The following is a 1153433-nucleotide window of genomic DNA, read 5'->3' as shown; positions in this document are numbered from 1 at the left end:
GACCTTTAAGATCTCAGGTCCTCTATCTATATCATGTATTTGTCAAGGTTCTTTTTTTTTTAACGGGTACTTTCTACAAAGCAGTTAGCGGAGTACCTGGCTCACTAAGCAATAACTGCCACTCTTACTGTAGGCATCCTGCCATCCCAGTCAGGTTAGCAAGAGTTTTAAAGACCTGCAGCTGTGTTCTTTTTACCTATAGACAACATTGACATTTGGGCCCAACAGGTTATCCTTAATAAATATAAACAGTCACCAGTAATCTCACACTAATTGCAATAGATGGCAACCTTACTTAAAAACCTATGCTTGAGGCTGAAGAGATGAGTCAGAGACTTTAAAAAACAAGAACAACTTTATTTTCTTGGGGAAAAAAAAACCAAACAGGTTCAAGTCCCAACACCCAGTTTCAAGGGATCCAACACATACATGTGGGCAAAACATTCATACACATAAAATAATAAGTATGTTTAAAGCAGCATATGCTCTCCTAAGTTACTATTCAACTTAAATGTATTTATTTGGTTATTTATATGTGTCATTTGATATGTGTTTTGTGGTGCTGAGGTTTGAACACAATACTTTGCACAAGCCTGGCAAACACTCTACCCCTGAGCTACATTATCAGACTCCTTTTCTCTTTTTCTTTTCTTCTTTCTTCTTCTTCCTCTTCTTCTTCCTTTTCTATCTTCTCCTCCTGTTCTTCTTTCCCTTCTATCTCCTCCTCCCCCTCCTCCTCCTCCTCCTTTTCCTCCTCCTCCTCCTCCTCCTCCTCCTCCTCCTCCTCCTCCTCCTCTTCTTCTTCTTCTTCTTCTTCTTCTTCTTCTTCTTCTTCTTCTTCTTCTTCGTCTTCTCTGAGACAGGCTTTTACTAAAATTTCCAAGCTGCCCTTGAGCTTGCAGTCCTCCTGCTTCAGTCTCCTGAGCAACTAAAATCCCAGGCCTGCACCACAAAGCCCAGTTGCAAATGTGCCATTTGAATGGAAGGAGGAAATAAGACAGTTCAGAAGATCTTGATATTGAAGGGAAAGAATCTCAACATTTCATTGAATTATCAAAAAATTTGTATTTCTCTAAAACCAATTGAAGTGCCTTCATGGCACTAACCAATTACACTAAAACCACAGAAGACTCTTAAATACTTAGAGTTCCTAATGTATAATGAGCTGTAAAATGCTTATTAAAAAGACACAGTTGGCAAGACACTTTTTTTTTTTTTTTTTGATTGGCTCATTTCACATAAGTAATTGCATAGTCCACCAGAGAGTTTACAAAAGGCACTTCAGCCACCAGGGTCTTTCACCAAAACTCTGGCAGAGAACATAGCACAGAGCTGCCCAGACCTAACTCTGAGGGCAATGCAGCACACTCTAGGGCTGCCACTTGGTACCAGGTAGAGCAGGACTGGTCAGAGACAAATAAGGGAGGCTGAGGTGGGGGTGGGAGGGAAAGGCTCGCATAAAGTAGGTAAGAGACAGAATGAGCTCTTAGATCCCAGGAGCTGGAACACTAGAGAGAAGGGTTAGGGCCCACGCTGATAGACTAAAACCTGGTTTAGAAGTAAAATGACCAGGGACAGAGGTCAAGGTCCTAAGAATGTTTGTCACCGCTCTAGAAGCAATGGGACCTTGGAGAATGGATCCAAGAAATAAGGATAGTTTAAACATTTACTTGAATAACAGCAGAAAGCAATAATGAGTAATCTAAAGCAAACTCGCTCCTATCGGCTATACCTGGGAGGAGCACAGAACCACATTCCAGAAACATTTCGGTGTTTTGAAGAAACTGAGGTCACAAGACTTGTTTTCTTGGAGTGTTCTCACAAGCACTCAATTTTCTCCTCACTCAACACAAATTTGAGACTGAGTTCCAACAGAGGTAATACTCGCAACACACACAGAAGGAGAGAGAGAGAGAGAGAGAGAGAGAGAGAGAGAGAGAGAGAGAGAGAGAGAGAGAGAGAGAGAGCACTCCTTCAAGGCTGAGACTGACCACATGGGAGATTTCCCAGAAACAAAACTAAAAATGTGTCACAAAAGTGATCCCTCTAAGTGTTTCCATTTAAACAACTAATGGCTTTAACATACACACACACACACACAGCTCATACACCGAAGTGTTACACAATGTATACACACAATATGTTGAGAGGGAGAGACAGAAACATGAAAGTAGGCATGGCAACAGGGGAGAAGGCAATTGCTGGAGCAGATATGATGTCTGCCATGAGTGGCTGGGGCTGGGAGTTGAGCCACTCGGCACCTGTCCTGAGAATCTGCCGATGAAGTTCCCTGGTTAATGGCTTTTACCTCCAGGAAGTTCCCTGTGTCCTGCAGTTCCTAAGTTCTGAGGCTGGGGCAGAGGGAGGCCAGACGTGAGAGGATGCAGAACTTAAGAAGAAAAAGCTAATGTCTTCACTGTTGCTCCCGGTCTTTCTCAGGTCTCTGTAACATACCTCCATCCCAGAGACTGATGGCCGAAGCCACTAAGACGGAGCAGCTCATTAAAAGGTATGAGGTATAGCCTGCTATATGGGACCATTAGTAAGTCCTATTCCACTACCTGTGTCTCTGGGTGCCTGGCCCTGTCTTCCTGCCTTGCCTTCATGTGACCCCAGGAAATCCACTCTGTACGCGTTTCCTTCCCACCTCGCAGGCTGGGTTTTGTCTATATTTGGGTCTATGTCACCTTCCTCCTTGAACGTGATGATCCCCAAAATTAGATCTCACTCCTAGATGCCCTTTATCCTGGCCCGTAGCTTTCAATTTAATCATATCATTGATTACTCACGTAATCCTCCTGCCTCAGCCTCCCAGGTAGCTGGGATCATTCCTTTCCCTGTCCACATATGAAATGCTTTCTGACCCTCTTCATTCATCAACCTCATCTTAAGTGGGCAGACCAGGTTGTTGGCCTCACGTCCTGCTCCAACACCGGAAGCTATTTCCTAAATGCTTCTCCTTCTACCTCCTGTCACAAAGAATCTTCCTTCACAGCTATGCTTGCTGACTGAATTCCCCTTGCTATTTATTTCCAACACAGAAAAGGCATTCCCAAAATAAAGTTCGATCCTAATATAGCAGTAATAAAATGGGAGGGTGGGGAAGTAAATCTTATAACTGGAGAAATGCAGGACAGGGAGTGGTTAATGAATACTATTCATCTTTTTTTGCCTGCAGGGGTGTGATTAAAGACACCAGTCAAGACAAACTCGACTTCATTTCCTACGTGGATGAGCTCGCTCGGTGCATAGGCTCAAAGCCCAACATTCCACTTCTGTTCCTTAAGGACCCGAGACTAGCTTGGGAAGTTTTCTTTGGACCATGTACATCTTACCAATACCGCCTAGTGGGCCCTGGGAAATGGGGTGGAGCCAGAAATGCCATCCTGACCCAGTGGGACAGGACCATAAAACCACTAAAAACTCGAACTGTTCCCAAGTCCCCTGAGTCTGCCTCCCTGTCATGTTACTTAAAAGCTTGGGGGGCGCCTGTCCTACTTGCCTCCCTTATACTTCTGTATAAATCTTCACTTTTTCTTAAATTGGTGCAAGGTAAGTTACAAGGAAGAGTTTCCCCTTATCGTATACTATGGGACATACCCCAGAATTCATGACTTGGTCCCCACTGTAGCAATGGAGGAAGTATTTGGGGTGCCCGCATAAACAGGTTGGTTCTGCTCTCAAATACTGAATCAGTCTCCGTCCATAGGGTCAGATGTCATAAAGTAAAGCTGCCTCTTATTTTATCACCTTTTTGTGCATTTATTGGCCCTTCAACCTTTCTACAATGTAATGACATAGTACGAACCTCTCACCAGAAGCTGCCACTATGTCCCTGAACCCTCCGGCCTCCAGAGCCACGAACAAAATAAACTTCCTTTATTTTACCCATTTCTGTGTATTCTGGTGTGGTGATGAGGAATGGTCTGAGATGCCTCATATTGATTGCTGGGAATTAATGTGATTATTTGTGTCAGCTGCATCAGGTCATGGTCATTCTACCACAAGTGTCTTGGACATGCCTCCTCTCTTTCCTACATTTAGATCCAGTCATATCTTATCAAAATTCCAGGACTTTCAACTTTGCTCTCAGTCCATTCATTCTCATATTGCTTTCAAACGTGTCCTCCAACAGGCAACAGCAAGTGAACATTAACAAAGGAGGGACTGTCTCCAAGTATGAGCAGTGACCCTTCTCTTTCAGCTGGTTAATGTGTCTATGTTCTTACTGACAACTCCCCAGTACAAGGGACACTTAATTTCAAACCTTCAACACTAACTAAATCTGACCAACCACAGATAAAGGACTTTGTCTACATATGTTATTTGTGTCTCTCTGCAAGTCCTCAAGGAAGTGAGCAGAATCGAGATGTCTTTATTAGCTTATCAAACGTAGATATATAATATACTATATTTTTTTCTACGTCTAAATTTTCAAATAATAAACCAAAATGTAAGAGAAGTAGTTTCTCCTTGTTCACACAGCAAGTAGGAGAGAACCTGGGGATCTGAACCCCTAAATCCCAGGCTGTCTCGCTAGCTGCCTTGAGAGGCAGTGCCGTTGCATCCAGCCACCTTGATTTACCTGTCACTGAAGCCACAAGCTGAGTACCTTGGCACTGCCTCCTCCAGGGGGCCTTCCCTGATTAATCACCTCTCCTTACTACCTCTATGTTTTGAAAAGATCTCTAAATATTGTGGGCACCACATGCCATGACTCTAGTGCTCAAAGTACAGGTGGTACCAGGAAATGGGCATCAAAATCTAATTAATTTTAAATGATAACCAGAACCTCATAATAAACAAGAAGTTTGATCGAGATTTCAACATCAGAAATAAAACTAAAATTAAGTGTGCTTTGCCTTTTATTTAGTATCAGATTGATTTTCATTGCTGTTGTAGGACAACAGGGGGTGCCTGTGTGACTATATGACAATAACTTAGAATAATCCTCAGTCACATACTACTTTGAATATAACATAAATGATTTTTTTAACTTTTATCACATTTATTTATTATGCGTGTGCATGAATATGCCACGAGGCACATGTGGCGATCAAAGGACGACTTGTGGAAGCTAGCTCTCCTTTTCTACCATGCAGGTTTTAGGGACCGAACTCAGGTCATAAGGCTTGGAGGCAAGCTCCTGTACCTGCTGAGCCATCTCTCCATCCTAAAATTAATGATATTTTTAATAGTCAAAGTATGACTTTTTTGCCAAGTGACTCAAACTTTGACTACTTCATATTTCTGTCAATGTCTTTTGAAATGTCTGTCACTACTGGAATGCTCGCCAACTGCCTCTATGCCATTTTTAATATTCTTCCTATATCTAGTCTCATCCCCACCTCCATAGCAAGAAACCCAGGGCAGTCTCCCTTTTCTATCTGACCCCATACCCCCAAATCACCAAGATCTTCTCCCCAACTCATCCTATTATCCCAGCCTCCAACACCAGCAGGCATTCCCTAGGAACCAAAAGAACTAGGCACTACGATATACAGAACAGGGCATCAGGTAACCTAACTGACAACCTCCACTACTCCCTCCTCCCCTCCAAATCCTCTCCCAGTCTCATCCCCAACTGTGCAACAGAACACCAGATGTAGCCTTCATTTCCCACTGCCTACACCTCCTTTCCATCCCCTTCTAACTTCCCTCCCCCAACTCCATCACTTTTTCTCAACCCCCAACTCCAGCAGGTAACTTCTGCTAACTCACAGACCACACATGTCAGAAAACCAGGTAGACTGTCTACATGCCTTCTCTTCTCTCTGTTCCTCGAGATCCAATCCCCCAGCCACAGTCCAAGCTCTGCAGCAGAACACCCATGGCAGCCTTCCCTACCCCACCCCCAAAAGCTCCCATCTGCTGTGAATCTCACAGCTCTTACTCTTCTAATTTTCCTTCCCTGACTCATTGCTTTGTTGCAGACCTGAACCCCAACAGGCACCCCTGGAAACCCACGGGCCAATCTTCCCAGGGCCACAACTAGGCTGAAGATGGAGCCACACCTCTCCTAGTGATCCTGAGATCCAGTCCTCCCAGTCTTATGCCCAACTCTGTAGCAGGAGAGCTGCTGCAGTCTCACTTTTGCCTTTGACCCCATCCTCAACAGATCCAAAAGATGATCTCTCCCAAGCTTCCTTCTCCCAGCTCCTCCCAGTATCCTAGCCTCCAACACCAGAAGGCATTCCCTGTGAACACACCAGCTAGCAGGCCGTAAAAACAGGCAACATACAGCCAACACATGCTCTGAAAATCCAAAGAGGAAACAGAAACCAAGTAACAAAACATCCAGTCAACAAAAACAAATCCAAAACTCAGGACCTATACTTATTACCACCCTAAACCCTTGTGCCAAGATGCCAGCATAAAAACACATTGATAACAGCCAGGGCAACGTGTCTCCACTAGAGCCCAAATATCCTACCAGAGTAGGCTCTGAACATTCCATCATAGCTGAAACATGAGGAAAAATCCTTTTAAACTATCCTGGTAGGAGCCATGAAACATCTCTTGAGAAAACGTCTTGAGTCTTCTGTGAATGATCTCCTTACAACAAGGCCCTTGGAGCTTTTCTTCCACATGGCAACATCCAGTGGGAATGATACCCAGAATGACTTATGTCAATCCTTGAGCAATGGAGCCATGATTCCTGCTTATGATCCCTGCTTGTTTATTATTTTTTAATTTTTAAATTTTAATTTTATTAATTTATTCAGATTACAATTAAATTGTTATCCCATCACGTGTATCCTCCCTTCCTCCCGCTTTCACCCTATTCCCCTCCCCCTCTAAGACCGAGGAGGATCTCCTCCCCCACTATATGGTCATAGGCTATCAAGTGTCATCTTGGTAGCCTGCTTATTCCTTCTCTGAGTGCCATCAGGCCTCCCCACCAGGGAGAGGTGGTCACATACGGAGCACCAGAGTTCATGTCAGAGTCAGTCCCCACTCTCCACATAACTGTGGAGAATGTGCTGTCCATTGGGTAGATCAGAGTTTATTAAAGGTTAAGTAAAGACATGATTGGTCAAGACTTTTATAATAAAGATTCTTTAATAGATGGTCTTTAAATGTTGATAAAGTATTTGAGGAAGAAGAGGGGCTTGGAAAGGTCAACTACCTCTTCTGAGGACCTAAGTATGCTAATGCATTAGAGTGAGAGAAAGGTCAAAATCAAGAGAAGATAGGGCCTGAAGAGAGAGGACCTACTGAGATGAGGCCCTAAAGGTCAATAGTGAAGAGTTCATTCTCAGGTTGAGTTAACTTATATTCAGGACAAGATAGTAAGTAAAAATTTGTCATGGTCTTAAAAGAAATTTGAAAGATTCATTCCCACCTTGGACAAGGAAGAAAATAGTATTGGATATTTTTTCTTAATTTATTTCCAGAATTCCTTTAGTTTGTGTTTTCTTTATCACTTCTATTTCCTTTTCCAGGTCTTGAATAGTTTTATTCATTTCCTTCAACTGTTTGTATTTCCTCTGCTTTTTTTTTTTTTTTAAGGAATTTACTCATTTTCCCCAATTGTCTGGTTTCCTGGATTTGATTTCTTTAAGGGATTTATTAATTTCTTCTCTAAGGACCTCTATCATCTTTATATAGTTAGTGCCGGACTCTATATCTGGTGAGTTCAGTAACCTGGGTTGGAGATGTGAAGTCAGTGAAAAGGAAAGCTCTGACCACTTGTTGCAGTTTGAGCAAGTGGCCCCGAATAGCTCAAGCCATCTTTATTTATACAGAATTTTGAAGCATTACACATACACAATATCAGAATAACCTTTAATTATTATCTAAAGATCTTAGTATGTATTAGGCTTCTCTTGTTCCCTCCTAGATAGTGATTGACCTTTGTCCATACCTAAGCAATATACTATTGCAATCTAAATGATTATGTCATAACTAAATACACCTAAGTATTGCAAGCCAGGCACAACCAGTTTGGTTTGTGCACAGGTGGGGAGCAGGCAGGTAGTTTCAAAGTAAAAACAATGCCCAGGAAATCTGGGAGACTCAGAAAAGACCAAACCCAAAAATAGTAGGAATAGGGGTTGGAGAGATGGCTCAGAGGTTAAGAACATTGGCTGCTCTTCCCAAATGTCCTGAGTTCAATTTCCAGAAACCACATGGTGGCTCACAATCACATATAATGAGATCTGGTGCCCTCTTCTGGCCTGCAGGCCTATATTCAGGTAGAACACCGTATATATAATAAATAAATAAATCTTTTTAAAAAATAATAATAGTAATAGAGGAAGGAGAAGAAACCCAGATCAAAGGACTAAAAATGTTTCCAATAGAATCATGAAGAAAATTTTTCTAACATAAAGAAGGAGGGGTCTATAAAGGTACAAGAAACATACAGAACAACAGATAACATGGACCAGAAAAGAAAGTCCCTTTGCAATGTAATAATCATAATACTAAACATATGAACAGGAAAGAATAGTAAAAGCTAAAAGGAGAAAAGACCAAGTAATATATAAAAGGAGACATATCAGAATTACTCCTGACTTCTCAATGCAGATAATAAAATTCAGAAAGCCTTGGCCAGATTACTGAAGACTTTAAGGGACTACAGATGCCAACCAAGACTACTATACCCTGCAAAACTTTAAATAACCAAAAAAGGATAAAGTAAGACATTCCACAATAAATTCAAATTTAAACAATCTTTATTTAAAAATCCAGAATTATTCTGGGTTTAGAAGGAAAACTGCAGCCTAAAGAGGTTAGCTACATTTGTGAAAACACAGGAAATAAATAATCTCACAACATCAAAATCAAAAAAGGAAATCACACACACACACACACACACACACACACACACACACACACACACTGCCACCACCACTACCACCATAAACAACAACAACAACAACAAAATAACAGAAATCAACAGTCACTGGTCATTGTTATCTCTCAATATCAGCTGTTCCCCAATAAAAAGACAAAGAATAACAGAATTGATTCAAAAACAGGATCCATCCTTCTGATGCATCCAAGAAACACACCTCAACATCAAAGATACACATTATCTCAGAGAAAGGAATTGGAAAAAGATATTCCAAGCAAATGGACCTAAGAAGCAAGCTGGCATAATCATTTAATTATCTAACAAAAATAGACCAACCCAAAACTAATAAAAAGGGATAGCGAAGGATACTACATACTCATCAAAAGAAAAATCCACCAAGACAACATTTCAATTCTTAACATCTATGTCCTAAATACAAGGGCACACAACTTTGTAAAGAAACATTGCTATAGCTTAAATCATATATTGACCCTCACACAGTGATAATGGAAGACTTCAATACTCCACTCCCACAGATGTTATAAATCCAATAGACTTAACATATATTTGCCAAGCATTGCACCCAAACACAAAAGAATACACCTTCTTCTCTGAACCTCATGGAACTTTCTCCAAAATTGGCCACATACTTGGAAACAAAGCAAGTCTCAACAGATACAAGAAAATTCATAATTGACAGTATCCAAATTCACAAAATCATAAAAGAAAAGGAGGGGCTGGAGAATTGGCTCTGGCTCAGCCATTAAGAGCACTGGCTCTTCTAGAGAACCAGGGTTCAATTCCCAGCACCCACATGGCAGTTCACAATTGTCTGTAGCTCCAGTACCAAGGAATCTGACACCCACACACTAACATACATACAGGCAAATGCCAATGCACATAAAATAAAAATAAATAATCAGTTAAAAGAGAATTTTTTTTAAAAGAAACAAAGAAAGAAATGAAAAAGGGGACATATCAACAGACACTGAGGAAATCCAAAGAATCATTAGGTCTTACTTCAAAAGGCTGTACTCCACAAAATTGGAAAATCTAAACAAAATGAATGAATTTCTTGATAGACACCATTACCAAAGTCAGATCAACATCAGGTAAACAATTTAAATATACTTATAGCTCATAGTGAAATAGAAACAGTCATTAAAACTCTCTCAACCATAAAAGCCCAAGGACAAATGGTTTTAGTAAAGAATTTTATCAGACTTTCAAAAGAGAATTAATGTCAATTCTCCTAAAATTATTCCACAAAATAGAAACAGAATGAACATTTCCAAATTCAAAGAAAGAGTTACAAAACAATTTTCTTTATCAATATAGATGTAAAACTACTCAATAAATACTTGTCCAAGAATATGCCAAAAAAGATGATCCACTTTGATCAGCAGACTTCATCCCAGGGATGCAAGGATGATTCAATATACAAAAATAAATTAATATAATCCACAATATAAACTAGCTGAAAGACACACAATTATCTCATTAGATGCATCAAGCACCTTTTCAAAATCCAACACCCCTTCTTGATAAAAGTCCTGGAGAGATTAGAGGTACAAGGGACATACTAAAACATAATAAAGGCAATTTACAGCAAACCTATAGCCAACATCAAATCAAATGCAAAGAGAGTCAAAGCATTCCACTAAAATTTGGAACAAGACAAGATTGCCTGCTCTCTCCATATCTATTCAATATAGTACTTGAAGTTTTGGCTAGAACAATAAGACAACTGAAAGAGATCAAGGGGATAAAAATTGGAAAGGAAAAAAATCAAAGTATTGTGATTTGCAGAAGATATGATAGTATATATTTGTGATCCTAAAAGTTCCAAGGAACTCCTTCAGCTGATAAACACTTTCAACAAAGAGGCTGGATAGAAGATTAACTCAAAAAAAAAAATCAATAACTCTGCTATATACAAATGACAAGTGGGCTGAAAAAGAAATCAGGGATACACCTTTGACAATAGCCTCATATAATATAAAATACCCTGGAGTCACTCTAACCAAGCAAGTGAAAGACCTGAATAATAAAAACTTCAATCCTTTGAAGAAACACAGTAAAGATATCAGAAGATGGAAAGACCTCACATGCTCATGAATTGGTAGGATTAACATAATATATAGTGGGAGCTTTTTCCGACCTGCCAAAGGTATAAATAATGACATGGAGGCTCTTATAAAGTTTAAAACTTAGGCCTTTTGCTGGGGCAGACTCTGCTTGTTTCTATTTTAGCCTGACTTCTATCACTATGACATACCATATGGCTAGCACTTACTCTTCCTACTCTGCCCCATACGTCTGTTCCCTTCCATGTCCTCCTTGATTCTCCTGTGTTTGCTTGGGTCTCCCTGCATCACCTTTCTGCCCAGAACATCCGCCCTTGTACTTCCTGGCCAGCTATTGGCTGTCATCTCTTTATTACAACCAATCAGCAGCAAGGCAACACCTGATACATCTCTTAGAATGCCTCTAGGCATAGAGGGCTGTCTGACTTTCAAGTATCTGAGTACATGTGGAAGGACAAGTGTTTACAAATACAAGGTTGGTGATGGTCCATATAAATTACAATACCAAAATCCTGCTAATGCTTAGCTCTCCATCAGTACAGCCAGCAATCAACAATTGACAGAGACTCCCAACAACAGTAAAATGGCCATCCTACCAAGAGCAATCTACAGATTCGATGCAATCCCATCAAAATTCCAGTCTTGAAAAGACAATTCTCAACTTCATATGGAAAACCAAAAAACCCTAGATAGCTATACAATAAATGAGCTTCTAGAGATATCGTCATCCCTGGTCTCAAGCTACACTGCAGAGCTATAGTAATAAAAATAGCATGGATTTGGCAAAAAAAAAAAGCTAGACACATTGATTAGTGGAATTGAAGATCCAGCATAAATACACACAGATATGAACACCTGATTTTTTTTATAAAGAGCAGAAATACACACTGGAAAAGGACAATACCTTCAAGTGCTGGTTAAGTTGGATGTCTGCATGTAGAAGAGTGAAAACAGATCCATACTTATCACCCTTCACAAAACTCAAGTCCAAGTGGATCAAACTCAAGATAACATAATTCACTTACACTGAACCTGATGGAAGAGAAAATGGGGAATAGCCTTGAACACATTTGGCACAGGAGACAACTTCCTGAAAAGAACACCCACAGCACAGGCAATAAGATCAACCATTAATGAATGGAACCTCACGAAACTGATAAGCTTCTGTAAGGCAAATGACACAGTCAATCAGACAAAGCAGCAGCCTATAGAATTGAAAATGATTTTACCAACTCCACATCTGAAAGAGGAGTAAATTCCAAAATATCTAAAGAATTCAAGAAACTAGATATCAAAACCAAAATAGTCCGATTTTAAATTGGAGTACAGATCTAAACAGAGCATTCTGCATAGAGGAAACTCAAATCGCTATGAAACGGTTAAAGAAGTGTATATCCATCCTTAACCATCAGATAAATGCAAATCAAAACTACTTTGAGATTGCGTCTTACACCTGTCAGAATAGCTAATATCAACGACACAGGTGATGAGGATGTGGAATAAGGGGAACACTCCTCCATTGCTGGTGGGAATGCACACTTGTACTGCCACTATAAAAATCAGTATGGCGGTTCCTCATAAAATTGGGAATTGATCTACCTCAAGACCCAGCTATACAGACTCTTAGGCATATACCCAAAGGATGCCCTATTATACCACAGGTACACTTGCTCTACCATATTCATTGCAGCTTTATTCATAATAGCCAGAAAATGTAAACAATGGATAATACACTATTTACACCATGGAGTACTACTCAGCTATTTAAAAATATTACATCCATAGTGTATATGTACCACAGTTTCTTTATCCACTCTTCTACTGAGGGACACTTAGGCTGTTTCCATGTTCTGGCTATTATGAATAAGGCTGCTATGAACATGGTTGAGCAAATTTTCTTGTTGTGTGCTGGAGCATCTTCTGGGTATATTCCAAGGAGTGGAATAGCTGGGTCTTGAGGAAGCCCTATTCCCATTTTTCTGAGATAGCACCAGATAGATTTCCAAAGTGGCTGTACTAGTTTGCATTCCCACCAGCAATGAAGGAGTGTTCCTCTCTCCCCACATCCTCGCCAGCATGAGAGACGCATGGGAGAACAGCAAAATAAAAGGATCCAGAGGGTCCTAGAAATCTACAAGTAGAACAATATGATAGGCAGATTTGGGCCCAGGGGTCCCGCTCAAACTAAGGCACCAGCCAAGGACAATACAGGAGGTAAACTTTAAACCCCTTCCCAGATCTAGCCAATGGTCAGAATATTCTCCACAGTTGAGTGGAGAGTGTGATACGACTTTCTCATGTACTCTGGTGCCTCACATTTGACCATGTCCCCTGGAGGGGGAGACCTGGTGGCACTCAGAGGAAGGACAGCAAGTAGCCAAGAAGAGACTTGATACCCTATGAGAATATACAGGGGGAGGTAATCCCCCTCAGGAACAGTCATAGGGGAGGGGAATAATGGTAAAATGGGGGGGGGGGGAGGAATGGGCGGATACAAGGGATGGGATAAACATTGAGATGTAACAAGAATAAATTAAAAAAAAAATATTACATCATGAAATTTCCAGGCAAATGGATGGAACTAGAAAAAAAATCCTGAATGAGACAACCCATATCCAGAAAGATGTATACTCATACTTATAAGTGGATATTAGGGGCTGGAGAGATGGCTCAGAGGTTAAGAGCACTGCTTGCTCTTCCAAAGGTCCTGAGTTCAATTCCCAGCAACCACATGGTGACTCACAACCATCTATAATAAGATCTGGTGCCCTCTTCTGGTGTGTAGGCATACATACAAGCAAAACATTGTATATTAAAATAAATAAGTAAAAAAATATTTATATAAGTGGATATTAGCCTTTAAGTAAATGGTAACCAATCTAAATTCCATATATACATAGAGGTTCGGTAAAGATGAGGGGTCTAGCAGGGAATGCATGCATCTCCCTGGGAGGGGGAAATTGAATAGATTTTACCAGAAGACTGGGGACAGGAGCAGGAGGGATTACATTGGAGGGGAGATAGGGTGGAGGGAGAAAGCGCAGGGAGAGATGGCTGTAACTGAGGAGCATTTGGGGGTTAGTGTGGAAACCTAGTACAGTGGAAACTTCCTGGAATGTATGAAGGTGGTTCTAAAGAGGATTCCTAGTAAGAGGGGATACAGAGTCTCAGATAGATGTCTCCTGGAGCCAGAAAAGTCTTCCAGTGGTGGCAGTGGGTTGTATTCAGCTGAGTAGTTGCCCAAGGGAGTCCCACGGAAATTCCCAAACAACCCAGGCTATTGCTAAGACAAAGGGTTGCTCTCTACAAACTGAACAACACTCTTACAATTCAAGCTAGTATCTAAATGGAGCCTTACCCTTAGTCTCTTTGGTGCAGGAAAATACACTGCAGGCTGCCAAAAGGGAAACATGAATACCAACCCAGCCACAAAACATTTGCCTACAATCTGTCTTGCCTGCAAAATATACTAGGGCAATGTTGGCACAGAACTTGTGGGAATAGCCAACCAATGTCTGGTTTAACTTAAGGTCCACTCCGTGAGAGGGAACCCATGCCCAACACTGTTTAGGTAACCAAGAACCAGAGACTAGATAGTCCATATATCTAGAGTGTCCTAGTTAGGGTTTCTATTTCTATGAAGAGCCACCATGATTATGGCAATGCTTATAAAGGAAACCATTTAATTGGGGCTGTCTTACACTTCAGAGGTTTACTCCATTGTCATCATGGCAGGAAGCATGGCAGCACAAAGGCAGACATGGTGCTGGAGAGGTACCTGAGAGTTCTATATCTAGACTGGCAGGCAGCAGGAAAAGAGAGGGACACTGGGCCTGGCTTAGCCTTCTAAAACCCCAAGGCCCACCCCCAGTGATACACTTCCTCCAACAAGGACACATAACAAGGTCACACCTCCTAATATTGCCACTCTCTATGAGTTTATGGGATCCATTTACATCCAAACCTCCACATAGGGTAAAACCAAGCACTACTGGCCAAAAAAAGTACCAATAAAATTACTACTAATGATATTCTGCTATATGCACAGATCACTGCCTTATCCACTCATCATTGGATAGGCTTCTTCTGGCAGCAGATGTCAACAGATACAGAGACCCACAGTCAGACATTACATGAAGAGAGAGTCTAAATGGCAAGTCTACATCAAATCCCTCCCCTCAGAGCCCATGGAATCCCATGGAAGAGAAGTCGAAAGACTGTAAGAGCCATAGGGGACGGAGAACACTAGAAGAACAAGGTCCTCTGAATCAACTAAGCAAGTTGTGTATGAGTTCACAGATACTGAAGGAGCAGACACAGGGCCTACATGGGCCTACACCAGGTCCTCTGCATGTATACTATAGCTATTAGCTTAGTATTTTAATGGGACTCTTGACTGTGAGAATGAATCAATCTCTGACTCCTGTGCCTGCTGTGGGGACTCTTCTCTTTTTCTCCTCTGGGTCCAAGTTCAGTATGTGCCTTAGTTAGGGTTTTACTCTGTGAAGAGACATCATGACCACAGCAACTCTTCTAAAGGAAAATATTTTATTAGGGCTGGCTTACAGTTTCAGATGTTTAGTCCACTATCATCATGGCAGGAAGCATTTCAGCATACATAGCAGGCATGGTACTAGAGGAACCAAGAGTTCTACATGTTAATCTTCAGGCAGCAGATGGAGACTGGGTGCCACACTGAGTGTAGCTTGAGCATACTCTTATGCTCAAAACCCACCCCTCACAATGGCACACTTCCTCCAACAAGGCCATCCCTCCTACTAGTGTTACTTCCTATGGTTCAAGTATTCAAACACATGAGACTATGGGGGTCCTACCTATTCAAACCACACAATATGATAGTTATTGTTTCATCTTATTATATTTTATTTTGTCATGTTTGGTTGCTATCTCTTAGAAGCCTGTTCTTTTCTAATGAGAAACAGAAAGGGAGTCTACCCAGAAGGGAGGGGAAGTGGGTAGGAACGGGAAGAAATAAAGGGAGAGGAAACTATGATCAGGATATATTGTATGAGAAAGCAATCTCTTTTCAATTAAAAAAAAAACATAAAAAAGTATACAGCTTAGTTTTGCTAGACTCAGATTTACCAAAGGCTTAGCAGTTCTCCAGTGTCACCCTCATCAATTTATGAAATGTTTTGCAGGCTGTGCAATGGCACTTTGTCACTGATTCCTATTGTCTTTATTACCGTGCAGTCATCAGACGCAGAAGATTTATGAGATATTGAGTACCAAAATCTATGGCTGCATTAGTATGATACACAAAATAAATGGCGTAGAATTTATCTATACACTCTCCCACACACTGTAAATCATCTCTACATTGTTTCTAATGCTTAATAAATGTAAATGCTATGGGGGAAAAACTCTATCTTGACAGTTTTCCTAATTCACTGACTAAGTCTAGTATCCCATATTTTTTTTCTCATTGCACACTGACTTTGCATCAAAACCTTTCTTGTACTAACTTATAACCATCAGTTACTTAACTTTTAAAGCACCATTAAGATAAAGCCCATAACTGGTTTCCTTTCTGTTACATTATCAGAATCTGGTTCAGTGTACAAAGATGAGACTCAATAAATATGTGTTGAATTAAGCCACTGAAAATGGATGACAGGTAGGCTGGTACATGGGTGCATGGGTGGTTATCAGGTAGATAGATGAATAGTGGATGGACAAAAGGAGCTACATTTTTGCCTCTCTTCCAAAGTTCACTATTTTCTTTTACTTTTAAAGCAATGCCTCAGTATATAGTGCTGGCTAGTCTGAACTCACTATAGAGACAGGGCTGGCCTGGAATGCAAAACTCACAGAGATCATCTGCCTTTGCCTCCCAAGTGCTGGTATTAACAGATTGTACTACTAAGGCCAGCTGCACTAAGGTTTTCCTTCTCCCTTAAACTCTGAACAAAGTTGGCCAAATCAGTATTTTATAGAAATAAAACATTTTCTGATGACTGGAAACTACACTACTGGGGCAGATTTACTTGGTGGCAGTCATCAATGGATGTCCCATTGTTCACTGCTGTTTCAGCAGAGCGACAGCCTGGTATTTATGCCTTGAAAGCCAGCCTCTGAGATGAAGGTAGTTCTCCAGGATTTAAATTAGAGCTTGAACTTGCATGCCAATTTTGTTGCCTTCTACATACATCTCACATCACCACTGACACATACATAATGCCTTCTGTCCAAGTTACAAAATAACCTGATCCAGTCTCCATGGGATGGTTTGTCATGAAGCATTGCTGCCTCTTGTCTCATTACTTTCACATGCAGTGTTTGCCCTTCAACCTTTCTACAATGTAATGACAGCATTTACACTTTTCCTCTTACATCACAAAAAACGTTTTCATTTGTACCTAGAAATACTTTCTCATAGTCAGAGTTGTCTTCATTATTATCTTCACATGTGTTTTTTTCTGAGAGTATATTTTAAAATATGAAAATTGATTCAAATATGTGAGGTATTTTCTTATTACTTATTAAGAACCTAAGACATCACTTCTCCTTATATAATTGACTTTAACACAAACCAGAGAGGTGGGGAGAAGGTCAAATAAGTCAATAGGTTGTGCCTTAAGCAATATGTAAGACCCAGGGTTCCAATATTGAAACAAAAGAGAACCCTAAATAAAAATATCCAGTATGAGGGTCTATTAGGGAGATGGCTCAGTTAGCAAAGTGCTTACCTTGCAAGCACGAAGACCTAACTTTGATACCCAGAGCTCACATTTAAAAGCCCAGTAATGCTGATATTTGTAACAAAAACACTGGGGAGGTGGAGACTGGCGGAGCCACTGGCCTTTATGAGACTTTGTCTCAAAGAGAAGTAGCTCAAAACTCAGAAGCAACACTTAAGGTTGTTCTCTGACCTCCATAAACATATACGCACCCATGCATGTGCATCTGAGCACACATGCACCCACACACACACACACACACACACACACACACACACACACACCCATGCATGTGCATCTGAGCACACATGCACCCCCCACACACACACATACACACACTAAATAATAGTTTTTTAAAATGACACGAAAGTTCAGTTAGATATGCATGCCCATCATTAAGTGCAAAGTGGGGAGCAAAGCATGAGGTTTATAATTGTGCTGTCTGATGTTGCAGAATTCTTCTGGTAGATTTTTTCAATTTCACTTACCGCAGTGACAAGTGAAGTGTGGCCTGCAGGCCATATGCTGTCAACTTAAGCTTGGGATGCAGCTTAGGATCCAATTTCTGGAATCCTTTAATCCTAATAACTTAGAAATACACTTTTAAAGAAACTCAGCTCAGCTCTGGCTGACCTTTGCTGATCAAGTATTTCTGAACAGGCCTTGGAGACAGAGAGTCATTCAGGCATAGATGCAGGACGTACAGTTCGTGAGGAGAGATTATCATCCAGTCTGAGAGTAAGCCTGATCTTGGATGTTTATAAAGAATTAAAAAAGCAACTGTGAGTGTTTCCACTTGCTAGTTGAGAATGAAGACTCCCAAGAAAATCCAGAAACCCATTTACATTATTAAAATCGCTTTGTCTGCTGTCAGTGGTCACAGAATTCATATAGCTCGGCATAGACGTACAGTCTAAGTAAAACCATACACTATCAAGAATAGGAGCCAAACCAAACCTTAAAAGATCACATTCAAGGAAATTAAAATTAAGCCCGTGTAAAAAATCACTTGCTCAATATCAAAGTGCACTCAAGGCTCAGTCCTGTGGTTATTACATGGCTCCCCTACACAAGTTGTGAAAATGTATCCACTCTAGAGGAAGTCCTTCAAGTAAAGGGGAAATTAATTTTTTTTTTAAAACTCTAAACTTCAGCTACTGCATTTTTACTTTAATAAATGTGCATTTAATAATTAGAGATGAAATAAGTTCAGCTTGAAAGTATCTATTTTTCTTTTCTTGGGCCACACTTTTGCATAACACATAAGTGTTCTAACATCTCAACCTTCCAAACCGGGTTCACTGAATGTGTTCACAGCAACTCTTGAGTCTCCATTGTAATAATAATCACAGTGTGACCATCCTGAGATCATTTTACTTGACCTCCTTCAGCCACCTCAAAGAATTTTCCCTGACATGTGACGAATAGTACAAAAGAAAGATAGAATGACTCACTGGCAACAGCAGAAATCGTGATAGACAAAAGCAGAGAAGAGGAGCAACCAAGAGAGAAGACAGAAAGAAGCAAAGACTCCAACTAAAACAGCAGAGACCACTCTCAATCATTAAACCACTCTCAATAATACTTGAGAAACCCAGCAGCAAAAACAGTGCCTGAGGCCAGGTGTGCTAGTGCACATCTCTGATTGTAGCACTTGAGAGGTGGGGGCAGAAAGACAAGGAATTCAAGGCCAGCCTAGGCTACACAGTGAGGATGAGAAGAGTGTGGTTACATGAAAAGCTGTGTCAAAAAATGAAAACAATGGATCCTACCCATCAAAAGAACTATGGTCTATGTATTCATTGCACCCAAGAACAAGAACAGAATATTACAAAAGAATAACAGAAAAGGAGCTTGCAGAAAATAAAAATGAAAATGAAAGAATAGGTCAGAAATTCTACAGAAGGTGAGACCAAAGATAAAATGGTTAATCATAAGAAAACTAAGAATTGAGGCACCCATCTAGGAACATAACATGGTTTTTTGTTCGTTTGTTTTATTTTGTTTTGTTGTTTTGTTTTGTTTTGGTTGTGACGGGGATCAAATCTCGATCCTCACACACTCTGGCCATGCATTCTACATTTTTTCAAATTCCCTTGGAAACTGGACAGCTGAGCAGGGCTTTCAGGAAGAGAAACAACAATCAGAATAAAAATCAAATAAAGAAAATGTCTTCCCAAAAAAAACAAAAGCCTAGGTGGCAAGGGCTTACCAAAACCTTACACAATGAGAAAAGTCTCAAGCAAGGCTCCCTAGAGTTCTGTTGCAGACATGTTGCGCTTCCAAGTCCCATTACAAGTTATAGTGAGCTATATAGTGACTAATAGCTCCAGTATAAATGGTCCACCTCAGGGAGGTCAGCTACGAGGTGTGAATTGGGAGACGTTTGCCTAGGAAAAGTATTTGAGGCCAAAACACAAATGAAACAACCTATGAAGAGTTGTGCAGACAAAATGGCTAGTGCCTATAATCTTATACGTAGACGCCTAAGACAGGAGGATTGCTTGAATTACAAAGTGAGTGCTGGGACAGCTTTGGGTTTTGCTTGCATATACTTTTTCCTACGATCCCAGCACAAAGATTTTGCTCAGTGCTCAGGGCTGCCCAGGTATTTTTTAACGTGTGTGTGTGTGTGTGTGTGTGTGTGTGTGTGTGTGTGTGTACACACACACGCACACACAGTATTAAGTAAAGTCACAAAATCTCCGGAAGGAAAAAAACCACATGTTCTCTTACACATGTAAATCCTATCCTATAACACACACACACACACACACACACACACACACACACACACACACGACAAAACAGAAAACAAGAAAGGGTAAATAGGTGATGAGGAAAGATTGAATGCAGATAATCAATCCTTGAATTACAGAAGAGGACATAAAGCTAATTGTTTTTCTGCTTTTCATATTGACACATTAGGTATTCCAAAAGGCAGCCAGAAATGCCCCGACTCAGGAAGGACACAGGAACATTAGCAAACAGCTCCCCCTGCTGGCCTGGTTTTTAATGATGCTCCTGAAAAGTCCTGAGACAAGATTAGCGGACAAGCCAGAAGAACCTTAGATGAATTTTCAAGATAAAATAACTGCTCTGTTCATGACCATAGTTATCTCGAGTAAATGCATGCTACTAGAGACTGTTACTATCTGTTTAGTATTTGAGGGAAAGGATCACTCTGCTTTCTGAAGACCACCTGCCATGTGAAGGAGCTATATCAGCTCGGTTATGTTGGTTGTTCTAAGATGAAATCACCTGAGAAATTGACTTCAGAAGGGCAAAGCTGGCATCTTCTGCAACATAAAACAAGACACATGTTATCTGGGGAGAGGTGCTCCGCACACACTAAGGCTAGCCTGCTCCCACCTACTAGTAGTTTGTCTGAGGAAAAAAAAAAAATATTTAAATCACCATTCCTACCAACTCTAATAGAGGAGTCCATGAGTGAATGCTAAAGTCAGTCATCTTGCTTACTGTCACTCCAGCAATATACTGAACTTCAGATAGCCGGTGGGTAGCTGGATATTCAAGTGTGGAGCCCTTGAGAGAAAGTGAAGACTCATAAAGAAAGTAGGGATGGTATACATCAGTGCATGGCTACATCATGCATAAATCAATAAATCAATAACAGCAATATGTGTTACAACGTGGGCCTGTGTGTTGGCTTATGACATAAGTCATCAAAAGTGATTCTAGGAGGAACCAAAATAGCCCACTGTGACTAAACAGGTACCTGATGGAAGAACCACTGCAGAGTCTTTCCAAATCTTCCCTGGTGAGATGGGGAGGAGGTGATGGTTAAGAGTGCTTGTTACTCTTGAAGGGAACTGGAGTTCAGTTTCCAACACCTATAAATGGCTCACACCTGCCTGAAACTTCAATTCCAGGGGATCCAACACCCTCTTCTACCCTTTGCTGGCTTCTGTATGCATATGGTACACATGAACTCATACAGGCACACAAATCAACAGAAAAATAAGAAAGAGATCATCCCTGAAAGCTACTCTCCTTGGATGAATTTTTCGGAAAAGTTTGTTCCCTACAGATAAGTAGTCATGAGGATCTATACACTTTGACAGTCAGTTCTTCACACACACACACACACACACACACACACACACACACACACACACACACACACACACACATTTGGAGAACTGTGAGAGCCCAAATTCCTTCCTAAATGCTTGCCTAAAATACCTTAAGCCTAGAAGAGTCTCTTAGCTCAGGAATTCAATTTTCTCAGCTACTAAGAAGAATCAATGGAAGAAAAAGAAGAGGAGGCGGCAAGAGAAGGAAGAGGGGGAAGTGGAGGAGGAGGGGGAAGACAAGGAGGAGGAGGAAGAGAAGGAAGGACTGGAAAAGGAGGAGAAGCGACAACAACATTTGTGGAGTGTTTTCATTTTTGCATTAGTGGTAATGGGAGGGAGGGGGGAACTCTTGAATATTCTAGTTTCTGCCTGTGGAAAGCCTGAGTAAATAAGCTTACCTGCTTTTTATTTGGTATATACCAATTCAGTAGGCAGATATACACTGGGGGTGAACGTATGTAATAAGCTCTACTCCCCTTGTGCTTGTATGCAAGTAGAAAGATGGAGGTTAAACAAATTATCATAAAATAAATGACGGTAGGTGTGAGCTGGGCTTGGAATGGGGCCCTACAGTAGGGAGTGACCCAGTGACCTAGATTAGTGAAGGAGTGTGCTGAGGAATCTGAGGAGGTGAGTCTTTAGACAGAGACAAGGGAGAAACAGCTGTCCTTCAGATCCTGACTTAAGGAGTAAGGATGTTCCAAGCCAAGGACAGTAGCTGAGGAGTCGCTGGGCAAAAGATAATGTTATCACACTGTCGCAGGAACAAGATGGTGGACAGCAGAAGACTCAAGGTTAAAGTCAAATAAACAAAGACACGGTCATTGTTTCTGACTTGACCTAAAGGTAAAAGTAACATGATTTAACTCATGTTTCTAGAATTTTAAGTACTACATAGAGGTTTGGTTTGGTTTGGTTTGTTTTAATATCATACCAAGGTCTGATTGACTTAGCTATAACTCACCCACTTAACACTTTGACGAATTTTTTAATTTTACTTAGTTGTCATTCATCAAGGCGATCACCTCAGAATGATGCTGGAGAGTCCTGGGCGCCCTTGTTTTCCTACCCCCTTGCCCAGAGCAACCACTGACTTGATTTCTAACTCCATAGACAGGGCTTGGAAGTGGTTGGCCGGGTCCAGGTGTGGGAGTGTTGAAGGGTTGGAATGTTTAAGAGGCGGGGCTGGTAGCTGGTAACTGGTCATGAGGGCCCTGCCTCCTCGAATATATTAATGCTGGGTCTCAGCAGTGGATCGGGTCTGTTCGGAGTGGGTTAGTTTCCATCGCAGAAGGTGGAATAAAGAAATAAAACTTGGAGGCCGGGCGTAGTGACGCATGCCTTTAATCCCAGCACTTGGGAGGCAGAGGCAGGCGGATCGCTGTGAGTTCGAGGCCAGCCTGGTCTACAAAGTGAGTCCAGGATGGCCAAGGCTACACAGAGAGACCCTATCTCGAAAAACCAAAAAATAAATAAATAAATAAATAAATAAATAAATAAATAAAACTTGGTCCTTCCTGGTCTCCTGCTACCTACCTCACCACCTACTCTCTTTACGGCACACATTTGCAGCATTATGCTGCCATCTATCAGGGGTCCTCCATGAGTGGTGCCATGCCCTTGAACCTCCAGAGCTATGGCCAAGAAGGGCCTTTCTGTGTGAAGTGTGTGTTCTCAGGAGTCTTCTTCCAGTAAGTGAAAACAGCCTATGATACCATACTTGCCTTTTCTATGCTTTCACTAGAGTTCTATGCTAAATAGTACAGTTCTGAGTCTGGTTGGTTAGTTTTGGGTTCTATCAGGGTTGCAGGCTGCCCCAGGAATTTTCAGATGGTGCACATAAGACACAAGCTGTTTCTGCTCACCTGCTGATGAGTGCCTGGGTTGTTTGCAGACATTGACTATTATGAATATTTAGATATTTATGTGGACATATTCTTCTCTGGGGTAAATTCCTAGTACTGGGATTCCTAACACCTATCTAAGGCCCCACAACAGCCTCCTAAAGGCTGGATTATGGGTGTGCACAGCTTAGTTTATGGTCATTTTTAACACCGTCACACTCAGTTTTAAGTGAGCATATTTTTCTCATGGCTTTCAGGTGTGGTGTCCTGCTTGTGTCTCGTTTCCCACATCATCCCCGAAAATTACTAAGGTAAGATTTGTTTTAATTTAGACATTATGACATGAGTTTTTCAGCCCTTTGAAAACATTTTTTTTTTATTATTTTTAATTGCATGTATGGGGTCGGGCGGGGGAGGGTATGAGCAGGTGAGTGCAGGTACAAGCAGAGGACAGAAACATCAGATTCCCTGGAGCTGGAGTTACAAGCAGTTGTGAGCTATCCACATGGGTTGGGAATTGAAATTAGGTCTGCTCTTAACCATTGAGCCATCTCTCCAGCCCCTATGGTGTGATTTTTTTTCACACTTAGTCTCTAAGCAACTTGAAATTCATGTGACTCCTGCTGTGAAATAGGGATGAGCACTTCCTTTCTCTAAATAACTGAGTGTTAGGAGCCTTCTTTGGACACCTCATTGCTCCCCCAGTGGTCTGAAAAGCCACTGACATTTGAAACGTCGCCTTTAATACATTAAATTTCCATGAACACACACAATAGTGTGAACCAATTCTCTAAAACTGATCTAAGACGTTCTTTTTAACAGTAAGAAAAAATGCAATAAGTGATTAAATGCAGCAAGAGATTATAGTGGCTAGGTAGTAGTGATTCCTAAAATAAAATCATGATTGCAACATACATGTGTTTATGCTTTAAGCAGGGACTTCATACACCCAGCTAAGAGAGCGATCATATCAGCCCATGAAACGGTTGCTTGAAGAGGAGAGTATAGACTACCGCACGCAATGTTTTGTTGTTGTTGTTGTTGTTGAACTTTATTTTAAAACTTATTTTCAAAGACGGAACTTTATTTTCTGTCTGTTTGAATATAATTTCACTCATATATTGGTTTCCATAAATATATGTATATATGTATGTGTTTATTTGTTTCTTTTTATTTTTTTAATTATTTTATTTTTGTACATATACATTAATATTATTACACATATATACAATAGATTACCTATGGCAAGAAGAACCGTGACACAATCAGGAATTTTATAAATGTCACATTCTTAGTGTTTGGGCTATTTGTATTTGACAGCCTTAAAGAAGATATCTTTCCTATCTTGGTGCATCTAAATTTCTGAATGTAAATCAATCTCCATCACATATTGTCATTATCTACGTAGAACACCTATCTAGACCTAAAAACATCTTAACTCCTAAACAACTAAGCTTCACTGTAAAACTAAGCTACCTAATCTTCAACTCCCTCAGAGACTTGAGAAGGAGTAAACTTGATTATCTGCCGGGAGTGCAGGTTAGCAGCTTTTCAAATGAATAGATGACAGAGACAGTTTTCTACCTGAATAGTCACCCAAAATTCTCTATAACATTCGCACACAATGTTTTACTTTCAATAAATTAAATATTTATTTGGATAACTAAGTTATTATTAAAGTCAAGTTCTACAATAGCTTCATGAGCTCTTGGGGTGTGTTAATCTAAGCATGCACATTCAGAATAGATCCCTGACCACAGAGGTGAAGGCCAAGAAAAGATCCAAAGCCTCAAACAATGTTAAGCAACTTCATTGGGCAATAGATGCATGTGGCAGTGCTGAACGTGCCTACGTTTCTCCTGCTTGTCCTGCAAACTGTTTAGCAGAGAGACCTTAGCTGGAAATCATCCAGGAGCAAGCTTACTAGTGGGAAATTTTAATTCAATAACTGGTGAATAAGAAGTCTATGATCTGTGGCAATTGAGAGCTGGTCTTTAAAAGGCAAAATAAAACCAACAGAGACCGCACTTAGGTCCCACATTAACAGAACAAAAGTACAAGCAAGTGCTACAAACTGGAAACCATTATTCCACGCACCTATTTGAATGTCCTAGAGACAGGAGATTTCTGTCACATGCTCATGTATTGGGGACATGGTATATCCATCAAGCCAGAGTATTCTAATAAGTGTTACTGTCGCCTTTCTACAGACATGAAAATTGAGGCCCAAAGAATTTAAGTGACTCAAAACATGTGACTAGCATGTCATGGTTCAAATCTAAGTCAAGCTGATTCCAGAGTTTGTGGTCTTAACTGTTTGACTCTGCCAGTTCAAAGTAGCAAACCCATTGGGAGGCATGAGGGACACCTCAGATCAGCTGTCTGTAGCCGTCTGTAACAAAACGCATCCTCATCCTCAAAAGTACCAGCAGGATGTCCTCGAATAGCCCAAGCTTGAGATGCATCAGGGGAGTTACAGTTACTTCCCTAAACAACTAGTTGCACCTGCTCTGATTAACCTTCTGCTTTTCTACATGGACCAAATACGTCATTTAAAATAGCAGAGCATGCAGGAGAGAGGGCACAGTCGCTGCACAAGCATGAGGTCCTGAGTTTGGACTCCGGGCATCCAAGTAAAATAACAAGGCTGAGTGCAGCAACACATGCCTGGAATCCAGCACTGTAGATGGAGATGGAAGGAGCACTGGAGCTCTCTGTCTGCACTGGTGAGACATCTTGATTCAAAACAATAAGATGGAGAGCCACAGAGAAAGACATCTGACATCAGCCTCTGGCATTCCCATGGTTGCGCATGCATGCATGTGTGTGTGTGTGTGTGTGTGTGTGTGTGTGTGTGTGTGTGTGTGTGTGTGTGTGTGTGTGTGTGCATGTGTGTGTCCTGGAAACATACACAAACTTGCACACAAATACACAAAGACGATGATGATAAATAAAGTATCAGACTATAATTGGAATTTTGTTTCCCATCTATAAAATGCTAGTCTGAGTGATATAGACCAGTACATACATAAGTATGTAATTCTCTATGTTTAGGATTGTAGGAAGAATTAGCACAATAACACCCTCAGGGGAAAAATGTTCCAAAATAATTATCGTACCACAAACTGAGAAACACAAACAGCTGGATGGATGTCAGAATAGCATCTACATCAAAGAAAGTATTGAGGTAAGGACACTCTATCACTCCCAGCCCACACGCAGAACATCATGGCCTACGCTAAGAAACATTCTAACAACAACGCTGACAAAGTAGAATGTAACAATAGAGGGTGATCAGGAATGGGAGGTAACCAGGAACATCAGGCTCTAAGGAACTTCAGGAGGAGCCTGAAAAGCAGAAAGCCTTTGTTCAGAGCTCCTAGGGAAAATGTCCCTTCAAAAACGCTGAAAACATACATATGATACCATTATACAGTCTGAGCAGGTTATACTTAGGAACATATGTATGTATACATGTACTTTTATGCATGTACCAGTAATTAGTGAGAAAAGAGACCATGAATTAGAAAGAAAGAAATGAGGGATAGATTAGGGGGGGGGTAGGTTGGAGGGAGAACCTGGATGAAATCATCTAATGATATTATAATCAACAAAAAGAAGAAAAGAAAAATCCAACCAGCAGAAACTTCCTGGGAGCTCAAGGCAAAGAAGGAGCTATACATGATCATCCTGTCCTCCCAGGAGCTCATGGGGCTAGTTCCATCTTACTGGTTGAGCTTTTAAGACAAAGCAGAATATGTCCTTGGTCCCTTTCTTTATTCACCTCTCCCATCTAATGTAAGCTCTCCAGATGTCGGCTGTGATGGAAACAGATCTCCAACACTCACCTCCCACTTGAGCTTCCACTCTTGCCCCTTAAAATGTGCACCCCCTTCAGCTGCTTAAAACATTGCATTAGCTTCCCTTCCCACTTCCAGTAAGTCTCAGACTTCTTCTTAGGGTTAAACCCACCCAGCTTTCCCCTGCTCCTCCTCATAACAGGGTGTTTGTTACTTGTCTTATTACTGTATTTAAAAACTGGACAAAAGCAACTTAAGAAAGGAATGGTTTCTTTCGTTCCTAGTTCAAAGGCATAGTCCATCACAGTGGGAAAGCAGTGATGGAGACAAGATCTTGAGGCAGCTGGTCACATTATAACTGCAGTTAGGAAGCTGAGAGTCGTGGGTGTTTGTAGTCAGTTCACATTTTCTCTTTTATTCAGACCATGAAATGGCACCACCCATATCTTGGTCCATGTGGTGGGTTTTGTAGATTTGGCCCCCATAGACTCATGTGTTTGGATGCTTGGCCCACAGGGAGTGGCACTATTTGGAGGTGTGGCCTTGTTGGCGTAGGTGTGGCCTTGTTGGAAGAAGTGTGTCACTGTGGGTCCAGACTTTGAGGTCTCCTTTGCTCAAGCTATGCCCAGTGTGTTACACAGTCTCCTGCTGCCTTGGATCAAGATGTAGAACTCTTGGCTTCCAGCACCATGTCTGCCTGCATGCTGCCATGCTTCCAGCCATGATAATAATAGACTAAACTTCTGAAACTGTTGAAGCAAGCCCCAGTTAAACATTTTCCTTTCTAAGAGTTGCCGGGTCATGGTGTCTCTTCGCAGCAATGGAAACTATAACTAAGTCAGTGGATCTTACCATCGCCAATAATGGACTGACTACTTAGTTGTTCATGAGTGCCCCCAGCAGCCTGTCTCCTAAGTGCTTCTCAGCAGTAAGCTTGACATCCCTACTTTTCTCAAGCAGAACCTGTGCTGTTTCTTAGGATTTTTGGAGACATTCCAGCCTAAGCCAGACTCTATATAATAAGAAACACAGTCACTCTCTGCTATCTATGGGGCACTGATCACAGGACTGCCCAACCCATCTGGGCTGGCTTCTCCCAGAGCAATCAGATCATCACATACAATACCTAATGTGAGGCACATAGTATGTAAATGTTGTCAGACTATAATGTTCTGGCACAATGACAAGAAAAAAGGTACAAGAAAAAGCAAACTCAATACAAGTTCTGTTTTTACAAAGTATTTTTGGCCCATCTTCGGTTGTGGATGTCACTGGTGCAAATGGCCACATCATCTCAAGGCCTTGACACAGAGTTCTTAAATAAATCCCTTGGAATTTCCTGAGGGACAGTGATAATAGGAATGCCTTTTATTATAATATTTGAGGTCTATACAAAGTCACTGAAACTTTTGGAATTTTCTAAGTGATGGGAGCGCATGCTGTTTCTCATACCACCCTGTGGTGGTTTGAATGAAAATCAGCTCTGTGGGCTTATAGAGAGTGGCTCTGTTAGGAGGTGGGGCCTTTAGGGGTGGGGGTGACCTTGTGGGAGGAACTACATCGCTAGGGGTGGGCTTTGGGGTTTCAAAGGCTCAAGCTAGAATCTTCTTTTTTCCCCTCCCCCCCAACCCCCACCCCCCCTACCCCACCTTGCTGCCTGCAGATTGAGATGTCTCTCAGCTGGCTGTCCTGCACCGTGTCTGCCTGCATGCCACCACACTTCCTGCCGTAATAATAAGGGACTAAACCTCTGAAATGTAAGCCATCTCCAATTAACTGCTTTCCTTTGTAAGACTTGCTGTGGTCATGGTGTCTCTTCACAGCAATAGAAACCCTACAACACAAGCCTTCTGCTCCCATCTGAGTTTATGGTAACAGGACAATTTAGGAGCCCCTAAACTCAAGGATGGAGTCACTGGCTGAAAACAGCCAGTGGCTACAGAATCAGATTGTTCAACATCACCTAAGAGTCTCCAGGGCCAAAGGCAGGGCCCGAAGTTCAATTCCAGGCAGAGGTTTTATAATCTTCTGGTTGCTGGACACTTGGAGGTGCCAGGAAGGTGGTATACTGAGAAAGGGATTATCCCTGATGCCTTGCCTTACCCATCTCGCCCTCCAGCTCTTTCTTTGTCTTGAGTAGTATACGTCATAGCAGAACAGTAAATATAAATTACTTCCCTGGCCCTGTGAACCACTCTTAGCAAACTTAACAAATATAGGGAGGGCACTCATGGGGAACTCCAATTTACAGCAAGTCCCTCAAATGTGCACAGCACACTGCAGGGTTTTCAACTGGTATCTGAACTGGAGAGACGAGAGGAGCTCATAGAACTGCTTTGCTTGGTGAGGGCCACCTGAGCCTACTCAGTGTTTGCTCCAAGAAGGAAGAGAGGCACATTCTCAGGGGAGCCTACCCTGATTTGGCTGAAAGCCAGTGTGGGAACTAGATAAAACCAGCTTTCTCCAGGTGGGCAGAGCCGGTTCAAAGCCCACAGGCGCTGTCCTACCTGTTCATGCCCTCCTCTCTTGGTTCACATTCTTTTGGTCCCTAAGTTATCACCTTCTGTTAACTTGCACAGCCTACCAGCCTCTTGGCCTCAAGGAAATCAGATCATCTTTTTGGTGAAAACTCAGTCAAGGTGACTCATCACTAATGAAGCCTGGTACTGGTCCAAGATTTCCAGAACAGTTTTCCCTAGTGGTTCTGCTGCTGACCAACATTGCAATAGCAAAAGTATGGTGGTACAGTATGCTTTCCAAAATCTGAGTGCTTGAGCCTTTGATCCCAGCACTAGGGAAGCAGAGGCAGGCAGATTGCCGTGAGTTCGAGGCCAGCCTGGTCTACAGAGCCAGTCCAGGACTGCCAAGGCTACACAGAGAGACCCTGTCTCGAAAAAAAATCTGAGTGCTTGAATTTACATTTTTTTTTTTTTTTTTTTTACCCAGTGAGATCAAAAATTCAGTATTTAGTATAGGAAGCAATCAAGACAGCATCTTTGCTTTTACAAGAAATGACTTAAAAAAAAAAGCAACACTAAGATTGTGTCAAGTATGAGCTACATTTAAAGTGCTAGTGGGATGATAGAGGGAATAAGAGAATCAGAGAAGTCCTCACAAAGATGTGAGAAAGATGTGAGCACTCAAGTAAATAGCAGTTTTATAGGTGGCAAAACAGGGGAAGAAAATCCAAGTTAGAGAAAACTGAACATCGAGTCTAATACGACTTGAGTAGAGAACAATGAAGAGTTAAAATAGGTCATCCTAAAGCCAGACGCGGAGCCTACGTGGGTCTTGTTAAGTTCCTCTGGGGCTAAGGTAATATCACTCACGCATTTCTTAATCTTTGGTGGCTCTGGTACAATACTTGGCACACAGAAGCAGATGATTAAATATTTGTTACATGAAGAAACAAATGTGTGAAGTTACATTCACTCCTGCTGGGTGAGTCAGGCGGCCTAACTGCGAGGACTCCTGACAGATGGGAGAGGCTGTAAAGTCAAGTGAGAAAATCTGCATGACTTATGCACGACGCTGGGTGAGCTCATCAGATGATTCAGAAGCTGTTTTCTCAGTGTTCCTATACAGAGTCAGATGGTGATGAAGGCAAAACTTATTTCCTTCCAGCAATTTTCTTTAAAGGAAAAGAAACCATCATGAAAACAGAGTATGTTCACTTCAGAAAAATCTGGACACATCTTAAAGCTATGATAAAGACTTACATCCCTGTGATCTCACCAACTGGTGATGTCACAGTACAGCAGTAACATTCTCTTGTGTCATCGAAGATTATCTGAAAATATGACTTTGGTGGTGTGATTTTTCTACTGGTATATATACCAATGTCCCCTCATTAAGCTGGTCTTCTTTGTTCGACATACAGACGCTTCCCAAATGTTTGCTTCACTCTGTAAATGTATCTTTAAATGCATCCCTACCATATTCTACACTCAATGGTACTAAATATAGTCTTTCAAATGCCATTAAAGACATAAAAATAAGGCCAGAAAAGACACACTACACTTATGTAAAACAGCCTACAATTAGAAATTGCAAACTAAATATGTGTTGTGAAGCTAACATATATTCACAATAAATTTTCAGTCAAAAACTCCATCTGAACTTTGAGGAGCTGTAAGTCTGACGCATGTCTGACACACGCAAACAATAGCAAAGACTTTTGAGTAGCTAATTGCGGGGAAGGGAGATATATAGGTAGGAAGGACTTTTGGTACTATATATTAAGAGAAAGTAAAAAGCCACTGCAAAGAGCTAACAGACAACCAGCAGAGCGCAAACAGATCAACAGAACAAAGAGGGGCCAGGCAGCACATAGAGTCTTCACGCGCAATAGGGGTCTCTAGCCTACTCACGCGCCATAGGGGTCTGCTAGCCTACTCACGTGCTGTAGGGGTCTGCTAGCCTACTCACATGCTGTAAGGGTCTGCTAGCCTACTCAAAAGGACAGACATTTAGTAAAGGATGTCAGAGCTGGAGCACAAGACAACAGGAGTCCTACTACACCCAGTAAATTTCAAAGTTAACTGTAATCTGAGAAGAGAGTCTCTGACATCAAGGGACACATGCGAGAGCACCACTGTGTACTTGGCATTAATAAGGAGTTAGGGAGGGTAGCCGGAGAAGTACATAGTCCATGCAGAAATGCATAAGTTTAAAAATAAAGACAGAAATTGCTTTTCAAAGAAGGATATTGTAAGGCTAGCTGACCAGTAACAGCTGAGAAGAACACACGCAGCCAGGCGTGCTAGTACACTTTCGAGGGAGAAGAGGGAGGACCAAGAATTCAAGGTTTCCCTGGGCTACAAAGCAAGTTCTAGGCCAGCCTAAGTGGCATGAGAACCTGTCTCAAAAAAAAAAAACCCAACATCTCTAAAACTTTATAGTTATATAGAAAATACAGTGAATTTCTGTAAATCAATTACATTTTTAAAAAAGAAAAAAGCAACAGAAAATTAGATAAAATATTATACTGAGAAAAACAGTAGAAACAATCTGATATATCACCTATGAAAAATAATTTTAGGAACTCTAGTAATCAAAAGCACTCAAGTAAATAGCAATAAGAGAACAGGCTGTGGTGGCACATGCCTGTAATCCCAGCACATGGGGGATGAAACAGAAAGATCAGGAATTCAAAATCATCCTTGGCTACATCATATAGTCCCAGACCAGCTTGGGCCACACCAGATCCTGTCTAAAAAAAAATAACAATGAGATATCACCTCACAAACACTTAAAGCTTTCAAACTACTAAGGATTTTTAAGAATTTAGAAAAAATGGTTATTCTCATGCCACACCAGAGTGTGGTAGCGCACGCCTTTAATCCCAGTGCTTGGGAGCAGAGGCAGTTAGATCTCTGAGAGTTCAAGGCCAGCCTGATCAACATAGTGAGTTCCAGGACAGCCAGAGCTACACAGAAAAATCTTTCTTAAAGTAGATAGATGATAGATAGATAGATAGATAGATAGATAGATAGATAGATAGATAGATAGATAAAATAAAACACTATTTATCTGAAACTAAGTTTATAAAGTCATACTGAAGAGTGAGTTCCCAGAATAGTCAGACCTCTGTAACTGTGGATTCCATGTCTAGAGACTCAACAAACAAAAAAATTGCATCTGCATGAACAAACTCCTTAAACAATATAGTATAACAAGTTCTATATTATAAGTGCTCTATAGATGATTGACACATAGTGATGTCATACATAAGTAATAACTAATATCTAAATACTACGATATCTAACCCAGTGAGTTTATCATCTAAAGACACGGGCTATCTGCAGAAGAGGTCCAATTCCTACAGAATACCAAGAGATAACTGTATTTATATAACTAAATATATACAAGCAATCAGAGACATCCACAGAGAAGCTTAATAATAGACTTTATCAGAATCCGAAGAAACGGTACATCTCAGCGCATGCTGCAGTCAGGAAAACAATTCTGTCAGATGTGTGAGATGTATTCAGTGAGACACTAGGTGGTGGTCAGCATTCGTGAGCCACAGACACCCAGTATATCACTGCAAAAGTTAGTGACTCTCCTCGCTCTTCACAGTCAGCAGGAACGTGCATCGTGGGTCTCCACACGATTTCTGGTAGCAGCACAGACCGTGAACACAATCTCCTGATGCAGTAGGACCACAAACCCAGAGAAGGCCCTCATTGGCAGCACGTACCCAGACATCACCATGGCCTCAGGTAGCAGTGCAGGCCACTCATATCAACATGGCTTCAGTGGCAACATGGACCACAGACATCAACACAGTCCCTGCCTGCAGCAGACCCACAGACCCAGACAAGGCCACTGGGGCCAACGTGGACCATGGATGTCAACATGGCCTCAGGTGGCAGCACAGGTTACTCACATCCGCATGGCCCCTGGTGGCGTCATGGCCCATGATATCAACGTGGCTTCCGACTGCAGCACAGACCACAGCCATCTGCATGGCCCTAGGTGGTAACACGCCACAGACATCAACATGGCTCTTGGCAGTGCTAGGCACAGCCTGGCTGGCTCTTCCGACTCACAGCCTGGCTGGAGCCGGGGTTTGGCATACAGCAACGTAATTTTTAAAGACCGAAGCATGGCCTGTCCTTCTCAGTGTCTTATATCAAGAGGCAAATTATTATGGCTTGTCCCAGTGTGAGTGATATCGCCTGGGATATTTTTTAGATTTAGTTCACTGGTGTGTTTCTAAGCCCTGAAATACCAATGGACACACATACTTTTTAAGAGACTTTGTTAGAAAAAGAACTAAATGACTTCAATTCTGTGGTATGTAGAAAAAAGAAAATAGGAAGAAGAGAAATTTAGTAAGGAGGAGGATTTAGTAAGGGGGTAAGTAGAATATTAGGTAATAAATGATAGGTCTATACGTTTCACATTTCAGGCTCACAAATGTTCCTCAGGCTGTTTATGTCAACTGACAATATCAACACTGTGAGTTTTTCGCACTCAGGGTACTTTGGACGGCGTCCTGTCGTGCTGCCCAGGCTGGCCTTGAACAACACCCCTTTCTCAGGCCCCTGAGCGCTATTGCAAGCGTGTGCCACGCCCCTAGTTTCATGGCACAGTTGCTAGCACAGCAAGCATCTCTTTTAATGTTCCTCTTAGTGAAATGAAAACTCAGTTTAATTTAAGGCGATGCTGATTCCTCAAAGCTTTTCCAAGATTTTCAGGAGAAAAATGCTCCTGAAGTCTGTTTCCTAACATATCAACTTTCTTTAATGTAAGACTCCGTGGAAACTGTCTCTTATGTAAATATAATTATACTGGTTGCCTCAAGAAATAGATTATTTGATTAATAGTCTCATGTAGTTATAAAACAAACAATGTAAGCAGTATGGAATGTTCAATTAACAAGCCAAGAAAACAGAAAAGCATAAAAACATTGTCTTAAAAATTGTTATGAACCAAAAATACAAAAACCAATTTGCTGACAATAAATTAAAAAGAAAAGTGTGTCATTTATTGATTTAAAATCATACTCTTCAGCAATACTGAGAGTGAACATTGTGTTTAATTTTAAATTAACTGTATAACTAATGGTAGAGTTTAAAATTTTTAAAAAGGTTTTCATTTTCAATGTTTTAAAATGTTTCATTGAGGGATTTAAATTATCTTAGCTGTAAGCAGCTCTTCTCCCAGCTTCATATAATGAAAAAAATAAAACAAAAATAAAAAAATAAAGCCAGCCTGAGTAAATGTTTAAGAGTCCATTCTGTGTTTTGCTTGTGAGCCTGTAAGAGCTGATCCATCTCTCCAGCCCAATAACCTTTTTTTTTTTTTAAATGAGTTTCTAAGGTGATTACTTCCAGCTAACAAGGCCTGTCTTTCTCATATTCCCTTGGGATTTCTTTACAAGAACAGAAAGAGATGCACTCACTGGACTATAGTTGATGGGATGCTATGCTGGGTGTCTTCTTATGTGTGAACATCTACAGGAAAATACACATATACATACACTCAGAGACACTCGTTCCCTCCCACAACACTGACATACACACACATTCACATACACACACTCACATACATATATTCCCACACACACATACATAGATGCATATTCACACATACAAACACTCTCACTCATACACTCAGAAGACAGACAACATTGACATATACATACATTCACACTCACATATACCCACATACTCACACATATACACATGTTCACACATACACACACTCAGACACTCATACAACATTAACACACACACACACACGCCCATGTACATATTCACACATGCTCACATACTCACACATACACATATTCACAAATACACACACAACAATCAGATGCTACCTTCAGCTTAGGCACAAGCACCATCCGTACACTCCCAGCATGCCATTTTATACATAAACAGCCCACAGAACCCGCATAATGACATCATCAGCCTCTCACCTCCTACTCCCTTATAAGGGGTGAAACACTGAAGAGAATGAGCAAGTCAGTAAACTAATTTAAGAATATTGTGGGGGAAGTTTGAAATTGTTCAGGGATGCAAAAATATACAAACTTTTAGACCCTCAAACTGTGAAAAACTGTTTCTTATGTGAAAGTCATGGTGCTTAGCATTGATGCCATATCCTTTACTGATACTGTTAGTTCCATTTCCACATGAACACTCACATTTTCTCATTCTTTAAGAAAGAAGTGAACTTAACTTTGAAAAGTAATTGAATTTCTGGAAGATTTTTCTTTGTAAACTATATTTTCATAGATAAGAGCATAATGGAAATAAACTATTGTCTGAACATCTAAAGGAATCTTGCAAAGAATGTAACTAATCATAGTAAGTACTGTCATCTCTCAGAGTCCATGGACCCTTGGGGATATCAGAATCTGTGAATGCTCAAGTCCCTTATATAAAGCAGTGTAGCATTCACATATAACCTGCGCAGTTCTCCCATATATTCTCAATCAACACTTGATTACGTCTCCTCCTCCACACAATATAAATGTTATGCAAATGGCTGCTATGGTGTACAGTTTAAGAAATAACGGAAAGAGGAAGAGTCAGGATGTGTTCAAGACAAATGCTGTATTACTTCCAGTATTTTTGATCCCCTCTTGGTTGAACCCACAGATGCAGAACTCACAGACACAAAGGGCTGACCCTGTGTATGTAGTGAGGTCTGCTTGGCACCTTACACACTGCCATCTTAAAATATCTTTCTACACACTCACTTGTCCAATATCTGTTTCCCACGCCAGAATGAAAGATCAGAACCCTCAGGAACATTCTGGTAGGGTTCTTGTTGTTGTTGTTCTATACACTGTGTCTAGAACACAATAGGGGTTAACAAATGTTTGCTAAATAAATGAAGGGATGCCCGTCATCTCAACACTGTGGAGGCTGAAGCAGGGATATCTGCAGAGTAGCATTGCTCCAAGCCAGTTTCTGATGCAGAGAAAAGCAGTTTTTAGAGCACCACCAACTAGCCTATCATCTTCTCTTGCTGCTTCCTCTAGAACAGCATTCCTGTTTGCCATGAAGCTGCCTTCGCCAGCTCTTAGCAGCATTACGTTCTGGAGAAGTGGTTCACTAAGGAATTGCCTCAAAGGTACTCCCAAGTCAGCAGTTTGTTTATGCCATCGAAGTTGTCCCTTGGACACTTCACAGTACTCCCTGAATACACATCCAAGACCTTCACACCTAAGAAGTGAGTTTAAGTTGGCCGATAACTGGTGGAAATGTTTGCAAGTCAGTTTTATGTTGAACGCAGGAGTCAATAGCGGCTCTGGTGTAGACAGAGCTTGCAGAGTTTGCGACGGGAGCACCAGCAGAAGCACAGAAATGCTGAGCTGAGCTTGTCCTTCTCAAAAGCAAAGCCAGGCAGCATCTTCCTCTAAGATATGCTTAGCCAGGAAAGGGAATTAGATTGTTTTGACACACCCATTTCATCCTCTCACTACAAGCGCAGTGGTTCGCTGAAGCAGGAGAGGTTCTGGCACATGGTGATTAAAAAGACAATTGGTTCTTATTTATCTAACCTGTTCATAAGCATCAAGTTTTCCTCCTGCCATCAGGGATTCCCCCGCCCACAATCTTAGACTTCCGGATGTTTTTATGAGACTGACGTTATTTTCATCTGACTTCACTCAGATGCAGATGGCAGAAGTTCTTTCCAAACTTACCTTGTCACAAACACTGTGTGAATATCTATTTTTAATCTTAACTTCCAACCAACTATCAAAAGTAATCATAGCTAAGTTGGAGAGGTTACCTATAATCCCAGCACTTGGGAGGCAGAGTCAGATGGATCTCTGTGAATTTGAGGCCAGCCTGGTCTACAAAGCGAGCACAGGACAGGCAAGGCTACACAGAGAAACCCTGTCTCAAACATTCAGGAAAATAGTTACTGTAAACAACATTAAGATGTTTTAATCTTGGGTAACTCAGTATAGAACAAGTTACAGTTGTATTTAAATATTCTGTATAATAAACCTAACTGCTGTATTTCATGGTATTGATTCTACATGTATCTGCTTAACTGCACTAGAGCAATTTAGCCCTTTGTTCATTAGCAGAATACATTGCCAAATTGGTAGCAATTACTGTATTCAGTTACTGTAACTATGAGAATATGTCATCTCAGGAAAGAAGGATGTGACGCCACACCAAGACAGCATAAGTGTTTAATTACTTTACACAGTCTGAACAGAAAGATCATTATACTCCTGGTTTCCAAGAAGCTAGACTTAACGAGGAGTAAACTGGATGACTGCTGAGGTCGCAGAGTCTAGTCTTCTCATCTTCCAATGTGGAAACTGAAGATGAGAAACGTGTGTTGGCGTGACGAATAGAACTTAGTGGCAGGGAGCTTGTCTAAGACAGAAAGCTTGGGTTCTATCCCCAGCACCACAAAATAAAAACAAAGAAATCTTAGAGATGTGATTTGTTTGTGGTAGCCAGACCATGAGCTTCTTTGAATTTTCTCAACGGAATTGCACAAAACACGGAATGTACATTATTTAACAAATGCATGCCCAATTTACACTGTGGTTATACGTTAGATGTGCTTCTAGAACAAGGCACTAAGAGGTGAATGTCTGTGCCTGGTAAGTTGTATTTGCTAACGCTGTAACTTCAGTGTGGAAGAACTAGGAGGCAAGCTTTGGAGAAGCAGTTAGAGAACCACTGGGAACCCTGTGCATGGATCAGGTCCCACAAGAAGAACCATGCTCTCTCTCCCACATTCACCTCAGACTCTTGGAAGACAGCTCTCATCGGGAACTAAATTGGCCTTTTTAAAGAATGTCCTTTACATGTATGTGCATCAAATGTGTGCCTGTTGGATCCCCCTGAAACTGGGTTCTGGGTGGTAGTGAACCACAGTAGATGGTGCTGGGCCCTCTCCAAGAGCAACAAGTGCTAATCACCACGGAATGCCTCCCTGCTCTTGTACTTTCTACCCTCTGCAACTGTGACAAATAAATGTCCATTGTTTAAATTACTCAGGCTGCAGTATTTTGTCATGGCAGGCCAACTGGTTAAGGCAGAAAGTTTGTGAAAAAGTGTTCGCATCCAGAGAAAGTTGGGTCCAGACAAACCATTCAAACATCAGTCTCAGTCAGAGATAGATGGTTTATTGAACCGCACACCTCAAGACTGATCATGATCAGGGACACAGAGTGGACTTGGAAGACAAACTGGGACAGTGAGTGTTTCCCAGAGTTAGCTTATAAAGGAAAAAAAAATGCAATTAGGTCATACAGGGTGGGTGGATGATGGAACAGGATGGTCAGCTCTGAATCAAGTTATTCTTGCCAACTAGCAAGCAGTTCTAGCTCACCTTGACAGTGTGCCTGGCAGTTGGGACCAGCTGTGATTATGGTTGGGAAATTTCTAGGAGCAACAAGGCCATAGAATTTCTCACTGCACATCAACATAGTTTATGGTCAACCTGACCTGGTACAGAGAATCTTTTGCATCAGCAATGAGGTGAGATGATGTGGCTGCTGAGCCTGAAACAAAAGTGGCTATAGTTATGCCAAAAGGAGCAGGCATCAACAACAAGAACAATTTCTAAAAGGTAAAGAAAAATAAGATGTGAAGTAAGTCACAAAATTTTTTAAATATTGGGGCTGGAGAGATGGCTCAGCAGTTAAGAGCATTGTCTGCTCTTCCAGAGGTCCTGAGTTCAATTCCCAGCAACCACATGGTGGCTCACAGCCATCTATAAGGAGATCTGGTGCCCTCTCCTGGTGTGCATGTGTACATGCAAGCAGAACACGGTATATGTAATAAATAAATTAAAATTTGAAAAAAAATTTTAATATTATGGAATTTTTCTTTAATTTATGAAATAAGGGAATATAATAAATACCAAAGCACTCATAGGCCACTGGGAGCAATTATCAACATTTTGCCATCTTATTTCATGTGCTTCCTTATTTTATTTTTGTTTAATTCTTATTTGCTTAGTGGAATTCAGTTATTAGATTTATTTTATCTTTATCTAGTATGGGTGTGTGTTGGTGAGGTTCATACACATGAGTGTGAGTGTCTGGGGAAAATAGAAGAGAACACCAAATCCCCTGAGCTGGAGTCATAGGTGGAGGAAAGCCACCCAATGGGTGGTTGCTGGGAAGCAAACCTGAGTCCTCTGTAAAAGCAACAAGTGCTAAGCTATCATTTGGGCCAAGTGAGATATTTTTATAGCAAAATCAAGACATTTTACCTAGAAACATTTCTATAATTATCTCTAAGGGATAAAGATTTTTAAACAACACGCCTACATTAACTTTGTCATACTTCATAAAATTAAGGGCAAATCTTTTTTTTTTTTTTTTTTTTTTTTTTTTTTTTTTTCGAGACAGGGTTTCTCTGTGTAGGCTTGGCCATCCTAGACTCACTTTGTAGACCAGGCTGGCGTTGAACTCACAGCGATCCGCCTGCCTCTGCCTCCCAAGTGCTGGGATTAAAGGCGTGCGCCACCACGCCCGGCTTAAGGGCAAATCTTTATGCCAATGTCTAGATCTAGAGAAACATAAGTTTATGTATAATCTAATGAATCAAATTTTTAAATTATATCTTTCAATAAAGCTAAGAATTCTAAAAAACAAATAAATAAAAGATAAAAAGAAGAGAATTTTCAACCTCATTTTTTTTCTTCTGTTGTTCTGCAAATATACATCTTGGTGCTCAGACTCCAGAGACTGAAAATAGGTTGTGAATCAAAACCATTAATCATGCCCTGTTATTTTTAGTTATTTGTCTCTTCCTGATATTTTAACTCAGCATCAGCTCAATATATTTCATCATGCTTTTTTCTAAGGAAAAGTGTTTTTGATCAATCATGGAAATTTTTAATAAAAAAAAAACTTAATCTAAATCTGAAGATGAGTGAATTGTCAGAGGCCACATCCATCCCCTTGCTGGAGTGATTACTTCATCACTGAAATTTCTATGTCAACTGTGTGTCCCGGAAGCCACCTGAGGTAGTGCACGCCTCTAGTCTCAGCACTTGGGAGGTAGATGAATGAGGATTAGAAGTTCAATATCATCCTCTGTTTGAGGCCAGCCTGAGTTAAATGAGATTCTGCCTGAAAAAAAAAAATCTGTCCCAAGTCAACTATGATTCAAGCATCTTCCACGGAGCTTGTATAAAATCTTCCCAAAGAAACACAACACTTAGAAATTTAAAACTCACAAACCATAAAAGGCTGGGCCACAAATCATATTCCTCTCTTATGAAAACAAAACACTAATGAAAATTTGAGAAAACTATTTGCCTTTGGATGAACTTAGAAAGTAAAGTGTCAGTGTTTTTTTTTTTTTAATTTCCTTTTGAATATTCATGGAACCCTTCTATACTCAATAAGTGCACAATAATATTTGTTAATTAGTGAGGATAGGGAGATAGTTCAGGGGGCAAAGCATTCGCTGTGCAAATGTGAGGACCAGAGTTCAAACCCCTAGCACCTACAAAAATGTTGGTTTAGTATGATGTGTAGAGAGATTTTAATCCAGTAACATGGCTATTCTGGCTGGAGCACACACCATTAATCCCTAATCCCAAACAATGAAGGTAAAGTTAGTTGGTAGAAGGAAGCAGCCATGTTTAAAAGTGATGTCTAATTGAGAGGCAGACAAAGTGAAAAAACAGAGAAAGACATGACAGAATAGGATACGTCCAACTCTCACAAGAACAGAAAGGAAAGAGAGGTGAATTAAAAGGTGCAGCGAGGGGGCAGGGAGGCAGATTGACAGGGACAGCTGTACAGAGACAGGTTGTGGAGGGAAAACAAGGTGGACACAGGTGAAGACAATGAGCCAGAGAATGAGCAGGAGCTAGAAGGTTAGAACATGTTGCCAAAGTTAGTATGAGGCCAAGCAGAGCAATTCAGCCAGAAGCCAAAGGAGAAGCGAGTTTGAATTAATCAGCCTGGAGAGAAGTTTGAGCCAAAACAGCTGAGCTGAACCAGCTGGCAAGAGTTCAGAAAGAGCTAGAAAGGTTGCACTTACTCAGTAGTAAGTCTCAGAGGCTGAAAACATTCTAGGCGTGGATAATATTGTACAGAAGCTAGAAGCTTTCAGGACTAGCCTGAGTTAGTAGACAGAGGCAATAAGCCTCTGAGATAGCAATTAGACAGGCAAATAAAAGTTTCCTTTTCAATAATGGCCATTTTTAATCCCAGCGTCACCATTCTTTCAAGGAAACCAGTGAACTGTCTGCTGGGAAGGTGAAGTCTAAGCATTTCCTTTACAGAGAGGTACTTACTGATACGGTTTTATGTCAGTGAAGTCCTGATTTTCTAGCTGGGCAGCCTACTGGGCACATCTCTTTGAACAATTCTATTTCATCCTCTCTTGACCAGAAACTCATTAGACCTAAGTAGACTTTATACCATCATGCATGCTTCCAACTGCAAACCAGCCTACATACAAACACATTTTGTCAGCCCATGTATTTGTCTATTGGTACAATTTTACTGCCATCAACAGTAGCATAAGTAAAAATATCCCTTGACCCTCCCTTTAGATAACATTTTTACAGGAGGAATGATTGTTGCAGGATATTTGATTGTCGTACATAGAAAACCTAATTGTGCTGGGTGGTGGTGGTGGCGCACGTCTTTAATCCCGGCACTTGGGAGGCAGAGGCAGGCAGATCTCCATGAATTCAAGGCCAGCCTGGTCTACAAAGTGAGTCCAGGACAGCCAAGGCTACCCAGAGAAACCCTGTCTTGAAAAACCGAAGAAGAAGAAGAAAAAGGAGGAGGAGGAGGAGGAGGAGAAGGGAAAAACAGAAACCCTAATTGTTAGCAAAAGATAAAAGCTTAAATGGATGTCAGATGCAGTTTGGGTGTGCCTCTCATCTACAGATAAGAACTCTAAAGAACAGAAGGTTCCTACCTATTTTAAGGCAAGTTGCTTGGGCGAATTCTTGTGGTCTTTGCTCTATGACCCAAGTGTCCTTTGCTATGAAGAGACACCATGACCAAGGCAACACATAAGGGAAAATACTTAATTGGGGCTTGCTTATAGTTTTAGAGGTTTAGTCCATTGTCATCATGACAGGAAGTGTGGCATCGTGCAGGGCAAACACGGTGCTAGAGGAACCAAGAGTTCTACATCTTGATCCAAAGCAGCCAGGAGGAGGCTCTCATTCCACACTGGGTGGAGCATGAGCGTAGAACACCTCAAAGCCTGCACTCACCTCCTCCAACAAGGCCACACCTATTCCAACAAGGCCACACCTACTCCAACAAGGCCACACCTACTCCAACAAGGTCACACCTCCTAATTTGCCACTCCCTGTGGCCAAGCACTCAAACAGTTAAGTCTATGAGGGTCAAACCTATTCTAACCACCACACAGAGGCAAAGTCAGCGGGGTGGCCTCGAGCTTTCCACCGCAAAGGTGAAGTGGTTCGGCCCCTTCTGACTTCCCTTGAAGCCCCCAACACCAACACTACCAGGACTGTTACATGGTTTGGCCTTCCAAGTGTGTAAGGGAGGGGCTAGACACTTCTTTTTTTTTTTTTTTTTTTTTTTAATTAAACATTTTTTTAGACACTTCTTTTATGGCAATTGGACCTTAAGAGTTCCCTTTCAGTAAAGTATGGTGGCACATGCCTTTAATCCCAGCAGAGGCAGGTGGATCACTCTGAGTTCGAGGACAGCCTAGTCTACAAAGAGAGTTCCAGAACAGCCAGAGCTACACAGAGAAAGCCTGTCTCGGAAAAACAAACAAAAGAGCTCCTCCCCCCCCCCCATGCCTCCCCCTCCCCCTGCCTCTCTCGTCTTGGAAGAGCCCGCATGGAAGGAGCCCCGGGGGTAAGAGATAGGGATTTTCTCTCTTGGCTTGCAGGAACAACAGAGAAGCAGCTGGTAGGGCAAAGGTAAAACAGTATTCTAGGAAAGCGAGATAAGGAGCCCTCCTGGGTTTGGAGGAGCTCAAGAGAAAGGTAGATAGCTGTGTAAAAGGACACAGCTGTGTAAAAGATTTCTAAGGAACTGGCAGTTTAGTTGTAGAATCAGTCTTGTAAATATATATTTTGTATGTAGTTAAGAAAATAAAGTTACCTCTCTGAGCTAGCTGGTTTTTACTTCAGGCTACGCCACCCGTGTCTTATTGGTAAGAATATTAGATACTTCAAAAGGATAAATATTGCTTTGGTGCTCCAACTTGTGGCAAAGTACGTGAAGACAGACCCCCCTCCTATTACAAATAATATGAGCACTTATTCATGGCACTCAGTGACAAATAAGATGACCCAGTTCCCATCTCTAGGATTTTGAGCAATGTCGCCATTACCTACGTTACCTCAGAATGATTCATGACAACAACATATGGCTTTTTTTTTTAATTTGGTTTTTCAAAAAAGGGTTTCTCGCCGGGCGTGGTGGCGCACGCCTTTAATCCCAGCACTCCGGAGGCAGAGGCAGGCAGATCGCTGTGAGTTCGAGGCCAGCCTGGTCTACAAAGCGAGTCCAGGATGGCCAAGGCTACACAGAGAAACCCTGTCTCAAAAAGCCAAAAAAAAAAAAGGGGGTTTCTCTGGGTAGAAGCCCTGGCTGCCCTGGAACTCTCTCTCTCTGTAGACCAGGCTGACTTGGAACTCACAGAGATCCACCTGCCTCTGCCTCCCAAGTGCTGGGATTACAGGCATGCGCCACCACTCCTGGCTGAGATTTTTTTTTAAACAGCACTCCCATCAACCAATCAACAAACAAAAACCAGAATTCCTAACCCTTTAGCATAAATTCTGGAAGTTAGATCTGACTAACTTGACAGTTTCCCAGGTGACTTTTCTGCTGAACCCCAGGAATGTGTGCGAATCATTGCCCAGGGGGGGCTTGAGCAATTGTCTAATTTTGTAGAAATGTGTGGTGAGTGAGTACATAAATATGTCCAAACCAGAAAGTAACAACTCATAAACTTTGACCACACCAAGGCCTGGCCCGGATGGAAGCTCACTTGACTCTCTGTGTTACCTCACGTCTGCTCCCCTGAACAACATTTCTCTGCTCAGAAATGGTGATTTTTCTTTTTTGTAAAGTGCTTTGACTTATTTATTCCTTGGCTTAAAAAGGAAGGAGACTATAATCATAAACCATAGCCCCACAGAAGTGCCTACAAGATAGAAGTCAACATAATCCTAAAATTATTAACTAGGAGGCCATTGGCTGAGAATGCAACAGTGCGCTGAATCCTCACAGAAGGACTGGAGAACAAAAGCAACACGTACAGTACAAAGAGTAAATAGAAACATAAGCTTAATCACTTGCTAACACTAACCAGAGGCCTTACCCATCATCAACTGCCAACGGTCTTCTAACATCCTCCACATTAACCAATCTAATAGCTTCTGTGACTTGTCCTGTTACTTGTCCCAGCAAACGTTAGGAAGGATTTCCTGTTGTGTTGCTTTCTGTGGCTCGATGAACCCTGTGAGCAGGTGTTGCTTGGTCCATGAATCACTGAACATTCAATTAAGCTCGTTACAAACTTAATGTGCCTGTTTATTTTTTTAACAGGTAAGTAACCAAAAGTAGATATGTGACGCATCCCAATTCTCTGTGTACATCCAAATCAAACGAAATCGAACCAAAGAGATCCTGGTGTTCCCAAGCACTTTGGCAATGACTAAGACATGGAGCCAACCTGCCAACCTTGCTGCCCATCTAGGGGCAAATGGATAAGGAACACAATACACACATAATCACGAACACACATGAGATGTGATTATCCATAAAGAAGTGTGAAGCCATAAGATAGCCTTAAGGTTTTCCTATAAACTCATCGCACAAACTGGAATTGGAATTGCTTTCAAAAGACTTGAGGAGTAAAAATATGTCATGTGCAAATGTGTAAGATGCACTGAGTGTTGTAAATAAAACAGACTATTTTTGTTTTATTAAGAGGAAGGAGGAGGAGTAGTAAAGTCCTGTCATCTGCAGCAAGATGGTTGAAACTGATGACAGTATGTTAAGTCAAATAGACCAGACACAAAAAGGCAAACATCGCACATGTTCTCTCTCCCGTGTGCAAGGTAAAAAAATTGACCTGAATGTAGAATAGTAATTAGATTACTAAAAATTGGTGGTGGGTGGTCATATGGATAAGCCTGACATGGTAGTGTACTCCTGTAGTCTCAGCATACTTGGGAGGCTGAGAGGGAGACTCAGTTCCAGGTCATTCTGAGTTACACAACAAGTCCCCTTTCTTAAAAGAAGAAGAAATAATAAAAGGGGGTATGGTAATGAGTATACTACATAGAAAGATCAGGTCCTGGGGTTGCACAACACAGACTATAGTTTAAAATAACTTGCTGTATATTTTATGAAGAGCTTTGAAGAAAACTCAAAGGTGCCAAATAAAGAATGAGGTGAGTGAAATATTAATTGCCAGATTTGAGCAAGGAAGGTTCAGTTGTGTTGAAAGTCTATGTAGAGGCAAGTTAAAGTGAAAATTAGTACTCATTAACGATTTGGAACCCAGGTATGAACTGGCCACAGTACATCCACCTGGCCAGTATTTAATTAAAGCTTGCCTCAATTTGGCTTTAAATTGTGATAGTGTTGGGATTAACAACAGCTTCTAGTTTTATTAGGAAGGCAGACACTTAATAGTGAGAGCAGTAAAAACAAACAATGAAGGAAAACTGCAGGATCATGCCGGGAAGCCTGGAAACAGCAGCTTAACTTGGTCTGTTCAAGAGAACATTATCTGAACACTGATTAAAAAGTGAGAGAGATTTTATTTGAGACCTCTGATGATGACAATGGTACAAGGACCATTGGAGTGTGATGGTGGGCTGTGGGAGAGAAAGCAGGCTCCACTGAATCTAACAAGGAGCAACGGAGGTTCCAGAACAAGAGCCTCAGTGGGAAAGTTGCTGAGGAAACAAACAAACAAACAAACTTGCAAACACCAAAATGGTAAGATTCAGATATTAAGGGATTGGGACCTAGCCTGGGTTAACAGAATTCTGGCTTGTATTTATTTTGCAAAGACAAAGGAAAGCCCAAAGTCAGGCCTATTCAAGCAGAAGACTCAAGGGAAACTGAGCAAAGGTTTTTGTGAAAGGAGCCAATTGACCATGGGGAGCATTCCACAACGAGCCTCCTGGGACAAATGGCCTGTTGGACATGTCAAAGTGGACCTGGTCACCAGCTTCTTCCAGCATCCCTCATTCACTACCAGTTACTGGGCACGGCTAACACTGACGTACACCCCGAGGGCTGTGCTGCCCTTCCTCCCGACGTGCTTCCCTGTACAATCCGGACATTTTGGTTACCTGCTCCTCTTTTACTTTTTGACCTCTTGGCTGCTGCACCTGATTTCCCTCTTTTCCTTCTCCCTTACCGCCCCCCCCCCCCATCTCCTCACATGGCCCAAGGTCATGTCCACTTAGGACTCTCCCAGATGTCTCTGGCTCTGTTGATGTCTCCCTTTTATCTACAAAAACGTTCTCCTCCTGCATACCTAGGAGCATTCATGTTGTGTCCTTTTTAGTCATTGTTCTCATCCATAACCAAATCCCCAAAACAGCAAGTTTACTTTCCACCTACATGCTTTGAGGGAGTATCAGTTTACGGTCTGCAATGTATGGGTGATAACATCAATTATAGCTTTTACTAGGATTGAGACACAGTACACAAACATGATTTTTTTTTAAAAGGAGGCATTCAAATGAACTAATAAGAAATATTTAAGTATGCAGAGAAACCTTGACTCAAAAAAACATAAAAAACAAAATATTCCTACTAAAAATATTAAAGATCATGACTGAAGAAAACTTAGAAACATGAAATATCAGGATTAGAGAAAGTGGATCAGAGTAGAAGAGACAGAGGGAAAGGGTCTGTGGCCCAGGAGGAAAGATACTCCTTAAGTTGTTTGATTTGTTTTGTTTTGTTTTTGCATAATTTTGTTTTAAGGTCCAGTTGGACTGCAAAATAGGAAGCCTTGACTAAGGAAATTGTAAAGGTGGGTGGGGACAAACTAAGCTCTGAGAAAATTGTCTTCATTCAAAGGTAACTAAAGCACTGAAAGGAATTTAAGAAAGGAAGAAACTTGTTTGTATTCTAATTTTAAGACATTATACAAGCCGGGTGCAGTGGCGCACACCTGTAATCCCAGCACTCGGGGAGGCAGAGGCAGGCAGATCTCTGTGAGTTTGAGGCCAGCCTGGTCTACAAAATGAGTCCAGGACAAGCAAGGCTACACAGAGAAACTCTGTCTCCAAAAGACAAAAACAAAACAAGACATTATCCAAATGAGAAAGGAGGTGGAATATCCTGTTTCACTTCCTTAGTGTATGTGTGCAATGCACACAAATGTGTCTGTGTATGAATGTACATGTAAAGTTGGCTTGAACACCTTTAAAGGTTTACAAAAACAATAATATACTGATAGAAACATGTGTCATCCAGTGTAGTGCCAGTTTCACAGGTATACACGCATGCCAAAATCTATCAACTTGTTCACTTTAAACTTAACACTATACTGTCAAATACATCTCAATAAGCCCACAAAACATAATAAAATTACAAGGAAAAAGCTCTTTTGGATAAAGATAAAGATGTAAAGACAAATCCACAGCCACCATAGTTGCCTTGGGTGACATGCTAGGGCAACTTGGATTACGGTCATGGCAAATGGGATGGAAAAACAAAGACCTGACAATTCACTGCATGTGGAGGAGGTTCCAGATGGAGGGAGAAATGCAGTCTGGGTTATTTCCCAGATTTCTGGTGTGAACAAATTATGTAGATGGTGGTACTGCAGGCTGAGTTGCTAGGGAACAGAAAGAACTATGCACGTGGAGTTTTGGAGAACTCTAGCCTAAGAGAGAAGGAAACAGAGTTAGGCTAAGAAGCTGACCTAGCATCCAATGCCAGCTCAATATACCCCATGTGGAACTCTGGAACTAAGCCAGGCTTGCAGGATATGTGATGGGGTGAAATGGCCAGACCTCTATACCGCCACTCCAACCAACAGTGTATGTCTGTGGAGATAAACCCTGGAGAGTCAGCTCCCTTTAAATGAAGTCATCCTCTAAATGGGATCATATCCAAGAGCTAACAAAATAAAGCATTTCTTCTCGATAGAAGACCTATGCTGTCTACTGTTCCCATGGCTGGTGGCTCCTCATCCACACACAGAACACTCATTTCTTGGGTTGATAACAACTGTGTGTGCTATAAACCCACAAGCACATGCCATGGTATATGCACTAATCCCACACACAGAAGAATAGCGTAATACATTTGTTTGTTTGTTTGTTTGTTTAGTTGGTTTTGGTTTGGTTTTTTTTAGAAGGTGAAGAATGCTCTAAATAGAAGGAACATCTTGTGGGAAGACCCCTAAAGACACAATGAAGATTTTAAAATATTTTAATTAGTAGCTCTGTGGTTTGGAACATGAAAGAGAAGGCGGAAGGAAGGACAAAAGAGTAAAACTTGAAAGATACTAAAAAATCTGATCCTAAAGTCTCTGGCCAATTAGCCAGGCATGGTGACACAAACTGACCATGGTGGTACACGCCTTTAATCCCAGCACTCAGGAGGCAGAGGCAGGCAGATCTCTGTGAGTTTGAGGCCAGCCTGGTCTACAAAGTGAGTCCAGGACAGCCAGGACTACAAGATAAACCCTGTCTCAAAAAACAAAACAAACATTATATATATATATATGTGTGTGTGTGTGTGTGTGTGTGTGTGTGTGTGTGTGTGTGTATGTGTGTGTGTATGTATGTATGTATATATATGACCAACTGAATGTGTTATTGGTGTAGAATAAGGTAGAAAAGACAAATTATTTCATACTGATTTAGATTTATTTAATGACTCACTTAAAACTCTGCTTGTACTGCCTATTGCCAGGCATGACTTTACTTGCTACCTAGAACAGAATGACCTAGAAAAATAGCTGAAAAAAAGTCTTTACCCCTAGTAACATGACCACAAATCTTTGGTTTTTTTGCTTTGTTTTGTTTTTTGTTTGTTTGTTTTTGGTTTTTCGAGACAGAGTTTTCTGTAGTCCTGGCTGTCCTGGACTCACTTTGTAGACCAGGTTGGCCTCGAACTCACAGCAATCTGCCTGCCTCTGCCTCCTGAGTGCTGGGATTAAAGGTGTGTGCCACCACGCCCAGCTTTGACCACAATCTTATACCTGTCAACTCTAACATATGCAATTGAAAACCAAAAGCCCCCAAGCTAACTGCCATACCTGTTTCTGCTTGCCTGTTCACCCTATCTTGTGGTTTTGGAATATTAAATTAGACTACAATATGGATTTGAGGCCAAAACCTTTCAGGAGCTGTCCTGTCCTGGGCCCACTGGTGACATCTTCTTTCTTCCACTCTCATTGGTGTCAATGTACTTAGTCCGGAGACATTTCCAGAGACTGACTATGGGCAGGACTTACCTGGATGCTGTGTGGACTGTAACATTCATAAACTGTGCTGATATTATGTGTGAAGTCAAGTACCAACTTTATCAGTGCTTAGGTCTCTTCCAATAGGTGTTAATTGACTTTGGACTGTGTGTCAGCCACTGCGTGGGCTGCTGGGGGTAGAAGTGTCACTGTGTGAAGTGTTTATTTAGCTGGAAGGTAGAGTATGGTTTGCCTAGACACAGAAGACGTTCTGAGGAGCCTGAGCTGCTGCTCACTGGTCAGAGGGTATGAACACTGCCTGCGTCAGGATGGAGCGGAGTAAGCAGGAGGCAGTGTCCTCAAATTGTCTTTATTCCACAGAAAGTTCCTCGTTACCATTTTAAGAAACCGAGAATTAACTTCTCAGTGATTTGATTGCAGAAGGTGAAGAGTCTAAAATGCCTTTGTAGGAGGTTAGGTTTAGAGCAAGGGATTAGGGGGGCTAGGGAAGGGTCTCCCTATGAAAGGGAAATAGAATAAATAGTATGGATGGAGGGGAGGAACTGGAACAGGAGGATCAAATGGGGAGAGGTGGGGAACGAATACAGAGAGGGACAGCTAACTCTAAGGGCCACTTGAGGTGTCATACGGAAAAGCAATATATTAGAAGCCTCTTAAAATATATACATATATGAGAGAAACCCAAATGGAGTCATGGTGATTCCATGTGGGGAGACAGAGCCACATTTCTTGCCACCAGATGAAACCCAGCCAATGAGACGCATTCACCCTCAAAGCCCCTCCCCGCTGCCCAAGGTTTATAAGTCCCTGTTTCACATGAAATAAAGCAGTGAGCATCATCCACTTCATCAAAGGACTGAGACTGGCTGTTTATACTGAGCTGTAGCACTGGGGAAAGAAGGGCCTCCTCCGGCCCCCAAAACTCGACTTCAGGACAAGCTGGATGGCCTGGCCACTGAGAGTCTCTGCTGTTCACCACTGTCTTTTGCACCCCTCCATCTGCCGCAGTGCCTGTGTGAGCAAGCTGTCCTGAAGCAGCCATTCCATTTGCCAGAGTCAGGTCGGGCCCTTGTCACAGCCCCCACTGCCACCTGGTACCAGCAGCCTATTGCAGAGAAAATCCCCTCCCTGCCCCCAACCCTGACTGGACTGGACATCTTGTGAGCTCACTCACTTGGGACCCTTTTCCACTCGGGCCTTCTGGTGGAGAAGCACACAATTCTAGCCCAGGGGTTGGCAACCCGGCCTCCAGAACCATAGGTATCTGAGTTCTAGGCCAGCCTGATCTGCAAACTGAGTTCCAGTATAGCCATGGCCACACAGAGAAACCATGTCTCAAACACAACAACAACAATAATAATATAATTTAAGTTTAAAACCCCATGTTAAAAATAAAACCAAAAATACAAATTATCATATATGATATGCCATACGATGCCTAAAATCTTCCAAACTATTAGTTAAATATATCTTTTGCCCACTCACCTTTTATTTTAAGACAGTGTCTTACTATGTAGCCTTGGCTACCCTGGAACTCGCTGTTGTCCAAGGTGAACTTTAACTCACAGAGATCTACCTGCCTCTGCTTCCTGAGTGCTGAGATTCAAGGTGTGTGCCATCATATCCAGAACCTTTCTTCATTCTTTTTTATTTGTTTATTTTGTTGTTGTTTGAGACAGGGTCTGTCTGTGTAGTCCTGGATGTCCTGGCATTTGCTCTGTAGACCAGGCTGTCCTCAAACTCACAGAGACCCACCTGCCTCTGCCTTGCAAGTGCTGGGGATAAAGGCCTACACCACACCACCCAGCACCTTTCCTCATTTTAAGTTGATTACCTCTGCCATTTTGTTACAGTAACAGAAACTGGCTACCTTATTTCAACAGTAGGATCATGGCATATGAGATTCCAAAGGTAAAGGAAGAGTGTGATGCCATCAACAGAACCAGCCACCACGACACCGTGTCGTGATTAGCCTTTGTTGTCAACCTGACACAACCTAGAATCACCCAGGAAAAACAATACTGGGCATGCCTGTGAGGGTGTTTCCCTTCCTGAATGTGGACAGCACCGCCGAATGGACTCGGGGCACACAGAGGAAGGGGATGCAGCCTATCCGGATGAGACCTGGTAGGCTGTGGTCAGATAGTGGGGGATGACAGTCCCTCTGTCAGAGGTCTAGGGGAGGGGAATAAGACAGAGGAGGGAGGGAGGGTGGGAACGGAAAGATAGAAGCAAGGGGATACCAATTGGGATATAATATGAATAGATTATAGTAATTTTTTTAAAGAGTCAATCACCTGAGTGCAAGCATTCCTCACACTCTGCTTCCTGGTTGTGGACAGTGTGGTCTCCACCACTGCCATGCCTTTTCTGCCATGATAGACTGCATCACTTAACACCAAACCAAAACAAGCCCTTCCTTCCTTGAGTTTCTTCCTGTCCAGTATTTTGTCCCCACAATATGAAAACTGCCTAGTGCACCCCAAACCATAAAGCCTGTGAGGAGAGGCATTCCTGGGGTGAGGAAGACTCCGAGGCAGTGGATGTGTAAAACTGGACCTCAGCTCAAGCACCAGCTCTACCATTAGTATGAGCTTGAGGCAAATCATTTCATCTCTGAGCCTTGGTCTTATAGTCTGTCTTAGGAATTGCTGTGTCCAGTATGTGGATAGGTTTCACACAGTGTTGGCCACCAGGAGTCATTCAAAAATATGGCAGCCATAACAAACGAAAGGAATTAATAGAATGACATCCCAGACTGAAGCATGGAGCTACAGTGTGCCGTTTGCTTTCTAGGGCACTGAGGCCTACCTTCTTGGCTCTCTGTGGCCTGGCTTATCCCGGAAAAACAGACCCTCTACCAGACAAAGCCCCCTGCTCTTAGAGCATCTTTTGGGGCAGAAGGCAAAAGTCAAGAAGAGCTTTTCATAAGGCTTGAGACTAGAATTCTTGTCTCCCCCCCACACTCTAGGCACCAGAAGTGGGACAGTTGCTTTGCTTTGCCCTGGACTAAGGGGTTTCCTGGGTCCTAAGATTGTCTGTGCTAAACCTAGAATGGTTCCATGAAAACTAGGATGGCTGGTCACTTTGCCAGCATCTTCTCAGGTTGGGTAGGTGTCATAATTAAATGTAAACTAACATACAGCACTATCTTTTTAGTCACTATAGTAACTGAGATTTCCAAATTAAATGTATATACTCATATACAGGCCAGCATGATAGCTCAATAGGTAAAAGCATTGTCATGTAAGCCTAGCACCTTAGTGTGGTTCCCAGAACCTACAGTGGAAGGAAAGAACTAACTCCACTTCTGACTTTCTCATATCTGCAATGACACACGATCTTCTGGACTCTAATATTGTGGTTAATTTATCAGTATGGCCTAATAATGTTTATTATTAGGCCTATAATTATTATTATGGCAGTATTTTCTAACCTGCTAGCAGTCAATGAAACACAGACACCTTGTTATATTTTAAAATGCTTTAGTTAACCTGGGGCAGGGCAAATAGTAATCCCCAAAACTGCCTCCCATATTGGGGTAGGCATCCCAAATACTTGCTAATTATCATCATCTGGGCCAAATCTCCACCCATGCTGGCCATGTGCTTCTTCCTCCACCTAACCCATGGCTCCGGCCTTCCTCCTTCCTGCTCTTCTTCTCCAGTCTCCCCTCATTTCTTCTGGTCTCCTTCCCAAACGCCCTTGAACTTTAGCCACACCTATCCTGTTTGCCTTGCCCAGGTGTGATGGCTTTTTATTGGTCACACAGGAATAAGTTCTTAGGCAAGGTTACAATTTGGGGTGTGTGAGTCGGCTCATTTGGGCAGACCAGACCAACCTCCATCACTCTAAGCCTACCTGTATGCACACACACACACACACACACACACACACAGAGAGAGAGAGAGAGAGAGAGAGAGAGAGAGAGAGAGAGAGAGAGAGAGAGAGAGAGAGAGAGAATAATTTTTTAGAGTTTCATATAAGCAATACTAAATGTTGGAATGAACAGTTATAGTTGAGTGTGATTTGTCCAGGGTATTAGATACTTGCAAAGCTTTCAAATGCTTTTAGACGCTAATCCCATTCTCTCTTCTTTCTAAGACTGTGTGCCATACGATGTCAACAGAGGCGCTGTACTGAGCATTGAGCTAATTCCCACTTGAAGCAATTATCTCAATGAGACTCTAATCAACTCAAAGAAGTACTTCTGAAATAACCATTTAATTAACCCCAGCAGAAATAAGAATGGAGACCACAAAGAAACTAATAAACAAGAACTGATGCAGGCATGGGCTCCAGACTTGTAGCACAGGAAATACCCCCTTCCACAAGACACTGCTCAGAACGCCTGGTTACCATGGAGCCCAGAAAGATTTGAAGCTGGTAGCTTCACCACTTGCGCACTGCATGTACAATAGGTCGGACAGGAAACAAATAAAGGGTCTTTACACTCTGAAAAATGATAGAAGCAGCAGTCAGGCTTGTAATTTCAGAAATAGTTCAGTACTGTAAGCACACTTGTCAGCATTAGCTCAAATATCTATTTTCTGCAGTAAAAATATTTAAAAAGCATTTCCCCGTATCTCGAATTACCACCACTTATATATATATCCCTTTTTAGCTGTTTTCTTTTCTGCATTTGCTCCACCTGGCCCCTTCTTTGTGCCTTCCCCTTCTGATTCCAGCCTTACACCATGACTCACTTCCTGGCTCAGCCAACTCATTCAGGAATGCTTAAGGCAAAACTGTGACCCACGTCTTCTCCATCTTCTCTCTCTCTCCTCCCTCCCCTTCCTTCCCCTCCAGCCCAGAGTGACTAACAGCTCACTAACAGCACTGCTCTCTCTCTCTACACAGTGTTCAGAACTCTAAGACTTAGCTTCTCTCAGCTAAGAAGATGTTAGGAAGATTTTGAGTGGAGAGTAAATCCCAATTACTTCATAATTTATTAACACATGACACAACAAATGAATGTTTTTAGCCAAAATTGTAGTGTTTTTGCTAATTAATAATACATTGGCAAATAAAAATATTATCTTTATGTATAAACTTTTATATGTTAAATATGCATTGTAATATTTCACATAAAGTTTTTGAGTTGGCAAAAGGTGGTTCCTTTTTACATTTTATCTTCTCGTGTATATGAGTGAGTGCATGCACGAGTGTGACAGCTATATTCAGGGTCCTCTCAGTCCAGAAGATCCCTGAGAGTTCACACCAAGGGGTGTGAGCTGCCTAGAGTGGGTGCTAGAAACCTAACTTGGGTTCACTGCAACCCATGAGCCGTCTGTCCAGCCCCAAAGGTGGTTCTCTAAAGCAATGAAAGTACTGTTCCCGTCTTCATTCACAAACTTAGGCATTAACATAATGAGGTTAATTTTCATACAGTGTTTGGATATTATGGCTTTCATTATTATATCCAATTTACTATGTTTCACAGTTTTATTCATATGAGACATCTGGTTTTGATTGTTTGTTTGACACTGAGTCTTTCTATATAGGCCAAGCTGGCCTTCAACTTCTAAGCTTCCTGCCTCATTGTCCAAGTTTCCATGTGCTGGACTTCCAGCTTCATCCTTTTACGTACTTATTTGCTTTTTTTGTTTGTTTGTTTGAGTCAGTGTTTCACTATATAATCTCAGCTGGCCTGGGACTTGGTACGCTAAGGCTGGCTTTGAACTCACAGAGATCCACCTGGCTCTCCCTCCAGAGTGCTGGGACTAAAAGGACACACCATTACTCCCAGCTTCATTGATTCTTTTCATTGTAACCTACTGTCTTATAAATTTTTAGTGCCTCCAGCTTTCTGGAATCAAACAAAGATAAGGTAAACATTTAAATTAATAAATTAAATTTTATTTATTTATTTATTTTTTGAGACAAAGTCTCTCTAGTCCTGGCTGTCCTGGATATGTAGGCCAAGCTGGCCTTGAACTCAACAAAGGTCCACTTGGCTCTTCCTCCCAAGTGCTGGATTAAAGGATTGTGCCACCATGCTCAGCTAAGTAAACATTTTATTTTTTAAAAATTAGCAAATAATGCAGAACAATCACACACATACAAAAAAAATCATATTGTTTGGGAAGTCAATTTGTTTTCAATTAAAAACTAGTTTCCTGATTCCATACCAACAATCTAGTGTTACTCTAAAATTATTGTTTTAAAGTTCACACAGGAAATTGAACAATTTTTGTTCTTAATTTTCCATAGAAACATTTTTTTTGTTGTTGCTGCAAATTTACCTACATTATTGAGGTGTTGGAGGCTCTACAAACAACTGGAGACGAAATAAAATTTTTTACATGTATATACTTATCTGTATGCTGTGTTGTATATACATATATATATGTATGTATGCAAGTGTGTATGTTCACATGCTTGTGTGTTGGGATCATGTACACGTGTGTGGCATGCATGTAGAGGTGTGAAACTGACATCAGAGTTCTCCATTTCTCTCCACTTTATTTGTTGAAGCAGATTCTCTCAGTTGAACCCAGAGCACACAGATATGGCTGGTCTAGCCAGTCAGCTTCCATGCCTACCTGACAGGGTCTTGGGGAATCCAAACTCCAGTCCTGACCCTTGCATAGCAGGTGCTTTACCCACTAAATCCTTAGGCCAATGCAAAAAGTTGAAAAGTAATGTTTGCTACAATTTTTTTTTACTACATTGTGTAACAGTAACTTTTATTCTCTGGACTTAATTATTGTCTTGGAGGCTTACTGCCTTTGTCTGCTGATCTATACAATCTAATATAGGCCTAGAATGCTTTCAGCCTCTGAGGCTTACTCCTGAATAAGCTCACACATCCCAGATCTTTCTGAACTCTTTCTACCTGGTTCAACTCAGCTGTTCTGACTCAAACTCCTCTCCCAGCTGACTCAATCTGCCTTTTCTCTTGACCTCTGAATTGCTCTGCTTGGCCTCAGGCTAACTCTAGAAAGCTGTTCCAATCTTCTGGCTTCTTCTTACTCTCTGGCTTGTTCTGTGTCTAGCTTGTTTTTTCTTCAACCTCTTTCTGTAAATCTGCTTCCTCTCCCTCTCCTCCTCTGTAGCTTCCTTCCCTTTATGTTCTCGTGAGAGTTGGGCATATCCTATTCTGCCAAGTCTTTCTCTGATTTGCCACTTTTTCTGCCTCTCAATTAGATGTCACATTCAAACATAGGTGTTTCCTTCTACAAACTAACTTTACCTTTATTGTTTGGGATTAAAAGCATGTACCACCATGCCTAGGTCTAAGCTTTTCTTTACCAGAAACTTGCTCTATACCAGGCTTGACTTGAACCCAGAGATATGCTTGTGTATGTCTCCTGGGAGTAAAGGATGTCTGTATTCCAGTCAGATCTCACAGACCTAGGTCTTTGGATGTGATCTGTTGCCAGAGCAGCCATGCTCTGAATTAAAATTCCTTTACAACATTGCCCCCCCCCCTTTTTTTTTCATTATTGTGTAGGGATTCCTGCCATTTGCACTCATGGAGAGGAAATAACTTGTGGGAACTGGTTCTCCACCATGTGAGCCCTAGGGATCAAACTCAGGCCATCAAGCTGGGTGGCATGCATCTTTACCAACTGAGCCACCTCACCAGCACCAGAAAGCCATGTTTCTGCTTTGGACATTAAACTAATGCACGGAGATTTTAGTCAGATTCTTCCTCCTCCCACCACCAAAAGAAATGGGAAATAAGGAAAACAAGACTGCACACACAGAGCAAGAGTAGAAGTAAGTAGACTCGCTTTTAAAGCACAACCTGACCCGATTCCACTGTGACTTGATTTTTATTGAAAGAACACTGTTAAGAGGTAGCTATGGAAACAGAGGAAGGAACACTTCAGGGTACTTCAGGGCCAGTGGCCATCACAGTGCTGTCAAGGAGGAAAGGAGCCTAAAATCAAAAGCACAGCAGGATGTCCCAGTTATACTGGCGATCGATGCAGACAACTGCAACCACTAGAAACTCAATATATATTTCAGTTTTGGGAACAAAATCATCTCTCGTGGAAGTACATAAATCTTGGAATGACCTCAAAGGCAACTACTTGTTCTGAACCTACGTTCCCCAGGCATCTTCTGACAACACCCTTGGCTCCTAAGTATGTTTAGCTACATAAAAAATGCTCTTTCTAGCCAGGAATGGTGGCTCATACCTTTAATCCCAGCATCTGTGAGGCAGAAACAGGCAGATCTCTGGCTAGCCCTGGGTAGTAGCCCATGCCTTTAGTCCCAGTGTGGTGGATGTAAACATGTTTTTGTCTTGATCCCAAGTGTATGATGTGAAACAGACTTGTGTAAGGGAGTGTGTTTTTCCACTAAAAACAGCCTTGTGAGAGAACAGGCGATGTTTGTCTACTACAAAAGGAATCCCCTCTTGGGGTGGGTGGAGAACGGTCATTGTCAACTGATAAACATCCTAGTACAGACTCTGAGAAGAGATAAATATAAGAGGCCCAAACAAAAGGTGGGGCTTTTTGGTTCTTGGCTGTTCATCATTCAACTTCGAGACACTCCTAGAGAGAACTACTCGAGCAAACACTTCAAGGTTCCAGGTTCTGGGTGCTACTCCCGGTTCCCATCACCCTTGCTGCATTGGTGGTTTACTGTTTAACGGGTCTACTGGAATCCTGCCAACTACACCAGTGGAATAGCTCCAAGGAACTGAGTCTAAAATGGTCTACTTCTCCTGTTCCCATTAACTTCTTTTTCTCTCCTATCTTGGGTAGGTGGGTTCAAAGGGAGGTATAACATTGAAGAACCCCAAATAAAGTAGGTTTTAAAAAGTTCAAATCCAAGCTGGAGAGATGGCTCAGAGGCTAAGTGCACCGAGACTGCTCCTCCAGAGGTTCTGAGTTCAGTTCCCAGCAACTACATGGTGGCTCACAGCCATCTATAATGAGATCTGGTACCCTCTTCTGGCATGAAGGTGTACATGCAGAGCACTGTATACATAATAAATAAATAAATAAATCTTTAAAAAGAAATCAAATCCTACATCCCACCTGGGTGTGGTGGTACACGCCTTTAATCCCAGCACTTGGGAGGCAGAGGCATGTGGATCACTGTGAGTTCAAGGACAGCCTGGTCTACAAAGTGAGTCCAGGACAGCCAAGGTTACACAGAGAAACGTTGTCTCAAAAAACCCAAAAACAAAAATTAAAAACAAATCAAATCCTACATCCCAGCTGGGTGTGGTGGTACACGCCTTAAATCCCAGCACTTGGGAGGCAGAGGCATGTGGATCTCTGTGAGTTTAATATCAACCTGGTCTACATAGTGAGTTCCAGGACAGCCAGAGCTACATGGTGAGACCATGGCTCAGAGAGAGAGAGAGAGAGAGAGAGAGAGAGAGAGAGAGAGAGAGAGAGAGAGAGAGAGAGAGAGAGAGAGAGAGAGAGAGAGAGAGAGAGAGAGACAGAGAGACAGAGAGAGACAGAGACAGACAGACAGACACAGACAGACAGACAGACAGACAGGAAAGAGACGCACTAGCTTTGCAGTTATGAGCATTGATGTATACAAGTCACAGCTTGTGATGGCTATTCCGGGTTGGCAACCTGACTACTGTCTGGAATTAACTAAAACCCACAAATGCCGAGGCATACCTTGAAGTGGGCAGATCCACCTCTAATCTATATCTTTGAGCTGGGAAGACACACTTAAAGGTGGGATCTTTTAATGTGGGAAAACCCTTAAAAGGTGGGCTATGCCTTCTGCTGGAAGCCTATACAAGGACATGGAAGAAGGAAGCTTGTGTTCTTTGACTTCTTGCTCTTGCCTCACTAGCGAGTCCATCCTTTCACTGGCATTAAAGCCTACTTCTTCGGGATTCTGGCATGTACTGAGGGCCAGTAAATGAGATAAATTCCAGCCTTGTGGGCAGAAAAACTCCTGGATTCTTGGACCTTCTGTTCACAGGCAGCCATTGTTGAATTTGACGGACCACAGACTACAAGTCATTCTATGAATTCTCTTCCTATATATAGAGAGAGGTTCATTCTATAAATTCTGTTACTCTAGAGAACCCTAATACACAACTCTTAGAAACTCATGAATTGCTGGGCGTGGTGGTGCACGCCTCTAATCCCAGCACTCGGAAGGCAGAGGCAGGTGGATCACTGTGAGTTCGAGGCCAGCCTGGTCTACAAAGCAAGTCCAGGACAGCCAAGATAACATAGAAAAACCCTGTCTTGAAAAAAAGAAAGAAAGAAGAAAGGAAGGAAGGAAAGAAAGAAACCCGTGAATTAATATCGTCTGTACAATTAATATTGCCTGTACATGTCAGTCTCATAACCCAGAAAAACGTCAGCTCATTTGATTGTTGGAGGCACTCTAAGTTGCTCAAGAAAGAGATTTCAATACCAGCATACTGAATACAGAACTCTAATAGCTTGTGGAAAAATCACCAAGGTGTTTTCTTCATGAAAAGACAGGTCTGTCTCTGGCCTGTTATACAATCAGCAAATGTATCTCATTTTAAATGATCACTAAAGGGGCTGTGAGTAACAGTTCAGTTAGATTAGCACGTGCCTAACATGTGGAAGGCTCTAGATTCAAGCCTGAGCAATGCAAAACAAACAAAATCTAAAACAAATGATCACAAATGTCAATTTCGGGAGAACTGCTTGTGCCTTACTGCTGTCATTTTATTCTAGCATTCTAACATTCTAGCATGTCATCCTATGAACCCATACTAGTTACCAGTGGAGAAGTTCACTTGGACCAGGAGAGGTGACAAGAAATTTTTGCAATTATACACTAGAGATACTTTATAAAGCAGATAAATATCACACATTCATGAGTTATTTTCTTTCCTTTGGGAAAAGAAAGTCAAACCCTGAGCCTTATGCACATGAAGCAAGATACTAAATGGCCCTGAGGTACATGTCAGCCCCCCAGACGCAATATAATCATTTTCCTTCCTCACTTCAGATACTTTCTTGTTTCTATGTTGTTACATTTACCTAATAAACATCTGCACTAGTGAGTCTTAGTTTTCTGTTAGCTCGTTTATCCAAGAGGTAAACACTGACAGAAAAAATCACAGAAATTGTGCCTTATTTTACAAAATGATAAATGCCAAAGTTGGTCTCAGCAAGGCACGCCAGTCCCTTTGTTGTTAACACTTGGATTACTTTTTCACTGAGGTAACCTCAAATCTTCTCAAACTGAGTGGGCACTATAGTCCCAGGACGCAGGGAGGCAGAGGTCGGTGAATCTCTGTGGGTTCAAGGCCACCCTGGTTTACAAATCGAGTCCAGGACAGCCAAGGTACACAGAGAAACCTTGTCTCTAAAAACAAAACAAAATAAAAAATAAAACCCTACTTCTCAAACTGCCACACCATGCTCTCTCATTTAGCCCCTCTACTTCACGAAGAATATTATAAGAAAGCGCGGGTTGTAAATATACACGCTAATCCATCAGTCGTGCCAATGCATGGAGACAAACCAAATCGTAATTCTGGACGACTCAAGACTTCTGGAATCTTCCCCAGGTGAAAAGCTTTGTCTCACTGAGATCGCTCTGATTGATGGAACGCCCTCTTTCCAGTAGGAGGCAGCGTTAGCCTCCGCCGCAGTAGAGATGCCACGGAGGCATCACGTGATCCCGCAGCCTCAAACCCCGCCCCCCGGGTGGGCGGTCTTGCGGAGATTTGCTGTACGTACGCAACGTCGTGACGTAATACGTAGGGGCTGGCTAGCCGCCATCTTGCTTCTTTTTCCTCGTTCGCTCTCACCCTCTCAGGAGGTAGCGAAAGTGCTTTGGCGGTTTGTACGGTCGTCGCTCGGGCTTGCCGGACCGGGCGGCCCCGCGGACGATACTCGAGGCTCCCTCCCCTCCCCTCTCCCCCGAACCGTACCTGGCGAGTCCCTGGAAGCGCGCAGACTTGGTTCTCACCCTGGCGGGTAAGGAGAGCGAGGGCGTCCGGGCCGTGAGGAGGCCCGATGGAGGAGGGCGGGCGCGGGAGGCCTGGGGCCCGCGGCGCCTCAGCCGGGGATCCGGCGCGGGCCCGGGGCCCATGTGCGCGGCGTGTGCTGCGGCGGGGCTGGCCTGCGGCTGCCGAAGGACCCTCCAGCCGCGGCGCTGCGTTTCGCCGTTCCTCCTCGGCGTAGAGGATGGTGTCCGTGGCAGCTCCGAAGGCCCTTACTTCCCGGGGATGTTCCTGCGGTGATGCTCGCGTTTGCAACGAGCGGTGTGTGGCCCGGGCCGGTCTTGGAGGCTCTGCGGGGACCCAGGACCAACCCTACTTCCGCTAGGGACATGCTGAACAACTTCTGGGAGGATTTGGGTAGTCTTTCCTCCCGCTAGGCCGCTGCAGTCCGGCGTTTGAGGGAATGCCGCTTGGCTGCTGCCTGGTTTTTTGTCCCCCCGCCCCCGAGAGCATTAGTATCAACCAGTTAGTATCTCTGGTTGCTAGGGAAGAGACCCTATTTAAGACTGAAGAAAATAGCATGGGGGTCAGCGAGGACTCTCGTTTCGCACATAAAGAACACTGTAATCCCTTTCAAGAGATGTGTATTTGTTTGCAGTTTGTTCAAGATCTTTGGGGTGGGGGGTCCAAGTTGCCTAGTAATTCCTGGCTGTTAAAACTACCCGGATTTCCGCATTGGCTGATCTTCAGCCTATGTTCATAAATTCATACCCCGGGAGGATACTTAGAGTAGTAGGCGGGCTCTCCTCTTAGGATTGCTCTTTCGCATCGCACCAGAAGAATTGGAAGATGCTTAAGGGCTTGATAGTCAGTCCCTGCAAAGAGAAGTGAGATCGGGTGGTATTACGCGTCCAGCACGTCTAACCTCCAGCATTTTTTAAAAGTAGATTTACGCTTCCATGCTGGTCATTAACATGCTGCTTTGGCTGGTGCCATTTTTAGGTGTGTGTCACAGATGCATTGCAGCGTCTTTTCTGGCGTGCCCCAAATGCATTGATTCTCCAAAAATTAGAAATAGATTGAGTTTGCATATAGTAAAGTAGTTACTATTTGCTTTTCTGGGGTGGGTTTTTCAAAATAAGCTGGGGTTTTTTTTTGTTTTTTTGTTTTTTGCGGGGGGGGGGGCCGGGAGGTTCCTGTAGGTGTGTGATGACCATGGAATGCCGGCTGTTCTCTCATTATTTAATCTCGTAACTATACTGTTGACAAACCCTTTATGTACATTATCCTTTTTTATTCCTTCTAGTCTTTGAGGAAGGTGCACTTATACTTGTTTTACAGATGGGGACAAGATATTTGAGAGATTGAAGTAATTTGATCAAGGTCACACATTTTTAGTGGTACTGTAGCTGTACCTTATAAACCCAAAGGGGCTGCTCCGAACTATAAAAGTGCCCATTTGTTCCTAATACTTTTATAATTGTTGCTAAAGTAAGGTGCCTTATTAACTGGTAGTTCTTCTTTAGCTTGCTTTCAGTATTTGAACATTGTTGCATGTGAAGGTTAAAATGTTGCAGGGCTTAACTGTGAGTTTTATCTGTTTTGTGGCATAGGAAGACTAGGAGAAAGCTTTCAGGGGCTTGAGGGCAGCCTTGGCTGCATAATAAGACCAGATGAATTCTTAAAGGTAATTTCTTGGGGGTCTGGAGAGAGAAATTCCTTCATTTAGAAAGTAAAGATGATAATAGCAGTACCTCCCAAGTTTGCTGTAGAATTTGAGACTATATAAAAGTCTTATTACTGTGGCTAGTGCATAGTAAAGGGCAACTAAAAATGGAGAGACAACAGCAGAGTACTGGTAGAAGAAAATACTCTTTTTCAAGCAATGTACTCTGTGTTCTCAGAATAACCTGAGCCTTTGGATACTTAAGTAGTTTTATTTTTTTCCCCTCTTCTACTTCTCTTTACGTGTATATACTGAGCTTTACTTCATAAAACTTTCTCCTTCGTGTTCTATATAGTAAATCACCCTCAGAATGAAGTGCAGGATTTCTTCAATGTCTTTGAAGATAACACTGTGTTCTTGAGTCTGTGCAGTGCCCTCCCCACCGCCCTTCGCTTTGTGAGTTAGCTAGGTGATATCTTTCTATGCAGTTTTCATACAGATATCTGTAAGAGTCCAGCATTGGTAACATGGAAAACAAATACTGTGCTCTCAGTTTTGGGGGTTGGTTGGTTGGTTGGTTTGAGACAGGGGCTCTCTCATTTAGTCCTGGCTTGCCTGGAGCTGACTCTGTAAAATAGGCTGGCCTCCAACTCAAGAGACCCTCCAGGCTCTGCCTCCTTTGTGCTGAGATTAGAGGTGACTGCTACCTGCACAGAACTTCCTGCAGTGATAGCGGCCCTGAAATTTATATCTAAGTGCTGACTAAGACACTTTGCTTCTATAAAGCCAGTCTTGTCTATTGCCTTGTGAGTGGAGTGACACAGTGAATACTTTATCTCAGTCTGAATTGTTAGTTTCTTTAGTCATCGCATTTAAGTTCAGTAATACTGTTGATGTATCAATCCGAGCATCTTTGTGGATCAGAGTATTCTTTAGAGCCACTTGTCGTATTTTCCTATGGAGCTAACTATAAACTTGTCTTTGTGCCACATATTTCTCATTTTATTCTAGAGATTAACAGGCCAGGCATGTTTAGGAGCCTGTGTCTGTGCCTATTTGCTGGAAGAGCCAGTCAGAGGGCTATTACTGAGGATCAACAGGCAACTTTTGTCTCATTGGGAGACACTATTACTGTTAATGTGTTGAATTAACCCTTAGAAACATTGCTGGGTACTGAATATTAAAGGAAGGTACAACTAACACATAGAGAGAGCATTACTAGTTTTGTTGTTGTTGTTGTTTTGTTTTTGTTTTTTTAAGACAGGGTTTCTCTTGTAGTCCTGGCTGTCCTGGACTCACTTTGTAGACCAGGCTGGCCTAGAACTCAGATCTGCCTACCTCTGCCTTCCCAGTGCTGGATTAAAGGCTTGTGACCCCACAACTGGCTTAATTTTCACTTTTACTTAGCTATTCAAAGAATATTTTCATTTTGGTACATCTGCTGAATCAGAAAGGTTGTGGTTTTATTCCGTATTACCAAGATACTTACTTTTAAAAATTAATTATATTAAAAGTTACCATGAGCTGGGTATGGTGGTACATACAAGCCCTTAATCCCAGCATATTGGGGCAGTCTATATAAATAAGGTGCGTGGGGTGAGGGTTAACATTAGAACTGGAGAGAGCTCTTTGTATGATATTCATGAGGGCTTTGGTTTAGTCTCCAATACTGCCCTTCACACCACAAAAGTTCCCTTATACTTTGGATTCATATCTGTGGATGAAAATAAAGTCATGTGAGAACTAGAGGAAATGTGGTATAGGAAATCCACTCAAAAATATAGTATGGATCAAATGTATGGTTGATTACTGTCTCAAAGGAAGACATGATGGCTAGAAGCTAAAATAATTGTGGGGCAGAAGAGGTTGTTGCACAGTGGGTCAAAATGTTTGCTGTGAAAGCAAGAAAATCTGGGCTCTAATCTCCAGCACTCACATAAAACCAGGCGTTGCTAGACAGGCCAGGCCTGTAACCCCAACATTGTGGGTATTGGTAGTAAGCTTCTGATTCAGTGAGAGACTGTCTTACACACAAGGTGGAAAGAGAAGACTGCTGGCATATTCTGCTCTCTGAATATGGACACACTCGCGCACGTGCACTCACACACAGATAACAATAATTCTAATTTTTCTCCCAAGTTTCACTCCGTAGCTCAGGGCTCAAGCTCTTACCTCAGCCTTCTGAGTGCCAAAATTACAGGCCTTAGCTATCATGTTTGGCTGAGGGTTTTGGTTGTTGTTTGTTTGAGGCAGAGGCTCATTATATAGCTAAACTAGCCTTTAATTCACATCCTCCTGCCTCAGCTCTTCAAGTACTGCAGTTGCAGGTGTGTTCCAGTATTATGGTTGGTTGGTTGGTTCTTTCTCAGTGCTGGGGAGAGTCTTGCGTATGCTTGACAATTATTCTTAGCACCAAGCTATATTCAAAGCCTTGTAACTTTTAATATTTTATCCAGGACTTTCTACCTATCTCTAGGCTGACTACTTGGGGGCAAGGAGCAATCTCTTTGAATCTATACTACAGTAAACCTTAGAAGTGGATTCTTTGCTCTCCATTATAACACTAGAAAACATTTATTTTATTTTGTTTGTTTGTTTGTTTTGTTTTTCATGACGGAGTTTCTCTGTGTAGCCTTGGCTGTCCTGGACTCACTTCATAGACCAGGCTGGCCTCGAACTCACAGAGATCCGCCTGCCTCTGCCTCCCAAGTGCTGGGATTAAAGGCATGTTCCACCACCGCCCGGCATTAGAAAACATTTTTTAAATTGATTGTATATGGTTACCTAGCTGATAAGTAGTAATAAGGATCCTGAACTGAAATTATTCACAAGATTTGGCTTTGTCTTCAACCTATCTGTTAACACCTTATTACTCCACCCATGTCTCGTTGTATATCTGAGGTGCTTGAAATGTGCCACCCTTCTTTCTCCCTCAGCCTTTGGAGTGTTGGAATCGCAGGGGTGTATCCTACACTCTATTCAGTTTTTTTTTTTTTAATTTACTACCTTTTAATTAAGTGAATTTAAAATGAAGATGTACAGATTATTTGGTATTATTTTTTTAACCATCTAATATGTTTCAAAATAGACATATACTCTGAAATTCAAATCTGTGGGCCACTTTAAAGTAGCATTTCACCAGTCTGTCTTTTTACCCATTGGAACATACCTGCTATTTAAAAAAAAAAAAATTAGTACTGGATAAGATAAGCACAGTTGCAGATAATGGAGTTCAAGCATGATTAAAAGCCTAGAATGGAATGGGTTAAGCAAACAAGAAAAGACAGCATTATAGAAAAGGATGCAAACTAGTTCATAGGTACTTGAAAACCATGCTAAGATGTCTAAGAATCTACAACAAGAGAAGAGCAAGAGCGATTAAGTGATGCTACTACAGAAATCAGGCAGAGGGGAACAATAAACATAGGATTACAAAACTTAGAAAAGTATGTGGTAAACAGCCTTTTATTCAGGTGAGGTATCCTTGGTGACCCTAAAATATTTCAGGTCAAGTACTGGTGCTGGAAGGTTAAGAAGCAGGATGGTGGGAAAAAGTAATGAAACCTTGATTTTTCAAGTGTGTCAATACTTGAATTCTGAACTGTAAGTTTTAAGACTTAGATTTAGTTCTTTTCTGTTTGTATGAGCTGTTTGTATGAAGTCCAGTTTCTTGACTTTACAAAGGGAACATTAAATATGTTTTCTATATATTTTGAACTTGGTATTCTTTGGTACCACATATCATGAGTCTTGCCCTTATTTATTTATTTATTTACTTACTTACTTACTTACTTACTTATTTTTGGGATTTTGAGGCAGGGTCTCTCTGTGTAAACATGGCTGTCCTGGAACTCACTGTGTTGACCAGGCTTGCCTCAGTCTCACACAGATCTGCTTGCCTCCTGTATGCTGGATCAAATGTATGTACCATCATCCTTGGGTTTAACTATATTTAAAGCACAGTTAATGGAAAAGGAAAAATAACAGGAGATAGATGTCCTAAGATTAGGTTTAAAAAAAATCACTCTAGTCATGTGGTTCTCTGTGAGTTCTACACAGAGTGTTTCAGGTCAGCCAAAGCAATAGTGTGTGACCCTGTCTCAATTAAGTCACTAAACTTTGAGTCTGAAGAAGATAGGGTGATGTATTCCTTCTTTCTAGATGGTAGTTTGTAAGTATAGGGCTATTGTTTGTGTTGTATGGTCATTTGCGTTGCACAAAGGTACTAGGATGAAGAAAGTAACAAGAACTTAAATAAAGCCCGAATTCCACTAACAGAGTTAAGTGCTCTTTGAAAGATAGGAGCTCCTCAAACAGAACTCTAGTTATTTCCAGAAGTATATATTTGTCTATTTGCTCAGAGGCTTTGTGGAGACCAGTAGGTGCCTCTGAAAGGCTTCTTAGGGAGACAGACTGGAGAGAGAGATTAGTAGAAGAACCGAGTTTGGTTCCCAGCATCCACATGGTGGCACACACCTTTAATATCACTGCTCTGGAGGCAGAGGCAGGCACATTTCTGAGTTTGATGAAAACCAGGGCACAGAGAAACCTTGTCTCTAAAAAAATAAAATAAAATAAGGGTATTATAAATTACTAGCTATTTTTAGTATAAAAGAAAAATTGTATATTAAATACCATATCATCAAATTTTTAAAAGTCCTTACTTAATCAAGCAGTGGTGGTACACCCTTTAAGCCTGGCACTCAAGAGGCAAAGGTAAGCTGATCTCTTGAGTTTGAGGCCGACCTTGTCTACAGAGTGAGTTCTAGGACAGTCAGGGCCATGCAGAGAAACCCTGTCTCAAAAAACAAAGAAGAGAGTCCTTATTTAATCTTCATTTTGTTTCAGCCAAAGTTTTGATTTTTTAAAATACTGCTATTGTATGGTAGTCTATAATTCAAGAAGCTGCCTTTAGAATTCAGCTTAAATTTTTAAACCTAAATAGAAGAAGAAGCAGAATATGAGAAGTATTGAATTACTGTTGAGAGTTAGGGAAGTGAACCATACAAATTTTAGTGTAAAAGTGGGAAAAGAAAACTGAATGTGGTCCCTCATGCCCAGGATAGTGAGCCAGGAAGGTTGCTGTTAGTTTCAGGTCAGCCTGGAATACCCAATAAGTTACTTGTCATAAACCAAAAAATAGTAGATCATTACTGCATGGACAGAAGTGTGAAGTTTGGTTATATTGCTATCTTGGATTATTCATTAAATAAAGTTGTACTTTTTGTTGTACAGTTTTGTGGTTCTAATATTGGGATCTGTGTATTATCTGCTACAATTAAGATCAGGTTATAGGGCCAGGTGTGGTGGTGCACCCCTTTAATTCCAGCACTTGGGAGACAGAGACAGGAGTTGGAGGCCGGCCTGGTCTATAAAGAGCCCAGGATAGCCAGGGCTCTGTGTAACAGAGAAACCCTGTCTTTTTTTAAAAAACAAAAAGTCAGGTTGTAGAACAACAATATATCTTCTAACAGGCAAGAGGAGTCTTTGGACATTTTGAAGACAAGAACGGGGTCATGTAATTTTTCTGACAAATTGGAACATGGGAAGGATGAAATTAGAAAGTGTAAGGGAGGAGTACACCCTCTTCAGTGTTTGAAGACCAGCATTTCAATATTGGAAGAGTTAGTAATTTAGGGAAAGGATACTATGCTTGAAATTCCAGCCTCCACTACACCCCTTTGGTTATGTGAAAGATTGAGAGGAGGAGCCTCTGGGAAAGAATACTTGTCCCCTTAGCTTAAAACATTTTGGCCCTCCCAGAAAATAAGATTGGCTAGGAAACTATGAAATCAGTCTTGAGAGTAATTGTATATAAAGAGCAATTAAAAGTCCTGTGCCTTTTCAGTAAGACAATCATTTGAAATAAATAGTAAGCACAAGAGTTTTATTTTCCTAGAACAAGACTTCTTAGTGTTGTGTAGTGTGTGCGTGTCTGCAGATGTGGAAGCCAGCATTACATGTTTTCTTCAAAGCTCTTATTTATTGAGACCAACCATCTTTCACTGTGCGCGTCAGCTCACTGACTAGCCAGAAAATCCCAGGGATCCTCCTGTCTCCCTCTTCTCAGCATTGGAATTAACAGATGCAGACAGTTTCTCCACCCCTACCTCCAGTGCATTCTGGTTTTCATATTCTCATTCATGTTTGCAAAGTCCATTTTTACCACTAAGCCATTCTCTTAGCTGCTGATAGGACAGGGCTTCCTGGGCTTTCCACTTACAACTCCTTTTTGTCTGTGGTCCTGATTTACAAAATATACAAATCAAACATTTAATAATAATCATGAATTTAACACAATTCTTTTGGTATCTTACTGTTTAAAGATAAAAGCTTTATATACAAATGATGGCTTGTTTGTTTTTGCATGAATAATTAAGTTTTGTTTAGGTGTTTGATTTGCAGAATGTAGAAGTCTTAAGCATTTTTCAGAGGTTTATTGGCTGAGAATGACTTGCATAAATTCATAATACAAATATCAGAAGTATGTAAAGACCGTCTTGGAAATTTAAAAGAATTGCATTCTAAACTGGAATGAGCTTGAAGTCATCAACCTGAGAAGCAATTTTAAAATCAAGCAGTATAGCATAGTACAATCCAAAGGTAAATTAACTTGATACATGCTGAGTAGTAATAGGAAAATACTGTTTTCCATAATTAAGCCATGTTTCTATTCATGTACAAAACTATATATACAGTAGTATAACACTGGAATTCATAACACACAGCCTTCGCCAGTGTTAACCAAGGTATTACAGGCAGCACTGTTAAATGGCATGAGGGTCTTCACAGTCAAGTTGCCCAAACAACATGGTTGAGTACTGCCAGAAACATTTCAGATTCATTATAGGATTGCAAGTTGAGAAGCCTTTTACTATTACATTTTATGTCATGACCCACATAAGAAGCAGACTCTTTCAGCAGTGGCTTATTTTGTACAAAAATCTTGCTAGCTAAATTGTTTTTCTAATTGTAAAGTCTTTTCTCTGTCCTGGAAACATAATTCTTTTATTTCCATTTAATTTTTGGTTTTGTTTGAGATGTGGCCACTTAATCCAAGTTGGGCTTATTCTTGTCTCCATCTTCCACGTGCTGGGATTATAGGCGTGCACCACCACACCCAGCAATGTTGTTCTACAGCTATGGCTTGGCAGTTATTTATTTGTGTTACACCTTGTGGTTTTTTTGTTTGTTTTGTTTTGTTTTTTACGAAATCATCAGTTTTTATATTTTAGACGTCTTCAACATACTGTGGTATTTTTAGCTTTGCTATTATAGAAACAGATTAATTTAAAACGATTTGATGTTTTCTCCACAAAGAAATGATGGTAGATAAGAACAGCTGCTCTGCTCGGATCTCATCACTGCACATTATATGTGTATGTTACATCTATGTCACACTAGATATTGTTATACCTCAAATACATAACTGTGTTACTTAAAATGTAACATATGGCGTATCATTTTAGACATTCACGTTACTGACTGGTTATACAACTTAGAATCTGGGCGATATAATAGCTTGCTTTTTTACTTGGAAGCCACTTGTGATTGGGAGGTTGCCACAGTCAATCTTTAATGTAAATAAGATGTATAATGCTAAGGTGTTTCTATATCCCAAATTGCAAATGCCATAATAGCATAAAAAGATTTTTCCCTCACTGACTCTGATGTGAACTCTGGTGCCCCATATCTGACCAATTCCCCTTGGTGGGGAGTCCTGGTGGCACTCAGAGAAAGGATGAACAGACTACCAAGATGAGACTTGATAGGCTGTGACCATATGGTGGGGGAGGAGGTCCCCTTCTGTCACAAACCTAGGGGAGGGGAATAGGGTGAAAGAGAGAGGGAGGAATGGGAGGATGCAAGTGAAGGGATAACAATTGAGATGTAATCTGAATAAATTAAATAAAATAATTTTTAAAAGATTTTTCCCTGTTCCATCATTACTTTTCATAGCTCTTTTTTTCTAAGAAGCTGGTTGGTTGTTTTCATGGAAGTTACATGCCACTCACCTCTCCCCACCCCCCCACCCTCATCTCCCCTCCTTACACACAACACACACACACAATGAAGAAAGTCATGAGAAAAGGGGAAGGTGCCCAGCATATAGGCATGGGAAGAAATCATTTGTCTTGTTTCCTAGAAACACCCTTGTAGAAACACAATAGCAAGTTCTGTGCTTTAGCAAACTCATTTCGCAGCTCTTTTTTAATTACTGTTGCTCTTTGAGATAGGTTTATGATTTCATTTGTTGTGTCTGCTTTCCAGCTCTATCCAAGTTTTTTAACATAGAAACATAGAAAAGGACATGGTCCCGCAGATTATCTAGGCCATACTGGTGATCTCTTAGTACCCAGTAGAGTCATATAACTCTCTTCTACTCAAAGCAAGCCCCAGGTCCTTACTTAATAGAATGACTGGTATGTGCCTGTCCAGACACTTGGGAAGTAAAAACAGAAGAAGCAGGTCAGAAACATCACCTACATAGTGTGAAGTTGAGACCGACTTAAACTACATTAGACCCAGCCTCAAATAGATGAGCGTAATGCTCACATATAACCAGTGCACTTGCTCCCATATCCTGTAAGTCATGTCTAGATTACTTATACCTAAACCATGTAAATGTTACATAAATAATTGTACTGTATTGGTACTGTTTGTGGACTTTCTTAAAAAGTGCTTATACTTTTTTTTGAAATACTGGTTTGTGGGTTCTGTACTTCATACTGATCCCATTCTTAAAAGTGACTTTCCACTTCTAACATTCTTATTTTTATTTGTATTTAAAGAGTATTGTTAAGCCTGTTAATTAGAGTAATGTTTCAAAAACGGAAGATAGAGGAATCAACTTTTTAGAAGGCTTATATTTCATGAATACTTGAAAGTAGGATGGCTTGGGCTGGCGAATGTTTGCTCATTTTAAATTGGACAATCTAGATTTAATGCATCAATCCTCCCCTGCCCCCAATATAACTAGGTAACTTAAACAACAAACTTTATTTTTCAAAGTTATGGAAACTGGAAGTCTAAGTAAGGTTGCTAGCATGGTTTGTCTTAGTGTGAAGGCTTTCTTCCCTCCTTACCCACGAGTCCTCTTCTCTTCATTGTACTCGCAAGACAGAACAAGCTCTGTTGTCTCTATAAAAGTGTTGATTTAGTCTTGACTTTTATGTCATCATCTAAACCTAATTACCTCTCAATTTCATTTCTAAATACCATCACCTCTGGGTTAGGGCTTCATAATTTTCAGGTTATACAAATTCTTATGATCTGTGGTGCTTTTATGGTATTATACTTGAAAATAACATTCTAATGGAGCCGTCACTTACTGCTTGTGTTGATTTATCTTTGGCATTTTATATTGTGCATTATGAGGAAGAAAATAGCTATTTAGAATCTCTTTAACTTTAAATAACATATTACTTAAAATGTTTTTATCGTCTCCTTAGTGAAAATTGTTATAATAAAGTTATATTGGGTACTTCTTTGAGATGCTCCTGAATATTGTTTTGTAGCTGTATGTTTTAGTTTGTTTTTATTTTTGGTTTTGGGTTTTTGTTTTTTGTTTTTTGGTTTTTTTTTTGTTTGGTTTGGTTTGGTTTGGTTTGGTTTGGTTTGGGGTTGTTTGTTTGGTTTGGTAATAAGTTTCTTCAATTGTAAGTTGTAATGGTTTGACTTTAAGTTATTCTGAGACCCAGTCCAGTAATTTTACATTGTTTCGCATACCAAAACCGTAGTTTTTGAAAGATGGCTCCCAAAATACATTGCTCAGTTAGAATGTAGGTCTATAATATTATACATGTGAAAAATGAAGAATAAATACCAGAGCTTACTAGCAGTATTTTAAAGACTAGAGATGAGAGAAAATACTCTCAGAAAAATTGAGGGAGAGGAACTTACTTTGTGGAGATCTTTTAAAAATCCTTAAGGAGGAATAAAGTCTTCTAGAAAGTTTAAAAATAGTAGAGAATGCCCATATTTCTTCATCTAGGTGCCCTGCCTGTGACTATTTTACCTTATTTACTTTGTCCTCTGAACAAAACCAGCCTGTTAGCAAGTTTGATTTTTCTTACATGCTCAGTATTGTTATTGACAGAAGTTGTGGTGACTGTTGCTGAAGTCACCATCCCCCTCTGCTCTCCTCTGCCTTACTCCTTTTTGCTTTCATCTGTTATCCCTGTTGTAGCCTGCCTCTCTCAGGTGTAGTGTTTGGTGAGAGCCAGAGGTTTTGCTTTCAAAATGAAACTGTGAACACTGTTCTCACTTGAAGTAAGGGTAGAAAGACAAAAGAAACTCTCTGTCCATTTCCTTTTTAGACCTTTGCAGCCTTTCAAATTTCTAAGCTCTATCTCTGCTCAGTGGATGAGGACAGTATATTTCCTGGTCATGGTTTTTTTGTGATATATGGTAGGCATGGAGTAAATATTTGTAAGAATGAGTAGGGCCTAAGCATTTGAGCTTGAAGCTCTGTCTAGAAGCTTACATGATCTTTTAGTATATCAGCAATTTAAAAACTATCAAAGATTGTAATTTGAAGGAAATTTGGGGGCTTAGCTTTCCTGGTAATATTTGAGGCAATGAACTCTAGATGAGATGACCAAGGGGGAAGGAAGAAATGGGGAGAAAAGGAAAGTGACGCTAAAAGCTAAATCACATAAACTAAACGAATGGCTTATACTGAAGCTGATTGGCATTTGTATTTTTTGTGTGATACTTGGCTTTTATTAGTAGCTAATGTGTATTGGGATTTGGTTGTTTGTTGTAATTCGATAAAACAACTCATTGTGGCCAGTTCTGGGGTTATGCACCTCTGGTTCCAGCACTCAGGAGGCTAAGGTAGGAAGAACTCTTAGGGGAATTCAAGGCTACATTGTCATATCTCAAAAAGTAACAACAAAAGGCTCAGGTATTTTTTTTGGAAAAAGTTTTTAATCCGTATAGTAGATGATCCTCCTCCTGGTGTGGACCACCACAATCAGTTTAGGTAGGTACAAATCCCAGGGCTTCTTGCATCCTAGGTAAACTTTGCTATCTAAGCTATGCCCCCTGCTCTGCCCAGATTGCAGATTGGTTGTTGTTTTCCTTTGTTTCTAGATTTATTTGTTTTGTGTGTATTTGAGTATTTTGTCTGCACACAATGTGTGCAGTCCTCATGGAAACCAGAATAGGGACTGGATCCCCTAGAACTACAGTACAGACTGTTATGAGTGCTGGGGATCACACCGGGATCCTCTTGAGGAACAGCCTATGTGATTTCAACAGCTGAGCCAAGCCATCTTTCCAGCCCCAACAGGTCATTTTTGGTGTTGTCACAAACATCTGTGGAGCATTGATCTGTCTTTTGCAGGGGATCTAAATTATTACAGAGTAGAATAGTAAATATTTAGAAACTGTCATTGCCAAAAATATACTTTGTAGTTTATTTAATTGAGCAAATTGGAGATTATTGAAATATAGGGGTTATTTTTCTACATATACTAAATACTAAAGACTATTTAATAATGTTTGCAGTATTAAACTCTAGAATTTGATAATTGGTAAGCTGAAAGGATTTTAGACATCATCGCTAATCTTTCACTGATTAAAAAAGCTTACATTTAGATTGTTTTCTCCATATCAACATTCTAGCTGAACATTCATGAAAAAACATCATTATTGGCACTGGTTAGTAGCTTCCTTTCATCTTGAAAGGCTGACACTTGTATTACGATAAGATGCTTCCCAATATTTAGATGTTCTGGAAACAAGCTACTTTAAAAACACTGGTTTTCCCATTTTAGTGTTTGTGTTTATTTTTGGCCAAAATCTGTTTAAAAATACATATATTTGTACAAAATCTGGTGAGTGCATATAGTATCATTTCATTGGGAAATGCCATTTTATTGGTATTTCTCAGTTATAGAACCTCTAATTTTAGAGGAAATAATTATTTTTAATGGTAAAAGCAGGGAGGCAATTATATAATAGACTTGGTTTTTACAGATTGAGTTCTTCGGATGTTTAAGGCTCTTAGTATGAATGACAATAAAATGCATTGTTAATGTTGTATTTAAAACTTTATGTGCATTGGTGCTTTGCCTGCATGTATGTCTGTTCAAGAGCCTTGGATTCCCTGAAGCTCAAGTTAGAGACAGTTGTGACGTGCAGTGAGTACACTGAGCCATCTCTCCAGACCAGAGGCTTTTTAACTATTTTTTTTTTTAATTTCATGCATGAATACTATGTTTATATAATTTACCCTCCCTTCAACTCTTCTTACTTACTCCCAATCCCTCACAAATTCATAGCCTCTTTTCTTTAATTATGTTACATATATAATTTATAAATAACAACCTGATGAATGAATCCGTTTAGTGCTGCTCTTGTGTGTGTTTAGGACTGACCCCTTGGAATTGGATAACTACCAGACTGGTGTTGTCCCTAGAGAATACTGATTTCTCCCTCTCTCAGCAGCTGCTAATAGCCTGTAGCTCTTCATTTGTGGGTGTTCCTTCATGTTGGCATGTCAACTGGTGATGTTGTCATTGTTTCAGATAGGTGACCATATTGTTGCAATTTCATTTGTGCAACTTTCCTGTCGTATAGCAAAGACAGTCTTGCAGGTGAGACCCTGGCTATTACTATCATTCTATCCCCCTGAAGAGGTGCTTCACAATTAGAAATGATACAGATAAAGAACATAATAGTTGAGTCCCCATAATTGCACTCAACTCAAAGGCTGAAAACAAGTGGTTGAGCTCATGTTTTTGAAGGGTTTGAGGAATTACTAATTATATAAATTGTGCTGGTTTGTTACGATATTAATGACAGATTCATCCATGTATTCATATAGTGGTTTGTTTAACTAGTTTTCTTCCAGTGGCTGTTGGCATGTAGAGTAAATACAAAGGTAGCACTTCTTGTCCACCTTGCAAGTTCTACAAAATCTGATTTCTGTCTGCTTTAACTTCATCTCCTCCTTTTCTCCTTTAGGCACCAATTTTACAGTTGACTGGGCTAATGTTCAATGGTTTGCAACTGCAGCTGTGCTGTAGACACATGTAAGAGAAGTTTTTCAAGGAATACCTTTTTACTCAGCCTGGCCCTAGCAATTTTGCATAAACTAGTAGTGGGAGTGTATGTGTGTGAGAGAGAGAAAGAGAGGGAGGGAGGGGGGAGAGGAGAGAGAGAGAAAGAGATTGGATGTATCCTACTCCATACCTGGAGCTAAGTTAGAAACCAGTGGTCCCCAGCTATCCTTTTGCCTTTCCCCCACCACCTCTAGCTGTTAGTGTTACATGCATACATGACTATGGCTGGTATTTACTGGGGCTTGGCAGGTCCTCGTGTTTGGATGGAACCTACTGAACCATTTTCTCAGCCCCTGATTTCTCTAATAATTTGTGCTGCCTGAGTGAGAGTACTGATTGATCCATTTTTCTTTAGCTCCTGTAAACCTCAGAGAATCCTTCAGAATTTGTTGCCCTTTTACCCAATTGAGTTTTTGCACTCACATTCTTGTTTTACTTGCAGATTGTTGGTTTCATGTTTCATAAAGTATGGCCTGTATGGCTCCATAGACAAAGTAGCTGATGGTCAAAGACTTGTGAGTCTTGTGTTTTATTCTGGAAAACCATTTAGGCAGGTAACATACAAATATCTACACATAACACTCCCTATATCATTCAGTACATCTTCGTCAGAAACTTACTTGCCTTTCATCACAGGCACATACAACTCTGCTGTGCACTTGTACTAAAATTAAAATTAACTTACATCTCTAACACTAGTTTCGAAGGATAACACAAGAACTTCTGTGTTGTATGCATTTATTTTTGGATACTAAAACCTTAATTAAACTAGTGTCTTTTTAAGATTTATTTATTATGTATACAATGTTCTGTCTGCATGTGTGCTGCCCACTTTTCAAAGTATGTCTTTATTATACATTTAATAAAAACTAAACATAGATATGTGTTGAAGGCTAATAGCTGTTCGTGATGTTTTAGGTATTAAGGTATATTATAAAAAGACAGGTGGTGCCTTTGCCTTTGTGGAACTTTAAAAAAGTTTGTCCCTTTGGGTGTGTTCTGGTGTGTGCCGTGGTGTAGGTAATGAAGTCAGAGGGCAAATTTTGGGACAGTTTCTTAGTTTCTGGTTTTATACATGCTAGGTATCTTAGGGCCCTGGGGCATTTGCCTTTTTTCTTTTTCTTCATCTTTGACCTCTTTGCCCTTGGATCTAAATCAAAGACGCCTTTAGTGAACAGCTAGCTAATCAGAAGTGATTTTTGCCTTCCTCATGTTGTTCTCTAATTTTTGTAGCATTGTTGACATCTTAAATGACACTATTGTCAATGTAAATCATAACATTAGAATGTGGGGCACTAAGTTTTTGATGATAGAAAGACTATTGTGCAAGTCATTATGTTACTAGAGTGCTGTTCTAAGCTGGTGAGAGATGAAACTATCTGGGCCAGGCCAGAAATGGGGATGGGGAGCTAGAAAGGTTTTCAACAACTCTTTTCTTTTGTTTTTCTAAGCCAAGGTTGGTACTTTTAACTTTTCCTGGTGAACTCTTCTTCTCTTTCTTTCTTTCTTTTTTTAAAGATTTGTTTATCATACATACATGTACACCAGAAGAGGGCATCAGATCTCATTATATATGGTTGTGAGCCACCATGTGGTTGCTAGGAATTGAACTCAGGACCTTAACCTCTGAGCCATCTCTCCAGCCCGAGAACTCTTATTTCTTAAGACTTACCTTAAATTTTGTGTATTGTTTTATTGCTAATTTTATCTTTTCTTTTGTCAAGACAAGGTTTCGCTGAGTAATCCTAGATCAGCCTGGCCTCAAAACTCATATCTACATGCCTCTGCCTCCTGCTTTCATGCACATACACCGGATTACTCATGTACACGTGTATGTACGTGTGTACACACACACACACACACACACACACACACAGTGTTGACTCATTAGGCTTCCCTAATGTTTTGTAGTTTTCCATTAACAGATCTTAAACTTCCCTAAGTATTTTCTTATTATTGTCTTAAATCATACCTATTTATTCTGATCATTGTTGCTGTATTGAAGTACAATTAGTTTTGTTTATTCAGACCTTGTATAATTATGCTATGCTTAGTTTTCCCCTAGCTTTTACCAGGTTTTCTACATATATGGCCCCACAATCAACAGATAAGACAATTTTACTTCATTCTTTTTAATTTGATTTCCCTTTGTTTCTTTAACCTTTACTGGCAAGAACTTTAGTACACTAGTGAACTTTCAAGAGATAGGTGTAAGCAATTCAGTTGTTTTTTGTTTTGTCTTTTCTGTTTTATTTATTGAGCTTTTATCAGAAACGAATGTTGGCTTTTTCTGCATCAGGGGAGATACATAATATTTCTACTATACTTCATTAATGTGGTAAGTTACAGTGCTTGAGCGTTGACTGTTTAGTAGAGTAAACCTTGCAGTTTGTTTGCAAGCTGAAAATCAAATCCAAGACCAAAGCAAGTGCTTTACTTCTGGACTGTATCCCCACCCTGTGGTGTTTTGTTTGTTGGTTTGTTCATTGTGGTACTACACTTCTTACCTAGAGCCTCACACAAACTAGACAAGTGCTTTGCCACCTAGAAGCATTTCCAGCTCCTGGAGTGAGGCTTTGAATATTGTATTTTAGCTTTGTTAAGTCTTTTGGATCTGAATATTCATTAGATTAATAATGGTTTTGACCACTATTTTTTAGTTTTCTCTTTGGGAAATTCTGCCTTTGCACACAAATGACTAATTGAAATTGTTTAAAGACTCAGTTGATAAGTGTATCTTTTTGGTTTTGAGAAAAGATCTGGCATGTGGCATAGACTAATCTGGATTGGCTTAATCCTACTTTAGCTTTCCAATGCTGAGATACAGGTTTAGGCTGTCATATCTAATTACTTTCAGTGTTTGGTATTTTTATATTCATGTTTCTGTGCTATTTGTCTTGGTCATTACTTTGTTTCTTAGAAAATTTTTAGGTAGCCGTGTGTCTTATGGTTTCTGTTGCTGTGAAGAGACACCCTGTCCATAGCAACTCCTATTGAGTAAAACATGGAAACATGCAGGCAAACATGGTACTGGAAAAGCTGAAAGTTACGTACGCATTTTGATTCACGAGCAACAGAGGAGACTGTGTGCTACACCGGGCCTAGCTTGAGCATAGGAGACCTCAAAGCCCGCCCCCATAGTGATACTTTCTTCGAGGCCGTACCTCCTAATAGTGCCACTCCCTATGGGCTAGGCATCAAAACACCATGAATCTGTGATTTGTCATAATATCTAAAAAGAAAATTAAATCTTGATGGCACCTTTTTTGAGCTGCTTGGGTTCTGTTCATGGCCGGCTTCTGGAGTACTTCTGGAAGTACTCTTAACCTCTGAGCCATCTTTTCAGCCCTAAGCCTCAGCACTTTTATGCATGAGCCAACTAATCTCAGAGGTGGACTCTGTAGGCAAGTAATATCTTTATTGTAAACATTTGGATGACAAGAGTTGAAGTTGCTAGTGTGTGTATGTACACACTGTCAACATTCAAATTCCAACTAAAGGAAGCCTTTAGTTTTAGTTCAGTGTGAATATTGCTATGGAGTAATGAACATAGGAACATGATTATGTATCTACGAGGGGATAATTTCATTCCCTTGAAAAATACACAGAAGGGGAATTTTAAGTTTTGAGAAGTCCTATGTTATCCATAATGGTGATAGTAAATTTTATTTATGCCAATACTATCCAAGGGTGACCTTTTCTGTATCCTTTGCCAAATTTATCTTTGTGAGATGTCTATTAGGCCCTATATTTCTAGGCTCTCTCTGTATCTGTATTGCCATTTCAGGGGACAGGGGAGGGTTGAGACAGGGTTTGGCTGTCCTGTAATTCCTTCTTTAGACCAAGCTGGACTTGAACTCAGAGATTTAACTGATTCTGCCTCCCAGATTAAAAGAATGGGCCATCACCAACTCTGCTTTACAATATAATTTTTGGGGAAGGGAAAGAGTGATCTTCAACTTTGTTCCCCCTCTCCCACAATAGTTTTCAGTCAAGCATAATGGTGCTTTCCTATAGTCCCACCCACTTTAATGCCCAAGAATTCAAAATTAGCAATTGGGCAATTTCATAAGACCTACTAAACCTCAGATGTCTTGGGGGTGTCCTGTGTGGGATCTTTCATGGTTTTATAGAAATTTAGTTGGTCTGTATGTATTTTTAATACATGAACACGATATGTCTTTCTGTTATTTGTATCTTTAATTTTTCTTCATCAACGGTTTTAGTGAGGTTTATATATTTTTCTTCCTTATTCTCAACTTTTTTAATGCTATGGCAGTTCCCCCATCTTTTTGGAGATAGGGTCTCCCTATACAGTTCTTGCTGTCGTGGTACAGGCTGGTTACCTCACAGAGATCCTCTTTCTCCTGGGTGCTGGGATTAAGGTGTGTACTTATTTACTTTAAGAGGGATGTGACATGTGCATACCACAACCCACATGTGGAGATGTTTGGATGTCTGTTCTCTCCTCCTTGGGTGAGGGCTGCCTAGGAATTAACCTCAAGTTATCAGATTTGGCAGCAAGTTAAAGTTGATTAGATGTTGTACGTTAAATCAGTTTTGCTCCCAAGAATAAGTTAAATTTGATTTCTGAGACCAAGTTTCACTGTATATCCCAGGCTGGCTTAGGACTCCTGAGCCTCCTTTTTCTACTCTTAGCTGCAGCGATTATAAGCATGCTACAGCCATGCCTGACTTTCTGAACTGAACATTTTATTTAACACATTTGCTCACTGGTTTTATTGCTTGGTGAATTCTGTTCATAGATTTAATATTTGGGTTTCTTATGTTGAGTTCTGGTTAACATATTTAAGTATTTGTTTCTTCACAATTTAATTTTTCAACTTTTTTCTTTGCTTTCTCTGCCCCACCTCCCCAAGTGCTAGGAGTGCAGGCCTGTGCCACCATGCCCAGCTGTCAAGTTATTTTCTTTCTTTCTTTCTTTCTTTCTTTCTTTCTTTTTTTTAAGTTATTTTCTTATGCTGGAAAAGTATTGATAAATACCCTCTTTAAGTATTCCTATATTCAGGCTGGGAAGATGGCTTAGCCATTAAAGGCTATGTTCATAACCAAAAATATTCCTATAGTCCATGTAAAGTTGAAAATGTGCTCAAAACAACAATATAATCAGGCAGTGGGTGCATTCTTAAGTAGAACATGGTTTTGGATGATCAGTTAGTATTGGAAACAGTAGAGTTTTTATGAACTTCCTCACAGAAATGAGAAATGGATCAAAGACAAACTATACACAGGAGGAAGTACAAGCTTTAATTTGGATGAGAAGGAAGGCTACTTACACATTACAATCACTTGAGAAACATTAAAACTGCACATTGCTGCTCAGCTTCCACTCCTGTGTTAGTACAATTTTGGTGCCCAAGTAACAGTAATGTATAGCAAAAGAGTTGAGAATCTGTACAAATGTGCCTATTCATAATAATGAAAGTTGGTATATTTGTTCCTCTTTGTCACTGTACATATTTTTTCCTATATTATAAAATTGATGAAAATTTGCCAGTGGATTAGATTGTATAAGTATATACATATCTCCATACCCCCAACTCAAGCACCTTTTGAAACAGGGTATCACTATGTGTGGCCCTGGCTGTCCTGGAATTTCATGTAGATCAGGCTAGGTCAGAACCTACCTGTGTCTTCCTTATAATGCTAGGATTAGAAGTTTGGGCCCCCATGCTTGGCCATATATACTTTCCTTTTAAAATCTTCACTGATATAATTAATTGAATGTATGTGGGGTGGGGTAGATAGATAGCAAAAAACACAAATTGTTTTTATGTATTTCTTTTGATTATAGGTAAGTTTTTCCTAAACTCTCAAAGGACAAATAGGTACTTGGTGTATATCTGGAGGACTGGTGTTATATGTAGTTCCAATGATAGAACATTTGCCTAGCATATTGGGTAAGGTCCTGTGTCATATCTTCATAATTGTAAAACAAGTAAACAAGACCCCTTGTGTGGCACGTGGCTTATACGTCATGAGTTTTTAAAATGTATGCGGAAAGTACTACCTTTAGTTTAGCTATCATGCTTTTACTCTATGGTATTTAAGCTATTGATGGTTTCTGTTGTGGAATTAACCAACCCCTGCTCTGCTTTTACCCTAACTAGCTCCTATAGAAAACACCATCTTTAAGTTGAAGGGACATGTATGAGAAATAATTTGCCTTTTTCTCCTTTTCCCACCCAACATATTTTAAAAGTATAATTTATTTTTAGTTCATGTTTTCCCTGCATTTATGTCTGTGAGGGTGTTGGATCCCCTGGAACTAGTGTTACAGCTAGTTTTAAGCTGCCATGTGGGTGCTGGGAATGGAACTTGGGTCTTGTACCAGTCAGTGCTCTTAACCACTGAACCATCTCTGCAGCCCTCTTTTTCTCCTTTTATTAATAAGTTAGATTTAAGTTAGGGCTTCTGTTGGGGTTTTTCTATTGGCAGGATTGTAATTTTCCAATGATGTGGTAGTCTGATATGCTGGTTCAGTATATCTGAAGTATTCATTTGAGGATAGATTATAGCTCTCATTTCCGGATATTCCATTTAACAAAACAGTTGTAAATAATGTATTAGTCAAGTGCATGATAGTTTATTTTGCTTAAATAATGTATTATTTGGCTTACATTAAAGAGGTCTGTGAAAATATCATTGGCACTTGTATTGACGGTAACTACTTCCCTACCTCTAAAAATCCTGAGATTTGAATTTATTAAGCTTTTTAGTCAGCTGTTACTTAAATTTTTTCTTTTTTTCTTTCTTTCTTATGTGCACTACAAAGGCTACTTTTAAGGGGTGTGGCAGGAGGTTTTGGACTCGATGAGTTTCCACCGAAATGTCGGAGAAGTCAGGCCAGAGCACAAAAGCAAAGGATGGGAAAAAGTATGCAACACTCAGTTTGTTTAATACTTACAAAGGAAAGTCCTTGGAAACGCAGAAGACTACAGGTGAGTAAATCCAGTAGAATTTATGGCGTTCATGGATTTGTTCATGTAGATGATACTCTATACTGCTTCTGATTGGAAACTAGGGCGAGCCCATTCATACTAGCTTTTGTATGTGTTCACATACTTTTGAGGAAATATGAAGTATTTTACCATTAAATTTTCACTTTCATAGAACATTGAAGATTTGTTTTTATGTTTTAATGTGGGTAGGTATGTGTGTGTCTTTGTGTGGATATATGGACATGAGTGCAGATACCTTCAGAGGTTAGAGCTACAGTATATCCCCCTGGAGCGGAGGTTACAGACAGATATGAGCTGCCAAACATGGGTGTTTGAAACTGAATAGCCAGTGTTCTTAACTTCTGAGCCATCTCACAGCTCATCACAGAATCTATTATATAGACTATTATAGTCTCTCTTTTGTCTATAGGAGAGAAACATATTGAAAGACAGCCATTCTCTCCCCTCGTTCCAGTCTGTTTAGCTACGGTGGGGGTGGAGGAGGAAGTTCTGTCTTTTTAACTTGGGTCCCTTGAGACAATATATACAGGGAAAAGTGGGGCATTTACAGTATCATGAACATAATTTATTCTGTAACATTCTTTTGTTTGTGGGTTTTGTTTGTTTAGGGTCAAGAGACATTGAGAAAAGGTCTTGTTGTTGTGTAACCCTAACTAGCTTAGAACCTAACTATGTAGATCAGGCCAGCCTCCAACTTACAGCGGTTTTCCCACTTCTACCTGCCAAGTTGTGTAGGTAAAGATGTATACTACCACTTTGATCTTTCTTCTCCTAAGATTCAGGGATCTTCTCTTCCTCCTCCTCCATCTCCTCCTCTTCTTCTTCCTCCTCCTTTTCTTTCCTTTTCTTAGATTGCTGAAAACATTTTAAGTTTACCATTATCACCCTCATACAGACCCCCAAGGCCCATAATAGTGAGGGTGGAATTTTGTTTGTTTGTTGAGACAGGTCTTGCTTGGTTCCCAGGATGGCTTATCTGTTGAGTGGCTTGTTTAATTTAACCTTGAATTTACATTGCAGGTTTAAAAACTAAGTTTACAGAGCTCTACTTTGAGATTAGGGACAATTCAGAGACTCCGTTGAATGAAGTGGTTAATACAGTAGATGTTCTAAGAAAATTGATGTTACTGACCTTTTAGTTGCAGCTCGACATGGGTTACAAAGTCTTGGAAAAGTTGGTATTTCACGGCGGATGCCTCCACCTGCTAACCTCCCAAGCCTCAAAGCGGAGAACAAAGGCAATGACCCTAATGTGAACATTGTGCCTAAAGATGGCACGGGATGGGCATCAAAACAAGAGCAGCATGAGGAAGAAAAGTGAGTCAAAGTCCATTAAAAGAATAGAGTACTTCTTTCTTTGTAGGAAACTTCAGTGTCAGTGACTTCTGTGTGCTGAGAGGTCAGTCTGTTGCATATAAAAACTATGTATGACAGTTAAGATTAGAGAGATCCTTCATCAGATGGAAAACAAGTCAGCTTGCTCTTTCATACTCATCTGATGCCTGCTATCTCTCTAAGAATGATAAAATCTTTGACGTCTCCTAACACTGTTACATGAAAAACAAACTTTAAAATATCCAAAGAGCAAATCTAGAAGCCCACTAACATCTACTGCAGACTTTTGTCTGAGGGTGGAGCCAGCATTCTGCTTTAGAGTTAAAAAGATAGAGATAGGTGTTATATATGTTTTATGTAAAGTGTGTGTTTATACTTTGAAAGTAAATATATAATAATGATGTGTGTGTGTGTATACATACATACATACATACATACACACAGTCTAGGCTCTCCGAGTCTAGTGGCGTTGCTGACATAGTAGCTAATCAACAATAGCCTGTGCCACACTTCCTCCTCTCCCACCCTCCTCAAATCAGGCGTTCTCTTTCTAATGGGATTAGGAATTGATTCAGAAAGAAATAATCTAAAGAAAAGAAAAATAAGAAATGAGTCTGTTGTCTAAATTCCAAGATTCTTAAGAATTCTGTCTCCAGCATTGAAACTGCTTTGTGTAATGTGAGTGCTCTGCATTATTTAAAAGTGAAAAGTAAGAATTAGTACTATTAGCCTTATTCATCATTCATTAGTAAATATTTTGTTTTCCATTTTTCAAGGTTTGTGCCAAAATTTTTAGCTAAGCTAAATAGTAATTTCTAAACCTTGAATAAGTTACTGGGTAGTTGATAGATTTATATTGTTTTGTTTGCCCGGATATTATCAAATTTCCATATTTCTGCTTAATTTATGTAGTATTATTTGACCACCTTTGTAAAAGCTTTAGTTCATTGTAGAATTATTTTATAGTAACAACTGAGCTAGGGCTGGGTGTACCAAAAATAATACTGGCACTCTTTAGTTTCTTGAACAACCTTTTCTTTCAGTATTATCATATTACAAGGATTGCAAGAAATTGCGGACTGTTTTTATTCATGATAATGGATTAGACAAATTTGCTTGTTTGAATTGTAATGCAGTGGTGAGTCTTTCAACTGATACTGGAGATTGCCTAGCCTTTGCCCCTAATTATCCCAGCGCAAACAGTATCTCTACATATACATATTTATTTTTTTGAAATACATTGGTAGCTATTTTCACTATCAAGTATATTTTTGACAAAATGGAAAATAAGCAGCTGTCATCTCTTTGGGTTATTCAAAGATAGAGATGAATGGGAGAAAACAGCCCTAAGTTTAAAGGTAACAATGCAGGGGCAAACCATGTATGAGCGATACAGCTATAATCTATAAGTATTAGTAAACTTGTAGCCAAACAGCATACTTAAACACATGCATTTAAAATCCTTTAACATGTAATATCTGAAATAATGGGTTAATATTTTTTTAAAGAGCACCAGAAGTGTCACCAGCACAGCCCAAACCTGGGGTTGCAGCTCCCCCAGAAGTAGCACCTGCTCCCAAATCATGGGCCAGTAACAAGCAAGGTGGGCAAGGCGACGGTAAGTGGACATTAGCTGGGGGATCTGGTAAGGTTGATGGTTATTGAACAGCCATGCAGGAAATCAAGGCAGAAAGCACTGCCAAAGGATATTTCACATCCTTAAACTTTAGTAGGCTAGTTAAATTTCATCAAACGTCATATTCGATCTAAAAAGAGTGTAAATTATCCTCTACCTTTAAAAACTCTTGTGTGTATTAAGATACAGCTCAAAAGACATGGCTTATGCCCTTAACATTTTGAATAATACAGAATACATTGGTTATAGACACTGTATTCTTTTCCGTAAATGTCCCACATCTTTCTTCACAGACCCTGTCAGGAATGCTGGGTGGTGGGATTAGAGAATTGTTCATAAAGCACAGTAGCTATACTTGTTGTGAAAATGAACACATATGCAAATGAATAGTGAGATGCCCTGGTTATGTAGTGGTAAGTCAAAGTAGTAAAAAAGAAAAACGTCTTAGTCTTGCCTAGGACTTAGTAGTATTTAGTCAGAAAATATGTCTCAATAATCCAGTTTTAACTAGTCGTTGAAAGCTTTTAGCAGAGACTTTGGGCTTGGGTAGGAGTTACAATAAAAGAGAAACAAAGTAGTGCCTCACATGCCAGTCATCTTCACTGAGTCCTCTGCAGTGCATCTGGTAGGGTCCTCTCAGATTTTTGTCTCCTTGTGGCTGTTCATTAACTGTTGAAAGGCTACGTTGCAGCTTAATAGTTTTATTGATGTAAACAATAATTAATAGTTCATCAGAAAGAAACAAGAGCTCTATCCTGGGAGGGTTGCTTGAGTTATCTTCAATATAAGTTACTTTAATGTGTTTTTAAAATTTTTTTAGGAATCCAAGTGAATAGTCAATTTCAACAGGAATTTCCCAGTCTGCAGGCAGCTGGAGATCAGGAAAAAAAAGAAAAGGAAGCAAATGATGAAAACTATGGACCCGGACCCAGTTTACGCCCACCAAGTGAGAGTGGTTTCTACATGTTTTATATTGCAATGCCACCTCGTGTGCTCTTGTACACAGGACTCGACTACTTAATGGAGACTAGTGCTGTATTCTCATAAAACATGGAATTTTTGTCCCAATAATACCACTGTAACTTTAGAGCTTGTTGAAAATGTATTATATTTAACTTACTAAATGAAAATCTGTAAGATGTCCAAGTATCTTCTGTGTAAATAATATTCAATTCTTTTGCCTCAGACTTTGCCCTGTTGATTCCCTTCACAGGCATACATTTGCCACAGCTTCATAACATCTGGGATTACAGGCATGTGCTACTCTGCCTAGTCATATATTTGATCTTTTTATAATAACAAGTTTGTTAGCACATTTTCCCCATTGTGGAAGATCTATCCATTTATTTACTTTTGTTTGCATTTCATGATTCCTTGTTTTCTGAACTTAAAGTGAAGAAGTAAATTATTTTGAATAGTAAAGAATACTTTATATGTATTATAAAGCAGATACTAAAAATAGAAATGTAGCCAGACACAGTGGCGCACGCCTTTAATCCTAGCACTCGGCAGGCATAGACAGGTGGATCGCTGTGAGTTTGAGGCCAGCCTGGTCTACAAAGTGAGTCCAGGACAGCCAGGGCTACACAGAGAAACCCTGTCTCAGAAAAATAAAATAAAATAAAAATGGAAATATAAAATGTTTAGTACATGTGTAAATGTTTTAACTTCATAATGTCATCACAGGACATATGAACAGATAGCATATCTATGAGATTCCTCTGACAAAAATTGTGTAGGTCTGTATTTTTAATGTTATATTGTTTTTCAGATTTTAGCCTATTCCTTGTCAAGCCTAAATACATCATACACTTTTATTGCTTAACCTTCATAATGTAATCAGTTAACCATATTCTGGTTCTACTATTTCTGCAATTGGTTAAATTTTGCCCCAGAAGTTATGTATTGCCAGAAGTATGTATGGCAGTTTGAGTCAACAAACTGAACCTAACAACAGCCTCCCAACCTCCCACTGGTTCTGAAGGATGAGAATCCAAAAGAGGCCTAGTTAGAAGTTGTGACTAAGGGATTCTCTCACAGCCCTTTTGCTGCTACTGCTCATAACATTCCTTCCCCAAAGTAAGTGGAGAGAGACTAATGTAAAAGATTAGACTTTTTTTTCTAGAATGGGGGATATTTGTCTGCCTCTTTTAATAGTCTGTTCAAGGTTCCCTTAAAACCACAGAGTGCTTTTACTTGGTTAAATATTTAAAGAAGATAATGTTGCAGAAGCTGCTTACCTGGGCCCATGTAACTAGTAATAGTTGACTAAAAGTAAGTGGATGTGAACAACTCTTCTGAGTTGTAGAATTCCACCTCACCTTCTTTCCCTCCAGAACTCTCAGATACCTTGAAACATGACTCTCTGACAATAGACCAAGTGAGACTAGTGATTTTTGAACCACTACAAAAAAATACTGATAAAGCTTCATAGAGGTTCTAATAATCCTCCTTTGATGAGTTGTCAAAGGAGGTATAATAACAGCCTGAAGTATAAAAAATAACCTTTCTGCTTCAGAAGCCATGACTAACTGCATTAAGAGACTTAGCAGACCCACACATTGGTTTTCCCCCACCCCTTTGCTGTACTTACTTGATGACATTTTCTTGAAATGTGCTTAAGTTGGTAAAAGTCATTTTTTTTTTCTGTTGTTGTTAGTGTCATTCTTATGCTACTAATATTTTTTTACTCCTGTTTGTTCTCGATACCAGATGTTGCTTGCTGGAGAGATGGTGGTAAGTCTGCTGGCTCACTTTCTTCTGATCAGGATGAAAAGCAACTTGGCCAGGATGAAAGCACAGCTATAACATCAGAACAAAATGATATTCTCAAAGTGGTGGAAAAGAGAATAGCTTGTGGTCCTCCACAAGCTAAACTGAACGGACAGCAGCCTGCCCTTGCTTCTCAGTATAGAGCTATGATGCCTGCATATGTGAGTATTGCTAAAATGCAAGCAATCAAAAGAATTTTCTACTCTGGGATTCAAGAAAAAAATTGGAATAGGGATAGTATAGGCCTTTTTGGTTTTATTAGTAGCTAACTAAAAATTAATTGTGAGTAAAGTAAATAAATCTCATGCCTCAGTAGAACTGGTAGCTTTATCATTAACACAGACCACATTATGCTCAACATTAGAGTTAATAAAGAAGCATATAATCCAAACATGGTGGCCCTTTAATTCTCTGCGTTTAGAGGCAAAAGCAGGCAGAGCGTTGTGGGTTTGAAGCCAGCCAGGTCTACATAGTGAGACCCTGTCTCAAAAACAAACAAAGGAAGCACAAATATTAATTGTCAAATCACTTTCATTTATTGTGGAAATGTAATTTTAGTATAATAGTTCTTTGTATTAACATGTATTTTAGATTATGATTGACAGCTTTTTCGTGATAAGAGGTTCAGGGATTTATTAAATTGCCTAAAGGATATTTTATGTCCAAGAAAAATGAAAAGTTAAGAAATGTTTAAAATTTTATTAAGTTTTTAAATCTATAGAGTGGTTTTTGGTTTTTTGTTTGTGTTGTGTTTTGTCTTGTTTTTTAAGACAGGTTTCTATGTACTTCAAGCAAGCTTCAAAATTCCTATATGGTAGCACACACCTATAATCCCAGCACTCACAGAGGCAGAGATAGAGGCTAGTCTAATCTACAAAGCAAGTCCAGGATAGCCAAGGCTACACAGAGAAACCCTAAACCAAAAAGAAAAATTTCCATCTTAGGCCATTGAGTGCTTACCTAAATTAAAATACAAAAAAACCAACAGTAAATTCCCATTCTCCAGGATTTTAGGGTACTAAATCAATTCTATATACAATATTTCATTTGTGGAAAGTTTTGATGTATTTTAAAAGGAGAAGACATGGTAAAATGTATAGTTAAAAAAAAAAAAAAAGAAAGAAAGAAAAAAAAAACTTGTTCTTAAATCATTGAGGCAATAATCAATTCCTTGGGATCAGTTCCTATGGATCATGTTGCCTGTGGATACCTCTATCTACTGTAGTCTCTTTTTCTTTGTTTTTGTTTGTTTCAAGTTATGTGTGCTTTGTTCCTTCTTCCTGCCATGTTTTAACACTCTAGAAAAGCAGAGGTAATATTGTTAAATACTTTCTAAAGGCAGAAGGTTACAGTTCATTGTGCATGAGGCCTTGGCCATGACTCCCAGTGCTGAAGGATAGCATCCTAAGAAATTCAAGAGTATGATTTTATAAAAGAAAACTTTATAAACTGGTCAGTTTGCCCTCCTACTTTTTAAAGTGTGCTTCTCGATTTTTGAGCTTTCAGGTGTGGATGTTGGAACATCGAAGCAAGAGGAAGAGAAGGGGCTTTAGTACTAGCTGCCTGTATGGTTCTGTTTGAAAAGTTGTTTTACTAATTATCAAAAGCAAACATAATGCCACAAGTATTGAGAAGTTAGGGATTGTTTCTGCAGTTACTATGACAAGCTCTGAATTTTAAGCCATAAGCCACATAAATGTAATCATGTCTAAGTAGTCAAAAGGAGGAGCTAATGTAAATAAAGACCACTTGCCTGTTTTTATTCCTTTTAGTATGGGTGCCTTAGCCAACCCCCCCCCCCCACTCCCCAGAATTTTCTTCAAAAGTTCATAATTGATAATACATACATCATAGCTATTATTTAATATGACCTTTGTCAGTCCTGCTTGGTAGGAACTTCCGTTTAAAACAGCATAGCCATTACAAATAGCATCATTTTTCTTTCTTTTAGATTTATTTATTATGTATACAGTACTCTGCCTTCATGGACACTTGCACACCAGAAGAGGGCATTAGATCACACTATAAATGTTTGTGAGCCACCATGTGGTGGCTGGCACTAGAATTCAGGACCTCTAGAAGAACAGCCAGTTTCTTTAACCTCTGAGCCATCTCTCCAGCCCCTAGAGTTATCTAAAAAGATTTTTGGTTTTGTTGTGAGATTTTTTCAGTAGAAGCTAATCTAGTTCAGGAAATACATAAAGTATTTAAAATATACAGTTTACATTATTTTTAGGCTTAGGTGTCTGTAAATGAATAAATAGTTCTTGACTGTTCCCTTCCAGATCAGAGAATGAATAATCCTTTAGTTATCAGTGTTTCCATTACTTGCTCCCACCCACTTTTTAAGCTTACCCTTTGAAAGCTGCGATCCCACAGAAATCATTTTGACTTTTTTTCAGTCCTTAATTTGTCGTCTTTATAGTAACTTGACTGAGAGCCCGTTTTCTGTGTCATGTGTGCCATCTTTCAGGATGCTTGCTCCCTTACCAACATCTTCCCCTTTCTGTAATCTGAAGTGAGTTCTTCTTTTCCACTGAGGTTACCCAATTGTCTCACTCAATAATTCCTACTTGGAAAAGGCTTTCTAGGGTTCATGTATTACGAATTTGTACTTTTTACATTTTTGTGTCATTACATAACTAAAATGTTTACTAATGTGACAAAGAGGTCTTGTTATGTGTCCTCATTAATTAATACTTTTGTATTAGGAATTTCTGGAGGTTGTGAGGGCACTTGTCTTTAAGGCAGGCAGATCTCTGAGTTCACAGACAGCTGTTTTATAGTAAGCAGTGCTACATAGTTACAAACCTTAAAATCAAAAACAAAAGTCTTTCTGGAAGCACTGCTGTGTAAATGGTTTGTTAGTGAGGATGAGTGGTGGTCTATATTAGTAGACAAAGTTAAGTCATTATTTGTTTCAATAATTCATACTTTGTTGCATTTTAAGAGATACTCAAACAATCTGTGTATCATAAGTTACTAAATTTTTCTTTTGTTCATCCAGATGTTTCAGCAGTACCCAAGGATGGCATACCCTCCTCTACATGGTCCCATGAGGTTCCCACCTTCTTTATCTGAAACAAACAAGTAAGACTTAAGCAAAATATAGCTGTTAAATAGTTATCTAACTCTTCTAAGAGAAAACTAAGATAGAAGCCTGTTGGTGGTGGCACATACCTATAATATGCACTCGGGAGGCAGAGACCTCTGCATTTGAGGCCAGCCTGGCCTACAAAGCAAGTCCGAGACAGCTAGGGCTACACAGAGAGACCCCGTCTCAGAAAACTAAAATAGTTCAGTATTTTAAAATCTAATTGTGATGAAATTCTGACAGCAGAAAATCATGATCCTAAAACCAGTAATAATTATTTTTTGCCATGTTAGTCACTCCATTCTCTATACTTAATATGGGAATTTTAGCATCCTCCTAAATAAAGTTGCTAATTACGCTTTTTGGGTTTTTTTCCTGCCTTTTCAAGACAGGGTTTCTCTGTTTAGCCTTGTCTGTCCTGTACATGCTTTGTAGACCAGGCTGACCTGGAACTCACAGCAGTCCACCTCTTTCTGTCTCTGTGAGTGCTAGGATTACAGGTATGTGCCAGTACTGCCCTGCTAATTAATGTATTTTTAAATAAAAGAACATTTTGAACTATTTAAGCTACTGCTTATAGTTTAATGATTATAATCATGTCATGGCCAGTATATACCTTGCTATAGAAAACACTACTAAATTCCAGTGTTTTAATACTCTTAACACAGTATAATTAAAACCTGTGCATTTTTTCCTCTGTGCCCTTCTGTTCATTAGAGGCCTTCGAGGAAGAGGTCCTCCTCCTTCTTGGGCTTCTGAGCCTGAACGCCCTTCCATCCTTAGTGCATCAGAACTGAAGGAGCTCGATAAATTTGATAACCTAGATGCTGAAGCTGATGAAGGTTGGGCAGGTAAGAAGCAAAGTTCATTAAACACTTTAAACAGGTAGGTGTTTAAGTTGGCACAGTTGGTGTTTTATGGGGTCCGTCTAAGTTTTTCTTCTTTAACAGGTGCTCAGATGGAAGTAGATTATACAGAACAGCTGAATTTCAGTGATGACGATGAGCAGGGAAGTAGTAGTCCTAAAGAGAACAGCAGGTAATTTGTGGCATTTTTGCTATTGACAGTATGATTTTGTTGGTAGAACATGAGCTATTTGTGCAAAGATTCTTCATAGATGGTTAGGTTTTTTGTAAATAGGATTTCTTTATTTTCCTTATACTACTTCATTGCTTCTGGTTCTTGTTTTATTTATTTATATTTATTTTTATTTACTAAACTTAGCAAGCAGCATTACACCTTTGGAAAATAGGGCCTTTTACCTCTTTGCTTTATTACTCTTAGAAGGAAAATAAGGAATATATGGGTTAATGTGTAATAAGTTGGGCTTTTACATGTAATTTTCTCCAACATGGCATTGTAGTATGCTATAGTTTCATAATTGATCGCCTGTGAGATAACCTGTGATGTGTTGAGGTTTTTTAAGTATACTAACTGAGCCAGAATAAGTTATAATATAGTCAATATTTTTGATCTCACTTAATTTATATTCAGTTGATATTTTGAGAGCACTAAAAATAAAAAAATTGGTATAGTATTTGTTGTTGTTGTTTGTTTGTTAGGATTTTTTTAGTGTTGAGTTTTTTGTTTTGTTTTTCAAGACAGGGTTTCTATTGTAGCCCTGGCAGTACTGGAATCACTCCATAGACCAGGCTGGCCTTGAACTCATAGAGATCTGCCTGCCTCTGCCTCCCGAGTACAGGGATTAAACATGTGTGCCACCACGCCTGGCCAGGAAACATTTTTATACAGAGAAAATTAATTTGCTTTTGTAATTCTTTGTTCCTTTGATTTCTTCATTTTGGTTCTTCAGTGAGGATCAAAGTTCAAAAACACCTGAAAACACAGAAAACCAAAAAGAAGTAGATGAAGCTTCCAATACTAAATCATCTTCTCAAATACCTGCTCAGCCCACAGTAGCAAAAAGTGCTTATGGGAAGGGACCTCCGTTTAATCAGGTTCGTGGGGCTCTTAAATCCTTGTCATTGGCTGGCAATACTTTGGAAATTGGAGGAACTTGAGAAAGGATTGTGTGGTTTGCAGGCAAGTGTGGAATGCTAGTGGTAGTTTTATGTTTTCTTTGAAGCATGGGCTGCCCTCAAACTTAAGATCCTCTTGGCTCTCCTCTCCTGGCTGCTCAAGTGTCACACATGTGTCACGGTGCTTGACTGGGGCTGCTAGCTTGTTTTTAAGTAAGCCTGAATCTTTGCTGTTTTTATTGTGTTAAATGAAAGTACTGGTGGTAGCTAAAATTATTAAGCCAAACTGAAACTCCACTTTTTGTCCTGTTGATCTGGTCAGGTCAAAGTAGAGGTATATTTTCTCAAAATAAACGAGGGGCTTTACTGTTTACTGAATGTTTTATAAATCTTGGTGTGTGTGTGTGTGTGTGTGTGTGTGTGTGTGTGTGTGTGTGTGAGTGTGTGTGAGAGAGAGAGAGAGGGGTGGGGGAGAGAGAGAGAATACTGTCTTTGTAGAGAAATCTTACATAAAGAAAATGGAGACTTAAAACACCTTAGTTATTCTGGAAAAGATTGTGAAAGGAGAGAAATATGTGGGGATCAGGTATATTTTGACATTTTGACCTCATTTATTATGAACTAGGATGGTGTTAGCAGTAGCTGCATTACAAACTGAAAGAGAGGCCGTAAGGTCATTGTAATTCTTAATTAGGAATCGTTGTGAAAGTGGCATATAATTGAACTTGTACAAAATAAATGGGAGAACATACCTGTTAGCTAAAAGGAGTAGGCAAGCAGGCAGTCTTTGAAAGAAAAAGGAAATTGTTACTGCTTGTTGTAGGTTTCTTGTTGCTATACTGAAATGGCAAAGTGGATCTGTAAAAAGTAACTTTACTAAACTTTACTAAAATCTCTTGTTCTTCATTATAGGAACGTGGGCCATCTTCACACTTGCCACCACCTCCCAAGCTACTTGCACAACAGGTAGATTTTAGATGAGTGTTGGTGCATAGTGTGCTATATTTGGGTTTTGTTTTGTTTTGTTTTTTAAGTATTCTTTTGATGGAATGGTGCTATATGTTTATCACTTTCATAAAACAATTATATATCACTGTGTAGCTTGTATGTTTTCCATCTAGTTCATTATTATCTAATAAGCACAGTGCGTGTTTCACTAAAGAATGAGAAGCACCCAGCTGATAGCTGCCACTTACATGCTGTCCTTGCTTCTAAGGACAGCCCTTTACTTGATGAGATGGTTCAGTGGGTACTGCCAAGCTTGACAACCTAAGTTCACGCTGGAGATTTCATATAATGGAATAGTAAGAGAGCTGACTCCCACAAGTTGTTATTTGATCTCTACATGTGCACATATGCACAAGCAAATAGATGTAAAACAAATTATTTCAAAAGACGAATTCTCTTCATCTGTTACCTTACTCTTTAGCACCCCCCACCTCCAGATCGACAAGTACCTGGAAGACAAGGCCCCTTTCCTCCAAAGCCTCCAGGACCTGATAATGATGAAATATGGAAGCAAAGACGAAAACAACAGTCTGAAATATCTGCAGCAGTGGAGCGCGCTCGTAAACGCCGTGAGGAGGAAGAGCGAAGAATGGAGGAGCAAAGGAAGGCAGCGTGTGCAGAGAAACTGAAACAGCTGGATGAGAAGCTTGGAATCATAGAAAAACAGCCATCTCCAGAGGAACTTAGAGAAAGGGAGAGAGAGAAGGAGCGGGAGCGGGAGAAAGAACTTGAAAAAGAAAAAGAACAGGAACGTGAGAGGGAGCGGGAGCTTGAGAAAGAGCAAGAAAAACAGAGAGAAATGGAGAAGGCAAAGCAGCAAGAGAGAGAGTTAGAGCAACAGAGAGAAAAGGAACAAGAACTACAGAGGTTGAGAGAACAGGAAAAAGAGGGTGAGTTGAAGGAAAAGGAGAAAGAAGAAAACGTCGAACCCCAAGAGCCCATTCTAGAGCCGGTGACAGAGAAACAGGAAAGTGAAAACAACTGTAAGAGAGGTACGATACCTGACCCACACTTTATATATAATTTATTCTACTTTATTTTGTTTTGATGGAGATTGAAAACAGGTCCTTCCTATACTTGTGATGTGACATTCTCAAGAATACATGAAACTGGGTTTTTTGTTTTGTTTTTGGTTTGTTGTTTGTTTTGGTTTGGTTTTTTAGGGGTAAAAACATTTATGTCTGAGGTTTAGTAGGAATACTTTTCCCCTTATGAATAAATATGTTTTAGCATAGCTAGTGATCACTCTGAGGTTTTCATACATTTTTGGATGCACTGGATTTTGTTTAAATAGGGTCTGGCTATGTAGACCTTGCTGGCCTCAAGCTTAGAAGTCTGACTACCTCTATCTCCTGAGTGCTGGGGCTAAAGGCATGTGCTGCCACACTTGACTCTGCCTTTTTTTTTTTTTTAATATACATAGATAACTTGGTTTTCATATAGGTCATAACATGTAACTACTGAATAGCATATTAACATTTATTGAAATAAAGTAAGAACTAAATATTTTATTGTTAAATACATTTTTGTGTAAATGAAAATATGTAACCCCTTAGAGTCCAGCTTTATGAGAATTTGTTTTGATAATCTAATGATCTGTTATCAGTGGCTTCTGATTCTAGGCTACAAAATGAAGATTTGGATGTTAGGAAGGTGCTTTTTCCTCCTTATAGTATATTGTACCTCATTTTATCACAGTATAAAAAAAAGTGATAGGAACATCTTTCACTATTTTTTTGAGCAGAAGAGGAACCAGTTTTCACTAGACAGGACAGCAATCGCAGTGAAAAGGAGACCACGCAAGTGGTACAGGAAGCAGAACCTGAATCAGGGTCTCAGCCCCGACCTGCTGTGTTATCTGGCTATTTCAAACAGTTTCAGAAATCATTGCCACCACGATTTCAGCGACAGCAGGTAATACTACACAATCAGAAATACTTCATACGCGTGATAATAAATGCTTATCATTCAGTATCCTGATAATTTAATAAAATATAGAACCTAAACCTAGAATATGTAAAGCATAGAAACTGCCTTCTCTTTCTTTTCAGTATATGTGTTGAAAATTGGTTTACGTTGACTTTCTTTGTCATGTCTTTTTTATCTTAAGCTTTAATCATAGACACACCTTCCACGTCTAGAAAATGACAAGTTGCTTATGTCAAAGTACCGTGGCTTGTTTAGTCTTTTGCCAACTCTGCTAATTCTTTTTATCTTTAAATATCCCAAAATGTGATTGTTTACAATGATTGATTACACTGATTGGTAGAATAGAAACCTCAACAAGTTTGATTTTGATTTTCCAGGAGCAGATGAAACAGCAACAATGGCAGCAGCAACAGCAGCAGCAGCAGCAGCAAGGTGTACTTCCACAGACTGTTCCTTCACAGCCAGCAAGTGGTTCAGTCCCTCCTCCGACACACAGACCTCTTTACCAGCCAATGCAGCCCCACCCTCAACATTTGGCCTCTATGGGTTTTGATCCAAGGTGGCTCATGATGCAGTCCTATATGGATCCTCGGATGATGTCTGGAAGGCCTGCTATGGATATTCCACCCATTCATCCTGGTATGTTGGTAGTGACTGTGTTTTGGCTTACTTGTAGTTTTTAAAGGTTTCTCTTGTCCTGTCACTTTTTTTCCCCCCTTTTCCCTTTTTTCTTTTTGGTCATAATTCCTTCAATAGCAGAAATCTAGTAAGAAATGAAATAAGACCTCTAGGTCTTTATCTTGGAGTTAGACCTCTTACTGTAGACATTTGTGCCAGTACTAGTTCTCTTTCTGTCTTAGAGATTTAAATTTTTGAGATGGAAATTATTCTTGCAAGATCTGTTATTAGTATTCTTACTCTGTCTAGTATTTTCAACATTTGAATTTTATATCTGTATATGTATTCTTTCCTTTTGATTTTCTCTATCATTTGTCATTCTAACACTTGGATTTCTTCATAGGTTAGCCAGAAAGTAAATAATTTAGCCCTTTGTGGAATCATTTAGAATTAAGCTAGAAAATCTATTGTCAAAATGATACTGTGGAAGATTTAGGAGTAATTAGAAGACAATTCACAATTATAGCTAATTCAGAGCATAGTGGCATGCCCCATAAATCCCAGGACCCAAAAGGCTCTGGCCATAGAATTCAGGGCCATCTTAATGGGTTGGTTGGCTTTTATGTTTGTTTTTAAACCTTACTATTTGAATACTGAGTTACATACTTTAATAGGATATTGAACAGCTAAAGTGAAACTTGCTATAAGAAATAATTTCCTCCCAAAACTTAGCCTAGTTTGATTCTGATCTCTTATTTTTCTGTTAGCTGTTTTTAATAATGCATTTTTTTTCTTTTAAGATAAAGTACACCCAGATTATACTCCCCTCCCCTTGGTTTTGTTCTTAATAAACAATTTAAATAGCAATCACTTGGTATTTATCATAGTTTTGTTTCTTCCACTTTACATAATTCTCTTGTATGTGTGAACTTTTCTTACAGGAATGATTCCTCCTAAGCCATTAATCAGAAGAGACCAGATGGAAGGGTCACCAAATAGTTCTGAGTCATTTGAGCATATAGCTCGATCTGCAAGAGATCATGGAATTTCACTTTCTGAACCGAGGATGATGTGGGGGTCAGATCCCTATCATGCTGAGCCTCAGCAAGCAGCTACTCCCAAGGCAGCTGAAGAACCTGGGGGTACAAGGTAATAAGTTACCTAAATCATTAAAACATTAGTAGAATACTGCATCCCTAAAGATCATTCTGGTGGCCAATAGTATTGCTTATGGGTAAAGGTACTTGCCATTAAGCCTGATGACTAGAGTTTGATGCTTAGAGCCTGTCTGGTAGAAGGAGAGAACCAACTCCTAAAGTTGCCTCTGTTCTCCACAGCTGGTCCACAGCACAAGCTCTCCCCACCTTCTATGTGTGCGCTCGCGCACACACACACACTAACATTTTCTTTTTAAGGATCATTCTGATTTAAAGCCGAGCCATGGATCTGATATGCTTCGATTTATCTTTGTGTATATTCTCTCTTTCTTGCATGTTTTTAAAAATCAAATGAGGGCAAATTACTTGTAAACTAGTTATAAACTAGTTCTTTGCACTGAATTAGATGCTTTAACTTAGTAGATGTTTTAAAACAGCAGCTCTTTATAGTACATTATATATAAAAACAAGTATTTATTTTAGTTTGCTAACTAATTGGTGCATTAGAAGTTCATTCATATCAATGTGATCCAAACATTTTGGGGTCTTTCTTTCTTTCTTTCTTTCTTTCTTCCTTTCTTTCTTTGAGACAAGGTTTCTCTGTGTAGCCCTGGCTGTCCTGGACTCACTTTGTAGATAAGTATATAAGTTAGTATCACTAGCTACAATAACAGTATTTTATCACAGAGCTATACAGCCTCGCGGTGTGTAACTGAAACCATACCCCATTATTTAGAACAGCATCTCCATATTTCACACTACCTTGAGCCTTCAAGTGATCCTCCTTCTGTATTCTACTTGAATGAATGTGATTACATGCACCATTTAAATGGAACCATACAGTTGGTACTTTTACTTCTAGCTCAGACTTTTATGTGTTACAGTGTTTAACAGTTATTTTTCCTTATTAGTCCTTTAGTAACATTGAGTTTCATATTTTCTTCATTCACCCAGTTATATAGACATGCCATGTTGTTGTTGTTGGGTTTATTTTTTGGTTTTTTGTTTGTTTGTTTGTTTGTTTTTGTTTTGTTTTTTGTTTTTTGCTGAGTTTTTTCATTCAGAAATAACATTGGTCTCAATAGTTAGGGTTCATTATTTTCTATCTTATGCTTTATAATTTAAACTTGGGGAATTTTGAGAGTAATGCTGCAGTGGTGGGGTATATGTGCAACATAGGAAAGATTGTTTTATTAGTTCTCATCATTGGTCGAATTCTCATCATCACAGGCCTGAAACTACATTGGATCGAGAACAGATTGCAGCTTCTTATTCTGTAGAGCATAGTCAGCTGGAGACTCATTCAAAAACAGATGTTGCTAGAGACTCAGCTGAAACGGAAGGACAAAAGTTTTTAAGCAGATCTGTGGAAGATGTGAGACCTCACCATGCGGATACAAATAGCCAGTCTGCTTGTTTTGATGTAACTGATCAAAAGAGCGTACATACTCCTACAGAAGAGCGGATCCCAGCACTAGAAAGTCAACCTGCCCGAAAAAGAAGTGTTTCTCATGGGTCTAACCATGCTCAAAAGGCAGAGGAGCAAAGAAATGAGCCTTCTGTCAGCATTCCTAAGGTTACTAGCAGATGTGTTGATTCTAAAGAAACTGTAGAAAAGCCAGAGGAGAAGCCAAGAAAAGATGGCTTTCTGCGATCTTCTGAAGGACCAAAGCCAGAGAAAGTCTTTAAATCTAAATCAGAGACTCGGTGGGGTCCAAGACCAAGCTCAAACAGAAGAGAAGAAGGTAATGATAGGCCTGTGAGAAGGTCAGGGCCCATTAAAAAGCCTGTACTTAGAGATATGAAAGAGGAGCGGGAGCAGAGAAAGGAGAAAGAAGGTGAAAAGGTTGAGAAGGTCACTGAAAAGGTTGTTAAAGCAGAAAGAACAGAAAAGAAAGACGTTCCTCTACCACCTCCAGCACCCGTCCAGCCACAGTCATTGATTCCACCAGCCATACAGCCAGCACCAGAGAACCTACCGTCAACAGATGCTTCAACTGTGGTTCTGAAGCCTGCCCAAGACACTGAGAGGCCTTTGGAACCTGTGAGTAGTGTCCAGGTAGAGCCTGCAGTTAAAACTGTAAATCAACAAAGTGTTGCAGCACCAACAGTCAAAGAAGAGAAGCAGCCTGAGAAAGTCATCAGCAAAGATGTTGGGGTAGAAAGACCTCGCCCAGATTCTAGACCAGCAGTTAAAAAAGAGTCACCTTTACCCACTAGGACCTATTGGAAAGAAGCTCGAGATAGGGATTGGTTTCCAGACCAAGGATACAGAGGCAGAGGCAGAGGCGAGTACTACTCCAGAGGCCGAAGCTATAGAGGCTCTTATGGGGGTCGTGGCAGAGGTGGTAGAGGACACACTCGTGATTATCCTCAGTATAGAGACAATAAGCCAAGAACAGAACATGTGCCTTCAGGACCTCTTAGACAACGAGAAGAAAGCGAAACACGAAGTGAGAGCTCTGATTTTGAGGTTGTTCCCAAAAGAAGGCGACAGAGGGGTTCTGAGACTGACACTGACAGTGAAGTCCATGAAAGTGCAAGTGACAAGGATAGTTTAAGCAAAAGCAAACTTCCCAAAAGAGAGGAACGGTCTGAAAACAAAAAACCTATCAAGACCCAATCTTCTTTTAAGCCTGAAAATCATGTTCGAATAGATAATAGGCCATTAGAAAAACCTTACATAAGAGATGAGGATAAATCTAAACCAGGTTTCCTTCCTAAAGGGGAGCCTACAAGGCGAGGCAGAGGAGGAACATTCAGACGAGGTGGAAGGGATCCAGGAGGCCGACCATCACGTCCTGCCACTTTAAGAAGACCTACTTATAGGGACAATCAGTGGAATCCAAGGCAGGCAGAACCTCCTAAACCTGAAGATGGAGAGCCACCAAGAAGACATGAGCAGTTTATGCCTCTACCAGCAGATAAACGACCTCCAAAATTTGAGCGAAAATTTGACCCAACTAGAGAGAGGCCCCGAAGGCAACGTCCTACCCGCCCACCAAGGCAGGATAAGCCGCCTCGATTCAGACGGCTGAGAGAGAGAGAGGCTGCTTCAAAGACAAATGAGGTGTTGGTACCCACAAATGGCACAGTTAATAATAATCTGGTTCAAGAACCAGTGAATCCACCTGGAGACATTTCTGGAAATAAGACTCCAGATTTGTCTAACCAGAACTCTTCAGATCAAGCAAATGAAGAATGGGAAACAGCCTCTGAAAGTAGTGATTTTAATGAGAGACGTGAGAGGGATGAGAAAAAAAATGCTGATGTTAGCTCCCAAGCAGTAGTAAAGTCTGGAGAAAATGTTCTGCCTCCAAAAAGGGAAATAGCAAAGAGAAGTTTTTCTAGTCAGAGACCTGGAGTTGATCGCCAGAATCGCCGTGGCAACAGTGGCCCACCCAAATCAGGGAGGAATTTCTCAGGTCCTAGGAATGAAAGAAGAAATGGCCCACCATCAAAAAATGGAAAGAGAGGGTGAGTTCTGTGCTTTAGATATAAAATGTGTTCCTTTAAAGAAGGTACACAGGTGCCAATCTAGGTAAAAGACATGGTACTCCCCAGATTCTTTGTTCTCAAAGTGAGTTCGAGGCTTGCCTGGTCTACAAAGTAAGTCCAGGACAGCCAAGGCCATACAGAGAAACTCTGTCTCGAGAAAAATTAAAAATTAAACAAAATGGTGGACAAATGGACACAGTTATCTCCTGGGGTAATGAGAATTCTAGAACTGTTGGGTAGAACGTTAAAGAGCTGTGTTGGGAACATTAAGTTTAGTGAGGCTGTACTTTCAGAGCAAAAAAATTGTCATACCCAAGAATGGGTTCATCAACACCTGTAGAAGTTGGTGTGTGTGGTCTACATTTTATTTTGATTTTAAAATTGTCAACAAAGAGCCATCCATCCAGGCCAGCAGCTCTTGAGAGCCACAGCGTTGTGCTGTAGGTGTGAATTTACAAACTGCCAGGAAGAGTGTTTTTTTGTTGGAGTATGTAATAATCATCTTAAATTATTTTGTTTAGGCCATTTGACGACCAATCCTCAGGCACAGCTGGCGTTGACCCTGTGAATGGTAACTCTGCACACCACCAAGAAGGCACACCTAATGGTGCGGGACAAAAGAATTCCAAGGATACTACTGGGAAAAAGAGAGAAGACACCAAACCAGGTCCTAAAAAACCAAAAGAGAAAGTAGATGCTCTGTCACAGTTTGATCTCAACAATTATGCAAGTATGTTCCAGATTGTTGTACTTCACTTCTTGGTAAATTTAAGCAGATATTAACACTATTGAAAACATAAGGAAGGAGAACATGGTGCATTTATGTTAGACATCGAGGCTGACTGTGAAATACTAATTTGATTTAAACTACAACATCAGCAGTTAGTAAGGAACATGGAGTATAATTTTGGTTGATGGTACTCCAGGAAGGCGTTCACTGTTCTTTATGGGGAGGATTTAAAATGTATCAAACCAGTAAAGCTGCAAAACATGCTTAAGAAAGCACAGGAAAACATTAAGTGAAGATCTTGAGTTAGAACTGAAGCTATTCTGAACATTTGTTTTTAAAAAGAAACAGTCAACTCAGTAATACAGAAGAGAATAACACAGTGGGAGACAGTGTTAAGAAAGCTGCCAAATGAACAAGTACCAAATATGGATAACAAGCAATAAAAAATATTGAGCAAAGAGATAAATGCAAATTATCTCAAGCTAGTTGATTTTACTTGTAATAGTATATGATTTGTCATCCATTCAGATGAAACCAAAGTTAATAAAACAGGTTTCTTAATGAGGTAGTAATAATGGAAGGTTAAGATAGGTAGTTATTCCAGTATGAGATGTGGGTGTCTTCTTCTAATTCTGTGGAGTTTTGGTGTGTTTGTTTTTGCTAACCCTTTATTTGTTTGAACTTGGGTCTCAGACATTATTTCTAGGCCAGTGCTTCTCAAAGTGTGGTCCTCCACTATTTGCCTCACTAGGAATTTTGATAGAAATACAGATTTTTATTGACCAAACATATTGAATATAAATGTAAGGACTATTATTCTATACTAGTATCTAATTCATATGGGATAAAAATGAGAAAGAAATAACTGATCTTAATTTCTTGTTTAGGGATTTTTAGCTGGATTATTTAGCACAGTGATTCTTAATAGGAGTAGCTTTTCCACTCTGGGACATTTGGTGGTCAAGGTTAGCTGTCAGAACTGCGGTAAGACACTGCTGCATCTGGTGGACAAAGGAACAGTTGCTGCTGAGTACTCTACACTCAACAGCCAATATGAAGCTGTGAGAATGGCGCCTTCTTCTCTCAAAATACCTTGTGTGTTCTTAACCCTTTTTGTGATGATGTGAGGTGGACAAATGATGAGATAAAGTGGGTATGCTGTAAGGTTACTTACACAAGAGGTATTTCAGCAAAAGCGCTATGATACCTCGTTGATGTAGTAAACACTTCCAGGTAGCTCATGGACAGCTGTCACCAATAAGCTGTACAAAAGGGTGACTTGTGCTTCAGGAAGGATGACATACATTTTCACCAGAGTATTCAGAATGAGATGGAATTTAAAATTACGTATGGGTTTTTACATTTTCCCCTTACTATTTTTTGCTCACAAGTAGCTGGAATAACTCAGGCTCTGTTAAGTGACAAGCTGAAGTAAATTTAGAATTATGATATTAGCCAAGTGTGGTGGCACATATTTGGAATGCAAACAGCTTTAGAGTTCCATAGTAATTTCTAAGTCAGCCTGGCCCACAAAATGAGACTTTGTCTCAAAACAACAATAAACAGTAGAATTGTGGTGAGTCCATTTCATCAATCTGAAATACTATAACACCCACAAAAGCCATTTTTAATATTTGTTTTTCATTTCTCTTTGATCTGTACATAAAATTTTAATACATAAAAAGAAATGTAGCTGGGTATGGTGGTGCATGCCTGTAATCCCAGGACTTGAGGAGGCAGAGGCTGGTGATCTCTGAGTTCAAGGATAGCCAAGGCTACACAAATAAACTCTTGTCTCCAAAAGGGGGGGGCGGAATGTGAAGGTCCTCTGTAAATTTCTTGACATTTTATATCTGTAGCCAAAAGTCCCATCTTTTCTAACTTTGAAGCATTCTATAACATACTCAGATGTCCTATACTGTCTAGGGTATAACTTTAGCCAAAATAATCATTAGTTGAAAATACATGGTATTATCCATGTCCAAATAAACTCATTTTTTAGCAGACAATAATTCCCACTTTAGGACAGGGAAATATATATGAAGTATAGTACTGCTGTTTAGAGCATTACACAGTTCTGAGGCTGAGAAGACATTTGGGATATTTTTTATTTGTTTTTGTTTTTAAATGACTGAGGGGGGCAAGGAGTGAGAGAGAGCTAGTGAGCACGCCTGTATGTGCTACACATTATACACTAGTGAGCATGCCTGTGTATGTTATACATTATAGACTAGTGAGCACACCTGTATGAGTTATACACTAGTGAGCATGCCTGCCTGTGAATGTTTTACATTATAAGGAAAAATGTTCTACTGGGAATGGTGCCACATAGGCATAATCGCAGCACTTGATAGGAGGAGCTAGAGTTCAAGGCCAGCCGCAGTTATCCAAGTTTGAGATTAGTGGGAGCTACACGAGACCCTGTTTCAAAAACAAAAAGGGTCTCTCATTCAGAGCATTCAGTTTTGAGGTTTTTGTTTTTATCTTATTTATGAGACTTTTTCATAAAGATGAAATAACATTGAAATTTGCTAATCCATTTTGGGCTATCTTACAGGATAGGAAATAAATTATACTCTAAAATTATAAGAAATCTTTTCACACCTGCAGGTGTTGTTATCATTGATGATCATCCTGAAGTAACTGTTATTGAAGACCCCCAGTCAAATTTAAATGATGATGGTTTTACTGAAGTGGTATCTAAAAAACAACAAAAGCGGTTACAGGATGAGGAGCGCCGAAAGAAGGAAGAGCAAGTCGTACAGGTAAAAGCTCATCAGTTTGTTGCTTGTTTGTATATTGATGTTCAGAGCACGTTAGCAAATGACCAGGGTTGATGTCTACTCCTAAAGTTGTTTGTGTTTACCTTAAATTTGTGTGATTACCTTTACACATGGGAACTCTACCCAGAATTTAGGTCATTTCAAAATTAGGTAGTCAGCATAGCTTGCTATTTTTCTTAAAACAGATCATCATTTCTCTAATTCAACGATATATCTTATGTACTACTAATTTGTTCCATGGTAAAAATTCAGTTTGTTTTAAATTATATTGAAAATTGAGTGAACACAAGTGCCCTGACCTAGAAGATATTTTTGTCTTTTTTGTGCAGAGGGGTCAAATTTACTTCAAACTTTGTTGTTTATTTCAGATTTTGGAGGGGGAGTAAGCATATATATAAAATATTATTTGTCCTTTTTCTCCATATCATCTTGACTTCTTATAGTTTGTTATTCCACTAATACCCTGAGAGTGTCCATTTAGAAAATTGAAATAACTAAGTTAGCAGTGGGAAGTTCTATAAAAAGTAGGAAGTAGAAATTATATATGTGCACTGTTTCTTTAAGTATATTATTGACAAAATAGATGATGTCTTTTTTTTTTTTTTAAGGTGTGGAGCAAAAAAAATATAAATGAAAAAGGAAGGAGTCAGACTTCTAAGCTTCCTCCAAGGTTTGCCAAAAAACAAGCTACTGGGACTCAGCAAGCCCAAGCTCCAGCCTCAGCACCAGCTCCAGTCTCTTCCTCAGCCCCAGTCTTAGCATCCCCACCAGCTCCAGTTCCTGCCTCCACCCCAGCTCCAGTTCCCATTCTGGCATCAGCCACAGCTCTAGTTCCAGCCTCAACCCCAGCTCCAGTTCTAACTTCAAGCCCAGCTCCAGTTGCAACCTCAGCCTCAGCTCCTGTTCCAGTGTCCACTGCATCTGCAGTCATGGCCTCCTCATCCTCATCCCAAGCCTCCATACCAGCTCCAACTCCTTTGCTTGCCTCTGCCTCAACCACAGCCTCGGTCCCCATTCTCACTTCAGCTTCAATTCCTATCCTTGCTTCAGCTCTAGCACCAGTGTCAGTTTCTTCTCCAACCCCAGTAGTCTCAGCTCCAGCTTTGCCAACTATTTCAGCACCAGCTACCCCAGCCACAGCCCCAACAACCTCAATTCCTCTTGCCCCAGCCTCCACTGCAACCACTGCCCCAACCCCAGCCACACCAGGGCAGACTCAGACACAGATGCCCAAACCAGTCCAGAGTCCACTTCCACCTTCAGCACCATCATCAAAACAGCCACCACCTTCCATTAGATTACCTTCAGCTCAAACATCTAATGGCACAGATTATGTAGCCACTGGGAAACCCATCCAGACTCCACAGTCACATGGTTCTCTAACAGCTGAATTATGGGATAACAAAGTGGCTGCTCCAGCTGTGCTGAATGACATTTCTAAAAAATGTAAGTACTTTTTTTCTCCTATACCTCCCAGTCATCTATTTTTTTTAGTAGGAAGCAGTTTAACAGCATACTTTTTTTCATATTGAGGTTTCGTGTCACCCTAGGTAGCATGGCTATTATTAAGAAAACCAGCAAATGCCAGTTAAGGGGGGGAAAGCGCCCTTACACACAGTTGGCTAATTAGCTCAACCAATATAAAAATCAGTGTGCAGGTTCTTTAAAAAAAATTAAAAATAAAATTATCATTGAATCCAGCTATTCCATTCTTGGGTGTGTATCTGAAGGGATTTAAGTCAGCAGAGAAACTTGGACATTGTGATGTTCATCTTAACAGTATTCACAATAGCCAAGATACATAATTAGACCAAATATCCATTTACATATAAATCAATAAAGATCTAGTATAGCACAAAGGAATGTTACTCAGCCATAAAGAAGAGTAAGTTATGTCATTTACAGATAACTGAATAGAAGTAAGTATAAATCAACGTGTTAAACTGTACGTCACATGAACAAATGTGTCTATGTTTTTCTTCATCTGAGTTCTAGATCATGTATGTAGGTAGCCTGCACATACAGGTAAAAATAAAGGAGAAAGAAGATCTGGGGTCAGACAGGAGAGGGTATTAGAATAAAGAGAAAAGGATACATGTTTTTCTCAGGTGGAACCTAAATTTTGTATAAGGAAAGGGAAAAGAACCATTTAAGATGAACTAGAAGGGCAGCATGGTGTAGTAAGTGTAGAACATTTGTTTTACAAATACAAAGTGATCATATGAGTGTATAAAAAAGCTTGAATAGAGCTTATTTATGTTTGCCAGGCAGTGGTGGCACACATCTTTAATCCCAGCACTCAGGAGGCAGAGGCAGGTGGGTCTACAGATCAAGTTCCAGGACAGCCCGGGCTATACAGAGAAACCCTGCTTTGAAAAAACAAAGATGAATGAATGAATTAATCTGTGATGTGGGAAATTGTTCTGTATTGCCACCCTTGTTATAAAGGGTTGAATAGACTTTAGCATCTCAATTTTAATGGTCATTTCTCCTGGCTATTTTTTTAGTAGGTCCTATTAGTCCACCACAGCCACCTTCAGTCAGTGCATGGAATAAGCCCTTAACATCGTTTGGCTCACCAACTTCATCAGAGGTAAGAATAGACTTACTGGCATAGATGGAGTTAGTGACATGGTTTTCTAAATAAATTCTCAACCTTCATTGTATCTCATTATTACCTAAAGGGCCATTAAAACAAATTAAACTCATGCTCGGAGTTCCTGCTCTATTAGGTCTGGCTTGGGTTTTGCTACTTTTCTATCAGGTACCCGGGTGATACTAAGACTGCTAGTCCTCCATATTTACAGGCTGCTAAAGGGTAAACATTTGTTTTGATCCCAGTATCAGAACATAATACAGTCACTATTTTCCAGGCTTGCCTCATATTTCTATCTAACGGGATAATTATAGACAACTTACAGATTACTGTTCTGTCACTTCTCAACCATGTGCGATATTGGTCAATGGTTGTCTAGGTCAGTGTTTACTCATTAAGTAAATGAACATTTTGATGTGCCAGCCATTTTCCCTTCTGGGTTTACAAAACTGGCACAGAAAATAGAGCTAAAAGGCCTCATGGGACTTCTATTATAGTGTAAGGAGAAATCAGTTTAATGGAGAGAATAAGGAAAGGATTTTCCCAAACTAATGGAGATAGTCTAAAGTGGCCAATATATTCTAAAGGCTGAGAGATCCTACTTATGTGACATTTGAATAAAAATTTGGGGAAAATCAAGAATGTATGCTATTCAGATACCTGAAAAAAAAAAGTCAATTCTAGTTCAGTGAGTAGCGGTTATGAAAGCTGAGACAAAAACAACTCTAGTATATTCAGAGTAGTTCAGAGAAGTCCATCCAGCTGGAGAGCTGAGACCTAGAAAGACAACAGAGTTGGAGAGGTTTTAAGGGCTTTGGAAGACACAGAGACCCATGGGAGGGTATGATACAAAGGAGTGGCAGGGATGACTGTATAGATTGTTCTGTTACAAACTCTTGTGGGTGAGGAGCCAAGGGAGTTAGGATGACAGGATATATAGCCAAGTGATAAACCAGAGAAATGTCATTAAAGGTCAGACAGTGCACTCACATGGTAAATGTGGAATGTCAGGAGGAGAGCTATTAACCCTAGACTATTGGTGTGAATGGAAAGAAAAAATTTTCATCAGTTTAAAATAAGCAGCTACAAGCCAGATGGCAGAGGCTGGTGGGTCTCTGTGAATTTGAGGCCAGCCTGGTCTACAAAGCGAGTCCAGGACAGCCGAGGCTACACAGAGAAACCCTGTCTCAATAAAACAAACAACAACAACAACCAAAGAAGTAAAATGAGCAGCTACGAATGGATTATGATTAGGGGTTAGGGTAAGAAGCTCATATAGCTACATTTAAAATGTAGCCATGCCTGGGTTCATGGCTTAAAGAATGCTGAGTGCTCTGCAAAGTACCCAAGCTTGGCTCCAGCACCCACATAAAGTGGGTCAAGTTGCCGGGAACTCCAGTTCCAGGAAATCTGATTGATGTGCCTGGCATCCATGAGCACTGGTACTCAGGTGTATATACTTAACCTGCACATGAATAAACACACACAATTCAAGTGGAAATGTCAGTTGGCTTTGAGAGTGTGTTAATCAGAAGAGGATCTGATTTGAATATTGTATTTGCTAAGTTATCAACATATCAGCAAAGTAATGGAATTGGATGAAATTACCAAGGTAAAATAAATTGAATAAAGGAAAGAAGAAAACTCAAAGCTAAGAGAACTGTGGGAGGTACAGAGGCCAGCTGATTAGGGAAGCATCTAAGAAGCCAAAAGAAAGTTGAGTTTAAGGAAAAAGGGGTGGATCTTTGTGTCCAGTGCTGCTGATAGAGCAAGTGGTCCTTGTGCAGAATTAACAGCTGAAATTAATGCTGTAGGAGCCACCGGTGGCACTGACATGAATACCTGTTAGTATAAACTAAGGGGGGAAATGTGAGTAGAGAGACTTCAGAGTACAGTCATTCACAACATAGAATTTTAGTCAGAGTGTCATTTGAGGGTCAAAAATGTCATGGTGTGCACATAACGCATCATCTGGTGGCATCATAATTAGTTTTAGTGTACTATGATACTTGCCGAACAAAAGTTGCTTGGTGATGTATTTCTCAGAATGTGTCTTGTTGTACAATGCAATCAGAGTTGCACTGTAGATGAGGATGTGCAGAAAAATGGGAAAGTATTAAAGATATATTGGTTTACATTTGGATGTTTTCTCTTTATAGAAGTGTTCCTATTTCCCTATCTTTCTAGTATTCTCACAAACCATGTCTGGGGAGGGCCTCACTTTGGTATTAAGTTCTCGGGGAGAGTTCTTTTTAATGGCTCAAGACTCACTGCTTTCTGTGTGACAGCCTTCATATAACATCTATTGTTGGTGTTGGCATTTTGTATGATTCATAATAGAGTGCATTTCTTGCAAAGTCAGTTATTCCTGCTGACATGAAGGGGACAGCACAGAAAATTTGTTTCATGGCTGCAGAAATTCTCTTGTAGGCATTCTACAACCATATGTTTTGGTAGTATCTTATTTATCTCCCAGACTTTGCTCATTATCTTCATGTTCTTTGTGATTTCTAGCTAGAAAGTGCTTTTTGGGAGAATGCCGTTGTGTTAACTTCACGACGACGACTACTACTGCTTTCTTCCTCCTCCCCCCCCCCCCCCCCCCCGCCACCCCCACCCCCCCAGACAGGGTTTCTGTGTAACAGTCCTGGCTGTCCTGGACTCACTTTGTAAAGCAGGCTGGCCTCTAACTTACAACACTGCCTCTGACTACTGGGATTAAAGGCATGTGCCACCACCACTCAGCAGCATGACATTTTTTAATTAGCAAAATTTACATTTCAGATAATGGGCAGATTCTATGGTCTTTCCATTTTCTTTTATGTGAGTGTATGCATGTAGAGATGAGTGGTTATCCTAAAGTATCATTCATTGGGAGTCTCAAAAAAAATCGGAACTGCCATTATAAAAGTTATAGCACAAAAGGCCAGTGAGCTCCTCAACAGTGATAGGAGACAGCATGCAGAAGGCTAGATGTGTGGAGCAGTTACAGTGACTTAGTTTTTTCATAGCAAAGCAAAAGGAAAAATAAAGCGAAAAACAAAATTCAAATGTTGCTTTGGTCTAACAAATAAGTTGCTACTTCATATTTTTTTTGGCATTACTTTCTGTTGGTATTTATTCCTTTCCAGTATGTTTTGCTCAGGAATTTTTCTGTCTAGTATTCTAAAATGGCTATTTATTTTAGTTCTGTCTTAGCTTTTCTTAATGTTACCTATCCAACTTGTTGTTTCTTTCATTTTATCTAATATAGTCAAAATGAGATTGCCTAGCACAGGGACTGTGTTCAGAAAATTAGCTTTTTAAATTAGTGGTGTGATTCCATGGATGTGTATACCACCTTACCAATTACATAGCACTTAGTTGGGTTTTTAAGTTACTTTGAAGACAGACTTCCAAGGAAGAAGTTGGTGATACTTGTTTTTTCTTCTCCATTTATAACTTTGAACATTTACCAGTTAGTTTTAAATTTGTTTTAATGATGAAATAACTGGAAGCTTTCTTTGGGTTTTGTCATGATCACAGAACTGGGACTATGAACACTTAAGCCAAAATCTTATTCTAACCGCAGTAAATATGTAGAATTTTGCTAAGCCGGGCTTCTGTTGTGCTTTTTGTTTGTGGCACTGCATACATCTTTCAGTCAAGTCTGAACATGTTCACTGTGATATACCAAGTGTTAAAACATTATTTTATTAGGGAGCAAGAAATGGCCAAGAGAGTGGTGTTGAAATTGGAATTGACACAATTCAGTTTGGTGCTCCAGCTTCCAATGGGAATGAAAGTGAGGTGGTTCCTGTGCTTTCAGAGAAACCAAACGACAAAGGTCCTGAACCTAAAGAGCAACGTCAGAAACAGCCACGGGCAGGGCCCATTAAAGCCCAGAAGGTGAGGACTATTCATTAGGTAGATGTGATTCTGAAATAGACAAATAAAAATTGTTTTTAATTGAATTTAATTTTATTATATATTTTATCATAAACATGACTTTAGCTTCCAGATTTGAGTCTGGTAGAAAACAAAGAGCATAAACCTGGTCCTATTGGAAAGGAACGATCATTGAAAAATAGAAAAGTGAAAGATGCCCAACAGGTTGAGCCAGAAGGACAAGAGAAACCAAGCCCAGCTGTGGTCAGAAGCACAGATCCTGGAACAGCAAAAGAAACCAAAGCAGTCTCGGAAATGTCTGCTGAAATAGGAGCAATGATCTCAGTATCCTCTACAGAATATGGCACTGATGCAAAGGTATGCAGCATACACTGGTGATCAGTTCACTTGATGCACAAACTAGGTCCAAAATGAATGACAAGAATATCAGTAATGTACTTTTTATGCTGAGCTTTTGATTATAATGGTTGTTGTACAGCAGTGTGCTTCTGTGCCCCAACAACAACAACACACACACACTGTGGCCCTGGCTGTCCTGGAACTTATTCTGTAGACAGAAGTTGCCCTCAAATTCAAAAAGATCTACTTGCCTCTGCCTCCTGGGTGCCAGGATTATAGACATTTGCACCCACCACCTGCCATACAGTAGGTTATATGGTGTAAATGTCACATAGAAAACTATAAAAATCAGAATTCTTTCCCTTGAGTTTATAAGCTTTTTAAAGATGTCTCTGTCTGGTATAGCTCTTTTTAGCCTTCTATCATAATTCTAAACTTAAAATGGGACACACTTGGAGCAAATCACTGTTTTTGAGGTTGAACACTAAAAGTATTGACTTGCTTTTCGTTGCCACATTGAATGAAAGATATGTATCTTTTAAAATGCAGCCAGTTCCTTATATTTGTGAGTTCAGGATCTAGAAATTCAAATCTGGATCAAAAATATTCTCCCTTAACAATTGAGGTTCTTTTGGTTTGGGTTTTTGTCTGTCTTCATTAAACTCTAGCCTCCAGTGGCAGGACAGTCCATTGTGTTACATGCTGCTGCTGTTGTAAAGAAGACATGTAGGTTGCATAAAGATACTGTAAGATTTTGCAGGCCCAGTACGTAACTCGATGCAACTGGAAAGGCAAATTATATTAAGTGACTGAAAATAGATACTTGTTTTCATTTGAGGTCATAACTCACAAAAATACTTAGTCCAATTGATAGCTCCCTACTTTGTGATGTGAAAATACACAGTAAATATATGTAAAAGTCTAGCAGCGGTTGCAATGTTGTCCCTTGAAGATGGGTCCATACTGTATTAGCCTACTGTTCATTGGTGTGTTTTATGATCTCTCTTTGTTACTATTTGACTGTGAAAAAGTGACCTATTCAGCTTTAAAGGACTTTTTCTTTTTTTTCCCCCTGTTACTCCTTCACAGGAGTCTGTAACAGACTATACTACACCTTCCTCTTCTCTGCCTAGCACTGTGGCTACTAATAATGCAAAGATGGAGGATACTTTGGTTAATAATGTAAGTAACCATTCAGAGATTTGGCAGGTTTGGGTAGGAATCTGACTCATCTTATACATTGCCTTGTCTTACACACCCTGTGTTCAGTACTTGGCAACTTAACAAAAGTTGATAGTAGGTTTGTGTTTATGAGCACAGTAATGAATATACCTACTAAAATCAAAGTTTAGGTCTCTCCCAAACCCCCTTTCTAAGTTATTAGCTAAGACGATTTATTTTATGAACACTCATCCTTTTAACCTAATTTGGTAAAAAGTTTTGGGTTTACTCTAACATACTGTAGTTAATTCTATTTAGTTAATTTTGTTCACAAATATGACTTTTTATGATTCAATGATTTATGATTTAATGCCAGTAGAAAAAGAAGAAACTGTTCCCAAAGAATCTAGCATCCCTTTTGTGCAAATTGAGCTAAAAATATGAACATAAGTATTCCAAAATTTCTTAAATTCTCTAATGTTAAGTGATGTTAAGTCATGTGGCAAATCAAGCCCTAGTTCTTCAGAGAAACCAAATTATATGTAGCTGGATGTTTTAAGTCATTTTGCCTAGTTCACTACAAATGAAAAACTAGTTTAAAAATATTGAGTAACTTGCTGTGGTCACATGCACAGTATAATTTTGACATTTAAAAGTTTGTTGTATGGTCCTTGCTTTTGAGAATAAATGGGGAGAAGTTTGATCATCTGATCTCCTTTATCAGTATAAACTTCTGTAATCAAAACCTATCATATTCAAATGTTGATTGTTCTTTCCAAAAAATACTTCGGAAAAATAGTTAGATTTTTTTTTTAAGGACTTTATCATTTTCAGTATAAAAATCTTGATTTTTGTCCTCTATTTTTCCCTCATGCTGTCTATTCGTCCCTCTAGCATCAAGTATGTGGAATTTTAGAAAGGTGAGCTACATTAGGGGTCAGTTAATCAAAATTATAGTCAAATCAAAAGACTTACACTAGGGAGCTGGAGAGATGGCTCAGAGGTTAAGAGCACTGGCTGTTCTTCCAAAGGTCTTGAGTTCAATTCCCGGTACCCACATGGTGTCTCATGACCATCAATAATGTGATCTGATGCCCTCTTCTGTCATGCAGGCATTCGTGCAGGCAGAATATAAATAATAAATAAATCTTTAACTTAAAAAAGAAAAAGACTTACCCTACATAGCTGAGGAAAAGGACTAGAGAGGAGTCCGTTGTAATTGTTATTGAGAGCTGATAAGCTATTCCAGTGCTTAAAAGTTATACAACTGCTTCATGTACCAAATCCTAGAATCCATCACTCCACCCGTCTTTATGAGAGAAACTTCCTGTATAATAGGAAATTTACAAGAAAGGGCCTTTGTTAAGCTTAAATGCTGAGTCTACTGCTAGATTATCAGTAACATTACAAAAGGTTTATGCTTTAATTGTGCTTTTTCCTCATTTTAAAACAAATTTATAAAATGTCACTTTTTCAAGAAAGTGTACAATGCTCTCAGCCAATGTTTAATCTGGAATATAACTAAAGAAATGTGAATTTTATAATCATTCTCTAAACCTGTAACATTTTGTCATGGGGGGGAAAAAAAAAATATATATATATATATATATATATAAAACAGATGAACACTTAAGGCCAGTTAGAATGTGGCTTAGTACACGTGACAGATACTGAGGAAGAAAAGATCTGGTCTTGTGTATAGGTGAATGTTCTATATTTGTTTATTAGCTATATATCTAAGGCGTCTATGAAAGCAAGAACTTAATTTAGGTTAGGCATTATTATAAATTCAGTTTAAATGACTTTAATGTTTATTCCTCGGGCCAAGTGTAGTAGTGATTCTGTACTAAATATAAAGTCTCCCATGGGAAAAACTTTAAGGCCTTTCTATGTTTTCTCATTAGTCTATTTTAAATGCAGAACTATTGTCTCTTAAATTACCCGTCTTAGGTTCATTTCTGTTGAAACTTTATAGAGACTTCTTTTTTAAACTGTATGTTTATGTTTATATGTACAAACTTTAGTGAGTTTATGTGCACAGCTTGTATCCAAGAGCCCCCAGAGCCCAGGAAAACATGGAGCTGTATTGTTGAACCACCAGGTACTGAATCTGGGTCCTCTGTAAAAGCAATAAACACTCTGAACCATTGAGGCATCTCTCTAGCCCCAGAATAAATAGGATTTAAGTGAAATATCTTAACTATTGGAGTACTTAGTATTACCCATATTAAAATTAGTGTGTATCTTGAATGTCCCACAGAGTTAAGTACAGGTGACATTTTTTATTAATATAGTTTAGCTAGCTCTAAAATTTACTTAAAAATCTTTGTTAACTAGTATATGTTTTGATAGACCTCCATTATATATAGTCCATTGTATCTCAAAGTGATTTTCTTAAAATATGAAAGCATCCAGCCATTTTTTTCCCTAAATACCTGAGTATCAAAACTAAACATAAGGCAGTATACATATTAAAATCACAAGTTCTAGGCACTGTGAGGTAAAACAAAATATGAATAGTGCATACTACCTTAAAATTTCTAATTATTTATTGTGGTCATCTCTTTACATTAAAGTTTGGTGTGGTGAGGTACTTTGGTCCATGGGTTATTCTTGTTCTTGAGCCTAGTTATAAGATGCTGCTTATACTGTGGGGAAAAGATTTTTTATATCTGCACTGCCAAGTTAAATATTCAGGATAGAAATCTGTAGGCCCTCCGTATATGCTGAGAGTTGTAGTTCTTAGAACTTTAGTTTATAGAATATGGCTCTTGGATCACCTGGGTATTTTGTTTAAGATACAGGAGTTCATTTCAAGTACAAAGAGCACTACATTGAATAGTATGTAATTTATATTTGAGGCAGTTTCTTTTTTCCTGATAATTTGTGCTTACCCGAGTAGATCGTGTTTCTCTTTAGAACATAATTTTCAGCCTCTGTAAGCATTGTAACTTAAGTGATCAGATATGCCTTTTTGTACTGATGGGCCTTTTTGTAGCATGCTTAGATTGTGATATGTTGCCTGCCTTTTCAGGTGCCCCTGCCCAGCACCCTTCCCCTCCCTAAGAGGGAGACTATACAACAGAGCTCCAGCCTAACTTCAGTTCCTCCCACTACTTTCAGCCTCACTTTCAAGGTATGTACAACCTCCATCTCTGAGGCTCCTTAGTTAGTGCAGTGCAAGGAATGTAAGTTCATGATAAGAGTCTTTTGGTTTGGGGTTTTTTGTTGTTGCTTTTTGAGTGATGTCAAATTATACCTCAATCATGTTAGCTTTTAACAGTTTGACAATGACAAAGTCTATTGTCCTTGTGCATTTTGCCATAAAAATAGAATTAGTTTGTGATTTGTAGTCAAATACATAGTGCTAATTATAGTAAGAATGCTCTTTTAAGTCATGTGTAAATTGAATGGATGTGGGAAAGTTTTATGAAAGGCTATTAACACAAGTATACTTTATGAGCAAAACTGAGAAATTTTGGTTTGAAGTACTAAACGTTGAACTTGGGACCTCACATTTGAGGCAAGCACTTTGTCACCACATTCCAGCCCTTTGTTTATTTTCAAACACAACAGCACCAAGTAGCTCATGCTGGCTTTTAACTTTATGGTCTTTTCTGCTTCTTATATAGCAAGGGTTACAAGCTGACCTGTACCACTAGCTGGCATTTGCCTTGTTTTTCTAGCCTCTTATTTTCCTGCTTTTTGGGCATTGTTAATTCTTCTTTATAAGAAAATTACTTAATGTTATTTTAGGTCTCTGATTCATCTTGGATTTAGTTAGTGGTTAAGAGAAAAAAACGGTGGATTGTATATGTATATATATGTATACATCTTTAATATATATTATATTTAATATGTCTTCATTAATTTATTGTTGCCCTTTTGTTCATAATTCTGGCAAGCATGATACTTAATATCTAAAGGCAGGATTTTTTATGCTGTGCAGTAGAGGAAGACGTTGTCAATGTGGCCAATGTTCATTTCTAGACTCTTTCTACCCGACCTCACGATTACCTCTTTGTAAGAGTGTTAATAAATATGTGAGGCTGTGACTTAGAAGACATCTGTTGTGCCCAATCCTTACTGTTTAGTACCAATTTTTGTTTAGCCTTGCAGCTAATTTTCCGTACAGAGAATTACTATATCAGTCTGGGCTCGTTAACTTATTTTATAATTCAGATGATTTTTATGATTCTATTGATCTGTTTTACATAAGGAAATAACTTGCATACTTATTTTTGAGCGAGTTACTAATTCTTTAGAATATCTGTTGGGCTTTGCTTTTTTAACTCATTTTTTTTAACATTCCAAGGATTATTATATGCAGAGTTAAAATTAAATAAGCTTAACCTGTCATTTCTTTACTTTTGCTTTTTTAAAAGCCTTTCTTGCGAAAATGCTTAGTTGTAAAAATGTTCTATATGGATATTATTGGCAGTGTGTAAGATAATTAGCATCCTTTAATTTCCAAAGACAAACTGTTTCTTTTCTGGTTAAAAAGTGAAATTAAACCAAATATATATGGACTATATACCATATGATGTTACCTACAGCTGAAAAGACATAGTATTCTTTCAAATAACTACAACCCCAAAAGTCAGGTAACTGTTACAATAGTTAGCATACTAACTTCCCCACACACTGTTTTGTTCTGATTTACAATTATTTTCAACAGATTTTAATGAAGTCGGTATTTCCTAGGTATGTAGATTATTTGTTTTCCTTGCAGAATTTAATTAATAAAAATAGTTCAGACTTTCTCATCACGTTATATATGGAGAATCTAGAACATAAAATAGGGCTGGATGCACATCAGCAAAACCCAGTCTTCTGTCAGAAGCTAGGCACAAACCTCTGCTGTTCTTAAGGGTTGGAGGTGATACCATAAGCCTCTGGCTGTGGGTTCCATCATCCTGAACAACTAATGAAAAACTCAGCTAAAACACTGGTTTGGTGCTCAAATAGAGTAGAGGATAATGCAAGAGTCTGTGCAAGGACCACCCTGGAATTTAAGAAGAAGGATCTCAGAATTTGGAGTAGTTCAGGAAGCAGAAGCAGGTGCTCTCTTAGGTCTACAGAGTGAGTTCTAAGACAGCCAGGGCTAAACAGAGAAACCCTGTCTTGAACCTTCATGTGCTTCGCCACACCAAATTTAAAAGAATTTTGAAATTGGCATTTTAAAGGCTAACAAACTTATTAGTGTCATTAAAGATGCTACTTAGGAATAGTCTCTTACAAATCGTCTTAGAGATTATCTTGGGTTCCCTTTTAGCCCAGTATTCCTCGGGTAATAATGGAACCTTTTAGCCTCCATATGTTAGAATCTTCTGCTCTTCAACTCAAGTCACTGGATACACAAAATTATTCAACATTTGACCAATAGCTGGTCTAACATGAAGTGTGCTGTAAGAGAAAGTTAGATGCTGCATTGAAATTTTAATATTAAGCTGGGCATGGTGGCACATGCCTTTAATCCCAGCACTCAGGAGGCAGAGGCAGGTGGATCTCTGTGAGTTTCAGGCCAGCCTGGTCTACAAAGTGAGTCCAGGACAGCTAAGGCTACACAGAGAGACCCTGTCTCTAAAAACAAAACAAAAAAAAAAGAAAGAAAGAAATTTTAATATTAAAAAGGGAAATATCTTAACAAATGGATATAGTGACACTTGTGTAAATCTAAGGGCTTCAGAGATGAAGGCAGGAGTTGAAAGTCACCCTCCAGTACATAGTGAGTTTAAGGCCAGTCTGTTCTACAGCAAAACAGTGAAAACAAACTTAGTATTGTTTGTATCGATTGTTATTTCAGTTATGGAAACCAACTTAATATTACCTTTCTGTTTTTAGCTTTCAAAATGTAGCTGGTAGAAAATAAATTGCATAATGGTTATCATTGTTACCTGAAAGTTAGTAAATAATGCTGCTCCATTTTGAAGATCTAATTCTGCTTTTTAAAGAATGAGAGAGTATATAGGTAAACCAGAGTCATGGATATAAATGGCAATAGACAATATACAAGGCTACAAGTTGTCCTGTTACAATCCCATCTGCATTTGAGAAGTATTAGTTTAAAAAGAAAGGGAGGGGGGTACTTTGTAAGGCTTTCTTACAATAGATAGACACCTATCCCCACAGAGGAATCATACTTCTTTTCATTCCACTAATGAGAGGCAGGGCCATTTGTTTCTTGATAAGTGCTTTATCTATGGTTCAATGTGTATTTCCCAAAACTATCAATAAGTTCTGTTTAAAAAAAAAAAAAAAGCATAAAGCCAAGCGTGGTGCTGCACACTTGGGAGACAGAGGCAGGGAGATGGCTGTGAGTCCAGGACAGCCAGGGCTACACAGAGAAACCCTGGTTTTTAAAAAAAAAAAAAAAAAAAATCATGATAACCCTTGGGTGAAGGAGCCTGAAAACTCTCAGTCTGACATATTTGGAATCTACATACTGGAGTATAGAGCATGTGATCAGTTGGTTTTTTGTTTTGTTAGCTTTAACCGAAGTTTACTTTATTGCAGATGGAGTCTGCACGCAAAGCATGGGAAAATTCTCCAAACCTAAGGGAAAAGGGGTCCCCAGTAACTTCTACAGCGCCTCCAATTGTTAGTGGAGTCAGCAGTAGTGCCAGTGGACCAAGCACTGCTAGTTACAACTCATTTTCCAGTGCATCAATGCCTCAGATCCCTGTTGCGTCAGTCACTCCTACAGCATCTCTATCAGGTAGAAGTTTGTCCTGGCTGTCCTTTATACTTAGCGTACCTAGATAAGCGCTGTGCCACTGAGCTACACCCCAACTGAACGGCCTCCTTGTTATCTAAGCAGAAGACAACTCTACAGAAACTCCTTCCCTTCTCTTACCCATCCCTTTATTTGTGTCTCAGAATTTTAATGTGACTATTTTATTGGCTACTTATTAGAAAAGATTTTGCCAAATCCTCATGGAGAAAAATTGTCTTCCAGATTTTTCTGTGAAGTTCACTTTTTTGTTGTCAAGTTTACTATATCCAAGTAATTAAAAACCCCAGTCGGAAATATAAATTCCCACAGCTTTTAAGTAATTTTTTTCAGTATGTATCTAATTTAAAGGTATTACGGAAAAAAGTATACTTCTCATGATAAGCTAGGTGGTTAGTGTTTCTACTTTTGAGTGCTGTGTGGGAAAAACTTGTCACTGACTAGAGTTAGAAGACACTGTTTTTTTTCTTACAGTTTGGCACAACTGCCAATAAAGATTTTGTAGGTCTTAAAGAATGGAAAATATTTCCAGATGCTTGGGGCTGGAGAGATTGGCTCAGTGTTTAAGAGTTTAGCCTACTCTTCCAGAGGTCCTGAGTTCAATTCCCAGCAACCACATGGTGGCTCACAACCATCTGTAATGTAATCTGATGCCCTCTTCTGCAGATAAAGCACTCACTTACAATAAATAAATAAATTTTCAAAATATCCAAATGCTTGACTATGCAACCCTTTTATTTTTTTATTTTTTATTTATTTATATTTTATTATTATTATTATATATACACACACCCTGTACAGAATTTGTTGGCTTTGGCTGGTTTTTATTTGGTGATTACAACATTGATTTTTCATATTTTGCCATATTGTGCCAATTCTGAGAACGCACTCCATTCTACCACTGGTAAATGCACTGTTCTGTAGCTGTTTTTCTATTATCTGTAATAAATGTATTTAGACAAAACCAATGTGATCTTAGTACTTGAGAGACTGAAGCAGGAAGATTGGAAATTTGAGACCAACCTAGACAACTTTGAAGGCATTGTAATGTCCTGCCACAGAATGCCCTAATTATATATTTTTCTTTCTCTAAAGTTGTCCAGTCATTCCCCGTGCCCGTTTGTTAAGGCATCTTATTAGACTAGTTTCGACTCATAGTCTTCAGTGAGAATTGGTGTAAAGCAAACAAAACAAAGGCATGATTTATTTTTCATTTTCCTCCTCCCCTTTCAAGACAAGGTCTCTTGAATTCGTGACTGGACCGGAACTCTGTAGATTATAAGATTTTGCTTCTACTTCCTGAGTAAGGAGATTACAGTAACACTGTGCCGGGGTTATAGGCATGTGCCACCATACCTGGTTTATTAAGTGCCAAGGATATGGTACATACTAGGTACATCTCTGTGGGCTCAACTACATTGCCAGCCCCTAAGACACTCTATCCTCTCAAATATTTTTGATCTGTAGTTGCTTGAATGCTAAAATAGATAGGACCCACAGGATCCATAGAATCAGTAGACATATGTTATAAAGAGTGAACATGCTATGTTTTTCTCCCTTCTTCAAATACAGGAGCCGGTACTTACACTACCTCTTCTTTGAGTACAAAATCTACAACCACATCGGACCCTCCTAATATTTGTAAAGTAAAACCCCAACAATTACAGACAAGCAGCCTGCCTTCTGCAAGTCACTTTTCACAGTTAAGCTGTATGCCTTCCCTTATTGCCCAGCAACAGCAAAGTCCACAAGTTTATGTGTCTCAGTCTGCAGCAGGTAATAATTTTAGGGTTGGTTATAGGGATTTAGAAAGTGAAGATTCATGTGGGGTTTTTCTTCTCGTGGTACTTTTAAAAGCTTGGATTTTTTTAAAAAATGTGCTTAGTTAATATATCCTTCTCTGGATTTGAATTATTTTCATGGAGAAAAAGAATTCTGGGACTTTTAGAAGGAAAGTATTTATGCACAGGCACATGAGTTCGCATCTCTCCTTTTGTCTTGTACATTTATGACAAATTGGTGTCTTACAATTTATAAAATAATTTATGCATGTCCTACATTTTCACTAAAGTCAAATTTTGTTGCTTGAAAGATAATAAATAATGGTGTTCTTGATAGAGAGAACATAAGAATAGCAAATAAGAATAATGTTGTGATGGTGACTACTACAGTTGTCATTTGAAATGCTTAAATTCTGAAATCTAGGGAGCGAAGTTGTTTCTTGCCATTCATAAAAAGATTGTCACTACTAGCATATGTTAATACCTAAAGATACTATATTACTAGTAATACATAAAGCACATGGATCTTACAAAATGTGTGTCTTAATCTATACTGACTCTTTTAACGATAGGAATCTTGATTCTTTATATTTTTTTGAATCTTGATTTTTATATCTGCATCAAATTGCATGTTTGAAGCATGTAAAGATATATTTAAAATCTATACCAAATGTTTTCAGTAACTAAATGCTAATTGTTTTGGAATGTTACTCTATTATAGCCCATAGTTTAAAATTGGAGTGGATTTGCTGGTTCAGTCATTAGGTTCAATTTTTGTTTGAAATATTATGAGTACATAGCCAATTGAGAACATATGAGAGCAACTATTTTATATGACCCAGCAGCACCAAATTTAATGTCTTATTTACATGTACTTTTCTGCTAGAAATTTTATGTCTGTTTACATTTACACTTTTTCTGTGACTATTTTCAGAGGGCTCACATTTGAAATCTGTCAGAAAATCTTTTTTTTTTTTTTAACTGTTGTAATTTGGTTTAATATTGGAAAATTCTGAAATATAGATTATTTTTTTGTTTTTCCTGATGCTCTATAGCTCAAATTCCAGCCTTCTATATGGATACAAGTCATTTATTCAATACCCAACATGCGCGATTGGCTCCACCATCCCTGGCTCAGCAGCAGGGTTTCCAGCCTGGCCTCTCTCAGGTAAACTTCTGGATCCTGTATTTGTCTCTAATAATGTATCTTGGATTTTAGTAATAAATTCACTTCTGTTAAAATCCACTTTGAATTACCTTGGATAGGCTACTAGCAAAATTTGGAAATTTTCAATTCTCCAAATTACCAGAGCTTAATACACCAAGTGTGCAGTAAATCATAGATTAAAAAGAAAATTGATTTTAAAGGGCTGATATATACTATAAATCTTTTATTTTTATGTCTGGAGTTTTGTTTTTTTCCCAGTCTTGTGATTTTGTGTATATAAAGTTTGCACCTATTTAATAAATATAATGTATGTGCTTTTTAAATTGTATTGCAGCCAGCCTCAGTTCAGCAGATTCCAATTCCTATATATGCCCCACTGCAAGGACAGCATCAAGCCCAGCTGAGTTTGGGGGCTGGCCCTGCTGTTTCCCAGGCTCAGGAATTATTCAGTTCCTCTATTCAACCATATAGGTAAATTGTCTTAAATGTTGTCTATATTAATTTTAATAATTAAATTGCAGATTATGTAGCATCTAGTGCCAATTCCTTTTCTCCAAGCTCTAGGGTACCATGTTATAAACTAAATAATAATTAAGCATGTTTATTATATTTTTCAAGCCTATCTATGGTGATTTCAGCTGGGTCTTGTTTTCTTTTGTTCTTGTACTTAGTTCAGATAGAATTTTCATAACCTGTGGGCAGTCTTTATCTAGGCATTGTGACTGACACTTAAAGAGTCCCAGCTCTCAGGAGGCAGAGGCAAAAGGATCACTGCAAGTTCAAGGCCAGCCTGAGGTGTAGAGTGAGATCCTACTCAAAGCAATAAAACAAAGAGTTTTTAATTTCTTCCATATTGGTCTTAAGGCCATATGTATGTTTGTAATGTCACCAAAGAAAAAACTAGATTTGGTTCTCAGCTTTGTAGTGAACATGAGAAGTGTGAATCATTATTATATAAAAGGAAAAATGTAAACTGTTAGTTGCTAATAGCAGACTTTTATTTAGAACTTTTGCATGTGGAGCTCTGTTAAATACAGGACTTAATCTTGAAGCAAGTGACCCTACACATTGTCTCCCTACCTCATTACTGATTAGAGTACTTGGTTATTTGGGACACAAGATTTTCAGATTCTAAATAAAATTAATGTATAACATGACCTTGTCCTGCTTAATACTTCTGTAGATCACAGCCAGCCTTTATGCAGAGCAATCTGTCCCAGCCTTCTATGGTCCTTTCTGGTACAGCTATCCACAACTTCCCAGCTGTCCAGCACCAGGAACTTGCTAAGGCACAATCAGGTCTTGCCTTTCAGCAGACTTCAAACACTCAGCCTATCCCTATACTGTACGAACATCAGCTGGGGCAGGCATCAGGACTAGGAAGTTCTCAGCTGATAGATACACATCTTCTTCAGGTAAGGCCATGCTTACTTCTGTTCTTGGTTTGGTTTGGTTTTGCTTTTTAATCTAGATTGTTTTAAGCACATAATTACAATTTTTTAAAAATCCATAAAAGGTAAATATTAAAATGTATACAGGACTGGGCAGTGGTGGTGGGCACCTTTAATCCCAGGACTTCGGTGACAGATGCAGTTCAATATCTGAGTTCAAGTCCAGTCTGGTCTACAGAGTTCCAGGATAGCCAAGACTATGCAGAGAAACCCTGTCTCAAAAATCAAAAAATAACCAATAAAAAAAAGATAATCAAAAACGAGTAAAAGAAAGAAAGAAAATCTTCCTTTTGTTTTTCTTCTTTTGAGACAGGGTTTCTCTATGTAGAACAGGCTAACCCTCAAAGGTCTACCTGCCTCTGTCCCCCATGTGCTGTCATTAAAGGTATCTGCCACCACGCCCAGCTAAGATCTTCCCTTTTTAAACAGTAATGTTGATACAGATTCCATGGGATTTCCTTCTTAGTTTTTCTTTTAAATTTTTCTAGGCAAGAGCAAATCTTACCCAGGCCTCAAATCTTTATTCTGGACAAGTACAGCAGCCTGGTCAGACAAATTTTTATAACACTGCCCAATCACCAAGTGCTCTCCAGCAGGTAAACTATGGCATGGTAAATTTCCTCAATTTTCTATATTATTATTTGTATTGTTTTGTTATTCTTTGGAAATCATATAGAACCAGATAGGGGAAGTGGTTTTCAAACTTCACCAAAATGTTCTGGCAATTCCATTAGGTCCATTGTAAGTAGACGGCGCTTCATTGAATCCTGTAACAGCCAGCTCCTCACTAGACCTACACCTCTAATTCATTCTAGATTTTTCTCGCCCCCCCCCCCTTTTTTTTTTAAGCCAGTGTATATAAGAAAGGAATTCATGATTATGGAAGTTTGAGAGCCATTTCGTCAAAAAATATAATTGGTGATATACCTATTAGTGTCCGATGAGAAAGAAGATGCTGAACAGTTAGTATAATATAGCAGAGTGGCAATAAGGACAGCACCTTAAGTGTATGGTTACAGTTAGACTTTTTAATAGAAAATGGGTGTTCTCTTCTGACATGTTTATACCTGGTAGAAGGCTAGAGGAGAAAAACCAGAATCCTTTGGTTTGCCATTGTAAGGAATGATAGTTATAATGTCATCTTATTGACAAGTAAGAGTTGTTTGTATGAAAGCTAAAGCTTCCTTTTCTTATGAATACTGATTTTACCCAAACCTGTAAATAATGTGGGAATGTTTGAGGAGAGAACTTACACTATTTTAGTTGTGTGTGTTCTGGTTATTTGATTTGTGCTCTGAGTATCTTCAAAAGTAGTCATCATAAGCCAAGCGTGGTGGGACCCGCCTTGAATCCCAGCACTCAGGAGGCAGAGGCAGGCGGATCGCTGTGAATTCGAGGCCAGCCTGGTCTACAAAGCAAGTCCAGGACAGCCAAGACTACACAGAGAGACCCTATCTTGAAAAAACAAACAAAACAAAACAAGGAAATTAGTCATCATTTCAGTTAACATAGTTTCTTCACTACAGTTAATATATACGGACTGTAAATCCCAATGTCCATATGATAATGAAATCACCAAACACCACATTTCTCAAGGCCCGACCCTGTTTTTAAGCAATGTATGGTTATATGTTGATGTCCCATCACTAATAACAAAAATTGATATAGTTAGCACTGAGTGTGGTGATTAATACATTAATCTCAGCACTTGGAAAGCAGAGGCAAGCAAATCTCTGTGAGTTCAAGATCAGCCAGGACTACATAGTTGAGCCTGTCTTAAAGGGGGGAAGATTGAAGAGTGCTAATTACTTACGTAAAGATTTGATGTGGTATATATTTGATGAAAATATTTTGCTTATATTTTTAATTTAAAAATTCTTTGGCACTTGGGAGGCAGAAGCAGGTGGATCTCTGTAGTTGGAGGCCAGCCCGGACTACAGAGTGAGTTCCAGCACAGCCAGAACTGTTACACAGAGAAACTCTGTCTCGAAAAAACCATAAAAGAAAAAGAAATTCTTTTAAGAGCTGTATGTATGTCTGTGTGTTTACTCACACTAATTTTAAGCACATGGTTAGAGTTTCCGTTTGCTGCTTTCTCCAGGTTACAGTACCTTTGCCAGCATCCCAGCTTTCCCTGACTAATTTTGGATCTACAGGACAACCTCTTATTGCTTTGCCTCAGACGCTTCAGCCCCAGTTACAGCACACAAACCCACAAGCACAGGCTCAGAGCCTGAGTCGTCCTGCTCAAGTCAGCCAGCCTTTCAGAGGATTAATCCCTGCTGGAACACAGCACAGCATGATGGCAACCACAGGAAAAGTAAGTTAGTGTACATAAGACTTCCCAGCCCGTGCCTGTCAGAGAAAGTAGATGTGTTTTATGTTTGTGTCGTCTTAGAAAATAAAATACAGCCGGCATAGTGGTACACACCTCTAATCCCAGCACTCTGGGAGTCAGAGGCAGGTGGATCTTTGTGAGTTTGAGGACAGCTTGGTCTACACAGCAAAATCCAGAACAGCCAAGGCCACCAAGAGAAACCCTATCTCAAAAATAAGATGATTACGACAAAATACACATACATCATGGTAGGCACGTGCGTGTGTGTACACACAATAAATAAAATGTAACATTAAAAGGGCTGTAAGATGGCTCAGTGAGTAAAGTTACTCTCTGCCAAGGCCTAAGACTTTAGTTCAATCACAGGGGTGCACATGGTAGGAAAGAGAGAACTGGTAGCCCAAACACTGACCTCCATATTCAGGATGAGGAAGTGTGCACATGCCAAGTAAGGCATAATATAAGTCAACATCAATATTTACAGCCTCATAGAAAACCTCAAGTGAATGTATGCTTGTGGTTTTTTTCTTACATTGCTATTTGCTGCTTTTTTTTTTACACTTCCTATTTCTTGTCTATTAACAAAGAATTTAGCTTTTTTATACAAACATTAGAATTATATAATCTTAGATTTGTCTAATTGTAAGGTGGCTTGGTCCCTTAGCTGTAGGATTTCTATAGTAAGCTCTCCTAACTATTTGATAGTTTAATCATCACTATTTTATAGTTAAATACATCACTTAGCTTACAGAATTAAAGGAATGTTAACTTTATTGTGCTTTTTTTCCCCAGATGTCTGAAATGGAATTAAAAGCCTTTGGGAGTGGCATTGATATCAAACCAGGGACACCTCCAATTGGTGGTCGAAGCACCACGCCAACATCTAGTCCATTCAGGTAAAGTAGAGTTTTTGGTTGTTTTTGTTTTTGTTTTGTTTTGTTTGTTTTTGGTTTCTCTGTAGACACAGGCTGGCCTTGAACTCACAGAGATCGGCCTGCCTCTGCCTCCAAAGTGCTGGGATTAAAGTCATACACCACTATGTCCAGCTAGGGTAGACATTTAAATTTTCTCAGGAAATTGTACAATAATTTGAAATTTTGAAAACTCAGTTGTTAAACAACTAATGTGTTAGCAGCCCTATGCTAAGCAGAAGTTATTGAGACATTTATCTTGTAATCTTATCTAAGATGTTAACCCTGTGTGTTAAGAACATCCTGTCAATACTAGTACAGCAGCTCTATCACCTTTGCCTCTCTTAAAGTGTCACTATATTCAGCGACTAAATGTAATGAAAATACAAAAGAAATGTCCTTGAAAATGTAACAGCATTGTTTACTTGGCACTACTCTACTAACCAGTGACTTCTTTTCCAAGGGCTACTTCGACAAGTCCAAACAGCCAGTCTAGCAAAATGAACAGCATTGTTTATCAGAAACAGTTCCAGTCAGCCCCTGCCACAGTGAGAATGACACAACCGTTTCCTGCACAGTTTGCACCCCAGGTAGGCAGACACAAGGGAGAACGAGGATAGTGCTTATAAATGGTGGCTAATCTAACTAAAGTTGTGGCTTCATAATCATAACATAGGTGACCAGTTATGGTGTACACCTTTGAATGGCAACTTGTCTGGCTTTAACAGTAAATATATGATACTCAAATGTAAATAGAGACAGTGGTTGTTTAGTCTTAAAGCAGACATTAGAAATAGGATTCCCCACACAGCTCTTGACAGTTTGAGTCCCATTTCTTTTGTCTTTTTTTAAGAAGTTTGATTTTCAGTGAAGGGTCCCAGTGCTTAAGTTTTCCAGGCCCACAGTTGGGTTTTGTTTTTATGGTATTGTGCAGTTAAAGTAAGATTTTTTTTAAGGATATTTAAAATCAATGTGTAGGTGTATTTGCTTCTTCTCCCCTGCTGATCATATTGAAGACTAGAACTGGTTCCTAAGGACACATTTGTTGAGTCACTGTAACCTTCCCTTCAGATTATGCGTAGTGTAGAAGTGTACTTTTTTGCAATTGTCCTTTTCTGTGTCCCCATTAAAAGTTTGCAGCTAAAGTGCCATAGCATGCTTTGCCTAATTTTTCTGTTAAACTTTATAAGCATGGCCCATTTATTCTTTGTCCTTATTAATGGAATGGCAGAATCCAAAAACTTTTACTGGCAGAGTGGGCACAGATTTACTCTGGGATAAGCCAACCTGATCTAGTTGGCCTTTTTTTTTTTTTTTTTTTTTTTTTAACAGTTCAATGTTGTATGTTTTGTTTTTTCACTCAGATTCTCTCTCAGCCTAACCTGGTCCCTCCATTGGTAAGAGCCCCACATACTAACACCTTCCCAGCGCCTGTACAGAGGCCACCAATGGCACTGGCCAGTCAGATGCCTCCTCCGCTGACCACAGGCCTCATGAGCCATGCTCGTTTGCCACATGTAGCCAGGGGTCCTTGTGGATCACTATCTGGAGTCAGAGGTAATCAGGCCCAGGCTGCGTTGAAGGCTGAACAAGATATGAAGGTTAGTACAGTGTAAACGGCCAACAGAGAAGAGTCTGTCTCTAAACCGTGTCTAAAATGCCTCTGGACCCATAACCATGTATCCAGGCATTCGTTGTCTTTATCAGACTTAACCAAGCTAACTACTTTTATTCGTCCCCTACCCCATTTTTTTTCTCCCTTCCATCTTTCCCTTTCCTCCTTTTTATGACCTCCTCCCTTTTTTGCCACTGTAGTCAGAAAGCAAATTAATATTTTAAACTATATTCGAATCAATTGCTTATGAAATAGGTATTTGAGGGAGATCTGAGTTTGGATGCAGTATTTTTAAATATTAAGAAAGAAGTAATATGAATTAGTTATTACAGACTATCCATTTTATTTCCTCCCCCCTTTTTTTTCCCCTTCCTACCCTCCCCCCACCCACCCACCTTAATTACATAATCATGTTTATGTGAACTCTGGAATGGGTAAGACATGTTAGCTACCTTGTTTTTTCTTTTTCAGAAGTCATTTGAGTAATTTTCATCTCAAACTGTTTCCACATCTTTTTTTTTTTTTTTTTTTTTTTTTCTCTTCTTTTTCTTTTTCTTTTTTGCCTGCCACCTAAGGTGGCCATGTTCTAGAAATGCAATTAAAGATGAAGAACTCAGAAAAGCACTTTGGGATCCTTCATGATGAAAGGCACAAATAAGCATAGGTTTGCTGAGGACATTAGGAGTCTGTGTGGGGACAGTTCTCAGCATAGATCTTAACAACTGCCTGTATGGCCAGTTACAATTTGTTTCTGTAATTACTTTAGGGTTGGCATTAAGAATCTTAGTATTTTACTTGTTTTATCACTACATAGATTACACAAGAACAGAGAAAAGCTTACTGCTTAGGAGCAGGGAAATGTGCACAAAAAATTCTTTACTCTGAATTAGAAACATATTTGCAATAATACTATTAAGAATTCAGTCAACTGACTTAAGTTTCTTGGTTGATATCCTTTGTGTTTCTAATGCTGAGTAATCAGATTTAAAGACCTCCCTATAGGAGCACTCTCATGACACATTACTTAATTTTGTTAGTCTGTGTGCCTAGGGTTTCCATCTGTTTGTTACTACTAAAAGTACTAGCACCAAAAGCTTTGCAGATTGGGTAGCCTTCTGCTCCTGGCTACTTGCCACTTGATTTTTAAACATTCTCTTGTGGCATTAGAACATAATACTATTAGTGGGGTGGTAGTGTTCAAATTTTTGAAAATTGTTTTTTGATTTTTAGAAGTTCTTGTTGCTTTCTTTTGTTGTATGCAAGAGCGCTAGAAAGATAAGTTTTGGTTGTAAATAGTACTATAATTTACAGATTAACGTAAGTATTCTTTGGGGCACATCATTAGTAAAACTAAGATTATTTACCAGCTCAGAATGTGGTAGGAGCTATCAGAACTTAGTGATGGAGTGAAGTTGTAGTTACTAATTTCTGATGCTCTTCCCCTGCAGAAGAGAGCTGTGGGAAGAGGACTCAGCCACAAGACATTTGGTCCTAGGTGTTGGTAATGCCACAATATAAGTGCTTCCTTTTCATTTTATTGTAGACCACATATTGATAACTAGAAGTTTTAAGTGTTACATTACATGTATGTTTTCAGAATTGCAAACAGCCTCCCTAAATAAAGTTTGATATTAGTGAGCTGTTCCCCAAAAAGATACGAACCACAGCAATGTCTTAATTTATTGTTTATAAGATGATAGAGTCTAGAAAGATGGTGGGAGGTGGTCTTATTTCAGGTGTTTGGTTTTTTTTTGTTTTCTTTTGTTTTAACAAAATCACAGAATGTTTTCAAAGATAGAATGAAGCCTATCAATGGGGCCAAACCAACTTAGGGAAAATTGATTTTTGTGATTGGTGTAAAAATTTGAACTGAAATTGATTTGACAGGCTTTGGTAATGTTAGGTAATATTGCAGTATTTTTCAGTTCATCTTTTCTTATTTTTTAAGGCAAAGCAGAGAGCAGAGGTTCTTCAGTCCACGCAACGGTTCTTCTCTGAACAGCAACAGAGCAAACAGATAGGAGGCAAAGCCCAGAAAGTGGACAGTGATTCAAGTAAACCTCCTGAAACACTGACTGACCCTCCTAGTGCCTGTCAGGAAAAAGTAGAAGAAAAGCCGCCTCCTGCACCCACCATAACCACCAAACCTGTTAGAACTGGACCAATCAAACCTCAGGCGATCAAAACCGAAGAAACAAAATCTTAAAGGCTGTGATTTATTGCAGGGCATTGGGGGTGGGTGAGCAGGGAGAGTGAAGTCAAATAATGCCAGCAGCCACAGGGGTAAAGCGATCTGTGACATTATCCTGTGAGATGCACAAGGGACATAGAGCATTTTATACTGACAGCTGCTACCCCAGTTAAAATGAGGCTTTACAGGCTCCTGCCTACTGTGTAACATTTGCATCTTCAGTCAGTTCATATGCAAGAGTGTGCGCACAGCCTGTAAGTGCATACTGTTTAGATCAAGGAGCTTTATGATTAAATGAAACACCAGGAGTAGGAGGAGAAGGATACCACAGAGTAGCTCAGCTGGGCACTGAGTAGTCCCAGTGTTACACCATTTGTGGTTCTTCTGCTCCCTTGTGTTCTTTGGATGTGTCTGTGGCATTTCTAGGCTTGAAAGTAAAATGATGCTAACTGGTGCTGGATAGAGGAGCCTTATTTTTTATTATGGCAGCTTGCTATTTTTGTAACATGGTGATTTGGTTGAACACAATAAAGTACAGTAGTAACTGATCTCCCCTTCTTCCTGGATGAGTGAGCAGATGATTAAATATTGATGTCAGCATCCTTGAGAATATTCAACTGAGCAACATTTGGCTTCTGCTTCTATTTAAAATGATGCTTTGTTTTGATTGTGGTCCAAAGCTTTGAAGCACTACTTGGCATCTCTTTAGAGGTCTCATTGTTTAAACATAACAGATTTGATAAAGTGTTGGTAGGGCGAGGTCTTGCTTGTCTCCACTAGGTCATCTTCATATGAATCCAGTGGTTATAGGGTTTTGTTTTAGAGACACTTGATTTTTTAATAACGGTTTTTAGCTGACATTCATGGAGAGAATGCATCCTTAGAGCTGTGCCACTATTGAAAGAAAATCCTATGTAAGAGTGTGTTTCTTTAACAGAGCTGTGTCACACCATCCTCTGGGCCCTCTGCTGGAAAAGTAGAATCAAGTCTCAAATAATGCCTTTTAAATTGTATCCTCTAGTATTATAGATATAGGGCAGTACTGTATCATACCTCTGTGAATGTAAAATAGCTTGTACCTGCTTTATGATACGTAGTAGTGACCGTGCTTTATCAGAGCTGTTTTTAATGATGTTGCTCAGAATGTTTTCTTTCCAGATGATGATTGAGAAGCTAATTTAAAAAAAAAAAAAAAATGGTGCCAGGTACCACAAGAGGAACAGAACTGTGCTGTTTTCTGGGATTTTGTTTTTACTTTTTTTTTTTTTTTTTTTTTTTTTAATGGAGTGTGCTGGATGTCTCTACAATTTTGTTTAAATGACTGCAGAAACCTGGAAAAGCTGTTGCTGCTATTGATGCGTAACATACTGCTATTATTGGTCTTTTTATATAAATATAAATATATATATATACATATATATATAATTTGAATTTTTGGAAACTTTAGCTGTGCTGTCAACTTTGGAAAAAAGTATCCCAGTTTACTGTGTTGAGTTGGCATTGTACAGAAATTAACAGCCATATTGGTCTAGAAATGTTGAACTTAATTTTTTTTTCCATTTGTACAGGGGTAACGCACTGTATTAAATATGTAAGGTCTTATCTATGTGGGTTTGATTACAAAAACTAATAAAGTATTCTCTAAATAATGAACCTTGGAGCTTCTAATCTGTTCCAAAATATGAAGCAATGCTTGTTAATGTACCAAAGACAACAATCAAGAGTACATTTACACTATAGGAAAAAATTGTCATCCAAAGACAATTGAAATTGCCTTGAGTTTAAGAATTTTAAAGCTGGAAAAATGGCTCAGTGCTTAATTAAGCACACTGGCTGTTCTATCAGATGGTCCGGGTTCAATTCCCAACACCCACATGGCAGCTCACAACTGTCTGTAACTCTAGTTCCAATGGCTCTGACATGTCACACCAAAGAATCTTAAACCCTTTTCAGTCAGTCAGTGTTCTGGAGGTAGTAATTATGGCTCCTGTTCTCAGGATAATCAAACTTTGATTGCAAGATGGGAGCAAGAGAATGATAAGGAATTAAAGGTCAGTCTCGGCTAAGTAGCAAGTTTGAGGTCCTAGGCTCTGTGAGACCCTATCTCAGGGAGAAAGAACAAGCTAGGGAGATGAGCAGATCTCTTTGTTTCAGGACAGCCAGGGCCACAAAAAGAATGGTAGGGAGCAGCAAACTAGAATTAGATAGGAAACCTAAGACTGATTTAAACTGCCAAACAAAACATTTTACCATTTTTGGATGTAAATAGAAGGACCAAAAGTAGATCTGAATATTTGTATGGTTGGTTTTTTGTTTTTGTTTTTCATTCATTTTTGTTAGCATGTTCATAGTCATTACCATTATTTACTGAGTTGGCAAAGCTCAGATTTGAGTTGTTTGTTCCTGTATATAGGTCACAAGGCTTCTAGACAGGGCTTTACAGAGCCAGTGACTGACTCAATATTTGTGCCTTTGGATATTGTTGTTTTGAACACTCCAAGGACATTGGCTAAGCTTTCAGGTCTGTGGATTTCTAAGATCAGAAGAAGTATGGTGAGGGTTAGAAACCCTGTCAAAGAGCTAAGTATCACATATTTGCCTTCTTGCTAAGTCACTTCTGTCACTGCTACTTTGTATATTCCAAGCTTAAGTTTAAATTCCTACCTTTTAGGTCATGAAAGATTAAGAAGTCTCTTGTTTGCATTGTCCCTGTGTGCTAGTACATACTGCTTTGCTGTGATAAAGCACCACTGATAACTTTTTGTCTAGGTCTGCAGTGGAAAATGGTGACAAGCCTGTCCAGTGGAAGTAAAGTATCTGTGTAAGTCAGCGGTTCTCAACCTATTGGTCGTGACTCTTGGATGTTTGAAAGACCTTTTCACAGGGGTCACTGACCTAATACCATTAGAAAACACATATTTGCATTATGATTAATAGCAACAAAATTACAGCAATAAAGTATCAACAAAAACAGTTCTGATTAAGCAGAATTGGCGGTTAAGCATAGTTGTTGGACCATGATTGGTTCTTAAGAATGCCCTTTAAAATGATTGGTTACTAGTTATTATATCCCTGAGGGGGCAAGAGCTAAGCTTGGGACATCATGTGCTGTCAGGTATTCGGACAGATATAGGGTGTGGCTTTTCTCAAAAGTATAGAACATCCCTGAAGCCATCTCAAAAAGTACCGAGTTGCCAGGGTTGAAAAACAACTTTTCTGTATCTTCAACTGAAAACACACAAAAATATGGCTAGAATGAGAGTGTGTGGAGAACACAGTTTACTTTTTTTTTTTTTTTTTTTTTTTTTTTTTTTTTTTTTTTTTTTTTTTTTTGTGGTAACGTAGTTGAGTATGTGTGGGTAGTATGTCTAAAGGCATCAGAATTAATGCACTAAATATGTACAATTTTATATCAATGACAACAATACAACATGGTTTTAACTACTTTTTCTTGCTATCTGTGTAAAATCCAAACCCACTGCTTTAAGAGTTCATTTTGTATACTTCACATTCAGATTTATTGTTCAATTCTGGACCATGTTCTATTTTCACTTTTGTCTTCTCAAATAAGTCATATCTGGTGCATTAGCTTTTATGTGACCATATCCATGAACTGTGGGTCGGTAAAGTTACACTTAAGTCTTAAAAAAAAAAAAAAAACCACAGTTCTGATTACGGGTCACCACAACATGAGGAACTAACTGTATTATACTTATCTCTGTCTTATGGCCCCAAAATAACCCCAGAACAGTCACAGCCCCTTGAGCTGCTCCTGTAAACAGCATGGTCCGTATTTTTCACTTAGTTAATTCTGATTATAACGAAAGTGATAGAATGGGGTAGGTAGGTGTAATTTGAAAAGTTCTTCTCGTCATGTAAACCTTAGAAGTAACCCAAAAACTGGGTCAGAGGCAAGATGTAAAAGGCTGAGTGGGAATAAAGCCTCTGAGTTGAGAGTACCAGAATGGAATGTGTTTTTTAATAGTTCAATCACCAGATTTTTGGATTTTTTTTCTTGTGCAGCCATTACATTATATTTCATAGTTTATTGGCCTTGAGTTTCACATTATGTAACCAGTTAGTCCAAAACTTAGTAGTTCAAAATAACAAGTCTCATTAAAGTTCCTACAAGTTAAGAATGTGTTGCTTTGGTGTGGTGCCTTTGACTCGAGGCCCTAAAGATGAGATGTGTTAAGTTTCAGATGTGAAGAACTAGCACTCCTGTCTCTGGGCCTCTGGATCCAAGCCAAGTGTGTGTGCTCTGGCAGAATAATACTGGGTGCAGACCAGGTAAAGGAATAAGGAAAATAAACAGTGGGCAACAGGGAGGTGGGAGAGTCTCCTTCAGTAGGCCTTTTTAGCAAAGGAGAAAAAGGGTGACTAAACAGCTACCCCCAGTGCTGGTGCTCTGCCTGCTCAAATGTCACTGAGTTCTGGCCACCTGTCTGCTGCCATCTTAGAAGTTGTACCCTTGAAGTGTTGGAGCATGAGTCAGGACCTTTAATTGAGATCTCATAACCTGAATCACACAACAGCTCACACTTTACAGCTGTTATGGTGCCTGACTTAATAATTTGCCAAGTGGACCGTGTTGAAACATACCCTCAAAAGGACTGTGGGTTGATCCCAGGTTTCACAGTAACTGCTGAGGAAAATGCTCTGAAGAGGCTCCTTTGCCATTCTTCTCGCCTCCATCCCTTTTCATGGCAGCTGCCTTGCATTCTCACTTAGGATGAAACCCTCGTCCAGCTTTAAAAGGAGCCTAGTTAAGACTAATACACTGACTTTACCTATTTGGTGTTTATTTTCTAATTCTCATGGTTATTCTCTTGAGAGCTATCCTTTCTCAGCTGTAATGAGTGCGATTTCTTCCTCGTCTGTGTCTAGCTTTCCACCAAATGTCTTCTGCAATGTTGTTTTATGTGTGAAGGACTGCTTTAGTTTGTCCTCCTCTGATAATCCAGAGCCTGGCATTAGCCACCAACTTCCTGGAGTACAGAGAACTCTAAAGTTGCAACAGATCACTTTAGGCACACCCCTCTAACAGGGTAAATAATGCTTAGTGGGTTTTGAAAGTACAGAGAAAAGTGTGTCCATCCCGATCTCAGTGTTGTAATTGCTTTCCCCCTTTCCTTTCCCAAGCCCTCAGCTGGAAAGTTAGCTACTATTTGCACCCTACAAACTAGAATAGCTACAGAAGTTGGGAACGCCTGTCCAGATTATATGCTGCAAAACTATGTATAACCAGCAGAGACCGCTAGTACATAAAGAAGGGAAGCTGCTAAGACAAAGCCTGTTGAGCTTGTTGGTTACTACTTAACCAGCGTGAATCACAAGCTCAGTTACCTTCTTCCCTAACCCAGCACACCTTGGATCCAGAAAGAATTCATCTCAAAGTTTCACCTTTTATTTTCTGTCCCTTGTGTTTAAGATTTATTTTTATTTCATGTGTATGAGTATTTGCCTGATTGTATGTTTGTGCACATTGTGTCTGCCTGGTGCCCAAAGAGATCCCTTGGAATTGGAGTTCCAGATGGTTTTGTGCTGCTTTGTGGGTGATGGTCTCCCCTGGCAAGAGCAGCAATGTTCTTAGCCACTGAAACCCACCCCCACCTCTTTTGGAGGGGGGCAGGGTTTCTCTGTGTAGCCTTGGAACTCTGTAGACCAGGCCAGCCTCAAGCCTCGGACTCAGAGATCCTCCTGCCTTTGCTGGGATTAAAGGTGTGAGTCACCACACCTGGTGTGAAACATCTCTTAAGCACATTGTTATTATCATCATTACAATTTAAATGCTTTTATGTTTTATTTTTATTTATCTTCACACATTTATCTACTACTCACTATTAAGCAAACTTTTTTGGCCTTGTGTTTTCAACCTCTTTTGGTTTTTTATGAGACAGGATTTCTCTGTGTAGCCTTGGCCGTCCTGGACTCGCTTTGTAGACCAGGCTGGCCTCAAACTCACATCGATCTGCCTGCCTCTGCCCTCCGAGTGCTGGGATTAAAGGTGTGCACCACCACAACCGGCTTCAACCTCTTATATTCTGCTTTTTGTACTATTTTGGCCTTATACTACTGCATGCTTTTAAAACTGATGTTTTTGTTTTATGTTCCCCTTCTTGTGTTTATGTAATTGAGGTTACGGATTTCTCTCATTATTGGGAAATTTTTCTTTAACTCTTTTTTTAATCTCTTGAGTTTCTTACTCTTCAGAGATTTCTCCACTGTTTCTCTCTCTCTTTCTCTCTCCTATTTACTTTTTTTTTTTTTTTTTTTTGAGACAGGATTTCTCTCTGTAGCCTTGGCTGTCCTGGACTCACTTTGTAGACCAAGCTGGCTTTGAATTCACAGCGATCCACCTGCCTCTGCCTCCCAACCTATTTACTTTTTATTCATAATCATAAACTTAACTCTGCAATCCAGCTAAACTTGGAGGGGAATGAGGACAATAGGGGACCCAAAGAGCTTCAGTGAGAGCAGAGATTACAGGGTACTGGGAGCATATGGGGTGGGGGAGCTCTCCTGAGCTACAAAAGGAATGGTCTGCTGGTTAAGATGTCTGCAAGTCAAAAGAATTAGAGCTGTCCACAGTCAGAAATGGTGATCTTGCTGGTTTTGTCATTGCCTGATCCAAAGCGCTCCATGGCTTCCACGATGCTCATACCTTCTTTCACCTTCCCAAAGCCCACATGCTGCCATCCAGCCACTCAGTCTTAGCAGTGCAGATAAACAACTGGGAACCATTTGTGTTTGGTCCAGCATTTGCCATGGGCAAGATGCCAGGACCTGTGTGCTTCAGGATGAAGTTCTCATCCTCAAATTTCTCCCCATAGATGGACCTGCCGCCAGTGATATTACGGTGTATGAAATCACCACCCTGGCACATGAATCCTGGAATAATTTTGTGAAAAGAGGAACCCTTATATTCCAGATCCTTTCTCTCCAGTGCTCAGAACATGGAAGTTTCCTGCTGTCTTTGGAACATTGTCTGCAAATAGCTCAAAGGAGATGTGGCCCAAGGACTCGTCATCAGCCGCGGTGTTGAAGAACATGATGGGGTTGACCATGGCTGCAGCAAGCGGCGAAAGGAGCAGCGGCATCTTCAAAACCTCCACTGTTTTCTTTCTTTCACTTATTTGCTTCATCTCCCCTCTCCCTGCTGCCTTCCTTTACGTCATCCATTTACTGTTTCCACTTCATGTACAGTTTGATGTCATTGCTTTTAAAGCCATTTGACTTCCCTGCTACTGGAGACTTAACCCCCAAGAGTAGGCTACTCCATAATAAAAATGCCCAAATAAGAGCTGAGGGAATAACCTAACTAACAGATGTGTGAGCCACAACAGAAACAAAAGAAATGTGAAGGTCAGTGCAACCCAGCTCCCACAAAAAGACCATTATCCCTCACTATTAAATGAAAGATGCTGAGATAAGTGAGGATTTCAAATATTTGTCAATAAAAATGAATAGTAACTCAAAGCAGATACAAACAAACAGATAAATGAAGTAAGAGAAGTCGTCCTAAGACCTGGAGAGGAAAAACATAAACACAGAAAGTCAGGAAGATGTATGATAAAAATTAGCAATATGGATGAAAAACATCAGCAACAGGACAGAAAACCCCTGTAATGACATGTGAGATTTTTGTTTTAAAATATAGAAATGTTGGCATTGGAAAACAACAAATTAAAAACAAACAACAAACATAGCAGAGAGCATCACCAGCTAAGTCAATCAAGTAGAAGACATCAGGATGGAGGAAATACTAAATTCAAATTTCGATAAAGAAAAAAAACATAGCAAGAACTCTGAAATATGATCAAGAGACCAAACCTAAGAATTGAGTAGAAGAAGGAGTGGAGATTTTTTTTTTTTAATTAAAGGCATAGAAGATCTATTCAATGAAGTTATAGGAGACCCTTTCCCCAAATCAAGAGAAAAATTGGACATCCAAACACTAGAAGCATTTAGAATCCCCAGGAGGATATGACTAGAGAAGAACCTGTCCATAACATATTATAGTCAGAATACCAAAAAACACAAAGCAAAAGACAGTATTAAAAGATGCGATGAAAAATGCTAACAAATACAACTCTAAGAGCCAGGAAAGCCTAACAGCTTCTTTATTTATTATTATTTTTTTTTTGGTTTTTCGAGACAGGGTCTCTCTGTGTAGCCTTGGCTGTCCTGGACTCACTTTGTAGACCAGGCTGGCCTCGAACTCACAGCGATCCGCCTGCCTCTGCCTCCCGAGTGCTGGGATTAAAGGCGTGCGCCACCACCGCCCGGCTCTAACAGCTTCTTTATATCCTCTCTCCCTCTCTCTCTCTCCTTCTCCTCCCACCTCTCTCTTCCCCTCTTCCTGTCTCTCTCTCTCTCTCTTCTCTCTCTCTCTCTCTCTCTCTCTCTCTCTCTCTCTCTCTCTCTCTCTCTCTATCTCTCTCTCTCTCTCTCTCTCTCTCTCTATCTCTCTCTCTCTCTCTCCCCTCTGTCTCCCCCTCCCTGCTCCCTGCTCTCTCTGCAGTGAGTGGAGTGGTGTGCCACCACAGTCACCTGTGTATGTGGAGGCCAGAGGTCAGCATCAGGTATCTTCCTTAGTTCTTCACTTTATTTCTTTAGTTTGAGACTATGCAGCCCTGGCTGGCATTGTATTTACAGAAATTCGCCTGCTTCTACCTCCCCGGTGTTGGATTGCAGAAGTGGGCCACCGTGCCTTGCTTTCGCCTTAGTTTTTGAAGATAGGATCTCTCTCAACATGGCTGGTACTGATTGTGCTTGACTAACCAGGGCCTGAGGAAAACCTTGGACCTGCCTACCTCTGGGATCTGACTGTCTCTCCACCCCCTTCCCCATCTCCCAATACTCTCCTTTCAGACATGTGACATGCACTCCTGTGGCCAGCTTTTTTTGATGCTTGCACAACAAGCATTTTACCCACTAAACAAACCGTTGCCTCAGCTCCTAGGTGAGTCTCTTAAAACAGTTTTTGTTGATTGACTTGGTAGTAAGGAAAAGTGGGGTCAAAAGGTTTGATATGAGAGTTCGCATGTTTGCATGGTGATGAGAAAGATCCAAAAGGAAGAGAAACACACACACACACACACACACACACACACACACACACACACACACACACACACGCACACACGCACACACACACACTTCTTACCCCAGAAAGGAAACCCACAACAGACCAAAGTAACAATTGCACCACTGTCCAACTTGTTTTTCATTACTTGACAATGAGGGTTTTTGTTTTGTTTTTTGTTTTTTATTACTAATGGGTACTTACAGGGATAATGCAACAGTGGCAAACAGAACAAAGAGCAAAATCATCTGCCCCATCAAAAAGCCCATTCCAACACAGGTGACTCATAAAAGCTGCGTCCCTGGAACTCGCTACACAGCCTGCAAGTAGCTCAACAGTCTGAATGTCTCTTGTCTCTGCACTTTGGTGGGTCAGAATCTCTAGAGGGATGGATAAGAGAACAAACAATGCAACATAGAGCTAGAGGCCAAAAGGACCAGTGGGGGGGGGGGGGCAGGGGAGTTTCTCCAGCTTGCTTCTGTTTTGCTCAGCAAATGGGAGGAGGTCAGCAGAAAGCCAATCAAACAATGTTACACAAAGGGAACACAGGTATCTCAAGAGCATTATGGTGAGTGACCTTGGGATTGAGAACCATAGCTCTATACAGTAGAAAGAGTTGGGCTCTCAGGATCTGAAGCCACAGCTCCCCCCAACGGCTTGGCCCCAGGCCATTATCTGCATATTCCTGGTTTTAGACAAGGAATTACACAGTTCCTCTTCCATATGGCCTGAGGATAGGCTTGGACCTGCCTAGCTCTCAAAGCTCTCAACACTCCTGCATGGGGGCAAGGATTCCTGCACTTGTCTGAGATAAATATGCCATATCCTACAGGCTACACTATAGGACAGTGTTTCTCAAGCTGTGGGTCGAGGCCCCCTTGGGGGTCACATATTACATATCCTGATAGGTACTTACGTTATGATTCATATCAGCAAAATTACAGTTAGGAAACAGCAATGAAATACTTTTATGGTTGGGAGTCAGCACAGCATGAGGAACTGTATAAATGGGTCACAACATTGGGAAGGCTGAGGACCGCTGAAATGTAGGAGGGAATTCTTTTTCCAAGACCATTCCTGTTTCTGGACAGTTTTTCTTGTCAAGTCATGTTGGATGTGGGTCCATATCCTGAGGGTCCCTATCTCCAAAGCCACTAAACAGAACCAGAAACACAAAAAGCAAGGCATTTTAAGCTACCAGAGGCCAGAGATATAGATCAGCTGGCAAGTGTTTGCCACCTAATATGCACAAGCCCTGTGTCCAATCCCCAGACCTGCGTTTACTGAGCGTGGCTCCTCACAGCTGCCATCCTAGCAACTGGGAGATGGAGGCAAGAAGACCAGGAGTTCTTAGTCACCCCCAGCTATAAATTGAGTTTGAGGTCAGCCTAACAAATGTGAGGCCAACCCAGCCAAGAATACATGAGACCCTGTCAAAGAAAAAGAGAAGAAAAAATAAAAGAGAAAATGCAGAAAGACCGTAAAACAAGTACAATTTCTCTACCTCTTCTGAAATCTGCATACAGTGATTGCTTCTGACTCCTTCAAGCGAATGTAAAGGGGGGCAGGGGGAAATCCATGGTTTGAAAAGCCTTCACATTTTAGACACTTAGGTACTTTGGAAATCCTGTGGTCAAAAGAGACAGGTGGGAGCACAATTCTAGTTCAGATTTGGATTCCAGGGAATGGGAACTTAGCTCAGTGGCAGAGCACTAGCCTTGCAGAGCACAGGTCTAAGCCTCAGCTAAAAAAAAAAAAAAACAAGGGGCTGGAGATGTGGCTCAGAGGTTAAGAGCACTGGGTGCTCTTCCAAAGGTCCTGAGTTCAATTCCCAGCAACCACATGGTGGCTCACAACCACCTATGGTGAGTTCTGGTGTCCTATGCTGGTGTGCAGCTGCCCGTGCAGGCAAACGACTGTATACGCGATAAATAAACTTTAAAACCAAACAAAAGATGAAATTTCAAGATTCTGGTTCAACTTAAGAAGTTGTTAAGGTCCCAGGGGTCCTCTTTGATAAGCCCTGAGATACAGAGGGAAGAAACAGAGCTCCTGTTTTCAAAATGTATGAAGATGAGTTTGGGGGAACCAGGCTTATCCATGACAATATAGGAGTGGAAATACCTGTATCTACCTGTACATAAATTCATATATTCATTTCTGGGTTAAACTTACATATTCAAGCATTCGGTTAAACAGTTTTAAATGGCAGAATTGATAAAGGAGGGAGTTTTACAAATCTTTTCTCAGGCTTTACATCTACGCTCGGAGAAAGATAATAGTCTCTGCCGGTTACTTGCTCAAGATCACTCAGCTCAGAAGAGGAATTCAACTGCTTACAGTTCAGAGCCCAAAGCACCTACCACCCCAACAGAAGCGCTTTGTCTGAAGCAGGGTCTATGTAGCCTTGGCTGGCCCAGAGGCCCAGAGTTGCCTGTGTAAACCAGGCTGGCCTCGATCTCACAGAGATCCAACAGAAGTCATTTCAGGAAGGGGCAGGGGTTATGCTAATTCTGGGAAGACAGCGGCTCATGACCCAGCTTTTTAACGTGTACTCTGGAGCTGCAGGTCAAGCTGTCTGCAACGCCAGTTCACCATAGTCTAAGCTAGTGGCTTCCCCGATGCTCCAGCAACAGAGTCCTTCTCTGTGCAGAAGCCCCAACTTCTCTCTGCCCACAACTGAAGCCATTCTGCAAGGCCACATTGGCACAGAACATTCGTGTCAGCTGCTAGATGCAGCAGGTGCAAATTAACCTCATCAACTCAACTTCCCGAGAGAGACTCGCTCCAGGAGGATAAAAGAGATGAAGATGTTGGTCACGTGTTGGCCTTTCCTTCTCTGAGGAGGTAGACTGGCTGTTCTGCGGGTACCGGATGAAATGACGGCATTCCTTAGCGAAACCATGAGCTGAAGTGTATGGAAGCGGACATACATCAGCAGATCTAGGATTCAGAGGTGAGTCCATTGTTTGTCCCCACAGGAACAAACCTGTTCAGCCAGAAGCCCAGGCTGTTGAGCTCAGGCCATTGAAGTTCATGTTGTAACAATAGCAGTGTCACGACGGGAGTGGGGCACCGTGTACAGACGCCTAGGGCTTAAGGAAAGGCATAGAGTGACAACTGGGCCCGCAGGTTGTTTGTATCATTTCCGACATCAGACAGACGCAGGTCGGGGTGCCTCCTGCAGAAGTGTCCTAACTTCTCTCTTGCTCAGTTGCCCCGTTTGTTGTGTGGAGATCATAATACAAGAGAAACGGTGGCTATCAAATAAGCTCGTGGAAAAAGCTGCCATGTGGTGGTTGGCCCTGCCCCATGGGTAGGCTGCCAATCCTTCTGTTACCAGTGCCAACTCTCTAGCATTGTGGCTCTGTGCACGTTGGTGTAAATAACCTAACTCTGTGCCCCAGTTCTGTGTTAGTTCTTTCCCATCCCCTAGAAGGCATGGGCTCTGGGAAGAAAGAACCTGCATCAAAGAACCCTGTGAGGAAAATGCTCCCCTGGAGTGGCACCAGTAATTGAGAAGCCGCATGAGACAGGGCCGCTGAGCAACCTGAGGGAAGTCAATTATCTTCTTCAGCCTCCATTTCCTCTCTATAACCAAGGCCAGTTATGGCTGCTCTGTTTCTTCAGGGTTTGGAATAAGCACATGTGTTTTGTTTAAATGACCAATGAGACCCAGTCCCTTCCCTCATCCACTCCCAGGTGTGAGGGAAAGTCTACCTCTTGACTAGGCTGGGGGGGGGGTGGGGTTGGGGTGCAACTGAAGCTCTGCTGTGGTGAGGAAAGCCCGCTTCAAAGCGCACCAAGTTGGACCCAGCTGAGCACCGTGACACCTGGATCCCATTTTCTGCTTCCCAGGTGTAGCATATCTAAAAATCCTCCATGGCGCCGAGAGAGACTATGGTCCAGAGAAGCACTATGGACAAGATTGACCTCCCCAACATCGACCTGGTCTCTGAGGTGAACAAGCGTAGGATTGCCATGGCCACAAGGTACCTAACGGTTCCCTCTACCTTCCTGGGGAGTTAGGAGAGAGAGCGACAGCTGAGCCTCAGCTGCTTTGGCAGAGGTTGTGAGAAGCAGGGACCAGTGTGAATTTTATCCACTGCTCTACTCTTAGCTGCACCCGAGAGGTGGGGCCAATGCTTTGCTGCCCACAGTGCAGGACAGAACTTTCTCAGAAGTTCCTTCAAGAAGGAATGGTAGGTACTCTGTGTATTAGGCCCTCCTGCATGTAGGTTGTGGCATGAACTTCAGATCTGTGGATTCGGGAATCATGTTGATTATTTATTTTCAATTTTACTGTTTTGCATGCATGTCTGTCTGTCTGTCCATCTGTCTGTCCCACATAGGAGTTCTGGGGAGTGAACTAAGGCTGTCAGGCTTCTGTGGTCTCTTTCCCACTGAGGCACCTTGACTTTAATCATATGATAGAAGGGTATCATCACTAAAAGTCCTCGTCTGCCCAGGCACATTCTTTTGGTAGTAGGTTGGCACAAAAACTGCAGAAATCGCAGTTGAATTTGAATTTTAAATACATACATATATATATATCTATTATTTACAATATAATATAAATATATTTAGTTTAAATATGGTCTACTAGTTCATTTGGTATTTTCTTTGCTTTGGTTTGGTTTTTTGAGACAGTGTTTCTCTTGTAGCCCTGGCTGTCCTGGACTCGCTTTGTAGACCAGGCTGGCTTCGAACTCACAGAGATCCAACTGCCTCTGCCTTCTGAGAGCTGGGATTAAAGGTGTGCGCCACCAAGCCCAGTTTTGTTTTGTTTTGTTTTGATGCAGATTTTTACTATGTGGCTCTGGCTGCCCTGGAACTCACTATTAATCCAAACTTGCCTCAGACTCACAGAGAGCCACCTGCCTCTGCTTCTTGAGTGCTGGGATTAAAGATGTGTGCTACCACACCCAGCTCACTTGCATTTACATTTACTACATTTGACATGCTTGTGATATCAGCTATGGAGAATGGTGGGACTCCAGTGACACTGCTACCTGGCCTAGACACAGTATGCCCTACTGTGTTGGGGCTGTTCAGGTTCCTTTATGCAAAAGGCAGAAAGTTTCCTTTATCGTTATCAAAGGATAACATGTAAGTTTGTTTCCTGGACTTACAAGTTATATGACCCTTAAAAATATTCTTCCAAGAGACCTCAGGTTAAAATCGTTCTGATAGAGCAAAACAAAAACAAACAGAAAACAGCAAAGCTGACCTTTGTCAACACTTCCAGTGTTAGCTCTTTGACAGTTATGAACTTGGACATCTATTCTTGCTAAATCTTACAGCATAACTTGGCCAAAGGAACAGACCTTACTGAGTAGGAATATGGCCTTCCATACAGTACTGTTCTCAGTACACCCATGAGCTTAGAGTTTATTGAAAAGTAAAGCATTTGTGAATTGATAGGTCTGTGTGTTTTCTGAGTACACCCATGTGGATATTGGAGACCATTGCTGATTGATGCACAGGCAACTGACACCCATGGTTTAGACTACAAGGAAGCTATTGCTTCTAGAAGGTTGTAGGTATTGTGCCCCATGTCCACCTAAAAGGAAAAGTGCATATAAATAAACTCCAGGGCCTCCCTCTCACTACCAAACAGCTCTACCCACATTGTTTCACATCCTTTCAGCAGAGTGAGGGAGTTACTTTTGTTGGGATCACATGCCCCAGGCGAAGTGCCTTCAATTCAGCTTCTTCAGCAGAAAGCTTTAAGATCTTGCTGTGGAGTGTGGTTTAGAATCTACATGTAGCATGTGATTAATCCATGGCTCATAGCTAACTTCTATTTCTAGGGTGTAGCTAGTGTTCCGGGGTACAGCAAAAGTCAAACCTGTACTAGATTACCATGGCAGTCCATTCCCTTGCAGGCAGGGTTAGCCCAGACCCGAGCAAGATGGAATAGTACACCTAGGCAGAGGAGGAAAACACCTAGCAGGTTGGAAGGGGGCGGGGAAGGCAGGTAGAAGGGAAATGAATGTGAGATGAGCCTGAGGGAGGGGGCTGGCCCTGAGAATAGCTGGGTACAAATGAAGCTGAGTGGAGACTCACCAAGAGTAGACTCAGAGGGGCAGAGAAAGGCAAGCAAAGCAATACTTTGCTTTTTATCCTCAGAGACCTCTCTGGGGATGAGGAGAGTGAACCATACCATTAGTTCCCCGGGGACCAATGGGGGCTGGTGAGTTCATTCCAAGGAGGGCAGACTCCTAGTCAATATCTCATTTTTGCAGGTGGGTAGCTCTGAAGGTATGAACAGAGGATGTCCCTCCCCCCTTTTTTAAAAACAACCACTGCATTTTAGTGTGTGTATGTGTGTCATGATACTCATGTGGCAGTCAGAGGACAACTTTCAGGTGTTAGTTCTATACTGCCGTCATGTGGGTCCTAAGTATAGAACTCAGAGAATCAGACTTAGTGACAAGCACCGTAACCCGCTGCACCATCTTACCAGGCCTGATCCTGCCTTTATTTGAATAACATTTAATATATTTTTCCTCCTAGAGATGAAACAATCACCAAGAAGCGTGGCAAAGGTAGGGAAATGCCCCCCGGTGTGGATATGGAACAGGAGCCTCCCAGCAAAGTCAGCCTCACGGTCCCTCCAGCCCCACCTCCTTCTCCAGCTGATGCTACCGACATAAAGCAAGTACAAATTAAACTGTTTTAAGATGGGCTTGTACATGGATGCCGACCCATGAGCTCACTTTGGGGCTCCTGTGCTCACTTTTGAGGACTATGCTAGAAATCTCTGACTTCCCTTTTCATGCCCTAGAGTCACTGTTGGCTGATGTTGCTCTGTCCTCCTTAGTCGGCTCTTCTCACGCTGATGGAATATCCGACAGAACTGACTTAAGGGAGGACTTGAGGGTTTATTTGGGCTTATGCTTTGAGGTGCTATAGCCACACAACAGCAGGTGGCTCCACAGTGCAGAAGTGCGGGACAGCGGCTCAGTTTTCTCTCAGCGGACTAGAAGGAAAACTAGACAGGGCAGAAAGCAGGATCAGGCTAAACCTCAGGGCCTGTTGTCCCCCACCCCCCCCCCCATGATGCTTCCTCCAGCTGAGTCCTATCTCCAGAAGACCCCACAGCCTCCCCAATAATGCCACCACCTGAGGGCCAAGTGTTGAGACACATGAGCCTGTGGGGGGACAGTTTGGATGCAAACTGATAGTGCACTTCAAGGTAACTTGAGTGTTCAAGCCGAGTCTCTGAGATGTGTGAGGTTGGTTTTGTTCTTTCCTTTGGGCTGTGCTGTATAGACCATTGCTGGTTGCCGGCTGTATTTGAGTTGTTTTTTAATTGCTGGGTCTTGTTTATAACACAATCTAAACCAGTTGAAAATCCAGGCCTTGGGCTGGAGAGATGGTTCAGTGGTTAAGAGCACTGGCTGCTCTTCCAGAGGTCCTGAGTTCAATTCCCAGCAACCACATGATGGCTCACAACCATCTATAATGTGATCTGATGCCCTCTTCTGGCGTGATGGTGTACATGCAGATAGAGCATTCATATATATAAAATAAATAAATAAATATCCAGGCCTCTATGACAGTAGCTTTAAAAGTCTGAAGTCCGGGCCTGGAGAGATGGCTCAGTGGTTAAGAGCACTTGCTGCTCTTCCAGAGGACCTGAGTCTGGTTCCTAGAGGCTCACAACTGACTGTAACTCCAGCTGCAGAGGCCTGGATGTCTCTCTGGATTCCATGAGCACCCACATAATTAATATATATATATATATATAAAATTATAAAAACAAATCTTTAAAAATCAGTGTTCCAGAGACTCCTGAGATGGTTGAGGTTATCAAACAGTATGCCCAGGCACATCCATAGTCATCCAGACTTTTCATACTAAGCTAGTTACATTCCTAGCCTTTGTGATGATGCTAAGACTGTTGAGTTTCACTTTTACTGTCAGTCTTTTCAAAGTTTACTTCTAGGAGATTGAAGTGATTTTTTTTCAAAAATCTGTAACAGATCACTCTACCCTTAAAGGCAGCTGACATTACAGAATACTTTGGTGGGTAACTGCACATCTCTTAGATGCTCTGCCCAGGCCCTCAGGAGACCCAATAGGGCCTCTCATGCCTTAGGAGCTTCTCTGAATGGTTTGAAGGCACCAGGCATGTGATCGTTCCAACTCACATTGAAGAATGCACTTATCTGCCATCCTTTATTTCACCTCTGCCCTCACAAAGCTTGTTTTGCAAAAATGCTCCTAACCACAATCAGAGGGCTTGTGTTCTTGTCTGTGAACTTTGGCCCTAGCATAGGCAAAGAGGGAGCATACATACGCTGTAACCTGTTGTTGCCATTTCATCTTTGGTCAAGTGAGGACACAGTCCCTCTGTGGCGCGTAGGATAGCCACCGGTTATACAGGTGATTGTTTAAGTTTAAAGTTATTCAAATAACATGAACATGTTTGTCTGCAGTTGCACAGGCCACATTGCAAGTGTTCAGTAGCTACCTGTGGCTAGTGGCTACCCTATGTTGATACCAAAGATAGAGAATGTGACTGCTATAGACATTTCTAGAATACACAGCAGAGGTTAAGTGAACGCTCCGGGGTCACAGAGCCAGCGAAGAGTAGAGTCAAGGATGGGGGAGGCCTGGAAAGACTCACTCTTGTGTTAGTTTCATTTCTAACTTGGTTTCTAAGCCATTTCAGAGTATTCTTTTGTCCAATAAATATTGCTGACAACACGCTATGCAATTCAAGCAATGTTCTAGTGTTATATTAGTGTAGGGTGATCAGTCTCTATCCCAGTGGAGTTTGCATTCCAGCAGGGAAAGACTGACAATTTAAAAACATAAATTTCATCATATACTGTAGCTGGATTTGGTACTTTGTGGGTTCTTCTTTTCCCATCCTTTATCCACCTGCCTAGTTTTACCTCTTATTACTAGATAGGTGAGAAAGAAGGATAGAGGGGGAGAGAGATAGACATCTCTGATTCTGATTTCTTTCTTCTTGTTTCTTCTTGGCTGGTAACCAGTCTTTGCTACTTTGTGGGTTCTTTTCCCACCCTTTATCTCCCAAACTCCCTGTTTTACCCACTATCACTAGATAGGAGAGGAGAGAGAGAGAGGAGAGAGAGAGAGGAGAGAGAGAGAGAGGAGAGAGAGAGAGAGAGAGAGGAGAGAGAGAGAGATCCCTGAATCTAATTTCTTTCATCTTATTTCTTCTTTGAGCATCACTACTAACAAGATGCAGCCAACCCCCCTAAGGACCAACAACCACCTATCAGGCCTCTGAAAAGTTCCCAGAAGCCCTAACATCACACAGTCACAAAAACTATCTGCAGTTGGCCAAACCATGCCTCTGCTAGTACAGGAGGCAAATCACAGTCAGCTGCTGTGAAATAGCCCAGTATCCCCACACCTGGGATTAAAACAAAAATATATTCTTACAATATTTCTGTGGGTTTTTGTTAATGAAACCAAAATTTCAGAATTCTTACCACAATATTCCAGGAGTATTAAAATAGAAAAGAAAAATTTAAATAATAAATAATATAGGAATAAATAGGACTATATATGTACCTTAGGAAGCAATGGACTAGTTGCAATTTTAAGTTGAGCTGTATGGGCATGCCTCTTTAGAAAGGTGACATTTGAGTGAAGATTTAAACCCAGTGATGGAGTTAAGGGTGTGGATGTTGAAGGTAGAGCCACTGTGAAATCCAAGAGACAAAAGCATCCATGGCATATTTGAAGGACTACAAGGAAGTTAGTTGGAATTGGCTGAACTTGAGTGAATTACAAGACCTTGGTAGAAGATAAAATCACAGGGAGGAGGTGAGTCCCTAAGGGACTGTGGACTCTGAACAAGATGTAAATTAAGAAGAATTTCCAGAAACAGAGGGTCATCTGGCTTGTATTTTATGGAATGGTTCTAGCAATTTTATGGAGAACTAACTGTATGGAGTCAAAACAGAATCAGCTCTGTCCTAGTCGTGTAGGGACAAGGCAGTCATTTGAACAAGTAGTAGTTGGGGTAGAGAGAAGTGTGGTCAGATCCTGGACCTGTTTGTCTGAAGAAAGTGGCAACAAGATGCTGCTGTTATTGGATAGAGCCTTTAATATATATATGCACAATATGTACATATGTGTATGTGTGTGTGTGTATATATATATATATGATAGACCCAAGATGTGGGGCCTTGGGTCAGTGTAAAAGCTCCCACCGACAAAATCAAACCTGATGGCCTGAATTCAGTCCCTGTGTGTTCGCATGATGGAAGGGGAGAACTGGTTCTTATATGTTGTCCTCTGACCTCCACATGAATGCCACGGCATGCGCATTTACCCATGCAAGTAGGTAAACGTAATAAAACATATTAGAGAAAGAATTTCAGCAACGGGAAGGCTGGAACTCCCCAGCAAGCAGTGCAGATTGCTCTTGTGAGGAAGCTCCCTCCGTCCTTCATTTCATTTCTTGTCTAAAGCTAGAGGATCGCTGATTGATGGAGGGTGGGAGGAGCCTGGTCAGGGTAGGAGGGGCCTGGCTCGGGTGGCAGGCTGGGGTGGGAGGGGCCTGGCCAGGGTAGGAGGAGCTTGATCGGGGTGGGTGGAGACTGGCCAGGGTGGGAGGGGCCTAGCCAGGGTAGGGTGGGGCTGACTGGATCACCTCCCCTGCCTGTGTGCTGTGCTTTCTCTCATCACTCAAAGACACTTCTCATCTCCTACTCATTCGCACACCTGGCAGCTGGTAGGATGAAAGAGTCCGTGTGTATTCTGACTTCTGGGATTTTGGGTTTGAGAGAGAGAGTGGTTAAATCCCAGTTAAATTGTATTTCTCCATCTGAGTGCTATGTTGAAGTCTTTTGTTGTTGTTAGTTGGTTGGGGTTTTTGTTTGTTTGTTTGTTTTTGTTTTTGTTTGGTTTTTCGAGACAGGGTCTCTCTGTGTAGCCTTGGCCATCCTGGACTCACTTTGTAGACCAGGCTGGCCTCGAACTCACCGCGATCCGCCTGCCTCTGCCTCCCGAGTGCTGGGATTAAAGGCATGCGCCACCACGCCCGGCTTGGTTGGGGTTTTTGTTTGTTTTTGCTTTTGCTTTTCGAGACAGGATTTCTCTGTGTAGTCTTGGCTGTCCTAGAACTCCCTCTGTAGCCTAGGCTGGACTGGAACTCGGATCTGCCTCCCACACGCTGGGATTAAAGGCATAATGCCACTACTGCCTTACTGCAGTCTTTGACTTAATACAAACTGAAAAATCCTCAATTTGAAATGTTCCAAAATCCAAAAGTTTGAGGGCATTTACATGATGGCAAAAGTGGGAAATTCTTCACTTAATGAGGTCACACTAAAAGTATGTGAAATTACCTTCCAACTAAGTGCATGCGGTGCACAAAACACCTTATGTGAGTAGCTGAAATCAGAGGAACGGTGCTCATGAGGCCCTTGGGATAAATAGCCCATTCCCAGCAGGAACAGCAGTAAAAGAGCAAAGGGAACCTGTGTCCCCACACTTCAGGCCCGCTCCTGAAATGCCTGTAAGCCGGGGAGATGTACATTTTCCTCTCCTTTTGTTTTTCTTTCTTTCTTTTTTGGTTTTTCCAGACAAGATTTCTCTGTGTAGCCTTGGCTGTCCTAGACTAACTTTGTAGAACAGGCTGGCTTCAAATTCACATAGATCCACCTGCCTCTGCCTCCCAGGTGCTGGGGCTAAAGGCATGCACCACCACCGCCCAGCCTTTTCTGTCTTTCAAACAACGCACCTGAGAGATCCGGACACCAGACTGTGAAGGCTGCCAGTAGTGGAACCAGCAGCGAAGACCTGAGTGTTAATAACAAATGCTAGATATACGCCTGGATTCTCTTGCGTGGTGAAAGCAGGCCCAGTACAGACTCACCCCGGGGGAGAGCAGGGGCAGAGGGTGGGGAGTGTGGGCGTGGAAAGTTTCGATTGACTGACACCCCCCCCCCCCCCCGGTGGGATAAAGTTCAAGGTGAATTGGCAAGATAAAATATGCTACCACTATACACCATGGAAAAGGATGTTAACGTCGGTTACTGAAAAGCAAACTGAATTCTGGGGCGAAAGCTCAGTCTGTAAAGTGTTTGCTGAGTTTGAACGCCAGAAGCCACGTGGAAATGTAAAAACTGCTTAGAGTGATGTGAAGTGGTGATTCCAGCACTGGGTGAGAAGACGGGAGGAGTTTTGGGGCTCAATGTACTTGGCAAGTGGGGGGAGAGAGAGAGAGAGAGAGAGAGAGAGAGAGAGAGAGAGAGAAAGACAGAGACAGCCAGACATAATATAGTGGCTAAAGAATGTCGTCCCAGGTTGTCCTCTCATTTTCACACACAGCAGGGACACACACACACACACTCATAGGAACACATGAGGTGCACACACACAAGAAGTAATGCTATAGGTACTGGAGGGAGAGTTGTTCCCTGGGTGGACAGCTTTAGTTTCAGTAAGATGAAAAGAGTTCTGCATATGGCGGTGATGGTTGGCACAAAACTACTTAATGACAGTCAAGATGTGACCCATAAGCCAGCTTAGCCAGTAAAAACTCTTGCTACCAAGCCTGACTGCATAAGTTCGATTCCTAAGCCTCCCAACATGGATGGAGGAAACTGACTCTTTAAATTGTCCTCTGAGAACACACACTATACAGCACGTGTAGCAATTTTTAAGCAGTTAAGATGGTAAGATTATGTTCATTTTATCACAATTTTTAAAATCAGAAGAGTTCTGTAAAGTTTGCTCACCTGAGAGTTGTGGCTTACGAATATGATAGCTGGGCCAGGTGTGATGGCGCACACCCTTAATCCCGGCACCCTGGAGGCAGAAGCAGGCAGAAGGTGGCAGATCTCTGACTTGGAGGCCAGCCTGGTCTAAAGAGTGAGTTGCAGGACAGCCAGGGATATGTAGAAAGACCCGGTCTCCAAACAAACAAAAAAATGTGGTATCTATAACAACAGATAAATCCTGAAGTGAATCTAGAAAAAAGGGTAGGCTGAGGGAAAGATGCCAAGATTGTTCAGGAAGAGGCAAGAACGCAATTAGATAGGGTTAGAAAGGTGTGTGTTCTACTCCTGACCTATTGCTGTCCTGGGTGAGACAGGAAAAAACAGGCACAAGTCTCTCAGACAGAGTCAGACACCCCTACATCCACGAACACATACCTTAACACCTTGCCATCACGCCAATCTACCTAAGGGCATTGACACCTGGAATCCGTGCTTGCAAGCAAAGATTTCCACAGATCTCAAGGGCAGGAACGTTGTGAAAGATAATTTTATTTCGCAGGGCAAAGGGCTCAGTACTACCAAACTACATGCTACCCGAAGCATTAGAAGCCCACCGTAGTAAGTGTGCCTTCCACAGGAGCAGTTCTAGCCTCAGGACTGGCCCCCCTATAGAGCTGCGGCCGCTTCTGGCTTCTGGCAGCCAAACAGCCTGCAAGAGCAATGGTTACATGAAGAAACAACTATGCTTATAGCTTTTGCTTCAGATTGCTGCAAGGCATAATTTTTTTTTAAAAGGTGAACACCCCTTTAAAAGCTGACAGAAGAGAACATTCATAGTATATGCAACTGTCCAAGCCCTGGGATTGCAACAGTCAGAGGTAACTGTGCACATTGACCTGGACGAATGAGACCTTGAGAAACAGAGAAAAGCTCCACGCATCTGGCTGGCTCTCCCTGCAGCTGTTTCACCCAGAAGCCCCGAAATTCGTTGGCTCCGCCGTTAGGGATAGGGGCTCTTCACATCTCAGAGAGCTTGATATCATAGGTGACCATGTTGAAGTTGTCCCAGGCAAAGAGCTTCCTCTCCCGGGGGTTGTAGTCAACCATGCTGCTGTACTTGTAGCGGTTCTTGAATGGGATGGCCAGGGTCTTGCTGACCCCGGTGCCAGTGTCATAGGCGAAGTTGACAGTTGCGCGGGCTGAAGAGTAGCTGCTGACGGTGTACAGGGTGCCACAGATAACAAAGGCGTTGGCCACGGACTGCTTACGGATGTTGGTCTCCCAGGTACGCTCAAGTCCCAGGCTCTCTGGGTTCAGTTTGGAGAGGACTATGGCTCCTTTGGCCTCTTCCGTGCTGTAGATGACCCAGAGGCCGCTTTCATCCACAGCTAAGTCAATGTCTGTGTAGCCGCCCCAAGCATACGGAAACTGTCCGTGGTAGCCGGCTCCGGGAATTTCCTTCTCCGCCTTTACCGTCTCAGTGTTCAGCTCATACCTGAGCACGGTTCTGGACTCAGCCTCCTGGAAATAGAGGCTCCCCGCATACACGACAGCGCCCGTGCTTTCCAGCGCCCTGGGGAGCACATAAACCTTTGAAGGGTAGCCCTGCTCGAACTGGCTTATCTGACTGTACTCAAACACCTGGCGGATGCCTGTGCCGACCGTGTCAATCCTCCATGTGGTCTCCTGGGTGTAGGGGTGGGTGGGTTGGGGGTCTCTCATCCATACTCCGTACTTGCCAGTGATTGTTTCAGCAGTCCTCAGAGTGACTGGCTCTCCTACCCAGACGAGTGCTCCACATCCTGATGAGTTAAAAGAACGAAAAGGAAAAAAAAAAAAAAAAGCCATGTAATCTACAAGTCTTCCAAGGACAGACAACAGGATGGTGGGAGCAAAGCAGAGAAGGTGGGGACAGAGCCCTGCCACCCACTGTTCATGCATGTGACCAATGAGGCGCTTAGCTCTGGGAGCCATCACTTTCTCATTCGTTTTTGTTTTGTTTTACGTGCAATGGTGCTTTGTCTTCGTGTGTGTCTGTATGAGGGTGTTGGATCCTCTGGAACTGGAGTTACAGACAGTTGTGAGATGCTATGTGGGTGCTGGGAATTGAACCTGCATCCTCTGGAAAAGCAGCCTGTGCTCTTAACCACTGAATGAACCATCTCTCTATCCCTCTAGCTTTCTCATTTATAAAAGGGGATAATGGTTTTGGTAATGAAGTTGTTGTAGGTGTAGGGCTGTTTAAACGTGCTGCCCAAGTGCTCGGTCTAGAGAAATGCCCAGCAAATATGATGTGATAAGTCTGTGAGGAAGAAGCTACAGAGAGCTCTGATTCTGTCCAGTTCTCTCCCTGAGCCTGGCAGGGACTCCTGGGTGTTTATTGCATTGCTCTTCATGACTTTCAAATTGGGCTTATTTTACTTAAAAAGAGAAATCAGTTCATTGTAGGCATAAGCTATATGACAAAGTTTCTCAAGCTTTACTTGAGGGGCCACACATTTGATGCATCTATTTAAATATCATGAGAAAACACAGTCTAATTTTTTTAATGTAATGAATAGCTAGCTGAGAATTTCAGTTTAGTGGACTTAAGGTAAATTTCTATCCTTTTGTGGGTACCTTCAGTTTCCTCACAAAAAGCAATCATTGATGCTTATTCTTCGGGGAATCAGACTTTCAATGCCCAACACACCCTTCAGTGTTAGCAGAGATTGTTAATAACACAGTATTTTCTGGAAACAACAGCTGTATTTCATTAGATACATTTTTGAGGGACAAATGCACTTTTTCTTGTTGGGCAAAGGCCAGAAAAGTACCTTTAGTGACAAACATGTTGAGGTGATACATGGCAAAGATCTGGCCCTCCGGGAGGGGGGTGGGTAGGATATAGAGGTTATGGGGGAAAGGCTGACTTCCTGTTCACTTGTTCAGAAAGGCAGCAGAGGGTTTCTGCTCCCCACTCCCCAGCTTTGCTTCTCAGAAAGTCATCTGCCTTCCTTCCATACTGAACACAGAGCGAGACACACACAGGCCAGGCGGGCTCAAAGGGAAGAATTCTAACTTCATACCGTTGTCTACCTCTTTGCTCCCGGGCTGGCCAGATGGATTCTCTTTCAAGATTTGGGAAGCAGGAACCTCCGTTAACTCCGACTTCAGTTCCTGGAAGGCCATCGTGTCCAGATTCCACTGAGAGACTGCATGCAAAGAAAGAAATACATAGCATTTGGAGAAGAAATGGCACAGGAATGGACATGTCATTTGACATGTCTGCTAGTACTTGGTATTTGAGATTTGCTTTGGTGCCAGCTAAGGGAAGATGGCTTGCTTCACTAGGGTTCATTCTTTCTCTTTACTTTTGTGTTTATTGAAAAATTTGCACAATTAAAAAGCTTACAAATAATATTTTTTCATAGCTTTCTGTTTAACATAGAGTTGACTATTCTGCACAAACCAAAGTATGATAAGAGTTTTATGTGATTCATATAAATTCCACTAGGGAAATTGATTGTTAATGAAGGATGGCTTTAAAGATTGAGTGACAGTTGCTAGCATTCTCTTACATGTTCGAATTTTTTTCTTTTAAGATTTATTTACTTATTTTATGTATATAAGTGCTCTGTCTTCATATACATTTGCAGACCAGAAGCATCAGAACCACCATGTGGGTGCTGGGAATTGAACTCAGGACCTCTGGAAGAGCAGGCAGTGCTCTTAACCCCTGAGCCATCTCTCCAGTTCTCAAGATGTTTGAATTTCAACAACTAAATATTTACTGCTACTTAAGGGTTTTTCCTTGTCATATGTGAATGTCTTGTAAGAACAGATCAACCTTTGGTTTTTAACTATATTTTTATTCTCACTGGACATAATTATGTATACTGATGAGGCAAGGTGACATTTCCGTATATGCATACATTGATTAGTGACCATTTCAAAATAATTACACATTCATTACCTTAGACATTTATTATTTCTTTGTTTGGGGAACATTCACAATCTTTTGTAGCTATTTTTAAATTTGCAGGCAGTTGTCAGTTACACATTAGGCATGTTCAAGGTTCCTTTAGGAGTTCCTAAAAAACGGGAGAGGCCAATACTCCAGGGTTACTGTGGGCCACCTTGCCCTGGCATCGCATTCCTTCCTGTTTGCACTTGACAAAAACTATTTCAATTTGACAGTAGGTTGGTTTTTCTGTTTTGTGACTTATTGAGAGCAAGGTATATATTAAGAGAAGAACCGTACATTCCTGCTGCTCAGCAGGAAAAAAATAAGATATATTCTTTAGCTTCAGAGGCAAAAAAGAAAGTGGGGGCAAAATAGAAAGCTAGGCATTTTCATGGATGACTTTCCTGAAAATAACCAAAATATTGACACAGACACCAAAAAGTGCACATGTGTATGTGTGTGTGTGTGTGTGTGTGTGTGTGTGAGAGAGAGAGAGAGAGTGTGTGTGAGAGAGTGTGTGTGTGTGTGTGTGTGTGTGTATAGAAAGAGATGATCATCAGCTATTGATAGCCTTTTCCATAGTTAAAAAATAAAAATAAAATGCTCATGGTGGTAAAGTGTCAGAGATTGAAGTCAAGCTTCAGCACTGCTGCCTAACCCAGTGAGATAGAATTACTGTCGCCACTAAGTGCTGTGTCCAGGCACTTTGCCCTGCGTTTACCTCCTAACAGTAACTACTATTGTCCTCATCAGCAAATGAGGAAAGCAAGGGTCAGAAGGGGCAAATAATCTACCAAAGTTTACAACTAGTAAGTGTGGGGGTTGGGAGTTGAACCACTGTCTTCTGGAGTCATGGTATTTGTGACCCTTCTACTCTGGGGTTAGGAGCTCTGTCAGTGACAGACATCTTGGCGCTCTCTCACAGTGGCATGCTCCCATCTCCAACTGCTCGGTTGAAATCAGCAGTGTTGAACTATCCCAGCAGAGGGCGCTAGAGCAATATCATGTGGTGAAGAAGGTCTGCAGTTCTCCTTCCTTGGCTCCTTGTCATGTATACTTGCAAGTCCTGAGGTCCCTAACTCTATGTGGTTCCAATGAAACTTTAGCCTGGAGGCACATATTCCATATTTGCTCTGTCCCCATCATGCATATTTTCTCCGTGGTTACGTACAGAGCAAATGATTATCCCTTTGGAAGGGAAACTAGAATAGATAGTTATGGATGGGTGAGGGTAAGGTGTGCAGGGAGGGTCAAACTGGGAAGGGAAGGGAAGAGGGGGTCAAAGGAGGAAATACAGTGAGGAACAGCTAAAATGTAAGGCAACTGAAGAATTGTATGGAAACAACACATTAGAGGCTTCTTAACTTATATTCATTTATGAACATGATCTAAATAAAATCACAAAATAGTGAGGGGGACAGAGCCCCAATCAGACATCTCTCATCACCAAATGAAGCCTCGTTACTGGGAATGGGTTACATCTAACAGAGTTGTTGGCCACAGGGGTCCCATGGGAACCTGCAAACAACTCCGGCTGTTGCAAAGGCTGTCGGTTGCTCTTCACAAACTGATGACAAGGTCCTGTTGCTGCAAATAATACCTATACAACTCGATGAACATGGAGAAGTGCCTGGTGCCTACCCAGTGCCCTCACCACTACTGGCTAGTGTTCTTGGTTCCAGAAGGTACTCTACATTCTACCAAAGGAGGATGCTAAACACTAACCCAGCTACAAACACCTTGATTCACAATGGTGTCCTGCCTGCAAGTGATGCTAGGGCAACGGAGGCACAAGCTTGTGGGAGTAACCAACCAATGTATGGTAGGACTTGAGGGCCACCCCATGACTCTTACCTCACTCTGCTTGAGTGGCCAGGAACCTGAGGCTCCATAGCCCAGGGTCCTAGGGGAAAGCCAAGCACTGTTGTCCTCTAAAAGGGATATAGCAATAAAGAGACTCCTAATGACATTCTGCATCACGGGAGAAGATTCCTCCTTCAGCCTTTGGGAACAAATGCAGAGACCCACAGCTAGTCAATATGCAGAGTGTGAGAGGCCTTGGAACACTCAGCCCTAAAGGGAACGGTTCCATAAATCCTTCCCCCCAGGACTCACAAAGCAGAAAAACTGGAGGGGATGGAGGACACCAAGGAAACAAGGGCGTTGAAATCAATAAGACCGACTCACATACAAACTCATGGAGACTGAGGCAGCCCAGGGCCTGCCCAGGCCTGCACTAGATGGGATTCTAGAGCTGAGAAGTGGCCGAATGCCTTATCCCTAATGCAAAAGCTCTATCTCCAGTATAACCATTTGCAAATAAAATATTAATTTTCTCCAAGGGAGTCTCATTGGGGAAACAAACCACTCTTCAGGGTAGGCCACATGCCCAGCGGTAGAGAGACAGACAACAGAAAGTGAATTCAAGTGGCGTCTTCACAGGTCCCTTTGCCTCAAAGTGCTGATCAGGCCTCCCCCCCCCCGCCACACACAGGTTTTGCATATGGCTTCCAATTATGCATTTTTATGGCATTCTGAATGCATGTTACTGTATCTATGTTTATCTCTTGTACCCTTTCTTGGGCTCTTTTCCTTTTGTTTATATGTTTTGTCCTATTCTGATTTGATTTTGTTTTGTCTTTTATTTTATTATTGTCTCTTAGATGCCTGTTTGTTCTCTAGTGAGAGCCAGAAAGGGGGTGGGTTTGGATGAGCGGGGAGGAGGGGAGGGACTAGGAGGAGTAAAGGGAGGAAAAATTGTAATCAGAATATATTTCATGAAAAAACATCTACTTTTAATAAAAGAAAAAAATAATAACTCTCTCTGTTAAACTTCCCTGGCTTACTGTGTGGCCTCTGCATTCTCAGTGGGGTCAGAGAGTGGCTGGAGGCTTCTTCAGGAGAGCCACTGAGTTCATGTAGCATGACCCCGCCCCTGGTTCTGCCAGGGAGGCAGATGCACTGGAGAATGGGGTTGTGCTCCCATGCTGGCGCTGCCACAACCCACACCATGCTTCCAAACCATGGACCTCAGCTCAGCTCTGGCTCTCTTCCTGTCTTCCCTTGCTCTTTACAGGGAACCACACCTCGTGCACTTTCCTGTGGTAAACAAGCCGTGATGACCCAGAACATCAAGGACGGCCTTCCAGAGACCACTGGGCTCATTTCCACCTGGCAGGTGCAGTGACTCCATTAGGAACCGCCTGGTGGCTTTGTAGTCATCTCAGCCAGGAGCTTCTGGCAGCATCCAGACTCCCAGAGGAGAGCCGCTTGGCGTGTCTTTGGAAGCAGAGATGTTTTGTGGAATGGGGTCTGAGCTGAGCCAGAAGTTGTAGTTTCCTTCAGTTCTGCCGTATTCCAGCTACAGGGCTTTGGGCGAGTGAATCAACCTCTCTGAGCGCCAGTACTCAGCACTATATAAATATATTTGGGTTGTTCTTGCGGATTATATAGGGGCCATAAGTAAAATAATCCCGGAGAAAGAAGTGTCTAAACTTTGATTTCTCTCTAGTGTTTAAAATCACTAACATTCCAGTGTCCTGGGCACTGTCTTTAGACCCAGTGTGTGCTCCAGAGACTCTCTCTTAAGTATGGGCCAAGGTTCTTAGTGACTGCATGACACTTGCAATCAATGGTGGAGCTCCACCGGAGGAAAACCTTCAATTACAATCCATGGCCCGGAAGGCCACTCTGTCAGAGATGGCCCAGGCTGCTTCCTCCTCTTAGCTTTGCTCAGCATAATAACTCAATATCCTGCTGAACCTTCTGGTGCTCAACCCCTTCCTGCCCACCTTCCCACAGAAGTTGCTATGGCAATCTGACTCTTAGTACCACGCGCCAGGACCACATACTGCACTCCCAGCCCAAGCTTCTCTGGCTGTGTAGGAGATTTGTGAGGATCGGCCTGGCATCCTATTTCTCATAGACAAGGGACTATCAGATCTAGGGGTAAGTGTTCCCTGGGGCTGAGCTTCTAATTCCCACATGGCAGACAGTTTGTTGCGTGCCCCCCCCCCCCCTTTCTAGTCTCATTCCTTGAATTACTCCTCTCTCTGTCCTCTTTCTTTTCCTGGCCTCAGGGCCCATGAAAACCACTTTCTCACAGGCCCTCACTCCAGTGTCAGGCCAGCTTCTCAGTCTCAGAGGAAATTGCTCTTGTTTTATCTTTAGGGTAAATAGTATTTTTCCCTCTTTGGGGCTTGTGTTGGTATAAGTAAGTGTGCATATCGAAATATATACGCACACACTTATGAGTAATTTCTCTGATTCTGAGGAGATTTTCTTTTCTATGTAATAACAATTAGATGCTAAGGTGGTGGCGATAGTTTGAACTGGGTGTGGGGTAGGAAGAAGCCTGCCTTCGCAGCCTTTTACCTACTGAGACTCACAGCCCAGCTCTTCGTGGGTCAAGTACCTGCCATTTCTGCCCACATTCCAGCCCCTCAGAAGACTCCTGATGCCACATTCCTGCAGATCTTACCTTTCAGATAAAAATCTCTTTTAGAAAATATTTATTACATCACGCTATCTTGCAGATTTTCAACCCTGAAAAGCTGGCAGGACGCTGAGCTCACCCCGCCCCGCCCCGCCCCCGCCCCACCTCGCCCCTGCCCCACCCCCTGCCCTGTTTACTTGGTCCAGTAGTTCCTCACACTTGGCCATGTTTATTGTGGCCTCTCCTCCTCTCACTCTCTCAGAGAGGAAACTGTATAGATCCTGACAGCTCCACTCTTAGTGCTTGAGCGCATGCTTGGGGTAGTCGCTCCTGTAACTAACTATACTCTTACCTCAGATATGGAATGTTAATATAAGGACTTCTAGTAATCGCTGTTTACCCAACCACCACAGCCCCGTCCCGTGTAACTGTCGGCTAACGACGTCGGAGCTGATTAAGCATGTCCACATATTTGCCGACCGGGTTTCTTAGACTTCTTTATCGCAAATGAACCTTTCCCCTCATTTTCATTGACTCCTGACGTTAACACTTTTGAGGAATCTAGACAATTGTTCCACATCTGAATTTGTTTCTTCATTAAACAAGTGCCTTGGAATAAAACCCTCAAAATGTGACATAAATGTTGTTTTGTGGCTATCTCGTAATCTACCCAAAGACCTCCCTTCAAGTAGGAGCCAGGATGAACAGAAAAGCCCCTCTGCACAAAAGGATCTGATAAAGAAATTGTTTCTTTTTTATTTACCGAGGTAGGAGATTTAAAAAAAAAAAAAAAAGACACCACCAGGTGTAGTGGAGCATACCTTTAATCCCAGCACTTGGGAGGCAGAGGCAGAGGAAGACAGATCTCAGTCTGAGGCTAGCCTGGTCTAAAGTGCGAGTTTCAGAATAGCCAGGGTAACACAGAGAAACCCTCTCTCAACAAAAATTTAATAATAAGAGCAGCAACAACAAGAAGAAGAACACACCAGTTTTTACTGTAGAAATTACTTGGCATCTCGTAAGTAGAGACCATTTTAGTTGGACTAACAACCTGAGAAAAGACTGAAAAAAGACTGAATTATCCAAAGGGGACATCAGGCCATTTTCTACAGATTACTCACCACATGGAGCGCTCACCTGGCCCTGTGGTTCTCGTTTGGCTGGGGGCTATGGTAACTTTGTCATGAATGGCCACAAGAACTCAGCTCCACTGACCGAAATAAGGAGCCAACTTGCCTGAAACATGCAAAAGTGTTTGCTTTGCTCTCCTTTTAATGTAACTATTACATGCCAGGTCTGCAGTTTCTGAGAGAAAAGATAAAGCAGAAACAGAAGCCTAGGAGCCCTGTGACAGGTCACCAGCAAACGTGCCACCTCCTGGCTTGGGCAGCCCCTCTACTTTGTGTTCTTACCTTCCCTGGAGCCTGGCAGCATGCCCTGCGAGGAGTGCTGGATGGAGGGACACTGGCCTCTCCTCAGCATTGCGACCTCCTGGCTGCTGCCTTCCAACCTCCTGGCCAGATCTTCATTCTCTTGTTCCAGTTGCCTCTTCCCTTCCTCTAGAGCTGACTTGTCTCGCAGGAGGTTGTTGTAGGCCACCTCCAGCTCCCTGGTTTGAGTTTCCAGTTGGTCCCGTTCCCTCTTCAGGGCACCTAACTGGCTCTGCAGCCCCTCCTGGGCCTTCTGGGTCCCAGCAGCCTGGCCCAAGGTCAGTTGGTGGAGGAGACTCTCCAGGGAGCTGAGCCGAGCTTTGGTGGACTGTAGGTCTGCGTGCTGGCTGCTGCTGTCTCTCTGAAGGTCTTGGATGGCTGCCATGGCTAGATCCTCCCGGGGGCAGCTGGATTCATTGGGGCTAGCCACAGTGAAGGTGTACTGGCATCGGCCACTCCGATCGTTGGCCTTTCGGAACTGTGCTGTCCTGGCCTCCATTCCCCACACCAGCCAAGCCAAAACCAGCAGCTGGAGAGCTGGCATCTTGGGACCACAACTGTAGCAACTTGTACAGAGAAACATGGATGTAGAGACTGGGTGAGCTTTCTCCTGGGAATCTCTGCTGCAAGGTGTCTGGATGGATAGCCCTGCTGGCTTAAGCCTGAGGTCCAGAGAGGTTTATATGTCCTGGGAAACCAGCCCTGTGTGGAGGGAGGGAGAGGTGACCACGTGACGCTGGGTTGGGCCAGCCATGGGGGGAGGAGGGGCATTGGGGGGGGCTTACGCTCACCCTGTCATCAAGATTCTTAGAAAACAAAGTTCCAGGGGCTATTTTGATTTTTTTTTGAGTCTTGCTGCATGTGCCCCACATCCCAACAATACCCCCTAAGTTTCTAGCCTGTTTGCGTGTACATGTGCACACGTGTGCCCACTCTGTCTATCAGGAGTAGCTGAGTGTGTGATCATTTGAAGAGAGATGTAAGTCTAGTTTGTGTTTCAGTGCCCCACCCCCACTCTGGACCAGCCACTGTGTAAGGAACTAGGGGAACAGACATGTCCTGTAGCAGAGGCAGAGATAAAGAACAGCCTGAAGAAGAGGCTAGCGCCCACAGGCTCCAGGCTCTGATGGAGAGCCGAGAGTGGCATTCTTCCCCAACCCAAGGTTTAGGATAAATATGTGAACATCCTTAGAAAAACTCCCTAACTATACCCTCTTGTATCAGCCAATGCTGTGGACCAGGCTTTATGATGAGTGTGCCCCCAGAAGCCTACTGGTGAAACCTATGCACCCACCTCTGAAAGATGTTTCCAAATGTATAAAATGTAAATAATCAAAGAAACACATTATTAAGTTATAGATATGAAAATATCTAAATACCTGGAGTATATGCTGCATGAGATATTCAACATAAGGTTTAATTTTAAAGAACTTTTGCCTGTACATAATATTTCATGCAACCCATATCCATGTATTGCTAGTATAGCTTTAGGTTTATGAATTTATCCATGGTGAAATAAAATAACTGAGTGAGAGAAGATGTAATGTATTTACCAATTCAAATAACCCATGGGCTTTAACCTAAATAATATCTGCTTTTAAAAATAAAAATTAAAAAAAAGCCAGCTACTTTGAAGGCTGATGTAGTATTGTTTACATCTCAAAAAAAAAAAAAAAAAAAAAAAAAAAAAAAGTCCAGAGCCAGCTAGGCAATAGAGTAAGACTACCTTTCCTAGAAAAACAAACAGTAACCAGCACACACACATACACACACACACACAACTTCCTCCAAAAGAAACCCAAAGGGGGGAAAAATCAAATGAAAAAAACTTAGCAGGACTGCCAAGTACCAGGTGCCAAGTTCTGCAGGAGTTCACACAAGTCAGTGCATGAGTGGAAGCCTCAGGAGACAGTTTAAAAGTGGCTACTTACTGGAATATGTGTATACGGGGGGTCTGGGAGTGCAGGTGTGCTTGTGCTATGCTATAGGTGTGAAGGTCAGCAGACAACTTTTGGGGCCAGTTCTCTCCTTCCATCATGGGATCCGGGGACTGAACTTGGCTCGTCAAGCTTGCAACTTTGGCCCGCTGAACCATCTCACTGGCCCCCTCATCGGGTTCTTAAAGCAACATTTCCATTTGAGCCATTTTAGGCTCTTAGATACTAATAGTGTCTTCAATATTTGTGTAATAAATATTTCTAGTGTCCCCTAACAGATTTTCCTGAAGACTGAACAAGCACATCCTACTCTAAATATGTTTTTCTTGTGTGGGTGTGGTGGGGTATGTGTGTGCATGTGCTCATCTGAGTGGGTGCACATACATGTGCGTAAGTGTGCGTGTAGAGGCCAGGGCTTGGCATCGGGTTTTGTCTTTTATTACTTTGCACTTTATTTTTTGAGGCAGATTCTCTCACCGAGCCTGGGGCTCACCAATTTGGTTAGATTGCCAGGCAGCTGGCACTGGTATCTTTCTGTCTTTATTTCCCCACCACTGGAGCGGCTGGTATACTCCTGGCTTTTAACCTTGCTGCTGGCCACCACACTCAGGTTGTCATTCTTGCATAGCAAGCCTTTTGCCAACGGGGTCATGTCCCCTGCCTCTGCAACTGCTATTGTTATTGGGATTTTCTGAAGTAACCCTGAGCCTGAGACATCGATGAATGGTTCTTTGTTTACTGCTGAGCTCTTCTAACCTCCTAAGTCAGAATCACTGAAAATGACTCTTGAAAACAAACAAATAGTCAGCAGGAACAAGGTTCAAATCTGTGTGCCATTCCACATAGGGATTAAGATGATTCTTGTCCTGCCAGCTGCATAGTAGAAAAGAATTCTCAGGGGTTGGAGAGATGGCTCAGAAGTTAAAAGCACTGGCTGCTCTTCCAAAGGTCCTAAGTTCAGTTCCCAGCAACCACAGGGTGGCTCCCAATCATCTATACTGAGATCTGGTGCCCTCTTCTGGTAAGCAGGCATACATGCAGGCAGAGCACTGTATACATATTAAATAAATAAATCTTTAAAAAATTTAAAAAAGAAAGAAAAGAAAAGAATTCTGGGAAAGTGAAATGTAGGTAGAAGGAATTACTTTGCTTCTAAAGGAAGAATATACTACTAAGGTAGGGCTCCTGACTTTAGTCAACTTTCCTTCCACAGCACAGCCTGGGATCCACCATTCATATGTCCCTGGGGCCTTGGCAGTCAGTTCACATTGCCCTTAGTTGACTCTCTGTCCCTTTCATTCACCATCTATCCCTCTGTACCTCCCATAAGCTGCAGGCTCCTTCACAGCATCTCAGTCCTTGTCCAGCTGTGTGGCTCCTGGTCAGGGGTGACATAGCCAATGGCCCCTGGCATTTCTCCTCCTTCCAGATCCATTTGTGAATGCCAGGCACAGACCACCAGTCACTCTATGCTTTCTTTAACTCCTGGCAGACTATAGGCTTCCGAGGAAGAGCTGGAGGGGTTTCGTGGCTGTTGTTGGATGTGCGTTTTCACTCGCTCTGGCTCCCTGTCGTCATCTCTCCCCGACCTAGGACAGTAAGTAAAGATTGATGGAGCTTCTTCCATGTTCTTCATCGCTTAGTAGTTTGAGCTCAGGCTCCTGCCAGCTCTCAGCTTCTCCTTCACACAGAACACTGGCGACCACAGTCTCTTTGAGGTCAGCAAGCTGAAGCCAGGAAAGGGGAGGGTCTTCCTCGGGGTCACACAGCCCATGAATGGCAGAGACAGAAGGAAAACAGGGTCTCCTGATTCCTAAGCTTAAACTTCTTGCAGCAGCCAAGTCTGAGATACCACCCACTGCTCACCCAGAGGTCATGAGACCCAGCAGTCACTTCTTCCATGAACCACTACTGTCGGAAATGAGCTCACTTCCTCTAGCCCCAGTAAATCAAGGCCTCCAGTGCAGGAAAACTCGCAGCACCCTTGAGCTTTTAGCCTTTCATGAGATGGAGCCATTCTCCTGCAAGCACAGAAAAAAGGCTCACTGGGAGAAACAGGAGTCACCCCATTCCACCAACAGCAATGAACATCTGGTAAGATTTAGCCTACCCCTTTTACCTTCCTGTCACTCCTGCCAGGCCAGAGGCCCCACTCCCTGCAGTTCCCACCTTCTGGATTTCTGGACACAGAGACTCTTTTCCCACTTAGGAAACACTGTCTACTCCAAATTTTCAGTTAGACTATATTCCATCTCCATTTCCTTTCTGGAGCTGGGAGCCAGGAGCTGGGAGCCAGGAGCCGGGAGCCAGGAGCCAGGGAGTCTCCAGCTCATAGGTGCCAGGAAGATGCTCATGGGGTGTGTCAGGCTGGCTGCAGCCCAGTTGTTATTGAAAAACTAGGAGGGTGCATGAAAATGTTCGAAGAGGTGGAGGCAGCCGGGGAGGGGGGAGCTCTAGGGAGGTGACAATATTCGGGGGTGTCTTGCACAACCACTCAAGGTTTGCACTTGCTTCTTTTCTTTCAGCAGTGGGTTTAAATCTGATGGCTACTGACTTTCTTCTGTGTGTCTCTTACAAGATACGATACCCACCCCACCTCCCAAATGATGCTCTGACACTGATGATTTTCTTTCTTTTCCTGTTGCTGATACAAACATCCGCGGGGGGTCGGGGTGGGGGAGGCAACTTAGGGGGTAAGTGTCTCATTTAGCTCACAGTTTAAAGGGTACAGCTCTTCATGCTGGGAGGAGTCAAGACACCAGACATTTAAAGCAACTGATCCCACTAAACCCACAATAGAGAAGCAAAGAGCAACCGAGCATGGTACTGAATGCTTTTAAGCCCGGCAGTCGGGAGGCAGAGGCAGATGGGTCTCTGTGAATTCCCAGACAGTGTGATGTACATGACGAGCTCCAGCCCAGCCTGGTCTACCTATTGAGACCCTGTCCCAAAAATCAAAACAACAAAAACAAAAGAGATAATAATAATAATAACAGCAAAAAATTATACAAAGCAAAAGAAGACGCGTAGAACAATGAATGCTTGCTTGTGCTAGGCTCACTTTATATACAGCCCAGGGTCTCAACCTGGGGAATGGTACCACCAATGGTAGGGCCTTTTCTTTCAGCTAGTCAAGATAATGCTCAGTAGGCATGCCCAGAGGCTAAGCCATAGGCAATCCCTCATAGGTGTGCCTGGAAGCTTGGCTCTTAGGTGGTCTTAGATCCTGTACAGTTGCTAACACTAATTACTGTGACTGATTTCTCAATAAACTTTCGATAGCTGCATGGATGGATGGACGGATGGATGGATGGATGGATAGATGGATGAGTTTTACAGAAGGTGTGGTGGCCTATGTCTGTAATCCTAACTAGAAGCTGAGTCAAAAGTATTGTAAATTGAATGCCAGCCTGAGCTACATAAAGGGACCTTGTCTCAAAAACCAAGGTGACAGGAGATGAAACAAGAGGAGGGTTAAAAGGAGGCAGGCAAGCAGAAATAGGAAAGAACCCTAAGGGATGAGAGCAGGGTGACAAGTAGTGGCATTTTATAGGCTGCTGAGGACACTCTGGATGACCCTTGTGTTGCTTGCAGAACTCCTGAAGCTGGGGAGGAATCTGGGAGGGCTTCATGGGGTGAGCTCCTCCTGCGAACACACATGTAGTCTCAGATGGAATGATTCTTTTTTGTCTGCTTTTATTCATGAGCAGACAAGGAGCAGAAGGAGGTTTACCACAGAAACATGGTGAACATGATGGTAATTTAATAGCGAGAAAATTAGGACCAGGAAGTAACTGAGGAGAGCATGCAGTTTGGAACTGGAATTCCTCTATTCTATCTGGCAAAGCTCCCTGTGATTATAAGAGTTCTCATCTGTTTCCCGGATGGATTAGTCTATCATTCAAAAAAAAGTTGGGTTGAGATAAAGTCTTTCTATGAAGTCCAGGCTAGCTAGCATCATATGTTCCTCCTGCCTCAGTCTCCCGGGTGCTAGTATTACAGAAGGTGAAATATCCTTCTATTATTAAGCACTGGTTATGTTTGAAGGCCAAGGAGCATGTGTGAAATGCAGATCTCACCTACAAGGAACTTTCAAGCTGTAACATTGCATAAGGCTGTTTGCCTAAAGTAAACGGCAGAGAAATCTAGAAGAGGAAGATTGCCTTGGGACAAGACAGGCTTTGAAGGGAATGTTCCAATTTTGGTGATGGACTCTGTTAAGGTAGTGCCAAGGGACTCCTCTTGGAAACTTGACTGCAGGTCTGCCCTGTTCTCTACATTTAGGTTGTATCAAGCAATTCAGGGTCATTTCCAGGGTGAGCATGCACAGTATATTTATTGCTGCCTCTCTGCCACTCACTGTTACCCTTTGATACTCTTGAGTTTACAGCAGGAAGAAAGGGAGAGATTTAAACAAGAGAGTTCTATACAATCTCATTGGTCAAGTGTTTGTTCGGTGGCTGTCTAGTGATGCTTGGGGAGTCAGACCTGGTCCTGGGTATTGGACATCCTCCTCCTATCCAGAAAGAACAAGGCTTGCAGAAATGGAACTCTGCATCTGTAGGCACATTACACAACCCAGAAGCTTGACCCTGGCCCAAGAGACAGGACACTACAGGGCCAAATGAGTATAGCAACTACCTTCTCAGCAGAGCCCTGAGAGCTCAAAATGTCACCCTGCTATCTCATTAAAGTCAGACCATACATATGCCATCCCAGTAGCGCTGGCAATTTAAGGTCAGCAGTTTCCAGCCTTTGGTCCATGAGCATCTGAGAGAAAAGCTTGTTTATATGGTATGCTAAATTGATATTTACTACAGATATGGGTGGGATATCCACAAGGCATATGGAGATTAAAAAAAAAAAAAACCACAGCCCGTGTCTGCTTCTCCCCTGGGGTATCCAGGCTCATTGCAGGCTGGACTGAAGGGAGTGAAGCTTAGTCAGGGTAGGTGGGTGGGTTTAATGCAGAATGTCCATCCGAGGTGAGTGCTTGAGAAACAGCCTTCTCAGGTGACAGCTTCTGTGAGACAGCTCCTTTAATTAGGGGAACAAAAGCCATTAAACCCTTGGGGTAGAGGATTTTGGGGTGAGTGTACGTCATTGTCTGGGGCCAAGGTGCTGGCAATGCCTTATTTGCATGGAGAGGAATTCCAGGTGCTTGGTGGACATGACCTTTTAAGAAGAGAGGAAATTTAACCTGTAATCTGGCTGCCAGGCTAAGTGGCCACCTCAAGGGTGGCAGGAGTGGGGGTTGTAAAGCTATCTGCACTGGGACATCCCTCAGGGAGGAAGCAGTATTACTCCTGCTGGTCTCAGGACATGTCTTGACCTCACACTTGCACCAGGCCAGCTCCCCAGGTCACATGGCTCCCAGCGCCACAGAAAGGGGTCATTCAGAGGACTGAAAAATAGCTTAAAGTTCAGAAAGAGAATAGGGTCATTTAGTTAGGTTCTGAGTGGTCAGTCTGGAGGGGTACAGTGAGATGGCCATGCTTAAATGATTTCTGGGAGCTGGGACGCAGTGCCTTTGTGTGCAAGATTTGATTGTTCAAGATTTTAAGACTCTTAAGGAAAACTTAACTTGCAGACAGATGCCTTTGCCTTAGGGGTCCCTGCAGAGAGGCTCTGTTGATTTGACTTGACATAATTTCTAGTTGTCTTTTAATTCTCTGGACTTATTCTGGGTGTTTTTTTTTTTTTTTCATTGTTGTTGTTGTTATACCTTTCTTTTAAACATCCAGATGTCATTTAAGCACCTATTTGTGTCTCTTGACAAGAGTAGCAGGTGCCACGGACCCATGTGACCACCTGTCCCCCTTGGTAACTAGCGCACCCAGCCACCGTATTGCCTGCCTTTGGATCTGCTGGTGTTTTTGTCTCTGCTGTCCTACTTTTTCTCATCTTGCCTCCTCATAATGATACCATGTGGCTTATTTTATTTTATTTTTTGAAAAAAGTGTGTTTGTTTTTATTTTATGTGTATGTATAAATGTTTACATATATGTATGTACACCATGTACGTGTCTTTGCACATGTGGAAGCCAGGAGAAAGAACTGTATCTATTGGAAGTGGAATTACAGGAGAGTGTGAGCCACCATGTGGGTGCCGGGAATCGAACCTGGGCCTTGTATAGGAGTAACTAAAGATCGTAAGTGGCAAGCCCTGCTCAGCCCTCTCTGCAGCTCCATTTTTGGGGGTGTGTTATTTGTCTAATTCATTTTTGTTTGTTGTTTGGTTGATTGGTAGGCTGCGTTGTTTTGTTTAAGACAAAGTTTTACTATATAGCCCTTGCTGGCCTAGAACTCTCTGTGTAGACCAACCTGACCCCCAAATTTACAGAGATGTGCCTGCCTCTGCCTCCTGAGTGCTGGAGTTAAAGTTATGCACCACCACACCTGGATTGCCATGTGGTTTTTTTAAACAATGATGCAGGGACTAGAGAGAGGGCTCAGCAGTTAAGGGCACAGACTGTGCTTCCAGAGGACTCGGATATAATTCCCAACATCCAAATGTCGGTGTCTTCCAGAGGACCCGGGTATAATTCCCAGCATCCAAGTGTCAGTGTCTTCATTCCCATCTGATGCCCTTTTCTGGCCTCTACAGGTGCTGCAGGCATGTGGCACACATAGACACATGATGTAGACAAAATACCCATGCACATAAACAAATGAGATGAAAAGAATCCACTTGATCAGATTGGGTATTTTGTCCTTTTTTTATTTTTCCTTCAAACGTACATGGAAGACCTTTCTTTAAAAATGGGTAATTAAACCAGGTGTGGTGGTGCATGCCCGTAATCCCAGCACTCAAAGCAGGAGGATCTCTGTGAGTTCGAGGCCAGCCTGGTCTACAAACCAAGCCCAGGACAGCCAAGGCTACACACACACACACAAGACCCACCTCAAATAATAAAAAACAAACAAACAAAACAAACAACAACAATAACAAATTAAAAAAAAAAAAAAACCAAAGGGCAAAAAAAAAAAAAAAAAAAAAAAAAAGAATGGATACTTAATTCTTAACTTGGAAACATCTTTTCTCTAGTGTGTTTTTCTCAGAGACTGTTGGCCTTCACTATTTATTTATTTATTTAAATTAAAAATAAGGAAAAGCCTTTTCTTTGTTGTTTGCTCTCTGGCATTTTCCCTTGGAGAAGTCCCTGCTGTGTTTCCGTGTCTCAGAGACTTCTCAGTGGACAGAACACACAGGAGTTCATGCTTGCTGAAGGACATTGTCTATCAGGAACAAACTCTGGCCGTTAAATTAGGTGCTGGCCCAACTGAACACTTTGCTAGTACTGACACGCCATCCTGGCTCCTTCTCACCCCACCAGGCATACACTTGGATGATGGCTGAGGAGCCTACCAGGAGACATTCTGGAAATTGTCCTTTAGGCACCCAAGCTACTGTCCTGGGATAGACACTCAACCTATCAACACAGCCAGTTGTGCTGTGTTGAGGAGCCTGCGGGCTAGAAATAAAACAAAGAATAGACAGAGAAGCAAAGATCCCCTTAGGACAGTGGTTTTCAACCTTCCCAATGTTGTGACCCTTTAATACAGTTCCTCATGTGGTGGTGACCCCCAGCCAAAGACATTATCTTGTTGCTATTTCATAGCTGTAATTCTGCTACTGTTATGAATCATAATGCAAATATCTGATATGCAGGATATCATATATGCGACCCCCAAAGGGATTGTGAGCCCCCAGGTTGAACACTGCCTTAAAGAGGGAGAGATGTGGATTGTCAAAAGGCTATCACTAGCTCTAGTTTGGTGCTCTAGACCAGTCTCTTCCTCACCTTGACCAGGCATTTCTTACCCAGAAGTGGGGGGGGGGGGGAGGGGTTGTTGGGCATTTAGCCAATGCTTACACTTGTGTGTGACTGGCTGGTATTTCTAAGGTTCTTGTTAATGGCTGTGAGATGAAGGAGACTGAGAAAACAACTGGTTGATGATTCGTGCTCCCTTCTCAGCCACACAACAGATTCAAACAAACAAAATTGTACTCTGGTCAGATAGCAGCCACAGGTAGAGGAGATTTGATGGTTTTTTTCTGGAACAGCACTTCCTTTTACACTTTTTTTGTGATGAAATACTTTTTTGTTGTTGTTGTTTTGTTTTTCGAGACAGGGTCTCTCTGTGTAGTCTTGGCTGTCCTGAACTCGCTTTGTAGACTAGGCTGGCCTTGAACTCACAGCAATCCACCTGCCTCTGCCTCCCAAGTGCTGGGATTAAAGGTGTGCGCCACCATGCCCAGCTTTGTGATGAAATACTTTTCATGGTTTGCATTGAAGAAGAAGGAAAAAAAAACAAAAAACAAAAAACACCTTTCGCTCCTGGGAAAGACTGTCTACATGAGAGTAAGGAAGGGAAAGAAACAAGTCACGAATAGCCACTGTGATCAAGTAGGCTACGCATGCCTCTGCCGCCTGTGTTTTCTTAGTCAATGGATCGGATCGCTACAGCTCTTCACAATGACAGCTACTTAGTAGGAGCTGAGAAATGCTCGATCTTTATCACGCTTCACCATGCATTGGAAGTCTATACATCACCGATCAAACACAATCCTCTTTCTGTCTCTGGTATGGAATCGGAACCTCTCTTGACTGAGTCATGCTGTCTAAACGCAGGCACTCAGTGGGAGGGACGGAAGAGTTCGGGAAAGCCCACGCACGCCATAGGAGCTACATATGGGAAACCGTGTACAGCTGCAGAGTAAAGTGAATGAGTGAAAACACCCAACTAAAGCCTTTTGGCTTTTGAGGAAGTTCATGGGTAGATAAAAATATGGCTTTATCTATTTCAGTAGTCTCTTATACTTAAACATATACTTTTACATATGAATTGTATTAACCCACTTTAGTTTTGAAACTTGGAGCAGATGAGAACTCCCAGAGCAAGACGCAGGAAAATAAATGATTTAGTTCATGAAGTGGTCAGAATGGACTGTTCAGTCTCCTCACAGATTTCCTGTTCCCACTAAACTGCCACTAAGCTGCCACTTACCCCTTCTTTTACCTCACCAACATGATATATAAAAATTTAGAACTTTAGCACTGTTCAATAGTAAGTTTATACTGATTTTTTTTTTTCTGGGAGGATATTGGCATGAATATTATTTTCCAAATGTTATTTATAAAAACCTCATATTATAAATATCTAGCATATTGCCCTTTGCTACTTTGAGACAGGGTTGCTGTATAGGCCAGGATCAATTATAACTCTTGCCATCTTTGAGCTCCAAGAGTGCAAGAAATATGGGTGTGTGCTTTTGCTAGACTAAAATAGTCCTTTTCGCCCCTTGAAGATAAGGTCTCACAAAGTTTCCTCTGGCCTTGAACTCACTACGTAGTTGAGAGTGGCACTGCATGTCATCTACTTAAGCCCTGGGGTTATAAGTATATACCACCCTACCTGCTGACACACACCTTAAAAAGTTGCTTTCGCTAATATTGAAAGATTAATAGTAATCTAAGTATTATAATCAATCTGAAATTATTTGAGGTGAATATTCAATCATTTATTTTAATCTCTTTCTGAGGAATATTCTCCACTATCATAAGCTTCTATTTGGTTCTTCTAATTTTTCCTTTTATTTCTCTCTATTCAGGGCCAGCATCTGAATTACAACATAGACCCAGATGTCTCCACACCCTCTCCTCACTCCTTGTCACTAAAAACACAGTTTGACTGGCCGTGTCTCAGTTTCTCAAGGTCTAATATGGCTCAGAGTGAAGGTCAGATGTTACCCTTGGAACTCTGCAGCAGGGTCAGGACACTTCCCTACCTCACTTGCTTCTGGCGAGCAGGGTGAGAACAAGTCTAGAACCCACTTTCCTTACACTGTGGGGTGCACAGCAAGAGTTCACAATGGCTTCCTAGTTGGAGGCTGTAGCTCAGTGACTGAGAAAGTCTAGCATGTACGAGACCCTTGGTTTTCTGATAAAACTATTTATTTGTGTCCAGGTAAACAATTACTTACTGGCTGCACACACACACACACACACACACACACACACACACACACACACACACTGTTTATCATCTACACTATCAAGCAACCTGTGGCTTTCTCCATGTTACTAATAACATAATTCAGTTTCTGAGTTTCAAAGACATGTTGGTACATACGAGAGCTGGAATGGGAACCAAGGACCCGGCTTGGGCTGAGTGACTCTTTAGAAGGCCTTCCACAGTCCTCAGTTCGGTGTGACATGTATGGTAAAGGAATGATATCATTGCTCTGATATGTTCGTCGGTTCATTTCCTCTCTTAGTTATTTAACTCTGCAGAGTATATAAAACCTCCTCCCTGCAGCTAAGTAACACGGTACATTTTGGTCAGCATGGCTCAAAGCGTTTTCAATCAAGAAAGCATTATAACGTATTTTGTTTTTGAACAGAAATTGTGACCTTGCACAACTCAAGTCAGGGTTGAGAGACCTCCAGGGAGGCAGTTGCACACACTCAAACTCTGGCTTTAAGCAAGAACAGCTTGTCCTTCATTCTGGGAGGTTACATCTGATTCTCAGTGGGGGAGACTGTCTTAAGAGAAAAACTATCTTCTTTGTGCCTTTTTGGCCTGTGCAAAATCGGAAACCATCAGCTGTGGAAAATCTGATGTCTTTGTGTCCACTGGCTCTGAGGCATCCTTCTGGGAATTACACGCACTGTGGGTTATCTGTGGATAAAATCCTGGGCCAGCCAGCTCCTAGTAAGCTCTGATCTCCTGGCCACTCTACTGCTGCATCTAGCCTGTGCCAGAGAATTCAGAGGACTCTACTAGTAGCAACAGCAAGACCAAATTTAAAAGGTGAATCTGGTAAAAACAAAACCAGACTCCAACAACACAATGCAGCTCAAGTTAAGCGATTTTGTTATTGTGGTTGTTCCAGGATTAATTAATTAATTAATTAATTAGTGTTTGTCGTTTAAACTTTTTATGCTCTTTTTGTGATCATGGCAGTTGGCTCTGCATTTCTTCTGGAATCTTGCCACACTCTTGTTGAGGCAACACTGGTATTCCTGGGTCTTTGTTTGTTTCTCCGATCATCTTTCCTTCTGATCTGTATTGGTGGGTATCCCATGCTCTTTGCAAATGCATACATTTTCCACAATATCTTAAAATTCCTTGGAGAATTCACCTTTGGCCACGAGCTTCTGAGATAGCCCTTAAAGATCTCAAGTAACCCTGTTCCCAATACCCACACCCTCTTTGAGTCACCTCTCACATCGCACCAGGGCTGGTCTGTGTGGCAGGTAACACTGGCACGAGTGGTGTCATGCCACTCTGTGACGGGAATATTAGAGGCTGAGGCCAGGCTTTTCTCCTCCTGTTGTGGCATTCACCTGAGAAGCTGTGTGGTAAGCCATCCAATGAGCTGGGACCTGGATCCTGCAGTCCAGATGCCATGACTATAACCTCATGAGAGGCCCCAAGCCAGAGCCACCTAACCAAAGCCATTCTAGCATCTATAGAAACTAGTCAATAAATGCTTGTTTTAACCAGCTAAGTTTTGAATATTTAAAAAAATTTAACAGTAGACAAAAACATGCTGTCAATTGCTCTGTCATTAACTGCAGCCTCTATGTTTAATTTCCAGGTTGGAATGCCTCGGTTGCCCTGTAACCCTGGCTTTATAACTGTCAGAATCGTGCTGCCAAAATCAAAACCATTCTTTTCTTTTTTCTTTTTTCCTTCTTCTTCTTCTTCTTCTTCTTCTTCTTCTTCTTCTTCTTCTTCTTCTTCTTCTTCTTCTTCTTCTTCTCTATACTAATTGCCCTCTAGCTGTCAAGCTACCATTAACTTAGCCATCAATGTAATCAGAGACCTGAGAAGGATAAATTGTAACCTAAGCATTTTATGTACCAATCAAAATGACAGAGAAAACTAGCTCTATCCTTGTACCTAGTCAGTTGTCTCAGTTGTCTTCTGTGGTAATATGGTACCATGGGAGAGACAGTCTGCCATCAGGCACAAAGGCACAGAAGACAAGAGGCAGTTTCTGTGGTAGGAGAACATGGAAGAGATTGGCCTCACCTTATATTCAGCAATGTGAGACAATAACTCTCCAGATGTCCAACTTGTTGTCCACAGTACAGGTGGACATTGGAACAGTTTTTCCCAGTGGTTAGAACACCACAATCCAGGGCTGAAGTCATCTGCCATGCCAAATCTTCTCAGAGACCTTGGGAATTACTGCTAGGATGTAGGACTCTCTGTCATAATTAGTTTAAATATATTTAATGCCATATTCAGCAAATTTCTGACAAGCTTGAGGTCAGGGCATATCTGTGATCAATCCTTGTCTGTCTTTAGCTATCTGCTCTAAACTACATTTTACAAACATAATCTATAATCTGCAGATAAGTGCTAGAAGACCACAGCTGTCTAATTTTAGTATATCTGAATTGCTTGTTTTTAGCTAGATGGTGGCTGATTATTTTAGAAAACACCTGTGATTAACTGAACTAGTATCTAACAAGACCATAAGCTTTAATTATCCTAAACAGTTTGTGATAGTACCTTTTAAAAGGACTGGATCTGCACATAACATTTTAAAGAATTATATTGGCACAATACCTTAAAAGAGTTGATACAACACATAAAGGGGCTGGACCTGCAGATTCAAAGACTAAGAATCTCCTTGACACACGGCAACAATGGGATATCTGACAGCAGTCCCAGTGAGGATCCAGGAACAATAGTGTAGACCTCAAACCAGACCCATGACTCGTAGCAATGAACATTTGAAAGTAAACATATGTGGACAAAAGGCTGTACTGTGTGATACACTACAGCTTCTGTGACAAGATTTTTTGTTTGTCTAATTGTTGTATTTTACTGGGAGGAAGAAAGGGATTTTGGTGCATGATGTGTAAAGCATAGACATTCAATAAAAGTAAAAAAAAGAAAAGAGTTGATACATGGTATGCTGTAATCAAAATATAACATTAATTTTGTATCAATATACAAAGATAGGAATAACCAAAAATCATCTATACCACCTAGGGAATGAGGCATCATTCTCGTGGAGTTGTTTCATCAACTATCAGGCAACCAATTCACTGATATAGCTGACCATAAACTGCATCAATTATTAGTACAATTTTAAATGTATTTCTGAACTAATATCAAAGCAAAACTTTTTTTTTTTTTTTTTTTTTTGAGACAGGGTTTCTCTGTGTAGCCTTGGCTGGCCTGGACTCCCTTTGTAGACCAGGCTGGCCTCGAACTCACAGCGATCCGCCTGCCTCTGCCTCCCGAGTGCTGGGATTAAAGGCGTGCGCCACCACGCCCAGCAAAACTTTTAATCATAGATGCAGTTCATTGATGCACTGGCAATCTTGCTGACTCTGCCACATTTCATCATTAAGACTGAACAGCAAAAGCTAGCTTAATGGACAGAGGATGCCTTCGGTGCTAAGCAAGGCAACTGGATGCAGTTGGCAGCCTTCAGTAGAGAGGCTTGAGTCTCCCACAACCAAAATGGCTGCTAGTCATATGACTTCCCTTAGCCAAGATGGTGGCGAAGCTATAGCAAGATGGCTTGCAGCCATGTGATTACCCTTAGCCAAGATGGCAGAGAGGCTATGGTCCTACCCTTTTTATCACTGAATTAACATGGTGGCCAGCCACATGGTGTTAGAGGCTGTGGTGGGCAATTTTAAAACATAGCCATATTTAGAAAATAAAGCCAAACATATTCATAAGGCAGCGATTTCTACCTTTTTGGGAATGAAGGTAGAACATAATAACCATACATTTAGAAGACAAAACCCAAATATCAGCAGTGTAAATAATTTAATATCTCTAAAATTAATATTTCTTAATTTAAAAGTATCTTTTAGAATTACCCATTTCCAAGGTCTGCAAAATAGCAGTCTATTAATCTGAATCAGCCTTTATAACAAGCAGAGAGCTCATTAGGACCAAGAGGCTCTAAAATTGTTACCTTATACCATGTGGCTATCTCAAGATGGTGGAATCACATGACAAGCTACAGATCATATGGTCCACATGGTTGCTATTTAAAAAACATCTGTGTTACAAACACATATACATACATATACGTTCTAAACAAGATTGAACTTAAAATTTAAACATCATATCCAATAAGCAAATTATAAACCCTTAGATAAGAGTTCACAGTATAATCTTAAGCTATATAGCCTAGAGGTGAAGCTTTTTTATAAGTCTAGTTTTAAATATAGGACAAGAATTACCTTAATTTAAAAGTACCTTTAGAGACCTGTTGGCTTAGGCCACTTGCTGCTTAATGGCTCCAACTCTAAATTACAAGTTTAAGTTAGCCTTTTTGTTACACATGTTAAAGATTTTTAACCATCTCCAATGACCAGTAATTTATAACCAAGGTGTACAGAACACACTACACTTATACATTTAAATAAAACAAGTTAAATCAAACATATAGTGGCCACATACATTAATACATTAAAGATAGACAGACAAAACCTTCTTTACTTTCTTTAGCTCCAATTTCAAGGGAAAAGTACCTTGTCACCTACTGAACACAATTGATGCAGGCAGGAGCTGAGGCTTTTCCAACAGTGTCCTGGATCAGGTGACCAGTGTACCAGGCTAGGGGGCAGGCGGGAGGTAGCTAGGCTTGCAGGCAGACTGCAAGTTGGAAAAAACTTTCACCAAGGCCAAACAGCAGCCGCTCAAAAGCCCTGCACTTCCTGTGTCCTCCTGGTGCTTGTTCAGCAGAAGTGGCGGGACATTTTAAAAAAGACAAAGAGGGAGTCGGCAGATCTTGGCAACCCTGCTTCACCCTGCTCCAAATGCTGCACGCACAGGTGTCTCGTACCAGCAAGGATCCAATAGTCCCCATGTTGGTGGTAGGGGTTATTTTATTTTCTGATTGTCTCCCATTCCCAATAGCTCTATTTAATCATCTCCAAACCTGCTCCTCCTTTCAAAGTACCCTACCTATACTATTTTGTTACTGATCAGCTGGCTGGGGCCCTTCTTCGGTACCTGGATAGAAACCGTGCCAGGCAATGAGTGAGAGGCGCTTCAGTGCTGGTCCTCGTCCTCAGCAGCATCAGTACCCATCGTGTTAGACAGTAACAAATGGTAGCAGCAGACAGATGGCATGGAAACAGTAGCAGGCTGCCGTTCCTGGGTCTGAGAGCCTTTGTCTTGGGGTGAGCAGTGGTCTTAGGAAATTGGAACTTTCCACCTCTTGATAGCAGCTGGCATTATAGCTCCATGGTCTTTGGCATCCTGGCTGGTAAGGTGGTGGCAGCTGCAGTGATCTCTGCCTGTCCTGGTGCCTATTCCCACTGTATCTCCATTGCTTGGTTCTGCTGCTGGGTTTGCAGCTGTAGCTTTGCCACTGTCAAGGTCGCTGGCGGTTCCCGTAGATGGACCTCCTATGTGGCTGTCAAACCATATCCACTCTCCTCTCCACTGCTTCTGTGGTGCAGCTGCTGGCCACTTGTCTCTAGCTCCGGGGCTTCTTCCTTCATATGCCAGCTCATCCCACTCTGATAAAAGTGCCCAAGAAAAGATTACTCGTTAGAAGCCTTTTCGGTGACCTAATATTACAATATGGGCCTGGGAGCAACTTGGGACAAGGATAAAAGATGTCCTGAACACACCCTTGATCCTAGACAAGCCCATTCTCCTTCTGATACTTTTCTAGTTCCTGATGTTCCCTACTGCAGTCACTAAATACTCTTTGGATTTCAACTTGGACTGTTTTGGGGTCAGCAGAGACATTCCTTCTGTGTTCTTGAGATAGTGACAAATGGGTCTCAAATTCTTCTCAGGTCTTTTCTGTGCTATCTTATGCGTCATTTAAATTGCAAGCCACTGTGATCCTTATATTTTGTGACAGTTATTTCTTTGCTCTTCTGTACGTTGCCTAAGGTATGATACTGTGCTTTGTGATTTATGGACAGTATCTGTTTTGGCCTCACTGTGGTCCTGCAAAGCAGATGTTTTTATTCCCAGTGTATTGGTGATGAAGCAGAGACTCAGCAATAACAAGAAATTTGCCTGAAGTTACATACCAAGGAAACTGCAGCTGCAAGAGTGGAGGCAAATACGCCTCTGGCTCTCGAGTTCACGCACTTTCTCCTGTGCCATGTACTTGCCTTGTTCGTAATACTTGGCTTGGGATGTGGTCATGTGGTCATGAATGCCTCCTTGAGCATTATCCTACACTACATATATGAGGCCAAAGGCAAACTGAAGGATATGAGTGAAGAAAATGAAAATGAAGGGCTGTAAATAAAAGTAATCACCATAGAACTACTACATTAAAAAACAAAAATGGTGTAAGAAATAATTTATTTTGAAGCCAAATACAAGTGACAGACCCAACAATACAGACTCAAGTTACCCCAACTCCCATGGTCCCTATTACATTAAAAATTATTATTTACGTGTATGTATGTTTTTGTGTGAGCATAATCCATGTGTGTCTGGGTGTCCATAGAGGCCAAAAGAGGGCATAAGATTTCTTAAAGCTGGAGTGATAGGCAGCTGTGAGCCACGTGATGAGGGTGCTGGGACATGAACTCGGGGCCTGTAGAAGAGCAGCATGTATTCCTAACCACTGAGCTGCTTCTCTACCCCCAGACTATTAGAGTTTTTTTTAAGATGGAAAAAAAGTTAATGTGTTTATATGCTAGGAGAGAAGGGCCAGCAGGGCAGGTTCCAGCAATAATAGCTGGTATTTATTAGGCATAGCCATGTGCCAGGAGCCATGCTAGGCGCTCTACCAGGATTAGCACCCTAAGCTTCCATCACACACTCAGAAAGTAAGCACTATTGTTCTCATAACACTTTACAGATGAGAGAAGTCAGGCTTTGCCCAAGGTTACACAATGAGTGATGATTTACAACAGGGGTCGGAAACACTGTGGTCCCAAGTGCAAAGGCATAGACTCCTCTCTTAGGCGGAAGCCAAGCCTGTTTATGAGCATCCAGTAATTATCAGTAAATAAATAAATGTAGGCATATATATCTCCCCAGGTCAAAACTAGTGAAAACGAGATGGAATGGCTATTGACTTGTCCAAATTCTTTTTTTTTTAACTAACTATAAAAATTAGTTTTTAAAACATTCATAGCCGGGCGTGGTGGCGCATGCCTTTAATCCCAGCACTCGGGAGGCAGAGGCAGGCGGATCGCTGTGAGTTCGAGGCCAGCCTGGTCCACAAAGTGAGTCCAGGATGGCCATGGCTACACAGAGAAACCCTGTCTCAAAAAACCAAAAAAAAAAAAAAAAAAAAAAAAAAAACATTCATATACGTTTATCATATTATTTTCCCTCCCCTGAGTCCTCCAAGAGCCTACCCACTTCCTGTTCTGTCCCAAAACAAACAAACAAACAAACCCCAAAGCAAATGGACTAAAGACACCAAACCATAGCAAGAAGAAGAAGAAGAACGCAGTAAGTGTGGAGTCCTTTGTGTTGGCCACCTACTCCTGGGCCTGCACCTCAGTGTGGTTGATGTTCGCATTGGAGAGCACTGATTTTCACTTTCCTGGCAGGTAGCAATTCCAAATAGCTTCCTGCTTAGGCGCAGGGCTTTGAGCCTTCTCTGTGCTGGGAATCACAGTCTCTGTGTCTTCGTACTAGTGTCTAAAAGACACTGTTTCCTCGGAGTCATGCTTTTACAGTCTTTATGCCTCTCTTCCACATTTTTCTCCAAGCCCTAGGGGAGGGGCTTAGCAAAGACACGCCTTTCAGATCAGAACTGAGTGCTGCAGTCTTGTACTGTCTAGCCAGTTGTGAGTCTCTGTGTTAATTCCCATCTGTTGTAAGAAGCAGCTTCTCTGATGAGGGTTAGTGATGCTCTGACCCATGTTGTTCCAGACTCATCACCTTTTATCTCTGAACGAAGATATGCTGCAAACCATAAAAAGAAAACATAATGGGCATCTTAGAAGAAATACCTGAAATCCTAAGGAAAATACAACACTACTAAAAAATCGACCGGCACCTGAGGAAAATATTGAAAAAGATAATTGATGGTATATTACAAAGACAACATCACAGGAAAATTAAGAGACAGAAAATGTGACAGCACAGAGGGTACTCATAAGTGGGTTAAGAGCTCCCCTAAGATGTGGCCTTTAGGTGGATTTTCTTTGTCACAGGTGGGGTTTATTTCAGGTCAGAAAGGTCTTTTACCCACTTTTCAAGACCAAAAAGAAAATCATGCGGAGAAAAGTCTCTGGAGGTATTTGGGTCAGAGAAATTATTTACATAAGATGCAGAAATCTCCAACCAGGCAGGGAATATTTTTTTCCTGACTTAATCTTTCTTATACTGAGAAATAACGAAGACATTTAGATTTTAGCACACTTTCGTAGTCCCAGTGCTTGGGGGGAGCAAGCCTACTCTGAAGGGTGAGTTCCAAACCTATCTCACAAAACAAGGCAGATGGCACTTGAGGTTGCCCTATGCCTCCACATGTATGTAGATACATGTGCACATGCATTCCACCACCACATGAATAAACACACAGATAGACACAGAAGGGCATATCAGATGCAATCCGTGAAAGATTTTTTTTTTAAGGTTTATTTATTTATTATGTACAGTGTTCTGTCTGCATGTAACACTTGCAGGCCAGAAGAGGGCACCAGATCACATTAAAGATGGTTGTGAGCCACCATGTGGTTGCTGGGAATTGAACTCAGGACCTCCAGAAGAGTAGTCAGTGTTTTGTTTTGTTTTTTTGTTTTGGTTTGTTTGTTTGGTTTTTTAAAAAAGATTTATTTAATATATATCCAGTGTTTTGCCTGCATGTACACCTGCATACCAGATGAGAGCACCAGATCTCATTATAGATAGTTGTGAGCCTCCAGGTGGTTGCTGGGAATTGAATTCAGGACCTCTGGAAGAGCAGTCAGTGCTCTCAACCTCTGAGCCATCTCTGCAGCCTGCAATCAGTGTTCTTAACCTCTGAGCCATCTCTCCAGCCCCTGTGAAAGGTTTTTTATTTAGAGAGATAGACTAGCTAGCATGGTGATTATGTGCAGAGCATATCTGCTATGAGGGCACAGAACAGTCGCAACCACTAGGACACTTGATTACCAGCCTCTAACTGGAAACAGTTTTAAGAGCCTTCATGATGGATAGACAAATTGAGAGTCGAATGGTGGAGCTTAATTCTTGGACCTAAGGAAGGACATTTAGCCTCACCTGAGTGATACAGTTAGGTCTTACTCTAAACAGTTATTTATAGTAAGCAAAGTGTTTGTGGGAAATTATGTCAGTATCAAAACTTTTTACTGTTAAATCACATCTGGAGTATATTTACAGGTGGATCTGCTGGAAGATACAAGGACCTAATATTTACTTTGCATTACCAACTACAACCATAAGCTATATGCAAAAGGTTATCAATCTCTTTAGAACTACTTGTGCATCTAATTAGTACAGTATAGAGACCACCACACCGCAAATTCCTTTCAGCACTAATGTAGACTATGGAAGATGGACAGAGAATGAGGGGCGGACTCGAGAGCTAGAGACTAGAGCCCTTAGTTAGCAAGACATAACTTGCTCACAAAAACATACCTGGGCTGTGGGGTATCATCAAGCAACGATGGCCTTCAATCCAACCTCTTTACAAAACAAAGAAGGAAGAAATCTGTCCAATTCTAAAAAAATAGATGGGTTAGCATTTTAGCTGCATGCCTCTGGAAAAGCTATTTTCTCTCTTCATAAGCTCCCTCTCAAGGAGGACAGGGCATGCTGTTGAGAATGCAAAGTCTGCTGGCCACATTCATGGGATAAACAAGATGGTGGCTTTAGAATGAGCTGCCTTGAAAGCTGATGTAGATTGTAAAAGGGTGAAGGACGAGGAAGAACCATTCTTTTTTTTCTGACTCATCAATATTTTTTATTTATTTTATACTATATCCTGATTATTAACCTCTCACTCATCTCAGGGGGTTGGGTGGGGGAATGGAGGGGCTCTTCTCCTACCATCTAACCAGGTTAGCCTGCATCCCCTTATTCCGTGTGCCCGCAAGGCCGCCCCACCAAGGGGAAGTGATCAATTCCCAGGCACCAGAGTTCATATCAGAGACAGTCCTTGCCACCTGCCCTCCCCTCCCCCTCCACGTGGAGAGTGAGCTGTGCACTGTGTAATAAAATAGACTTTCAACCAAGACCCATTCTTAAAACAAACCGTCTTCAACCATAAGACACTAAGCTTGAAGAGGCCTGAGTTTGTTCTTGGCGCTAATAGTCTCCAGGCAACTTTAGGAACATAGAGTACTAAGCCAAGGCCCAGTTGGCAGTGGACCAGAAGAAAGTCACGTGTGAAAGCCTTTGAGGAGTGGGATCAGGGCTGTCTGCAGGGACCGGAGCAGAAGAGCCATCTGCTATGAGGGAGGGCAGCAGAGTGCAAACAGCGGCGAAGCATCAAGTGTTTAGGAAAGTAAAGGAAAAATTGCCATTGCTTGAAGAAAACATAGAGGATAAGGAAAACAATCAACGGACACACATATGTGGACTATGAGGCTAAATATTAGACACAAAAGAAAATGTTTAGTTTTGTTGTTGGCATCTGCTGTTTGTTTGAAATAGAGAAACACAAACTTTTCTTTCAAGCTCCCCCTTGCAATGTGGAAGAAACCCTTCAAGTGGAGGAAGCAACGTGAAGCTTTTGCTTAAGGGAGCATAACCTGGTTCCACTTAGAGACAGTCAGTAACACTGGAGGGTAAAGGTTAAAAAAAATCCAGTTCCCTTGTAAATGAAGACATGGCTCACTGAGTCAATAACATCTTTTTTTTTTTTCATTAAGAAAATAGAATATTTATGATGCTAAACCATCTACTTTTTGTTCTTTGTGTTTCGGAGATTAAAAGGCACCTTGGCTATGTTTCTCTCAATGCTTTGAAACATGGTCTTGGTGAGTTTGTTCAATTTGTTGTAAACCTCAATGGGAACTGAAGTTTTTCTTAGTGGTGTGTGGCTTTCCATCCTACAAAACATCAGTTTTAGCATAAGGTTTATCAACCTGAGTCTATCTGATGGCTCTGAGCAGATCATCCTTTGCAAAGGGTCATTCATTCATGGTAGGCTCTTAGGGGCTTTACCCTCTAGGCACCAACAGCAACCCTGCCACTAGCAGCTATAGGACCAAAAATGTCTCCAAACACCGACAAACGTCCTATGTGTGATTTACCTTGATAATGTTGAGGTAAACTATGTAAAATTCACTATCTGAACCAGGATAGAGTGGGGCATGCCTGTGATTGCCTGTGATCCTCGCTCTCTGGAGGTGAAGAAAGGAGGGCATTTGAGGTCAGGTTGAACTACATAGCAATACCCTGTCAAAAAATAAAATAAAATAAAAATATTTACCTTCTGAGCCGGGCATGGTGGCGCACGCCTTTAATCCCAGCACTCGGGAGGCAGAGGCAGGCAGATCGCTGTGAGTTCGAGGCCAGCCTGGTCTACAAAGTGAGTCCAGGATGGTCAAGGCTACACAGAGAAACCCTGTCTCAAAACACCAAAAAAAAAAAATTTCTGATTACAAAAGAAATTGGTGGGCTTGTTCAATAAATGTCCTCATTAGATTGTTTCTGGCAAAGTAAGAGTTATTAGGGAATGCCATTCCTTCAGTACTTAAAATACTACGGTGACGATGGTGATGGACAAGGGGGAGCAGGAAGAAAGGGGAGAAGATGGAGAGAACAGAGAGACTTTCTATGCCAGGCTCTTGCTCAGCACTGGCTCAGAGCTTATGAACGTGTGTGTGTGTGTGTGTGTGTGTGTGTGTGTGTGTGTGTGTGTGTGTGTGTGTGTGTGTGTAGGAGCAAGGAGGAGCCACGGGGATAAAAGGATCTGACCGGGTTTTCATCAAAATTCACCTTTTCTTGTTCCAATTATTTCCAGGCCTTCATTGTTTTGTTCACAGGGCACCTTCTGGTACCAATTAATACCATCTTGGCTTTGTGAGAAGTGTACAGCCATCAGACAAATAGATTTACTTCTAGGGAAGAGATAGAAAAGAAAGGTAGTGTATCCCTCACAGGCTTCTCAGAGTGCATCTAAAGTCAATGAAATCCACATCCATATATATTCAATAAATAATTGGTTACTGCACCCAATACATAGCAAATGGGCAGATGCCAATTAACTTCTTTGCAGCGAATACTACAAAGGATAAGAGGAAGTTAGAGCCCCCCACATTAGAGGGAAAGATGAGACCCAGAAAAGAGGACTTCTCCACGCCACAGGGGTAAGGGGCGGCTCACGAGACTCAGGACTCAGGAGGAAAACAAATGTCACATACCTGGAAAAGCAGAAACTTGGAAGATTCTGGAAGGCCCAAAAGCTTTATTAAAAAAAAAAAAAAAAAAAAAAAAAAAAAAAAAAAAAAAGCCTCCAGCAACTGCTGAGAGAGGAGACTGCCGAGATGAACTACACTGAGGAGATCTTTCTGACAAGTCACGCCAGAAGCAGCTCCTTGGGTTGTCACCGGGGTTGGGGTGGGCATTTTGGTGATGCTTTAAGTCAGCTGTGCTCCTGAAAGCAACTCCTCAGACAACTCCTGTTCACAACCGCATAAAAGCCCATGGGCTCACCAAGCTGGACTGCAGTGCCATCAATGCTTTTGTTGGTTATAAGTTCCTTATCTGGGATGAGTGAACCAGACTCATGCCCGCCAGTGCCTCACAGCCATGCCAGTTTACGTTCTTGAACTCCTGACTTTTTGTGGGTAGCTGTTTGCTGCTCCGAGTCCCACAATGCCACACTGAGTCCCACGGTGCCACACCCTGGGGCCAGTGCCTAGCAATCATCCCACCTCCCTTCTGTGCCACTTTGTAAAGAGTGTGAGTTCCTTGTGTGGAGCTAGTGCTCTGCTGCTTCTGAGTTCCATGGACAAATCTGTTTCACTGAGCCTGCGGGCCACACTGCAGCACGGGCAGTACTAAGAGGGTAAGTGTGCCCATCCCAGAGTAAATGGCTAGTAAACCTGGGAAGTCATTTAAGAGGAGTAGGATGGAAACGTGGTCCGTTCTCTTCAGTTTGACGTTAATGACAATCATCAGCAGTCCTCGGTCTTGACCCACAGAGCAAGTTGAGAGGAAAAGTGAGATAGATGGCAGGCTTGAGAGAGAAGGGCATGCCTGGCAGAGATGTCTAGAAAGTAGTTGTGACTGACCACATGGCTGAATAAAAAGTACAAAAACAGCCCCAGTGCGCTTGCCTTTGTGAAGTTAAGATAACTAATGCATCAGGGTGAAGCAAACACTCACTTACTGAGCTGAGGCTGTGAACTGACTCAGAGGAGAAGGTTGCCGAGAGCCAATTTCACCAACTAACTAATAAGCCAGGAAGAGGTTAACTTAACTGTTCTGTTTTATTATTTTGCCCAGTGAAAGTGTTTTATATACAGTTACTTTTTTTAGCATGCAACTATTGTTTCATTGTAACATTTTTCCAACGGATTATGTTATTGTTTCTCTTCCTCCTCTCTTCTTCCGATCCATTTTCCTGGTACATGGCTCCCTTTGTCCTCGCCCTCCTCTGCTCCACATCTCTCTCCCTTCTGTGGCCTCCTACCTAGTTTCTTAGCCTGTGTTCATTCTCACACCCCACGATCTATATACACACAAACACTCAAAATTATCCTCTACATTCGAGAAGGCATCTCTTTTTTTTTTTTTCCCCTGAGTTTGCCTCACCTCACCATAGTGAGACTTTCTAGATCCATTCATTTTCCTGGTAATTCCATAATTTAATTTTTATTTACAGTTGAGAATAATTCAAGTATCTGTGTGCTGTTTTTATTACCCATTCTTTTATTGACGAGCATATAGCTTGGCTCTATTGCCTTGTAATTGTGAATAATTCAGCGATAAACACGGATGTACAGGTATCTCTGTGGTAGGATATACCACTCTCTGGGTATATTTCAGGAGTGTGGTATAATTGAGCCATACGGTAGTTTTAAGTTTTGTGAAGGCGTCATGCTTATTTGCATAATTCATTCATTTACACTCCTATCAGCAGTGAATAAGGGTCTTTCCCACATCCTCCCCAGGATTAGACATTCGGACACAGAGAGATGGAATCCAAAAGTGACTTATCTTGGCATTTCCTGGTGGCAAAGGATGCTGAACATTCAAATAATAACCAAACTCATAGGCCATTTGTAGTCCTCATTTTGAGAACCATCCTTTCATTTTGTTAGCCCACTTATTGATTGGCCATTGGGGTTGTTTTCTTTTTGTTGTTGTTATTTAGCTTTTTTTGGGGGGGGGTCTTTATATATCAAGATGTCAACTCCTTCTATCTGAGGTATAGTTGGCAAAGATTCTTCTCCCACTCTGTCAATTGCCTGTTTGCTCTGCTGTGCAGAAAATTTTAACTTCATGCAATCCCACCTGTTGGTTCTGAGAACACGCCCTATGCTATGAGTCCCATAACTTGAATTGTATTCAGTTTCAGAGTTTTTTTGGGGTGGGTGGGTGAGATGGGGGTTAGACAGTCTTACACTGTAGCCTGGAGTTTACTGTATAGTGACCAGGCTGGCCTCAAACTGATAGAAATCCACCTACCTCTGCCTCCCAAGTGCTGGAATAAAAGGTGTGTGCCACCATACTTGATGACTTTCTCTTCTTCCTCTTCCTCTTTTTCCCAAAGACTTTTAAAAAAATTATTGTTATTATGTGTGTCTATGTGTCGGTAGGAGCATATGAGTGCATGTGCCTATAGAGACCAGAGCCCTGAAGCTGGAGTCACAGGCAGTTATGAGCTGCTTGTCGTATGTGCAAGTCCTCTATAAGACCGGTATGTGCTCTTAATTACTGAGCTATCTCTCTAGCCCCATTTCAGGCTTTACATTGAGGTCTTTGCTGCACTTTGAACAATTTCTTGTAAATCTAATGTCATTTTTCTTCAGGTAGATGAATATAATTTCTACCATCATTTATTACTGCTTTTGATGTTTTTGAGACATGGTCTCATTATACAACCCAGGATGGCCTCAAGCTTGAAACAACATTCCTATCTCAACCTCTCAAGTGCTGGGTGCTAGAAATGCTGTAGCCAGCTTTGCTAACAGGAATACAAGAACAAGGTTAAAAGTGCCTTGACTTGATCATTTGAACTCACGGTCCTTCTCAGTCAGGGCTAAGGATATAGCTTGGTGATACAATGTTTGTGTAGCATGTACAAGGTCTACAGGTACTGGGTTCAAGCCTTAGCACCACAAAAACAAAAGGACAGAATGTAAATAAATAAATAAGTGAACTAATGACATGTCTCCATCAGGAGGAGATAGTGACCCGTATATTCCTCATCTCCACCGACTACAGAACTTGAGATTTACACGGAGAGCTGAGTGGTGCAGCTTGAGGCATCTGATGATTGCCTCCACTTTAGGTTTCCGCTTCACCTGTCATGCATCGCACATATAAGTGCTGAGATCATGGTTCAATCTCTTGAACTTCGATTCCCAAGGAACTGTAGGTCCTGGTGCTTGGCATAGGAGGGGGGGACAAAGCTCTAGACTGGCCAGCAGCAGCTGGGAAGGCAGTTGCTTTGTTTGAGACTTCTGCAGAGTTTTTTCCTTCTTTTCTTGTAAAAAATTTATTTATTCACTTTACATTCTGGTCATAGTGCTCTCCCTCCTCTTCCCTCAGTCCTACACTCCCTCTCCCTTATTCCCCAAAAAAGGGGAGGCCCCCTCCCCACACCAGCTCATCACGTCACATCAGGATTGAGTTCATCCTTTTCCCCTGTGGCCTGGTAAGGCAGTCCCATCAGGGAAGTGATCAAAAAGCAGGCAACTAAGTCTATGCCAGAGAAAGTCCCCGCTCCCCTTAAGAGTGGACCCACACAAAGGCTACATCTATGTAGAGGACCTAAGTCCACTCCATGCATGGTCCTTGGTTGGTGCTTCATGTGAAAACCAGGCCCTACTGGGCTGCCACCTGCCTGTCTTGCTGTTGCATGTCCTGTTTTTTAGCAGCTTCCGTGTCTGTGCTTAGGTTGGTTAGCTAGTCATGATGACTGCTATGAGAATGCACCCCTCCCTTCCTTGGGACTTTTCCTCATGTGCGCTATCACCTCTTGAGGGATTTCACCTGCGAGTGGCATTCCTGCTTTGCTACCTATGAAAAGGTTCTTTGGACGCTGAATAAAGGCTGCTGCTCTCTTAGCACGAAGGACCCACTGTTTTATTGTAGGTTAAATCCACAGTCCCTCGCCGTTGACTTGGTACTGCGGTGGCACAGGGCCCTCTGGGCCCTAGCGAGTTGGCTCTGCTGGACATTGGTTGGACATTCTATCATTCTCTGCTCTCTGTTCTATCTTTATCCCTGCACATCTTGTAGACAAGTTATGGATTGAAGTTTTGTGGGTGGGTTGGTGTTCTCCTCCCTCCACTAAAAGTCCTGTCTTGTTAATGGGTGTCCTCAGTCTCCATGCCCCCTACTACTAGGAGTCTCAGCTAGAGTCCCCCTCATATCCTCCCAGAGGTCTATTCAGACTCAGGTCTCCAGCATGTCACAGAGTTGCCCCCACCCATAGTTTCTCTTTTCTCTGTAGACCTTCTGTCCTCCTGACCTTGCCCTCCCCAGGCCTGATCTCCACCCTGCTTTCTCTCTGTGCTCCCTCTCCTACCTTGTTCCCTCTCTTCTACCACTACTTCTATTCTATTTCCCCTTCTGAGGGAAGATTCAAGCCTCCTCCCTTGGGTTCCCCTTGTTACTTATCTTCTTTGGGTCTGTGAGTTGTAGTATGTTTATCCTGTACTAAATGGCCAAAACCCACTTGTTAATACATACCGTGTGTGTCTTTCTGGGTCTGGGTTACCTCACTCAGGATGATCTTTTCTAGTTCTATCCATTTGCCTGCAAATTTCATGATATCCTTATTTTTAATGGCCAAGTAGTATTCCATTGTGTAAATGTACCAGTTTCTTTATCCATTCTTTGGTTGATGGGCATCTAGGTTGTTTGCAGATTCTGACTATTACAAATAAAGCTGCTATGAACATAGTTTAGCAAATGTCCTTGTTGTATGGTGGAACATCTTTCGGGTATATGCCCAGGTGTGGTATAGTTGAGCTGTTTGCAGTTTTCTGAGAAAGCGCCAGATTGAATTCCAAAGTGGTTGTACAAGTTTGCACTCCCACCTGCAATGGAGGAGTATTCCCCTTTCTCCACACTCTTGGCAGCATGTGCTGTCACTTGAGTTTCTGACCTTAGCTATTCTCTGCAGGGCTTTTTCATAAGCAAGAGGCAGGTGGGAAGTGGGGCTTTGTTATTCAACAAAGGGGCAGGGGTTCAGCCACTTGTGCAGACCTTGGGGATTCTGAGAATTTGAGGAGTCAAGATTCTCAGGGGCTTCTACTCAGATGCCCCTAGGTGCTATCCTTGTGGTTTCTCTGCCTGTTCCCTCATTAAAGTGTAAATTGGGTGACATGAGAGCTAACAAGAGAGATGACAACAGCTGAGGCAAGCAAGAAAGACTGAATGCCTAAATTTTACTCTAAGTACAAGAATCCACTAAGATGTTTCCAGCAAAACGCAATGACTTTAACTCTAAATTTTTATCTTCCTTTACCTATAGGATGCCGATTATCAAGTAATTTTTGCAAGGAAAAAGACAGACTGTTTCATGTTTTGAACCTTCCTTTTTGTACTCATGATTTGTATATGAAATTCCTTAGTCATAGTTATTCTTGAAACTCTATAGGTAATAGCCTAGCGATTTAGTGTTAGAGACAGGTTTCAAGTTTAGTATCTGTATTCTTGTCGGTACCCTCGGTGCTGAAAGAAGTTTCTTTTTGATGCTGAGACCCATTCTCACACATGGCCAGCAAGTGCTCTACCACTGAGCTACAAGCATTCGACAAAATCTTTTTCTCTTGGATGAATTTCTCAAAATTGAAGCTTTATTCAAAAGAAAAAATGATGCTTTCTTCTACTAGTTTTAGAACACTATGTAAGACACAAATTTTAAGATTCAAGTACTCACCCTTTCTGTTTAGTTTTGATGTTTCTGTGGTAGCTTCTAGAATCTCTAATACATCACTGACTTTCTCAGGCAATCCTATCTTCAGCTGCTTCTGTGAAGGGCTTGATGTGGAAGGATGGCAGGCTTTGTCCCAGGTGAAAGCAATCTTGATGGGCTTTGCCCCTTGGAAACACCACAGATACCCTACTGAGATGGACTTCGTGATAGACTGGGAAAAGCCACCCTGAGTCTGGAATTCAGGAAACAGACCCGGGACTCCAGCTGGGCTATTGTGTTTCTAATTGAAGGTGGGTGGGAGAAGGGAACAGGAAGAGAGACCAGGGATTGTTCTAGAGAGACACAGGGGAGGAAGAGGAGAAGGCTGCAGGTTTGGACCATTAGGGTGCAGATTGCTTCTATGGGGAGAGGATCAGCATGCAGGGCCGGAGACACCTAGGGATCCATCCCATGGAACTGATACCCAGAAGATTTATTGTTTCCCCTTAACCTTTCCCCCCTCCGGTATAGGATAGCTGGGTTGTATAATAAAGTCTACTTGTTAAGAAACAGAGCCAACTGCTTGACATGCATGTTGCAGATTTCTAAGAAATGACTGTTAGTACATACTCTGTGTGGTACGCATGTACTTGTTATGTGTGGTGTGTATGCACATTGGATGTTTTTCTCTATTGCTCTCTTCTTTATTGCCTTCACACAGGGTTTATTTTGGGTAGGCTGGCTGACCAGTGAGCTGTGAATACTGGGTTGTTACATACTCACTTTTCTTGGCTTTTTACATGGATAATGAGGATTTGAACTGAGATCTTCAGGCTTGCAGACTAGATGCCCTTCTCACTAAGACACCCTTCCAGCACACTCTAGCTAGTTATTTTAATTTGTTTCTCTTGTAGCTGACCCAAGTTGCCTCATCGTATTTAATTATATTCTTACATCCCTGTCTGAGTTATGGAGGCCACATCTTTCATCTTTTTGCTGACATACTCTAAAAGTCAATTTAGCTCCTGTGGTACATCATTTTCAGGATTATGGCCTTCCTTTGTATCTTCAGGATAACGAATCCATTCAATTTTCAATTACTGCTGTTATAGCAAGGGATTCGGGAGATTATTAGTGAACAAGAGACAAAACTCCTTCTTTATGAAGGTTACATTCGGAATGAGGGGAGAGAGGGAGCAAGCATAAATAATTAGCTTCTATAAAATGTTAGAAGAGTTGCAAGAATAGAGACATGCTGAGCATCAATGACATACTAAAGGCAGACTTCAGTGGGATTACAGATATGTGCCACCACAATTAGAATTTCATTTTGGGCATGTGCAATCAAAAATTGCATAATAAAAGATGCCAAATTGAATATTCCACGAGTCCATTTTCAAGAGGCAGAGACATGAAGTTGGGATATGTCAGAACAAAGATGTTTCATGACATTAAGTAAGATTCCTAAGGGAATGTATGCAGAGAGGACCAAGAGTGGGATCCAAGAGTACTATTGCACTGTTAAGAGTCGGGGAGATGAGTACCAACCAGTAAAGTGAGAAGGACCTTCAGAAGTGGGGTCACCAGCTGTAACTTACGCTGACATGCAAATATAAATGCAGAATAGGGACTTCTGGATGTGTCAACACAAGGTTATCGGTGAGTTTCATGAGAGTAAGATCAGGTGGGGTCTGTATGAAAAACATGACGAAAGTACTTTACAAGAAGGAACAAAAAGCTCATCACACAGAAAGATATGGGTAGGTGATAGGACAAGTGGGTTAAAATGATGGGGATATTACATATTTGTGTGTATTAGTGTGTCAGTGTGCAGAGCAAGACTTCGGATGTCTCCCTCTGGCTCTCTACCTTAGTGCTTTGAGACAGCGTCTCTCAATAAATTGGAAGATGACCCTCTTGTGTAGAGTGGCTGTCTACTGAGGGGGCTCTTGGAATCCTCATGCCTCTGTTCATGCAGGGGTTATAGATACATGCAGCCATACCTGATTTTTATTTTGTGGGTCCCGGGGATTTGAACTCAGGTCCTCACGCTTGCAGAACAAGCACTCTGAGCCAAAGAACAATCTCCCTGGACCCAGCTTTTAAGTGGAGCAAACAGCAAACTTTTATGTAACAAGGATCAGTTTAGCACATTCTGCTTCCCAAGTTCAGTGTTGCTCATGGGCGTCATGTGCTTCTCCTTCTAGATCTGACGCACTCACACAACCACATGAGAGCACTAAATTCCTTCAAGTTCCCACAGCAGGGAAGTAGAGTGAATGCTCCACAGCAGCACTTAGTCTGAAGGGCACATCTAAGTGTGACTGTTGGATTTACGGAAGATCTGGCCTTCTGGACTGTTCTCTCATAAGGTGAAATATAGATTATATTAAACAGTGTCATTCTTAGAATGTACTTAAGGTGTTTCCTATCTCCATTCCTGAATAGCACTTTATAACCCCCTTTGGAGTGGTAAAGAGATGACATTTAGGGTATGGAGAGAGGCTCAAAACAATAAAAACTATTCAGGCTGCTTGGAAAGACAGCACAGCACAACTGAGGGACAGGTGCCAGAAGTTCTCACTGGAACTTGTGTATGTTATGTATACATACACATATATATACAAATATGTATACACATATACATATATACATAAGTGCTGGCCCTCCTCTCCCTCTTTGCAAGATGAGGATGATATGCATATATACACACATATATACATGTATGTGTATATGTATGCGTATGTATGTATGTATGTATGTATGCATGCATGCACGTATGTATGTATGTAGATATGGTCTTGTAGCCCTGGCATGCTTCATGATATGCAATTATCTCTGGTCTTGAACTACTTCCTGATCATGTCACCACTTCCTGAGCACTGGAATTATGAGCATATTGCACCATGCCCAGCTCTGATTGTGACTGAATGATTAAAATTAATCAGCCTTTGAGCTCCTTCCTCTCTTTGAAATGGACAAGTGAGGATAAGCAAGAGTACCCTGATCACTTCCTGCTGCTGAGACGGTGTTGTACAATGAGAAATTCTTCCTTAGACAGGTTTTATGTTTCTCCATGTACTTTACTGGAAAACAGGGACCTATAAAACTGGTGTTTTGCTTTTGAAGTTAGGTTAATAGGTAACATATGTGACAAGCCAAAGTGCTTACTTTTATTTTTCTGCAAAATGGTTTATTTTGCTGCTTACTATAGAGAGGCTACTAGGATACAATCCCATATGAGCACAAAGGACTGAACTTTGTAGCACTGTAAAACATAAACTTATAAGGAACTGAGAAGCCAGGGAAAGGGGTGTGGCATCTACATTTGCTCATCTCCCCTAATACCTCTTAAGTGTTAAAGGCACTTGCAGAAATGGTTAAATTAGGGTTTGTGGGATGTAAAATAATTATATAAATTAATGACACCTAAGACATAAAAACAATGAGTTTCCTTGTAAATTTATCTCTAACATTTTACTAAATCCTTAGACATATGCAACTTACAGCTTTAAAATGTTGTTTTATTTCATAATCTTTTCAAGTGAAAAGAACCTAATGCAACACTGTAAAAGCAGATATTTTTTGGTACTCAGTTATAATAGGAACATTTTTATCTCGAGGTTTACCTAGGTCACTCTTGTCACCTCTCAGCACACACTGAACCAGCTCGCATGTATACAGGACCAGCGTGCTGTGACTTCTGGAGTACAGTCATGCACACCTTCGTCCAGCATCTACCCGGGACTTGTAGACCTGTGGTGGGTGCCGCCGTGCTGAGAGCCACAACAGGGTGTGGTCCTTGCTTTATACGCTTAAGCTTGCACTTATCCCAACTGGATTAGCAATATTTTTCTGTCCATCCCTACTCAATTGTTCTAAGTAACTTTGTAAAATAAAACAAGAGCCAGAATAAAAGTATGTTCCCACCACTTAACTCTACTTGACATATGAAAATAAATATCCAAGTAAGACTAACATCAGGCTTAAAAAGAAGGCCGATCTGCACATGGTGGCGCCTGCGCGTCTCAGCTACTCCTGAGGCTTAATTGGAAAGACCACTTGAGCCCAGGAATTCTTTCTTTGATCAAAAAGAAAAAGGCTGTAGGGTGTGGTGGCGCATACTTTTAACCCCAGCACTGGAAGGCAGAGGCCAGGAACTCTACATGAGGTTCAGGCCAGTCTGGGGTTACATAGTGAGACCCTGTCTCAAAAACAAAACAAAACAAAACAACGAAGACCCCCAAAATAAGCTCAGACTCTGTCAGTCTGAGGAAGGGCGGCATTTGTATGGACTAAGATGGCCCCTTTCTGCTCCTTCTGAGCCATTGTCTTTACACTATTTTTTGGCAACTGCCTTCCCACCCAAAAATGGGTTTAGATTGACTCACATTCTTATTACCTCTCACAGAAAAGTAAAACTGACTCCAATAATATTCCTATGTGAAAACACAAAATTTGATTAATAGTACAGTCCCAATTTAGGAAACACTGACTCAGTACAGCTAAGAACATCTGACATTTGTTTTCAACATTGAAAAAACTTCTTGCATACTTTTTAACCATAACATATATACAAGATGTAAATACAAGTCTGTCTGGGCTACAGTGCTGACACAGAACAGGTGTAAGTTGCAAGGAGAGATGTCACACTCTTCACGTCTGATCCTCACCCTGTGCATGTGTACACATTTACAGGGTAGCCACACGCTGGACAGAACAGAAAGGTGTCGATTTCTGCAATCAAAATGCTAACATTACTTTCTAACCCAGAACCCAGGAAAGAACTGTCATGATAGTCTACAGGCACACTGCCACAGGCACCTCTGTACCTGATGTGTGTTACATCTCCATTTTAAACAATGTTCCGTCATCAATACTGGACCTTCCTTTAATCTGTAAGTTTCCCAGTTTATAAACGTTTGGGACAATTTCCAGTGAGTTTTGTGAGAACCAAGGAATCAAAAGACCACAGGTACCACGGGGTTATGATGGAGGAGGGGCCCCCTCATCACAAGCTGCTGAGGGAAGAGGCTCCTGTTAACACACAGACAACAAGGGAGCTTGAGGCATGGAGCAGTGACCTGATTTCACTGGGCATCAACTAACGTTAGCAAAGCTACTTGAATTTTTCTGTTGATCTTCATTGCTGTTAAATAATGATAGTTTTGATGATGGTAAAACTTCATTTTTTCAAGTGCAGGATGATCTGAGCTGAATGAGAAAAAGAACGATTAAGGAGGGAACGAAGGCAGGCCTGGCATCAATCTGAACAACTATTTCTTTTCTGGTTTGTTTGCTTGTTAGGTTTTTTTCCCAGACAGGTTCTTACTATATAGCCCGGGCTGGTCCAAACACACCATGAAGCCCAAGATGGCTTCAAAATCAAGGCAACTTTTCTACTTCAGTGTTCACAGAGCAGGGGTTGCTGAGGAGAGCCAGGTGAATGCCCATATTTCCAGCATTTCACACTAATGTTATTTTAAGGTCTCAGGATTATGTAAGATCAAAAAAGAAAAAATGATAAACTGTGTGTGAAGTCATCACTGCTGCAAAATTCTCAAAAAAAAATCTGTCACATGCCAACAGGATTTCCTTGGTAGCAATAAATTTAAATACAAACAACTGCACATACCCATAGTTACATAACCTATTTTTTTATAGTTAATGTTTTAAAAATAATTTTATAATTCTATTTTTAATAATTGTTTCTTTTAAAGTGGCATATTTATCACTGCCCGGCTAGCTCAGTCGGTAAAGCATGAGACTCTTAAAGTGGCATACTTTATTATAAAGAAGTATTGAAAATACGGAGTCTTTTTAAGAAAAAAAAAAAAAAAAAAACTTAACCTACTAGACATTGAATGAGACTAAGAGTTCCGTACCAACTAAGGGAGTGCTGCTGACTTGTAGGCCCAGTCACAGTTCAAACACAAGACACGCATACACTGGCCAGCTGCTGGGACTGAGAACACTCCTTGACCATCTGTTTTAAAGGCTTTATCATCTAGTCAGACACTCTGCACATGAACTGATGAACACAGTCAAGAGGCCAGAGCCAGCTTTCCATAATATTCAAGAAGCTGTAAACCCCAGCAGTTATATTTAGACCTTGCAACTGTCTGGGTTATCACTTAATCTTGCTTCCATCTCACAAATTTCTTTCCAGTTTAAGCATTTTGGTCTGTTAGTATTAACTGCTGTAGAAGTAAACAAAGGGAAATCCAATCTGTTTCATATATTTTGAATCGAAATGATCACAGATGTAATATCTATTATACAGAACCACTGTTATCCCACCTCCACTTAAATATTGACCATCCTGTGAGCTCTATCTCTAACTTAAGATGTGCATGTGAAAAGTTCCTGCAGCCTCTGATTTTGCCTTTTTCTCTTTCACATCAGGATGCAGTTTCACTTTGACTTGTTTAAACAGTATTAAGGGGCTGGTACAATGAGCACATCTTGTAAGAGCAGGCCGGGGTCAGCATCTGTTGCTGAGTGATCATATACAGATCACCTAAGCTCCTGACAGTTGGCTACTCTCTGCCACTGGCTGTTTGAACACGTGACTGTGCAGCATCTCTCTCCCCAAGAGTGTCAGAGAACACAAATGTATGACATTTGAAGCACAAGACTGTGCTAACTTCAGCACTTCTGGCACAGGGCTGGTTAAAATTAAGGAGGGAAAACTACTAACAAAGATTAAGTCAAGGAAAAAAATTACCTGCAGATTTCACTTACATCAGAATTAGTCCCTTTTTATTGTAGGTTAACTGACAGCCAACTGGACCAAGACTGGGAGCTACGTGTTGCTCATTTTCAAACACTCCAATGATATTCTCCAATAATTTTATTATCTCCAGTTTTATGGTACCATGATATGCTTTTTACACTGTTTAAATTTCCCATTTTCAAAATGAAAATACCAAAAAAAATTACCACATATTCCCTTATACAGTCAGAATAGATTTACTGGAATGTTTTCAGGTATAGTTGAAGGCAGAACCGTTTACATTGCTTAGCATTTGTTAATCCATAAATGTGGAAATTGCCCGCAAAGCAACTGCACTATGAAAAGAATGATATTCTTGCAAATACTGGTGGGGTGGTTCTGTATCTTTTTCAGCATAAGAGTTAGAACTCTCCACAGGCTTCCTGACCACCAGCCTGATCCTCACTTTGATGCAATAAATGTTTTTTTTTTGTTTTGTTTTGTTTTTTCGAGACAGGGTTTCTCTGTGTAGCCTTGGCCATCCTGGACTCACTTTGTAGACCAGGCTGGCCTCGAACTCACAGCGATCCGCCTGCCTCTGCCTCCCGAGTGCTGGGATTAAAGGCGTGCGCCACCACGCCCGGCTCTCAATAAATGTTTTTAATGCCACTAAAACACAAGTATGGGATACTGTCATCAGTGTTGAACTATATATATTAATAACAAACTGGCAAGTATCTAGTTTCAAATTAGATCCTTGGAATAAAGCAAAATAGAATTATTTTTTCTTTACATACAGTTATTCAAAACACATTTGTTAGTTGGGAAGATGATTAGATATTCTCAACGCTCCAATTTGAAGTGGTACTTGCCTTTTAGTTTCTTGAAAAAGAAAGTTTGAAAATTATATACATAGGTTTCGTTTAAATTATGCAGCAATCTTTAAACATTATCGTCCCAGATCTTGTTTAATGAGGATCTCTGTCATCAAATCAAGTACGGTATTTCACAACTATAAGAACTGTAAGAGAAAAAAGTAAAACAAAACAAAAAACAAGACCAAAAAAAAAAAAAAAAAAAAAAAAAAAAGAAAAGAAAAAAAAAAGAATGCATCAAAATCAGAACCATATCACAGCTAGGTTAGAAGCACAATTCTTAAGCGTAGGTTTCGGCCACTTTTAAGAAGGAGAGCAGAAGGCCAACCTCTGATCTGAAATAACAACTATGAAATAAGAAATGCAAAAACATCATAAAACAACCTGAGTATCTAACACTGGCCTCTTGAGCAAATAAGCCATGGCAAAACAGTAGCCCATAGCTTCTAAAACACTATTTCCATATGTAATGATGTGGAAAATGATGCATAAACTATGTATTAGAAAACATCTGACATTGTCTCAGCTTTGGAAAATCATGCTTACATATCAACAGGAAAAGACAAAACACACAGTAGTTGTAGTGATAGCAGTTATCACTGTGCTGAGAATATAGTTGAATTTTATAGTCCCTTTTATTCACATCTGTATTTTGAATGGTGTCCACCATTTATGATAGGTTCTTGTTATTTGAGATAATTACATTCTACAAATTTATCATGAAAACTGAGCTGGTGAATACTGAACCACTACTCCTAGGGAAAAATACAGGGTAAAATTCTCATGAGCCTCTGGCTACTACACTTTAGTCAATAAATTAATACATAATCTTGTTTATATGTGTTTCTATTAAAAGACATCTTGTTTAATAGGTATCATTAATTTAAAAAATTACTGTGACAGCAAGGCCAGCAGCACTGTAGCTCATCCCTGAACACAGCACCGGTCCACATATTTTCTGTTAAGGTATATCACAGCCTGCTGACACTCAGTCATGGGGACAGCACTGCTAGACTATCCTTGAGGTCCACTTCAAACCACGAAGTCAACAAAAATATGGACCACACAGTCTATGAAAAGACACTGGGTATGCAATGAAAACTGAAATAAAAAGGCAGTCCTCCATTTGACCTGAGGTGGAAACCTGTCCATCAAAGGAGTCAAAATTCTTGCTCTGAATGCATCTGCACATGACCATGGAAGTAACACGAGCATTAACATGGGGTTACAAATACACTTCAGCCAATAAACAAATACACAAAACCCAGGTAATGACACTGGATTGTATTTCTTTGTAACATTTCCTTTTAAGTTCAAAAAACAGTCTTATAATTTTCACTTTGTTGAGACCCTTTCTAATTCTTCATAAAATCTCTGTACATAAGAGACCTTGAAGAAAGGTACTTACAAAACTATATTTTGGTCTTAAGTGTAACAGATACCAGATTTAGCCTTTGAAAAGGAGCTGGCCCTGTGCTGTGTCTAGGGTGTGCCTGAGCAGCCGGAGAGGGAGTGTCCTTTGCGAGTCTAAAAGGATACAGATACAGACTCCTCACAGAAATGTACTCACGCACACACACACAGAAGTTCGTACATTTGAAAAGCATTTTTCAGAGAGTGAGAGACTCTAGGTAAAGGATGCCTCCTTATCAAGCCATATGTCATTATTCAGTGCTGACATTACATACACTAGGCCAACTGAAATGAAAATGGTCTTAAAATAAAACCCAGCCAGAGGCCAGCCTGAGCTACACAGTGGCATATAGGGCAGCCTGGGCTACATAGTGAGACTATGTCTTGGGGGAAAAAAAAAATCAAGACCAAATCAAACCCCAAGCCTTACAAAACACAATACCCAAGAAACAATGATGCAATGAATACTTACTGATAATCATTAGCAAAAGGATGGCTGCAGCCAAAGCCATGATGGCTTTTATCTACAACACACAGAGAGACAAATGAGAGTTGACTTGTTAATAAAGACAAGACCATCTGTTCTGCTGTTTACTATACTGTACCATCTCATCATTAAACAGGCACACTCCCTGAGGGGTTCCCAACTTACTGATCCTCACATGAGATGGCTGTTTTGTATTCTTGTAAGCAGCCCCACTCAAGCCTTCTTGGGGCTAGGCCTACTTCTCATGTGAGATACAAACTGAACTTTCAGCAACTCTGCTAAGGACTGGATGAAAACACAGGCGGCCAGTCCTGTGTTGTTTATGTAAATGGTCCTGTCTTATCTGGGAGCTATGTTTCTTATAAACGTGCCCTCACCCCATGGATGCCTGAAATCATGGATCACACCAAATCCTCTATGTGCAGTTTTCCCTGTAAAGGCAACCTATGATAATAAATTGACAAATTACATGAAAGAGACTAATAACAAATAACAAAATGAAACAGGTGTATAGTAAGGCAAAATAAACTTGGTTTTTCTCTTCCAAGAGCCAAGACAAACTGGAGGTTTCCCCAACTGCGGCTCACTGTGGAAAGCCAACAATATGAAACACAAAACCAGAAACAGGGGTCTGTTATCTATACGGCAGCAGGCTTCCCGGGGACCATTACATATATGGCAGCAGGCTTCCTGGGGACCGTTACATATATGACAGCAGGCTTCCCGGGGAACATTACATATATGGCAGCAGGCTTTCCGGGGACCGTTACATATATGACAGCAGGCTTCACGGGGACCGTTACATATATGACAGCAGGCTTCACAGGGACCGTTACATATATGGCAGCAGGCTTCACGGGGACCATTACAAATATGACAACAGGCTTCACGGGGACCGTTACATATATGGCAGTAGGCTTCACGGGGACCGTTACATATGTGGCAGCAGGCTTCACGGGGACCGTTACATATATGACAGCAGGTTTCAGAGCAGTTTTCTCCATATACATGAGAACACTGTTAGCTGTTTTCGCACAGTGATTTTACTCCTCCACAGTGTTTCAGTCTCCACTTTACGGACTATACTTTAGATCCTCTATGAATTATTACACTGACGTAACTCACGAGTGTGTGGTGTCAGCTTGAAGTGAGGGAGGGAAGCCTCAAGATCACTCCTTGGTCAACTGCTCGACATTTTAAGCTCACATTATCTTTCTACATAAATTGCCACAGTCACCATTCCATCATTTTTAATGCATGCATTTTATAAACTAATTTTATTTCCTTGATGAATCAAAAGCTTGCTTTCATCAAACATTTTCATTTAATTAAAAATGGCTGACTCAGGGGCTAGAGAGATGGCTCAGTGGTTAAGAGCACTGTCTGCTCTTCCAGAGGTCCTGAGTTCAATTCCCAGCAACCACATTGTGGCTCACAACCATCTATAGTGAAATCTAATGCCCTCTTCTTGTGTGCAGGTCTATATGCAAGCACAATACTGTATACATAATAAATAGATAAATCTTAGGGAAAACAATGGCTGACGCAGCCAGGCATGTTCATGCCTTTAATCCCAACACTTGGGAGGCAAAGGCAGGTGGATCTCTGTGAGTGCAAGGCTAGCCTGGTTTACATAGTGAATTCAGGCCATCCAGTCTTCTTTAAAAAAAATACTCAAAAAAAAAATTAATATTGCTACTGCATCAGTGCATAAGAGTATGCTACACAGTGAGAGTGTAAAGTCCAGTGAGCGCCTCCAAGCTTCAGAGTGGCTGCTCTAACTGTATAGAAGGTCAGCGAGGTGAGCTGGCTAATTTCAGTGTGTGATGCTTTTTAATTCCAAGACTTTCATAATAAGGTTCACTTCAATTTTTTAAAAATTTCTTTAATATTATAAAGAAATGATTCATTCTAATGACAATCATAAATAGAAACAGGAATTAATTAAATATTTTAAAAATAGAATAACTGCTAATACTTCATGACAGTATAGCTATGATACCAACATGTGACCCAAGGGATAGATAAAAGGCTTTGCAATATGGATATAAAAGTTTATGTCTATAATTATGATAACTTAAGAATGTAAAAATAGTTTTGAACCTGGGTTTACATAATACTGAAAAGTACTCCAATTCTTTATTTAACCTGAAAATATTTTTTAAATCATATGGAATTTAAGAGTAACTTTATAGCTGGGCGTAGTAGCATATGCCTATAATCCCAGCACTCAGGGAGTCAGAGGCAGGCGGATCTCTGTGAGTTCAAGGCCAGCCTGTTCTACAAAATGAGTCCAGACTAGCCAGGGCTACACAGAGAAACCCTGTCTCAACAAAACAAAACAAAACAAAATCCAAAGAACAGAAGAGTGCAACCCACTGTGCATATGATGGATTGTCAGCAGAACTGCTCAGAAGGACAGCACGTGCTTGTCACAGCGCGTCCAGGTGTGGGCCACTGGGCATGTGGGCGCTGCCATGGTGATGAAGCTCCCTTTCAGGCACTGCTTGGCTTCTTTAGTCATCAGTCCCTGACTGAGGAACTCTTCCAATAAGCACGGCAGTTACCGTTTGTCCTCACAGAGCTCAGAGACTAGCTGCCTCTCGTCACTCTTTTCCCTGCCTTGCCCCACATTTACTTACTTTGCATCCACGCCACCACATTTGCCTTCGAAGCTGTTTGGATCTGTTGCTGAAAGCGGTTGCATTATCCGATAAGCTCTCTATATCACACAGAGGGTGGAGAGAAGGATTAAATGACATAGCAGGAATCTTTTATCTAGTCAACAAAGGTAAAAAACCATCAATTTATACTTCTTAAAATCTGTTCCCATGAATTCTGTTAGTCTACATTGGAGAAAGAAAAGAAAGCAAAACAAAGTGGAAGGTCAGTTTGTTCAACCAATCCCACCCCGACTCCCATGCCTGCTCTAGATTTTGAGAACTATCCTAGGGCCTCAATCCTTATATGCAAACTTCTGGTAAGAAAACAGAGTTCAAAAATAAGAATAGTCAAGCAATGCAAATGGACACGGAGTCTGATGGCCTGAAGTTGGTACACAAGGACGCATGTGATAGAAAGAGAGGGCCAAGTCCCTAGCCTCCATATGTTCATCACGTATGTGTGTGTGTGCTCCAGCACATGCACGTGCACACAAATCAATATAATGGAAGTGTTAAGATAGGAGGGGCTGGGCTGCTGCTCATGGGCAGATCCTGATAGTACAAACCAGATTCCAGCACCAGAAACAGAACAAGTACTTTGGCACATCTCTAGCAAAAATTTGCACACAGAGAAAATTAAATTTTAGAAAACGGGGATAAGGGATTTTGAGTGAGAAAAATAAGCAATAAGGCAAGATTTTGGTCAGGCAAGTCTATCACGAATGCATCTGGCATGTAGCCACTCACCATCCAAACAGCATAAATGGCTAATACGTGCCAAAAACCATTAGAGGCTCAAAGACTAACAACTGCCTGTAAACAAAAGTGGCAACATTTCCAGAGAAAGCATAAATCATTATTCAAACAATATGTGAGGGCCAACTATGTCCTAGGACTCATCACAGACATAGAGACTGACATCTGTCAGTAAAGAAAGACTACCTAATTACCAGAGAAGACCTACAATAAAAATATTAGGGAAATTTGAAAGGACCACTAAACAGATTAGAGTTTAACATCTTGACATCATAAGAAACATAATGCACAGCAATATAACAGGACAAGAGAAAAAAGGGATTTAGCCTTTCGGCAATGAAGCTTTAAATTCTCCAGTCTTAACTGAGTAAGAAGTAAACAATACAGGAAGACCATTTGTGTTAATGGGCAGAAACTAACCCATAAAAATCAGTCTTAACTTCCTAAGCCAGGATTCCTAAACATGGACGAGACAAACGGAAGGCACACATTAGCTACACACACTCACAAGACCAAGAAATACGGGAAGGGGCCGTACCTGATTTGTCCTGTAGCTCATCCAGTCTCTCTCCTCTTTCAATTACCTTTGTAATATTTTCTTGCATTACATCAATAACTTCATCCACCTGATTCTGAACACTAGTTTGAAAAGAGATAAAATTTATTCTTCTTTTAGGAATACCCACACTTTTAGAACTTTTACTAGATGTGGCAAATTCTTAGAACTATGGCTTACCATTAAACTGTAAAATAAACATTGGGCTACTATTTCTGGGTCTGAGTACCCAAGTAATTAAGTCGCATTTAACTGAAAGCTTATTTTCTGTCTTGATTCTGTCTTTGATGTATCTCATAGGCAAACTAAACATTGATAGAATGCTCAGTGTGACTGTAAAGCTCTATTTCCTTTTCGATAGACTGTTGAAACAGCAGGTAAACCTGACAGCCACAACCCACCTTCCTTTGCAATGCATTCCAACCAGAAGATTGCCAAGGCATTTGGTCAGGTTTACTGGAGGCTGCTAGTGGAAAACACTTCAGGGTTTCCACAATGGAAACATACAGCGCACCTTTTGAGACACTGGATACCCGGTGGATGTAATTCTTCATTGCTCATTAGCTTTCTCTTAAACATAAGCAACATAACATAACCCAGAACACTCAGGACTATTTGGAAATGCCCACAAATAGGCAAAAATTAAAAAAAAAAAAAACAAAAAACAAAAAACCAACGTGACGGGGACCTCTTGTAATCCAACTCAGACTAAAATAACCTGAGAGATAGTCAAATGGTCCCCAACTGCCTACTGTCACTTAGGAACTACCTCCCATGAAAAGACCTCCCATGAAAAGACAGAAATGCTTGACTGAATGCCTAGCACTTCTCTGATGCTCTAATCACAGGCAAGAACCTATAGGCAAGAACCTATCTTAAATTACTTTATATATCTCAACAAGGAAATATCTAAAAAGATAAAGGAAGTGAACTTTTGGTCCTTATAACTCAAAAAATGTTTAAAACACAATGATTAGCAACTGTATACACACAAAACACACATATATTTAAGTAAATAAGAATGTGCACTTGTGTGTGTGTGTGTGTGTGTGTGTGAGAGAGAGAGAGAGAGAGAGAGAGAGAGAGAGAGAGAGAGAGAGAGAGAAAGAGAGAGAGAGAGAGATCATCATCTGCGCTTTAAAAAAAATCCTAATACACATCTTTTCTCTGTCCTCTGTCTTTCACTATTCCCTACAAATTACTCCAGAGTTAGAAAAAGAAGGGTCACATGCAATTGTGAAAAAGACATCTATCCTTTATTTGAGCTAATCAAAGTGGGTGCTTTCAAAACAAGGTGACGATTTAGAGGCAGTACCGTCACATTTTAGAAGCAAGAACTGTGCCTGGTGACCTCATTTTCTGTTAGACCTCTGTTAGAGACATGCATACGCATGAATTATCCACAGCCTGCAGGATTCATCACAGTTTCCCAGTGCGCTCCCTCCACACATTATTTTACCGAAGGCTTTAAGACTGACTAACTCAACCAAGCAGGGATATACACAAACAGATCTGACACGGCTGCTGAATCTCCAAGAGATGTCTTACTGCAAATCCCAATCATCTAAGAAAAGGGCTAAAGATGGCTATCCTACTAAAGTGCATGGCATAAAAATTTATGCAATTATTCATGTGTACAACTAACATAGTAACTCTAGAGCTAAAAAACAACCCACTCATATTTTTTTTTCACTTAGGGTCTGAGTATAAAGTGAGAGCACCTGCAGATTTACCTATAGCCAGCTTATGCAGAGTATTTTAAAATCTTTGTGCTGAATAAGTGAGCCATTTGAGCATGGCTTCTGTAGAGATGACCTAGTGACTAGAGAGCTATAAAGCAATGCCAGTAAAGCCCTGTAGCCTTTAAAAAGGAAACCAAGTCTATGCTCACAACAAACGCTGGTAAGAATGCAGGGGAAGGTGAACCCTTATATACTGCTGGTGGGAATGTAATTAATCTAGTCAACACAGAAATCAATGTGGAAATCCCTGAAAGAAATTAAAAACAATCACAGGAATGCTGGTGTCCACCTGTAACCTAGTACTTGAAGGGTAGAGCCAGGAGGATCAGGAGTTCAGGGCTGTCCTCAGCTTTATGGTGGGTCTGAGCAAGCCTTGACGTGTCCAAGTAGTCATTTGTATCTTACACAAATGCTGACTGGCAGCACAGAAATGCTACCCACAATCAGATAGATTAGAGTTGTTATGGATGTCAATATGTCATACTACACATGGTTTTAAAATTAAACCAAAAGGCTGAAGAAATAATTATGTGTCCAAATTGCTGTAAGCAAAAGACTCCATGGGTAAAGGCAGATTAGAGCAAAAGCTACCCGATGAAATAGGTTTTGTTCTGACATCTCCATCACAGTGTACTTGGAGCATATCTATGCCCGCACTAACTGTTCTCACCCGCTCTCTGTGCCTCTTCTCTTTCCACACCCTCCTACATTTGTGTCCTTTTCCCCTCCCTCACCAGACTCTACACATGAGGGAAGACATGCGGCACTTGTCTTTAGGGGGCTAGATGATTTCACTAAACACAATAATCTCCAGTTCCTCCCATTTTCCTGTAAAGAATGTAATTTGTTCTTCTTGACAGCTGAATAAAAATTCATTTGCAGCCAGGCATGGTAGTGCACGCCTTTAAGCATAGCACCTAGGAGGAAGAGGCAGGAGGATCTCTGTGGGTGAGGCCAGCCTGGTCTAGAGTAGTTCCAGGACAGCCAGAGTTACATGGAGAAACCACAAGCCAGCTGAGGTGAGATCTTAATGTAGTCTTCATTTGCATTTCCCTGACAGTTGAAGATAGCATATATCCCTTTCATGGATTTCCTGGCTATTTGCTTCTTCACAAGTGTTCTTTATTTACTAGATTTTCTGCTCTTTTGTTATTCTGCTCTTTATTTAATGCGGATACTCATCCACCACTGGGCGAGTAGCTGACATATTTTCTCCCATTGTGTAAGCTTTCTCTTCACCCTGCTCTTTACAGCCTTTTAGTTTAACACAATGCTATTAGTCTGGTCTTGCTCTGCACACGCTTCCTCTGGTTTTCTCTAGTAGTTCTGAAGTTTTGGGTCTTACACCAAGGTCTTTAGACCCATGTTTTGAATTGACTTTTGGGCATAGTGGGAGAAAGGGATCTAGTTTCAGTCTCCCCAGGTGGGTATCAGCCGCCCCCCCAACCCTGGCCCCCAAGCATCACTTACTAAGGAGGCAGCCATTTCTCTAATGCATGTTTTGATACCTTTATTAGGAATGGAATGGCTGTGACTGTGTAGGGTTATTTTCTGAGACTTCTATTCCAATTGTGGTTGTTTCATGTCAGTACTATGGTGTTCCTATTGCTATGGCTCTGTAGTACAATTTGCAATCATGAATTCTGATGTCTTATACACTAGTTAACTAAAGATGTGAAAGACCTCTATGTTGAAAACTCCAAAGCACAGAAGAGTTGGGAAGAACACCAAATAAAAAGACTTCCCACGTTCACAGATTATTTGCCTAAGCAGCCCTATTACAAAAAGCTATCTATAGATCGAGTACAAATCCCATCAAAATCCCAATGCCATTCTTCATAAAAATAGAAAAAATTAAATTCATATGGAAATAAAGAAGCTAAACATCCAAAGCAAATTTGAGGGGTAAAGAATGAATGGGGGGGGGGGTGGCTGGGAAGTGCAGCTGAAGAGATGGCTCTACAGTTAAGAGCATCTGTCACTTTTTGCAGAGGACCCAGGTTTGGTTCCCAGCACCAACATGGTGGCTCACAACCATCCTACCTTCAGCTCTGTTCTAAGCTCTGCAGGCACTATGCATGCATGCAGGGTATACACATTCATGCCGGCAAAACACTCACACACATAAAATTAATATATATTTAAGGTAAAAATAATAAAAGTCAATATTTAAAACTGTTAAAGAAGTGAGTTGGGCAGAGCACAGGAGACAGTGGACTCATCTAGAGAACATGTTAGAGGAAGGGCTATCTCACGAGCTCAGGGAATCTGACGTGGCTGAAAGAGCTGGGGACAGCAAAGCGAAGACGATTTAGGTTTATAGGCTACACAGCTAAGTGGCACAAAACCCAGCTTTGCTTATAAAAATAATAGCCAGATCTGTCCACAGGTGCTGCAGTCTGACAGCTGTGGTCCACACAAAACCCTGAGCATCATGTAAACAAATGAGTATCTAGAAACTCACTGCTTAATTTTATCATTTCTAGGTCCAAATCGTGGTCCAGATGGTCCCCGTCTGAAAATAAAACAGACAGCGTACATTAGTAATGACAGTATCGCACAACTATGAAAACAAGAAACACATCTATGTGTGCAATCAAGCCGGTGAATGCTACACAAGCACGCATCTACTTCACGATATCTACCATGGCCATGATCTAATTCTTCCAGTGTTAAAACTTCTGAGAAGGGACAGATTACGTAATTGTAATCTTTTTGTTTTGTTTGTTTTTTACTTTTGTTTTTCCAGATAGGGTTTCCTCTGTGTAGCCTTGGCTGTCCTAGAACTCGCTCTGTGAAACAGGGTGGCCTCGAACTCATGTAGATCCCTTGCCTCTGCCTCGCAAATGCTAGAACTAAAGGTGTGCACCACTGCCACACGGCACACAATGTTGATCTTCAGAGAGACTTTTTCCTCTACACATTAAACTCTGAAATGTCATCGCAACTAAACTGTAAGTGATTCTGATACCTTTGTGGTCAATTCTAAAACCAAAAAATGAAATTCACCTTACATTTATTTAAATCATTAAGAAATCTGAAGTACATCTTTTGAATGCCTTTCTTACAGATGCCCACAGTGAGAGGAAAATGCAAGAGCACAAGGAAGTATTTAGCAGTTTTTTAAAAAAAAGATTTATTTATTATTTATATAGTATTCTGTTTACACATGTGCCTGCAGGCCAGAAGCGGGCACCGGATCTCAGTATAGATGGTTGTGAGCCACCATGTAGTTGCTGGGAATTGAACTCAGGACCTTTGGAAGAACACTCAGTACTCTTAACCTCTGAGCCATCTCTCCAGGCCCGTATTTAACAGTCTTAAGTTATTACTATTATCTCTTGTTATAGTCAAGTGTCTAACACATTGATCCATTCACTTCAGTGTTCTAGGAATGAGAACTTCAGGATACTCTGATGAATATTTTTGTGAAAATATGGAATAAGGTATAAACCACAAAACTAAAAAAAAAAAAAAGTCCTACTTAATTTTTAGACATGCAACTCTCTAAAGGAAGTGAAAATATGCATTTCTAAGAAGTTAAGTTTACAGGGAAAAAAATCAAACTATTCATTAAAAGAATATCATTTATAAATATGAAAACGTCACTTTGCCTTAACTTCTGTAAGCTTTTCCCTTCTGTCTGCAGAACTCCTGCTAAGCACTGGAGTTCTGGACCAGCATCCTACCGCAGATGACAGGTCAAGGCACAATATGTCACTCTCTGAGCCAGATGATGTAAATACATCAAGAGAAAAGCATGAAGAAGCGGTCATTAACTAAGGACGTGGCAGCGAGGTAGTTACCTAAAAATCATTACACTAAAGCCGACCCAAAACCTGGGCAAGGTGTTGCATGCCTTTAATCACAGCACTTTGGAGGCAGAGGTAGGCAAATGGAGGCCAGCCTGGGCTACACAGTGAGTTCCAGGACAGCTGGGGCTACACAGAGAAACCCTGTCTCAAAAAAACAAAAAACAAAAAACAAATAAAACCCCCAAAAAACAAACAAAAACAACAAGTCAAACAAAACATTTTAACTATGCATTAACTACAGAAAATTATTTCTCTACTTCATCTCACATTGCCATGCATTTCTTGGGTTAGATTCCTAGCCTTCAACACTCTCCATGGGGTTCATTCTCATTTTTCATTTTTAGATTTTGTTGTTTTGTGTGTGTGTGTGTGTGTGTGTGTGTGTGTGTGTGTGTGTGTGTGTTTTCATTTTTAGATTTTGAACAGTTAGGGTCAAGCAGCTGAAACTACAGACATAGTTACCACACTCAGGTACAATATATTTTCACATTTTTTTTTAAAATTAACAACAAACAGAGAAAGAAACAACAAGAAAAATAAAAACAAACAGGAGACTTCAGAGGAACAGGGGTTGGAAGCAGAAGGGACCATGTCCACCTCAGTGTCTGTGAGATGCAAATCTTGGTGCCAGAGGGCACAATTATGGTCTGTGACAAGCAGCTCCTGAGTAGGAAGGGGTAAACTGAGCTCTCTTCTATCACTGCCATGACAGACACTGGCCCTGGATTGGGTCCTAAGATAGGCTGAGAAGGGCTTTCCTCCTGTTGGCCTTAGGAGGTGCTTGGATGCTCCCTTGGCAGCCTTCTCTGTATAGACTATTCAAGATGAGCGTCCAGGCCCCGGCCACACACTCCTGGAGTGGGCAGGAAGAGCCTGCTGAGTAATGAGGCCTTAGCTACTCTGGAACTTAGTTCAGTGGTAGTATGAAAACCTTTATTGGGGTCATACTGAGACACCAAGGACAAAGCACAGGCTTGGTTGGCCCTTCAGCTGTGAACTTCTAGGGCCCTGAGAAAAACACTGTATCTGGGGACCTTACTAGTCACCCTGGATGGGCTTACTAGAAGATTTGAACCAGGAGATAGAGGCTCCAAGTGCTGGATGTATGGGATGTTCATCACAACTTACGGAATATACGGTCTGGAGCCATGGCTGGTGCCTCTTCACTACAGGTTTCAAGTAAGACTTAGTGAAGAGGGCTGGAGAGATGGCTCAGAGGTTAAGAGCACTGCCTGCTCTTCCAAAGGTCCTGAGTTCAATTCCCAGCAACCACATGGTGGCTCACAGCCATCTATAATGAGATCTGGTGCCTTCTTCTGGTGTGCAGGTGTACATGCAGGCAGAACAATGTATACATAATAAATAAATAAATCTTAAAAAAAAAAAAAAAAAAAAAAAAAGACTTGGTGAAGAACCATCCAAGGACCAGGATGAAGCATCCTTTAAAGTATCAATGAACAAGCGGGTGAATTCCAAATTAACCTCTTTTAGTAGGTCCTCAGATGGCAAATGTACCTTGTGCAGTATGTATCTCTACACTGGCTTGGCCAGAAGCCACCTGCAGCAAAGTTGTCCTTCCTGACATTATAGGCACATACCTAGACTTGCATGAGCAGTTGTTCTGATAGAACTACAGCAAGGTGCCAAGGTAACTCAGTAGGGAAGAATAAGTTTTTCATTAAATGGTTATGTGATCAGATGGTATACACCACAAAAAATTTCTTCATCCTTTTTTCAGCAATGTATAAAATTTAAGTGAAAATATCTAAAGGGTCTAAATTCAAAAGCCTAAACTAAAAGTTCCTATAAGAAAACATAAATTAAATCTACTATAGTGACATTATTTCTTCAATATACTATTTATGATTATAAGAAATAATGAGCAGCCGGGCGATAGTGGTGCACACCTTTAGTTCCAGCACTTGGGAGACTGAAGCAGGTGGATCTCTATGAGTTGGAGTGAGTCCAGGATAGCCAGGGTCACACAGAGAAACCGTCTCATAAAAGCAAAAAAGCAAAAAAAGAAAAAAAGAAATGAAAGAAAAGAAAAAAATAATGAGGAAATTAAAAGAGAGAGAGGGAGGAGAGGGAGAAGGAAAGGGAAAGAAAGAGGGAGAAAAACAGACAGAAATAGGCAAACAGATACATGGTTAGCACATATCTATAATCCCAGAGTTTGGAGAACAGAGGCGAGGTGACAGTTGAGTTTGAGGCCAGCCTGGCCTACAGAGTGAGACCCTGTTAGAAGGAGAGAAGGGAGGGAAGATATGTAAAAAAAAAATTGATTTTGGGCTGGAGAGATGGCTCAGAGGTTAAGAACACTGACTGCTCTTCCAGAGGTCCTGAGTTCAATTCCCAGCAACCACATGGTGGCTCACAACCATTTATAATTTGATTTGGTGCCCTCTTCTGCCCTGCAGATGTACATGCAGATAGAGTGCTATATACATAATAATAAACAAATAAATCTTTAAAAAAAAATTGATTTCAATTAAATCAAAGCTTTAGTTGTGGTGTGACCGCTTTGGAAGGTAGATGTGAACGTGCACCAGCCTTCACATGCAGGGATTTGCCCAAGAGAAACTAAGGCATCTGTTCTCATAAACACTTGCACACAAACATTCACAGCAGTTCTACATGTTTTAGTAAAAAACTAGAAACCACTAAAACATCTATACACAAGTGAATGGGTGAATGTGTATTGTATTCACACAGCGAAATGCCATTCAGAAAAATGGCCTACACATCCATAGATAGATCTTAAAATAAGCAGGTTAAGCAAATGAAGGGCAGTTTAAAAAAAAAAAAAAAAGGTGTGTGTAAGGGGTAGTATATGGCTTCGTTTATATGAAACTCTAGGAAACAGAAATTGTAATGACGGAAAGCAATATAGCCTGAGAGCACAACAGCTTATCAGGCTGCAAGGAAAACTCTAGGGTAGCAGTTGTGCTCTTTCTCTATTCTGATGATACTGTAGAGATTTATTTTAGCACATGTCAAAACTCATTTGGATACTAGCTATATGCACTTTCTTGTATGTTAAATACAACCAAAAAATAACTTACAGGAAAAAGTCCTCTTCTTCATCTGAATCATCTTCCAAAAGATTTCTCTGTCAAGAAATGAAAAAGACTTGAGTTTTTAGATACAGAGGAATTACAAAATGTCATAGAAGAACAAAGAAACAAGTCTCCATTGCTGACACTTTTAAAAACAAGCTTCTAGAAAGAGAAGTGTAAGTTACAGCTAGAAGAAATGGGACAGTGTTCACTTACCCTCCAGAGAAAATGCTTTCAGTCCAGAACCTGCCTCCACTGAACTGTGGAGTCCGAGGACTGCCCAAGGAGGAGAAGAACAGAGGAACCTTTGCCTCTGTTCTCAGAACACACACACACACACACACACACACACACACACACACACACACACACACAAATAAATAAATAAATAAATAAAGTCATTGGGAATAATAAATTAATAAAAATGTACCATAAAAGAAATCTCTATGAGAACTTAAAATTCTCCTGCTAAAGCTCAGAGGCCGAATGTGCAAGTGGAAGGCAAGAAGGTAAAAGTGTATTAATATGCTCACCTTGGTGAGGAGTGAAGGCAGGAAGGGGGTGAAAAAAGTAAAGCAAGGGGGACAAAACAGTAAACTAGTGAAAGTGGGTAACTTTTGGTGTGTTGAAAACAGAGATTTAAATATCACTGTTAAAACACTTAGTTAATATTTTAAAAACAGAGGGAAGACGAAGAGAGGGACTAATTTCACCAAACTGCCTAGGGGTCCCAGGGAAAGGTAAATAATAAATAAATGAGGGAAAGTAAGTAATGAATAAATAAGGGAAAATAACCAATCTGGAAAAAGTGTAAGGGGAAACAAAAGAAGTGAATATATATATGATAGTTGTATATCTATGTAAAATAATGACCTCCAAATTTTCCAGATAATGTCTCTTTACTACAACAAAATTGTATGGTTCCTTAATTCACGCTAAGTTTGACTTTCAACAATTCGTTCTGTGTGAATATTTTTATCACTTTTTTCAGGCTTCATCTTACTTGAAATTCAATTTAGTATTAAAAGCTATCTAGTAAAACCACCTTATTAAATGTTACTAAATGTGCACTGAAATGTTCAATTAAGCAAATGTTTAAGACAGATACTCTGACTGTTTTGAAATTTGTTATGAATTGTAAAGCAAAAGTCATTTCATAGTATTTCAGAGACGTAGTCTCAAATGTTCTTGGTCCAGTGTATCAGTAGAATTTACAATACAAATAAAGTTCGCTTAAATTAAAAAAAGAAAAAAGAAAAAAAGAAAAAAAGAAAAAGGTGATCCTGAGAAAAATGCCATGCAGACATTTCAAATAGTGATGGGACAGAAAGTGACAGGGTGACTACATGAGATTTACATTGTCAGGAAAAATCATTCTGAAGAGATGAAATTTAAACTGAAGTTCAAATGATAATGAAGAGTAAGCCAAAAATTGGGAACAGGGTGTTCACGCCCACAGGAGAATGGCTGGCACAGAAAAAGTCCAGTGGTATTTCTTATCATAGGAAGTCAGTGACCCTACTACAACCAAGATCCCATATGACTAGAGAGCCACAAAGTCTAGCCAATGATTTTCCCAAGAAATTCACCTAAAATAAATTTCAAATAAAGAATAAGGTGGGGTGTGGAGAAAAAGATATACTGGTAAGTTCAAACATAAAGAATATTAGTAATCTAAAAACAAACTTTAAAGCACTGTAATAAATAACCAAGTAAGACTTTTTGTAAGGCAATTATAAAATGCACCATCTACCAAGCAGACTTAACAATCAAAAATACTTAAAAATGGTCAGTGTTCATATTCTGATGATATAATTTGAAATTTATACAACAAAGGTCGTATCAAATTAAAAGCCAAGTGAGTATATCCTGGTAAGTAGAGATTTAAAGTCCATCCCAGCTATCCATGATTCACTGAACAGATCAATATTCACTGAACAGGCATGAGTGTTAGGGATCCATATAAAGACCATATAATGGTACCATTCTCACCCAGCAGGAAGAGTGTAAGTGTGACGAGGATGTGCTTACACACCACTGCTGGGAATTTAAAGCTGTACACCCACTCTGGAAAACAAGTCTGAGACCTCTCCAAAGGCTAAGCAAAGCTGCTATAATACCTAGTAATTCTGCTTCTAAATACATGCCCAAAACAGTGAAAACAGAGCTGGACAGATGGCTCAGGCATTAAAGGGTAGGCTCACAACCAGAATGTAGGAATGAAAACATGTTTTTAAAAATGTGTACGTTAGTATTCACTCAACAGTATTCAGAATAGCGAACCTATGGGGGTAGGGTGGGGACAGGCATCCCAAATGTCTATCAACTAATGAACAAATAACTAAATGTGGTACACCACACCCACATGATGGAATATTATTCAGCAATAAAAAGGGACACAAAGGGTCTAAGTTAGAACACAGAGGTTAAGAACTCTTCCACAAGAGCCAGGATCAATTCCCCATACCTACATGGTGGCTCATAATCATCTGTAACTTCTGTTTCAGAGGAGCTAAAGCCCTCTTCTGGCCTTCTGGCCAAAAGTTCACAAGTTTTGAAGACACTGAGGCAAAGAAGCCAATTACAATGAGATAGACATGATTTCATTTACATAAAATGTTCAGAATAAGTCAAACTCTAGAGTCTTAGTTGCCTGTGGCTAAAGGAATGAAGGGAATGTGGATGACTGGGAGAGAGGACAGGGCTTCTGTCAGGTGTACTGATACGTCCTAAAACTGTGTAGTGGTTGCCTAACTTGGTGAAAATAACCAAAATCCACTGAACTGTATATAGCTAATTTAAATGGCCATAAAACCTGAAAATATTTCTGTGATTTCTCCCCATGTTTTCTCTTCTTCTTCTTCTTCTTCTTCTTCTTTTTTTTTTAAAAACATGGTATAATATTTATTGTAGAAGCATGGGGGAGAGAAGAAAGGGGGCACCCCAGCACCCCAGAAGGGGAGAGAGAGAGAGAGAGAGAGAGAGTGCTCCCCATCTTTCTACCTAGGTACTGATCATAAAAGCATTCCCTGACCTACCCTGTTACCCTGTTTGATGATAGGTCTTAAGACCCCCATTCCACATTTCTGTCCCATATCCAGCAAAAAGAAGCACAGAAGCCAAGAAGCGGGGACCGTTTCTCTTCCTTCTCCTTTCTCTACACTATTAGACCACGCCCTTTTGTCCAATCATATTCCTATGTAATTGGCTATGCTTCATTAAACCTCAGCATGAAAACAGGCCAATTCATCCTGCTTTTAGGGTTTTCAATCTGAAGGTTCGCATGTCACATAAAACAAAACTATGATCAAATAAATATGTTCTATTTCTCCTCTGTTAACCTTTCTCTTATTGTGGGGCATCAGGTGTGACCCTGCAGGGTGAACAGGAAAGGACTGCCCCCTTTTCTGCTCCGCACATTTCAGATGTCCTCCTACATTTACAGGGAATGAAACTTACATTATGATTCTCTTCTTGTTGTTCACTTTGTTTCTGCATATTTACTGACAGTGTAAGTTGGTATCTCAAATGTTTTCTATTTATTTATTTATTTATTTACTTATTTATTCACTTTACATCCTGACCCAAGCCTCTCTCCCTCCTCCCTTCCCAGTCCCGCCCTCATACCCTCTCCCCCAAATCCTTCTCCCTTCCAGTCTCAGAGAACGGGAGGCCCCCCATGGGTACCAACCCTGGCACATCAAATCATAGCAGGACTGAGTGCATCCTCTCCCATCAAAGCCAGATAAGGCAGCCCAGCCAGGGGAAAGGGATCCCAAGGCAGGCAGCCAACACTCCCCTCCACCCCCAGTCCCACTACAATTGTTAGGAGACCCACATGATGACCAAGCTGCACATCTGTAAAGCTTAAGGTTCTAAACTTACCCTTTCACTTTTCACAGACCCAGTGACATCATCATCATTAAGGTGGCGCTTGAACTTGGGAGGCATACTTTCCACTCACAAATACTCTTCAATTTCCCAAAAGAATAAGTATTCACCGCCTTAAAGAAGAAAGCAAATTTCATCATCTGGGAAACTTTGAGGGATAAGCTAAAGTGCCTAGCACTGTACAAGGACTGAGTCTCCTTACTTTTAACTTTAAATACTTACTCTTGCTCTATTCCACTGACTACAGTCTATATGCTATGCCTTAGTTTGCAAGAAGAAGTTAAAATCACAATAAAAATGAATGATATTCCCCTAAGAAACATGTAGAGAAAATAGGTAAATCTGGAACTTTGTAACATGAAAAAACTGTCAAAGAGGAAGAAAATGGAAATAATCCCTAAATATTGCAAAAGTTTTATGATTTAACTTGAGAGGGAGGAAACAGTGGCATACTTTTAGTTGCTGAACTTTTAGTTAGTTGCTTAAGCAATGATTCAGTTCCTCATCTATAAAGCAGGGATTCCCAGGATTCTGCATGAAGTTAGGTGGTCACAGGAGATAACATATATGAAAACATTCATAAACTATATACACATATATACATATATGTATGTATACTTATATGCATATCTGCTCATTCACAAGGTACAAATATGCACAAATGTTTTTTTGTTTTTGTTTTTTAGAGACAGGGTCTCTCTGTGTTAGCCTTGGCTGTCCTGGACTAGCTTTGTAGACCAGGCTGGCCTTGAACTCACAGCGATCCACCTGTCTCTTCCTCCTGAGTGCTGGGATTAAAGGCGTGCGCCACCACGCTTGGCACACACAAATGATTTTACAAATGTGTATAGACACACACACACACACACACACACACGTTCTCTTTCTGCCTTGCTTTTTTTTCCTGATATGTGGATCCTAAAAGCCCCATACCCACGAGTGATAAATGTGAGGGTTTTTATGCTAATGTGACTGACAGGTGTCTGGTGGTCTATACGCAGCTTCAGAATGGAGGCTGTCACTGGAAAAAACACTCCACTCACCCAACCTCTGGAGAAGGTAGAGGGCTAAAGGTTGAAGTGATCCCCAATAGCTGCTGTTGAGTCTACTAGTCCCACAAAGAAAGTCTCCACAAAAATCCAAGAGGTCAGGATCCCGCAGCGCTTTGTGGCATAAACACATAACTTTCATAGAGGGTGGACACCTGGAGGGGCCAGGGGAACTCTGGGCTCTTCCTATCCGTTGCATGTATCCCATTTGATAATTCATCTGCACCCTTCACAACAGCGTTTATAATAAACTGGAAAACTTAAATAAAGCATCTCCCTCAATTCTGTGAGCCACTCTAGCTAATTAACTGAAACCACCAAAGGCACTATGGTCATCTCAACTTATAGCCAAGCGGGTATAATAACTTGAGGCTTGGCACCTGAAGTTGGGGGACAGTTGTGACTATTTCCTAGTAGACAGTGGTAGACACAAACTAAGAACACTTTCAGCTGGTGTCTCCTGCAGATGCTCCTGTAAAATTTCTTGCTTTCTGAGGGAAAACGCCCTCCTTACATTCTAGGTTCACAGACATTTTCTGAGAGAAAATGGGCTTTTTCATATATGAAAACAAAGGTCAAACAAAGCTGGTTTTCTTTGCTGGGCAACCACCTCACAGCCTTTAATATGCTAACATACATTGTGTTTCCAGGAAATATTTGAGTATGCAACGTAACCAAAGATTTCTAGAGAAGTAGCTGTTACATAAATATGAATTTTCAGTATTTTGGAGCAGATGATAGCCTACGAAAAATCGTAAAAATCTAAGATATTTAGTATGCACTGGACACATACGTGCATCTTCAGTAACACCGATGCATTCTTAGCATTTAGTGTCATACATGCATTTTCTTTTTTATTCTTGACATTCCTTTCAAGTAAGCATTAAGAAAAATTGATAAAATAAATAATTAACAAGCCACTCAAACAGATCAGTAAGTGGTTATGCATTATCAGTTTTAATATTTATACATTCAGTTGTCTTCCTGTTACACAACTCTGTTCTAGGAACACATTCTTTCTTATAACAACCTACCATTTTCTCTCTCTCTATTAAAAAAAAAATCCTTGAAGTTTTTTGTTTTTTTTTTTTTTTTTGAGAGAAACCGGAATCAAACCAGCAGCGTCACCACTTGTGGCATAAACTACTAGCCATCCATGTCTGAGTGACAGCTCTAGGGTTTCTTCTGTCCACATTATTTATCTAGAATCATCTGGCCCATTTGATTCCCTACGTCCTCATTTCAGAATTAATTTCACACAGAAATGTTTCGGAATGCACTGCAAAAAAATTGACAAAGCAAGAACTGAAGAAAACAAGCTTTTAATTGTATCTGGACTTTATATATTTTAAACCTCGACAGCCCTCGCCCTCCCCCCCCATCCCCCAGAACAGGTACTCCAACTGACCTTAGCCAACAGAGGGTCACATAAACTTACATAACATCTTTACAAGACCTAACACTAAAACTTAATGAGGAATAAACCTCTTATTCAAGTTCTAAAATCCAAGTTAGCAGTTTGAGGAAGGAAGCAAGCTCGTGCCAAACAAACAAAGCCATCAGCAAACCAGCAGACAGATAAATGAGCTACCTTTGATACACTACCCGCAACTAATGATATTCGTAGGGAAAAAAAAAAGTACCGGAAATAAACTGTGCTCAGAAATTAGGGTTGACTGCTTTCTGCCTACAGTTCCTCTACCAAAAATACTCTTGTTAAAGTGTCTACTAGTAAGAGCCACGGTGATGTCTTTCCATGTAGAGGACCAAACACTACTCGGCTCACTCAAGTGTCAACAACGCAAGACTCTTACGTGTACTTCATCACTCGCTTAAATCTTCCGTTGTGCGTTCTCTGTTTTGTGACTTTACACGTAATAAACTTCTAACCTGTTGTTTAATCTATGTTGGCTTTTTTACTTTACAAAAACAATCTCGGTGTATTTCCCTTCACTAAAAGCTCCGATCTGGCTGGGATTTCCTTTTCTCAGCCTCCATTCCCTTTCCGGTTCTTCTTCCTCATTTCTCATCTGCAGTCTTGGCTGGTGACAGTTTCACGCCAAATCGTGACCGGGAATCGTACACGCAAAACCTGTTACGTGTAAGGATTCGCCCCGACCCTTGGTCATTCTCAACACAGTGGAGTTTGCGCGCTTTCTCCGAAGCCCGGTGGAAGGACCTCAGACAGTCTCCCGGCAGGTTCCCCGGCTCTCTTCCCCGACGCCTCACCAGGCCCCGCACCCCGACATCTGCTCGGTTCCCTGGCCCCCTCGGAACAGCTCTTCAGCCCTAGAGGGCAACTCGAGCCCAAAGCTCCTCGGCCGCCCAGCCGCACCCCAGTCCTCGCGCCCCTTCCTCACGGCACCCCGGGCCCCAGCCTTCCCCACTCGCGACCCGGTCCTCGCGCAGGCCGGCTCCCGAGCCCCAGCGGACGTTGGGGGCGGCGGGCAGGGGCGTCGCCGGGCTTCCTTCCTCCCCACGCGCGCCGGGGCGGGATACCTGAGGCTCCGAAGGAGCTTCCCGCAGCGGTCCCGTCCGGCAGCGCTGGGCGGGCGGGGGAGGGAGCGGGAAGCTGAGGGAGGAGGGTAGGAGGGGGCAGACCCAGGGCGCAGACCTGCCACCGCTCCGCTCTGCGGCAGCGCCCCCGCTCATCGAGGGACTCGGCGCTCCGCCGCCTGGCTCTGGGCGGAGGGGGCGGGCTCAGGCCGCGGAGATCGAGCCGCTCGGCACTCCGAGGCCTGACAAGGGCGCCTAGGGGCGGGCCCAGGAAACGGAGGGGGACTGGATCAGGCCGTGGAAGAGACTGAGCTGGTCGAGCGCTGGGGCTGGCTGTTCTCTAACCCTGGAGAATCCCCAGTGGACGTGACGTTCAGATCCGATGAATGAACACGTGGGTCGTACATGGCATGAGTAGGGAACACGTAGAAGTGTGAAGGGGTGACTGACTGGGTTGCCCGTCGGTCAGAGGTGTTTCTTTGCGGGCAGTCTGAGGAAGCTGAGTACAAGGGCAAATGTTTGATGAAAGATCTATTTGATGCCTTTAACATCATTGGTTAGGCTTGAACGTTGGTAACGGTTTCTTATTTCATTTCCTTTGGTTGTAGTTTAAAATGGCAGGACCCACACAGGGATTCAGGTGGGAAATTAACCTTGCACTGCCATTCTGCCAGTATATTCATCTCTTCCCGGTTCTCTGTTCTCTGCTTGGCATATTTATTTAAACTTGCAAATCTAGTGTCTCCAGACTTACTCCAAAAACATAGAGCTTTGTGTTTATTTTACCTTTTTATTCATTTGCCTAGATATCTTTCAAACTTAATGGTTGTGAGTCCTTTGTTGATAGTGTTTTAACTGTGGGGATAATGTTGCCTGGTATTTTATAGACACATCAAAATAAGAAAGAATGTTCAAGTTCGAGGCCAGCCTGGTCTACAAAGTGAGTCCAGGATGGCCAAGGCTACACAGAGAAACCCTGTCTCGAAAAACCAAAAAAAAAAAAAAAAAAAAAAAAAGAAAGAATGTTCAGGAACAAGAGAACGAACAGGAGAAGGAAAATTCCCGGGAAAACCCCTCTATCAGCTGCTCTAGTGTAGGGGTGACGTTGGACTCAACCCTTTAGAGTCCACCCCTGCACAACGTGGTTGCCTTGGACTGAAATGGAAGCGTCTTTGTCTCTGGCAGGGCTTGATGGTGAGATTATCACAGAGTTCTTAGTATTTCTCTCTTCACTTGATGTTTTTTTAAAGATTTATTATTGTATGTGTGTGAGTGTTTTGGCTGTATGCATGCATGTTACCAAGTATGTGCCTGGTGCTCTTGAAGGTCAGATGAGGGCGTCAGATCCCCAGGGACTGTAGTTACAGAGTGGCGTAAGCTGCCGTGTGGGTACTGGGTATTGAACCCGGGTCCTCTGCAAGAACAATAATTGCATTTACTCACTGAGCCATCTCTCCAGCCTCTTCAGTTGATCTTTTTATCTGTATATTTGCCTACTATGTGGGACTTTCTTGCTTTCTTTTCTTAGCCAGTTAATGCCCTTGTCTATTGACAGTGTAAGGAAATATGACCACAGAGCTACAATAGACACATCAGTCTTCAGCTTTAATGGCTAATCTACTAGTTTTCTTTGTTTCTAGTCGCAATACTTTAATTTGTTTAATTATTTTGATGGCTTTGGGGCCAGGAATGTATGCCCCCACTCTTTTTGTTAGTTTGTTTTGTTTTGTTTTTCAAGACAAGGTTTCTCAGTGTAACAGCCCTAGCTGTCCTGAAACTCGATTTTGTAGACCAGGCTGGCCTCGAACTCACAGAGATTCACCTGCCTTTGCCCCCAGCACCACCTCACTTCTTTAATTATTTGAAAAAGTCCCTTTGATTAGCACTAACATTTGTGAAAACATAGGAAATGTGATTTTTATGGTGAATGTCAGTCACTGTCTTAGTGTTCTATTGCTGTGAGGAGACACCATGACCACAGCAACTGTTATAAAGGAAACCTGTAATGTACTGTTCCTTTTTAAAAAAAACAAAAAAAACTCTTCTTTATTTGGGGTGTTTAGGCCTCCGCCTCCCTTCCAACATTAGGTAGGAGAGAGAAAGTTAGTAGGAAGAGAGGCCCCCTTTACTTCTCCTGGCTGTTTAGGTTCAAAGGGTCTTTGGGGCTATACCAATCTCTGTCAACAGCAGACACTGCCAATAATCTTCTCCAAACAGCTGCACACCCAAAGTGTTCCTCGCCATCTATCTCTCATGTTGGCTCTGTTTCTTAACAATTAAACTTTATTATACAACCCAACTAGCTTACACAAGAGGGAAAAAAGGTTAAAAGGAAAAAAGAGTGAACCTTCCAGTATCCGTTCCACAGGACAGGTTCCCTAGGTGTCTCTGGTCTGCACGCTGGTCTGGCCTGTTCGCTGATCCTTTTCCAATCCACATGCCCTCAAGCCCGGTCTGACCCTGCTGCTCCTCTCTGTCTCCTCCACTTGCCTGTCTGTGCCGTGCCAGGGGTGGTCTTCCTTTCCCATTGAGGGTCAATTAGAAACACAATAGTCCTGGTGGAGTCCCCAGGTCCGCTTCCTGAATTCCAGGCCCAGGATGGCTCCACCCAGTCTATCTCAAGGTTAATCTCTGGGAGTATCCATGGTGTGTCCAAGGGCAAAGCCTGCCAAGATTGCTTTCACCTGTGATGAAGCTTATAATCCTTCCCACACTCTCATGTCCTCAAACTGTTACATGTCACATGCCAACACTCTTACTATGCTCTTATTTATATTCTCAGAGCCCTAGACCATACCCCGCTCTGTGCCACAGGAGGAAGGCCTTACCGGATGGCAAAAGCCATGCCCCATATGAGACAATTAATAGCTATGGACAAACTAAAGCTCAATCTGAAAATCCCATGCTTGGGATAAAAACAAAAACATATTTATATAACACAACTGAATTTACAAAGAAACCAAAACTTCCATTACAGAAATCATGGAATTGGAGCTGGCTTACATATTCAGAGGTTTAGTGCATTATCAGCATGGTGGGAGACATGGCATGCAGGCAGACATGGGACTGGAGAGAACCTACATCTGGATCTGCAGGCAGCGGGCTGAGAGAGACACTGGGCCTGGCTTGAGCATTTGAAACCCTAGAGCCCACGCCCAGTGACACACTTCCTCACACAAAGCCACACTTACTCCAACAAGAGCACACCTTCTAATCCTTATCAAGTAGCGCCACTCCCTGATGGCCAAGCAGTCAAACCTATGAGCTGATGGGGTCATTCTTATTCAAACCACCACTGCCACAAATACCACTAAGCATGGGAGATTTATAACAAACACTTAGAAACTACCTTTTGTTTTAAAGATGTATTTATTTATTATGTATGCAGTGCTCTGCCTGTATGTACACCTGAAGGCTAGAAGAGGGCACCAGATCTCATGATAGATGGTTGTGAGCCACCATGAGGTTTCTGGGAATTGAACTCAGGACCTCTGGAAGAACAGACAGTTCTCTTAACCACTGAGCCATCTCTCCAGCCCCCAGAAACTGCTTTTATTTATAAACATTGGTCATTGGTTCCTTGCTTGGGCCCACAGGTAAATAAAAGTAGTGTGAAAGCCTGGCGTTGCTGCCTTCCTTTTGTGTCTGTCTCCTTTACTTCGGCTCTGCACACACATGTTAGTTACTCATGTAGTGTCTTTTACCTAGGCCAGTGGTTCTCAGTCTGTGAGTCTGAACCCCTTTGGGGGTGGTTCAAACAACCCTTTCACAGGGATGACCTAACACCATTGGAAAACACAGCTATTTATCTTATGATTCATAACAGTAGCAAAATTAGAGTTATGAAGTAGCAATGCAATAATTTTATGGTTGGGGGTCACCACAGCATGAGGAGCAGTATTAAAGGGTTGCAGCATTAGGAAGGTGGAGAACCACCGAGCTAGACTATCTCATCCTCTTCAAGTTTGAAGACACAAGGTCAAGTCATTGTCCTGAACCTTGTCACCTCTCATTTCTAGTTCAGAACAGGCTGTTGAAAAATGGTAAGTACCCACGCTGGTGAAGTTGTGCCTGGGATAGAAGCAATCGTCTGAGAATCAAGCAGTAACTTCTTTGGACCACCACATTTCAGAGTCAGAACTGAGAAGGATCAACTGAGACACCCTTTGACCAGGTGTCTCAGGGTCTCTATTGCTGTGACAAAACACCATGACCAAAATCAAGCTGGGGAGGAAAAAGTTTATTTGGCTTACACTTCCACAGCACTGTTCATCATTGAAGAAAGCCAGGACAGGACCTCAGACGGCAGGACCCTGGATGCAGGAGCTGATGCAGAAGCCATGGAGGGGTGCTGCTTACTGGCTTGCTCCCCATGACTTGCTCAGCCTGCTTTTTTTGTTTTGTTTTTTGAGACAGGGTTTCTCTATGTAGCCTCGGCTGTCCTGGACTCGAACTCACAGCTATCTGCCTGCCTCTGCCTTCCGAGTGCTGGGATTAAAGACGTGCCACCACGCCCAGCTCAGCCTGCTTTCTTATAGAACCTAGGACCAGCAGCCCAGGAATGGCACTGCCCACAATGGGCTGGGCCCTCCCCCATCAATCACAAATTAAGAAAATGACCTACAGCCTGATCTTACGGACCTTTTAATTGAGGTTCCTTCTCTTCTGGTAACTCTAGCTTGTGTCAAGTTGAGAAGACTAGCCAGCACATAAAGGTAAATCAAGTAAATGCTTTAAATCATACATCTCTTGCCCCAATTCGTCCTTAAAGTTTGTAACAGTACCTTGAAGACAAACTTGGGTTTGTTAAACTATATTGCCTTTTATCAAAACATTGATTAAATGTCCTCTCTGCTTTTTACCTGTCTAACTAGCATATTGGCATAGGAGGCCACTCCTGCCTTGTAGGGACTAGTGCACCTTTGGCCTTTGTGCAAAATCTCCGGTTAAAGCATCAATTGAGGGTCCATAACTCCAACCACTTTGAATTATTTCCTCCTCCATTTATTTTTCAGGAGCGCCAGTTATTCCAACTTTTAGTGCTTTAGAGGCCTTTTTTCAACATGAGACCTTCATTCATACTTCAGTGAGCTGGTTTGAGTAGTCAGGCGAATGGTTCATCTTAATTTTTATTTTATGTGTATGAGGGTCTTGCTTGCCTGCGTGTCTGTGCACCACATTTGAGCCGGACACACAAGGTGGGGGTGCTCTCCGGACATTGGATTTCCTGGAACTGGAGTAACAACATGGTTGTGAGCTACCATGTGTGTGCTGGGAATTGACTCAGCTTTTCTGCAAGATCAGCCAGTGCTCTTAGCTGCTGAGCCTTTCTGCAGCCCCAGGGTCTGCTTCTTAAGTAGATGTTCCATTGTTTATTTTAGGTTTAGCCGGCATCATGTTGTGTTCCAAGAATTCCCATCCCATTCCTGGACCACATTCTAGTTTGTGTGTGTAAATCAGGTTGTTTCATGGCTGGCTTAGGATTCCTCTTTTTAAATCTGCTAAGACAATTGCTATTTGATTTATTTATCTTCTAGGTTTCAATATTTTATCACTATTGGTTCCTTTGAGGTGAAAATGGAATGTAAATCACACATCTATGAGAATGTGAATAAATACACACCGTCACTCAAACTAGAAATGAAAAATAATAAAGTGCTGATTTTTACCAGTAGGCACATATTAGTAGGAGACATTACCCCAGAAAATATGCTGCCTACTCTTCCTTCATGGGAGAATAGTCTTAACACAGCAAACAACAGTGTGATTTTAAAAATAGAGTAAAGCAGATCCCTGACAAGCAAGCTAATGGTATCTGCTGGCAGAACAGCCCATCAGTATGGAATCTTTTAGCAGCATATCCCTGGGCTGAGAATATTTATGATAAGTACATCAGAAATCCATACAGTTAAGGGATCTAAATCACTGGGAAATTACAATTAGCATAATAGCATCTAACAGCTGTTTCATAGCTGAGGTAACTCATTCTGTGTTAGTGGAGTGACTATTTTACTTAGAAAGCAAATATGGCGCTCCAGCCGTGCAATCAGTTAGCATGCGGTGCTTATACAGAAAGCAGATATATTTTCTTGGACAAAAATAAAATAAGGTAAAAATAGACCCACGTTAGGAGTTACCTAAGGAGCTAAGTAATTTAAACCTATTGCTGCTTTGTACCATTTGACCAAATGAGTTACGTGGAGCTTGGCTTTAAAACACAGATTGACTATGACTTTAAAAAAAAAAAAAACTATATGTAATATACTGGGGACTCCCTGATGACTTCCTCAGAAACTTTAAATGTGACATATAAGCAGGGTTCATAGAGATACTCTGTTTCCCCTCTAATTTTTCTTATTTATAGTATATTGTTGGGGGATGGTTTTGTGCACTGTCTATTCAACTGCTGACTTCTGTAGCCAGAGATCTGGTTGCAGTCCAGACGCTGGCATTGCTGGTGTTGCAGGAACAACCAGGGTGAGAATAAGATGACAAGTAACAGGGCATTGGGCTGAGAAGTAGTCTAGACCAGCATGGATGGGTTAGAATAGCTCAATATCTGTCCAACTATAGTGTTTGAAGCTTATAATATCATCATTTGGGAGAAGGGCAGGTATTAGAAAGCCTATACTTTTACATTTACAGACTATTACATTAGTTATAAAAATCTTATCTTAGGGGAATGCCCGTCCCCAAGATGAGAATATCAGAGAAACCATCTAGTCGTGTAGGCATAAGGTTACTGTGTAATTCAAATGCTGGTTTCTATATCCCCATATCTGGCTGCAATCCTTGTTCTGAGAATCCCCTGTCTTAGTGCTCCCCACTTGTCTCCTTATATACTAATAAAGTAGCTTACAGCCAATCGCTGGGCAGGGGAGAGAATAAGGTTGGACTTCCTGCCAGCCAGGAGAGGAGGAGTAAGAAGAGGAAGTGTGGGACTAAGCCACATCAGAGGGTCTAGAGACAGGTGGAGAGAGAGCTCAGCAGGGAAAGTCATAAAGTGCAAGTCTCTCTGGGATGTACACTGGGAGGAAGCCAGATTATTTTAGAGGTTAAGAATAGAGTTAATACTGCTCAGGATTGTGCTGTCAAGCTTGTTAAAATAATATAATAGAGTCTCAATTATTTGTGTGATATCCGGGTTAAGAGAACAACTGAGGAGCCGGGCGTGGTGGTGCACGCCTTTAATCCCAGCACTTGGGAGGCAGAGGCAGGCGGATTGTTGTGAGTTCAAGGCCAGCCTGGTCTACAAAGGGAGTCCAGGATGGCCAAGGCTACACAGAGAAACCCTGTCTTGGAGGAAAAAAAAAAAAAGAGAGAGAGAGAGCAACTGAGAAACAAATACAATTTTGTAAAAATAACCATAACATTGTGTTATAAATTTAATTTACTGTTAAAAATGGGCACCATTTGTCTAATGCTTATCTTTAAGTACTATCCTCATAATGAACACCTGATATTTCTGTAGAACAACCTAGTGATAGTAGCATTCCATGTCAATTTAGAGAGCGTGATTCTGAGATAAGATTGTGTAGTTTTTCCAGGGTTAGAGAGTATACATTAATAAATATTGCAGAGCTATAAGTGTAAATTAAAACAAGTATTTCATCCGAATGGTTTACATGCTTCACCTAAAATAGAAATTAGGCATTTACAGTTTTGTTTTTGTTTTTGAGACAGAGTTTCTCTGTGTAGCCTTGGCTGTCCTGGAACTCACCTTATAGACTAGGCTGGTCTTACACTCACAGAGATCCACCTGTCTCTGATTCCCAAGTACTGAGATTAAAAGTATATGCCACCACTGCCCAGCCCATTTTATTTTTTTTGAAAGGAGGGATAAAATACTTAATTGTGGAACTACATTGGTAAATTGAATCCATTGCTGTAGTGAATAGATATACATTACATTAAGAATTTTCCAGATTCTTATTATTGATAGAGTTTATGTTATATGGAGTATCTTTCAATTCTTAAAATGTTATCTTTTAAGACTATGATTTTTTTTTCTACCATATGTCAGAGAAATAAAGATAAAGATGCTTTTCAAGCCAAGCCTAGTGTCTCATGCCTGTAATCCTAGCACTCTTTAGACTAGGCCAGGAGGATTGGTTTGAGTTTGAAGCCAGCTTGGGCTACATGGTGAGTTCTAGGCCAGCCAGGACTAGAGTGAAACCTTGTTAAAAACAAAACCAAACCAATAGACCCAACTAAGCAACTAACCAGCCAAAAACTGGCCAACTGAAAGATGAACTATTTGGAGATGAGGTGCATTAGTGACAATAAAAAGGGCTGGCTCCATAATTTGAGATTCCTCTTAGGAAACAAACTTCCTTGTATCCCAGCCACCTCATGGCAAGAAAAGAGTTTCCGCTTTAGAGAAGGATCACACTGGACTAGAGAGAATGTTGGCTTCGTTGCTTTGAGGCTACTGGATCTGAAATTTAAGATGAATATGTTGGGTGGAGCATTTCAACAAATTTTATTTATTGAATTCTATTTTAAAATCCATTCCTTTGGTTGTGGAAAATATTTTATTATGGGCCGAGGACAGAGATCATCCTGTAAAATGCAACACTTGAGATGCTCATGGTTGAGAGTGCCGAGTGCTACAATTTTGGAGAAAAATAAGTTGTTTTTCAAGGTATTTTTTTTTTTCCGGCACAGGAACTGGTTTACAATAAAATTATGGAGAAAACGTTGTCCCTGTGTACCCTCATAATATTCCTCAATATCTAGGCTGCACATGGGATCCAAAAGGAAGACTGAACCCTTTCATGTCAGGGTCCCACACACCACACATAGATCACTGACCTTGGGGACATCCCCTCCCCCCTCCTTCCTAACTTTCCTAAAGCCACTGCTCCAGGCCTAAAGGCAAAGTGATTCACCTCTTTCCTGTGTGCTTTACTTCCTCGGCTCAAGTGAATGGGAAGGCTTTAGCAATCCATACATAATTACACACATAATGTTACAGAAGAAATGACCGAACAAAGAGAATCCTGGGATGTGAGTGCAATACCTAGGCCTGAACTCAATCAGGCCTAAATTTACTTATTTTTTTCATTTATTTTCAAGCAATTGGAGTTTATTATCAATTATGTGCATATGGTTGCTGGTGTGTGGCCATCTCCTGGGGTGAAAATAATCAATCCTTAATAAGACTGATGTGTTGTTCTTCCAGTCAGAAGGCTCGGTTGTACTAGTGTAAAAAGGAATTGAGCAGCTCGGAATCTCTTTCCCGTGAATCCAAACGGTTGTATAAGAAGAACTCTTGGCAGACTACAAGAGCTATTCAAACCGAGCACAGTACTATGATGACTTCAATCTGAGGAATCCAGTATGAGTTTGCAAATTGCTTCTCAGGTCAACAATATCCTCAAGAAGGTGTTGACACCCAGCTAGGAACATGGCATGACATGACTCTAGGTTGTTATGCTCGCCTTCCATTATTGCAGGACGCAGGAAACTATTCATTTCTTAAGTGTAGAAAACAAGGCCATCTGCTAAGATCACCAGCATGAAATAATTTCCATTATTTCACATGCCACTCCCTGCACGCCATGGAGAATTCTCTTTATCCAGTCTTATGTTCCACTCAAGAAGCATTTTCAGACCCTGGACCAGTGGCCCCCACACCCCGCAATGGTTGTAACTAAATGTGAGAGGCCATCAGCTGAGATGGACATTTGGGAAGTCCAGCTTTTGCCTCTCTGGCTCTGGGTTTCAGTAGCATGGGAATCTTTCCGTTCCTTTCAAGTAGCAGTTCTGCGGATGCTTTTCCTTTCCTCCTGGTGCCTTCTACAGACTAGTCCCTCAGTTATTGAGAGGCCAATGTGGGTACCATGTCGAGTCCCTCAGTCTTTTATTTCCTTCCAGAAAGTCATCAAACTCTTTAGTCCTTCCAAAGAACATTTCTCAGAGCGTTTCTTCCCTACTATCATGGCACTTGTTCTCCGTTAGCCTCTTGTGGCTTAGTCTAAGGCACTGAAGTAAAAGGCTCCTAAAACTTGCTTTTTAACTCACCTTCCAGTTTGACCTGCTGCTGTTTTCCTCCCACTGTGACCCCTTGTCCCACGCACAGGAATGTCTCCCTCTCACGTTTATGCTCTGTACTGTTGTTTCACAACAACAACGAACGAGCAGACAATTTGGTGCAATGAACAATGCAAATGGATTATCTTTCAGTTGCAAAGATAAAAACCTGACACACATTTCTCTGGAGCACAAAAACATGTCAGTGGGGCTGTATCCCTCCTGTCTTCCCTGCAGGAGAAGAGATCAGCTTAGCTTCCCTTCCCAGTCTCTATAGGCCACCCTCTTTCCTTGGCTTGTGGACTCCATCTTTCATCTTTTTTTTTTTTGGTTTTTCGAGACAGGGTTTCTCTGTGTAGCCTTGGCCATCCTGGACTCACTTTGTAGACCAGGCTGGCCTCGAACTCACAGTGATCCGCCTGCCTCTGCCTCCCGAGTGCTGGGACCATCTTCCATCTTTAAAGGCAGACGCAGCAGGCCAATTCCTGTCATTCTACCAGCACTCTGGTTCTTACTCTTCTATAAAGGAACCCAGTCCTTACTCTGGACTCACGTGGGTAATCTAGGCTAATCTCCTGATTTTAATATCAGCAGGTTAGCAACCTGAACTGGGTCTACAGCCTTATCTCCTCTGTGCCAAGTAACCGACCCACAGATTGGGGTGACATTAGGATGTAGACATCTTTAGGTGAATGTTATTCTGCCTGCCACATGCTCTCTTCCATCCTTTACCCGCTCTCACCCCCTCCACATTGTCAGAAGGATAATTTACGTATCTCTTCTTATTTCTCAGGTAATTGCCACAGCAACCAAGTAGTTTTGAATATTGTTAGCAAAACTTATGTGTATTATTTTAACTAAGAATAACATGCAAATTATAAACCCAGATGTCTATTTTTGTGGTTAAGCCCTACCGTGTTGAATGGGTTTATCTAAACTCAGTCTTTTTTTAAACTTTATTTTAGATTTATTTCTTTCATGTATCTTAGTGTTTTACCTGCATTGTGTGTGGACTACATCTGTGCTTGGAGACTATGAGGTCAGAACAGGGCATCAGATCCCCCGGAGTTCTGGATGGTTTTGAACCACCATGTGGATTGCTGGGTACTGACCCTGGGTCCTCTGCGAAAGAAGCAGGTGCTCTTAACCACTGCGCTATTACCCAGTCTTTCAGTCTTCATCTTAAGTAATAGTGGTAGTCAGTCTGGGAAATCCAAATGTAACAAAGCAGCCAACTCCCCTGAATGGACAACTACCACCAACCCTGCTGCTCAGGGCTCTAGTATTTATATACCCTTTGCTAAGTTCCCAGAATTCCAAATGTCACACAACCACAGAAACTATTTGCACCTGGCAAAACCATGCTTCTGCTAGAGCACAAAGCAAATGATGGTCAGCTGCTATGGACGATCTGAAGCAGCCCTACATCCCTACAGCTAGGATTAAAATGAAATGATGTTCTTATAATATTTCTTTGTGTTTTTTTGAAAAAAAAAAAAGTTTTAAGAAACCAGAACCCCAAAATTCTCAAAAATGTCACTACATGTGCAAATGATAGATGGTGCACAATTTAGATTTAATGACTGGGCTTTTAGAAAGAGAAACATGAGCCGGGTGTGGTGGTACATGTCTTTAATTTCAGCACTCAGGAGGCAGAGGCAGGCGGATCGCTGTGAGTTCGAGGCCAGCCTGGTCTACAAAGTGAGTCCAGGATGGCCAAGGCTACACAGAGAAACCCTGTCTCAAAAAACCAAAAAAAAGAAAGAAAGAAAGAAAGAAAGAGAAACATAAGAAAAGGACAGAATATACCTAAGTGTGGCTGTGGCCTTTTCTTTTTCTTTTTTCTTTTTTTGGCTGTGGCCTTTTCAAGAGTACTACTTTAGGTGTCTTTACAGTGGCTGCATAATGTGACTTTATGGCTGAGTTCCATTGCTCAAAGGATGTAATTTACAAGGATTAACAATTAAGCAAAGCTTAAGAATTATGTACAGAAACATGAGCTAATTTGTTTATTTTACTCAATTTAAGAAATTTTTTAATAAATGAAATTGTTAAAACAGCTTTATAAGGTATGTTGCTTGTGTTTAGAGATGAGAAAGGAATGCTAATATAGTTAAACCGAAGGTTTTAAGCAACCTGGCCCTGTGTAAGCATAGTTTGTTGCTTTTCACATCCTTGTTTGACATTGAAGAAAATAAAAACCTTCCTTGTTTGATATATCTTTAGGAAAACTAGCATAATGTCTGTAAGTAATTCTGGCTTTATCAGTTGTATTGAAGTTTTTGTTGTTGTTTTGTGTTTGGCTTTTAGCTATTGGGAAACAGGACTGCAACCCAAGGGGAGGGCTCCTTTTCCTTCTCGTGTCCCCTTACTTTGTCCTGCCTGTCTCACCATGTCCATTTTTACTCATTACCCAATTAGATTTTAAAGCAGTGGTTTTCAAATTTTGGTCTTAGTTGTGAGTGATGGTGCACGCCTATAGTCCTAGCACAAACAGAGGCAGGTGGATCTCTGTGAGTTTGAGGCTAGCTTGGTCTACAAAGTGAGTGTAGGACAGGAGAAACCCTGCACCCAAACAGAATGAAGGAGGAGAGAAGGAGAGAGAGAGAGAGAGAGAGAGAGAGAGAGAGAGAGAGAGAGAGAGAGACGGAATGTGGTCTTGGAGCAATACCATCATAAGGGGCTTGTCTGGAAGGATCTGACAGCTAAAAGGTACTGGAGTGCACTGTGTGAAGGTGTCTCTGTAAATTCAATTGGTTTCTGGACAAAGAGCTATGGCCCATCACTGATCTCATATTTTGCAAATGTTTGTCCCTTCCTCACCTACCTAAGGGGAATCTAGAATTGTACCTGATTGGCTTTAATAAAGAGCTGGTGGCCTATATTTTGCAGGAAGTGGAGGGCAAAACTTCTGGGCAGAGAGAGAGACTCTGGGAGAAGAAACTCAAGGCAAGAGATTCACTTTTGGATGCAGAGATGAGCAGATGGATGTGAACATGTACAGAGAGGTAGAGCTGGCCACGAGGTGAGACACAGTGGCAGGATTAGCCAGGATGGGGTTAGAGTAAGCCTAAGCTTTAAAATATATTCATAAGCCTCTGTGTCATTATTATATTACTGGCAGGTCCAGTAGTCCTGCTATAAAGCATCACCTGGCAACTTGTTAGAAACACAGACCTCTGGGTCTCACCACTGAACTAAAGAATCAAAACTTTGCTGGGGGCTGGGGGCTGGGAGCGGGGGGTGGGGGGTTGGGGGTGGGGCAACTCACCAATCTACTGTTTTAAGATGTCCTATAGGAAGGCTTCATCCCCTCCTGACTAGTGTTCATCATCCTGGAAGTACTCGACATGCTACTAGAGGAGAAAGGGAACCATCAACCCAGTACAAAGCCTCAGTCTACAACAGCGACCTGTGTGCAAGCTATGCTAGTGGGAGTAGCCAGCCGCTCTGATTAGAATTAAGGCCCACTCAACGAGATGAAACCCATACCTAACCCTGCTGGTGGCAAAGCACCTTAGACTGGCTAGGTCATGGACCTGAGAGAAAATCAAATACTATTGTTCTGGTAAAGGAACATAGCAATAAAACGACTCTTACAGACATTCGGCTATAATCGCGTCTGCCTGCATGCCGCCATGTTTTTTGCCATGACAATAATGGGCTAAACCTCTAAACGATAAGCCAGCCCCAATTACATGTTTTCCGGTATAAGAGTTGCTGTGGTCATGGGGTCTCTTTACAGCAATAAAATCCTAAGACAGACACTGAGTCCTAAATGGGATGACTTCATCAAACCCTTTCCCTCAGCGCCCAGGACACAGGGAACTATGCAGAAGAGAAGGCAGAGAGAGTTTAAGGCCAAAGGGGATGGATGACTCCAAGGAAACAGTATCTTCCAGACACAATAAAACTGATGCATGTATGAATGAACTCACAGAGACTGTGGCAGTATGCACAGAGCCTGCACAGGCCCAAGCCACGTGGAGGCCCAGCCCTGAGAAGGGGAAGTGGGCACTGGTACCTATACCTAACCAAGAAGTTACTTGCAACTTATACCAGCTTGCAAAAGAAAAAATAATTTTCTCAGTTGGGTTTTCATATGTTATATTAACCACACTTAAGGTTAGGTCCGAAGCCCAGAAATAGATGGCCAACACAAAATTACCTCAAGGGTATTTTTGTAGGCTTTTTGTCTCATATTGCTTTGTTTGGGTATTTTTGCCTTACTAGTCTTTTGCCTGTATATTATGCTTTTTAATCTTGTGTTTTGATGTGGTGTGTGTGTGTGTGTGTGTGTGTGTGTGTGTGTGTGTGTTAGTTGTGTGTGTGTTTTTTTAAAACTTATTTAAAAATTTTGCATATTTTATTTAGAGCAAAAGGTCATGGAATTTAGGAGAATATATTGTATTAAAACTGTTTCAATGATAAGTCCAATAGATGATTTTGAAATGTTTGAAGATTACTTTAAATTAAAAAGTATTTCTAACTGTTCAGTGACTGTACAAGCACTGTGTGTGTAGGCTGTGAAGAAGAATGTCTGGAGAGAAGCTGTGTTCTCAAAGGCTCACTAATTGCAACTTCAGTGATGTTCGGAGGTTGAAATGCTGCAAGTCCCGAGCCACATTATCTTAGGCCATCTTTAGCCCCTTTAACAGCTGGTTAGTGTCCTCCTCTGTACTGACTCAACATCCTTTGTGATCATTAGCTAAGACTTTTGGAAAGTATGAACGGACCTCTAGTTTTTCCTGCTTGGTTCTAACGACCTCACAGTACACTCACCAATGCATCTGCAAGTGTGAGTGTGTTATTAACTACTTTCTGTGTTGGATCTATAAAAAGGTCATGCAATTGCCTCCTCATGGGAACCTGGTGTTTGAGGAACCTAACTCTGTGTTCCTGGTGACTCATTTGGCTCCAAAATAAAGCATCTCTCTTGTTCCTTTATCACAAGAGCCGTTTCTTTTATCGTCTTTTCAGCCTTTCACCAGGAACTTCCTTGGGATATTTTCATAAAGCGAGCATTTAAAAGGATGGAATGTTCATTAGACACATAAAATATGCCTTTACAGCTGACATCAGAATGATGATTTAAGGAAGCTGATGTTGAAATGAGCATCTTCAGCTATTGTATTTTGAGGGGCGAGGGAAGGGGAAAAGGAGGCACCTCGGAATTATCGGTTGCTAAGTCTTTCCTCTTGAAATTTGACATTGTTACAGGATTGATCGCGGAGCTCTGTATTTTGGAGCAGAAAAAGTAGTCAAGTCATTACCCTCTGAAATAAACAAGACTGGTGTCAAAGTCCTGGGAGAGGAGATGAGGAAGGGAAGAGCGTTGGACTGTGCAGATTTGAGACGACAGAAAGGGTCACATCCTCTTAAACAACAGATATTTGTTTCTGAGCCTCCTACTCCTGCACACACTAGACGCCATTCCTCATTGATCAAGCGAGCTCCCAAAGCTGGCGCGCCCCCAGCCGGCGGCAAAGCACAGTCTCACTGAGGCTGCGCACATTGCCGCATGGGCTCCCGGCGGTCGGCCTCTTCTGCCTGGAGTCTGGCAGGAAATCCCGCCCACCCCGGCTGGCTTGGGTAAAAAAACGCTAGGCGCCTACAGTCAAGCCCGATGGTCCCGAGTCCGAGCCAATGAAGTGCCAGAAATGAGGCTCAGTGACCAATGATCTGCTGGTCTGGTTTGGGCGCCTGACCAATCACAAGACCTCTTACCCGGAAATGGTTGATGGGATCTGAGATTGGCCGCCAGAGTTTTGGGGCTACTGCACGTGGGGTGCAGACTGAGGGTGCAAAGAAAGGGCGGCGCGTGGTTAGCTCAGCGGTGCGCTCGGGCGTACAGTGCACAGGGGGCGTTTGGCTGGATTTTGAGTACGGAAGGACTCTATGCTGTCGGTAGTGGATAAGATTCCCGCTGCTGCATCCCGGTGCTTACCGGGGTGATCTGTCATCAGAAGTCTCGAAGACGCAGCACACCGTGGGGACATGAATCTCTTACCTAAAAGCTCCAAGGAGTTTGGCTCTGTTGACTACTGGGAGAAGTTCTTCCAGCAGCGAGGAAAGAAAGCTTTCGAATGGTATGGGACCTATCTGGAGCTGTGCGACGTGCTGCACAAATACGTCAAGCCCAGGGAGAAGGTAAGGCGTGCGGCAGGCGTGGGGCCCCTGCTCGGATCCACAATTTTAGGATTCTGTCTAGCATTTTGGCTAAATGACAACTTCAAAATACCCCTTTAAATATTTCACTTAAAAGCTCACCCTTGGCCTAACGTTTTTTGGAAGTAGTCTGAAAGGGTGTTCTGTCACTGTGCACAAGTGTGGAATAGGCAGCACTGTGGGGGCTTTATTGATGTATCTGTTTACTAAGTCACTACTGAGTGCTTATCAAGTTTCAGGCATTGTGCCTGGCCCTCAAGCTACAGGAACAGGAAGGCGTAAACTGCACACACCTTTGAAAGTGAAAAGTTCCAAGTTAAACAGTAGGTGTGGAGGAGATGGGTGTGGTGTTGGCGGTAGGGAGGAAGGCTTAACATGCAGGTTTTTTTTTTTTTTTTTTTTTTTTTTTTTTTTTTTTTATTCTCAGCAAATTCAGGTGGGCAGTTGTGCACTTATTTTTACAGGTGAATATTGGGGGTTACACACGTAGTAGTAGGTGGCCGAGTGGAGATTTAAAAGCTGGTCTGTCTGGCCCCAGAGCGTATTCACGTTTCACCAAACTCTGCTTTTCCCTCTGGGGATGGTGACATCAGAATTTTTGGAAGCGGAATGGGAGATTGTACCACAAAGAGAGAACAATTTGGATCTTAAGTGTGGCTTCAGAAAAAAGAGCTAAATATCGTGAGTGAACTCAGTGACAGGGGCAGATTTTGAGTCCCCACAAACTGTAGTTTATTGCCTGCGGCAACAGGAAGCGCAAGTGGATGGCTGTGGTTACGTAAGGCTACACTTCTTTCAGTAAAGATGAGGTTGCAACTGGTGTTTTGGATTTTGCAACCTCCAACAAACTTCAAGAAGATTTGCTTATTTATTTTATTATGCATATGTGTGTTTGCCTGTGTGCACTTACGTACATCGTGTACAGGAGCCTGCAGAGGCCAGAAAGAGGCTGTCAGATTCCTTGGAAGTGTGGTTGTCGGCAATTGTGAGCAGTGCCTTGTGGGTGCTGAGAACCGAACTATTCTCTGCAAGAATAGTAGTTGCTCTTACCTACTGAACCATCTCTCCAGCCACACATGATTTTTTTTTTCCCCCCTCCAGGTGCTTGTGATTGGCTGTGGCAACTCAGAGCTAAGTGAACAACTGTATGATGTGGGCTATCAGGATATAGTGAATATTGACATCAGCGAGGTCGTCATCAAGCAAATGAAAGAACGCAACGCCAGCCGACGGCCCCACATGAGTTTCCTGAAGATGGACATGACGCAGATGGAGTTTCCTGATGCCACATTCCAGGTGGTGTTGGACAAGGGCACGCTGGATGCTGTCCTGACAGATGAGGAGGAGAAGACCCTGCAGCAGGTGGACAGGATGCTGGCCGAGGTTGGCCGCGTCCTGCAGGTGGGCGGTCGCTACCTCTGCATCTCCCTGGCTCAGGCTCACATCCTGAAGAAAGCAGTGGGTCACTTCTCTCGGGAGGGGTGGATGGTGAGGGTACACCAAGTGGCCACCAGCCAGGACCAGGCGTTTGAAGCAGAGCCTCGGTTCCCCCTGCCTGTCTTTGCCTTCGTCATGACTAAGTTCAGGCCAGTCCCTGGCTCTGCCCTTCAGATCTTTGAGCTGTGCACTCAAGAGCAGGGCAAGCCTGTGCGGCTGGAGAGTGCCGATCGGCTGGCCGAGGCCGTGCGGGAGCGGCAGCACTATGCTTGGCTGTGCAGCCAGCTGCGCCTTTGCAAGGCTGGGCTGGGGAGTGTGTCCCTGGACTTGTGCAGTGGGGACACTGGGGAGCCACGCTACACCCTCCACGTGGTGGATAACCCCACCGTGAAACCATCGCGGGACCGTCATTTTGCCATTTTCATCAGTGAGTTGGGATCGCTCCATCTCTTTCCCCAGAAGAGCTGGCTTTGCAGGGGCTGGGCTTGGGTTCTGGTCATGGCTTTTTTTTTTTTTTTTTTAATCTTAAGAAGGTTAGATTAGCCAATGTCTGATGAAAAGCGTGCAATAGCTCTTCAGCATCCTTCTTAGACTTGAGTTTTATAGTCTGTTATAAAGGCTTGATGAAGGGTGAGAGTAGAAGGCAGTAGGCTTGAGATAGTAGGTGTAAGTTTAGACCCATTCCATATGGTATGGAATGAGTGCGCATCAGTGGAGGCAAGGCTGGGTTGGTCGGTGCCAGCTGAGATATCTTGGCCGAGTTCCATCTAGCATGTCTGCTGCTGGACTTTTCCAGAAGGAAGCCACTCTGCAGACTTGAAGGAGGCAGTCCAAGGGAGCACCTAAGGACTGAGCTCCGCAACGCAGGTTTTGGATTCCACTCCCAGCTTAGGCACTCCTGATGATATGACACTAACAAAGTTACTTTTTCCCCGTGTGCCTTATTTTCCTCAAATAATTTCCCTTGTAAATAAAGTGGGACTGTAACTCTCTTGAACAGCTTAGAAATGATACTGGCCATGTGATAAGTGCCGTATGAGTGTCAGCTGTTACTGTGTAAAGATGTGAAGGTACCAGAAAGGTGGAGGGATGAAGAGTTGGAGGAGTGAAGAAAATGTGAACATTGTAACTGAATGCAAGGCGTGGCTGTGTTGGAAATCTGGTTTCTTGAGAACCGAGCTGGGTGTCTATGTATTTACCAACCCTTACCATCCCCTTGAGGGAAAGAGCAGTGAACGGACAGGTGCCTGGCGATGGGCCAGACTGTCTGGGTCTGCGTCTCAGCTTTGCTTTCAGTAGCAGGATGCGTTGAGAGATTTCAGTTCTGTGCTTCTCTTTCCTCATTTGTGAAAATGGAAATAATGCCGTGTTCACCTCGGGCCAGTGTGCAGATTCCATCATTTGTATTTTTAATCAGCTTGGAGTGAGGCCTACATGGGAAAAACAGTGCTATTATTTCTGAGATCTGTTTGTTTATTTGTTTTGTCTTGTTTGTCTCTCTCCCCTTCAGACATTTCACCCCGAGTTCTGCTTCCTGTTTGACGGGCTGCTCCGCTTTTCAGTGGGTCACAGGAAGCTGCTCTGGAGCCATGTCTAGCTCTGCTGTGTATGAACATATTGATTGTGGGGCTCGAACATTTCACCCCAGCACTCCCTGTGACTTACTTTGTCTTTTCCAGTACCTCAGGGCCGCGAGACTGAGTGGCTGTTTGGCATGGAGGAGGGCCGGAAGCAGCTGGCAGCCAGTGCCGGCTTCAGGAGGTTGGTCACAGTGGCTCTTCATCGAGGCCAGCGGTATGACGGGATGGAAAGCATTCAAACAGAGCTGTCGGCCAGAGTTATGGAGCTGGCCCCAGCTGGCATGCCTCCCCAACAGCAGGTATCAAAACTTTGACAGCAGCTTTCACTGGTTTCTGGAGTCCCACGGGCAGCCCGGAAGGCAAGAGCCTTAAAAAGGCTAGGATGGGGGGGGGGGTGGGGGTGGGGCGGACACAAGAGAACAAAGTATAATGACACAGATGCGTAAAGAGGCCATGATAAAACCCATTGCTTTGTATGCTAATTTAGAAAACTAATTAAGGGGCTGGAGAGATGGCTCTATGTTGAAGAGCACTGGCTGCTCTTCCAGAGGACCTGGGTTCAATTCCCAGCACCCACATGGCAGCTCACAACTGTCTAACTCTAGTTCCAGGGGATCTGACACCCTCACACAGACATGCATGCAAACAGTATACCAGTGCACATAAAATAACAATAAATATAATTATTACAAAAATTAAAGGAGAAAGTTAGGACTAGAAACTGACCATAGGCTGGAGAGTCGCTGTCAGGTGAGAGTTAACTGTCCCCGGGCGGAGAGGAAGGCAAGTCACTCTAGGAGTCCAGGATGTAGACCAGGAGTGGATGAGAACTCCTGCCTGTTGTATACAAGGCGTGTTCTCTCCCGTGCGCGCGCACACACCCATACATACACATATGCATGCATACACGCTTGCACACGCACATATATACACACACACAAAACAAAAAAGTGAAACTACTGCAGCATCTGGATGTGTTTTATTCTTTTCTTTTTGTTTTTCAAGACAGGATTTCTCTGTGTAGCCCTAGCTGTCCTGGACTTGCTTTGTAGACCAGGCTGGCCTCGAACTCAGAGATCTGCCTGCCACTGCCTCCCGAGTGCTGGGATTAAAAGTATGCGCTACCAGGCCCGGCTTGTGTTTTTTCTTTTTCACATTTTTCAAAAAAGGTTTATTTATGTGTTTTATGTATATGGGTCTTTCCTCTGTCTGCATACCGGAAGAGAACATCAGATCCCATGGGAATACAGTTGCAGGTGGTGGTGAGCTGCCGTGTGGGTGCTGGGAACTGAGCCCAGGACCTCTAGAAGAGCAGCCAGTGCTCTTAACCACCGAGCCGTCTTTCCAGTCCCCCACTTCTCACATTTGAAGTGGACTTCCCTGGTTGTTTCCTGTCTCAGAAGTATCCTGTGAGGCTATGAAAGAGAGACTGCTCAATTCAGATTGTTAGCATTGTAGAAAGGAAACTGAAAGTTACACCAAGAAAGGCTACTACCGGTTGACACCTGTCTTGTGCCGTCTGCCATCACGAGTCTGTTGTGAGAACCAGGACTAAGGACAAAGGTTCCCAAGGGTTGGTGTGATAGTGACAGATCTAAAGTAGTCAAATCCTGGGCCTTGGGTTCCTAGCCTGACCTGTGTTGATGATGACTCGTATTTTTCTGGCACACTCTGGGCTCGTTATCAATTAGAGATATTTATTTCCCGAAGGCCCAGAGTCTCCAGAGAGCTTCTCTCATCACTTAAGTCTGCAAGGCCAGGAGTTACGGGCGGTTAGAAACCATGCTGATAAGAAACTCAAATGTTGGGAAACAATAACATACCAAATCCAAACCCAGTGTACAATAAGAACATTTAAAGGTCATCGGATAGACCAACGAAATAGCAACACGGCGAACAATGCAAAAAATAAAATAAATAAAAATAAAACCCACCACCACCAGCAACAAAAGAAACAAGCCACGGTGGGCGGGAGGGAGCAAGTTTAGGGGGAAATGCACTCCTTTCCTAAGATAAGGAGAAATGCGTGAAGATGAGACTGAGTAGGAGCCCTTTCCTGCTGCGCTCGTTAGTGCCCCGGGCTGTGGGGAGTCTGTGTGCTTACCAGTGAGAGTCTTAGATTTGTCTCAGGCAGCACCAAATGCAGCTCTCTAGTGGCTAGGGGGCACGGGGAGGGGGTGTCTCTGTGCTCATTTGAGTTTCTAAAGTGCGCTCTTGAGCTCCATCCAAAGGCCCAGAAGAGCACTGGGCCCAAGAGCAAGTCTTGGGGGGCTGCTGCTGTCCTTGGCACGGACAAGTCCTCACGATCACACCAAAGCAGGTGTATAGCGGCACCTATTTGTCCATCGAGCTGATGTTTTTTCTCAAATCTCTGTCCTCTTCAGGTGCCCTTCCTGTCTGTGGGCGGGGACATCGGGGTCCGGACTGTTCAACACCAAGACCACAGTGCCCTAAGCGGTGACTATGTAATCGAGGATGTGCAAGGGGAGGACAGGCGGTACTTCCGGCGCCTCATCTTCCTCAGCAACAGGAATGTGGTGCAGTCGGAAGCCAGGCTGCTGAAGGATGTGTCCCACAGAGGTGAGGGGTCGCGGATGGGGTCGTGGGACTCTGCTGGGTATGGATAGACTCTCCATTGAGGGCTCAGCCAAGGTGAGGACAGACCGGGATCTCTGTGCCTGGCGGCACGGGGCTCTTCGGGCTCTCCTTTCCCAGCATCTGGGCAGGGTGCTGTGGAGATAGGCAGGTATACTTGTCTGCACGTCTTGAGCGAAGCCTAGCTCTGAGCGGTAGGAGAAAGGGTGCCTCAGCCGAAAGGGAGTGTGGTGTATACGTATTGTTTTTAAATTACCTGTATTATCAGTATGCCCGGCTAGCGATCAATCAAGACACAGGCGCTGGTTATGTTTTAAAATGCCTTAGTTAACCTGGGGCAGGGCAGACATTAACCCTCTAAACTACTTCGCATAGTGGGGCAGGCATGGGATCCCTGTCTCAGTCCCGTGCCATCTCTTTCCAATAATTCCCATCCATAATCCCAAGAACTTGCTAATGTTCTTCATCTGGGCCGGATTCTCCATCCACACCGGGCATGTGCTTCTCCATCTAACCCACGGCGGCCTTCCTCTTCTCCTGGGGTCTTTCTCCTTCCTCCTCGTGGCGGCCTTTTTTCTTCTTCCCAGAATTCCTCTCTCTAAGCCCCACCTGTTACCTTTGCCCTGCCCAGGTGGGATGGTTTTTTATTAATCAGAAGGTGGGTTACAGAGACAGCAAGTAGTAATTAGCATCAAAATGCATCATTCCATCCCCCAACATATGAGCTTCCATGTATACATCCCTTTGTGCCCTTGTGAGAGCAGCCAGAGACGTGAAGGTGGCACACAGCCCTGCCTCCTCTGTGTTGCCCTTCGGCGGGATTTCGACTTGTGTGCCTGAGCCGCCATCTCGTCCAGCACTGGTCAGTGGGACTGTGTGCTTAGTTTCTGAGTTTCCATTCCAGGGTGGTGCCCCTAACTATAGATACTGCAGAGCACATGCAGTACAGTTGGTGTGCCTGATGTCTCTTAAAAATTGATTTTTACTTATTTATGTATTTTGTTTTTTAAGATAGTCTCATTCTTTAGGCTGTTTTTGAACTTTCAACAGTCCTCCTGCCTCTGTCTCCTGAGCTGGGATTACAGGCATATGCCACCACACTGGCTTTAATAATTTTAATTATTAATATATATTTTAATTAATGTGGTCACAACTGTTCAGTGTTTACAGTGTTGGCCAGTGAGATCCAAGCCTCCCTTAGGTTCATTTATTTTCCTTTTCTAAGATTTATTTTTACATAAAAAAATATTGTGTATGTGGCACATATGCATTCATGCAATACAGGTGCGTGTAGAGGCCTGAAGAAAGCATTAGATTCTCTAGAGCTCGAATTACCAGCATGTATGAGCTGTCTGGCATGGGTGCTGGGACCTGAACTCTGTCCCTCTATAAGAGCAGCTGGTGTTCTTAACCACTAAGGGTCACTCTTAAGTATGTCTAAAGTGATACTGATGGGGAAACCACTAGTTTGTTTTATTTAGCTGTATAAGTTGTATACACCCCCTGGCTGTATAAGTTTGTATTATTGTGACCAATTTAAAATCATTATATTTAGAGTGAAAGCTAAGGCTGGTCTTGGTGGTGCATTGTGTTGGTCCTAATACTCAGAAGGCAGGGGATCATTGCAGGCCAGTTTGGACTACAAAGCAATTTTCAGGCCAGACAGGACCACAGAACTCTGAAATTGGGTGTCCCGATTGCTTGACCATGCTGTCCTCACAGCAAGTCTGGAAGAAGTCAGATTCCTGAGGTCACAGTTCACCCTTATCCAGTGCTCTCTGAATAGATTGGTCCTTGGAGGGTTCTCATGCTTGTGAGGCCCCCATTTCTCATTTGCTAATTTTGCTGTAGGTTACCCTAATCATGCTGGTGGCACATGCCTTTAATCCCAGTACTCGGGAGGCTGAGTCAGGCAGATCGCTGTGAGTTTGAGGCCAGCCTGGTCCACAAAGTGAGTCCAGGACAGCCAAGGCTACACAGAGAAACCCTGTCTCGAAAAAACAAAACAAAACAAAACAAAAAAAATCTCACTCTATACCTCAGTCCAATTGTTGAAGAGAAAATTTTGTCCTTTTCAGTTTGTGTTTCAGTTTTTCCACATTGTCAAGTTCCCCCCTCCTCTCTCTCTTCCTTCCTTCCCTCCTTCCTTCCTCCCTTCCTTCCCTCCCCACCTCCCTTCTTCCCTTCTTTGCTTCCTTTTTTTGTTTTTTGTTTTTGAGATAGGGTGTCTGTGTAGCCCTGGCTGTCCTGGAGCTTGCTCTATAGGCCAGGCTGGCCTTGAACTCAGAGATCCACCTGCTTTTGCCTCCTAACTGCTGGGAGTAAAGGCATGTGCCACCACTGCCTGGTATTGCCAGGTTTCTTGCCTTGGTAAACTTTTCTTCCCGTGGGAGTAGTAGTCTCTATCATGGAAGTGTAGATGACTAAAGAGGAGCAATTACTCAGAAGAGATTAACATCTCTGAGAAGCACCCCATAGCTACACATCAGTCTAATGCTTCTGTGAAATGCAGGTTCCTGTGACAATTTAGAGCCATCCATTTAGCGTAGTGTTGAGGGAGTAAAGAAGGTAGAGGGTCTTGCATAGGCCTTCTACCCTCTGTGATTCCTTATCAGTGGGACAGTGTACTGTGGGAAGATGATAGATGTGAGGGACAAGTGGCCCTAGGTTTACATCTTACTGGCACCACCTATTAACCATGTGTACTTTACTGAATACCTAAGATGCTCAGTTTTTTCATGAGCAAAGAGTTGGAAACACGAGAGGCACTAAAGGTAAAAAGTGTCGTTATAGTAATTGGTGCTGAGGAGGTGGTAGTGACTTTACATTTCTGTAAAAGAACAGTGAGTCCACTTCCCTCCTGTCTGCTCTTACACTCTCAGAGGGGAGCTCCTTAAGGCCCTGTAGTTAATATGTCCAGGGTTTCAATGTGCCTTTGCTGTGTACTGTTTCTGGCCCCTTGGTATACAGTGGTGTATGGTGAATGTTAAAACACCTGTGCTTTGGAGAGGAGGGTCAGATTTGTAAAATTTGCCAATTTCTCCGATATAAATATGCCCTCAGTGGCCAGTTTCAGGCTATCTTGATGATGTCACCCAACCTGCTTAATTCATAGTTGGCTCTCTCAATCTGCTTAAAGCTCTTGCTGCACAGTGCTGCTAGCATCCCTTGACTTTCAAGAACTAGCATAAGAAGCATAGGACTTCAGTAGTGTGACTCTCTCATGTAGCCCAGAAGAAACAGAAGAAGGACAAGAAGAAGCACCGACCTGCCGATGCTTCGGAGGACCTCCCGCCTGGCCCAGGGCAGCCCATTGATAAGAGTTACCTCTGCTGTGAACACCATAAAGCCATGGTTGCTGGCCTTGCCTTGCTGAGAAACCCAGAGCTGCTCCTAGGTAAGAGATGCCCCTGCCCTTCACGGTCAGAGCCCGTGGGCCTGCAGAAGGGGGACTGTGGGCCTGTGGGCCTGCAGAAGGGGGATTGTGAGCCTGTGGGCCTACAGAAGGGGGCTTGTGAGCCTGTGGGCCTGCAGAAGGGGGCCCGTGGGCCTGTGGGCCTGCAGAAGGGGGCTTGTGAGCCTGTGGGCCTGCAGAAGGGGGCCTGTGGGCCTACAGAAGGGGGCCTATGGGCTTGCAGAAGGGGGCCTGTGGGCCTGCAGAAGGGGGCCTGTGGGCTTGCAGAAGGGGGCCTGTAGGCCTGCAGAAGGGGGCCTGTGGGCCTACAGAAGGGGGCCCGTGGGCCTGTGGGCCTACAGAAGGGGGCTTGTGAGCCTGTGGACCTGCAGAAGGGGGCCTGTGGGCCTGTGGGCCTACAGAAGGGGGCTTGTGAGCCTGTGGGCCTGCAGAAGGGGGCCTGTGGGCTTGCAGAAGGGGGCCTGTGGGCCTGCAGAAGGGGGCCTGTGGGCTTGCAGAAGGGGGCCTGTTAGCCTGTGGGCCTGCAGAAGAGGGCCTGTGGGCCTGCTGAAGGGGACCTGTGGGCTTGCAGAAGGGGGCCTGTGGGCTTGCAGAAGGGGGCCCGTGGCCGCGCAGCTTAAGCAGTTACTGCAGACTGACAGATACCCATAGGCTGCTATCCTCCCTCATCTCAACTATGTTCTCCATTGATAAGCTCATAGGTAACTTGCCGCGAACAGACTGCCATCGTGAAATAGCTGCCTGGGGTATAAGTTTTGTTTTTCTTCTTTTTATTTTGGTTTAAGATTAATATATAAAATATATTCAGTAAGGTATATGAAGCACACAGATTTTCAGTTACACATAAAATTTTAACTTATAAATTTTCACATGAATATAATGTTAACTGGACAGTGCATTCATCCCACTGCCGTGCATCTGAGTAATGGATGGCACTTAAGCACAAAATATAATTAATTAATTAATTAATTAATTTATTGAGATAGTATTTCTCTGTGTAGCCTTGGCTGTCCTGGAACTCACTCTGTTCCAGGCTGGCCTCAAACTTACAGAGATTTGCCTGCCTCTGCCTCCTGAGTGCTGAGATAAAGGTGTGAGCCACTACTGCCCAGTTCAAAATACAATTCTTCATTGTAGTTAAAATGACAACTTTGTCATTGATAAGAGGCTTGAGGTGTTCACTCACAAGTGTCTTCATGTGAGGTCTTTAATGCTGCTATATTTAATTGCAAGGTCTGGCTTTCTTTAGTGGTTTGTTTCTTTTATTGCTCTTGAGGTTATGGTTCTCCATGCTTAGGGCTTTGTTTCTGGTGCTTTAAAGAGCTTGAGTGGATTGTGCCCACTTTGTTGGGGTGTCTGAAAAGGTGGTTACGGCCCTTTGAGTTAAGAGCTGGGTGCGGGACGTTGCATTCATACTGTTTGGTGTCTATGACTGATTTCATGCTTCTATTTTCTTGGTGAGAGCATATCCAATAAGTCTTAAGAAAATCTTGGTAGTGTATCAGCCAACTACATTAACCTTTGTAAGGGACTGTAGAGTAGCATACGCTTCATTGTCTGGACCTACTCAAAATGAAGCCAAGGCCAAACGATCAAATGTCTGGAGAGTTCTCAATTTGTAGGATGAGACAGGGCCTAGGCCCTTAAAGTGTTTATCACTGGGCAGAACAACGATTTTCAATCCATTTTTTGTTCTCCCTGTATAGAATTTTGCAGAAAGCAGATCAGAAACTGAAATCCTCATCTTCTCTTACAGAGACTCCGCTGGCCTTACTGGTGGTGGGCCTGGGCGGGGGCAGCCTCCCCCTCTTCATTCACGATCAGTTCCCAAAGTCCCGCATCGACGCCGTGGAGATCGACCCCTCCATGTTGGATGTGGCCACCCAGTGGTTTGGCTTCTCACAGAGTGACCGGATGAAGGTTCACATTGCAGATGGCCTGGACTACATTGCCAGCCTGGCAGGAGGAGAAGGTACCGTGTGTGTGTGTGTGTGTGTGTGTGTGTGTGTGTGTGTGTGTGTGTGTGTGTGTGTGTGTGTGTGAGCTTTTGGAGGAGTGTTCATTGCAGAACATTAGTCTGAGGTTGGCAGGCCTGCAGGGGTCGCTAGGGTTCATCTCTATGAAGGGCTGGATGGCTGGCTCTTAGTTTTAGTATACTTTTAGAATTAACTGAGGAGCTGGCAAAAAACAAAAACAAACAAACAAACAAACAAAAAACGCACCACAGGCGTCCCATCTTCTCTCATATCTTCTTGTCACCACCTGGGGTTTTGACATGGCTGGGAGTGCAGCCCACATTCTCCAAGTATGTAGAAACTTCCCAAGGTGATGTTCACTTCTTCCGGTGTTAACCACCACATGCATAGCATGTGTCATTCATGCTAGAAGGAGCCTGTTAATATCTGCCTTTGGAAGGCACTTTTCAATTCAGAGGAATGCTCATCTGTCCTGGAGGAGAGTTTGAACTTTGATGAGAAGGACTGGTATAAACACTCACGTCTTCAACAGGCAGAGTACGCATGTCGTCTTTCAGACGTAGGTGCTCACAGCAGATTGCAGAGCGGGGGTGTGTTTGGGGATGAAAATGATGTCGTCCTATCCTGCAAAAACAAGGACTCACTATCTTCCCTTTCCCAGCACGACCTCACTATGACGTGATAATGTTTGATGTAGACAGTAAGGATCCAACGCTGGGAATGAGTTGTCCTCCCCCAGCGTTTGTGGACCAACTTTTCCTGCAGAAGGTCAAAAGCATCCTGTCTCATGAAGGTAAGAAACACTAGAGACTGCAAAGGAAAAAGGGAAGGGGCCTTACGAACCAAATCATTTGGGCTGGAGAGTTAGCTCAGAGGTGAAAAACATTTGCTGCCATCGCAGAGGACTTGAGTTAGGTTCCTGGCACCCACATCTAATTCCAGCTCTATTTCCAGCTGCAGGAATCCAAGGCCTTCTTCCTGAAGAGGGTGCCTGCACTAACAACATGCCCATTCCCCACATACACACATATACACATAATTAAACAATAAAATATGGGGGCTGGAGAGATGGCTCAACAGTTAAGAACACTGCCTGTTCTTCCAGAGGACTTGGGTTCAATTCCCAGCATCCACATGGCAGCTCACAACTCTTCCAGGGGGTCTGACCCCCTCACACAAACATACATGCAAACACCATGTCACATATAATAAAAAATTAAAGATAATAAAATAAAAAATGAAATTATTCTTTAATAAAAAGTGCATGTAAATGTGTAGTTTGGTTACTTTTCCCAAACTGATTATCTACCAGCACCAAACATAGGCCATTTCCAGCATCCTGAAAGTCCACCTCTTACCTAAAGGATAAGCATTAAACTGTCACCATAGCTTAGTATATGTTCTTGATATAGACGGAATCATATGCACTGTATTCTTAAACGTGTCTGCTTCCTTTCTCTCAACCTTTTGTTTGTGAGATTCATCCATAGTGTTGTTTTATAGTGTCCATTTTTACTGCTGTTGACATCGTGACTATGGTACATTCATTTGTCCAGCGTTACTGTTTGGGGTGAAATAAGTAGTATTACCAGACCAGTCTTGTCTGTGCTCCAGGTAATGGGTTTGCAGATGTCTTAGATAGCTGCCCAGGGCTGAAACTGCTCAGCGTTTGTGAAGATGACCAGCTTTTGTAGATCGTGCCAATGTGGCTGTAATAGTTCCCACAGAAGGAGCTTGGTGACTCCAGCTTCTACTCACATGGTCCCCAGATGCCCCGAACTTGGCATTGTGTTACTTAATATTCATAGGAGCCTGTTGAGGTGAGGAACCTCAGGTCAAGTGACATGCCAAGGTGGCAGAGTCGGAGCACCAGCTGCTTGTCACTTAAAACCTGTGTCGTCAAGCCCCTGGGTATTTCGCATTTTTAAAGGCCTCTGGTATATGGGGCTGATTAGAACCTTGATTGCCAGAAATCAGGATAACCATGGCCTTCTCACTGGATAGTAAATACTCATGTGATGTGTGTATCAAGAATATAATGCTTGTAATCCCAGCACTTGGGAGGCAGAGGCAAGAGGATCTCTGTGAGTTCGAGGCTAGCCTGGCCTACGAAGTGAGTCCAGGACAGCCAAGGCTACACAGAGAAACCCTGTGTCAAAACAAAGAGTATAAAACATCCTTGTGGAACTGATAAATTTAACTTTTATGGAAGGTATTAATTACTTTTTTATGAATAGATTTTGTAGGCATGGGGAATATTAAAATATAGGAATACTATGGGAAAACATCAAAAAATAAGGCTGAAGTTTTCTTACACTGCACATATTTCACAGTCTTTGTGCCTTTTTTTTTTTTTTTTTTTTTTTTTTTTTGTGCTGTGTGTTCTCTGCAAGATCTCTACTTGTTTTCTTCCTTCCCCAGTCTCCCTGTCACAGGAGTTTGTGTTCTCCCTGACGCACGTCTCAGCATCTGTGGCCACTCTACCCTTTCCTTCCTTCTCCACAGGCATCTTTATCCTTAACCTCGTGTGCCGTGACTTGGGGCTGAAGGACTCAGTGCTGGCTGGGCTCAGGGAAGCCTTCCCACTCCTGTACATGCGGAGAATCGAGGGCGAAGTGAACGAGATCCTGTTTTGTCAGCTGCATCCAGAACAGAAGCTAGCTACAGCAGAGCTTCTGGAAATGGCCCAGGCTTTGGAGAGGACCCTGAGGAAGCCTGGTCGGGCTTGGGATGACACCTATGTCCTGTCAGATATGCTGAAGACCGTGAAGATTGTGTGATCCCTGGGGCCGGCGGTTCTCTGCTTCCTATCCGACTGACTTGAACCCGTGGGCTGCAGGAGGCTGGAGCATCACAGTGCTTTAGGCCTCATGTTTCTCTTGGTTGCATACTCAGCCACTGCTTCCCTCCTTTTGGGATGGGGGACAGCACCTGGGCTGATTGTTTTAATTTAAAAAAAAAAATGTCTGGTTATGGGCCGGGCGTGGTGGTGCATACCTTTTATCCTGGCACTCAGGGAGGCAGAGGCAGTTGGATCACTGTGAGTTCAAGACCAGCCTGGTCCACAAAGTGAGTCCAGGACAGCCAGGGCTACACAGAGAAACCCTGTCTTAAACAAGTATGGAAGAACAGTAGGTTTGGTCACCTCTGCTTCTGGAGGCTGAGGGAAGCCCAAGGACAGAAGTTACGTTTGGGCATTGAAGTCAGCGAAGAACTCATCCCGCCATAGCTTTGCCTCCATCACGCCCTGCGTCAGCACAGGTCCAAGGGCAGTGGGTCTGCCCATTGGTAGCCTGGAACCTCCAGACTAAGCCAAATAAACTTTTTTTCCTTGCAAGTTGGTTTATCTCAAGTACTTTTATAGTAACTGAAAGCTGAGGCAGTTTTCAGCTTCACTTCCTATGTGACGGAAATTTGTACCATTGAAGACCAATATGTTCGCCAGTTTTTGGCCTTTTGCTCAGTCCCTAATCACACTCCTTGGACACTCATAGCTTTTGCAGAGAGGTTTTATGTACATAAAGTCACTTCCTGTGTCCCATGTTCCCCACTAAGGAATGATTTTGCTTTTGCATTAATGTCAGGCAAATGAGTCTGTATGTGGATTAAAAAAGAAAAACCTGATTCTCTTACAATCGCATACATACACACATATGATGTACTTTGATTATATTTCCCCACACCATTATTCCCGCCTCCCCTGCCCTCCCAGCAAACCCCCTTTTTTCTAACAAAAATTCTTTTTCTCTCCTTGGTAGACCACTGCATTTAATTAGTACTCTTTGCATGACATAGGTGGAGGTCGTTTCCTTTAGCAACACCAACTTGGTAGAGTATTATTTCCGCCCCCTACCCCCACAAACACTAACTATATCCCTTCTTGGGAGGGTGTGTGGCCTTATGAGCCCTTTCTTCTTGAAGAATTGTACCTAACTTTGGGTGTAGCAGGCGCTGGGAGAGGACTGTTATGAATTTTAGGCCATTAACAGATTGTGAAGTGATTTAGGTAAAAAACCAATGCTAGGGGGAACACATAGGCAAAATAGAAGAAACACCCCATGCAGTGGGGTTGGTTGTCAGGTATCCCCAATGTGGCTATGTCTTCAGTGAGCCAGAAATTCAAAGTGTGTGTGTGTGTGTGTGTGTGTGTGTGTGTGTGAAGGTGTTGGCCAATCAAAACACATTTAACCCATGTGTCAGTTTCATCTTCCACATAAGAGAGAGCCTATGGAAGTGCATGGGAAGCCCACAGAAGGATGAGAAGCCCACGTGATGATGCCATGGTCCCTGCCAAACTAGTTCGGCAGGCATGTAAAATGGTTAAAGTTGACTATTGCCTTGTACTCCTCACCTACACCAGTTCTTCAGTGTGCCAGCCGGTCACACAGCTTACTAACTGGCTGACTCCCCTAGGCTGTCTTGGATGGGTACAGCAGCACTTCTTACCCTTACTACCCACTACCAAAGATGCCTCTGCAGTCTGAATGTGGAAAGCCCACTGTGCTGGGGAATTAATGCACAGGTGGGCTTGATGATGATCAGCTGGTTTTAAACCATAGTGGTTATTTTGCATCATTGAAGTGGGCCCAGTGTCGTCATGAGGGTATTTAAATGGTAGAGGCAAAAGTGTTAGAAGTGAGGAAGACTCCATTGGTCATTGCTGGTGTGGGAGATGAGAGGCGGCCACCAGCCAAGGAACACAGATGGCCTGTAGAAGCTACGGAGTGTAAGAAAACTAGTCAGGTGTTCGTAAGGCGGAGGCTCTCTGCCCTTCTGTCTCCAGCTGACAGCTCAGTTTTAGCCAGTGAGATCCATTTTTTGGATCTCTGACTTTGCAGGACTGAAAGGTAAGGCTTGCATAGATCTAAGCTTGAAGGAGCGTGCCACAGGCAGCCCTAGGAACCAAATCTGGGCAGCTTTAAAGGTCACGGAGGTTGAAGACTACACTGGTTGCACACACTCTCTGAGAACCAGGAACAAGCTGTCATCAGTGGTCAGCAGCAGCTGTACTGGCTGCTTTTATGTGTCAGTTTAACACAAGCTAAGAGTCATTAGAGAGGAAGCAGCCTCAGCTGAGGAGCCGCCTCCATGAAACCCAGCTGTAAGGCATTTTCTCAATTAGCCATCAAAGGGGGCGGGCCCAGCCCAGTGTGGGTGGTGCCATCCCTGGGCTGGTGGTCCTGGGTTCTATAAGAAAACAGGCAGAGCAAGCCAGTCAACAGCACCCCTCCATGGCCTCTGCATCAGTTCCTGCCTCCAGGTTCCTGCCCTGTTTGAGTTGCTGTCCTGACTTCCTCTGGTGATGAACAGCAATGTGGAAGTGTATGTTGACTAAGCCCTTTCCTCCCGAGCTTGCTTTTCGGTTGCGGTGGTGTTTCCTTGTAGTAACAGAAACGCTAACCAAGACAGCAGCTTAGTTAGTTCGAGAGACAAGTTCAGGCCTCGCTTGGTAACTGGTGAATGTTCTCATCTCCTGCGCAGTGGGGCAACTGATAACTTACTTGGATGGCTCTTGGGACCATGTGGTCATGAGGTGGTATAGATGATGCCTAGATCATTTCCTAGAAGCTAGTCTCAAGAAAAGCTGCCGCCTTAAGGTGATGGAAGGTTGAACTCACGGGTCCTCGTCTTCTCCTCCTAGGCCCATCTCCAGTCTTAGCTGGTTCCCGTACTTCCCAGTAGATGGCGCTAGAGATCACACTTAAGTTATGTCTACACCATTCCTGGTGGAAAGTTAATTGCAGTTAGTTTCCTTTGAACAGTATTTCTGATCTTTTAGTCAGGGGACACTCTCCTGCTTTGTCTATTTTTCTCTCAATTCCTTGAATGCCCCGCCCACTCTCCTCTGGCTTCTCTTTCTTCCTTACCCTGTACTCAGTCAGACAAAACCCGGAAGCTGGTATCTCTTTGCTCCACAGCTTTGCTTTTAGGAGGAGGAGCAATGGGGGAATGCCAGTAAGAAAAGAAGAAACCTGGACTCCAGGTGAGAGAAGCATGGGAGAATGGGGAAGTAGAAGGATCCAGAGGATCCTAGAAACTTACAATAAGACCATCAAGGCTGGCGGATCTGAACCAAGGGGGGGGGGGTCCTGCTCAAACTATTGTACCAACCAAGGACAATGTATGCAGCAAACTTAGAACCTCTATTCAGATCTAGCCAATGGATAGCACATTCTCCACAGTTGTGTGGAGAGCAGGGACTGACTTTCACATGAACTCTGGTGCCCCCTATTTGACCACTTCCCCATGGTGGGGAGGCCTAGTGGCACTCACAGGAAGGGTAAGCATGCTACCAGGATGAGACCTGATCATGTGGTGGGGGATGAGGTCCCCTTCTGTCACAGACCTAGGGGAGGGGAATAGGGTGAAAGGGGGAGGGAGGGGAGAATGGGAAGATATACAAGTGAGGGGGTAACAATTGAGATGTAATCTGAAGAAATTAAGTAAATTTTTTAAAAAAGGAAGAAAAGAAGAAGCCTAAAGCCAGAGCAATGTAAGAAACAAAAACAGTAGATGAGGGTTTAAGCTGACATATCTTCACAATTCCTGCCAAGATGGAGGTAATTTCTTATGTATAAGTAGAAATATTATGCATATTTATGGGATACATTATGGTAATTTGATAGTATGTAATAGGTGGTAAAAAAAAAAAATCAGATCTACCAGAGGATCTTAGAAACCTACAAGAAGAACATCGTAACGGGTGGATCAGGGCCCAGAGGTGTCTGCTCAAACTATCGCACTAACCAAGGACAACACAAGTAGTAAACACGAACCCCTACTCTGATCTACCCAATGGATAGGACATTCTCCACAGTTACGTGGAGAGCAGGGACTAACTCTGACATGAACTCTGGTGCTCCATATTTGATGACCTCCCCTTGGTGGGGAGCTCTGGTGGCACTCAAAGAAAGAATAGGCAGGCTCCCAAGATGAGACTTGATAGCCTGTGACTGGTTCACCCTTTGTAAAAGGCAGCTGTGGAAGATGTCAGCATCTTCTCTATTCATTTCTTAGATGGGAAAACTGGAACGTGTTAAAGAAATTTCTTCACATATTAGGAGCAAACTAGTTGTATTCATTTTGACGTTCTGATCTTAGCTCTGGTGATTGTCCCGCTGCTCCTCCCCCCTACCCCCCAAAGGCTCCTATGGCCAGGGGTGTTTGTTTTAGCTCTTGCCTTTTACCCAGCAACAGGGAATATGGCACAAGAGCTGAAGAAATACCAGTTTTGCTATTAGTGGAACCTTACTTTGAATCCTGGGCTGACCACTGACATGCTTTGTAACACTGGGCCAACCCCTCAACCTCTCTGGCCCCGAGTTTCTTTCTCTATAAAGTAGAATAAAATCATCTGCCTTCCAGGGAGATTCTGAGCAATTACAGATATAAGTGCCTGGCAGGCCAGGTACATCAGGGGTAGCTATTTATTGTTAGTCATCTAGTGTTCTCTCTCTCTCTCTCTCTCTCTCTCTCTCTCTCTCTCTCTCTCTCTCCTTCTCCCTCCCTCCCTCCCTCCCTCCCTCCCTCCCTCCCTCTCCCGTTCCTTCTCCTTCCCTGTTCCTCTCCCTCCTCCCCGCCCCCGCAGCTCAGTGTAGTCCTCTGAACTCATAACAGCTTCTGTTAGTTCAGACATCCTCAGTCTACCTTCTCTCTAAGTTGCTTCAGTTTTTTTATAGTGTTTATTGACAATGAATTTATATTGTTTTATAGTCATACTATCAATCACTGCTTACCACTGGGAGCCTTGGGGGACATTAGATCTCATGGTGTTTTGTGGATTCTACGTATGCAAGGGACACTTGGAATGAGGTAGCGCTATGGCATCAATGTGTTTCCCAAAGTTCATGTATTGCAGACCTCATATCCAAAGGGGACGTTAATCATATTAGGACATCGGGTCTTTCGGGCAATGGGGGAGGGTTAGATGAAATGACAGTGAAGCACGCCACCCTAACCATTTACTAGTGAGTATCCCGAAGCTTCAAGAAATTAAATCATCCCCAAGTCAGATCTTATCCCGTCTGATGGAGCACAGAGCTCTCAACCACGTGTCTCTACTCTCCGGAGCCCTGTGAGCTTGCCTCTTCATTTTGTTTGTTTCCTTCCATTTGCCTTGGAGTGGAAGCTATTTGTGTATGTGAGCATCCCAAAGAGTGTAATGAGAGTAGTCAGGTTAGGAGCTTGTTAGCTGGGAAAGGAGAGAGAGGTTGGAAAGCCACATCCCAGAGAGTCATTTGAGCACACACAATCACACAGCATTTTCTTTCCCCAAAGGCCGTGATAAGAACACAGGTTGGCAGGCTATAGAGGGAAAGTGGCGACTTTTTGGATTTGGGGTTAGTGACTGCTCTGTAGGGCCCCATTTTTTTTTTTTCAGTAATATGTGTCAAAGTCCCAAGCACATCTGCCAACATTCCCAATAAATATTACTTTTAGAGCTCTTGCCAGGCCCTTTAACCATCTTGACTGTCCCTGGGACGTGTTTACTATTTCAGTTTTCATACTGCTTACGACCTGATATGTCAGCCCAGTTGAATGGGATGAGCTGGCAAAGAAAAGACTTTTTTTTCCTGCCTTAAAAAAAAAATTCACTTTATATCCCAATCATAGCACTCTTCCTCCTCTCTTCCTGGTCCTACTCTCCCTCTCTCCTCCCCCTATTCCCTCTTCCCGACTCCTCAAAAAAGGGGACCTACCAACCCACCCTGAGCACATCAAGTCACATCAGGACTGAGCACAGCCTCTTCCACTGAGGCCTTGCAAGGCAGCCCCACCAGGGGGAGTCATCAAAATGCAGGCAAGAGAGTCCATGCCAGAGACGGCCCCTGCCCCCCCTTACTAGGGCACCACATGAGGACTGCTCATCAGGTACATATGTGTAGAGGGCCTAGGTCCGGTCCATGGATGGTCCTTGATTGGTGCTTCAATCTCTTTATGCCCCCCTCCCCTCAGCCCAGGTTAATTGACTCTTGTCCCCTCCAGGTCCTTTAATCCCCCTACCCCCCAGCACTTTTTCACAAGGCTCCCTACACGCTGCCTAATGTTGAGCTGAGTCTCAGCATTTGTTTCCATCCACTGCTGGGTGGAGCCTCTCAGAAGACAACTCTGCTCGGCTCCTGTCTGTGAGCATAGCAGAGTATCTTTAATAGTGTCAGGGGTTAGCTCTCTCCCATGGGGTGGGTCTCAGGTTGGGCCAGGCATTGGTTGGACTTTCCCTCAATCTCGGCTCTATCTTTATCCCTGTGTATCTTGTAGGGTGGGTACATTTTGGGTTGAAGTTTTTGTGCATGGGCTGGTGTTCCTCTCCCTCCTGTAGAAGTCCTGTCTGGCTAGAAGGTGGCCTCTTCAGTGTCCATGACCCCTGCTACTGGGAGTCTTACCTAAAGTCACTCCCATATCCTCCCAGGAGCCTACCTTGTAGTAGGTCTCCAGGTGGTCTCAGAAATGTCCTTGTTCTTGGTTTCTCTTCCCTCTCCAAGCCCCCTGGCCTGTTGCTCTCCCCACTTCTGATCTCCACCTTCATATCCCTCCACACTCTCTCTCCTACCTTCTTCCCTTTCTTCATCTATGTCTGCTGTCTATTTCCCCTTCTGAGTGAGATTCAAGCATCCTCCCTTGGGCTCTCCATGGTACTTAGCTTCTTGGGGGGGGGTGTCTATGAATTATAGTACGGTTATCCTGTAATATATGACAAAGACTTCCTAATGATTGGAAGACTCATTTAATCTCAATTTAAAAAAAAAAGAAAAAATTTTTTGCATTTTTTTCTTGGGTCATGTCTTTGTGGTAGTGATGCTGGGTACGGATATGTACAAGTTATATCTCCTAATTCTAAAATGCTATTATAGATGGGTAAAGGTAATATATAGTCTATTTATAGTCACACTGGAAACTTCTGCAACTAAGTCCTCTTCATAGAGAATAGGTTTCAAGGTAGAGCTCTGAGCTTCTCCCTCCTGGGGTTGCTTAAGGGAACATGGGCACCCTGCCAGCGGCTACACCACTAAAGAAAATATATCTCCCTTTTCCAGAAACCATTAGCTGATTATAAGTACTCATCTAAGGGAAGATTTTATTTGCACAGGTAGGGGATATAGACAATATGACTTGAAAACACTGTTTTGGGAATTCTGAGATTGGGTTAGTTTACATAATAGACACAATCGTGTGGTAGTTCTGGGGGGGGAGACAGAACTCATGTGGCAGATGTTCCTCCTTATCATCCTGAAATCTACCCTATTTTGCTTATGAGTTTGTTTGTTTTTTAACAATGTAAAATACACAGCTTGGAAATACAGATATCTCTGTGGTATCGTTCTGGTGAACTGTGATGTCCTATTCCAAGTGAACTTCTGAGAAAGTCTGTTCAATGGATTGAGTCAGCTCTTAAGAGTTCTTTCAGCTTCCATCCTCCCTCCCTCCCTCCCTCCCTCCCTCCCTTTCATCCTTCCTTCCTTCCTTCCTTCCTCCCTTCTTTGGTTTTTCCAGACAGGCTTTCTCTACATAGCCCTGGCTGTCCTGGACTCCCTTTGTAGACCAGGCTGGCCTCGAACTCACAGAGATTCACCTGCCTCTGCCTCTCAAGTCCTGGGATTACAGACATGAGCCACTGTGCCCAGTGTCATTCTTATTTTCTGTTAGCAACATAGTTATGATTCCTGGAGGTAGGCTAGACATTCTGTGACAAAATAGCCTGCTAAAGGTGCCAGTCCAGAGAAAGAGGGAGAGCCTGTGTTCTTGGTGCCACTGTGGAGTCTCTTAGTCTGTATTCCATATAGAGGACATTTTGTTATTAAAAATATAAACTGCTCTTCAGTTAAATCACAATACTTGGACTTCCATCACTTCGCAGTCACAGAATTTGATGAAAAGCTCGAGGGAGGGGGGGCCTCTGCTGAAATTCTTTTCCCACTGCTTATTTCTGTGAGGCATTAGGCAGCTTTTACAGATCTCACTGAGTTTGCATGAGCACTTCTGTAACTGTTATTAATGCTTCTTTGTCTTTAGTCTGTTTTGTGTTGAACTCTCTGGGTATGTAGTGGCATGCCTACAGCTTCTCCAGACTAATGTCACATGATGGGAACTGCATTTCTGGTGTCTCAGGGACAGTCATCTCCTACTGGGCATTGCTCTGTTGGGGATTCTGTACAGTGGCTCCATTCTTGTGGCAGGTTTCTGTCTGGGTCTTCAGATCACATCCTCTGAACTCCAGATGTAGGAGGTAGTATGCTTCCAAAGCCCCTATGTCTTGCAGAATTATTTGTCACATAGTCATAGGCAAGGCTTAATGTGTGACCCTGTAGAGCTATGACATGTGTCTGTACACATGAGACATATCTAGGACAGCCAGGGTCATTTGTGTCGAGGACTGGGGAGCAGATGCTTGAGGCAGCCCAGGAGAATGAGCGCTGAGGTCCTGAGAGAACGTGTCTGTTCTTAAAATGGGGTCTAGACATAATGGTGCAGACAGTCCTCACTGCCTCTAAAGTTTCAGATATGTCTTCAGTTTAGGGATAGTTCTTTTTCCCCCTCCCTCCCTCCCCCCACCCCAAGACAGGGTTTTTCTGTCTTGGACTCGATTTGTAGACCAGGCTATCCTTGAACTCACTGAGGTCTGCCTGCCTCTGCTTCCCGAGTGCTGGCAGAGACAATTCTTTACCAAAGGATCACTTGGCCACATTCTTGCTCTATTCCTAAACATATTTCTTTACTTTCAACTAGACAGGCTGAAAATTTTCATATAGTTTTTGCATTATTGCAGGGTTTCTCCGTTTTAGCTCTGGCTGTCCTGGAACTCGCTCTGTAGACCAGGCTGGCCTTGAACTCACAGAGATCTGCCTGCCTCTGCCTCCCGAGTGCTGGGATGAAAGGTTTGTGCTATCACTGCTCAGCTGAATTATTTCATTTATAAGTATGTATTGTCTTTAAATAATTTCTTTTCTCTAACATCGTACTGAACAGTTACACTCTGATCAGGATGCATAAGCCACTCCCCAAATGCCTTCTCTTCTTCTAAGTCCTCCAGCATTACAATCAACACTCCATGTATGGAAGTGTAGGCACTTACTAGGCAGTTTCTCAAGTTCTTCTGGCCTTCACCCATTGCCTAGTTCCAAAGCTACTTCTTCATTTTCAGTTACTCATTATAGCAATAATCTCATGATTAGTGGCAATCCCCTCAGTCTGTTTTGTGGTCCTGTGGCAGAATCTGATGCACTGCATCATTTATAAATGATATAAATTGGCTCGGCTCACAGTTCTGGAGACTGGGAAGTCTAGGAGCACAATACTGACCTCAAAAGGCCTCCATGAAAAAAAAAAAAAAAAAAAAAAAAAAAAGGCCTCCATGCAATGTGACCCTGAACTGGAAGGCAGAAGGTTGAGAGGGCGGGGACAGGAAGGAAGGGAGAAGGAAAAGGAGGAGGAGGAGGAGGAGGAGGAGGAGGAGGAGGAGGAGGAGCCCATTCAGTGTGATCACACACTCATTCACTCCTCCATCCCTGCTCTTGAGACATCATAGACCATTCAATACCCCACTTCTCCGTAGTGTTGCTTTGTGGAGTAAGTTCCAATACACAGGCTCAGGGATTACATATAAGCTCTATTATTTATAATTGATAATAATGTATATTTTGGGGGTGATTAAGTGAAGAAATAATAATGAAATAGTCTAGCATAGTGTACGGTGTATGGATAAGCTGAAAGAGATACTTTCAAAATATTTATTTGCTTATGTATGTGGGTACTTTGTCTACAGGTACATCTGCACACCAGAAGAGGGCATCAGACAGTTATGAGCTGCCATGTGGGTGCTGGGAATTCATCTCAGGACCTTTGGAAGAGCAGTGAGTACTTAACCTCTAATCCATCTCTCCAGCCCCCAAATAGACACTTTCTTAAGTTTTGAAGTTGGTCATCTTCCTGAATGAAGCCTTTGAGATGTTTTCAGTTCGATGCACTCTCCATGCTTGTGCTAAACACTGATGCGTACTTAGGATAAGGCCCCAATGTGCAAATAGACAATATTATAAATTATCTTTATACTTACATTTTCACGTGATATAATTTATGAATAAAAATTCAGTAAGCCATCATACTGCATAATTTTTATCTTAGTACTCAGAAGGCAGTGGCAGGTGGATCACTGGTGAGTTTAAGTCTGGCCTGGTCTATATAGTGAGTTTCAGGTCAGGCAGGGCTATATAATGAGACCCTGTGTAAAAAAATAAATTTCAACATGGTTGCATAGTAATAAGGACTTGAAGACAGCTTCAACCATTACCTGTATCATCACCCTCACTTAAGATGCTTGTAAGGAAAGCAACCTTGGGGTCCTGAAAATGTGAAAGCTGTAGAAATGACCCTTACATATCAGACCCTTACGTATTGACCCTTAGGATCAATAGTTAAAGGGCACTCCTTGTGGTAGTAATTTCATCTAGGAGTCCAGGTTCTTAACACTGGACCTTTACTTGACTCCTTATAGTAGCATGACAGTGGGCAGCGCATGATTTGTAATAAAGGTTGTTAAGCTTCAAGTCCATCTACATCTGTTTAAGTCTAGACCTGCTGAAGGCAAAGTTGGGAAGCTGGCAAAATTTGCCTTCATCTCTGAGTCACCTAATTCTGCTTTTCCTGCAGATTCCCTGTGCCCTCATAATGATTTGCTTCTTACATGACCTTTCTTTTTTTCTTCCTTCTTTCCTTTCTTCCTTCCTCCTTTCTTCCTCTCTCTCTTTTCCTGAGAAATGTATATTTATCTACCTATTTATTTATCTTTACATGTCAAAAAGTTATATTTTGGTGTGTTTCCTTTTTAATTCTATATTTTATATAATATATTATATATTTTTTAATTGATTATAATTAACATAGGTACATTTTCCCATTCCTTTCTTCCTCCAGAGCCTCCCATAAACCTCTCCATCCTCTCTTTAAAATTTAGTGCCTCTTTTCTCATGAACTGTTTTTACATGTGTGTGCATGTATGTTTCTAAATACCTAAATACCACCTGCTTGGTCTGTATGATGTTAGTCAGGCACTTGGTCTTTTCGCTAGGGAAGACTGTTTCTCCAGCTCCCAGGTGCCTGCAGTTCTTTGTGTGAGGTGGAGGCCTCGTGGGCTCCCCTGTTCCTACGAGCTTGTCTGTCAGTGCTGTCCTTCTTCAGCTCATACTTAGGCAGCCATGTCAGTGAGGCTTTGTGGGTGTAGCTGCTGACTTGGTTTCTCTGGCTCTTAAAGTCGTTTTGCCTCTTTTGAAATGCTCCTCAAGCCTTGGGTGCAGGAGTCGTGCTTTAGATCAGCTGAGATTGACTCTATGTTTACATTGGTTGTAGTTTTCTATAATGGTCTCCACCAGAACCTTTCCTGATTTCTATTGAGATTAGGCCATATACTCATAATACAAACAATTCTCTTAAAATTTATGTATGTATGGAACCATACCAGTGGTAATGCTGGCATTTAGGAAGACGGGCTGGAACAATGAATGAAAAAAAACTTAGGATTTGGAGTCATTCACGTAATAAATACCTGAAGCCCAAGTTGAAGTCTTATCACATCATTGACACCGTTCTAAGGACTGTGGGTCTGAAATTAGAAAAAATGGCTTTTACATTGAAATAATGAGAAACACACAGAAACCATTAAATACTTCCTGGGCTCTTTATCAAGAAAAAAGAAACTGATTTATGAGAGTTCTAGAGGCTGTGATGGTCAGTGTTGAGAGTCTGCCATTGGTCTTTTTGATGTGGTAGTCTGCAGTCCTGAAGTTGTGACACAGGGCATGACATCGAGACAGAATAGGTATGTTGGAGAGAGCTTATTTTATGATAAGGCCATTCTCTTGATAACTCTTTAGTCTTTGAATAGATTAACCCAGGCACAAGGCCTCTACCAATCACCTCCCACTGACATGACTTTGGGAACAAAAGTGTCTAGCACATGAATTTCAGGGAGCAAACACTTAAACCATATCAGATGTAAGCAATTCACAGGAGAAAGGGGTCTGTCTCTGCTTGGGGGAGACAAAAAGGGGTTTCCAGAAAACACAGTACATGATTTGGAGGACAAGCAGCTAACTAAGAGGGGTGAGTATTCTGGACAAATTAACTTGGCAAAGACCCAGGCCATGAAAGATCTGGGAGGGATCTAGAATTTTTGATTTTTGTTTTGTTTTGTAGCATTGTTTGTGGTGGGAGATTAGGAAATGTGGTGGGACCCAGATGTGCAAACATGTCAAAATAAATACTCACGAACTGAGAGCCATAAAGAATTTGGGGGCAGAAAGACACCCAAGATTTATATATTAGACCATTTCATCTGAGAACAGATTAGAGGTAACATCAGACGGGAGGGAGGGAGAGAGAGAGGGAGAAAGCCACAGGAAGGGCTGGTGATGGAGGTGAAGAGAAGAGGATGGGTTTGAAAAATAAGGACTTTGAAGCAGAAAGTGAGTTGGTGATTGACTGGACATAAGCGGAGAGAGACTCAGGCTTTCAGCTATAGTCATCAGGTGGATGGTAGGACTGCTTCTCTGAAGTAGATAACTAAGTAGCCATCTGACCTTTCCATGGCTCATTTATTCATTTCCAAGATGGAAGGCGTAATGTATCCAAGAGGTAATAATAGGAATCCAAGAAAAGTCTTCTTTTAAAATATTAGAATGCATAATTTACTTTCCCCAGGGAACACAATGACAAGGGCGTCACAAATCTCCAGAAGACACAGAGCCTGGGACTTACACTCTGAGGAGGACAAGCATTCTACTTGCCTAAGGGCTGAGGATGGAGTGTGAGCAGCGAGAGGCTGCAGTATGATTTTGAATGAATTTCCTTTTATATGGTTAATTTTCTACCAGGACTGTATTAGTTAAAAACATGAACTTAAAAAGGATACATTTCCGGCAGATTTTAATGGTATAACCTTAGGCATAAGTTCAGTGCTTCCCACCCAATGTCTGGACATTCTTTTATCTCCATTCCTGTGGGTAACCCATACCCCTTTTCTGGAATTTTCTTCCCAACTATCTCCCTTGACTAATTCCCACTTGAAGTACTATTTCCTTCCTTTTATAGTCCCATCTTTCCATAGTAACCCCCATTCACAACATTATCCTCTTTTGTCTCTTCACGGGATGTTACAGCTGCTGCTTGGAGTTTTCTCCTATTGAGCTATAAATGTTGACTTACTTGTCTTTGGACTCCTTAGACTTTCATCCCTTTGCACAGTTATAGCTCATACATGTTCAAGAAATGTTTGCTAAATGAATGAGTCCTGCCATCAGGAGTGGTGACTTTATGATCCAGGTTTTTGGAAATAGTTTCTCTTTCAAACTTTTGTACCCTTAATCTCTGGTCAGGCTATTGTGCTATCCTCTTCTCTTTGCCTGTTTCTCGTAAGTATATCTACAACTGTTCACCTGCTTGAGTCTTAGTTATAGCTGTATTGTAAGAAGCGGAAGTCCCTCAGTTTTGATGCTGACATAAATAGTTTATATGGTCCCAGGCTCCAAAGCAAACCCATTGCCTTAAAAGAAGCTGATTAGCTTTTCCTCTAGTTAGAATGGGAGCTCTCTGGAAGAAGAGCACTTCCTACTCGATACCCCTGGCATCCTGCACAGCTGTCACATGTGCTCAGTTAATAAGTGCTAAGCTTAAGTGCCTAAACTAATAGGGCATATTTTGCTTTGTATTGAGGGTTTCTGTATAGAGTTGTAGATATTTGAAATTTAAGTGATTCAATGTATGTAAAAGTAGGATAATAGTTAAGTGTATTCCTTTTCACCATTAACTATATGACTGTAGCTAAACTCATGTCTGAACTGGCACTTATGGGTAAACTATACACATATGTGCTGTCTGCCAGAGTTATTAAGACAATTCAATGGGCAATCAAAGGCCTCAGTATATGATGGACACCTGATATATGCTCGGTGTTTTCTCACTGAACATGTTGTGCACAATGTATTATGTTATGACTGTTACACTCAAAAGCTTGTAAGGCCAGGCCAGTGGGAAGGGTGTTAAATCTGCAAAAGCTTAAGGAGGCTCAACCAAGAGAGGAAGGAACTAGGGACGAGACTGGGTGAAAAGCCAGCTGAGGGTACTTGCCTCTCAAATTGAGTTTCTTGTTAGAGTTAAAAGTGAAAAATGGAGAAGCAAAGCCTTGGAGGCCTGGGTACCAAGCATCACAAAATGATTAAAGCAAAGTGCCTGGCTGGCTGGTAGCCTCTGCTCCTTATCTCAGAAGTGCAGCCCTTGTGAACCTCTATCTGACTCATTTTCAGAAACATCCTTTTTTTTTTTTTTTTTTTTTAAATTTTGTACTTGGGAAGAAAAGGAGAGAGATAATAAAGGAGGCTAGGAGGATTTGAAGGACAGGATTTTGGGGCGGGACTACCCATAGGCTTTTACTCCTAGTTTTTTTTTTTTTTTAACTATTCAATTGCCAGGAACTCAGATGAGGCAAAGAATTGATTTAGTTTTTATTCAGATCAGTGCTTTGTTGACAACAGAGTCTGTCTGACTCACAGGGGGTCAAGTGACTTCAGCCTCTCTGATGAGTCATTGCATTGCATTGTCTCATTTCCACTAATGTCCCAGCAGCGGGAGCAGACTTGTTTACTGAGAGAAAGCTCCAGCTGTCTGCAGGTACAGACGTCTGAATTCACTAGCAGAGTGGAACAGCCTTGGTTCCAGGAGCTTTTGCTCTAATGGCCGCCCCTTCATAGGAGCTGTGGGGGTGGGAGTGAAGATGCTCTCTCTTCTAGTTTGGACTAGCAAGTGTTTTAGAGTTGGAGCCCAAAAGATGGAGCCAGAGTTAGAAGGCAGCATCAAGACTAACACATAACCCTCAGGATCCCAGCAAGACACTTCATGTGTCTATTATTGGCAATTGAAGAGTGCATAGGAGAGACTATTCACAAAGATAAGGGTAGAGTTCTGAGGAATCAACAAGGAGTTGTCTAGGGTCTCAGAGATACAGACAGAAACAGGGAGAGAGAGAGAGAGAGAGAGAGAGAGAGAGAGAGAGAGAGAGAGAGAGAGAGAAAGGGAGAGAGAGAGAGAGAGAGAGAGAGAGAGAGAGAGAGAGAGAGAGAGAGAGGGAGAGAGAAAGCATGCAAAAGAATACGAGGGCTGTTGATAGTGTCTATGCAGGTCAGACTTTTGGGGAGGAGAACAGAGTGGAAAATCTAGTACAAGTTACTAGGTAGGCAGGTCAGTTGCTACTGTGGTTCTCAATTTTTCCAATAGTAAAGTGGGAAGAACCCTCTATCAACTTCAGTGTTAAGAGCACCTCACCTGGGCGGCGCAGGAGAGCTGGCTGTAATGGCATGAGTAGGGGAGATATGGCCCCACCCCTCTCCTCCACAGGGTGGGAGAGCTGGCTCCACCACTGCAGCACCCTGGAGAGCAGCCCCAACCCTCGCCTGAGCTTGCTGGACAGCTTGGGCGCTGGAAAGCTAGCTCCTAGGGCATGATGGGGGAGAGCTGGCTCCGCCCTTTGTCGGGGCAGTCCTGGAGAGCTGGCCAGGATGGCTTGGTAGGCCCACCAACTCAGCTACCACGCCGGCCCAGAGGCAGGGTTTTGGGTTGGCCCATTCGCAACATCTACCCCATCTATGAGCTACTGGAGCACGCAAAGGAGTCCATCCTGCAGAACCAAAGCTGCAGGATCTCTGCGACACAGGGCAACAACAGAATGTCTGAGAGGAGTCCTGGTCAGGATCCAGGGTTGATGGTGTAGCAGAAACCAAAGGCCTGGAGCCAGACCAATGACCCATTGCAATGAACATTTGCAAGTGAAGCTGTTTGGACAAAAGGGTGTATTGTGTGACACACTGTGACACACCACAGCTTCCACAGCAAGATTAAAAAAATTTTTTTTTCTGTTTTCTGTTCTGGAGGTTGAAAGGGCAGAGAGCAGATATGGAAAGATGAGGAGATGAATGGGATGGGGGTGCATGATGTGAAATTCACAAAGAATCAATAAAAAGTTTAAAAAGAAAGTGGGATGAAATGAAGAAATTGAAGAGCTCAGAAAGGTTTTTGTTTGTTTGTTTGGTTTTGGTTTTTCGAGACAGGGTTTCTCTGTGTAGCCTTAGCTGTCCTGAACTTGCTTTGTTGACCAGGCTGGCCTCGAACTTACATAGATCTACTTGCCTCTGCCTCCCAAGTGCTGGGATTAAAGTCATGTGCCACAGCACCCAGCTTCAGAAGGGTTTGCAAATGTTAGTTGTAATGATGTGGAGGGGATATGCCCGGCTGTATGTAAATCTCTTATATGTAGGATATCTGATATGTGACCCTATAAGGGTCATGACCCACAGGGTGAGAACTGCTGGTCTAGATGGAGAAAGGGAAAATGAAAGTGATATTATCCAGTTCCTGTGGGTGACTATTAGTGCAAATGATCGTCTCTGGGACTCTGAAACACCGCATTGCATGTTGACATCTGTGGCTTGAGCTCACTGAGTCCAGCCCAGAAGTCAGAGCCCTGTAGACACCATGCAGACTTCACATTGTCTGAGGTGCATGCTGACAAGCGAGGAGCTCGTGGAACTGACTGAGGTCAGCTGGGCACAAACAGCCTGCACCTGGAGACCAAACCTGTTCAGCTACAGGTCATTCTTGAGGAACCAAACCAGTCGCCCTTTGCTGTTGGGTAGCGGGACTGAGGTGGCAGATTGTCATCTGTAGCTTTTGTTCTCTCTCTTTGAGTCATGCGAAGCCAGCTACTACTTCCAAATAGAGCACAACAAACGCCCCCAGGTGATGGTGTGGATCTGCAAGTAGATGGCATTTTTTTTTCCAGAGGCAATATTTATGAAAACTGTGCTATTAATGGAACAGTTAAAACTTTTTTTTGTCCTGAAGTTTTATTTTAAAGCCTGCCCTAGAAAAACAGATGTGACAAGCAGAACCCCCACCCTCCCTGTTCTTTAGGACTGAGCATTCAAAAGTCTCATCTTTTCAACCTTGACTTTGTTTCTGAGGGTCCTTTAACCTTTGACCTACAGCCCCAATTTGTCTTCTGTATTATGATGGCCTTCTGCGCTCCATTTCCTTCACATAAGCATGGGAGAGGGTAATGGATTCTTCAGAAGGAGATACAAGAAGCTAATTATATTGAGGTGTGCGGGTCTTCTCAGATGAGACAAGCATTTCCACCTGTCTGGCTTGTACTGGATTCCTCCTTCAGCAAAGCCATCACCGCTTTCCGACTCTCAAGGCAAATGGATGGTTGTGTGTGTCCTGTTGGAAAGAAAGAAAATTGAACATCCCTAGAGTAGTCTGCCATCATAGGTTCTAAAGGCACAAAAACAGATATATAATAAAACAGAATTGCGGAAAACGATATGAAAATAGAAACCATACTGTTCAGCACCTTTCTAAAGACCTGCTTAGTTTACAGAATTTTTAGTTGGATTCAGAGAATAAACACAGTGTTGGGGTGCTGAAGTGAGGTCTCGAATGAGACCCTGATTAGACTTCCCAACAGTCACATTTTCCTCACTTCCACATTTCTTTCCTAATAATTAGCCTTTCCTCTAATAATTGGGGGACATTCTGAAATGCTTTTTAGAATGCATTTCAATCAGTCAGTCATTCTTAATGTTCCCTGAGTTAGTCACCAGTCACTTAGGGCTTAGCTGGAGTCATGAGGTAGGCTGGGCTGCTATATGTTCGTGGGTGGAATCTGTCAGACTCACCACTGTCCCTGGAAGTAATGTGCTGCTAAAATTAGTGTTGTCATAGGGGAAGCAGACAGTGAAGAGGGTTAATAGCTTCCAGGTGAAAGTTATGAAAGGTCTTTGCACCTGCTCTCTCTGCTGTCCTCTGTCTCCTCCTTGCATCGTATGAGGCCAAACAGTTTGCCAGAGAATAAATAAGGCCGACAAATAATCGCCAAATGGATCTTTCGGTGCTTCAGTGGTGCTCTCTTGTGAATGAGTTATAAGATCTTTCCAGATGTGAGGCGTCATCACTTCTTCCCTTCCTCTGTAGTTTCCTGCCTTCATGTTTCCTAAGTGGATCTTTCCACTCCTTTGTGAGTTCACTGGTGCAGTCTGCAATCCTGCTGATTTGGAGTCATTGCTAGTCCTGAGCACTCTGAAATAGATTCCTTCCTACTCTGTTTTGAGCGGCTGTAACAGAGTAATGCAGCCTGTGTGATTTATAGATAATCAAAATCTGTTCCTTACTGTTCTGAAGGCTGGGGCATACAGTGTCAAGGCTCCCCTAACTTGCCCAGGGGCCTTCTTGCTGTGTCATCTTGGTGAGATGACAACAGACAGCCGACTATGAGTTTGTAACAAACATATTTTTTAATAATGAGCCCACTCCCAAGATAACAGCATAATCCATTCGTGAAGACTCTGCTCTCATGACTTAATTGCTTCTTAAGACTTGCACTTCTCAGCATCATTAGCATTGGAGATTAAGTGTCAAAGCATGACCTTTGTAAGAAACATTCAAACTGTACCAGATGCTGTCAAAAGACTGGAGCCGGGCGTGGTGGCGCACACCTTTAATCCCAGCACGCGGGAGGCAGAGGCAGGCGGATCGCTGTGAGTTCGAGGCCAGCCTGGTCTACAAAGTGAGTCCAGGATGGCCAAGGCTACACAGAGAGACCCTGTCTCAAAAAACCAAAAAAAAAAAAAAAAAAAAAAAAAAAAAGACTGGGGTGCTGTGGTGGTGAATATTGTCAGCCTGACAGGATCTGTCTCAGAGGTTCTCAACCTTCCTGATGCTGTGACTCTCTAATACAGCCCCTCATGTGGGGACCCCCTCAGCCATAAAATTATTTTGTTGCAACTTCATAACTGTAATTTTGCTACCTTATGAGTCATAACACAAATATCTGTGTTTTCCCATTGCCCCAGGCAACCCCTTCAGAAGGGTTGTTTGACCTTTCAAAGGGGTCATGACCCACAGGTTGAGAACTACTGATCTAGACTTAACTGGGGACAAACTTCTGGGCATGTCTATGAGGTGTTATCTACAGGTTAATTGAGGTGGAAGACCAACCCAAAATGTAGATGACATTGCTCCGTTGGCTGGACTCTTGGATTACATAAGAAGGAGTGAGTACCCCACGCTCAGCTTGCTCTGCTCCTGGCTCTGGGTGTGACGTGAATGGCTGCCCCTTGCTGCTGCTGTCATCCATCCCTTCCTATCATGATGGATGCATCCTCATACTGTGACCCCCAGATAAATCCTCTCTTTCTTAATTAGCTCTGCTCTGGTGCTTTGCTGTTGAAAACAAAAAGGTAATTAATACAGAGATACTAAAAATATGTAGCGTGCAGGGCGGTGGTGGTACCCGCCTTTAATCCCAGGACTGAGGAGGCAAAGGCAAGCAGATCTCTATGAGTTTGAGGCTAGCCTGGTCTACATAGTGAGTTCCAGTGAGGCCAAGGTTACACAGAGAAATTCTGTCTCAAAAACAAACCAAAACCATGTGGTGAGGGGGGCTGAATAGTTGGCCCATGTGTGAAAAATACTTACTGCTTTTTTTTGACCCAAGTTCAGTTGCTAGCCTCCCTGGGGCAACTCACAGCCACCTGTCTGTAACTCCAGTTGTAAGTGGTGACCTCTTCCAGTCTCTGTGAGCTCCTATCTACAGGTGGTACAATAAACTCATGCAGGAACTCTCTCTCTCTCTCTCTCTCTCTCTCTCTCTCTCTCTCTCTCTCTCTCTCTAATAATACTAATACTAAATAGACTTTTGATAAAAGGATTTGTAGTGGGATCTCATTCCTCTTTATTTGGATATTATCTATTCAGCAGATTTGTTATTTTCTTTCTAACAGGATTCTCTGTTTTGTTGTATGTTTTCCATAGCTCTGGCAATCTTACTTCCCGGACCACACTTCCCAGTGCTCCCCACTGGTGGATACGGCCAGGTTCTCCAGTTCTAGTAAGGGAACGTTTACGAGACGATAGGTTGCTTTTAGGACAATCCTGTATCAACTTTCTCCGTGTGCCCCTGAGTGTTTTTTTCCTCTTTTGGTTAGTTAGAATAAAGAAAACTTCCACCTGAGAGGAGGGAACATCTGCTGAGAAAATACCTCCATAAGCTGGGCTGTAGGCAAGCCTGTGTGGTACCTTCCTTACTAATGCTTGATGTAAGAGCACCCAGACCACTGTGGGTGGTGCTAACTCAGAGGCAGGTGGGTCTGGAAAGAACGAGTAAGCAAACTGAGCAGCATAGAAGGAGCAAGCCAGTAAGCAGCATTCTTGCATGGCCTCTGGCCTCTGCATCATCTCCTATCATCTCCTACCTCCAGATCCCTGTCTCCTATCATCTCCTACCTCCAGATCCCTGTCTCCTATCATCTCCTACCATCTCCTACCTCCAGATCCCTGTCTCCTATCATCTCCTACCTCCAGATCCCTGTCTCCTATCATCTCCTACTTCTAGATCCCTGTCTCCTATCATCTCCTACCTCCAGATCCCTGTCTACGTTTCTACCCTGATTTTCCTAAGTGATGGAGTGTGACCTGAGAATTCAAGCTGAAACACGCCCTTTCCTCACCAAGTTGATGTTTTGTCACAGCGATGGAAACCTTAAGGCAGTCACTCACTTTCCCTGGACTATTATGTGAGTGAAGAATACATTTCACTTCTTAGAAAGTGCTGTGCATTTTATGGTCTATATATCTGCTACATAAGTGGTTTGCTTGACTGATATAGATATGCAGTCGGTTAAACTATTTCATTGATAACTAAATCACTGGGGGTAAACATCTAATTTACTAAGAAAGGGATTATTTATAATTTCTAAAAGCCACATTATAGGAATGTCTGAACATATAAACGAGTGACTCTAAGACCTAGTGTCTTAAAAATCATCTTACTATCTCTCGGGTTTGTGAGTTTAGTGATCAGGACAATAACTACAACACAGATGGGTTCTGTGGCTATGCAATGTGCGTGATGTTTAGTTTCACTTGTCGGCTTGATACAATTGCGGTCATCTGGGGAGTTTCCATGAAGACTTGTCAAGATGAGGTTGGTATATGGAAATACTGGTGAGGGGTTTTTGTAGCTGGCTTAACTGGAGTGGGAAGACCTGCTCACTGGTAGGCAGCATTGTTTTCTAGGAAGGGCGACCTGGATTGTATAAGTGGAGAGGGCTAGTTGAGCACTAGCATGCATACAGTAATTATTAATTAATTATTAAATATTAACCGCTCTCTGCTCTTGACTGTGGATGTGATGTGACCAGTTGCTTCAGGTTTGTCGCGTCTCGCTCGGCCAGCAAGAAAGATGCGACCACCAGTTCTTCTCCAAGCAGTTTATTCAAGCTCTTCATGCAAGCAACTCCCCCGAACCACACCCGTCACGCACTAATAAGGCATACTATCATCCAATCCATTCACGCCACATCTCGCAACCTCATAGGTCCACGAAGGCGGAACTACCGCAGGCAGTAGGCTATATCCAAATAAGGACTTGTTTGTATTCTACAGAGGCGGCTCTGGCGGCGTGCCAGGCGCCATCTTAGGGTGCGGTCCTCGGGGGCTCTCCACAAGGTTCTTGTCCTTTTGAGTTCCCTGCAGAGATGAACTGTGATCTGAGCCATTAAATAAGTCTTTTCTTCCTAAAATTGCTTTGGTCAGAGCGTTTTTAATTATAGCAACAGGAGAGAAAACTGAGACAATACGGATGCCCCATCTTTATGACCTGTGCCATGGAAGGAATTCGGGGAGCTAGGGTTGGCTATGAAGAAGCGTGCGGCCCTGCTGGACCAGGCATAAAATAATATAGACTGTGTTGGTGGTAAAGTGGTAGGCATAGCTGCCAGTCGAGGTAATGCACATGGGATTTGTTGAAGAACAAATTTGATTTTCAGATTTGGTCACTGGTGAGACCTTTTCCATGTGAGACATACAATAGTGTTAGGCAAGACTGAAATCCTATGGTTGATGTGAACAGAGTTCACAATACTTGAGGCAAAATATGAATTGCAATTGATAGGTTCCATTCTTTGGCCTTGAAAAAGGTTATTGAAGTAATGTTTATTATGTTATCAGTGAGATTTTATTTATACTACTGAAGATAAAGTGTCTACTAAAAACCCCCAAAACCAAACCAAACCAAAAAACACAGAACAAAACAAAACACCCCCACAAAAAAACGATGATCATGTGTGTATTTTGACCTCAGCAACTGGGAGAATGATTTCCATTATTGGTGACAGGAAAGAAAAGTGAAGGATGCTGTGCTGGGGAAGATAGCATGTTTCTATGCTTCTGTGCAGTGGAATGACCCAACATGGAGGAAGAACTGATAGGGAGAAGGACCTAGTTGCATATATGGAGGTGTTAGCCCTATGAGATGGGGTGGTCCACTCGCAGAAACATTAGACCAAAAAGGATGTGGTACAGCAGCTGGTTAGTCAGCATCTGAGATGACAGGAAGTAACACAATTTGTCTCCTGGTTGTTTCTATTTTTTTTTTTTTTTTTTATCATTTGAAAAGAAGAATAAAGAAAGACCCAGGAGGCTCGAGGAGAGGGAAAATAGGAAATTATCACCCAGGAGGATAAGAGGGCACGGACTATAGGATTACAGTAGTTCTAGCCAACTGAGCCTCAGAGTTCTTCATTTAAAGCAATTAATTCCTGCCAGCCCACGTGACTATGAATCTGGGCTGAAAAGAGGAAGAAACAAGAAGGTGAGGGTACGTGCCAGAGAATGTTCATACTGACAGACCGTGGCGTTAAATAGATGAGCTCAGTGAGGGCAGGAAGGATGAAGGACAAAGAGCAAGTGATAGAACTAATGGTGCAGGTCCTAGTGGCCGAAGGATTCGGTGCAGAGGGAAGCTATAGGGAGTCAACAGGCAAGAGTAGATTTAGAGCTGAATATGAGGTGTATGAGGCGACAAATGGCTGTACATCTTGGAAGGGACAAGGATCAGAGGTCGGCTCTGAGAGGACTAGCTGAGGTGGTGGGGGGTGGGGTGGGGTTGATATGAAGTCATTGGAGGGGAGGAAACCAAGGACTAATGACAGCTCAGTACATCATCAATAACTGAACTCACCAAGAGTTAAGGGGTCTTTTCTTAGAGAGTAGCTGTGACTCATGAGCTAAAAAACCCTGGGAACACTAGGAGCGTGACCACCGGGTTGGCAGATGTCTGCAAGGAGAAGAGGCAGGGATGATGATGAACAGGTTCAAGGCTGGGATGTTTTAGGGAAAAGGAGTGAGACTGGGTTAGGAGCAGGATGCCTGGTCCTAGCAGTTCTGGTCTATAGTTTAGGAGGCAGGAGAGAGAGGTAATAGGTACTGCTTGAGGCCCCTCCTGTGTGCCCTTCCTTCTTCTTTTCTTTTCTATTCTGGGCCTCACTGCTTCCTTCATCTCCCCATCCCTCCCCCACCTCCTTCCCTCCCTCCTTCCCTTACTTTGACAAGGTTTTGCTATGTATCCCCGACTGACCTTGGACTCACAGTAATCCTCCTGTCTAAGCCTCCCAAGTACTGGGATCCCAGGCACTTCTTATGCTTTCAGCGACTGTTTTCTTGTGGCAAGTGTGTGTCAGTCCACTTTAAAATCGAGCCAGGTTCTAATCCAATGGAAGAGAGCGATATGCAGGGTTGTGGAGGGAAGCCTGTCCTCGGGCAATCCAGGCTGCTGCTCTGAAATAGACATTTTTGATTTTCTCCCTGCTCAGATCAAAACATTGTACACCTTTGTGAGTAAGAAATATATATCTTAGACCGGGCGTGGTGGCTCACGCCTTTTATCCCAGCACTCAGGAGGCAGAGGCAGGCGGATTGCTCTGAGTTCAGGGCCAGCTTGGTCTACAAAGCAAGTCCAGGACAGCCAAGGCTACACAGAGAGACCCTGTCTCGAAAAAACAAACAAACAGATTAAAAAAAGAAATATTAATCTTTGAAAAGCTCATCTCTGTTGGATGGAAGACATGGCAATGGGGAAATTTCTCATCTTACTGCAGATCCCAGCTCCTGTAGTGAGGGAAATTATATCAGTGGGTAGAGGATCAAGCCAGCCCTCCAGCTCATGAACAGGCACAGGTCTTAAAAAGGCAAAGAGAAAAATTAAGAAAACACATTTTTTACAATCTATTTTTAAATTTAAAATAACTTTTAAATTTAAGTATAGTTTGATCACATTTCCCCACCCCCAAGTCTTTCCAGATACCCCTTCCTCAACCAACTCTAAACAACAAACACCCCCCAAAGCAAGAATACAAGATAAAACCATCCCTAAAAAGAAAAAAAAAAATCACCAAACTATAACCAAATAAAGGCACACAAAACACTGTGAAGTCCATTTTCTATTGACCAACTCCTCCTGAGCATGAGGCCTGTGCTGTAGTGGTTGACATACCCTGTCACTCTGATGGAGAAAACTGGGTTTCCTCTCTCAGCAGGTGTAAGTGACAGTTCAATTGTTAACCTTTCCCTGGTGGCTAGGCTTTCACTCATTCATTTATTCATTCATGTAAAAAAAAAATAACAAAATAAAATATAATAAGATAAAACAAAAACCATCACTTTGGAGTTGGACAAGACAAATCAATAGAAGAAAAAAACCCTAAGAGAAGACACAAGAATCCGAGGTCCACCCACCTGTTCAGCCATTCAGGAATCTTATAAAAACACTAAATAGGAAACTATAGTATATGTACAGAGGACCTGGTGCAGCCCTGGGTAGGCCCTGTGTATGCAGCTTCAGTCTCTGTGAGTTCATATGAACTTTGCTCATGTTGACTTCGAGGGTGTTGTTTTCTTGGTGTCTTCCACACACTCTGGCTCTTACACTCCTCTGCCTCCTCTTCTGCAGGTTTCCCTGAACTCTGAGGGGGAGGGATTTGATGGAAGAGACATCTCATTTATGTCTGAGTGTCTCAAGGTCCCTCCTTCTCTGCATAATGCCTGGCTGTGGGTCTCTATATTGGTTTCCTTGTGCTGCAGGAGGAACCTTCTTCGTTGATAGCTGAATAAGGCCCTGGCCTATGAGTCTAGCAGAATATTATTAGGAGTCATTTTATTACTACATCCATATCCACTTCCTTTCTATCTCTCATAAGAAAAGAGGAGGGATCCAAGATGGCAGCGAGCAGTGTGGACCGTGTTTGGAGGCTCCAGTGAAAAATTCAGGGAATTGCACAGATTTCTGAGCCAGGAACACCGAGGTCCCCACACCACGGCAGCAGGAGTGCTCCACGGTTCGGAGGGACCAGGGTGCAGAGGACCTGTGTGCCCCTGCACACGGGAGGAGCATGGATTTTCTCGGAGCGGAGTGGCAGCGGCAGAGGCAGCAGCACCAGCAGCACCAGCGGCAGTGGCTGAGGTTTGCAGCTCATAGCCTTCCGGTGGAGGCGATCGGTGTGGTGGCTGGTGGAAGTTGCTGTGGGAGAGGGGACTCTGGGCAGGATTTGGGTCGCAGGGTACCTTGGGACCCAGACTGGACTCGGCGGACCCTGTGTGTGTTTTTGGGCCCAGAATCCCTAGCTGAGCTTGGCAGATGGTTCAGGCCCTGAGAATCTAGCTGAGTTCGGCCCGTGGTTCAGGCCCAGTGTTCCTGGCTGGACGTGGCAGGGGACACAGAAGGCTGTGGATACCTTGGCCTGACCCAACGCTCATTCAGAGACCCAGAACGATTGCAGGACCCACAGCACAGGGGAGCTGAAGATCACTGGCTGTGAGAGTCCAAAGCAACAGGGCTAACCTCCTAACATCCACACCAGTGAAGCATTAGAGCTCCCAGCCTAGGGAAATCTTGAGAAAACAAGTGAATCTATCATCAGACTCCCTCCATCCAACTCTGGGAGCTACCCAACAAAAACAAAGACGGCAAGATGTCTAAAGGACAGCGAAAAAGCATACGCAAAAAACCCCAAAACAACATGGCTTCTCCAGTTTCCAGCTATCCCAAAGAAAACAACCCAGAGAACTCAAATTCAATGGAAATAGAAGAAAATGACCTCATATCCTTAGTAATGAGGATGGTAATGGAGGAAACAAATAAAATTCGTAATCAAATGCAGGAAGATGCAGACAAACAGGTGAGAGACATAAAAGAAGCACATAGAGTGGAACTGGAAAAATTGCAGGAAAATGCAAACAACCAGATGAAAGAAAGAAATAAAACGGTTCAAGCTCTAAAGACCTATAAAGAGGCAATGGAAGAAACTTAGGAATATACAAACAATCAGGTGAAAGAAATCAAAAAGTCAGTTCAAGATCTGAAAAAGAAAATGGATTCAATGATAAACACACAGACAGAAGAAAAACGAGAATGTGAGACCTCAGAGAAGAAGGCGAGCAACACAGAGGTGAGCTTTTCTAACAGAATCCAAGAGATGGAAGAACGAATCTCAGGTCTAGAAGATACAATCACAGATCTTGAAGCAACCATTAAAGAAAATGCCAAATCTGGAAAACTCCTGACACAAAACATCCAAGAGATTAAGGACACCATGGAAAGAAGAAATTTGAGGATAATAGGCATTGAAGAAAAAGAAGATATCAAACTCCAAGGCCCAGAAGCTATTCTTAACAAAATCAAGGAAGAAAATTTCCCCAATCTAAAGAAAGAGATGCCTATAAACATACAAGAGGCCTAAAGAACACCAAATAGAATTGACCAGAAAAAAAAAATGCCCGTCACATAATAATCAAAACACAAAACATACAGAACAAAGAAAAAATATTAAAAGCTGCAAGGGAAAAGGGCCAAATAACATTTAATGGCAAACCTATCAGAATTACACCCAACTTCTCAGCAGAGACCATAAAAGCCAGAAGGGCCTGGACAGAGATCCTGCAAACCCTAAGAGACCACAGATGCCAGGCCAGACTACTTTACCCAGCAAAACTATCAATAACCATTGATGGAGAAAACAAAATATTCCATGACAAAAACAAGTTTAAACAGTACCTATCCACAAATCCAGCTTTACAGAAGGTACTAGAAGGAAAACTCCATCCCAAAGGGTCAAGCTACAATCAAAACTACTCAGGAAATAGATAACTATACCATGGCAAAAACACAACTACACAAATTCTCAACTGGAAATAACATCAAAATTTAGACTCTTTACAGTCACGGTCATTAATATCTCTCAACATCAGTGGTCTCAATTCTCCAATAAAAAGACACAGACTTACTGAATGGGTGCATAAACGAGATCCAACATTCTTCTGCATTCAAGAAACACATCTCACCCATAATGATAGGCATTACCTCAGGGTAAAAGGTTGGAAAAAAATATTCCAAGCAAATGGTCACAAGAAGCAAGCAGGCGTAGCCATTTTAGTATCGAACAAAATAGACTTTCAACCAAAATTAAAAGGGATGAGGAAGGACACTTCATACTCATCAAAGGTAAAGTCAACCAAGATGACATCACAATTCTGAACATCTATGCTCCCAATACAAGGGCACCCACATTTGTAAAAGATCTGCTAAAAAAGCTTAAACCACACATCGATCCCCACACAATAATAGTGGGAGACTTCAACACCCCACTCTCACTGAAGGATAAGTCATTGAAACAGAAACTAAGCAGAGAAATAACATCATTAACCAATGCCATGAGTCAAATGGATCTAACAAATATCTATAGAACCTTTCACCCAAACAAGAAAGAATATATCTTCTTCTCTGCACCCCATGGAACCTTCTCCAAAATTGATCACATCGTAGGTCACAAAGCAAGCCTCAATAGATACAAGAGGATTGAAATAATACCTTGTATCCTATCAGATCACCATGCTCTTAGGCTGCAATTCAAAAACAACAGAAATAACAAAAAGCCTACACGTACATGGAAACTAAACAACTCTCTGCTAAATGACACCTGGGTCAGGGAAGAAATAAAGAAAGAAATCAAGGAGTTTCTGAAATTCAATGAAAATGAAGGAACAACGTGCCCAAATTTGTGGGATACATTGAAAGCAGTGCTAAGAGGAAAATTCATAGCACTAAGTGCCTTTAAAAAGAAATTGGAAACATCGCACATAAGCATCTTAACGACACAACTGGAAGCCCTAGAAAAAAAAGAAGCAGAAACACCCAAGAGGAGTAGACGCCTGGAAATAATCAAACTCAGGGCTGAAATTAACAAATTAGAAACTAAGAAAACAGTCCAAAGAATCAACAAAACCAAGAGCTGGTTCTTTGAGAAAATCAACAAGATAGACAGACCATTAGCCAAACTAACTAAAAGGCAGAGAGACAGTATTGAAACCAACAAAATCAGAAATGAAAAGGGAGACATAACAACAGACACTGAAGAAATACAAAGAATCATAAGATCCTACTTTGAAGGCATATATGCCACAAAATTTGAAAATCTAAGGGAAATGGACGATTTTCTTGATCAATTTCACTTGCCAAAGTTGAGTGAAGAACAGATAAACAAGCTAAATAGTCCCATTTCTCCTACAGAAATAGAAGCAATCATTGATAGTCTCCCAACCAAAAAAAGCCCAGGACCAGATGGTTTCAGTGCAGAATTCTACCAGACCTTCAAGGGCAAGCTAATACCGATACTATTCAAGCTACTCCAAAAGATGGAAATGGATGGAAAATTACCAAATTCATTCTATGAGGCCATAGTCTCATTGATACCTAAACCTCACAAAGACTCAACAAAGAAAGAGAATTTCAGACCAATTTCTCTTATGAACATAGATGCAAAAATACTAAATAAAATACTTGCAAAACGAATACAGGAACACATCAAAGATATCATTCATCATGACCAAGCAGGCTTCATTCCAGGCATGCAGGGATGGTTTAATATACAGAAATCCATCAATGTAATCCACCATATAAACAAACTGAAAATAAAAAACCACATGATCATCTCCTTGGATGCAGAGAAAGCATTTGATAAAATTCAACACCCATTCATGTTTAAAGTTTTAGAGAGATCGGGGATAGAAGGCACTTTCCTCAACATAATAAAGGCTATATACAGCAAGCCAATAGCCAAAATCAAAGTAAATGGTGAGATACTCAAGGAAATTTCTCTAAAATCAGGAACAAGGCAAGGCTGCCCACTCTCTCCATATCTCTTCAATATAGTACTCGAAGTTCTAGCCAGAGCAATAAGACGATAAGACAACAAAAGGAGATCAAGGGTATCCAAATGGGAAAGGAGGAAGTCAAATTATCCCTCTTTGCAGATGATATGATAGTGTACATAAGTGACCCTCAAAATTCCACCAGAGAACTCCTACAGCTGATAAACACCTTCAACAAATTGGCTGGATACAAAATTAACTCAAAAAAGTCTGTAGCCTTCCTATACACAAATGACAAGCTTGCAGAGGAAGAAATTAGGAAAACCACACCCTTCACATTAGCCACAAGCAATATAAAATATCTAGGAGTTACCCTAACTAAGCAAGTGAAGGACTTGTATGAAAAAAATTTCAAAACTCTGAAGAAAGAGATTGAAGAGGACCTGAGAAGATGGCATGATCTTCCTTGCTCATGGATCGGGAGAATTAACATAGTAAAAATGGCCATCCTACCAAAAGCAATCTACAGATTCAATGCAATCCCTATCAAAATACCTACACAATTTTTTAAAGACATTGAAAGTTCAATTCTGAACTTCATATGGAAAAACAAAAAACCCAGAATAGCTAAAACAATCTTGTACAATAAAAGGTGCTCCGGAGGAATCTCCATACCTGATCTCAAACTGTAGTATAAAGCAATAGTAATTAAAACAGCATGGTACTGGCACAGCCACAGGTTGATTGATCAGTGGAATTGAATCGAAGACCCAGATATGAATCCACACACATATGGTCACTTGATTTTTGACAAAGAAGCCAAATCCATTCAAAGGAAAAAGGGTAGCATCTTCAACAAATGGTGCTGGTCTAACTGGAGGTCTATGTGTAAAAAAATGCAACTGGACCCATATTTGTCACCTTGCACAAAACTCAAATCCAAGTGGATTAAAGACCTCAACATAAAACCAGAGACACTAAGTCACTTAGAGGAAAAAGTGGGGAAGAGCCTGGAACATATTGGCACAGGAGACAACTTCTGAACAGAACACCAACGGCCCAGGCCTTAATGTCAACCATTAATAAATGGGACCTCATGAGGCTGAGAAGCTTCTGTAAGGCAGGAGACACTGTCAAGAGAACAAAGCGACAGCCTACAGACTGGGAAAAGATCTTCACCAACCCTACATCTGACAAAGGTCTAATATCCAAAATATATAAAGAACTCAAGAAATTAAACACCACCAAACCAAATAACCCAATTGAGAAATGGGGCTTGGAACTAAACAGAGAATTCTCAACAGAGGAATATCAAATGGCTGAGAAACACTTAAAGAAATGCTCAACGTCCTTAGTCATCAGGGAAATGCAAATCAAAACAACTCTGAGATTCCATCTTACACCCATCAAAATGGCTCAGATCAAAAATTCAAGTTACACCACATGCTGGCGAGAATGTGGGGAGAGAGGAACACTCCTTCATTGCTGGTGGGAATGCAAACTAGTACAGCCACTTTGGAAATCTATCTGGTGCTATCTCAGAAAAATGGGAATAGGGCTTCCTCACGACCCAGCTATTCCACTCCTTGGAATATACCCAGAAGATGCTCCAGCACACAACAAGAAAATTTGCTCAACCATGTTTATAGCCAGAACATGGAAACAGCCTAAGTGTCCATCAGTAGAAGAATGGATAAAGAAACTGTCGTACATATACACTATGGAATATTATTCAGCTATTAAAAACAAGGAATTCCCGAAATTTGTGGATAAATGGATTGAGCTAGAAATGATCATAATGAGTGAGTTAACCCAGAAGCAGAAAGACTCAAATGGTATATACTCATTTATATCTGCATATTAGCCCAAGAGGCATGTCCCACGAAAGCCTTCACTTACCAGGAAACTGGGACAGAGGGGAGGACATCCTATTGGGACTCTAAATGAGAGAAGCATAGGAGATTAGCAAAGTAGAAGGATCCAGAGGGTCCTAGAAACCTACAAGTAGAACATTATGATAGGCAGATTTGGGCCCAGGGGTCCCGCTCAAACTAAGGCACCAGTCAAGGACAATACAGGCGGTAAACTTTAAGCCCCTACCCAGATCTAGCCAATGGTCAGAACATTTTCCACAGTTGAGTGGAGAGTGGGATATGACTTTCTCACCTAATCTGGTGCCTCACATTTGACCATGTCCCCTGGAGGGGGAGACCTGGTGGCACTCAGAGGAAGGACAGCAGGTTGCCAAGAAGAGACTTGATACCCTATGAGCATATACAGGGGGAGGTAATCCCCCTCAGGAACAGTCATAGGGGAGGGGAATAGTGGGAAAATGGGAGGAGGGAAGAAGGGGAGGATACAAAGGATGGGATAGACATTGAGATGTAACAAGAATAAATGAATTAAAAAATTTAAAAAAAACTGGAAAAAAAAAAAAGAAAAAGAAAAAGAAAAGAACAGGCTTCTAAGACAAACAACCAAACATGACAAAATAAAATATAAGATAAAACAAAAGCTATCATATTGCAGTTGGACATGGCAACCCAACAGGAGGAAAAGGGTCCCAGTGGCAGGCACAGGAGTCACAAGTCTCATAGTCAGGAATATCATAAAAGTACTAAGGTAATAGCTATTATATATATATATATATATATATATATATATATATATATATATATATATATACACATACATACATACATACATACATACATAGGACCTGGTGCAGACCCATGTCAGCCCAGTGCTTGCTGCCTCAGTCTCTGTGGGCTCATATGTGCCTTGCTTAGTTAATTCATAGGGCCTTGTTCTTCTGGTGTCTTCCATGCCTCTGACTCTCACAATCTTTCTGCTTCCTCTTCCATGGGATTCCCTGGGCTTTAAGGGGAAAGCTTTGAGAGAGACCTCCAATTTTGATTCTCTTAGGATAATGTCTGGCTGTGAGTCTCTGCATCTGCTTCCATCTGCTGCTGAGGGAAGCTTCTCGGATGATGAGTGCATAACGTGCTGATCTATGAGCATAGCAGAATGTCATTAGGAAACATTTCTTGATTTTTTTTTAGACCATTAGTGTTTGGTTTTACCTTAGAACTCAGGGCTATCTAGTCTTTCGCTCTTGGTTCCAAAGCAGTGTTAAGTATGGATTCTGTCTTGTTCAGTGTGAGCCTTAAGTCAAATAAGATGTTGATTGGTTACTTCTACAAGTTCTGTGCCACCATTGCCCTAGCATATTTTACAGGCAGGACAGATGGTAGGTCAAAGGTTTTGTGGCTGGGTGAGTGTCCACATTTCTCTTTTGTAGAGTACCTTCCTGCACCAAAGAGACTGGAATGTAGTGTAAGATGAAGCACCCTTTGGGTATATTCCCAAGAGTGGATGTTGAGATAGATTGATCTCCAACGTTCTGAGGAACTGTCATAATGATTTCTATAATGGCCATAAACATTTTCCCTCTCGCCAGCAATGGAGCAGTGTTCTCCTTGCTCCACATCCTCACCAGCATGTGCTGTCACTTGCATTGTTGATCTTGGTCATTCTGACAGGTGTAAAATGGAGTCTCAAAGAAGTTTTGATTTGGATTTCCCTCAGGTTTCAGGATGTTGAACATTTCTTTAACTGCCTCTTAGCCACTGGGATCTCTCTATTGAGAAATCTCTGTTTCGCTCTGTACCCTTTTTTAATTAAATTATTTATTTTTTGATGTCTAGATTAAAAAATATATTTTGCATATTAGGCATCTATTGGATGTGGAGTTGGTAAAAATCACTAAGCTACTGTTTAGTCTGAATGATGGTGTCCTCTGCCTTACAGAAGCTTTTCAGTTTCATCAGATTCCATTTGTTAGTTATTCAACTTGGTGCCTGCCCTATTGGTGTTCTGTTTAGAAAGTCATCTCCTGTGCCAGTGTGTTTAAGGCTATTCCCCAGTTTCTTTTCTATCAGGTTCAGTGTCTAGTTTTATGTTGAGGTCTTTGATCCACTTGGAGTTGAGTTTTGTGCACGATGATAAATATGGACTTGTTCACGTTCATCTATATGCAGACATTCAGATAGACCAGCACCATTTGTTGAAGATGGTGTCTTTTTTTTTTTCCCAGCGTGTATTTCTGGTTTCTTTATAAAAAATCAGATGTCCATGTTTTTGGACTTATGCTTGGGTCTTTAATTAGATTCCATTGATTAACATGTCTTTTTATGCCAATATCATGAAGTTTTCAAAAATACTATAGCTCTGTAATATAACTCAAAATCAGGGATTGTGATACCTCTAGCAAGTTTTTAAAAAGTTGTTCAAGATTGTTTTAGCTATCCTGTTTTTGTTCATGTTTTTTGCTTATTTGTTTGTTTGTGGTTTTCCATGTGAAGTTGAGAATTGGTCTGTAAAAAATTGTGTTGGAATTTTGATGGGGATTACGTCGATGTAGATTGCTCTTGGTAGGATGGCCATTTTTACTATGTTCATCCTACTGATCCACAGGCATGGGAGATCATTCCACTTTCTGGTATCTTCTTCCATTTAATTTTTCGAAGACTTGAAGTTTTTATCATATGAGTCTTTCACTTGCTTGGTTAAAGCTGTCACCCGCACTCCCCAAAATTTATAATATTTGAGAATATTGTGAAAGGTGTTTCTCTGATTTCTTTCTCGGTCCATTTGTCATTTGTATATAGGTGGGCTACTGATATTTTGGAGTTAATCTTGTATCCAGCCACTCATTTGAACATGTTTTTCAGTTTCAGGAGTTTCCTGGTGGAATTTTTAGGCTCTCTTAGATATACTGTCATATCATCTGCACTTAATAATACTTTGATTTCTTCCTTTCCAATTTGTATCCCCTTGATCTCTTTCAGTTGTCTTAATGATATAGCTAAGATGTTAAGTACTATATTGGATAAACATGGAGAGAATGGACAATGTTTAGAATTTTAGAAGAATTGCTTTGATTTTTTCCTCTATTTAATTTGATGTTAACTATAGGCTTGTTGTAAATTTGCATTTATTATGTTTAGTTATATCCCTTGTATTCCTGATCTCCCCAGGACTTAAAAAGATGGTTTATCTATTTTATGTGAATTGGTGTCTTGCCCATGTATATGTCTGTCTGTGTGAAGGTGTTGGATCCTCTGGAACTGGAGTTGCAGACAGGTATTATTGCTGTATCGGTGCTGGGAATTGAACCCATGTCCTCTGGAAGAGCATCCAATTCTCTTAATCATGGAGCCATCTTTCCAGCCCCTCTCCAGGACTTTTATCAGGAAGGGTGTTGGATTTTATCAAAGGTATTTTCTACAGCTAATGAGATGATCATGTGATTTTTCTTTTAGTTTATTTTTATGGTAGGTTACATTGATTGATTTTCATTTAGTGAACCAGCTCTACATCCCAAAGATCAAGCATATTTGATTACAGTGGATAACCTTTTGCTGTGTTCTTGGATTCATTTTGCAAGTGTTTTATTAAGTGTTTTTTCATTTATGTTCATAAGAGAAATTGGCCTATAATTCCCTTTCTTTGTTGAGTCTTTCTGTGGTTTGGGTATCAGGGTAACTGTGGCCACATAAAATGAGCTAGGCAGTGTTTCTTTTGGTTCTATTTTGCGGAATAATTTGAGGAGTACTGGCATCAACTCTTCGTTGAAAGTCTGGTAAAATTTTGTGCTAAAACCATCTGGCTCTGGGTTTATTTTGGTTGAAGAGAGCTTTAGTGACTGCTTCTATTTCACTAGTACTTATAGGTCTTGTTGTTAAGTTGCTAGTATGAGATCTCATCATGTTTTTTTTTTTTTTTTTTTCAATGTAGGGACTCAGTGCCAGGAACTTTCCTCTTAGCCCCACTCTCATTGTGTTCCATACATTTGGGTATATTATGTATTCATTTTCACTGAATTCTAGAAAATCTTTATTTTCTTTATTTCTGTCTTGACCAATTTTTCTTCATTCAGTAGAGAGTTGTTCAGTTTCCGTGAGTTTGTAACCATCCTGTTGTTTCATTCTGTTGTTGATATACATCTTTAATCCATGCTGGTCTCATAGGATGCAGGGAGTTATGTTAATTTCTTTTTTTATCTGTTGAGACTTGCCTTGTTGCCAAATATGTGGCCAATTTTGGAGAAAGTTTTATGAGGTGCAGAGAAGAAGGTACATTTCTTTGTGTTTGGGTGAAATATTTTATAAATACCTTCTAGGTCCATTTGGTTTATAATGTCTGCTAGTGCCAATATTTCTTTAGTTTTCGTCTGGATGACTTGCCCATTGGTGAGTGGGAGATTGAAATCTCCCGCTGTCAGAGTGCAAGGGTCAATATGTGGTTTAAACTATAGGGATGTTTGTTTTGACAAACTTGGGGTGCCCTTACATTTGGGGTATAGATGTTAAGAATTAAAATGCCATCTTGGTGGGTTTATCCTCTGATGAGTGTGCAGTGTCCTTCCCTATATCTTCTAATTAGTTTTGGTTTAAAACTATTTTGCTAGATTTTAAAATGGCTACACCAGATTGCTTCTTAGGTCAATTTGTTTGAAATATCTTTTTTCAATTTTTTACTCTATCTATCTGTGATGTTAAGGTGTTTTTGTAGATGCAACAGAAGGATAGATCCTATTTTTTAAACCATTCTGTTATTCTGTATCTTTTTATTGGAAAAGTGTGAGGGTTGATACTGAGACATATCAGCGGTGTTGATTCCTGTCATTTTCTTGTTAGTGTTGGTCTTGGTGATAGTGGTAGTTTTGGTGGAGGGCTGTGTGTGTGTGTGTGTGTGTGTGTGTGTGTGTGTGTGTGTGTGTGTGTGTGTGTTTCCCTTCTTTTGGTTTTGCTGGTCTGATATTTATTCCATGTGCTTTCATGGGGGTAGCTAACCTCCTTAGGTTGTAGTTCTCCTTCTAGTACATTCTATAGGGCTGAAATTACAGATAGATACTGCTTAAATTTGACTTTATCATGGAATACCTTAATTTCTCCATCTATGGTGGTTGAAAGTTTTGTTGGGTATAGTAGTCTGGTCTGGCATCTGTGGTCTTTTATAGTCTGCAGCACATCTGTTCAGGCCCTTCTAGGTTTTAGAGACTCCTCTTAGAAGTCACATTTAATTATAATAGGTTCGCCTTTATATGTTACTTGGTCTGTTTCTTTGTTCTGTATGTTTGGTGTTTTGATTATGATGATGGTGGTGGTGCTGATTGTGATGATGCTGCTGATTTTTATTTTTTTGCCAGCCGATCTTGCATTTTATTGTCATTGCCACCTCAGGCCTTGACTGCACAGCTGCTCCCTCCACTGCTGCTTCAGCAGCCTCTCTTCAGTGCTTGGTGAGCCAGAGGCACACGGTTCTGGTCTTCTTGGGTCATAGGCCCAGAGGCTTGTACTTCTTGCCCTTGTAGAATTTCCTGAGGTTTTCTTTTTGAGTCTTTTTAATGACAGTGAGGACATAGGTGATGGACACGTGGATGATTCATATTTTGGAGAGCTTGCACAGGGCCCTGCCTGTCACCTTGGCAACACAAAGCTGGGACAGCTCCACCTTCAAGTTGTCCAGTTGTTTCAGCAGTTTGTTCTTCTTGAGCCTTAGTCTTGCCCATGGCTGTGTTGCTTGTGTTTTGATTATTACGTGGCATGGAGGCTTTCTTTTCTGGTCCAGTCTATTTGGTGTTCTGTATACTTCTTGTGTCTTTACTGGATCAGCATTGCCTTCTTTAGGCTAGGAAAACTTTCTTCTATGAATTTGCTGAAGACATTTTCTGGGCTTCTGAGCTCGGTTTCTTTCCTTTCCCCTATTTCTATTATTCTTTTTTAAATCAATTAATTAATTTATTCACTTTCCATCCTGATCATAGCCCCTTCCCACCCTCACTCCCTCTTTCCTTATCCCCTATTCCTCAAAAAGGGGAGTACCCTCTCCCAGCTCATCAAGCTGCATCAGGACAGAGCATGTCCTCTTCCCCTGTGGTCTGGTGAGGCAAGGGGGAGTGATCAAAAGGCAGGCAACTGAGTCCATGTCAGAGACAATTCCCACTCTCCTTACTGCGACCCACAGAAGCCTGAGCTGCCCATCTCCTACATCTGTGTAGGGGGCCTTGGTCCAGTCTATGCATGGTCTTTGGTTGGTGCTTCAGTCTCCCTAAGCTCCTATGGGCCCTAGTTAGTTGGTTCTGTTGGTCTTCTTGTGGAACTCCTGTCACCTCCAGGTCCTTCTATCCATCCCCCTACTTTTCCACAAGACTCTCTATACTTTGCCTGATGTTTGCCTGCGAGTCTCTGCATCTGTTTGGATCTACTGCAGGGTGTAGCCTCTCAGAGGACAGCTATGCTAGGTTCCTGTCTTTGAGCATAACAGAGTAAAATTAATAGTGTGAGGGGTTGGGTTTCTCCCACAGGGTGGGTCTCAGGTTGGGCCTCAATCTCTGCTCTATCTTTATCCTCCCACATCTTGTAGGCAATGTAAATTTTGGGTTGGAGTTTTTGTGGGTGGTTTGGTGTTCCCCTCCCTCCACTAGGAGTCCTGTATAGTTAGAGGGTATCCTCTTCAGTGTCTATGACCCATGCTATGAGGAGTCTCAGCTAGAGTCACCCCCATATCCTCCCAGAAACTAACCCCATTCTAAGCCTCCAGCTGGTCACAGAGATGCCTCTGCCCATGGCTTCTCTTTTATCTGTAGGCTCTCTGTCCCTCTGTCCCTGGTCTTCCCAGGTTTGCTCTCCACCCTCATTTCTTTCTGCTCCTCCTCTTCTATCTTGTCCCCTCTCTACAATGACTTCTGCTGTCTATTCTATTTCCTTTTTTTGAGTTATTCTTACCATTAGTCTTCTTACAGAGTCCCAGATCTCCTGGATGTTTTGTGTCAAGAGTTTTTTTGTTTTGTTTTGTTTAAATTTTCTTTGACTTCCTTTGAAAGATGTATTTTCAATGCTTGTGATTCTTCTTCCAGCCTCTGCGTTTTGTTGGTGAAGTTGCTGTAGTTCCTGTTCAAATTCCTACACTTTTCATTTTGCAGAATTCCATCAGTTTGTGTTTTCTTTTCTTCTATTTCCATTTTTAGGTCTTGAACCATTTATTCACTTCAACTATTTGTGGGGTTTTTTTTTGCTTTCCTTAAGAGATTTATTATTTTCCTCCAATTGTTTGTGTTTTCCTGTATTTCCTTGAGTGATTTATTCATTTCCTATTTAAGGACCTCTCCATCTCCATATAGTTGGTTTTAAGGTTATGAGCTGTTTTTGTTTTTTTGGTTTGTTTATTTGTTTTTTTTTTTTTTTTAAGCTATGTTAGAATGTCCAGGGCCCACTGTGGTAGGATAGTTGGTTTTAGTAGAGACACATTACCCTGGCTGTTACTGATTTTGTTTTTATGCTGGTGTCTTGGCATCTGGAATTGGAATGATTATATATCTAGGTGCTGGTTTCTGGATTTGTCTTTGTTGCTTGGGAGTTTTCTTACTTGGTTTCTGTTTCCTTTTTGCAGTTTTGGAGAGTGTGAAGCTTTTGTGTTGCCTGGTAGGAAATTTTCTTTGGACTTGATAGTTATGGCCACTGGAGGTTTCTAGTAAAGTATGTTTCTTGTTACTGGAAGCTGACATTAGGAATGGAGATAGTCTAGAGGTTTGAAGGGGTTCATAGGAGGGAGAAGAGGGGTTTTGTTTTTTTGTTTTTTGTTTGTTTGTTTGTTTGTTTTTGCTTTGTTTTGTTTTAAACCAGGATCTGGTTATTTTGCCTCCTTGGATTGGGGAGAGACACTGTCTTAAGAGAGGTCACCCCAGAGGGTCTGGTAAAGCTCTGGGCATGAGACTGGGGGTTTAGATCTAGTGGACCAGAAGGAGAAAATCTACAGAAAGCTACCTGGTTTCTTGGCAGGAGTGGTCTGTGGGTTAGTGGGGAGTGCCTGCTGGAGTTGGGGGCTGGGACAAAGCATTGAGTAGGGAAAAGGAGTCTACAAGGGGAAGACCTGTGGGATTCACTGGAGATGGGAGTAGGGCACAGGGAAGACTGCCTTGGGGTGCTGAGCTGAGGAAGAGACTGGAGGGTTGGAGAGAGAGAGAGAGAGAGAGAGAGAGACAGACAGACAGACAGAGACAGACACACGGATGGAGGTAGGGAAGGGAGGGAGGGAGGGATGGAGGGAGGGAGAGATGTCTGGTTTTCTGGTGGGCGTGGCCTGTGATTTAACAAGTGTGCCTGTTAGAGTTGGGGGCTGGGGTACAGCTACAGTGTGGTGGCAGTTAGGGGGCAAGGTCTGTGGCATCCACAGGAGACACAGGGCCTGGGGGAATGGGAGGCTGCTACAATAGGGGAGAGACTGAGGGATTGGGTTGGGAGAAACAGAGACTCACTTAACGTTTTAATTGGCTCTCTGTGTCATAAAGTAAAAATTTCATAAACATGATTTTAAATGAGATTTTTATATCTTATCACACACACACACACACACACACACACACACACACACAGTATTTATATGGAGGCCAATTCAATTGTAAATTGTGAAGATATGATTCAACAAGTGCGATTTAAAGCATTGAATAGCTTTCCTTTCAATGTGATTCTAAGTGATTCCAGATGAACACGTGTAGACAGACCTGCTTAGTAGAAGGAAGCACGGACAGTGTGCTAAATCATACACCTGACAGATGGTTCTCCCAGACCTTGCTTTCTCAGTGCTTTAAGTTCGCTCGCCACTGTTCTCTGCCCAGCAGAGTGTCAGTTTGACCATGTTTTGAGGAGACTACTGGTGAGTGTTCATCTGTCAGATCTCAAACAAAGAGAAGCCATTGGAGCAAGAGTCTGGAGGGGTTCTTCCACGGTTGTTTTGATGCCTGACAGTAGATGAGGCACATAAGCCATAAGGTAGGGAGTACTTACCTTCTAAGCCGACAGAAAGAAACAATACTGTCCGCGTCACACAGAATCTCTGCGCTGTCATTAAAATTGCTCATCGTGTTTGGCAAGACTGAAAGGCTTCTGCAAATGAGGTTGATTTTCAGAAAGGTCTAACATCCACACAAGGGAAAAACTTATGGAGAAAAGTGTGATGAGGCCGCATAGACTCTAAGTAGTATTCAGAGCAGTAGTATTATTACCCAGCTACTGAGTGGAAAGATAGCATGGCAAATGCTTACCATTTTGGTTCATCTCTGCTTCATAAAAATCATTGAATCACTGTGGGAAATAAACACGATGTGACTTTGTAATAATGTGATGGATTTTTAAGAACATGAATTCCTAAACTCATATATTCAAACATGGGATTTTTCTTGAGCATTTAAATATTTTTTTTCTAGGCCTATTTTCATTACTGAAAAAAATTTCTCATAGGGCATGCTTTCATCCTGCAGCATATTTAAAATATATGTCTGTGCATATACACAAATATTTATTATTTATAGATCTAATTTTGGAAATAGCCAGGCTTTGTAGAACTAAGTCCCAAAAACAAGGAAGGTGACCAAAATGGAGAAAATTCTGTTTCCTTCTGTTTATCTAAGGTGAAGTTTGACTATATCTCATGGAGGGTGACTTTCTTCCGGGAGTAGGGGTGGTGGGATACCATACATCAGTTTTAAGAGTTCCTCTTGGTTTATGTGGCATTCTTTCATTAATATCTCTTTTTTAAATAGTTTATTCTGATTACATCCCAATTGTTATCCCCTTCTTGTATCTCCCTCTTTCACCCTATTACCCTCCCCTAGGCCTGTGACAGAAGGGGACCTCCTCCCCGACCATATGATTACAGTCTATCGGTCTCATCCAGATAGCCTGCATCCCCTTCCTCTGAGTGCCACCAAGCCTCCCCACCAAGGGGAAGTGGTCAAATAGAGGGCACCAGAGTTCATGTCAGAGTCAGTACCTGCTCTTTACACAGCTGTGGAGAATGTGCTGTCCATTGGCTAGATCTGAGTAGGGAGTCTAGGATTACTGCATGCATTGTCCTCGGTTGGTACAGCAGTTTGTGCAGCCCCCTCCCCTCCTGGAGTCCATATCTGCCAGCCTTGATGGTCTTCTTGTAGGGTTCCTGGACTCTCTGGGCCCTTCTATTTTCCCATTCTTCCACATTTCCCTCACCTGGAATCCTAGTAGCAAGTCCCAGCATCTGTTCCAATCCCCTGCTGAGTGAAGACTCTCAGAGGACATCCATGTTGGGCTAGTATCCAATTATAAGTGAGTATATACCATGTGTATCTTTCTGGGTCTGAGTTAACTCACTCAGGATAATTATTTCTAGAGCCATCCATTTGCCTGCAAATTTCAAGATTTCCTTGTTTTTAAACAGCCAAGTAGTATTCCATAGTGTAAATTTACCACAGTTTCTTTATCCATTCTTCGACTGAGGGACATCTGGCTATTACAAATAAGGCTGCTATGAACATAGTTGAGCTTATGTCCTTGTTGTGTGGTGGAGCATCTTTTGGGTATATGCCCAGGAGTGGAATAGCTTGGTAAGGTTATCTCTTAGAATGACCATGAAATAAAATGCTCACTTTTGTATCAGTGTTCTGAAGGACTTAGTGAAACTCTTATCTTCTTACACACAGAGGCTGAAAAAGGCTTTGAACTTTTAGGAACTACCAGGAAAGTGGTGGTAACATAAATGTGAGAGCCAGGGAGAGCCACCTAGCATCTATCACTGGTGTTGTCACCAGACTCAGGTGACTGTATGATATGGTCAATAAACTGGACACTGATCATGCTCCACTCTTTAGCTTTCATATATATGGGAAAGGCAGAAGCCGTCTTTCTGTCAGTGTCCCCTCTGCTTTTCCCTTTCATACTTCTGGTTCCTGTTTGTTTCACCTGGATTAATTTATGGTTAGGAATCTACACCTTTGAAGGACCTTAGTTATTTCTGTGGGAATTCAGGTCCTCTTGGTGCTGTGTTACTGCAGAAGAATCTGGAAAAGGGAGGTAATGAGGGAAGGAAGTCGGCAAGAGTAGTTCTCAGTGGCTTCTTGAACTAATTGAACAGGACTGATTAGAGGTGTCCTATGGTTGATATAGTTTCTTTCTAATGCACTGTTAGCATCGTCTTGTACATTAGTGCTCAAAAGACTCTGGACAAGGGTTAGTGCACTCAGCTTTAGTCTTCATGTAGCATGTAGTGGGGTGCAGGAGGAGCCCAACAAAGACCATGTCTTTTCAGAAGCTATCCATGACCATCTGCAGATGAAATTTTTGCTCCCTGATTTCCATCCCATGTTCCTTTAAATAAACCCCACAGTAAGCTTGAGCTGTATAACAAAAATGCCATTGTGCTGTCACTTAAAAAGACATCCATTATCCAGTGTTCTCTGCGCTAGGAAGTTTAAAGTCAGGCTGTCTGCTGATCTGTCTTGGTGCAGACCATCTTTCTGCCTGGAAGATGGCTGCCTTCTTGCTGTGTCTTCATGTGGCAGATGAGGCTGGGCCTCTGGTATGTCTTTTATTACAGGAACCCTAGTTCTTTCAAACCAGAGTTTCTACCATCATGACTTCATTTAACCTAATCATTTCCTTGTATCGAATACTTCCACATTGGAAGGTTACAATGGCTACCTAATATTGACTGTCAACTTGTCAGGGTCTAGAATCATCATGGAAACAAACCTTTGGGTGTGTCTTTAAAAGATTATGTAGATTAGGTTAATTAAGGTGAGACTATTACACATGTAGGGGTTTCTGAGATTTCCTAGTGCATAGAAAGGAAAAATCTAGCTGTTTTCCAGCATTTTTTTCCTCTCTTCTTTCTCACTAGGGGATGCAGTGTGGCCAGCCTCCTCCCACTCCTGCCATAGATATCCCTGCTACCAGCTCCTGGAGAGCAATTGCCTGGAGAAATGTTTCCTCAGGGTCAGCACACAGAAGTTGCTGCAACAGTGGTCCATAGGAGCCAGGCTCCATCCCCAAACCGGGAGCAAAATGTGCGTCCGTGTGGTATTAGTTTTGCAGGAATGAAAATCACAAGACTGGGACAGTCATGAATCTTATGCCATGCTTCCAGAGAGCCACCGAGACTAGGCAACGTGAGGCAGGGTCCTTTCACTGTTGTTCTGGAGGGCCAGTAGTGCAAAGGTGATGCCTAAAGTACAGTGCGGATCCTGTAATGCTGGGGATGAAACACAGGTTTCTATGTAATCTCTAGCCTTTAAAGCCATTGAACAGTCATCAGATGGAGCATGTGCAAGACAAGCAAACATCGCACACAAAATCCTGAGAGGTGTCAATATTCAGAATGCACAGAAAAGAGGACCGCTGTAAGGAGGTGAGGAGGCATGGCTGTTTGTTTTTGTATCTCCATCACTGGGCACAGAGCTCTCTCAGTATGCGAAGTCTAACAGATCAAGTGCAGACCGCATGGTTATTGCTAGACTCCACAGCCAACCTCTTTGTTCCATCCAGGAGCTAAAAGGACAGCTAGCTAAGGCAAGGAGTCCCCAAAGCCAGAATGAGTGTGGTGGATTAAAGGGACACGGAACAAAAGGTTCAAAGAACTACATGTTAGCTTACAGGAGGTTGAGGGAGAAAGGCTAGTAAAGGTGAGTACTTCAATAAGGCCAGATAACTCAGCTCTCCAATGGAGGAAGAATTGACTCCAAAAGGCTAGCTTATCTCTGCCTCCCACAGCAATCTGGTGTTCTGGGGTAGCGTGTGAAACGTGAGATTTCCTTTTGGGAAGTGTATTCTGGTGCAGTACGGTGGTGGTGGTGGTGGTGGTGGTGGTGGTGGTGGTGGTGGTGGTGGTGGTGGTGGTGGTGGTGGTGGTGGTTGGTAGTGGTGGTGATGGTTGGTTGTGGTGGCAGTGCATGGTGAAGCTGATGACAATGCAGTTGTTAGCTGTTGTGAGTGCTTTCTTCTGGGCTTTGTTAGGGTGGCTCCTTGAAAAGGAACAGCAATGCCAGTTGGGAGTGCTTTTAGGGCATTCCTTGACCAAGTACAGTAACTCTGCCCTTTAGCCTGGGTGGTGGCATCTGGCCACAGCTGGGAGGCAGTGCTTGCACGCCTGGCCAGGGCTTTAGGGTTGGAAACTCTAGGGAGGAGCCGGAGAGGGGCGTGGCATGGGCGGGACAGTCTGAGAACCAGGCCACGCCTCTCTCGCCTTCTCGCCTGCGCAAGCGCGCTGTGGGCCGTTAGCTGTCAGAAGCCTAGCAGCGGGTGGCAGGGATCCGACGTCGGTGCCGGGACTCACTCAGCTGTCTGAGCCCCGCGCAGCGACAACCCGGATAAGCACCGCGAGGCCCCGGCTGCCTGCCAGGTCACAGAGTCGAGCGGGGACCTCTGAGGCCGCTCAGGCAAGATGGGGAACCGAGAGATGGAAGAGCTGATCCCGCTGGTGAACCGTCTGCAAGATGCCTTCTCGGCGCTGGGACAGAGCTGTCTGCTGGAGCTGCCGCAGATCGCCGTGGTGGGCGGCCAGAGCGCTGGCAAGAGCTCTGTGCTCGAGAACTTCGTGGGCAGGTGAGCGCACCAGGAGAGCGGTGGGGGCGCGTCCGTGGGGGCGCCCCTGCTTCAGGCCGTTGGAACGTGGAACGGTGTGGGGAGTCCTGGGGTGGACTAGAGGCTGCAGCGAATGAGGGCAGAGCAGTAGTGTCCCTGGAACGGGCGGGGTCGTCCGTGCTCTGGGCATCCTTATTCCCCGCATTCTCCACCCCGTGGTGACCCCCTGTCTGCCTTTCATCCTGCCATACAAAGCCATTTCCTCCCCACCCTCGTGGGGGAGTCGGGGTCCGCCCCGGGATCCACTTCCCTCGTTAGCTCTGTGCGCGCCAGCCCCTGGCAGCCTGGATGCGCAGCTCGGTGCTTTCCAGTCCCCTGCTCTTTCTTGGTCTCAACATCACCCCCTCCTTTTCCTGTCACCCTCCCGGAGGCTCTCAGTTTGGTTGTGGGGATGTACACCCTCCTCCGTTTTTCCCCTTCGCCCTGGCTCTCAAATCTTCTCAGATGTCTACTGTTTGAGACAGTCATCTCCTGCCCGGAGTGGGGAGGCGGGGTGTGTGAATCCAGAAATGCCTGTGGTGAAGGCTTGTCCAGAGATGCTTGCCTACCATTCGCCCTGGTAGCCAAAGAATAAACGGTGGTGTATTTGAGTGTGCACACGTTTACTGCTCATGCATGACTGAAAACCGGAGACCTCCAGGGGTGACCACGGACTTGCGATGTTCAGGTGCCCTGTCATGTCTGCACCATCTCAGAATTGACCAGAATCTTTCTCGCACTCTCACTACGGCCCCTCCCCCTGCATCCTCTTGCGTTCCGTTCCTTAAGCTCTTATTTATCCTGCTGGTCTTCAAGCTAACATACAGAATCCAAATCGTAGTTGTGGCCTCATGTTTTCCAATTAAAAAACAAAGAATTATTATCTTTTTTTAAGTCGGAAATCTACGTTTCTTCCGGTGAGCAATTCAGGAAGGATTAAGTTACCTTAATGGCCTTGCCGGAGGAGTGCATCATGAAGGCTGAAATCTGTTTCCCAGTAGTAAACTAGGTAGAATGTACAGCAGTAAAGACGGTGGGCTAGAGGGACGGGGGGAGGGGGGCAATCCGAGATTTCACTTTATTCTTTCATTTGCCTGGCGAGCCACTTGTGATGAGAGGGTTCCTGCTGCGGTTCTCCAGCCCTTTTTTCTTTTTGTTATTGCTTGGCAATGTGTAAACTGTAACGCTGACTATTCCCACGGTTTTGGGTGTGAGCACCATGAAGTGCGTTTTCTTTTTTTCTCGGATGATGCTCTATCTCTCAGGAGATACTCTTCATTTCTCTTGTTTCAATATGAACTAGAAAGATAAAAACGTAGAATTGCTGGTAATTGGCAGCTGTCCTTGGGTAGTTAGTTCCCTTAATCATGTTCCCTTGATTTTATAATTCATTTTGCTCACTAAAAAAGCAATAGGAAAATATTTTGCCTACGTCATCTCAGACTTCTGGTCTAAAGCAAGGAGTTACTTAATGGTAGTTATTCTTAAAAATCCTTAAAGATTAAAATTCTATTCCGAATATAACAGCCATGTTTTTATGCCTTTCCTATTATTTACTTAGATGAGCATGTATGATTAGTATATTTTGGTTTTGAACTTATTGCAAATTCTATGCACATGCCTCAGCTCTGCCCTCCAGGTTTGCAAATCCGAATAGTCTTCTTAATTCTTTTGTAACAAGAATAAAAATGGTGACACAGCAGAGTAATAGATTTAATTCTGAACATTTTTTCCAAAATAAAATTAAAAATAGGGGCCATAAAATCAGAGCACATATCAGAATGCATTAGTAATTTGTTGAACTTTATGAAGGTTTACCACGAATTACTTTAAAGATGATAAAGAAAATAATGAACATAAAAGAATATGCTTATTTACTAAGGACAGAAAGCCTTTATTAGCTGAAGAGTAGACCTGCCTAGCACAACTTAAATATTAAGGAGAAAACTTAATTAGAAGGTCATTTGACTTTAATACAGATTTCGGTCATTGAATTATTGAGAAATCTAATTTCTAATTATAACTCAACCTTAGGGGGTAAAAACCCTCTCCATTTCCAGGTTGGAGAGAAAAAAAAAAAAAAAAGATTTCATGTTTCACTGTAACCTTTTAACTTTTACTAACCGGGAATTTCATAACCAATATAAAGTTGTTTAGCGGGAGGGGGCGGGCCGGGTGGAAAAAAAAAAAAATAAAGTTGTTTAAAATAAAGTATTTTTCTCTACTCATAGCTGCCTTCATTTTAATGCTTGACTAATTGTGTAGTGGCCGAGTACAGTCAAGCACCAGGGTCTTCACTTGTGTAAATTGTTTGCTTCTGAGTTAAGCTCGTTCTCTTCAGGATACTGCTGCATTTATTCATTGACTTATTTACACTTAACAATCCACCTTCAGTAGCTAACCACATCTTTCCCACAAAAACAGTTTGCTTCTACTGATTTTTTTTATACCATCGAATGCATTTGAGCATGAATGTGTTTATTTAACTATCTGTAAAACCAATTTTGAGGTGACAAGTTTGAATTTGTTATGAATAAAATGCGTCATGAATGAACTACTTGTTGGTGGTTTTCTTGCTGAAGTGACAAATTTGCATATTAATGTGCTATAGTGTGAGTGGCTAGATTGTTTTGATTGTTCAGGATGAGCCTATATGCTGGCAGTGAGGAGCTGCTTACGGCCTAATACACAGCAAGTGAAACCCATGTTTTGAATGCAGACAGGTTCACCACCAGGCCCCACTCTGCCCATTGGCCTGGTGTGTAAATGGGAGAATTGAGTTTATTCAATTTATTCAGCTGCTTTCTTATTTATGTATTTGTATACACATTCTCGCCCTCCTTCCCAGCTGAACTCGGGGTCTTGTGCATGCCAGCCAAGCGCTCCACAAGTCAACTGTGTTTCCAACTCATTTCCCTTTCTATTTCTTTTTCAAAGACTTGACTCACCCTGTATCTTAGTTGGGCATTAAACTTTTGACTGTGCCCCGTCAGCCACTGTTGTAGTTGGGATTACAGGCCTGAGTCACCTGCACAAAGAGAAAAGATGTTGAGGCTTGGCTCTCACTACGTATGCTTAGAGAGCAGTAATGATAAAAATAATGGCTAATATTTACTGAGTGATTGCTACATGTTGGATACTATCTTGGGTCCTTTTATATGGATAACCTAATTTAATCCTCATAAAATTCCGAGGAGGTAGACATGCCCATTCATTTCATTTTACCTAACAGTAAATTAAAATGTAATGAGCGTGAACAAGTCGCTTGTGGCTAATTTGAGTTAATGTAAAAACTTCAGTTCAACCTGGGGTGTTTGAGTTCCTCAATGCGGTCTCTAAAACCTATGTGCCTTACTGTACTGCCCGTACATGGAGGCTTGTCAGTTCTCCCGGTTAATACTTGCAGCCTCTTCCTTACTGGTCTTGTAACTCTGGACACATGAACAAGAAACTGGTATATGGATAATTCTATTTCTATGACATCATGTACATAGCCTCTCTTAAAATCATTAATTAAAAGATACGTTTTTATTTACAAAAGTAGACATTCCTGAAGGTAGCAGTGAAGATATAAGTGGGCTGCTTCTTTAAGTGTATGTTTGGAGTACATCTAACTTATTTATTGAGGTGCTAAGTAAAAACTGTACCATCTCCTAATGTGCAAATGTTTTTAATGATACACTTGTTAGCAACATTGCTTGTTCAGTGCTAATTATATAGGCAGAAGATTTCATGTTATTTCATTCCAGTCTGAATGATAAACAGACCGCCAACTCTGAACATGTAGAAAAGATTTTGTGGTTAATGGAAACCAGATAAAAGTTTTTTTTTTTTTTTTTTTTTTTTTTTTAAATACTGACTGTACTGTTGGGAGTTTATTTAAATATGAAAATATCTCAATAATATTTATTTCTTTACAAGGTATATAAAGATGTTGGCTCTCTAGTTTGATGGAAACCATGAGTTGTTTGGTAATGCATGTGATCAGATAATTAAATCTGAAATGTACAGAGCTCAAGCATTAACCTACTGTTACCTCCTTTGATTTCATGAACATGTTTTAAAATGGTTAAGAGTCCTCTAATTGCAAACAAGATGGAAAGTTATTAAGCCAGAGTAGGTTTGTCTTGAGAGGTAGAGTTTTGTTAAAATATCAAAGCACGGAAGTTATTGGATTTTAAAAAAAGAAATGGCTTCTAAGATTATAGTTATTAGGTTAATGGGTGCTGACAATTAAAATGTGGTAACTCTTGAAAATTATGCTTAGAACTCTCCAAGGAACTATTCAGTAAAATATGAAAAATGGGAACTGTTCCTTATCTAACAAGTTGGTGGAACCCAAAATTACAAAGGCATTTGTGCTGAATCAGCATTATGTAATGCCTTCAAGGTTACCACAGGTTCACAGTTAGTAGGATGTATTCACCACAACCAATGTCCTTTATTTAAGCACCAGTAATGTATGAGAAGAAATATAGCCAAGTGAACTGGTTTCGACAATATCTTTGTTTTGGATTTATTTATGATTAGCCAATATAAAAACATGAAGTTGAAAGTCAGACCCCACTTTCCACTCAATTGTGGAGAATGTCCTGTCCACGCGAACTCTAGTGCCCCATATTTGACTACGTCCCCTGGATGGGGAGGCCTGGTGGCACTCAGAGGAAGGATAATAGACTACCAAGAAGAGACTTGATACCCTATGAGCATATACAGGGAGAGGAAGTCCCCCTCAGTCAGTCATAGGGGAGGGGAGTAAGGGGAAAATGGGAGGGAGGGAGGAATGGGAGGATACAAGGGACGGGATAACAATTGAGATATAATGTGAATAAATTAATAAAATATATTAAAAAGAAAACAAAAGAACATGAAGTTGGGGGACTGAGAAGATGGTTCAGTGATTAAGATTGCTTGCTGTGCAAGCATCTGGACCTGAGTTTGAATCCTCAGCCCTCACAGAAAGTTAGGTATGGCCTCGGGCGACCGTAACCTCAGAAACAAGTAGACTCTAGGAACTAGGACTAGAGTAAATTAGCCAGCCAGGCTACTCAGAACAGCAAGCTTCAGGTTCAGGGAGAGATGCCATCTCAAAAAATAAGATGGTGAGCAATGGAAGTCACCTGAGTCTCTGCCTTCCTCTGGCATGCACCCACATGCATATATGTGCATAGAACCCCCTCCACTTAGACATAATACAAATAATAATAAACAAAAGAATAAAGTTGATGCAGGGATGACGTCTCATGCCTATAAGGCTACTAAGGATGCAGGAGGTTGAGATGTGAGTTCCAGGGCATCCTGGGCTGTAGTGTGAAAACTCTTAACACTCGTCCCGCCAACCACCAACCACCACTATCATATCACAACTAAAAATGTTGGGCAGGCAGTTTTCCATAATTTCAGAGGAATGAAATGTGCCTAAATACTGTGTCCATTCCTAAAAAGTAGGGTACTGGGTTCTCTATCAATGAAATACAATATTAGATTTATGTATTAGTATGCTCTCTGATGCTAGAACAAAATTGTGGAGACTGGCTAATTTTTATAAAGATATGAGGTTTATTTACCTGAAAGTTTTAGAGGCTGGAGGCCCATTGTATCGTTTTGGTGAAGGCTTCATGGAAGAGAGCTTCACGGTGGACGTGTGTGCAAGAGAGGGACGGGTCTCATGGCAAGATGGGAAGTCTGAGAAAGAAAGAGAAGAGGGAATGGTTTTCTCTTATATTAACCATCTTGAGCGTTTACTGAAGTCCCACAGAACTGCGTCAATCACTTCAGTGATCAAAGACCCCAATGATCTCAACCATCTTTCCCAAGGCCTACTTCTTCAATGTTCTCCTACCCAGCTGGCCGTGGTGGCACATGCTTTTTTTAACCCCAGCACTGCAGAGGCAGGAAGATCTCTGTGAGTTTGAGGCCAGCCTGGCTTACAAAGCAAGTCCCGGACAGCCAAGGCCACAGAGAAACCCTGTCTCGATAAAAACAAAACAAAACAAAACAAAACACAGTAACAACAAAAGTTCTCCTACCTCTTACCGCTGCCATTGGAAGCCAAGCTTCTGAGACAAACCCCAGTCAAACCAGAGCAGCGTGATGCTTTTCTTAGACCTTACCTTTTGCTACTCTTAAACAGAGTTAACTTATGAGGTTTTAATTATTGTAATGGTCTTAACTTTTAAGAGGACCAAAGAGAGCCAGGAAAAGGGGACTTTCCCTTCCCCTATCACAACCAAATTAGAGTTGAAAGATAATGTACTGCATAGAATAATGTAATTTAATATTCTCTATAGACAGAGTTTTCCCATTTCCCCATCTAAGTCTATTTTGCAATTTCTCATGCTATCAACATTGATGTTAAAAATCCCAAAGGATTATGCCATTGTAAATACTTGTTTCATTAATAGAGAGAAGAGCAGACCAGTATTTACTTAGGTCTTCCTGGGTATGTAGGCCTGGACCCTGCTGTACAGCCCCCATATCTCTCAGTTCTTATGGTGTTCACATCCAAATGCCAATGGGGATAGAAGGCAGAGGCAGAGCGGAAAGTTATCTGTGTAGATCACGTGGCTACTGAGCAGCCAAACCTTGACATAACCTTGGACATTGGAATTCTTGAGAAATGCAGATATAACGTCAATTAACATCTGTTTATTGAACTCTAAGTATAGTGGGCATATATAACACACAGAAGTTGATGCATGTATGTGTGTATGCATGTATGTGTATATATGGAGAGAACCACTAAGCTGGTAAGGTGCCTCAGTGGGGAAAGGCATTTGTTCTGTCAGCTTGATGACCCGGCTATCTGTGGAACTCACATTAATTCGCTCTCTGACTTCCACATGTGTGCACGGCCCATGCACTCCCCAGCCCCACTAGTAATAAATAAAATAAGAGAACTGGCAGGATAAAGTATGAGATCGTAACTTTTACTTGAATATATATCATGAAAGCTGTTGAATACACTGTCAGTTAAATGGGATAAACACTTATAGCTTCCTTCTTTGTAAAATAAAACAGCCCTCCCCAAGCTGCAGGGTTTGAAAGCAATCTAGGATTTAAGCGGAAAGTAGGCAATATACGGGTTACCAGTGTCATCTTAGCTCAGGGCTACATGTACTGAAGTACCAATGTCAAGGCAGGGAGCTGGGGATCTGTGTCTCAGGGTCTGGCTTGGCAACAAGCCATTGAATTTAGACTGCCTTTTTAATCACAACGAGATACTGTACATTGGAGAGGGCCTGAGAGGAGAAAAACAGAAAACACTGCAGAGATTAAACCTATGACTGAGGGGTGAGGGGAGGTGCTCTTGCCTACACTGTGCTAGGAGATAATGCATGCTCTCACACACATACTCCCATGTACACACACTCACACACTCTCACAAACACACACACACCCATGCACACACACTTCTCCAAGGCACTAATTATGAAGAGAAACTCCATCTTATTATTTCAGTTTTAAAGTTTTAAAAATAAATTGGACACAAAAATGCCAGAGAAAAATTTCCAAAGGCAAACCTAAAAACATTGTCTTGTCCAGAAAGTATGAGAGGAAAAGGAGAAACTGCCTTTAAATAATGTGTATTAGCTGGGCATGGTGGCCTTTAATCCCAGCACTGTAAAGCCAGAGCCAGATGGATCTTTGTAAATTTGAGGCCAGCCTAGTCTACATATGGCCTTCCAGATTAGCCAGAACTACATAGCGAGAGCCTGCCTTACGTAAGTAAGTGTGTATGTGAGTACGTACGGGAGTGAGTATGTGAGTGAAGGAGTGAGTGTAGTTTTCAGAAACCATTTTCAACAAGCGAGAGTGTTTATTAATAGTACATTAGTGACAGTTTGCACACTTGTGCCTTTGTATAGCTTATCTTTTCTTCTTTTACCAGAAACAAGGTCTTTGGCATCATATAAGATCCATGTAAGAAACTTCCCTCTGGTTTAATTTTCACTCATTTCTTGTAGTTACACTAGGATACAGAGAATCCAAGAGATCTGTCCAAGGTCAGGAGAAGTCAGAGGGCTGGCTTTGGAACTTGATGTTCTGAACTGGTAGCTTTGTCTTCATTTTCATTGCCTTCTCTCCCTCCTTCTGCTGTCTTTGAGTGCCTCCCTCTGGCTCCCACCCTGCCTCCCCCTCTTCCCATTCCTCAGCAGTGTGGGACCAGCCCTTCTCCTCGATGCTCCCGAGCTACTCTTCCAGATAGCACAGCAGCACCGACAGTACAGTGCTTTTCCTTCACACAGGATGATAGGTAGAGACAGGGGGCACAGCTCCTCTCAGTTTTAGACCAGATAATTTTCTGATGTGGTAAACTCCTGAATAAAGTGCGAGATTTAGATGTTCAAATGGCACACTGGGTGTTAGCATCAAGGTGGTCAGCTAGAAAGATGAGCCTCTCATAATTATTGGCAGGACTTTTCTTAAATCAAGGCATGTTTCTGAAAAACCGTGTGTAAATAAACAACAGGACTGAGAAGGTCTCTACTTAAACAGATGAGTTTTAGGCAAAAAAAAAAAAAAAAAAAAAAAAAAAGCATTTCTGTAGCAAATATGCACCCTTCAGTTTTCCTGACTCATAGCCTTGCTTTTATTCTGTGTGCAGTCTTCAGGCGAACTGAATGGCATTAAGTTCTATCAATATCACTATATAAGTTATCTCAATCATGAGTTTTTAACAAGCATCGGCATTGTTTTAAATCTTATATGTTGCAGGGAGATCTCTACTTCCAGGTCCTGAAAGGGTGCCTCAGTGATTCCTGTGGCAGTATGCTCTGTCCCCGCTTCAAGGAAACGATGGACCGATGAGTTGCATATTTAGGCATACCAGAAGTAGTGCTTCTGAAGCACCCCTTTGTCTGTTGTCTCAGTGGATCGGAACACAAAGATACATTTAAATAAGTGATTTGATGGGTGACCGTCTTAGCGTTGCCATTGCTGTGACGAAACACCACAATGAAGGCAGCTTGGGTAGGAAAGGGTTTATTTGGCCTACATAGTCCATCACTGAAGGAAGTTAGGACAGGAACTCAAACAGGGCAGGAACCTGGAGGCAGGAGCTGATGCAGAGGCCATGGAGGGGGTGCTGCTCACTGGTTTCTCCTCATGGTTTGCTCAGCCTGTTTTCTTATAGAACCCAGGACCACCAGCCCAGGGACGGCACCACCCACAATGGGCAGGACCCTTCCCCATCAATCACTAGTTAAAAAATTCTTTACAGGCCTGCCAATAGCCGAATTGTATGGAGGCATTTAAAAGATTTATTTATTTATTTATTTATTTATTTATTTATTTATTTTTCCATTCATTCATTCAGTCATTCATTCTAGATTCTAATCATAGCTCCTTCTCTTCTCTCCTCCCACTCCCCAACTACTTCCCTCTTCCCCTATCCTCACTACCCTCTCTATCAGAAAAAGGGAGCCCTCCCCCACGAACCCACCTCAGCATGTCAAGTCACACCAGGACTGAATGCATCATCCTCTGGAGGCATTTTTCTTAAATGATGGTCTCTCCTCTCAGATGACTTTAGCTTGTGTTTAAGTTGACATAAATCTGCCCAACCCAGTGGCCAATCTTGTTTATGGTTTGTGGTTTTCTCAGAGAGCCCTGGAGAGCAACTTTTGAAAAGGTGTCATCACATTATGGTGCTAGAGCCAGGGCTTGGCTGACTGGAGCCTGCGTCTCATCTCTAACACTTACCAGTATAGGAGGCCTTACCAGTAAGTTAGCCTCCTTGGGATTTAGCTTACACATTAATAATTTTAGACGTGTGTGTGTGTGTGTGTGTGTGTGTGTGTGTGTGTGTGTGTGTGAATTCTAAGATGGTGCCTTGTATCTGGCCCAAAGGATACATTCAATAAATTAGAATGAATAGCTTAAATCTTTTATTTAGACTAGCGAAGCCAAGCATGGTAGTTCACTCCTGTAATCTCATTGCCTGGGAAGCTAAGGCAGGAGGTTTGCCATGAGTTTCACATGCCTGGCTAAGATGGTGAGTTACATCCAGGCCAGTGTGAGATACAGTGTGAGATCCAATAAACAAACAAAACTAAATAAAAAACAAAAGCAGAACCAAGCCAACAACAAGAACAGCAAAAAACAACCCATCCCAAGAAAATGTAGGAATGACCATGTGTAGTTGCAGTCTGGTGTGTGTGTGTGTGTGTGTGTGTGTGTGTGTGTGTGTGTGTGTGTGTGTGTTTGAATGTTATAAAATTACAGTTGCGTCAAAATGCACTTTTAGATTAGATTAAATTAGTGCATATTTGGAACTTCCTGAGAGAAACAGTTTTTCACAATTCAGCACTATCACAGTGTAAGTATTTTCTTTCAATAGATACATATACATAAATTAGATTTAGATTACTTTTCCCTTCCAGCAGTTTCAAAGCACATTTTGTTTATTAATTCATTAATCTTTACAAGTTCCCTGAGAGGGTAGTAAAGCATATTTTGTTAATTTAATTTATAAATGAAAGCCATTAAATTGGAAAAAAAATTAAGTGACACACAAGGAGTCCCATGGTGAATCCTAGAGACATGAATGTAATGGAATTAGAAGCAAAAATAATAGAATGAATTTTGCAGACATTCTTAGCTACCCTAGAGAATATATTTTTATTACTTTAAAAACTATTTATTTTGTGTGCACACAAGTGTGCGTGAGTGTGGTGGTTGTATGTGTGCATGTATGTGTGTGTGTGTTGGTGCTCACACCACAGAGGTCAGAGGACAACTCATGCAGTTGCTTCCCTCCTTCTACTGTGTGGTTTCCAGAGATGGAGTTCAGGTTGTGAGGGTTGGCAGCAGGCTCCTTTGCCCACTGAGCCATCTTGCTGGCTAGGGAATAGGGTTTAAAGGTATTGGTTTCTGTTATATGAAGCATACCATTTTTTAGAGTGTATTTTCTTATTTGGAAATGTTAGGTCTCTCTCTTACACACACACACACACACACACACACACACACACACACACACACACCATCTTTCTAGACCTGCCTGAAGTCTAACTGCTGTGAGAATAAGGAACACTGCTAAGTGTGCTTGTGGATTTGGTTGGTACTGCGGGAGGCCCTTCCTGTGTATGTGTTGGAGGAATGCCCCAGGTAAGCTGAGATAGTGTGATGGCGTCTTCCATAGCTGGCTTGTCTGCCTAGCTCCCACTGATGTCAAGTGTCCTTGTGCATATGTCTTTGCAGAGTTCGTCCTATGTGATAGGGTTCCTGTCTATTTTCCCAGTTATATGCAGTTTCCTGTTGTTGTTGTTGTTTTTATTATTAATGAGATGCTGGAATACAGTGAGTGCATTAGCTATACGGTCCTTTACAAGACACTGATCTAAGCTGACATTTATTCTCTTTATTTAAAAAAAATTGTTGTGAATGGGTGAAGGAAACATGGGATTGCATCAGTGCTTTTCCAAGTATGGGCTGAATAGTGGTTGGTTTTCCTGTCCCTGTGATAAAATATCCTGACAAAGGCAACTTAAGGCAGAGAAACGATTCCCTTTGGACCACAGCATGAGGGCATAGTCCAACATGGTGGGGCAGTCACAGCAACAGGAGCTTTGGGAACCACTGCTCAGCTAGCCCTTTCCTTTTTATGCAGTCCAGGGCACAAGCTCCTGGAGTGGTGTTTTCTACTTGTAGGGTAGGTCTTCCCACCACAGCTAAAGCCATCAAGATGATCCCTCATAGATATTTCTGGAGGTTTGTCTCCAAGGTAACTTCATATACTGTTGACAATAAACTTTAACCACAAAGGTTACAACCTGTTAGTGGGCCATGGTGTCCAAGCAGTTGGTTGGGATAGCCTAGGCTACTTCTTAGGTAGCAGTGACAGGTATTTGTAAATACGTGCCAGGCAGCTTTAATCTTTTCTCTGGTTTTTCTTTAAGCTGTTGAATGTGTTTGTACTATTATAAACCCAGTGCTCTTCTAGTCCTCTGTTGATTCTGAATTTAAATGATTGCATTTATCTTTTCCTTACAGTAGGCTCAATTCCCATTATACTGTCCTGTGAGGATGAATTAAAACGGAGGTCATTTTAGCATAATTTTTTGAATTACTGTCATTTAATTGAAAGAGTAGAATGTGTATGTAATAAAATTGAGCCACTCTCAAAGTATATGCATTAAAATTGCCCTTTGTCCACAGAGGCTTCTAAGATATTTCATTTACCTTCATGCCTACCAGATTCCTTCTGGGCTTGTGTTTTCTTTATATGTTCACATGTGTATGTGGGTGCACATGTGGGAAGATCAAAGTTCAGTATCCAATGTCTTTCTTAATTGCTTTCCATCTTAATTTTTGAGCGAGGGTCTCTCCCAGAGCCCAGAGCTCACACATTTGACTAGACAGCCAATGAACTCTAGGGATCGTCCGCTCTTCACCTCCCTAGTGCTGTGTTTACAGACATCTAAACTCAGGTGCGTATGCTTGTCTGGTGGGTACTCTTCTGGCTGAGCTGCTTCCCCAGCCCAGAGTTTATATTCTCATTATGTGAAATTTAATTTTGAGGGCAGAGAGAGTCTAATAAACTGCTTTGTGCATAGCTGACAGAAGCAACCGAGAGCTCTGTTTGAATACTGCTAGCAGATGGGTTTGCTTGGTGGCCTTGTCTCTTCTTTAAGAATCATGTTTTGATAGACCACTGTATGTCAGAATAGTGGGGGCTCTCTGGGTGAAGTTGCCGCTTCAGAAATTTGGTACCAAATAGACTCTGATCTGCAGGCACGGCACCATTATCAGCAGGGCAAACAAATGGGATGCTAATCTGTATTATGGACTTGGTGGGATTTAGAGTCACAAGAGCCGAGCTCCTAGGTGTGCCTGGGTGATTGTTTTCAGAGATGCTTAGCTGAGGAGCTGGTGCCAAACATCTCTAGAAGTCAGAGTTGGAACAAATGGTTTGAAATTACAGGAAGATTTAAACTTCACATAAGGGTGACTGTTTGCTTTAGCAGGTAAAGAGTTCTAGGCAGCGCTGCACCCACAGGAGCCAGGGGATGATTGCACAGTCACTGGCCGCTAGGTGACTGACAGCTGGAGGTGGACTGGGCGAAAACACTTCGAAGATTCTTTTCAGCAGGGTGTGATTAAGCTTAGTGGGTCTCAGAGAGGACCCTGGGTTTAAAAGATGCATGCTTTATTTTTATAGGCTTTGCCTAGGTATCCGACAGACACATAGAGTTGCTAAGACCTCCCTGGGTCTATCCTTTTAGGTACTTAAAATAAAAAAGTTGGTAGCTCTTAGTGTGTTGGAGACAAAACAGAATTGCTTATAGTATGGTTTATTGAAGGAAACAGCTGTAGATAAGGCTCTCAGGAGTGAACTGTATTACTTGAAAACAAGAATTGACCTCGGGCTTGGTGGCAGGTTATTTACTCACTGAGCCATCTTGCTGCCCTCAGGGTCTCTCAAGTATCTCACTCATAGAGAAGTAAGCTGGGAAATGCATGTAAAGTGCATTCATGTGTGTTCATGCTTGTTACTCTAACCTGAGCAAACAAGGTTAAAAGAGGAAAATTTTTGTTCTGGCTCAGGGTGTCAAGAATTCAGGCCATAATTAGCTGGCTCCATTGAAGTGGGCCTTTTGGTAAGGTAAGGCAGAATAAACAAGGCAGTGAGGGTATGTGATGTATGAGGCTTCTGACCTCATAGCAGCTAGGAAAAGGGAAATGGGGGACAATGGAGACAAGAAATAGCCTTCAGAGGCATGCCCACCCCCCGCAGAGAGATGCTTCCTTAATCAGGTCCCATCTTCCATACTTTCATCACCTCCCAATAGTCTATTCAATGATGAATCGACCAATGGGTTAATTCATTGGTTAGATCAAGGCCCTATGATCCAATCAGTTCCCCAAGTCCCCACCTCTGAACATCACATCAAGACCTAATTCTTTTGGTGGATACTTCATATCTAAACCATAAAGCACACAGCATTCAGGGCCATTATTGATGAGTACAGGGTGTAGGAGGACTTTGGTGCCTATAGACTTCAGTGTCATAGATAATAAACAAGAACTCATCTCCATGTAGAATCCAAGAAAGAGTTCATGAAAAGGGCTGTGATTTAAGATACATATTAAAGTGTATGCATCTGATAACTCAAGATGGGGCCAGAGGCACAGGGCGAGAATTTTTTTTTTTTTTTTTTTTTTTTTAATGGAACAGAGACCTTCCCATCAGCCTTAGACGGGGGAATGATGGGCGCTACCTGGAAGGGTGAATTGAGTCCTATGTTGGGTTGCTAAGATGAGAAACTGGTACTTAGCCCAAGAAATGATGAGACCTATCAATATTTATGAGCGATGCTGTGGAGCCAGGTTTTAGGGAGATTAAGATGATGACACACTTAATGGCATACACGGATGTAGGAGGTATCAGGGACACTGAAGAAAAATGACTAATGTAACAGTGATGGAGGTGTAAGCTTGTAATTTTTTCCCCAATAAAAACAGAAAAGAGGTCATTTCAGAGATAATCTGTTATTACCAAGGTTCAATGAAGAAAAACCAGAGACAGGAGTCCACATAATTTTAAACTTTGTCTAGGCCCCTGGAGAGATGTTAGTATAACTTATACAGATAAGTATATGTGCAGAAGGAAGGAAGGCACCCTCCCGCCACTTCCAACTGTTCGAATCTTTCACTATAGCTGGGCCTGATGGAGTAGGCTGATTCATAATCCTAGCAAGGCCATCCTGAGTTACATAGCAAGTCAAGGCTTTTCCTTTCTCAAAATAAAAAATAAGTTAAGAATATGACTGGGTATATAGCTCAGTATAGAATGCTTGCCTAGCATGCATGAGGTTGACCCCAGAAGTACAAGATAAATAAATAAATATTTTGCTCTATTACATGTCCAGGGGCAGCCATGAAGCACCCCATATGACCGCCCTGGCTATACTGGTTGTGACCTCCAGCAGCTCCCACTCCCTCTTTGTTAAGCAGTTGACTATCTCCATCTATTGATTCACCATCAGTACTGGGCCACAGAAGTGGACTGAAGACCTTCCATTAGCATTCTGCATTGTGTCTTGTGTTTGGGGCAATATTGTTTATGGACTGTTATAGACTTGGTGTTTGGACCGCCCCCCCCCGCCCCACCCCACCCCAGAGCTTATATGGAAGTCAGATCCTGCAATGTGACCCTGTTAGAGACTGGCCCAAAAGGAAGTGATTAAGAGGTCAGACACATGGGGTCTTGTGCTACAAGGATTAGTGACCTAAAGAAAGTCGTTCTCAACCTTCCTAATGCTGTGGACCTTTAATACAGTTCCTCATCTTGCAGTGGCCCACAAACATAAAATTATTTTCACTGCTACTTCATACCTATAATTTTGTTACCATTATGAATCATAATGTATCTAATATCTAATATTCAGATGGTCTTAGGGAATCCCTGTGAAAGAGTTGCTGACCCTACCCCCACCCCAACACACAAAGAGGTCATGACCCACAGGTTGAGAACCACTGCCTTAAAAGACAAGGCGTCAGGGATTCCCTTTGCTTCTGTGAGCCCAAGAAGACAAGGTCACATGAGCTCCAGAAGGAAGCAGACATCTACAATCTGGGAAGAGTGATTCAACCTTGTTTTTAGATTTCTGGCCTCCACAATAGTCAGGAAATAAATTAGTGTTGTTTAAGCCACAGTGCCTGTGGCATTTCGCTACGGAAGCCTGAGCAGACTAATGCAGCTGCTTAGTTCTTATTGAGTTTTCGCTAGTTAAATTGGTGATGTGACTTAGATGAATTGGCACTGAGTGAGGATCTTGGCTTTAAGGAAGAGCTTTAGTTTTTTACCTAGGGAAAAAAAATTGGCTCGTGAACTCTTGCCTTTGGCAAACTAAAGGCCGTAGTTATGCTCTCTATAGAGTCGTCCCTTCTCTCAGGAACCACATAGATTTGAATGATTAGGGGAAAGTGTTACTTAAAAGATGGCCCATCCCAGGACCCCCTCCTTGAGGGAAAGCACATGAAAATGTGTGTAATATTTTCCCCAAGGAACTTATCAGTTAAAGGTTCCTGGGCTCCCCTCACAGAGCCTGGTGCACTGGCTCTGGAACCAAGCCAGGACAAGCTGTATTTTTCCAAAGCTCTCTTTGGAAGTGCTTCTGATAAACAGCCAGATCTGAGAGCTGCCAATCACCATTTCCACAGCTCTATTAATTCTGCTGTGGATGGGCAATGCACTGTGTCTTTTCTCCCCCATTATTACACTGAAACTGCCCTTGTTAGGGTCACTGATTTCCCTATATGCTATCCTGATCTCCAAATATACTTGTGCTTAATTGTGAGTTCCTGTAATCACTGACTGAGTTAAAGTGATCGTCACTGACCTTCAGACCTACAGTTACAGACTCATATTGGCTTCTCTATCTGTAATCCTCCGCACAGCCATAACGTGATTGAAATGTGCCATAGTTTAAATCTTGAGTGCCCTGGGGAGGCCTGCATATTAAAGTCTTGGTGGCATTAAAGCCTGCGCACTATTGGGAGGTAGAACTTTTTACAAGGTGAGGCCTTACAGAAGAAAGCTGAGCCACATGTGGCAAACCTTTGATGGGGTATGTACTAGTTATTTTACTATTGCTGGACTAAGGCAGCATGAACAAGGCAACTTATAAAAGAAACACTTAACTGGGCTCAGGGTTCCAGAAGGCTAGGGTGCATGATGGGAGAGTGGAGGCATGGCAGCAGGAACAGTTGAGAGTGCACAGCTTGCATTGCAAGCAGGACACAGAATGCATGGGAAGAGGGTGGAGGCTTTTGAGGTCCTAAAGCTCAATCCTGTGACACAACAAGGCTATATCTCCTAATCCTTCCCAAATAGTTCCACCAACTGAGGACCAAGTATTCAAACATATGAGCCTATGGGGGGGGTGGCATCTTAGTTTGAGTTATTTTTGCTTTGTTGAAAAATCATGACCAACAACTTGGGGAGGAAAGAGTTTGTTTTGCTTACATATGCCGAGTTATATTCTATTGAGGGAAGCCAGGGTTGAACTCAACAAGGCAGGAACCTAGATGCAGGAGCTGATGCAGAACCCCCCCCCCCCCCAGCATACTCTGCCTGCTTTCTTAGAGAACCTAGGACCACCAGCCCAGGGTGGTACTACCCCCAATTCAGCTGGGCTCTCCCCCATCAATCACTAAATAAAGAAATGCCCCCTAGGCTTGTCTGTTTACAGCCTGATCTTAAGGAGGCATTTTCTCAACTGAGGTTCTCTCCTCTCAGATGACTATAGCATGGGCCAAGTTGACATACAAACTAGCCAATGCAAGGAGACAATCATATTCAAATTACCACAGGGTATATTAGGATCCTCTTTCGTTTGTTTCCTGATCATCATGAGATGAATAGTTTTTCCCCCCCTTTTGCTAGGATATTATGTTGCCTCAATACAGGTCCCTAAGCTATGGGGACAGGTGACCATGGACAGAAACTCTGTGAGTGTGGACCAAGACAAACCTTACCTCCACAGCATTGCTTTGTAGCAGGTGTTTTGTTCACAGTGGTGAAAAGCTACGTGACCCAGTAAGAAAGTCAAATAAAGTGACTATTGTATTAAGATACCAAGTTTCTTGGTGTATCATAGAAGGCCTTGAATGGTCCAGCCTTTCAAGATTATCTGCTGTTATTCTTGATTAGTTACCCCCTACACACACACACACACACACACACACACACACACACACACATTTCCTTGCTCTCATTCATGTGCATCTCTTTGTAGGCATAATATTATGGCTCATGGCCAATTTCTCATATTTAACTCAAATCTCTTTTTCTCTAGGAGGCCTCAGTTGCCTCCCACACACTGTTTCCTAGGTTATTTGTCTCTCTCCTGGGCATCCAGAATTCTCTCTGTGTTTCTTTAATTTATACTTACTATATTGCATGCAATTATCTTTGTTGCTTTACTACTCAATTGCAAACTCCTTAAGGGCAGAATCTCTTGTATTCGTTACTCTTCACTTCCAGTGCCTGGCAACTTCTAATAAATACTGAGTGAATTAACCATCAAATGGAATGGCGAGGTTGCAGGCTATATCACAGTTGACTTCTTGGCAACACACGATGTGGTCGTTTGAGCGTACCCCGTCTTAAGCATCAGAAAGGCACGAATAAGAAAGCAGGGACACAACCTTTTTCATCAGCGTTCTTTCAGTCTAACAGAGACCTAGAGTTGTCAGGGAAATGGGCATCTAAGAATTGGCCCAGCTGCTGTGACAGCAACCACTGGGATACAGGGCAAACATGAAAGAAAGGAATGTAGAGGTTTGCCAGGAAAGCTACCATCAGGTGACACTTTATCTGGGGACAAGGACTCAGCCATGAAAAGATTGAGGAGTAAGTATTGTTTCCATCAGAAGGAACACTGTGTGACAAGCATCTGTAGTGTCTCAGAATCGAGTGGTGGTGAAACGTCAGGGAAAGGTGATGGAAGGAAGTTAAGTAGGTTTTTTTTGGAGCCCAGAATAGGTTTAGGGTCTATCCAGAGCACTGTGATAAGCACAGAAGGGAGGATTTTAATCAGGGCAATGACATAATCTGACTTACATTTCAGAAAGAGCACTCTAGGTCAGTGCTATTGAAGAGAGTAGCGGGTGTGTACCCCAAAGGTGCCACTGTAGCTAATATGCCAGAGAAACTGGGATTGCAATTGTATGTAGTTTTAGTTACTTCATGCCTATAAGTTAAAAGCAGTGGCTTTAGTTATTGCAAAACACGAGTAGGATTTGGCACCTGAAGCTTCTTTTCCAACTGTAAGCTTTCTAAATGTTCAATATTGATCAAGGGTTTCTGATGAAATGCAAGCATGCTGTCTGAGAGGTGCATTTACAATACATGCCAAATTATGAAAAGTCAGGTGATTGATATATATATATATATGCACTTATATATGCATATACACACATATGCTGGGGATATGGTGGACAGTTGAGATGGTTTCATGTAACCTCACATTGAGGCTGGCCTTGACTTTCTGATTGTCCCACTTCCATAATTCTGAAATTGTAGGGATGTGGTACTATTTCTGGATAAAATGTCTTCTTAAGATTTTCATATGATTTACATACTAAAATAAATACATTTTGGAGTAGCAAGTTAAATAAATGTGTTTCCAAGTTTGATTTTTATTTGTTTCTCCTTCCTTTTCATAAGTTAGCTATTAGAATGTTAAAATATTTAAGGTTTCTTACAGGAGTCCTGTTAATGTCCCCTTAGACCAGCAGTGCAGTAGATGCTGTGAGGACCCTGGGCTGCAGCAGAGGGATAACTGTGAGTCCTTGCAGTTGTCTGGGTGTCTGATAATTGTATCTTCCATCACGGGGCCATGGTGGAAATGGAGAGAATAGAAAGACTCTACACAAGTGTTGGAGATAGAGGCACCATGGCTGACTTCCATACTAGATATAAGAGAGTTACATGCTGAATGTGGTGGTGTATGCTTTTAATCCAGGCACCGAGGACACGGAGGCATGTGGGCCTCTGTGAGTTATAGCTCACACGTGTCAAGTTCTAGGTCAGGTGTGATACATAGTGAGACCCTGTGTCAACAGCCCATTATCTCTCTAACAAAACCCCCAACCACAAAAACCAAACCAAACCAATCCAAAGAAGAAAAACTCTCAGGTTTTTAGGTTGTGATTAGGAGATTGTTGCCATTTCTTAAGTCAGAAGAATAAGGGGTATCCATTCAGAGTGTGGATTTGGTCATGTCAGAACCCGAACCACACGTGGGTGGTTGTAGAGGAAAATCTGGGACCCAGAACAGAATTTAACTGAAGGTATTAATTAGTAGTTGTAAGTATGTCATGACTTGTTACAGCGTTAATAGTCTACACCCTAAACACTAAGCCACCACTGATAGAAATTACAGAACAAATTGAATGGAAAAACATCATAACTTTGTAATTAGGGAGACATAAATATTGCCCCAAGAGCACCCCCAAATCAACCTTCAGATGCAAGGTAATACTATAAAAGATGCTAATTTCTTCAGAAATTGACAAGCTGCTCGGGCAATTCATATGGTGTTGCCAGGGTTCAAAATAGCCCAAACAATGTTGAAAACACAAAACCAAAACAGGTTGGTGGACTCACACAAGTTAAAAAAAAAAAAAAACTACTACAAAATAGTGTGCTCGCGGCATGAGGATAGACAACCAAAAGAATGGAATAGGAATAGGCCTGGGAGTCTAGCAACGAGTAGTGACAGGTATGGGCAATTTAGTTTTGCCACAAATGTAAAGACAATTCAATGGGGAAAAGAGTAGACAATCCAGCAAACAGAGCTAGAAAACAGCTTATTAACATGGAAAAGAGTGAATTTGCATCTCTGTCTTACACAACATATAGATGTTAACTCAACACAGATAAAAGAAAATAGCTAAAACTGTGAAACGTTTAGAAGAAAGCACAGGTCTGAGTCACGGATGACACCAGTGTTTGCAGCAGTTTCTTAACTATGACACCCCAAGCACAAATGACAAGTGAAAACAGAAGTTAAATTAGACATCATCAATATTAAAGAAAGATGTCTGAGAAGGCGAACAAAACAGAAGCACAACCAAACAGAAAGGCTCTGCCAAGAACATGAGAAGACAAGCGAGACAATGGGGGTAAGCCAGAAAACATGTATGGTGAGGGGCTGTATCCTGGATGTACACGGACCTTATAACACAACCAGTGAAAAGGTAAATAGCACAACTTTAAAATGGCAAAAATATTGGAAAACACAAACTCCCCAAATAATATGAAAATTAGAAAAATCCTTAAGAAAATTCTTATCAAGCCCACAATGAAATAATATTTTCTATGTACTAGGCTGGCCATAATAAAGAGGATGGACAATGACACATGTTGGTAAAGGTCTATGGAAGTTGAAATTTACAAATTGCTGTTTGGAGCATAAAATTTTGTGGAGGGCCCTGTATTTGTATTTGCTTGCTTGTGGGAATGATCCAGAAGGAGAAGGCATGAGTGATGCAGGAGGGGAAGGTGGCAGAAAGAACAGGATGCTGTCCAAGTGTGATGGGCTGGGATCTAGGGGTTCTGTGGAGGAGATGCCTCATGCACAGTACCTGAAAGGCATAGGCTGTTGATAACGAGAGGTATGTGGAGTGTGTGTATGTGTGTGTGTGTGTGTGTGTGTGTGTGTGTGTGTGTGTGTGTGTGTGTGTGTGTTTTCAGGGAAGTTCCAGTTTGAGCAGGTGACAGGAAAGGAGAAAAAGGTAAAGTTCAAAGCATGCAATGATGTCCAAGGAAATGGGAATGTGAGCTCCAGAGAAAACTGTTTAAAATATATGTGAAATTGTTCCCTATATAAGTAAAAAAGAAAAAAGTCACTAGTCTTTCTCAAATACAGGCTGTGTTATATAGACTTCTGTAGAGGAAGAGACATAATAGAATCTATGGGTGTGTGTGTTTGTGTGTATATACATGTGTATACATGTGACATACACACATAGTCAAAAGCTCCTTGGAAAGCCACTGATCTTCACTCCATGTTGGGCAGCCAGGGAAGCTAGCGTTTGATGTTGACAAAGTATGGCAGCCACAGCGACAGGCATACTTGCTTGGGAGGAAGCAAAGGCAGGCAGGCACCACCGCTGTCCTCTTGGACCTCTTCCTATCAGGACTGCCTGGTGGGAGATGCCATCCATTTTGCAGGCAGGACATCTCACTTCTGGAAATGTCACATGCTCAGAGATGTGTTCCCAACTGAGTCCAAATGTCCTCAAGTTGTCAGTCAAGACCAACATCACACAGGTTTTATCAAGCTGCTCCACAGTCCCCGTTCCACACCCTCTCAGCGTGACTTCCTGTTTCCTTGATGATCTGCCATCTGCCTCTCTGTCCACACCCCATGCCTGCCACTGTCCCACTGAGCCTAGTGTTCATCCCCCTTGGACTAGAGTTCAGAGAACGTGTCCACCTTTGACTGGCTAACTCTACTTACATTTCAAGCAACAGCTATGGGCTCTCCCGGGAAGCCTTCAGGAAGTCCATAGGTGGGACTGATCATAGTCCACAAGGCAGCAGGTTCTTAGAGATCTGTCAAAGAGATGCACCGCATGAAGGCCAACTCATGTAGAAATAGGCTAGTGTATATGGAAGAAGCCCACGACTCAGGCTCTTGCACTGTTGTGGCTTTCAGAGTCTGCAGAACAGAGATAATGGACACTCTCTTAATTGCCTTTTCAGGTCTAAAAAGTAAGTGTACAGTATCTGAAGTCCTTAATAAATAATACGTTAAAAATAATGCTTACATGAAAATTTGTATATCCCTCACCGCAAGGACATCAGTTCTACTGAAAACGTTGTATACAGATGTCCGTATAACATTTAAGACAAATAATACAAAACTGTAACCCAAGGCCTTCCATCTTCGATTTCCTGCTTTGGATCTGTGGATGACAAGCGGAGAGTGCAGTTAGTATGGAAGGAAAAGATCGAGATCCGCTTATGCCTTCTTCACCCAGGTCTCCATTTTCCTGGGCACTGGGGACCAGTGCCTGTGATGAGGAACAGAGCCTAGTGACTGGTTAAGACAAGCCAGCAGAGCTTAGCACGAGGCCGGCCAAGCTGGCCACAAGCTCCCAGTTGTCTATTGAACAGATAGGGCTTGTGGAAGCATCGTGTGTTTAGTGGGAGCCTCAGGGTTAAGCTTGAAGCAGGAGAAGCACAAAGAGACCATAGTCTGTGCACCTAAGAGACACCGCTGTTTGGAAAGGGGCGTGCCATCTGTCATCGAGCTCGCGTTGTGCTGTGTATTCATTAGCTTCTCTCCTTTAAAACTGCAGCAATCAAATGCTTGCCAGAAATGTTTTCTCATTGTTTTCTGTAGTTAGATTAGAGATACTTTAATTTCCAGCTTTGGTTGCCAAAAGTTTCAAATTTTTTGATTAGATTTCTTTGTTGGTTGTAGAGCTGGGCATTCCTAATTTAGAATGAGAATCTTTTTTTTTTTTTTCTCCCCACAAGGCTAAATTGTTCTGTGATGGACTAAATCATTTAAAATTTTTCTCTTTAAAAATCTAGGGGGTCTAATTAACTGGGAGAAACAGTCTTGTACTCTGTGTGTGGTGTGTGTGTGTGATATGTATGTGTGTTGTGTGTGTGTGTGGTGTGGTCTGTGTATGTGGTATGTGCTTTGTGTGTGGTGTGTGTGTGTGGTATGTATGTATGGTATGTGTGTGTGGTGTGTGTGTGTGGTGTGTATGTGTGTGTATGCGTGGTGTGGTGTACATGTGTATGTGGTATGGTGTGATGTGTGTGTATGTGGTGTGTGTGTGTGTGTGTGTGTGTGTGGTATGGTGTGTGTGTGTGTGTGGTATGGTGTGTGTGTGGTGTGTGGTGTGGTATGGTGTGGTGTGTGTGTGCTGTGTGGTATAGTATGGTGTGTGTGTGTCTGGTCTCTGTGTGTGTGTGTGTGTGTGGTGTGTGGTGTGTGTGTGGTATGTGTGTAATGTGGTGTGAGTGTGTGTGTGGTGTGAGTTTGTGTGTGGTGTGTGTGGTATGTGTGTGGTGTGGTGTGTGTGTGTGTGGTGTGTGTGTGGTGTGTGTGTGTGGTATGTGTGTGGTATGGTGTGAGTGTGTGTGTTGTGTATGTGGTGTGTGTGATGGTGTGTGTGTGTGTGTGTGTGTGTGTGTGTGTTGGGGACTGAGCCTCGTTCCTCACAGTTGCTAAATATGCTCTCTGTGAAAGAGCTTCTTAGCCACTATCTTAAAATTAAAATTTATGGCCAGTTTTTTTATGCAAAGGATCTGAGATGGCTTCTCACAAAGCAGTTTCACTGATGTGTTTTCAACAAGCACTTACGGGCACATAAAGCAAAGTGATAAAGAAAACTAGAAGTGGAGTAGGGCCAAGATGAACAAGTAACTAAAGTGAGACCAGGAGAAGGAAAATAGAAAACTTCCCAGACACAGAGGCCATCATAATAATGGCGGTGAACAGAAGTAAATATTCTGGTAGTCACAGTGGAAAGTAGTTACCTTATTCTCTTACCAGCCTCCTCCACAGGCCAGTAGCGAAGAGCAAGGGCTTCTGTCCTCTGTGTCCTTACCACTTACCAGGTGATGCGAGTGTGAGTGTGGCTGTCTGATCTTCCTGTGTTGTAGTAGCTAAGCATTGAGATTTCAATGTAAATATTCACAGTTTTACTAATAGAACCACCATATGTAGTTTCCTATTTCCTGTGTGTGTGGCTGCACTTCACTCTTGTATTTTGCTCATCTTCTCTGCCCCTTCAACTTCTAAACACTGTGGGTGCCGCTTGAGTGGGCATTTGTTCTGTGTGGCTGCCTTCCCATGTGTGTTGTTGTAGATCCATCCAGCCACTTGCTTAATAGGTTAGTTCTCCTGTGTCACCCACTGCCTAACCACCCTGAACGCTCCTACCGTAGGTCCCATCGGGCACCGCTTTGGCTTTGAGTATTTCTTTTCCCTGATCACGTACTCCGGTGCCTCACATTTGACCATGTCCCCTGGAGGGGGAGACCTGGTGGCACTCAGAGGAAGGACAGCAGGTTACCAAGAAGAGACTTGATACCCTATGAGCATATATGGGGGGGTGGTAATTCCCCTCAGGAACAGTCATAGGGGAGGGGAATAATGGGAAAATGGAGGGGGGGAGGGAAGAATGGGAGGATACAAGGGATGGGATAAACATTGAGATGTAACAAGAATAAATTAATAAAAAAAAAAAGAAGTCCTAATGCCGTCATCGGAGCGTGACATTTAGAGCTTGCTATGTCTGGCCGCCAGCCACTTTCAAGGGAATCCACTCCTCCTTCTCACACAGTAGTGACAAGGGTCCTCAAAACATTCCTGGGGTTTTCCTTCTTTGCGTGTGTCATTCCTCACAGGATTTGGTTACTACCTAGAATACTTTCTGCTCCTCCCATTCCTCCAATGGTCGTTCATTCCACCCAACTTTTATTCAGTGTTCACTATGTGCCTAAGAAGGTAGCCATAGGTGATCCAAGAAGGACGGGTTGGGAGTTTGGAGCCATGATCAGATGGGCCCATTAGCGCAGTGAGGAGAACCAACCAGCAACCAACTAACCAACCAACCAAAACCCCCAAAACAAACAAAAAAACGAAAACAAACCTGTCCAAAGAGTTCATAATGTATTTGGAGAAACTGGTTAGTTGAAATTTAAATATCGCGTTCTCATCCATTTTACCAGCTTAAAATTACTTTTTTTCATTTTATTTTTAAAAGGCCTTACATATATATTCCAGCCAGGACTATGGATGTCCTCGGTACAAACTGCACGGTTTAGATAAGTGCTGGAGACTTACTGCTGAGAAGTAGGGGAGCCTTTAGGATGTGGGAGCCTTTAGGAAGGAAGCCAGGCCCCTGGGGACATGTCCTGGAAGCAGGTATTACAAGTTCACCCTTTCCTGTCTTTCTTTTTCCTCTCCTGGATGCCATAAGACAGAACCTAAAGCAATAGTCCCATCAGACCATGACTCAACACTGCCCCCCCCCCCGCCACCAGCCCTGCCTTCTTCTAAGTTATTCATGTGTTTTCTAGCAGTAGTGGCAGGCTAGCATGTTATTTTTTAACACATGCCATCCTTTTTCAGCCACCTCTCCAGTCCTCAGACTTTTTATTTTTTAAGATTTATTTATTATTATGTACACAGTATTCTGCCTGCATGTAGGCCAGAAGAGGGTATCAGGTCACATTACAGATGGTTGTGAACCACCACGTGGTTGCTGGGAATTGAACTCAGGACCTTTGGAAGAGCAGGTGGGTGCTCTTAACCACTGAGCCATCTCTCCAGCCCCAGTCCTCAGACTTTTAAGTGCTAATGTGGAGCTGTACAGGGAGGACAAGCTGTAGCTCACCCAACATTCCACAGAGCAGGTACAGAAGGACTTGGAGTGGTTGTCTGGGCATGGGAAATCTATCTCGTGGTTAGGCCACCCCAAGGAGCAGAGGGACTGATGGGGAAGCTGTGTCCATGTGGAGGGAGATTGATATAAAGGTTTAATATAGTTGTGGTTAGTCCATTGTAGAAACGGCTACTGGTTATCAACGCTCCTTTTTTCAGCCTCACCATAATCAGCACTTTCCCCCCCATTAAAATCTTGTAAGTCCACATGGCTGTTCAGGCTTCAGAGCTTGGCTATTTGGAATCTAGTAGGTCACATTCATGGCTCATCCAGTTCATAAGATTTCTACTAGTAGATGGGGAGTTGCAAGGAACATGGGGTTCATTTCCTGTACTTAATTCTGCACTAAGGTTAGATGCATCGAGACTAACATTCACTTAGGTTTTTCTGTCCTTTTGCTTTGTATGTTTCTGCATGTGTGCATGTGTGCATGTATGGGCATATGTGTGGGTATGGAGGCCTTGGGACTCTTTCATCACACTGTCCATTTTTCTTTCTTTCTTTCTTTCTTTCTTTCTTTTTTTTTTTTTTGAGACAGGGTTTCTCACTGGCTGGAATTTGCCAAGATGACTGAACGTGCCATTAAGCCCGAGAGATCTGCCTGTCTCTGTCTCCCCAGTGCAGGGGTTACAAGTGCTGGCCACTGTACCTGGCTAAACTTCTATGGGTTCTGGGGATTGAACTCAGCTCCTAAATTCTTACAAGGCAAGCACTTTACCAATGGATCAATCTCCCATCCTTAGTAGGTCTGTTTTCATCCAAATATAATTTCACTGTGGAATAATGAAAGTAACATATTTAGTGGCTGCTTCTGATGTGATCAGTAGGCCCAGGACCTGCATACTTGGGTACCAGAGTACTAGCCACCTGTGGGTTTGACTTCTGCACGTAGCTCTCTTATCACACGTCACACATTTCATTAACATATATGCATTTGTCATAAATTGCCATATTTTACCTCTCAAAGACACCACAATTTTAGGATGCATATACTTATATGCAGTTGAAAAAGAGAATCACTGTCAGCTAAACTAAGGCAATTTCCCCTTAACATTTGATAGTTTGGTTTTATATCTATTGAAAAAAGCACTCTGATTTTATAGATTATATAGCTGTAAGATAAAAATGAAGTAAATTTTATTTCCAGAATTTCCTCACATTGAGTAACTTGCACATCACGCTCCAGCTCGTATATAATATCTGTTTGCCCCCCACTTTTGCCAGGCTGTAAGGAGTCTCAGTGACAAAGCACATCCAGTCAGAGGACTTTGAGCAAGAGGAGGGTTGTTTCTTAAGTGATGAGATTTCTTCGATTGACAATCTGAATTCTCCCCTGCATCCTGGGTCCCTTCCTCCCAGGAAGGGTGTCCTGGCAGCTTCTGCCATGCCAGGCACTGTTCTTCTGTGTGCCTCGCTCTCTCCAATGGCATAAACCGAACCTCCCTGCTAGCACTTGGAATCAGGCCAAGTGATTTTTCCTGTTTTCATCCTGAATGCTGCAATGTGCACATTGCGTGAACCAGTGGAAGTTTTTAGGCAAGAAATAGCTTCATGCCAGATCTATTTGAAATGCTGGACCCACCTATATTCAGGGGCATTTCCTCGGCCACGCGTGACTGAGTCAGAGATGGCGCAGTGCAGGCCAGTCTTCCAGTGCAAAGGACAGCTAACTCTCTTCTAAGTCAGTGTTTCTTGGCAGCTCAGGCTTGCTGGATCCAGCAAGGGGTAGCTTCTTTGTACTGATATCTGATTTTCTGTCTTGCGTATGAGAAGGAGTGAAAGATGCCTTTATACAATTTTGTGAGCTACCATTTTGGAGCTGAATCCTCACAAGTGTGCTTTGTGGGAGATATAAGTTTTGAATGTCACATAGTTTGGCATTTTGGGGAAAAGCTCTCTGGGAATCTCCTAAAGCATGCGTGGACCATTTATTTCCTCTCTGAAGGGAGGTGTGTGAACAGCCCTGGCATATAGTAGCCTAAGTGACATTCCCTCAGGCCCTGGCACCCGCTGCCTCCTAGCTCGGTTGTGTGGAGCGTTAGCAGAGATCAGATGTCCTAAGATCTCCACGGTGTGGCTGCATTGGTTCAGAGGCATGTCTTTGTGATGGAAGCGGGAAGTGAAGGCTGTCACTGCAATCTGTTCACCAGTGCTGGTGCCACTCTGGACCGCCTCCTCTCTAGTTTATAAATCATTTAAATCACGTGCCCCCACCCCCTTGGTATTCATACCCATGAAGAACTTAAATTCTTCACAGGAACATTTCTGAGTATTCATTTTCTCTTTTTCCTATTCACCAATATGTTTTCTTATTTTCCATTCACAAATATACTCAAGCCATGACTGATGATTATCAGTTTCCATTGAGCTATGATTCTGGGTCATTGTTGCTAAAATAGTTCACTATTCTGTTTTACTAATGTTTCCAAATTAAAAGCATGCTTATAGGCAATGGGCATTTCCTGCTTCCTTTAGACAGAAATCGACTGTTACCAATTACTCTCAGTTTAACCTCCCTTGAGCTAAGGGTGGGGACTAAGCTCTGGGTAGACAGGTTAATTTTTAAAAAATTATTATTATTTAGTTAATGTATTCAGATTACAACTCAACTCAACTGTTTTCCCCTCACTTGTATCCTCCTGTCCCTCCCTCCCTCCCTCTTTTACCCTATTCCCCTCCCCTAAGTCTGTGACGTAGGGGACATCCTCCCTCACCATATGGTTACAGCCTATCAAGTCTCATCTTGGTAGCCTGCTTATCCTTTCTCAACTCAGGTTAATTTTTAAATATAGAAAGCTCAAGCATACCCGGTAGCTTTAGTTACGGTTTATCACTTTAGATACTTGCTTTGTCCACTAAATATTTAGGCTGTAAGAGCAGTAGTTTCTTTTTTATTTATTTATTTTTTGAATCAAATAGATTTATTTGAGTAATAATAATGACAGAAGAAAATATTCTTCATATTTTAACAGTGATACATTTGTTTAAAAATACAGAATTATAGAGGACCTAAAAAACTCATCCAGTTATTTCTTTTTTTCCCCTTTTTTATTATTAATTTATTCAAATTACATCTCAGTTGTTAGCCCATCCCTTGTATCCTCCCATTCCTCCCTCCCTCCCGCTTCCCCCCTATTCCCCTCCCCTATGAACTAGAAATTTCATAATGAGTGAGTTCACCCAGAAGCAAAAAGAGTTAAATGGTATATACTCACTTATATCGAGACACTAGTCCAAGGGGTACGTTCCCACGAAAAACTTTACCTACCAGGAAAGTGGGTCAGAGGGGAGGACATCCTATTGGGACTTTAGGTGTGAGAAGCCTGGGAGAATGAGGAAATAGAAGGATCCAGAGGGTCCTGGAAAACTACAGGCGGGTCTGGGCCCTGGGGTCCTCCTCAAACTATGGCACCAGCCAAGGAAAATATAGGCAGTAAACTTCGAACCCCTACCTAGACTAGCTCATGGACAGGACATTCTCCACTGTTAAGTGGAGAAGGAGATCTGACTTTCACACAAACTCTGGTGCCCCATATTTGACCATGTCCCTTGGATGGGGACGCCTGGTGGCACTCAGAGGAAGGATAATAGGTCACCAAGAAGAGACTCGATACCCTATAAGCATATACAGGGGGAGGAGGTCCCCCTCAGTCACAGAGCAGTAGTTTCTTGCACTACAGTTCTGTAGTTTTGTCAGGAACTGCTGGAAGTGCAGACCTAGTGCTGGCAGCGCGGGCACCCCTGGAGAGCAAGCTACAGAACTAGCTGTCATTGTGTCTGATGGCTTCCTTTAGGGGTTATTTAAATAGCAGTTCTGCTTTCACATTTGTCCCCCTGAAAATATTATTAAATAATGATATCTGCTTGGTGTAGTTTGATCTTTACATACCCAACTAACTTAAAATAATTGTTTCCTCAGAGCACATTAGTCGGGGGGCTGAAGAGATGGCTCAGTGGTTAAGAGCACCAGCTGCTCTAGCAGAGGATGTGGGCTCAGTTCTCAGTGCCCACACGGTGGTTCACAACCATCTGTAACTCCAACTTTAGGGGATCTGGTGCTCCTTATGGCCTTAAAAGCATATCCCTATGCAGCATAGATTGTATGTCAAAACAGGAATAGGATGTTCCCTATACTCAAACTTATACTCTTTGTGGAAAGATAAAGTATGAAATAATAAGCGAACCACAAAGCCGTGGAAATAAGACACTAAGCTGAACATAACCAGGCACCCAAGGATCTTCATGGGATGGAGGCAGTTGGAAAGGAAAGCACCCACTGTGGAAGGCCTTCTTAAAACAAGGGCTCTGAGGTAGCCCTGGGAGTAATGGGAATTGAAAGTGTGTGTGTGTGTGTGTGTGTGTGTGTGTGTGTGTGTGTGTGGTCTGGGAAAGAAATGTTTCAAATAAATACTAGAAGACATGAGAGAAAAGTGTGAGCTTTTTAGGTGAATACATGTTAAGCAGGTGAGATTTTATAGTGCAAAAAAATATGCTAAGTCAGAAAACTTCAGAGGACATTGTCAAAAGTATGGCAGGACAGAGAGGGCAAGGGGAAGAAGGAGAGGGACAAGGGAGGGGAGAAGAAGAAGGTGAGGGGAGGAGGGAGAGGGACGAGGGAGGGGAAAGGGAGGCTGGGTGGGGTGGGGCGGGATGGGATGGAGGAACCACTATACACAGAAGCAAAAGACACTGTACAAATAAGTACTTGTTGCTTGGCCTTCCAGAGCCTCAAGAATAGGCATGCTATTTTGGCAAGTCAAATTCCCATAGGGGCATTTATGTCATGAACCAGATTTTCCAACATGTTAAGCGGTTTTTCATAGTGTTCCAGACAAAACAAAGTACAGTTTCCCCCTCAATTTATATGACTGCTGCATTTTAAGGAAAATTCAGTATATTGCTGAAATCCTTGGTATTTGTTTATAAAACAGAATTTGGCTGCAACTCATGTCATCTGCCCTATGTGATGAGTATTCTGCAAAATGTTGGAAAGCCCATGAGAGACGAAATAAGTGTTCAGTGCACAGGGCTGCAGTGTGGTTAGCATTCCTGGCCCTTCAACAGCACCATGGATTTCTGTCCCCACAGAAAGTCTCCCTATAACCATTGCCCTGCAGGTATCTCAGACACTGTATAAATTATATATTCCAACTCCCACCTCCATTTTGTTAAAACTTAGTGGTGCTTTACTTATTTCTCTCTGTCACAAAGAACATTTAAAGCATTTTATCTAGGAAGATAGATTCTATGCTGTTAAAAGTTAGCAAATTCATCATTTCTTTATTTTATCCAACAATTGCTAAAGCCCTACCATCTGCCAGGCAATGTACAGGTCTCAGCTTTGGCCTCTGAGTTCAGGGGCCCACTGATAACTTATCTGCAAAGGTATGTGATACGGCATGCAGGGAAAATTTGAGGGGCATGACAAAGCATTGCAGGGGGACAAGGAAAGGCCAGCAAGAAAGACAGAACACAGCACATCTGAGTTAGAGGCTGAAGAAGAATTTAATTTAACAGGAGCTCAGGAATGTACTATGTTATGATGGAAAGTTGGTTTTCAAGACCCAAATCACAGAACTTAACTTTGCTTTAGGCCCCAAAGCTAAATAAATAAATAAATACAGCTAGAACTGTGGCCACTCTGCTCTTCCATAATAAAGATAACCTTTTATTTAGGTGTTTTCAAAGCGTCACATGTAAAGCATATTTTGGCAAGTTGACTGTTTTAAATGAGGTGAAATTGGGTAACCTTGAATTTTACTTTAATCTTATTGCCATTTTTATTCTTTAATTAAAATAAGATTTATCTTATTTTATGTGCATGAGTATGTCGCCTGTGTGTGTGTGTGTGTATGTGTGTGTGTGTGTGTGTGTGTGTATGCATGTGTGTGTGTGTACCATGTGCATATCTGGTACCAAAGAGGGCAAAAAAGGTATCAGATCCCCTGAAAGTGGAGTTACAGATAATTGCCAACTGTCATATATGGGGGTGATGAGAACTGAACCTGGGTCCCCTGGAAGGTCAGCACGTGCCCCTAACTGCTAAGCTTTGCTCCAAGCCCTTTCTTATTCTTAGCAAAGGTGCAGCTTTCCCAGCAAAGTAGTTAAAGGATGATGCTAAAAAATAAAGAAGTGACATGTTTAATCTGTGAACTAAATAATCAAGTTATAGAAAAATAAAAAACAGGATAATGAGGTCTGAAAGCATGGTTGCTGTGACTCCTGTTTGCCACAGAGCCAAAATGCCTCTGCCTTTGATTTCTGCCAAGCCCCAGCCCAGCTCTGCTGCCGCCCCAGTGCCGTGTTCTCACTAACCCAATTTCTTGACCTTTATCTACTGCCCTGAAGAATTTGGACTCACAATCTGTGAATCGCCTCATTCACATCTGTGAAGTTCGCGTTGTGGTTGCGTTTTAGGTGGGGTGTGTGATTATGAACAGGCTGCAAGGGAGAGCGGCTGTTCTTTTGAGACTATCTGCAAGTACCAACCACTGCTGTCTTAATTACTCACTGGGTGGCCACAGCACACCATACTGCCTTTGGTTGACCAGCATGGCTCTGACAAAATCTGGAAGATATGAATGTGGCATGGGGAACTATGAAGAAGAATGAACACTGAAAATAAGACATCCAACAAGCTTCCAAAGCAAGGATCAGTGACAGTTCGTGAAACTTTAATGAAATTCTTTTCAATACAAATTGGAAAATAAAGTGAGTTTTCCCCCTTTAAATCATATTTCTTAGGGACAGGAACCTTATTTCCCACTTTGTCTTTCTCTATGGTAATTAATGAAGGGCTCTCCACAAATTGAATAATCCAGAAACATTAATTTAAAATTCTTTTTTTTTTTTTTTTTTATGTTGGAGGGAAAAACTCAATCTGTTGAGACACTGACCTCATATCTTAGGTAGATCTGGGAATTTATTCATGAAAAGATTGTCTGTAACTAATTCACTTTCTTCAAATGCCTAACACAGTTTTGGTAGGAGGGTCTGCTGAGCTGCTGATTTCTAAAGAGTCGGAGAGCACACATCTGTTGTGACATAGATGGAGGCAAGTCCTACAGGCCCACTGCTTTTCTACACAGCCGTGAACCCAGATTTTTCCATTCATTATTAAAGAGCAACATGACCATGGCTTTTTGTGTACCCACTCCCTCCCTCCCTCCCTCCCTATGCCCCCCCCCCTCTGTATGTGTAGAGGCCAAAGTATAACTTTGCTTGTCATTTCTCAGGAGCTACCCACCTTGCTTTTGGAGACAGGGTCTCTCATTAGCCTATAGCTCTTCAGGTAGTCTAGGCTGGCTGTCGGGTGGCTCCTGCTGTCTTTGCTTCCCCAGCACTGGGATTATGAGCACATGACACCATGCACAGTGTGTTCTGTAGGTTCTAGGGTATCTAACGTGGGTCTTCATGATTGAAAGGTAAGCGCTTTGCCAGCTGAGCCACCACACGAGTCTCCTTTTCTTTTTCTCTCTCACAGTTTCATGCATCTGTAAATATTTGTTATTAGTTTGACCAGGAAATAGGCGCATCAGATTTGTCCTCAGAAATACCTCGGTATTGTTGGGACCTTGGTCAAGCAGCTCTTATAACCTTGATGAATGCATTTCTCACATTTATAGTCAAGTTTTCTTTGTCTATATTTTGATAGGAAACATAAATACATGGAGAACTAGAACTATTCAGAGGAAATTATGCATCTGGTTGTGTCTCTGACGTCATGGACAATTATTACACCATTCTAGCCTTTGTAGCATGCTTATAAAATTTTAACGCCAAGTCCCCAGTTTTCTGCTAAGTGTGTGTAGTTCTGGAGTAAAGTGAATGGCTTTTGTGTCACTGGCTTTAATTTTCTAGACCATCTTCATAATTCAACTTGTGAGTCCTGGTTCAAACAGACATAGCTTTGGCTTACCTACTGGCTCGAATGATCTGTCTGTCCATACTTAGTCCATCTAGTGCATAGGTAAAGTCTACCAAATGAGAGATGTTGTGTTAGTTACTTAAAGACATGGGGGCTGGAGGCCAAAGATTCTTCCCCTGCTTCAGTTTCCATCATATGTTTGCATGGAAAATGCTTTCAGGGTTGAGTATCTGTGTTCCAAGATCTAGAACTCTTTCTGTTACTGTTTAGAGAACTAAGAATTGGCTACACAGTGTACTTCCACTGGGACCATTTTAGATTGCTCTGAGCGTTAGAAGGTGCAGAAGTGTTCAGTCAGTTGAACATTCCCAGGTAATTGTTTTAACAATGCCTCACTCAAAGTTCATTTGCTAATAATGGGATAAGCTGTAGCTATTCAAGAAAAAAAAATAGAATAAAATAAAAGCATGCCTCACAAGGAATTAGGTGCTTACTAATTATTACTTTTAATATAACTATTTAAAAAGAGGATCAGCTTCTAGTCTGGGCTTCCAGATGTAGATGTCAGAGAGACACTGTAGAGTTGGGAGAACTGATGCTTCCTTTGTCACCTTTAAGAGGCAGGGGACTTGGGAAATCTGAACAACAGCTGTTTAGCTTAAACATGGCTCCTCTTGAGCCATGACTAGGAGCTAGGAAGCAACAGTGGTCTTCTGGAATGTTCTATGTTAGCTGTGATTGAGGGATCACACTGCTATGTACTCTCCTGGCAGCTGTGTCGGCATCGCTGATGCTGGAGTGCCTCTTTTCTCTGCCTTAATTTAACTCTCACTCCAAAGCTCTTGGAAATGCCTCTATTGGTGAAGCCTAAGTTGCTGTTTACCATCATGGTAGTGCATCTATGTTGAGGCCTAAATAGCATCAAGAATGCTGGTCACAAGGGAGTCTGGGAAAAAGCACATTTTAGTTGTCTAAGCTCTGTAGTATAAGAAGGCAAACTGAGAGATTAAAACAGAATCTGAGCCACTTTGTTTCTGTGTCATTCCCCTTGCCAGCCAGAAAATACATTTAAAATTTGACTAAATAAAGGGAACAATTTTCAGATATAAAATTTATTTGTTTTACATACTAGGTGTTGAACCCAGGGCCTTATAAATTCCAGAGAGCTGCTTTACCATTGGGGTGTTTTTTTTCCAGCCCTCCAAGTAGGGTCTTAAGGTAGGTTTTGGTTTGGTTTACATTATCTAAGTTTCCAGAAGAGCATCTACCAACCAGTAATTGCACAGTCAGATGTGGCTACTGGAACAGCTCAGGTATTTTTATGCATCCGTGGTCCGAGTCTCATACATCTTCTCTTTAAACTTGGCTATCTTTGAAATTAAGCTTTTCCCACTGGTCATATGCAAGAGAATTTAATTGGTTTTTTTTTTGGAACAGAGAACAGTAAGTAGAGTAAATGAAGCATGAGCAATTATAGTTGAGTGGCTAATGAATTCAGAGAGCCTATGAAGTTCACTTAGAATAATCCTGAGTGTTCTATGGAGTAAAATTTCCCCTTTATGGTGCACATAGTTGAGACAAGTAGGCTGATACAAGGTGAGGAAGGCAGAATAGACCACAAGAAAGCTAGAATGTGAGGTGCACATGCCTTCCTGTTAAACGTCCTGATTAAAAAATAATTAATTAATTAATTTATTCACTTTACATCTCAATTGTAGCCCCCTCCCTCCCCTTCTCTTGGTCCTACTTTCCCTCCCTCTTCCCCTCCCCTTCCCCTGTCCCTCAGAGAAGGGAAGGTGCCCCGCCAACCAACCCATCAAGTAACCAGCTCCTCAAGTTGCATCAGGACTGACTGTATCCTCATCTTCTTCCCCTATGGCCTGGTGAAGCAGCCCCACCACAGAGAAGTGACCAAAAAGCAGACCTCAGAGCCCATGTCAGAGACAGCCCCTGCTCCCCTTACTAGGGGACCCGCATGAAGTCTGAGCTGCTACATCTGAGTAGGGGCCCTAGGTCCAGTCCATGCATGGTTCTTGGTTGGTGCTTCAGTCTCCACAAAACCCTCTGGGCCCTGGTTAGTTGGCTCTGTTGGTCTTCTTGTGGAGCTCCTGTCATCTCTCCACTTCTCCAGAAGACTCCCTATGCTTTTTTTTAAAAGGTCATGCAGTGAATGTCTTCTGTATAGGTGAAAAAGTCATTCATCCCATTACCTTGGAGGATAACCTAGAATTTGTTTTGCCAAAAATAATTTTTTTTTCCTGTAGGGTGTTCTGTGGACTAGCTTTAACATTCTCACAATGCTTATTGCAATTGTGTGTGTATGTGTGTATGTATGTGTGTGTACCTGTGTGTGTATGTATGTGTATGTACCTGTGTCTATGTGTGTGTGTATGTGTGTGTACCTGTGTGTGTGTACCTGTGTGTGTATGTATGTGTGTGTACCTGTGTGTGTGTGTGTGTGTGTACTTGTGTGTGCATGTATGTGTGTGTACCTCTGTCTGTGTGTGTGTGTTCCTGTGTACTTCATTAGAACTTAGCTGTATACTGGGCCTTTGTCATGCTCATTGCCTTAGAACCTAGACCAGGGCTTGGCACATAAGAGAGTATTCAATATTTGAATAAATGGACAAATAAGCAGATGGTGAATATGGTGATGGGGTGGGACTCAGGATAGCAGCACTGTAATTCAGCAGGAAGCTAACTGCCTTCTGATTAAGTCCTGTGTGCTCCTTGACAGAAGTCTTGCTGGTGCTTCTCAGCAAGGTTGAGACCTGACACCTATGTGATTTCCTATAATCTGTTGAATAGACCAACTTACCATGATTCTGGTCATCTCATCCTTCTTATTTTTATTTTAAAATGGAGAGGGAGAATTAGATACGCTTAAGCCTCTTTTAGTTTGGTTCAAAGCACATTGGTTAGGTTAGTTTTGCTTAATATTTATTACTTATAAATTATGTGTATGTGTGTCTGCATATGAGTATGTGCACATGAGTGCAGATACTTACAGAATCCAGAAGAGGGAGTCAGATTCCCTGGAGTTACAGTTAGCAGTCATGAGCTCTCCTCCGCTCCCCTCCCCACATCACATGGGTACTGGGAATTGAACTCTGGACCTCTGCAAGAACAGTACCACTCTCAATTTTTTTTATAGTTATTTATTTTTATTTCAAGTGTATGAATGTCTCATCTGCATGTGTGTATGTGTGACACACTCATGCCTGGTGCCCATGGAAGACAGAAAAGGACATCAGATCCTCTGAAACAGGAGGTACGGATTGTTGTGAACAGCTCAGTGGGTGCTGGACACTCACTGGTCCTCTGAAAAAGCAGGAAGTGCTATTAGCTGCTGAGCTGTCTCTTTAGCTCCACGAGTGGTTTTTAAATACTCTAGCAGGGGTTTCTGTGGTTTGTTCTGTTGAGCAAGATAAGTATTTCTTTATGCATTTGTAAACTAGTTATGGACAGAACTTTCACTTTCCTTTATTTAGGAAAATTGATATCAACAATATGTACTTAATGTACGTGAGTGAGGCAGTATTTTATTTTCCTTTATAAACATAATTGATTAAATAGAATCATATGAGCCCATTGTATATTGTGTAGGGTTTCCTGTATACACAATTACAGAGAAAAGGATGATTTATTGTGCCATGTGTTATGGTCCCATTCCAGCTGCATCGTAGCTGGTTAAGGATGGCTGCCTAAAGGCTAGAGGAAAGCTGTCAGTGGGTGCCGAGTCCAGATGTGCTGCCTACTGTGGGAAGCTCGCTGTGTGGAACAAAAGAGCACTGGAAACTCTGTTCTGGAAAACAACCCATCAATATCTGTGTATTTATTAATAGAGCTGTGTATGTTAGAAGAAAACAGAAACAAGCTAAATGTCAAACATTTGGAACATCTCAAAATAGGCTGATCTACAGCCTGTAAACCTGATGGTGAAGAGGTGTGTTTACTGCCAAGGAACAGCATTATACAGTGAAGTTAGCAACACAAGCTACAAAACCGTATGCAGAGTGTGGCAATATTTTTATAAAAATATGTGGGTAAACATGTCTGGAAAGGTCTAATATAAAATATTCATGTTGACAATTGATTGGCAGTGGAGCTACAGTTTACATTTTTTGTTTAGTTATATTAATTTTTTTAAAACCAACAAGGTCATAGTACTTTTATCATAAAAGAATGATTACTGTGCATTTTCTCTGTTAGTTTTTCAGCAGAGATACCTATTAAAAATCTATCCAAAACACACAGCAAGTCATGAATAGGAAAGCCAAAACAATAAAACAAACAAGCAAACAAATAAAACCCAAACACTACTCTGTGCCTTTTTAGTTTTCTCTTGAATTTCAATAGATTTTATGACAGGCTTGTAACACTTTGTGTAGCTTATTGTAAAATAGTTTTAGTTGTGAATAAAATTAATTTTGTTGGTACATACCTCAAATCTTAGGACATAGGATACTTATTTTAGTAAGGGCCTTTGTAATACTGTCCCTTGACTTGTCTCTTCTGTGTCATAATAAAATTTTGTCTATGTTCTATTGATCTGCCTACTTGTCATTTTAATCAATTATATGTGGGGAAAAAAAGGCTTACTCCACTGATTTCTTGCTTGAACTTCAAGTAACTACTTAAAGGAAGATGAAATTTATGATGGGACTCTTTTGATATCATTAAAGTCCTTTATTATGATCATGATTTTGAATATACATTACCTACAATGTAGACTAGCCTTGAGATGCTCTCTGTCCCTTCAGTAGCTGGATCTGCAAAGAAATGAACAGTGACTGATGCTACTTGGAAGAGGGTCATTCTGTTTAGTTCTGTCTTTTCCTGTTCGACCTCGGCAGAGGGCCTGGAGGGTATGGCTGTCAGTCGTAATTGGAAAAGGGTTAGGACTGAAGTTCTCTGACTCCAGGCAGAAGGCCAGGCCAAGCCAAGTGGCATCATACAGCCAGAGTCAGATAGCTGGAGAGGCAGGATACAATCCTCAGTGATGAACTATTCTGCCCATGTGTGGACAGGCCCACGCAGAAGAGACTACAAATACCAGCACTCAAGACCAGACCCCAGTGTGCTGCAAGCACCTTTGACCCTCAGGGGCTGCTGAGGGGGAGCGATCCCAGTCCCTGCCTAGAAACCTAGCACCAAAACAGGCTCCCTCAAGTTGGGTTAATCAACAACACAAACATGTTCTAGACCATTTCAGATCCAAATTTTCAAAAGGGACCATTTATAATAGCTAGTGAAGACTTCTTTCTAAAATGGATTCTTACCAGATTAGAACTACCTTGGATTTTTATTTTGAGATAGTTTCAAGCTGCCAGAAGTTTGTAAGAGCAGCATTGAAACAAACCCTGGTTTGCTACATTTTGCTTTGCCATCCCATCCCTGTCTCTCTTGAGCCCTGAGCATTTGAGAATCAGTGATCAGCATCACGTCCTTTGCTAGCAAGCATGCCAGCATGCGTTTCCTAAGACAGCCAGGTTGTCCTGGATAACCACAGAGATGTGAAAGCCATGCTTAAAACTTTCCTTTTATCTCAATAATGTTTTGTAGATAATACTTCCTCTTGCCTAAGAGAGTCACAGCCACACATTATGTTTCACTGCCATATTTTTTTAGCATTTTAATTTAGAGTAATTTTTTAGCCTTTTCTTTTATGATGTTGATATATATTTAAATGCTTTAATTAGTCCTTTGAGAATGAGTGTTGATCATAGTCATTTCCCTCCCAGATCCACTGTCCCTTCCCTTCCCACTCAACTTGTGTTACGCAGTTGAGACTATTCTGTGTATAATTATTAATCCAGTTTCTGACTCATGGAATTTTCCTTGAAAGCATAATTTTTTTTGTAACCATCCATCTTTAAAGCAGTTAAATGATTGTAAAATAAACATTCTTATCTTTGAACATTTATTTTCTATAAAAAATATAACATTGTAAGAATGAATATTTTTACTCAATAAATTACCATTTGGTACTTCTTCTTTACCTTAAAATTACATAAGCACATGCTTTAAATGTGTAAAGGCTATGGTAGACCAGATGATAAACCAGAATTAAAGATGTGTGTGTGCGTGCGTGCGTGCGTGCGTGCGTGCGTGCGTGTGTGTGTGTGTGTGTGTGTGTGTGTGTGTACCTGTGCAAGTATGGCATGTGTGTATGAAGTGAAGGTTATTCTCAGTTTGAGTTTTGGGGCTTCCCTCTGGGTACAGATTACTGTACTCTAATGACACTGCTGTCCTGGTCAGTGTGCTTGTCACACCATCTGTAGTGACAGTGTAGCATCGTTTTCTCAGCTTGACAGCCATGGGATCACAGGGTGCTGAGCACACTTGAGCTAGGCAGTTCTGCAGCTTGGCCATGTCTTCAAGGTCTTGCCTGGTTCCCATGCTGATAAACGCTTGGACTCTGGGATTAAGTGAGGGCTTCTGATTGAAGGAATAGCTCACAGTTTCCCAGTGGGAAATAGATTTCTATTTGGTCCCTCTGTTTTCTTTGGAGACCCATAGCAAGGATGGGAGCAGGAAAGGTTGGTTACGCTTGTTTCCTCTTGGAGTGGTTCTTCGTCCCAACACACAGTATCATCCCCTCTGTGGTGTTGTCTATCCTTCCATGCCTTCTGTCTTTTGGGCTGTTACTAGTTCGCTCACACTAAATACCTAGTATTAATTACATACTCCGTGGCTTCCCTGAAGGCATTATGTTTTCTATGTGTTAGAACTGTTTGCCATGCAACAAACTTACCCCAGATGCAGTGGCTATTAACTTGGCTCAGGTTTCTGTGCGCTCAGCAGTTCAGGCTCAGTAGAGCTCAGCTGAGTCCTGCTGAGAGTCACTCAGAGGCACAGCTGCTGGGTCAGCTGGGTGCCTGACTGATGGCTGGGACAGCTCAGTTATGTTTTCCCTGCCCTCTGGTTTAGCTTACACTTGACATATGATGTCAACAGTGTCCCCAAGACCACCAATAGGGCAAATGCTCTAAGGTTCAATAACTTTTCAGGTTTCTGTACCTGTAAAATGGGACGTATTTACTTCTGTCCCATTGTCCAGAGAGAAATTGTGTGGCCAAGCCCAGAGTCAGTGTGTGAAGGCTATAGCAACAGGGTGTGCACACAGGGAGAAGCGAGCAAATAGGGTCACTCCGACTATATAATTAATGTCAGGATCCTACTTTGCCCATCTCTCTGATCTTCTCGTGATCACCGATGCTGTGAAAATGTTGACCGTGTTATCTGGCTTTCTTTAGCTCCTCCCACCCTAAGCTTGAACCATCTCTGGAGCACAGAGAAGGCACCAAAGGAACATGTGCTGAGCTAAAAGTTGCTTCACTCTTACCTGCTGGTGAGAAAAGTCTATAGCAAGGCCATGGATATAACCCTCGGTTCAAACTGCCAGGAGATAATTTAGAATCCTGTAACTGTTTCTGTTTCCTAGGCAGGGCCATACCTATGCTGACTCTTATGCTCTATCTTAATTTTCTTCCACATGATGCCCCTACTTACCGTAGCCTGTTTTTATTTTGAGACAGGCAGGGAGAGAGCACACAGTTGTGTTTGGCCTCAGCCCCTATCTTTGCAGTCAAGACCTCTGATGAGGTCATTGTGAAATGCCACACGACAAGGAAAAGTCCACTTTTGGACTTTTGTCATTGTATTTAGAGTACCTTCCTCTGTCTTTTTTAGCTTTTGTCTCCTCATGTGGCTAGGTACTGGGGCTGGGGTGGGGAGGGGGTCAAGCTTGTGCCAGGATAGGTGCCCAGCGGGAGTCCAGACTCCTCACAAATGGTGTTCTAGGTAACCTGGATCTCACATTGTTTCTAAGTAGCCCCAAGCTGCTTTCAGGGCAGGAGTGGTCCACTGCCTTTCTCCTGAAGGTGTGCACTGCTGCTGTGAGCCTTCCAGGCCTAGAGTGTAAGGAGTGCCTGATGCACACTAGGGGCTGCAAAGAAAGAGGTGGAGCATGGGCTTCGGTGTAGAGTCCTCTAACCTTGCCCTGGATGTCACAGGAAGTTCTGGGATTAGGATGACAAGTTGACAGGTCTTTTTGTTTTGTTTTGTTTTTGTTTTTCAAGACAGGCTTTCTCTGTGTAGCCTTGGCTGTCCTGGACTCCATTTGTAGACCAGGCTGGCCTCGAACTCACAGCGATCCACTTGCCTCGGCCTCCTGAACACTGAGAATAAAGGTGTGCGCCACCATGCCTGGCATGTTGACAGGTCTTATATGAGAGGGAGGCCTGAGCTGCAAAGGCTGAGGGGAGCCCCACAAAGATCCCACAAGCTATGGAGAGTGCTGGCGCTTCTCCAGAGAACACTTTGTTTCAACTTGTACTTCAGATATTTTGCTAAGATGAGCATGGTGTCTGTCTGGAATATAATGAGCCAAAAAGTGCTGCATGTGCATTTATCTCACTGAGCCTCAAGGTGAGCAAGTGGAATTGGGTGCCATGTTATATGATTATAAAGGGAAATATTGGCTGTTATCGCATGGGAAGAAAAAGTGAGCTCAAGGCCTTTTAAGGAATTATAAAGTTGTTAAGATTTCCATAAATAGATTCCAATGTCAGTACCAGGTCCACATGAACTTAATCCATAAGTCAGGTGAAAACTGAAAGAGCATATACTGCGGCTAGCAGACTTTTTACACATTGTTTTCTTTTCCTTCTGCCACTCCGTGTAAAGAATCTGTCTGGAACCATTTTCCTGGCACACGACCTTTGTTATTTACATTGCTCTTTTAGGAATTTTAGAGCGATGGGGCAACTGTAATAGAATTAGAACCATAGCTTATGATTGGTTGGCTATGGTTTGAATTTGATATAAGATGAAACAGAACTACAAGTTTTATTTTTTATAGCCCAAGTGTTAAGCCAAGGAGTCATTGTAATGAATACATGTTTAGTGATTCGGGTTCCAAGGCTTTGATTAACGAGCGCCCTGTGCATTACTCCAGATGCATGCAGATCTCGGGAAGGGATTTTTTTCCCCCATACAGAATTGTCTTTATTTTTCTTCTTCATCTTGGGAGTTTAATGTTTGAAGGAGCCACTGTACATCTCTTTGCAGAATGCTATTTCTCTTTGCCTATTATAGAACTGTATTTTAATGTGATGTGTGATTGGGGACTAACATTATCCTTAAGTACAAGGACAGAAGAAGGTCAGTTTGTCAGGCAGTTTAGTTGTAAAAGATATCATTGCTCTGTGAAGGGAAAATCCAGTTACCTGCTAGATGTGGGTGGGGAGCCTTCTGAAGGGCTTGAAGCAGTCCCACATTAGAGATTCAGGCCACTAGAAATGCTGCTCCTATCCATAACATCATGGGTTATAGAGGTAGCAAAACTTCAGAAGCCATGAATCCAGTATTTTATCTAAAAAGGGTGAGGTGAACGGTTTCATGTCCAAGGTCACACAGTATTCATTGGCTGGGACCAGAACACAAGACCGTATTTCTGAACTAAGTGAGCATTCTTTCTTCTTCTTCTTCTTCTTCTTCTTCTTCTTCTTCTTCTTCTTCTTCTTCTTCTTCTTCTTCTTCTTCTCCTTCTTCTTCTCCTTCTCCTCCTTCTCCTTCTTTTTCTTTTTCTTCTTCTTCTTCTTCTTCTTCTTCTTCTTCTTCTTCTTCTTCTTCTTCTTCATATTTCTTCTAAATACATAAGGTATCTGTGCTCTTTATGCTGATTATATATTCTGAGAACAATATTTTTTATTGTTTAATGGATGTGATTATTTTTATAGCTTTGATGGATGTGTAAGCTATAAAGCCCATTCATAGCTTTTTTTCACAAGTTCTTTGGCTTGCTACAGTATCCAAGTAGGAAACCATCCCTTTCTTTATAGATTCCTTTCCATGATTTGAGTTAGTTGTATAAACTGAGTGCGGGAGATGGCTTAGTTGGCCATAAGACCTGCTGATATAAGTCTGATTCATGGGAGACATGTAAAGGTGGATGGATAGAGGTGATTTTAGTTTTTCTCTGATCTCCACATATTTGCTGTTCCATATACTTCCATCTCCATAACAATAATAAATCAAACACAAAATTAAAAATTCCAAGAGAAAAACAACTAGCCCCTTTAAACTATACTTACAAATATTATTTGTAAAACAAAATATTATCAAAGATGAGAAATCTTTCATTTATTTTTGTTTTATTTTCTTTGTTAAATAGGTGACCTTTGACATAGTTGGAGACAGTCTCCGTTGTTTTAACATTTCTGTAGTAATTAGCAAACACACTGGGAAGCCTATAATACTATTAATGTACATTTGTATCTTCCAGTTTTGGAAAATATTTGGGATTTATTTGATTCTTTGTTAATTTATTTTAATCTTAATTATTTTTCATGTTATCACTTGACATAGAGTTCTTTTCCCTATTGGTTTTTTCTCAACAGAGATGGGTAGGCCTTAGGGACATAGACAGGATGGTCCTCATAGATTTAAAATAAATTGATTTTTTTTTTAAATTAGGAAAGCCTAGGATTCAGTGACTGTTTCTTTATATTTTAATACTCCTATAGCCAGGATATTTTCCTCCTACTTATGAGATTACATTTCTCATCTTTGATATTTTTCTTAGTCTGTTACCTATAGTTGGATAGCACTTTATTATTAATACTAAATATCTAGGAAAAGCTAAGTAATAGAAAAATTTGTTTTACTTTATCACTAAAACATTTTGCTTGTGAAGTTTTGTGAAAAATAAGAATGGCAACATTATATTTACAATAAAGTTTGGTAGCCAGATTGCAGGATCATACAATGGAAAAGAAGAGAAAATAGGCAAGAAGTGAAATATCATCCTCCCAGAGAAGAAGCTCTGCAGCTATTTGAGACACTTAAAAGGGGGTTCCAATATACACAGATACAGGAAATGATGGTGGTTGGGTCATCTTGCATCCTGACATTAGCTGGAAGTCTGATTCTGATAAAGGACGGAGGCAGTCTTCTGAAAAATGGGAGAAGAGCTCCTCTACCCTTTTACTTGACCTTCTGACCTGGAGTGATTCATTTAGCTCTTTTCAGCAATAGGGATAATAACGCTGGTCTTCGCAAACTTGTCAGATAACACAATGATCAACTGTGGTAGCTCAGGAATGCTGGATGGATGGGAGTTTGCCCAAAGCCAGGACTTCAAAAGTAGAGAGAATCACAATTCTATCTTTCAGGGACTAACAAGAATTGGCCACATTAGACTTTGTCTTAATAAAGAAAATCAGTGTGAGCATGGCCATAGCACAGTGAACCTGGAGGTCAGAGGACAACTTGCAAGAGTTGGTTCTCTCCATCATTTGGGTCGCACGGACCAAACTCAAGTAATCAGGCTCGGTGGCAAGTACCACTGCTGCTGAGTCATCACACTGGCCCGTGGGTGTAGTTCTTCTTAAAAACAAAAACAAAAACGATCACTTGAAAGAAGGTTAGGGGAAGAAGTAGCTATTTTAATAGGCCATGAGTAGCAAGAATGGTCTATAATAAAAAAAAAAGTAAACGTAATCAAAGTCCATTAGAAAAAGTATGAGAATGTCACAAGAAATCACATTGTTTGGTCCAACTAATATACAAACAAATATAATAAAAAATAAAGAAATCCTAGGAAACCTGTCTGATAATTTACTTATGAGTGATCTAAGTAGAAGAGAAAGTTATATGGACAAGAAAGTTTATTTTAAAAAAATAATGCACTTATTTAAATAATTTTCTGAGTAGAAAGTGTGTCTGAAATTACAAAATACTGAGGAGGGAGCATCTAAGGGAAAAATGTGAGAGTAACATTCACATAAAATTTTGTGACCTTCTAGTAGGAAAATTGGCTCTAATTTATGCACTTAATAGGACACGCTTTAAAATTTGAAGAACACATTAATGGAAGACGAATTTAAACACTTCAGCACTATGGTGACAGCAGTCTGCAACAGAGAATTAGTGAAGTTGGTGAGACGATTAAGATAAACAGTCATGAAAAAGTTAAAACAAGGGGGAAGAGAAAAAGAGCTCTTTGTTTCTTTTCTGAAGCTTTGGACTAATTGTCTTCATTGAAGACAGAAGAAGGTAAAGCCACTGGCTAGGGAAGATGGAAAGGTCTTTTAACAATGATTCTGTATTGGAAACATATTAGTAGAGACCGGCTGTATACTCGACATGGCTGATCAAAGAGGCTGAAAGATAGGCTGTTGTCTATTTAATGTAGCTGACATGCTTTGTGGATGTGTGTGTATGGATGTGCTGTGTCATAGTTAGGGAACCTCCATTGAGAAGCACAGTAGAGCTGGCCCTGATGGCATGAGTAAGGATGAGCCAGCCCTAAGGGCATGATAGCAAGGGAGCTGGCTCTGCCCCTTGCTGGCTGTGGCATTAGATTGGGCAGCTGGGGCAGGGCAGGAGAACTTGCCCCGGAGAGCCAGTGAGCTGACCAGCTCAGCTACCCCTAAGGCCCAGATCCAGGGCTTTGAGTTGGCTCACTCCAACATCTACCCCATGTATGAACTGCAGGAGTGCATGATGAGGCTGGTCCTTCAGATCCAAAATTACAGGGTCTCCATGACACAGGGCAACAACAGGATATCTGAGAGGAGTCCCAGGGAGGTTCCAGTGTTGACAGAGTACTAGAAGCCAGAGGCCTTGAACCCAGCCAAGCACTATTGCAATGAACATCTGCAAGCAACAAAGTATGGATGAAAGGGTATACTGAGGGACACACTGTGACACAACTACAGGCTCCATAACGAGATTTTTTTGGGGGGGGGTTGCAAGGGTGGAGGGCAGGTACAAGGGGTGAGGGAGATGAGTGGGATTGGGGTGCATGATGTGAAACTCAGAAAGAACAAATGAAAGTTTTTTAAATGTTTAAAAAAGAAGGAAGGAAGGAAGAAACCTTAGCAAGGCAGTAAGCAGCATTCTGGTTCCTGCCTTGAACTTCTGCTTTGAGTTCCTGTCTTGGCTTTACTGTGTGATGAACAGTAACCAACGAGCGAAAATAAACCCTTTCCTCCCCTACTTGGTTCCGATCATGGTGTTTATTGCAACAGCAGGAAGCAAGCTAGGACGTTCATTTTGGGTTGCTCTGGCTCTGACTTTGAAGCCAGGCCTTCAGGTTTGTGATGACACCCAGAGGGCTGAGAGTTGGGGTATAAGAGGCTGGGAAAGAGAGTTTGCATGTCCCAGCCTCTAGAGCAATTCTCTTTCTTTACCATAGGATCTGTGAGTCCAGTGATGACCTTGGCATCTGCCACTCAGAGGTCCAGGGGACAGGGGTGGGGTATGGGGAGTGGAGGGATGCGCTGATGTAAGTTGCAGTTGCCTTAGAGCCTGCCTGGGAGTTGCTTTATACTTAAAATCCCAGCTTGTTCATTGTACTTGAGAAGAGGGCTAAGAATAACTTTCATAGTGAATCTGTTTTCTGGTCTTATTTTAAGACCTGGCTTTCTCAGTTCTTGCGAGACACACTTATTCTGTAAACCTATGTAGAAGTAGCATTTCTGGCCAAGCAGGGGGTAACCCCCCCACCAAAACCCAACAACCCCAAAATGAGTAGTCCATTTTCCTAGAAAACAACCAGACGCTTTCCTAGAGCTGAAATGTGATCAAATTTATGTAAACCGAGTTGGTAACATTCCAGGTAAAGCCAACTTCAAATGTGAATTTAACAGAATGTATTCATGAGTAGGTAGATGATACCTACTCCCGACTCTGTGAATGAAAGAGTAACTCATAGAAGTATTGGATGTCAGTGTAGTTAGCTTGAAAGCAACTTACACTGGGGAAAGATATCCTCATGTTGATCCTGTGAGTACAGCTCCTATGGGTGTGTTTGAGAATTGTGAAAGTGACATAGCCCACAGTGGTAGAGTAATAATAAGGTTCAGTTCTGTACGTGTGGCCTTGACTATTAGAGATCAGTATTAGCAGCAACGCTGTAAACAATTGGACACCAGGACAGCAGGGAAGATAGCACTGGGCGTACTGCCCTTGACTATCGAGACATCTGCTCTTTTTTTAGGACCTCACAGCAGAGGTCCTGGTTCTCTGGTTCTTACAGTCTTTTCCACCCTATTTTCAGCGATGTTCCCAGTGCTTTCGGTACAGGAGTTGTGTTAGGTGTAACAGTAGTGGGCATGCCAGTGTGGAAGGAGAAATCTCCTCACAGGGCCCCACCCCTTGACAAAAGAGCTACAGGCAGCTAAGGAATGCTGAGAGCAGGCGAATTAGATTTCCCCAGGGATGAGAACCTTAATTGGTTATCCAGTACCAAGCGGTCAGCCCTGAAATCCACATATATACAAGCAACACTAAATGTATTCTTCAGGCTGTATTTATGTATTTATGCAAATAGGTATGTATATATGTAACAATAACAGTAGAAGAAAAAGAGGCCAGAAATTTGAGAGTAAGTAGGAGGGCAAAAAGAGATGTGGGAAGGAGAAAAGAGAAGGGGGCCACAGGTGATGTTATTATATTTTAGTTAAAAACTTTAAGAAGTCTGTCATAAGAGTAATTGGTTTCTGAAAACTTTCCCATATAGTCATGATGTAATTATAGACATTTTTTTGGAGACATGGTCTTCTTGTGTTGCTTAGGCTGCGCGCGCACTCACAATCCTCCTGCCCCAGCTCCCAAGTGCTGGGATTGCCGACACACTGACATCACACCTGGTTACAACTGCCTTTTATGTGTTTTTCAACCGAGCTGTCCTTGGGCGGGTGCAGCCTACTGAGACCAGGGGGAGCATCAGAGCGAGAAGGCCACAGTGACCCACACCTTGGGCCTGAGCCTCCCTCCTAAGGAGGTGCCTTCAGAGGGAAACTTGGCAGCTATTGCGGTATCTTAATCCTTATCTTTTCCCAAGTCATCTTTTAAATAAATACTTTTAAAGATTTATACAAAAAGGGCAAAGTCAGCAAGTAGGGTCCTGTTCCGCACACCCAGCTTACCGATTCTTAGCCTTCTCCCTGGCGTGGGAATGGACCACTCAAGATGCATTTTCATGAGTTGAGGTGCATATTTATTCAGGTTTCCATGGACTTTAGCCTCCTGCCTTTCTCAATTCCAGTATCTTATACAGGAGACCACATTACGCGTTGTCCTTGTGCCCACTTAAGCCTCTCTAAGTTGCGACAATTTCTCAGACATACCTTGTTTTGGAAGATCTCTCAGCAGTTGTGGGGACCCTTGTTTAGACATCTTGGGGACTGTCCCTTAACAGATATTTTTTCAATCTTGTGCGTGTGCTTGGGCGGGTGGAGGGCGTGGGGTAATATTTGGTGGAGGAGAAAGATCGCAGAAGGAAATGGTGACTTCCATTACATCATGTCCAAGGTACACACTGTTGACATGGCCTACCACTGAGGGATGCTGGTCACCACTGCCCGGCTGAGGAAGAACTGGTTGAGTCTCTCCCTCTCTACGTTGGGTGCCATGGAGGAAGCCACTCACTATGTCCAACCCAATCTTAAGAAGGTGGGAGCAATGTATACTCCACATGCTCGGGAGTGATTTTATCTGCACGGGAGGTCTACCTCTTCTCTGTATTTATTTATCCAGTGATTTGTCTCAACATGGACTCACTGATATTCACTGCGTGCTTAGATCATAGTTTGGTGCTCTTTAATTTGGTGTTCGATGTGGTCTGTTGGGAGCCTTTGCAGCTTACCTCTGGACACATTCCCACCTGTTTGTGTGCACAAGTGTATATGTCTTGAGCAATCTCTAACTTTCTGTCATGTTCCTGTGGCATCGTTTATATTGGCATCTTGTTACGAAGCCCCAATTCATTTATGGAAATAGTATTCAAAACCAGGACCCGGGTGCTAGGCACACTCAGCAGCAGCTGCTTCTGGGTCCTCTCGCCTGACTGCAAGAAAGTGTGTGTGTGTGTGTGTGTGTGTGTGTGTGTCTTTGTGTGTGTGTCTGTGTATGCACATGTACATACCTGAGAGAGAGAGAGAGAGAGAGAGAGAGAGAGAGAGAGAGAGAGAGAGAGAGAGAGCCTGTGTCTGTGTTAAGCTAACCATCACTTGATACTGTTGCCTCCAGCTCTAATCTACTAACACATCAGTAATTCTAGCCACCTCCTCTTCCTTACCTGAAACTCCCCATTCTGGCAGCGGCAAGCTTGGCTTCTATAAGCCACTATTTTATTTATTTCTTTAACTTATTTATTATTATATAGACATATAAAGCTCAGGACTGTGAGCCTGTACCTTCAGAGGTAAGGGCTTTCTCAACTGGAGCACAGTAGCTTCATCCCAGGACTTGCAGGTTTTATCCTTCCCACTCACCAGCATTCCATTGACCAGCGTTCTCTTACCCTCAGGTGCCTTCAGTGGGGTTGCTTCATGCATTTATAATACATTTAGATTGTTTTAGATCCTGAGATCCTCTGATATCCTTAAGGACTTTATAAAATTTCTATAAAGTATACTCTTGTACTCTAAAGCTTTATAGATTTTGATAATGAACATTGTCATGTATTTGTGATTGCAGAATAGTGCCTCCACCATGGGATACTTTTGACCTAGTAATTCCACATAGCATAATTTGAGGGCTAAATCAGTGTTTTATTTACATATATGAGTGGTTCTCAACCTGCGGGTTGCAATTCCCCTGGGGTGGTTGCATATCGGATATTTACATCACGATTTGCAACGGTAGCAACACTGCAGTTTTGAAATAGCAATGAAATATTTTGATGGCCGCGGGGGTCACCACAACATGCGGAACTGTGTTATTAAAGGGTCACAACATTAAGAAGGTTGATACACACTGTAATATAGGAACAAATAGTTAAAACTTTTACACTCATAAACATCTCATAATCTTAATTATATAGTTACATTTTATATGTAACTGCTCTGACAGAAATTCTTGCAATATTTTTCTGATAAAACACTTACTTTAAAAGTCCCCTTCCTTGACCCTCTCCAGGTTATTTACATTTTCAGAGTAGAGTACACGTTAATTCCAATGTACCTGAGCCGTGCCATACTCTCAGCATCGTGAGCTGTGAGTTAGAAGCTTGTAGGTGACAGAGTGTAACTTCATTTTCTAATGCGTTTTTTTTTTTTTTACTTGTGTTCTAGTTAATCCCTTTTTCTAGTTCTGCTTTGAACCTTTGAATGCCTGAAATATTTCAAGTCATTTTAAAGTGAACTCCTAGCCAGCCACTTCTCCTACATGAAATAGGGTTGTTTCTTCATTCAACAAATATAAATATGTATTAGGATCTAGAACCTGGAATTTTCCATCTTGGGCCTTGATCCCAGTGCAAGCCAGTTTTTAGATGCCTAAAATGCTCTCAGAACTCGAGGCTTCTATTTTGCTGGGTTTTATGGGCTACTTTACATACCTTTTTTGAATCCAGTTTTACATGAAGTCTTTTGTCTTAACTGGCCTTAGCTGTTAGAGGCTAGATCTTTCTTTAACAAGCAGAACAAATGTCAGGGGGTTTAACAGTGGTGGATAATCATGTCTCTCCCTTGACAGTCTTTTGGTTTCAGGTGACAACAATGCTGTGGAGATTAGTGTATGTTGCGCCTTAGAGCATGGGTGTTTGCTCCGCTGGGTAGTTTCCTATCAACTTAACACAAGCTAGAGTGGCTTGTGGGATAGCCTGTGGTACATTAAAACAAATTATTTATTTTTAAAAACTAATTCACTTTACATCCCTCCCTCATCTCTTTCCTGTCTCAACCTTTCTCCCTTTGCCCCACATTCCCCTACTCTAGTCCTCAGAAAGGCGGAGCCCTCCTTCCTTACCAATTGACCCCAGCCTATCAAGTCTTATCAGGGCTTCCTGCATCCTTTCCCTCTGTGGGCTGGCAAGGCTGTCCTGCCAGGGGGAAATGATCGAAGAGTCCATGGCAGAGATAGCCCTCTTTTCCTTTACTAGGGGACCCACATGGAGCCTGACTATCAGCTACATCTGAGCAGGGGCCCTAGGTCCTCTCCATGCATGGCCCTTGATTTTGATTGACAGTTGACGTGGGAGGGCCAAGTTTACTGTTGTGCTGCCACCATCTGGGCTGGTGGACCTGAATGCTATATGAAAGCAAGCTGAACAAGCAATGAAGAGCAACATTCTTCCACAGCCTCTGCATCAGCTCCTGTCTCCAGGTGCCTGCCCTGTGTGAGTTCCTGCCTTGATTTCCCTCAGTGATGGACTGCGATGTAGAACTCTAAGCTGTAATTAAACCCTCTCTTCTCCAGGTTGCTTTTGGCGATGGTGTTTTATTATATCACAGCAATAGGAACCCCGACAGAGACACCTGCTAAATGAATTTTAAAAGCCAATCTTTCCAAATCGTTCCGATCGCTCATGAGAAGACATAACACTCAGCTCACGCCAGTGACACCGAGCTTTCTGTAGTCCTTTAGCGGTGAGCTCTACCCCTCTCGTTTCTTGCCCTGGTCTGTCTCCAGCCATTACTGGGTGTCCAATATTGACTTTGTTCACACTGGCTGGTGAAACCGACTACAGTAGTCACAAAATTGCAATCAAATGTTCAAATTGTCACCATTATATTGTTGTCGTTGTTCACTAAATGCTATCGTTACAGGACTAATTGAGCCCGGGGGTTCATTTTTTCTTTGGATAAATACTTTCATTTGTATGGAATCTTGTTTATTGAAGTTATCATTTGTTGTCCATAACATTTCCTGAATTTAGATAGAGAAGGGCTCACCCCTCCAGCATCTGTACCGGCCAGATCATGGATCTATGGCATATGGGAAATAGCTGGAAATTATGTTGCTTCTGCTAAGAACTTCATTTAACAGTAGCAGTCTGGCTTTTCCACATATTATAGATGAAGAGAACAAAAATGTGATCTTCACCCTGATTGAGCAGTATTAAAACCTTTCTCTTGGTTATCTGCCTTTGTCTTAGAAAGCTGCTTGATACAAAACATTTAAATAATTCTTATTCTTGGTTTTATTTTTTTAAAAACCTGGTTTATGGAGCCTTAAATTCAGTCTCTGAAGGTGTCATGTTGCTGATCTACTGTTCTAGCCCTCTTACAGGTCTCTCATGTGCATCATGTAAAAATTATCCTGAGCCCTCAGGATATAAACAAAAATAAAAGATAGCTATGAAAACCTACATACTTAGGATCTTGTTCGGGGACTCCCGCTTTCCTTAAAAACGATTAATCTTAAAAATACGTGGTTTTAAAAGAACATTTAGAAAAAGATGTATAAAATACAGGGAAAAACAAGTCAGCTTTGATCCAATCAGCTGAAACTTAACCACCTTTAGCATTTTGGTGTTTTATTGTAAATAGACTATAGACTGTAATAGCATATGGTCTAAAGGTGTGTGTATATATGCTCACGTGTGTCTGTATATGGATGTGTGTATATTTATAGCCCCTATCCATCTATTGGTCTACCTATCTATTATGATATCACATTATACATTTGGATTTGTTAACTTCCCCATTTGCCTCTTATTTAATGATTATTTAATCTTGGGTGCATGATAGGACTCTCTTTTTGGATATCTATTTGACTTCCAATAACAATTATATCTCAATGCTTATTGGGCAGGAGGCTATGTTTTTGTCTCTGAGGGAGAAAGGGACATGAGTGGTATTTGAAGCTAATGGGAGCTGGCAGAGCACGGTTACCCTTGGAGCACTGGACTCACTCCCTGCAAGGGTCTGAGCCTTCCCAGGGGATGCATCAGTAGCTAGCTGTGTAGAAGCAGGCTTGTTTCTCACTCAGCTGAAAGCAGCAGCCCTCCCTCAGTAGAGTCAGCAGGAACACAGCAGGCAGGCTTCCTCTCTGTTTTGTCCTTCCTGGTGCAGGGGCGTTTCCTCCTCGGTGCTGCCATGTGATGGCTCATGAGCAGTACCACACAGGGATCTGTAAGGCCTTTTGAAAGCTCTATTGTGGGCTGCTGCCCTGTTCAAATGCAGGGGAGGTTTATGCTGTGCACTGCTTTTTCCTTTCTTCCAAATGTGAATGTGCCTTCCTAAAGAGTCCTAGGTGAGCAAAGCACCGGTTCCGGTGAAATGAAAGAGGAATGCTCCCTTTCTTCGTGTACTCCTAGTAGAACACCAGTAGGAAAGTCAGCACTTGCCTTTCCATGGCTAATTTGAAACCAGGAGAGAGAAGATGCAATGGAGAAGAGGCATGGAATGAGGGACGCTTTCCTATTCGAGTGAAATGATAAGCTGTGTGTTGGGGGCAGGGAGCACCACAGTGTGGACAGTGGATGCTACTGAGGTGTGGCTGCTCTTTCATTAAAAGAAAACAACAGAAACCATCAATTGCAGACTGTGATACAGCAGGACATTTACTATGCTTTGGAAAATGAACTAGAATGAAGTTCATGTGGCTCCTGTTCCCTGGGAGTTGATGGTCTGCTTGGGAAAACAAACAAACAAACAAACAAGCAAACAAACATAATAAAGGTTTCTAGCTCTCTTGAAAGAAGTGTGAGCTGGGGGAAGGACTTGGTAGTGGCTGTATGTGCAAAGGCAGGGACACGAGGAGATGACAGAGGCAGGAGCTGTGAGGGGTTCGGTGTACAGCAAAAGGAGGGGATGCAAATGGGAGAGAACTGGCAACAAATAGGTTACGAGGCTTCAGTAAGGGTTGTGAAGGAGACGAAGGCAGATTCCCAGACTGCTGATGTACTGAGTGGTCAGGGGCACCTTTCACAATCACGGCAGGCAAAGAAGGAGCGACAGACTCAGAGAGGAAGGAATGTGTTGAGATGTGGTGAGTGTGGGGTCTTGGGAGCTGGACAGTTTTTGTCGACTTGACACACATAATTATCAAAAAAGAGGAAAACATAATTGAGTGAGTGCCTCCATCAGCTCGGCCTGTAGGCAGGTCTGTGAGGGCATTTTTCTTTGATTAGTGATTGATATTGTAGGGCCCAGCCCATGGGGCCATCCCTAGGCACATTCTGGGTTGCATTAAAAAAAGTAAGTTGAGCAAGCTTCCGGAAATCAGCCAGGAAGCAGTGCTCCTCTAGGGTCTCTGCTTCCGTTCCTGCCTCCAGGTTCCTGTCTCAAGTTCCTGCACTGATTTCTTTCAAGGATGGACTGTAAACCATAAGCTGGAATAAATCGTCACTCCACCCAAGTTGCTTTTGGTTAGTGTGTTCCATCACAGCATCAGAAAGCAAACTAGAACATGGTAATATAGTATCTAGAAGTATGGGGGATTGGTTGGGGCTGCAGATTCATGAATAGTGTGACTACAATCAGGGAGTCAATGAGGGAGAAGATGTAGATGGTTGAAAAAAGTTCTAGAAGAAAGGAAGAGACAATTCATGGCACCAAGGAGGAGGAAAAAGACTAGAGGAAAAGGGGGGCCACCAAGGGACGGGAGAAGAAAGAGAGGCTGGTGACTTCACATATTATTTAAGGAAGTGAGATAAACTCTCGTCTTTAGCTGCCTCCTCCCTCTCCTCCTCCTCCTCCTTCTCTTCTTCTTCTTCTTCTTCTTCTTCTTCTTCTTCTTCTTCTTCTTCTTCTTCTTCTTCTTCTTCTACTTCTTCGGAGTCATTAGTGATTTTGGTGATGGTATCTTGGCTTGGTGACGGTATGCAGGGTTTAGAGTGTTTGGGAATCAGGAATGGGGTAGAGGCCAAGGAGGCACAATTTAGAATACTTCTTTAAGGAGCTCCACTGTGGGGGAGGGCTGAGGAGTGGCAGCAGGTGCAGCTGTGCCCGCAACGAGGGTGGAGAGGTGGTGATACATTTATTTAGTTGCTTATTCTCTGAAGTTGGAAAGGTGGAACTTTTTTTTTTTTCCAAAATAAAAACCACTGAAGAGAAAAGGTTGGAAAGGGGAAGGGGGTCGAAGTGTGGAAATGACTGGCTGAAGGGAGCTCCCGGAGAGGAGGTGATAGGCTCTGGGATTCTGAGTACAGAGGAGTAACTCTACCAAGGCCTCTCAAAGGCCTCTGAGAGTGGCGCTACCTCTAAATATAGCAGTTGTAGATTGTGCTCAGATGGGGCTGCATCTCCATGAGCAGCGCTACAGCATGAGCCAAGGGCTTGGTTCTGGGCCCTGGCTTTTTTTTTTTTTTCCCCAAGTAAAAGTGTAAGGTCCCTCCCACCCCAGCTTTCTTTTCTCTAGTTTAGTAAGTGATCTATATAAATACCTTTTCCTAACAGGAGGATTACCCTCAAGGTAATAGAGGGGGGAGCCCTGACACATGCCCTTAAGGCAGAGAGGCCGTGCTATTTGCTGAGTGGAGATGCCTGGGGAAGAAGCTGCAAACGGGAGGTGCGTCTTCTGAAGGCTCCAGCCAGACTCTGTACCCAGGAGCTGTGCTGGAGAATGAATGCTTTGGCTCTTTCCAATCCATCCCCACTTTTCACAGTGGAGTACTAAGAACCATTATCCCTAACGCCTTTACATCCCAGGGAACTAATACTGGTAAGATATGCGTATCGTAAGTGCTCTGAAATGTCTAGAGCTCACAGGAAGTTGAGACCATTGCAGTCATATTTTACCTCACTAGAATGGAGAAAGCCAAACTTCCTGTAATTTCAACACTTAGAACATTATGCTTTATGTCACAGAAATTGTTTTTTTACATATGCAGTATTTCTACATAGCGGGGAGAAGACAGCTCTGAAAGGCAGAAAGGGCATAAAATAGGCACAGAGCAAGTGAGACAGCATGGCGGAGTCCTGGGGATTGATTGCTGTCAAGAGAGCAATCCTGGCTATTTGCCAGAGTCCAATCATCTCTACAGAATTTTTAGAGGCCATAGCCATTACCACACAGGAGCTGATGACCAGGGCTGAGGAAGGAAAGCATGATGCCTCAGAGAAGTCATTCCCCAGATGAAGACAGCATAAGAAAGGGCAGACAGATTGTGAAATGCCTCCGAAGAGAATAACAATGGTAGTATTCCTGTAATAATATGTGCAGTATCATCAGGAGCCCTTATAACAGCCACAGAAGACATCCCGATGCTTTAACGCCATTCTGTAATTGATGTTTCAAGTGAAGATTCTATCAAGGGCTACTTAAATACTTGGCACACTATGATTAAATACTGACAACAAGGAAATGCTCTTTCCCAAAGGGTCTCCCATTGATTTCTTTGCGGGGTGCCTGGGTCTTGGTTCTTATTATCTAAATTACTGGCAAGTAGAGAATTATGGTGAGTAACAGGTATTGTAAAGCCGTTTACAGATGAAGAGGAGGCCAAGACCGTCTAGCCACCCCCTGAAGTTTCCATCTCCATAGTTCATCTTTTGTCAGTCTCGTCCTATGGGGCGATGGGAAACCTTATATACAGTAGTCAGCATTTTAATAATGAGGCAACCCTCTTCCAGACTGTGTCCTCACACTGAAAAACAAAACTGTCTTAGCTCTGGAATAGCAGCTACACCTCGTGTCTCATTCTAAAGCACAACGTCATTTCCTTCCAGTGTCTGCAATTTAAAAGGCAACCTGTAGCAGAAACTGTTTAAAACCAGATGTGAGAGGCCCGCTGATCTTCCTTCACTACTGAAAAGGAATAGGTGTTTTAGCTGTTTCTTTGGTAATTTTGCCAACGAACAGAAATACACTTCCGTGAGAGGAAAGCAAAAATGCTCAAGTAGTGGAAGCAACCGTGCTGACACGCAGAAAGGACTAGCCTTGAAACCTTCCAAGACCCCCAATTCCTGCCGTGAGAAAAAATGCTCTTGTCCTTTTAAGCCAGAGTCTGAACTCCAGACAGTGGCTTCAAATCAAAGCGGTAGCCAGGAGTGTTGTTGCTGCTGTAGAAATGTGCTCACAAGTGATAATCTTTGTTGAAAGGAAGAGAGTATTTTTTTTTAATTGATCAAAGACTTTTTAGTTATTTTTATTCCCAGTTTGGATAGTGAATGCTTGAGTGAGAGCATGCAGTGTTTGCCTTGCTGTGTCTGGCTTATTTCACCTAACATGATGCTCTCTTGTTTTGGCATGGCCTGTTGTTGTTGTTGTTGTTTTTTCTCTTTGTGTAGCTGAAGCTGGAGCTCTCTGAAGAGTTGTGCCTGGGGGGTTCTGAAGTGGTAATGGCTATGTGGGTGTTGAGGGGAGCTGCTTGCCTGGGGAGATCCCCATAGTCAACAGAGAAGATGAGCAGAGGACATCATCAGTGGAACTGAATCACCTCTAACCAGGTCCTAGGACACAGACAACAAGCATCCGAGTTGGAGTGCCACAGACAAGACTGGCTTCTCTTTACTTGTTGTAACACCCTTCAGGTTCTAATACAGCCACAGGGGTCATAGAGTGTAATTCTAGACTTCCTAGATGGCAGAATCTTGATCTTCAGGATTAATTGAATTGACACTGACAAACAAAATGATGTGCTGTTTCTTACATCATAAGGTCTAATGGGGGCAGTTTATAGTCTCATATCCACAATTCTTACACACACATATGTACATAGTGATGCCTCCTCAGTCTTTAGACATTCATTCCAGAATGTTCTCAGCTTTACCTGACAACCTGGAAAAATGTTTACTTATCATTCAAAATTCATGGCTTTCCTTTGTGCAAGCAGTGATTAGAGAGTCTAAAAATAATCCTCACTTCTTAATTGGCCAACTGCAGAAAAGCCTGCCCTGCCTGAAGTCAGGCTTGCAGTGTGGACGGAATTCAATCACTTACATTAAAGGGAAGGAATTTGAGGGCCTGAGGGCTCCATTAGCAATCATCATGGACCAGAAGAACTCGGCGCACAGGAGGCATGACTTGAGAGAGCTGAGGTTATTTGTGGTGTGGGAAAAAAAACCAGTCAATTTATTTATTATTTCCTGAACATGATCTTTGATTTAGGGAAAGGCTTTTAACAATTAAGAGGAAGACTTTTTATCTAACGCAATATCAGAAACTTGTCCCTCTCTCCCAAGTGGGCAAAGGAGTATATTTAACTAAAGGGGGATGAAAACCCTACTTTTATTGTAGGGCAAAAAGCCTAGATAGGTAGGACTGTGAAGTTGGAGATAAGTAGATGGTAAAGGGATGGGAATGGGCAGGCTTAAAATTGTAGTCTCATGACTGAAAATATAGCAGACTGTTGGGAAGGCAGAGTTTTTAGTTTTAAGGAGAAACCCATGTCTGTTGTAGGTGGAATGGGATCTGAAGATGTGAGCAACTGACGCACATGACTATGTTCTTAAAAACACATTTAAATTTCTTCCCTATTAAATAACTCATCACACAGGCCCACAGCCTCCTGTACTTGAGACCTGTTCTTTGTGTCCTGTTACAGATTAGTATTGTGACTGGGATGGAGAAGTTAGGTCACCACAGCAAAAATTCTCACTAGTAATTTACTTTAATTTGAAGAGTCTAACACAACCCTTAATTTATTATTTTTTTAAAGTTGAAATGCATTAAAATTTTTTACATTTTGCAAACACCTAGATTGTTCTGGCAATCATGCTACTTTTTCCAAAAGATTTTAAATGTTCATGAAATGTTTATTTGTTGTAGTTCTGTGGGCCTTGTGTACTTTGAATATACCTCTAATAAATAATGGCAGTAACAGAGGGAAGGGCGTACATTTATTGAAGTCCCACTATGTGCTTTGTACATGCTGGTTGGTTTAAAGGTTCACAAAACTGCAGAGTAAGTGAGAGACTTCTTTGCCGGATACACCTGGACTGTGAAATTTCAAGGTCAACACAGTAAGGATGATGGTGTCAGTGAGCAGTACATTCAAGTCTGTTGTCTCAAGAGTGGTTGTCCTTGTCATGCTGCATGACTTCTGCTTGGTGGCACATGCCTTTAATCCTGGCACTTGGGAGGCAGAGGCAGGCAGATCTTTGTGGGTTCAAGGCCAGCCTGGGCTATAAGGTGAGTCCAGGATAGCCAGGGCTGTTACAGAGAAACCCTATCTCAAAAAAAGGCCTTGAACTCACAGAGATCTGGCTGCCTCCGCCTCCAGGAGTGCTGGGATTACAGGCATGAGCCACTGTGCCCAGCTTCAAAAGGTCCTCCCTGTGTCCCCTTCTCTATACCATGCCCTTCCCACTCCCACTTCATTATGCTTTCCCTGTCCCCGTTATTCCATTTTTGTTTCCATTGTGACCCCCCTCCCTTGTGTATGGATACAAAATGGAAGCCAAAGTTCTACAAAATACACAGCCTGTGGATGTGTGACATGCTTATATGTTTCCAGTTACATTGTTTCTCTCCTTTGCATTATAAAAATATGTTGGCCGTGGTCTCTAAAGTCATAATTTCTTTACAGCCTACAAACCCAAACTTAAATGACATGGATGACTCTTCTTCAAATTCTATGAACTCAGAGGATAAGATACGAATCTTACGTGTTAACTTCTAGTGCACAAGTCATGGCGGGTGGTGACTGGGAGCTCATTTAAGCTTTCTGAGGTTCTGGCACCTGACTGGTGATGAGAATTTCACATTTGCATTCACCACAACAAAGGTGGTTAAATTGCACAGGTAGCTAATTAATTTAACAGGCTTACATTTTGTTGATCTTATTTATTAATATTAGAAATCTTGAATGAGAATATTTCATCCCACCTGCTGAGTCAGAAGGTTTCTTTTCATATTTTCTACCAAATTCCAGGAGTTTTGATTTTCAGTTAATTGGTGTTTATTTTCCTCCAGAGATACTAAATTTTAACAGCGGAGGAAAATGCTCAGGGGTGAAAAAAAGATTTTGTGCATCATGATTTTGAAGTAATACAATATTGATTTCTGAGCACAGAAAATACCAAGTCAGTAGTAGGAAGTCACAGCATTGTTTAGAGAGTGCAGCTGGACCCTGAGCATCTTGACTGATGGCCAGAGGCTGAAAGAGCGTTAGAATTAACAGGGACGTTAGAAGATAATCCTCCAGTTCTTACATTTACAGATGCAGAAATTTGGTCTCTTACAGATTAAAGGGTGTGGTGAGCTCACAGCTGGAGCCCCAGCTGACTTCTTGGCCAGGGCCTTTTCCACACCACCTCCTCCTTCTCTGTGGTGATATTTCCTGTCCAGATCCATGCTGTTGTGTACTTGTGTGTGTGTGTGGCTTATACAGTTACAGACCTCTTCTCATAATGCACACATTGAATTACACATTTTTACCATTACGGGTTTTATTTTACTTGAAATTATAATTGGAACAATTAGAGATGGGTCAGTGGAAAGGCAATGAAAGAAGGCCATTAAGGGCTAATAAATGCCTCTCCTCATGGGAATGGAAGCTTTCCTTTTCTAAGAATTTGAGCTCTTTGCAGTGGTGCTTTCAAGTGGCTAGAAACAACACTTGCCGCACACGTGTGGGATACTCTGGATGCCAGAGGTTTCACTTCATTCTGTGTTTGAATCAAGCGCACTGTGATTGGAATGCATGCTGAGTCTTTTGCTGGTTTTCAAAATCATTCCATGTTTTGGATTAATCGTTTATTGAGGAAAGAAGTAGAAAAATCTGGTGAGTTCTTCGGAAATGAAGTCTTTAGGTAGCTAGGGACTCTCAAGAATGCAGGTAAAAAGGTTAAAGGTCAAGGTATTATTTTGATGGATTTTCCTTTCACACGTCCCATAAATTTACAGTGTAACTAACTGGATACAACTTATCATTAACCGAAATGCCTATGGCTATCAAGAGACTATCACCATTTGTTGATGTGGAGAGATAATTATTTTAGGAATATGCCCAAACAATTAATTATTAAATAAATATCAAGATAACTTACCATGCTTCTGAAAAAAAAAGCAGTGATGACTGTGATGATAAGAGTTAACTTTTCCTGACCTCTTGCTGTGTGCTAGATGCTACTGTGCGTACTTCCCTCTCCTCTACCACCTCAAACATACTGAGTGCTGCGAAAACCAAATATTATTTCTGTAACTTATTTAGTAAAAATTACGTTAGCCAGAACTCATTTATTGGCAAACATTACCTCAGAGACATGGTGCCACTCAGTTTGTGTTTATCTTTCTTAGTGGGTATCCATGCTTTGCTACAGCAATACTGACATGTTTGACACCAGGTGTTGTTTCAGATATATTTAGTACAATCCCCCCCCTCCTCCTGCTCCTTCTCTGTGTGTGCATATACATATGTTTGTTTGTGAAGGTGGGTGATTGAGGTTGGTATAAAAAAATCTTAATCATTCTTTTACCTAATTCACTGAGGCAGGTTCTCTCAATTAAAACTGTAGCTCACCAATTTGGCTAGTCTCTCCATCCAGCTTGCTCCAGAAATTTTTCTGTCTCTGTCTCCCAAGGCTGGAATTATAAGTGAGCAGCTGCCATGTCCACCTGGAATCTGCATGGGTTCTAGGGGCCTGCATTTCAGTCCTTACACTTATTTATTAAGTAGTCATAAATAATTCATTGATCTGTGTTTATTTTGGTATGTTCTATCAGCTACTATTTATACACTTCAGGATTTGATAGCATTAATATTAGCTTCCACAAACCTTCATTTCGAACACAGTTTTGTAGGCATAAGGTTAATGTGTAGTTAAATTCTGATTTCCTGTCTAAATGGTGTGTAAACTCTGTTCCCCAATTGTTCCCCTGATATGTCAATAAAGCAGCTTATAGCCAATCAGTGTGTAGGGGAGAGAATAGGGCTGGACTTCCTGCTAGCCACAGGAGGAGGAGTTAGGAGAAGAAGTAGGGGATTCAGGCAGGAGATTCAGCCACAGGTAGAGGTCCAAGAAAGATCAGGAGGAAGGAGCTGGAGCCAAGGAAAACTACAAAATGGAAGTATTGCTGGGATGTTTACTGGGAGTAAGACAAAATAGCATAGAGGGTTAAGAACAGACTTAAACTGCTCCAAGATTGTGCTAGAAAGCCTTGTATTATAAGAGTCTCAATTATTTGTATGATATCCAGGTTAAGAAATAAGCTCAGAGAAACAAACACTGTTACATAAAAATAACTCCAACAAATGGTGCCCAACATGGGGCCTGACCTTGTAGGATTGAGGTTAATGGGAACAGGAGAAGTAGACCTTTTAGACTCAGTTCATTGGAGCGATCATAGTGAGGATTTCAGCAAACCAGCAATTCAGCAAAGGTGGCTATAACTGCAGCCACCAGAATCCAGAACCTTGAAGCATTCTCTGGAGCATTTCTCTAGGAGTGTCCCAAAGTGGAGCGATAACTGCCAAACGACAGGAACTGATACCAAGACCAAAAAAGCCAAGCCTCTTGTTTTGGCGCACATATATCTCCTTTCAGAGTCTGTGCTAGGATGTTTATCAGTTGTCAAAAACAATGTCCCCACAAGAGGCAGCTACTCTTCTAGTGGACAAACACCATGTATCCTTTCACATGTTTGTTTCCAGCAGACAAACACCGCACACCCCCACATAAGTCTGTTTCACATCCCACACTTGGGATCAAAACAAAAACATACTTACTTCTACCACATAGTTTCATGAGTGGCTTACAGTGATAAATCACAAAATGCTTATAATTACCTCTCTTACACACACATATATAACATCTATTAGTTATAGAATGACCTGTCTCCTCTTTTACTCTTTTCTTCCTTATAATATCAGCAACTGATAAAAGATTATGAGTGAAAAACAAATATATGAAATAAATAGTTTTAGGGAAGATAAATAATAGAGCATATAAGTGATTTATTATTGTCAGTTTCATTAGGTTGAGAGATACCTGGGAGATGGTTAATGTGCACTTTTGGGAGTGGCTGAGAGTGTTCATACTGTAATTAACCACCAGGGAATGAAGACCCGCCCTGTATGTGTTTGGCATCAATAGGCTTGTGGTTCAGAAGAAATAAAGAGGGAGGAGGAAACCCAGTTTCATGACATTCATCTCTGCTATAAGGAGCAGCTGCTCCATTACAGCCTTTCCACCATGGTGCTCTGCTTCACCTGAGGCCCAAAGGAGTGGATCCATTCAGCCCTGGAACAAAACTTCTGAAACCATGAACCAAAATAAACCTTTTCTCTCTCAGAGTGCCTTCTCCCATGGTTTGGAAAAGCCTGACTCATACAATATACAAGAGAAAGCTATCTTTAATTATATTTACTTATCAACATATCCCATAATGTTTATCTCTCTAGTGAATTCACCAGTTTTACTTTCTAAAGTATGAAGTTGATGGTTTGCAGGTGCTTTGTCAAATGTAGACAGTCCTGTCCTAAGAAAGCTTGTCTAGGGAGGGATGTGATGGGGGAGAATCTTGGAATCCTGAGAACAAAGGGGAAAGACATCTGGCTATACTGACATATATGGAGATATTTCTTCTGGGAGAGAGAATATGGTGAAGAAGGGGGCGTGATGGAAGGGCTTCTGTGGTAAGCATCAGCAGGGAGGTGTCAAAGCAGCCTGAAGTCACTTGAGAGACTGATGTTCTAATACCACTTCAGGAAATGTTGGATGGAGCTTCCAGAGGGGAAGGGCTGGGTCTGGGGACTCACCAGCTAATTAGAAAGTCATTTACATTGTTTGTAAATAAGCAGGGTGTGTGTTCTGTCCTGTGGTGCTCTGTTCTGGATTTCAGTGGTGAAACTGACCTGCACTATCTTAGCTTTTAATTGTATATGTCATTTTTATTTTAATGTCCTAGAAAAGCAAGGACCAAAACTGCACAGTATTGACCAGGGAAGTTAATTCCCTTCTTCTTTCTTCTGTGCATCTCCTTTCCAGTTTTGTGACAAGGAACCTATGACAGACCTTCAGGACCAAGGACAGATATTGGGCCAGGAAGCCTTTACAGGGAAAGAAAAGACAGTAGTGGGCTGTCTGCACCAGCCAATCCCTAGTCACCATGTGACTGCCCGTGTGTCCTGATGTCTTGTCACTGGCTGGCTTGATCTGCTCCAGAAGGGCCTTTGTTAGCCTTTGCAGTGTGGGAATGCAAAGGTTGGTGACTCACTGTGGCATCATGGGAAGTGGGCAACGGGTGCTGTTTGTTTTCCTATTGCGTAGACTGGGTAAGGTTTTCACTTCATGCTGTCCATGTCTTCAGTCTTGGAAAGGAAGCTCATCAGATTTGAGGCAAAAGCCATTGGACTTTGTCTTCTCCATGTTTATCTCTTTGGGAACTCTGCCGGAAAACATGGCTGAAAGGACTGAATGCTGAATATTCTGAGTTCTCTTATTTGCTGGCTTGTAAACTATTATTGATAAGCCTGGTATTTCTCCTGAGGAGGTAAAGTTGGTTTTTGGAGGAATCTTCTATTTAAGTTTACAAATACACCAAATCTGCTGATACACTTAAATTTATGATATCAAATTTACAGAGGGAGATTTTGATCAAGGAAAAATAAAAAAATAAAGAGGTGGCAATGAAAAGCAAACAGTAGCCTAAAGGATAGCATTTCTCGTTCCCTCTCCTTCCCAGGAAGTGTCAGGTTGGCTTCATTGACTTGCAATGCTGTCACCATCCCAGGCTCTCTGTGACGTGCTTTCTCTGAGGTCTTGGGTGCGTGGCTTCCATCTATTATCATCTTGCCTCACCATGTGGAGATTATTGCTGCAGCTCTGCAGTCTCAGATAACTTACGGGAAGAAGAAAGAAGCAAATAGTATGCTTGGGTGAAATCAGACCGTGTTCCAGGAGCCATCTGATGCCACTCAGCAATCTCCAAAGACATCTTACTGTGTAGAAGATAGTGAGGGGCACCACGTTTGCAAGGAAGCCTGGGGAATCGTGGCTAATTTATTTATCAAAGTTAGGCATGTTGCCATCCCCAGTGAAGTCTGGCTTGTGTTGATAGGAAAGGAAAAGTGGACACTGGGTAGGCAACCAGCAACCTTCTTAGGAGTCTCTCTTTGCTATTCCCTTTCATGTTTGCTAAACAGAGTAAAATATGATGTGAGATTTTTTTTTGTGGGGGGAGGGAGTGATGCTATTTCTATTTTGCACCAAGACTCATTAATCTTGTGCTAAAATGTTGTAAATAACTTATTTTTTGTAGCTGACTGAATTCTGGTGGGCAAAGCATAGCATTTGTAGACTGATGACATTCTTCCTTCATCGCCCTCAGAGATGGAGACTTTACACTCTAAATGCTTTAGTGGGAACTATCGATTCACGGCTAATTTGGCTGATGAAAATGTGTTGCTTAGAAATTTTGAGTTTTGTGGATAAATATTAATGTTTTGGGGTAGAATAAAAGCATGCTTTCTGTAACTGTACTCTCAGGGTTCCCAAGCGAAGTGATGTTAGGAATGGACGCTTTACAGAGTAACTGCCATCAGCAACGTGATCTTTTACAAATAGATAAATGCTAACCTCCTTAACGTGGCCAATAATGTATGCGGGGGATGGAAACTGCAGTGGAAATTTCCAAAGACTCTGAGGTCTTGATGTTATTACTTCCTACGACTGGAGTGGCTGGCAAGGCTCTGGGGTTCAGGTATGCAAACACAACAGCACCTTATGTTCAGTGGTGGAATGAGACTTAGGACCCTTCCCCCCAGCTTCTTGGGGTAGGGCAGCAGTGTTTAGTACCCGTTAGCAGGTATTTGCTTCCATCTCCATCTCTCCTCTGCTTTCTTCTGTCCTGATCCCTTACCCTCCTCACCTTCTTGTGAGGTGTTTTGAGATGTTACCATCACAGGAATTGTTCCAGAGAACAGAAAATTATACTTGAAGAAATAATTTTAAGAGTTTTGTTTTTAATTTAAGGACTAATTTTTAAAAGTATGATGTTTCTTGGATTAAATTTTTTTTTCTTCAAATCAATTCCATGTCTTTATACAGGAGTAATATGGGTCAACGTTGTGTTCTGTACTTTGTACTTTGGCAAATACCTCCTGATTTTATTTTATTTTATTTTTTTACCTCCTGATTTTAAATATGCATATTAGAGAACAAATCACTTCAACAAATTTTTGATCAACTGCAAGATCTTTTGCTGTTCTTTTATCCATGTTATGCCACTTAGCTGTTTTCCAATTGAAGAAGTAAATTCAACTGCTTCTCCTGTGTGTTAAGACTCTAGCAAGCAACCAGGAGTCTTCCTGAAAGGAGAGATAGAAATCTAATGAAACACTTGGACATTGACTTTTCCCCTGAAAGAATATATATATATGTAGTCAAAGACAAATCTACGAACAAACCAGTGTTTGCTGAGAACTTAACCAGAGGCTGGGACTCGGGTGGGGGTGGGCCCTAAGAACGGATGACATGGAGCTAGGCTCTGTAGTTCTAGTAGGAGCTGGCTAAAGAAGCTGCTAGGGTGGGAGTCCCAAGCAGAGTCATGAATATATATGCCAAAGCATCAAGGCCAAGGGAACAAGTGCACAGAAGATTCTGTTAGAAGGCAGGATTTTTTTTTTCTTCTGCCGATGTGTATGGATGTGGATGAAGTGGGTAATAACCTAGGATGAAGAAGGAAAACATGTTGGGGGTAATGAGTTGAATTGCAGTGATAGTGGTCCAGGACATCTAAGTAAAGAAATGTGAGGGGTTAGTGTCAGGGCCTCGCTGCACACTGCACATCCCAAGCTGACCTTGAACCCATGATTATCCACCTTTGGTCTCCTAAGTGCTAGTTACAGATGTGAGTATTGTGTCTCATGTAGGATAATTTTTTAAAATATAGAGTAATATAATACTCATGTAATATAGTATAGTATTGAACAAGAGCATTAGAGGAAGAGAGACAGGGAGACAGAGACAGAGGTACAGAGAGAGACACACAGAGAGAAACAGAGACAGAGAGAGAGAGAGAGAGATGGAGACACACACACAAAGCGAGAGAGGTGCTGATGCTAGTACATGGTAACACCATCTATAACGAAACCTTTCTCTTCCTGAATACTGTGAGAGTCATCATATAACCTTCCACAATCCGATATTCCACATTAAGACAGTCATCAAATTTTGACATTTATTTTCTCTTTCTTCCTATCATTACTGTCTTGGACCTAACTCTCATTATCATCTTGAATGACCGAAAACAGCCAGTGTCTGTTTCCCTCATCTTACCTGTCTCCCTTTTTCAACACTCGAGGTTTTTTTTTTTTTTGTAATGTATATATGATAACTTACAGTCCCTCTACCCCCATCTCTGTTACTTGCATAGTACCAGGCACACACAACCATAAGGAAGGCTTCTGAGGTCCACTTCCTTTTCTGTCACCTTCTGACCTTTAGTTCATACATTTACTCAATGTTCTATTCTCCAGTGGTTTCCCAGGCCTTTGAATTAAACTGTGGAATGCCTCTTATCTCACATTTCCTCTATGAAGTTGTTCCACACAAACAGAACAGGTACTACTTGCTCTGTGTTGATTCTGCACTCTGTGTGGAACTTATCTATGGAGTCTGCTGTGCTTAGTCTAGTAATTTGTTATGTATTTCTTCTTCAAGACTAAGTTTACATATTGTGGAATCGGCTACAGGAGCTATTTTCTATGAGAGTATGAGTTACACCTCCATATTTATTTATAAAAAGTTGCTGATCATCTATTTATTGAACAGACCATCTGGTTAATGGCTGCTTACCTCTCTGTTGAAGGAAGCCATCTCTGTGCTTATTTGCTGCAAAAAAAGGACAGCTTGTGTAAGTTCACTGCAGATAGCAGCTTGCTCTTTGATGGAGCTTCCAAAGTCCAACCATTTCCTACCAGGGGGGGGGAATATATATATATATATATATATATATATATATATATATATATATATATATGTATGTATGTATATATATATTACTTGGCAACTAAGTTTCTGAAAAGGCCAGTAAGAAATGCTACAAATTCCATTCTTTGTATATGATGATGGAAATTAATTTTTACTTTTTTCTTAGTAATCATGCAAGTAGGAAAAGCATGGACATATTGTATGAAAAACGTATGCTAAGACTAGATAGACAGGTACCTGATGTGTGTGTGTGTGTGTGTTTTAAAGGCATCTGTGGCCTCTCTCTCTCTCTCTCTCTCTCTCTCTCTCTCTCTCTCTCTCTCTCCTCTCCTCTCTCTCCCTCTCTCTCTCTCTCTCTCTCTCTCTCTCTCTCTCTCTCCCTCTCTCTCTCTCTCTCTGTATTAGACTATAATAAAATACATATATTAAGTTAAAAGTACAACTAAAGGTACAGCCATTAGTTCCTGTGCTTTAATATAGCAAACTAATTTCAGCATAAGACATGCTGATAAGAGACAAAAAGCCAACTGTCTATTGCACATAGAAATGAAAATCAAGTGGATGATTGCACTCAGTGGCTAATGAATTATTCAAGATTGTTTGTGTCAGTGCCTGGCTTGGTGTGGATGGAGGCAGGGATAACAGACTGAGCAGTCCAAACCACTGCAGCTGGTCTGGACCAAGTGGGCAGTTCAAATGGGGTCTGTGGCCCCTTAGCTCATATTCAATTCATAAAGTGCTAACATTTTGTAAATAGGGATTTAGGGCATTTTTGCAAGAGAAGACTATGCCATCAGGGGGAACACATTATGACTACAATGTAGCAATAATTATGGCAACATGGAAGTGCATTTTTATGGTACTTGGGTTTTTAATGGGCTGCCATATGCTGCATTTTATTAGAGCCATATGATCTGGTTTTTAGTTAGAATTACTGAAACACGTTTAAAGAGAATTTTGCATGTGCAATGGTGGGGCTGGTATTGAAATCAGTGTTCTTGGTGTCTTTTGAGGTTCTTTGCCCTCAGCTCATGCGGCAGGAAGGTTCTGGGCATATGGTTCTAACTTTTCTAGGTCATCAGAATGAGATGTACCTACAGGGTGCCAGACTGACTACCTACTTCTCTATTAGAGAAAGATTTCTCCCTAGCGGTTTGTTTTATATTAGAGACTCCTGTGTAACAGGAGAGAATTTCAGATAGCCAAATTCCATTACGCAATGCCTTCATGGTTGGTGAGAGTACATGCTAGAAGCCGACTCTAAGTAAGAAAGAGGCTGGATATCTGAATCCACTTATTCCTCACGATGCGACATTAGGCTTGATTGATTAAAAACAAAGCAGAGAGAAGCATTAGTGTATCAGTGGGTTTACTTTCAGCCAGAGACCTAAAGGCGGTTGGTTGTTGAAAGCATTATATGTGGTTTATGTTATTCATCCCCAATGGAGTGGCTGCTAAGTCTATATTGTGTAAATGTGGAGTCACAAACACAGCCTGAAAGCGTGAGGGCATAGGTCAGCAAGTCTCTCTTCATCCGCCTTCCTTTCCTCTCCCTTTTCCTCTATCCCTTTTTTATTGAAGCGCATTTCCCTTTTTTAAACGGCCACATTCTGCCACCTAAGTCCCTACATTTCTCTTTGGCATCTGTGAAGCTTAAAACTTCATTCATGAAAACACAGATTTTTCTTTTTTCTTTTTTTCCAGCTCCCTACTCCGGAGTTTTGTTTTCCTTTCATTCATTTTGACTTTCAAATGAACTCCTTCCCTTCTGGTTGCAGGCACAGAACATAGATGCTCTGTTCTGTGTTTTCGTTTCTTTGTTTGAGACAGAGTCTCACTGTGCAGCTTAGCTGGTCTGGAACTCAGGATTCTCTTGCCTCACCTTTCTGAGTGTTGGGGTTACAGATGCACCTTGCCACACTCAGCCAGTGCTTTTTTTTAATGAATAAAAAAAAATACTGTTTTAAAAGTTGAAACACAAACAACTTTTCTTTTTTATCTTTATGTATATTTAATATATTTTATTAATTTATTCATATTACATCTCAGTTGTTATCCCATCCCTTGTATCCTCCCATTCAAACAACTTTTCTTACTCTTCCCTGTTTCATCAGCATGGAGTAACTTCTCCATGGTTCTCAACCTTGGCCTAAGGAGTAAGCCATTTGCCCAGTTTAGAGATAGTTCTTTATGACGAACTCTTCCAGAATGTATTTTAGTACTTGCAAAATAACAGTTATAGAGGAAATTTTGCTTAACTTTGTCTTTGTGACTCCCCGCTGAGAATATCAGTGTCTCTGGTGGTTTGTGCTTCGAAACATTTCCTCTGACCTTTGTTTATTTCCTAAGTCATTGTGCATTGAAATTTCATTGTGTTGAAGCTCTTTTGGAAGCCTCCGTGTTTCCCGGATACCAGTGTGACTGTGGAGTTGTTGGGCAAACCCTGCTCAATGTTAGGATCTCCTGAGAGGTAGCCTCCCCGCCTCCCCAACCCCACTACTGCCCTGAGTATTACAAGTGTGTATCATTGATGCTGGGTCCTGGGTGTCTGGAGTTCTGTCTTTAGATGGTCCTGAAACTTCCATTTTTGAAGAACACTGTCACTGAGTCATTGAGTCAAAGGTTTATCTTGAATAGAATTCTGTGACATTCTTTCCACAGTTGTGAGGCCTTGTAAATGTGCTTAAAAACTATGAGATAAGCAGGGCGTGAGTCCAGAGGATCGCAAGTTCAAGGCCTGTGAGGGGCACAGGGTGATTCAGGTTCGGTTTGAGCGACTTAGTGAGATTCTCTCTCAAAATAAAAAGTGAAGAGAAGGGAGCAGATATGCACAGCTCAGAGGGCATGTGCTTGCACCATACACCCTATATGGCGAGTTCAGGTCCCAATACATAACAACAACAAACCAAAGCACAGCACAGACAGCAAGCTGTGAGACAGGTGTTGGTGAGTTCTCTGACACTGCAGACTTGATAATGGCGTGGATGAGGTTGCCCATGCAATTTAATGCAGTACTTTCTTTGCAGCAGGTTTATTGGCATAGTGTATGCTATTTTAACATGTCATTTTCAATATAATCTTTCTCAAACATCTCCCACTTGACAGGAACAATAAGAAACACTGAAGTTGCAATATTTTTTCTAGTGTTAATTTCTATGATGTAATATTTTCTTCCATTTGAGACCACATTTTGTGAGTCGTTTTATTGGAGAAAAATTTCAGGATATTTAGAAAATACACTGTAATTCACCCTTTTCATTTTGGCCAGCATTTCATGGTGCAGTAATAATGTGGAAGCCAAAGGCAGTACTGATTTTGCAGTTATCAGAAGTTCTAGGGTTGATTTCATTATTAGACCATTTTAAAAAATTAATGCAGGTTCTCTGAAAGTGAAAATGAAGGGGCCACACACAGAAATGTAATCAAGCCTCCACGAATCCTGCCTAGGTAAATGAGCGGTGTGTTTTAGTGAGGATTATTAGTGAATGCATTGGTGGATCAGCTGCTGACACAACTGCTTTCTTGCTCTTCGAACTTTGCAAATACCTCTTTCATAGATGAGTCTAGGTGTCTTGAGACAGAGAACACATTGAAATATTGGAGACCTGAAGGATTACCATGGAGTCCTGTTTAAAATTCAGCAATGCCTTCATCTATTGTTTCTTGTTTGTTTTCAGGGATTTTCTTCCTCGAGGCTCCGGCATCGTAACCAGGCGACCTCTTGTACTCCAGCTTGTTACCTCCAAAGCAGGTAATTAGTGAGGGTGTTTACTGTGTGGATGTGCACACCCCATGGCAACTGTCATGTTCATTCCTGGCCACTAGGTATGCCAACAAAACCGCTTCTGCCGCCACTGTTCTCCTATCTCTCGGTCTTTTGATTCCTTTGATTACATTGAAGAGGAAGTCTTACACGCATATAGATTTTTAACACTAGTTTCTTATGCCAAGACATTTTTTTGCTTATTGTAATCCACCTGTATAATAAGCTCCCAGTACCAAACAATCATGGCTGCTCCTTTGCAAGTATGTATATCGTATGTGTGACTATTTAATCCAAAACTTTAACTATTTAGAGAACTAGAAAGATAACTCTAGTGGTTAAGAGCACATCCTCCTCTGTCAGAGGACCTGAGCTTAGTTCCCAGCATCCACATCAGGTGGCTCCAGTCACCTGCACCTTCAGGTCCAGGGCATCTAGTCTCCTCTTCTGGCTTTCATGGACAGTGTAGCTCATACTCACACATATGTGCATATAATTAAAATTTAAATATTATGTAAGAGTCTAACTGCAGTTTCTATTCATAGGCAACCAACTGCTGGGCATCATTTGTCCAAACAACTGTTCTTTGTGCCTCATGTGTTCTTAGAATCTTTGCCAAAGTGCTATTGTTTGTATTTGGATTCTCAGTTCTAGTCAATTGATTCCTATTTCTACCCTTGTACCAATACCATGTTGTCTTAAATACCTTTGCTCTGTGGTATTATCTTTTTTAATTTAGAAAGTGGTACTTTTATTTTATTCTTTTGTTTAAAGACCATTTTAGCTACCCTGAGTTCCAAATTCTGCATGAATGTAGAATCATATTATTTTATCCAAGAAATGTGAGATTATATTTTTAACTTTTGAAAATCAATTAATGTAATGTATTGTGTGAGCAGACTTAAAAGCAACAAAACCTACAGGATCATCTCAGTAGACTCAGAAAAGCATTACACATTCTCCTGGAAAACCTTCAGTAAACTAGGAGCAGAGGGGTGCTTCCTCAGTCTAATAAATGGAATGTATGAACCTCCACCCCGCACGCCGGTTTTATGTCATAACTGAGGCCAATTATTTAAATACAGCTTTCTCTTGATTGATTGACTCACTCAATAAATACCTTTTTTGAAATATACAACATAAAATAGAAATAGAAAGTACAGATCAATAATATCACAGAAATTTGATTATATTTATTTTAAAGATTTATCTTCATTATATTTTTAATTTAATATTTTTATAATTTCACACATGAGTGCTATATTTAAGTAATTTCTATCCAATGATCATAATGAGTGAGTTCACCCAGAAGCAGAAAGAGTCAAATGGTATATACTCACTTATATCTAGACACTAGCCCAAGGGGCATGTCCCATGAAAGTCTTCACTTACCAGGAAAAGGGGTCAGAGGGGAGGACATCCTATTGGGACTTTAGGTGAGAGAAGCATGGGAGAATGGGGAAATAGAAGGATCCAGAGGGTCCTAGAAACCTACAAGAAGAACATTATGATGGGTGGATCTGGGCCCAGGGGTCCTGCTCAAACTATAACACCAGCCAAGGACAATACATGCAGTAAACTTCGAACCCCTACCCAGATCTAGCCAATGGACAGGACATTCTCTACCGTTGAGGGGAGAGTGGGGACTGACTTTCACATGAACTCTAGTGCCAATTTTTGACTACGTCCCCTCGATGGGGAGGCCTGGTGGCACTCAAAGGAAGGATAGCAGCCTACCCAGAAGAGACTTGATACGCTATGAGCATATACGGGGGAGGAGGTCCCTCTCAGTCACAGACATAGGGGAGGGGAGTAGGGGGGAAGTGGGAGGGAGGGAGGAATGGGAGGATACAAGGGATGGGCTAACAATTGAGATGTAATATGAATAAATTAATAAAATATTAAAAATAAATAATTTCTATCCTTTCTTCTCTCCCTTTCAAGTTCTGTCATGTACCTCCTCAGATTCATGACTCCTTTTCTTTATTTCATCCTAACCAAAACAGATAAACCAAGAGGAGACCTCTAACAAATAGGGAGATTGGAAGAATAATACAAAGCCTTCCAAGTAAAAATGCCCATGTGAGATGGATTCACAACCAAATTCTCCCTTCTCTTCCTCTTCCTCCTCCTCTTCCTCCTCCTCCTCCTCCTCCTCCAACGAATACTTCTTAAAGATCTCTGCGCCGCCAGGCAAACTTCACTCTCACTGTAGAGCTTACCATCTAATGGAAAGAAACAAAAATAAATAAATATAAGTTCACAGAATGTTAGATAACAGCAAGAAATGGAATCAACCAGCACTCAGGAGGTAGAGGCAGGGGGACGGCTACAAGTTTGAGGCCAGCTTAGTCTATATAGTGAGTTCTAGTCTAGCCATGGCAACACATCGAGATCCTAACTCAAGACACAGAAAAAGAAACAAAACAAGTCAAAAAGGAGGAGGAAGAGTAGCAGGAGGAGGAGGAGGAAGAGGGGGAGGAGGAGGAGGAGGAGGAGGAGGAGAGGAAAAAAAGAAAGCAAAGGAAAAAGAGAGTGGCATTTAAGTCATGCAGACAGTCCTGTGGGAAGAGGAAGTCAAGTGGTTGCAAGGTGGGTGTTGCTTATGTGCTTGAAGTTTAACACAGGGGCCAGGAGGTGTGGAGGGAGGAGGGGTGGGGGGTGGAGGTGTGGAGGTGTGGAGGGAGGAGGGGTGGAGGGTGGAGGTGTGGAGGTGTGGAGGGAGGAGGGGTGGAGAGGTGGAGGTGTGGAGGTGTGGAGGGAGGAGGGGTGTAGGGTGGAGGTGTGGAGGTGTGGAGGGAGGAGGGGTGTAGGGTGGAGGTGTGGAGGTGTGGAGGGAGGAGGGGTGGAGGGTGGAGGTGTGGAGGTGTGGAGGGAGGAGGGGTGGAGGGTGGAGGTGTGGAGGTGTGGAGGGAGGAGGCGTGGAGAGGTGGAGGGTGGAGGTATGGAGGTGTAGGAGTGAGAAGGGCAGGAGAAAATGGAGCGAAGACTTAGTATTGCTGCAGTAGTTGAAGAGAAGAAAGCTGATGGGAGTGACAACATCAGAGGCCAGGAGTCTTCAGTGAGATCATGACAGGAGGATTAGAACTTTAAGTAGAGAGCACTGCTAGTATGACTGAGATATGGAGGGTGGGCTAAGATAGAACTTCTCTACCTGTGTGCAGGAAGGAAGAGAGAGCATGGGGGGGGGAGGCGGAGACAGGGAGAGAGAGCATGGGGAGAGGTCAAGCAAGGACTGAGTCTGGGGACTCTTTCTGTGAAGTTCTTGTGATGCCTTTGTTGTCCTCAGGAAGAGGCTGGACATTTGTTGGTAATAAAAATCTTCTCTTCCTATTTCTCTTAGTTATGACTTACGTTCTTCTCAACTATACACCACTCCTACTTGTAACAAAAACACCTCTTTTGTTTAAGTATGTATGTATTATTCACTGCTTGTCCTGCCAGGGAATATTTTATCTCTGATTTTAAAAGCTATTTTAAGCAGAATGAGTAGATATATGATTCGTTGTGTTCTATTTAATCATCATCGAGACAACCATTTAACAACGCATGGGACCATTCTGCCGTATTTCACCATCTTTCCATTCCTACCCCACATCGGCTTATGACTCTTTCGCTTGTTGAATGAATTCCACAGATTTATCTACATTTCCCCCCTATTCATCTAGTGTTGTCAAGTCACCAAAAATGAACAGTAGTCTGATCAGCATAAAATGAATCCTTTGTCTCTTTTGACTTTCTCCTTTGCGTTTTGCAGTTTTTAGAGCTCCAGCAATAGATTTTAGGGTTTCCAGGTAAAGGAAGATGCTGACCTTGCCTTTCATAGCCTTGGACTCAAGGTGCTGAGACGGCAGGCATGGGTGGAAAAGCCCTGCAAGGTCAATGCTCGGATTGTAATGGCCCTTCCAGCCAATGACATGGAATGAACATATTGGGAGCACCCTGAACTAGCTGCACTTGTCATCCTGATGCAGCAGTATAAAAGCTATCACTGTGGAAACGCTTAGTAGAATTGGGATGCCCAGGACCAGTGCTATGTAGAAAACTATTAGTGACTAGCTCTTCTTTTTCCAAACCTTTTCCTGTTCTGAACATTTGGGTATTTTTCACTTAATCCTTGCCAGGGTTTTCTGAGGTAGAACTTTGATTCCTACTTTGGGAAAAGATACTCAGCAAAGCTCAACAGTTTCTCCACAGCCCAGTGCAGGCTGGCATGCAGATCGTCAGTAGCCATAGCATACTATAGCTGCAGCGTCTAGCAAATGCCGCCACGAAAATCCTTACTTACAATTAGCGTGTTCATGGAACATCATATACAATGCAAACCCAAAAGCACAGGGACTTTAATGCCTTCTTTTATGTTCTAGGACATACTGTATATTTAATAGGGTGTTTTATGTGAAAAGCATAGTTGGTAAATATGAAATCTTTTAGCTCATCTAGTTTCTTTCCTTTTTTTAAAATTTATTTTATTTTATTTATTGCATATGAGTGCTTTACAGAAGGCGGCACCAGATCTCATTATAGATGGTTGTGAGCCACCATGTGGTTGCTGGGAATTGAACTCAGGACCTCTTGAAGAGCAGGTGGCGCTCTTAACCACTGAGCCATCTCTATACATTTAGTAATATTTAACTTGCTAACTCCACCTCCCACTGTACTAGTTGCTAAACCAAACAATTAAGCAGAGCTGACCTTCACTGTACCTTCATTTGTTCCAGGACACTTAGTACTTAGCATGGAAGAGCATCCAAAGAAACCATATACTATGCGAAGAAAGCGAGAGAGCAGACAATCTGTCCTTTACTAATAAAGGTGAAAACCTGAAGCGTCAGGCCACTGCAAACCACTGTAGGAGTATTTCTGAAGATGTGATACGGGAGGCTGAGAGCCTGGCAAGGTATTGGTCAGTGTCAGATGAGGTCTTCCCTGTCAGGGGCCACTGTTCAGAACCCTGCAAAATTGGATAGAAATAGGCTAATGCTACAAGCCAGGGCTTTTTCCAGACGAGGGAGCCAGCCTGGGAGCATTTATCAGGGCCATACTGCTTTACTCCATCTCCGTATCTGATCTTACTGTTTGTTTGCCGGCACATTCACATGCCAAACCCTAAGAGCAAATGCTCTGGATGAGCAACCGCGAGCATGGAACATATTCCAGTGTCTTTGCTTTTAGAGTGAGTTATTCAGAATTTAATATTCTCTGCTCCAACCGAAAGCAGAAAGTAGCTTTTTAAAGACATTGGAATCCAAATCATTCTGTGTTACAGGCCTCTGTAACAGTCTTACAAAAGTAAATTCTGCAGACCATAGAGATAAATGGCTGCTTGAGGACCTCTCTATGGAAAATTGCTTTATTTCAATATTAGTATAAAAAATTTAAAAGATAGCAGTTACAAAGGCGAGTTGAAGGTGACTGTTCACAAGATAGAAATACCCTTTCCTCTGGGAGAGGGTTCGTGGCTGGTTTCAGCCTTTGTGCACTTTAAACACAAATCTATTAAAAGTTAACCCGCTGTCTTCGAATCGCAGGTGCTGGGCAATATAAAATGTGTCTGTGACAGCTGCTTTGAATGTCACTGTCCCACAGACTAGAATCACCTGACTAAGATGCTGTACCTGAGGAATTGTCTTGATTGCCTTAATGTATGGAGCCCAGCCCGCTGAGGGTGGTGCCATGCCTTAGGCATATGGGCCAGGGCTGTGTGAAAAACTAGCTCAACCAGGTGGTGCTGCTGCACGCCTTTAATCGCAACACATCGGAGGCAGAGGTAGGCAGATTTCCTTGAGGTCCGAGGTCAGCCTGGTCTACAGAGTGAGTTCCAGGACAGCCGGGGCTGCCAGCGACACTGTCTTAGAGTTTCTATTGCTGTGAAGAGACACCAGGACCGCAGCAACTCTTATAAAGGCAAACATTCGACTGGGGCTGGCTTACCGTGTCAGAGGTTTAGTCCAGGAAGCATGGCAGCATGCAGGCAGACATAGTGCTGGGGAAGGCGCTGAGAGTTCTACATCTTGATCCACAGGCAGCAGAAAAAGACTGTGTAACACACCAGGCATAGCTTAACCATTTGAGACCTCACAGTCTGCTTCCACAGTGACACACTTCCTCCAACAAGGCCACATCCCCTAATAGTGTCACTTCCTACGGGCCAAGCATTCATACATATGAGTCTATGGGGCCACTCCTGTTCACACCACCACACACAAACCCTGCCTCAGAAACAACAACAAAACCCCCAAAACAACAATGACAACAACAACAACAACAACAACAACCCACAAAAGAGAAGCTAGCTAAGAAGCTAGAGGGAACAAGCCAGTTAAGATGCATTTATGTGCTAAGCCTTTGTTAACTGCAGCTCTGACCTCTGCGGTCCTGACCTGCTTTGAGTTTCTGTGGTGGCTTCCCTCAATGACAGATATAAACAAGCCAAACTAGCCCTTTCTTCTCCCAAGTTAGCTTTGGTCAGTGTTTTATCACAGCAACAGAAAACAAACTGGGACAGCATCCATGTCCGAATAAGTTATATTGGAGAATGAGTGCCAGCCAGTGTTTTGTATTCCTGGTTGGAGGTGCTGTTACACAGTCATTTTAATAAGGTCAGATAGCTGGCAAGGGGACTGGAAACCTGTGGTAGAGGCACCAGCCAACACAAGGTGATGTGGTGACAGTGCAGGCAGGGGCTCTGGGGGTGGCAGGCAAGCACAAGAAGGTGAGCTGCAGGAGTACCCCTTCAGGCCAGAGAGCACGGAGTCAGGGCACCACTGAGTAAGGTGCATTTGTGAGCGTTGCCAAGGGAATCTTTACATCTAGGGTCAAGGCTCAGCCTTCCGTAGCTGCCTTGACCACGTTGTTAGACTAGCCTGACCTCCGGCCCTATGTATGTGCAGTGACCAGGAGTTTTCCTTCTAGTTTCATAAATTAGATATGAATAGTAGAAATACTGAGATGATAACACCAGAAACATTTTAAAACTTTGTATCCCACTTTATGACCAGCTATCTGAGTTTGAGCAAAGCTGGAACTTAAGAACAAGACAGCCTGCTTCTACAAAGGATGGAATGTTTGTTTTCTTGGTAACAAATTAACCTCATGGTAAAAAAAATATACTCGTTTCTGAGAACGTTCTTTCTTAACTGCGGCTCTGACCTGCCTGGGCTTCGTGCTGGCTCTGTTGCTCTTCATATGAAGTGCAGGTTATAGATGCATAGTTTAAATTCCCTTGACTATTTATTTTAAAATTCAGTGCACACAGATGCCCTGGCAAGCATCCTCAAGGTATTTCGAGTTCTGATTCACTAGGTCTGGGTAGTGCTCAGGAGCTGTATTTCAAACAGGCACCTTTGGGCGCTTAGAAGCACATTCCAAGACTCCTGGCAGCTTTGCCCAATGTCTCTTCTTTAAATGTCTTTCCTTTCCCTTTTAATAAGATCCTTTTTTGGGACATGACATATCATTCTCTTTAAAAATGTCTCCATGTTTGGTCCTTGAATCCACATAGTAATTTGTGCCCATGTAGTGGGGTGGCAGGCACTTGTTCTGTCCTGAGTTGGACTCTCCTGCTCCTGAGATGTACATTTTAGCCACTGGCACGCTGGCCCAGCATTTCAAGAGCCTAAGGGCTTCATAGTCTATCAGAGGCTGAGATCTTAAAAGCCTCAAGTTGAGTTGCCACGGAGCTGACTGACTTTGTAGGGATAAATGCAACAACGAAAGCCAAATCGTGGAGTCTGTAGCTGATTCACAGCCACAGAGCTCAACTCTGTGCCTTGTTTTTAAAAGTCCAGAATCTGCTATGGTCCCTGAGTGTCTCATGGATATCAAGTATAAAACTTTATTTCTGGGAAATTTAAGTAGGAAAAATAAGCCAGAAAATATCTGGTGGAAGAATTAACGATTGAGTTTTCAAGAAGAGATCGAGGCCTACTGGCACAGAAGGAATCCAAGGTGTTCATCTTTTGGAAAGTGCTTTGGGGTGTTTTCTTTCAATATTGGATACAGTGAAAATAAATAAATTCCCAAAGGTTTCTGCTGGGAAAACATACTCGTTAAGCAGACAGAAATGTGCACTCTGTAGTCATGCTTGTCAGAGTAGTCTCATATTTATAACCTGTTTCACTGCAATATTTTCCAAAGATTTTCAGAAAAGCAAATGAGCCATTGTAAATAAACAAAACCAGATCTCATTTCTTGATACCCAATGCGTTTCTTTTTAGGCGGCGGGGATTAAGCAAAGGGTGTTTTTCCCTAAAGAAACTGAAGGAATTAACACACTTTGGTAGCATAGCTGCTTGTGATTGTGAGGTGGAAGGTGCCTTGACTTGGTGATAATTCATTTCTCCCTCTGTTTCCACCCCGTTCTCTTGTAGGAGAAAGTATTGAAGGTTACAGCTGTCTTAAATTTCCACCCAAAGGATCTATTTTCACAAACACCTCTTTGGTTTATATATTGTTTACTCCAGAATTCTGTCAGTGTAACCTGCCTTGCGGGGAGGATGGATAAGCAACCTAACTTTAGGAATTTCCTTTTCTTCTTATCCTCTTTCTTTTCTACTCCCACTGAAAAACTGGGTTGTCTTGGAACAACCAATACCACAGAGGGCTAAAAGTTGCACTGTCAAGGGGTTGGTGTCTATGTAAGTGTGAGAGGAGGAGCATGGTGTTCACACCTATAGAGAGCAAGCGCAGAGACTTGTTTCATATCATGGCTATATCTACGCTTGCCATCACGTCCCTCCCCACTGCTCTTTTCGTTATTTTTGTTATGTATCAGATCACAGAGATCACAGCCCGTGGTGCCCTGGGTTTGCAGTTGCTGGGTGTGTTGGGAAGCAAGGAATGTGTTTTCTTGGCCTTTTATTCTTCCAGGTGTTGGCCTTGCCACAGCCTGCATCCTGTTTCCTAAGAAGCACCGATGGGGGAACCCGCAGGCAGCATGAGTAATTTCACCTGTTGCTGAGTGGTATATTCGCTCCTGATTTTAGACCATAGCTTAGTTATACTGCAGGTTTACAAAGTGTTTATTTTTTAATATGAGCTAAATTCGCTTTAAAGTAATCATGTTAGTCTAACATTAGCAGTCCTCTGCATACCTGGTAGAAATTTTTGCTCATCACTTTCTCAGTTTGTTTTGTAAAAAAAAAAAAAAAAGAAAGAAAAAAAAATTGAGACGAGGTTCCATGTAGTCCAGGTTGGCCTTGAACTTACTATGTAGCCAAGTATGACTTTGAACTTCTAACCTTTCTGTCTCCATCTTCCAGTGATTGGACTGTGGGGGTGGACCACCAAACCTGGTTTATGTTAGTGCTAAGGTTCAAACTCAGGTTTTCCTACATGTTAGGCAAGCCCTCTACCAACTGACCTATATCCCCAGCCCTGTCTGATATTTTTTCTATTTATGTCTTTGCATCCATCCATCCATCCATGCATCCATCCATCCATGCATCCATCCATCCATCCATCCATCCATGCATCCATCCATCCATCCATCCATCCATCCATGCATCCATCCATCCATCCATGCATCCATCCATCCATCCATCCATGCATCCATCCATCCATGCATCCATCCATCCATCCATCCATCCATCCATCCATGCATCCATCCATCCATGCATCTTGTGCATCCATTATTTCCATCCATGCATCCATCCATCCATCCATCCATCCATGCATCCATGCATCCATCCATGCATCTTGTGCATCCATTATTTCCATCCATGCATCCACCCATGTATCTACCCACACATCCATCCTCCATATGTTCATGAAACAGTTTTGAATAGCTATGGTGTACCTAGCACACAACAGAGGAATTTCTAGCTTGTGTCCTCCACATCTTTTTCAGTTGGTCCCTATGAATATCATCTTAGCTGATATTCAAAGGGGGGGGGGTTTCTTTTAAAGCTCTACATAAGTCACACACTAGGTGGAATTGTGTCTTTCTTTTAGCTTCCTGTTATGTAGGAACTTGGAGCTCTGTAGCACTTCATAAGTATTTTTAAAATGGACTTAGGAAGAGAGTCTGTTTCATAATGTGTGTCAAAAGCAATTATAGACGCAAGCCTGGATCGTGGCAAGTGTGTGGAAGGGGTCTTTAATGCATGCTGACTCCAGTTTTAATTTAATCTATTTCCTGTGATATTTTTATTATTTATAAAAATGTTTTTCTTGTTAGGATTATAGTATATTTAACTCTTCATAATAACATGTATCTTATACATTAGCTTTTTATTATTATTCTACTATTTGAATGCTTTAATTTTGCTCTGTATATATCTACTGATATCCATATGAGACTATCATATGTTAGTGCAGACGTCTAACTAAGGGCAAATATAGTTAAATAGAACACAGGCTTGTTTTGATTTACAAGGGTATAATCTTCGGTTGGAAAGTTACTCAGTAATTTAGAGCACTTGCTACTCTTGTGGAAGACCCTGGCTTGGGACTCAACATCCACTCAGTGGCTGGGAACTGTGTGTACCCCCAGTTCCAGGGGATTCGTTGTCCTTTTCTAACCATCACAGGCACCAGGGCTGTTGTACACACACACACACACACACACACACACACACACACACACACACACACACACACACAGGTATAATACTTATATACAGAGAATTTTAAAAGTAAAAAAACCAAGGGTATAATCTTGAAAATTGCCTCAATTTTTTATTTTGATTTTAAATTATGTATGTATATGTATATCCCCGTGTGGGTATGTGTATTTGTGTGGCTCCCTGCAGAGTTCAGAGCTGTTGGGTGTGCCTGGAGCTGGAGTTGAAGGTACTTGTGAGCCAGCTGATGTGGGTTCTGGGATCTGAATTCAGGACCTCTATAAGAACAGTATACCTCCAAACCCCTCATCTCACCAGCCCCTCCCCTAAATTGCTTATTGTAGCCTAAATTGGTGTTTGCTCAATCATATTTTTAAATTGCTTTGTATCTATACCAAAGCAATTAAAGCTGGGCATTCATAGAGGCAAATGGATTAACACGCTTGGCAATTGTTTATGGATCTCCTTTACTCATGTGGAAACTATGTCCTGGGTGGTTGCAGATATGTGCATGAGGCAGAGTCCCTATACCCACTACTGTAATGTTCAAAAGGGGAGGATATGTTTGAATTAAGGATGGGTAAGAATTCACAAATGGATACTGAGTGAGTTTAGCAGTGGTGGTTTCATCTTTGGGACACTAAGGTCAACCCCTTCAGTGGTCAACACACCCTTCCATGCTTCCTGGATAATACAACAACAGAAGGTAAAAATTGTAAGGGTAATATAAAGAAGCTATCTGACCAAGGAAGGCAGGTGTATGGAAACAGCAAAGTGAACGAGAATAAGAGAGGTGACTGTGATGTGGCCTGGGGCATAGTCCCTCAGAGAAAGCCAGCCTTGGAGTGCGGCTGCTCTTGGCACATTGTAAACTGCTGTGTCTGTGCCTCAGCCTACTACGGTGTCCGCTCCCCGGTAGCAGAGACCGAGAGCACAACACCAATATCTTTGTTCTCAGAAGCTGCACTTGGTGCAGCCTTTGTTTTGCTATCAAACTAATTAGGAAGGAAAATGATTCTGTTGAATGAATCCCTCGCTAAGCCACACACATTTCCTATTTCCATGCCAGTGTTGTGTGTTTTTCTAATTATCTCCAGGAATAGTGACTTGTAAATATGCATATAATAATGCTGAGTTTCTGTGGCTGAAGAAAAGCCTGAATATGTAAACACACACACATTTTTTGTAGTTTGTGTTTTGTTCTTCTTTACATCAGAAGGGGATGAGCTATTTACACATTTGTTATATGATAGTATTATTATTAATATGCTTGACTAGGTATTATTAATATATTTGACTTGAGGCAGGATAAGAAGGTTTACCTGACACATGCAGAGGGAATCTGTCAAAGGTGCCATGGCTGCTTATTAAGATGTTTGATTCCCTCTGGACAGGATGCTTTGAAATGCAGTTCCAACATCTGAAGTCTAGAAAGACACAGACTATGTATGCATTTAAAGTAGAGTAAAGCGAAGCAGCTGCTTCTGAAGTCATCACCTGAAGGCAGGGGCACAGAGTTACCCTGCATCTGTGCTCAGGTGTGTTTGTTCAAGTGCAATATACAGCAGACCTTTGGGCAACGAAATGAGCAAAAGGCAAAGCATATACAGTTATGAAACCAGTACAAAGTGATGGTGTCAATCTAAGGAGAAATATTAGCATTAGATGTTAACTGAAAGTTTCATTCATTTACGCATTCATTTATTCTGCAAGTGTTATCAGTGGCCTGCATGATGGTACCTAGTCATCAAAGTAAGGGACTCTGTCTTGACTCTGGGAGATAGACTGACATAAAGAGGACTAAGTCATTCATGTGGTATGTTATAGGGTGTTAAATGCTATGGAATACTAAAGGGTGCGATTAAGAGGCTGAGCTGTGCTTTAATGTTTTTTATTTAATGTCACAAAATCTTTGAGGAACTGAGAGGATGATTCCAGTGGCTCTCTTGAAGAATAAAATTCACAAAGAAGTAAGAGCCATTGCAGATTGCCAAGATAGGCAATCTTGGGAAACACTGAGGAAGTGCAGAGAGACCAGTGTGGCCTACAGTATAGAAAAAATTCTGTCTCCTATATAATAGTAGATAATTAAAGTGTTTGAGTGATTGATATTTTTTTGGCTAACAGGATGAAATATTTCCCCCATAAATATATTATTGATTTTTTTTAAAAGAAAAGAATCCAGTAAGTGTCAAGAAAATTTTGTTTAAAGCAGGTGCTGTGAGAACTTCCAATAAGGCCTCATATTGTAGGTTTTGTAGCCCGTGACCTTTACTACAACCTCAGAACTCTGCTGTAGCCTGAACACATCTGTGGACTGTGTGCAAACTGAAGGGTATGAATGTGCACCAGGGAACCTGACAGACTGTGAAATCTGGATTTCTTTCCGTTTTCACATGCTGAGAAATGTGGTCAAAGTATGTTCAGTCATTATATTGTAGTTTACTTTAAGTGTACAGAAAATGTCATGTGTTGGTGTGTATCATGAGGGTTTGACCTGTATGTAGTATGGTGGTTAAATCAGGATAAACATAATCCATTGCACCAATCACCTGCCATCTGTCCATGGTGAAAACACTCAATGTTCCCTCTTTTACCTTTTCAAGATAGTCTGTGCTTGCACACTATAGAGTCATGCACACTGGTACTCTATCACACTGTATTTTAGCCCCTACTGATGCGTGTTTCCCTGCCCACTTCTCTCTTCTCCCCAGCCCCAGTAACAACCATTCCACTTTCAAGTTCTAAGCTGCCATTGCTTTAATTTCTACATGAGCGACGTCTCATTGCACCTGTCTGTGGTAGCGATAGTTGACCCACCAGATGTGCCCATCCTACCACTGGATCGCAAGAAAACCAAGGAAGCAAGATAACATGACATTTCCCAAATGATATAATCAGCCTCTAGTCTCAGCTCCTAAAGAGAGCAGTGTTGATGATGTTGCCCATTGAACAACTGGAAGGGTGGTTATGATGAGGTTCATCATATATGCAGTTTAGCTTCAGATAAAATGTATATTATGTAAGGACCTCTGCATGTGTACGTGTGTGCATGTACATGCTTGTGCTTGTGCTCTTGTGCATGTGTGTACATAAATGGCTGATAATTCCTTCCTCTGTGATTTCTGTGTTTTCTACTGATTAGATTTTATTCTGTTCATAGGTCGTAGTTTTCCTTATTTGCTTGCCTGGTAATTGTGCATGGGCATTGTGATCTTATATTGCTCTGGAGTTTGGTTCAATAATTTGGGACTTTGCAGTTCAATTTTTGAAGCTTTCAAAACTCACTAAAGCAGCCTTTCACCTGGGGAAAATTTAATTGGTTGACCTTGTGGAAATACCAGCAGCAGAGGTGTTTCCCTTTGGTTCACTGGGCCACGGGCTACCTGGAGCCCGCTCTGACCCCCAGGTGTCCTTCCTCCTACTCGCTTTCTGGAGGATCTTCCTGTGGCATCAATGGTATTCTCACACACTAGATGAGGGGTGTTCAGAGACGTTGCTAAGTGTCTGACCCTGGAACTTTCTTTTGGAGCAGCTCCTTTCTCTTCAGCACTTAGCTTCACAAAATGTCAGATGTCCTGGCTTCTTTGAACTCAGAATTCCATTTCTCCCTCTTCAAAGGATCACTGAGATCCATTAGGCTCTCTCTCCCTTTGCCAGAAGATTGACTGGCATTCTCTTTAGAATATGCCAGAACAGCTGAAGCTGCTATCTTGCTCGCCCTTCCCAGGAATTACTCTCTTGCTTGTCCTGTTGTCTGTTGTTTGAATATAATTCTTTCTTAAATCTGTTTTTTGTTGTTTAGGATGGGAGGAGAAATCTGATTTCTGATATTCAGTCATAGCTGGAAGTAGAGGCAAGCCTGGGTCAACCCTCAACCCCATTTGCTAATGGTTCCACATTGAAGATCACCTGTCTACACTGCTCAGCTCATGGCAGTGTTATCAGGATCATTTGAGGCATTGCTCTGTGGCTGTGGTGGTACAAATAACCATACAGTTATCTTCAGTGAAGTTTTTAGTTGTTTCTGTCTTCCTTTTGCTTTTTTTCTTCCCCGTATCTCTGTTCTCATAGACAGTACTGAAAAAAAAATCATAGAATACCAAATGTCTGAGGTATTTTATTCAATGTAAACACATCAGAATGCTAATACAAAAGAAAATAACACAAACATAAAACTCAAACAAAACTCTGTGTCTCAATCTCTGTCTGTCTGTCCGTCTGTCCGTCTCTGTCTCTGTCTCTCTGTCTCTGTCTCTGTCTGTCTCTGTCTCTCTGTCTCTCTGTCTCTGTCTCTCTCTGTCTCTCTCTCTCTCTCTCTCTCTCTCTCTCTCTCTGTGTGTGTGTGTGTGTGTGTGTGTGTGTGTGTGTGTGTGAGATAGAATCTCTCTCTGGACTTTAAGCTCACTATTTGGCTTTAGACTGGCTGGCCAGTGAGCCCTTCAGATCCTCTTGCCTCTGCCTCATGTGCTTGCTGGGTTACAGTGTGCACTGCCATGAGTAGCCTGTAAAGTAGGTGCAGGGTGTTCAAGCTGAGTTCTCAGGGCTGCACAGCAAACATTTATCCACTGAACTACCTCCCTCTCTCACACAAAACAACCCTGATGATGTCTCTGAGCTGCCCATAGGCTGTGGGGCCAAGACACTTCTAGATGACAAACAGATGAGACAGGAGGAACTTCAAGCTGAGAATGGACTTGGGATTGTAGTTGCCAAGCTTAGACAATGTCAAAGTCTACCTTTGCTAGCTCCCAGGGATGGTTTTCTCCAAGTGATGATGTTTGTCGGATGGACAGTCAGTCTTGAGAACACATCAGAATTGTTGACTATTGCTTGCTTTACCAGAGTTTGGCTGTTAAAAAGGCCATCCAAATATTGGCCTTCTAACAATAGTAGCATACACAGTAGAAAAAAGCAAATTATTTTACTGGTGCTTCTTTGTATTCATGCTGCCAGTTTTCCTGAGATCTCTGCCTTGCTCTCTACTTTCCTAATTGAAGTGCAAGTTGGATTCTAGAGGAGGCTGCAATGAACACCACAAGAGCACTTGTTTAAAAGTATAAGCACGTCACATAAATATGTGGTTTAGACCCATAATTTTGGGTTAAAAATTAAATGATGTTAAGTGCCTTTAAATAACCAAGGAAGCAGTTATGTGGTAGTTGAGGAAGCAAGTGAAGGTCCCCGTAGACCTCAGAACCACCATCTGCGGGCCGGGAGCTGTGTTGGTGTAATGCTGATTGATCAGTTCCTCTCCCTGTGCTTTTGGGAGGATGATAACTTCATTCCAAGCATGTGAGAAGTGCATGTGAAGTGTGCTCCATGTTAGGAAGTCTGTCAGATGGTTATCACAAGTCTACTGTACTTGGCAGCAGTGGTGGGGTGACATGCAATGACAGCTGTAAGAAGTAGAAAAAGAAGCTAGGTGTGGTGGCTTCTGCATGCAATCCCAGTCCTGGGGAGCCTGAGGTGGGAGGGGTGCTGTGAGTTAGAGCCGAATAGTGAGACTGTCTCAACACACACACACACACACACACACACACGAAAGACAGGAACAGGGAGAGAGAGAGAGAGAGAGAGAGAGAGAGAGAGAGAGAGAGAGAGAGAGAGAGAGAGAGAGAGCTGTTACTCAGATGGCAGTTTGGCCCTAGAGTTTGTGGTTCCTAAGAACAGGGATTACACATGAATAAAAGCTTTATTTTTTTAATATTTTTAAGTACATTTTAATTTTTGATATTAAAATACAATTGCTTCATTTCTTCCTTTTTCTCACCAACCCATCATAGACACACACGCATACACACACAGACACATATGGAATGTATATATATATATATATATAATACATATGTATATATGTATATTCCCAAATTTATAAATGCAACCTGCTTTCATCCATAAACTGTTACTCGCATTATATGATTTCAGCTCTGACCACTTGGTATTGGGTAACCAGTCTTTCCTGAGGAAGACTATTTCTCCCACTCTCTGCGTTACTTTTGGAAGTTGTGTTTGAGTTTTAAAGAGGATTTTCTTTCTGTGTCTCTGTGCCTTGTGTTTGTCTTTCACGCTATCTGTGTACGTCTCCCTCTGTGTGTGTGTGTGTGCTGAGTGTGTCTCTACGTGTGTTTCAGTGTGTGAATATTTATTCTTCTCTCTGTGTGCCTCAATACGTATGTGGCTGTGTGTGGTTTTGTGTGTCACTCTGTGTGGCCCTGAGCTTGTATGCATATATGTATGTATATTTGTATGTGTCTCTGTTTAAGCATGCATGTGCAATGTCTGCTATGCTGTTGGCTAATTTCCTCTGGCAGGTTTTGTGTCTCATCAAGGTTTCTAAATTGATATGAATTAGGTGTTTTACACATAATTTCTTCATAACTTAAAAATTTTAACGTCTCTTCATGACAGGCTGAGAAAAATTCAGTATTGCACAGCAAGTATTTATACTTTTTACCTAACTTCAGTCTCTGAAGCTTACCAGTAACAATTTTGGGAACATGAATAACAATAGGTTCCCTTAGTGTTTATAAAAAATGTTCATCTCTATAAAATAAGACCATGGATTAATTGAACAAAGTAAATTTGTTGTTCCGCTCCAGCTGGTCGTCTCTGCTGCCTCTTTTACCCAGCGCTCGCCTCTCTCTCGGGTGCCTGGTTTTATATCTTCTACCTTGAAAGCCTTTCCAAGGGCGTCTGCTGAGTTTATCCACACTCAGAAGCAGGTGACTGAGATGGCTTAAGATGAGATGCATTTCAGCAGACAGAAGTGAGAGGCACCCTTCCCCGGCACGGGGAGCGATGTCTTCCGCTGGAGATTCTCCTTGAGAAAGGGGAAGTATTTCATGTTTGTTTGTTTGAGTGATTGTTATTGTTTTTTAACTTGCCAAGTCCATTGTAAAATGTTCTCTAAATCATGCTACCCAGGCCACCCCAGCGCTGGCGGGGCTCCACGGCTGGCACCTCGAGAGGAGGCCATCTGGGCTCGGGCAGAGTGGCGGGAGGATAGGGGGCGCGGCGGAAAGCACCCGGAATGCCAAGAACAGAGACTGAGTTGGCCTGTTGGACAGCTGATGAGACAAACACACATTTTACGGAAGTAAGACAACACATTTGAAAACACTTTGAAAAGATTTAGTCCGTGATACAAATACAGAAGATTCTTTGCCAGGTTGTGTAAGATCTGACAGTGTAAGCCATTCCACTAAATTTTTAATCAAGGAACTAATTTATAATGGATAAGAAAAGTAGAAGTTTACACAGTGGTGTTGGAGGAGTGAGGTGGGGTAAGAATGCCAAAATGTAACCATCACACACACACACACACACACACACACACACACACACACACACACACCAACCACACCCCCCAACCACACACACACACACACACACACACACCAACCACACCCCCCCAACCACACACACACACACACACACACACACACACACACCACCCACACACACATCCCAACCACACATACCCCAACCACACACATACACCACACCATACACACACACACCACACACACACTACACACATACACCATACCATACACACCCCAACCACACACACACCACACCACACACACACCCCAACCACACACACCCCAACCACACACACACACACACACACACACACACACACCAACCACACACACACACCATACCACACATACCATACCACACCACACACACACACACACCCCACAACAAACATACACACACCACACACATTCACACACACACACACACACACACACACACACACACACACACACACACACACACACATTCTGAGTATAGAAGGGTGAGATGATGGATCAGTGGACAATGCTAAGGTTAAAATGCCCACACTGGATAGATCAGCTCCCAGACCAACAAGCTTCTGACAGGTCTGATCATGTCAGAGACGAAAGGGAAGGCAGTTCTTCCCTGATAAGACTGTAATTGAAAGAAGCATTGCCAAGGAAAACAGCTCCGGCCTGTGGCTAGGGCCCTGTTGGTGTTGCTCCTCAAACAGGCGTTTCCTGCAGGAGCCAGATTCCTCCACGGTAGTCCTGTAGTCCGACAAAAGCCCTGAAGAACTTTGTGCTTGAAACAGAATCCAGGTAGAGGAAGTACTAAGGTCAAAATTTGTAAGCTACAACTGAAGTACAAAACCGATTCTGCTTCCTAGTATTCAGGCTTTCAAGAGTTCTGAGAAAAGCGCCATTATGTGACTTACTTAATTATGTAATTTATTTAGGTATATTGATCAGGAAGCAAAAATGGAACTGCCATAATGACAAAAAGCATATCACTGGTTGGGAGTAGGATAGAGGGACATTTTGAAGAAAGAGGGTGTTGCCAGGGAGTATGGGGAAGTTGTGGGGGTGACGAGCATGGTTTTTATCTTGATTATGGTGGTGGGTACACAGGTGTGTACTTGTTGTGCACTTTAGTATGTGCATTTTGTTTCTATATCCCAGTAAAGCCATTAAAATGTTATGTGTCCTTCTACCGAAATGCTGTGAATTTGTATCTCAGTCAGATGCTGCTGTGTTTTCCGTATTTATTTTTTCCCAGAAGTGGAGTAGAAGAAGGAGGATGAGATGAGCCACTGCTCGTGTTGTGATTCTTAAGTGCTGGGTCTCCCAGAGACATTGGGCAGTCTCTGTCTGTGTCTGTCACTCTCTCTGTTTCTCTCCCTTTGTTTCTGTCTGCTGTCTGTCTTTCTGTCTGTCTCTTCTCACACAAACGTTCCTAAGGTTACATTTCTTTCTGACATTGTAAACCTGCCAGCTTTCTATGTGTTGGCTGCTTAGTGGAAGCTGGTGTGGAACTCTGAGTTCTAATAGTGCTGATGATTGACACCACAGCCTTCATTTAAAGTAAGAGATGGTGTTGATAGAACTCATGGTTTTTTGTTTTTTAATCTCAGGGCAGAAAAGTATTGGTGATTTCCCATCCCTAGAACTTTGCATGAATGTGACTTGGCACCTATTTGGTTATCAAGTAGCAGAATTATTGAAATAAAAGTCAGACCCTGTGGTATTTTACTGTGATGCTTTGCATTGTAAAGACCACATTTATCATGTACTTGCCTTTCTGCTCCCGTCTATGCTTGCGTTTGGCAAATGCATCCCCCTTCTCTTCAGGATTTATTTGTAAAGAACTATGCTTCTGCATACGCGTGTGTCTGAAGAGGCAGGATTTTTATTTTCTGCTTAGGCAGCAAATGAGCCCAGATAGATTGGTTTTGCTGGTTTACTGTGTGACCTTGGCCAGTGCATAGCACAGTTGGTGCTTACTTATTTCTTCTGCAAGTGTGGCTGGTGGTGTATTGTGTAATGAACGATAAAGCTGACATTTTTGAACCACTAAATTCTCAAAGGATGCTCTAACCCAGTAGTTCTCAACCTTCCTAATGCCGAGACCCCTTAATACAGCTCCTCATGTTGTGGGGACCCCTCAGCCATAAAATTATTTTGTTGCTACTTTCATAATGTCATTTTGATGTTGTTATGAACTGTAGTCTCTGATGTGCAGGATATCTGATGTGTGACCCTAATGGAAGGGTCACTGGACCCCCAAGGGGTCACGACCCACAGGTTGAGAACTGCTGCTACCTGATTCCTGATCAGATTGTGCATACAGCCAGCTAACTCCTTATTTCTAGTTAGTTTATTTTTCCTTTGAGAAAGGATGTCATGGGCCCCAGGCTGGCCTTGTCCTCTCTGTAAAACTGACAATGACTCTGAACTTCTCCATCCTTTTGTTTCTATTTCCCCAAGTGCTGGGATTAGAAGTGTGTGCCGCCATGCCTAGTTTGCGAGGTGCTAGCAGTTCAACCCAAGGCCTCACATATTCTGGGCCAGTGCTCTCCCAAGCCAGCCAAAACCTTCTCTCACGCTTTCTCCCAGGGCGTTTCTTGTCAAGGCAGCTGCAGTGAGGTTGGGTCTCTCCTGTGCATCTGCTGGGGCAGCTTCCCGGCCCGTGTGCTGCCTGGTGCTTCTGTCCTTGGTGCAGGCTTCTCGGAGGCTCTTACACCGTTCCACAGCTTGGTGTTTAGGGGTTGGCCTGATTATTTTTATTGCAGTGGATTTCTTGAGTTTAAGGGCCATTCCTGTTTGTATTTGCATTTCAAGCACCAGAGTACGGCTCCTGGCAAGCGGTGGACACACCCTGGTGTGCACGTGTCCTCAATAAATGAGTGGTCCTTTCCCATCCCCACTGAGGCTCAAACATGAGATCTATTCAGAGCTTCCCAGATTATGTTTTAATGAACACAAATAGAGTGAAAAGTTGTATCCCACAAAGTTTAATGACATGAAAACTTTGCATGAAACTTAACAAACTGTGGCTGTTGTTAGTACCAGTGTTTCTCCATGTGACTCTATGGATAACTTTCATAACTGCCTCAGCTGCTTTGGGAATCTATGAGTGGATTAAGAAACACGTTTGTATTTTAAAGGAATGATTCTTTTCTTAGGGTGCTGGTAATTTGTATTTGTATTTCTTTTTATTAATAGTACTGATTTTTTTTTGCCAACATCTGAATAAAACTCTCCCTGTCTTACATTGTTTCATTATCTCAACTCGGAGAGGTAGTTATTATATCATGACTTTGGTAAGAAATGGATGATAATTCTAGACATTTACGTAATAGTCTATTCTGGGGTGAGAAGGACTTCAAAGCTTTAAGATACTTAAATTCTATCTACTTAAAAATTCTCATGTGATGAGAGTATAAAGGGAGGACAGATAATGGGCACCACAATAGAGCTATATTAGAATATAAGTTCTAGTGTCTTACATCATCTCATGGTGAATGCAGTTCACAACAACTTACTGTATGTTTCATAAAAAAATAGAAAAGAATTTTAGGGTTCCTTATATAACTAATTAATTAATGCTTAAGAAAATAAAATGCTAAAGACCCTTACTCATTTTATACACATATTAAGCAATCATATTATATCCCATACATATGTGTAATTATTATATCAATTAAACTGTTAACAGAAAATGGTTTTGAGAAATGAGTGAAGTGGCTTAATGAATAAAGTGTGATTTATCTTGTGCACCTGGCCCTTTAAGGGATCCCCAGTTGCTCATCAACTGGCCCTTTAAGAACCCCTTGACATTAAGAACTTCACTGTCGGTTGCCTCTTGGATTTCTGAAAACAAGAGAGGGCACTTTTAAAAGTCAGCAAGGCTGGTAAAGGGAGACTGAGTCGATTGAGAAGAGAAGGCAGTCGGGGCAGAGGATACTGTTAGGAGACAGGGAAGCCAGGAGAAGCTGAGCCGAGCAGACAGGCTAGAGCAGTTGCCATGGTTTGGAGTTTCTAGCGTTGGGAAACTCAGAGAAGATACAATTTAAGCCGACTGTCAGGGGACTGAGGTAGGAACAGTTGGGAGAAATGTTTGAAGGAGCTGGGCTGGAACCTGGGAGAAACGGTGGGGAAAGAAATTCACATGCCTTTAATCACATGCAGAGGCTGGCAGATCTCTATGAGTTCAAGGCCAGCCTGGTCTACAAAGTGAGTTTTAGGACATCCAGGGCTATTACACAGAGAAACCCTGTCTCAGAGAAAAACAAATCAATAACAACAAAGAAATTAGATTCATATCTCCTCTCTCTCTCTCTCTCTCTCACACACACACACACACACACACACACACACACACACACACACACACTGTATTAGCTTTCTGTTGATGTGAGAAAATACCATGGCCAAAAGCAACTTACAGAAGAGTTTCAGACTGTGTCCATGATGGTAAGAAGGCATGACAGTAGACAGGCAGAGAAGGAGGCTGGCCAATCACATTTTATCAGCACAGAACAGGAAGCTGGAACAGGAAGTGGGTGAGATGATGAGCCCCCCAAGCCCCTCCTCAGTGTTTACAGCAAAGCTGACTCTCCTCAAGTTTCCATACTCTCCTTCTCACAGTGCCACCAGCTGTGTACAAGTGCTCAAACACAGAACCTACAGGGGACATGTTTAGTTTTAGTTGACCCTCCCTCACCCACAGTTTCCCAATTTTCCTTCTCCCATCCAGCCACTTTAAAGCATCTCTTTCCCCTAGTCTACTCCATTTTCACTTTCACATCACATGTGTTTGCTGTGTCACTTCCTTCAGAGCCCCTCCGCTCACCTTTCATGGATCCTTTCTTGCTACGTGGACAGTACCGACATCTTGTTCCTACTTAAACACAGCCTTTAAAAATCCAAGTGCAAAATCTGCTGTATCTCACTTAGGAGGGGTGTGTGTGTGTGTGTGTGTGTGTGTGTGTGTGTGTGTGTGTGTGTGTGTTCAGTCAGTTCTCTTTTGCTGAGATTTTTGTAATTTCATTTTTCTATAGGACTGAATAGAATTCCTTGGTGTAAATGTACCACTTCCTTTATTCATCAGCTGGTGGATAGCTAGGCTGATTTCACTTTCTAGCTATTGTGAAGAGGGTAAGAATGAGTGTGGAGTAAGTACCGAGTAACCCCCAAGACTGAATTTCAAGCATTATCCAGCTGACCCCAAAACAGCCAAGCTGGGTTAATGGCAGAGACCCCAATGTCCACACAACACAGATGAATCTGAACCTTGTATTAAAATGAAAAATGCAAGCACCACAAAAAACCAAGTCCCCACGCCTCTTGCAAAGATCACCAATCCAATAGTGATGGTTTCCAATGAGAACAATTTAAATTAAATTCCAGACAAAGACTTCAAAAGGAGAAGTGGAGAGTGTGATATGACTTTCTCACATACTCTGGTACCTCACATTTGACCATGTCCCCTGGAGGGGGAGACCTGGTGGCATTCAGAGGAAGGACAGCAGGTAGCCAAGAAGAGACTTGATACCCTATGAGAATATACAGGGGGAGGTAATCCCCCTCAGGAACAGTCATAGGGGAGGGGAATAATGGGAAAATGGGAGGGAGGGAAGAATGGGAGGATACAAGGGATCGGATAACCATTGAGATGTAACAAGAATAAATTAATAAAATAAAATAAAATTAAAAAAAAGGAGAATTATAAATATGTTCAAAGACTTCAGTGAAGACACAGATAAACTCTCATTTTGTTTTTGTTTTTGTTTTAATTTATGGTAGGAGCGCATGAGATGTAGACTTCCTTCCCTCTCCTAACCACACCCCACTGTGGTCATGACAATTTTCAATATTGTTGATCAAAACTTGGCTATATTAACAGGATTTAATTTCCATTTTGACAGCAAGGAACAATACACTAGGCATTCAGAAATCAAAGAAGGGCCACTTGTCAATGAAACAATCAAAATGTGTCATTCAGTGTTGCAGGCTAGTGTGTACTCTCTGCCCACTATGGCCCAGAGGACTGCTGAAGGAAGTTTGAGGTCTGGACAGGAGCCTGCCATGAGTGCAGTCTTAGAGTCCATGAGTTTTGGGGTAGTGACATTTTATTATTGAATATTAATAAGCTCATAATCAACCATAGTTGACAAATAGTTGTTTTCACTTTTGAACTTGGCCTGATTCCTCTACCAGTGTTAGTTATTGAAGAGTAGGATTTTTACATTTATACCCATAGTGAATGCCTTTTGTTAGGTTTTCTGCAGATCCCAGTCCACTGACATGGCTTTAGTTTCTGATTCTCTGTCCAACTTGGTTACAACACTTCTCCTATGATCATAACAGTCTTACCATTTTTATCCCAATTGTGGGGGTGAAATAGCAAACACTAGTAGAATAGGGCTATGGATTTTCTGGAGTAGCAGAGAGGTCTTGTTCATTCTCACACAGTCTCAGTCTTCAATTTCTGGGTAACCTAGTATAGGCTGTGATGTTGAAATGAAGATGAAATAATATTATGATGGTGCGGAGTTAGCCTTAGTGCTCTTAGTTGACTCTACTGCTTGAGGCTGATGGACAGTGCCCTCGGAGGCAGTGACATCTTATCTCGATCACATTCTGTTTCAGGTAGGATACTTCCTCATTTCTGCAAGGCGCCTGGTTGTTCATACTGAATCCAGAAAATTATGCCATACACTGGAAAATGATGCCCGAAGATAGATGAGTTTTTCATGAAAACATTTTTTCATGTGGTGGCTTTTCAAGTAGGAGAAGGAGAATTGAGAAACTAGGCCAGTACTTTGTTATGCAATTTTTCCAGAGAAAGCTAAAAATACATTACTAGTGGAGAATTAATGAGTTATAGTGACTTGATACTAAGCAGTTGCGTATAAATTAGGGATATTTAACTTCCTAATAAAATGTCACCACAGTGTGAAAGTGGAGATATCGCATTATAATAGCTTAGGTTGCTTAGCCCATTTAAAAACACTTGGCACAGTGTAGTAACATAAAGATTTGAAACACATAGACTGGTACTGCTGTGTGACACACCCTTCCGCCTTGTAGCTCTGGATGGACAGGCCCTTCCTCCTCCTCCTCCTCCTCCTCCTCCTCCTCTTCTTCTTCTTCTTCTTGTTTTTTTCTTCTTCTCCTCTTCCTCCTTCTCCTTGTTGTTCTTGTTGTCCTCCTCCTCCTCCTTTTCCTTCTCTTCTTTCTCCTCCTCTTCTTCCTCCTCCTCCTCCTTTTCTTTGTTTTGAGTTAACTGTTGGAAATGTGTTATTTTTTAGAGAGTTAGGCACCATCCATGTACTCGCCACACAAATACATTGGATAATGAACTGGTAAATGACATTAAAGCTATGAAAAGCTGTGTTTTTACAATATCTGATTACTATGCATTTACAAACAAGATAAAAATAGGATCTTTACTTTTATAGACATAGAGAATAATTACCCAATAAATATCAATCATATTCTTTGTTTCAAGATCTATGCAGATAGAGGGAGTCAGAGATAAATATGAAATAATTTTGGCTTTATAGGAACCCATGGACTGGAAAGGAAACCAGAGACAAAAATAGTACAGTCTAGTCAATACAATCATAAACTTATTGTCTAAACTCACACACTCATACTTGTTTCTTTTCCCACAGCCATACCATAGTCACTTCTAATATGAGACTATTCTGGGAGGGATGCAAGATGCACAGATGAGTGGCATGGGCAGAGTTAATATTGAGAAGCCTAAACTGAGTCTTAATGAGCAGAAGTTTGCCATATCAAGATTCAGATATGCATGTGTGTGTGTATGTATGCAATGGTATATGTGTATTTGTAAACAAAAAGGGGTTTGTGGGGTGAGATATCCCTGGAAATAAGTACAGGTAAAAACCGGGAGGGAAGACACCCAGTGAGATTTCTGAAGTATTCCCTATGTCTTGCTGAACATGAGATGGGAGGCATAATGAAAAGTCCACCAACAAAGGGGACTTAAATCAAAGCAGTTGGAGGAAAGGGATAGTCCAGGCATCTCTCCATGCTGATGGTTTGCTGTGATGGTGATGGGAGAATAGGTTGAACAGAGTAGCTCAGGATGTTACTATGAAGTAAGATGCCCAGATGAGAGGTGACAAGTGCTTTTCTGGCTTGGTGTTTGTGGGAGGGATTTAGAAGGGAGGCAAGAAAGCGTAAAGAAGTAAAGTAAGATAAATATATCTAGTTATGTAGTTTGTTAGGTTTGCTTTGTGTACTATATAGTGTATCCTAATATTTCAATATATCTATTTATTAAAAATTGTTTTTCTAGTTAATTATCACAGTATAATATTATAACAGTGCCTAAACTAGTGAACTGTAGCCATACACATTAACGTGGTTCAATCTTGGAAACATAATGCTCAGTGTTGACTTAGAGTAGGTTCCGGGTGAATTTCTTCATTTTTATAAAGCTCCAAAAAAGCAAAATAGGATTATCAATGGCTTAGAGATACCTATGTGTATCAGCCTATGTATACAGTCAGCCAATACAGAAAGGCAAATCATAAAACAAAGGAAAATAAATAACTTTCATGAGGAGAAGGTTAAGAGAAGAGATAGAAATGGGGATGAAATGCTTGGATATCTCTGGTTCTTATGATGGGTTCCTGCAGTTGATTTCACTATCATCTATAGTGCACATCAAGACATTCTACTGTATCATTAAATGCACTAAAATGATAAGCAAATAGAAATAGAAACAAGGGTAAGTTGTTACCAGGCTTCTAGCTGGGTCAGTTTTTTGATGGAAAATGATGGATGGGGTACTTGCAGTGCACCTGAATAAATGAATAAAAGTCTAGACTCACTTTTCAGATTTTTAAGTCATAAGTTCAACCTCTTCAATGGATAAAAATCTCCAAAGAGCGATTCAAATCCATCATTGCAGGAGGGAGATCTTGAGGCAGACATGCACTGACGTGTGAGAAGAAAGAACAGCCTGTGCAGACAAGGAAAACCTAGAGTGGCCTGTAGGAATCTGAGAGGCAGAGTATGGTGAGGGAGGGGTGATTATCAGTGCCAGTCAGATGCAGCCAGGCCACTTAGTAAGGCAAAGCGCAGCTCACCTTAGTCAACTCTGTTCCTAAGCAGTGGATCCAGAGGAATGAAGAGGGAAGGGGCCAGTGGATGCCGATCACTTAGTGCTGATGCTGTGGGTGTTGACAGGAAGTTAGAGCACTGCATGAAATAACATCTTCATCAAATCATTGCTTCCTGCAAATGGGGCAGGAGAGGCAGAGAGTGGGGCGATGAATTCTTAAGATAAGGTGAAGCAAGGGTTACAGGAATCACCCACAGCCAAGAGGATGGCCTTCAGAGAAAGCATGGCCTTGCCAACATCTTAATTTTGGACTACCAGACAATAACGTTGTAAACAGTAAAATAAAAAAAAAAATCCTATTGTCTTAACCCACTCAGGAAGCACAAGTAATCATTAGTTATAAATAATAGCTAGTATGCGATTAGGTAAAGGGACTGTGTTTTTCAGAGGATGATAAGGTAGTGTATTTTTCAGGAGAGTGAAAGACTGAAGAGATGGAGAAAAAGTAAGATAATGGAGATATTGAGAAGGGGACGAAGATCCAACAGTATGCACTGAGGTCTGAATACAGAAAGGTTGAGTGAAACATGAGGTACATGTGTAGGTGAAAGAAAGATCAGTAAGTAACAAAATAGCACCCTAGATGCTTGTCAAAAGGATCTTCACGAAGCACTTTCTACTGAGGACAAATATGAAGAGAAACTTGAGTTAGAAGTGGTGGAGACTTGGAGTGTCCTCTAAGAACCAGGAAAATGACCAGAGACCACAAATGGTTGACAGCACCAGGGCTCGCCCAAGCTTGAAAACTATTACTTATATAAAAATGGGCTCCACTATTGTATCTCCAGAGAGCATTCAGCATTATGGGTTAATATCAGAAAAAGTGAATTCTGGAGCTGAGCTAAGGGTGTGCAACGAAGGCATTGTGGTACAGAGAGAAGAGAAGAGGTGCGTTGTACTATCAGGGCTGCTCTCCAAATGGCCTGTTACAAACAAACAAACAAACAAACAAACAAACAATAAACATATGACTAGCAGTAGGTTGCCCAGATCTAATCCTTCTGCTTCCCTGTCCATTGCCTTGAGAAGTTAGAACAGCAAGAGTAAGCTACAAAGTAAAACAAAGACGTGGCTGATAATAGTGTAGCAATGTAAGTTCACCAGTTACCGCAAGGCGGCCACTATGTTGCTGCCTATGTTGGGCATGAATTATATAGGAAATCATTATACTTGCTCTTCAGTTTTTCTGTGAATCTAAAAATGATCAAAATGACAAGTCATACATGTGGAGTGTGCTAATACTTTAAGTATGTAAATCACATATATAGTATATTATTGTAGTAGCTAAACTTTTCCAAAATATAGGATGTTTTCTACAAGGGTTTATACCAAGTAATTCTGAGATGCATTTTGCACTTTTGAACATGTTTTAAGTATGAGCAGTGAGGAAAATAAGCAAGACTCATGAAGGAAGGAGGGTCCCTACTGCTCCTGCTCCCTCAGGGATTTCTCATTCCTAGGAAGCTCGTAGATGTGAGTAACCTCTGCTTTTTCTCATTAATGGAAAATATTTTTCCATAGTGCTTTTCTTTAATAAGGTAAAGTTGATATATATGAAAATATTTTAGTACAGATAGAACCATCATCATTGAGGGAGGGAAAATGCTTGGGAAAAGGGCAGTACATATAAAAAATAGGTTGTGTTTTTTTTTTCAGGCTCCTAAGAGAGAGAAATGAACTCATAACACTTTTTGACACCAAATGTGTGTATTTTCTGTGCCAAGACATTTTTCAGCTCTCTGTAGACACCGACTGGGTGGTCTATAATTTAACTCTATTTTGACATGACCTGCCATTACAATAGACTATAGGGTTAAGGCCTCCAACTTATAAGACTGACTCCAGTTCTGATCCAGTCTCAATTACTGGGTCCCAGATGATATGATTTGGCTACACATCGGATATTTGCCCTGCCTCTTCTTGAGGTTTAATGGTTTTTCCTTAAGAGTTTATATAATTGAGAGAAAGGTGTTGCCTAAGTTTACTGGTGATTATGAAACCTACAAATGACCGGGTTGGCCGATGGGAGAGGAGGCACACAGGCCAATGCTCAGGAGTCACTGTCCTTGTAGAACTTGCATGCAACACCCTCCCTGCATATGAGTGAGTTCTCCAATTAGGGAGTCTATCACTGCTTTGGTTAGGGTTATAATGGAATTTCTGTTTCATTGGTACTATTGATTGATCGTTTGCCCCTGGTGATCAGTCTTCAGATCCATCTTGAAATTTCTAAGAGTCTATTAGTAACGTTTCCTCTCCAGCACAACTTATGTATATTAAGATGGGATTGTTGGGAATAACACCACATGGCCCTCTCATTCCCAAGGTTCATAAAACACCAAGGACTTCAGAATCTCTGCCAGGAATTGTGGGCAGATGCATATTTCTTAATTTGTTTCATCAACGAACCAGTCTACACAGATTTTACCCATGCTGTCTCCATGGCCTCCCAGGTGGACTCCCTGAATGAGAGTTAAGTGTCTTTAGGATGATGTCTTTTCCTATGAGACCATTTGCCTTAATGCTGTATGTGTGCAGGCTGGACCAGAGGGTCTAGGAACCCTGCAAGAAAACCATCAAGGCTGGTGGATCTGGACCCGGGCAGGGGGGCTTGCACAAACTGCTGTACCAACCAAGGACAATGCATACAGTATTGTCCCCTATTCAGATCTAGCCAATGGACAGCTCATTCTCCACAGCTGTGTGGAGAGCAGGGACCGCCTCTGACATGAACTATATTGCCCCCTATTTGACCACTTCTCCTTGGTGAGGAGGCCTGGTGGCACTCAGATGAAGGGGAAGCAGGCTATCCAGATGAGACCTGATAGGCTGTGATCATATGGTGGAGGAGGAGGTCCTCTTCTGTCACAGGCCCAGGGGAGAGGAATGGGTGAAAGAGAGAGGAAGGGGGGAATGGGAAGATACAAGTGAGGGGATAACAATTGGAATGTAATCTGAATAAATTATTTAAAGAAAAACAATATTACACCAAGACACAATGGAAATGAAAAAATTTTGAATGTTACACATGTGCTAAACATGTGATAGTTTCTCAATTGTCAGTTCAAAAAAATTTTTTTTCCTGGAGTTGAAGTTTCTAAGAAACAGGATTTTGTGGTCATAGAAACACAGAACTTTTTTTCCTTCTGTCACTAAAATTGTTGGTCACAAGGATTTTTATAGTGTGAGGGGAAGGAAGCCTGTTGTTATGTTAATTTATTTTCTGAACTATGGTGTGGAAAATAGGATTACATTTATTGTTATGACTCTTTTCATTATAACAAACAAATGATCACAAATGATTTGTGGGAGTGTCAGAAATGCCTGAGGCTTTCTTTATTTCTAGAAAAGTCATGGCTCCTTTTATCCTTAACAATTAGTTTTATTATACAGTAGCTAGCTTTTTTTAAAAAGTGATTTTATTTATTTGTATTTCATGTGCATTGGTATTTTACTTGCATGTAGGTCTGTGTGAGAGCATCAGATCTCCTGAAACTGGAGTCACAGATGGTTGTGAGCCACCATGTGGATCCTTGGAGCTGAACCCAGGTTCTGTGGAAGAGCAGCCAGTGCTCTTAACTGCTGAGCTACCTCGCCAGCCTGTGTAGCTAGCTTTTACGTGTGTCCTTGGCACTCATGTAAGCTCTCTGTCTGTGTTGACTCATCCAGTTCTCACAACAGTTTTAAGGAAGATTGTTATTATTAATTATTATTATTCTCACAATAGATAGAGGAAATTGAGGAGTAGAAAATTTGTGACTTACCCAGGATAATAACATCCATATGTGAAATAACTTGTGTCTATGAATAAAAGCTTGACATATAACAAATTCTGAATCATTTTAAATTTACTGTAAAGGTCAAGAGTTAGTAATTATGGAAGTCAATATGACTTTCTCAAGGTCACAGGTTTAGGTAGAGACATGAAAATAAGAATGTACTTAAAATAGTATATTTTTTTTTTGCATCCTACTCATAATTTTACTTTTATATGAACTTCCTTGAAGAACAGCACAACCCATATCTCAGAGTATGTTTTAAGCAATCCAATAATAAACTCATAATTATTAAAGTGAGGGAAGACCACATGTAGTAAGCATTTTATGCTGTAATGGCTAGTGTTCGTTGTTAGCTTGATAGCATCTAGAGTTGGCTGTGTGATGAGTCCCTGGACATGCGCTTAGGGGATTATCATGACTCATTTGCAGTGGGAAAACCTGCCTGTGGTGGGTTATAGCATTCTCTGGCTCTGATTCTGGGCTGTATAAATGGAGACCGGGAACTGAGTAGCAAGCATGCATTCATTCCTTTCTGTTTCTGACTATGATGCGACTTTGATGTGACCAGCTGTTTTGAGTTCATACTACCTTGATTTTCCCATCATGATTGACTGTGCCTTGAACTGTGAGTTAAGATAACCCCTTCCCTCCTAAGTTGGTTTTGTCAGAATAATTTGTCACACTAACTAGAAAAGAAACTAAGATAGAAACTAGTGCTGTGCTGCGGGGCCATTGCTGCAATGATAAAATAAGCCATGCAGTTCTTTTTTTTTTTTTTTTTTTTTTTTACTTTTTAAAAATATATTTTATTAATTTATTCATATTACATCTCAATTGTTATCCCACCCCTTGTATCCTCCCATTCCTCCCTCCCTTCCATTTTCCCCTAACTCCCCTCCCCTATGACGGTGACTGAGGGGGACCCCCTCCTAGAAATATTTTGTGGCTGAAATGTGGAAGAGTTTGGTATTCTGAGTGAGAAATGTCCCAGTATATTAGAAGCAGAGGTTAGCTTCTCACCGTTACCTTGTGATGAGAGAACACAGATGGTGGAAGTTTAGCTCATGTTTGAGAAGGGAACACGGATACTAATCTGAAACTGGGAGAGGGGCCATTCATGTTATAGCCAAGACAAGAATATGCTTTAGTTTCTTTATATCTTGAGAACATGAGTGAAGCCTAATTTATGGATAATGGATGAACTTGTTTGGCAGAGGAAGTTTCAGGACAGGAGGACAGTCACTTAGTGTTGAGAAAGCACCTGTAATTGTTAAAGAAGGCAGCAGCACTGAGCATAAATCTCTTGTGCTTCACCAGGACACTAGGAAATGTGCCCCGAAGCTAAGATCTCACCCACTGGAGGCTCCGTGCTCATCTTCATGTAATGGAAGAAAGCCTATGCGAAGGGCTCCCTGCTTCTTGAAAGCAACTGCTTAGGAAAGCAGTTCCCCAGTTTTCAAACAGAGAAGCTGATTACAGCTGTTGCCTAAGGGAGGGGAGGCCTCCATCTTGATAGTAGTGTCTATATGATACTAGTTTAAAAGGCATGGAAGCTGCACAAAAGGCTAAGGAGCTGATGCTGGGCAGTGTATGGCAAAAAGACTCTGAGAGATCACGCCATGAAGCAATGAAAGAGAAACTTAAGTTTCGGTCGAGATTCTGAGATATTGGAGATGGCAGAACCATGGGACACCCACCAAGGAGAGCTTTGGGCATGGAGTTGAACTAGCCTAGGAGAGATGGCTGTAAGGGTGGGCTGTACGGGGGGTGGTGGGTGGGGTATCCACCTTGGGAGCTGGACTTTTAAAGTGTTGGTTGTAAAGTTGGTCTTAATCCATCTTAGATGATGGTGATGATCCTGTGGGGACAAAGGGTAAGGTTATTGTTTCAAAGTGATAAGTTTGGGTGCCAACTTGACAAAGAATAAAGACAGAATCTAAAAGTTCTCTGGCATACCTTTGGGGGGATTATCTCGATTGCTTTCGATTAGCTTGGAAGACTTCTCACTGTGGGTGCTTGTATCCCCCAAGTTGGGGACCTGGACTATATAGGTGAAGAAAGGAACTGGGCAGCAACCATGCATTCATCCCTCTGTTTCTGACTGTGAATGCAGTGTGATCGGTACCTTTAACCTCCTGATGCCTTCACTTCGTCACCATGAAGGACTGTGCCCTGAACTATGAACAAAAGTAAACCTTTTGTCCTTTAAGTTGCCTTTGTCACAGGAAAAGAAACAAAAGCAATGATAGTGCTTTTGGAAAACACTGACTGTTAGCTTTTTGAGATGTCATTATTATGCTCATCTTCTATAGGAGGAAACTGGGACACGGAAGTTATAGCTCAGCCAGGGTAGGAATACTGCAGGACGTTTGTGGGAAGTAACATGAAGCAATGTATGGAAAGTTACTCCATGGCTTATATAACACACATGTTTTAAAAATCTGTGTATAGGGCTCTTCTTTAAAGAGGCCTGAGGGGATCTCTGAAATGGTCTCTCTTGACCTAGATAACCTTACCAAATCATGCATACAAGAGTTTAAATTTTCATGTCCGCTTTAAGGACACTCTTGAGACATCACGGGTGTGTATGCATGTTCAAAAAGCCTCAGAAAGGAAGCAGTGTGTGCCGTCCTGGTGATAAAGTAGTAGGTGGGTGATCCTAAGCTGAACTGTGGGGCCGAGTGCAGGGTGGAAGGCCCCCAAAGAGTGCTAAAGTTTTGCTAACCATGCTTACAAATGTGGAGAGTGACGCTGATCCTAAGGGCTTGCACATAGAGCCGTTAGTGGACATCTACAAGTGAACTGAGTACTCAGTGTACACTGCTGGAGCCCAGCACTGACAGCGGGGGTAACCCATGCCTGAGCTCGTCTGCCACGCTGTTGTGGCCCTTGCCGAAAAGAAATTGGTTCTTCCTGGAGCAGAAGGAGAGGCTGCACAGCAGAAAAAGATAACCCCACAGGAAACAGGAGAAGCAAAAAGAAAGCACAGCCTCAAACAATGCAGATACAAATTTAAAAATTAGTAGAGAGCTAGGGGTGGTAGCTCACGTCTGTGACCCCAGTGCTCAGAAGCCTGAGGCAGGAGGATTGCCATGAGTTTAAAACCAGCCAGGGCTACATAGTGAGTTGCAAGCTAGCTGAGCTATAATGTGATATCATATCTTGAAAGAAAGAAGGAAAGAAAGAAAGAAAGAAAGAAAGAAAGAAAGAAAGAAAGAAAAAAACATGTGCATAAAATCGCAAAATTATTCATCATCATCATTATTATTGTTTTGAATGTGATCAGTGGAGCAATTTTGGTAAGTTGTGTAATCATTCTCTAAATTATCTTTGGGATGAACATGAGTGTCTGCATGAAGTGCTTTGTATCTTATGTAATGACTGCATTTAAATTCAGAAGTATTCACAGTGGGGCCATGAAGGGCAACGCTGCATGTATGTGCATATGACTACCATTCCTTCTAAATTTTTATCATTGTTTATTAATGGCTCTCAATTAGCTCTTCAGTTTGTTCTTGTAAGACACCGACAAGGAAGAATCAGGCAGCTTTTGTCAAAATTTTGTTTCTCCCTGTAGTAAGCTTTTTCATCGCAGCATCTAGCAATCAAATGAAGAGCCCATCAAACTCCAGCTTTTTCTTTTATGTTGATCGTTTAGAAACAATGGCCTCTAATTTCTTTACATTCTTGTACAAAGTGGGAGATACTGGTTTGTGTGAATTGTCTCATAACATTTATTGACGAACAGGGATACCGCCCATCTCTTACATATCTCCAAACTGCTTTGTGGCTTCACTGATGCATCCCACACATACAGTTTTTATTTGATACTGTTGTTTGCCCCCAGTTCACTTGCTATTTGTCTCTGGTGATCTTATTAATAATTGACTTATAATATTGAATGTGCACTGCTCTCTTCTTGGCTCTCTATCTTTTTAAGTTGAGGTGATTTCTTTCTGTGCAGCTCAGACGGGTATTGAACTCCCTATCCCTTTGCTCAGCATCCTGAGTGCTGGGTTACAGGCATGAGGTACCACACCCAACTTCTTATTTTGGCTTTTCCTGTTTGGTATACCCCCCTGCATCTAGTGCAGACTTTTCCCTTCCCATAAATCCTGTTTAGACCATTTCAGCTTCAAATGGCCTCTCCACTTTGAAGACTCACATAAACACCACACACTACACAATTCAACTGGCAGTTACAGCAGCACTTTTCTTTTTCTCAAGCTATATTTAAATCTATTCTTTAATCACTACAGATATTTTCCTTATCCAACCTGGGTGAGTGTCACAGAGTGGTTTGTGCTCCTATTGTAGTTTCTTCATAGTTATGGATTTTCATATGGCCAGAAATCTCAGTTAAAAGGAACATTATATTACAATATGGAAAACAGTGTGAGTTGTGCAAATGTACGGACTGTGATTGATACATGATTGAAGGCCTCCCTGCTCACCGAGAAAATGCGAAGTCATGCCTTAAAAAGCAGAGCAGGCTTTGGAAGATGGGAAATATTCTGTGGATATTAAATTTCTTACTAGAGAGCACCACGATGCGTTCATGGGAGTCTCTAGTTAGTTTATAGCCAATTGCTCGGGCAAGGGGAGGAAAAAGCACTTGAAAAGACCAGAGAAGCATCCGCTCCTAAGAGGGAGCTTTCAAAAGATGTTTTGCTTCCGAGTGTTGTTTCACAACCAATGAGAAAACAAAATTCAGAGCACCAAGAAAAAACCCTGAAAGACTATTCAAGATGGCAGAGTCTTTGAAAAGCAGCAAACAGCTCGGTTTCTGTTTGGAAGCACCCGCTCATTTGCTCTTTTAGTTATCCCTGCATGTAGAAGAATCATTGACATGAAATGTGTCCAGTTCCCTGGACACATACAATAGTGCTGACTACCTGTCTGTGGACGGTGTAAACATGTTGTCTGACTATTCTTGAACAAGCTACTTAGCCTCCAATAATTTAATTTTCTTATCTACCTAAAATGAGAGCAGTAGCTGTAACAGGATTTTGAGGCTTTTTTTTAACCTATATAATTACATAAATAATATATTCACAAAGCTCTAAAAGACTAAGAACAGAAGAGCATTTCCCTTAGTGGAGTGGTCGAAGGGTTTTAATGAAGATGACGTGTGAGTGAACCTTCGCTGCGCTAGGGTTGGTGGGCACAGATTATATATAAACGTAGCAATGATTATGTTCTTGCAGAAAGCTATTAGAATATGGCATTTTCTGTGAAATTATTTGTAAAATTTTGAGTGAATGCAAATTTGTATGTCTTTTTTTTTTTTTTTTTTTTTTTGTGGTGAAAGGCATCATGGTCTTGATCCTAATGACCCAGTCACCTGAGACCGTAAAAATGTGACACGGTACAGATGCTAGGACATGTGCCTCCTTCACACCCGTAAATGCTCTCCTTTGAGGGACGAGGGGTGGCTGGAAAGAAGCAACAGCAGAGACAAGAGCTGTGAAGAGATGAAAATTAGAAGCTAAGGGTGGAGGAGCATGAAGGAGTGAAGAAAATCAGGAGATGCCTGGAGCATCACTTGTCCTTGGGAGCCAGAATGTTTGCCTTTAAATCTTGGACCACTCTCTTAAACCTGTGCCCCGAACTCCTGAAAATTCCCTGACATCAACGTGTTTGCTATCTAGACTCTTACTTGTATGTTTTAAGCTTCCTTTTTATCTTTCTATCTATCTATCTATCTTTCTATCTATCTATCTATCTATCTATCTATCTATCTATCTATCTATCTATCTATTGTCTCTGTGTCTCTCTCTCTGTTTTTTGAAACAAGGTTTCTCTGTGTAGCCTTGGCTGTCCTGGAACTCTCTCTGTAGATCAGGCTGGCCTTGAACTCACAGAGATCCACCTGCCTCTGCCTTCCAGATGCTGGGATTTTAAAGGTGTGTGCCACCACTGCCTAGCCCTTAAGCATCCTTTTTAATGAGGGGCTTCTTAAGCGTCTTAACTTGTTTATTTTTTGACGTAGTATAAATTTGCTGAGGTCATGTCAGTAGTCACCAGGGAAACTTTGGTGACTGAAGTGCACAAGGATGTTCTCTCGTGCTCACAGCAGCCTAGGAAAGAGACATCAGTTTTCCCAGTGAGAAACTGAGGCCTGCAGAAGTGAAAATGACTTCACAAGTTACACGATGAAGAAGCAGCACTACAATCCTGAGGTTGACTCCAGACCCTTAGCCGCTGTAGAGCACAGTACGCTTTACTGACTCGGTGGAGAAGGGCAAACCTACTTTTGTTTAGGAATGGCTTATGTTGAGAGAAAGACAACGCCAATATTAAACAGTAGTCATTAAGTAATAGAGTCTATCTCCAATTGATTTTTTATATGATGACATATTTGGATGAAAGAAGAGTTACTACGTTGTTATCAAGCTTCTGTTTTCATTATTACCCACAAGATACACATTAAAAATTTTTATTTTAATTATAAATATATGTGTGGGCATGTGGGCCTTTGTACAGCTGCGTGCAGAGGCTGGAGGGGCCATCTCTGACCCGGCGCTGGGAACCAAACGTGAGGTCACCTGCAAGCACAGTACGTGTTTTTTAACTACTGAGCTATCATTTTAGCCCAAGACACGGCGCTTAAGCGCTCCCTAAGTTAAGTGCCCTTAATTTTCAGGTAAGATAATGTCTTTCTTCATTTTTCTGCTCTTTATCTTTTCTCAACTCCTATAATTTTTTTGGGGGGGGTTGCAAATGTTATTGATGGCTTCCTATGCCAGAACCTCCTTTAAAGAAGGTGAATGAACTTCTAGATTTTTTTTTTTTCCCTAAATTCTCACAAAGAAAACTGGTGCCTGGTATAGCTAAGGATTAACATCCATGCAAACTGATTTGGAAAACAGTAACACTAAATGTAGATTCTGATTATAATAAAACTAACAAAAACAAAGCAAGAACAATAAAAGCCCCTATGACCATGTAAGGGAGACTTTAAAATGTTATAAATTTAAGCTGGGTTGTGGTGGTGCATGCGTTTAATCCCAGCACTTGGGAGCCAGAGGCAGGTGAATTGCTGTGAGTTTGAGGCCTGCCTGCCTGATCTAAAAAGAGAGTTCCAGGACAGCCAAGGTCACACAGAGAAACCCCGTCTTGAAAAACAAACAAAAAATTATAAATTTATTTATTTCAGTTTATATATTTCATATACGAATTGATAGGTCCCGTTGAGCTTTCATTATTCTTGGCTAATACTTAGTTATTCCTTCTAATTTTTTTTGAAGCAGGGTTTCTCTATGTAGTCTTGGCTATCCTAGACTCATTTTGTAGACCAAGCTGGCCTCAAATTCACAACAATCCGCCTGCCTCTGTCTCCCGAGTGCTGAGATTAAAAGTATGCGCCACCACACCTGGCCTATTCCTTCTATTTAACAAAACCTTTTTATTTTTAAACAAAACTTTTCAAGAAGTGGTTCAGTAACATATATGGTCTGAGTCATAGATAATTTTGCCAGTTATGAAACAAAGACATTTGTCAAAAATAAAGATTTTTGCATTTTAATTTTAGTTAATCAATTTGAAATATGCTAAAGAATTTACAAGGTAAAATATTTTTATTGTTTTGTAGTTTTTTCCTACAAAAATATGTACTCTCATCATCAAGGTATTTTACTTTGGGTAGCTCGATAATATATGGGGCATAATTGAGAAAATATATTTCTTATAAAAATCCAACCGTATAAAGGGATAGCTCTAGTGAAGCAGAGTTTAGGAGAAGTATAAGGACCTCACGTATCCTTGGGTAGCCTCAAATTGTCTGTGTGGCTATAGATGCTGTTGACATTCTGATGCTCCTGCTTGTGCCTCCCAGTGCTGCCATTGCAGACGTGCGTCACTGCACCACTTATGTGGTGGTCACAGCTAAGCTCAGAGCCTCGTGCACGCTGTGCAAGCACACACTACATCCTAAGCTATTCCCAAGACTAGGATATTTTTTTAATAATTTAATATATCATCTAGAGTAGGAATTTCTCAAAAAACTTCTTTATTTATGCCTTTATCTAACCCCCCCCCGTCTCCCTCTGTTTGTTTGTGTGTGTGTGTGTGTGTGTGTGTGTGTGTGTGTGTGTGTGTGTGTGTGTGTGTGTATCTTAGGCCAGAGCAGGAAACCTATTATGGGTAAACATTTAAAACTTATTTTATAAAACCTGAGAGGCTGATTCTAAAACTCATTTGGAAATGCAAAAACTCAAAATAAGCTTTGCAGAACAACAGTAAAGTTGAGTTGAAGACTCAGCACTTGATTTCAAGACTAATAAAGCTACAATAGCCAGTAGCATGGCGTTTGAAGAGTGACACATAGCTAAGTGAACAGAGTTAAAATGACCCATAGAGATTGACTAACTGCTTTGCAACAAAGGCAATTTGGTGGAGATATGGTAATATTTTCAATATGTGATGCTGGATAAAGACATTTATAAGGCAAAAAGTTTGACTTCTGCCTGTACCTTACAAAATTTACAAGAATCAACTTGGCTGTGTTTCCAGCTCACAATAACTTCCAGAGATTTATCCTGGATATATTGGAGGGTATTATTAAGTATACTGAAGATCTTTAGTTGTTTAGATGGAATGCTGCCAACTCATGTATAAAATAGAAAAGTGTGTGTGTATGTGTGTGCATGCATGCAACAGTTAAGGAATTAAAATGTATCCAGCAACTTGCAGGCATGGTGGTGCATTTCTTTAATTGTACTATTAACAGAGCCAAGATAGGTGAATCTCATTTCCAGCCAGGGCTACATAGTAAGACTATGTCAGTATCATATATCTGTATTCCAGCAGTGTGCATGCTACCTCTTTGGAAATGGTTTTAATTACATAATTATGAACTGTTCTGCTATGATTGCCACTTGAGCTCATCTATTAATTTTTGCATCTAAAATTTTTGTGGGGAGGTAATACTTTCACTTTCCACAAATTATAATTTGTGCTGTATTTTTTGTCTAAATATCTGATTACTTATTTTCGCGACGGTCTTGTTTCACTTTTAATCACTCTACAGATCTTTACCTGGCAGGCTGCTTCCTACGTTGTTAAGAAGCAGCATCGAATCATTTGCTGCTTTTGAATTTGCAGATTCCAGTCACTCGTGGATGCGGCTGGAAGAGCTCAGCTCCTCAGAGCCTTCCTCTTGATGTTTTAGGTTTTGAAATTTAGCTGATGACCCGGAAAAAGAAAAAAGATCCACAGGGAGACAGAAGCATAGATAGGGCACAGTCTGTGCTCTCAACCTCACGAGTTGGGGGGAATCAGCCTTCCTTTGTGCTCTTCTGGTCTTATTTTAGACTCAGGACACACGCCTTGTGTTAGCTTTCTCAGCATAGAGTAAAATATAGTTAAAATGGGACTAGGGCTTAACAAACCAAAGCCCCATGGCTGGAGGAATGGCCCAGTAGGTAAGGGGGCTGATTAGTCTCGCAAGGTGCTGGACTTTGGTTCCCAGCACTCATATGATGGCTGGAAACCTGTAACTCCAGTTCCAAGGGATCCAGCATTCTCTTCTGGCTTCTGTGGCCACTACACTTACGTGGGGCACTTGCCCACATGCAAGTAAATGACTCACGCACAGAAAATAAAAGCAAGTAGCCTTAAAGCAGTGCCACCTTCAAGAAGCCATGGCTGTAACCCTGGCAGCAAGGGAAGAGACATAAGAAAATAAAAACCATAGAGTTAGGTAAAGTGTTTTATTGTGAAAGTCACTGAAATGACACTAAGTGGTTGGAGTCCACCTAGATCAGGGCTTATTATTACCATAGACTATACAGCGCGTGCCCAGTCTGCATCAATTCAGTAGCAATGTGAACAGATCTCGCCTCAGCATCTTTCAGTGCTATTGATCAGTCTTTTCTTGCAGTTTCCTCTATTTTTAGGCTCCCACGGTGACAAACAATTCTTGTTTCCCTGTTCGGACTCTCTGTTAGCTTTGTGAACACATTATCTTCTATCTGACCTTGAGGGTTGCACCTGCCCAGGGATCTTTCTGGAGTCATTTCATATTCCTCCTTGGACAGCCCTCTCCAATTCATGGCTTCAGTACACCGGGAGCCCTCACAATCACGGCTCCTGGACTAAAAAGCTAACCATTATTTATTTCTAACTGATTACTTACAAGTCTACCTGGATATTTCAAAACTAACTCAGTCCATCCTCAATATACCAGAAGCCACATTTGGGATTGTCTTTCCACCTACAAACATCTCAAGCCTACATTTGTTGATCCATCCACTGATTTATTCCGTCTGCCCATCAGTTCAACAAATGTATACCAGTTGCCCAGTGGATGCCTTTCACTGGTTAGCTGCTGGGAGAAGGGAAGGGATGTGACAGATAATGTTTCTAGTTCTCTTGGAGCTTATATTGTAGTGGTTGGAGACACTCCATAAATAAATGCAAACAGACAAATCAAACTGAACCACTTCACACAATGACCATGTGTACCAAGCAAGTAACTTAAATAAAGCACGGGAGTGTGACTTCACTTTTCCTGACCAGGAAAGCCTGTCTGAAGGATTCAAATGTTGGATAAGAAACAAAGGACAGTAAACAAGGAACCACAGGTGTGTAAGTGTAGAGGAAGAGCTTTCCTGTTTTTTTGTTTGTTTGTTTTGGTTTTTCGAGACAAGGTTTCTCTGTGTAGCCTTGGCTGTCCTAGACTCTGTAGACCAGGCTGGCCCCGAACTCACAGCAATCCGCCTGCCTCTGCCTCCCGAGTGCTGGGATTAAAGGTGTGCGCCACCGCGCCCCGGCTGGAAGAGCTTTCCTGAAGAGGAACAACGTTGAGAGGGCCTTGCTTGGTTGAGACTGACCCTGCCATGAAAGCTCAGCTCTCCTTACTCCCACCCTGCACCATTGTATCAAATCCTTCTAACGGCAACTATGATTCTCACCCAGTAATGACTCCCTGAGATCGTTTGCATCTTTAGATACTCCCCCCCCCACCGCCCATGCTAAGCTTTCCTTTGTTTACCTTAACAAGACAATTGATTTCTGCTTAGTGTCTGGATCCCACACATCTAACTAACCAACCCATCCTCATAGACCTTTGCCTTTATGCCTGATTTGCATTTTAAAACTGGTATTCCTCGTATATGCAAAGGAGATTCCTTTAAAGAAGGAGGAGTTCTGCAGATGTTCATTAGCTATGTTAGGCATTAGGGAAGGACAGACGCATACAGTGTAGCCTCTGCCTTGGAGGAAATAGGTTTACAGTTGTACAAAGGTATGCTTTATAACCAGAAAAGCAAGCTAATTGTGTTGCGTTTCTTGCTTATGTGAGGCACATGTTCAGCTTTCACTGGAGCCCTTTGCTCGTAAAATGGCATTATCAAAATATTTCAAAAGCTAAGGCTACAGAAAAAAAAAAAAAAAAAAAAAAAAAAAAAAAAAAAAAAAAAAAACCGCTAAAGACCACAATCCTCAGAATAAAGATTGATGAGTGCTTGTATACTGGCTCTCCATAATTGCTGCTTTTCTAGTTAACCTTGAGTAATTGAAACATATACATGATGTCCCCATGGAAGGGGTATATTGGAAACATTTAAATTCTTATGGTCATGCTGTGCTTTTCTCAGACGATTGGAACGATGCCCAGGCACAAACCGCCTCATCTCCCACACAATTTGTCAGTTGTTTAACCTAGCATAATTTGTTTTTCACGACCAGTCAAAATGACAGTGCTAATTGTTGTACAGGGAACCAAAATGAAAAGAGCCATAGCTCTGTTTTTAAGAATATTTCCCCCAATGTCAGTATTATCTGCTATAAAGGATACAGGCTATCCTAACATTAAGAAAATAGGAAAGATATTTAACACTAGGAGTTCTGCTTTGTGAAACTGAAGACACATCGAGGATTTCCATAAGACGGGTTACACTGCCCCACATTAGAATTTCGTGGTACGTTCCTGGGGTTTTGGGCCTCTGCACACACAGCCTTCATCTTTTATCTTGGCTTATGGTGAAGATATTGAATACACTGTCTGTTCAGATCGATTCTGGGCTGAGGCCTGGTATGGCTTCAGAAAGAGATCACTTCATGTAAAAGCATTTGGAGTGAAAAGGACACTGGGACGTAGCAAAAGAGCCTGTCACTGAACACTGCTTTTCTATGGGAAAGAATACATCTCAAAAATCATAAAATGAGATTGTGCCTTGTAGACTTTCTAGCAAAATAGTTTACCACTGTGTACAAAAGTCATAGAAGGCACACACTTGCTTGCCAGGTCCTTAAAATGTCTCACTGTTCAGTGGCTTAAAACATGTTCGGTAATTTAGCTTAGAATCAGCGTTAGAATTTCCTTCCTGCCCACACTGATACAAACCCGCTTTCCCTGAGTGGGGCATTAACTTTTTAATAACTTTGTCATCACTTTGGTAGCTTTGTGATGGCTTTGTCTCTGAGCTTTTCATGTATTTGTATTTTGAACAGTAGGGAAGTAAACGTGATCTTTTATGTTCTGCATTTGCTTACAAAGATTTACTTGGAAATCAAGACACCTTTCGCCGCCCGATTCCTAGCCCGGCCAGCTTCCCCTTCCTAGCACCGGTGGTCAAGTGTACCAAAGCGTTCACGCTGCCTCTGCTCTCCATGTGCATATATATGATCTGCCTGTTAGGTACGGACATCCCTTAACAGCACTGGGTAGCTGGATTTGCTGTTGGGTGGACTTGGATGCTCAGCAGTCTAACCCTATGACTATGAACTGTAGTCATGGGAACTGTGTTTTCCCTGTAAGAAAGTTGGGTGCATGTCTGTCAATTCTCACCATGTGGTTAGGTGCAAAGGGGTGCAGACCTGTAAGTCTCAGATTGAGTACAGGATGGATTATACACAGCTTCTCTCTGAAAACCAATATTCCAAACTGTAAAGCATCAGCGCACTCCACCACCACCCATGCCCCCCGTCCTGTAGATTTGGCTCCATAGGAAAATCCCTGTCACATTGTTTTTTCCTACAGTGCTAGGCAGATCTTGGCCGTTCTCTCTCTCTCTCTCTCTCTCTCTCTCTCTCTCTCTCTCTCTCTCTCTCTCTCTCTCTTTCCCTCTCTTCCTCTCTCTCTCTTCCTGTCTTTCTCTCTCTCCCTCTAATTTATATTGTGATTAGAAATATTATTATTGTACCAATAATAGCCATACTTTATTTTGAAAATTTATATTCATTAAAAATTTAAATTTAAGGTTTATTTAATGTGTATGTGTGTTTTGTCTGTATTTGCATACACGAAGCAGCAATGCCTGCAGAGGCCAGAAGAGGGTGCTGGAAATCTAGAGAACAAGACAAGCCCACCAGCATGTGTAAAGCAGGAAAGAAACAGAGCAGGTTGGGATGAGTGTGACAGGAGTGTGTAACACCCACCTGTGAGGGTGGGAACTTGTCTTCCTTGCCTGAAGTCAATGACTTTAAAAAACATTTCTAGAGTCACCAAGATGGCTCAGTGCTTCCAAGGCTGATGACCCGGAGTTTGCTCCTGGAACTTACATGGCAGAAGGAGAGAACCTACCCCCCAAATTATCCTCTGATACTCCCCCCCCACATGCACACACACATGCACACTCATACACATGCATGCACGTGCACACACACACACACACACACACACACACACACACTCACTAGGAAATTAATGTTTTGTTTTGTTTTGTTTCGTGGGCTCATAGTTAAGAAAACTTAGTGTTCTTGTGGAGAACTGGGGTTCAATTCTCAGCACACACATGTTGACACATCTGTAACTACAGTGTGTGAGCATGTGTGGTGCTGCCAGGGCCCTCTCCTTCCTTTACAACAAATCATAAAAGCTCTGCTGATCATCGGCCTTTAGTTCCTGGCTTCTCAGTTTCCTATGACCCTAACCAAGCCATCCCCTCTCCCACACCTCCACTGTGACAGCTCTTATAACTTCCTGAAGGGCTTCACTTTTTTATTGGACCTCAGCTCACCTCTCCTAAGTTTTCTCTCACCACTCCATCTTGGTTCCTGATTACCACACTGGGGCCCAATGCCCTGAGTGCCTTAGTCCTAACTCTCTCAGTGCTGCCTGAATGTAATGAATATATATATATATATGTATATATCTCTCCACCTCAGACTTCTCCCTGCATGACAGACTCCAGAAATGCAGCCCCAGGCACTTTTGTGCTAATTGGGGGGAAAAAAGCCACCCTCTTTGGCTTCAAGCACTTGACTGCCATCTTCTGGGAATTCTGCAGTCAACACATAGGATTAAACTGAGTGAACAGCAGATGTCCCTTGCTGTGGCCGGTGTGTGGCTAGGTGTGTCCCCACCCAGATTCCTGATTTCTACCCCCTTCCCCATCCTGTCCCAAGCCCGCCCTTTCAGCCTCTTCTATTTCAGAATTCTGGTTGCTGAAGTTGGCTCCTCTAAGTCTGCTGTTGGTACCTCTATCCCGCAGCAGCCCAGCTTAAACCCATCAGCAAATCCTATTTATTTTTCCTTCAAAGTCAATTAGAATTCAACCATTCCTCAACACCCCCACTGTGGTGCCTCTGCTCTAAACCCCTCAACTATGACTTGGATTATTCTAGTGACAGCTTCGTCTCACTGACTCCCCATTGTCTGTCCTTAACACAGCAGCCAGTGTCACTCATTTCAATCACATGGTGTCTTTATCGTAACCCCGCCCTCTGTAGCCTACCATATCACTCAGTGTAAAAACAAAGTCCCTAAAATGACTTTCCATCATCTCCAGGCACATTGGCCATCTTACTCCTCCTCAGCAAGCCCAGAGTGCTTTGGCTTCAGTGACTGTCCTCGAGCTCTTACACACAGAGATAGCTTGCCCCCTCCTAATCTTCAGTCTTTGCTCAAATGCCACTTTATCATATCAAAGAAGTCTTATTGAAACAAAGTTATCACTCCAAATTCTCCCACAATATCTAGCAACCCTATCTTTTTTGTTTTGTTTTGTTGTTGTTTTTGAGACAGGGTTTCCTCTGTGTAGCCCTGGCTGTCCTAGAGTCGCTTTGTAGACCAGGATGGCCTCGAACTCACCCAGATCTGCCTGCCTCTGTCTCCCAAGTGCTGGTATTAAAGGCGTGCGCCACCACACCTGACTGTACCCCCTGTCTTTTATTGTCTGTCTGCCACTGTTAGCATTGAGCAGGTACACATCGCTACTAAGTAACTCCATTAGCTGGTAACCTCATAAGCTTTGAAGTTTCTTTCCCTCTGTTAAACCCCCCTTTGTGCAAGTAGATTTCAATAAAGGGTCAATAAATAACTAAGTAAATAAAGACATCCCAGAATCCATGTGTGGGACACAAAGGCTTCCAATGATCCTGCATACATAGACGCTCTGAGTTCCAAGGTAAAGTTGTTTTCAGGAGTCCGGAAGCTAAATTAAATCTAATTTCCTGTTTTTTGATCACTTCTCCCTGGTGGGGCTGCTTGGTCAGAGCACAGGGGAAGAGGATGTGCTCTAATTGGGGGTGGGGGGTTGGTGGTGGTGGGTCTCCCCTTTTCTCAGGAGTAGGGGAGGGATGAGGGGGAAGAGGAAGGGAGGTAGGACTGGGAGAAGAAGAGGGAGGGGCCTGAGATCTGGATGTAAAGTGCATAAGTAAGTAAATTAATTAAAAAAAAATCTCATTGGTTTTACAACCTTCTGGAAGGGCATCAGTTAGGTTCCCTCAGAAAAAGCAAGTAGGTGCCATCTAGTGGCACTAAAGGAAGCCTGTCCCCCCTTTGTGTCACTCAAATTTTTGTCATTAAATTTGTATTAATTTAAATGACAATTGGAAACAGTTACATAATGTATTGCACACATATTCACTCCTCTTGGCTCTCTTTTGTCCCTGTCATGCTCCTAAAGACACCATTCTTCTCAGCTAACCCCTTGCGCTTTCCTGTCGGATTTCTGTATGTGGGTCTTGTGCCTCCGCTGCCACAGCTGCTGTGTTTCATGATCCCACCAAGCGCGTCATCTCCAGAAGGCAGTGTTTCTAGGAGGCCCCAGCCCTCCAGGTCTTGTGGACTTTCCTACCCCCGCTTCCATGGTGTGCCCTAGGTCTCCAAGGTTGTGATATGGGTTTCCCACTTAGGGAACAGTACTCAACAGTCCTTTAGTCTCTGCATTTTTGACTAGTTATTCTACTCAAGTTTATTAACAGATGAAGATGTGGCCACAATGGAGAGCTCTGAGCTTTCTAATAGTAATAATTAGGATAGCTGCAAGTCCTCAAGAGTGCGTTTCCACAGACTATATTGAACTGGCAAATAAAGAGTTCTATTTTGTTTTAAATTGCTTTCTTTCCAACTCTTCACTGTGTTTGGGGGTGGGGTTCAAATTTAGGGCATTGCTTATGCTAATATTCATACATAATATTTATTTATTGATTGATTGGTTGATTGATTGATTGATTGATTGATTTTGAGATATGATTTCCTTTTTTCCTGTTCATTGGCCTTATTCTTACCTTTGAGACCTCACATTCCTGCAAGTTAAATGGATAATGAAATGAAGCCCCCATCTTCTGACGAATTATATTCTGATAGTAATGGCAGGTTGTAGAGTAAAACTGTAGGAAGAAACAAAGTGATCACTCCAGGACAGACCCTGAGGCCTGATGGACCATGGTGGTGTGTCCACCAACATCGAGAGGACACTCAGCATTTTTCAGAGAGAGAGTGGGATTGCTTATCGTGCAGAGAACCCAAGAAGAAGGGACACATTCTGTGGGTACACACTGATAGGAAAGACAGCACGTGTGCTACTCTGTGACTGTCACTCTAGCGTTTGGAAAGCTAGGTCATTTCAGAGCAGAACTCCTTAGTCCCCCTTCAGGAGGCTTTGTCCTTTCTATGTCCCCTGCCGGGGAGGAGCTGGGAAATGCTTGTCTGCTGGTGGGAGACTAGAGCAGTAGTCAGATAAGCAAGGGCAAATGATGAGAGTCTCAGGAAGAAGGTGACCTCTGAGTGTGCACACTCAGATTAGTTCCTTGATCTCTTCACTTGCCGGAGTGTGCTGCGCAGCACTGGGAGGCAATGGTAAAACCAATGGAATGAGATAAGGAAGCTGATGCCATGTCGGCATAAAGAATTATTTTCCAATTAAAACTGAATTTTAAGCCCTCAAATAATAGGTCAAATCTTTAGTTTGCCCTCGGTGATTGGGCGCAGGCAGAGACTTCTGCCAGGTATTTGTTGACATAATTAAGATTTTGATTTTGATTTCTTCCTTCTTCCTATATGGCAAGAAATGCTTCCCATACTTTCAGTGCTCTGTTGCTGCTCTGCTTCTTGTTTTTCTTACTTCCTGTCTTTTCCTACTCCCTGTCCCTGTCCACTTTTCTATCTCTGCGTGTCCTAGCATTTAAAGTGCAGACTTGTACCCTCCTCCACGAAGCCCATGTTAGCTTTATGGTACTCTCTGTGGCTCTTCAAGTCAGTGCTAAGGTGCTCGATGAGGAGGGGCCACATCCTAAAATGTCCCCATTGGCTTTAGCCAGTTTTGTCGGGTGGATTCTCAATGTCTGTGACAAGGAATGTACAAAGGCTGCCAGTCCTTGCCTCAACTGTCCTTTGAGCCCGAGATGCTCAGCCTTATTGTATGTTTGATGGAACAGTTCTTCAGCTTGGAGAAATGAAAACATCTGCCAGCATTTGTTTACTATTATGACTATTGTAAAGGGTTTTTTTTTTCATAGATATTTCTAGAAATGGGTATCAAAATTGGTAGTATAGCAGTTGGGAGATGTTGGTACGCTTCTCTAATTCCAGTCCTTAGGAGGCCGCTACAGGAATTTAAGACCAGCCTGGACTACATAGCAAATTTCAGGCTAGCCTCGATTACATAGCCAGACATTGCTTAAAAAAAAAAAAAAAAAAACCAAGTGTAATAAAAGAAAAATAATGCCAACCAACCAACCAACAAACAAACCCCTCCATTTTTTGTTATTTATATAGTTATTTTAGTATTCTTTCTTCTGCTATATAGTAATTTTTATTGAGTGAAGGCAAATATGTTTGATGTAATACTTTTTTTCTTGAGAAAACTTCTACAAGTTGATATGGCATTTTGAATAATATGTTGCTAAATCTAAACCACTGCATTTAAAAAGAATCAATCAAATACTGTTTCTAAGTCACCTAGCTTCTGAAGATGTATTTGTATAGCATTGCATTCCATCCTGTTGGAGTGGCAGTGTTGAAGGAGATGCCAACAGTACAGTGTGAGTAGGTAGGTGTTGTGTGCACTCAGGATCTAAGGTCTTTAATAGCAGGGTACCATTTTTTTTTAATCATTTAAGCAGCCACACGTATTTCTGATTTGTTGTGAAAATTAGCAATTGTGCCATTTTTAGAACGTCATCGCCCTGCGTACCTACAGAGCTGCTTTGATAGCTGAGGGACAGCATGAGTGGTTTAATCTGTACTTAAATATGAGATTGTTTCCTTGAAGTAATCGTGACACAAATTCATGCATAACCCTGTTTTTTCGTTTTAGAATATGCTGAATTTCTACATTGCAAAGGAAAAAAATTCACAGATTTTGATGATGTTCGACATGAAATCGAGGCAGAAACAGACCGAGTGACAGGGATGAATAAAGGGATCTCGTCTATACCCATCAACCTACGAGTGTACTCTCCGCACGGTAAGTGTGACATTCGAATCTGCACGATTCTCCTTAGACAGTTTCACTGGACAAATTCACGTGCATCGTGGGGCAGCAAACAGTTCGGGGTCTCTGGGATGTTGGGGTCCTGATGCCTCCATTACAGCTCAAAGAGTTCAGACTGGAGAGACTGATAACATTGTAATTGACTTGGGAATTGGGAAAAATCCTTTATTTTTATTAACATTTTCAGAAATGAGAAATTACAAGGTGGCCACATGAAAACTTCCTTTTTTATTATTATTATTATCTTCAGACTGTGCCAAAAATTTTTAGAGGTATTTATTTGATCTTTCCTTGTTGTTCTTCCTGTAGTATCTTTATAGTTTTATTTATTTTATTCCTGAGAAACAAGTGTGATTAAAAAAAAAGATTTATTTATTTATGTATAGTATGCTCTGCCTGCATGTACACCTGCACACCAAAAGAGGGCACCAGATCTCATTATACGTGGTTGTGAGCCACCATGTGGTTGCTGGGAATTGAGCTCAGGACCTTTGGAAGAGCAGCCAGTACTCTTAACCTCTGAGTCATCTCTCTAGTCCCTAAAGTGTGATTTTTTCCCCCTAGACGGTCAGTATGAGTTCCCATAAGGACTTAGTACTCACGTCAAGGGGACAGTAGTCAGGTTGGACTGGAGTCACCTTATCACTGCCTGCTTATCATAGCCCGTTCCCTCCACTCAAAGCACCACAAATGGCTCACAGCTTCCCCACAGGCTAAGTGGCTAACCTCCTGCAAATAACATATGATGCTTTCAAAGGGTAGGGGGACTGCTACTCAGAGAATTTTTATACCACTTGAAGGCGATGCACAAGACTGGCAGACAGCATATGCATTTAATGTTCGGTCTTTCAATTATAGCCGCCTAGCTATGACAGCTAGGGTATGAGAGCTCTCTCAGCGAACTGGTAGGCATATAAATCAATGCCTTTCAGATTATGTTAAGATGATCATTTGGCTCAGCACAGTCATGTAAAAATAGAGAAAACTGGCGAGCTCATTTTGTATGCAATGCTTTTCCTTCTCCCCACTTGCAGTGTAGTCATTCACGTACACAACATGTAAAGATGAGCTAAGTGGCAGATGGCGCAGCTACCTGCGGTGTCCCTTAGGCCAGCTCCTGGGTGTCTCTTAGACAGAAGGTATCTGTAAGACTCTCCCATTCTTTCACACACAGTGTTAAATCTAACGCTCATCGACTTGCCTGGAATAACGAAAGTGCCCGTGGGAGACCAGCCACCAGATATTGAGTATCAGATCAGAGATATGATTATGCAGTTCATCACCAGGGAGAACTGTCTGATCCTGGCCGTCACCCCAGCCAACACAGATCTCGCAAACTCGGATGCGCTGAAGCTAGCCAAAGAAGTTGATCCTCAAGGTGAGTGTGTGACCGTTGTGATGGGGAGGAATCTTTGGAAGAATGCAGTGTGCGTACAGGTAGCCCAAATTCTCCTGACTTGATTTCAGAAAATTTAACAAGGTTAATGTTGCTAAATGTTTTCAGATGCTGGAAGAAGAATAAATAGGAAATAGAGTCAAACACTACATAATTAAAAATAACATTAAATGAAATCCAGGAACATAGACAGTTTCAAACCTCATAAAATAAACTTCCACAACAGAGAGACTCTGTTTACTGAGCTATTGAAGGAGCTTCCCAAGTGTCTCCATGACAACACTTTCTGTTGTCTTTTATTCACAGTTTCTTGAAAGTAGAAAATGTAAACAACAACAACAATAACAAAACACATAACAGATTATTTAGTTTGTATTTATTTGATATACAGTTTAAAGCCAGGGACCTTTTTCTTGCTATTTGTATGTCAGAATCCAGAAAAGTCTCTTTCTTAGGCTGATGTTTTAATTGTTCCTTTCTCCGAGTTGAGAAATTTCAATCTTCAATCTTTGTTTTTAATTCTTACTGTTTCTTATTTTCTCCTTTGAACTATTCCTCTTCTAATGTACACTTCTCAATCTTTTTTTTTCTAGACATTTGTATGATTTAGTCACCTAGATTTCCTCCTCTAATTAATTTTCCATTTGGGTAGGATTTTTGAAGTTCCAAGAGCATTTTCTTATTTTATGCATGTTATTTTTATGTTTTACAAATCGCAGACTGCTCTTGGTTTCATGAGTGCAATGATAAAGGATTTTAATTAGAACCTTTGCAGATTCTTCCTTTATAATGCACTTAATCTCTGAGTGTGTCGTTTCCTGGTTGCCTTGGTCTCTGTCTTGGATGTTAGAGGCCTTCGTCAAATATGCGGTGACTTTCTGCTGCTTGTTCCTTGATGAGAGTGGAACACTGAAAAGCTGATGCATGTGCAAGATTGGAATCCATGACCCAGTGGGCTTTCCATACAGCAATTGGGCTGTAGCCTGGCCATTTTTGTTAGTAGGATTTCTGAGCTGCTAGAATCGATAATTTCTCTAGGGTCTAGGGTAGACCATACACCCAATGTGTTTGAAGCCAAGAGGGAGAATGCACCATTAAGATGAAAGGAAAATAGTTTTCATCACTGGGCATCATATATAGATTTTACTAATGTCTCTGACTTCATATGACATCACCTAATGTCTGAGTCTGAAGACCATGTGACTCAGCTTCTTCTGAAAGCCACTGGATCCTCCCCTGAGGTTGAGGAAGCAGCTGTGCATTATGGGAGGTACAGGAAGGGTCTAGAGCCCTAACAGTGACCTGCACAAACCATCTCTCTGATCTTCAGCTTTGTCTATGTCCCTGCAGCTCCAATTCTGGAGCTTTTCTCAAGTTCTGAAATAACAGTTGGTTTGTTTCTGTTTGGCTTTCTCCAGCATCCTTGAGATGAGGGCTTAGAAGAGTGCAGATGAAGGCTATCAATGCCCAGATAAGGCCCCAAATCAGGACTCTTTCTCCAGCACCACTGCCTCAGGAGAGTCAGCCTGTAGATACTGACTGCAGCTACTGTTACTTGTTTGGTTGGCACTTTTCCTGAATGAGCGTTTTCTGCTGTAGGCAGCCACTCCAGCCTTGCTCAGTTCCCTTCACAGATGCCTAATAACTCTACAGCAATTTCCTTATATCAGAGTCAACAGCTCTCCCAGACTCACTGTATGTATATGGCACCAAGGCTCCAAGTCTACTGCCCCTCCTTTTCCTTAACTTTCTGTTAACACAGAGTCCAGAAGGTGAAAATTTAGAGGTTTCCCAGGTCTGTTCTAATTATGCTTATGTACAGATATCGTAAAGGCCCTTGTGAACTCCTCATCCCAAACTTTTCTTTTTTTTTTTTTCTTTTTTTTTGTTTCGATACTTCTTTGTCCCACTTGTTCTCACTGCCTGAAGCAGCTACAGTGTTAAAGGACTGCCACTGATTGTTTTTGACAAATAGTCTCTGGGGTAGAGGCCTTCCATACGAAGTAGGATCTGAGTCAGGTTAAATAAGGAAAAGCTATGGGGGTGGCAATTTTTAGGGAATTATTCTACAGGATAAATAATAGCAATCATTTTGAAATTGTATTTTGGTACTCCCCAGCCCTGTATGCCTTGTTTGGGCTCACCAAGAAGCCAGTTTTCACTCTGGTGACAGAGGTTTTGGATTTCAAGATGAATACAGTGCAGGGGGCCTGAGATGGCACCAGAGCAGGCTGATATACCACCCAGCATGCCATTTTTTTAACGGAGATTCATCTGTTTTTCTGGGATAAATGCCCTTCAGATCATTTCGAGCCTGTTTTTAATTAAGCAGCTTTGAAAAAGTGTATTTTGGCATTTTTGGCAATGTTCTTTCTTAGTGCTTCAGGGAAGATGGCCTTTTCAGAGGTATTTACTCTAGTATTCCCACAGACATCCTTCATTCTGCACATTTGCAATAGCCAGAAGTTTTCCATGTGAATGCCTCTGAGTTACGCGGTGAGGACAGTCTAGTTGTGACATCTGTTCCCCTGTTGGCCCTCAGGGTTGATTTGCCTTGTCTCTCCTCACCATGCCATATATATCTTTTCTAAAAACTTGCCCTTGGCTAACTGAAAAATTTGACCTATTTAGACCACAAGGGGCTATTTTTTATTCAAGGGTATCCGAACTAGAATTATATGCACCAAGACACAAAATTATACAGTTTTTTCCCCAAGAGGTGGTTTATTTTAGACAGTTTTGCTTTATACACAGAAAAGTCATTTTCATCAAAATATGACTGAAGGTTATTAAACTACATAGTTGATTAAAAGTGTTTGTTGAAAAGTTAATTATAAATTATGTGAATTATCATGTTTAAAACAGATACATCTGGAAAAGAGACATAATATGTAGTATGCATATTTCAGGGGTTAAGGGTCTTGAGACAATCTTGGGTTTAGGGGGGTCCCCTATGGCAGTGACTTGTATCATTATAGACAGACAAAGAAAAGGATATTTGAGACACAGAGAGGCAGGGAAGAAAGTCATATTAAAGAGAGAGGGTAGAGTTATGTTACCACAGGCAAAAAACAAAAAACAACAACAACAACAACAAAAGATGACTGAATTCACAAGGACTTGGAAGAGACAAGGAAAGATCCTTCCCTAGAGACTGGAAGGAATGAGGCATGGCTGGTACCTTGGCTTTTGACTCACATTTTCTAGAATTTCAGGACAACAAATTCCTGTTGTTTTAACCTTCCAGTTTGTTACAACAGGCCTAAGGGATGGATTAGGGTAATATCTGGAGGCTTGAGCTTTCAGATGTGATCATTTAGGGCATGAACACATATAGAAAAAAGAGGCGGGCCAGAGAAGAACCTGGAAGACCTCCAGTAACAGAAGAGAAATGAAGTCACGGAGAAGTGGCAGAGAACCAAGTAGATACTGGATGCTAGAAAGTAAGACAACGATCTTTAAGAAGGATAATGATATTGGTTTTGCCAAATTCTATCGTAAGGTTAAGAAGAGTGATATGGTAGGTAGACCAACCAGTTATACAGCTCAAAAATGGTGAGGAAGCCCAATGACACAGTCAGAAATAGAACATGGGTGCCGGTGGCTCTAGGATAATGACATTATTCTATGATGTAACGAAGTGGCCTACATTCTTCCAAAAGACATAAAAGGGAGGGCACCATATGTCTTTGCTTCTCTTCTTCAGCCAAGTCATCACAATCTATGTTCAACCTTGGGTCAAAACTGCCCATAAGTGCTGCAAAGCTGCTTCCCTGTGTGAGTAGCCTTCTTAGCTCAGCATTCATTCCCACTGATAGGTTTAGAGGATGCAGTGGCAAACAGAAAGAAAGCAACATTGAAATAGCCTTGTGTCATCACTACCTCTAGTCTTGGTATATATGCCAGAATTCTATGTTCTCTACTAATGAAAATGGGCCTGGAAAGCTGGCCATTGAGTTTGGAACATAAGAGTCCTTGGTGGCATTAGCAAGAAGTGTGTGGTAAGAAAACATCCTTAGGGTTTAAGAAGTGTTGAACATGTGGAAATAGACAAGAACTAGAGTTAGAATTTTTAAGTTTTACTGTAAACAGAAGGAAGAGTGCAGCGGCCGTGGTAGTGAGGGATTAAGAGGACATTCTGAAATATAGGAGATGTCACAACATCCTTGTGTGTTGAGATGGGAATAATTGATGAGAGAGGCAGTTGATAAGTTAAATGCAGAGAAGATAAAGACAAGATAAACAGACTAGGCAAATTCTTGACTTAGGGAAGTGGGGATGAGATACACTGTACCCATCCAAGTCCTGGTTACAGGAGAAGATTGTATTGTTTCCATTTTAACAGTATGAAAGGTGAGATATAGATGCAGATGATAGAGGCTCAGAGGTTGATTAGTGGGGAGATACCTTTAAAAGTCACATTAAGATTATTTATGGTGGCTTAAGGGACTCCTCTCCTAATAGGTTTTAACAGTTGTATAATAGTGACACTGTGTTTACCCTTCTGTTCAGCATGTGTTTCTGTTACCAGTGGGCACCTGTGTTTTATAGGTTCACCTATACCTTAAGTGGGGCAATTCAATTCATTATCAAGCGACACTCCCATTTTGTGGTGGTATTGATTTATTACTTGGACACAAGCCCATTACCTAAGATGACTGTCACTGCCTTTTTTTTTTTTTTTTAATCTTTGGGGCACAGCAGAATTTTAGCACTACCCATCAAGCTTGTCATCTGCAATAGAGGGCTGCTCAAAGGCCTTACCAGAAGGCAGATGTGCTTGGAGACTCCTATCATGGTGATTTAGTTCACAGCCAAATGAATTTCATTTCTGATTCTAGCATGGCTACATGCCTTCTCGGAGTATAAAATCAGCCCATGAAAAATGTTAGCCCTCTGGCTGGAAAAGTGGAATTCATTTTTCTCTTGAGATAATTTGTGAATTGAACAAGAATTAACATTACTTAGCTACTTATCAGGAGGCTAGTTTTCGTTGGTTTATGGAGGCATGTTGTTGTATGTCTTCATCCTTCTCTTCTTTCCCCTCCCCCCTTTCTCTTCCTCCCTCTCTCCTCTCCCCTCCTGTCTTCCACTTTAATCTAGCAAAGCTGAAGTCCATGCCTGCTGTAAGCTGATGTAGCCCTCGGCACTGTTTAGCAAGCATCCCTCTGTTGTCTCATCAGAGAGAACCCTGGATGCTAAGCTGAGAAGAAACTTCCCATACCTGGCAATGCAGTCAACCCTCATGATAAAATGAATATATTTATAAGTAAGATATATAGGAATGCTCCAAGCAGAAAACCTGTTTTTCTGGCACTGTATTTGTTTCTGCATCCATTCTTTCCTCAAAATTAGATTCCCATCTTTACCTTGAGATCTTGCTTTGATTACATGCTCAAGTTATAGACTTGTAGACAATAGACATGCCAAATTTGATAGAGGAAAGACCATGAGGCCTCAACCCTACACAAAGAACTACAGGTTACTAAGGAATGCTGAGGGGGGGGGAAATTATCTTCCTCTGAGAGAAGCACACTGGTTTTCCAGTACTGAATGGTCAGCCCTGAAAACATACATACAAATAACATCATATAGCCTGAGCAGGTTTTAAGAAACACACGCACGCACGCACGCACGCACGCACGCACGCACGCACACATGCACGCACCACCATGAGTTTGAAAGAGAGCAAGGAAGGGCATACATGAGGCTTTTGAAAGAGGAAAAGGAGAGGAGAAATGAAGTTATTATATTGTAATTTAAAATAAAAGTAAAAAGAAATTTAATATAAATAAAAATATAGTAATATGAATATAAATAAATATCACTGATGTTAAATTAATAGATCTGAGTATATGCATTGCTGTTTAAAGAGAAATAGTGTATGTAATATATTTTACCTGTAAGAATTCAGTTTTGAGCTTATTTATAAAAGGAATGAAAACTATAAAGTGCTAAGAATATTGGCTAAAATCAAAAGATATGTGCTTTTTGAAAAATTGTTTAATTCCTTCTGTCCAGTTATTCATCTTTTTACATTGAGCATTTACCAGGCTTGAACAAGGAAAAAAAAATTAGGCGTCTTCCCTATAGACATCAAGGGCCTCAAACACATAAGATTTAAAATTTCCATGTGAAGTTTCATAGGAGGCAGCTGGATTATATCATTGTTAGACACCAAAGTCTGAGTCATGAGACGTTTAATGCATGCTAATACTTTACATTGTAGACACTTTATTTCACGTGTTTTACTCCATGTAATTGGGGCTTATGCCTATACAATTCAGATAAGTTTAAATCTGATGCTCTCAGTCAGCACATTTGCAAAGCGGTAAGTCATCTCCCTCAAGAACAACCTTGCCTAAGAGCAGTGAAGAACTTTGATCTCAGTCTCTGAAAAAAGCATCTTATAGACCAGCAAGATGGCTCTCTGGGTGTCCCTCTGACCCAAGATAAAACTCTCAAAAGCTGTCGCTGACCTTCCATTTGCATACTCTGACACACGCACACACACTCACATGCACAAGAATGCTAAAATGAAAATAAAGGCTAAGAGACAGAGAAGTGCTCTGTATATCATTTAGAACTGAGTGTATGGCGGCTGGTCTTCAGTGTCAACTTGGCACACTCGAGCAGAGGGCGTCTCACCTGTGGAACGGCCTCCCTCAGATTGCTCTGCCGGCATGTCCGTGGTGGCAAACTCCTGACTGCCAAGTAATATAGGAGGACCCAGCCCACTGTAGGGAGTACCATATCTCGGCAGGTGGACCTGAGCTAAGACAGCAGCTCTCCTTGAGCCTGAGTTGGGTCCAATAAGTAGTGTTCCTCTCTGGTTTCTGGTCTGTAACGTTTAAGCTGACCGACATACTTTCCTCCCTAAATTACCCTTGCTCAGGGCTTTACCACAGGAACAGAAAGCAAGCAGAGACATACCATAATAAAGTTTTCCCCAGAAACAAATTTTAAATAATGATGCATATTTTGTGCATTGTCTTTTTGGTTGGGGAAATAAGATGGCCCAGGTCATAAAACATGAATATGTTTGGAGTTTGAGAGAGAGAGGAGGGGGGGAGAGAAAGATATATTTGGATTATTTAAAAAATAAGAACAAAGAAGCAAAATTTGACAGTGTAAATATGCTGTTTTAAGATGGAACTTGTCAGTGTAGAAGCCCAGAAAGGTGTGGGCCACTAGTACCAATATATTCGTTCCTTTGCCACTGGGGGTCACTGTAAAGACGCGGTGGGAAGAAGTTTCAGTGCTTGCTGAGCTGCTCTGTGGAGTCAGCATCTAAAAACTTAACACCGAAAAGGAAATGCTGTTCGCAGGAAAGGCTGAAAGAGAAAGAAGAAAGAATGCTTAAAAAATATGTCCTCCTATTTCTGCTGATTTAACTGCCAGTTAGTAACGTGAATATTTTCTCAGAACTTCTCTTTACAGCAATGTAAGTTATAGCAAACGGAGAACACTTAATTAAGGTGACCTTACTGTTGTTACAGAGTAATTGTGCCATCAGGGCTTTCTCTTTTCAAAATTCAAATTCAAAATTAGGCTGAAACCGGGCCTGGTTTCACGGGCAGGTAAGACCAACTAGTTAGAGGTTCAGGCAAAAAGATCACAAAGTCAAGACCTGCCTCGGTGACAAAACCAACTGAAGTCCATCCAGCTGAGGCAGCGCAGGAAGGCCCCTTCTAAAAATGACAAAGAAAAGAAAAACTCAAGGGAAGGAGAAAAGGGAACTGGGGGCATTGCTAAGTGAGAGAGTGCATGAGAGAGCTTGCCTGAGGCCATATGGACAACAGCACTGCAAACATGCACACGCACGTGCGCGCGCGCGCGCGCGCGCACACACACACACACACACACACACACACATTCACATAACTCACACACACTCACACATATACACACTCACATAACTCTCTCACACACACTAACACACATACACACTCACATAACTCTCTCACACACACTAACACACACACACACTCACAACTCTCACACACACTAACACAACTCACACACACAGAGGGAGGAAGGAGGGTGGAGTCTGACACAGAGAGAGCGAATAGCTGCCTAAGCAGTTACATCTTACTCTAAGACTCTGATAAGAGCTCCTGGTTTTCACATTCCTATTAGTACAGAAACATTTAAAAAATGTTTCCCTGAAAACATTCTGCAAGCCATTCCCTAAATATACAACCAAAGTAGATCCATGTAATTGTTTCTTAGCAGTAAAAATAAAACATGACCCAAAACCAACCAACCAAACAAAACCCCACAACTCTTCTAAGTGTCTATAACTTCTGCATTTTCCTTGTCTGATTTTCCAGAACTCTTTCCTTCCCTCCCTCCCTCCCTTCCTCACTTTCTCTCTCATCTTGCCCACTCTTTTTTCCTTTTTTTAAATCTTCCAAACATTTCTTGAGTGATTGCTATATACTGTGGACAGTAAAAGAGTAAAACTTTTATTTTATTTTTATTTTTGCCAAAGCAGATGAGTAAAGTAAGAGAGTATGTGTGCAGCTAGACCCCACCCCCCAACCTTATCCTTACTGTACATATCTGGAAGGTCTGTATGCTTAGAATTAGGGTTGAGGGTGAGTCCAGAGGATGGAGAGAGGGAGGGAGGTAGTGTAGACGTCTGAGGAGAACTGTGTTGAACAGCACCGTGGAAGGCTGACTCCATCTGCACCATGCTTCCACTATTCTCTGAGACACTCAGGAGCAGGGGGGTTGAGGGAAACATCTTGATTGCTTTGGGGTCAGGGTTTTGCCAGCTTGGTTAGGAGGGTGAGAATGTGGCAAAGAGAATAGAGGATATCTTAAAAGTAGTTTGAGAGGTGGACTGTAAGTCTTTGGAAGAAAGGAAGGAACTAAAGCAGCAGCAGCAGCAGCAGAAGAAGAAGAAGAAGAAGAAGAAGAAGAAGAAGAAGAAGAAGAAGAAGGAGAAGAAGAAGAAGAAGAAGAAGAAGAAGAAGAAGAAGAAGAAGAAGAAGAAGAAGAAGAAGGAAGAAGAAGACCCATAAGCTTTAGAGAAGGAAATATTTTAGGACTGGGCTTCTGGACAAGAGTGGAGAATGACAGTGTATTTTTATAAAGAGCAGAGGGACTACAGACTAGGAACTATGGGTAGATACTAGAATGCTAGCACTTTTGATTTATAGCGGGGACAGGTAATTCCAGATTACACCCGTGTAGGATGTGACTGTGGAAGAGGGAACTGCCCAAAGGGCATGCAGGCTCAAGGAATAAAACAGTCAGAGACCTGCATACAGCATCAGCTTCATACATAGCAGCCCTTCCTGGAGCTAGTGGTAGAACTAAGGGTGATAAGGAATCCCAGGATGCTAAGCCATCCTGGTAGTGTGTGTGTGTGTGTGTGTGTGTGTGTGTGTGTGTGTGTGTGTGTGTGTGTGTTGCTGTTGACCATGGAGGCATTTGGTAGGATGGCAGCAAGGAGAAGTAACAGGTGTCACGACCAGATGTTGATCAGCACCAAGCTGTGTTTTTCTGTGTATCAGAAGATTTTGGTTTGGAGAATCATTAAGAAAAATTTCTGTATCAGCTCTTTCCTCAGCCCAGGGCTTTGTGTCACCCAAGTGACTATGCTGTCTCCTCTAAAACACAAAAGAAAGAACTGGGGTTGAGTGAAGACAAGAAGGAGGTGAGAGTTGTTATTTAGACCAGAACATGGTATGTTGGGGCCATTTGGTGACTGTTAAGATGGGTCATGAAGGACAGTGAAAGCTATTAGCAGCTAGGCGAGACCAGGACGCAGCAGCACGCTGCAATGAAAGCACCATCTGTTCTGCTAAAAAGCAAACACATTCATTGGAAACTTTGCCTTATTAAGAATTTACATTAATGAAACTGTAACAATGCAAGAATTACATATTAAAGCTGAGCTAGTGGTTAATAGCACAAACCGAGGAGCCATGCTGCCGGAGTGTGAGTTTTGGCTTCCCCACTTATTAGCTATGTGAACTTGGGCATTGAAAAATATTCTCTTTTTGTCATAGCTGAAGTAGGCATGGGGGCTGTTGCCCTTCTTGAGAGAAACATATCTTTCAGGATCTGCCTACTTCTCATACAAACTTGGCACATCAAGTTTTTTTTTTTAAGGTGGCCTCTTTGTTTCTTGACTATCTGCTTCTAGTTATGTCTACACAGAAGCAACAGTGCCCAGAGATTTCTCTAGATTTAGCTCCTAAGTCTGTTTTATTTCTATGTTTGATACAAATGTAATACCTCTACTACCCCAGTTCTTGCTCTTTCTCTTCCTTCCTTCCCTCCCTCCCTCCCTCCCCTCCCCCCGCCAAGGTCACTGGGATTAATTGAGGCTACTATAGACCAGAGGCCCACACAGGGAGGTATACATTGTAAGTATGAAGTCAGATGTGTTTTGGCAAAGTTGAGACCACGGTCTGCCCACCACAGGTGATCTAGGGTGCATTTCCATCACCCACAAGGGTTCCTTTGTGTGAACTCCCAAGTCAGTCTCGACCAGCACATCCCACTTGAAACTACTTTCTGTCCTTGTAAATTCGATTTGTCTGTCTCTCATTTCCCTGGACTGGGGTAGTGCAGCAGCACTCATCACTCTCGCCTCCCTCTTGAGATGGCTTCACTGCTGCCGGCTTCCCCACTCATGTTTGTGAGTTGCCGACTTATATTTCCCTGTGTATGTACCCCGTTTTGACGATGTGCCTACCTTTGAATATAGGTTTAGGCTGTTTCTAGTTTTGAAGGATCACAAATAACTCTATCATGATTGTCAATGTGCATCGTCTCTTTGTTCACACATCTTCCTTCACTTGAGAAAACAGCCAAGGAAGGGATTTCTGTATCAACACACAGTAGCATCTGAAGAGCCCTACTCAACCGACACCCAGTTAGAGGTTGCACAAGCTTTATCACCAGTACATTCCATGTGCTGACTGACATTTGGCCTTTCTAGTTTCAGTTGCTGTCATTTGAATGCCCTGTGCTGGTACTGCCTTGCCTTTTCTGGTGTGCAACACTGAGAGTCATTGTTTACCGTCTGTATGTACTGTTTTATGAAGTGTCTATTCGAGCCTTTTGCGGTGCTGGGGATTAAAACAAACATTTTCTAAGCAAGTTCTCTCTTTCTGAGCTACACTTCTAATCCCTTTGCCTGTTTTTAAATTAAAGTGTGTCTTCCTAGATTTAAGTTATGAGGTTTTCACAATACGTTTTATTGGAAATGTTTCATTGTATACTTTGAATGTGTTCCCTCACTCTGTAGCTTATTGTTTTAGTCTTGAACTTTAGATCTAGAAGAAGAGATTTCAACTTTGATGTTTGGATGCCAATTCTACAATTCTCCTTATGGAGCGCATACTTCTTGCATCCTCTCTACAGTTACAGAAATTCTTCTTTGCTTTTCCTTGAGAAGTTTTATAGGTTTAGCTTAAATTTATGTCTGTGATCCTGTGTGTGTGTGTGTGTGTGTGTGTGTGTGTGTGTGTGTAGAATGAAAAGTCAAAGTCTCAGTTTTGGGATCATTTGTATTAAACAGATTATTTCTTCTCCATTGAATTACACAGATATCTTTGTCCAAAGCTAACTATACATGCATGCATATGCACATTCGTGTATTATATGTTTGATATTTTATTGATAAGTTATTACATCTATATTTACCCTTCCAGCCTTGCTACTTTATTACAGTTGTCTGTGTGGCTATCCCTGTGCCTGTATTATACTGTTGTGATTATTAGAACTTTGTAGCAAGGATTGAAACAGATTTTATAAATATCTATGTAAACATATGTATTATCTCCTATAATACATATGCTATAGTTTCATCTAAATTTTTAATCAGTTTTTCAATTTCTGAAAAAAGCTTACTGGATTTTTGTTTGAAATAACATTACATCTACAATTCCTACCACCTTATATGTTATCATCTATCTACATGAAGCTATTAAAATTTAAATTAGTTTAAGGTAAATAAAAATTTAAAATTAGTTCCTCTATCATATTGGTGTACTTTTGGTACTCAGTTTCATATGGCTAATAGCTTTTGTCTGAGAAAGTTTCACACACAAAGATAATTTTTTTATTATAAGTTTTATTGGATAGCATTGAAACAACATTGTATGGGTTTTTTATTTCTTTAAGTCTTTTCATCAAATATAACTTTCAGTTTATATTTTCCATATAAAATTCATTAGATGTATCCCTAGTATTTTAATTTTTGATTGCTAGTATAAACACAGTATATAAGTTATTTTTGTATCCTTGTAATCTGTGATCTCAATAAACTTACTTGTTTACTCATTGATTTTGTTGGGTCTTTGAGATATTCTACATATAGAATAAATCATGTTGGGTACAAAGTTTTTCTTTCACCTAAAACAAATGAACAAACAAACAAACTCTTTTTTCTTCACAACTGTAAACAATTTGATTTGTCCTTCTTGCTTTGGTTGAGCACTCCAGTAAAAGTTGAGTTAAAGAGTAAACATAAATAATGTTACCAATCTTTTCAAACAATGAGCCTTTGATTTAATTGACTATTTCTATTACTTATATATACCCTATTCAATTTACTTCCACTTTTATTAATCATACTTCTTACTTTGGATTTAATTTGTTATCCTCTAATTTCTTCAGATAGATCCTTAAATTGTTGGTTTTAAACCTTCCTTAGCTAGCATTACCATTTGAAAACAGCTAAGTTTTGGTGTCACTATATACCAAACACTTTGATATGGTGAGCTTTATTTTATTCAGTTTAGAATGCAGATGCTCCTTCACGTATGATAGAACTAGGTTTTGATAAATAAAAAATACAATAAGATTCTAAAATGCCATGAATATACTTAATGTACAAAACAGCATAGCTTAGCATCAAAATATACTTCTGAGAACCCATTGTTTTCTTCTGGGCAGGCTAGGAGTTGTAGCTTCTGTCATTGCTTAGTATCATAAAGCCATGTATTCTAGAACAGATAGCTAGTACAGGAAAGGATCAAAGAGCAAAATTCAGAATGTGGGCTCTACTGAATGAGTCTTCCTTTGCACCTTCATAGAATCCAAAGATCCTTAGGTTGGTAGGATGATTAATTGGGTAAAGACACTTGCTTCCCAGCCTGACAACCCTGGGATCTCTAAGACCCACATGGAAAAATTACTTCTAAAGGTTTTTCTGTGACCTCAAAATGCGTACACATGAGTAAAAACAAATACATCATATTTTAAAAAACATGCTGAGTTGAACCATAGTAAGCTGAGGATTCTGTCTGTATTCTGACATTTCCTTGTGACTTCTTTTATAGCCTCTGGTTATTCCAAGACCTATCCCCCAATTTCCAAATGTTATGGAACTGTATAGAAAGCTTTCTGATATGAGTTTACGTATGGTGTATTTTTTAAAAAGACTTAGTTTGAAAAATTTTGTGTTTATATGTGTGTCTGTGTAAGAATATGTGCACATGAGTGTGGTGCATATGGAGGCCAGAAGAGGGCGCTGGATCTCCTAGAGCTGGAGTTGCAGACAGTTCTGAACTTCCTGTTATGAGTGTTGGAACCCACACTTGAGTCATCTGCATGAGCAGCAAGTACTTTTAAGCACCGAGCTGTCTCCTTTTACCTTATTGGGTTCTGAATTTTATTGTGTTCTTTAAAAGTGTACCAGATTTTATCTTAAAAAGTAGCTACATTACCTGAAGGTCAGTTTGAATTTGTTTGTTTGTTTTAATGCAGTTTTTCATGTTTTCATAGAGTTGGTCTGCAGTGGTGTTTCCTGTAGTTTGACCCATCTGGTGTCTCTAGTACCTCATCTTCCCCAGTTTCTCTCTGTGTTTTCTGGCAGGATCTTAATGACTCCCATTCCTATGAAAGCTCTAGGAGTTATTTGGCCTAGCATATCCTAGACATTTTCTTTCTTCTGCCAGCCAAATGGAGTTCTTACTTAACACATACCTCTGTTTACAGAGACTTGAAGAGCCCCCATGAAAATTTCTGGAGCTCTTTCTTTTCTTGGCTTCTCCTTATCTGGTGTGCTATTCTGCAAAGTCCAACATCCCAGTGTCCTTAGATGCTAGCTTGTGTCTCCTGAATTAAGCATGACTAATGATGTCTCTTTGGATGGCATCCTCCTACTCATCGTCTGAAAAGTGCCGCGAAGCAGAAAGTGGCTGTGAAGCTGATTCTGTTTTTCTTCTCTCACTATCACAGTTCTTTGAGACATGTTGTTCAATGTCTGAAACAGTTTTCATATCAATGCTTGTCTAGTTTCCTAGAGTTTATAAAAGAGAAGCGTGTCTAAGGCTGGGGAGATATAGCTCAGTGAATAAAGTACTGGCCATGCAAGCAAGCATGAGGACCAGAGCTGAGGTCCCTGCTACCCACGGACATGCTGGTGGGTGTGACAGCATGCCCATGATCCCAACACATGGGCACAACAGACGAGGAGACACTTGGAGAAGACTGACTAGCTAATCAACTAATTCTGGGTTCAAGAGAGAGAGCTACAGCCTCAATATATGAGGTGGAGGAGAGTAAAGGAGGAAGATACAGGACATCAGCCTATGATCTCTACATGAATGTGAATACATGTGCATGTGCATGCCCCTGACATATGCACACACAGACATGACCACACACACACACACACACACACACACACACACACACACACACACACACACACACACACACATACACACAGTACACTCACCAAAGAAGGATATGTCTGAATTCCATGATTATTATTATGGCCTAACGCAGAAATGATTGATGATTTTCTTAAATGAAAATTCTTAATTGACTTTTGTTTTCTTCTACTGTTTGAGTCACAAAAACACTTGGGCTTTTAAAAGATTAGCTGACTTAAATTGTACGTTTTTGAACCTCTTATTTCTATTTACAAAATGATACATTTCTTGTACAACTAATATGTTTTTGAAACATTTTAAAATGGCAAGGAGCAATCACAAGAAATGAGCACTCTGGATCTTCCTGCCAGGAAGCTCCGCAAGTCATTGTATGCACCCAGCCTCCAGTTGTTGTAGAACACAGATCAGCTCTCTCACTAACCTGCAGTAATTGTTTCTCTGCCACTTAACCTTTCTAAGTCAGATGTTCACTGTGGCAGCTCTCCTCTTCAAAGATCAGTTGTCTGTGGCTTGGTTTGGTTCCACTTCTTAACGAGACGAAAAGAACTACACTGCTTACAGTTAACAGCACACACGCATGGAAGAAATGGCAGCATCATTTTAATAATGCGCTGTGTACTGAGAGTAAGCCTAGGTAGCATGGGAGAGTGCTGCCACGAAACTGCTCTAGAACTTGTATTTCAATTTCTACTTTTGTAAAATGGAATTGTTTTTTTTTTTCCTTTCACCTGTCTTGCCAAAGATTTTTGGCAGACTCTTTCACTGTGATCTTCCATTCGACAGATGTACGAGCTGTTGCTGCTGCTTTGACCTGTTTATACCAGTTGTGAAGATGGAACTGAGCAGTTTACTAGACTCCTGTTATTCAGCTTAGATTTCAAAGTCGCTATCTTCCCCTTTTTGTGATGATGACCTGGAGTACCTATAAAGCTTCTTCTTCAGAAAAGGGGTCTTTTGAGAATTAGCTAGGCATGTTGCTAATGACTACTCCTGTGCAGCAGGGAGCTGTGGCATGTGGCTGCGCAACTGACAGACTCTGTTTCCTACCAGTGAAGAAATGCTCAGCCCAGAGCTGAGAAGGAGCGAGAGGTCTCTTCCTAAGTCAGTGCACTGAACTTCTGCTCTGCATAAGCATCAGATTTTTGAAGTATCTGTGTCTTCTCAAGGCCAAGCCTAGGAGTCACTGGTTCTCAGCATTGTGGCTGTTCTTTATTGGAGAAAAGCACAGCAGAAGCACACACACAAAATAAAATGTAAAAATTATAACCACTCCAAACTTTTGTCTTATCAAGAGGGTTAAAGAGTGTTTTAACCTGTAACCTGCCCTTCCCTCACCACCAGAGACCTCTTCAATCTGGAAATCACTCCCATCTCCAGAATTCTGACTTGTAGGCAACACCTAGTTCTACAGAAAAGTGGCACTAGATGCTATGACTAAAGTGTCAAAGAACACAGCTAATTACTTCTAGAACCTGAGAGCTGGGGTGCAGAAAAATTAATGTGATTATAAATGGAATGAAGTTGTTGGATTTAGTACCACCAAACTCCAGCCCCATGTGTAGAGGCTGTGACCTCTTAAGCAAGTGTATTTTTCTTCTCACTTTTCCTAACCTGTATAATTGAGAAAGTAATAGCACCTATCCCATATGGTTTTCGTTTTGACTTCTTAATGAGACTGGCACAGGATCAGGGATCAACAATGTGTTCTGTTTTATGCAGGTCTTTAAATTCCCAGGGGCGTGACTCGAAAGCCTTTGAAATCTCTTCTGACAATGGCTTTTTGAGATCCATCAATGCAGGTCTTGGCACTGCCAGCAGGAGTTCATTCATTGATTATTTTAAGCTGCCTATTTGTGGAGCCAAATGTGAAGAGAAAGAAAACAGGCCTAGTCTCCATTTCTGGTACACCGGATTTGGCTGCCTTTTCAGAAATACAGGAGTAGGAACGAGATGCTTTGCGACCAGCTTTTAAAAACTAAAATTATACCTATACATTTCTTAAAGTCACACATACACACACACACTTGAGATATTTATAGTATATTACATTTAACATTATATATTATATTAAATGTTGCATTTTTATTAATTTATCTCTATAGCTATCTATATCTATATATCTTAAAGTCAGTTGGTGATGCTAAAAGACACTGTCTACCCTTTTGATAAAAGTCTTTTATCCTATCCTCCCTGATTCCTACTTCCCTGTTTCCTGAGGTACCCACTCAGCCTTTGTAGCTGTTGCATTCGGCATTTGACTCCCTGTCTCTGTATAATAGGTTTATATAGCTACTTCTTCGTATTTAAATCCTTTGAATTTTTATTTGACTTGGTCGTGTGGAGGAAGAAAACTTATAAGTCCTCACATCACTTTCCCATACCTACACGCTCTTAAACTCCGGTGAAGAGGGAAGAGGAGGGACAAATAACACTAAGGCTGTTTGATAAAGCCATAGTGAATTATTTTATATTTACTTACAATTACATATACAATATATATGTATAAACATATGCTTAATTGACATATGGCACTTGGAGGAACAATGCTTCTCCCTCAAACTAGATCTATCCAACAAAACCTCAGCAACAGGCAGGGAAACACTTCGAGCCCCACCTCCCCAAACCAATATAAGCTATTGTGTCAGCCTTCGTGCCTTCCAGAAAAAGGGGGTGTAACCCTACTGCTTAAGACACTACATAGCTGCTAGTTCTCATTTCTTTAGATTACCCCCTTGTTTTGTAGGGTACGTACCTTACTAGGTATAAGAAAAATAAAAGGAGTTTAAATATTCTGGGATTTTTCTACTGTCACATTTATTGATAAATTAGAATTCTACATTCTTTTGCCTTCTGAGTTTTGAAACAGTTTTTCTGTAGCCTTTGAGTTTCCCAGTTTGTGTCTGGGAAGGCTGAGTTGGCCGTGACTCCCAGCTAGGAAGGGAAGGCTGAGTTGGCCGTGACTCCCAGCCAGAAAGGGAAGGCTGAGATGGCCGTGACTCCCAGCTAGGAAGGGAAGGCTGAGATGGCCGTGACTCCCAACTGTTCCCATGCAGCTTCCTATTAAAACTCCTTCTGGCAAAACTTTGAGAACATTCTGTTTCGAGTGGTTTGAAATCTTACACTGACGCGACAGGTTGCTTATGTTTTCACTTGTGCTTGGCACTGTCTGAGTTCACTCACCTTATACAATCACAACTTTCACTTTGGGACGTTTTCTTGAATCGGCTGTTCTCAATGCCTGACTGTTTCGGCATGGGCTTTCCTCTCCAGGGCACCAATTGTTCGAGCATTGTATCTTCACAGCCATTTATTTATTTATTTATTTATTTTTAATGGTATTTTTCTGATATGATTCATCAACTTCGTCTTCTGAACATTCTAACGTTTCTATCTCTGCTTTCTCTGAGCGCTTCTATGGTGTTCAATTCTTCATGAATTCAAAGACGTCTTTCACTGCCAAGATACGAATAAAAATAATGAAACTTTCTGTCTTTTTCCTTCTTTGCTTTGTGTATATAACTCACACAGTTACAATGTTATAAAACAACATTTCTGTTCATGGTAGGATGCATACATGTGACAGTGGTCTCATGCCGTCATTATGGAACATAACTCTTGAGACCACTCTGGAACAACTTAGTTGACTGTACCTCTTGCTTACGAGGAGGAGGCCCCGCTGAGACACTACCCTGTGCCACTTACTTTACATAAGCACACTCTATGATGACTGCATTGCATACTGATTAATTCTACAAACAGAACATTTCTCAAACCATGTCTCTGTGTTTAAGTGAAACATGGCTGTATTTCGAAGTATTTTTGTGACATAGCTGCTCTTCTCTCTTGGATTGAAAATCATCTCATGGATAAATAGGTTTGTGACCTTCCTCCCCCCGCCCCCCCTTTTACACAGATAATGAGCAGACTTGTGTGACAGCAGACCAGAAACAGAGGGAGCTAGAGAGAAAGGGCCTGGAATACGAGCCTTCCATTTAGTGTTGAGACATGCATGCCCCTAGAATTGTTTTTTGCTTTGTTTTGTTTTCAAACTTTTTTTGTTGTTGTTGTTGCAACTGTGTAGTGAGGATTGTGTTTGTTCACGACGCAGGTCTGAGGACCATTGGTGTCATCACCAAGCTGGATCTCATGGATGAAGGCACGGATGCCCGGGATGTGCTGGAGAACAAGCTGCTGCCTCTGCGCAGGGGTAATGTGCTATGGGTTCCACGGGCCTGCCTTTCATAGTACGGCAGAGAAATGACTGGAAAGCCACGGGGAGGCTGGGCTTCACTTCTTCCTCTGTTACAAGGGAGTGATTTATTGTTAGCCGTACGTTATGTGGATTGGCACAATGCTCCCACGTGCTGTATTAAAGAACATTTCAGGAAGAGAACTATGCCTTTAAAATAACAGGAATAAGAAAACAGGGGAAGGAAGGAACTTGAAGGAAGATTATAAATATTCATCATAGCCTATATAAATATACACCGTTCTCTTTTAAGTCTGATATTTACTTGCCTGCTCTATGACACAACGGTTGGGGCATAGTTTCTTAAAATGTGTAGACCTTTAAAAAGGGGAGGGATATTACTCTGTTGATGTCAACGATTTATCAATAGCCAGCCAAATCAGTGGCATTTATTGAATAGTGAGGTCTTGGATGGAATGTTGCAGAGAGACTCAGGATTTAGGCCTTAAAACTAATTTTGCCTGTTAGAGAGCCTTGACGTTTCTCTAGAACAAATGGCAGGAAGTGTGCCCAATGCCACGGGCTTGTGCTTTGTTTCAGGCTACGTGGGGGTGGTCAACAGGAGCCAGAAGGACATAGACGGGAAGAAGGACATCAAGGCGGCCATGCTGGCGGAGAGGAAGTTTTTCCTTTCTCATCCGGCTTATAGACATATCGCTGACCGTATGGGGACCCCACACCTCCAGAAGGTCCTGAACCAGGTAAAATTATTCTTTTAAGTAGTAAGTACAATTAAAAAGTGTGGAGACCACTAGAATTAACATTTTGTATTATGAAATTTATTTTGTCCAGAAAAAGATTCACTTTACTTTTGACAATAATTTTGAAAATGAATTATTTAGACCTACATACTTACCATTCTCATGGAATTGAATCCACTTCAGTATTGTTGACAGTACTCAAAGCAAACACACACACTGATTTAGGAACAGTGAACAGGAGACACATGTGTGAGCATTCACTCACTCACAATATGTACTATCTTAAGTTAACCGTACCTCACTCTGGCAAGGTAGTCTTCTGGGATCTGTTTCAAATGTCAAACTGTGATGGTTAGGTTAGATTTTTTCCCATTAACTTTCTAATGGTTTTATTAAATATTTATTGGGTTTTCTTAATTTAAAATATTGAAGCAATAAATCCTGATGAAGTAGTCATTGATTTGCACTAATCTGAAAAACATGTTTTCCAGATAGCACAGTCACTTAAAATGAATAGAATAGGAATTGCTATTCAGCCTACCCTCTTCCATGCATACATGCACCATTCCCATAAGTCCTCAGTACACTATGTACATATCATCTTCCACATGGGAGTCAAGCATCTTGGCAAGCAGGGTGGTCACCCAATACAGGCTTCCTTCCTGAGTTTCCATGGCAGTGACTTACGCGGTTAGTAGCTTCTGTCACAAATATCCTAACAATTTCTTTATGAACTCTTATGAGCTCTTCTGTATGAACATAATCTGTCAATGAGTAGTCAGATAGTCACAAATATCCTGATGTTGGCTCCTTGAAGGAATCAGTGGAGGTTGTCATGGTAACAGTAGCTGATTCTATAGCTGAACCACTTGGGTTAAACAACTGAAGAAGTTTTAGAAAATAAAGATCAGTAATGTGCTTTTAACTGGCATAACAGACTACCATAAAATTTATGCTTTTTGATTAAGGACAAATGAGCATTTAGATGCCACAAGGCAGCATTTGGCTCTATCACTTAAGACACCAATACATTTTAAACACCTACACAAGTTGGTCATGCATGAACCACCAATTTAGCCAGTGATAGTAACTTTTTAGGTTGTTGTTCCCATGTCTGTATTGCCCTAAGTAAAGTATAAACAGATTAAAAAATATCCTAGGGGAAATTCATTACTATGATTGCAAGAAATAAAGTATAGTAGAAAAGCAGAAGGGCATGATCACTCATCTAAGCTGCAGGTGCTCCAAGTTGGTCCATGCCTGGATTCTTGTTGAATGACGTTTGACTGGATTCCAATGTTTCTAGTCCATTTTAACTTCAGGTTCCTTCTATAAACAGCCGTCTATGTTAAGCCCAGTGCTAAGTGCTGCAGGCAGCCCCACAGGTAACAGCAGGTGTATTTTAGCAGGGTATGGTAGGCTCAAGGGCAGTGGAGAAGAGCTGACACTCCTTTCCCTCCATCCATCAGTGCAGTCCATTGCAAATGTGCATGAGTTCTGTGGGTGTGATGATGAGGGCAACAGTGGAGGCTGAAGTTTACCTTGGGCATTGCTCTTCACGCTCATACGCATGTCTGGTTTTTGCTGTGTTTTATGTAGCAACTTACCAACCATATTCGAGACACCCTGCCCAACTTCCGGAACAAACTACAGGGACAGCTGCTCTCCATAGAACATGAAGTAGAAGCCTACAAAAACTTCAAACCGGAAGACCCCACGAGGAAGACCAAAGCTCTGCTGCAGTGGGTCACCTCCCTCTTCCTTTGCTCATTTGAAACCACATGTTCTGCCTACATGTTTGTCACACTGTTTTCTAGAAGCAGCGAGCGACATAGACACGGTGCTGTGCACTATACAGTGACCCTTGAATCATTGTGTTTTCTCAAGGAACACATGCTAATTTTACTGTTGTCATAAACTTAAGCAGCTGTTTGTCTCCATGGAATCAGTCAGGGAGTGAAACCAGCAGTGACGCCTCAGTAGGGCTTTTCTCTCTCAGGAGTGAGTGGGTAGAGATGAGCACGTCTTACTTATAGTTTATAGTGGAACTTTTGGATGTCAATGTCGTTTTCTTATCTCCACTTCCACTTTTCATGAGATTTGTCTCTGTGTATTTCAGTAGGATGAGAATGAAAGTTTTAATTAGAACCTATCACATTTAAACTGCCTTCTCCCTGCTGGTAATGGTTTTAATGGGGCTGTTTAACCTTCAAGCATAAAGCCTCAGGCAGGGCTTTTACTCCTTCATGACCTTTTCATCTTCCTGTATCTCCTTTATCCCTGTGGTATGTTAAGATAGGAAAGCAGAGTTGATAGGGAAATCTAACTCCTTTCATCTCTCCTTTGACCCCTCTTGACCACAGTTGTCTCCTCATTCTTGTGAGTTGACATGTGCTAGGTCTGTCTCAACTGGAAGACTGTTGCCTAGTATCCCTACATGCCTGAACTGCCCATCAGTGGTGATGACTGATGTCTCTCATAGTAATATTTATTTATTTATATTTGTGTGTATTGATATGTGTGTGTGTGTGTGTGTGTGTGTGTGTGTGTGTGTGTATGCATGTGGGAAGGCATGGATGTGTGTGAGGGTGTATAGGTTAGAGGTTAACATTGAATGTCTTCTTTAATTGTTCTCTGCCTTATTTTTTTGAGACAGGAGATCTCACGTCCCTGGAGCTCATCAATTTAGCTCAACTAGCTAGCTCACAAGCCCAAGGGCTCATCCCCCCCACCTCCAGTGGTTGGATTTTAGGTGCATGCTACTGTGCCTGACTTTTTATGTGGGTACTAGGGGTCTGACCTCAGGTCCTCCTCCTTGGGTACCAAACCTTTGACCAACTAAACCATTTCTCTATCTTATTTTGTGGCACCTTTATTTCTCATACTTCAAAGCAAAATTTAACTCCTTTATTTTTCATTTAGCCAGTCTTTTGTATGTAAGGGTCCCCTCTTCCTGCATCTTCACTGTGTGTTTTGTGTGTACGGGTTCCTGCAAGCTTCATGGCTGGCAGCGAGGAGAGACAAGAAATGAGACTCACCTTGACTTATTTAACCAGTGTCGGGCCAAACTTTGGGAGTCTGACACCAGGTGGTTTATTTTAGCCACATTTAAGCACAACACAATTCTGAGAAGGAAAAAGTTTCCTGATGACAATGAATGGAGTCCCATGTGAACAGCAATGTTTAAGATTTCAAAGCACTCATGGCTTCTTCCATAAAGATGGGTCCAATGGACTCAGGAACTGTGCTGATGATAAAGGTCTAGGAAGAATGACTGAAGTAAACATGCCAGCGGGAGTCAGGATAAGCCTGGCCCTAAGATAGCGTAGAAGTTACTTAGGCTGCAAAACTGTTGTAAAGTACAAGGGAAATTTCTCACATGGATGGGTTTTATGTACTAAGAAGCAATGCTCAAGACTTAGTATGGGAGAATCTGGGATAAACAAATAGAATATTTGGGTGAAGCCTGGCCCTACAGATAGCAAAAGATTACCAGATCGTAAATGAAATTCTTTCCCAGCATTCCATGTGGGATGGCAATCTCCTTCCTTTGAAGAGATAAGCATGTTTAACTTTTCTGGTTTTTTCCAGTCCTTCTCTGTGAGTACGAGGACCTTGGATTTTTCACACATCACAATAGTTTCTTCCTTATATTTGTCTTATTTCTTCCCTCTTTAGTTAGATTTGGCTTTCTATTCCAGGGCTTTTCTTTCCCATTGTGGTCCAGGTTTAGCCTGGTGATAACTACCTTCTGAGGTGAGTGCCCACACGGACAGTGATGCCATTAGTGCTTCTCTGCTGTGCCCATTCAGTGGAGGTGATGTACTTAATCTTGTAACCTGGACTACTTTACCAACCCGATGACTTGTGTAGTGTCCTCCTACAACTTAAACTTCACCGTCCATTCCTATGGGAATAGATGTGGCATTATGCTACTGTCTCAGCTCTTTGGAAAGAGGGGGAGACACAATCATCCTTCAAATGTGAGAGGGTGCATTGAAATGTCTTATATGGTTCTTGCTTTGGTCAGAAGTCACAGCAGTATTGGGCTCATTTTGGTATTTTCTGCCCTAGTGATGGTCACATAAGTATTCTGTATTTTGTTGTTATTTGTTGTTCTTTTTCCTGTTGTTTTGTTTTGTCAAGATAGGCTTTTTCTGTGTAGCCTTGGCTATCCTGGAGTCACTCTGTAGACTAGGCCGGCCTTGAACTCACAGAGATCTGCCAGCCTCTGTCTCTCTGAATGCTGTTTCTTTTTTTCTTTTCTTTTCTTTCTTTCTTTCTTTCTTCTTCTTCTTCTTCTTCTTCTTCTTCTTCTTCTTCTTCTTTTTTTTTTGCTTTGTTTTGTTTTTAATGAAAGGATTTCTAAATGTTTAAATTGTCTCAGTGGCATCTTAATTGCATCATGTTATATTTCACTTAAAAATAATACCATGACAAAGAAAAATGTTTAAAAAATCTTTCTTTCTCATATATATATATATATATATATATATATATATATATATATATATATATGTATATATATATATATATTTGAGACAGGGTTTCTCTGTGCAGCTTTGGCTGTCCTAGACTCTCTTTGTGGATCAGACTGGCCTTAAACTCACAGAGAGATCTGCCTGCCTCATCCTCCCAGAGTGCTGGGATCACATGTGTGCGCCACCACACCTGGGTAGAACTTTTTTGAAGAGTAGAGTGATTTCTTAGATTTTTTTCTTCTTGACTTTGGATAAACTCTTATAAAAATTCTTTAAGTTATATGGAAGAGAATATATTATATTTATGTTGAGGCCATACATCATCTCAACATCTGTCTGAGTCTAGGATGCAAAGACTGGTCCTTGCCTCTGTGACTTCATGGCCTTGACCGCAGAACATATCACCATTCAGTTGTTGACTAGGCTGTCGATTCATCTTCTTTTCATGCTCCTGTCTTCCCTGGCATGTTCCTTCACCCCTCTTTCTGCCATCTTTCCATGCACTCTACTCTGACCCTGGCTCTGCATTACCTACTGTGCAGTCAGCAATGAGCACTCAGGAGGAGGATCGTGAAGACAAGCCTATAAATGATGAGTCATGTTAGAATCTAGCTCTTTGTCATAAGTAGAGAATGCTGCAGCCCAGAGAAGGAGGCAGGAACATACGAGGAGAAGTGTTAACTCTCAGGGGAAGTGATTCCCCAGGCCCCGAGGGAAAGACGAGGGCAGTGTGTTAGGGTTAAGGAGGAGGGTAAGAGATGAGAGTGAACTTGTAGATAGCTTATTCCAAGTGGAGGGGATGGAAAGAATTGACAGAGATGAAGTTTTTAAAAGCTTCTAGTGTCTCAGCACATTTCCCACAACCTTCTAGATGTTTAACAAAAGACATCAAAACATTAGAATATACTTGAGCGTGGCTAAATAACTTGTAATTATTTTAACCCATTTTCTATCCTATAGGTTTTTGACAATAAAATTATACACATTTCAGAAGGTCTGAAAATATTTTGCTATTAGATTTTGAATTTGAAAATAGTAGTTCTAGTGTGACAGGCATGGCTGGAATCTCTAAACCCAGTTATCATCACAAATAAACATACTTTTTTCCCCTTTTCTTTTATTTCAACCAGTTAGTTTAAGATAATTAGTTGACTCATAGGACAAATATTTATTAAGCGTCTCTTATATGTTGCTCATACAGAGAGAAACCGAGTGCATGCCTTTGCCTTCAGGGGGCAACTGACAGGGAAAGAGGCAGTGGTGATATGGTCTTCTAAGTACCTAGCTAGAAATAGATGGGAGAAGCAGAGGACCCCTTCATCTGAGCAGTGGTAGATGACGGTGGTAGTTGAGGGCCACTGATCATGCGGGTTTCTTGGAGGAATTAATATTTGAGCTGAGTCTTGAGAACAGAAGCAAATCAGTCAGGCAGGGGATGGAGTCAATTGTGTTGAGAATACTCAAGAAAAGTAGGAAAGCACAGGGGCGCAGTACCTTTGGGGACTGGACAGTAGATTCTTTTTGTTTGCTTTGGAAGGTGCATGTTGATGAACAAGAGACGGGCCTCAAGAACAGCCAGGGCCATATTGCGAAGAGTCCTAGATAGTGGGGTAAGCCAAACTGTGGGCGCCTTGTAAAAAGCAAGCCAGAAGTACTAGCAGAAGGGTCTGTGGAGGCAGGTTTGTGTGGTTGTGGCAGTATAAGATCTGACCTGGACATAATCCTAGAATCAGGAAAAAAAATCTATAGGTTCTTTAGTAATCCAAGAAGGGATTCCTGAGGGCTGAGCCAAGGCAGGAGAATCAGCAGGCTCGGGACTGAGAGAAGGTAAGGGGTTTAAGTTTTAGGTTTTTTGATACAAGACAGCTAAGAGAAAATACATGGCCAGCACATAGTTGCAGTGTGGGCCAGGCACTCCTATGAATCATGGCATCTGAAGATGTGGAAACCTGTGTCTTGAGGTGCCATATTAGGAGGGAGGGAGAAAATGAGTCTTAGCAGTGGTGTGTGTGTGTGTGTGTGTGTGTGTGTGTGTGTGTGTGTGTGCTTGTGTCTGTGTATGTGCGTGTGTCTGTGTGTGTGCATGTGTATGTGTGATGTGTGTGTCTGTGTGTGTTTGTGTGTGTGTGTGTGTGTGTGTGTGTGTGTGTGTGTGTGTGTGTTTGCTGTTTCAGTGGCAGGAGCTGGGAGTGGGCAGGCATCATGTCACAGGAGTGGAGGCTCCCTTGAATATTCTACATAAGATTTATCACATAATTTTCATTTTTAGTTTAACCGTTCCTTAAGTACAATTTCTTGTTCTAACCACAATGGACAGAACACATTTAAAGTGAAAAATATTTGAGATATTTACTCCAGTTAAAATGCCTAAAATAAATCTCAGTAACACATGTTTCTGTAATTGCCTACTCGATGAGCAGTGCTAACTTGACCAGCAGGTGTCACTAAGAACACCAGGAAAGGAGTCTCAGCTACATACACTCTTAGTGAAATCAGGCAAGGACCAGAGAGCTGCCTATTTTTAACTAACTTTAACCCAGGTTTATTTCTCTTTCTCAATTCTAGGATGGTCCAACAGTTCGCTGTGGACTTTGAGAAGCGAATCGAAGGGTCGGGGGATCAAGTAGACACCTTAGAGCTCTCTGGCGGTGCTAAGATCAATCGCATTTTCCACGAGCGCTTTCCTTTTGAGATAGTGAAGGTTCGTAACCAAAGCTCTTCCCTTTTCCCACATCATTTCCGTATTCTCTTTTACAGCTCTCTTGATGTAATGTTCTATATCGCAGGACCAATAGAGTTCTTGGAATAAAATCCTTTGTCCTTGAAATACCCTTTTTTGATTTCAGTGAGTTCATAGAGATCACTTCAAGAAACAATACTTGAGTTTGCCACAGCATTTATCAGTTGTCTAACTTAAAATATTTCCGAGACTCTTTTGTGGGGGTAAGTTCCACTGATCAAGATAGAGAGTGGTTGAATTTGCCTAGTGGGGAAGTACAGACAATGAAAAAATAGACAACATAAGAAATGTTCAAGTGTTATTACGGCGTCTTGAGGCGAAGTTCCCTTTTCTTGGGATATTTAGACAGGTTCTCTCTGAATGAAGAGTGTATTAGCCAGCACAGCATAAAGATGCCAGTGTTATGAACACTCCTGAGGAGAGGCTCACTCAGGGAACAAGCTGTGTCCTCGTGCGAAGCAACATAATGGGAGTGAGTATGACAGGCCAAGCGCATGCGTGGAGGTAGCGGAGACGAAGATGAAAGAATTCAGAGAGGAAGGAAGGAAGTGCCCAGTTCACCCGGGCCTAACCTGGGTGCAGTGAGGTGCTCGTGGTTCACAATGGAAAGCGACAGGAAGATTTTACACAGGGGTATGTTACCTAGTTGTGTCTATGATCCCCAAAGACTACTATGCCTGCTGATCACCAAGGGGCAAGCCATAAGGAAGAGGAGGGACCGACCAGAGGTGGATGGACCATGTTTTCTGCCTGAAGCTTCTGTAATCTCAGGGGTCCCTTAAAGACCAAGAAAGCAACATTGCAAACACATGATTGGGCAACTGGTCTTGGAAGGGATCTTGTGCAAGGGAGGAGCTCTGAAATGTAAATTAGTTTTAGCTTCTCCGTCAAAATGATGAAAGGAGAAAGGATGGAGAACGGATGGAGAGAAATGCGTAGCTGTGGGATTTTAGAGGTAAGGTTGACAGGCGATTCAAGAGACAGAAACCAGAAGGTTCCAAATCACGCCCCAAGTCCTGGCTTCTGCCACTGAGTGAATGATGGTGCCCATCATATGAGGGAACTAAGGAAAGGTGTCAGTGTGCAGGAGGGAAATGAGGGTTGTTTGTGTTTGCTAGGATTGATTGCTCAGTAATGCAGCCGAGTCACTTAGGGACTGTGCCACTTGCCTTGCATTTGAGGAGGTGGGTGTTTATGTATTGGTGTGGGAAGAGGGTGGGTAAATAGATAGTTTTATTAAAATGTGCTAAGTAAAGTGACAAACTTCAGCACAGGGTGCTATGGAAACCCCACCCACAGACATGAATCCCAGCCCAAGTAGGTAAGTGAGCCAGACTTCTGAGCTGAGTTTGGAACGATGGGTAGCCAGTTAAGCTGTAAGAGGTGAGAAAGGGGTGGGAACATTCACTTTACAAAGGAAGGAATGCTAAGTGAAGCCATAACATGGGATGGGGACTCGAGGGAGGTTATTGCTCTGAGATGCAGAGTGTAAGGGAGGAAATGGTCCAGAGTGACACTGAAATGGCGGCATCCCTGCTAAAGCAGAATCTGGGCCTCTCTGGATGTGCCTGCTGGGACTAAGCTCTATGACACTTTGATCCCACTTGCACGTGGATTTGTAGTGCCCAGGACTTCCAGGAAATAGTTATGCAGCAATGCATCCTGTGTTGGCGTGGTAAGATATTATTAATTTCCTTTTATAAAGAGGTTTTACGATCAGGTGGTTAAAATGGCCAGAAAGAAAAGACAGCTGTGTTGTGGCCTCCCATCAGAAGATACTCTCATTTATGCATTCTCCCGTGGCCTCCATTTTACTACGTTCAGCAAAAAGAATTCTATGTTTCAAATGAGTGACTGGGTTTATGTCCAGGAGGTATCCTTTATGCTCAGCTCTCCTCATATAACAGAGTTAAAAAAAAAAAATCTCTGCTCCACTGGAAGTTCCAGAAATCCCTAGTGTTCCATGTAGCCTTGAACTCCATATAAACAGATGTTTTGACCATCTGGGTTTAGCTTACAAAAGACATGAGTATTCATTTATTATTAACAGTCAAGTTATCCTGATTCTATACTATTCAATAATATTATCCAAAGGAATTAAGTGTCCTAACTGTGGCTTGTTTTCGCATCTGCAGATGGAGTTCAATGAGAAGGAACTGAGAAGAGAAATAAGCTATGCAATCAAAAACATACATGGCATCAGGCAAGTGATGCACATTTTCCCTGTCTTCGAGCTACCAAAAGAAAAGCAAACGTTTCCAAATGGCTAGTAAAGTAGTTTTTCATCATCATCTGGAAAAAGGAGAGAGAAGACAGAAAAAGAAAACCTTGGCTTTTGACTTGGTGCTAATTTTCTATATTACTAGAGAGATTTTTTTAAATATAAAAAGCATTTTGTACCCATGGCCTGTCTCTTCACAATAAAGCCAGCATTCTACTCACCCCTGAGTGGGGAGCAAGGCTCTGTTCTATAAGCAGGCAGGAAGGCTCAGCATGTGCACACACAATTGTTTTCCATGGAGAAATAACAAAATAATTTGGAATTGTGGAGAAAAGTTGGGAAAGACTAAGAAGGGTGATTATTTTTCAATATAACCATTTGTATGTAAGGAATAATTTCAATCATAGAGTGTTGTGTGCCTGAGTGTGTGTGTGTGTGTGTGTGTGTGTGTGTAAAAGCATGCAGATACATGGGTACGTGCATAGGAGGACTTGTGCAGTGGACCTGAGGGAGTGCAAGAGGATAATTCAGGCTGTTGAGGATGGAGAGGTGGTGGCAGCCAAGCCATTGGCAAGGTGCTGCCAATCTTCATGGAGCAGGCTTTCCAGGCTGGCTATTGTGGGTAGGGTGGTTAGGAGAGTGGAGTGACGTGAGCACAGAACGTGGCCTGGAGTGAGCTAGAAACTGAACTTCCCCTTGGTGAGTGTAGGGCTATTTTGTTATTTTGTATTTTAGTATTGTATAACACACTCTCACAGACTGAATTGCTTATCAACAATGACATTTGTCTCTCGCGGTTCTGGAGTCTGAAAGCACATGACCAATGTTCCCCAGCATGGCCTGGCCTGGCCTGGTGAGGCCTGTCTTCCAGTTTGTCTGCTACCCAAGTCTCACAGTGCCTGTATGTGGCGGAAGGAGCAGCAGCAGGCTCTCCGATCTCCTAGGAGATACTAATCTCGTTCATGAGAGATTCGCCCTTACAATCTGATTTCTTCTCAAAGGCTCTGTGTCCTAATGCTGTGACATCAAGTCTACAGGGTTTCAACCTGTCTTAGGGAAACACATGCATCCATTCCATAGCAATACAGTCGAGGAGTATGACCTAAATTATTTTACAACCCATTTCTTGAGCTCATGCAGAGTAAGCTGAATGTGATTTGACAAGCACATGTTAATGAGCGATGTCCTGAATATAATCTGTCCCCACTTAGGTGGCTGGTTCATGGTTCACACATTGCCTTCAGTGAAGGAGGGTCCTCCTGCTGGCAGCCAGTTGAGGCTCAGCTTCTGCCACCAGGGCCAGGATGAGATTATGTTGGGAATCTCTATCCATTCCCCACACTGGGATTATAGGCGCACACTACCACACCTAGCATTATTATGACATTAACTTTGAGTTAATTCCAGCTGAAAAAATACGCTTGCTATTTTGGTTATTTTTATAAATTCACCACCTAGGCCTTGTACACCATCTAGGTGAGTTGATGGCTCCTTTACAGTCACACTCTTTCCTTCAGCACTCAGGGATGTTGAGTTGAGAACCAGCCAGGTCTCTGTAGTACAGTCTGGCTGGAAAGAGTAGGTTCTGAGGCCCCATTGCTTCGCTGTGTTAAGAGAGGTCTGCTTTTGAAATCCGTTAGGGATGATAAACGGATTCCCAGAGATGGCCCGATCCACAGCGCACATTCTCATGTAAAACAGCACACCTCTTCAACATAACATACATGCAGCCTCGCTGTGCTTTGAATCATCTCATAATTTCTCACAATACCTAATGCTATATGAAAATAGTTGTTACGTGGCATTTTTGGAGAAATCATGTCAAGAATAATGTCTATAGTGTCTGTACAGATACATATTTTTTCCCAGAAAAATTTCAGGCAGTGGGTGAATCTACAAGATTATTATGGAGGCCTACTTATGTTCCTTTTTGTTGTTTTGAAATAGTGAGTTGAGACAAATTACAGTCCACATTACTTTGTAAGTTATGAAAACATGCTGGGCTGTTTTGTGTGCATTTGCAAGCATTGAGTCCAGTAATTGACATAGTGTGAGCAAGTGCTGCTTAATGCTTGGGCATTGCTGTTAGATGGAAACTTGAATTTTAGGGCTATTAAAGATAGTATAATAAAGGGGTCACAAATAGAACTGGCTGCCATGTACACTTTGTGTGTGTACTGATGTATGCCTGTTTCTGTGTATATGTGTGTGTGCATCAGTGTGTGAGCGAGGTGTAGGCGTACTGGTGTACATGCAAGCGTGTGCACTTGCCTGTGGAGGCCAAAGGTCATTCAGCTGCCATTCTTCAGGAGCCGTCCACCTCATGTTGGAAACAGGATCTCTCATCAGCCTTAACCTTTCCAAGCAGGCTATGGAGGCTGAGCAGCAATCAATTCCCCAGAGCTCCATTTGTATCTGCCTTCCCTCCTCTGGGACCACAGGCTTGTACCACAGTCCTGTCTTCTTGTGTGTGGGTGCTAGGGCTCAAACTCAGGTCCCCATGCTGGCAAGGCAAGCACTTTAATGGCTGATGTGTCACTGCAGCTACTGGTACACATCTAAAACTTGGTCTACTACAGGCTCAATTCAAGGAGCGTGTCCATTTAAACAGCGGCTACTATACTCAGCCGCTGATATCTAATCTGCTGCTGTCTTTCTTACATTCAGGACAGGGTTGTTTACTCCGGACATGGCATTTGAAGCAATAGTCAAAAAGCAGATAGTAAAGCTGAAAGGGCCATCCCTGAAGAGCGTGGACCTGGTCATGCAGGAGCTGATCAACACCGTGAAGAAGTGTACCAAGAAAGTAAGCTTGCCCTACTTAATTTCTCAGTTAGCGTCTCGTTGACTCGCTCACCTTCATATCCCGTTGTATATTTCTTTTTCCCAACTCCACTTTGCGAAAGACATCTTGTGTCTGTACAAAGACAAAGACTCTGGCAAGTTATAGTGGGAACTGCCTTTGCAGTGAGCAGAGCGTTGTCTTGTCTCACGTCCTGTTTAGCCCTGCAATAGCTTTGTTTATCTCGGAAGGAGTATACTTTTGTCCTCCAATTTTTTTTTCTTGTCGTTGCCTGAAATAGATAAGCATCACCTTAGAATAATTAGATGACTACCCTAAACAAATTCCTTTGGTCTGTGGTTGAAGGTAATTGTTAGAGAAGAGCATTGTTGACTTTGTGTCAATAATAACATTCTTGTAAATTATTAGTGATTCCACTTTTAACCTGGCATTCAGAAACCAAACAATGTAACGTATCGGATAAGAGCCTAGTGTCTGAGGCCCAGTGACCCAGATTCAGATGTCTCTATGTATGCACCTTCTGATGCAAAGGCAAAGATGTCCCAAATGTGCCATGCCCCTGTGTGTTTGTAGCTGTTTTTGCATAGTTGCAGTGCCATTGTGTTAGATGTCCAGAGACTTCAGGCATCCTTCTGTTTGGTCGCCAGTGTCATGGTGTTATCACTGGCACAAACTCATGTCACATATTAGAGTCCATTGTGGTATACTGGTGAGCATAGCTGCCTTCTGATGCCATACACAGAAAGTATGGTACCTGCGATCGTACAGTGAGGACTAAACAGAATGATGCCAGAAGTCTTATGGACACCTAATACACCGATTAATCACAGTGAGGCATCGACAAATGGTGGCTCATCTATAAGTGGCCATTTCCACAACAGCCTGTACTCTGTAAATGAATATATATTGAACCTATGGTGGAAAGTCATTGAGGAAAGACTTTACAGTTTGGGTGGCATCTCATTGAGGAATATGGGGGAAATGTGCTAAATTGCTAAGACCATTAAAAGAATATTTTTAGAGGAAAGCTGGAAAGATGGCCCAGCAGTGAAGAACATTCACTGCTCTTGCGGAAGACTGGAGTTCAATTCCTAGTACCCACATGTAATAGCTCATGACTGCCTGTAATTGTGGCTCCAGAGATCTGAAGTGTTTTTCTAGCTTCAACAGACACCCACATACATGCATGTATGTGCACACACATATATACATTTTAAAAACTTAAAGTTATTTATTGTTTCTCCTTCCTTCCTTCCTTCCTTCCTTCCTTCCTTCCTTCCTTCCTTCCTTCCTGTCTTTCCGTCTTTCTGTCTTTCTTTTGCAACAGGGTCCCTCTGTATAGTCTGGGCTAGCCTGGACCTGGCTGTGTAGAACTTTCAGAGATCAGGCTGCCTTTGCCTACATGAGTTCCAGGATTAAAGGTGTGCCCCACCAGAAAAAATTTAAAGAAATCTTTTGTACTGTCCTAAAGGACAGGAGTTCCAGGGACCACATCTGTGTGCCAAAGCTGTGTATTCCTTCATGTACAAACAAAGAGCAGTGGAATTGACAGGATGTAAACTGATCGAATGTCAAAGAGGGAAGGGAGAGACGCAGAGGAGAAAAAAGAAAAAAAAGAAAAAAAAAGGGTTGTTAGCTGTGAACATTGCCCTACTGGTGAGGTGTGGGGAGGACACTAGTGAAACAGGGCACGCGGTTGCCTGGGTGCTTATAAAACTGTAGAGAGTTTCTGTGCTCAGATTATTTAATAAGTGTGTTGAGGTTCTTCCTTCCCTCCCTCTCTCTCTCCCTCCCTCCCGTTAAAGAAAGCAAAACTGGAAATCACAATGAAGGATGTGGTTTATGTAAGACAGAAGAGCCATAACTCTAATCAGTGGCCCATATGCAGAGAGCAGGCCTTGGCCTGACATCAAAAGATTGGCACATGTGTGTTCATTTATGTTTTCAGTTACATAAAGTGTTTATGGTATGTATGAATCGTTTTATTTATTTATTTATTTTATCATTTCCCATTTTATCCGACTTACTGGAAAAACAACAGTCAGCCTGGGGTGAGACAGCGTGTTCTCAGACATTTTCTGCCTTCCATTCTTGCTCCCTGACTTTGAACCTCTCTTTCCATTTATGCTTTCTGGAACAATTGCCTGTGTATTTTTACTGTCTTAGAACATTCTATATTTTGCTTTAAATAAAATGAAGTAAAACAAAGGAAGTCCAGATTTCTCCCCAACGTTGTTGTTCTCCCTGGATATTTCTTTACAGATGGAAGTTTATTGGTACAAACCTAAAGAAATATTTAAGGGCCTGGGATCAGGCACAGTGCTTACTTACTTCTGCCATGGGCCCCAAACATAATTCTACCACTCTCCTGAAAAAGTCTTCCATTAAGGCCCAAGTTGGACCAATACATTCCCCCAACCCTTACTGCTGTCACCACTAGTCCCTGTCTCCTGCCATGATGCATCAGGATTCTTAGAAGCTGGCTTACTTTTTCCCCCTTCATTCCCAGTTCACCTTCTGGGTCCATTGTCTATGTGGAGCTCATGTCTAACAGCCAATAGTTACTGTTCTTTGGTGTTGCCGTTTCCCAAGACTCTCCATTCAGTCTCCACTGCCATCACATTCCCCTGACTTCTTGTGGTCCTTGGCATCACTGACAGATGTCTTAGGAGATGCTGTCCCTAAGTGTATGGCAAGCAGAACACACGCTACCTGTGGAACTTTCCTTAGATTTTAAAAAAAGACCGCTAAAGAATTAATGGAAGAGTCAGAGGATGTTTGAAAGTTACTGTCCTCTTTGCCTCTGAGACCTAGGTTCAAAATATGGAGTAAGAACTTTAAATCAGAGAGCCCACTGTGGTGGAGACATATATTTGAGCAAAACACTTTTGATTTGCTGATCAATTAGTTAGTTTCTGCACAATTTAACTTTTCTACCAGTTGAAACTCAAAGGATGGTGAAAGTGGCCATTTTCCTTTTCCCTAAGTTACTGAGAAGCCTGGGAACCATGCCCCCTCCCCTTTTTGAATGTGTGTCAAAGCGTACTGAGTCTTGTACCTTAGCGTAATCATGAGTGCTACTAAGGAATATTCCAGTGGGCTTGGATTAGTGACTGTTCTCCAAACGGGGATGATAAACTTAACATGCCCTACTTCATAATTTTATAGGGGCCGCTAACTGGCTTCTTGTCTTTCAGTCCCCAAGCCGTTCCTGTACTCGGAGCATCCTCCTGATTCACCTTTGTCTGTGATGAGACACTGGCCCTGAACATGACCACATCCATACCTCCTCACCCACTTTCTACGAAAATTAACTCTTAGGAGTGAGCTTTCTGTTTTCACATGATGCATCCTCTGTCACATTAACAAGGCCGGCACAAACCTTTAACTCAGGAAGACCCAAACTCAAGCCTATCTGTTGTCCCCTCTCCTTCCCCAGTTAATTGTCCAACCTTCATCTAGCCTGCACCCCACCACTTTGTGGAGATACTCATGGGCAAGGTCAACTGGGGCCTGACTGTCCTAACTAAAGGGCACTCTTATTCCTGAATCCACTCTCGTTTTAATTCGGCCATCTGTCTCTGTCTCTGTCTCTGTCTGTCTCTGTCTCTGTCTCTGTCTCTCTTCTAGGCCCCCTTCCATGTCTTCGTCCCTTGTTTTCAATGGCTGTCCACCTTTGCCCTCCTGTAAACCCTGGGATTCTACTGAGCTCATGGGCTTTCTTGTCTTCTTGTGGTTTTACTTGACCGATCACGTCTCCTACCATTCAAGTACTACCATTTAAGCCTTAAAACATTGACAATTCCCAAATTTTTACCTCCAGAAATTTTCTGTACCAGTAGCTTGATGAGAAAAGGTTTCATTGATTTAGCTCATGGTTTTAGAGGGAATCCAAGGGTTTTGTTTTGTTTTGTTTTTTGTTTCTGTTTTTGTTTTTTATGGCTGAGGAAGTGCATGGTACTAGGAATGTGAGGCAACTGTTGGTATTACATCAACCAGGAGCCAGAGACTAGAACCCACGGCATCTGACTCGGAGAGATCTATGTGTAACCACTCAGTCTCTCTCATCAGGCCCCACTGCTTCAAATTTGTGGTACACACTAAGGGCCAAGGCTTCCAAACACAGTCTATGGAAGACATTACAGATTCAAACCAACACACCGTCTCCCCGGTACCACACCTACGGTATGTCCCTGCTTAGTTCTGAGGATTCCCGTAGTGGCTTCCTGATCCTTTGACCTCTAACATCCATACCTTCAAATTCTATGCGGTTAACAAAGTAGCCTTTCTAAAAAATTCAGACATATATCTTGTCCGTTTTATTAAAATGAATGCCCTGTCAAGCCTTGAGCGTAAAGTTTAAATCACTTAGGTTTGCATTCCACGGTCTAATTTCTCAGGACTTGTTGGGCTCTGTCTGTTGTCACAACACTTGTTATGGCCACGGTTCACTCCCCTCTAAGGTTAATCTTGCCTTTGGCGTTTATTCACATGACTCTCTTGGTCTGGAATGTCTCACTTTCTTCTCCCCCCAGTACATAGAGGCAGCGCACTCCCCCCCTTTCCTAACTGCAGCGCACTGCCCCCTTTCCTAACTGCAGCGCACTGCCCCCCTTTCCTAACTGCAGCGCACTACCCCCCCTTTCCTAACTGCTCTCCTGGAGAGCCCCTGTGAGTCCTTTCCTGGCCCCTTTCCTTACTGCTGTCTCCGCGTTTCGGTTCCTAACCTGTGTCTGTTTCTCTCATCATGCCCAGGACAGGGTGCAGGAATGTGTATGTGTTCATTTGTTCATGTGCATCCCTCTCTTGCTGATTGTAAGTTTATTTATAACAAAGAGCCGTGCTATTTATCTTTCAAACCCCAGAGTCATTTGCAATAGCTAACCCCCTAGGAGAGGTACTGTAGAAATACTTATTAAAAATGTACATGTTCTTAAGTTTCCTTCTTGCTAAAGAAATATGTACCTTATTTTGAAAGAGCATTTTAGTCATTTCTTTGAAAATGATGACATCTGGACAAGTTTTCGTTTAAACATCTGTCGTTCCTTATGCTTTATTTTGATGCTCAAGGCTTTTGGTCATAAATCTACCATAAACCTCTTATTTTAAAACTAGACTAATTAAAATTAAAATATTTTTCAGATAAAAATCCTAATTAATGATACATATGCTAACACTTCATTATTTGACCCCTTTGAACACAAGGCATTGAGAAAATGACTATATAGTTTATTGTTCAGTACAGGACATTCTTGAGAATTAAACGGAGTGCTGTTAATACTTTCACCACAATTATGAGAGGAAAATAAGGCCACTCCAGGCAATATAAAATATATAGTTATTCTAGCTATATTATAGTTCCACATACCTGTTCACACATATACTTAAAGCATTGTTTTCATTTATACCTCCTCACATTGATTGCTTTATGTGTAAAATCTTTTACCATTTTTTTCCTCATGCTACATAAACATGCATTAGTTTAAAACATATGGGGTTCACGTATGTTCAAACAGCACAGCACAAAGCAAGATTTTTAACTCCAGGGAATGCGTTTCGCCTCAGACATTTTCTCACTGTTGTCTCTGGGGCACAGCATAGCGAGGCGGGAACATTAGGGCTTTATGAGCTATTTGGCCTCTCTCCAGAGACACCTCAACTTTGGAACTTTTCTGGTGGGCATCCGTTCTCATCTGCCTGCCTTTACCGCCTCTCCTCTGTCACATCGTCTCAAGGTCCCGAGGTTCTTTGCGGGAAGCACAGAGAGGAACAACTTGGTTTTTTTTTTTTTTTTGACCACAGCTTAGCAACTGTGTCATTTATTGACCTCTTGGGAAACCATGTTCTTGGATCGCTATGATACCAATTAATTTACCCCCCCAATGCTCCCCCCCCCCCCACGCGCGCTGCTTAGAAAAAAATATTGCGAGGAAAAAAAGATACCTTGGTTTAGTTTGCCATTAGAAACCCAGGGACGAACTTTGTATTAAAAAGTGCCGTTTGAAGAAATGCCCAGTACCGTGGCATTTTAGGTAAGCAAACATCTGGTCCCTGAGTCCATATAAACTAAGGAGGAGAATTCAAAGTCCTGGCTGGGCTTTCAGTACCCTACGTGACACACACCCCCACACACTTTTGTCTCTAATTCGTCTTCTTCCTTCCCTGCTCTCCATTCCAGCTGCAGTGCTCCTCTTTCTTTAGCAGGCTGAGGAGATGGAAGCTTTGCATTTCTTTCTGTGCCTTGAGATAGCTGCAAAGATCACACCTTAGCTTCCTTCAGGTCTGCGTTCAAAGGCCTTATGAACATCGTCTTCCTTGAGTTCTCTATCTGCAGTTTCCCAGTCTCTCCACGCCTGAACAATTCAGGAGACTCCTCCAGTCTTTGTCCTATTCTGCTCCTTTTTTCTTTCAGCACACATGACTGTGTGAATTGTATTTCATATTTCCCTTGTTGTTGGACAATGAAGGGACTCTGAGATATAAGCTCTGACAGTTCTATTTGAAACCCTAACTGTCCCTTTCCCCCAGTAGTAATTCTGAATGCATAAACAGAAGGATAAAGAAATTGCACCTTATTGATGTACCAGGTGACAGTCAACATAGCTAAAAGCAGGGTGAAAGGATAGTCATGAAACAACAAACAGGGTCAGTGTGTCCATGCTGATGCACAGGGTCAGGAGTCATGCTGATGCACAGGGTCAGTGTGCCCATGCTGATGCACAGGGTCAGGGGTCCATGCTGATACACAGGGTCAGTATGTCCATGCTGATGCACAGGGTCAGTGTGTCCATGCTGATGCACAGGGTCAGGAGTCATGCTGATGCACACGGTCAGTGTGTCCATGCTGATGCACAGGGTCAGTGTGTCCACGCTGATGCACAGGGTCAGTATGTCCATGCTGATGCACAGGGCCAGCATGTTCATGCTAATGCACAGGGTCAGTGTGTCCATGCTGATGCACAGGGTCAGGAGTCATGCTGATGCACAGGGTCAGCGTGTCCATGCTGATGCACAGGGTCAGCGTGTCCATGCTGATGCACAGGGTCAGCGTGTCCATGCTGATGCACAGGGTCAGGAGTCATGCTGATGCACAGGGTCAGCGTGTCCATGCTGATGCACAGGGTCAGTGTGTCCATGCTGATGCACAGGGTCAGGAGTCATGCTGATGCACTATTCCTTATGTGAAAATACTTGGGTTTCAATTTCTCTAACCTGGGATGGTTATCGTCTGTAGCCTTTATGGGGTTCTATAGGAAATTCAGGCTTAGTGTTTAGCTCTTCCTCCTACCTTCTGTTTTTCCTCTTTTTCCAACGTAACCGCTCATTAATGTGTCTACCAAAGATAAACCTGGGGTGACAGAGGAGACAGAAACCCGACTAAGACCTTCAGGGACTGTTTTGACACAGTGTCAACCCACCCTGACCTGTTTGGAGGCCTCCTGCATTCCTTAAGAGACCAAGCGTGCCTTTCCTGACAGCCTCTCAGCTTTATTCCATCCGAGGGTGGACTTTGAAATGTTCATTCTTTAGCGTTTGGTAACAACATGAAAGTTCTCTTTCTTTCTCTGTTTAAAAGTGTTTCCATCATACACCTCATCATTTCTCCCTCTCGCTGCAGAAAGAGTTTGAGGTTTAGAGATTTGGAATTCGCCCACTTGGAGGAGGGTAGCCGACACATTTCTTGCTCTGGAGTCACTTTATCCTAGTCGCTCTAGCCAGGAGCTGGCTCCTTTCTCCCACCCTTACTAGCTTTGTAGATTTCCCAAATGCCAATCGTAAAACAGAAAATACTTCTGTGCCACCAAGAGGAACGTCACTGTTTCCCGGCAGCTCTGTGCTAAAACAGCTCCTCACTTCCAATCCTTTGTGACCATGGGTGAATGTAGTTCTCCTTCCTTCATAACGCTCTGCTCAGAGACCCCTATTTTCTCATCTCTTGAGTAAATCCAGCAGGATGCCACACAAAATAAAGGATTGCAAGGGGCCTTTGAGGGTGGCATGCTTAATTCACAGAAACTGAAATAAAATATAAATGTTTTCATGAGCAGTGCAATCATAATTGCTGGGTCAGTTTATAATGAGTGGCCAATATCTGAAGACTTATAGCCTTTAGATGAAAGGGGAAAAAAGCTCCCAACTGTTGTCAGTGAGACTCACAAAGTCAGGTCTGACAGATGCAGGAAACTGTCCTGCTTCTGGCCTGCTTGCTCCGTGAGCCCCGTTACAGGTCCATGAAAGGTGACTGCCCAATAGTCTGACCCTTGCTTGAGGCATCCGACTAGTTACTGTAGAGGCCATAGAAACCTCGGCTGGCTCATGCCTATCCCAGGAGAAACTGAATAGCCCGCCTCTTATGATCCAATCAATTAATGGTTAGTAAATTTTATAAGCATGTAATTTTTGTTTTATTGGACGGAAATACCTTTTAAGTGTTTCTTTTACCTCCCGAGAAAAATGTGGTTTGTACTGAATTTTTTATAACGAGGCGCCCCAACATACACAACCCTAAATAACACTTAAAATGTTGGTCATAATTAAGATGTGCTTTTGTCATTTTTTTATTATAATGCTACTGTCTCTCAGAGCATATATCATTAATAGTTTCTCAAAAATCAAACATTTAAGGTTTGGACTCTGAAAAAGAAAAAGATATGTTGTAGTATTTCTTCATTGGATCTTTGTTATTTAAGAATAGTCAAGTGATTTAAACAAGAAAGAATTTGGAAGTGATTTGCTGTTTAATGGATGTGTGGTGTGACTGGCAGTGCCAGTCTCCTTATGAGGGCGCTAAAATCAAAGAGCATTCCTACGGGAGGCTTAGCTATTGGTTTCTTTGTGTTTCCCCCTCTTGCCTGTGAGAGTTTTTCTTTTGTGTGACTGTGTATTTATGTAGCTAACCAGCCACTCCAGACTGTAGGACTCAACATCACATGCTTAGGTCCAGTGGACAGAAGTTGTCTAGTGAGTGACTAGTGTGCTATGTATCAAAAAATATAAAGCTCCTATAACTAGTAGCAAAGCCTTTCTTCCCTGATCCCTTATGAATAATTTATAGAATACACGTAATTAATGGGGAATTAAGGTCTAAATATGGTGCTTTCTAGATCAACTTGATTTAGGCAGACACGATTAGAATTCTTTGCAGTGTAGGCTTTTAATTGAACAGCAGAGCAAAAGACCCCGAGAGTCACAGTGATTTAAATGACTGAGGAAAATTGTAATTGCACCTTAAATAAGACATATGGAAGTGAGGCAGATGCAGAGCTGCCAGTCAAGACAGAGTATGCTTGAGAGCAGGAAGCAGGGCTGCACAAACACCCAGCAGTTCCCACAGAAAGCCGATGAGGCAGAATGTACGGAGCCTAATCAGAAACTACTTGGAGCATCAAAAGGACTTTGATGCCCCTTTCCCTGTGTGCATCATAAGAACTGAGCACCACATGCGTAAACCCACAGCGAAAACCAACATTCTAAAACTTATGCCCCCAGAATCCTTTGCGGATCAGGCACATAGCAAACATATTCATTTCACAGATGCCTTTCAGTGATGCTCAGGGCTTGCATTGCCTGGTATTGTCTCTATTGTTCCCCACCCCCCAGCTGTCCCCCACCATATAGACACATGAGGGCATGACTTTTATTGTCTTTTTGTTTGGTTCCCTTAGAATTTAGTGTATTTGCTTTTGTTTCAGTTGTTGGTACAAAACTACAGGCTGCTTTCATGATAAAACTGAGCCTAATGGGTAGCAAGCTTAGAAAGATGAGTGTGTGAGTGCACATGTGTGTGTGTTGTTCCCCCTAAAATTGATGGCCGCTTTGTTTTTGATGATAAGTTTCATGAAAGATATTCTGCAGTATTCCCAAAGTGACTGAGAGTGATCCGGCTGATAGACTCTCTCGTGGTGTGTTTCTGAAGTGGGAAATTTATTTGTACCTTGCCAGGAACTCATGAAATAAGCTTTCAAGTGAATGTAAAACTCAACATCCAGATAAGAATGAGTTAATACCCCTCTCTCTGCTCATGTATATATGGTATGCATGTGTGGAGAGGCCAGACAGCAGCCTCAGATATTGCCCACCATATTTGTTGAGACAGGACCTCTGAGTGGCCTGGGGTTCATCATATGGTCCCCAGCCTGTGAGCCTCAGAGATCCTCCTTTCTCAACCTCCCTAGGAATGAGATTGTGGCCATGTGCAGCCATACATGGATTTCATTTCTTAAACATGGTTCTGGGTGGCCAGACGTGGTCTCTGTTCTTAATGCAGCAAGTACTTTTCCTTATGAGGTTATGGACGCAGTTGACGTTCTATAATTTTTGATGGCAGCATACAAATACTCTACTATCGGAACTTCTGCAGAGGAGTAAATGTACGTGGAGTTAAAGCACTTCCTACTGTTACTATTGTATTGTGCTTGTTCGGCTTTCTCTCTTCACAGACAATAGAGTTGCAACATTAAGCAACTAGGTGCTCTTGGCTCTAAGAAGGGCTGCATCTGGGAAACTAACGTGCAACATACTAACTGTAAAGTCAGTGTGCCTACCAACCCAGGTCACCTCAAACCTCATCTCGCAGGGAGGCTTTCTCCTAACTCCTTTCAAGCTTGAGGAAATGCTATTCAAGAACTCAGGGGTTTGTAAGCTTCTTGTAGTCGTATAAGTGAGGGCACGAAGTGGTGTTTTGGCATCAGGACATTATTTAGTTGCTCAGTTTTTCTTCCCTTAGTCTCACACTCTGAGTCTCACGTCATTGAGCACAAGTGAGAATGTGATTTGAGGAGCTGCAGCAGTGAGCTAGCAGCTAAGGATGTCTGCTATGTGATCAGGAGGGCTACAGTTTGGAGCCCAATACCTGGGTAGCAGGCTGGGTATCTCTGCAGATGTGTGAAAACCCAATTCTGAGTGCAGAAACTTCCTGTGGCTTGCTGGCATCCAGCCTTGCCAAGGGTAAGTGCTATGTACAGGGAGAGAGTCTGCTCCAATGAAATAGGCAAAGTCATGGAGAAACCCACAGACACTTTATTGTAGCCTCTGTGCATACACATGTGTGAGCATACCCATCCATGCATAAGTACATACAGTTACATAGGCAAGCAAATGTACATATAAATAAATTCAAATAAACATACTGATTAAAGACATAATTTGTAATAGCCACTTGTAAATGGGTCTACCTTGATTCATAAATATCATTAGATATTTAGTTACTAAGTTCCCTTTTGTCTCATTTTGCCATTCCAATTAATGATGTAATAAAAACATCTTTATGATTTTACCTTAGAATACTGGGAAATTGTAGCCCAGGCTGGCCTCGAACTTGTGATCCTCCTGCCTCCGCCCCCTTCAGAAAATCCTACCAGCATGTGCCATCACAACTAGATGGGAAGTTATGTTGAAATTTTGTGTGTGTCTGTGTGTGTGTGTGTGTGTGTGTGTGTGTGTGCATGAGGGGGGGGGAGGGAGAGAGACAGAGTCAGACGAGACAGACAGAGACAGAGTCAGACAAGACAGACAGAGGAAAACAGAGACAGAAAGAAGTCTGTGTGTGTGTGTGTTTGAGGTTCTTGATAAACACTTCCAAATTTTTCCCCAGAAAATTTGCTTTCGTTGACATAGCCTCTCAGTTAAACTTTTCTGGTCTTAGTCTAACTTCAGCTCTTGTGTTATAAAAGCAATAGCAGCAGCTTGACATCATAGTGCCTACTATTTTCCTCTGCATCATCACTAATTCTGTTTAATGTTTACCTTCTCCTTATGGACTACTACACACTTACTAATTGAATCTTGTACTTTGCCTGTTTGTATTGTGCTATTTTGTTATTAATATGTGCCAGTTTTCTTATAACTGAGATTAATCATTTATTTTCGGGATAGCCATTGGCATGCCCATTCCTTTCTACCCCCACTGTTGCTATCTCTGTCAAAACCCTTATTATTTTCTTTATGATTTTTTTCAGTGTCCATAAAGTCCTGACAAGCTTCTATGCATTTGCCTGGTGGTTTAGTTAGGGTTTCTACTGCTGTGAAAAAAAAACCAGGACCAAAGCAAATTGGAGAGGAAAGAGTTTATTTCAGCTTACACATTTACATCACAGGCCATCACTGAAGGAAGTCAAGGCAGGAAGTCAGGGCAGGAACGTGGAGGCAGGAATCGAAACAAAGCCATGGAGGAGTGATGTTGCCTGGCTTGCTTCCCATGCTTGTTTCAGCCTGCTTTCCTATAGAACTTAAAAGTCCCTGCCCAGGGGTGGTGACACTGCCCACAATGAACCGGGCCCTCTCACATCAATTACTAACTAAGAAAATGTACCATCGTCTTTGACAAGAAACTCCCCAGGGCACCGGGTTTCTGCTTTATTTCTAGATAACTGTTGTGCTGGATTTGAATCATCTCCTCCCAGATGACAAGGGCCGCTGGGGTTTTTCTCCTGCCAAAGGTCACATCTCTTTTGCTCTCAGAAAGAGATGCCTCTGTCATTGCATCACATACCTCTGTTTCTGTTTCTGTGGCACAGTCTTTGTGTGGTATTAATGCCTAGACATGTTTTCTCATCAGCTGGCCAACTTCCCCAGACTTTGTGAGGAGACAGAAAGGATTGTTGCTAACCACATCCGTGAGCGAGAAGGGAAGACCAAGGATCAGGTGAGTAGGGGCCAGCCTGATGGTAGGCCTTCTGCGGGGGGGGTGGAAGGGTGTTACTGAAGAGTCTGGCCCTCACCAGTAGTTGGCCTTAGTCCTCAGTGACAAAACAGCGAGGCATGTAACAACCTCATATTTAGTTTTACGTTTTATGAACTATGTATGTGTTACTACTGTACTAACATCTTATGCACGTTAGAATATAAGCAAAAATCCAGAAGCCTGAAGTCAGTAAAACAAGTCCAGAATCAAGTATGGTGCTGAGGCCTGCAATCTCAGCACTTGAGAGGCAGAGGCAGAGGGAGTGCTGCAGGTTCTGAGGCCAACCTGAGCTGCAGCGTAAATCCCTGTCTCAGAGGACAAATCAACAGCCAAGGGCAACTCACCTCCAAATAGTAAGCTCTTTATTTCTCCCCAACCTTGCGTGACCATCATGCCTACCTCTCCAGTATACACACTCCGCTCGTTGATAACCACTGATCCAGAAACACTCCGCACTTTTTTTCTCTTCCATGTATTTCTCGTATATTCATGGGTTTGCATATGTGCTCTAGCAGGTTAAAAAAAAAACTTCTAAATGTTTTACTTACAAGTTTTTGTGAACTTACCCTTGAAATGTACATGGAAGAAAGTTGAGCAAGAGTGAATCTTTTAGACATTCATAACTCTCTTGCAAATCCACATGGGTTGTAAGGAATGGCCTTGAAAGCATCTTGGACCCCTTGCTCTCTCACTTGGGAGGATTATTTTTAAGGGAGGATACTTATTTGAAAAAAGAGTAACAGATTCTTATGTCAAAGTGGCCTTTTCTTAGTTACTTATCAACACGATAGTGGAAAACACTAAGGCTTTCACATGCTCTTCCACGACACAGCTGCAAGCATCGCGTGTGTGTGTGGGGGGGGGAGCGGCACACTGGACATAGGCCATGTTTTCTCTCCCAAATAATAGCGTGATCTTGTGAAAATCTCCTTGTAGGACTATTTGTTGTTGTTGTTGTTTTTGAAACCAGAGCATTTATTTTATGACTGATTGAACTCCTCAAGATGAGCTGGATGCTGCAGCAACTGCCATCTTGGGTTTAGGCATCATTCTTTCACGGAATCCATATCTGAATCTCCGGTAGACAATTTTTAGGCACTTCATCCACCCAGTCCCAGTTGTGTCCGTCTCTTAGCCTTGGCACTCCAGTTATACTTTCTCTTGTGCTTGGCAGGGTAGCCGCATTTGCCACAGGTCGACTTCTGAAGGTGGTAGGCCTTAGAGCCACCGTGGTGGCACAACGTGTGCGTCTTATTGTGACCCTTTCCAAAGGATGACATCGTCATCTTGCTTCTGCCGCTGAGGCCCAGACTATTGTTTCCGCCCCCCCCTGCCCCCCGAGTCAGGGGGATGCAGTTCTGTATGGTCTCTGAGCATCTCCATAAGTTACTATTCCAAGAGTTTTGTGATTGTCAGATGAGTTGGAATGAGGGAAGGGAAAAAGAGGAGAGGAAAAATAAGGAGAAAGTAGAAACCTCTGGAAGAGAGACACACACAACTTGCATAGGATGAGAGCACAGACAGGAGGGTGGAAGCAGAAAGTGCAGAAGCTTGGCAGGCCGTGGCATCCGTGAGAGACCCCAGTGAAGACTGCTTCTCTGCTTGAGCTCGGGACTCATTGTTACTAGGTTTTATCAGTGTGCTCTGAAAATTAATTGCTTGCTCTTTATAATTTCCGCTTGTTTTCCATCTTTTACAATCTTGGATAACAGCCCAAAGTAGAGAAAAGAGGCATTGTAACTTAGCCAGCATTAACTCACAAGCCAGTGGAATAAAGCCAGGGACCAGACATATAGTCCCAGGCGGGAGATTCCCTCTCCCCATCGGATGTCTCAGCTGCTGCTGGACCAAGAGGACTTAGTTCTGTAAAGTGCAGTGCACATGCCTGTATTTGTAGCACTTAGGAAGTAGAGGCAGGAGGATTAGGAATTCAAGTTTGTTCTCTTTTATTTAGCCAGTTCAAGGCCAGGCTGGGGTACATGAGACCCTGTCCCAGTTTCCTTTATATTGCTGTGATAAAGTAACCCTGTTGCAAGGCAGCTTAGGAGAGAAAGGATTTCTTTTCTCTTACAGTCCCAGGTGACAGTCTATCACCGCTGAACACTCAAGGTGGCAGGAACCCGAAGCAGCTCTTTATATCACGCCCACAGTCAGGAACAGAGAGAAACGACTGTGTAGCTCTTCCTTGCTCATTCACACTATTCTGATGAAGGCCTGACTATGAAATAAAGGTCCACACTCAGACTGTGTCTTTCCACCTCACATAACAAAGGGGAAAATCCCTCACAGCCATGGTTCAAGGCCAAACTGGATATGCAATCCCTTACTGAGACTCTTTTCAGGTGACAACTGGGCTGTGAGAAGTTGACAGTGAAAACCACCCATTGCAGACCTGGTCTCAAGAACAATTCACTGTGAATGTCTTACATAAATAACATATTTTAGGCTATACCATTCAAATGATAGTGTATAGACTTAATTCAGAAGGATCCTAAGGAAAAATAGTATTGTGTTTTAACCATCTTTGTGACCCTACATAAGTCAGGTGTTGACATTTTCATGTTGGATTTTCATTCTTTTTTCTTGTTTTGATGTGGAACAGCCAGATCCCAGTGCCCAAGAACCAATCCCAAGGCTCATGACACTAAAGAGTTAGCAGGCAGATAGGTGACTACACAGACTTGAATTTACACTAGACTTGCTGACTGAGGCATGGTTCTGGCTTGCGGCCACATGGTGTGGAGCCCAGGATTTGCATCAGATGTCATAAGCTTCTAACGTGACCAAGACAAAATACATTACTTCTGGCTGGAATATACCTACCTTACGTCACGCTAATACTGAAAAGTCAGGTGCAGTCTTGACATCAGGGTCTGATCCTAACATTGCTAGGGGCCTGACAGTGTTGTCTAGTCACAACATGCTAAGAAGCTGTGTGAGGGTGTATGGCGTGTGCTCTAGGGCAACTTGGAGGCAATCTTAGTGGTTATGACTCAAAAGGCTATGGCTGAGTCAAGGTGAATGCCTGCATCAGCGCTGTGAAGTATGCCAGGCTGTGGCGCTCTCATTGTTGTTAAAGTAGTGAACTCGGAGCTTAGACAACCTGGACGCCAAGTCCAAGCTCAAACTCTTACTTTCACTGTAACTGTCTTATAAGTTACATGCATCCCTTTAAACTATTTAGTGTGTGTGTGTGTGTGTGTGTGTGTGTGTGTGTGTGTTGGTCAGAAGACAAGCTCTGAGAATCAGGTCTTTCCATCACATGCTTGATGGCAAGTGTCTTTTTACCTGCTGGGTTATTTCAGTGTCCCAGTTTACATTCTATATGTATACATTTCCATCAATTTCCTCATCCTTGGCATGAACAACGGTAGTTAACTCACGGATAATTTGTAAAGATGAAGCGAAGGATGCCACGCACAGCCCTCCTTCACATTAGCTGCCTTTGCGTCACTGTGAACACAATACCTGACAGGAACAGCTCAAGGGAGGGAGGTTTTATTTTGTCCTCCTCCCTCCTACAGTCCCAATGACAAACCAAGCTGCCATTCCACTAAAGGTCACTCTGGGGATCCAGTGAGTTTGTTAGGCTTACTTACAGAATAAGGCAGGAGACCGGATGACCTTAAAGCCGCCACTAGAGAAAGTCTGTACCCAGCGTGGTTGGTGACACCTCCACGGTTGAATAGATGGAGTCTCCTCCCGTAACCCTCCTGTAGAGATGTCCTCTCGCTCAGTGGTTCTCAAGTGTGGGTCACGACCCCTTTGGGGTTGAAGGACCCTTTCGCAGGGGTCACCTACGACCGTCAGAAAACATACACATTCACATCACGATTCATAAAAGTAGCAGAATTACAGTTACAAAGTAGCAACAAAAATAATTTTATGGTGGGGTGGGGGGCTCCCCTCAAAGTGTATTAAAGGTTCGCAGCCTTAGGAATGTTGAGAAACACTACTCAAGCCCTTCTCAGAGACCGCAAGGCCGTTGTGCGGTTAGGGCAGAATTGCAGACAACTGGTTGGGAGGGTGGGCAGGATATTCAGGTAGAGGTCCTACGACCCTCCCCACCACCTTCCTAAGAGGGAAAGGCAATAGTCATCCGGCCCAGCTGTGCTGATCATTGGTGAGCAGGCACCACCTCCATGCCCTAAATGCAGCAGTTTGGCCTGGAGGACAGCCCCATACAAGACAGGATTATGTAGTTATGGCCTTCAAAGAATCACCCCCAGCGACACACTTCTTTCAGCTAGGATCCACCTCCAAAATTTCAGCAGTCTTCCACAATAGCGTCATTATCTGGGCAAAGAGCAGTCAAAGCTTAGGCCCATGGGAGACATTTCAAGTTCAAACGACAGCATTTTATGGACAAGGCCAAGGTATACTCGCTGGTGTAGTCAGCTCTTTGGCTGTGACTGCAGTGACCTCTGATTGCCTAGGTGGCTGAAGCTGGGGACACTGTTATATGTGACCCTTTGTTAGTGGGATGCTCCAGAGGTGCTTGTTTCTCAAGGGGAAGTCATCTAAGTGACTTTGAAGAGTTCTAGCTGGGGTCTCTGATGGGGGGAGGGGTGGGATCCGCCCAATCCCTGAAATATTCTTGGGGCACTCCTGTCATCTTGTGCAAAGAGCTTGGTTTTTCTTTCATGGCTCCCAGTTCTTTAACAGCTACAGCTCTTTACCTGCCAATGCAAATGAGCTCAGTTTCCTTCCCAAGCAGCACTTTTTCCACACATTTTGCTTTTTGCTCCCGATTCCTTCCTCAAATCTTATGAAAAGCAGCTAGCCATAAACCATCCCACATGCCTATTGCTATCCTGAAGTTCCCTTGCCAAATAATCACTCTATTAATTTTTGAATTCGGCCTTAGAATTTTCAGGACATGGGCCAAACAGACAAATTATTTCCCAGAATTCTATAATTGTGTGACACGAAGCACTCTAAGGTTTCCCTATCCCAAGTTTCCATATTTCCAAATTCCTCCCACAAACCAGTTCCAAAGGCCCAGGAACTGCATGGTCAGTCAAGTCACAGCAATGTCACATCTCCAATACCTTTCTGTATGAGTTACTTTTGCATTGTTGTGATGACAGTATCTGACAGAAACACCTAAGGAGGGAATCCTTAGGTTGGCTCATGGTTTCAAAGATCTCAGTCCATCATGGGGGACAATCTGGGGAAACATCACAGTCCCTGGTGCTGGGAGCATGAGACAGAATCTGTTCACATGCTGACAAACCAGGAAGCAAGGAATGAAACCAGAACCAGGGCTTGTTATAACTTTCAAGGGCCCCTCTCCTAGTGACTTTTGTCAGCTTGACTCTGCAGCAAAGGTTTCAGAACTTCCACCAACAGCACCATGGGATGAGGACAAAGCATTAGAAGCATACACTGTGAGAAACATTACAGATTAAAACCATAGAATTAACTTGAGCTAATATTAATTTGTTGGGACATGGTAGAGACAGGAAAGAATGGCCTTTACTGATGGCAAGGTAAACCTTCCAACTATGTCTCTTATGTTCTGATTGATCCATCCTGTAAGTGGGAAGTTAGAGATGGGATGGATGTCTTGCTCTTCCTTCCTTCCTTCCTTCCTTTCTTTCTTTACTTATGCGTGTGTGAGTGCACATGCACTTGTGTGAATAAGTATATATGCATGTGTGTGTCTAAGTATGTGAACTCCTGCACATGCACAGAGACCGGAGGGAAGAATTAGATATTCTATGTGTCACTCTCCACTTGTTCCTTAGAGGCAGGGTCTCTCTCTAAATATGAGACTAGTGCAGCAGTTCTCAACCTGTGCATTGTGACCCTTTTTCTGGGGGGAGTTCACATATCAGATATCCTGCGTATCAGATACTTACACTATGATTCAAAACAGTACAAAAATTTGCTGTTATTAAGTAGCAACAAAAACAATTTTATGGTTGTGGGGGGTTGTCACCACAAAATAAGGAACCTGTATTAAAGGGTCGCAGTGTTAGGAGGAGAGCCTCTGGGCTAGTGCTTTCTTGGCCAGGCTAGCAGGCAACAAGCCCCCAGTCCTCCCCATGTCTGTTTCCCGTGAAGCTGAGGTCACAGGAATATGTTGGATTCCCAGCTTCTTATTGATACTGAGATCCAAATACCAATGTTCATGGTTATGCAGCAAGTGCTGTTAGCCATGAGCTTTCTGTCAGGCACTGCTTCTGGAAGCTTGTGGTCTCTCCTGGTTTGTAGCGTAGGAGAAGCCATGTTTTTTATGTCATTTTAGACAGATGCCCCATCTAAGTGCTGGACTGTGAGCTGTTGTGAGCCTCGGACTTTGAATACATCTCATCAGAGAGTGACCCATTTTCTCAAGTCACCACGGCTCTAAAATACTTTGAGATGTTCCTACCATTTACTTATGTAACGTTTTTAAAATAAAAAGTTTAAATTAGAACATTTCAAAATACAATAAAATTTTCTAAATTTTATTTTAAAATAAAAACTTAAAATACACCCTTGTTCAGGAAACACCGAGGGCAGAAAAGGACTCCTCAAAATTAAACATGAAAACAAATCTCTAAGTTTTGTTCTTAAAGGGTTTTAGAAGTCCACAGGCCCTAGCTTTTCTTCTAGACGTTTTCATATGCCTAATTGTGTATCAAACTGATTGTCTTTATGAGTTACTGGTGCTATAGGACTAAATTTCTTTTTCTTCAATGAAATGTTCACTAACTGGGTAAAACCACAGGCAGAAACTCTGAGAAAGTGAAAAAATGGGGGGGGGTGTCCTGTTTTCCTCACCTTCCACCATGTGGCCGTTTTCCCAGGGTGAACCCAAACTCCTAATTTCCAGGAATATGACTAAGAACAGCGTAGCTTTTATTTTTCCACTGTTTTCCTACACTGCATCCAAGTTAACGAGTGTCTGGGTCCAGGGTGTTCACGATAGCTGTGGGTTATGCTGGCAGTTGTGTGGCTATTTTGCTCTTTATGCCAGAACAATTTATTTGTACTTAAGCATTAGACTTTATAGATATGGAATCTTGGCAAATGAGTCTGGGAATATAATATTTAGGAGAATCTGACTAGAATTGTAGGAGAATAGAGGTAACACTATAGGTAAATTAATAATTATCATTTCTCAATATTTTTCAAGAGATAAAAGGGAGAATCTGACTAGAATTGTAGGAGAATAGAGGTAACACTATAGGTAAATTAATAATTATCATTTCTCAATATTTTTCAAGAGATAAAATTAATTTGTATCGAACATGGAACTTTTTCATGAAAATATGGTGTTGCTGATCTAAGTGTACCTGCGCCCTGGCTTAAGGCTTTTTTGGTAGCAGAGTAGACTCGGAGTGACCTTTTTAATCTGTCTTAGGCAAGATTTGGTCAGATGATCAGTTGAGATTAGCCACAGAAGCAAAGCCACAGAGCCCACAGTACCAATTAGATGGGAAGAAATTGCTCATGTTAAAACAGATCATTCTTTTAGCTTCATAGATAATTGACAAAATTAAAACCACAAACGTGTGCTCTGCATCTATTTTATAGTCTTGCCTGGTTCTGGGGATAAGATGAGGAACTGGACAAATACTGTCCTTGCTTCTGATGAAGTTGGATACATTGAGGGCATACGGCTGTCACTGGACTTCCTTCTGTTGAGAAAATCATCAAACAAAATATGATGCAAATAACACATTACATTTGTGGCAAACACACAATCAAAAATGTGTTCTGGTGTGATACCTGTGTCTATACTTGAATTATGGTACAGGGCTGAGGCCTGGTCCTCGGTAAGGGAAGGGGTGGTGAGAATTCGGGAAGTTATTACCCAGGAGACCTGCATCCTCGAGTATCGCAAAGCGTCATGTCTGTTAACTGTTATGTCAACACTGGTGCTCTTTAACCTTCCCTTCAGTAAAGGAGCTCAGGGTAAAAGCCCTCACCGAGGCTCCCGGAAGCAGCCCAGCTGGCAGAGTGCCTCACATGCCCAAAACTCTGGGCTTGATCCCAGCGCCAAGGATAGAGGCCGAAGGGTCAGGAGTTCAGGATCATCCTGGCACACACAGTCAGTTTAAGGTTAGCCTGGGCTACGTGAGACATTTCTCCTCCTTGTCTTTCTCTTCTTCCTCTTCCTTTTCTTGCAAAAGAAAAAGAAAGCCTCAAAAAATCAAAATGTGGAGTTGGCATGGGTATTTCAAAATTTGTTTTTACTTGTTGCCAAGTTTCAACTTCCTCAAAAAGATATTGCAGAGCTGAAGGAAGAAAAGGAAACATAGAAAAATTCCCATTTGAAAATTCTCCAGACTAATGCCTCTCTCTGACCATTTCTGTTTGCTTCACTCCCTTCTTGCTTTACTCAGGCGCCATGGCTCCCCACTGGACATTTCCCCACAAAGAAGCTTTCCATATCTCTGACCTGTAGTTTGTAAGCATTTGTCAGTGAAAACATGTTTGTGTTGCTTGGCACATCCATTCCTTCATAGATCCCGCCAACAACCATGTTGTTCAACACAGTGGTCCAGGATCTGGGCAATCTTAAGGCACGTAACAGGGAGCTCTGTGCAGAATATGACAAGTCTCTGTGTCAGGTACTAGTTCCTGCTCTACAGGAAATGTGGCAGGGTACAATGAGGAAGTGTAATGACAAGTGATTCAGGCAGAAATGCCAGGGAAGCGTCCATTGTTGAGGCGATGTTTTAATTGAGCTTTGGCTGATGTTTTAGTCAGATAATGAACTTCCCTCATCTGAAGCAGGTTCTGTATCGCTTCGTGTATTTCCCCTTCTAAGTTGATAGATGAAGTGTCTCTATTGCCTAGAGGGAGCTTAAAACGAGAAGGATGGAAAAAGCGAGGAAGAGGCAAGGGGTAATATTGCTTGCCTTTCTCAGAACATGGCCTCTGCTTTAACGGAACAGAATAGCTCCAGGTTTTGTGCTATGACAGCAAGCAGTGCCTGCCGATGAGCCACAATGTGTTCTTGTCATGTGACACTCTGACTTACCCACCACATAGGTTTTTAACTTACATACTTAAGAGTGCAAAGGACTCCAGAAGAGAAAACTGCTTGCCATTCTTGTTAAACGATCACTTTGAAAACCAAATACTGATAAATAACACAGGGAGGTATAGAGTCTAACCTTTGAGAATTTTGAGGATGGGTTGTCATGACAGTGATTCTGTCTGTCTTCCAGGTCCTGCTATTGATCGACATTCAAGTCTCTTACATCAACACCAACCACGAAGATTTCATCGGCTTTGCAAAGTACGTGAGATAACTAACTGCTGTATGCATTCCTTCTGCTGTTTTGTTTTTATACATACATTATTAATTTCTACCACAGCACTACCACCTTTTGACAGAACAGTCTGTGTCAGGCAAATTCTGAGTCCATCTACCTTAGTGCTCCACGGTTATGGAGTAGAGAAATTTACTATTCTCTTGAGGAAGGATGGTAGTTGGGTTTCTGATACAGCACATGCAGTCATGTGTCTTCAATCTCATTATTTTTGGAAGATGATCTTCAGTTTGTTCTTGAACTACCATAGATAAGCAACAATTGCACATTAAAATTTTGGGGTAATATTCTTTCTTCAGCTAATTGGAAATATCAAATACAATTCGAGGTAGGTGGATTGCTGTGAGTTGAACTCTAGCCAGCGTTAGCTACAGTGAGAGCCTATCTCAAAAAGCAATAAAGAAAGTCATATGAATAAAGTCCAAACAGTCAACCCGTAGGGTCCAAAATAGTAAGCTGTTTGGACCTTCTTCCACCAGAATGAGGGGGCTGTAAGAAATCCTTTTAAAAGTCATGTGATCTGTTGGGATGACCATACTCCTTTTTAGAAAATGTATATGATTTCTATACACTTGTTTATATATAAAACTATTCTTCACAGGCCATGCATACAAATAGTTATTTATTATGTTACATTTTAAGGTTCTGAATTCACATTTTTTTTTTTTGCTTGTCAATGGTACCGATATATTTGAAGAATCGTCGTTGTATTCCATTCTACTTGATTCTTGCATCGTGACAATCAAATTGTTACAATCTAAAGAGTATGAAATAAAGCCTATTTTATATTAGATATAAAGTAAAAGAGCTTATGTACTTTTACTTGGACTGCATGTTCAAGAACAGGGACAAAAGAAAATAAGACATGCCAAAATACCAATTTATTTTATTACTCCCAGACTTGGAATAAACATATGCAGGCCATGTGATCTACACTAAATAGTGGCCCAAGAGATTGATAGGCTTGTTTTAGGCAGGAGAATTTCAATTACCCAAAGGAAAAAAATCTCATTCTAACTTAGGCTGTAGCCCTCACAGTTAAAGTAATGGTGTTTGTCAGTCTATTTTTCATCCAGTGGCTCTTAGTGTTGAGAAATGCGTTCACGTTTCCTGGCCACTCCCATCAGTGCGGCATGGGTGAACTCAGAGCCCCATGATAAACCTTGCCCCGTTGTCCTTTGACCACTTGTACCTCAGGACAGGCCTGTGCCACGTGAGCCTTTCCTGTAGACTTGGCCTCTCCCTTTGGGCTCATGGCCCTTCCCCATTTTCTGCAAAATCACTTACCCTTCAGCATGTATCTCTCACTCCTTGGTCTAGAAGGAGATCTGAGAATTTCTTACAGTTCTCCGTACAGTCCGTGAATTCCAGGCAGCTCTATTCTAGTTCCTTTAAGAGGAGAAATAAAGACAAAGAAATGATGCTATGCCACCCAGAGGGTTCTCTAATAAGTGACAGGTATGTAAGACCTTAAAATAACAAGCGATTCATTTGTCTCACTGGCTTCTCGGAGGAATTTAAAAGATGGGCATTTCTTTACCTCATTATAAATAACAGGATTGCTGCCTTCAACGTTGGTTTTTGTGATGGGCAAACACTGGGTGGGATCTTGTAAGCACATGGTAGCTATGTGCGTAAGCTAGGTGTAGTGTGTCGAAAGTGAAAAGGATGCTTCAGTGCTACCTCAAGGCACACGTCAAGCCAAGAGACAGAGCGGAAGCCCAATGCCTTTGGGAAGGATTCAAGTCTTAAAGATATCACAGGATCATTGTTACAATTTGAATTTTACTGAACACCCTGCTTTTTTCCTTCCTGATATAGGGTCTCATGTAGCCCATGCCTCAAACTCTTTATGTAGCCAAGGCTGGCCTTGAACTCTTGATCTTCCTTTTGCTTTTTTTCTTTTGATAGGGTAGAGTTTATCTTTTATCATCATCATCATCATCATCATCATCATTTTGGTTTTTCGAGGCACGGTTTCTCTGTGTAGCCATGGCTGTCCTGAGTTCTGGGATTATATGGATGTGCCACCGTGCCCAGCTGAGTTTATTTCTTTTTCCAGTAAATTTCAAGGTTGGTTTTGTTTTGTTTTTTTGTTTTGTTTTTGTTTTTTGCCCTAGAGGCAGCAGGGCTATATTATTATATTGATTTTTTTTTTTAGGTTTTTCAAAGAAAATGTGCAAATCCGGGGACTGTTTGCTAGTTAGTTGGGCTTTATCTTGATGAGGGAAGAGAAGAAGTGCTGTTAAAACTTTCCTAGAGGACTCAAAACATTGCATTGTTCCCCCCCCGGCCCCCCCCCCACCCCCAGAACAGAATTTTCTTTTAAAGAACTAGTCTTGGAGCCAGCAGCTGGGTTGTTTTGGTCTTGTTTACCAATTTAACAAACAGAACAAGAAATAATCCCTGTATTATGTCCCACTGAGACTTGTTAGAAGATAAATTAATGAAATGAGAAACTAGATGGAAACGTGTTAGAAAACTATGGTGTAGTCTGTTATGGTAAGTCTCTCTCTCTCTCTCTCTCTCTCTCTCTCTCTCTCTCTCTCTCTCTCTCTCTCTCTCTCTCCCTCCCTCCCTCCCCTCTTTCCCTCTGTCTCCCCCTCTCTTTTTATTCCTTTCTATCTCCCTCTCCCTACTTCTCTGCCCTGTTTTCATCTCCATTTCCATACTTAAAAACAAAAGAACTTGATCACATGCCTTACAATTCTTTTTTTTTAAGTGTATATGCGTAGTATGTAGTACATGTGTGTGTGTGTGTATATATGTGATACATAGCGTGTGAGGTCATGTGCCCATGCACACATATGCAAGGCCAGAGGATGAAGCTGGCTGGCTTCTATGGCCCTGTGCCTTACTCCTTTTAAGGCGTGGACTCTGAACTGGAAGCTCACCCTTTCTGCTAGGCTGGCTGGCCAGTGCGTCCATGGAGCCATGCACTGTCAGCTCCCAGTGCTAGGGCTAATGGCAACCACATCCATGAGTGGAGTCCTGAGTGGGGGCTGAGGATTTGAACTGAAATCCCCATGCTTGCATGGCAAACACTCTTACCCACTAAACTATCTCCCCAGCCCCACTTTTCACTTTGCATTAAAATCTATAATAACTTATGTATGACTGCCTCTAGAACATTTTTAGTTGCTAATTTCGTTATTCCAAAGACAATACTTGATTTTTCTTTAATATGTATCAACTACATGCTAATGGCTCTCAGCATGCCATTTCAATATATGGCCTCTGCTTATTCTGTCCCTCGTTTTTCTACTAATCTCTTCAAAGATAATATTTGGCACTAAGAAGTGAAGGTAAATGTTCTTTCCATTTGCATGCTGAGTACATCTCAGTGTGATGTGGGGTAATTATGGAGATGAAGAAATGTTCATTTCAAAATTACTTTGAAGGACTGTGGTATTTTCTGTGCTTTTAAAAATTAAAAAAATATGGTTGTTGCTATAAATTTCAAAGTTGGCAGGAATGCCGTTTTCATCCAGGAAGAAAAATCAAGCCATATTTGAAGATGATTATGTAAGTATTTCTCAGTTCCAGAGACAGAAAATGAAGTCTAAGATTGAGGAAAATAGGCTCTTGGATCCGAAGAGTCTTAGTGAGTTGTCACGAGAGTGTGTCAGCTCTCAGGTTTGTGGGATGCTGACACACATAGACACATGTAATGTTTGCGATATAGCTGACTTTTGTTCTAAAAGTTTTTTTTTAAGGAAAAATAAATGCTAAATCTAGCATCCTTTAGTTTTAGAGTAGTGCTCAGGACACCTTAGGGTTCTTTCTGACAGAATCTATTCTCCACTGAGGGGCTTTCTTCTCTACTTCACAGTTGTTTGTTAACTGTGGGCCACAAAAGACGTGCCATGTGCAACAGGCCTCAGTAAGTTCTGCTGAAGGCTGGCCTTGGAATTTCCTGACTTCTAAAACTTGATATTTCAACTATAATAATATAATTTCTGAATCTAAAGTTCAGCATTTCAGATTAAAATATCAACTTTCTTCATGACTTAAGAGATTTAATTTGTCCTTCTTCCTCATTGGAAAAAAAAATCTTCTAAATTATATTTTCTTAGGTAATCTACCTTGTCTTTGCTATTTGAGAAAGTAAGAACTGGGCCAGTTGTTCGTTCGTTCCCTGCCTTCTCAGCAGTCACGTTGTTTGAACATAAGGGCAAATGCCTGAGCTGAACGTCTTGGGAAGTGAAAGTTCAAATTCTTGTGCCCTTCTTGCATTTGTTCTTGGACACAAACTGCCTCATGAGTCCCTGAGATTTATGCAGTCAGTGGTTTCGGAGAAAGAAGGCTCCAGTCATGGGCCATTAAAGACACATCTGCCACTGTAAGCGGCAGACCCCAAGGTCAGTTTAGTTTCCCGTCTGCTGAGGAGATCTGAACACCTGTTTTCTCACACTTGAAACGATACAGTGAGCTTATTTCAGATCTTGTTATGTGAGCACCATGTAAAGGCTGGGGGCTGCGGCACTCACTGGGTCTCTTTCCTGATCCCGTGGAATGCCTCTGGTGCCGTTTATCAAAGGCAGTGAGTTTAAACCTTCCACTGACTTCCAGACCAGCAGGGCAGGACCTTTCCCTCCTCGCTCTTCTTTTATGTTTCCTTATAACAAAAATAATTTCTAGTGTAATAATGTTCCTTGCTCCTGCTCTTCACTCTCTTGTGCAGCCAAAACTTGGCTATAATGGTATAATAGTTTTTTGGTTTTGGGTTTTTGTTGTCATTGTTCTTTTTGGTTTTGGTTTTGTACTCATAGGCAAGTTTAGGAATAAAATGTTTGAATGCCTGGTCACTGGATGAGGGTAGTTGTCAGGTAGAACTCTTAAGTTTGAGCAACTCGGAAAGACATTAAAAGTATCATTTGTCCACTTTGGTATAAAGAATGCTAAGAATGGAAGAAACCATCTTCCCCAGGGAAGAACACCCCAAGTGCTCATCCAATACCGAATGGTCAGTCCTGAAAACAGACATACAAACAATAGTGTACACACTGCACAGCTTGCGTGTATGTGTTTAGGATGTATAAGCATACATGTACATATATGCATGTGGCAACAAAGAATTAAAAAAGAGGTCATGCATTTGCCAGAGAGAAAGGAGGGGCATATGGAGGGCTTGGAGGGAGGACAGGGAGGAGGGAATGATGTAATTGTATTATAATCCCCCCAACAGAATACATTATTTTTAAAAATTCAAAAAAGTATCACCGTAATCTGAATAAATTAATAAAAAACAAACAAAAAAAACCATCACTCATTCACATGAGGTATGAAGTCTAACGCTCCAAGCATCATTTTCAAGATAATTGGGTTTTTATTATTAAACTTGCTTTTTTAATGTAATTCTTATATTGAGAATTTTATGTGAGTACTGTGCATCACTTCCATCCTCCTTTTCCCTCTCAGATTCATGACCTCTTTAAGACACACACCCACCCACACATACACACACACTCACACACACACACTCACACACATGCACACACATGCACAGAGACAGAGACAGAGAGAGACAGAGACAGAGAGACTCCTATTAAGTACATGTAGGGTTATCATATACACATGCATCTAGACTTGGGGTTGTGGCATCTATTAGGGTGATTATTCCTGGAAAAATAGTTTTCCTTCTTTCAGCAACCATCGAGGGTTGGGGCCTTATGAGCTTGCACCCATTCAGGCTGTTAGCTTGTCAACTGCTGCTGCCATCATACAGGTCTTTTCAGGCAATCATGCTGTTGAGATTTTATGGGTACAGCTTTCCTGTCATGTCTAGAAAACATTAGCAGTAGGTGCCCTGTTTCTTTGGTTCTTATACACACACACATGCACATACATACACACATACCACACACATGCACACACACATGCATGCACATACACATGCATACATATGCACATACATGCACACACATATACCACAGACATACACACATGCACACACACATATACACACATGCACACACATGCACACACATACACATGCACACACATGCACATACATGCACACACACATGCATGCACATACACATGTATACATATGCACATACATGCACACACATATACCACAGACATACACACATGCACACACACATATACACACATGCACACACATGCACACACATGCACATACATGCACACACACATACCACAGACATACACACATGCACACACACACACATATATATACATATACACACATGCACACACATACACACATGCTCACCCACAAACACACACATACACAGACACCTACACAGACACACACACAGACACACACACACACACACAAACACACACACACACACACACACACACACACACACACACTCCTTGATGCTGTGTTTTGCAATTTCTCCTGAGTTTTCTATGTAGGAGATATGTTGTTGTAGATGGATCAGCTGGGACTGGGCACCCCACATCAACCCTGTTATTTTTTAAGAACTTGCTCTTCACTCCTGAAGTGAATCTTCGGGGTAAGTGACCCTCCTTTCACATTCCCTCCTCTTCTCACACAATCCTGTAAGGTTTTCACACATTATATTTATCCAGAAACTCACTGAAGGTCCTTTAGAAGCTCTCCATTCCTTTGTGATTTAATCTGATTGGATGGAGCCAGACCCATGTATGGTAAGTCACACTCCTGGGCCTCCGAGGAGTGCACTCGTCTTTTGGGGGTAAAACGAGAGAACACCCTGATAGAGCTTCTTCACCCCACAGCAGTGTGTCCAACAAGTTTAGAAATGACAGACACACTTACAGTGTGCTGATCCATATGGCACCGACCAGCTACACATGGCTATTGAGCAGCTGCAGTGTGCTGGGTAATGGGAAAAAAAAATAAAGTTTTAATTTAATTGCCCCACCTGCCCACAAGCAACTGTATTGGTACTCTTCATCAGTGGCTGCTCCTTCGCTGATGGTGTGGTGGTGTCCTATAGTGGCGGCCACTGGAGGGAAAGGGAAGTGGGGTCTTTCAGTTACCCCTGAGTGAGCCCAAGGCCTGCCTCCCCTCCCTCCCCCCGACCGCAGAGAAAGGCCCCCTCGCTTCTGCTGCACCTATCAGTCTGTGTGTTGCTGAAGTTTCTTTTATTTCTATGTCTCCTTTTTCATAAGAAATGGATCGGGACTAGAGGTTTGCCCTGACTTTGCCCCTGAGCCCCCACTTCTTGGAATTCTCCATGTTCTTGCCAGACCTGAGCCTCTTCGTGTTGACTTAGGGTCTATATATACCTCCTTTTCTTCTTTCTCTTTATTCTCTTCACTTTTTAACCCCCTACAGTCCGGTCTCTGCCGCAACAGCACTCCCTTATGACTGCTTCTGTGCAGGAGAAATAGTTTAAGAGCGGAAAATCCCATGTCTGTCCTTTGACACCACTGAGTACTACTCCTTACGGAAGGGGGGTGGCCCTTTGCGTCAGGGACCCACCCCTCTTCCACGCATACTCTTCTTTTTTTTCCTTTTTACTACTCCAGGCTTTCTTTTCCAGCCTCTTTTCAGGGGCTCTTCATCCTTTGCCGTATTCCTTCTCTGCACTGCTTCCTCTGTTATTCATTGCATCGTGTCTGACCAAACTCAGTGCAGTGTCCCTTTGAACACATTTCCATATCATAAGCTCCACTGCTTCCCCTGCTCCCACTCTCTGCGGATGCTCTCTCGGTTGCTGGAGCGGGACGTCTGACGTCATTCTCTGCTTCCTACTCTCTATCCACCTCTCTCTCCTCTCCATCCTTGTCAGCTCTATTTGGCTTTATTTCTATGTTGTGTTTCTGAGTTTGACTGCTTCCTTCTGTCATCACTACTTTACCAAAGTTTTGTTTCGCTGTTTTGTTTTTTTTAATTGGATCAATACAATAGTCTCCCTGCCTCCTGCCCTGGTCTTTTTCATTCTTTTTGGGATTCTCCACTGCTTTCAGGATAAAGTCTGAATTAGTGAGCACGGCTTCCCTAGCCTTCTAACCCTGCCTTCTGCTTAGAACGTCAGCTCCTTACGCTGCCATCAGCCACCTCTAGCCTATTCCCCAACTTTATATTCCACCAGGTTTGAGCATTTTGTAGTCCCCAAATAAACATTACTATTTCTTTACTACATGCCTATTCTAAGTTTCTTCAGAGTATTTACATTCCTTTTGCAGCTAAACATTGCTAGTTTGATTATACATAAGCACGGCATTAAGAATAAAATCCCAAAAAACATTTCTTAAGAAGCTGGCGAAATGGCTCGGTAGGTATAGGTGCTGCTGCCAAGCCTGGCAACCCGAGTTCAGTCCCCAGGGCCAGACGATGACTGGAGAGAAATCACTCCTGCACATTTTCCTCTGACCACCACACCCGCATAGTGGCATGCAACCCCTCTCCCAAATAAATAAGTTAAAAACATATTTCTTAAGAAACTGCCTCAAGCTTTGTGTTTGATGCTATTGATGGCAACATGGAGGAGAAGTACCTACATATGGTACACCATCAGCTACCTAAGAGCAGGCATTGTTAGACACACAGTAATGACCTGCCTGTAACACTAGCCTGTTTACACAGTATGGGCGCACACTGAAGGCTTTGGGCTCACGGCAAGGAGAGATACCTGGAGGTTCCTCAGAAGTCAGAATCCACAGATGGAACTTGACTTGATTTTGGATGCTGAGGAGGACGCCAACATGTGAGGGAGCTGGTGTGAGTTGGCTGTCTCCTCTCTTCTGGCTTCGCAGTCAATACTGCCCATTTTGGGGAAGTAATTTTTATAAGAACAGTTCTTCAGTCATACTATTTTCTGGCTTAGAAACACTGAATGCTATCTGCTGTTCTTTGATGGCCAAATTCTCCAAACCAGTCCTAAAGTATACGTATTTGTCTAGAAGGATTTTAAGGTCTTTTACAAACTGAGTCCATAATAAAACCATTGAAGTTGTGCCTGCAGCCTCCCTGAATCCTTGCCTTTTCACACCTGGCTTTGCCACACTCTATTCTTGTGGGATACAGTGGATGTGTTCTTGTGTTAACATTTATATTTTAAGTTTCCTATACAAATCTCAGGACAGCAGACTGAATTAGTACCCCTTGTCTCTGAGTGTTGCAAGCAATTGCCATGTCTGGAACTTGGTTGATGAATGCTCACACACCTCCTTGACACACTCTTCTGATATTTCTGTCTTTTCTTTGTACACAGAGGGAGCACAAGGAAGAAGCGATAGCATGTTTCTGTTTGGTTGGTCGGATGGCTTCTAATAGACTCTTACTTTTTATAAAAATTTCAATGTCTTTTTATTTACTTTACACATCATTACATCTCAAGCATAAGTGTAATAAACTCAGCATAGTTTTATGCTGTAGTATTTGGCAAAACCTTGCACAGTGACATGTATGTAATAGAGAAATTACAGTATTAACAAGAAACATTCACATATATACTAAGAGCAGAGGTAATTTATACCAAATCTGAAAACAGGACTTTCTCTCTCTCTAATATATTCTCTTGTTTTAACAAAGCTTGTCTTTTATTTGTTATATGTGTATAAATGCAATATGTACCTAATATATATTACACACACACACACACACATATATATCACTCATTTGAACTAATACTTTTGGCTAAAAGTATTATTTATTTCTACCTCTTTTTAAGGTTGCTGCACTAAAATATTTGATTTATGTCAAACTACTAAAACATTGTATATTATTATATTTTATGATATATCTAATTTAACCAAATAAGTATCCATATCCAAAAATATATCCCTATCCAAGAACTCAAAATTATCTTAAGTGCTTCACATCTTTCTTTCTTTCTTTCTTTCTTTCTTTCTTTCTTTTTTTTTTTTTTGGTTTTTGGTTTTTAGTTTTTGAAGACAGGGTTTTTCTGTGTAACAGTCCATATGTTTTACTATGAAAACATTCTTAAATAATTCACCAATTTAGTTATCAAGAGTTATGATAATGGGTATAGTCTAATTAAATAGCTTACATTTTTATTACTTATGGAACAACTGTGTGAACCTATGTACATAATTTCCACTCATGTATTGGAACTAGCAGGAGCAGTTGCTCAAAAAAAAAAAAAGTTATTCATTGGGCACAAAGTAACGGTAAATAGTGTTTATATTACCCTAGTATTATAGATTGGCTCATAAATAATCTACTTTTCCTATGTAACTGGGTAAATTGTAGATAGTAAACAAAAATTATTCTCTATAGAAACTCTGTTAGTGGAAATGCCTTTTAACCGAGATTGCTAATAAGCTCTGTAGGAATGTTGTATCTCAAGGAAGCGTGGATCTAGAAGGAGCCTAAGAAGGCTATGTGTATATCAGTGAAAGCACCATTGCCTACCTCATAGGAGGTCTTAGGTTCAGTCACTAACACTGCAGAAAACCTCAAACAGAAGCCAAAACTAACCACCCAGACAGAGAAAATCCTGGGGCCAAGAAACAACTCATTCAGTCCACCTCTGTTCTCTGTCTGAGCCTCCCACACCCACCCTAAGAATTCACACCTTCACATTTCACCACTGAGAAGCTGTGGTCCCATGGGGCCAAGCGCTGCATGAAGTCAACTGAGAAGCTGTGGTCCCATGGGGCCAAGTGCTGCGTGAGGTCAGATTCTTCCCTACAGTCTGCTTCTCTTCTTCCTTGTGTTCTTTTAAGGGAATCTATATGTAACGTAAAGCCTACAGGAATTTATAAAAAATGCTCACTCTGGCTCCGTTGTAGTTTCTGAGTGATCATACTAATTAGAGCACATACTGGAAGCTGGCCACCACCCAAGGCACAGGCACACTGCAGCAGACATGAGCCCAGGAGGCCTCTGGGAAGGTGGCTTTGGAAAGACAATGTAGGAGAGAGATTCTAAGCTCAATGAGAGAAGTATTTGAGACACCCAGTATGCCAGGGTAGGTGGGCAGCCAGAGGGCAGTGTGGACATGTGGGCCACAGACAAAACCATGCTGGCTTTTACACCCTTGCTTACAAAACACAGAACTGTATCCCTCAAAGGAATGGCTGAGAGGAAGTAAAGGGAATTGGGCATTTAGCTAAAAATTATATAACTAAGCCAAAAGCAGGAAAGAAATTAAAATTAGTAAATTACTAATGAAAACAAAAACAAAACAAAAAACCATACACACAAAATATCTCCAGCGACCAGTGTTACCTTTCACTGCCCACCCTGCCCAGCCTCAGCTGAGTGCAGTGTATGGTTTTTGTGAGTTTGAGTGAAGACAAGCAGCTTAAATATATCAGGGGAGATTGCTAAAAGCTGCTGTTTTGAGCAACTGTTCTAACTGTGGTTTTTAAATTTTATTTTCAATTCATATATTCACTTTACATTCCAATCATAGCCCTCCTCCTCCTGTCCTCCTGGTCCCTCCCTCCCACTATCTTCCCCATGCCCCCTCCACCCTACCCTTGTCTCAGAAAAAGGGAGCCCCCACTCACCAACCCACCCCAGCACATCAAGTCGTATCAGGACTGAGCTCATCCTCCTCATCCACTGAGGCCAGGCAAGGCAGCCTGGTTAGGGCGAATTGATCCAAAGCCCGTAGGTTACCTGTGTGTAGGGGCCTAGGTCCAGCCCGAGCATGCTCTTTGGTTGGTGCTTCTGCCCCGGAGGGGACACGAATGCTGTAAGAAGACCAAGAGAGTCAACTAAGTGGGGTTTTGGTTTCCATCTTGCCACTGAGCCATACCATCGAGATGCTTTAAGTAGACAGCTTATCATTTTAATCCACCTCTTCTCTACGTTAGATCACCCCATTGTTCTCTGAACACAGCTTATAAACCTTAGATGACCTGACAGATGGTAGAGAATTGCTAGTTTTGCCAGAATTGCCCAAGAGGAGTTGGGTCTTCTTATGATAGATCTGTGGAGCCCTGAGCCAGAGCATCCATTCTTCCGAGAGCCGGAATATCAGCACACTTAAGAGTGTAGGCTCTGGGGGTTAAGCTGGTAGGGGTGACAACCGACCTTAACCCTCCCTTCTGTGCAAAGCCGGGGAACGATGACAACACCACCATGGAACTTTCCATTCAATACCTCTGCGGCCATGCTTGTGCCAGGCCCTGCGTAGGCCCCGTGGATGGAGCGGCAAGCAAAATAGACACAACGGCTTGTGTCTTCCAGTTTGATGTGGAGGGGCATGTGTGTGTGTGCACAAACAAACACAAGACCAGCTACAGCAGACTGGAAGGTGAAATGTCACCACGAGGAACAGAGGGCGGGTATGGGGGGTTCCCTGTAAGAAAGCACGAACCCACTTTTAAACAGCGGCCAATTTAGGACTCACTGGAAAGATAAATTTGGGCGAACCTTTGAAGGGACAGTAAGAGCCTTGCAGAGTACAGGAGAAATAGCTTTAGAGCAGCAAATCAGCGTGGAGCCTCTTGTGTAGGGCTATGCTGGGTGGCTCTGGCAGAAGTCACGGCGACTGGACATCACCAATGAGTGAGTTGAAGAAGATCTGCATCAAAGTGGCAGAGAGCGGGCATCACTTGAGTAGGGCCTTGAAACCTATGGCAAGGACTCTGGCTTTGGCCTTTGAATAGAGCAGCACTGGTGGAAAAGGTGGGTGCTGAGCAGAAATAGAATACATGTCCCAGGGTTGTGTAAATTAAGATCACTAGTGCATAGAAAATAGTGTATACTCCATAAGCATTAATTTGATGCTCATTCCCATTATTCTGCATGCTGTGGGAAGCCCCTACCCCATACCAACCCGTTTGTATTAATGTAGTTTTGCAGTTGCTTTTTTTTTTTTTTTTAACACATGGAGTAATTATAATTTTTGTTTCTGGTTGCTAATTGCTATGAGAAATCCCATTGGGTTGTTTTGTCTTCCAGAATCAGATGGACCTGGCTTCTTGTTATGACTTCTGCCTTGAGGGTTTTTTTTTTTTTTTTTTTAAGTGTGTAATGTATTGTAGTGTCTGTTACTTGTGCAGAAAAAAACGTCTGAGTTTCTTCAGTGCCACTCTCCTTTGCTTTTCTCAGTGCTCAGCAGAGGAGCAGTCAGGTTCACAAGAAAAGCACACTTGGAAATCAGGTAGGAACCATGTAAGCAACCCAATGCATGCATGCCCCAAAGCATTGGAACTAAACTGCTTGACTGACAATTTTTTAAATGCAAATTAATCATACGTAGCTTTTGCTTAAGATGCAGCCTTTTCTTTTCTTTTTTGCTTTTCGAGTTTTTGGAACGAATTTTGCATTTCGTTTCGGCTGTTTCGGCAGTTAACCCCACCGCCTCACCTTATGTAACTCCTGCTCCTTGCTATGAATCTTGCGTTAGACTCTTTGTGTCCTCTTTCGCTTGCTTCTCTTACCACTAACTTAACATTGAATCCGTGGCAGTCCAAGGTTACAAATGCGGTAAGTTGCATGGGCTTCCGGGTGCTGCTGGCTAGTTCACACGTTCGCACAGCTTGGTAACAGTGAAGGGGCAGCTCAGAAAAGAAGGCAGTGTTGGATTTAATCTCTGCCATGCCAAATTTCTACCAGTTACTGGCAATGTTACTTGCTAAGGTGGTCTGATCACTAGAGTTCTTGAGTTTGGGGGCTGACCAGCTGTCTCTGACTAATAGCGCTCTGCAGCGATTGTCTTAACTCCGGCAGTTGGCTGTTTCTTCTATGTCTTATGTGATAATGAATATTTGCATTGTTATTTCTTTTCAAGTCAAAACAATGATGAATCTTAAGCTTTTTTTAAACGCAGAGGTACAATTATTGAACAAATTGAAACCTCCGCTCTAGACGATTTTTTTTCCCATTGTTTTGAAAGGAGAAGATGTAATAACAGACTTTCTTTTAAAACCTTATTTTTTTTTTCTCCTGAACTAAAGCGTATAATTCTTTGCTATTTCAGGGAACCAATCTTCCGCCTTCAAGGCAAATTGTACGAGCTAAGTTCTGTAAGCTTTACTGTTGCTTTTTTTTTTATTTAGCTTCCCAAGGGCACAGTTTGTCTTTAACTGATTAACTCAACTAGCGCTTGCTACTAATGTTTTTTCCTAAACTTAGGTTGTCTTGTTCATAACACCCCATCACTGAAATAAAATTCCTCTTCGGAGGGCCATCCTTCACTGCTAATGACTTGCTGTGGTTGAAAGGTATGAGCTAGTAAACCCCACGATGCCATGATAATAAACCCTTCACCTGGTGGGTGCTTCTGTGAGTTCTCTAATCTTAATGGGCCTTAAAATCATTAAAATCATTAACTATCTCCCCCTCTATCCTTTTCTGCTTTGTCGTTCTGAGATATAAGCCTTTCTCTTTCTCATATAATAATTTCAATAAATGTACACGATGCTCCTAAAAGGTGGGTGAACATTGCTTATATGACTTTGATGTATTTATTTGTAAGCTTGTCCAATTCCAATCACTTATCTTTTTTTTTTTAAAGAATAAAAACCCCCAAGCAAAATTACAATTAAAAAAAAATATGGCGGCAGAGTTGACTCTTTTAATATGAGATAGCCTCTCTACTTTTTACAGAAGCATAAAAGCAGGATCAAATGACTGAAGAATGTTTTAGAGAGAAACACTGTGTGTTCTCCTTTGCACGGTGAGAGAAATAGGGTTGTCCTTTCAACTGCACAGGTTGAGAGTGAGATGGGTACGTGGGCCAGTTATTTGCCCCTAATATTTAGGGAAACACAACCTTTGGATCTGTGTGTTCCTGAGTTCAACTTTAATCACGCCCCTTGGCAGCCATGGAACTTTATCCAAATGATGCCAAGTCTGTGCAAATGTGCGATGGGAGGAATAGCATACGTCTCTGTAGAATCGTATAGGGAGGCTTGCAGGAGCGGAGGGACAAGGGGATTCTCATGAGCTAAAGGCAGCCTAAGCTACAAAGTGAGATATAGTTCAGCGGGGCTACAGAGTGACTAAAAATGGAATCTTTACAGGGTGATTGTGAGACTCAGAAACGATGTGTGTGAAGGCGCTTCCATATCCAAGCACAGGGTGCACAATGTCCTAGCAAGTGTGCAATCTTTGCTCCCAGAAGGCACGTGCTACTTGGAACTGTTAGATGAAAATATATATAAAGTATGAGAAATTATAGAGGTTAGAAGTGAGGATAAGGAAGTATTTGGAAAAGCAGAAGCTACGACAAATTATTCCAGTGCCCACAATGCCCAGGCTGTGGCAATAGTGCAATGGCATGGACACCATCTTTAAATTAGATTTGAGAGGAAGCTTAGAATTGCTGCAGTTAGAGAATCTAACTGTGTTTCTGAGGCTTCATTTTTGCCAACGTCAAACCCCACACTTTATGGAGCTTTATGTAACCCAAGATAACAGAATTGGGCACATGTTGGAAAATGGTACTCGAAACTCTTAGAGTCACTCAAGTCTTGAAAGTCAGAATTATTTTAGCTTTAGAAGAACAATACATTTGCTGCCTCATGCAGGACTCAACGATCTCCTGCTGCTGTGCAGCATAGCCTATTTATGTAGTGAAACAGGTTAATGGGCACAGCAGGTAGATCTTCTTTAGATCAGATTTTGCTGCCAATTAAAAGAGTATTCTCAACTCGCAACCATTAGCCTATGACTCTCAATAATTTATTTTCCAGAATCAAATCCTGTCACTTACAACCCAAGACAATACACTTAAAAGGATCTTCTGTGGTTTTTCTGCTCAGCAGAGATACACTATTCATAACTTAAACTTGTTTTGTTTTGTTGTTTTCATTTTTACAAATCTGGGTATTTTGTATTTATTTGGATATGTATAGTTTGCCTATGGAAAGGTGCAGAACCATGGAGCTTAGTTCTCAGCCTTCCAACTGCTGCTACGTGTATGATAAAGCCAAAAAGTCCCCATGTGGGGTACATCCCCGTGTGGGATCAGGGGATACATCCACTGTGCTGTCCTCTCGGGCTTCTGAGGTGTGAGGCAAACTTGGTAGCTATTACACAACAGAAACATGTCAGGACCCTACCCGGCTCATTTTAACTGCCTTGGAGTTTTAGCAGTCCCAAGAATAGATGCCAATGTGTAACTCATTAGATTATAATAACGCAATTTACACAAAGTTGGGTTGTTTACAATTTAAGTGAAAGCTTCAGCTGTCTCTATACTCACCAAACACTTATTTAAAACCTAAACGCGCCACAACCTGTGGCAATGCGTAGAGCAGCAAGGTGCACTCCTGCTCCAATGCGGGATGTTGCCGAGTAAGCAGCATGTGTCCTGTACTAATTCCAGATACTTCTGCTCGCGCAAGTCTTCCCGAAGTATCACTTCTGGACTTGTCCTGTGTGTCTGATTACCCTCCCTGCTCAGCCCCTTACACCGTCTCATTTTTTTGTTCAAGTTTTCTTTATGATGTTCTGTCTACTGTTATGAGGATCAGCCTTCCATCACAGCTATTTCTCTTTGCTGAGAGCAGACGCTGAGTTTTTAAGCACAACCACATGAACCTTTTACTGCTGCTTTTAACATCCTGCTGCTTACAGAAGGCTTTGGAGGGGAGGCAAGATGGAAAGAGGAGGCTAGTTAGATGTTCTGGATAAGAAATTATGGATAATAAAAAAAATAAAAATAAATAAAAAAGAAATTATGGATATTTCTGAGTTAGTAGAAATGTTGACAAATTCAAGAATTTGATTAAATAGGAAGGATTTCCAAAGCTCTGGGAAGGCTAGGAAGAGGGCTCAAAGTTCCATTGCTCATAGACTTTTGATTTGGGCACAGCACAGGAACACAGACTCAAAGCATGGCAGATCTGTTGAGGGTGAGTCTAGATTCACAACCTGGGAAGCCAGCGTGAGCACGTCCAGTGGGAAATTGGATGGATATGCCTTGAGTTCAGAAGAGACAGAGATCTTCTTCAAAGCTGCGGGAGAGCCATTGATGGGTTTCTAGTAGGGAAGGGATACTAACTGATTTTTGTATCAGGGAAGTCTACAGAATGATTTGCAAGAGAACAAGTACAGATCCAGGGCTTATGGTGCCTTTAAGTAACGTGTTAAAATGCAAATATTGGTATCAGGAGTCATATAGAAGATGGAAAAGATTCAAGCCATTTTTAGGCGTGATTATGAATAGTTATTGGAGGGGTGAGAGGACCACCCAGGCTTACAGTGAAGGAGATTGACTGGTGAAGGAATAGAGGAAGAGGAACATGTGAGAGTGGGTGGAAAAGAAGGTGGAAGTTGTCTGTGCCTATTGAAGACGTGGGGTTTTGGAGTCATGTAGAATGAAGAGATATGTTTTACACGTGTCAGTATATAAGGTCGTTATCAAAGACACAGGAGAGATGAGATTAACTCCTAAGGGAGATAACGTAGGAAGAAATATATGGTCCGAAGGAAGATAGCGAAAGGACTAGAACACATGAGAAATTGAAAAGAAGACCAAGAGGTGGTAAGGGAGGTTGGACAAGCTGGAAAGGAGCAGAATGGAAGACAAAAGAAGAGAACCCTCCAGGGAAGAAGAGTCAATGGTAGTGGACAGTCCCCTAAACAGGGCATCTCAGGAAGCTTAGGTGTCAGGTGGTCAGGCAGTGCATGATCTCACTTGAGGCCTAGCGATAGCCACAGCCCTATTGGTCTTACAGACTGCTTCTCTAGTCTCTAGTTGAAAGCTGACATAAAGCTGAAGATACAGAAAACTGAATTGTTAGATGAGATTCATTTTCCAGAGACAGCATGGAAGGTCAAAAGAAAATTCACATTGCGGGGAGAGAGAGAGAGAGAGAGAGAGAGAGAGAGAGAGAGAGAGAGAGAGAGAGAGAAAGAGAGAAGAGGGGGGAGGAGAGTTGTGTGTGGTAACACACTGCTTGACGGGAGGGGTTTGGATTATGTCTAAAGCAGGAGACATTAACCAAGTAGCAAACAACCTCCAGCTGAATCTTAGCAGCTCCTTCAATGAAAACCTAATTCAGTGTGCCATGACCGCCCTAAGAAGTCAGGAAGATGGCTATCCCACTCTTACAATGGAGACTTTTGTCATCTTGACAAGGTGCTTGAGAAACAACTTACAGAAGTGAGTATTCCTTTGAATCCTGGTTTCAGCCCATGTGCTGTGGGCTCCATTCTTTTTCACTGTCCTGGGCTGGAACTTTGTGGAGGAGAAGGCATTGTGAAGCTGAGCTGCTCACCTCGTGGCAGCCAGGAAGCTGAGACCAAGGAAGGCTCAGACAGAAGATGCACCTTTCCAAGGGCATCAAGGGCACACAGTGACCTATTTACGTCATCAAATTATGAATCCATTGCTGTGCATTAATCTAACAACTAAGTCAGAACTCTCATGTCCCAGTGGTTTTCCCCAAATCCACCACCTGGCAACCAGGCCTAGATCCTAGAAATATCCAAGGGACATTTCATATTGAAGTAATAACATGGCCAGATGTGAGAACACCCTCATATCTCCCCCCAAAACGGGAAAGAAATAGAAGTCTGAGTGAAAGAAGTTTTAATGACATGTCACTTCACATCCTGTTGACCAGGGCATTGTCATTCAGGTTCACCAAATGATAAGGGAAACAGGAAGGTATATCTGAGTTTGTGTTGAAGAAAAACAACAAAAAGTGACGACAAAATTGAAATCAATTAGTGAGAACACTGGGTGTTTCACTAAAATCAGAGAAAATGTGCCCTAGGATTCAGGGGAAGCAGCAATCAGGTGTGAGATCGAAAGTAGTGAATGGATGATGTCTTTGAGTGCAAATTGGAAGTCTGAGGTTGTTATCTGAATAAAGGCAGTGGAGGGGGAGCACTGAGGCTGCTAGGGGAGGGAGTACTGAGACTGCTAGGGGGAGCACTGAGACTGCTAGGAAAGGGAGCACTCACAATGCTAGGGAGGGGGAGCACTGAGACTAGGGAGGGGAGTACTGGGACTGCTAGGAAAGGGAGAATTGACAATGCTAGGGAGGGGGAGCACTGAGACTGCTAGGGAGGGGGAGTACTGGGACTGCTAGGGAGGGAGGCACTGGGACTGCTAGGGAGGGGGAGCACTAGGACTGCTAGAGAGGGGGAGCACTGGGACTGCTAGAGAGGGGGAGTACTGGGACTGCTAGAGAGGAGGAGCACTGGGACTGCTAGGGAGGGGGAGCACTGGGACTGCTAGAGAGGGGGAGCACTGGGACTGCTAGAGAGGGGGAGCACTGGGACTACTAGAGAGGGGGAGCACTGGGACTGCTAGGGAGGGGGAGCACTGAGACTGCTAGAGAGGGGGAGCATTGGGACTGTTAGGGAGGGAGGCACTGGGACTGCTAGGGAGGGGCATGGAGTCATTCTTATCTTAAGATGTTGGCAGAGGGCACCTAAAGAGAGATGGAGGTGGGATTTTCTAGACTTTAATATATTAAGGAAGAGAGGAATGCTCGACATTTAAATGACTAATAAGTCACACATTGGCCTCCACGGCGTAGGACAGAAAAGCCCCGGATATGTCCATTGGCCCCACACCAACAACTGAATATGAAGACATCCTACCATGGCAGGAGACGAGCAGGTGCTGGTGTGGGCCGCACGTGGTGCCTCAGAGGCTGCAGCTATTGGTTAAGCATTTCACAGCAGTGTGCTCCCGACGGCTCCAACTTCAGATAGGACTGAGAAACCTGTTGGCTTTCTCAAACCTGTAATGTTAATATTCAGGTAAATGGTTTCTCAGTCTTTGGTGCTGTTGTCTCCAAGCACCATAGATTTTTTTCTTTCCAAACAGGAATCTTTTTCTTTTTACTTTTTTTTTCTTTTTGAAAATTTAACTAGCATTTTTTGGTAGAATCTTCTTTATGTCTCAAAAAATAAAAACCATTCCCATTAGTTTTGGGACCAAAGGTCCCTGCTTCTCCTGCTGCTGTGGTGCAAGCTTGAGGGAAGTATAGCCAGGGTTAATTTAGTTATTTTAGAATTAGGTTACAATATTGCCAGCTCCCTATCTGAAGATGAGGTCCTCCTTGTAGCCACCTCCGCATTTTAACCCCCTTTAACCTGACCCATAGCTCGTTTCCTGGTACCAATATTTACACCAGTTTGGATTCTTTAAGCTATAAATATCAGAAAACTCAACTTAAAAGACTGGAAAACGATTTTATTAATGTATGTAACTGAGATACGGGGCAATAGAATTGTGGATTGTTTAATTCCTGGCCCGCACTGGCTCCTATACTTTCGGCTCCGTTCTTTGCTATTTCGATCTTCTCTAGAGCCCTAAATATGGCTGCTATCATTACTCAGGGAACGCCCTACCTAGCTTGAATCCAGCAGGAATAAAGGACTCTGATTGAACTCCTGGGTCAATGTGCTCATGTACAGCCAACCACTGTGGCTAGACAACAGGTCACAGGTACTGGCCTAGGTCTGGACACGTGAGGACAGGGCTGGTCCCTCACCTGACCACAGGGCCTGGAAGTGGGCATGGGCCCTCTCTGCTGAAGCTCAGAGCTGCTGTCAAAAGAAGAGAGCTTAGCCACCCCAGGAGGTGCATCAGACAATGGTAGGGTTTGCTGAGTGTTTGTCATCTGGACATTTCTGTCTAGAGCAGGAGACGCTTGCACGGGCTACCTTCTTAGAGCCTTAATTCCTCCTTCTTAAGACTCCGTGGCTAGCTGACTGACTAATGATTTTTCCCACCCATTGTCATAATGCTACTTCCTACTTTCCATTGCCTTTAAAATAATTTACTATTGAGTAGCAACATATTCTGATCACTCTTCAGGTATGAAAATGGTAAGCCAGTGTGTAAGCAGGAGCACGCTGTTTAAAGCCGCTGTTCTTAAGGATCTAATCTGAGATGAATAACAGCAGTAGCTGCTTTCTAGGTTTTTGTAAATATTAAATGAAATGATAGCAGGAAGATATAGGTATATAAATATCTCACTATATATATGTATATATATATATTTCAGTGTGTGTGTGTGTGTGTGTGTGTGTGTGTGTGTGAGAGAGAGAGAGAGAGAAGAGAGAGAGAGAGAGAGAGAGAGAGAGAGAGAGAGAGAGAGAGAGAGAGAGAGGAGAAAGAATGAGGACATTAGGAAGGAGCTAACTCATTGTATGCAATCACAGTAAGATGGGCAACCGTCAGCTCTATCATTTCCCCTCCATCTGTCTGCTTCCCTTATCCACCAGGGCACGGAAGCGTTGCCCATGTGCCTTGGCCAAGTTGTTATCAGAACACACGGTTCTTGTGTTGAATGCTTTTTTATCAATTCGAACGCGTCCTCACTGCCGTCAGAGACACTAAAGTCCTGCTTCAGTGTCTGCTCCCTCTATGCAGAAATTAAAGGACAAAGGCCAGACACCTTAGGAGCCTCCAGTGCCCAGCCCCTAGTAGCCTTAGCTCCAGTGACTCTTTGGATTGCCCAGGCTGATGCCCTACTAGGTTAAATGCTATCTCTTCTACAGCTTCTGTGTTAGCCAAACCCAAATGAAAATGTTGCCTTTGAATTTAACTTCCCCTCGCAGTGGCGTTTGGCTATATGATCCTCTTAGTAAAACAGTCTCTTCCAGTTGCTCTGGCATATGGAGTAGCACCCTTCCAGCCATCCCCATCCCCCCAACACACACACACACACACACACACACACACACACACACACACACACACACACACACACACTCATCCTCTCTACCCAGAATGCTGCCTATCCTTGAGGCTCAGGCGACCAGGGTCATCTTGTCCAGACTCTCATCTCCCCCCTTCCCCCCCCCCGCCCCCTGGACACCAACAGCTTCAGCCACACCCACAAACCAACGACTCCTAAGTGTGTAGAGCTTCACTAGGCTACTTTCAGCCCTTCTGCTTTGCACATTGCTACTGTGACATGTCCAGACAGAACTCTTGACTCGTCTCCCTCCCTAAACATTCACCCCTCTCACTCTGTTCATGTGCCTCCAAGTCTGCTCAGTGTCATAGACTGAGACCCTGGGAGTCATCCCTAACACCTCACTGTGTCTCATTTTGTCCATCTAATTTATCATCGCCGTACTATTTTTTCTTCCTAGGCATTCCTCTGATCCGTCCGCATCCCCATATGTCCCCTTCCAATGTGCCTGTCAGCGTTATCACCATCTGTTATGCAGGACACCGCAGCACTCACCTCTTCCATCCCCCCCCACCCCACCTCCAGCTTCCCCCAACCCCCCACCCTCCCCCCTGCCCCACTTGCTCCTTTCCTCTCTAATCCCTTGGCCAAACTGGAGCTGAAAAGGGAGCTTTTACATGAAGTTAATTTTATGCGAGCACTTTGCTTTAAAAGCACCTCAAGCCTGGCTAGGCTTCTCTGCAGGCTCAACATGTACACAGCTCCTTCTTGCTTAGTGGCCATATCGGCTGCCACTCCAACCCCCATATGGTCCCAACCCCCTTCAGATTTTAACTCATGTTCTAAACCCCTCAAGTATGCCTTTTCTAATCCTCCACATGGTCACCATACTTTTAAAGTGCCAGCAACAGTTGTGACTTTAATCTGCATGAGTCTTAGCCCAGGGTCTGTCTGTTCTCTCATGTCTCTGAAAGCCCCACTCAGGCCAAGAACTGGGCCTGTTTTTCTGTTTCAGTGCTGTTAATCCAGCCTATTCTTGAGCTTTCCATGACCATCCCACCACAGGTAAGGTGCTAACTAGTTAACTATGAAACAATTTCCCATCTGCTAAGCTAATTTCTCTTTTTTTCTGGGCTATGTTTAGTAAAATGTCCACACTTGATTCAGGCCTTGCCAATTGAGTATCCTGTCTCCTCTGTGTAGATGTAGTTTTATCCTCAAACATAGAGAAGTAGATGCCGGGCTTGGTTCTCGTTCTGTTTTGTATCTTGTAGAATCTCTTCCACATGGAGGGCCCAGCAACTTCAAAGGGAGATCCACACATGGAAAAGATACATAGGAAAAAAAATGCCAAAGAAAGTAGAGCCGTGATTTTCATCACGGTTAGTGGTCCAGATCTCACTGAGGTTTAGGTGAATAAACTACAAGAAGAAACAGCTTCAAACCAGCAGACACAATGCCAGAAAGAGCTCTTCATTATAGCAAGAAAGGAAGCAATCCCCCCAACAGTAACTTTATAAAGCTCCATAATGCAAAAGCTGATTGAGCCACAGTGGTGTGAAAACCTGTTCTGACCGGGAAAATCTGCAGGCCTTTGTTTCTGATGCCTCTGCAGGGCAGAGTGGGAGGGATGGATGGAGGCACCATAGCAACTGCCCTAGGAGAACTGCATATTCCAGGAAATAAAAGTGGGAAGGGTTGCTTCCCTTACCTGGAGACATTATCCTGTGAAATGGATAAGTGAGTTTCTATTTGACAGTGAGTTTTATGTGTCTGTTTACAATGGAAGTTTATACCAGTGCAGTGAAGTAGGGTTTGACAGTGAGGCCACAAGTGTTATCATCCTGGCAGCTGGCGATGTTGGAATAAAAGGGAGAGTTGACATGAGTGTTCACGATTGTCTCTTTATTGCCAGCCAGCTTTGGCTGCATTGCATTAATATGTTGTCAGCTGTATCTAACGTAGTCAAGCCGCCTTCATGGTGGGATTTCCCCAACCACTACCCCAGGGAGCTGTTTCTTTTTATGTTGTGTGCTTGGGTTAATTCCCACTGTTGGGTTATTTTTCAATCCTGCATCAGTTTTTTTTTTCAACATACTTTGTTCATTGGATATTAAAAAGGACTTTAAGATGGGGCCTGTACTAAGCAAGCAATAACAGATGCCAGCTTAGATTTTTATTATTATTCGTATTATTGGAAAGTAGAAAGGAGGTATTGGGAAATGGAGGAATAAAGAGATACAATTTTATCTCTCATCACCAACTCACAAATGCCATACAATACAATTACTTCTTTCTATTCTTATACTATCAAACACAGTGGGAATAATCGCATACGTACAGCATGTATTTTAAGTAGGAGCTGCTCTAAATCCTCATCGTATCCGAGTCTGACAACAGCTTTATTACTCCAGGTTATGTACAAAGCAGACACAGGCCAAGGAAGCCCAGTATCACCCAGGTAGCACTGATTGGAAATAGATGTTTTCCTCAACAGTTCTGCTCAGTTTTGTTGTGGCGGTGGTGGTTAAAATCCATACTGTAGTCAACATTCTCATCTGTGCCGTAGGCTGAGGAACGGGCTCTGAAGCTGAACTAGCAGGGATAGTTTATTTCAGTGACGTGTTAAAAATGTTCTTTTCCAAATAGAGCAGAATGGCACATGGGATACAGACCCTGCAAGGGAGGCCTGCTGGTTGATAGCTGGTTAGTGGCCAGTTAGTAGCTGGTTAGTAGCATGGCTTTGGACCTCAGGAAGGAATCAGAACTCCATCTTTCCCTCTGCCACATAAGGAACATATTACCTTCCTTATAAGATCATTATGTGGATTAAAAGAAGCATGAGAGTGTGTATTGGTGGAGCTGTTTGCACAGTTTCTGGCACGGAGTAAGTGCTGGCTGCTGTCACTGTCCTGGGGTTCCTAGAAATGGGGTCAAAGTTATACTCTGACTTCCTAGAAAGTTAAAGCCGTGAAGGGACACCCAAACACACAAACGTTGCGTAGGCAAGTCCACAGAGTGGTGACAGATGCTCCAGTCTTGAGCACAATGACATTTCCTCAAATACTTGATGTTCTATCTTGATGCATGCTTTGCCTCAAGCTCTTCTTTTCCCTGCCTCTTTGCCTCAGTTGTAAGGTTGGTCCACCAGACATTAACACCTCTTTTTCATAGTCAGTCAGTCACTGTTAGGACTTTCCTGGGCCCAGAGGGCCCTTAGTGTGGTTCTTGCTTCAAAGCACTCTGCACAGTGTCTGGTTCCTCTATAGCTATCTGGGAGACACTGCTCACCTGACTCGTGAGATATATCCTTGGGCACTTTTCCCTATTGAACATGTCTCTCATAATGGTATTTTCTACAGAGAACATGGCAAAGGTAAGCAAGAGAGAGGTGTGGGCCACATCTCCCTGTTCATCTTTCTGGATTTGCCAGTGTGAGCAGTCGCTTTACTCTTCTTGGGAGAGCATGTGAGGAAACAGTAAGTCCTTCTACCCACTAACCCTTGGTGTTACTCACACTGCTCCTAATGTCTGTTTCACTGACTTTAACCTTTAAGCTAGAGAGTTGCCAGTGGCTTGGGTCTTCTTTGAGAGACAAGGCTAACATTTCCGTCGTCCTGAAACCACTCCCCCAAAGCTAAGCATGGCTCCCTTGGGCATCCTCTTAAGACTACTAGTACACAAAAGACTGGGACCATTGAAAACAGCACACTGGTAAAACTCACTCTGAGGCCCTTTTGTGCCCAAGGTTGGATGTTTATTCCCTTGTCTATATATTGTTTCAAATTCTACCCAAGCACTTTCTTTTCATGACCTGTCAGAGATTCTGCGATAACCCAGTGGCATCACTAGTGTATGAGACGATGTTTCACATCAGTAATAAAACATCAGGCAGATAGACATGCCTCGACGTGACTATAAACTCCGTACTATGCAGTTCTTCAGGATTAAGAACAAAAGATTATATCACAGAAGGAGTTTGCAAAACCCAAGTATATGGAGAACAACGAAGTAAAGACCTCGGTCAACTCCTGTTCAACGAGCAGCCTTACCCGAGGGGGTTCTCCTGTTCAGGTGGCCGCTCTTCGGCAGCTGTGCACTGACTGTGTCTCTGCAACGAACATGTCTTTCCTCAGCATTTGAAATTGAAATGCTCCTCATTAAGTTATTCAGCTTCCATCACTATAATGAAATACCTGAGGCAGGAAGTTATCACAAGAAAAAAGGTTACTTGGCCCATAATTCTGGTGGTTCTACTCCAAAACCAAGTATCCTTACAGCTTTGGGCTTCTGGTGTGATTGCAGCACATCATAGTGGAACAAATTACTCTTAAGAGCGCTAATTTAATACCTTCTACCCAGGCCTAGCCTCAACAGGTGGGGATAGACCCTAAAAGAGTATTCTGTGTGTCCATGACTCTCAGATACCATTCAACATCAATATGGCGAATCCATGTTTGCACGCTGCACCTGTATGCCTGTACACGGGAAAACACTTTTCCTTTGCCTCAGGCACACCTGCTGAAAACTTTCTTTCTTTCTTTCTTTCTTTCTTTCTTTCTTTCTTTCTTTCTTTCTTTCTTTCTTTCTTTCCTTCTCCGAGACAAGGTTTCTCTGTGTACCCTTGGCTGTCCTGGACTCACCTTGTAGACCAGGCTGGACTCACAGAGATCCCCCTGCTTCTGCCTCCCCAGTGCTGGGATTACAGGCGTGTGCCACCACACTTGCCTTTGCTGAAAACATCTTTGCTGGGCAGACTCTGAACAAGCTGTCTTTTCTAAGGGAGTCTGTCCTTGTAACAGTAGTTTCTCCAAAACCATCAGGGTGACTGGCTTGACCTATAGCTTGCCCAGATCTTGGAAGTCCCCAGCATCTGGCCAGGTAAACCCTGCAGAATATGACTTGTCCTTACAATGAGGTCCTCATCTGTGGAGAAAGGCTGTGTGGGAGCTTTTATAATCCACTCAGGGCAAAGTATCAAATAGCCGGAGCTCTGCAACCATTTTCCAAGCTGCAGCAGTAAAAGACAGCTGCATAGCTGGAAAAAGAAAAAGAAGCAGCATGCATGGTCTTCCATACGCAAGGCCAAGGTCAAAACTCCTTGTTCACAAATAAAATTCAAGGCCTTGACCGCACTGGAACTTTTCCACGTGTGTTTTTTTTTTTTTTTTCTCCTCAATATTTTCTTTTATCATCTAGTGTGTTGGCCAGATGTTGGGCTCTGAACTTAGGCCCTTAACATGCAGGGGTTGCCAACCCTGGCAATGCCTGCCTCTTGTTGCATAGAGGACTCCCAGTAGAACTCTAAGAGTAGGCTGCCATGAGGGGCAGGGGCAAGGCTGGTCCAGTCTCTTAACTGCTAGTCCCATGGTTGCATCCAAACTTTCTGCATTTGCCAAAAACAGCGTGGGTGATACTTGTAGTAGTAAATTTAAAAAATAAAGTTTGTCTCCAGCCAAACAAATGAGAACATGCCCTTTCTGCTCCCAAGGTCCCTCGTAGTCTCCTGTGGGTCTGCTTGCTCTTGTTTACTTGGTTACTTGTGACAGGATTTGATGCTCAGACACTGAGAGGCTTAAGGGGCTATTGTGCTGAACACTGACTGCTTCTTTTTTGCAATCTCAAACGTGAACACAAAATGAATACCTTACATTTTATCTTTTTCTACAAAAGGATGCTATAGCTAATTCTACTTACTTTGCATTCCGTTCAAATTCTATTTATTTTTCTTCCTTTATCTTTAGTTCTTTTGTTTTCTTTCTTATTAATTTTATTTTTTTGTACTCAGGCCCCTTGTGTTCCAACTTGTTTATTGTTTGAAGCAGGATCAACCTGGAATTTGTGGCTATCTTCTGCCTTGGCCTCCTGAGTGCTGGAATAATAGAGACTAAATCACCATGCCTGGCTGTTCTAACCACTTCAACAGAATCTTTTCCTGTGTCGCCCCTTACTTTACCTTGATTCCTGGCTTCTCCCTTAATTTCTTACTGAAAAACAACAGAAGAAACAATTTTCTAAATTCTTAACTGAATCTGATTATCATGTGCTCGAGGACAATGTGTGTCCTTCTCTCTGTCAAGGACAAACCTTCTTGAGCCTCTGTGAAGTGCTCTCAGTGTTCAGTGCTGAGGGCAGTGCCATGAATTCCCCAAGGAGTGACAGGGACATGTGTACCCACAAGCAGATGTAATCCTCCTGTGTTTCTTCCAAATCAGAAAGCCCACTGGGATGCAAATGGCTGTCATGTCATAAGGATAATATTAAATCCATCTTATTTATTTTTGTTCCATGCCTTTGCAATGTGTGTGTGTGTGTGTGTGTGTGTGTGTGTGTGTGTGTGTGTGTTTGTGTGTGTGTGTGCGCGCGGGAGGGGGGCTAGGTATCAAACCCAGAGTGCCTTACACATGTGGGGCAAATGCTCTACCACTCACATTTTCACTGTTCTTAGTAACTCATGGTTTTCAAGTAGCTCAGTTGACTATATCCACCAGACTAAATAGTGTTTAGTAAACACGGTTTCAGTCATAACATTAAATGTGTCTGGAAAGAGTGGCGCATGCTTGAGTGATGAGTCCACTAGTTCCAGTAACAGCAGGCGATGTATTGCTTCACATCATCTCACGGTTCTAAGCTCTGTTCTTGCCTTCTTCTATATCAGTGGTTAAACTACCGCTGCCACCTGGTAATAGAGTTCCTCATGTTCCCAACCATTAAAGTATTTCCATTGCTACTTCATTTTTTAAAAATTATTTTAGTAGCATTTATAAAATTCATAGAATTAATAACATTGACATATTTCCATTGTTTCTTTATAACTGTAATTTTGCTACTGTCATGAATTGTAATGTAAATGTGTGTATGTATAGATATGTATGTATGTATGTATAGATATGTATGTATGTATAGATATGTATGTATGATATATATATATATATAAATATATCACATATTGGGTGGGACACAGGGGTTTGCCAAAGGGGTCACAACCCACAGGCTGAGAACCATTGATTGTTCTCTTGTCCCGTTGTTTATCTTCTCATTTTCCAGGGCTCTGTTGCTTCCCCCAGGTCCAGTCCCATCCCCATCCCCAGCCCCACCCCGATTTCTCTGCCAGGTCTGTTTTGTGTGGTTGGTCCACTTGGATCTCTTGCCTCATCCTCTGTGTTAGGTACCCACAGCGCCTCTGGGACACAGGAGCGTAACAGTGCTGACTGTGTCCCTGCAGATGTGTTTCTTCATGTTCAGCGGTCACTCTGCTCTTCCTGAGCTACTTCCTGCATGCTCAGTCTCATTCTGTGACAGAGGGCTCCAGTGCTGCACCACCTCCCGAGACCTTCCTCTCGGCTTCCTGTCCTCACTGCTCTGCTGTCCACCTAGACCCCCTTTTCATGGAGGAAAAGTTCAAATATAATCTTCCTGGACTTTGAGGAGTTTCCTGTCGGAAGGACCTACAAGAGCCCTTACTACCCAGCCCTTACTCTCCTTCTCCCATCTTTCCCAGGCTCACAAAGTAAGGTATCCCCATTCAAAGCCAGCCCCTCCCCCAGCTTGTCTTCTTCCCCACCCCTGTCCCCATCTTCCTCACTCTTTACATCTTTCTAGTATCACCAATCCCTTACTCTCTGCTAATTATTTTTTCTTAAATAGTTGCCTACATGGAAAGCGCCCACACCCCATCATACCCCCTCTCCACTCAGCCCCCCACATTCCCCTGAAACTCTGCCCTAAGCTGGTTTGACCTCTTCAGCTGTTTTGTCCATCTTTATTCTTCATCCCTTTCATCTCAGGGAGCTCCCACTCTTCCTCCCACCAGCACACTGAAATTGGGATAAACAAAACCCAAATGCTGAACTTGATCAGTTGGAGATTCTGTTTCCCTTGACTCGTATGACCTTTTAACCTCTATTTCTGATTTTGTTCTCAGCTTTTTATGGACACCTTTTAGATGCTGGTGTTTCCACGGAATTCTACTCCAAGCCACGGCTGTTAACTATGCTGATGAATATGTCATATTGAGGAATTGTGAGCCTATAGGGTCAGCCTTAACTCCTCCCCTTTTCTCTAGAGGGTCACCTCTATATGTGTCTTCTACAAGTGCCTCAGATTCAACATGGTCTTGAATGCACTCACCAACACTCCCATTTTTTAAAATTTGGTCCCCTTTCTCTGTTCTTTCTGAATTTTACACAGGCTGGCTCTGGAAGATGGGGTTAAACATTTCAGAGCCATTCTAGAACATTCTAATAAAATCCCCATATTTGCTAGTAGCCACATTAAACTGTTTAACAAAACACATGGGTTAATTAGAAATGGATTTTATTTAACCTAATTTATGCAGTGTCATTTCTTTATAAGTATTTAAATGTTAACCAGATACTTTCAATCCTTTGTAAAGTTTTGAAATTTAGAGTGTGTTTTGCTATCACACATCTCATTGGAATTGCAGTCTTGTCTGTGGCTAGTGGTTACTGGCTGCTCACTGACATCACTGCAAGTCTCCAGTCATTAGCTGTAAGCCTACAAGTCCTGCTCATTTTAATTCGTTACATTTCTCCAGCAGATTAACTCCTTTTAACTTTTTCACATCCTGATGTTAATTTGCACACTAGTTATTTCTCATTTGGGTGATTGCAATGGCTTACAAAACTTGTTTTCATTAGGCCTGGGTGGGACAGGTCTATAATCCAAGCTGTCTAGGACTGAGGCAGAAAGCTCACAGTCTCAAGGCCTACTTGAGCTATTGAGTAAGTTCAAGGATAGCTTGGACAGTTTAGTGAGATTTGTTTAAAAAGAAAGTGAGAACAAGGCGAAGACCATGGGTGGTTAGTGTAATGCTTGCCTCACATATAAAAGCCCCTATAAAAGGAACAAATAAACAAGTACATCAAACGTGCTTTCTCTGTTCAAGGGAGCAAGCTAGATCCATTGGAGTGTTGCAGAGAGTGGAGCATCTACTTATATGTATCTAAAGAGTGAGAAAACCCCTCAGAGCTGTTAACATTTGCTACACATTGAAGCCAGAATCTTTGAGCTGGGTATTTAAGAGGTCAGCAATAAAGCTATAGGTGTTAAGAAGTTGATACATATCTCATACAACATTTTTGAAACAGCTAAAAATGTATTTTCATCACCGCAACATAGTTTCAAGTTTATCTCTATACACTTTTGATATAATTCATATAATCTGTGAATATAATAGTCATATACATATAATTTTTAAAATGTCACTTCTATTTATTCATGTACATGAGCAGAGACCAGAGGACAAACTTAATTGTAGGAGTTGATTCTTGCTCTATACCAGTCAGATCTGGAAATAAGTGCCTTTACTCACTAAGCCATCTGGCCAGTCCAAGAATTTAAAAACAAGCATACTTACATCAGAGATATATGCCCGGAACTAATCTATGGTATTTCCAGAAAAAGTGAGATACGAACATATAACATGCCACTTCAATTTCAGCCCACCTCCTTTTCCTGCCTCCACTATTTCTTTCTAAAAAAATTTCAGAGAGAGAGAGAGAGAGAGAGAGAGAGAGAGAGAGACATACAGACAAACAGACAGAGAGAGACAGAGACAGAGACAGAGAGACAGAGAGAATGAGAATGCATATGAGAGATGAGAGCCCTGACATAAATGTTTTTTGTCTTTTATGGAAAACAACTCAACAAACTAGGTGCCCAATTTCTGAATCACCTTCCAGCTCCAATTTAGGTACCTTCTTCTCAGGGCAAGTCTCTCATATCCACCTAAGTACCCTTTTTGTTGGTAAACACCTCTTCCTATATGATTTTATCAAAACGACATCTTTCTTGCTGAATTATAAGACGCCCCGCCCCCCCCCCCCGCAGACAAAATGGAACAACTGTGTTAGTTTTGTTTTAAACGTTAAAAAGTTCTTTTCTTAAAAAAGCATTTTACAAAAAACAAAACAAAACAAAAAAACAAAAAACATTTATGGAATGAGATTCATGGGCCCGCTTGTTGGAGCTGGCCTGTTCTACCAAGAGGTGAAGAGTAGGGCGATTTGTTATTGTAAACCTAGAAAAGGTCTTCTGCACCCCAAGATTCTGAGCAAAGTGAAATACTTAGAGTGCTTTCCACTGATGAATTTTAAACCCTTATGGTGTCAAAAAGTAATATGTCCTGCTGAAACCTCACCACAGTAATTTCCTCTAAGGAAGAAGGAGTCTCAATTTTATGTGTTCGATGGGTGTCTCAATGGTTTTCCAACTGAAGTAGGAGTCAGGGTCCCCTCCATGATTTAGTAAAATGCAGATCCCGGATGCTCGTGTGAATGTACATGGTCAGAGAATAAATACATAGTCTAGGACTCTGTGGGGTTTTTTGTTTGTTTGTTTTTTGTTTCTATTTCAGAAAGCAGTAGGATAACTCCCATGTGTCTAGTAGGGTTGTACTTTGAGGTACACTGTCTTCTTCCTGTGGTGGCGCATAAGAAGAAGGGGCTGAAAAACCACCTCAGTCTGGGGCTAGGAGAGGTGCTCTCTGGGGATGTTTAAGGTCAGGCGGGCCTTGAGGAAGGAGAATGCACGGTGGGAATGCTGAAGCAAGGGATCACACATGGCCTGGGCCGCAAATGTGGAGAGAATTATGAAAAAATAAAAAACAGCAGTGAGAATCTTGGTGTATTTTATAATTTTCCTATGACATTTTTATACTTCAAAATAAAATTTAATAGAAATATGAACGCTTATAATTAGAGTATTTTAATCTACCTTCAGGAAGTACCTTCATTCAACAAGTAATTGAAAAAATATTTTAGGCTGTCTAGGACAGTGAATGTTTTTTAAATAGGACACATTTTTAACTTTAGGGTAATGTAAAATTCCATATAGAATTGCATTTCTGGTTTAGAGACAATAAAACCACGGAGCATAGAGGATATGGGAAACCATTCTGTGTGTGGAATAAGTTAACTTTGTAACCACTGTGAGGAAAAATGCATTTTTTTTATTTGAACGCAACTTTTAAGTTCTGTCAAATTTGTCACCCAGTTGTTAATGTTTTAGAATTTGAGAACTATTGGATGATTTTTCTAAGATGCTTCATATTTTACTGGATGGCAAATAACAACCAGAAGGAGGTGGATAAATCAAGACCGTTTGAAGGCCCAGACGGTTCAGTTTAGTTCATTATTTCATCTTTTTTCCTCTATCAGCTGTATTCGGGGTCACTAACAGTGATTCGATTAGTTGGCTTGAATTTCTTTCTTTTCTTTTTCTTTTTTAAAATAATATTATTTATTTATTTATTTATTTTGCCATTTGCTGACCAATGTCTGCTGCTGGTTTTAATGAGCTTCAAGTGAGGCAGACAAATGGACCAGTAGCCTAGAAGGAGAAATAAAGCAGTTGGCATGGAGAGTCTATTGAATCAATCCACAAAATATGTTTTAATTGTAGCTACACTGCCATAATTAGGCTGGTTCAAGTGTGTCAGGCTGCCTCATTTCATTATTGTCTATTTCAGTCAACTCTGCTTCTGCCATCCATATGAACCCAAGATTTTTTGTTTCATCATCCACAGACGGATAAGACCTCCCTCTAGCCATCTCAGTCTGTGGGAGATAGACTTTCTTAAACAGCTCCGTGGAAGCTGGATGTGTGTGGGGCAGGCAGTGCTGTTCTTACCGTAGTTTATACCTTGCTTTTGCTTTGCTTGAGATGCCTGCTTTCCAGTTCCTTACACTGAATGCCTCTGCTGATGTCTGCTTTCTTGCAGGTGATTCGTAAGGGCTGGCTGACCGTCAGCAACATTGGCATCATGAAAGGAGGCTCGAAGGGCTACTGGTTTGTCCTCACTGCAGAAAGCTTGTCCTGGTATAAGGATGATGAGGTAAGCTGTGGAGAGTGACAGTTCCCTGAAGTGTTCCTAAACTTAAGTCCACTGGTGCTGTTGTGATGCACGGTGCCAGACACCAGTTCTTCTTTTTGCCATGAGATCTGTCTGCAAATACTGTTTTTAAAAGCCCTGATTTTCTTTTCTTTCTTTTCTTATTCTCCTCCTCTTCTCCCTTCTTCTTTTTATAGATCTCTAGTTTTACAATGTTCCCATTGAATTTCATTTCTTGCTTATTTCTTAAGTATAGCCCTATTTTGCTGACCTAAAGAAATGAATTTATGGGTCAGGAGTTGGAAACTTCCTTCCTCCTGTTAATGTCAAGTCACTGGTACCATTTAATGAAAGCAACTTTTATTAAATAATGTTTTGAAAGGACATAAGGTAATAGAAGGGAAGCGATTAGTGCGCCGCTATGAGTAAGGCAATGTGGAACTGTTGCTATGGCACCCACCTCAAATGAAAGGCTAGAGGAATGGTGGGATTGCTGATCTTCCTGTTAGTACCAGGTCATTATTCATATTTTCTTTTTTGCAAATTTGATGTCTCTGTAAAAGCATAAATGATGATAATTGTAGTGTTCTGGCTTGTGTTAAGTGCTAATAATGCCATCCCACAACTTACTACTTATTTAAATCTATATCTACAAAGGCACAAAAAAAGTCACATCAGTCTTATAGAGCCATTAAGGTGCTATAAAACCTTACAGCTAGATTTGGGAGGGCACGGATAGACATTGAGCTATGTTTTGGAAATTTTAATAGCCCCGTTCTAGCCAGTGAAGTCACTGGCATTTGTAATACAGCACACAAACATTATGTAAGAGCGGTCTTGGCTAGCAGAACCATGGACAGGTGAGATCATCTCAGTCTTATTAACTATGAAAGACGTGTGTCAAAGTTGAAAGTCCCTCCTACTTTATCTTCACTGCTTTTGAAAGCAATAAAAGATCCCTTTGTTATTTTCTTGGAAGAAAAGGTTCAGAGCTCAGGGTTCTTTCCCTTGTGCCATGTCTTCTGTGTAACACCATGTTGGAAGTACTGGATGAGGGGTTGGTTCCCATGAAAGAGTCTGTGACATGGAAACCCAAATTCTATGGAAATGCTAGAGCAAACTTGCCATTCAAGGTATTATTTTCAAATTTTTCATGTCACCAACTTCAGTGAAAGGTGGTCATGTTGGTGGTCTGAATCAGAAAAACCCCCACAGGCTCATGTATTTGAGTGTTTAGTCACCAGGGAGTGGCACTGTTTGAAAGGATTAGAAGAATTGGGAGGTGTGGTCTTCCTGGAATAAACGTTGGAGGGAATGTGTCACTGGGGGTGGGCTTTGCAGTTTCAGAAGCCCATACCAGGCTCAGGCTTAGACTCAGGCTCTCTCTCAGCCTTCAAGTCAGAATGTAGCTCTCAGCTGCTGCTCCAGTGCCTGCCTGTATTCTGCCACACTTCCCACCATGATGATAATGGGCTTCGAAACTGCAAGCCAGTCCCAATGAAATGTTTTCCTTCATAAGAGTTGCCTTGGTCATGGTGTCTTCTTACAGCAATAGAACACTGACTAAGACAGCCACTTTGAGGATCAGAGTATTATTTAGCAGTGCTTTCCTGTGGCTGAGGCATTCCTGTCATTTTGTGGGAAAGCTCTGGTTTTAGAGGTCATGGTGTAAGCTCCAAAACAGTTCCCTATATAGAAAAGAGAGTAAATAATTATTTTCTTTGTTCCTTATTTGCACTGTAGACACATTTACCCCTAAATGTTTAGATGTTCCTTTACATACAATTACATACATCATCAGTCTTGGGACCTTTCCCAGTAACACAAGGGAAGGCAGACAGTTTTGCTTAGATGCCATAATAATGGCAGTCAGTGTTTGCTGCATGTGCATTAAATGGCCCATATCAGAACTCTGGGAAAGGTACTGTTATTATTGTGATTTGGAGATGGGAACACTAAAACCAGTAAGCATCATCACGATAACCAGTGCAGGCCACCATTTTGGAAAGTCATTTCAAAAGGGTTTGGTTTATTTTATAAAAGCCATTGCAATGTCTATCAGGATAACCAGCCTCCAAAGGTCAGATGGGGAGTTGGTAGCAAGGCAGAAATTAGATTCCAGGCTTCTGGGCTCTGAGAGTCCCAGATGTATTCAGGGCTGTCCAATTCCATCTTGCCTCAAAAAGGATTCACCAGGATAATTTTTCAGATGACTCAGACTTGACCTGTTTCTGGGGAATGGCCACCATGGGTACCTGAGAGATCCAGGGAGCCATTGCTCTTGCAGTGTAGCCATGGGGTTGGCTCTCTGTCCTGCTGTGTCACTCACGGAAGGGTAGTGAGGGATCTGATGTTCTGGATAGAAAAAAACAAATCTTGAGGGCTCAAGGAATTACATTACTGGGTTTGTCCTCTTTCTTTAAAGACTCAAGACAACCACAGAAACAGCTGCTCTCCCAAGAATGCTTGATTTCCACAAATAGAAAATAAATATGTATACCAATATTGCCTGTGTCCAGTGAACATTTTACTAAAGGTGTATGTAGAGGGACATTGGAGGCAGGGGAGAATGTGAATGACCTTTGGCCACTTTTCTCCTTTAAGAGCATGCCAAAAAAAATAAATAAAATAAATTAAAAAAATAAAAAAAAAAAAAAAAAGGAAAGGACAGCCAAGCTTAGTACTGTATGTAACCAACACCAAGTACATAAATAGGGTAATGTCAAGTACCCAATGCTCAGGAAAGAATGAAACAGGGCACAGATGGAGAACATGACAGGGGACAAGCCTTTAGAATGGGTAATTAGAAAAAAAAAAGTCATATTGGTGTATGAGCTGTGGAAATGAATTAGCAATCCAGCAGAGGGTATGATCAATGCAAAAGTCTCAGAGCTGGAAACTACCAGGAAAGTTGTGACCAGAATATAAGTATAGTTAGGGACAAAGATGCCAGCAGGTAGGAGTCACCACCCAATTATTTGGATTTTACTCCAAGGATACCTGGAAACCTCTAAAGCTCCCCAACATGGTGTGACATGATGCGATTTGTGGGGATGTGCATTGTGTTCGGAGTGTTCTTAAAGGGTAGGGGTGGCAAAAATAGAAGGGAGGCCAGCTAGGGAACCATAGCAGGCCAAGGCCAGAGAGGGTGGTGACTTACCCTGGGTAGTGGCTTCAGGTGAGGAACACTCTGATTCAGATGCATGCAACCCACTTTCATCACTGGCTACTGCTACCCGTTCATTCACAACTCTACCCAGAAACATGATGGGAACATTTCACATTAGGGATGCTTGACCCAAGGATGGTGGCCCTCTCCAAGGAATTAGAGTTAGTGAGGCAGTACCCTCTCCAGCATCCTTTATTCTCAGACCACTACTCCTTAGCCGGCCACCACTGTCCTCTTCTACCCTGCCCACTGGCTTCTCAGGCCAGAGCTGCCTGCCTCTGAAGACCATTTCTGAGTGTGCAGTCGAGGCAAAAGAGAAGGGATAACACTGTTTCTTGCTCATTAGGAGAGAGTAAACAAGCTCTATTGGGAGCTGGAGTAGGAAAGCGAGTAAGAAAACCGGGTCCATGCAGGAAGTACGATGTATGTGTGGCTGAGCAACACACCATGGGTGTCTTGAATCTGCATGACACTCACTGTGAGCATCACTGCTGCAAAGGATGCTTAGGTTCCAAAGGGACGTGCTGCCATGCTTCAACTACAGGTTGACTAACGGTGATTCTATTGACAACCTGTAAAAAGAATTCCCCAAATCTAGATGTCACTCAAAGAAAGAATAAGCAGGATACCAAGATGAGACTTGATAGCCTATGACCATATAGTGGGCGAGGAGGCCCCCCTCAGTCTTAGACGTAGGGCAGGGGAATAGGGTAAAAGCGAGAGGGAGGGAGGAATGGGAGGATACAAGTGATGGGATAACAATTGGGTTGTAATCTGAATAAATTAATAAAATTAAAATTAAAAAAGCTATAGTTCTACCTCAACATATGGAGCTAATTTGTTGGTGAAAGAAATGCTTAGGCTGTCCCTTTATGTCAGTTAACACTAGCAAACTGTGGAAGCCCGATTCAGAAATAATACTAATACTAATACTACTAATGATAATTTTGCTTAATGATTCATTAATTTGTTTAATGATAATTTACATTTAAATTCTCATAAAAGGGTCTCTGTACTATGCATTTTTGCCATCACTTTATTTTCTTTTGCAATTAGTCAGGTATGGGTTGTCATTATCACCTAAATGGATGCTTAATAAATACATTATGCCCTGTGAGTATATATGGTTTAGTTTATCTTTTCACAGGTTTTAATAAAGATAAATGACTTAATAAATATGTCCATGATGAAGGAACAAGTTCAAGGCTGTTTCTTAGGATAACACTAAGGGAACACAAGGCTGTGTAGACCTGACGCTATGAAGGGGCGTGGGCTGGGGTGTAGGTTTGCTGTGGCTGCTTGTACTGGGTCAAGTCGCTCCACTTTTCTGGACCTCAGTCTTTTCACTGAGCAGTAGGGACCATTGCTAAACCAATCACCTCGGAGATTTCACAGAGGGCCTTCATAAATCATGTGTCAGCTAAGGTCCTTGCTACTACACTGATGTGTTTATTCAAGCTATTGAAAGTGTCACCACAGTCGCCCTGAGTATGCAGTATCATTCTTTGACTGACATGTCTCCTGATTCCCAATTTGTTTTGGTTATTTCATGTTATGACCTCAGGTGTATGGGATCTGGATTTTCTTAATGAGGAATGGCAAGGCTCAGGTAACAAAAGGGAACTCACCTCTCATTGTGCAGTGAGATTTTCCACCCTGTCTCTCTTTGTAGTAGATACGTTACCCATGTCTTAATTAAGAATTAGGAAGGATGTTATCAAACTGATTCCTTTCCAAGCTGGCATGGCAAGTCCATGATATCTGATGTGACAAGTATGACCATTGAAGCATTGGTTTCAGCAGTTTTCCAGTTTCTCCCTATTCAGAAAAGATAGATACACCTTGCTCTTAAGTTTCACTGGATCTATGAATCAACATGCCGCCCCAAATCTATTGATAGTTTTTGAACCTGTACTCTTAATAGTTCAATACAGCAATGGTGCACACATGGCACTGATACATGACTTTAACAGAAAGGTTTCTGCCTGTGTTCCAGGCAACGTAATGTCACATTATCTTCATGAGGTCATTCTAATTCAGTGTGTTACAGTTGACAGAGTTTACCACATAACAATATCTTATTCTTTAACATACTTCAAGATTGGAGCTTTGTGCAGTGTGAAAGGTCATAGTTCATCTTTCAGAGTTCAACAGTTTCTAGGTCATTCCTAGGGGATTTCCTCAGGTCTTGTACTTCTAGATCATGTAGCAGAACCCCAGACCTGGAATGTCCTATGCAAAGGTCATGAACATATTTTTATTGGTTGCACTGGTCTGTTCCATATCCCTCTGCCAGTATGTGCAGGCCAAGACCCATAGGAGAAGGGGCACCTGCTGATTAGGGGGAAGTCAGAGCTCAGACACATGGACAGGTGATCTGAAATGCCTGGCACATGGCTCTTTGACTTTTATCAAAATCATAACCTAAGGTTGGTTATGCCACTTATCTTTGATGAGTACTCACAGGAGAAATACAGCAATCTCAACAATGTCATGTAGACTCTTCTATGCCCCTCTCTATAGCAGTTTTACAGTGAGTATACCCTTTTGGCCTGCCTTGAGCAGCTTTAGCAGCCTTGGATCCATCCCCAGAACAGTACACTGGCTTTTATTTTTCTCTTTATCTTGTTATTTTTTTCCCTTTAATGTTGGCAATCTGGAATAAGCCATTTGAAATTCTTCTTTATATATGTTACATCTATATTACACATATAGTATACTCTATATTTTATATATATACATATATATGTGTGTGTGTATATATCTCAACACCAATCCAGGCCAAATGGCCAAAATGTCTGACAAATGGCTAAATGGCTTTCAGAAAAGAACACACTCCTCCCAAGTTAGTAGCTGTAACTAGCTCTTCTGATTGTCCTCACACCTGCTGAAATGTCAGGCCTGCTCCCCTCCCCTAGATTTTCAATGTCCTGTCTCAGCGCAGATTTAGATTTCCTTTAGTCATGTAAGGTTAGTACATTTCTATTAGAAATGTCATGCCTCACAGTTCTACTTTCTGTTACCACTCCAGTCTTTATGCTGGGCCACAGATGTAGAGTAAGTATTGGCAGGCAGTTCCACTGTATCTGAATGAGCAATTCCTTCTCCTTGGTTAGGTTAACTCTGTGAAATATATACGTATTTATATATTTACATATGTATTATATATGTACATGTTATACATGAAGTATATTTGTTATATATACGTATGTATTTGTGTGTGTATGGAGAGAGAGAGAGAGAGAGAGATAGAGAGAGAGAGAGCGAGAGAGAGAGAGAGCGAGAGAGAGAGAGCGCGCGCGCAAGAGAGAGAGCGCGCGCTTATCTTCTGGAGAATTGATTGGAACTGGGGGTTACAAAGTTATTACCATGACAAATGAGAGTTCACGACATCTAGGCTGGCCTGAGGTGATGCAAATTGTTAGACATGATCTAAGAGACGTTTCAGAAGATGAAAAGTGACAGGACAAGTTGACACATGACAACTGTAAGCCCTGTGCACCCAGGGGCTGTTGTTTTGCTCACTTTCTGATGCCAGTAGTTCCAATAATGATCAAACAGATTAGATATTGATTAATGAACCTCTGAGATAGTGAGCAAATGGCTGGCTAAGCTATAGGGAAATGTCGGCATGTGGTAGTATTATCAAGGGGCAAAGGTGAATTGTTGAACTACAGAACTCTGTTCACTTTTGTCATTGGATAGTGAGTTTTAGTCTTCTGACTATACATGGCTTCCTGGTCTTGAGGTCATTTGAGCAAAAACTGAATTTCTCATTATTAGTTTTCACATATAAATTCTTGGGGAATTTAGTCAAGATAAAAGAATAAAGCAAAAGCTCTCTATAACAACTTAGTCTGATAACTTTATGCTAATACTCTCATGGCAAACTTTCTTTACAGTATTTCTGAGGTATATATTTCAAGAGAAGGGATACTTGGATTCAGGGAAAAAGGCTTTCACTTTTCTTAATACCAGCAAGAAGGGAGTAAATAGATGTACATCTGAATGTGTGCGTTTTCACACAGTTAAACTAGCCAAAGAAAAGCAGCTGTTCATCGAGATACAGTGGAGCTGCCTGCCAACGCTTGCTCTATGTCTGTGGCCCAGCATAAAGGCTGAAGTAGCAATACAAAGCAGGACTGCAGGACACGGCGTTTCCAGAGGAAATGTACTAACCTTGCATGACTGCAGGAAATCCAAATCTGCATTGAAACGGGACATTCTTTGGACTCTTAAGAAATTACAGGCCTCATTTTTGTGGGCTGAAATGTTTGGATACCTTGATAAGGAGATGGTATAATTCCCTTATAGGGATGTTTACTTAGCGTTGCTTTTCTTGTGGAGCTCGAACAGATGACAAATACAACTTTGAAAATAGGAAGGGAAGTGACAACTGTAGGCCTGGTTGTTCAAAATTAGGAGAGCAGAGCCATAGGGATCTCCAGCCCTTGGCCTCTGCATGTCATTTCTAGAGTGTGCAGAGCTGCGCTACACAATGTGGTGGAGGAGTCAGCCTCGGCCCACTGAATGCTCAGCACACTCCTCATCAAAACCTTTCACCTAGCTCAAACTTGGCTATTTTATTTTTAAAAGTCTAAATAAATATCAAACACCAAATTGCAAAACTTAAAAGTTTTCATCTCCATAGTTGCTTTTTTTTTACACATATAGAAAATAACTTAATATGAGATTCATTATTTCCACATTCTGGCATTTTCCAAAGATTTTTGATTTAGGAAATAAAATAAGTGTTATTCAATAAAATATAATGGCCAGTGCTATTTCAAATTTATTAAAAATATCTTTTAACTACAAACCCACTACTACTGTTTGTTGTCTCATTCTAGAAAGTCCACATTCTTCATATTACCTGTTTTCCAGAAGAATAAAAACTCATTTGACTTATTTTTATGAATTCAAAGTGTATATAAAGCAGTGAAGACTTTTGAAGCAGATTCAGAAATGTTTTTAAAGGTAATTTTTATGACTTATGGAAAAACAATTTGAAACATAACGCCGAAGTGCCTCACTTTAGGATCTCTCTACTGGCCCCCCAGTTTACTCAGGTTCTCCCTGGGACCCCGTGTCACCCAGAACAAGGGAGCAGGGTATATGCCTGTCCCGGAAGGGTACAAAAGAATAAGTCTTCACAGAACTCTTGCAGTGTCTGCTGCAGTTTCCGCAAAGCATTCAAAGCCGGGTGGGAATATGCAAATGGCCTCATGGCCTGTTTATACTTCCTGTTTATACTTCACATTTTGTGAAGACTCATCCAGCATTCTATTGGGTGGTCATGGGAGTTTCCTCTAAGGCAAAAACCCTGTAATTCTTCATGAGTCTCATAGAAGAGAAACAGAATCTTTTTTTTTTTTTTTTTTAATACAAGATATATTTCTGTGAGTCTGGATTGTTTACATGCAAGATATTTAGCTTTATTCCTATTTTCATGTCACAATTTTGCCTGTGACTCAGGCCTATTTTTCTCTCTTAAAGAAAGTATGCTGTCAGACTTAGTACAAACACCATAAAAATCAGAAAATGTGGAGACTAAAAGCTCTTAGCTTTCAGATTAAATTTCACGTTTTAAAGATGGAATGCCTGAGTGAAAAAGTTTGCTTGAGATGTTTAATCATTCTGACCATTACAAAATAGGTTGAGCAGCCTCAGGTTACTATTTTAAAGCTTGATTAGAAGATAAGTAAAAGTTAAATTTGAAATACTGAAAGGTAAAATACCTTAATAAACCAGGTCAAAAAAGAACAATATTCTGAGTTTACCTATCTCTGCATTTGGTCCTTATTTGTTTTTAATGCTCATATACAAAGCCAGCCCTGATCACCAATTCATATCAGTATACAAAGTTGGATATTTCCTCAAAACTTAGGGCAAAACACATTATGCAGGCCTATCTTTGCCCTTTTGAAAATAACGACTTGCTTGAAAATCTTGGGTGTGAAAGTTTACATGAACGGAAATGTGGATATCAAGTAAATATATCAGTTCTATATGTTTTATCCCTGTGGCTATATCGTAAACTCTTAGTTAAGGAGCAAGATGGTGGCTAATCTGTGCATGTCATGGCACCTGGAAATGTCCATGGTTCAGTGTCCTTGTTTATCAAAAGAAGAAAAGTTATTTGAATATTCGTGAAAAACCTATTGTAAATATTTTATAATATGTTTTATCCATACCAGAGTGGCAGTTCCTTAGCTTGAAATGCTTGATCCTCCAGAATATATTGTTACTCTTTTTTATATTCTCTCTCTCTCTCTCTCTCTCTCTCTCTCTCTCCCTCCCTTTCTCTCTCCCTCCCTCTCTCTCTCCCTCTCTCTTTCTCCCTCTCTCCCCCTCCCTCTCTCTCTCTCTCCCTCTCTCTCTTCTCTCTCTCCCTCTCTCTCTCTCCCCCTCCCTCTCTCTCTCCCTCTCTCTCTTTCTCTCCCCCTCTCTCCCCCTTTACTTCTCCTCCCATTGCCCCATTTAAAAGTTACAGTAGATAGAACAGTCATTTATAGATGAGAACTGGCAGAGATAATTTATTCTTTGACAAACATCAAACTGAAGTTAAATGGTTATGTTGAACTGATTTTCTCATATCAATATTGGGAGGCAGCAGAGATGTGTACAGTCAAGGCCAAGGGTAAGATACAGGAAAAGAGGACTATGTAAAACACAGGAGCATTTTCAGAAATGGGTTTTATTATGTTTCATAGGCACCACTCACTTTATTTTGGGTGGGTCTTAATAATGCGAATCAAAATAAAAAGATTACATACGAGTTTTTAATAAGGCAACAGTTTAAAACCCCAGGCCCCCAGACCCCTCACTGTGGTTGTAGCTCTTGGTGTAGATTCTATGGTGTGAGGGCTGCTCTCTTTCAATGGCTGGTTGTCATTCAGGCTGGGTTGTCATGTGACTGCCTGTCTGTGCCTGCTGTACAGGTGAGCGGATGTTCTGCACAGCAAGTGTAGACAGGCAGACACATGACAACTCTGTCCAGCCAGGCCCTTGGGTCCTTCAGGTTTCCTTTGCTCATGGACAGAGGCAATCAGCCTGTTTTCCAGATTTGGTGATTTTGGGGGGAATAAGGGGAAAGGAGAAAAACACACAATAGAATTAAACATTAAAACATTATGGAACTAAAAAGAAGTTAGACTTAGACTTTATTCAGAAAATACACGCATACATTTCATCCAAATGTGATAACAGGGATGATTGTCAAAAACAGAAAACTCACATGTTTTTAAGAAAAAAATATAACATAATTAAGAATTTTAAAAATCCAATTCCTAATGTTACTGGCCCTCATGCGATCAGGGTTCAGAGTAGTTGAACCAGATGCTTTTCTTCTTCACAAAATCTCTGCACCTCTTACTAGTGAAGTCAAAGACAAAGTCTGTGTTTATGCATGTTTCTCATAGTAGTTAAGTACCTAGCCTTGCCCATGAAAGAGAATATTGTCAATCACATGGTTACAGCAGCCATTTTCAAACCACCAATGAGCCTCGTGTGTCTGGCAACAGACTTTGGAGATAAATACATATCTCATATCTCCAAGCAATAAGAATTTATTTTAAATTTTATTTTCCTTTTATAGTATCCATATGAAAACCAAACAGTTTATGAGCTTATATTCCTCTTGATTAACTAGCAGGGCGATGCCATAAAACAAAGGCAAAATCTAGAATGTTGTGTTCTTGACATTGTTAATCCAATATTACTAGAGATAGAACTTAAACACAGAAAAGGAAAGTTCGTTTCATACCCAAAATGAAAAGCCTAATCAATGGCGTTAAGCATTCAAATGTATATGAGGCCTGCTGAGTCAAGAGGGCTGGCTACTTTAATAGACCTTGTCAGCTTGCATATGTAGAGATATTTAACAACTTCTCTGTCATCTTAAACACAAAACAGCCAAAGAGTTGAAAGTCTAAAAAAGTGGAATTTTCTTAAAAAACAACAAAACAAAACAATCAACCAAAACACATTATTATCTAAGGATTGTACATTATAGATTAACTTTAAAGGAAACAAGTACTTTATTATTTACCTTTAGTTGGACATTCTAAAAGGAAAAGAAAGCAAATAGAAGTTTCATGGACAGTAAAATACTTTTTTGAGAGTGAGATAAGGAAGAGTTTACTGCAGACCTGAAGTTCTGTTCAGTGTCTAGAGATGGTGTCGTTTTAACAGACTTAACTGTTGATGAGGGCAATTGTCTCCGGACTTATTTAATTCAAGGAAATAATGTGTGTTTCTTTCCAACACTTCAGTCCAGCACAAGAGCTTGGCTGCTAGTCAAGTAATTACAAAGTCAAGTATGCAAAAATAGAATACCTTGAAATACTATTTGGTTCGTTGTTTCATTCAGCACAGCAGAAAATCATTATAGAGTGATTCACAAACAAAGAATATACTGGCAGCAATTAAACGTTACTATAATTCTGCATTGCTTTCCCCTCTCCCATAAATAATTAGATCCAGTTTACTCTGCTCGGCTAATGGAATAATACATGCAACCTTGAAAAGTAAAAAGAAATGTGAGTCCATGTGTGTTATCCTTTAATATGAAGCAGTTTTATTTATGCCATACTATCTAGAATGTTTGAACTTGAAATGTCATGATAGTTTCTAAGCAGAAAAAATAAACCAAAATAAGGGGGGGGTGGTGGTGATGAAATGAGTATTTTATTCATGAGGGGACAATTTATTTTTTGATAGATTAAAAACTGGTTATAGTAAATATGTGACATGGACATAATTTATAACTATGTTGAACCTACTCCAGGCTTGTTAAAAAACAAAACAAACTCAAAGACAGAAAGCTTGCCCCCACCCTGTGTCCCAAGCCATACTTACTTGGTTGCTACTTAAAGTCTTAGTCTAAAATATGAAAACAACATTATGTAATTGTCACAGCAGGTGATGCTTAATTTGTTATGATGCCGTGTCTGAAGACTGATATGTAAGAAAAAAAATTATGTTTTCAATCTCTAACAGTAAAACTGACACATAGCAACTGTCGTAAACTGTCTATCATGATAAATCAGAAGATCCAAGATAAAGATTTGTTTTCCTTAACTTACAACTGGTAAAAAAAAAAAAAAAAAAACCTCAATAAAAGTCATTTTAAAGAGGTTAAATATTTACATCCACATAATCTGCAGGACACTGAAGTAAAAAGTAAATTTGGAATATGAAAGCTTCCGTGGTCAAAGTCTGGCCTCCCAGCTTTTCTAAGCTGGGATCTCTATGTGATGGTCTCACAGTTACTATTTGGACATCATAGTGATGGGTGGGCTATTGTCCTGAGATAGGAGAAAAGGTTGATTTTAAAGAGCGGGTCCCTTACAGAGTCACTGGGAACTTCAGCTTCCTTTAGTGACAATGGACATTTGTGAATGAGTGACTTTTTAAAACAACTTGTAGTTTCTTTTTATTTCCCTTATCAGCTTAGGACTCCAACCAAGAGAAAAAGCATTATTTTCTTAGTGTTTTCCATAAACTTTCTCTTTCCCATAGAGTAAAATACTTGGGTGGTCCATAGGCAAAAGGTGGGGAAGATGGTATATTTTGGTCTTAAAAACATAAGCATATTCTCCAAGCCAAAGGCTGGATGGCAGGCAGGAAGGCGGGTAAGCCTACTAACTAACTGTAGGAGAGCTATCAGTAGGATACTGTGTCCCAGTACAAACAAACTTCCTTTGATTTCGAGATCTATGCTTTTGTTTTGTCTTGAGAATTTAAGCAGACTGTGAACTGATGGCGTTGAAGCTGTACCTCAGAATTTCCTTTCTCTTGAATGATTGAAAAGTTCTCAGCACCTAGCCTTATCCGTCATTCACCAGGGATGGGATTTATACTAAAGTGAAGTTCCGACAGACCTTGCAAACAGTTTCCATTTTATGAACATGTACAATGTTTCTACTCATCATAGTTAGACTTACCATAAGGTCCAGTGGAAGGTGTTTGCTCTTGGCTACTCTCTTCTGTACTATATTTATGTATCTCCTTTGGAAGTAATATTGGAATAAAATTAGATATTGTTCTAATTACTTTGGAAACAGATATAGCTATTTTCAGGATGATGTGTCTGTAAGTGGTGACTGCAACTGCATACAGACTTATTATCATCCTGTCTTCATTCAGCACAGGGTTATCAGAGGAATTATTTAAAACAATTAACTCATTTAAAATTAAATGCTGCTCCCTTCATTTATTTAACATTTTCCTTGAAAATAGCTTGTTAGGATTTCACCAAGTACAGGCAGGGACTCCTGGGCTTACAAAGAAATTCTTATTGTTACTGTTGAACTTACGACAGAATCACCCCTGGGCCCTTTGTACCTTCAGACTAAAAATTGTCCCCTGGGAGAAAGAAGGTAAGTGACCTGTAGAAAAGAGCTCTTCTCTTTGAACCAACAAAGGGACATTTAAAATGAAGAGAAAAATTTAAATTAAACATACATTAAATGAAAGCAAGCCATACAATTCAATTGTTTCTAGAGTAAAATATTCCTGCAAAATTAAAGACATCTTAAGTGTGCCACAGTCTGTTCTCTTTCGTGAAGTATGTTTCCTGGAACACATAAACTTCCATAAACTGACTAATATTGTTTTCAGAAGTGAGAGATGATTAGAACTCTCAACTCCTCTGTTAAACATAATTAAGATAGGACCCTTCCATTCTAATAGGAAAGTGAAAGGACGCCTTTCCCAGTTTACCTAAGTGACAAACAGCTAAACGTCCCCCCCCACCCCACCCCCGGCTATTTGTCTTAATTAATTACCATAATACATCAGAAACATTTTATGTCCCCTACACTGTTTTTGGGATGATCTGAAACATAGTTTAAAAAAAAAATTAAAGGAAACTCAGAGGTGCAGCTATGATAAAATGTTTCACTAAAGCGAATTTGCTTTCCTCTTTGTGTTATTACAGCCGGCCTACCTTAGACAAAGAGTCAGACTTTAAAGGACAAAAGAGACTGTACTCAGCTTTCACAAATAGCTCAGAAAGCAGGAGATATTTTCATTCCACAGAATGTGGAAATTATTATTTTTTTTTAGGGGTAAAAATAAATGAAAGGTGGCACTTTATGGGTACGGTAGCAACGTTTCCCCCAGAACTTTCTTTAAGGCAGCCACCACTACAGCTCAACACAAATCACCCCGCTCCCTCAGCAACCCCAACTCTCCCGTTATTTTCTCTTTCAGGATTTCATTCAGCTTGAGGAAGTTTTCTTGCTTCTCATGTCCCCACCTCCCCCACTCTCCTTCACCTCCAGGACAGCTGGAAACTGGCCAAAGAAAACTTTTGCCTTCGTTTACAAATTCCTGTTTTATCAGTGCCTTTCTAGACAGCGGGCCTTATCATTTCAAAGGCCCTGGACAAGGGAGAGCCTTGTAAAATACAGGCCAGAGGGCTCAGCTGACCAGCAAGTCTCAACCATTCTTGGATTTTAAAAGAACGATTTCAATGCATCTAGGTAGCCATCTACAGACTGAGGGCTATTCCCCTGGCCTGCTGAGTTGCTGACTCAGTAGGCTGTGGTTGGCACTTTGGCGCTCATCTCTGGCTAAGTCCATCTGCTTTTGTCTGGTAGCAAAACACTTCACTGCCTCTTCTTTTATTGTTAGATACTATTATTTCTGGTGTTTCCTTTATATGGATACATACTTAGAAAAGCTCCCTGTTCGTACAAGTGTTTTGAAAATTACAGGTCCCCCCGCGCCCCCTCCCCGCCCTCTTTCAGGCAAAAGGCATTCATTCCTGGAGTGTGAGAGGTGCACGCACAGCGCTCATTCATAACCAAGTTTAAGTCACTGAATTAACAAGTTTCAACCATTCAAGACTTAGTCTCCTAAAGTTATTGTTACTTGTCTGGAGTGAGGCTTTTTTTTTTTTTTTTTTTTTTTCCATCTTTCATTTAGAAGTGGAAGACCTTTAAACTTAAAAAAGCACTTGATTGATCAATGTTTAGACTTTTCAAAAACATACAGAAAGTCACTATTTACCATACATCTTGCTCTTTTGAAAGTTAAATTCATGGGTGTCTATCACACATGCAGCCCAGTGTGTCCCGCATGGTCACACAGATGATGGGGTCCCTATGAAGTTCCCCAAACACAGACGAGGTGAGCAGTCCCGGAGGCCTTACCAGCTGGTCTTCCCTGGAGCAGTCCTTTCTCCCGGGCTGAGTCCCTGAGGGCTTCCAGGTCTCTAGTTTGCAAAACCTGTGAAGAGAAACACTGGATATGAGATTCAGCAAAGGAGCACCCAGCTGTCCTCTCCTTGGAAACAGCACATTTTGTCCCCAGCCGTCCATAGCGTTGCTGGTCCTTGCCCAGTCTAACCAATGTGCAGACTACTGTACAACGGCATTGTCCTGAACAGGTAGTCTGAACACTGGGGCGACGGAGCAGGATCTCCAGAAGCTTCCATCTGTGTGTGGAAAATCCTGTCCCGGGGCTTGGGAGAGCCTGTCTTCCTGCGCCAGGGCTTATTCGGCTTCCCCCCTGAATTCTGTCTGCTGCATTGACTGAGACACACTCAAGGGCTGTGATTTCCAGTCTTGACGTGGCACATTTGCAGCAGACTAGGGAACTGGCAATGAATTTAGGACCAGGAAAAGGGGGAGGGCTGGGCTGGAGAGTCCATATATGGGATGATGTCACCCTGGGGAGGTTTGGGTATGCGCTGTGCCGCTGGAGAGACCGCTAGAATCGCCTGCTCTCAGACATGGGTCTGTGCATAAAATGGTACCAGATGTTTTCGTGTAATGTTAAGCAGTCATTTCATCTTCAGGCCAGATTTTTTTCCTCAACTGGGCAGGAAGTGGGCCCCAGTATGGAAAAGCTGTAAAAAAAAAAAAAAAAAAAAAAAAAAAAAAAAAGTCAAGATGTACAGTTCTGCTGTGACCAACTGAAAGTGAGTTAAGAGAAGTGAAAATTTGCTGTCCGATCCAGGCTGGAGAAGAAATTTGAAGATAGGAGATAAAACAGTAAACAGAAAGTTGAACGCAGTTGAGCAGGCAAATTTGGACGCTTTTTCTTTCTTTCTTTCTTTCTTTCTTTTTTAACTTTTCCTGTGATATTTTGCTTTCCTGTATTTCACTGCTTAGTAAGCTCAGATAAGTTGGAGCCCCCCCCTTTCTTTTCCTCCTCCTCCTCCTCCTCCTCCTCCTCCTCCTCCACTATTGCTGGACCTGTCAGCAGCTTGCAGGCTGCTCTAGACTTGAGCAGTAATTACAGCGACTTCCTGAAAGCGAAGCCCCCATGAAAAGTCTGGAGAAATGCTTTTTGTCATGGCCTCTCCATGAGTAATTAGTTCCACATGTGGCCTTCCTGGTCCCCCTCAGCTATTTTGGCTGGCTCCCCACATGCCGTTCTATAGCTTTACCTAAGGAAATGTTAATGTTTAGATTTCAGGCACCCACAATGCTGTGCCAGATCTAACTCTGAAAACTCTCCTCTGGTAGAGCCATGCTGTTAGGTACAGTATTGTTCGATCCCTCTGGTTGCTCCCGATTCTGTTAGAATACTTCTGTTTTGTTTACACGGCATTCTGATGACAAGTTTTATCTCTGGTTAAGTAAATCTGTTGAAACTGGCCAAGCAAAGCTTGACCAGGCTACCAGATAGTAGCCCACTGGCATCTAGTCCTCTGCCCCAGTCACTAACTGTTTCCAATTATGTATGCTGCTGGACATTGTGACTACGAAGGCCTCTAACTTTCTCTCCATAGAATTCTGATTAATATTATATATTTGTCTCAAATAAGAGATTTGCCAATTGGCCTTACAGAGATCACAATGTAGAACATTTTCTAAATTTCATTTAACTAACAGGATGGTGACATGTAGTATTGTTGTAAGACTTAGAGCCCAAACAACTCATTTGTTCCAGCCTGTGTGATATTTTTTTAGAAGTAGAAAGCCACATTGGCTGTTTCAGAATGCTTCCAGTGAGAACTGCCTTAATGCATTTATTTTTTTCATAACTTTTTTTAATTGACATATCACTAAGGATTCAAGAGTGCCTATAAGCCCTCATTACCTTGTGAAAAAGATTAAGAGTGTATTATCAAAAAATATTAATAAAAATGTTCACTAAAGAAGAGTGTATTATCTAGAAGTTTATGACAGAGCATAGAGGTTTACACCGAGTTAAACACACCAGCTTTATACAGGATTAAGTAATCAATGCAAACCAGTAGAATCACTTCTTATCAGTGTCCTCTTCCATCAAGTCTTCTTTAGGGCCTATTTGAGTGTGTTTAGGGGAGCCCAGCATGACTCAGCTGTCCTTTCCCTCACCACTGCTGCATCTTTACTGGAAATGATGGAAGTGTGAGTAAGCATGATCTGGTGGTTTGATTGCAGGAGGATGCTCTAGCCTTCTCAACATGTCCATCATGGCAAGTCCTTCAGGAGGCATGGGCTGGTGAGAAGTGGTCCACTAGGAACCCAGGATTCTGGTTCAGGCCTGTTTCTGCTACGCGTAGTAGAGGCCTTTCTTCCGTACATTTCAGCTTCTGTCAATGGAGCAGGGCTTGAGGAATGTTTGGTGAAGGCAAATGAAAAGTGATTCTGATCAGAACGCTCCGTGCTCTCATCTCAGTTCACACAGCTAGACTCTCTCCATGGTTCCATCTTCACTCAGTAAAGACTTTGACATATCTCCATGGAGCTTAAATGTATGCTTGTACTTGAGGCCTTTCAAAGCATCATAAGTGATTTTTTTTTTTCAGAAATCCTTGCCAACGTGCTCTCCATCTCCTTGAGTTTCCAGTTGACCAGTTGTTTTTGAGTTATTTTTGCTGCAGGGAGCCCGGGGGGGCATTTTCTCTCGCCTGTTTGTGTGCTCGTCCATCAGGAAGGACCAGGCATAGGAAGACAAGAAGCTTGGAGGGCTGCCTCCTTTTACCCTCACATATGTTAGCAATGTCAGTGACTTCATTCAGTGAGAAAAGCCTCCATGCTATTGTAGGAAGTCTTTCGTCCCACTTTGGGATTGGCTTGAGGACTTTCCAGTGCCTGTAAAATTACCAGTTGGATACGCAAGATGTTTAGGGCCCTAGATGACAAAGCAAGTCATTTATACTGGCCTTCTGCAGGATGTTTCCGCCCTAGTTATTTAACTTACTTATTTCAAAGGCTATTTGTAGGAGTGATTGGCCACCTCACTAAGTCAATTTGAATGACTATGAAATTCACGCAACTTTAAAATATTACAGAAACATCCCTCCTTGAGGAGGTCAGCCTCCTCAAGATTGGGTAATTTCAATAACTTGAAATTCTTAGATGGAAAGTAGGTGTCCCTTGTGCCCTTGTACTTGGAACAGAGCAGAGTGACTAGTGTTCACACTTTTTCTGTGACCCTCAATGAGTACCTCAACTATGCATGATTTATCTTGAAATTATTTAATTAGAGAATTTGTGTGCAAGCTATCTAAGGAGGCTGCCCCTATATCCTCACGCACGTGAGGCAAATGTCCCACCACTTTGCTACAGCTCCAACCAATGGCAGTTCACTCTAACAGAGCCATATACGTCGTCCTCTGTTCACAGCGCCTCACCTTGTCTGCCTTAGCAAGTTAGTGCTGTGATCCCTTCCCTCCCTTCTCAGGGATTGCCTCACAGAGTCTGGACAGCTTACAAAAATCCTTGCACGTACCGTGTGTTCGCTCTTCGGAGTGTAGATAGTATCATTATACGGATTAAATCAAGACTCAGATAAATAGATTATTTTGTGATCAAAATAAACGCCAGAGGAGAACTCAGATTTTTTTCCCCACTTCACACAAAAGGCATACCTCCTCACATTTTAATAACTTTTATATTCCATGCTATCAAAGTCCCAGCTGTCTGCTGCTCTGTCATAGAACTTTTGCTTTTTCACATACTTCTCTCCATCCAGATAGAATAAGCTGGGTGAAGGTACGAACATCATTTTTATGTTTGCCTTGACTAACCCCATGCCAGGTTCTTCAGCAAAGTGTTGATACAGTGAGCAAAAGCTGTGGCTTGTGAACATGGCTTCTGATCAAACCTTTGCCATCACAAGAGCTGGAGAGCGGGTGCCCAGAGAGCATCGCGCAGTTTGAGTATTCATGCATGTGTCCTGCAGCTATGTGGCACATGGCCCTGTTCTCTTTGGAATAGGTATGAAAATGGGAGCGACCATATTTCCTTAGTTATTTATGGCCTTTTAATCTTCCAGGAGCATCCCGTGCAGCCATTGGCCACACAATCTCGTCTTAAAAGCAGGATCTAAGCAGGCCGGGGTGTTTCCTTCCCAGTTTGTAGCCAAGATAAAAATCTAGTTGGCCTCAGTTCACTGGGAATTAGGGAAGATAGCCCCACTTGGCCAGGCTTTATGTTGTGCAAGTTAGCACTTTGCAGGGAAGAAGTTAGAGGTCGGCAGTCATCTAACCTCTAGCATTTCCCATTTTGTTAGGGTGCAAAGGAAATTTGTTATAGCAAAGTTCTTTACTCTTCTTCCTTCGTCTGAGTCCCAAACAAACGAGTGCTCTTTATTCACTGTCCCCAAGGCCTTCGCAGGCCGAGAAGCTGGCCAGTCCCTAAGAAAGTACAGACTGTTCCAGAGAGTTAAGGTTTTCCACGAATGACTGAAAACTAAGTGAAATCAGAACAACCATACATCATAAAGTTAATGCAGCCGAATCTACAGTCTCTGGGCCGCTTATAAAAGGCTAAGGCTGCGAGTTGACTTTAAAGCGTACGTTCATGAATGCCTGTTTTGTTTAGCCCGTTTCTCGAGTTTCCATCGCTGAGTCTGTTTATTTAGAAATCAACTCCTAACCAAAAGCAGTATATATTTTATGAACATTCTTTCCTCAAATCAATTGAGAGAGATAATGTTACATCTTTGAGCCCCTACTAACCACTGGCGTGCACAGCAGCCATTTCTATATCCCAGTAACACAGTACATCCGGCAGGCAAACCTGGAAGGACTGGCTGCCTGGAAACCAGTCATACAGTGGTAGATACGTGATTGAGAATGCCAGTAAAATTGAAGCTCTGTCCTGAGAATCTGTTGTTGGCTTTCTCAGGCTGATTTTAAATGAGAATGCACTAGGAATGCAATTTGGTGCCTGCTCCAAACCAAGAGAACTAAGGAGTAGCATGTGAATGCTATGTGCTATGAGGTCTCCTTGAATCCCGTGCTAAAATCAGGCTTCTAAATGAACACTGGCTTATTTGGACAAGAAGTGTGCTGTCCTTGGGTCATGCATAGTTTGAAAATATCGATCTCTGATATTTTGAGTATCAATATTTTGTTTGCTTAGTGTCACTCAGTAATGAGCATGCGTGATAGCCTAAAGGAAAGAGGTTCTTTTAATGTGTGTGCATGAGTGTGTGTGTATGTATGTGTGTATGTATGTGTGTATGTGTGTGTACACGTGTGTGTGCGCGTGTATGTGTGTGCACGTGTGTGTGCACATGTGTGTGCACGTGTGTGTGTGTTGTGCACCTAAGTGTGTGGCTGTGCTCACCCCTGCATATGCATGCAGAAGCCAAGGCAGGGCTGTGGGTATCTCTCCACATCACTGTCTTGAGACAGAGTGTCTTACTGAACTGAAGGCTCTGCCTTTCAGATAGCCTGGCTGGCAAGTAATTCTCAGGGTCTGCCTTCCTATCTCTGCCTCCCAATTGTGGGGTCCCATACATGGACAGCCATGCCTAGTGTTTTTCAGGGTATTGAAGATTCGAACTCAAGTCTTCATGCTTGTGGAATAAGTGCTTTTACCCCCTGAACCATCTCCCCAGTGGAGGAAAAATCTATATGTGTATCTCATAGACACACAGAAGAACCCTGTCCCCAGGGATAAAGTCATCTTCTCCTGATGAGAATGCACAATAAACATATTGGCTCCAAGGAACAAAATATGTGACTCCTGCTGTACCCAGGATCCCTGAAAGTGTAGGCACTCCTTTTAGCAGTGTCCCACCGTTAAGTAATGCAAAGTTATACAAGGACATTCATCATTTGTATAATACATGATGTGCACACACACACGCGCACACACATGCACACACACATATACACATGTGTACACACGCATGCACATACATACATTCATGCGCACATACACGTGCACACATACATACATACACACACACGCACACACACACGCGCACACACATGCACACACATATACACATGTGTACACACGCATGCACATACATACATTCATGCGCACATACACGCGCACACATACATACACACACACACACACGCACACACACACACATACACACATACATACACACACACTCACACACAGACATTAAAAGAGCCACTTTCCTTTAGGCTATCACGCATGCTCATTACTGAGTGACACTAAGCAAACAAAATATTGATACCCAAAATATCAGAGATTGGTATTTTCAAACTATGCATGACCAAAGGATAGCACACTTCTTGTCCAAATAAGCCAGTGTTCATTTAGAAGCCTGATTTTAGCACGGAATTCAAGACTTATGATCTGCCATATGCAAAATGGAAAACATAACCTGTATGCATTTCTAAAAGGATTTGCACCAACATAAATATATTTAGCTGTGTACACTATAGATGCTTTGCCTAGCTTCTTAATTCTATCCAATCTCCAGAGAGATTTCCATGTACTCATTAGGCCATATTAAAATATTTTATATGTACACCATATTAACTTGCATAATGCACCCCTAAAAATCACTTGGTATATAGACTGCATCATGTTGACAGATAATTTCTGTCTTCTAAGTGTGTAGGTGTGTATCTTTATAAGCAATAAAATTATTTGTATATTAATCTACCAAAAATGGCTTCAGAATGCTGTATGAAGTCAGATCATGTTACTTTGTTGATGCTTAGCCCATCAGCCGGAAAGTAACCAGAAAGGAAGGAAAACACTCCACATTCATATTTAGAGGCTACTTTGTTTCTTTAGTGCCTTGGTTTGTGAATTTATTTTATGCTTGGCTCTCTCTAGTGTTTCCCACACACAGTGAATCTTCATCCAATATCCTTGAAAGGCAGGGTTTTCTGTGGCCGCAGATAAGGGATGGAGGCTCCAGGAAGCAGTAGGAAGGGAGGGTGCAGAGCAGGGCTGTGTGGGCTCAAGTCCCAGCTATGCTGTTGATCATATCGCCTTGGCAAGTTAGTGAATGGTTTTGAGCTCTGGCTTCCTCCAATGTGCAGTTTTACTGTTGTTGTTGTTGTTGTTATTGTTGTTGTTTCTTTGAGGAGAAATCATATTAATGTGCATAAAACTGAGACCAGGGCCTTACCCAGACTCAGGCCTCATGCGGGCAGTCTGCTGCTGTGAGAGAGCGTCAGGGACTGACTTCATCCTGTCACTCACCCTAGACAACTCTGAAGGTCTAGAGCAACAACAACGAGTGTAGCTCCAAAAGGGTTTGTCCCAGTGATTATAATCTCAAAGTGAATATATCATCACTAGCAAAACAAGCCAGAAAGTGCTTCATTCTGAAAGATAACAGTTATCTTAAAAATGCTTCATGGAAATTTGCCATATAAAATGATATCTTGGAGAATCCTTTAAAAAAAGTAACAGCCTTCCTTCTGAGTTTATATGCTCTTAAGATGTGTGTGTGTGTGTGTGTGTTTGTGTGCACATATACTGTGTATATGTAGTACATATATATAATATTTGTACAATCTGCTTACTTATTGCAGATGGCTATTAATCACATATATTTATAAGATATGCATGTATTTGTGTGACTTAGTATGTATACATATGGTAAATATGTGTACATATTTCTGTAGTTACATATGTGTATTTGCAAATCTGGGCATAGGAACATGTCTGTAGGAGAACAATCAGTATCAAAGTAAAGTCTTTTCTTCTTCAGGAGCTTCTAAAATGATGCCTTTCAGGTTTTGATATTATAAGGCTTTAAGGGCAAAGTACATACACAGTCCTTAGATCCAGTTTGCAGGATGTACACACCTTAGCCACCTGCTTCTGTCTGTGCTGCTGAGAGCTTTACTGATGGGCAACAAAGGGAACACTTAGATAAGAAGGCGCCTTCTAAGTTTATAAATGTAGCAGTTTTTAATTTCTGAGACAAGGTCTCAAAGCTGGCCTCAAACTCTGATCTTCTGCTTCCTAAAGAGCTGGAGTCTTTGTTGCCTACAAATGCAACAAAGTAAGCAGATGAGTTTCTGCACAATGGACTTACCCCTAAACACTGCCTGTGTATGCTTGCACTACCTTTTTTTTTTTTTTTTTTCTCTTGTTTGATGAGAACTCACTTTGGTCCTTTGCCCTCTAATATCGTCTACTTCATTCTTTTTTATTCTGATCTTAATTGGAAGAGCTAACATTGGATTTCATTGGATGAATGGATTAGGAGTGCTTTGGAATAACTTTTTTTTCTTGGAGTGCCAGTGTGTGTGTATGTGCATGCGTGTGTAAGTGTGCATGCTTGAGTGTGTGTGTGCATCCTGTGGGAGAGGCTGCTTGGGATTCACCTTGCCTGCTCAACACTTTCAGAACCTTCTGGAGTTATTACTGAGGAACTTGTGATTGTTATGAGTTTGTTTTCACGTTTTCTATGAAGAGAAAGAACAGTGGGTGTAAGTGGTGTGAGGTGCTTTTGGACTAGGGAAACATTTTGAGGATGGTGGACTTTCTTTTCTCATGTTGATAGGCTTCAAACTTTTAGTACAGTATTTCAATTGGTTACTTTTTTAAAAGTTGGATCTGTTTTTTAAAAAATCTTCAGCAAAGAATAAGAAAGCTAGTAGGAGCTTATTTTCCAGTGATTCTTGCCCTCTGTTTTATAAATCAACCTTAATTCTGTTCCATGTGAGCCTTTGCATCATAAATAGCTGGTAGGGGCCATCCCACAGCAAACCAAGTCCAACTATTTTATTATCGCATTGCTTTTGCTTACGTTGCACGTTGTAGCTGCAGCTGAATGGAGAAGACCGCCTCACATGTTGCATTCCTTTGCTCTATCGTTTTCAGAGCATATGTTGTCTGTATGTAAACACAAGAGTTACAGGGTACATTAATTGGCCATTTAAAACTGCCATTCTCACAGTGCTTGTGTCCTGGCCTCTTCATAGTAAGAATGCCAGCGTGTCATTGAGATGTCTCAAGGGTGTGAATGCTGACAGAAATGGAGGAGGAAGGCAACTGTTATAGCCGTGTGAGGGTTTCACACTACATGCTCCCTTTGCTTAGCAGCGTACCATGTGATTGTGAAACCCAAGCTTTAAATGGTCATTCTCAGGGAAAACTCAGAGGCCAGATCTGTCAGTGTCTAGAGCCGAGATGATTTACTGTTGCGCATCCTTAGCTGCTTGGATTGAATTGAAAAGCTCATTGGCATTGAACAGCTTCTGCTTCCCTGAGGTCAGGTGAAGCTCCTCCTTTCCCGAATTTGACTGAGCGATCTGCAGGGAACAGAACTCAGAGCGGGTTGAGTGAGGATGAAATGAGCTCTGAGGCTTTAAAAAACATCCTGCAACAGCTCTTAGGGTAGCTACGCAAGGAACAATCATGGTGGTTCCTCACTGCCAAGAGGCTTCTCAGTAACTTTTGTAGATGAAGAAAATTTTGTGAAAGGGCAGCGATTGTATCAATTTCCCATATTGTGTGCTTAGATGCTTTTCTGTCATTACTGTAAGCAGATACCTGGTAAAGTCAACGTGAATGATGGCTGGTTTGGTTTGGATGCACTGAACTTTGACAGAAGGCACGTTGGATGCACTGAACTTTGACAGAAGGCACGTGACCCACAGCTATTGCAGCAGGAACATGAGGTAGCTGTTCACTTTCTGACAGCCAACCAGAAAACAGGGGCCTAGCTAGAAAAGCAGGGCTGGGCTGTCGCCTGCAGCCCTTCCCACAAGCAGCCTTCATCAACCAACCAGGTCCTAGACAGCGAAGGTACTAAAACAACGCCTGCAGCTGGGACCCAGAGCTCAAACAAAGGACCCTGTGAGAGACATTAGACAGTCAAACTCTAGCTATGGCCAATGGTATGATCAGAAGGCATTCAGTAAAATAAGTCGCTGCCCTGTTCCTTTCTTTCCCTTGCCACTACTTTATCTTTCCTTTTGATCTTTCTATGCTTAGTTTGATTCTTTCCGTAGTTTCCCCCTCTTCTCCCCAGCCTCTACTCATGTCCTTTCTTCTTTAAACCATGAAATGAAAATGTTACAAAAATACTTGTTACACTGTCTAAGATTTTGTGTTCTGTGTTAAGTTTTTAGTGAGATAAATGTAACTCTTCCTATGCATTGTTTAGAAAAAAATAACCCCCAAATGATATTAAACTGCTTTTACTCCCTTGTGGTCCTTACAGTAATGCAAGCAATTCTTCTACGAGCCTCTCTTTCTCCCTCTTTCCCTCTCCTGCTTTTCTCCTCCTGTGGTGTATGTGTAACACACACACATACACACACACACACACACACACACACACACACAGAAGGAGCGGGGGCAGGGGGCACAGGGAAACGAGCATACACTAAGTGTCTACAGAGGAGAAAATGGTAGAGTATATAGTTATTATACCCTTTCTTTGCTTGTTTTCCCAAGACAGGGTTTCTCTGTGTAGCCTTGGCTGTCTTGGACTCTCTTTGTAGACCAGGCTGGCCTTGAACTCCCAGAGCTCCGACTGACTCTGCCTTCCCAAGCACTAGGATTACAGCACCACTGGTCCCAGCTATGTCCTTTTAAGTCAGCCTTGTCATAGCTCCAAAGAACCTTGCAAATATTTCCAGGTACCTCACTTAAATCTTTCATGTATTTGTTGTTTGTACTACTTGGAATCCTCTTCAACTGTTTGTTTGTTTGTTTGTTTATTTGTTTATTTTAACATGTTTGGGCTTTTACATCTAATCTTTCTAATTTTAATTTATGATCCTTGATGGTAGGGTGGCTGCAATTTCTATGTGTGTTCCACAATGGTTTCCAAATGGAATCTATGCATAAATACCAATTATTATTTAATGTGAGATTTTTCTGCATAAAAAAGTAAACGAGAGGGGCGAATTCTTAAGAATTAAGTCATTAAAAATCACCTTTTAGATTGCACAATGGTATCTTTTCTCCTCTTTACAAAGGACTCCACAGCTCCAGAGTAGGGTCTTAAGCGGTACAGGCAGTTTGTACTGCAGTTGGGAGCTCGCTGAGAATGTGCCACAGAAAGCTCCAGATGCCATCGTGCTAACAAATCACTCAGGGAAGAATTTTTTAGATGAATGTCTGCCGGGAAACCGACGCCAGGAGAAATGTGGAAACCACACAAAGTTCACTGTGAAGAGAAATCTGGTTCCCATTTCGGCATGGCGTTTTGTGCTCGCAGGAGGAAGATAAACAATCTGCTTAAAGCCAAAGCGAATGGCCAGGGGATTAAAAGTTAAAATCCTATATCGTAAATGTATTTTGGAGTTTGGGAAACTTAATCCATCACATAGGATGCTCCGAGAAGGGGGAAAGCACGCTGAGTCTCCTCGGCTTAGATATCTCCGTGGACCGATGAGTCATCTCGTTTCCTGTTGATGCACAGCCATGCCGCTTAGCGTTGGCTTCTGCTGACATTGAAACTGAAGACAAAGGTCTGCGCAGGCTGTGGTAGGCAGACATTAATTTGAGAAGAAGGAAGCAAGAAAATATGTTTTGTTTAGTTTTTGTTGCTGATGATGATGGTTTTGGTTACTTTTAGACCATCCCTTCTAGGGATAGGGGAAAAATAAATCTAATGTTTTAATATAGCTATTTAAAACTCTGTATGTGAAAATGTCATATGGGTGAAGTAGGTTGGAGGGAAATGGTGGCACTGTTTTGATTTTCAGGAAAATATTCTGAAAGGTTTTTTTTTTTTTCTTTTTTAAGTTCACCATTTAATGACTCTTTTGCAGTTTAAATATATTCTGAGGTTGACACTTAAAGTAGAATAAGTCCAATTAAGATAAATGTATTGTGAGCAAAAAAAAAAAAAAAAAAAATTTAGCATTTTGAAGCATGAAGACCATTCACTCAATTGGTGATTTAAAAAAAGCAAACAAACAGCATTGGGTCACCCAGGCCCATGCTGAGAACTGATGGACACATGTTTCTGGATTCAGGAGGCCTTGTGCTTCAAGAAAGCCAGTGAGATGGATCAGATTATAAAATTAAGTTGATTACGTAGACTTAAGCTTTCCTTCCATAAATTGATTTTCTGTCCCACTTTATGGTAGAGAAAAGAGGCTGTGTTAATTAAGGTTTATTTTATGTACTCTTATTGAACATATTTTCACTTTTAATCTGAAAGCTCTGAACTGGCTACACTTAATAATACACCATTTGTTCCAAGCCTAGACTCACAGTGCAGGGCCCTAACATCCTTGGGAGGTGCATTTTTTTTTCTTAGGACATATAAAAACGCACCTCTTATCACCCTTTGTTTTATTTATTCGTTCACCTTACAAACATCAAACACACCAGGAACACCCTGTGATGGACATGCAAAGGTAAACACAGAGACTTTGTCTGCAGAGACTTTAGTGAGGATGGCTTTTAGGCAGACGGTTCGCAGGAGGAGAGATCATTAACGATGTTAACTAGCCTTTTGCATAAATAGGAGTGCACACAAGTGTTCACGTTTCTCCAGTTTCCTGTTGTTGTATTAATTGTGTGTGTGTGGCCTTTGTCACGAGGCAGCAGGCTGAAGGGGTCAAGGACAAAGACTGTACTTTAAGCCAGGCAGGTCCGGCTGCACCCTCAGCTTCACTGTGTTACCCTGAGAGTGTTATTTGCCGTGTCTGACTTTCCATCTTAAGAGCTTTCACTGCGTAGACTGGCTGTGGGGGCTGTACAGATTACTCTATAACGGCTTTTGGTATGGTCCTGTTGCACATTAAGCTTTTACAAGTGTTAGCTTCAGGAATGGTTTTCAAGATACTTGATGACCAGAATAGCAGGGGACCAACCAATACACACTGCTATTGGTTCTGAAAACCTTCTTTGACCCCCAGTGCATACGGTGTCGCCATCTGCCTAGTATACCTCCCTTGCAGTCACTCTTGCCACAGACAACTGTGAACCCATCTTATGGTGTGCACGACTTCAGCCAGTCTGCCTCCTGGAGCATGGGCTTTTAGACCCTTAAATTTCTCTTTATCTGAATGGCTTTAGTAGACTGAGTTTAATGCCCTAGGTAGTTAAGGGTGTTTTTATTGGCTAATAATGCCAAGGAGGACACTAGAGGCAAGCTTTGGGTTTTCTGTTTATCTTCCCCAATGTTGGTTAATAACTGTTACATTGTAGTCTGTATTTCTTCTTCTCTTTTTCCGTTGCCCTCTCCTCCCTCCCTTCCCCTCCCCCTTCCCTTTTTTGTCTCCCCTTCCCTTTCTCTCCTCCTCCTTCTCTTTACCACTACCTCTCCCTCTGTTTCTCTACTCATCCTCCTATTCTTTCTTCTGACAAGAGGATGATACAATCTAAAGCTAATTGCCTCCAATTATTTTTTAAAGGTTGTATACTATTAATGCAATTTTTTATGGTAATTAACTAGTAATCTGTGGTGAGGGTAGGGGGAGCTGAAAGACACAAAGGATGCAAAAGATGTCGTGTCTTGTCGTCGGAAGCCTTGGTCCTCGGTAGGGACCCTGGTAAGCCATCTAACCGTGCTCCACTCATTCATTCGGTGTCTCCAATTATAAAATCATAATCATAGCATTTCTCTCAGTAAGATCAGGGTTTGATGGGCACTCTGCAGTGGTTTCAGGTTCCTGTGTCTTGGAACAAATAGTTAAACATTTGACACACAGGAACACAAGCAGGGGTATTAGTATATTAGGAAGGGAGGAAGTGGCTGAACAGAGAGAGAGTTGAGAAACTCTGATGGTAATGCTATACAGGAGGCGGGGCTTTTATGTCAAACAGCATGGGGCTTTGGGGCTCATTTGCACAGCACAGCCTTTACTGTGCATGCTCCGTTACATATAGTTCTGCATACAGCTTCATGGGTCATTAGCTTCTTTAATTTCTACCCAAGGGTGTATGTTTGGGCAATTTCAGTATTATAATGAGCCATAGGTCCCCTTTGGTCACTTTAGAGTCTTTGTACCTGCATCAGTGGTTAGCTTTAGCCAGCCTTGGCTAGGGGCTGCCAGCCTTCCTTCTTGCCAAATGTCTTATGAACAGTCCTATCAGCCATCTAGTCCATGTAGGATCAAGCTTTCTTTACACATAAGGAACATTTTTTTTCTTCTTTCCTTCTTAAACTTTTTATTGGTTCTTTGTGAATTTTACATCATGCACCCCAATCCCACTTATCTGCTCCTCCCCTCATACCCATCCTCCACTGTTGCAACTCCTCGCTCCCCCCACCCCCAGAGGAAAAAAATCTCTTTGTAGAAGCTGTAGTTGTGTCACAGTGTGTTGCACAGTATACATACATACATACATACATATCCTTTTGTCCACACTTCTTTGCTTACATTGTTCATTGTAATGACTCGTTGGTCTGGTGAGAGACCTCTGGCTTCTCTGCTACTGTAGTAGAAGCTGGAACCTCAATGGGACTCCTCTCAGATATCCTGTTGTTGCCCTGTGTCATGGAGACCCTGTAGTTTTGGATCTGTAGGACTGGTCCCTTCCTCCTTGGGGTAGATGTTGGGGCGAGCCAATTCAAATCCTTAGATCTGAGAGATATCTGAGCTGATCAGCCCACCAGGTCTTCTGCTCGCACGTCCTCAAGGCTAGCTCTACCCTGCTGCACAGGGTTTTTTTAATTACCAGTATTACTAGTATTACTGGCTAGCTATCAATCAAGACACAGACACTTGTTATATTTTAAAATAGCCTTAGTTAACTTGGGGCAGGGCAGACATTAATCCTTTAAACTATTTTCCACAGTGGGGCAGGCACCTTCTCTCAAACTACCTCCCACCCATAATCCCAAATACTTGCTAATGTTCTTCATCTGGGATGGATTCTCGATCCATGCTGGCCATGTGCTTCATCAAACCCACAGCAGCCTTCCTCTCTTCCCTTCAGCTCTCTCTCCTTCCTTCTTCCCCTACCTATCTCCTTTGCTCTGCCTAGGTGAGATTGTTTTTTATTAATCAAAAGGTGGGTCACAGAGACAGCAAGTTAGTAATTAGCATCAAAATACATCACACCATCCCCCAACAGTCCGCTCTCTCAGGTGTTGGCAGCTGGTAAAGGACACAGCCAGTACGCCCACGCTCATGACTTCAGGACCAGCTCTCATGCCTCTCATTGGTGACAAGCAACAAGGGAAGGGAGGAGCGCATCTCTCCTTCATCCAGGCTACTGTACAGCAGACAGGAGGCAGGGCCAGCTCAACCTGCTATAGATGGCAAGGGGCAAGGGCAGGGGGCCATCTCTTTGTCGCCCATGCTGCCCCATAGCAGACAATTGTGGAGCCAGCTCTCCCACATTCACACCCATAAGGACTATACTTATAGTGATAAATAACATAAACACATACTGTAAAAAATAATTTATGTATCCTATCTATATAGTATATACAAATATATAATGTAATATATGTATATATAAATATATGATATATATTTATATAAAATGCTATAAGTAAATAAAAATAAGCTTATACATATACAATAAAGCTAAGGAGCAAAGGAGTTAAGCTACCTACATGATCACACATATTGTTCAAAAACTTATCTTGCAACTTGGGACTCATCCACACCATTTCACCTCCAACCTTGTATTCAGATTATTCAAATTCACACTATTCAAAACAGGGATTGATGGGGGAAGAAGACGTCTATGGAAAGGACGGACACACCCTGTCAACCCAGTTAGATTTGTTACTTTTGAAGATCCCCATTGGCTCACACTATTTTCACCGTACACTCTTTTGAAGACGAGCTTTCACTTGAAATCAGTTTGCCACACAAAATAATGGGTTTTTTTTTCTTCTACAGTAATTTCATCTCACACAGACTTGTTATCTAAGATTTACCTAGCAAATATAATTTGATCTACATAAAATAGCCTGATCTACATATAACTGAACTCATATTTCTTGTGTATTGATCCAACTTAAAAAATTAACATATGTGAGTCCGGAGAAATGACTCTCAAGTTCAAATCCCTAGCACTCTTGTTTAAAAAGCTGGGCATGACTGTGTGTGCCTAAAACATCAGCATTGGAAGGTAGAGAGGGAGGTGGGTCCCAAGGGCCAGCCAGCTTAGACTAAGTTGGTGAGCTTCGAGGTCAGTGAGAGACCCTGTTGCAAGGCATCAGGCAGAGAGGGATAGAAGACACCTGCTATGCCATTCTGACTTGCACATGCATGGACATACTCCACTCCACACACACTTACAAGTGCATATGGCTGTCATAAGATCCTTTTTAAGAAATAGATGACATGATCATTGTGATAGGAGTAGAATTTTAGGAAATATTCAGTTCTGTTGCTGGTGTCTATTATTTTATAGCATGAATTTGACAGTGCACATGATCCCTCTATTGCTGAGTTTTCTGTGTATCTCCAGGAAATAGATGCAGTATCCCAGCTGATTGTCATAAAAGCACCATGTGAAGCTATTAATCAAATTTGTGCTGCAAAGTATAAGTTACTTTAAAAATCCTATGGCCTACTAATAGGCAAACACTATGACTTACTTGGGGACTGGCTTGTCTGTTCTTTTCTGCACTGAATTTGATGACCAACTTCAGAATCAGTTTTCTAGCCTTCATCTGACTACATGATGCAGTAACAGCAACCTCCTATAAGGTCCAAACATACTGTGCCTCTTACCTTTCGAATAATGGCTAAGAAATGGAATATAGTTCAGGATCAGAAGGAAGGCACCAGGCAAAAGAAAGCAAAGAAAGACCCCAGTGGTGTCACTCTCAGCTTAGCTGACTCAGCATTGTGCCGACCTGGGATGTGGCTAAGTGGCAGGACACTAACCTGGCATGATCTGGGCTGACTTTCCTCCCAGCACCCAAAGTGAAACAAAGCAAGGAGCAAATGGACAAGAACAAACTGCATTGTGGACTTTTGAAAGTTCATTACAACATGTCTAAAGTCCATGACCCATAACAATGCTCAGGCTGTTACTATATCTCTAATGATGAAGTATTGACCGTATTACCTTGGAGGTAACCAGCAGCTGTCTAATTGAATATAAAGGCCACTTAATTGGAGGGATTCATGCCTGGTACTGTAAACCTAGCCAACTATTTGTGGCTGGAGAGATCATAGACCTCAGAGGAGAGCCTTCTACTGCTATTTTCTTAATCAAATATAGTTTCTAACTATGTTCTAAATACTCATCTTTCTATATGTATGTATGTGTGTGTGTAATATATATATATATATATATATATATATATTCATGTGTGAAATTCTCAAAAATTAAATTATTATATACTTTGGATACCAAATAAATAGATTGAACGTTTCTGAATAGGGTGAAGATACAATACAATAAAATTAAGGGGAATGGTTCTTCCCTGCTAGGCATTGGCTATATTTAGTTAATGAGCTATGATTCTATTTCTGCATTTATAATTTCAGAGAGATATGAAATTGGAAAAGGGTATCGCAAATTATCAATAACATAGCTCCAAATCTGGAGTCAGGGGTTGTGTGGCAGAAGGAGTGCCAATGCAGGTTGAGAAAGAAGGTGTTGTTTTGACAGGAGAGGAAAGTTAATAATGCCAGAACCGCCATTACCAGCGTGAGATTTCAGCATAAGGAGAGTGTTCAGCATAGTCTGTCTTCCAAAGGGGAGCAAACAAAGAGAACCAGTGTAAGTTGCTATCATTAAAAGACCAAGCAAAAGGAAGAACTCAGGACCGATCACCGCTATACTCCAGGAGGTCCCCTCTCTCCAGTTCTAGATTTGTACTGATTATCCTTGGGGGAAAAATGAGATTTGCCCTCTGGGTGATATGTTACTTTATTTTCTAAATGCATGATTTGCTAAGCCATAGTTTACCTAAAACATGTTTTCAGGATAATTGCAAAATTCATCTGTCATTTTGTTAAATCTCATGGCTTTCTGTACTTCAAAACATTTTCACAAAGTATGAGTTGGGCATGGGTCCTTCATTAGCAAATGTTTTCATAGTAGTGGGAAACATGGCAGTCTGTGCTATTGTAGTCATTGGAAAACAATGCTTAAAGTTCCGCCTAACCTCTGTTTGTGATTACTTATGTGGAGTTTACCATAATGAAAATACTCCGAACCTTGTTTAATGTAATGGCATAGCTGTTATTTTGATTATCAGTTTTGAGATTTCCCTTAAAGAATTCATGACTTCCAAGGTCAAAAACCATTCCCCATAATTTTGGGTTAAATCATACTTGTGAGGGCCGCCTTCCAAAGATTTGGCAATAAATCTTGACCTCTTGATTAATGTTAGGTAGCTTCATGTAAAACGTTGTCATGGTGATGCTTGCTCAGAAACAAACACTCAAGGCAGATTCTAGAGAAAGAGGGCAGGATGGCTTCCTCATGTATGTCTGCAGCTTTAAAAATAGTAATTAAAGGTGACAAAGATGGGTTTTCCTAGTATATCTTTTTGTGTTTCCTTGAATTTTGAAGTGCGAATACACTGTTTATTTTAAAATATTTCAGATTGATATTAAAATATTTTAATTGTCCATTTTATTTTAGAAACAAAATTACCTTATAAGTGAGTGCCTTTTTAAGGAACTGGAATAAAAATCAGGTTTCCCAGAATTATTTTCCTCAATAACTTCCACACTAATGACTTATACACAAGTCATTATGTGAACGTTGGTCCAAGATTCCACACAAGGTGACTTCAATGATATATACAGGAATATTGTCAAGTATTTTAAAAATATTTAAGCAATACAGGGGCCTATATTCATTTCAAGATACTTGTATACCTAGTATTTGGTAGAATTCTACTTATTTATAAAAGTAGGCATGTTTGAGCCATCCCTCATTTTATTGAGTTTTATCTGTATTGGAAAAAATATATTAACTTATGACATATAATCTGATGTCTGGATATACCTGTGGAGCAATCGCCTCATTAAAGCTAAGGCATCCAACACCTCACGTGGCTGTTTTTCTCTGTGTACCCTGAGAGTGCTTGTTCCAGTTCTCTCTCAGCTGCCCTGAGGTGACTATAGTTCTCCATCTAAAGGTAGCCAGTCCCATAGGTCAGTCCTAAATACACACATGTATGTGCAACACTAAAGGGACTTAGCAGGCTTATACATTTATAAATCTATATCTGTTGGTATGTATAACAATAATAAAAAAACAAGAGGCCATGAATTTGAGAGGGGATGAGAAGGAAACTTGGGAGGGGTTAGAGAGAGGACAAATAGAGGAAATGATGCAGTTCTATTGCTCATTAAATTCTCAATTCATGTATACATATATATTAAAATAAAAGGAAACCATGTAGCCATTAAAATATAAATTCAAAGAAGGAACCTTTGTTTCCCCCGTAGCACACATATGTACACACATGTATGTTTGAAACCCTGTAAAGACAAATGAATGAAGGAAAAAGGAATACTTACTCCCCACTTCCTCAGCCAATTTCAAGTATACGATACAGTTTTCATCATAATCACCGTGCTTCACTCTGCTCTGCAGAATTTATTTTGCCTTAGAGAGTTTATGCTCTTTGACCAACATCTGTCCATTTTCCCCGTCTCTCTCCCCCCACCCCCCATCGAGGCAGCTCCTTATCTCTATTTCTGTGTGTTCGGCCTTTTGGGTACCATATATAAGATCATACACCATTTGTCGCTCTGCCTCTGGCCCGTTTTACTAAGTGTGATGCACTCTGAGTTCTTCTGTGTGGTCTTATATGACAAGATCATCTGCATTTCTATGGTTTTGTGACATTCCATTAGATGCCACTTCTCACACTTTTGTTGCCTATTCATCTGTAACAGACGTTTGCGTTGTTTCCCTATCTAGGCTACTGTGATTACAGCAAACACAGGCTCGAGTCCTAAGATGATTCTGAGCTTTTCCCAAAAAGCAAATAGGAGTTCATTTTCTGGACTGCTAACACACTGAGAACTTCACAAATGCTAAATATATGTGGTTGAAGATTCCAAGGTCGGTAAAAGTCCAAACACGGCTCTTCTCATAGCAGTCTGTCAAGATGAAAAGCATAAAGAGGTGAGGGGAGGTGAGGGGAAATCAGAAAGAAAAGAGGTGATTCAGCTCATCCTTTCTCAAGAACACGCACACCCTCTGCTTCTAACCTTCTGCTAAGCAACATCACTCAGCTTTTAAAAAAATTAAATCTAGCTTTCCATTTAATATGAAAATAGAGGTTATTACAGAAAGTACAAATAGAGGTAAGGAATTATTAAGTATTGAATCTTTATAATGCCCACCCATGTTTTGCTGTTACACGTTGATATTGTTACTAATGTGTTATTCTTTACCGTAAAAGTATTGCAAACATTTCTATTGTAAATCTTTTTTTTTAAACATATATATTTATTTTATTACACATGCATAGAACAAACTACATACAGCAGGGAGAACCATGTGACAATCTTGAGTTATATAAATGTTGCAGTCATAGTGATTTGGCTATTTGTATTTGGCAAACTTGAAGTAAGCATCTTTTCTATCTTCTTGGGTCTAAATTTCTGAATGAAATTCAATATCTATCATATCTCATCTCTATTAACTTAAATCATTTATCTTGATCTAAAAAGAGCTTATCCCCGAACCAACTAAACTTGGTTGTGAAACTAAACTATCTGGTCTTCAACCCCCTGCTCAGAGACTTGAGAAGGAATAAAGCTTTAATGCCTGAGTGAACCGGTAGTGCAGGTTAGCAGCTTCCGAAAAGAAAAAATGACTGAGGCAGTTTACTGCCTGAACAGTCACCACATCACTCAGCTTTAACCAATAGCCCCAGAGTTCTTCCTACCATCCTAGAAGGCTAGACAGAGAGAGGCAGCACTGCCACTGCTGTGGAGGAGGATAACAAAGGGTTGCTGAGGCACTCCCTGAGCGAAGAAGGGCGCCTTGAGGTTCTGGTGCTGTTGTTTGGTGTTAACTGCCACAAGCGTGGAAATGCCTGTTTCCCCAAGACCGCTCTCATTGCTCCTCTGCTGGTTTCTGATTTAGGAATCACGTTAAAGAAAAGGAAAATAGTCAAATGTGAGGCTCCAGAGCACCTGAGAAAGTCATATCCCACTCTCCACTCAAGTGTGGAGACTGTTCTGACCATTGGCTAGATCTGGGTAGGGGTTTAAAGTTTACCGCCTGTATTGTCCTTGGCTGGTGCCTTAGTTTGAGCGGGACCCTTGGGCCCAAATCTGCCTATCATAATGTTCTACTTGTAGGTTTCTAGGACCCTCTGGATCCTTCTACTTTGCCATTCTCCCATGCTTCTCTCATCTAGAGTCCCAATAGGATGTCCTCCCCACTGTCCCAATTTCCTGGTAAGTGAAGGCTTTCGTGGGACATGCCCCTTGGGCTAATAAGAGGAAGCACTCAGAGGAAGGACAGCAGGTTACCCAGAAGAGACTTGATACCCTATGAGCATATACACGGGGAGGTAATCCCCCTCAGTCACAGTCATAGGGGAGGGGAATAAAGGAAAAAGGGGAGGGAGGGAAGAATGGGAGGATACAAGGGATGGGATAACCATTGAGATGTAACAAGAATAAATTAATAATAAAAAATTTAAAAAAAGAAATGTTTATCTTTAAAACCTGTAACCTGTTATATTTTAGAATTTATCTGTTTTTGTGATTAATTGTGCTCTTTTGACTATGAGGTAATTTCCTTTTCTCAGAAGTATAAGTTCAGTCACCAACAATAAATGGTGTTGAAAACTGGAAACTTGACTTCAGTTGAAGTCAAAATGTCTAATTTCATCCACCTTTTCTCTTGAAAAAAAAAAAAAAAGAAGAAAAGAAAAGGAAAATAACACCTCACTATGTTCTCAGGATCTGGCCCCACACCTTCATACAGAGAAGCAGGGCTGGCTGGATAAAAAATTCTGAGGCCCCCGTGGCCTTTCCCAGGCTGGTGTATAACCTGGGCCCTTGTGATTTGGCACATTTCAGCTACATGTTAGAAAGAATCAAGAAAAGAGTATGTTTGGTCTTGGGGGTCATGAACCTTGGCATAAAGGTGTAACCCCGAGGAAGACCACAGTCATCCTGGTCAAGTGGTCTTCCCCTGTTAATCCCTGAAGTAGAGGTGATTCGACCTACCAAGCCACGACCTACCAAGCCATTGCGACTCTTCTACAGGGGCTAGGGGTGAGAGGTAAAGACAGACTCACTGTGTGAGGAAAGTTGGGCATGACTTAGAAGGGCTCTCTCTCCTAAGGGCAGCAGCTTGGTGACCCTGGGACTTTCAGAAGTAGACGTGCCACTGCAATCTTGTTTGCAAGCCCAAATCTATCATGCTTATCTGAATGGCATACACATTGCTGCCCTGAGGCTGTGTTCCTGGCACAAAGGCAACTCTCATTTTGGCCAAGTTTGCAAGATCTTCTGAAGATCTAGTTCCAATAATTATTCACTTTAAAGCCTATCTATAGAAGCATCTGAGTGAATTTGGGTAAAGTGCATATATGTTATGGACCCAGCTGGTCCTTAAGCTGATTACCCTTTCAAAAATACAGCTTTACTGAGTCGTGGGTGAACAGAAACTCTGTGCATGGTTTTCCCAGTGTCTCTGCAAAGCTCACGTCAGTTTTTGTTTATTTGTCTTTCAAAGTGGGGATAGGGCTAAGGAGATGGCTCAGTGCATAAGAGCACTTGCTCTGTAAGCACAAGGGCCTGAATTCAAGTCTTGAGCACTTATACTAAAAAGCCAGACAAGGCTGAGCTCACAGCTCAGCATTCGGACAGAGAGTGGGATTCTGCCCTGGGCAACTAGCCTAGCTCAAACCACAAGCTTCTGTCTCAGTGAGAGACCCTGTCTCAAGGTATAAGACATCCAGCATTCTACTCTAGCTTCCACATGCACAAACATGGGTGTACACATGCACGCACACACACACACACACACATTTGTACGTCTACCACACACTGCACAAACTCACAAAGGGGGAAGAAACTAATGATAGTCTTACATATTTAACACACACACGCACACACACACACACACACACACACAAAACCTTTCCATTATCATATTACTCTGAAACTTTTACTGACTTGCTATAATTTACAAAATGTAGCTTGAGTTTATTAGCTTTCAGTTTAAAAATCTCAAAAGTAGAGACTCGTGCTCTTTCTAGTGTTGCAGGTCACCATTGCCTGCTCTAAATGTCCTGCCTGACTGTCTCCTCTCCAGCCTACAAAGGAATTTCCAACCTTAGGTCAAGTAGCAGCCCTTCTTCTGTACTCTTGAAGCAAATATTGTACAGAGCCTTCAGTGTGCATAATATTTCGGTGCACATAATATTCCTAAAGCCAATACTGCATATATGCCTTCAGTATTTATTGGAACCCCTTATTATTTTCTTGGTGTTTAAGGAATGTCATTATGCCATTTTCACGTGTATGTCATTGTGCTATGCTCTTCCTTACTGACCTCCGTTGGTCTCCTTCCTCCCCCAAATTAACCCACTTTCTTTTGTGATACACTTGTAGAAATTCTCACATCAGAGAAAGTTTATGATATTCTTTCCCCCAACTTCCTCCTCTTGTTCTCTCTTCCCTGTCCCTTCTAGGCCTTTCAATCCTTTACTGTAGGTATGTGATATACATGAATAAGTCTAGATTCTGATTATGAGATAAATATGATATTTTTCTGAATCTGCCTTATTTCACTTAATATAACAATATCAAATTCAATCTACTATCTTGAAAATAACATTTAATTCATTTTATGGATAAATATAACTCTGTGTGTCTGCATGTCATGTTGCCTCTATCCTTTCATCTGTTGATTTTGTGTTTTTAATTTTTCTTCCTCCTAAAATGTTTGAGCTACTCAAAGTTAAGAATGTATATATTGTTTGAATTTTTCACATTGCTTAAAGTACATTTTGGCTCTACAAAGTCTTATCAATTATCCTTTTTACACCAGATACTGGCTGAGAGCCTGGAATACGAAGAACAGGCAAGGGTTGTTTTAATAAAAGACTTATTCTTATTTATGTATGTGTATGCATATCTGTGGGAGTATATGTCATGTATGTGTCACAGTGGGCAGGTGACCACAGAGATAAGAAGGAGGTGTTGGAACACCCAGAGCTGCATGAGTGACAGGTGTTGTTGCTAAATGTGGGTGCTAAGAACCGGACTCAGGTCCTCTGGAAGAGCAGTAATTGATTCTGATCAGCCATCTCTCCAGTACCATGCAAAGATGGCTTAAGGGGGGTTCTTTGTTTCCCTCCAGGCAGTGTAGACTCTTCCACTGCATCCTGTCCCTTCTGCTCTTAGAGGTGACATACACTGTTCGATAATATGTCTGTCTCCTCCAGACTACAATATCTGATACTTGTTCTTTTCTCCTCATATTTCCAGGATTTAGAATAGAGCATACAGGAATGCAAAATGTATGTGAATGGAATGAGTCAAATGCTTAAAAAAAAAAACAAAAACAAAAAAAACCACTAGACTGCAGTTAAAAGCTGCAGTTAATTGGCGTGATCCTCATGGCCGAGGCCCTCAACCAAACAGCTTATTAGCTTTTAAGCACAATGCTTGCAAGGCACACTCTGGTGATTTCTTATTATCTCTTCTGACTTAATCAGTGTATTTTCAAATCATAAAGTGTCTCATAACACACAATTCATATATACTTTACTCTGATTGCGTGCACACATGGTGATCACTTGTGTAATCTCTACAAGGGTTTCAGATTCCAGGAACAAATATCTCTTATCTCCAGCAGTGAAAATGGAGGTACAGGTAGGGTAGAGCAGAGGGTATGTTAGTACAGTAAGTATGTTAAAATAGAGTCCCTTGAAGGCAGCTGATCCGGTTTTGACTCCCAAGTATACAAGCACAGGCAAGACACCCAGAAAATCCTTGCATGCCTAACAAATATGGAGTTGACGTAAGAAATTATGATTTCTTTTTATACCCAGCATCTCTCCCCCTTTAGCCACTGTATTATCTTACAGTTTTATCAGAGATGATAGAAAATGGACATTTCTGGTTTGGGTTTTCTGCTGCTGTTCTTGTCTCCCCCACCCCAAAGTTGTGAAATGGTGAAAGGGGAGCTCAAGGCTGAAGGGACAACAAAGACCTACATCACCCAGAAGTTAGTTCTCAGGCCTACAAAGATGGGAAGGTGGGAAAGGGCTTTTAAGCATAACAAGGAAAAATGCATGAAATTGTTTTTTATTCCGTAACTGGGATCTTCACCCACTTACAGAAGAACAAACAGGTACACAACTTTGCCTTCAAAACATTGATCAAAACCAGTGTATTGAAAGCTGAGATCCAGCTGCAATCACTTAGATTATTTTGCTCTGATGTATCACACCAAGAACCTGAAGTAGAGAGGTTCATATCTTTAAACTCTGCCTCCATAGCTCATCATACTGCTGAACCACTTTTTTTTTTTTTTTTTTTCAGTGTAATTTCCTGCCAAGTGGAGATTAATCCCTGATGCTTTGAGGGTTTAGGTTTAGATAAAAGGCTACCAAGGGAAGGCATGGATGTTCCTTTTCCGGCAGTAATTACACTCTTTATGTTTCATAGTGATTATGCCATTTCCCTGAACAGGAGTACAGCTTTGCTTCCTTTTAGAATAAAACAAGTATCCTCCGATGGCTGTAAATGCCCAGATCATAGTTCATCCTGCAGTCACTCACAGTGGCGGCTCCACTGGCCTGTGCGTCATCGGTTGTTCAACGCAACCTCCCTGCGTTCATTTTCCAGTCTTTGCTTGCAATGTCAACTGCACTGCAGTGAAAGAAAATAAAGGAGACACTCATCCATCTCTTCCTTATGCCCCATCTTTTCTTCCTGTGTATGTTAGCAGTGAGGTGAAGATAAAAGGGGACCTTGGAGATGGTTAGGAAAGGCTCAGTGGTCATGGCAGGGCGGAGGCTTTAAATAGGGCTGACTATGCAATCGTTCAATTATCAAGACAATTGCCTGATTGAGAACAGCCCTCTGGAAGCTCTCCAAGTTTGTGTCTGGATTACCACAGGGTTCTGGAATGATTAGGGATGTTCATAAGCAGCCACATGCCCTGGCCTGGCTCCACCAAGCCATCGAAGTGAATAGGATCCCTGGCAGATGCCACCTAGTTAAAAGTACCCTTCTTTGCCTTCTCGGAAGGTCTCTCTTTGGGAAGCCCTATGCCAGGTCTTAAGTTGACTATGTGTCCCTGGTTAACTCCAGGTGAGACAAAACCCTCACATAGGCATCTTGCTTTTAGGAATGGCACTGATGCGTAGTTGTAGACATTTTAAATTTAGGTTGAGGTTTTTGGAGTTTACATGACAACTAGCAAAAATCAAAGGTAAAGAAATTCACAAGCAACTTCAGGTAATTGTCCTAAGAGATGAAGCTCTCCCACTTTTTTTTTTTTTTTTTTTTTTTAGCTGAACATCCTTCTTTTGTGTCCAGTCTTTTGAAGGTGAAAATGTTGATAAGTGACTGATAAAGAGCCAAGGATGGTAGAAACAGTAGTCCTTAGATACATATATTAGCAGCCTTCTTTAAGACAATTATTCATGCATCGGGGCTAACTCCGTTTATTGTCACTATATACGCTCTTGTTATGGAAACACCCTTTCCGGATTCTGCATTGTGCCCAGGAGGAAATTTAACACTGAGTTGCATTTCTTTCACTACTGCTTTGTTTATTTGTTGTTCAAGAGATTGAGTCCAGGGCTATATAACATGGCTAAGCACACTGTTTACCACAGGGCTCCACCTCTTTTTAAAAAGATTTATTATGACTACAGTGTTCTGCCTGCGTGCACACCTGCATGCAAGAAGGGGGCACCAGATCTCATTATAGATGGTTAGTTGTGAGCACTACGTGGCTGCTGGGAATGGAACTCAGGACCTCTGGGAGAGCAGTCAGTACTCTTAACCGCTGAGCCATCCAAGAAAAAGGTCTTTTACATTTCTCCCTCAAACTGAGTGAGCTAAGCTCAGGTGCTTCCACAGTCAAGCTTTTCTTTATTTGCTCCCCAAGTCTAATCTTACCAGCTATTTCCCTTGCCTGCTATATTTACAGAAAAAACATTAATGTTTTATTTTCAATAAATTCCTAACCTTTTCTTCCTCTCACCTTGGCTTTAAGTCTTAGGAAAAGTAACATTTTACCTATGGCTATGTAGCATTCAATGTAATTCTACATTACTTTATATTTTCTTTTGAAGAAGCTTTACTTTCTTTGAAATAGCAAAGCTCATAACCAAATGATAGATGCTTCAGTGTGTGAAGAAATCCTTTGTAGGTCTGCTGGAATGTAACTGTATTTTTTTTTCTAAGTATGCTTAGGAAGGAGGGGTGAAAGAAAAAAATCAGTACACTCTAAGACATTGGTGTCTATGTGGCAATATGTGACAGTCTTCCTTAGAGTCATTTAACCAGTACTTATTGTTTGGTCGTTTTGAATAGAGTTTGACAGTTCCAAAAAATCCTATGAATAGAAGCTCCCCTCCCTCCTTATTCCCTTTCTTCTTCTTCTTCTTCTTCTTCTTCTTCTTCTTCTTCTTCTTCTTCTTCTTCTTCTTCTTCTTCTTCTTCTTCTTCTTTTCCTCCTCCTCCTTTCTTCCCCCTCCCTCTTTTACCTCCTTTCTTCATTCATTCCTTACTTGCTTTCTCCCTTGAGATCTAACTCTGGGTCTTCTGTATACTATTGCAAGCGCTCCATAGCTTAGTTACATCCTTGCTCTAATTGTATTTTTTGGGGTCTTCATAGTTTCCTTTGAAGATAACGGCTGAGAAGAATGGTGAGGAATTATGTTCCAGATACAAGAAATCTGTGTGATGCAAGTCTATGGTCACATAATACTCTGCTGTGCTCAGGGATCTGCACTTATGTTAAAAATGTGGTGAAGCAATAGTGCATGCAGTGTATTAGAAGCGTGACTGTTTGAAAGAATAAGCAGGCTGCTGTGATAAGAGCTGTGTGTAATGTGTCTGGCAAGGTGGGGTGCTTGCTAAAGAGTTGAAACTCAATCTTCAGATAAATGGTTCATACCTGAGCCTAGCAAGGAAGAATAAACACACTGTGTTGGGCACCTGCAGTCCTTCCTCTTTTTGTTACATCAGCAAATATTGATTCCCGTGCTTAGTCTTCGTCTAAGCAACAGAGGCAGGCACAACTCCCTGAAAAATTCAGATAAGAAGGAAGATACAGTGTGACGTGACACCAACTACCAGAGGACAGTGGGCTTAGGGGTCATTAGTAGCATGCCTTTCCATATGAGCAAGACAGCTCAGTTGGGTGAAAAGCGTCCCTTCTCACCTGGGAGCGACCCCTTGCTGAAAAGCTACGGAGAGAAGAGTGCACAGATATTTTCTGCTTCTAAAACTTGGCACTTTTAACCAATAAGGCTCTTATAATAATTGCATTTATCATTTCGCCTGTGCATATAAAAAGGTGGGGATCTACCACAGCAGGTGGCGAAGAACGTGTTCCTACACATCGTTCTTGCAGTGGCATAAAGGATGTATTGGAAGAGGAATGATGGACACAGGGCAATGTTATAGAAGTGACTACTATCTGTGGGGAGCAGAGTTGACGCTAGCATGAAGGTGGCAAGTGAGAAAGTGGAGCAGATGAAGGAGAGCACTGTGGTGTAAGGAGCTTGTGATGTAAGTACCGCCATCAACACTTTCAATTAAGCTAAGGGAAAGTCTAATTCTATGGCTTTGGGGTAAATTTAAAAGTGGAAAAAGAGGTGGAGATGTAGCTCAGCTGGTATGGTGCTTGCCTAGTGCATGCAAGGCCTTGGGTTGGGTCCCCAGACACGATGATGTGTGCTTGTAATTCTAGCAAGTGGGGAGTGAAGGAAGGCTGATCAAAATTTAAGGTGAGCTTCAGCTAGTGGGGCCAGAAAGAAAGGGGTGTGAGAGAATAAACTTACAGTTACGTTTACATGGGGTTAAACATCTTAAAGATTGGTATGAGCAGTTTACATACCGCTCAGCATTCATGGTTTTCCTTTCCAAGGTGTAGTAGCTAGCAGTTAATTTTACTAGGCTTACAAATTTGTATTTACGTAGTGAATGTGAAGACATGACCAATACCACAGCAGCACAATACTCTCTAGATGGTGACTGACTGAGAGGAAATCGTCATCTTCAGTGCTGTGCTCGAAGTCACAATGAAGCAAATTTTGAGACCATTATAGTATTTCCACGAAGGGAAAAAAACTACCCAACTCTTCCAATTTTACTGATTTACAAATATTTTTAAATGGCACATTTTCACACAATGTGGGCACTGGGACATGAAGACGAATACACTTTTGAACGCTGAAGGCCGTTTCTTAAAAGTATTGCAGTTGCTCTTCCAATGAAGTTTTCTTCTTTTTTTTCCTTAGCTTCAGTCCATCAAGCCAGGAAGGAAACGTAAGTTCAGGGAGTGTGAGGTGAACTTTAAACACAGGGCTTATGTCTCCTACACAACTGGGCGTCCATTGTGAATGTCCCTGCTTTGAAACAAATATGCCCAAAAGTGACCACAGAAGATATCAGACCCAAACCCACTTTTTCCTTGGCAACATCTAAGACTTGGAAGCCAGCTCTTGAGCTTTGCTGTTTGATTTAGGAAAGACTGACAAGTTATCCTGTGGTACTCTGTCTTCTTGGCCAACGCTTGTGCACAAATGCCCTAGTGTTATACTGAGGGTTGGAGTCGATCTTAATGTTTCCTTTCTTACTCTTTCACATAGCATGTTCGTTTGCCTTACATCAGAGAAAGCAGTGTTTAGAGAGAAAGGCTGGCACACTAGCCTGAGGATGGTACTGACAACAATAATTTTTCTTTTGTGTTTTTATAAATTAGTGAAAATTTTATCTTCTAGCACAAAAGTAACTTTTAAGAGTTCACTGTAAAGCAAACATATTTCTTTTCTGAAGGAGATATTACAAATTGATTCCAATAATTTAAGTGGCTTTATATCTTCCAAGACCAAATAACAGAATTGCCCTTAAGTTGCAGACATAGTGACTTTAATGTTTTTATCATATTCAATATGAACTCTGTGTAGTTCATGAAAGCACATAACTGTCTAATAAGACACATACCAGAGATTTCTACTCCTAACAATAGTCTGTTTCTTTGCTCCAGTCTCAGCTTTAGTCAGGTGCTTTTCACATCATTATTGTTCACACACAGGAGACCAACTGAAAGGTGTGATGGGGTCAGCAGGGATGTTTTCCTATGTCTGGGAAAACAGCAGAAGTCACACAGTCAGACTGCCAGTCGGCAACGAACCTGTAAGCCTCGTCAGGATGAACCTCTGCTGTGTGCAGTGCGCTTTACCTCTTTCCTTTATAAGGGTGATTACAAATAAACTGACAGAACAGGAAAGCAGAGGTCAGAGCCCTAAGCCTTGCTGACTATGACTCGTTAACAAAGCTGGCCTCTTGCAGCCGTAGGTCAGGCCACAGGAGCCAGAGAGTGTGAGACACGGTTGTCTCTTCCTGACGGTGGAGTGCATCAGACAGGAGGATCATGGCACTTGGCTAATTCCAGTGACATCAGAAAGGCCCTATTGGTTGAAGTTGTGTACCAAACAATAAAAGACGAATGAAAGACAAGAGGAAAGATGATCCTCTGAAATCTATTAGAGTGGAAAAAGAAGCTGGGAGCTGAGGTCCAGTTTTCTCCTACCTTTTGTTGTGAAAACTCCCAAACATTCAAGCATTGAAAGAAGCATGCAGAAAACACCAACATATCTTGAACCACACTCGCAATGTGAACACCTGCTCCATCACATGAGATATAGTCTGCTAATGAGGAAGGCTTAACAGGTCTAACAAGAAGCGCTCACAAGGTTGGGAAAAGACTGAAGACAGGTTGTAATAGACAGCCCACATCCTTGTAGCATCTCCTTCCGTGTTTTACCATGTAGTTTGCTAAGTGGTGCCCTCCAACTGTCACAAAGATGCCTTGTCCCTGTGAATAGAACATGTTCTTGTATGGCTGACATGACTGTACATGTTTTGTGACTCACTTGTGACTGTGGGGTCCTTTATGAGAGAAGCAGTCAGTTTAGAAAGTGTAAGGACTGAAGCAGAAGTCAGGAAGGAGAAATAAAAATGCCTCATTGCTAGATTTTTGTGATAGAGGAAGGGGCCACAAGGGGAGCTTCTAGATGCCAGAAAAGGGAGGAGATAGATTCTGTCTCAGAACATCTAAAAGGAATCTAACACCACTGATCCATTTTAAGCTTACAATCTCTAGAATTTGAGAGTTAGAAATGCGTATTGCTTTCAGCCAGAGAGTACACAGTAAGTTGTTAAAGCAGGCATGAGAAACTAATGCAGGGATGCACTTGAAAAGACAGCCTGGGGATAGATGGTTCAGACTGGAATGCTGGACTAATTATGTTCTCAGTGGGGAACCCTTCAAAGTGTTTGATCTTGGAAATGACTGACTCACAATTGAAAGATTTGTCCACCTGTATATATTAGAGGAGGCTGAGCTTGTGGAGAATAAAAGAGGTACAATAATATTAATAATAGTAGTATTTGCTCTAACAATGACAGTTGCCATAAGGATAGAAACAGAAAGAGGAGACAACGGATAAGTCTACAAAGGAAACAGAGCAGGGTGATGGGGTGCGTTTCAGTGGTTAAAGTCTTGCCCACAGTGTGTGGGTTTGATTCTAACCACTGCCAAAAAAAAAAAAAAAAAAACAAAAAAAAAAAAACAACAAACAAAAAAACAAAAAAAAAGCCCAGCCAGCCAAACAAACAAACAAACAAAACCCCAAAACCCAAAAAAAAACAAAAGAAAACACAGAAACAAATGAACAAAAGCCACACATGAAACAAAACAAAATACCCACCCCCCAAATATTTCTACCCCCACAGAACTTGAACTTGATGACTGAATGGACTCAAAAGAAATTCAAGAAGTTAAAATCTCGAATAGGACATATTTTAAGTTTGAGAGAAAATAATGTATGATTCTGATAATGAAGTATTTATTGAAGGAACAAATTTTTAATTTTTCTTATTCTTTCTGACATTGAGATGAATAAGTGCAAATATTACAAAATATTAGAAGATTATAATAAAGGCCCCATTGGGCCTTACTTTAAAAAATAAAACTGAGATGTGTGATGGTGGGAGAAGGGCATATACCGTTAGAATTCTGTAATTGCGCATCTGAAAGCCCTATAAACTTTGGTTCTGAATGCTCTTACAGCTCCCCTGCAGGAAAAGCTGATGCCTTTCAGAGACAATGCCTCTGAGAGCAAAGGGTACACCAATTCTCCGCGTTGCCCTTTATTAAATACCATAATTCTCTTCTTCAGGTCTGTTTCTTAGTCTTGTTTGTGTTTCTTAATGTACTCAGTAAGATAGTCAGATAAGAATAAAATCAACCCAATTTCCAGTCCAAAATACTGCTTTAAAAAAAATACAGAAATCTAAATCTTGAGATAGCATAAAGCTTGAGATAGTATCCACAGATTAGCATTGTCACTGGGATTCACTTATTCAGCTATGAGCGTTCACTGATTATTTTATTATGTGTGAGGGTCTGTGTGGGATCCTGAGAAGTGACTGGTGAGTATGTGTCCATGTGTGTACATCTCCTGCTGAGGTGAAGATGGGGGGAGGGGGAGAAAAGACTAAGAGGTTGATCATTGCGTTGAGATCTTTAAAGAGAGTGGTAGAAGGTAGTAATGATGAAGCAGTTAGGGAAACAAAGTAGTGAGACTGAGCATGCCCTGACGGTGAAGAAGGGAAAGGAGAAGGAGGCGGAGGAGAAAGAGACACATGGAGAGACAGCGAGTGAGAATATACCCTTGCTATTACAATGTCAAATAAATTGATAGGCATATTAATGAACAAAAGTAAGAGTAGCTTATTGGGTTTTTCCACTAGTTGCTCACCAGTGGTCTTTGGGATTTCCTTGTCAGTGAGACAGGAATGACAGAAGTGGGACCGTAGATGGTTGAGCAACCCATCACAGATAAGGTAGAGTTAGGAGAATAAAAGTCATTATCCCATCTCTGGGGACTTGGTTACAGCACTTTCTGCCTCAGTTCATAAAACAGAATAAAGACAGTGATTTTCTTCTATCTGGAAACATAGGGACTATACTGAGTTTCTCAGAAACGTAATTTATAAAGCCAGGGCACAAATAATAGCTGTCAATTTGGGCTGCAGCAGAGCAGCTAGGTAACTAACTTGTCGAACTTACTCTCTAATCTCTTATTAGTAGAAGTCATTCCGTGGTCTTGTGCTGCACTGTCGCTCGGGACCTTTGGGTCTTGAGTGATGAGTTAGAATCTGTAACAGAGCCTTTCTGACAAACCCTGGTGCATCATCTTCACCAAGTTTTCTGCTCTTGTACACTGAACTCGCAATATGAGTCTTTCACAGTGTTGTTCGCAAACCAAAAGCAAATAATTGAGATGAACAGGAAAGTTAAAGGATCATGTCAGTGTTAATAGGACCCTCATTAACATGGCTGGGAGAATTGCTTTATTAAAATGGCATTTCAGCTGCTGGATTTAAAGTGCTGCCAAGTTCTGGAGGCATCTTCTGTGCTGGCGGAGTTCAGCCTGTGTAACTCATGGGAGTAGTCCAAGAAATGTATGTGAAGAGGTAATCGTTAACAAAATATGAGTGTTTGGGTGACGCACTGTTTGATCCTCCATGCGGAACACTTGACACCTTATTTACTACTGCTCGGTGTGCTTTCCCAGGTTAGTTTGGGGACTGTGCATTGAGTAAGTTTTTAGGTATGAACAGTAACTATGGGGTAACCACTATAGAAGAAAAAATGTCCTCATATTTTACCTCTTAATCTTCACACTGACTTGGTCAGAGCAGGAGTAATGACCTTCTTATGCACAATGAAACTAGGGCTCTGAGTGGTCAGTAAACTTTTTGGCTACAGGCCTATGTAGCAAGGACTCCTGTCTGAGTAGATACTCCATCAGTGGATAATCAGCTCAGGCAGGAAAACAGTAAACCAGTCAGATAGACCATAATTATATCTGGGACTGTGTTGCAATAGTCATGTCATGTGTCGGGGTCAAGGGAGTGTTGTTTCCTAGTCTCTCTGCTTCCATTTCTGGCCACCCTTGCCTGCCTGACTTTTGGCATGAACACATAGACTTTGCACTAGGAATCAGTCTAGACTAAGTGAATTTCTTAAGGCAATTCCAGTTAGTCTCGAGATTAGTAATTTAGGTGAGGAACAAGTTTTCCCTTTGTGCGTTGGCTTTTCACTATGAGTGAACCATAAGGTGGCTGCAGTGTAGCATGGGGCGCAGAATTGATTTGTGTTTCATGGCTACCCTGTTACTTCTACATTGTTTATATCACTTAGGGCATTGTCTCATGTAGTTCATAGGGCTGACATTATTTACCTCATTTTGCAGAAAATAAAGCCGAGGTCAAAGGATAGTGTGTGTGTGTGTGTGTGTGTGTGTGTGTGTGTGTGTGTGTGTGTGTGTGTGTGTGTGTTATCAGCAACCTTCAAATGTGTGTATGTATTTGAGAAAAGATTCTCAAGGGTTGAACTGTCTAAGGACAGTGGGTTATCCAATGAGGTAACATAATATTTCTTATAGTTTGGTGCTAGAGTAGGCTTTGACCCAGGTAAGAATTCCCATCACATAGCACACGTCAAGACACATAGGAGGGTATGAGAAGCTTCTTTCTTCCTTGTTCTGCAGAGTCAGCATATCAGCTATTTGACTCATAATTATTTCCCAGAGGAATGAACAACACTTTTCCAGTAGTTGCATGGTTTCGTGTTTATACAGAGGGGTAGAGGAGAAGCCTCATTTCCTTCCCATGGTGGGGTTCTCAGTCCTTGAACCTTCGTCTAGCATGCTCAGCTATTTGTGCACATGAACACATAGAGTCTTCTTTCAGACATACCACAGCACACAGCAGGCGCAATTCTCAGCCATGATGTAATACAAAACAGCATCAACTGAGAATGGCCTGCCTGCCTACCCTCACTTATGCCACAGTCCTTCCATAGTCAGGTGGTATCTAGGGGCTATCTACCAAGCACAAGGCAGCTTTCTGGGCTCCAGGGCAAACAGCTTAAACCCAAACTGGCTTCAAAGGCTAGACCGAAGGGTCTCCACACCTAGACAAGCAGGTATCATGTTCCCTCTTTATAGAGCAGTATTTTTAAGTGTAGGGGACTTCTCAAAATACAACCTCAAACAAGGTTCCTTTCCCGCCACCTCTAAGCTTGCTTTGTTTCCTTTAGCAAAAGTGATTCTAATTGTTGGCTCGTTTCCAGGAGCGCATTGTCTTACACTTCTCAGAGTGATCGCATGAAGACAATAAACACAATGGCCAGCCCTGCAGTCTCTATTGCAGCTCTTGATAAATCCTTTCTCATGCTTGAAACACACACACACACACACACACACACACACACACACACACACACACACACACGTGCTCTCTCTCTCTCTCACACACACACACATACACACATGCGCGCGCTCTCTCTCTCTCACACACACAGGCACACACACACACACTTCACTAGCAGGGTGTATGTAAAGACAGTACTGCTTTATTAGGTCCACTGTCAGTGCCACAATATTAACCAGGAGTGAACTGCAAGTCTGTGCTTTCTTTCCTTTTTTTTTTTTAAGTGAATTTATTTCTCCACAGAGGAGTTTTGTAGCTGTCTTGCTGTAGAAGTGGTGCCCAGCTCCAGGCCTGCAGACTGCTGACACACAATTAATCTCACAAATTTATGAATGCCAAAGCAAGCAGCAAAATGAAAACAACTGGGGGAATGTTTAAGGGAAATAATTGGACTGTATCCAGATGTGCATGTGTAAAACATCACCCCTTAACTCCTCCTCCATATCCTGTCTGAGGACAGGATTTTTCCCCCCCCTCAAAAATAAACTGGGGTTATTTGAAAGAAGTTGTGGTCTCTGACTGAAACCAAATAAGCAAAGCCAGGCCAGTCATGAGTGTGTGTGTGTTCCCGGCGCCTTTGTTTCTTAATTAACTCAGGGTACTGATGAATCAGGCTGCCTTGTGGCTGTACTTGGTAGCTGCTGTTCCAAGTTGAGGCACCACATTTCATGATAGCAGACAGAAGTGCTTCTTTCTTTTTTTTTTTTTTTGGTAGTCATGGATTACTACCTTTTACCACTAGAAATGAGCAACATTAACCTATATAGAGCGGAAACAGTCTTTAAGGCAAGCAGTACAGTCTAGTCAGAGGTAAAGAGAAATGTAAGGGTGTTTTCAGATGTTTTGAATGTAGTTCCCAGCTGGTCAAGGGAGGGAGAAGCAGGAAGAGAAGAAATTTCTCTTTAAGAAGCTTAGTTTAGCAGCTAAAGCATAAAAAAATATGATGGTGGCCTTGTGTGGATGGAATTAACTTTAGATGTCTGTCACTGGTTGTGAGAAACTATAGGTCACGGGTCTTCATAAAGACATTCTTTTTTCCTTGATGTACATAAGAACAAAAATAAATGTAAATTAAATAACAATGGACCTGCAAAAAAAAAGTGTTCCCAAGTAGAGGATATGACAACGCCAGGGCCTCTGCATGTCCTCTTCCCTAAAGGTCTCCTGAGAATTAAAATTCTAAGCCTCCTTAGCCCAGAGTCCTAAGCTTAGATTTGTGATGTGTTAATCATGCCCCTGACCCCTGTTTCATGTATCCCAGTCTGGCTTTGAACTCACCACGCAGCCCAGGGTCACCTTGAACGTCTGATCCTAGCATATGCTACGCTGTCTGGCTGATGCATTGCTAAGGTCCAGTCCCAGAGCTTTATGCCCACCAGGCAAGTACCCAACAACTGGCCCACATTGCCAACCCAGGGAAACAAGTAGAGTACTGGGAATGTCCATCATCTCACCGTGTTTAAGGAAGGTTTATGAGTCCTGGTTGCCAACGGTCCTACCATTGGTGGCTGATTCCTATCATTAAAGCATCCATCTTGCAACAGTCTCCCAACTGCATTTTGAGAATAAGACTTGAATTTCTAGTATCACTCTAACTGAGCAGGTATTAACTTAGAGCTTCACTTTAGTATCATAATCTATTTTCTTAGTTCCTTAACCAAGAACTAAGAAAAGGAGGATGTTTCACAAAAGACAGGGAAAGCCAGTGTCCTGTGGCAAGTATTCAGAGACGTAAAGGAATGCTCAGAGAAGGATGAAATGATTATATGTATAGACATGTGTTCATAGTATACACACACACACACACACACACACACATATATATGCAATGAATATAAATATATGCACAGATATGTATAAACAATGATGGATAACACTATCTCTGTATTGTGTCTTATTCGCCTCTTCATTGTCTCCATATGCTCCCTAGAGAGAGATATTTCAGTTAGAGGTGGGAGCAGGTAGAAACAAACCCTGATGTGTTGTAAGATCTACCTATAAGGGCTTATAGCAGGTCCATAGCCATTTGTTTATATTTCAAACACAAATAACTCTGGAAAATTTAAATGTATCGTTAGTTACCCACCATATGGACATTTGATTTTTGATGTTGAAAACCCTCCACATTATCCAGCTTAAGAATCATTGGCATAAATTAAATTTTAGTCTCATAAATAAAGATTTGGTAAGTAAATACTTAAATTACTTGTATGGTAGCTTATGAAATATACAGTGATTCTGGGTGTCGGGACCGAAATGCAGTGAAACACTATGGAGCTTTCCAGTAAAAGATGTCTCTGGTCTGTTGTATAATGAGACATTGGTTGCTTAAAATTATATATTATTTGGTAAATACATGCAGATGCTTTCTTGTTAGAGAGTTTGCAATGTTACATATTAGCATCAGTAATAATCAAACAGCAGCCACAGTAATGAAAGCAATTGGGCCGATAGCTCAGTTGTACCGCGTGGTTTGACTAACTTCCTTGTGGTGCCTCACCCTGTAAAATATGGTTGGTATTGCTCTCTCCTTCACCTGAAAGGCACAAAACTATGACATTCACTGCTATATCCAGCAATCATTGTTGACACACTCTCTCTTTCCACTCTCTGACACCAACTTTCGCTCTAGCTCTCTGTACCCGAGAACCCACCTTCATCTATAGAACAACCAGGTACTTGGGGGGAATCTCTTGTCTGCTCCTCATTGTGCACTTTTCAATAGTTTCTCAAGTCTTTGTGGTTCTTTCTTAAAATACGTATCTCATGCCCACCTCCCTTTTCTTTTGTTTCCTCGGTCACAAGCCTGTGACCGAGCAGCAGCAAGGGCTTTTCACTGTCCCTCTCCTCACCCCTCACCCTTCTGGCCTTCTCAGAAGCAGCTCCCAGGGAAATCTCAAAAGGATAAGACAGACCTTGTTACTCTCTTGCTTAAAGTCTGCCAGGAGCTGCAGCTACACGGGGGGGGGGGGGGGGGGGGGGGGGGTTGGTGAAGTCTTTAATTTGACTCCCACGGCCTAGCCTTTTCCCCACTGTTTCATCTGGGCCAGCTCTTTCCCACCGAGGGCCTACACACCCTCAGCTCTAAGATATAACACAATTGGAACATTTTTTTTTCCTGAGATGTTTTTCAGAATTCCCCTTCTAGTCAGAAGCCAGACCTCTCCCACTGTACTCCCTAACGGCACCTTCTGATTTCCCCCTTGGAACACCAGTTCCAGTATGGAATCACTTACGTATCTGGGCATCTGTTCCTTACTATAAGCCCCAGGAGGCCAGGAGCTTTGCTCTCATTGTTCACTATTGACTCCAGAGAGAGAGAGACGTACTGCCTGGAATGCAGAAGGTTCAAAAAATGGCACTATGCCAAGTGCTGGGAATGCAAAGCTAATTTTACCCCGGTCCCTGGTCTGTGTGAACTCACAGTCATTTAATGAGAAAAAAAAAAAAAACCATGAACAAGAAGTGCTTGGAATCATTCCATAGCTCAGAGAGGTTTTTCAGAGAATGACTTGTAAAGATCAAGGAGAATAATTTATATTTCAAGAAGTCACACATAGGAAAGCAGGATCAGGACTGAAGAATCTCTCAGCTGGAAGGAGTGTTCACACGTCAGGACTTCGTTACTACTGGCGTAGGCCGGGACATTATTAGATATTTAGAGCTGGGCCAGCCATTAGAACAGAAAGGCTGCTAGTTAGTTTTAAGACCTTCTTGCCACCAGCAGCCCGCGCGATGTGGGTATGTGTGTGTGTGCATCCCTGTAAAATTCTACATAGATGGGTGATTTCCTGTTACAGAGAAAAGTATGCCCTTAGAGGAGGATGTCCTCCCTTCCAGCATCCTTCCAGAGAACAAGGAGAGTGCCAGGTTTAAGGAGAGACGCTCAAATCTACTATGGGTGCAGACATAAACAGAGCTGACATTCAGAATTGAAAGGGGTGGTGCTTCCAGCGTTAAGCAGGCAATAGTGAAGCAGGCAGCACACATTGTTCCATGATGACTTCTGGAACCTTCCTTTCGAGGACATTAAGAACAATTAAGACCTCCAACAATTCCAAGAGTCATGGGACTTACACATGTAGTCTGAATTTAGCATCTCACCACCAGATTTATTAAACAGATAAAGACAATCACTACTTGGTGAAAAGGGTTACTATATTTCCAACTAGTCTGATTTCATAGCTTTTCTAAGAGGTATCCAGCAGATAAAAGAGATCCCATCCATAAAGAGATTAGTAGAATTTCTACATCTGGAAAGGCGGAAATTTAAAAAACAAGGAACTAGGGTTCATTTAGAACGTTGGTTCTCAACCCATGAGTCACAATCCCTTTGGATGTCAAATGACTGTTTCCGAGGACAATCGGAAAATACAGAAATTCACGTTATGACTCATAACAGTAGCAAAGTTACAGTTACGAAGTAGCATTGAAAATAATTTTATGGTTGGGGTGTCACCACAACATGAGGGACTGTATTAAAGTGTCACAGCGTTAAGAAGGTTGAGAACCACTGGTTCAGTAGTTGAAGCATTTTCATTTCCCCCTTTTGAAATAATTGCCCTCAACACCAGTATTAAATAGCAAAATGGGGAGAGCAAAGCCAGACCCTGAGATGAGTCTGGACCACCTTTTAAAATGAATTTCACTGGTTCTGGTGGACATTCCTCTTTTGATGTTGTCAATTTTAAAAGATAGATTGTTTTGGAAGCTGTAAGCTAGGCGTGAGAGAGGATGAAGGAGAAGCCAACCTAGCATTTATGGAGTACAGCATCTAGGCTTTGGGCTTAATGTGCATCTTCCACAATCCCTATTTACATATCTAGAATCCCAGTTCCTTTCTCTGTAAATTTCCCTAGTTACTTCACGGGTAAAAGTGCCATGGCGCTGAGATGCGGTCTCCCCGCTAACCTGCACGGACCCATCCTCCTTCCTCTGCACACTCAAGTCCCTCCAGTAAATTCATCCATGAGTTGCTTTCCTCCCAGCAGCAGAGTGCAGAACAGCCCGAGAGGGCTGTCTATCTGCAATAGAAACAGAAGTGCAAAGAGAGCAACACAGGGGCCAGGGGAGAGAGGAGCCTGGGAGCTTTGCCAGTCTAAGCACAGGGCAGATCTCAGCATGAAGTGTCCTAGGTCCTAGAGCAGAAAGTTCTGCTTTCCTCCTTCTGGGGCATTGGAACCAAAGCTAACACGGAAGTGCAAGCAACTGCTCACGTGACCTTATGTGTGTAGGTGACAAGATTGAAGACCCTTGTCCTGGTGCATGAATGCCTGGAATGCAGGCTACCAATATGCACTTGGGCTCTTGGCTTTAAATTTCTTGCTCATACTTGTTCCGACTGCACGCTCTCATTGGGACCTTGAATCAGAGGGAACAGAAACGGGGAGCATATGAGACGAAAAAAAAAAAAAAAAAAAAAAAAAGAAACTCAGGTTTGAAACAACTACTTTGCATTCAGGTTGGACTGTGGATTTAAAACATCCAGCCCTCCCTTGGAGCCACTGTGGGTGGGGTGAGTTTGTGACCAGGTTTCACCTAATTCATTCTATATGCTTGGCAAAGGGAAGGCTGAAATGAGAGGCAAATTCCAGAGGTCTCTAAGGGAAGCGAGGCCACACTGTATGGAGAATTATATAGCAAGCTGGCTTGGACAAAGGTTTGCTTTGTTTTGTTCTAATGTGTTGATGTACTCAAGAATCATTCTTCTGGCGTTCTGTAATTGTTGAGCTATTTTAGGACGTCCTACTATAGATACATTGCAAGCACTGCAATATAGCTAGGAAAGAAAGACTGCTAAATAATCTAATCAAGTTAACTAAGTCGATTTATAGCTTGTTTTCAAACTGGAAATAAAATAATGTAGAAGTTTATTGATTAGTTCCACTATGATAATAAGCTTTCAGAAATGTCTTAGACATATTTTCACCCTTTTAATTTTTTTTTTTTTGTCCTTGTCTGAGGAGTTTGGCCCATCCTTAACTAAAAAATTGTGCTTTAATTCCAAGCAGTTTTATTGTAAAGAGTTATTAAATTTTACATCATTTTATAATTGGTTTTGCTGCTTAATACAATTTAATTTAAAAACATGAGACGCAAGAAACTAAATATCATTAATCGTTAGTGACAATAAAAATAGGAATGGACAGGAGTGTCTCTTAAAGTTCACTTTTCTGGGAAGACATTATAGAAGGTCTTTTAGGTGCTCAGGGTCCAAAGGGAGCACGGGCTGCAGACTTTTGAAGTTGTTTTGCTTACAACCAGCATTACCTCAAAGTGCAGAGTGCACAAGAGTTCATTTAAATGTCGGTTATGAATTCCAAGAAATGTGGAGATATAAACCAGAAAGGCAGCATGACCTAGAGAGCTGGGCAAGGGGTTGGGAATGTGGACTCTGGGGTTGACCCTGTGTCAGATTTTTCTTTTTTAGCTTTGTCGTGATGAAATACAGTGTCTACTTGCCTAAGCACAGTAAGGCAATAAGACCAACTGTAGGTAGAATGGAGCATATTTCCTCCAATTGGGGAGGGAAATAGTAAAAAGTAAAACGTGACCCATGCCCGCCCCCAAGATGACATATAGTGTTAGTACAGGGTCGTGCTTTTTGTGAGCGGCCTGAGACAGGCATCCGCCTCTTCAGAGCTAAAAGTTGCTCTTTCTTGTTCCTCCAAGGGACTTCTTGCCTTCTACCCATGGCCAGCCCAGCAAAAGTAAAGAGAATCAATTGTCTAACCAAGTTTTGGGGAAACCCTTTGCCCACCCTAAAGTGTATTCTGTTGGCTGGCACCCGTGGTTGGTAAGGTTGAGAGTTTCAGACTTTCTTTCTCAGAAAACGATGTGCATTTGCAAAGTGACTTCCTAAGGTCTTTAACCCAGGACTGTCCGTGGATCGTGGTCATGAGCCGTGGTCTTACAGGATATATGTCTCTAAGTTCTGAAAGCAGGGACATCTAGCTTGTCTCTCTATGAGAAGCCACACCCCTCGACCAGGCGACCTTGTGGAGAGGAAACATCTGTGCAACCCAATACATCGTCCTCCTGTCCGGTCCTGTCTTTCTCTGCCCCTGCTCTTGGGAGGGCATTGGGAGAGCTCACTCACAGAACCTCGCAACTTCATGCCAGTGTGCTTCCTAAGGTCACTTCAGAGGTTTGAGCAGGTTTACTTTTCTTCCTGACTTGGCTGCAGGAAACCCCTATGCATCTTTAGAACTCACTGCATCCTCCTCTCATCACCATGGTTACTGTAGCCTAAGGCTTAGGCCATTAACCTTGCTGAAGGTTAGATACTGAGACACAGTAGATCTCCACTAACTCTTTTATTGACTCCTCCTCACCTTAAGCAACAGCAATTAAATGGAGGCTCAGAAGGCAAAGGGGACTTCTGGCAATCACTGCTAGTAATTAATATGAGTAATAACAGTGGTAACATCTTGTGTTTTTATGGCAATTGCTAGGTACTGGGCAGTGCCTAACCATTTCACATAAACTAAATTACCATTATAATCTGAGGCATAAACTAACAGCTTTACGGATTAGAACGCCAATACCTTCAAAGTGCTAAGGAGCTTGTTTAAAACCTGTCAGCTAGTAGATGATGTGGTGGGGGTACAGGAGATGAAATATGTCTGGTACCAGCATCCGTCCTATTTTTGGCTCACCGAGTTCCACTGATCATCAGATATAAAAGTCAAGTCTTCAAAGTCTGTCTGTTTTCCCTTATGCTTCCAGAATCTCCTGCAAAAAAATAATTTGCAAACATTTGCTCAGCTACGGACTATTCAGTTAACTTCAGAGGTTAATTTGGATTGCATAGAAAACTGGTTCACCCTTCAAAATGTTAGGAGATTCTTACACTCGTTGAGTCTTCACTTCCCTCCCTGTTCTCCTTAAGAGTTGACCATTCTTTTAAAAGTCTCTGCTCTTCTAGTTCTAACTCTGCCATAGATTTGCTGTTTTTTTTTTTAATGGTAGATAAATGCATGCAAGTACAGTCGACAGTCAGCATGCATAACCCAATGTGAAGCCCCACAGCTTCCATTCCAAGTGTCTACACTAACTGTATAGCTTATTGAGTCGTATACTTTGGGCACAGTTAATTTCAGCGTGTGTGTGTGTGTGTGTGTGTGTGTGTGTGTGTGTGTGTGTGTGTGTATCTGTAATGAATTTTTTAAACAATAAAGTTGAAAATAAATAAAATTTAATTATTTTATTTATTATGGCTCAGTGCTGCACAAAATCGAGGACCAGCGTATGGATCCTCAGGCACAGAAAACTTCCTTCTTGTAACCATAGTGTTCTAGAAGTAAACACTGGATCCCTTAAGCAAGATAGATAGCAACACTTGCCAAACTGGGGGGTGCTGGGTTCAGCAGGAGACCGCACCTCAGTAACTAAAGTAGAGGGGGACTAAGAAAGGCACCCAGTGTCAACCTCCAGTTTTCATATGCACACATGTGCACGAGTGCACACACACACACACACACACAGACACAGGCACACACAGTCACACGCACCTGCACACACATGCAAAAATGAGTATATACACATCACATATCCATGCCTCACACACACAAATCAATTTTGAATAAATCAGTGCTAAAATATATCTTTATATAAGCTTATTAGACTTCTTAGATAATTAATTTTAATCTATAGAAAACTCGAGCAGATCCTGAAGAAGCTGTTTATGCACTTCTCTTAGTTTTCCTTTGTAACAGTGCACATTAGCATAGTAAACACTGAACCTATATCAACACATTGCCATCCACAGCTATGTTATTAGCCACCATTCTTATAATTAGCTAAAGTCCAGGGTTTATATTGTGGGTCACCTTTGGTGCTGTGTATTCTATGGATCTTGACAAATGCATAGGGCCATACAGCTACCATCCAGTATGTATGACACGGAAGAGTTTCACTGGTCTCAAATGCTCCTATCCTTCCTTGAATTTCTTTCCCTATCTACACCCTTGAGAAGTACTGATGTTTTCATCCTTTATTGTTTTGCCTTTCCAGAATGTCATATAATTGGAATGATATGGTATGGAGCCAGACTGCCTTCTTTCACTTAAAAATATTGCATCTAAAGTTCCACCACGTCTTCTTGTGGCTTTGCAGCCCCTTTCTTTTTCATTGATGAATAACAACATTCCACTCTCTAAGTGAACCACAGTTTATTTATACATTTTCTTGTACAAGGGCATCTGGATTGCTTTCTGTATTCGGGCAATTATGAAAAAAAGTTGCTATAAACATTTGTATGCATGTTTTTGTATGAACATAAGGTTTGAACTCATTGGAAGAGTGTGCTGACTAGATTTTATGGTAAAACATCATTTCATTTTGAAAGATACTATCAAAGTCTCTTGAGAAGTGGCTGTGCCATCTTGTATCCCCATCAGAAATGACTGTGTGTTCTTCTTGTTGCCCCTGTCTTTGCCTCCTCAGTGTTATCAGTTTTTCAGTTCCTAGTTGTTCTCACTGGTGCATCCTGGTATGACATGTCAGTGGTGTCTTGCTCAAATTTATAGTTCCCCTAGTGATGAATGACGTTGAGAGCCATTTATTAGGCCCCATGCCATTTCTTGTGCTTTCTTGTGTAAGGTATGTGCTCACCTCTTCATTCAGGTTTTTGTCTTTTTAATATATGTTAATTGTATAAAATATGTTCCATTAATATATTTTGTACATGCATATAATGTATTCTGATCATATTCACCCCCATCCTGCTATCATCTCTAGTTATCCTCAGTATCATTGGTCCCTTTCTTATTCCCAACTAGTCCCCACTTCTACTTTCATATATTTTTAATATTTTTGAAAACCCAAAGAGTCTCATTACAGTTGCTTATTTCTATAAGAAATAGATGACATATTGTTTACAAGAGTGGGTACCCTTGAAGAAGATGTCTTCCTTCTACCCATTAACATTAGCTGCAACTAAATTCTCAGGGAGTGGTGATATCTTGGGAAACTGTCCATGACAGAATGTTGAGAGGCCCAATTTTGTGCAGATCTTGCACAGGTAATCACAGCCACTTTGAGGTCAAGAGTGCACTGGTTGTGTCATGCTTCTCTGAAGTCTGTGTGCCCTGGCACTTCCCACCTTCTTTCATCTCCTACGTTCTTTTTACCCCTTTTACCGTGATGATCCCCAAGCCTTGGAGAAGATGAAATAGGTGTCCCAATTTTTGTAAATTGGGATTCAGTTGTTTGACTTTTGTATCGTTATAATAAATAAATATTCATATTTGAATACCTGTCCTTTATTAGATTTGCATTTTCCAAACATATTCACCTATCTAGGTCTTGACTTTTCATTGTCTTAACAATGATGGTGATTGTTGATCCTGATTTTCAACTTTGCAAAATCTAGAATCTCCTAGGAGACAAGCTTCTGTGTACACCCATGAGGGACTGCCCTGGTTAAGTTAGTCTCAGGTCATGCCTGTGAGGGGTTTTCTTGATTTGGTTCACTGAGTGGCAGGACCTTCCCACTGTGGGCAGCATCATTCCCTAACCAGGGATCCTGGACTGTATCAAAGTGGGGAAATCAAGCTGAGCATGAGCACTGCTTTCCTCCTGCCTATTGACATAATGTGTGACCAGCTGCCTCAAGCTCTTGTCGCCTTGACTTCCCACCGAGATTAATTATACCTTAGACTGTGATCCAAACGCACTCTCCTGTCTTTAAGTTGTCTTGCCATGGAATTCTAGTACAGACGGTTATTATCAAATTCAAGTTCTCCTAGATTTTTTTCCTAGGTTATTTTCTAAAAATTATTTATAAATATTTTGTCTTGCATCAGTGATCCATTTTGAGCTTTTTGTTTTTGGTTTTGGTTTTTTAATACGAAAATTTTAGGTTGAGGGCTGGAGAGTTAACAGCATTTGCTGTTCTTGCAGAGGACCTAGGTTTGGTTTTTTGTTTTAAAACTCCAGTTTTAAAGAACCTGACTATCTACAGGAACCAGACATGCACACGGGACATAGAATAGATGCAGGCAAAATACCCATGCACAGAAAATAAAAATAAATTTTTTTAAGGAATAAAAGTGTCAGTCAAGGGTACATACATCTCTCCCCTCTTGCACTCTGTGTATTTCAACACTATTTATAAAAAAGACTATCAGTTCCCCCATTGGATTTTATTTGCCAATGATTATTTGGCAACTTCTGTGGTCCATTTCAGAGGCTATTGTTTTGTTCCTTTTTCTTTTTCTTTTTCTTCTTCTTCTTCTTCTTCTTCTTCTTCTTCTTCTTCTCTTCTTCTTCTTCTTCTTCTTCTTCTTCGTCTTCTTCTTCTTCGAGAGGGGTCTGTTCTTTCATCAGTACCAAACCATCTTATTTTCTACGGCTTTCTAGAAAGCGTTTTTTCCTTATTTTTTATTAAATATTTTTACATATATTTATGTTATTACCCATATATACAATAAACTACCTACAGCAAGAAGAACCATGACAAAATCATGAATTATATAAATGTTATATTCTTAGTATTTTGGCTATTTGTATTTGGCAGCTTGGAAGAAAACCTCTTTCCTATCTTGGTGCGTCTAAAATTCTGAATGTAAATCTACATCTATCATATCTCATCATTATCAACTTAAAACATCTATCTAGACCTAAAAACATCTTACCCCCTAAACAGCTAAGCTTAACTGTAAAACTAAACTATCTGGTCTTCCCTTCTTCTTCAGTATTTGTGTTGACTGTTCTGGTTGGTTTTGCCTTTCTATACTTCCCAGCAGTTTGCCAATATCTACAGGACAATTTTCGGTGTTTTTGGAGTGATTGCCTTGATTCTGCAAACCAAGTTAGGGTGCATTACAGTCGAAGCTTTCTTTCTATGAACAGAAAAAAATCTTGATTTATTTTTCTGTTATTTCTTCTATCAGCTTACTTTCCTCATACACATCTTGTGCAAAACTTGTAAAATATATTCTGATTTTCTTTGATACTAATGTAAATGGCATGTTATTTTAGCATCACCTTTACATTATTCATTATTGATATAAGAAGACTTTAGTTTATTTACATTCTATCTTAAAATTTGCTTTAATGGCGTACTAGTTTCGGGAGTTCTCACTATGTTGCTCAGGATAGCTTCAAACTGACAATCCTCTTCAGGTATCCTTCCAAGTATGTGGGGACCATAGCTGTCCAGAAAACCTTTTACACTTTACGAGGAATTAAGTAATTCCTTCCAACTGGTTAAGTGCTGTACTCCATTTCTATTGTTTAAGATAGGCTGACAGACAATGAAGCAGAAAGTCTAACGTTACAGAAGAGTTAGTTTTTATCCAAAATGCAGTAATTGTAGAATTATAAACTTGCAAGTCGCCTCTTTCTCAATGTCTGGAAATTATCTGTTGCATAAAACAGAACACACCTGAGTAGACACATAGACACGATAACCTTATAACCCAAGCTCTACCGGGGTGAACTGATCATTAAAAATTACAAAACAGGAAGTTAGACTTATAATTTAAGTTTCTGCTTAGTCTTTGGCTATGATTAAATATTATGTTTAGGATGAAGAATGAGCTGGAGGGTCTTTTTAAATCTCTGTTCTGTTAACTGTGATTGTGCAACTGAGGTACCTTGTGTTCCGTGAGGCTGAGCCACACGCTGCTCCCTCCAGACCCTGTGTTTAGATTACTTGTGAGCCCTCACGTGCTGCATCCGCTGAGGCCCAGTGTTGCATTTCATTGATGTGTTCAGATGAAGCATAAACATTGTGCTGACAAGTTTGGGTCAAGGAATGGTTTTTGGTCACCAAAGCAGGTTTTTAAGAAACTGCTGTTAGTGGCAGCAGCAAGTTTTTTCTGTGACATCTGATCCCAGACATTTCGCATATGTTCAATGCTTTGTGAATCTATTTTTGAAGTCTTGTGGATTACAGTAAACAGCCTGATTTCTTTGTGACAATGGTTCTCCTTATTTCTCATAGAATTGATCGTGTTCTTTATCTGGATTTCTTTGCTATAGTCTATAAAATTTGCTTCCGTATAACTCTATTTTAAAGTAGGTAACAAGAGACCACTGCTACGTGTCTTTACAAGAGTTAGTTGTGTTCTGAGTGGATTACTCCTCAGATAAAACCTGAGTAACTTTTAGTTGTAACGCTATAAGGCTCAATGCGTAATTCTAATCAGTTTGATTGCTGGATTGTTTATTTATGTCTTGTGTGATATCTGCAAGATCAACTTGGCTCTTGAATTCCATAGCTATAAAGTGAGTAAACTATATGCTACCATATTTTTTTTCTTTTTGAGACAGGGTTTCTCTGTGTAGCTGTGGCCATCCTGGACTTGCTTTGTAGACCAGACTGGACTCGAACTCACAGTGACCCATCTGCCTCTGCCTCCCCACATGCAGAGATTACAGGGGTGCGCCATTGTGCCCAGCTTGTCTGTTATATTTTTAATGGACATCTGTCTGCATCAAGTAAGATGTCTTGCAAGGAGTTCTTTGTTATCATTAAATACATTTGTAATAATAATAAGTAAATTTGACGTGAGGCAATTTCAAATAAGCAGAGTTGTGGTTTGTCCCTCAAGTGCTGAAGGCCCCTGATTTTAACATCCCTCCACTCTTACAACAAGAACCTTTGTATCTTTCATACTTTGCCTTCTACCATCAGGGAAATGACCACACTAGTCTCATACGGTCGGCTCATGAAATATTTGAACTTTTATTGTTGTAAAAAGACTTTAGCGGTATATAACAGCTCCCAGCTCAAGGTACATTTTGACAAAGATCATATGTGTTACATTTTTTTTTCAGTGTAATTGAGTTCTGTTGAAGAAACTTTCCAATATAATGGCTTTTGTGAACTTATTCTCAACTTTAAAAATGATATGTAAGAATTTGTTGGGGTTTTTTATTTGTTATTGTTGTTGTTGTTTTTGTGGCACTGTTTCTTCTAGAGCTTCCAAAAGGATGCACCTCACAGTCTCAACAGTAGACAGACAGGACTGATACAGACTTTCAAGAATGGCTATGGAGATTAATCTAACTTTCCCCCCACAGTTTTTCACTTGTTCTCATGTATATTTTATTTTCAGTTCATGGCCTTAACAGCTAGAAAATAGACTTGCAGGTAACACGGTGCACACCTGCAGTTTCATGGTACAAAAGTTAATTTTTTATTATATAGAAAGTTTAAAAGGTATCTGTGAAAAATTAATATCTATTCATGCTTTGGTTAGAATGTGCTTTGGTAGAAGCTTAACTCCCTCTCCCCCTTTACCACAAATATGTGCCATTGGAGACTTCAATCACAAGGACAGGCTGGTGCCACTGCTGTCTTGACACATGCCTGGGTGTTATCTACCCACTCTGCACCATACATTGAAATGTTTCCGCAGTGAAAATACAGCTAATGAATACATTAGCATGGTTATAGAGTTGTCTTTATATGTGCCTCTCATGTGGGTCCCAGAAAGGATCTTGCTGACTTCCAAAGGAATGTAGCCTACTTTGACATTGTTGACCTGAACTATCTTCCTTACGCCTATTTTCCAGGTATTTTGTTCTGCCTCCTCTTGTTTTCCAGCTTAACTCATTCATTGTCCTGTGTCCCAGATCAGAGCCTAGCACAGACTTAGAAGCATTGGTGCATCTGTGCACACACGATTGCTTGTTTCTGTAGATGTATTTAGAGCTGATGAGGACACTGGTTCACACAACAAAGAGAATTATTGAGCTGGTACCCTAGTAGAAAAGAAGTGCCCAATGGAAGAAATCACAACATAGAGAATTGAGAAGAAGATCTGATAGAGACTATAACATGCCGCACCCCCAAACAGGTATAACGGAGCCTTAGCCCTCAGCACCTTAGAGTATAACTGTAGAGTTTCAAGAGGTGACTGATGGAAACAGGGCTGTGGGGAGACATAAGCTATTGACTTCTGCTGTTGTGAGAGAGAAAATCTAGACACACAGAGGAAAGAGCACTGAGGACTCAATGAGAAGGTGACTGCCTTCGGGCCGAGGAAGGAGGCTTCTAAGGAGACCAAAACTGGCAACATCTTGGTGTTAGATGTTCAGTTTTCAGAGTTGTGGGAAGATAAATCTCTGCCATTGAGGCCACCTAGTCTGGGTGCTGACATAAGTCACATGAAGTACATAGGTTGGCACAGCAAATGCTGGTGACTTCTCTACTGGTCACCAGTGCTGGCCATTCCCATTTACCCTGAGCAAGTCAGTGAATCTCAAGAACGGCCTTGCAGAGCTGGCTCAATGATGGGGAACACCTGTTGCACAGCCAGGACAACTGGAGTGTGCATCCCAGTGCCAACATAACTAGCTGGCATCCTGCAAATGCCCGTGACTCCAGCTCCCACACACCCACATCTACACATGTATACACATGTGCACATATGCACATGTGTGCACTGCACACACACACACGGAACAGACTAGTTGTCCTATGACTGGTTTAAAAGAAGTTATGGTGACTTTTGTTATTTGTGTTGAAGAAGAACAGAGAGCTCCATGTCTCAGTTCACACCAGTCAACAAATGCAGCTCTGGGAAACTCGTATCATCTTATCTCTGTCTGCTGTCTATCGCTAGAGCAGAATTCTGGACCCCAATGACTTCCCCAGCGACTTACGAAGATCAGAGTTGTCGTTTAGTGCATCCAAAAGCATGGTGCCAGAACCTGTGGCTTCTAGTGAGGGGTTCCCACTGCTTCTAGCATGGCAAGGCACACTTTCAATTTATAACCTGCTCCCCAGTAACTAGCCCAGTCCTGAGAGAAAGGCATTAATTCCTAATCATCTCATAGGCAGCCCAGCTTCCACCATCACTGCCATGTCAATCAAATTGCAACATGAGTTTCCTATGACAAGCCATATGTGAACCATAGTGTACCTCATGTGACCAGCAAGCCACCCAACATTATAGGACACTTCAAACAGTTTGATGACTTTGTAATCTTAATATATCCCAGGCATTCTTCTGCCTCCTATTATACCATAATTATATCTAGATTTAAATTGCAAAAGAAATGTATAGAGGCTGGGGAGATAGCATAGTGGGTAAGTTCCCAGCTGTGAAAGTGCAAGGGCCAAAACTGCGAACGCCAGTACCTAAGCCCATGCCAGCTGGGCAGTCATGGCTGTCTGCCTGTAATCCCAGCATTTAAGAAGCAGAGACAGAGGAGCAAACTTGCTAGTGAGGCTAGCTGAATTGGAGAGCACCAGGTTCATGCCTGTCCTGATAATATGGTGAGAGACTCACAGAGATACCAGTGTCAATCTTGGGCCTTCACACACTTACACATACCCTTGCCCACACACATGCAAACACACACATACTGACTCCACACAGATACATGTGCAAAAATAGATTTATATTGTTCATTTACAAAAGGCTAGTAAGGTACAACCATCAAAAATGTCCCAGCTATATAGTCATTATTTGTTTGGACTTTGCCATTTTAATAATAATAATAATAATAATAATAATAATAATAATAATAATAATATAATTATATGGTAATAATACTATAGGTAACACTACAATACAGTACTAATTTTCATCTGCATGGGACACATTCTAAGACTCTCAGTGGAAGCCTGAAATCATACAGGGCTTCAAAGCATCCATGTACATAGTGATAGGTAATTACAGAAGGGCCAGTGAGCACAAGCACTGTGGTACCTCAGCAGTTATTTGATGACCAAGATGACTCATAACAGAGTCACTAACAAGTAGTGTATACAGTATGGACACTCTGTACAAATGCTGACTGGCATTTTGGGAAGACAGGGCGAAGAACGTCAGTACATGATCTCATTGAGCTGTTTAAAATGGCATGCAGTCTGAAACTTTTAGACTGATTGTTTCTGGAATTTTCCATTTAATATTTTTGGACTGTAGATTATGACAAATAACTGAAGCCATGAAAACTGATACCTCAGATGGGCTAGGCCTGCTTTAGTGTACTCTCTATGCCAGACTCAGTTACTTGTACTATTTTTGCTGATGCTAACCGAGACTCTTCTTGATGCACACTATCTCTTTGGGTTCTCCTTGTAAATACATGAGTTCAGCATGGCGACCATCACTCCCATGTTTGCCAATGAGGAGACTGAGGCTTAGGAAAATTTGGTGACTTTTCTTAGCCAGAACAATCCAGTCCTTTAGATTCCTAAGTTAATGGGGCTGTTTTCAAACTACACTTCCTATAAATGACATCAAATAGTGTGTAAGTATGTGGGGGGGGGAGGGAGGGGGGAGAGGGAGAGGGCGAGAGGGAGGGGGGAGAGGGGGAGAGGGGGAAGGAGACAGAGAGGAGAAGCATGCTTTTCTTTCTCTTCAGGTCCTACACAAAGAAATGTCAGAATCAGTAAAATTAGGAGAGTGAGTGGCATTTTTGTCCCCAGTGGGCCACTAACTTTCAGTGGTTCAGGAAGTCTTGGGAGTGATGAATGGAGTCTGGAAAACACAGCCCTTCTGCTTCCAGGTGCCTTGTGAATTGGGAAACAGGAGGAAGCTGAGCTGCAACTTAAGATGCCCAAAGAGCAAAAAGGCTAATAAAAGATTAAGAAAATATAAAGTAATATATGAACTAATCAGAAACATTATGAAGGGATTCAAGACATAATATGAAACAAAAATATTTGGGGAAAAACTGTTGTCTTTCTTTCTTTTTTTTTAATGTGCAGTGATTTAAAAAGGCAAGATGTATCTGAAAAGAAAGTTTTGCCTTTGTGAAAGAAGAAAACAAGAATTCTATGATTTTACCACATATTAGCTTATCCTTTAGGATACAAGGCCCATCAATTTCTGTGCAAAGATTTCAGTTCTCACCACAGACACACCCATAGGGAGAGGAGGGATTAAAGCTAAATAGGACAAAGAGGAGAATGGTTTGGGAGCACTTTTACACCCAGTGATCTGAGCCATCCCCCTTCCTCAAAGCCCAACTGTGGGCAAATTGAAGGTTGCTATTATAAGAAAACAGAAATGAGCAGCCAGAGCCATGTATTTTATTGTTTCTGAACACTGAAAAATGCTATCATAATTCCTTCAGGGACTTCAAAACTCTACCCCTTAAAGGAAGAGAGAGAGAGAGAGAGAGAGAGAGAGAGAGAGAGAGAGAGAGAGAGAGAGAGAGAGAGAGAGAGAGAGAGAGAGAGAGAGAGAGAGACCTATGTGAGAAACCAGTATCTTAACTGATTAGGGTTTCAGGACAGGGAGGGGACAGGGAGACAAAGAGGGACTTTTTAGGCACCATCGCCCCATAGTTACTAGTGTTTTCCATAACCAGGGCAACTCAGCTGTCTAAGAAACAAAATCCAGCTGAAACTGAGCCTTCAAAAGTTTTCCTTCTCTGATGTTTTTAAGGCCCCAAGCAGGATCTCTGTCACCCTCTCATCCCTCCTGGATGTCTGGGAAAAGTCTGATCATCTGGGAGGCGGCCCAAAATATGTGCATGGCCTTCGCCACAGGCCTGGACTCCTTAATGTGTTTTGCAGAAGTGTCCACCATGGTGAAATTGATGACTGTCTGAGAGATTTTTTCCCCTTCTTTTTCAAACTAGAGGGGGCGGGTGGGAGAGAAGCAGCTAGCTGATGTTCTTTTGTTTTATGACATCCTTAACTACTTCATGTGGTCTAAGTGACTGGAGGAGGTTGCCACTCTGATTTTGATATACAGTGTCTAGTTTAAGTCATCATTTTTAAAAGATATGGGTCATATGCGTGTAAAAGGGAAAACTGATTCTTCCATCTTTGGTGATTTTGTGTACAAATTTGATACTGATTACTAAACACTGGGATCTGTGCCATCTTGCTGCTGACAAAACCAACAAGTCAGAGACTAAATGCGCTACAGTGGCTTTTATCAGAGGATGGAAAGGGGGCTGAAGGCTTACTGCTTTTAAGATCAAATGCTCTTCTTTACTGGATCTACTCATCTTGTGGTGTGACAGGAGCGAGCCTACAGCTAATGGGCAGTGACTTACCCAGTGCACACAGATGTAACCGAGCCAGATTTCCCCGGTGAGCTAGAGGGTAGAGAGGGTAGCGCACTGAAGACGGATCAGTCAACCAGCAGAGTAAGGGTTTGGGTTACGCGATTTCCGAATTCTCCCTTCCCTAGCAGTTTCCACATCCTTGCTGGAAGTTGGCGCACTACTTGGTACCTAATATCAGTCCCATCTAGCTGGACAAGCCCATCCGGGCCAGCCACGGCTGCTGGAAGACTTCCTTCTGCACTGAGGCGGATGGGCTGGTTGTCGGGAGGCCTAAAGTTCTTCAACAAAACTGATGCATGTCTCCTGCTGTTGTGTGGTTGGTCACTGCACACACTTCATGTGATTGAAAATGAAGACTTTTTCGTCTTCACTCTGCCAAAGGGTGAAGCTGTTCATCGTCTTAGAACTGGGCTTCTCTCAGAAACGACAAGGCCATTTGTGAGCGCTCCATTTCCCAAGCAGGCCATAGCTTACGTGTGTGGGTAGTGAATGCCATGCGAGTTGTCATGGGAAAAGGTAAAGGCTGCTGTTTAAGGAGATCGAGCCTTTTGATTTGTGTCATCCAAAGGGTCTAGAAAGGAGGCAAAGGTGTATTTATGCTCCGGTTCTAGAAGTTGTTCCTTTAACACTGCAAACTAATTTTTTCCCATTAGTGCAGATGTTCATAAAATTCTAATTCATGCTCAACATGAGATCCCAGAACAGAAATGAGAAAGAAAGCATGCAGTCTTGTAGTCAGAACGGTGGGACGAGACCCCACCCTTAACCTCTTTCATGAGTGCCCGGCACCTGCACGCACATGCACGCTGCCATCTGAAAGTGAGACTTGCCAGTGTTGGAACAAGCCTTAGCAATTCTGTTGTCAGTCATCTTTCTCCTACATAGGGAAACCAAAGGCCAGAAAGGGGAGTTAAGTTTCCCAGGGCCAAAGAGCTATGTGGAGGAAGAGAATCCGAATCACCGAAATAGGCTTTGCAGCTGGCAAAGTCCAATGTTGTGTCTTCTCTCCCTACATACTGTCCTCTCTACTTCTGTTTCCTCCCCCCAAACACAGGAAAGCCACAACCAGAGCAAGGCAAGGCTTTGCTTTTAGAGGGAGGCTTCGCACACAAACTTCCTACCTTTTAAGCCAGTGGAGCTAGAAAGCACAGGCCAGCCTTTGCCAAACGCCCACTTTGGAAGCCACCATTCTGCAGAAACATCAACAATTAATCAAAGGTCCATGTCAGAAAGGAAGTCAGGTGTGGAGGCACTGCCATGTCACTGCAGCAGTCTGAGTGAGACTAGCCTGGATTACACAGTGAGTCCAAGAGCTCAAGGGGAGCACTGCTGGTGTTGCCCTAGTCTTCATCAGAACACTTGATACATGTGGACACTCAGCTTGTGCAAGTTTGGGGGGTGGGGACAACTGTTCCTAGATGCTTTGAAAAGAACATCTAAAATACAGAACAATTCAAAGTTGTTGTTAAGGAGAGCATGGTGGCGCCAAAGAAATTAAACACATTTAGACATCGCACACACATTTAATTAAAATCATTAAATAAGCACACTGTTCCATCACTGTTTGACATAAGCAGAGTTTTCATTGTAAACTGATTTATACCTCTTCCTTTAAGTAAGAAGTTTGTTTTGGATGCCTGGTTCTTCCTTGACACCATGTAACTGATAAAGAATCAAAGCAAAGGCGATTACATGCTTACTGCATTGCATCATGGGAATGATTCTAAGTTAGAGATAATGCAAAGATATTTCCCCCAAATTTCATTTGACTTCTGATTTCTATAGAAATACTAAATTTGAGAATTTCATGGTAACCTGATACAATCCCTATAAAGAAAAAATTAAGTGTAGAAGTAAGTTAAATTGAGAAGTATGTTTTCTCGGCTATTTCACTACTGCTATAATTCAAGGAGCCTCCTTCTGTGTCTCTCATATGGATGGATATATATATATATATATATGACAAAAGGAATACACGGCTGAGTAACTGACTCTTACCAAAGAAGATTTGCCTTTGTTGAGATGAGTTGGGAAACTGCTGCCAACTTCTGAAACAATACGTTTAGGAACTTCAGATAGAGCCACAGATACAAATATCAAGCAGTGCATCTACAGTTGAAGAGAACTGGTACATGTAACAGCAGCTAATGCATGTGGACTCTCTTAATGATAAGTTATTGCCCAGGCAATCAGGCATGTCCTCTATCTATTGTTGTGAATAGAACGTTTGAATCATTTGCTCTTTAGGATATGGGGAAATAGTGGTATTCTGTAGAATATTGTGCCTGGCACCTGATCTGTGAAGCATCAATTTAAATTCTTAGTTATGAGTAGTATATGCATCTGGCTCGGAGTTCTTACGCACAGATAAACGAAGGAGGGGTGCTCACTGGGAAACATATGGTTTCCGGATATGCATGAACCCAGAGGATGGCACGAGCTTAGGGGTGTGTTCACCTGCCTGTCTCCAGTAAATATGTGTGTTTCTGATTAAGAAACAATCCAAAAGTTGAAAATCAGGATAGTAATTCTACCAAAACAAAGTTTGGAAGATTAAAGAATGAGTTAAGTAAAAACAAATGGAGCAGAGTAATAGCAGAAACAGTATTTTAAGATGAGTAAGACTGGAAATTCAACCTTTAAATTGTCCGTGTCCACCAGGTGGGCTCAAGACATGGCCATCTTCTCTTACTGCAACTAAAAGTTAGTCTCCAATGGCCAGGCATGGTGGCACACGCCGGTAATCCCAGGACTTTGGGAGGCAGAGGCAGACGGATCTCTGTGAGTTTGAGGCCAGCCTGGTCTACAAAGTGAGTCCAGGAGAACCAAGGCTACACAGAGAAACCCTGTCTCAAACAACAACAACAACAACGAGTCTCCAAACTGCTTGTGAGATGACTGTCCCTTGCCTGGAGAAGCCCACAGCTAACCTCTAATCACTGACGTACCGGCTGAGTATGCCTCTGAACCCATGTCTCCAGCCCATCATATAAGCCAAGTGATAATTTACATTTAACACGTCCTTTTTGAAGAAAGGGGCCAGGACCGGCTAGGCGTGGTGGGAGCACAAAGCTGAAGGCTTACTCTTCAAATGCCCATCTAATCAGAGCCATAAAAATATGTGAGGAAGAACTAGATGAAGAATTTCTGACACCATCCCCAAATAATTTTCCTATTTTGTCGGGGAAGCAACGTCTAGAGTGAAGTCTCTATTCAAAGGGGCGATCCCCACAGGGTCTTCATGTATACTTTCCACAACCTATCCTTAAAATGTTTAGAGACACATGGGTAAAACTGAAGCACTTTGACTTTTTCCTGCTGGGTAGTGAGCACAGGCCACCATAACGAATAGGCAGTCCCGTGAAACCCCACCTCCCATACAAAGAGAGCAAAGCCAGAGCCCTGGCTCCCTCGTTTAGTATGGGTGCTAATGCCATAACTAGACAAGGCACTTCCATTTATCAGGGTTACTTCTGAACCCCAAAACCACTTGTTAATATCCAGCTTCAAAAGGCCACAGTTTCTCCAGCACACTCATGGGAAACCAGAGAAAAACAAATTCTTTCTGAGGTTTGTTCCTATGAATGGAATTTACCCCTTGTGAAAATATAACATACGTATTCTTTTATAATCATCAAAGCTTTTCTTGGGTAGCTTTAAAGACGAATAAGGCAGCATGGCAAATCAGACACACTTATGTATATTTATCTGTACATATGTGTGTGTATACATATGTTCATATGTATATATGTGTAACTTTTAATATGAAGTTTCAACCACCCAAAATATTTGTTGAATATGTCTGTGACCTTTGTTTATGGTATAATTCAAGGTCAAGATAAAGCAAAGTTTCCCCTTAGATGTTTATAATTATTTATATAGATATTTTGATGTTTACCATAGCAGTGAATACTGCAAACTACATTAAACCTTGATTATTAACAACCCATAATTTCTGATTCCAAGCTTCATAAGAACCTTCTTTTATTGAAGTGATTTATCTATGATTATTTATTACAGTAGAAATGGAATGTTTCTTAGAATAATAATGATCTAACTCTAAATACATTCCATAGCACTAACCCCTGTATAACGACACCTGGAAAGCTCTGGTTACCCCAGTCTCCTGAGGCCCCACGCCCTAACATCACCATTGTCCCCTGCTATGTGGAGAGGTACAGACTTGTTTCTGAGCTTGGGAACTTCTGCTGATCCATCCTTAGGGATGGGCATTGTCCTCAAAAGGAGCACAGAGAGCTGCCCGCAGAAAGGCAGACCCAGCGTAGTCCAGGGAGCCATGGGCATGGCTGGGGAGGCCACAAACTCACATTCAGCTCTTTGCCCTCTACTATGCTTTAAAGTCCCTCGTAGCCCATTTTTTTTTTTAATACAAGCGAATGAAGATCTAACCAGGCAAAACTTCAGATAGCTGGGGGAAAGATGAATTGAGAAGTCGATTCAGGGCATCGTGCCATTGTACTTTACTTTCTTCTGCTCAGAGCCTCCTATAAAATTACTTGTTCTACTCTCACTTTTTAAAAAATCTTTCTTTCTTATGGCCACAATTATTTCTGAAAATATAACTATATTTTAATAAACTATGGTGTTCTTTTCTCTCTTGCAATTTTTTTACTCCTAATTTATCAACTGAACCTTATCGTCTATTTCCTCTTGGGGAAAAGACCGCAACAGACAAAACTCTGTAGCCATGTGTAGGATGTAGGATGAATCACTGCGAGCTTATCTTAAAATGGAATGGATGGTTTGCCTTGGTGTTTTGTATCATGTTTTACATGAGAACAGCCCTTGATCATCTCAAGCTAGTTTTGTAGTAAATAGCATTTTGTAATTTTTTGACACTTTCAGATAATGAGGTACAGGCTGTTCCCAGAGTGTTCTTATTCCTACTGAAATTGTGGACTATTGTGTCCAGTAACTGAAATGTCTTCTGCATGTTTGAGAGATCTGGAAATAGGCTGTTTCTAAATCTTCTCTGTGAACATGATCTCAGTAGCATTCCATTACAGGGAGGGACTTCGGTGGGCCACTATGTAGAAGAAAAGTGAAAAGACAATGCAACAGCATTGTGCTCCACACCTGTAAGCCTAGCCCTGAGGTTGCCAAGGCAGGAAGATCATGAGTTCAAGGTCAGCCTGGGCTGCATAATGAAACTCTGGTTGTGATGGTTTGTGCCTTTAATCACAGAACTCAGGAGACAAAGGCAGGTGGATCTCTGAATTCTGGGCCAGTCTGATCTACATAGTGAGTTCCAGGCCTGCCAGGGCTCCATAGTAAGACCCTGTCTCAGATAGACAGACAAAAACAGGCACATGGGCTACTTGCAAACTTCACCAAACTCTTATGAAAAACAATGAGTAGAAAATAGCTGTGGAGCCTGGTTAGAATGAAATAGCGGGACTGAGAGAAACTAAATCATTGTGCAATTAAAATATAGATTATGTGAAATGAAGAATGTTTTTAATGGGAAAGGGAGCACATGTTGTTATTTTTGGCAACATTAAAAGTACCAGAGTGAGGATATGGGGGCGGAGCCGCTGAGTCACTTACAGTTCCTTCTCCACAATTTGGTCAAGTAAAGTGTCACATGTGGATATGTAATAAGCTGAAGAAGACAACCTTTGGCACTTATCCATGTGTGTAGCATAGAGCACACAAATATCATCATTGTAAATTCTAAGAACACTTTGAAGTCACAAGCATACGTATTTCCAAGATTTCAGAAAAAGATTTGTGGGGTCTTGTAACTCTTAGTGACTGGGAGAGGGGTTGCTGTAGGAGGCATTGCGAGCGAGCGAAAGCCTCCTCTTTAGGAGGAGGGCTCATTGGTTGCATCCGAAGTAATTAGGTCAGAAAAAAATACCATAGAGTTGTAAACCAGAGGACCAGCAAACTTGCAAAGAATATTCTCTTAAGTAGAGAGTGTGAGAATAAAGGAACAGCCTCTTATATTCACTTCAGAATCCATTGCACTGTTAGCACACGCATGCATGACTTCAGTTTCAAAACCCAACTAACCAATTTGCCTTGAATTTTTATAATATGCTAGGCACTGTGTCTGGCAATATAATAGAACCCTCAAGAGTTCTAATATGGAAAATCAACTTGCATGTGAAGATGTCATGTGCACAAGCTGTAAGCGCCTGTCTAGAATTATGAGCAGAAAAGAAAGCAAGCAGCTAGTTCCCGGCTAAGAGAAAGTAGGCACTCATGTGTGCATGGAGATGATGGGCCTGGCAAAGCAGAGCAAAGGGGCGGTGAGAATGGTTAGGCTTCTTTGTGATACTAGGCTTGTTAGCCCCCTGAAGATCCAAATCCAGCTGAGGCAAGAGGAAGGCAGAAAGGGAAGAAAGACACAGAGCAAGAGTTTTACTGTGCAGTCAGGGAAAGCAGCCTTTAAAACAAGAAGGTGCTCAGACGTTTGCCCTTTGTGCATGAAATAAAGAAGCATTTTACATAGGAAAATGTATATTTCATTTTTACTCTCAATGTGGAAGACCGTGAGAAAATATACACGAGCGAGCAAGCAGTGTCTTACAGATGTTCAGTACAGAATTAACTTTTTTTGGTTGTTGTTATTAGATTGCAAGTGAAATATATGGAGTGAGTGAAGCATGACTCATCGGACCAGGGTCCCAGAGTCTCAAGCTAGCTAACTTCACAGGTGGTCTTCAAGGGGGCCCTAATCCAGATTGAATCTTTTAAGGGCATGAACAAATATGGTGAGGTCATTGTTTGCTTTATACTCATCTTAGCAGCCGTAGCAGCTGCACTGTCTCTTCAAACACCTAGATTATAGGTTTAACCCCAGGGTTGAGCTGTTGCGGGCGGCTTAGTAGATGGAAGGAGCTGTCTTGAAATGCCATGCTTTGATAGGTCAGGAACCACAGCATGGGAGCTCGTGCTAAATGATTCCAACAGGAAGTGGCCAGACACATTGTTAATAAATACAGCATAGGAGAAATCAATAGGAAGATAACAGCCAGACACATTGTTAATAAATACAGCATAGGAGAAATCAATAGGAAGATAACACAGAGAATGAGGTGGGGGCAATCCTCTGAGGAGGACTCAACAGTCAGTGCCTTGAGTCGGTGTCAGATTAAGAGTGCACAGGGGACAGGGCAGTGAAACTTGTGACAGGTGGCATGGCGAGTTACTTGACAGATGAGTTGATATTTCTTGAAAACTTTGTCCCCATCTCACTTTACAGAAGCGTGTGGGAACGGAACAGAACAGTAGTGCTTCTCGGGGGAGAGCAAATGTTAGAGGAAGCAAGGATTATATTACCAAATGAGATGGTGGGAGAGAGCAATGGGGCTGGATGGGATGGCCAGATGTACTGTGGGTCCAAAGTGTAAGGGGACATCGTGGTAAAGCTGCAAACATGAAGTTATCACAACACAGTCATTGGGATCTCATCACCAGAGGACAGCAGCAATGAGTGTTTCATTCGTGTGTTAATAACATTGTCCCTGGGAAGAGAAGAAAATCAAACATTTTGTTAAAATGCTTGGTATAACTCGTGTGTGTGTGTGTGTGTGTGTGTGTGTGTGTGTGTGTGTGTGCGCGCGCGCGCGCGCGCGCGTGCACGCACTACAGCATGAATATGTGGAGATCAGAAGACATCTTGTAGGAGTTGGTTTTCTCCTCCCACTAAGTCGGTCCTGGGAATTGAACTCAGGTCATTGGATTTGGCAGAAGGCACTTTTCCCAGGCGAGCCACCTCACTGACTCTAAACTTTTTCTTTTTGGATTCTCTTCCATTTCAGAGCTGGTAGGAAGTCGAAAATATTATTATAACATATTGGAAAGGACTAAGGTTCAGAGAGGTGTAGGGCATTTGAAAGTTTACTGAATGATATCATACGCTCACTCGACCTGCCCTCTGCCCCCTTCACTTCCCTGCTTTCTCCTCCTTCCTTCATTTTTATTCTTGCAGGCACACATGGGAGGCATGGGTACTTAGTAACAGTGTCCAGAGGAAAGGTTTTTACTGTGGCGGGGACCGCTTGTCCTACTATTATACGAATGTTTATTTGGTAAGGAGACAAGAATGCAAGAGCAGTATTCAATTAGATTCCTGAACTACATAGTAAAAAAAAAAAAAAAAAAAAAAAAAAAACCCTTAACCAAAAGAACCAGAGTCTAGAACTCGAAGAGCTGATCTCTGGTTCTGAGGAGTTCCACAGTAGCGCCAACATTTCAGGCTTCTCAGGCTGTCCGTCTCCTTAACTGCTTTGACATATTGCTAATGAAGTCCTGGGTAGGCAGGTGTCCCAGTGAAAGCAGATGACCTGCAGGACGCCACTCAGAACACAGTCACTTGGATAAGGAACGCCTGCATATCTACATACTTATTCTAATGCCGATGAAACTCCTGTCATTTGCTATAGCTAGAAAACGCTTTCAGATCTCTGCATTGCTCACCTCTTTGCCTTTCTTAAGACTTCCCCCAGTCACTGGCCATTTCATGAGGGTTCCCTTTACTATTTAAAATCGTGTGCATTCCTGAGCACACACCAAGTCAGCGAACACATACGAGCATATGTGTGGCTTTGTAGCCCCCAGTTCATGATTTGTGTTTCTCTCTAACACTGAAATTTTCTGAGGCTTTAAAATCTTTCATATTTATTATTTATGCCTCCACTGGAAAGCAAGGATTTGTGTAGGCTTTTTTTTTCAACACATAAAATAGGCGCCATCGCATAGAAGGGCCTCTTTAGCACTGTTCGCTTCTGGATCATCAAGTACCCAAGGAGCTAAACAATGGTGAATATATTACTGAACCGGAAATCCAGACAGAGAAGCAGCGGCTCCAGCATCAGTGATCTTCAAGCATCCCGAGCACTTCAGTTCTTGTTTCATCTGGAAACTTACACAGGGGCCGCACAGAAAGTAGTGATTCACAGACTTAGTCTAGATGAACTGGGTAAAAGGAGGAAGAACAAGCTTGCTTTTTTTGACCCCTGTCTTTATAGCAAAGTACAATGGGGTTCCCAAAGAGAACCCTGCACGATTTCTCAAATTTGCTTAATTACTGGTTAACAACATAAACTCCCTGGGCTTGGTTCCTGGAAAGGAAAGAGATACAGCAAAGCATTGGTGAAAGGACAGAGATGTGTATCAGAGAGGGTGGCCATAAATAATACAGGTAGCGAGGAGCACTGTGGGCAACTGAGCAGAGAAACAGGTTAGTAGGAGGACATGGGCTATACAGGCTGAGGTCATCCTAGTGGTGGTCAGTCGATTACACTTGTCTCCCACATAAGACACAGCAATTGGATCTTGGTTTGGGCTGAGAATCAGATATGTTTAAAAAGAGAAAAACTAAGCCCTACTTAGGGGTTTGTTTTGTTGAACTGTATTATTGGCAATGGCGCCAAAGTACCAACATTCAACCGCTTGAACTAAATAGAACATTAGCAGAGTTCTAAACACTCAAACATGTGATGAAAAGAGAATTCTGCTGGCCAAAATCTCAAAAGAGGCATCACTTGTTCGCTGAGAGCTGGTCCACAAACACGGTCAGTAGAGCTGGGTTTGTATTTCCCACTCTTTCACTTTAAGCAACAGTTCTGCTTTCTGTATAATTATCGGCAAGACATAACCAAGTGACCTCACTGTTGTAGGCCTGTGCTAGCTCCCCTTTTGTTGGGAAAAATTCCCATAGAGCTTATCATTTTTACCCATTGATGTCACAGCCCTTTTCATCCATTGAAATTGATCTCCCCTTTCAAAATATCACACAGTCAAAGTGTTTGAAACACAGAGTGCCTTTCGAGTGGTTGCTGTATCACTTAAAAAAAAAAACAAAAACAAAAACCATTGGTTCTTACTGAATGCATGCATGACTTACCTGCATCTGTTCCCACCTAGCTCAGTGACATCATCACATCACCCATCACTCAATTCCTACCAGTTTTACCTGCTACATGGCTTTCGATTGCATATAACTTCATAGGCTTTCCGATTGCCTTAGTCTGAGCTACCCCAGGCTCCTTCCCAGACTTGTTTCAGTAGCTTCCTCCCTGTTGCTTTCTTTACCTCTGGCCATTCTCTTAAGTTCTTGGAAGCCAGTTCCAGTTGGTGTTTCCATCAACCGCACCCATGACATTCCCACTGCCATAAGCAACCTTCATCACTTTTTACCTAGGCCACTAGGGAATCCTCAATCCCTGCTGCCTGCTCACCTTTGAGTCCATGCTATCTTCTATCTACACAATATTTTTAATACCACCTTAATCCCCCATAAAACATATGCATTCCATTTAAATTTTTTAGTTTAGTGTTCTTATCATCAGGTATATCCTCTACCCTAAACCACAGCTACCAAAGTTCACCCCAAACTTTCAAGGCATATTCCCTAGACCGCATTTTCTTGCATTGTGCCTTGCAAATGGTAATTCATCAATGTACTTAATGATAGTACATATTATTTGAATATGTTTTATAAACTTCGAACCTCAGAGGAGAGCTTAATCACCAAATTCATTTGGGTATTCTTGAGTTCTATACTAATCAAAAGGAAACCACCCCCCCCCATATGAAAGCATAGCTGTAACTCTGTTTTATTTCAAAGTAAGCCAGGTCCTCTTACCACCAGAGAGGAAGAAAGGGGATTAAGCTAAAATTGATGTTTTGATGAGGACAAGGCAGATGTTCAATTAACTGGAGGGAAACAACAACAATAACAAAAGACCTTGCCACATGTTAGCAGCAGATTCTCCGTGATTGATGTGCAGCCACTTGGAAATTCTCTGCAGGGCAGACTGCATTTCCATTGCCTCCTCACATATATTTTGAAGCCTAGATGAGTTTCAGAACAAACGGAAAGTAACGAGGATCCCCCTGCATCAGGTCAGTGTGCAGCTCTCAGACGTTCCCCCCACTGTCCCGGGGTGTTCGTATGCATTAGAGCCCTCCATTCGCTTCCAGTCTCCCATGGAATTCCATTACATGAAACAACTAAGACTAGGGTTGCTCTGGAGAATCAGGGTGGGGCCCTGCCAGGGTTCAGCCCCTCTCACCCGGCTCAGCAGTTCCTGTGTTAACCTTTGAAGCACACCCAGAGGAACCCTGGTAACTGGAAGCACCTAGAGTGCTTCCCATTTCTAACAGGGACACCCCCCCCCCATTTAGGTAAAGGCACAAGACATACTCAGATCATGAAAACAGCCCCTTCGGTATAGCCAAGAGCAGACCTTCACCTTGGGCCTGATTTTTTTGTTCTCTCCTGTTACTTTCTGCTCTTCTCATTGGTGCCGTGTGCCTCTGTCTAGTCACCTCAACACACGTGCAAAGTGTTTCAAGTGTTTTGGTAAAATAGCTAATCTTTTCATCTACTAATGGCTATATTTTCTGCCACAAGCCTCTAGCCCAGTGGTCCTCATCCTTCCTAATGCTGAGACTCTTTAATACAGTTCCTCATGTTGTACTGACCCCCAGCCATAAAATTACTTCATTGCTACTTTACAACTGTAATTTTTCTACTCTTGTGAATCGTGATGTTTTAAACACCTGATATGCAGGGTATCTGAGATGAAAGCCCCAAGGGATCATGACCCACAGGTTGAGAATCACTGCTCTAGCCTAGCCTATCTATGAATGCTATACTTTCCCACAAAAATGCACTAACACAAGAGAGATGAGCTTTTGTGCAATTGTAATAATTGTATTTTATCCTAGTGTCTTATCTGTGATTTCTAGGGCTGTGATAAAATATCATCACCAAAGTAACCTGGGGAGGAAAGAGGCTATTTGACTTAGATTTGCATATTGCTGTTCATCACTGAAGGAAGTCAGGACAGGAACTCAAATAGAGCAGGAACCTGAAAGCAGGAGCTGATACAGAGGCCCTGGAGGGGTGCTGCTTATTGGCTTGCTCCTTGCTAGCATGTTTTCTTATAGAACTCAGGACCACTAGCCCACAGATGGCCCTACCCACAATGGGATGTCCCCACCTCCATCCATCACTAAGTAAATACCCTACAGGCTTGCCTATAGCTTGACCTTATGGAAGTATTTTCTTAATTGAGGTACCCTCCCCTCAGATGGCTTCCGCCTGTGTAAAGTTGACTTAAAACTAGACAACACACCCAGCCATCAGGGAAACTTATAATAATAAAAAGGAAGAGGTAAGACTGTTATTTTGAGGCCAGGCTAGACAGATTGAAAACAAGAAGACATCATTTCATGATTACAGGAACCAGATTGCTCACTTGTTAGAACATTGGGAGATTTGCCAAATTCACATTTCCCCAGAATGAAAAGATACTTTATAAGAAGATTTTCTAATAAAAGTCTAGAGTACAAAGTTTTAAAACCCATCAGCTCCTCACCATTCAGAGAAAACTAGTATTAATCTGTAGTGTTCCCTACATTTGGTCTGTCAGTTCCTTCACAAGGCGAAGTTGCTATTTCCTGGTTGGCTAGAGTTGGTGAGGACGCTGCCACAATGTTCTTAATCAGGCTTATGTTCTGGGAACTTTGGGCACACAGTGCTCTGCCCTCTGTGGAAACAACCAGGAGCCATTATTTTGTGGAGACAAAGTTCTTGATTGGGACACAATCATAAAAATCTGTTCTCTGCACAGCACAGAAATCACGGATGCAAGAAGACACCTGTGAGATTTCATTAGCTCACTTTCCTCTCTGCCTCCGGTGGCAGACATCCAGAGTGCTGCTGTTCAACCCAGTCACTTTGAGAATTCTACTAAAACTCTGGCATCTTCCCTCCTCCCACAACACATCAGCACTTGCAAAAGTTTGTATGCTGTTTCAGGGGAGCGATTACTTTGCATGGAATCTTGTGCACTAGTGACTCTGGGAAACCTTTTGCACTTGCTGTTCCAGAGAGCAGGAAGAAGAAGGGAAAAAAATTCAGTATATTTGTGTTTATTTTAGAATAATTAAGACTATTCAAATGAATGCTGTTTCTTCCATGCAGTTGCTTTTTAACGGGAGCTCGAGGGCTAGAGATTGGGGGCGGGGCGGGATGTGTGTGTGGAGTCTCCTTACCATGTCCACTGTGTTCTTCTATGTCCTCATTCTCTGTGTCACCCAGTTGAATCCACTCCAGGCAGGCTGATAGTGCTCAGCCTTCTACACCCTAGCCTGTGCAGTGGCTACTGTTTAATCTGCATCTTACCCCGTTTCATAGATGTTACAGGGCCATTCTCCATCTTGGCTTCCATTGCATCATGTGTTCCCCCCACCTCCTCACTCTGCTGCCTCTGTCCACCTTTTCTAGTCCTTCCCTCTTCTCTCATTCCTGTAAAGGTTGGAGTGATCTAGGCCTTCTTCTCTTCTACCTCACACACTCTCTTTTTTTAAAATTTGTTATAATTTATTCAGATTACATCCTGATTGTTATCCCCTCGCTTGTATTTTCCCATTCCCACCCCACCCCCTTCCACCCTATTCCCCTCCCCTCTCTTAATTCATTCCTCCCTCTGGCATTTAGACCATCTATAGGCACCATTGGTAGAAAGGCTGCTGCATTTATGTCCTCTACTCTGAACTCTACTCTTGGCTTCATCTTCTAACTAACTTTCTGAAACAGAAAGCTGCCCACATGCCCACACTCTTCTTCACCTCAGTAATGGAACCTACCATTAAATTGAAAGCATAGACGTCTACTCTTGCAGGTCTTTGTTTTCCTAGCCCTCTACGCTCATTCAAGTCAGCCCATTTTCTTCCTCACGTTCACTCAAGTCAACCCATTTTCTTCCTCATTGTCCTACAACGTCTACTGTCAAGTCTTTCTTTTGAGCTTTCTAATAATGCTTTTGAAAAGATAGCATGTGGTTCACTTATCTCCGTGACAGAACTCCTAACAGAAACAGTTCAGAGAGGGCAGATTTAGTCTACCATTCTGCCTCAAGTTCAAGGGATATAGTCACTCAGGGCAGGCACATTATGGCAGCAAGAGCAGTTCCTGGCCGTGGCAGTGGGGACATGAGGTGGCTTGTCTGCATTGTCAGCAATCAGAAAGTAGAGTTTGGACCAAGTGGGAAGCAAGCCCTGGTTTACTATCCAGGGCCTGCATACACAGGTCTACTCCCACCAGCAAGGCCTCACCTCTTAAAGGTTCTGTAACCTTCCAAACAGCACCACCATCTGAGGACCAAGTTTTCAAGCACATGAGCCTAAGAGGACAGGTGTTACATGAGCCATAAAAGGTAGCCTTCAGCACACATAAAATAAATATGAGTGCAGCTGTCTGTATAAGAATACCCGTATAAATTATAGTTTCTCATCAGGATTTATACTTGCGGCTTCCTCTAATTCCAACATAACATCTAGGTCACATTGAGAAAAAGATGGCCCCAAAATATTTATAAATTTTTAAATGAAAAAGATGGATAGGTGTTTTATTCAGAAGGAATTTGATATTATTCAGTAGAGTGTGTTCCATACAGTCCTGGGTGCTGTGAATATTGTGAAAAAGTATGCTACTTGGCAAACCCACTGCTGAGTAGGTAAGATGAGTGCTTAAGTAAATATGACAGCAAAGAAAGGGCAGGAGCGTGTGGGCACACAACGGGCTGTGGTGGGCTGGAATAAGGAAGCGAGTGTGCCATGACTCGGTGGCATAGGACAGACATGGGAGTTCTTTTCCTTCTTTTTTCTCATATACCACCCCCCCCACCCCCGCCACCACCTCAAATTCTACTGGTTCTAGTCCAGGGACTTTCTAGCTTTTAAGCAAGAGACAGATAGAGGAAGGGAGGGGAGGGAGAGGAAAGGGGGGATAAGCAGGCTAAAGGTCAGCATTTGTATTCACATTAACGGTGTCCCCTCTCAGGGCTGGCCTGGGCCTTGTCCTCTCTACTAATATGTCTGTTCTGAAGTCTAGTATAAAGATGGCTTTTACCGTCTTCCCTCTCCTTCTAGTCTCCCTGCCCACTAGTTTCTCAAAGAGTTTTTCTCTCCATTCCTCGTCTTCTTCTTCCTCTGTTTCTTTCATTTTCTTCTTTTACTTAGGGCTCAACTTTGTTGTGTCTCAAACCTGTTGCCCCCCCATTCTTCCAAGAATCTATTTTTTTTTTCTTCCAGCAATTCAGCATTTCCCCAGCCTTCTTAAAGGAAGCAGAAAACTGGTGACAAAAATTAAACACAGGTCCAATTACAGGTCAGTAAGAATTAGACACATGTCCTTGAGACGGTTTCAAGAGCTCCTGCTGAAAAGATGGAAATGCCCTCCCGACCCTTGCTTCTTTGTTCTCAGAAAGGAATGTCTTCTCGCTTTTTAGATATTGGTATTGGGTTATTATCCCTGCTTTACATACAGTAAAACCAAAGCAAGAGCAGCCTTTCCAGGATGCCTGTCTGCTCAGACACAAAAATGAAAATTCGGTTTGGTGAGGACTCTACACTTTCCTCCTGGTCTCCCTCTGAGCTAGACACCAAAGCAATCTCTGAGCCCCCCATCCCAGCCACTTTAAGTCAAGGCCATTGGCTTGTACTGATTTTGAATGCACTGTGACAATGAGCATACCTTTCGAAACTTTTAAAATAATTTAAAATATATTTTCCTTAAACATTGTTTCCTAAATGTGAATGACAGACAGATCCCTTTAAAGCAGTGTTCTTAACCTTCCTAATGCTGTGACCCTTTAATACAGTTTCTCATGTTGTGCTATCTCCCAACCATAAAATTATTTTTATTGTTACTTCATAACTACATTTTCTACTGTTATGAATCGTAATGTAAATGTCTGTGTTTTCTCATGGTCTTAGGTGACCCCTGTGAAGGAGTTGTTTGACCCCACCCTCCATGACCCACAGGTTGAGGACCATTGCTTTAAAGGAAAGCAATCCCTAATTCTGATTGCAGAATGTTAGTTTTGTTGACTACATCACAAAAGTATGCACAAATAAAAGACAAACTTATTTTACACATCTGTGAGCATGTAAATACTTTATACTTATTGCTCTATATAAAAACAAAATCAAAATTAGAGGTCAAATTCAAGCAAAGTGGTACTGTTTGGAAACCTCAGCTGATCAGTTATTATAATCATAAAAGAGAAGGTGTTCTTTTAGGGAACTGAACTAGCTAACAAGAAGGAAGGTAGTTTGTATGTGTGGCCTATGTTGCTTCTAGCTTGGCATTCCCAGCTACTCTGGTCTGGCAACCCCACCATTCTCCTGCTACTACTGGAGCGAAGCCTCAATCCACCAGGGAGCTGCAATGCCATTGGAGGATACTATACAACCAATGTACTGATGCTTATCTCGATCCTTTCCTTGTCTACATAAATGAATCACTAATAGTTGGCCCAGTGCGAACAGATAGAATGAATTGATTGGCAGCACTGAGTCATGAAATAGTGCCCCTGACAATTCAGGAAGTATGTTATACAAACTTTATACACCAAAATAAAATTTACTTTAAACTGTCACAAGAGCTCATAGGTTGTGGGAATTGAGTGACCATAGTTAGGGAAACACTGACTTCAATGTGTTTCTTTACTTAAGGCTTGGAAGCACATCAGAATTTTGTAAGTTTAGCCTTGGACTAGTCTGCTACGTATGGCAGTGACTGGCTTAGGGGTGACTCAAGCCACAGGCCCCACCTCTTTACTTCATTATTAAAATCCTTGAACTACTCAATGCATTTATAGATAGAAGGATTTAAGAGCTCAAATTCAGGGTATATATAGTATCAGGAAATGTTAGTTGTTGGCAGTTGATTCTCTAGGAGATATTAATATACGCAGATACACTTATGCATGAAACAAAGCTTGGAGACATGAGGCCCAGGGAGTGTCCTACAGCAGCATGCACTAAAATGCCTACAAGCATTGGGGATCCATGAAAAGAAGAGCACGGTCCCCACTCATGCTACACCAGATCCAGAGTAAGCAAAGTGTGAGAGGAAACCTGTGGGGATGCAGAGGGAAAGCTCAGAGCAAGGCGACAACAAGGGGTGCCTAGACAGTCCGGTTTTGAGGGCAGCAGAAATGTAACACCAACTATGGGTCTGGATAAGGGAATCAAAACTTCCTGCACCAACAGTTTCCCAGACCATTTCGAGATTCTTGCACACAGCCTTTTACATGTGCGAACGTATCTGTCAGAAAAGGCAGATGATTCCCCAATTGCTGATATATTGTGTTTTATGCCTTTAAGAGCTTGTCCTTGCCCCTAAGTCCCTTCCTTGGTCTCTCCTAGGAGTGAGAAGGAATGATGGGTATGTCCTGACTTACACTCTCACTTCCTTAGTGTGGCTGCAAGCCAGTCCATAGTTCTGGCTCGATATTTTTCCTGGTCAACATGTATTTACAGCTGAGCTTGCAGCGGACTTTCTCTCTCCCCCTTCCTAGTTCAGTGGCCTACAAGCGTGAAAGTACACCGTCATAAATAAGTTGAAGAATACTATATTTCTAAGTGCCAAGATGGTGGAAAGAAGAGGTATTTTTCTCTAAGGAAAGGGAAATTAACATGTCAGGAGCCCCGAAAGGTGCAGCCTGCCCCCAGGGTCTTATTGACTTTGTGCCTTTCATGAGACATGAGTTACACATAGTTCAGTGATGGGTGATCTAAGTGATGTGTTGGGGATTCACACAGCTGGTGTCAGAACGCCTATTTGAACCCCTTCTGTGCTAACTACAAGCCATGGGCCATTTGTTCCTCACCCTATGCCTCATGAGGGTCCCTGTTCTGTGTATTTGTGCCTCAGAAGTGGAGGATGGACTAATCCACCTGAGCTGCGTGGGGAGCGAAGGACACCTGCTCCTCCCCAGGAATGTAGCTTTGCCCTTGTCCTGCGTGTACTCCTGCGTTTCCTGAGTTTTCATTTGGAGCATGACCGTGTGTGTGTGTGTGTGTGTGTGTGTGTGTGTGTGTGTGTGTGTGTGTGTGTGTTTTGTTCTCCTCACCCAAAAAGTAGTAGGTAGGCTAACAGTCATCATGAGGGTTGACAAAGGAGAAACATCCTTGTTCTTGTCCCCTTGTTCAAAGCCTGTTCCTTGTGGAGACATGCTTGACCCAGTATTGGCACACAGCCAGCAGGCTGTCTTAGAACAGTCCTGCCAAATCCCCTAACATCCAGGGCTGTGTCTCAGAAGGCACTTACAGGGGCCCCCTTCCCCTGCTCATGAGGCTGCACTCCCCAGGAGAAGGGCTCTCAACTACCTTGCCAAGGACAAAGGATGTGTGCTCACTCAGTTCTGCTTTTCCCTCTCAGACGAGATATCTCCTGAAATTATGTTACTATCTCCAGACCAAAAAGCAGACAGCTAAACACAAAACAGTTCAATCGCCACCACAATGCACTTAACAAGACTTGGCTAATTCGGTTGACCCCCTCCTCCCCAGCCGTCACTTTTCTCCTTAGTGGCCCCTCCTTTAGTGTTTCTATGCTGAGATGTGGGAGAGGGGAAATGAAGCTTTGATTTTTTTGTTTGCAGCTTGGTGACAAATGATGGAGGGAAATTTCAAACCATTCATCTGCTGAGTTCTGGGACTCGTCAGAAGATTTTATTTGTACTATGCCTTCCTGACCCACATTTTCTCAGAGAAGTAAAAGAAAAAAAAACTGTGCTGGATTTATAAACAGAGCACTTCTATTAAGCTGCACTTTTGCAAATGTATGGTACACTCAGCCAAAATAACACTTTCATTTAATACAAGTACCCAACGGACTGTGCGCGAAGAATGCTGTGTGATTAATATGCACTTGAGCTGCTACAGCCTAAGTGTAATTTCCAGATTTGTGGCCTCTTGTGCATTCACATCTGATTTAACATACAGCCATAATAGTTAACATTGGAGAATATTTGTCTTTGCATTTTAATGCCAGGAATCTGACTCATATCATGTACTTTTTCTAGTAAGCCCATCACTGTTCCAAACTTAAAAGTTTCTCTCTTTATCCCAGCACTCGGGAGGCAGAGGCAGGCGGATCGCTGTGAGTTCGAGGCCAGCCTGGTCTACAAAGTGAGTCCAGGATGGCCAAGGCTACACAGAGAAACCCTGTCTCGAAAAATGAAAAAAAAAAAAAAGTTTCTCTCTTTAAAAAGATCTAAATTGCTTTGCCTTAGAACACTGAAAGAAATGAAGAAAATATAACCATCAAACATATGAAATTATGCTAATTTAAAGGGCTTGGAGCATATGGTACCATAATGAATAAAAAAAAAAAAATTCCTTCCCAGTAACTCAAAACAAAACAAAACAAAACACTAAGCGTGGTACTTAGCTTGGCTTTAGAAAACTTAACTTACAAGGTCCGCTGCTGCCATACGGTAGCCTGGCACTTACGGCTGCACAAGGCATTCTCTCCCTTTCTTATTGATATTTGTTGTCTTTGGTTTTCTTGCATAGCTACTCAAGTGGTATCCCTTTCACTCAGAACTTCAATGGCAAATCCCAAATTAATAAGCACGCAAAGGTTCTGAGTAGAAATTCAAGACCATATGAGCCTATGAGACACATATGTGCTGGCATGTGCTTCACGTGGGTTGTTGTTACCTGCTGAGGGTTACTGATTAGTATTGTTGTTCTGCTTTACTGTCTGGTTTTAGTAAAGCACAAAATAGAAATTAACTGCTAGATACTGCTAGTGTGTTTTCAGAATGCTTACTAGCTAACTAGATCCTTCTCGGGTAAAAGGGAAAATTTATAGAGGTTAGGTCAAATTTCCAGGAAAGGATTCCCACAGGGAAATCCAGAACTCAGGCTCCATCAGTCTGAAGTCGCGTGTCTGAAATGCCAGGCAGACTTCTTGAAGGAAGTAGACTCCTAGGCAGATACCGAGCCAGGAGCAAGGCATCTTCTCCAGTTAGTGTTGGAGGTGCCAGGAGCCATGGCTTTTGTTGTTGTTATGGTTGTTCCCACCAATGGAGACATGACACATGCAGCTCTAGCCCAGTTCCCACCAATGGAGACATGACACATGCAGCTCTAGCCCAGAGCCCACGTACAGTATAGGTATGGTCCAATGGCCCCAAAGCTGACAGCCCAGACACAGTGGCATTTCCTTGGCCTATTAGGAGACCCCACTCATTTTCCATGGGTAGTGTTTCTTCAGCATTGGAAAATAAATCCAAAGAAGTCCATTGAGCAACCTTCTGGTTGACAGATGTTCCTCACCAGTCAAAGTGTAGTTCTGATTAAAACAAGAAATTAAAATCCATATAAAAAGTTGAGCAGTTTACATTATTGCACGTCACACTTGCATATCTCTATGATTGAAACTTCTTTAATAGCAATAAACAGCAGATTCCGGGTTTCGCCAGCATGTGCAACCAGCACTTTGGCATCTTCAATATTTTTATAGCCTTTTTCTCTCTCTGGCACTTTGAGTGTTTTATAAGTCAGCCATCGTCTGTGAGTACTTAATCTGGGCTAAGCACTGAGCCAGCCCTGAGGGCACTGCTCATCCATTCAAAAGGCAAGTGTTTGCTAGATAATCACTGCATTGCCAACACCAGTAAGGGAACGGTTTCTTGTCTCAAAGAGTGAGTGGTGCCGCAGCAAAGCCGGAGAAACAAGGAGAAAGGTACAGATGTTGATGAAAACAATGACACCAATAAGACTTTGTTCCTCCCCATGGGAGTTTGTGTTATAGTTAAAGGAACATGTACACAACTGGAGACTTAGAAAATAAGACAGAAGTACAAAGCAATGTAGCAGAGACCACGAGTGCTAGTGCTGCGAAGAGGTCAGGCTTAGCTGCAAGGGATCCCAGAAGCAGTCCAGGAAGGCCTGAGTGCAGACCTGCGAGCACCCTGGCTTAGACTTCAACAGCACTTTGTGTCTTTGTGTGGTTTTAGCAAGTGCATCAAAGTGCTCAATCAGGTAGGCAGGGCAGAGCACAGGTAGTTTGAATTTGATGGTCCCGTGAATTGTCTCTGGTTTCTGATGGAGAAAAAGGCGGGTGGGGATGAATTTGCAAAGTCAAAGGTCTTCTAGCCAGCTAACCAGAGCTCCTTTGAATGGAAGATCTGAAGGGAAGAGGCAAAGAAAGTTCCTAGCAGCTAAAGGACAGGAGAAGAGTTCTGCCCCTACAAACTGAAAAATTAGACTGGCAGGTCAGCCAAACTGAGAAGGAAGTGTGTAGAAATGCAGGTGACGCTCACACTCTAGATGCATTCATGGGAGTACCAGAAAGTCAACATCAGAGGGATTAGATGGATAAAAAGGATGACTGTTCTCATGACATCAGCCCACTGTGGTCGGGGGGGGGGGGTTGCTGTTTTTTAAGTCAATTAATATATTGGACATTGGCGACAAAATCTTTTTCTTGATTGGATTCTGGTCACTATAAAAGTAGGTCTTCAAGGGAAATGAGGAAAGGACACCTATAATATTTTTAGAAAAACTGTAGATCAAGTCTGAACTCAGTGGTAGAATGCTTTGTAAGACTTTCAAGTCAAATTGAAGCCAAGTAGCAAATGGGGAAATTCATCCGTACTAGAAAAAATAGTGTTAAGGATGCCCAACCCTTTGACTTTGCAAAAGGATGTTGTTGTTTACAGAGGTGTTGGGCTACATTTCTGGGTAGCCTGGGATGCATCCAGCCCATGAGCTGCAGGACAAACATCCTTATATGCAGACTCCAGAAGATACAAATGGGAATATTATGCGTAGAAAGCAAAAGCATTTCATTTGAAGACATTATTGACTACCCTGTAAAGACCAGTCTTGGAGCTGGTACACTGGACAAGGTGAAGAGCTTCGATTCATCGTGAAAAGCATACAGCGGGTGTTGTGGGAAGGAACCTGATGAGCATGCATGCTTACCCATTACTCTGGGTCAGCCAGTCAAAGCCAGAAGACTTGGGATAACACACAGTATCATCACCTCTTTCTTGGCCCTGGTTCTTACCCTGATACCCAGGATCATGCCACTCACAAACATTCTGGCTACATTATAACAAAGGAAAAAAATAAAACGTTAGAAAAGAATATTGGTCAACATTATTATCTCTTGAGCAGCAAGCGAAGTGGAATAGTTGACTGTGCTGTGGTATCTCATAGAGCTTCTAGAATTCCAGGGAGAATTTAGCCTTGAGATAAGGAATCTTTTCAATTTGTATAACTCTGGGAGCTTCTGCCCTCTCTTTGGACCAAGTGCTTAGTGGGACAACCACCTAGTTTTTGGATGGCACAGTACTACCAGCTCTTCAGTCTGCACACACTGCTAGTGTTTGGTAGGGCCCTGTTGTAGGGACGTCCCACTTACCACCCAATGAAAGGTGCAATGCTTAGAGAGAACAGATTCATATTAGTCTCTCAATAAGAGAAGACATTTAGCAAATTGGCCATCTATAGTGCGGCAAAGGTAATGATGGAGGCAAATACACATGCACAATTGCTGTGTGAGTCTGAGAAAAGGATGAGCATACTAGAAAATGTGGTACCAGTAAAGCACCGCTTTCGCTGCAGCATGGAATATTCACCATAAGTCTTGTTTAGGCCACCATGTTGATGAGATTTCAGGGTGCAACATCTCCCCATGTCTAGAAGACTCTCTGTCCTGATCCTTCGGTTCTCATAGTCTTTATGGTCCCACTTTTTGGATGTTCCCTGAGCCTAGGATGTAGGGATGCTATTGTAGATGAATCAACTAGACCTGGGGACCCCGAAAACACATATTTTCTGCATTTTAATCCACTGTGGATCTCTGTAGTAGCCTCCATTTTCTGTAAAAAGAGAAGTGTCTTTGACAAGAGTAAGAACTACACTTATCTAGGAATATAAAGATAAGCATTTTGAATGACTGATTTATGAAAATTGAAGTTGTACATTTGCATCTAGGGCCTATGAGGGAACTGGCATTCCTTGTGTGTTTCTGTTTTTGCACTGTTATCAAGAGTAGTTGGATTGTTGTGTTCGGAAGTCATGAGACTTGTGTGAATTAAATTAAATATACTGATCTAATTGGTAAAGCTTCACGTAATAATAAGTTACATATGCCTAGAACACTGTAAAACTCCATAAAATCAATCCTTGAAGCACCAAAAATAAGTGTTTATATCACATCTAGTTAAATGCATTTTAACATAATGGTGTAAGTAGACCAACCATGTTGAAATTTTATTTGTGTTGTATCACCAAGAATCAAGTGTTTGTTAAGCAACACATGAAAGCTGCTGGGCATAAACACCGCATGGTCCTTGTCCTCAAAGGGCTTCAATCTATTAAAAGAGACAATATGAACACCAAAAAATTGATATTCTAGATAATCCATGAAAATGTGGAAAATGTGAGAGCTAAAGAAAGAAGTATGTAAGATTCTGTAATCGGAATTGGCTTTGTGGGGGCAGTGGCTTTTGACAAGCTTTTCGGTGCCTCGAGTGCCTGTTTCCTTTTAGAAGAGAAGGCATCACTGGCAAATCAGAGCAATGCAAAGATGAACAGAGAAGTAAACACAGCCTGCTGAGCTAAACTTTATATAGATTTAGTAGTCAAAAGTCATGCCAACCCATGCTTAGTCTTGATTACTAACCTTGTGGGATTGAGAAACATCCAGATGATTGGGAAGGTATGTTGCTGGGTGTGTCTCTGAGGGTATTTTCAGAGAGGGTTTACTAAGGTGAAGCGGGGAGACCCACCCTGGATATAATCTGGAAATCAAAATGAAATAAAGGGATAAGAAAGGAAGTCCAGTAGCACAGGTCTCTGCCCATGCTTTCTGGCTGCCACACTGTCAACTGTCGTGCTGTGAACCGTTGTGCTATGAACTGCTCCCTACCACGGTGGATTGACACCCCTGAAGCCATGAACCCACATAAGACTTCTCTTTATTTTTAGTCATGTGTTTTGTCCAAGCAAGAAGAAGCTAAAACCACATCTTACACCATTTTTAATTTGATTCTTAAGTATATGTGACTGTCAAATATTAACACTTGCCTCTGCTAACCAATATTTTTAAATGAATCTCCATGGTATGTGTAATCTATGCTATGGAACTGGTGTTCAGTGCTTGCTAGTTGCTGGGTAGGAGTGAGAAAGAACTCACAGTCCCCTATCTCCTGGAAGAGGTGTGTTGCCTTGAGTAAGGGAATCAAACTAAGGTCACTCAAATAGTTCCCAACATATGAAACTTGGTTCATATAAATTGCTAAGTGAATGCACACTTCCTACCACTTTGCATACATAGGAACTATTCCTCAATGCTCATACCCATTGTATGCCTTTCCAGCAACCAACTAAATAGTGCTTTGCTAGCCAGAGGCCACAACTGGGCACTTGACAAATCCACTGACTCTTATTTCAAGTTCAGGGACCGCATAGTATGTCCATCCCATAACCTCCCCCTCTCTTCACTGTGACTTCTCTGTTAGGACTCAACACTTACTTGCATCTCAGGCCATTCTCTCTCCTATGCCTCCAGCTTTTGCCCACTTACTGGGATAGAGCACTAGGTCTCCTACACTACTTTTCTCATTGAACAAACCATCTCTCTCATTCTGGATGCCTCATACAAATAATGTTAGTGACCCTCCTGTGTTGAGAACAGAAAAAAAAAAAAGTACTGTTTAAATATGTTAAAAAAAATAATGTCACCAAAGTAATGTCAGTCCCAGAAGCTTTTAAAAGCATGCAAAAAATTACTTAAGAATTGACATTAAGGGCTGGAGAGATGGCTCTGTGGTTGGGAGCACTGACTGTTCTTCTGGAGGACCCCAGTTCAATTCCAAGCACCCACATGGCAGCTCACAACTGTCTGTAACTACAAAATCTAACACCCACAGGCATACAATGCACATAAAATAAATATAAATAAATTATTTAAGAAGAAAAAGAATTGACATTAAGATAAATCTCTAAAATTTTATATATGCGCCCACCTCCAAAAGTTTGCCCAATAATGGCATTTAAATCATCAAATTTTAAGTCTCTTTTACAGTAAATATTCTTTACTTCATTTTTCTTTGCAAAGGAAATGCACTTGAATAATTTAATAGACTGGATAGCCTGAGTTCTAAATGAACCTTCACACTAATTTTTGAGTGCATTTTGAGATCATCTCCTATAAGATACCCTAGCTTGAAATGAATGAAATAAATAACACCTTTTGTATTCACTAAAACGGGAGAGATGAGGCGGTGACAGAGGCAGCTATAAGAGCCACAGAGTAGGTTATTGGTGTGAACTGTAAGCATCCTGGCTGTGGTAGAAAGGAGTTGAAAGGATAATTTAGGCCGTGTAGTCTTGGTGGATTTGGTCATGATAGAATCCATTGTTTGTGGTCACTGGCACAGGGTCTTGCCATGTCATCCTGGTTAGCCTCAAACTCACAGTATAGAGCTGGTTGTTCTCAAATTCTCATTGACCCTCCAGCCTCTACTTCTCAAATGATGAGATAACAGATATGCACCCCCACACAGCTAAAAATGGAGATTTCTTAAAGAAAGTGAAAAAGTGACAAGTTAGGACGGGGCCAAGTTGCAGGTGTTTGAAAACGTCACACTGGGTTAGTGGGTCTTCCCCTGAAACTAATGAAAAGCTACTGAAAACTTTAAAAAACTAAGTCCTTACCCTGGTGACTTAAAGAAGCTAAAAGGCAAAGGGACAGAGCACGCATGAGATGCCTGAGACCTGGGACAGCAGGGAAATGGTCAAATGGAAAGAGTAAGAGATGTTTCTAGTTGTGTGGTGAGGGAGGTGAGGGAAGAAACCACACCAGTGAGGTGCTGAGCCTAAGAGAGACTATGCTGCAAGGCAGAAGCGGCAAAGTCAGAAAGGAAGACTGCCTGCGTGGACCGGAGTAAGGAGCTTGGTCAAGGCACAAGGCTCAGTGCTGCTATAAGAAATTTCATGTGAGGTACATGTCTAACAGTCCCCTTCAAAAGAAAAGAAAAGAAGCAGGAGAAATTACATTTAATAATGCCCCAACATAGTTATAAATAATATAAAAATATTGATGAGATTATACAGTTAAAAGTACTGATGAGATTGTTGATTAAAACTATTACTGGTTGGCTGGAGACATGGTTCACCAGGAAGATCAGCCCACAGTGCTCTTCCAGTGGGCCCAGGTTTGGTTCCCAGCGCCAGCAGGGTGGCTCACAACCCTTTATGACTATAGTTCCAAGGGATCTGATGTCCTCATCTGGTCTCCTTGGCATGCATGTGATGCACAGACATACATGAAGCCAGAGCACCCGTGTGTGTGTGTGTGTGTGTGTGTGTGTGTGTGTGTGTATTTTTTTTAATAAGCAAGCATATAAATAATTATTCATCTTATTACTTTATACCAAGTCTTTGGAATCAGGCGTCTGCCTCTTATCTACACCTATCCCAGTTTAAGTAGCTATATTTCAATTAGTTCAGAGCGACCTGTAGCTGGTGGCTATCATGTTGGACTGTGGATTATCAGAACTGACATGTTACTTAGCAACTTTCTTAATTAAGATGGTGCTAAGTCTCATTCCGTTTTAGAAGTCACAGCTCTATATATTTCTCCCTCCCCTAGCCTTTTGTTTAAGCTTTGAGGTTCAAGATTTTTGTTATTGTTGTTTTTGAACCAGAACCCCCAAACCACCAAGATTTCCAGACATACCCATGACATATTGTTTCATTGCTTGGTGCCACTGCTCTGTTTAGTTCTGTCTTTCTTACAATTTAATTACCCAAGCCAGTCAGAAGAAACTGTCTTCTTTGTCGGTCTTAAACCTTGTGATCATGAAATAATTTAGTGCCACGGCCTCAAAACCCTTAGGTAAATATACTATTTAATTCTCCTTCCTTGGGAGTGAAGACTGTCCTCCCACCGCCCCACTCTCTGCCTGCACCCGAATGCTTTCCTCCAGAGTTTAGTAGCTGATGTGACCTTGCAGGGTTGTCAGTCTTCACTATATGCTGAAGAGTGTGTACAAAGGGGGGCCTGCTTCTATAAAACACAAGCCAAGGACATTGTGTTCCATCTTTACAATGAAATGCAGATTTCCTATTAAAAAGGCCAATCCATCATTTCAAAAGGTTGAATAGGATGGTGCATTAAAAAAAAAAAAAAAAACCCAGCTGCTTAAATTTAGGGCATTGAAAACCATCCAATTAAAAAAAAAAAAAAAAAAAAAAAGTGTTCTCTGGATCGCAAGCATTTTCATTTGATTATGTATTGGAGAAGGTTTTATTCAATCTAGTCTGGCCCTCTTAGAGTTCTGCCCTAAAATAGTTTGACAAATGTTTTAAGTAAGTTGGACTCTGCTCTGATACCTCATTTACTTGAGTTATATAGTTTGCTATTTAGCATATCCGTGCATTTATGAATAAATTATTAATTTTATACAGGAAATATTAGAACAGAGTCCATGCATGTTTTTCCTAGGCCTTCTCCACTCCCGCTGAGTTCCTTTTATCTTTTTTCAAACCTTTGAAGGCTTTGTTTGCCAGAGCGGCCATTTTGTTTGCCAACCAGCTTCCTTCAACTTTTACAGCCCGCTTTTTTCAATCTCTTATTTTTGTAGTTAAGTTTGGAGTCATTTCTTTTTCCGGAGGATGGTGGTGTAGGCTAATACATCGCACTCAGTTTTTGGTTTTGGGTTTTTTGTTTGTTTGTTTTGTTGTTGGTTTTGGGGGGGGGGGGTTGTTTGTTTGTTTGTTCGCAGAAAATGGCAAGACCAATGATGTCCCCGGCAACCCAGCACTCCATACTCTCTCTGCTCCTGAGCAATGAGCTCTCTGGGCAGCCTGTATGCTGTAGGAGAATCCAAGCTCCTGGCAAACATGAGTGTGTGGGGCACGGTTCCCGTAGGCAAGATGTGCGTTGGTAGAGCTCTGAGCATGCTCAGTATGCTGGGGAGGCGTTCTTCCTCACATTGAGGGCTACTACTTAGCAAGCACCACGCTAACGTAACCGCCAATAGGTTTTCTAGGCTTCCTAAACTGAGTATTTTCCTCCTGCCTGTTTCATGAGTCGAAATGCACTTAGACATTGTGCCTGAGCCAGGCCTTAAAAGTGTTTCTGGTAACTCTTCGGCATTTGCTGTGTTTTACCAACGTGGTTCGATCACGTTTACAAACGTCACCTTTCCGATATCCACATTCTTTATAAAGAATTGTCTGATTTAAAAGAGAGCTCGTGTTAATGAATATCAATCTAATCCTAGTGGAGTTTTCATCCTCAGTGAGTTGATAACTTCTACGAGTTGTGTAGAACAATCCTTCTGTGGGCCTACACTTTATCTGAGACCCAGATGAGGGAACGGTTTTCTGTACTCTATCTCAGTTATGGGCTATTTCATACCAGGGTCCCGAGCTTCCACACTCCCCTGCCAGTGCTGGCTATCAAAACTGCTTAGGCTGCAAATAAAACGCGAAATGAAATCCATCTGGCATTTCTCATTGAATTAGGACTAGAACATTTTTGCTAAATATTAACAGATGGCTAAATTCTTAATATCAAACTAACATTTCAAAACATCTAAGGGGACCCACATGAGGGGGCGAGGATGGAGGAGCACGTGTTTTCTCCATCTCAGTCTCTCCCCCCACCCCCGCACACCCCGCCCCTCCCCCCACAAGGCTTTCAACCCATGTGCTGAGAATCACGGGTCTCCCCTGTCTCAGATAACTTGTATTCCTTGGGAGCTGGTGGGAAAGCAGTGTCTGGTGGTGTCAAGGAAATGTAATCAAATGTTATCAGGTGGTAGCCAGTTCAGGTGGTGTGTTGCCATTGGTGTGATGTTTTATTAAAGCCTAACACCGCCCCCCACCCCACTTATGTGTAACAGGAGAAAGAAAAGAAATACATGCTTCCACTGGACAACCTGAAGGTGCGGGATGTGGAGAAGGGCTTCATGTCCAGCAAGCACGTCTTCGCGCTCTTTAACACGGAACAAAGGTAAGACAGCAACGCGGCTTTTATGTTCAGATCCTTTCCCTCCACGTAAAAAAAAAAAAAAAAAAAATGTTTTTTTCCAAGTCAGGATCCCAGGTACCTCAGGCAAGCCTGGAGTTCATTCTGTAGCCAAGGCTGGCCTTGAACTTCTAATCCTCCAAGCCTCTACCTCCCATGTGTTAAAATTACAGGCAACTGTCATTGAATCAGCTTTCCTTGTATTGTGCTGTTTTGAATTTTAACATCCACCATGGGTTATGGTTTCAAAAGATTAAAACACAGAGTCAGAAAGATCTTCAAATCCTGGTTTATTTCCTGGGTTTCCAGCAGGCACTGAAATCCTGCCAAATCATTCCTCCATATCAGGGTTTATTATTTACAAACTTACAACTTCCCACCTTTTTTTTTCCCCCTTGCTGAGGGGCAGGGAATTAAAACAATCGCATAGAAGGATAAAAAGATGGCGGGCTTTGGGTGACCATCTTGTGAGTTAGAAAGCATAGTTTCTAAGTCCCTTTGGCTTTCTTAGATTGCAAAATAGAGACCTGGACCCAGAGGTGGAAGCTGAGTCAGGCCTTTGGTCTACTTTTCCTATTACTCATGGCATTTTTCTAATTTCATCTTTTATTGCTGCTAGAGACCATCAAGGTTTGACTTAGTGCCGGCCATCAACCATCACCAGGTGCTGTGGTCGTTCGCTAAAACTAAGCAGTGGAATTGAATGGATGGAAATGTGCTATGGTGGGACGAAAATACTAAAGGGGGTGTTTTTATTTTTCTTCAATTGGAAATGTTACAGGAAAAACCTAATTTGTGTCAATTTATGAGAAGTGAGTCACCAGGTGGCAGAGTCTAATTTTAACCCGTGTTTCCAGGCTACATTTTATCTTTATTTAGCAATGAATGAAGTTACTTGATTAGGTTCGGTGATGAGGCTGGGGTCAATCACACAGTTAATGAAAACAGCAAAAAGAGACGTCTTCCTACATTCCCAGTCAGTTGCTCAGAATGACTCAGAATACAAAAATACTTGGAAAAACCACAAGAACAAACCATCTAAAGAATCAAGGGGAAAGAAAATTAAATACCACTCTCCAACAAAATATTGAAATGGGATTTCTATCCCCTGTGGGTGACTTGTTGTTCGTAATGTAGCTTCTGTGAAAGAAAACAAAATAAACAAAAACAAACAATCAAACACCACTGAAAATGATAACAAAGACTTGTTAGAGCTGCGATGGTCTCCTGGAGCTGAGCTCAGTGCTGTTCCGGACTCTTGGCTCCTGGAGAATCAGAAGAGCCTAAGGCTGTGCTCTGTGAGAATTCTGTCAAACTGGAAGTCCAACAGTGGTAACGCTCCATCCTCCCAGAAAGTTCAGTTATTAAAGAGCTTGGAACAGGAAGAAATACAACTGTAGCTATTAGAAAGTAGTAGTAAAAATAGTCTAGGTTTTAGAAGACCTAGGTCTTCTGGAATTCTTGAATTCTGAAGATACCAAACGCTGCCACTCCCCCAGAGACGTCTGCCTGGACACATACACCCCAAGTGGTATAGTTGCCGCTGTCTTTTCCTTTGAAATCTTGAGTCCTTTGAATGGTTTCTGTGATATCTAAGTTGGCCAGGAAAGTGTTGATCATAGGTGGATGTTCTTATCCTGTTTCCAACTTGAAAGAGAATTCTTTGAAAGGATCCACGTGTAAGTAGTTTTAGAAAAGTACTTGATATCACATGATGTCTGTTCTCTGTGTTCCTTGGTACAAAAGATTCTTTGTACACTTTCAAATCAAGGCAAGCTGATCAATTTTATCAATATCTTCACCTAGAAAACTACCTGATTCTTCTCACCCCCCCCCACCACCCCCATAATCTGCTTGTGTAGTGGAACACACAATTAGCTTTTCTAAGGAACCATCCTTGAATGCCTATGGTCATGGTGGAACGAATGTACTATGCATTCTTGGTTTACACTTGCTAGGGTTTTTGTTTTGTTTTGTTTTGTGTTCTTTGTTGTTGTTTTTAAGCTTTTGCAATTATGTTCACAAGGAAGACTGAGCAACAAATACCTTTTGTGTACCACCCATGGCAGGTTTGAATATCAAGGTTCTTAGCTTCCTAAGATCACATGACATTAAACTCTAATTGTTCTTTAGAGCTTTTTGATTGAAACTGGGATTAATCCTTCATTGGCTATTTGAAGGAAATCACTGCTAAAATCATCTAGCCTGGAAGGTATTTGAAAAGAATGTTTTCATTAAGTTTTAAAGAATTTCATATGAGTGTACAGGGTATTTTTTTGATCACTCCTCCTCACTACCTCCCCCAGCATCTCCCAGATCCATCTCCTACCTCCTTACCTACTACCAGTGTTGGGTACTTTTTTAAATGTATGCAACCTACCAAGTTAATTTGAGCTGCCCCCTATACAAGTGGGGGTGGGGCCACCCACTGGGGCATGGTCAACCTATCAGGGGCCATACTTCTAAAAACACCTGGCTGTTCTTTCCCCCAGGAGTCATCAACTGTCAATTGCTCCTCATCTAGACATGGAGGCTAATGAACCACCACCACCACAAGGGATGTTTGGCAGGTGGATGGCTAACTCTGACTTAGCCTATTTAATTATTATACATTGTAGAAATATTCTATATTTTATTTGGGTCAGTTTAGATAAATCATTTTTTCTAGGAAATTCTCCAATCCATTTATTTTAGGATAAATTAGCTCTAAGTATATTATTGTTCTCTTTTTTTTAACATCTCTTATGTAGCCTAAATTTGGCATCTTTTATCTCTAATATTAAACCACAGCTCTTTTCACTCTGTGATCACACTTGTCAGAGTTCTGAGTTATTTTCAAATAAACAGCTTTTGATTTTCTTATTCTTTATTGTATATATATATATATGCATATATATATATTTCTACTTCAATAATTTCCTTTTCATTTTCCTGCCATATATCTTCTCTTGTTCACTTTGCCAATTCTCATTTGGATATGCAGTTATTCAGCAAGTGCCCTTATTGTCTTGTGCTTCTTGGCACAATATTGGTTATGATATTTTCATCAGTCTTTCGTTGCTGAGTCTTCTCTATATTTTTCTCTTCCCTTTATGTTATTCAAAAATGTGTTTTACATTTTATAATGCATAGAATTGTGTTGTTTTTGTTGTTGTTTATTTCTAACTTGATTGTATTGTGGTCAGAAAATGTGGTCTGGCACATTCTGAATTTTCATAAGTCCTTCATGCATGTTTGCGAGCATGTCTTCACCAGTTAGAAGTGCAGGGTTCTGGATCATGCTTGTTGATTGCATTATCTGAGCTCTGTTGTTGCTATCTTATTTTCATCTTGACTAATTCAAACACTCAACAAGTGTATTAGGCAACTACCATATTATGTTTCTCTGAGCTTTAAAATATGACTGTGAACAAAACACACAAAAAGGCTTGACTGTGGATTAATTCCAGAGGGAGGATTGACAAGGGAGACAGTTAAAAAGTTATAAACAACTATACTCTACCCTCTTTGTTGTGTGTTTGAATGTTTTACCAAGTATTTCAATTGTTGCTTTATATGTTTTGAGGATAATCTATGCTTTTATATTCATTAAAACTTAGAATTCCTAGGGTGGGAGAGATGGCCCAGTGACTAGGAGTATGTAACGCTTTTGCAGAGGGCCTATGTTTGGTTTCCAACATTCACATCAGGTAGGTCACAGCTGTCTGTAACTCCAGCTCTAGGCAATCTGACACCCTGTTCTAGCCTTTATGGGCACTGTACTCGTGTGTACAAAATCACACATGGAGATACACATAGCCACGTGCACATAATTAAAATAAAAACAAATCTTAACAAACTTAGAATGCCTAGTGATGTTAAGGAGCAGTTTTGTAATAGTCTCTTTATTTCTCATAATGATTTTTTTCTTAAAATTTGCTTTGTCTTTTTGTGTGTCTTTTGCTTCCTTTTGGTATCAATCTTTGTTGCTTTTCAGTCTTTCTCTTTTAGTAGCATATATCTAGATTTCTTTATTTTAAATCTAATGTAAAATCTTTAGGAGAGTTTACTGACTTTAGCCCATTTGTATTTTGTAATCATCACTGAATTATTTTAATTTAGTTTGAGAGTCATTTGTAGTCTTCATTGTGCCTTTCTATATAGTGTGCCCCACCCCCCCTCTTCCTGACCTCTTGGTTTACTCTTCTCAAGTTTGGTAGTTATAAACTGTGTTTATTCTGCTTTATACTCCCAATACTCTGACATTCCTACTTATCTTAAGGTGGTAAGTTAATCTTCCTAGCCTCTTTCTAAAATAACCTGAGCCATTTTGATTATAATAACCGACTTCTGATTTCCACATTGTTGTTGCCAGGATTTGAATTCCACCTTAATTTTTCTCTATTTCAGTCAATAGAATATACCACATATGTAAATGTGGTGAGTATTTAGATACACTGACATAATTACCAAATTACTTACTCACCTTCTTGCATTAAATGCATGTTTTGTTTTGATTTCTGTGTTCTTCACACGGAAGTATATACTGGAGAAATCCTCTCAGTAGTTACTACTTGGTTAGAATCCTCAGGTTAATGTTTATACTTCTTAAAATATTTTAATTTTTATTAGACCTTCCACTGGATAGAAAACTACAAACTGACCATTGTAGTACAGAATAGAAATAAATGGAGCAGTACGCATCCATCAGGTTGAAGGTGCTAATCCTCTAGTGTCTGCTTCAGTGCTGCTCCAGAGAGGTCAGCTGCTCTGGAGAGGTCAGCTGCTCTGGAGAGGTCAGCTGCTCCAGAGAGGTCAGCTGTCAGGCCATTTGCTGTTCCATTTTAAAGCCAATCTATGCTTTCTTACCAGTTCATTTAAAGACCTCTTTTTTCCCTTGGTATTTTGAAATTTAATTATAATATTTTTATATGGGTCTATGTTGTTTTGTGTTTCCTTCTTGGGATTCATTGTGCTTTGTATTCTGAGAGCTCAAGGCTTTTAAAAAATGTGAGATTTAAAATTTGTGTTCTTTTCTTCTAATCTTGTTTCTCTTTAATAAATCCCATCTAGATAGACAGATGCTAGAGAACTTTTGTCTTTTCCCCATGTTTGGAACCCACTCGTCATATGCTGAATATTTCTTTGTGTCTCGCTATTGATTCCAGTTTAATTGGCTCAGTTTGGCTCAGGACAGAGTAACTTGCCAGTTATTTTTCTTTATTATTGGACTTTTTTTTTTTCCAATTCATCCTTTGCCCTAAGGTTGTGACCTTTGGAGGGTTCTGGTTCTCACATAAGTTTCAAGATACTGTTTTGCATATTTTTGAGGGCATGGACAACTAAGATTTTGCATTTCTGAAATGGATGTCATACAGTGGCAAAATGGAAACACATGCTTTCCTTTTGGTGGGGTAGTTCTAGGGAGATGGTTGGTGTTTTGTTTTTACTTTGGAAAGAGCTTAGATTTTATATGCTTTTAAACTTTAGATGTCTTATAAGAAAGAGGTTTTTAATTTTTCATTCAGTCACCTTACTTGAAATGATGAGTTTTTCATTACCATAAGATCACAGAAACACAAAGCTGTGTCTTGACTTCTGTAGTAACATAAAAGGCCGATGTGGGCTGCAGGCTACACACCAACCAGTAGGAAAGAGGACTGTCCCCTCATTCTCTCATTTCTATTCTGCTATCCTTTGCAGCGTGTCTAGTAAGCAGCCCCTTGCTGTCAGGCATGCATCTCAGTACTGGTACCTAAGTGAAATAGAGGAGGTGACTGTGTTTTGATGACATTTGCAACTGTCAGTGAGTGTCCTATAGATCCATTTCCCATTGGTCAATAAGTAAATAGATAAAATTGGAAGGAAGGTAGCCTATTAAGAGACTATGTACATAAAACAAATGGGCTGCAGTGTGTCTGGTTACATTTAACCAGAGTAAATGATAGTGTGTACTCCACTTTAGTGCTGGAGCACAGGATGGACCCACACTCAAAACAGTTAGTATCATAGTTGTGACCCACACCATGAATGGTTGCAGAGGAAACAGAAAAGACTGTCCCAAAGAGGAAGTAGTACAGGTCAACGCAACTGATGGGAAATGCTGACTAATCTAATCTGTTACCCACCTTTTCTGGACAGGAAGAAGCTAAATTCAAAGGAAAGGGAAGCACACATGACAAAAGATAAACACCACTCTTTTGTTTCCATCTGGTTTATGGACTGGAGCCTACCTTGTGAGCTCATGGGCTTTACTGCTCTGAGTAAAGAAGAAGCCGTGTGTTTGTTGACGTCATCTTCATAGATAACTCCTGTCAGCTGCTCTCTAGTCATCACTGATGCTGTGATGCCGAACTTGTTCTCTTCCAAAGCAAGCCCTTACAGCAATGGCAGTGTTCTCTGTCTTTGTCTTTAGATAGATAACTTGGCTACTTTATAGAGAGGCCTCCTAAGCGCCTCTCTTGTTTTCTATTTTTCATTTCTGTCTTCCATGACAGCAGACCCACAGAAGGCTCAAAATTAGGAGCCGCTGTGGGATGATCAAAGCTGGTAACAGAGCAAGTGTGCAAGAGAACCACGACTTGCTGGAGTTTCCTGGGGCTTTAGGAATAATCTTCTTTGTCCTCTTCTTTCCCTCATATGTTAAAGATCTAACATCCATCTTAAGAGACGGACGGCTTTCGCTTATCACAGAGCCAGAACCATACCCCAGCTCTAAGACCTCCTAGCTGCTTCTGACACTGTGGTTTAACTGTTGACCACAGGGAGTGGACTGGAATCCCATCGAGGCCTTTAACTGGGCTTGTCTGTGAAGGAAAACAGTGGAAAGTGTTTTATCCTCTCGTGCAGGCTCTGCAGTTTGCTCTCGGGTCTTACACATTTCCATGGAATGCTTTTAGTCTCAGGTTTAAAGCCTTCCATGCCACTGGCCCTACCTTCCTGCTACACAGTTCTTAAAAAAACCACTTTAGCTCTTGTTGTTTGTTTTGCAGCATGATCGCTAGGAGCTCATTAGCTTGCTATTTCAGTTTTCCACTATAAACTTTAAAACAGTTTCTCTGTGGTCCCACATCATCAGGTGTGTAGGAATTGATACATTTAACATCCCCTTTTAAAAAGCCTTCAGTGTCCTAGTGAATTAATATGATCTTTATAAGTCTGGTGAGCAGATTTTAGAGCCATTCTAAACAGGGCTCCAGTGCTGAAAGTTTTATAAATAGAAGGATTTGTTACTGGTCACAGTGACATCAATGTTTGAGGAGAGAAAAATTCACACCCCAGGTTTATTCTACCTAAGCTGCAGGTAAGAATATGCAGTTCCCAGCCATCCTCTGGCTCTTTCAAAACTGGAGACACAAATACCTGGCCTCTAGATCCACCCGATGCCTCATAGTATTTGTTCTCACATTTGTTGCTTCACCATACATTATAAGTTAAATCTAAGTAAGAGGGTTCCTAAGCTTCATTGTGGCGTGGTCTGCACCATGGACTGGAATGTCGCCCCCCCCCCCCCACCACCACCCAGGCTTTGTTCCATTTGATTTTGCTAGAAATGCCATTCTTCCTCCCCGGGGAAGTGTGCTGCATAATGGCCTCACTGTGCTGGTCTTTGCCCTCCCCAGACAAGCCTTCAGTTGGAAGGTCATGCTAAGGCCCATTTGGTCCCAGGTATGTCAGCTTTGGTAGCCAGCTGAGAGCTGTTTCTGTCTAAGGGGATGGCAGGGCAGTCACACTGTATTTTCTGAACACTTCTTGGGGTTGTCAAGTTTTGTTTTCTTTTAAAATAAGGCATTCTTTCTTTGACACTGCTTTGTAGCTGGAGTTCAGGATACGGCTTATTAATAACACCAACTATTTCCATTCAGTCCCCCCCCTTTTCCTATAGAAAGTGATTTTTAAAGAATGTCTCATTGCTCCACTTTGTCCCCAGCTTATTGCTAACACTCAATAAATGTCAAAGAACGCTGTCCTGTAGTCACTGCATGCTCTTTAGGTGTTCTGAAAAGAATAGGCCTTTATTCTCATTGTTGAATGGTTTATTTTTTTTCCACTTGTTAGTAAAAAATGAAGTAGGGGTCAGGTTTACCCCATTATATATCTTTATGGCTGTGTTTCTATATTAAGGCATGTTTGATGCTTAAGTTGCTTATGAAAATGCTAAATTAAGCAAATATGCTGGGCAGAGATGGCACACGATGCCTGCCCTATAAGTTTGTGCTTTACATGGACGTGGTTGAATGTCGTGTGTCCGTTAAAAAGGAAGCAGAGACTCCTCCCTAGGTCAGAAGGGCAAATGCTCATAGTTTACGGCATTGTGGAAGGTCAGCACATGTTCCTCTAGATCAGTGAAATATCACATGGGATCCCAGTGCAGTCACACTTGCGTCAGGAGCATAAACAAGACACCTGGTGGAGTATTTTTTTTAATATCCCACTGTCCTTGAAACCATACTTATGGCATTGCTTTCAGCTCTGCAAGGTGTTCTTCACTGCTTGTATTCTGACTCAAGATAAGTTTTCCAAGTCAGATGAAGATTCAATCTGTAGCCAGCCCAGAAACCCACACTGAGAAACGAAATGATGTATTACCATACTCCTCTTCCTATGGAAAGTGAGTAGGCGTGTCATCCTTCCAATAGGGCTGTTTGTAATCCTCTCTAATGTGAGTATCTGGTGGAGGAAACAGCAAATTAGTTTGAGAGTAGAGACTCTTAATAACTCTCAATCTTACAAAGAAGGTATGGATTATAAAGGCCTGTATAGATCATTGTATTTTTTCTGTAACTTCATGGTTTTTCCCAGGCTTGGCATGTGTGTGTGTGTGTGTGTGTGTGTGTGTGTGTGTGTGTGTGTGTGTGTGAGTCTGTGTGTGTGTGTGTGTGTGTGTGTGTGTGTGTGTGTGTGAGACAATTTGACCTGTGATGGTCCCTCCAGGAGAGAACTCGAGTACAGTGGCAGCAGTCAGGTGTCAGTGGTATCCCTATAACAAATGAAAAGAATAGTTTAAAAGCTGGAGAGCCAAAGTAGACATTTTAGCATGTGGCACTTCTTCCTGATTTTAAGACAAATGACATGATAAAGTCATGAAAACATTGTTGTAGATCTTGTAACTGCCTTCACTGCTAGGCTGCTTTCTGTGAAGAGGTTGATTATCTGGTTTACTGATTTGGTCCTAGAGCTTAGAACACTCCCTGGCCATTTGAGAGTTCAATAACAGGAGGAATAAATGGAAGGGTGCTTCCCAGTCCTCTCCTGTTATATGGAGAATTAAAAAACATTGCCCCTTGCTGATAAAGAATAATTCTGTAGGGTCAGCTTGAGAAGCTGGAACCTCAGACCCTAGTACCCTGAAAATAAGAATGTTGCTTTGCACTCTGATAGTTTGATGACAAAGTGAAATAGTTCCTTTAAAAGGAAGGATTTAGGCATTTTTGGTTACATACCATATAAATGATGTTCAAAGCAGAACAAGATTCTAAGATGGTGCCTTTTAAAGAAAAAAATCCTCACAGTACAGAAGTTGTGTTCTAAATTGTCTCAATCCTGTTCCTATCATTTTACTTCCATTATTCAAAACCACTTTGTAAATATTAACATCTAGACAATCTAATATAAAAATTCCCCCATTTAAGTCTAACCAGGTAACAAACCTAAGGTTTTCTCTTCCAACCCATAGCACCTAGCATTTTGTACATGCCCAGCAAGTGCTCTACCATTGAGCAACATGTCCAGTCCTGAAGTTTCCTTTCGCTTTTAGAAGATTTAGAAGTTTTATAGGAGACCCAAAAGGCAGAGTTTTCAGTCTGTCATCCTGATGTTCCCTTCTGTTCTCTGCTGTGATAGTCATGTGCATATGAGTCAGAGGTCTTCACAGCCTGTTGGGTTTGTGAAAGGCAACGTTGATTTCTCTGTCTCTATCTAGAAAAACACAAGCTATCTTTTCTCTTGTTGGGGAACTATATGCTTGGTGAATTAGTAAAAGACCATTTTATACCTTCAAGCTGTTCAGCCCCATGCTCAGCGCACCTGAGGTCATGTGTACCTGTGTGTCCTGATAGTTTCCTAGTGTTTTTTTGTTTTGTTTTGTTTTGGGTTGTTTTTGTTTTTGTTTTTGCTACTGTGCAAAGTCCTTTTGTGTATGTCTGGTTGTGAAATTGTGTCATTAGGAAATCCTAGGTGCAGCAGATGTAGGGGGAAGATGTTTTCAAAGGGGAACTGTGGGAGAGATGAGAGAACCAAAATTAACTGCCCACTTAATTCACCAACTATGCTAAGACAAAAATCAAATATAATCTAATGGCACACTCGTGAGCCAAGCCGATGACAATTGATTTCACAGCTAAGATTAATTCTCCTGAAAAGCTCCATAATTACTTGAGTATGAAATGCCTGTGGCTTGAAGCAATCAATTTAAATTCTTCTTTTATTGGTTTTCAGATTAAAGTATGAAATAAAATAGGGATATGATCTTCTACTTAGGTAACTGTTTCTTCCTTTACTGGAGGAAAATAGCTTTCCAAAAAGTCATTACAATGCTTTGGAAGGGCTCTTTGTGCCGGAAAACACCTGTGTGGAATCAGTACCTATTTTTCCAGGGAGCTAAGCGTAAGTATTGCTTTCCTCCACAGCCATTCTTTCGTGTTTCAAACAAAAGAGCTAATAGAATCAACTTAGAATTAGTCCACGTCTTCCAAGGACTTAGAATAAAGTTGTGTCTTAAGCTGCTGGAGTGTCAGTGGGGATCTGGGTCAAAGTGTCTGAGAGGGTTTCCATGCAAGGGGTGTGGCAATGAATGAGCCAGCATGGCTGTGCAAAGCAGAAACAAAAGGAAATTAAGTCCTTCATTGCAAATTTACTTTTCTTCGATAGCTTCAGAACACACTGCCCTCTCTTTACCTATTTCTGGGAATGATTTACTGATGAGCAACTCCTCCCCCTCCCCCAAATCTTCAGCCCACCGCTGTGGCTTGGGCCTGGAGTGTGCATAAAGCAGCACCAGCTGTTTATTAATGATAAGGGAACAATCACTACTTGCATACAGGCTACAGAACAGTATATGAGTGGTTTTAAAACTCAGCCTTGACATGATATGGATCGATCGATCTTTAGAAATGTGACCATTTATAAATAACACTAGAGTCTAGTATTTGTTAAAGATTTAGCAGCTTCTTCTTCTCCTCTTCCTCCTCCTCCTCTTCGTCTTCCTTCTCCTTCTTCTAAAAAACTCATGAATTATTGTAAAGGAAAAGGAAAGGGGGCGAGGTTTGACCTGCCTTGTCTTGAGCTTTTGCTTTGAATAATGAGTCAACATTCTAGTTATCAGTGAGAAGAGTAGATTTAAAAGAGCCTGTGTGCAGGAGCTTCCATCCAGGCAGTGTGGGTTCTGTTGCAGCATGGCGTCCCCAGGCTGAAGCCATCAGAGAGGTGGCTGAGCACTCAGGTGTTTGAGTCAGTGCTCTGGGCAAAATGAATGGTAGGATTCAAAAAGTTCCCTAGCTGGATCTAGCCTGAAGGAATTTTCTGAACACTCCAAGTCCTTCGGCACTCTCGAAGGCCTCCCAACCAAGGGCATATTTTAGTGGCATTGGAATAATCAGGTCTTTAGAGAGGACCTTCAGAATACTGTCAAACAATCTGCCTGTCAAGGAGAATAAAATGGTGTCAAACAGTAGAATGAGCACAAAAAGTCCAAGGAAGGTTATTCTTCAAGACTGCTGCTATTTAAATCCAGTGGCAGGTGAATAGTGGGGGTCCATGGCCCTCTCTGGCAGACATAGTATTTCTTCTCATCATCAGAGTGACTATATACTGCTCTGGCATTGCTAAGGCAGACACTTGCCCAAGACTCTCAGTGTGAAGAGAGTAAGCGGGTTTTAATTCAGAGTTAGACTTCCATACACATGGATGTGTGAGGATCACACGAGCGACCCCCCAGTCAAGCACTCATCATAAGCCCTAGTTTAAAAACAGCAATTTGCAAGCCAGGATTTTTTCTATGACTTAACATTTCATATGTAATCTATTTTATTTTCTGCCAGCTACTTTATGGTAGAGTCAACATGTTCATAAAGAGTGTTCTTAGAGACTATATCTTCTGAGAAAAAGTAAAGCGCTATAGAAATCCCAACCATACCTTCCTTAAAGGATAGTATTCTGCATGTGTAGCTAATTAAAATTAACAGGGGGCCTCAGCAAAGGGAACTGCCATGCACACACTTGGATAGAAAATGTTAGTCACACTTTGCAGTTAACTCTAAGCAGATGCATACTTTTATAAAGAAAATATTTACAAAGTCCAGCTGTAGTGAGTGTTTTCCCCTTTCTTTTCTTTTTCAGATTTTGAAAGTGCCTGTGTTTATTCCTTAGATTCTGGGGAAAGTACCCGGAACACACAGGAGATGTTCTCCCAAAAATTTAACACTAAAAGGTCATTTTAATTATTCAGATTTCACCACATTTACTTTCAGTGTCTATGTTAAATCTATACCTCATTAAAATCATTTGCAGGCCAATGTATGACCAATGTGGGGTTTATACAATTAGATAATAAGTTGGAGTCCTTTGACTATCATAAAATGGTTTTGCTTTAGAGAATATTACGTGCTTGCAATGTGTGTGTCTAAGTCTGTGTGTATGTGTGTGTTTGTGTGTGGGGGGGTTGCTGTGTGTGTATGTATGTATGTATGCATGTATGTGGTATCTGTGTGTGTGTATGTGTATGTTTGTGGTGTCTGTAGGTGTAGATGTGGGTCTAGGTGTGTGTATGTATGTGGTGTGTGTGGGTGTAGATGTGGGGTGTATGTGTGTGCATGTATGTATGTATGTATGTATATAGTATGTGTGGGTGTGGAGGTGGGTGTGTGTATGTGTATATATATATATACATATATATATATATATATATATATGTGGAGTGTGGGTGTAGAGGTGGGGTGTGTGTGGCGTGTGCGCGTGCATATGTGCACCTGTTTTAACCAGTAAATTAATTTAGATCTCTCGGTGTTTTTGATGCTTATAGAAAGAATAAAACCAAGCTCTGTATCAACAATGCCTTAGTTTTGGGTCTGGGGACCCTTTCTCGCACAAAATTTCAGACCAACTCCAAAGAGCTTTTTATGTATTTGTGACCCTACCACCTTCACATTGTCACTTGAAATTGACTGTTGCACACAGTAGGACCATTGCACTGCAGACTTGGCAGATGTTATGAACCCCAGGAAGTCGAGTGACAAAGATCTGTCAGCATGCCATCAGTTACAGACATCATTAGGAAATAAAAATGAGAAAAGTTAAAAATACTTATCAATTCACTTAAAAGTAGCCATTTCATGTTAACACAGCTAGTATGTTTTTAGTGGAAAAATACTTTTAAAATTAGTGAGAAAAGTGGCATTGTTTTTACAATCCTGGAACCCTCTTTAATGTGCTGCTTAATACAACACAGCTGGATTCTTGTATCTGATTCTGCTTTCAATCTGTTACAATATGTTGTTTTGGTTGAAGTATATGGAGAAAATCTGGCCTGATATAAATCTATAGTTGGAAAGTGAAAGAGCATTTTAATAACTTTTCCAGATAATTGTGGGTTTCCCACTTCCATGCTGCACCAAAAACCCAACAAGTGGTGCTTTCTCAAGTTAGCGGCACAGTAGAGTTTGACATTACATCAGTGAACCCCACGCCTTGCTATCTGCACCCATCACATCTGTCGGTCTGCTGTGCGGTCTAAGCTGATGCTCCACTTGGGAGTGATGCTCTGATTTCATATGCAGCTGTCACTTGGAAAACACTGGCTCTCCAGTTTATACATGCCTTCTGAGCGTTTATGCATCTTGTTATACTATATTTAAGAATCATATTCATTGTTATCACTGCCAATCTCATTGGAAATAGGGGAGCTGTCAAGCTGTGGTGACAGCTATCAGGTTTCCAACATTTTAATGCCAACCCTTATCACTGGCCACAGATGGTGTTTGGCATTTTCCTTTAAATGACAGGCTCAGTTTGTTTATTTTTAAAAGAATGACTGCCTTCCCAAATTCAAATTTTGAAAATCATGGATGGGCTGTTAGTATTTCAGGCAAAAAATGGAATCTCATAAATGAAGCAGCTAGCCCAGCCTAGTCCCACAAGTGCCTTACTGGAGACAGACAACCAGAGTGCAGGAGTGCTTTTACACATAGCCCATTTTGTGAAACTTAGTATCAAATTTAATCTATAGGACAGATTAACATATTAGCCTAGACATGAATTCGTATCATAACTAAACTGAATTGTTATCCAGACTATGTTAATATTCAAATTTAATCTATTGATTTGATAAGAGGTAAAGTATTCATCAGAATATCCTTAAGTAAAACCGGGACAGCTCTGCGCCATGCCTTGATTCATGCTGCAGCAGCCGCTGCTTTTCAGCATCAATACAAATGCTACTATATTTGTTGTACAATAAGCCATCTTTTTTAAAAAAATCTACACTTTGAATATAGGATTTGTGGGTTTTGTTTTTGTTTTTGTTTTTGTTTTTGTTTTTAACTTTTTTTTTTTTTTTTTTTTTTTAAGGCAGAGTTTCTCTGTGTAGCCCTGGTTGTCCTAGACTTGCTTTGTAATCAAGGCCCAGGTGCTGGGATTAAAGGTGTGTACCACCATACCTGGCTGGATTTGAGGGTTTTGATAAGCTATCTCACAAATGAATATCTTGATTAGTGCCGACACACCAATTTATTCATTTTCAGAAGAAAGTACAATTCTGCAAGTACTGTTTTAACTTATGTTTCATGGTGGCAACCTAGTCTCTAGTTAGACAAATCAAGCCATGCTATGAGAAAATGATGGGGAGCTCTCCATACTGACTTTATTTTTTTTACTCCAGATAGCACTTAGCTCCCTGACAAAGCTTCCTCATGATGCTGGTTCCAGTGGGCACTTGCTGGCCACTGCACTACCCTGGCCGATCCTTTAAGTTGCTCTCCAAGCTTTTTCGTTTCTACTTTGCCAAGCCACGTTTGTCATTCAACCAACATGGCTATGCCTACAATATTTGATTGCATTATAAAAATAACCCTTAATGATTGATTTCAAAATGATTCTGCAATTTAACTGGCATTATCATAAGATTCAGTTGCATGAGACAGGGTAAATTAAAGGCGAGAAACTCACCAGATCATCTGTCCAGGTACCAATAATCTTGGCTTTGCTTTAGGTTGTTAGGTGAGTCCTATTTCTTTTGTATTACGTTTTTTTTCCTCTCTCTCTCGGAAGCAGAGAAACTTTAGATAAGTTGGTCTCCTTTTCAGTGTTGTTAGGGGAAGCTATGGTCACTAAGGGTAGAGAAAATTAGGCTTCACACTATTTTCCTGCTTTTAAACCAGTGAGCCATCTTTAAAGAAAGAAAGGAAGGAAGAAAAAAAGAAAGAAAGAAGCTCACAATTATTTTTTGAAAATGTAGAGGAGGGGTTTTAAGCTGAGGTGATGCAAAACCAGACAAGAACATACACTTGGTGTGTTCCCGACATGCACAGGGGCACTTGTAGAATCTCACACGACTTCTGAGATTGTAATGAAGCATAAAAGTCATGGAGAGGACAGAAAAAGGACCTATTAAAAGCAGCAGAAGTAGAGAGAACAGAGGGGTCGGTCTCTAACAACGTACATGCATATCATCAAAAATTCTAGACCATATGAGAGTATATAAGTTCACCTTCCACTGTTGGTCAAGGGATACTATCATCGCATGCCATGTAGCTTTTGGGAAACACCCTTGTGTATTAAACAAGATGAAAATCAAAAAGCAAGCTAAGGTGATGAAAATTCTCTTGACCTTGAAAACCCTGGAAAAGGCTTTGGAAAGTCCTGGAAGAGTCAAAGCACCATTAATCTGTGTTACTGTGAAATGTCACTTGGGCAATGCATGACATAATGATTTAGAGATGTCACATCAATTTAAGCATTATTTTCATGTCTTTAAGGGATATGAAACCTATTGCATAAGTTAGTCTGGTTTTATTTCTCTTAGTTTTGAAAATTTAAGACTGCATTGGTTACCAAATTGGACTTCAATATGTCCCCTACATGCTGTCTTAAAGCAGATGGTGAAGACAAGAACACATTTGGAAAATCAAACTTGTTTCAGGCAAGGTAATAGAGGAGTATATCTTAGCAACCAAAAGCTGCCATTCAACCTTAACCCCCCAACTCATTCCCAAACAAGTGAACCAAACAGTGATAGACCTTACAGACTTCTTGTGTTCTCTCTCACTTGCCATTTTTCTTTGAGTTGTGATACAGATGAAGGTGGGTGCCATGGAGAAAAAAAAAGCACTGTCAAATAATACTCAAGCTTCAAAAAGAGAAAGATGCTGGTGTGTTGAGAAGTATATGGGGAAACGAAGATGTGACTAATGATTTGCTGCTTATCACCAAAAACATTGGATTCTCTGGGCTTTAATTCTGTCAGAGGGAAAGGGCCTGAGTCCCAAAGAGAGAACTCCTTGATAGCAATGGGCAAGACGTCATGTCTGCCTTCCCCTCCCTTCCTTATCCCTGTTTCCTCCCTCCTTTCCTCCCCCCTTCTCTTCCTTTCTCTCTTCTTTCCTCCTTTCCTCCCTTTTTCTCCTCTACTCTGATAGGTCTGATGAGTGACGAAAGATAGAAAATATTGAGCTCTTGTTGGATGTATTTATACATTCCATATATCCATGGGCTATGTGGTTAGTATCTTTCATTATAAATCAAAATCATTTAGAATTTATGATAGTTATCCTAAAACCCTGAATTTTCAAATTTCATGTGGTAAAAGATAGTTTTCTTATAATCTCCAGTTACTGACATCCTACTGTACACATGGCCAGTATGTATTTTGCAGTGCATATAATTCATCAACACCCAAATTGGTCTAAACACTACTAATGTGACCAGTCCATTGACTATGGCATGAACATCATGGAGGTGTCAAATTGCTATAAAAAGTTTCTAAGGACTTATTCTCAGTTTCTGTACTCCTGCCATTATAGACAGATGGGCAAGCAGTTCTGGGACATGACAGATTGCTCTAATGCTGGCCATCACAAATACAAGGCTGAATTTCTAAGTCACACTGCCCAGTCAAGGCTAGTTATGCTAACCCACTATGCCCTGCTATTTCGGTGGCTGTTTGCTGGATGAACAAGTGAGCTAGAGCTAGTTACAGTAGTGTGGGTTCTCCATAGGTAGACTGACTCAATGTACACCGTGTCTTCCTATAACAGATGGAACTATATCACATTATTGGAGAGATTTAGCAAGTACAATTAAATCATACTTAATTATGCTCCTAGTTTAACCACAGTTCTCATCTGCATGAGCGTAGAACCATGGCATGAATTTTCATAGTTTGTCACTAAAATTATTTTATCAATAGTTATTTCAACTGAATTTCGTCTTTTTGTGATCCATAGAAGATATTTGCATTTTACTGCTGTGACAATATCAGAACCCTTCATTGAATGAGAACAAAACAGTTAAGAAGGTGTAGTTACTGTTTTTCAGCACTCCCATTCGAGGCCCATTTTGCCCTGCTGACGTCTGTCATCTCTTATCATGAAGCAATTGGCGTTCTCCCTCCAGAAGTTTCCAACTCAAGGAAATGGAGAGAGCACAGTCAAGGCAAAAGAGCAGAGAGAGAAAAGAGAGTTGAGTCCATCGTGGCAAAGGAAGAAAGGCTGGGAAACTCAGTTCATAGCAATTGGGCCATATGTGTGGGAGGCTATTCGTGTCTCCCAACAGATCAGGAACCCGAGTGAGGGAGAAACCCACAGCGGTATACAACCTCCAAAGGCCTCCTAAAAACCCATTTTTGTCAACTCGTCCTCACTTCTTAAATTTCAAAAACAAGTGTCACCCTCAGGGAACCAAACATTCAAAACATGAGCTTCTGGAGGTATTGCAAATTAAAAACATCTCTTTTTTATTATTAATTGGCTTGGAAGTTATCATGGAGAAAATAAAACGGTTGGAGGTCAAAATTATCTAACCTCCGAGAGTCTGACAAACTTATCTCTTATATTTTAAGATATGCAGTCAAGGATGCAACATTCAGTATATGCTATTTATCTTCTGCATATATGGCTTGAAGTGCACCAGGAAGAGCAGGGCCTGCCTCTCAATGATGTACTTCCACAAGTGAGACTTCTTAGGATCCCAATTTCTTGGAACCCCAGTGCTCAGACCCAGTCTTAGCATCTGTGTAAATAGTCAGAACTTTGCAGTGCAGACTCCCTTTGGTAGTGAAAACACAGTGTTGAAGATTTCATGGGACTTCAGTAGTAATTAGGAAAACTGCAGAGTAATTGCAAAGAAAAGAGGAAAACATGAGGTGCCCTGTGAGTTTTGTGGAAAGTGATCAAAACCCTCTTTATAGACATTTGCATTCTGGTGAAGAGTGGTGTGTGAAAAAGACTGGAATCTCTGTAGGCCAGCCTTGACAGAATCTCAGTGACGTGCTGCTGTGGTCAGATAGATGTCACCAAGAATAGGAGACCTCGATTTCTACTCGAAAACACTGTTTCCCAACTTAGGGCATTGAAGATTAAAGATTTATCAGTCAATTGCAGTCATCATCATTATCATCACCGGAGATATATCCTACATAAGATCATCAAAGATAACTGATAAAATAAGAGAGTTGCCATTTTGTGTTTCTTAGCAGGAAGATTCGAATATCTCACTCTGAAAAGATGAGGCATTTTCAACATGCTAATGTCCTGAATCATTGGATGGTGGTTTACCTCCTCGAGATTCTGAAGTACTAGGAGAAAACTTGCCTTGGATAGAAATAGAGGCTGTAGTGAAGTTCCGTTGATTGTGGGCTTGGGTTACACCAGGCTTGGAGGTGGCACAGGTAACACCCATCGAGTTTGTATGAAATAATGATTGCACAAGTTAGCCTGTTACTAAAGGAAAACATCCCTGAGCTCAGAGGTTAATTCCAAGGAAAACCCTTTGGCCTTCCCTGATGCTGCCGTCAGGGACTACAACTAGAGTGGTGCCTAGGCTGATGTAAAGTCACACAATTTTGTAATTTGTTCAAAGAACCAAAGAATTAAAATGACAAGGAGGCCATGAGGAATACTATACAGCCCATTTTCCTCGGGCACGTAATATCCCTTTCTCCAAAGTCAATATTCCCAGGGCCACCCCCAAAAAAATTACAGACGCCAAGTATTGGTCACAGATTACGGTTTACAGCAGACCCTAGAGGTCTGAGTTGCCTTCAGGGTGGTGCTCACCACTCGCTTGCCCACAGGCCACAGGGGTATCTGTGACTCACCAGCCCTTTTCCTCATGAACACTACTCCGGCCTCCTGTCTCCAGTGACAGTCAGAAGTTACAGCTTGTGACTTGTTACATAAGCATGCAGTCTGAGCCTGCGTCCCCTCTGCACACTGACCTCCTGCCTTTCAGGTTCTGCAGTGTTTCTATAATAAAGCCAGCACATGCTGACTAGTGGGGAACCCAGCAGACCACAGTGATTGCTTTAATTTGGAGGTTAAAATGTTCTTTCCCTGGTAGTCTCTGTTGTCACTGTGCCTTTCTCAGGAAATGAGATCAGTCTGCCCATGCTTAACCCATGGAGTTAGGCCAACTTTTCCTCCCCGTCCCCCCACACCTCTGTTGCTAAATTTCACTTTGCTTATTTTTACTAGCAATCTATTTTTATAAACATTATCCTGCCATATTATAGGTCAACCCTCCCCTTAGTGATGAAATCAATGTATGTTATGGAAGAATAGGGGCTTCATCACCTTTGGAAGGTACAGTTTCTTTGTGAGAAAGCTTGGGACTCACATGGTGTTGAAAGCCGATGGGGGATATTTTAATGTCCTTTTGATATATAATGTTTACAGGAAAAGCATATACATTTGAAATATACAAACTTTAAAACTATTTAACTGACTAGGTAGTAGAATATTCTACCCGAGGCATAGTGTTTTTATGTGTGGACATGTGTAGAGTATACAAGTTTGTTCATGCGTTTGCTCTTGAACAATTCCTACATCAGCACAAGTTGACTAGCAAACACATGTGCTCGGCGCATTTTCATTGCTACTTTTATTCTTGGCTCTAAGTCCAATCCTGTACACCCTGGTGAGCAGTGTTGTCATAGAAACATTAAGAGAATGTTCTTCCTATATTGGTGTGCTGATGGTGTATTAGTATCTCTTATGATAGATAAGATGTCTTGGGGTTCTAGTTTCTGTCTCCTAGGTATCAAACATGTATCCCATTTCCTTCTTACTTAGCCCAGGTTAACTCTGAACCGTGGATTCCCCACCCTGGCTGTCCTTTTGAGTGTTTGCTTAGTAGTCAGCTTTGTCTTTTCATCCCATCTACCCCCTCATCCTATTCCTCTCCAGCTGAGTCCTTGCTCTCTTCCCTGCACTCCACAACCACAGTGTTTTTCATGTAAGAATCACAGAGATGACTCCTAAATCCCCTCCATGTCTCTGCACCAAGCTCCAGACAAAGGCCGGCACACTCTCATGTGCTGCATGCCTCCCTATGTCTGCTTCTCCGAGTTCAGTTCTAATGACTCCATATGTTGCTCCCTTCTCCAGGGACACTTTCCCGCTTTGCTTCTTGGATATGCTGAGCTCGGCTCTGTCTGGGGACTTTTGTAATTGTCAGGAATGTTCGTTCTTAAAACTTTCATGGGCTGTACCCCTGTCCCTTCAATTCATGTCTCTTTTCAAGTGTCACTGCTTCATGTTTTAAGTATCCCAACATGTCTCTTTTACTCTGTAGTGCTCATAGCATGGAGTACTTATTGATGCTTTTATGCAGTTTTTGTTTGTTCGCTGTTATATCTTTAGTGCCTAATGCAGTGCTTAAAACATAGCAGCTACTAAAGACTAAGCAAGCAGATGAGAAAACAAACTTTGATATCTTGGAGTAGTTTCTTGATGGGTTTTCCCCCTTAAACTTGTTTCCACCAACATTTTTTATAGAGAGGTCCATGTCATGTGAAGATATTTTTAAAAACTGGTATCAAATACTTATGTAGCACTTCACACTTTACATGGCTGTGTGTGTATGTGTGTGTGTGTGTGTGTGTGTGTGTGTGTGTGCACATGTGTGTTAAATGCTTTAAGAAGTCATCCCAAAAGATATCCTGGTTAATAATACGTAACAGGAAAATATTCATGAAATCATAGAAGGAAAGTGATTGAAACACAAAATCATGAATATTAACAGTATCTGTGTTTTATGTATACACAATGAGAAGGGAGAAAGGAAAGGGACAAACAGACAGAGAGACAGAGCTAAAATGAGCAGTTCCAACCAAGCATCACCAATGCAGTATCCTGAAGAGGAGGGAAGGTGAGGGTAAGAGAGGCATCCCACAACCGGGGATTGGAATAGAGGAGGCCATGGCTAGAGAAAAAGGTGAAATTGGAAGATACCAAGTTTGGTTTTTATGGAAAGAAACTATTTAAAACTTAAAATTATGAGAAATGAATGTAGTAATTGTGTGTTTGTATGGGACAGGGAGGGTAACAACTGGAAGAGTAAGGCTGCAACATCAACATCACAGTATGGGAACATTTAAAGCTAAGGGATGGAGAGCCTCTCTAGATTCTTAGAAGGGGGCTGGGAGTTCTATGGAGAACATATTTTTAATTAAATGCGGTGTGAATGGGAAGGAAGGTGAGACACTCAACGAGAAGCTGGGAATTTGATGAAATGCCCTCAGAGATGGAAATGTGATGCATTCCAGAACTATCCATGTGAAATCGTTTGCTTTCCAAATGGCTCACAAAGCAACTATCACAATGCCAATCTCAGGAAGAGAATCACCAGGAAAGGCCTTTCCCAACAGACATCACATGACATGAGAGTCAGCATCCCCGTCTCCTCGATAGGCAAATGCTCGCCGCATGTTGAATCGGGTTGGAAGGCTGCACACTCCTCCTAGGCCAGCTCTTGTTGACCCTTCATATCACTTAGCACTATAGATTATTTTTGTAGAGAATAGTTATAAGTAATTATCAGGTTTCAGAGCTTTTGCATCAAAGGTCATTTTAGGATTTTCTTAATGACTCATACTGGTTGAAAAACAGACTCTGTCACTGGAAATTCTGTTTCTCATGTAAGCTTCCGTGTGTGACAGCATTGTACACTTCTCTCTCATGTCATCTTGAAACATAACAATACTTTTTGATAATCTATGTCCTTTCATTCAAAGTTACAGAACATTATAATGTCAAATGGAAAGAAACCAAGAGATGTTACACTTCACCCCTTGGCCAGACCAACATGTAAAAAACATCAACAAGAGGACTATCTAGCCTGTTTGCTTCCGAGACACTTTGTCCCAGCATTTTAGTGAAGCCTGGGGAAGAACAGAGAGAATGTAACGTTTGTGCTTGCTGTGTCCATTTCTCTTCTGGGATGCTCATTCTGCTCAGCTGTTTACTCTTTGGTTAAGCCCTTAGAAACCACGCCTTGTGAGTTACAGTTCCTCTAGGGACATGTGCCCTTCAACAATCCCTTCACCGGACAGCATGCTAAATGCTTTGCAGACGTCATTTCAAGTCCTTGTAACAATTCTTATGCATAGTGCGTCACTACTTAATAGTGACTTTCTAAGAATGTGGGAATTCTTGCCCATACTCACAGGCTAACTGACACACATTTACCACGAATGGAGAGGGTTTTGTTTTAACCCTTCCATCTGACGCCAATATGTAATGTTTCTTCCATTACATCATGCTGATTCTGAAACCTAAAGCTCACAAGACTTAAAAGAACAAAATCACCAGACATAACCAGGTACTTGCTTAACTGGCCGGTGTAAACTTTGATAGTGGATAAAAATATTCCAGACAGGATCCGACCATTTGTCCACTCCTCCTCCTCCTCGCTTCAAAAAGTCCTCTGACATCATCAGGAAACATCTACTTTTAGACCACTGATGCTAACAGAGAATTCTAAGGCTGGCTACACAGTCCATATTCTCCTGTCTCAGCTCCTCAGGGCTGAGGTGGTAGATGTCCACCCCCACACCCTCTTCTCTAGGTTGTCTCTCTTCTGTGGTAAAGGAAGCCCACCTACCACCTCAACGCCTGGCCTATTGTGTGGAGGGAATGAACACAGCCTTCCAGCTGGGGCCTTTGCCCAGCAGACAGAACTGTGCTCATCTCCAGATTTCATCTGTGACTGACAGGATTTTCGTGACCTCGAAGTTCCAGAGAGAAGCATAGTTTCCTCTGCAGAGTCTTCCTTCTCAGGCTCCAGCCACCACACATCTTTGCTAGCCACTGATTATTTCCTACTTGATTACCAGACACTCAGTGGTGTCATGATCACCATCACATGGCCTTGGCCACCCCGCTTCCCTCCTGCACTGCCCATCAAGGTCACCAGCTAAAATACAAGAGGCTCCGTTATGGGCTTCATGGTGGATGGGGCTTTGCCTGCTTCATTCACAGCATCTGTCCTCCCCATTAAGTAGCGGTCTCAGAGCAGCATTTTCAATCATGCATACAGTGCACTTAGACCATCTGTACCTCCCCTTCAACTCACTTCTCCCCCTCCCCACTGTTGTGTGCTCTCTCTCTCTCTCTCTCTCTCTCTCTCTCTCTCTCTCTCTCTCTCACCCTCTCCTCCGCTCTCTCACACTCTTCTCTCTCTCTCTCTCTCTCTCTCTCTCTCTCTCCCCCCACACACACACTTCTACTTCTGTGACTTTTTAAAATATAGCTACAGCATAATAGAAAATGCACAGTGTTTGTCTGGCTTACCATATCAATATAGAATTTCATCCACCTTTCACAAAATGGCATAGTTTTGTTCCCTTTGGCTGACTAGTCCTCTGTTGTGTATTGCACGTGTCTTTGTGCATTCACATGTTGATGGGTAACTAGGTTGATTCTATTAACCCAGCTGATGTCAACGGTGCCACAGGGAGTTTGAAAGTGCAGGCAGCTCTACTGTGCGCTGCTTAGATTCCTTCAGGTACATACCCAACAGTGCTCAGCACGACCATATCATGTTTCTAGGTTTAAAGTTTTTTTTTTTTTTTTTTTTTTTTGAGGCATCTTTATGCTGACTTCTGCAATGCCTCAGCTAGTTTACATTGACACCAACAGAATATAAAGATCCCCCTGATTGGGGAAAACTCTTGTACTTTAGACTTACATTTCTTTTATTGCTAATGATATTGAACATTTTTTCATATATTTATCAGTAGTACTTCTTTTGATGACTTACTTAATTCATATTGATTGAGTTTGGTTTTGGTGTTCTTTTTTTTTTTTTTTTTTAGTTATTTATATATTCACAAGCCGCTTGCTTCTCAGATATATGGCTGGCAAAGATTTTTCTTCATTTTATAGGTTGTGTCTTCACAGGGTAATTTTTTCCAATGCGGCGGTAACATTTTCTTTCTTTTCTTCCTTTCTTTTTTAAATTTTTAGATGTTATTTTCTTTTTTTTAATTATTTTATTAATTTATTCTTGTTACATCTCAATGTTTATCCCATCCCTTGTATCCTCCCATTCTTCCCTCCCTCCCATTTTTCCCTTATTCCCCTCCCCTATGACTGTTCCTGAGGGGGATTACCTCCCCCTGTATATGCTCATAGGGTATCAAGTCTCTTCTTGGCAACCTGCTGTCCTTCCTCTGAGTGCCACCAGACCTGGTGGTAACATTTTCATTGCAAACAATCCTGTTTGTTGGTTCTCAGTGATATGCCCAGCTGTGTTGGAATCCTATTAAAAATACGCTGCTGCTTCCTCTATCTTGAGGAGTTTTCCACTGGCACTTTTAAGATTTTAAGACCTTTGAACCATTTTGGTTTGGCTTCTGAATGGAGTAAGAGATGATCTATTTGTGTTCTACAAGGGGATGTCCACGTTGTCCTGCTGTTTTAGCCTTAGGTGCACCTTCCATGGCCTTTTAGAATCATCTACCCCAAGGCACTCTGTTTCTTTCACTCCTGCACGCCATCTTGTATTTGGAGCCCTGGATTTAGTGCTGTGCTTAGATGGACTTGGCCTGTATAGATGTCAAGGCAGGGATTATTTGCTTAATTTGAGCTGATTCTCTATGCTGCTTCCTAAAGCCTTTTTAGTCTCTCCTTGGGTATCCTCATTCCTCCAGAAATCAGAGTTAGAGTGGATTTTCTTGAGATTTGGGAGTATCCTTTTCTAAACTTGGCAGGGACAAGGTAAGTGTCATTAGGAAAGTGCTATGTTGTCCCTTTCGTCGGCTCATTTTTTACAAGAGATTTTCTTTGTGTTTTTCTTGTGGTTAAACATGTGTTGTTGCTTGTTTTGCAATAATCTTGGTTCTATGTTGCATATAATTTTCTTTTATATATATTTTTTTTTCACTTAAAATTAACTCCAGTAAAATGTAAAAGAATGAGAAGTGAAATACTCTTGCAGCTGCTGATTTTTCCTGGAAGACAAAGACATCTCAATTTTAAAGTTAGTCTTAAGACATGAAATCATTGTTGTTTGAAACAGCTGCCTGGTCGAAGACTCTTTTGTAGTGTACATATTTAAAAAACAATTTTCAAAAAACCACTAGGGGCTTACTAAAGAAGTCCTTTATCTGGGTTATGAGTCTTTTGAGTAATTGTTGAAATGATGAAGTTTACTGGAATAAAACAGATGTCTGGTTTCTGTCTCATTTTAGGAGGAAGAGGGATATGTCATTGGAGTTTACATGTTACCTTGACAGTAAAGTCTAAATAACTTGTTAGTTTCAGCATTCCATTCACTATGGTGATTCTAACTAGAGCTGTCATGTAAGATTAATGAGAACAAGGGTCTTGTCTCTCTTCATCAACAGGTATCCCTCAGGACCCAACATGATAATTCCTGGTCCACAGCTTCTCAACAAATGTTTATTAAATTAACCAAGAGATAGGTAACATAGCATCCATTATATGGAACATGTAAAGTAATCCGATACACAGTTCATCCATTCTTCTGTTATTTTTCACAAAGACACTTGGCATAGACGATCCTTTTAATAGAAACATCCAGGATGAAGAAATGAGTTGCTACTGCAATTAGTCCACAATGAATGTTCCACCCATAACTCTATATAAATCAGCTTTAGTCTTTCTCACGTTTACCAACTTGAGGGGTAAAAATGGCCTAAGTAGAAAGTAGTTCCACATCAAGAGATGTGTGTGCAAGGCATTAAAGGAACACAAAAGAGAGGGTAATTTTTGCAGTTCATGCTATCTGAGCACAACTCAGATGAAGGGATGTTTGAGTGGTTGCTCTGAGGATTGGTACAAGCTTGCCAAATGGTGAGGTCAGGGCAAGGAGTAAATAGTGCATGCAAAGGTCTAAAAGAATAAAGGGACTTGCCATGGAGCTCTCACGGCAGATCGTCATCGTCACCACCACCACCACCACCACCACCACCACCACCACCTTCTGTCTGTTTACATATCACTCATTCATGCAAAACACAAGTCACCATGGAAATGCTTCGTTTGTTTGTTTTTAATTAAGACTATGGTTTCTTTCTCTGTTTCTTTTTTAAGACCCAGTTCCACTCCAATTATATTGAAAACTGGTACAAAAAGGGACTTCTCCCCACCAAAAAAATTACTAAATAGCTAGGCTTCCAGGAGACCTAGTCTTATTCAACCATTTTCAGCAGACATACACCATGTGTGACAAGACTTTGAGCCCTACACAGGTTTGCACTTTCAGTGTGTTAAGTTCACTGCATCCAGATCTCATTGATGGTTAGTTGTGAGGTACCACATGACTCAATGGGGCCATGGGTCTAATATTCTGTGTCTGGACACATGTTAGACAGCATAGTTATAGATAAAGCTATGTAAACCCTCCCCCTTTGATGCCCCCAGTATGTCTTTTAATAGCCATTACAGTAATGGCATACGCATCTATTTTTTCCAGGTAATAAGAACTTTCAGGCAATCTCCCAAATGAGCTCAGACAGCTGACTTTGACATGAGCTTGACAGTACTAACCGGTTCGAGAATCATCCTTCTGAAGGCCAGTTTTATGGTGGAGCCATTGAATAAAACCACTTATCTCATGACACTGCCAGCCCTGCTCATTCTTTATGATGTTTCTGTGCCTTTCTCTCTCCACAGTTATGTCTTACACAGATATTCCCTTCAAGATACAGGCTCCAAGAATTCTCCTCTAACTCTTTCTGGATGTTTGGGAGTAAAGAATTAACCCAAACTGTGCATATCATCTTGGGGTTGGCTTTGCTTTACTTTGTATTATTGGTTTCTTGATCTATAGGACAATAAGAAATGGCTGGAAGATATAATGCTTCTCCTTTATCTGTGGTTCTTCATGCTTCTCATTCTTTAGAAGTTTCTAATGAGTCATATTTTCTATTTGCATAATAGACACTGTTATTATTTAGTTACTAATGCAAATGAAAGGTGACGTGAGGAGCCATTCTCACACATAACAAATGTGCAAGGGAAGGAACCAGGCTGGCACAGCCTGCGCCGCCCTTTTTTCCTAACATGTGATACAACATGGCTGGCATGAGCCCACGGCCACTCTGTATTTATTCCTCGGATTCTAAAAATGCTCAGCTTAAGCTGGCCATTACCGCAACCTTTTATGACCTAATAAATGAGGCAGACTGAGAATAATTGTGGCTCTTTCTCTGCTTTCTTCACCAGTTGCCTTTATTCCCTTCTAATGTCTCTCGTTGCTCTGGGCTAAATGAAGTTCAGATTGCAACAACTTTTTTTAAATGATATTGCAATATTGGCTAATTTGCCTGCTATTGGTTATGCCCGAACAGACACATGACCTGTGGCTGTTTGGCTTGTCCTCCTCTGGGGAAATAACTTAACAAAGCTAATAAGCTGTATTAAAATAAAATAAACAAATTCACATGGCACCCGGCATCACAGCCACATGCAGTGCGGTTGTTGTTTATTAGCCCAGGACACCAGTCCCACATCTCCAACTGCCTACTGGGCATTTTCACTAAGAAAGCCTTGCACTGCTTCCCCTTTAACCCCTCTGAAACTACAACCGTCAATAATTTCCCCCATTAAAGCCCCAACTCACATGTGGAGCTTTGGGGATGGACCGTTTCATCACATCCTCGACTTCCCTCTCTACTAAACATTGTTGCTGGTGCCAGTTTTAGAGGCAGTACATGGGGAAGCAAACAGACACGGCGTGAGACACATGGCTGGGCTTCCGAGGCCAGACTTTGGTGTTCACTCTTGAGCTCTCAGTATTCCCAAGCCCAGCTGAGCAACCGCAAGCTCTGCCAGAGGACAGAACTCACCACCGGGACATCTGGGAGTGGGAGAGAATGCCTGTGTCCTGCAGGCACAGCTTGCTCAATTTCTCCTTCGTAAGTCACCAATCAAACCAGCCAGCCTCCCTCCTCTTGCGAAGAGGAAACAATGAAGACTGAGGAAACAGGGCCAGAAGATGAAGTTCCCACTCATTTAGCCACTCCCAACTTTTCTATTTTTATTTTGGTACCTTCTTTGGACATCAGATTAGCATTTGGGTTTGAGGAAGAATACTTGGATATTAGGCATTTTCTATCGTGAAAATTTTTAACAGTTAAACTATGAAGCCTACCTACATTTGGACCCATGCTCCCTTTCTTCGGCAATGCCTATGATTAATGCTGGCATGGGCAGACATCACGGCAATGGCAGGCAGGCCAGGTCAGGGCCAGCAGTGACTCAGCTGACACTGCAGGTCCACTTACAGTAAATGCGATTGGTGAGGGTTTCCTATTTAAAAAGCCCTTTCCCACAAATTTGATTTTTTTTTTAATTTTTATTTGAGATGTTTTATTATTTATTTATCTATCTTTTTTTTGCTTTTATTTTTCACTAATTTCAAGAAAAAAGATGTAGCACTGGTTATACATCAAATCAACTTGTACTGAAGAAACTCAAAGACAAAGGGTCGTGATGCTTTTAAACAATGAATGGCATGCAGACAGCCTTGTTGTAGACCTGTGGAAGCCATCTTGATGGGTGACATTGAGAGATAAGGAAAATATGTGTAACGAGGAAAGAGGCTACACTAGCTCAGGCTTCTGTTAGCACTGCAGTCTGCCACTTAGGTGTGGAAGTTATATTTACTGAGCAATAATGTTGGACTTCAGTCCCACCAACAAAGCAAACATGTTGCCCATTTCCAGGAACTGTATAATATAATGAGAGACATTAACAGCACTAAGGATTTACTTATTACTTAATTGCAACTGTTGATTACAGCTTATACAAGCATTCCTAATAGTGACCTCTCCATTTTAAGTGTCTAGGGAAGAGTTAAAATTAACGTTAGAAGAATATGTGGAAACAGACTGCCACCCTGGGCACAAATGACCCTATTAGCCACACAAAGGTTGTTTACTGTCTTCATCCTAATACCATAAGAAGCCAATGAAGAGGAACAATGTGGCAGGCTGAGGTGCAAAATACAATAGGGATGGAGCGAGTGCAGTGGGGGTGCAGAATCTGAGGTTTTCCTTGGGGTTCAGATGAGGTGTGATGTCACACTGGACTAAAAAGATGGAGTTGGGGAGCTATTACAGGTCATAAGGGGATACAGAAACAGAAGCCTTAGGGTGAGCTAGGGGACAGACATATGAAGAATGACACCTATGTATCTGGTACCACTGTCTAGGACCATTTACGAGAGCAAGAACCTTGGAGGGAGGAGAGACGAAAGGAAATCAAGATTTCGTAATAGGATAGATCGAGAAGACAGCTCTATCTTAGAGGAGGCTGGTGCTTCTGAGTAGTCAGACATGTGGTATCAGAGGTTCCTTCATGGAATTCATAGAACATTCTCTTAGGAGAAATGATACTTGATAGCACTTGGGGCAGCAAAGGCAGGCTGATCTCTGTGAGTTCGAAGTCAGCTTGGTCTACATAAAAAGTTATAGGCTAGCTGGGACTACATAGTGAGATTCTCTCTCACAAATAAGATTGGGTCCTCATTTAAGGTGTCCTCAGGAAGATGTCCTCAGGAAGTTGTATAGAAGCTTCTTGAGTCTCAGCCAGCAGGAAAGACAAAAGCAAGTCTAGAAGGAGGGGCTTCTTCATTCCCAAGTCCCCCATTCTCCCCTGTCCTTCTGTCCTGCCGTGTGTCTGAGAATTAGTGCATAAAAGAAGCTTTCCTAACACACACATAGACACACACACACACACACACACACACACACACACACACACACATATGAGGTGAAAAGACATAAAACTGGATAAGAACTATTTTGAATACTTCTTTCCAATTTATACTCTAGGTTTAATCTCACGATTTTATTATTTTGATTTATGTGAAGTTCTTAGGCACTGTGTCCATAATTGACATGATTGATGCTTATAAACTTGCTATCATAAAAGTAGACTTGGCATCTTGGAATCCTCTGTTGAATCATACGTCCCGTTTCTAATTTTGTTTATTTCCTCATCTTTTACATCACAGTGTTGTTTCATTGTCTGATTCATCTGAGAACAAGCTCCTAAGTTTGCCCAGGACATATTTGCTTTTCATAATTAGTTCCTGATTTAAAAATAAACCAACTCTATATTCTTCTTGTATAGTTTTGTAACCTTCCAACGTGTCAGCATCAGTGCTCCCAGTGTAGTCTTTGTTCTTGTTTTCCTGTTTTTTAAAAAGGCATACTCGACTATGAATTTTGCTCCTGGTTGGAGTTCGGTTGCATGTACTGAGTTTCAATCCAGAATATAATATTCTTTTGTTTGTTTAGTAAACAGTGTGCAATTACTATTTTTAGTTGGCATGTGCCACAGGTGTTTTGTTTGGGAGTTACACCTTATTTGAAGTGAATTGGAGCTTCTTTTTTCTTTAACTTTTTACTATGATTTCTCATTTTATTGTACTGTTGTTTTGTTATTATTGATATGTGAAATGGGAGTATTCTCTGAAAAGATAAAAAAATAATTATTAATCCTAGCTTATTAAATGTACATTATCACCAGGCATAGTGGTGCACATCTGGAATCCCAGCACTCAGGGAGGCAGATCTCTGTGAGTTCAAGGCCTGCCTGGTCTACATAGCAGGTCCAAAACAGCCAAGGCTACACAGAGAAACCCTCTCTTGAGAAAACAAAAAACAAACAAAAACACATTATTGATAACAGAGGTTAATTCTTAACTGATAGTAATTAAAACCTTTGTATCATTGATATAGATGATGCTACAAAGAACATTGACAGTGAGAAAACTCAGATTTGTTGGGGGTGGTCAGTGGGTGGCCCCGCTGAGAGACAGCAGTGTATTACAGGGATGGACAGTGAGGCAGAACATCATGTCCAGAAAAAGGAATAGCACCTGTAGAATCCCAGTGAAGAAACAGGCTTGGTGTGTCCAAGAAACCGAAAAAGAAAAGGACAGTGTTGATGGGGCAAAATGAGCAAGGAACAGAGGGGAAAAGAATGAGGTAGGAGATGGACAGTGTAGCAAGGAGTCAGGGGTTTCTTTTCCACTCACAGTATGAGGACTCTCAGATAGTCACTGTGGCTTTTGTGTGGACAGAATAGACCAGGGAAAATGTAAAGAAAAGTAAAGAGCTGTCATCATCACCCACAGGAGAGAAGAGCAGGCTGGCATCTATGTTCATAGTGGGGAACTGGAGTTGTGAACATGGCAGTATTGTTTACGGCCTCATAGCCTTGCTCACAGTGGAAGAAAGAGTGGCTAGAGAGAAGCTGGCCTGCGACAGAGTTCTGGATGCCTCCAAATTTATCCATCAAAACAGCTAGTGAAAACATCAAGAGAGATTACAAAGGTATTGTCAGGGAGGAAGAAGGTCCCGAAAATGTGAATCACAAGAGTTTTGAGAAAATTGTCCTTGAAGAGGGAGGCTGTGACCAGATACAGAGATAAAAGGTAGACAGATAAGATAGATGATAGATAGATAGATAGATAGATAGATAGATAGATAGATAGATAGGATAGATGAGATAGACATAGATAGAGATGGATAGATGTTAGATAGACAGATAAGATAGATAGACAGACAGACAGACAAGGATAGGTAAATCCGTGACATGGATGTGTCTATACTGTATTGCAGAGGAGCAGGGTCATTTTACTCATGGTAGCATGGTGGGGGTGAGGGCCAAAACAAGGGAAGAAATGAAGGGAGAGAATGAATGGAGGAAGGTGTTTGCTGTAGATTTGCTATGAATGGGGCAGTTCCAGGAGTGGAGATGAGAGAGAATATGCTGTAAGCTGGTTGGCTGTCTGTAAGGCACGTGAGCATGTTATACTAGTGATCACGGAGTACAAAAGAAGAAAACGTTCAGGGGTGATAAAGTGAACGATTATAGAAAGAGCATCAATAGAAGGCATTAGGCGGTAGAAGAGAAGAGACACAGAGCACAAGCTGATGGTTTGGCCATTTCATCATTAGTGCTCTGTCAAGAGGCAGAATTTGTAGCTTCATATGAAAGTGATCTGATGGATTTGTTGGTCAGAAAGATGATCGATTTTGTCTATGGCTTATATATTCCTCATAAGGCAAAAAGTGAAATAATCAGCTAAGTACAAAAAGCAAGAGGTACACTGAGGATTCCAGTCAAGAAAAGCTATGAATTGATAATCATCTGGGACATGGAAAATTATTTAGTACAGAATTACAGTAAGATTTCTGGGAAGGCTGGTACCAGGTTGATCATTGAAAATATAAACTTAAAGTGAGGACAAACAATAAAATTGTGATTTTTTTTGCTTGTATATTTAGTACCATGGATACAGCAGTTGAATAAAAATATTATTTGTTTGGCATTTTATTAGAAATAATGGTGAAAGGGAAGATGGGGAAGGGAATTGAAGTCTACAAAGGGCAATACATTGGGTGCGTGCAAAAGCCAGGTAATAAAGGAAGGGTGACTACTGGGCAGCTTCTAGAATCTGTGACCTGTGGAAACCCAGCATGAGTTGTCCAGATTTGATTTTATTTTAAAAAGTGATTGTTTTCGAGACAGAGTAAGGCAAGAACTTACTCTGTAGACCAGCCTGGCCTCAAACTCAGAGATCCACCTGCCTCTGCCTCCTGAGTGCTGGAAATAAAGAAGTGCGCCACCACTTCTCAGAATGAGTTGTCCAGATTTTCAGAAGTAAAACAAAACAGAGTTTATCACTGGGAATTTCATTGCTATATAAATGGACTGTTGTGTAAATATATACCCAAATGGGAGGCTCTGGGTTCAGTGAGAGACAATGTTCCAACAAAGGAGGGAAATAGAGAATTACAGAGGAAGACACCTGATGTGAACCTCTGGTCTCTACAGACAACATGAGTGAGTACACACATACACACACACACACACACACAGAGAGAGAGAGAGAGAGAGAGAGAGAGAGAGAGAGAGAGAGAGAGAGAGAGAGAGAGAGAGAGAGAGAGAGCAAAGATGAATGGTGCAGACTAGATGGTTAACTGATGTTCATGTCTCTTGCTATATTCTACTCTATTATATATTATGTTTACTAAGCCTATATTAAGAAAAGTGTACTGTCAAGGGAAATGATAAAAAGAAAATCCACCAAATTCTTCTACTGCTTATGTAGGAGAATTCATTGAGAAGTGTATGACAGATGCTTGCATCTCACTTTCAGAGAACCATTATTAAAATGAAGCAAATATAATGAACCAAGAATGCTGCACTGTCTAGAAAGTACATAGGAGAAATGTTTGAAGATACTGACTAAAGGGTTGGCTTGGAGATTAAAAGACACACATGAACACACACATGCACATACACACACATGCACACATTTTCCTGGCATACGAAGTTTGCAAGACATGTTTCTGAAGCCATGAATTTTTTTAGTCATGGTCTCACTTTGTAGCCCCGGCTGACCTCAAAGTCATGATTCTCCTGCCTCTGGTCTCTCATGTGCTGATATCATATATCTTATGCTGCCATGCCCATCTTAAGTCAGTATTTTTAATAATAAACCTGTCTTAAATTCACCAAGCCCTCAGTTTAAGAAATTATGTAATGTATGGCTTATGAACACTTACTTAAGACCAAAAAATAAAATATGGTTCAATTTTGCTAGAAACCAAGAATTGACTGTTAGCTAAACATCACACTGATCTTTCATAATCATATGTCATGGAAGGAATACAATAGTTGGCCTTGAATCATCTCTGTGCAGAATGTTCAGCCTGGGACCAGTGTGACAATGTGTGTTAAATGTTGGATTTATCTGTAGACCTTGGGTCCCAGGAAATTCTACTCCTAAAAACATTCACTTTATCCAACTCAAAAATCATAAAAAGGAATTTGTTACGAGATTATTTTGAAACATCGTTCTTAATTGTTTAACAGCTGGTGTAAGATGGCTGAAGAGACATTTAAAAAGGGAGGGGAGCTGGGCAGGGAGGGGAGCCTGTAATCCCAGCACTCTGGGCAGCCAAGGCTATACAGAGAAACTGTGTCTCAAAACACACACACACACACACACACACACACACACACACACACACACACACACACGAAAAAAGAAAAAAAGAAAGAAAGAAAGGCACTAAACTTATATTTCTAACAGCCAGAAGCATTCTTTTGACATGTAAGAACATTTTTTTACACATAATCCAAACATGAGCTCATCCTGCGGTCTTGTTCACTTCAGCAAAGCACTTGAACTGCCTTTTACCCAAGGGGTGAGCCTTCCCCCCATCCTTCTCCGCACCCCAACAACTCTCAGTTCTTCAACCTGTAAGACACACAATTTGGTTTCAGAGTGGAATCATTCAGAAGCTCATATCTGCATGATTGCAGCTGAAATAGACTAAACAAAAAATGCAGTCAGTACAAATTGCTGTGGGTTATCTATGGAGCTACAGTGTGTGGTGAGAACCTGGAAGCTTCCTGGGCAGAATTTATGAGCCTTCCAGTAAATCAGCCCAGCTCAGTGTTTCAGGGCTGTGTCCAACTCGCCTTGGCTGTCTAGACACAGCCTAAGATGAGGCTTCAGAAATAGGTAGAGACAGCGCTGCCAAAGCCACCAGAAGCCTTTGACCTTCTTCTAATGTTTCAACCAGATAATTATTTTCCCTCTCAAGAATTTGGCTGTCCTTTAAGGGGGAAAAAATAAGATTTTCCATGTGAAGAACCTCTGAAAGAAAATACTCTGGAGAAAAAGGTCAGTGCGATGGACCCGAAGCTGGATTCCTCGGAGCTGCTCGGAGAAGGTGACTCTGCTTCTCCATCCTTCCAGCTGGCCAAGGGCTCTCAAGGGGCATCCAGCTTTGCCCACCCCCATACCTTTACATCTCAAAGGAGCCCCAATTGTGTAGTGGAAGTAGTTCCAAATGGAAGCCCAAGTAGTAGTTAAAATTAGAAACACCATAGAGGTTTAATTAGATCATTTAAGAGTCATTTTTTTAAATTATTATTCTCTTTAAATAAACTATCACCCTTTCTGTTCCAGAGCCTTTCTTATTTTCCAACAATGGGCTTTTATCCTTGGGCATGGACAGTATATTTCCTTTAACTCCATCTCAACTTATTCAAAATTATCCACTCTACTTCTTGTGGCTTATCTCTTCAATTTTTCTTTTCTGTGTATTCTATAAAAGTCAAAATCTGGTCAAAAATAAAAACCATGATTTAAAACATAAGTACTGTCCAAGTCTGCTCCACTGTGTTTTCACCCACTGAGGTAGCACTTTGCTCACGCAGCTGTGGTATAGAGGCCATATGCCAAGGACTGTGCCAGGCTCTGGGTCTACTGTTTGTCTGGCCTGTGATTCGGGGAAATTCCTCCAGCTCTCTCTGAATCTGTTTCCTCATCTTTGCAAACAGCTCTTTGGCCCAGTTTTCAGGGTTGCTTTAGAGATGCAGAGGGATGGCATCTCTCATAAGATAGTTTAAAACAAAGCAAAGCAAAAACTGGGGTTTTTCTTCCATTCTCCCCATCCAGTGTGGTATACCTCAATAGTCAAAAACACCGGGCATGTCAGTCAGCTGCTTGTAAAACTCACAGACTGCACTGAATTAGAATGTGCATCAACGGACCATGCATGTTGCCAAGGATAACCCAAAGAAGGCCTCGCTTCGCCCCGACGTCGCCTAGGAAACAGCAGGTGCTGCACACACCAGAATCTAGCCAGCCAGCTGTGCTGTAAAGCCAACCCAGAAACGAGTCCCAGGAAAAAATGTTCAAACCGGGAAAATCCTAACAATAAATATTTACTCAAGATAAACACAAAGTTCCTCCTAAATAACTGCTTAAATTGGGGGTAAAAAAAACACCAAAGAGGAAAAGTAAAGTCGAATTCTTAAGAGACACTACAGCAGTGCTTAAATAATCTAGGTGGACACATTTAGGCAAATCAACCAATGCTCTGGGGTAAAGTGACAGCTTTGAAATAGCTTGATAAATCGGGAGTTATTTTATTTCATAGTTTTATTTTATGTGTATGGGTGTTTGGCCTGCATGTGTGTCTATGTGCCACTTCCATCTCTGGCGCCTACAGAAATCAGAAGAGGGCACTAGATCTCCTGGAACAGGAGTTACAGTTATAGGCCACCATGTGGGTGCTGGAAATCAAACCCAGGTCCTCTGGAAGAGCAGCCAGTGCTACTAACAGCTGCGCCATCCCTCCAGCCCCCAAGGGGCTATTGCTTTATTACTGAGCATCACATACGCAAAAGTGAACTCGAGTGATGTGCAAACTGAAATATGATCAATTTCGCCTAGAACTGGGAACTGCTGAAAAACGTCCAAGCCAAAAAGACAGTTTATTTCTCAACATCAACAAAGGAAATAATAAAATTAAGATTTTTTTTTTTTTAGGCAATGTGTGTCTCAGCATGACAAAACAGAGAGCAAACACAGCCATGGCAAGAAATAAACATCACAGAGACTTTCCTAATCAGAGGGGATAGTTTTCAGCTTGGGATGAAAGATGAAATCCAACTATACTATTGGAATTTTTCAACAAATAGGTGTTTTGAAAAAGAAAATAGATAAAAGTAAAAAAAAAAAAAAACAAGAAAAAAGAGATGGCAATGTTAGATAAATGAAAATAAAAGCAAGAAGTCATTGAAATACTATATAATAAAATTTTGGATGCTACGTTATACTTTCAATAATGACATCAAGACCAAGAGCATTGTTTAGGCTAACAAAAGGGTTTTAGTTTTTTAAAAAATTAAGGATCTGATGGAGAGTCACTTTCAAATTCACAGAATATTTTTAAAATGGTATTACTGTCTATTGAATGCCTACACATACTAACTTGCCACAGCTTTGGGTACCATATAATCACATTATCTCTACAGATTTTAAAGACTTTACTCCTAATGTAAATTATTTTCCCTTTTCAGTTTCTATATTATTGTTAATATTCTGAAAACTAGTTGAGTTTTGTGTATCCTGAAGTTAATACTGGCCTTTTAAACAAAGTGATTCATTTAATCATAGTGCACTAGTTTTAAAATTATTTTTATTTTATGTATGTATGTATGTATGTATGCATGTATGTATGTATGTATGTATATATGTACATACATACATCCAGGACAGGACAGGATTAGTGGAAATGAGGGCTGTTAAGCCCAAATGCAAACAACTCAAACAGAGTAAGCAGAAAAGAAAAAGAGTGTCCACTGCATCTGAAAACATGAGAGTAATATCCCTACGTGTCCACCAAATGATCCTAACTTTTGATTCTGTAACTGTAGAACTCTTCCTTCAAAAACACGATAGCAGCAACTGTCAGTCATGGGCAGCGTACCATTCATGATGGCAAAAGAAAAAAAAAAAAGAAAGAAAGAAAGAAAAAAGGATGATCTCATTACACTAGAAGGTTAAGCAAACCATTATACATTCAAACTGATGAATGTTATGTCGTCATAATATATGGCATAATAAAGATTGTATGCCATATAAACAACCATGTGTGACAGTAACTGAAAAGAGGGACATAAAATTAATAGAGGCTGTGCTGCCCAGTTTTATCTCAATGACAACAGCTCGGGTCATTTGAGAGGAGGGAACCCAACTGGGAAAGTGCCTCCAATGAGCTTGGACAGTGGGCAAGCCTGTAGGGAATTTTCTTAATTAGCAATTGATGGGGGAGAGCCCAGGCCATTGTGGGTGGGGCTGTCCCTAAACTGATCAGCCTGGGTTCTATTAGAAAGGAGGCTGAGCAAGCCCTAGGGGTCAAACCAGTAGGCAGTGCTCCAAGGCCTTGTCATCAGCTCCTGCCTGCTTCCTGCCCTGCTTGAGTTCTGGACCCAACTGTTTTCAATGATGAACTGTTACCTGGAGTGTAAGCCCTTCCTCCTCAAGTTGCTCTTGGTCCAGGTGTTTCATCAGAGTGATGGAAACCCTATAGCATAAATTGGGAGCAGGATTGTGTGGTGTTGGTGTAGCGGACCTGACCATGTTTGGGGGGCTGTGGCAGGGCAGGGGCGTGGGATTTCTGGAAGGTCTTTGGAACTTTGGTCTAGAAAAGCCACTGACTTTGCAAAGCCTGTGAGCCGTTCAAACCTGGCCTGGAAGATGAGAGGATGGTGCTGAAAGCAAGGCAAAAGACGGAGGCAAAGTCTCTACTGGGGCCATTGGTAGTTAGAGTTAAGAATCTGTGGTTCTGCTCAGCTGGGGCTGAACAATCAGCTGTGAGTAACAAGAGACCAGTGAGCTGTTTGCTTTACTGGGACAACTGATGCTGGCTAACCGGAGCTGAGAAACCAGTCATGGTTAAAGAGAGACCAGCATGGCCAAGGCGAAATCTTCTGGAAGACTTCCCTAGGGTCAGCACATAGTTGCTGTGTTCAGGTGGTGGCCAAGGTTGTGCGCTGTGCTGACAGCTGAACTCGATAGTGTAAGAGTCTCCCGGTGGTACGCGGCTGAAAGCCTGAGTGGGTCTTGGAAAGCAGCTGAGGCTTGGCCCTGGGCGAGGCCAAGGCAAGCATGGGTGGTGCAGCCTCAGTAGCTGTTGAAGGCCTGGACTGGAGGGGCCATTCCGAGAGCTGAGGCTTGGCTCTGTGAAGAGAGCCCGGGAGTGACTACTGGTAAAATGCAGCAGGCAACCCCAGCATTCTGGGGACCCCAGCACCATGGAACTAAGACAGAAAGGGGTAAGAGGGAATTACAGCTGTGTCAAAATGTTCAGCGTGGAGAATTGTGGGAAAACAAGATGATCTATAAGTAGTGGGACCTGGACAATTCTCCTAATTTTTGTTCTGTTGTCTAGTTCCCAAATTTCTAATATTGGTATTTAATACATATTGTGTATGTTCTTTTTTATCCAGAAGAAAATATAAAACTCTAGCATTGCCCGGGTTATAAGTTGACACCAACAGGCACCTCAGCTGTCACCACTGGTGACCATGCTTGTTTTTCACATGCTGAGGAACATCTGTCCTCTGAATTCAGCCCACTCACAGGGGTGTTTGTGTGTTTGTTTGTTTTATCTTTTTTTTTTTTTTTTAGATTTATAGGATCATTACTGCACTTTCCCAAGTTTTCTAAGCTATTTAGTCAACTAGATTTGTAAAAGAGCTTAAGAAAACTGACCTAATTACTAATTACTGGTCAGTGGTAAGGACTCTCTGCACATACACACACACACACACACACACACACACACACACACACACACACACACACACACCTTTCCTTTGTGGTTTTGGGCAGCTGGGAATTGAACATGCGGTCTCTTGCATGCTGGGTAAGCGTCCTGCCACTGAACCCCTTCCTCTGCACTCTGGACCAAGAGAAAGATTTCAAACTGCGATGTTCTCTTTCTACAGGCCCTTTAGTTTAAAATCTCAGCACTTAATAACTTTGAGATCTTCACTGCATGAGTTATTAGAAAAGAGTCTTGTGAGAAGTGCACATCAGCGCTGACTAGTTATTTTAAATATAGTGAGTCCTCTGTGCTCGCGTCTAGTGGTTTTCCGAGAGCTTCCCTCCAGACTGTCATCCGTGTCTGCAACGATGTGAGATCATTTTGAATTTGGTCTTGGCTAAATGCATGTTTTTTTTTTAAACTCTAGGAATGTATACAAAGACTATCGCTTCCTGGAGTTGGCCTGTGATTCCCAGGAGGATGTGGACAGCTGGAAGGCATCTCTGCTAAGAGCTGGCGTCTATCCAGATAAGTCTTTAGTAAGTCTGATATATTTCTCATCTAAAAGAAATGACTACACACCATGCTAAAGAAAGCATCAGTTTCTGTATGTTAGTGAAGCAAGTTTTTTTTTTTTTTTTTTTTACTTAATTTGGTCCCTTTTATTGATGCTTCATTGTTCTTTTTACATTGGTATTTTTTATGTCTTTTTTCTCAATCAGATTTCTTCAAAAGCTAATCACTACACTTGTTAAAGGCAATATCTCATTCTGCTTCAACATGTGTGTTCTTAGACCAAGAGAAATATTTAATTTTTTTAAAACTTGGTATCCTCTATACATTATCCCACAGCTGACATAGTACTAGTAGGCCACTGGTCATCATAAACATTCTGTATTTCTATTTACATTTTAAAGTGTCCTTAGTTTTGTAAAAAGCTTGCTTTCCTATGTCCCGTAACTGGTATCCCTAGTTATGTCTGCCTCATGCTCTGGCTAGTGTCACCATGAGTGTGAAGAACAGGAAAAATACATAGCTCTTCCCACTTATCTTTATTAATATACTTCAAGTGTCTGGGAGACACCTTCCTCCTTCAAGTTAATAAACAGACCTTGTCTCTGTGCTCTTTCCAAAATGTAATATTGCACAGGCATCTCTGAAATTAAACTTCAGAAGTCCTGCCATTGTCTTTGCTCCCACCAACCAACATAGTGTGCCAGCCTTTCTGTCTGTCTGTCTGTCTGTCTCTCTCTCTGTCTCTCTCTCTCCCTCCTTTCCCCCTCTCTCCCCAGTTCCCTCCCGTCTCTCCCCAGTTCCCCCTCCCTCTCTCCCCACTTCCCCCTCCCTCTCTCTCCAGTTCCTCCTCCCTCTCTCCCCACTTCCCCCTCCCTCTCTCTCCAGTTTCCCCTCCCTTTCTCCCCAGTTCCCCCTCCCTCTTTCCCCAATTTCCCCTCCCTTTCTCCCCAATTTTCCCCCTCTCCCTCTCCTTTTCTCTCCATTCTTCCCCACCCACATGCTGCTCTCTAAATCCTGCCATGATCCATGTCTCTTCTCAGAACTAACCTGCTAAGATTGATCCCTGAGGGCTGGCTTAATGCAGCGTGACCCTCGTAGTTCCTACCTGGTTCTCCGTTTCTAGAGCTGACTGTGCACAGTGAGATCCCTTCTAGGCTCGGGGTAGGATACAAGTCTTTTCAAGACAAGGTCTGACATATGGCTGCAATGAGGTACAATTGGGACCCTTAAGATGTGAGACGCTTTGTATTCATGGGTGTCACACTGGAACTTAATGAAGTTCCTGGAGTAGAATCAAGACTTACACAAAAACGTGTTCCCCACCTATTTTAGCTCAAACATAGGCCTCCTCTCGATTCTGTGTCTCTGTAGTTAGTACCTAAAACAATGAATCTTCCAAACAAGTTCTGTGCCCTCTAAGCAGATGTTCAGTCTGAGGCTCGCTTCCCGGCCAGGTACACAGGTGGGTCTATGTCATTTTCTATTGCTGTCCAGCTTTTTTCATGCATGCACATACAGACTCCCACAGGCAAAGCCTTCCCTCAAGGCTTTTATAATGGTACTCTCTTCAAAACCGTGGGTGACACCTGTCTAGATTGCAAATGTACTGAAGTGCATGTTACTTAATTCTTCTAATCTGATGCACAAAAGTGCATGACCTTCAGCATCTGAAGCATCAGGAAGATAGATAGGTCATTGAGCAGATGCCATGATCGTGCAGCATTATTTAAGTAGATGATAAGTTCTGTTTGGAAAGTAAGTGAGCTGCCGTGCACCTGCAGCTCCAGCTATTTGTGAGGCTGATGCCATAAAACAGCAAGTCCACATTCTGCCCTGGGCTACTGGGCAAGTTCGTGGACTATCCAGGCAACTTAGTGAGAGCCTGTCTCAAAAACTGTGAGAATTGAAGAAAGGGCTAGAGACTACCACATTAGAAGAAAGGCCAGTAAGAGGGAGAAGCCTTATATGGGAAAAGGTAACCAGGAAAGGCCACTTCTGAGAGTGACTAGGCTCCTTGGGGAAGAGGGAGGAGGAAGTGCTGTGGAAAGGATCCTCGGCAGAGGCAGGACAAATGCAAAGCCAACCACAGTGCCACAGAGGAGCAGCAAGATGGGTGCACGTGCCTGGGACACTCTGAGGGAGCACACAGCGGCTGGCTTACAGGAATGTGCTCAGGGACCAGACGATATAGCCATGGGAGGGTATCAAAGCAGAGAGTGACAATATGTCATGTCCATCCGTGTAAGAGCCCAAGATGGCGGGGTATGAAAAGAAGGAAAACATACAATTCAAACACAGGCATTAATGTCACACCACCTTTGCCTAAATTCTAGACACTCACAAACTGTGTTTGGGAGGATACTTGGCCTATTTAGCTTCCCCAAGGTTCATTTCTAACATGAAGACGGTGGTGAGTCCCCTACAGAATGGTCAGTAAAATGCAGTGATTGAAAACATGAAACAAGACATGTATATGTGAGCATTCTTATTTTCATGTATAAAAAATAACTATGATCGTTATCATTTTCATTATAAACTACTTTCTTTAGCACGTTAACAAAGGTTAACATATTGTGTAAGGGCCTGGGAAGGCCGTCTGGTAAAGCACTTGTTTTGCAAGCACAAGGACATGAATTAGAATCCCCGGAATCCACATCCAAGCCAAGCTCGGTGTTTCGGTGTTTTGCTCCTATAATTTCAGTGTCAGGAAGGTGGAGATGGCAGGATCCCAGGGCTTTTTGGCTAGCCAATTTAGCCAAACTGGCAAATTTCCCATTCAGTGGAAGCCTTGCCTCCCAAAATAAGCCTGAAAGCAATCAGACACTTGACATCAACCTCTGACCTACATAAACATACAGGAACATACACATGAATGTATACACGTACACACATGTGTACAGACACACAGTAAGTAGTATAGCTTCATGAGATTGTAACTTTTCTTTTGTTTTCTATTTTTCAGTGGTTTATCCAGTATATGTATATATGTTTCTGTGTTTGTGTGTATATTTTCCTTACATATAAGTATGTTTTAAATCATGACTTTATAAATTATACCTTTTTAAGGGAAATAATTAGATAGTTAAATCATGTAATACATATTTGTGAGGGAAAACAGTCATGAAAAAAATTATTTATGCCCCCCCTCCATGACCTGTTTTTATAAATCTATCTTTTCATGGGCTCATCCATACTTTACCACAGGAAAGCAATCCAAGAAATACCTTGTGTGTTTTATCCTAATACTCCATTTCAGAGTTGTGCTATAGTTTATTTTGAGATTAATAGATCTTTACAGCAGATCAAAAAACAAAATAAGAAGGTAAAGTTGACCACTTTTCTCAGTTTTTTTTTTTTTTTTTTTTTTTTTTAAAGAATGGTGATGGTGTTTTGTATGCCCTGTGTAATCCCTACTCAAACAGTTGCCTGGCATTCCATGTCTAACAGCAGCTAACTGTTGAGAGCCATCAAGGCAGGTATTTCATGAACACTCTCAGCTCTATCTAGAAGTAATAGTTTAAGGTACTTCTTACTATCATAGAAAGATTTAATGAAATCAGATTAACCTAAAGACTGATAGCATTAAGCAATTTTTTTTAGGACTTCTGAACCGTGTGATTTTGTTTTCCTGTTAACAAATCACTGAAACACTAACAAATCAGTCAATAGCTTCCCTAGTAAAGAAACAATTCTACTTTCTATGCTGACATCTCTATTTGACTGGGAAACGGGGGTAATTTTTATCTCTTGGGGGTTATGTGGCTGGCTAAGAATGTACATTTGTGAACATATGTGTGTACATGGTGTGCATGTATGTGTGTACATGGTCTGTGTATAGGTCACAGGATACCATGGGAAAGCTGGACCTCAGCTGCCTCCCTTCTTTTGTTCAACACAGAATCATTCATTAATCTGAAAATGTACCAATTAGACCAGGCTAGCTGGCTGTCAGCCTCCAGGTCTGTCTCTGCCTTTCATCTTGTCTTGCTAGGTTACAGACATGTGTGCCTCCATGCCTGATTGATTTGGGGGGGGGATGGGTTAAGGGATTTGAACTCAGGTCCTCATGATTGTGACTGAGTCACCCATCTTCCCAGCCTGGAAAAATTTTTTTTCCTACTTCCATCATTTTTTAAAAACTCTGAAAGTTTGATATCATTTAGATAAGCACCTATCACTGAATTTGAATGAAATGATGTCTGGAGCCAGTTTAGTCTATTAAGATTTTACAAGTACATTTCAAATAAGCCACTGTATTTTCTATTGTCTCCATGTGACAGATTATTTTCTGTCACTCACATCTCAATGTTCTATGACCCTGTTCCTTGACTCCTAAATCATTTCTCTGGGGGTATTCTTTTTTAGAACATGTCCTCTTTGTATTTTTTCCCTTTTGTGACCATCTTTCTTCTTTGGAGCTTATCTAGGCTGGCTGGCTCAGTCAGACCTAGCGGCTCTCCTGTCTCCACCTCTCCATCACTGGACTTAAAGGCTCTACTGCCATGCTGAGCTTTTATGTGGGTTGTCATGCAAATGTGGCACACACACTGCCAACAAAACACTCTCCTCTGCCCTCATTTCTTATAGCTCCTCTTCCCTTGGCTATTAAATTGAAGTTATAACCACTATGAGACAGCACGCTGCTGAGGACACAGGGCTTCACATGGTCTTGAAATAAAGATGTTTTTATTGGAATTTCAAGTTAAACTGTTCAGAATAAGACCCATGTTGTGCATGTGCACAGTGGTTAAGAGCTGTTAAAACTCTCAGAAGACCCTTTTACATAAAGACCAAGTGCATAAACTTTCCTTGAAAATTTGAGTGAAAATAAATGTGAATTTGATCTGAGGAGCATGATATGAGAAACATGACTTTTGGACACAGTATCATTGACTTTCAATACTCCATTAAGCAATTCTAAATTCAAATTCTTTGTCCCATGAAGTGGGCAGTGGAATGGAGTGGACATGAAAGCGAATCCATTCTTTGTTTAAGTCCTGACACTGCTGTGTATTAGTCTTATGACTTAGGCACCCTCACCAACTCCAGTCAATTCTATTTCTCTAACCTCAAAATAACATCTTCCTGAGAGAGCAGCTCTGCTTTGTCACCTCTAGCCCCCTGCCTTCACCTGGTGGCCATGCTCAGGGCTGCATGCCCTTTATTCTTCTCCGGCATTCTGAATGTGTATACAAAGCTGCAAGTCTCAATTTTATGGTTAAATTTTCTTTGGAAACAATTAGTGGGATTTCACTATGTCAGAGAGAAATTTCTTGTCTGTTGACTAGGGAGCCTGCTTGTGTAGAGGGAGCCATAAGAGTGCCCAGGGGACAGGCCGACTTCCAAGACTGAAAATGGAGGACATGACTTAGCTCAGGGGCTGCAAAGTAAAAGTCTCATGCCTGCTCTTAGAAGCTGGGCCTCCAGCCATGGAAAAAGGCAATGTGAGATCCAGGCATGCCATGGAAATGATTTGGTGCCAAGTCAGTTAAGAAACCTCAGAGGGTTTTTAAGAGTTTTCTGTTCCCTGCAAAACAACACACACACACACACACACACACACACACACACACACACACACACACATTCTACACAGAGGGTTTTCTATTGCATATCCTCTTCATGTAGTGTGAACCAGTGTGAACTGCTTCTTCAGAAGCTTAACATAATGGTAGAAAGGAAAACGATGCTGACATCAGCTTTTCCTCTGAACGCAGGATGCTGCTGCAGCTATAGCCAATGTTTTTTGAACCCCTTGTGGGAAGAAACCATCTTCCACTGAAGTCCTATTGGTACCTCAGAAACGCTATCCTTAGAAGACTCTACAGAGACTTGTCCTCTGTGTCAAAAGTAGTTAAAAGAACGGGTCCCTTTGTCTTCCCAAATGGGAAGAAGAGGAACCAGCATGGACGTTCACAAACATTTACTAGTGTGACTGAATGACAAGAAGAAATAGAAGAGGAAAGGACATGGCTGCTCCCTGCTATGGTGAAGGAGAAAGTCTATTGTAAACACAAAGGAGACATAGAGGCAGGGACATCTGGGAGAGTCCAGAGTGGACATGCCCAGACTCAGCTGGACCATGTGACCAGAGGAAAAAGCAGCTGCCAACCAAGAGGAGCAGCCTGGACCAAGAGACAGGCCAGGGGAGTAAAGAAAGAAGACCCGGTCAGCAAAATGGTTGGATTATATGGGGAAGGGTAGCTGGGGGAAGGGCATCCCAGCCCATGCTTTGGAGAAGTTTAGGGTAGGGGGTGTGGTGTGCCAGCCAGAAGGCCCTGTAACAGGTAGAAACTGAGGGATGCAGGGAGAACCATGCAGCTAAGTCCATTTTTATATATTAAGTAGACACCTCAGTTAGCCATTTGTCACAGGTTTGACAGCTAACAGTGATGGCCACTCATACATTGTCATTCAACCATCTGTGTAGGAGTGGGAGGGCCTGGCAGCCCGCTACACCCCACTCCAGCAGTGCGTCACCCAGAACTTCGAGCAGCTGTGTGTCCAGTTCCCACAATCCTAGTTATCCTTCCATGGAAAAACACTTTCAGGGATTTCTACATAAGGTATTGTCAACTAGAGTAGCGGAGAGCACCCTAAAACATCATCTACTCTTCAGGACCACTATGGCTCTCACCAAATAGATGATTGGGAACTGACTGAATGAAACAGCAACCGGCCAGGCCACACCAAGTCCTCCACTTCCATTGTTTATTTTATCTAGGGATCAGGGCATCCTACGCAGTGACATCATTGTTGTAGCTTCGTGCTGAGCCATCTGCCCCTGAGTGAGAAGCTAGTCATTCCCCAGTGTGCAGAAATACTCGGTTGAGCTCCTGAAACTGATTTGCTAGATCAAAAGCTGCTCTGCCTTGGAATGCAATAAACTCCATCTGTCTGAGGTACTTTCAGCAATGTTGCTCTTCTTAGGAGAACCAGGGTCATATTATTCTCTAAAATAGTCTTCTACTCATAGTAAAATTCCCAGTGGGATCTTCACTGCCTTATTGAACAGTTGGCATCATCTTTAGGAAGGGTTCCTTTGGGTTTTTTGTTTTGTTTATGTTTTTTCCCTCTTCATTCATTCTTGTGTCTTTATTTATATCTTATAAGTTGGTGTGCTAACAGCTGCACTGTGGCAGCCCACAGTGCTTAAGAAACTCTCTACATGATTTTATCAGTGCCTTTATATTTTCCTTGTTAAATACGATGGCTGCAGTGATCCCTGGAAGAGATGGTTTCCTTACGGTTACCAGCTGGCATCAAACTCAAGAAAACCATCTCTGGGGACCGTTGGCTTCCAACTCTCCCAGAATATTTCTTTGTATGTGTTTCCCCCTTCACATCCTCAACCTCTCTGTAAATGCCAGCTGCCTAGGCTGGCCCTCTTCTGTCCTCAGCCTCGCCCTCCGATGCACACACTTCTCTCACAGCTCTCTGCAACCCTCTCATCTCAGCAAGCCAGTTCTTCTGGGCCCCCTTGAGGAGAGTTCAGATCTGTCCCGGGCTCACATCCCATCACGTCTCCCCCACAGGATCTGACCTTGCAAGGACTCCGGGCTGCTCTGGGAGTAATGAATCAGCGTTTTATTTTCTTAGGCCATATGTGAGTTACATCGCTTGATGTAAATCATACCCTCACGGCTTCAGTGTGCAACAGGAGAGTCACTGGGTGCCACTCGCCACTGGCCGCTCTGTCTCCACACACAATGTTTCTTTTAGACATGTCTACATTTTTTTGTGACCGACCATTCCAGATCCATGTTACTGGATGTGGGGCAGTGTTTGTGTTGGCCGAGGCCCCACTATACAGTCTTGACTTCCCATGCCAACCCAAGACAAGAACTCATAACTTACCAAAGAAAAGAATGGCACAGATGGAGGCTGTAACTCGGTCTGCTTCCCCTGTTGCGCCAAACCACCCACTCCTTTCCTCGGCACTTGCTTCCTTTTTTTCCTTTTTTTTTTTTTTTTTTTTTTAACATTTTAATTCCACCTTCTTTGAAACCAAGGGTGCAGTGCTTGTTTAAAAAACGTACTGGCTGATGAAATTTTCCACTGCTTAGCATGTTGGAGGAGGGGCTGTCAGGAAAGGCAAACCAGCACACTCACTTCTCTGCCTTTTATGCTAGTGGTTCACTTATTACTGATTCAAACCAATTCTTTCTGGCTTGGTTCCCATACCCCAAGAATCCTGAGTAGAAAGGAAGAGGGAATCTCTGCTGTTGTAAACACATGATTTCGCTTACCCTGTGTGGAGTCTTTAACTTATGCGTGGACTCTGGATATACACAATGGGATGGCAGCTGAGGGTTCACTTATTCACTTGGATTCTGATCTAGCGAGAAAAGCCTTATCGTTTTAAAATAAAATTGTGTTTAACATCTCTCTCTCTCTCTTTTCCTTCCTTGTGGCTGCATGCACAGGGGAGCAACAAAGTAAGTGCTCTGCCCTACTGTAGCTCTTTTCTCCTGTGCCCCCAGCCTCTCCTCCTGCATGCCTATTGACAAGAGTGAATCTGTGCATGTTGGGATGTCCACCCTCTGCTGTTGTACTTAATGGGGCATGCGAATGACGGGGCAGTATGTGTGGATGGCCACAGTGGCTGCTCTGTTTTTGACCTTTTGGATGGGAAATACCAGTGTGTTTTCAGAGCTGGTTGTGGGTCATGTCCAAGGGGTTGTTCACAAGAAAGAGACCAGATCTAAGAGCGAAGGTGAAAAGGAGTGATTGGCAAAGATTTATCACTAATAGTTATGCTAGCCGGATGAAACTCACTGCAGCTCAAGTTTTGACCCCAAAGTCAAAGCTTGCATGTTAATACAGTTATAAAAACTCCAGACTGGAGTCTTAAATGGCAGTACGGCAGGCTTTGTTGGCAAAACTGAACTAGATTTGCGCACTGGCTTTGAAGGTGCCTTAAAATGGAGGAGGAGGGCGGGGTCAACATGTGACTTGGCTCCTACATCCTTGATGAATTCCAGCTGCATGGAAGCAGGAGAGTGTGGAGAGTCTAAGAGGAGACCAAACTGTGCATGGTAGGCCTATGAAAACGGGCAACACACGTGAATGGTGCACGTTGTTTTAGTGTTCTTACTACAACGGATAAATGAGAAATTAGTGCTTTATAGGGTTGCTAGTTTGGTTACATTTTGATGTAACTTTTCCAAAAGCTTTAGTGCAACTTCCCCCTTATTTAGATATAGAAGAGCAACATAGTTGGGGGAGGTGGCCCTAAGTTAGGCAAGGCGGATTTTTTTTTTATTGTTGTTTCGTTTTGTTTTGTTTTTCATTATTCCTTCATATATTGGTTCTTTATCCTACCAGGTGGCCCGCTTAAAGTAGTCTTGAGTGAGCACAATAAGAATTGAAGGAATCTGTTATATAAGAGTTGGCCTGCATGTCTAAAGCAGCTGGAATTCATCAAAATTGCTATTCATAAGCCATATGTATAGAATGTAAAACAAATGTGGGAAATATTTTGCAGTTTAATTTGATGGAATGTGTTATTATGGAGTAAATTGACATAGATGGCTGGTACTAAAAAATGTGTCACTTCATAAATTTACACACTGATATAACTGCTCATGACCCAGGCAATAATATTTAATAAAGTTAAAATATTGCCAGAAATGCACAAAGTCAGCATATGTGAAGAAGGAAAGAGGTGAACTCACATTATTTAAAGTACACTTTTTTAAAAAATAGCAGGTAACTTTTTAAAAAAGATTAAGGACTTCTTCCACAAAGTGAAAGATGGTATTTCTAAGTAATACTGTGACTCTTAGGGACAGATATTTGAACAAAATGTGAAACCTATATCTTAATTCTTATGGCATTTCAGTTCTTGAATTCTAAGTATTTTATCCTTATCATTTGCATCACGGTAAATCTCTGTCTGGAATTTCATGCGCTGTCCGTGTTGCCTGAAAACAAAACAAAAGTAGCAAGTAACCTGAACTCTTGAGAGTCATCCACGCACTAGGTTAGTTGTGGGTGCATTAATAGGGAGCCAGCTGCAGATATCTGGAAAGGTGCTAACTCTGCCCACCAGAGGAGCATCCATGACTTGTCTCTTTGTGAGCAGTACAGGGATGGCTCAGATGTTTATAACACACACACACATACACACACACACACACACACACACACACAAGTACACATGTACTTGCACGTGTGCACACACACACAAATCCCATGGCAAGATCACCCATTTGTTATGACTAGCTTCAAGAAGCTCTTCTGGATCATAAATGCTACCATGGATACAGTTTGCTGGTTTTTCAACTCATTAAATGAAAAGAGTGATAATTTTCTTTTTTTAAATTTTGGAGCTGGAGTAGCATAGCTCAGCCATGACAGTGCTTGCCATGCAGGCACAAAGACCTGAGCCCAGTCACCAACACACATGCAGAAAGCTGGGTAGGGTGGTATGTACTGTAATTCATCACTAGGGATATGTAGAAAGGCAGGTCCCTGGGGCTTTTTGGCCCAGAGCCTAGCTTATTTGTTGAGAGTAAGCCAATGAGAGACTCTATCTCAAAAACTAAAATGGATGGCACCTCAGGAATTATATCCAAAGTTGCCTTTTGGCTTCCACATATGTACATATATATGTGCATATACTCTCCACACACATACACATCCCTACATATATGCACACATGTAGTCCTACACACACACACACATACACACACATACATGCACGCACGCACACACACACCCCTCAGAAATTGTAACCTGTTGCTCATTAAACCTAGAAAAAGGCTGAAGGCCCTGTAGGACCTCAGAGCCTTCACAGTCAACCATCTACAGCATGAGCAACTGGTGCAGTACTTTGGGGAATCTGGTAGAAGGTAACACTGGTTGAAGGCTCTCAAAAATACAACTGCTCACTGTTCTGATTTGTAGCTGAAGAACGGACATTTTGGAGGTATGGGCATTTGCTATGCCACGCCTTATATTTTTAATTGTTTATGTTATGCATAAGTGATAGTTTGTGAAAAGTACAATGCTGATACTTTTTAAATGCAATCATATTCCTGACCGTAGAGTCTGGCATGAAAGAGTCTCCTCAAGTCACAAGGAGCACATCTGTATGTTATTTTCCCGTAGCTTAGAATTTCAGTGTAAATGGAAAACACTGCAATGCAAGCTGTGCTGTCTCCAGAGTATAGGTCTGGATCCTTCAAAAGGAGACGAGGAGATTCTTTCCCCGCTCTCATGCTGGAATGATTGTTCTGAGTCGTCCCTAAGGCAACATACCTGCTGTATATGAGAGCCAGCTGTAGAGTATGGCTCATTTCAGACTTCAGAAGGCTAACTGCTCCCTGAGCACATGACATTTTAGTACTCAGGATGTTAACCAGATCATAAGAAAGTAAACCCTGTTTAATTAACATTTCTTTAGATGAGCCCAGTGGACTCGTCTCCCTGCACACAGTAAGCGTAGCACATACCCACGCGTGCCCACATACAATCCAGGCTGTCTGGAGAAACCCCGATGCTCATTTTCTCAGTGACAGGTTTACTTCATCGTCTTTACATTATGCTTGGAGTTTGGGAGCACACCCACCATACTCCATACAGAAAGTACCAGTTCCCACCAGAGAAACGCACATGGACTTCCATATGGAGACACAGCAGAACAAAACAGCAATATTTAGATTCTTCCTTGAGTAACCATTGCCACTTCTCCCGAAAAAGGTAATTTTCCCTTTGTAATAAAATCACAGTTGTCCTGGGACAATCTTCTTTTGTGAGCATTACTTATTTTTCCTTTGGAAGGTGCTATCTTTTGGAGCAGTGATATTCTAAGTGCTCATGGTCGAGCCCCTCTCCCCCTCAGACAAGGTGCTTTCGACCACAGATGTCCATTTCCTCATTAGGAAGGCCAGAATCCAGGACATGAGTCAGATTGGGGAATGTGAGAGTGGGAAAATGTTTACAGGAGCTTGCTTGGGGTTTGTTCTGCTTGTTTGTGGAGTACAAATGTCAGTCAGAAATACCGCCTGCAAACCTGGGGTCTTCAGGTGAAATTAACGTCCATGCTGAGTCCTGGAGAGAAGGCATACACCTCCCGACATAGTTTAATGTCTTCTCTAAAAGGGTGTTTCTGCAGATTTAGCGGACTTTACATTTTATTTCTTTATCAAAGTTTGGTTAAGTATCTTTGTTAAATTTGGCAAATTCCAGGTAGAATAAACCCTTTAAATGCAAGAAATAAAACATAGCAAAGGGGGTCTGGATTTTTTTTTTTAATGCTATTGGTACAAAAACTCAAATGGAAATGTAGAGACTTCTAGGTCCCAATATTAATGCTTCTACAAGTTTTACCCTATAGGAAAAAAATGTGTCTTTTATTACTCATTGAAAGAAAAATGTATTAACTGTACTTTCTCTAACTTCAGTCTTTTTAAACTAAAAGAGTCTCATCCTTCCCCGGGAGAAGTATAGAACTGACTATATTTCATTTGAAAAAAAAAAAGAAATTGAATAATATATTCAAAGTCAGGATTATAAATGCGTAGTGTCTGTGCTGAGCTCTAGCACAGTGAACTGCGGTAACTTCATACAGACCTAAGGGCCTTGGTGTACAAGAAAAGAGAGTCACATCCACGCACCTGCTTGGCACAATTTAAAAATACCCTGTGCCGTGATTCTTGAATTCTGTCAGCAAGGGCTCGACGGCTCCTGTCAGTGGAGAAGGTGGTCATCCCTTAGATTACTTACTTGGTGAACCTCTAGTTTATTTTTTCTTTTCATTTATTTATTTGTTTGTTTTTGAGACAGGGTTTCTCTGTGTAGCTTTGGCTGTCCTGGACTCGCTTTGTAGACCAGGCTGGCCTTGAACTCACAGAGATCCGCCTGCCTCTGCCTCCCGAGTGCTGGGATTAAAAGCATGCGCCACCCCCGCCCCAGCTCTGTACCTCTGAAAACTTATCATTTTCCATGATAGGATTTGCCAAGAGAATGGCACCAAGATTTATATACTGATGAACACAGATGTCAAATCCATGCTGGTTCGCTTCACCTTCATACGCTAGGCCTTTAACTCCTCAGCAGTGTCTAATGACAGTGTGTTACAGTATTGGTTGATTGAAGGAGCCAAGAGGATGACTTAAAGAACACTCTAAGCAGTTTAGGGAGCAGCTTACTCTAGTAGGATTTTTTTTAAAGTAATGTATATGATTTCCCTAGTTTTCTTAGAGGAGCTTGATAATATATTTCCTTGGGATTTCCAGAGGGCCTGCATCTGGTTGACTAACTTTATGCAGAAGCCAATAAGGACAGCATTAAAGTTAAAAGGAAGGAATGAAAACACAGCAGCCTCTATATGTTACTCCAGTTCCATGTGACTATGAACACACATCATCTCTCAAATCCCTGTGACACCACAAAACCTTTGCTTCTCCTTTGGCAAAATGACATGAAAAGAAAATTATTGGTGCCTAGATTTTGAGCCCACTGACTTTAATCACAACCAGTTGGAGGGTACGACATCCAGTTGGGGGTAGAACATTGTGAGAAATGACTTAGATTTTTCTATTATGTTCCTGCATGTATTTATCATGCCAAATAGACTCTAGAGTTATGTGAGAAGGTAGTGGGTGATGGGATGGCTCTTCTGAAGGATCACTGGCATATTTTTATTTTCTCTGATGTGTTCAAGATGAAGTGACTTCTTCCTGTTGAGTGAGACATCAGAGTTGCTTTTGATATAGTTTTCTCTCCTTGGAATGATTTATGGTAGTTTTAAAAAAGGATGCTTTAACCCTCCTCAAAACATAAAAACCTCCCATTTTTTTCCTTGTAGACACAGGGACTTAACCCAGGCCCTAGACATGTTAAGCAAGCACTAGGCCATTGAGATACACCTCCACCCAAAATGCAGGTCTTTACGCCTATTTCAAAAACATGCTATCATTGGCTATGATTTTGGATGTACCATTGTGAAGAGATTTCTTTTAGAACTAGGAAGTAGGCATGTATGCCTCTGGCTGATTTCCTTTAGTGAGGTTATCAAATTATGCAGTAATCACACAGCACCACTATAGTAGTCAGAATTTAAAACCTTTCCCACTGCCTTTGCTCATCCTCTGGACAAAGAAAAGGGATGGTTGCAATTAGTACAATAAATAATTTTGATCCAAAAGATGTATAGCTCAGTCCCCCATTATCTTAAAAGTTCAGTTTCCTATGGCAACGACAATCTGAAAATATTAAGTGGAAGATTCTAGAAATAAATTCCATGTAGCATGCTAAAACAGAGTAGCATCATACTGTCCTGCCCAGTACATAGGTCACCCCTTTATCCAATGTATCCATACTATATATGCTGGCTTCCCATTGGTTACTAAGTAGCCATCACAGTTTATCAGATTATCTGTCATGATATTGTAAAGTGTGTTCAGATGATAATACCCACAACCAGGCATGCCAAAGAAATGTTATAAAATGCTTCATTTAAATGGAAAGGTTGGTCTGGGGAGACAGCTCAATTGGCAAGGGGCTTGACACACAAGCATGAGGACCTGAATTTGTTCCCCAAAATCCAAAGAGACAATCCAGGCATAGGGGTGCGTGTGTTGGTAATCCAAGTGTTATTAGGAAGGAGGACAAGAGGTTCCCTGAAGCTTGTTGACTAGCCAGCCTGGCGCAGATGGTGACTGCCAAGCCAGTGAAAGATCCCATCTCAGAAGGAGGCCAGCATTTCTGTGGCAACAGCTGATGTCATCCTCTGGCCTCCACACATGGATGTGTGAGTGTGCCCACATGCACAAGTGGCACAGTAAGACTCTTTCCATGAAAGACCATCTTCACGTACCTTTTAATATGGTATTTTCTTATAATTAGTCTATTTCCTCATTGGTTTGTTAGTCTCTCGTTGCATACACTTGATAACATGTTTCCTGGGTCTGTATGCATTGGAGAAAACATATACATAGGGTTTTGTACTATCCAAACTCAGTGAATTCACTGAAATTCCTGAAAAAATATCCCCTTTGGATAAGGGCGAGGAACTGTTCTAAGATGTATAGATACCGTGTATCAAATTAAACCATAGAACACTAGACATTGAAGGTGGGTGTTGTTTTGTTTGTTTGGTTTGGTGTTTTTGGTTGGTTTGGGTTGGATTTGCTTGTTTGTCTGGTTGGTTGGTTTTTGGTTTTTTGGTTGGTTGGTTGGTTGGTTGGTTGGTTGGTTGGTTGGTTGGTTTTTTGAGACAAGATTTCTCTGTGTAGCTCTGCCTGTCCTAGAACTTACTCTGTAGACCAGAACTGGCCTTGAACTCACAGTGATCTGCCTGCCTCTGCCTCCTGAGTGCTGGGATCAAAGGCATTTGCCACCACCTGGCTCACAGTGTTCTTCAAAACTATTACAGGTTCGTTTCCTAACCACTGCAATAAAGCATACATCACAATAAAGGAGTTACACAAACCTTTTGGCTTTCCAGAACATACCAAATTTATATTTACACTAGATTCTAGTCCATTACATATGTAATAGCATCCTATGTATACTGGGGCTGGAGAGACGAATCCATGGTTAAAAGCACTTGATGTTTTGTAGAGAACCAAGATCAGTTCCCAGCACCCCATTAGAAGCTCACAATTACCTAAGCTCCAGGTCCAGTGGGTCTGTCACCCTCTGCTGACCTCCACAAGCACACACAGGTACCCACATATCCACAAAAAATAAGCCCTTTGTAAATTAACCTGAAATTTTCAACCTTAAAAATAATTTTAAAAAGCAGTTTTTGCTAAAATAAATAAATAAATAAATAAATAAATAATAGGAAGTATCAGAGCTCCTGAAATAATAAAGCAAAGACACGATCAATACAGGGTTATATGAAATTTTTAAGATGCCTGATATCTATTTAAAAAATACAGTGAAACACAAAAAGATGAGGTCAAACTCTCTAGCAGATTTTAAATGTAAAATATTTACTTACATAAGAAAACGTACTCCAAAATGGATCCAAAAAGAAATAAGTACTTACCTTAATATTATTTGAAATATAACAGGGATGAAAACAGTAGACAGGAGTATCATAGGATGTAACTAATGCACTAGGAAGAGAAAAATCTAGTTTAATTAGATGTATCACTTTTAGTAAAGGAGAACAACTAAAAACCTCAGAGAAGGGAGGTGAAGGGATGGCTCAGGGGTGAAGAGCACTGCCTTTCCTCCCAGAGGACCCAGGTTCAAGTCCCAACACCCACACGGCAGCTCACCACTGTCTGTAACTCCACTGGACAGGGACATGAGATTCTCTTTTGACCTCTGCAGCTACCAGGCACACATATGGCACACAGACACACATGGAACTAAAACATTCACACACACACACACAAATATAAGTCTTAAAAGAGAAAGAAACAGCTTTGGGAAAGGAAATAAGTTAATATAAAGCAAAAAATAATAAGAAGAAAAATATAATTAAAGGCAAAAACAAGAAGTTAGAAAACTATTTGTAGCATAGGTGAGAGCTAAATATCCTGAAGGAATTATTTTCTATTCAATATATTTTAAAATAAAGAGGATAATTTTAATAACAAAATTCTACTAAGTAGGAAAAAGGAAATTTAGTCAAATCAACAGAATGTTCACTTAGGACCAGTAATAAAATGACCACTATATATAGGGTTTAAACAACCTTTTTCAACCAAGAATCCTGTGTTTAAATGGGCCTTCAGATTTGAAGATACTGGAAGGAATGGGGTGCTGGCTGGCTTTATATCAGCTTGATATAAGCTAGAGTCATTGCAGAGGAGGGAGCCTCAATTGAGAAAATGCCTCCATAAAATCTGGCTGTAGACAGGGTCTGTGTGATGTTTCCTCAATTAGTGATTGATGTAGGAGGGCCCCGCCCACTGTGGGTGGGGTCACTATGGCCTGCTGGCCCTGGGTTCCATAAGAAAGTCAGGAGGCAGCATCAGCTCCTGGCCCCAGGTCCTTGCCCTGTTTGAGTTCCTTCCCAGATTTTCTTCAGGGGTAAACTACAATGGGAAGTGTAAGACAAATAAACCCTTTCCTCTCCAGCTTGTTTTTGACTATGATGTTTCATCACAGCACTGATAACTCCAAGACAAATGGCCTTGACGGCAAGTGAGGAAGCAGGATCCCGCTGTCGTCCCTATAGCCAACTGCACAGTCTGCCTGGAAGCCAGTCTCATGGTGCATGTTAATGCTGGGGCTAGGTTTTAGGCCTTGGAGCCCACCTATTTACTCCCCTCCTAAAGAATTGTTTTCATGAAATTTTCAATATTTATCCCAAAGAACTTGTTTGAAAATCTTTTGAAGCATTGTTCACAATTACCAGTGTTTAAAAAGAAAATCAGTGACCCTCAAAGACAATTGGTTACATAAAATGCTGGGAAGTAAATTAAAATGTATGTGTGTGTGTGAAAGTGGAAACTTTCCCAAGAAATAAGAGAACAAAACATGTGCTTTTCCCGAAGAACATAATTCTGTTTTTGCTTTGAACTCTTTAGATGTCTTGAATGTGTTTGCATATAGAAAATTGGGAAGCTATTCCATTAGAGTTAATATTCTCAGAACATTCTCCCTTTTTTTTTTTTTTTTTTTTTTTGTTTTGTTTTGTTTTTGTTGTTGTTGTTTTGTTTGTTTGGCTGGTTTGGTTTTGTTTTTTCCAGACAGGGTTTCTCTCTGTATCTCTGACTGTCCTCAATGTTTGCTCTCAGGCCACTTTCTCACTTTCCTATGATAACTGTCATTTTGTACAACTTTTAAAGAAAAAGTTTTTAAACGCACAAACAAATGTAAAGAGTAGTATTTAAATGGAGCCTGGTAAGAGGAAACGAAAATATTTTTAAAAACTGAATACCCGGGAAGCAAACGATACAGCCTAAGAGTTAGAGTTCTTCAGGAAACAGATTGTCGGGAGGGAGCCAAAGATGGCTGGAAGTGAAAGAGAAATGGAGAGACAAGTAGACGTGTAGCTCAACATTCGCATGCCATCCTGCTGATTACAAATATTTTGCAATGATCATGCAGGCTTCAACCCTTAATCCTCCCTCTGCAAATACGTTATTCTCCTCACTGAAAGCCTGTGGAAGACCCCTCTGTGAGTCTGAAAGCTTGGAGCTCCTCCTTGGCTCTGGATCTCAATAGTGTCACTGTTTCAAATCCTCAGGTTTCAGGGTTCAAAGCCTCTTCCCTCCCCACCCTGGTCCACTCACTCATCCTTAAATCCCAGCTGTGTATCTACCAGCACTGTTGTTCACTATGGCTGTGTCGTCCGTGCACTACCAGTTACACATATCATCTGAGGACTGTCAGGGAGCCGTTTCATGGCTGAATTTCTTTAGGTGAGTTCCTGTAGGCTTGGTGAAAGAACTGTACTATGTTCAGGCTGCAGTCCACACTGCCATCATCCTACAGTGACTCCTGTTTCATACGAGAGTGGATCTGCTTTTTCTTTTCTTTTTTTTTTTTTAATGTGCATGTGCATGGTGTGTGTGGTGTGTGCATGTTTGCAGCTGTGCATACCAGTGGAGGCCAGAGGTCAATGTTGGATGTCTTCCTCAATCTCTCTCCACCTTACTTTTGAGACAGGGTCTTCCAATGAACCTGAAGCTCACAGGTAGGGTAGGCTGGCTGGCCAGCAAGCTACTGGCTTCCACTCATTTCCACGCTCCCTCCCCTAGTTGCTGGGATACACAGACGGTAATGGTTTTAGATGGGTGCTGAGGATCCGAACTCAAGTTTTTTCTTGCTTGCAAAGCAAGCAATTTACTAATGAGCTGCTTCTCCACCCTGTGACCCACCCTTTGTTTGGTTAGCTTGTCTTGGAAACTATGACAATAACCATACAAAATTTCCCACTCAGGCTTACATACTTGAATGAGCATTTAAGGGTCAAGGTCTACGAATGTTATAAGGAACCGCCTTTACCAGCACGTTTTATGAACATGTGTCTTCTATTAAAAGAGAGGAAAAAAGCAATTTTTGTAAATTTGGGTAACTTTTATGTGCTTCCACTAAAAGCTTACTTCGAAATTGGTATTCCATGAAAAGAGAAAAAAACATTAAACTTTTTCTGTATGTGAGTATTAGAGAGTGCTATGAAAACAGACACAATAGCAGCAGCTAACATCTGAATCTTTATCAAGAAAACTAGAAAACCTTCCAACCTTCACACCATCAGTCTTCACATACCAGGTGGCTCAGCAGCCCAACTCATGGGTCACCAGACAGACAGACAACTTTCTTTAGTAAGACATGGAATATATCATTTGCCAATCATTTATTTGAATCTCTTTAATATAGCCTGGACAATTGAGACAGGGCCCCAAAGTAAATCCATCCACAACAACTTGCTCAGCCCAACCAGAGGTCAGCATTTTCAGCACAGAAGTAAAGCCTTTATGTTTTAATTTCCTTCAACTGTGACAGAATTCCTGAAGTCAGCTATAGCAGCCAAGCCTTATGAAGGCCATTAATACTTTTACATTTCTAACCCATGCAAAGTACCAAGAGGATTATGATTATGATGGGCCACAGAAGGGAAACAAGTATAAAATTCATACCATTATAGATTTATAGGCTACGAGTGGTCAGCATGGATGTATAAAACAGTAGCGTGCTCCAAGGATTGGCCATTAATAAAGACAGTGTATTACAACTGCCTAACAAGTAGAAAGGCCTCCCACACAGCAAAAAGGCAGTGTTTAAATTTTTAGGACCAGTCAGGGAGTGTTGAGTATTAGATCAAAACAGGATTTTCTATGCTAGCAGTTCGTGTTGTTCTACCAATGGCTAATGTTTATGGGCTGGCTTCTTATTGTGTGTCTTAACTGTCCTTCATACTCTATGAAGACATGTCTTACTGCCTCTAGTTACATTAACTTATTGTATACCTCGAACTTGGTAATATAATCAGAATACTTGTGAAACAATCCAATTAATTAATATAAATAATGGAAAAAATGAGTTGGGAACTATGAAGCTGGGTGTAGCCCAGGTATGATGGTTTTGGGTGGTAGCATGAAGGAGAGGGTCAGAAAGGAGAAATAGGGATGCTGAGGAAGGACAAAAGACGACGGTGACCTATGTAACATAATTGACTCACTTAAGATTACTGTAGCCTGTTATCTGACATACATGAAAAGTTTTGTATTTCCAGAATATTAACAATACATCATTAATCATGGCTAGGCATGATACAGTGTCTATTACTAGATTTTTGTTTGTTTTCAGCATATGGAACTTAGGTCTCATTGCACTTTCTTCTTAGTTCAGTCAGTACATTCTATAACATGGAAATAAACAAAAAATTCTGTGTGTGTGTGTGTGTGTGTGTGTGTGTGTGTGTGTGTGTTTCTAAAACAGGGATATAATATTATTCTGCAGAGGGAAGCCTTCAGAGTCACTTTATTTCTTCACCTTCCCCCTCTGTACGCTGGGCTCTGGGATGGTTGGTCCTCCCCTTTGCCAAAGCCATCTTTTTAGCATGGTTTTAGTACTATGCTTTAGCACAGTGGTTCTTCACTTCCATGCTTTGGACAGTTATTCTCTCTTCTGTTCCTGACTTTTTGTACATAAAAAGATATATATTCTGTAGAGGAAAAAACACATACATATATGCATGTCCTTTTTAAACCTCACTTTCTCATTAAAACCTTTTTCTCCCCAAAGTATCTTTAACATAAATCAATTCTCAATGCTACCATAAGGAAGTGGTTGTCTGCTAAGTATATCTGGTGGTGTTACTCAAGTGGACCAAGACCAGAGACCCTGCTGGCCATCCTCTAAGCACAGGAGGATGGTTCCACATAGCAAAGAATTATTCTTCCTAAAATTCCAATAGTCTGCTAAAGAGAATGCCTAGTGTAATGTAAATATTATTCTCTCTTTTTAGAAATGAAGACCACGAGGCTCAATGTAGTTAGTAAACCAGTCAAAGGTCACATATCAAATAAGTAAAAGTGTCAAGACTTAATCTAAAGTAAGGTTTGCATCCTCCACTCTGTGAGTGCATGCGTGTGTACCTGTGCACATGTGTGTCTCTGTGTGTGTCTGTTCAAATTCAATCTAATTTATTAACACATTCAAATTTTAAAATGAAGATGTTTGTATATCACTCCTCATCTACACACGATTATTTCTTTGAAGTATACATGTAGAAGTTTAAAGTATCAAGTGAATAGTAATTATAGGTCTTTCATAATTATATATTGTATACTTAATTTATGTAGAATACTTTCTGAACTATAATACTAATTGCAAGGGTTTAATCTATGTCAGCAAATCCATTTTCTTAAAGCTGTACTTTACGTCTGTAATAGTCTTACCTATCAGTAGGCTATATTGACTTGTTTTCTTAAATCTTCTTTAATATCTTCAGTTTAATCGTTTGTCTTTCTCCAAAATGAAAAGTCTCTGATGTTCAGTTTGCCTCCTTCAACTGCAAACATACTGTGGTGGTTTGAATGAAAATGGCCTCTGTAGGCCCACAAGGAGTGACACTATTAGGAGGTGTGGTCTTGTTGGAGGAGGTGTGGTCTTGTTCAAGGGGGTGTGGCCTTGTTGGAGGAGGTATGGTTTTGTTCAAGGGGGTGTGGCCTTGTTGGAGGAGGTGTGGTCTTGGAGGAGGTGTGGCCTGTTAGAGGAAATGTGGCCCTAGGAGTGGGGTTTGGAGTTTCAAATGCTCAAACCTGGCCCAGTGTCACCCTCACTCTGCCTGGTGCCTTTGGATCAGGATGTAAAACTCTCCAGCACCATGTTGGCCTGGATGCCACCATGTTCCCTGCCAAGACAATAAAGGACTAAACCTCTGAACTGTAAGCCAACCCAATCAAATGTTTTCCTTTATAACCATCACCATGGTGGTGGTTTCTCCTCACAGCAGTAGGATACTAACTAAGACACCTACCAGCTCTTCCCACATTCAGTAAATAAATCTAGATGACATCTCCTGACTCAGAGACTAAACTGAGCAAAGCTTGTGAAATGTGTAAAACGTGCCAGGAACAAAGTAAATCCTCAGGTAGTACTGGCTATTTCAATATCTTTGTACCCACTTTTCTCTCTCTCTCTCTCTCTCTCTCTCTCTCTCTCTCTCTCTCTCTCTCTCTCTCTCTCTCTCTCTCTCCCTCTCTCTCCCTCTCTCTCCCTCTCTCTCCCTCTCCCCCCTGCCCCTCCTTCCCCTCCCTCCCTCCCTCCCCCCCTCTTTCTCTGCCTCATACATGATTTTGGACCATAAGGTTACTCTGACTTCCAGTGTCATTCCCATTCTCTAAATCTCTCCCATTTCCAAATGCTCTGTATACGCAGGGCCCATGATGGGCATCAGCTGAGCTTCCTAGCTTGGCTCTCCAATCCAGGATGGCTCATGCTCTGGCTTCTGTACCTCAGTCCTCCCTTGTCACAGTGTTCCCAAATACCCAGTTGACCCACCCCCAGTCCTGATGAGAAGAAGTCAAATCCCTAGAGACTACATACAGCTAAATGCAATAGCACACATATCTGTGTGACCCCAATATACCCTACCAGAAGATAGGAGGCAGAGAAAGGAGAATATTGGCCTGTGGGCCACAGATAAAACCAGACAATATGGTGTGAAAGGTGAGGACCAACACCTAAGGAAGTCTTCTGACCTATATAGATACATCGTGGCACATACATGTCCATACTCACATGTGAACCCACGCATACATACAAATACACACCAAACAAGTGTTTCATAATTTTCTTACTACTTATATTGTCTATTTTTTTGTCAAGTTGGCACAAACTAGAGTCACCTGAAAAGAGGGATACTCAACTAATGAATTGCTTTCATCAGACTAAACTATGGGAATCTCTGTGGACCTCCTATTATTATCATTCATAATTAATATAGGAATGCACAGTCCATTATGGGCAGATCAGACAGGTGGTCCTGGGTTGTATAGAGAAGCAAGCTGAGCAAGCCTTGGAGAACAAGCCAGTAAGCAACTTTCCCCCATGATTCTTGCCTCTGTTTCTGTTGAGTCCCTACACTGACTTCTCTCAACAATGAACTGTGCTGCGGACCTGTGGGCTACAAGTTGGTTTTGGTCATGGTGTTTAGCACAGCAGCAGGAAGCAAACTCTGACACTGCTAGCCTAAGTACTATCAGCAGCCAAAGTTAGGTTACAATGGCCGTTAAGAGTTACCTTCTGCCCCATAGAGGAAGGTTGCAAAGTCATCCAGATCTAAACCTTTTTCTGTTTTGTTTTACTGCTCCCAGTAAGTGATGTGATGGTAAGAACTGTGCCAAGTCCAACTAACCAGAAATCCAGTGTTTTGAGTTTTGTCCCTCCCGAGTCCCTGCCAGCTGTGAGCAACAGCAGATCTTCATGCCAGTAGCTCAGTGGCCTGTGAATGGGCTCTGTTCACAGCTGGGACAGTGACAGTGGAGAGCCCTTCAGTTTCCTCATTAAAAACGACAGTTGGCAGTCCCCGGGCTGCAAGGATGGCCTAGTGAGGTCTGATAAATTTTCTCATGGCCCAGGATCAGAGCATCCTTGGGCCACCGGGGCTGCCCCTGGAGCTTTTATCAGCTCACCCTTTCCGTATATTTGTTTTTTCAGAGAAGCCATTACCATAACTCTTTGTACTTTTGTGTGAAGCCAGACTCTGAAAACCTACGTGGAGTGTTTCAGATGAGCGTCAGTGTATAACCGACACTTCATTATGGTTTTAGGTGTAGAACGAACCGCATCCGCTCTTGATAATCTATGCGGACAAATAGTCTTGGTCTTCTTTCTTCTAACACACTTAGGAATTTTATCATTTCTCTATGGAATAACACTAACTGTTTAAGAAGGTACCTTCCATTTTTTGTCATTGGTGATTTTCTAGTTTCTTTCATGTCAAGGATGGCCATACTGTTTATTGTCTTTTGTTTTTACTAAGTAGAAAACAAATTTGGACTCCTGTTGAGAGAGAGTTGAGGAGAAGCTCTGTTTGTGAAATCGTTGGAGTTGGATGGTATATTAAGTCACTCCTTTTTATGTTCCTCTGTCACCTTTGGAACTGTGTCAGAGTCTATGTTTCTCTGGGCTTCCCTTTGACTTCTGAAGGTCATCTTTGTGCTTGCTACCCTTGAGGGAAGGCGACTCAGCAGAATGCTCCTCTTTAACATTTTTTTTTTTTATCCAATCTGCCTTGTCTATTTCTACTTATTTCTCTTTGCCAGCCTATGAAGGCATTTATGTCAGTCAATATTGCTTTAGCTAACACCATCATCCAAAGATCAGTCACCTGCATAGGACTCAATGTTATTATGATGCCCTACAAGACCATCTACTCTATCAGAGTGGCACCTTGTGACTTGGACTGTGCCATTCTGTGATTAGAGACCAAGACATTCAGGCATTCAGCGAACACTTGGTGCTCAGCCATATTGTAGGAGCCAAACTGCCTCCTGGTTAGTCCTAGGCAGCCTCCCAATCTCTGATAGATGAATAGGAATATCTGGCAGCTAATCTTTTGTCAGGCATCATTTCTGCTTGCCCTGTTTGATACCACGTATTGCTTGTCTAACCTCATCAGCTCAGTTAGACCAGCTTTTATTAAGTGCCTACTGTAAGAATATAGTGATTACTAAGTTGGACATTTTTGTTCTTTAGGAGCTGTCAACAAACTTAGAAAAGAAAGTGTTAAAAGATGTGTTTGGATCCCTATAGTTCATGAAGGAAAAATGCCTGGGGCTCAGGGGTTAGGGCAGGTGTCCCAGTGGATGAAACCTGGCTATCGGAACAGGTATGGGCGGGCACATATTACCAAGTCAACAAAGATAGTGCAGTTCATTCAGTGCCACTAAGAAGCCAGGAGAGATCAGAGCAGTTTGTGTTGTTGTTATTGTTGTTGTTGTTGGGGCTTTTGTTTGTTTTAGATTGTTTATTTAGCAACTGCATAAGGAAGGAACTTAATAGGAGCTAGGATACTTGTGTTAGTTCAAGAGACATGGTAAAACCCTGAACCAAGGGGCATTTGAAGGACAGATGATGCAAATGAAAAGAATGCGCCCCCTCTCTGTCTGCTGAGTTAAATGCTTCCGAGGAACTAAGTGTATCCCAGAAGCAGATGCAGAGTCACACATCTGTACAGTGATTCCCAGACCCTCTTTCCAGTTTCACTTCCTACAACTTCAGTTACCTGTGTCAACTATGGCCCAAAAATTTACAAGGGAAAAAAAATCTAAAAATAGAAAATAACTTCTATGAATAAGTTTATTATACTATATTGTTATAATTTTTATCATTAGTTACTATTCACCTTTTACTGTATCTAAGTTATAAATTCATCTGTCACGCATGTGTATGTATTGGGGAAAGATCACATAGCTGGGATTTGGTCCTACCGTGGTTTCAGATATCCACAGAAGGTCTTGGAACATCACCTTTAAGGGTGTATTTCCTTTGCATGTTGCCACCTTCTCCTCAGGTGGGAGGAGAAATACTTTGTCGCCTTTGTTGTTTGTTCCTGTCTCCCTGCCTGGTCCCCTGCCCGAGTCCCGCTGAGCAGTTCTGCTGAATTCACCTTGGCTGTTTGTGCTGATAGTAGCCACTGACAAACATGGCTTGTTGTACTGATAGCTTCATGTCACTATAATGAAATGCCTGAGGCAATTAACTTATAAAGAGAAAAGGCTTGCTACTTACCTCACAGTTTATACGTTCAAAACCAAGATTTAAGCTAAGGTTTGGCCTCTGATTGAGTCAGCAGAAAATAATGGTGGGAACACATGACAGAGAGAATATTTATGGAATGAGGGAAGGGGGGCAGGGGGGGATGGAGGGAGAGAAGGCTGAGGGGTGGAGAAGGGAACCTACTTCCAAAGCCTTAAGGACCTCCCACTAGACCTCATCTCTTAAAGGCCCACAGAACTTCTGGCCCAGGCCTTTGCACATGGAGTTGTTTTTTGTTTGTTTGTTTGTTTGTTTGTTTGTGGGGTAGCATTCATCCAAACAACAGCAAGAAACCACTGTGACTCTACAATCAAATGACACAGGGTGAGAAGTAAATTATATCACCAAATTTTCACTGATTCTGGGATGATTTCCTCTCCAGTAAATGGGCGCATGGACCATTTCTGTAACTTAAAATGTACATGTGGAGGCAGAAGATGGCTCAGAAGGTAAAAGCGCTTGCTGCCAAGGCTGTGGATCTGAGTTTGATTCTAGCCCCCACATATAGAAAGGAGAGAACTGACTCCTGAAAGTAGTCCAGTGATCACATGTGCACCCCGGCATGCACAGGCACATGTGCATGCGTGTACATGTGCACGCACACAATTTGAAGTAAGGATAAGCATGTTACAGAATCGGGATATATCTTATTTTTATCTCTCACTGCTTAGTAATCTAGAGAGCAGTATTTCTGATAGAAGTCAGATCCTTTACTTCCTGTTAAATTTCTTTTTATTATTATTATTATTATTCCTATCTTAATTTTTTGGGAGGAGAGTACATCTAAAAATGGGTAATTCTTAAAGAAGCCTATAAATACATTTTACCCATTGAGAGAAAAAACTCCAGCCCTCCATGGCAATAAAGTAATAAACTTAGTTTAAAGTGGTCAGGTTTATCACAGATCAACCCAACCCACAGCAAGGGAGTGTAGCCTGTCATCTGGGCAGCCTTTGAAGCCGCATACAGATGCAGACTTTCACCTCTGGGACTCACCATAATTTTAATTAACATAAAGTAATCTAAAGGCATGCTGGTTACATGCCCGGTGCCTGAACAAAGCATTCTAGGCAGGGGCTGGGAAACAGGGAAGCCAGCCTATTCCTTTTCCCTGAAAACAAGGCTTTCTTCAATCAAAGCAGATTTTTTTATTATGCTCAGCCTTTTTTTTTTTTTTTTTTTTTCATTGCACGATGTTCTTAGAGACCAAAACAACAGAATTCCAAAAGCTTTTGTTAATTAAAAAGAGCAGAACTGAAACTGTTATAGATTATGTCAGTTCAGCCCCACATTTAAAAAGCACAGGGCTCCAGATCGCCTTTAAAGTCCATGATTTACACCATATTCCAGTAAACCGATGGCAGGCAGAGACTTTTCATTCACTCCTCTTGTGTGTCGTGTGGAACACGCTGAAAGCTGTTGCTTCTCCCAGGGACAGAGCAGGCAGAATTCACTCCAGCCGGCATTGCTTTTAATATGTAGCTTTGACTTTCAGAGAAGTGGGGTACAATGTGACTCATAAAAGCCCCTGACTGAGCAAACCCTCGGCACTCTTAACAGGAAGCAGCCTTCTCCCCAAATTCCTTCCAACTTTTTTCTTTCACATGCAAGTCTGAGACACAAAATATTCTGCAAAAAATTGTAAGGAATCCACAGTAGTTTTTACTGTTCGGGGATTTTCCCGGGAAAATAGTTGTGTATACACACACACACCACAGACACACACACCACAGAGTTTGATTATGTGGTCTCATCAGCTGAGAGAAACAGACAACACCATCTCCATTTTATTGTCCATGCTATTTACTGAGTTTCCTTAAAGAAAGCTTAAGAATTCTTTCCCTGTGAGTCACTCACCGTGTGTGTGTGTGTGTGTGTGTGTGTGTGTGTGTGTGTGTGTGTGTGTGTGTGTGTGTGCTAGTCAGTTTGGAATGCAGTCATCTCATCTTCCCTTTTCTTCAAACCTCTTTGCCTTCATTTATATCAGTTCTCATGTCTGAAGCTAAATTGAGGAGCTTGGGTGGAGCCAATTTCTTTCCATTAAATATTCAAGTTTACGCAAAATGAACAGTCTGGCCGGGTAAGAGTCAAAGAACTCCATCGTCTGAATGTGACTTACATAATTGCATTTTCATTGCCCTGGCAAAATGTATCTCCTTGGTTTAATTTTTGTTGGAATTAATGGTAGGGAAATTGTGTGCTTTTTAGCCAAGAATCAGTGGTGGTTGCAAGGCTTAGGCTAAGATCCTTTTTACCACTAGCCGTAGCAGAGAAGATGTTCCCCATTCTCATCTCAATGAAGAGGGGTTACAAAACTGGGCCTTGGGAGTAGCCTGGCTCAGGAATTTAAACCCTAACACCTCGACAGATGTCTCAATATGCATATTAATTACGCTCTTTCCTCCGTGAAAAGGGCTCTCCAATTGCAATCATCCATTCTGAGGTAGCACTGTTGTTTTAGAGGGCAATTCTGAACCCACTTTCCCAGTGGCTAGAAGAAGCCTGCTGCTGCCAACTGAGTGGTCTAGAGCCCTCACTAATTACCAGCTTCCACGGCTTTTGATTCCGAGCCCAACTGATGGCGCCAGAGGCTGAACCACAGGCAGATCTGTAGGCCCTGCATTTGCCAAATGGAATCTATGCAATTTGTTTCCTTTTCTCTGTGTTTTATGATGAGACTCAGCTCAGACTGAATAGACTGGAATTGCTTCAAAATACTAATGGCTGAAGATTTTAGTATTGAGAAAATTTACCATGAGAGGTCTATACCCTCCCCCCGCACCCCCCCCCCAGTCTGTGTGTCTGTGTATGTGTGCGTGCGCCAGAAAGCAATGTTGATATATTCCTCAGTCACTCTCCACCTTATCAGACAAGGTCTCTCACTAAACCTAAAGCTCTTAAAGTTCGCCTGGCAATCTGGCCAGTGAGCTTTGGGGACCATCCTTTCTCTACTCCCTGTCCTAGGATTCCAGGCACATACCAATCTGTCCACCACTTTCACATGATTGCCAGAGGTGAAATTTAGTTTATCATGCTGCGCAGGACTGTCCTAACTGAGCCACAGTCCTTGCTCCCAAATTTGCTAAACTTTTAAGTACAGTTGTGTTATTTGATTCCATTAATTGCACAGACATTTAGTTAGCACCTACTGTTTACTCAGTACTGTGTTTTATTCCAGAAATAATACATGCAATTATCTCCCATTGTACTATAAAAGGCCAATAAAAATATCATGTAGGGCCACCTTGTATAATAATTATGTCTTAGAAATAGGCACTTAGAAGTGACTAATTGTGCTTTCCATACAAACAAACTTGAGGTCTAGAAAATGCTTTGTAAAGGATTTTAAGATGATTTTTGAAGAGTATAAAAAAATTCAAGAACAAGGCCCATGAGAAGGGAGTGGGCACAAACCACAGATAAGACTCTTCTTTCAACAGGAAGGCAGACCAGATGCCCTTGATAGGTTGTCACATATAATGAAAACGTTGAATGTAATAGCCACCATCATGGTAGCTGAAAAGAATCCCAAGGACTAGGTATAAAGTTTAGAATACTCCCAGGGCTACAGAGATTGCTAGTGCTCTCCTTGAAAACAAGTTACACCATTGCCTAAGAATGTCTCAGAAACAAACACAAGGACCCAGCAAGAGAATTGTCTCGTGCTGACCATGGCATGGAATGAAAGGGGATGAAAGCCCACTCCTGAATTTAAGGTCTGATTCATGCAGCACATGAATTAAGAAACTCATATACAAACTGGGCATGGTAGCACATGCTTGTACTCTCAGCACTTGGGAGGTAGAGGTAGGAGGATCAGGAGTTCAAGGCCAGCCCCAGCTATTTAGCAAGTTGGATGTCAGCTTGGTCCATTAAAAATAAAATGTCAATTCTCAGGCTTGTGGCACCCCCAGAAGGACCAGCAGAGGCTATATAAATCCTCAAGCATCACCTAGACTCTTTCGCTCCTAGTTTCCTAAAGAAAATACCTCAAAAGGAACAAAATGATAAGAAAAGCTAGAGAAGAGCCACGGCTGAGAGTGTGAGAAGCAATGCTCTGTGAAGTCAGCCCTCTAAAGGTAGTAGAGGTATAAATCATAGAAATCAAATTAAAATATTTAATATAGAGAAATAAAGAAGCTTAACAGCAAAAGCATTGAAAATCAAACAGATTTGAAAAACTGTAACTCGTAGAAAAGAAGATCCATCACAGAAGTGAAAAATCCCATCAAGAGAGCCAGTGAGGTCTGCTAAACACAGCTGCATAAACAATTAGTATAGTGGAGCCAGTGAGACGGCTCAGCGGGAAAGTGCTCAGCACAAAAGCTGAGAGTCCTGAGTTTGATTCCTGGAGCACACATAAAAGTAGAAGAAACTGATGCCATAAAGTTGTCCTCTGACTCCCACATGTGTGTTATGGCGCACATGTGTGGACACACACACATGTGTACACACACATATACACACATGTGGGGTCAGGGAATAATAATGTGTTTAAATCATTTGAAAAATTGGTAAAAGGGAAATCTATGGTTAAGTGAATTAACGGACATAGAAAACACCAACCAGGATACCTTGAGATGACGGAGCAGCCTGAGGGCTAATCAGAGTTTAGGAGATGCGGCAGAATGTGGAAAATAGTGTTCAAGGAAGAGCATAGGAAGGCATAGTTTTCCTAGAGGCTTGTCATAGCAGTGAAAATCTAGCAACAGCAACTAACCTGCCCTTATGGAATGAATAGATTATATGCATTTGCATTCTAGAGTTTTGTACAGTATTCTAAATGAGTGAGCTCCAGTAATCCAGTAGTACTTTGAATCATCAAATGACTCTAGTACATCCAATAATATATGTGAATTATCAAGATAAGCAAGCATAAAAATAAAACATATCTTTATTATGAATGTAAAAATTATTTCAGACTACATACAAATTCAATAAAACTTCACAAAATAAAGGAATGATGATTATTCCTACTAATAGTTATATCAGGTGGGAGAGGTGGGAAATTAGTTCCTGGATGGACCATGTGACTACATCAGGTTACTTTCAAAGGTCCTAGCTTTCATTTTGAGTAACAAACTCAAATGCACTGATATTATGAAATTAACTAATTAAAATAGTAATAAATAAAAATGGCCCATTCATCTTCCAGTGATGATAATGTACTATGAACTAAAAATTTTTGACTAATTTTGTATTCTATAAGTAGAATGAGAAAGGGGGGGGAGGGAGATAGTGACAGTTTCTCTAAGTTCTACAATTGATGTAAGCATTAAACTCAGCAAATTGCAGATAGGATCATTGTGATCTTCAGCATCAGCATCCGCATCAGCATTATCTTATCAGCATCCCAGGCACGGCATAGTGGAAGCACAGAATACCAAAGAAAAGGAATACTAAAAGAACCCAGGAAAATAGGTCACTTTAAAAAGCATTAGTCACTGTTGTTGATCTTTTGAACTCAGTGGAATTACTTAGAGCATAAATAGAGCCAGTACCCAGATCCATGTATTGTCTTATTCCTATGCCTACATTCTTAATTCAATCAAAAATTTATCATTTGTCCAGGGGCAGCCATTTGTGCACAAAATTAATGCAAATCTGAAAAATTGCCAAATCTGAAGAGCTAGGAGGAAAGTTAACTGCAGCCTGCTTAACATGTGAAAAATCTACCAAAACAAAATTAGGTGCAGAAGACACAAGGCACCTCACATTTTGTTAATTTCTCAAAATAGGCCAAGCATAGTACTAACACTTTAAAAGCCACCTTCTCCAGCCAACATTTATTGCTTGGAATTCTTATTTACATTTCATGGTTGCAAAGACCAATGCTGGGGGAGATGACATAATTTACCTAGACGTATAGAGCAAATAAGCGGTAAGTTCAAATTCTAGTGAAATGCAGCCAGGACCACCATACCTCCTATATTCCCAGCAGCATTCTGAACAGATGAATAATGTAAGTGTTCTACCTGAGTTGTCTGCACACACAAGACGTTCTGGGTGAGCCTGCTACTGCCATTCTTGATGGCAAGGGATCCAAGGAATAGGCAGGAAGATCCAGGCTGGACCTCTTTCCTGGAGGGTGGGACATCTTACGAGTTCATACTACTCCCTTCTCTACATACATTTAAAGCATACATCATAGACTTAAAAGACAAATTACTATCTCCATGAAAGTCCTGGAAAGGCTTAACTGAGAAAGTAACCGATAAAGTTCTTAGTTCAGTCTCTGTCACTGAGACGTCCTCAGCGAGTGACTGATTCTGCCCATCTTAGACCTTTGACAAGATAGAGAATTGTTTCAGTCAGGGGATTCATTGACCTTTCCTACTTTGCCTAAGAAAAAGTGAGCCATCTTGATTTGGTTCATTGCTGTGATAAGATGTAGTTCTGGGTCTGCTAATCATTCATCTTTTTTTTTTAAAGATTTATTTTATTATTATGTATACAGTGTTGTCTGCTTGTGCACCTGTAGGCCAGAAGAGGGCACCAGATCTCATTATAGATGGTTGTGAGCCAGCATGTGGTTGGTGGGAATTGAACTCAGGACCTTTGGAAGAGCAGGCAGTGCTCTGAACCACTGAGCCATCTCTCCAGCCCCACATTCATCTTAACTCCCCTTAATTACACTCTGGTCTAACTTTTATATCTAGGTGCTATGAATATAGCAATAAGTTACTAACCAGCCATGTTATAAAATGAAATTTTAAAAAAATTGTCACTCATCCCCTGAATTGAGCTCACTACAGTGTCCTCCAAGCCTCCACTCAGCCTCTTTGTAGCCACATATCAGATGTTTACATTATGATTCCTAAGTAGTAAAATGGCAGTTATGAAGTAGAAAGGAAATGCTTTTATGGTTGGCGTCACCACAACGTGAAAGGCTGTATTAAAGGGGCTCAGCATTAGGAAGGCTGAGAGCCCCTGCAAGCCACATGTTATTTGGATCCATTTGACCAGGGTATCTTGGCCTTCAGGATGTATTATTTTGAGCTAAGGGATTATATGAACTTTTATGTAAATTCCAGTGAGACAACGACTATGGAAAGGATTGCTGCAGTGCTGGGCTCAGCAACACAGACGGTGCAGACCATCCTTATGTAGCCAGCATGTCAATTCATCCTGAAGTCAAAAGGAGTGAGGCAGGAAAAGAAATATGAGGCTCAGTCAGCACGTGTGCACTGTGCAGTGTGAGCCCACATGACGCATGTGAAGTGCAAATCTGGTACAGATCCCTCAACATAAAGATAACTGTAATTTAATTCCAAATTGTATTTACTTACTATACCTAGTAAGCAGGTAGTTTATAACATACTGTAATTTACTTTTCAATTAATTAGTCTTATTTTTTAAAAACATAACAAAAAGCTAGTAAACAAAGGCTATATAGGAACTCTCCCTCCTTCTGTCCTTCAGGTCTTCACGGCACAGTAAGAGCATTAGAGCCTCTCAAAGTCTTTCCTCCTCCTCCATTTAATCTCATTTGTGCATGTGTTTCTTGGAAGGAGCGTCTCTGATAATGATTAAATGTGCCAATGAGTCTGAAGAGCTCAACTTCTCTTTGTGAATCAGCACTTTATGCCTCTTGATTGTTTCTACTACCGCATTTGGCCTTTTAGGAGACTGCGTACCTATTATGTCATCCTTAGCAGAAGAAAAGAAGACACTCACTTTGGAGGAAAACAATTCTTCCAGGAGCCTAGCTTTGCAGTAAAATCTCCAGATACGTTTTCACAATACCAGTGATGACCAAAAAGAAAAGAAAAGGGTCATATAAAAGCAAGGTTTGCTCTCTTTTACACTAGACACAACTCACAAGCTCTTTTTAGACTAGCAGGAACTCTTACACATGCATAGACAGGGAGAGCAGCAGCCCTTAGCAGCATAGCATAACTACTGAACAGCCTCGCATGCAGAGATAAGAAACATTTTTCTATCATTCCCGACTGAAAAAAACCTCAGAAATGTGGACAGACTGACTAGAATTATTCAAAGTGAAGCCTGTCTGAAATTAGTCTCCCAGAGACAATGGTGCCATTCACCTCTCTCGCTTCTTACAGCTAAGAGTCATTTGCATCTACTGACACCCTTTGAATTAGTACTTCCCCAAGAAAGCACTGGACCCCTTGTAGAGTATTTAAAACATTCCATTGTTTCTGATCAGACCTGTGTTGCCAGCCATCCCCCTGACTCAGACTTTAGCACATGGGTAAAGAAAAGCCACTGTCGGAAAAATATCAAAGGTCCAACACTGTATTCCTGTGACAGTTTCTGGAATTCACATTTCACTTTATGCTCTAAGTATCATCACTCAGGAAGTCTGTCTGACCCTTACCTGACCCCTGAGGGGTGTAAGTCAAGCACAATTTCTTGTGTCTCAGCGAAAATGCAAACTAGGAGTGAGTGATCTCTGAAGCCTGTGCTTCAGAGTAATTGGTGACTTTCTCCAAATATCTGTTAAGATGTAATACAGTGGATACTAGGATTTCTCTTAAAGTAAAATTGTTTTGCATTTACAAAGCAGCCTCACGGTTTGTCGCCCAGGACTCCCTCACCAGCCTGTGAGGCGGGTCTTCATCTGTCAGCATCTTTAGCATAAACCTTCAGCTCCAAGCATTCTCCAGGCTGAAACCCGAGCTGTCCAGTCTCAGCTCCGGAGTCTTTGTGTGCTTTCAGGAAAATAAGGCCTGCTTCCTTCCAGTGAAAGATGGGGCAGGAATGTGATCATAACATTTCAAGAGTTCTGTTCTATCTGTGAGTAAAGGAAAAATCAGCCTCAACCCAACTGAAAGGGACAGAAACTACCCAAACAAGTCGAGTGTGGTGACGTTTTCTCCAGGCCACATTCCTGAGGCAGGTTGTCTCCGTCTGAACTGTAGAAACACGTGCCTAGTGGGGTGGTGTATGAAACTTAGCCCACGTGTGATACAAGAGGTCAGGATGTGTCCACCTTTTGGCAACTGAGGATGAAGTGACGAGTCGCAATCCTTCAGCATCCCAGAGTGTCCTACAAGGCACAGGAGACTAACACCAGCAGCAGCAGCTTGGCAGGAGGAATCATGTCCACTAGTGGATTGTGGTTTTGCACAGCTTTGGCATACAGCACCCCGGTGTCTAAAATTACATCTTGGAGCACGTGTGTGTGTGTGTGTGTGTGTGTGTGTGTGTGTGTGTGTGTGTATGAATGTGTGAGTGAGTGTGTGAGTGAGTGTGTGTGTGTGTGTGTGTATGAATGTGTGAGTGAGTGTGTGAGTGAGTGTGTGAGTGATACAGGACTTCACTCTGCTGGTTGATCCCACAAAGTCCACAGAACAATAGGGATGCACTTTGGAACCTGAAGCTGTCACTACTAGTCTCACTGTGAGTGTTAAAAATTCGCAGAGCATCCCAGTTTATTCTTGGTGCAAGAACTTGCCTGTGAAGCTAGAGAGACTGGATCTTGACATCGCCACGCCATTCAAGACGGAAAGATCATGTCTGCAAATGAAGAAATCCGGAGATAGCCTTGCGTTAGCTACAGAGGCTTCCCAGCTTACGGTTATATATTACCACTTGACTGCAGTGCAAGTGCAGTAATGTACTCAGTAGAAGCCATCCTTGGAATTCTGAATTACGGAGCTTCTCCCAGGCTAGAAACGTGCACTGGGCTACATCCCCCATGAGGCTGGGCAATGGCAGCAGGCAAGCTCCCCATCAGCCAAGCAAGAGGAAACTGTGATGTGCAGTAGGTTGGGCACATTTCAGGAGGTTCGTCTCTGTAATTCGAACTCATGGTGAGCCTATTGGGATGTAACCCAATCAGCAGCTGAGTAAAAGCTATATTTGTAACACGGACACTTTTTTCCTTCTCATAGTAATACTAATTAGAGATGGAGAGAGGGAACCCATGGGCAGGACCACAGCATCCAGTCAGTCCTCTCTGTGCCAGCTGCTTGCATAGAACTTTGCTGAACTAAAGACTGTCTAGGTCTCTGCAGCATAAGCTCTAGTGGTGAGAAACATACGCGCAGTTAAAGGCACACCAAGACAGAGATGCTAGACACCTTGTCTCGCGCACTCAACTGTAGCTCACGTTCATACTCTAAACAATAAGGGTGTGTGTTCTGGTGGCCATAGAGGGGATTCATCTGGGTGGCTCAACCGCAGTTACAGTAGTAAGGAAAACAGAGTTGCCTTCGTCCTTTGGAAGACACTGGCCAGAAGCAAACCTTGTCCTGGGCCTCTGGCTCCTAGTGAGCATGCTTGTGCATCAGGCCTGAGGCCTCGTGTGTTTGTCGGCTCCCTGGGCCTGGAGCGACTCCAGTCCTTTAGGAGACTCATCTAAGTCTAAATGAAGTGTCAATCAAATAGTCTTGATCAAACCTAAGAAATATAAGAAAAACAAAGCAGGGAGGAGGGGAAGGCAAAGCAGGGATCTGACCACTTGACTTCCCTAAAAACTGTTCAGTGTCTTCCTAGGCAGTGCAGCAGAGGAGACCTTTAAGATGAGTCTCTTTATTTCTGGAATAAGCCCTCATCTCAGTCCATTCCTGCTCACCTTCCCCTACTGTCCAGAGTCCCGATTCTCCATCTACCCAGCAGCCACCTCCACCTCCCCAACCCATACATGCACCAGGTTCAGTCCCACCCTGTCCCTTGGCACATGTCGTTCTTCCTGCCTGAAAGAAAATCAAAGTTATTCTGTGCTTAGAGCCCTTTCCTGCTCACCTCTAACCACCGTCAAGTGTGCATGCTCTTTGCACATATTGTAATGAGTGGGCTAGAGCACTGCTGATTCATAATAGAATTTTGTTTTCCTTTTTCACATGAACCTGAAAAGGTCAGGGCAACAGTGGCCATCTTTAGTGTCACCATCTCATAGTGAAGTTAAGGCTCATAGACTGACGATGATAGGGCAAGCATTATGAGCGTTTGGGAGGGAGGCTGAGATTTTTCTTCATAAATGTATTCATTGCTTAATCTTATGTTGAAGAATAAAGTCAGAATATGTGCAAAGAAGTCCTTTGCAAAAAAATGTATTGTATACTCACTGATGTCATCTCAGGCTTCCATGGAATTTCTCTTCCTGTAGACATAAGTACCCCAATTTTCCTGATTGTATTTTTTGGTGGGGGGAGTTGAGACAGAGTTTCTCTGTGTAGCCATGGCTGTCCAAAAACTCACTCTGTAGACCAGGATGACCTTAGACTCACAAAGATCTGCCTGACTCTGCCTCCCGAGTGCTGAGATTAAAGGCGTGCACCACTGCCTGGCCCTGATTGTATTCTTGATCACTGAACTTAAGTCCTAGAGATCTACAGTTCAACTTACATGCTTTCCAAAAAATTATGCTAGTTTTTACTCTTAGTTTCTTAGCAAACAATAAGTTGGTCTTTCATTAATAAAATTATGTGAAAACTGTATCCCCCACACAAAGTGTAGATTCATATTCATATAAAAAGTATGCACCTATTATTGGCCACAAAGATAATTAAAGGTCTTCAGTATATGGGACCCAAATTAAATTTGGCCAAGAAATGGTGGTTAGGGTGTAATCACTCTCTGTTTCAACTTCCGATTTTCCTTATTCATGGGTTGTAATGTGTTTGTAAGAATCAATGGCTGTTTTGAAGTAGCTCATTACATCAATAGCACATCGTGGTGTACTGTTTTAGCTATGCTATAGTGTTCCATGCATAGATTAAGGTGTGTGCATATTTGTGTTACCAGGATATTTTTATTTAGGACATCTGAGGAATAAACATCGGTTGAGGTCTTCACATCGTCATTATTCTAAACTATAGGGCATTCACAAAGCCGTGGACTCCGGTGTTCGGCAAGTGGTTTGTTTGGTCAGTTGAAGACTCGCTTTTGTGACTTGAGAATAGATAGAAATGTGTAGACAGCGGTCCCCAAGCTGTGGGTTGTGGCCTCTTTGGGAGCAGCCCAGTCCTTTCACAGGGGTCACCTCAGACCCCTGGGAAACACGGCTATTTACATTACGGTTCGTAACAGCAGCAAACCTGCAGTTGTGAAGTAGCAACAAAAATAATTTTATGGCCGGGGGGTCACCACAACACGAGGGGCGATATTATAAGGTCTCAGCGTTAGGAAGATTGAGAGCCACTGTGCTGAGGACAGTGTGAGAAGTGTTCTTTAAAATCTCTTTTTGTGCTCTTGGGAAGATGAGAAACCTCGGTGAGGAAAGTATGGAATATTTAGAAAGCAGAAGGCTAGTTCAACACTGACGCCGTGGCAGATGGTGGCTCATTTTCTACCTCTATACCCAAGAGCTTTGGGATCCTGCAGTTACACAGTGAGAGCAGGAAAGGCACCAAACAGAAGGAGCTGACAATAGTGAGCCGGGGCCTTCACAGAGTTACACACTCTATGGAAGTGATGGATCAACAAACATCTGCTTGCCAATAAGAGAATGAGGAAAAGTTATTTTCCCCAGACTAAATTTGAATGAAAAGAAGACATCCCCAAGAATTCATCCTTTATAGTTTTCCCATCACGTGAGTCAGGTTTCAGATTTGTACCACTTACACAGTCAGAACCCAAGCTGAGAAAGTGCCTTAAAGCAAAATCACATTAGAGGTGGTCTGGAACTTGGAGAGGCATAAATACTCCCTGACAAGCACATCCTCAAGTCAGACCTAAGAGGCATAACTCCACCGTCACCTGTCTGAACATAAACGTACACGCTGACACTGAAATAGACGTCACTAGTGAGTCAAGAGGACAGAAAATCCTAGAGAAGCTTTGGACTCAGCTTGAATGTCTAAAGACATAACTTGACAATCACAGATGGAAGGCTCACTGTATTTTAAAGGCATATCTTATAACAATCTAATGGACCTTGTAGAAATAGAAAGGCATCATTAAAGGAAAACTATGAGTAAATGGAAATCTGAAGAGAATCTAAATGAATGGGTTATGAAGAATGGTGTACTGATAGATGTCCAATACCTGCCTTTGAGAAGAACAATTGAATGGGCTTTACAGCATCAGCAGTCCCATTATGGGTGATTTAAAGTTACCAAGGCAATGTCACTTAACACAGTTCTTCTGGGGTGGAGTAATCAAAATCTCCAGAGAGGGGGGAATGAGTGAATGGTAGATAGACAGATAGACAGACAAACAGACAGATAGACGATACTTTAGTGCAATATACTTGAGCAAAGTATTCAAATGCAACATAAAATATAAATAGACAAAGATACAGGAAATACATATGAGACATAAAAGATAGGAAAGGAATCCAGACAGATTATATTTGTGAATTGTAAAACACTAGGGATACATAGATAAAAACAGCCTGCCCCTCTTATCCCCACCCACCCCTGTCAACTCTCTACTTCCTCCCTGGAAGTCCTCCTCCCACCTTCATGTCCCTTTGCTTTGCCTTGCGGCCCACTGAGTTGAGCCACAGCTCCCCATGTGACCATGGAACTGCAACTGTTCGGTGGAGCATGGTGGACTCAACAGCCCCCTCCCCCATCATCCATGAGTAGCCAGGAATTTCCCGTGATGCCACCATGAGCACTCTCCCAATCCATGGCTGACTACTAACCGCCCCTATCATTTGTAGGCCCAGTACTGTGCCTGCTGTAGGTTCATGATTGCACTGGCTGTCTTAGGCACAGAAGCTGGCCTTTCATAACCCTTCTTCTCGTCACTGAACTCTAAGTCTTCCCCCCTCATACTTTCTCTTTGCTCCCTGAACCTCAGAAGAGGTCAAAGGCACTTCCTGTTTTGGTGTTTGAGCATCTGGGTCTAGCTGTGTAGACCAGACTGGCACTCTGGCTGCAATCGCACTGCCTCTACCTCCTGGTTCTTTGAAATACAGGTGTTTGCCACCATGGCCAGACTGGCACTGAAGCTTATGGTTGTAAAAATGTTTACCTAAAAACGCTGGGTCCTTATTCTTCCCTGTGCATATGCGTACGCTAGTATCTTTTTGTTTTCCACGGGGAGGACTGTGTACTCACTGTGACTCACAGGAAAAGATAAGGTTATTTTATCTTAGTGTCCAATAAAAGAAACCAGCAGTCCTTTGAGACATTCCAGGAGTGAAGCCGGGGAGTACAAGATGGGCCTGGACTATCTCCCAGTACTAGAAAATAAGGAAGTGCTCAAACATTTGTAGGAGAACACGTGAAAAGGATACAGAAAACCAACATGAAGGAGGTTCCCAGTGGCTGGATGTGGGGTGCTTCATTAACAAGGGCTCCGTCAGTAGGGACTGTGAACCAGCAGCTGTGCGCATAAGCACCCGCATGAATAAGGAGCTGAAAATTAAACGGTAGAAGCGAAAGCTCCTGTTCACCAAAGATAACCCAGCTCATAAACTTAGAGAAGACATTTAAGAATCGGCGTTTGCAAAGTCTCACAGCTATAACAGTGCCTGTTAAAGCAGGAGGTAAAAGTCAAATAAGAAATGGGATGTTAAGAAAAAAAATTTTAAAGAAATGGGATGGATATTCACACGCTGAAAAAATGATCCATAAGATACTTATAAGTTTCAAAGAGGGACAAAATTGAAACTTTATAGGGGAGAAACCTCAGAAGGCATCATCTTAACCAAATCATCAAAGTTCCTGGTAGTGGTAGGACAGACAGACACCGCATGTCTCCTGACACAGCACTCAGAAGAAACCATCATCCATGTGAATTTGTTCTCAACAACAAAAAACAAGTATATAATTTGAAATTAGCGCTAACTAAAGTCCAAACAGGGGGCACTGTACAAACCAAATATCAGTCCTTTCCAAGTGTGAATGGAGTGAAAAGACATTACGGAATAGCCACAAATAAAACAGGTACAGCTAATGTGTGGATGTGCATCCCAAATCGAATCCTGAGTTCAGGACAGGAAGGACATCAGTGTCCTGAGCTTGACCTGGGTTGGGAGTTTCTGCGAGACATTCATGTTTGAAAACATGGCACAGAAACTCTGTGTTGATTCTGGAGACAGTAAGCCTGAAATATCCCCAACATATATGTATGTTTGTTTGTTTGCTTGCTTGCTTGTTTGCAAATCAAGGTTATCATATTTTGCGGTAGCCTCTCCATCATCCCTCTCAGAAAGGCCAGTTGTTGAATCGCTGCCTCTCCCAGGTCTGTCCAGAGACCTCAGCGCATGGCTTCAGTACACAGCCAAGGCTGCAGAGGAAGGAAACAGTTGGAGTCTGAAACACAAGGTTCCTACTGTGTCGAACCAGTGCAGCAGAGGCTATTAAAAGGCCATCTTTTTCTGCCTTTCACTCCCTTCCTCCCTCAGCTTTCTGCCCACATCCCCCGACTGCTTTTAATGCTATTGGGAGGGTACATAGGGTGAAAGAAAGAAAAAATAATAATAAATTGCTGTGTTCCTTGGCACATGAAACTGTTTCCTTTTCAGGGATTCAGAAATAAAAATGAGGGGCTTTAAATCTTGTTAACGTGTGTGTGTGTGTGTGTGTGTGTGTGTGTGTGTGTGTGTGTGTGTGTGTTGGTGTGTTGCATCTCCTCAGTCTCTCATGAAACATCAGATAACTAAAGTATTTTGACATGTGGCATAGGTCTTTTTTCCCACATATCTTTCTGCCAGACCAGAGACATTCTTCAGGAGCTCTGTGCTTAAAGCTGAGTGAACAGCACCAACAGCAGAGCCCCTGAGAGAGGGCAGATACCTTGTACCTCTTTTTCTTCTGTTGCCTTTTCCCACCCCTTAGCTCACCAGCACATCTGAACTTGCTCATCGAATCAAGTCAAATCAGGAGGTTTTGCTAAGTACCACATTCAGAGAGTTCTTGCAGAGGTGATGCATTTCTGCATTTGAACCAATCACAGAGCAAGAGGGACCCTCCAAAGTGAAAATGGGATGTTGCTTTGAGCCAGACTCGTTTGCCAGTGGCTCACAGCCATGCTAGTCTATGCTCTTGAACTCCTGCCTTTTCTTGGGAAGCTGTTTGCGGCTCCGAGTCCCACATTGCCACACTGAGTCCCGCGGTGCCACACCCTGGGGCCAGTGCCTAGCAATCATCCCACCTCCCTTCTGAGCCACTTTATAACGAGTGTGAGTTCCTTGTGTGGAGCTAGTGCTCTGCTGCTTCTGAGTTCCATGGACAAATCTGTTTCACTGAGCCTGCGGGCCACACTGCAGCACGGACAGTACTAAGAGGATAAGTGTGCCCATCCCAGAGTAAATGGCTAGTAAACCTGGGAAGAGGTAAAAATGTAAACTGCCGCTTTAGAGGGACGATATTAATTTTAAAATGTCTATTACTATAAGAGAAATCATTATTCCTGAATGAAATGTTTTAGGGGCCAGTAAGAGGGGGAAAAGAGCCGAGGCTTTTGTTTGGTTTTGTTTGTTCACAGCTGGGTGAAGGAGAAAACGCTTTTTGTAGCAAACTCTGAACAGATGAGCTTGGCTGCCAGGACGTGCTCGGGTTGTCCAAGCTATCTCACAGGACGTGAGACTGGGTTTGGCCGTGTGATACAGCTCCATGTTTTTATTCTAGCCAAGTGTCTGCGTGATTCTCAGTGAGTTTCCTCCCCGACCAGAAAACAACAGCAGCGACAACCAGCAAGATCACACCTGGCCAGGCAGCCTCGGATGCTGGCTGGAAGCCTGTTGCCATCCAGCCTGGCTTTGAGCAGGCAGGCTCTCACTTGGATTTGTGGTTTCTTGCAAGCAGCTTCAGGCTGCCTTTACAAGATAACACAAGCCTTAGGAGTGAGACGCGAATGAAACCATCTGCAGCTCTTTCTTTGAAATAAAAAATAACAACACCCACACTTTACTGCGTCCTCCATCCCAACCCAATCCCAACACATACCACAGGGACGGTAAAAGAGACCCTATATAGAGCAGTGGGGGTTGAATTCAGAGTTCATGATTCACTGCCTACTGTGTTCACCCCAGTTTATTTTCTACAAGAGCCTGGCCTCCTGTCACTCCCATTAATCACAGGGCCCAAGCAGAGTCCAGCAGGGTGCCCCTCTTGTGGCTCAGACAGGGTCTGGGACATCACAAGATTCACATTAAAAGTGAGATGGGCGTCTTGACTCCTCATTCATTCCCACAATGCACTTCATCAGCATCAGGCTATACAGTCCTTCTGTGAGTGACTGGCGCTGCTGGGTGTTGATGTTGGTTTTGGCTCACAGCCTCCTGGAGCAGCCAGCCGTTGTGTAAGCAAGTCTGTCTGAGTAGCTCTGGGGCTAACTGCCTTCTTAGAAGTCCTCTTGCCACTCATAATTTAGCCAGCAAGCCATTACTATTATTAGCTTTGCCTCAGTCTACACTTTCTGTTCAGTAAGGTACCCAAGTGTGGACAACTGCTGCCCAATCAATTGTTAAATGCCTTTCCTCACCCCACCCCCACCCCTCCTTTTCTATTACTTGGGTTGACATTCGAAACCACTGCAGAACTTTAAAGTGGGATTTGGGATGAAGGGTTAGCATGTAAACTCTTTCTCACTCTCCTTCAGGAACTTCTGGTGTAGGCGCCATCTTACTTTGTGTGCACCATACAGTCTATTCAGAAAAATTAAAAGAAAAAAAAATTAACAGCCTTAAGTAGCTCTTGGCAGTCAGTCAAAGCCAGCATTGCAGGGAAGATATTTAAGTCTTTTAAGTGAGGCTATTTGTATGAGCTGCAACTGTGTGTTGCTCATGACTGGGGAGGGAACGTTTTCGCAGGCTTTCATGGAAATATTTCTAGACAGTGTGTGTGGCTCTCCTCCTGAGCTCATGTGTTTGCTTCCACTTCAGAGCAGAGCGCCTTAATGAGCAGTTTTATAGCCTAGCCTGCGTCCTGCACAAGCTACAGGGCCTGCCACACATAACCTTTGCCCTATTTGCCAATAAAGCGCAAGACTTTCCTATAGGCAGCTATATACTGTGACTGGGGGTGGGGAGGGTTAGGGGTTAGGGGGTGGGGGGCAGGGGGGCAGTGGGGGGATAACTGATACTTCAGTCCACCATTCCGCCATAAAAAAATCAATGTGTTAAAAATGTCTCTACTTTATAGTTTTAAAAATATGACACATATTAACATTACGATAGTCAGCCCCCTTCTTTTGTAAGGTGTTTATCTTATGTTTCATCCTTTAACCTAGACCAAAATGACGGAATGCTTCTGAGCAAATAACTCATTTGGCCTCATTTCTAGTCCAGGGAGCCATGTTCAAAGGCCAGGTAAACCAAAAGTTATTTCAGAAATAGAAACCTAACAAAAAATAAAAGACATCATTTTCTGTTCTCAGTTGTACTAATAATTATTATCATTGGAAAGTCCTCTCTTTTTAAAACACAGGATCCTAGGTATTCTCCTAGGAGATACATGTAATTGTAAAGAAAAAAAATCCAACTCTTATTTTTCCTGTGGGTTCTGCTTTTGCTATTTTGTCTTTTTTTTTTTTTTTTTTTTTTTTCCTATCTGCTAAACATTTAAACTCTCCCTTTCATTTGAGCAGTAGAGCCCCAAACAGGAAGCAGGACCCCTGGCGGGGTCTGGGCAGGAGAACAACAGAACCATTGTCCCAGAAACACTGCTCACTCTTGGCGGCACATTCCAGCCGCCTGCCTTTTAAACTACGCTATGGATTTAAGGTAGTCTGCAGTTCCTCGGGACACCTGGCTCTTTTTCTGCCCTACTTACTTCAGCCAGTCTGTCCTCATCTCTTGATCCTGTTTACTTTTTCTCCTTAAGGACAAGGAGGGTACTTTTTCAAGCAGAGTGAAGTAAGTTCAGGGCAAATGAAAGGAAATGTACTTCATGCAGCAGGTTATAAACTTACGGAGCTCATTAGTTTCAGAAGGTGGTACTGGCAGGAAGCGTAAAGGAATTCAAAAACATTTTAGCCAGATTTATGAAAAAGAGTCATAAATGGCTACTAAGAAAACCAGGGCTGTGACCAGCTTTTACAACTGAAATCCCACAGCTGCCTCAAGCCCTCCCATGGTCATCTCTGGAGATCTGTTGGGATATGGCTGAACTTGGATGTGGCCCACAGTGGGGTTTCCTAAGCGCCCTTGTGTCTTCTTGGCACTTACCCTCAGTCCCACCGGGTCTTAGAGAGATGCCCCTCCCTTTCTTTTTAGACGAAAGCTTGGTGACTTTTCCTTTCTGTTCAGTTGTCTGCCCACTACAGTGCCAAGTTTGACTGTCTGGGAATGGTGACTCCTGCTCAGTGGAAACTAGCTGAGCTCACATTTGGATCTTAAACCATAGATACTAAGTTTTATGTTAACTCAGACCCTTCTTTTTCCTGAGGATTTTTTTTGTATGGCCCAAGATCATAAATAGCAATTTTTTTATTCCACCCTATACAGTCTTCAGCAGAACCTCCATTCACTTAAGCCCTCTGCTCTCCCCAGGCTGGCTCCTTACTTCAGAGGTTCTCACACTGGAGCACTTTTAACACTACAGATGCTCCAGGCTTCATCCAGACCAGTTATCACAACCTCTGTGGGTGGGGCTTAAGTACCCTGCTTTCTTCAAAATCACTTGGCTGAGTCTCCCAATAGCCAAGTTGAGGTCCTGGTCTGACAGGTGTTAGGATTTTGCTCTGTTCCCCTCCCCTTTTATCTTCCAGGAAACCTAGTGCCTTTGTTGTAGCGTGTGAAATGTTTAACACATATTGATTTTCAATAAACTGCTTTGTACCAAGACAAACTTTACAAGTACAACAGATAATTCTATTTACACGGTTTCTATGAAATCACTGAGGGTCTTTTTTTTTTTTTTTTTTTTTTTTTTTTTTGTCTACAACATTAGTGGCTCATCTTAATTACAGAAGATGGAGGGATAACCAAAGAAAACAGCAAGCCAGATCCCAGTGGACTGAGGAAGTACTATGAAATCAATAAAACAAATCATTCTTTCACTTTTAAAAAAGTATGGTATTTGTGCACTATCACAGAGCACATTATAAATAACTCAGACATACATACAGTGTGTAGTGGTTTGCATTTCTTTAATGATTAGTGTGGTTGGGGATGGGTAGACAGTACATAGATAGATAGGTACTTTGCCATTTCATATGACTTATTTGAGAGGTATTTATTTAGAACTATGTAAAAGTAGTATTTAGTGATTTATATTCAAAGAAATAAAGATATTTTTAGTTAAGTATATCATGTATGATGGCCATATTTACCCCCATACGCTCCCTTTTCTCTGCCTTACTCCTCCTATTAGTGCCCCTTTCCCCTCAGTCTTCCTTTTACTTTCGTGTTTGTGTATAATTTATGTAATTTATATATTATATAAAATCTAGGACCTACAAATTTAGAGAAAATGGGATATATTTGCCTTTCTGAGTCTGACATATTTTGCTTACTATAAACTCCAGTTGTGCATATCTAACTTTATTTTTCTTTACAGCTAAATAAAAACTCCATTGTGCATAGATAGCACCTTCTTTTAACTTTTATTTTGTTAATTTATTTTAGTTAATTTTTTATACATTCTTAATCAAAATATGATGGCATCACTTCTTCCTTTCTCCCTTCTTGTGCTTTATCCTTGCAACTCCTCCCAAGTTCCCCACCTCAAATTGATAGCCTCTTTTTCTTTGATTCACACACACACACACACACACACACACACACACACACACACACACACACAAATACAGCTTTCTGCATTCATGTTTGTTGTTTGTGTGTATATGGCTTCAGGGCTGACTATTTTGTATTGGATGAGCCAATCAGGCGCATCCCTGGAAGAGGGCTGTTTCCCCTTCTCAGTAGTCAGTAGTTTTCTGCAGTTCTCTCTGAGTCAGATTTGTGAGAGTTCCCACGTCCATATTCAGACTTCCTGGTATCTTTGCACCCCTTCTTCCACACTGCTCCCTGCACTACAGCTGCAGGTGCAGTGCTATACATGTACCCATTGGGGCTGGGCTCCCCACAATCCATTGATCTTTGCAGTTTATACAGTTGTGGGTTTTAAAAATAATCTCCATTTGCTTTAGAGTGATGCTTTCTTGGATAAGGGGTGGTAACTCTACTTATTTGTGGGTGTAAGGATAAGACTTATAATGTAGATAAGGGAGTGGGCAGGTCTAGTGAAGCAGTGGAAGTAATTTCTCTTCTCAGACCCATGGCCTCACTCATCCCAGGCTGGAGGCTAGGCTTCTACTACCAGGCATGATTTCTCTGTAGAGCAGGCCATCAGTCCACAGAGCTGTTGTTCACCACCAACAAGTGAGCACTATGATTGTCCCCTCATGGATATCTCGTCATGCAGGTCATGTGGTTCACAGGTGTCACTGCTAGCTAGGACTATTTATTGCTTCCCTCCCTCTATTACTTGAATAATTCTTGCTGGTCCTGTGGAACCTAGACCCCTGGAAGGAAGCTTTTAGGTTAGAACCAGCTTGAATAATCCAAGTCCTGTGTCCTAAGTGGGTGATGTCTTCATCAATATGGGCTTCCCTTCAACCCCTCTGTGAAGACATCCAAGGGCAACAACAGCCCGTATTGTTTTGAGAGTCGTTTGGATCACTCTGACCAACTACTCTCCAAAGGAGACTGACTGCTCATGACTATACCTAGGGGTTTTGTTAGTATATGTTTCTTGTAGGAAGCATGGTCAGGTCAAGTACGTTCTGTATTCATTCATCTAGTGATTCAAGGACTTGCCTATTGTGAATAATGCTGCAACAAACATGGATGTGCCATGTTCAATCTACAGTCCTTTTGGTATGGACCTAGGGTGGTAGCCTGACATATTAGTTTAGTTTTCATTTTTTGAAGAAACTTCACAGCACCAGTTTACATCCACCAACACTGCAAGGGAACCCCTCCCCCCACATACTCACCAACATATGCTGTTGTTTGGTTTTTAAATGACAGGCATTCTGAGTGGGTGACATGGAATTTCAGTGTAGTTTTAAGTGTATGCATTTCCTTGATGACTGCAGATGTCTGACCCTTTTGTGTTCCCTGGCCACTTGTGCTTCATCTTTTGAGAACTGTCCATGTCATCGGTCCTTTTAGTGGTTGCATTCTTCAGGGGTTTTAGTATCTAGTTGCATCCTTTGGGTAGTCTTGCTATTAATACCCTGTCAGTTATATGGCTAGCAATGAGTTTTTGTCCCATTCAATAGGCTGACTCTTCATCGCTTGATTGCCTCCTTTTCTGTGTAGAAGCTACATGCAATCCCATGGGCAAATCATTGATTTAACTTGCCAAGCCACTGGAGGCCGTTTCCGGAAAGTCCTTGTGTATGCCTATATCTCGAATTGTTTTTCTCTACCAGTTTCAGATTTTCAAGTCTCACATTAAAATACTCTATCCATTTTAATTGATTTTTAATATAGGTAAGAGACAGGGGTCTGTTTTCATTTTTCTACAAGTGAAATTTCAGTTTTCCCAGTACCATTTATAGAAGAGGCTGCCTTTTCTCAAAGGTGTTTCTCATCTTTGTCAAAAACTGGCTGGCTATAGTTATGTGGGTTTAATTCTGGGTCCTCCTATTCCATTCCATTCCATTCAACTGATGTAGATGTCTTGTTTTTGTGATTTGTTGCTTTATCACTATGACTTTGTAGCATAACTTGATGTCAGATAAGGGGACACCTTCAGCATTGTTCCTTTTACAAAGGATTATTTTGGATCCAGGGTTATGAACTTTACACTTCCTTTTTCTATTTCTCTGAAGAATGTTATGGAATTCTGGTGGAGACCACATTGAGACTGTAGGTTGCCTTGGTACTGTCATCATTTTCACAATACTAATTCTGCCAATCCATAAGTCCCAGAAGCCTCTCCACCTAAGTGTCTTATTCAAACGCTTTATTTGGTGTTTTAAACTTTTCAGCACAGAGGTCATTCGCTTGCTTAGATTTATTCCTCCGTGACTTTTAAGTTACTGTGAATGGGATTGTTTTCCTGACTTAATTCTCAATGAGTTCGCTGTTGGTGTAGAGAAAGGACTCATTTTTGCATGCCGATGCTTTTCTGAAAGCCTTTATCAGTTTTAAGAGATTTCTGGCACAGTCTTTAGGACTTATATATAAGTCAGTTACCACTTCTTACTGTTTTTTAACTCCTTTTATATTTACATACTCTATAGTTCTATCTCTTGGGTGTGCCAATGTTTGGTGCATAGTTTTAGACCTGTAATACCCTCTTGACTACACCTTCCATCGATATGAAGTGGCTTGATGTGCTCCGACTAATTTTGGTCTGAATTCTACTTCATCACATATCAATATAGCTAGAACCTATAGCTCTAGAGCTCATGCTCTTGGAGTTATAGGGTATAGAGAAGTCCTTCCCTCAGTCCTAAGAAAAAAGAGAAAAAGGAACTACAGTTTGTAGTTTTTGCTATAGTATCTGCTGTCCAGGAGCTATAGGTCATAGATAAGAGAAATTGCATGCATGCACACACACACACACACCCACACACACACACACACCATTTTCTAGGGATAAACATGGATGATAGAGATCTTTTGACCTCTCACAGCTCTACTCCCAAACTAGCAAGGAGCCCTCAACCCTGTGCCATTCCCGTGGTGTAAAGTAGATGGTGCTGGGCTAGGGTTGCTCATGGCCACATTGTGGAGGTATAACGCATGCATAGAAACTTCCCACCACAAGACGGATCCAAGGGAAGCGAGGGCTTTTATTGGCCAGCAGCTGCAGTGACAAAGCTGTGCACTAGGGAAGTGGTCTTCAAGTCTTTCCAGATGAGTACAGGTGGTATTGGAGATTTCAACTGCTAGTAGCCATATCCCTGGATTGGCAGGGTGTGGTTAGGACCATCCCCAGTTCTCTATGGGTAGGTGCAGATCCTTTGGGATTTTCACCTTTGTGGCTTTGTAAACTGTGCTTTCACATATGGCATGCACCTCATTCATCTCAAATGATAAAAATGACTCATGCCTCTTGAATATGTAGGCATTATATTAAATGCCTTCAACGTGTTATTTGGTTATATCTCACCAGTTCTGTTTCATAAAATGTGTATGATGTTAATGTAACTCTTTCCCACAGGCACAGAAATTAATGCCTAGAGAAGTGAAGTAAATATTAGTGTTCACTTCATTGACATCACAAAACTAATTAGGGACAAAGCTATGGCAGGGTGTGTGATTTTGTTTGTCATACTCCATTCTAATTTTCACTCAAACGAAAGTGATTTGGACATCCCAGGCCATCCATTCCCAGTCGATACTGGTGGACTTTCCTAACGTTGGACTTTAAGCACATATCTGTAGCACTCCTAATGTTTTTCCATTTTATAAGTATTCTCAGACATAAGTGCTTGAGACCAGGATGAAGTAGATGGATGCTACATCTCTTTTGGATTCATGTAGTGTGCTCTCAAATAGGCCAGGCCAGCCTTGAACTCACATGTAGCCAAGATGATCTTGAATGTCTTATCCTGGTATTTCTGCCTCCTTAGTGCTAGGATTACAGGGATTCCACCCCCCCCCCCCACACACACACATTTGGTTTACATGTACCTTGTACATAATAGACAAAGACTATTATGTACGAGGTTCCCACTCAGCTACTTAGCCCAGCTTTTGCACCTTTAACATTGCCCAGTTACTGTTTGAAACATCTTCTATGATGTTCTCAGAGCCTCAGAGGAGGCAGGTGAAATATGGATGTTTCATTTAGGACTGTGGTATTCTCATTCTTTTCTGTATGTTAGGAAAAAATGACTCCACACCGTTGTGTATTTTTAAAAATATTTTTTATTGAAAAATAAAATTATTCATATTACATCTCAATTGCTATCCCATCCCATGCATCCTCCCATTCCTCCCTCCCTCCCGCTTTCACCCTATTCCCCTTCCCTATGACTACTACTGATGGGGACCTCCTCCCCTTGAATAAGATGCTAGGGTATCAAATTTCTTCTTGGTAGTCTGCTATCCTTCCTCCGAGTGCCATCGGGCCTCCCCATCAAGGGGACATGGCCAAATAAGGGGCACCAGAGTTCGTGTGGAAGTCAGTCCCCAGTCTCCACTTAACTGTGGAGAATATTCTGTCCCTTGGCTAGGTCTGGGTAGGGGTTTGATGATGACTATGCATATTGTCCTTGGTTGGTGCCTTAGATCGAGCAGAACCCCTGGGCCCAGATCTGCCCATCATAGTGTTCTTCTTGTAGGTTTCTAGGACCCTCTGAATCCATCTATTTCCCTATCTCCTATATTTCTCTCACCTTAGGATGTCCTCACCACTATCCCATTTTCCTGTAAGTGAAGACATTGTGTATTTTTAATGCATTGCTTTTTAGAAAGTTTTTACTTATAGATTTTTGCATGCAAACACTTTGTAATTTATTCACATTGAACTTTGAAAGATTATCTACCTTTTAAGGAAAGCAGTAATACCAATTGCATAGTTGCAGTGCTAATTTACTACACAGCTCATTTGTTATGAACTCTCATGCTGCTCTCATGCTCCTCAGATATTATTGTCCTATTCTGACATCCTTAAGTTTACAATTAATTCGTGTGTGTGTGTGTGTGTGTGTGTGTGTGTGTGTGCGTGTGTGTTTGGTTGGTTCATTGGTTTTGTTTTTTGAGACAGGGTTTCTCTGTGTAGCCTCAGCTGTCCTGTACTCTCTTTGTAGACCAGACTGGCCTTGAATTCACAGAGATCCAACCTGCTTCTGCCTCCCAAGTGCTGGGCTTAAAGGCATGTACCACCACGCCCAGCTAAATCATATATATGTCTTAAAGGGCAAAACAATTATCAGTACAAGATTTTCTTTTATAATTTATAATTTTTAAAATCTTCATTTGCCCACATTTCAAACTTTGGAACAAGACTGGCTTTCTGCTGCACAAAATTATAGCCCCTGATATCCATTTCTTAGTGAGGCTTAAAAATGTCTGTTAGCTGGACATCATGGCACACTTGGGAGAAGGAGGCAGGATGATCAGGAATTCAAGTTCAACCTGGGCACCCTGGGTTATATAATATAATCTTGTCTCAAAAAGCAAGTGTGTGTGTGTGTAAGAATATAATACATCATAATTTAAATTTTTCCTACAATTATGCATTTTAGATAAATATATTGAGGATAAATTTGTAAGGCATGGATTATACTTTGTCTCAGTTATTTATTGTTTATATGAAAAGCTGTTAAGTTATAGCAAACAAAAGTAATTTCATAAAGTGAGATTGTCCCAAAATAAATATTTACAACTTAAAATACTTAACATGAGGGTCTGTGGAGATTTCTCACTAGTTAAAAGCTCTTGCTGTTCTTCCAGGAGACTGTACTTTGGTCACCTGTCCATACCTCAGGTGCCTCACAACCACTTAAACTCCAGCTTTCAGCAGTTCTGGCACATACACACATAAACTCAAATAATAAAAAAAGTACTTGACATGAATTTCTCCTATTCATGAGCCTATTTGTTACATAAGGTAATAGAGACTTTGAGCTAGATCAGTAATTCTCAGCCTGCAGGTCATGACCCTTTTGCAGGTCAATAATGGCCTTTTCACAGGGTTTAACATATGAGATATCTTGCGTAACATATATTTACATTGCAGTTTATAATGGTAGAAAAGTACAGTTATGAAGTAGCAGAAAAAAATAACTATGGCCGGGGGCCACCACAACATGAGGAACTGTATTAAGGGGTCACAATGTTAGAAGGTTGAGAACTACTGAGCTACATTAAAGGGTACATAGGATTATATCTTAGAGAACTTCATGATTGGTTGTATAAAATTTTTAGATTGTCCCAAGATCCCTCATTTCCATGTTTTACTTATAAATGCAATTTTATTTATTGATTTTAAATGGGAATGCCATTATGAGTCAAAAGCCTCTACCTTATCCCTCCCAGCTCCAATTAGTGACCTCAGCTATCACTTAATCTACTTGCTAGATATATAGATATCTGCTGGCTACACAAAGGCAAATATCTTCTGGAAGCTTTGGTCTTTAGAGAGTTCTCAGTTTTAAACATCTCATTATCATTATTTGTTGGTGTTTTCAGTTAAGTGTTTAAAATTCCAAAGGTTTTTAATTAGCAGTTAAATTTAATCACATAGTTTTACAATGTTTATTATGATGTTACTTAGAAATGTGTTAAACATTGCATGGAGAATGAAAACTAATATTCAGGTAAAGTAACTGAAAAGTCCAAGGTCCAAGAAGAATGGAAATGAAACTAGCGGAACAGAGAGAGCTTGGCCCAGTCTGTCAGTGTCAGTGCACTTGGTAAACTGAGTCACATCAGGCTGGGTTTTTCCTCCTCTGTTACGGAATGTTTCTCAGCCCATGTCCCTCCTGATGCTAGATGCTTTGACTGCAACCATATTTCAATCTGTGGACACCTTCAGTCTCAGTCATCATGCTTGGTTAACCAAATGCCGTGCCAAATGCCGATCTACACGGTTCTTTATCATATCCAGGGACAAGGGCTCCACATGAAGAGTGCAATGGGTGACACCCAGCAATTTCAGGCTCAGTGTCTCAGGACTCTTCTAAACCAAAAACCCAATTCCTCAGGAAAAGGCCACAATGTTCATTAAGTTCCTACACGTTCCCAGTGGGAAAATGGCGCCACACCCCTGACGTCATGATGTTTGAAACCTCACTCAAGTTCTGAGAGCATTTTCAGTGTTCACGTCCATAACAATACCCTGTGCCCTGTCCTCTGTTCCCTGAGCCCCTTCAGCACACTCTTGGACTCAAAGCTCACAAGTGGGCCTCTGCTTTTACACTTTATATCTTTCGCAACTCCATGCCACACAGTAAATATTCATTGATACTCACATTACCAGACTGACACCTAGACCACCCTACTAGGCTTTCTGGACTGTGGTCCATAGGCTGTCTTGCACAAGTGTGGTTGCATACCTTTAGAGCCTTAACAACTTAAAGACAAATGATTGGAAGTAGGAACTTTTCAGTGAAAACATTTCCAATAATGTGAGACTGGAAAAATTTGGAGATGCATTACCATGGTAGCAGTGTTTTCATAATTATGACTGGGTTTGCTAAGGCAAAGTGCAATCACATATACATATACATATATATATACATATACATATACATGTAAACATATATGTCATTGTTTAAAGTAGTAGTGAACTGTATAACCATATTAAGTGTTTTAATGAGTGCAACTGTTGGTTATATTTCTAAAATGTGTATAGATCTATAGGATATTATCCTGTTTTCTCCACTGCTAAGGAAAGATGCAGCAAACCCCTGGTCTTGGTATTTTTATATACATATTGCTGCTTCAACACTTAATATCCATCATCTTGTTTTTGAAGGGTTCATGTCAAAATGATTTTTGGATGATTCCAGTGGCCCTCAAGCCTATAACATAATTTAGAAACCAATAAATAAATAAATAAATAAGATTTTTCTAAGGAAAATAAAAAGACATAAAAAAGAAATAGGTGCTCCAGTCAAACTCAGAGTTCTATAATGGAGCATTCAAGATTTAATGAAAGTTATCTCCCATTTAATATTTTACTCCCTCACCTGTTTAAAGTAGTATACCTAAAATTTTTATATTAAAAATTGAGGAACCACCAAGGTGGCTTAAATGATAAAAAGTGCTTACTGCCGAGGCTGACAATCCAAGTCTGATTCCTGGGATCCACATGGTAGAAGAGGCCGGGCTCCAAAAAGATATCCACAAACTGTTCCTAAGATACATAAATATGTAATCATTTCTTTAGTTAAAATTTGTAAAAAGAAAAAAGTCTGTTTCTTAAGTACTGTGTGACTAATTTATGAGAAAGGTATTGAAACTTTATAAACTTTATATTTATAAGGTTGTTTTTATTGCTCTAATTTGATTTCTTAAATGCTATGCAGGAAAAAAAAATGCAGCAAGATGGCCTGGCTGTTGTGTTTTTCAGGAAAAAAAAATAAGTTTCTACAGTATTATTCACATTTTGCAAACAGCATCAATGAACCTGCACATAAAAGGTTAAATGTTTGCAGGCCACTCTTTTTTTTTTTTTTTTTTTTTGCCCCAAAGATCAGAGACAAATTACTATTTTTATTTTACATTCCCTTGATGAGGATAATGATAAACAGCTGTCACTTCAGTGCTCTGACTGCAAAGAATCCAATTGCAATCCTATAATTTAAACAAAGGAAAAAAAAAAAAAAAAGTACTCAAACAGCACACAACCAGAAAGAGCGAAAGGCTTTGAGCTGAGGTTAGGGGTAGAAGGAGCATTTGCTTGCTGCAAGAAATCCATTAAAAACTTCCTCCTAAGACACTTACTTTCCCCTTCACCAGACTCACCGGAGAGGCCAGTTACTGACAAACAAGTCAAACTTGGATTTTGGATTCCATGATCTCCCTATTGTGTCCATTCCATTCTTAATGTAGTCACGATTTGTGTGACACCACAAGTCTACCAGATTTCCAAAAGCTTAAGTAGAATTTCAAATTGTCTTGTTGGCTATTTTGGAATGCCTTTTAATCGTCATGTTCAGAATTTGACCTTTTTAAAAATTCATCTATTATCTGTCATGCAAATTAACGGATTTCATAACAATGTCATGTCCAAGTACATCATGCACTTTGGCCATGTTTAGTCTCCTGACTCCTCTCTTAGCCTCATCCTTCTCTTCCTCAATAATCCCCTTTCTATTTGTGTGTGTGTGTGTGTGTGTGTGTGTGCACGCGTGTGTGCATGCGTGTATGTATGTGTAAAGCCTATGTTTCTCATGAAAGAAAGCCTGTGATGTTTGTCTGTTGGGGTCTGGTTTATTTCACTTCATAGGGTGCACCCATCCCATCCATTTTCCGGCAAAGAGCATAATTTGATCCTTTAAGGTAGAATAAGTCTATCACATTTTCTTCATTGTGCTTACTTATTGAGAGACATTGAGGCAGGTTCCATAGTTTGCCCACAGTGAGAGGTGTACAGAAACATGGGTGAGTATCTCTGTGTTACACTGACTCACGTTCTTTGGGGTCTATCCCCAGGAGTGGCTTAGCTGGGTAATATGGCTGGTTGGCTGATCGTTTTAGGAATATCCACCCTGATTTCCACAGTCGCTGAGTTCAGTTTTGTTCCCGGCAGCAGTGTGCAAAGTGTCCTCTGACCGTCCTCACCAACATCTATTGTTGTATTTTTTGTTTGTTTGTTTGTTTGTTTATGGTGAAAAAGTGTGTATTTAGAATTAGCCAGCTGGACTCAGTTTAGATGATCCCAATCCTGTTGGCAACATCCAGAGCATCATAAACAGGAGCCAGTTGAACACATGCCTTCTCTCCATCAGGCCTTATCAGGGTGTTGACTTTGGCCCCATCAATGTCACAGAGTTTCTTCACAGCCTGTTTGACCTGGTGCTTGTTAGCCTTGACATCCACAGTGAACACGAGTGTGTTGTTGTCCTCTGTCTTCTTCACGGCTGACTCGGTGCTCAGGGGGAATTTGATGATGGCCTAGTGGTCAAGCTTGTTCCTCCTGGGGGCGCTCTTTCGAGGGTATTTGGGCTTCCTCTGGAGCCGCAGGGTCTTGGCCACCAGAAGGTGGGTGACATGTGGATCTTCTTCTTCCTGTGGCTGTGGACACCTTTCAGGACTGCCTTCTTAGTTTTCAAGGCCTTTGCTTTGGCTTTGGCTTTGGGAGGGGCGGGAGCTTCCTTCTTCACTTTCGGCGCCATCTTGGCCTTGTTTTGTTTGTTTTACAGAACAGCCATTCTGACAGGGTAATATGTTATCTCAGTGTAGTTTTGGCTTTGGCTTATCTTTACTCAGGGGCTAAGGATGTTGATTTCCTTTTTTCATGTGTGTATTGGCTATTTGTACTTTGTTGTTTTAGAAGTATCTTGTTCATTTTAGTATTTGATTTTTCGTTCTTTATAGATTCTAGATATTAACCCCCTTCAGATGTATAGCTGGCAAAGATGGTCTTCTATTTAGGCCATTGCTTCCCTTGTTTCCTTTTGTGTGAGGATGCATTTTTATTCCAGGCAACCCCTCTTGCCAATCTCTTGGTTTTATTCCGTGATGCCTGGGGTCTTTTTCACACGTCCCTAGCCTGTGCTCTATCCTGGGGTATTTCTTCTACTAAACCACTGTTGGTTGTTCACTCTGATACTTTGATTATTGCTTCAAAAAGCACAAAAGCATTTTGATCAGCAAATGTAAAGCAAGGCTAACTGTTAAATGTAGTGTGGAATGAGGAGGTTTCCTGTTTCTGTATGAAATCAAATAACAAGGCCTTTTTTTCCCCTTGAGGCTCAATGTGTCCTGTTGATTCAGCTTTCCTCTTTTAGTTCAATCGTTTAAGATCTTGAGAATATCATTATTTTGATGACATTTTCCTAGAAATTCTTTTTAAGCTTTTTATTATTTCATATATAAAACTGAATTGATGTAATTTAGTTTTTTCACTGTTTTATACTTCCTGCTTTTGAAATCATGCTGGTCTCACATTAGTTGAATGGATTTTGGATTTCGCCACTCAGAGACCTATCACGCTCCTCTATCGGGGTCCAGTAACCCTGATTCCCACCTCTTAGCACGGAGGTGTAGCCCTCCTATACAAAGTGTTTATCATGGTATCAGAAGCACATGAATGCTGAGATTAGGCTCTGGGAGATGGAGCAGGTTGATAGTGAAATACCATCACACTCCACTGCTAAATACAATAGCAAAATCCACAAATATTTTAGGCCAGAGAAACAAACTGGATTGTACTGTCATCATTGTGGCATTGTGGAGGTTTATGTTACTTTACATAGAAAAAAAATTTTTTTTTCCTCTACAAAATTCTAGGTTTTGTACATTAAGGAAGTTTCATTGACTTAAGTAAGCCCATCTGTAGAATGAACAACCTCCCCTTTCCCTCTTCCTCCTCTGATAACATTGAGATCTGTGCTAAGAACAGAGAAATACAGTCCTGGAATCTAGTGGGGGGAGAGCATAGAATTAGGATGAATGGTAATAATGCAAGCAAGTGCAAGACCGAGTTCAGAGGAAGTCGTGAAGGGCTTGGGCAGCAGGAGCAGTCTGGAGGAGGTGACAGTGGAACATATTTGAAATACAAAGGGGGCCTACACAAGCAAGGAAGAGTGGGAGCAGGAGAGGAAAGAGTTAAATGGTATATACTCACTTATATCGAGACACTAGTCCAAGGGGTACGTCTCCATGAAAAACTTTACCTACCAGGAAAGTGGGTCAGAGGGGAGGACATCCTATTGAGACTTTAGGTGTGAGAAGCCTGGGAGAATGAGGAAATAGAAGGATCCAGAGGGTCCTGGAAAACTACAGGCGAGTCTGGGCCCTGGGGTCCTCCTCAAACTATGGCACCAGCCAAGGCAAATATAGGCAGTAAACTTCGAACCCCTACCCAGACTAGCTGATGGACAGGACATTCTCCACCATTAAGTGGAAAAGGAGATCTGACTTTCACACCAACTCTGGTGCCCCATATTTGACCATGTCCCCTGGATGGGGACACCTGGTGGCACTCAGAGGAAGGATAATAGGTCATCAAGAAGAGCCTCGATACCCTATGAGCATATACAGGGGGAGGAGGTCCCCTCAGTCACAGACATAGGGGAGGGGAATAGGGGGGAAGCAGGAGGGAGGGAGGAATGGGAGGATACAGGGCTGGGCTAACAACTGAGATGTAATTTGAATAAATTAATAATAAAAAAGGAAAAAAAAGAAATTCAGATATGTAACAAAACCTCATTTGCATTTGTTGTGCTTTAGGAAACCTCAGCTCTCAGGAGCTGGCACTCATTACATCTGCTTTTCTCTCATATTCTGTTCATTGCTTATGCAAATTATAAGATTAAACCATTTTGCAGAGTTGTGAAAATAAATAAATAAATAAAATTGTCCCCAAGCTTCTAAAAAAAAAAAAAAAAAAAAAAGGAAAGAGGGCTTATGCAGATAGCAGAGGAGGGGTGTGCAGTTGTAGCAGTAGCTGTTGATGTTTGTTTGCATTTTAAATAAGGTTTTAACTAGAAATGTTTTAGACTATTTTCATCTGAAGTGTTTGTCACAAGCTTCTTAAGAAAGAAACCAGACCAATACGCCAGATTTAATTCTTTCAGTGACCCAAGACCACTGAAAGAAAGAAAAGAAAAAGAGAGGCAAAGAAAAGAAAGAAAGAACAGTAGCCTCACAGCACCCTGAGTGTCCTAGCCTTCTGCCTTGCTGTTGCACCCAGCTGCCCCAGATATCCCCCTTAATCTGTTAGCACACAGCAAAGCATGAGGCCACCGCATTCTCACAGCAAAAATGGACCGCTGATTTTTAGAGTGAGCATATGATATTTTAATATTTTTAGGGAGACACTCTGAAATAGAAATGCTTATACATTTTTCATATTATTGATGATTTTTGTAGCTTAAAAATGTGGCTTTCATGCACGTGCATCGGTTCAAAGAAAAGACTCGCCATTTATAGATCCAGTCACTTAGCACAGGGCTTTGCCTGGAGTTGATTGAAAACCTGGCAGATCAAAGTACATACATTTCCAAAGGAAAGCACTCCATGCCAATGTTAGAAGCAATAAATTATCCTCCCCCCTTTACATTCATAATTAAATCTTTCCAAATATGAGAAAGTAGCCAGGCCACTAACAATATCTGTATGATGTTTTGAGGTTTAGATGGTTCGACCTGACTTGAAATAGAGACCATTTGTTCTAAATTGATTTCAATGCCAAGCCAATAGGTCAGCTCCTAATGATGAAGATACCATTCCAGCCCAGCCTCTGGGTGGATAAGCCAAAATTAATTAACTCAAGTCGTATAGTATAGAAAACAGATGCTTCTCTCATGTTGCACAAATAAATTCTTTGTGTATGAAAGGGTTCTGCTTTATTCAAAGAATAACACATTGGAAGTTAAAATGGCCAGTTTCCCACAATGGAGCCAGCCCTTAACAGTGGTGACAGAAACATGACTTTACACAGCCTATTCTAGCAAGTGCATGAAAGAATGAAGTATCTTCCAGATCTCGAATTTGGATTCCTGGCCAGTCCTAGGGGACTTAGTTTTGATTCTGGGCTGATCCAATCCCAAGCAGACCCAGCAGTGCCAGAACTACATCAAGGTTATTGTAATCTATAGGATCCCTAGAGAGCCCTCCCAGAGGGAGGCTCACATCTGCATCATCTGTTTGGACTCAGGCCTCTGGCCAGCTTACAAATGGCTTAAGATTAGGCTGTTCTCTCGAGGTATGCTATTAGGTGCACTGTTTATTGGTTACTCGTCTCAGCATTCAATCAGAGTCAGAGTGCTCGCATTTGCTAAAACATGGTAAGTTCAAAGTAGAATGACAGGCACAAGGGTCTGACTGATGGTGTTCTGGGCAGACACTGTGCATTTGATGTTTTTTATTCTGAGAGAATATGAGATAATACACATTTTTTTTTTTGTTCCTTTTCTGTCAGGCTGAAAATGATGAAAATGGCCAAACAGAAAACTTTTCCATGGACCCACAGTTGGAGAGGCAAGTGGAAACCATACGCAACCTAGTAGACTCCTACATGTCAATAATCAACAAGTGCATCCGAGACCTAATTCCAAAAACAATAATGCACCTTATGATCAATAACGTAAGTGACTATAAAGTCTCTCCTTTTAAGCATGAACCCTCCCATGTCTGGAAATTGCTCACCTTCTCTTGCGTGTCTCTGTGATATTTTCTGAATGACTGAAGCAGTTACCGCCCAAGTCCATAGCTCCGCCTTTATAAGCAGGCGCCCAATGGGATAGAACAGAAAGGAAACCTCCAGCTACAGCATCAAGTCGCCTCTAATCCGCTCTCTTCTAGGAGGGAGAAAAGAACACCATGTTCATGGACTTGCAAAGTTAGTGATGAAATCAGATGCCTTCCCTCCTAGCCCTTGAAATTAAAGGCAAAAGACAATGCTTTTCCTACACAGCATATGTCAATATGGCCATTCGTCATCTATAAAAGATGCAATGCTCTTTTCACCTAGGAAAAGACTTCTTACCTTATTCCCTGACTTTGCAGTCAGCCATTTTGGTTTTGGGGGTTGCTGTTTTGTTGATTTGGTTTTTTGTTTGTTTGTTTTTTGGGTTTGTTGTTTTGAGACAGGATTTCACTGTGTAGCTCAGACTTATCTGAAACTGACCCTTGCTGACTTAGTCACCTATGTTCTGGGATTCCGGGGCTGAGTCACACTGTGCCCATCTCAGCTTGACTTCCTAAGGTAAAGCTGCTTGCTATAAGTACCACTTTTTCAGAGTCGTACCACTCTAGCCATTCACGTATTTGTTTTTGTTTGGATCTTTCCTTTTTGGTTGGTGGCAGTCTGGATATGGTACTTTAACTGGTGCAATATGGTTTGGTTTTTTTGTTTTTTTTTTTTGTTTTTTTAAGTACACATGACAGAAACAGTTACTAGAGAAACTGGCTTCTGTGACTCTTGATAAATGGGAACCAAGCACTTTACTTAGATATATCTTCTCGGGACATCTTTTGTTTTAAACATGTTATGAGCATGGCTTAAGAGAAGTCAAAAAAATCAGATTGTGAAACTGTGAAAAGAGTCCTAAACTAGAACTCAAGAGAAAGCTGGCTTCTACGTCTGGTTCTTGTGCTTCTAACCTAATGTGACCAATCAGCTACTGTGGGTTTGTGTCTCTCATAGGCAAACTCCTAGCAGTTAGTAAGTACATCTGACTTAAGGATTTGTTCTAGAAGAATAGGGTGTGCCAAGCTGCTGTAGCAAATGTAAGTTATCAATATGGCTGCCTATTTAAAGACTACTATCCATTCTGTGTTCCAAGTCTTATTTCTAAAGTTCTTCATGACAACCTGCTTGTCTATAACTGCTGCAGTTGAATATGCCTTGATTTTAAGAAACCCTAAGCACTCATGTGACCAAACTTACATTTGACTATGTATGTGTATCCAAGTAAGATAAACACAATGCTTTGAAGTCTACACAGCAGGTAAGCAATGAGATGGAAAAGTAGAAACTATAAATATCACCATGGTTGGTCAGTGGTCAGCTGTCTGACCCGAAGTAAGGCCTTTCGCCCCTCTGTGCTGAAATCAGCCATTTTTGGAACTGTAGCAGGAAACGTGAAAGGACCTCACGGAGCTGTCAGACACAGTGTGACAGATGTGGCTGCAAGCCATTTAGACAAATCTGAAGTGCCCAGCAAATCGTCTGTGTGTCTTGAAAATTACCCTCTTAACTTTGCGTAAATGGATTCAGGTTGTTTTGCTGTGGTATAGCAGGCACTTGCTTATTTAAACATTCTCCTGATTGGAGATCATTTATCTTTCCACTGTTTTACCGAGAGTCATTAGTCCTGCCTTCAGCTCAAGCTCTGCTTTGCTCTGCGTTATATTAAATCATCGGCACAGGAAATCAGACTTCCTGTCTGTGGCTCTGAGAAGTAGCTTGACACAAATTAGTTAAAAGAAAGAAAAAAAAAATCCTACTGCAAATCTATTCTACTTTCACCTCAAAAATTAAATGAAAACAGACAACACACACACATACACATAATTGCAATTCCCCTCACTGCTAAATTTACTTGCTTTAATGAAATGCCCACCTACAGAATATTATTCTTGGAGGAAAAGCTCTGCCAGTTATCTTGAGAGAGACCTCACACAAAAGTCATGGGAAAGGAGACTTCCATTAAGACCTGATCTCTAAAGTCAGATGGTAAATCAGAGCCTACAGGGATGTGGAGAGAGCTGACCATCAGGCCGCACTACACTCTGATGAAGTGATGGCGGTCTCTGCTAGAAATATACCTTTTGCATCTACCAGAAATGAGTTTCAGATACCTACAATGATGACTGTTCTTAAGTATTATTATCTTGCCTCTAGTTACCTATATATAAAAAAGTACATGACTTGAGTGTTATTATTTTGCATCTATTTACTTTTATATAAAACACTTCACCTCTATATTATGTATTTTTTCAAATATTTTAAAACGATGTACTCACATTCTCATGGCATCTCAATGCCTGAGCCTTTCTGTTCATCCCAGATGTATCCTGTTAAATACAAGAAACAGACCTAATAAACCAATGGCCTATACCATACAGGGAAGCTGGGTCTTTTTAAATTCAACTTCAATTGATAAAATGAAAGAGTTAGTAACCGAATCACAAGTAGCAAAAGAAGTTGGAATTCCACCTATTGTTTAAACTGATGTTCCATTCGAATGAATAAATGCTGAAGATGGATTCTCTGTCTTCCTGGCCTATGGCCTTTCACCCTTGAAGTGGGAATGGCTGCCCAGCCTCCTGAAAAGGAATATGTTTCAACCAGCTTTTCATAAAGCTTGGGCTTCAGCGGGCAGTTTCCTTTGAAAGTTTACATTAAGTGTTCTGCCACTCAGCTCTCCATATGGAATTGTTTAAGAAGTTTAAAGCCAGGCAATAAATGCCTGGCCTCAGACATACTGTAAGCCTTTGTCTATTGAAACACAGCAGCTGTCTCGTCACTTAAACATACCAGCTAAGGGCAGCACAAAGGGACAGCGTGTTTATGACAGGCGGCCACAGGTTAAAGTCCGAGAAGTAAAGTTCGGTGTGGGACTTTAAGACTCTAGCACACATGGCAAGCCCGTGATGATGGTATCTCCCCCATCACCAAACGAAGGAATCCAGCTTTATTCTAAAATATGTTCTGTGGATAGTTTTTTGTTTGTTTGTTTGTTTTACACCCAAACAAAGCTTTGTAACTTGCCCAAGATTACAGAACTGGGGGTTTCAGAGTCAAAACTGTACCTAGGGTCATACTGTCAGTATGATGCTATCTCGGATTCAGCAGCAGATAAGGGCTCTGGGTTGGGAGTGAGAAGAACTCTTAAGTCAGCTCTTGTAACACACATGGCTTCTTCCCCCATCCAGGATAGCCACAGGGTTATCTCCCCAGAGAGTTCATATGGCTCAAAGATTTAATTAGTGTTCCTTTGAACATGAGAAACAATGTTACAATGTCTCACATTCAAACACACTCACAAAATATAAGACAAAAAGCAAACGTTCTTATAAACCCTTAAGACAAAAACAGCACCGAAGACATAAAACCCAGAGGAATTTTGCACTTGGAATCGTGCTGCAGGGTCCACAATGACACTCCTGGTCATCTGCTCTTTGGTGGAAGACAGGTAGCATGTGCCATAGTTTCAAGACATCCTGCAACCTTAAAGAGTTTGATTTTCAATGTTTCAGTGGAAAATATGTCCTTATAGGCAGACCGTTATTCTAGTATTTAAACTATGATCCGTTTGTATTGGCCAAATACAGCATCTAAGCCCTCAAAAAATTCACAAGATGATCCCTCATCTGTACCCCCCAACCAAGGAACACCCCAACTTTTTCTTATATTTTGCCCATCACTGAACTTTGGGTGTTACAGCATGTATTTTTTTCTGACCGTCTTTGTTCAGCATTTTGAGTCCATGGAGGTTGCATTTTACAGAAGTAAAAGACAGAACTAAATCGACTGGGGAGGAAAATGTCATCATGGTGGGAGGAGGGGGCACATAGGAGGAAAATGGCCTGACTATTCCATCCCCAGAGAACAACATGAAATTCCTCAGTATACACACCAACAAGCCGCATCACCCTGTTTTACACAGTGACTACCCATCAGAGACAGAGACTTCAGAGAAACAGTCTCCCAGGCAACCAAACGGTCTCTTGTTGAAGGTGTTAAAATGCTTCAGTCATAACAAAGAAGACTTAAGAGCCAAACATATTACAGGGGACTAGCAAAGGGTTAAAAGTTAGGAGGAGGAAAACATGTGGAACATTTTTAATGACCTCACATTCCTTTACACTGAGCAGTGGGACATGGTGTGGTAATGCCTGTTTATTTAGCCTGCAGAGTTTGAACTGGAATGGGATTTTGTGTGTGAAAAATTTTGTGAGCCACACAAAGATGTATAGGTTATAAGGTGTTATAATTAAAAGCATAAATATTGCTCCAAATCTCCCGTTTAAGTATAATTGGTCTGTTCTGTTCACCAAAGAGAGATCCACTGGTGTGTGTGTGTGTGTGTGTTGCAGAATCTTTGATTTAAATATTTGTGCCACTAACACCCAAATGGCTCAGAAAGCCCCTAAACTGTCTGGAAACTCCCCCAAATGCCCCAATCCCTATCAACTGGGGTTGCTGTTCCAAACTCCAGTTATAGCATTGAAAGGCTAGGCTAGGCTAGCCAGAAGACAGCCTAAACCTTTCCTTACATCCAAAATAAAATGTTAACCCATGCTGGGTCCTTAAGTGTGTATCCTGACAGCTACACTGTTGCAATAGCTCTCTGTGGTTCCCTGCCTCTGCCTACCTAATGCCCATTTAGTCCATTTATAGGGAAAACAAGAGCAACGTGTCTTTCCTCCTCCTATCAACCCTCATGTTCTTTCACAAGTCTGCCAAACGAAGGCATTATGGAAAGCAGGGAAGCTTCAGCGTGTACTATCAGGGCTCCTTATTTCATCCCATAGTTGAACCATTGGTTCTTAATTCAGATCTACTTTAGACCTATTCTTGGATCCACTTTTAAAATTGTATTTAGTCGCTCCTAAGTGATACTCCAGCAAGATGGAAAGCTTGAAAAGAGTTCAGCCCAGTGATGATTGATGCCAGAGAAACAGTCTGGTTTCGAGTTTTAAGTTGCACCTCGTAGCCAAGTGCACACACACACACACACACACACCCAGCAATGGACAGTCTGTACAAATGTCTCTGCCTCTGTGGGTACCTGTGTGTGTGCTTAGAAGTGACTTAATCTCCAAAGACCATGAAATAGGCCTAAGGCCAAGTTTTCTACCTTTCCTGTAAATCTGACTTTCCTTTTTTCCATTTGATTTTCAATTCTCGCAAATATCAATACCAGAGACACCTTTGATTTATCTTTTCTTTTCTTTCTTGCCTTTCTCATGCAGACACCATGAGATGATTTTTCCTTTGCAATGTTCTTCATATGTACCTATCTTTTCCATTCTATTGTGGCATTAATAAACCCCCATTAGCCCATGAATAATAATAAGCAATAGCCTCCTACTAGGTCTATGTCTACTACCAAGTTTGCAAAACTTTTTGCCAGTTAAAACCAGATTAATTTTCCTAATGACCTGTTTCACTCACTCACTAAAAGCCTTTCATGGCGTCATACTGCCAAATGGATAAAGTTTAAACACCTTTCATTAGCACCGGAGATCTCATATTTTGCCCTAGACTTTCTTACCGACCAGATTTACTATCCATGCCTATCATACAGTCCTCCGGATACGCTGTGTCACATATCATCTCCCGTGTTTGAATCACTCTTGGTCCACACAATGTGTGCAGGGAACTCTGTTGATTTCACCACAGTAAGGCTGATCCAACTGATGTTCTTAGAAGTAGAATTATTTACATATTTGAAACCTATACAACAAAAAATGAAAATGGTTCTCTTTGCTGTCTCCCCTCTCAAGAAATAAGACTCACCAATTCTCCAGGCTGGACTGGTCTCTGCTCACTTTGGGCAAGTAGTGAGGTCAACCATTTATCTGTCTTCCTAGTTTGGTCTGCGGTTTGTGGGTGTTTACCCACAGTGCTGCAGAACTCTCGCCAGAGAACACCTTACAGGGAATCCAAATCCTTGCCCTTTCTCCGCTATGTGGGACTCCATGGGACCCCAGGATCAAACTCAGGCTCTGACACTTGGCAGCAACTGTCTTCATCTACCATCTTGAAGGCTTATCAGCATGGATTCTGGGTCAAGTCCGTCTCTGCAAATGCCCAGTCTGCCCTGGAAATCATGGATGCCAGGCTAGAGTGACACCACAGAGCTGCATATAACCCAGCCCACTATGAGCCTAACCTTGGATCAGGACTAGAAGTTATATTTACAGTGGCTCATGCCAACATCTGGGGATTGTACCCCACCTAAACCAGATGCCTTCCTTCTCATAGTGTGAGCATGCCCAAGAGCTACACAAAAAGAACACAGGAAGACATCTCAGCCCCTTTGGCCCATTGACTTCACCTACAGGTGCTAACCTACCTGCAGCCCTTCCTTTTGCCCTCTTCCAGTGTTCTCAATTAAAAAAAAAATCATTAAAAAACGAAACTGTGTCTTAGAATCTTCTCATTTGAGTAACAATCTTAACTACAATCCAGGACTCTTAAGCAAACGCCTGTCATCATTCTGAGTTTTAAACAAATACTCTTGTTTTGGCATTTTATCAAGATATAAGTAATCCAGATAAGCTTTCTCAAGTAACAGAGGGACTGGACACTTCAAATCGGTTTATTTTTCTTGCTTTAAATTAATTATCATACCTGTTGGCTGCACTAAACCACCATTGTGAAGCTGGCAGCATAGCTCAATGGTGAAGTATATACTTCTACAAAAGGCCCCGAATTACCAGGATGCTGATAAGAGGACAAAAAGAAAGAAGATGAAGAAATGTAAATTGTCTTTTCTAAGCATTTAATGTCATGATATGTTTGCAGGAAACTGAATCAGCATTGGTCTGAAGACTTTAGGTTGAATTTACAGGTGTATGGCCTTGAAAAAGTCACTGAAACTCCTTAAATTTGTTTCTGCCTCTGTGAAGTTTTAGTTTTATTTCATTACTATGTGCTGATTTAAATCACATAGCTTTTAAAGGAATTTAAGATATATATTTCATTGATTTGTATTAATACTCAATGATATCTAGATATGTTATCATAGATTAACTGTTATTTTCTCCTGGCTGATGTTTAGGTCTGATGAAGCACAGGGACTTTCACTCCGTGTCATGCAGCCTCTATTCCCATCCTGCTGCAAAATACTGCTCTCCTAAGACTCAATCTTTTTTACTTTGCTTGAAATCAACTTGCATAGTTTTATAAAGATATAGTTGTAATCAACATCTAATGTCCACTTATACTTACTAATTCTGCATTTACCATACCTTTACAACTTTGAATCAATAATGTTTGATTATTTTGGTTAAAAAAAAAAAAAAAGAAAGAAAGAAAAGAAAAGAAAAAGAAGGTCTAGCTAAAGGGTTAGGAATGCTGAAGAATAGAAAACTTGTTGAACTGAAAAGTGTTCTTTACATCATTTTCTGTCAAAAATTACCTTGTAGGGCCTTCCTGTTGTGTAAGCCAAGTAGACTCTAACAGCTCATGAGACCTTCCCGAAGCTGGTGGGCCCTATTCTGGTGGTATCCGGGTATCACCTTGCTTCAGTTGTCTTTACCATAACTCTTCTGAAAGCCAGAAGACAGGGGGAAAGCTGTTCTCCACAACGAAACAGTCATGTGGCATTTCCCCTTTCCCGGGGAGGACATTTGTGGTCTATGGCCGTGAGTCTGTTTGATTCCTTGTCATGTCATTTTTCTTCCAGGTTAAAGACTTCATCAACTCTGAGCTCCTAGCACAACTATATTCTTCGGAGGACCAAAACACTCTGATGGAAGAGTCTGCTGAGCAGGCTCAGCGCCGGGATGAGATGCTCCGAATGTACCAAGCCCTGAAAGAAGCCCTTGTGATCATTGGTGACATCAACACGGCCACTGTGTCCACCCCAGCCCCTCCTCCAGTAGATGACTCCTGGCTCCAGTATTCCCGCAGGTTAGGGAGGAAGTCCCACAGTGCCTGAGCGAGTCCACTCTCCGTTTCTAAAGATGCTTTCCCAAGTGCATATAGACCCAGAGAGATAGAGGAGAAAGGTCAGGAGGGTTCAAATGCATCCTTAGAATGAAACTTGATAGTCATTAAAGAATAAAATAGGGCTGAAAGTCCCCAAATGAAAAGGTAAGCTTAAATGGAGAGCGTAGGCTATCATACATTCATACATACATACATACATACATACATACATAGATGGGAAAATATTAACATACTTGCATGTTTAAGAAGAAACATCAGCAATTGTTATTGTCTCCAGAGAGTGGAGTGGAGGAAAGAAACCGATGTCTCTGCATTTATACTCTCATGCCCATGGGTACCTTATAACACATATCTTACTTATGTAGCCAAAAATAAGTTAATTTTAAAAAGCAATCAGGAAATTACAAAACTATTTTTTTTTTAAGAGTGAACAAATTAAAACTTTGTCTTTTTTCTCAGGTCACCTCCTCCAAGCCCCACCACCCAAAGAAGGCCGACTCTAAATGCTCCCCTCACCAGACCCACATCTGGCCGTGGACCAGCTCCTGCCATTCCCTCTCCAGGCCCCCACTCGGGCGCCCCCCCAGTCCCATTCCGCCCTGGCCCGTTGCCTCCTTTTCCCAACAGCAGTGACTCCTTCGGGACCCCTCCGCAAGTTCCGTCCAGGCCCACAAGGGCACCCCCCAGTGTTCCAAGGTAAGCAAGCTGTGCCGCACACGTTCCAAAAGTCCTCCCTGGTTCTCTTCTCAGAGTATAGGAGACAACACTTATTTGGGGAAAAAAAAAATCAAATCAAAAGAAAACAAAAAACAAGGCCGGGCGGTGGTGGCGCACGCCTTTAATCCCAGCACTTAGGAGGCTGAGGAAGGTGGATCGCTGTGAGTTCGAGGCCAGCCTGGTCTATAAAGCAAGTCCAGGACCACTAAGGCTACACAGAGAAACTCTGTCTCAAAAAAAAGAAAAACAAACAAAAACAAACACAAAAACAAAAAACCAAGAACAATTTCATGAACATCTCACTATACAAGTTTGCAGTTTTCACACTGGCAATGAGAGCAGTGAGCACATGACAAGCTAAGCCCATTAGAACACCCTGTGTGATCACTGGATCTGCTCCTTTACCAACTGGCACAGATTTTAATGTCTCATTTGGGAGACCAAAGCAGAATGGACCCAGTGAATGGCGTTTTACTAGCCTGGTGGTAGTCTGATCCAGGCTGCGGCTGGGTTGTGGCAAGCTGTGTGTAGGTCACAAGGGGTGCATGAGCTAAAGTCTTGCCTTCTCCATTACCCAAAGAATCTAGAAAAGCATTGAGTCAAGGAACTTTATCTATCTGCCCTCTGCACTACCACCCCAAGATTACTAACCTTAATGTAAACTAAGTAACATTTAGCCAATTAATCTACAATTGTTTTTAAATCTACAGAGATTCTAACATAGATGTAAGGATTATATATCAGATAGACTGCTGCTCAGTTGAATAATTTTGACAATTATAAGCAGATTTTCTGGTCTAATTGTCAAGCAATATAAACTAATCAGTGATGGAACTTGAAACATAGTGAGGTAAAGCTACATTCCTACCTTCATCCACATAGTCAATATACAGTTATTTTTGACATTTTAAAAAGGATATAAGATATTATGGAGTTTTAACCCACAGAATCAGAAAATGTTTAGACAAAGAAAATTATCCCATATGTAAAGGTAAATTTTTTAATTCAGAGAACGAGAATGTTCCTTTGCCCCCATCAAGCAGAAGCTGACTGCATCTGTCATGCATAGTGCTGTCCATCTTCCCATGATGCACCTCTGTGACTCTGGTGCTTATATGCTGATATTCAAAGTGTTAGGGGCAATGGACAGAGAAAGGGAAACTCCACACTGGTAGTCAAAGGGTGTGAAAGAATAGTCATAAGACCTGGGTGACTCATTCACCTCCAAGATCTAAATTCTTTGTCTGGGAAACAAAGGAACTCACTGGCAATGTTGTCATCCAGATGTTGAGATGATGCTGTCACCATTTTAGTCCTACTCAGAGAGAAATGCTCAGTCCAGTGTCTCTTTCTTCCCCAAGTCAATAGACTTTTGATTTATCTGACACTGAGTGAAACGTCCAGTGATAATGTTTATTTTGCTTTCAGTATAAGTTAAGTGTTGTCCTCAAAGCTTTGCACACACATTTTTATTTAAGGTTCACGGATCCAATAAAATAGGCCACTAAATATTTACATTTTACAGATAGACAATGAGGTTAACAGCTTGCCCAAAGCCAGCCCTCTCAGCCCTCCAGGCTCTAATCCCTAAGCAGCCTGACTCCAGACCAGCTTCAACCACCACAGAAGGGGCTGACAGTAGGAACCCTCAGTGGCTCAGCTGCCTGTGCACTGGAAGGTGACTAACAGCATCCCTAGCCTCCAGTCCCTAGCTGTCAGTCCTACCCTCCCCCAAGTTGTGACCATTGAAAATACAGACATGGCAGCTGCCCCTTAGGGAAGTAAAGCCTTACTCTGCTTGTCCACCACTGCCCAGCAGTATTCACAAGAACTTCCTTTCCACATTAAAAAATAAAATAAAATAAACGTGCATTTCAACATTAACGTTGCTACAGGCAAGATCAAGTTTATTGTTTTAGAAGCCCTCTAATTGACTGGGAAAGTGCCTGCTGCTGTGCCAGGATGGTATGGAGGCTGTGAGGGGGGAAAAAGTGGGGAATGTGAGAGTGGGAAGTCAAAGCCCCAAGGGAGCCTTGAACTCCGTTGTTGTTTTGCTCTGAGAAGAAGCCAGAGGGACCTGTGGCTGTCCTGCACTCAGGAATGAGTGTGCAATTGCCTTGCCTGCTTGCTTCACTGCTTTTCTTCTCGGTTTCCAATAAGCTAGCTTGCCAGTGCTCTTCAGAAAAATCAGCTTTTTCGGATGCTAAGCTGATTTGTTAAGCAGGGTGGAGTTAGCTTTGGTATTTTTGAGCTTGCACGCAGACAGAAGGGTGGGTGTCAGTAAGTAAGGCGTGCTGAATTGCCAGGCCAAGGACTGCAAAGCGGGAAGGGGGAGCCCCCAGACTTAAGGAATAGGAGTCAGGAGAATTTGTAGGACAACAGTTGAGCTATTCAACATTTCTAGAATGCTCTCGAGTTAAAACCAGACTTAACTTGATCTGGCTTTGTGTACTACCCCAAATTTAAAACAGAAACAAAGAGTTTGAATTGAAAGAGGGAAAGCTGGCTGTTTTCTGCTGAGCCCTCTACATGGAGGGCCAGTGGAGCCCTGGCTGGAAGGGAAGGGAATCCCCGTGCCGGGAGGGAGTCACCTGAGCAGAGCTGGAGGCCCGTCAGGGTCCTGACGCCTATTAGAGCCTTGCTTTAGATGGAAGATTCTGAATATACAACGTCTGTTTTTAATAAAAGCCAGAGCAGGAATCCTAACCAAATGCAAGCCAGAAATGAGGTTTAAGATTTCAAAGAGAAAGAGAGAGAGAGAGAGAGAGAGAGAGAGAGAGAGAGAGAGAGAGAGAGAGGGAGGGAGGGAGGGAGGGAGAAAGTTCCACGTATTTATATAGTCTTTTCCTTCCATGATTTGCTTCCCTTTTCTCTATTAAAAACTAAAACAAAACAAAACCCGTATCCATCATCTCCAGGAAAATAACATTTGGCTTTTCAAGGAGAAAATGTGATCCCCTCCCTCCACCCCCCCCAACACCTCACCCAAAGTTCTTTGCTTTGTTAAGGGACCTTCCTCCTTTTTCAACCTGAAACCAGAAACTCACTTGAAAACAGCACAAAAGGTATTCGCCTTCCCTGCTGGGCTTTAATTATTACAAAGGCAATAGCTGAGCTTCTAGAGGCAAAAGCCATCCTAGCGCATGCCTAAGCAGCTTTCCTCCCAATATTTTGAGTGAATTGGAAACCGGTGACTGTGACTTTTAGTCTCACCCTGTTCCAAGGTCATCAAAGCCCTTGGCGCGGCAAAGGAACCTCAGTCGTCCTGTCACTCTTACCAGAATCTTTACTGTTTCTTTCCATTTCAAATTTAAAGGGAGAGGCGGGGCAAGGTGGTGGAGTCACTTTTGGCTCAGCTTTGCTCAGCTGCTCAGGTTGTTCTGGTTTCTCTGTTTGGAGCCTTTTGGTGAGAAAGCAGGAAACCCTGAAAACTGTAGGCTGGGTTTTAATTAATTCCACCCGAACTGGCGAGCATCCCAGAGGGACCACTAGCACGGATAGTTCTGTCATTAGTAAGGTGAGTGTACACAAATCTGTGATCTCTGGACCATTTTTCCACGGCTTGACTATCTGGACTGTCCCTTGTCTCCTGCCTCCATTCAAGTTCTCTGACGGGACAGAACCCTGTCTGAAAACCCACAGTGGCCAAGGCTTTGTTTACAAGGATGGCCTCAAGCAGGCGGCAGCAGCACTTTAGAGTGCTGGCTCTCTTCCTTGCAGATCCCAAATCTTCATCAGACACCAACGTAAGAGTTAGCAGAGCTATTTTCAGTTACCACTTCTTAAAATTAGATAATTGGAAATTGCAGCCTTTGACATTAACAGAACAAATTAGCTGAATCAGAGTGTTTTTTCCTGGCAGTAGCTCACTCTGGCCTAATTTCACTTATTTGTCTTCTCCCCTCCGCTCCCCTCCGCTCCCCTCCCCTTGGATGAAGCTCTTTTGCAATGGTCACAAGGGAAAAGGGTTGGGGCAAGGGTCTACAGCCAAGGGAGGACAGACTTCATTCACCTCAGCAGTCACTCTTCCACAAGGGAAAAGGGTTGGGGCAAGGGTCTACAGCCGAGGGAGGACAGACTTCATTCACCTCAGCAGTCACTCTTCCACTTTAAAAAGGTTGAACTCAAAAAGAATCTCCTTTGACCCACCCTCATTCACCATCTCTGATGGTTTCTTAAAAAAAAAAATGGTGGAGCCTGGTTCATTCCATTTGGCTTTTTACTTCAGGTCACCTAGATGATGGAGATCAGGGAATGGACCCTTGAGAGATGTTCCTATGGGCCCCAAAAGGAAGACGAAGCCCCCTGCCCGATGTGTGGGCAGCCTGGAGACTTGCCCAGAGTTCCTCACCTGTGTCTTCTTTCTAAGGTTTCCTTGACTTAGCAGAGCATACAGAGAAGCCGCATTTCAGCAGCCTTGTGCCTAAGCCACCTAATAAGAAAGCCGTACAAACCCCTTTCCGAAGTGATCAGTGCCCTCGTAGTATTACAAAAGTCAGGGCCAATTGGTTTCTTCTCATATTTTGGTTTTAAATCTTTGAGTTCATGGCCTGCATTGCCTAATCTTAATCCCAACCCTTTCATGGTTTTATTTGTTGTAAGTTACAGTTGATACCCTTTGGTTTTTTGTTTGTCTTTGTTAGCCAGTCCCCTACATTTCCAGCCAGGATAAACCCCAAACCCATCATTCTTATGTCTTTGCATCCCTCACATCAAGGTTTGGTGCCGTGAAGGATGAAGCTGCCGAGCCCTGAAGTCGTGGGGCTCGCATGGAAATTAAGCCACCTGTGTGACTAGCCTGGGTGTCATTCCCCTGTGGTCACATACGGAAACCTCCTTACTTAGCCACCTCTTCTCGACAGCCCTATAAGACTGTGATGTTTTTAGCAGCCAAGTGTCATTTGGACAAAGGATGAACTCACTTTGTGATCTGTGAATGTCAGCTGTGAGCGCTCTGTTTTCCCCACTAGCCTTCCTTCTTAAAGAAAAAAATAAAAATTATAATCAGCTATTGTGAACTGTCAGGGAACTGTTTTTATTTTTAGCAACTAGATTTAAAAGTTTTTTCAGAAAAACCACATTATCAATCAAAAATACAATTGCTAAGAACAGAACAACTCTGAGTTGTTCTTATAATTTCTTATATTCAAGGCATCTCAGGAGGCAAGCATATAATTTTTTTTAATGGTGCTGAAACCTCCAGATGTAATCCATTATTTGCTGCAGGTTCGACATGAGTTGTCATAATGAACTTTAATGAAACTAAAATTTCAGCCACTGCTCACTAAAGATAATGCCCACTTCGATTGAAGGCCCTCTGCTAAGTACACCCTCTGCTAAGAACGCCCACTCTGTTAACATGATGGTCCCTACACCATGTGCTGCTTCAGTTCTTTCCACGATGTCCTGTGCCACTGAAATGAAGCCACGGCCAAAGGGTTTCACTCTTCAGGTCCTGTTCTCAATATGGTTTAAGTGAAAGTCAAGCCCTTTTGGTGGTTTCCTCCTTGAGTCTAGCAAAAAGCAAAGCCTATTTTACACAGGCATTTCCGTTCTGCCACCCTCCAGATGACTGCCAGTCTGTTTAGAGGAATCCCACATACACACCACACTACGGGTCCCCAGGGTCAGAAGGTGAACTGTGTGGCAGTGGCTAGGTAGACTTTAGTTTGCCTTTCTGTTTTCCCTGTGTCTGTTTTATATATATCCTATGTCATAGAAGAGGAAAAGTGAAAAGGAAACTCAGAAAAACAACCCCAGTGCAAGGCACAAACAACATAAATGCAGACAGGAGGCAGCTCGTCCTATCGTGACCTTCAGTTAGCCCAGCAGTGGTGACAGGCATTCAGTGAAGGGGACACAACTGCCTCCGTGTCTCATGTCGGTCACTGTTCCCTTTGGAGCTCTCAGTTGCTCAGCTCAGTAGCTGCTGCAGGACAAGCCCTTTTGCACTTCAGGGCACTCAGTTTTGCCTGCCCCTGGGTTTCACCTGATTGATAGAGGAAGACAGGAGTCTGGCCAAGGAGGCATGGCCGGGGAAAAGGCACAGTTGATGATTATTATTTTTCCTGCAGCCAGTCAGCAGCAAACTGTCACCAGCTGGAATCTGCTTAACGTTCCTATATACAAGTTGAAGTCAGCTCAGAGAAAAAGGGAAAATTACCCTACTCGGTGTAAGCAGGGGCATGCAGACTTATGGTTGCACATAAGCTAGCTAGGACTTAAGTTCTATCACCAAGTTCTTTTTCATTCCCCTCACTATAAGAAAAGAATGATTTTCAAGAAACCTTCGCATCCAGACACTCTGGGTTATATGGGATGTTTTTCAAAGGGTTCGGAGACCTGTGGTATACGAATCATGCCTTTCCTGTGTCTGTTATCCACGCAGAGAACTCTGCAGACAAGTTGCTGGAGGCTTCTCTCTTTCCTCTCCTCCAACTCATCAGTAAAAGTGAGATTCAGGCAAACCATACAGGACACCCAGGAAATTTAAAATGAAAATGGAAGGGCAGCTCTGTGAATGTGCCTCAGACACCTACTCCAGTAGTGTTAAGAAGGGGTGTGAGGAGTTGGGTGAGGGCTTAACGGCTGTCCCTGCTTGTTCATACATCTACTGCGGCTTAAAACACAGAGTTTGAGAGTGCCCGGCATTGAGATTCCTTAGTTCACCCACACCAACATACTGTAAGCATTGTCTGAGGGAACCTCTGTGTCTAAACATATATTTACACCCTTTAGTTGTCAAACAGACTCCATCTGGCTCACGAATGTCATTGCCAAAAAACATTTTACACTTTGGGGCAGGCTAGAATTGTCAAGTGCCCGAGAGGGGTTTCTGGGCAGGCTCTGGGTCTGAGAGACACTACATGTTTATAGATGCCACATTACTTGAGCATTTCCTTGTTTAGATCACATGGCAACTCCAGCCCAAAATAGAATTCCAACATAAGGCAATGCCTTGAGCCACAAGGTACTCAGGAACCCTCTCCATGCCATGGTTCCTTCTTTGCATCTGGCTGTCCTTCAGGCATCAGAGCCACATGATAGGCAAAACCACAAATACTGAATGCTCCAATTTCTTATTTTTAACCATTTCCATAAGCACTGAGAAATATTCATTCTTGTTTTTCAGTCAAAATAACCAGTTCACATGAGTCACATGAACTCATTCCATCTACAGGCCCTGGGAGGTGGGGGGCGGGGGACACAGGGGGGAGGGCTGGGGAGGTAGAGGGAGTTGGGGGGCTGGCAGGGTGGTTTAATCAAAATGGCAATTAGCCACAGTCCCCATGTCCCAGCATCGGTGGCGGTGCAGAGCCTCTGATTTCAGTTACTCGGAGGGAGGAAATTGCCCACACTGGGAATGATCTAAACACCAGAAGGAGAGACAAGGCATCCTTGTTCTCCTCTGTGCTCCCATGGGGACCCCATAAATGCACAGGTCAACATGAGATTCACCAAGAAACATCATCCTTCCTGTTTCTTTGGTGGAAAGGCTGATAGAGAAATTAAGAGAAGAAAATAAAGACTAAACCGTCATCGAAACTCTACCACAAGCATATCCAAAGATTTGGCCGGAGGAGGGGGGAGCAATATCTTAAAACTAAGAGAAGCAAAAATAAAGGCAGACATGATGGCATATGCCTACAGCTTTATAACTAGGGAAGCTTAGGCAGAGGGATCGTGAGTTTAAAGCCAGCCTGGGCTACATGGTGAGTTCAGGCCATCATGTGGTACACAGTCAGATGCTACCTCATCTCCTCCACTCTCCCTCCCAAAAAGGTGGGCAGTGTGAGAAGGCCTCAGGTGACTTTCAGTATAATCTGGGACATGATCTTATTCTGCAATCAAATACACCGTTTGCCTCTATCGTGTGAACACTAACATTTGATATTCTCAAATAGCATCGTCTAAGTGTGCCCTCACCTGCGTACTTCAGGATAATGCTCGTTTGCAAGTACTTATCTTGACTGCTGTTTACCTCATCTAGCATGAGGCCTCTCATGACAGAGAGAGGGGGGGCAGCCCCGTTTGCAGCTATTTTGTTTAGTTTTTGAGGCAAAGTCCCTCATAGTCTACTCTGTCCTTGAACTTACTATACAGCCACCTCTGTCCTTGAATTTCTAACCTCCCTGTCTTCACCTCCCAAGTGTTCAGGTTATAGGCGTGTGGTATGTTGGTATGTTGCCCATTGAGAAAGACATTTAAGACCTTTCGTCATCATTTGGGCTGTTTTCTTGACAATGGATACTTATATAAGATGCATTCTCGACCGTGGTTTTGTTTTGTTTTGTTTTTAAGTTCATAGTGTGATCTCAAAGCTAATTTTAAGGCTAATTTTAAGACTAAATGAAATGTTTCTGTCAAGTAAACCTTCCTTTAAGTATCATGACCTGTGGCCTACACCAGAAGACATGCCCACCCCCACTACAATTGCATTCACAAGAAAAAGCTGTAAAAAACAAAAGCAAACATCCACTGTTTAAAAAAAAAAAACCTCTCTATAGTGTTGAAAACTATTTTAACAACTAAAATAATAAACTCTCATGTGAAACATGTTCTATAATATCTTAATTATTGGCTTTTGGGGTGAAAAATTAAGGAAACATTAGCAAATATGTTAACTAGACAAACCATGGCAGGACTCTCCCTCCACAAATCTAGGACTGACAGCAAAATAAAATCCATGCTCTACAAACAATGGCATGAGAGCCAACTTAAAAGTTTAGAACTACCAATAAAGAGGAGCACTCAGAAAACAATCCATGTAACTCATGAGATGTCAATTGACCTAGTGAAATGCTCTATGGAATCGATAATGCGTAGACACTGATGGAATTGCTTGTCTGTGGATGTAGAGTGGTTCGTGTTCTACACTGTGATGTAATCAAGTTGCCTTAAAACTTCCAGTACTCTAAATGACTATATCAGCATCTTAACAGTAAATACTTAAAAGCCAGTAGCTCTTAAAACATGACTATTTTTTAACAAGCCCATTGATGATGCTTCCTGATATTTTTCTTAAAGTTATGGTATTAATAGCTTTCTGACTCAAGACCTTTTCTCCATGGGTCTATTTGGCACATACTATTAATTCATAGTCTTCGAGGTGAGGGGACAACACACGGGAGCACCCATGCCAGTGCCACTTACTAATCCTACTGTGTTGTTCCCAAGTCCCCATTCCCTGCAGAGCAGGAGATTTCAGTAAAATGGAGAGCCACGACGAACCTTGGCAGTTTACAAATGCTTCATGGTTTCCGTAGCCTGTTGGCAGTTTTCATTTGAAATGCTTTTTTTGGGGGGGAGGGAGGGGAACATGGAATTTGCATATTTTACTTTTTCCTTCTGCAGAATCTGTACCATTGGCTAAAATTAAAGTGCATCTTCACATGTAATGTGTGAGAGTAGGGAAGGTAGCCATGTGGACTCCCGTTCAGAAGGCAACGTTGAACTAGAAAAGTAAGGCTGAGGGCCAACCAACCCTCTTCCCTGCAAACCCCTCAGAGTCTCACTCAGTTTACCCATCCCCAGCCTGATTTCCTTTGTATTTCTGGCCCTACACACCATTAAATACAACAGTCTTCCGCTCGTTACTTATGGCGGACACCTGCCTTCTAGCTGAGTTTGGCAGGCCAGCAGGATGCGGTAATAATCAGAAGAGGATGTTCTGGTCTTCTGGCCGCATCCACGTACAGCTTTACTCAAAACAGCTCTCTGCGGGTGAGAACAGAGCAGCTTTGAGATCCCTCTGTCTAACATTCTGTAGGAGCCTGGAAGAACAAAACTGTAAACCTTTTTTTTTTTTTTAATCCTTCTTGAATAATAGAAATATAAAGGATGTCTACCTTGGCCCATCCTTTCAAAACTGTTGACACGCAGATGTGCGTGGAAACAAGAGCCTCGCATTTATAAACATTTTGGCTCCATTTCCTCCAAGTCCAGCCGTCATCTTAAGCATGTCTCCCTGGGCTGTGCTGCACTGTTTCCCTAAGAGCATATTTTGTGAAGGATTTCTCCAGGCGATGGCAGTCTTTGTAAGACAAACGCCTGAAGGACATATGGTTTCCATACATTTTCTGTCTAGACTGACTTTATTTAGTGACTCTTGGTCTGAATTGGCCTAGTTAAAGTTTCTGCATGAGCTTGTGTAAAAATTTTAGATGTGGGCACACCGTCAGGGCATAAAACAAAAAACTTTGACTTCAAATGGGCAAGAGAATAGAAGAGGCCTTTGGATACTTTCTTTTAGGTTAAATTATTCCGATCATGAGAACGCCCACTCACCCATTCCTCCCAGAAACACTGCCCAGAGTAGACGCTACCACTCCTCACTCTGTGTGTGTGTGTGTGTGTGTGTGTGTGTGTGTGTGTGTGTGTGTGTGTAAGCTCTAATTCTTTCTTTACATGGCCCAGGGGACCTATGATTTCTTGCCCTTTTAGCACCAAATTTTACAAACACAGCATTTTTCTGACTTGGAGGAAAGAAAAAACAAAACAAAACAAAACAAAAACCACCCAACAAGCCACCAAGTAAGATACTTAACCATTTGGCATTTCGGTAGCTCCTTCGCCCAACAATGGAAATTCTGTTTTAAAATGTGGTTTCTGAGCCAGTGTTCAAGGCTGCTCTAGAAACAATAAGATCTTTTCAGAGGGAAAGAATAACTTGTAGGCTTGCCCAAAAGTCAGCTTTGCTCCCTCTTTTGTGAGAGTCCCAGCCCTGTTTAACTGCTTTACAGCAACGGGCTCACAGAGAGGAGAAACTTTGGGACACTCTGCACGCCCCCACACCCAAGCGCTGTCACTTGGCCTCTGAGCATTTCACTGGTCTTCCTCACATATTTGTTCACTGACATGGCATCTTGCAAGGCACAATGCCTCTCTGTTTTTCTGTTAGCTTTTTTTTTTTTTTTTTTTCTCTCTTTTGTTTTTAAATTTTGAACTAAGGCATATTAGAGCGCCCCCTGCTGGACTCTTTTTGAGAACACTAAGGAGTAACCCACAAGAACATTGCAATTCTTTTGTCTCCACTCTTGTCACTTAAAAAGGGCAAGAAAAGTACTGTGTGGTAAGATTAAAACTGGCCTTTTGACTCATCAGGTATCACCAGGCAGGAGGAAAATGGTGACGTAGTCTTATCTTTTCTAAATTTTCAGATTCTGTGGCTTTATTTTGTAACGGTAAAGCAATTAAAAAAAAAAAAAAAAAAAGGCCTGATTACTCTAACTACTCTATTCCTCAGAGACACCCAAGGTCATGCTCATCTTTCCTAAAGCAGGAATGAGTTTTACTGTTTCTATGGAGGAGAAGATTGCTGCCTTTCCCCTCCCTGTGTGGGCTTTTTCTTTTCCGTGACTTCACATGTCAAGGGGCTACATGCCCCGGAAGTGGAAATTTCGGCTTGTGATAGGTGCATCCTAGTACCGCCTAAAGAGCCCCACTTCTGTCATTCAGATGACAAAGTCAACCCCTTCTGGAGCCTGAGGTGGGAGCGACGAGTGAGAGCCAGGAAGAGAAAGGGAAGAGAAGGAGAATCAGAGGAAAGGTTTTTATTCCTCTAATTGATGGGTTCTGTGGCAGGAAGTCCCAGGGCCACGCCTCTTTCTAAAAAAAGGGGGGAAGGGTAGGGAGAGGCTAATAAAGGAAGAAGGGAGAAAGAGGAGGAGGAAGAGAGTGAGGGAATTCACCGGAAGGAATGCCGCCTGACTTATACGCTGTGAATCTCTGGAAAACCAGGCCCTCCCCCTGGTTTTCTCAGGTTCCATCTTCTTTAGCCCCTTCCTCTCCTTGGCTTACCTGCTGTTTGTGATATAGTGCGAGGGCCAACATGGACAAAATACTATCACAACTAGTCTCGTAAACATCATAGTTTCTTACAACTAAGCTCTCTCTAAGCTAAGTTATTTCATCACTGTATCAGGACATGGGGCAAAACAAGTCACTTGATACTTGTGACAAAGGGTGGGTGATGCTTGTTTTTTTTTTTTTTTTTTTTAACAGCAGCACTTTCCCTGGCTCTTTTTCTTTATAGACACCCATTTCTATTCGTGGAAGGCCAGGCCCTCGGCTTGCCCTATGCTCCAGAAGTCCTTTCGCACGCATGCCCTCCAGCTCTAGGCTAGGACTCCAAGGGTCCCTGCCACTCGGCTAACACAGCTCTACACGAGCACCTAACTGCTGTTGTCACTGCCAACCGGTCTCTATACTAACAAGAAAGCCTTCGAGAAAGTGACAACACTTATTTCCGTATCTCTGTTAACATCATGCCTTGTATACACAGAGGGAAACAAACAAACAAAATTACAAAATGAGTTGACCTGCAACACTTAATCCAAACTTACTTTGGAGACTGGCCCCCCCCCAAGCAGTGTATTTTACAAACCAATATAAATACACATTTTTTTCCTTGTCTACTGAAAGAGCCTGAGTCAATGCTGTTGTGAAACTCTTTTTCCCACATCTTCAACTGGAGCAGAGTTAGTGTGAGTGAATCATCTCTCTCATCCCTACAAAAGCTGAGGAGTTTTTTTTGTAGACATATTGGCATCCTACCTATGAGGGAAACCTTAATCAGATCTATAGAGCAATCTAAATAAACTTTAGCAGAGTACATTTTATTTCTACTTATCCCAGAGACTCATTAGATTGTGGACAATTTTCTCCTCATGTTCTCATTTCAAGTCCCACAAATTGATTCATATTTTCCTAGTTGATATATATGTGCATATTTATAAAATCAAGGGTTTATTCTGATATGGGAACTACATGTTACCTCTTATATGTAGTGAGTCATACTAGTTTTAGACCCTTCAAATAGACTCAAAGTTTCATATGCTTCCATACGTCTACAAAATATTGGACGACAACGAGCTTGATGGCATTCCTTAAGCCACAAAAAGCAAAAAATATACCAGAGTGCAAGTGCCCTTATCATTGTTTATAAGAAAAATCATAAAACATCTTCCGTTTGGAGAAAATCCTGAGATTTGCAATATTTTTCTAAGCTGAGCCCAACACCATCTAAATATGTAATATCTACTTGAAAAATCCCCAAATAAGAATCAAAATACAAATGCTATGTCAACACCTAAACACTGGTACATCCTGTCACTGCTCTCCTAGGATAAACATTCAAAAGAGGAAGGGAAAAGTCTAGCTTGTAGCTGCCTTTCCATTTTCCTCAAAGGTAGAATTGGGATGCATATACTCATGATCTCCAAATTGTCACACTGCTTTCATCAAATACCTTGAATACTATAATAAGACATGTAATACGAGAGCTTGCTCCATGGCAAGTTCAGAGGTTATTCAGATAGGGGCTTCAGGGAAGGCTCAGTTAGTAAAATGCTTACCAGCACAAGTATGAGAACCAGGTTATGGAGACCCAGCACCCATTGGGAAAGAGGAGACAGAGGATCCCTGGGGCTTACTGACCAGCCAGTCTAACTAAATCGAGGAGTTCCTTGTCTCAAAACTAAGGTGAATTATGAACATCGATGCAAAAATACTAAATAAAATACTTGCAAAACGAATACAAGAACACATCAAAGATATCATTCATCATGACCAAGTAGGCTTCATTCCAGGCATGCAGGGATGGTTTAATATATGGAAATCCATCAATGTAATCCACCATATAAACAAACTGAAAATAAAAAACCACATGATCATCTCTTTAGATGCAGAGAAAGCATTTGATAAAATCCAACACCCATTCATGTTTAAAGTTTTAGAGAGATCGGGGATAGAAGGCACTTTGCTCAACATAATAAAGGCTATATACAGCAAGCCAATAGCCAAAATCAAAGTAAATGGTGAGATACTCAAGGAAATTCCTCTAAAATCGGGAACAAGGCAAGGCTGCCCACTCTCTCCATATCTCTTCAATATAGTACTCGAAGTTCTAGCCAGAGCAATAAGACAACAAAAGGAGATCAAGGGTATCCAAATGGGAAAGGAGGAAGTCAAATTATCCCTATTTGCAGATGATATGATAGTGTACATAAGTGACCCTCAAAATTCCACCAGAGAACTCCCACAGCTGATAAACACCTTCAGCAAATTGGCTGGATACAAAATTAACTCAAAAAAGTCTGTAGCCTTCCTATAAACAAATGACAAGCTTGCAGAGGAAGAAATTAGGAAAGCCACACCCTTCACATTAGCCACAAGCAATATAAAATATTTAGGAGTTACTCTATCTAAGCAAGTGAAGGACTTGTTTGAAAAAATTTCAAAACTCTGAAGAAGGAGATTGAAGATGACATGAGAAGATGGAATGATCTTCCTTGCTCAAGGATCGGGAGAATTAACATAGTAAAAATGGCCATCCTACCAAAAGCAATCTACAGATTCAATGTAATCCCTATCAAAATACCTACACAATTTTTAAAAGACATTGAAAGTTCAATTCTGAACTTCATATGGAAAAACAAAAAACCCAGAATAGCTAAAACAATCTTGTACAATAAAAGGTGCTCCGGAGGAATCTCCATACCTGATCTCAAACTATACTATAAAGCAAGTTATTAAAACAGCATGGTCCTGGCACAGCAACAGGCTGGTTGATCAGTGGAATCGAATCGAAGACCCAGACATGAATCCACACACATATGGTCACTTGATTTTTGACAAAGAAGCCAAATCCATTCACTGGAAAAAGGATAGCATCTTCAACAAATGGTGCTTGTCTAACTGGATGTCTATGTTTAAAAAAATGCAACTGGACCCATATTTGTCACCTTGCATAAAAATCAAATCCAAGTGGATTAAAGACCTCAACATAAAACCAGAGACACTAAGTCACTTAGAAGAAAAAGTGGGGAAGAGCCTGGAACATATTGGCACAGGAGACAACTTCCTGAACAGAACACCAACAGCCCAGGCCTTAATGTCAACAATTAAATGGGACCTCATGAGGCTGAGAAGCTTCTGTAAGGCAGGAGACACTGTCAAGAGAACAAAGCGACAGCCTACAGACTGGGAAAAGATCTTCCCCAACCCTACATCTGACAAAGGTCTAATATCCAAAATATATAAAGAACTCAAGAAATTAAACACCACCAAACTAAATAACCCAATGGAGAAATGGGGCTTGGAACTAAACAGAGAATTCTCAACAGAGGAATATCAAATGGCTGAGAAACACTTAAAGAAATGCTCAACCTCCTTAGTCATCAGGGAAATGCAAATCAAAACAACTCTGAGATTCCATCTTACACCCATCAGAATGGCTAAGATCAAAAATTCAAGCGACACCACATGCTGGCGAGGATGTGGGGAGAGAGGAACACTCCTTCATTGCTGGTGGGAATGCAAACTAGTACAGCCACTTTGGAAATCTATCTGGTGCTATCTCAGAAAAATGGGAATAGGGCTTCCTCAAGACCCAGTTATTCCACTCCTTGGAATATACCCAGAAGATGCTCCAGCACACAAGAAAATTTGCTCAACCATGTTCATAGCAGCCTTATTCATAATAGCCAGAACATGGAAACAGCCTAAGTGTCCATTAGTAGAAGAATGGATAAAGAAACTGTGGTACATATACACTATGGAATACTACTCAGCTATTAAAAACAAGGAATTCCCAAAATTTGTGGATAAATGGATTGAGCTAGAAATGATCATAATGAGTGAGTTAACCCAGAAGCAGAAAGACTCAAATGGTATATACTCACTTATATCTGCATATTAGCCCAAGGGGCATGTCACACGAAAGCCTTCTCTTACCAGGAAACTGGGACAGAGGGGAGGACATTCTATTGGGACTCTAGATGAGAGAAGCATGGGAGAATATCAAAGTAGAAGGATCCAGAGGATCCTAGAAACCTACAAGTAGAACATTATGATAGGCAGATTTGGGCCCAGGGGTCCCGCTCAAACTAAGGCACCAGCCAACGACAATACAGGCAGTAAACTTTAAACCCCTACCCAGATCTAGCCAATGGTCAGAACATTCTCCACAGTTGAGTGGACAGTGGGATGTGACTTTCTCACGTACTCTGGTGCCTCACATTTGACCATGTCCCCTGGAGGGGGAGACCTGGTGGCACTCAGAGGAAGGACAGCAGGTTACCAAGAAGAGACTTGATACCCTATGAGCATATACAGGGGGAGGTAATCCCCCTCAGGAACAGTCATAGGGGAGGGGAATAAGGGGAAAATGGGAGGGAGGGAAGAATGGGAGGATACAAGGAATGGGATAACCATTGAGATGTAACAAGAATAAATTAAAAAAAAAAACTAAGGAGAAGAGTGATTGAGGAAGACTCCAACATCAACCGCTGGCTTGCTTACACACACACACACACACACACACACACACACACACACACCCTGATGAACAATGCAATGCAGTCTGTCCTAGTGGAGTCTCCCCAAACCCATTAAGACTGGCCTCACATTTATAAACACTCAAGGCCAGATAACAGAGAGATGAACAGATGAAATTAGACTTCTATTCTTTAAAAAAAGACAATAAAATGAGAGAAGGAAACAAATGGTGGCTTCTCAACCTTATCAGTGAAGCCAGCTTCTGCCCAAAATGCCACCCACCCTGCCTGAGCATCGGACGTTCTTACAAACACTGGCATTGTCCAAAATCCTATAAACGGAGCATCCCTGCAGCCACAACTTCAAGTCTTACATCTTTCCCTTTGATTTGAAAGCAGAAACATGGCTCTTCTATCATAACCATAAACCGCCCACACACAACACAGTGTTTCAATAAATGTTAAATGATACAAGATGCTCCATTTCAATGTAATGGATTACTTAATGAAGCCCATCGCTTAACAAAGCAACTGAGGAAAATCTGGTACAAAACAAATAAGTTTGCCTCAAATAAACTGTCTTATGAGGTGACTGTCTTTGGCAGTGGGACTGGTTAGGAACTGGACCAATGAAATACATTTGGACAGTAAACTTTAAATGCCTTCTCAGTGTTGAAGTCGGCAAGCATCTTAGCGTGGCTTTTTTTTTAATCATTCTGGACAATGTGTATTTGTCTTGAGTTTCTGTCTAGCAGTATTTTACAATATGGTTTACTCTTCTTATTGTTTTAGAAATAATATAATGTTCACTTCTTCCAAAAGAGTAAGTGGGGTCAAGGCTCTTCGGGATTTTTTAATTGCATATATTTCACATATATGGATTCCTTTCACCTGAAACTGGGCATGTTCCAAAGATGTCTTAATCATTTTGAAAGAACAAAATGGTATCTTCTCCTTCCACTCTTTTTCTCCTGTCATTAATTCACCACATAGCTATGCAATAGTGTTTTCCGAATATAGCCCTCGAGACAGCCTTAGTGAGCTCACAAGTGAACAGGTTTAACTAATTTATTCATTTGGGGAAAAAAAAAACCAAAGTACTGTGATTCAAAGATCATGCTAAATTCTGGGATATGGTAAATGGAGTGCCAGGCCTGACAGCCGGTACAGATGTGCATCTTCACAGTCCTCTCTCTGCCACTGCCCACCTCTGGTCATCATTCACCCCACCACCCTGCTCTAAGGTTGAAGAGACTAAGCAGAGTCTGCTCTTCTATCAGAGGATCCAGTTCCCACAGTTGAAATTTTCCCTCTGGCACTCCTTTAATTTCTAGCCCCTTTTGGTCAGCATAGGTCTGCGGCTCCCTGCCATTTGGAAGCTTTGTTGTGCAGTGTATGAAATCACCTTTGCTCTTGCTGTAACCACATTGCCGCATCTTCAAGCTCAGCTGAGTGTGTGCCCCAGTAATGAATTATAGAATTCCACCCCTTATTCCACATTTAAAATGCAGTGCTATAGTAAAGACCACTTGCATGTTTGTCTTAGGTCACTTACCCTGCCATTCAAGAGTAGATTCCAAGCTTCTTAAAGTCACATGGCACAGTGCATTCCACATAGTAATGCACAAATATATGATAGGCCTGCTACAGCCTCTGGCTGAGTTACAAATGAGAAAAATAAAGACTAAAAGCATTTGGGGTGGGGGGCCTGCATAATCTAGCAGTTATAGCTATACTTGATGTATTCTTTTCAGCTCTTGCTCCGGGACCTTTTCTATATTAACATATAATCCCAGACTTATTATGCCTATGGCACCATGGGACCTACTCACCGTGACTTCTCTTGGACTCCAATCTCAATGCATGTCTTGCTTAGGCACTTTCCAGTCACGCACTCGACTGCCCATCATGCAGCAACTATCCATTCGCTGCTCCCGCGTCTCAGTGTGCGAAGTGCTGAGTATACACACTAAGGCAACACTGTGCCTCCTCTACTCTCCAGGACATTAAATCTATTGGGGGTTCAGGCAGTAAAGTGATGGGAAGTGGCAGTTAAGACGAGAACAAAAGGATCAGGAGAGCCCTGTTGCATTCCTTTATCCCTGTGTTACAAGCCTTTGTCTAACCTATCAGGTTTGCAGAAAACAATTTTCAATCGACCTCACTCTTCTCTGTCCCGAGCCTCACTCAGTTCACAGCCTGACATCCACTCAGGCCCTAACTCAGTGGCATTCCCCTCCAAGTTCAAAGCCTGGCTATCAGCTCCCATCTCATGACTGCTTAACTACTAACACTACGTTTCCATCGGTTATGCATTTGTCAAACTCCTTGGGGATGGGATGGGATTGTTTAGTGCTATTCCATGAACAATAAAATAAATCATGGGAAGAATCTCCAAGCCTCGATTCTATGTACACACGCATGCACACACACACACACACACACACACACACACACGAAAATGCTGGGGTGGAGGGAGGGATGGAGAGAGAGCAGAGTGAATGAGAGTACATATTGCTGTTCTATAGGACCCAGGTTCTGTTCCCAACATCCACATCAGGTGGCTCATAACTGACATAACTTCAGCTCTAAGAAACTCAACATCATCTTCTGGCCCTGCAGGTACCTACATTCATGTGCATACACAGACACAGACACATACACACACACTTTAAAATAATTAAATCTAAAAGACAGTTGAAAAAACTCTGGGCCACAGTAATGATTAACTAATAAACACCCTTTGATATGATAAAAACCAATGGAGATCATAGTATCCTCAGGTGTTTCATACTTCCAGGATTATTTCTCAATTTAATAGCTGTCAGGCACTAACTGGATAGTAAGCAGTGGGTCAAGGCACTGCAGGAATGCTGAGATGATTTAAAGAGCCCATTTCTAGTCAGTAAAGATGAGGGTGTGAGCCTAAAGTCTTCCAGTGTGATGGCTGACCACATTGGCCTTGAAGCAATTCTACCCGAAAGGTCAGAGAAGATTCAGTTCACTGAGGAGTGTCTAGAAAGATGAACAAAAAGTCACTGAGAACAGAATTACGTATAACATGATGCTAAGCACTGCATGACACAAATGTGACCTTTGACCTCTCCATCAAACGAGAACCCCTGGTGCAGGTTCAAGACTTGAGATGTAAGCTAAAGGAATATGGAGGTCATCTCAAACATGAAAGAATATATTCACAAAAGGTAAATTGTCTTTGCATAGTCTAGGAAGAAAATTCCTTTTTCCTAGTGGAGAACTGCCAAACAGTCCAGTGATTAGAGAAGACAAATCTGCACATTAATTATGCTTGTTCCTCTGCCAATAAGTATCTCTACGCATCCTTTTTAAAATCCAATCACCGTTGAATAGTAAAACTAGGATAGGGTGCTGCACTAGAAGGCACGCTCATGTCTTAGCCACATATGGGTATCGGAGGCAAGAGGGACTCTGCATGGCTTCATGTTAAAGTGGTCAGCAGTCTCACGATTAGGTCACTAATGGCGCTTCTGCTTTTATTTTACCTTCGCTTTGAATTTTATCTTATAGCTTGTGGTTTGTGTTTGTGTTACTTGACTTGAGAAACAAACCTAGGCCTTCACAGTGACAGTACCAGCTCTAACCGCCAGGAAACAGGTGTGGTATTGAGACACTTCATCATTGTTTTCTTCAATTTTTTTCATTGTTGTTGTTGTTGTTGTTTGAGACAGGGTTTTTCTGTGTAGCCTTGGCTGTCCTGGAACTCACTCTGTAGACCAGGCTGGCCTCCAGCTCACAGAGATCCACCTGCCTCTGCCTCCCAAGTGCTGGGATTAAAGGCGTGTGCCATCGCGGCCCAGCCTCTTCATCTTTTTCAATGGTTTTCTTCATGCCAGAAATGGGTATCTGATCTGATCAACTTAGTATTTCAAGGTCAAAAGGATGAATAAAACTCTATATAGTGTCTTTTGGGGAAAAAATATCTGGAAAGATTGGTCAAAGATATTTCCACTTAGGCCATATGTTGAATTAGAGAGTCATAAAAACCATTCTGGAGGTGGCTGTACACACAGAGAAAACTCATGAACATATTTTATGCCACAAACGTATTTCAAGGAATAAATAATATGACTCGATAATGTCATGCTATTCTCAAGTATACTAACATTTAATCACATGGATGGCTTTCAGAAACACCATGACCAATCAGATAGTGGCTGATCCTACTACACACCTTGATAAGTCCTGTAAGACCACACACAGGAGCTATCACTCCTGCAGACTATGTGGGATCCCACACCCAGCCTGTTCATAACTCTAAAGGCCTGGATTTCTGATTTTTGATGGTCTGCATTAGAAGCAAAATGCAGACTAATTGGGGAAAGTCACTGCTAAAGGCAATGAGAAGTGCCTAACACAGAGATGAAGAAAGATTTAAAACCAATATTGAGACTTCACACACCTCATTAGTTCCTGGAGTAGGCATACTTTAGCACAGTTCACTCTCTACAGCCATTTGTGCTCAGCTGTCACAGATCTGTGCACTGTTTCAAGTGGCTTTCAAATTATTCCGTATTTGTATTCATATTGGGAGAAATCTCTTTGGTTTTGATAGCTATCTGCATAATGAAAAATATACAATTCCCTCTTTGAAAATTAGGATACCTGGATGACTCAAAGATTGCCATCTTAAAATCACTGCAGATTATGACCACTCCTAGGGGCCTGAATTGCATGGGCATGCGCATGAAGGCTCATTGTCAGCGTTCTGAAAAACATTTCTGCTATTATATCTGTTTCTTTACCTGTCTTTTTCTCTTTTTCTAGCCGGAGGCCACCCCCATCACCAACTCGTCCCACCATAATCCGTCCACTAGAATCCTCTCTGTTAGACTAAATGAAGTGTCTGGCTTGGCAATTAATCACTAATGACTTATGCAAAAGCAACATACTCGGTAACCTTTGCAGTCAACCATGAGTAGTCGCATGTATGGACATCCATAGGCAAGTAGCCAGTTTTACTAATGTATTCATCACTCATCTTCATTGCTCATGGTACGTCAGACCTTTGGGGTTTGACTGAAAAACTGCTAACCCGTAGAGAGGTTTACTATGTTGTATTGACCAAGGTCGTTGTGGATAGCAGTCCTATACTTTGGTACCATTTATCTATCCAACATATGTTTGAAGTTGCTCTGTAAGCGTTTTCTACACTGTCTACAGAGAAGCTTAGAGCAATTCTTAACAGATATAAAAGAGTGAGCTTAGAGCCACACAAATTTTCCCACACGTTGTTTAGAATGACAGAAATTCTATTGTCTGATATTAATGCCGCCACCTGCGCCATAAATGCTTACTAAGACTTCTTTTCCTACTTATGTCATAGGACTGTTAGGAAGCAAGATCTTAAACTTAGGATTGCTTAAGATGGAAGCTTTTCAGGGGCATGAGGCAGTTTGCAGAGGAAAGTCTACAGGGTTTGCTCCTGGTGCCAGTGTGTTTGTTTCATGCTAGCTAAAAGCACAATCAACAGTGAAGCAAAGCTTGAGTTTTTTGGTCATCAGTTGATAAATTTGGCTACTTTCAGAGTTCAAGGAAGAAGCAAAAATATCAGCATTCTAAAAGTATCTGGGATAATATATTATTTTCTCATATATCTACCTACTTGTAGGAAGGCTGACATTGAAAATGTTTAATTTTCCAATTGACTGGGGGGACATGGATAACTAACTCCATTTAGCTATTATCATCATCACATCATCATCATTATTATTAGCTAGAGCAAAATTACATGTATGCTAAGACATGATTCCTATGCTTTACATATAAATTATTATGCAAGCATACCTTTAAAGTTACTTTAATGTCTCTACCCATTCCAGACTCTCTTAAATCTTGCAGATTAATATGACACAATTGCATTGAAAACATGGTCCCTAGTATGAAAAGAAATTCATTTGAGATGCCACAGTTTAGGAGCACTGCTCATATGTTTACTGATGCCTTGCTTCTGAAAATGCCTTTGCAATACTGAGCTGCAAAACAAGTTTGCAAACTCTAGCATTTCTAACATTTACCAGAGCAGCCTAGCCTAGAGGTTACTAGTTCAACCTTGAAGTTCAGTTTTGGACTACCCACAAGCAGATGATTAACCTATAGGAAGTAGCTAGAAGCCAAATGGAATTCTGTCTGCTAACTGCTCCCAGACTACAGGGCGAGCATTCACTGAATTGTGGTGTCCAGTGACATTATTCCATATTCACAGAAGTAAATCAGGTTTTACTGACTGCAGTGTCTCCCTTTGAAGGCAGCAAACATGATTTGTATGTGAACTTCACTTTAATTTCCTGTGCAGTTTCTAACCAAAGCAAGAAGCTATAAAGTATGACATAAAAAAACTTTTAACCATTATTTTTGCTTAAAAAAAAAAAGGAAATTTCCAAATTCAATGACACTATATTGAACTTATTCTAATGGGTTATATCCCACTTATAATTGGCTAAATTTAGAGAATCTGAGACATACAAAGGGGGTAATTTCAACCTTTAAGTGACATAGAATATTACCGCTCTAATTTCTCAAACATTTATCCATAGAAAAAAATGTGAATGGAACTCATATACAAGATGTACATTGTCTTTGAAAACAGTGTCCCAAATAAATGGAAAAACCTTTCAGCAAACCTTCATAACTGAACAGCTGATGGGCAGTGAGGTCTTCTCACAACACTCCCTCCATTTAGGCTTCCCTTCGCTTCTTCCTTTGAGCTCTCTAAAATGGGCAGCTAAGGAATTACATACTTCAAGGTCTGGCTCCATTCATACTGTGGTTTTGCATCTTGCTGTATTTCAAATTTTTTCCTTCTGTTAGAGGAAAATATTGCAGAAAACCACTGGTGTGTTCTCAGATCAGCACAAACCAGTGTCAAGGAAAATTGGGGATTTGTCTCTCCACGTTTCTTCCCACTGATCTTAGACAGTAGTAGATGACAGTATTTGTCACCTTTGGCTTTTGCTTCTTGAGCCACAGATGCCCTGTCCCAAATGTCTCCCTTCGTCTGGACAGTTTTGTCCTCTCTGCCACTGTGTTGTATCTGGTGGCACCCAAAACCCCCTATCCCACTCCCACCTCAGAATTTCAACAACGGCATTCCAGAATATTTTCAGTTTGCTGCAGTTCAAAGGGTTTGCATCCTGCTAACAGAAGACACCAACCTGAGTGAAGTCTGAATCTCTGGAGTGTGCAGAGTTTGTGGGGTGGCATGCACGCCAGGCCTTGAACGGGGAATGTAAGCTTGAAGGGCCTTCTGTTTCCTGTTCCATATCCGATCTCTGAGTCAACTTCCTGATTGATGATTCCAGTGCTGTCAGCACAATAGATGTAGCTCTACCTTTCTATCATCATCATCATCATCATCATCATCATCATCATCAATAGTGCTTTTAGGACTTGAAAAAATAACTGTCCATGTTTGATAGGTAAAGCCAGTTTTACTGTCACATGCTAAATTTTGCATGCATATTGTTGGCTAGCCAGAATAAGCATTTACTCAGTTGTGGATGGGATGTAAAATGGTGTTGATTTAGAACAGATACATCTCCAAAAACCATCTACTAAGGATACCTTCTTGAATATTGCTTTTAGGCGTGTTTTATTAGAAGAGTAGTGGGGTCTCCTTATTGGCAGTTTCTCTGTCTGTGCAGATACATGCTCATTCTATTCAAAGCATAACAAAACAGTTCGTGTGATATCAGTACTCTAAATTTAGAATTAAGATGTAGCCACATATAGTCATTTGTGATTTTTTTAAGACTGTAGCCATACTCTAAAATATGAAATGGGACCTGGTACCAGTATGTGACAAGTGCCAGTGTTTTCTGTGCACTCATTTTCTCTGCATGTCTCTAGGAATATATGTATGTACATAGAAAATACGTATTTTGTGTCCTTTTGAGTAAATAGATTCAAAAGCAATGGCTAAAATGCCATTAAGCATGAATGTACCTATATGTGCATTATATGTGTGTGTATGAGTAGAAATGTCAGTGTAACCTGTGCTCAGTGCGTAAGGCTTTGAGTATATTTTTAACTGTGGGAATGCATATGTTGGGAAGGCCCGCCATGACATGATTACAGTAGTTTTTTTCTCATAGCATACACGAGAAACACGAGGTTTCCTAACTCGCACTGTATATAATCTGAGGAGCACAAATCTTGTAATGATTGACGAGGTAGAGTAATGTCTATAGTCATTTGTATTGAAACCCACAGCACTGCTACCTAAGATGGAGTTACCCTTTGGTGATACTTTGAAAAGCAGAGAACAGTGTTGGAAGCTTTTCTCCAAGGCCTCTGGTTAGAATTGTGTTATTTGGGGATTGCTGAGCTGACTCTTAAAAAAAAACAAAAACAAAAACAACTAAGTTGATCTATAGAGTCATTCGTTCTCTACAGTAAAGGCTAAAAGAAGACAGAGAGTCAGCAACATAATGAAAGTGATGGGTCTTTCTGAGCGAAACTGTTCAAACATGTGGGGGAGGGGATAGGCTAGTTAATTCTTTGCAGGTTTATTGTCTATTCTTTCAGGTAAACCTTTTGCATTTGGCAAACTGTATTCATTACTTTACATTGGTGGGGATCTCTGTAGGATGAGTAATAAAGCCTAAACAGATCCCCAAGCTGTCTTAATTCTGTGAAAGATGACTGTGTGTAAGACCCAAGCCATGAGTTTTATGTCGTTTCGCCCCGCACTGCCAGCTGTGAACTCAGAGCTCCCGTGAATGAAGGCAGTTTTAGAGAAACAATTGATAGTTCACCGGATCAGTTAGTCTTTTCTAAGGAACTCAATTTGTCTTCTAGGTAAAAAGAGGCTATCTGTCTAGTTGATATGTTTAAAATTATGTGGTGCTCTGTATGTGAGACTTTAACAATATTCTAAAGTATATATAGCGTGTGCATTGCTGGTGGTGTGTATATACATACGTGTAATAATATCTCTATGTGTGAGAGCAAGAGACAGGAACCTCAGAGAACCTCCTATTGGAAACCTGTTAGTGCTGGTATACCGGTGAGACTTCTCATTCCACTGGTCAAGGGCTTCACACGTGGCTCAGCTCAAGGCATTAATTTCTGTATAACCTGAACCTTTAACTTCCTTAAACTTCATTCATAATATACTGTTTTCAAATTGTACAAAAAAAGCTCTCCACTGTCTTATATACTGACTGCTGCCAATCTGTGAAAATCATTTCTCACAACCCAGAAGAAACCCTACCACTGTAGCCTTGTGTGTGTGATCTCAAATGCACTGCTCTTGTTCGGTCGGCTTCTGTATGTTCCTCTCCTCTCCCTGTTCTGAGTCAAATTTCACTTTGCTTTTGTATGAATGATGAGAACATAGAAGTTAAATCCTGTTTTCTCTGTTAACTCTTTAATTAACATGAGCCAGAATACTTTCCACTGTCTTTTTGCCACTTCTGGGATTTCTTAATGCTGGATTAATATGGATTCTGTGAATGGGATTTTTGAAGCAAATTCCTAAAGCCTGTATCATCCTTGAAGGTCATGTACCTATTGTGAAAATGTGAAACTGTATTTCTGAACCCAAAATAAATTATTACATTTGAAGGAACCCCCCCAATTCCTCATTCTTGTATACATTTGAGTCTATGCAGTTTAGTAACACCTGGGAGTAAATTTCTATTGTTCCTTTGCTTAAATTGGCCCAGCAATACTAAAACGGAGTGTGATAGCATTCTGTACTTTTGTCCTTAAGTTGTGGGAAAGGAGATTTTTTTTTTTTTTGGATAGAGTGAATTAGGTAAATCAAAGGAAGGGAACTGAGAGACAATATTTCCTCTAATTTGAAATAATAAGAGTGTAGGATTCGAACCTCAGACATCTGGGTGGTATGATCTTTGCCAAAAATGTGACAGTTTGGTCCTGGGAAGGAAGTATTTGTGGGAAAACCTGGGAAAGTAAGAGGAAGGACAGAGTTACCGCATACATGGTTAGGTCAACAGAAGACAAACACTGTGCAGCTGGGTTATAGATGTCATCTGCGCATCAGGCAGAGTGGAGGAAACGCAGCAGTCTGTCCAATAATAGGAAAACGGCAGTTCTCGGTAGATACAACCAACCTTCTTCCAATCTTGTGCCCAGATAATAAACACCTCCTAGAAACACACATGGCTCTAGACTACATTGTCTGAATGCACACAGTAAGATGATAAGAAGGGAGCGATATTATCTTAATTCTCCATGCATGACCGGGATCTATAATTATAGGAAGGAAAGCTGGACAGATTGCTGAGATAATATGCCTTTCTAGCGCTATTTCCTTCTCCATGCATTTCCCACAAGCGGAGCACCCATCCTTCAAAGGGAGCTTTCTCCTAGGAGATGTGGCTAAGCAGCATGCCCGTCACTTGTGCTTTGTTTTAATCACATGATTCTAATGCACAGTAATACTATCCAGGATAATATCTAATGAAAATTACAAAAATCCCAAAGGACAATCATGTCACTCGTTGGCCACTTTCCACTTGTGCTTTTAAAATAGTTCAGCCCCTTGATTTGTTCTCAAGATCCCCATCTTTCCAGCTGCAGCCTTTCAGTCACACTTTGAAGAACTCATCTGGTATCTGGCTTCACAGACTCAACCTGCCTTCACCAGCAGGCATTCCTCTACCAACGCTTGGTGCTGTCACATTTGGGGTTATTTGTTGGTGCTCTTTCACACTAGAGTGACATAATAACTACAATATATGCAAGAGATACTGATTAAAATTACCACTTTAATTCACAGCCTTCCAAAATGCACTGCCTGAGATTGTAATGAGTGGGTGCGTGGGCACACGTGCGTGTGCGCGCACACACACACACATACATACACACAGAGTCATTTTATCAGTATGCTTTGGGAAGTCATGCCTATAATTTAAATGTCTTTTACGGAAAGGAAATAAATCAAATTATGTTGTGAATCTTTAAGAGAGGGATGGTGTCCACAAGCTTCTCAGACTTTTTTGATCACAAGAGGTTCATTCGTGCAATGTCGCATAGAACTGGGGGCTCTAAGGCACCTAACTTTAGAAAACATTGCTTTGGGGACATTAGGCAAGAGAAAAAGCAATTTGTATATGATAATTATTTTAGAGTAAACTGTCATCAACAAAAAGTTGTGTTACAAGTTCAAGTGTAAGAGCAAGATGAACTCCTAGCTCGGGACAGACGTGGATGTACTGGTGGCCCCACGACAACAGTATCTGAGCTCCCTGGCAGAAGATCCCATAAGATCAGGTGCACAGAAGCAGACAGGCAGTGAGGCTTACCAAACCTGTGTGGGACTCATCCTCGCCTACCTGAGCTTTCCTCCCCTTTCAAAAAAAAAAAAAAAAAAAGATCCAGGTCCACTTAAAATTAAGTCTCACCAGAGAAGATGAGGGCACCCCCCCACCACCCATTCCTGCTGTTTTTCTTTCCTCCTTTGCTGTATTTCAGCCTCACTCCTCCGCTGTGGGATGTTAAGTTGCCCAAACAATGGGCAAAGCAATCCAGCAGAGGTTGTTTGAAGAAATTTCACAGAAAAGAGAAAACATAGAAGGAAAATCTTGTGGGAGTTCATTCCGTGGCAGGTTCCCCCATCAGACTAAATTACAGCAATGGGACAAGGGCTGAGAGGATGCATGTGATTCATTATTAATAATCAAGTCTTAATGATTTTTCATCTCTTGCTTGGGAAAAAAACTTATCTGTGAAGTTATTTTTCTGACCACTTGAGAAAAAAGAACCTGGGTGTGTAATCTTGACTATATTAAGTGTAGGTGCCTCTGAATATCAGTTTGTTGAACTTTGAGGTTTGTTAACTCGGTTCTCCAGTACCTCTGCACTTTTTACATGTAGAAAGGCCACATACGTTCATCACTTGCCTTCAAGCACTCTATAAGCAATATAAAATTCTGAGCAGGGAACAGCAAAAACCCAGACTGTCAAGAGCCATGGTAACTAACAGGTCCACTGAATGCTGTTATTGTCAGTGCTGCTTTACTGGCCACCAATGAGAATGTTAGATACAGGGTAAGTGAAGGAGAAAGGAGCTGTGCTGAGGGAGCGTCACCACGGTGTTTGCAGCAAACTTCCTGGCTGTCAGTGAAATAAATTTTAGGACATAATGTGTCTGAATCCTGTTTCTGGACTGGAACACCAAACGAGCTCCCATGGGAAGGTGTTTTGGCCTGTGCTGGTAGAACGTCCCTTCAGCACTGTGGACTTGCTGTTCGTTTTAATGGCTCACCCCACACCCCACCCCCAACCAGGCTGAGGTAATTAACGTGTTCTAAAGCCTCTTCAGTACTTGAAAATAGTTTCTGTTTGCGAAGCAGGTGATAAATCTCATTCAGCCTGACAGAAATGTAATTACACTTTCTTCATGAAAACGCCAGGGAGGGATTACCATTACCTGCCTCTCACAAAGCCCGAGACTCGCAGACCTCCCACAGTTGAAAGGTTAGGGACTAGGAACAAGGTTTTCATCATTTAAATAGATGGGAAGGCCTCCTTAGTGTGGCCAGAGTAAATTGGACTGGAGGGAAAAAAATTTGCTCCAGAACTTAGGAAAAACAAGGGTCCGGTTTTGTTTTTCTGTTTTTGTTTTGTTTTGTTTTGTTTTTTTCTCAGCCACTGCTCAGGAAAAACCAAATCAGTTTGGTCCCATTAACATCTCACCAAAGATTTAAAAAAGAAAAAAAAAATTGTTTGGGGTTTTTCTTTTTATAGACCCAACTGTAACCTTAACAAGACCGACGTGGGAGTGAGTATGTTGCTGGACATCCGGGCGGGTGGCTCCTAGTGAGGTCTCACTCAGGGAGGAGGGCTTGAGAGAGTCTCTTAGAGAGTCCACACTGAGACTCTCACAGTGACTCGGTTAGAAACGGATCAACAAACGCGCAGACTTCTGCTGGAATCCCAGGGCAGTCTTTCTTTGGCCTGCTGTCTGTCTGCTGCAAAACTGTTCCCAGCAGAGTGGAGGTTACCGCATCTTCTGGAGACCGGAGGCAGCTCAAATTCCAGTGGCTGAAGCCAAGCCGCCGCTGCACAATTCTTACCCTGCCTCCACAATCCGTGGCCTGAGACAAACAAGCCAGGCTAGGGATCTGGACAAACCAGATCCAGAAAACCAAGTCTCTGTACCCTGGACCCACTTCCCAATAAATCAGGATTTTCACTGCTCCTTGCTCTAAGAGAGAGGGAATTCCTACAAATCCCGGGGCAACCAGGCAGCAGCCCTGGCATGCTAGTTTTCCTAGACTGGATTCCAGGCTGCCTTACCACACAGCTGTTCACCTCAAACAGATTCTTAGTTACAAATCCATGGCTGCAGATTAATCCCCGAGGTTTTCTGTGTTGGGGAGGTGTTGCTCATTTGATCTTGATACTTTCTAATTTCCTCACTTTGAAAAGTATTTGACTAGTCGATATGATAACATAGTAACTAAGGTAGTAAACTGAAATTTTCCTCAACAGAATTCTATAGCTATTCCTTTCCATACTGGGGAGCAGGCACATCATTCAAGTCTTTAGAAGTCACTGAGGGTGGGGGTGTCATAAAATTAGGGTTAGAAATAAAATATGCAAGTCCAAAAGGTATCTGTAATACTGATCCTAATTCACCTAAATTTCATTGCAAGGATTTATGCTTCCATGGTGCAAAATGGTAACATTTTTGAACGGTCAAACTGTCTCAGCATGCCTAGTGACTGCTACCTTTGCCATGTGTGGCAGACTTTCATCTCTCCTGCATGTTTGCCTGGCCTTTTTCTGTTTGTTTGTTTTGGCTCCCCACCCCCCACCCCCTTGATTTGAATTAGACTTTTGTGGGATATTTTTTGCATGCTATCATTTGAATTTATTTTATAATTTAAACATTGTCTTCCTCCTCTACATCTGTGTTTTTCTTTTTTGTTTTGGTTTGTTTTGTTTTCACTAGGAGACCCCCTCCTGCAGTTCCAGGCCGACCATCCTAACCCCTTCATTCAGTCATTCGTCACCTTCTGTTTCCAACAACATGTCTACCCATCGTATTTAAAAGCCTTCTTGTTTGCACTATATGTCATATGTACATAAAAACTTTTATTTTTGATCTGTGTCTAATTAAAAAATAAAGTTTATTCTATATAAAAATTAATGTGTTCCATTTTTTTCCTATAGAAAAAAAATGACCCAAATTAAAATAATTCACTTACGTTAATGCCAGGTAAGATGAAAATTCATTTATCTAGCCTTTTAAAAAAAGTGAATATTTTGAGACATGGCTTCATGTAGCCAAGCCTGGCCTTGAACTCCTAATCCTGTCTCAATCCACCCAAGTGCTGAAGTTAGCAGCATGTACCACCACACACGGCTCCTGAAAATGTTTAGTGTGATATATTAAAAACTGAATGGGAAAGATTTACATTATTAGACCACTGTGATTTCAGATGCTCTTTTGCAGAGAATAGGAGTGTACTGAATTTAACAATAAGCTAATAAAATTTCAACAGAATACAAAAAGGAAAGGAAAGGAAGGAACATCTAGGAGTCTAAAAGGAACACAGAAGTCTCAACCCCTTCAACCTGCCTCCAGAAATCTTACCAATAATTATTATTGCTCCAAAATATGTTCCTATTATTAGCATCCTAAAACTATTATAGAAGATAAAAATAGAATATTATGGAAGACTGTGGGTATGAAACATATAAACTCACAAATTCCACTTGGCAAGTTTAGGGGTAGAGAGATAGATAAATCATATCACTTAAAATAAATGCTCAATAAAGAATAGAACTGCCACCTCAGGCAGCTTCTTCAGGATGTCGGTGACATGCCAATGAAAGAAGATAATTAGAAGCTTGGGAGAGAGAAAACTTTTTAATGCATTAAATAAAATACCAATATTGAAATTTTAGGCCATTGGATTTTTTTTTAAACAATCCTCAAATTTTATAGAAATAGAATGCTTGCTTTTAAAGTAGTATACTACATTCTGCCAATTGTATGGCAGCTTTGCCAATGGTTTTTAAATTTAATTTGTGACTTTTCTGTTTTGGACATGTATACGGGCTGAGTTTGAATTGAAAAGCAGCTAGCCCTTCTCGGATGAGAGCCCTTGTGAAAACGCCTCATTTCACCATTTAAAACAGAACACCACTCATCAAGAGAACAAATCATTTCTCTGGAACTAGCCTCCCTTTTACATTTCACCTGGGGCAGTCCTGGCAAAGGAGGGCTTGAGGATGATCTGGGCGGAGCACCTCATTACTCTAAAAGAAGACCCCCTCATTAAAACCATTTTCTTTAGACCACGGAAACCACTTACATCATTTTTAAGAATCAAATTCTCCAGCCAAAAAACGCAAGCCAGCTTCTCGGGTTTCGAGTTGCCCGTCTTGGGTTACCACCCTTTGTGCTGTAGTCCAGTAATGATCAAGGAGGGTTACTGGTGACAAACGTTCAAAGACTCTGAACTAAGGCATTCAGCTGGCTCTCCTGCAACCCAGGGCGACTGAGCTGATGTGACACTATACACACTGCTATGCCTTTTGCCTTTCCCTTTCCTCAGTCATCACTTGATAGTGGTGTGTGTGTGTGTGTGTGTGTGTGTGTGTGTGTGTGTGTGTGTGTGTGTATGTATATGTGCTCACGTTTGTGCAAGTATGCATCCACTTATGAACTCACAGAGGCCAGGGGATATCCAGCTCTATCAATATCCACCTTATTCCTTTCAGTCAGGGCTTGTCACTGAACTTGGAGCTAGGCTGGTGGCCAGCAAGGCCCAAGGAGCCACCTGTCTCTGCCCTACACAACACTGGGATCACATGCAAACTCTGGCCTCACTTGGCTTTTCACATGAGTGTTGAGGTAAGACCTCATGTGTTCCTGCAGCAAAATTGTTAGATGTTGAGCTATCTTCCCAGACCCCTGAACTTTAAAATATTATTAGACAGATCCTTATACCAGCAGACACACTAGTCCATGTCTATTTTACACCCTTTGCTAAGCAAAGTGAGGCTGTTGGTGTGAGTTTTGTCCTCCAATTGACTGTTTTCAAGTGGTTGGTATTGTTTTTTCACTTTGTCTAAAATTTAAATACATACTTAATTTTACCTAATACTTACACAGTTTTGACGTTTACAATCTGAATTGACATGGTGAACAAGAAAAAAAGTGAAATTCCAGCTATCCCAGAATGGGCTGGCCTTAGTCTCCTAAACCGGAGTGAGCTGTCTTTCATTGAGTCTGTGGTGGGAGGCGAAAGGCCTGGAATAAAAGTAAATACTGTGAGGCTGCACTGATATGTGTTTACTGTACAGTGTTTCCTTTCACAATATACTCTTCCTCAACCATCCACTAACTCTCTGTCCTCAGCTCTACCCGCACCCTCCATGTGTGACAGACTAGGGAAGGTACTACAGTCTTCAAGATCGACCATAACTCCGGAAGGTCAAGAGGAGTTAGTTACTTTTTAAAAAGCCATAATATTCCTTGCATAATCATCCCTTTATGCATCAGATGTCTCTAAGAGTCAAATAGTGCCTTAGTCAGCAGGAGAATCAGAGAAGTAACAGAATAAAAGCAGCTTACAAAATAAGCAAATAAGCAGTTATCACATATTGTTATGATAAGAGAAAAGACTTGGTCATCTTCCTAGGGAAAACCATCAGGATTCATATGCTGATGCAGCTGGCTGAGACCTTTACAGCATAAATCTATTTTCTCCAACCATGACCTAACGTTCCAGAAGGGAGCAATTGTGACTTCTGACAAAGAGTCAATGGAATGCATTTCGGCCAATCAAAACCCAAACTTTCCATTCCTAATAGAATACATGCTGCAAGATTCTAAGTCATTAAAGTGTTGGAGAAACTATGAAGGGGTCTCCCACCTGCTTTGGTGCCTAACCAAGAGGTACTGCAACAGCCTCCTTGTGATAGCACAGAGAGAGGCCAGTGTTCTCTAACGCCCAGTTCAAAAAACTGAGAACACCTAAGAGATGGAAAAAAGAGAGCTAAAGGTAGGAAAAATTAAAATTTCTAACAGCAATAGTGCTCTTGGAGTTTCACCACTAAATACATGTATGTCAACCTTAGGGACCATACGTGTGAATGAGGGAAGGATTTTAGTGCAAGCTCAGCTGAATCCATTGCTTTGGGCTTGGGTTGAGGCAAAATAGCATTAAACTGTGGTAAGGCTTGCTAACGTGCATATACTGTTAATAGTGTGTAGGCGCCTCCTACAATATTCTTTCTCAACTAACTCAATGTTTTGTTCCAACCTTCACCTTCCAATGTGGAGGCCAGGAGACAAACAGAAGAACAGGTAGCAGCATACATCTCTCCATGGCGTGGTCCACTACTCCCTCCCCCCTACTCCTCATCACCCTCTAATAGGGCCATCAGATTACGAGTCTCTCAAGGAATTGATCTATTGATTAGCTCAAGATCCAATTACTTCAAATCTCAGCTGACATCCAAGCACTGGATCCCCACAGGAGCCTGTGGGGACACTTCCTGTTCAGCCAATAACAAAGACAACAAGGAAAGCTCTGCTAGTCATGGAAAAGCAAGAACATTTTAATGACTGTGATAGACCCTAAGGCTTACCAACATGGATCTTACAACTCAACAAATTTCAGAAAATGGATATTGAATTCTTTAGTCTAGTTTCCTGAGAGTCTCAGGTAAACTTGCCCAGCTATAAATCCAATTTTTAAATGAAGGACACAGAAAGTTAAGATTGCTAAAACAAAAACAGAGGCCAGGAGGGCTGCTGCGCAAACATGACCAAACTTCCCATCCTCACAAGCCACAAAAAAGGGGGGAGGGGAGCCTGTAAGCCCAGCAGGAAGACAGCAGAAACAGGAATATTTCTGGAGCTTGCTAGCCAGTCTATCTAGCCAATTTATGAGCTCCAGATCAGAGAGAGAGACCTGTTTTAAAAGAAGGTGAGAGTATCAGGGCAGTGATGACACATGAACGCAGGCCAACCTGGTCTAGAGAGCAAGTTCCAGGACAACTAGGCCTACAGAGAAACCCTGTCTTGAAAAACCAAAAGAAAAAAGGGGCGGGGGGGGGGGATTGGAAGTTAGGAGGACACCTGACATAGAGCTTTGGCCTTTACATGCACATAACAGTGCTCATGCGTGTGCGCTCTCTCTCTCTCTCTCTCTCTCTCTCTCTCTCTCTCTCTCTCTCTCTCTCTCTCTCTCTCTCTCTCTCCTCTCTCTCTCTCACACACACACACACACACAATGACTGAAAACAAAACCAATTCTGTGCTCTTCATATTTTAACTGGAGTCTCTATCTAAGGAAATCACATTGAACTTAGACCACTGCACCAGGAAATGCTCCACCGCCCACTCCCCACCAGTTGCCTCCACATCATAGAAGACACCTGATTTTTCTCATTGCTGTTGTTGCTTAATAATGCAAGCCATTATTACATTTCAATATTGTCAACACCTTGAGATCAAACAAATGCTAGGGTAATCAGCAGGTGGCTGGCTACTGGTGAGTGAAGACTACTGCTGCCGCTTCTATGTTGTTTGTAATCAAATTTCACGGTCCTTTATATCAGGTCCAACTTTTTAGCCTCTGTTCGCAACTTCAATGAGAACTCATGACTTGTTAATCATGAACAAACGCAACGAAGTCATCATCCTGCCCTTGAGGGTGAAAGACAGCCACCAAGAAGACACCGAGGAGGGTCTGCCTGTGCACATTTTTTAAAGTACGGTTTTGAGATGCTATGCACTACTGAACGCTAGTCTTTGGCACTGTGTGTGCTTCTTCAGAGTGAAAACTGTAGAAAGCAACAGACAGCAAATCTGAGCCAAGAGACAGTTTCTTCTGTCTGCCTTTTTTCTCTTTTAAACACACACACAAAAAAAGTATTCTCAGCTATGTACACAAAGGCTGCCTAGGGCCGTAAGGATCTGTTTATTTGGTAATTTTAAAAGAGTGGGAGGCCCACAGAGTTCTCACTTAGCAGAGCCCAAATGTGACTTGGGCCCAGCATGAGGCCACAGGCCATCCCAGGGTGGTGAGCAGCTAGCCAGCAAGCTTGGGAAAGCAGAGGCAGCTTTTAAGTGGCCCCAGGAGACGATGTCTTTTTTTTTTTTTTTTTCAACACAAGGGAAATCAGTACCAGTGTGGGCAAAGAAAACCTCAGGGCAGAAAACCTCAGGCCGCTCCCAGATGCCCTGTGAGGCAAGGTGCCCACTGCTTTCCTAAGGCCCCTCCTTTCTTACCTTTCCACTGTGGGACGAGAGGGCAGAAGCAGCCTGGGGAGCTGCGCCCACGGCAGGCAGTTGGGAAACTGCTGCTTCATAGCTCCCGCTTTTGGCAGTCGGCCGTTTCACGCGCAAAGGCACCTGGGAGGAAGGTAGAGCTCTTATTCCTTTGCTAACTGCTGCTGTTTCCCAAAGTAAACCAACATCGATGGCACCTGGAGGTTGAGGGATGAAAAAGCAACCAAAAGTATTGGCCTTGGCTTTCAGCTAAGCTCTGTTCCCTTGCCAGAACCAAGATTTCTAGAATCTTCAAAACCCACTGCCTGCTGTTGACTTCTTCGCAGTTCTTAGGAAGTCTTTGTGATTATTCCCAAACAGCTCTAGTTAAACACACATGTCATGGGGCTGGAGAGACGGCGCAGAGGTTAAGAGCGCCGCCTGCTCTTCCAAAGGTCCTGAGTTCAATTCCCAGCAACCACAGGGTGGCTCACAACCATCTATAATGAGAATTGGTGCCCTCTTCTGGCCTGCAGGTGTACATGCAGGCAGAGCACTATGTAATATAAAATAAATAAATCGTAAAAAACAAAAACAAAAAACTGCAGGTCACCTAGAAAATGAGGCCGTTATGGAGAACCACCATAGCCTCTCCCTAATCTGAGACCACACTATCCACCTTGAACTTACTATATGTGTGTCGTTTGCCTTTATTCCAGCCTATTTCAGCCACCTCCGAGCCCCTAGACACCTAGGACCCCCTGCATGCAACCTTTCTCTACTTCTGTACAGTCCTTGTCCCATGAATCTCAAACTTTTGAGATCCTTTTGTGCGGTGCCCAAATGCCCAACTCACTGCCCAGGCACTAAAACTCACAAGATTTACATGCAGCCTGCTCTCCAGGACGTGTCCTCCACAAGCTTGCTTTACATGGCTTTTCTCCAAGCATGACATCCCCACATCGCCCCCAAGTGGCAGCATGCCTCCCGCACCCTTCACACACTGGACCAGCAGCTGGACCAGTAGCAGGGCAGGCTTGCTTTCTGGTTCTGCTTCCCAGCCATCTTCCTTCCTCTCCCTAGCTTGGAAGCTCAGCCTAACAGGTTTGAGCACATCCCAATTCACACTTTTAACTGTCGATTTCCAACCTTTTCTCCCTTCTTTCACACTGATTTCGGCGTGTCGGCTCCGTGGCTATTCTCTTCACTGCCGTTTCTGTTTTCCTTCTGGGGCCGTTGCATATAACCGAGTAGGCGATCCACCCCATCCTGCCTTACTTTATTGGGCTCCATTTTTCCACTGCTTTTGACCTCCAGCCTACCTCAGCTACAAACCCTCTAACTTTAACCTTGTCTACTCACGGGTTTACCTTTCTCCATTCTAGCCATTTCTAGTGTAGCTTCTTGGACCTTAATCTGCTGACCACCCTGCAGCCTCACCTCGGTCCTTCATCCTACCCTCATGTTGCTTGTCCATCCTGAATTCCACAACAACCTTTACAGTCATGCCAGTGCATACATACATACTTTTCCTCTTGGTCTTTTCCTCATTTGACGAATCTACCACTCTGGGTAAAACCAACTCATTACTTACCCTGGTTTGCACCACGCAACTAAGCATGACTTGGAAAATTTAAACAGGTGCAAAAAAGTGGAAACTCGCTTTGTTTCAAATTCATCACCGCCATGCTCACAGGAACTGTCTTACTTACTGTTCCATTGCTGTGACTCAGGCAGCCTATAAAACGAAGTATCTGACTGGGAGCTCACTTACGCTTGCAGAGGGTTGGTCCACGGTTATCATGGAGAGAAGCACGTGGTGGGCCAGCATGGAAGGCTCTCAGTATCTGAGGGATCCACAGACAGGAGGCGAGAAGCAGGAGAGAAAGGGAACAGTGACTGGGCACAAACTGAGCTTTTAGAGAGCTCACCCTCAGGGACACACCCCTACAACAAGGCCACACCTCCCAATCCTTCCCAAACAGTCCACCAATTGGGGCCAAGCATTCAGATATATGAGCCTATGCGGGTCACTTTCATTCAAGCCACTGAGGCAGCACTTAGAACCAGAATAAACCAGTACTATCTGCTCTCCCAGTACCCTCAGCTGCCCCAGTGTACGACCCTCCTCTTCACGCTTTCCCCACTTAACCATCACTCTCATCTGACTCCTCTCTCTGTTCTCTTTAGAAAACCAAAGCGGTAAAGAATTTCCAAAGAACTTTCTCCCTTCCTCTTCCACATCCTAACCTCTGTGTCTGTGCAACCTACCCAATTCTGTAACTCCTCCCACTCGAGTAGCCCCGCCCCTGGCCCTTCCCCTCTCCCCCCTCCCCTGCCCCCGTGCCATGCACAGCATTGTTTTGTTTTCTGAACTTTTCCTTTTCTGGCCTAGTGCTTGGCTGGCCTTTGAAGCAAAACATCTAACGCTTTGTTGCTACACTTTCTCTATTTTCAAGCCCACTCTAAATAGGTTGTTAATCCGTCCCGAACAACAAAGGCGTACTCTTTTCGAGGTTCCGACTTCCTCGCAAGTGGGTCCGATGGGATGCTCTCTCTGCCCTTACAGTCTGCCTGATCATAGCTGGTCACCCTTTCCTGCCGCAGTCACTTTCTGCTCTTGATTTCTAGGACGCACAGACCCTCCTAATTTTCCTCTTGCCCTCCTGGTTTTTCACCATCATTTATCTTTTCACAGCACGAATTGCCTTGCATTTGCATCCATTGTCCATCTATCTCCTCCAGAACTGGACTGTTATTTACAGATATAACCCAGGCACATATAACAGTGCTTGCCATATAGTTAAGGACACAAAAAGTATTCGTTGACTGAATAAAATTCTAAGGCAAACGTCATAAAATACTAATGGTATATAAAGTGCAGAGCTAGCCTTGGTAGGCATTAAATATCCTATTGGATGCTGGGATAAGAGAATACAGAATACAGGGGACGATGAGTGATGTGAAGCAGTCAGAGCAACCGCCTGCTACAGCCTTTAGCCCTTGAAGCAACTTAGCCATGAAGAAAGGCAGAGCTTCGGACAATTTCCTGCTCGCACTCTGATGCCTGCTCTCCTAGACTGTGAAATGGAAACAATCTTCTTACAGGACTGTTAGGATACTAAAAATAATGTATACACAAAGGGCATAGCATAGTGGCTGGGACACACAACACAACACACTAAGATGTGTGCTCTAGATGTAGATATTGTTATTAATCAAGCTCCTCCCCCCACCCCCGTTTACTATTTGTTTCCTGAGTTTATGGAGACCTCTGACCTTACTTCTTGATTCACAAGTCAGTAAGAATTTCAAACCCACAAATGCTACCTTAACCTCCACAGGAGGGCAATGTGCCTTAAGCCTGTTTCCCGAGTTTGAAATACTCATAACTGTGTGACTGATGCCCTCTGCTGGCTTGTTTCTGTCTCTTGTCTCTGGGCCTTTATTTGGCTCGGGAGAAGTAGATGACAGCTTTGTGTGAGCGTGCATGCATCCTCCTGTAAACCCAGAGCTGCCCAAAAATCTTTCTGAGAAGTTCACAGTACTCACACAGCACAGCAGACACAAACATGCTTTCCACAGGGAGCCCTCATGTTGCTGCACACATACCTTGTGTCTTCTAGCTCCCTGCTCGGCACAAGTCTGCTGCAGCACAGCACAAAATTAGTAGTCTTTCACCACCCCTGCAGCTCTGCCCCAGCTTGATCCACCTCACCTCCAAAGCCTGACACATGTGTTACTTGGTTTTCCATAGCTGGGAAAACAAACAAACAAACAAAAAACAACCTGTGATGGGCAAGCTTTAAGAGGAAGGAATTCTCTTTACTCAGCCCATGGCTAGTGGGCTCTTCTGCATGTGGCAAAACAGTATACATTGGCAGGGAGCCCATGGAGAGGCAAAGCTACTCTTCTTGAGTCATAGAAAAGCAGAGATCAGGCCCAGCATGCCCTCAGAGGCATACTCTTAAAGACATCACTTCCTTCCACACCTTTAGTTCCAGAAGGTTCTAGCACCTCCCAGTAGGATCATGCATTCAGCACATGACCCTTTGATGAACAGATAAGATCCAAACTATACCAGCTCCCTTTGAGCAACATATGCAGGGCTGCTTCCTCTTCCTCTTCCTCTTCCTCTTCCTCCTCCTCCTTCCTTGCCTTCCTCCTCTTCCTCCTCCTCCTTCCTTGCCTTCCTCCTCCTCTCCTTGCCTTCCTCCTCCTCTCCTTGCTACCAGTTGTACCACCCTTCTCCAGCCTTCCCTTTAACTGAGAATAACTGACAAAAAGCAGAACTCAAAAGAGGGGGCAAAAACGGTAGCAGGACAGATGGCTTTTTATGTAAACAAGAATTTCACAGGCTGAGATGTAATTGCGATGCCATGGAACTCGCTCACCTGACGTTCGCCCTTGACTACAGTGTTTACTTTAGAAGTCTGACTTATTAATATGCTGCCCACACCCTTCCAGTGTGGTTTGAAGTTGAAACTGGCTAAAGGACTGAATTTAAGTGATGAGTAATGGTCCCAGAAACTACCATACTAGGTTAAATGAAGCATTTTCTAGGCATGACTTGCCATCAGTCCAGAGCCAGGGGAGTGTGCCCAGGTGAGGTCCTATCAGCCTAGTAGCAACAGATAAGGGCTCAGGACTTCTAAAACCAAACATGGCTTTTTGTCTCTTTCTCCCTAAACCTTTATAGAGTCCATTTATATTGCTGACCTGTGGGATTTTCCTGGAGGAAATGCAGAAATTTAGTAAAATCATATGTTCATTTGTCCCAAACTTCATGCAACTTCAGGACTTTATTGTAAGTCATAATCTAGTGAACACAATTGCCCTCTGACATTGTTTTTTTTAGGGCTTGAGAAGTGCTTGGTTATTTCTCCACTAGTGAAGTATATAGCCCTGCCCTTAGGAATGTTAAAGCCATGGCCACATTGGCTTTCATCTTCCTCCCGGTTGAGTAGTGTCCAGTCTGTTTTTTTGGAAGGCTGCCTTCTATCCCTTTTACTTGTGTCATTTGAGTTATTCAATCTGTCATTCCATTATCTTTTTCATTTAAAAATTTTATTTGCTATTATGTATACAATGCTGTGCCTGCATGTACACCCACAGACCAGATCACATTATAAACAGCTGTGAGCCATGCTGTAGTTGCTGGGTATTGAACTCGGGACCTCCAGAAGAGCAGTCAGGGCTCTTAACCTCAGAACTATCTCTCCAGCCCCTCTGTTACCTATTTTTTGATTCTGCCATCACCTAGTTGTGAGGTGACTAAACTGTAAAGAAAAACCAACTCCAAATACAACAGCACCCTGCTCCGTTGTCTCAGCTCTCTTCTAAACTGGTCCAGTGCACTCGGTGCAGGGCGTGGAGCTCACGCCCTTAGCCTATATGCAACATCTCACACACCTGCTCCACGCCCTGTGCTCACTAGTTAGTTCATGGCAGAGTTAACAGCCACACAGGCTGCTCACGCTAGAATATCTGCAACTATCCCATGTTTCTACCTCCTCTGCTCTTTCTCTCTCCATCAGTGGTTCTCAGCCTCCCTCACACTGCGACCCTTTAATTCAGTTTATGCTGTGCCGATCCCCAACCATAAAATTATTCCAACACTCCTTTGTAATTGTGATTTTGCTACTGTTATAAACCATAATGTAGATATCTAATATGCAGACTATTTTCTATGTGACCCCCATGAAAGATTCCTTAGACAACCCCCAAAAGGCCATGGCCCACAGGTTGAGAACTGCTGCCCTACATGAAATTAGCAAATTCCCTAAAAATCAGTCAAGTTTCTTATTCCCATGCCCACTATCATGCTGCCCATCCAGACCCTCACTTTTCAGCAGTATGGCCAAAAGCACTCTCCATGCTCAGCCTCAGAACTACTGCCAAGTCTTAAGACTTCATTAGCATGTGAGGCTTCACAATACTAACACACAGTGTCCTAGCTTATCTCTTTTAAAAGTTGCTGCATATGCCACCGAGTGCAGGTGGCTGAATGCGACCTCAGTGCCCTTCACTATAATCCACGTATCCTGTGCTTCCTCCCCGCCCCCCAGGAAGCATCAGGCCCTTTTGGAAGATACAATGCTATATGCACACTGGATTCTGCTTGCCACACCCTTCTCCCTACAGCTCCACGACCGTGCAAACACAGTCTCTGCTGCACCTTCCCTCTGAAGTTCAAGTGTATCCCACAACTACCATCCCCCTTCACCTCCACATTGCTCTTCTAGAACCACAAATGTGAGTAAGATTGAGCACTGGGTGACTCCGGGTAAAGGTGATAGAAAAGAGCTGGAGGTGACAGCGGTCACATCCACTCACCGCACCATTCATAAGAGTGGCTCAACCTTTGGAGCATTCTGCTCACTGGCATGAGTTTCCTAAAGTTGACAACTGGAAATCCACTCAGATAAGTCAATGTAATTAAAACATGAAAAAATAAAACCAAAACTCATGTTTTTTTTTCACAACACTTTGTTACATCCAACTGTCATGCATTGATGTGGACGGTAGAATAATTTGTAGCCTTTTTGAGACACAAAGTGTACAATCTATCACAAGCAGTGCAGGGATGCTCTGGGCTCCATAGGGCAGTTTCTTTGTCCTTTTTTCCCCATCACCAAGTATCCTTGGATTTGGGAAAGCAGTATAAGTGATCTTGGGAGGCAATAACCCACTTTTTTTTTTTTTTTTTTTTTTATCTCACACACACACACAAAAAGAATGAGATAATAGCTAGACATTAGTTTAAAAAATCCCATTCAAGACGTTTATGAAAGCATTACTTCACAGGATACTACCCCTTTAATATTTCTAATTTGAAATTACTTACAACAATCAGAGGACAGTACCACTTTCACAGGTGGGACCAGTTACTGTGTGCCATTTACCCTCTTCAAATTTCCCTGCATTCCACTTATTATGACTCATCCAGTGTCCCTTATCCAACATGTTTAGGACCAAAAAGACTTTGGATTTTACCTTGAGATTTTGACATTTTTACATAAAGGGATAGTTTGAGAGTGGATCCCATCTAAATCCAAAATTCACTTACTTCACACAGTGTGAAGAAAATTTTGTATTTCTTAAATAATTTTGTACATGAAAATTTCACAGTGATGGATGTGGAATTTTCACAGGGCATAACATTGGTGCTCAAAACCTTTTCAGATTTTAGAGCATTTTGGATATCAGAATTTTGTATTCGAGCCAGGCGTGGTGGCACATGCCTTTAATCCCAGCACTCTCGAGGCAGAGGCAGATGGATTCTGGGACAGCCAAGGCTACACAGAAAAACTCTGTCTCAAAAAAAGAAAAAAAACTGAAGAAGAAAAAAGAAAGAAAAAAATTTTGTAGTTGAGATGCTGCACTAATATCATGCTTCCTATTAGCCATTCTTCAAGATACTCCACACACAGCCTGTCCAGTTGTCACAATCCTTAAATATTAAAGATGAAAACCGAGCATTGGTTGATTCAAGACTTCGTCCCGTCTTTAGTCAAGCTGGATTGCTCATCACCAGCAAGAGCCCAAGTTAGAGCTCAACCATGACTCAAGCTCCCACTGGTTTTCTTTCCTCCTCCAGATCTCTGTAACTAAATCACTTTCCCATCTTCGTGCTGTGGCTAGTAGATGCGGCATCATGTACGTAGTCACATTTGGCCTGCAAATGTTCCTGTAACCTGGATTAGACTTGAGGCAGTTTACAAAGCACATTTCATATTACAAAGCAGATTCAAAGCAACATAATATTTATTTTCTTTGAAATTCCATGAGTATGAATCCCAAACTGAGTAGAAGCAATCAATTTTGGTGCAGTTTGCTCCATAGTTTTCCATACTTGCCAACATTACTTACCTGGCTCCCAAAGGCTTTCACCAGCTATCCCCCCAACTCCAAGAGTGAATTAAATGTCACCTTTTCTTTCCTAATTGATATGAACTCTCCCTCCAGCCTATTTCAATGTCCCTAACATTTTGTTTCTATGACATGTAACTCTCCTTTGTTGGCTAAATGTATGACCCACTGAGAACTGAGTAACCAGTTCTGTAGTACTGGACAACAAACTAGATGCCGCCATCCTGGATTCTCAAATTTGGGCTCTAGATACAGAAGGGTGTCTCTTAGGATGGACAGGAAAGACTAGACACCTGACCTCATACACACCTACTACTCTTCATATAACTTTTGTCTAATGCGCTCATAAAAATGAGACAGTGCCAGTGTGATGGCTCATCTGGTAAGGCACTTGCCAAGGCCTGAGCTCGATGTGTGGGATATGCGTGTTAGAAATAGAATCCTGCCCTGCCTCTTCTCTTTCTCTCTCTCTCTCTCTCTCTCTCTCTCTCTCTCTCACACACACACACACACACACACACACACACACAAATAAGGGCATATATATATAGTTTTTAAATATGAGACAATTCAAAAGGTGTTACTTTTTTAATAAGGAGAACCCACATCACTTGTTACAGGGAATAAAAAGGGCAGTGATTCATGACAGCACCAGAAAGCTTTTTCAGTCACAAAAAAAAAAAAAAAACTGAAGACCCGACAGCCCTTGGTTAAATGCTCTGCTCTACCACACAGATCAGCCTGCTGCTTCAAGAGTGGAACTCTGCCTTTAATGTTATACCGGTTAGGCTCTAAGTCTTTCAGCTTGTCTTAATAATGAGATGAAGGTTCCCTAGCTTATCTGAGGAACCTAGACAAGTCTTCCTTAATCTCAGCTTCATCCCAAGGCCCATGAATATTTTCCTTAAAAAGCTGCAGGCGAATGAGGTAGTAAGGGCAGAGACATGATATGGAAATCAGAAGGAGGGCAAAGAGTATGGCCCCCACACCACTAATGGACAGAAGACCTCCAAAAGCTGAAAATGCAAAAAGGAGAGTGACTCCTACATAGCTTCGTGGGGTATATGCCTTCAGTTTCTTCTGTAGCATGGGCCACAGTGCAAAAATCTGGATGGCAAATGTCACCATAATGAAGGCATGCAGTGACCGGGGGAGACGCGAGGCCAGGCAAACAGAAGCAAAGATGGCCATGTTCAAGGACAGTGTGCTAGATACAATAGCAGCGTTGGCACCGTAATCAAAGAAGATGAGATGGCCTAACAGCATAAAAACTGACATGGCGTAGATGGTGTCAGTACTGACAGACTCTGTCAGGGTCTTCAGCACTGGTGAAAAGCCATAAGTAAAAGTAATGAAGACCAGAGTGCTCTTCAGGTCAGCCCACCGGGTCCGCCCACTCTTCTTCCGCCCCTCACCTCCATCAATGAGATCAAATAAAACATATCCGATCAATGAAGATGCCAGTCCAGTCCCAAAAAGCCACTGGGGAGCCAGAAGACCCTCATCCATGTACCACCAGATCACCACAAAAACACAGACACTGCACAGTTGCTGTACCACCACGCTGGACTCAAACACCACTGCCCAGTATTGGTATTTGCGGGCATAGATGTTTTTCCGCAGCTCTTCCAGGAACCGTTGGTCAACATAATTATCAGGGAAGGGCTGCCGCTCATATAAAACCTTCTGCCACTTGACTTTGGTGGCGTCGGTTGCACGTTGAGCACACATTATCTCATCCCTTCCGCAAATCCAGGCCAGTTCAATCTCCCTCAGAGAAGTCCGTGCAGTTCTTGATCTTGATAAATTAAGAAGACCTCTCTGGAAATTCCATGCTGATACCCTACAGACCTTTCCTTGTTTACAAAGGCTGCAATCCAGGCTAGGCCTGCACTAGATGAATTAGTCTGTGAGGCAGGACAACACAGCAAAATCTGTAGGAAAAAAAAGAGAGACTTGTAAATATATGAAAGCTGGGAAAGGCCATGGTAGGCCTCAGTGGCAACCAAGACAACTCAGTTTACTAAGAACCTAAAGAAAATGTGCATGGCATAATGAGCCATTAAAACCACACTTCACATTTTAAACTGTAATATTAACAACTGACATCTGTATGGCATCACTGACTCGGAATGCTAAATGTCTTATGCACCTTCTTTAACTGTCACAAGCTTATAAATTAACACCAGTCCCACTTTACCTAGTAAAACACCTGAATTTCAAAGTGGTTGACTTATTTAGGTCCCACAGTAACAGAGCAGAGCCAGAACTCCAAAAAATTATAGTGTCGAAGTCTATGCTTCTCTTCATCTTCCTCTAAACCAGACTTAAGTTGGGTGTTCACACACCCAAACATATGCACTATCTTTACATGATTAAATTTGCAACTTATGCAAATTTCTAGGGATATAATTCATAGCTGTTACCAGGTTTCCAAAGGCACTTGAGTTATTGGTTTTATGACAACAGTAACCTGCAGAACACAGAAGGGTCTGTCTGATCTCTAGTTTCAGGCAAAACCAAGAACTCAAATCGTCTTAGTTAATTAACTGAGCTTCATCCTTTAAAGTGTTTATTCTAATGAACTGAAACAGCAAAACTCTAGCGCAGGTTGAAGATAACCATTCCATTTTCCGAAAGGGAAAACAGAGTCAGAAACACAAAGATCATTCAGCAAATTTGAGAAAGAACTTCCTGCAGGACCTTCTTAACTCCACGGCTGACTTTAAAAGCCAGACACCCTGGAATCTGCTCTCACGCACTGGGAAAGGTCTGATTCACCCAACAAGGTCGCGGACCGGCTAGGCCTTCCACTCACCCAGCCTGCCCTCCCAGCCCTCCCAGCCCTCCCAGCCCGCTGCCGCCCCTCTCCTACCCTTGGCTCAGCGGGAACCGCTCAACGTGAAGGACTACGGAACCCACCTGCACCGCGCTCTTACGGAGTGCACGAACGAGAAGAGCAGCCGCCCACCTACTTCTACATCCGGGACGCGGGGTTGGAGGGTACTACTGCGGAGGAGCACTTCCGGGTCTGCACAGCCCCGCCGCCTAAGCGTCCCGCGCCGAAACTCCACACCGCGTGGTCGCTGCTGCCCTCTACTGGCTGCTCCTCTCCAGGAGATCTGCTCCAAGTGGACCGCTCTGAGCCTGGGAAGCAAATCTTTCAGTCTTTTACAGGGCATGGAAGGCTGGAGAAGGACTCTGGGGCTATGGAAGAGTGGTAACAGCTGTGGTTCTTGGGCTTGTGTTGTCAGGCCCTCAGCTAAGGGACTTTCCGTGCGTTCGAGCCCCCCCACCCCACCCCCCAGGTGCAGAGTACTGGTGCTTATGGTGCTGCAGCGAACAAGACACACAGAAAGAAAAACAACCAACCAACCAAACCAGATCTCATAGAGCTTTCTGTGTATTGGCCTCCACAAAGCAGATGTAACCATAAGTTTCTATTTGTCCAAAGCCAGGCATCTAGTTAGTGATTGCAACTAGATTAATATATATATATACATATATATACATATATATATATATACATACATATATATAATCTCCAAACTCAATTCTTTCCCACACTTTGCCACCTAAAAGGGATGAGGATAGAGGGCCTTTTGGGCAAGAGATTAATGATTTTCGACTGAGCTCATGGAAGTATTACAGGATTTATACGTAGATGGAAATACAAAGAACTGAAAATATACGGAATGTAGTGGACGCAAAAGTCAGAAAGCATGAAGCCATTTATTCGTCACTTAGTGGACTCCACACTTCTTCATTTGTGAAACAGAGAAGACACGTTTTTGTTCCTGGCATTTTTATGGGATGGTTGAAGGACTCAAGTGTACAAATGTTTTGTAATATATTGATTGCTATGTGGTTGCTATTAGCTTACTTTGGCTACCATACTACCAGCACTAGTCAAGTGTTATAACTCTATTTTAAATACTGTGAGCTGGCATGTGTGTGCTGTGAACCAAATGTACATTTTTCTCTAAGAGGAAGACTGCTTTTAACCACTGAGGCATCTCTCCAGCCCTCTGATCCCCCTTTAAGACTTATTTTTCATAAGTGTGATGGAGTCTGTAACATGATCTCTTTCCTTTTCTCTTCAGGCTTTTGTCCCAAAATTTGAAAAGGTTCCTTGGATTAGTGAGACCAGCCTGGTAAACAAGCCACTGGTACTCAGCATTCCTGGAAGGTAATTTCCCAGCGTCTGAGGACAAAGCATTCAAGAAAGAACTCAGTGGTTGCGTTCTTAAGAGGGAGGGGGGAATGCGATCTGTTGAGAAACCAAGTCAAGTGCACAAAAGTCAGCAGTGCTCTGGATTTCTCAGGCAAAGGCTATGCTGTGCGAGGCCTTCCTAGAAGACACGAGGCCCACACAACCTTCCTTTCTGCCTACACCAGTCAACCATAGACACTGCAACTCAGAGCACTTCCATATCTTATCTCCCCTGCTTTAATCTCTAGTCTTCAGATTTTTGCTGTCAGAAGTCTAGCACCATAGCAGCCCATCCTCACAGAGCAGCAGCTGCTGTGTTTCACATGGGGCCTCTAGTTTCATCAGTGCCCAGCCCCTTTCTCACACAACCAAGAGAGAACACATTTCTGTTTTTGACGACTGAGAATTTGTATGGAGAAGCATTTCAGCTTCTATTTTAAATAATTAGGCTCTTCATTTAGCCCCCACTTAGTGATTAAGCTGTCCCCGGAAGTGATGATAAGTCTCCACTGGGTGGAAAAGGTAGGTTATGAGATGATGGATGGGAATAAGGAATCAAGGGGTAAGCAAGGAAGGCACAGAGGAAGCTCTGTAAGCTTGTCATAGACTGCAAATGGTGGCTAAAAAGAGCACCCTCTCTAAGAGTTTTTTTTCTTTCTTTCTTATTGATAATTGTCATGATTTTTAAGTCTGTGAGCCAATGGCTACATGAGGGGCACGCATATTTTGATCCCATGTTTGCTTTCTCTGCACTTTAAAACAATTCTCCAAAAGCTCATAGATGGGCTTGTGTACTTTCAAAGAAAACACTTGAGTCCCCTTTGTACAGTTGTGTGTGTGTGTGTGTGTGTGTTTATCTGCCATGAGCAATCAGAGATTCAATAAATCAAAGGTTTGTTTAGGAAGTAACAAAGTAATATACTCATTAAGAGTTGGTACTATCTCAAGAATCATCATGAGTAATGATAACTTAGCATCTTTTTAATTGAACTCAGGTCATAAGCTCACATGCTGGTGACAGATGGATGCCACACTGATAAGGCTGGTCAGATGGAGGTGGTAGTGAATGGGAGAACTGGCCAAAGGTGACAGTCCCCTCTACCTGAGTCAGTGTTGCTTCAGGTGTGTGAGTCTGGGGGCCAAATATGCTGAGTTTTCTAATTAGAAATCTAGATATTTTCAATTGTGAATACTTGATATCTAACAAGCTAATTCCCCCATCTCATAGTACTCGATGCACATTAGATTTGCCCTGAACCCCGGGACAAAGCATCCCAGTGCATGTTCACCTTGACTTCAACTCCCCTGTTCTCTATACAAGCCTTTGGTGAAAGGTAGGGAGTAGAGAGCAGAGCAGGGCTTGAGAGAGGCAGGCTCAATGCTCACCTGGACAGTCATGGTACCTGTTCTTTCAAGACTGGAGTACCAGAGAGACTAGTCTCTTCAGCATCTGGAAAGGGCCCCATCCCCACCCCAGGTCTGGAAAGGTCATGCCCACTCCCCTCTACTGGCTAAATGTAAGATAGTGAGCTAGTGATGAGACAAAAGGTAAAGCTCTTCCCAATCTTATGCCACTAAGACTGAGGCAACAATCTCAGTCTCTGCTTGGACACATGAACCTACTCACTTCACAAAACTTCTGAGATGACCTGCCCTCAGCACTCAGTAAACAGGACAAAAATCCGCCATATTGGGAAAGGAAGGAGGCTAACTGATGTGTTGCTGTTTATAAGGACAAAACTCATTTGTCCAGAGTCCTAGGTTTAAAACTCTTTGTTTGGCAGTAACTTTCCTGAGCCATTAGAGTATAGTTGAGTGCACTCAAAGGATGCCATGCCTTGGGCAAGGAGAGCTAATAGAAGGGTCTAGAAAAAGAATGTTTAATGGAATATGTCTCAGAATATCTCAGCTTCATACAAGCTCTGGAAACACAGCTATGAGAATAGAGGTGAGACCACTCACGCACAAGCACTCAGGACACAAGAGGTCCTGTTATTGAGAAATTATTGTATGCTAAGCATGGCTAAGCTGGCCTTCTTGCCTTTCCTGGTCAGATAATAAATCCAAGACAGCTCATTCCCATAACGGAGAAGCTCGTGAAGGAGTTCACATCAGACCCCCTCCCCAGCTTCCTAGGGCCCAGGGAAGTAGCCAGAGAAACGGGACAATAAATAGTTCAGGAACAGCACACTCCTTTCACATGAACAATGGACAATGCAATCCCTTCCCACGGCAGAGGTGAGGTGTTCTTGGCAGAAGATCAGCATTCCAGATGTTCATCCCTTAGACAGCAGGGACATGCCCAGTGTCTCGCCACCCCGTACCAATGCCTCAGCCCCTAATACTTTAACTAGATGAACTTGAGTGGTTGAGTAGGTAACCCTGGGGAGACAAGTGCTGTTGCCTGTCACATCTTCATGTCACCTGATAAGTGGGAAGAATGTTCCAGTGAAAGATTTTCTGTGGGAGGAAAGAGGTAAGTTGTTTGAGTGTGCAGGGGCATAAAGTCCAGGAAACTTAGCCAGGCATGACAGCATGGGTTCTTGGTAAGTGTTAAATCGTCCATGCAAGATGCTTTGAAGAAGAAACCCAAGGAGCATTTCATTCTGTAAACTGCTGCTTTCAGAAGTCTTTCCCCCCTGATTTTTTTCTAACACATCCAGGACTGCCATTGGTTAGTTGAGAGAGAGGGGGGAGGGAGAGAAGCCAAAGCGACATTAGCCTGAGCTGTGCAGAATTGGAACAGGCAGCAGTGCAAGTGCCCCAGGCCTCCTCTCTGAAGCAGCTGGGGCCTGGACCTCCAGACCAAGGACTGTGACTCTCACTTCCTTCTGCTTTGATTGCCTAGGTATCACTACTCTGCCACTGTTCTGACCTCATACAAGAAGGATATAGATTTGCCAAGTTTGCTTCAAGTTCCAGATGTCATATTGAAGGTACTCAGAAAGTTTTCATTGAATCCAGCTGTTAATTCTCTTGCCTCAAGAGAATAGAAGGTTTTGTGGACATCATATATTTTCCTTTATCCCTACTCTAGAATATGAATGTATTTCATATCTCCTTAACATGAGTCTGTGCCTGGCCCATCATCAGTATTCGATGAATATTTATTTGTTCAATTAAATGAATTTTTATCACCACAAATAAAACCAGGTTTTATTTGTTCTCCCCTTGACTCAAGTATTTTAGTGCTCCAGTATACTATAACTAAAAATAAATAATGTTAGAAATACCAAAAGGGGGAAACAGAAATTAATTCTGGAGGAGTCCTTCAAAGACAGCTTCTCAGGTTATTTCTAGATAGTTCCTAGTTTCCAGAGCCACTAGTCCAGCATTTTCCTCACCCCTATAAATTACTTATGTCTTCTAAAAACAAATCTCTACACCCATGGAACTTTCCATTTAAAATTGCCACCCTCCAGCTCACAGAAATCCAATACAGCTGGTTGCCAGTGACCCAGGGTGGGGGGCACGTTGTATGACAGAGAGGCATCTAAGCTAAGGTGTTTGAGGTTTCAGCACTCATGGAGGGAGGGAGAGGGGGAGGGACAGAAAGACACACCTGCTGACATTAGTGATTCCTTCACTTGTGAAACTGCATGCATTCCCTGGGCGGTTGCAAGGCAGTGCCCGAAGGGGAGTTTCACAGCACTTGGCCCAGTGCCCAACATGTAGTGAGCTCACAGTTGCTATAAGCAATAGTTATTAGGAACCTTCATGCCCGTCCATGAATGCCAACTGAGCCCTTTTTATTTATCTAACACTGTACAGAAATGGGTAACAATTGCAGCCCACACAAATAGAGCAGGGGCAAGCTGGATGGAACAAGACCAGCAGTAGCTGAAGAAATGTCGGAGATTGGTGCAAAGTACTCGAGAAAATGGGAGGGAAGGTCATTACGGGTGGGAGAGAAAAGATGGAGAAAGTGGCACCTGCATGGCTTGAAGGTAATACCTATAATCCAGAGCCATTTAGAGAAACAGCAGAAAAGACTTGGGCAGGCTATCAGTAAAGACATGAAACCAGAGAGTGCGCACAAGGGGTCAGAGCTTGTGTGGAAGTGGACCAAACATGTGAGCCCATAAAGCTAAGAACGGTGAGCAGACATACCAGTTTTGGCTCGGGAGTGTCAGGGTCAAAGCTGTGCTAAGAGTCACCACATTAGTCTCCCTCACACCCTCAACAAGCAAAAATGTGTTGGAGGCTACTTGCACTTGGTGACAATGAGAGGGAAAGCTGGCCACTGAGACAAGAAGCAAACAAACGGCTGGAACTAGACAAAAAGCTTTCAATCACCAAATATGTAAACTATTTAGACAAGCTCTCATCTGCTACCAAATGCCTGCCCCCAAAGGTGCGCTCTGGGTCTCAGTGCACTGTGACAGCTTAGACACTAAGACGCTAAAGCACTCTATTGGCTGCTGGGAGCCTATTGGAAGCCCTCCTCTTGCCATGCCTCACATTTTGTGACAACAGTAGTGGTGCTTGGCCACTAGATAACAATTAGGAGCAACAGCTTCTAGCTGCCTGACCAATAGAAGGCAGACCAATAGTAGGTCTGAAGGGCCAGTCTCTGGGTAGACTTAAGAGAAATCCCAAATGCAGCCTCCTAGCAAGAACAAGAAACCCATTGACTTGACCCTCATTTTTGTCTTACTAGTGACTGGTCCTCCTCTGGTGTGTGAGAGAAAGAATCACCCTTAATAGGTTGGAAGGGCCCCCTGGGGAATCTGGGATCTTTGTTAGACAGCATGCTATGCCTCAAGTCAGATCCTTAACAGTCACAACAGACCTTTGGAATACGCTGTACGCTAGGAATCCTTGCCACATGTATGCTGTGAGGTAAGCAGTCTCAGCAGCTGCTTCTTTCCAGAAAGAAATTGTGTCACGCCCCAAGGGAGTGGAATGTTTTGTGGACACTCTATCTCTTTCTTTATCCCTAAGCCAGGATCTGCCAAGAACTGGTAGCCATCCTCTGGCCAACCAGAGGCCCTGGACACTGCATAGGTACAAAGGTCCTGACACCTGCCTCCCTCCCTCGTCACCATCAATACTCAAAGGGCACAATGTGAACTCTCACATTCCACAGTAGCATTCCTCACTTGCCTGGAGGGGCCTCACAGCAGCTGCAGGTGACAAGTGTGCCCAGAGCAGACAGAGAGGAAAGAAGACAGCAAGAGTAGGACGCAGGGAGAGACAAGGGTCTGGAACAATACCCGCCAACGGGGAGGGGGCCACCAAGGCCCAGAGATGATAAGGGAAACTACTTTATGAAGGCAAGAAATGACACCTAAACATCCCTCAAATGTTTACTGAGCAGAGAGTTTTCACTAGCCACAGTCTCACCTTACGTTTCACCTCATGAATGTTCCTGGAACACTACATATTTCACAACAAGGGGAAAGAAGTGCATGGGTGACCTGGGAACAGCACCTGGGGGCTCTAAACCTTTTTGGCAAGCTGTGGGGCTGAGCATGAACTAGCGAGGACTGCCAGGCTATGCCTTGATTGCTGCTCTGTCAACTTCTGTCCCCACTGGCTCTCCAATCTCTTTGATCTGACCTTGCTCTTCCCATCTAATGAAGTCAGAGTTAACATGACAGCATTATTTTATTTTGCTTTTAGTAGACCTGTGACAAAAAGCTTTGGCTAAAGACATTGTTCAATATCAGAGGTTCAGCTTGGAAACAGTAAAAGATGAATCTCATTTTCTTACCACCAAGAACTCTTTAGCTAATTATTTCTCATTGCTTCTAAGCTTTAGAAGTCAATACCACCAAGGAAACTACCTCATATGGTCCTAAGTCCTTTTTCTGTCTATATTTATCAAATATATACAACTATAAAAACAACTTTAGAATAATGAATATGATCATTGTAAAGTGACCGTAGCAACAAAACTTAAGTTTAATAAGTCTGGATGGAAGGTGCCCATTTTTTGTGTATGATTAATATTTTTCCTAGTGACTAACAGGGGTATTTTTGAAATGATATTCACACTTATTCTTTGGTAGAAATCATTGATTTTTTTTTCAGTTAGAGGGGGAAAGCTCTATCTATTATTTTAGGGTTTTTCTGGAATAATGAACATAGTCCTCTGACCACCCTTTCAGTCCTTAAAGGTGTAGGGGTATGTATCTCCTCAAGAAGATTCTTTAAGGTTCCACTTTCCCCCTATGGGGGTGGGGTGGGGGTTGGGTGGGAATCATCTGTCTTTGGCCCTTTTATAAAAACAAAACAAGACAAAAAATTTCCATCCCACTGAAACTAAGCAGGTGTGTTACCAGACACGTCCCTTAGCCTGTCAGGGCTACTGTTTCCTCACTGGGTTAGTGGAGAAAGGAAACCAGGAAGGTCCGTGTCTGCTAAGTCAAGAGCAGATCAAGGGAAAGAAACAGACATGGAGAAGGGCAAAGGGCACATAGACAAATTCTCAGTTACGTCCAAATCAAGCTTTTGCTGTCTATTTTAAAAACCACCCTCTGGTACTTAGATTATCAGTTTTGTTATATAAGCAGGTGTGTAGGTGTGTGTGTGTGTGTGTGTGTGTGTGTGTGTGTGTGTGTGTGTGTTTGTGTGTGTGTTTAATGATGGGAAGAATGAAATAAACTTCAAGTTCTATAAAGCATTTAAAAAGCCAAAATCTTGGGCTAGAGTGAGCTCCTAGGAACCTCAGAAAATGCTGTCCTAAAATAAGATCTTCCAGTTATAAAACATGAACAGGAGTCTTTAACATCTGAAGCCTGTTTGACATCTGGTTATGCCTCTGCTAGGCTTTCAACAGGTTGCTCTCACCTTCCTGTTACTACTTCTCTGTGCTATCTTGAGGACAGCTGTTTAGGAAATTAGAGACATATTAACGTTTCAGTGTCTCTCACTGGAGAGATGATATCACCAGGAGGTTGGCTATGTTTTCTCGCTGCTGCTGCTGCTGCTGCTGCTGCTGCTGCTGCTGCTGCTGCTGCTGCTACACTCACCTTTGGGAAGGAGAAAAAGGTAGGAATGGGACAGGCAGCAAAGACCTTGGTCCCATGGCTGGGAAAGAAAGCAGGACCAGAGGAAAGGAGCCCCATTGAGCACAGAATGCCAAATGATTTACATCGCCTTTAGATTTGCCTTTTGCAGTGCGTTCTGTAACTCTGAGCCTACTTACCCTCCACATAAAGAGGGATGGAACAGCTCTCCTGGTAAGCAAGACCGATTGATTGTGAGCCTGAACTGAAGTTTAGTATTAACCAAGGTGGGAAGACCTGCTGACTATGGGTGGCACTGTTTCATGGGCAGGGTACCCTGAACTGAGCACCAGCATGCAAGCTTTCCCTGAATTTCCTTGCGACTGTGATGCTACCTACCTACTTCCTCATTTCCTGCCATCTTGACTTCCCCTCCATACTCCTGACATACCTTGGGAACTGTGAGCCAGAGGAAGCACTTTAGTTGCTTGGTCGGTGAATTTTATCACACCGAGAAGGAAAGAAAAACTGCGTCTACAGGATAATGGGTTAACATGGACAGATTAAGAGCCTAGAGAATATTTTTAGTCTCTTGATGCCGAGGAGTGGCGGCTGCCATTGCGACCGTGCTGCTTATGTGATACAATTGCCAGCGCTGTCAGTTTCAGGACCTCAGGGATTTCACTAATGTATGTGCCCCTTCGCTTGTGATAAACTCTGATTCCAATCCAATGTGGGGTTTAGTAATACTCTATAAGGATCCCAGAAGTCTTTAAATGTGGAAGGAACTGATTGCGGAAAATAATCTACAGATGCCTCTGCTACAAATGAGCCTGCCCAAGAGTTTTCTCACAGTTGCTATTGTCCATCCAAGTCTTCTTTCCCTCTCAAACCAACGATCAATGCCTCTTCTAGGAATGCTTTCTTTATTCCTGCACTGAGAAGACTCCTCCACCCCACCCCACCACATAGGCATATTTTTGGGGGGTTACTTTATTTGGCTACTTGTATCTACCATCCTTCTCCATTCCAATCCCTTCCAACCGCACAACACTAGGTAGGTGAGAAAGAAGGTTAGAGGGAAAGGGGGCATAGACCTCTTCAGAGTATTTCCTGCTGATCAGGGACATTGGGTTCCTAGTGGCCAGTCCAATCTTTTTCACCAGAATATCCAACAATCCAGCAACAGCAAACACAGTTGCAAGAACCAGCAGCAGCAGGGGAGGAGGGGAACAGCAGCTGCCATAGGCCCTCTCGGGGTTCTCCCATTTATACCCTCCCCAGAGTCTCCAGAATTAAACTACCTGCAGCTGATAAATATCAATGCCCCTCCTAGAGCACAAGACACATTATAGCTACTTGCTATGGACAAACTGAAGCAGCTCCATAGTCCACACCTGGGATTAAAACAAAAACATATTTCCATGACATAACTTGGTTTTAAAAGAAACTAAAATTCTTACCACACTACCCACCCACCCACCCAACCACTCCCATGCCTTCTAACAGCACAGAGGTAGTATTATGCTTTGGGTGGCAGGCTTTTGAGTGGTCTCCAGACCTCAAAAAAAGGGAAATAAATGGAGGAGCCTGAGCTACAGGATAGGCTACCCCCAAGTGCCTGGGAAGACATGGCAGAGAGTCGGTTCAGCTCAAAGCCAAGGAACATGCTGAAAACTTAATCTCCTGTCGCTTTTCCTGCCCCAGCCTTCCTCTGACCAGACAAGCTGAATATCCTGACTACCAGAGGTAGTTATTCTCCCAGGTTATTTGTTTTCTCTGGGTCTGGGATGCCCTCCCCTCTTTTTGCTTAGCAAACTGAAGTGACTATCTACACATCTCTTGACATTCCACCTTTCTCGGACCCTTTCCTCATTCATTACTCCCAATGAACTCAGCAATGCCCACCAGCTTCACTGGGACCCCCAGCAGTTATATCTGTCAGAGCGCCTTCCACACTGTTAGAGTCTGAATCTGAAATGACCCCACGGAAGTTTGTGTTTCGAACATGTCATCTGTACCCTATGAACTGTATTCAAAGGCTGTGGAGCCTTTAGGAGGTCAGACCCAGCTGGAAGTAAGAGCTTCTGGGACTGGACTTTTGAGTGTTATGCCTGCCGCTGGATCTGCATGAGCCTTCTGGTTCACCGTCATGGGAACATGTGCGGCCATCAGCTCTTGCTGCCATGGACCAAATGACTCTCCTCTGCCTCCCCGACCATGAGGGACTGAAATTCCTTGTATTATAGGCCAGAATAAACCTTCCCTTTCTCATTTCTCTCGGGTATTTTGTCACAGCATAGAGAAAGGGTATCAATACAAACACAGTCATGCTCTCAAGATTCTGAGTGCTGGACAGTGAGCAGCTTGACACAAGCAGCTGTGTCTTGTATACCTCGGTGTACATAATGAATAGGCAAGTGGATGAGTTCATGTTATAGTCATATTTTCCTTGAGAGTTTTGTCTTATTTATATTCCTGTATGGTAGCACCCCGTACACACTGGCCACACAATAAATATGGTCGTTAAATTATTGAAGCTGCTCATTTGCATTCATGCTAACACACAATCCTAATACTGAGCTCATTCTTCTAGTTTTCTATAAATATAAAACATTTTAACTACTTGTCAGAGGAATCCAACTTCTGTTAGTAGTATTCAGTCTCCAAACTCTGAATACCATGTATGTCCCAGAGGATGAAACTACTTGCAGATCAGTGTGGCAAAAGTCACCTTCAGTGCACACTAATCATGCTGGATAGACGGGTTCATGCCCTCCTGTCTCCCACACCTCCCAGGGCGACAGGGATGAGTCAGGGCATACGTGGGTCAACTGGAAGGAGAAAGCTAAACTGATAATCATTATGTCTGTCACTGCTGCACTCTTCTTGCCTGTGTTCTATACTTCCTGTGGGTGTATCAGATTACTGATGTCAGTGTTCATGAAAAGGTGCTAGATAGAATCTCCAAGTGTAGTTTTAGATTTACGTTCTCATCTGACTCCTAAGGAAACCTCTACCAGAGACGTATGTGAGAGCCTCCTGTTCCAGGTGTAAATGCTCTGAGTCTCCCTCCGCCTTTTCAGAGATGAAGTCAGAGAGAAAGCAGTCTTTACAGTGGACAGAAGGGTGCCCCCTACTCCTCCTCCTAGCTGTTGCTATGCTCTGGTTGGCACAGCCCTTCTTCCCCAAAGAAGGGAGCTCAAAACACATACCAGCTCACGTTCAGTTATGGCTTAACGCACAGTGCACAGAAGGGCCAGGTATTGATGGACCACGGATGCTAGGAAGCTAATGTTGAGCCGAGCTAAGTAATTGATGGAAAGGATGCTACCTGGAAGGGCCTGCTGAAAGATAGAGGAAAGTCTTGTTGAGCAAAAGTTCTCACGCCATTTGGTGGGACCCATTTGAAAAATAGGGGAAATAGGCTAAAAGCCAGAGATCCTGCTGGATTTCAGTCCTTAGTCTCGATGCTAGCTATCTTTCTATTTCTTTCACTGTATACAGCAGCTCTGAGGCCACCACCTTGTCTTTGGTCAACCCTTCCTCCTTAAGCCCTTTCAGAACCTACAAACTGCAGCAAGTCCAGAATCAGCAACTACTCTGGAGAGCCTAAAATCAGAGTATCCATTTCATTTTTATGGAAAGAAAAATTTCCCTCTCTTGCCCATTTTTAGCCTTTTCATATGCCAGTATATCTTACCCTCTCCTCACCCGTCTCTGCCCCCTTTCCCATAGGCCAGAACGAGCAAACATGAAAGCCTGTCGCCTGGAAACAAGCACCTGTGCTCCATGTGTCAAGAGTGTCCGACAGTGAAAGTGAAAACGGTAGGCGAAGGGGCAACAGGCGAGAGTGTGTGCATTCCCAGGTACAGAACATCTCTTCCACTGCCGGAGCTCAAAACAAAGAAATAGTGATGAGGCTCTTTACAGGAAAGGCTCTGCCAGAGCCTGCAAATGAGGCTGTGAGTTCTGAGCGAAGCATCCACTGGTAAGGTATAAGGAGCTTCCTCCATTTCAAGGAGCCAAAAGTGAACCAGGGTAGGTGGATCAGAGGTGAGGAGATGGGATGAGCCACTCTGGGGCTGGTTGTTAGGTACGCACTTACAGAGATTCTAGGAGCTAGGGAGCTTCTTCTCTCGCCATGACATCTCCAACACACACACACACACACACACACACACACACACACACACACACACACACACACCAAGTCTTCTTTACCATTACAATTATGAATTATGAAACAAGTTTCTTGTTTTGGAGTTTGTTGTTAATTCAATCTGAACCTTGGAAGAAAGCTGGGGAGAGGTTCTATGGTAGTTTCAGCCAGCCAGAAGTGTCCTTTGGCCTGGATAATCATAATTTATAATGGAAAGTATTAGTAAGGAGGAATGTTATGGGAAAAGAAAACTCTCCAGAGATCTGGAAGGGAAAAGGACACAGTGCTGCCACATGTCAGAGTCACTGCAGAAAAGAGGTCTGTTTTAGGGGAGATCCTGGGTCAGAATTAGGACATGGGTTAATTTCAGGATTAGGATTAGGGTAGCATGGCTATTAGTGTTAGAGTAAGGGCAGCGCTTGGGTTTAGAGTGATTTGGCTACTGTTAAATGCAGGTGATGATGAAGGACCAGTGTCAATCTGATACCATTGACTTTTTCAGTTTTCAGGTGCCTCTGGAGGAACTGAACTGATATCAATTTGCAATTTTACCGTGTCATAATTTTAAATCCTAAGTCACTTGGAGAGTAGGTCAAGTGAATACCTGTATCCATCCTGCATCCATTTTTGATTATTTATTTATTTTATTTTTTTGTTTTTTGTAATTGCCATATCATTGTCCTATGTGGGACACTGAGCACCTTAGGTGGGAGGGTGCTGAGTGAACGCAAGCTCTCCTGAAGGAAGCCAGCCTGGAGGGGCGGGATCAAATCTAAGAAGCTCCTGAGTGTGAGATTTCCTAACTCAAGAAGCCAAGACTCTGTGCTGAGTCTAGCCTGGGTGAAAGGCACACATTTTCAAAACTGCTTCAAGTTGGCGTCATTAGCGCACCGATTTAATTTTGAAAATGTCTTAAAATGGGCAATTTAGGAGCTAGAAATACAAGCATAGCAGTGGAGAGATGTAGTCCATCTCCTTGAGAAGATGACAGTTTATCAGGAAAGCCAGACATCACTAAGCGAGGACGTACACAAGGTTTTCTGAGTGCTCTGAGAGGGGCTGTAGACTGTGAGGCAAAGGAGCAGCAGGTGCCAGGCATGGGTGGAAGACAGTGACAGCTGCCCTGCGAGTGGGAGTGGGGAGACCCCAAGGGATATGTGAGCAGCATCAGACAAGGGTTTGCTAAGGTCCATTATTTAGATTAGAATATAGTTACAACCAACATACTGAATCAGGCTTTCTTTCTCAGGCACAGCCAAAAAGCGTCATGATCCCACGCCTTCAGACACCATCCTCCCAGAATTCTGTGCATCACAGGTAAGCCAAAGATGTAACTGTGATCTGACTTAAATTCTGGTTCTACCTGCTTGGGACACAGGATTGGGACTGAAAGGACAGTAAGCAGGGCACCCCAGGGATGAACTTCAGAGTTGCCTTTACCTTCTGTTGAAGCCAAGGAGTCAGACTAAGTTGAAGGATCTCACTTCTTTACATAAATGATTATTTAAGTTACTATTAGCACATCCCTCCTTTCCACCAATGTAAGAACAGGAAATTTCTTCATCACCCTCTGACAGATAACAAATCTTGTGTAGATGACATATCTTTAATTCACAAAATATGAGCAATGACACATGATTTGTCCTCAATTCCAGACATCCTCTGTCCCCTTCCATCAACTTAAATTACTCATTTGATTGTTGCTTGCTACAGTGCAACAGAATACAGTACAATAGAATACAACAAAAATAAAATCTACTCAAATTCTGACTAGTTTGGTCTTTAAACTATTTTCCTATGTTTAACTATCAATAGTGAAGAATTTACTTCTTACTTTATTTTTTTTAAACTCTAAGAAGAACATGGAAGGCGTCAGTGCTGTGAGGGTGTATGCACAAACATAACGCTCCCATTATGAAAACCTTGATTAAACAACAACAACTACTCCAGGCCCAAATACAATGTTATAGGTGTATGAAACTTGTTGTTTTGTACACAAGCTAAAACAACAACAAACATGGATTCCCTCTGGCCAGGGCATCGGAGTTCTGAATGCCTTGTGATAAACAGTGGACTGTGAACATAGAGTCATCTTCACAGTTAGTTCTATAGGATACTAAGGCAACATTTAATTCTCTCCCTTATATAAAGAGAAAGGTGGGAGAAACTAACAGGTCTTTCTGCCATCGTATGTGGCCCAGAAGCAAATGTTCTGATTGTTTGTATGACATGGCAGCCTTTTGTTCCAGACGGCAACACAAGTCAGGTGCCCTGAAACGTGTGCCAATGCTGGCTCAGGCACAGAACACAAAGGTCACAGAGGAAACATCCATCTATCTGGGTGGTTCATGTTCCAACACCAGTAACAATTACTCATACCTTTTATCATGATAAAAGTAATTCTAGTAAACACTCTGCAAACTTTTTAAGTAACAAACTCTTTGAATCAAGGGTTTCTGAGCAAAAGTGAATTCTTCTGTGAAAGAGACTTTGAAAGCTATTGCCCTGGCTTATTTAGAATGCCTTGTACTCTGAGTAAAGCACTTAATCTAAAAGTCATTAATTGGCTTTATTTTAAGCAAATAATTCTTATTCCTTTAAACTGTGGCCAAGAATTGAATGATCTTAAAATACTCAAGAGCCTTTGTTCTTTTGCTTTCATTTTCAACATAATGAAAGAAAGCCTAGCACTTGTTTGATACTTACTTAGAGTGACTGTAAAATATGGACTTGGCTCTGTTTGTTGCATAGAAAATCTTCTGCACACATTTTAACTCTCACCACACATATGGCCAATGACATTGTCCCCACTGAAAGAATTCACTTTTCCTTTTAAAAGGTATTTTCTCTTCATATTTGTGTATGTGTGTATGTTATACACTTGAAAGGTAAGGGGGTATGCACCTGCCAAAGCCAGAAGGCGTCAGATGCCCAGAGTCTGAAGTTACAGCCAGATGTACTCTTCCCAGCCTGAGAACAGGAAACTGAACTTGGGTCCTTGGGAAGAGCCAAGCCTTCTTTACCACCAAGCCTTCCTTACAGCCCTCCATCTTCTAAATGATTTCAACTATAGCTACTGCAAAAGCTAATGGTTTATGAATGTAAGGAGTGAAGGAGAGAGGCAGAGAGAAACGATGAAGGCACACACACTTATAGAACAGACAGGCCTTAAACAATCCATTCCTGAAAAATACTGCTTGTGGTTTGCACAGCATGAACAATAGATGTTATTTCCTCTTTTCTCCATCTCAGTGAGCCCTCCAGTGACAAGTGAATGAAACTTGTCTAGACCAGCCATGTATTTTGGTAACAAAGCAACCTCAGATCTTTGTGGATGTGGATACGTTAAAATGTGTGGATAGCCTTTCAATACTTCTCAACCTTCCTAATGCTGTGACCCTTAAATACAGTTACTCATGTTGTCATAACCCCAGCCATAAAATTATTTGATTGCTACTTCATAACTGTAATTTTGCTACTGTTAATTATCATAATGAAAATATCTAATACGTCAGCTATGCCATCCCAAAGGGGCCTGACCCACAGGCTAAGAAATGCTGCTGGCCAGTCCATCAAATGTTACCAATTTGTAAATCTTAAGGAATTAAGCAGTTTAAACCAATCTAAAAACATGTTGGGATCGAGCGCATTTGGAGTGAGGGTCACCTCCACAGCCTTGGCCACCAGGAGAAATGGAGAAGCTACAAAGTCTCTAACCAAAATATTTTCTCAGTTTTGCTTTTCAAGGTCAAATGACTGACTTGGAAGATTTATTACTTTTTATGGATATTAGAGAAATATTTTCTTTTCTTTCTTTTTTTTTTTTTTTTTTTTTGTTTTTCGAGACAGGGTTTCTCTGTGTAGCCTTAGCCATCCTGGACTCACTTTGTAGACCAGGCTGGCCTCGAACTCACAGTGATCCGCCTGCCTCTGCCTCCCGAGTGCTGGGATTAAAGGCGTGCGCCACCACGCCCAGCTCGAGAAATATTTTCTTAATCTTACTAGTTTTAGACTCTATATGTTCTTATAGTAGAATAAAATATTTTTAAATAAATTGTTTATCAAAATCTATGAAGATACTTCTAAGGAAAAGCACCTGAGAATTAGTGGTGTTTGGGCAGTTAATTCTATCACCCTGCTACAAAGGAGCCCGAGGGCAGGTAAGCAAATGCTTACCCCTGCTCTCTGAATAAAGACACATTCCTTTTCACTAGACTCTAGCCAACTCACTACTGTATTTTCTTGATTCTTCCATCAGAGAGATGAACCTTCAGCATCTGGATGTCCAGCAGGTTAATCATTCCCGCAATGACATTCCAACAGGTTGGTTGTCTTTTAGAGTAAGTACTTCTGGTGTGATATGTACTCTGCTTGGAGCGAGAGAATGGAAAACTTAGTTTCTATGCTAGCTTCTAAATTTCCTAAGCAAATCTCATTCTTTGTCCCTTTTTTCTTTTGGGTATTGTTTTTTTGATGTGTTGTGATTGTTACAGAGCCTCCTCCTCCTTCCGTCCTCCACCACCCCACCTCCTCCTTTTAACTGCAGCTCACTCTGTCTCCTACAGTCCCACATATTTTCATGTCATATTTTTTCCAAGGCCTCTTTGGGTAACATACTTCTGACCAATAAGAAACCTGCTAAAGAACTTTCCATAGAAATGGAACACAAGCTGGGTGTGGTAGCTCAAGCCTGCAACCCCAGCATTGTGAGTTCGAGGCCAGCCTGGTCTACAAAATGAGTCCAGGACAGCCAAGGCTACCCAAAGGAACCTTGTCTTGAAAACAAAACAAACAAAAAGAAGGAAGGAAGGAAGGAAGCAAAAGAAATGATACACAGACTAGGAAACGTCTTTTCTCAGCAGTCCTGGTGACACAAATTGAAGTGGACAGACATGTGCATCACAACACTCCTGAAATGCTCTCACTATAAAGCTGCACGTCTTTTTCCCACGGGATCCCTAGAATACCCACCTTCCTCCAGAGGCTGCCCAATGCTATTCTAAGTTTGATTACTATTTTTATTAAAGACAGTAGTATATCTCAGGCTGCAGCATTAATTTATGTCTTACCCTTTAGAGATGAGCAGCATTGGAATGGCAAGTACACAATTGGGACATGCCTTAGGGAGATGTAGTTTAAAGGTTTAGGTCAGCACAAGCTATCACTTTAGTGATTTTCCCTTTACTAAATGGATCTCAAATTAGCTGAAGCCGCCCAAAGCTTTTGCTTCGTTAGATTTCTATACTAAAATAAATCAAGCTCTGTTTATAGAAATTAGAAGTTGATAGTTTATCCTAGGAAGCTAATAAAGATTCATATCTGGAAGTAAACTGAGAAGTCACCTAGAAAGAAAAGTTGAGTACAGAAGAGATGTCTTGGGAAGATGCCAAGGGCAGGACCAGAGACCCCAAACAATGGAAGGCTTGGGAAGCCAACTCCATTGCAGTGAAGGAGGAAGGCCTGCCCAGTTCTCATTAATTTCTTCTCACATATCCCAAGCTATTGACCTAATTTATGATTTCATTTAGACAAAGGGGAGCAGTGGAGATATAAGCTTAAGAGCACCCACCCAACAAAAGTTCCAGCACCAAATCTTTCTCCCCAGACCAAGAGAACACTGGGAGATAAGCACACACAATTGATCCTGTATCTGTGCTAATGACATACTTAGTTTGAGTTTTTCTTGGACACACACACACACACACACCTCCTTCCCTGAGCAAGATTATTTTGCAACACCAATTTGCAAACCCTGAGAATGCTTCAATTAGTAACATGAAGGCTAGCTGAGGGTATATGGGCTCCGTATCATACTCTCTTGAAGACTTAGTTCTTGCCTGTAGAGACTAATCTAAGACAACAATCTTAGAGATGGAGCTGTAAGCAAAGTGAGTACAAAATTGGTTAGGGGCGGAAGGATGGTGGATCTCCATGTGATGCTAGCTGGGACCTCTCTGAGCTAGGCTTTGTTGCTGTGTGTATCCTCCAAAGGCATGGAAAAAGCGAGGACCAAGAATGCCTATGCCCAGATTCTGGTCTTTCTCTGGGTTTGGTGTCCATATTCTCACTTTAAAAGCTGGAGCACCATTTTGTTTCCCAGGATCTAAGCAACCTTTATGCTTGACCAAGCCACAGCCACTGTCAGTCCCAGCCTGATGGTTTATACGACTTAGACATACTAATACTTTGGTACTTGCCCCTTGCTCCTAAGCTGCCACCCACATGCAAACATGCTATGAATGCAGTGTCCCAGTAAAGAGTACTGCCCAGGGTTTTCCAGCTCATTTTGTAGGTCAAGACAATCCAGCCAAACCATATTATTAGGGATCCAAAAAGGTAACCAGAAGTTATCTTTGTCTCAATTCCATGAGATCAGTAGGCTCTTATTCTTGAGGAACCCTGGTGTTATGTTACCCACCTAACAGGTGTTTAGCACCTGGCAGAGGAGTGGGACATGGCACAAAGCATACTAAGCTAGAACTAAGGAGAACTAAATCCTGGTCCTCAGCCTGTTTGTGTTTGTCAAACCTAAATGTTGTTGCCTCTAAATTGCAATGATAAAACTGTACTGTGCTCTATACTTTCAGGCCTGTACTTGATCTCACTAGTATTTGGCTTGACCAAGCAACCTTGTTCCAGAAAATTCAGGGCATCAATCCCTTAGTCTGTCAGTTGTTTCCCATGGGAAGGGGCTGCGGCATGCATGATTTATTTCCCTTAAGCAATATGTATTATGGAAAAGATAAACGTAATCATTTTGAAAAAAATCAAATCATCTGAGGAAATGCCAGGATGGTAAGGATTTACGAATTATTCACCACCTGAAGGACACTTCAGATACTAAACCCCTTCCCTGCTGTGACCTTTTTGTAAGATCACAGCTGTTTGGTTTTTTTTTTTCAAAGAACAGAACAATGCACAAATGTGTCCTGGGATAGTCTCCTGAGAACTGAGCCTTATTTTTTTCCCTTGAACTAATATTACAACTCCAGATATATTATATCTTCGATTTAATTTTAATTTAAATTTAATTGGCAATACTCCTAAAACTTGGGTGTTATTTCTAAGTTTCACTTGGCATCTTCAATCAGATTTATAAAAGTCTAAATGTTGTTGGCATAAGATGGTTCTATTAAAAGAAATTCTTGTGAATTCTGAGTATTTGCTAAGGCTAGAGAAATCTTTAGTGGCTCTCAGTTATTTTTTGTTTCTGTAAGGACAGCATATAAACCCTTATTTTTTGCTGTTCTTGCACTGTCTTCCAGAGAGCATTTGCTACAGACTGCCCATTATGGGTCCCAGGACTGCTGTCTTCCACAGGCTGCTGTCAGGGGCCTACAAAACTCCTCAGGAGAAGCAACACCTCCCTTTTCCCAGAAAGAAAGGAATGAGCAAGATAATGAAGCCATGAGTGGTCACAGCTCATTACTCCTCAACTCAGGGAAAAGGCTACCTCTCCACGCCAGTTCCTGACGCTGGTACCTTCCGAGAATCTCATAAAGATGAGCTACTTTTTCCTTCCTATGTGCTGCTATTCTAGCTCTTGGACACTTTCTCCTAAAGACAAGATGGTTTGATTTTCATAAATATAAAGATTTATTGATTAATAGAACATGATAAATGTGCCTCATGTTGTCTTATTGAAGATTTTAGTGCATGTTATAATAAATGGCAATCCTCTTCTTATAAGTCAGTCATTTAGCTCAGTCCTTCAGGCAAGAGGACCAGGAACAGGACCTAGAGCTCTGTATGACTTTATCTTGGTAAAAATAAAGGAGAAAATGGAGGGAGCTTCCTTTTATTCTGTCAGCTCATTACATAGATAACAGGAGACACTATGATTTAATAACTGACAGATGACAAATGATTACTAGTTGCAATCTCAGGCCACAGGAACTGTGCCCCACCTTGCCTTCTTGTGTCACCTCTTTTACTGCCTTGCACAATGATCAAGGGGTTCAGCTAATCTTTGCTTAATCACATCCATGTCATACTTGTATTTTATAGTGATTTTATTTTTATATGAAAACACATGCTTCCAGATTTGTGCTGAGCTGTATGTACATATTACAAAGGATAACTCCAAGTCTGCAAATATTATATCGATGGTCATATATGTTCCAAGCCATGTTTTGAGAGTCTCCATTTTTTAAAAATATTTATTTATTGTTAGTGAGGGCTTTACCTGCAGAAGAGGGCATCAGATCACATTATAGATGGTTGTGAGCCACCATGTGGTTGCTGGAAATTGAACTCAGGACCTCTGGAAGAGCAGGAGGCACTCTTAATGCCTGCACATCTCTCCAGCCTGAGGCTTCATATTTTTAAAAAGCCCTCTGTTTCTTAGGAATCAATCGCCTAGTAAAACCCCAAACCATCACTAAGTGGGTTCTAGACTCAACCTCTGTGCCAACTGTTTTTTGAAGAATGGAGTTAAGAAGTCTCAAATAAATGAGCCAGTGTTGAAACTGACTCAACAAAACCAAAGAAAAACAAAACAAACAAAACCTGCTTTGTTGTCTTTTATTTCTGATAGGCTATAACTCTTGTTTTCACTGCAATCGGAGTACCAGAACTTCAAAAAGAGTGCCCATGGAATATAATATTATTACGTACAATTGAAGAAGCACAGAAAAGCTTCCTTTTGTTGTTGTGTGGTGTCCACGCCACCGAGGTACCGAGTCGAGGGCGAGGGACTGCAGATTTAACTCATACACACACACACACACACACACACACACACACACACACACACACACACACACACACACACACTAACACAGCGGGTCCTTCGTGCTAAGAGAGCAGCAGCCGCAGCAGCAGCTGTGGCTGCTGTTTATTCTTCTCCTTCCAGAGTTCCAAAGAGCCTTCTTATAGGCAGCAAAACAGGAATCCTCCTTCCAGGTGACATCCCTCAAGAAGTGATTGCACACAGGAGGAAAAGTCTCGAGGAAGGGAGGGGCGCATTCTCAGAGCAGTAAACATGACTAGCTAAGCAAGATAAACACAGACATGGAAGCTGCTAGAAACAGGACATGAAACAGTAAGACAGGCAGGCAGCCCAGTCGGGCCTGGTTCCTACATTGTTGTACGCTTACGCACACGTCAGTGATAGGACTTCCAGTATCTACACTCATGAATTAGGGAAGTACTTCCCTCATGCAGAACTGTTTGGAGCTTTGGAGGCAATCTGGATATGATGTAGCTTAGGAGATAAAATGCTTCTGAAATCTCATTAAAATGGCCTCATCTAGAATACTGCAAAACCACATCACTAAGAATAGGATCTTGATATTTGCCAATACGTTGACAGTGGGTGTTATGGCTTGGATCTTAAATGTTTCTCATAATGATTACGTACTGAAGGCTTGACCACCAGCTACGACACTACCAGGGGCAGCATAATCTTTAAGAAATGGAGTCACACAGGAAGAAGTTATGTCATTTGGGGGTATGCCTTGAGTGGGACAATGGGACTCTGCCATGTTTCTCTTCCTCTCCTTATCCCTTTCTTTCTCCCTCTCTTTCTCCTTCTCCTTAGTCTTTTCTTGCTCTTCCTCCTTCTCCCTATGTTTCTTATGCTATTTGATCATGGAAACATTTTATGCTCTTCAATAATTAAGTACCCTAAATAATTTCAAAATGGGAGTTATATTTATTGATACTTATTATATTAACAATTAAATAATTTGTAAAACACCTTTTAAAATGACTTTTAAAACTTTCATTTGGTGTTAGAATAGTTAAATTATCACCTTTCATTTACTCTTGGGAAATTTTCTACCATATTTGAGCAAGAAGAATAAGTGTGCATGCGCACGTGCGTGTGTGCACACACACATACACACACATTTGTTATGCAAATAATTATGAATTCGATAGCTCAAAAGAACTTCAAAGGCCAAGGGGTTCCAAGTCCACACTTTTAAGACTTCAAGTCTGCATTATATATACCCTTGTATCTATAGACTTCCAGGAAAAGGGATGTCATGGTGATATCAACTCATGCCCAGAGTAACATGATTTCTTGGTAGATGATTTAGACAGAAGGCAATCCTAGCTTGTCAATGTTGATATACTAACTTTTAGCATCAGCTTCCCTTTACTACTTATGAACTTTGTAATTTTTTTCAAATAGTGTCACAGTGAGAACAGAAGTTTAGTTCCTAGTTAACTGATTTGCATTTTGGTTAGTATGAAGTTTCCCAGACTCTAAGGCTCAACCTGACCTCTTATGGCCCCTGCACACTAGTGATGACTTCAGTAGCATTGCTAAATAGCTAACCAAGAATTTTCCTTGTTACTTTGTTCCTGTAATCAAATCCTGGAGAGGTATGGCACCGAGGGCCGAATGTCCCAAATTGGGATGTCCACCTCTAACACAGCTCCATGCATGACTAACCCATTGCTACCATTTTAATTCAAACTTGCTGCAAAGATATCTGCATATATCACACATGGCGTTTCTGTACCATTAGTATATTTATTTACAATAAATCATCTATACCATACTTCGTATTGTGGGAGGCAAATGGTTGACAGTATCCCTATTGGCTCAGTTTTTTGAGTAGAACCCTTGGAAGCAATAGTCTGAACTTATTATTTTATGTCCTGACTGTTCTTGGGTGTCATGCAAAATTCTATCATGAAGAGGCCAAGCAATGTCCTCATGCATAATGTTATTCCTAAATCAAGGGTGTGTGCAGTTCAGATTAATTTTGAAAAATGGATAATCTTGGGTAGATGTTTTTATTTCAGTGCAGAAGCCTAATTTTACTTTTAAAAATGCATTTGAATTGAAACCTACAGATGTTGGTCATACACATTCCTCCTCTCTAACCTTCTCTCACTCCAACTGGGAATTTAAAAACCAGTCAATCTGCATAATTCCTTTACATTAGGAGTGGAAAGAAATGCTGTATTTGGCAAAATCCATGCTATAGAATTCTATTTACTTATTTATCTATTCCTTTATTCATTCATTCTTTTTAAATCCTAATCACAGCTCCCTCCTCACCCGCTCCCAGTTCTGCCACATCCTGCACACCCCTCCCCTGCATTCTCCCCTCTCCTTCTCTTCAGAGAAGGGGGAAGTCGCCCGTGGGTACTAACTTACCTTGACACATCAAGTCACTGCAGAACTAGGTCCATCCTCTCCCACTGAGGCCAGTCAAGGCAGTCTGCCTAAGGGAACAGGATCCAAAGGGAAGCCTCCAAAAGTCAGATAGCCACCCCCATCCAGTTGTTGGAGGATCTACATGAAGACCAAGCTGTGCATCTGCTACCTATGTGCAGGGGCCCTAGGACCAGTCCATGCCTGCTCTTTGGTTGGTGGTTCAGTCTCTGTGGGCCCCCATGGGCCCAGGTTAGTTAACTCTGTAGGTCATCTTGTGGAGCGCCTGACACCTCTGGCTCCCTCAATCCTTTCCCCAACCTCTTCACTATGTTGGTTTTTAAAAATATAATGTAAGATCATGGTCACACCTGGTCCCAATTTTAATTAATTGGGCTGTCTGACAGGCTTCCACTGCCTTGTTCCCTTGTCAGGCCACTTGTATTTTTCCCTTGTTCATGACTATCAGGTGGGAGGGAGAGAAGGACAGGAGTTGTTGGGGAGACTGAGACTGTCAGCAACTTGCTGGCTCCCGTCCAGTGGTCTTCTACACAGGCACAGCTCATGCTCACTATTTTATGCAGCCGTTAGTCCAGGTAGCCTCAAGTGCCCTGTTTAGGTTTCCCTCGGGTACGTTGTTCAGGTGTAGGAGTGTTAGGGCGAGGAGATTGGCATTGCCCAACAAAGAGAGAACCATGGGTTTACTGTCTATAACTAACCCTAAGGACAAAACTACTAAGAATCAAGATTTAGGGGTTGGGAAGCCAGTAAAGTGCTTGACTTGACAAGATTGGCGTGGAAGCCCCAGAACCCACATAACAAATCTGGGTGTGGCAACACGAATCTTTCTTCCTAGTTTGGGGAAGGTGAAGACTGGCAAATTCCTGGGGATTGTTTGACCAGTCGGTCTAGCCTAGCCTAATCAGTGAGTTCCAGACCAATGAGAGACGCTGTCCTACAGAACAAGGTGGATAGCACCTGCGCATGCACCCACATGTATACAGAGAAGCAGGTGATGGTGGGGACGGGACGGGGAAGGGGACAGGGGGAATAATCAACATTTAATTAAAAAGTTGGGCTGTCGGGCATGGGCGAGGTTTGGGCCAGTTGTGCCGTTGCGAGACTGCAGCTGTAGTCACTTCTGCCGGTTCAGGTATAATCTCTTGCAAAATGTCATAAACAAACCCAAGTCTTGGTCTCTTCTCGCCCAAGATCTGCATCCAGATCTCATTCATTTTCAAAGTCTTGGTCCCGAAGCTGATCTGTCTCTCTTTCAAAGAAGCACAGGCTTACTTCTAGGTCTTGTTCCAGATCATACTCTCCAGCTTATAACAGAGAAAGGAGAGGCTACAGGAGACCCTGTTATTTCCATGGGTGGAACCCAGGCGTTTATCCATAGGGCCAGTATAACCGAGGTGGCTATGCAAACTACCGTTCCAATTGGCAGAACTACCCCGCAAGCATACAGCCCTCGTCGGGACCATCCTCGATCCCATTCCCCAAAGAGAAGGTCCCTTCGCCACGGTCCAGGAGCCATTCTAGGAACTCTGATAAGTCATCTTATGACAGGTCAAGACGTTCCTCATCCTCCCGTTCACCCTCCAAGCACAGCAGAGTTGAGTGATCTAAGTGCAAGTCTACACAAAGTGAAAGTCCTCTTCTAAGGAGAGCCCGCCATCTCAGGCAGCTGGTGATAACCAGGGGGATGAGGCAAAGGAGCAGACGTTCTCTGGAGGCACCTCCCAAGATATAAAGGGATCTGAGAGCTCAGAGCCATGGCCAGATGCCACCAAGGGCACTGGTTCTGCATCAGGGGCCTCAGTTTCTGATCTGAGTCCCCAGGAGAGAAGCCCAGCTCTTCAAAAGCCCACTCCAGTCTGTGGTGGGTAAGCGAAGGGTACTATGCCCTACCCCTATGCCAAAAGCTAGTCTCCCACTTCTAGTGCATCCCAGATGGGCTTGTATATGTCAGGTCGTGCTGGGTATCAGTCTGGAATGCACCAAAGTCAGTTCGACCATAGCTCTGTGTCTTTGACTCCATCCAAAAAGAGCCCTGTGGGTAAGAGTCCAACAGCCAATGGCTCTGCGTATGGTTCGTCTCAGAAGGAGAGTGCTGCCTCGTGGGGAAGAGCGTACACCAAAAGGTATCCGGAAGAGCAGGAGACAGAGAACGGGAAAGATAAGGAGCAGAAACAAACAGATACTGATAAAGAGAAGCTGAAAGAGAAAAGGGAGCTTCTCTGATGCTGACGTAAAGATGAAATCTGATCCATCTCTCCCAAGATGGACTCTGAGAAGCCCTTCAGAGGGAGGCAACCAGTCACCCAAAAGACCCAGTGGCTCGGGAACGAAAGCTTTGTCAGGATCTAGTCTATAGCAACAAATAGAAATGGGAATTTCGTTCCATTTTCCAGCACATACAGTCAGCATCGTCTCAGTGCAGCCCCTCAGAATTGTTTGCCCAGCACACAGTGACGATTGCTCATCGTGTTAAAAAGCATCACTTTGGCTCCTCTGAAATGACATTATTGCATATATGCTTTACTAAATACCTATAGTGAGGAAACGAACAAAAAGCAGCTAAAAATAAGAAAAGCCCAGAGATACACAGGAGGACAGACAATTCTCCCAGTATATTCAGAAAACATGGTTTAATTCCTGAGGAAGAAAAGTCCCCTGAACGCTGGCTACAAGGCTGAGGGAAAATACAAAGATGATTCTGTTGATCTCCTTGATACTGAATGCTGTAATGTTGTTTTAAAAAACCATAAACAGAGAGATTTTAAAATTTTTAATTTTATTAATTTATTCAGATTACAACTCAATTGTTATGTCATCACTTGTATCCTCCCATTCCTCCCTCCCGCTCTCACCTTACAGGGGAGAGAGATCTTAAGCGAGGTAAATCAAGAGAGTCTGTGAAACCGCGAGACTCTAAAGCCACTCAAGAGAAAGATAACTGAGAAAACAGGGAAAACACACAAAGGATCAAGGAAGCAGAAGTAACGCAGAGCAAGAGACCGCCTAGGTCCTCCTCTTCCTCTTCCCAGTGGGCTCACTCCTGCAAAGCAGAGGAGAACTCCGAGGAAGCAGAGGAGAGGGAAGAAAGCACCACAGGCTTCGACAAATTCAGACTGGGGACCAAAGACTTCGTGGGCCCAAATGAAAGAGGCGCCAGGGCTCTGGGAACCTTTCAATTTCGAACAAGTGGGAGAGGTTGGGGCAGAGGAAACAATTCTGGTAATAGTAACAACAGCAACAAGAATTTTCAAAAGCGAACCCAGGAAGAGGAAGGGGACCCAGAGTACGCACCCAAAAGCAAGAAGTATTACTTGCGTGATGACCGGGAAGGTGAGGGCAGTGACAAGTGGATGAGCCGAGGCCATGGCCGAGGAGACTTCCCCCAGAGTCCAGGCAGGTTCATGTTCCGGAAGTCCAGTACCAGGCCCAAGTGGGCCAACGACAAGTTCTAGGGAGAAGGAGATATTGAAGATGATGAGAGTAGGACAGAGGACAGTTTACAGGCCACAGCTGAGTAGGGGCCGCTCTTGATGAGCCCTTGCCCAGGATAGAAAGGCACTGGGAGAGGCTGGTGGAGCTAAACAAGGAGCCTCAAGAAGATTCTGAAAACCCCACCCCAAACCCCACCCCACAACCCGCCAACCACACAGGACCCAAGCCAGCGATCCCCGGTGCTGTCCCACTGGACACAGAACCTAGGATCAGGCCCATGTCTTGAGCAGACTACAACACAATGGGCTCCACTGTTTCTCATTTGTTGGTGTGTGAGGTAGGGTGGGGGAAGTGTAAGGAGAATAATGCTGATGCTTGGATTTATTTATTTATTTATTTATTTATTTATTTATTTATCTCTCCGCCATTAGAAACGAAGTTTTCTTAATTTCATTTCATTTGGAGCTAAGAGGATGAACTTAGTTTTCAGTCTCTTTCTGTCCCCATTTTTAAAAGGCCCTTATATATTTTTTTCTTCTTTTTCCTTCCTTTCAAAGGAATATGTAGTAATATTAGCAGAAAGATTTAATCTGGGCAACTTCGATTCTTTAGAGAAAACAAAGCATGTGAATAAACATTGAAGTGTTCACCTCGGTTTGGGACCAAACTGCTTGGATCGTTGTAGAAACCGGCTTTGTATGTTAGGGGGAGTTCAAGGCCTTTCTGGCCACCTTGTGTTCCCCGTTCTACACAGCCATGCTCCCAGCCTCCCATGCACCTGCTCTTGTCTGCTTTCTCCTGGGCTGGGCGTCCCATTCTCCATCAGCAGCTCCAGTGTCCCGCACTTTGTAGTCCTGCTTGTCGTCAGCAAAGTGGGTGTGAAGCAAAGGGTAGTTTCTGGTCTGTTTTCTAAGAAACTTCTGAATTCTATTATCTTTACAAATATATGATGAGAAGATAAAATTTTTAATAATTTTATTAATCTTTTTATAAAACGAGAAGGGGCTCCTATGAACGATTAAGGATGGTGGTTATGGCTGGGTGGTTTGTGGGGTTGTGTGGTTTTGGTTTGCTTTTTTCCCTTTTTTCTCTTTTTAACCTTAAGTTTTGCGTTGAAACATTTTCAGATGTTTGGGGGATGGGGATATCCTCATAAAAGGGTCCTTGTGCTTGCTTTCTGGGGGAGGCGGTCCCCCCAGCAGAGGAACCACCGGGACTGTTGCATATGTTCCCCCACGTCCCCCAGCCTTTGCTCTTGGGTCGTTGTGCTTACTTCCCCTTACTTTGCTAATTTCTATGGTTAATTTGGTTTTAGTTGAATGATTTGTGTTTAGAGGAGAAAAGAAAAACACCCTTAAATTTTTGTTTCAACTCCTTCTGCAAATAAAAATAGTAAACGAAGTGACAGATATTAAAAAAAAAAAAAATAGTGGTGCTTGGCTACCAAACAGGAGGCCACGGGCTAACCTGGAGTACGGGGAGGAGGGAAGGCAGTGAAAAAAGATAAATTAACCCCTAGAGAAAGCTAGGATGATCAGTCATGTCTTCAACCAACTTAATTTGGCATTTCATTAAACAGTTCTTTCATATACAGGCCATTGTAGCTGCTCGATTTTTAAAATATATGTTCTATTAAAAAAAAAAAAAAAACTAACAAGGATAACAACATCTCACACTGTAGCACATCCTGCAGGATCCACCCAGTACATCTGAGATATGTTTCAAATAAATGCAAGTCCATTCCTAGGTTTACTAACTAGTCTGTAAAACCACAAACTAACAGTCGTAAATTTGGGCCTTTGAAGGTAGATTTGGTTAAGTATTGGGATTCTACCTTTGAAGAAGTTATTATTTCATTTGGAGACACACACACACACACACACACACACACACACACACACACACACACACGCACCAAGTACATGGACCATGAGTTACAAAAAGGAACATCCCATAATTTCAGCAATAATGCTCTCCATATCAGCAGCCATCCTGCTGTCTGGAGAGGAACAAAGAAGCCATTATTTAGCCTTATCGGCAAGGCTGATTGGAGGGGAACAGCTATGTTCACTCATGCAGTGTATTATGGTTTGCTCTTAGTGAAGTCTTTGGCAAGACATTTATTTAGTCACCTGGTCAGCAAAGTGCGGAGAAGCCAAGCGAGGTGAGGTCAGGCATCTGCTATTTAGGGGAATTTTACTGGGATCATCAGCTAATGAGGGCCCAGCCAGTGGAGATTCCAAGCTGGAAAAAGAGTTAGAGAACCTTAGTCCCTAGATTTGAGGAAAATGCATAAGGAGTACAAAATGTATAAAATCAAGAAAGAGATCGTGGTAATACTGGTTAGCTCCAAAAAGTCAAACAGAGTGGCTGGAGGGACGAAAATGGCCGAGAACATCTTGCGGACTGCACCCTTCCTTTCTCTTTGGATTGTGAACTCCTTCAGTGCTTTGCTGACTCAGAAACAGAACGGGATGAAACAAAAGACCGTTATGAAGGCGCCAAGGAGTGGATCGAGCTTTGCAATCGGAAACCCAATAAACTATCTGCATAATTGTCTTACTGACACTCAGGCAGACGAAAACCTCGGGCTCTATCGAGTTCAGGCAAGTGTCCAGTTCAAAGAGTACATTTTATTTCTGGCCCTCAGGAAGTTTTGCTACTGAAAGTCAAGTTCTGGCACCCAATAATAAATATTTTGTGTTTAGCCAGCATTTTATAATTGCTGTTTTTCTCTCTGTATCAACTGTAATCTTTCTTGTTCTCTTTCAATTAAACAGGAGTATTTCACAAGATGTTGTTCATTCACCTTTCCCCAGGGCACTTTATAAAAATGCCTCATTCCACTGACAAAGACGGGCCAGATTTTGTTTGCTTTTTTTTTTCAATCGTTGTTGTTACATTTTTATGGCTAGTGATATTACTCCAAACATGCCATCTGGACTCAGCCCACTGTACCACTCAGAATGAAATCTAAAACCCAGGCTATGGCTGTGGGCACAAAACATCCTCACTGTAGATTTCTTACTCCCTGAAACATGGACTGAAATTGCATTTTTTTCCCCTCACAATGGTCAAATCCTTAATTCATTCTCTGATATAGCCTTGCCACCAAATAAAGACAACCTGTCATTCTAATGCTGTTCTTACAGTTGTCCTCTGCAGCTGTGTGCGTGCGTGCGTGCGTGCGTGCGTGCGTGCGTGTGTGTGTGTGTGTGTGTGTGTGTGTGTGTGTGCATGTGTAGACAGAGTCTCATTGAGCCACATTGGCTAGCCTGGAACTCACAGAGATCCGCTTGCCTTTCCTCCCAAGTGCAGGGATTAAAGGTGGGCACCATCATACCTAGTGTGCTGCAATTTTTGAAGTTCATATGCATGAACTTGTATTCTTCTTTATAACAAAACACTTGAGCTAGATTCCAGACGGTCTGAATCTGGACTTTGTCCTTCACTAGTCCACATTGATCACCTGATCCTCTTTCTCTCTGTGATGCATTTGTGGAAAAAGAATAGAACCAGAAAAACAAAACACAAAACAAACAAACAAACAAACAAACAAAAACATGACTCACTTCACAGCACTCCTGTTAGATCAGGGATCCCAAAGGCCTTGTGCCTAACCTGCATTTAATTATAGAAAAAATTTTATACACACAGAGAAGCATAAATAACACATAAGTTCCAGGATGTCCTCCCACTAGAACCTGCACTTGTCCACACTTTGACACATCTACTCCAACTGCAGTGCTTACTACTATTTATTTATTTATTTATTTATTTATTTATTTTCAAGACAGGGTTTCTCTGTGTAGCCTTGGCTGTCCTGGATTCCCTCTGTAGACCAGACTGACCTTGAACTCATAGAAATCCACCTGCCTCTGCCTCCCAGAGTGCTGGGATTACAGGCGTGAGCCACCACTGGGCCTGGTTCTTACTACTATTGGCACTGACATTTTACACTAAGTGGTACAACTAAAAGCTCCAAAAAAAATTCCTTTAATGCACAACAACCTTGTCTTCATAATTACAAACCAGTCTATATGCTATCTCTCTTTGATCCACATTTAAATTTCTCAATGTGACAATTACAGCCAGTGTTACTAAATCCCTTTTCTTGGGGGAAGATAGATGAAAGAGTTTGTCTCAACCACAAACCTAGGTATGAGTCCACAGAAGTCACTCTGAAGAGCCAATGGGTTTATTAAATAGGCTTTCTTCCAGAGCAGTGGGGGAGGGGTTATGGCCAGGACTGTGGGTCCTTAAGGCAGACACACTGGAAGATCTGCACCAAGTCTTGTTGACTTGCATAGAAGGAGCCCACTCTTCTGGCCTTTCCAGCCTTTTCCTCTAGACCCATGTGTACTTAGGGAACAGTTATAGACAACTGTTTGGGAGGCACGGCTAGATACGACTCTCTCTGCCCCTCCACCTCTGAGGGAACATCAATTGTATCAAGCCAGGCTGGGGTGATTGTTTGCAGACATGTCCAGCTGAACTCCTGAGGATGCTATCTGGCTGACATGGAAGATAGACCTATGTAACAGCTATCTTCTTTAAAGTCAAATTAAAGTTGACACATTGTATATTTGCCTCATTTAACCATCAACTGTTGCCCTAACTTTTCATTCCATGACACTGTCTTGCAGAGGAGATCAAGACAATTGTTCTGTAAAATGCTTATGACTAAGACAGAGATACAGGCCAGTCAGTACAAGTGCCTGCTCTTCTAGCCTGACAGCTTGAGTTTGATCCTTGGAACCAATAGTGGAAAGAGAACTGACTCCCCAAAGTTGTCTTCTAATTTACACACACACCCTATGACATGTCCCTACCTGTGCATGCACGCACGCACATACATACACATACACACACACAAATAAATATTGCTACAGACTTCCTTAAATGGTACCCCTTGTTCGTGTGACTATAAAGTTATATGTAACTACCAATTAGAGCTTCCACTGAGCATGAAATAGCATTCTTATCATGGGTTAACATAGTCATAAGGATAATACCACAGTTGTGGCACTTCATAATTGTGTATCTGGTCAAATTACCTTGATTGGATTTTTGCTTCTTGTAATCTATAAAGAGGGTAAAAATATCTGCTTCAATAGTAAGGCTCAATAGGACTGAGCATTCAAGAACTGAACACTCAACAAATCACTAAAGAATTCTACTAGAAGCCTCTGACCATTAGAGCAAACATATTTTCATATACCATTTGAAAATATGACCCTTTAAATTAACATCAAGTCCATACAGTGTGCTGGTTTGTTTTGTTTTCTTTTGTTTTAAAGTGATTGCAGCCTGGGAAATGGCTAAACAGTACAGTGCCTGCCATGCAAGCATGAAGACCTGAGTTCGGTTCCCTAGCACTGACACACACACATAAAAGACGGCCTAGCAGTAAATGTCTGTAGCACTGGTGCTGGCTAGGGGGTTCGGGGAGAGAGGTGGATCCCTGGGACTCACAGACCAGCCAGACTTTCAATTGGTGAGGCCTAGGTTTAGTGAGAAATTCTGTGTTGAAAGCTAAGAATTATCAAGGGAGATGCTCACTGCTACCCTCTGGCCTCTGTGGAGACACACACACACACACACACACACACACACACACACACACACACACACACACACACACACAGATTAGATGGACATTTATTGAAAACCTTACAAGGTATCCACAGCTGTTAGTGAATTCACATTTCATCCCGATTTCACTCTACAGAATAGTATCATTATCCTTATATAGTATGAATAAGCAAACTGAATCTTAATACTTTCCCAGGCTCACACACCCTTACAATATGAACTTAGGTGTTTTGAATACTTAGCAGGAACTCCTAGTTCTGAATAATACCAATTTTGTGGATACAGCATAATAGCTAAGATGTCCTAATAACCAATCAGCTCATCCCTGTTGGAGTTAAATCCAAAGGAGTAATCCACTCTTTTGAATCCTCTTCCTTCTATGAGACAAAACCAGCACACACCAAAGCAAGCCAAGCCTCATCCTGTTGGTTTTCCCCCCAGGGTGGGACATACCACCTGCTTGCTATGGGCAGAAGCCTCCCTGTTCTCTCAGCCTGTTAGTTAGGTTTATTGGCATAGCTCATGTCCTTGGGATGGAAAGTCAGGGAGTGGAGAGAGGACGCCAGCGATTGGCATGATGACTGCCATTAGGATCTTGAGAGGGGAAGTAGAGGCTAAGATGACCAATACAACAGCAGTTAGCTATCATGTCTTTTACCAGTCAGGTGAGCTGTAGAACCCAAGCAACGTGGAGGAATGTACATGTGACAAGGGGCACGTGGACGCATGGGCGGCAGGAGTTCATACTATTGGACATCTATTTACCTACAGTAAAGCCCAGTGTCTGGTCAGGTTTCAAAAGGATGGATTCTGCTCTGGGATGGGAGTCTGCTAAAGGGAAAATAGAAAGCACAGGGTTCTTAGTGGGACCATATCATGGTCTATAAGAAGGGGTACACAGTTATCTTATTTAATGTAAAAATACTTACATACATATTTAAAATAATATTCTTGTGTTCATCATATAAAATGAAGTGAGTAAATCTAAACAAATAAGTTTTAGCTTGTAGGATGAACAGAAAATTAGTTTGAGCTTTAAAAACTATTAGTTATTTTTACACATTAGTGTTTTTTTTCAAGTGGCTTGTGAAATTTCTAAAATAAAAGAAGTCTTTCGGTTGTAATATTCAAAAACCCTTGGTAAGAATAAAGAAAAGACATTCTGGGCCAGACCTAGTTGTCACAATGAGTTAGCCTTGGGTTTCTCTCCACCTGAGTTAATTCAGCAATAACTGAAAACCCAGTAAACAAAAGGCACTGTACTGTTGACATTGCACAAGAATGAATGCATACATTTTCTACGCTTGAGAAGCACGGGGTCTAATTGCACAGTAACAGTGAGTTAACAGGGAGTCATAATAAGTTTCAGAAGTGTTGTAATCAAGGCAGTACAGGGTACTAGAGAGCGCTGTCTATCTAACCCATGTACAAGGAGAGGAAAAGCAGAGCAGATTCTTGGAAATCCATAAACAAATTTTAAGGAGTACTTGCATTAGATCTGGTTCAAAGGAGCAGGCTACTCAGGGCTGCTGAGCCACACTGGCTACAGGCTGGGGCTCTGTGCTCATACAAGCTAAGGTCCAGTCTAGATGGTTTACTCTTGGACCAATAACCTGCAACTCTTCAGTTAGTGCCTTCACTCATAGCATCAGGTGGCAAGATCGTACCTAGCCCATCTAGGTCACCCATCGCACCTTGGAGTACTGTGAGGACCAAAGGGAATGACGTTCATTAACTTTCCATTGCTGTGACTAACAACCTGGGCTCCAACATAATGAAGAAAAGCAGTAACTGAAAACCCACTAAACAGAGGGTGTCATGTCCCTAATGACCTGAGTTCCTCAAAGTAGTCTCTGTGTGCTAAAGGTTCTGCCATATTCCAGCAGCCTAGAGAAAAGACTTCACTTAACACATAGGTCTTTGGGTCAAAGTTCCAGAGCTAAACTATATAGCCCCTTAGTACATAACTCTAAATTAATGTAAGTTATTCACTTTAAATAGTATTTGCCCTGATGGATCTGAAGTTGTATTTGGAGAGAACTTGGTTATGATGTTCCCTATGGTTAGAAATTCCCTTCCTGGGTTGGCACAAGGCTCTTTTGTTTTGTTTTTGTTGAGACAGGGTTTCCCTGTGTAGCCTTGGCTGTCCTGGACTCTGTTTGTAGACCAGGCTGGCCTTGAACTTACAGAGATCCACCTGCCTCTGCCTCTCCAAGTGCTGGGATTACAGGTATGCACCACCACACCCAGCTGGCACAAGGCTTTAAATCTCTCTATCTGTAGGCTACTAGAAAACAAGGTGATATTTTTTAAATCTGTCTGGTAACATTTCTTCTTCTTTTTTTAATTGAAAAAAACCTTTCATGCAATGAGATTTCCCTCTCACATCCTCGTCACTTCCCTGTCCACTCAGCTTTATGCTTTGTCTTAAAAAGAAGAAGAAGAAGAAGAAGAAGAAGAAGAAGAAGAAGAAGAAGAAGAAGAAGAAGAAGAAGAAGAAGAAGGAAGAAGAAGAAGAAGAAGAAGAAGACGAAGAAAGAAGACAGAACAGAAGCGAAAGAAGAAAAGAAGAAGAAGAAGAAAAAGAGAAGAAGAAGAGAGAAGAAGAAAGACAAGAAGAAAGAAGAAGAAAGAGACGCAGAAAAAGAAGAAGAAAAGGAAAGAGAGAAAGAAGAAGAAGAAAGAGAAGAAGAAAGAAGAAGAAGAAAGAAGAAGAAGAAGAAGAAGAAGAAGGAAGAAGAAGAAGAAGAAGAAGAAGAAGAAGAAGAAGAAGAAGAAGAAGAAGAAGAAAAAGAAGAAGAAAAGAATACACACACACATATACACAAACCCACAAAACTTAAACAAGATCAATAATGTAAATGATCCACAAAAAACAAAATGAGACAAGAAGTATACAAAAATACCATTGAATTTTTGTTTCGGCCATCTACTCCTGGGCATAGAGCCTATCCTGAGATGTGGTTGGTTTACTCAATGAGACTTAGTTGGAGAAAACTGTTGTTGTTGTTTTCCTTTGCCATGGGGTATCAGTTGTAGTTAGCTTCTTGGTTAGGAGTGGAACCCCATGTCCCCTTCTCAATGCTGAGCCCTCATCTTGCTTGAACCTGTGTTCATTTTTTAAAATATAGTCTTAAATATATATATCCTAGGCTAGCCTGGAATTTACTATATAGTTCAGTCTAGCCTCAAACTCATGATAATCCTTCCTCAGTTTCCTCAGTTTCCAAAAGGCTTGGATTATGAGCATGAACCACTATGTCTAGCTATAAGTTTGTTTTGATTGTGTGTGTGTGTGTGTGTGTGTGTGTGTGTGTGTGTTTGAAAGAAGTTATTCCAGCCAGATTGAACCTTTATACAGTAATGACTACAATCACGTTCTGTCCATCAGAAGCTGTGCTCTAACTGAGCCACTGTAGGTTCACAGATAGCCAGAATGAAATAAGTGCTATGATAAAGGCAGTACAGGACAATAAGAGAACTTTCTAGTCTGTGCTCTCACTCATTCATTGACTCATCCAACCAGCATTTGAGTTCCTCGGTTATGCCAGATACTATGTTTCATGGTAGCCCCGCAAAGATGATTTTTATGTAATGTTCTTCCTTCACAGATGACAGCCTAATGTGAGCCATATGATGCATGACAGCATTACACCATCTCAGTGTATAAATACTTTGAAAACCCTCCCAGATACAATTAGCACTGACTGTGTAACTAGCAAGGTTTTATTAAGGTAACCTTCTAGCTAGGCCTTAGGAAAAAAATTCCTAAGTCATCACCAGTGGAGTAGGAAAATTCCAGAAAGAAGGCTGTTTACCAAAGACCCAAAGTTTTCATTAAGAACAATATTCTCAGGGCAAGAGGCACAGAGAGTGGTGAATGGTTCAGTTTAGTTCTGTAAAGACCGTTTGATGATTTAAGGATCTTGTTCATAGGGCTTTTCAAGTGTGTCTCCAGCACTAACCTGAAGCCTCTCTGTTCCCTGCATGTAGGCGTCTCTCCCATGCCTTCATCACACCCATAGAGAGATCACAGGCACTGAGAAGGAATGAAGCAAAGCCTGACCTTTCAGCTCCTTCTAGGTTCCCTCCCCCTCGCTGCTGCTCCCTTCCCCTGACTCATCAGCTCCCTCCTTCCTGACCCATGCTGACTTAGCTCCCACCTCTAGTATGTCCGGAGCATCAGACTATTCCCCAGTCAGACGACCAGTCAGCCAATAATAATGGCCATGTGTGTCAGTCAAATCAGATTCTCATTAATTTCTAAGATGATTTTCTTCCATGTTTTTCTTTTCAGTGACTTTCCCCACCTTGCTGTGGCATTCGCTTTCCACATATCCGTCTTGCTTTTTATACTTAAAAGGCCATGCTTTCCAATTAATTACCATGTATTGCTCAATCTAGCATGCTATCGATTAAAATATGCAATATTATTTATGTGCTAAGGAAGAAAAATGTCCAAGATGAGAAATTTAACAAGAGAAACTAAATAAAGCTTTAAAAAATCAGAAGTTGTTATCTGTAATATATAGATACATATGTACATAATACACGAGAGACACTAGAGAATAGAAAAGAACATGTTATATGTCTCCATCTTGGCACTAGGAAAGAGAAGGAAAAAAATCTTATTTAATAATTTAAATTACAAGCTGTCAGCCAGGCATGGTGGAATATGCCTGTAATCTCAGCACTCCGGGAGGCAGAGGCAGGCTTGAACTCTGTGAGTTCAAGCAAGTCCAGGACAGCCAAGGCTACACAGAGAAACCCTGTCTCGAAAAAAAAATTTTTTTTTTTAAATTATAAGCTGTCACTCACGGGCTAAGGATGGTACTCATTGGTGGAGTGCCTACCTAGCAGGTTCAAGGTCTGACTACTGGTCTAACAAAACCAAGACAAAAATTTTAAAATTAAAAACAAAACAAAACAGCTGGGCATTCATATGGGTAGTAAATTTACAGTTTGTCCAAGGCAAACATCTCCAGCTTAATTTGAAATGGTCTCAGAATGACAGGGAGAGGCAAAAGCAAGTCCTCACAGCAAAGCTTTACATTACCCAATCCATAAACTCCTTCCACTAGGCACAGACAAAGCCTTTCACGTCTAATACGGCCATAGACACCAGCCATCCGTGAGACTCTTTTGTGGAGAGGTTTGGACTATAATCTCTCTTTTGTGTGTTTAAATTATGAGAACAGTGCGTTGTCTATTGTGACTATTCCAAAGCTCTAGATCAAAGAGCAGAGTCTTCCACATCAACAAATCAATCACAACACCAGGGTGCTGACTGAGTGTTCTGGGATCCATCTCTAACTCCCTGACACTTCAGAACTTTGTCTGGCAGCTTAGACTTCCTGGACAGTAGTGTTCACTAAGTGCCATCCTGGCACCTACGGACACGGTCATAAACTGCTGGAGAGATGAGCCTTGGGTACAGGCAGAACCTCCTGAAAGTTCCTAGGCTAATCCTGGGCTTTGAAAGTGGAAATTACAAATGCTGGCCAGGTACAGTCGTGCACATCTTTAATCTCAGGATGCAAAAGGTAGGAGGATCTCTGTGAGTTTGAAGCCAGCCTGTCTCATCTTTGTAGGGCTTCAAGGCAGCCAGAGCGACAGTGAGACCTTGTCTCAAAAAACTAAAAAATTAAACTGAAAAATTAAATGCTGCAGAAGACTTTAAGAGAGAACACAACAGGAATGTAAAATAAGACCGAGATGGGAAGTGTAAAATTCTAAATTCTTCTATGGAGGAATCCCAAGGACTATCCAATGAAGTTCCTGGGGACTATCTAGAAGGACTCTAGGTGCGTTCACTAGATGCTAGCATGGCTTATCCCCTTGCATAACTCAGGTACCAGTTACCATCCCCTCAGAGAAGCTACTTGTCAAGTTTGCTTATAGTAGCCCACCCACCTTGGATGTTTCATTCCTTATTCTACACCTTAGTCTTTATCACTAAGGATGCCCAAAGCCATCAGTTAATTGTCAACTTGCTTCTCTCTTTCACCTTGATAGAAGACAGGGACCTTGCGCAGTTCTACGAACCTAGTCAAAATAGTACCTGACCCAGAAATATTTGTTGGATGAATAACTGAAGAATGAACCAACAAATAACATAAGAATAATAACATTAATTATTTTAATTTCAGGAAAACTAAATGTCATGATGTGAAGTTTAGAGCATGCCTTCATGAGTAATTATTTTTCTCTGAGGAGTAGGTGAAAATGGTCTAGTGTCATAGCTCTTAGATTTCTTCCTGCCATACACACAGCTCTTTGTAAATATTTGTTGTGTGTCCCTTTATAAGATTCCACTCTGGGGAAACTGATGTGCTACCGCTAGGATACTATGTGATTATTAATCAAAAAATAAAGAGATAGGGTGAGAAACAGAAAGAGATTAAAGATATATTTAAAGTGAGAAGTGGGGAGTGTGCTATTACCCCATGATGGAGAAGCTGACTATGGGCACACTCCAAGTCTGGGGCCACTTGTGGTACCCAACCTCAAACACAAGAAGACAGCGGCTATGACATGAAAATGTACCAACCACCAATTGACCACCTTTGACCTTCCAAAGCCCTGAGGGGTGAAGCAGTGGGCAGGGAGGCGCACAGTTTGGGGGTGTAAATGGGTATGGCTACAGTGTTCATCATGGCCTGCCGCTGCCTTGGAAATTGGTGAGGCAAAAATGACTAAAACTTCGTCCCGTAAAACAAAGGCGTCACCACTGCTGCCCTATGCAAAAATGCTATAAACGGTATCTTCAGATGGTCTGACTGATGCTCGCTTCAGAGCCAGCGAGACTGGCATCTCCCTTTGAGAAGGCTGTGCCCTCGTTTTCTTTGTAAAAGGTACATCCTGTCTTTCCAGTTCAGGGTGACCTGTCACTTGGAGGGGTTAGTGATGACTGTGGGGCAGGTGACAGTCAAGAAACTGGTTTGTCAACTCTTGGGAGTGTGGAAAGGAGGTCAGTATGACACTATCGGAGATGAGCAGAATGAAGGGCGAACAAGAGGAGTGTGTACGGAGAGAGAATAAGAGGAAGAAAGGAAATAGGGGTGGAAGGAGAATGTGGTCAATGGAGTGCGTGTGCAATTAACCGCAAGTCTCACTTCCTGGTAGCTCCCCATGTTCTTCTCCACCTAGGAATGGGAAAGATAGGTTCTGAAATCCAGAAAGAACAAAACCCTTTGGCCTGTGACACTGGTCACAGCTTATTCCATCCCCTCTGGAAAGTCCACTCACTTTCTTCTCTCCTTTAGTCACTATTTATAAAAAACGCCTGATTGGAAAGGCATCGCAGACTGAATGAGCGACTTACATCCTCGCTTTATCTCCACAGTAGCTCATCCACAGGCATTGTGTCTGCTCTTAATGTAATCTATCCCCAAGAGAAACTGCTAGGCTTGTAGAGCGCATGGCACTGGATTATGAGCAAGTAACAAATAGACTTCTCAAAGATTCTCTAAAAATCTGACATTTCTTTTGGAAATATTTCTATTCCTGGTCCTTTAAGTAAAATGATTCTTCTGAGGTTGTTAGAAGCAAAAATGCTTCCCGTTTCCCTTTAAGAAAATTACCACAGTTCAATAATTCCCAAATAGACCTGTAACAATATGGGCCAGAGAGAGCCTTGTCATTTGTTAGTCAAACGGGGAGTAGAAGGAAGTGATAAACTGGTGGGTGACACTTTGCCTCAGCCAGGTGGCCCAGGTTGAGAACCACCATCTCTTTCCCCAGAATGAAAGTAGCTGCCTAACTTGCACTGGAGGGTTTCAAGGGAAATGGTGTTTTTAGATTACTTGCAAGTTGGACTGGCAAATGGTTTAGCAGAGAAAGGTGCTTGCCTCCAAGCCTGGTGACCTGAGTTTAGTCTTTGGGATCCACATGGTGGAAGGAAAGAACTGACTCCTGAAAACAGTCATGTAATCTCCACATGTGTGTCCACTAACAGCCCCAGCCCCGACCCAACTCACACATTATTCATGGGCACAGGTGCCTGCACACACAGGCACACACACACACACACACACACACACACACACACACACACACACAAATATAATTTTTAAAATGACCTGCAAGTTGACAAGCATGGGAAAGTGGGAATGCTCTGAGAGATGAAAGCATTACACACTTGCATTGTACCAATGCCAGTGTCTCTGAGAGTCTCCATTTGGCTGGAAGTGAGTGCCTAAGATTTCATCTGTTTCTGTCTCTAACTAGCAGGCACCTGGCACATAGCAGGTGTTCGGCAAATTATCATTGAGTGGTTGAACAAAAATACTTTAAAGTTGAGAGTATATCCAGGTGCTAAGGATATCTCTGTGCCTCCTAATGGCAGGGAACTTGCCTTTCAAGAACAAAAGAAATTCTTTTCTACTTTGTAATGGGCTCTCATTTAACCTTGATTAGATTTTTCTGTGTTGTGCTCCATATGAACTAGAAATTTACCTCAAAGCAAACTAGCTCCAAGTGAGATAAAATTGTTTCCCCATCCCATTGCTCTCTAAAGGAAGTAGGGTTTATTCTAAGGTCTGGGGACTGAGTCTACCGAAGGATACTAGCAGATTCCAGCAAAGGACAGTATTGAAACAAAGGAAAGCACCTTGCAGAATTAGCCTCCTCAGGGGACCACACAACTGTCTCTAAAGGTCGGAAACAGAAATCGAGCTCATATGGAATTTCCTATACCCTCCAGACCTTATAGAGTGGCAACCTGGTGGAGGAGGGGATTGCAAAGCCATAGCTCTGGTTTAGGGAGGAGAACTTCTAAACAGACTAGCTTAAAACGGAAAGACTGTGAGGAAGAGGTAAGTGCTGGGAGCTAGCATTTTTTACTAAGAAAGAACAAAGAAAGGTAATGTAGGGATATTTATAACCTAGTCTTTTTTTTTTTTTTTTTTTTTTTTTTTTTTTTTTTCCTTTTTTGGAGACAGGGTTTCTTTGTATAGCCTTGGCTGTCCTGGATTCACTTTGTATACCAGGCTGACCTTTTACTCACTCAGCTCCGCTGCCTCTGCCTCCCTGAGTGCTTGGATTATAGGTGTGTGCCCCCACAGCCAGCAGCATGTCTTATATTAGGAAAAATGTTTAAAACATTGCTTGAGCTGGGCGTGGTGATGCACGCCTCTAATCCCAGCACTCAGGAGGCAGAGGCAGGCGGATCGCTATGAGTTTGAGGCCAGCCTGGTCTACAAAGTGAGTCCAGGACAGCCAGGGTTACACAGAAAAACCCTGTCTCAAAAAACCAAAAAATAAAAAATAAAATTGCTTGATATATAAGAAGAGTTCAACAAATACCAATTTAAGTTACTATTGCTAGTATTTTGAAATGTCCTCTCAAGTTCTAACAAGGCTGATATTTGCTTAAAATATTTCAGTAGTTCCTTGTTTACTTGGCAGCCCCCAAGAAATTCAAATTCTTAATCCCAGCCCCCAGGGGGATTGCAGACTAGCCTCTGCTCACCCCTGCCACTAAAAAAAAAAAAAAAACTCCCACAGGGCTCCGGCTTCATGTAGCTCTCTTTCAGGTACCTTCCCTCACATCACTGTACACACCCTCTTCCTTCTGCGGGAACTATCCTTTCCCCCACTTACCTGGCTAAGAACTACTGGTCCATGGATTAGCTCAGATACCATCTCTCCCCCAAGGTCTCCTAACAAGACCAGCTTGGCTTAGGGGCCCCTCCCACTCTGCCAGCATGCTATCCTTCTCCTTCTCCTTCTCCTTCTCCTTTTCCTTCTCCTTCTCCCCCTCCACTATGTCTTTAGTAAGTATCAAGAGAGGTGCTGCAAGAGAGGTGTGTCCTTGGACTTCCAGAGAGTTTTAAGATGAAAGTTTAAAAGTGATGAGGGCAGGGGCTGGACAGATGGCTTAGTGGATAAAGCCCCTGCCTGGAAACCTGGAAATCATGAAGGCAAGAGTTCAGAGCTCCACATAAAAGCTGTGTAGGCAGCCCACCATTCAGGAGAAGGGATCTAGGGGAATCCCCAAAGCAAGCTGGCTAGCTCAGCTAGCTCGTTGGTGAGCTCAACGGAGATAAATGTGTCAACAAATAAAGTAGAGAGCGATTGACAAAGATGCTCGATGTTAATCTCGGGCCTCCACACCTATGGGCACACAGGTATCATAAACTCTCTGACTTACACACATGTGTGTAGTGGAAAGTTTTGGTGCCTTTAAAAACTCAGCTATGTTATGTAAACATGTTTTTGTTTTAATCACAGGTGTGGGATATGGGGCTGATTCTGATTGTCCACAGCAGCAGACTATTTGCCTTGTGTGGGCTCTGAGAGGGGCTCTTTGCCAGCTGTAGATAGTTTAATTCTGAGGACTCTGGAAAGGGAATAAATACCAGAGCCCAGAGAGAAAAGGGGGCTTCAAGGAAATGGATGGAGGAGGAAGGCTGCTCACTGTTTGCTGTTTCTGGACTGCTAGATATCCTCATGACTGAGACTGGTATTTTTCCAAAGAACATGATAACCCTAACAGCTAGAACTAAGTCTAAAGAGGTCTGTGTCTCCTGCCCCTTCTAACCTTTCTCTTCTACCCAGGGTCAGGGAGTTGGAAAGGAAGTAGAGTTATTATGGAACCCAATTAAAGTAGATTAAAAAATAAAGATGCTTACATATGTACCTGCACTGATATGTACCCACGTAGCATGTCTTACACACACACACACACACACACAACAATAAGTTTTAAAACTGAAGGATCTTAAAAATGAAGTATCCTATAAGGATCAATAAAAGTAAGGAACTGAGGCCCAAATAAAAAGAATCTGGGCTTGATCTTACCTAGACCCTCTTGGAGCCCCAGTGGGAGGGCCTAGGACTCACTTCCTCTCTACTGCTTTGCTGCTGTGAGTAAAAGAACATCAGTGACCTGGGTTTTCAGGCTGTTACCTGATCCCACTGAATGTCCTGTGAGCACCCACAAGGCTGTGGCTGATTCTCAACAGGAAATTCTGAGTAGTCAAGATTTCCTGTCCTAAGCAGCTTAGGATTCTCAGTGGTAAGTGATCCCCAGCACCCCACCCCCACCCCCCACATCAATCGAGACAATGTCTATCTGTCAGACAAGCAGTCCTGGATTGTTATACCCATTGTGTTTCCCATTCCAAGTATCCCACAGAGCCCCAGGTAATCCTTTAAGTACTCCATGGGTGGAAATACCAATATGCAACATACTGATTAGTTCAAGGTCAGTCTGCACCTCAGGGGCAGAAGTAGGAACCCAAGAGCTCCAACTTACAGGTGTTCTGTGGCCACACAATACTAGCAAGCCCCTGCTGCTGGAGCTGCCGCTGCTCTTCTTCTCCTTCTCCTTCTCCTTCTCCTTCTCCTTCTTCTTCTTCTTCTTTGGCCAGCTAAAGACAGAAATCACATATCCGAATAAGATTTTACAATGAACAAGTCACGAGTGGCCTTCTTTTCTGTGAACCTGTTCCTACAAGCTGTCAATCACTTAGCACAACTAGATGACCAAAGTCACCCAAGGGAATCCCCTGTTTCTTTCTTTGGCATTTGAAAGCCCCTTCAAAAATCCAGAATTAATATTAGGAGAAAAAGAGGAAGAAAAAATTCTAAAGAGGTATTAGGAGGGCATTTCAGCCACTAAACTGCTTGGATCATATGCACAAGGACCTGAGTCTGGATCATTATAGCCACATAAAAAGCCAGGAGGCATATCCCTGCAGGCCTAGAGCTGGGGGGTGTAGAGACAAGCAGATAGAACCATTGGAAATTGCTGGTCAGGCATCCTAACCAACACATTCAATGAGAGACCTTGCTTTTTAAAATAGATAGAGAAAGATATAAAAAGATACATTGGTTGTGATATATAATGGCACGGCAGCAGGGTACCATGATGGGCCTAATGTAAGGCGCACCCCTGAGAAATTACCCCATGCAACAGATCTGGTATGAGGAAGTGTACTGGGGGAAGGGAGAGGAGGGCCTAGAGAAGGAGTAGAAGCAATGAGTGAAGCATGGGGGGTGTGGAGGGGGTGCCTAAAACAGAGAGAGAGCTGGGGTGGCACACACCTGGCATACCTGATGGAGGCAGGTAATGATGTAAGCTGCTGCTATGTTCCTAGGGTGGGCTAGCAGAATGGCCTGTATGCTAACAACATTGATAGCACCCTCTGGCCTGTACATACATATGAGAAAACATACACATGTAGGCAGGCATAAGGTTCTTGTGTAATTTAAATGCTTATTTCTGTACCTCCCCCCAGCCCATATCTGGTTGCAATCCTTGTTCTAAGAATCTCCTGTCTCAATGTTGTGTAAACATTGCTCCCCAATTGTCCCCTGATATGCCAATAAAGGGGCTTACAGCCAGTCACTGAACAGGGGAGAGAATAGGGCTGGACTTCCTGCCAGCCAGGGGAGGAGTTAGAAGATTCAGCCAGGGGATTCAGCTATGGGAGAGGTCCAGCAGACATTAGGAGAGAGAGGAGGAGAGCTGAAATAGGAAAAGCTACAAAGTACAAGTGTCTCTGGAATGTAAGCTGGGAGGAAGCTAAATTAGCTTAGAGGGTTAAAAATAGAGTAAGAACTCCTCAGTTCTTGTGCTGTGAAACTTGTTTAAATAATATAATACAGTCACAAATATTGGTGTGATAGCTGGGTTAAAAGAGAAACTGAGAAACAGTTTTATAAAAATAACGTTAACACACACACACACACACACACACACACACACACACACACACACACACACACACTCACTCACAGACTGGTGCCCATACACATGAAAACAAAGAGGATTATATTTCCTGAACACTTATTTGTGTCACACCAAGAACAAATTCTTTTTTTTTGGCTGGGGTGGGGGCAATAAACATAATATCCTTATTTCCACTCTCCCAGTTTGAATCACCTATTATTTTAAAAACAAAAACACATGTCCATTTATCATGGTGCTAAAGGAACCAGGTTCCTACTCTGGGATGCTTAGAAGGAACATATTCTATGTGCTCTTGTGAAACACTTTTCCGTATAGCATGATTCCTTTATGCCAATACATCCTGGGTACACCAAGAGCCTGACAGCCTCAGGTGCTGGCTTGTAGGACTACAAGACTATGCTGGGGTCCGCCTCAAGCATGTATACTTCCTTCCCTGCATGGATGACAGTACTGCCATCTCTGAAAGGTAGGAGTTTGGCTGAGGGAGGGGTTAGGGTGAGGAGATAGTAGTGAGGCCAGCACCTACTCTACTACACCAGCGGGAATGGTGTAAAAAGCAGGTCTCAGCGTAGTCTTCCGCCTGTACATTAGTTCTGTACTGCTCACTCTGCTTTTTATTTAATCTATTTATTTATCTATTAGCTTTCTATAATGCTACTTTTGTCATTGATATTATTATTGGAATCAGTAGAAGTGGAGTTTTCGTGGCACAATTTCATCTCAAGAAACTTGGGTAATGCCTACAATTCTACCCCCAGCCTATCTGTATTTCCCATGATCCCACAGTCAAGGTCCCTTAATAAAGCATTAATGTATAACAAGATACTGAAGAAAATGTTGTTAAACCTGCCTTCTATCAAATAGAACTATGTAATTAGTTTCCCTTGTTTCCTGAGATATCCTAGAAGTTTGCCTTAGTTAAGAAAATCCCTCATAACTGTTTTCTTTCCCTGTTTGAGACTACAGGATATTTCTATGTAGTCTCAGCTCATCTGGAATTCGTGATCCTCCTGCCTCTGTCTTCTCAGTGCTAGTGTTCCAGGCATGCCTCAACAGTGTCTGGTGCTAGTGCCTTTTTAAAGTTCTGCTTACTATATGTTCTGTTATTATTGCTCATATGTATAGAAAATACGAATATTTTCTATTTGTATTTGATAGTTATCAACTGCTTGACCTTTAAAAATGAATAATGGCCATAGAAGTTGTGATGTTAATGAAATGGCTTTACTGGTTATTTTCCCTCTAAGGAGCTAATCCAGAGATTGGTAAGAAGGCCTCTTGCACCTCTTATAATTGAAGACCTGCCTGGAATCCTTGAACACCCTACATTTCTCATTTTCCTCCATGTATGCTAGGGAAATAGCCAAACTCCTAAAATAGTATGGGTGCCACCCATACTTTTCACATCTAGATGTCCTTTAAGACAGACTCATGTGTCAAGATCAAAAGGTTTAATCTTACCTTCAAGGTCAAAAAATGACTGAAATTTTCAAGATGCCAGGAGCAACATCGCACTTATGCGGTCATATATCACCCTCCACATCAGAAGAAAAGGCCATGCCTTGGGCTCTCTGAAAATGGACTTTGGAAGCATTCAAGAAATCTAGAGAAGGCAAGTCAGAGCCAGAAATAAAGATCTAGTTTGCACGGGAGTGTGTCAGACATAGTCTCACTCTAGTGTTTACCATAACTAAGCCGACTGGTCCAGTGTTTCCTGTCTTTTTTCTTTGTTCTCGCTTGGCCTAGGAGTCAGTTCCTCCACATGCAGAGGCCCATGAGCAGTCAGCAGAATAACCCAGGCAGGTTGGGCATGTATAAACTACCAATCAGATTTAGCCATGGCTTGTCAGTGAGATGCTATGCTTGACACTGGGAAATCAGAAAAGAGAATGAAGTTTGTTGCTTCTTGCTTCTTACTAGGGGCTAAATAGACCACCAGGAAACAATGGGAGAGAGTGGGGTTTAGGAAACCATTCTTAGGGCATCTAATCCATCCCAGCTGGGGATGGGGTTCGGCTAGGGAAACTAGAAACTCTGTATAACAGACCAAGGGCTTGGAGGGCACTTACTGATAAAAAGCAAAGGCACAATGTGGGGACCTACAGGAGGTTCAGCCCCATAGTAAAAGGGCTAAGGGGAAGAAAGATGAGTTGGAACTGAATAATGATTCCTGGATCTGAATATTTAACTTTTAGAATGAAAGCTCTGGAGGTTGAATCATCAGCTTTTCACCCAACTTACTGGTGGTGACTAAATATCAATTAGTTTAGGGGAAATTTACAGTTAGCCCTCTGCCCTGGTCTATGCAAAGAAAGCTTCAAATATGTCAAGGTCAGAAAAAGTCCCAGCAGAGGCTTTATCCCTGTTCTCCAGCTCTGATGGAAATACAAAGGCCACGGGCAAGTGTCAATCACGCAGGAATGTGCTGGGGCAGCTCAAGGGCTGGGCATTCTCCCAGCTCCCTTCTCTTTTGGTCTGGTGAATTTACACACTGAGATGTCAGGTCTCATACCCAACTCCCAGCTTAACCAAGCGTAAGCATACCATGGCTTTCACGTCTCTTCCTCCCAGTACACTCTCCCTGCCCCACCCATGATGCCCCGAGGTCCTTAGAATTAGGCAGCTCTTTAGAGACAGGAAGTCTGCAAGGGAGCTCCTTCTATGGGGTGAGGGTGGAGGGCCTGGTGGATTTCTTTCTCCTATAAGCTCTAAGACGCAAAAGATAGTTGAGCATTTTAAGCAATTCCTTGCTTAATTCTGGTCACAAAGAAAGTAAATGACATTCTTAGATGCTCACGGATACATTTAGTACAGCTGATATTATCTAACCCACACATTAATCTTATGATTGTTCCTCTCTCTGAATTTCCTCACTAGAAATTGGAAATAGCACTGAACAGTCATGTAAGGGTCAACCAATAAATAAGGAATACATGGGTACTGTGACTTGCCCATATTAACCTCTGAGAAAAGATTACTATTTTTTTCCCCCAAAACTGTTGGTCACACAAAGGTTAAGAAATTTTGCCATCAAAATAAAACAAAAGCAACAACAACAACAACAAAATGAGCAGGTGGTGGTGGCACACGCCTTTAATGCCAGCATTCTGGAGGCAGAGGCAGGCAGTTCTCTGAGTTCAAGGCCAGCCTGGTCTACAGAGGGAGGCTACACAGAAACCTTGTCTCACAAAACTAGAAAAACAAGGAAGGAACGAAGGAAGGAAGGAGGGAGGGAGGGAGGGAGGAAGGAAGGAAGGAAAGAAAAAAAAAACTTGGCCAGAGTCACACAGCAGGTAAAATGAAGCTAAGATTGAACTGGGGTATTTGGATCTCAGAATCCACTTTCCTAGATGCAGCTTTCCCGTCCCGCCCTCCCCAACTCTAAAGAGGAACAAGGACGCGATGAGTTTAGGCTGCTTACAGAATCTCCCTGGCTTGTGAATCTCTCTGGCTCCTGTAACCACCAGTTCTCCAAATGTGTTCCCTAGTCACATCCCAGGAGCCGGTTAGAAAGGCCTGTTCCTGGACCCTACCCAGAGCGACCAGACATGGAACACAGGTTCTGCCGAGTTTAAGTCCACGGTGGCAAAACAAGCGCCAGGTGAGGCTGAGGAACACTAATTGCCTGGTCCAGGCTTGCGGCTCTCTATTCCCTCGTCCCTACTGTTCGCAAGGCTCCACAGGTGAATGTGGCACGGAGGGTTTTTTCCACTGCTTTATTACTGGATCTAACCCATGCTACCGTTGCTTTTGGTAAATATATCAAAAGAGCTGACTACAGTGCTGGCTTCTACTCCCCCAAGTCTTGCTTTGGGAAGCCCCATTGGCTATTGGCTCTTAGGAACCCTCAGTTTTTATTAGACTTTTTTTTTTTTTTTTTGTCTGGCCTGGTAAAAAAGGAACTATTTATTTGGATCCTCTCCTGAGTAAAGAGCTTTATCCTCAGACTTTGGTCCAGGTTACAAGAGCCCTTTGTATCCATACCAGTTTTATTAGACTAGCAAACAGGGGAATATATGGATTTTTCCTTCACATATTTAGTTCTAAAAATGGCTTAGTGCTGAGAGATGAGGAGGTGTGGCATTGTCCAGCAATACTTGTGCCCCATGGCTGGTATTTCCACAATTCAGGAGGCAACCAGAGTTATCATGGGTCATGGATCCTTTGCATACCCTGAGATCAAGGTCATATGAATAGTCTGCCCCTTTGGAAAGGGCCATGCAAAGCTCTTGTTCTGTGGAATGGGCATGAAAGACATTGCTTGCTCTCCATAGACCCGGACCTGCCTAAGCAAGGAGATCTGATGTCACCAAGGAACAATTTGCTCTTAGGCAATTTGCCTCTAATCAGTAGTGCTCCCACTTGTCAGGGGAGGTGAGCTGGCAGCTTTCTGGGAACTTTGACATTTGCCTTCAAGTCTCCCAGGGAGAAATGTAATGGCTCTGATACACCTTCTTCCAGGGGAAACCAGAATCCTCCCACCCTTTGTAAACTGACCAGAAGGAAAGACTTGGTGGGGAGCCCCTGGTTGCATGCCAGGAAAGGGTGGGGGCAGGTTATACCTGCCTACCCAGCTTCCACTGATGAAATGTCAGCCAGAAAATGAAATATCCCTCCCTGAAGCCACAGTGTCACATTGGTGCCCATTTCCTCTTGAGAAGGAAGGCAGGCAGAGCTTGAGTCAACTCCCTGGGACCAGTGAGGTTCTGCAATGACTGAATGCAACCTTTTTAAAATATATTATTTTCTTTTTAGAAATGTATACATTTATATAATGCATGTTGATCATATCTTTTCATCTATCCACTGCCACCAAATGCTTCTATGCCTTTATCCCACCTCCCTCCTGTAGTCTCTCTCTCTCTCTCTCTCTCTCTCTCTGTATATATATATTTCTGACTTTCTTTTTCTTTTTTTGTTATTAATAGCTGAGTCTATTAGTTCTGGCCTGAGGACTTAGATCTCTGTCTGGGTTGGCATAACAGTGCTGGGAGACTGGACTTTGCCACCTGCCTCTGCATGTTCCCTTGCAAAGAGCTTCATGTGTCATTGTCACCTGATGGATGGGAAAGCAGTAGGTGCCAAACTCCACCTAAAAGACAGATGTGGCAGTGTTTGGCTGAGTCACTGGAGTGAAGTGTCTGGTCATGAGTCAAGGATCACCTTGTGTTGCTGACCAGTGTCTTCCAGCCACTCTTTCTTTTCCCAGGACATATATGGATGTTAACCAGCCCCACCAGTTGTGGACGTCAACCAGCCCCAACCCTTGAGAGCATTTGATCCTTTGGAAAAACTTATTCTCAGTGCCTCCATTTCCTTAAATCCATTGTCAATGGCATGCAAATAATCTATGTAAATTAAGCCAGTTAGCACAGGCAAATGGATAGAGCCTGTGTGAGGTAGGTATGCAGCAGGACTGAGGGCAGTAAGCATCTTACAGTCCTCTGGAATGTTGAGGTTGCAGACTTGAGGAGGAAGAAACATCATGGAAAAGGAAGATGCTGAAGCTATCCTTGATCACTTTTCCTTTTTTAGTCTTAAAGAGATTGTGTCACTTTTGTAAATATCTTTATGAGATCTCAGAATTGTTTTCTAACATGGTGGCTAACTTACCTATCCAGTGGGTGAGTTTCAGTGGCCTTGCCTGTGCCACCACCTAACTCACTCCTTACAGATACACTTCTAAGGGACAGATCCGTTTGGTTGTCTTTTAAAATTAGCTTCTTTGGCCTTTGAACTATACTTTCAGTGTATTTCAGGCTCATGGTGGGAGTTAGGGGTAGGGGTAATCAGCATGCAGAAAACCTAGTTGCCAAATGCCAAATCTATGTTCTCCATCTGTGACTTCAGAAAACCAAAGTTTCAGTATGTTGTGTCCATCACTTCAAAAATTGACCCACATTTCCAGGTACCTAGGTTTTGTCCTAAGGAAATTTCCTAGTTGCTGTAAGGAATACTCATAAAGATGGGACCCCAAAAGGCCCTACCAGCATCTTGGTGCTCTGTGGTACAGGAACATTTGTGTGTGACCTTAATATGAAGTAGACTCAAAGAATCCTTTCTTAGCACTTCCAGTAAATGACTAGAGGTTTCCTCTAAATGTGATGTAGAGATACACAACACTTACCAGAAGAATGTTTCTATATAGCTTAAATATGAAAGACGCAAGCATAGGGAATAGTTGAGAAATCTAGGGCACCACTTGGTTTGGGCTATGCATACATGTGTCGTCTTCTTTTAATGTACGGAGAAGCCCAAGACCCCTTTCTACATGTACTGTGTGCATACGCCTTACCTCAAACGATGTAGTTACCTGTTAGCAACCTAAAACCCCTACCTGTATCTGCTGCGTGCTCACCTTACTCTGAACAATATAGTAAGTTCCTCTTCCCCTTAATAACCATCAAACTTAGTCTATTCAATCATACTGCATTCATGTCAATGTAGGGCTGTAGGCCTGAACTATGGTTTCGTAGTTGGCCGGTTAGTTGGTTAGGTTTTTGAGATTTGTTTATTTTTACTTATGTGTATGGGTGTTTTGCCTGCATGTATGTCTGTGCACATTCCAACATGTGTGTTGGAATCAAACTCAGTCTTCTGGAAGAGCAGTTAGTGCTCTTAACCACCATGACCTGATTGTGAAATTATGCACAACAAGGCAAACTATGTCCCCATAGTAAAATTTTTAGAAGAAATCTCCATTTACCTTATTATCCCTATGCATAATTTGGCATTCATGTGATCAAAATTAGATGCATTATGAAAAGGAACATGCCCAGTAAAAAAAAATTATATAACAATCTGCTGAACAAATTAGTGAGCTGCCCACACTTTGTCTTACCCTTTGCAACCAAGTTGCTCCTTCTCTTGAATCGCATAAAAGGAAACCCCAAAGTCTAATTGCAGTAACTTCACTCATATGGCCTGCTGATAATCTATCTAATCTGTACTATAACTTCATTCTGAACGAAATTTCCCTGCTACTTTGCAATCCACACATGCTCTTATTTAATTCTTGAATAAGATGCCAAGCATCTATAAACACTCAGCACAGACCCTGAGTACCACTAAGCAAAACAGCCCTTCTTACAAAAGACTAAGAAGACCATCACGCTGTCTGGTAACACTAAAACCATACTAGCTGCCTAAAGGGTAGGAAATGAGCAAGGAGCTAGGGGAAGAGACTGCAGAAGTGACAGAGCATGTCCCTAAATCATGAAAGCAGACCAAAGACAAATTCTGCACAGAATTGGGTGAGCACAAGTGAAGTCTTTGGAGCAAATTATTGGAGAATCCATCTGTGTAATATGGAAAAGGTCTCCTGGAAATCTGGGGACATTTAGGGGGGAGTTGATGGCTGCTAACTGAAAAGTAAACTTTAGGAGTGACAACACACAGAACAGAGGCCTTCAACATACTAATGCTAAGTCATTTCATTTCCCATAAATCTTAGGTGAGATTTAGTTAGATTGGACTAAAACGGGTCCTTATAGTTTTCCTGACTTGCTGTGAAACAGGGTGTTGTCTGACCTCAAGGGGAAAAAAAAGAAAAAAGGAAGGAGGTATTTTAGATCATCTTTCCACTCCATAGGAGTTGTACCCTTGTCTCAAAGATGAGTTCCCTTTCTGAAGTCTGAGGTCCACAAAGCCACTCTATTACAAGAGCATCAATGCATGGCATGAGCCTCCTTTCAATTCTGACTCTTGAACTGAGGCAACAAGAAAGAATAAGCCATTCTCTATCAAAATCAACTTGGGTTCTTTTCCGGCTTGACAGGTTCAAAATGACCTGAGGCAAAGCCTATCATTGGCCAACCTTACTGAGAGTGAATACACCGTAGCCAGAGAATCCTGCATTTAGAGAACTGGAGAGGGAGGAACAGTCTTTTCACCACAGCCAGGGCACTGAGTGACTGAGGTGTTCTTTATTTGTAAGGCTGCTGTGTGAAGACCTTAAGTGACTCCTACAGCTCATGTATTGAAGGCTTGGTCCTCAACACAGCAGTGTTCAGAGGCAGTGCCTTTGGGAGATAAGTAGACCATGGCCTCAATAATGGTTTGATTCATTTATAGATTCTTAACTTAGGAAGAAATTAGGAGGTGGTGGAGACTCAAGGAGGAGTGGGCCATTTAGAGGAAGTAGACCACTGAAGGATCCATTGCATCCTTGGCTCCTTCCTCCAAGTTGTTACTTCCTGGGAAGTGGGGATGAGAACTTGCCCCTGCTACGTGCTTCATGCATAGCATCCTAACTCACTTTAGCCCCCGAGCTTCTGGGCCAAGTAGCCACATGCTGCAAAGCCTGAAATCATAAGCCAAGCCAAATCTCTGCCATGTTAGAGCAAGTGTGTCGTCACAGAAACAGAAAGATGGCGGCCACCGACATCGTCCGTCACACTAGCAAAACCGATGGATTTGGCAAGTAATTGGCCACTGTGAGAGCTCCTTGAGTACGGATTTGAGTTCCTGCTGAGTAAAGCATTGAATAAACAGAATGTGGTCATCAGCCTGATTGACCGTCCTTCTTCCAGTTCCTCTGGAGTGACGAAGAGAGCTAGGCTTGAAGCAGATTGGACTGTGAACTATCTACCCACAAAAGGCAAAGTGGCTCCTCTGACTAAGAAGCAGCCACAGCTGTAGCTCTCTCCAGTTATGGTTAGCTAGGCACACCTACAGTGATGTTGGGTCTTGTTATCAGTAGCTTGGGATGCTTGCTTTCTTCTCTACTTGAGTGCCCATCACAGAATGTTCCAGCAGTGATCCAGTGGGTGGGTCTACCCTTAGACATTAAACAAAAAGAACACAAGGAATACATTCGATCCCAGCTTATTTCGTTAACTTCACAGACTGTTAAAAATAAAGTTTTTGTTTCATTAATGATAGCATTTGGGTTAAAGAATGGCTTGAGGCTCTTAATGTGCCAAAATTTGCCTCTCGGGCTTCAGGAATTTTAAAAAGTGGGAAAGGGGAAGGAAAATGGATTCACTAATAGAGAATCACTGATTGTAAGTCTCTGGGTGTGGGAGTGTTAAGATTTGAACTCTTACATTAGTCAGTTTTTTTTTTTTTAATTGCTGTAACAGATGCCTGAAATAATCATTGTGTAAAGCTATTTCAGTAGTTCTCTAGTTGAGTGCTCCCCATCGCTCTTGGGCCTCTGGTGAAGCAGAACAGCACGGGCTAGAACAGACATCAGAGCAAAACCATTCACCACGTTACCAGGAAGCAAAACTGAGAGCGGAAAGGGCAGGGATTCTTCATGCTGTCCAGGGACACATCCCTCAGAAACCTAAAAGCCTCGAAGTAGGCCCCACTTTTCAAGGTCTCGTAACTGCACCTCCCGGGAACCAGGCCTTTGGCACACAGGTCTCTGTGGGGTATTCAAGACTCAAGCTACAACACTCGATGAAGACTCACCGGTGTCAGCAGCTCTTCTCATGGGTCACCCTTTAGCTATTTTCTAGGACACTCCCCATTATCTCATCCCTAAGGGACACTGACTAGAATAACAGCATCCTAAAGCGTCTCATGGGACAGGAGAGCTAGAGGCTGAAGAATGACAGCCAGAGAGGACTTGGTTCCTACAGCCTAAGAGGGCTCTTGGGGAAACCCAGAACAAGGCCAATTAGGAATATGGTATGCACATCTTTTTTTTTTTTTTAGCCACTTGCTCTAACCTTAAAAGAAAATGTAGCCTGTGAGAAGAGCACTATTGTGCTGTGACGGACGGCCTTGAACGTGAACCACTTAGACTTCTGCAGAGATATCAACCCAGCTGCTATTCTCGGGATCCCCGAGCATGTGTATGCTGAGGCCATGGTTCCTGCAGGTGGCTCCCAGCTGGTCCCAGGGTATGCTTTTTGTTTGTCTCAGGAACCAGGCCCCTTGTTGATTCAGAGGCAGTTTTAAAGTATCTTATGGAACAGAACCAGGTTAGTCACACCTTTTCACCAAGTGGGATTTTTATGGTCGCTTGCTGGAGACAGGAGGAAGTGCTTCTTCTTTCTGTGTGCAAGTAAACTGGCTTTTCTGGAGAGGAGTGGACTTGAGACCTCTGTTCAGCAAAGTTGCACAAGTTTGGCTTGAGGGCAGCCCATCTGTTAGATAGGGGCTTTACGTACGAGAACTGTGGTGGTCCATGTCAAAGATGGTTCCTTCTCTTTCCTTCCCCTGCCCTTTCTCGGTTGTTAAGCCTGCAATCATAGTTTGCGTGCTCTTTCCACCTTCTCCTCTATTCCATCCTTCTTTGTCGCTCACTGGCTCCAATAAATCTCCTACACACTAACCCTGAGATCAACTTCGAAGGGACTCAAATTAGCATATTCAACGACAACTATATACGGTTATCATCAACAGTAATCTACTAATGGTATTTTTCTATACAGGATACTGCACCAAGGATGAGGAGTAGAGAAAGAATACTAAGAAACACAGATCATGGTTTCCACCACCAGAAAGCCTTTCACTGGGTAAGTAACATGATGCACAATAGAAAGTCCAGGGCATGCTTCTAACAGGGCTGTGTAGTCACTCACTCACATGAGTGCTTGTACCTCAGCAAGACTGGTTTTTTTTTTTCAAACTCTAAGTCAAGACACATTATTTGACTGTGAAATAACAGTAGTGAGTCACGTGCAGCATAATTTAAAATGAAAGAGAAGATGCTAGGAGACATCAGGTACCATGTGTAATTTACAGTGTGAAACTTTTACATGTACATATTTTTAACCATTTACACAATTATATGTACACAATGAATTATATTATAAAATGTGATTGTTATATCACACTATCAAAAGGTTAAGAGTTGAATTAAGGGTTAGCCCATGTGCTTCTTAAAAGCACAGACAGCAATCTTTCCTAGGGCTGTAGCCCAGCAGTGTCTGAATAGATGTAGGTTTCCAACAGTTATTTGTTGATGATGTTTTCTGAATAAGGAAAGAGAAAGTCTCCTCTCTCTCTTTAAGAATAGGGTTCCATTTAGAAAAGTAGAGGCAGAGAAAGAGGAAGAGCATGCCAGGTTTATGACATAACCACAGAATCAAAGGTCAGGCTACTCTGGTCTCCTTCCAGTGAACTGATGGTTCCATGAAGCTGGTGGATCTCCAGATTAACTAATCTGTTAGTACAGAAAGAAATTAGGGAAGAGGACGTTGGCCAGAAAATAATGTCAAAATAACCCAGCAAGCTTCTCCCAGTATGATTTTTTCTGTGATAATTTATCAAGTAATAAAGTCAAACCCACATATTTTCACAGGAGGGCAGTTGTTTCATTTTCTTTAAAGGTTTCAACATACATTTCTTTTTTTAAGATTAAAAAAATTTTTCATGTGTATGAGTATTTTGCCTTCATGTATGTAGTTTCACCACATTCATGCAGTGTCTTTGGAACGCAGAAGAGAGTGTTGGATCCCATTAAACTGGAGTTATGGAGTGTTGTGAGCCATCATACATGTGCTGGGCACTGAATGTTGGCCCTGTTCAAGAGCAGCTAGTACTCTTAACTGCTGAGCCATGTCTCCTGGCCCTCAATTCATATTTTTGTTATACGCTTTTCATCTTAGACATTCCGTGAAACAGGAACAGAGAGGCCGCAGTATCTTCACCCAATAGAAGGCAGAGAAGTTTCTTAATTCCATACCCATGAAGTGAGCCAAGTTGGGCTCTATTTAGGCTTCCTCTTCTAGAGTCTATTATTCTTATAAATATGTGCAAAGAGTCCCAATTCTTATTCAGTGTAACTATAGGTGTTTATCTCTTTTAAAAACACTTTTAAAATGTGTTTAATTTATTTAATTATTCTATGTGGGAGTGGTTCAAGTTCCACTGTTCATGTGCAGTGGTCTGAAGACAACTGTGGGAGCCACTTCTTTTCTTCCGACATGTGGCGTATTTCATATCACCAACATTGGTGGCAGATGCCTTAACACATTGAACTATCTTGTTGACCTCCAATTGCTGGCAGGCAATTAATTGTGATAGATTCAAATCATGTCATTATCTCACCCCTTGGGACGATGGACTGGGTGTATGTTCTTTTTTAGTGTCTCGAGTGTTTTCCGTGATGCCTAAAATTAAATCGTAGCGTTTAAGAACTAAGATAAACAATACCTAAATAGTAAAATTGATTTCTATTCAAATACAGAGTCATTCAATTGTCCTACTGGAGTCTTTTGACTTTGAAGTGTACTAATCTAAGGTACTATCAAATCTGATGAAGGTAGATGGGCAAGATGGCTCAGGGATTAAAGGCGCTTGCTCTGCAAAATAGACAAGTTGTGTTTAATTCTTGGAACCCAGGAAAATATGGAAAGGGAGGATCAGCTTCACAAAGTGGTCCTCCAACCTCCACACGTGCACACATACACTGTTCATTTGTTTGAATCTGGTGAAGGTAACTGAAGGCTCCTGCCTTTAGTTCACAGTCTGTTTTGGCAGACTGGACCTCCTGCCACCATACTTAGTCTAAGAGCAGAGTCAAGGTTCAATCCTGGTTTTTCCTGACATGCCAGAACAGTGTTGAAGGGCAGACCAATTGCGGGCCTCTGGCGGAGCAGCTAAGCTGGTCATAAGCCACCCCTCTGCCCTGGGCAAAGCTGATTAATATTCCTCTAGTTGACTGGATGAAGACCTCTTTTGTGTCCAGCTCATTCACATTAGGTCAACAAAATGTTTGATGTCATGAGTGGCTGTGGTATTCCTAACCACCCCTGAGCAAAACTGTGTGTTTAATATCATGGACACATGTCCTCATAATATATCACAAAGACTCTGGACCTGGGTGTCTCATTGTTAACAGAAAAACCATGTTCAATCAGTACCTACAAACTTCGAGTTCATGGAGCTACAGAACACAGCAGTAAGTTCAGTTCTTCTCTGTCAAGCTATAGCTGGGTTAAGACTATACAAAAGAGGCACTGGCCATAGACTATAACCTATAGCAGTGACTACTAATGGCTGATTGCTTTCCTCCTTCTGCTCCTCCTGAACACAAGAGTCTCTTTCTGCCTCGTGGCCTCCTCTCTGGAGGGTGCTCTTACAAGAACATAGCCTGTGATGGTGAAGAGAAAGACGAAACACACACACAAAAAGAGGACTGCCCTCCATCCTCAGACACCATATGTAATGTTGTGATGTCAGTTCACTCAGCTTACCCCAGAGAATGACAGGGCCGACGAACTGTTATCATATTCCAGGTAGGATTCTGAGAACATCCGTTCTTATATCAGTCTCGTAAAGGAGGACAATTATTCCCCCTGTATACACATGGAGGACAAAGGTTAGGAAGGTTTTATATATGCTGATAATTAATAAAGTCAGATTCAAGAATTAGAATTCAGATCCGACTCTAAGTCCGTGGTTCTTGCCGATTTGTCATAGAACTCTCCTTTCTTCCAAGTACTCTGTGTGCAGCTCAAAGGCAAGGGTAACACCTTTTAATTCTCTATTTCCAGAGTCTACACAGTGCCTGGAATGTATTGGCTGCTAGTAGGTACTCAACATTGTGTTTGGGGATTAAAAAGTAAATAAGAAGAGCCAGAGAGATAGCTCAGGCTTAAAGGCAACTGCTACTCTTGTAGATGCTCTGAGTTCCATCCCCAGCATCCACATGATATCCCATAACCATGTAAAACTCCAGTTCCAGGGGCTCTGTCAATCCTCTTCGCATCTCCTTCATGAGGCATCAGGCACACATGTGGTGCACATACGTACATACCTGCGAGCAAACCACTCATGCACATAAAATAAATACATCTAAAAAACAACACAATTATTTTTCAGAGGTAATGGTAATGAATCTCCATGCACATTTATTGGCTTTGGTGTCTACTTGGGAGGGTTCATTAAACCTGAGATGGGAAGATAGTCCAAAGATCCCAGCAAGAGAATAGTCTGTAACTTGACTGTGGCTGTAGCATGCGTGGATAGATTGGGCTAAATTATTACGCTGTTCAAAGAACAGCCGTTTCCAAAGCAGGTCAAGCATCCACTGGAACAAATAGACTTAGACAAATTGTTTTCACTCCCACTAAGGTCTTAACAGGAGCTTAGTATTCCACCGCGGTCTGTTTAGACAAATAGGTTGACCTGTTTATAAAGTAAACAAATGATACCAGTGTGAGCTGAACTTGCTTGCCAAGCAGGGATTGCTTAGAAAGCAGGTCTGGACTCCAGACAAGCTGGAAACAGTTTCTCTGTTGAGGTAGGAAGAAAGAACAGGCTGCTTTTGATGGCAAAGATAAGGCCAGGGAGAAGTTATTAACCCATCCCTGGGCCATAGGCTCAGAAAGGCAAATCCACGATTCTAGAAGCAGCCAGTCTTGTGTTAATTTACATGAAATTTGTATTGTATGGCTGAGGCCCGAGACTCATTTTCAATGCCAACTTCTATAATCATCTATAGACCCTAACCCAACTCATGAAAATGTCACCCTCCCACCCTACAGAGCAGGAAGGAATGTGACAACTAGAGTTGCCACACTCTTTTAGGGCAGAAAGCACATGCTAATCTCACAGTGCTCCAACTGCCACAGAGCCTGCCTTCTTTCCGTTTTCTCCCAGTGGGCACCTCCCTGGGTTATGTGCAGCTCGGCTTTACATGTTTTCTTATCAGAGCTGGGGCCTACAATGTACTTGTAGTCATCACCATCGTTGTTGCTGTAGATTTACCCTTCTTGGTATTCTAACTCAATACTGCCAAGTCTGATATTGCATCGCTCAGCTTTTCTGCATTAAATTGCAATAGCCTTATACGTGGGTTTCAGGATCATGGGCAATGGTAAAACTTGTCTTGAAGTTACAGAAGAGCTGACTGGTAGATCTGTGGAAAGCAGGTGTCTGTAGACCGCTGATTTCACTCCCTTCTTTACTCAGCATTTTACTAACTCTGCAGGATGTACGAGTTTGGGGGAAGTAAGAACAGATACATAAGGCAGGTCTATATGTCCAGTGGGATGAGGGTAATAGTCTGAGAAGATTGTTGTTTTGAGATGGGGATTCTAAATCAGAACACGGCTAGCCACAGAGGTTGCCTACTTGTGGGATCAAATTGCTGTTGTGGGGTTTGGATACAAACACTTTTACATTAACAAGCCAACTCCACTTTAAATTTTAGGATAATTATACAGCAATTACTGAGATGTAGGTAAGCATATCTATTTACTAGGAAGATTGCTTGCTGAGCGGCAGAGCTGGTGTCCTGGTGGTTCACTTCTGAGCTGAAGGTAGATACTGTAAGAGAGTTCCTTTACATTCGTTGTTAGGCATGGCCCTAACAAGAGCCCTAAAAACCACAGCAGTGGCGACTCCAAATATCCGTAATGAAATATGGGCCAAGAACCATGATTGCTAATATTTTCTTCAGCCACTGTCAAACATCTTGCAGAATTATCTTGAGCTTATAAGCTTTAGGTTTCTTTATTGATGAAATGAATTGTCTCTAACTCACTTGCCTCACAGAGTGGTACAAAGTCTAGCTTCCTAACCTGCAGGGTGGCTGCTCCTGGGGGCCACTAACAATCTGACAATGGCCTCTGTCACCTCCCTCTGGATCCCTTTCCCCCCAAGCTGGGCTGTCTTGCCAGGCCTCAGTGGGGGAAGAAAAGATGTGCTTAGTCCTGCTGTGACTTGGGGTGCCAGGGTGGGTTTGTATCCTTTAGGGGCCTCCCCTTCTCCAAGAAGGAGAGTGGGAAATGAGACAAGGGGGAAGTGAGGGCAGGACTGGTAGGAGAGGAAGGAGGGGCTGGGATTTCAGCTATAAAGTGGTTAAATAAATAAAGATTAAAAAAAGAAGAATCTGGCAATAGGAAAAGGTCTCTAAAGTTGAGAAAACCAGAAGTCAAAGATGTAGCGAGTCTAAAGTGCCTTTGATGGCACTCCCCTCTGTCGCTTGGTTCTGAGCACACACATGAGCATTGTACACTGTGCATGCTGTCCTGCCACACAATAGCTAGAACATGACAATATTTTCTGTAATTCCTCTGTACACAAGTATCAGAACTTTTGGACTGTATTGTGTAAAACAGTTTTTAAAATTTTTGTTGAAAAGTTTAATTATGAATAATTAAATTAAAATTAGATTGAAATTAAGATATAATTTCCAAGAATTTCTGAAGTATCCCCAAAAGCATTTTTGCCAGTTTATACCATGCATTTATGTAAAACAGCATTTTAGGTGTTGATGATTCTAAAAATCAAAATATCCATCAACTATGAAAAATGCTGTTGAAAATGCTGTTCTCTAGTGTCAAATATCTAGTCAAGATATATATTCACGTAAAAATAAACAAGTACATCTATGTTATTGTTGAACAAATTTGCTTTCATTTTTAATAAACTGTACATGAGATATATACCAAACAATTACTTTAAAATAAATTTGTCTGTGATCTAGTTTCATAAAGTCTTTGATTTGTATACTTATTTTATATACTTGGTATTGTATTAAAAAATCATTGGTTTAAACGGGTTAGAAAGCTGAGGAGATGGGCTGGAGAGATGGCTCAGCGGTTAAGAAGCACTGACTGCTCTTCCAGAGGTCCTGAGTTCAGTTTCCAGCAACCACATGGTGCCCCACAACCATATATAGTGTGACCTAATGTGCACTGTATAAATAAATAAATAAATAAAAGAAAGCTGAGGAAATAATTTAGTTGACAAAATGTTTGCTTTGCCAGAACAAGGACATGACTCAATTGCTAGAATCTATCAAAGAAAAAGCCAGATATAGTGGCACCTGCTTTTAATCTCAGCACCCAGGATTTGGGACGTCTTGGAGTGCTTAGTAAGATCCTTTGGGGGTTGGTCTAGAGTGCTTGGGGAGCTCCAAAGCAGTCTCAAAAAAAAAAAAAAAAAAGTGGATGGTGCTTGAGGAATGACACACAGCTGTTCTCAATGCACGTGCACACACTCATGTGGCACACATGTGTATATATACACATGCACAGACTAAAGGGTCACAAACGAGTAAAGTTTAAGAAGCCCTGGTATCGAGTATCAAATGAGATCACGAGAATTCAAGATGGTCACTCTTTTCCTCTTAGCCCAACATTGCGAGTCTGCAACCAGGAGCCCATTCCACAGAGCACATGAGCAGAGAGCATGAGGTGACGAGAAGGTGGCTGCTTTGCTCCGGAGAACTGCTGTGAAGAAAGCGGAAGACGAGGTCGACTCGGGTTTCATCAGCTCAGAGTCCCTCTGAATCTAAGAGGCTGTCTCACTTTTGTTACAATAGAAGCAGGTTTGGCTCAGAATGCCCAAAGCCCTTTCCCCCGCTTCTGCCTAGAACATCCATTGTCTACGTCATGAAAGACACTGGACTTCAAAGATGAAAAGGCATCTTTTTGTAAGGTGTTTCAGAAATGAACAGACAGACCATGAAATACGAGAGAGCTTTATTGGTTACTTGTATCAGGACGGAGATAATTCAAGAACATTAGAAGTCGTGTGTGACCCAAAGCTGAACTGTTACCATCCTAACACCCTGCAAGAGGTAGCAGGTGGCATTTCCCACAGGTGGAAGAAACAGACCACCTAGTGTGGTAGAGAGCCTTGCCTGCTTTGGAAACACCTGAGATTTTTATTCCCAAACTTTTTCAGATGTGAGGCCTCGGTTGTTGTGACTTCAAGTTTTAGGGTGTGGATAATCGAGGTGATGGCGAGATATAAATAAACATAAGATTGGAGTGAGAACTAGAAAAAAATAAAAACAGATGAACGGGAAATCGCAGGATAGTTTATAATCAAAGAGGCATCATGGTCAGCATATAAGCTAAGGAATAAACTGCGAACTCACTTTGCTGCAAAAACTATCCACCTCTAGTACAGAAAAACCCTGTGGTGCTCTTTTTTTCAGTGAGGAACCAATTGTCTCTGATCATCACATGGTACAGGCTCTTGCCACCCGATGGCCTGAGTCCAACCCCTGGAATCCACACAGAGGGAGAACCAGTTGCTAGAATATGAAGGGACCTTAACAAAAGCTTATAAAAAGCTAACATTGGATGCGTGTCATGTTTCAGCCAATGTATTATCAAATGGCAATCTTCTCTTATAGTGCCTACTTATAATTTTGCCAAAGATTGAGTCTAATACTATTGAATGTTAGATGGATAAAGATTTACCTTTGTCCTTGTGAAAACTCCACGTGTCCTTGAGCAATGAAGGGAAACCAAAGGAAGAGCAAATGCTGAGCTACGAGGCCATCGATGAAGATGGCACTTGAACAGCTGAGAAGAATTGGGTTTGGGGATAAAAATTGGTGCTCTGGGAAAAGTGGGGTAAGAAGAGACCTAGTGTAGCACACAAACGACAAAGGCAGTCAAAGAGTGAAAATAGAGTTATAGTAACAAAGATGGTTGAAGGTACATATTGAGATTAGTTGTGTAATAGCTCACTAAAAACTGACACGTATATTATTTTATGAGGACCCTACTAAGTATGTGCAATAATATCAATTTATATATTTTATGGGGATCCTATTAAGTATGTACAATAATAACAATTTATATTTAATAAGAAGTCTAGTTTGTAATAGCAATTTTTATTTTACAAATTTGCGAATTTCAATCTACACTAGCCAGTAATTTGCAAAAGTTAATTTTACCACATTGCATAGCTAAAATTGATAAGGTTCATATTCAGAGATGGATCTGTTCAACGTCTCACTAGATTGCTTATTCTTTTGAAAGAGGCTTAACTGGGTAACAGGAAAGACACAATTTTATCTTTGTTTCATAAGGAGAATGTTGTTAGAGAGAGTTCCTTTTCTATTAAGATGGCGAAGATAAGAGGATACATGAGAGCAGATGAGAAAGAAGTGGTGGCGACAGAGGCTGGAGATACAAACCAGCTCTGGTTTGATGGAGGCGTGCGATTGGTGAGATGAAATTACCCAAGGAACCGAAAGGGCTTTGACTGCTGCCATGGTAAGTTAATGTGTAATGCAAGAGGAGGAAGAAAGTGGCCGCCGGACTTGGCGGTTAGGACCTGACGTTGTTTGAAAAGGAAGTCCATTGTTAGCACACACTCCGTTGTTCTCACCAGTTACTTACTTGCTGTGTCAGGTGGAGTCAGCAGCATGCACTTGTTGTTTCTAATTACTCTACAGAAACTGATTTAACAACAAGAAACTAGCTGGGCATGGTGGGGCACGCCTGTAATCCCAGCACTCGGGATGCAGAGACAGGAAGATCTTTGTGAATTCAAGGCCAGCCTGGTCTATAAACCAAGTTCAGGACTGCCAAGGCTACACAGAGAAACCCTGTTTCAAAAAACTAAAAATAAAAAGCAAATGAATGAACAACCCCAAACCTATCTGCCTCTGTTATAGAAAAAAAGTATACCATGCTTTTTATTTTTTTAAAAAAATCAGGAGCTTAATCATCTCTGAATAGTCATATAAATTGATTGGAACTCTTCGTTTACAGGTCAGCACATGAACTTGAGCTAGCTGAGGTGAAAGGAGACACACAGCAGATCCCCAGGATGGGAGTGGCTAGTTTTGGGAGAACTGGTAGTCCAAACACTAAACATCTACTACATAAGTGTAGTTACTTGTTTTGCAGATGGGAAAAGCGAAGCACAAAGATGTTAGAAAATTAGTTCATGGGGCTGATGAGATGGTGCCATGGGGTAAAGGGACTTGTCACCAAACCTGAGGACCTTAGTCCAATTTCTGGAACCCACAAGGTAGAAGGAGAGAACCAACTCTCATAAAGTGTCCTTTAGCCTTCAGACACACACTATTGCATGGGCTCACACACAGATACAGACGCAGACCTGTGCAATAAATACATGCAAAGACTTTTTTTTAAGAAAATTACCTCAAAGAATCTTTGAGTCAGAACTGATCATAGACTTGGATTCTTTTTTTCAACTTAGGGGCTAAGTTGTTCTAGGTACTATATTAACAGTGGGATTCAGTTGTAATTGCTACTGGTTTCCAGTTTGGCTTCTTTGTAAACAGAGGTGTCTGATTACCAGCTCATTGCTGATTATACCCTCCAGAAAGCCTCCAGGCAGTTCTGGGTATATGTTTAAGAGGCAGCTTCCCTCTTCTCACATAACGCAATGGGGGAAGCTCATAGCAAACTCACCTTGGGCCAGCAGGACTCTGCTTGCCACAGACCTGCCTCATCTGAATTACTCATGGTAATCTCAGCGAGAACCCCACCTTCAGTGTCATAATGAGAGAGCAGAGGAGGAGGAAATCGCTGACACAAACCTCTGGAACTATCATTTCCTCTTCCACACTTGATTAAACAAAGGGCCTGTTTCCTCTGTAGCCCCAAGGCAGAGTATAGACATCTAGACACTCCACAAATAAAGACACCTTGCTTTCGCTCTGCATCTCTCAGCTTTAAATACTGCAAAGGCATTGATTGCTGAGAGTGTGGTGGCCGACATCTGGAAACCCAGTGCTTAGGAGGCTGAGGCAGGGGGACCACTGTTGCGTTCCAGTCCATCCTGGAGTACAGAGTGAGACTGTGTCCCAAAAGTAACAAACTACAACCAGATAAAGAGTATTCACGTAGTTGACGTAACTTAAGCACAGTTTTCTCTTTGTTAATGGAATTGAACAAGTCATTACTGGATGCTTAGATGTGAAACAGAATTAAGGATTTCATCGCAGATGGCGGTCTCAGCAATGTGTATAGATGGAAGGAAAGAAATATACAGAATAGTGTATGCTTAATTTATTCCTTGCAGATCTTAGCCTAAGATACTGAAAAGATTTTTGGCTGAGAAAAACTCCTAAGTGGGAACTTGCTATTGGGCTTCTGAGTAATGGGCCCAGCACAGCAGGCGTTCTTCTCAGCGAGGAAAGCCGATTTTATGATAACACTGGCCCTGTGTTCATTTTTCAAGTGGTCCTGCTCTCTTCCTTCCTCCCCATGGATTCAGAAGAAGCCTTTGTCCACTGGCCCACTCTGTGCTGCGCTGTTAACTAGGTAGCGCTGTCACCTCATTCTTCGACCCCAGGGTAGTCGCCTCACTAGTGTTGCTTTACAGACCTAGAGAATCGAAGTACGGTCCCTAAGGTCATGCAAGAGGTGAGTAGCCAGCCTGGGTTCTGGAAATTCTAGTCTGTCACTTTAAAATATTGTTATTATTATTGCGTGTGTGTGTGTGTGTGTGTGTGTGTGTGTGTGTGTGTGTGCATGTCACCTGTTCAAAGGTTAAAGAAAAACCTGTGAAGGTCAGTTCTTTCCTTCCACTGTGGGTCTGGTTACAAAACTCCAGCTGTCAGGCTTTTTCAGCAAGTACTTTTCCTGGCTAAGTCATCTCCCCAGGCCATAGGCGATCTTTCTTTTCTGATAGCATGGTCTGTGGTCCTGTCACTAACCCTGCTCTCTCCATTTGTCAGCCAAAGAGTTGTGCCAGCATATAGTAATTAATGACAGTAGAGTGGAGATAATCGTATTCATTCATTATTTTGATTTTATGAACAGAAAAATTATATACTGTGCCTAGATGTAACAGAGAATAAGGAATCCGTAACTGAAGTTTCTATGAGACAAGACAAAGACCCATCTGTTCCCTCTGGTGTGTGTGTGTGTGTGTGTGTGTGTGTGTGTGTGTGTGTGTGTGTGTGTGTGTGTGTTTAGTAGCGTAAGCAAGCTCACCGCCTTGCAGAAAAGCAAGAACAGTAAAACACAGCAGTTTGAATGGCAGGATGTGCAGGGGCAGGTTAGCGCTCTACCCTTGGAACTTTATTTGCTCACTAACAGCTTCATGAGCCGCATGTCTGAAAGCAGATTTATCTTGGAAGAAGCACTCATGCAAGTGACGTCAGAGGGTCATGTAGCCATGTGGGACCTAAAGATAAGCGTTCCTCTGCAAAGCTGGCTGAAACCAAGAGCCATTTGCTAACTTCATGTGCAAAACCCTTTTGGCAAACACAAAAGCTCTTTGAAAGGGACATAAGGTAGAAATAATGAGGATTTTAACCCAAAATTAAAATAAATGAATTGTAGAAGAGGACAAATCAATGATTCCTGAACACATTACTTTAATCATAAAGCTAATTCCACTTTGATATATTCCCTTCCTAGGGACAGCAGTGTCTGGAGTCCATCACTCAAGTCTCTTCTGATAAGCAACAGTAAGGGTTGGGCAGCCTGGCCTTCCACTTTAAGAGAGTGGTACTCAGTAGCATGATTGTTTTATGCAGCCCAAAAAAAGTTTGAATATTCAAACAAGTACACGTAGAACACAGCAAGTGGCAACTGTGCTACTGAAGAAACCCTTCTCTCCAGCCTCTGTCCAGTCAGTGCTGGTGCAAAAGGAAGAAGGCAGCATCTGCTTCCTGACTGTGTTTTCAGTTTCTCAAGCAACGGTAACAGGAAAGCCTGAGACCAGGCTGTATTTCCTAGGATGTGTTGCTTGGCTTTTAGCTGCTCCTTATTCCTGTCCCAATTCAGCTTTTATTGCATTCAGGAATTTTTTAACAGTTTTTTTCATACAATATATTCCAATTATAGTTTTTCTTCCCCCAACGTCTCCCAAGGCACAAAAACTGTCCATTGACGGCTGTCTGCCAAATCAACGCCGACAGAAAAAGATAGGGAGCTCTCCCACTGTTCATTAAGCTTCTTTCTGCTACTCTTCGAAGACCATTCATGTGCATTCATGTAAAGAGAGAGAAATGGCTCCCGGGTTCCTGTTCAACACAATGCTCTAGGCTTGCCACATTCTTTTCCCAGCCCCACCATCTCTTGTCTTTATCTTCTGTTCATATTTTCTCCTTTCTCCTCTCTCTCTCTCTCTCTCTCTCTCTCTCTCTCCTTTCATCTCAACAGATTTCTGATGTTGTAAGATTCTTAAGAAATAACATCTAAGCATTCTGATGATCCTCAGAGGAGGATTCCTTTGGGTTTTTCAATGGTTAATTTCTTCAAAGCAAGTGATCATCTATCAGGCAAACTGGCTCTTCTCTACCATGGTGGGCATCCATCAGACGTCAGGAGGTAGCATTCAGTATATTTTGTAAGATTAAAGTTGGTTCCTTGCTAGAGTATAGGAGTGTCATCCCAGGACAAGGAGGAGAACAGAGTTAGGGTGGGGTTGGGGGTGGTATTGGGGGAATTAGAGGGATGAGGAGGGTGGGAGTGGGGGGTAGGGGGTGAGGGTGTAGGGGGCAGGCAGGGCAGTGACATGGAGAAAGGGTAACAGGGTTTTAAGGACCTTTGTAAAATAATCCCAAATGATTTTTTTCATCCATACCCTCTACAACCCTCTGGCATATGGGTGACCTTTTCTCGGAACCATAGCTCAAGGTAAGTTGATTTTTCCTTCTCTCCCTTTAGTAAACAGGGCTTTGTCCCCATGTCTCAGCTTGTGTGTCCTTCTGAATTCATTATGCACACATATGCTGTCTGTGCCAGGAAAATTCACCTAGCCATTAAAACTATGAATAAAAAATAGAAAGGGGGTAGATTTTGAGGGAAGTAGAAAGAGGGGAAACTATAATCAGGATATAATATATGAGAAAAAAATCTGTTTTTAATAAAAGGGGTGGGGGACTCACCTATATGCCTATCTTTTTCTTACCCTTCTGTGGGCTCAGCTTGCTCCATTCCTTCCTTTCTCTGCTGGACTTGTAGCACACACAGTTAGGCAAGAGTTAACCCCAACAGTGAAATCAGAGATGATGACGAAGATAAAATTCTCCAGGCTTAGAAGAAAGAGGTGTCTTGGTCAAGAAGCAGAAAGTAGGTGGTGAGGATGGCAGAGAAGGTGACCAACACAGGGAGAATAGCTATGGAAAGAAAAGGCCACCTTCTGGGAATGACTCCTTATTTCAGGAAAGTCCATTTTTACTGGTTCTTTCACACAGTGACTAGCACATGTTCTATTTGGCTCTTGTCTTGCAGCTATTAACTGAGCTTAGAAACTCTCCAAGACCTCAAATTTTAGCTCAGCATTTTTGAAATATTGTGTTTTAGAAGAGATAGAGAGACAGAGACAGAGAGAAAGACAGGGACAGAGAGGGAGTAAGAGAGGGAGGGGGAAGAGACAGAGACAGACAGACAGACAGACAGAGACAGAGGAAAAGACACAGAGGAAAGAGAGAGACTATACTTCAAGTCCCAAAGTGGCAACAGTGTTAGCCACCTTTGAGTTGCTGTAACAAGATACCAGAGACAACATAAAAGGTTTCTTTGGCTCAGAGCTCCAGATGCTTCCATCCATGGTGAGCAGGCCCTGTTGCTTATGGGTCTATGGTAAGAAGAATGTCATGGTGGGGAATTGATGGCATAGCCAGGTGCTCTCCTTCAGACAACTGCAAAGAAAAAGTAAAGCAACAGGAAGGCCCAAGATCCTCTGCACTCCTTCCCAAGAGGCGCTAGCTCCTAAAATCCTCCCTCATTTTCAACAGCATTAGTCCTTGGAGGACCTAATATACAAACCACAGTGTCCACTAACTGGCATTGAACCTCATAAATGATCCTGTTTTATCTCTGTTTACATACTTCTGGCCAAAACGATAATCAAAATACCTTCTTTTCTTTTCTTTTTTACTTCATGTCTTTTCCTGGAAGTATTTTCTAATCTCCAATGGGAGAAAGCCCCATTTTTTTCTGTGGATTGCAACAAAGAGAGCCTTCAAATGCCAACCGAACCCCAAATATACTTATTTCTTATTTAACCTTTGTTTTCTCGTCATGTACACATATGTTCTCACAACAGACTATTAATACAACTTATAAATCAAATGGGAGTCTAAAACCAGATTTGAATATTCAATTTTTCTTCTCTAATAGATATTTTTATGATTTAAAAATATAGGCTTTTAATACTTTCCCAGACAAAACCTTAAGATATTTATACATTTATATTTTTATATATTTATAGCCAGACACACATCAAATTTATGACAACTGATAATTTGTGGGTTTTTAGATGATAGGACTTTGAAATAAACCGAAGAAGTATTGGAAGTTAAGTCTTCCTTGCTTCCTTCAGTTCATTTCTCCCTTCTTCCTTTTCCCTTTCTTTCTCCATTTCATGTCTTTCAACAAATATCATCTGAAAATCATAATGTGTACATGCATGTATATTTGATTGTGTAGTGTCTGGTGGTCCACAGATCTTCATTCCCAGAGCTGTTTCGTGGGACATGGAAAGGCACCTAAGTTCAGTGATACCATGTATGGAATAAACAACTTTCCTACTAAAGAGAAGCCCCAGCTATATCTTCGAAATAGGTCAGCTTAACGCCCAGCGCCTATTGTTTATTTTATTAACATTTTGAACAGTATCAGAAAGCTCTGCCAGGAGTCTCTGCCTCGTTGAAGTTTACATTCCTAGGTTGTATATTACAAACACAGACAGAAAGCTTTTGCATACAAAAAGATGGAAACACAAGCCAGCATCAGCAGAGGGAGCTTGGAGAAAGAGCAGAGGGAGAAGAGATGTGAGACTGTAGGGAGAGTGGCTCAGTGGGAAGAGCTTCCTGATACCTCCCATTGACCTCTGCTAAGTGAGAAACAGGAGTGATGCTACTTGCATCTTGGTAGACTAAACGATATCCAAGCAACAACATGAGGAAAGAACTGTGTCGGTGTCATTACCCTTAGCTTCTTGCTTGCGTGATTTACACTTTGACTTATTTAAACTCAACATCATACAGTTTAAATTTATTATGCACCCGTGAGAAACACATGTGAACAACAAAGTAAGAATCTGGCATAGAACTGTACTTTTTTTTTTAAAGATTTATTTATTTATTAAGTATACAGTGGAAGAGCAGTCAGTGCTCTTAACCTCTGAGCCATTTCTCCAGCCCCAGGACTGTACTTGATGGGAGGAAGTGACCCAGTAGAATAGCTAGATGGTGTAAATACTATAACACAGTAACATCTGATATATAATTATATGGAATGTATATTATATTAGATATTATCATGTTTACATCAGATGGTGTAATTCCTACAGTGACCTACACTATGTTCTACTTTTCCACACCAGACTAGAAATACAAATTGTCCATCACATGATGACAGAGCTTAAACACTAGCTAGAATTAGAATATGAATATTTTTTTTACCAAGTTTCTTATAGGCACACCTTGAATGCAGCACAACAGAAATAGTTTTACTCTTGTAAAAATAATGCATCAAGGAGCTGGGGAGAAAGGTCCTAGACCAGTTTCTAAACATATTCAACAAAAAGGCCACCGTCAGGCAAGGCTCTTGGAGTTCTTTCTGGAGACCCTTGTGCTGTGGTTCTAATGGAATGGTGAGAAACTGCGCTGATGATGGATCTGATCTTGAGAGAAAATTGGAGAAGTTCAAATTCAGAGAAACGCCTCCTGGTCACGGGGAGGTGAGAGAACAAAGAGAAGCGTGTGGAAAGAGGAAAGACAACAGGGTGCATGCTGCACCCTTCACAGTCCACTCTATGTGGTCAACATTGCAGAGAAGGGCAATTTAAACAAATTTAAATAGAGTCGGGCCTTTACTCCCAGCACTCAGGGAGGTAGAGGCAGGCGGATCTCTGTGAGTTCGAGGCCGACCTGGTCTACAAATTGAGTTCAGGACAGCCAAGGCTACACAGAGAAGCTCAGTCTCGAAAAACAAAACAAAAAATTTTAAAATATCCTGCCCATTTAGGAAAATATTTCCAGCAGCTGTGTTTGATTTAAAAGCAGCCACAGTGAGTTACAGTTACGCAAATACATACATCATATTTAATTTCTCAGCGTATAAATAGACCCAGAAAGCAGTGAAATTCAACACACACACAAAGTTTAAAATTAACCAACCAACATGATCTAGAAGATAAATTAGGGCTAAAAATTAAATACTGACTAGAGGGGCTAGAGAGAGATGGCTGAGGGCATTTGCTGCTTTTCCAGAGGACCCTTAGTTCCGGCATCCATATGGCTGGAGGCAGACACAACCACCTCTAACTCCAGTCCTAGGGGGCTCTGATACCCTCTTCTGGCTTCTGTGAAACCCATACACACACAGACACATATACATATATGTAATGAAAAGAAGTCTTTAAATTCTGACTGAAAAGGAAACTATTGTGAAAGGGGAAAATGGGGTGCTAAGGAAGCAGAGGTAGGGGTGGATCCGCATAAGTGACATGAAAGTAGAAGGGAAGAGGAGAAGGGGAAAGGGAATAGGAAGGGGTGAGGGGATGGAGGAGAAGCATCAAAAGCAAATTTTGCTTGAAAGTGTCACAATGAAATCTAGTAGTGTGTGGTAATTACAAATATTTAATTAAAAGATAATTTAGTGCCATCAAGTCTCATTCTTATTCCTATACTTCAGTTATAAACATTTAATTTGTCTCTCGGTTTTCTTTTTTCCTGTTTTTTTTTATTTATTTGTTTGTTTGTTTGTTTGTTTGTTTTTGACACTAAGTCTCACACTGTTACTTACACGGGTATAGACCTCACTATGTAGCGAAGGCTGGCCTCGATGGCCTTGACCTTCCTGCCTCCATCTCCTGAGGACTTTTTAGAATGCAATTTACTTTCCAATATTATCTTGGAAGATGAAACTAAGTACCGGCAATCATAATAAAAGCCAAATGGTTCTGAAGAGTCCGGTTTTAATGTTCCATCTTACAAATAATATAACGAGAATTATATTGATTAGCTGTGCTTTTTTCACTTTTAGTTTTAAGTGTATACAACACTCTAACTCTATATAGCATGTGCTTAAGACACAGAAACATGCCACTTCCTAAATTGCTATCATTGGCATGCTCCTTATAGGCTTGGTTGAATGCCTCTTTGTGCCAGGGATAATGCAAAGTGCTGTGGGGCATATAGAAATGACTATACAATCCCTGCCTTTCTAGTTGAGGACACACTGACCACAGTGTAAGAATGTGACGATTCATGGTATGGGCGCTCCCAAAGTAGAGGGATTATAAAGGAGGCCTTTGTCAGAGAGGAAGACCTTCTGGAGAAAGTGGCCTTTGAGCTGGCTTACAAATACATCCTATAAAAACGCCGTATTATCAACAGCCACTGCTCTACCCTGGGAGCATTGCTGTTACTCTTCATCCATTATACGGTGATGAGAGATAATTAATGTTTAATGCTTTCCTATGGAACGGACCTCCCCAATGAATTCAATTAAGTTGTTTGAGTCATTTATGTGTAAGTGATGGTTGTACAGTGGAGGGAAATTGCCAAGTAACTCAATACCAGTTGATCTTGAATATTCATTCACAAGTCACCTCAATGATTCACAGATGGGCATACTTTAACACCAGACATCTTTCCATGAAAGAAAGATGAGATGAAATGACTTGATCCATAGAATGATGTTCACAACTCAGGCCTCAAACTTTGATAATGACTAAATTATCACAGAGTGAATTCCCTGCAATCACTAGCTAAATGCTTAACCGTGAGGAAGACTATTATAGTCATACAGATAACAGGCAAGAAAGGAAACTGAAGGCAGGCAGCCAGCTTACATTTTTAAAGTTCTGAAAGTGCACACAGCAGTGAGAATTCTAACACTGTTATGTCCTAAACTACAAAAGAATCCCTAGGGAAATGTTCTTCATGTGCTTCACGTCTCCTCTTCTATCCGAATATATATGATATATATATGATGTATATATAGATCAATCTCATCAGATTCTGAGGTCTACTGACTGAATAAAAAAACTTGCAAAACCTATACACCATAGCAGATAGTATAATTTGTCCCATGTGTTCAGTATGAAGGTATACAGAGATGGAGGAAAAAAGTCATTAAACTATGAACTTATTTTGCCATAAATAGCAAATATCCGATGGCTGCAACATTACACATTTTCTAAATTCAGTTCCATGTATACACGAGAATCAACTCTTTGCAGCAAGATTATGAGAAATAAGTTCCCTCCCCTCCCCCACTTCTCCCTCTTCAACTGCTTCCATCTCTTGCAGCCAATAATTCTCTGATATTTACTCCATGTCTTAAACAGCATGCCTATTATTCCTTATTTTTATGTTTTAAATCGTAGGCACTACTGGTTCTCTTCTGCGGAGGCCAGGGATTTGCTTTTTCCTTCATGAACTAATAAATCCCATGCAATCACACTCTTCTCCATGCCCGACTTTCTTAATGAAATTGCATCACACTTTGGATGGATTTCAGTGTTTATTTTGTGAGGAGTGGGTTACTGCTTTTCACAGACAAGCCCTTCATGCATAGCTCTTTTTCAGATAATATCTGTTTTCTAGATAGCTGCTTCAGTGATCTGAATGTTTTGTTCTCCACCCATGTTTATATATTGAAAATCTTAGTCTTCAAGATCATAATGTCTGTAGATGGCTCATTAGAGGGTGATCAGGTCTGTTTCCTTATGGCAAAATTCTCTTTCATGACTTCTGTGTATGGGAAGATGTGAGCAAAGATCTCTTTGCCCAAGAAAAGAAACTAATGACATATCTAAGTAAGAATAGCACCACAGTCCAACGTGGTTAACTGATGGGTTTTATTGGGATTACTCACAGAGGGGTATGGGTGAGGGGTTACTCACACAGGGGCATGGGTAAGGAGTTACTTAAAGGAGCAGAAATGACTTAATGATAACTGTGTCATCAAAAGCCCACCCCAACATGGGTGATAGCTTATGAAACCCGGAAACTTGGTGAGAAGTGCACAATTTGCAGGCAGTTGGAGGGTGTCCTTTCCAGGCAGTTCTACTGGCCTGAGACAAGCAGCTTAGCTTGTCTGGAAGCCTTCTAGGCAACTGGGCTTGACTGAGAGTTTCTCTCAGTAGTCCATCCTTACTGCTTGTGTTTGCCTGGGAAGTACCTAAGGACCACCAAAAATGTTCACTGGGTATCATTTTGAGTAAATGTAGCATATTTTCTATGACTTCCCCAACCAGTGAGCTGGCTGAAAAAAAAAATCAGATTTCCAAGTCATTGTTGCCTCCTCCTCCTCCATCTTACTCCCCTCCTCCTCTCCTTCTTTCTTCTCCCTTGCCTCGTCCCCTCACAACCTCCGATCATACTTTCTCAGATAAGACTTCCAGATTCCAACATAGACAATGAGTCTGTGGGAGGTGGGAGGCCTCCATGAACATCATGAACAGTTAGTAGAGGTCAGAGGATAACTTTTCTCCTTATACCTGGAGGTCAAACTCAGGTCTTCAGGCTTTCACAGCAAGTATCTTTACATGTTCAGTCATCTCCCAACCACTATAGAGTCACTTAGCCGAGGCGATCTACTAGTTGAAGGTCCCCTTACATTGTTATTAGTACCAAACATGTACACCACATACACACATATATATATACATACACACATACACACACACACACACACACACACACACACACACACACACACATGTGCACACACTTTCAGTCTCCCACATGATGAATTTAGTTCTGCTAGTTCCTGAACTGGCTTTGTGACGATTTCATGCCACCTATCGGATCAAATTCTGTCATCTGCTTTCTGGTGCCTGCAGTGTTGAAGTTGACTATATTCCTTGTTGTGCAAGCCAGAGGATATCTGAGAGTAAAAGTTGGCACTGCTTTAATTATGTCATCATTTAATTATGTCATTTGACAGACCAGCAGACGGGCACTTTGGGAAATCCTCACTCCCTAGCTGCCCTCCTTCTTCAAGGTTTTATTCTTATGGTCCCTTCCCCTGATCTTCTAGCCTTGATACTTCATGAACTCGAAAGCAAAACCCAGCCCCTGGAGTTTTGCGGGGCTTGTGAGAAGAGGTAATTACACAGGTTAAATAGATGCATTCTTTTCCAACTGTAATTACCTTTAACTTACTTTGATTCCTTTGTAACTGCCACACTTTAAATTTTTAAATGTCCTTCTCTAATCCAATAGAAGACGGCATCTTTACGACCTGAGGTGTTTTGCACAAGGTACAGTTCACCACAACTACTTTTCCTCCCATACATAAAGGGTCAAATAAGTACCAGTGGAACTAAAATTAAAAGCTAGTGATACAAATTCTTAAAATTGCTTTGTATTAGTTCTAGGGCATACTGTTCTCTGTTTCTAAGACACAGTTTCTTTATCGCTTTGAAAATCCTCCTCTCCCCTCCGTGTGTGTGTTTGTGTGCGTGCGTGTGTGTGTGTGTGTGTGGGTGTGTGTGTGTGTAGGCCAAAGAACAACTTGGGTGAGCTTTATTATATGCCACACACTGGCCTGAAGACAGGTAGGCTAGTCTGGTAGCGAGTGGCCTCCAGTAACGCACCTGGCTCTGGTTTCCCATAGCTGGATGACCAGTCATGCCTTACAGCTAGTTTCTTTTTTAAAAACCATGGGTTCTGGGGATCAAAGTCATCCCCACACTTGAAGGCAAGCACTCACTGACTTCCCCATGTCTCCAGCTTTATGCCACTTCTTAGGGACTACCTCAAATATATTTCTACTTTTTCTCTCAAATAGAAAATGGCTTCATTTTCCCCTTAATTTTGTGCCACTATTAATATCTTTTGGCCTTTATTCAACATGTCTTATGCATCTCATTTCTCCTAAAGATACTTGCACATTATTTTGAGTGCAATCTATATTTAGACCCATTTTACACTGCAACCCAGTTTCATGAATATATATAACAGAACATACACACACACACACACACACACACACACGGCATAGGAGTGCCAAGAAAATCATCTCTATTATTATATTTTCTAAATGATTATTTTTTTACTTTTTTATTGTTTTGGGTTTTGAGAAAGAGTCTCGTTCTGTAACCTCAGCTGGTCCAGACTTCATTATGTATTTTAGGTGGCCCCAGACTCTTAAGTGATCCTCCTGTCTTATCTTTTACATTCTAAAAAGCGCTGCTAGGCTTTCTCAAAAATTGATCTCTTGAGCCTGTTGCTTAATCTTAAAGCTTCTTAATTTGAGGCATTTAAGCATCATTTACTAGTCTAAAAACTTGGATAAAACACAATTTCAGTTTTACTTTTACTAATTTCTTACTACAATTTACAAGTTTATTTTACATATTTATTATATGAATGTAGGTGACAAGCTGTGGTAATTCTAGCAGGATATATAACTTCGTCACCAATAGAAATAGTAGAGATGTTCACACCGCATTAAGTATGTTGTAGATATCCTGGAATACACTGCTGTTAGACGCTGTTATCAATGCATTAGTCCAGAAGCATAACTAGCACATTGTGGATTCATATTGATGAATGCATTCCATAATTGGCATCTCTACTAAGTATACGCTGAATGTTTTTTATAAACTTTCTGAGCTTCAATGTCACTAGACTGTCCAGAAGTATGTTAAGACACCCTCTCTTTAAAAGTCAACGTGTCCCAGTACCTTCTACATAAGAAAGGATCAATAAATTTATCTTAAAAAACTTAATTTTCCATGTTATGCAAGAGTAACTGGAACTTAGAATAATCAAACTCAGAACAATTTGTGTCTAGCCTGACACAAATCAAATAATGTCCAGCTAACACCTCCTGTGGTCATTAGGAGTGAAAGGGCAAGCTGGCTGGCAGGCCTTCTAGGACTTAGTAACATCTTACTATTTCTCAGACTTTCAGTAACAGAGAAGATTATATTAATATAGTGTGATTAGATCAATGAAAGAGTTAAGCAAAAAATTACTTCTGTGCCTTTGTTAAAAAGTTATTGTATTATAAAATTCATGAGCTCATAAAAGACTTATGCACTGTTTGTGAAGACAGAACACAAACAAATGAACATTAAAAATGGTCTTACTAGGGCCAAGTATTTCAGGACAGTTTGCTTCGGTGAGAAAATTGAGTCATGAAAGGAAAAATAAATGGCAGATAATCTGGATCCATCAGATATGCTGAGCTTTAGAAGGCCAGGCCAAGAAAGCAAGCCTTTATCAGAGAAGCACTGAAGCCAACAGGAGACTCTTTTGAACCAAAGCAAGGGCAGATGGACGCAGTATTTTAGGAAGCAATGACCTGACAGTGCTGTACAGGAAGGACACAACAAGTTATTATCGCTGGTCACTTTCTTCCACTAACTCCTAATCTTATCCTTCAAAGTTGCTAGATATTTCCCCAAAACCAAACTAAGCTAAACAAAGAAAACAATGATTTGCAGAAGGACCTTGCACTCATGAGTAGTTTCACGTCATTACTGAAAAAGCAGGTTCCTGATAAAGCTCTGTCTCTCTCTTTCTCTCTCCCTCCCTCCTTCCCTTTTCCCTCTCTTCCTCTCTCTCCTCCCTCCCTCTCCCTCCTTCCTTCTCTGTCCTTCCTTCCCTCTCTCCCCTTCCTCTCTCTCATTGTCTCTTCCTCTCTCCCTCCTTCCCTCTTGTCTCTGTCTATCTCTCTGTTTTGCTCTGTCTCTGTCTGTCTCTCTCTTCCCATCCTCTCCACCCCATTACCTCCCCTATCCCTCTTCCTGCCTCTATCTTTTCCTTTCTCCCTCCTTCTGCAGGGATAAAATTGATGCCATGTTCTATATATAATGTATATTCTACATTTAATGCTGTGGTCTGAGAGTTTGTCCTCCAGGTGACCCCACCCCTCCCTCTTTGGGAATGATCGTGCACTGCCATAAACTGGGCTTGCCATCACTCTCCAGAAACTCCGCCGGAACAATTAAATACAATTAACACCCAATGATCCTCTGAGATAAAACAACTTCCCTGGAGATTCAGCCTCCTGGACCCAACCTGCCTGAAGGTCCACATTCCCGAGACTCACAACTCTCCCTTGAGATGCAGCCTCCACCCAACCTGCCTGAAGGTCGACATTCCTGAGACTCATGGCCCCCCTTTATGGTTTTTTCCTTACTTCCCTGTGACCCCAACCCCTAATTACAGTTTTTCCTTATAAGTCCATTACCCTTAAAGCTCCGGTATCATTCTCCTATCCTGTTGCGTCAGGAAGGCTAGTGATCTGAAGCTCTGAGCCCATAATACAGGACCCTGTGTATATTGCATCTGTATTGAGTCCAGATGGTCTTTTTGAGGGGTCTCGTGATCTGGGTAATTTTGGCATAACACTCCCTCCCTGTCAGGCTATCACACAGCAAGAAAGCACTCCTTGAATCCTCCCTAGAGTCATCAATTGAACTTGGAATTCTCAGCCTCCAGATGTGTAAAAAAACAAATATCCTCAATTTATATATATATAAAAAATGTTAAGTCTAAGCCAGGTGTGGTGGCACATGCCTTTAATCCCAGCACTGAGGGAGGCAAAGGCAGGCAGATCTCAAACAAACAAACAAACAAACATGAAGTCTAAAGTACTCTGTTAGAGTAGAACAAAATTAATGCAGATAAGCTAGGTCTTCTGACTTTTGCCTCCGTATAATGATTCGCATTCCTTTAGAAGTTGGGCACTGGTGCTTCTTCTCCATCACTCCACTTCCTCTGGCTGCTTCCACCATGAGTTTACTAAACCTAGACATCTGAAAAACACTCCTATGTTAAGCTTGTGATAGAAGTCTAAGTTTGACATTACAGAACAAAAGTATATATTTGGGTAAGGATTTGCTAGTCAGTTCAGGCTGGTTGCGTACACATAATCCTCCTGCCATCAGTTTCTTGGATTTTAGAATTTAAACACATGCACCATAATTGCAAGATCATTTTTTTAATTTAGAGGTGTTTTTATTATTTGAAATATAAACAGGACTCTACAAGACAGCATTTCCCCACCCAATGAAAAACTAAATGAATTTCCAACTAGCTCGAAATAGAATTCCTTGTCTTATCCCCTTCTGAAGTTTACCTTTCCTCCTCAAATAAACAGATTATACATGACACTCAGGTAGAATGGCAAAGTAATTTATTTAGTTTTAATTTAAAAAAGAGAGAAACTTTTAAAAAAAAGTACACAAAGAAGAAATTTAGTTGGAGATAAATTCAGTTATAGTTATTCATATACTTTCTCAACATTTTGTTAACAATAAAATAAGCAGATAAAATTTCAAGTAAATCAAAATACATCAAAGCTTGCTAATCAAAAAACACCTCCTTAGACAACCAGTTCTCTTCTAGAGCTCTCAGTTATTATTTAGATGAGATAAAGGACAAAGGAGAAGGCCAGAAGGCGTTGGCTCCCTTTCTGAGACCTGCCTGTTCTTTCTTACCAGCAGTAAAGACTTTCTGATCTTTATCAGGTTAGACTGAGAGCTCTGCATAGTTTCTGTGTAGTTAACCTTTCCGGAATGGCTGAGCTATTGTTCCTCGTGCGTGATGACTCTTTGTAGCTTGCAGAATAACCCAGGGGCCATGTAACCATGTGTAAGTGTGTGGTTAGGGAGTTGAGACTTTTTTGAATTGAGAGATTTTTGCTACAGTAGATTCTCTTTCAAAAACAAAACAGCCAATAATCCAATGAAAAGATACATGAAAACCTAATAGGTATTTCTCAAAAGAAGATAGACAATAATTATATGAAAAAAATTACCATCACTATTTCTTAGGGAAATGCAGATTAAGAAAATAATATTATATAATCTTACTCCAGTTAGAATGACTACTATAAAAAGACAAAAAAAAAAAAATTTAGTTAGGGTACAGAGAAAAATAGAAACTGTTATATGCTTTTCTTGGAAATCTAAGTTAATATAGTCCCATGCTGTCTTAGTAAAGAAATTGAGACAGATCGTGGAACCACTGAAAGCTGAAATGTTTTTTATTGTGATATTGGTCTTAATATGGATCTTGAGGATAGACAAGAGAAGTTACAGTTGAATAGTGATGTGGTTTGCGTGCCAAGCTGACCAGGAGTCATTTGTCCTGGGTAGTTGTTTGGTCAGCTTGACGTAAGCTAGAGTTATCTGGGAAGAGGAGAAAACACTCCCATCAGAGAGCATGCAGGCCTGTCTGTGGGGCATGTTCTTAACTAATCGATTGATGTGGGAGTTCTCGGCTCACTGCGGGGGTCCAACCCTGGGCAGGCAGCCCTGGGTGGGAGAAGAAAGCATGCTAGTGGACTGGAGGGTTGTCCCAGTGGGTAAGAACATTTGCTATTCTTGCAAAGAACTTGGGTTCAATTCCCAACACTCAGATAGCACAGCTCATCACCTTCGTCGGCACCAGTTGGTACACATCTATGCAGGGGAAACATACATACCAAATGATAAAAAATAAATACACCTAGGAGAGAAGTTGGACTGAGAAAGCTCTAGGGAGAAAGCCAGTAAGCAATGTCCTTCCCGAAGATCTGCTTCAGTTTGTGCCTTTAGGTTCCTGTGTTGATGCTCCTGCCCTCATTTCCTTCAGTGCTGCATTGACTGTAAGCCAAGTGACTAACCCTTTCCTCACCAAACTGCCGTTGCTTGTGGTGTTTCATCATAGCAATAGAAACTCTAATTCTAACCAAGGCATATGGAAAACTGTATGAAACTTTCTCAAAAACAAAACAACATACACACAAAAGAAGTACCAAACAATTTAGCAATCCCACTGCCTGGGCAACGGTCAAGAGGAATTGAAATCAGTGGGTCAGAAAGATGAAAGCATGTTTATTCTTATTGTATCAGTATTCATAACAGCCAAAATGTGGATTCAGCCTAGGCATCCATTGTTAAATAAAGAAAATATAGTATATTTACACAATGGAATATCATTTAACCACAAAACGAATGAGATGAAGTTGGAGAATGTTATGCAAATAAATCAGGCATAGAAATACAAACACTGTTCTCACTTATATACCCTCACTTATATATGAAAGTTAAGACAATATCATATATGAAAGTTAAAAAATACAAACACTGTTCTCACTTATATATGAAAGTTAACACAATCTCATATATGAAAGTTAAAAAATATAAACACTGTTCTCACTTATATACTTTCATTTACATATGAAAATTAAGACTATCTCACTTATATATGAAAGCTAAGAAATACACTGTTCTCACTTATAGATGAAAGTTAACACAATTTCAAAGAAGAGAACAGAATAGTGCTTACAGATCCCAGAAGTCGAGGATGGGGGCAGTGGGGGTACAGATGCATGGGAGGAACTAAACAAAAAAAGAAATAAAAAAAGGAAGGACATGACTGTTCCTAGGTATGGTGGAGAACAAGGTTTATTGTAGGTAAAAGAGAGAACATAGCCAGAGGAATGGACACCCGGAATAGTCCAGAGTAAACATGGCTGCGCGAGGAGAGCAGGGAGGAAAGAAGAGCCGGGAGACCAGGAGATCAGGAGGCCAGGAGGGTGACCAAAATGACTGGATTATATAGGGAAGGGCAAACCAGCCCTGGGCTGGAGAAGTTTAGGGTTTGTCAACTAGAAGGACCCTGGAACAAACAGTAGGGACCAAGGAATACTGAGAGGACCTGGCAGCCAGGTCTTCTTCGATATGTTAAATAGGCACCTCTGTTAGCCATTTATCCTAGGTTTGAGACCTGACAGGAACTACCTCTAATTATGGCACAATAGAACAAAGTATAGCAGACAATTCATTGCCTTTATTTTTTTTTAATTGATTTCATGTGTATGAGTGTTTTGCCTGTGTGCATCATGTATGTACCCAGATGTGCCCAGCGTTTGCAGAGGTCAGATGAGGGTGCTGGGACCCTTGGAACTGGAGTTAAAGATGGTAGGTGCTGGGAACTGAACCCTGGTCCTCTGGATGAGCAGTAAGCACTCTTAACTGCCAAACCATTTCTCCAGCATGACTTTTTTGAATACCTGATTTTTTTCAAAAAGAAAAGGTTTTTAATATACTCAACAGAAAGAAATGGTTTACCTCTTAGGTAATAGTAACATTAGTTACCCTATCTGATGGTTATATTTGTATTGAAATATGAGTGTATCCCATAAATATGCATAATTTCTGTGTCAAATACAAATAAAATTTTTTTGTTTTGTTTTTTGTTTTTGTTTTTTTGAGACAGGGCCTCTCTGTGTAGCCTTGGCTGGCCTGGACTTGCTTTTCAGACCAGGCTGGCCTGGAACTCACAGCGATACTCCTGCCTCTGCCTGCCGAGTGCTGGGATTAAAGGCGTGCGCCACCACGCCCAGCCAAATAAAATTTTAAAATATGGGCTGACTTGCTGTTTGGGGACGAGAGGGACAGAAGCGAGGACAGTAAAACTGATATTTTCCAAGGCTTGAAATGCTCATGCATAGCAAGGAAGCTTGTTGGCAGCAATCTCTGAGGATAAGCCGAGGCACACCAGTTCCCTATCCTGACTAGTATAGTTCCTTGATTAAGAAAACAAGAAGCAAGTGATTGGTGGCACATGTCTGGGATCCCATACTCAGGCAGTTAAGAGAGAGAGGAAGTGGAGTTCAAGGCCAGTCTGTGCTACATCGTAAAACAATGTCTCAAACTAAAATATAAAAAGCACTTGCATACTAATCACTTGCTTCTGTTCTTCATGTAAATAAACGTTGCTCTGCAGTGGGGAATAGACAATAGGTTTTTATTGTCATATAACAAAACAAAACAAAACAAAACCCGGCATAAGATGATTTGAATGGTTAACTATGAAATTGACAGATAAAAGTTTGAGGAAAACCTTTCTGAGGACATTAGCATTTTTCGTAGAGTTTCTAACATTTGATTGTATTCTTTTCAAAATGTACTCAGTAAGTTATTTTGTTCCCCAGGAATGTAACAACTCGTCTCAAAATCTGGTATTTAGTAGACACTTTCCTTGCTTTTTCCTATGGCGGCACGAATAAATATCACCACTTTCTTCCCTCCCCTCACCCCCCAGCCCCAAAATACAAAATGTCATATCCTAGGCACATATAGCTGGCGGTAACCTGTGTTCCCTTCCTCCACTTTCAACAACGTTCTTGAGATAGTTTCCAGTCTCCCGATAGGAAAAGGCAATAAAAACAAAACAATTGAGCTGCACTTTTATATTTTGTATCCAATAAAAAAATTTCCACCAGTAACGACTAGTTTAAGTGTCAGAGTCTGTAAGAAATGTGCCACTAGAGACCAGCCGAATGAAGGACTATGCTACCAGGCCAAATGTCTCCTCCTGTCTCTTTCAACAGGGGCCTTCCAGGATCAGAATGCTACTTGAAAAGATGTCTGGCAGTAGCCACAAAGCATTTTGAAGTTGCCCGCCAACACACCCTAAATTAGGATCCTGGGCCTCAGCTTTGTACAGATCTGGGGTCTCCATACTGTGGACATCAGAAACTGAGACTTTTGCAGGGTCCACAGCAAAAGTGTGTAGGAAGTCACTTTCCCTGCTTTCCGGGAAGCGCAGCACGCGGAGTGCCTGCAGCGTCCTGCCTCGCAGCAGCGAACAAGAAGCCCAAAATTAAGAGAACAAAATTGAACTCCAAAGCTCTACCTCAGGAACCTGGCGAGCAGGTAGAATTCTCACTTAAGTGAAAGAAAAGCTAGCTGCAGCCAGTCACGTGAGAGAAAACCTTGACACGCCTCTTTCTATCTTCCAATCAGCGTCCACCTCAATAAAGCCCGACCCACTGCCTCGGGTAAACCGACTTTTAAATTAGATTAGTGTGCCCTTCTTCCGACCCTCCCCAGTCATTCTAGGCCATTACGTGACTGTGCTGGAAAAAAACTGGACTTACCAATGAAAAATCTAGCTAGTCTGGAGGTGAGAAGTGAAAGTATAAGATTCTAGAATCAAACCTGCGGGTTCTAAGGAGAAAGGCGGGTTCGGGCGAGAGGACTACAACCCCCAGGTGGCCGTGCGCGGCGACGGCGCGCGCCGCCAGAGAGGGGCGGGCCATTCAAAGGCGGAAGGCTGAGGGTCACAGGACTTCCTGTTCGGCGCCAGAAAGTGGGCGGGACCTGCGTAGGCAGGGCGGCGGTTGTGAAGCTTTGTCAGCGAAGGGGGCGTGGCCGGCGCTGAGAGTAGGTAGAGTGCGAGCCGAGAGGGACGTGGGTGACGCGTCTCCTTCCAGCTCAGCGGAGAGTGAGGCGTCCCGGCCCGGTCGGCGATTGGCTATTGAGAGGCGAGTACGCGGCGGCCGTTGGTCGCTGGCAGCACGGAGCGAGGGCCCGGGCGGGAGGGGCGGAGATGGGGAGGCAGTGGCGGCGAAGGCCGGAGGAGGCGGGCGCGGGCGAGCGGGCGGACACAGCGGCGGCGGCGGTGGCAGTCCCCGGAGCGTCCCTGTGAAGCGTCCCTGGTCCCGCTGCCTTGGGTCTCTCGCGGAGGCAGGCCGGGAAGCGAGCCGCTACGGAGCTGCTCCCCCAGCGCCACAGCCCTTGAGCCTCTCGGTCCCATCCTCGCACTCCTGCTCCGGCTCCTCCATCTTGGCCTCGGCAGTGGCTGCTCCGGGGAGGATGTGCCGCCTCCTGGCAGGGGGAAGAAGGAGGAGAAGATGAAGTACCACCGGCGGGCCTTGGCCCTGGTCTCCTGCCTCTCTCTCTGCTCTCTAGTCTGGTGAGTAGGGGCGGCCTCGGCAGACTCTCCGGAGGGGATGGGAAGGGAGTAGCGGGGGGCGGGGGGGAGCAGGTCGGGTCACACCCCCAAGTCATCTTGGCTTTTAGGGTGGGCGGGTGCTCCTGCCTGCGAGCAAGGGACCCCAGCCCAGCTCTTCTTCTTCTTCTTTTTCTTGAGATTTTCGAGTTGTGTTTTGGAATTTGCAGCGTTCAACAGGGAGAGAAGGGAATATTGGAGATCGCTGTGTGCCTTCGTGCACAGGTGCTCCATCACCGCAGCCGGGGCAGTTCGGGTAGTGTTGAGAAAGCTGATGAGTGAGTTACTGGGTTTTACTGTCGGTCGTTTGCTTTCATGATGAGGTAAGGGCATGGGCGAGTCAGGTGTGATGTGTTCCGGGCCTATGATTTTAAAAACGTGAGTCGTCAGGAGGGTAAGAGTAATGTATAAACAGTTGTTCTTCTGGTCGGTTCTTCCACAGTCTTGACCAAGAGTACTTTTTGGGGCTGCTGTTCTTGAAACACGGCGGCGGGCGTTGGGGACTGCCTTATGAATTCCTTTTTTTTTTTGCTTTTCGGTTAGCTTGGTGGAGTTATCGCAGATGTAATGTCTACGTAGTTTTGGGACATTGCCTTTGGTACTGGAAGAGTAAACTATTTTGCGACTTGTTCCCGTTCTTTGTCTTTGAAACTTTATGGAGTTCAAGTTAATTTTAAGTGCATCTCTGGTTTGTGAGGAGCAGAAGCAGCTTGTGAGCCAAAGGATTGCCAAAGGTGTACTTGGAAAGGCAATTCTTTCTGAAGGAATTCTCTCCGGGAATTCCTTCAGAGTTATGACATTAGGTGACTGAAATGGTGGCTTTTCTGTCAAAGTGATTTTTGTTTCTTATATTTAAATCTCGACAAACTTCCTTCCTTAGCTTTATCTTCAAAGCACCAACAGTAGTTGTGTTTTTATGGGAATCCAGAGGCTTGAAACTGTAGAATTGTTGCTCACAAAGGATAATATATTAATAAGGTGGAAAGAAAACACTTGTCTGAGAAAATATGACTGGAAGGACTATTTGGAGAAGAAAATGTTTGGTCTTCTGTTTGGCTGAAACAGGTGTCTGAAACCAGTGCAGATTTAGACAGCAATTTCTTAGAGTTGGTGAGCTTCCATTACTGGCCACCTTTTCTCCTCTCATTCAGAAATAATCTCCAAATTTTGTTAACCACTCCTGTTTTGTAGATTGAGTGTTCTATGTTTATATTATAATCAATTTCTATGTTTTTTACCCCCTTACCCTACTAATATTACTGCATTTTAGTTTGATCTTATATTGTCATAGTTTGATATGGTGTGATAATGTCTTTCTTGTCTAGAGTGCTGTAGATTTGCCCTAACAGAAAAACAAAATGCACCCTATCATCTCATTCATTCTGGTTGTTATTGTTTCTCTTTTCGCACTGTAAAGGTGCTAAAATGTATTCTAGATGTAGTTGTAGCATAGCTACAGAACAGCAGTGGGAGCTAATCTTTATTGTCCGCTGTGTTGAGCATGCAGCGTGTGTACGTTTTTTAGCATCTTTGTCAGCATGGCCCTCTTAGCTAGGTATTATTCACTTGATTCTGTATTTTACAGATGAGTGAGTAGAGAGGCTGAGGTTAAGCAGCTACTGCATTCTAACCTACACAACTGGTAATAGATGTTCTTCACTATAGTGGTCTTTGACTGTAGGATGAATAGGCCTGTGTTATTAGACAGATACGGTCTCATCTTTTACTAGATATGTCTACTTGGACATGTTGTATAACTCCTTTGAACTTTAGTCCTTTAGAGCCTCAGTATGATAAAAATTGATCCATTCCTATCAGTTATTAGAAGAAAACAAGATAACACATAGGCTCCTCTTTGTAAAACAGCAGAGCATACTATCTATGTCTTTCATTATAAAAGCATTCAAAGGGGTTTTCTTATGCTTACTGTGCAGTGAACATTGTGCCTCTTGAAAACTTGAGCAGCCTGACTTGTTTTTAGTACTGAAACTATCGTGCCTGAGAAGCTCCCTTGTTAGTTCCTACTGCTGCTGTAACAAATTACCAGAAATCTAGTGGCTTACACATAGTTATTTTATAGTTCTGGGGAGTGTGTGCAGGAGTCCAAAATCCGTCTTACTCGGGCAAAGTAGTTAGGGTGACATGGCTGCCTCATGCTGGAGGCCCTGAGGGGGACTAATTTCTTTGACTTTTTCAGCTGCTAGGTAATATATGGACTCTGTCTTTTGTCTTACATCACTTCAACTTCTCTTTGGCCCTCAACATCTGCTTATAACTCAATCTCCTGCTCCTCTCTTTCTTCTATACGGACTTATTATATTGGGTTTACCCTTGATCAATTTCCATGCCTCAAAACTAATTTGCTGAAGTCTTCAAAGTCTTTTACAATATGAACTCTCTCAGTCAGTGGCAGAAGAAAGTTGGTTATCACACTGAAGTGGAAGATATGACCCATGCCTCTGAATGTAGCGATTCTGATGTGTGCCCTAATTAGTACAACTTTGTGCATGTGCCTTTAAAATGTGTCTTAATTATTCCTGAGTTATATACATGTACCAATATGACATCAGTATATTAGTACATATAACTACAAGTTAGATAAGAAAGATAGAATAGTTTGTTAATATTACCATATGTTTTCATAAAGTAGTAATTTTCAGTGAGAACTGTATGACTGACTAGATTATTTTATAGCAAATGTAAATGGAGAATGGTTTTTTTCTGGTTAGTCTTCTTAGCCTTGCTGTTTTCTTATTGGCTTATGCTTGTAAAATTATCTTTGTTGGCTGTTTTTTTTTTTTTTTTTTTTTTTTGAAAAAAATATAAGGGTTTGTTAAAATAATCCATCCGTCTTTCTAGCAGGACACATATGTAAAGCATAGTGAGTCATGGTATGCTGGAGGTGAAACCCATTGCTTGGGAACCTCTCTACCTCTTTACTCTTCCTTTGGATTTCTGGCTGTAGTTCCTGCAATTTTTGATGTGTCTTCAGCTAACCCTCAAGATCAATAAATCCTTTACATTAATCTTAGTTAAGGCTTATTCTTTTTAAAGTAGTAACTTCTTTCTGTGCTTCAGATGATGATCTTAGAGGAACTTATATGTAGACTAATGAGAAGAGCTTAACATTTAAACAACTGATATATTTGACATACGATAAAGATACTTACAAAGGACGTTAGGAACAGCAAATGAGTTTGTATTTTAGAGTATCTTTCCTGTCCTATCTTCAACCCTATGTCTTTGGGTCAGTTATTTCTGTGAATATCAGTTCTCGTCTATTAATGGTTTCTAGGGGAGATGTTCAAGGTGGGAGACTTGTGTTATAAGCAGAAGGGACATTTTTGTGGGTTATCTATCTAGAGCGTTTAGTAGGGATGGAGAAGAGTTAAAAGGATAGAGCTTTGACAAGAATTGATTATTGCACAGGTGAACTCTTATTTTAACAAGGTCAGGATGAGGAAGTGAAGTAGGTTAAATAAGAACAAAAGAGGCAGGCCATATTATATTTTAAATTACTATCAAAGATAGAATGGATTGGCTGACAGGCTCTAGAGGTGGTGGTAGCTCATAAATGGAGATACAGTAGGAGAGCATAGGGCGCTGTGTAAATCAAGATGATGACCTTTTTTTGACCTTAGACATAAGTCAATCTAGTTTTTACGGGTAGAGGAGATATTTTTCCCCTTCGGGTTGTGATTCTATTTCTGTATTCTTTGTTTTTTTTCTCTGATTATGTTTCCCATTTATTTCGCTAGTATATGAGCAGAAAAACAAAAAACATAAACTATATAAAAACTTTCCTTTTTTATTGTAGAAAAATTGAAAATTCCTATTCTGTTTCTTACCTGGAAATGGTTTTTGACTCATTTTCTGCTTCCTGTAGAGACTTTAAAAATGTCTTTGAGTCTATTTTCTGAATAGAGTGATATTCAAAATAAATAATGAAATAATCATACCTCTCCATACCTTTTGATGTTGCTAGAACTTAACAAAATTCAGGTTTGCTGAGATGTATATTCAAAGGATAACATTTGGTGCTTGGAAAGAGTATAGGGTCATTATAAACAGTGCCAGATCCCTTCATACAAGTTGGGTGAACTAGGTCACTTTAATGTGCAAAGAGCTCTGTAAAAAGGGTGGTGGTGCATCTTTATGCAAATCTGTAGCATCTGTGTCCAAACACAAAAAGGCAGACGATTCTTTATATTCTTCTTTGAATTATTTTTAAGAACTGGAGATATGGCTCATGTTGCCCTTTTAAGGTTATTAAACATTTGAAGATGTTTTAGAATATAAATAAAAATAGACTTGGCAGACAATAAAAAAAGAAAAGAATCAAAGATATTAACACTGTCTTTGAGTACTTTCATTTCATAATTTTGTTGTTTGTGACTAGTAAATTATTCTTCCCTTTTCAATATCAGCAGAGAAATCAATCAAATATGTGTACTTAACATTTTTGTACTTCTAATAAAAAGAAACTTAAACTATTTAATTGCTTTTTGTCTCTCAAGTCGTCTTCTGCTGTGAACATTATATATGCTATATACAGCTTATATATATATATACAATATATATGGAAATAAATAGAACACTCTATTTGAAACAATGATTTACATACGTCAGATTTTTTCTTTAGTGCTAGCTATATAACACACAGAACAGAAAACACAATTTTTACCTGCATTACCTGTTTTGTTTTTCAAGACCATATTATGGACTGCTTTCACAAAGTATAGTTTCACGTGTCACAAGGGAATGGGAAATTGCTTTTGAGTATTTGCAGTATAAAAGCTATAATCCCTTGGGATATACTTGTTTCATAAATGGAGTGCTTTTTAATTTTTTAAAGATTTATTTGCTTTTGAAGGACTTGTCTTCCTTCCTTTTTTGTGTGTGAGTATAGAACCTAGGGCTTCCCAAATGCTAGACAAGTACTCTACCATGAACTACACCCTAGATTCAGAACTTTATTTTTTTATAGTGAATTACTAGTTAAAATGATTTTTGTATTTTATATAAAAGTTAAAGTGACACCTAGCTTTGCTATAGTGTTGGCATGGTTCTTGGTGCTAAGCGCATTATATATTAGGCGCTGTTAAATACATTTTGATTCATTCACTCTGTATACTTTGGTAGCTTATTGAGTGAACTAGGAAAGGCTTTGTATTAGGATTTGTAATAATCCACACATTTTTTTTTTGTAAATTTACTTAAAATATTACTTTGTTACCCACTATGCTTTGGTACCCAAGAGGAACAAAATAAGTGTCAGACCTGCACCTGGTGTGTAAAGTTGCTTGTCATAATACAGATAGATATCTATATTAGAGTAGTGGAAAGGGCCTGATACTCTTTTTATGATCATTATAACTCTTGTGGAAAAAAAAATGCAGCCCTTTTAGTATAGGCATCTTCACTGAACGATGAAGAAGGAAGATACATAGACACTAAGGAATCTGGCCAAGTTTTCTCACAGAGTTGGATCCAGAACTTAGGTAGTTTTGAGTTTGTGTTTTCTTAACCAGTGTTTTGCTTGTGTTCCAGTTGATGTCTTTGGACTAGATTTCTTATGTGAAAATGGTGGCGCCTGGATAAGCCAAGAAAGGGTTTAACAGCAAGAGTTAAAACCTGATGCTCTTAAAGTCCTAGCATTCTGACCTTGAAGAGACTGTATTTCTGGATAATTTTGGTTTTGTATTCAATTCAGTGTTACTGGACTAGATGAAAACTATTTTTCTTCAGCCAACATTCTAGAAATACTAGAATCCTAATGAAATCATTCAGAATGTTGAGTTTCATAGTAATTCTTAAATGGAGAAGATAGGGCTAGAATTGCTAGGAAGGCTTGAATGTATGTGCCCAGTCATAAACTCTCCTGTGGGAACAGGTGCTTCATGAGCTGAAATAAAATACACTGTTGCTGCTAATATGAATGATGGCTATGTCTGTATGTATGTGTTTCATTTAATTGTCAAGAGGAAAGAATATGAGCAAATTAATAATGGATGGATAGAAGTGGTAATAAGCAGTTAAGCGTAAGAAAAAGTAGCAGATATATTTGTGAGATTATGGTGAATTTTGTATGTGAAGCCAAAGAGCTAGATGATAAATATCGAGCAGGGAAGTTGTTCTGAGAAGGCTGTGTTGACATCATTGTGCTAGCTGTGTTTCAGAGAAGAGAGACTTAAAGCTTACACGGACAAATACTTTGAAACAGAGTAATTGAGTTTGCCACGAGAATGTGGTCCTAGAAATGAAGAAGAAAGTAAGTGCATTAAGTACAAATTTTATGGAAGTAAATGATTTGGTTTTATAATAGTTGTGAAGTTTGCCACTAGTACAACTGTAGTGCAAAAGAGACAGCATTGAGCTAGGATTCAAAAGAACTGTTTCAGTTTGTCTCTGACCTGCTTTTCAACACTCCTATTACTCATCTCACCTTCAACAGCTCTACCAAGGTTCCTATGCTATGTGGTGCATTATTTGTAGGATTCTGCCAAACAAGAAAAGGTAGCTACTTTATTGGAACATACTGTAGATGAGAACATAAATCCATGTATATTGAATTATGAATTTGTATAACAGGTTCAAAGAGAGAAAAATTGTATTCTTGTGTTAGTGGTGTACAAAAAGAAATGGAAGTGTTAATAAAAAATTGAAAAAGGAATGATTTTTTTAGTTGGAGGGGAGTATGGAGTATCTAAGCCCAGAATTGTATAGGACTTAAAAATGCAGGCCTGAGACACAAAAGATTGAATTGTCTTCACAGAGGAAATAGTTTTTGAAGGAAAATATTTGACTTTTGAAACAGAGCACTGAGTTTCTGTAGATAATAGGAATCAAGAAAGAGGACAAAGAAAGCAAGCTTTGAAGGCCTGGTATGCTGCAGCATTCCTGTAATCCCAGCACTTGGCAGAAGGAGGGAGGATCAGGAATTCAAGGTTGGCCTCTGCTACATGGAGGACACTCATAGTTACAGGAGACAGTAAAAGGATAGAAATAAGGAAACTGGAAACAAAGATGGAAAGAGGTATTTAAGATCACTTTGTCAACAGTGTAAAGAGTCTGATAAGGTTGAAGTGTTTGAAAACTAAGTTTTTAAGAGGGAAGTGTTGATAAACTGTTGTAGTTGAAATAGATGTTTGGAGGTGGCAGGCAGAAATTCTTGCATGGCTGCAGCCTGGAGGAAAAGGAATACAATAAGAAAGTTAATGGCTACAGTAGCTTTATTATACTTTTTGTTTTAATTTTTAAAAAGATTTATTTTTAATTTTTTATATGTGTACATACCTCTGTGCATGTGAATGGAGGTTTGTATGGAAACCAGAAAAGACCATGAATCTCCTGGATTTAGAGACTGTGTGTTGTTACCTACCCAATTTGAGTGCTGGGAACTGAACTCTGGTACTCTTCAAGAGTGGTGCGTACTATTAACCACTCATCCATCTCTCCAGCCCCATGCTTTTGGTTTTTGTCAGCCCCTTACTGAAATACTTTTAGATGATTCTGTTTTCCTAAAGATAAAAATTTGAAGGCTTAGTCCCTAAACCTACTGTTGAAGGTTATCACAAGTCCATGGGCCTGATAGAGGTGAAACTTCAAACATAACTGATCAGTCTTTGAAAATCTGAAGTCTACTGGGAAAAAGTGCTTAAAAGAAAAAACTAAGCAAATTTAGTACTTAAAAAAAGTATTTCTGGGAAAACTGGAGAAAAGGAAACAGACTATTCAAGATGAATCAGCTTTAAATACCGTTAGCCATAGCAATAGAACTATCAGTCTAAACCAAACTGTGACGTGACTGTATTAGCAGCATGTAACGGAATCTTATCGTAATAGAATAGTTGGTAGTTAACACACTAAAGAATTCTTCTGATACCAATAATATGTATTATTAATGTATATCCTAATATGTATTCTTAATATATTTTTATATATAAAGTTTATATATGTAAAATTATACATGTATATACATATATATACTTATATATGTACACATACACACACATTTCTTTTTTTTGTTTTTTTGTTTGTTTTTTTGAGACAGGGTTTCTCTGTGTAGCCTTGGCTGTCCTGGACTCCCTTTGTAAACCAGGCTGGCCTCGAACTCACAGTGATCCACCTGCCTCTGCCTCCCAAGTGCTGGGATTAAAGGCGTGTGCCACCACGCCTGGCCTCACACACACATATCTTAACCTTACAGTTGGAGCTCATAAAAGCTGCTTTGCTTCTGCTTGGTCTCTTGGTAGATAAGAGCACAGTGTCCCTTCTCTCTTCAGTATAGCTGAGAAAACTCTGTTCTACTGATTGCTGATAATCAAACCTCACGGTGTAGTTGTTCAGACCATTACTAGTAACATAGGACTAGATTTTCTTAGCCAAAATACTCCACATATCAAATTCTATTCAATGGCTGATCATTAAAAATTAGCCTATAATTTCAGTGATCCATCATGAAGAAGCACTGAGCAATGTAGGCAGTGATTTGTGTCTTAATCTACCATTGGTAATTTTGTCAATAAAATCTGCCCTTACAGCTGCTGGAAGTAATCATACACTAATCATACTTAAAATGGCATCTTTTAAGAAATTGTGTAAGATGTATTTATCCTAGAAAATTCAAATCATAGTGCTTTTGCTATAGTAATTTTCAGTTCAAAATACAAATATAGTTACCAAATAAAATTAGTGCCAGGCTAACAGTACATGTACATGCAAAGACATACATATACACAAGGGGGTGGCGGGGAGGAGAGAGAGAAAGAAAGAAATCCCAAAAAACATAAACCAGAAACTGTAATATATATGCAGAAGAATGGTTAGGAAAAATAAAAATAAAAATAATGCCCAGACAAAGCTTCATGAGGCAAGGAGCCATTGAGGTCATTTTGTGTTGACTATCTACTGCTGAACATGGAGTCTGCCTTTACAAGTGGTTAGTATAGCCAATGAGACTCCATTGGAAAAAACTAATTTTCCCTTATGAATGATTATCAATTAGAGCTAGCTTCTGGGTTAGGGATGAGGGCTTATGTTCTCTTCCCCTCTCAGTACTGGAACCCATATTGGTATAAACCTGTGCAGGCCCAGGACATGCTGCCACAGTCTCTTGAGTTCAAATGTGCTTCAGTCTTGTTGGTGTTTAGAAGGCCTTGTTTCCTTGGTGTCCATCCCCTCCGGCTCCTAGAATTCTTCTACCTCCTCTTCCAGAGGATCTTCTGATCTCTGGAGGGAGGGATTTGATGGAGACATCCCATTTAGGACTGAGTATCCCAAGATCTCCCACTCTCTGCACATTGTTTTGTTGTGGGAATCTTTTGTTTTTAATCCTCATAGCTTTTGATACTGTTGACCATAGACTAGTGATGCTGATGTGTTTCAGAACTAGATGGATTACTTTTATGTTTTTTTTTTTTTTTTTTTTTTTTTTAATATTCGGACTTTTAAACTGGGTTGGGGTGTGTGCCTTTAATCCCAGCACTCAGGAGGCAGAGGCAGGCAGTTCTCCATGAGTTTGAGGCTAACGTAGTCTACAAAGTGAGTTCCAGGACAGCCAGGGAGAAACTGTCTCCAACAAACAAATAACAACAACAACAACTAAAAACAAAGACTTTTAGGATTATATAGCTTATATCCCCATTGTGTGTGTGTGTGTGTGTGTGTGTTCATTTGCATAGTCTTTATAGCTTTGTAAGTTTATCCAGATGTCTTTTAGTGGCTATGGTAATGATCCTAGGTATGCCTTACAAGTGAAATAGATTACAATTTTGACAGTCTACTTTCTAAGACTATCTTAATTTAGAATGAAAGTAGTGAGACTACTAGGCTACAAGTTTCTGGAAATTCCTGTTTTGTTATGAGGAGCTACTTAAGTAATTTTGACATTATGATAGCTCAGAGATACTTGTGTATTTATTTTTGTTGCTTGTTGTTTTGAGCCAAACAATCATAAGGTGTTCTATTTTTCTGTTGTTATTTTGTAGAGAACTCTTTTGTTTAGAAGAGTTGCATTCTATTTCGTAGTACTATCAATCTGTAGTATTTGTGCTTGTACAGTTTCTGCTACTTCTGGCTATCAGTATCCTTCATGTAAGAATAGTTTATAGGCGCTACTTTCTTGCTTTGGAATAGTTTAGGCAGGTTTTAGAATTATCTTTAAATATTTGTAAATGTCTTTGGCATCTGGACACTTTCTCAGGAGGCTAACTCTGGCAACTTTCTGTACCTTCTGTGATAATTATCACAGACTGCTTCTATTGTACCCTCCAGAAATTTACATATTATTCGGCATTGATATACTAGAATGATTAGCTTTTTTCCCTCCTAAGATATTGATACTCTAGAATTGTGTTCTTGAGCATATTAGGATAAGAATTATTTTTTATTGTCTCAGGCTGTAGCTCATAAAAATACATTTACTTAATAATTTTCCTTCTTTGTTGTTTGTTGTTGCTGGTGGTGGCGTCTACAGGCTTCCCAGTTGGCATGTATGCTGTAAAGAGAGCTCTGCAGCTTCAACGTCATATTATTCTCAAGATGATAATTGTGCATTAGGAAGTGAAGATATACAGTTCCAGAAAAAGGTACCTTAAATAGAATTGACAGTCTGCTTTCTAAGACTGTTTAAATTTAGAATGAAAGTAACTTGAGAAATACTAGGCTGCAAATTTGGTAGAGATTTTTGTTTTATGTTATATTATGAGGAGCTACTGAGGAAATTTTGACATTAAGATAGCTTAGAGATAATTGTATATTTTTGTTGCTTGTTTTTTAAATTTTGGTAACATACTGTGTTATATAGTAGGGAGCAAGAATGATGTATATTCAATAAGAATTGTTCTTTTATTGCTGCAAAGAATTTTACTATTATAAGTTAAAAGCTACGAGCAATAAGTGTTGTTTGAAGAATTTGCAGTTGGAGGCTTGGTAATTCCCAAGATATAATTAGGTACAGTGAATAGACATAAAAAACCCAGTAGTTTTGAAATAATTTAAAATTTTACTGCTTCAAATGATAAAGGTCAACAATCACTTGTATTTATCTTTTGCCTCCATCTTTCTGTATTTTGAATTACAGAAGTAACTTTGGCTGACTATAAAATAATCATCTTTTTATATACTATTTCTATCCCCAAAGAAACCATAGCTTACTGCTTCTTTTGAGTGTTCGGATGCTTTCCTGTGGGTATAGATACACCCTTAAATAGGAACACAAACTAATATTTTTATTTCCATTAAAATAATAACATAAAAATATTACATAAAATGATTTCCTTCTTTCTCCAAGGATCCATATACATGACCTTTCCATGTTGGTCATTTCTTCAGATGGCTGCATTTTCACTTTAAAAAAAAATACGTGTGTATACACACACACACACACACACACACACACACACACACACACAGGATGTATATTTTTCTTCATAGACTTTAGTGCTGTTCTTCAGCTGTGTGTGCATGTATACTTACATATACACATGTTAAACATATGTACTGTGACTTATTTTTATTCACATATTTGGAGGTTTTGAGATATATTTGGACTGGAATATTTAATTTTTGAGTTGTATAGAATTTATTTCCTGGGTGGAAGATATAAACTTCTGAAAATTTGTCTAAATGTTTCTTTAAAAACAAAACTTAAAATTTTATGCTTTTACTCAGAGTCAATAGAACTTGTTTCTAATTCGTCCTTGATGAGATATTTAAATGTCAAGCGTTAAACAAGGTGAATTAAGCAAACATTAAGTGGGAGAAAAATTCTTTCAGCAAAAACAATATTTTGTGTGTACTAGATAAGCTCAGGTTGAAAAAAGACAAATATGAACTTTGCTTTTTATGAAATGCATATTGTAGGAAGCACATTTAAAGGTACAGATATAGAAAATTATAATAAATGTGTCAAAAGAGATAAAACAAACACCATATGTTCTATGTAAAAATGGAAGTTTTACTTTGTATCTGTTATTTATGCTTCATGTAGGATGCATTTATTAAGCAATCAAATGAGGTTCTTAAACTCACTTATTCCATATTTAAATTGGTAGAAAGGAGAAAGCTAGAAGGAGAAAGAAAATAAACATGTAAATAAAGTTGAGAGTTAAACGCACTAAGACTTGTTTATAGCAAAGAAGGAGATAGTCTTGATGACTGCATTTATTTATTTATTTAAAATATTTTTTACCATTTGTTTCTTTGTCACAATATAGAGTGAAAGAGAGGACTCTCGTAATGCTGAGCTATCAGAAAAATTGAATTCGTATTTACCTATCCCTCCAGAAGAAAATAAATTAGAAGATGACTATACTGTCGATGTACAAGTAAGCTATATACTGCTTTTGCTTTTAATAACATACCTTTATGGTCTTTTTGCACAGGATTGGATGCCTTTGTTTAGTCCACATGTTATATTTTTTTCACTGTAACATGCCATATAATGGAATGTAAAATTATTCACCTGTTAATAGTAGTGCTGATTTTGAGAAAATGTAAAATTATAGATTGAATAATAAATATGACTTTTCTTGAAAGTAAAATTGTAGTGTAAGTATATATTTCAGCCTAAGTTCTATTTTTTTTTGCTCATATTTTCTGATTTTTAGTTTCCATATAGTTTTCCCCATTAACTTTATTTTACAACAGAAGTAGTTGTATGTAGAACTCAGAGCATTTTTTATAGCAATTTTAATTTTATATAGGAAATGAATTTAAAAGAATAGGTTAAAATGTTTTGCCCTTTTTCTTCATTCTGAGAATTGTTTTTATGCACCAAAATTTGTGGAAGATATTAAAAACCTGAATAACTATTTTATAAACCTAGTGTAATGCTGATACACCTGGAAACCACTTAGTGGTTGAAAGAACTAGGGATATTTGATTTGGACACAGAAAGATTAAGAAAAACAAAACATCTTATAGATAAAAAAAAATGTTCATTTCAGAATAAAGGAATTTCGTTTTATTAGATTTTGAAAAATATTTGCCAAAGATTTATGTATAGACTAAAAAAACAAAACAAAACAAACAACAACACAAAGAATGCTATCTATTGCCCTTCCAATTACACAAGTATCTTGAAACTAGAACAGTGGTTCTCAGCCGTGGATTTGATCCCCACAGGGGTGGCACAGCATTAGGAAGGTTGAGAACTATTGGTCTAGAAGCTTTTCTCTCTTGTGCAAGCTCTTACTCCTGTGTTGTTTAGCATAGTGGTCATTAGGTCCTTTGGTTATTGAGCATTTGAAATGTGGCTGATTGATAAGGAGATTTACTGTTACGTGCAAAATACATATTGAATTTTAAGGAGTTAGTTGAAGAGAATGTAAAGTATCACTTTTTAAATTTTTGAATATATGCTTATATATACAGTATTTGATAATGTCCTTTCCTAAGGACTATCTACCTTAAAAAAAACGAGCCATTGTTATTTGTGAACATTTCACTGATACTAATTCTCCAAGTGATCATACTTTTTCTTCCAAACTACTCACCTATTTTTCAAGGCCTACCTTACCTAGTCTGTAATAGTTCATAGTTTTTCTTAACCTTGGCGTGAATTCTTCTCGCTTGTTATTCTTTGTTAAACTTTTAAATGCACTGTGTGCTAGACACTGAATATATTTAAATCAAGAGAACTTTCTCCTTAATACGTTTATAATGGAAAACAAGAAGGAGACAATAGCAATTGAGGTATTGCTATTGTGATGAGACTGACTAGTGAAGATTGGAAACAGACAGGAAATGTGCTGGCTCATCCTATTACAGCTGGGTTAGTGGGTGAAGTTTTCAGATACCAGTAGGTGTTCAGTTGATTTTTTGTTTGGGAGGGGCTAATGACCTCGAGCACTCAGGACTGAAAGAAAAGCAAACTATTTATTGTGTTGTAATACCTTTACACATCTTATGTTATTTATTGATAAACATTTTTCCCATAAACTTTTAAGAGTAAAAGAACTGTATTGTACCATTTTTATATATTTATATAGGATTCTGCAGTTGATATTACCATTCATTAATTAAGAAGCAATGGAATTACTTTTAGGAACTGATACAAACAGGAAGTAAGAAAGAACAGGCAAGCTGTATTTGCTAATGTGTGAAAAATGTGCAGGTTCTATATTAGAATATGAAATAAATTTCTTGGGGTAGTAATGTTGGAAGGATTTTTTTTTTTTGTCTGTAAAAGTTTTTTGTTTGTTTTTTAAGTAATTTTCTTTTTTTTTAATGCTGGAGAGTTAAACCCATGACTCCAAGTCTCATATATATTAAGCACATTATCATTGGATTAAATATGCTTTAATTATGAATATTACATAGCCATTTTTCAGCTTTCAATGAACTTTTGCCCATCAAAAGAAGTGATTTATAAATCTTAACATTTAATATAACCCTTAACAGCAGAATACGGAAACAGCAACGTTAAGTCTGCCTGTGGTTGAAGCACGCCCCACAGCTGGTTTACATGAAGATTCTTCCAGTGTAGTTGGGGGCAGTGAGAACATCGAAAATAGATCAAGTTCATCTACCTCAGAGACAACTCCAGTCTCAAAGCTTGAGTAAGTCATTATGAAGGGGGTTGGATGGGGGTAGGAGCAAAACAATACATTAGAAATATTCCTTAATAAGACACCTTAATATATTTAACTTTGATATTCAGGCTAGATAGCAGCTATAATTTATAGTATCTATGTATGTTGAATGTAATCAGATAGTGAGCTTATTTACCTGAGTAGATGAATAAAATCAATTATGGACTAGTCCTGAATCTCTACTTAGTGTAGGTTCAGCTTAGGAGAAATTGTGTATTTTTAAAAGATCTGTGTAGTTATTCAAAAAATCAAACATCAATTTATTTCCATTATTCCTAGCATTCCAGTAATAATGTTATTGTGTGAGTAGCTACCTTTTTGTAACTTAGTAACATTTGGAAAATGTAAGCTTAAGTTATCCTTAGCTTAGCAAATCAGTTCTGTGCTTCAGAGTTCCTTCAGTTGTAATGAAGAGAGCAGAGCCAAACACCCTCTCAGTACTACATGAGGTATTTATTTTAGCATAAGAATTAATAACAATTGCTAATTGCGGGGTATGGTGTGCACACCTTTAATCCCAGGACTCAGGAGGCAGAGGCAGGAGGATCTCTGTGAGATCAAGGCCAGCCTGGTCTACAAAGGGAGTCTAGGACAGCCAGGGCTACACAGAGAAACCTGCCTTGAAAAACCAAAAAAAAAAAAAAAAAAAAAAAAGAATAATAGTAAGCACATAAAAGAATATTTGACTCAGAGTAAGGATAAATGTTAGTTTATCAGCACTTTAAAATATCTTTTTACTGCAGTGCAGTCAGGCCTTATATATCCTCATTCCTCAGGAGTGTAAGCACTAGGCTGATGGAGCTGTGCACAAAGATGCTATCATTAGAGAATGTTGCTCACTTAAGTAAAAGGGAACAGAAAGCATGTCGAGAAAGGTCTAGAGGAATATTTAAAAAACTATTAAGATAAAATACTATTTTAATATCTGAACAATATGTTCTTCCATTTTATTAAGAATTATTGATAAGTGAATTATAAGTAAGACAGGGAAAATATTGAAACGTTGGCACATTTTAAAAAGTAAAGTTGTAAAAGTGCAGTAAAGCTTCAGTGAAATGGCTTGAAATAATTGGTAGATTTTGCTCTATGCAACAGCAGCCTTATTTCAGTGTCAGCAGAAATCAAATGTTAAAGAAGATACACTTAGGAAAAAATAATTTATTATTGTTGTTGTTCGTTTTCGAAGCAGGGTTTCTCTGTGTAGCCTTGGCTGTCCTGGATTCACTTTGTAGACCAGGCTGGCCTGGAACTCACAGAGATCTACCTGCCTCTGCCTCCCTGAGTGCTGGGATTACGGATATGTACCACCATGCCTGGCTAAGATCTTATTTTTATCAGACCAAATACTTGCTTGTTTTAAAATTCAGTAGGGTTTTAGGTGGAGAGACACTCAAAAGATCAGTCAACAGTTGATTGTACATGATTTAAAATAAATAGCCCAGGCTGGCCTTGACCTCTCAGTCTTCCTTGTGGCTTCCTAGGTACTAGGGTTACAAGCATGTGCTATGTGACCTATTTAAAAATAATTATTGAAAACATTCTATAGCTCTGCAAGTTTTCTTTTCTTGGGCTTAGGTTATGTTTCAGCCTCACTATTAGCATTTTTAAACTTATATTAAGTCAGAGCGGGCATGGTGGCACATGCCTGTACTCCCAGCACTGGAGGCAGAGGCAGGTGGATCACTGTGAGTTTGAGCACAGCCTGGTCTACACAGCAAGTCCAGGACAGCCAAGGCTACACAGAGAAACCCTGTCTCGAAAAAGAACAACAACAAAAACCAAAAAACTCAGTCAATTAATTAACTCAACTATCATTTTTTTCTTTTCCTCTTTTAGTGAAATAGAAAAATCTGGTACTTTATCTGTAGTCAAACCAGGTGAAATGGAGCATCCTGAAGCTGACTGTGATGCTGGTGAAGCTCCTGATGCAGATGCTCCAGTGCAACAAGCTGCTTTTGTCAGTCCACCTGAGAGGTTGGTGTGAGCAGCTGTTGTCAGTGTGGTTCTTCTGTTGTCAGTTTGTCTGTTTATCATGGCAGTGTCTTTCTGTGCACACCACCCAGCCTAGCCTGGAACTTTATGTGTAACCCAGGCTGGCTTCAAACACAGCATCATCCTGCCTCAGCCTTCTTAATGCTGGGATTATAGGCCTGCACTACATCTGATTAGAGAGACAGTTCAATAATAACTATAGCGTAATTTTTAAAAGGTGTTTAGTGCAAAGTTCATTCTCCTCTTATGACTGAAATTTTACCTCTTTGTACTTTAGGTTTTCTTTGTATGTGCTAATCATAACATGTATTTTTTGTGTTAAACTTGTATAAAATGCTATCTTGTTAAAATGTTTAATATATCTTTTGCTTTTAAATAGCCTTGTTGGTCAGCATATAGAGAATGTGTCATCTTCACATGGCAAAGAAAAAGTAACAAAATCAGAATTTGAATCAAAAGTTTCATTGAGTAAACCAGATGGTGATGATCCAAAGTCTGCATTGAATGTTTCAGATACTTTACAAAATAAGGTTAGTGTGTAACTTTGGCTGTCTCACACTCTGTTACGTAATAATGTATGTTAATAAAGTGGAATCTTGAAAAAAATTGCTAAACATTTGTTATAAAATTAAGAATATTATGCATAAAACCGATAGGAGCTATGTTTCTATATATAGCAAGTAATTATTTTATGATGATCTGTCTTGTATACACATATAAAGGTGTTCTGGTACGGATTCTCTTGGGTTTTATATATAATTACATAACTTTATGCCCACCATCAGCTATTTGGAGTAAAATAAGTAAAGCCCTTGTTTAAGCAGTGTTTTAGAGCTATGTAGATGCCACAGCATTAAATTAATAATAATCACTTAATTCAATAAGAATAAATATATGCTGATCAATTAGAATATTTTAAGGGCACATTTTTGTTTTTGTTACTTATATATAAGGTACAACGAGATGCTAAACTACTCTCTTGAACCATTATTCTTACAACAAAGATGGACTTTATCACAATGAAACACTTGTTACTCTTTCTGAAGTCTACTTTAACTGCATAGAAGAGCCCAGTAAAAAAGTTCCTGAGGAACTGCTGCCCAGCAATTTAGGTCCCTCTGATCATAGGAAATAACTAAATGAAAGATGCTTTTCTTTTCTTTTTCTTTCTTTCTTTTTTTTGTTTGTGTTTGTTTGTTTGTTTGTTTGTTTGTTTTTTGAGACAGGGCTTCTCTGTGTAGCTTTGACTGTGCTGGACTCACTTTGTAGACCAGGCTGGCCTCAAACTCATAGGAATCCTCCTGCCTCTGCCTCCCAAGTGCTGGGATTAAAGGTGTGCACCACCACCGCCTGGCTGAAAGATGCTTTTCATCAATGTGAAAGTAAAATAAATTGAATAAAAGAGTAATTTAAAGTATGAAGCACATTTTTTAAAATAACTTTTAGTTTGGGATATTCTGTTCTTTTTAGTGAATTTTCACTTAAACTTCCTAACCTACATTTCAGAGCTTTATGCTATTCATAGGACTAAGCTGTGCCTGTCTTGTACTTCCTGTAAACACAGGAGGTCAGGGTTCTATAGTCTGGTATCTTAAAAGAACTCATTTTAATTTTCTCAGTAGAATCAGATCAAGCATTGTTAAGTTCAGTTGTCAAATATCACACCCATAAGTAAAAGTAGGCAAACATTAAAACATGCCTCCTTTGGAGCTCTTTAAGTATCAAATATGAATTAAAGCTTGGCAGCCAGCTGTAGCACTCTTTTTTAAAAGCTCAACTTTATTTAGGATGCTTAGGCCTCAACTTCCCTTCCAGCCTCCCATCCCTACATAGGAAAGAGAAGGTTAGTGGGGAGAGGGGGCCCCTTTACTTCTCCCAACTGTTTAGGGGGTGAAGGGTCTTTGGAGCTATACCAGTCTCTGTCAGCAAGCAGTCAGCAGTCTCCTCCAAGCTGCTGTGCCCCAAAGTGTTTGTTTCAAACTGCCACACAACCCTTCTCTGGTCTTTTCAAAATGCTACAGGCTACATACCAACACCATCTTCTAGGCCACACACACTCTGGGTTTCATTTATATCCTCAGAACCCTGGACCATGCCTCTCTCTGTGTTGGTAAGGAGGCCTTACCTGCTGGCAAAAGCCATACCCTGCCCAGGACAGGTATCAGCAGTAAACAAACTAAAGCTGTTTATGCAACACAACTGAGTTTACAAAGAAACCAAAACTTCCATTGCTGCCAACTCTGTCTTACAGTGCCCAAGGCCTTAGACTGTGAAATTTTAATTAAATGTGTAATTATCTCTTCAAAAAATTAATATCCCAGAAAGGTTGTCAGAGATAACACAAGTATCCAATTCAGAATAATTCTGCTGAGTTAAGTCCATGTAAGCCACTTTGTTTTCCAATACAAGTAGATCTGTGCAGCATCCATTATTTAAAAGATTTATGGGACATTGACATGATGATACACATAGTAAATTACAAAGTAATTCCATTTGTAGAAAGTGCATTAGAAATTGATCTTATATTTTTGCTTAGATCTCTTAGTTGGCGAGAAAAACTGGAACTCAGAGTCTGTACATGTCCTTTTTTTTTTTTTTAGAAGAGGATGGGTCTTTACTATCTCAGCCAAGTGAATTTTTATAATTACTATTTAGCAGTTAGTGCTCTAAACAGACTTTATTAATAAACATATTAAGTTTTTATAACATATAAATGGTTAAACTGTGAGTTGGTAAGTAAAATATTCTGATTAAAAAAAAAAATCATGTGCTCTTTCTCAGTTACAGCTCCTCTTCAGACAGTGCTATCATGCATGTGGTGATCTTAAAACTTTTTCATTTTAGGACTTTGAAACAGTCTGTAATGACACTTATGTCTTAAAAAATATATTTATTTATATAGTATTCTGCCTGCATGCAAACCAGCAGGCCAGAAGAGGGCACCAGATATAGATGGTTATGAGCTACCAGGTGGTTGTTAGGGACTGAACTCAGGACCCTTGGAAGAGCAGCCAATGCTCTTAATGTCTGAACTCTCTCTCTAATCCCTATTCATTCCTTTATTTAGCCTTTTACTCAGTGTTGAGGTTGAGGTTTGTCTTTGTTACTGCTGGCTATAGTTACTCTGTTACAATTATTCATTTGAGGAATATTCAAGTTTCTGATTTCCTTATAGTAGAAGTAGTGCCCCTCTATGCTATTAAACACATTTTAAAAAGCCACATACATGCATTTTTACTGACATTGCACATAGGTGTAGAATTAGTGGGTATGTACATTTTGTTAATATTGTATTTTAGCAAGATATTCTGTCTTGCAATCTGATAGAGTTCCCCATGCTGCATTAGATATGTCACACTTTGCCCAGACTGTCACACTACAACCTCCATCAGACTGGTATTTATTTTTGTCTCTGATTTTAACTTTTCATGACTATTTTTATGATTGCATTTCTTTTTGTTGAATTTATTGCTTCTATTCCTTCTGCTGCTTATTGATTATTGATTATTTCAATTATTCTTTACATTCATTCATTTGTTGGTTGAATATATTGTAAATACTCTTGAGGCTTGTTTCATGCAGTTTATTGTCTTAATCGTATTTTTAACTTTTGTATTGCCTGTGCACCAAAGTTTTAAAAATACATCCCATACATCCAATTTTTGTTAAATCCTTTTGCTAGTAAGAGATATAACACAATTTCTGTATTTTTTTAAAGCATAAAATCTTGGGGTTTTAAAAATAACATTTTAAAAATCTACTTAAGTTTTGTGCATATACTTGTTACTGATTTTGTAAAAATAATATACTACATTTAAAACTACTCCTTTGATAAGTGAGTATGTACATTTTAGATTTATTTTAAGGTATTTATATTGCAAGTACGCTGTGTGTGTGTGCACGTGCGCACGTCCCTTTTTAAAATGACTAATAACTTAGATTAGGATATAGCATTCTGCCTGCTTTATTTTTAAAATAAATTGTATTTATATTATTAATATATGAAGGAATATATTTTATAGTGCTTGAAGTTTCTTTTATGTGATCTCGAATTTTTAAGTAAATCAATATTTTATCTTAAATAGTATTCATTATAAAATTATGCTTTTATTTAGTGTTACAGAAATACTTGTGCTTGCCTTCATTTTTTTTTTTTTAAGATTGAAGTCTTTTTTTTTTTTAATCTCTTTCAGAACTCAGATTATATAAAACCAGGAGAAACTGACCCTACATCTGTCACAGGTCCCAAAGATCCAGAAGATATACCAACATTTGATGAATGGAAGAAGAAAGTTATGGAAGTAGAAAAAGAAAAAAGTAAGGAACATTGAGATTTTATTAATTAAAAGAACCTTTTAGTTATTTGAGGAGGTAGTTTAAATGTGATTTTTCTCTTTTTGAATGATAAAATATAATTTCTAAAAACTTCGTTAGGGAAATTTACCACATTGCTGCTGATTTCCTTCCATATACTGGTAGTGTATAATTTTAATCTTAATTAAAACCCGTTCTTAGATTAGCTAATGATAGTAAAATAAGAGCATAATGATATCACTACCAATTTATGGGGAAAAAGCTTAGACATGGGAAGTTTAGTCAGAAAGCTTTAAACCTTTTGTGTAATAATTCTGAGTTAAGAATTCTTGATGTCGGGGTTAGAAGTAGAAAGAATAAAACATAAAAGCAATAAGGCTGCATTCTCATGGAAAACTTCCTATGTTCTGTTATTAGGCATGCCTCAGGTAATGTGGATATTTTAAAGCACTTTGAATTTCTAGTTTGTTAGTTTTAAGATAGCTCAAAGCCAACCAAGATTACATAGAGAGATTGTAACCCTGAGTACAGGCTGGCTTCAGTCCTCTTTGCACGGCATTTCGAATGCTGGGATTGCAAGCATGTGCTGCTATGCCTGGCTTGATGTCTCATGTATGTGACAGCTCTAATTGTAGGAGTTAAGACCTGTTCCTTCTTGGAAAGTAACCTTTTACTTTTGAGATCATTGTGTTGCTGGGTGTGGGGTAGGTGGGTATTGTCAATCATAATCATCATATGTATGTTTATAATAAGGTTTGTCTACAGGTCAGTCCTTGCATCCATCTTCTAATGGAGGTCCACATGCCACCAAAAAGGTCCAGAAAAACAGAAATAATTATGCCTCAGTAGAATGTGGTGCCAAAATTTTGGCAGCTAATCCAGAAGCCAAGGTACTTAAAGTATATAAGTTGTTTTAAAAGAAAATAAACTAGTGACTTTATTAAAAGTAGACATTGATATGATGGTAACTATTTTAATGTGAGTTATTTTTTAACTTTACTAATTAATACAACATTAGGCTCTTAAATATTTTATAGTGTCAATTTTCAGTTGTTAACATTACCTCTTTAAAAATCATTTAATAACCTTATGCAGCTTTAAAAATGACGAGAGGCATTGTATATTTTAAGAGGACAAATTAATGTAAGGCTAATTTAATGCTATAGTCTTAACTGCTAAATTTTAACCATTTAGTTTATTCCCCCCCCCCACAAGTATTCCATCTTAGGTTTATTTTAATAGTCTAAAAATAGAAGAACCCCATGAAATTTTAGAATTGAAATATTATTAAACTGCTTTTTGAAATTTTCTTTCCTCTTGAAATAGAGCACATCTGCTATTCTTATAGAAAATATGGACCTTTATATGTTGAATCCTTGCAGCACTAAAATTTGGTAAGTAATATAAAATTTTATGAAGTTCATTGGGGTAAGATTGATATGGTTGTGTAATGTAGTAAGCATTTATGATTGATTAGTATTGATATTTCTCCCAAATTGAGAACAAGATGCTTTTCCTTTTAAGGAGGTAACAAAAATGCTATTAGTGACAGGGCTGGTCAAAAGTAATTTGGAGGTGTTTTCTACAAAGAGATAAATACAAAGGAAAATTTGTAGAAGAGGCAGTTTCTACGCTGAATCTTGAAGGACACAGGAAGTGACAGATGATGGAGGTACTGTGCTTTAAAAGGCCCATATTCTTTTCTTGGAGACTATGTAGAAGCAATTTAGTTGTGACAAAAAGTTAAAATTAGAATAGTGAGCTATATGATGAGGCCAGAGCATTAGTTTAGCTACAGTCAGACCATCTGGTGCTGTGGATACTCAACTTGACAATGTACATGCATCTCTCTCTCTCTCTCTCACTTGCATTGTTTGCTTTTGTGGATGGAAGCCTGATGTGTCTTCTTTGAACGCTCTCCACTTTGCATGGTCTCTCAGTTGAACCCAGAGTTTGCTGGTTCTACTAGTCTAGTTAGCTGGCTTGCCCAGGAATTTCCTGGGGTTACTGGCAGCTGTCACTCACACTCAGCTTTTACCTGCTGGGTAAAAGCTTGCCTAGCAAACATTTTCCACGTGCGCTCTCTCCAGTTTGACAGTTTTTAAGCTTTGCTTTAGAGACAGGTAGGCTAGCATTTATTTTAAATAAAGAAGTGGCATTAATTATCTCATGAGCAATTTAGGAAAGCTTGTCTTCAAAGAATGGCCTGGAAAAAAATGCAGTTGAAGCAAAGAAATGAGAAGGAACACTATTGTCATAGCCTTAGTCAGAAATCATGACCTTGAGCTAAGTAATTGGTAGTTTGGGTACAGAAGAGAGGAATATATCTGAAAGACATTTAAACAGGTAAAATTGACAGAATTTACAGCACTTAGTAATTAGGAATGTAGAAGAGAAAGACATCTAAGAAATACTCTGTTATTTGGCTTTACTGCTTTATAATTTTTTGATTAATGAATGCCATAGACATTGGAACAGATTTATGGGGGGAATTAATAGACTTTCATTACAATATTTCATTGTTCAAAAGTTCATGCTTAACAGCAGTTGAGGGGGCTGTGGAGCTGGCTCAGAGGTTAGGCGTGCTTACTGTTCTTCAGAAGACCCCGGTTTGGTTTTCAGCACCTGCACAACAGCCCACAACCATCCATAACTACAGTTCCATGGGCTCCAACACTCTATTAGGTCTCTGTGGGAAGCAGGCAAACTGTAATGCACATACGTGTGGGCACATACATGTTTGTGTTACAAGCACTTTACTAAGCTGTCTCCCCAACCCTTCATAGTGTTTTTTGATGAAACGTTTACCTTGATTTTGGTACCTCTGGGATTATTTCTTACATTGTGTGTTGGAAGAATTCATTCCCCACTTTCTGGTTTATCTGTTGATAATTTTTTATTCAGTAATTCACTCTGTTCCTTATCTCAAAAACCTTTATTACAAAGTTCCCGTACATAAAAACCTTTATTACAAAGTCCCCGTACATAAAAACCTTTATTACAAAGTTCCCGTACTTGCACTTTTGTTACAGTGTTTTTTGTGGTTGGTCAATTTATCATGATTAGCATTAAGGCCATAGTTTGGCCTTGTAGATCTTCATATTTAGTAGGGCAAATTTTCTAGTAGGACTTTTGTCTCTGGTTGATTACTATTATTTTTAGCCTTTTCTTGTTGAGTTCCTGATTTCCATATGGAGATTTTGAGATTGTATTGGATCTTTAAATGACAGATACTGAATTTTCTTACCAGTAAATAAGGTTTATCCTTATTGTTTTAACATATTTAACCTTTTTCCATAAAAGTCTTTTCTGAAATATATTCCTCAGTTTTTTGTTACTATTGTAATCATCTCTTTTAAACTGTTTTAAACTGGTGATTTGACGTTGAAAATTGTTGAATAGAAAATGTCAACAAATATTTTCAATTCTTCTATATTTAAAAGACAGTACCACTAACTTTGCACCTCTATTTTTCAAATGTCTTAATGGTGTTTTGCCTACTTGTATGTCTGTTTACCATATGTGTGCCAGGTGTTCTAAGGCCAGAAGAGGCATTAGATCCTCTGGAACTGGAGTTAACGTAAAAGTTACAATTGGCACTTGTGGATATAACCCACTATCTAAAACAAAGTCTGTGATAGGGAGCCGTATTTGAGCTACAGCTTAGGAGGTTCTGTTATTGAAAGAAGAAAAAAGTGTGAAGTAGTTAATTACTATCTATTAAATGATTCTATAGAGACAGGATCCTTTGCAGTGTGGTTATGAGAACAGATGCAGTGTCTCATGAGGTATCTGAGCCAGAGTAAGTGTTTGATAAATGTTACTTGGCTCTTTGTGACCTCTCTCTGAAGCGAGGTTGTTTTTGCCATCTCCCAAAACTTGGTTCTATTTTCCTCCAAAATTAAACACTTAATTTTAATACCTTTGATTTCATTTGAAGCTGGTAGTATCACTCAGCACATGTTATCAAGCACGATGACCTGAGTTCAGTCTCAGGGGCCAACATGGTAAAAGGAGAGACCAACTCTTCTGCAAGTTGCCCTCTAACTACCACACGCATACACCATGACATTTGTTGATACCATGAATGAATGAATGAATGAATGAATATAAATAAAAAATTAAATTACATTTGATGAAAATGGATTAAAACAATGCTGGCCTTGAGTTTCTTTTCCCACAAATTGATGCTGTATGCAGTTTTTGTGTCTGGAAACATATTCAGATTTTTTTTTAATGTGACATCTTAACCATATCAGTAGGCCTCTCACATCCTTTTTTTTGGGGGGGGGTCTTTAAGTGATAGAAATTGAACATTGACTTTGATCTAATGGACATTTGGTTTGGTTTGGTTTTGGTTTTTTGAGACAGGGTTTCTCTGTGTAGCCTTGGCTCTCCTGGACTTACTTTGTAGACCAGGCTGGCCTTGAACTCACAGTGATCCACCTGCCTCTGCCTCCCGAGTGCTGAGATTAAAGATGTGTGCCACCACTGCCTGGCCTAATGGACATTAGTTGCTTCATTGTCTGGAAAGATATCTTAAAAATCCTTTTGGCTGAATATATAAATTGGCATTCTTGCTTCTTCTTAGTAACCTTTACAAAATGCTAATCGCAGGTGTGGACATTGGGGTAGTGTTGCCTTTAGATAATTTTTAGGAGTATATCTTCATGCTAATTATATAACAATTCTTGTCAGTTTAAATAAAACCATTTCATTAAGAAAGGTATTTTTAAGACTATCATGCATGTATCAATGTTCCTCTCATCTTACTAGATTTTATGCTTGTCCTGATCAAGGCATTTTCACCCATGGATATGTTAAGTTACAAATGACTTGTTGATGTGTAGTTTATACAGATGTTTAATATGGGTAGTTTTGATTGGTTTATATAAATAAATAATTGTCTTTTTTTTTTTTTGAAGGTTTGTTATTGAACTTTGTGAGCCAATTCAAGTGAAACAGTTTGATATTGCAAATTATGAATTATTTTCTTCTACTCCCAAAGACTTTCTGGTTTCTATCAGTGACAGGTAAATTCTTAAGCTTTCTATAGAGTCCATGATAGAATTTCAAAGTAAAAATTAAGCTCATATGCCAATCTGTTGTCTTCCTTCATTTTAGTTTTTATTTTAATATCAGTTTGTAATAACGTTTGAATTATGGGCTCTTATTAATCACTTACCTAAGCATCACAACTATGTTATGTTACTCCCTCATAAATTGAAGACACACATAGGGAACTAGCTTGCTTAAGTCCCATGATTTGTTATTTGGGAGAAACAAAATTCTAATCTAGAGCTATGTGACTTCACAGTCTTTTTAATCATTATACTTATTGCTTTCAGACTGTTCTTTAAAACTTACTCAAAGTGTGGATATATAAGTGCTTCATTTTATATCACAATGTGTATTTTTGGTGAAGAGTTAAAACTTTTTAACTTGGATGATTATGGAAGAAGTGAAAAATCTAAGTAATTAGAAAGAACTAAATTCTGTTCCTAGCAACTAAAAATTTATCATTTTTAGCATTTTAGGCCTTTCCTGTATAATTTTTTATTCCACTAACATGAATATCCTTTTATTTCTTATATCTTGAGAATATTTTTGTCACTTAAGCATAGCAGTTTTAATTAGAATTTAATTTTCTCCCACAATGGAGGTGTTTATTTGCTGCCTGTGACTTGCCCTAGAGGATGCTGTAACTTCACTGTGCTGCTCTAATTAATGTCAGAGTTCCAGCGTTCCTCTACCTCACAGTCACCATTGTATCTGTACAGCTTTTGAAACCAGTTCTTGAGAATTCCATCTACTATTGTGAAACTTACCTTTTTTAAAGCTTACTCCCCCATATTGCATGTGTTAGATGGTTATATCTGTGAAAATTAAAGTATGCATTTATTTTAAAGAAGAGAGAACTCATTAATTTGGGCTCTTTAAATGTTATAAATAATAACATGCTTAGAATTTGAGTATTAGATTTCCTTTTAAAGGAATTAGCTATGGAAGATGTCTGTTTAAATACAGTAATGTTTTTTCTAACCTGCTTTCTACTGGTACTATATTCATTCATCTCCTCAGCATATTCACCGTCACTGCTTGTGTGTAGTCTCTTCCTTCTTTCTCCCAGTATCTCATGGTTACTTTTATTCCCCAAACCCTCAGAGGTGCCTTGCTCCTGCTTTTGTCTTTCCTCTTCTTCTGTTTGTTAATGTGATTTTCCAAGTACTCTTTCCCAGTGAAGTAGTACTCAAGGGCCTGATTTATTTAAATGAGAAGAAAAACTGTACATGATAAAATTACTTTTATATTTTTTAGGTATCCCACAAGTAAATGGATTAAGCTGGGTACTTTCCATGGTAGAGATGAGCGGAATGTCCAGAGTTTCCCTCTGGATGAACAGATGTATGCAAAATATGTGAAGGTAATGTTTGTACATAGAATACTATGTTCTGTACTGAAAATATTCTATTCACCCAGCTTATTTAGAAATTAGGGCAACTAAGAGGAATCATAGCATAGCACTAATTAATTAAATACTTCTTACTAGGCTATTTTATAGACATCTGTTATTCTGGCTTTTTCTTTTTTTCTTTTCTTTCTCTTTTTCTTTTTTCTTTTTTCTTTTTTTGTCTTTTTCTTTTTTTTTTTTTTTTTTTGTATTCTTGCTGATCTAGTCTAAACCATTTATTTATGGCATTAATAAAATCCCAAGTTGCAAGTCTTATTTTTGAGTTTTTTTTTGTTTTTTGTTTTTCTTTTGAGACAGAGTCTCATGTAGCCCACCCTGGTCTAACTCACTAAGTACCGCTGCCTCTGGGCATGAAGTAGTGTCACAAAGCACCATGCTCAGCATGCTTTAGAGTCTGTAAAGTCTCACTCACCTGGCATTGTGTTCTATTTTGCAACTTAAAATATTGCTGCCATTGGAATCTTTTAAGTAGGTCTGATTTGTTTTTATTTGTTAAAATATTATTCCTTGATGATTGATTCAATTTTGGTATCCGTTTATTTACAGCTCACCAATTGGACTATGGCCAATTAGCAGTTTCAGATAAAACTTTAGATATTCCCATTGTTTACTTTGGCAACTGTCAGTCTTGAGTTTAATTTAATCTATGGAAGTCTCTGTGCTTCTTTCCTGACCCCTTTTTTTCTTAATAGAAAATAATGGATATTTCTTAAAGTAACATGCTGTTAATAATAAGACCTTTTGGAATCGCAGAATTTCTAATTTTTGTTCTATCTTTAAATTTTAAGGACTTATAGCTACTTGATTATGTCTTCTGGGATTTTACTCTCTCTTTTTAAAGCATGAATTAAATTGATTTCTACAAATGGGTAAACTTGCAGTATTCTTAATTTCAATATGAAAGTTCTAGATTCTACTTTGAAAATGTAGTTGATATTTTCAGCATAAAAATTGCCATGTAAAACTCCCTTCCTGTTTCTTTTATGGAGAGAAACTATAGAATGTTTTTTAATTTCTTTGGAAAAAAAAACCCTCTTTAATATACACAAGTCTAAAAGCCATTTGCTTGTGATTATTATAGTGATGAATACTATATATGCACACAAATTCTTACCTGGATTAAACATAAATATGCAAATTACTTTTTAAAACTTCGATTTGTAAATGGAGCATCTTTTAGTTGTGTTAGTGATAAATGAAATAATAGTATACCAGAACTTATATGTTCCCAGAAACATGTTAAATACAATATTTTACACCACCAGAAACACTTTATAATAAAGTAATTTGTTTATTAATGTATACATTTATCTATAGATATATGTGCTTTACATGGCTGTAATATTTAACATAAGACATGGTTTCTAGAAACCACTGGTTTTAAAATCCTTTATCAGATGGAAAACAATAGCAACGAATGTAAATTTTATTTAACTGTATTAGCTTAAAGCTAATCTATTACATGTATTTAGGTTGTACTTTTCGATTGTTATGGTAAAAATGGAAGTTGTGGCTTTTGTTTCTGCCAAGAATTAAGAGTACTACAATGTTACCTCTCCAGTGTGTGGCTTCTATACTTCATCCATGTGGGTTGCAGATACTTGTTACTTATGGCATGTGATCTAGACTTTGCAACTGATTCCTTTTTCTTTTCCTTTCTCTTGCTTCAGATGTTCATCAAGTACATAAAGGTTAGCAACCTTCTCTTTTGCAATATTGAATAACAGAGCATGGCATATTAATGCATTACAAAGAAAAGCAATCCCAAAGCTTTACAAGTATTGATTTGGGGAGAAATGGATGTATTTTTAGAAACACTCTCGTGAGAAGATTGAGTATATTACCTTACAGATGCCCTGCTGCCTTTCCAGTTCATGCACTTCTGTTTTTCAGGTCGAGTTAGTATCACATTTTGGGTCAGAACACTTTTGTCCTTTAAGCCTAATAAGGTAATACAAAACAAAATATTTGCTGTGTTTTTACAAGTGATACAGAAAAGCTTAATGTTTTTAAAGTGAAGAGATAATTTTTGCTTATGTGAAGTTAATGGCATTAAGCCTCCATTTGACTGTGTTAATAAAAACATATCAAGATAGTCTGAAAAATAAACTTTATTTTTTTAATGTTTCTGTTTGCTTTGTACTTTATTGTGTTGGTAATACATAGAAGCATAGATTGATGCAAAAATTCAGTCATTATATTCTAAATGCTTTAAGTTACTTTTATATTTTAATGGAAGTAGTGGATGAAGAAATGTAAAAAAATACTTATTTTGAAGTGCGAAAGCTAATTAGTGGCCTATACAACAATCCCAGTATTGATGTTTGTAACATTTTTGTTCCTGTGTTATGAAGAGATGAGCCTTAGTAACTTCTATTTTAATGAAAACCTGTAATGAAATTGTCACTAGGGTTTTTGGCACTAGCATGGTGGAAGAATATGAAGAAATTGCTGACTCCCAGTATCAGTCAGAACGTCAGGAACTATTTGATGAGGACTATGGTGAGTGATTTTAAGCAGGTGACTCTTAGGATATTTTTTCCTCCTCCTCCTCCTCCTCCTCCTCCTCCTCCTCCTCCTCCTCCTCCTCCTCCTCCTCCTCCTCCCTCTTCCGCTTCCTCTTCTTCCTGTATCAACAATTGTGGTCACTTTAGTTTAATTCATTGTTTTTAGTTCTAGAAGCCAAATTTTTCTTAAATGTATCTTCTAATGTGAATATTTTGTAACGTACATTGTTTCCAAAGTCCATCTGTGAGTTCTTTGTAACTGGACTTCTCTTTTGTAACACCAGTGCTATAAATTATGAGTGTATCCCAATTCTGGGCCTGAGAATCTGTTAAACTGAAACGGAAATAAGTATTGATTCCTTTGATTTGCATTGAGTCTTGGAGCAAGCACACAAAGACCTGAGAGTTTCAGAAGCTCCTTTGAGTCAGAAGGGGGAAAGTCTTGTCCCTGGCTGCGTTGATCAAAATGGTGTAAACCATAACTTTAAAAATTTAAAGTATCTTTCATCATTTTCCTACAAAAAAATACAATGACATTTGCTAAATGCTAGAGAAATATATTGTGTTTAATATTTTTAGTTATCACTAATACATTTTCCTTGATTTATACTTTTTAAAGGCTTCTGAACCTCTTTATGTGAACATGTTTTATGTTTATAATTAATATTTACAATGTTTTATATGTCAGTTGATGACAAAATAGAGGAATTTTTAAATGCTGTTATTGGAATTAGTTTTTATCAAAAATATTTTTATCTTCTCTTAAAACAGATTATCCCCTGGATTATAATACTGTGGAGGATAAATCTTCAAAAAATCTTCTTGGTTCCGCTACAAGTGAGTATTTGGGGGTTCCTTATTTATACCATTGAACTCTCAACGTCTCTTGCTTTCCTGACAGGCTGTTTGTTGTAGTGTATTTTAGGATGCTTATGCTCCAAATATTGTCCTTTGTTAGCTTTGAAAGATACTTATGTGGAAATGAAATACAATAGGTGAAATAGATGAAAATGTAGGCATTGGATGCAATCAAATTGGAAGGGTGTGATCTCTTTACAGTGAAGACAAGCCTGTGTATTTCTTGGGAAAAAATTAAGGAAGCTGCACATGAGTAAATTGGTTGTGAATGAAGGCTTGGTAATCTGTGCATGTCCTTAGTTTTCTATTTAGCTGTAAATTATCAAAGCTGTTTCCAGCATGCACCAATAATAGTAATAATACACTGCTGTCAACGAAAAAGTGCCTAACATACCTACTTGGTGGTATAGTTTGTTCTTCCCAACTAGTGTGGACCTAGGGGCAGGCTAGCTAAAGAAACTTATAGACAACTTCTACCCAACTGGAACATTATTTTTGCTGTTAATACAAAACTTAACTAAGCATTTTCTTTGTATTTAGAGATTAATAGCTGAATAGCTAGAGGTCATACTAGTGTGTGTATCACCATGTCTACTGCCTATCGCATGTATATGGAGTTGAGTCACTCCCTTTCTTTTTATCTTCCTTTTTTCTTTTCTGTCTCTCTTCTCCATGAAGGACTGTAGTTTTTAGCAGCTCCTAGGGATGAGAGTAAGAGTATTAAAAATACATGCAAGAGGAAAACCCATTTAAGTAGTGTTTGTTTCATAATAGTTCATTATACTTTGTGAATATTCATTGATTTTGTTTTCTTTCATATGTTAGGAAAGTGCTGTAGCACTCAGTACAAACCTAGCCACTCTTGCTAGTTTTTGGCTTTTTAGATTTGAGCAACTACTCTCAATTAGGATCTGTTGTTTATTTGCTGATATAAAAATAGTATTGTGGTATAACATTATTTTAAGGATCAAAAACAAGATGATATGGTATATATGTGAATTTTACTATAATTTTCTTAAGTGTATATTTATTATATGTTCTATAATAGTCATTATTCTTAATGATGTTTAGCTAGTTCTAAGGAAGCACCTTTTTCTTTTCTTTTTATACATGGAGTTAGAATCAGATTAGAAAGGAAAGGGCAAAAAGGGCAGTATTAGTTTTTTGTCATAATTTTAGATAAAGGAAATCCCTTTTAATACTCCTGGTTTTATTTTTTTCTTCCTACGATATTAGTTCATTGATACCATTAAGAAGATAATTATATATAAATGTAAGACATTTCCTTACTTGTAATCTTTACTTTAAATATATGTATATATTTGCATATAAACTCCTATTTTGGCCCAACTTTTTCTGTCTTTCTTCTTGAGAAATGTGTTTCTTGCTAACATTTTTTTTTGTTTTTCTTTTTTCTTTCTGGGTCTTGAATGGGCAATCCCTTTACCTTTGAGTGTTCTGAGTATTGAAATAATTTGCATAGTGAAATGAAAGAAGAGGGAGATGTTACTTGTTCTATAGTATGGAAAACAGCCTTTTGAAATGCATATGCCTCTTAAAGTTTCAAAACAAGAGGTGGTAAGAAGAAAGCTTTACTTTGTTGTTACGAAGCTTACTAGTCTGACCTATTTGGTCTTCCCTGAAGAATTAGAGTTGCTTTTTGAACCTGGCTGAATTACATTGGCTAAGATAGGATAACTAATAATGGAAGGAGTGCACACGTGGGTAGACTTGGTCTGAAGAGTCCATGTCTGGCCGTAGAATGTTCAGGTGTGAACGAGCTTGAGACTGGACTTGTTTGGAACCCATCATTTTGGTTCTGGAAAGGAGACATAGGGCTTAACACACGCCAGGCAAACGCGCTATTGCTCGCTAAGTTTTCTTCCCATTCTTTAGAGTTTTGAAAATCTACTGAAATTTGTAGACAAATGGATTGATCTAGAAATTATCATAATGAGTGAGTTCACCCAGAAGCAAAAAGAGACAAACGGTATATACTCACTTATATCAAAACACTAGTCCAAGGGATATGTACCATGAAAATCTTTACTTACCAAGAAAGTGGGTCAGAGGAGAGGACATCCTATTGAGACTTTAGGCAAGAGTAGCATGGAAGAATGGGGAAATAGTAGGACCCACAGGGTCCTGGAAACCTACAAGAAGAACTTTATGACAGGCAGATCTGGGTCCTGGGGTCCTCCTCAAACTAAGGCACCAGCCAAGGAGAATATAGGCATTAAACTTCGAACCCCTACGAAGACCGAGCCGACGATCATGATATTCTCCACCGTTGAGTGGAGAGTGAGATCTGACTCTCACACGAACTCTGGTGCCCCTTTTCTGACCACGTCCCCTGGATGGGGAGGCCTGGCGGCACTCAGAGGAAGGATAGCAAGTTACCAAGAAGAGACTCGATATTCTAAGAGCATATATAGGGGGAGGAGGTCTCCCTCAATCACAGACATAGGGGAGGGGAGAAGGGGGGAGTGGAAGGGGGGGAAGAATGGGAGGAAACGGGAAGGGCTAACAATCGAGATGTAATATGAATAAATTAATTAAAAGAAAAAAGAAAATCTATGCAGGCCAGGTTGTTTAAGACTTGTTATCCTCCTGCCTCTATCTACTTCCTAAGTGTTGGGATTAAAGCTGTACCAACACATAAACTTTCCCCTTTTAAAAATTGTGTACATAAAAAAAAAAAAAAAAAGATGTTTGCCGGGCGTGGTGGCGCACGCCTTTAATCCCAGCACTCGGGAGGCAGAGGCAGGCGGATCGCTGTGAGTTCGAGGCCAGCCTGGTCTACAAAGTGAGTCCAGGATGGTCAAGACTACACAGAGAAACCCTGTCTTGAAACACCAAAAAAAAAAAAAAAAAAAAAAAAAAAAAATTGTGTACATAGTCTCTACAAAACAGAATTTTGAAACTTTAATCTTAATAGAAACTCCTTTTCCCTTTTTCTATTGGGAACATGTTTAGTATCCCTGAATTGAGGTTCTTGGAGCCAGAAATATTTTGGCTTTCACGGTATTTAGATAAGCATAATGAGATATCTTGAGGATGGGATATAAGTTTAAACATGAAATTCCTTGTTTCATAATTTGTGCACATAGCTTCAAGGTAATTTTGTGTGATATTTCTAGTGTGCTTATATTTTGACTTACGATCAATCATATGAGATCATATTTAAAATTTTCTAATTGTGGCACTGTTAGTGCTCAAAAGTATATTTTGGAGCATTTTGGCTTTCAGGCGTTAGAGTTTTGGAATAGGGATGCTTAACATATAATTAGTATCCACAGGATGTCTATATCGCCAGAATACATTCCCACTCCATACCTAGACGTGTTGTTACTGTGTAATTTAACTATTACAAGAGGAGGCATGGCTGTCTTCTGACTCATGCTTACAGTCTTGCACTGTGACACTTAAATCTTTTACACCAATACAGATTCTCCCTGAGGCTCCTTCTGCTTCACTTGTGCTTTGTCTTGTGAGTTTACCAGCTTAGATACATGTTTAAGATGAAATGGAGTTTTAAAATCAACATATACTTAGAAAACTAATATATATGTAATATGCAGCTATAAAGAGAATGTAGAAATGATTATTCAGAGGTAGCTGAGTACATATAGAAGGTGTAGTATTTTGCTTGCTTTATCTTGGTATATTGAAATAGAGTCAAAAACTCCTTCATCTCTGCATCCTGCATTTGTCTGTAGCCAAAGTGCTGACTCAGCAGTAATTTAGAGCCGTTTGGTCCCTAAGAATATTTCATTCTTCAGTGAATAATGTGGGATGAAAACCTTGCCCAACTCAAGAGGAATGGTGGACTGTTTAATCCAGTGTGGGATTGTGACTGACATTGTTGCTACTTCAGCCATCTGAAGGGATGTTAGTGGCTTATGGGGATAAACTGCCCCACATTTGCTGTGAGTGTACAATAGTCAGAATAGACTGTTCCCAAAGTTGCTTTGTCTCAAAAGTCCAAAAGGGAAAAAAATGTAATATTCTGTGAACAAAGGGAAGTTGTTTCTTTTAGTTAGATGAGCTAAGGAAATAGAAATCTTTGAAATTTTGCTTTTGTTACCAAGAAGTCCCCTAAAATGATGACAAATAAAATTTTAAGATGTAGAATCTGTGTCTTCTTATTGTAGAGTAATAAAATTAAGTTCAAAATAGCACAAGAGACAATTCTTTATACAGATTGATATAGGTTTTTGTTAATTGAATTCTTTAATGATGACCTAAATTGGAACTGAGATACAAGTTTACTTTGCATACCAGAGAACATTAACCAAAGATTCAAAATTTGCTTTTTGTAAAGCAGGCGGCTTTGATTGAACTGTATGTGGCAGTGTGCGTAGAGGATCCTGTCCAAAGGGGTGGCATTATTGGCATTCAGAGTAGCTTTGTGAAGAAGCAGCAGTGTCCATTCCTGACTTGTAGGTTTGTGAAGTGACACCATTATTGTTTGTGTCATTACCTCAGCTGAAGCATCTTCTCAGTCTCAGTAGGAATCCAGGGCTGTACTTCTTGGGTCACCAGTTTGTCACATCTAAGGGCACAACATTTGAAAGTGGCAGCTTTTGTATTATTCTGATGACTATAAACAAAGTACCCTTTTGTTTCATTTTCAGATAAATTCACAGTTATGTACATATCAAAATTACTGTTCTCGGGGTTTAAAACAATCAGAAGTCTTTTCCCCACCCTACACACATATTCACAGAATTGGGTCTCTGTGGGTGGGCTGAGCTGTCTCTCAGCCTTCTTGATGTGCCTTCCCTTAGACCTTTTCTTTTCACATCTTTGGTTTTTATTGAAAGTGTAACATTAACTCTATGAATCACTTTTATGAAGCGACTAAGACAGAAATAACTTGGGAAGCTTCCAGTACAGCCTCTGTCCACTCTTACTACTTTAATATTGAAAAACAGATGTCAAATAACAGTTCAAGCTAGACTGGGGAAATTCCTGTGTAATTATATTACATTACTACAGGACTCCCATCACCAGTTCGTTGTGGGTTTCTGCCATTCTGTAGTTCTCATGTATTCATATATGTATTTATATAGAAATAGATTTTGTACCACCTTTATTTGTTAATTAAATAGCTTTACTGAAGGCAAAATAATATTAATAGTAATCAGAACAACCAATGTAGCAAATTGTTTTATCTATTAATCTTAGTTTTGACTTTTAAAAAACTTGTCTTATCCACACAAAGATATTTGGAACAGTATATAACTGATAAGATACTGTTTTGCCCGATTAGTTTTAGAAGTCATCAAAGAAATTTAATTATGTACATTATCAGTTTATGTGGCCAACACATATTATATGATAATAGTATAAAATTAATAAGAATTTTCTGCTTTTCTTTGGATAATAATCTTCCCATTTAATTTTTATCTATGATAATCACTCATTTAGAACTTTTTTGTCTATATAAATTAAATTTTTGTTTTAAATTATAGAATCTTTTTAAAGAAAATTTTGAAATATGAATTTTGGAGATCTCATTTCCTCCATGTTCCAGTGCATGATATAAGTTGAACCATAATTGAATTTTGTAATGTGTTAAAGACAATATTTAGTAAAAGATAGGAGGAAATTTTATTTAAAGAAAAAACTGCATTCAGAATTCCTTCTGAACATTAAAATTTCAACTTACTCTGGCTAATATCTATGTCTTATAGTAGATGTTGATAGGAAATAAAAGGTAACTAGTCAAAAAGAAAAAGACTAAATGACCTTTATGGACTCTTTTTGGCTATCTTGAAATTTTAATAAGACTGTTTAGGTATATTGGTGTTGTTTTCTGATTGAATTTTGTTTTAGATGCCATTCTAAATATGGTGAATATTGCTGCTAATATTCTGGGAGCAAAAACTGAAGACTTGGCAGAAGGTACCTAATCATTTTATGGGTCTTTATAATAGTACTTCATGGATCCTTTAAGTTAGAAAAAGAAAGTAATCACAAAATAGTATTTTCATTTAGAAATGGAGAGACCATTGAAAGGAACTTAGCAATCTTGTACTAACCATTGTTTATTGAATTTCATGAGGCTTTTTGTTGTTGGTGTTGTTTGCTTGTTTCAATGAAAGAACTTCATCTACATAAAATTAATGAATTGATCCCTGCCCCTCCAAACCCCTCTCCCACCCTGGTAGCATTGATTTAACCCATGATACCATATCTGCCATACAAGTGCTTTTCGAATAAGCATTACACATAGCCTTTAAATTTTTCTGTTTTGAGTCAAGATCTCCTGAAATGGCCAGGCTGGCCTTGAGCTTCACAGTCCCTCTACCTTAGTCTTGTTAGTATCTGGGTGGTATCAGGATCTCCTGCCTGCCCAACTTAATTGATATTTGATTGTACCTAGCTATAACACTAACGATTCGCTGCCTCTTCTCTCTACTGCGAACTTGAAGTTGTGGGGGTACTGATATTAGCCTTCTTTCTGTGTAGCAGCTATATCAATATAGTAAGCCTTTCTTTAAAGAGACTGGCAAATAATGTCATTAGCAGAGTAACAGGATGCCTTTTTATTTTTTGAAAACCACTAAGCCAAGTGAAAGCTTCAAAATTACCCATTTTACTTCCTCGCTTCCTTGTTTTTTTAATAACTTTCTAGTCTAGAAGCATATTAGTCATGTAAGATTATGCAAACTTTATGATATCAAATAAAGTTTGATAGTAGTGATCATCTTCAGTCTTGTCTAAGAAAATTAGATTTATAAGAAAAAACTCCTCAGTAGCTAATATATTTGACCTTTTTATTTTCCCCTGAGAGGTTTAAGCTCTTTATTTGTTACAGTAAGGTATTTTATGGTATAACGTTTAAACAATGAACTCAATGTGGGCATCTTTCTTAAAACAGGAAATAAAAGTATATCTGAGAATGCCACTTCCACAACTGCACCTAAAATGCCTGAATCAACTCGTGTTTCAACTCCTGTTCCATCACCTGAGTAAGTTATACTGTGACATTAGAGTTCTATTAAAACAGAGCTGAGTGTATCAATTAAAAAAAAATAGAGCTTGTCATTTATACATTTTATACAGTCATCTCTAAGAGAACCCAAACCATCGGGCAGATATTCTCATAGCCACCTAGAACACTTTTCAATTGCTTCAATTTTCTTTTTTTTTTTTTAATATATAGGTGCATTAAAAATACACTGCATTCCAGACCATACATTTGTTTTGGTATTATGTATTACTTTCACACAATGAATCTTAAAGATTTCCTTACTGAAGGTGTTACTCTAGGTTTGAGGATAGATTTCAAAGGCTTCTTACTAAGTTCAAGTTTGAAAGCATTGCATATGTACATATGATGTCCCTAGAAAGCCACAAAGGGTACCCAAAATACCTAGAACAGTTATTCTTGAAGTGTGTTTATCTATAGCCAGCTAATTTGCTCCATTTCTCAAACTGATTTGTATAGTTTTGGGTTTTTGTTTTTTGTTTTGTTTTGCTTTGTTTTTTTAGTGGCACCCTTTTGGCAGTGGTATATGTACCAGTAACATAACATAAAATATCTTACTTTGTTTTTTTTTTTTTTTAGGTGTATAACTTTGGGTATTATTATAAATATAGATAAGATAACATAAAATATCTTCATTTGGGGGAGTTTCTTACCAAAGACATTTACATTATAGGTACCTGTTATCTATAATAGACAATAACCTCAATGGTTTGGCTAATGAGTTATAGTTATTGTATAAAATCTTAAAATCTTTTTCTCTCTGAAACTCTAGTAGCGAGGATATTTGACTGAACTATTTTATAATAGTAGGAAATGAGAACTGCAGTAAGTATGCTTTGAACTGTAACTCCCAAATAGCATACTAATTAAAAGGGGATTTTTGTGCTTTAAAAAGTAGAGTGAGATATTCATATTTTGAAAGTGAATGAAGATATTTATTAGGTAGTTGGAATGAGAAATAGAGCATATATGTTACTGATTCTTTAAAGGATCTAAAATATGTATTAGTGATAAAGACATTCTTAGTGCTTCTAATTGTCTGGAGGTGTAACTGCTTTTCTTGATTTTATAACTGGGCTGCTTCAGTTAACATGTCTTTTAAACAAACTAAGCTAGCTAATTTTATTTATATACATATAGATGCAAACATACTCTGAAAGGGACTTCTTTGAGACAGAATCTCCTTATGTGATTCAGCCTAGCACTTTTCCTAAGTGTGTTTTAACTGTATCAGACTAGGGTATGTACAACAATATGTATCTTAGTACTTGCTAAGTTGAGTTTTATTTTCTCCTTCCTCCCTTCAGACATTGCTCATTTTGTAACTAATAGATGATGTGCCACCTGAATATGTAAGAAGCCTACCCAGGTTCTAAATGGATCTTTATGGCTATAGATGTTCATGTTAAGGGAACCATGACTTAATTGTTTTATCTTAATTGGTTATAATTTTGCCCCCAGCAAAAATTCAAATCTGTTTCTTAGATGTTCTTTGCTTTGTCATTGTGACAAAAGTCTCTACTTGGAGGAAATTTTGCATATAAAGATAATTCAGTTTTGATATTCATAGTACCTGAGTTTTTCAGATTTTTCATTTGTCCTTTTAAGGTTGTACTCAGAAATTGTCTTTATCTCAGACAGAACTGTGGGCATTGTAATTTATAACCTGGTTTCTACTACTCTACCCCTGTCTAGGCCCAACCACACAGAGCTACCTTAGAGCCAATAGTGAGACAGAATTAATGACACTGTTGGTTTATGATGAGCCATGACTTTTTATTAAGTGGTCAGGTCTTTTAGTAAGAAAATTAGCTCAGATGATGTTAACATTGCATTTCCTTAAAAGCAGAAAGTCTTCTGTGCAAGGATTCCTCACAACATCTGCAGGAGCATCCTTGAGAACCTTAGCGCCGTCTGCAGATGACATTAGGAATCCTGGGTTCTGATTGTAGCTCCTGGGTTTCTTCATTTCTAATCTGTAAAGAGTGGTGATGAGGTTTGTCAAGAGATAGGGAATGCTATGGAAAGGAAGTCACGCTGTACATGCAGGGAGAGACGCAGTTACCTATTAAGAGGCAAAAGATGAAAAGGAAGTGAATTTGATGTGAAATAGGGTTCTGAGCCCCCTGGTTGGTTACTTTGTAAGTGGACTTTGTGTTGCCATTTCTACTTAAGTACATTTTTTTAATATAATGGAAAAATGTTTTATGGGGAAAACTGATCAGACATTTGAGTGTACAGCTTTGTACTTAGCATTTCTTTTGTAACCCCAGTCTTCCTTTATGTTGTGCTTAATACATTTTCCCAAAGATTATTTTAACATTAGATTTCTAATTTAAGTGGTATGTAATCATATATATGTGTTTCTAGATATGTAATCAAGGAAGTCATTGCACATGATACAGAACCATCAACCACAGATTCTCCAAAAGAAAGTCCAATTGTACAGCTGGTTCAGGAGGATGAAGAGGAAGCGAGTCCATCTACAGTGACCCTTTTGGGCAGTGGTGAACAGGAGGATGAGTCGTCATCCTGGTTTGAGTCTGAGACACAAATACTTTGTAGTGAACTGACCTCAATCTGTTGTATTTCTACTTTTTCGGAGTACATGTATAAGTGGTGCTCAGTCAGGATTGCTCTCTATCGGCAACGCAGCAGAGTTGCTGTGAGTAAAGGAAAGGATCGTGTGTCTCCTCAGCCTTCATTACCACTTCCTGTAGAATCAGTGGTGGTTTCAGTACTGCAGCCTCCCAGTGGAGATGTGGATAACCAGAACCTGGAAAGAGAAGCTGAAACTGTTGTTCTTGATGACTTAGGCAGTGTGCACCAAGGTGACCTGATGAATCACACAGTGGATGCCATGGAACTTGAACCAAGCCATCCTCAAACTCTTTCTCAGTCTTTTCTCCTAGATGTTACTCCAGAAATCAGTTCACTGCCTAAGGTAGAAGGATCTGAGTCTGCTAACCATGAGGGAGGGCATAAACCATCACAAGTGATGTCCCAAGAGAGTTCCGTTGAGTTTGATGATGGAACAGCAAAAAAGCCTGAGAGCTTTAGTTCTGAAGAGAAGGCATCTGTTATTTATGAAACAAGTAAAGTTAATGAAGTCATGGATAGTACTGTGAAAGAAGACATGTCCTCCATAGAACTTGTCACAAAGCCCTCTGAAGTAGTAGTACCACCACCCGCAAACCCAGCCACTGTGCTAGAGAGTGAAGATGGGGAAACCAAAATGAGTATAGCTGATGTACCAAAGCATATAGTGACTCCAGTTATGGATCCTTCATTGCCTGAAGTGAAAGAAGATGAACAGTCTCCAGAAGATGCCCTTTTAAGAGGGTTACAGAGGACAGCTACAGATTTCTATGCTGAATTACAAAATTCTACAGATTTAGGATATGGTAATGGAAATCTTGTGCATGGATCAAATCAGAAGGAATCAGTATTTATGAGACTTAATAATCGTATTAAAGCCTTAGAAGTTAACATGTCTCTCAGTGGTCGCTATCTCGAGGAGCTTAGTCAAAGGTAAGCTGACACATTAGCAGAACACACTTTACACAATTTAGTAGCTGAGTATGATCGACAAGGACATTGTGACAGGAAAAAGAGAGAAAGCCACTTAGATGGTTTCCAAAGCTTTCTAGAATTTTGTTAATTGTTTTTTCTAAGTACTTAGTGTTGTCCCATCATTATTGTGCTAACAAATTTTCTGTGTCTCATTTTCCCCTTTATAATTTTTCTGTAGTTTCTGTGTTGCTGAGATTAGTCCCATGAGCTTATGTGATCTTCCTACCAGCTTGTTCACGGGGACTGTAGGCATATGCTAGCATGTCCAGCTTCATTTTCCTTCTATTGCTCGACTCTTAAAATTTTACTGATTCCCAGAGAGATCATGGGAAAATTACCTTAAGGCTTATACTGCATCTTGGGCGGGTATTTAATAGCTTAGGTAAAGAGAAGAGTAAATCAGACTTGATGATTATGCAGCATTTTTAATCAACATACCTTTTATACAGATCATAGAATCTCAGTTCTCTGTCATAATTTATACCCTTTCATTCGAGTGTCAGTACACTTAGGCAGCGATCAGCTTGTTTTTATACCTGTATTCTGTTTCGTACTCCATAGATGGTCTATGTCCGTCCTAGACCTTCTTTCCCCTACATTGCCATCCCAAATGTCTAGTGTTCTTTGTTTGGGTTTGGTTTTGCTTTTTGTTTTGTTTTGTTTTGTTTTTTTGAGACAGGGTTTCTCTGTGTAGTCCTGGCAATCTTGAACTCGCTTTGTAGACCTAGAGTTCTTGAAGGTACCACTTTTTTTTATCCTTCTTAAGTTGAAGTGCTACTAATGAGATGTCAGTAAGATACCAGAAAGGGAGCTTGCTTCTGGCCTTTCCCTACTGTACTTCATCCCAAAGGAATCACATTATTTTTTTTTCTTTTTTCTTCCATTTATTTATTTATTTATTTATTTATTTACATTAAAATTTTTATAACAATGAAAGGAATAGGCTTGATGCTCAAGATCTATTGGTTATAGCTTTTGTGTGTATTGCTGTATTGTATAGTCCTGAATAGGTCATTTTAAGAAAACCTGAGCCGGGCGTGGTGGCGCACGCCTTTAATCCCAGCACTCAGGAGGCAGAGGCAGGCGGATCGCTGTGAGTTCAAAGCCAGCCTGGTCTACAAAGTGAGTCTGGGATGGCCAAGGCTACACAGAGAAACCCTGTCTCGAAAAACCAAAAAAAAAAAAGAAAACCTGATTGTCCAATCTCAAAATCAGAATTATTTTTCCAGTACTTAATGAGAGAGTGGATTTAAAGAAATTCTTATTCTGTAGGTACCGAAAACAAATGGAAGAAATGCAAAAGGCTTTCAATAAAACAATAGTAAAGCTTCAGAATACTTCAAGGATAGCAGAAGAGCAGGTTGGTTTCTTCTTTATTGTATATATACTTTTCAAAATATAGCGTGATGTTCATACATCTTTGTGGAGTGTATTGTAATTAATGTATGTACAGTGTATAATGGATAATCAGGGTAATAAGTTGCTTCAACCATTGGCAGTACCGCTACTTAAATATATCATAAATTACAATAACCAGTAGTTTTTACTGTGCTAAAGAAGAAACAGAAGAAACTCTTCCACTCTACCATGGTGTCCTTAATCGAACTTCTCTTCATCATCTCACTCATATTCTTCTACATAGATTGACTTAATAGGTTCCACAAATGAGTGAGAACATATGGCACATGTATGAAGGGTATTCATTCACATTGATCCTTCACATTGCTGCAAGCAATGATATCTTATTCTTTTTTTTTTTTTTAAGGTTTATTTATTTATTTATTATGTATACAGTGCTCTGCCTGCATGTACACCTGCAGGCCAGAAAAGGGCATCAGATCACAGTACAGATGGTTGTGAGCCACCATGTGGTTGCTGGGAATTGAACTCAGGACCTTTGGAAGAGCAGGTAGCGCTCTTAACCACTGAGCCATCTCTCCAGCCCATCTTATTCTTTTTTTATGCCTGAATAGTATCCCATTTTATAAATATATCAATGTATTTTTGTTTTTTGTCCATTTATTCATTGAAAGGCATCTGAATTGATGACATAATTTATCTATTATGAATAATTCTGCCATAAGTACTGGAAATTGTTTTATTTCCTTTGGCTCCATACCCAGCAGTGAAATTGCTGGGTGATAGGGAAAGCCTGTTTTAGCTTTTAGAGTAATTTCATACTGTTCTCCACATTGACTTTTCCATTGACTATAGTAGGATGTAAGTACCAAAAGTAATGCTTATTCACATTTTCTTCTAATAGCTAATGATTGAGCTTGGATATGATGTCATGCTTGGGAAATTATTTAGCTTTTGGTGTCATTATCTCATCTAGACAAAAATTTTTGAACATTGAATATTACATTTTGTAGATAGTTTCTGCAAGTTGATAAAACTGTAAAATGTTTTGTAGCTTTCTCTGCTTTTTGATCCTTCTATCTTTATTTATTTACCTCTTGGCCAGGTATAGATAATGATAACAGTGTGACTAGTGATAAGTTCATGCCTTTGTCTTAAGAAAAAAAAAATCAGTATTACACTTTTAAATGTGATGTGTGTGCTGTTACAATCAAGAAATACTATATTGAGCTTTAATCTGATATCTTCTTTATTTTCTCTCTGCTTTATATATAGTATCTGTATTATATCTCAGAGACCAGTATAAGTACTTTTCATGTTCTTGTAATCTTAACAAATGTATTGATTAGAAATGTTAGCGAGGTTAAGCTTGCCTTTAGGTGTTTTTAACTATCTTGGGCTAATCAATGTTGTATGTGTATTGGGTTTCAAAAGAAGTGACTTAATAAATCATTAACTTGGTATTTTTCAAAGGTAAATGTTCATGATTTAAAAAAAAAGTAAACTATCTCAAGAAGAACTAAAGGGTTACACCCCTCTTCCCTCACACACAGTTGAGGCTTAAAACCTTTTTAAATCTAAACTTGAAAGTTTTAGATCTCCAATAATAAATGGTTATGTGGTTTCTATTAGGTCTTTAAGTTGGGGTCTTCAATTTCTTGGACTTCTTTCTGCCTTTTCTCCTTTCTTCCTTCTCTAGATGTATTAATTAGTTCAAAAATTTCCTACCATTTGCCTAATAGCCAATGTGCATGAGAATAATAATTGATATAAAGATACATTGATTATAAAAGTTTCTGAAATAAATACAGAGAGGTGGCTTTGAGAGCCTTCATCTCGTTGCAGCGTCAGTTAGATGACTGGCTGTAGCTGTGGCATCCTGTCTTTCATTGTATTTTGCTGTGAAAGGAAAGGTTACTTTTTGTTTACATTAAAATACTTTGTATTCAGAAACTAACTTCAGAAATGTTTCAGTTTGTTTTTCTACTGGCTGTTTTGCTGCTTTGCTTTAAAAACACTTAGTTTAAAAACACTTGGAGAGATGTCTCAGAGGTTAAGAGTACTGACTGTTCTTTCATAGGTCATGAGTTCAATTCCCAGCAGCCACATGGTGGCTCACAACTATCTATAATGTAATCTGGTGCCCTCCTCTGGCCTGCAGATGTACATGCAGGCAGAGCTCTGTATACATAATAATGAATAAATAATCTTTAAAAAACAAACAAGCAAACAAACACTTGGTCAGAGTAGCAGGTGTACTACTAATTTGGAGAACAGCTCATAAGCTTCTATTATATGGTGGTCTGCATCCTGGTAGTAACACAATAGTTCCTTTTGACGGGGAGAGGAGTGAACACAATCCCAGATTCTTTTTTTTTTTTTTTAACTTTTCATTAAAGTTTGCATTTATCCATTAAGATCTTTGCAAAAATACATCTGAAAGAACTTAGTGGTTTTTTCCAAATTACACGTTTAACTTAAATTTGTAATGTAATTAATATGCAGATAAAATATAAAGAAAAATGATCTTTTGTTATAGGATCAGCGGCAAACTGAAGCCATCCAGTTGCTACAAGCACAACTGATCAACATGACACATCTTGTTTCAAACTTATCAGCAACTGTAGCAGAATTAAAACGGGAGGTAATTGTTCACCTGCCTCTGTAAAACTCACTGCACTTAGGAAGTGAGCTTGTAAACATAAACATGGTAGTTCAAAGCCTGAACCAAACAAGACTGTCACTTATGTAGAACGTTTTCAGAACCCCAAAATACATTATTTTGTTGTTGGGAAGTATGTTGTGATGGTTTTTTAATAAAGCGTGACTTTTATGATTTGCTCTTACCTGTAAGACAGGTATTACGTTAATTCTGTCGGGTTTTAGAAAAAGCAATTTAGTTTGATTTTTATTCTGAGCATTGCAGATCATTGGAAATCAGTAAGTAAAGAAGTTATCTGGATCATCTCAGTACTGCTTAACATGTTGAGAAGTTCCGTATTTGCTGCCCTGCTGAGAATTATCTGTTTTCAGGACAAGAACAGAAACACAAAGGGAATTTTATAGGAGATGGTTGCAGTAACTTGGGTGACGTTAACTTGAACTAGGATTTTAGAAGTAGAAAATAATAGGAACTTAATTGAATTAAGTGTATATTTAAAAAGTAGAATATTAAGCCTTAGTGAAATATCAGGTATGTGAGGATAAGCAATTAAGGCTGACTCTGGGGGCTTTGATGACTGAGTAGTGGTTTAGTTGGGTATAGTTGGAAAGCTACATGTCAGCACACTTATGCCTGAGAAAGAGAGTGTAGATGGAAGGACAAATTAGATGTTAACAGAATATTAAGTGGTGAGCATAAGTCTAAGGCATAAATATGCTTACTGTACTGTTTTTATACCTCTTTCATAGGTTTGATTTTTTTTTTTTTCAAGAATTGGATGGAGAGAATACAGAAAATGAACAAATCTGTCTATAGTTTTTTTTTGTTTGTTTGTTTTTCAGGCAGATGCTCTATTTGGTTTTGGAGCACATTGACTGTTTGAAATTACTTGTTCTTTGCATTCTAGGTTACACTGTATATTTTTAAAATAGTTTATTGTTATGGTTATTGTTTATCTTTTCAGGTTTCAGATCGACAGAGTTACCTTGTCATGTGTTTGGTTTTATGTGTTGTCTTGGGACTGATGCTCTGTATGCAACGTTGTCGAAATACTTCTCACTTTGATGGAGATTACATGTCAAAACTTCCTAAAAGCAATCAGTATCCAAGCCCTAAAAGGTAAGTTTTCTTCTTTTTTTTTTTAATACTGCTTTGTTTTTCTTAAAGAAATACTGAGCAGATAAAGGGACTTGAGTAATTTTCCTCTTGAAACCAAAATATTAAAAACATCCTGGTAGCAAGATGGTAACTATCAATGGAGATGGCCCTGTTGAGCAGTGAGAGACGCTAATAATAAGTGCCGCAAGCCTTTGCATGGTTCTAGTTGAGAAAGATGTTCAAATGCGGCATGCAGAGGTGGAAAAGAAGCACCATTGTAAGATCAGGATCTTTAGAGAAGATCTGTTTTGCTCACATTAGCAGTCACTGGTGTGCTAGTTTAGGCTTGTCCCGTGTGCTCTGCAGTTCTCAGTGTCCTCATTTAAATAGGCTACCCAGTGGCTTAGATGCCTGTGTTCATTATATGCAATGCTGTTTTCTCAATGCATTAGGTGTTTCTCTTCCTATGATGACATGAATTTGAAAAGAAGAACATCATTCCCCCTCATCAGATCCAAATCTCTGCAGTTTACAGGCAAAGAAGGTAGATTTCTGTGGCTATGCTATATGTATGCATATATATTTAATGTGGAACTGGCTTCTGGCATAAGCATAATGTACATGCTGTGTTTGTGACTATATGCAACCAAAAAAAAATGAATTGAAGTTATCTTTGTGTTTGTGCTAGTCAAAGCCACTTTATCATTTTCGTACTTTAAACTTCTTTGTTCCTTTGAAAGCCCAAAGGGTGGGGAGGGGGACTTAGTTTTAATTAGCAATGAGTAGTTTTATTTGCACATGCTCCTGTTTAGAAGTATTTCTTTTTAGAAAGGGATGTTTGAGAAAGTTCAGCAGCTATGGAAAAACCTGAATGCTCAATGTGCTCCCATAGCATCCTGTGCTTTTCTGCCTCCTCTTCTTGTGCAGGTAGGACCCTTTTTGTCTCTAGTTTAGGACTTTTGAGGCACTTTATAGCCCCAGAATTTATAATTTGTTTCCATTCAAGACATGCTAATATTTGGGTAAACAGATGCATACTGAGTCATTATTTTCCTATTTTAGTTCCTTTGTAATTAGTACTTATTAAGAAACTTTGAAATTTATTCTCATAGCAATAGTAAAATAACCAGCTATATATTTCATTTAAGGGTGCTTTCTAAATAACTAGATGTTCTGCTTTTCTTTAGGATTTTAGCAATTAGCAGAATGTTTCCGTTACTATGTCCTTCAAATGATCATTCCTGAGTTTCACTAGTATAAGCTTTCCAGACTTAATTCACTCCATGTGCCTTTACTAAGCTTAGAAAATTTTTACAAACTCAATATGCCTGTATAATCACATCAGAATTAAAAAAGTGGAGGGCAGTCTAGCACCTCAGAAACTACTTTGTATGTTTCCTTCTCCCTGTGTAGCCAGTATTTTAACATCTAATTGTGAGTCACCGTGCCATTCACTCTGATTTTAGTATAGTATCCCACTGTTCAGATTGTGCACATTAACATTTACCTTTGAACTATTTTCATTTTGATGCTATTACATGTCTTTTAAGTCAACATGTACATATATCTGCCAACAGAAATGGAAGTGGGAGTGCATAGATGTCAGCTTTAGTAAATACCAACATATGGTCTTCTAGAGTGTTCTGTGAATGACCTCCAGTCAACTTTGGATGGCTTCCTCCCAGCATTTTTAGTTGTTCCATATCCTAGTAAATATTTAATAATTTCAATCTTGTACCTAACAACTCCTAAATATTATTGTATCTTGTTTCCTTTGAATTTAGCTACTTTCAATACCTGCATATCCATGGAATTGTGCCATCTTTGTCTTTCTGTGCATGGTTTACTTTATTTAACATATCTTCAGGGTTCGTCCATGTTAAAGTGTTAAATAAGATTTCCTTTTTAAAGCTGAGTAATAGTCCATTTTGTGAATGTACCACACTTTCTTTCTTTCTCCGTTTTTCTTTTTTGCTTTATTTCATTTGTGTATGCATACATGAACAGCTGCATGTGGAGGACAGGGGACAACTTTGGGAATCAGTTCTCTCCTGCCATGGACTTGTGTAATCCTAGGAATCAAATTCAGGTTGTCAGCCCTGGAGGCAGGTGCCTTTCCCCAGTGAGCCATCTCATCAGCTCTCTGTCTTTTGATGAGGGTTTAAGTAGGAGCCCCTGTGCTGTTTTAAGTAATGCTTCTGTGAGCATGGGTATATAACTGCAAATGAGATAGCTAGGCCATGTGGCAGGATTGTTATTCTTTTGGAGTAACTGCTATATTTTCCATAGTTTCTGTACTGCTTTACAACAACAGCAACAGTGTTCCATTGTGCATGCATGTTAGTTTTTCCTTTTTCTTCTAATAATAGGTATTCTAATATCTGTGGGATATCTTATTGTGACTTTTATTTGTATTTCTGTATTTTTATATATGTGTGTATATATGTATACATGTGTGTATACATACACTTAAATGCACATATATGTATATATAAACATATACGTACATATATATACACACACACACTTAAACAGATCTACAAATATTTTCTCCCTTTCTACACATAGCTTTTTCACTATCAATTTTGCTTTTGTTGTCTGTACTTTCAGTGTCCTATCTAGGAAGTTTTTGTGAAGCCCAGAATCCTAAAACTTTTTTTTTCCTTTAGTTTTATAGGTTTAGATCTTTACTACATTTGGTGTTAATTTTTGTATATGACAAGGGTGTGTTTTTTTCTGCACAATTTGTTGATTAGATTGTCCATTTCTTATTGAAACTAGTTTAAGTACCCTTGTTTAAAAAAAATCACTTGACTATACACATACATACTGTGATGTGCTATTGTTAAATCTGTATGCATTTATGATCATTATGTCTTCTTGAAGTATTGACCCCTTAGTCATTATATAATTCTTTTTTCTAGGTCAAAAATCTGCTCCGTCTCCAATGAATATAATTGTTCTTTCTTTTGTATTTAAATGATTTTTTTTTAGGTGATTTATGGTTGTATCTCATTACCTTATTGACTGGTAGTCTCCTTTAATTAGTTTATTTGACTACTAATTTTTAAAAATGATTTTGACGGAGTTAGAATATTACCATATTATTGTTTTTCCTTTGCTAAATTTGTTTTTTGTTTCTGTTTTGTCCTCCATATTATTTATTTCTACTCTTTTTGGTTATAAATATTTTACTTGATTCTTTTCCTTAGCATATCCAGCATAATTTTTTATAGAATTACTGTAATGATTACTTGTTTACAGTCTACGTTTACAACCAACCCACCTCCACTTTCAAATAAAGCCATAACTTAGCTACAAAATACTACTAAATTCTGTCTCCTATCACTTGCATTATTGCTATCATTTATTCTTTTATGCATATACATACATAGCTTATACACACATACAAAACATATTGGTATTAACTTAAAGATTGTTAACTAGTTAAGGCTAAGAAAACAAATGTGTTCTCTTTTCTTATTTCTTCTTTCTAAACTATTAATATTTTTTACAAGGCAGGTCTCTGGACAACAGTTTCCTCAATATTGCTTATTTCTCCTCTTTTAAAGAATGTAAAAACAAGATAAGAATTACATCTCATTTTTTCCTCCTCTAAAACAGAGTTTTAAGAAATCTACATTTTACTGTTTCAGATGTTACTTTTGGTTTTTGTTTTGTTGTTTTTGTTTTTCTTCTCATTCTGTTGAGATACGCCCTAGTTATGGATCATAGGCTTCCTTTTGAATTAGTAAAGTTACATGGGTGTAGATTTTTCTTTGTAAGAGTAGTTTAGAGTCTTTAGCTTAAGTTGTAGGAATGAAGTTTTCTGATAATGTTAAATTACAATTCCAAAAATCTACTCATCTTTCCTTAAATGTTAGGGTGTATTAACACATACTTAGCCTTTCATCTTAACTTTCACAGAGTGAGCATTTGGTGTTGTGGTAGTCTAGTGTGCTCTCCCTTATTGTCTCAAGTTGAGGGTTTTTATATGGCTAAAGTGGATATTTATTTCCCTAATATAATGCATAGATTAGAAGTCATTGGTCTTTATTGGTTACTCCTGGAAGGTCTAAATACTTACTAGTCTAAAGAAACATTTTTGCCTCTTTCTGAACCAATATGATCTTATTAAAGCCCTTGTTTATCCTGTTTAATTTACAATGCTTTCCTTGTTTATTATGTTCATTTTTATCTTGTTTTACCTCAGTTCTATTTTTATGACTTAATTCTGACTCAGGGTATTACATTTTATAATATGCCTGCATATTTACTGAGGTTTTTTTGTGTGACTTCAATCTTTTTTCTTAAGACTTTTTTTTTATTATTATATCACTTAACCTCTGAATTACATTTTTTTTTAAATTTTTTTTTTTTAATTCTTTTTAGACAGGATCTCTCTATGTAGCTCTGGCTGTCCTGGAACTCACTGTGTAGATCAGTCTGGTCTCTGACTCACAGAGACCTACCTGCCTCTGCTGGGATTAGAGGTGTGTGCTACCACACTGGCCCCATGAGCTACTGTTCTCATTCTTCTTTAATCCTGTGTTAGATTTGCTGGGCTCTTCAGAGCCCTAGATAGATATCTTTTGAGTAATGGAAAATTGTCAGCTGTGATTTTTTCCCCTAGACACATACCTATTCCTCAATCTCTTAAGTATAAAATGTCATAAATGTATTAATCCATCTCTCTGTATGCTTTTAACCTTGTAAAATTTTCTCTTTTTTAAAATTTTCTTTTAAAATTATGTATGTGTGGCTGTGTGAATGTAATACGTTTTCTTTATAATATATTTTTTGGTGGTTGGGTTTTTCTAAACCACACAGTCTACAGCTATATCTAATCTGTTCTTAAATTCATCCATTGAGTTTTAAATTTTATCTACAACATTTTCTGTTTTTAGGAGATCTTTATATTTTGTTTAAAAGTCTTGTCTTATGTCTTGAGATATTTTACAGCTTTTTAATTTTTAAACATACTCAAGTATAGTATCCTTATTGCCCATGTTTGAGATGAGGCACATTCACAGTGATACGGCCATTAGACAATCTAGTCTGTGTTTGATCATGCTAACATCATAAGTGTGTGTAAATCTGTTTATTTGCCTGTGTTTGTGGACCCTTGTTCAGGGTGTGCTGTGTCTTTGTGTGCTTTCCTGCTTTGAAAATTATCTGTAGGGATACTTTAAGAGTTACATTGTAGAGTCCTTGGCAGCTGCTCCGTGGTTTTCGTTTTGCTTTTTTCTTTTTCCTACCACATTTATCTACAGTGTGGACTAACACAGCAGCATTCCTAGAAGAAGGCATTATGGTATCTTTAGAAAGCAACTGGAGACTAGTGGCTTGATAGAAATGCCAACTCAGAGGAAATGTTTGGATACTTGGAAGTGTTTAATGACCTTTTCAAGAGCTTTTTGGGAATAATAATACAAGTTGTCATTGATTGGGTCATGTTATTAATAAGTTTTTGATAAACTTTATGATAAATTAGTCTGTCAGACTATGAACTGTTTTAACAAGTTGCATAGGGCTGAACTTTCATAGCTCTGCTTAGAGGTTTGTGCCTATCTTTGGAGGGAAAGGAGGGAGAGTCTGAATATGTTTTGAGTCTTTTAAAACTTAGATGAATCTGTAGATCTAATTATCATGCCAAAATGTTTTTTCATATGTGATCACATGTACTACATGTTCAAACTGTTTCTATATTTTAGAGTTAATAGTTTTAATCAAAACTATAAAATGTTAGAAAATGCATTCCTAAATCTCTCTCCTTTTTCTTCTAACTAGCATCTATACTTAACAGGCATCATTAATGAACCTTCCTGACTCTATCTTCTAGGGATTGCCTGTAGCCTTGGTATTGGCTTGCTCAGTAATGCTATTTTTCTGATCTGATGGGGAATGAGTCTGGTCCCATGAAAAGACCCTTATTAATTGATATTAATTGATAACTTCATTCAAAGTTTAAAATGGAAATACACTTACTTGAATTTTGGTTGGCTTCAGGGTTGATGACCAACCTTCCGATAACTTTGACCAAATTCAAATTCATAGCCCACCTTGCCCATTCTGGCTTACTAATTTTCAATGTAGAAATAATGGTTAGCCTGATAACTATCATCTGTTTCATTAATGAAGTAATCACTAATGTTGTTTTGCATGTTTAGTCATAGCATAATCCACTTTTCATTTTACACCCCTTTTCCTTATTATAGTAGACCCGAATGATTTGTACATCGTAGAACCCCTCAAGTTCTCTCCAGAAAAAAAGGTAATGCTCTTTCTTTTCAAGTTTGTTGTAAGCTATCTGGTAATAAATGAAAAACAAATATTGAAATGTTAATGTGTATTCCTTGTCATTTTGTTTATTTTAATTTTTTGTTTTGGGTGGGTTTTGTTGGTTTTACATTTGTTTAATGTGTGAGGGGGAGTCACCCTGTGAATTCTTGGCACTAAGTGCCTTTACCTGCTAAGCCGTCTTGCTGGCCCTACTGTTTGTTTTTGAGACACACTGTAGCTCAAGCTAGCCCTGGCTGCCTCCATCTCTGAAGAGCTGGGATAATAGATGTGAGCCATCATACCCAACCATAATGCTAATTTTTTTCTTTGTTTGTTTGTTTGAGATAAAGTCTTGCGTATGCCAGGAAGGTCTCAAACTTGTTATATACCTGAGAATGACTTTGATCTTCTGTTTGCACCTTCTGAGTATAGGTGCTTAGGATTGAAGGCATTCATTGCCACATCCAGTTTGATGCAGTACTCAGGATCAAACCTGGGGCCTCATGCCTGCTGTACAAGCACTTTACTAACTGAATTGTAGTCCCAGTTCCCATATGTTCATTTTCATTGGTGATCATGGTTCAAATAAATGTTTAGAAGGGTCATCAAACTGTGGCCTATTTTGTATAAAATAGAAAAGTATTTTCTCATGCTTAAAGGATTACAAAGTAAAAACCAAGAATACATTAGAGGGACACTTATGAAACCCAAAAAGCCTAAAATCTTACTATCCAACCCTTTAAAGAAAAATATGTGCTGATTCTTAGATGATAGTCATTATTTACTGAGCTTCTAATGCCTGCCAGACACAGTGCAAGCACTGTTTATGTAATCCTCTCCACCACCTATCAGTTATTATCCCCATCTTAAAAACGAGAACACACACAGAGGCTGTGCTGTACTTAGATGTCCCCTTAGATAGTAGGGAATACTTTGTATCTTCTTAGTATTTCCCGCCTTGGCTATAAAGTCTGATTTTTCTCTTTTATGTCTCAAATTCTGTAATATATATTTTTGATTAGCAATTAGAATTTCAGATTAGTGCTAAGTACGTTAGGATTTAATTCTATTTTGTAACTTAGGCAGGGATCCAAATCTCTAAAGTTTGATTTTTCTCATGTAGGAGCCAAGGACAAACCTTTGAAGGTTGCTATATAAAATACACATGAAAGTAACCAGTATAACATCAGATACATATGAGTATCCCGATGTTAGCTATCACTACCTGACTGTATGCTGAAGTGGCTATCAACAGTTGAAACTTTGAGCGGAGTCTCATTTACAAAATGGGATGTCAGTGACACTCTATTCACAGCAGAACCGTGCGTGCGTGCATGCGAGAGAGAGGAGAGAGGAGAAACACTGACTGTTCTACTTCTCGTTGGCACTGCCACTTTTCTCTTACATCTTATCTAACTTATCTAATAAGTTAATTTCTGTGCTTCCTTTTATTTCTGTTGTAGAAGAAGCGTTGCAAGTATAAAACTGAAAAAATTGAAACGATCAAGCCTGCAGATCCATTGCAACCTATAGCCAATGGAGACATAAGAGGAAGAAAGCCCTTTACGAACCAGAGAGATTTTTCTAATATGGGAGAAGTCTATCACTCTTCTTACAAGGGCCCTCCATCCGAAGGAAGCTCAGAAACTTCGTCACAGTCAGAAGAGTCCTATTTTTGTGGCATTTCGGCTTGTACAAGTCTGTGCAATGGACAGACCCAAAAGACAAAAACTGAGAAGAGGGCTTTAAAACGAAGGCGGTCTAAAGTCCAAGACCAAGGGAAGTTAATAAAAGCTCTTATACAGACTAAGTCGGGGTCATTGCCGAGCCTGCATGACATAATCAAAGGAAACAAGGAGATCACCGTGGGAGCGTTTGGCGTTACAGCAGTCTCGGGACATATCTAATAGGAACTGAACATTTATACTGAAGACTTTTTTGTTGTTCTTTGAAGAACAGCCTATGGTATTTGAAGGGTTTGGGGAGGGATAAAATATTGGGGAAAGTATTCAGAAATTATGTTTTTTGGGTTCTTTTGTGTTTCTTGTTTATGTTTTTTGTTTTGTTTTGTTTTTGTTTTTTTGTTTTTAAAAAGTAGACGGGATTGTGTCAATCTTGGCTGATGAACTACAGTTTTACAAGGCTGATCACTTCCTATAAGTATGATTATAGACATTTTATAAAGATTTTTTTTCACAGATAATTACTGGGACAAAAGTAATTTGCAAGCCTAGTTCTGTGGGTGGATAGGAGTGAAAGCCTAAACCTCTTCCTTCAGCTTGGTTCCCATTTCTTGCACCTTCCCATATTTATGTGCCTTTTGTCTATTTATAATGCCACTGGGAAAGGAGAGAGCTTTTCTTGTCATTTGATTTGTTTTGTGACTTTATTAGGTTTTGAAGCTACGAACACTACAAGGCTCTAAGGTGGTCTGTGCCTGAAGCTCAGCAATTTGGGTCAGTTGCATAAAGATCCTACAGACTTGCCAACTTAGAATTGCTCAGCAGTCTCACTGGAAATAAACACTTGGTGAAATTTTCTAAAGTCCTTTTAGATAAAAGGTGATGATTTCACCCTTGTTCTCATTTAATTTAGTTGGATTGGGTTATTTTTTCCTGAGTTATTAACTCAGTGAAATGGTAAGATATTTTCTTGGAAATGACAGGTATTTGAAAACAAATTTATTATAAATTCACCTTTAAACACACTTAACTATTTGTGATGATTTCTTTACACTGAATTCTGAATGTTCACAGTAAACACTAATCTTCCAAATTTTCACTTCACCAAGACAGAGTTTCCCATGGTCCAGTCACTGCCTTTGTACATAGTCACAGATCAGCCAGTGAGTGTGTCAGGACATGTTCAGTCTAATTGGTTAAGTCTGGCAGGATTATGATTCCTTGATGTTTGCTTTTGTTGGCCACAATGTGCAGATGTATATGTATGTGTGTCAGTGTCTGTCTTCATTTGTCCTTTTATCCCCTAAGGAATTGTCAGTGTCTTGAGTAAATTGATTTCCTGATGTGTGATTGTACAGAGATGAGTGAAAGTGAAATGTGTTTCTTTTTGAGAGAGAATTGGCATTTTATGTTGTAAAATTTAAGTTATAACTTATTGAGCACTTTTGTTAATAATTGTTTTTAAACTTGTCTAATACCTTTCTTGGTATTGTTTGTAATGTGATTTATTTAAAGCCTTTTTTGTTTAAGTTGCTGCTTTAGATTAACAGTATATTTTAGGAGACGATTTTCCCCCTTCCAGTCTGCACAATTAGCCATTCAGAGCAATAGGGCCTGATGGTGTAGCAGGCCCTTGAGAAGTCCAGATGAGAATAGAGCTAGCGTGGGTGGTCACACTGTGTGTTGTGAAAAGAGGGTCTTAAATATGTAACTACAGAGCTGTAGTACCATTAGAAACTGTGAATTTCCAAATAAATCTGAACACTTGTCTTTATTAATTACTGGCTCTTCTGTCCTTTAAAAGATTGCACAAATTTAATATAAACCTCTGATCATAGATTTAAGGTTTTTTTTGCCATCTTTCAGGCTAAATATGTCAGCATTGCTCAAAATTCAGGCAACCATAATAGACACGTTCACCTAAGCACTATGTTCTCTAATAAACACTAAAAAGACAGCTCTAGTATTTAGTACAATGATTATCTACCTAGAGAATTAAAGTTTTAGTCTGAGTTTTATTTCTCCTCCAGATTATAATTACACATAAGAGGAGAAAAAACAAACAAGAACCCAAACCTTTAATGAGTGAGAATTCCTGCCAGCAGCAGATTTGTGTCTGTTAGAACGCAGCAAAGTCCAAGGGCTGTAAAGTCCTAAAAATTTTAATTACTGCTCCATTTTTGGAGGATTTGTAGCATATTCAGATTTTAGATTTTGGAAATAAGGATGCCTGCCCAGTAAATATAATTAACAGAATCCAAAATTTCTCAAACATTTCTCTCAAGTATTTCAGGTAAGACTTATTTAAACCTATATGTAAATCTAAAAGATTTTCAACATTCCTTGGTAGTCAATCTCATTTTACTTGAAGTGTTAAGTAGGGTATTAAACAGAATTAAATACATAAATAAAACTCAAGCAGAGTGAGTTCTTTGGATTCTTTATGTATCAGGGGCGTTAATATATGTATATGATTTGAGGAACTCAGTTTTACAAAGCTCGTACACAGATGCAGACAGACACACACACACACACACACACACACACACACACACACACACACCTTTCACTGTCCAGCATATTTTCTTCCCCAGCAGCATCTATTTTCGGTTCTGACTCTCAAGTTACTGTGCTTACCTTGTACCTTATGTTGATATATTCAGTTTTAGATTGTATCCAATTTGAACAGACATAAAGCAGATGTAAATCTGTGAACCAATTCATAGTAAATTAAATAATATAACAGAAATACTGCTTTTTAAACTCTGTTTCATAAAAACAGTTATTAAAACCCTGACTTACTTTTATTCAACTGGTAATTTGAGAAATTCAAAGCCATGGAAAGGTTGAATCCTCATGCACCATTATCCCTATTTAACAGTTTTTATATTTAGTTTTCTTTACATATGTTTATATCTGTGCATATATGTACATACATACATGTATATTATGGGTACATAGGAGTATGTGTATACATAAGACATTTGGTAGATGAACATTCTGGTACAATATGACCCTTTACCTTAAATAAATTCATGTATTTTCCTAGAATAAGGTAATTAAACTTATCGATGAATCTCAGTATATATAAAGGAGACTTCTTAGAAAGTCTTACAGGCTGTGTTCCAGCTAATCCTAACAATGGCTGCCTATGAACAGAATCTAAGGTCCAAGAATCCAGTAGTTACTCAGTCCATAAATATGGATGTCTCAGCTGGTTTTCAGTATATGCTAGAATCCTGAAGAAGTAGACTCTAATGCTTAGGAGACAAAAGCAAGCAGGAAGAGAGCAAAAGCTTCCTTCTTCCATGTTCTTAGGTTTCCAGGAGAAGGCGTGGCCCAAATTAAAAGTGGACCTTCCCACCTCAAACAATCTGGCTTAAGGTTGTGTCTTCTCACCTCAAAAATCTGGATTAGAAGTGTATTTACCACTTCAAATTAACCAAAAAACAAACAGAAAACCCTCCACTTTTGGTTTTAGTTAATTCCAGATGTAGTCAAGTTGACAACTAAGAATAGCTATTACAAGTTCACCTTTTGTCAGCTTGACACATAATTATACCTCCTTATGTCATGATTAATTTCCAAATGAAAACAATAACCAGATAGTAATTACACTTAAGCATGGTAGAATTATCCCACATACAGTTGCAGATGCATTATATATTTAACCGAGTCATAACATTAAGTAACATGATAGAACTATCGTAAAACTGCAGATGCATTATAAATTTAGAATGGATGGCAATGTCTTTTAAGGATTATTCTTTTAGTATCTCAAACCATTAACATTCATAATTAAGATTCATGTTACATCACACGGGAAGGAAAACTCAAATATACCAACAAATTCTTAACAAAATACTCCAGAGACACTCATGTCAATTATAACCCTTGTTTCTGCAGCTGGTCATATGGCCATAGCTGGCTTTTGTAACTACCTTCCTCTACTACTTGGGCTGATGCAACTTAGACAACATTTCTCTAGCTTTCGTGGTATCCATGAATGTACTTCCAAAGTAGATACAGCTGGACACAGCCTAGTGTGACCAGTGTGTTGTGGCTCTATTACACCACACTGGGTTCTTTGCAGAGAAAATCCCTTCTAGGTTTCTGTTTCATTTTGATCATTCTGTTAGGAGGAATAGGATCTATTAGGTTTTGGGTTTTAAGATTTACTGTGTGTATGTGTGTGTGTGTGTGTGTGTGTGTGTGTGTGTGTGTATGAGTGTGTGTATGAGTGTCACATGTGTATGTGTGTGTGAATAAGTTTATTGAATGTCACATTGTAAGAAAGTGTATTTAGAGGCCAGAAGAGGCATTGGATGCTCTGGTGTTGGAGTCCAAGCAATTGTGATCCATGCAGTGTGTGAGCTGCGAAACACAACCTGGGTTATCTGGAACAGCTGCAAGTGCTCTTAACTGCTGAGCCACCTCTCCTGCCCATGTCTGACCCAGAATACATTCTCCTGTGCTCACTGTCTTAATGACTCATGTATAACTATAAAAATGTTTGTGATATTCTGTATATCCAAATGAATATATTTATATTAAGAATTACTTTATCAAATTCCTAAGACTTCCCTTTGAACTTTTGTCTTAATTAAAATATAAAAATCAGTATGTAGAGAAATGTTTTTTTCAAAATGTTCATCTTTTTGAAGCTCTTAATTCTCTTCTTAGGATTCTTATAATTTGCTATTATGAATATGGTGCTTCTAATATACTTTCCAATAATTTTTGACAATATGAGAAAAGACAGGTTTTATTTAAGCATTTGATTACTGGATTCCATCTGATTTTTTTTTGTTGTTGTTGTTTTTTCTCTCCATTGATTGTTCCCAGGTAGTCTATCCGCAGTACATTTATCTCATTTCATATCGTTTATACCTTTATTCTTTTGCTTTTATTTAGAATTTACTGGGACTTCCCACCTCACGCAGTAAGGATGCTAGCAGGCATCATTTCCCTTTGCATGAATTGGAATTTTTACAATGGTTTATAATTAATAGTAATGATTTGTTTGAGACAGATATTCTCAGTTTGGTGCAGTGGCTCCTGGTAGAATTGTGCTACTTGGTAAGCTGATGATGGAGAATTGCTGTGAGTTTGAGGTGAGTCTGGGCTACAGAGAAAGACCCCATAAAAGGCAAAACAATAAAAATCTTCACATTAACTATTTTGCTTAAAGTTGTGTGTGTGTGTGTGTGTGTGTGTGTGTGTGTGTGTTTTGTTTTGTTTTGTTTTGTTTTTTAGTTTGGAGTACATGGTAGCTTTTATTAAAATATTTTGAACAACAAACTAGTTAGCACTTCTCCTGTGATCTCTCTCTTGTGAAATGAATTATTTACTGATAGGTTATTCAGTACTAAATCATCCGTCATATTATTTAGAGGAATCAACTTGGGTTTTGGATCTGTTATTGTGTATGGGTTCTGTATTACCTGGCTAGAGTAAGCTATTATTTTTCATAACGAATCAGATCTGAAACCCCAGCAAATGAACACAAGAAATCTATTTGTCACTTATGTAAACTCTGATAGAGCCTGGTGGCCTTTCTCTGTTGTCTTAAGACTATCTGGAACACACAGACTCAAAACCTCTAGCAAAAAGGGAAGAGCGGGCCTGGAGACAGCACATGAACACCTCAAATGTGGAATAAAATGCTATTTTCAGTGATGAAATCAGTGACATTGCCCCAAACTAAGCAGACTTGAGAGATCTTCCTGTTTTTCTCTGCCCCAATATGTGTTATCATAATTTTTAATAGTACGGAGGAAAGGCAGAAAACAATTTACCTTACTGAATTCTGTTCAGTTACTGAATTCTATTGGGAGGGAGTATGGTAATCTTCCATAACTGACTGACTATGCTACAGGCTCTGAAATTCTTCTCATCCTTTGTCTTCCTATTTCTATAGAAAGCTGCAATGCTTGATGCCCATGTCACAGGTTGCTGAGTGCTGCTCTGGGCATTATTATCCCAGACATAATTTGCATCCACATCTTCTCAGTGCTTTCTTCCTCTGTGGGTTATTAGACCCTCCTCTCATTCATTCAGAACTGGTTCTTGTAACTGTTTACATTGTGTTTGGCAGCTCTCTCTCTCTCTCTCTCTCTCTCTCTCTCTCTCTCTCTCTCTCTCTCTCTCTCTCTCTCTCTCTCCTGTCCCCCACCCCAACTCCATTCCCCAGTTTTTTGAGACAGGGTTTCTCTGTGTAGCTGTGCCTGTCCGGACTCACTTTATAGACCAGGCTGGATTTGAACTCACATTGATCCACCTGCCTCTGCCTTCCAGAGTGCTGAGATTAAAGGTGTGTACCCCCACGCCCAGCTATAATCTGTTTCTCTTAGGATTGTGGCTTAGTTTGGCTCTCAGGCCTTTAGCCACTATCCCTGCCTAGTGCTTTCCCTCAAACTAGCCATGTCTTTATTTTACTACCTATGTTAACTGATTACTTCAAACCAATGGAATTCCATTATTCAAGAATTGCTGCAGGCTTCCTTGTAGGGGCTGTATTTTCTAGAGTGCTGTATCTTATGTACTTCATGTCCACTTATGTCCTGGGACATGCTCTTTCTAATGGATGTAGAAATCTACTTGGAAGTCTCAAAAAACAGCCTATATGACAAGCCTAGTCGGCGTCCTGTCTAGTATTACATCTGAGCCCTGGGGCATATAATGCATGAGTTACAAGGTACATTTTGATCTTTATCCTTCCTTTATATAATCTTATCTCATGGCAATAAGACCCCATCTCTCCTCTCCTCCTCTCTCCATATATATTTATACACACACACGTGTGTGTGTGTGTATGAATATATGTGGATATATTGTTTGTGTATCCTTGGATTCTGACAGTTTATTCTTAGTTATATATACATGCATGCACATGTGTATGTACATATACATATATATGATGGTTTATATATAATATGCATATTGTGATAGTTAATCTCAAGTCCTTTTTCTACTTGATGAGATCTGAAATCCTGGGAGACAGAGGCTCTGTAGGGGATTGTCTTAGGTTATGTGAGGTGGGAAGACAGGCTTACCAGCAAGGACCCTGAATCGGATAAAGGGGGAAGCAGGCTGAGTGCAGACACCCACTGTTCTTCTTCCTCCCTATAGATGCAGTGTAAGCAGCTGCTTTAAGCTCCTGTTGGCTCTGACTTCCCAACTATGGTGGACTGTGCCTTGAGCTGGGAGCCAAAATCAAATGCTTATGCATCTTATTTTTATTGTTGATGTGACCAAAGAGGCAACTTGGGGGAAGAAGAATTTATTTTGGCACACAGTTTCCCAGAGCCACACGTGGCAGAGGCTTGTTTATATGGCAGCTGAGTACCAGGCAGCATGGAATGGGGCCAGAATCCAGCAGAGTAGATCCCTCAAAGATCCAACCTGTGGCCCATTTCTGTCAGCCAGAATCCATGTCACAAAGCTCCTGTACCTTCTCCACACAGTGCCATCACCTGGAGGCCGGGTTCTTCAACTCATCAACCTGTGGGAGACGTTTTAGACACAAACCACAGCTACATATTTGTATGTGTATATGCATATATATATATAGTTTATATATGTATGTATATTATGGAATTTCCCCAAAGTATCTGTAAAGCTATGAATATAAAAACTACACACATATGTTTGTATATCTGTATATATAGCATATATAACAATTATATATATATATAAAGTATGTGCATATATATAGTGTATATAGTGTATGTGTGTGTATATATACCCCCCCCACACACATAGTTTTTATATTTGTAGTTTTATAGATATTTGGGGGAAATGCTGCACTTGGGATGCCAGTCAGAAACCATGTATCTTCATAACTCTGAAAGGATCCAGCCCTAACTTTCATAAAAGGATGCTTTGAAGTTTTTCTAGGAGAAACAGTGAGCTGACCTCCTCTAAGGAACCTGGAAGAAGAAAGTATGGTCCTGTAGAAAAGGTCTCAGCTGCTGTTTCTTGTGACGTTATTAACTTAAGTAGTATGGTTAACACGAAGATCTAAAACTGCAACCACTAGCCTCTCAGTAGGACTAGCTCTGCCTATATTTCTGTATTAGTGGATCATTTTACACACTTCGAGATAAATTACAGACATACATTTCTACTGGTAATTGGGCTAGAAAATGTTCCTTGAATTTGTAACCTGACTTTAGCACAGCTTCATAGGTCATGGGGCTTGCTCTTCACAGAGTTTAACAGCAGCCCAGTATTAGCAATTGGCTCAGAAAGAAAGCTTGAGAGATCCTTTATTGTCTGGGCCACATCAAAACATTTCCTCTAGGTCAGCTCAATCACAAAATGCAATGACGCAGCTCTCTATGGAGCTCTGCAAGGGATCCAGAGCTTCAGGTCATGCTGATAGATAGATTCCACAGAAGAGGAGAGCCCTGGGTTTGACTGTCCCCCAGCCTTGGTCTGGGCCTCCTCCTATGTTCCATGAGCCCTTCCAGAGAAGTCCTCATAGGCACACACATGATCTGTGACTTTCAAGAAAAACAATTTAACAGTTTCCAGGGGGGGAAAAAAAAACTAAGTGCACATTTAGGAAAACAATGTTTTAACCTTAGTCTCTTCCAACATACCTGTGTTGTATTTAGTCACACTGTTAACAATGAGTTTGCTGATATATTGGTATGCTTTTCCTGATTAGAGCAGTAGAGTTGACACTCCAGGATAATATGAAGATTGGTATAATTTGGCCAAATCCCTGAACTGATGAATCCTAGTTAGCATCTCTGTTTGCAACATCTACATTTGCATTTGAGAGGTTTCCTGAAAACCAATGAAGATGTTTTAGGGCTGCAGAACAGTTTTTAAGAGTCCGGTGTATATGAAGGAATGCCTTGAGTGGATGTAACAGTTGTCAATAAAGCGCAGTTTAGCCAATCAGCTGGGCAGAAGGACAGGAAGTGGAATGCGGGGCTTCCTGGACAGAAGAAGCCAGGAGTAGACAGTTGAGAGTGAACAGCTGACAGGGGAGTTGGAGAGAAGTTGCCCAAGGAGGATCAGATTGGCGAATGTTTGGGATATAGTAGTTATGAGGATTAGAGTAGTTTATTTTAGTTTACTAGTACATTAGTAGCAGTTTAGATTCTGCCCAGCGTAGTGCTTGCAGCTTTGAATTACATTTCAGTATCATTGTGCCAGTTATTGGCTTCTTAGGCCGTACAGATACAATAACACCAACAAAATGGCGCCCAATGAATTTAGTGTATCCATACCCTTGAAAAATCATACTTTGTTATAGTTTGGCAGGGGGTATAGCTCCCAAAGAGATAGCCCAAATAATAAAATAGAGACTCCTATGGTCCCTCTCCAAGTCACTATTTTAGAAGGCTCCTGAATCCTTTTCGGCTTTGTTTTGGCTTTTGTTGTTCAGAGAGAACGGCAGAAAGTTGAGAGGTGCAAGGCTAATTTACCAACAAGGAGAAAGGAAGAAGGAACAACTCTTCTGTAGAGTTGATAACAGCTGGAATTCAGAACTCATTAGCTGCGAGGTGTTTGTCAGCTCTTTCTGAAAAGGGTCCTCCTATGTAAGTTAGCAATAACTAAATTCCAAAGAATGGTGGACAGGGCTTCACTTACTGAAGCCTATATTGGCACAACTGACCCAACACTTAGAATTTTTTTGTTAACTCTTGACTTTTATTTGACATTTCTGTAGATTTTGACTGGAATTGAGATGAAATATTTGTGCAGGGCGGTTGGTGGCACACACCCTTAATCTTAACATAATGGAGAAAAAGATAGGTGGATCTCTGTGAGTTCTAGACCAGCATGGTCTCCACAGGTTGTGATCCCCTGCTGCTAAGTTATTTGCAGAGACAGCCTAGGATTTAAACTGACAAATTTTTCCTTAAATTTACTATGTAAGCTCATTTTTCTTAATAGATTATATGTCCTTACTGATATAAAGGATGGATACACAATCTTAGGTTTATGTAAGGAACAATGTTACTGTTCTAAAAAGGCCAGCCAATCTCCTTAACAGTGGAGCTTCCATTCAGAGAACTGGTGTCAAAGGGTAATTGGCCTAAGAGATATAGTCTGTTGGTCTATGTAAGGACCAAGACTGGATGGGGAGATAGAGATGCACACTGCATACCTCCCACATCAAAAAGCCTTTGTATGCTGAGTTGAGGTGTCACTGCTCTGGCAGTCAGCTTATCCCTCTTAATGTGAGCTACGTTTAAGGGGGACAGGTGGCAGTCGCACCAAATGCAAAAAGACACAGAGGACTTACAGGTGACAAAGTACATGTCAGCCTAGTTAGGTCCCCAAAACTCAAAAGCTACAATTCATATATGCTTAAAAGGTGGAAACGTCCATCCTCAAGGAGAGGAGGAATGAGACAAAACCACCCGCAACAAATGTAAAAACCTAGGTACAAAATGCCTTGTGTATGCATAAACTCTAAAATGGGAATTTATATAAAGTTTAAAAGGTGAATGCGTCCATCCCCTATGGAGAGAAAGGATGAGACAAAACACCTGCAACAAGAGTGAGAACCCAGGTATAAGATGCCTTAGGGTATGCATAAGTTTATTTAAAGTTTAATGCCTTTTCTTTTGCTCAGGGCAACTGGCTTGTCTCTAAAATGAGAAACATTTTCTTGGCAAACAGATAGCAGCCTGGCCTATCCATCAGGTGCCACAGAGCCTAGAGAAGGACATTTAGAACTATACAGTCTTGTTTTGATTTCAATTAAATAATGGTTGGTTGTTCTTTGGTAATGATAATATTATACTTCCTCTTTGAAAAAGGTCAAAAGGGAACAAACTTGGATTAAAGGGAGACTGCTAACTTAAGTCAGTCTATATGTATACATGAATTCAAACTACAAAACCAGCCTTGACTGTTCTGTGCATCCTGCACACCTCATGCATTGATAGTTGTAGGACTGTATAATACTTGTGAGAAAATATATATTTTCAGAACAAAAGAACCGGACGCTGATGCTAGATCAGACCCAACAGGGTTTATCTTCCAGCATGCTGAGATGCTGGCATCCTGCGTTCCTCATGTTCCAGCCACGAGTGCTTCGATGTGTCTGTAGCCATGTTGGCAGGAGATGTTTTGTCTGATGATTGATGTGGGAGGTCCCAGAACACTTGGTGACACCATCCCTAGCAGATACTTCTTGACTACATAAGAAAGCTAGCTTATCGTGAGTGAGTGAGAAAGCCAGAGAAGGAGTCTAAAGTTGTGGCTAAAGAAGTCATGATGCTTTAAGACAATAGGAAAAATACCTTGAAGGTACCTTAGGAGTTGGCCAGACTTCACAGCCTAAAAGGTACTATAAGTTCACTTAAAATACTATACTTTGGGGCTGGAGAGATGGCACAGAGATTAAGATCACTGTCTGTTCTTCCAGACATCTTGAGTTCAATTCCCAGAAACCACATGGTAGCTCATACCCACCTATAATAAAATCTAGTGCCCTTTTCTGGCGTACAGGCATACATGCAGGCTATACATTGTATACATAATAAATAAATCTTTTTTTTTTTTAACCATGCTTTGAGAACAAGGGACTACTAGTGTGAGCTGCTCACAGGGCCACCTAGGGAAGCATTTCCTTGTGTTTAACCATCCAGACACTCCCAGGTCACTGTAACTACTGTCCAAGGGAATCTAGGGTACTGCTTGAGCTGGCAGCTGACTGGTATAACCTATGCTGGATTTGAAGGCATCAAAATGCCTGAGTTATGGGATCATGGAGACTTCCACCTAAATGTTAAAGAAAAGCCTGGGAGCCACAACAAACTGGTAGCAGTTAAGGATCCCTACAAGGCATGCCCTGAGAAAGCCAAAGATGCCGTGGAGTCCCTAGGATGTTGGAAATGCAAGGGACATCTTCTTGGAGATGCACTGTCTCTGAGGAAAGCTGTAGGCACTGAGGAAAGGCCTACTGTGAGAGGCCACATGGGCTGCAGAGGGCAATGCCACAGCAGAGAGGCTGCCTGAGCCCTTCAGAGCTCACAGTGTATCAACATGTGCCCAGTGCTAGACATGGGCCTGTAGATTCAAAGTTTCCCACTGAGTTCTGATCTCGCTTTGGCCTGACTTTTCCCTCCTGTCCTCCTCTTCTCCCCCTTAGGGATGGAAATCTGTTTTGTGCCATTGTACCTCAGGAATACAAACTGTTCTTTTTGATCATATAAGGACTCATACCTAACAGTCTTCTTGGAGTTTCAGAAACTTCTAAAAAATACATTTACTTATTTATTTTGGATATTGGAACTTTAAAAAATATTTATCTTTCTAAAATTAAAATATAATCATATCATTTCCCCCTTCCCTTTCCTCCAAACCCTTCTTTAAACCTTACACCCCTCACTCCCTTTCTAATTTATAGCATCTTTTCCTTTGTTGTTACATATATGTATAAATATATAGATACAAACTGTTGAGTCCATTTAATGTTGCTTGTATGTATATGATTTAAGGGCTGACCAATTGGAATTGGATAGTCAGGTAAGGGGAGGGGGCTCATCCCTGAACACGCCTAATTCTCCTTCCCATAGCTGTTCTCCAACTAAGGACGAGGCCCTGTGAGATTTCCTCCATGATGACAACAGCCATATTGTTGAGGTATCATGGGTATCTAAGAGAGATGATCTCACAGCAGACTTCCTGGTCAGCTGGCTTTTATACTCCTTCTTCCTCCTCTTCTGGGATGTTCCCTGAGCTTGGGCCCCTGGGAACAGCTTTTCTGTGCATTTAACAAGTTGTGGTTTTCTGTAATGGTCTCTGTCTTTGTGTATGAAGAGAAGAGTTTAGAATGTGGTTAAAAAGTATGCTGGCATAGTAAAGTGGTAGTTTAAGGATTCCTCTAGAAGTATATTTCAAGCAGTAGGGTAATGGCTCTCATGCTGGTTCAGTGTGTGAAATACCTAGAAAACTTTGTCAGCAGGAAAGATGATAATCTAGGTCACAGTTTCTGACTCCTGCCATCTGCCATACAGTCCCATGTGCTTCAGTGTTTTCCTTTTAGAAGGCTGTGAAAATAAAATGAAAAAATTGAGATAAAAATAATATTAAAAGAGCTTTTCAAAATGGAACCAGAGGGCATAACAGAGGGCAGGCCTTATTCATGTCTCCAACTGCTTCCTGGAATGTGAACTTTGGTTGCCTTCGACTTTTGACCATAGACATCTGGAATAACCAATTACAGTTTTCCCAGAAGCTCAAGATTTCATATCAAGGGGTCATTGAACACTTGTTTTATGACATTTCCATGTTTGTACAGTGTTGGTTTTAAACTTTCTGTCAGGTACTTGCCGCTGTTGTTAACATTTCATTACGAGTTTTCTCTAGGTTGCTTTCTTGGGAACAGTGAACAAATTGAAAGACACTCTGAACTGTATCCTCCTGTGAGATGAGCCAGGTAAAGCAGACTTTGATGGTCCTGTGGCCAGATCCTTCTGGCATGGCCCACAGCCTGGGAAAGCAGACAGACAGTAAGAGTAAGGCTCTAATTCCTAGTCAGAGGCAAGGGACCCAGATCATATCTCTGGTCCTCTGAGTAGATGGGACATCCTGAAGGTCATTATGGATGACTAAGCCCAGCTCCAAGAGATCCCCAAATCTTCTGTAACCACTGTCCCACTTTCTGAAATGAACCTATACAAACCATCGCCCGCTTCTGTAATCGTCAACCCAAACAGGCCTGGACAGGACAGGACAGGACAAAGTCCCTTGGCAAAGTTGTTTGTCCTAATAATTTTAAAGATAGAATAAATTAGCTTGCCTAAAGTATAGATCGGAACAGTGGTCCCTTTGGCCATTCGCCTATTCCCATCCCATGACAATAGGCTCTGCTGGCTCATACGTTACCTTCTATTTTCTATATCATTGCTTTGTGTATCTCAGCTAAATTCTGCTGATGGGGATCACAAGGACTGGGGAGCCGAGGGGAGTCCAAATTTTGATCTTGATGACGCTAAGACTTACAACAAAGTTCTTTTTACTTTGATAGTTTCTGAGTTTACATTGATCAACAATGACTTTTTAGCTAAGACTACCAAGAAAAAGTGCCATAAACTGGGCGGCTTAGAAAAAATATTCCATACAGTTCTAGCAGCTGAGAGTCTAGGATAAGGGTTTATAAGAGTCATCTTACTGTGTCTCTCCACGGCAGAAATCTAGATAACGGGTGGGTCCCTTCGGAGGAGGGTCTGATCCCATTTATGAGGGTGCAACTCTCATAATCTAAGGGAGGGTTTTAATTAGGAATTTTGAGGAAAACAGAGATGTTTAATTCATTGTAAGTAACATAATATGTATTTTACATATATACTGGTTCAGTTCAACCTTATCAAACTAATGCTTTATCAATGCTTTCACTTGCACAATTACATAAATATTTACACTTGAGGGGGGGAGTATTCTAAACCCTGCTACTAGAGCTTCTAAGATAAAAGATGGGGTTTTAGAAGCCCACCAAGTTAGAGTCTGCAGCTTTCCCCCAATCTGTCAATTAAAGTGACAACTAATAGTTAAAAGCAAAGAGACTTACTGAATGTGGCCATATTGGAAGAGCAATAAATAAAGGGGTCTAATGACCCCCAAGTCTTTGAGGGATGCTGAGTGATGATTAAAGAGTGGGAGGGACATACAAATAAGCAGTTCTGGTCAGGGTGTGGTCCTGCCCACTGTAGACCCAGATTTGTCCTGCAAAGTTGTCCATAAGCTATTAAGCTATCAATCTGTTGATGAGTGACCACGCAGCCTCATCTTCGTGACAGTTGTCCTCATGAAGGAGAGTTATCTTTCCTGGGAGAGTCTGCACCTTTTGGAATCCAAGGTGATGCAAGAGGAAAGGTTAAGGTTAGTAATTTATCTCTGTGCTGTCACCCAAAGTATAGGTGCAAAACGAAGGCAGAGATCCCAGGCTTTCATTCAGTTCTTAGTTACCTTGTGGGCTCGAGTGAAAAGCCAGTGCTTTTTTTTTTTAAGTTTCTGTTTTAGTACCCGCTGGAAGCTCAAGTATCAAATGAATTCAATGTATGTTTTGCTGCCAAATGAGTGATGAAAAAAAAGTTCGCTGATCTTTATGGGAGAGAAGTTATAAGTCACGTGCAAGCGTGTACGTGTGTGCAAGCGTGTATGTGTGTTTAATATACAACAGACCTCTACAACGCAACAAATAAAACATTATATAGAGACCGTTCATACACTGCCTATTAAAAATCATTCTGGTATTGATCTCCATTTTCACAATGTCTAGAATTAGTCTGAGCATGCTGAGTATGATGTTTTTTAAAAAAATTATCTTTGATCTCTTCTTGGTTTCTGGCACATAATTCCTCAAGTCCTTAGACCCTCAAGAGTGATAACAATACCTTTTGTATGCAAAAAAGATACTGGATGCAGGAGACTGATGGAGTCCAGCTCCGGATGAGGGGCGGGCCCTGAAGAAGGGTGCGTGTAAGAGCGATGAGGGAAGGAAGAATCAGACACGGGACACCACTCAATTCTTTTGATGAGAGACGGGACAGAGAGGAAGCCTTAGTGGCTTTACCTACTCTGACATCTTGTGTCTCTTGTAAGCTTTATTTACACACAAAATCATTTCCTTAAAACTTTAATCATTGATTACACAGCTTGAGATCTTTTTGGGTACATAAGTAATAGGAACAAGACGAACAAAGCAAGCAAACAGCAGATTTCCTGAGAACTAAAAATTAGCTTTAGGATAAAATCAGCTTTCTTTTAACTTAAAACTTTCTTCCTAATGATTGGTGTCTCAAAGCCTTGTGGTTACAAAAAGAATTAAACAAAGCGACTCTATTTGATTTTGTTTTAAGTTGGCATAGAGTTAATAGATCAAAGATCAATGCCTCCACCTGGTACCCTAAACTTGTCTTCCTGGCCCTTAGTTAATCCTTTCTTTTCCTATTTCATATTTAAAATAAACCTATCATTTAAAAATATTAGGTAGCCTTTTTACGTTGATGCAGCTTGTCCTTTTGTCTTTGCATAACATCAGGAAAGTCCTGGCCTGTCAACGTTTACTCAGAAGGGCAGGCAGTTCACTGAGACACCATGCCTGTCTCTGCGACTTTGTCTTGAACTTCTGTATCAATACAATTTCTATCTTTACTGCAGTTTTGTAAAGAACAGAAGACTGTTAAGACTTGAGGACTGTCTCCAATGTCTTCCTTTCACCTCATCATGAACTTTTATGTCAATGCACTTTCTATCTTTATTATAATCCTGTGAAGGAACATTAGAATTTTAAAACTGTTTCCTTTTGCTTCTAGGTAGACACCAAGGTCTATTGATAATGGCATGGTCAGGATCTCTTTTCTTTCTAAACTAGTTCCTTGTTTCTGGAGCTGAACATAAAGACCTAGTGATTTTAATTATAATTTGTCAGCTTTCAGAGTTTCCCTAAATTTTTCTTCTTTATTAATTCTTCTAAAATCCACTAAATCATTTACCAAACTCAGTTATTAATAATCTAACAATGAATCTGAATAAGTTTTATAAAAGTCTTAATTTTCTGCATAGCTGTATTTTCCCAGGGAGTCACCAATGACTTTATTAGTTTTTATTAGTATCAGCTTTTACTAATTTTCAATTCTAGCCTTTGGAGAGATGCCTCTAACAGGAATTTCTGCAGTAAAAGATCAATCCAGGGCATCCAGGCACTGGAACTTTGTCAAGCAGTGCCCTCAGAATTCTTGGCCTCACCAGGAGACTTCTAGACAGCTTCAGGATGGGAACAGGTAATGGAAAGGCCAACGTGTGTTAGAACATTTACATTTCACCCCTGACCTTTTCCTCTACCTGATCTTAAGGAAAAAGTAGGACTCACAGACTGAGTTAATCACCATTCAGTAGTGATATAATCAGCCAGTCATTCTAATTAGTTAAGCCTCTGTAAAATTCCAAAGTGCTATGACTCATAAGAGTCTCTAGACTGATAGAAGCATCCAGGTACCAGAAAGGTTGTGGTCCCCACCTCCTCCACAGCAGAGGCCTTTCATTAGGGATTCTTCAAAGTATATTGAACCTGTATCCTTTATAACATTATGACATAAATTAGTAAATATGAGTAATTATCCCTAAATATCTGAACAGATTTGATGCGAAGGTCCTCCACATCCTTAACACTTATATAAAATAGCATATTATTTGCATTTAGCAGATAAATTATCCTGCATACTTCAGTCACCTTCTACATCACTTGTAATATTAGTGCAATGTAAATGCTGTGTGAATTATATTGTATTATTTGGGGATAATGTGAAGGAAAAATGTTTTGTTTTCAAATATTTTTGAGATGTGGATAGTCAAATGGTAAATTGTAAATTGTTATTTCTAAATCCTGGTTCCTGTACACATCTGTCTCTACAACTGTCTATACATTCATCCACTTACATACCTACCTACTTACTAATTATCTACCTATCAACTCTGTGTTAAAGTATTTGTCAATACCTATTTTATTTTAACTCTAGGCACATAGGCTGCTCACACATGCACTTATCCTTAACTCATTCTAGCTAGTGAGTCATGAGGAAAAGGGATACCTGAGCATTCATAGAAGCAGCATTCAGAAGCAAACGACTTATACTTCTACCCTTTCTTCTCTCTGCAGTGACTAGCAATGCAAATGGTGACTCTCAGCTGTTCAGGGTCCCTTAATGAAGACTCTGCTGCCTACATACTTAGACTTTATGGAAACAAATATACAATTATTGTGGTAAGCCAATAAGGTTTTATAATTGTTTCTCATTTAACCTAATTTATGCTTATTTACATACACACTGTCTTACTTTTCCTCCCCCCCCCTCACCCCCACAAAATTTAAAGAAGTTACAGAACAATGGGATAAAAAAGTGAATCATTGCCAGAGAGGGTTGTGTACACCTGTTATCCCAGCCCTGGGGAGGTGGAGGCCATAGCATCATGAGTTTGATACCAGGTTGGGTTACAGTAGTTAGATCCAGGCTGGCCTGGGCTATGTAGTGAGACCCAGTCTCAAAAGACAACAATCCAAATGAATAAAGATAATGTAAAATGGCGTTTGGCTTGCTGAGTCACTGGGGGAAAGCACACCTATCATGTGAGTGATAACCAAGATAACCAATACATATAAAACAAGCTAAGACACAACCTTTTGTAATTTGGTTTTTCAGCATGTACCCCTGATGCTTTCTCTCTACTCGGGTAGCTTCTTTCTTCATACTTGGACAGGCAAAGCCTTCCTCAGCTCACCTACTTACGGTTACAGCCTGGTTCCCTCCACTCCATGCTCACTTCCACCATTATGTTCTTTTCCCCATCGCATGTATAACCGTAGACCAGACTCTACCTGTGATTTCCTTTTATGTCTGTTCCCTAACGCTAGACTGGAAGCTTCATGGAAGATGGCCTTCTTTATTTACTGCTCCATCTCTAGTATAAAGAGCGCTGCACGCTGTGCCAATTGGTTTCATACACAGCTGTAAAGAAAGTATAAGTTAATACGTTATGCTTTGGTAGGGGCATCTTAGTAAAGAATACCAATGCGTAAGGAGCCACTTGCCTGGAGCCGGAGCTTGAGATATGGACTTATATGTACTATGAAGAACACTTTCCTAAAGCCTAATCTTCCTGAATCTTCTGTCTTTATCTTCCATTTCTGAATCCTGGACTTAGATATACTCCCCACTAGATAAGCTTCAACAGCCATAATAATAAGAATCAATAGTAATTACGGAACAATTATGATTTATTGACACTACTTGGTCTAGCTCCAAGGCTAAATATATTTCCATTTGTGATCTGCTATGAATTTCAATAATTCCTGTGGTCAGTGCTATTATTGACTGATTCTTATTTGTATGAAAGATGTACACTGAGGCAAACAGCTAACGAGCGAAATATGAATATAGGTACATGGCCGTGTGACAAGGCAGCAATTCAAAGCAATTTTATTATTTGTCGTGAGGGGATAACAATCAGGATGTAATGTGAATAAATTATAATAAATAAAAAAATCAATTAGAAAAAAAGAAGACTGGGGGGCGGGAAAGAGTTCTCATATATGCATTTGTATTGTAATTATATGGAAGAAGTTCTCTCCCGGAAGCTAATAATTGGCCCCAGTGTAAACACAGCCTTCACACACGTGTCATCGGATGGAATGGGAGAACACTTAGGGATGGCCAGGGCATCTCATTCTCCTTCATGTGGTCTCTCCAGTGTTAGATCGGGCCTCCTCGCCGCATGGAGGCCACAGCACAGCCAGACTCTCCTGTAGTGACTGGATTCTTATGGGCTGCTCTTATCCCTTCCCTTGCAGTCTGTTAGTTGCACAGGAACCCTTCAGATTCTGTAAATACTTACTGGAGGCATAGCTCATCGGGAGATAATCTCGAAGTCTCATAATTACAAGGGAATTTTGTTTTTTGTTTTTATTTTTAATTCTTTAATTCTTTAATTAATTAATTAATTAATTTTTTGAGACAGGGTTTCTCTGTGTAGCCTTGGCTGTCCTGGACTCGCTTTGTAGACCAGGCTGGCCTTGAACTGACAGTGATCCGCCTGCCTCTGCCTTCCAAGTTCTGGTATTAAAGTCATGTACCACCACGTCCAGGCCTGAAGCTGCAAGCTTTCTTTGTCCATCAGGAATGAGAAAGTGATGTGTATCTAAGGAGGACGTGAAATAGGACAATCCAGACAAAGACAGACTACGGTGACCTGGAAAGCACAGGCTGTAATAAAGAGAATATATATATTTCACACAAACATGCTAAGCATGTGGCTACTACAGCTAAACACAGGGACTTAGTTATGTGCACATATACTCATCAACTTAGACAAACAGGATGCATTTTTACCACTGTAGGCATGTATAAAAAAATGTCTCCCAGCACAATTGTGTCTTTGCTCGGTGTCTGTCTGTGCACTGTGGTTTGGTCTGACTCTGACTGCCTGTGTTTCCACTGGTTAAGCCTCCCAAACAATGTGAGATGCCTGGGAGACCAGCTGAGTTTTCTAGAAGACTGGAGGCTTCGGCTTCGTGGGCCTTCTGTGTTGCCCGCTCCATGGAACAAGATGAAGCCAAATTTCTGTTGTTCCGTACGCACATGTTCCACTGTGTACTGGAACGCTTAGCCTTTGAACTAGACCACAAAGTCCTGTGGGCAGATCTGCCGCTGATCTCTCTCACCTCTGGAAACCTTGACTTTCAAGCAGCTTTAATTCTCTCTAAAGGAACACAGCCAGCGTTTAAGGACAGAGTTCAAGGACAGTCAGTGGACTCCTCCAGTGGCAAGCTGCCAGGGAGGTCTGTGGCCTCAAAGGGCAGCTCAGAAAGAATGATAGATATTGAAATACTCCCAGTAACTTTAGCAGCTGGGATTCAAACCACTTATCAGACTTACAACTTCTCCTATTTTCTTTTTCTTCCTATAACCTTTTTAATGTATTGGGTCAAAAATATTTTTGTTGTTTAAACAAATAGAGATTATGATTTTCTTATTTTTGAAGCAGGTTTTCTCTATGTGATCCTAGCTATCCTGAAACTTGCTATGTGGACTAGGCTGGCCCAAATTCACAGAGAACCTGCCTCTGCTTTCCATGTGCTGGGGTGAAACACATGTGCCACGCATGGGGTGTGAGCTTACGATTTTCTAATAGCACCGTCTCACATGTGAGCTTCTCCAGGGGATGTTTCCTTAGTTCTCGACTGTGTTCATTCCTCCAGGAGTCAGTTTAAATATCCTCTTTTCTCTCTAACCTAATACTAGCTTGGTGGTTTCTTAGAGTGTCTGCCGGGCGGTGGTGGTACACGCCTTTAATCCCAGTACTTGGGAGGCAGAGGTAGGTGGATCGCTGTGAGTTCCAGGCCAGCCTGGTCTACAGTGTGAGTCCAGGACAGCCAAGGCTACACAGAGAAACCCTGTCTCGAAAAAACAAAAAGTAAACAAACAAACAAAAAAACCAACCCCAAAAAAAAAAAAAAACCCAAATTAGTCATAATTATAACTAGTGGCACATGGGTACTTCTCAGCTTTAATGTTGTGGAGGACAGGACCAGAATCCAAGGATTTGGCCCTCCGCCTCCTGCAGTGGCTAATGTAAAGCATATCTTAGAATTACTCAGTGATGATGACAGAACTACAAGACTCAGCCCGCTGGCTACTATTTTGTCTCCTCAGGGACTGATGTCCTGTTTGTCACATGTCAAGGGAGAGTCAGGCAGCTCTTCTAGTCACATTTCACACATGAGGCAGTTTCCTGGAACACATGGTATGACACAGACTTCAGAACTGTGTGATTTCTTGACTGCCCATGATCTTTATAACTCTTCTTCCAGTCAAGGAGCTTCAGATAAGACTTCAATAATGGTTTTCTGCATAAATTCCTTAGGGATAGGATGTTTTGCATTCTCTTATATTTCCACAGTGTCCCATGGTGCTCAGGAGTAGTTAGTGAGATGGCGGAGTAAGCAACCTGGCTTTGCAGAGGTTTGCCTGTCTATAATTTGTCACCACTCACCGTCAACTGTGATTGGAGAGGTGGCTCTAAATGGTTAGCACAGCTCACCCAGGAAATAGGACGCAGCAGTAAAGTATCTACTCATAATAAGTCACGAAGTTCCAGTGCCATGCCTCTGTTGAAGGGCCGGAGTCTTCCCTGCTTGTGGGTGGGTCCTCCCTGGAGTGAGGCAGTCACAAGGCAAGAAGGGCTTTCAGATTAGGCTTTTCCTCACAAGTGAAGGAATCTCAGGTTTCAGTGATACAGAAAATATATGTGGTGATGGGCTACAATTTTCAGTCATCTTGAAATGCCTCTTAAACGGTGTATTCTAGGGACCCAGATAACTTGTAGGAGGCAAGCAAGCAGTTTCATAATCTCACATTAAAACTCAGTGGAATATTAGGTGGATGTAGGATGAGGTGTCAGTGGAGATGAGCCCTCTCCTCCTGAGGAGCTGTGCTTTGCTACTGGGGTCTCCTGTTTAGAACTAAGCGTCCCCATTGGGTGGGGCCAACCATCAGAGATCCTGTCAGCTGCCCCAGAAAATTGTCACCCCCTCCCTTTCACTGAAATCTGTTCAAGCATCCCCAGTGTCTTTGTTGTGGGTGTGTATTGAGTCTCTTGTGCAGAAATCACAAGAACTCAACTCAAATTGGCGTATGCTGAAAAAAAAAAAAGATAGAAATTTTTATGACTGCCACAATGTATAAAACTGAGGGATAGACTTCTGAAATGGGTCTTTCTCTGTCCATCTCTCTACCGTCTTCAGACTCTCTTACATAGATGATTAGAAACACAAACTCTGGTGCCCCATATTTGACCACGTCCCCTGGATGGGGAGGCCTGGTGGCACTCAGAGGAAGGTACCAGGAAGAGACTTGATACTCTATGAGCATATACAGGGGGAGGAGGTCCCCGTCAGTCACAGTCATAGGGGAGGGGAGTAAGGGGAAAATGGGAGGGAGGGAGGAATGGGAGTATGCAAGAGAAGGGATAACAACTGAGATGTAATATGAATAAATTAATAAAATATATTAAAAAAAAAAGAAAGCAGTGCAAGTCTTTGCATCTACATTATCAACAAGCCCAGGAGCAAAAGATCTTGTTTCATAGGCTGTTCTCACTCTAGGTACCAAAATAGGCTCATAATGGGCCATCTTAGGGTGTTTGACATTGCTGCAACACAATGGAGCCTGTGCTCCTGACTGGAGTAGGATGGAGTCCATCTTGGATCATTAGCAACTAGAGCACAGGGACAGACAGGGAAGGCAAGTGTTCCTTTAAGGTAATTGGACTGTTGTTACCAAAAATGGCTGCGTGTGTGGAAAAATAACTTTAATTCTCCTGGTTCAATTGTCTGGGAGGCTTACTTAACCTAGGCCTATTCCTGGAAGCTTCTAGCCTCCATAGACTCTACCCTAGGCCTAGAGTGTTTTCAGCCTCTGAGAAGTACTGCTTACTTGTTCTTTCTGAGCTCTGGGCTGCCTGATTCAACTCAGTGGTTCTGGTTCAAACTCTTCTCCCAACTGATTTACTTAATCTGGTTTTTCTCTGGGCCCTGAATTGCTGTGCTTCTCAAATTAACTCAGCAGCCTGCTCTCATCTTCTGGCTTCTTCTCATTTCTTGGCTCACTCCATCTTCACCTGAGTTCTTTCTCTCTTTCTCTGCAACCCATCTCTCTATTACTGTCCTGGTAAAACTGCCTCCTCTCACTGTAAAATCACCTCTTAAGTACCTTCCCTTTCCACTCTCTTCTCTTGAGAGTTGGACATACTCTATTCTGTCAAGTCTTCTCTGATTCGTCACTTTTTCTGCCACTCATTTGAGATTACTTTCAAACACGGGTGCTTCTTTGTACAAGTTAACTTCACCTTTGTTTGAGATTAAAGGAAGTATCACCACACCTGGGTCTAAGCTTTTCTTTACCTGATGAGAGCTCTATACCAGGCTGGCCTTGAACTCACATCTGTTTGCCTCTGTCTCTTCAATTAAAGACATGTTTGTATTCCAGGCAGATCACACAGACCTGGAAGATCTTTGGACATGATCTCTTGCTACAACAGCTATGTTCTGAATTAACATTCTTCTACAGCTTCCCCCTTTCCGTTTAAGCTAAAAATGGTACACAGTTTAAATTTTACAATAGAAACAATTATCAATCCCAACCATCTTAACAGTCCGAATGTCCTTATGAAGATCCACTCGGTCTTGGTCCTCCATAACTGCAGCCTTGATCATCAGTCCTTAAGCAACAGTCCATTTCAGCATCAAGGTTTCCAGTCTGCCAATCTGATGGACTATCTGTCCCTCTTCAGGTAGTTTGTCACGCTGTCTCCATGCAGGGGCGTCTGCTTTCTGCATTGGCTGTGGGTACATGACAAATTTATATTACAGTGAACATGTTCATCCCCTCTTCATCCAATCTTCAAAAGCTAGGTTCCTAAAGTTGCATTTTACCTTTCCTCTGCCATATAGAAACAGGTTTAATAAAAGGTGGTCACATTTCTTTTTTTTTTTTTTCCATTTTATTCATATTACATCTCGATTGTTAGCCCTTCCCCTGTTTCCTCCCATTCTTCCCTCCCTCCCACTTTCCCCCTTCTCCTCTCCCCTATGTCTGTGATTGAGGGAGACATCCTCCCCCTATATATGCTCTTAGAATATCGAGTCTCTTCTTGGTAACTTGCTATCCTTCCTCTGAGTGCCACCAGGCCTCCCCATCCAGGGGACGTGGTCAGAAAAGGGGCACCAGAGTTTGTGTGAGAGTCAGATCTCGCTCTCCACTCAACGGTGGAGAATATCATGATCATCGGCTCGGTCTTGGTAGGGGTTCGAAGTTTAATGCCTATATTCTCCTTGGCTGGTGCCTTAGTTTGAGGAGGACCCCAGGACCCAGATCTGCCTGTCATAAAGTTCTTCTTGTAGGTTTCCAGGACCCTGTGGGTCCTACTATTTCCCCATTCTTCCATGCTACTCTCGCCTAAAGTCTCAATAGGATGTCCTCTTCTCTGACCCACTTTCTTGGTAAGTAAAGTTTTTCATGGTATGTATCCCTTGGACTAGTGTTTTGATATAAGTGAGTATATACTGTTTGTCTCTTTTTGCTTCTGGGTAAACTCACTCATTTGTCCACAAATTTCGGGAATTCCTTGTTTTTAATAGCTGAGTAGTATTCCATCGTGTAAATGTACCACAGTTTCTTAGTCCATTCTTCTACTGAGGGACACTTAGGCTGTTTCCATGTTCTGGCTATTATGTATAAAGCAGCTATGAACATGGTTGAGCATATGTCCCTGTTGTGTGATAGGGCATTTTCTGGGTATATTCCAAGGAGTGGGATAGCTGGGTCTTGAGGAAGCCCTATTCCCATTTTTCTGAGAAAGTGCCAGATAGCTTTCCAAAGTGGTTGTACTAGTTTGCATTCCCACCAGCAATGAAGGAGTGTTCCTCTCTCTCCACATCCTCGCCAACACGTGGTGTCATTTGAGTTTTTGACCTTAGCCATTTTGATAGGTGTAAGATGGAATCTCAGTGTCGTTTGATTTGCATTTCTCTGATGACTAACGAGGACGAGCATTTCTTTAAGTGTTTCTCAGCCATTTGATATTCCTCTGCTGAGAATTCTCTGTTAAGTTCCAAGCCCCATTTCGCAATTGGGTTGTTTGGTTTTGTGATGTTTAATTTCTTGAGTTTTTTATATATTTTGGATATTAAACCTTTGTCAGATGAAGGGTTGGTGAAGATCTTTTCCCAGTCTATAGGCTGTCGCTTAGTTCTACTGACAGTGTCTCCTGCCTTACAGAAGCTTCTCAGCCTCATGAGGTCCCATTTATTAATTGTTGACATTAAGGCCTGGGCTGTTGGTGTACTGTTCAGGAAGTTATTTCCTGTGCCTATGTGTCCCAGGCTCTTCCCCACTTTTTCCTCTGACTGAATTAATGTCTCTGGTCTTAAGTTGAGCTCTTTAATCCACTTGGACTTGAGTTTTGTGCATGGTGACAAATAAGTGGAGCACCAATAGGGAAAGGCATTTAATTATTTTTTTTTTCAGCCCAGAGAATTAAAAAGTGTAATCTCTGCTTTGTTAACTAAGGAAAACAATGTAACTTTCTAAAGCGACTTATCAGAACAAAATTACATTCTATATTTTCTGAACGAAAACGAAATTGCAGGTGGTCTAGAACCTGTCTCCATCCAGGCAAGATTCTTGAATTTCTGTGGGTAGTGTGTGGTCTTGACCAGTGTTGGGTGAGTAAAGGTTGAATTCTTCTCTGGGGCTTGCCACCTGGATTTGTGTGAATAATTCATCACCCCCAACCCCACCCCAACATTCAGTTTTCTCATCTTTAGTATTGTTTTGAACTCACCATTTTCTTTCTAGTGTAATCCATTTCTTTTCTAAATAGTTTTATTTTTTGTTGTTGGTCCTCCAAAGCCATGTTAATCTGGGTTGCAAGCCTTCTTGCTTCCCCTATAGTCATAGACAGGAGGCTTAGGTGCTACATGGATGAAGTCAAAATATAAAAGGAAAACTCATCTGGTTGACTCAGAGAGGTAAGTATGAGTCTATGAGTGACAAACAACCCTTGCTTAGGAGCAAGAGGTATCTCTAGAACACACTGAGCCAGTGAGACCATACTTGGTACTGTAAACCATCAGTGTCTGATGACCTTGTGATATGGCACTGCTGTGCGGGTCTGAATAAGAATGGCCCTTATAGGCCCATAGATGTGAATGCTTGGTCACTAGGGAGTGGCACTATATGCATGGATTAGGAAATTTAGCTTTGTTGGAGGAAGTGTACCACTGGGGGTGGGCTTTGAGTTTTCAAAAGCTCATGCAAAGCCCAGAGTCTCTCTCATTCTCTTTCTCTCCCTCTCTCCTCTCTCTGCCTGCTGCCCCAGTTCTGCTTCTCCCCTTGGAGTATCCAAGCACATTGTGTACCCTGCTAGACTGGCAGGAGCGAAGCTTGGCTGGGGCCAGTGGGTGCAAGCAGGATATTAGTTGGTGTGAGTGCTAGAGAAACAACCTTCTCAGGAGGCAGTTTATTGGGGGAGTGGGAGGGGGAGAACGAGGTCTATGTAAACTTTGGAGAGTGGGTAGGGGTTTTCAGGGTGACTGTACATCATTGGTTGGGGCCAAGATGCTGGGAATGCTTCATTAGCATGAAGAGGAATTCCAGATGCTTTCTGGACACATCCTTATAAGGAGAGAGGAATTTAACCTGAAACCTGGCCACCAGGGTGTCAGAGGTGGGAGTTGTAAGGCATGTAGGCCCAGGGCAGGGAGGGAACAGTCCTACTGCTACTGGTCCCAAAACAAGATTTTCGGGCTTCAGACACATCTCAACCTCACTTTTTTCTTTTCTTTACTTTTTCTTTTTCTTTCTTTCTTTCTTTCTTTCTTTCTTTCTTTCATTCATTTTAGGTTTGTTAAGACAGGGTTTCTCAGAGCCGGGCGTGGTGGCGCATGCCTTTAATGCCAGCACTCAGGAGGCAGAGGCAGGCAGATCACTATGAGTTCGAGGCCAGCCTGGTCTACAAAGCAAGTCCAGGATGGCCAAGGCTACACAGAGAAACCCTGTCTCAAAAACCAAAAAAAAAAAAAAAAAAAAAAAGACAGGGTTTCTCTGGATGTCCTAGACTTGCTTTGTAGACCAGGCTGGCCTTGAACTTACAGTGATCCACCTGCCTCTGCCTCCTGAGTGCTAAGGTTAAAGTTGTGTGCCACCACTTGATACAGGCCAGCTCCCCTAGGTAGCACAGCTCCTCCAGGCCCACATCTGCCTCCAGATCAGGAGGTAGCTAGCTCACAGCTACTTCTCCGGCACCATGTCTGCCATGCATGTTGCCATGACACTAATGATCTCAGCCTCTGAAACTGTACATGAGTCCTCAGTTAAACGCTCTTCTTAAAAGAGTTGCCTTGGTCATGATGATTCTTCACAACAATAGAACAGTAACCAAGACAACCGCTCACCAAAAAAAACGATCCAATATCCATTGAATTCTGGAATTAGGAAAGGAAGAAGTGAAGGAGAGACCTATACACAGAGACCCTAAAGCCCAATATATTTAATATTTTCCTATTTGCACTGAGACATTTTACTGTTGAGGACAATAAGCCACTAGCTATAGTGCTAGGTATAGTTTGGAAAGGTGGTTTCATTTCAGATTTTCACCTGGACAACGAGAAAGTTATAGTAGCTGCTCTTCCTGTTGAGAGCTAGAAGCAGGCACTGCACTTGGCACAGTGATACATTACATTCTCACAGCTAATAAGTGAGTGAATAAATGGATGGATGAACACATGACCCAATTTTGTGAAGCGGAAATGAATATACTGCAGAAGAGATTTTTTTCACAGAGAGGTCATGTCACCTTGCACCCCAAAGCCTTCTGTCAAAGGAAATGTCTGCTGCCACCTCTTTGACCACTTCCTCAATAACCCACCAAGCTGCTGGCTGACCCTGCTTCACTCTGTGGAGGTGGAATCCAAAGAGAATCATTTGAAAGCATTCTGGGGAAATGAAACTGGTTCCTTACATATTTTTATTCTCTGCTTCCTGCTCTTCTCCAGCCCTTCTGTATGAGTGGTGTTAGTTAGGAGTTTTGTTTTGTTTTTTTTTTTTATTATACTTTATTCACATTCCATCCCGATTGTTATCCCCTCACTCTTATCTTCCTGTTCTCACCTCTGTCCCTCTTCTGCCCTATTCCCCTCCCCTAGACTTCTGACAAGGGGATGGCCTCCTCCCCAACAGTTTGACCTCAGCCTATCACGTCTCATCAGGATAGCCTGCATCCCCTTCCTCTGTGTACCCACAGGGCCAACCCTGCCAAGTGGCAACAGAATGGCTAAGATCAAAAACTCAAGTAACAGCACATACTGCTGAGGATGGAGAGAAAGGGGGACACTACTCCATTGCTGGTGGGAGTGCAAACTTGTACAACCACTTTGGAAATCAATATGACATTATGTCAAAAAATTGGGAATAGCACTACCTCAAGACCCAGCTATACACTCCTGGGCATTTACCTAAAAGATGCTCCACCATACAACAAGGACATTTGTTCGACTCTATTCAAAGAAGCCTTATTCTTAATCGCCAGAATCTGCAAACAACCTAGATGTCCCTCAACCAAAGAATGGATAAAGAAACTGTGGTACATTTACACAATGGAAAACTATTCCGCTATTAAAAAACAAAGAAATCTTGAAATTTGCAGGCAAATGGATGGAACTAGAAAAGATCATCCTGAGTGAGTTAACCCAGACCCAGAAAGACATGCATGGTATATACTCACTGGATATTAGCCCAATATAGATGTTCTCTGAGAGACTCCACCCAGTGGTGGTGGGGTGGCGGGGAAGGGATCGGGACAGATAGTGGAACTCACAGCTGGACTCTGAGCAAAGTGCTGAAAGTTGTATGGAAGATTTGGGGGATGGAAGGACCTGGAGGGGTCAGGAGCTCCATAGGGAGACCATCAAGGCTGGTGGATCTGGACCCAGGGGGGCCTGCACAAACCGATGCACCAACCAAGGACACTGCAAGCAAAAACCTAGACACTCCTGCCACCCTGTTCAGATGTAGCCAATGGACAACTCATTCTCCACGGTGAGCGTTGAGAGGGGGTTGTAGGGCCGGGGTCAGGAGGAGAATGGGGATTACCTCATGGTTAGGAGTTATAGAAGCAGGGCAGGCCACATGCTGTGTATAAGGAAACAGATGAGAAAAAGAGAAAGAAAGAGGGAGGGGTTGGCAAGGAGGGAGGACAGAGGAAAGGAAGAGGAGAATAAGAACAGAGAGGGGAGAAGAGGAAGAGAAGAGTGAGCAATGTTGCAGAAATAGAGACTGTGCAGCACTATGAAGGAGCTAATGCAGAGGAAAAGGAAACCTCAGCATGCCCTTCCCCCACCCCTCCTCCCACCCTCCCCCCACCTCACCCTTGTCTGCTCGATCCCCTTGGGGAAAATATGTCAAAGGAGTGACGGGTCCAGGGCTGAGGTCTCCTCATCTTATGGTTAAATACCCTTGGTATGTGAGAAATGTGAGGGCAAGAACGGAAATGCATCATTGGATTAGTGGCTTTTCAGTAGTTATTTATCTTTGATGAAGCACCTGACTCATCCCGCTGGCAGGCATCTTGGGAATAAGTTCTGGTGGCTCAGTGTATGTTATAAAAAGGTTCCATCCAGAAAAGACGGACCAGATGTAGACAGTACGGTGCCAGCATTCCCTTCTGTAGTGACAGTGCAGGTGGGTTTCTGATGCTGGCTAGAAAAGTCCAGCTAGCTGACCTCCATATGACCGCAGAAGACAGCAGGGAGGTACCTTGAGGCAGTGACAAGGCATCTCTTAGGGTGTTGCATCAGCCAACTCAGGCAGTTGGTGGTAGAGACTCGACTCAGGTAGGAAACTCTGGGGCAGACAACCAATGTTCGGAAGACTGAAAAGGAAACAACCAGGTGAACAAGGCTCCAGAGATATAGGGAAATGGGATTCTGCTCCTGGATGGCAGGGCTATGGACACTGGAGCCGTCCAGCTTGTTCTGCCTTCTGGTTTTTTTGTCAGTTTGATCAAACCATGGTCATATGAGAAGAGGGGACCTCAGCTGAGACAATGCATCTGTCAGATCGGGCCTGTAGAGCATTTTCTTGATTAGTGAGTGATGTAGCAGCGCCCAGCCGACTGTGGATGGAGCCATCCCTGGGGAAGTGGTCATAGGTCGCATCTGAGCAGTCTGAGCAGGCCATGGAACAAGCCAGCAGACAGTACTTCTCCAAGGCCTCCACTTCATCCATAGTTCCAGGTTCCTGCCCTGCCCTCCTCCGTCCCTGGCTTCACTCGACGATGGACTCCAACTGGTAAGATGTAATGATCCCTTTCTTCCCCACATCGCTTTTCACCATAGTGTTTATCAAGGCAATAGCAAGCAAATTGAGACAATAGGAATTGAATGATTTAAAGTTTTTTACCTTCTTCTGTGTGTATGTAGATGGGGGGTGGGGAAGTGGCACGGCGCATGTACCATGATGCACAGGGGGAGGCCACGGGCCAGCTTGAGGGGGTTGGTTCTCTCCTTCCACCGTGTGGGTCCCAGGGATTGAATTTAGACTCTCGGGCTTCACATCAAGGACCTCTGCCCATTTGTCCACCTCACCAGTCTGGTTGAGTCCAGACACTGCCATCTGATAGTCGCCTACATAACTCTGTAAAAGTTACTGCACATTCTGGAACCTGCCCAGCAGGGCGTTTGCAGTATGTGCCACATTGGTTTGACCTAAGAAAATTAAAGTGACAGCCCATGGGAAGGGTGGGACTCCACATTTAGCATATAAAAACCTTGTAACCTGCTGGGCGTGGTGACGCTAATCAGCCAGGCGTGGTAGCGCATGCTGTTGGTTCAGGGAGGCAGAGGCAGGTGGTGTGAGCTGGAGGCCAGCCTGGTCTACAAAGTGAGTCCAAGCCAGTCAAGGCTACATCAAGAAATCCTGTCCTAAAAAAATAAAACCAAAATGAAACCAAACCAAACCAAACAAAAAAACCCAAAGCTCCCTGCTCCACCCCCTCCCCACCTGGGGGAAAAAAAAAAACAGAAAAAAACCCTTAAAATCATGGCAAGAGGCATCAGTGGATATTTGGTAAGCACGTGAGTATGAAGTTGGCCCAGGATGGACAACAAAGGTAAATCTTCCTGCCTATGAGTTAGATTGGTTCCCAAGCAAGGGATGGCCTGTGTCTACAGTAGCACCAAATCATCCAACTGTCTGTTGTCCTGAGAATCAGTACAGATGTCTCAGTGTGTGATAACAAGGGCTCAGATGGGGAGGGTGGACTTGATATGTATGGTTACTTACAAGGTTGACCTTTGTAGTGACAATGTAGGTGGGTTTCCAATGCTGGTACTAAAGTACAGCAAGCTGGCCTCCACAGCATCCAGAGGAGATAACATGGAGGAGGTTCCTGGAGACAGTGGTAGAATGTGTGGTAAGTTCTGAGAAAAGAGAGAGCTAGGGCGTGCAGCCGGAAGGTCACCACGGCTGGGGTGGGGGTGGGGTATGTCATCATGTTGTTTTATTGTTTGAGGGCTTGTGCTTCTGGATGGTTAACTTAGGGTTGATTAAGGTATAACACACAGGAAGGGATTTGGGGGTGTTCCTATGCGGCTTAGATGTGTCAAATGTAGCTTACTTTCCTTAGACTTTGGCTCCTGTTAGGGTGGGATGGGTATTAAATCTCTTTAGGACTGACATGCGTTAGCAGCATCTTGCAGACTCCAGTTTCACCATTGTGACTTTGCTCTGTGGACTATAGCCATGCCCTGTAAGCATGTGTCTGGGGAAGCCGATGGGGATGCCATTTGTCTCTCACTGTTTTCTCTTCTCCAATTACCTTTCATCTCCAGTTTTCAACTCTCTTTCCTCGATGACCCATTTTTCCCTTCTTGTACCTCTTTTCTTTCCATCCACCCCATCTCCTACTCATTTTTTGTTCAGCCTCTCCCTCAACTTGGAACCATAGTCTTCAGAGATAGGAGGCATCTCAGAGACCTTTTGTTCAGTTCTGTGCCCTGAACCTTGGCAAACCATAATTCACTTGGTACTTGGCATGGGACAGGGACTGCTCTGGGCAGCTCATTCTTGGTGGGTCATTCCTTGGTGATTATGACAGTGTGGACCCAGTGACAGAAGCTATGTTTCCTCCAGCCCTCACATCTGGTGAAGCTGCCTCTGCAGATTGTCTATAGCTCTACTCATAGTGGTACAGGCCAACAGTGAGTGGCAAATTGTTTAATCTGGGCCAAAGGCTAGGATGCTTGAGTTTAGAAAATAAGAAATATTTCCAGTTACTCGGGCCAGGGAGGCTGTGGGACCTTTGAAGTGGAATACAGTGGAGTAGGTGGTTTGTTGAGGATGAAGCTTTCATAACCCAAGCGGATTGTGTCTATTCTGTGTCTTTCTGGCTGCAACTGTAATGTGACTAACTGCTGCCGTGCCACCTCTGCCAGGATGGACTGTATCTAACTGTAAGCCAAAACCAAGCAACCAACACAAAACAGGGCCCTTCTTCCCTTAAGTTGCTTCCGGTTGAATATTTGGTAACAGTAAGAAGAGCAAGCAATACTGGGGGAACCTTGCCTTTGAAAGGCTCCCCCAGAGGGTGTGAGAATCAGCAGGGAAGAGAAGACACAAGTGTGGAGATGAAGTTAACGGGTGCAATGATGTCTGCTAGAAAGACCTGGATTCATCTCCAAGTTGTTCAACTATTTCATGAGTTCTTGAACTTCCCTAAATTGTTTGCAAAGTGGGGGTAATAGTACTTACCTGAGAAGCCTCCTTGAGAGTCAAATAAAATTGGGTGAGTATTATTACTAGAACTATGCCTGGCATGTGGTCGGCAATAAGCGCATCATTCTTTCTGCTCTACCTCTCAATCTGTTCCAAAAGTTTTAGTTCATATTTGATCATGGAAACTACAAATGTTCAGGAGAAGTTGAGAGGGTGAGGATAATAGGATCATGAGCCACTCTGAGCTGCTTAAGCCCCTGGGGCTATCCTACCCTACCCTTGCTCCCTCCATGGTGTCTTGAGTACACTAGATGCTGGACACACATGTGGGTAGACTTGGACAGAGACCAGCTGTTGTGATTTCAGTTACAGACATCTCTGATTTGGTGGAAATGCACCAGGAAGCAGGCCACGTTTTCTCCTGGATTCTTTACTCTCTGCCTGTGGGATTTTGTAATCTTGGAGGAAACCCTCTTGTGTCTCTGATTCTCAGTGTCCGTCTTTGTGAAATAAGGGTCAAGGCAAGAAGAAGGGCCTCAGCAGGCAGAACCTGCTTGCTGCAGTACTCTGACCTCTGAGCTGGGAAGGAATACATTTCTATTGCTCAGGTCACCAAATCTCTGTTATGTCTAACACAGCAAGAGTGGGGCTGATTTTCAAATTAGGCTCCTGGGAGGGATCTTATTTATAAAATACCCAACTACTACAAGAGGCTCTAATTTCCCTATTCTGTGGCAAACAGCACGTAAATCTGTGAGACAGATCGAGTAAATGTGTGCTTAAAAAGTGACTTCTCATGAGAGTCCCCTACGTTTCAGAAGCTCTGGAAGCTGCATGCCCTACCCAATATCTTCAAAATACTCAGAGGAAACAGTGGGTGACAAAAGCAACGACCTTGACATTTAAGTCAGCCTTTGGTGAGTCTGCTTTCCCACAAACCCACCGTGACACGTGGGTTTTTGTAATGAAGAAGTTCAAACATCAAAAAGAGTCCAACGAATAGGTCCCTCAAGATAGGCAAGTGGGGTGGCACAGGGATGCCATCCCAGCACTTGGGAGGTGGGCAATGAGGATCAGGAGTTCAAGGTTATTGTTGGCTACATACATAGTGAGTTTGAGGCCAGCCTGGGGCATAGGAGGCACTGTCTCAAATGGAGATGCCCACAAGACCCACATATTTCCAGTCTTAATAGATATTTGTGACGTGTGTCTCACACTCTGGCTCACTTCCTTACCACTCTATAGGTCCATGCTCTTTACCCTTAGGCACTTGGGAACATTGCTTATGAACTACTCTTAAATGTTCTCACGAAGGTTCTCACGTTAGACCCTCTCTAGGCTATACTTTTGCCTCAGCTGTCAACGTGTGGTGTGACTGCAGCCTAGACACCTGGAGGTAAAGAAGTTCAAATAAGTATAGAGTTCATACTTTATCCTAAGATCAACAGGAAGCCACTGACAGGCTACTTGAAAAAGTGCAGAGACAAGGTCACGTTCAACTTTACAAAAGTCTGAACATAAAAGAATCATATTACCCATCTTAGTGGAAGGAAGGGAGATGCAGTGTATTCTTGCTCCCACAGTAAGGCCACCAGCTGACACCTATCGTGTTTCATGCCCTTGGCACATGGAGCACATAGCATTCCTGGCTTAGGTGGCAGAAGAATCTCACTTCTTACCAAGAGGTCTTGTTCCTGACCCGGGACTCTCTTGACTTCACCCATCAGCCAGGATCTACTTAGGAATTCGGTGATGGCGACTTAAGTAGACACAAAGCACAGCATACAATTGGTTGATACTCAGGACTGTCCCCATCCCTCTACCACTCTCCCTCCAAGATGGCAGAGCCTAGAGATGACAATTATCCTTCCCATTCTCTGGTACAGGTAGGATCCTAAGTGAAGCTCCCTGGGAAGTGACAACTGAGTGAGGCTGAGAAGCACCAGCTCTTGACAATAGTTCCTAGAAGGTGACCATGGCAGAGGCCACCGGGTGTTTTCCTATAGTCTTGGGGGCCCCCTAACCATCACCAATCTTGATGCTGTTAGAAACTAGATTTTTTGTTGTAACAAGAGCTCTATCCTTGAAAGATTTTTAAAATTGGCCTTCATAACTCAAGAGAGAGAGAGAGAGAGAGAGAGAGAGAGAGAGAGAGAGAGAGAATCAGCCTTTCATTCTATTAAGTCTTACATTGCTCCTCATACTTAGAGTAACATCCGTTTTCTTGACCAGCCATGACTGAGATCCATGGGCTGTGGAAGCAACTAGTTCTGAGATCACAACGATACTGTTGCGTGTGGTATCAAGGGCTGAAGAACAATTTCTACCCATTGCTACTGTCATGCAGCCTGTTGACAGCCCCCTTCAGTCTGTGTAATAAGAAACAAGTTACACTTGATAGCTTTCCCCCTCCCATCAGAAAAAGCTATATGAAAGCCTTTCTTTCGAAGACTAAGCCTATCAAATGTAAAGTATAGGCAGGTTCTAGACATTTATCTACTAAGTTGCAGTAGGCAGTATTCTTTGTCTAGTAAAATTTCCTGAGCCACTTGGACCACGAATAGTGGGAATAAAGAGGGGCCACAGACCATACAGTAACAGAAAAGAATATATGTCATTGAGAAATGATACACTTGGCATGAATGAATCTTGTTTCCATCATCAGGATTATCTTGCTTCTCTGGATCACCCATGAAGAAAATATGCTAATTTCTGTAGGACTCCTGCACATATTTTCAACAATGGTAGTGATTCTCAGGATAGCACTTCCCTTAGGTTATTCCAATGACAGTTACTAGTCTGCAGGATAGTTTTCAAATATGGCTGTTTTTCTGCTGACATGTGGAAGATTACATATATACAAATAGTTATTATATTTTATTTATCACTAATAATGTAAATTAACAAAATAGTTGTTAGTTTAAAAAAAAAAGGAACAGAGAGGAAGGGGATGTTGTCTAACTGTCAAAACATTCAAGACATCTACAAAGTTGCTGAGCATGGTGATGAACATCTGTAATTCCAGAATTTAAGAACAGGAGGTAGAGGGATTTCTACACGTAGAAGGCCAGCCTGGGTGCATAGTGAGTTGGAAATTGGCTTGGATCTATAGAGACACTCTGTTGCTATAAAGAAAAAAAAAACCCCACATCTATAATGCCATGATATGAGGATTGAATAATTTTCTTCCCAGGATGGATGGACAGATTAAACAAAAGTAAGAGCTGTAAGATGGCTCAGTCATCAGTGGAAACTGTGGTAACTGCGCTGCTGTGATTCAGTAGATGAGAAGATGGATTGAGTTGAGGAAATTGACTCACACACCGTACAAGGTTTGCATGTTTAAAACTTTTATTTCATATTTTTACATACGCGTATGCATGTGTGTCTCATGTGTGGGCATGTGCTTGTGAGTGTACCAGTACTTGAACCCATGGAGGTCAGAAGAGGGCACTGGATTCTGTGGAGCTGCAGGTAGTTGTGAACTGCCTGACACGGCTGGGACTGAACTGGGGTCCTCTGCAGGAACAGGACCTGCTCTTAACAGCTGAGCCACACTGTCTGGTTCCTGGTTTGAATTTTCGATGTCTCCTTAGAGCTCATATGCTGCAGGCTTGGTCTCCAATGCAAGGCTGCCTCTAGGGGGTCAGGTAATTGCATCATTAGGGTTCTGATCTCGTGAACTGACTAATCCACATGTGATTACTAGGTTTGTGAGAAGGAGCTTTGCTATAAAAAGCCAGCCCTGTGCTGACTGGCCCCGATGAGATGATCAGGTTTGCTCTGCAATAAGCTCCCTGCTGTGATGTTCACTCAGGTCACCAGCCGTGCAGTGAATCCTGTGACTTCATGAGCCAAATCATTCTTTCTGTCTTGTAAGTAGGTTTCTCTCAGTTCTTTTGTCACATACACATGGACAAAAATATAAAGAGAGGCTCCTGACTCATAAGCAAAAGTGAGGTCAGGATGTATTAAAGCCCAACATGAAATCTGCATTGATATGGGAAATGTTTGCAATGTCTGAAAACAGCCTTGGGTTCACATCTCAAATATGCATAGAGTCTAAGAGGATTCTGCAAGTCAGCATGGAGGAGATAAACAGCGTTTTGTTTGTTAGGTTGTTTGGTTTTTTGTTTTTTGCCTTTTTTCGAGACAGCATTTCTCTGTGTAAGCCTTGGCTGTCCTGGAACTTACTCTCTAGACCAGACTGGCCTGGAACTCAGAGAGATCAGCCTGCCTTTGCCTCGCGATTGCAATTACTGGAATTAAAGGTGTGCACTGCTACCCTCACCACTGCCACCACTAGCACCACCAAGCAGCACCCGGCAATAAACAACTTTTAAGTGACAAGCAGAAAATACACAAAATAGGAAACTGATTGCCCAACAAATACATGACTGGCATTCAAACTTACAAGAACCCAGAGAGAAAGCAATTAGACAGTGAGATTATCTTCATAGGCATAATCCCTGGCAAATATTAGAAAGGTGAATACTACAAAGCAGCGATAAAAGCAGAGGCAAGAATGGTCCTTCTGTAACTGCTGATGATGTGGAGGGACTGAGCTGCTAAAAGAGTTTCCTGGAAGTCCTTAGAGAAGCTGAACTAGTGGGCTTGTATTTATAAGTAAACAAAGTCAAACTTGTGGTGTACTGTGTGGTCTTTGCTCACAGTTGAGAGCTTCCTGTCTGATCTACCTGTCTGCTTGGGAGATGCCTTGGCCCATGAAGATAAACAGCATCACTCTCTACAACTGCTGAGTCACCGCTAGAGTCTCCTGTAGTCTCCTGAGGCAACTGCTGATTCCCTGGAATCCTAGAAATAGAAGGTGGAGAGAACTCAGCTTGAGGTTGCAGGATATGGGGGGCCACCATCCTGTTGGCTCGTGTGTTAGTTTCCCTTTCTGTAGCTACAGAGCTAAGTTCTACTTTGATGATTTCTCTTCATTAGTAAGGTTTGGGTATCAATGCGATGGGTCCCTGTGACTGCTCATGGGGGTATTTATTCTTTCTTAATCTTTCCAGTAACAGTGTCATTACTACCAAACTCCAACTCAGTTTCCAGAAGTTTCTCCCTTGTGTCTCTTTCAGCGAGGACTCTCTCCCTGTAATTGGTGGGCAGAAAGGGTTGGATATTCTGATTTCTCTTTCAAAAAGTGAATCAAAAGAAAGGCAAAAGAGAGATGTGCAAAAAACCCAAAAAACCAAACCAAACCAAAACAAAACAAAAAACAAAAAACAAACAAACAAAACAAAACAAAACAAAAACCAGAATGACACTTACTGAGGAATTCTGGGAGTCTGAGGTAGAAAAGCAATGAGAGATGACTCTGATATAGGTATAGTCGTCATAGTAAATTGGGGGAAGATAAGAAATGTTTCTTGGGGGAACAACAGGCCCGGATGACCAGGGCAAGGGAAAAGGGAAGCGTGAGATTGCTAGCAGAGTGACCTCAGGAGGAGAAGATTGAGTTAGCAGCTGGGGTGGGACAGGGTGACAGCAGCAGGAAATAACACTTTAGGTGTTGGTTTGGCATAGCGAGAGGGCATAGCAAGTAGGATGATCATTCGAGAAATCCCAAAGCATGAAACTAAAAGGAAGAACATTTAAAGAGTAGAGTTTGCCAAAAAAGGAGGACTATGGGAACCTATTGGGATGTATATGGTCTATATGGGAAGATGATGGGAACCGAGGCTGGATTCTTAGTGGTTATTAGACCAAATGTTGTGTGTCTGACAAGAAGAGCGACGTCAACCCAGGCAGAGTGCCCAGTTTTAGAAAGGTGTAAAATATAGAGTTAAATTTGCTGTAAATGTTGGGTAAAGTTTTAGTATGTTCTGTGTGATGGTTAAGGCACACTTGCTATAAAAACTTTTATTTATTTATTTATTTTTATTGCTTATCCCAAACTCTTCTGATTTGGGCACTTCAGGTTTCATTTGGTGATTGTAACAGGGATTGCAAAGATAAGTGATTCCAGAGTAGGAAGGCAGCTTCCTAGGGAGACATGAGATAGAAGGCCCAGTGAGGGCAGGGCAGCTAGGAATACTTGTGACACATTTCCTGGTGTTCAGAGATGACCAGGGGAATGTCTAATCTTCTGTTATCAAAGGGAATAGATGCATGTATTTTTAGTGCATGTGATCTCAATTTTGAAAGTGGGCAATTAGTGAAAGAAAAACCATTGTTGACAGGAAAGCAAACCTGTGGCCCCAGGAGACACATGGGCCCATGGTGGTTTGCAACCTCTGATCTAATCTGTAGAATGGGTGGGGCAGATTTTACCCTCTCAATTATGAAACGATGGTGATTTGCAAGGCTGTGGTAGGTAGCAGTCAGGAGAGGGAAGCAACGGGGGTCACATTCCCCAAGCAAAAGCTCAGACTTGGAGCTGCTTTCCTAGCCAAACCCTATGGTCTTTTCCCAGTGCCTCCCACAACAGGCCTTACAGGACACACCCCACAGGACACTTCTTGCAGCTGCGATAGCTAGTGTCCTCATGATGTATCCTGTGCTGACTTAGTGGGACCTCAGGCAGGCAAGCCTAGTCGGCTAGCCTTCTCTGGTAGCACAGAAACGCCAATTGGAACTTCGAAGACTTTCGTCAGAAATTTGTGGGCGGAAACTTCCTGAGGGTTGCTGTGAGCTTTTTGAGACCTTCTCAGCTTCGGATGCAACGTGAGTGGGTGTTTCACAAAGAAGCAAAGAGAGAGGACACAGGAGAGAGGTGTTTCCCTTGACTGTGGAAACTTTATAAAGAAAACTCACTTACCTTCTCTGGAGCAGTCAACATCAAGAGTCCTCCTGTTCGCGACACTTCAGTCTCCACACGATTGAGAGAAAGGAGAACCCTTCCCTGGGGTTGGGTGTCATGCAGCAGCCCGTGAACTACCCATGTCCACAAGTCTACTGGGTGGACAACAGTGCCGCCTCTTGGGCTTCTCCAGAGTCAGTTTTCCCCTGTCCATCATCTGCGCCTGGAAGGCCGAACCAAAGGAGACCACCACCACCTCTGCCACCACTACCACCTCCATCACAACCACCACCACCGCCACCACCACCCTTGTTGCCACCACTGCCCCCGCTAAAGAAGAAGGACTACAACACAGATCTATGGCTACCGGTGATATTCTTAATGGTTCTGGTGGCTCTGGTTGGATTGGGTTTAGGAATGTACCAGCTCTTCCATCTGCAGAAGGAGCTGGCAGAACTCCACGAGGTAAGCCTGGCATATGGATTACTAGCTCCCACCCCCACCCAGTCCCTGGGCGCAACACGACTCTGTTGCCCGGGAGTAGGGGATGCTGTGGTCCATGCAGGTCACTGTGTTGCTTGCAATGATTTGGTTTTGGTTTGTTGTTATTTTGCTTTGTTTTTAATGGCAAAAGATTTTTTTTAATCCCCCCCCCCCATTATAGGAGAGTGTTGTTATAGTCTCTATCTTATAGTTGGAGAAACAGACTCATTTCCCTCAAAGGCAGTGGTTCTTGATCTGTGGATCACGATCCTTTTTATAGGGGTTACATATCAGATAGCCTATATATGAGTTATTTACATTATGATTAATAGCAGTAGCAAAATTACAGATATGAAGTAGCAACAAAATAATTGTATTGATTGGAGGTCACCACCTGAAGGACTGTACTAAAGGATCACAGCTTTAGGAAGGTTGAGAACCACTGCTCAAAGGGAATATTTTCCATCTAGAGAATTCCAGGCAAATAATTATTTCCCCTCTCAGTTGTCAAGAATGTTTTCTGAGCTTCTTGCTGTTTCATATTTAGTGATTCAAGGAAGAAAATAAATTTTGAATCCTGTTCCGAAATGTAAGCTAAAGCTCTTTGAAAATACTTAGAAATGTTAGTACTACTCCAAAATATAATTCTGAGGGCAAAATCCAAGTCAGACCCAGGTCTGATGTACTTGAGTCCTCTTTGCACAGACTGATGTGACTTTTGCCTCCTTGGCTTAAATAACTCACCATTTATTTTATGACTCTTTCTCTTTCATTAGTTCACCAACAAAAGCTTTGAAGTATCACACTCTGAAAAGCAAACAGGTAAGTACCTTTCTGTGTGTCTTTTGAGTTCCCCCAAAGTGGTCCTCAACACTGAACAAAGTTAGGAGGATGCCTGGGATTCCGTTCCAGTCTTGGGCTTGTGATTCCTAGGCAAGGAATCCTGGGGAACTTTGACTCTTGGTTCAGTCTGGTTCTATGAATGATGTGAAACTATCTGATGTAGTTTATTGCTCAACAGCAGTGCATCTGAATGAACACTTCACATAACTCCAGTGAACTGGGGCCCGACTTTGGAAAAAGATACACATACAGTCCTTTTTCTTTGACTCCTCCCTTTGGCATCTTGGCCCCGTCTTATATTGTGGTGGCTGTGAGTCCCTAGGGACAAAAGGGGAGCATAGGCAGACACAAATATTTCTGAGGATGTCCTCTATTCTTAGACTAAAAGTGACTACTCAAGAATTGAGCTTTAGTTTTTAAATCTTTTGCAAGATACAGTAACAATTTTAAGAAGTAAACCCATTGCTTACATCTAATGTTTTTCTTCTGAACTCATGAGAAGGTTGGGGAGGACTTGAGCCATTGTTCACAGGACTGTACAAGTTCCCACAGAGGGCTCACGATGCCTTTGATGTTGTTGATGATAAAGCACCTCCCCCTGCCCCCACCACACACATATTAAATCCAGGATAAGAGGAGGATGACCATGTTGAACATAAAATTTTGGGGCATGTTTTAGAAGACTGCACAGAGATTTCAGGGTATGCTTTGTCTTGGAAGCAGGTTCAGGAAGTTTTAGATTTGCTTTGAATTTAAAAGAAACTTATAGAGAAAGTGGTCCAGCCACTCCATTTTTTTTTTTTTTCAGAAGAGATACAAAATGCTAGACCAGTTAGGTTCAATGCCCAAACCTCCTAGTATGAAACAGGCTAGGAGAACAGTCCCTCAATGCCTTGTTACCTATGAGGCTTTGCAATGCATAGAGAAACTCCCACCTCTTAATAATGGCCCTGAAGTAAGAAGTCAGTACAAAGCAGGTTGCCTTTGCAAAGGTAATAGAGCACCTTTATCCTAGTAACTTGAAGGAAGCAGAAAGGCAGCAGAGAACAGTAGATGTCCACAAAAAGGAGAGCTGGCTGTATACCCACAAAGGGACCAGTCAGCTCCTGCCTAGGGATACAAGCTCTTCCAGGAGTTACCATGGTGAGCTATAGTCTTCAGCTCTGCGTTCAAGTCTCTAAGTACCAGGAAGCCCAGGTTACACAGGCACTGTGCAAAAAACTTGTTAGAAACATGAAACCTCTTGGGATTTCTAAAGGGAAATAATTTTGAAAATCAGTGGAGTGTGGCTTGAGAAACAGATGTTAATCACTCTTCTTTACCCTTTCCATGGAGTCATGCTCGTGCATAGGAATCAAGTGAACAGATGAGTCAGACCTGCCTACCCAGTGGCTATCTTCTTTACATCAATGCAGATGGCCAGAAATTAATAAACTGTCACAACAAAGTCAACACTGTAACTTTACTATTAAGAGGAGCTGATTTAAAGAAAGGGGTATTTATTTTTTCTGTCACATTCACAAAAATAAAAAACAAAGATTATCAAATATGTGAGGGGGGAAGTCAATATTGGACACAAGTTTCATGCAGCATGCATGGAAATTTCTATAAGCAACTTGAAGTACACTGGCAAAGTTCATACCAAGGGCTTGAACTGTTAGTCTACCCTGCAATCTTATCATGAAAAGAATATGTTAGGAAAATAGTTGGATATATATATATATGTACATACACACACACACACACACACACATATATATATATATATACATATATATACACATGTCCTAGGTGCTAGAGAGGACATGATTATTTAAGTAATGTTCTCAGTAAACTGGGATATATATATATATATATATATATATATATATATACACACACACACACACACACACACATATATATATATATATACATATATAAAATCACTTTTATAAAACACCAACAATTTGGAAGAAACCTAACCCTCAGAATAGGAGATGAGTTGAATACACTGTGATGCACATTAGTAGGAGAACATCATGAACAGCATCTAAAACCACCTATTAGGACTTTTAATGCCATGAACACTGTACATGTTATGTTGTTAGGTAGACAGATAAGTTATCAAAGTTAGTTTAATACTCATTATGAAGTACATGTGCATGTTTTTAACTTCTAAGAAAAGAACAAACCAATATAGTAAGTGATGTGGGGCGGGGGGCAGGGAGATAATGTAGATATTATAGATTTTTTTCCTTCCATTTACAATACTTTTCAGACATGTATTTATCTTATTGTGTGTTTACATACACACATACGTGTGTATGTGCCACATCTTGTGTGTCGAGGTCAGAGAACAACTTGTGAGAATTGGTTTTCTCCTTCTCCCTGTGGGCTCCAGGGACCAAACTCAGGTCTCAGGCTCAGCAGCAAGCACCTTTTTTCACTCAACCATTTATGTACCCAGCCCCATATCTTTTTATCCTGCTACCATCTCCATGGTTAGCTAATTGGATTCTTTATTTATATACAAGGTGTTTAGGGAATCTCCCGTGACTGAGGCTGAGTCCTGGTGACTGAGAATGAGAGAGATAATGATGGATGCCTTTTCTCATGGCGCTTATAGCACAGTGGAGAAGATGAACAAAACCGAGCCAGCAGTACAGTTTCAAACTGCACTAAGAATGGTACAAAGCAGAGTGGTCTGGGAAAGTCATTTAGAAGGTGGTTTCTGCCGATGCACAAGGGACAGATCAGAAGCCTCTTGAAGGGAGCAGGAAGACTCCCATTGCACATGCAAAGAGCCCGAGGCAGGAAAAGTCTTTCCTTGTGTATCTAGAACCTATCCAGCAGATATGCATAGGAGCATATTTTTATGAGAATAACATTATACTAGACTGGATGGGAAATATAAAGATATGCAGCGTGTAGTTCTCTGCTCCACTTCCTGTTAGTGTGTGGCAGAATGCCAGGTCAGCTGCTTGAGCTGTTTGTAGTATACAAGAGGTTCAGTCTTGTTCCCTCACACTTCCTTCAAGGTGGGTTGTGCTAGGTGCTAGAGAGGACATGATTGGTTGAGTAATATTCTCAGTAAACTGGGGTATTTTCATCACCAATGTATGCTATATAGTCCAGTCCCAAGCCTGAGGTGGGCAATTCCCTTCCTATAGGTATTTTTTGAACGTATTAGTTAGTTAGATTTTTACCTTAACTGAAATATGTGAAGTTAGAGAAATCGTGTTAAGTTTTTAGAATATTGTCAATTTTGATTGCTTTAATCTAATTTTCTGATGCTATGCTAAACTAGAATAAATGCTCTTGTGACTTTACCATATAATAAAACGTCATTAGGAAAGACTCAGTGGGCAGGCTCTCAAAACCCAGCAGTGTTAAAACTAGTTTAGATCATAAACTATTTATTCCAGGGAGGTGCTATTTTCCTGCACAAGAAAGAAGTAAGGACGTTTTTTCACAGTTGCCCCAGCAAGGAGGAGCCAGAACTATCCAGAAAGGCAAAGATAGAGGGGTATTTTGGGTTCCAAAAGTCGAAGGGTCATATTTGACAAAAGGCGTGGAAGGGTTATCCAAAAGAAGAGCAGTGTAAGAGGCTCATTAGAGAATTGATGGGAATTTAACACTGAGATTTTATCTGGAGGCTGTTCCAGATAGAATGAGCAAAGGTCCAGGGGCTAGAGAAGAGGGGTCATCATCAGGTCATGGGACCCATGCTGTGTGCAAGTGTTTAATGTGATGGAGTAGGGGAGGGACGCTGATGCCCTGTTTAGAGGAAATAAGGCTAAGGCCACAGGATGGAGTAGAGTTGGGGACAACCCCCTGATCTGCGAGGAGCTCTTAATACAGTCAGTTTGGGAATAGACTGTAGAATGGTGGCCAGGAGATGAATCAGTTGACTTTTCTAGACTCTTATCAGTCAGCAGAATCATGGTGTACAGATCCCTAGATTAATAGTCAGCCTGGGGTGTATATTTCACCCATCATTATCATCAGTCAGCTTCAAGTGTCTTTTGCCAATTGTAATTAGGATACTAATCTCAACCTAAAGGAGCCAAGGCACATTCTAAGTGGAGTAACTGAAATGACGGCTTTGTGCAGCAATATTTGTATCCCTGGTGCTTTATTGTCACATAATGTATGTAAACATCCACTATCTTGTCTTTTTCAACTGTTTTTGAAATACAGACTCCTATGGGTCCCTCAGTTTAGATTTCTCTTGGTGAGTGTGTACTAGAATATTTCTTCTTACGTGCTACGGATCTTGTATTTAGGTGATGGGATTTGGAGTCTCATCGAGATAGCAGTTGTTATCTATCATAATAATTTTCACATGTCTTTTATGCCTCTATTATGCAGGCCACCCAAGTCCACCCTCTGAAAAAAAAGAGCCGAGATGTGTGGCCCACTTAACAGGTTTGTGTCTGGAAGGACTGGGTGGGGACAGAAAACCTTTGGGAGACTATGGAGCAACTGCTCAATTCCCATTGCAGTTCTTAGAGAGGATTACTGACAACTGGATTTACCACGCAAGACCAGTCCTATCTCTTGGCTCTCATGACCCTAATCTGACAAAACTAATGCTATGGAGTTTTATATGATTTGATCTTGCCCATGGAAAGCACACTCTTTTCAAACATTTCAAAGTCCAAAAGGGGATTTGTGACATAGTTCCAAGAGGAGCACCAAAGGGTAAATAATGTGCTATTTTGAGTAAGAAGAGACAGTCCTGGCCTTTGTAGGCTTTCAGCCTATGATTATAACATGAAGAAGTAGTTTAGCACAATATATTAGGGGCACCTCCGTTAGAAAAGATAAACATAAGAAATGTAGGTAACTATCAGAAGAAAAGGTATGCCATGGTTCCTGTAATTGCTTGGAAACTGTAGAAAAGTTCATCTGGGCCCACAGACACTTATTGAGTTCCTGCTGTGTGTAGGTACATAATGCCATGTGAATAAAAGGGATGGGAAATAGCCCAAATAAAAGGGATGGGAAATAGCCCAAATAAAAGGCCAATGAACTCAAACTAAATGAGGAAGTGGACCACATAATCATGAGACTTTGAGTTGTAGATCTCCAGAAATCCTTTTCTTTATGGAGGAATCCCCAGGCCCAGCAGTGTTGCTACTAGTTTAAATCATAAAGTGATTATTCCAGAGAGCTGAAATTATCCTACTAATCATCCCCAAGATCCACCAGAGTCCCAATCACATGGATGACTAAAATGAGGTGGGCGGCTGACTTGTCCCACCTTTTAACTCCTCAGCCACTTTGGCATCACCTCTCATTCTGGATAGAACTTTTGTTAAGGAAGCCCCCACCCCCCACCCCAACAGTTTTGCCTTGGAAGCTTCGCTTGTCAGATGTGTGAGCCTTTTGGACTGACTGCTCCCCTCTGGTTTATTATAGGCAACCCCAACTCCAAGTCCGTCTCTCTGGAATGGGATGACACATATGGAATGGCTCTGATCTCTGGAGTGAAGTATAAGAAAGGAGGCCTTCTGATCAAGGATGCTGGGTTGTACTTTGTGTATTCCAAAGTATACTTCCGGGGCCAGTCTTGCAACAACCAGCCCCTAAACCACAAGGTCTACACGAGGAACTCTAAGCATCCTAGAGATCTGGTGCTAATGGAGGAGAAGAAGTTGAACTACTGCATGACTGGCCAGATGTGGGCCCACAGTAGCTACCTGGGGGCAGTATTCAATCTTACCAGCGCTGACCATTTATATGTCAACATATCTCAACTCTCTATGATTAATTTTGAGGAATCTAAGACTTTCTTTGGCTTATATAAGCTTTAAAAGGAAAAGCACTTTAGAATGATCTATTGTTCCTTATCATGGGCACTGGGAACATTGTCTGGAATGAGAATCTTCTCAAGACCAATTGAGATTAGTTGAGACTATATGAGCCACAAAGACCCTGTGGTCACAAGGTCCAAGCAGTCAGTTATCCTTAATTTCCCAGAGGTCCGTGGAGTGGTCCTTAATGCCTTCATCATGAGCCATATGGGAGGAGGACTGAGACTGAGGAACACAAAGCTTTGGGCTGCCGTGCGGCCATGCAGAGGCACAGAGAAGGAACTGTCTGATGTTAAATGGCCAAGAGCATTTTAGCCATTGAAGAGGACACTTTTAAACTCACCTTTCAGGGTGGGTCTACTTGCTACCTCATAGGAGAGCAGCTTTTAGTTGTGATATGAGTATACAAGGATGCAAACAGAGGCTAGGTTTGACTGATAAGCTAGAGACTGAAAGAGGCCAGTGTCCCATTGGCAGCATCTTTACTTTTAACTGATGTTTTCTGAGCCGACTTTTGATGCCAACAGAGAAATAAGAAGGATGTTTGAAGCACAAATTATTCTCTACACAGCACGTGTCCCCCCAGGGCAATGGTGTCTCGGGGTGTTTGTACATATGAGAGGGCAGACAGACAGATTCTCAAGAGTCCTATAAATACAATGTGTGCATTGTGAAGTGCATATTAGAAACATACATGTTGCAGTTGATGGTAGATATTTGAATGTTTCTTGGCAATAAACTCTAATTGTCCTCAAAAGCTTTTATGATCAGCCACTGATGCTGTTTTCCTTTAATACTAGTATTTATGTTTTTGTGCATCTAAATGAAGAAAAGACAAATAATAATTATATTAAAAAATATAGAAGCTCATTAAGGATGTAGATTTTTGGAAGTCAGTGAGATATGCTTGTTGTTTATTTTCTCCATGTTTCTTCATTCATAATGACTTTGGAGCATTCTGAGAGGAATTTGCAAAGGTGAGTAGAGCTCTGTAACAAATTCTCCCATCTCTGTTGGCTTGTCTTGTCTTGTCTTCTCTTCTCTTCCCTCTACTTGCTTTCAGAACCTCACATTATTCCAAGTCCTCTTTACCAACAGTATGGCCAGTGTTAACCTGACCCAACTTTCCATGTATTTGATGGCAGCTCATCTTTTTCTGGGCAGAGCCATGCAGAGTGGAAAAGAACACATGCATCATAGTAAAAGGGCTGGAGTTGAGGCTTTGTTCTTGTCCTTAGCTCACTTTGCGGTCTTTGGTAGTTCACTTGATCTTTCATGTTTAGAAAAGAGTTGATACATGTGTAATATTAGTGCAGCCCCTTTAATGTGTGTTTTCAGCAGAACTTTGTAGAGATTACCCAATCAGTGTTTGAAGCCATAAATAGGAAGAAAAGTTAAAAAGAAAACTAAAACATACCCCAGTCCATAATACTAGATACAAGAAAGATATCATTAGGTACCTGACATTTCCAGGAAGTAAACAGGGGAGGAAGGGAAAGTATCAAGACAACAGAGCCCAAGCTGTCATTCAAAAGAGCTAATCAATGTCTCCTAATGGATCGAAGGACAAAACCAAAGCCTCAGGTTGGAAATTATCAACTGTTCTTCCTCAGATGCTTCTGTCTATCATCTGCTTTGGCGGTTTGGTCCCTTCATGGAGGATGTCTGAGAGATATTTGGTCTTTGTGTTGTAGACTGGTCTTTCCCGCCATTGGGATGAGATCCTAACTGTTTTCCTTTTATTTTGGCCTCAGCCATCAAAGATGCCTATTCCAAGGGTTGCAGAAAATTTCCTGGATATTTTTATTTTCTTGGTCAGTGGGCATTTCTAGATAATCCAAGCAAAGAGGCAGTGAGTATGGGGCAGAGGCATCTTGGGATTGGTGGGTGTTATAATCTAGCAGCAAGCTACTTTCCTAGCCACCTCTCTAAGGTGCCTTTGGGGTGATTTCCATAGCTCACCATGCTTTAAGTATCTGATGCTTTGCCTTCTGGTGAAGAGCAAATATAGCCTCAGTCATGGTGAAGAGATGCTAACAATACCTTTTGAAACCTTGAGTTGTCTTTCTTTAATTTAAAACATAAGCAATATTGAAACCAAAACATCTTTGAATATGTTCATTGAAAAATTGGATCACCCATTGTTTCTTAGCAAAAGATAACAAAGCACCAACTCAAACCCAGACCTACACTGAAGTCACTAGAAGTTCAGTGCTTCGAGGTTTTCTTTTCTAACATCTAACAGCACGCAACACCCATTCTTTTCTTAGCCCCTCAGAGTGGTGGCTTTGTGTTCTCTGAAGTAGGTTTTGACTTACCACAGCTTCACAGGAAAGAGCTCTCTGTGGCCATCATCAGAAGAGTGTCTCATCAGAGACATTTTCAGAAGAGGGAAATGGAGGGGCAAGTCTAGCCCCTCACAACCAAATCTGATAATTTCATGCATATTTATAATGTATGCTGGTTACTTTCTCCCTATACTTGCTTATTTTAGTCCAATCTCTCTTGTCCCCTGCCAGGCCCTTTCTAAGACATGTGACTTTTGTTTTGTGATTCATTGAGTTTAACCCCAGCCATCTATGTGAACAATTGGGTTTGATCTACTTGAGCCTGATGGGATCACCAGTGAGCACACAACTGAAGGCAATTACTACCTCTCTCCATGAGTCTATCAGTAACAAAGAGCTCAGCAGTGAAGGGCAGGGACCTATGAGGCACTCCTCTATCTGTGTTCAACATTTGTTGACAGGCCTATTCTTATGCAGCTGCAATGCAAAACATCTGCAGCTACTGTGAGTCTGTGACTGCGATGGTTATGTCTTACTACATGATAGCATTTTGCAGATTTTCTCCCTATCTTCTGGCACTTACTTTCTTTCTAGTTTCTCTTTCATAATGTTCTCTGAGCCTTAAGGGTATGGTATAAATGTGTCTTCTTTAGGGCTGAGCATCCACCTGTCACTTGTTCTCATCACTCTGTGTACATGAGTCTCTACAATCACCACCATTCATTTAAAAAAAAAAAAAAAGGCTTCTCTGCTTACGGAGAAGAGCAACATTTGTCTATGGGTATGATACAAATACTTAACAAGACAGTTGCTGCTATGAAAATTTAGGTAAATTGTAATATCCATGTTCCCCTGCTAGGGTCTATAATTTACTCCCATCAAGGGTTGGTTTTGTTGTTTGAGTTTTTTTTTTTTTTTTTGGACCAGGCTTATAGTACCAGGCATGGCTTCCCTCCTATGGAGCAAGTCTCAAATTCTATTGAAGTGTTGTTTGTTCTACCTATAACAGAAGTGCCACTACAACACAGGTAGGCACATCTTGCCTGGATGTTAGCAAGTATCTTTTCTTAATTTATCTATCATATAAAAGAAAATTTCCTAGAGGATACAATAATAGAGTCTTCTATGGAGTTTATTTTAACAGCAAAGTGGAACACAAGCAATAAAAATAATATAAAAAATGTAGAAATACATACCTGTCATTCCTGTATTTAGGAGACTAAGGTAGGATTGCAAGTTTGAGGTCAGTCTGGGCTACGTGAACTCTTTTTCTCCAGAGGAAAGCAAATAAATATTTAATGTTATGTGGTAGTAAGTGTCATGAAGAAAATTAGGTAAGGTGGCAGAGAGTGATGGGAAAATGGATATTGAACAGAGGGAAAACAAGACAAACACATGTTTAAGGCAGAACACTCTAAGCAGAGAAGTTGCAAGTTCAGAACCGTAAGATGGAAAGTTGTTAGGTTTTACTCTAGTGTAATACAGATTCATACGTTGGAAACTTGATCTTTGAAGCGATAGTTTGGGCATGTAAGATCTACTAAGAGGTGACTAGGTCAGGAAAGTACAGCCCTCATGAATAGATTGATTGTATTTATTTTTTTTGGAGGACTAGGCTAATAATCTGCCCTCTCTGGTGTTTTGCTTTTGTCTTTTTTAAACACATGCTCTTGTCCTCTTGCTTTATGCCAAGTAGTGGAACAGCATAGAGACAATCAGCAAATGCTATCACTATGCCCTGCTCATAGTTATGGCTATCTTATGCCCAGAGACCTCCCAACCCTTCGAATCACATTTTTCCCCTTATAAACCTTTCAATCTGTGGGATTGTATTGTAGCAATAGAGATCAGAGCTAGAGAGAGTCACTCTATAGAGATCATAGGCTCTCAGAGTTGTCTTTAGTTTTTTTCTCTAGCTTCTTTCCAGGAGCTATGTCCTCTCTGCGTCCATCTGGAGCACACAACCACCACTCTGCTGTCAATAGCAACCCAGTTGCCTTGAGGTAAGAAAGGAAGAAGCTGAAGTCGGGGTGAGAAGGGCTGGGATGAATTCAGCCACTGCTACTTGGCTCACTGCGTGTGTGACTTTAAGTAAGTCCCATGAACAATCACGAACTTCCCTTTCTTAGTTCTCTACAGAAATGCTGTGGATTCCATGAAAAGAAAACACATCATGACTTGGAGTGACTGATGGAGGGAAGTCAGTGGAGCTGTTGTATTTCTCAATAGCTTTCCTGACAGTCAGGAGTAGATACATTCTTGGGCAGGTGAGACGGTTTGGCAGGCAAAGACATTTGCCTTGTAAATCTAGTGACCTGGGGTTACTCCCCAGAAAGTGTGTAAGATAGGAAGAGAAAACTGACTCTATAAAGTTGTCTCCTGACCCCTGCACATGTGCTGTGACATATATACCTGTATACACATCACATATACACACATATCATGTATTTATACATACATGAAGAGAAAATTAAGATTTCTTGTTCTTTAATATTTTCATAAGATCCATATAGAAAAATCTTATCCACTGTAAACTTACCTGTTATAAGAAAACAGATAGAAAAATATCTTCAGAGGTGTGAAGGCAAAAAAGACTATGTTAACCATAGTCTTTAAAATCATTTTATAGTTCTTGCCTTTATTTTTAAGTATATCATCATACATATAAGAACAACTGTCTTGTGACAGATTCTTTATCCATAGTTGAGATATTGCCTATATTCTGTGCTTCTTATATACAAAGTCTAGTATGAATAGCCATATTTTAATTAGCATACAAAATAATGGGACTCATAAGATAGCCATACACCCTTCACATGTTCCTTTCCTTTCCTGCTGGTCTCCTTTTCTTCCTCCATTTTCTTGTCCTAAATATATCCATATACTTAAATCTATGTTATCAATCTGAAATAAAACAATGAAGTTGTCTATTTGACTTTCTGAGTCTGGTTTATTTTGCTTAACATGATAAACTACAGTTGTATTGACTTTCCTGTAGCTATCCTTAGCCATCCTAATGTCTGTGTCTTTTCATTCTTAAATACAATGATAAAGGATGACATTTAAAATTTACTTTTGGAAACATGACATTTAAGCTTGGTGCTGTCTTTGATGGTAGCTGCCCTCGTCGTTAAACCTGGGATTACTTCAGGAGACGAGAGCTGCCAAGGGAATCCCCCTCCTCCAGTACAGCTTGTCGTAGAGGGACTAGAACCTCTGCATTCTCATGCTGCAGCCCCACTTTCTGTGGGTGAACCACTTCAAAGACTATGTGAAGTTTTGGTAAGAGACAACCTCGATGCTATCAACGCTTAAAGTGTTGACATATGCAAGGCATGCAAGAAAGAACTATCACAAATGAGACAACAGCCACTTGCTGGAATTTCCAAGGCTTCTATAGGCATGGATAGATCTTTTAGGTTCAATTCTTCCCGAGCTTATACTCCACTCTGCTCCAATCCAGCCTTGTTCCACTTTCAATCTGTAGAAGAAAACGATTATCATTTTTTGAAAGGGAAATTTCTAAAAGTTGTCCATCATTGAAAGAGAAGGTTCCTGGAAGTTTCATGGAGCTATGAGGAGACTATATCTGCCCTCATAAGTTAATAAGAGTCTAGTTCTTCACCAAAGAAATTAAAGTCTAGATAGAAGAGACCGTAGATCGATTGAGAAGAGACAACACCCATTAGATGGTGAGAAAAAGACACAGAGGTGTTAAACAGAACTCTTAAGTGTGAGCTCTGATGGAGGAACTATCTCAACCTCAGCATCCTCTTTGCATCATTTAGGTGGCTGTATTCTGGTTTCTAAGAAATTCAGAGAGCTTCCACAGAGGTCCGGGAAGGGTGATGATGAGAAGAAAGCAGCAAGAATTGGTTCTGCTAAGGCTTCCTTTACAGTTGTGTTCTTGGGGTCCTGATGTTGCTGACGAGGCTGGCTGGCCAGCCAGCTTTTCCAACCTGCCCAATGAATTCGAAGCTTGCTTCTGTTTCTAGCAGGGAACATAGCCAGGAGTCGAGGTGAGCACATAGTGGGTCCACATCTGATTAGGAATGCTTTTTCTGCCTTGCAATCAGATTTGTATTTATGGTTCACTGGTCGGGTAAATACATCAACTTTTATTAAACTTAACCCTAAATAGGGTTCCAAAATGAGTGAAAAAAAAAAAAAAAAGCCTAAACAAGAAAATAAGCACATAAGCTTGGGTATTATTAGGCAATAATAAATTCTATTTTGAGAAAATAGAAGATAAACTAAAAAGAGACTAGATAATGACAAAGGGTTCTCTGAGGAATAAAGAGTAAAAAGCCTGTAAATCAATACAGCCAATGCATTATATGAGCATATGGAAATGCCTCCATGAAATCCCTTTATGTATTCAATATATGCTAGTGATGATAATAGAGCATCATTTAAGATGAAAGTGTAGCTAAGGGGCAAAATGCCTGCGGGAGCCCCTGGATTTTGTCCCTACCACTATCACAATAACAAAATTATAAGATACAATAAATAAAATAAAATAGCAATACAGTCACTAGGTAGGGAGAATTCAAGAGAGCATAAACAGCCTTTTGTGGGCCTGCTTTGGGGACTTTGGATCAAACAATTCATTATGGTGTAGGACTGTCCAACACATAGCAGTATGCTTTGGGGAGCCTGCCTAAGCTCTACCCTGTCATCGTGATGTCAGACATCTACCCTGACTTCCAGACTCCCCACTGGAGGTGGCTTTCTCCTTGCTTCTCACTGAAAACCACTAGGTGGTGGACCTGAAACAGGAGTGTGTTTCTAGGATAAATGGAATGAAGAATTATATGCCTGGACTCCTGGGGATGACAAGAGATGGATGCTGGGGGAGCCAGCGGAGTTACACTTGGGCAGGGCCCTGGAAGCTGGGGGAGGAGCTTCTCCTTTATTGATTGGACTAAGGGAGACTGCAGGAAAGAGCCATTGAAGCGGAATCGAAGAGAAATGGAAAATGTTGGTACATATTTTGATAGCAGGGCTTTCATGTCTGATGATTGGGTGCTGGAAAGAGATGAATCAAGGATTACACCTACCTTTTCTCTGTTTCCTTTATAGCACTTACCATAATTATTTCCTAGACTTAGTTTTCTATTTGTATGTTTCTCCAACTAGATCCACAACTATTTTTACTCTGGTGCTAAGATTAAGTGCCTCAATAAAAATAAGAATATCTCCTCTTCACACTAATAATATTCCTTCATCTTAATGACTGTACGTAGTCCACCACTCCATTCTTCATTTCCCTGAAGAGACATAGGCTGCTCTCAATTTTTTGTTCTTTCAAAAAATGTTGCAGTGATTGTGTTTATGTGTCAATATTTCTGCTAGTCTTTCCCTAGGAAAGAAAGAGTTAAAGGGGCTAAGTATTTACTATCTACTACAGCATCTGATGTGTTTGTCAGATTATTATTTAAAATGCTGCTATCAGTTCACACTGTTACGCCTACCATCTGAGAGTGGTTTTTTCACTCTTCTATTTTATCATTAGTAAAAACAAAAGAAAAAAATTGTAACTGCCAGGCAGAATTGGTCCCTTATTTTCATTTAAAAGGTATCTGGTTTGCCAGTTTTTTATCCAATATAATTTGATCTTTTAAATATCAGGCCACTGTGTTTTCTTCAGTGGTGCATGACAACCCTTTGCATGTTTATATAGCATATAACGTCTATGACATGTGTTACAGCTGTTTTTCCCCAATGTGTCATCGATCTATTCATTTTTTTTTCCATGTAGAAATGTTTAAATTTTAAAAACACATCTCTCTCTCTTTTTTTTTTTTTTTTTGTCTTCTATAGTTTCTTGCCACTCACTCTTAGACTTACCTCATTTTATAATTATAAATTTTTCCAATATAATTTTTTTTTGCCGTGTTTTAGCTCCATAATACCTTTAGGATCTGCGTTGGTGTGGTGGTGGTGGGTGGGTGGGGGGAAGGTACTGGCTTTTCAGGTCACAGAGCTGAACACAGCAGCACCATCGTTGCTTTTTGCTGCTGCTTTGACACAATACTGTTGTGTTAGTCTCAGCTTCCCCTTATCCTGAGTGTGGTCCTTCTGTGCTCTTGGCCTCCTTATGACTGCAACACTGAAGCTAATACCGGTGTCTTTATGATGTTTTTCTTCAAAGTGTCTCTGGTAGTTTTTGTTTATGTACTCTGTAGACTTTATAATCCGCTTGTCAAATGTTTCTTCCTCACCTCCATTTCCCTAAATGTGGGCCCTTGTCTGCAGGGTAAGGCTGTTCAGTAAGGGGAAACACTTGCCTCCAAAACATCCTTCCTCACCAGAGAGTTTTGCATCTGAAAAGGCAAGGAAATGAGCAAACCTTGACTTGCATGAATATAATGATAAAATTGCCATCACCCACTACTCTCTCCATCCCCCCACCCACCATCCCTCCCTTCTCAAAATGAAGGACTTCCAGGGACCAGATGTAGCCTTTTATGCTACTGGTCACCTTGCCTTTTGATGGACTGTAAAACCTCTACTGTGACGAGGAGACATGTCTTCTGACATCAGTGGTGGAAACGTGGTGTTTTTAGGGGAAATTATTCACTTATATTTGCCCTATCTTTTAGAAAACATGAACGTTATTTCCCATCAATTCACACTGAAAATCACTCGAAGTATGTCCTGGAGGGTGGGGCGCAGGTGTTTGTGACTGACATTTCACCTGTGAAGGTTGAGCAACATTTCACGGTGCCTGCTAATGAGGACTTTGAAGATGTTCAATTGTGGGAAGGTGTGAGATTGGAATTCTAGATTAGTCAGCTTGCTAAATTACTTATTTCCTTGTAAAGATCTTAGAGCTTTAGGTTAATTTTATTTAAGTATCTTTTACTTTAAATTTGCTTCAGTTTGTTTTCTTCTCATGGATTCACAGTTGTGAAAGCAGACGGTAAAGACCACAACATAAAACGCTACATTATCTGTTGGTTTTTCTTCACACTTTAAAAAAAAACTAAGGATCAGAATTTTACACGCCTGTCTTAAATATGAAACCAATGGCAGGATGCATGTCTTGCTCTGGGTTGAATTTGCAGTTCAAAAGCTCTCTGCTAATGTAAAAAAGTCAAACTTAACTCAGAACCCATGGTGCTTGAATCTTTAAATTAGCTGATAGATTTCTCTTTAGGAAGGCAAAGCCCCCACAACCCCCAGGACTGAATTTAACCTGGTTTATATTAGCAAATAACTAATGCAGGTTAAACTGACAGATGGTGTGATCCAAGGGGCCTTCTAGGAGTTTTAGGATCTGGAAGTGAGAAAGAGCACACGTCTCTCACGTCCTCAGCTTTATTTTCATGAATGTACAACTGACATTGTGTGCCTCTTGATGGCGTTTTCCTAAAATCACTCCAATGCTTTCCTTTCTGCTTTTCTACTTGGATAAAATAAGTGTTAACCTAAGAAATACATTCATTTTGAAAACTATGAATAGCTACCAATATTCTCTGAGCAACTCTGGTGTGGTGAGTTTGGGGCCAGGTGTAAGGATGTAGGAACCAAGTAAACAAATCCTTCGCTCCATGAGTTCACAGGCTAACAGGTTGGTGATATCAAACACATTAGAAATTCCATGGGACAGAAGCTACGGATGGAGATAAACACAAAATACTATAGGAACACCAACAAGGGGCCCTTGAGTCAGCCTTGGCAAGCAAGATGGAAGGCCTCTCAAGGGCAGCCAGTCAAGCTGAGTGCTAGCCTGGTGTGTGTACCATGGCAGAAGCAGAAGGCCTTTCCTCAAGGTGGAAGGCAAGAGGCGGCTCCTAAAGGTTGTTCTCTGACCTCCAAAACTCTGTGCCATCCACCCTATCTCTCTCTCACACATATCTTGATAAAAGACACAAGCAGCTGGACCATAGACTATTTGTGGAAGAGCTGCAAGCAGTGTAGGGATAGGGCACCTCATAAAGGGTTTTGCACAGGCCTCAGGGGTACATAACACTTACTTAAAACACATTCCTTTCCCACTTTCTACTCACTGGCAAATCTCTTTGCTCTGGCACTATGAGCTAGGATGGTTTCTGCCTTAGGGAAGACTTATTCCAGAAACATTCTCAAAAGTGTGATTCCACTAGACTCTAAACACCCAGGAGGAAACCATTTCTTTTCAGGTCTGTTCCCTGAACTTCCACCAACTGGTCCTAGTATGACACTCAAAGCACATTTATCTCCTGGCTGAAGAAAAGACTCATATTCTTAGTGGCCGTGTGTCAACATCTTATTTTGAATGATAAGAACTAGTGCTTTTTGGTCTATCTGGATTCTAAGTCTCAAAGTGCTCCAATTACCAAGCTAAGCACAAGCATGATTAATCCAGAAGGGTGAAGGTTCAGATTTTCTTCTCTAAGATGAGAAAACGTCCAGCTCTGTAGAAGAAAGACAATAAAGTTCCAGGAATGTCAGTATCCCTAAGGCTGAGAATCTCTGAGAGAGTGGTTCCAGCCATTGATGATCTTTGCTTGACTCAAATACTCTGCAAACTTTGTTGTTGATTCTATGATTCTATGATTGTTACTTAGGGTCCCACTTTTATCATTACCTAATCATACTTGATTACCATAGGACTCTTATTCTGAGGTGATATAATGGCTAGCAGTAGGCTGAGGTGGAAGGAAGAAAAGTCAGGAAACAACAACTTTCTTCGCATCTCAGGTAGCTGAGAATTTAGGAGTGAGGTTTGGTAAGATTTGGCACCAAGTGGTTGCTAAGGGTAGGCTCTGGTCTGAATTACCTTAACCACACAGGTGATTGTGTCAATCATTAAATGAAAAAAAAAATGAAGAGAAAGAGATGTGGCGATACAGGAATTCAAGACGAATCTGTCACCCAGCGAGTATTTTCTTCCATGGTTATTCTTTGCCTGAGCCTCTGATGTGCTTGGATGACTGGGTTTGCCTACTGGAAAGTAGCTGGAAATTTGCTTGAGCTTTCATAAGAGGCACTGCACATTTCTGCTTTGGGAACTTCTACCATAAGAACAATATATCCTGGCTAGGTGCTGGTGCACCATATCTTTAATCTCGGTGTTTGGGAGGCAGAGGCCAACCTGGTCTAAAGAGCGAGTTCCAGGACAGCCAGAGCTACACAAAGAAACTCTGCCTCAAAAGAAAAAAAAAGTATACTTCTCCACTCTGGCCTCAATAGCTTGTTCACACATAGATACCTGAGCTTCACCTACTAGAGGAGAGCTACCCAAGAAAGCCCAGCCCAGGCTTAGGCTGGTACCTGATCTGCCCTCAACTGCAGGTTCATGAGAATTGGTGCTTTCCACAACTGACTTTGGGGGAGTTTGTTAAATGTTAATAGGATGGCAACTTTTAAAACTGAAATCATACAGTAGGGAATTGTATATTCAGGTCTCAAAATTGGGTAATGATGATGAAGTGAAAATGAGTAGAATTAAGTAGGAGTGAAGGTAGAGCCACAGGGGACACTGACATACCAACCATGTTTCTGTTGGGCACGCCTGGGTAGGCGGCAGTGGTGTAAGTCAGGATGTACACTACTACTAGATTTCGCTGTCTATGCTACTGAATTATTTAAGACTCATGGACTGTGGATTATCTAGGCCCAATAAAAGACAAACATATTGTTCTGATTCAGAGTAAGGTTTACTATTCTTATTTTGAAGGAAAGTAGCCCCCACTTCTGTTGACTTTCCAGCCGAGCTTTTGGGTGAGTTCTATCTCTAAACAAAAGCTCCCTAGACGCATAGGTCCCTCATTGTTAGAAACCATTTTATATCTCTCCTGGAGATGAACTCGTCCATTTTTATCTATCAATATTTAGCCAAATGAATGTATTATCATTTTATCCCACAAAGATTGTTATGTAGCAAAGACTTTGTTGACAAAATTATGTCCACAGTTGCCTTCTTTCCTTCCTCCCTTCCTTCCTTTCTTCCTTCCTTCCTTCCTTTCTGCAAGCCTTTGTGATTTCCTGCCTTTTTGCCTTTTTGTTTTTTTCCCCATCTTTCTCCGTACCATAATCAAATACGTTTACTTTCTCTTTTAATTGCCACAGTCCTTGTTAGGTGCTATAATCATAGTCATACCATGGATCACAAACATACTTTATCTTGATGTGGCCTAGAGCCTCTGCTCCCTGTCTAGATGGGGACAGACATACGGATTTAAATAAAAAATAAAGATGCTCTTCCTTCTAGCCAACCCTTTATAGAGACTTTCTTTTCTCTAGAGGAACAGACCAAAATGACTTGTTAAACGCATGAAGGGAAGACAGATTAAAATCAGTGTTGTTTTTTACACTGAGACTGTGCCTTGGGTGAAACCTTTAACAAAATGGGCAAGTCCTAGTAGATAGCTAATCATGAGAAAAATGATACTTTTAATTTTAGAGATACCAAATCTCAGTTTGGGAATTGATGTAATTAGTCTGTCTTTGAGCACTCTGGGGTTGAAGTCAAAGTATTTTCATGTGGTGTTCACTTGACAGGACTGATATGCAAGAAAGATGTCAGGGCCAATAGTACATGGCTGTGGTTTCCCTGGATATTTGAAACTTCCCAAGAAGACGGGAGACAATGGAGTGGAAAAAGCAGGGATTGGAGCTTAGATTATACCAGGTCTGTCAAGGCGATGAATTAAAGCCAATGAAAGAGAAAGATCAGCTTATGCAGTTGGGGAGTTGCGACAATACAGCCACTTTCATGCAGAGAACAGACAGAATTCTGGGGAGGAAAGTGTGGTTATGAGTGTCTGGGGGGTAAAGAGAGATCAGGAGTCTGAGCAGTGAGTAGAAGTCATGTTACAAGGTGACAAAAACCACGGGACCATATGAGAGAGTTTCAGTAAGATGATGTAGATGGAGCACTTATGATTAGGAAGTGTTTCTATGGTAGGGAATGGGAGATGAGGACAGACAACATTTCCCAAAAAAAGTCAGGAAGTGAAGAGAACAAAGAAGTCTAGAATGCAGTCACTGCAGTGGGAAGAGAGTTTGGAGTTCCTCATTGCTCTGCATCTGAATTTCATAGTATTTGTGGTATAATAAGCTTTTGTTTTAAAAGCATAATTTGTTATAATTCCTGTTCCAACCCTTTAAAATGTTTACTTTTGGTTACAATTTTCGTAGTACACTTTTGTATTCATTTTTTTTTTTTCTTCTGGAAAGTTGCTGTCTGGGTTAGCCTAGGACACAGGATCAGCTGACATACAATGGAAGAAGTGAAGCTGAGCCCTGCAGGCTTTTGCAGAAGCAAGCACAGGAAAGGTGCAGATGATGTCAGGGGTGGGTGTGGCTGCCTCATAGATTGAGAGACATCACTGACTCACAGTGTGTGGCAGCTCTTCCTGTGTGCTAGTTTCCTCTAAGTAAGATCAAAAGAACTACAAAGAGCTATGGGAACCCAAACTAAACGAAATCACCCCAAAACACTGGCGCTGTATAAAAATCTTCCATGGTTTCTATGGTAATAAGCTTGGGCTAAGGTAAAACAAACAAACAAGCTAAAAAGCTATCAAGTAAGCAAACCCCTCAGGACACTTGGTTAGTAAAATCCTTCCTTCCTTCCTTCTTTCCTTCATTTCTTTTTCTTTCTTCCCTTCCTTCATTTTTCTGAGAATTGTCACTAAAAGAAATAATATCTTGAAGAAACATCAGAAGTAAGCCTCAGGGTCACCCACTGTGGAGTGGACATGGAATTAGGTGCACAGTGTTTGCAGTAAGAAAAGAAATGGTGAGCGAATATTGGTTCTGCCACTCAAGATAACATCCCTGAGTGCATACCATGAATGAGCTGGTCTTTTGACAGTGCTTAGGTTGCAGAGCTGGAAAGGGTATATCTAGCTACAAAAAAAAAAAAAAAAAAAAAAAAAAAAAAAAAAAAAAGCAAACAAGGGGAGAAAGGTACACAGCTAGCAGGGAGTGCATAGGGTGGAGGCTGTCTGTGCAGAGGTTGGTAGCGGTGCTTTGTGACAGCTTCTAGCAAAGCTGAGTGAGGAAGCTCTTAGGCGCAGATTGCAGGGTAGGAGGACATGGGGACTTGTTCTCCTCCATCAATATGCCTCAAGTCAGATTATTCAAATGACAGTTTTGATGGTGGATTCATCGTTACTTAACTCAGGGACTTTCCCCAGACTTTTCCCCACTAGGAGCCCCAACAAACATGTCTGCTCAAGCCACTACCTTGTCTTACCTTGTCTAAAAGAATTCAGTGGCTTGCCCTTGATTACGAATGTGTAAAATATTCACCAATTTATTGGCTATGAAGACTTGTATGTTCCTTGCTCACCTTGAGATTTTATTCACCCACTTAACCCCATCAGTGATTCTGTGACTCCTACACTCCAGGCATCGTCTGAGCATCTGTACTGGCCAGCTTATCTAGGCGGGTTCTTTCCATTTCATTAAAATGGTTTCTGTCATTTGTATCCTGTTGCTAAAATATTATTTCAATATTAATTGGAATAGTAACATTTATTGAGTGCTTACTGTATGCTTGGTACTATGCTCATTTCTTAATAAGTATTGCCTTGTTTAGTCTTCATAAAAAGCTTATCACATAAGCTCTGTTGCTGTCACTCCTGTTATTCCTGTGGTATTGAAAAGGAAACTCAAACACAAGAGAAGCCAAGCAAACTGGCCCAGAAAACACAGCCAGCACCATAACCACAAGTTTAGAAGTCAGAAAGTCCCAATAGGATGCCTTCCCCTCTGTCCCAGTTTCCTGGTAAGTGAAGGCTTTCGTGGGACATGCCCCTTGGGCTAGTATGCAGATATAAGTGAGTATATACCATTTGATTCTTTCTGCTTCTGGGTTAACTCACTCATTATGATCATTTCTAGCTCAATCCATTTATCCACAAATTTCGGGAATTCCTTGTTTTTAATAGCTGAGTAGTATTCCATAGTGTATATGTACCACAGTTTCTTTATCCACTCTTCTACTGAGGGACACTTAGGCTGTTTCCATGGGACTCTAAATGAGAGACGCATGGGAGAACAGCAAAATAAAAGGATCCAGAGGGTCCTAGAAATCTACAAGTAGAACAATATGATAGGCAGATTTGGGCCCAGGGGTCCCGCTCAAACTAAGGCACCAGCCAAGGACAATACAGGAGGTAAACTTTAAACCCCTTCCCAGATCTAGCCAATGGTCAGAATATTCTCCACAGTTGAGTGGAGAGTGTGATACGACTTTCTCACATACTCTGGTGCCTCACATTTGACCACGTCCCCTGGAGGGGGAGACCTGGTGGCACTCAGAGGAAGGACAGCAAGTAGCCAAGAAGAGACTTGATACCCTATGAGAATATATAGGGGGACGTAATCCCCCTCAGGAACAGTCATAGGGGAGGGGAATAATGGGAAAATGGGGGGGGGGGAGGAATGGGAGGATACAAGGGATGGGATAAACATTGAGATGTAACAAGAATAAATTAATAAAAAAAAAAAAAAAGAAGTCAGAAAGTCTGATCATAGAATCTGTGCTGTTGAACACACTGTGATGGCTAGCTTTATGTCAACTTGACACAAACTAGAGTCCTCTGAAAGAAGGGAACCTTAACTGAGAAAGCACTCCCATAAGATCTAGCTGTAGGGCATTTTCTTAATTGTTGATTGACAGGGCAGGGCCCAGCCCATTGTGGGTGGTGCCATGCCTGGGTTGGTGGTCCTGGTTCTACAAAAAAGCAGGCTGAGCAACCCATGAGGAGCAAGCCAGTAAGCAGCATCACTCCACAGCCCTCTTCATCAGCTCCTGCCTCTCCTCTCCGGCTGCCTTGAGCTCCTGTCCTGACTTCCCCCGGTAATGGACTGCAATGCAGAAGTGTAAGTCAAGTAAACCCCTTCCTCTCCAAGTTGTTTTTGGCCATGTTGTTCCATGAGGACATACGTACACATATAGCTAATTTTAAATGCTTCCCTTTGAATGTGTATAATTTTACCAAGTGTTAGCAAGTGACTATGCATTCCTTTTGGGCCAGAGTTGTATTTCTGAATTTTTCAGTGGTCTGAATTATTAACCTAGTATTTTAAAACCACATTCCAGATTCTTGGTCCTTAGCAAAAGGGAGGCCTACAGGGCTTTCTGGCTTTTCTACTCATCACATTTTTCTTGTCCACAATCTATGTGACAGCAATGAGTTTTCCTTCAGGCGGCAGTTCCAAGGCAGTGGACCTCAGACATTTCACCTGGGGAGAATCTTCAGACTCGGGAGACTATTGATGGCACCTGAGACTCTGCATTTCTAGTAATCACCTAGGTGAAGCTGATCCTGTTTCTTGATCCAACTTTGAATTGTAAGATCTAAGAGACAGTATAATATAGTCCCCTTCAATTCTTCCAGAACCTTATTCTTCCCCACATTTATTCAGAATTGATAGTCAACTACTGTTGTCTTTTAAAGACCCAGGATTCTAACTGGATTGAATAATTGCTTCCTTTGTTTCTATATTCTTGGATCATTGCTCTTTGAAACAGGTTACTAGACTAGAAAGTGAATCTATACACTGATTTGGGTTCCACTCAAGGGTAAGTTCTAATTAACACTGTGACCTTGGGAAAATCACATCTCATTTAGAACCAAGGCAATCCTTGTTAAGTGCCACATAATCTTCCCAATCAACTCTGGGCTGGATTGTAGGAGGAGGATTCACTGTGGTCCAGGTGGTCCTCTGTTTCTGGGATGGGGGTGTAGATGAAGACTTTGACTTACGTCACCTGAAAGATGAATAAGATAGACTTGGCAAAGAGATTTTAACGAAGGAAATCAACAGTAGTGCTCTTGGATTGTGCAAGGACCAATAGACTGGCCCTTCTGTCTTCAGAGTTCAGCGAGTACTTTATAGACAGAGAAGCTTAGAAAACAAGTTGTAAGTGGACAAATCATTTTAAAATCTCATTTTGGTCAGTGTTGTGGCTTTTCAACTCAAAGAACCTTTAATGTTGGGTCACTAAGAAAAAAAGAAAACAAACTGTTCATCATCTTTACACAGTACCCTCATACCTTTGATCCTATGAGTGGTTCTTACAAAGAAGACAGGCTTATCATGAGTGACTGTTCAGGTAGCTAGGCCAGAGGGTTGGCAGTTGCCTGTAACTTTAAGAGAGTGCTCCTCAGACATAAGCACTGTCTTCCTAGTTTAATGTGGATGCAGAAGAAAGAAATATTTTTTTTGTAGCTGAGTCAAATGTATGAATGCTTCCACATGTTAAAATGCATACACCATCTTTCAATTTCTGTAGTCTTTCATCTTTACACAAGGAGAAAGAAACAAGAGGAAATTGCATTTTCCAATTCAAAACTATTCATAGGTTAGATGTGTGTGTGTCTGTGTGTACATCCAAAGGAGAGAAAAGTAATGTGGTAACAGTGTGCAGAGTAAAAAAAAAAAAAAAAGAAAGAAAAAGAGAGGTCCTGGGACAGCCAATGTCATCCCTAAGCGCTCTCTCTCTCTCTCTCTCTCTCTCTCTCTCTCTCTCTCTCTCTCTCTCTCTCTCTCTCTCGCTTTTTCAAGACAGCGTTTCTCTGTGTAGCCTTGGCTGACCTGGACTTGCTTTGAAGACCAGGCTGGCCTCTAATTCACATCAATCTGCCTGCCTCTGCCTCCCCATGCTGGGATTAAAGGTTTGAGTCACAATGCCCCAGCTTCCTAAGCACTCTCTTAGAGAGCACTTACTGGGCCCCTGCTCTTATCCTCCAGGAGTCAGTCTCCATGTACCTGAGCATCACTCGACCTGTACCTGCTGCTGCCATTCATGGCCTTGCTTAAGACTTTCTAACTACACTCGTTTGACTTAGCTTCACATTCATTTTGTGAAACAGCGTCACATGTAGCTGACCTGGAATTCACTATGTAAGCCCTGGCTGGCCTCAGACTCTTGGCAAAGCACAGGCATTACACACATGAGCCATGATGCCTGGCTTTAGTGCCACATTCTTAATGTAGCTTAACTTCAAGTAGCTACACTGTCCCCATTGCCCCTGCAGCTTTACTTGGAGCCCCATCTCTTTTTGCTCAGTAGCACTGGTGATTGTCAGTTTCTGAGACAAGTCTCCTGTTTCCTCTGGGGCTATCTGTTCACCTGCAACTCCCCATCCTCAGCCACACATGGAGATACTCTTTGCTAATTAACTTCCCTCCCCACTCTTTATTGGTTCCTTCATACATACCCATGGGCCCCAGTATTTGTCCATGTGGTACTTTGCCCAACATAAATGTCTTCATTGTGTACACTTGACTATTTAATGTCTGTCTTCCCGACTCAACTTCCAGGAGAGTTCCTCATCTGTCTCCAGTTCCTAGTGTTGTGTCCGGCACAGAGATGCACTCCCGCAAATGCTTATTATGCTCAATGAGGACAGTTATGCCAACAAGGAGCAAGATTCTTATAGTCCGTGTGAGTCCTTTAAAGGGAGACCCAGGCTCACATCTGTACCCATGGCAGTAAGGAGGGTAGGCTTCAGGATTGCCCCAAACTTGTAAACCAAGAAGAGGCCCTATAGACGTAACCACATTGCTTCCTATACCACGCTGGCTTCTTCTGGAGTCAGTTTCTGTGTGTGGTCTCCAGATACAGCCACAGTCTGTCTTGCTGCTCAGCAAACACAGGTAGGAAGTAACTATGGCCACACAGACCTTATTGGGAACCCAGACTGTGGGACTCTGGGACTCTCAAGGCCTGTGGATCAGCGGCCGCATTCCCTGCATGCAGGTATGGCTGACTCACTCCCTAGTGCTTTAGTGGTCTCAAGGATTCCGTACAGGCCAACACTCAGATCACGTGCTTTGTTGAAGGTCTCTTGAATAAGACAGTAACTGTAGTGTTCTCCTTCCCTTTGAGGCCTGTCTAGTGAAATAACAGGACCCTGTGGGGAAATGTGGAGAGAGAAGGCTCAGTCTTTAGCTTGTTGTGATTTCCCCTCGTGCTTCCCAGGGGTTTAAAGTCAGACCCCGTGAGCCATCTTTACTTTCCACGAGAGCTGAGACTGGCTTACGCAGGGATGTAGGCAGGCATCCTGAATCTTTGCTGCTTCAGTGGTACTCTGGTTAGGTGGTTTTCTCTTTGTTTATTGACTTGTTTTTGTTTTGTCAGCTTGATACAAACTTGTCACCCAGAAAGAAGAAACCCCAGTTGAAGCACAGAGAGCTGCCTCTGTGAGATTGATTGCCCTGTGGCCATATCTGTGCGGGCATTTTCTTGAGTAATGGTTGATGTGGGAGGGACCAGGCCACTGTGTATGGTGCCGTTCCCTGGACAGCTGCTCTTAGGCTGTCTAAGAAAGCAAGCTGAGTAAGTGATGGGGAGCAAGCCAGCAGGCAGTGCTCCTCTGTGGTCTCTGCTTCAGCTCCCACCTCTTGGTTCTTGTTTGAGTTCCTGCCCTGGCTTCCTGTAACCTCTGCACATAAACCATTTCTTCCTCCAAGTTGCTTTTATTCCAAGAGGCCTTTTTTTTTTTTTTTAAAGATCTCATTTTAGCTGGGCTTGGCAGCTCACACTTTTAGCCTTAGCACTGAGGCAGGAGGATCATGGCAACTTTGAGGCAGACCTGGATAGTGAATGGCAGGACAGCCTGTTTTTGTCTCAGAAAAGCCAAAAATCAAAACAAAATAAAATTCCCATATTCCATTTTGAAACAATGCAAGGTTTAGGGTTGATAATGTACAATCGGTGCCCAGCATTTATTTCCTGTTGCCTTAATCTGAATTTAAATACTCCATCAGCATCTTGTAGCATAGGAGGCAATGGTTTCTTTTTCTATTTTCTGAATTCTCTGGGAATCCATAGTAAGGCTTCAGATTCTTTTCTTGGACAAAATATTTAAATTAAAAAGCCTCTATGTCTATATGAGACAGAAAGAGGTGAAGAGAGACAGGGAGAGAGACAGAGAGAGAGAGGAAGACAACTTTAGCAGTGAAAATTATGGCTGATACTGTGGCCGGGCCTTTATCCAGCTGGATTGAGAGAGCATGTCTGGACAAGAACAGACTCAAATAAGGAAGGCCCTGGCTTAGCAAACTCCTAAGAAAAGCACTTTCTTAGCAGAGGCATAGAACTGAGCCTCTGCTGTGCCTGTGTTCAAGCTCCTCTCTGCCTGGTTCTTCCCCCCCTGCTTCATCAGACTTCATCGTTGTTGTTGTTGTTTGTTAGTTTTCTTTATTCTTAGCCTTAAATTAAGTAATGCTGTAAAGACTGGTGGGAATCCTCTGTTTCTTAGCAAGTAAAACTCCCCGAGTGGGAGGTGGGCATCCCCTGGTTCAGCTCTGGTTTCTAAGTCAGAGGACACTTGCTGTAACTCCCAGGCTGCAGCAAACAGAACAGCTGCAGCCTTTACTTTTGATCTCTTCCCTTACGGGGTGCTTCCCCGCCTCACTTCTGCTGAGCACTGATTTCCACTGCAGATATAAGATGTCTGAGCCTGTCACCGATTCCTCCTGTTTGTCAACTTTTACTTTTTGTTTAATCAGGCAACCCTGCGGGGGTGGAATCCAGCCATTGTTCCTATGACTCCACAAGGTGAGGTTTGCTGTCTTTGGTGCTGAAGGTGGTTTGGGTATCTGGGCCCCTCAGCTGCAGCTGTGATGGGTGTTTTCCAGGTGAGCCCTATTGACTGAGCTGCCTCCCCTTTGTGAGGTGAGGCAAATGAGATGTGGGGGAGGACATATAAGAAAGGGCTTTTCTTCCTTTGCTTACCTCGGCGCTTTATGCTTAAGGCCCTTGTGAAATGCCCAGGCAGGTGTTCTGGCTGTGGGTCTGAACCTTGTCCTCTCTCCCTCTACCCCTGATTCTGGATGGATCAGTGCAGATACAGGCTGTGAGGATAACTTCTTTTTTTTCCCCTATATTTTGTTACTATCCAAGCTCCAATTTGTACTTGAGAGTAGCTGAGTAATTCTCTCTTCCTGTTAAAAAATTAAATGGCTAGGAAAAGCCCCACCCATTTCCATGAGCAGAGAACTACCCTTGCTTTCCATTTCTCACTCAAGACTGTAAGAGTGACATGGTATAGCAAGACTGATGCACACCATTGGAAAATTACATCCAATCTTAAACGGGTTAATAAATTTTAAGAGAGAAGCCACATCACAAAGTACTTGGGTCCCTTCAGTCCATTTCACCCCAGCATCAGGATGATCTCCTTAAGACATTACCTTCCTTTGTCCCAAGGATAAGAGCATCCTTTGGATCCCATTGGCTAGCTGGCTCTGTGTCCTCCCATCTTGCCCGCCTCTCCAACCTCATCATCACTCACCAGCTTCTCTTGCACTCACAGTCCCTAGGGGACCATCTTGGGGCTGCACACACTGCTCCTGTTCCTTGGTGCCTGACTCCTCACTAGAATGCTTCTTGTCTGGCTTGTTTCTCTCATCCTTTTGTCTCAGGCCGTCATCTACTGATAAGAGTCCCCTTAGTCTCTTACGTCGTTACTCTACCACTCCATGCACTTATCAGTCTTTCCCTGTTGGCCAACAAAGCCTTTCTCTAGTATTTTTTCTTCTTTGTCTGTCTGTCTCTTCTGGTGTAATTTCCCTCACCCCCTCTCCAGCAGGTCACCCCTGACTGACTTAGACCAGCGCACACACTTTGCCCTGGACTAACCCATCATTCACGTTGAGCTCCTGAAATCCACTCCTTCTCCTTCCACTGTATGAATACACCAAAATATTCCTCTATTCTATGTTTTTGACATTTGGATTGTTTCTGGAGTATTATTATTGTAAGAAGGCTGTTATGAATCATAAGTTTTTATGAACTTTTGCACTCATTTTTTCTTGGGCAAGTATCTAAGAGTGGAACTTCTGAGTTACGTGTGAATGTATATTTAATCATATTTTTTAAAATGACTAAAAACATGTTCAGGTTTGATATCGTCGCAAAACATTCTCAGTTTCTAGCTTAGAGTTTGATACACAGTGTCTGACTGTCTTTCTGATGGATGAGCTAATGCTGCTGTTTTTAGCGTCGTGGTTTTTTAAGAGGCACCTGACAATTTCTCTCTTCCTCCTCCTTTCACCATTCTGTGAGTAGAAAGCTGTCTTTGTTTTTTTGTTTTTTGTTTTTTTTTGGTGTGTGTATATATATACATATATGCATATGTGTCTGAATGTATGTGCATGTCTGTGTGTGTGTCTGACTGTATGTACATAAGTGAGAAGGCCAGAATATGACCTCAGGTATCATGTCTCTAGAGATGTCTGTCTTGGTTTTTTAGAGTAAGGATTTCTCACTGGCCATAAGCTCACCAAGTAGGCTAGGCTGGTGTCTATCAAACCCCACAGATCTACTTCTCTCTGCCTCTCCAGTGCTTGGATTCCAAGCATAACCACTCGACTCTCTCCTGTGCATTCTGGGGATCAAACTCAAGTTCTTATGCTTGCATGGCAAACACTTTACCAAATGAGCCATCTTCCCAGCCTCCATAAAGCCCTTCCTTTTTAAATATTTGTAAATGTGTGTGTGTGTGCACATGTGTGTGTATACACATGTGAGTGCAGGTGCCCAAAGAGGCCAGAAAAGGGTGTCAGATTCACTGGAGCTGGAGTTACAGGCAGTTCTAAACCTCCTACCATGAGTGCTGGGAGTGAAACTCGGGTCCCCTGCAGTAAGTGCCATCTCTCCAGCTGCACCAGAAAGCCTTTTCTGCCTCCTTACCTTTTGTTCTCTAAGTTGAGCCTCATGTTGATTGTGGGTGTAGCTTTAATACCCCAAAGGTCAGAGCACCCTTTAGGAAACTGCTAAGTAAAATATTCCACAGCTCTCCCAGAAGGTCATGGGCAGAGCTGAAGTTGCTGCATTCAGCTCTCCTCGTTCTCACTGGGAACTATGAAAACTCATTACTTCCTCTCAATACCACTGAGTCAGGCCCAAATCAAGTCTTGGTGTGTGGACACCACACTTGGTGTGTGTGTGTGTGTGTGTGGGCGGGGCACTTTCTGAGGGGAAGACTCTAGCAGCCTCACTCCTGGCTTGATGCTATCCATTGGGACTTCCGATTCCCTCTTGTACTCTTTCTTCAGTTCTTCGATTTTCTATGGGAATCTCCAGGAAGTCTCTGGAGGCTCCATGAGATGAGTGAACATGGATAATGGAGAAATGGAAATAAGAATGTGGGAGGAAGAAGGTTGAGAGTGGTTAGCAATTACATTTATTTTTAAATATCAGGTGCTAGTTTCATGAGTGACTCCTTAAAAGGCGAAGTCCTTCTGTCACTCAGGAATATTTGCATAACTGTTAATTAATGCTTGGGAGAACTGAATCATCGGAATGTTCTGGGGGCTGGCTATTTCGATTAAGCCTGATGGAATCTTGTGGTGGGCATGGCATGCAATAGGTGGGTGCAAAAGCCCTTCTTTGGTTGCAGTTGATCAGGATTATGGTGATTATGAACACTAATGACTCAGGAGCTTCTAGCATGCATATGAGGAAGTGGAGACCCTTTCCTAGGACTGGGGAGAGCTTGAACAATATGGAGACAGAATGGCTTTGATACTGCCTAAAATGATTTTTTAATTCAGTTTCTTACCATTCCTATTTTTGAAAGTATGTAAAAGCTATGATTTTTTTCAAGAGATAAAAATATAACTGAAACTGCAGGGCAGGAGAGTTTTATAGTCAAACTGAGACAGTGGTGTTAATATCACCAGGACCACAGTCCTGAAATAGCTGATTTTACTGGGCAGCTTTAGCCAAGCAACTGAAGGGATTAAAAAAAAAAAAAAAGGTACAAAAGGTGATATCATTCTTATTATTTGGTAGAGGGGTCTATAAATATGAAAGGAATATATATATATATATATATATATATATTTATTTATACATATATAATATATTAGATATATAGTATATTATACATATATGGTAGATGCCTCTTACATTACAATGACTTTAAATCCAAGTGGTGGATCTTGTGCCTGCGTGGAACCTACATGCCTACATTCTAGTCTCTTTGGCTCCAGAACATACTCTCCAGGCTACAGAAAGAGAAACCTAGACACCAATCCAGACACAAAGCCCTCCCACTGAAGAGAGGGAGGAAAGATCGTAGGAGTCAGGCGGGGTGGAGGACAACAGGGGAACATGGCCCACTGAGTCAACTAAGTAGGGCTCCTTATCTATTCCCTGAGACTGAAGTGGCAAGCATGGGGCCTACAAGAATCTGCACTAGGTTGTCTGCAGATATATTATGGCTATTTGTTAGCGTGGTGGTTTTGTGGGACTCCTAACAGTAAGAACAGGCATGTCTCTGACTCTTTTGCCTGCTCTTAGGAATCTTTTCCTCCTATTGGGTTGGCTTTCCCAGCCTCTATATGATAGCTTTTGCCTTGTCTTATTGCATCTTGTTTTGTCCTGTTTGGCTGGCTCTTAGAGGCCTGCTTTTTCTGAAGTGGAAACAGAGGGCGAGCAAATCTGTGGTAGAGGAGGGAGGTGGGGAGGGGAGCTAAGAGGAGCTGAAGAAGGGGAAATTGTGTTTAGGATATATGAGAGAAGAATCTATCTTAAAAATTAGTAATAATAATAATAATAATAATAATAATAATAATAATAGATATTTAAAAATAAATCCAAGTGATATAATACTAAGCTGTTCTTGGTAGAGAATTTTAACTAAAGCTAAGCTGGTAGATTTTTATTTAGAGATTATTTGATTTGATGCATTTGTGGACTTTAATAAATTATTTTTTACTTGTTCTCAGGCTATAGTCCTTCTTTTAAAAATAGTATTTCCACATTAAAATGAAGAAATGAAATATATTAGTTAGAATTAGTGGGAAAATATTCATTTTTTTTCCTCCTGAAATTTAAGTTCTTGCACATACAAAGATAGGATAGATAAATACTTTCTCCAAGGTTGCCATATACATATGAACTAGATATTGTGAATGTAATCCTTACCAGATAGTTCTCATAATTATTCTTACTGTATATAGTTTATTACTGTATATAGTTTATTGATGTTAGAGAGAGAGCCTTTTATTGGACAAAAAAGAGGGGATGTTGGAGTAATCTATTTGTGCACTGTGCAAAGGTTATCTTTGTATTATTCAAATGCTGATTTCGGTACCAACAGAGAGCTGAGTATAGGCCAGACTTTGGTGGTGTTATTTTTATGAAAAAACTGAATAAACCCTAGGATATGATACTTAGAAAAATTGATGTGAAAAGGAACCTAGTAAGGGTGAATGCATAATAAATGCATGTCTTTGTACTAGCTTCCTCTCCCTTTTGTCCCTGGAGGCCTTAAGAATACTTCTGAGCATGAGGGAGTTTGTCATTCTGCTTTGGGAAATCAACAATTTCTCATGGAAGAAAAATTTCATGTACTTTTAAAATTATAATAGATTTCTTTTTTTGTTCAAAAAAATTAAATTCTTGGAACTGCTGATACCTCCCCATGAGCTATGGGCAGCAGTCAAGAAGCAATGCCTTAGATGGGTGGAAGTGTGTAAGACAATCTATCTTCATTTGTTTCTGTTAAGAGCTTGTAGGACTCAGTCCAATATAGCAGCAACATACACTATAGTGTAGTGTACATTGTACAAAGTGGTGTGTCATGATCACATGGTTGTCTGGGAGCTGCAGTTCATTACACTGATGTTCACTCTGCATTTTAAGAAGCTATTTGATCATATTGCTATGATCAAAGCTTAGAAGAGCAGCTCCAAAGCTTGAAGAATGGTGCCCACTGAGTGTTGCTTTTGCATCATCTTTGAGTACAAAAGCCTTCAGTTGAACCTGTTTTTGGCCATGGCCATGTGTTGCCATGGGCCACTGATTGACTTTCTAGTAGATAGAGACCTATCAGTCTTACATAATAAGAAACAAGGTTGCTGTGATACGGGAATTCATGTTAGTCATTAGCTGCCTTTTAATCTCTTTTCTTGCTTTTTAATTGCAAGAAATTCTTTGGGTTTGTGTTGGTGCACATGCGTGTGTGTGTGTGTGTGTGTGTGTGTGTGTGTGTGTGTGTGTGTGCATGCGCGCATCCTTAAGCATGAATGCCAGCACCAGGGGAAAACATGGAATGTGTTTCTCTGTCACTCTCCATCTTACTCCCTTGAGTCAGATTCTCTACTGAACCAGTGATCCTCCTGTCTCTGCCACCCAAAGTGTTGAGGTTACAAGTACATCCATGGCCACATCTAGCTTTTGTGTGGATGTTGGGAATTTGAACTCAGACCCTCATGCTTATACAGCAAGTAATCTTACAGTTCTTTAATAGCAACGACATCCATTTTATTTCATTTTATCTCATGTCTTCACCAAAAGTATAGCAGTTAGTATTTGAATTGGTGAAAGGAATGAATGGATTTGTCCTTAGTGCTCAAGATTTCCAGCTTTACTTCTCCAATAAAGCTTTCCCTGAGCTGCTAACAAGGAATAAAACTTAATAGTTTGACTTTTCTTTCCTTGTACATCTCCAATCTACTTCATTATAGAGATTTCAATACTTTAAGCAATGATAAAGGAAAAAAAGGCATGCATCTGTGCTTGTACCAGATTCATGGGGGAATTTTTAAATGTGAAAAGGACACCATCAGATCATCATCTGGTGCTAATAAAGCCAAGACAAGCTAGTCCATTTCTCCAGTTCTTATTTACCTTTCTCGTGATCACAACTGGAGATGCAGAGAGGGAGAGAAGGAGGGTAGTGGGAAAGAGGGAGACAGGAAGGGTAGTGAAGTGAGAGAAACACTCTTGAGAGACAAGGAGTGGAAGTGGGAAAAGTGGCAAGGAGCCCTCTTTTGTGTTGATCAGACACTGTTGCCCTTCATTCTTAGGGATTTTCTAGAGCTGATTCACATGGTTGTAGGGAACTGTTTTGGTTTCTAAAATGGTATGTGTCAAAGCACAGACTGAGGACAACCTACGGTAGTAGATTCCCAGGCCTCTCTCCCAATGTCCATCAAACTCCCTGTGGGACTCAATATTGAACATTTTATTAATTCATGGTAAACTGCTGACCCTTAAGAAAAGAAAAATTGCAGCAAAGACAGAGTGTATCTAATGTTCTTCCATGTACAAGAAAGAAAACAATCTCCTTGTGCTGGCTTTGGTTCCTTAACAATTAGACTTTATTATGAATTTATTAAATAAAGGTATCTTCCTCACAACCCAACTATGCTAAACAGGAGGGAAAGGATGTTCAGGAGAACAAGAATGAACCTTTTGGGTATCAGATCTGTGGGGCGAATCCCTTGGCATCTTCGGGCATGTTCTCAGATCCTCTACCCAACAGAAGCAATCTGCACCGCTCATGGTCTGATCTTGCAGGCTTCTCCCTTGTCTCTCTGCTTGCTTCTTTGCCCTCTTTTACTGACTATGCTTTTTATTTTCCCATGCCTTCATTTTCTTTCCTCATTCTCTCCACCTATTCAGTCAAATCGGGAATCCTTTCCAAAATGATAGAATTTATTGACACTTCCAGTTTTTCTATCTTACCAGCCTTTCTCCTAATTAATCCATTTAAGGATGAAATACAATAAAAGGACAAAGAAGAAACAGAAAATTCCCTCTAAGTATAAAGCAAGAAAGAGTTTTGCAACTGCAGTTGCGATTTTGTTGATACACTGAAACAGCATTTCTATATCTTTGAAATTTGAATCTTTCCACATACCATTAGAAATTACAGAACCCACTGGGCCCCACATTGGGCGCCACTTGTTGTTATTAATACTACCTGTATGTCCTAATAATGTTTATTATTTGGCCTATACTTGTTATTATGGCAGTATAATCATCTAGCAATCAATCAAGACACAGACACCTGTTATATTTTAAAATAGTCTTAGTTAACCTGAGGCAGGGCAGACATTAATCCTCTACATCCTTGACCTACATATACCCAACTGTATAGGAATTGGGAATTTTGAGAGCTTGCTAATGTTTATGTCAGCCCATTGTCAGCAGACATGCTGGGCAGCACACATGACTCCCAGGGTTTTGTGCTCTCTCCTCAACATCTGCAAAAAAAAGAAGGGATAGGTCAGCTATAGTGGCATAGACCTATAATCCCAACAGTTGGGAAACTGAGGCAGGAGGATCATGAGTTAGAGGTCATCCTCGAATACATATAAAGTTCCATGCAACTCTGGACTACAGAGTGAGATTGTATTGAGTGAATAAATAAATAAATATAAAAGAAGCAAGCTCTTTTGCTGGTACTGAATCTGTGAGTATTCTTATATTTTGCCAGTCATTGTCAGACAAAGTGCTTCAGATGTAGAAATCTATATATTGAAATATATTTATATTATTCTAAAGGGAAAAACAGACTATAGTGACAGGTCTCTCAAATGACACATTGCATTTTAAAAGCATGGCCTCTATCGCATAACTTCTATTTTGCTTTTAGCACTGAGGACACTCTATGCCACTTGGGCTAAAGCAGCTTTGTCTCCTGTAGAAATTACCCAGGGCATGTTTCCTTGTAGTTTTTAGTCCTCATATTTCTTAACATCTCAGAGATCACCACACAACACTGAAAGGGCCCTTTCCTACCCAGTTATCTCTCTAGCCACATTTTCATTCCAGACCACAACCAAATCTTCCTTAGCTATAAAATAGCGCAAAGTGAGATGGGAATTGTAGTCGCCAAATCTACGCGAGACAGAGTCATCGGGGAAGAAGGATCCTTGCCTGAGGAATCAACTCCACCAGATCGGCCTGCAGGGAAATCTTTGAGGGTATTTTCTTGATCACTGACTGGTGTGGGAGGGCTCAGCCCACTGTGGGTCCTGGGTTGTATAAGAAAGCAAGCTGAGCAGGCCAGGGAAAGCAAGCTTGGTTGCTCTACTGGTGTCTGCTTCAGTTCCTGTCTCCAGCTTCTTACCTAGAGTTACTGCCCTGGTTGCCCCTCTGCCATGGGCTGGGAAGTGTACCCTGAAATAAATGCTTTTCTATTTTGAGTAACTTTGGGTCATGGTGTTTTATTGCATTAACAGAAAATCAAAGTTAGGATAGGAATGACACCAGCTAGATGTGCAAACTTCGTAGAGAAGATGTAAATGATCAATTTCTTTCTAATGTGGGGGGAAAAGATATTTTAAAAGATAGCCTTAGTCTTCGCTGTTCTTTTGAAGAAAAAAAAAAGACTATCGTAGCATTTCTTTTGGATCTTCTTTTCACCTACAAAGTGAGCTCTTGAAACGGCCCAGGGCTGGATTTCTCCACCTGCAGTCTGTCATCTTCCATGGGCCCGCCACATGAAAGTGTGTTCACTGATAGAAGTTCAAAGACGGCTGGAGAGCCTGGGACTCAGGCACTCATGGAACACAGGCACCCAGCGCTCTCTTAGTTCTTTCGGGACCATTAGGATTTAAAGAAGAAAAAAAAAAAAGGCCCGATTCTGGGAAATATCCTGTTCAGAACGACGATGTCTTTGTAGCTATCACCCCAGTGGCCCTTCTTTCCTGCCTTTTCAGAAGAGCCTGTGTGTTAGGAATGATCATGTCTGCTGTCTGCTGCCCTTCTGCTCTGCTGTGGGCCTCACAGCACAGCATCACTTCCAACAGCAGGATATCTTATTTTTTTTATTTAATTTTATTAATTTATTCATATTACATCTCAATGGTTATCCCCTCCCTTGTATCCTCCCATTCCTCCCTCCCTCCCATTTTCCCCTTACTCCCCTCCCCTATGACTGTGACTGAGAGGGACTTCCTCCCCCTGTATATGCTCATAGGGTATCAAGTCTCTACTTGGTAGCCCAGCAGGATATCTTCAAATGGCTTGTTGCACTCCTTGTCTTCAATAGCTTAAAGGAGACATCGAGAAGTCAACCAATATCAATCCTTCTACGTACCCATGGCCCAAACGGTCCTGCAAAGATTTGTATTTGTTTATTGTTTAGTTAACTCTCCAGGAGGTGGTTGCATCTTTTCCTTTCTACGTCTAAAGTTTAATGGAAAAGTTGCTACATTTACCGACTGCCTGATACAAGTAGCTTTTGGCCACATAGGCTTGATGTGCTTTACCAGTCATCAACTGTCATCTTCTTCCTTTTTCTGCTGTGTTGTATCTGTCAGCTGTGCCTGGATTTGACTGGCATGGAAGTGTGCTGTTTCCAAGGATGACAGGATGCTTTCGCTGTGGGACTGTTTTTGTGTGTGAATTTTAACCTTCCTGAGGAGACAAGGCTGTGGAGAAAATTGAGAGAGAACAGTTAGTTACATGTGGCTGACCTGCAGGAGGCCTGACGGTTTCTGTGATTGGTGCCTCCTCTGCACTTGTTTGACTAGACATGGAGTTCTGTGTCGACTGTGGTGAGTTCTGTGCAAGAATACCCTGGAAAGACTAACATGCTAATGGAGGGTAGCCAGGATGCAAGAAGGTGTTTATAGATTCACGGGCTGTACCTTGTGTGTGTTGGGAGGGCAGGGTACATGGCATATATGTGTGTGCATGTGGAGGCTAAGAAGGATGCTGGCTATTCTCCATACTCTCAGCCATACTTTTAAACCAGGGTCTTTTACTGCACCTGAAGCTTGTCATTTTGGCTAGTCTGGGTCACTAGTGAGTGTCCACCATTTGCCTCTCTTCATGCTGTGATTAAAGGCATGTGTGGCCACACCCCACTTTTACATGGGTGCTTGGGGTTTGAACACAGGACTTCTTGCTTTCACAACAGGCACTCCTACCCGCCAAGCCATCTTCCCGGCCTCAGTTAACTTGGTTAAGGAGCTAGGGTGGGTACCTTGCAGCAGATGAAGGTACCAGAAACTATAGCCATCTGATTTATGAGCCCTGACATAAGAACACTTAGTTTTTGTGTCCGCATGATCCCAGGAGCCAATCTAGGGCCCTTGGATGTAAGGTGCATCCAGATTTATCTTAAGTATAAGGGAGAAATATTTTTAAACTAATTTTTTTTTTTTATCTTATGTGTATGCGTGTTTTGCCTGCATTCGTGTCTGTGTAGCATATATGTGCCTGCCAAGAGAGGCCAGCAGATGGCCTGGAGCTGCAGCCGCAGATAGCTGTGACTCATGTGGATGTGGGCAATGAAAACTGGGTCCCCTGGAAGATCAGCAAGAGCTCTTACCTGTTAAGCATCTCTCCAGCCCACAAAATAGTTTTGCCCAAGTGCAGTTCTTTGTGTACAGGGCACTGTGCTTGGGAAGGAAGTGGGTTCTGCTGACAGCAGTGAAGATGTATGTTGTAGGAGCAATTCTATCAAGGGACATTTGGTTAGCTTACCTTTAAATTCCTGTTCCAAACCTTGAGATTCTCCCTGAAGAAATTTAATCTTGTGTTTGCGGGACTCTTCCCAGGTTTGTTAAAGGAAGCAAGCTGTGGTGGGGAAATGGCTGCCGTAAGTTCTGGTCCCTGGTTCCCCTGATGCCTGAGCCACAGTTCTCAAGGGCAACCAGGAACAACTTCAGCAGAGGAGGGCTCCCAACCGAAGCAAGACAAATCCAGGAGAGAGGGTCTCCTGGCAGACACTGGTTAGGCTACTCTGAAGTTTGTCACAAAAGCTATTGTTGCGATCGGCTGTCCTGCCCATAGTCCAAGAAATCAAGATCTTCTTATTGGTTGAGAACTTCATTCAGGCATGAAATGAGTTCTGATCAAGGCCACCACTTTTCTTCCCTCTCTATCTCCCTCATTACTTTTTTTCCTCCCAACTTCATAGATTCTATTAAAAACAACAGCAGCAGCAGCAGCAGCATCAACACGTGGGCATCACTTGTATGTTCCTGAGCTATCTACTAGAGCAGAGGTAGCATCGCAGGGGCCACATCTTCCCCAGCAGTCGGTAGGACTCCTCGTAATAGCCACTGTGCAAGGAATGTCACTGGTCTGAGGATTAAACTGCTGATGAGACATTTGAACTTTGTCCTCAGACCTAAAGTCCAGAGAGGGTTTTTCTCTCTTCTTGGCGTAACAACTTGGGGTGTTACCCCTCATCTTCCTCCACTGATGCTTCCATCCTATCCCCGCCCCCTCCTCTCCATCTGAGATTTTTCTGTCACGTGATGGAAGAACGCAGCCGAGGCTTCTCGTGTTTTGCCATTCTTCAGGGAGACCTAAAGAACAAACAGAGAATCACATAGAACAATCAAAAAAAAAAAAAAAAAAAAAAAAAAAAAAAAAAAAAACATAGTTGAAATTAGCTTGAAAAGCACTAAGAAAGCCAAGTAGCCCAGCCCACATCAAAAGCCCAGCTGTTGGGGTATACCTTTCAAATTCCACTAGCTGCAGAGGCCACATGCGGGGAAGAGGCCCTTAGAGAGGAGGCGGTTTTGAAGAAAGAGAAAAGGTCAGGATGATAATGATAATGATTTTTAAAAAAAGCTTGACTAACAAGTTGGGGAGGGGGCGGGGAGCATACTGCAGAAGCTGAGACTCTGCAGCTTAGAGTCCCAGAAGAGATGTCTTCCCTGTGGTACTTTTGCTTTGTGAGAAGACTTTTTTTTTTTTTTTTTGTCTTTTTCATGCTTCCAATTGGCAGATATTTTGATGACTCTTCCCAATCCCATCTTTGCTTTAGTTTTCCTCCTCCTTTCCTGTCCTTCCTCCCTCCCCATCTCAATAAATCACACCAGCAGGGCCTACTAGTTGTTCTGTGGATGAGGCTAAGTGAGCATGCGCATAGAGTGATTTGCCTGTGGCGGCAGGATCTGTTAGGATCTTTTCCGGGTGGATTTCGTAGCGGCCTTGAATGGGCACCATGTGGCCGTTTTGATGATGCTGTAGTCCCTGAGTGACATCTCACCCTCTTGGCAAGTGTGCTGTAAACAGTGTCTTTATAAGGCCACTGCCACACTGTTTGCTTTGACTGCCTTGCTGGGCAATGTCAGTGACTAGACAACATTTTCAGCGACGTCACTAGAGTCCCAGGAATGAGTGCTGCTAAGCACAGCAGACAAACACTGAAGTCACCTCACTGGAGGCTGGGTTCTGAATTATCCTAATAAGTCACATCTGAAAACCAACAGAGCAGCGTATTCTCATGACGCTAAATCGTTAATCGGGTACCATTTTTCAGTCCTGTGGATCATTGGAGACGGATGCTTAGGGAGTTCCCATAGAAAGCACAAGGAGTCCCAAGGAGCAAAGGCTAAGCATCAGCTAGCTGAAACCAGAAGGAACCAGAAGCTCCTCTTCTGAAAGATACGAAAGTAATCATTTGTGGTTTATAGTTCAGGCTTGAATCTGGCCAAGTGGTGCATGCTTATACATCCCAGACCTTGGGAAGTGGAGGCCGGAGAGACTCTAGCTGAAAAGCAAACGGCAGCAGCAGCAGCAGCATCAACAACAAGAAGACATTTGGGGGCCAGATTGTTTTGGGATAAACCTTATTCTTACAATTGATCTGACTTAAGAAATTTTCTAAGTATTGATTTTTTTTCTTGTGCTGGTATTTATTATATACAGCAGTCAAGATGCCTTTGGCACTACGTAATGGAAACTTTAACTCCAGTCAGCTTAAAGAAAAATCTGGTGGAGTTCTGTACTACACAGAGTGAGCTTCAGGCCTTGTCTGATCTGGAAACTCTGGGGCCTCTGCTTTTTTGTTTGTTTGTTTGTTTTGCTTTGCTTGTTTGTTCATTTGTTGATTGGTTGGTTTTTCTCTGGCTATGCCATTCTTGTTTTGGCTCTGCCATGGGGCTGCCTAGCCCTGGAGCAGTAACAGTGGTCCTGGACTATCCTTACAGGTAGGAGGCTTTCTTTCCTGGTAGGAGAGAGATGTGTCTTGTGAGGGTTAATATTGTCACCTCAGCAGGATCTAGAAGGACACAAACCTCTGGGCATGCCTATCTAGCTTGGGTTAGTTGAGATGGCAGCTCCCTAAATGTTGGGCTGTCCTGCCTCCTCTTACCCACCCCTGTGGGCTGGGGTCTGGGACTGACTACAAAGGAGGAAATGACCATGCACTCTTGTCTGCTTCCCGGGAGTAAGATCTGGCCAGCTGCCTTATATTCCCTCTGCCTGGCTTCTCTTCCATGGACCCTCAAACTACGAGCTAAGCAAACCTTCCTTTCCACTGGCTGCCCTTGTGAGGTGTTGTGACACAGCAAGGCATAAAGTAATTAGTACATGTGGTTCCCTCTAAGACGTCCTCAGCAAACTTATCTTTATGTCTCACGTCCTGTTCTTGCTGTGAATCCAACTCTGAGGGCTCATTCAGCTCCTAGATCTGACAGGGGATTCACACAGACCACCCCGTGAAGGATTTAGGAAGGGCAGTTCCTCAAATACAAATTCATTAGTCCAGGAAAAAGAGTGAAAATGATACCATCAGCCACTATCACCACCCACCCCTGTGTCCTGAGGCCACTGTTCTGCTACCACAGGACAATGCATCATCACCTACCTTATCTCAACCTTTCACCTGTAATGCCTCTACCATGCCTGAAGAACTGGATTCCAGCCCTGGCCTCTTGCTGCGTTGCTGGGTGATTAAATCAAGTCTTTTTCTTCCTGCTCGTCAGAAAGGAAGTTCAGATGAAATGAGAGCAAGCGGAAGCATCTTCTTTTGAGATAATGTGGCTCCTTGCTTTTTAGTCTCCCCAGGAAGCTTCACATAAAATAGGTCATTTAATAGCAGAAGGTTTTGAAGTCAGGCAGACTTGGATTTTAGTTTTATATCTACTTGTGCTGTGATTATGGGGAAGTTGAGCTGAACCTGGGCACCTTTGCATTACAAGGAATTCAAAGGAAATACATGGTGCATAATATGAAATTTCCAGGGTGACTTAAATGGACACAACAGCGCTATAGTGAGGCACAAGCTGAGATGTGTAAGTGGCAGGAAAAAAAATAGAATAGAAGCTTGCACTTAGACACGTAGATTGTTGATTTCATCTCCCATGTCCAATATCTTATAATTTGATGGCTTATTTTTCTTAGTTTAATATGTCATTCATGTGTGGATGCCTTAAGATGAGGAATCCCAGGGAGCAGTCTTGCCTCCCTACCAAGCTGGTAGTGCTCAACTCATAGATGGTTGTTAAAAATAAGTAAATAAATGAAACCAATGTTGCTTATATCCGTCCATCCATCCTTCCATTTATTCATCCATCTAACCATCCATTCATTCATGTAACTATCCATCCATCCATCCCTCCAACCATCCATCCATCCATCCATCTATCCATCCAACTACCCATCCATCCAACCATCAATCCATCCAACCACCCATCCATCTATCCACTCATCCATCCCTTTTCTTCTGTTTCCTTTTTCTCTCCATCACCACATGAATTTCTGGCTCACTGATACTACCTAGTGGCAATTCTAGGCATCACTTAGGTTCAGTCTTGGTATCAGCCTTTAAAGGATGCTCCAACAGTTTCACAAGTTGAGCTCCTACATCAGGAATGAAGACTCAGAGCTGGAGGAATTAAAGAGAAACCTGTACTGATAGCCAGTGCTTGATTTTCCTGACACTAGGAGGCTTGGTGGGAAAACCAGATTTGATTCCTGGGTTTGGACATTTTGTAAAAATGTAACGCACTGAGCTGACCAAAAATGGGTCTTTATAACCTGCGGGAAGAAGAGCTGGAGAGCAGAGATTACTGAGCAAGTAGATGTGATTGACAGGTAGCTGAGCTCCCGAGATCTGGAGTAGGCACCACTATGAATCAGATCCTTAAAGGAAACCATGTGTTTAGGAAGTAGGTAGAGCTGTGTCAGTGTAAACCCTGACCAATGTATTAAACCTGCACTGACTTTATTCATGGCATCCCCATCACCTTAGGAATGGGGACAAACCTAAGTACGTCAGCAATATAAAGTATGGACTATGTCAGGAGGTAAAGCAGATCTGGCTTTGAAGATGACACTTCTTTGCCTTCTAAGTGGTGAACGTCAAGGAAGGCAGGAGTTCCACAGGACTTGGGCCTGGAATTAGTTGCTGTTTGGATGGCATTTACCTGATGCCTGATAATCAGGGTACTGAAACCAGAGGTTTGGGCAATTTTAATCTTTTTCATATTAGGTAACAGTAAGGTTGCTGATTGGTGGGATTTGAAGTCAGGAAGACCTTTGTAGGATTCTACTGGTCACAAAGCAGGCATATGCTGAGGCAGGGGCATGGCGGGGTGGGGGTGGGGCAACAACAAAACAAAACAAAACAAAACAAAACAAAACACAAAAAGCTTCCCGTTGAAACTTCACATTGGCTTTCTGTTTCCAAGTAGTTCCATGTACTTGTCACTGAAAAAAGTACGTCCAGCCTCGGCCCTTCCGGGGAAGACACTAGGATTCGGTTCCCTAGGCCTCTGCATGCTACCCCTGGTGTCATGGGAAATCTAAGGTTGTATTGCTCACAGCCTGGTGGGGAAATCCAGGAGGCAGAAATTAGAGGGAGGACAGATTCACTCACAACTATCCTCAAGAAACAGAAGAGACATTTGTGCCTCAAAAATCCATCTTGGGGGATTCAGGAAGGCAAAGGACATTTATGAGACACAGAGTGGATTACAGAGAAATCACAAGCAGAAGATTCCCAAGCCGGGTGCTCACCACCTCCTAGGGTGTGGCCTCTGTTGCCCTCTTCTCTTATGTAACCGGAACTGGGGCTTCCAAGTCTGTGGCCAGCACCTGAGTCTCCTTCCCAAACTTGTCCGAAAGTAATCTCATATGAGCTGAGAACACGGGGAGGCATGAGGAGGCCTTTCTTTAGAATTTAGAATGACATATCAAGACAAGAGGCGCTTAAAAGGTTATGGAAGTGTAGAGACAAAAGGGCTCCAAATAAAAGTAGGAATTCCCAATTTTTAAGAATCAGACCCTAACTTTGACACTGACCTGAAATGTCTTTTGATGTCTCGTACAAACAATACAGAGCTTCATTTCTAATGACCTACAACCCTTACCTTCAATAGCCAATCTGAAGATGGCTGCTGTGGTAACATTTACTCTGTAAGAAGACAATGAGATTCCCTCTCAGGGGGAAGATTTCTCTCTCTCTCTCTCTCTCTCTCTCTCTCTCTCTCTCTCTCTCTCTCTCTCTCTCTCTCTCTCTCTCTGTGTGTGTGTGTGTGTGTGTCTCCTCCTCCTCCCCCTCTTCCCCCCTCCTCTCTCTGTCTCATTATTTCTGTTTCTATTTCTGTCTGTCTGTCTGTCTGTCTTTGTCTCTGTCTCTTCAGTTTTACCAGGTGCATCTCTTGTCTCTCTTTACATTGTGTTTTCTTTTAATAAATCTTTTCCACATCTGCTCTGGTCCAGCAAGTGCTTGTCCCTCTGCACCTTTAACTTGTTAGCTTCCTTTCTGGGTAAAGAGAGAGGCCAGCAAATGTAACCTTTCCATCTGCCCTGCCACAGTGAGACATCCTTTGCCTCTGATGTTCACTCTTAACTAGGCAGGCACTGTGTCCCTTGTGGGAGCATTATCCTTTTGGTCCTGGGGTACTTAGCAATTCAACTATGCTTATTAGTAACATTTTTTCCTGTAGTTAGAGAAAAAGATTTTTAATTTTTTATTTGTTTGTTTATTTGTTTGTTTTTTGAGACAGGGGTTCTCCGTGTAGCCTTGGCTGTCCTGGACTCACTTTGTAGACCAGGCTGGCCTCAAACTCACAGTGATCTGCTTGGCTCTGCCTCCTGAGTGCTGGGATTAAAGGTGTGCACCACCACAACTAGCTGAGAAAAAGCTTTCAATAAAAGGGAACTCCCCTCTCTCTTCACCTGAGGTAGGACATCCCCAGGACCCTTAGTGCTCTCTTCTTTTCCTAGAACTCTTGGTTAGGAAGTTGAGAATGGGCTGTGTCTATTCATAGAGAAATTTCTGAGTAAACCAAGATAATTAGGAATTCTAAAATAAATACAGACTTGGGGGTGCACCTCAGTGCTAGAATGCTTGTATAGCATGCACACATTATGGGTTTTGGTCATCAGAAGTGGCAATTAGTAAATAATAAAATTAATAAATTAAACTAAAATTAACAAATAAGGAATACTCTTCTGGAAGCAGGACTATGAAATATTTTTTAAATGCAATTTCAGTCCCACCTATATAAAAAAAAAACACCTTTTATTTTAAGTGGGAATATACAAGGTAAAATACATGGGTATTTATGTGCAAGCATAGATGAAGTCTCTAGACTTGTCCACTGTGCTTCCTGGGGGGAAGAGACTAAGATGAAGAGGGCTCAGGGTGACTAAAAGTGCTAAGAGTCGGGGGGTTGCAGAGAGGACTGAGTTACTTTTGTACTAATGCTTCTCGGGTAAAATGGTGAGTGGCTTTTATATCATTGTGTATTTTTTCAGCTAACAAAGCCTATGAAACTGCCCTTTCTGTTTTGTTCTATAGATTTCAAGTAAGGCACCTTTGTGGTCTTGATGTGATGGCAGAGATTTAGGGGTAAATCATTTGCTGTTAACCCTATTTTTTTTTTTCTTTTTTGTCCATGTCCCCTGGAGGGGGAGACCTGGTGGCACTCAGAGGAAGGATAGCAGGTTACCAAGAAGAGACTTGATACCCTATGAGCATATACAGGGGGAGGAGGTCCCCCTCAGGAATAGTCATAGGGGAGGGGAATAAGAGGAAAATGGGAGGGAGGGAAGAATGGGAGGACACAAGGGATGGGATAACCATTGAGATGTAACAAGAATAAATTAATAAAAAATTTAAAAAGTTTTATTAATTTAGTCAGATTACAACTCAACTGTTATCCCATCCCTTGTATCCTCCCATTCCTCCCCCTTCCCGCTTTCACCCTACTCCCCTGCCATAGGTCTAAGACTGAGGGGTGACATCTTCCCCTACTATATGGTCATAGGCTATCAAGTCTCATCTTGGTAGCCTGCTTATTCTTTGAGTGCCATCAGGCCTTCCCACCAAGGGAGATGGTCAAAAATATGAAACACCAGAGTTCATGTCAGAGTCAGTCTCCGCTCTCTACATAAGTATGGAGAATGTCCTGTCCATTGGGTAGATCAGAGTAGGGGTTCGATGTTTACTATTTATATTGTCCTTGGTTAGTGCAATAGTTTGAGCAGACCCCCCCTTGGCCCCGATCCACCCATTATGATGTTCTTATAGGTTTCTAGAACCCTCTGGGTCCTTCTATTTCACCAGCTCCTATATTTCTCTTACCTAGAGACTCAGAAGGATGTCCTCACATCTATCCCAATCTCCTGGTAAGTGAAGACTTTCGTGGGACATGCCTTTTGGGCTAGTGCCCAATTATAAGTGAGTCTTATGCTTCTGGGTTAACTCACTCCTATTTTCATTAGAATCCTCCTCTCAAAGAATCTGGTATGCTGTGTAAGACCTGCTGCCTGTCAGAAGACAGTGTTCTGTCAGCCCGAAGTCCTGCCAGGGGTCCAGGGTCAGGCATGTATACTCTGCATTTGAGCAACTTCCTTGTCTTTGTGGTCACTTGGTAGATCCTCTCAATTCATTCCTGCTGGGCTGGCTTTCAGGATGAGTACAACTGAGGCTACGACCATGACCTCAGAATATAGTAATTATTACGGAACGTGGATGAGGCATTTCAAAGAAAGTGAAGAGATTGCTCCAGTCACCAGAGAAATAAATGGTGTCGGGAGCCAGGTCCACCTGGCCCTAGCTCATGCTGTCCCACGGTATCATGTGTCATGCTTCATGTACAGTTGTCTTCTGCTTTATCACTACTGAGTGGTGGTGATGGGTTGCCATGGCAATTGGGAAGCACCTGGATCCCTGGGGCATGAATGAAAAAAAAACTGGAAGGCTATAAGAAGACTGAGGACTTGCCCTTAAGCTACTTGCATTCACAACTAATTCTTTTGTTTACTGTTGGAGTTTTTAACAGTGCCAAGGAATGTTCAATGGTTTTTTCCCCATAAAAAAACTTGATAGGTTTATTTTTTCAAGTATATTTGAATTATTTAGAAAATGTGTTAAACATCCTTTTGGAAAAAAAAGTATTTTTTGTTGTTTTTGTTTTGTTTTGTTTTTGTTTTTTCCCCTCATTTATATGTACGTGAATCCCTTATGGTACTTACATGGAAATCTATAATCTCTCACCAGCCTTATTTTGAATTTAGACCCAGACATGTCTGCTGGCATAAAACGGACAAGGTGATATGTGTATGTGTCTCTCAAGTGTCAAGTGCAGATCAGGCACCTCCTCCCTCCCCACATTGTACTAGATGTGTGAGCAACAAGCTGAAATGGAATGTCTTCCTTTTGGGCAACCTGTTCTTTCCAGTTCTGAGAGCTTTTTGTCTGATTTTTTTTTATGATACAGAGTAAAATGGTTAAATATTACTGTTGATTGGACTTAAGACTGAACATTAAGGCTCAGCATTTTCTAAATGTCTTCCCTGACTTTCTTGAGGCCGTCCCGGAATTTCCTTTTGAGCCCTTCATATTTCCACTGCTTCTCAGTTGGCTTGAGTGCTAAAGTTCCGGTTCCTCCAAAGTCAAGCCAGATCTTTTCCTTCTTGGGGATTCGGGTTTCAGACCTGTATGTTTATACACTTGACCTGATGACTGGTGCCGTCTGCTGCAGTGGATTCCCTGACTTCTCTCACATGCACAAATCACATACATAGTGTAATCTATTTCTGAGAATTCCTCTGCAGGTCTGTTGAACTATAATTTCAAAACTGAATAAATACGCTATTCTTATCTTTGCATGTGTGTGGTATGTACGTATGCACGTGTGTGGACACATGCTAAAGTTCATATATGCACGTATCTGTGAAGACTCAAAGTCTGTGTCTTTACTCCGTCTCTGCTTTATTTACCGAGGGAGAGTCTCTTGCTGAACCCAGAGCTGGCCACATCCTGTGGATCTAAGCAGCCTCTTGCCCTGGGGAAACCACTGTCTCTGCCTCTCAAATGCTGGCTTTGGAATTCCAAATCTATTTGGTTTTTACATGGATTCTGGGAAGGGATCTCAGCTCTGGCCTTCACACCTGTGCAGCAAATGCTCCATACACAGAGCTACCTCTAGTCCTTGAATAAATACAGTAATGATAATGATTTATGATTGAAAGTATATCCAATGCACATTTATATTTCATACTAGATTCCAGTGGAAGTTTGTTAAGAACTATATAAAAGATACACATGCGTTGTGATTTATTGCATCTCAAAACCCTCCAAATATGTAGTAATTTGGGGTGGGGGGTCACATGATGCTTTGTCAGAAGGACACATTGATATCCTCTGCAGATTTTGTTCAGCTAAAAGAAGGGATTCCTCAAATAACCTCTGGAAACATTCTACAGCAGTAACTAAGGATGCGGGAGCCTCTCCCTGGTTTCTTTGGCTTGTAGCTATACAGGTTCTGCTCTGCACAATGAACACATAGCTCTGTTAGCGACATTGCTGCATTTACTCTGCCCAAAGAGGTGGTGAATCTTCTTTATCATTGTTATCAGTAAAATTGAAATAAACCATTGGTGAGTTTGATATGCCTTTCCACATGGGGCCCTTATAACAAGTAAATTACAAGACAATGTCAGACCTGAAATGGACTGTAGAGGCCATTCATTCAACCCAGGTTGTTTCATTTGATAATGCCCAAGTCCCTCCACATAGTTTCTGATAACTGAAAATCTCAGTAAACATAATCCTGTTCATTCACGTTTTCCCACCCCTGTTTATCTTTACATACATTAAAATCCCTTTGTGTATGTGTTGTCCTGAATGTTGGTAAACTCATAGTTATGTCGTTATCACCACAATCAAGTTATAGAATTATCCTAGGCCGCCCCAAATCCTTGTTTTATTCACTTGTAAGTCAATTTCTTCCACTCTATCCAACACTACTCTGTTGTTTTTGTATGTCTGCTACTAAAATATGCTAAGCTTTATTACTTGAGTGAAAGGATGAATGAATAATCAAAGAAAATAATAAAAAATAAAGGCTTGAAAAATAGGAAGGATTTAAAAATATGAAAAAGTTTAGAATGAGCTCTGGGTGTAATTCTAATTACTTGAGTGAAAGGATGAATGAATAATCAAAGAAAATAATAAAAAATAAAGGCTTGAAAAATAGGAAGGAATTAAAAATATGAAAAAGTTTAGAATGAGCTCTGGGTGTAATTCTAATTTCTGTCAGTAGATGGCAGTAGAAGCCAGTGTCCATTTAGAAACCCTTAGAAACTAAGGTCCACATTTTTGGATAACTTACTTTAGGCAAGGGTCTATCGAAGTGAGAGTGAGGAGGGCTACAGAATCTAAAGATATATGAGAGGCAACTTCTGAATCTCAACAGTTCCCCCCAAAAAACCTACCCATAATAGAAATTAGAGTGTAGCAATGCTGTTGTAGGCTACCCACTAAGGACAAAGCTCTTGGAATTCAGAAAGGAAGGCTATGTGATTGCCATGGGTGAGCATCTTTCTAGGTGTGGTGGCCCCTCTGGATGAGCTCAGTGTGTTATCAGCTGGGAATGCAGGCCCAACATGACTCTATCTCCCCATTTTTCAAGAGAAGCCAGAAGTACAAACTTTAGTAAAGTTTACAAAACTATTTTTATAAGTCAGCTTTTTGTAAAGAACTTGCAAGCAAAAGAACCAAAATCGCAAAGTTAGATTAGCATAGCCACTCAAACAAGCACTTTCTAGTCTCAGAGCCTGTACATCTCTGAACTTCCCATACAGTCTGAAGAGTGATTCAGAAACCCTAAGCTTTTTTTTTTCACTTTACACTTTGCCTGTTTTTTTTGTTTTTTTTTTTTTTTAACTTCGCTCTGTAGTAACTAGACAGGGAAGAGAAGAAAAATGAGGATCATCCTGTAATGTTGCCGCCAGGCTTCCTCTGGGAGTCCTGAGTGCTTATAGAGTGTTCATGGATCAGCTGTCCACCTTTGAGTGACACTTTCCCCATGTGTTGGCATGAGAGTGGTAGAAATTCAGTCGGTTGACACGAGCGCAGAACTTCTCAACCTATAGTTTATGACCCCTTTGGGGGGCGTTGCATGTCAGATATCCTACATATTAGATATTTGCATTATGATTCACAGCAGTAGCATAATTACAGCTATAGATAGCAACTAAATAATTTTATGATAGGGGGGCGCGGTCACCACAGCGTTGGGAACTGTATTAAAAGGTCAAAGCATTAGGAAGGTTGAGAGCCACTGCTTAGTGTCTTGTTTGGCTATAAATTACCACCAGGTGGCAGCAGAGAACTGTAAAAAATCACAAGAGTTTATAATTAGCCCCCAGAATCGTGGATGGGAGGCGACAGGAGTAGATGACTAGATTCATCAACCGTCTTTCTTGTAACTATAAACAGTTCCTGCTACTTCATCACCAATGAAAGCACCAGCCCGGGTTATTCGTCACACATTTTAGAATAAAATTATTAAAACATCTTATTGGAATCCTGAAAGGACCCAACGCAGAGCAAAGCCCCAGCCTTAACCACTTCGTACTACCTAGCACAAACTACGAGAGCAACACACGGCTGGATAAAGGATGGATGCTTGGGGGAGGAAAATGATGAAAAAAGGGAAGAGACAATAGAGACGAAACTGTGCTGCTTTCTAAAGGGGACCTGGGAGACCCCGTGTTTCATGTCGTCAGTCACCAAAAGCCAGAAGTTCTGCCTACTTTTGGCATCTGTTCTTTACTCCAAGTCTCTGCTAGCAAAGACACGTCTGAGCACTCCTGATGGCTGGGTGTCAGAGTCCGGATGGGCTTGTTCAGCCCACTGCCTCTTTCCCTCTCTGAGCAGCTGGAGAAGTCTGATGTGGTTTTGTGGTTTTACAGTAAGTATCCTGCTCATGTGGACACGGTATGCTTTCAGTTTCTGCAAGTGAGTCAGATCCACTTTCCTCTCAGGAGTAAGGGTGACCCTTGCTCAAAAGGACACTATGACTAGAAAGAAGAAACGCCCGAGGCCATCAGAACATTTACCATTATAGCAGTCACTGGTTTCTGGGTGTCATGTGAAATTTTTTTTTTAAGGTGAACTGTCGGAATCTTTTCACTCATCGTTGGGAGTGATGCTGTTGACGAGGAGTCTAGAAATGGACCTAAGAGTTTCGTTAGATTGGCTAGTCGTGACAAAGACATCCCAAGAGGATGGTTTGCTGTTATGATGTCTTTGGGTCTCTTGTCTATTAGTGAGCCCATGATCCTGAGCCATTTGACCAGGATAGGAGAAATCTTAGAGGCTTATTGAGTGTAAAAATTGAGCTGGCCAATGAAAGTTGTTTCTAGGAGTCTAGCTTTCTTTCACAGTCCCTTTTCACTGATTTTGTTTTTCACGAAAATATCTATGATTCATTCCTTTGGGTTGCTGCTTTGCTTTCTTCCTTTCCTCGGGCACAGCAGTGGGATGTTGTGACATCCGCCATCACCTTCTTGGCCTCAATGAGCCCTGTCAGTTAACTACCCTATGTCTTCATGCTGAGATCCTCCTTATCCTACACTGTGGCCAGCAGAGACTGGATGGGCAGAGGTGACAGGCACTCAAGAGGGAGCCTATTTGCATGTCTGTTCTCGAATTTCAATTTAGCTTTGCCCCTTGGAGTCTGAGTCATGGCAGGATCACAGTGGGCAGACTGTCATTCTCTCTTTAACAGTTAACCTGACCTGACTCTGAAAAGGAGCAACTGTTAAGTACTGTCTTGTTCTACAGCCATTACGCATCCTTGATGACTTGGGAAGTCATGGCTGCAGGGAAGAGGATAAGAACGGCCCAGCAGTGCAGGAAGATACAGTAAATAGCCACTCAGCCATTCCAGACTTTTCCATTTTATAAGGGTATAAAAATTGCTCCCATCCCCCAGAGTAGAATTTTCCGCTACTTTTAGGCACTAGGCCTGCCGTTGTCGGTACCTATGAGTGACACAGTAGCGCATGTTAGAGCACACAGGATGCAGAAGAGAGCTATGGAACTGCTGTAACGTATGAGGCTCAGCATGTACGGGTCCCTTAAGCCTTTTTCTATGAAGTGGTAAAGTCATGTTATATAAGCACTTGGTACATACTGGTACATACTGGTACATATTGATTTAGCTGGGAGGCTTGGCTTCCATGAAAGGCATGAGCTGTATAAGTATGGAAAAGGGACTCACTGGTGGTAGTGGTAGAGGGATCTAAAGTAGCTGTGAGAAGTGGCCAAATGGCCAGAAAGCCAGACCTCTAGAAAAATATAGTCACCCAAACCATGTCAAGCTGGCCAGGAGCCATGTTCTTGTTCCAACTTCTTTTCACTATAAGGTTTTGTGTTTTGTTTTGTTTGTTTTTTGCTTTTGAGATAGGGGTTCTCTATGTAGCCTTGGCTGTCCTGGACTTGCTTTGTAGACCAGGCTGACCCTCAAACTCACAGAGATCTGCCTGCCTCTGCCTCACCTCTGGAGTGCTAGGATTACAGGCGTGTGCCACGGCACCTTGCTCACAATAAGGTTCTCAATTCTCCTGGTGTGAGAACCATTGGCAGTGGGATCGAGTCCACAAATGTTTTCTCAGAACAATGCCAATTAGAGAGCAAAGTATGGGATTACAAAGGAACTAGTTGTATTGAAATATCCATCATTATAGATAAGTTTTTCATTAGAGCATTCGGCTATAAGCTGGCCAGCCTGAGCATTCTCCTGAGGTGGACATTACAGAATTCTCAAACATGGTTGTCTGGTTCTAAAAGTTAATTATTCGTTCATAATTTCAGATAAATATATTTGTGTAAGTATGCATAAAACACACATATACCTGTCCATATGTGTATCCGTTACTGTGACCCTATTATCTTTTTTTCACCTCTTCCCCTTCCCACATAACCAACAAGTCTTCTTCCACTTTCATGTCTTTTTTTTTTTTTAGTTGTTTTTTGGTATCCCACTACATTTAATTAGCAATGCCTGCATGAGCATGAGTGGGCAGTTACTTACTCAACTAAGGGCAACTTAGCAAGGCTACACCACTAGGTAGGACCCTTTCTTTCCTAGCAACTTTTAGCTGCTCAGAACTCCACAGGGAAAGGTGGGGTCTGGTGAGCCACTCCCCAGTCCAGGATTGGATGCTGACCATCCCAGTCTTGGGCAAAGGTACTGTGCCTCCTGCACTGTGTAGTTTGGTTCTTTCCAGTGTCATTGAATTCTTGTCTTTTGGAAATAACTGAGCATTAAAAAAAAAAAAAAAAGCCTTTTGCGTCCTTTTCACCTCTCATCACGTCCTGTACTTCCAGTGTTTATTTCATTTTCCTAAGGACACGGACCTCGGACCTACTCAAGGAATAGAGATCTGATGTGAATAAAGGATGTGCTTTACACGAAAGGACATAGTTTATAGTGTCGTCTGTTGTCACAGTCATGAGGCGCTCCTTAGAACTCCGTGTCAGTGCAAAGCAAGAAGGCCTCAGTGCTATGGTTTAAGGGACGTTTGCCAAGTGCCTAAAATCAGGACTGGTCTTGGAGAATCCTTTGTAGAGTTTTGACAGGCGGCTTGCTCATTTATGCCTGGAAATTAAAGTTTCCGTGTTCCCAAGAAATGAATAACAGATGCCATGTAGGGGAGCCCGTTGATGGTTAGCTTAACCAGACCAGGGAGAAAGAAAACTTGAGCACAAAGAACAAGACAGTGCTGGAGAAACCTGGCCCCAGCACCGCCCCTCTGAAAATGACCGGATCATTTCCTCTTCGGGGATCTGAGGGCGCTGGTGGGAGTTCTTGAGACTCAGTCTCCATCAAAGAAGCATCACGTTTCTTGTTCTCAGTGGGGGCAACAACTCAGATCAGAAATTGTTAGTTAAACCACAGCTTTGGCTACTCAGCCCCCGACCCCCAAGACTCTTAACACTCTCGTTAACTCCTTTCACTCCCACACGGATTCTGCCCTTTCTGTAGGGCGCGATGCCAGTAAACTCACCTCTGACAGGACCAGGTGGTACCGCAGACTCAAAGCCCCACGGGATTTTCAGAATGTTTAACAGAGTGTTAAACGGTGTGTGGGGCATGGCCCCCGTTGATGCTTTGCCAGCGGGACCTATAGCACTCCGGCTTCTCGCAAACCCATGTGGTAGTTTTCTTCTTCTCAAATTCACTCGCTATAGATGCCAATTCATTAGCATACAACTGAGCAGACCCACTAATTAAGTTTTGGGGAGATTACACTTTTGGGAAAAAGTCAAATGATACAATAACACTTTTAGGGAATCAATGCTGATTCAGTGCTGTCTCTCCAGCTATCTATTCCTGTATGCTTGTTCTTTATATGTGATTATGAAGGCTCTGAGAGATAATCTGAAAAAAGTTCCCATTGAGTTGTTTTACAGTCCCAAGTGCTAGAGATATCGGAGGGAAAAAAAAATTAAAGTAGAAAGTGGACTACTGTAGTTAACCATAAAGTGTGTCTGGATTAATTCGTTTCTTACTATAGCAATGTATGTGTTCCCGAGGATTTTATTTACTTAACTGAAATGGAAGTTTTAATGTTTTATTGTGCGTGCGTGCGTAAGTGCATAAGTACGCATGCGTGCATGTGTGTGTATTCGTGTGTATGCATGTGTGTGTATATGCATGTGTGTTCATGTGTACGTGTGTGTGTGTGTGTGTGTGTTGTATACACATCAGATGGGTAGATGATAATTTGAGGGAATTATATCTCCCTTTCACTGTGTGAGTCCCAGGCATCAAACTCAAGATGGTCAGGTGTGACAGCAAATGCTTTTTCCCACTGAACCATCTTGCCAGTCCAAAAACTGAAGGTTTTAAAAGCGCCATGTAGTCTTATAAAAATGGGTATAAGCTAAGTTTTAATTTAAATCTGTTTTCTTGCTAGTTTTTTAAAAACTGTGTGTGTGTGTGTGTGTGTGTGTGTGTGTGTGTGTGTGTGTGTATGAAGCAAGTGTCATGGCATCCGTGTGGAGGTCACTGTACAACTTGACTGAGTTGGTTACCTCCTTCCAGCATTTTATTCCTTCACACTTGCTTATTCCAAAAAGAACATGAAGAAGTCAAGGTCAGTGCCTAAAAAGACATGGCCATCCAGTACATTCTGGTCCAGCAATGCTATGCTGAAGAGAGCTCCCTAGGGGAGAGGGAGAGGCTGGGCCCACGAGGCTCACAGGAGCTGTGGCAAGGGTAGGTGTCCACAGTCTGTCTGGGTCTCAGGAACAAAGCAGAAGGTAAGTGTTCTGAGGATGAGACTGTCTGCTTCTGCCTTTTATCCAATTTCCTTCACTCCTTATTTCCTTCCTTCCGTGTTCCATCCTTCATTCCCTCCCTCTCTCTCCCAATCTCCCTTCTGCTTTCTCCCTCTTTCTCTCTTTTCTGCCCCCTACTCCTCCCTCTCCTCTTCCCCCACCCCTACCTCCCCTCCGATGCCTCTTTTGTTCTAGGCCCCCATTATGTAGTTTGCTGGCCTGAAGCACCCTGTACACCAGACTGGCTTTGACCTTGCAGTCACCCGAGTGCTGGAGTAACAGGCGTGAGCCACCACGCCTAGCTCAAGAGATGAATCTCTTAATATCCTGCCTGGTCATTCTCTTGATTCTGTACATGAACTGATCTCTCTAAAGCCTCCTGAAACAGGTGAGAATGGTTAGAGGGTGATGGTCCCCACTCAAATGATCATGATTCACCTCTCATTGGGATGTCATGTTGCAGTTTCTGTCTTCAGCACCTTTACATAGGACAAAACTCATACCACCAGCCAGGAGGCACAGGCTAACTGTCCACCTATTCATGCCCGCATAAGCCAATCGGAATGCACTACCATCTGGTGTCATGTCACTTGTTTGCTTTTCAGACTTGGAGGAAATTCCCCAGTGTCCTGCTTGCCACACTGGTCCCCTCGGCACGCTCTGTGTAGCTTTCCAGGGCTTCTATTGCTTCCCCTTCTTCCTTTCCTGTTTCTGCAAGCATCATAACACAATGACTGTCCTCTGCTTTCACAAAACCACATAAAGCCATAATGAGCAAACGGTCATACTCCAGCATGGACGTTACAAATATTCTCTCTCTCTCTCTCTCTCTCTCTCTCTCTCTCTCTCTGTGTGTGTGTGTGTGTGTGTGTGTGTGAGAGAGAGAGAGAGAGAGAGAGAGAGAGAGAGAGAGAGAGAGAGAGAGAGAAAGAGAGAGAGAGACATGGGATGGTCCAATAGGCATTTAACTAAAATGAATTGCATTTTTGGTTAGGGCTATGCAATCACTATACATTTAGGGATTTTGGGGGGGGGCTGTATATGTGCTGGGACTACTTCTTGGACCCCAATGAAAGATTTTCTGAGTGAGGGTGAAAGGAAATGGGTATTTTCAAGAGGCAGTTTTTTTTTATAATGTCTTTAGAAAGAATACCCTTTGTTCTCAAGATTATGTCCATAAAAATCTCATGCCACCAAAGTTAAATTTACTCTAACTTGGAATTGCAAAGTTATTAGGAAGATACATAAATATGAAAAAGATGCATTTGTAACAAGCAGAAATTTTAAATGACGCAGCTATAGGACTGATCTTAAGAGTAAAAGCTGGCCTCGGGACAAAGAGAAGTTAAACCTGGCTAAAGCTCAGCAAAACTTTCACTAAGCATCCATGTTTACTGAGGCCATCCCTGGACAGATGAAGCAGGTTGTATCTACATAGCTGTGCATTTATGCATATTAGTAACAGCAACAATCATAGAAAAATAGAGGCTGAGAAGTTGAGAGGGATTATGGGGGGGTCATGGGAGAGCCTGAGAGAGGAGGACTTAGGAGATGACTGAGGGAAGAAAGGGACATGATATAATTATATATTAACTAAATATACAACTAAACATAGATTACTAGTTACTGAGATGATTAGACATGTTTACTTTGGCGTAACACTTTTTAAATTAACTCGTTTTATTTTTAGAGTAGATTTAGGTTTATAAAAAAAAATTGAGGAAGTATATGTACATTGCTGTTTCTCTACCGCACACATGTACCCAATCCTTCCTGTGATCAACGTGTCTTGCATCGTTGTGGCACACTTAGTATGACTGGTCTGCTAATGTGCGTAACTGGTGACAAAGCACTATAGTTTTTGTTGTAGATTTTTCTGGCCTTTGAGCAACACATAACGCCATGTATTGGCCGCTATACTGTGATTGTACCGCCTTAAAGTTCTCCCGAGTCCCCACCCACTCACCCATCTTTCCCAGATTCCTGGAACTCACCGAGCTTGTCACTAGCCATAGTTTTGTCTTTTCTAGAATGTCTTGTAACTAACCAGACCGTTTTAGCGACTTGAGACCAGCTGCTTTCACTGAGCAATGTGCATGTGATTTTCCCTCCTTTTATGAAAAAGCCAGGAGACTTAATAGTACATGTCTTTTCATCACTGGGAAGCGTTCTACTTCATGAGCCCACTCTAGTTTCTTTATCCCATCCACACATGGCGAGACACCTTGGCTGCTTCCAAATTTGAACGAGATTTCTAAACAGTCATGGACAAATTTTTGCGTAGACATAAGTTTTCAGCGTGTTTGGATAATGACCCAGGTTATGTGGATCTTTATGGTATATGATTATTTGGGATTTACCCAGGAACTTCAAGCTGTCTTGCAAGATGTCTGTCTTTTTATTTCCTTCGTTTTTTACAAGCGAAAAATAAAATTCACTGCTGTTGCACATGTTCACCAGCTTTGATGCTGTCTACCCGCTGGCCTTTTCCTAAGCAAATCATGTGCAGTAGCGGCTCGTTATTAACTTGCAAGTTTTAATGGCATAATATCAACATCTTCTCATGTACTATTCATCTGTTTATCTTCTTTGGTAGAGCTTCTGTTCAGATCTTTGGCCCATTTAAAATTTTGACTTCTTTTTATTGTTGAAGGGTTTTTGTTGTTGTTGTTGTTGTTGTTTTGTTTGTTTTGTTTTGTTTATTTGTGGCGGGCATTGATGTATTTTCAGTGTGATTCCTTTATTATATTATTGCTTTTGCAAATATTTTCTTCCTGTCTGTGGCTTGTCTTTTTCATTCCTCCAATGGATCATCCTTTTAAAATGTGTTTTATTCCTTCTTGAGAATGTCCCATTATAATACAATATAAGAAAAAAAAAAAAAACAAGGAAACTTAAAAATCACTCTTTCAGGCTTGTAAGCTTACATTGCTAGTCCCAGCAGTGAAGGGACCGAGCAGGCAACTCTCTTGAGTTTGAAGCCAGCCTGCTCTTCCAGGCCAGCCAGAGTTACACAGCGAGACCATGCATCAAACACATACAAGCGAATTATTTCTCAGACTAGGGAAAAATCATCTGGATGTAAGAATGTTGTGGAGGAACACGGCTGCTCTGGGAGTGCCTAGTGTCTTAACCCTCTTCCTGACAGCCCCACACAGGTCTGCTTCTCCCAGTCTTTCTTTCTTTCTTCCCCCCTCCCCTTTTTTTTTGTTAATTTATTCTGGTTACATCTCAATGTTTATCCCATCCCTTGTATCCTCCCAGTCTTCCCTCCCTCCCATTTTTTCATTATTCCCCTCCCCTACGACTGTTCCTGAGGGGGATTACCTCCCCCTGTATATGCTCATAGGGTATCAAGTCTCTTCTTGGTAACCTGCTGTCCTTCCTCTGAGTGCCACCAGCTCCCAGTCTTTCAATGTGATAATTTGTCAGTCTTGTCTCTTTCTTCTTTAACTGTCCTTCTGTCATGAGGCATTTCTTTCTTGGTGTTCATATAACTATCTGGACCCTTTATATGTATTCATGAACTTGAAGCTTCCTGGCTAAGGTAGACCAGGCCTCAGTTCTCAGTTCTAGAGTTGATAGACAGTTGGACCTCAGGGCATCCTGTAGCTTCTTGAACTAGGATATATAAAGCATTGAGCATATTGTTAGGGAACGGTGAGCAATAGATGCTATTTTCTTCTTTTCTTTTCTGCCCCTTGAACATCTATAGCCAATGACCTTTGCTGTTCTTCTTGGAGTCCCAGTTCTCCTTGCTTAAGGCTAACTCTCTCCCGCTGGGAGCAATATCATTCGTCTCCGAACCCCCACCATTGGCTCTTGCCCCTTTAGTATTCTGTGCTCAGCCCCACGTGCCTTTTGTGGTCTCATAGTGAGACTTCCCTACAAACACAGTGAGATTATACTAGACCCAGAGCTTCCCTTCTTCCTCTAATCTCTGCTAATTTTGATACTTCTGTTGAATTGATGCAGAAGCACTAAAACCAGGAATTTACAGTATTAGGAAGCACTCGGCGATGCCTTACAAGGTCTCCATCATTGTGACATTCATGAAAAACCCCAAAGAAGTCAGTACCAGTCCTCTAAAACTGACTCTCTACACAGGGCGACAAGGGCCATACTTAACACAAGTTCAGGGCCACGTGTAGTATGCAGGCAGGTGACACACAGTCAGAACACAAGCTGCTGACCTAGGGAGTTCACTAAGCACCCACATGCTCAGACTTGGGCTTCAAACTCTTGACACAGAGGGACAGATCTCAGCTAAAGGAATTCAGGGAAGTGGGCATGGAGCTAATGGTGTGACAGTGAAGACAAAATTATTCAGTGTGAGAGTAGGTTTGGGTGAGGAGGGCTGGTGACTGCTGGAGGCTTATTCATGTGGAGAGCCTGACCATGAGGCACAGGCTTCTAGAACAGGAAGCCTCTTCCTTCCCCTCCCTCTTTCTTCCTGTCAGCTACTACCAATTTTATCGTCATGGGCGCATGACCAGATAAGAACTGTGTTTGCCCTAGTATTTAACTATTTAATTTGTGTTTTAAAATTTGATAATATTCAATATTCATTCAAAAAGGATGTAAGCAAGTTACCAAAGCTTAATTCATAAAGTAAATGAATAGAAACAACAAGAAAATGAACAATAAGGGTCGGCTCCTGAAGCAGCCCCAGGAGTGGAGGCAAAGCACAAAATTCACCCTACGAAGGTGATTCAAGTTAGATGTGTGTGTGTGTGTGCACACGCGCGCACACACACACACACACACACGCTCGTGCAAGCATGCATGCATGTACCACACATGTACGGGTGCCCATGAAGGCCAGAAGAGGGTGTCAGATCCCTTGTAGCTAGTGTTATAGGAATTTGCGGGAAGCCATTCATGGCTGCTGGGAACTGAATTTGGGTCCTCTGGAAGAGCAGTAAGTGTTCTTCCCAGAAGGGTCTCTCTAGCTCCCTCATAAACTTTTATTGGAATTCATGTAGGTGCAACAGCTTAATGTTTGTGCTATTATAGGGGACCCGGAGAAAGGTTGTTATTAGTGTGGGAATGGCAGTATTGGAAGGGAATCCCAGGCTCCAAACTTCACAGTCAGGGAGTCACAGAGCCTGGAAGTACTGATGGATGGAAGAGGGGTAACATTGTCTCCACCTGTGGGGAGCAAAGTAACTCAATTTGGCGTTTTGGGTTGAGTCTTTGTATCTTTTTATTTCAGTGTTTAAAATATTCACTTCAGGTAGCAAGGTGTGATATGGTGATCGTGTGTGTGTGTGTGTGTGTGTGTGTGTGTGTGTGTGTGTGTGTGTGTTAGAGAGCACATATGACTATATACATATATGAATGTACACATTTATATGTATATGCACATACACACATATGTATTTTTGCACATTCAATTATTTGAAAACCTTCTTGTGCATTTCCAGCATAGATAATTATCAGTAGATAATTGTATCTATAGCTGCATTTATTTCTTGAACTTTCTTTAGTAGATTTCTAAGTATAGAATGACAAGAGAAGTTTCTGGGTTATCAGTCATGGTTGTTTCAGTATTTCAAGGATAGCAGCATCTTGGGTGAGTTATGGTGATAAATGTACAGGCATCAACTCTCTGGAATTTCAGTCTTAATCTATAAAAACAAACAAAAACAAAACAAAAAAACCCTCGAACCCCAAGAATTGTAAATCATCGGACGGCATTTAAAGTCAGATTTTTCTTTTTCTTTTTTCAGTTGTTAAAATTTTCTGCATTTTTTAAATTTAAAAGGTCACTGGAAACTAAGAGTTGAGAAAAAGTCGTGTTGAAACTGGAAAAAAAAAAAAAAAAAAGCTTTAATCAATTTCTATTCAAACCAAGATTCCTCCTTGCATTTGTTTCCCCTTTGAGGAGGCTGCACGGCAGAGAGTTGTGGGGAACAAGGAGGCTACTGCTTTTGTGAAACTTCTTGGTTTTAACTCTGACCTTTATCTTACACAGAAGCTAGGTTGTTCTGCATTAAGTGGAAGAAATTTGTGGTGAAGAAGTAGAAGAATTGTAGCTTAGGGAAGCTCGGCTGTGAAGGAAGCGAGGTCCTACACTGGCTGGCCAACTCCATGAACCTTAAAGTAAAGCTCTTGAGTGGGACAGGAGAGTGACTCAGTGGTTGCCAAGCTTGTCATTCCAAAGGCATTTGTCTAGTCAGCTTTCCTCAGTACCGCTCCTCTCTTCCCCACCACAGCTCCTCCTGTGCCCTTTGCCAGCAGTTCAGGAAATGACGGCATCTTTGGGCACTTGCATTAAAAACAAACAAATAAAACAACAATAACAACAAAAATGAAAAGCAAGTGGGATTAATTCCTCAATTCGTCAAACCTCTTAAATATTCCCTTTTCACAAAATCTGAACTGGAAGAAGCATAGGGAGACAAATGAAAGGTTTGAAGGTCACGTTCTCCCTGTGTTATTTATCAAGTTATAATTCACATAGATAATAAAGAAATCTGTCTCTCTTCTAGGTTCTGATCTCAGGAAATTTCTGAAGCACTTAGGGACATTTTTATATATAATGAAGAATCCTTTGGCATTGAGGGAACTAAATTACTTTGAAACTTTACTGTAAAATTATCCTAATCTATCATTGTTCCTTCCAACATTATATTCCATCATAGTTTATTATTCTAGGTACTTTAGTTATATGCTGGATAAATCAGTTATTTCAACTGCCCCCTGCCCCTGGAAAATTTTACTTTGCAGTCAGATTTGTTGCTGTCTAAGGAACTACACAGAAAGCACAGACTACAGCAGAGCAGCAGTTTATTCCTGAAAGTGATGATTCTGGCACCTTGTCAGAAGGGAAAACCAAATAACCAAGTGAAACATGTTTTTCCCTTTTCTTCAAGCTCAGACTGTCCCTGTGCTTCACTGAATCCACTGCAGGCTTCGCAAGGTGCTGCCCCTGATCCTGATCCCAGCTGGGGAATTCCTGGGTTCTTTCCAACTATTATGGTTTACTAAGAACTGTCAGCACCCAGTGCAGGACTGTGGAACATCCCAACACTGTGATGCTCAGTGCTTTGCTGGCCTGACAAAGACTGCTACAGTGTTTTCTCCATCTCCTCATTCCAAGGCTGGCACAGAGCACTCAAAGCTAGTCACAGTATCTGGGAGGTTAACTAGAAAATCTGCTATACTAGGAGGGACCAAGGGTGCTGCTTGCATTAGGGTCACTGGGGCTCATTGGAGACAGACATCCTAGAATTAGTACTCTTGAGTTCAGACAAAGGAAAACAATAGGAAACAGGTAGGAAGAGCGATGTCTTTGGGGGATTGCAAGGAGCATCATTGAGCAAGAATTATGATGATTAGGATGCCTGCTCATAATCATCGGGAAAGTCTGTTTTGGATTGATCCAATTACAGCATCACTGTACTGAGTCATAGCTTAGTTTGGGCGAATATATGCCTGACCCTATAAGATTTCCTGCATTCTAAGAAGTCAGAAGGGTAAAAGAAGATACATTGCATGAAAGGTTTTTTAAGATTGTTTGCCTTTTATTTACCCCAGGCTTAAATTGCATATAAATAATAGAAATTTACTTAAGTTATCTTGTTGGTTTTGTAGTTGAATATAAGAAATTCCCAATGAACTTTGAGTTTTCTCCTAAAACAAAACCAAAAAATACTGTGAATGAAAATACAACAACAACAAATCTGTAACACCAGGTCTAGAAGAGCAGCTGTCATTATTGTTGAAGGTTTTGTAGTTGCCATGGGAACAACTTGTGTGGTGAGAGCAGGGCCTTTCAGCTGGGTGGTTCTCTTAGTACCTGTCTTGAGCAAGCAACAACTCTGAAGATAGAGCTCATGGTTAAATAGGTCTCCGTCCATTCAATAGAGCTGCAGACCCTGGAATACCAGAGAAAGAGTCAGTCTTAGGGACTTCGGAACCATGTTTGGAGCCTAATTCAGGGGCTGAGGAGATCAAAGATACCATGGTTACCATTCATCTTGGACCAAAGAGCCAGAGTTATAGCTGGAACCCTGTAATGATGACAGAGTCCTTGGGTCACTTGATTTGATAGACAGATAAAATAGCAGTTGAATGTCTTAACAAATCCATGATGCTTCTCTTTTAGTAAAAAAAAAAAAAAAACCAAACAAAACATAACCTCAGCGTTCCAATGGGAAAATCATGCTTTGGGCTTAGAGAAGCCATCTTCTCTCACAGAAGGAGGTGTGTTTGAGCTGGTGTGCTCTCTGCGTAAAAAGTCTTTTCAGATTAGATCAGAGATGGCTTGGGGTTTGCGTGGGGGCAACCCACAGGTGAGAAGTTTTTGTGTTTGAGTGGGCTGAGCAAGTGGGGAAGGTTGTAAGGAGCCCAACGTGCTTTGGAACATCAGTTTCAGTCCCGTGTGACTGTTTGGCTGGGTGCCCGCCTTCTGCTCTGTCTCTAACCGAGTTCCACATTTGACCTCTGAAAGAGTTCTCACATATAGATCCTGTTTATGTGAGAACTTTGATCAGACACCCACAGTTACACAAGAACTTTAATTACATCCTGGAAGGGTATCCTCTGGACCACTCTCCTTTCTTAATATTTTGAACAGAAATCTTGCTCTGTTCTCTAGACCCTGAAGTTCTAAAATGGATTTGGCTTACACTAGATTTTCCATTGTCCAATGTGCCCTGCTGTGACCAGTCAAACTGTATTGTGTTGCTGCAGGATAGGGTGTTAGTGATTAAAAAGAAAATTTAGTCAAAAAGTAAAAGTATACTACTGACTTTTCTACCTCAAATTTCTTGCATTCTCTCCTTCTCCTTAGATTTTCCTATATTCCTCTTTAAAAACCAGAATGAAACGCTCAGCACCATTCATTCCTCAAAAACGAGCCGTGGTTTTCTCCTTAATTTTTTCCTTTTTCTTTCTTTCTTTCTTTCTTTCTTTCTTTCTTTCTTTCTTTCTCTCTCTCTCTCTCTTTCTTTTTGCTGGAGCAGCTGTGTGTTTTCTTTTGAAGCCCTCCGCTGAAATTCCCCAAGAATTCCAGAGCTTATGTAGCACAGAGCAGGACACAACCCTTCCCTGATGCTAAATATAGAAACCACTGGCGTCTGCTTCCTCACACCACCGCTGGCATGTACTCCCGGAGAGCAGGCCTGAACATCTTCCCAGCAGCCTTAGCTCCCTATAGCAGCAGTGCCCTCAGTGGTCAGGTGGTCATGAGCCCCTGTTTTCTGCAGCAGATGTTTGCCTGGGTTTGGTTCTGCCATCTCTAACAGAAAGCTCTGTGGGTTCGCCTGCGCAGGCACATCCTGTGGCAATTGCTTACCAAGGCCGAGATCAGGTTGCATTCTAACAACTCGTGTCTTCCTCAAAGAACGGAGTTGCTGTTCCCATTTGTTCTGGTGACCACTGTCACCTAAGTGGTGGCACTGTGTTCTTCAAGCCCTGTCTTTTATATCTTTTTCTTATAAAAAAAATTGATGTAGACAAAATAAGACAGCTTGTGAAACCATTTTTTCTTTCCTTCTAGTTATAGGAATACTTTCTCTAGCCTTGCTTGCATCTGGGAGTGACAGTGCAGAGCCGCCTACTGAGAGCACAGGGCCACATGCCTTACCTTTACCTGACACCGCCATAGATCCTTTCCTGTGAGGTCTCCCATGTGTTCTTCATGAGGCAGAAAGTGCAGGATTCAAACATGGGGGCATCAGAAGCTAAGGCCACCCCAAGCCCTGGGCCACTGTATAGAAGTGAGCTGTATCATCTCATGGTAGCATCAGAAGCTAAGGCCACCCCAAGCCCTGAGCCATTGTGTAGAAGTGAGCTGCTATCTCATGGTAGCATCAAAAGCTAAGGCCCTCCTGAGTCCTGAACCATGGAATAATCCTCTCAAATGGAGGGATATCACAGAAAGAAGATCCAAAATATTTTAAAGAATGGTCATGCCACCCATCACAACCCTCTGAAGACACCACAGTAGTGTCTCTGGCTACTTCTTAAAAATGGAGGCAGAACTTTCTAGCGAAGGTACCTCTCACAGTTAAAGATGGTAGACCAGATATTTTTTTTGCTTGTTGGCTGCTATTCTGGATACAATTGCTGATGAACAAAATAGATCCAATCAATCTAACTTGATCAAATTCTTTGGACCTGCACCTTACACAGAAGTGCCTTTTAAACAGACAGTTTCACTTAGTTCAGAGAAATGTCCATTTCAAGATACTGTAAAGCTTTCCCTAGTCTACCATGTAGCACCAGTCTTCCTGAAAAAAATGAAGTGGAGATGCTTGCCTGTTGCTCTAACAAGCATGAAAGTGTGATGGTTTCTGAAATTGATAATGGAAAATTCATGTGGATTCTGATGGGAAATCTTGCTTCTCTCTCATTCACAAGAAAGGGAAGTCCCGTCTATCCTTCCGTCCTTTCTGGGGAGCACCCAAGGGACATTTTGTTTCTTCCCACTTTACACATATTTCTTACTAAGGGAGAAATAGTTAACCTGTGCTTAAGAGTCTCTTGTTCTTTGGGATGGGACCTCTTCCTAGAAGGAGAAATGAGGTGGGGTTAGAGTTTAGTAGAAGGGTGCTTGCCTCATATGTAAGAGGGTGTTGGTTTGATTCAGAGCACTGCAAAGAAACCTTAGAGTTTTTCTCATGTGCTGACTGAAATGGATAAGGAATGCATACTCTCATTTATTTATTTATTTATTTATTTGTACAATGGTTGCTGATGGCTAAAGAGTCTGATTTGTGGAGGTCCTAGTCTTCCTTGGCCTCTCTGGTCTTCTTTTGGTGACCCTATGGGGCAGCCATCTGGGCAGCAATTCTTGTCATCTTGGCAGACCTAATGCCCCTGCTTTTGACTTACGAAAACCCCATCTGGCTTCAGGCCCATGATGAGTATTTCAGTTAGTATCTCAGTAATTCCGTAGTGCTGCTAATACAGATGACAAAAATGGAGAAAACTTCAAATAGAAAAATTGGCAATGACAATGTACTGCTAATTCATTAAAGAAGCAGTGAAGAAAACTTAATTTTATGCTTTTGATGCTATTCTTAGATATAATTCAATTCTGTGGCTTTAGGTGCCATCTACAGACGAGGACTCTCAGGTTTTTAATCCCTGGTTCGGATGCTTCCTTAGGGGATTAGGTTCACATACGCATCCCCTACTGACGTCCTTTCTATAATGGCAAATAGTTTTTTAAAAAAGACAATTCCGTGTTCTTTGGGATGAGATCTCTTTTCTAGAAGGTAGGGTAGACATCAAAAGGAGAAATGAGGTGGGGTTAGAGTTTAATGGAAGGGTGCTTACCTCATATGTAAGAGGGCGTTGATTTGATTCAGAGCACCGCAGAGAAACAAATAAGCAAGGCCGGCCCTTAGAGCTTTTCTCCTGTAGATGATGCTCCTACATCCGCCCCCAGACCTGTGCCTTCCCATTAGCATCCACCCAGATGTTTAAAACACTAAAGGATATCCGTCACTCTCCCTCCCTTGCCCTCACACACCACAAGGCTTTTGTTTGTTTGTTTTTGAGCCTAGCACCTATATTTCTTGAATCTATCCTCTTTTGGCAACTTGCCTAGAGCTCTCCACTTCTCTCTTCATTCTCCCCTGACCCAATTTGCTCTTGTTATATTTGTTCAGGGAACATGATTGGACCCGTTGGCTGCCTGGTTACTGTCTCAATGGTTCCCTGCTCCCTCTGTGGTACTGGTTCCCAGGCAGAAGCCGTTCTGTGTCCGGGCGACATTTGGAAGCAACAGGTGTTGTTGCAGTGAGGTAGCACAGAGGAGCAAGGCCTCTCGGTGTCTCCTGGGTAGAGTTCATGGAGGCTGCTGATGGCCTGCAATACACAAGACAGCCCTTAATAGCCAAGACTTATTGGATAAAAAGAGTTGATGGTGCTGAAGTTGAGACCCTGGCAGAAAGTCCAACTGTCTGTCTGTAGCTAAGAAGCCTTTTGGAATCTGGTGTCTCCCACTTCTCAACTTCCTATTCTGCCCCCTTTCCCTCCCAGCATTCTTCCCATACATAAAGGTCATGTACAGACCATGGTGGGCTGTGCCCTTCCCTGCTTATCACGTGTTCATAATTCTCTTTTTTCTTTTTTTTTAATTTTGAAAATTTAGTTAGTTATTCACTTTACATCCCAATCATAGTTGCTACCCTCCTATCCTCCCAGTTTCAACCTTCCTCCCTCTTCCTCCTCCATCCTCACTCCCCTACCCCTCAGAGAAAGGGGCTCAGCCATTAAAGGCTAGGCTTGTCTTTTTTTTTTTTTTTTTTGTCACTTTCACCTTCTATAATTTTCTTTTCTTTAAAACATAGAAAATATTTTACTTGTTTTCCAGGGATGACACGACACAGTACTATAGGTAGGATAAATAAGAAGTTAATTCTCATACTTTGGGAGTTAAAAGTCTGATACTACTGTGTTGGCAGGGTCTCTCCCTAAAGTGTGGGCAGGTTTTCCCTGTATCTTTTTACCGTCTTCCCTCTGTAGTTGAGTCTACATTTTTTTTTCCAGCAATATTGGATTAGGGTTCACCATAAGGGCTTTATCATATCTTTGTAAAAACCCTATCTTCAAACACAGGTTTTTTAAAAAAATCTCTTTACAGCCTGATACCAGCCCCATCTCTCACTCTCCACCCAGTCTGGCCTCACACCTCCATCTTCCCCTCTACTTTTTTTCAAAGAAAGGGGTATGAACCCACCCTGGCACCTCAAGTCACAGCAAGACTAAGGGCATCCTCTCCCACCGAGGCCAGACAAGGCATCGCAGATAGGGAAAGGGATCCAAAGGCAGGCAACAGAGTCAGAGACAGCCCTTAATCCCTTTATTACGGGACCCACATGATGACCATGCTGCACATCTGCTATATATGCAAACATGGTTATTTTTATGAAGGTCTGAGGGTTAGGATTTCAACATTTATAGAAGACCACAATTCAATCCTGAGAACACGTTATATTCTCAGTACAAAATGGAAGCGTCATGGGCATGGGGCTTTGTCTGTTTTGTCTGATGCTGCATCCAAGGCACTCAGATTGATACCAGGCACATAGCTAATAATACATACTCCGTAAGTTAGTCAAATCAGACAGTAATATATCTATAAGGATTTGGTGGCAAAAGAGTGTTTCCGAGGGATTTGATGGTTCCCTTTAGTAGAAGAAGCCCCTAAAATGGAGTTCTTTTGGTGTCATGGAACTAATGAAAGAGAAACTGAGCAGAGATCCTCAACAGCACACACTCACTTGACCGCCAAAGGATGAAGAAGTAGGCGAGTTCTTGGCAAATCAGGTTGTCAGCTCCCAGACGCTGAGGACTCTCAGGAAGAGTGTGATAATAACGAGGGAGGGACCAATGCTAACGGGAGGGGGGTGGGGGGTGCTGGGGTGGGGGAGAAGGAGGGCAGGGAGAGTTTGGCATACCTTTGCTTGGAGTAAGATGAGATCCTCTAGGAACTCAAGTGTTGTCTTTTCACCCCTTTTATGGCCAGTGGTGCTTCCTGTCCTTTTGCTTGTTTGGGTTTTTGTTTGTTTGTTTGTTTGTTTTTGTTTTTGTTTTTGTTTGGTTTGGTTTTAGGCTTCATTGGGAAGAAAGGAAACCAGTTGAGTCCTAAGTCAGTTTGAGGTTATCATGGCTCCAGAAAAACATTTCTCAAATTATCAACATGACCACATAAAGAACTGTGTAATAATCTGATCCAAAGGTTCAGACTGTCAAGGAGACACACTGTATGAAAACAGAGATGCTAAACAGTTTTTAATCTCATTCCAGGTACCCACTGGGCATGTGCATGCTAAATCAAAAGTCAGTGTTTTCAATAAAATGTGTCTTTGAATCCCTGAAAAGTAACCTCAGTAACAGATATCATGGTAACCTACATATCCCATAATTTTCTCTCTCTCTCTCTCTCTCTCTCTCTCTCTCTCTCTCTCTCTCTCTCTCTCTCTCTCTCTCTCTCTCTCTCACACACACACACACACACCACACAGGTTTTGAAATAGAGTCTCCCTATGTAGCACTGTCTGGCTTAGAATTTACTATGTAGACCACATTGGCCTCAAACTTGGGGTCATTTGCCTTTGAGTCCAAATTGTCTTAGGATATCCCCCGGAGTGGAGACAGCCAGGGGACCCAGTTCACCATTGGTTCTTCTGCTTAGGTTTTTAAAATAGGGAAGCTCTTGACTCTTGGGCGAAAGCAGCCTACGACTTTGTGGGAGAAAGCAGCCTACTCCAAAGTCGCACTGCCTTCCAGGAGAAAAGTCTATCGAGGAAATGGCCCACGTGTGGGGCTGCTGAACTGTTTGTGGTTATAGACTCCTCAAGCATCAAAAGGCCAGGGAGCCCTTTACCACAGAGGCCAATGGGGATTCTGGACCACAAGCAAACAATTTGATATGGTCTCATCTGCTGGGATGAAGAAGGTTGCCCAGGAAAGGTATGCTGTGCTTTTAATACTTTAGAATGCCATAAAAGGAAGGGAGTGACAGCACAAGGGATTAACTGGGAAAAAGAAGAGAGGTCCCTGGGGTAGGCCACGGCTGGTTAAGGTAAAGACTAGGTGGAGTGGGAAATAACTGAGTGAGAGCTGCAGAGTCATGAAAGTCTAGAGTGAAGAATGAAATGGCTGAGTTGAATGTGAACTTGGGGATATTCTAAGGGACACATGCCTAGGAGGTGACTGAGAGTGAGGAGAGGCCCTGTGGCACAGACTGTTGAGGGGTGGCGGGGGGGGGGGCGGGGAGGAGAGAAGCACAGAGCAATGACAGTGAGGTGGATTCAGGAGAGAAATCACCCAGAGGCTTCTTGTGTAACAGGAGGCAGGCGGGGATTCCAGAACTGTGAGGCAGGGCTGAGAAGACAGCTGGTCCCATCTGCTCTTGGGAGATGGCCACATGTGGAGGTCTTTGGTTTCTTCTAGACTCAGTCTTAGCCTGGATGGTTTCATTTCAGGGTAATGTCAACTGCTGAGGATGCAGGACTCAAATCTCTGTGTGTCTGCACTGCTCTGGCTCTGGAGTCCAAGTTACCGATAGTGAATTTTATACGCAAGCAGCTAGTACCGGTCCTTGTTATAAAGGGTCTCAACTCCTGACATCATAAACAGAGGAATTCCAACCCCCCCCCCCCATATTATCAGCTAGCCTCAACCCCCTTTAACTGTGCTCTCCTCGAGGATTTCTATAAGGTTGGAGGATTACACTCAATTTGTTTCTAGGTGCCCTGTGGAGTGAATGGAGACAGGAAATTGAAAACAAGACAATAGGAGCTACTGAGGCATCACATGCTGACCTGAAGGAGTGAGCAAGGAACCAATGAGCACTAGAAAAAAGGTCAGGAATGGATCACTTCTGAGTCACTAAACTGAGAAGCTAAAGTGAGAGGGTTAGCAAGTCACGTGCACAGAAAATAAAGACTGGTCAGACTCAGGCTAGGTCAGGAAATGAAGTCCATTTGGTAGGGATAAAATAAAAGAGAGTCTGGTAGCTGGGCTTCTGGCTGTTCTGGTAACTACAGTTTGTTGTTGTTGTTTGTTTTTTTGTTTTGTTTTTTTCCAGAAGCTATGCCATTCACAAAAACAAAAACAGCGACAGCAACAAAGAACAGAGGCAAACAACCAAACCATCCAAAACAGGATGTTCTGAATAATTAATGCTAGGTGACCTCCAACTAGTGAGGTGAGCCTGAGTAACCTTAGCCTGTGGAACACTGCCTCTTCTTTTGTACAAATTAAACAGCTAGGTCAAATGGTCTCTGACACATAACAGTTCTGTAGCTCTAAAGCATTTGTTCTTTTCTAATCCAAAGCCCAGCTATTCTCTCCTAATGCTACAGATCCTGTTTAGAGCCCCAGATCGTACTTGATAGGTCTTCTATTTAGATCAGGCTCGCCCTGTGTGCTTGTTTTCTTTCTAACATTCTAACAGTCTCTGTAGAGCTTTGGGGGATGAATAATATGTATCTTTCTGGAAATCACAAGTGACCTAATTTCTCTAGTATGAAATGTGACCACATTGTTTCTATTTTGTTTGTTTGTTACTAGGCAATCAAGACGAAGACTCCTAGGATGCTGTGTCAGACACAGCCTTTGTACCTTTAGTGCATTGGCAGGGGGAAGAGGGTAAAAGCTATTTTGGGGAGCAGAGGAGGCTGGAAGGAAGGAAGGTAAACACTAAAGATACAGAAACAAGATGGCAACGGTGGAAAGGGAAAAGAGAAGGCCTTGGTGGTGCAGAGGAGGACCAGAGAGCCTTTTTTGTCTGTGAAGAGTTGATGACAATAGTACCATGCAGCTGATGATGTCCAGGCCCGGCAACAACAGACCACATGGCACCTGACCCCTTCCAAACGGTAAGCTTTGCCAATGTGTGTTTCTATGATCTGAACATTGTATACCCAGCAGCTATGCACCATAAGCATTTCTTGGCAGGAAGTGCCTTCATGTTAAGACCCAGCAGACCTCAGGAGGAGTGCTCCACACACCTGAGGGTTATGCGTTTTCATCTGGAAGCTGAGCTGGGAAGACTTAGTTAAGGCACTGAAGGGTACATTCTTTGTTTTCCCCTCGAAGTGAGAGTTGACTTGGACTGAGCAAACTACTTTTTTCTTATTTCCTTATTACCAGACATTTATTTTCTATCACAAGATCCCTCTGCACTGGATGACTCACTCTCCTGAATGGACAGAGAGAGCAAAGCTAGTATAAACCTCAGCATTATTGAAACTGTGATGTCCCTCAGGGGCCGTCTTATAGTGGTGATCTCTCATTTCTCTGCAGCACACACACACACACACACACACATACACACACACACACACACACACACACACACACACTGTGTGCAAGAGGGAGAGAGGGAGGAGGCGAGGGAGAGAGAGAGGAAAGGAAGAAGGAGGGGACAGAGAGAGAGAGGAGATGGCAGGGGGCGCTGACATACATACAGAAGGTTCTTACAGATGTGTTATATTTTCCCCTTTGCATCTTCCACTTCCTTCTAGTGAGATGGAAAAAGATGGATCAGGGAAAAGAAAAAGATGCATGTAACCTTAACTCTCCATTCTTGAGGGACATGTCCACCTACCAGCTTTCAACATGCAACAGAACACGCTTTCCTGTTACATATATGCATTTCAGTAAAGTGTGATCTTCTCAGAGAGCCCTCCTGCTGGGAAATTCTCAGGCTGTGATTGGTTTGTCCAGTGTGTTTTGCAGAAGGGACTGATAAGTGACTTGATCTGTGAGTAGAGAAGTCAGAGATGTGAGACCAGCGCAGCCTCTGGGAGATAGAAATCCTGCACTAGACAGAGCATAGCTTAGAGATTTTAAACTTTACTTCAAGTCAGGGTTATCAATATTGTGTACAAATCATTGTAATTTTGTGATTTTTTTCTATTGATTTATTACCACATCTAATAACTCATTAAGATCCAGTGATTCATCTATGATTAGCAATGGCCAGAAAAAAAAAAAGGTTTTTCATCTGTGAATAATTCTTAAAAATGGAATATTTGGAGGAAATCCCCCTCAGGAACAGTCATAGGGGAAGGGAATAAGGGGAAAATGAGAGGGAGGGAAGAATGGGAGGATACAAGGGATGGGATAACCATTAAGATGTAACAAGAATAAATTAATAAAAAAATACTCAAGTGAAAAAAATGGAATATTTGAGGAATAGTTCATAGTCAGCGCTGGCTCCTTGATAGCCACTACAAAGGCCAAGTGTGCCGCCACGACAGAAATAATTAATATCAGCTACATTTGATTCAGTTGCAGGCTCACATGATTGTACAAGGTTCATGTTGAGTAAGAATTTTCTTTTATTTAAGAATTGATGCAGGTACTTCAAAGATTGCTATATAGGCACTATTATTAAAGATTCAGAAGTGAAGTCTGGCATGGTGGCGCACGCCTTTAATCCCAGCACTCAGGAGGCAGAGGCAGGTGAATCGCCATGAGTTCGAGGTCAGCCTGGTCTACAAAGTGAGTCTAGGACAGCCAAGACTATACAGAGAGACCCTGTCTTGAAAAAAAATTCAGAAGCGACTGTTTATCATATTTATTTTAACCTAGTAAAGAGTATGATTCTTAAAGCTAAAAAAATCATTTCTGTTATTTTTCTTCCTCTCTTATCCTTTTCTTGTGTCAGTATCTTAAAAGGTCCAGTGACAACTTGAACTTAATCTGCTTAAATCTCCCTTGATCTAACAAGCCTAGTGAAAAGGGAACAAAATTATGTTGGATTTCCAAACTCCAAAGGAAGTCTTTGAGGAGTTCAGTTCCTGAGTAGAGGCCTCCATGTGATTTTTCAGGCATGGCCATAGGCAATTAGTGTGACTTTACCTGGAAGGCCTCCTGGGGAAAGCTGCTGCCTTGACTTGGGTGTACCTCATACACTATAGTTTCTGAAGGGGGTTCCTGCCAAGGCCTCAGCCCCTCCCTTCACATGACACATTCACATCCTTATCTGGGAACTTTATTGTTCCATAAATTAAAGCTCGGGTTGTGGTTTAGGGTGAGATCTTATCTCTATGCATAATCTCTGTACAGGGTCTGGGAAGGGAGGCTTAAAGGTAGGGTTCCCCTCTGATGTGGAACCCAGGATGTGCTTCTTCCCAGCTCTGTCTTCTCTTACCCTCTTAGGCTCCTTTTTTATCAGTAGTGAAATGAAGCCCATGCTTATGAGGACCCAGAGGCGTGTTCCTCCATGAACACAAAAAGAACAGGGAAGTTAGCACTTTCTGTTCAGCCTCCTCCTTGTATGTCCCAGTAGAAGCTTGGACTTGGTTGGCAGAGACCATTGTGACATCTGCTGGGGTCCTTTTGACAGCTGAACTCCCTCTGGTTCTCACTTGGTCATTTGGCTGAGTGATCTTGGGTGAATCCTGTAAGTTTTCTGAGCTTCTGTTTAGCTGAAAATTGGGACTATAATGCTGTTATAGGGTCTACTTAAATCCAACATAACTCAAACACCAGGTCAATGCAGACGACAAAAATGTGTTGTCACAGGCCACTACTGATTGATCAGGGCCACAGAGCCAACTCAGGAGCTGAACTGCAACCCGGAGCCAGAATATCACAGAGTATTTAAACTTGTACAATACAAACATTTGTGCCAAGCCACTGTTACATTTTCCACCAATCAGGATAGGAGTTGGTTCCTGGGCTGAGGAACATGAACCTCCCAGCAAGATGGGGAAGTAGGTTTTGAGGTGTCTGGACTCAGACAGCCGTTTCCTTACAAGTTGTCCTTGAGATGTCTGGGCTCAGACAGCTGTCTCCTTACAGCAGAAACTGTTCAGCTATTGGGAAGTGCCCATCTCTCCTAGGGCCTGGGATTTTGAACTCAGTTTCTCCCTGTGATTAAGTGGAGTCTGAAAACAAAATGGCAGCACTTAGAATAACTTTCTTTTGCTTTTTCCCAACAGCACTTGTCCCATGAAGCTCTTGTGAAGAAAATACACAATGCTGGTGAAAATTTTCCCACCCAGCAGACTGTAACTCTGTTCCTCTTGCAATTCAGCTATTCATCAGATAGTGAACCTGAAACACTTGGCCACTTTTCTTGTGCTGTCTAAGTAAAAGTCAGCAATTAGATAGTGAACCTGAAACACTTGGCCACTTTTCTTGTGCTGGCTAAGTAAAAGTCAGCAATGTTTTATGGCAAAGTACTTTAACTCCAGGGGTGGTGGCCTACGCCTGTAATTCCAGCACTTGGGAGGCAGAGGCAGCTGTATCTCTGTGAGTTCGAGGCCAGCCTGGTCTACAAAGCAAGTCCAGGACAGCCAAGGCTGCTGAGAGAAACCCTGTCTTAAAAAACAAAACAAAACAAAACAAACAAAAAAGAAAAGAAAAGAAAGAAAGAAAGAAAGAAAGAAAGAAAGAAAGAAAGGGAAAAATATATATGTCACTTGAGGCTGTTAATGACTTGTAAATGTCTGAGTATTTTCTTTGCTACCGTTTTCTGATTAACTATGAAAGGGAAATATTGTCTTTTGACCTCAGTGTTTCTCAACCATCCTAACCCTGTGACCCTTTAATACACTTCCTCCTGTTGTGGTGACCCCCAGCCATAAAATTATTTCATTTCTACTTCATAACTGCAACTTTGCTACTGTTACAAATTATAATGTAAATATCTGATATGTAGGGTATCCGATATGTGACCCCAAAGAGGTCACAACCTAGAAGTTGAGACCACTGGTCTACCTGGTAGAATTTTTCTTCTCTTTTGACATTTCTTGCTGGCTACCTTTTCCTGTGAAAGCTGACGTTTATTTTGTATTGTGAGCACACTGGTGCTCTAGTGTTCCTGCAATGTTTCAGTGACATTGGCCTTATTCTTCATCACTTTGATGAGCTTGATCATCAAAGCAAGGAGGAGCTATCAGAAATATTTTTTACAAGAGAATAAGCCTTAAACCGTGTCCCACAAAGGCTCGCAGAGGCTCTGGGGGGAGTTTGGTTCCAGTTGCTCACACCCAGTCACATATTTGTTGATCCATCCTTTCCTGACCTTTCTTGTTTTGTTCTCCAAATTTTCTCATACGTCTGAGGCAGCTTCACAAACATATTGCCTTCACCTGAGAAGTTGACTTGGTGTCTGATTTTGAGTAACTTTAAACATACATATAATCTTTACAATTTATTTTTTAACTTTTAAATTTGTTTTAAAAACTATAACATTTTATGGACTGAGCAGGTTGTATTTATGTGTTTAGGAACACACACACATATAACATATGTGTAACAACTATTAAAGAAAAAAAATCATTAAAATATCCCGGAGGGAAAGAAATCAAGACAACAATGTAATAATACCACTTGAAAGCAAAATCAATGCACTTTTTTTGGTAACAGGAAAAAAATCATAAATAACTCAAAACTCAAATGAATCCTAAGTGGTTGTTAAATAGCACAACCTTGGCCCCATTCAGATTGGTCTAATCAAGTAGAAGATAATAAGTAAAACACTTACTGAAATACAAGGCAAAAAACACCATTTTCATATTATAGGATGGAAATGGTAAATTAGGCCTTATTGTGAACTGTAGTCATGCGTTTGACTGAAAGCTGAGCAGCGTGGCTCATGCCTGTGATTCTGGGATTTGGGAAGCTGTGGCAGGAAGGTGGCCGTGAGCTTGAGGCCAGCCTTAGATGTAGAGTGAGAACATATCCATATTTTTAAAAGAATATGACTAATGGAAGAAAAAAAAAACAAACTATATTGATTTAAACCTAGGGAGAGTCAGTGTAGTAAACTAAAACAATTAGAGTTTAGTGTTTATGTTTTGGAGACTGTAAGTGAAAACTCACACTCAGGGCATCACTGTCTTTCGTTTGACTGAAGGAATGGCTGCCAGTGAAACGGATGGCCATGGAGGAAGGAATGTATTGCCTTAGAAACAATCTGGGTTTTATTTTTGATAATTGAAAGATGGATTAAGCTGGGTGCAGTGGGGCATGCCTGCAATCCCAGCACTCAGGGAGTCAAGGTAGACAGATCTCTGTGACTTTGAAGCCAGCATTTTGTAGAACTGGTCTACAAAGAGAGTCCAGGACAGCCAAGGCCACACAGAGAAACCTTGTCTTGAACTCCCCCCCACCACCACCACCAAAAGAAAAAAAGATGAATTAACTTTTGAGTGTTGTTTATTAATTTTGATAACATTGGTTTCTGAGACTCCTGTCACAGCTCATTCTGATTTAATAGTGGGTGTGAAAAGGCCTGGGCGTGCAGAACTCTGTACAAGCGTAATAGTTTGTTCTGTTTAGCGGCGGTAGACGTGATCCACCTTCAGCTATACCAGGTTCTAAGACTGCGAGCTGCATCCCCAAGGAAGCATGCTGTTCACCCAGTGCTAACCAACCAATATTTCCTTCCCAGTTGTGTCTACACTTTAATTTACACTTACACTTATTATTCCTGTGCAAATAAATGTCTTAGTTGATGAACTTGATGTCCAAGTCCCTTTTCCTACAGCCATTTCCAAACACAAATGCTGTTTTGTGTTCGAGTGGCTGAATGAACCAAAAGCTTGTGAGGACCAGCTCAGGCTCTCCAGGGAGGGCATATTGCTCTCGTCACATTCTGCTTTTAAGTCGATTTTTCCTAGGCGATCCTTGATGGCAGATTCATATAATATGATCAGAATTATGAAATCATTAATTATACAGCAGAGTAGAAGGAGTTCCTTCTTCAAAGAGATAACAGTCTAGGGGAGGTTGGGGTTAAAATGCTGTAAGAAATTAACACCGTATGAGTTTGCACTGCTTTAGACACCTGTTGACATCACAAATACTGCCCCCTTTTCATTTCTTCATTTTCTTCTATGCCACAGTAAGGAAAGCCCCATCTCTAAACTTCACAGAAAGGCCTATGGACTAGCCCTGTAGCATGTCTGAGATTAATGACCCAACCCTGTGTTTCAGTGGTATGTTTCTAGACCACACATGAAAGTCATTTCTACATCTAGGCAAGTGTGTGGTTTCCTAGCCCAAGGCTGCCTTGGTGGAGAGAGAGAGAGAGCGTGACCCACTAGAGGGATGCATTGTGTAGGGGTGTAGGGGTGATAGACGGAGAAAGCGTAGGAAAACTGGAAGGCCATCTTGTTCATCCAGAAGTCCTCACACTGGCCCCTGGCTCTCTCAAGTATGGCTCTTGTTGAGTGAATGGCTCTTGTTCTAGATGAACATGTGAGTTCTGAGGAAGGACAGTGAGTCATGGCAGTGTAAAAGAGGAGCCTTGGGGCACCCTGTGTGGAATGGATGCTGTTTGTTCAGCATTTCATAGTCATAGGAGGCTCAGGAGGATGACAGCTAAGAGAACCCTGTTGACTGAGTGACGTGGAAAGATTTTACAATATCTTTTCACGGGGTGGCAGGGGAATTTTCCAGGGTCATGTGGGAGATAGGCTATGGTGGCTAGAATGGGGAGATTTGCTAATTATCAGTTTTTAAGTGGTGCATCTTGGGTGATGACATAGGGACAGTCTGATTTCAGAATATGATATTCCTTAGTCAATTTAGTGCAAGGGCTATTTTTAAAGAAAGAACCTGGTAGTTTTTCCATATTTCTTTATGCTCAGAAGGGATCCTATGTTATATTCTACTAAGTAAATTTCTCTGCACTGAGGGAGTGTACAGTGGTGATTATGACTGAGATCCAGATCAGGGAAGGATGGTTTAAAACCTGGTTTTTACCACTGACCGCAGTATGACTTGGGGTGTTTTCTTGTCAATATGGTAGAAATGTTAGAGGCATCTGTCTTAAAGTATCAGAAAGATTAAATTAGTGAAAAGATGAAGAGACCAACAGTTTGTGCATTCAGATGGAGAGCTTAGCAATGTAAACACTGGACCTTGCTGTTAAGTTGGACATGAACTCTATCTAGCTGTGTTTGTTGCTTGATGTGTCGTCTGGGACAAGCTATTTAACTGTTGTATTTTAAATTGTGATCATAATGGCATTTACTTCATAATTTGTTCTGAGAAAAAGTGTATAATCTTCATGCAGTATCTCTCATGGAATACATTTTCCTTTTCCCTCCTTACACCTTACATAACTGATCCTGTCTCCCCCCCCCCTTTTTTTTTTAATGTGTTCAAAAGAGGTGCAAGCGACTAGTAAATGCATGAAAAAATTTCAGCAGTTTTAGATATCAAAGAAATGCAAGTGACAACTACATTGAGTTTCCATCTTATCCCTCTCAGAATGGCCATCATCAGACCAAATGCTGGTGAGGATGCGGAGTGAGGAATCCTTATACACTGTTGCTAGGAATTGGTGCAGCCACACTGAGATCTGTATGGCAGTTCTTAAAAAAAAAAAAAAAAAAAAAAAAGGAGTAGAATTACTGTATTATCCACATATACCAATCTTGATTATAATTACTCAAAATAATTGATCAAAGGCTACATAGTACCGAGTTGCCTGCACACCCATGTTTATCATGGAACTATTCACAACCAAGTCACAGTGTCCTCCAGTGTATGAGGAGGTAAAGAAATGTGGCATTTATAAAGAGAAGCCGAAACCCTTTTATTTTTTCAAAACTGTGATCACAAGCTAGTTTACTTATATGCTTGGGGCCTTACCCTCCTCGGCTTCCCTCAGCTTCTCATTAGCCTCAAACCAGAGAAAATGTGCTCCCAAACCCAGGAGCTTGGAAGGAAGAAGGGCAAAGCACACGTAAATATGCACCCTTGTCTGTGTGTGTATGTGCTGTACGTGTGCGTCTATGTCTGTGTGTCTGTGTGTCTGTGTGTCTGTGTGTCTGTATACTGTGATGTATGCAGAGACCAAGGGTTGACATCAGGCATTTTACTCTTTGAGACAGAGACTCTGACTGTATCTGGATCTTCCTGACTGACACTGACCGGATTGGCCAGCCAGTGAGCTCCAATGATCTGTCTCTGCATCTTTACGGCTGGGATTACAAGTGCACATGACCAACCGTGCATGGCTTTTCTTTTTGTGTGAGTGTTTTTGGGTATGGAAACAAGTCCTCATGCTCACCTGGCTCACACTTTACTGACTCTGAACCTCCACAGTGCCTGTGTGATGCTCTGTCTCGTTCTGGATACCAGCTGACTATCTTAGCCATTGGGTGCAGGACAAAATGAAGATGAAGGCTACCCAGTTTAGGATGGCGAGAGGGGAGCACAGTGTCATTCTGAGCCCACGGCCTCTGTGAGTGGCACAGACTTACATGCTTATGAAGATGGTCCCACTACTGGGACAGCAGAAGGTTACAAGATTGCTTCTGTTCTGGTTTGGAATCAGCTTGGTTATTCTTTGTGTGTTAAAGCCAAGATGGACAGGAGGTGATCCATGTTCATTTACTGCTGGCCATAAGCAACACCGTTCCTGGAAGCCTGGAGCCTGGAGCCTGGAAATATGATGTGTTAGAAGCAGCTCCACACCCACTCCTGGGGGGGCATTATAAAGGAGCTGGCTTGGAACTATTCAAATACAGTCAAACTGTTGGGTTCTTAGGAAACTTTCATAATTGTAGGACAGAAGGTCACTCACTAGAAAAACTTACAGTAGGAGTCATGTGAGTCCATGTCTGAGTCTTTCTGGTAGGTTGATGCTACACATTCCTAGACCAGTCTCTTACTGCTTCATAATGACTGTCAGAATCTTCTCATGCTTCTTATGGGCATTAGTGAGAGATGACAGGGACGGGAAAGATGCTGTTGCTTCTATCCGCTGTGTATCCTTCGGGGGAAATAGAGATTAGCTTTGTTCCCATCCCATGGCCTGAGCTGCCCACACAGTCTTGCTCAGAGGCTCAGTCTGGAATGTGGGAGCGTGAAACCTGGGGGGTGCATTGGCAGAGGTATGAGGAGAGGCTGAGGAGGGAAGTCAGTTCAGAGGGAAGCTGCTGCCTTCTAGCAGCTAGACTCAAAAAAGGAGAAAGGTAGGTAGGGTAAGGTGTAGAAAAAAGATTGAGAGATCCTAAGGGAGGGGGGTGGCCAGGGAGCGAAGAAGACAGATCCTGGAAAGAGGGAAGTGGGTGCTGACAGATCTAGGGGGCTGGATTCTGGTTCAGGGCACTCAGAGAAAAGGTGATCTGAGGCCCTATGCAAGTCCTTCTCCATCGCAGGTGAAGCTCCGGGCTCACCACAGGCCTCTGATCCTGTTGCTCCTTAATGCTGGCCCTCCTTGGGCCCACCTCCCCTTCATGGCTCACGAGTCTTTTGTGTCAAGCAAGTGGCACTGCATGGTACTCAGAGCTCCATCCTCAGGAGGTTACAAACTCCGGGGGAGTCAGAGGCGTGAGATGAAGGACAAGGAAAGCAGCCCAAAGTGTAAGGGGAGAGGGGGAGGACTAAAGCCTGGGGCTCCGGAAGGGCACAGAGAGAGCAAGGGAGACTCATGGTGGGAGGCACACATGGTCACTTATTTTCTCTAATACTTTTCTAAATCTGTAGCTCAATAGTAGTTTTAATGAGCTACTTATATACCGTGATACTTACACCTTTCACAATGTATAGTTTAGTGTTTTAGTGTATTGACCAAGTGTTGTCTTTGTCATGACCTTGTTATTATACAATCTTTCCGGACCCCATCAGGAACCTTCCCACCCCCACCCCCACCCCCATAGTCAGTCACTTCTCTCACCACATCTAGAGACCACGCAACTGCTCTTCACCCCGATGGCTTTGCCTGTTCTGGTCATTTTTGTATAAGTAGAAACAACAATGCATGTGCTTTCGTGAATGGCTCCTTTTATTTAGCAGGGGTTTCAAGGTTCCCATATGTGCACCAGGACCTCACTCCCTGAAAGTCACTTTTACTTATCGTATGAGTTCTGAACAAGTTAAGTCACCAACCTAGGGCTTTTTCTACAAATCTGCCAGGTAAGCCAAGTGGCGATGAGTCTTTACAGACGGAGATTTGGGGGATGCTCCAAAGTTACTCCGCTCTCTTCCGTGGATGCGAGGTTGCTGATCTCACAACATCCCTGGGTTCAAAACTGTAGAAATTTGAGTGTATTGTGGGGATTAGAAGAGGAGTGAGACCAGGACAAATTCAAATGCCACAAAACTAGGGGTCCTTACTCTTAGAAGCTACAAAACCCTAAAGTCACCTAAAGACTTCAGTTAAGGTCGATCTCGTTGATTTTTTTTTTTTTTTTATTTTAAAGGAAAACATGTGGTGGTTCCAATACTATTGTTCTGGAATGTTCTTTTTCTTAAATATTTCAAAGCTCATTTCCCCCTTATTATAAAAGAAAACTTAGAAAGAGCTTAAATGTTCACAGAAATGAAATAAAATCTGCTATGTAGGAGTTTATCACCACTTGGAATACCATGCATTTGGCGTTTTATTTTTTTTGCTTTTCCACAGCATTTGCTGACGTCTTTCTGACTATAGCAGCCATGTAGTGTGAGGACTATAAGCAAGTTAGTGGAGGAGTATTGTGCTCAATGTCTAGTAAGAAGGTGGATTTAGGGCAAAAAAATATGTTCAAGTTAGAAAATGTAGAATAATGTAAAAATAAAAGTTAAGGCAACTTACAATTTCATGCTCTAGAAAAAAACACTTGTGGCACAACACCAGGGCATTTTCTATTTTACTATCCTAAGAATTCTTCTGTATATTACATAGCCTATTTTCAGTTACATATATAAATATATGTGTATATATGTATGTTTACATATATATTTTGTTTTGTTTTGTTTTTTGAGATAAGGTTTCTCTGTGTAGCCTTGGCTGTCCTGGACTTGCTTTGTAGACTAGGCTGGCCTTGAACTGACAGCAATCCACCTGCCTATGTCTTCCGAGTGCTGGGATGAAAGGCATGCACCACCACACCCAGCGTGCTTTTATATATATTTTCTATGTATGTATGAGTGTCTTTATGTTTATATTTGGAAGTGTAATATTGAATTATATATATAATTTTATAAATTTTATTTTTAAAAAAGGATATAATTTAACAAGACACAGTCTCCTCATCTAGGGTAGCTGTGCTACTTCCACCATAATACTAAAAATAATATTGCCTCAAATATCCCTGTAAAGACTTTGCATCTCCGATTGGTTAATTGAGATCATTGCTGAAAGTCTTTTAAGTTCTAAAGTTTATAATAAGTACATGTAACTTCATATAAGGATAATTAACAAGTTGAAAACAGAAGTATCTAAACACATATTCTCTATTTTCATTATAGGAAGAAAATTTGTAGAGCTACATGTTAGATACATTAAAGTACACAAATTACAAGATTGGTGAATTTCCAGAAACTGAGTACAGTGGTGTGGGCATCATGCCCTTCAAGGTCAGGATGATGTAGAAGAAAGTGATGATGGGGCAGTACTGTGCTACGCTTTGGACCCCAAGTGGAGCTCAAACTCATGACACCCCATCTTGGCCTCATGGGCCAGGTCTACATGCAGTCAGATACCACCATGCCTATCCTAATAGCTGAGGTAAACGGTGCGCACTCTATGAGTAACTGTTAGATGTCTAATTTTGGAGCTGTTTCTATGAAGAAAGGAAAATTAGGTTACTGAAGTCAGATTCTCCTGAGATTTTCAGTTCTCTCATTCTCTGTTCTGGGGATGCAATATTTAAATTTTTGGGAGCTCAAGTTCCTCATTCCTAAAATAAAAAAACAGCGGTATGTACTTCCCAGGATGGTGGCCAGTGTGAAATGAGTTGAGCAGATAGGAGGATGCCCACCGCACAGTGAATACCTAACACATTTCAGTTCCTGGTTTTCTTCCTACATGATACAGACTCTTTCCTCACGATTTAGTCAAAGGTATGAGAACAAGCTCCAGTAAGTAGAGACACACATGCTTAAGTACAGAGTGAAAAGAAGAAAAACATAGCTTAGCTTTCATGTGCTGTGCCTTTACTTCTTATGAACAAGCATTCATGTGACCTTCATACGTTGCAATATGTAGTAAATCAAAACTAATACTTGATGCCAAGGTCCATGAAGCTGTGCTCAAATCTATATACTAGATAATTGTTCTTAAGAGACAAATATTATTTTCTATTTGATTTGGAATAATCATAGAAATTATCTTGTTCTGTATTGTATTCCTCTGTATCTGTGGCTATAGCATAATTCTTGGAGAAGGGTACTTGTCAATGAAAAGGTCTATTTAGCACATGGTTTTGGAGGTTGAAAGTTCAATATTAGGCAGAGCATCTGTTTGGGCTTTGACGAGGGTTCCCTTGGCCGCGGAGTGGAAGGGAGCAGCTACATGTGGAAGAGTATAAGTGCACAGAGTAGCCTTGCTCACTCTCTTGAATCTTTATAACACTATATTTGTCCCTTCTAATTGCTGTCAGTAGGCTCCACCTCTTAATGGTCCCACCACCTCCCATCACTGTCAGACTGGCAATGAAGTTTCTACCCCGTGAACCCTGACTCAGACAGTATCCAGGTCATAGCATGATTTGTTTTCCAAAGTGTTGTGTCTTTCCTGGATAGCTTCCTCCAGGGCCAGTACAAAAGAGTTAATGTTCTGCTAACTTTCAGCACCATTTATTGAGCAACTACTAGACAGAAGTAATAGTCTTGAGACCATTATCGATCTTGGTTTTCTATTCTTCTCGTTAGTTTTTAAGGCATTGGGACCACTAAATACAGAAATGTTTGTGAGATTTTCTGCATGTTAAAATGTAGTCATTATTTATAGCAGTCATTAAATCTTAGAATGAGAGTGGTATAAAATGAACAACATTTTTCCAAAGAGATGCCCTCTGAGACAGGTTGAGCATTTTGTGAGCACTGTCCCTTTAAGAGACTACAGTCTACACTTCTTCCACCCCCGGAATAAAGAGAGTTTGCAGGTGGAGGGAAGAGGGAATGCTACATATAAAAAATCTGTAACATAGCCTGAGAATGTGAACAATGGCTATTTAAGAATTATCATATTTTCTTCCTGTGTAAGAATTTAGAAGTTAAACCTAATGTAATTCAGGAAGGTCAAAAAGACAACACAACTTAGAAGAATAAAAGAATGAGAATCTACAAGGGAAGAAGGGTTAGAAAGGGGTAAGAGGCGGGAAAGAGATGTCAAGAAGGAATTAGAAATATGGGTAATTCTACAAAGAGACCAACACAAAAAAAAGTTGAGTGAGTGAAAACAAAGAATGAGTGTATGAAATTAAGATCAGGCAGCAAATGCATTGAGCAGGAGCAATGGAAGACAACAGGGAGACAATAGTCCTGGGCTTTGAAGGGATGGTTTAGGGTAAGAGAGGTTAAATTCTGTGACTGAATGAAAACTTTGAGACAAAGAGCTACGGCGAATGACAGAGAAAGTGGGCCTTCGACTCTTGGACAGCTTAGGGGAAGTTATAAATGTCCTTGTTCAGTAATTAAAGTATGACAAAGAGCTATCAAAGCCTGAGGACACATGGTCTTGAGGCCTGTTACAATCCCCTTGGAATCTCTGTCTTGCCTAAGGATATGAGTGTTTTCTTCCTGTGTTCTGTAATATGGATCTGTTCCCTTTATTTTACCTGTCCTGTGCAGCTGGGTACTTGTGGGAGAGAATATCCTGTGAGAAAATGGACTATAATATATAGATTGACACATAGTACCTGATGATAATTCACACACACATACACACACACAAAGAGAGAGAGAGAGAGAGAGAGAGAGAGAGAGAGAGAGAGAGAGAGAGAGAGAGAGAGAGAACCTGATGGGGATAGGGGGATGATAAAAAACAATATGGAGCCAGGAAATTACTTCTTTTTTGGTTGGTTGGTTGGTTTTGGGTTTTTGGGACAAGGTTTTTCTGTGTATTCCTGGCTGTCCTGGAAGTTGTTCTGTAGACCATGGTGGCCTCAAACTCTTGAGATCCACCTGCCTCCACCTCCCCAGTGCTGGGACTAAAGGCATGCACCACCACCTTTAAGAAATAACTTCTTAGCCAGTCACATTGGTGCATGCCTGCAATCCCAGTACTGGGGAGGCAGAGGCAGGCAGATCTCTGTGTGTTTGAGGCCAGCATGGTCTACAAACTGAGTCTAGAACATCCAGGGCTATATGGCAAAACCCTGTCTCAAAAACTAAAAAAACAAAAACAGCAACAATAAAACTTAAATCCGTTCTTGAGTTCTGTCTCTTCTCACATTTAAAAGAAAGAAAGAAAGAAAGAAAGAAAGAAAGAAAGAAAGAAAGAAAGAAAGACTTAAATCAAGTTTTTAAAAGACTTGTTGCCCATCTTACCTATCTCAGGAAGACTGTGTGTTACTAATCCAATTTAATACATTGATTAGGACTTATGTACTCCTGGCAATAGAATAATACAGAAATAGACTCATTTTCCCTTCCTGAAATTTCCTTCTCTTTCTTTGTGCAATGAAGGAATTTGGGGCCTGAGAAGAAGTCGTGGTGGTAAAGGCGGAAGGTATCCATTTCCCCAATATTATGATGCAGTCTGGGTTAAACTGTCTCTGATCTGGCAAAATTGTAAATAATGGCTTCTACTCTGTAACCCATAGGGCCTTGTGCTTAGATGACATGTCCACCCTTGAGAACTCAATGTGACTGGATCTATGCAGTGACTCCAACCAAGAGCAGATGTGGAAATACTGAAGTATAGCAGCTGTGACCACTCTTTGTTGGGCTATACTCAGGTAAGGCATGCGTCCTTGAATGGAATATCTGCTCCAAAGTTCTCTAATTAGCACCAGTTAATTAGGAGAGAGCGGAGTCCATATGTGTTCATGTATCTACAGCGTTTGTTGCCTCTATTTTGCTCTTGTTGGTTTCCTGTGCTCTTACTGTTAACTAGAGTGGTTGTGGCTGCCACTGGTATTCATTTAAATGAGGTTAAGTATTTTGCAAAGAAGCTTAACTTAGGACTTGGCACACAGGGGTACTCAGTTGGGTGCCTGTGCAGGGCCCTGAAGGCATAGACGTGGCATGTGACTTTTGTGTTCTCAGGTGGCCTCCTCCCTCCCAAGCTTCAGCGGAACAGTGACGCAACTGTGACAGATTTGTTTTCGGGTGTCATTTGTTACTTGTTGCTGGCTCACCGTTTCTATGGAGGAAGTGTCATGCTACAATCTGTAAGGATAGCAGGCTGTGGCCCTCTTTGACATTATTACTCATTTCTTGAGTGGAGAATGTCATTGAGTGTCACTTCCCCCATTTTTCAATGTATTGGAGCTGGCTATGTCTTTGCTGTCACTCGAGCAGAAAATACAGACTTCACGAACCCCAGGCCTGAGTGGCGGGTATGGGGGGTAATGCTCTTTCTTTTCAGTATTTGTGTCTTGATGTGAGCCCCCACACCCCACCCCACCCGCACCTCCCGCCACCTGCTGGAGACCTTAAACAGCCAATCAGACTGGCTTTGCCCCAGCTTCATGTCAAGAAACCTCACGTTTTAAATGTTTGAGACTCTTGCAAAGACCTTCGGGCCCCAGAGGAATGAATGCGTCCACACAGAGACGTGCTGGTTTCCATTTCTGACTGTCACCCTGTGACATCAAGGCACAGGGTAAAACTTCTCAGTTTTGTTTTTACGTGTCCCAAGGTCTCCACGTCTTTCTCCCGGCATTTTCATCTGCCTTTTACTTGATCTTATATGTTTGCTCAGTGTTTTGGTTACATTGGGAACCACCTTGGATGAGCCACGTATCCATATCCCTTTAAGTGTGGTGGCATGGCACATCATAGACTTCGGTTCTCTACAGTCCGTGATGTCAGGTGGTAAGTGCTCCCTTGGCCTGCAACTGTGAGGCTACAGTTAGCTGGAACAAGGACGCTTGTAGGTTTTTCCCCATTCATGCTACTCACTTAATACACATATTAACTACTGAGTATTTCCATGTGCCAGCACTATGTGTGGAGTGCTGCAGGCTTAGTCTTCTCACGGGTCTGCAAACACCAGCTTTCCTTTCACTGTATGGCATGTCTTGGGCCTAGAGTGCTGAAGGACACTTCAGGATAGGCTATGTAGGATAAAGACGACTTAATCTATGATTTGAAAGAAAAGAATCTAAATAGAGATTCAGCTCCAATTCTCTGCATTGTGCTCACACAGGCACCGTATCTCACTGAGACGCTATCTGGGATGGGTCTGCTCAGCAAGGTATGGTCAGTGCCCATGAAGGTTCTTAGAGTCTATGCCTGTTTCCACCCTGTGACCCATTGCATACATTTTCCTGGTGTCTGAGAACAGATCTGAAAGGCGGAGTTGCATGGTGCCCAAGACGGTCGAAGTCAGTCACTTTGCTCAGTGTCATGTCCTCCTATGGTCCTTCAAGTCTTGCTCAACTGTTTTGTTCTCAGTGATGCTTAGTCCACTGGCGCTATCTAAAACTGAAAACTGCATCTTCCAACCTCTCAACATCCCAGGACCTGCTCTTTCATTTCATATATACTTACTGTTTATGGGTGTGTTTGTTTTGTTTATTTCCTTCATTGATCTGGATTGTAAAGTCCACAAAGGCAAAGACATAAAATAAAAAAAAAAATTTTTAATTGTTCCATCCCACATGCCAATAAACAATGCCTGATAAGTGAGCGTCATTGGTTAAACAAATATGTGTGTCCACAGTGATGCTTATTTTATAACTAAGGGCAGTGCACTCTGGGGTTCTGAAATAGCTTATGGTGATAGCCGATAGGTTTGTCGGCCTGAGCCCGACTCTTGGTGATTTACCGTCACCACTGTCATCACCTAATTCTGCTTGGGGCTTTTCAAGGGATGTTTCCTATGTACTTACCATAAAATCCCCATCCTCATCATGAAGCAGGATGGGTGCCCGGTGAGCCCTTAGACAGCAGAACTGCACTCGTGCGACATGGAGACCTCTGTCTTCCTCATGATATGCAGATTTGGATGGGCCCAGGCAGGTGTCACTCACATCTTTCTCCTTCTCAGAGTGTCACCTGTCATTGGTACTGCTCCACATACTGGAGTGAATGGGGGATGCTTTGGTTGTCTTCAGCACTTGGTTTTGTCACTCATTTCCCATGTGTGAATGCCTAAAGCAGTGTGCGTCTTGGCCTTTGGGCTCTGAGTGATGGGTGTAGGTGTTGCCGTGTGTAGAAAGCGCAACCTTGTCCCTGTTACCAGATTCTAACTGGAAATGTTAAGCCTCGCGGTCTCCAGGCTACAGCCTAGATTTAATTTTTCTACGAGTTTATGATTTCCCTGAGAGAAATCTGTGGGCAAGAGGGAGATGAGAGAAACTGGAGTCACCATAGTTGGGGTTCTTGTCAGGGCTCCCCTGTGGACCAGAGTCTGAGCAACTGGCCAATGAGATTGAACGAGCAACTGCTTTGATTTTTTTCCAGTTCCTCTTACTATCATCTCCCTGTAGCCTTTGGAGTCAGGTAAAGAGAGAGTCTTTGGTCTGAAGTCTAAGATGAAGAGATGGAGGGGACCACATACTGACATTGCTCTGCTGAATGGTAGAATAAGCCAAGGACAGGTAAGGGCTGAGCCTGGCTCAGCAACATAATCCACTCTCAAGTTAAAAGGCTGGCTCAGAGCTGGTCATGGTGGTTCATATCCGAAATCCTAACTGTTGCAGGAGGCTCATGATGAGTTTGAGGACAGTCTGGACTGCATAATGAATTCCAGGTCAGCCTGCGCTCAAGGTCATACCCGTCGCAAAAGAACAAAACAGGCCGGCTCAGTTGTGTCAAGGGTCTTAGATAAACCATCTCTAAACCTATTTCTGACATCCTAGTGCTTCCTGTTAGCCTGCGTGGTTAGCTTCTCACTTCCTGCCTGGGGAGTTAACAGTCTATCTGCGTGTGTAGTTGTGGAAGCAGAGCGGGGAACACAACAACGTTCTGAAACCTTCAGCATTCACTAAGCACTGTCCTCCCTCTCCACTGGGTCAGTTTGCGGGGCCCAGAGTTGTACCTGCTGTTCCTTAAGATGCAGAATCCTTTGTGCTATCCTTTTCAGAGAACAAGTTATATGTCAAGGTGGAAATGAAGTGTGGAGAAGATGAGGGAGCTTAGGGATTCCAAACGCCCCCGGAAGCTGTTCGCCCGACCCTTACTTCAGATAGCCCTTCACCCTTAACTCCAGAGACACTGGCACCTCCAGGTCCTGAGAACGTTCTAAGAAGATTCTACGGTGTCGAGTCAATTCTGTTCATGTTTGTCCACTGTCCAAATGAGATTTGGTTCTCTCAAATATCCAGTTACTTATGAGGTGTCTGTCCGGTTCTGGCTTCTGCATTAATTGATTTGGTTTTTGTCTTCTGTTCTACCACTCTTAGGAATTTTTTTGTATGCATCCTTGCTGTAGATACAATTTTAGGAGTAAAAGAGATGAGCATATGAAATTTGCCGCCTCTCCTGGACCCTCTAAGGAACTCACAAACATTTCTTCTCTAGAACTTTGATATTTTTCCAGAAGACTCATCTGTTAATTCGGGGCAGGGGTGGGGAGCAGGGACCACATCTTCAATCTGCTTTAAATTGGTTATATCTGATAATTTAGTCTGTCACTTTAAGTAATGCTTTGTTTCTCTGAGGAATAAAACTGGATAGATCTTCTCTGGCTGTCTTTGCTTCTGTGTCTCCACTTTATATAGTGTATGTACATCTTAATAAAGAGATTCCAGTGAAGGACTTTGGGCCCATCCATGTACTCTAGAATCATGTGACATTAGTGCTTTCCTGGCTGGCAAAGCAGCTTTAAGGGTAGCTGGTACCTTGATCTGAGTTGTTAGTACCCTGTAGCTGGCCTGGCTTCATTTTGGCTTTTGCTGGGGTCTCCACCATTTCTTCCAGTTAATCTGCTGGTCCACAGCTCTACCTCAGCCTCTGAGGTAATGTCATTGCTAATGTAAAGTCAGTGGGCGGTCTGCTGGATGTTGACCCCTGCTTGATGCTCCGAAGGAAGTTAAGGTTGTTTTGGAAGCTGAGTTGGAAATATTCTCTCCACACTGTGTTTCCTAACCGTGTGGCCACACACCTCTCCATATGAGTAGTCTACAGATAGCTCAGTAGTGAATAGGCAGCAGGCAGGTGCTGCTGTCCCCAGTGTTAGCTGATGATATACTTCCTTTATTATGGAAGAAAGCCTGGAATACAGGCACCTGGGACCCACATGGTAAACAGTCTTGCCCTCCCGCTCCTCCAATTTTTTCTCCTTTTTAAAAAACGAAAGAATGGACATTTCCTTTAACTTCTGGCGTTATAACTTCTGATCATCTTGGAGCAGAAAGCCTCACTAGCTATTTGCCCTTATGGGCTCAGGCTCTATGTTCCCATATCTGGGGGTGAGAACCTTGATGCAGGTATAATACAGTTTGGAAAGATTTCCAGACAGTACAATAATGCCTTTCCAATGTGTCCGCTTGTATTTCAAGGTTGGCTATTAGATACATTTTTTTTCTCTTTGCATTCTATTTTTTAAAAATAAAATATCTTAGTCACCCCTGCAAAAATATGGACATATGAGTCTACTGGGGTTTTTGTTGTTGTTGTTTTTGTTTGTTTTATTGTTTAGTTTTGGAGTTTTTTTGGTACAAGAGAGAGGTAAGTAAAAAATTTCAAAGTGCTATCCGACTTAGTCCTGATGGAATGATGTGGATATAGTCAGAAAATAATTAGAGAGCTTATATCCCAGGAAGCATTTGGCACTTGGACCCTGTGTGGGGCAGGGATTCTAGCTACAGCCGCTGAGACAGCTCCAGGGTTCGGGGTGGAAGCTAATGGGCTGATTAGCCCTAGAAGGAGGGTCAGCATTTGGCACTCTCCATCTACATAACGAGCTCTAGTCATTTTCATTCCTCATCCCCTTCTCCTATCTCACCTCTCGATGAAACTTTTCCCTTTCAGCAAACCTGCACACCTGAGTTTGTCTGTGACCCACTGAGTTTAACTAGGGCTTCTCTCCCCCGTGGAGATGGGGGGGGCGTTGTTTACTGGAGCACAGGCAATGTGTCAGTGGCTATCTACTGAGAAAATGGCATTCCCTAACCCCCAGCAACCGTTAACTGCCAAGATAAACACATCTGCAGTGAGTTCATAAGTGTAATGGCTTTGTCATGCTCAGGAGACATTTGGAACGCTTAGCTAATTACATACATATATGCATTACTAAAACATTTATAATAATTGAGAGAACCAAAATATTAAGACACATCAATGTTGGCTTGTGGAATTTTGAGTGATTCCATCCCTTCCCCTTCCACAAGAAATCTATACATTTTCTTCAATTACATCTGTTACTTTTCAGAAGAAGAAGAAAAAACAAACAGAACAAGAACAACAAAAGCAATCAAAGGAGAAAAGCAAAATGGTAAAGGTATTAAAGGGTTGCTCTATTAAAATAATAACAATCATTTAATTTTCACCCAAACAAGGTGTCGAACAGCCAAGGTTACCCACATTACTGGCAGGCTCAGCTGTGGTCCATTTGGTTGCTGCTGTATTTGGGGTCTCACAGCAACCACTGGGCACATTCTAATGATCTCATCAGTCAGATGCTTCGTTTCCGTTTCACCATCGCATTTGAACTTGCACGCATGTAGCACTGTCACTCTGTAACAGCTCAGATGAAGTTGAGAACAAAGCATGGCCTCTTTCTGCATTGTGCTAACACAGCTGAACTTAAGACAGAGGTAGATGCCACCTCTGGGTTTCAATGAAAGCAGCAAATTCTTAACTGTCACACACTTGGCCCTGACAAAACTGAATAGATCACACAGTGGTGTGTTATAAGGGGCAAGGGTTACTAGGGTTTGCTGGGAGATAAGGGGCAATACAGGAATAATCAGAATGTACTCTACACATGCATGAAATCGTCAAAGGACAAACTTAATAAAATGTAAAACTATAAGGTTTTATATGTGTTTTCATTTTATGTGGAATCACTTATAGGTGCATAAAATAAAAAGAAATAAAAAATAAAAAGAGATAAATAAAAAATAAAAAGAAAATTGAAAAACTAAGCAAGTCTCCACTGTTCTCACTGCAAAATAGAGACTATCTGAAATCTCAGGTACAGAATTCTATAGTTCAATCCAAAAGCCAACTTCTAGGGCAGTGGTTCTCAACCTGTGGGTCGTAAATTGATGGGAAGGGGGGAATTGGATGACATTTTCAGAGCAGTTGCCTAAGACCCTCGGAAAACCGAGACATTTACATTACGATTCATAACAGTAGCAAAATTGTAGTTATGAAGTAGCAATGAGAATGATTTTGTGGTTGGGGTGGGGGTGGGGGATGGTGGTAGTGATCACCATAACACGAGGAACTGTACTAGAAAGTCTCAGCTTTAGGAATGTTGAGAACCTTTCTAGGGGAAAATTGGGGGAAAGAATTGCTACTAAGGGGCGCCCACTTGGTGGCGCAGTGACACCTCGCAAAAGTAATTCTTAGATTCTAGGAGCAGAAAGACTGGATCCTTAAAGAGAGGTCTTCACCGACACTAGGGGAATCCCGGAAAGAGAGGAATCGGTCCCGTGTGCTTCTGGCTTCCGAGAACAGACGCAAACAGTCGTTCTAATATTCTGTTGCAAATCCGGCTGGACCCCTCCCAGAGGCAATGCATTAGGCTTTCTCGTAGGTCTTTTGTGTTGACACCCCGTAGCTTTGTATCTTTGTAGTTACGTGGGTTTGTTCTGACCACAAGGTTGGATTTCATTAAGACTCCACTAGCTTCCTGGGTGCTTGTCCACTCTTCATTTCTTTGGCTTGAACGGGATTCCCCGTGAGTCTGTCTCTCCACAGCTCCATCTAAACTCTCTTTTCAGCTAAATTATGCATCACGATTGTAATCAGCTCATTGCAGGTTGGAGTTTGGTATCACTTTCTAAAGGTCATCGGTGAACTTTACACCCCTGTTTGAAGGTGACTTTCCCAGTGTTTACCTGTGTCTCCGCTTTGCTGACTGTAATCTCTCCTGGCACCCTTAACATTTTTTTTTTTGACATTTACTGTTTTTTTTTTGCTTGTTTGTTTGTTTGTTTTTTTAATGTGCATGTTTGTTTAGTACGAGGAGGAAGGACATGCGCCACAGCGTCCATGTGGAAGTCAGAGAACAACTTTCAGGAGCTGCTCTTTCTGTTTTTGTTTTATTTTCGAGATTATAATTTAATTTTCATTTTTCTCTTCCTTTTCCTCCTTCTAAGCCCTCCCATATAATCCTCCCTGCTCTTCTTCAAATTCATGATCTCCTTTTCATGAACTGTTATTGCATGCATGCATGGATGTGTATGTAACTACATATATGTTCCTCCAAATAACCAGTTCAGTTCCTATAACATGATTTGTATGTGGGGTTGGCTATTTGGAAGTGAGTGATGAATTGGAATATTCATTCCCAAGGGAGACCACTCTCCTGCCTTATTCCATCATGTGGGCCCCAGGGAGCAAACTCAGGACGTCAGGCTTGGCTGCAAGGGTCCTCACCCACTGAGCCATCTTGCTGGCCTCTTCTTACGTCTTTCACCATTCATGCCCAGCTTTTATGGTTTTTTTTTCTATTTTCTCTATCCATTAGCTAGTGGTATACCCCAGGGTTCTTCCATCATTGCCCCAAAGTCTTTGTTCCTGTGTGCATAGCTCACACACAGAATCTTGTCACTACTATTGTTTGGAGAATGATAGGGCACACAGGACACAATGAGCAGAGAATAACTAAGAGGAAAGTTTTGATCTATGTCAAATTTGAGATCTCTGTGGAACATATGAAACTAAAGATTACATCTGAGGTCCCAGATAAAGTGTGGGCATTGATCGCCATTGCTAACGTCCACATCTAGTTGCTCAAAGCAGAGGCAGAAGAATCATGCAAAACAACTCTGTCTGAACCTTCTGCATCAGGACAGTCAGTAAGGCTCATTGGTTTGGGCCCTTGGGGGTTTTTGAACCTGTATTTGGAGCCTTCCCCATCATCAGTGCCCTTCCCCTCCCTTGGTAGCTTGGGACATATGTTATCGTAGCCTCCTTGGCTCTGACTTGAGGCCCTTAAGTACATTTTCTACATTGTAGAGAAACTGCTTCCTCTAAAGCAAAACTGAATCATTTAATGTCTTTACTCAAAGTTTAGTAATTCTAGATTAGGGAATGTAGTTTTTCCCAAATCATTTCCCAAATCCCACTTGCTTGTCACTTCTTCTCATCACTCTTGCTTCACTTCTTACCAACTCTTCTTGTCAACATTGTCTAATGATACTCAGATGTCTCCTCTCAGTTTTTCTTCAGTTTCTAATTGGCCTGATTGCTCTCTTTTATCACATTCACAGAACTGTGCTTATTATATCTGTCTTACGGGGTTTCCTGTCAGTTAGCAGACCGAGGTGCCTATGTATGTCTTCTCTAATAGGCAAGCCTTCTTTCAAAGGAGAGGCTATTTTCTATTACACAGTCTTGTTCCTAGCTTAGTGCATAATGGATGTTTAACAAGGTTTTGTTACATAGGTTTTGACATGTTGGAGGCTCATAGTCCTTGTGCTGTGTGAGGTCTGCTCTGGTTCTGGGAAAACTAAGATTTTAGCCAAAAGTGGCTTCTGAAAAAAGCAAAGAGACATTCACTGGGCTTGAACTAATATAGAAAGAAATGAGATATTGTTAGAAAGAATTGGATGAGTGTGGAAGACAGTGAGGAAACAGAGCTAATCAAATTTCAGGTTTCCAAGCAAAGTAGTAGAGAGTCAGGCTGCAGCCCAGCTTATCAGAAACTTCTGATGACGGGCTGGTGGACATGGGCTTGTTTCTAGACAGTGGAATGCTGCGGAGGCCCTGGAATAGACAGATGGCCTTTCCATAGTGGACGAAGAGTGATGCAACACAGGGAAAAGGAAAGGTGAAGTAGGAAATGGATGGAATCCGCACGGCCAGCAGGAAGGGATGGCAGGTGGAAAGTGTTCTAATATATAAAGAACTGCATGTCATACAACAGATCTGATGCAAGGAGATTTATTTAAGGAAGGGGGAGGAGTTGGGCCTGAGTAAACCATGAGGGCAAAGAGAGAGAGAGAGAGAGAGAGAGAGAGAGAGAGAGAGAGAGAGAGAGAGAGAGAGAGAAAGTGAGAGAGAGACAGAGAGAGACAGAGAGAGAGAGAGAAAGACAGAGAGAGAGAGACAGAGATAGTCAGAGTCAGAGAGAGATAGAGACACAGACAGAGAGAAAAAGAGAGAGATAGACAGGGAGAGAGAGAGAGAGACAGAGACAGAGATACAGAGAGACAGACACAGAGACAGACACAGAGACAGAGAGGAGAGAGGCAAACACAGAGAGACAGACACAGACAGACAGTGAGAGAGCATAGGAGGGGAGAGCAAGGAGGAGGAGTAAGAAGGAGAGAAAGGCTGGCAATAAAACCATAGTACTAGCTTACAGAGTAGACTGAGTCATGATGATTTCGAAATTGTTAGCTCATCATTGTGAACATTGGGAGAACATGGACATCTCAAGCAAGAGAGAGGCGCAAGTCTCAGTTGATAGACATAGTCGAGCTTATTAAATGCTCAGGCTCTGTTCCGTTTCTATAAGGTCTCATGAGACTCTCTTTTTTTTACTAAGCTTGTTTTCTCTCCCTAGAGCAATGCTGTGAACCCCAGCTGGCTGCATAAAATATACCTGTTACCTCTAAGAAGCCTCTGGCTTCTCTTCTCTGGTCTAAGAAGTGTGTTTCCCTTCCCATCCTTAGGCTCCGCTTTGAAAGAGAATCGGCCCAGGCGGGGGGGGGGGGTGTTATACACTTCACGCTTGTGTCTTGTCCCCCAACTCGCTGTTTGGTCTGATTCAGCACAGAGGGCCACAGATCTCAGCCACAGGACCAGAACCGCGTCTGTGTTCTGGTTGCTGCCTCTCTCTGCTACTAGCCCAGGGTTTCCCTGAGTACCTCACTGGGCTCCGGATGTTTGTGAATACTGGGTATTTGGCCCATGAAGAGTTCCACAAACTAAGCAGCCTGCGTTGCATCATTAACTTCTTAATGAATGCATTCTGCTGCTCCCTGGCTGTGTAGGTCGTCCTATGTGAAACAGTGACTATCCAAACCAGTAACTGTAATCAAAAGCATTTGTGCTTGTCTTTTGATATTGGCTCCCTTGTTAAGTCGCCTACATTTTCTGTCTGGTTGGCCGCACCATTCCAGACACTTCTCTAGTGTTTCCAGGAGGCAACTCTCTGTGGCTTTGAGCAAACTGCCAAAGTGTAATTTTGTATGTCACAACCTCTGTTCTATGCCAGATTAGCTTGATCGAATCCTTCACACTCAATGGAGAAAAAAAAATCTGTTTACTATTTTCACTTGGTGGGATAGTAAATAGGCAGATTATAGTTGCATTATTTATAGAGGTTAATTTTAGATGCCATTGAATCTTAATCACCACAATGATTACTGTTTTATGGATGTGTGTGTGTGTGTGTGTGTGTGTGTGCAGGTGTGTAAAGGCTAGGAGACAACCTCAGCAGTCAGCCTTAGCATCACTGTCTACCTGTTTTGAGACAGAGTCTCACTGGACTGCAGGTCACCAGTAAGTTAGACTTGCTGAACAGGGAGTACCAAGGAGTGTCCACCCCACTGCTGGCACTACCTGCCGCAAGTGTGTGTCACTTGTCATTTTTACATAGGTTCAGGGGACCAAACTCATCCCAGCTTTATAAACTGAGACTTAGATACAATTGAGATTTGATTTTATAAGATGAAAAAAAAAATCTTTGATGACCAACATTAGACCCTTTGTAAATGACACATATTTGCTTTGTTCAACAACTGAAACTTTTGGGGGTGATACTCTGTTATTGTAACTTAATTGAACCCCACTTTTGGGGGTTCTTTTTAGTGATTAGAGGGTGGAATATATGTAAAGCATGCAGTGTTTATGGTACAAACTTGGTGCTCAAAACCTAGTAATTACCACAAGCATTGCATGCTTTACATATATTCCGTCCTCTAATCATTAAAAAATACCCCCAAAAGTGAGGGACCAATGCCATTAAAAATAAAAGTTTTCCCTGAAGTGAGAGGCGTGACTCACCACAAGGACCAACCATGTGGTACCTAAGCCAGTCATCAGGCAGAATTAGAAGGGACAGAAAAACATGGGCCGGAAGAGTCATTGTATTTTTCGAGGAATCAGTGCAGTAGGTCAGAGTCAACAGATGGGTACTGACTAGCTCAGGCAAGGGTTGGTCTTGGGACTGGTGGTCTCTAGCTGCTTGTTTCATGGTCCTGGTGACTTAAAGAAAAGGGAATAATGACTCTGTATGCGAGAGTTAGACATGGGAGGTGACTGGGAATCTGGACTTGCGATTAGTACTTTGGAACATGTTTTCTATGCTGCACTTTTCAAAGCTGATTTGCCAAAGAGATACAAACAACCTTAGTTGTTAATTTGCTGCTGTGACTCATGGATATTCTATGGGCAAATACAGAATCTAAGGAAACACAAAACACATTTCACCACTTGGCCTCTGGGTTTAGTGTGGCTGAGCGGAAGGAGAGAGCTGCGCTCCTTGTGAGGAGTTTATAGATGTTCGATGTCTGTCCATCACCAAGTTCTCATAGATAGGGTGGCAACAAGACCTAAGGGAATCTACGTCTGCTGTTTGACAAATGGACATACCACCAACATGCCACCCACATATTTATGTTTATGGCCGTAGACTAGTGCTGCTCTCATCTTTGCCAGAGAAGCTTTTTATGGTGATCTGAGGTAAATGCAGAGACTCTGTATAATATGCCAAAGTTCTGAGAGAACAAGTGTCTGTTAAGTGCTCAGCTCTAAATGTGACATCTCTGTCACCCCGCCCAAGGCTTAAGGAAGGAAACACTGCAGAAGAGCGTGGGGAAAGGTTGTAAGATTCGGAAGGTAGGAGGAGTGTTGTGAAGCACTGCCTTCTGGATATGTCATGGCCGTCATGATTATGAACACACTGTGACTGTGGGTACCACACAGAAGGTGCCGGAAAAATAATACGTAAAAATAGGATGTGGACTAACTGGCATAAAAAGAGGGCTCATCAGGAGTGGGAGAGAGATAAGGGGTTAAGGGGGTAGGAAATATGACTAAAATACATACATACATACCAACACACACACACACGCACGCACACGCACACACACACACACATATAATTATACTAATGCTAGACATTTAGGACTGAGCACTCCATAATGACGTGTAGTTCCCGCATTAACCACTGTCTATTGCAGGAGGAGCACTGATCTAGGAGTTATAAAGATGAGAACTGAGAGGCCACTTTGATACGCTGTCCACTTAGCAAGATAATACTAATAGAGTCTTCCCGAGGCCTACAGCCTATCTAGCTTCAGGTTCTTGGCTCTCATAATGGTGCAAGGTTTTAAAATTGAAGGTGGTGATGGCTCCATAATACTGTGAGTATGGTATACTAAAACTCATCAGATTGCATAAATATGTATATTGTATGCTATGAATATTTTCTATCAATAAATATTTTTTATTTTCATTTTTTTATATTTTACTTAATTTTAATTTTTTAAAAAGATTTATTTATTTATTATTATGTATACAGTGCTCTGCTTGCATGTACTCCTGCAAGCCAGAAGAGGGCGCCATATCACATTACAGATGGTTGTGAGCCACCATGTGGTTACTGGGAGTTGAACTCAGGACCTTTGGAAGAGCAGGCGGCACTCTTAACCACTGAGCCATCTCTCCAGCCCTTAATTTTAATTTATGTCTGTTGGTGTGGGGGTGTCAGATCTTGGAGTCACAGACAGTTGTGAGCTGCCATGTGGGTGCTGGGAATTGAACCCAGGTCCTTTGGAAGAGCAGGCAGTGCTCTTAACCACTGAGCCATCTCTCCAGCCCGAAGGAGACAGTTAAGCTAAGAGCTTAGGAATCAGGTGGGTTCTGAAGTTTGACAATTAGGGCCCTGATGTAATGTAAGGGAAAGTTCTTGACTTTACAGTTGTGTTGTCAGATCCTAATGCTCAATACTCATACAACCTGGAAAATAACTCCACAAAGGTTTTGAGTTTCACTCTGAAAGAAGAGATATAAAGATCATGCTTTGTTACTGGCAGGTACTTTTTTGGTGAGTTGGTTCAGTGAGAGCCTCGTCTGGCCTTCCCAGGGTCGCCATACCACATTCCTGCCAGTGCTAGCTACCTCAGTAACATGTTTGGCGAACCATCTTTAAGACAGTGGACGAGGACAACAGGGTTGGTGCAGCCCAACACTGTGGTGCAGAAAGTCCCCACTGAGCACCATGGTGAGTTCCTGGAAACTGTGTCATACAGCAGACCAGTGTGAGGTACTTCACATTGTGGCAGACAAGCAATATTATACACCAGGTATGTGGCATACAACTGTCGAGTACAACTTAAGTCAACATATGGCCAGATTACTTTTGAAAACAAAGAAATGTACACCATGAATCCCATTACAATTTCAGAACAAAAATGCAGCCAAGTTCTAGAGTTTTCCATTGGAAATGCAAACATGGAGTCTACTTTGAGTCTGAATGGCATTTTAAAGTAGCATGAAGCACAGCTCACAAGTCATCTCGCACTATAATCAGGACTTCAAACACAGTGTGTCCACTGTAATGATTAATGATTCTATTTGAAACTTTATATGGTTTTACTATTACCCAGATTCTTCAGGTCTCTTGGAGAACTGTCTGAGGAAGTCTAACAGGTGTGTGCATGGTGTGTGTGTGTGTGTGTGTGTGTGTGTGTGTGTGTGTGTGTCTGTGTATGTCTGTGTCTGTATGTATTGTATTCTGTAGTTATTTAAGCATTAAACATATATTTTCAGAAACATTCCATGGATTCGTTGTATGCAAGAAGTGTATGAGGAAACAGTACATGTGTGTATCAAAGAAACAAATATACCTGTGTAGAACAGGGACAGTGCTCTCCAGCAAGGGCTGTCTATAATGGGTAAATGATAAGATTGTGCCTGGCTTAGCCAATTCAAGAAAGATGAGCAAGTCCTTCCCTTAGGCTTGGCAGTGATGTCTAATAGACTGGTTTCAGTTGCTGTGTCCCAGCTGTCTTACTTTGTAACAAATTTTGTACAAACTCCAATATTTACATATGAAATTACACTTGTTAATGACCTAGCAGCTAAACTTATAGATATGTAATCGGGAGAAATTATTCTTTTCACAAAAAAAACATGTTCATGAATGTCTATATTAGCATTACTGATAAGAGCCAAATTGAATTCAAACACTCCTAAACTGATTAAGTGTGTGAATAAAATATGATATATAATATATATTCAGTTATAATTTGCCATAAAGGAGAATTAAGTACTATCATATGTAATAGCATACATGAATCTTTTTTTAAAAATTAACATTTATGCCGGGTGCAGTGAGTGGCACACACCTGTAATCCCACCACTCAGGGAGGCAGAGGCAGGTGGATCTCTGTGAGTTTCAGGTCAGTCTGGCCTACAAAGCACTTGTTCAGGCTACACAGAGAAACCCGATATTGAAAACACTACCCTCCCCAAATATAAAAATTAAAAAATTAAAAGTTAACTTTATTTAGGTTGAGTGTGTGTGTGTGTGTGTGTGTGTGTGTGTGTGTGTGTTATTATACACATGTACCAATCATGCAAGGGGAAGTCAGAAGACAGCTCATAGGAGTCTATTCTCTCTTCTGCCATATGTGTCCTGGCGCTCAGACCCAGGTGGTCAGGCTTGGCAGCAATCTCTTCACTCGCTGAGCCATCTCAGTGGCCAGCACGAATGAGTCCTGAAAAGCACCGTTCTCAGTGTTGCTAGCACAGTGGAGCTGGACATAAAGAACTAAACACTGTGTGAAAAATCCCCATCTATGGAGACAAAACAGATGAGTGATGGCTAGAGGTTGGTGAACTGGGTGGAGCGGAAGTGGAGACAGTGTTGAAAGGGTGTGCGGTTTCTTGGAGTACGGAGATATTCTAAGATGCATTGGAAAAACGGTGAGCTGCTAAATTATGCACTTTGAATGACTCAGTTATATTGTATATGAATTATATTTTGTGGAGTATATTTCTTTTTTTTAATTAATTTATTCAGATTACATCTCAATTGTTATTCCACCCCTTGTATCCTTCCTTTCCTTCCTCCCTCCTGCTTTCACCCTATTTCCCTCCCCTATGTCTGTGACTGAGGGGGATCTCCTCCCCCTCTGTATGATCATAGGCTATCAAGTCTCATCTTGGTAGCCTGCTATCCTTCCTCTGAGTGCCGCGTGGAGTTTAAATATAATTGCAATTACATTTCCACATCTGACCACCCAAGAGGCAATACAAAAGGAATTTTCATATTAAATGTCCCGACTTCAGACACAAACATAGCCTATGTTAACAGCATTCCTGGCATGCTGGTGTCAGAGAGGGAAACATAATTAATAATCTCAGTACATGTGAGGCAAGAGCCACAAAGAGATTAGTTTACCACTTGGTACTATTCTTATGAATTTTGTTTGCCTGGGTTTTATTTACTTACTGTTAAATAATATTTTTGTTCAGTGTAAATCATTTTCACTTATTGATATCACACACCTCACTGAGTAGAGGAGGTATTCCAAACACCATGCATACAAGGATCAATGCTTTTCCACCTTCAGTTTTGTCCATCATGGTCCAGAGGAATAGAGATCAGACGTTCTGAGACCATCACTGTCAGGGGCATGATGGGTGCTGGAAAGGGCTCTTTGGTGAGGCTAAGGAAATATCGGTTTGTTTGTGAACGGCTATTATTAGATTGGGCCACTCTTTTATCTTTGAACCATGGCTTGATCTTCTGCTAAAAGAAGAGCAAGCTAAGGATATAGTTAGGGTGATAAAGTTCCTGTCTAGCATGCGCGGAGCATTAGGTTCACAAAGCTGGGTCAGAGTTGGGGCCACCTCATACCTGTAACCCTAGTGCTCGAGAGAATGAGACAGAAGGATAAGACGTTCAAAGTCATCCTCACGAACACAGCAAATTCCAGGCCAGCTTGGGTTACATGAGACCGAGGCTTTAAAACTAACTTAATAGTGAACAAAATGTAAAAGAGAGCCTAGATTCTTCCCCACCCATCCAGAGCTGTGTCCTAGCTGTGTACCAGAAAACTTCAACACCTTCCATTTGGGTAATGTTTTCTTCTTTCAGTTGTTGAAGGAACAGGAGTTGGTGCATCCTAAAAGAGAAGCCTCCTTTCATATTTTCCTAGGTAAATAGCATTCCTTTGTGTTGTTTTTAATTATCTGTAGGGCCTAATAATGTTTATTATTACAAGGCTATACTTACTACTACTACTACTACTACTATTATTATTATTATTATTATTATTATTATTATTATTATTATTATTATTTCAGTAAAGCCCACTAGCAATCAATCAAGACACTGATTTTTTTTTTTAATATTTTAAAATAGCCATAGTTAACCTAGGTCAGGACAGACATTAATCCTCTAAACTACTTTCCATAGCGGGGCAGATATAGGATCCCTGCCCCAATCCCCATGCCATCTGTTTCTAATAATGTCTACCAAGCTACCTCCCATCCATAATCCCAAATCCTTGCTAATGTTCTTCATCTAGGCCATCCCACTCCATCTACTCTGGTCACGTAATTCTCTTCCATCTACCATGGTAGTCTTCTTCTCCTCTCTTCTCCTCGGGTCCCTCTTATTCCTCCTCTTCCACCTCCTCTTCCCAAGATCCTTTCTGTCTCTATAAGCCCAGGAACCTTAGCCACACCTTTCTCAATTGTCCTGCCCAGATGTGCAGCCTTCTATTAATTAGCATCAAAATACATTAGACCGACCCCGCCACCTTTGCCTAGGTAAGCTGATGCCCAAGGTTTTGTGGTAACCAGCTACTTCCTTACTGCCAACACGGCATGTGTCTCAGTAAATCACTGGTGTCATTGACAAATGCTGCTGGGAAAGAAATGTCCACTTACTCCCAGGAATTCTCAGGACTGCATCCTTTACCCACTGTGCTAAAATTTACTTATAGTTTTGTGAAGAAGGAAATTAATAATGAAACTTGAATTATCACCCATAATGTTACTGGTTTCCATATGCCCCAAGACTCACTTATCTCTTACCATCTCTTGGCATTTCATCAAAACCCAAAAGGATGCAAAAATGAGTCACGGCTTTGTGAGTCTTACTCTGTCTGTTCCCTTTACCTTCACGGCTGTGAGCGAGAGAGAGGAGGTGTGTCATACCAAGCCCACTGTTAGCCGGTAACAGAGGAAGTGAAGGGAGCTCTTCCAACCCCAGGGCAAGGAAATGCATTTGTTGTGGCGACTAGCTTGGAAAATGAAAGTGTAATGCTGTTTGTCTGGGAGGCTTAGTTTGGTTCTCCCAAGTTGGCGTCTAAGAGGCAAAGCAAGAATCTATGTGGTTTGTACAGAATCATTCTCTGAGATGATGAGAGCGATTCTCAAGAACATTTACTTCTGGTGCCACTGGACAACAGCAGTGTGTGTGTGTGTGTGTGTGTGTGTGTGTTTGTATATAAGCATTTGTATATTTGTATGTGAGTGCGTGTGCATTCATATGTGAATGTGTGCATATTTGTACAAGAGTATGGATGAGTGCATGTGTTTGTATGTGAGTGTGTGTGAGTACATTGTGTATATGTGTATTTTTATTTGTGTGTGTGTGTATGTGCATGTGTTTTATGTGAGTGTAAGTATGTGTGTTATGTGCATGAATTTGTATGTGTTTGTATGTGAGTGTGTGTTTGTATGTGAGTGTGTATTTGTATATGAGTGTGTGTGTGTGTATTTGAGTGTGTGTGTGTGTGTGTGTGTGTGTGCTATGGAAGGGACCCAGAAGACTCTTCTTTTGATAAGGGTGACTGTGTTCTAACCTGGAGCAGGGTAATAAGACTGCTCTGTGGAGCTAGAACCAGGAGAATCCATCTCATAGAAAATATGAATGGCAACACAAAAGCATCCTTAAGAATCTGAACCACAGATACACAGATAGGGAAGGAATTGTTTATTACTTAGTATAATCCTTATTTTGCAGTTAAAGAATTTCAATAAGGCAATATGATTTCTCTAAGGTCCCACAAGAGAATCTTGGTCTATTGAAACTAAATTTTATGTTATCCACAGGAGATTACTTAGAATAAATCAGATAATAGTTGTGTGTGTGTGTGTGTGTGTGTGTGTGTGTGTGTGTGTGTAGTACATAACTATTACTCAATATTTATATGCTGTTTTACTATAAAACATAGTTAAAAAAAGAAGGATCCACCCTTTTGAGCAGAGCAGAAATAATGAAAGCACAGACTCATACAACTCTATTTTCTTAGTCTTCAATGGCTTTATCTGAAAACTGGAGATGAGGTCAGTGAGATGTCTCAGGGGTACCGGTTAACTAAGGATAACACCAAAGCTGACAATCTGAGATCGATTCCTGGGACCCAGCAAGTTGTCCTCTAACCTCCACTCATACACTGTGGCATGCACAGACCCTCCCACATACATGTACATGTATACACACATACACACACTGATAAGTATAAAGTACATACTCCCACATACATGTATACACATGTACCTGTATACACACTAATAAGTACTAAAAAATCTTAAAACTTGAAGATGACAGCATCTATTGTCACAGGGCTATTTATTATGGCAGATTGAAAATAGCCATATATCCTTTGCTGCTTTTCCAATCAAGAGCTGCTTCCTATCTCTCCTCGTTTGGAATCTCAGGCACAACTGCTTTGGCCAATAGCATGACGTGGAAGCAGTGGCAGACCAGCTTTACACTTAGCTCCAAGGCAACTATGCAGATTCCTCCTTGGGGTGGAGCTCTGAGCTTTGCGTAGAATTCCAGCTCCCTTCTGCAGAGAGAGTCTGCATGGATAGGGCAAGGAGCAACAGTTCAGAAGGCACCTTCCGGCCATCACTGCCAGAGACCGTCCTGACCTCTCCACCCTGCTGAATTGTCTGTTGGAAACTAAATATGCTCCGTGAAGAACAGATGGATATCCCAGGCCAGGTGCCCAGGTTCCTGTAACTGTGAGGCACAAGCTGCTTTGGGTTTTACAGGTTTGAGGATAGCTAATCATGCTGCAATGGATATTGTGGATGCCGGCAACAGTAAGAAAGTGAGTATGTACACAAAATGCGTTGAAGCAGGGTCTGGTTATTAGCTGGTAGCATTTCCTTCTATGTCCCCTCTCCCCTTCATCTGCCTTCCTTCTCTTCTCCCTCCCCTTTCTATTACTCCTTCTCGTACCTTCTAAAATGTGTCAATGACTTGGTAAATCCTGACGCTCTCAGCAGCCAGTGTTCATCGCCTCTGCCCGGTGACGGCAACAGTGAAGCCTCGACGGCATCATTTCCTGAAATACTGCTTAGATTTTTCGCTTTTCCCCAACAAAGTAAGCCTAAGGCAGCTGATAAGCCACTCTGACACGTAAGACCTCAGCTTGACATGTTACATATGAAATCGCCGCCCCCCCACCCCCGACCCCGTTTATTAATACATTGCAGCGCTAACCGTAAACTAGAAACTGTTAGATTCTTGGAGGGCAGGCATAGATGACATCAGTCCTGTTGTCAGAGAAATTAGGTAGAGCAAGGGTAATGTGAGAGAGAAAGAACAAATAAAAGCTCCCCCAGAGGGAAGCGTCTCCGAGGTAGGGGGGTCTGATGCTGTGGAAACGGAGAACAGAGTGATCCGCTTTAGGTGGCAAAGTCAGGGAAGGCCTGAGACGTGACACCTGCACTAAGGTTTAATAGACACAACGGAAATGCCATGAAATAAATCTAGAGAGTGTCCTTCTAAGTGGTCAGGGTGGGGGTGGGGGTGGGGGGACAGGATAGCGTGGAGTCCTGTGGGAAAGGAAAGGACATCTGATGCTACTTGGAGCCTAGCGTAAGATGGAGGAGCTCATTTCATCCACTATCTGGTGGTAATGTCTTCCTCTGAACGCAACTCGGAACTCCTGCAGCTCTGTAGCTTTAGGTTAGATTTTGATTGAGTCCACAGGGGAAAGGATAAAACAGGCCCTGCCTTCTCCAAAACTGATTCCAAAATCTCCATGCAGAGGTTATTTTTGTTTTCTGTGGAGAATATTAGAACTAAAAGATTTGTTGTTGTTGTTGTCGTTGAGACCCGGTCTCACTATGTAGTTCTTGATGTCCTGGAACACACTAGCCCAGGCTGGCCTTGAACTCAGAGCTGCACTTGTCCCCACCCCTATGCCCAAGTGATGGGGTTAAAGGCTTGTGTCCTTGAAAACATTGTTACACGTGGCATCATTTGACCTCTTGTCTAGCCTTATAGTTTCAGTTAATGATTTTTAAGACCTTTTGGGGGCTTTGAACTGTGTCTGATTCACAAGGTCTAGGGCACAGGTGTACGAGTGGACAGCAATGGAAAGCACTAATGGAAACTGCTAGAATTCTGAGAACTCCCAAAGCTATACTTCTTCCCCGCGGACTGCTTGCTGAGAGGATGCTGAAACAGTTACCAGGGTGAATCGCTAACACAAGTGGAAGGGCAGTTTATTCCTGAGAATCTCTTGAAAGAGTTGAGAATTCTATGCAATAATAATTAACACCTGTGGGATCAGATTAGGAATGGTTGTATGTACCACAATAATTTCAAAATTATAGGTATATAGACTTTTCAAGTGATGGTAACATTAAATACTTAAAAATAGTTGGAAATGATAGACAACAATATCAAATAAAAGTAGGTAAAAAGCAATGTAACTACGATTATATGAAATATGTATATAAGATGCCGAGTTAGAAAACAAAACACAGCAATTTTTTTTGGTTAAAGCTTATACATTTTTTTAAACTTAAAAGAACATCTTGGTGTGCCCTTAAGTGGCTTCTGTACAATGCTGACATTCTGGATGCTTCTAGGAAACAGAATTCGTTTGTCAGTCCTTGAAGTTCTTTCAATCCCATCTGGGAAATTCTCAGAACTCAGAATCCCATGAAGAGCATTTTCACTTCGTCCTGTCTCTGTCTCTGTCTCTGTCTCTCTCTCTCTTCCTCGCTCTCTCTCTCCCTCTCTCTCTCTCTCTCTCTCTTTTCCTAATAATAATTGAATTCAGAAGCCATTTGAAAACACTGAATACATATTACAAAGTACTATCTTCAAGAGAGCCTAGGAAAGCAGATCCCAGACATGCCCTGTGTGCCCTGTGCAAGCTCTGGGTGACTCTCACCAAGCACTGCTTATGCTGAAGCTGGGCAAGGAACCCCTGGCTGTGCATTTCCTTCGTATCTATTCAATCATTTAAATGGAGTTTGATTTTTATAACTGATAACATTTCCAGAGATCTTTCTGTAGGCACTTTTCTCTTCCAAGAGTTCTTGTAAAATAGAGCCAGAAAAACAGTCTTCCCCAAGGAAGAGCACACCAGCTAATTATCTCATACCAGATGGTCATTCCTGAAAGCATGTGCATGCAAATAACATTGTACAGAGTACCTAGATTGTAGCTATGTGTTTAGGAGTGTGTGTGTGTGTGTGTGTGTGTGTGTGTGTGTGTGTGTGTGTACATATACATGTATATAACAACAGTCAATGAAAAAAGAGGCTATGAATTTCAAAGAGAGCAAGGATAGGTATATTGGAGGGTTAGGAGGAAGGAGAGGAAGAGGTAAATGATGTGGTTTACATTATAATCTCAAATAATAAAAAAAAAAGTTAATAAAATGATATAGACCTCAGGTGGGGCATGTGAAAGATTTTCATTTAAATGAATCAATCTCTGATGAGTTCCTTTTGAAAAAAGAAACATCTGGCTGCCCTATGTTCACTGCCTTAGAAAAACAATTCCATAACTTAGTGCATTTAATTTTCCTAATAGGGAAATGTATGCTCTGTTTGAATGATGGATGAAAAGAGGTAAAAGTGAAGACTCAGCATTGGCTAGGCGTCTTGGGGATTGCTGACAAGGCTGACAAGTGACGTCAGTCACGTTAGTATGTTGTGGGAATTGCTAGTTCTCTCTGCTTTTGCAAACGGTGCCATTTCTTACCTTCCTCTATTTGTTTGTTTGCTTGTTTACATTGAGAGGCACAGCTAAGGGAGAGGCATGAAAGTCGCTATGGCTATGATCTCACCTCAGGTGACTCGCTGACGTGGTTGAACTAATTTGCTGTTTTACAGGTAACTATGTTCAGGTGAATATTTTAAACTAATTCAATAAATGTGCAATAGTGATTCACATTGTTTTAAACTATCTCTTTAATCATTAGAGACTGGGGAGACTTTTTAATTTAAGTTTTGTTACAATATTTACTAACCTATAAACTACTTGTGCTAAGTTCTTGTTAAGCTCAACTGTTTCATGGAGAGTTGTCTAGCACACTCAGGAAGTGGACATCAAAGTAGAAAACGAAGAGCTGTGCTGCTTCTTGCTTTAAAAAAGAAAGGACCGTATTGAGCTCACTGAACTTGACCACAGCAGCTTAGCCCTCCCCTGGTGCCCTATTTCTCTCTTGCTTTTGACCCTGAACTTCCCTGAAAATATATATTATGTCATTTATGTTCATTTAATATGCTCTTAGCTAGTATTTAGTAAGGAACAATGGAGGAAGGAAGAAAGGAAGGAAGAAAGGGAGGAAGGGGAGGATGGATCAGGGAGGGGGAAGAGATATAGAGAGGAGGCGGAGGGAGGCTTTGTAATTTTACAGAAAGGTTCTAATAATAAACATTATCTTTACCATGATCATAGCTTCAAAACAGAAAGTGATGTGCTGTGGTTCATGTTTTCATATTACCTCCATCAATTCACATCAATTCACTGATTTTATGGGGAACTGGAGGTTTTGTAGGATTCCATCTAGTGGTTTCTTTTTCCCTTATATGGGTGTGGGGGCGGCATGTGTAATTGTACAAGTTCAGATGTATTGCACATGTACATACACATGCATGAAGAGACCAGAGCTTAATATCAGGTGACTTCTTCAACTCATTTTTCTCTTAACTTTTAAGACAAGGTCTCTCTCATTGAACCTGGGATCACTTTCAGGGATCATCCTGTGTCTACCTCTACAACCATAGGATTACAGGTGTGAACTGGCTCACACGGAATTTTCTGTGGGTGTTGAGGGTACAAACTTGGATCCTCATGATGCCATGGCAAGTACTTTACTGACTGGGCCATCTCCCTGGTCCCCTTCATCTACCTAACCCTAAAATGATGCTGTGTCCTGTGAGAGATATGTCTCCAATCCTGTCTCCTCTTGTTTCTTTGCCCAAAAATCTGAATAACAGGGCTGTGCAGCAGGCTCAGTGGCTAAGGAGATCTTCTATACAACCATAAGTAACTGGTCCTGGATCCCCTGAGGCCAGCACTCATGTTTTTGTTGGTGGTGATGGTGGTTGTTCGGGTTTGTTGTTACTTCTGCTTGTTTGATTGTTCTTGTTTTGTTTTTTAAAGCTAGGCATACCGTTTGTAACTTCACTGTACTGCTTCTAGTCATCAGTGACAGGAGAGTCACCCTCTGGCCAGCTACTTGAGCCAAAAAGGCAAGCTCCAGGTTCAGCCAGAGACTCTACCTCAAGGGAATAAGGCTGGGAGCAACAGAGCCGCCTATCCCACACCGTTCCTCTGGTCTCCACATGTGCGCATGTCTGGACACATACATACATACAACATGTGAGCACACACATATGTAAAAATGAAAAACAAAGCACAACCAAAGTCTAATCTAAAGACCTCTGGCAATCCTCTCTACCCCTTGTGTGCAGGTGTGCGTGTGCGTGCTCATGCACGTTCACTTGCATGCTAATTCCTGCCTCGGAGTCTTTGCTCAAAGTGTCTCTCCTAAAACACCCTCTTCCTTCTCCTCTGCATCTTCCCCTCCCTTCAAACTGAAGTCATATTTGGAGCTATGGGACTCGTGAAGCTGCTCCCTATACACCGTCTCTGCTTCCTGTTTATTCTCTTACAAGCTCCTTCAACATTCTAGTGAGCCACGCTAGACAGCTAACTTTATTCCAGCTTGCTACTCCGCCCACCCCCAACCTTTGCCCCTGACCACCTACAATAAAACTTTCAAAGCCTGGACAGGTCCCTGCCCTCACCACTGGTATTCCCCTGGACTCTGGAGTGTGGTTGGGACTCCCACACAGTGATCTTCTGCCCTACTTCTGGATTTGACAGTAAATGGCTTAGCAGCAAGAGGGGCAGAAAGGCCCCGTGGGTTTGCTTTTGATGACGTTCCTATTGTCTCAAAGCTGGTGAACGTTTCCTGCTCTTGTTGAAGAAGTTCTTTCAGCTCACATCTTTGATTTTTTTGTCTGTCCTTCCTGGATTCCAGCTTCTTCCTGCTTCCTACCCCTTTGGGGCTTCCCCGTTTCATCTCGTTGTTTCTCTTAGCCCATGTATGCTTCTTCCTCCCATTAACTCACCTCTCTCGTGGCAGCATCATCTCTTATTTCTCTTAGTCAAATAATAGCTTCTGAGGGAATACAGTTTCATTTAGGGGAATTTTTAATTTTCACATCGACTTCATTTCTAATATGAGTGCCTACTCTAGAATCAGCCCAGCTGACATAGTCTGTCTGTCCATGCCTCCTCATGCTGTTGAACACCGCTTTCTCTCTCAGTGAGCAGATAGGATCCTGTTGCCTGTGCTCCCTCCTGCGTCTTTCCTCTCCTCACCTCCTTCACAGAGGCTGGGGTCAATGCACTGACCTTTGGTAAATTACCTCAGCCGTTTCAGTTCTATCTTCTCTTAGAAAAATATGACAGTTTCATAGCTTTTGAGAGAAAATAAGATATCATTATAAATATCACTCTCTTGTTTCTATTTCTGACATTTTTTTTTCTTGAGGAAGCCATTCTATTTCAGTCTTGTTAGCTTTATCCTTGTTCTTTTATTCAGTAAATATTTGAGCTCATGCTGTGTGGCAGGCGCTGAGCAATATTGGAAAGTCAGAAATGAAATGTGTTAGATAATGTTGCTGTTCTCGCTGAATTTATGGTCTGATGGGAGAGTCAGATAAGTAAGCTTCCATCTCTCCCTTTGTGTCATGCCTCCCTGGGAAACGCTCTCTGCGAATACGCTCCTCCACGCAGGTGCTGTGGGAAAGATGCCCGAGCCGTCAAGGAGCTACAGCCTCTATGTGGTGCGTGTGGTAGACAGACCAGACAGTTGGGAGCTGGCCATTTCTGGAGGGATAGGCTAATGAAGAGAAAGGACTTCCCTGAAGAGAGGGGCCTGAGGAAAATACCGATTGTGCTCAAGGGGCCTGGGGAGTATTTCAGAATAAGCAGCATAGCTGACAAATTACCATTTGATGTTGAAGTTGCCCTGGGCAACTATGCTAGTGCTGCTCCTGTGGAATCTCTGAGAGGAGGGGTAGTAGGGAGAGTCCTGCCTGGTGATGAGAGGCGTAGATGAGAGGGCTTATTACAAGGTTGCATTTAAATAGAGATCTGAATACAGTGATGGAATAATCATGCGAGCACTTGGGATAAGAACATTCGAATCATGTTAGATAGGACTTGGTGGCTTACTTAGATGATGTTAGGGAGTCACTAAAGGGGAGATGTCCTCTGTCTAATATTTGCACAGGGTCACCGTATGCAATGCAAAGGAAGACAGAGGCTATAACAACAATCTGGACGAGCCGTAAAGTCACGGCAGGGCATTAGAAGCAGTTTGGTTCCAGGAATTGTCTGAATCTTGATGAGTGCAACAGTTTGAACAGATGGAACTGGTGGTTTGATGGACACAGAGTGTAAGAGGGACAAAGATGTTAAAGGTGACCACAGGACTTTTGGCCCAGGGGATTAAAACTACATGGTTGCCATATCTGAGAGGACGGCAAGAAGAGGAGGTGGAGCGTGTGTGCATGCAGGTGTCCCTGCGCGCGTGCGTGCATGGTTGCGTGCGTGCGTGCGTGTGTGTACACCAGGTGTTCAGATTTGCTCAGATTAGTTTGAGGAACATAATGAACATCCAAACGTGTGTAGCAGCTCAGCAGCTGGATGGAGCAAGATCTGCAGTTTGTCTGCAGAAGGAGGTCATGGGGGGAAGGCACCTAGAGCAATGATTTCAAAGACATTCATGTCACCTTACAAGATGCTACACACATCTCTTGATTAAAAAATTTCAAGAACAAATCTGAGAGCACAAATGTTATGTACTGAAAATTTCAACTTTATTTCATTTTTAAGATACTGGTTTTTGTTTTGTTTTGTTTTGTTTTTTGAGTTTTTTTTGTTTTTTTTGTTTTTTTTGTTTTTTTTTTGTAAACTGACATCAGAGCACACTAATGTCTTCAAGCCACATTTTGAAAAACCTAGTGTAGGAAATCAGCAGAGGGCTAACACCTGAGTTCTGGTGTCAAACTAGTCTGTGGGTTTCTAATACTAATTATAAAATACCCAAGCTAAGAAATGTTACCATTATAGTAAAAACTATTATACATATTTATTATATTGTATATATTGTATATTTTATGTACTATAATGCACATAATTTACTACATTGTACACAATATGTACATGTATATTGTATTATGTAATATATCACATATAATAGTTTTTAATATAATATACAAAATAGTTTTAAATATAATATGTAATAGCTTTTACTATTTTACAATTTTTATTTATTTTATTATTTTTACTATTTATTTATTTTACTATATATATATAATTAAAGTGTAAATATAAGTTTTACTTCTCTGAAGAAAATTAAGCCATAAAAGTATTTTAAATAAATCTATAAGACTTTGTAGGGTTTCCTAAAATTGAAATGACTGTGTCCTAGTTTTGTTTCAGTTGCTGTGATAAAACACCAACCAAAAGCAACTTGAAGGAGGAAAAGGTTTTGTTTTTGTTTTGTTTTGTTTTGTTTGGGGCTTGCATTTTACACAACACTCCGCCATGGAGGAAAGCCAGGATAAGTTCAAGGCAGGAACCCAAAGTACAGGTCATAGAGGAATGCAGCTCAGTGGCTTACTTCCAGGCTAATGTTCATCTGCCTTTGTTATGTATCTTAAAGCCTAGCTATGGTACCTCCCACATCAATTAGCAATCAAGGAAATGCGGAGCAAAGGCATGGTAATACTTGTCTTTAATCCCAGCACCGAGGCAGAGCAGGTGGATCTCTTTGAGTACAAGGCCAGTGTGGTCTACATTATGAGTTCTAGGAAAGCCAGGGCTATGTAGAGAGACCTTGCCTCAATAAACAAACAAACAAATAAGTAAATAAACAAAACCCCCAAAGTTATAATTAAGGTATGCTTTTGTTGTAACATTTACATTAATAAATGTGGAAAATATGCTGAAAATGGTCAGCATTCCACATTATGTTTATTTTTAAAGGGCTTACTGTTTTGGATAAGTCAGTTAACACCTAAATTCTGGGTACTTGCTAGATAAAACTGGTCATCTCTAGACATCAATGCAAATATATATATATATATATATATATATATATATATATATATATATATATATATATATATATATATATATATATATGCAACTGTGTTGTGAAAGGCCACACCTTTGACTATGGTTAAATGAAAAGAAGATGCCCCCAGAATTTCCATATTCCCATGGTTGATCTGAAGGGATATGAGCATAATGCCCACTGCATAGGCATAAAATTTAGGGATACTCTCAATACCTCAGGGTACTCCCTGATTTCATTATGAGAAGAACACACACACACACACACACACACACACATACACAAGTATATCCAACCAACTCCTCACCACAAAACATCTGCGAAAATACAAATTCACATTAGTGCCTATTCTAATCCTCACTGATATTTCAGCTAGTACCACAGTGATGCTAATTCCTGTGGAGCTGTGAACAAACATCTACTCACACCAGGTCGGGAATCAATGACAGACTAAAGTTCAACTTAGTGAACCAATGAGTTTTATTAGGGTTACTTACAGGAAGATGGGTGAAGGCTTACTTACAGGAAGAGAAATGACTCAAAGACAGCTGTATCACTAAAGCCCAGTCCAGCATGAGTGGACAGCTCACAAAACCTGGAAACCTGGATTGTACTGCAGGCAGCTGGGTTTTTGGAGGCAGCTGAGGTGCTCTGAGCCCCATCAGGCAGTTTGGCGAGACTATGCCTCTTCCAGGCAGCCCAGCTACTAGAACAGTCTTCTAGGCAGTTTAGATAGTCTGAGAGCATCTCTCAGCAGTATTTACTTTTTATAAATGCTTGGTAAGAGAGGTGGCTAGTTAATCTGGTCAGTTTTAGGGACTTCCTGAAGCTTTTGGGTTCGAAGTATAGAACCTTTCCCCTCTTCTCAGAACATCTAATGTTTTATCAAGCTTCTGTGCAAGATGGAAGTGTATACCTCAGAGGAGGAACTTGCTATGTTACTCTTACAGTAAAAATATCTAGTTTGTAATATATGTTGAATTTTGTCAGTTAGTTCCCCTCTGTCTTTAGCTTTCCTTGACTTTCCTGACCTTGGTACTTTTGAGGATTTGCTTTTCTAAGGAACTAAAGTGGACCTGTGTATCATCTAGGCTAACCTTACTATTTCCTATTTCCTCCTTTGTCATTCATATTTAGGTAATAGGAAAATTCTTTCACACTGTGTAAATACACCATCCTTGATTAAGGTTTATATTTTCTACTTATTTTTACATTTATTTATGACAACGTAAGTTTGTAGTTAATTCAATAACTCATAATGCAGCACTGTCATTATTCCTTTGTTTTTATTTTAATCTTTTCTGTACTTGTTATTTATTCTCCTGTGTGTATGTGTGTGCATGCATACACACACATGCCACAGTGTGCATGTGACAGTCAGAGGACAACCCACAGACATCAATTCTCTCCACCGTGTGGACACTTGGGGTCAAGCTCTCTGGATTGTAAGGGAGGTGTCTGTATTTGCTGAGGAATCTTGTGTAGGGGGCTCTATTGTCTTTAGATTTTTTAATTGTCTGAAAATTAGGCGTTGAGAATCTTTCAGTGTCCTTTTCAATGTCATCTTTTTTTTTTTTTTTTTTTGGCACTTCCTATTTTTCTGATGTGAAACATGCTAAGCATAATTTGTGATGTTCATAGTCTAGCTGTGGAATCAGCTTATTATTCTTGTGATGTCATTTGTCCCAGACTCTCTCAATGGAGCAAATGAGGAACGTATATAGTTTTACATACTCATTATGGGTACACACACACTTGTACATGCTTCTATCATAGAAATTCTTTGTCTTTACATATTATCATCCATGCTTTCACACCAGTACTCCCAACTGAAGCTGACCATCACCTGGTTGTTGTAATTTTTATCCTCAACAAATGTCTTAAATATGCTTTTTGTTTGATTTACCTTTCGGTTCATAACCAATATCCTGTTGCCTCACCTTAGACCCTTAAAGAATGGCTGCAACATCCCTATAAGCTAATGTCCTGTGCTTGACTGCATCCTAGATCTCAAACCCTCATTTGCCTCACAGGATCTCAAGTTCCCTAGTTCCATTTCTCATGCGTATTCCCAGATTGCCCTGGTGCACCATATTGAGATCATCCTGTATAGAAATTCCCATCTATGTGGAAGTCCTCATCAACCCACGTGGATTCTGCCGCATGCCTGGCCCTTCCTTCCATGTAGGCCCCCTCCTCATCCATCACTGGCTCTCTGGCATCCACTACCCTCTATGCTGATGGGCTCAGTGTCTTTTCTAGGCTCTGACACATCACAACTAACCTCCACCTGGCTCCCTGTGAACACATTCTTTCAAGGGCAGTATCTTTGCTGGACCACCCTCAGTTTACAACCCTTGCTGATGCGGTTCCTGGCTCCAGCACCCATATCAAGCCCACTCCTGCATGCATAGTCTCTGAACCTTTCTTGGGCTGTGTTGAAGCTTCCACCCTCGTCATTCATTGGCTCCACCAATTTGCATCAAGATGGTCCCCTGAGACCAGATGTCTACCTTGGGATTACATTTCTCAGGAGGAGAAAGAAGAACATTCTATTTAAATCTTGAGGTTTTATTTTTTATTGTTATACTGATTAAAAATCCATTGCCTCAGGGTAGATGGGGTGGAGGCGGGTCAGGAGGCCACATAGCATGAATTTAAAGTAAATTCATTGTTAAGGCTTTTAATTAATGGAGACACAAAGTACAATAATGGAGAAGGAAAGTAGGATTGAGTTAAAATTTACAGTTAAAAGTGACCTCTGCAACAATTCTTCAAAGATTTAGGCTTCCCAGCATGTCACACAAATGACACTTTAGTTTAGTTCTCCAAGATCCTGGTAGGTTGATTCTATAATTTTTTTATTGAAATAATTCATTTTTCCAAAGCATGTTTAGTCTGAAGATTCTCTAGAATCTTCAAACTGTCTTAAGCATTTTGGCTAATGGCTCTCTTCCTTGTGGTTACTCAAAGCATGAATTCTGAATCACTTGATTATAACTGACCTTTGTCAACCAAATATCCTGTTAGTTTTTAACTGATTTTCTGTGTAATAATGGGCCACTCCAGAAGTTTGTGAAATTTAGTTTATAACTTTTCCCACAGTCTAACAGAAATCCAAGCTCACAAACAGTACTCATTAATCTTTTTTCATTAATGTTTTTATTCTTTACATATACATTTATATTATTACACATATATACAATAAACTACCTATAGCAAGAACAACCGTGACACAATCAGGAATTATAATATAAATGTTACACTGTCAGTGTTTTGGCTGTTTGTATTTGGCAGCCTTGAAGAAAACATCTTTCCTATCTTGGTGCATCTAAAATTCTGAATGTAAATCAGTATCTATTATATTTCATCATTATCAACTTAAAACATCTATCTAGACCTAAAAACATCTTAACACTAATCTTAGTTGATGCAAACTGATACTGCAATGAGAGAGAGAGAGAGAGAGAGAGAGAGAGAGAGAGAGAGAGAGAGAGAGAGAGAGAGAGAGAGAAGAAAAACGCCTTACCCTTACCCAGGCCCAGGGAGGGGGGAGGGGATTTCCCTGCACCTCATTTCCCTCCTCCCTGTACCACTGGACTTCACCCCTACCCACACCTTTCACCTTCACCTACATTCACTTGCAGCATCATAGTCTGAGGCCAAAGCCCTTTATTTACTGTGGGGATTGCATGCTGAGTAATTCTTGGAGAGGTACTTGGGTTTCTGACACAGTCGGAGGGAACCACCCAGTCTTAGCACCTTCACTGTGCTCATGTGGTCAGTGGTAATAAGAGAGCCTTGGAATTCCCCAATAGGAATGGAAGGATAGAGGCCAGGCTGAGAGAAGCACCCTCTCATACAGCTTTAAAATAACCAGGCATATCAGCTTTATTTTCTCTTTTAAGTACTGTATCATTCCATTGGCTCACAAACAGGAGCTTTGCCATGACCTATATACCACTATATACCTATATACCTGCCATGACGTGATGAGCACTACAGAAGCATTGGGAGAGAAATCTTTGTAGTGATGAATAGCTTGGTCTCCAGGGCGGTGCTATATTGGGAAGTAGTCGCGCTTTGATGTTGCGGAAGGCATGAGAGGCCCTTCAGTCATAGGTGGTGTGCCCTTAAAGGAATTTTGGGATCCTAACCTCTTTAGACTTTCTGCTCCTGAAATTTGTGATTTGCTCTATTCTATACTCCCACCCTCATGTGCAACCTTCACTAAAAGCCCCAAATGAAGAAGCCACCAGAGCAGCAATTCTCAACCTGCGGGTGGAAGAGCCCTGTCACAGGGTTCGCCCAAGACCATCGGAAAGCACAAATATTTACATTACTATTCATAACAGTAGCAAAAATCACAGTTATGAAGTAGCGATGAGAATAATGTTATGGTTGAGGTCACCACAACATGAAGAGCTGTATTAAAGGCTCACAGCGTTAGGAAGGCTGAGGACCGCTGCTCTGGGTTTGCATCAGAACTGCAACGGTGGTTCATGTGGAAGTGCCCAGAGCTCCCGGTTATTGATCTTTTTTTTTTTTTTTTTCTAAAGAAAGGAACTTCCTCAGGTTCTGGTTGACTAAGTGCAGGAAAGCAAAATCTATTGTGTGGTTTTTGCTGGAGAAGAGGAAGGAAATGTATTTGTGTATAATGAAGCCTCCCAAGCCCAGGGATTTCCCACGCACTGTCTCACGTCACACATGTGTCCCATAAAGGCCCTCTGTACCCCGGGACCTTCCTGAAGATGGAAATTTGAGACAGAAAGGCTCCATCATTCTCTTCAGGGTCAGCCTTGGATAGCTTTCTTCCTTCCCATCAATAACTCTCATCCAGCTTTCGATGGAGTGGTACTTAGTACAAACCTCCCAAGATAACCATTTCCTTCTTTAAGGTTGAGTAGTTTTCCCTTACTTGTGTATATCACATTTTCATTACCCACTAACCCATCAGTGGTCACGTGAGTGTCTCCAATGTCTAGGCTATTATGAATAAAGGTATAGGAATATAGGAGCTATCTAAGACCCTGGCTGCAATTCCTTTAGATATATACCAAGAAGTAGGGTTCCTGAATCAGATGGCAATCTTATTTTTAATTTTCGAGGTACATTTGTGTTGTCTTCAACCTTCCATAGGAACTGCACTGCTTTATCTGCTATCAGTGGTACATAGGGCTGCCTTTTCTCCACGTATTCTGGTATAGAGTAATAGTTATTCTATTATGAGGTGATTTTTCATCATAATTTTCATTTGCAGACTTTATTTCTATGATAATAGTGATGCCGAGCCTTTCCCTAGCACCACACTGGCCATTTCCATACCTTCTTTGGTGTCTATTTAGTACCTTTTGTTAAGTTTTTTGTTGTTAATTCTGGTTTTTTGTTTGTTTGTTTTGCTTGGTTTGTTGTTGCTATTGTTGTTTTTGAGACAAGGTTTCTCTGTGTAGCCTTAGCTGTCCCAGACTTGTTTTGTAGACCAGGCTGGCCTTGAACTCACAGAGATCTGCCTGCCACTGCCTCCCCAAGTGCTGGGATTATAGGCATGCACCACCATGCTTGGTTTAGTAAATTTTTTAAATTAATTTATTCATATTACATCTCGATTGTTAGCCCTTCCCATTTCCTCCCATTCTTCCCTCCCTCCCATTTCTCCCCTTCTCCCCTCCCCTATGTCTGTGACTGAGGGAGACCTCCTCCCCCTATATATGCTCTCAGAATATCAAGTCTCTTCTTAGTAACTAGCTATCCTTCCTCTGAGTGCCACCAGGTCTCCCCATCTGGGGGACATGGTCAGAAAAGGGGCACCAGAGTTCGTGTGAGAGTCAGATCTCACTCTCCACTCAACGGTGGAGAATATCATGTATGTCGGCTAGGTCTTGGTAGGGGTTCGAAGCTTACTGCCTATATTCTCCTTGGCTGGTGCCTTAGTTTGAGGAGGACCCCAGGATCCAGATCTGCCTGTCATAAAGTTCTTCTTGTAGGTTTCCAGGACCCTGTGGGTCCTACTATTTCCTCTTTCTTCCGTGCTACTCTTGCCTAAAGTCTCAATCGGATATCCTCTCCTCTGACCCACTTTCTTGGTAAGTAAAGATTTTCATGGTACGTAATCCTTGGACTAGTGTTTTGATATAAATGAGTATATACCGTTTGTCTCTTTTTGCTTCTGGGTGAACTCACTCATTATGATAATTTCTAGATCAATCCATTTGTCCACAAATTTCGGGAATTCTTCATTTTTAATAGCTGAGTAGTATTCCATCGTGTAAATATACCACAGTTTCTTAGTCCATTCTTCTACTGAGGGACACTTAGGCTGTTTCCATGTTCTGGCTATTATGTATAGAGCAGCTATGAACATGGTTGAGCATATGTCCCTGTTATGTGGGAGGGCTATTTCTGGGTATATTCCAAGGAGTGGGATGGCTGGGTCTTAAGGAAGCCCTATTCCCATTTTTCTGAGAAAGCATCAGATAGCTTTCCAAAGTGGTTGTACTAGTTTGCATTCCCATCAGCAATGAAGGAGTGTTCCTCTCTCTCCACATCCTCACCAACATGTGGTGTCATTTGAGTTTTTGATCTTAGCCATTCTGATGGATGTAAGATGGAATTTCAGTGTCGTTTTGATTTGCATTTTTCTGATGACTAACGAGGATGAGCATTTCTTTAAGTGTTTCTCGGCCATTTGATATTCCTCTGTTGAGAAGTCTCTGTTAAGTTCCAAGCCCCATTTCGCAATTGGGTTGTTTGGTTTTGTGGTGTTTAATTTCTTGAGTTCTTTATATATTTTGGATATTAAACCTTTGTCAGATGAAGGGTTGGTGAAGATCTTTTCCCATTCTGTAGGCTGTCGTTTTGTTCTCTTGACAGTGTCTCCTGCCTTACAGAAGCTTCTCAGCCTCATGAGGTCCCATTTATTAATTGTTGACATTAAGGCCCGGGCTGTTGGTGTACTGTTCAGGAAGTTGTTTTCTGTGCCTATGTGTCCCAGGCTCTTCCCCACTTTTTCCTCTAACTGAATTAATGTCTCTGGTTTTAAGTTGAGCTCTTTAATCCACTTGGACTTGAGTTTTGCGCATGGTGACAAATAAGGGTCTAATTGCATTTTTCTACATGTAGACATCCAGTTAGACCAGCACCATTTGTTGAAGAGGCTATCCTTTTTCCATTAAATAGATTTGGCTTCTTTGTCAAAAATCAAGTGAGCAAATGTGTGTGGATTCATCTCTGGGTCTTCAATTCCATTGATCCACCAGTCTATTGCTTTGCCAGTACCATGCTGTTTTAATTACTGTTGCTCTGTAGTACAGCTTGAGATCAGGTATGGAGATTCCTCCGGAGGATCTTTTGTTGTATAGGATTGTTTTTGCTATTCTGGGTTTTTTATTTCTCCATATGAATTTGAGAATTGATCTTTCAATATCTTCAAAGTATTTTGTAGGTATTTTGATAGGGATTGCGTTGAATCTGTAAATTACTTTTGGTAAGATGGCCATTTTTACTATGTTGATTCTCCCGATCCACGAACAAGGTAAATCCCTCCATCTTCTCATGTCATCTTCAATCTCTTTCTTCAGAGGTTTGAAGTTTTTTTCGAATAAGTCCTTTACTTGCTTGGTTAGAGTTACTCCTAGATATTTTATATTGTTTGTGGCTATCGTGAAGGGAGTAGTTTTCCTAATTTCTTCCTCTGCCTGTTTGTCATTTGTATACAGGAAAGCTACTGACTTTTTTGGGTTTATTTTGTATCCTGCCAATTTGCTGAAGGTGTTTATCAGCTGTGGGAGTTCTCTGGTGGAATTTTGCGGGTCACTTATATACATTATCATATCATCTGCAAATAAGGATAATTTGACTTCTTCCTTTCCCATTTGGATCCCCTTGATCTCCTTTTGATGTCGTATTGCTCTGGCTAGAACTTCAAGAACTATATTGAAGAGATAAGGGGACAGGGGGCAGCCTTGTCTGGTTCCTGATTTTAGAGGAATTTCCTTGAGTATCTCTCCATTTAATTTAATGTTGGCTGTTGGTTTGCTGCATATGGCCTTTATTATGTTTAGATAAGTGCCTTGTATTCCCGATCTCTCCAGAACTTTGAACATAAATGGGTGTTGGATTTTGTCAAATGCTTTTTCTGCATCTAAAGAGATGATCATGTGGTTTTTCTCTTTCAGTTTGTTTATATGGTGGATTACGTTGATGGATTTCCGTATGTTAAACCATCCCTGCATGTCTGAAATGAAGCCTACCTGGTCATGGTGAATGATGTCTTTGATATGCTGTTGTATTCGCTTTGCGAGAATTTTGTTGAGTAGTTTTGCATCAATGTTCATAAGAGAAATTGGTCTGAAATTCTCTTTTTTTGTTGGATCTTTGTGAGGTTTAGGTATCAATGTGACTGTGGCCTCATAGAAGGAATTTGGTAATAATCTGTCCATTTCTATCTTTTGGAATAGCTTGAGTAGTATCAGTATTAGCTCCTCTTTGAAGGTCTGGTGGAATTCTGCACTGAAATCATCTGGCCCTGGGCTTTTTTTGGTTGGGAGACTATCAATGGTTGCTTCTATTTCTATAGGCGAAATAGGGCTATTAAATTTGTTTATCTGGACTTGGTTCAATTTCAGCAAATGGAATCAGTGGAGAAATTTGTCCATTTCCCTTAAATTTTCAAATTTTGTGGCATAAATGCCTTTAAAGTAGGTTCTTACGATTCTTTGTATTTCTTTGGTGTCTGTTGTTATGTCTCCCTTTTCATTTCTGATTTTGTTAATTTGGATAATGTTTCTCTGTCTTTTAGTTAGATTGGCTAACGGTTTGTCTATCTTGTTAATTTTCTCAAAGAACCAGCTCTTGGTTTTGTTGATTCTTTGGATTGTTCTCTTTGTTTCTAATTTATTGATTTCAGCCCTAAGTTTGATTATTTCTAGGTGTGTACTCTTGGGTGTTTCTACTTCTTTTTTTTTAACTAGAGCTTCCATATGTGTTATTAGGTTGTTTATGTGGGATGATTCCTTTTTCTTTTTGAAGGCGCTTAGTGCTATGAATTTTCCTCTTAGCACTGCTTTCAATGTGTCCCACAAATTTGGGTATGTTGTTCCATCATTTTCATTGAATTTCAGGAAGTCTTTTATTACTTCCCTTATTTCTTCCATGACCCATGTGTCATTAAGTAGAAAGTTGTTTAGTTTCCACGTGTTAGTATGCTTTTTGTTATTTCTGTTGTTGTTGAAGTCCAGCCTTAGACCATGGTGATCTGATAAGATACAAGGTATTATTTCAATCTTCTATGTGATCAATTTTAGAGAACGTTCCATGGGGTTCTGAGAAAAAGGTATAATCCTTTGCATTTGGGTGGAAAGTTCTGTAGATATCTGTTAGATCCATTTGATTCATGACATTGGTTAATGAGGTTATTTCCTGGCTCATTTTTTGATTCAAAGACCTATCCTTGAGTGAAAGAGGGGTGTTGAAGTCTCCCACTATTAATGTGTGGGTATCAATGAGTGGGGCAAGCTTTGTTAATAACTCTTTTACAAATGTGGGAGCCCTTGTATTCGGAGCATAGATGTGCAAAATTGTGATGTCTTCTTGGTTGACTTTACCTTTGACGAGTATGAAGTGACCATCCTCATCTCGTTTGATTAATTTTGGTTGAAAGTCTATTTTATTAGATATTAGAATGGCTACCCCAGCTTGCTTCTTGTGACCATTTGCTTGGAATATTTTTCCCCAACCTTTTACTCTGAGGCAATGTCTGTCCTTGTGGTTGAGGTGTGTTTCTTGAATGCAGAAGAATGTTGGGTCATGTTTATGCATCCATTCCGTTAGTCTGTGTCTTTTTATTGGAGAGTTGAGACCATTGACGTTGAGAGATATTAATGACCAGTGATTGGTAAGTCCCTTCATTTTTGGTATTTGTAACAGTTGAGATTTTGTGAGGTTGTGATTTTGCAATGGTATATTTACCTATTTACTATGTAGTTTTGATTGTAGTTTGAGTTGGGGTGGAGTTTTCCTTCTAATAGCTTCTGTAAAGCCGGATTTGTGGCTAGGTACTGTTTGAATTTGTTTTTGTCATGAAATAACTTGTCTTCTCCGTCAATGGTTATTGATAATTTTGCTGGATATAATAGTCTTGCCTGGTATCTGTGTTCTCTTAGGATTTGCAGCACCTCTGTCCAGGCCCTTCTGGCTTTCATGGTCTCTGCTGAGAAGTCAGGAGTAATTCTGATAGGTTTGTCTTCGTATGTTACTCGGCCTTTTTCTCTTGCCGCTTTCAATATTTTTTCCTTGTTCTGTATATTTTGTGTTGTTATTATTATGTGGAGGGAAGATTTTCTTTTCAGGTCCATTCTATTTGGTGTTCTGTAGGCCTCTTGTATGCTCGTATGCATCTCTTTCTTCAAATTGGGAAAATTTTTCTCCATTATTTGATTAAAGATGTGTTCTGGGCTGTGGAGTCGGCTGTCCAGTCTCTCCTGTATCCCTATTATTCTCAAGTTTCGTCTTTTCATGTGGTCTTTTAGTTCTTGAATGGTCTGTGTTAGGAACTTTTCAGATTTAGCATTTCCCTGAATGGTTGTTTCCAGTTCTGCGATTGTATCTTCAAGTCCTGATATTCGTTCTTCCATTTCTTGCAATCTGTTAGATAAGGCCACCTCTGAGATGCTTGCTTTCCTCTTTGCAGCCTCTTGATCACGTTTTTCTTCTGTGTGTTCCTGCATCATAGCTTCCATTTTTATCTTCATGTCTTGGACTGTTTTATGATTTCCATCATCTGGTTATTTATATTTTTCTGAAATTCTTCAAGTGCCTCTTTATATGACTCTTACCTCTTCAGCCCTCTTGTTTTCCTCCTCCTGCATTTGTTTACAGATTTTATTTGTTTCTTCCATTATCATCTTCTTTACTAAGGACTTGAGGTCATTTTCTTGCCTATCCATTGCTGTTAGGTTCTCTAGGTTGTTTTCATTGGGAATGTTGGGATCCGGAGATGCCAAACTGTTTTGGTTTTTGATAGCATTCTTACGCTGTCCTCTTGTCATTTTGATGGCTCTGATGTTGGAAGGTATTTTGTAGTGACCTTCACTGGTTGAGAGTGGTTAATTGATGACTGATTATAGGTCAGGTGCTCTTGCCTGTGGGGATCAGGGGGTATTTTTGTGGAACAGGTAGGAGATCCGGTTTCACTCCTGGTGGTTTTCGTCTGCCCCCTGGGCTCCAGGCTGAGCCAGCCAAAGTAGATATCTGTTTGGACTTTACTGCTGTAATTCAGATCAGCAGTCTTGGGACCTAGAATAAGGTCCGCACACAAACGTTCTGGCTGAGTAGGTTGATCCCAGCTGCCTGTCCTTCCTGTGGATTTGTAGTCAAGACCCCAGGTAGATCAGATCTTCTGGGGGTGTAGCTGTCTTTTAGCTCTGCCTCTATACCCTGTAGCAGTGCCCAACCTCTCTCAGTACTATATTCCTGGAGAGACAAAGGTCGCTCTTGGTCAGCAATTAGGCACTGCAAGCAAGACCCTCTTTTCGTCTCCTGATAAAGTGAGAGTGCCTGCCTTGCTCGGGCCAGGATCTCCACTGGGCTCTCTCATTCAGGGAGCAGGGAGCGTAGGGCCAGGTACTTGCGGCTGGGCGGTTAGTAAGACTGGCTCTGCAGAGATCTGGCAGCCGCTCGCAGAACCAAATCTTCCCGCTGGGGTATGTTGGTCCCCTCACACTCTGGGTCAGCAATTAGACACTGCAAACATGACCCATCCATGTTTCGTCTCCTGATAATGTGAGAGTGCCTGGCTTGCTCAGGCCAGGATCTCCCACTGGGTTTTCTCGTTAGGGAGCAGGGAGCGCAGGGCCAGCTCAGCTGGTCTCTCTCGTTCGGGGAGCAGTGGAGCACAGGGCCAGGGTCTTGCGGCTGGGCGGTTAGTAAGACAGGCACTGCAGTGCTCTGGCGGCCGCTCACGGAACCAAGTCTTCCCGCTGGGGTATGCTGGTTCCTTCACACTCTAGAACAGCAATTAGACTTTGCAAACACGACCCATCCACTTCTCGTCTCCTGATAATGTGAGAGTGCCTGCCTTGCTCGGGCCAGGATCTCCAGCTGGGCTTTCTCGTTCGGGGAGCAGGGAGCGGGGAGCGGGGAGTGGAGCGTAGGACCAGTGCCTTGCGGCTGGGTAGGAACAATAGGGTTACAGAGCTCTGGCGGAAGCCTGCGGAACCAGGTCTTCTTGCAGGGCTAATAAGTTTAGCTATAGCTCTAGGCAAGACCCACATCTCCCGATGGGTCTGTGGAAGCAGTTCAAGCTGATTTCTCACTGCCGCTGTTTGCAGGCTCAGTCTGCTGTGATTGGTGTTAAATTTGGCCCCGGATGGCCAGCGAGCTATAGTCCCACTATAACTATAACTGTCTCTGTTGGGTCCTGCCGCCTGTGTTTTCAGTTGGCCTAGGCAGGTGACCTCTGCAGTTTGGGGTGGTGTGGAAGGAGGAATCCTAGGGCAGATTCACCCTCTTCACTGAGACTCCTCTGGCTGGGGACTCTGGAAAAACCCCTCCCCAAACAGCAAGTCTGTGCTTTATATACAGACTGCAGTTTGCATGTGGATTCCGTTTCAGAGTTTGGGGAGTGCGTTTAGCACCTCCGGGATGTTGCTTGACCCAGGGCGTAGGCCCCCTGTTTGGTCTGTGGCCTTTGGGGCCCCACTCACCTACAGTTCTCAAAGTCCAGCAATCTGTTGCTCCTCTTATGTCTTTGGTCTCCACAGAGTAGATCAGATACGTGGCTTAATGGTCGGCGCCATCTTGGAATCCCTAAGTAAAGTTTCTTGACTACCGTATCATGCTTGAATCTCACTGACTAGCCATGGTCACAGCTGGTTTAGTAAACTTTTTAATTAGTTTTTTTTTTTTTTATATATTCAATTGTAAAGAACATCCCATAGTTTAGAATTGATTATGGTATCTTGGAATCTTGATTGTTGAGTTCAGATTTTGTTATGGTTTACATCTTAGGTGTCTTCCAAAGGCCTAATTGTAAAGGCTCAGTTGTCATTAGAAATATGTTTTAGAAGGGAATGTTGGAAGACTAGCCTTTACCCTACCCCAACTCCTAATGCTTCTTTGTCACCATGAAGTGAACACCCTCATTGGCCAGGCTCTCCCACCATGATGGACTGTGGTGCCAAAGGCTTAAAACAAGAAGACCAAGATGGTGCACTAAAATGTTGGATAAAACCTTTTCTTACTAAGTTGATTTTATCTGATACTTTGTTATAATGATGAAAAATCTAACACATATTATATTTTAGTAGTAGTATGTAGGAAATGTGTAAGAAAGTGGATGACATCAGTTGATTATTAGTTTTGTAGCTGTGTGGTAGAGTGGGTAGTTTGGGTGTCATTATGTAAATTTCATTAGAGTCTGACCATTTACTTATTCCACAAATATTTGTTGAACATCCAGTAGTTGGTAATATTCAGTCTAATAAGATGGCATCTATCAGTAAAAACTTTCTGACCAGGTTGGTGACATAGTACCATTGAAAGTGCTAGTAGTATAAAGAAAACTTAAGTCCGACTGGTAAAGGGGGATAAGGATGAAGCAATGCTATATGGGCAGATGGCACTGTATTTGAGTTTTGAAGGGTGGTTACACATCAGCTAGACATAACAGGTGTGTGTATGTGGACACGTATGATGGTGGTGATATGTATGGCAAACAGATGCTTCAAATCCAGAGATTAATGCAGGAGTACATAAAGATGCAAATTACTCCACATTATGCAGCAAGAAAATAAACCTAGAAAAATGGATAGAAACCAAATCATGGAGGGCCTTCGGAGACCACCAAAGAGTTCTCACTTGTATACTAGAAGCTATCTGCTTCAGTGACAGAAACTTAACAAAGGATATTTCCTAATCAAATTGGGGATTTAGAAACACAGCTTAGGTACCTGTCAATGGAAGGTAGCCAAATAGAAGCCATAGTGAAGGCGTGGTTGCCCCAGTGAGAACTAATAAGTCCCCAAATTACAGTAACAATGAGTAAACTGGATCAAAGAGAGCCATGGAGGTGGCCTATAGAGATTCAAAAGATGGCTTGGATACAGGATAATGTAAAAGGAAATGTTCTAGTAGGGATGATTAATGCTTGGCTTAAGATAAATAGAAAATCAAGACCGCATTAATTATGATAAGGAATTACAGAGAAAGGAGAGTGTTTGGGGAGAAAATACTCATGAGTTTAGGATGTTGAGCTTGGAGCTGCTATGGATCTTTGCTTTGTGAAAATAAATAGAATTCTGAGGAACCCTAACATTTAAGAGATGAGTGGAGGGATCTCTGAGAGGCAGGAAGTCAAAGAGCACAGTGCCACTGGAGTGGTCCCAGTGAGATTAAATGGTAACTTATATGAGTAATACAAAACCATCAGACCGTTGCTTGGGAGCCAAAGAGGAAGGACAATCAGACATTATGAAGACAAAGAAGGACTCAAGTGCACATGCAGCTTGGCAAATGCTGAAGAGAAGCCCAGTAAGCACAGAAGCCACATATCTGTAAATCAATAAGTTACTAGATGTGGAAATAAAGGCATTTCTATTATTTAAAAAAAAAAAAAAAAAAAGCACATACACGTTCCTAGAACTTTCTGGTTGTTAGGTCCACAAAAGCTGCCCTGTATTGAAATTTGATCTTTCCTCATGGTAGCAGTGCAGGTGAAGATGTCTGGAAGGGAGTTTGATCTTAAAGAGACCAGAGTGCAGCATGGGTTAACGCCAGGAAAGGACTGACACAGAGAAAAAGAAAGAACATGAAATGGATGAATGGACGTGGTTTGAATCCTTGGTTTGCATCAAAGATCAGCACGTCTGAAGATATGGAGATAGTGGGACCCACCAGCTCATATCTGAGTAATATAAAACCATCAGGCTGTTGCTTGGGGACCACAAGTATCATCCTTATCTAGGAATTATGGGAAAATCCTGAGAAGTTATCTCTCCCAGACTACCCACACACATTCAAGTAACACTAGAGATGTTTGGTTCCCACATATTCTGGAAAATATTGGCTTCTGGATGCCAGAAAAGCCTAGGCTTAACTTTTTAATCCCATAAAAAGCATCTTCATATTTTTATAATAGAAGGTGCAGTCTTAGTAGGAAATAAAATGTTTACCAAAATGGGTAGAAAGTAAAAGTTTCCTATAATCAGCCACCCTCATAACCACTGTTAACCAGTAACTCTGTACAATTCATTGTGTTTTTAACCAGGATGGAATATACTGCTTATACTTTGTAACTTTGGATCTTTGATGTCACCACAAGGAGATGATCTTCAGTCTTCATTTTTTTCCTTAATGATCAAAACTCAGCTTATATATCATAATGTGCAGATTAATGAAATGATTTTTTAATTCCTCCTGACAGATATTTGAGCTGTTTGGATCTTTTACAGTTTTAGACAGTGTGCTAATGAATATTTTGTATACAATTGTGAGGTGTTTGTGTGTGTGTACACGGACATTTCTGTATAGGGTTAAATTATATCTACTTCTGAAGCGCGCGCACGCACACACACACACACACACACACACACACGTATGGTAATACATCTTTTAGAAAATACCCTGGATAGCTGTTAAAGTGGCTAAACACAGCTCTATAGAATAAGTTATTAACTTGGGTTTAGGGATTGTACTTGAACCTCCATAGGGGAAAAACTTTCATTTACCCCAAATTCTAACAAAAAATTAAGTTGCCTATTAATCAGTGACGTCAAACCACCACAGTGTTTGAAGTGGCTGAGAGTGCCGCTGGTGGAGTTCACTGAGATTTCCATAGCGGTGGTGTTGGAACAGACCATCTCTAGCCACCTCTTCTGGATGTCCCACAGATCCTTGAGGGTACGGGGCAGACGTCACTGAAAGCCCTCCTTTTGACCTCCTGACCCCCACTCCTCAGATAACTTTTTGATTACTGTTTGGAGTTCTGGACATAAGAAGTGGAGTAGGTAGAGGCACTGTAGCTCAGAATTAGAAGTGAATCTTAGTGTACAAGTATCAGCACAGCTAGAAGAGGAATGATAGCAGATTAACTGACTAATACCGGTGGATTGAATAGGAGGCCAGCCTGGAGGAAGAAGGCGGAGGGAACTGAAGGACCCTCATAGTTACATTCACCTTCTAACCAGAGTGCTTCTAACCAGGTCCAGCTTCAGAACTGTGTCTGTGTTAAGCCTCTTCCAACTGGAAAGAAAGGTGCTGTTGTTGTTGTTGTTTGGCTTTTTTGGTCTCTGTTTTTGTTTTTGTTTTTTTAAGACAGGGTTTTTCTGTGTAGCCTTAGCTGTTCTGGACTCACTTTATAGACCTGGCTGATCTTGAACTCACAGAGATCCACGGGCCTTTGCCTCCTGGAAATCTGGGATTACAGATGTGTGCCACCACACCCAGCTGATGCAAATGTTTTTACATGAAGCTAACTCCCCTACTTTACCTCAGGACTATAACGCTTATGCACGAAGGAAAAGAACAGTTTTGGTGGAGACATTGAAGCAATCAAAAACATCCTCAGGGTTTTGAGTCAAGTACTCAGTGGCACACCTCTACTTTGTGTGCACTAAGGTTTGGTTGTGTTTTGCACCAGGTTCATTTATTTTGGTAATATACATATCATATTACTGTTGAAAAAAAAAAAAGACACTCATCTTAGGGCCTGTGAAGGTGGCTCAGTGGGCAAGAACATTTCCTGGGCAAGCATTAGAACCTGAGGTAGAATACCCATCACCCTATCACAGCCAAGCATGGTTGTGCATGCCAGTTTTGTCTGCACTTGGGGCAGGAGACAAGTGGATCCTAAGAGCTTCCTGGTCAGCCAGCCAAGTTAAAATAGCAAGTTCCGGGGTTCAGAGAGAAGCCTCCTGTGTTGAGGGTATATGTAAGGCAGAGAATGATAAAGTGGGATGTCTGGTGGTCTCTTCTGTGCATGTACCACAATACACATGTGCATATACATGAATAGAACATATGAAAGAGAGAGAGAGAGAGAGAGAGAGAGAGAGAGAGAGAGAGAGAGAGATGATAAAAAAAAAGATACGTAGATACATGATAGATAAATTCAACTCTAAGGTTTAAATCAAACTGAGCAAATAACTAATTAAAGTTATTTCAACAGAGAGGTCAGTACATTTCCACTGGTTAAAAAAAAAATCACTATGCTGATTTCAGTCCAATTCTTCCACTTACAACTCAGGAAACAGAAACTCAGCAAGGTCAGTCGATAACTTCCCACTACCCTAGAGAATAGTTACCTCACCAGGGCGTCATCCACTGTGACATTTCTTCATTAGACTAAGATCTCATCCCAGCAGTGCAAACTAACTCATCCAGGACACAGTCCATCAATTATTTTTAGACCCACTCAAGTAAATACATCCTTTGAAGAAGGCCGTGAAAAATATCAAAGTTCAAGTGGTCACTGATGGAACTGAAGATAAAGACAGAAAGGGAAGTTTCAAAACTTCACCAGTGCTTCCTACACATAAGAAAAAAGAGTGTTCAAGCTTGCAAGGAAATGCTGTTTGAACAACACAGGTTGGTTAGAAATGAACAAGGCAATAAAAACACCAGTCGGATAGTAGAATTATCACAGAGAGGTTTAGAGTCAGAGGTCTCAGGCTGTCTGGGAAGCTTAAAGCGTGAAGGAAATGCAGAGGTTGAGCAGGTTTAACCAGCATTTTGAAAATGTGGGAGAAACTAGAAAATTAAGTAAGATAGGTGAGGCATCAGTGGAGTGAGGCTCAGAGGAACTGAGCCTGCATTGCTCACAAGTTAAGTAACCATTTCAACCATTCAAGTTAAACTACAGCTCTGAACATAGCTTCTTATCAATGGCCACAGTTCTTTAACCCTAGAGCCACAATTCCAGGTGCAGAGATGGTAACAGGGTAACAATTTCCCAGAACTTCTGAGATGCTCACCAGCTCCTGTTTTTTTTTTGTGTCATGTCCAGATAATAAAACATCTAATACCATGAACTCAGTATTAACACAGATACTTTTGAAAAATAGAAATGGCATACAAAAAATATAAAATGCTTGCTGTTGGTTTTAGACAACTCATAGATCGAAATATTTAATGAAGGAGAAAGATTCATGGTGTTGATTCACATGACTTGAAGTTTTGTCATAAAACAAATTATAAGCATTTTAGGCATTTTTTTTTGTCTGTTTTGTTTTGTTGTGTTTTCCAAGACAGTGCTTCTCTGGGTAGCCTTGGCTGTCCTGGAACTTGTTCTGTACATCAGGCTGGCTTTGAACTCAGAGATCCACCTGCCTCTGCCTCCCAAGTGCTGGGACTAAAGGTGTGTGCTTTAAATCTAGGTTTTTAACAGTGCTTCATGTGTTTATCTACCTTTGTTATCTATTATTATTATATTAATATTATTAATATATAATATTATATATTATAAATAATATTATATATAATATAATAGTATTAATATATATGCACATATATTGGACTGCAGGTAGCATATATGTGTGAATGTAGTATATATTTGATGAATTTATTTCAATTAATTCTTCAAACATCTGATCAGTAACTAATAAATTTAAGATTTTAGGAGCTCAGTGCAGTCTTTTTGATATCAGGTATGATAGTAAAAATGCACAGAATTCCATTTATATGCCTTAACTGTTCATCATTTTCAGAAAATATTACCTATGATCAAATCGATGGTTTATGTTTTGTTATCTTTTGTCATCTTTATAAAAATATAATTTGCATATCAAAAGATTTGCTTATGAAACCACCACTCAATAGTATTTATTATAGTCACAGAATTGTGCAGTTGCCTCCACAGTCTAGATTTAGCACCCTTTCTCCACTCCAACAGCAAACCCCAGCCCTGCTGGCTAAGGTGGCCCCTCCTGACACAGTGCTGGGAAACACTAGCTTATGATTCTGTAGATCTCTCAAGTGTATTGCATTGGCTGATTTTGTTTTATTTGTTACATTGAGCCTTAAATTTCTGGAATTATCTTCACTTGGTATATATTATTAAAGTTATTAAATATTGCTGATTTGCTGTAATTTGTGAATTTTCTCACCACTACTATAAAGATATTAGTGTATGGTTTTCTTTCTTGTAATGGCCGTTTCTGGTTTGAACATTAGGGCAATTTGGGCCTTATAGAAAAGTTATAGTGCTTTAATTATGCTTTGTGGAAGAGCTCATAAAGAATTGCTATAACTTCTTAGAACTTACCAGCAGAGTTGTATATCTTTAAGCCTTTCATTATGGAAAGTTTCTAAATAATTTGGTTTTTTGTTGTTGTTGTTTGTTTGTTTTGACATAAGGCTTCTCTGTGTAGCCCTGGCTGTCCTGGAACTTGCTTTGTAGGCCTCGAACTCACAGAGATACTCCTGCCTCTGCCTCCCAAGTGCTGGGATTAGAGGGATGTCCACCACACCTGGCTGCAATTTAATTCCTTTACTTGTAATAAATGTATTTGGATTTTGAAAATTCTTTAACCAGTCAGTCTTAGCAACATGTGTCTTTTAGGAATTTTCCTATTTTGTTTAAGTTATTCAATTTGTTCTTCAGGATGTTCTCTTACTATTATTTTTATTTTTGGAAAATTTGCAAATAATGTCCTCCCCTTGATAACTATTAGTTAGTATAATTGTAACTTAAATCTTGGGTTTTTTTCAGCCAGACTACCTAAAGGTGTGCCAATTTAATTATATTTTTCAAGGAGCCTATTTTTGATTTCATTACTTTCATCTACTATTTTCTATTTTGATGGCAATTATTTTTGCCTTAACCTTTATCTCCTTTTCCTGAAAAACTTTCAGGAAAATGTACTATGTTTTCATTTTCACTTATAACATTTAGTTGGATCATTTTTTTTTTCTAATTTAACTTGCTATGTTATTTTTCTTTGATTTGTTTATTTGGAAGGCTAACTTTCTTTTTCTTATTTGTGGATTTCCAAAATTTCCTTTGTTGTTAATTTTAATTTATTTTGTCTGAGAATGTGTCGCATGATTTCAATTTTCAAATTTGTTGAGCTAATTTATGACCTACATTGAAATTTACACTAGAGAATGCACGTTGGAGAAGAGTATGAATTCTGCTCTCATTGGGTTGAGTGTTACATAGATGTTTGTTAGATAAGGTTGCTTTATCATCTCAGTAAGATTTTCAATCTCTGTTTTTGAAGCAAGTTGTACTTTATTACTTTTAGTTACTATTACATTTATTTTATGTATGTGTGTACCATGGTACCATGTATATAGAGGGCCCTGAATTTCCAACATGATCATGGTGGATAAAAAAAAAATAAAAAAAAGATTTTTCAATCTCTTTGTTTTCCTCTGTCTAGTTGTTGTATTCATTATATAAACAAAGAAAAAGAGGCCACGAATTTGAAAGAAAGCAAGGAGGGGGCACATGGAAGGATCTGGACAGAGAAAAGAATAGAGGACGTGATATAATTACAGTATAATCTCAGAAATTATTTAAGAAGTTATGTATATGTGTGTGTGTATGGGCACATGAGTGCAGTTGTTTACATAGGCCAGAAGAAGGCATCGGGTTCCCAGGAGCCAGAGTTACAGGTGGTTGTGAACCACTCGAAGTGGGTGCTGGGAATTGAAAGTGAGTCCTCTGAGAGAACAGTGTTTTCTGCTGTGTCATCTCTTCAATGCCTTTCCTCTCATTCTTTAGAAATGATTTCTTTTAGTTTTTAGACACAGTTATATATTTGTTAACTTATTTTTATTTCTACTATATTTGGTTATCAAACCCGTGGCTTTAGCAAGGAACATTTTATCTCCTCTCTCTCTCTCTCTCTCTCTCTCTCTCTCTCTCTCTCTCTCTCTCTCTCTCTCTCTCTCTCTCACACACACACACACACACACACACACTCTCACTCTCTCTCTCCCTCTTCATCTTAAAAACCATGATCTTAAAAAGAGAAGAGAGAAAAAGAGAGATATGCCAACCTTGATGAGTGATATACAAAATCATCTCATTTCTTTCATTCAGACTAAGAAATTTTATTTAGTTGCCACTGTTGATCTTAATCAAACAAACACTAGAAACAATGTAGGGAAATCTGAAGAAACATCCTCCATGATGAGAACGTGTGATCAAATACATAGAAAAGTTACACTTATCTCATCTGTAAAGAAAATCATTCATATTGACTTGGAGGCATCAACAATTGATGCTGCTTGGAGGGTGCACTCTAGGCTGGGGGGTCATGCCTTTCAAGTTTCTGCTCAAAGAGACACACTATCCAGTGAACATTCAGAAGTTCTACAAAGATGACTACCACATATGCCATTCTGTTTTAAATGAATATCAAAGGGCACTGTGGCCAGGTTTGTGTCAAACAGAAATGCCAGACTGTTCATAGGCCGGGAACAACTCTGACACAAGAGCTTGAGGAAACTGGTGTAGAAAGTTCTCAGCTACTTGCTTGACATGCAATAAGTCTTCTGTCAGGAAAGCCTCCCAGACCCTTTCCCAGGCTTTCTCCGCAGTTACTCTGGTCTGTTCTGTAACAGCGCATCCTTCTTTGGCTGCTCTCCCTTCCCTGACTCACATCTCTACTCCATTGTTGACCTTCTGACCTTACCAACAAATCATTGTTATAAGAACCCACAATGCGGGCTCTGCTGTTGGAGAATCCCACAGTAAGATGGAATGGAATCGTGTATAATAGAACCAGGACCTAGATCATTGGAAAGGAAAAGACAATTGTTGATAAAGGAAACTAATCTACAAGGTAGAAAAAGACATCCTTTATGTTTGGAACTGGTAACAAGGCTAGCTTTGCTCTTGGTGTTTGAATTTTTATTCTTCTTTTTTTTATTTTATTACTTTATTCAGACTACATTTCAATTGTTATCCCCTCATTTTTATCTTCCCATTCCTCCCTCCCCCCTCTTTCACCCTTTTCCCCTCCCCTAGGTCTTTCCCCACCATATGATCACAGCCTATCAAGTCTCATCTTGGTAGCCTGCTTATCCTTTCTCTGAACACCACCAGGCCTCCCCACCAAGGGGAAATAGTCAAATATGGGGCACCAGAGCTCATGTCAGAGTCAGTTCCCACTCTCACACAACTGTGGAGAGTGTCCTGTCCATTGTCTAGATCTGAATAGGGGTTCAATGTTTACTGCATGTATTGTCCTTGGTTGGTGCAGTAGTTTGAGCAGACCCCCTGGGTTCAGATCCACCCATCATGATGTTTTTCTTGTGGGTTCCTAGGACCCTCTGAGTCCTTCTATTTCCCCATTCTCCCATATTTCCCTCACCTAGAGTCCCAATAGGAAGTCCCCTCATCTATCCTGATCTCCTGGTAAGTGAAGACTTTCATTGGACATCCCTTTTGGGCTAGTGTCCAACAAAAACTCAAGTGATAGTACATGCTGGTAAGGATGTGGAGAAAGGGGAATACTCCTTCATTGCTGGTAGGAGTGAAAATTTGTACAACCACTTTGGAAATCAATCTGGCGTTTTTCTCAGAAAACTGGGAATAGGGCTACCTCAAGACTCACTCCTTGGAATATACCCAGAAGATGTTCTACCACACAACAAGGTCATGTACTCAACCATGTTCATATCAGCCTTATTCATAATAGCCAGAACCTGGAAACAACCTAAATGTCCCTCAGTCAAAGAATGGATAAAGAAAATGTGGTACCTTTACACTGTGGAGTACTACTCAGCTCTTAAAAACAAAGAAATCCTGAAATTTATGGACAAATGGATGGAACCAGAAATGAATTTCCATTCTTGAGCAACATAATGCCAAAGGCTCAGTCCATTGGGAAGATTTTGTCTGGCAATGCTGCTGGGCTGACCTTTTCTTCTCAAGACTGATAACTACTGGGTGTCTTGATAGTAGATCAAAGAAGAGAAGACCGCCAGTGCTAGCATGCACCATGATTCCAGGAACAAGGGTATTCCCGAAGCACAAGAGGACATCAATAAATGTCATTTTCAGAATTACTATAGTGCTGTGGGTGATGAGCACAGCATCTATATATAGAGGAGAAAGGGTTCTGGGACCATGGAGGTGGGCCTGGGCCAAGGGTATTGGTCATTCTGTGACTATATATCTTTCACCAACACAAATACAGATCTCCTGTAGTTTAGAGTAGCCCTTGCATTGAAGAGAACCAGGATGGTGTTTAGCTCTTTCTCTTCTTGTATGCATCTTCAAATTACAGTTTTGTGTGACAAAGGCAGAAGTGCACATAGGAAAATAGTTACATGTGCATGGTAGCTAAAGAAATCTCTAGTAGACTCCTATTGGAGAAAAACGTTTTAAAACTCTGAAGATCTGGGAGAAGGAAACTGGTTGATGTCTTAAAGCATGGCTTCCTACCTTGTAGGCCATGATGCTATGTAGGTCATAACTGAACACGGAGGGCAATAAAAAGTTTGTCAGATATTAACTTGAAATGAATGTATAACGAATCACTTGCCTGTGTTGTATCATATAGCTTCACTGCTGCAATGTTCCTCATCACACAGTATGCATATTCTGCCCAGGGTGTACCCTCATGCTACACAATGCCAGCAAATGCTTCCTGGAGCTCAGACCTGTATGGTATGGATTGAAGCAGACCTGTATGGTATGGATTGAAGCAGACCTGTCACTGTACATACATCGTTTGCTCTTAGATAACCATTGTCATGTAATTATGGAACACAAAGACTGTTGTGCTTTTCTATGGACACTCCTCAGTGTGTTATTATTAAGTTAGTGTATCTTTGGATTACATTGTCTTAGAATGTTTCATCTTAACAGTTACTGTTTGAAAATTTGTTAAATGAGTGTTGGCTTCAGATTAAAGCAGATTTTCCCAACAAGTTCCGAAATGGCAAACTTCTGATGTTTTGCACTACATATTTGTTTGACATGACGTCTTCACCATTGAGGACTGTAAATCAAAATATTGATCAACTCTGAAGAACACTGGGACACTGAAGATGCTCTGCCTCCTGTGGCTCTAAATATTCAGCCAAGACTCTGTGCTTTCTGGGTAAATCAACAAGAAATCTACTTTAAGTGGGGGCACATTTGCTTTAGTCTTTACTGAATAGTAAGGTTACACATAAACCAAAGAATTATCTTAAAATACATTTATCTATGAGTTATTATTAGTCAGTGTTTACTTTGTATGCCTATTTTATGTACTTTTTACCATGAGAGAATTTTCAGATGAAGGGAGTCACAAGTGAAAGAATCCTGGATCTAAATAAATCAGCATCTACAGAAAAAGAGACATGCAAACCTCCATGATGGCTATAGCGAGCCTTTCTGATGATTTGTCATTAGCACCAGTTCCATTAACAAATTACAATGATGCCCTTTCATCTTATCAATTGTGAGACCATGGAGATAGAGAAACCCTTCTAAGCATTCCAAGTAGAGAAAGCCACATGTGACTTATAATGTTCAAATGACATACAGATTGAAGGCAGGTAATTTTCTAAAAGTAAACTGGTTGAAAACAGTTACTGAAATCAAAATGAACAATCCAGAGTCTGTGGTTGTATAACAAAAAAAATCAAATTAATGAAAGAGATTTAGGAAGTACATAAAAATCTTTTTTTACTCAATGTAATACCTTATATTATGATAATTTTTAGAAAGATACTTGACAAGGGGGGGAACCCTTAGTCATTCATGAGTTCCTTTTGAAGATTTGCCTTCTGCTTATTAGGAATGTTTTGGTGTAATTATTTTTTATAAACACATCAAGAAAACATAGTTAAATATCACAGAGAATAAACAAAAATAGTTTTAAAATGTGTATTTTAAAGTTAAGTTTAAAATAGAACGTGGCCAAGCGGCTAGACAGTTCAAGTGGATTTTCCCCAACTTTTTGAGAATTTAGACAGAGAAAAAAAATGTGTAACTTCTAAAAGCATCATCATTAATTGAAAATGACTTCTGAGTAGTTTGTAAACCCAGTGGATTTGGGTGGAGAAATGGGAGGAGTTAGGAGAAGGGACTCCACAATCAGAACATATTGTATGAGGAAAATCTGCTTTCAGTTAAAAAGTTAAATAAAGTGAATTGTTATTTGAAACAAGTAAAAATGCTTTTAAAATCTACCAAGTACAAAAGAAATGTAATTTTTAAAATCCCAAAGCCAAATACCTTCTGAAGAAAAGATCTTAAATGAATTCTAACATTAAATCTATGAAATAAATTCACAGTATCCCAAAATTATATATATTAAAGTCTTACTATTCATATGCTGTGAAAAGATTTTTGTTTTCATCATATTGAGATTGGAGGTAATTTTCTTGAGAAAATGGGTGGATCAGTCATTTGTTTTCTAGGATGATGCTATAAGACCAAGGGACTTTTGTGCACATGATTTCCAAAATGCTTTAGAGAGATCTAGAATTACAAAGCTTGGAGTTAATGTCTGGTAGACAGATGCCTTTGCTCTCTTATCTGAGGAAGTTGCCTTTGGCTGTCCTTGTGGCTTGGGACATCCTAACAGCTGTCTTAGTTAGGGTTCCTATTGCTGTGATAAAACACCACGATCAAAACAACTTAGGGAAGAATGGGTTTATTTGGGCTTACCCCTCCACAGCACTGTTCGTTATCAAAGGAACACAGGACAGGAACTTAAACAGGGTAGGGGCCTGGAGGCAGGAGCTGATGCAGAAGCCATGGAGGGAGTGCTGCTTACTGCCTTGCTCTCTCTACCTTGCTCACCCTGCTTTCTTATGGAACCCAGGACCATCAGCCCAGGGATGGCCTCACTTACGATGGCCTGCTCTCTTCCTTTCAATCACTAATTAAGAAAATGCCCTAAGTCATATCTTTAGAGGGTATTTTATCAGTTGAAGTTCCCTCCTTTCCAGTGACTCTAGTTTGTGTCAAGCCAACATAAAACTAACCAGGACAACACTAATATGTGACTGTCAGACTGTTGAGCAGAGAAGGCTGAGCAGGGCAAAGATACGATGGGAAAATGATTGTCAAAGGCAAGGCCTTTAAGACAGTTCCTGAAGAAAATCCTATCAAGCCTGGATTCACAATGCAAGGAGGGCAAAGACTTGGATACTGCAGTCTGTGTGTTGTAATGGATAATAAAAATGTAAGTCACAATGAAGCACTCCAGTGAAAAAGTAGTGTCTATGCAATACCAGTGTGGATCTGGTAAATCTGCATATGTTAATTTGATGTGTGTTCCAAATTGCTTTGGTTGAGTCAGAGATGAAGGATATTAACATTTCCAGAGAGAAAGAAAGGCAGAGAAATAACAAAGACTACTACAGTATGGGTTTTTTGGGGGGGTGGGATCTTTTGTTTTGGTTTTTGGTGTTTTGGTTTTTTTTTTTTTTTTTTTTGAGGAGGACTTTTTTAGTACGACACCAGCTCCTACCTAAAGTAGGAACGGACACCTGATCAAAATCTTCATAAATACTGACTCATAAAAGAGTGTGGCTTGTACTGTACATCTCATATTACTAAACTAGAGCTCCTAGGACAGTTGATATGACTGGTTCTTGATGCAAAGGTCAGAGAATGTCTTTGCGTCCATCATTGCTAACTGCAGTGGTGACTATTCTTTACAACCAAAGGTAACAGACCAAGCCGTGCTTGTTTCCTGAAGGTGGCTTTGACATTTGAAAATGAAACAGCATAAGAAGCCTATTTGTATCTGGTGAAAAACAACCTGTGAGCTGTGAAACTGCAAGACAATTTTGTGAATAGCTCAGTGAACTTATTTCCCCATTGAATTTCCTTCCCCAATGGAGCTATGATGTTGGTACATAGACTTAGACATTTTCTTTCCATTATCTGCTCTTCTCTATGCTAAGCCATTAGGGTATTGTTGTAACTTTTTGATGATAAAAGTATAACTACCATAGGTGTTACATTCATCAAACTTTTCTGGTGAGAATAATTTATTAGGGTAATGCACTCTTGCTGTGCATCCGCTGAATACAACTGGACAAAACATTATCTCTTTTGTTAATCTTCTCCATGAGAGAACAATGTTGTCAGTTTATAATAGAATATTCCTTGCCTTTATTTATATCTGTAAGTGTAATTGTATTAGTTTGAAAAATGGCAAAGCAGCTGCTGGGTGTGGTGGGACACACTTTTAATCCCATCACTGGGCAATCTCTATAAATTTGAAGCCAGCTTGATATCTACATAGTGAGTTCTAGGACAGCCAGGGCTATATAGACACCATGTCTCAAACAAGAAAAGCAAGCAAGCAAGCAAGGGAGGACAAGTATTCTTCTCCCCAGAGGATTCTCTTTATTCAGGGTTATTATACTGCTCCCCCTGCCAAGGAGTAGAGTTTATTTTCCCCACCCATTGAATCTGGGATTGATAGGAATGAAGTCATTGGACCATAGGTGCATCAAAAAACATGATAAATGTGACACTGAGACATCAAACACAATGAGCAGAATGTGCCAGTGAAGCCTGATCCTTGTGTGTATTCTGTCATAATCATAGTAATAAATACATGTCCCGGGCCCAACTTAGGAAACAAAAGTAGTTTATAAAATAAGACTTTGTACCTCTCCAAAGAACTAGGGCCCTGCAGCTATTTGCAACCTTACACTTTATATATGTCTCCAGCAGTATATTCATGAATGCATGCTTTATTTTAGAAGAAGACAGGCACTATGAGTCAGACCTTTGAGAATGCAGGATCCCAACTCCTCAAAGCTTTAACTATCATGGAAAAGATGGCATATCACAGTTGTATGGTTCATCCTTTGTACTCCATTCTCCCCTCATTCAGCTCTGTTCCCACAAATCCCAATGTTCCCATGTCCCCATGGCTTGCTTGATCTTATAAGAACTGGGTGGAAGAGTAGCCTGACTCAAATTTCAGGCCAGAAGTATCTGACTGTAGGAAGTTTACATGTAACTTCCCTACTTTAGCCAGCCCATCCCTAAATAATTAACTTTTCATAGAAATTACCACTTATGTTAGTCAGCCTCTCAGTCAAATGTTTCATCAGCTCAACCTTCCATTTCTGTTCATGATGACTTCGGTCTACTCTCCTTAGGCTGCCTGTCTCAGCCAGTTACCTCTTTCATCTTCCAGTTAGCTAAAACAAAGCAAAACTCAACAAAATAATTCCAGCTGACCTCAGTTGCCTAAGACTTACGAGACTCTTTGGTAAATGTTTACTTTTAAAACAGTAATTCCAGGTCTAGAGAAATGACTCCGGAGTTAAAAGCGACGGCTGTTCTTCCAGAGGACACAAGTTAGAGTCCCAGCAGCCATGTCAGGTGGCTCACTTCTCTTGTAACTCCAGCCCTGAGTAGACCTGCAGTCATGTGCAATTGCATACACATAAACACACTACTAAAATATAAGTGAAGGAAGAAAATAATTCCAAATCCTTGCTGAGCTTTTTAACATTTTCTATGTCCTTAAAAATGACAAGGCCAGAGGAGATAGGTCAGTTGGTCAAGTACCTGCTTTGCAAGCACAAAGATTCAATTCCCAGAACCCACAGAAAAGCAACAGGGTATGGTTACATACACTTATAATTCCGTCATGTGGGAAGCAGAAACAGGAGAATCCATGGGAGCTGATTGGACACTCAGCCTAACCTAGTTGGTGAACCCCATGTTAGGGAAGGACCCTGTCTCAATTAAACCACTTGGATAGCTCCAGAAAGATACTGAAGTTGACCTCTGGCCTTCTCATCCACATACATGCACCTCCCTCTGACACACACACCCCTGAACTTACACATAAATGCATAAACTCACATAGATAGCAAGCAAACTTATGTCAAAGTTGTACGTGGTGAATGATATCTGAACACTCATGCGTTTAATTCTGGGTGTACTGCTTCTGTTGGTTTCCACCTGTATTACCTTGTCTCCACATGTATCTGATCAATTCCTATTATCTACTGGACTCTGTACTTGAGAGTTTTCAATATTTTAGATCTGAGATAATTTTATCATTCTCTAAAGAGGGTTGCTTCCGTGGGGACCCTGGTACCACTGAGACAGGTTGCACACTCTATATAAAGACACTCCTGTCTCTATTTCACCCCTACATCTAGGGCACGTAGAAGTTTTATAAAGGATGCTAAGAAGTAAACCTTAATGCAGAAACTCCACATTTAAAATAGATTAAAGCAACAGAGCTCTAAAATCAGCAGATGTGGACGGAAGCATCAATTACACCTCTTCAACCTTCTCCTGGCATCTGGAGATCATTTTTCCTAGAACATGCTCTTTAGAGTTGAAATTTTAGAAATCAACATTTGTTCTATCTTTATTAAACCAACATGGACCATTGGTGGATGTACAAATTTTCTGTATCTCATTGGCTTCTATCAATAAACCCAGGAACAAAATAATAGAACCAAAGCCTAATGTTAGCTCAAAATATTTCAACAATTTATTCACAAGATACTTTTATATTATGTATAAATACTTTAAAGACTTTGAAAATCTCATAACTTTAAAAGGTATTTTTCAAATCTTCTAGTCATCTGCTTAATATTATTTCCAAGCACCGAGCTTTCAACAAATCTCTCTTTTTCTCTCTCCTACATTTTCTACATTTTTTTGGGGGGGGGTGGGTGGATTTTACCTCTTATGTAAGTGACTCCACAGCCTTTGAAGCCTTTTCAAGTTAAAACACTATGCTTTCACAGCCTCTTCTTTTGAGCCTGGGAAAGCAGGGGTGGGGATGGAGGGCAGGGATGGGGATGGAGGGCGAGGGGAGGTGGGGATGGAGGGCAGGGGGGGCTATGGAGGGCAGGGGTGGGGATGGAGGGTTGGGGGGGCGGGGTGGGGAGGCTACATTCTTCACCCAGCTGCAGGTCCTTCCTTATAAGTAGCAAACACAGCTACTCTACAGTTGTGACTGCCAACCATGGCCTCTGTAGCTCCCAGAGGTCTATTCTGTCAGTCTCCCTCTGTGAGACACAACACATAATAATTAGTGGCAATAGGAGATTCCTCTTTCCCTCCTTCTTTTCATTGTCATTTTCCCCAAAGATCAATCTCCCCCTAAAATCCAGTAGGTATACCATCCTGCCCTTCATTCTGCTGGGTTATTTGATGCCATGTATCTTTCCTCTACAGATGTCTCTCCTGTTCACTTTAGCAACACACATCCTTTATTGTGGACTTGAGCAGCATGCAAAAGAATATAGTTTTTAAGTTTTCAACTCTAAAATTTACTTATTATTATTATTTTCTTTCCTTCACATCCACTGAACATTATTGTTGGAATGGTTTTGGCTTTTAGCTCTCTTGGTATAGTTTTTACTTTTCCAGGTATTTGAATCTCTCTCACTCTCTCCGACTTCCAGCTATGCCATTGCATCTCCTCATTACTCTGCTAAAGTAAAGCACATAATGTAATCAGATTGTTCCAGCTCTGAATTAGGTCCTATAATGTTTTGGAAGAAACTATATGTCCTCAAAAGTGATTGGTTATCCTAATAAAATTCATACCACTGTTGCATCAGTATGGACACAACTTAGCTGGCAGGCTGGAGTCAGAGTATGCAGGACCCACTACTGGATAAGAGCATAGATATATTTCTTATCCAGTGACCTGCATAACACCCCTGGCACTATAAGAGCTAGCAAGCAGGAAATAAGTTTTCAGGTCAGTTGCAGCTTGCTTTCTCTATGTTCTGCAACCAAAGTGTGGTATTTTCAGAATAGAGTCTTGCTGCCTAGCCCTAGCCCTGGCAAACAAGAGCAATAGCAATAACTTGTATTATTTTGGATATTTCTGGGTCCTCCATGACCAACATCTCATCAAGAGGTATCCTATGGTATACCTGGTACTTGGATTTCTGGTTAGTAACCTATAGCTTGTGGGAGCAACATTATCTGCTCATGTGGGGTATCTCGATTAAAACTCTTCTATATATATATATATATATATATATATATATATATATATATATATATATATATATATATATATATATATATATCATACAAGTACTGGGTTTCCATAAGGCTTTCAGTATGCCCTTAGTTTTGGCTAAGCAACCACCATCTCTCCTCTTCTCTTTTCCTCCTCCTCCTCTTCTTCGTCTTCTTCTTCTCTCTCTCTCTCTCTCTAGCCACGCCATGTGAACTTTTCTATCTTCACTATTCCCTGCTCTACTTTCAGATCACATGCATTCTGCCACCCCTTTAAGTCCTTTCCCCCTCCTTCATCTCATGAGCCCTTATCTAGCTTCCTAACCTCTACAGACCCTCCAAATCTCACACACACACACACACACACACACACACACACACACACACACGTAAAATGTGAGAGCTAGGATCTGCGTGTTAGAGAGAACATGCTGTATTTATCTTTTGGGCCTTGTTGCCTCACCACTTTATTCCTGGAGCTCTTTCTTCCTTCGACTGCAAGGTCGAGCCTGTCTCCTATTCCCTTCCTGTTTCTTTCACCCTCCTTCAGTGTCCTTTCTTTTTTCTCAATTGCTATTTCTCAGAATTTCCCACTTTTAAGAATCTTGCCCTGTCTTTTTTTGCCTGAGTAGTTTTATCACCTTTTTTTTTTTTTTCCAATTCTCATCTATGTATCCTAAAATCTGTCCTCTTACCCTAGACTTCCCTTGAGCTGTAGAGTCACATTTTTAAATTGAAAACAGATTCTTCTCTCAGGCAGTACATCTCAGCTACAGTTTCCTCTCCCTACACTCCTCCCACCCCACCCCTATCTTCCCTCTCCCATGGATCCACTGCCCCTCCGTGGCCTTCCAAAAAAGAGCAGGCCTCCAAGACAAGCAGTGAAAAAGGATAAAACAAGATATAAAACCAGGCAAAAGCCTTCATATTGAGCCTGTACAAGGCAATCTGGATGATCAGAGAAAAAGAATCCTGAGAGGAGGCAAAAGAGTCAGAGACACACCTGCTCCAAGTTAGGAGTTCCACAGAACACCAAGCTAACAGCCAGCCACAACACACAGGCAGAGGACCTGCTGCAGATTCCCAACAGGCCCCCGGCTGGCCACTTCAGTCCATGTGAGCCCATATGAGCCCTGCTTAGTTGAGTCAGTGGGATGGCCTGGTGTCCTCCTCCTGCCTCCCCTCCCTGACTCCTACAGTCTTCCTCCTTTTCCACTCAGAACTCCAAAGGGAGGGACGCAATAGAGACCTTCAATTTAGACTCCCTCTTCATAATGTCTGGCTGGCTCACATTCTTAACTACCTCCTAGACATTTCCTCTTGCCTTTCTCCCAAAGAGATACCTCAGCATCTAGTTAAAAATGTAATTTAATATCTCTTCCTCCAACAACTTAGTCTCCAACAAAACCTAAAAAGTCTCGATTCTTTTTGTTTTGTTTTGTTTTAATTCTTTCTTCATTACTACTCCCTCATTTCTCCATCATCCGAGTCAGTAGCTCTGGAATCTCCCTGACTTTTCTTCCTCTAGAACCCTAGTAAATCAGGTTGTCAGATCATCCCAGCTCTAGCAAGCATCTAAGAAGAATCAAAGCATCATCCCAGATGGTTCCTGCATCACCCACCATTGTCTAAAGCCTTTGCTTGCCACATGAGACTCTCAGAGTCTTAGAGTGCCCTGTATGACTCTCGGGGATCCTTATTCTAGACATCTCAAAGGTTTGGGCCGTGTTCTAAAAGCTTATAATGTAGATCACTAATAACATCCCTAAACCACATGTTCGATATGCTTCGATATAGAGGCAGTCATATTTTGACATTTCACAAATGACTAGCAGTGCCTTGGCCTTGAAGTCATGTCATTTAGTTTCTCTGGTCTTAAGATTAAATGTCATTGACCTTATAGAAGCCTTGAGAATACTGCCTCTGTGGTCAACTTAAGCAACCCTCCGCTATTTCACTGGGTTTCAGAATGTATGCTAGCTGGCTTTAGAAAGTAATGACTAACACTGACATTAGTTTGTGTCTAGTAGACACTGTAAGTCATTTAGTCTTTGTATAGGTATTGAAGAGCCATATAGAGCACCTGTAGAAGTTTTATAAAATCACATGTACCGACGTGATACCAGTATACAGCACAACATGCTTTCATGGGTTAACATTTTGCATGACTCTCCAAGTCATTCAGCAGACTGAATGTTACTAAGAGCCAAGAGTTAGGGTCAGGTCATTGGGTCTATCACCTTCAAGGAGATGCATCCTGACACTACTAAGTGAATGCATCATTGTCTGCATGGAGTCATAGAGGACCCCCGTTCACCTTATAGATTTCACTTAACAATAAAACCAAAACATTGTCCTTATTCTTCAGTCCTTCAAGTCTGAATATTCAAATATCCAGTTAGGGAAATTTTTTAAGTCAAAACTGAAAGTGGGAGCAAGAAACCTAGGCACAATAAATGGATCTTGATAGGCAAAAATCAAGAGGGAAATTTGCCATTAACTTTTAGGCAACTCAACTCATAACCCTCATACCTCATGGGAATTCCATTCCTGCTCTTTGAACATTTTTACCTAATAACACATCTGCATTCAGACTCATTAGTCTTTTTTTCCAAACAAAACTCCAATTGCACTATTTGCCAAAGGAACCATGGCTATATTTCCTATGAACTACTTCTAAACCAGGGCTCTCAGTCTGTGGTTCACGACCCCCAAAAGGTCACATATCAGATACCCTGAATGTCAGATATTTACATTACAAATCATAACAGTAGCAAGATTACATTTATGAAATAGCAACTAAATAACTTTAGGGCTGGGAGTCACTACAGCATCAAGAACTGTACTAAAGGGTAGCAGCATTAGGAAGGTTGAGAACCACAGTACAACAACAATAAAAAGTAACCAATGAAAAAAACCATTAGAATATTAAAGTCACCTATCATGTGATCCTTACAGATTCCAGAACTGGTGTTTAGGAAGTACCTTCATTAAGGTCACTATTGCTGTGGTGAAACACCATGACCAAAAGCAAGCCGGGGAGGAAAGGTTTTATTTGTCTTTTACTTCCATATCACCATTCATCACTGAAGGAAGTCAGGACAGGAACTCAAACAGGGCAGGAACCTGGAGGCAGGAACAACTGATGCACTGGCCATGGAGGGGTGCTGCTTACTGACTTGCTTCCCCTGGCTTGCTCAGCCTGCTTTCTTACAGACCCCAGGGCCACCAGCTCAAAGGTGTCCCCACCCACAAAGAGCTGGGCCCTTCCTCATCAGTCACTAATTAAGAAATTACTCCACAGCCTTGCCTACAGCAGACTTTATGGAGACATTTTTTTTTTTTCCAATTGAGGTTCCCTCTGCTCAGATGACTATATCTTTTTTTTAAATTAATTTTATTAATTTATTCATATTACATCTCGATTGTTAGCCCTTCCCTGTTTCCTCCCATTCTTCCCTCCCTCCCACTTCTCCCCTACTCCCCTCCCCTATGTCTGTGATTGAGGGAGACCTCCTCCCCCTATATATGCTCTTAGAATATCAAGTCTCTTCTTGATAACTTGCTATCCTTCCTCTGAGTGCCACCAGGTCTCCCCATCCAGGGGACGTGGTCAGAAAAGGGGCACCAGAGTTCGTGTAAGAGTCAGATCTCACTCTCCACTCAATGGTGGAGAATATCCTGTTCATCGGCTAGGTCTTGGTAGGGGTTCGAAGCTTACTGCCTATATTCTCCTTGGCTGGTGCCTTAGTTTGAGGAGGACCCCAGGATCCAGATCTGCCTGTCATAAAGTTCTTCTTGTAGGTTTCCAGGACCCTGTGGGTCCTACTTTTTCCTCATTCTCTTCCATGCTACTCTTGCCTAAAGTCTCAATAGGATGTCCTCTCCTCTGACCCACTTTCTTGGTAAGTAAAGATTTTCATGGTACGTATCCCTGAGAAAACGTGGTAGCTTTGCTTGTGTTTCTCATTAATTACTGATTTCAAACTCTTTTCAAATATAAGATGGAGAGCTGAACCTGCCACTACCCATAAGTGAAAAAAAAATATAGAACCAAAAAGAAAAATCAGAAGATCCAGTGTCAAAACCAATAAACTAAATTTAAGAGTACTGCTCTATGACTGGGCCTCTCACTTACCCCCATGTAGATTATAAGATCCCTGTAGCACTGAGCAATTTGTCTACCCTCTGAAGAAAGGGTTGTTTTGAGTGGGATTACTTGGGTCTTGGGAGGAACATGATAAGAAATTGAGGAATAATTCACTGCTATATACCTCAATGAATAAGGTCATTTGTATTTTATATTCTACAATGGAGAAAATCACAGTTAATAGGTAAGGAATTTAAAAATTAAAGCAGAGCAAAGACAAGAAAATAAAGACCTTAGTAGACCCTTTCAGGAAAAGGTCAAATGCCGGGATGCAGGATGGAACTGAACTAGAAAAGAATGTAAGTTCAGAAAGTGTTGTAAGACGGAGCAGATTCAAGCAGAGGAATCTGAGATGAGATCCACTGTGGCTTGCCTAATCCCAATTGCCACCAAATAAAATTGTGTGTTTCTAATCTACATTGACTGAGATATGTAAACTAGAAGTGAAGGGTATTCCAAAACCACAGTATTCTGGTTTTGTGATTTCTTTTTCAAGGTATTATTTTCAATAGATTTCAAGACAAGTTGGGGCATACCAATGTACAGACAGCAGTGGAGCACAGCACATCCTCTATGGACGGGATCTTCACACACATGCTCTACCTACCACAGTCACTCACCCAGGCTATGGTGAGCAGGCTGCCTTCCTCCCATTGTCTAAAAGACATAAGGGAAACAGGAGGACAGCATGCCTGTTGACAGTGATGAGTGCCTTGGCACTTTACTCTTAGACTCCCATACCCCCTGCTCATGTAAGATGGCTTAAAACCTGCTGAGGTCAAGTTCATTTAGTTGTTGCCAGAATTCAGAAACCTGCAAGCCCTGGTAATCGCTCTTCAAAACCGTTGCTTCCTTTGTGTTTTCAACCACACTTCCTGCTCTCAGCTGTGAGGTCTGAGGGCATGCTGAGGACTTGCCTCCAGTTATTCTCCCTGACTTTCACTTTGGCAAACCTCAGAAAGAAGCCTCCAGGACCCTGTGATGGAAGCACAAGAAGCTAGGTGAACGACCTACCTTTAACGAGGCCTCAAATTTCTTTTAATGTACTTGTATCCTTCTGAAGGAAAATTACTCTCGTGAGTCTAACATGTCTCCTTCTGTTGTTGAATACACACAGAGAAACACACACAAACACATTATGTAATAGCTTTCTGACTGAAAAAAAAAATAAACACAAAGGAAGGAAAGGACATGGCTGCACCTAGTGTGGTGAAGGAGAAGGTTTATTGTACATATATGGAAGAGCATAGGCAGAGGTAGGGATCTCTGGGAGAGTCTACAGTGGACATGACCTTGAGCTGGGCCATGCTACGAGAGGGGGAGGGGGAGGGGAAGGGAGAGAGGAGAGAGGGGAACCAGGTACAACAGCCAGGAGACCAAAGGTTCAAAAAGGGGTTGGTAACCAAAATATCTGGATTATATAGGGAAGAGCTTCTGGGGGAAGGGCAGCTCAGCCCCTGGACTATAGAGTTCAGGGTATGGGACGGGTAATGCCAGTCCTATTCAGGAACAGGTGGGGACTGAGGGGTGTTGGGAGAACCTGGAGGTCAGGCCACTTTGATATGTTAAATAATCACCTCAGCTATTTGTCCTGGGGTTGAAACTTATACTTAGCAGAAGGTCTCTGGCTTGGCACATACAGGATTTCCTTCTATAGTTTCTGTTCTGGCTTTCAGTTGATGGGGACTGACCGATGTGTGTTGAGGTCAGGAAAATAGTGCAGGAGGAGAGCTGTGGAAAATTGCAAGAATCGTTATTCACAATTCACCTAAGTGTGAATATAATCTAGTGGTTTGAATTACTAACAGTATAGGAAATTGGAGTCTTGATTGTTAACTTGTAAAGCTATAATTCTGAGGATTAGAATAATTGTTCATTTGAATCAGTTATGCCTGATAAGAGTGCTATGGTGTTGGAAGGACCAGCACTCAGGTGTATAGACAACTGTTTAAAGGCAGAATAGGTCCAAATTCTATGCCTATTCCACTTCAAAAGGGAAACTGTGGTTTAAAGATGGGCATATGCCCCTCTAGCCCTGTGGGATTAAAGGAAGTACGTACGCATCACATTGAGCCCTAGGAGTCCAAAGAGACTGGCAAAATGCACAGTGAAGTACAGTGGCAGTAAGCAATTTCTATGACTTCAAGCCCAGCATCTCCCTTCCTGGCCTTGCATTAAAATTCTCTCTCATCAGCTCACAAAGATGCACTTACTTCTACTTCATTGCTGGGGTTAAAGCCATGCACCACCTGGCTGAGCCAACTGTGCTTCTTAAGCTCCTTCAAATTTTTTATACTATATTTTATTAATTTATTCATATTACATCTCAATTGTTATCCCATCCCTTGTATCCTCTCATTCCTCCCTTCCTCCCATTTTTCCCTTACTCCCCTCCCCTATGACTGTGACTTAGGGGGACCTCCTCCCCTGTATATGCTCATAGGGTATCAAGTCTCTTCTTGGTAGCCTGCTATGCTTCCTCTGAGTGCTGCCAGGCCTCCCCATCCAGGGGACGTGGTCAAATATGGAACACCAGAGTTCGTGTGAAAGTCAGACCCCACTCTCCACTCAACTGTGGAGAATGTCCATTGGCTAGATCTGGGTAGGGGTTTGAAGTTGATTGCATGTATTGTCCTTGGCTGGTGCCATAGTTTGAACAGAACCCCTGAGCCCAGATCTACCCATCATAATGTTCTTCTTGTAGGTTTCTAGGACCCTCTGGATCCCTCTAGTTCCCCATTCTCCCATGAAAGTCTTCACTTACCAGGAAAGTGGGACAGAGGGGAGAACATTCTATTGGGACTCTAGGTGAGAGAAGCTCCTTCGTATTTTATGAAAACAATTCTTATTTACTATGGCCTTTTAAAAATATGCTCTTGGATATTATTTGTGGATGTCTTAGCTTGAACTTTTCTTTTACATTGCTAAGAGCTTTATGTGTGTTAAGAAAATGCTCTATCCTGAGCTATATTTCCAGCACTTAACTTGAGTTTGTGTGTCAATATTCACTCCCGTATCATCGCATGAAAGTTAATCAGAAAGGCTTTCTTCTCTGTGTAGTTTGGAATCCGTGTTACTGTGGCTTTCCACAAGGCAGTGGAAAGTCTGTCTTCTATTTTGAAGTTTCTAAACAGCATTAGACATTTTCCTCCTGCTCTCGTGAATTGAAATTATCCTAAGCTTAGATTTAAGAAAAGAAAATAGAAATTTTAGACAAGTCACATTTTCAAACGTATTTTTCAATAGGAGTTAACATCACTCACTCGGACAAGCAGAGTGTATAATAATACTTTTTTCAATACATTCAATACATTTTTCAAATGAAGTATTAAATGTTAAGGAACCCAGACTCACCTTGTGCAATGTAACAGAATTTTAGAATCATTTCTCTGATGTACTGAGCAACTGCAGACAAGTCTTAAGTTTTACTCTGACTATCCAATCCTGAAAGCTTAGGGTGGGGGGTTGAATAGGCACGGCACCCATACACTTCTGTGTTTAAATGCTTGGCCCATAGGGAGTTTCACTATTAAGACATGTGGCCTTGTTGGAGGAAGTGTGTCACTGCAGGGGGTAGGTTTCAAAGTCTCCTATGCTTAAGTCCCATCCAATGTGGCACGCAGTCTACTTCTACTGCCTACGGATCAAGATGTAGAACTTTTAGCTCCTTCTCCAGTGCCATATCTACCTAGACACTCTCTTGCATCCTGACATGATGACAATGGACTAAACCCCTGAAACCATAAGCCATCCCCAATTAAATGTTTTCTTCTATAAGAGTTGTCATGCTCATGGTGTCTCTTCACACCAATGGAAACCCTAAGACAGGGGATCACGGACTGTATTTTCACACACAACACAAATATCCAACCATATCTAAGTCCTCACCCAATTGAAACCTGAAACCCGTGTCTTATTTTAATGATCATACCTTCCCTTCCTGTCACAATGCTATTTTAAGTGACATCACTAGAGGTAATTTAGGGAGGTGGTTCCCATGATTTCTATTTTATATTTTAGAAAAGTTAATCAGGGATGTTGGCCACAGAGTCAGGTGTTTCTCCTCCTGTCCTTTGGCTTTCTTGGTCCTCAGCATTTGGAAAAGGGAAGTGTGCCAAACAATCAGAGAGTAGACCTAAAGAAAGAAAGGGATTACTTGGCCATTTAAAATAAAAGTACAATCAAAACTCAAAAGTCACAGCAACAAAGCTGCTGCTTCACAAGCAATGTCCCATTAGAGAGGCCTCTGTCCAGGTTAAGTCTGCGCTTTCAGGAAGCTGAGACTTCATAGCTGGGCACAGGTATTTCAAATGTGTTTATATGCCTTGACCATCGTTAAAATTTAACATGGTCTAAAGGACAGTTTAGTCAGAGTGAAATTGGACCGGCTACAGCTGACAGTTAACCACTGTAGAAGTGACTAGTAGATAATTATCATCTGATTTCCCCAAACCTTGAAAATTTTGTAAAAATGTTCCTGGTTATGCATAGAGCAGCAATAAACATGGTTGATCAAGTTTAAGTATCTCTGTGGTGGGACGAAGTGTCCTTTGGGCATTTGCTCAAGTGTGTTTGGTCTTGAAGTAGACCAGTTCCCAGTGTGCTGAGGAACTACCACACTGATTTTCTTTCTTTCTTTCCTTCTTTCTTTCTTTCTTTCTTTTTTTTTTTTTTTTTTTTTTTTTGTTTGTTTGAGACAAGGTTTCTTTGTGTAACAGTCCTGGCTGTCCTGGACTCACTTTTGTAGACCAAGCTGGCCTCGAACTCACAGCGATCTGCCTGCCTCTGCCTTCTGAGTGCTGGGGTTAAAGGTGTGTGCCACCACGCCCGGCCATTGGTTTTCACAGTGGCTGTACAAGTTTGAATTCCCACTAGCAATGAATGAGTGACCCCTTAATCCACATCCTCACCGACATGAGCTGTCACTTGTGTAATTGACCTTAGCCATTCTGGCAGGTGTAAGATGGAATCTCATAGGAGTTTTGATTTGCATTTCACTTGATTGTTAAGGATGTTCAACATTTAAGTGTTTCCCCACTATCTGAGTTTCCTTTTTTGAAAATTGTCTGTTTAGATTTGTACCCCATTTTTGATTGGGTTATTTGTTTTCTTGATTTCTAGCTGTGGAGTTTTGTGGGGGTTTTGTTTTTGTTTTTGTTTTTTCTTTGTTTTGTGAGTAATTTATATATTTTGGATAGTATCCATCTATCAGATATGGGGTTGGTAAAAAATCCTTTTCCATTCCATAGGCTGCTGCTTCGTCTAATCAACGGTGTCCTTTGCCCCCATTTTCTCCTCAATCAGGTTCAATGTATGTGGTTTTATGTTGATGTCTTAGATCCATTTGGAGTTTTGTGCAGGATGATTAGTATGGATCTATTTGAATTCTTCTGCATACATCCATCTAGCTTGATGAGCACCATTTTCTGAAGATACTATTTTTCTAGTGTGCATTTCTGGCTTCACAAATCAGGAGTCCATATGTGTGTGTTTATGACTGGGTCTTCAACTTGATTCCATTGATCAGCATGCCTGTTCTGGGCCAGTACCACTTCTGCCTTCTCTTGGCCTTTTTTCCTTCAGCTTGTTTGTTTTTTTCCTATTATCGTGCATTGTTATTGTTATATGTTGCATTATATCATATATATTCTATTAATATTCCCTTACATGTCTGTTTGTTTTCTAATGAGGGGGAGCAATGGGATGGCTCTATATGAGAGAGGACATGGGGCAGATCTGGGAAAGAGTAGAGGGGTAGGAAACCACAGTTAGAATATATTATATGAGAAAAAAACTATTTTCTATATAAGGGAGGAAAAATAAAGAAAAATGTTCCCTTTTCCTCAAAGGCAGTAACAGAAGACATCTAAGCAGGACATCATAGACCAAGCTCCCTAAAACCTTCTTCAGACAACTCTTTCCATCCCCCCTAAGTGACTCATTGTTATTATGAAAAGTCAGCCCTATTCCTCTCCAGCCCTTTCCCTTGCACACCCTCAGAGCCACATGGTCCCCACTGGACTCTTCCTGGCTTGCTCGCTGTCCTTTTCCAACCACCTGTTCCCCTGGGTGAGAAACTTCCTTCCATCTTTGGGAAGGACTGATTCTTTCATAAGGAGTCATTGCTACCACAGTTCTAGCAAATAAAGCCTTCATCCCTTTATACCTCCCCCATCACAGCCATGCCTCTCACAGGTCAGCAACAATGCTGAGATGGATTTCCACTTCATGGGAGTGAATTAATTGAAGAGATAATTTCTGTGATCTGTCTGATGGGAGGAGAAATTTCGCCCAATACTCATTAATATCCCTTCCCTCTCGGGAATACATAGAGAATTTCTGGGGGTGGTTTATAAGGGTTAAGTATATTGAAATTATTCTGATCACATAAAGACATTGTTTCTGTAGGCTCCCCCACTAAGATGACCTATAGCCTTAAAATGCACACATCTACTTACCGATTTTTTAAAACTAATTGATAAATCTCTTCAAATCAAGATTACTTTTTGCAAATAAAACTTTTTGCCCTAACATACACTGTCTATTTGGAATTTTCTAGTAGGGACTTCTGAATTCTAAATCACAGGTGGAGTTTGTGAGAACACTTGGGAAATACGTACTTAACAATCTTTTATTTTTTCTTTCAAAATTTATGGTAAAATTACAGAACATAGTCAAGCATTTTGGGAGGGATGGGAAGGTGGATCATGTCATATCCTGATAGGAATAAGGAAAAGACAATAATTTTCTTCTAGTATTCTTCAGACGACAGTGTTGATTGCAGAACAGAAAAGATAACTAACATGGAAAAACCAGCCTTGATTAGGAGCTGGTCTCAGGAAGATGAAATCAGTAGGGTATTGGAGCTCAAGTCTCAAATGGTCATTCCAGAGAAGCTGTTTTGTTCTCCTGAGTCTGACTCTCAAAGGAAACGGCCTTCCTCTATTGTAGTTCACTCTGGCTTGGGAAGCCAGAGTGAGTGACTACAGGAAGGCCTTTATCAGAACAGTAACAAGAAATAGCGTCAACTGCCAAATGAAAATGGAGCTGCAGAGACGCTCCAGCTGTGGCTGCCTTCTTACGTGTTTTATATGCAAAATAGGAAGCATCTATTTCTGTGACCTTATCAAGGAAGTAAGAGTCAGTGTTTATTCTAAATATTGTGCTCTTAGGCCAGGTACATTCAAAAATAGACTCATAGAATTTGAGAGGACTTTCAAGTTTTCTTTTTATGGAACTTCTTCTTTTTTTTTGATTGCTCAAGTATATCCTGAGGAAGATACCCAACCATCTATTTTAGAACCCAGGGTTGTCTGAGTCAGAAAAATGCATCACAATCCCACGGAAGTAGATTCAGTCCAAGTTGGTGGGCTTTCCTCCCTTACTGGCACAATGTGTGCTACGAGACTAATTTTCAGTCATAGGAGTTTTTTTGTGGTCAGATTGACAGAATAATAGGTTCCTAGCATTGAGCTTCGGCATTTGGAGTAGAAAGGTTTTGCACTGTATGGAAAAATATGACAAAATACTCCTTTTGTACACAGGTCAGAGATAGATGCCCTGAAACCAGTGGTGCACGCAGCAGTAGAGCCTCTATGCCTGGACAGCTCAGCTGCACATCACACTTCCTGACAGTTTGTTAATGGCAGGATTGCTAGGCTCCTTCCGATCTTAAGTATTTCTTACTCATAAAATGCTCTCTGGTTCTAAAATTGTCTCCATCCCAGCATCCGTACCCTGGCCCATGCAAGGATTTCCTGAACATCTGCCCAGCCTTTGCTTACATACTCCTTCTTGATGACTGGGGTGGGGGGCAGGGGGGAGAATTGGTAGTTTCCATTGTGCAATGAAGCTACCAGTCTCCTTCACACCATCTTAATTATTCTAGAACTTACTGTTCTAATCCACCATTATTTCATCATTTTGTCCCTTGGCTTAGTTCTGTGTTGTAGAATAAAGAGGTAGTCTTTTAAAAAAAAGTGTTTAGCCATCCTATAGCTTTCCTTTCTAGAAGAAATAACTGTAAGCGAATAAAGCAAATAGAAACATGATTCTCTGAAGTCCTGGAGAAGCGCTTGGAAGAGCTCTACCCTGCCCCAATTAAATAGCTCGTTTTGCATTAATATTTACTGTGAATTACATTGCAAATGGATTTGTCGACCTACCCTTTGTAAGTAATAAAGGCTTCTTCTAGGAAGACCCAGTGTGTCCCATCCTGCTCTTTTCTGTGGTTTGCTATCTATTTTGCCCATATTATAAAAGAAAGAAAGAAAGAAAGAAAGAAAGAAAGAAAGAAAGAAAGAAAGAAAGAAAGAAATCCAGGGAGAACTTTTTCTGAGTGGTTTTAGGCCTGGTAACCATAGAAACCTAACATCCCTCCTACCTCTCCAGTAATAAGCCCAGGAGCAGCCTAAGGCAGAGCAGGATTATTCTGCTGTCTTCTCGGGGTGAAAACTGGGCAAGAGGAGGGGCCCCTATTGTTCTTCGGGAAGAAGTTGCTGTCCACCGTCTGTCTGTGGCATGTGCTTTTCAGTTCACACATCACCTTCACAAGTATCTGCCCTGCAGTCAGATGCTCCTAGGAGATTACACATCACTAAACTAGAACCTATGAAGTAAACAACCCTGGCTAAATTCACGTGCATCTGAGCACTGCTGTGCTACAGGGGACACCTTTGGCAGCTGCGTGCTCGCTTTCAGAAGGTTCCATGTCCTAGAACATCTTAAAGGTCTTGGTCTTTTATTTTCCATTGCTTTTTTAATGACCTTCATCTCCAGCTTATATGGAAATGTGAATCTTGTCATGTCACAACTTGAGCTCCCATTTGTTCTTAAGGAGACTTTCAGACTGGTTGCCGCCTAGTTATTAGTTTGGGCTTCAAAGGGCTTGTTCCTTTGAACAATCACCACCATAGATTTGCCACTTTAGGAGACACTCAAGAAGTGCTTTTGCAGATTTGCCCCAACTCTCTACCTTGGGTCTCCCCAGCCTCCTCCTCCTCGCCTCGTCTTGCTCAACTTTCCGCTGAGCTCTACGCTGCCCCCAGGCCCTGCCTTGGCTGGTGGTGTTTGCTCTACTTGGAATTCCTCCCTTCTCATGTTCACCTAATGGTATTACTCTTGTAAGTAAATGTCTTTTTTCCCCCCAAAATGAAAGATCAGGCATTATCAACTGGGGTTTGGCTCCAGGTTTCAGGATTTATTTTTATTTCAGGTTGTCATCTGAAAACAGGTATATCACCACATATGCTCATGAATGGTGAAGCTTACTGTTTTTCCATCTGAGTAGACATTACAAGCTTGTTACCGGCGGTCAGGGAGCAGGCCAGGTTCTTGGTGTCTTATTCAAGAATGAAGTGAAGGCACATAGACCATGCAACAAGCAAAGTAACATTATTCAAAGCAATACACAGACCTAATTTGCTATCACACTTGACAGTGGGCCATATGAGTCAAAGAATTTTCAAGGGCTGCAATGACTAATAGGGACTTCCTTTGAGGGATTCAAGACAAGGTAGGGTTCCTTTGCTAAGGACATAGCAGGTGGTTCTCTGTTTTGATTGAGAGGCTTGGACTAGGTAAATCTTTGCTCAAGGTCTCTTCCCATAAAATATCTCATTTTAGTCATAGGCACACTCAAATATGCAGAGATATAAAATGATAAATAGGCTTTTTTTTAAAAGTGTTTACTTAGAGGATAGTTTTCCTTATTGAACATTTATACAAAAACGATCATGGCCAGATTATTTGTTCTTCTGGTTCCCAGGTATATTGAAAACACATGTGAATAGAAAGTGTCCAAATGTGATGGTTGGTAATTGGAAGAAAAGCATACTCCACCATTCAGAACAGGGGAAATATGCAGATTGATATCAGTGGAGGCTATTGATGGATTCCTTGTGGAGAGAGGGTTGTGTAGATTTAGTGTGTGCAGGTAGGTATATTGACTTGAGTATGTGCAGGTGAGGGTCTCAAGCTTCCAAGTGCATTAGAAGACAGGCTTGTGTTTAGCCCAAGCCAAGTGGAGTAAAGCCTAGCAAGGGTGACTCTTATCTAGAAATGAACATTTTCTTCATGTGCATGTGTGTACATATCTACATTTGTGTATTTATACACACATTGTGTGCATACAGGTGCATGTTCATGTTTGTGTGTGTGTGTGTGTGTGTGTGTGTGTGTGTGTGTGTGTGTGTGTAGGACAGATATTGATGTTGGGTGTCTTTCTCAATTACTCTTCATGCTATATTTTGAAACATGGTCTCTCCTTAAACATGGAGCTAGCCTGTGTGACCAGCAAGTCCTTGGGGTTTTCCTGCCTCTGCCTCCCTAGTTCTGGTATTCCACTCATATGCTGACATACTCAATTTTTTACTGTGTTTAGGTTCATCAAACACAGGTCCCCATGTTTGCACAGCAAACGCTTTTCTAGCAGCTGTCTCTCTGCCCACATCCACTCTTCCCACACCAGCATGTACATGTCCTTAAAGACATCTACCACTACTCATCACTCCATCCTAAATTCCCTTAGCCCCCTAGCTCATGTGATTATAGAGCAGATTATTGTAAAGCTGCAGTTATTTCTTTGAAAAGAAGAACTCTGTCTTGTTGAATCATAAACCTCAAGTAGAAACTTAGCAATGGTTGTTGTTAGCATTTGCTAAATGAATAAATTAATGGATGGATGGGTGAATAGATGGATGAATGGATGGATGGGTGGATGGATGGAAGGATGGTTGGGTGGGTGGATGGACGGATGAGTGGGTGAGTGGGTGGGTATGTGTGGATAGTTAATAGTTGATAAATAGACAGGTTGATGGATGCATGCATGAATGGGCAGATATGAAGAGAAGTGGGAGGGTTTTTGAATTAACAGAATGCCTTGCTCTTGATATTTTGGGTTGTTTCTTTCATTTTTTTTTTCCCTCAAAATGGCTACATTATAGACCTGTAATCTTAATCTTATTCTAAGAAGGGCAGCAATTGATTTTACTTTTACATCAATTTATTTTGAATGTAGTAAGATTGTATGTATTTATCATATATATCATGCCATTTTAAAATATTTTGGATATGAATTGTGGAACGATTAAATGTAGCTAGTTACCAAGTGTACAACCTCACTCCAGTCTCATTTTGTGCTAAGATTTGCTTTCCAGTATCTGTGTCTTTTCAGGCCTGTATCAGCACCGGATGCAGGGGCCCTATAGCTCTTTGGTATCTCCATCCCTCCTAGCTCCAGATACATACCCCTTGACCACTATCACCACATTCTCTCGGGCTCTCTGCTTCGGTCTTCATAGATATAATTAAGAGCCCAGGAAACAGCAGGCTTCCTATAGGGCTCTCTGAGACTGCCACTGAGCCACAAGCCCAGTAGCTGTGACTCTCACAGGCATAGTGTCAAAAGTCCCTTTGCTGAGGGGGTGTTTCATTTCTTAGCCTGGAAACTGAAAGTTGTCCTAGTTTTCAGTTGGTAGGTAGATTGGGAAAATGTTAACACTTATCCAGACCTCACTCTTGCCAATGCTGCCCTTCAAGATATGCTACAAGGTCTCCCATCTTTGGGGGAAGGGTGAGTTCCTGAAAGCAGCGTACCACACCCTAGCAACAGGAGATGGCCGTGCCACGTCCGATCCACACCTGTCCTGCTTTCTCCTGAACTTCATTTATACACCTGGTGTTTTCTCATTGGCAAGCATTCACCCGTCAGCCATGGTCTTCCTAGCTAATCACATTTTTCTTCTGAGAGTACGGCATTCTTTCAAGCCTCTTTTATTTGTGAGTCATGGGAACCCACCACCGGGAAGGAGAAAAGTCCGTCTCTAGAACTGAGCATGTGATGACTCGGGGACCAAGGGCACATTCCAGCGGAAGGCATTTCTGTATTTTATCATGGGCAACTTTCCAGCACCTCTACCCAGAAAACGGAGATGCACTTTGGGGAATTTCCCACGTATTCATACTTGCTATCTCTCTTCCAAAGTGATAGCCGTGCCACATTTTCTCACAGTTCAATGGTGGCGCAAAGTATAGACTTAAAAGAAGGTTGCATGCAAGCAAGAAATGGCATGTACACAGACAGTAAATGTATAAGGTAATGAACAGTTTCTTTGGTGGCTTTGGGAATCAATTTCATTAATCTGTTACCTCCATTAGTCTTTTCAGTTAATTTACGATGCAATCAAGCCTTAATTATGTCTCTACTTTTACTTCTTAGCACTCCTAAGCATGAAGTCCTCAAAAACAAAACAAAACAAAACAAACAAAAAACAACCCACACACTGCTGAAGAACCATAAAGTACTTCCTAGCAAGATCTGATAGCACTCTCTCTCTTGTCTTTACAGCAGTTCACACCCTCAGTTACTGCTGCTTTTATTTATTTACTTTCAATGGCTGTCTCCCACTAAACTGTGAAATCCTAGACAAAGGAAGCCATGTATGCTTACACAGTCTTGAATGGTGCCTTGTACATCACAGAGTTTCCATAAGTAACCGATCAATGAGCAATGCCAATTACCAGTTGGCATTTGCTTACCTGGAAAGGAGCCCAGCGTGCTTTTTTTCTACCGCTGCCCCTATTTCCTGCATACCAGGACCAAAGAGAAACCCGCCGAGTTGCCTGAGCTTCTGGGGCAAGTTTGTCTAGTTTCTTAGGCTCAAATTTGTACTTCTTTCTCCTGCACTCCAGGCTGGATTGTGGTCTGCTCCACCCTTGGACACCCTGTTTCTCCTCCTCACACTGTTCCGTGTTGCCTACTTTGGCTCATGTCTCATGGCTTCTTAATCAGAATTCTTAAACCCTTTCTTTCCGATCTGTGTGCTCATAGTTGCATGTCAGCAAAATCTTCTACAAGTAGAGCTTTTCTTTTCCCTCCATAATTCCAAAAGGAATGAAATTGGACTGTAGAAACAGTAGAGACCCCAGTGTTAAACTTTAATTTTCTGGGGGAAATTTTTTCAAACAAAACTAGACTTTCTCTAGATTTTCAGTGATGGGCTGTAACAAGCCCATCCAGGAGGAGTGGAGGTGAGACCTAGGAAGCACAGCAGAGAAAAAGGATTTTGTGACATGACATCAGACCTCAAATACATGTAGTGGCAGAAAATTTGGCAACTGTAAATCCTGACCACTCACTGGTCTCAGTGCAATACATGTTGGTCCTAGAACGATCAGTAACAACTGAAGGGCAGGATGCTAACATGCACCGGTCTACAAATACTTTATATGCATAGTCCCCGAAAGGTCTAAAGCTGTGTACTACATCTCACATCTTTAAGCCCAATTTTTTTACCTTAAGTTTAGATATTTAAAGGATATAATTTTAGCATATTATACATATTATTATCAAATGGTAATTCATTTAAATTATACCCAGTGGTATAGAATTACCATGATGATTTGACTCTCATATTAAAATAAGTGAATATAACTATTTGAAATTTTTATTACTTATTTTTGAATTAATATTCATAGTGATACATAATTTTATCCTAAAATAGCCACTTTGCCTTAAATTTCTTACATTAATTACCTTATAATATTCTATATAACAAATATGTATCTATATATGTTTAATGTCAACATTTAAAACTCTCCCCAAATTGAATTACTATACTAATTAGTAAGCTATTGATTAAATATGGACAAACAATTTGTGGAATGTAATGTAAATGGATAAAACTTTAAGCAGAACTTTTTAAAAATTTTTAGTCAGTTCACACATCTGTGAATGAGTCTTATTGCTAAAATACATCAAGGTTGAACATCAGTTTACTTCCATTTTTATTGGTTTTTGATATAACAATTTTGTTAGAAAACTTGTACTCACGTAACTAAGAAGTTAGGAGTGGGAACAGAATACCACTCACTCCCACAACCGTCTTCCTTTGTATGAAATGCCAACACTTACCTCAGAAGATTGAGTAAGAGGAAAAGTTCGCTCAGGATCTGCCAACTGAAAAGCTGATTAAGTCTCTTCCTTCTCTTCCAAAACCAAGGATCTTGAAACTGCCTCACTTGTAATGCACCCCCAGAAGACTTCTTAAGAGCTCTTTGTCTTCTGAGTACCAACTCCAAGAGGTTTAACTGCTCCCTTGATCCTTACTTGTCATGTTTTTACACTCTAAAGCATCTTTAGGGCAGGGAGGGAGCTCTTTTTTTGTAAAACGAGAGAAAAAGACGTTATACTTCATTGTAAGCATCATCTTGGGCACTTCACAGAAGCTCAACACATGTTAACATAGGGCCCTGAACTTGTCTATCAGCCCAGCACAGTGGTGTGCATCTCTAATGCCAGCGTTAGGAGGGATGATACCAGAAAGGTAGCAAGTGCAAGGCCTGCATAGGCTATTTGGAGGGCAGTCTGGCTACATAGTGTGACTGTCTCAAGAAAATGAATCTGTGTCTGGATATGCCCCAGAAGTTCTTTTTTTTTAATGTATTTTATTAATTTATTCATATTACATCTCAACTGTTATCCCATCCCTTGTATCCTCCCATTCCTCCCTCCCTCCCATTTTCTCTTCACTCCCCTCCCCTACGACTGTGACTGTGGGGGATCTTGTATATGCTCATAGGGTACCAAGTCTCCTCTTGAAGTCCTTACACACCGTTAGCATGTGAAAAACATGTAGAGGACCACTAGATTAGTGTGCTGGCTTTAGTTACCTCAGATGTCCTCTTTTTAGGTAATGCTAAGTGTCTCATTAATAGCACCTAAAAAGCACCCCCAAAATGTTTTCTGAATTCTTAGTTTCTACTAAAGTAGTCATTCATGGATTTTTTTTTTTTTTTTTTTTTACCATCAGTCATCTGAATAACACATTTAAAATGCTTTATTGGCAGTAATGATGAAAAATAATAATTGACCTAGTATGTATATTTTGTCCCAGTTATTTTCAGTAGAATTTCCATGAATTCTATACTACTAACAATACAATAAAGTATATATCCCTATTCTACCAATCATGAAATAGGGTCACAGATTAAGTGATTTGCCTAGGCATTCATAGTTAAGTGGTAAAACCAGGCTTCACACCCAGGGAACTTGGGTGCAACAGCTGGTACTTAACCCCTACTTAACATCGCCTAACAGGCCATCACTGTTACTCTTAACATCACTGAACTTCTTCTCCTGGGTTTTCCAAATATATTTTGGGGCTCCGAGGAGCAGCAGCATGAAACACCTGGGTTTTTGTTGGAGGAAACGATGATGATGATGATGCAAGTCTGAGAAGGATGCTGCAGCCGTGACTGTGGACAGTGGAAAAGCACAGTGTGGGCAGCGCATTCCAGTCCCAGTAAACTAAAGACTCAGAAATGAGGGTGGAAAATGGGTACGGCGTTATTACTGTGGCTCTCTGCCGGGTTCCTTCCGGAAGCTGGTGAGTAAAGTGGAGAATGAAGCATGTATTCCCAGCGTAGTTGAGTGGCCAGTACTCGTAGGCATGTGTGGGAGCTCCAGAGAGTCTAGCACGCATGCGTGGGAGATCCAGAGAGTCTATCACATCAGTCTCGATGGTGTTGTGAAAGTATACAGTGATTGCATCCCATGCAGATGCGATCGAATCTAATGGCTGAGACTGGAAAGGCTGATACTCGTGCGCTCCTGCCTCAGGAATGTTTCAGTTTCAAACCTGTTTTCCATTTCACTTGCCAGAGGCAAGCGTAAAGTCAAGCAAAAAGGTCTTAGATTCATTGCATCACTCATGGTTTGGGATGAACAGTGATAAACACAAACCTTACTGAATGCCTTGAAGGTCAGAGAGTCAGTGCCTGTCAGAACAAGAGAAGGAAATCCCCAAAGTTTTGATAAAGTTCTATCTGGCCATTTGTGACCACAGATCTGGGGTTTATGTATTCTGCTTTTGGTGTTGAGGCGTGTATGTTGTTTAGACGGAAGGGTGAGCAATAAGTAGGAAAAAAATGGCTCCCAAACAAGGGAATTGTGAGTTCAAACGTGGAAAGAAACAAGCTGTAGAAGCTGTTCTTGGGGTTGTCAGTATTGGTCTCTGGGTACCTCTTTCTGAGAACCAGAATATTTTAAGAGGATTTGCTGATAAAGAACTGGAGGGGGGAAAGGCCAAAGACCTAAAGTAATGCTTAATTTTGAATTCAACCCACTGGCAAAATCCTAAAACAAACTAGATTAACTCCCCCTCTATAAAATATATCTCCACAGAAAATCTGCCAGAGGACTTGGGATAGCACCAAAGTGAAAGTACCTTGGTACCTGACCTTTACTTCTAAACACCGAAGCTGTGAAAACACTAATCACTCTGGGTACTGTACCAACATCCAAAGACTAGCAGCCGCATGGCACTGTGGGTAACTGAGTAGTCTGTAGACACATGGCAAAAGTTTTGGAGAAGCAGATTTAAAGCCATTATTGGAAAGAATCAGCTAATAATTCAAACTTTTCAAATATGGCATGGGTTGTCTTATGACATAATGGGGTAAAATGAACAAGTGAAAGCTGTTAAGGATATCACAGGGGGTGGGGGTGGGGGTCTCCTTAGTGGAAGTTTGGGCTGAGTGACACACAGTTCTCTACCAAATGAGGTCACCTTTTCCTCTCAAGCCACTTAACTCTCGCACAAACTTTTAAAATGAAAAGCTCCACAGTTGAGTGGAGAGTGTGATACGACTTTCTCACGTACTCTGGTGCCTCACATTTGACCATGTCCCCTGGAGGGGGAGACCTGGTGGCACTCAGAGGAAGGACAGCAAGTAGCCAAGAAGAGACTTGATACCCTATGAGAATATATAGGGGGAGGTGATCCCCCTCAGGAACAGTCATAGGGGAGGGGAATAATGGGAAAATGGGGGGGGGGGAATGGGAGGATACAAGGGATGGGATAAACATTGAGATGTAACAAGAATAAATTAATAAAAAAAATTGTCTAAAAAAAAAAAAAGAAGAAAAGCTCACTTAGAAATTTCATTTGTTTTATTCCTTAACTTTATAGATAGAGCCCCTTGTGTGGCAAATAAATTCACTTTTTTTTTTAAAGTTACAATTGTTTACTAGAAAATGTGATTTTGATTTGCAAATATACTTCTATTATGTTTTTTTAAAGAGAGATCAGAATATGAATACCACACAACGTTTCAAGTTCCAGACACCTAACTGAAGAAAAAGGAGAGAACAATTTTATTCACGGAGAAGAATGTCTAATTCCTGAATGGTTAGAGGGCTCGCTGGCCCCAAGAAAAGCATATAACCAAGGAAATTGGCACATAACACTTCATACATATATCACTGGACTTCTCTCATATTCATCTCTCATAACCTTCTCCTGCCCTCCCTTCCCCTTCCTCCTATCAATCTTCCTCTTGCTTCCGTACCATATATATTTAGATTGCAGAGGAAATATGTAGTGTCTCTCTGTTTCTTTTCTTTCTTTTTGGTCCCCTTTCTTTCTTCAAATATTCCCCCTTCTCTTTCTACTTTCATGTCACACACACACACACACACACACACACACACACACACACACACACACACTTTGTTAGTATTGGGGATCACACCAAGATCCTTGTCCATTTTACACTAGTGTTGTTCCCCTTAACTGTAGTTCCAGGATTATAGACTTGCACTACTGAGCTCAAGCAAATTCATGCACCCATATATATATTTACTTATTCAGACAATATTTATTATCACATTCTACCCAAGAATACAGGAGTTAACAATGAGGAAAAGTGCTTGCTTTTATGCTTTTATGACACTCAGTTTCTGAACAAGGGGAGACAAACTAAGTGGGAAAGTATTAAGCAAACCACACACACACACACACACACACACACACACACACACACACACACACAGTGACTAGATTAGACAATTTCCCTTACCTACAAATGCTACTCAAAAATAAATGGGACACTGGCTGCGTAAGGCTTAGCTGATGTAGGATAGGTTTTTCATGTTTTCTGGGAAATACAGTGAGACCAGGATGTGGAAAGTAAAGGACAATTCCTCTGAGTAGAGCGTGTGGCTCTGCAGGATGAAAAGCAGCAGACCCTGCTGCGTATAGCCTAGTGAACTCGAATAAAGGAGAATGTGGGGTTGAGAAGGTCAGAACAGACAGAAGGGACACTTATGAGGTTCTTCTATATTATAGAGTAAATTTGAATTTTATTTCAAGTACAATTTTATCATTGGAGATATGTATAAAAGAAAGAAGTGAAAAGGAATTTCCTTGTTTTGAAAAATATATATATTTTAGCTTCATTTAGGAAGCCCATTAGGAGGAGGGAAATGAAGTCTATAATATTGGTTAGTAGACTACTGTTGAACACACACACACATACACACACACACACACACACACACACACACACACACACACACACACAAATTTTTTTAAAAAATCAAAATGCTCAGGGCTGGAGAGATGGCTCAGTGGTTAAGAGTGCCACCTGCTCTCTCAAAGGTCCTGAGTTCAATTCCCAGCAACCACATGGCGATTCACAACCATCTGTAATGTGATCTGATGCCCTTTTCTGGCCTACAGGAGTACACACAGGCAGAATACTGTGTACATAATAATAAATAAATAAATCTTTTTTTAAAAAAATCAAAATGCTCTATTGTATACTCTGGGCCAACTGTTAGCGAGAACGATCATACTGATGGGCTCTAAAATGAAAAGCACCTTTGACTGAAGTCAAATTCTTGCTCTTTCTCCAAACTATGCTTTTTATTGGCTTCCAGACTTAAAAAACAAAACAAAAAAACCACAGGTACTATGTCATGTTCCAATTTTGCAACTCATAAAAGTTGATGTTTCAGGTGGGCGCAGTGGCACATGCCTATAATCCCAGCACTCATGGGGGCAGAGGCAAGGGGTATCTATGTGAGTTTGAGGCCAGCCTGGTCTACAAAGTGAGTCCAGGATAGCCAAGGCTACACAGAAAAACCCTGTCTCAAAAAAAAAAAAAAAAAAAAAAAAAAAAAAGAGAGTTGATGTCCACAGGGAGGACAATGTTCACACTGATGTGCACAAATCCTCAGTGGGAGCCATCACTCAAAGGAAATGTGAGGACAGAGAGCATACAGAAAAGGATAGTGGAAATACAATGAACATTCATGATTTATTGTCCCTTGCGTAAGCCCATGATGACTTCTTATGCTGCCTGTAGTTAGAGCTGTTTCCATTAAAAATGGCCTCTGTGTTCTACCCTACAGTAGCACTGGGCACTATTCCTACCCTCTGTATAGAGGTTCTGTAGTACCTGGTTATCCATAAGCTTCCTAGTACATGGTCTATATTGCTATCTCACAACAACCCAATTCAAGGGGTTTTCTCTCCAGCTGTATGCAGCATGTATTAGAAGCACATAAAAGGTCCCACTTTGGTTTCAGACTCAGTAGATGGAGCCTAAGGATCTGCATTCCTATATATTCACAAGTGGTGATGGTGGCACAGTCCAGGGAAACACGCTTTGAAAATTGATGACTTACAAAAAAAAGAAGAAGAAGAAGAAGAAAAGAAAGAAGGAAAGGAAAGGAAAAAGAATGAGGTGACAGGTGAGAAGCAGAGATGAGGCAGCAGCAATGGAAGCACAGCTATGCTTGCTACGGTTGTGCAATAGCTGTATAAAGATTCAATCAAGTTGAGTTGACCTTCAAAAGTATCCTAGATGGGGAAAATGTTAAAATAGTGAATTCCAGCTAGAAAAATGCAATCCCACAGAGGGCTGGGTGATGGGGGCATGGCTAAGAGCTTAGGATTCTGGAAAGTGACATGAAATCCTAGCTCCTGTGACGTTTGACTTTTAGATGTTGACAATATTTTTCTCTACCATGGTTCAATAGTTCTCACACTGGACTCTTTCTTAATAACTCAGGACGTTTTACAAATGGCTGACCCATGTGGCCCATGCCAAGGTCAAGGGTGTAGTCTGGGTGCTGGGATGACTCAGTGTTTTCTAGGTCAGTGTGTGTAGCCTTTACTGTGGCCTCAACTAACTTTGTTTCCAAACACTTACTTTCTCTAGGCTGAAACCAATTCCAAGTTTCAAATGCAGACTGGTGAGCTGAGTAGAAGGGACCAAGGTTGATTTCTCAGGGTTCCTACTTGTATAAATAAGAAAAAGGGGAAATAGAAAAGGGGAAAAAAGGGAAAGAAACAAAAACGGAAAGCTTGTGTAGAAAACTCAGTCAGAATGGCTCTTGGACAGCAGTTCCACAAAGTAAAATTATTTTTTAATATTTGGAGATTTCTATCATCTAAAAATATTGGAATTATTTTCAAAGTCATTAGGTCCTATACAGGTCACTTAAACACATGCATAACAACAACAAAAACAAGAAGCAAATTTCTGTGTATTCAGAAGCCTGTTTCAGAGATTGGCTCCTGAAATAAAGACAAACAGGTTTGGCCTATGCATTTGACTCTTGTTTCACTGTGACATCACTTTTTCCAGGCACTTACTTGGAACATCTATATTTTGTTAGCCCGTGCTTGCCAGATCTCAGGCTGCCCGGGTAAGGACAGAAAGGGAATTGTAATTACTTGGCAGCCTTCGGCAGCTCAGGCTCTGAGTACATACTAGAAACAGGGTAGAGGATGGAGGTGAGTCATAGCCATGCTAAGACATGTTGGCCAGATGACTGTCAGAAGAATTTCCTGCTCAGCTCTGGAGGAAGCAGATGAGAAATTTATTTTTCTGTATATCCTACCTGCTTGTGTGGCGAGCCATTCTCTAGATGGTCTGTTTGTAAGGACTCTCTTGGTCTGTTCTTCCAAGTACAGAAGGTGGAATACAGGTTCTTGAATGGGCCTGTAAGAAACTTTATCCCAGAATGAAAAAACAAACAAACAAACAAACTACAAGCCTTCCACATGGAGAACCTGGAATAGAAAAGACTGCTTGAGGCACCTCTTCTGTGTGTACTGGAGCACTGGCAAGTTTTCTGGAGAGAAAAACCATACCTACCAAGAAGACAAAGTCAATGGTAGCTTCCCCAGATGATTAAGAAAACTGGACCATAGTCATTGTCACTTAGTGACTCCACGCTCAGTCTCTAGAAACAGAGTTCTAACCCCGAAGTGCCTCTGGACCTCCTGGGTGCTTACTGTCAAGACCAATCCACTGTTCCAGTGCACAACACCAAAACCTTCATTTTCAAGACTTTTCCCCTCCATGATTTCTTTTCATTGTAGTTTACACTAACTGTACAAAACAAAGGGTTTTGTCATGAAATTCTCATGCAAGTAATGTGCTTTGATCATATTCGTCCTCGTCAATGCCTCTCGTCTCTTCCCCACTCTATATTGCTCTTACCCTCTTCTCAAATAGCCCCATTTCTAATTCCATCTTTTTTATTTAAGTCTAGGACCTGAATATGAGAGAAAATATGCAAAATTTATCTTCCAGATACAACTTATTTCACTTAATATCACAATCTCTGCTTCTACTCTGTTCCTGAAATGGTAATTTCATTCTTTTTTGCAGGTGAATAATCTTCATTGTGCCTACCCATGAACCTTTATCCATCTTTCAACTCATGACACATAGTCTAATTCCATAACTTGTCTACTATAAATAGTGTCGCAGTAAGTATGGGTGTGCGAAATTGCTTTTGGATGCTGGTTTGCATTCTTTTAGATACCTACTCCAATGTCATCTAATTCAATCAGAGTCATTCTAGTTTTAGCTTTTAAGGAACTCCATTATTAATTAATGTTGAAAGCCACATTAACTTATAACCTCATAGCAGCGGTTCACTGTTACCCTGTTTCTTTACCTCTCATATCCATGCCAGCATTTGTTGTTCCTTTTTTTCATAATATCCATTCTGACTAGAGTGATATTAACTGTCACTGCTGAACAGTGTTTTACTTTTTTCTCCTTCTTGCTTCTTTAAAGAAATGTTTGTTCCATTTACTTGCCAACTGATTAGACTGTTTGTCCTTTTAATGTGCATTAGTGTAGTGGCAAGTTAGCAAAATTATATTAATTAATCCCCTGTGAGAAAATTAACTGACAAAGGCTTTTTCCAGTCCCTAAGCTGCCTCTTCACATGACAGCTACATTTCTGAGCAGAGGCTTTCTAATTGTATACATCCCCATGGCATCTTCCAAAGACTTTTGGTACATGACAACTCATTTCTTGCTATTATTTCCTAAGCTCCTGGCATTCTCCACAGAAAGTCATTACATACCTGTGCAGGCGGGGAGTAGTGAGACTTTGGAGACTATGCACAGGCCTGCAGGGACCCAGGGACTTTTCTGTGGATTAGCTGGGTGGCCCAAGGCTGCACTCACCCATGCTCCACACAGTGTAGATCCTTCTCACCTGGGAATCACCAGCACTGGTGTTTGTAGTTCTCAGTTCTATCGTTAGGTCACTGTACAGTCACAGCTGTCCTGCTGATCAGACATGGTGCGTGTTTCGGTGTCACCATTTGGATCCCCCTTCACATACCTATATCTTTAAGTGTCCTCCCTCTTTGATCTCTTAGAATTATTACAAAGTATAAGATACAATTTCAAATTCCTTGATCCATTTGAGTTGATTTTTTTTATGGAGCTAGAGAAATGGATTTAATTTTAATCTTCTGCACATAGGCATCCCATTTCTCTAGAAGTACTTGTTGAAGAGTCTTTGCTCCAACATCTGTTTTGTCACCCTTGCCAGTAATCCAGTGTCTGAATGTACCTGCACTGCTTTACTGGGGTCTTCTAGTCTATCCCATGGGTCTCTGTATCTGCTTTTGTGCCAGCGCTATGATGTCTTGTTATCATACTTCATGTAATTTGAAATCAGGTACTTCAGTGCCTTCCAGCTTTGCTGTTTTCCTCCTTAAGATTATTTGGACTATTTGGAGTTTTTGTGTGTGTGTGTGCTTCCATATGAATTTTAGGACTATCTTAATGTTTATATGAAGAATATGTTATAATTTTTAGAGGTATTATATTGAATTTTTAAATTGCTGTTGGTAATACAGCCATTTTTAAATCTACCAACCCATGAGCATGGGAGATCTCTTAACCTTCTAATACTTTTCAGTATCTCTCCTTGGCATGCTAGCTTTTCCTTTGTGAGTTCTTTTACCTCTTCAGTTATTTTTATTCCTAGGTATCTTATTTATTATTTTTGAGGCTATCGTAGATAGAAAAATGTAAAACTCTTGTTTAACATCTTTATTAATATATAAAAAATATATTTATAATAATTGTGTGGGGTTTGTACCCTACTAGTTGTTGAAAGTAGTTATCAGATGGAAGGAAGGTGCTGTTAGGGTTTATTTTTTTTAAATATGATTTCTTCCGTTTATATTTGTATCTTTTAAAAAAAATATTTATTTATTATTATGTATACAGTATTCTGCTTGCATGTACACCTGCAGGCCAGAAGAGGGCACCAGATCTCATTATAGATGGTTATGAGCCACCATGTGGTTGCTGGGAATTGAACTTAGGACCTTTGGAAGAGCAAGCAGGGCTCTTAACCTCTGAGCCATCTCTCCAGTCCCTTGTATCATTTTTTTTTATTCATTTTTTTTATTAATTTATTCTTGTTACATCTCAATGTTTATCCCATCCCTTGTATCCTCCCATTCCTCCCCCCCCCCATTTTCCCATTATTCCCCTCCCCTATGACTGTTCCTGAGGGGGATTACGTCCCCCTATATATTCTCATAGGGTATCAAGTCTCTTCTTGGCTACTTGCTGTCCTTCCTCTGAGTGCTACCAGGTCTCCCCCTCCAGGGGACATGGTCAAATGTGAGGCACCAGAGTACGTGAGAAAGTCGTATCACACTCTCCACTCAACTGTGGAGAATATTCTGACCATTGGCTAGATCTGGGTAGGGGTTTAAAGTCTACTGCCTGTATTGTCCTTGGCTGGTGCCTTAGTTTGAGCGGGACCCCTGGGCCCAAATCTGCCTATCATATTGTTCTACTTGTAGATTTCTAGGACCCTCTGGATCCTTTATTTTGCTGTTCTCCCCATGCGTCTCTCATTTAGAGTCCCAATAGGATGCCTTCCCCCTCTGTCCCAGTTTCCTGGTAAGTGAAGGCTTTCGTGGACATGCCCCCTTGGGCTAGTATGCAGATATAAGTGAGTATATACCCATTTGATTCTTCTGCTTCTGGTTTAATCACTCAATTATGATCATTTCTAGCTCAATCCATTTATCCACAAATTTCAGGAATTCCTTGTTTTTAATAGCTGAGTAGTATTCCATAGTGTTATATGTACCACAGTTTCTTTATCCACTCTTCTACTGAGGGACACTTAGGCTGTTTCCATGTTCTGGCTATTATTAGAATAAGGCTGCTATGAACATGGCTGAGCAAATTTTCTTGTTGTGTGCTGGAGCATCTTCTGGGTATATTCCAAGGAGTGGAATAGCTGGGTCTTGAGGAAGCCCTATTCCCATTTTTCTGAGATAGCACCAGATAGATTTCCAAAGTGGCTGTACTAGTTTGCATTCCCACCAGCAATGAAGGAGTGTTCCTCTCTCTCCCCACATCCTCGCCGGCATGTGGTGTCACTTGAATTTTTGATCTTAGCCATTCTGATGGGTGTAAGATGGAATCTCAGAGTTGTTTTGATTTGCATTTCCTTGATGACTAAGGAGGTTGAGCATTTCTTTAAGTGTTTTCTCAGCCATTTGATACTCCTCTGTTGAGAATTCTCTGTTTAGTTCCAAGCCCCATTTCTCATTGGGTTATTCGGTTTGGTGGTGTTTAATTTCTTGAGTTCTTTATATATTTTGGATATTAGACCTTTGTCAGATGTAGGGTTGGTGAAGATTTTTTCCCAGTCTGTAGGCTGTCGCTTTGGTTCTCTTGACAGTGTCTCCTGCCTTACAGAAGCTTCTCAGCCTCATGAGGTCCCATTTATTATGGTTGACATTAAGGCCTGGGCCGTTGGTGTTCTGTTCAGGAAGTTGTCTCCTGTGCCAATATGTTCCAGGCTCTTTCCCACTTTTTCTTCTAAGTGGCTTAGTGTCTCTGGTTTTATGTTGAGGTCTTTAATCCACTTGGATTTGAGTTTTGTGCAAGGTGACAAATATGGGTCCAGTTTCACTTTTTACACATAGACCTCCAGTTAGACCAGCACCATTTGTTTGAAGATGCTATCCTTTTTCCATTGAATGGATTTGGCTTCTTTGTCAACAATCAAGTGACCATATGTGTGTGGATTCATATCTGGGTCTTCGATTCGATTCCACTGATCAACCAGCCTGTTGCTGTGCAGTACCATGCTGTTTTAAGTACTATTGCTTTATATTACAGTTTGAGATCAGTATGGAGATTCCTCCGGAGCATCTTTATTGTACAAGATGTTTTATTAGCTATTCTGGGTTTTTGTTTTTCCATATGAAGTTCAGAATTGAACTTTCAATGTCTTTACAAAATGTGTAGTTATTTTGATAGGGATTGCATTGAATCTGTGGATGCTTTTGGTAGATGGCCATTTTTACTAGGTTAATTCTCCCGATCCATGAGCAAGGAAGATCACGCCATCTTCTCAGGTCATCTTCAATCTCTCTTTCTTCAGAGTTTTGAAATTTTTTTTCATACAAGTCCTTCACTTGCTTAGTTAGGGTAACTCCTAGATATTTATATTGCTTGTGGCTAATGTGAAGGTGTGGTTTTCCTAATTTCTTCCTCTGCAAGCTTGTCATTTGTGTATAGGAAGGCTACAGACTTTTTTGAGGTAATTTTGTATCCCGCCAATTTGCTGAAGGTGTTTATCAGCTTTAGGAGTTCTCTGGTGAGTTTTGAGGGTCACTTATGTACACTATCATATCATCTGCAAAGAGGGATAATTTGACTTCCTCCTTTCCCATTTGGATACCCTTGATCTCCTTTTGTTGTCTTTATTGCTCTGGCTAGAACCTTCGAGTACTATATTGAGAGATATGGAGAGAGTGGGCAGCCTTGCCTTGTCCCGATTTGAGAGGAATTTCCTTGAGTATCTCACCATTTACTTTGATTTTGGCTATTGGCTTGCTGTATATAGCCTTTATTATTTGAGGAAAGTGCCTTGTATCCCCGATCTCTCTAAAACTTTTAAACATGAATGGGTGTTGAATTTATCAAATGCTTTCTCTGCATCCAAGGAGATGATCATGTGGTTTTTACTTTCAGTTTGTTTATATGGTGGATTACATTGATGGATTTCCGTATATTAAACCATCCCTGCATGCCTGGAATGAAGCCTACTTGGTCATGATGAATGATATCTTTGATGTGCTCCTGTATTCGTTTTGCAAGTATTTATTTAGTATTTTGCATCTATGTTCATAAGAGAAATTGGTCTGAAATTCTCTTTCTTTGTTGAGTCTTTGTGAGGTTTAGGTATCAATGAGACTATGGCCTCATAGAATGAATTTGGTAATTTTCCATCCATTTCTATCTTTTGGAGTAGCTTGAAAGAGTATCGGTATTAGCTCGCCCTTAAAGGTCTGGTAGAATTCTGCACTGAAACCATCTGGCCCTGGGCTTTTTTTTGGTTGGGAGACCATCGATGATTGCTTCTATTTCTGTAGGGGAAATGGGACTATTTAACTTGTTTATCTGTTCTTCATTCAACTTTGGCAAGTGAACTTGATCAAGAAAATCGTCATTTCCCTTAGATTTTCAAATTTTGTGGCGTATATGCCTTCAAAGTAGGATCTTATGATTCTTTGAATTTCTTCAGTGTCTGTTGTTATGTCTCCCTTTTCATTTCTGATTTTGTTGATTTCAATACTGTCTCTCCGCCTTTAGTTAGTTTGGCTAATGGTCTGTCCTATCTTGTTGATTTTCTCAAGAACCAGCTTTTTGGTTTGTTGATTCTTTGGACTGTTTTTCTTAGTTTCTAATTTGTTAATTTCAGCCCTGAGTTTGATTATTTCCAGGCGTCCTACTCCTCTTGGGTTGTTTCTGCTTCTTTTTTTTCTAGGGCTTCCAGTTGTGTTGTTAAGATGCTTATGTGCGATGTTTCCAATTTCTTTTTAAAGGCACTTAGTGCTATGAATTTTCCTCTTAGCACTGCTTTCAATGTATCCCACAAATTGGGTATGTTGTTTCTTCATTTTCATTGAATTTCAGAAACTCCTGATTTCTTTTTTTATTTCTTCCTGACCCAGGTGTCATTTAGCAGAGAGTTGTTTAGTTTCCACGAACGTGTAGGCTTTTTGTTATTTCTGTTGTTGTTGAATTGCAGCCTAAGAGCATGGTGATCTGATAGGATACAAGGTATTATTTCAATCCTCTTGTATCTGTTGAGGCTTGCTTTGTGACCTACGATGTGATCAATTTTGGAGAAGGTTCCATGGGGTGCAGAGAAGAAGGTGTATTCTTTCTTGTTTGGGTGAAAGGTTCTATAGATATCTGTTAGATCCATTTGACCCATGGCATTGGTTAATGATGTTATTTCTCGGCTTAGTTTCTGTTTCAATGACTTATCCTTCAGTGAGAGTGGGGTGTTGAAGTCTCCCACTATTATTGTGTGGGGATCGATGTGTGGTTTAAGCTTTTTTAGGAGATCTTTTACATATGTGGGTGCCCTTGTATTGGGAGCATAGATGTTCAGAATTGTGATGTCATTTTGGTTGACTTTACCTTTGATGAGTATGAAGTGTCCTTCCTCATCCCTTTTGATTAATTTTGGTTGAAAGTCTATTTTGTTCGATACTAAAATGGCTACACCTGCTTGCTTCTTGTGACCATTTGCTTGGAATATTTTTTTCCAACCTTTTACCCTGAGGTAATGCCTTTCATTATGAGTGAGATGTGTTTCTTGGATGCAGAAGAATGTTGGGTCTTGTTTATGTACCCATTCAGTTAGTCTGTGTCTTTTTATTGGAGAATTGAGGCCATTGATGTTGAGAGATATTAATGACCAGTGACTGTTAAGAGTCTTAATTTTGATGTTGTTTCCAGTCGAGCGTTTGTGTAGTTGTGGTTTTGCCATGGGATAGTTATCTATTTCCTGGGTAGTTTTGGTTGTAGCTCGACCCTTTGGGATGGAGTTTTCTTTCTAGTACCTTCTGTAAAGCTGGGTTTGTGGATAGGTACTGTTTGAATTTGTTTTTGTCATGGAATATTTTGTTTTCTCCATCAATGGTTATTGATAATTTTGCTGGGTAAAGTAGTCTGGCCTGGCATCTGTGTTCTCTTAGGGTTTGCAGAATCTCTGTCCAGGCCCTTCTGGCTTTTATGGTCTCTGCTGAGAAGTCAGGTGTAATTCTGATAGGTTTACCATTAAATGTTATTTGGCCCTTTTCCCTTGCAGCTTTTAATATTTTTTCTTTGTTCTGCATGTTTTGTGTTTTGATTATTATGTGGCGGGCAGTTTTTCTTTTCTGGTCAATTCTATTTGGTGTTCTGTAGGCCTCTTGTATGTTTATAGGCATCTCTTTCTTTAGATTGGGAAAATTTTCTTCTATGATTTTGTTGAGAATAGTTTCTGGGCCCTGGAGTCTGATGTCTTCTCTTTCTTCAATGCCTATTATCCGCAAATTTCTTCTTTTCATGGTGTCCTTAATTTCTTGGATGTTTTGTGTCAGGAGTTTTCCAGATTTGGCATTTTCTTTAATGGTTGATTCAATATCTGTGATTGTATCTTCTAGCCCTGAGATTCGTTCTTCCATCTCTTGGATTCTGTTAGAAAAGCTCACCTCTGTGTTGCTCGCCTTCTTCTCTGAGGTCTCACGTTCTCGTTTTTTTCTTCTGTCTGTGTGTTTATCATTGAATCCATTTTCATTTTCAGATCTTGAACTGATTTTTTGATTTCTTTCATCTGATTTTTTGTATATTCCTGAGTTTCTTCCATTGCCTCTTTATAGGTCTTCAGAGCTTGAACCGTTTTACTTATTTCTTTCATCTGGTTGTTTGCATTTTCCTGCAATTTTTCCAGTTCCACTCTATGTGCTTCTTTTATGTCTCTCACCTGTTTGTCTGCGTCTTCCTGCATTTGATTACGAATTTTATTTGTTTCCTCCATTATCATCCTCATTACTAAGGATTTGAGGTCATTTTCTTGTATTTCCGTTGTATTTGAGTTCTCTGGGTGGTTTTCTTTGGGATAGCTGGAAACTGGAGACGCCATGTTGTTTTGGGGTTTTTTGCGTATGCTTTTTCGTTGTCCTTTAGACATCTTGCCGTCTTTGTTTTTGTTGGGTAGCTTCCAGAGTTGAATGGAGGGTGTCTGACGATAGATTCACTTGTTTTCTTACGATTTCCCTAGGCTGCGAGCTCAAAGCTTCACTGGTGTGGATGTTAGGAGGTTAGCCCTGTTGTTCTGGTCTCTCACAGCCAGTGATCCTCAGTCCCCCTCTGCTGTGGATCCTACAATTGTTCTGGGTCTCTGAATGAGCGTTGGGTCAGGCCAAGGTATCCACAGCCTTCTGTGTTCCCTGCCAAGTCCAGCCAGGAGCACTGGGACCGAACCACGGGCAGAACTCAGCTAGATTCTCAGAGCCTGAACCGTCTGCCAAGCTCAGCTAGGGATTTTGGGCCCAAAATGCACACAGGGTCCAGCCAGAATTTTTGGGCTGGGACTACGCACCAAGCTCCACTAGGGCCTTTTGGCCCAAAGTGCGTGCTGTGGTCAGTTATTGACTCAGAGCCCGAACTGACCACCAATCTCAGCCAGGAATTCTGGATTCAAACTGCACACTGTGTCCAACCAGAGTCTTAGAGCTGGTGGAACCGAGAGCTCTGTCCAGCCTGTGCCACAGCAGGAGAACTGCGGCTGCTCTGAGTTAGCACCAGTGGTGGAACAAGTGCTCCGCCCGGACTGTGTCACCGCAGGGGAGCTGCCGCTGAGCTGAGGTGGTGCCTAGGATGGAACCGAGCACGTCACCAAGCCTGCGCCACAGCAGGAGAACTGCGGCTGCTCTGAGTTAGCGCCAGTGGTGGAACCAGTGCTCCGCCCAGACTGTGTCACCGCAGGGGAGCTGCCGCTGAGCTGAGGTGGTGCCTAGTGTGGAGCAGCGTGCTCAACTAAGCCTGTGCCACAGCAGGGGAGCTATGGCCACGCTGAGTTAGTGCCTCAGGCAGAATTGTTTGCTGGGCCGGGCCAGTACCCGGGACTCTGGGGCCGAACTGTCCGCCGAGTCCAGTCTGGGTCCAAAGGCTCCACGCGACCCAAATCCTGCCCCGAGTCCCCTCTCCCGCAGCAACTCCCACCAGCCACCACACCAATCGCCTCCACCGGAAGGCTATGAGCTGCAAACCTCAGCCGCCGCTGCTGGTGCCGCTGGTGCTGCTGCCTCTGCCGCTGCCGCTCCGATCAGAGAAAAACCACGCTCCTCCCGTGTGCCGGGGCACGCAGGTCCTCCGCACCCTGGTCCCTCCGAACCGTGGAGCACTCCTGCTGCCGTGATGTTCGGACCTCGGTGTTCCTGGCTCAGAAATCTGTGCAATTCCCTGAATTGTTCACTGGAGCCTCCAAACGCGGTCCACACTGCTCGCCGCCATCTTGGATCTCTTCCCTTGTATCATTTTTATATCCTTCTCTTTTCTTGATCTTCTGTCTTAGAATTAAAGTGCCATATGAAACAAGGGTGGAAAGTGTGGAAACCTTTGTCTTATTCCTAATTTTAGGAAAAAAGTTTCAACTTTTTCCTGTTAGGAATGATAGTGTCTACAGGCTTTTTTGTGTGCACCCTTTATTATGCTGAGTTATGACCTCATCCAAGCTTGTGGGCTTTTCATCCAGGCTTTGGATGAATTTGCTTATCTGTTTGCTTGAATTTTCTTTGAGCTGATTGCTCATTTTCAAAACTAGGTTTTTAAAAATTCTTTGGATATCAATCATTTTGCATTCTTTGAATTCAGTTATTGGTAGGCATGGAAGGGGGAGAAGGAAGAAAGAAGAAAGTTAAATAACAAAAGGAAAAACAGGGGAAAGAAAATAAAGTGAGAATATCATAGCCTCTGCAATAAATTAGCTGAGCATAGTAAGTACTTGCCCTATCTTGTGTGAACTACAGCAAAGTATTGAATATGGAAGGAAGGTCACAGGATCCTCTTTCTAGAAAGTGTGGATGGCCTAAACTCATGATTGGCGTCTGAAGTGAAAGCAGACTTGTTGGACTAAGTCCTTAGCCTGCGGCATCTATGCTAACCCTGGACTGTTAGCGTCAGAATTAAATTGAATCATCGTGTGTATAATTGATGGCCCAAAGCTGTAGCATCAGTTGTTGGTGTTCAAAGCCCACATATTTGAAGCTACATGTTAAGAGTACCCTACTTTCAACACAAGACACGTAGTTTTAATAGAGTTCATGAAGTCAGTGATAGTGCAACGGTGGCTGATAAGAGGTAAGAGTAATAAAGGGAAGAATTAGCTTATCTAATAAAGAAAAGTCCATTTTAATGATGTGGCCTGATGTTCTCTGAGGAACCCCATCTAGGCTAAAGATCTTGCAGAATATTTATGCAGAGATGGGATGCTGTAGCCAGAGTTAGCTGGTGCTGTCTTTAATCTCTTTAATAAGCACTTACCACCACCCTCTATGGCTGACCTAATATCTTTGCAGTTGCCAAGTGCAACTTTTAGAATTTACCTTTAAGCTTAGCACGGTATTAACTCAACCAACACTAAAGCTAAGGTTGTTTAAATGCCTGAACAGTATAGAAGATATTTTTCTGCCCTGCTTAGCCTGCTCATGTGATGTCCCCACCAGTGCAGCTGGTAAATACATTGACTTAAAATGTGTTCTTTTTTTTTTTTTTCCGTGACCTTAAAATTCCTGTATCCTCTTCTGCAGCAGAATATGACAACCAAGGCAAACTGATCCCATATTCCTAGATCATTATTGCTCCTATTTGGTTTAGAATAAACTAACTCTTATTCATTTTGGAAAAATAACTATTTCATGTTAATGATGGAGAAAATGTATAGAAACAAATTGGACAGGAAAAAAAAAAGATAGTATTTTCCAAGATAGAACTTTATCTTTTGGTGCTCAATGAAACCTAGGTGGCAGAAAGACAATCTCATATCCCCTTTTCTTCACAGACTTCATGCTGTTCCTCTGTACCCAGAAGTCCTTTATTTTTCTTTGAACAACTTTTCCCGATGCAATTACAGAGTATTGATCAGGATGGTCCCTGTTCGTAGCAATCATATCTAGCATATGACTGGCAACGATTATACTCAAAAAAGAAGGAAGGTGGGAAGGAAAGAAAACTATAGGAGGAAAACAGAAGACGGGTTGGTGGGTGTGAGCGAGCAAAGGAGGAAGGCCAGCAGGTGGGTGCTGCTCTCTGCCAAAGCATCCTCACCTAGTTGGGTTCTCCGAGATTCCCCTCAACTGATTTAATATCTCTTTAGCCACTAGAGGGAAATGTCATCATTTCTCCTTTAGGAAAACTTCCTAAAGGAAAGTCGCTGACCCCATTCTGTTGGAGCCTGTTTCTTCTGGACAATCTCATCATGTATGAATCACAATTTCACTCACTTCTTCCAGTGAGGTGTTTATAGACAGTAAGCAGCGTCTTAATAAGGTGAGAACTATCAAGAATAACGTGTATCCCTGCTGGAGAGAGCTCGCATTCTTTCTTTATTCCTTACAAATCAAATCCTATTCTCTTTTCTTCAGACCACGTGGGTGTTCACGTGCAGTTTTTATCACAAGCAGTCAAAGTATTACCTCAATGTGCACTTTAGTGGCTTTTCTTAAAATAGGGCTGGGAGTGGAGTGATGGGCCAGAGGTTAAGTGTCTTTGTTGCTCCTCTAGAGAACCAGAGTTTGATTCTTACACCCACAAGGCAGCTCACAACTACCTGTAACTTAAGCTCCAAGAGATCTGATGCCTCTCCTGCCCTCAGGGGACTCCTGCAGTCATATGTACATATTCACACACACACACACACACACACACACACACACACACACACACACACACGATATAATAAAATAAGACTAGGCATTCTGCAGAGAAGCATAAAACTTTTCTTTCCCAACTATTGTCACAAAAAATAAACAAATTGTAAAATAGATTTTAAAACACATTAAAATTTGATAGTATATCAGGATTCTTCATAAAAGTGAGAGAAAGAGAGGGTGGGAAGAACGAGGGAGATAAAAGCTGGGAGAGCTGAGGGATTCTACAGTTGTCAGGTACAGTTGACCCAGAGGAGCCAGTGCTTCATTTTGGGCTTTTACAAACCATGATCAAGATCAAAAAGGCCTCCTCCCTTCATAGCAAGGTCAGCTTTCCATTTCTCTGTGGGCCTTCACCTCACCAGCTCACGCACTTCATAGACAAGCTTTTCTTCACCCAGCCCGCCAATTCAGACACGGATGGCATGCAAAAGCACGCTCACAAGACACACCTGAAATAACATCAAATCAAATCTTTATACCTGCTGCCAAGATGAACCACAGTTAACAATCCCAGAGAGATCTATCCCCTAAGAATTATGCTGCATTTTTTTTTTTCCTGTAACAGGATTTGTGAGAACAGGAAGAAGGAAATGACGTCGTAAGCAAAAGGTATTCCTGCTAGCTGAGAGTCTACGAGTGATGGAGACCAGTGATTCTCAACCTGTAGGTCATGACCCCTTTGTGGACTCATATTAGACATCCTACACACCACATATTTACATTATGATTCAAAACAGTAGCAAAATTACAGTTATGAAGCAGCAATACCAATAATCTTATGGGTGGGGTCACTACAACACGAGGAACTGTATTAAAGGGTCACAGCATTACGAAGGCTGACAACCAGTGATGTAGACAGCTTCCTGTCTCCGGAATTAGCTAGCCTCCCTGAGGTCACCACAGTTATTGTCCTTCGTTGTAATGGGCTACATCCAGTGAGAAACCTGAGCTCCAGGAAGAATTGTTGGATGACCAGGTAGGCAAAATCGGAGTCTATAACTCTATAAAATAGGTAGCCCATATACATCTTAGAAGAAGAGGTCGTCTTTGAGGCAAACCTCCAAAGGCTTTGCAAAACGGTTTGTGCTGAAAAGCATTCATGAATGCTTACCGTTTTCTATATCTTGATCTAAATGTATATGTAGTGTTTTGATTTTTACCAGCCACTCTCTGAAATATGCGCGAGTGTTGCTCTTTGGGGATGAAGGAATATCACAGCAAATTAGGTCATGCTCCACAGATAACAATTTGGAGACCCAAGACCTTAACCCATTTTACTTGGCTCCAAATAGCTATGTTCCTGTTGCTATAGTGTTTATTGCTTCTAGTTACAAGGGAAGCATGTGGGCCTAATTCAAAATGATCGCTGACTACACTACCAAGATGCCCCCAACCTAATCCCTTTAGAGAAATATTCTCTTTATTTCGGTGTGTAGAATGAGAGAACGGAGAAGCTGGGTTTCCAGCTCCATTATTCCCCTCCCAGCCTTCTTGTCAAGCCATTGACTGTGATATCATTCAAACAATCAGTTACTTAGCTTTTCTACTCCAGTCTTTCTAAGCTATTAAGCAGGCTCAATGCCAACAACCACTAATTGGATTAAAGTCAGATGCAAACAGAAGAATTTATTTAAAAACTCCTACTGCAGTTCCTTCTCTACTTTCCCCTGTGTCCCCTCTCCCCCTGTATACACTTCCTCAGCCAAATTTGATTAGACACCTCTTAGTAGTTTGCAAGGAGTTCCCATGGTACCCACGCAAACCTAATGTTTGAGAAGTCAAGACTCTCCATTTAGTTTTATATGTTTCCCAGGGGAAGACCACTCCAGTAAGCAGCATGTATAATGAAAATACAAACACAGACAGAATCCCATTTGTTTTTCCAATCACCGTTTTGTTCTTCTTTGCCTATCTTGTCCATTGTTGGCTGGCTTCCTGAGTATAAGGCACTCCATTTTACTTTGGGGCTGTTGTTTGTTTGGTTGTTTGTTTGGTTGATTGGTTGACTGGTTGGTTGGTTGGTTGGTTTTTCCAAACAGGGTTTCTCTGTGTAGCCATAGCTATCTGAAAACTCACTCTGTAGAGTAGGCTTGCCTCAAACTCATTGAGCTCCACCTGCCTCTGCCGCCCAAGTGCTGGGATTAAAAGCCACCATAACTGCATGGGCTGTATTTTTTTTTAAGGACCCATCTCACAGAATGGAAAATCCCAGTTTTGAAGGTGCCGCTGTTTCCTGCTGTTGCTTTATGTCTCCCTAAGCCTTCACATACAAATATTATCTTTAAAAGTTTAGATTTTGAATTTTTAAAATGCTAAAATGAATGTTGCTTAAAATTAGAGTCTTCAAAAACTGTATGGCCACCTGCCCCAGTTTCCAATAAATGAAAACACTGCTTTGCTACATCCCAGGAACGTGTTGGACTGGTCTGAGGAGGAAAAATGCATTCAACAGAGAATCATTAATTAGATTCTTAATAAGCTATAAATGGAATTGTTCATGTCCTAGAGGAAGTAGAAGATTTTAGAGCCAAAGTTTAAATATTATAGAAATTTGAGGAACCCTTTCCTTTCTTTCATGGGAATCATTCCACTCTGGTTCAGAAGTGAGAACTGGTCTCCCAAGTGGGCAAGTTCCCAAAGGCAGCTGGGAGAGACTCTGCAACTGATGGACGTGGTGGTAGCACTGTATTATGGTTGGGCCTGAGTGGGGTTGCATCTTTTTCTGAAGGGACATATGACAAGTCCACAAAAGAATTCATTTCTGGTGGTGGGGGAGGTATAACTAGACGCCCTTGGAGTAGATCCTAAGTACAGAGGACTGAGGCTGGTTCTCTCTTCCTTAAGCACCAGCAGACCACAGTCACATGTTATGATGATGGATATATCTAGAAGATGCAGTCACATCAAGTCTCTATGCTGTAGCCCACTGCTCCTGGGCTTCCAATCTTCCTAGGCAGCTACTCTACAGAATACTGTAGGCAGTACTGAACTGTAATGGTAAATATTTGTGTATGGTGAGCATATAAAAACCAGGAAAATACCTTAAAATATAGTGAAGGAGGAAATGTAAAAGTATACCTGTAGTGGAACCTGGTGAACTTACCATGAAAATTACTCTTGAGTCAGTCAGCGAGTCAGTAAGTGAACATAAAGAGCGCTGTCACTCACTACTGTCCACTATAAACATACTACACTTGAAATTTGTTTTAAATCGTTCTTCAGCAATAAAGTAGCGTTAACTTACTATATAGCTTTACTACTTTCTAACTTTTTGGCTCTTGTGATAACACTTAGCCTAAAACACAAGCGTGTTGTGGAACTGCACAAAACAGTGTCGCAGTTTGTACACAAACTGTGTGGTTAAGCAGAACCAATGCTTTGGGTTGTAACGGACAGTACAACCATCCCACCAAGGACTAAAGCCTCTGAAACCACAATCAACACAAGCTTTTATTCATTTTAATTGTGTATGCCAGATATTTTGTCACAGTGGTGAAAAACTACCATAACAAACATTTGTTAACTGCTAAACTTTAGAGGCAACTAAGCTCCAGTTGTGTTGTGTAGCACTTTTCTTCTGAAGTTAAAGCCTTCCAATTTAGGTGGAAACTTCTTGAGGCAAAGGATGTAAAGTGAAAGAAACAATAGGATATTGTAGGAGAAGATGTGTTAATCTCACAGATGCAAGGGAGAAAGACCACTTACGCAAACCATGGCAACATAATTAAAGCAAGCTTTTTCATGTACACAGGCGGTCTTTTCTTGAGACGAGGTTTAAGAGATCAGCACTGGACATGGGACAGACAAAGTTTGTATAGCTCAGGAGTGGAGGGGATGTTCCAAGTGGGGGGGGGGTTGGTAATATTTGGCAAATAGGCAAGGTTTCAAAATCAGAACAAACCGGTTGTGGTGGTGCATGCCTTTAATCCCAGCACTTGGGAGGCAGAGGCAGGTGGGTCACCGTGAGTTCAAGGCCAACCTGGTCTACAAAGTGAGCCCAGGACAGCCAAGACTACACAGAATAACCTTGTCTCAAAAAGCAAAATACAAACCAACAAACAAACCAAAAACCAAAACAGAACAGAAGTACAACAAGTTGGTCATATCAATCTCCTAAAGCAAAGACATGGTTGGAAGGTGGTCCTAACAAAGTGGTCTGCTCATAACAAGGTGGTCGTAACAGATTTTTGAAACAAAGCTATCATTGCCACTTCCTGGAACAGATAGTACAGAATCATTTTAGTTAATGTTATAGGTGGGGTAGAGCCCAATCTTTGAGAAACAAAGAATTAATTGTAAACAGGAATGAACCAATGGCTTTCAAGATGGAGTCAGGTTGGTTTATCAGATGTTTGACAAGGAGGTTAACAACAGGCTGTTCTGGAGCAATGATTCTCAACCTGTGGGTCATGACCCATTTGGGACTCAAATGATCCTTTTATAAGGGTTGCATATCAGGTATTCGATATCGATGTTTATATTATGATTCCTAGCAGTTATGAATAAGTTATACTATGGTTCATTGCAATTATGAAGTAGCAACAAATAGAATTGTATGGTTGGAGGTCACTACAACATCGAGAACTATATTAAAGGGTTGCAGCATTAGGAAGGTTGAGAGGGAAATTGAGGGAAGGTTCTAGAGGGAGATGAAGCAATCCATCCTGTAGGGAAGCTCCATTAAGAAAGGAAGTAAGCAACTCAAAATAGCTGCAAGAAGTCCCTGAAAACAACCAGATTTACTGGACTCTGACTTTCCCCAAGACTATATAAGCAGATGGAATATGCAGTATGATGCACACTTACATTGTATGTAAAATTACGTAAGAGCACATAAGCAGTAGAATGTATTCTTACACCATATGTATAAGTATATAATAGTAAAGGCTCCTGAGACCCAAGCTGCACAGATGACTCATGAGGCAAGGCCAGCTGCCTAAAGAAGCAGAGCCCAGCTGAGCAGCCTGAAAGTAACAGAGATCAGTTGTAACCTGCTCAGAAAAAAAAAAAAAACCCAAAACAAGAAACAAACAAAAAAACCCCAAAAACCCAGTAGTAACCCCTCACCCATATGCCTGTAAATAGCTCCAATAAAACTCATTGATTTCCCAAGTTAGACCCTGGGGATGTCTGTGCTTTGGTCTGCCATCAGCTCCCTATCTGAGGCATGCTACATTTCCCCAGAACAAGTCAGTCACGTGGCAATAGTTTTAAATGTCTGTAATAGCGATATAGAAATAAAAGAGCATTCTCACCCTCCAGGAGTTCACCACGACTAAGGAAACAGGAAGAAGATAGTGGCAGTTTGTAGGTCTGTTTACTTCTCTAGGAGAAGGGTTTGTTCTTCCCAGATAGCCACCGACAACAGATTAAACCAGCAGTTCTGCTCAGTCTAACTTGAGCCAGTGAGTTTATCATGATAACTTACAGGAGCATGTGTAAGTGCAAATGACAATGTCACCTTATCTGCTCAGGCAGAGTTCTCCTGCAACTAGCCTTCTAGCCTCTTGCTACTTTTGAACATCTCAGGCCCATGGGCAACTGGAACGGCTGCCACAGGGGACTGGAGGGAGTGGCTGGAGTCTCATGTGGGTGTCTAGCGATCCTCTCACACCCTTTTATGAGCTAACGTCAACATGCCCAGCCTTGCTGATGGTTTCTTGGAGGTAATCATAATTGTTCTGAATAAGACGGTAATGACTGTTATGCTTGGAGGAGCATCACACAACAGGAGGGTTGGAAGTAAGGTGAGCAGTTTCAAGATATGAGAGACCACACAATTAAAAAAAAAAGAAGAAGAAGAAGAAGCTATAGATTTGAAAGTGAACAAGAGGGAAAGTTTGGGAAGAGTTGAAGGGAAGGGAAGGGAAGGGAAGGGAAGGGAAGGGAAGGGAAGGGAAGAGATGCTATAGTTATATTTTGATTTCAAAAATAAATATAAATTATAAAAAAAAGCCACATGTCATCCTTGGCATCCTAGCAATTCTAGTCATTTAAAGCCTTGCATAGCTCCTGAAGATAGCCAGGGTATCATGCATAAAATGACAGCATGCCTTACATCCTGACTCCTGTGCTAGGCTCAACCTTTCACTCGGATCACTTCAGTGAGCTTCACACATGGTTACAGTAAGCAGGAAGGGAAAAAGGACTGTTGGGAAGCTTCTAGAACTGAAGTCCCTGATGATGCAAAGTGGCTAGGGATGGCTATGTGCAATAACCAGAACAGCTTGGGAATAAAACTGAAGGAAGGCATGCTGTTCTTCAAACACAGATCTCTGGACACTTAACCATCAGCTAGCAGCTCACTAACCGGGGACAGACTCAGTGCTTCACTGACCAGCTGTGAGCTTGAGTTAGTCTCTATTAAAAAATAAGCAACTGATCTTGGAAATGTGATTCAGTTGGTAGAGTATTTGTGTACACAAAACTTGGAGTTCAATCCCCAGTGTCATATAAAACCAGGGTAGTTCTTCATGCCTATAATCCAAGCAGAAGTTCAAAGGATCAAAAGTTCAAAGTCATCTTTAGCTACTTTGGGAGTTTGAGACCAGCCTAGGACACCTGAGACCTTATCTCAGAAAAACAATAAAGAAACAAACAAAACAGCAAGGGATACTAACATTTCTAGGTCTAGTTTCTTTTAAGTACTCCTCACCCTCCAAACTATCTGGAAGTAGTTGGTTATTTTTATGAGGCTATTTTCCATGACCCAGGATGCTAGGAGAGCAGAAAAATGCACCCTGCCCATAACACAGATGAGGCCTGGGATGTATTGAGCTGTTCAGTAAAGTTTGAATGGCCTAAGGACTGAGGACTAGGCTGGACCAACACCTCAAAGAAAACCTAAGGGAATAAGGCAAGACGAGAATCAGATCACTCCTGCAACCCAGCGCCTGTCTTCAGAACTAAGCCAGTGCTCTTCGCAAAGGAAGAAGGAATCTTAAACTGACTGAGCCCATATTCCTTCTAGAGTGGACTCATGAGTTCAAAATAGCAACTCCAGAGTTATGAAATATGAACAATTGCGTATCTACCCCTGCCAAGTCTTTGCAGTTATTTGTTTATTATTTTTCTACCACTCACCCTTCCATCTGTGAGAAAGAACCTAAAGTAATTTTTTGACATAATATGTCCCAGCTGGGCTAGAGAAATAGTTTAATGGGTTAAGTACAAGCATGAGGACCTGAGTTTGGGTCCCCGGCACCCACATAAATGCTAGGCAGGCATGGCAGCCCTCCTGTAATCGTAGTGCTGAAGAGGCAGAGACACAGGATTCCCCAGGGGAAAAAAAAAGCCTAAGTATTCAGATTAGCCAAATCACCAACCTCTGAGTTCAAGTGAGAAGTTCTGCCTCAATATATAAGATAAAGTCATCAGTCTGTGCTGCCACCAGGGGCCATGTTGGTGTCCATGGTCTGTGCTGCCACCAGGGGCCATGTTGGTGTCCATGGTCTGTGCTGCCACCAGGGGCCATGTTGGTGTCCATGGTCTGTGCTGCCACCAGGGGCCATGTTGGTGTCCATGGTCTGTGCTGCCACCAGGGGCCATGTTGGTGTCCATGGTCTGTGCTGCCACCAGGGGCATTGTTGGTGTTCATGGTCTGTGCTGCCACCAGGGGCCATGTTGGTGTCCATGGTCTGTGCTGCCACCAGGGGCCATGTTGGTGTCCATGGTCTGTGCTGCCACCAGGGGCCATGTTGGTGTCCATGGTCTGTGCTGCCACCAGGGGCCATGTTGGTGTCCATGGTCTGTGCTGCCACCAGGGGCCATGTTGGTGTCCATGGTCTGTGCTGCCACCAGAGGCCATGTTGGTGTCCATGGTCTGTGCTGCCACCAGGGGCCATGTTGGTGGCCATGGTCTGTGCTGCCACCAGGGGCCATGTTGGTGTCCATGGTCTGTGCTGCCACCAGGGGCATTGTTGGTGTTCATGGTCTGTGCTGCCACCAGGGGCCATGTTGGTGTCCATGGTCTGTGCTGCCACCAGGGGCCATGTTGGTGTCCATGGTCTGTGCTGCCACCAGGGGCCATGTTGGTGTCCATGGTCTGTGCTGCCACCAGGGGCCATGTTGGTGTCCATGGTCTGTGCTGCCACCAGGGGCCATGTTGGTGTCCATGGTCTGTGCTGCCACCAGAGGCCATGTTGGTGTCCATGGTCTGTGCTGCCACCAGGGGCCATGTTGGTATCCATGGTCTGTGCTGCCACCAGGGGCCATGTTGGTGTCCATGGTCTGTGCTGCCACTGGCCATGTTGATTTCTGTGGTCCATGCTGCTGCTAGATGTTTATAGAAAATGGGCTTTCCCCTCCCCCCAGTGGTATCGATGACTGAAGACTCACAGTTGAGAATGAAAGACATTGAAGGCTTCTGTGACAACCTCCCTGTCTCATCTAAAAAAACAGTCCAGCTAGGAAGCCATTGAAAAGAGTCCTAAAAATTATGATAAAGACGCTGAAGTGGCACCCTTAACAGTTGATGGCTTCTGGGGGAGGGGGGGCAGTGGCGGTGGCGGTGGTGATGGCGAAGGACCCAGTTATCTGTAAGAGGCTGGCCATTGGGAGTTGGACCATGCTCCACTGAGTATATTGGCAACACAAATTGGACTTGATGTATTATGTTTTTTAGGAGGAGGGTACAAGGGTGGGATGGTGGACGTGGGAGGAATGAGAAGCAAGTATGATTGGAGCACATTGCAGGAAATTCCTAAATAATCACTAAAAATATTATGTTGGGGCGGGGGAGAAGGAGCCATCAAAGAACACACTTCCACATGGACAAATATGTACACTCATACCAATACCCACTCCTGCACACATGTGAACACATATAGGCAACATGCACATGCAAAGTAAAATGAGCCTTAATGTGAACATAATAGATCCTTCAACTGGACTGGTCTTTGCAGTTCAGATGCTCAGGCAGCTAGCACTTCAATCAAACAAAGTATGTCATAATAAAGTGAATACAGCCTAAACTGTATGTCTTATACACGTGTTATAAACTTGAGTGACTTATAAGTGTGTGTTCCATGGTATTTAAAATCCTATTCGGGGAGTGTGTAAGATAGTTGTGCAGTTGTGTGTCTGGTACCACCACAAACTCAGTCTTTCTCTCTGGCTCTGTTATTTCTCCTGGTGGGAGCAGATTCACCCCCCCATCAGGGCTCAGGGGTAGGAAGTGCAGCTCCATTCTGTCATCTGCGGCTGTTTGCGCAGTTCCCCTAAACTTTTTAGTGACTTCAACTTAGGCTAGACTAGGATTCCTGGGTTGGGAGCATCCAGTTTTACAAGGATTTTAAGGATCAGAACTCTGGTCCTCATATTTGTGTGGCAAAGCCATCTCTGTAGCCTGGGGTTGGGCCTTTATTAAAGATATTTTGGATTAAGAGAAGAAACAAAAAGGTGAAAAGAGCGCCGAGGAAGACAGAGCTTTCTCTAAGAAAGCTTTGGCTGTGGCTTCTCTAAGAGTCTATGTCCTCCTCTTTTCTATAGTTACATACAGGACATTTGTCTGTTTTGAAGTTATTAGCCCCGTGGGCAGCCTAATGAGATCACAGCGCGGTTCCTCAGGGCACCTGACAGGCTTCCTGTTGATAGTGATGTGGGGAAACAGACTGTAATCAAAGTTAGTATTCTTGTTTGAGAGCCCCATAAGGTGCCTGCAGGGAAAAAAATGAGGCCCTACCCAAGGTCATACACGGGCAGGTCTTAAACCTAGGTCATTTGTATTTTAGCATAAAACACCTATATACAGAAGGAATATTGTGTTTGTCAGACCCTTCACAGTAACTGTTATTAGTTGTTGGAATTACTGCTTCTTAGCTTGAGGGAAGCTTCATTCAGGTTCCAGACTGAGGGGTTCCTGTCCCTTCCCATGTCACCACTTTCCCCCATGATGGGATTATCCCCTTCACACCCGCTCACCTGTGGTGATATCTTTTTTTCCCCTCTATATTCTCCCATCCTGGAGAAACGTCTCGAGTGCAGGGGCAACATCTCTTACAATTTTATTGTTCAGCTATTTTTTTTTTTTTTTAATGAACTCAAACCTCTCTTTGTGGGGAGGGCATGCAGCTGAGGATTTTAGCACAAAAGCACACGAACTGCCCACAGCATTCTGCCTTGTCTCAATGCTCCCCCGAGACACTAAGCATGAGGATAACAGGTAGTGTATACGAAGTACAGGTAGAGAGACAGGAAGGGGTTATGAGAGAGACAGGAGGAGCGAAGGGGAGAGGGAAGGAAATGGGATGAGAGGGTGCAGAAAAGGAAGGGGCAGGAAGAAAAGGAAACTTGCAGAGAACACAGGGTTCCAGGAGACAGTGTTCAGAACTCCCCCCATTGTGAGAAGTGAAGTTGTCAAAGGAAAGACACACCAAATGCTCGGCTCTCCGTTCTCACCGGCCTTTGCTGGGACATAGGCACACTCATATCTCAACCTGCTCTCCGGTGTTAGCATGACCAAAAGTGAAACAAACTGCCTCGAGCGTAGGCTGCTTTCCCTGAGACCCAAGCGTCCTTTCAGTTAGTCCTTTAGCTCCAAAAATACACGTCACTCAGTTTCCCTGAGACATCTCATGAAAGCTCAGTCTTGATAGGATAGTGTCTGTCTGCTTTCATCTTCAGGCTAATAGACATTCTGCTGTTGGGTTTGAGTTGCTCAACCACAGCGACTGATGGGTTTTCTCACCCACAGTCTGTGTTCTGTGAGCATCTACTATTCACCAAGGCATAGAAATACCAATAAGAGTAAAATATTGTCACTGGTCCCAAACATTCAGTCTGCTAAGGATGATAGCCATATAAGTAAGTGCTGCTAATACAATGGCATCTCTCTCTTTAGCATGCTCTGGGGGTACTGTGCACCTTTCTCTAGGTGATCACAGCCATCCTTCAGATATTTCACCCTTGGCTACCACGTAGTATTTATCTGTATATCTATCTATTGGTCAACTGACCAGTTAGCCAATCAACCCAATCTAAATGATCTGATACAAAAGATTGAGAGAATCAAACCATAGGTTCACAGGTAACTAATGCAGTGAACTATGCATTTATGTGAGGCTAGCCCAGGAAACTACAGACATTGGGAACAGATGCCAGAGACAAAAAGAAATTGGGAAAGTCACTTTCAATAAAGACATTAGTTTCTTCTCTTGCCTTCTTGTTTCCTATTTGCTTGACTTATTTGGTGATGGTGGTGGTGGTGGTGGTGGTGGTTTCATTTCACAAAAGCCAGAGGTAGCTGAGAGTAAGATACAGCCTTGCCAGGGCCAGCAGTGATCCATCCCAGGTAGGCTGCTTGGCTTTATTTACAGTACTTGTAGCACATAACTCTTAAAGATTACAAGCTTAATTTGGAACCTGTTGTAACCAAGCAGCTGTCTAGGTCTCAGTCTCTCCTCCCTCAGCTAATTGCCAGGCCGTGGGCTACATTGTCTTACTACTCCTCCTTGGAGGGTTGGCCTTCCCATGTGAGTTAGTTCAAGCTAAATCTGATTAAAAATAAATATTTCTCTAGAAAGTCATTTTTCTCCTTTTTTAGATCCATCTCAGAAAGCTTAACTAGATGAAAATATAATAAAGTGACTCTTAATTCACAGATTTTTGTTATATCATATTCGTCTGTGTGTCTGCCATCCTTGTGAGTTTGTGAGGCAGCGTGTGCTGGGAAAGGAATGTGGGCTTTAGGATCAAGGAGCTTCATTTTAGCCTAGATGCAACGCATCCTTCAATAAGTAACATAATGTATCAGAACCTGTATTTTCTTCCCTGCTAAAACTGGGAGGAATAGCCAGGGTCGTGGTGGCACACACCTTTAATCCCAGCACTCGGGAGGCAGAGGCAGGCGGATTGCTGTGAGTTCGGGAGCAGCCTGGTCTACAAAGTGAGTCCAGGACAGCCAAGGTTACACAGGGAAACCCTGTCTCAAAAACCAAAACCAAAACAAAAAACAAAAAAACAAAGAACTGGGAGGAATGATGTCTGAGTACTGTCTGCTTCAAACATGTCCACTTCCCTTGACCTACAAGTCCTTCCTTTACCCTCCTCCTTACTGGATTTCATTCCTTCTCATCTCCTGCGAAATGACTGCTATCCTCCAAGCAAAACATCAGTCTTCTTTATCAGAACAACTGTGGACACTTGTGAGAGACATCCAAGATTGGGCTAGCGGATGGTGGTGCATTGTCCCATTTAGAAGAGTAAACAGACTTTGGAAAGTTGACTGAGAAGTAGGAAAATCCCATTGTGCATATATACAGAAGGCATCATTGTGTGTGTGTGGGGGGGGGTCCCTGCAAATGCTACAGATCACAATTGATCAATAGAATTAGGAGAGCTTTCCCTAAAAATTGTGATGATTCTTTGTATCTATTGGATCTTGTAACAGTTGCAGCCATAATGGGTTTTTTGTTTGTTTGCTTGTTTGTTTGTTGTGTTTTGCTTTTTTTCCCCCAATCCCAGCAATAGTTACTGGAATACAAAGAAAGGTAACAATGATGGCCTGAATGACTAGGAAAACTACTAATATTACAGCAAAAGCACTTGCAGAGATTAATCAAGAAATGGGTGAATTGAGAACCACAGTTTTGCAAGACAGAGCTGCTATGTATAGTTTTCTGCTTAAGCATAAGCTTGGATGTCATCAGTTTCCTGGCATGTGTTGCTTTAATGTGTCAGATTTTTTCCTCATACTATTTATGGCCACATAAATGATTTGCATAAAGAAATGGACAAAAATCTCTCAAGTGACCTTTGAATGGCCATCACGGTTTTCCCCTTGCCTTGGTCCTCTGTTAACTATTCTTATAATCCTCTTGTGCTTGCCCATATTAATTAGACTAGCCATAGAGGCAATGTATTCAACCACAGACTCTGTCATAGCCACTTCTTTTTAAAATTAGAAATGGGGAAGTGTAGAGGGCACAAGGTTCCTGTGCTTACCGTTAAGCACTAAGGAAACTAGAAACGTTAAGCATGCAGGCTTGTCTTTCAAAGGAAGTGATGTGTATGTGTACCTGTTTTCCACCCAGAAGGCTGGGGTGGATGCTAATAATAGCCTGGTCATCTTTTGCTGTCTGTAGAGTCATGCCTCACCTGAGTCCCCCACACTCCTGAGCACTGTTTCTCTGTCAATAGAACATTCCATTCTTATGGAAGAGGTTGCAGGTGCTTTGCAAAAGATTCATACTTTTTGCAAAGGAGCTTCAGAGTAGGCACGCCTTAAGCTTCACTATGATAATTGTCATGAGGAAACTTTCCCCAAAGGAGGGCTTTGCTTCTATATGTTAAAAATCAACTGCTCAGGGTCAGCCTCTAGATAGCTGAACCAACACTGTCTAAGAGGTGTTAAACCAGATTTCCTTCTTGCCTCATATAGACTGTTTGCCAATTGTAGCATTTGCAGGGACCCCCACACATCTTCCATGTTGGGGTGAGACTTTCCAGTGATGAGGCTGATATAGAGCCATTTGTAAGAAGCTGTCACTCATAGTCAGTAAGCAAGCTGAGTCAGCTCATTGGTCCTTCAAAGTAGACTCTGGGGAAATCACACTTTAGTTGGTTGTAGGAGCCTTATAAGGAGGGGTGGACACTTGTTCACAGCCCCCTGTAGAAGGAATTCTCATAACACCATCCTTGAAGACTAAATTCTAATTACTAATGACCTATTCTCCTAAGCAGCTGAGATCAACACTGTCACTGCTGCCAAATGACACATTTGCCAGACTTGGCACCATCACATTATATGTTTTCGTTATCAAAGAAGCCTAGGTAAGTGTCAAAGTCTCCTTCTCTCTGTTCCCTCCTCTCCCACAGCAGCAGTGCCTACAAATAACTCCCAACATTGAAACCAGGACTGTGTGCTTTCCCAGAGCCTGGATGATTTTAAATGGCCCCGCAGAAGGCTCAAGTCCATTTTAAGTCTCTTTGTGAGGTGGCAAGCAGCTTATTTACCCTGGCGCCCTATCTGCTCCAAAGTTTGCCTCTGTTAGGAAACTGCATTATACAATTACTTTGGAATTCTGCTATCACTTTCTCACCTACAGATAATGTCTCACAATCACACTGCAAGCGTGTACTTATCGTCACCCTGCGTTATCATCAAAGAGCTCCTCGTTCATTTCACCGTGTACTTGGCCACCTTTATCTTCCTCCAGGTCATTTATAGAGCTACCATGGAGCTTTCACAGCTTATATCTTTTCTCCTAAGAAATCTACAGAGAACGCAGCAGCCTGCTGTGTGTTTTTACTCAATCGTCCCAGATGCTGGATCTTCTACATTAGACTTAAATTCTCACCTACTCTCTGCACTTCCTATGCACGGTCTTATTTGTGGGTCTCACTGTGAAGTTGGGGACATAATGGTTCTCAGAATCTAGTGCGGGTTTCAAGAGTTTTTCATGCCGTTACATAAACAAAAGACTTTAAATTTAAAGTATCGTGGTCGTTGAGGCAGTTAAGTGTGCTATCAGTTTCAAGCAGTTTACAGCTCGGAAGAAAAGTAAATCGTTTTATACACTGAGCGCACAGGCCTGGCTTAATTAGGGATGATCCTCATTCCTGCTTTATTCTCGTTTGAATTAGTTTTGTTTTTTTTTTTACTACAATATATTCTGATTACGGCTCCCCCTTCTCTGACCTCTCTACAGCCCTCTCACCTCTGCCACCCACAAAATTCCACATCCTCTCTGATTCTCTCTTATTAGAAAACAAACAGGAGTCTAAACAAAAAAAGAAAGAAAGAAAGGAAGAAAGGAAGGAAGGAAGGAAGGAAGGAAGAAAATGGTAATAAAACAAAATAAAAATAGACAAGTCTGAACAAAGAACTTCAGGAAATAAAAAAGCACAAGAAGCATATAGATACAGAGATACCCACGTTGGCAAGCACAGAAATTCCATAAAAACACAAAATCAGAAACCACAATAGATAAACAAAAGACCTGTAGGGGAGTGCCCAATAAAGCATTACGAGATCACACATACATATGTACATACATACATACATACATACATACATACATACATACATACAAAACAAATTTTTAAAACTTCAAAAATACCATGTGTTCATTTTGTATAGGCCATGTACTGCTGGGCATGCAGCCTAAACTTAAGAAAGTATATGCAGTGAGACTCTGTTAGAGAAAACTGATTTTCCATTTGCAACTGGCTTAAGGGCTATGCTGCCTGGGGTTGGGGTAATCCCTAAACCCCTGCCCCCAGCCGCGCCTGAGTCTGCTGTCTTCACACATGCTGCCCATCTGGAAATGTTCTCCATGTCCCCAGACAATCATGCTCCTGGCTCTTGATGAGTCTGTTGCAAAGTCAGAGCAATGACATCCCCCTCAGGAGAGTAAAGTGGGGCCACTTTCCATCATTGCAATGTCCCTGTCCCCATTTCCTCCTGACTAATAGAATCATGTAACAAGTACAGCTTAAGTAGTAAAAAAAACAAACAAATAAAAGACAGGAAACCATGAGGAAGGAGCAGCACTGGAAAAGGGGTTAAAAGGCCTAAGTTCAGATTCACTTCCCTGACTGGCTCTTTAGTTCACCATCTGTCCAAACAGAGTGACTGAAGTAGTTGGCCTGCGTGCCCTTTACAAACAGCGGTGTGGGGCTTGGGAGAGGTCAGTAACATCTGCTGTGTAGGCAAGAGGTTCTGATTTCTACCCCATGAAGGCAAGCCAGGCTGGCAGAGCATACCAACGATGCCAAAGCTGGGGAGGAAAGGACAGGAGGAAGCCTTGGTCACCAGCCAGTCTAGCCAGGCAGTGAGCTCCAGGTTCAGTAAAAGACACTGTCTTCAAAAATAAGGTAGGTCACAATAGAGGAAGATGGTGGACATACAACTGTGGACTCCACATGCATGCAAGTACCCCACCACACATGCATGCACATACATGAATATGTATGCACATTAAAAAAAATAAGAATATGACTGCAGTAGCCTTTCATCAATAAAATCTTTTCAAAAGCCATGACATAGTAAGTCGTCAAGACCAAGAAGCACTGGTAGAAGTGGGTTGAGAGGATTTCAGTTTAGACCCTACCCCCAGCACACAGCCTCCCTGGTGCAGAACCCAGAGGCTATGTAAAACAAAACCTGAAACAGCAAGCCTCTACATCTTCCAGGGTTCCTTAATTCTATATGCGGAAAATATCCCATTTTTGTTTTTACAAGGAAATATAATTTCATCCTACTTTTCTGACGTGAATAAAAAGAGACGAAGTACACACTTAGTCACTACCCCATGCAAAGTCACTACCCTTTGAGCAGAATAGAGGTAAAAGGGATTGTGAGTTTACAATCCCTGCTCCACTTCTGAATTTAGTAAGAAAACAAAGAACGAGTGCCTGGTGTGGCAATTTGCACCCTTAAATCTCGCACTTGGGAGGCAGAGGCAAGTGGATCTCTCTAAGGTCAAAGCTAGCCTCATCTACATAATAGTTTCAGAGCAGCCAGAGCTGCATAGTGAGACCCTGTCTCAAATAAGAACAAAGACCAAAAGAGCAAAATAAAGAAGGGAAAATGAGTCCATACCATCACTTCCTCTTACGTCCCCACCTCCCTCCATGAGAGAGGCAAAAATAGAGGTAGAGGAACAGGGCTCTCTTGGATTGTCTCTGGAAAATAGGAAGGCATGAGGCAAGAAGGGCCATTCTCTCCTGACATGGCCAGCAACGTGTCTTCATTCAAGGCCCATGCCTATCTGGTTGGAATGAATATTAATTAGTCCCTACTGACTTAACAAGGAGCCGCTGGAAAGGAGCCCTCCCTGCCTGCTTAGTTTTAAGCACTAAACAAGCATAAAACACAAGTGTTACTTCATTCAGAAATGAGTCCTAAGGAAGCCAGGGAAGGCTGTCTTCTTCAGAGGCGTGACTTGTCAGGTCTGGGAAGCTACAGAGGGAATCGGAGAACCAGTTCATGGTCTACAAGCAGTTCATAGGCTTTCTACCTGTCCTAAAGTCAGAAAACTACCCTCCATAGAAAGTGTAAACTCCGCAGAAGAGGGAGGTTAGCCATAGAACAGCCGCAAACCTAACAGATTATATAAATATATGTATGAACACCTGTGTGTATATAGGTGTGTGGATTTATGTCTGGGTCTTCAATTTGATTCCATTGATCAAAATGTTAGGTATTTTTGTTGTTGTTGTTGCTGTGTGTGTGTGTGTGTGTGTGTGTGTGTGTGTGTGTGTGTGTGTTTGGCTGGTTTAGTTTTTGTTTACTTGTTGCTTTGCCAGTACCATGCTGGTTTTCTTACTATTGCTTTGTAGTACGACTTGAAATAGAGGATGGTGATACCTACAGCAGTTAGTCAGGATTCTTTTAGATAGCCTGGTTTTTTGTTTGTTTCTTTCTTTCTGTATGAAGCTGAAAACTGTCTTTTTAAGATCTGTTAAGAATTGTGTTGGAGTTTTGGTGGAGACTGCATTGAGTCTGTAGACTGGTTTTGGTAGGACAGCCATTTTTGCTACGTTAATTCTACCAGTCCATGAGCACAGGTATCATTCCATTTTCTGGTATCTTCAAGTTCTTTCTTCGGTGACTTGAAGTTTTTATCACACAGGTTTTTTTTGCTTGCTTGGTTGAAGTTACCACTAATATTTTATACTACTTGAAGCTATTGTGAAAGCTGTGATTTCCCTGATTTCTTTCTCAGTTTATTTGTCATTTGTATATGGAAGAGCCACTGGGTTTTGTGAGTTAATTCCATGTCCAGCCACTTTGCTGCTACTTACCATTTTCTTTGTAGTAATAGAAACAGCATGTTACAGCTGTAGGAGTTTCCTGGTGGAATTTTTTGTGTCACATATATACTATCCTATCATCTGCAAATAAAAATACTTTGACTCCTTCAATTTGATTCCCCTTGATCTTCTTCAGTTGTCTTATTGCTCTTGCTAAGACTTCAAGCGCTATGTTGAGTAGGTATGGCGAGCGTGAATAACCTTGTCTTGTTCCTGATTTAATCGAATTGTTTTGAGTTTCTATTTATACTGATGTTGGCTATGGCCTTGCTGTAAACTGCCTTTGCTTTGTGTCTGTGTGTCCCTCGTTTCCCTAGTCTCTCCAGTACATCTATCATGAAAGGACGTTGGATCTTGTCAAAAGCCTTTTTTTGCATATAATGTGCTTTTTGTCTTTCAGTTTGTTTATATGGTGGATTACATTTATCAATGTATGTATATTGAACCATCCCTGCCTCTCTAATGAAGCCTACTTGATCATGGTAGATGATCTCACTGATGTGTTCTCAGATTTAGTCTGCAAGTATTTTATTGGGAATTATTGCACCTGTGTTTATAAGGGAAATTGGTCTGTGATTCTCTTTCTTTGTTGGATCTTTATGTGTCTGTGGCTCTGTAAAGTGAATTGGGAAATGTTCCTTCTGTTTCTATTTTGTGGAATAGCTTGAGGGGTATTGGAGTAAACTCCTCTTTGAAAGTTTGGTAGAATTCTGTTCTAAAACCTTCTGGCCCTGGCCTTTGTTTGGCTGGGAGACTTTTAATGACTGCTTCTGTTTCACTAGGGGTTGTAGGTCTGTTTAAATTGCTTATCTGATCTTGATTTACCTTTAAAAAACCTTTTTAGTGATTCTTGTGAGTGTCACATGATGCACCCCAGTCTTGTTCGTCTTCCTATCCTCTCATATCTGCACTTCACTCTTGCAACTTCCCACCCCCCAAAAAAACAAACAAGGAAACAAAGCATAGGAAAATATCTCATCATGGAAGCTGTAGTATGCTGTAGTTGTCCCACAGTGTATCTCTCTGTCTACACATCTTCATTTGCAAATGTTCATTGCAATGAGTCATTGGTCTCCTTTGAGCTCTCTGGCTTCTATGACATCATCAATACTAGATCATCACTGGGACTCCTTCCAGTTATCCTGTTGTTGTCCAGTGTCCTGGAGATCCTGTAGCTTTAGAAAATCATGACTGACCCTTTCATTTGTCCCAACCATTTGAAGATAATATAGATTTGGGGGGTGGGCCAACTCAGGACCCTGGATCTGGGCCTGGGTAGTAAGTTATCTGATCAGCCAGCAATTCCTTATCCAATCCACCAGGGCAAGCTCTCTAGCACTACTTTGGCTAGGCCATCCAATGCCACCGTGGACAAACGGCAGGGTCAGCTCTCTTGCTCTCATGCCCTCAGGGCTAGCTCACCCACACCCATGCCTCCAGAGGCAGATCCACTGTGCTCCCTAGTCAAAGTGCAGGCCCCACTCTCCCAAGTGCTACAGTCTGTGAGGGGCTGAGGCAGCTCTCCTGCTCCCACATCCTCAGGGCTGGTTCACCCTGTCTTCACCATTAGGGCCAGCTTCACTGTGTTGCCCAGGCTAGGTCTAGGAATAGTTCTCCTAAGTGCTGTTGCAAGTGAGAGGTGGGGCCAAGTCACCAGAGTGCAGTAGCAGGTGAGGCACAGAGCCAGTTCTGCACAGCCCTTGGACACCGACATAGCCTCTAGCAGCTGCCCCGACTAGGGATGTCCTCATGTTCTCTAGTGGTAATATGAGGCCTGGACACTGACCACTGCCACTGCATAGCCACAGAACCAGACATGACCCTCAGTGGCTGGAACCTCACCATGGCCCCAGGTTGGGGAGCTACTCCTCTCCACCCTCCAGTCTACAGCTCCATCTCTTTTCATAATGCTCAAGCTGCTCTGCATCTCTTCACTCCCATCTGTCCACTACATACCTGCACGTTGTGCTGCCTCCCACTGCAGGCTGTCCACATGGCTGGTAGACCCTCTGGGTGACATCCTCCATCTGTGTTGTGTGGTGTGGCAGCAAGTGGATGTCTATGGCACACCTGTGCCAACACCGGAAGAGCAGGCCTTGGCTTGTCTTCTTCCTCCCTTACTGCACTGCATGGTGGAATGCACATCTCTGTCCATGTTATCCATTTTCATTCAATTCTAGAAAGTCTCTCTAGAAATTCTTTCTAAGTTGTGTCGAGCCATTTTTCATTCAGTAGAGAGTTATTCAGTTTCCATGAGTTTGTAAGCTTTCTTTTGTTTCTGTTGTTGTTGATTTCCAGGATACAGGATGTTAGTTCAGCTTTCTTGTATCTATTGAGACTTGCTTTGTGTCTGAGTATGTGGTCAATTTTGGAGAAAGTTACATGAGATATTTTTTTAAACGATGTATTCTCTTGTGTTTAGGTGAAATAGTCTGTAAATGTCTGGTCCATTTGGTTTATCATGTCAGTTAGTTCCATCGTTTTCCTGCTTAGTTTTCATCTAGATGATCTGTCTGTTGGTGAGAATTGGTATTGAAATCTCGTACTGTTAGTGCATTAGGGTCAATATGTGATTTAAGCTGTAATAGTGTTTCTTTTACAAGCTGGGTTGTCCTTGTGTCTGTTGCATAGAATTGCACTGGCTTCTTGATAGACTTTTGCTTTGATGAGCATGCTGTATCCTTTCCTATCTCTTCTGGTTAATTTTGGCTTGAAGTCTATTTTGTCAGATTATAAAATAGCTACACCAGGTTTTTTTTTTCCTTAGGTGCATTTTTAAAAAATATCTTTTTCAATTCTTTTACCCTGAGGTGATACGATGTCTAGCCTTGATGTTAAGGTGTGCTTCTTGGGTGCCGCAGAAAGATGAATCCCGGTTTTCCATTCATTCTGTTAGTCTGTGTCTTTTTCTTGCAGAATCAAGAACATTGATATTGAGAGAGACCAATGACCAGTGGTTGTCAATTCCTGTTACATTGTTGTTGATGGTGGTGGTATGTGTGTTTGGTGTGTGTGCAGTTTTCCTCTCTTTTGGTTTTGATGATCCAGTCTAGTTGGTGTTTTGTATGCTTCTTGTACCTTGACAGGCATCTCATTTTGGGGGCTATGGAAAATTTTCTCCTATTATTTTGTTGAAAACATTTCTGTGCCTTTGCCATGGGTTTCTTCTACTTCCTCTAGTCCTTTTATTCTTAGAATTGGTCTTCTGCCCCAGATTTCCTGGATGTTTCATGCCAGAATTTTTTTAAACTTACATCTTCTTTTACTGATGCACATTTCTTCTGTCATGTCTCCAATGGCTGACATTCTTCTATCTCTTGTATTCTGTTGGTAAAACTTACCTCTGTAGTTCCTGCTTAAGTTCCTAAATTTTTGATTTCCAGACTTTGCTGGGTTTGGGTTTTCATTATTGGTTCTATTTCCACTTTTGGGTCTTGAATGACTTTATCATTTCCCCTGTTTGTTTATGTTTTCATATATTTGTTTAGGGGATTTATTCATTTCCTCTCTCAGGACCTCTATCATATTCATAAAGGCTCATTCAAAGGTCTTTTTCTTGTGCTTCAGCTATGATGGAAAATTCAGCGCCTGCTATGGGGGTTGCTGCGCTCTAGTGGAGCCGTATTATCTTGTTACTGTTTGTATGCTGCTGTCTAGGCACCTGGAATCGGGAAGGTTATAGTTCTAGGTTCTAATATCTGGTTTTGTCTTTGTTGGGTAGGTATTATATTCCTTGACTTCTGTTTCCTTTCTGGTTCTTAGGCGAGTGTGACGGCTGTGTGTTTCCTGGTACGAAATTCTTCTGGGGTCCTCATAGATACGGCCACTGGGGTTCTAGGTAGGATGTGTTTCTGGGTATTGGGAGATGACACTTAGGCATGGAATGGACTGGGGGTGTGAGGGGAGATTACAGGAGGGAGAAAAGCAGGGTGTTCCACCAGAATCTGTTTAGTTAGTACCCTGGAGCTGGAGGATTGGACCTGAGGGAATGGAGGAGCCGTAAAGATCTGCAGTTAGTCTACTTGCTTCCCTGGTCAGAGTGGCCTGTGGGTTCCCGGGAAGTACCTGATGGGGTTGTGGGTTGGGGCAACACAATGATTCTGGGAAGGAAGTCTGGAGGGAAGCTCTGGGTGATACACTGGAGAGGGGGATGGGGCTGCAGTGGGAGTTCTGCTGCAGAGCAGGGCCCGTGACTGGGGATTTGGATCTGGAGGAGCAGAGGCAGAGGTAAAACTCTGCAGCTAACCTACTCGCTTGCCTGCACAGAGTGGCCCATGGGTTCTCAGGGTGTGCCTACTGGAGTTGCGGGCTGGATAAAGCAAGAAGTTAGGGGAGGAACGTTTGAAGTGAAGATCTGTACGACCCACTGGAGATGAGGGGTGGGGGAGACTGCCACAGGTACTCTTCTGCAGAGCTGGGAATGAGACTGGGGCATTGGATCTGGAGAAGAGAGAGAGAGAGAGGTGAAGATCTTTCATCAGCTTTTTGTACTTCTAATAGTAAGAAAACCTAAGTCCATTTAGCTTTGGGGCCATCAACTCTAATCATATCAGGCTATTTGTGTCATAGCTGAATGTCTGCTAACATGCTGACACTAGGAAGACAGATGATGCTTTCTGTGCGGACAATGATGGGAACATTCATCTCCATCCACAGATCTCCAGCCAGATGAGAGAAGTTGGAGACTAAGTTCAAGCACCAAAGGACAATCACTTGTTCAGTTATACTTCCTTGGAATCTCCATTAAAATCTTAAATGATAGAATCCGATCATAAGGTACAGGGAGGGTGGCACACCAGAAAAGTATAGTGTCTCATCTCCAGCCTTTGCTTCATGGATCTTTTTTATTTCCTTCGAACAGCTCACTTTGTTGCCAGTTGGTGCTGGCTGTTAGATGAGACTTCAGCTTGGACTAAAGACAGAGCATGATTGAGCCTTTTCACGTTGGCTGACCTATGGGGTATACAGTGGTCAGGTTTCAAAAGTCAGAAACTGAAGTGATAAGAAATAGAAACAGTCAACTTTGTGAAACCTAAATCCAGAAACAGCCACAGAATGGTGCCCACTGAAATCCAGTGATCAAACAGTCTCTGAAGTGAGATCGAAAGGAAAGGGCATGGACCTTAACTCTCAGTAAATGGAATAGTGAATAATTTGGGTATCATGTTTTGAAGATGTCATCTGAGCTACACAGGCTGTGAGGTGGAGAATGATTTTGGAGTGGAAAACAAAATGATCTAAAAATAGTCATGCGTAAAGAAGATAGCACATCACAGGCCTTGCTCATCAGCATGAACATAGCAGGAGATAAAATGGTAAACCACTGGCATGGGCTGCAGGGACGCCAGTGACCTCAGATGGAAGGTGGCTTCTCCAGAGGAGAGTTTGAGATGTAAGGACTTGTGCTCGCCCTGATCACAATTTTCATCAGGTGCAGTGGTAAGGCTTTGGAAATTGATGGATGGTAGGAGAAAACAACTGATAACATAGGGAGCATACTGAAGATTACCATATGGGAAATGTTGAGTGGCCAAAGGATCTGGTATTCGCATTAGCAGCTCCTAAACAGAAGTAAGAAGCAATGATATTATAACTCATGGAATCAACGAAAGTTGCAGTAGAAAGATGTACATTGTTTTTAAACCCCACTCAAAATATTACTAGATGTGGACCCTACGCAGATGAAAGATAAGCAAGCTACAGAAAAGAGGAAAAAAATGTTAATTCTAGTAAACATGGTAAACATGAAGCACTTTAGTTTACAGGAACAAGCACAGTAATACAATGTCTTCTATCAGATTGGCACATCACTGACAAAGAAAGAATAATCCAATATCTGATACAATAAGACTAAACTGAACAATTATCTCTCATATTTTTTACAAAAACATGAATTAGAAGAACCTTTTTTTTTTTTATCAATATGCTTAATGGATGAGCAATTTCAATTCTGTGTATATTTCCATGGGAAGCCTCTTGCACTAATACGGGCAGAGTCTTGGTCTGTTTTATGCTGATATATTAAAATATTTGAGAACCTGGGAAATGTGTAATGAATGGAGATTGCTTGGCTCATGGTTCTGGGGACTTGGATGTCTGAGACTGAAGCCATCATTTAGAAATGGCAGAAAGTGGCATGATGAGAAATCACACATTAGCGCTAACAAATAACAAGTGAACTTATAGCCACCAGCCCTTTTATAACCTACCAGAAGGACACTGATCCATTTGTTAGGGCACAGCTCTCATGACCTACTTACTCCCAGGAAGTCCTGTCTCTCCATATTACTGCGATGGCAAGCAAGTATCTAGCACACACACACGTGCGCACACACACACACACACACACACACAAACATACATACACACATGTGTGCACACACTATACGTAAATGTCTGTATGATTTTTCTTTGACAACATTTTCATGAGAGTAAAATTTATGAACTATCCATGGGATCACAAAAAGAAGAATAAATAAATGCAATGTAGAATAGCCATAAAGTGTTATACTGTGACAATTTAAATGAATGAAAGCTATACATATTAGCATGGGCAAATCTCAAAAACTGAATTTATAAAACAAGTGGTAAAGGATGCATTAAGTATAATAAGGTTAATGTTATTTTTAGAACAATAGTTGGTAGATAGATAGATAGATAGATAGATAGATAGATAGATAGACAGACAGATAAGGAAATTACTAAAGTTGTCTGAGCTTCAATTTTCTCTCTAAAACAGGAAGGATCTTCACCTGTTATAGAGTGCTAAGTGCCATCTCTGGTATTTCATTTGTTTCAAACTTCTGAATCAACATGATGGATCTCAGCAGACATACACGGATGGTATAGATATGTGCACTCCTAGCAGTCCACACTAATATCTATGACACTCTCCAGGGTTGCAAAAAACAAACTAATTTCCAGGATTTCTGCTTTCCTAAGAACTTCTGTGAAGACTTCGTTTTCCCATCTTACTTCCTAGGAATTTGAGAAACTATTCTATCACCTTTGACTACTCAGTGAATATGTAATCATAAGCAGTTGTTGATGATAGTGTTCCAACTTAGTGGCAAGAATAAAATTTGTGTAAACCAAATAAAACATAAGACTTATTATAATGACTGCAGAGAGTATGGTGTCACAGGTCTCTCTGTTATCGAGGGAACATCCTCTGCCTGTCTCTCTCTATTCTCCAAGAACAGATGTTGAATTCAGAGTGGTCCAGATGTCTCTGTTCAGTCAAAAGCCTTGGGAAATGACAGGTCGACAGAGTTGCGATCAAAAGCTGAGACCATCTACAGGAAGCCTACAATGCCCTGATATCATGGTCATTCTTTAGTCGATAATAACTAAAGCTTGGGAGATTAGAGGGATCCTCAGTATTGACTTTTGAAGCTGTACGTGAGGACAGGTGAGTATAATCTCAGTACAGGAGAGGTAAAGACAGAAGAATCACTGGGACTTGCTGGCCTAGAAGCCTAGCTAAATTGGTGAATGCCAGGTTCAGTAAGAAACTCAACAGCACCCCTAAACTTCAGGAAATGTTGAGGAAGGGGTCCAGGAAGGATGTAAGAGCTAGTAGATAGAGTGCCGTGCTCTAGAACAACTCCATCTACCGTGACCGTTAGTTAACTCCCAGTGGCAGATACCTGCACTTGGCCTTGTGTGGTAACTACACATAATACCAGCTCTATCAATAACAAATCAAGAGAGTGTGGGCCTCACATGGCCCTCCCCTTTACCTCTGACATATTGGAGAATGAAGAGGGGAAACCACTGTCTTTAGCTGTGGATACACTGTGGAGTCCACCTTGTTCCAACGGATAGCCCCAAACCCATAGTCGGTCACAAGAAGAAAAAGAAAAAGAAAGTATGAATATGAGGGAGAGATTTGTAATGAGGAATGGGGAGATAGGGAGGTAGGAGTGTCTGGTCAGTATGCACTTTATACTGGTACAAAACAATTTTAATTAGGAAAAATAAGGTGCATAGAGTTGGAGGAAAAACCCAATACCTTTAGCCTCTACACATGCATGTGCACATGCATACACTCATGCCCTCACACACACACACATTCTAGATTCTGCCATTCTTTATAATCTATATACATACATGTATGCATATATGTGTGAGTATGTATATATGCATGTGTATATATTTTTATATATGGGTTTTTTTTTCTTGATTTTTCATGGTTGAGGTGGGAATACTAACCTTTTCAAGGTCTGTTAGGGGAGAAAAAAACCCCACACTTTTATGATCACATAGGCCACACTTGCTCAAATAGTAAGGCCTGAATGTAAACATTTCCACTATTGAGCCATTGATGAAACCTTCTTAGAGCTGTATGGAACCTGTCTGGTTTGTACAGCATAGTCTGAGACCTGGAGAAACATTGGCTTGGGTGTGAAGTGGGCCAGCCTTGTGAACCTTCCCTAGCCCTTTCCAAAGAACTACAGACATCCTGTCATTATTACATCCCCAAGGTAGATCCAGATCCAAGGCAGAGACCCAGGGAAAGTGACAGTGCAGCTCAAAGGCCTTCCCACACAGTATGCCTTCCCACAGCAGCGTCACTCTCCTCCAGGTGACATGAATCATTTCCGCTGCTTCCCACCTGAGGGAGTGGAAGAGCTCTCCCCAGCAGCTGTAACCAGTGTTTCTGCTTCCCTGAGATGAAAACAAATCCTCTGGGTCCCTCCAAGGAAATGTTTGTTTACTCCTGGCCAGCATCTCAGCAGGTCCCAGCTCTCATCGCCCCTCTAAGGATGGGAGGGGGTGGGGGGGGGGTCAGAGCTGAGCTTTCCTTGAGTGCTTAAGTGTGCACTTCAGTGCAGGGAAGTCCTCGCCATGGACCCATGGGTGTATACGTCCATTTTGAGGGATGGTGAGTGAAGTCTTAGAGAGGAAAAGTTCCTAAATAACATCGTAGGCAGTAGAGCGAGTTTCGCATCTGAGGTCTGATTCAAAACGTGAACATTTAGTGATTATCTATTGAATTTGGCTCCTCTCATCCTATGAAATGTCTTCCTAATTAATAGAGTGGACATTAAATAGAGCCAAAACCCTCATACCTGTTTAATTGGGCACATGTAGGGAACTTAAAGGAAACATGGTATTTTCAGAAGTCTTGGCAAGGAGAGGTGAACACGGTCAGGAGGGGGATAAAAGCCTTGCCTTACTTTACCCCGAGGTGTCCCTCAACTGTTTTTGTAAGTGCCGTTCCCTTACCAACTTGATTCTGTGTTGCCACTTGTTTTGCCTATATTCAGAGGCGTTGACCTGAATTGACACATAAGGATCCCAAGAGTTAGGATTTAATGTCCAGCTTGTTGCAACATGGGCCACACACACAAGGGTATTTATACTCTATATGTTGCAAAATCAAGCGGGAAAAATACATAATGGAAGTTGAAATATGAAGAGAAGACTCTTAAATGTGTTTATACTTGTCCCTTGTGGAATGCCGTCCTCTGTGCATGACAGACATTGCCATCTTTATGGGAGCAGCTGTGACTGTCTGCAGGGGTTCTTCAGGATAGAACCAGTTGGCATTCCCTCACAGAAGGAGAGGTTAGGGAGGGTCATTAGACTCTCACCTGAGATCCCAGCCCCTCCCTCCGGCACTCCTCCTCCTGGCTGTATGGAATCCGGCCCTGGCTACTCATGGTCTTGGGAAGTGCTGGAAGCTATAGTGTGGGAAGTTAGCTGAGGTGGGAACACCCTCTCTGTATCCATAGCTGAGATGGGAACACCCTCTCTGTATCCATAGGGAAGTCATCATCTTTGCTGAGGTGGGACTTTTTGGTGATTAGGTTGTTTGGAGTCACCCATGCTCCTGTAAGTAAGCCAAATAAACTCACTGGCTTAGCAAGCTAGACTTAACACGGAATTGTTACATTGGCCTATCTTCGGTGCCTTATTGAGGGGGAAATAGACGTTTATTTGTATTTCTGGGGCATTTTCAAACAAGATTTCTGACATGCATAGAACTGTAGGATACTGTGTGTGCTCTATCCTTGTTGAAAACCTGTTGAGAGTTACTTCCAAATCAGAGGCCAACTGACAAAAAGTGCATCTTCCAGAAAGTGATATGTCTGATTTTTTTTGACAAATGCTTCTCAGAAGTATTAGAAGAATACAAGAAATGGATAATGTGAAGACAGGGCTCAGCGAGTCTGGGCACTAGGTGCAGGATTATCATCTTGTTGGAGGCCAGGAAGACACATCACTACAAGGGGAGTGCTGCCAGAGATTCCTTGAGAACACAGTCCAACTGGCATCACTTTAGGTCCCTCCAGTTGAACAGCCGCCTGCCTGGTTTGGGCCAGGCGTTGACTTGTCTGCAACAGAGATGACTCCAGCACAAGGTCTTGGAGATCCTGAAAGGTCTTTGCAACTCTGAGACTCATTGTATTATTTCCTGCCAGGGAAATCCACAGGGTGAGCACATAGGCCGTCACCCCCTAGGCACTTGAGTTCATAGACCAAGAATCATACCTGCAGGTGTATGCACAGTCACCTGAATGGAATTTGAAGACTGGTGGAGAGCTGAAATGTGAAACATTCCCTAGGAAAATCGCCTTGGCTCTCCCCTGGAGAGCTTCAGGACTTTCCATTGTGGAGTGCCCGAGAGCATGGCTGACGAGGCAGTAGGTTAGGGGAAACCAGTCTGAGTGGAACTCCTGTCAGATCTACCTCCTAGATAAAGCAGAAAGCGCTGAAAGTGTATAACAAAGCAAGGGAGCTGGGTGAGGTGTTATTATCCTACCTTCCTAGGCTGATGACAGCTCTGTCCCTGTCCCAGCTTAGAAGTTGTCAAATCTAAAAATCTACACTGACAATGAAGCCCTGGGACAAATGGGACACGGACGCCTGCCATTCCACCCTGCTCAGTTGGTTCCTTCAAAGCATCAGCTTCTTTTTTTTTTTTTTTTTTTCCACCTTCATAAAGGCAACAGGCACAGCCCACTCATTCTCTCTTCTAGATTTTCCCACACAACAGCATGCATTCAAACAATTCCTCTTCTGGCTAACTTTTTTAAAAATGCCTTTGGGCCTTCAGGATGCAGGTTTTCACAGAATGGCAGTGGCACTAACTTGTCAAAGAACTATCCCAGACCAGATGCCTCTTTATAGGGGTTTCCTTTCGGGTTTTTGTTTTAACAAGCAACTAGAATATTTACACACGAAGCCATGCTCAGTCAATCCAGCTCTCACTGTCTTTTCTGCTTCCTTAGCAGCAGCGTGCACACAGTTCGCACTGCTTGCACTGGCTTTATTGCTACAGTGCTGGAAGGCTCCCTTCCAAACCACCTTGAGTAAAGCATCTTTGACTGCTGCATAAGTGCCTCTGTGGACGCTGCCTTATGAACTTTAATGCGCACTGCCTCCTTTCTTCTCCTCCTTGCCCCAATGCTCTCCTCCACATTTCACTGTCTGTGGTACCCAGTGCCTTATAAAAATAGTCTATATTTAGCCTCTGTGCTTATTACTTAATATTTTTCAATGTTTAAAGTTATATGAAAGCAGAGTGGTTGCTGA

At 41.5% G+C, this 1153433-nt stretch overlaps 10 protein-coding genes, 1 long non-coding RNA gene and 3 pseudogenes across 31 annotated transcripts in view; 8 read left to right on the top strand and 6 right to left on the bottom strand.

Moving 5' to 3' along the window:
- Fmo4 (flavin containing dimethylaniline monoxygenase 4) overlaps window positions 1-3651 on the top strand; it is a 22465-nt gene extending 18814 nt beyond the window's left edge. For both annotated transcript variants that reach the window (XM_051147715.1, XM_051147716.1), the window contains exons 9-10: window positions 2440-2509; window positions 3179-3651. In XM_051147715.1, coding sequence (XP_051003672.1) covers window positions 2440-2509; window positions 3179-3614 — 506 coding nt within the window. In that variant the 3' untranslated portion in view covers window positions 3615-3651. The remainder of the gene's footprint in view (window positions 1-2439; window positions 2510-3178) is intronic.
- A 58246-nt stretch (window positions 3652-61897) lies between these two features.
- Prrc2c (proline rich coiled-coil 2C) lies at window positions 61898-134169 on the top strand. Of its 9 annotated transcripts, XM_051147709.1 has the most exons (36): window positions 61898-62121; window positions 83623-83788; window positions 84949-85126; window positions 86653-86762; window positions 87601-87726; window positions 89493-89713; window positions 92560-92642; window positions 93364-93497; window positions 93597-93684; window positions 94460-94604; window positions 95538-95591; window positions 96055-96625; window positions 97378-97547; window positions 97940-98201; window positions 99122-99329; window positions 100568-102814; window positions 103357-103565; window positions 106176-106330; window positions 106957-107794; window positions 108856-108941; window positions 112644-112832; window positions 112938-113189; window positions 114261-114353; window positions 117367-117468; window positions 120849-121050; window positions 122638-122841; window positions 123902-124014; window positions 124349-124485; window positions 125198-125429; window positions 125954-126076; window positions 127567-127785; window positions 128596-128699; window positions 129178-129304; window positions 130079-130315; window positions 131778-131830; window positions 132278-132486. In XM_051147709.1, exons 2-36 carry the CDS (start codon window positions 83677-83679, stop codon window positions 132348-132350), a joined length of 8457 nt encoding a protein of 2818 aa, XP_051003666.1. In that variant the 5' UTR covers window positions 61898-62121; window positions 83623-83676; the 3' UTR covers window positions 132351-132486. The 9 variants fall into 9 exon arrangements, with proteins under 9 accessions (XP_051003666.1, XP_051003663.1, XP_051003665.1 ...); XM_051147706.1 differs by lacking the exon at window positions 131778-131830 and having other exon boundaries at window positions 84955-85126; window positions 132278-134169; XM_051147708.1 differs by lacking the exon at window positions 131778-131830 and having other exon boundaries at window positions 86653-86747; window positions 132278-134169.
- Window positions 134170-138901: 4732 nt separating this feature from the next.
- LOC127191017 (peptidyl-prolyl cis-trans isomerase A-like) lies at window positions 138902-139587 on the bottom strand (annotated as a pseudogene).
- Window positions 139588-155338: 15751 nt separating this feature from the next.
- Myoc (myocilin) lies at window positions 155339-164813 on the bottom strand. Its single transcript, XM_051147704.1, has 3 exons — window positions 164121-164813; window positions 157396-157521; window positions 155339-156129 (listed from the first exon to the last, which is right to left on the bottom strand). Exons 1-3 carry the CDS (start codon window positions 164719-164721, stop codon window positions 155345-155347), a joined length of 1512 nt encoding a protein of 503 aa, XP_051003661.1. The 5' UTR covers window positions 164722-164813; the 3' UTR covers window positions 155339-155344.
- Window positions 164814-198280: 33467 nt separating this feature from the next.
- Vamp4 (vesicle associated membrane protein 4) lies at window positions 198281-223717 on the bottom strand. 4 transcript variants are annotated; one of them, XR_007830788.1, is made up of 9 exons: window positions 223575-223717; window positions 220021-220139; window positions 216142-216188; window positions 211726-211776; window positions 207502-207602; window positions 206187-206266; window positions 203530-203581; window positions 201642-201790; window positions 198281-199268 (listed from the first exon to the last, which is right to left on the bottom strand). XR_007830788.1 is itself a non-coding variant. In XM_051147702.1 (8 exons), exons 2-8 carry the CDS (start codon window positions 220084-220086, stop codon window positions 199240-199242), a joined length of 426 nt encoding a protein of 141 aa, XP_051003659.1. In that variant the 5' UTR covers window positions 220087-220139; window positions 223575-223717; the 3' UTR covers window positions 198281-199239. The 4 variants fall into 4 exon arrangements, 2 of the variants coding, with proteins under 2 accessions (XP_051003659.1, XP_051003660.1); XR_007830789.1 differs by lacking the exon at window positions 223575-223717 and adding an exon at window positions 222966-223242; XM_051147702.1 differs by lacking the exon at window positions 201642-201790.
- Window positions 223718-239452: 15735 nt separating this feature from the next.
- Window positions 239453-253693, top strand: Mettl13 (methyltransferase 13, eEF1A lysine and N-terminal methyltransferase). The gene is made up of 8 exons (XM_051147701.1): window positions 239453-239756; window positions 240876-241638; window positions 242891-243090; window positions 245176-245371; window positions 248616-248783; window positions 250558-250773; window positions 251439-251570; window positions 253283-253693. The coding sequence occupies exons 1-8, from the start codon at window positions 239604-239606 to the stop codon at window positions 253555-253557; spliced, it is 2103 nt and encodes a 700-aa protein (XP_051003658.1). The 5' UTR covers window positions 239453-239603; the 3' UTR covers window positions 253558-253693.
- A 44177-nt stretch (window positions 253694-297870) lies between these two features.
- Window positions 297871-746416, top strand: Dnm3 (dynamin 3). Of its 5 annotated transcripts, none has more exons than XM_051147697.1 (21): window positions 297871-298212; window positions 370269-370342; window positions 419642-419791; window positions 420993-421196; window positions 439971-440069; window positions 440652-440812; window positions 442412-442554; window positions 447859-447994; window positions 450169-450236; window positions 452922-453060; window positions 465614-465700; window positions 474910-474980; window positions 488009-488060; window positions 488880-488909; window positions 508259-508372; window positions 606801-606910; window positions 646942-647053; window positions 707096-707260; window positions 715041-715267; window positions 715766-716002; window positions 746264-746416. In XM_051147697.1, the coding sequence occupies exons 1-21, from the start codon at window positions 298052-298054 to the stop codon at window positions 746298-746300; spliced, it is 2577 nt and encodes an 858-aa protein (XP_051003654.1). In that variant the 5' UTR covers window positions 297871-298051; the 3' UTR covers window positions 746301-746416. The 5 variants fall into 5 exon arrangements, with proteins under 5 accessions (XP_051003654.1, XP_051003652.1, XP_051003655.1 ...); XM_051147695.1 differs by lacking the exon at window positions 746264-746416 and adding an exon at window positions 737104-739411; XM_051147698.1 differs by lacking the exon at window positions 746264-746416 and adding an exon at window positions 720741-721036.
- On the bottom strand, window positions 702877-703343 carry LOC127190600 (60S ribosomal protein L23a-like; annotated as a pseudogene).
- Window positions 746417-760099: 13683 nt separating the features above from the next.
- On the bottom strand, window positions 760100-761173 carry Pigc (phosphatidylinositol glycan anchor biosynthesis class C). The gene has a single exon (XM_051147694.1). The coding sequence runs from the start codon at window positions 761144-761146 to the stop codon at window positions 760253-760255; it is 894 nt and encodes a 297-aa protein (XP_051003651.1). The 5' UTR covers window positions 761147-761173; the 3' UTR covers window positions 760100-760252.
- A 701-nt stretch (window positions 761174-761874) lies between these two features.
- C6H1orf105 (chromosome 6 C1orf105 homolog) lies at window positions 761875-782154 on the top strand. The gene is made up of 8 exons (XM_051148336.1): window positions 761875-761883; window positions 762148-762635; window positions 763500-763604; window positions 766477-766564; window positions 774320-774409; window positions 775993-776060; window positions 779002-779066; window positions 782009-782154. The coding sequence occupies exons 1-8, from the start codon at window positions 761875-761877 to the stop codon at window positions 782152-782154; spliced, it is 1059 nt and encodes a 352-aa protein (XP_051004293.1).
- Window positions 782155-786098: 3944 nt separating this feature from the next.
- Window positions 786099-789395, top strand: LOC127191109 (thyroid hormone receptor-associated protein 3-like; annotated as a pseudogene).
- Window positions 789396-847718: 58323 nt separating this feature from the next.
- On the top strand, window positions 847719-902680 carry Suco (SUN domain containing ossification factor). Of its 5 annotated transcripts, XR_007830786.1 has the most exons (25): window positions 847719-847916; window positions 858430-858541; window positions 860171-860281; window positions 862359-862516; window positions 864386-864523; window positions 864921-865071; window positions 868735-868858; window positions 869609-869745; window positions 870182-870249; window positions 873781-873888; window positions 875174-875279; window positions 876998-877018; window positions 877221-877276; window positions 877738-877829; window positions 878606-878671; window positions 884534-884602; window positions 885582-885672; window positions 888063-889223; window positions 890538-890625; window positions 893164-893268; window positions 894251-894405; window positions 894837-894928; window positions 895213-895311; window positions 900603-900658; window positions 902130-902210. XR_007830786.1 is itself a non-coding variant. In XM_051147690.1 (24 exons), the coding sequence occupies exons 1-24, from the start codon at window positions 847855-847857 to the stop codon at window positions 902571-902573; spliced, it is 3768 nt and encodes a 1255-aa protein (XP_051003647.1). In that variant the 5' UTR covers window positions 847719-847854; the 3' UTR covers window positions 902574-902680. The 5 variants fall into 5 exon arrangements, 4 of the variants coding, with proteins under 4 accessions (XP_051003647.1, XP_051003649.1, XP_051003648.1 ...); XM_051147690.1 differs by lacking the exon at window positions 895213-895311 and having other exon boundaries at window positions 900606-900658; window positions 902130-902680; XM_051147692.1 differs by lacking the exon at window positions 895213-895311 and having other exon boundaries at window positions 869621-869745; window positions 900606-900658; window positions 902130-902679.
- LOC127190596 (uncharacterized) lies at window positions 890157-890570 on the bottom strand. The gene is made up of 2 exons (XR_007830787.1): window positions 890457-890570; window positions 890157-890291 (listed from the first exon to the last, which is right to left on the bottom strand). It is a non-coding gene; the product is annotated as an uncharacterized LOC127190596 (long non-coding RNA).
- Window positions 902681-941686: 39006 nt separating the features above from the next.
- Window positions 941687-949269, top strand: Faslg (Fas ligand). The gene is made up of 4 exons (XM_051147689.1): window positions 941687-942371; window positions 943166-943211; window positions 947586-947642; window positions 948639-949269. Exons 1-4 carry the CDS (start codon window positions 942024-942026, stop codon window positions 949031-949033), a joined length of 846 nt encoding a protein of 281 aa, XP_051003646.1. The 5' UTR covers window positions 941687-942023; the 3' UTR covers window positions 949034-949269.
- The last annotated feature ends 204164 nt before the right edge of the window (window positions 949270-1153433 follow it).

Source organism: Acomys russatus, chromosome 6 (assembly GCF_903995435.1).
Source record: "Acomys russatus chromosome 6, mAcoRus1.1, whole genome shotgun sequence".
NCBI classification, from domain to species: Eukaryota; Metazoa; Chordata; class Mammalia; order Rodentia; family Muridae; genus Acomys; species Acomys russatus.
Note: the sequence above shows the minus strand (reverse complement) of the source record. Positions and strands in the feature narration are given on the sequence as shown.

What these genes read in the sequence shown, in the direction of transcription:
- Pigc (XM_051147694.1), bottom strand. Translation starts at nt 761,146, where the DNA reads ATGTGTGCTCAACGTGCAACCGACGCCACCAAAGTCAAGTGGCAGAAG.
- Faslg (XM_051147689.1), top strand. Translation starts at nt 942,024, where the DNA reads ATGCAGCAGCCCGTGAACTACCCATGTCCACAAGTCTACTGGGTGGAC. An exon ending in AGCTGGCAGAACTCCACGAG is followed by an intron (nt 942,372 to 943,165) that starts GTAAGCCTGGCA and finishes CTCTTTCATTAG; the next exon opens with TTCACCAACAAAAGCTTTGA. An exon ending in ACACTCTGAAAAGCAAACAG is followed by an intron (nt 943,212 to 947,585) that starts GTAAGTACCTTT and finishes TCTATTATGCAG; the next exon opens with GCCACCCAAGTCCACCCTCT.
- Myoc (XM_051147704.1), bottom strand. Translation starts at nt 164,721, where the DNA reads ATGTTTCTCTGTACAAGTTGCTACAGTTGTGGTCCCAAGATGCCAGCT. An exon ending in GCTGCCAGGCTCCAGGGAAG is followed by an intron (nt 157,522 to 164,120) that starts GTAAGAACACAA and finishes CTTTGCATGCAG; the next exon opens with TCTCTCAGTGGAATCTGGAC. An exon ending in GAGCAAAGAGGTAGACAACG is followed by an intron (nt 156,130 to 157,395) that starts GTATGAAGTTAG and finishes TTAACTCATCAG; the next exon opens with GATGTGGAGCACTCGTCTGG.
- Prrc2c (XM_051147705.1), top strand. Translation starts at nt 83,677, where the DNA reads ATGTCGGAGAAGTCAGGCCAGAGCACAAAAGCAAAGGATGGGAAAAAG. An exon ending in TCTTTATCTGAAACAAACAA is followed by an intron (nt 92,643 to 93,363) that starts GTAAGACTTAAG and finishes TCTGTTCATTAG; the next exon opens with AGGCCTTCGAGGAAGAGGTC. An exon ending in AGGAAGAGCAAGTCGTACAG is followed by an intron (nt 106,331 to 106,956) that starts GTAAAAGCTCAT and finishes TTTTTTTTTAAG; the next exon opens with GTGTGGAGCAAAAAAAATAT.
- Dnm3 (XM_051147695.1), top strand. Translation starts at nt 298,052, where the DNA reads ATGGGGAACCGAGAGATGGAAGAGCTGATCCCGCTGGTGAACCGTCTG. An exon ending in TGAAGAAGTGTACCAAGAAA is followed by an intron (nt 453,061 to 465,613) that starts GTAAGCTTGCCC and finishes TTTTCTCATCAG; the next exon opens with CTGGCCAACTTCCCCAGACT. An exon ending in CTCTTTAACACGGAACAAAG is followed by an intron (nt 606,911 to 646,941) that starts GTAAGACAGCAA and finishes TTTAAACTCTAG; the next exon opens with GAATGTATACAAAGACTATC.
- C6H1orf105 (XM_051148336.1), top strand. An exon ending in TCTGGGGCTATGGAAGAGTG is followed by an intron (nt 762,636 to 763,499) that starts GTAACAGCTGTG and finishes TGTAACATGATC; the next exon opens with TCTTTCCTTTTCTCTTCAGG. An exon ending in CGACAGTGAAAGTGAAAACG is followed by an intron (nt 774,410 to 775,992) that starts GTAGGCGAAGGG and finishes TTTCTTTCTCAG; the next exon opens with GCACAGCCAAAAAGCGTCAT.
- Suco (XM_051147690.1), top strand. Translation starts at nt 847,855, where the DNA reads ATGAAGTACCACCGGCGGGCCTTGGCCCTGGTCTCCTGCCTCTCTCTC. An exon ending in CTGGTTTCTATCAGTGACAG is followed by an intron (nt 873,889 to 875,173) that starts GTAAATTCTTAA and finishes TATATTTTTTAG; the next exon opens with GTATCCCACAAGTAAATGGA. An exon ending in TGTTCATCAAGTACATAAAG is followed by an intron (nt 877,019 to 877,220) that starts GTTAGCAACCTT and finishes TCTGTTTTTCAG; the next exon opens with GTCGAGTTAGTATCACATTT.
- Vamp4 (XM_051147702.1), bottom strand. Translation starts at nt 220,086, where the DNA reads ATGCCTCCCAAGTTCAAGCGCCACCTTAATGATGATGATGTCACTGGG. An exon ending in GGTCTGTGAAAAGTGAAAGG is followed by an intron (nt 216,189 to 220,020) that starts GTAAGTTTAGAA and finishes ATTTCTTGACAG; the next exon opens with AGAAATCTTTTGGAAGATGA. An exon ending in TGTGGTGGCGTGGATGCAAA is followed by an intron (nt 203,582 to 206,186) that starts GTAAGTAAATGT and finishes TGTGTGTTGTAG; the next exon opens with ATAAAAGCCATCATGGCTTT.
- Mettl13 (XM_051147701.1), top strand. Translation starts at nt 239,604, where the DNA reads ATGAATCTCTTACCTAAAAGCTCCAAGGAGTTTGGCTCTGTTGACTAC. An exon ending in GCATGCCTCCCCAACAGCAG is followed by an intron (nt 243,091 to 245,175) that starts GTATCAAAACTT and finishes TGTCCTCTTCAG; the next exon opens with GTGCCCTTCCTGTCTGTGGG. An exon ending in AAACCCAGAGCTGCTCCTAG is followed by an intron (nt 248,784 to 250,557) that starts GTAAGAGATGCC and finishes CTTCTCTTACAG; the next exon opens with AGACTCCGCTGGCCTTACTG.